The sequence below is a fragment of the Peromyscus californicus genome, unplaced genomic scaffold, assembly GCF_007827085.1.
Source record: "Peromyscus californicus insignis strain IS unplaced genomic scaffold, ASM782708v3 Scaffold_14__1_contigs__length_90479793_seg_2, whole genome shotgun sequence".
NCBI classification, from domain to species: Eukaryota; Metazoa; Chordata; class Mammalia; order Rodentia; family Cricetidae; genus Peromyscus; species Peromyscus californicus.
Window position 1 is genome coordinate 10,288,416 of NW_026294436.1, and position 1,153,433 is coordinate 11,441,848.

At 39.0% G+C, this 1,153,433-nt stretch overlaps 1 protein-coding gene and 2 pseudogenes across 3 annotated transcripts; all 3 read right to left on the minus strand.

Moving 5' to 3' along the window:
• Positions 1–52,282: 52,282 nt before the first annotated feature.
• Dpp10 (dipeptidyl peptidase like 10) lies at positions 52,283–777,805 on the minus strand. Of its 3 annotated transcripts, XM_052736764.1 has the most exons (27): positions 777,154–777,805; positions 693,786–693,887; positions 627,865–627,979; positions 598,991–599,086; positions 435,821–435,915; positions 398,521–398,595; positions 198,122–198,174; positions 197,938–198,019; positions 158,563–158,683; positions 147,442–147,596; positions 137,793–137,890; positions 131,042–131,165; positions 121,211–121,249; positions 116,271–116,378; positions 104,450–104,541; positions 103,834–103,881; positions 98,549–98,670; positions 97,271–97,318; positions 88,073–88,171; positions 87,896–87,965; positions 73,904–74,098; positions 72,583–72,637; positions 64,883–64,982; positions 64,587–64,645; positions 64,390–64,462; positions 59,907–59,980; positions 52,283–56,424 (listed from the first exon to the last, which is right to left on the minus strand). In XM_052736764.1, exons 1-27 carry the CDS (start codon positions 777,223–777,225, stop codon positions 56,290–56,292), a joined length of 2,505 nt encoding a protein of 834 aa, XP_052592724.1. In that variant the 5' UTR covers positions 777,226–777,805; the 3' UTR covers positions 52,283–56,289. The 3 variants fall into 3 exon arrangements, with proteins under 3 accessions (XP_052592724.1, XP_052592725.1, XP_052592726.1); XM_052736765.1 differs by lacking the exon at positions 693,786–693,887 and having other exon boundaries at positions 777,154–777,803; XM_052736766.1 differs by lacking the exons at positions 693,786–693,887; positions 777,154–777,805 and adding an exon at positions 776,906–777,024.
• Positions 269,130–270,641, minus strand: LOC128109620 (high mobility group protein B1-like; annotated as a pseudogene).
• LOC128109619 (SPARC-like) lies at positions 542,801–544,488 on the minus strand (annotated as a pseudogene).
• Positions 777,806–1,153,433: the final 375,628 nt, after the last annotated feature.

Sequence of the window (1,153,433 nt, forward strand, 5' to 3'; positions counted from 1 at the left end):
GGGCATAACATATAAAAATCTAGACATGTTAGGGTTAAAAGGAAGGAGAGACCTTTAAAACCTGGAGGGGTAGTTCATTAAGAGTAAGAATGAGACACACACACACACACACACACACACACACACACACACACACACACACACCACAGAATGTCTTAGTTAAGCTTTGGCTTACATGCTACAAAGTAACAGGTTAGCAGGAAGCAGGAGGCCCAACCTATCTAGGCCTTCTGGTCACACAGCACACAAACAGCAAGTTTATCTTAGGATCACAGACAGCCTGCTCACTTGACCAAGCCCATGCATCCCGAGGGGCCCTGAATAACAAGACATGGGGGGTGGGGGAAGCCAGCAGAAAAATCTTTGTTGGAGGATTTTATGTAAAAAGGAAGGAAGGATACCCTACAAAGTAATAATGAAACTTGGGAGATGTCTGGGTAAGATTCTGCACCAGGGGACTCAGTTAATGAGGAACAGTGGGAGCGACATGCACGACACAGGATAGATGGCTTCAACTGACCTGAGCATGCGTGCACCAGGCCCCTGCTCTTCCAAGACCATCAGTACTAATGGTGACATTCTTTTGTCTTCATGACTATTGTTTTGGTTCGGGAAGACACATTTGTCCCTCACATATTTGACCAAAGAACTTCAAGTTATGACAACAAAAATCTAATGGTATCTGAGATGTAGTGAACTCTTTGTATGTGAAAAGTGTTTTCATGTGAACTCTTTCTTCACTCAGCCTTCACAATGCTCCAAGGTAGATACTGTTGTAATTCGGTTTTTACAAATGAAAGTTACTGAGGCCAGGGTGTCTGTGGAATAAGAACCTCACAGTAAGTCCACATGTTCAACTTCAAGAGTTGATCAAATCAATTAATTAAGTGATTTCAGAACAACTGAGCTGTTTCATTAGGATTGTTTTGTACTTCCTCATATGGTAACAAGAAGACCTCTAAAGCTCTGCCAATTAAATTATCATCAATTATTAAAAGGGCCATGAAGGACTGTAGCTAGGTAATAAAGTTCTTATGTCCTATTCATGAGGCTCCAGGATAGAGTCCCATAACTACCAGAAAATAAAAATTTTAAAAAGGTCATGAAGTAAGTTGAAGACATTACTAGTATGGGGCCCATCACACAGGTATTTTTTTTAATGATTATTACATTTATTTATTTTGTGTGTGTATGTAATGCCACAGTCCATAAGTGGAGATCAGAGGACAATTATGGGAATCAGCTTTCTCCTTCTACCATGTGGTCCTGGGGATTGAACTTAAGTCATCAAGTTTGGCATCAAGTGCCTTAACCCACTGAACCATTTGGCTGGCCTTAGTCTATTTATTTGAAACAAATAGAAAGCAATTTACCTAGAATTTATCAAGCATTTCCCCTTCCACTTCATTTAGGGCACTGTTTAGTATGGCAGTCACTAAAACTCAATGGAGACAAAGAATAGCATTAACATAATTGATTAGTATCAATTAGAATATATTCCCTAGAAATGGGTGCTTTTCTGTCTGATTCTTGACAGTATCTCGGCTATTTTAGCAAATAGGGAGATTGAACATCTGTCAGTTTGGAAACCAGCACATCTGCCTCGATTACACACAAATACACTCAACTGAGAAATTAAATAAAGTTAACAATGAGTTTGACTTGTTGTTAAAAATGTTTGTTTTACCCTTTACTGGTAAGTTTGTTTTTATTTTATCTTATTATTATTATATTTTTAGATGCTTTGTTTTCTAAGGAGAGAAAAAAGGGTGTGGTTTTGGGTGGGTAGGTAGGTGGGCAGGATCTGACAGGAGATGGGGCACAGGAGACTATAACAGGAATATATTGCATCAAAGAAAATCTATTTTTAATAAAAAAATGTTGAATATCTGCATCTAAGAAAAGACATTTGCAATAGCATAGTAAGTGAAAACAAAATTATGCTAAATCAGTTTTAGTAAACTATTAGTTTGGTTAATGGGATTTCAGTCTTGATGTTTATAGCTCTAAAATAGTTTTTATGAAAATTATGAAAAGTCTCTAAAACAAATGTTTAAAAAGAAATATAATTAGTGAAAACTTCCCACACCTTTAAAATAAATTTGATAGAATGCATGTACGAAGAGATGATGAGTAGATATGGACGGAGGTTTCAAAAGACAATACGGAATCAAGCCTTCCCAACATTCACAAAATGGACCGCCTACTGTGCCACAGGGCTCATTGATAAAATTTTAGAGGAGAAGTGACATAAACTGTAAATTAAACACAAATTGCAAACAGATAAAATATCAAACTAAAACATTTAAAGTAACAATAACAAGACCAAAAGAAAATATGTCAAAATAATAATCCTAAGATTGGACTAAATGGGCTGGGGGCAGCTTAGTCAGGCATAGGCCTGGAACCCTACTGCTGAGGGTGAAGGGACTGGTATTCAGCATAAGACACCCCAAGACAAAGTTCTTAGCACAAAGGAGATGTATTGTCCCAGAGAGACAAAGGACAGGGAATAAGAAACAAAGACAGGAGGTAGAAGATGAGAGAGAAACGAAGGAACAAGAGAGAGGGGAAAGGGATAGTTTTGTGTGTTGTGGGGGGAGGCAGGCAACAAAGGACTTTCTCTGGATAGAGAGGAGACAGAGGTGGCACACAGGCAAATGGCGGTTTATGAAGGTAAAAGGGGAAACCGTATATTAGGATGAGGTATTTAATTTTAATTGGGCATGTTAATTAGGTGAGTCAAAGGGGGCTTTTGATGGCTGGACTTCAATACTTTGATAGTTGGACCTTGGTAGTCACCCTCAGGAGGAGGAAGTGGTCAAAAAAGGGAATAGACCTTGCTGACTAAATTTAGAAATGCAATCTAATGGCTTTTAGCAAGGCAGAGGGAATGGGGGAGAAGGACCATGCCTGACAGAGCCATGCTCGGGTTCTCGCTAGCTAGAGTCCTTTCAGAGGAGTGTGGGGTGATGCAGAGAAAGCAGGATCCCTAGGACTCACTGCCCAGCCAGCCAAGCCTATCTGGTGAGTTTCAGGCAGAGAGACCCTGTCTCAAAAAGAAGGTGGCTCCTGAAGAGTGACAGCCAAGATTATCATGTGGCCTTCAGATAAATGCACACACACATGAACATGATCAGACCCCTTGACCTATTTCCGACAGGGAGAAATATTAAAATTAATGACTAAACACAAAATTATTTTCTTGAAATTGAATGTCTTGGCCCCTCCTTCCCACAACACTCTAGGGACCATGACGGACGCTCATGGGAAGCTGGTAAAGATCAGGACAGAAACCATGAAGCGACTGGTCAAAAAGCGATGTATGAAAAAGAAGCCGAGCAGCAAGATGAAAAGACTGAACAATTGAAGGCTGAATATGGCGAAAACAGAAGAGATCCTGCAGGAGTCCCAAAGGATGATGATCCCAGCTGGCCAGCACTGGTTAGAGATTGCAGGTGCTGCAGACCTCAGAACGTGAAATAAAGACTTGAAAGAAGCCAAGGAGTATAAAGAAGAAAGCAGAGTTAGAAACCTGAAATGTTTTTCTGTACAGAATTTTTTTTTTGCATTAAATCTTAGGGTCCATTCTACAACGTTTTATTTTTTTGCCCTCTCTTGGATGTTTAGTAATGTGGGGCAGTGTTTTTTTATGCATATATTGCATATATTCTTCTTTGCATAATTTAATGTATCAAATAAATGAGTTCATCTAATAGCATTCTCTATTTTATTCTTTGAAAAAAGAAATTGACTGCCTCCCATTTCAAATTTTAAAATATGACTTAATCTAACTGGGTTTTATGAATTAATGTAGCAATAGGCAAAACTCCACAGGCAGATCAGAATGTTTGCTGTAAAAGAAAGAAAGCATATTTTTTTTTTGATGGTTTTCTGTGGGATGATTTTGACTCAGTAGTGCTTAGGGCAGCATTAAAGAACCGGTGTGTAACTTTGGGTTGTTTTTTTATTAAAAAAATGTTATAAGAATTCTGGACATAGCTCAGTTGGTAGAAGACTGTATAGCATGCACAGAGCCCCGAGTGGGATGCTCAGAATTGGATGAACTGGGAACTGGGAAGCATGGCTGTAATCCTGGAGCTCAGAGGGGGAAGTGGTAAGGATCAGAAGTTCTGAGTCATTCCCAGCTACATAAATTAAAAAAAAAAAAAAGAGGGAGAAGTGTGGAAGGGGACAGAGACACAGACAAAAAACAGAGAAAGAGACAGGAAACAGAAAGGAAAGGAGAGGAAAGGGGAGGGGAGAGGGAGGAAAGGAAAAACATGGGGATAAAGCAGCAAAGCGAAGAATCATGGGAGAGATGTTTTGAATATGGAGTAAACATACCGTGATTCACAAACCACTCAGAGTTGCAATTATGTAACAGACTGTTCTGGTGCTCACTGTCAGTCTCATAACTGATAAGGTGAATTATTCAGCCATAAATTCAGGGACACAGCCACAGTAAGAAGAATAGCACTGTGTGATCTCTAGTTAACACTGCTATCTAGAAACAGCAGTTTGGGGCTGAGCATGCACCTGACCCTCCACTTCCTTCTCTATGCCCATGTCTGTGGAGTGATAGGACATTTAGCCAGGACACAGGTAGAGAAAAACTTTCCAACTCTGGAGGACACATGTATGGGAACTGCTGCACACAACCAATATCAAAATGGCACGTAGTTCTCTAGAGCAGTTCACTTATATACTCTGAATTGCTAAACTCAGGCAAAGAAGAGCTATTTCAAAAGCCTTTGGGTCTACTTCAGGAAGCCAGGAAGCCAATGTCTTAAATTTAGATGTGGATTGCTTTACCTGGGCACTGACATGTACCAGTGATAATATGAAGAATTATGGCCAATTTATCTTTGGGGATGGTGATATCACCAAAGCCTTGGTTCTGAGCACACTGTAGCCTGTGCATGACATCACACCTTTCAATACCAACAAACACTGCCAGAAAGACTTTACATCAGATTCAAGACTCTTCCATGTTATAAATTCCAATTTCTTTACTGTATGTACAAAGTTTTCTACTCTTCTAGTAATGGTGATGTAATGTTGGAAAATAAAATCTTTTCGTATTTTTCTCTCTTCGTTCCTCAGTACATAAGTATCAAATTAATCTATTTTGGGATTGTATTGTGTTAGAATGTTTGGTTTTTTCAAACCACTATTTGAGTGACAAGGGCTATACAGAGAGTGAACAAAACAGAAACCCGGAGGTAAGAGCTTGAATATTGAGTAGGGTAATTAGAGAGGGGCACAATGAGGTTACATTTAAGAAAAAGCCTGAAGGATATTCTGGGGCAGGTAGAAAGCCAGAGGAAAAGCACTCAAAGCAAGAGGAAGCTAGGTAGGGTTGGGTTCTATAAGATCTTGAGGCAGGGGGCTGGACAGATGGCTCAGTAGTTAAGAACACTTGTTCTCCTTTCAGAGAACCTGAGTTCAGTATCTATGTGAGGTAGTTCGGAAGAGCCAACAACTCCAGCCCCAGCACATCTAAGACTGTCTTTTGACCTCCATGATACCAGCACACACACACACACACACACACACACACACACACACAGTCTTTATAAAGCTCTAAGGCATGATTTTGGAGTTTGGTCTCATTGTAAGAGAGGTGTATGAGTTAACACTCTGTTGCTGTAATAAAGTCCCAGGACCGGAAATGACTTGCAGAAGCTTCAGAGGAGTAAGAATCCACCATGGTGGGGAGACATGGCAGCAGCAGCAGGAGGCTAAGAGCTTATCCCCTCCACCAGGACAAGCAGGAGGCAGAGTGAACTGGAGGTGCTTCTTCAAGAATCTCAAAGCTCGCCCCTAATGTTATTCTTCCTCCAGCAAGGCTGTGCCACCTGAACCTCCCCAAACAGCCCCACCAACTGAGAAACAACGGTTCAAATGTCGAGAGTCTGGGGGACATTTCTCATTCAGATCACCATCAAAGGGACGTAAAGGGAAAAGCAGAGCACAGAAAATCAACAATAAACAAGGGCACAACCATGTAGAATTTTGTAAACCACAGTAATGGCTTTAAGAAAATTTTAATGGATAAATGATGCAACTATTTATGAGATACAACGTAATGCTGTAATTAATGAATACAATGGGTTATTAAATAAGGTCAATTAATTTTTTTAAATGTTTGAGTTTCTGACTTAGATTTTATTATAAAAACCAATGGAATTTATCTTGGATTGAGTTAAACATTTCAATAATTCCCAAAATGGCCTGAAAAATTCTTCTGCCACTTTGTATTACATATTTGTGCAAAATGAAAATTAAGAGTCAATGATCAGAAAATCAAAATATTGACTAGCTCTGAAAAATGCTAAAGATACTCTTTGCTCTAATGTGTCTCATACTCAGTCATTACTTAATTATTTTTTATAAAAGGAAATAAGCAAAATTCATCTCACTAGTGTGAAAATTCATTTGAGTCTTGAACAAATGGTAAAATTATATATATATATATATGTATATATATGAATTATTTCAAAATGAATTTCTTTATGATTAACAGTAAATATTTAATTTATTGTGTTTGTTAGGGTTTCTGTTGCTGTAACGAACAGTATGACCAGAAGCCACTTGCGGGGGAACAGGTTTATTTTACTTATAATGCTCAGGTGACATTCCATCACTAAGGGAAGTCAAGGCGGGAACCTGGAGGCAGGAACTGGAGCAGTGATCACAGAGCAATGTTGCTTACTGATTTCCTACGCATGACTTGCTTAGCTTGCTTTCTTGTAAGACCCAGAATGGTCGGCCCAGGAATGACAGACCACAGTGACCTGGACCCTGTCACATCAATCATTAACCAAGAAAATATTCTGCAGATTTGCCTACAGGCCAGCCTGATAGGAACATTTCTCAGTTGAGGTTCCTCATCACAGCCTACTCTAGCTTGTGTCAAGTCGACAGAAAATAAAACAATCAGGACATTTATCTGTGTTATATAGTTATATGTCCAGGGTCAGGAAAAGATCTCTCAAGAAAAAGGGGTCTAAGTGGAAAAATTTAAGAAGTGACCAAAGGAGAGTTGACCCAGTGAAGAATGCTCACTTGATAAGTAAAACTTGTCACTCATTGGTGTTTCAATCAAATACCATTAGTTCTGTCTATCAATTGACCAGCTGAAGCTTTCTTTTACATCTTTATATAAACAGTGTTTGTGACAAAAGAGGAGACGACAAGTGTGAGGTCATATGAAAAATACAGTGCTGTTAAAAAAGCTTTTAGAGAGACTAATCTAGAAAGAACGTGTGATTAGACAGCTAAACTAAGTCATCTGGGACAAAAAATGCATGGCTTGAGGAGAAAGATTTGAGGACCTAGATTGAGTCCCTGGGTCAGGATTCTCAAGTGCAAAGGATGCACCAGCTTGGAGAAATATTCCTGGTACTGGATTCTGACGCTGCTGCTGTAGCCATGCCTTCATCTTCCTCTGCTTCTGGTCTACTGCGGAATGAACAGCCTCACTCTCCGGGGCATATTCCTTAGTGTTTCCCTCTCACCACAAGGCTTTAACCGGTGCAGAATCCTGAGCCAACACAGACTTTTCCTCTTCTAAGTTCTTTTTCTTGGTTGTTTTGGTCACAGATATGCAAAAATGAGTAATTTATGGATCTGATCATATAAAATGTGTTGCTTAATACTTGATACCTTTCTTCCATGACAAGTAACTTAAGTCATTCTAATAATCTACACCCAAATGGCTTTTATAATGTCTTCCCTTAGAGATTTCCATGGCAACTGTATTTAATCCTGTAACTGAAGCAAACAGAAACTGAAGTGATCTGAAATTCAGAAATCGGGTCAGTTCCTTTTTATTATTATTACAGATGTCATGATTTTCACTTGAAAGTAATTTAAAAACTAAATGAATCTTCTGAGAGACAACCAAAAAAAGTTATGATGGAGAAGGAAAGAAATGGGAGATAAGAAGAAAGGGAGGATTAAAGGAAGTTTCTTTTAAAGAGATTTTATTTATAATTACATGAAGGTGGACAGGGGTGGGTGGGTATGAATATAAGTGTAGGGTCTATGGAGGCCTGAAGAGGACATCAGATCTCCTGGAGCTACAGCTACCTGTGTGGGGCGTTTACCCAACCACCCCCACAGTTCCCCAGAGTTTTCTTGAGTGCGAGCAGCAGGAAATATTAGATAGAAGGATTTATTGCGGAGAATATCACGGAGATAAACAGATAGAAAATAAAGCACAGCCTCGAGAGGGCCTGGAACCTATTACAACGGGCCCCGACTGTCTCTGCCCCAGGGTTTTTATAGAGACGCCAGGGGGTGGAGCAAAAGACCTCCTCCCCCAGCACAGCCAAGTGCAGACCATCTCAGACACCTGCACTCAGGCCCGTGGTCCTAATCATCCTCTATGTGGACCTGCTGGGTAAAGCCACGAGGAACCCGAGAAAGGGCTCCCACATACCTGCAGTGGTCAAGGGTGCTGGGAATGGAAATTGGATCTCCTGAAAGAGCAATATGTTCTCTTCACTGCTGAGCAATCTCTCCTGACCCATTCTTTCCCTTTAAAACAATTTGTAACATGTAAATATGCTATCTAGAAATGACTTATTAGAGAGATCAATTAAAGTGGTATATACTGATTCTATATTACAAAAAAGCAGCACACTAACAGGTAATACACAGAATCTGCTTTAAATTACTTCTCAGCTACTGCACAAAACAGAAGTCTAATACACAGAGTATGATGTTAAATAATCCAGTTATATTAAAAAATCCAGAGAATTAGTAATTTGAAGCTTTTTTATTAATGAATTTGAAATTTTGCAGGATTTCAATTATTGCTGCATTATTAAGGAAAATTCCAATTTAATTTGGAGTGGATACTGCCCCAAGGCTGACTCCTTAATACATGTAGACCAAGATTCATAAAAAGGGGACACTCTGTCTTAGTCAAAATATTGGGCTTAATAGCAGATAGACAGCCTCCTTGCTGCTACGTATTGATGTGAAGAGAAGGACCTGGGGGCTCAGGGAAGCCTCATGTGAGACACTTATACAAAGTAAGAATTTGAGATGAAAATTAGGAGACTTCTGAATAGGACAATGCTGAAGGATATCTTTCTGTACATTGTGAATATGTGTTGTTCTCGTTGATAAATAAAGCTGTTTGGCCAATGGCATGGCAGAATAAGGTTAGGCTGTACATTCAAACTGAAGACAGTGATGAAGAAGGCACTTCAAGCTGCCACCAGGAGAAGCAAGATGTGAGAGAACAGGTAATGACATGAAGCCATGTGGCAAAACAGATTAATAGGAATGGGTTGAGTTAATATGTAAGAGCTAGCTAGTAATGAGCCTAAGCCATAGGCCATGAGTTTGTAATTAATCTTATTCCTCTAAGTGATTATTTTACAATCAGCTGTGGGACCGCGGGTGAGAGAGATTCATCTGGAGAAACTTCCAGCTACAGGACATGTCATGAAGGGCTTGGATATTATACACAGAGGATGTTGTCCAATTGTTGGATTTTGCCAACAAGGGAAATACGATAAACAATAATTTTTAAGAATTTAGTTCTATGAACTAGGCCCTCTGCATGCTGAGACAGTTGTGTAGCTTGTTCTGCTTAAGGGGCCCTCTGGCAGTAGGATCAGGATCCATCCCTGGTGCATGAGCTGGCTTTTTGGAACCCACTACCTATGGTGGGACACCTCACACAGCCTTGAGGCAGGGGTGGGGGTGGGGGGGTGGGTTGGGGGGAGGAAGAGTGGAGGGATGGGAGGCAGGAAGAGAGGGATCTGTGATTGGTGTGTAAAATAAATAAAAAAATTTCTTAATTAAAAAAAAGAAAAAGAAAGAATTCAGTTCTAGTATAATAGAGGAATGGAAATCAGATTTCACAAGGATTAGAAAGTGTGTAGATAGCAAACTCCTAAGACAGTGAGTAGGAAGAGCACTTGGCAAATGCAGTATGATGGGGGGACAAGGGACTTCACATTTGAACACTGTTGGCCAAGCATTTGGGTAACACAAATGGCCAGCATGGGGCATCAGGGCTGGTCATGTTCCTTTGACCACTGAAGTCAGCTTTTTATTTTTTACTTTTTCCTTGGAACAAAGATATAAGGAAAACAAACACAGCACCCAAGCCAGAAAACAAACCAAACCAAATAAAAAATATGCTAAGGGCATCACAACCTTGGGTTTCCTCTTGGCTGTTTCTTAGACACCAAGAGCTTTCTCTTTTGGATCAATAAATCCTCCTTGCATGACAGACAACAAGGAAAAATAATAGCCCTTGGACTCTTGGGTTAATTATCAAAATACTGGCAGGGGTTTCCCCTGTAGGCTGCTCAGAGAACCCTTGAGAATCCCAGAGCCCCCACAGTTGAAAGTGAGCCCTCAGCTCAGAAGAGGAAGAGGGACACTGAGGAAGGGAGAAGAAGGAAGAAGAGTGACAGGCTGAATATGGTCATAGTGCACTGTACATATGAAAATACGATAAGAATCTCACTTTGTTCAATGGATATTAATTAATAAGAAAGATATGTCAGGCTATGCCAAGTGTGTCAGAATTCTCTGAAACAAGGGAGAAGGCAAGTTGCTTCACTCTCTTTTGAGGTAGAAGAAGCTAATACAGTGTAACCTGTAGTTTGAGCAATAGAATAGAATAAATACCTATTAGTCTATGCTGGGCTAAATAATTGAGTGGGGAGACAGATATAGATAAGTGAATACTTATCAGGTGAGTAAACCAATGATAAACATTGCTTGTGCTGGTAATTTCAAACAATTCAAGTAGATATATTGCTGTTAAGGGCCTTATATTCATTATTTTTCGTATCTCTGAGACAGACTACATGTCAGACAGAGCTCAAGGGAGGAAAGATTTATTCTTGCTCATAGTTCAGAGGAATCGGGTTTTCAATGTGGGAAAGGCATGGTGGCCTGGAACGCTGGGTGGCTAGGTCTATGGTGATGGAAGTCTGTAATATGACATGTTATATCTAGGTGGAATGCGGAGAGATCTGGAAGAGGAGTTAATCTAGAATTCTCAAGGCATGTTCCTAGGATCCTACATCTACCTCATGTCAAAAATGTTCTACAGCTTTCTAAACCAATGCCACCTGCTTGAAATCTATGTTCAAATACATTAACCTGAGAGGATATTTGGCGTTTAACCCCCAGCAGTGATAAAGCACAGATGCCCATGCATTAAGCATGGACTGTGCTTAACAACTTCTTTACAAAGATTATAAAGTGCAGAAAAAAAGAGAGGAGGAGAAGCCAGAGAAACCAGACAAGAACCACAGTGAACATGATTAACATTCAGTTCTCAGGACATCACACACTGAGGCATACTGTGATTGGGACATCAAGGTGCTAGAAAAACAGCTCAGGGGGTTAAGAGAAGCTGTTGCTCTTGCAGAGGGCCTGAGTTCAGTTGCCTATATCTTTATCAAGAGGCTCACAATTGCCTTTAACTCTGGCTCCAGGGAATCTAGACACCATTCCCTATCCTCCATGAGGACTCACATGTACATGTGCATGTATGGACACACAGACAGATAGATACACACACACACACACACACACACACACACACACACACACACACACATACACACATGCATGGACACACACAAATACTAAAAATAATATTAAAAAGAGAAATACAGCATAAAATAGGTGACCAGTACTTTTCATAATTGTAAACATTATAACTATTTTATGCATATTATTTACATGTATATATAATATATATGCTTATATACGCACATAGTCTCAGAAGGGATCACAGACAAGAGGACTCTAAGGAAACATGATAGCTGAAGAGGGTTTTATTTACATTTACAGAAATATGATATTTTTAGAAAACTAAAGGGATACAAATATAGATTTCACTTAATTGTTACAAATTCATCTGATGATGAGATATGACAATAGTCCAGATAAGTCATAATGTATTGACTATATCTACCCACCACTATCTCTTTCCAACTACTATTAATGTCCCCAACTCCAGGTTTCATGTCTTCTTTATATTTTTATTTGTTTTTTGTTATTAATATCTCCTGAACTGAATTAGCCAAGTTATGTGCATGTGTGTGTGGCCATGCACTGGGGCATGAGCAACCTACCAGTTGTCATATCCCCAAAGCAGAGCAACTCTTCCTCCCTCAGCAGGCATCAACTGCCAACAGCTCCTCTGATAGGCAGATTCTGTGCTGGGATGTTGACTGGCTTGACCCTGCACAGATCTTGTACAGGTATTTGCAGCTGCTGTGAGCTGATTCATAAAATAGCCATGTCATGTTTAGAAGTCAGCATTTCTCAACTCTCTTCCCCATCCACCAGCCCTTTTGTAAAATGTTGCTTTGCATTATAAAAACAAAGGAGCTGACAAGATGGATCAGTGGTTAAAGCACCTGCCTTACAAACCAGAGAACCAGAGCTCTAATTCCCAAACACCCTTAAAATGCCAGGTGGGTATGCCCATCCATCTGTGATTCTGGTACTCAGAAGGCTGAGGTAGGTATATCAGGAGCATGCTGGTGAACTCTGGGTTCAGTTGAGAGACCTTTCATCATTGAGTAAGATAAACCACCATTGAAGAAGACTCCAGATGTCAATCTTGGTGCTCAACACACGTACACACACATGACATGCAGATAGGCACATATGCACACATAATATGCACACATACCATAAGAGAAATAAGGAAAACATAGAACAAGATGGGAAAGGTAAAATGGCAAAAGAACGGGAAGTTCATGAGGAAAGAGGATTGAGGGTGAAGACCTACTGCTTCCAGTTCAGCATACAAGATGTAGGCACATGAAAAGGGGCTAAATGAAATGTGAGCAGGGTATGTCTATGACCATTGAAATGAGAGCATGCAGAAAGATGGTGTAGAGAGTGAAGAGATTTGGAACGTCCATCTAAGTAGGAACAAGAAGAAAAGTACAGAAAACAAGGGGAGAGCCAGCACCATGGGCATAGACTTGTCTAATGAGTTTGGGAAGAATTATGAGTGTGTGTGTGTGTGTGTGTGTGTGTGTGTGTGTGTGTGTGTGTGTGTGTGTGTGTGTGATGTGAATGTACTTGCAAAAGCCAAGAATTCGTGACCATTGGCTGAAACTTCAGGAACCCCGTGAGCCACAAGAAATATTTGTGTAGAGGGCAGGATGATTCAGCAGATAGAGGCACTTGCTGCCGAGCCTGATGACATTGCAGCAACAGTATACTGTTGTTGTATAAGGAGACAACTGACTCCCAACAGATTGTGTCTGGACATGCATCGTATCACCTGAACATCACACACACACACACACACACACACACACACACACACACACACACACACACACTGTACTTTTTTTTTTCTCCCGTTAGGTAGTTCCTGTCATATTTTGCAACAGGGATGGAAAGTCTAACAATCACAGACTACAATCCCACTGCTAACCTGAAGCTTGCACTTCTAAGAAAGTAAGATTGGAGAGATAATAAACATAGTTCCTCTATAGCTCTGTGAGTTCTGAATTCCAACTGGAATGGCAAAAACAAAAACAAAAACAAAAAAAAAACTTTAATCTGTACACAGCATAGGTCACAGGAGGTGACCCATGTGTCCCTGTGCAACACAGGTCATAGGAGATGGCCCACACATCCTTATATAGCACAGGTCACAGGAGGTGACCCATGCATCGTTACACAGCACAGGTCATAAGAGGTGACCCATGTATCTTTATACAGCACAGGTCACAGGAAGTGACTTAGGGAAAACAATCCATTATTTTTCCCATTCTGTCTCTTTGTCCCACTTTACCTGGGAGGGAAGTTTCAAAGTTTAAAACTTTTTCATGGGTTTTGTTTGTCTCTGCTTTCTTCAGTCCTTTCTGTCTAAAACATGAACAAAATCTATCATGACACAAAGTTCTGTCTGATTCTAAACTTGAAAGCAATCTCAATTAAGATATCCCAAAGAAACCAGTGTCCTTCTGAGATAAATTATCTGAATAGTGTGGATATTTTTGACAATTTGTATGTGGAGCATGGCCTTTCTCATCCTGGATAATTCTAAAAAAGAAAAAGAGGATGGGGAACACAGAATGATAAGGAGGAAAAGGCCAGGAAGAGGGGAAAGAGAAGAAGAAATCTGGTAGAAACAAGTAAAAGGCTGGGACTCACAGCTCCATCTTTGTTGTTAAGCTTTATAACCAGGAGCAATAAAACTAATATCAGAGGCTAAAAATGGAGCAAATCAAATAATGCATTATAATAACAGTAGGTAACATTACATCCTTTGGAAAATTAGATGGCTCAAGCTGTGTCCGTGAACTTCAGCTCTGGAAAAATAGCTTGGCTGAAACAAGAAGTGGAAATTCTCTGAGCAGACCACATCCAGGTTTCAGGTGTGGCTTACTTTGTTTCTGAATGTCTGTCTCATAGATCTTATGCTTGGGCTGATATTAAAATTTTGTTTATTTGTTTTGTTTTTGGGGACAGGGTTTCTCTTTGTAACAGCTCTAGCTGTCCTGGAACTACTCTGTAGACTAGGCTAGCCTAGAACTCACAGAGATCCTCCTGCCTCTGCCTCCAGACTACTGTAATTAAAGGTATGTGCCACAACCGCCTAGCTAAAACATTATTTTTTAAAGATTTATTTTTTATTTTATGTGTACGGCTGTTTTGCCTGCATGTATGCAAGTGCACAATGTGAGTGCCTGGTATAGACAGAGGCCTGAAATTGACGTTAGTTTTCCAGTAACTAAGGTTGAAAAAAAGAGACCAGAGAAACCTTATCAATTTAAAATGTTCCGATTTTAGAAAAGCCCATTTTCAACAGTCCCAATGGAATATATATATATATATATATATATATATATATATATATATATATATGAGAAAGGCCCTGACTAACAAGTATCAATCAAAAACTTCAAAATGCTAAAAACTGCCCCAAAGAAAAACATCAGCTGAATGATATAACACCTAGCTAATTCCTTTGGTATGCAAACTGATTAGGGTAAGGTTCCTAAAAATGATGGAGTTCTTTTCACCCATCACATGTAACCAAGGACCTACAATTAAGTACATTCAAAGAGTGAGAAGGGAAAAGAGAGGGGAGAGAAGGGGAGAAAGGATGATAAGCAAGTATCAAAAATTTAAACTCCTCATGAGAAATGTGTTTGCAGTAGAATCAAGGTTATGGTTATGGGTATAAGACATGAATGGAATACATAAGCAGCAGTAGTGGGCACACTAGACTCTCATCTAAAAGCAGCATATTAAAGAAGACTGGGGCCAAGTCTTTATGAGAAAAAATGGGCAGAGAAAGTTATGTAATACCTAATGAAAGAATTTCAAATCCAGTGCCCTAGTTATCTTTAACTGTCAACTTGGCATGACCTAGAGTCACCTAAGGGAGTGTTAACTGAGAGATTTTGCAGATAAGATTGGCCTGTGGGCATGCCTGTTAAGTGTTTTATTCATGGTTAATTAATGTCTGAGGGCCCACTCCACTGTGGGCAGCACCATTCTGCTGTGGGATGTTCTGTATGGCAAATGTGTTGCTCTGATTGGTCAATAAATAAAACACTGATTGGCCATTGGCTAGGCAGGAAGTATAGGCGGGACAAGGGGGGAGGAGGAGAATAAAGCTGGGAAGTGGAAGGCTGAGTCAGAGAGACACTGCCAGCTGCCACGATGACAAACAGCACGTGAAGATGCCGGTAAGACACGAGCCATGTGGCAAGGTATAGGTTTATAGAAATGGATTAATTTAAGCTATAAGAACAGTTAGCAAGAAGCCTGCCACGGCCATACAGTGTGTAACCAATATAAGTCTCTGTGTTTACTTGGTCGGGTATGAGCGGCTGTGGGACTGGCAGGTGAGAGAGATTTGTCCTGACTGTGGGCCAGGGAGGAAAACTCGAGCTACACCATTCCCTGGGCAGGTGGTCTTGTGCTGAATAAGCTAGCTGAACATGAGCCTTTGAGTGAGTGGAAATCAATGTAGCCACATGGCTCCTGCCTCTGGTCCTGTGAGAGGTCCTTCCCTGACTGACCTCAGTGATGTATTGTGACCTTTTATCCTTGAGTTAGTTTAGACAGAGTGTTTTACCACAGCATCAGAAGGGAAATAGGATGCAGACATAATCGTCAGGGTGAGAAACCTAAGCCCTAGTCACCAGTCTCTCTACAGAGGGAGGCAACATAATGTCTGCCTGGCAAGTTTTCAGACTCTATGACCCTCCCTTCTTTATAGAGAAAGATCATCATTTTTGTTGAATTCTATTCACCAACAAAGGATTTGGCTGAACAAGTATATTCTTTTTCTTAGGTTAACTGATTTCAAATCACCATAAACATAATACAACCCTGATGTGATGACTCATATTGACTGTAAACCTCATAGGATCTAGAGTCACCTTGGAGACAAAGTTCTTGGTTTGTCTGTGAGAGTATTTCTAGGTTGGATTAACTAAGGAGGAAATACCAACCTGAAAACTAACAGTGCCATCCCTTGGGTTGGCATCTTACACCAGAGATAGTGAGCTGAGCACCAGCACTTATCACCCCTATTCCAGACTGCAGACGCAATATGACCAGCTGCTTCAGGCTCCTGCTGTCATGCCTTCCACACCATGGTTGACTGTCCTTGGAATAGTGAACCAAAATAAAACCCTCCTTAAGTTGCTTCTGTCAGGTATTTTGACACATCAATAAGACAAGTAACTAATGCACCCGGCATCCTAAACTTGAAGTTGGACAATCATTTCTTATGCTTTATACTCCCTTGGAAAAGAGTTTCAAGGTTTATGGAAAAGGGGGTGAGATGGGGGGGGGGGGGCAGAATGGCTGACTATGGACAAAATAAGAATTTTTACCTTTCATTCTTTTTGACATTTATCTGCTGCTTTGCAGTTTGGGGAACTGTGTGGAGACTATTCAATAGTTTGTTAGGAAAATGGATTTGAGATATTTAACATTTGAATTAAAAACAAGACTTTCCAGCCTACTTTCTCTAAGCATTTCTGTGGTTTTGTCTTTTTGCTTGTCTCTTGTAGCTCAGAGAAGCCTTAAACTTGCTGTGTAGCTGACGATGATTTTGAACTTCTGATCCTCCTGCCTCTACCTTCTGAGTGCTGGGCTTACAGGGATGCAGCACCATGCATAGGTAAGACTATAGGTTGAAACCAGGGCCTAACTCATGTGAGGCAAACATTGTACCATGGCCACCTAATCTATACTCCCAACCCAATTGATGAGTAGTTTGTTATAGTCAACCAACTAAGAATATGCCTTATAAACTACTTCAGATGTAGACAAGATCAGTACTAATGCTAACCACATACATACACATTGTACACACATACATACATTTATACAGATACCTCTGTATTTCAAATCTACATTTCACTCTATATAGTTAGTAATCAAGAGATCAATTTGAGCTTAACATATGAAGTAATGGGTTATCAGCTCTAGTTTAAAAGCTGTACATTAGAAGTTATGGCCATTAAGATTATAGGAAGCAGGCTGGGCAGTGTGGGCACATGATTTTAATCCCAGCAATTGGGAGGCACAGGTAGGTGGATCTCTAAGAGTTCAAGGTGATCCTGTTCTACAGAATGAGATCCAGGAAAGCCAGGGTTATACAACACAGTAAAGCGCTGTCTTGTAAAACAAACAAACAGAAAAAGATTATAGGAAACAGCCACATGTTATACCACTCTTATAGGGTACAATTGGAAGTGATAAAATGAAAGGATAAATAAAAACGTTACTTTGCATTGGTAAAGCAGCTTACAATTTTTCAGTGGGTAGCCACAGCAATATCTCATCCTTCTAAGTGTCATCTATTAACACAGAGAGATTGGGATGTCATTTTTTTCTTTGTAAGAAAAGATTTATTTACATGTATGTGTACCATCTGTGTGCAGTGCCTATAGAGGCCAGAAGAGGGCATTTGAATGCCCTGTCCCCTAGACCTGTAGTTACAGGTGTTTGTGAGCTCCCAGGTGAATGCTGAGAGCTGAACCCAGTTCTACAAGAGCAGCAAATGCTTATAATAGCCAAGTCACCTTTCCATCTCAAATAATTATAGTTAGAGAAAGCTGAACATAACAAGCTTAGGACTAGTTTTTAGATTTTCCTCACAAGCCCACACTCCCTCCCTGTACATCTTATACTTAGAGAAAGATTGGCATTGAGGGATCAAGATTTCATCCTCTATAAACTTGAAATGCATATTTTTTTCTAGAACACTTTTCTGCTCAGGGTGATGAAGCTGAAATAGGGAGTACATTTTAGATGATGGTTTCTGTGAGGGAGGGATGCCCAGTTACAATGCTCTTTAGAAGGTGTGACATTTGCTGAGGTATTAGAGAACAAGTTGGGTTGATCTTGTGTTTGTCTCTAAAATTGATTCACCTCCAGCACACACTACCAGCTCTTCCTTTCTTTGCCAATGGCCATGTCAACTCCTGTCACATTTACACAGGTGATATAAAGTCACATGATCAAAAACCAAGACAAGTGAAGACATGTTTACTGAAAAGTGCATGGACCTTCAGAAGGAAGTGGCTATGACAGGTAAGATTGCCATCCTAGACACAAACTGAGGAAGTCTATAAAAATGCTATGAAAATGTTGCCACAGATAAAATTGTCAGTCAGACATAAGCTGAGAAAGTCTACAGAAATGGTGAGAAAATTTTGCCAGAATTTGAACTTTTTTTTTTTTTTTCAAGACAGGGTTTCTCTGTGTAGCTTTGCACCTTTCCTGGAACTCACTCTGTAACCCAAGCTGGCCTCAAACTCACATAGATCCACCTGGCTCTGCCTCCCGAGTGCTGGGATTAAAGGCGTGCGCCACCACCGCCCGGCCTGAAATTATTTTTAACCTTTCTTTTCATATTCTTTTTTTTTTACTTTCACATTTTTTAGAAAGTATTTGTACTTTGAGAATTTTAGACATGAATACAATGTATATTTTTTTAATCATATCTACCCCTCACCTCTGCCATACAACTCATCTAGATTTCGACCCAGGTCCCTCTCTGAACTGTATGTCTTTATTCATATATTCATAATATAGACATAGATATATGTATAGATATATAGATATGGGTCTCATTAATTACAATTAGTTCTTCCCATTAAGTGCCAATGGCTGTCCAAATACAACTTCTTGGCTAATACAGGAGAAGATCAAGACATGGCAGCAGCATATCTGTTGTTTTTTAAGTCAGGGCTTCTTATTTAGCCCAGGCTTCTCTATGAACTGAGGATCTTTCTTTCTCCATACTTGAGTATTGGCTTAGAATTGCGGATCCTTCTGTCCCATTCTCCCAGGTGCAGGGCAAGTGTTACCAACCCAAGCTCCCAAGCTTGTTACTTGCTGTTTGGTGAGTGCTTTCTACCATACTTAACTCAACCATGAAACTCTGCAGTTAGCCTTTGATCTTATTCATTGTATGTCAATCAATAGCAATGCAAACTTAGTTACTAAATATAAAATATTGACTGTAATGAAGCTTCCATTAGCAATAAAATATAAAAGTAGTGCTGAGATTTCAAAATGTTATGGACATAATTTTAGTAATGGTCATCCTTTGTTTTAATTCTACATTGGTAGAATTACAGTATTGCTTCCATTGTTTTTAAACTATCCACACCATGATAGTTTTTTATTAATTTTGTGTTTGCATTATTTTGCAGGGATTCTTTGTACATTATATTGGATATACTCAGAATATGACATTTATACTGTATAGGAATTAATATGCACTAAAATCCTGTAAACATTGATATCTCAGTCAAAAAAGAAAATATAAAAGTAAAATTCTTCCATACTTGATCAATGCACATGTATTAAAGTTCATTTTTCAGGTATTTTTGTAAATTTGATACTCAGATAAATCTAAGTATACCATGAAATAGGTATTTATATTGAAAAGATAAAATTTACTATTAATAAAGTAATCCAATGAGAAAAAGAAAGAACGAGTGTGGATTTGGGTAGGTGGGGAAGTGGGAAGGATCTGGAAAGAATTGGGGAAGGAGAAACCAAAATCAGAATATGCTATAGGAAAAAAAATCTGCTCTCAATAAAAAAGTATGTCACCATCCTATAATAAATGACTTAATGGGTCACAAATATAAAAGACAATAATATTTGTGCTACTCAAGCCTTGTATAGAGTCAATGTTATGCCATTAAAAATCTTAAAGAATTTTTCATAGAACAATTTTTAAAAATATGTATAGGGATCCACAAAAAATTCCCAATGCAAAAATTTGGGAATTTTAAAATTGAAAATACCATACCTACTGATGTATAATTGTGTCATATAGCTATAGTTATCCAAAACCTGTTATACTAGAACACAAGGAGAGAGAGAAAGAGCAGAACAGAGCAGAGAGGCCAGAAAATAAAACCAAAGTCATACAGTCAACTAATTTTTGAACAAAGTACCAAAATGCAAAATGGGGAAATAACTGTCATTCTGATACATGATCCTGGTTGGGGAAAAAAATCTCTCCACATATGGGAAAGAATGAAATTAGACTCTTAAAACATCATAGGACAGGCAAAATGCCCAAATGAAAGCTGTAAAACTACAGCAATATTGGAAGAAAACATAAAGAACTATTCTCTCATTTTGGCTTTGGCGATGAGCTCTCAGCCATCCCATCAAAGTCGTGGGCTACATAAACAGAAACAAGTACATGGAGGTTACGACAAGGTAAGAAACTCCTGCAGACCAGAGGAAATGGACAATGTACTAAACAAGTTCTACAGTGTTTGTGAAGTTGTGACAGATACAGGCTAAATTCCCAAGATTTATAAAGAACTTACATAATCCAACATCAAGGAAATAGCTATGCTGGAGAGGCCGGGAGGTAGTAAGACAAGACAATCAGGATGGGACCCTCATGACCCTACATGTTTTCTTGCTGAGCTGATTGATAGTTTGCCACTTGGTCTTGACAGCCACAGCTGGAGACAACCTGGTTCCTAGGAAAAACCACAGAGGCAGGCTGCCCACACTATGGATTGGCAGATCCTGGAGCCTCCTCATAGAGTCCCTCAAAAGACTGGAAAAGGGTAACTTGTCTTGGGCAGCTCTCATGGCTGTTGACCTTAGTCAGGTCATCTTTACACAGATCATGGGAACTCTCTTACTCTTCTTCCTCTGATGTTCATGAAAAGGCTTTGGCCTTAGCACTTAAGCATTGTCTGCCAATTTCATTCATTGGACTCACGAGACACAAACCTAGTGTTGGCCTCCGGTGTTGGAAACTCTGCTGGCCACTGACCATCCTGACCACTGACCACCCAGTGTGTTCACTTGAACCCCGCACCCCACTGTCTGTCAAAGACTGGTGAACTGAAGGTGACCAGTCTCACCGGTCTAAAACTGGCAACATCTTGAGTAGACGTTTGTCAAAAATGATATGAACTGGCCAGAAGTGACCCGAGGAGATTTTAACATCAGAAATTAGGCCAGAAATATGAATCAAAGCTGGTGTGAAATGCCAGCTCGTGCCTTTAGGAAAACTAGCTCCAAAACAGACTAGCAAGCAAACATAGCCTAAGCCATCTAGCCAACCTATAAAGCAGAATCAGGAGAGCAGTTTTGGTGAGGATGTGGAGAAAATGGAAACCTGTCAGCTCTCAACTTCAACATAGATTGGCACAGCCAGTAACAAGAGTGTTTGGATTATAGTTAAACTTAAAATAGGAATACTGCTTCAGCCAGTGATCTCTCTTTTGGAGACTGTTTTAGGGTTTTATTGTGGTGAATAGACACTATGAATAGACACAGTGGCAATTCTTATAAAGAAAACATTTAATTGAGGCTGATTTACAGTTCAGAGGTTTAATTCATGATTGTCATGGCAGGAAGCATGGTAGCATGCAGGCAGGCATGGTGCTGGAGAGGTAGCTGAGAGTTCTACATCTTGATCCATAGACAGCAGGAAGTGAATGACACACAGACCTGGCTTAAACATTTAAGACATCAAAGCCAGGCCCCAGGACCCCCTTCCTCCAAGAAAGCCACACCTCACTCCAGCAAAGCCACACCTCCTAGTAATGTCACTCCCTACGAGCCTATGGAGACATTTTAATTCAAACTACCAAAAACACATACTCAAAAGGGAAAAAACTGTTGTTCCTTGGAGGCCTGCTCTTTTCCAAAGAGAAAACAGGGTGGGGAGGTGGGGGGTGGATCTGTCTGGGAGAGAAGGGAGGTAGTGGATAGCTAGGTGGAATGTAGGGAGGGGAAACTGTGGTCAGAAAGTAGTGTATAAGAAAAGAATCTATTTTCAATTAAAAAGGAAAGGAGGGAGGGAGGGAGGAAAGGAGGGAATAAGTAACACTGTCGTCTTACACAGATATATACCTCTCCCCCTGGTAACTCTTTGGCTACTTACCTTACCCAAAAACATAGAAAAAAAATCTAGTGTCCATTTGACTGAGGAAGAAAAAAATGTCAGAGAAAGAGAGAGAGAGAGAGAGAGAGAGAGAGAGAGAGAGAGAGAGAGAGAGAGAGAGAGAGAGAGAGAAAAGGGTAGAGAGGGGAAGTGTGGTAAGAAGAAAGAGAATGAGAGAGAGACTGAAATATTATTTAGCCTTAGAAAAGAAGACATGCTGACATTTGCCATGACATAGTAGACCTGGAGACGTTGTGCTAAATGAAAATAATGAGACACAGAAAGAATGATACAGTATACGATCATATATATGCTGACCTCAAAAAAAAGACATAAGGTCAAATATATACAAAAATTCATTTGTTTGTTTGTTTTTTGTTTTGTTTTTTCTCCCACAGTTGGTGGGCAAATGGGAGATGCATACATCAACACAGACCAAGTAGCAAAGATAACAGGATGGACAAAGTCATGAATTCAACATACATTTAGAATATAGTTCCTAATAGCACATGGAATTTGGAATTATGGCTATATGGGTAGGAGCTAGCTGCTGTTGCCTGTGGGAAGAAAGAAAAAGGAGCTACGTGAGATGGCCAGTATGTTAGCTTGCTCTACCCTCAGAACCATTTTATTACATATATACATCTTATAATATCATGCTGTATTGCTTAAATACACACAATAAAATTTGCTCTTTTAAAAAGTAAATAACTGTTCAAGTGTTGTACAGAGTCATTTAAAAACTGTATTTTATTTTTTAGTGCTAGTGAAGTTTGCATTGCAGGACACTAAAATATTATAGTGGACAATTTATCAGTGTACTTTTTAGCTTCAGTTCATTTTTCATCAAATATACCCATAGTGTCATAATGTATAATATTCACTGGTTCATACAAAAGTCCATTAATAAGATAATGGATAGAAAAAAGTCATTACAAGCCCTAGAAAAATTGTTATGACAGAGGAGTTGGCTCATGAGTAGGAAAAGTTGCCACAAATATTAATAACAAAGTGGAGGATAATGAGAGAGTCAGCAGTTCTCAATTGTGGTGAGGGATGGTGAGGGGCATAAGCACAGCCAAGGAACTGTATTACTTTGTGCCAGAGCAGCTGAACACACACACACACACACACACACACACACACACACACACACACACACACACACACACACAGACACACGTGCATGCACACACAGATACACACACACACACACACACACACACACACACACACACACACACACACACACGTGTATGCACACACACCAGTCTCCAATTCCAGAGCCCTGGAAGCCCCCAGGCATTTGCTGTGCTCACAACATTCTGCTTCTTTTGGTTGTCATGGAATTATCAACTAGTACCAAGCAAGGCTGTGCTGCTCAGAAAGACTGGTTCTGTTAAAGTGTTCTGCTCTTCCATTCCCATGCCTCCTCCATTTCCTTTCTATATTAACCCTTTCATGTTAATATAAATCTGTTGCCCTGGATCCTGGTGTTCTCATTTCAGTCTAGGGCATGGAGATGCCATGACCTCATCTGAATGAGAAGACAATGGCAAGAATATGAAGTGTCCTTCCAGGAAGAAGAGCCATTTTCTTCAGAGCAGTAAAGGTGCACTTATTTATTTCATCTGCTTTCAGCTACCCATCTCTAAGAGAATACCTCAAATACCCAATATTCTACAGAGGAGTCCTAAACATTCTCTCCAAGTAATTGAGATGTTTAATATTGTCATGTAAGGGACAATCCCCTGGGCTTATCTGTGAGGGTCTATCTAAATTAGTTTAAATGAGATGAAAAGGTCTACCCTAACTATAGACACGAGCATTTCATGGACTGGAGTCCTGGACTAAATAAAAAGGAGATAGTCAGTGGCTGCCGAACTCCAGTATCTATCTCTTTCTTCTTCCTGATTGGATGACATGTCGCCAGGCACTCCTTGAATCTCCACCTTAGCTTCCCTGCCAGGGTAGAGTGTACCTCACAGGGTGAGATAGAATAAGTGTCTTTGCTTAAGTTGTTATTGTCAGACATTTTGATTTGGGAATCAGATTCAATGGATATTCCAAATCCACAGACTAAATTAAAACACCTGAATATGGTAAACATAATTCAGTGTGAGCACTGGCTTGGAGGACTGATCCACTTCTTATCATACCAAACACTCTTCCAAATGCACACCAAAGAGATGCCTAAGAACTTTGGGAAACTCCTTTGCCATCCCCTTCAATACATTTTTAGCAATCTACAGTAAATAATTTGACTCTATGTTATCAGCATAGGAAAAGGAAATGGTATTGAACTTGGTTTATCTTTTTCAGGCCACCAAATAAAATGAGATTTTTATATGAGGTGAATTGAAATAAAAGTCTTTTGGGAAGAATTATGTTTTGTATTTAAGTGTATGTGTGCATGTTTGTGTGAGTATATGCCGTGTGGTGCAGTGCCCATGGAGGTCAGAAGAGGGTGGTAGAACCCCTGGAGCTGGAGATAAAGGCAGTTGTGATTGGCCCAGTATGGGTGCTAGGGACCAAACTTGGGTCATTTGGAAGAGTAGTAAGTGCTTTTAACCACTAGGCCATCTCTCAAGTCTTTTGTTTGTATGTTTGGGGTTTTGTTGTTGTTGTTTGTTTTTTAAACAAAAAAGTCTTAAGAGATAAAACTTAGAAAGCTGTAGCTCGAGAGTTTTCTCCAGCTACTGCCAAGTCCCGCCAGTCCTGGAGCCCACTTATAAAATAAAAACACCAACTCTTATATTATTTAAACTGCTCGGCCATTAGCTCGGACCTACCATTGTCTAACTCTTACTCTTATACTAAGTCCATTTTTGTTAATCTATATGTCACCACGTGTTCCGTGGCTTTACCTGTTGCCTCTACATGATGCTCCCTGGATGGCAGCTGGTGTCTCCCCTCCCTGCCTTCCTGTCCTTTCATTTCTCCTCTCTGTTAGTCCCCCCCATACTTCCTGCCTGGCTACTGGCCAATCAGTGTTTTATTTATCAAACAATCATCCACAGCAGAAAGCTTAATGAAGAATACTGTTTCTTTTTAAATGAAATTTATCCCTTAAAACCAGTCTGCAAGCCAGGCAGTAGTGGCACAAGCCTTTAATCCCAGCACTTGGGAGGCAGAGGCAGGAGGATATCTCTGAGTTTAAGGCCAGCCTGGGCTACAGAATGAGTTCTAGAACAGGCTCCAAAGTTACACAGAGAAACTCTGTCTCAAAAAAAACCAAACACACACACACACACACACACACACACACACACACACACACACACACATACACAAAATAGTCTCCAAAATGCCTATTTGGAAACAGTTAAATATTGTCACTTTTTATACCTCCAAACTGGTACATTTGTCATTGAAGTTTTAGAGAAAAAAATCTGTGATGATTTCCTTTTAAGAAGTAAAAATGAAAGAGAAGAACAAAACAAAGAAACCAAAAATAAATCCATCCTCCCTCAAAATAATTTCTTAGGGCATTGTGATAGATGGAAAAGGTCAAACACAGACCTTGACCATTAATTTTTTCATTCAGTATTTTTAGGAGCTTGACCTGTCTGATTTTTAATGTGTATATTTGTGTGTATGTGTGTGTGTGTGTGTGTGTGTGTGTGTGTGTGTATCTGTGTTTGTGTCTGTGTGTGTGTATGTTTGTCTGTGTGTGTCCAGGTGCATATGCCTGTGCATAGAAGCCAGAAGAGAGTCTATGGCCTGCCATGTCACTCTACCTTATTGTCTTGGTACAGGGGCTTTCAATGAGCTTGGAGCTAGGCTGGAAGCAAGCAATTCCAAGTGATCCTCCTATTGCCTGCCATAGTGTTTGGGTCGCTGGTGTACATGGTTATGCCTGACTTTTATATGAGTGCTAGGGATTTAAACTCAGGTCCTTATGCCTGTACAGAAAGCTCTCTTACATCTCCATAGCCCCTCTGAGATGTTTTTTCTGCTCTTTTTTCTTATGTTTCTTTTGTTGTTAAAATTCCTTCAGCCTACATACTTTCCCTCACTTATTAATATATGAGTTCCTCTTTTTGAATATTCAAGTTTTACTCTTTGTTCATTTGACAAAATATTTTCTACATAAATGTCCTATTATTCTTGAGTCTTTCTGTTTCCCTCCCCATGTATAAGACTTTCCTCAGAGCTGAAATATCCCATCCTGGAACTGGACTGAAACTCGCAGAAGGCTGAGTACTTCTCCAAATTGAAACATTCCCTTGGGAAGACTCAGAAGAAAACAGTTTAGTTGGGAAGTCTTGAACAGATCCTGAAGCTAATAAGATAAGCTTCCAAGGCAGTAGAAGCAGCAAACAATGTAGCTGGAGAGATTTCTCTCTGGGTCCTACCAAGCCCCAGCAGTCCGACAGCCCACTTATAAAATAAATACACAGACACTTATATTATTTAAACTGTTTGGTCTAATGGCTCAGGCTTCTTGTTAACTGTTCTTATATCTTAAATTAACCCATTTATATAAATTGGTACCTTGCAACGTGGCTTGTGGCTTACTGGCATCTTCACATGCTGCTTGTCATGGTGGCGGCTGGCAGTGTCTCCCTGCCTCAGCCTTCCACTTCCCAGAATTCTCTTCTTTGCTTGCCCTGCCTATACTTCCTGCCTGGCCACTGGCCAATCAGTGTTTAATTTTTACAGAATGATATCCACAGCAAAACAACAGCTAGGGGAGGAGACTATCTGATCAGCTCGGTTGTCTGAAGGACCACCCCTAACCTGCAGAAATACTATGGCAGGCAAAAGGAGGATCACTTGGAATTGCTTGCTTCCAGCCTAGCTCCAAGCTCATTGAAAGCCCCTGTACCAAGACAATAAGGTAGAGTGACATGGCAGGCCATAGACTCTCTTCTGGCTTCTATGCACAGGCATATGCACCTGGACACACACAGACAAACATACACACACACAGACACAAACACAGATACACACACACATACAGAGGTTTGGGGGTACAGTTATGGTGAATCCTCAGTGTTGTGTTGTGCCTTTATAGTGATAGAGCTGTCCTTGAATCATCCCTATTCCTCTATGTGGCCTCAACCAACTCATTTGTCCAGTTGGACTTTGGTGTAATGGTTACTTGGGACTCTACTTGGTTCCCTATATGGAGTCAGTGAATATATATTCCCTCCCTCTTTTTACCTCTGTTCTCTCTTCCTTATTCCCTGCCCCCTTCCTTCCTCCCTTCCTGTCTTAGTAACCTTTCCTTCTCTTCCTCCTTCCACTCCTTCTTTCCTCTTTCCCACTCCCTCCCTCTTTCTTTTCTTCCTTTCTTCTTTTCCTTTAATACTTTGTCCTTTCTTTAAAATTTAGGTCCATGGGAGCACATAAAACATAAATAGGGTATGGTTACAGCTACATGGTCCTATTGAAATCCATCTTCCTTTTTTGTTATTACAGATTTCATGGTAGGATTTGTTTTTTTATAAAAGATTGGACTTAAAGAATTGCCTTCAATAGTTCATTTCTTCATGTAAACCTCATACTTCTACTGATCCAGGTTTCACAAGAAAGATTGCTCACATTACAAGTCTTGTTTTTCAGCCTAAATTGTCCCACCTGGAGATAAGTTGGAAAACTACACCACTGTTACACATGCATCAGTCAGTGAGCTCAACTGTATTTCTAATACAATTTTAGAATGTGAGATGAGACTTGACTTCTACAAATTACAATTTTACTGCACTTTAAATGCTCAACTACATGTGAAATTATAAATTATATTTTCGGTATATGTATTTCAATGCACTTTTCAGTAATTCAAGTAGGTCTTTCATTTCAGTAAATCAAAACATTTTTATGGGGAATCTTTTAAATGTCAATCTCCACTAGCTCTCAGCAGAGCAAAGATGTATGAAGATGATGTCTTCATGCAAGGATCTCATGGAATGCGTTTGCATACGAAAGTTTATTTTGATACCAGAGTCAATAAAAATGTCCTCACAAATTAAGACAAATGATGCAATTGAATAGCACTGTTGACTTAATACTGCCATTTTCAAGGCAATCGTTCTTACTTGAATATGAAAATCTAACAAAAAAATTCAGGTAAAAATTCAATTTCATTAACAATGAAGAATATTCTATCTGAATTTAGCAAAATATCAGGCCATATATTACCTTCTTATCTTTTCCTTCAAGGCTCTTTTGGAAAATCAACCTCAATTATAGATATAAAATAATCATTATATTGGGTCAAATTTTCAATGAATAATTTTTAAAATCTTTAATCATATTTAAGACAAATTCACAAGGAGTCAGTCCTTGCTTCTAACTGAAGAAGCAGATGGCTTTTATCTGAATAAATAGAACTGGAAATATGTATCATCTGAAGGTAGGATCTAGTTGGAGATCAATATTGAATGAACATTTAGCTACCAAGGTGTCATCACAGAGTCAAGCAGCAGTCCTGGCTCTGCAGCTGGGGTCTAGCTGTCTCTGATCCCGGAGCAGGGGGTGGGTAGACACAGAGTCAATGACACAGACTCCAGGAAGCTTGCAACCAATCTCTCATTTATTAAACAAAGGGCTGAGGATTATATATGTGGATTTTTGGCGGGCTTTGCTCCTAGCTGCTGAGGCATTTCTTGGTTGGCTCTGGGCTGCATGTCATCACCTTTAGGTTTGGAGCTTATGGGTCAGGTTTCCTCTTGCCAGAGTGCTCTCTGTGCATGTCATAGCTCTTTGTTTGTTTAAGGCATGGCCCAGTTTTTTGGCCTTCCCTGCCTCATTGTAGCACTGAATGTTTTTCTAATAGATTGTAACTTAGGAAAGAGCATTTTGTCAAAATGGTAGAAAGCTAATTTTAGAACATCTATCACCATTTGCCTAAAACAAACATATCTGTTAGAAATGCAGGAGAATAAATATGTGGATAGCATGTATGAGAAGTGACAAGTATGGCTCTATTCCCCAAAATTCAAGTTCTATCCCATTGCATTGATTCTTGAGAAATAGTTATTTCATCTCTTTCCTGTCATTATGAGTGTCAGTGCAGGCCTTCTTGGATAAATTATAAAATGGATTCTCTATGATATTCACTGAGATGATATGTATGATCATATTTTAGGTATATAGGAAATATTATCAATATATTTTATAATAAAACCAATAATCATTTAAGTACATAAAATATACTTCACAAAATAACAACATGAATGCATTTGCACATATTTAGTATTTTATATTGTGTACTACTAATATTTGCAGATAACCATTTACAGAAAAGAAAGCATCTAAAATTACTTTAGCTAGTACTAAAACTCAGCAAATACAAGAAAATAGAAAAACTCACATTGAGACTATAATATGTTTCTAGGAAGTGTTAGGAAATTAAAATGAGAGAAAAATTAAGACTAGAACACACATTAGAATGTAATACACTTAGAAAAGGATAAGAAAGAATAAAATGATTTGAAAGAATACTAAAATGTTAGGAAAGTCTTAGAAATTAAAGACAAATCAAACCAGTTATACACTCCAGTATGGATAGAGGAGAGGTCCCCAAGTCCCCACATTCAGTGAGGATCTATTAGCAGTTGATAGCTATTTATGGAAGGACAGTTATTTTGTTATGTGGAGTTAGCCACTGATTGACTATGGGCAGCACCAGTTGGAATCCGGGGGTTACTAATAACAATAAAAAGGATATTGAAGTGAAAGGGAGATAGAGTGGAGGGCACTAGAGGGAGTTGGAGGAGGTAGTGGTGATAGATATGATCAAAATATGCTGTATAAATGTTTGTAATGTTCAAAGAATAAATTTTAAATATTGTTTAGAAAGAAACTTTAGATGAAAAAGTTGATCTTGATAAAACATACAAGTGAATAAGCAATATGAATAATTCCTTAAGATACATACACACCCAAGGGGCCTGTTGAATGAAATGATTAAAAATTATGACATAAAGAAGAGTCAATTAATTCTTTAACAAACAAGGAAGAAAAAAACTCAATGGAAATTTATTAACTTTTAATAACTATTAATTTATGGAAATCTAACTATTAATTTATGGAATCTTCCTTACATTTAAAAAAAGACTCATAAGTTATGATTTGAACTGTGCACAGAGTATCCAAGACAGCTACAGATTTTAATTAATTATAGAATTTATTTATGTGTGTGTGTGTGTATGTGTGTGTGTGTGTGTGTGTGTGTGTGTGTGTGTGTGTGTGTGTGTGACCAATTCTCACTATGTAGACATGGCTAGTCTAGAATTCACAACACATATTAGACTAGTATTGAACTAATGCAAACACAGACAGACAAATAGACAGAAACAGACAAACATACAGAAACAGAATACATAACAATAATGAAAATTTAAAGAAAAAAATCTAAGACTACCTTTAGTCATCATATTGTCAGTGGTAAAGTTCACATAATTTCCCTGAGACTGAAATGTTGAATTATGGGTGAAAATAAATGAATAATTATTTTTTCCCCTCAGATCTGAAATATGTATAAACCTTTGGTCTGCATAAAGTCTTTTCCTTTTTTTAGTGTGTGTGTGTGTGTGTGTGTGTGTGTGTGTGTGTGTGTGTGTGTGTGTAGAAGCTAGAGGACCATTTGCCTGAATAGGTTCTTACAGGAATAGGTCCTGTCTTTCTAACACATAGGTCCCTGGAGACTATACTCAGATTGTCAGTCTTGGTGTAAGTACCTTTGCCCACTGAGCAACCTTGTCAGGCCACTTATTTTGAATTTCTTAAATGTATTGTATGGTTCTGTGCACTGGAAAAATCAGATTACAACAACAACAAAAACAATAATAATAATCAAGCCAGCAGTTCTGAGGACCCCTATTGCTCTAATTATATAACATATATATTATTACACACTGTGAGGAAACAGAGGTACAAATATGGGGCAAGAATAATAATGTAGGCACAGCATGTTTGTCATGCCATGAAGAAAGCAAGTTATAACAGATTACTGAAAAAAGGACAAAATGTCTTCAGCAAAATAAAAGCTAGTTGTGGTTGGAGAAATGGCTCAGTTTATTACATGCTTGTTGCGTAAGCCAGAAGACCTGAGTTTGAATTCCCAAAACACACATAAAAGCTGGCTGAAACAAGTATAGGGACAAACGGACTTCTGAAGCTCATTGGTCAATCATTCTAGCTGAATTGGTGAGCTCCAGGCTGGGACACATCAAGAAATAAGGTGAAGAGGGATGAGATAACTAATGTTGACCTCTGGCCTCCACATGCCCACACACATGCATGTACACCCATTCACACATACCCAAATACAAATATATGGATACATAAAATCCAAACCACACCCTATCCACATTCATTTGTTCTAGAGGGGTGTGTAAGGCTACACAAATATCAAACCAGTAATTACCAAAACTCATCACCTCAATATGCTCATGAAGTAAAGGGCTGCCTATTCCTACCAGTAGCTAACAGAGAGCACAAAGAAAGCAGTTGACAAAATCCAGTAGTTATTTAGGATAAAACTCCATTGCAAATAGGAAGGCAACTTACTCATCCAACAAAGAAAGGTCAAAATCATGAGAGCTAATGTCAGCCCTATAGAGAGAAAGTAGAAGATCCTGGGAACAGAGCAGGCACAGCATCTTTCTCAGTTTTTTAGCACCTACTGTTATCCTAGTTGATGCTAAGACAGAGGCTGGAAGGTGCAGAAAGTCTCTACACAGTCAATGGCCCATGTTGGACCAGGAAATGATGCTCACACCTCTAAGGATGAATGGTAACTTTTAGCCTAAGTCTTCTGACCTGTCAGCCATATTTACAGTAGAATAGTACTATTTCCTTTAAAAAGTATTCTGGGAAGGACAAACATGGTATCTACTTACTCATAAGTGGATACTAGATATAACGCAAAGGATAAGCAGACTGCAACCCACAGCTCCAGGGAGGCTAGCTAGTAAGGAGGACCCTAGGAAGGATGCATGGATTGGCCAGTGATGGAGAAATGGATGAGATCTACATGAGTGAACTGGGGGTGGGGGGTAATGGAGGGCAAGGGATGGGCAATGAGAGCTTAGGTGAGCAGGAGGTTTGAGCTGGAATGGGAACAGAGTGGGAGAGCAAGGAAAGAAATACCATGATAAATGAAGACACCATGGGAATAGGGAGAAGCTAAGTGCTAGGGAGGTTCCCAGGAATCCACAAGGATGACTCCACCATAGACTACTGGCAATAGTCGAGAGGGTGCCTGAGCTGGCCTACTCTGGTGATCAGATGGCTGAATACTCTAACTGTCATCATAGAACCCTCATCCAGTGACTGATTGAAGCAGATGCAGAGATCCATGGCCAGGTCCCAGGTGGAGCTCCAGGAGCCCAATCGAGAGAGAGGAGGGATTCTATGAGCAAGGGATATCGAGAACATGATTGGAAAAAGTACAGAGACAACTAGCCAAACTAGTGGAAACACATGAACTGTGGACCAATAGCTGAGGAGCCTCCATGGTACTGGACTAGGCCCTCTGGAAAAGTGAGATTGTTGTCTAGCTTGAACTGTTTAGGGGGTCCCCAGGCAGTGGGATCATTACCTGTCCCTAGTGTATGAGCCATTTTTTTGGAGCCTTGTGCCTATGGTGAGCACTTTGTGAAGCCTTGGTGCAGGGAGGAGGGGCGTGGACCTGCTTCAACTGAATGTATCATGCTCTGCTGACTCCCCAGGGGAGACCTTGCCTCGGAGGAGGTGGGAATGGGGGGTAGGTTTGGGGGGAAGGCTGGGGGCCGGGAGGAGGGAGGACAGGGAAATCTGTGGTTGGTATGTAAAATGAATAGAAAATCTCTTAATAAAAAATAAAATAAAATAAATTAAAAAAGTATTCTGGGAGCTGGGCAGTGGTGGGACATGCCTTTAATTCCAGTAGTTAGGAGGCAGAGGTGCTGTGGGATGTTCTGTATGGCAAATGTGTTGCTAATTAGTCAATAAATAAAATACTGATTGGCCATTGGCTAGGCAGGAAGTGTAGGCGGGACAAGGAGGAGAATAAAGCTGGGAAGTGGAAGGCTGAGTCAGAGAGACACTGCCAGCCGCGACGATGAGAAACAGCGTGTGAAGATGCCGGTAAGCCACGAGCCATGTGGCAAGGTATAGATTTATAGAGATGGATTAATTTGAGCTGTAGGAACAGTTAGCAAGAAGCCTGCCATGGCCATACAGTTTGTAACCAATATAAGTCTCTGTGTTTACTTGGTCGGGTCTGAGTGGCTGTGGGACTGCAGGTGAGAGAGATTTATCCTGACTGTGGGCCAGGCAGGAAAACTCTAGCTACACAGAGGCAGGTGGATCTCTGTAAGTTCAAGGCCAGCCTGGTCTACAAAGTAAGTTCCAGGACAGCCAGAACTGTTACAGTACTCATGCATATCCTATCAAGTGTTACATAGTCTCAAGTCAAAATACAATCTACATGCTGATGACTGCCAAACTGAAAGATTAAGCCACAACATCTCTAGGGTTACAGACCCATCCACATACTTTGAATTTTTGTCTGCACTTTCAAAGTATCAGTTCATTTTGAGCTTGACATCACCAAGCAGAACACGTGATATCTCCATCTTCACTGGTCAATATGTTTTCTTCCTTACTTTAATCTATTCCTCAAAGTAGCAGCTTTCTTCACTGTATTAGACAGGGTTCTCTAGAGGGACATAACCAATGTGATGAATATATATATATATTCGGTCGACTTAAATAGTAACAGCAGATTACACAGATCTGTGAACCCAGTTGTTGTTGAATGCCTCAATAGTCTGGGCAGTCCCTACATAGCTGTCTTTTACTGGGGCAGGGTAGGGCAGGACAACCACCTGTAGTTACTCAGCCTACAGGGCAGGGTGCCTCAGTAGTCTGTATTGGACAGCAGAAGGGCAGAAGGTTCCTGGGGAATGGCTGGTCCCTAGTTCATAATGAAAGCTTGAGAATGATGATTCAGTATCAGAAAAGGAGTCAGAATCAGCATCAAAAATCAACTGGCAACAAGAGGATAAAGTGAACCAAGTGAACAGAGGAGAGATGATCGTCCTTCTGCCACACCTTTGAATCTGGACTGCTACCAGAAAGTATCATCCACAGTGAGACTTCCTTATGAGTCAAGGTGATTAGCACAGCTCATATGGTGAAGCTCCATACTAAGGGGATTATAATTTTATGGCAATTAAGATGAAAAATAACTGTATTTATCTAATCATTTAACCCCAACTCCTAAGCAACAGCACCAGGCCAAATATTTTCCTGCTCCCTTTGTGTCTGCAAGTTACCACTGGCCTTGGCTATGACATGAATCCTGAATGTGTCCCCTTGGATTAACTCTTCCACCTATATTTTAGTTCAGTCACCAGTGTCTCTTCGGTTCACAGGGTTACAGCTGTCAAATTGTTCTCTCATATTCTCAACTTACTTTCCTCATAACCAATGCATCCATGTTACTAAACACAAACAGTAACACATTGGCATCACCACCTATTTACTTTTCAAGGAGCTTCTATGGTCATAAATGTTTAAAATTACAAGTTTGGGCAGAGAGATGACTTAGAGGATATAGTGCTGCTGCCAAGCCTGATGGCTTGAATTTGATGCCTGAGACCCCATAGTGGAAGGACAAAACTTGGTCCTGCAAGTTGTCCTCTGACCCAAGTAAGTGCATACGTATGCATGTGCACACACACAATAAGAAAATAAAAAAATAAGATTATAAACAAATAAATAAATCTTGTTCTATGGAGCCCTCTTCAGCTCCATTCCATAATGTTCTCCCTTCATGCAAATGAACCAGCTCTTAAAACTTTTCTGTTTCTTGGCCAGGCGGTGGTGGCGCACGCCTTTAATCCCAGCACTCGGGAGGCAGAGGCAGGCGGATCTCTGTGAGTTCGAGGCCAGCCTGGTCTCCAAAGCGAGTACCAGGAAAGGCGCAAAGCTACACAGAGAAACCCTGTCTCGAAAAAAAAAAAAAAAAAAACTTTTCTGTTTCTTGACAGCTGGATAAAAGGAATAGAATTGAAGACCCAGACTTAAATTCACCCATGGATACCTGACTTTGGAAAAAGAAGCCAAAATTATACAGTGGAAAAAGAAAGCATCTTCAAATGGTGCTGGTCTAACTGGACATCAGCATATAGAAGAATGCAAGCAGAACCATATTTGTCACCCTGTACAAAACCTCAAGTCCAGGTGCATCAGGTACCTCAATGTAAATCCAGATACACTGAATCTAATAGAAGCAAAATTAGGAAATAATCTCAAACGAATTGGCACAGGAGACAACTTCCTGAAAAGAACACCAATAGCATAGGCACTAAGATTGACAATTAACAAATGAGACCTCATGAAATTGAAAAGTTTCTGTAAGGCAAAATGCACCATCAATAGGAAAAAACAGTAGCTTACAGAATGGGAAAAGATCTTCACCAACCCCATATCTGACAGAGGACTGATTTCCAAAATATATAAAGAATTCAAAAAACTAGACATCAACAAAGCAAATAATACAAATAAAAAATTGAGTACAGATCTAAATAGAGAATTCTCAACAGAAAAACATCAAATGGCTGGGAAACACTTAAGGAAATATTCAACATCCTTAGCCATCATGGATATGCAAATCAAAATGACTCTGAGATTCCATCTTACACCTGTCAGAATGGCTCTCCCAATTTAAATGGAGCAATGGACAAGATGTATTGATGTTTGAGATTAAACATTGGAGTTCATAAGTAGTAGATGCACTTAGTAAGCAACAGAAAAAAATAACAATATGAAAACATGGTTCTCTGAGAAGGCCATTAAAGTATCCAAGGCTTTAGTCAGAGTGATCAGTAATAAAGAGAGGAATTAATTTTTAAGGACAAGGGTCTGGTGAGGTGGCTCAGCAGGTAAAGGCACTTTGCCACCAAGCCTGGCACCCTTGCACATGGCGTTGTATTTGCTGGTGAAAGTTTAGAAGAGTTCCCCCCTGAGATTGGGAACAGTATTGTTCTTACTGGTTCTGTTTAACATTTACAGGCTCTGATCAGGGTAAGCAGACAAAAGGAAATGAAAAGTGTTCACATGGAAAAGGGGGAGAAGTCAAATGAGATAAAATGAAATAGATTTACTGGTAGTTGAGTTTCACACATAGGAAAAAAAACAATAACTTCATATCACTATGTAGGCCAAGCTAGACAGGAACTCACAGAAATCTGCCTGCCTGTGCCTCCCCAGTTAAACATGTGGCACCACACTGATCTTCATACAGAAAATCCTCAAATTGCTTTAAAGTCTCCCCAAGCTAACACGAGTTCAGCAAAACTTTGTATATGCCATCACTGTCAAAACACAATTCCCTTTTATATGGAAGTTCTACACCATCCTGAATGGAATTTAAAAACTGGGCATGGTGCCATATGCATATAATATAATACCAACAATTTGAAGGCTGAGACAGGAAAATTGTGATTTTTTTTTCCAGCCAGTCAAATCTTCATAGCAATAAACTGTCAAGAAGAGGGGAGGGAGGGGCAGAAACAGACTGGGGGTGGGTGAGGGGGGGTGGGAAGGAATGGAAAAGGGAAGTATAAATGAAAAGAAATAAGAGGAAAAGGAAGGGAGAAATTTTATTTATAAAATCATTAACGACAGAAAAGTCTTAAAATATTAGACATAAATTTATCCAATTATTTCCAGGTATGATATAGTGAAATTCACAATATTATTGAAAGAAGTTGAATAAAAGTTTAAGCAAATGGAAATAGCCTACATTCTTGGCTTAGATATGAATATTCACCAAAATCATCTATTGACTCACTGGACTCTCTTCCAAGTTCCATATACCTTTTTGAGTAGATCTTGACAGCCTGATCTTAAATCTCACCTGGAGAATTCAAGGGACCCAGTGGGAACAGTTGAGCAATCATGAAAAGATTCAATTTAGAGGATACACACTTTTCAGTTTCAAAACTTACTGGCAAACTACAATGGTTAGTAATTGGCAGTACTAACATATGGACACATACATTGATGGATGAAATCAATGGAAAATCCAGAAATAGACCCATGCAGGGGACCAAGGGAATTTAAAAACAAACAAAAACTGTGGACACAACTGGATACTGGATATGAACATGCAAAAGAATGATACACTGTGTCTATATCATGTTGTACACAAAAGGTTTCTTGAAACAGATTAAATGGTCCCACACAGGCAGGAACACCTGCACATATGTGAACATGGATATGGAAAAATACAGAGGAAAATCAGACTGAAGGCTTACGTGTTAAGAATTAAAAGTCACAAAACTTTCAGAAGTGAATAGAGACATTTGCCTTCATGACCTTGGCAGTAAGCAATGAATCTTGAGATGTCATACCAGAAACATACATAAAATAAATAGATACCCAGACCTCGAAAAATTAATGCCTCTGACCAATAAGAAATCAATAACATGAAAAGCTCTACATAATAGTGAAATTTATTTCAAGATGATATATCAGACACAGATTTAGTATGCAGTATATAAAAAAGTTGGGACATCCCAACTGAAATTGGGTAGAATTGGGTTAGACATTTCCCCAAAGAAGTCATAAAAATGGACAGAGTGCTGAAAAGGTTTAACTCTCCAGTCAGGAGGAAAATGAAAATTAGAAATCAATAAGAACTGTTTTGTCTAGTAGGAGGGTGTTAAGAAATAAGTACTGTAACAGGTTGACCAGATACAGAGAAAGTGATGGTGATGCTTACATAGGAGAGCCACTTTCTGAAACAGTTCCCCAGCTCCTAGAACACTAAAGATACAGTTATCATATAATTAAGTAATCTCTCCTCTAAGTCCACATAGCCAGGACATTCGAAGACATGCCCACACAATCTTATTCAAGATTGTCCACTACAGCATTAAGGCCCCACGTGACAAAAGTACAGATGGATTTTATTTCTGAAATCCATTTTGAAATCCAAAACATGTTTTTTTGTTTTTCTTGCTTGCTGAGGATTGAACCAAGGGCCTTGCACTTGTGAGGCAGGCACTGAATAACATCCCCAGCCCTTCACCCAATGATGCTGGAATAAAAGCGATAGATCCATGTGAGGGAAAGTGATTTTACCAAATAAATGACGTCCTAATACATAGTGTTGTATTACTCTTCCTGGAGAGACATGAATAGGTACCTATTCATCTTACACAGGTGACTGACCACAGGGCAAAGTAATTGTTTCATCAAAGTCCAACTGAATGAACCAATAAGTTCATTGGGCTTACAAAGCATTGGTGAGGGAGTTCTTACAGCAGCCCAGGGACCCTAGAGCAGCTGTGTCATTGCAGTCTCATCCCAACCTGGATGATGACTTCTCCACAGCTGCATAGATGAAATTTCTCCTTCAGTTACCTTTCCACATATATATATATATATATATATATATATATATATATATATATATATATATATATGCTAGCAACGTGTTCAAGTCCTAGGATCAGAAGACCGTGTGTAGCTGAGGCAGAATTACACACAGTTGGGAAGAAAGCATATCAGGAGTGTAGTCAAAAGATTTCCTGTGTCCCGCCTGACAAGGTTGGGACAAATCTCTCTCACCCACAATCCCACAGCCATTTATAAAATAATCATTCAGAGGCTTAATACCAATTGTATGGCCTATGGCAGGCTTCTTGTTAGCTAGCTCTTATAACTTAACCCATTTCTATTAATTTACAAGTTGCCACGTAGCCGTGGCATTACCGGTCTGCTGGCATCTTACTCCTCCTTCAGCTGGCGACTCTTGTACCTTTCCCTTCTTCTCTTCATATATCTGCTTGGATTTCCAGTCTTCCTCTAAGCTGCCTTGCCATAGGCAAGCTTTATTTGTCAACCAATCAGAGCAACATATATTTACAGCATAGAGAACATCCCACAGCATAGGAGTGGCTGTAATCTCAAGTGAGGGTCCGATGAGGCTTCCCATGCCCTCTTTCTGTGAGGATTTGTCAGCAGGCCTCCTCCCTAGGCTCATTGCTGGGAGTCACAGCTGCTTGACAATACTCTTCTCAGAGGATAGCTTTTTACAAGACATGCTGAAACAAAGGCCAACCTTAGAAATATAATACTAAAAAAAAAAGCCAATTTAATTTAATAAATGGCTTCATTTATACTAAATATCTAGAACTGCCAAGTCTCTAGAAAATAATAGTAGCTAAATGGTTGTCATAACCTGAGGCTAGGACTGTATGAAATTTGTCTGAACCAAACTGTAGTCATGTGGCTCAAATCTAACAGTAAGAGGAGTTGGAAGGGAGAGCGGAGGGAAGAGCTTGCCTCCAGCCAGATAAAACTATCATGGAAGACCATGAGGACTGCCAGCCTGCCAGGATGCATGGAAGCCATTGTAATCCCCTGATCACACAGACACACAGACACACACACACACACACACACACACACACACACACACACACACACACACAGAGACACACACACACACACACACACACACAGAGACACACACACACACACACACACAGAGACACACACACACACACACACACACACACACACACACACACACACACACAGGTTGCCTTTGGAAAGACACTTCTGCAGCGCTGGCTGGTCCACCTGCAGACTCCGGGAAGCCTGAGTATCGACTCTTAGAACCAAGGGGAATTGTGTCAAAATAAATTATGTAACTGGCTTCACCTTACCTTTAAATGTCCTTTTCTTCCTGGAGTCACTGGGATGCACACTTGTATGCACTCCCACTGAAGTGCTCGTTCATGAAGAAATGTATTTGTCTTTGGGGACCTGTGTTGGTTACTTAGGGGGACAGAGGCATAGAAGGTGACTGCAGACTTTATATACATAATGGCTTCTCAGAGCTGAGTTTAAAAATGCAGTGGAGATGTTTTGGGAAACTTTGTGAATGTATTAGACACCACTGAAATGTGCCTTTGAAAGTGTGACTCCTAAGGTTTGCTCATTATATTTCACTGAAAAGTAAATTTAGGTTTGCCTTGGGGAGCAGAGGTCAATGCCAGAGCAGACAGAAAAGGAATAAGAAGGCAATGGGATTGGAATCATGCTACCCAGAGGGAAAGGCAGGAGTTAGAGAGGCAACTCAAGAAGACAGACCTGGCTGCTGTGGGTCTCCACCACCCCAAATCCTCATCTCCATGAGATGGACAAGTTCTATCCTGAAGCGCACCTTGCAGTGAGCCTTGCGCAGGTTCCGGCTTTCATGGATGGTGCCTTAGAAAGGAGGGACTCACTAACTCAGACGCTAGCACAAAAGGCTCCTTTCAACTTTGCAGTTATTCTCCGGGATCTTTAAACATGTGGCTCTGGAGGAATGGAGAGTGGTAGCTCCTCCCAGTTCCCGAGCCTACAGTAGCAGATGTTCTGAACAGGTGCTCATCTGGACAAGACGGCAATCATCCCTCCAAACGGGCACCACCTCCTTCAGGGCATGCGAGACCATATTCAGTTCTGGTGACTCAATCAAATTTCTTTTTTCTGGTAGTTATGCAAAATGCACTTGAATACTGGTTTCCTCCCCCAATTTTTGCTACTAAGACTTTAAATTCTAAATGAATTGTAATGCATCGATTTAGGAGTCGGGTTCAGTTGTACTATGGTATGAATATCAATGGAAGGCCCCTGTCTGTTTTCAGCCCTGGGAGAACGTTAAGACAAGCTCTTAGATTTCCAGTTGAAAACGTATAGTGAAATATATGTGTGCAATTGGCTTCACATGAAAGTTAATAGAGACAGGGGTGTGGGGGCTAGAGCAAAGAGTAGTGGGCACCTTACAGCTCAAAGCGGTAGGAGAAGAAAAGTATGGGAGAAAGAGAAAAGTGTGAGGAATTTGTGCTGTAGACTGCGGTGTGAAGTTAGGAAGAAGCCCCATGTCAATGAGGAAGCAGGGGACTTTTGTCTCAGTCTCAGCAGAGGGAGTTGAAGCTGTCTGCTTTGCAAAGAGGAGGAGTCCCTCCCCACAACCAGTCAAAGTTCACTGAGAGAAGGTTAGAGACAAAAAGAACAAGCATCGTCGTGAGTGAATTTTTCTTTCAAAAATGAGGGCTCAGTCAATACCGAGCCTGTCTGGCGTGAATGAAATGAATGAAGACCAGAGCACGGTATCTGGAAATGTTGAAAGAGCTGGTTTGTTGGAGTGTGTGCCATCTCAGCACTGCAGAGGAGACTGGATGGTCTCTGGAAAAAGAAGGGGACATGTACCCTAGGAAGGATGCCCAGTGATGGCCTCTGGCTTCCATATACACCAGCGCGCGTGTGTGTACACACAACACACACACACACACACACACACACACACACACACACACACACACACACACACTTGCACATACATAAGCACACATATACCAAAAAGAAAAGAAATGGGAATGAGGGGTCTTCTCAAGGCAAGAACCAGCACAAAGGAAGAGAGGGTTAGGAGCTGAGGAAAGGCTTCCCTTGAAGACATGAAAATAAAAGGAAGGGTGAGAAAGGCCATCATGCATCCTGCTGTCAGCCGGGAACAGCCATGTTTCCCACCCGAAAGATGCTATAACAGGCTTAAGACCAGACAGGCAAAGCACGTAAATTCCTCTTGGACTAGCAGGGCTGAGACCTTGAACAAACGACTTTTGGGAGAACAGACGCTTCTCCATAGGGCTGTGAAATTTGGATCTTTGTAGTAGTGTATGGTAGAAGAAAGTATGAATACTAGTTAGAACTGAGAACATTTCTTCTTCCCTTATTGTTTTCTACCATTTATTCAGCGTGGGGGTGGGGCTCAAGTGTGGAGGTAGATGATGACTGTCAGGAGTTCTCTCCCTCCACTCTGTAGGTCTCAGGAACTGAACTCAGGCCTCAAGGTTTGGCCTCAGGCACCTTTGCCCTCTGCAGCATCTCACCTGCCCAAGGACAGTGTTTCACTCTCATGAGGCTTCCTGCCATCCCATGTTCTCCCCCCACTCCTTGCAGATAAAGGGGTTTGGCTGCCTTGTCTGGTTTTATCCCGTTTGCTTCCAACATGAAATTTTTCCTCTAGAGATTTCTACCTTTCACCAAAAGCACCAAGAAGACTGGGTGGACTTGTTACTTACTGATTACAGTGCTAAAATGCAAATGCCTTGCACTCAGCCCTTGTTTTTCTCTGACTTAGGTAAGAAAGTGTGCCACTTTGAGCAATAATTAAGCTAGAAAAAAAAAATGGTCACTGTTTCAAAAAAAGAAAACCAAAAATTTATATAAAAAAAAAGTAAAAAGTAAATTTTAGGAACAAGCCTTAAATGTCAGTGACCTTGCTTGTTTGAAGGTTCAGAAATCAAAGTTATTGACCCTAAACAGGAAGTAGCTAAATTAAATAATCTAATAACAAGTTCCTTGGGGGCAGGAGATGACTATCAGATTAAAGTTGCCCCCCCTCTTGCTGTAAGTAGTACTAAGTTGCAGCCCATCCCTGAAAGAAACCCCCATGGGGAGGCAAGAACATGGCATAGAAACAGGCCAAGTGGGGTGGGAACCCATGGCAGTGGTCCTGAGGATGACCTTGGTGGAGGTAGAAACCGATGGCACTAGTCCTGAGGATGGTGGAGGTAGGAACCCATGGCAGTGGTCCTGAGGATGACCTTGCTGGAGGTGGGGATGGCAGTGGTCCTGAGGATGATCTTGATGGAGGTGGGGATAGCAGAAGAGGGCTATGGTCCCTGTTTCTTTGTTGTCTCCTAAAGAGAACCTCTGTCTAAAGGCCCATATGACTAGGTGACTGAAGGTGAGAAAAGGCACTTGGACACATGGTTGGGCCAACTGGGCTGACCAGCTCACCCTTCACCCCAGTTTCAGTCATAAATCCAGTAAAATGTCCCCAGACTAGCAGCTGGATGGTACACGGCTTCCTGGGAACCTTCTGCTATATTGAAGATTTGAGTTAGCTCTGTCTCTCTCTGTGTGTCTTTATCCTTCCTTCTGTACCCCCCCTTAAGCTCCCACCTTTGAACATATAATAAACTCTGAAACTCATCCTTTGTGGTTCATTCTTTGAATTCACACCACAAGGTCAAGAAAGCCTCTGACATGTGCAGCTTGGTAGCCACAGTTTTCTGGGACCCTTGCTCCTTGAGATACACTGCACTATTCTCAAAGACACTCAATATTTCTATATCATTGTACCCCTCAGAAATCCCTAATTATCATTAATATGTGTGATCAGGGGAATTTGATTTAATCACCATCTTTGTTTGGAAGTTAAGTGAATAAGAAACACACTAATTCTTCACATGATAAATATGAGTGTACACCCAGTAGCTTCTGGCCACTTGGCTAGGATGCTTGGGTTTCTATCTACAGGGGGAAAGTGGGCTGGGCTGTGTCATCCTCACAGGCAGAAAAACACTCATCTCCGTTGGAGGCACGACTGTTCATTCCATTATTGTATCCTGGTTTTGTTGTGCATCAGGGGACTATAGGACAGACAACACTGTTTTAAACTTTAAAAGTCTTCGAACAAAAATGAAGGATTTAAAAATATTTTATTATTTCTTTGAAACAAGGTCTTATTTTGTAGCCCTGGCTTGCCTGGAACTTGCTATGTAGACCAGGCTGACTTTGAATTTATACAAATCCTCCTGCTACTGCCTGCTGAGTGCTGGAATTAAAGCCATGCACTATTATGCCCAGCCAAAGATTTTATGTTTTTTTTTTTTAATTATCTGTTGTGTATGAGGTGTACATATAGGTGCACATATCTGGGGAAGCCAACAGGGTCCAATCCTCTGGAACTAGAGTTATAGGTGGTTATAGCCAATTGTGAGCTGGAGTTGTGGGTACTAGAAACCAAACTCAGGTCCTCTGAAGAGCAGTATATACTTTCACAGAGTCATCTATCATGTCCTGCATAAAAGAATTTTTGTGAAGACTCCTTCAGCACATGAGGTAATCTTCGGCTACAAATCGAAGGGGTTGGGGTGTTTGTTGTTGAAATTGGGAATGAGTGTGCTCCATGTATGTGTGTCCTGGGGTTGGAGGCAGATTCAAGGAAGCAAGTAAAATACTTGCCATCCAGAGTAAGAGCTGTTCCAGCCAAGTCTCACTAAATTCTCTATTATGTTCCTCTGAATTTTGCAAGCTATTTGCTGGCCCTTAGGAACAATTTAGCTGTCCTGAATAATCAACTTCTAGTAAAGGTTATGGTGTCAATTTAGAGAGATGAGGTGATGAATGAGACCTGCAGTGTGTCTCTCCTTAAACCAATTCTTTCTTGAGCTTCCATCAGTCAAATCAAACAGCACCCACATACCACAGATGACTTCATGGATGTGGAGAGTGAAGCAGTGTTTTGAGAACATACTTAAATTTGGCTCCTTTCTTTTAGTGTTATTTACTATTGTTCCTATGTACTAACATGGCTTACTAAGACTTTGATAAGTAACCTAAATTTGTTATGCTAACAGTTTCCCTGTGTAAAATTGTGTTAGTGATCACACTTATCCAGTGGTTGTATTAAATGTTAAGACTATGAATGAATAGATTCTAATGTCTAGTATACATTAAGAAGTCAATTTTTTTCTTCCTACTGTGCTTTATTTTCTTTAGCTAGTAATTACAAAGTAGGTAGGTAACAATATAAATTATTCATATTTACAAGCACATATGCCAGGTGTGGTACCTCATACCTGTAATTCCAGCACTTAGGGGACTGAGATAGGAGAATCCTGAGTTCAAGGCCCATCTGGCCTACACAGAGACACTGACTGTATGTAAAAATTTTAAAAGTTAGCGTACATGTGCATGAGATATATTTAATGAAATAAAACTGAAGGGAAATTTAAAATTTAAAAGTAGCTAGAAAAAAATTGATGTAGCTGTGCTAGATTTGATATAAAATTGGATAAAGGCAAATGGAAAAAATGATTGAACATTTCACAGACTTCACAGAAAGTTAAAACCTTTCTAGTACACTGAAGTGAATCTGATACTATGAAGCCTTAAACTTTGCATAGACTTTTCAAGATTGCTTTGGGTGTTAAGAGTCTTTGTAGCTTCTTTTAGACTTCAAGATCATTTTGTCTAATTCTGCAAAGAATCACATTGATATTTTGGTGGTGACAGCATTGATTTTATAGGTAAGCGTGGGTACTATTGGCAATTACTGTAACTAGAGTACAGAATTTGCAAGCCACAGTAAGATGGATAAAGAAAATGTGGTGCATATGTACAGTAGGACACACATAATCATTAAAAAAACCAAAACATGAATTTGTGTCAGCTGTGACAACAGGGAACTGTTACAATCTGAGAAACTCTTACAGAAGCCAGGCACAGAAAGACAGACATTGCATGGTATTTTTACTAAAGGGAAACCTCAAAAATTGATCCCAGAGAAGTTGGAAGTCAAATAGTGGTTACCTAGGAATGGAGGGTTGAGCTCAGTGATGGAGAGGTCAGTCAATGGCTTCCTCTCTAGGATTATTGCTAGATGGTGTTAAAACCCAGGCCAGTCAGACAGAAAGAATCAGCCCTGCTGTTCTGTTATGCCATGGGGTGAATATATTTAACAATAGATTATATATCTCAAAATAGCTACAAAAGAAGAATCTGTACTCACCATAAAAGATTAAGAAGCTACCCTTAATTACCTTGCTCATTACCAAGTTGATCACTACCCACTGAATACATAAATCAAACAACCATATTTTACCTCATAAATATAGAGTGCAGGACATTAATAAAACACCAGACAATGGAACCACTCTGCCATAAGGGAATCTTCACAAGCGTGGTCAGGAATCTTACAGTGCCAGCATGGGAAAGCTGAACTTGACACTACCAAACTGCAGCCTTACAACCCCAGTCTTGGTCTAGAACAGAGCTTTGATCAACCAGAACTGTCCTGATTTACATGAAATTGATTTGCATGGCCTCGATTTGCAAGATCTCAATTTGCATGACCTTTATTTACATGCCAGATGTTGCACAACTGGAAATAAATTACATGCACAGCAGCTTACACTAATCTCTCAGAACTGCACACCTGCCAGCCTATACTAATCTCCTTCACATGCTACAAAATGACACCCCAGGAATCTGCGCATAAAGAAACTAACTCAAAATACAAAAGTACTTCTCTCAAAGGAGATTCCCTACAACCCATTGCCCTGGGCTGCCATGGTATTATAGTTAGTTCCCAACCTGTTATCCTTTTACAGTGTGCTCCATAAACATATTTTTTTTCTACTGGCATAAAGGATTAATTTAATTTATTTTCCATCTGCTAATGTGTTCCGTGACTATGAAGTCTACTATAATATATATGCATATATATTATATATCAACAAAAATCGTTTTAAAAACTGAATCATACACCAAATCTCTAATAATTTGAACGAAGTATCAACCAGGGAAAGAGAAAAACATGTCACTATTTCAGCTTCATATGCTTGGGGAATTAGAAAACACTGAAAGAAATTGAATTAGAAAAAGGAGTTTGGTTCCTTGTCCAAGTCTGGCAATATCTCATCTGAGATCCAGAGGTACATGACGAGCAACAAGCATCCAGTAAATCATCATCTTTTCCAGTTAATTCTTGTTTCAAGAGTTCTGAATTCTACTCTTGATACATTCATTTAGTTAAAGGAAAGCTAAAACATGACCAAATAACATGAGCAAAATTATACATTATTTTAGTAATTACCTTTTGTCATAAAAAATTTGGGCTGTGATGTAATTATTAAAAATATAGTTGTGTTTTATGAGAAATTTCTCCGAAGTTGAATGTAGGACAGGGATCTGCACTTAGACAGTCTACTGTGAAAATAAAAGGAGACTGTGGAATTTTGGGATTTGCATACGCAGATTCAGTTTGTAAGATATATATCCAAACTGGACAGATTCAAGGGGTAGCATACTCAAGTAATTGAACATTAATGATACAATGAAAGCCACCATCTGATCAAATATGCTACTACTGTTTAGTGAATGATGACTCATTTGGCTATAGCCTTTGCACTAAAACAGTCATTGATGTTTTATAAGCATTATTCATATTAAGTCATTAACATAAATAAATAGGTGGGAGGATGTCTGGGCTGGTAAAGGAGCGTGCTGTGGAGCCTGATGACCTGGCCATACTCCAAATCCACATGGTGAAAGGAGAGAACCAGCTCCTGCCAATTGTCTTTTGACAGCCACATGGACTTCGTTGCATGCAGCACCCTCACCCACAAACAAACAAACAAATAAATCAATGCAAAATTAAAACAAATAACCACATGGATGTATCAAATAATATAATACACAGTGCACAGTAGACACATAATACTTTGTGCTAGACAACCTTGAAGCTGAAATTTTCTATTTATCCCAGCAAAGGAATTTCACACATTCTCCTCCCCAAGGGCTCAAAATCCAATTACACCACAAAGATCACAGCGTCCTAAAGGACAGATGTTGGGATATAATGAGAATCACACTTGCTAAAAGCAGGCAAGCCCTGTTACCTGTGTTCCATTGCCAGGCCTTTTCTTCCCCATTGGTATAAGCCTTCTACAACCCATCAATCAGGTGAATTAATGGTGTGCCTCGAAATTCAAGCCATATGGAGATAATCAAGGCATCATAAATCTTGTTAGAGCAAATAAAGCCTGAAGAAAGGGACCGATCCAGCAGCAATCACATTTCAAAGCTACCTGCTTGCCCTGAATAACATGTCAGTGATGGAGAGACTGTGCCAAGGGGGAAGTGGGTACTGAGTCTCAGGAACAAAGGACTGGGAGAGATATAAGAATCTTCTTGGGGTAGGGGAGAGTGAGAGACCTTCAAGAGAAGGCTCATGTCTAAAAATATTCCGTGCTTACTGTCCAATAGCTTGAGGTTTGCCTCCAGACACAAGGCAGCCATACAGATCACATCGTTGAATCCCATGCCTCTCATTCTTTCATCTTCCTTTCGATCTCCATCCTTCTCACTTTGTGCACTTTCAGGAAAGAGACTGTATACAGTTCTGTATAGATAGTTCCCCAAACTGAGGTGAAAACTTTCAACCAAACCTAAACCAAAGGTTCTGAAGAGATTTCTGCTTCTGAAGAGAAATAGAGACAAAAGGGAAGCACCTCTCTATTAAATATATTTGAATGCTGTTGTGTAAGAAGTTATTGATGTTTGGAGAAGCCTCAGTTGTATGAAGATATTCCAAGACTAAACAACAAACCAAAGCTGAAGTGGGGATGTAGAAACCTGGCTAGCGTTCACTGTGCCATTGATCTTTTAAACCTGCCCTCGAAACATCCACCTTGAACTCTCTTGTGATGCCTTCCACTAAAGATTTATTGAAGCTGATGCTTCTCAAATTTTAATGTGTAGAATATAAGGGCCATCACTTCTGTTGCAATCCCAGAGCAGACACTGTTCTAGCGAAGCCCTTCTGTCCTGCGTTCTTTCTTCTCCCTCACAGTTGATGCTGGGATCCCTGCTGCTATAGGGAGACATAGCCTCTAAATAGATGTCCCAGGTGTCTGGATTCTATAAGAAAGAGGAATCGAGGAAGCTGACATGCCTGGGACTGCTAGACTCCTTAGTAACTCAGAGGGCTATGGTGAGGATCCATCCTCAGAGTCATACTTTTTCCTGTGATTCCTTCACCCCCTCATGTGACCCAAGAATCAGGGATAGTTTGGCTACATGCTGGAGTTTTCAGACCTAATGCTTTCTCTGGGACATGTAACAAGGGTTCCCCATTCTGCCTGTAGCTACATTCTCATCAGAGCCACTGCTAAGTTCTTGTCTTTCTGTTTGCTTGCCCATGGCATTGGCAATTCTTGCAATAAATGCCTTAGCAAAAAGGATGTTCCTCATCAGTGCCCTCCTTGAATTCTCCACCTGATACTTTTCAACTTGGTGATCTTGTAGATAGTTCTGATTCTGTTTCCTACAGGGTTGTGCCTGAGATTTGGGAAATGGAGCAAATTTTCAGAAGGCAGCCAAGCATCTACCTAGCCGCAGGAATTTAAGCCACTTTGAATTTTATATTTGCTTACTTGTAGTTGGGAAAATACCAAATGATAGCTCTTTATGGGGATCCATTGATGCCACAGTTAAACCCAACCTGAGGACAGATGCTGTCAAATCAGAATCAAGCTGAAAACTGTGACCAGAGACTCCGAAGCATCACAAACTGACTTCATTTCCCAGTCCTATCTTTGATACACTATATGATACCACTGATAAATTGTTTAACACCTCTCAAACTTGATTCTTTCAATCAGAGGGCAGTGCTGTCCACTTTACAAGTTTGAGCTTATGTGGCAAATAACCTACATCAGGAATGGAGGTGAGCATCATCACTTCAGGGCTACAGGTGGGAAGAAATTCTGCTTTCTCACACTAAACTTATGTCAAATAGATAAAATGGTGCTAGGGTATCCAGGCTGACAGGAAATAAAGGTATTCTAAAGAGACACTTGCATCCCTCAGTCTGATCAGATTGTTAAAACAGTGGACCAGAGAAATCAGAATTGCCCCCAAGATCTCATGCTGGGAAAAGAAAAAGGCTGAAGCCAGTAAACAGCCAGAGGAGGGACTTACAGTACAGAAGAAGGAAGGGCTAAGAACATGCCCAACCACCTTTCAGGATAAGACTGAAGCCCAGACAATGATAGGTCAACGGTGGGAGGGAATCACACATTGACAGGAACTATTTAGATGTTGATTACCCTTGGCCCTCTGTTTAAACTTTAAGTTTATTTCAAGACCCTGAAGATGGACTAGAGAGTGTCAGTGGGTCTCTTTGTTTCTCTTATCAGTCTGACCACATTAAGTAAATTTTTTCTGCATTTTTCTCCCTATTAATTTGGCTTTCTGAGAACGTGTGGCCAAATCTGAAACTACAAGATAGATATAGACTGCAACCTCAAGGTCAGTAACACTAAGTTTGACTGAACGGGACAGGAGGGGTAGTCAACACAGACATCCCTAGCAACTAAACAGCTATGTCAGTGGGCTCTTATACCTCTGTCAGCTCATGGTAAGTTCACTGGTATTCTAAAATAAAAATAATCAAAACTGAACTTGAATACAGTTCTTTCAAACCCATTTGTCTGGGCTTTGAGATAATTCTTTTTATTTTCCTGTGTGTATTTGTAGTGTGTCTATGTTTGCGTGCAGGTGAATGGAGGTAAGAGGAAAACACTAGATGTTGGTCCTTGACGACCACTGTGTTTGAGATAGGCTATCTTGTTGTTCTCCATTGTGTGTGACATGCTAATCAGGCTAGGAACTTCTGGGGTTCTCCTGTTTCCACCTCCTAAATCACCACACAAGCTCTGCGATTAGTTATATGCCGCTGTGTCCAACTTTATGTGGCTTCCAGGGAGGTCTCCATAGGTATGTGGCAAGTGCATTACCCAAGGAGCCATGAGAAGTGTTTTTATTTTAAAATTTTATTTAAATATCTTTTCTTCTAACAATTACTAGAATTTTGGAGAATGAGCTAAATTGTTGTTAACAGATCTGATCAGTGGTAAAACAAATCTTTTTCCTTCAGTGGTTGACTGTGGGAGGCAATGCAAGTTTGTGTCTACTCTGACTCTAAGCACCAAAATCTGTTTTTGTTTTTGTTTTTTTTTTGGGGGGGGTGTAGCATAAAGATGGTGTGAGATTTTCGTGTTTACACACCTGGGTGTTTTGTCAACAAAAATCCTTCTTTGAGCTATGGGCGCCCCCTGGCATGACTATAGAATAAACAATGCCTGCACAAGAGTTTACATACTTTACTTACTTACTAATGACCCCTCAGGAATACAGCCATGGCCATTTGAGCCTAAGTTCACAAGTAGGGATGAATCTTATATATCTCCAGTTTAAAAGTTTAAGAGTTCCCCCAACACCACCACATTAATGTATGTGGAGCCAGAAGTCAGTTGGTTTCAGGTATGTTCTGTCTCTCTCTAACTTCTTTCTGAAAGGGTCTCTGAGTTTTACCTATCATTAACCCATTCTGACTCAATCAGGCTGTATTGCCAGCAAGCATGCTTCTGTCTTTTTCTCCCCAGTCCCAGAACTACAAAAGTTGACCATCCAGCTCAACTCTGTACTTGGGTGCTGGAGAAGTTTAAGCTTTCTATGGAAGTACTTCTGGTTCACTGAGCCATCTCCTTATCCCTTCAGCTCTCAATAAACATGTCAATATTATAATGCACATGTCCTCTTGACGTTATAGAATTCACTCAGGCAACTCCAAGTATACCTCAGCAGTAGGCTGAGCAAGGCTTTGACTTGCGGAAGTGGAAACAATGAGTTATTTGGAAAAATACCCAGGACTGTGAATGCAAATATTTAGCATTGTGACTCAGATGAGCTGAGCACAACTTTAGTTTTTTCTTATTAACGTAGTAATAATGCAAAGCAGAGCAGCCATGAACATAGGCTTCTCAACTAACTGCAGCTGTGACTTAACCTATTTACTTCTTAGACACTTAAGTGTGGATGAGCAGCAAACTTCATAAAAAACTAAGTTTCTTTATGTATTATGTGGAAATACTGAGATCTCAAGTCATGTTTGGAATTGCTTGGCATATGCTTGGCACTTTATATAAAATTTAAGTAGAAAGAATATATTCAAATCTGGAAAGAAATCATAGTTTCAAGTTGATCATGGAGGTTTTCATGGGAGGCAGGCAGAGGCAGGTGGATCCCTATGAGTTTGAGGCTGGCATGGTCTATCTTGTTAGTTCCAAGCTCATCAGGGCTACTATGAGAGGTCCTGCCTCATAACATAACATAACATAACATAACATAACATAACATAACATAACATAACATAACATAACATAACATTACATAAAAATTTTTAAAAAGAAGGAAAGGAAGAAATAAAGAAACCATAGCTTTATTTTCATGTTATTTCCTTATTTCATAGTATTCACAGAATAAGCCCTTGTGGAAAGCATACTTCCTCTGAAAAGCAGGTCCTTTCCTTTGTCCATAGCTGGTACATGTGCAGTTAATTTTGAAAATCAATCCTAAAAAGTGAGAGGAAGAAAAAACACAAGAATATGCAGCTCTGGTTAATGGGAACCCAGGAACCCTTCCCAGGATCACATATCACATATGCAGGAGGGGCAACAGTTACCTGCCACTGTCTTCAAGTAACTGGGCCTCAACGGAGGAGCTAGACCTGCATGTAGGTAGGTGTTGTGTGAGTAATGATTATGGGTTCTAGCCACCATCATTTCTGCTAGAGAATTCCCAAACCAGAATGTAGAGGTCAGTTGTCACAACCAGGAGATCAGATCACACTTATGAAATGCTGGTTGCTACAACAGGCAAAGGTTGTCACGTCGTATGGGGAGGGAAAGAGAGCATGATTCTGAAACACAAGTCATGTGCCCTCCGGACCCAAGACACATGGCAGAAACTAATTTATAGGTAACTTTATTTAACATTTATTTGTTTGTGTGTGTGTGTGTGTGTGTGTGTGTGTGTGTGTGTGTGTGTGTGTGTGTACTGCTTTTGCTGTGGGTTCCCCATGTATATGAAAGTTCCTGCCAAGGCCAGAAGAGGGTGTCAAAGCAGCTGGAACTGAAATTACAGGCTGTTGTAGGCCCCGGTGTGGGTACCTGGGTCGTCCACAAGAGGAGCAAATGCTATTAACCTATATAGCATTTCTCTAGTCTTGTAACTCTCATTTTAAAGGCGGGGGGAAAGGCTCAAATAATTCTCTCTACCTGTTAGAAATCAATGCCTAAGTCCCATCTGAAGGGCAATGGATTGGATAAATCTCCACATGGTAACCAATCAGAGCTTAAGACTCCTCATTCTTATAACTCTATATACGAGACCCTTAATGGGAATGTCTATGCTGGGCTGAAGCATCCTCACGGGGAGCTAAGATCCATGTTTTGAACAGTATCCCCATCCTTTCACTCTTTAGAGAACAGCAGAGCAGCAGAGCCTCCGGGGTGTGGTTTGAATGTGAAATGTTCCCTTTAGGCTCCCATGTTTGAACACTTGGTCTCAGTTTGCAGAACTGTTTAGGGGTAGGGATGGGGATATAGAACCTCTAGGAGGTAGGACCAGGCTTGAGGATGTATGCCACATGGGGGGAGAGATGACGGTTTATAGCCTGGTCCCACTTCCTGTTCGCCCTCTGCTTTGTGACAGGCAGCCAAGGCCTCAATACTCCTGCAGCCAGCCATACCTTCGCTGCCTTCTGGAAAGAAGCCAAAATAAGCCTCTGCTTCCCTAAGTTGCTTTTGGTCACTGTGATTTATCACAGCCACGGAGGAAACACCGATACACTTCTCTTGGTCCCTAGGTGCTGAGCAAGTAGTGCTCTAAATGGAAGTGAGAAAAGCAAATTTGCTTTCAAAGGAGCTTCAAAAGACTATGCTCATTTCTGAGTTAATACTCCTGATGCCTCTCACTATAGAACTGATAGTTTCTATTGCAGCTTTACTTTAATACGAAGAAAAAATTATCATGTGAAAAGGTTGCCATTAGAGTCTTAGGAAACTCTCAGAATTTGTAAATATGCATAAAATCATTGGAATGCAACTGAGGCAAAAGTGTAAAGGTTTTACACTATCCAGTTCCATAATTCCATGACACAAAATAGAAGAAAACACTGGTGAGTGTTTCCTTTGTGTGGCATGGCCCAGTCATGGAAGCCCCCCAAATCACAGAGAGGACAACTTTCCGTCTTCCTATTAAACATCATGTTTTCATGTGAGATCCATCGGTACTTTGAGGTGAAAGTGGTCCCAGACAAGCAACTTTCACATTACAAACTGTATTAAATTAATCAAAAAATAGATAAACATTGATAATAACCATAAACAAGAGAAATGATGAACAGTAAAAGGTAAACACTTTTTAAATGTTACTCAAATAGACATTCAATAAAACCACATCTTTCAGACAACATAATTATTCGCATCATAAAAATCTCTAGTGGTTGAAATCTAAAATATTGATTAAAAAGCTTCAGTTGGACTTCAAATCAGCCTAAAAAGAAACTCCCATCTTAATAAAATAGGCAAAACTTTCCTTGGAAACATTACAACCTATTTTGTTAAAAAAATGTGTTCACTATCCTTGAAAAAGACCTAAAATGGGTCTTTCTGGAGAGGGCATCTTTCGCCTATTAAATTGGATCTAATGGAGCAGAGAAGACACAATTCCCAAGTACTGAGGGGAAAAGAGGGAGAACTGGCCTCAGAGTCCCAGGACCACATCTCAGAATCCTGGGCTGCTCCATTGATGAAGCAGAGGGTGATTGGACAAATTCTTGACTTCTAAAATTCCCTTCCTGATTTTCAGAGGACATGGGAACCCAGCTTTCACTAAGAACAGATCTGAAGCTATGCAAATACATGATACTGCCTAGATTTTTGGAGCGTCAGAGTTTGGTTTCCGATTTTGAAACATCTCCTGGGAGATCCCTTATGTGGACTAAGAGCACAGTGACTTCCGTCATCACCTCTGCCTTCTCCTGACTGAAACTCCACACAGTTCAGTTCATCTTTCATTCTCACTTACTGCTGCAAGTTGACACACTGGAGAATGTGGTACCCCCGTGTGCCTTCCATTTAAACAAAACACCACCTACTGCTGTTGGTGAGTTTGGGGGGCAATGAATAAAAAATATTTCCCTTCTAATTCTTACCACAAGGGCTTAATTAAACAGCAACAGATGAATCGAGCAGGCACGGAATGCTAAGTTGACTCTGGAAACAATGAAATAATTCAGATTTTTGCTTTTATAATGAAAATGAGAATTGACTTTACTGCACTGGGAGCTGGAAGTTAAAGGTCCAAGTTCTTAAAAAAGCTTTCCCCACCAAGAGAGCAAAATGCCACTCAGTGGCATTGCATTTGTTTAACAAAATTTCTTTATCAGAAACTATAATTTAATATTTAAGTATCTAATTTACATGTGACAAGGTATCATATTCAAAAAAGTAAATTGCAACTAGAAAACTATTAACCACTAAAAACAATACCAAACACAACCCAAACATTTATAGGAAAGCAATTGCTAGAATCTGAACTGGAAACAAAAGGGGCTCATATTTGGCTCATTAAACGAAGCGTCCACATTGCAACCTGGAAAAAGAGTATCCAGTGTAATTCATTAAAGTTTACCCTTTGTAGCATGAGTAACATACAGATAGACTCATTGTCTGCATATGCACACGTGCGTGTGTATATATATATATATATTATATTGTGAGACATACACTCGTGTGTGTTGATTTAAAGGTATTCTACCTACTGACAACTGCCTGAACTTTGGAAGGTGCTGAGATCCATATTTCTACAGAGCCTTGACTCATTTAATAATGCCTTTTTAAAAACAGAACTTTATGTAAAATACTCTGCTTTTTGTTTATTAACTGAATATTTTCTTAAGCATAATAATAGACAATGAGAGAATTGCACTTATTATAGAGATACATTAACATGTTAGATTGCAGCTCAGCCATCAAAGATCAGGGACTGTGGTACTGATGGTACGTTATGCACTTTATGCAAAGGTGATTGTGGTCACTGAAATCAAAGTGAGGGTAACTAGTCACAGAACAAAAGGGCATAACGGAAGGAAACATGCACTATTCCTACTTTAATGTGAAACTAATTTTTTTCCCAGGAAACCAACCCTTGCAACTTCCCATTACAATGAAACACCTTCTGCACCCTTGGCAGCACAGTATATGAGGACATCTGTCTTCAAGTTCTAGTTCACTCTCTGAGTGTGCTGTTCCAGTTTCATCTCCTCAAGCTGCCCTTGGAATTCTGGAGTGTCTACAACATGACAGTCTCTTGGTTCGGTTTCATTGAGCCTCAATATCCCCTTCAGCTCTGTATAGCAGGGTCCGTTATTCATCTTCTTCTGGTTCTGGAGGCAGCACGGATATTTCTTCCTTTAGACAATCACTGAAGAATCTGAGGATTGTGCTGTAGAAATGATGCTTGCTCTTATCAGAAACATGATATCCTTCATCTGGATAGACCTATGACATTGAAAAAAAAAAGATGAAATCAAGTTTCTGTTAAGTTGGGCTAAGGTCTACTGGAGCTGCACTACCTGCAGCTGTCTCTTTCTCTTTCTATCCTAACCCTCCTATGATTTCCTGCAAGTTTTTAATACTTACTTCCCCAAAGGAAGTTTTCCAAACTCTCTAAGCAATCAGAAGCTAAATGTGGTATGATGGACACATGTTAGCTGAAAAGCTGAATCTTTCCCACTTCTCCTGCAGCATGAGAATCAGAAACAACCAGATTTCAAGCAAGGATACTCATCATCCATCTAGCATGGGGTGTCTTCCTTTTCTCTGAAACCTGTAAAAAGGGTCTCTATTTAGATTTCAGAGTCTGAGCCATTGCCAGACCCCTTGTGTGGTGATTTGAATAGGAATAACTACCATAGGCTCATATATTTGAATGCACAGTCACTAGGGAGTAACACTATTTGAAAGAATTAGAAGGATGAGGAGGCATGGCCTTTTTGGAGGACATGTATTATTAGGGGTGGGCTTTGAGATTTCAAAGGCCCAGGTAGTCTCTCTCTTTCTGCTGTCTGCATGACACTATACTCTTCACCCTGATGATAATGGATTAACCTCTGAAACTATAAGCAAGCTCTCAATTAAATGCTTTCCTTTATAAGCATTGCCTTGGTCATGATGTCTCTTCATAGCAGTAGAACAATGACTAAGACAAAAGTTGATACCAGCCGTGTGATTTTGCCCCGAGGCTATAACTCATTTAGCATCAAGCTTTTCTTTAAACTTCATCTCCTTGAGCACTGTAGCTTCTGTCTTCTACATTATATTTCCTGGTGCTCTTTTCCTCCTTAAACTGTACATTTTTGTATTTTTTCCTTGCTCCAATTGCTCTTTTTCATTGTATCTTTGCAAAACAGTGGCCACTAATAACCACATGACAGTCAGTACTAGGCTGTCTTGAAATCTCATTGACCAACAGCAATGATTCAAAACTCTTCAATTTAGTCTCAGGCAATTTTTTTTTAGGACAAAGGCAGAAAGAAGCCACATTCTTTGCAAAAAAAAAAAAAAAAAAAAAAAAAAAAAAAAAAAAAAAACCACAAGAATGGTCTCTAGGCCACTTATTGACATTCTGCCCCTCTGAAACCTTCTTGCGCTATGCCCTAACTGCCCACATCACCCTCAACGCCACTGTCTTCATGCTCTTACTAGGATGGCCCAATAAATCCTGCTTAAAACTTTCAACTCCTTTTCTAGTCTGAAGTCCCACAGTCTTCCATATTCCTCCAAACAACATCACAGTCAGGCCACTCCCTGGAGAAGTAGCTGACAGTTTTACACCCTGATCCATGACTTTTGGCTGCCATGAATCTCAGAAGAGACTTTGAAATCTGGACTTATAAACACTGTTGACACTAGGATAGCCTGTTGGGACTTCTGAAGTTGGACTGAGTGAATTGTTGCATTTTGATATGGCTATAAGCCTATGGGGTTGAGGGAGTAGAATGTGGTGGTCTGAATTAGAATGGCCTACATAGGCTCATGTGTTTGAATGCTTAGTCACCTGTGAGTGGCACTATTTGAAAGGATTAGAAGGATTAGGAGGTGTAGCCTAGTTGGAGTGGGTATGGCTTTGTTGGAGGAAGTGTGTCATTGGTGGTGGGCTTTGAGGTTTCAAAAGTCTATGCCAGGCCCAGTCAGTCTCTCTCTTTCTGCTGCCTGTCATCCTCCACCAATGGAAGGGTGAAGCATGTGAACATTTAGTAACTGGGCCTATAGTTGAGATTCCCCCATCTTGTTTTAGCCTACCTCTCTGGTATTTCCACTAATGTATTTTAAAATTCCTTGATTTGTAGCTTTCTTTGTACTACTATGAAATTGCTTCCACAGGGTAAGCTAAATGTTCACAGGTTATTATCACTCAAATCTTGGCTCCCTAACAAACTATCACTTATTCCCTTTGAGTTAAGAGTTGTGCTTTTCCATTAGCAGTGAGGAAATGTCTGCCATATACCATAGATGCTACCAGATGGCATTTTTAGACTTTCCGTTAGTGGGAGCTAGATGCTTGTACATTCCGAAGATTTGCACAGTGCTCACAGATACATTAGCTCACACACAGAGGAGAAATATGGCTATTAAGAGTGCTAAAGTAGCCCAAGGTAACTTGGGGATGGATTTCTACCATTTCAAACATTCCAACATCTCCACAATCGCTGAAGTTCTAATCAGTCTATCAGCCTTACAGAAGGTTTAGTAGAAGATGCTGTGCCTTTCAGGAACATTTTTCACCAAGACAAAACAAAAAATCATGTAAAATAGGGCTTGTCAGTCCAAATAGAAGAGTCTTCCATGTTCATGTTGACTACTGTGGCCTAAACACTGCAGTCTGCTTGAATAAACGTGTACTATCTTCTGGAATATAAGATTCAGACCTCTCTTTACTTAACATGTTTACTTGAGAAAAGTTGCAATTACGTATTATTGTTTTTCATGTACCTTTAAAATGTCCACAAATCTTCTGGTCAGTTTTACAACCAAGGTGATATACTTCTTTAAGACAGGTCAAAAAAGTTGAAATGCAAAGTGCAAAGGAGGTTAGTATTTCTTGTCTCTGTAGGAGGTTAGGATCCTTTCACATGCCTTGAGGGCATGTCAGAAAGCAAAAAGATTCTAGCTATATCAGGCTCAGAAACTTAAGAAGTAAACTCTCAGTGAGTTTTCCTTGAGAAGAAAGCTCCAGGGCACTGTGACTTCACACAGGGCCTTCTGCAAACTTGTTTTCCTATGATTAACTCCCCCAAACCACTCAACAGAGAAGGTGCAGCTGTGGTTAAAACAGGCCCAGCTATAGCTCACACTAGCTGGGACCTTGGGGTTGGCCATGTGATTCCAATTTTGCTCTTGTGGAGAGTTATGGAGTCCAGAAGCCTTCAAAGAATAATGACAGGTCAGTTTGTGTGTGACCAGGTTCATTTCTAACCCCTGTGAGGTTAATGCCTAAAGCTGTGAAAGTGAAGCCAATGTAGAACACAGAAGTTAGTTTAGAGATAGAAGAAACACAAAATGCCTTGTGAAGGAAGAGGCAGTGAACACAGCCAGGCCCAAAAATCAGTTATGTGAACTTTACCCAGCAAGGACACAGGGACATGTCTTAATCAAGCCCTATGAAACCCATGTCATGTCATCATTATATCCTCTGGATGATGAACACGAAGCTATGGTATTTGATATTTGCTCTGTTGTTGTCCAGCAACTTCCACACATGTCCTGTGGCTGACACACACACACACACACACACACACACACACACACACACACACACACACACACACACACACATTTTTAAAGAGCTGTTTTACTTTCCCATGAGCTCCTATAATGTGAAGCTTCCTTGCTACAGACCCAAAGCCATAGGTCCCATTAAGATCTCCAGAATCCTGATGAAAACCTGAGAATGAGCACTTTTTTCTGGAATGGTGGCTTACCTGAAGAGTATAATTCACTCCAGCTTTTATCAGATGCTTGATCAATTCTGCTGAATGTTGGAAATGAACTTTTGCTGAAAAATATTAAATTATGATATTTGAAAGAAATGAATTGATTAGCACCAGAAACTTTTAATATATTTTCCAAAGAGCATAAGTGTCTTACACACATTATTCACTTGGAAGACCTGTCATTAATTTTAACTAGAAAGCTGTTAGGTAAAATAGTAAAGTGTCATTTCACGTTATAAAACAGAGCACCAACACAAGGAGGTGTCATGACTAAGGTGAATTTAAGTATCCAATGGCATTCTATGCATATGTGTATGTTTGTGTGGTCGCTCCTGTGTGCAGGTATGCATAGGCATGTTTGTGAATGTGTGTGTGTGTGTGTGTGTGTGTGTGTGTGTGTGTGTGTGTGTGTGTGTGTGTGTGTGTAAGTCAGAGGAACACTTTGGTTGTAATTCCTCAAGTGCCTTCCACTCTTGATTTGAGACGTGACCTCCCAATAGCCTGGGACTTTGACAAATAACCTAACGTAGCTGGTCATCAGCTTCCTTTTATCCACTTGTCTCTGTTCAGCATCTTGTCAACACTGGGATTATAAGCATACACCACCCACCACCGTGCCTGCAGTTTACTTTTCACTTGGGTTCTGGGGAATCAAAACCCTGGTCCTTACACTTGGGAGCCACCTGCCCAATAAATATGAGGTCATTTAGATATATTTTGTGGAGGATAATTCCCTTTTGTAATAAATTATGTATTTTGTTCTTGATAAACATTGAAGACAATATATGTCTTGCCTGCCATGAATACAGTGAAATATCTTCATATACTCACTTGAGGATTTCTAGAATCTAGACTCAACCAGACACTGACACTCTGCATTATTTTTTTAAATTACAAGTGGGCAACAGTGAGATGACTCAGCAGAAAGGGTGATCGGCAGGAAGTCTGGCAATCTGAAATCAATTACTGGGACCCATAAATGGTGGACAGAGAGAACAGGCCCCCAAAAGTTGTCCTCTGGACCCACACACATGCCCTCATAAGCATGTGCACTCATACATATACACGACATATATAACTATATGAATAAATAATTAAAATCTCATGCTAGAACTGAATGTCCCATGTTGAGAAGATACAGTACGTTGCTCATTATTCAGTGTTAACTATTTGATGCAGCACAAACTGCTTTTACTCTTTTTTCTTCCTTCTTCCTTCTCTCTGAATGTAAGGTCTCAAAGCTTCGGAATACACATCTCAGGAGCCCTGCATTTAGTAATGGCTTTGTCTGAGCTAGTTATGAAAGCTTGGCCCTGCCACTCAAATCTTTCTGTGCTACAGTTTTCTCGTATTCTGCCTAGGCTATTTCTCTTACTCTATAAATATATTTAGATTTCCATAAATAACTTTAAGCTAACATTTTGTATCTGTCTTTGTCAAAGTAGGGCAGCCTTATCAGTGGTCTGAGCTTCCTTAGGCTCTCATTCCATGGTGCAGAATAATCTTTCTATATAGCAGAAGGCAAACAGTTCCAGTCATTCATTTAAAATATACTCAAGATCTTTCTGAGCAATTTCCTATTATAATTAAGAAGAAAAATCACCAATTCTAAATAACTATAACTTGCTTAGTATGTGTATGTGACTATGAATACAGACTTATGTGGACAATGAATGAGATTAAAAGAATCTCATATAATTCATGTATATTTTTTAGTAGGGAAGATATATGGAAAGAACTCCATCATGTCTACATTTGGATATGGCTGAAAAGATAAACATGCAAATGAATTGTTGTGGGGGAAGGGAGAGAGAGGGAAGGAGAGAGAGAAAGAGAGAGAGGGAGAGAGAGAGAGAGAGAATTATGATGTGTGTGTGTGTGTGTGTGTGTGAGAGAGAGAGAGAGAGAGAGAGAGAGAGAGAGAGAGAGAGAGAGAGAGAGAGAGAGAGAGGGAGAGAGAGAGTATGGGCACATATAGAGAGATTAGAGGACAACCTTGGGTGTCAGTCCTTGCCTTTCAGCTTATTTGAGGCAGTCTCTTGTTTGGCTCTGGGCACACTAGGTTGCCTGCTTAGCTAGCTTGCAGAACTTCTTCTGTCTCCACCTCCCATCTCTCCTTAAAAGCACTAAGATTACAGGTGTGCACCACTGTGTCTGGCTTTACTTGGATTCTGGAGATCCAAGCTTAGGTCTTCACTGAACCATCTGCCCAGCCTCCCCAATGAGTTTTCAATGATTGCTTTCTGTTTTGTTTCCAATGCTGCTGTATGCTATTTTTCTCATTTGAAGGACTAATTGGGACAATAAAGTGTGACTGAATAAGTGGATGGATTTCTCATTTTTTTTTCTGGGCAATAAGAGTAGCTAGTCTGTTTGTAAGGTTCCTAGCAGTGAGATCAAGACCTGTCCCTGGCACTTAGCCAGCTTTTGGGAACCTGTTCCTCATGCTGGATTCTCTTGCCCAGCTTTGATACAGGGGGAGGAGCTTGGTCCTGCCTCAACTTGATGGGCCATGCTTTGTTTAAGCCAATGGGAGAGGCCTGCTCCTTTCTAAATGGAGACAGAGGAAGAGTGGATGGGAAAGGGGATAGATGGCAGGAGAGGGGGAGGGACCGAGGGAAGAGGAGGGAGGGAAAACTGTAGTCGATATGTAAAATACATTTAAAAAATGTTAATAAAATAAAATAAATTTAAAAAATCATCAAACACACTCAAGTCAGTTTCTCTATAACTGTGTGGTGAATGTGGACATGTGTGCATCTGTGGTCTGTGCATAAGCATGGCAGACATCCCTCTGAATCTGTATATAACATGAGATATATGGAGCACTTGGTCTGAAACTGAATCAAATAGGAAACAATATGGTTTACAGTAATATCAACAATTTAATGTGGTAGTTTGAATGTAATTGGCCCCCATAATCTTATAGGAGTGCTACTATTAGGAGGTATGGCTTTGCTGGAGTGAGTATGGCCTTGGTGGAGAAAGTGTGTCACTGTGGAAGCAGGCTTTGTGGTTTCCTATGCTCAGGATACTGCCCAGTGTCTTGGTCGACTTCCTGTTGCCTGCAAGATGTAGTGCTCTCAGCTACTCCTCCAGCACCATGTCTGCCTGCACCTCGCCATGCTCCTTGTTATGATGACAATGGACTAAACCTCTGAAACTGTAAGTGAGCCACCCCATTTAAATGTTTTCTTTGTAAGAGTTGGCATAGTCATGGTGTCTCTTCACAGCAATAAAACCCTAACTAAGACAATTAGTACAGGGGTTTCAAAGAGTACTAAAAAAATTCTAGGGTGGTATCTAGAGATAAAATCATTTAACTTTAACTATAATTGGTTCAGTTGGCTCAATCTTCATAGTGAAGGGGATAAGAACCATAGGACCCAGAACAATCCCCACATAAAGTTCTGTTTTTTTCCCATGACTTATTTCTCTAATTTAGTAGTTAAGAAAATGGCTACTCCATAGGACAGCATTTTTGTGCAGAAGAAATAAGGCATTATTAAGTGCTTTTAGTGCATTTTCTGACACATAGTTACCAATCAGAAAGTGACTTCCTATGACTGCTATTGACATATGTGGATGGTCTGACATCCTTTAGAAGCATGTTGTGCATCATGCAATGTGGCGAGTAATGGAATTATTCTGAATACATTTCCCAATTTGTACTAACTGTAGATTTTCAGAAGTATTGTCAAGAGAACAAAGATTTCCTATGTAGGCTGCACCAGGCTTTCTTTATCTCTTTTTCTTTCTTTCTTTCTTTCTTTCTTTCTTTCTTTCTTTCTTTCTTTCTTTCTTTCTTTCTTTCTTTTTTTTCTTTCCTTCTTTCTTTCTTTCTTTCCTTTCTTTCTTTCTTTCTTTCTTTCTTTCTTTCTTTCTTTCTTTCTTTCTTTCTTTCTTTCTTTTACAATTTACATTGTCATGAGAGGCTCAATAAAACAAAAGGACTATGAACTGGAGTTCATTACTGTTTTCCTCTCTCTGATTTTTATTTCACATGGGAACCCAGGTTAACACATGGTTCTTAGACCTCATAGCTCCTTAACCTAATTTTAATTAAAAGACACACATATGCAAACATGGAGGCAGATACCGGCACATTCATACATACACACATATACCACATGCATTCATCTGATCCATGATTTAACTACATCTTGACATTAAAATTTTTTGTTCCCTAGTCAACACTAATCACAATATGGTATTTGGAAGTGGCCAGTGGATGCTGTATATATGATTGCAAGATTAGAGATCAAGTTTTCCTATCATTTCAGAAAGTGATATTGAATAGCTTCCTTACTTCCTTCCCATTTCCTGCCTGACATCTCATTCTCCATGTCACTTCCTGTACTCTTGTTCAGCAGCTTTGCAGGACCCTCTGCAAACAAGTCCTACATGTAAGAGGCATCCTTTTGTAACAGGACAGCTCCCATCAGAGAGAAGCAACAAATACAATACTTACTATCTGCAGTTCCGTGAATTATTAATATATTTTCTTCTTTTAGACCATGAATGTTATGCAGTACACTGGATGCCTGTAAGCAAAACACAAGTATATGTTTGTGTGGACAGACCTGAATGGGAGGATTCAACTTAATCTTTATATCAATAAAAAAAAAGGCCTTTGCCTTTTGCTGTTGTTGTTTTTACATTAGTTACCTGGTAAGTGCTTTCTTCCTTTGATGGCATACCAAGGTACCGCTCAGAGAAAGCTGAGGCTGTGATTGAAGGAGAAAACATCAGAAGAAGCAAACTGTCCCTTATTTCATTATTTATTTATGCACTTCAAATGTAATTGTCACGCTCCAGTAAAATCAATTGCGTCAGGGAGGTGATAACTCACAACAGGCTTTAATAACACATGATAAATGAGCTCAATTGAGTTTCTCTGCATTGGGATTTTGTTTTCCACCAATCAATACCTTAGATTAGAACTGTCTGTAGGACATACTCACCATACAACTTCATGTCTGAGATGGGTGCAACCACTGTTCCACATTTGAAAAGCTTCTCATCTGATTTTAAGATCATTGATGCAACATAGCCCCCATACCCCTGAGCAAAAGAAAAATTATAATAATGACTCCTAACAATGCTTGTACCTTTAGATCACTGTTTAATAATGCACATACCCCAGAGTTGCCAAGTGTAGAATGGAATGCAAAAAATTACTGTGTACATATGAAGATTTAACAGCTGTTTAAAAATTTATACAACAGGCTATTTTAACAACTAAGTAAAATATGAAATTAATTACATATCACAAAAATTCACGATTTCACAGCATGTATCTGGGAAATGCTCCAAATGCTTTGAAACAAAAGGAAATTAAATATTCTTTATATATAATTTTAAGACAATTTGGTGTGTATCCTAATAGAATACTTAATAATAATGATGATTATGTACAATCATCAAAGGAAAGTAAAACACTTGAAATACAGACCACAACTATATACTCTGCTTGGAATTTCCTTGCAGTGGCTAAGAACCCGTCACTCCAAAGTTTGACTCTAGGAGACCAGAATCTGCTACCATGGGATGAATGATCCTCTTTGGGGTAAGGATGATTTGAGATGGTAATTTTGAGAAATGACAGACTGGGGCTGCACTGACAGCTCACGTGGTAGTGTGTCCCATACAAGCATGTGGTCTTCCAAAACCCAAGACTACAAACCTGAAAAGCTGAGCATGGTGGCACACCCTTAGTGTCCTCTTGTTTGGGAGTTGGATGCAGGTCAATACCTGGAACTAGTTCACCATTGAACCTAGCATACTTGGTGAGTTCTAGGATCATGGAGATCTTGTCTCAAAATTCAAGGTGGATGGTGTCTGAGTAATAACAGCTACAACTGTTCCCATGCATGTACACATTTGCAAACATGCGCACACTTCCACACACAAATGTACATACTTAACACTTACACAAAGAAGAGAAGAAAAGAAAATCTGCCAGACATAGGACAGACAGGATTTTTCTGGTTGTAAGAGATTTTTATCTATAGAGAAATCTGTTGATAAGATATCTGCCTTCGGCACCATTAAGAGGGGAGACCTAAATTCCTGACCTCTCATCAGTGGGAAAGGCACTAATTAAAGAAGAAGAAAAGAATGGAGAGAAAGGAGAAGGGAAGAAGGAAGACAGAAGACACAGATGAAGATGAGAGAAGAAGGATGAGGGGGAGGAAGAGGAGAAAGAAAAGGAACAGAAATAGATGAGGGCAGTGGTGAAGAAGCAAGTTCAAATTTCTATATAGAAAAACAATTAAACAGCGCTTATTGGAGGTGCAGGGATGGGACGGGCACTGTACAGGAACCGAGGGAGGTCAGCAAGGTAGAAGTTACAAGTGTCTGATAGGTAGAATGGGAACAATATCCTGAAAAGAATGCACAATGTGAGGCTGTGAGCTCCAAATGTACTGAGGTTTGACTCCTGCCAAAGGAGTAGATTTTAGTTGTTCTTTGCACAAAAGCAAAAGCAAACAAACACAGAGGAAGTGTCCAATGATATCATTTCTCACTGTCCACGGCAGCAATCACTTTGTCACAGAGATATATGACATCATAAATCTGCATGACAGTATCATCCAGGGGAAAAAATCACTTACAAACTTTTTTTTTTTTTTTTTTTTTTTTTTTTTTTTTTTTTTTTTTTTTTTTTGGTTTTTCGAGACAGGGTTTCTCTGTGTAGCTTTGCGCCTTTCCTGGAACTCGCTTTGGAGACCAGGCTGGCCTCGAACTCACAGAGATCCGCCTGGCTCTGCCTCCCGAGTGCTGGGATTAAAGGCGTGCGCCACCACCGCCCGGCTTACTTACAAACTTTTATAGTAAATGTGTAATGGTGTAATTCAGTAGCTTCAAGGGACTTTCTTTTATCTTTGCTTTTCCCTTCCTTTCCCTCTCCCTCTTTCTTCTTCTTCTTCTTCTTCTTCTTCTTCTTCTTCTTCTTCTCCTCCTCCTCTCTCTCTCTCTCTCTCTCTCTCTCTCTCTCTCTCTCTCTCTCTCTCTCTCCTTCTTAAGCAAAGTATCTCATTAGCCTAAACTGCCTCCAACCTATTATTCTCCTGCCTGAGATTCTTGAGAGGTGGAGTTCAGGTATGTCAAGATCTTTCAAACTTTAAAGGGATGCCTGTGATACTGTTGGACACATTTTTTATTATATTTTAAATTTTTGTGTGTTTGTGTGCATACACGTGCATACCACTGCGCTGGATCATGTGGTGGTCAGAGGACAACTTTCAGGAGTCAGTTACTTCCTTCCACCACGTAGGTCCTAGGGATCGAACTCAGGTCATTAGGCTTGGTGGCAAGCCCCTTTGCCACTTGCCTTCTTGCCAGCCCTTGTTAGATGCACTGAGTTATAGGTTCTTATGGCACACTGATACAACAAAGATGCCTCCCATCTATCCCTGTGTCCTCTTTCCCTCCAGAATTCCCCAGAGTCGTAGAACAAGACAGGGAGGAAACAAAGAGGAGTAGCCAACAAGCCCTCAATGAGAATTTGATGAGACCCTGGGCCTGGGAAGATGCCCCCGCCGGAGTTCTCCAGCTAAGGTCTGGTGCACACATCCTTGGCTTCTTACTTCTCCAGGAGCTGTGTTTCAGTATTTTTTTTAATATGAAAATTTGGAATGTAATGAAGCTAAATAATCTTTAAGACTTAATGATAGTGAAAGCTGTGGAATTTAAAAATCAAATCTAAAATGTTGCTTTAATTTGATTTATTTCAGAGAAATAACTTCTGTTTTTAATGGAACAAATCAACACTGGCAGGAATTAGAATAAATTAAATTTTAATTGCTCACCATCCTCTCAATCATTTCATGTTTATTCACTGAGGCAAAAGTTGAACTTGAAAGAGCTTTTGGAAAACAGACTGGGAGACAGTGAAAGTCAAATATGAGTTCTTACTAGATGGGGATATGCTGGGTTTAATTTTCAAAACAGTGTATACTTCAGGTAGATTCTGAGTTTGAGACTCTTCCTATTGACCTGCAGCCAATTAGAGGTGGTTTGCAGTGGGTGGGGAGGGAAACATTCAACAGTTTGGTATGCTCTGCTTCTACTATCCCAGCGTTTGGTTTCTGTTCATCAACACTCTTCCAATCACAGAAGTTTTAGTGGAGGATCCAAACCGGAAATTAAAGTTTGTTTCCAAAAACCAAAATGGTATATGTATGGCAGTGGGATAGATCCCTTTCATCCCTCAGAAATGGCTGGTTTTAGCTATTGTGGGACATTGGATAATCCAGACAAAGAAATGGAAACTGATTGGTTCTTTCACAAGAGTGCCAACCCCACTCCCAACCCCAGAAATGTGAAAGTCCTCCTCAGTAGTTCCCCTGGAAGGAGGGCACCAAGACTTTGTTTCAGAGAGAAAGAAGAGTCAAGAGGTTGGCAACTGTAAACATTGAAGTGAAAAGTACATCAATATACCTATGAGATCCTTTCTCTATCAGTTTGCTTGCCTGGGACCTGTCTGACTCTGGGTCCCCAACATGATTAAAATACATTGCATATATACATTAAATTCCCAATAAGTAAAAATATTTTTAAAATTTGGTATTTTGGAATTAACACAATTTTATCAGCATGTGTCTCTCTACATTAATTCTGTTTCATCACATCTTTATCTATGCACAGGTGTATGATATGTACATATATACATATATGCTTGTATGTGTGGTCCTTCAGTTGCTCTTGTGGCACAATGCATGTGCAGAGATCAGAGAACAATTTTGGGTATGGGTCTTCCAACTTCTGGTCATTGCTGGATAAGGCAGGCTAGCTGTCCTGTGACTTTCTATGCATCCGCTATGTCACAGGAATGGGCTTAGAAGTGTGGGCTGCTGCCTCCAGCTTTAAATGGGTTGTAGGAATTTGAACTCACATTCTCCTGTTTATGTGACAAAATATTTGCTCACTGAGCCATGTTCTACCTCTGATTGTACACATTTTTACAAACCCGAGAAATGGCTTGAGCTGGTTTCAAGCTGTAAGAAGTTCCTTTGCAGCTAATAAGATGCAAAACTGTAAGTATTGGTTCCCTCTTTGTAAGTCAAGTTTAATATGTTTTATAGTCACTCTGTTATCTCTGAGCATAAGACCAGCCCTGGGAAAGACATGTTCCTTGATTTTTACTGTTTGGTCTCATGCCAACAAGGTCTCCTTATGGGAGATTTTTACTTCAACTTCTCCTGGAAAGAAAGGACAGCAGATAAAGCACTTGCTGTCGAGCCTCATGACCCGAGTTCAATCCCTGGAACCCACTCAAAGGTGGAAGAAAAGAATTGACTCCAAAAGGTTGTCCTCTGCCCTCCACAATGCACCACACATGACATGAACGCGCGCGCGCGCGCGCGCGCGCGCGCACACACACACACACACACACACACACACACACACACACACACACCCCAATAATAAATAAACATAAATACATTAAACTGGCTTTCTCATCGCCCATCTATGACTGTCTTTCTGCCTCACATCATCTGATACTTTACTGCTTATCTTCCATTTATTTCTCTGTAACAACCAGAAATTCAATAATGTGATCTTTTCTGTGTTTTATTATTAGACCACTTAACTCTTTTAAAAATTGTTTTACTTTTAAGTTTGTGTATGTGTTGTTGTTGGTGGTGGTGGATGCATGTGAGTTTGGGTGCCCACTGAGGCCAAAAGAGGGCATCAGATCCCCTTCAGGAAGAATTACAAGCAACTGTGAGCCTGCTGGTATGGATTCTGGGAAATGAACGTAGGTCCTTTGAAAGAGTAATGTGTATTCGTAACTGCTGAGCCATCTTTCCTGCTCCCCATATAGCTCTGTTAAAAGTGCTGGGTACAGAGTACACAGGATTGGTTGGAGTAAATTAATCATATTGCCTGCATTGTTAAGTGATCACTGTTATGCTGTCTTCTAGAATGATGTTTATAAAATTTTTACTATTTTTCATGCAGGCTCGATTCATATCAAACATTTTTTAAAAGAAAATAATTCAGAAAAGTTTTGATTCAGGAGTTTTGTGACCTTTCACAACTAAGAAGTTTTGTTTTAAAGAATAAAATTAAAAAAAAATGATTATATATTTAGGTGAGGTGAGGTTAGTTTCCAAAGAGTATAATTTAAACTAACATTGCTCCAAGCTTCCAGTCTAATTACTGAGTAAAAAAACACATGGTCAGTTAAACATGTAGCTGCTAAAATCTTTTCATTATCCTACCAAGCCAGTTAGCAAATAATAGAGAAAGCCATCATTCACAAGGCCATTAAAATAAACACATCAGACATAATGTTTAGGAGCCAACATTACAGTGAAAATACTTGTCATGTATATATGTGTTTGTACCTGTGTGTACACATATAAAATAATACTCTAATGGGAAGGCAGGAGAAGATATAAAAACTAGACAAAGGCTGTTTCTTGTGGATAATTTATTTGTCCTCAAAGGAATTTATTGCAAAATTGTTTAATAAAAATTTTAATTTCAAACTGATGAGTTAACCCCAAAGAAAAGAATATTCCTTTACAAGGTAAGTGGGGGAGGACTCAGAAATTCAAGCCTCTCACCATCTTGCTGCCCCCCCAATTCCTTCAGAATTGTAGAACTCCCCCACCCTGCCACAAAACTCTTTTTTAAGAAATAATAAGTATGTCCAGTGAAATGGTGTAGAGGACAAGGATGCCTGTCCCTAAGGCTGACGATCTGAGTTTGAGTTCCAGGACCCACATGATAAGCAGAAAGAAGTGACTCCTACAAATGACCTTCTGACCTCCATATATACAACATGGCATACACACACACACACACACACACACACACACACACACACACACACCATCCATAGAGATGAACAAAATCACAACAAACAATAAAGCCATAATTCACCAGAAGACAGATTCATTCTGCACTTACAGGGAGTAATAATGATCTTGAAACGTGTACTATGGGGACTAATCTGGTGAAGGGCAACCGACCAGTTCACTTCTATAATGAGAAGGGCTGATGCACCCACCCTTCCCAGACACTGGAAACTAAATAAATCATTAAGTAAGTTTATGACTAGAGACTCCATGAAGGACAAGTCTGACTATTTGGAATGTATTTGATACCAACATATTTAGGAACATGTAATATTTCAAAGTCATTTCTTCCTAAATTATAAATCAACTGGTAGTTCACATGACTTCTGTAATTCAATCAAGGAACAGACCACAACTCTATTACAATTAAGGGTAAAACAGAAGAATGTCAACACTGCTTTCCTGTAGAATAAAATAATAAAATCACTCTGGGGGGAGCAAACACGTTGGGATTTAAGACATATTCACAGTAAATTTTAACAACAGAGCTGCTGGGAGTGACCCTAGGGAGTAACTCACAGGGGTGCTCTGTCAGAAATACTTGCATCTCAAAGGCAGAATGCTAAAAAGAAAAAATAACCGTAGGCATTTAACTTACAGCTAGAGAGGAAAATGAATTTGTAAAAGTAGAAAATAATGATAAGTGTAGAAACTGGTGAAATAGCAAACACAGAGAAACAGAAAAAATAGAGCAGTGGAGCCAGAAAAATGTAGTTCACTGAGAAAAAACAAAAAGGAGAGATGGAGAGTTAGACATGAAGAGGGAGCAAGAACCTGAAACCCTGAGGAGGTTTGCCCCTCCCTTAGAGAAGAGCCACAGGAAAGGAGGGTGGAGCCATGCTGAGCCTGGAGGGCTGCTGCCCGCTCCAGCAAGGCTGCTGCCTACTTTTTGCTATCCTGCTTTAAAGGCTGCTTAAAATGGGAACATGTGCCTTCCAAGGCACTAACAGTAGCTCAGAAACAAGGGATCCCCACTGGGTGTGGTGGCTAACCCCTGTAATAATACCAGTATTTGACACAGTGAGGCAGGAGGCTCATGACTTTGAGGCTTGAGGTCTACATAGTAAGACTATCTCAAAAAACAACAACAACAACAAAAAATAAACAAAACATCAACAACAACAAACCATTAAATCAAACCAACAAAACACTTAAAGAGAAACAGAATGAAATAGAGCAATCTTCTTACTTCCTTTTAGCTCTTTCATCTAAATATTAACTGTTTCTCTCTCTCTCTCTCTCTCTCTCTCTGTGTGTGTGTGTGCGCGCTCACACGTGTGTGCGTGCATGTGTGTGTGTGTGTGTGTGTGTGTGTGTTTAGCCCAGAAGTCAGGGTTCAGTATTGTCCTCTGCTCTGCCCCACAAGGATTCTCACTGAACCTGGAGATCACTGATTCAGCCAGACTGGCTGGGCAAGAAGCTCCCGGTATCTTCCTATCTCTTACAAACACTGGAATCCGAGGCACATGCCATAACACTCAGCTTTTATATGGGTTCTTAGAAACAAAACTCAGGTTCTCATCCTTGTACCTCAATAAGCACTTTCCCCAGTGAGCCACACCCCCAGCTCCCAGCCCTAGGTGTTTTTCCCTTTTACTGTTCATTTCTAACACCAGACATGAACTGCATGCTTGAGAAATAGATCTCCAAATAAGCGAGTCAATGAACACAATATGGATTATGCAATTTTAAAGGGTAATACAGAAAATTAAAGTACCATGACTAATGAAATTATATATACATACATATATATCGGTATATGGATAAATATGTTCAGTATTTTTATTTACCTTTCCAAAAATGCTTAATCTTTTGGAGTCAATATATGGTAGTTTCAGTAAATATCTGAAAGGACAAAAAATATATATAGTTATAACTTCTTGAGTCAATCACATATCTGGATTTATGACTCACAGACAGATAGACATATACAAACACTCTTCCAAAACTTTAGAAATGCTTTACTGTGGGCTGAGGTGATGGTTCAGTGGACAGAAGTGTGAGGACCTGAGTTCAAATCCCTAGAACCCTCATAAAATGAGGTAAAGTAGTGAACACCTATAATTACAGAGTTCCTTCAGCAAGGTAGGAGGTAGAGACAGGAGCTTACCAGAAGCTCATGGGAAAGGTGGCCTGGGGTGCACAGGGGTGACATCAAGAGATATGGTGTCTCAAATACAGTGAAAGGTGAGGATGGACATCTGAGATTGTCTTCTGGCCCCCACATTTGATGGTAGCATGTATGTATACACCCCCACACATACATGCAAACACACACTCACACGTACCAGGGGAAATACTTTACTTTAAAGGCGTTCCTTACATGGAAGGCCTGTATAGTTCACAGTCTTCTGCTCAAAGCCATAATCCAGCAATTTTTCATCATTTGGGAGCTTATTACAGATGTAGAGTCTTCAAGTGTACCCTGGCCTGCTGGGTCAGCTTCCTCACACCATTCCTGGCTGATCCCTGTATACTAGAAGCAATGACCTTACCTATTATACCTTCACTCCACCCATGTTAATAGTAACCTTGAGATGTTAAAGAATTAGAGTTAAGGGTGGATGAAATTGCTTAGTAGGAATGGTGCTTGCTGCAAAAACTAAATCTGCATGTAATCTATGTGGTTCAAGAAGGGAACTAACTCCTGCTAGTTGTCTTCTGACCTCTACACCTGTGTCACAGTTTGTACTCACCTATACCCATCACACATCACACACACACACACACACACACACACACACACACACACACACACACACACACACAATGTAAATAACTTTCCAAAAAATGTAATGATATTTTAAAGGAAGAATTATAAATAGTTGTGGACATAGTAGATAGTGTAGATTTCTGTCAATAAGTGATACAGTGGTGTACTAGTTCTGCCATTTCTATAAACCCAACGTAAATTCTAATTACAGGGAATAACTATGATTATTCTTTCATGATGCCACTAAGTGTGATAGATGCTTGAAAAATGCAAGAAAGCTACATGCTCAACTTAGAAAATTGGTAGACCCATAAACAGACATCTCTGACTGAGTAATGTGCCACATTACATAGATTCTGCAGTTATGGAAAACAATAGGAAGACATGCACCAACTTACTTTACAGCTGCTGCTTGGTCCTTTGCTTCTACTGACCCTATCCTTCTGTGAATCTCCTGCAAAACTTTCAGGCCCTGGAATCCACTTCCTCTGCCATCAAATCTTGCTACAATGACATTATCAGTGTCAATAAGAACGGAATCCCAGTCAACATGGAACTTATCTGTCACCATCTGGCCTCCTGGTTCTTCATCCCTGCAAATGTGAGCATACTTGATCAAATGAAAAGCAATTGGCAGTTTGGTAGAAGGTTTCACCTCATACTAACTGATTAACCAGTATGGAAATCATCAGTGTTGGCTATTAACATTTTGGTTAATTCTTGAAAAGCCTAATGGTTAATTCTTGATGACAAACCATTTTCCCTACATAAAGTTTTAAATAAAGAGTACCAAGGATGAGCTGTCAGCATGCCTTAAATTGCATAGCTGAACCTGTTTAACTCATTTTTCAAAGAGAAAAAATGGAGAATATATGTGGTCCTTTTAAAAGACTTTTCTGAAGAATGACTGTCAACCTGACAGACAAGTCTATTTTTACTGGATGTCTTCAATGGGGTTCTAGAAATAAATGTCTTACCTATGGTTTGCAAGAGCTGAAGGGTCTGATAGAGCACTAACTCAGCCATGAAAACTTCATATAATTTAACGGGAAGTGTACAACCTTAAAGAATGTTAGACTCTGAAGAAAATACTGTATTAATATTTCCTGAGGGTTTTCTTCCTGTCCATGATGGAATTCTCAGCGAGAAGGTAAGCAAACAGTAAAGGGAGAGGTCTTTTTCAGCCTTCAAGCTAACAGCCAGGAAGGGAAGCAGAAAAACAAATGTCTGAAAAATTTGAAAGCCAGATGTCAAGGTGGACACGAAAATTACAGAACTTAAATCATTTCTCCACTGGGGAGAGGTAGCATGACTTTACACTGTCAGATTCAAGTGCTGATTCTTTTTTTTAGACTATAGAAAATACAGAAAGGGAGCTTTCCATAAAAATCACATGCATTGGGGATATGACTCAGCATAGAGGACTTGTCTAAATAGTGGGAGATCCTGTTTTTCATCTCTAGCATACCTCCACAAAAATCATCATCATCACAATCATCATCATCATCATCATGTTTCTCACCATCATTATAACCATCATTAATCTATTTTCAAGTCGTACGAAAACCCCATTTCCCCAAATTCTGAAAGTTATATGAAAGCCAGCATTCCTCAGGAACTCGTGAAGCCAGCTCCTCTCTACCCAAAGGAGCCATTTCCCTTGCAACTGACAGAAGGGACAAATGGCTATCTGCGGTGCCTACTGGCATACCAAAGCACAAGCTCACATTCAGGCTTCCTCAGTATCACAAGTACCTGTTACACATTTCAAAATCCATTTGGGTGTTCCAACTCTTCTCAGCTCTTGTCGCCTCCTTCCCTACCTTAAGCTTCTCCAGCTCATGGGTTCCCCCAACTAATGCTGAGAATTCTCCTTATAACTCTGCTATTTTAGCTAGGCTCTCTTTTTGCCCTATCTTTTGCCCATGTTCGCTTCATTTTCCTCTTTTGCTCTGCCTGTTTATCTTTTCTCTGCTCTGCTCCTGCCTCCTTCATGGCCAGATCCAATGTGCTGGACATATTCATTCTACTTTCTCTTTCTGCTCTGGACATTTCCAGATGTCTCTGGCTGTTCTCTCCCTCATGTCTTAAAACAAACAACAACAACAAAAACCAAAACCTTTCCCTTAGCCATACCATGGAACAGTCATGGCCATGTCATCAGTTTACACAACTATCACCATCATCATCACTTGTTGCCAACATCATCATCTTCATTATAACTATTATAACCATCATCATCATTATTATCACACCATCCTCATCATCCTCATCTAGTTTCACTAGGAACAAAATTAGGCACAGGTTACACAGGAGGTCACCCATGTGATTGATCTAAAAAGCATCTAAATACCTCATTCTGAAAAGATCTCCATTGTTACCAGGGCTACATTCCAAGAATCCTCCCCCCACAACTCACTCTTCAGGGGAAAAGTACCAGATCATTTTTCTTCTACCATTACATATGTGCTCGTACAGAGACACCAACCCACTAAACAATCCTTATCAATATGCTTCTGCTAGGTCACCATATTTAAAAGAAAGAAAGAAAGAAAGCAGGAAGGAAAGAAAGGAAAAGAAAAGAAAAGCCAATAAACCACCCCAGGAACATTAAGCACTGAGCATACATAGCACTTGCATGTGTCAAGTCCAAAGAGATTCCAATTAACTAAATTCCAAAAACTAGTGTCTTCATCGAGAAATGACAATCTTGGCTCTTCTGAAACTGGACTATAGAAACATTGCTAAAAGTCCACACCCAGCCTTTGTTTAGGAATCTGCAAAATGGGTTTCTGCCTGCCAGACAGGTCTATTTCCCTTGTCATATACCTGTTGCATTTCAAAACCCATGCTGGCTCCCAGGTTCCTTCAGTTCCTGTTCACATATACTTGTTATACCTTTCAAAGTTCATGCTAGCTTCCAGGCCATTTTCTCCTCCCCAACTCCTCCACTATGCTATCTCCCAGGCTGTTACAGTTTATAGGCTTCCCTCCTCCCAGAGAGCCATTCAGTCTCTATAATAACAGAAAACCTACCCCCTCAGCTCCACTATTCTTGCTTCCCCATATAACAGCAAACCTACCCCCTCATCCCTATCAATCTTGCTTATCTTACAGATAGCTTTGGCCATCATCTATCTGCTTCTTTCCTTCTCTGCTCTGGACTCTTTCAGATGCCCCTGTTCTCTCTTACCTATAATAAAAACCCTACCCCCAATCATGGAGCAGCCATTTTGGTGGTTTCTTTATTGGTCCCTTACTTACAGTATGGAACTAAAAATTAAGGGAAATAAGTGGTTATGGGCAAAATAAATTTTGTCCCCTAAAGTTCAGTGAGTTTCTGATCCCTGGCATTACAAGATGTGACTATATTGAGACAGAGCATTTAAAGGGACAGAGAATGTAAAATGGGCTCCTGAGGTTGATGGAGTCCAATCTCATTGGTGTCCTGTAAGTTGAAAAATTGAAACATAAAAAAAAAAAACTATAGACACCTGTACAACAAAGGAGTCAAGAACAAGTACCACATGAGGACAAACCCACAGTGACACCACCTGCAAGCCACCAAGGAAGACGCCAGGGGAAGGCTACCATAGTGACACTGGTTCTTTTCTGTGTTTAAAATTTAAGAATGTATTGTATTTAATACACTATTATTTATCTCAAAAATATGGTGACTGGAGAGATGGCTCAACAGTAAAGAGCACTTACTGCTTTTGTAAAGGACCAGAGTTTGGTTTCTAGAACCCGCTAGAATGACTCACAGCTGCCTATAACTCCAGCTCAGGGGATCTGGCATAGTCTCCGGTCTCTATGGCATCTGCACTCACATGCCCATACTCCATCCCCACATAGACACAATAAAAAATAAACATTTCTTTATGAATGACAAAATAATGTGCATTAGTGTAATAGAAACTTCATTCTATTCCTCCCTACATCCTGGGCCACACATTTTGCATTTGCTTTGTGTTTTTGGTAGACCAGACTTCCTCATGGTAGGACCATTGATTATGCACTAAAGACACTCTTCCTCGCCTTAAAGGACATTGAATACCCTTTTGCCTTTAAATGGGATCCAGCACTGTCTCCTTAGCCAGATACAAATATTGTTTAAAAATTCTCATGAGAGCATAAGAAATGCAGAATCCACCTCTTTCTGTCCTACTATTCAAATTGTAACATGGAGTCAAAAGATGAACTCTCATCACTACACAGGTTGAAACAGTGAACAGCATGGTTATTAATGAGCCAGACATAAAACTCAAAAATAGACTGTTAGTATTATACACACGAAATTAACCTTGGGATAAACATCCGAGACAGCACGTGAAATAACAGAATAGAACCAACAGAAAAGGGCCTTGGGGACATCTCCCAAGCAGAAAACATAGAATAAGCAGGGAGAAAACACAATCTTCTAATGATATCTGCTGTCAAGTTTCACTACATTAATTCTTATCCTTTGGCCAATTTCATCTGAGATAATTTCTAATGGCATCATTGAGGGAATAGAAAGGGAAGGAGGCTAGAAGATCTTTTCTTTCATTTGTTTAAATATTTCCATCATTCCAGAGCTAGAACATCCTTTTCCAGTTCCTTTGCATTTTGAAAGGGTTACACCTGCATCACTTACCATTAAATGGCCCCATAGCACAATTTACAAACAGGTCAGGGACAGAAGCATCCATTCTCTTCTTGATATGGATTCAATGACTGTACACCTCTTAGCTATTAGAGTGAAAAATATTCTATACACTGGCTAAAAGAATGTGGAAGTAGATTCGGAGATGTCTCAGTCAGTAATGTGCTTGACACACAAACATGAAGCCCTGCATGCAATTTTTACAATCCATGTGAACAAGACAGTCATGGTAATTCATGCCCTTAATACAAGCAGTGTGCCAGTAGTGAGGGATTCCTGAGGCTTGCCCTCTAGCCAGTTTATCTGAGTCAGTGAGTTCCAGGTACTGTGAGAGACCTAGTCTCAAAAGGCATGGTGGAGAGAAATTGAGGAAGACACCCGATACCCATCTTTGGCCTCTATATACATATGCACACATGTGTATACACACACACAGATATACACATATAGACACAAAATAAAATTTTAAAAATGGAGTATTTATAAATAGGAAATGATGGTACCAGTTTCAATGGAAGGTACTCAAACAACTTCGGAGGGTTTTCGGCACCATGCCATGAGCAGCTGGATGGGTTATGAAGGGGAAGCCTTCTGTTCCAGGGACCAAAGAGACTTTCTCATTCTTTTTTTTTTTTTTTTTGGTTTTTCGAGACAGGGTTTCTCTGTGTAGCTTTGCGCCTTTTCTGGAACTCACTTGGTAGCCCAGGCTGGCCTCGAACTCACAGAGATCCGCCTGGCTCTGCCTCCCTAGTGCTGGGATTAAAGGCGTGCGCCACCACCGCCCGGCCTTTCTCATTCTTATATGTTACCATGCCTTGCAATGTAGCCTACATTCCAGGAGTCAGGACCATTTTGATAAGAACTGGGGCAACAATTCAAGGTACCTTATGCTTCGGCAGTAGGGACTGCTCAGTGGGGTTAGGGGATTGAGAACTTGGGCAAAGTTGGGGGTGATGGGTCACTGGTGACTTGGCAGCAGAAGACTAGACTTGTCTAGAGTGGCAGAAGGAGGGAGGGCATCCAGGCTAGAGCAAGGGTTGGATTTGGAACAGAGGCCTCTTGTGTAGGTAGGCCTTGCTCTCCACAGTAAGGGAAAAAAGTCAACTCTAAGAGCAACTTGAGGCCTGTTTGTACTCTCCAACTCTGTCCAGAGGAAGACCATAGGAGATGTGGCTTAAATTTGGGGAAGAGAGAACAGCAGCAGAATAGAGGGCCTGTGACCTAACAGGGTAGGATGGCAGCAGGATTGGCCTGGCAGAAATGAAGACTCTGAAACACCAGACCCCAAGAAATGGGAATTTCCCAAAGAATCTCATGCTAGAAGAAGAAAGAGAAGACTGTCAGCCCAAGCAGAGCAGAGGAGTGCTTGTCTCCCTGTAAGAGATATCACACAGTTCTAAGAACATGACAGACCCACTTGCAGGATGTCACTAGAGCTAAGAAATAGTGTTTCAGGCAGACAGGACAAAACTCTGCCCACAACTGCTTAGATGTGCATATCCCTGGTCCAGCAAATAAAGTTTAATTTTTCTTCAGGACATTGGAGATGGGCTTGAAGGGGCCACTGTATTTCTTTACCCCTCTTTCCAATGTGGCCACATTGGATATATCTAATGTTTCTGCTCTGTCTTCTAATAGTTCAGATGTTCCATTGGCTTCTCAAGGACAGGTGGTCTATACTTGACTTCCTGAGGCATACATATTGACCCCAAGTTTGGTAACAAAAATAGAAGACTACACCTATATAAAACAAGCAAGTGACAATTTTCCCAGTAAAAAGTGTAATTAATTCATCACGGGATTCCTGTGAGTACAATATTGAGACACGCAATTCACAAGACAGAGATCTGGATTGATGGTGAATTCACAGTGAATTAACAGACACTAACTACACGCTATTAGACTGAAGACTCAACAGGTGCCTGTTTTCTTCTCCCAAAAAAGATCAAACTAAGCCCCCCTATGCCTGCCACTTAGGACAAAGGAGTGGCAGTTTCCTTCTGTGACTGTTAGAGAACTCAGGCCTAAGAAGGATCTAAGGAGAGGGGAAGCTCCTCAGAACCAAAGGAACTTTGAACTGCAGTCTCACCCAGTTTGGGACTCAATGCTCACCTCTGTGACATCTAGGATGTTGCTTAGTTTATGAGGTTTGAAACTTTCTCATCCTCTGTAAATCTACAGAATTCTGACACTTCATCTGTTCTTGAAAATTGAGGGATCTGTCTCTCCCTTCAGAGCTCACCATCCTTCTCCACCTGACAGTTCTCTCTCCTAGTGCTCTCCCATCCTGAATGGGAGTCTCTGCTTTCAAGGCCTATGGTCGCCGTGCTTTCTCTGCCTCTCTTCCAATTCTCTTGCACTTCAGGATATGACCATGGCTGTCCATGACTGTGAAGCTCTCTCCTAATAAATCTCAGCTGAAGGGTGATTGTGTGTGTTTGCTTCTTTCTACAAACCTTTGTTCAGTCAGGCCACGTTCAAAAAGAGCCTCAAAAGTCCATGATTTTGGTGTTCATTCAAACCTTGAAAGTGTACTTCATACTAGGTGGGGCATCATTGACAACTTTGGTAGTTATACCATTCTGTTTTCCTACTCATCTAGCTGGATTCTAGGAATCAATTTATCAATAAAAATATGGATGTACTAACACAGATGTTTAACCCTATCTTACTTTGATGTGTTAAATAAACAAAAGCAGCAGCAAAATGCTAATGATGTACAGTGGCTAATAGCAGAACCATATAACATATCAGTATATTGAGACACAGAACTGAAAAAAGTACAAAACTTGATAATTAGATAATTTCATCTTTTAGCACTAATACAATTATAAAACTTGCTCAGAATATATTCACTTAAATATTCGGCATATGAGGCTCATTTCTACAAACAAAGAAACCAGAATTCTTAACCAGCATAGGACTAAGAGATGACGATGTTGAACACCCCTTACGTGTCTACACTATTTTGAGACTTTTTTTTTCTGAGTTTATACATTTCCCTCATTTATTTATTTGTGTGTGTGTGTGTTCACATACAGAGGCTATAGAACAAGCTTCAAGAATAATCTTTCTCCTTCCACCTGGGGAATCAAGTTGAAGTCTTTAGGCTTAGCCACAAGCACCCTATCCACTGAGTCCTCTCTGTGGTCTCATCTTCCTGATAATGTTTCATCTCTAAATAGATGGTCACCATATGGGACTCTACCTACCATTTCATGTTCTTAGTTGTTCTCAACCTATAAAAGAAGAACTATGATACCTACCCTGTTCTTATCCCAGTATGTGAGAAAATTACTTTCTAAAAAAAGGAAATGTGCTATGAACTGCACATAAAATAGGTGGGCATTATTTAAGTTCGAATATCAGGTATGAGATATTTCATATGTGATAAATGAGTTCCCATCACCATAGAAGACACATCACTGTGGTCCACATGCAATGGTTCCCAGGGCATTAGCATTTAGAGGTAATAGATGTTATTTCTTACAGTTACCCATCTTAGCAGTGCATCAAGAACACAAGAAAAAAGCTTCTAAAGTTCCTGATTTCCATGTTTGGCTCTTTGGTGTTGCTGTGGTTCGAATCTAGAATGAGTTCCAAAGGCCCTAGTGTCAAATGCATGGTCCCCATCTAGGGACACCAGTTGGAGGTATTTGAACTTCAAAGGCTACAGTCCAGAGGGAGGTCATAGATTTACTGCAGCGTCATTTCAAAGTATTGTGAACTGTGATGTGGGAAGAACACAGAACAAAAGAGCTTGACTAGATATAAAACTCTCAGATTCAATTCTGTATTCATTGATAACCATCCAGTAATTATTATAATATGGATAAATCTACTGGCAGGTCATGATAGGTAATATTAAAAGCATAGAACTTGATATAAACCAATAAATTCAATTCCACTTCAGGAAATAATTTTGCCCTGCTCATGATTCTGGGGATGGCAGACATGACATATTCTATTCTTAGTTTCCTCCTGTTAGGATAAGAACAAATTATGTGCATGCATGATTCTCTAAGAATTAAACATAGGGGATTGGGGAGATGGTTCAGTGGATAAAGACCTTTCCAGGAAATCGTGGAGGCTGAAGTTCAGAATCCTAGCACCCAGATAAAAAGCCAAGCCAGTATGGTGGCTTGCCTGTAATTCTAAGCTCTAGAGTCAGAGACAGGAGACAGGATTCAGGGAACAGATTCCCTGGCTAGGTAGACCAAACCAAAATCTCAGAAAGAGACCCTTGAGGTGGAGAGTAATTGAGAACGAGAGTTGATGCTAACCTTGAACCTTTCACATGTGCCCACATGTAGGTCCATCTATATGTATGGGAACATACATATATGCATCACATATGCATGGGATCTATACATATTTAGAATGATGTATCTAAAATAAAATAATGGTACCTGATGTTAATTCTTATTAGCTTAAGGATACAAGTTCGACAGGAAAATTATAAGGTCAAATAGTGAGGAGATGTGTAAGCATCAATTTTCAGCATCATTCAGAAAAACCTAAAGAAATGAGAAACTGATTCACCTCTAAGGCTAAATTAATACATGTTGTAAGTGCTCGGATTATTTAAGCTCCTATCTTTCTCTAATTCATCTTATTCTTGAAAATCTTTATGGTTGACTGATTCATTTGGTTTTTTTTTTCATTTTTGTTCATTCATTCATGCATTCTGTCAATATTCATGGGGCAGGATTATGCTCCAATTAGTGTGCTGAGGCAACACAATACAAAGGAAAGAGTTGCTTGGTTAACAGATGGAAAAGTGAAACACTGCCTATTCTCGGTCATGGTTACATATTAAAAACAAGGACATGCAGAGAATTATCTGGAAATACATCTTCAAATAAAATATTACTAGATCTTTTTAAGTTGGGCAAAGACTGTGGCACCATGAGCAAATATATATTGAGCCAAGATCAGAGAGGTGTACTTGGCTGGGATCAAACGGTTTCTTATATCTAGAGGAGCCAGTTTTTGGTAGCTGCTGTGAGGGCAATGTCATCCAATGTAAAATCCCAATATTTGTCCTCACAGTGGGCAGAAAAACAACAGAGAGAGAGAGAGAGAGGACCTGGAGGGACACCAAAGGACAGAAAAGTCAAGCAGGAAGCAGAGTGGTAACCTAGAACAGAAGTACTCAGATAGGTCATCTACTGTTACAGAACTTACAGGCAGCATTAATCAAAAGATCAGGGTAAGGAATACAGTCCCATGACCTCAATGACAATCATACCACTGATTGATATATTTACTTTTGTGTGACAGGATTTCTTGTATCCTAGCCTGGCCCCACACTTACATTGTAGTTCAAAGATCACCATGATTTTCTGATCCTTTCTCGTCTCATCCTGAGTGTTGGCCTTACAAGTGTTGGGTTTATATGTAGCACTGGGGCTGGAAGCCAGGCATCATGCATGCTATGCAAGCAATTTATGAACCGAACTATATTTCTGGACATCCCAATCACTGTACACCAAGCTCTTCAGACCAAGAAATGATTTCTGTCTCTTTGTAGACCAGATCTACTGCACAAAACAGCAAAAATTGTGATGCTATAGTTACTAAGTCATTCTTTATGACTTAAGTGGCAAAAGTCGGGCTATTTTCTCCTCAGCAATATTTAACTCATGATTACTGAAAACACAATCAACTATTACAGTTTTAGAAAGAGAAGCCATTTCATCACTAGAAAATAGAGTTTACTTTTAGGAGGAAAAAGTGTGTCCTTCAGTTCCAAGTAAATTCACTCAACTCCCCATGCAGTGGAACTTTCCAGTTAAAAAGAAAAACGAATTAATGCCACTTTCAGGAAAATTCATGTGACTGGAGACAATCATATTAGGCAAATTGAATCCATCTTAAAAGATAAGAAATAGCTTAAAAAAAACCTTTATGCTTGCCATTGTCTAGATGTTTTAGCATAAAGTTCTAGACATGATTATACTCATCAATAGAAATTAAAGCATACATTATTGGTTTACATGTGATATATTCTGCACAATTTCTGATAACTGATATCTTAAAACCAAGGAGTTGGAATAAAGTGAATTAATATGTAATACAAGCAGTATCTAAAGGCAGAAACAGGAGTCGGAATATAAAAAACTGACTGCAGTCCTTGCTTCAGCAAGCCAGAATGCAGCAGTGTAGATTCCATGAGTCTGACTACACTACTTCATCTAATCTCGTAGTAACCACCTATTAAATAACTTTATAGGTCCTACATCACACATTTCATATTTATACTGTTATATTTAAATGTATAAAATAGCACTATCTTTAATAAAAGCATGATTATACTTACAACCTACTAAGCACCATCTGAAAGTGTTTATGTCCCAGATAACACTATGATTTTGTACAATTTATTAAGCAAGTATGATTATATTTAGAATTTATTAAACACTAAGTGTAAGCATTTATGCCCAGACAACACTTTCATTTTGTATAAATATTATGCATATAAAACACATTGCACACTGTGCATATGTAAGGACACACTATTAGTCCCAATTTGTTTACAATATAGCAGTAGCTTAGAAGCATTAAGCAGTGTATTGGGAAGCCTAAGAGCTCCAATTGGAAGCCAGTCTCAGCCAATGTATCTACTACTGTGCTTCTTAAAAGAGACCGAGGTGGTCCTTTCCAGTGCGACAGATTTTTAAATCAACTTCTTGATTTAAGGTTCGCATCCTTATGTAGTCAAAATCAACCAGATGAAAGGACAAGTTTGAAGCCAAGAAGATCAAGTTAGCATCCCTCTTCAAACAGAAAACATCTGAAGGTCTGGTCTGCTTTCCACAGTGAGTGCCTTGTCTCTGCAGCAGGGAGGCATGGAAGCATGAATAACTGCCTCCATATCCATTTGAATAAAGGAAGCACACCCCAAACATAATGCCATTCCTTATCTTCCATCTTAAAGGTCATGGTACCCTGAAGGATGCCTCCTAGGGTCTCTTCCTGAGGAAACTTTAGTTTTTAATAAATTTGAGACAACAACAAGGACAACAAAATCCCTATTCCCAAAGGACAACGTGACTGTGATACAGGACTATCCTCCTAGCCAAACTGCCACTGTTTTCAGTTTTGCTGGGACTATTCATAGGAGAAGAGGGTCATGGGACCTTCATCCAAGCCTTTAGCCACCCTTACCAGTTACATGCCATTCTGCTCCAAATGCATTGGCACAGAGTGCTGAAGAGGGACTAGAGTATATAGGTTGGGAGGGGTGAGGGGAAAGCAGCTACATAACGTTATCAAACCTGCTGGGAACAGACTTTCCAGTGTGGCTGCTTCAAGGTTGTGGTAGTTTGAATATAATTGATCCCCATAATCTCATAGGAAATGGCACTATTAGGAGGTCTGGCTTTGTTGGAGTAGGATGGCCTTGTTAGAGGAAGTGTGTCACTGTGGGGGCAGACTTTGTGGTTTCCAATGTTCAGAATACCACCCAGTGTGCCAGTCAATTTCCTATTGCCTGCAAGATGTCGGACTATCAGCTCCAGCATGTCTACCTGCACGCTGCTATGCTCAACACCGTGATGATAATGGACCTAACTTCTGAAACTGTAAGCCAGCCCCAATTAAATGCTTTTCTTTATAAGAGTTGCCATGGTCATGCTGTCTCTTCACAGCAATAGAAACCCTAGAAACCCTAACTTAGACAAAGATCACCTATCCTCCTGCCTAAAACCCCTTTCCCATTGCCCTGTAAGTAAACCTAATGAATTCAGTCATTCCTCCTGGGACTGGAGAAATCATATGTAAGTTTGTTCTGAGATATTAGAAGGAGGTGTAGATGTTATTTATGTCTCCCCAGGGAAATTATTATAATAACAGTGAGTAAGAAAAAAAAGTACTTGATTTTCCAAGCTTTTCTTATATTAGTGTGATTAGTATTTTCCTCAATATATCATATGCATAGAAGAAAACTGGTGAAAGGGAGGAGCAGAAGAATTAATAAAGAGCAAGTAAAAGGTGTCTGAGAAAGCTCCCACTAGAATCGCAGACCCTCTGTCTATGAGGGTCAAAAAACTGTCTGGATCTGAGCTAGATCTCTCAACATCTATATAAAATATCCCCAGTGTGATAATGGTACACACTTGTAATCCCAGACTTGGGAAGTAGAGAGATATGGATCCCTGAGGCCAGCTACTCAGCCAGTCTGGCCTGCTTGGCAAGTTCCAGGCAAGTGAGAGACTCTGTCTCCACAAAAAAAAAAAAAAAAAAAAAAAAAAAAAAAAAAAAAAGAGATGGTAGATAGACATTGAGGAAAACATTTGACACTGAGTAATACTGACCTCTGGTGTACACACACACACACACACACACACACACACACACACACACAGAGTGACAAATTAGTTACATAATTAAAATGTCTAAATAAAGTCAGGGCAAACCACCATTCCAAGTACGTGAATCATATGTATTAATGGAGCACAATGGAGACATGGAACAAAGTGTGGGATCCATTTCACTTAACCTGTAAAGAGGGCACATCATAGGCTGAATTACTATGAAGAAGGTAAGTCACTTTCCTAAAGACCTGCAGCAAGTAAGTGGCAAGCTAGACTTTGAACAAAAGCAGGCTAAGCTCCAGAAGAGTCATCCTGTATATACGGTAAACACAAGACACTTTCATATTTTTGTGTGCCTATTAAGGCCCTGAACATAATTCTGGATAATATTAGGCATTTTGGATCAATATGCTACCAGGCTTCATAGTAAATCAGTGACTAATAAGCCTCAGGCACTCAAGGCTCAATCAGCATGACATCATTTACCATGAGATGTTAAGGGTCATCATGCTGAAGTCAGTACCATCCTGATCTCACAAAAAAGCATGAATAAATTCAGTTGTTAGGCTCAACATTCTGCAACTTAGGTTTCCTAAACACAGTCTTGCTTTCTCTGGCCACAAGTCAAGGAAAATGAAATAAAAGGGTAACACAGACATTACCAATTACTATGTGTTTGTTTATTGTAAAAATACCGATTGGGGGCATAGTGTTTCAATAATTACTAAACAGACATACACATACCAAGATGCCTGGTGTCACCATTCCCAGTAACAGAATCAGATTCATTACAGGATTGAAGATGTACCAAAAATTTAAACATTCTCATACAATATTCAGTGATGGTCTCCATAAGGAACCCGTATAACTGACAGCTCCCAGTTGTGGTGAAGAGTTTTTAGCTATCTACTTGACACAAACTAGAATCACCTTGGAAGAGAGTCTTAACTGAGCAATCATCTAGATCATGTTGGCCTCTGGACATGTCTATAAGGGATAGCACTGTTTGTTGATTGATGTGGGAAGATCCATTCCATCATGGGCAATACCATTCCCTAGGTAGGGGGTCTTGAACTGAATAATAGTAGAGAAATTCAACAAAGCAGAGACAAGCAAGCAAGCAAGCATACATGGATGCATTTCTCTTTGCTTTTGTCTTTGGATGTAAAACAGGTAGCTGTTTGAGTTATTGGCCTTGATTTCTTCATAATGATGGCTGTAATTTGGACTTATTATCCAAATATACCATTTCTTCCCTAAGCTGCTCTTCCTCAAGACATTTTATCCCGACAACAGAAATGAAATTAGGACACTAGTTAAACAAGAATAATTCTATTGTTCATTTAACAAATTTGTCATCTGAGGCACAAGAGTGTAATTATGAAATCTTTAGATCCATTTATTTCAATAAAAAATAAAATACTTACATTATTAAGAGAAGAGCATACTGGTTTTTCTCCATAAAATCTTTGGGAAAGGACAACTGTAAAGGAAGTTCTTTTAAAGAAAGAGCAAAATATTAAAGATGGAGAATCATTTAAATGTAAAAGTATAAGATTCAGAGAAAGCTGTTTTTGTAGGATGTAGCATGTGCCAAACTTTACCATAGTCATCAATGTGAAGTATTCTAATCTCTGACTTTGCGAGCTTCTTCTTCTGGATAGTTTCTTTCATCAGAGAGTTGCTTTCCAAGATGAAATACTCTGAAAACCAGAGAAGAAGTGTCTGTGGAGCACCCAGCCATAAGGTTCATCCATATCATTCCCTCCCCGCAAGGTTCAGGGACCACTGTGGGAGATGGGAAAGAAAGATTGTAAAAACCTCAAATCAAGGTAGCCCCAAATGAAAGTGTCATCTGGACATGACAGATGACAGAAACCTTTGCTCTCATGAACTCACAGCCTTGGTGAGTTCCTGGACAAGGTTAAGCCAGTGAACATTCCAGCAGGGAATGGCGAGGGGCTCAAAAATCCCCATTCATACATAGCCAGGGAGCTATTGACTGCTAGTGTGTGTGTGTGTGGGGGGGGGGGGGGATTTCTTCAAAGGTGTGGCCCTGGCTAGCTGATCATGCTCTAGTGGATATCTCAACACCCAAGAGTATATGAGTAACATAAAGTGGCCTTGGTGGATTCTAGAAAAAGAAAAGGCCATGAAGTTGAAGAGTAGGAGTTGGATTTGAGATGAGTTAGGGAGAGAACTAGGTGGGTTGAGTATAGTCAAAATACATTGTATGCATCTATGAAATTCTTCAATCATAAAACAAAGCATTCTGCAAACCCAAAGTGGCATATGAGCAGCTACCTTCCATTCAATAACTAGGACTCAATCCACTATCACAAACTATCACCAGGTTGCTTCTACTTGTCAGGTCTCATGGCATGCATTGAGGGAAATTTCTAGTTTGTCTCCTAAATCACAACAGAGGTCTTCCAACTGAACTTCTTCATTTCAGTGAATTTCCTCCCATTTGTTTCAGTACATCAGGGTTACCATTTACATTTCAAAATAAAAGTCTGATCATGCTACTACTCTCCTTTAGAGTATTTAAAAGATTGCAAAATTATCTAGCAATAAATGAGATAAAATTTGAATCATTTAGATACCAATATAAAAACTCAAGAGGAGAACAAAATGTAGTCAGTAGGAACAACGCTGAAATGACCTACACAATATCAGTCTCAGATGAGAATGTTAAAATTATAGCCCAACTGTTCAATAAGCTGGAAAAAGCACAAAATCATATTCCAAAATTAAACATGCAAAATATGAGATATGTGGTAATTATAGTCTAAGAGCAAAAATATGCAAGTGAGACCAATAGAATATGAGATGCTGCAGAAGACACGGGTGAACTGAAAATATAACAAAAAACTAACAATCAAACAAACATTTAAAATTTGACTGATGGTCTTGGGAGAAGGCTCAGCAAGTAAAGATGTATGTCCTCAAGCCTTAGTAGCTAAGGCTGATCCTAAGGACCTACATGGTAGAAAGAGAGAGCAAGTTGTCTCCAACCTGTACATATGTGCTATGTGACATGAGAATTTCACATAATAAACAAATAAATGCAATCTAATTTTTTAAAGTTGATTGACTACGAAAAACACATAAGTAACTTGCTAAATTTTACTTACGTTTTGTTTAATATAAAAATACATATGGGTAGACTTTACATACTAAAATAAGTGTGTGTGTTTGTGTGTAGATATCCCAGACATATATCATAGCTTTTATTTTAGAAGCCATATATTTTAACTAGATTCAATCCTAGGTATTGCATCAATGTTATTCTAATTTTAAACTACTTTTAAGCTTTATTATGTGTTATATATATTGGCTCATTTTAAAAGTTTGCTTTGTGATCTGTAGGTTTTTGCTTATTTTTAAATATGTTCTCATATAAAACTATGTCTTCTGCAAATAAAGAATAAAGACAGTTTTGCTATGATTAATTTTGTCTTTGTCCTGGCTGAGTCTTTGAACAGAATATTGTGGAGAAAAGATTGGGGAAAGCTAGCTTGCTTCCCTTGATCTCACAGAAACATCTGTCTTTCAGTGTTAACCTGATGCCAGCTATAGTATTTTTGTGGATACCATCATCAAATTTAGAAATTCCCTTTACATATTTTGTAGTGCCCATTTGAAATTGTTGTGATTGTATTATTAAATGTTTGTCAAATTTATCAAATGTCAATTTTCTAAATTCTTTGTGACTCTTGTATAAATATGGTGGATCACATTGACTAGGGGTATTTCAGCCACATGGAATAGGTAAAAATTGTATAATGTTAGTAAACATCATAAAATGTTAGTCTCTAAGTGTAATATCTAGTAAACTAGTTTTATAACTAAATTCCTGAGAATTTTTTTTCTGTTCTTTTCTCTCTCTCTCTCTTTTATTCTTGTGTGTGTGTGTGTGTGTGTGTGTGTGTGTGTGTGTGTGTGTGTGTGTGTGAGGGGTGCCATATCTATCTTGTAGAAGCCACAGAACAACCTCATTTGTTTCCTCGGGTGCAGTCCACCTTTGTGTTGTTGTTTGAGACAGGGTCTCTCATGGTCCACAGGGTCTCTTACTGGCCAGTGAGCCCCAGGGATCCTCCACATGCTCAGACTGGGATTAAGTGTGTCCCCACAATGCTCTGTTTTTCCTAAGGCAATTCTGGGGACTGAACTCAGGTCCCTGTGCTGGCAAGGTAAACATTTCACCAAATGAGTCTTTTCACCCAGGGTTGTTTTTGAAATTTTATTTGATTTGATTTTGAATTTGGAATGTAGGTAATAGATGGTATAGGTGTTCTTCCTTTCTAAGACAGGGTCTCATTATGTGCCCATGCTGGATTTGGACTCTTTTTGCAGCCTAAGTTTATCTCCACTCTGAGACTGTCCTACTTCTGCCCCCCCCACCCCAATGCTAGGATTAGATGTGTGTACTACCATGTATGACTGGGTCGCTATTTCTAGAACCGCTTGTGTAAGTTGGGTTGTACATTCACTCATTAAGCATTGTGTGGGATACATTAGTAAAGGCTTTTATTTTCTATTTGCATTTTAAATATATGGTTCCATGGTATGTGGTTTACTTCTTGTCTGATGAGACACATGTAGTTACATTTTATCACTCTTATATGCAATGGGGTGGCTATAACCCTTTTCTATTGTTGATAATTTCCCCCCTTATCATGAACTTTCTGCAGTTTGATTTTTCTGTTCATCAATGTGGTTTTTTTTAATTAGGATTTATCTTATTTGTATTTTTCTTCATTTTATATTTTTTAATAATATTTTTTGGTCATTTCTGACTATTATTTTGTAATCTATTTTTATAAGTCCTGTTGCCTTTCTGATCACAGCCAGATGCAGATACTGGCCCATCACCAACACAGATTCAATGACTGACTTCACGTACTTTTATGTAGTACTGGAAGTTTGGGTTTTATTTATTTATTTTTTGCTAATATTTTAAATCCGCAACTTTCAATACTTACTTTGATTGTATCCACTCTGCATTTTGTTTTCATTTCAAGTATTTTGTTTTTATTAGATTCCTTTATAGCCACATCCTATCTGCTCTACTGACCACCCTTGCATTTCCTATATTTTAATTATCTACTTATTGTATTGCTGTTTGTTTTGCTGCGGATGGAGCCCAGGAGCTCACACATGCCAGGTAAGTGTTTTTCCACTGGGCTCCATCCTCAGCCTCACAAATCAAGAGAAATGGTCACATTCTACCACAATCAATTCATTTCTGTGATGTGTTTATCTAAGTTATTCTATTATTAGTAAAAACTTGGGAGTCAATATTGGGATGCAAACCTGTTAGATCAAGAAAGCAGCGGAGAAACGATGGCTGACTCTTTCTCTCCACGTCCCAGATGGAAAAGACCAAGAAGTCTCCCTAAGCCTCTCCTTCTCTCTTTCTGTACCTCTCTATCTGGTCCTCCAAAATCTCTATGGCTCATTCCAATCAGCCAGTGGTGGACTCTGCCCCTTGATTGAAGGTTTAACTTTACTAGCATTGTAGGATTGTCAGGGCAAACAAATATCCCACCACATTTCTGTTTATTCAATTGAATTATGATTTCTATGTATGATCCCATTCCCAACAAATTTCTGCTTCTTAAATATTGTTCTCAATAACAAAGATTGTGGAGAATGTGCCATCTGACCTTCCTAAAACTCAACCACCTTATGATATTTAAATTCTACAACATTTTCAAAGAAGCCATCAAAACAATTTCATAATAAATATTTTAAAATGTGAATCCATATTTCAAATTTTTAATTATATTTCTATTGAAATATTCAGTGGCCCATGTATGTAGGCATGGACATACCAAGGCACACATGTGCAGGTCAGAAGACTTTTGGGAATCTTTTCCTTCCACCTTGTGTGCCTGGGGAATAGAACTTATGAGCTTGGCAGCAAGCACTTTTGCCCACTGGACAGTCTCACTGGCCCTAGAAAAGCAAATTCTTACCTTCTACAGTCCACTAACATTAACTATTTGTTTTCTAAACACTATTATTTAGGCACATTGAATAGATAAAACAATTACTTTTTACATGTACAAGGTGCCCATGTCACTTGACAATGTTAGTACAAATGGCATGACATTAAAGTTTGTTAAATATTTATCTTTATGCCTCTAAATACATATTATATCTAATATTTGTTTTATAAATGTGCAGTAGTTTATTGTAGTACAATTAATAATTAAGTAAATAAATACAAACATCGAGGGGGGACCATTGTGGGTGTATTTTAGCAATAATAAGTATATAACTTATTATAAATGACCAGTGGGGAAAAAGATAATTACAAGTAAACTAATTACATCACTATAACGGCATTTGGAATTTTTTCTATTAAATTAAATGGAATTAATTTACCCATGAAATAAATGTCTCTCTATGAGCACAGAGAACTAAATTGTAGTAAAAAAAACAAATTTAAGAAAGATTTAAAACATTTTAAAATAGTATCATCACACCATAAATTACAATAAATTCAGAAAATAGGTTTAGTACAAATGATTTGTTCTCAACAGATGATTTAAAGGTGAGGTAACCCTAAGACATTCAGTTAAGTGTGAAGATAAGGAAGCAAAGAGAAAATAATGAGAACAGAAAATTGAGAAGGGAATGAAAAGGTAGATGATAATAATTTAGAAAAGAATAAAAAGGCAGCAAGGGAAAGAGATGGAAGACAGAAAAAAGGAAAGAGGGAGGCTGGAAAGAAAGAGACAAAGTGAAAGAAACAGGCAACAGGGAAGGAACAGGCAGGAAGGGCAAAGGAAGTGACAGGAGCCTGTCCCATGATTTACCTACCAAAATCATGGAGGAGCTTAGCTCCCCAAATTATACATTAATGGGATTCAGAGGACAGAAAATGGTGTTTAAGGGGAAGCCTCCATAATGGAATGCTGTTGGCTGTAAGCAGAGCAAAGACACAGACAGACAGACAGACAGACAGACTATTGCCTGGTTTTTCTATGGGATGCATTGCTTGCCTAGGAACTGACAACAAAAGTGGCCCAACCCCAAGACTGGAGCTATGGGGTACACCTGCCTTGGATGCATCTGTGTGAATATGGACAGCAAAGAAGAAAGGATGTTTCAAACATTAACCATGTAGGAATGTGGTATTTATGCCACGTCTGAAGTTCATGGATATTTTAATGAAGAGTTTCTTCTTTATTATACATGGAATGTATGTTCAGTATAGAGCATTTGGAAAATATTAAAACTGTAACAACAATAAAATTACCTGAAAGGTTCCCATGTCAAACTAAGATCTCTGAATATCTGAGACAATTACCTTGTGTCTTGTTGTTTTGTTTTTGAGACAGAATCTTGTCATCCTAGTTAACTTTGAACTCACCTATGTAGCTAAGGATGATCTTGAACTTCTGGTCCTTTTGCCTATACTTCCAGAGTGCTTGGATCAGATGAATGAACCACCACACCCAGGTTATTTGGTTCCAGTGACTGAACTTGGTACTTTGTGTATGTGAAGAAGGTGTCCTAACACTTTAGCTATATCTTCTTGCAATTTTATATAATTTAAAATCATCGATATCTTTGTTTTACAAATTTATATTCAGATTTATTCCTTAGCTTTAACTACCAAAAAGAAAAATAAGATAGAAAAAAATGGAGGCTGATGATTTTATGTTCCTAAATGTTCATTTCTCTGTATATTTTTAATGGAAGAATATAAGAGCCTCTTCTTATAGTCATTATTAAAGTAAAGTTTTTGTGTTATTAATTTCTTAGGAAAGATATTAGATAATGTTTTATTTACTCTGTTTTCCATGTTGGTTAAATAGTCTTATTTTTCTTTTTCCAATTTTCTACTCATGCCATATTTTACTTCATGTGCCCCAGAGAGCAGTTAAGCCTGTCTCATAGATACTTTTGTTTTTTCAACTCCAGTCTCACTTGTCATCAAATAAAACTGTGGTCTTCTTAAATTATTATCCTTTAAAAGAAAAGCAAGCATCTGACCTCTGTTCATCCAGCCAACTAAAAATTGTACTTTTTGATCATGAAGCAATCACAGTTGATATCTTGGTGGGAATATTAGTAATATTTAGCAACTTATCCAGAGAAATGTTCTATAATTGCCAGTGATGTTATAAAAACAGCTTTGTAATAATGGAATAAAAATAAATCCATATCTATCTCATCGAGAATGTTCTTTGAGTCATCTTTTGACAGAGGTCAAATATGCAATGTGACACTAAGACCTGTCAACTATCAGATGCCATATGTCATAAAGATATCTCTTATTGTAAATGTATTTATTTGTTCTTTTGCTCCAATGAAAGTGATCCTCAGAGCTATTAATTTCAATGTTTCCTCTCTCAGAAGGTGATAATGGAGTCATTTCATACAATGATTCTGTATATGGAAAGTTAAAGTTTCTCTCTATTTGGGTAACTCAACTGAAGTTGTTATAACTATCTCTGCTTGGATGCTGCATTCATAAGTAGGCTCTCCAAAACTGATGCTCTGATTACTGAAATGCTTAACATTAAGTGAAGGCATGGGCTGCTTTTAGACATTTGCTATTTCTATGAATTATGCATATTATAGAATTTAATCAAAGTAGTAAGTAGGTGATTCCAATTTAATTCAATATAGAATATCTTAACTCTCACACGCGACCCTATATATGTGCAGAAATAAAAGGATTATCACTGTCAAAAATTAATTATCTTTGCTATGAGTAGAGAGCAGATTCAATCACTTACCACATCTCCTTTAAGATATATTTTGAAGATGAGGATAGAGGAGCAATGAAAAATTGAAATAGATGCTGAGCTATCTTTCAGCCATACAAGAAAACAACACAAATTCAGGATCTATCTTTGTGGGAGCAGGCGATGAATCTCTAAATAGTAGAACTGGATGAGCCTGGGTTGCCTTTCTTTTCTTGGAATGGCACATGTCCTCCAGTTTTTACATATTTCCATCTATAGCCCCTATCTAATGAAGATTGCTACTTCAGTAAATGTGACTCAGGATAAAACCCTGACAGAAAAGTATTCTAGGCTCAGGCTGCTTCGTTTGATTTCTGGCTCTATTAAGTATTAATAAAGCTCTGTCTAAGTCCTTTAATCTTGCTGTGACTCAGTTTCTTTATATGGAAAAGGAAATCATAAAACAAATTATCTCAGGATGTTCTCTGACTTGAATGATTCCTATGCACTTAATATTAAGATTATATAGCTTACGGGGCTGAAGAGACCGCTGAGGGGTCAAGAACTACTGTTTTTGTAGAAAACCTAAGTTCAGTTCCCAATACCCATATTATGTAGCTCACAACCACCTGTAAGTTTGCTTCTAGAGGATCTGGCACCCTCTTCTGGCCTCCATTGGCATTTTTACACACACAGCATACATTCACATCCACATAAATAAAAACAAAATTAAAAGATTATACAGCATATGATAAACCATTGGAGCATAAGAATTCTGACTTTGTAAATTTAGAAAACAAAAGAAGAAAGCAAAGATGGAAGACAGGGATAAAAAAGAATATAATACAAAAATTAATTCTAAGATCAGCTCAACTAGGGACTGGAAAGATGGTTCAGCAGTTAAGAATGCATACTGATCTTGCAGAGAACCTGAATTTTTTTCCTAGTACTCACACTGGACAGCTCACAACTGACTGTAAATCCTGTTCTAAGGGATCTAATGCCTTCTTTTAGCCTCCATGGGCACTTCTGCACTCATATAGTATAAATACATAATACATTAGGCATACGAATACACGTATGTACCATAAAATAAAAAATGAATCAATAAATCTTGAAAAAAGACTGACTTGATCATATACTTTTCTCATCCACTCTATTTCAAGTTCTTAAATACACAACCATCTTATCAGTGAAACTCTAGTCTCTACAGCTATTATTTGATAACATGGGTGGCCAGTCAAAAATAAAGTTGGCTGAATATACAAATGAATAATCAAGAATATTCACACATAAATGCATATGTGTGAATGTATATAATGACATCTGCATATCTGGTACAAATAAGATAAAATAAACCACATAAAATGTTGTATAATTTTTCCAAATATTTTATGACTATCTCCAAGCTTCATATTACATTAACCAATGGACTAAAAAATGTTTTCTGTGCTGGGCGGTGGTGGCGCACGCCTTTAATCTCAGCACTCGGGAGGCAGAGGCAGGCGGATCTCTGTGAGTTCGAGGCCAGCCTGGTCTCCAAAGCGAGTTCCAGGAAAGGCGCAAAGCTACACAGAGAAACCCTGTCTCAAAAAACCAAAAAAAAAAAAAAAAATGTTTTCTGTTTCCAGAAAGGAGAAACTCATGCCCCCACCCCCAAGGCAAATAAGTAAATAACATTTTCAATATAAAGATATACATTTATGACCTTTGAAGCATGATAATCTCTATAAAAGGTATGTTATGGAACATAACCTACATGAGGCTCAAAAATGATCCATAAACTCAAAGGCAAACAGGAGGGAATGGACATAGGTTTCAATCTTTCTTCATTGGTTGTAGATATAGCAGGTGTCAAGATCTAACCTAAGCTGTAACATGATCAACCCACTACCTTTACCGTTTTATTAACATACATAAAATCAACTTGAAGGCCTCTGAAAACATTATTTATGTTAAGGCTCCCTTTGAAGAAGGTTACAGAGGGCATGGCACCCAGAATTAAAACAAACAAATGAACAAATAAAAACAAAAATTTGCCTATGATCAAGGCCAAGCATAATTTCCCCAGCTGTCTTCCTTGACACTCACTTGATGGGTTGTCTGTACTGTGGAGGCTGACCACTGGGACCCTTGGACCTGGAATTTAAAAACACACACATATATATATAGGTTTTTAAAATCATGTAAGGTGGTTGGGAAGATGACTGAATGGGCAAAGGTCATGCTTATGAGCAAAGTTATGTTTCTCAGGAAGGCCATATGGCAGAATCTCCCCCTCCCCCGCCTTTTTTTTTCAAATGGAAGTACTTTACATCTAAAAATACAAAAACCCAGAATCAAAATAAACAGAATTCATGCCACTCATTACATTTCAAGGGGATGTATGAATTCCATTTCATATCTGAGAAGTACACTACCACATTAAGGAAAAAAGAGGCGTTTTAAAACATCTTTGCAAATTCTCTCTAAACATATCTATGTAAAAGTATGGCATGACGTCAAGAGACAAAAGAAGGAATAAGGGGCGGAGCCACTGCTCAGCACCGAATGAAGGAGAGCAGAGGAGGCAAGTTCACATAACTCCCCAAATCCTTGTATGCATGGGTGTGGGTATTCTGTGTGAACAGGTCAATCTGTGTGCAGGTAGAGGTCAAAGGACAAGCTGGGGCATGGCTCTTCAGTTACCATTCATCTTTTTTTTTTTTTTTGGATAATGTCTATTACTGGCTTGGATTTTGTCAAGTAGGTTAGACTGGATATAAGCCCCAGGTATCTGACTCTCTTCCCCAGCACTGGGATTAACAATGCATGCTGTCATACTGGACATTTTTTTTTTCCAGTGTGACTTCTAGGGCCCAAATTCAGGTCCCCATTCTCGTAAGGAAAGCATTTTACCAATGGAGTTGACTCTTTTGCCCCCATTGATCCCAAATCTCTTAACATTAAAACTACTGTTTAGGAGGAAGGCAGACGTTGCTTTTCTTAATAGACAAATTGTTACTGTGTTATGATTTTGTTAAAATAATTGTCCACCTCTTTAGATTCCACAGGTTCAGATGTCCCTATAGATTGTACATCCACTTTAATTCCTAAAGTTTTCTATTTGAGGGGACTGGAGAGATGGCTCAGCAGTTAAGGGCATGCATTGTCCTTGGAAGAACCTAGATTCAGTTTCCAGCATCCAAGTTGAGAAACTCACTATGACTTACTCCAGCTCCAGGAAATCTGAAGCCTTCTTATGGCCTTCTCTAAGTGAAATAAGCGTCAAATCAAAGCAAATATCTAATTTATAAACACCTATTAATAATGAAACTGTTCAAACCAAGTATATGCAGTGGGTCCCATGAACAGCATATACTATCTAACCTTCACAGAACAACAAGAAATGTTGGTTCATGGGGCTGAAGCTGGCATCAAAATATGTGCAATCATCTTTCATAAAGTTGCATGAGATGCAAACACGATTCAACAGTCCCTCGGTAGAAGCACTGGGAAAATAAAACAAAAATGAGAAATAATGTTAATATAGACACTTGAACTTCATGGCATCAACATTTAAATACAGTCAAAAAGAAAATTTGTCTCACAGCTCCCATAGAAATACTTTCTAACCTGTGATTCATCCAACACATGCAAAACCATGTTTCATGACTAACGTTATGACATATACATTTTTCTTCTGGGGATAACATTGAAATTATATGTGTGCATATAAGTTGTAGATGCATATAAATATAAATAAATTCCAGGGGATTCATATTATTTGTTGTTAACTCCATTTTTCCTTTTAATATTTATTTCATTTTTATTTATGTGTATGCCTATGTGTATACGTGCATGTATGTACCTGAGGAGGCCAGAAGAGAGTGTCTGAGTGCTGGGAACTGAACTCTGGCTCTCTGTAAGTGCAGTATAGACTCTTAACTGCTGAGCTATCTCCAGCCCCTACATTTTCTTCATAGGTATTTGTATGTACAGTCTAAAAGAGAACTTCCTCGTAGCATCACAGATAAAGCAAGCTTCAACAAACATCAGTTAAGAGATGAATAACTATATCTATAACTTTCCTCAAATGAAGTTCATAACTTTGCAACCTCAACAGTATAAACATTAGAATTCAGCATCTTAAATTTTTGTATCAAAGACGGGCACTGAGATTTTTACGTAAAGAAACCACAGTTGTGTATTGATAGTACGTAAAATACTACTGACGTACCAGATCAATGGGAAACCTTTTGTCTTTATTTTATGACAATGGTGCTTTGGGTAAGAAGGTATGAGAAATTCATTCAAGAATAAACCACATATTAATTCCTTTTATTTTATAAATAGTTCCGAGCACAATATTAGCCTAGTCAGCAGATGAAAACCTGTGCCTTCTTTACCCCCAAAAGGAGGAGTGCTCATGTTAGATGTCTTGGGGAGGTATCAGCAGCTAATGGCTCCTGAGGGAAGGAGAGACATTTTCTTGTGTGGTTTAGCCACTGAGGAGTTGCCCATGTTCCTATAAACAACCCTAAAAAAACTCTGTCTGTCTGTCTCTCTCTCTGTCTCTCTCTGTCTCTGTCTCTGTCTCTGTCTCTCTCTCTCTCTCTCACACACACACACACACACACACACACACACACACACACACACACACACACACGCACGGAAGTAGAAGGGAGACTTGGGATGAGGAATGAGGCCAGCAGGATCGGGAGGGGATAAGGTAAGTGAATATGATCAAAATATATACATGGATGAAAATGTCATGATGCCAGTATTATGCATAATTAATACATAGTATCCAAAAGCTTAGGCTTTGCCCTGGAGGAGATGGGAATGGGGGGGGGGGGGTTGGGGGGAAGGTGAGGGGGACGGGAGTGGGGAGAACAAGGGAATCCGTGGCTGATATGTAGAACTGAATTGTATTGCAAAATAAATTAATAAAAAAAAAAAAAGCTTATTTGAACAAAGTGTTCTCAAACACATTTTAGAATGGTTCGTAATTTTAGATACACATGAATGTGTGAATAAAAACCATATTGATTTTGATGCATAGTATATGACAGTCCTGGGAAAAAGAGAAGAGGTGTTAGAATGGACACACAGGTGAGAGAAGGAACTCAGGCTTAGTGTTATTTGTAGCCCTCAGAGCTGCAACTTTATACTTGAAATGCTGTGAGATCATCCCAATCCACAGACATATTAGGCACTTAAAAATTCACCCTTTGATGACTTGTGAGATAATCCCATAAATTTATTTGAACTATGGTTATGAATTTTTCCATTTAAATGATTTTTAGGGCAAGGTTCAGTCTTACTAAATATATTTACAGTGATGTTGAACCATTATTCCAGAGAGATTTAGCAGTTTCCGGGGTGCACATACTTTGCCAGTGGTAACAAGATTTGAAGTATTTCTCTCTCTCTGTCCTTTTCCATAAAGCTTTCACATCCAAGCTCTCTAGAGATTCACATTGGTATTTAAGACTTCTTTAGTATGTATGTATGTGTGATATGAATGTGTGTTCAAGAAAACTTTCCTGTGTTATGTTCAGGGTCCTAATGGTGATGTTGGGTGTCACCCACTATTTCTCCATTTTTTTTTGAGACAAAAATCTCTCACTGAACTCAAAGCTGGCCATTTCAGCTATGTTGCTGACTGGGAAGTTCCAGGGATCCTCCTGTGTTTCCACCCACCCAGCATTATGATCATAGGCATGCACCCACACATTTTATATGGGTGCTAGTGATCAGAACTCAGATCCGCATGCTTGTACAACAAGCATTAGCCTGTTATCTCCCCAGCACCCTTTACACTACTCAATATTCCTGAAACAAATACATATACAATGCTTTTAGACAAAAATACAAACACAAGATTTGGTAACAATTCTGATTCTTCCATATATTAAATCAACCACAGGCCATTTTTTTCCAGCTCAGGCAAGATTGTGATTGAGTTTTCTGGGTCAAACTCCATCTTACTGTCAAGCCAACTGGCACTTCATGAGCCATGTAAGAGGATACTTGTTAGCAATGTGTTCTCTTTATAGCACAGTCCACTGCACTAGTCCAGGTCATGGACTATTGACTGCTTAGGCCCAATCATGAGACAAGTAACCACACAGATCTAAGAAGTCAATGTTCCTCAAGTCACTTTTAGACTAATAAGAGCAAAGAGCCTTGAGTATGTTCATCCAATGACCTTGACCAAATTTGGCTCCAACAGATATTGCTTTTTTTTTAATGAAAGTAATAAAATATTGTTAAGTATTTCTACATCTCTAAAACATTGTTCATAGTTTTTAGTTTTCATTGTCAAATTCATATAATATAGGGTCTTTTTTTTTTTTTTTTTGGTTTTCCTGGAACTCACTTGGTAGCCCAGGCTGGCCTCGAACTCACAGAGATCCACCTGGCTCTGCCTCCCGAGTGCTGGGATTAAAGGCGTGCGCCACCACTGCCCGGCTATAATATAGGGTCTTAATGATGACTTATCTGGATTTAATTGGTCTATGAACATGTCTCTGAAGGCTTTTCTTAATTTTTTTTTTGAGACAGGGTTTTTCTGTGTAGTTTTGGTGCCTGTCCTGGATCTCACTCTGTAGACCAGGCTGGCCTCAAACTCACAGAGATCTACCTGGCTCTGCCTTCCAAGTGCTGGGATTAAAGGCATGTGCCACCACAGCCTGAACCTTAATTGTCTTAGTTGATATGATAAGACCAACTCTGAATGTGAGAGGTAACATTTTCCAGGCTGTGTGTTCCTGTGTATATATGCACTTTTGTGGAGGCCAGAGGTTGATGTGATGTCTCCAAGTGCTCCCCAGTCTATTTAATTGGACAGTATCTCTTTCTGAACTAAGCACTTGCCTACTCTGGCTAGTCTAGCAAGCCAACTAGCTCTGGAGACCCCATGTCTTCACCTCTTAAATGCTTAATTTTTGTCTACCCAGCTTTTGCATAGGAATTGGAAATCCAAACTCCAGTCCCCATGCTTTCAGTGAGCACTATATCCCCAGTCCTTAATATACATTTTTACTCTCAAGAGAAAGCCTAGGCTACTTGGTAAGAAGGAGAGGTGAAACTTCTTCAAACAGGGTGAATTTCCACTGAGAATAACCATAGCAGCCTTGACATGTTTAAAATAGTTGTATGAAATGGAAATTAGAAAGTGCATGTAGAATCTAGAAATAATAGGGCCTTTGCCTGCCCCAAATAAAAAGCCATTTTTTTGTGAGATCCTGTTGAGAGCTCGCAGAATGAGGAGACATTTTAATGCTGGGTAGCTGAGCTCTTAAGCCCTTGATGAATTTAGTTTCGTATTTGGGAGTCCTGAGCACATATGAATATTCACATATATATTGCTTCATTTTGCTTAAGCAAAGAACATTCTAGACTCAGATAAGGCTACCCTCTCCAAAAATCTCATTTAATTTTATGAACCTCAACACAACTAGAACAAAAAAAGAAAAGAAAAGAAAAAGACACAGAAAGAAGCCATTGCTTGCTAGAATTTGTATTCAAAATCCTGTCCATCATGCTATTATGCTATACAGGAATAAATTATATTTATGCCACATTGATTGACATACAAAAAACTCAACATGAGATGGTGCAAAAGGAAAGCTTGCTAGGAAAATATGTAAATGTCTGTAATGTGGGGAGATGAGAAAAGCCACATCCATATGCACAAAAAATACTGTGAAACTATAAAAGTGGATAAATAAAAAGAAGAAGTGACATAGAAATCTTCAGTCAGGGAATAATTCCCCAGGCTCCCAGAGGGTCACAGCCAAAGGACCAGAGTACGAGTGTAAGGTTCTTTCTTGCAGAGATTGGCCATAATGAAAATTAAGTCAGGTTTTTCATATCTTTCTTCTTCATTTCTGTGTTTGCAGTGTGAACTAAATTTCCAAGAAAGAACCCAAATTGAACATTTACAGAGGCTGATTGAATGCTTAGAACTTCAGTGATCATAGAGAAGTTGGAATGTCACAGGTTCAGAGCCAAATTATCTTGGGCTATCTTAGCCCCTTGGACAGCCATTTATTGGCCACCTCTGTGCATGAACTGACATTGTTGTGACAATTAGATAAATTCCTTTGGGATGTAGAAATAGACCCCTAGACCACCAACCGCCAAACTAAGACCGTCATCAGATACCAGCATCTGAGCCTATAGCTCAGATTTCGCAGGCTGACTGTGAGTTGTCTAGCTGAGGTTCCCACCAATGTACTTGCAAAGTATCTTGATTCATGAATTTGTCATATTACTATAAAAGCTCTGTGAAACTGTTACCCAATTGGAATACTATATTTGGGATGACCTAAATCTGTGTTCCCAGGACATGGTCACTCATATCTGGTTCTAGAATAAACTGTCTTTTATTCTCTCTGAACTGAGAGCTGTGTCTTTTTTGTCACATCAGGAAAAAAAAAAGATATAAACAACAAGAGAGAAAATCCTTCTCCAGGTGTAGCTCCTTACACTTGCTGAGGCCCATGCCCAAGAGACAAGACCAAGAGTTTGAGGTTGTCATGTAGAGACTGGTTCTTCCCTTGCCATATTGAAAATGAGCTGATATTTCTCCACACCCCTGTGGTCTTGTGTTCATGGCCTCTGAAAAGCCAACCTAGGGAAAAAGAGCTCCCACCACCTACCTGTACAGCTGCCTCCCTCGGGGAGAAAACTCTGTGCTCAGAAAGTAACTGTTGGGGAAAAAATAGCAAGGACATTAGAGGTATATTTATTTTTCTCAATCTTAGTTTTCACCTGAATTTTCTAACCCATCAAAAAGACAGGCAAGGGCTGTTTTGTTACTGAGTCATGGGAATTTGTTCCATATGTGAAACAGACGTGTCTTGCTTTGTAAAATAATCACTCTACTTCATAATCTTTCCCCAAGTCTTAAGAGTATGTGTCTGTATACAGTGCCTGTGAACGAAGCAAAGATAACAATTTTAAGATTTATTTTTATTTATATATATCTGTATATATATTTGCAATTGCCTATGGGGGCCAGAAGAGGGTGTCAGAGTCCCCTGTAGCAGAAATTACATGAAGTTGCAAGCCTCCTAATATGGGTACTGGGAACTGAACCTGGGTCCTCTGTAAGAGCAGTACATGGTCCAGCTCCCAAAGAAAGCTTTCAAGGAGAGGGTTATTATTACATGGGTAGCTTGTTTGAACAATAGCTTTGGTAAGAAAATTATTATAGAAAAGATTACACTTGACAATGCTGATGAGGAGCCCATGTAGAGAAGCAAAAACAATCACATTTTTTGAGTTGTTTCATCATAGGCTAAGATCCGTATCACTTCCCAGTTTCCCGATGTCAGATGCCGCACTGTAATTTGCTCGCTTTTACTCTGCAAAAAATAAAATTGAAAATATTGATTTCTCATTTTTACTTAAACAGTGTCTCTCTGGTAAACAAAAAAAGAATACTGGAAGCCTCTGCTTCATCTAATTCTTTTGCAACTAACATTCAGTTTCCTACATTAAAATCAAGGACTCACACATGTTCTAACAAAGAGACCATGGTGGGACAGGGCCTTTATCCCTGTGCTATATGAAAGCAATTCAGGAAATGCCAGGTGGCCATGCAGCTCTGAGGTATCCTCAGGGAAGCACTTGGTTCCAATGTGAGACTTCTACTGAAATAGGTGGCAGCTGCACAGTTGTATGGCCTCACAGCCAACATTTCAGAAGAAACTGTACTGCAACCACGCAACGTTATTAGTCTCCACCTTTCTTGTGTGTGTGCTGCCGTGACACTTGGTAAGTTGTATAATATTCAAACCAGGACAAAGCTATCTGCATTCTTATATATTTCTCTCTCTACATGTGTGAGTAAATTGCACATGCTCACATGATATCTCAGTGCAGCCCATATTGATCAGATCAAGCTAATGGCCTGTCCTTCGCTATAGACGTACATCATTTCTTTGCAAACCTTTCTTGTTAGCTTTTTAAATATCCAAAGATTAGCCAACACAGTCATCCCATTGTGCTACAAAAGTTGTTCATCCTCAGACTGTATTTATGATTCCCACATTTTTGCTTTTAAAGTCAAACTTCTTTATGTTTCCAGAGGTCCATGGCTGAGAAAACACCTGGAGATGGGGCTCTTGGTCATAGAACACACACATGCTTTTAACCTGTGATGGCTTTCCTGTTTGTGTTTGTTTTTGAGACTGGAGATTACTTTGCCTCAGCATCCTGGATTTCAGGCATGTGGTACCACACGTGATTCAGCCTCTGGAGTGCTGGATTGCAGACATGTGTCAACATGCATGCCTGGCATTGCTTTTCGAATATCTGTCCACTGGCAACGTGAGCTTCCCTGGACTTCATCTTTCATATTTTCTCCCTGACACTTATTTCTTATTCTTTATTTTCTGTCAAGTGGAACCAAAAATTCTATTTATTTAAAAAATATACAAAGGTTGAGAAAGCTAAATATAAAATGATTTCATCAAGGGACAATGTTTTGAATATGTTTATTCTTTTTCCTTTTCCTTGAGGAATTATTTGAAAGCAAGATGAACACAGGAGGGTATGTGACCTCTGAACATACTGGCAAGCATCTTTCTGGGAAGGTGTCCCCATATCACCGAATTACAATAATAAAAATTACATTAACATTTTTGAAAATTCATACATGAATACTGTATTTACATTATTTATACTCATCCCTCTCCCCCTTCAACTCCTTTGTACACCCAATGACCTTTCAAATTCTTGACTTCTTCTTTAATTTTTGTTGTCTCTCTCTCTCACACACACACATATATACACAGATGTGTATATGTATATTTTTGTCTATAAACACATGTATGTATATGGAAATACAACCCATTGAGTTGATTTAGTATTGCTCATATGCACATGTGTTTAATACTGACCACTTGACATTGGATAACGTAGCAGAGGCTCATCCTTTCTTAGCAATCATGAGCAGACTAAAGCTTTCCATCCAGGATTGTAGTTCTCAACCTTCCTAACGCCGTGGCACTTTAATACAGTTCCTCATGCCGTGGTGATGCCAATCATAAAGTTATTTCATTGCTACTATATGACTACAATTCTGCTACTGTTTTTAATCATGATATAAATATCTGATACACGACCCCTAAAAGGGTCATGACTCACAGGTTGAGAACCACTGATGTAGGGGGCTGTGAGAGACTTCCCCCACCCACGTTGGAATCTTTAATGTCTTATAAAGTAAAAGGCAAAGACCAGGAGGATAGCTCAGTGGGCAAAAGTACTTGCCAAACAAGCCTGATGACCTGAGTTTGAATTCCAGAATCCACAGTGAAAGGAATAGTAGCAACTTTTGAATGCTATCTGCTGACTTCCATACATCCTCATACTCAGTGACTACGTACACACACAAACAAATAAATTGAAAAAAATTAAAGTCAAAGTTGGAAATAAAATATATCTATGTTGTTTGTGTATGGAAGAGTTTACAAGCAAATAAAGTAGACCTAGATAGGTGGAATACAGATAAATGATACACTAAGAAATTGGTTGTGTTTTATTTTATGTCTAGGACAAGAAATTATATAAAAAAAAGAACTTTGGCTTTTGAAAAGTTGTAATTGCTGTTATTAACTCTCAGTTTTTATAGTGTTGTCCTGACAGAATGTTACTGTCTGAGGAATATTCCCAAGGCGTCTTTGTTCAGAATATAGATATATGATTGGGGAAATTTTCTTACTGCCAATTCCATTTGAAACAGAAAGCGAACACACGGTCTATATGCCACTCTGTTTCCATAGTAACACAATCTTTCTTCAAAACATTTTTAGTCTTCTACATTTTAACCTTTTTCTTAAATTCTCTATTCCTGTCCACTATGTTGGTGCATGTCTACAATCTCTCAGCTCAGAAGGCTGAGGCAGGAGGATTGGGAACTGACAGCCTGGCTACACAGTAATCTGGGACATATCATCGGAACCTGCCTCAATGAAACTAAGAAAACAAATGGAAGGAATCTTGTTCTTATAAATTCTTTGGCCTTCTGGCTGTCGCTATTCACATTATATCAAGTTCTTTATGTACTATCTGAGGTAATAATATGATTTAAGTCTTTGTAGACCAAAGGTATAGAATATTTTGAAAGACTTTTGGCTCACAGATTTCTGAGTTGATTGTTTTGTCTGTTTCTCAGTAAAACTTCATGTTTATGTGGATTGTTTTAGTTTGGTTATGAATAAAATTCAAACCTTTTGAGACATGCTTGAATAGAGTGTATAGAAGATTATAAGCATGCAATATTCACTTCAAAGATATATTTAGTCCCAAATATTACATATTTAAAGCCAGTGATAATGGTGCATACTCATAGCCCAGGAATAGGGGACTGATCAGGGAGATAAGGAGCTCAATCTAGACTGCACCTCATAAGTCAAAAGCCCAACTGTGCTAAATTGTGAGAATGTGTCTCAGAGACCTAAAAAATTACTGCAAGAAAGTTACACTTCTAAGATTATGAAAAAAAAATCTATTGTTGGAAGCATTATAAGAAGCTCATGACCTTTTAATTTTATTTACAATATCCATCATGTCCAGTTGTTTCATTTCTAACAAGGTAAATAACCTCTAGTAAAGAACATGAACCCATTTTTCCCACTGAGGGCCTCACTAATTTTCCCATCTTCTGCATTAGAACACTGTATTCCATAAGAGTAAACATTAACTTTTGTATGGACTCCCAGCAACTCATTCCAAACCAATCAGAATGTGTTAAATTAATATCAAGCACATAAAAATAAATGCAGAAACTTGATTAATTTATACAAGGGGATGTCTGAACTTAGGATAGTTTTACAAACACTTTCAGGAAACATAAAACCAAAGAAAGAAAATTTACGTTTTTAGCATTGATGATTGAATGTGTGTGTGTGTGTGTGTGTGTGTGTGTGTGTGTGTGTGTGTGTGTGTGTGTGTGTACCATGGCATATGTGTGAAGGTCAGAAGACAACCTGTGGGAGTCATGTCTCTCCTTCCACCATGTAAGCCCCAGTGATTAAATTCATGATGTCAGGTTTGGCCACAAGTAGCTTTTCCAGTTAAACTATCTCTCACGGCAAGGAATGCAAATTTAACAATGTAGAAAAGAATACAAATTTTTATTACACAGTAATATATCTTTTTATGAATCCATAATCTCTTCTATATAAACTTGGCAGGAGAGAAACATGGAGTGCAGATCTCAACCTGCGTGTAGTTCTGAAAGAGGCTACACTATGGCAATATATATTAAATTCAACTTTTCAGTTTTAAATTCAGAATAAAACAGCAAACAATCATGTGACAGCTCATTCTCCAAAGGGGACTGGAAATCTAGAATGAAGTGGCTGTATTGGAGACTAGACATCAGACACACACACACACACACACACACACACACACACACACACACACACACACTCTGAATTATTGATGATTTTATCTTATGCAAAAGAGTAATATATGAGCCATGCATTTCTAGTAAAAAAAACTGGAAGCATGTTGGCACATTCAGCAGTGCTTGTGTTTCTCACCTGATAACTCCCTGTTTATTCAAATATCTGATATTAAATTCTGCCTAAAGTCTGTGGCCTCTAAATAAGGGAAATACTGTACTGCTCAAAAATAGCATGCCTTCATTTACTGTCTATTCATCACAGGAAATGAACTCATTGTTTTCAGACAATGTCCTAATCAGATAGAGTAGTGAAATTTAATGAAAAACTTTTATTAGGTTGATTAGGTGATAGGATTATGAATTGGGAGCATGCTATTCTCTACAGTGCTTATAATGAATAAGGGAACTTAAATGGTTCTGTGTGGAATCATCAACTCTACTGTGAGAAACTTGTTGTTGTATCGACAAAGTGAGCAGATGCAACAATGAACCTTTTTTTTTTTACTCAGCACAGTTTGGGAAGATGACAGTCTGGAAACTCTGCTCACTCTTCTCTGAATGGGAGAGACATGGTGAGGGTTAATCTTGACTTTCATCATGACAAGATTTGTCATAACCTGGGAGATGTTTCTCTGGACATGCCCAAGAGGGAGTCTCTAGATTGGCTTAACTGAGGAAGGAAGATATGCCCTAAATGTGGGCAGCTGTATTCCATGGTCTGCGTTCTGGCGTTGAATAAAATAGAAGAAGTGAGTTGAATACCAGCACTCCTCACTCTCTGTTTCCTGACTATGGTCACTATGAGACCAGCCATTTCAAGCTCCTGCCACCATGTCTTCCCACCATGATGGATTGTATTCTCAAGCTGGGAGCAAAATAAATGTTATTGTTGTTGGGTATTTTGTCAAAACAATAAGAAGAGTGACTAGTAAAGGGGTCATGCGCAAATAACTGCTCAGAGGAACAGTCTCACATCCAACAACAGAGAGGTACACATTGTTCATAAGAACAACTATGTTCATGTGTCTGTGTCTATGTGAGTGCATGTACATGTATATGAAGGTGCACATTCCTATGCCGATGGGTGGAAGCCCCAAGAGGGTACTGGGTATCCTCTTACAGTACTTTTCTCCTAGTCCACTGAGGCAGAATCTCTTCTTGAACCTGGGGCATGTATTATGGCCGGGTTGGAAACCAGCAAGGTCTATCAGTACTCCTGTCCCAGCAACTCTAAGAACTGTAGGGATAGCCATTTTTGGGTACTGGGTCCAGACTCTGGTGATTGTGGAGTAAGTGCTCTTAACTACCAAGTCATCTCTCTAATCCTCCAAATAATGTTGTCAGCTATTGTTTTAATAGACTATATGAAACTGAAGGAAATGTTCATAACTCTGCTTTCATATTTTCATATTGAAAGCAGTTTGGAAACATGTATATAAGGATATACAAGTATTTTACTCTCAGTGCAGAAATTGAAATTTTACTAACACATATTAAATAATAATCCAATATACAAATGAATATGTGCTATGCATATGGTCTCACTGAAACATTGAGCAAATAGTTGGCATTATAAATATACATCAAGTCAACTAAATGCTAATAAAAAGCATTAGTTTAATAATTATTTGGCATTATGAAAAAGTACATATTTGGAATCCAAATTTCAAATATCATGATGAAGGCAAGGAGATAAAACACTCTGCAAAATAAATGCTGTCAAAGTAGAAGGACCTGAGTTTGATTCCCCATGGGAGAAGTTGGGAAAAAAAAATCATCGCAACTGTCCATAGGGGTATGCGCTTCATCATCCCATGGACAAGCAGATCCCTGGGGTTCATGGTACAAACAGCCCAGTCTCTTTGGTGAGCTGTGAGAGGTCCTTCTTAAACACTGAAATAGATAGTACCTGAGGAATGACATTCAAGGTTGACCTCTGGCCTCCACACATGCACTTGTGGATACACACACAAATGGGGAAAGAGATAAAAAGAGAGAGAATATCATAATGTAATAGTGTATTTTACAGAAATTATAATAATATTTAATGAAAGACTAGAGAAAAATAAAGGAATTATTTTTTCCTTATTGAAATACCTTGACAAGGGATAGATTCCATACATGTGAAAATAAATCCACTAAAATCTCATGAGCACAACCCTTAAACTCTAAACTGAAGAGAGTCCAAGAGCACTTGAGTAGCTTGCCCTTTGATGTTTTTATCTACACTTGTGCAAGCAAGCAAAATGTTTCCAAAGATTTACTGGTCTCATTCAACAACCACTTCAAACAAATGAACCTGACCTGAGTGAGTCAGGAGACTACCAGACACAATTGAGCCCCATGGAACTTATGAATGCAGGTCACCATGTTACCAAGGCCCATCATGACCAGCATTCTGTACCTGTCCATTAGCAGTGGACTACTGCCCAAGGCAAGACCAGGAAGATGATGCAAGGTCAACAGTGCCATGTTGAGAGGTGCACTTCTTTTTTTATTATAAATGATGGTGCTTTGTTTTGAAGAGCCACTTGGCACTATATATGAAACCTAAACAAACACGTTACATTTGCCTGTGATTTTCTTGGGGAAATGGGGAGTGTACAATTTGGGTTGTCAACATAACTGGATCTGGAATTGATCAGAAGGCAATCATCTGACCATTCCCGTGACAGATATTTTGATCAGATTATTGGAAGTGGAAATATCTATCCTAAATATGGGCAGCGCTTCCCTGTGATAGTTCAAATAAAAGGCCATGAAAGAAGAAAAGCTTTTGCTTTCATCTACCTGTCTTCAGTCTTGCAACTAAGTTCATCTACCCTATTGATGTTGTATCTGTTTGCTAATATTAGAATCAACATCTTTAGGCATTAGATGCATAGTGAAGGTGACTCTTCAGTAATTGTTCAAGTCTTCAGGGCCTGACTTGGACTACTGAGACATCCAGCTATATGGACTGAGAAACTGCTGGATTATTTACCTGTCCAGTGTGAGACAGCCATTGTTGGTCTTCCCCACTATATCATGTAAGACAATCTTATAATTCCTCTTTTAATATGCACTTATTCTATCAGTTCTTTTCCTCTAGAGAACACTGATTAATACACTTAGGACTCTTTGAACATTTACAAATGTATTCTTGTTGGGCAATTGGAAATAGAAGTGTTTGTGACTAAGACTGCTTGTCTGAGAATCTAACATCAAAGAGTAGAATACCTTTAATGATGAAAAATGGATCATTTAAAGAAAGCATAACAAGTCTGTTTGAGTGAATGCTACAGTTCTATTAAAACCACATTTCAGAATATGCTAAATGCAAAATATTAAAAATTCCATTAGAGGATATCAGAAAAACTATGTATCCTTCCTGAAATGTTGCACACCTAAATTACATTAGTTGAAATCTTTAAAGAAAAAGTTGTTATTTTTATGTAAAAAGGAACTGGAAATACATGGACCAAATGATGAAAAGCTTAATAGCAGGAATGACAGCACCGCAAGGCATTTATTTATTCTCTCATTAATTTAGTCACGTATTATTTCTTTAAAAATGTCATGTGGACTATACATCAGCAGTTTTATACAATTAATAAAGCAGCTTTGTTGTTGTTATTAAAGTGAAACAAAAAGTTTCAAACTAGGTCCCCTAATTTTGTGGATATGTATGCATGTGTGTGTGAAGCTGCACCTGTGTGTGTATACATGTGAGTCAGTTCTGTGTGTGTTTATGAACTATAAACGGTTTTCACCTAGATAACAATTTATGATCCCCTTAGCAAATATATTAATTTGAGTCAACTGACAGGAATCTTACAAATAGTAAGTCTTGCTCTTTTCTCAGTGAAGCAAATTATAAATGCCCTGAATGACAACCAGCATAGAGCAAAAAGGTTTCTGCTTCAATGACAATCTTTCACACTCTGCATGAAAGATGAACAGAGCCAACACAGCTGCTCCACGAAGTTGCTCTGGACATTGCAGAAATACTGAATGAAACTGCATGCCAGGCTGCGTCAGGGAGAAGATGAAGTTCCTTTCAAGGCATCAATAGAAATGCCTGGTCCATTCCTTACTAAGGAGCTATTGGCAGCAGACAGTTGCTGGAGGAGAATCATTCTTTTCTTGAGATGTGGCCACTGGTCTGTTTCCCATGCTTCATCAGTTGCCCCACCCAGGTACATATATGCAACACTAACTCGACTTAGTGGTTATAATATAACAAAAAAATGAAGCTGGATGAGGCATGTATTAAAGAAGACATGGAGAAAAAAGGGTAACATGGGAAGTATGATTATATTCCATTGTATACATATATGAAAATCACAAGAATAAAGGAAAAATTTCAAAAAAATTTGAAGAGAAATTCTTAACTAAATGGGAAGTTCCTTTTGTGGAGGACACCATCTGCTCAACACAATACTAGATACTGTCTCCTTTCTTAATAAGTAAACTGACTTCCTTTGAAACTGTGTATATCATAGTATATTGTGCATATTTTTCTAGCCTTCACTCTCCAATTTATTTGTAAATTTTTTCTTTGGTGTGAGTATACATATACATGTATATGTTTGTCTACCTCTTTGTGTAAACCAGAGATTGACATAGGTGTCTTCTATAATTCAGTTCTTCCTTGTTTTTGAGACAGGATTTCTCCCTGAACACAGTGCTCCTGAGCTGGCTAGACTGGATGGCCAGTAAGCTATGGTGATACACCTGTTTCCAACCACCAAATATTACAGATGTCACTGGCCATGCCTGGATTTTAGGTACCGTGAACAGAAAGTCAAGTCCTCTTGCCTGCATATGGATTGCTTTACCAATGGGACCGTCTTGGGTGTTAAAAGGGTAGATGAATACAAGAGTATGAGATTTTACCAATTCAAACCAAACTGAATAAGTGGCTCAGTGGTTAGGACATGCTGCTCTTCCAAAGGGCCTCTGTTTGAGTCCCAGCACCCACGTTGGATGGATTACGAAGAGCTGTAATTGCAGCTCCAGAAGATCTGACATTCTCTTCAGGCCTTCAAGGGCGCGCGCGCTCGCGCGCGCGCGCGCACACACAGACAGACAGACAGACAGACACACACACAGAGTTTTAAGATGACTCTTAAAAATGAAGATTCAATAAAATTCCCTGCTTATTTATAATATTTATAAGGTGCAATTTGTTGGACAAAATATTTCCCTAGTACTAATGATCACCAAGTTTACTTAGCAAAAGATAAATAAAGCAATTTCCTAATGATCCATTTTTTCATATAGACACTGAAAATATTACCTTAAAATCCTACCTGCCTGTTCTAATAAATCAATAGTTTGACACAGAAAGCCTCAGAAATTTGTTCATATATAAATGCATGTATTTATTTAGAAGTAAAGGTAATTGCATTATTCACAGATGTATAATTAACGTGTCCACTCTTCTACCTTAATAACATACTATGAAAAACAGTCTTCCTTTTTACTATAGAAATTACGTATGCCCTATTTTTTTTTCAACCTTGATGGAAATTAAAGTCACATTTGTGGAGATTGATTAATAATGCAAACCCTAAGTAATGTCGTACTGACATCAAATTTTGTGAATCCAAAGTAAAACATTGCTAGATACAAATATGTATATAGATAACAGTAACTTCTCTATGTTTTTTTTAGTATATGTCAATTATACACAATAGGTTTCATTGTGACATTTTCAGACCTACATCACATATTTGGATCCCATTCACTCCTACATGGCTCTCTTGTCCCTTCCCTCTCCTGCTGACCCTTTTCTTTTCCCAGCCAGGTCCCCTTCTATGATTTTGGATGCTCCAATGAGCTTTATTAAAGTTGCATCAGCTTCAGAATAATCACAAGAGTTGAAGGATCTGAGAACTTAAATAAGCCAAGTTTGTGAGGGATTTTATGCCACATTTATATTTAAATTTTGTAAAAAATAAGATACTTTTGGCTACATGCTTCGGAAGCTCTCATAATATTTCAATTTACTCACAATTAGTTGTCATTATAAAACTCTCTTTGTGTGAGTGGAATGTTTATTTTACTTCCAAGGATGCTCGTTTCCTCCTGAAAGTTCGTTATTGAAAATTACATTTAAATTGACTCATTAATCTTGACATATTTAAATCAGCTATTAATAAACTTTCTGATTTTAAAATAATTTAAACTTTTAAAATTCTTTTTGAGATTTAGAAGAAATAACGTTTCTTTTCTCTTACTAGAAATTCCCTAAAATACAGTATGGTCTCTGCATCACATTAAAACTTATTTTATTTTGAATTTTAAAATCTGCACTGCATTTTCTAGTATATATGCATTTTCAATTTACTGTACCATTTGATTTTGATAGGGATTTACTTGGTTCTGAATATTCAAAAGTTAATAATATCCATTTATTTATTATTGAGTGCACACTATGTGCATGTTTGACTGCACATTCTATAGAATGCATGTGTAAGTCAGATGACACAATGTGAAGTCTGTTGTTTCTTTCCATCTTTAAATGGGTTTCACAGATGGAACTCAGATCGCCAGGTCTCCAAGGAAAGTCCCTTTACCTACTGAGCAATATTGTCAGTCCAAACATTCAAGCCCTATGTAGTGCCTGGAGAGTGTTACTTCTACAAAATAGGAAATGTGCATTTAATGAACAAAACCTCTCTAGATTGTTCCCAGGCTCTTAAGATTAGTATACTTTTTAGTTCTTAAGTTCTGTGTCCCATTTGGGTGTGGTGACACACACCTTGAATCTCAGCACTCAGGAGGCAGAGGCAGGTGGATCTTTGTGAGTTTGAGGACAGCCTGGTTTACATAGTGAGTTCCAGGATAGCTGAGCTACGTAGTAGACCCTGTCTCAAAATGACAGAAACAAAGCTGTCTGTCCCGGAGCTGGGGATGTAGTTCAGTTGGTAGAGTACTTGCTTAGCATATATAAAGCTTGGGCTTGATCCCCAGAACTGCATAAACTGAGATGATGGCTTGTATCTATAATCCTGGCAGCTGGTGGTTGAGTCAGGGAAGGTCATCATCTACTATATAGTGAGTCCAAGGCAGCTCTGGACTATATGAGAACTTGTCTAAATAAATGAATAAAACTGCATGCCCAGGCCCTCAACTCACAGCACATACTGCTGACTACACTGTGGTGAGGCAGCTTGAATATATGTGTAATGTGTGTTGATGGCATCATCTTCCGAAAATATGTGTGAGCCCCATGTGCTTAGCTTCATGGCACTCACTCTAGGCACTGAATGGCACAGGAATTGGGCCTTTGGGACTGGGAAGATGATTTAGTTGGTACATTTCTCATCGCATATGCATGAGGGCATGAGCTTCAAACCCCAGAGCCCATGTAAGAGTCAGAGTTGGTGGCATGCATCCGTAACTCCAAGCCCTCTGTAGTGAGATGAGAGGTAGGGACTGTAGAGCCTCTGAAGGCTCCTATGTCTGCTGGCCTTGCAAAAGTTGAATTTAAAACTAAGGGACCCTGCCCCAAAGAAAGTGAAAGGGAAGAACTGACACTAGAGGTTGTCCTCTGACCTCCACAGGTGAGCCACTGTTCATGTGCACCTGTGCACACACACACCAAAACACCCAAATTCAAATCAAAGAAAAGAGCCTTGAGCCTTCAATGACAATGAAAGTAAACCAAAGAAAGATCCAAGTACCTACCTGGACCAGGAACATGGCTATGTGGTGGAATTCTCCTCGGCCACCTTGTTTGACAGGAACAGTCATGAAGAACTTGCTTCCATCTCTGGAAAATACAGGCTCCTCGTTCTATAACGGAGAAGGGCATGGAAGAATCTCAGAGCTTAGATGGGGTACTTTCTATTCAGCATCAAGCACAGGCTGCTGCTTGATTTTGAATTAATTTGGGAAATAGAAAAATTATTTAAAAATAAAGAACATGGCATTTAGAACTTTTAAAAGTGAATTTAATGTCATATTATGTGTATTAACATCAAAAGTTGAAAGAATGGGGAAGTTTCATGCATGGGAGATGAAAATGATTAAAAAATAGACTGAAGACCTGTGTCAATGAATACAGACAAGAAATTTAATATCTTGACCTGAGTTTGCACTCGGTAATTTATCTCTTAAACATAAGAAAATGGTGAATGAATTATACAGGCCAGTTAATCAAAATGCTTTTTTAAATTATAAAAAGTTTTTAAGAAGCATTTTTATAAAACCTTCTACTGAACAACTTTGCTACCAGGAGAGTCATTTCTAACAGTTTATATAACATTTGCTGAAAATACAAAAAATAAAACGTCATCATTTGGAAATTACAGGAGATAATTTACTCTAAATCCCCTGTCATTAATGCTCATTTCTCCTCAAACACACACACAAAATGCTCACTTCAAGCTGTGAACCTCAGGTGAGTTTTTAATTAAATCACAGTGACAAACATGTATATAATTGCTAAGTTTTTGAAAATCATTACGTTAGTCATATATACATTCACACAGATACATATCATGTTTTGTGTAGTGCATACATGTGTGTGTGTGTGTATGTGTGTGTGTGTGTGTGTGTGTGTGTGTGTGTGAGAGAGAGAGAGAGAGAGAGAGAGAGAGAGGGTGCCTGTTCAGGAAGAACAAATATATATTAATTTTACACAGAGACATATATGTACACACACAAATGTACACACATGACCATGCACACACAATACACTAGGAAAGCTGACATCTGATAAAGTATCACATTCCTTTCTGTCTAATTAAAGAATGATTCTATGTGTGGTGTGGTTTCCTATGTAAGATTTAAAATTTTTAAATTTTTATTATTTTAAATTATACTGAGGTGCCCATGTGGCAGTGCCTGTGGAGACCAGAGGTGTAGGATCCTCTGGAGCTAGAGTTGCAGGTGGTCGTGAGTGACCCAAGTGGTGACAGGGAGCCAAACTCGGGTCCTTTGCGAAAGTGCATGCTCTAACCACCACACCATTTCTCCTGCCCCTGTTGTAAGACTTTCAAATGTCCTGGCCCTGCAAATGTTCTCACCTTGCTACCATGAACTTCTCCTCTCTCCTTTTGCTCTCCCTGGGCCAGAGCTGCCTCCTACTTCACCATGGCTTTCATCCTTTTCTTCTCGGTGTCTCGCTCTGCCTTTTAGGTCTGCCGGGTTTATTCTAGTGTCCCCTTCTTTGTGATTACCATCCGCTGCTGGTAACAGCTTTGGTTTGCTTTAATTCTCTATTTTCTGCACCACCTAACGCCACCCGGCACAGGCACTGCATATGTGTGCATCTGGTTATAGGTGTGTGACTCATGGATGCATGCAGCACTGCTCTGTTCCATGTGTGACACGAGGCAAGGAGATGACAGCCTTCAGTGATACATCCCCAGCACCTGGGATGGACACTCTTAACAGCAGTGTGAAGATAATTTTCATTCTTCACTTTGTGGATATTCATGAAAAAAAATATGATAATATATGTAATAAGTGGAAAACTCTGAGGTAAGTCGAGGTTGAGAAAAATCACATACCACATAATAAAAACACAAAACACAAGACTGAGTTCACCCTACTCTTTCCCTCTCTGCCTTCCTACATGGAGCCTCCTTCGCAACAAGTCTTCTGGGAAACACAGCACTCGACCTGAGCTTGACCCTGTAAACTTCTAGTGGGCTGCACACTTGCCATCCATCTTCAGGCACTTGGAAGTCAGACCATTTCTTGCTTTTCTTTCACCTATCCTGAAAGTGGCTGTGCTGCCGCCACCATCCTAATTGTCATAGCATTGTGCTTTCAGTCATTACCAGGTTCAGCTCTCCTATTTCATGAAATTCTAAGCATTTGGTAAGATTCCCATAGTCTGCTGAAGGAAAATAAAAATTCAACTCTGACAGACCACCACAAGTGCATTATCTTACTGAATAATTGATAGCTGGGTGTTTTGTTGGGCTTCTAGTCAGCATTCATAAAGTTGGATTCAATATAGCCATGCCTATTAAACTATTAGGAATTTTCATTATGGTGATATTTAATTTGTGCTGAAATGTGATTTTATTTGTATGTTAATAAATAAATGTGCCTGGGGGTCAGAGCTAACGGCAAGCCACAGCAGAAGTCTGGCAGTGGTAGCACACGCCCTTAATCCCGATCACATGACAAGCAGATCTCTGTGTATTCAAGGACACCACCAGCATGGAGACACATGCCTTTAATCTCAATACCAACCATAGAGACCTGGAGGTCTGTATAGACAGGCAGTGACGAGGAGGTCATGTGGTTGGGTTTACAACCAATGAGGTGGCAGAACAGAAAGTCAATAAAAAGGAAATAGGCCTCTTTCTGAGGGGAAGGACGGCAGCAGGAACGGGTGATAAGAAGGCAGTTTTAGTCTCAGCTCTTAGTTACTATTCTGACCTCTTGGACTTTTAACTCTGCATTTGGCTCTGTGTTTCTTATTTAATACACCATTCAGAATTACATCTACATTTCATGGCTCTAAAAAATGATAGAATAATATATGTGAAGGAGAGCAATTCAGAAGACATCAATGTCCATCAGGTTCTTAATTCATATTAGTTTTATTTTAGTGACTAGTTTAATTGAATGAAAATATATTATTAGTTATAAATTCAAATTTTTATTTCCATTTTATTTTGCTTAATAACATGGTAAAATTCTATTAATATACATATGCATATAGAGAACAATAAAATATTCCTTTCTTTCTATGTGTACAGCTGTCTGTATATCTGCCTGGAATCTATTCAAGCAAGTAAGAATGTGATTCTATCAACAGTCTTTCCATCTTCTCTTTCCCAGTCAAGAAATATGGATGGCAGTACTCTTGTGCTGAATACTGCAGTGGGCATATATTTCAATGAGGAGCAACAGAGAACATCTTTTCTGTTGTTTTATCTTGCCAGAGAGATAGTAGATTTTATTACACAAAAGTTACATATGACTTTAAAATAGTTGTATTGAGAAATGTGATCTGGTTAGTGCTGGAGAGGGAGGTGACTTTAATAGTTAGTTTATGATAAAGTTTAAAAACTACATAGGCCTAGGACCAGAAACTTTTTGAGAGAATTCTGCTCCCAAAGAAGGGGACATGTGAATACCCTCTATATTGGAGAGTAATGATAATGGGAAAGAGAAGAAGATTTTTAGGATGGTGTGTTGTAGAACTATGATGATTTTCAATTTTGACTGCTGTGGACCATCCAGGTGTTGGTTATGCTGTAAAGGCCAGAAGGAGCATGGACACTTGTTTCACTTGTGGCAATGGAAAGGGAAGAGAAGGTTGATAGTAGAGCCCATAGGTGAAAAGATTGGCAGGAGAATGAAAGGGTGAGAATCTGCCAGTCTAAGAGGGACTGTGCTACCCACAGTCAGAACCTAGACAATGTCTGTGAATGGATGAAAGTCAGCTGACAGGAAAGCAAACTTCAAATGTAATGGATTGGTTACATGGGTAAGGGTAGCAATGAGTTATAAGAAGACTGTGTCAACAGCTAGATGGGCAATTATTAATAAAAGAAAAGACTAGATAGAAGAGAAATGTGTTCTCTGTGGACAAGGGGGCTCCATGGTTGCTTTAACAGATGAGGAGATGTAAAACCTGTACTTGGTACTTTGTAACTCACTGAAATATTTGAAGCGAAAATTTGGATGTTTCAATATTTAGGTGAAAACTAAAACCAAGGATGTATATGGCACTTAAAATAACATTCAAGAATAACATGGAAAGGAAAATAAATCTAAACCAACCCAACGACCTCCTACTGCCCATTGTGAAAAGCAGTGAGAAGTCACTGACAAAAAATCAGTCAGACTGGGTAGGTGTCTGTGTTTCCTCCTGGATCTCTAGGGTGAGGTTTTGGAATGTGATGTATAGGACACATTAAATATGTGCACATATGACCTTTTTCTTTTTTGTAAGTAGTTATGAAGTCCAGGCTATCTTTTAATGTGCTATGTAGCTCATGCTGGCTTTGACCTAGAGGGCCCACTCAGCTTCTGAAATGCATGGGGTACCATGTTTGGCAACAAAAAAAATGGAAAAGAATCACTTTTTTTTTTTTTTAAGTCGACCAAAAACTTAAAGTCTTAGTACTGGAAAATTTGTCTTTGTGTTTTCTATTTTCATGTGTGCATGCATGCACATGCAAGCATGTGTGTGTGTGTGTGTGTGTGTGTGTGTGTGTGTGTGTATACATGTGTGTATGTGTTCATGGTATATATCCATACACATGTTTGTGGGAACACATGCACTGTGGGTAAGTGTTGCTGCATTTATGTGCATGTGAGGGGATGAGGTTTATGTTGGGAATCATTCTCAGTGACTCTTGGACACTTGTTCTTGTGGAAATCTCTCACTCAGATCCAGTGCACACCCCTAGGACTAGTCTCATTAGGCAGCTTGCTCTAGGGATCCTCTGTTTCTTTCTTCCTGATAGGTAGGTAGGTCACCACACCCACATGGCATTTATATGGATTCTGATAATGCTTGCAATGGGAACTGTTCTAATCCATGAACCATCTTCCTAGACTCTTGAAATAACATTTTAGACAAAGTTATGTAACAAATATGTGGAGAAAATGTTCATAATGGTCACAAGTGACATAGGCCATGTATACTGTACCTGTTTCGAGAGCCAGGTGTCGGATGTCATCTCATATTTCTGAAATAGAAGAATTAGCTCATGAAGTATCTAAAACCAATATGAACATTCACTCATGGAACCTTTCTTATACTCTTCCGTTCAAGTTTTTCCCCTCCTTTCAACTAGAGAGATGTCTTCAGAGATCCATCCCATTGACAATATTGATTTGAACTGGATGAAAAGTAGAGATGAAGTATGTGGGTGAGGACAATTCCCAAGAGCACATCACCTGAGTAGTAGGGGTTCAAAGTTAATGTTTCTGTTTGATTGCATGCTTCAGAAATCTGTGAGCCACCACCAGACCCTGTTTTTCTCACCTGTAGATATCATCTGGAAACAAATTTAAGTCTCCAGCAGAGCTGGGCAAACAGCCAGCAATAAAATTCAAAAACAGAGTTTTTAAATTTAATTCACTCTAAGTTATAACCTTTTTGTCCTCATTAGTAGTCATTCAATACTAGAGAAAAAAATATCAAACCTAGGACTTGCCAGATTTGATTTTCCTTTGAAATAGCTTGCAAAGTATCACAGCCAAGATCATTGCAAAAGCCAAATTTGACCAATTAATCTCAAGTTAAGTAGATAAAATATTTTAGAAATAATGCTTTTTTTATCGTGACATGAAGCTCATGTTAGTTGAAAGACACAAATACATACTCAAAAAAGTAGTCAAATTAAGAAAACTAAATGCACTATACATGGTTCTTCCCTACATGAGGAAGGGATCACTTCAGATTTTTCATACTATTTTCACATTTTTATAATCATGTATTCTTTCTAAATCTAGATTAGTATATACTTTATAATTGATCCCTTTCTCTTAAAAGATATATATATATATATATATATATATATATATATATATATATATATATAATCTGTTTGTGGGAAAATGAACATGAGTACATTGTCCTCAGAGTCCAGAAGAAAGCATCAGATCCTTGAAGCTGGTCTTATATGCATTTGGGAGTCTCCTAACATGGGTGCTGGGAAGTGAACTGTGGTCCTCAGAAAGAGCAACAAGCACTCATAACCACGCAACCAGAATTACAGCCCCAACCACTTTCTATCTTCAAGCACATTCCTTTCAATGGTTCACTACATATGGTTCCATGCACACATCAGAAAATATTGAAAGAAATTAGTCCTTAATTCTTAATGTGCACTGAAGCAGCAGCCATCCTTTCTAACCAGAAAGATATAAAATTCTGATGACAACTGCTCGTCAGTGTCATCGCAGTTTTTTTAAGACTCCAATCAGAGCTAAATTCTCATGTGCTGTTGTTTGTCATATAATGTAAATTTACAGAAAATGAAACACAGCAGAAAAATTACCGGAGTCTCAATAAGGTTTCAAATAAATGCATTGACAAACATAATGATGTGTAGCATTTTAACTTATCCTTGTGGTCATGTTGTGAAAATATTTGCATTGTCCTTGCATAGAAGATGTAGCCAGATTCTCTGGCTAAGTTTCTTTGCCTCCCACATACTAGGCAGGCGATGTTACTGAAGAACACCAACAGTTCTATCCAGGCCAAGTTTAAAATGACCAGGTTGTCCATTGAGTAATAACCCATCTAGAATAGTTTCTCAAATACACCAGGAAGACCTGGTCAATCTATAACACAAAATATGAAATATAATGGCTGGGATGATGTTAAAATGATACCAGTGTAACATGGAAAGCATCACTGATATCCAATGAGTGATAATTTCAACTCCAATTTCCACACTTAAATTATTCTATGACAAATTGCTGCCTCTTTAACTCTTCCTTTGAAAATTTATGTAAGAAGTATGTTTCTAGAACATTCAGTTGAAAGGAAATGTACAGACCAGGAGTGCTTAACTTCAGGAGTTTTGACAATTGTATATATTTATGTATTATCAACATAAGGATCCTCAAGTTCTCCTCAGGCTCCTGCAGGGGTTCCAAAAGACATTCTTCTCATCTTTCCCCTACAGATCAGTTTATTTGGTTGTATAAAGTCAGAGAATTAGCCGGGCGGTGGTGGCGCACGCCTTTAATCCCAGCACTCGGGAGGCAGAGCCAGGCGGATCTCTGTGAGTTCGAGGCCAGTCTGGACTACCAAGTGAGTTCCAGGAAAGGCGCAAAGCTACACAGAGAAACCCTGTCTCGAAAAACCAAAAATAAATAAATAAATAAATAAAATAAAGTCAGAGAATTAAACCATGCATCACTTGTTGGTGTGAGGCTTCTATCATGCCACATTTTTGAGATTTATTCTTATGTTATTGTTTTAATTGAACCAGCATTCTATTTCTGTTCTTAGAAAAGAAAAATTTGTATGTGAAGTGATCTCTCTCTCTCTCTCTCATTCTTTCTCACTCACTCGTGTGTGTGTGTGTGTGTGTGTGTGTGTGTGTGTGTGTGTGAGTTTAGGTATGAGTATGCCATGGCACATGTTTGGAAGTCAAAGGGCAATGCCAGGTCTCATTTCTTGCCTTTCATCTTGTTTAAGACAAGGTCTCTTGTTTGCTGCTACTGTCCATGCCAGTCTACCTGGCCTATGAATTTCTGGGTATTCTCCAGTCTCCACCTCCTATACTGCCACAGGAGAAATGGTATTACAGATGCCCACTGGTGAATCCAGCCTTACCTGACTTGTAGAGATCTGAATTCAGGTCCTCATGTGGGCATAGGAAGCACTTCACCTACAGAGCCATCTCCCCAAACTATATGACTGTTCCTTCTTAAATTGATAGGGGGAATTATATCAAACAGATAAATTGATTCACTTTTAATCCATTTCCTGTAAATTAACTGTTTCCTACCTGCCATCTTTTAGCTACTGTGAATAAAATTTTCCTAATGTTTTATTTTCCCTACAAATTCTTTTGTAAACATATGATTTTACTTTTGCGCAAATGGGTAATAATGGACTGGCCAAGCAGGTATACATATAGATGTGCTGTACTAAATTATTGTATTATTTATGTCATGCTTACATTTTTGTTTAATTTCAGTTGATCTTCAAAATATATATTAATGGAATTGAACAATTTTCACTTGACCTGCAAATAATACAAATCTTAATGTTTTTCATTCACAAATTCTTCCTGTCTTTGGGTTGCCGTTTTAGTTTCCTCATTCTCCTAGTATGTTATGATTTTAATCTACGTTTCTCTAATACCTAATGAAGTCAAACACATTTCAAGCATTTATTATCTTCCTCATAATTGTCTGTTCATTTATTTTGTTATATTAATTGTTTTTTGTTTGTTTTTATATTGGTACATTAGATTTACTGTGGTATTTATTTGTGTGAGATACATTTCAGAAAACAGTTTTATCATCTGTGGTTTTGTTAGTCATTTACATAATATTTCCTGATGAGTGTCTGATGTTAACAAAGGTCCATGTGTTTTTTCTATGATTGGTTATTATTTGGTTTATTCAATATAGTAGAATTGTATTTTTTTTTCCTGCTACAGTGATCAAATTCCTGACAAGAAGGAATTTATCTTAAGAAATAGCTCATTCCAGATTATAGTCTGAGGGATATAATTCATTGTGGTTAGCAAGGCATGGGGGCAGGAGCAGGCCACAGGCTGGTCACATTGCATCCACACTCAGGAGTCAGAGAGTAAACAGGAAATGGGGTTGGCCTATCAATCCTCCACCTACTAAAGATTTCACACCCTTCCGAAACAGTGCCACCAACTGGGGCAAAGTGTTCAGACATGAGCCAATGGGGACTATTTCTTATTTAAAACACAACCTAAATTATAGTCTATACTTTCCTCTGGAAGATTGACATTATCTCACTTGGGATTCAGAGTTGTGGCTGATCTCAAATTGTAGTTAGAACATTATTATGAAATAACTGCAAACAATTCATACTCATTCAGTTGAAAATTGTTTCATTTCTCCTATAGAAGAGGTATCAACTGATACCATAAATGATAGCCCATATTCTGTAAGCCATGCAATTGAACTGATAGTTCATCAGTCTCTGCTCCATGCCTCCTATCACTAAGAGTTCATAGATTTCTAGTTATTATTGCAATCAGGTTGTACAAATGCATCTAACTTTCTTCTTCTGTAGGATTGTTTTGATTTCCCAATAAATTTATTTTACATTTTTTATATTTAATAGAATAAAATGTGAATAAGAGAGGTGGACATAGAGAGAGAGGGAGGGAGGGAGGGAGGGAGAGAGAGAGAGAGAGAGAGAGAGAGAGAGAGAGAGAGAGAGAGAGAGAGAGAGAGAGAGAACAGTGTATTTGAGGAGGTCCAAGGACAATGTTTCTCAGTTATTTTTTCTCCTTCCACCATATAGAACCTGGGAAACTGAGCTCCAGTCTCCAAGTCTGGTAGCAGACACGCCTATCCTCGAAGACACCTTGCTTGACACCATCATAAAACTTTAAATAAACTTTTATTTTCCTGAAAGCAAATCTGAGAAAAACTGGATGTGATGGTGCACACCTGTCACCCAGTGCTCAGCTGGTAAAGGCAAGAGGATTAGAAGATCAAGGCCTTCTTCCACTACATAGTAAGGTCAGCAAAGGATACATAAAAACCTTTCTAAAAGGGGCCAGGGTGGGGGGACTGAACGAACTTTAACTTGGACTATGTTGAAATTGTAATAGAATTGATTATTTAACATTATGAAGTCTTTCAATTCAAGAACATTTACTAAGCATTTTAAAATATCTCTTATGCTGTGGCACTAAATACTGAGATGTTTAAATTTTCCCTGGTATATTTAATATTTAAATATTTCACCTTATTTTAGCTTACCTCTGTCTTAATGTTATTACAATAGAAAATTTATTTTCTTTCATTTTCTGAATTCTCTATTTTGAAACAAGTTAAACTTATAGAAAATTTATGGCAAGTTTTAGAAAATTTATTCTTTATTAATTTTTACTAACTGCTTAAATTTTTTCTTGTTTGTTTCATTATTGATGTTTTTCTCCTCTCCTGAACAATTTGAAAAGATTTCAATGATGAAAAAGGTATTTATAATTATGGGTACATGTGTACATCTATATAGATTATTTGGTTTTTATTTCCACAAAATTTATACCTGGGAATAAAGAGTTTCTCGTCTTAATTTTTCAAAACTTCTTTGTATCCTTGAGGAATTTGCTCTCAGGGAGTTTTCAGTGCAGTTTGCATGAAAGTAGTGAGAATGGACACCTTGGACTTACACAGCTCATAGCTGAGAGTGAATTGCTCACCGTAAAACTTACGTGTATGCATGTCTCACTGTGTGTGGGAACATGCACGTGAGTGGAGGCCCATAGAGGCTTCAAGATGGGCTCATTCCCAGGAGCTGGAGTTACAGGCAGTTCTGAGCTGCCAAATGGATCATGGGAATCAAATTCAAACACTGCACAAACACTATACGCTAATTACTGAGTGGTCTCATCGGCCTTTAATTTTAAACTTTGAGGCAAGGTTTCTTCTTATACTTAGATCTGTTCCTTAGCCTCCATGAGGTTTACAGATGACTTTATGCTTGTGAATCTCTGGCCTCTGTCTCCTGAGTGCTGGGATTATAGGCATCTTATTTTCCTATGACAAACCCGTCACTCAACATGTATCACATTCTATTTACATTGCTAGAGTTGGGGGTTAGTATGGTTAACGTTTTTTTTTTTTTGTAAATATGTTTATAAGAAAAATTTAATTGTATCTAGACTTGCATACTGGCAGTTGAAGTTTGTTTTTGTTTTTGCTTTTATTTAGCAAATAATTAATATTAATAATGTGTGATGCACTCCTGTGCTCCAGGCTAGCTTTGACTCCCAATGTGGCTGAGTATGCCCTTGAACTTTGAATATTCCTGCTGTTGCCACATGTGGTTTATGTGGTTCTGAGTACTGACGCCAGGGATTTGTGCAAGCTAGGAAAGCACTCTATCAACTGAGATACATCCCCAGTCCAACCTTAAAATTCAGATTCCTGTCTCTAGTTCCAGAGACCTGGGATTAGACCTGGTTTTACCACACCCAGGTTATGGAAAGCTGAGCATGGGACAACAGGGTTTCCTGAATGCTAGATAAGTACCCAGCTAACTGAGTTACAGCCCCCATTCAGTGTCTTTTTTTTTTGCCTGACTCATTTAATTTACAATAATGCCATCCAGATTCATCCATACTGCTGCTTATCTATTATTTCTTTCCTTTAAAAAGATTGAATAATAAATGATTATATCATATCTTCTAGTCATTTGTTTAATTATCTATTCAATAAATATCTATTTACTCACTGAGGTTTACAACTTTAATTATTAACCTGACATAACCTTGAAGCATCTGGGAAAAGATTCTCAACCAAGTTTTTGCATTGGGTTGGCTTACTTAAGTTAATTGATGTGAGAAGACCCAGTCCACTGTAAGCTGCACCATTCCCTAGGCAAGGGATCCTGAACTGTATAAGAGTGCAAAAATAGAATTGAGTGAAGAAGCAAGCAAGCCAGTATTCATGCTTGTATTCTCTCTGCTCTGGAGTATGGATGTACTGTGACCAGCTGTCTTAATCTCTTACTGCTGTGATTTTTCCACAGTGATGAGCTATTGCAACCCGGCAGACATTTGCAGTTTTCTTTTCTGTTATCTTTGGAGACAGTCACACTTATAAGTTGAGCCTGTTCTCAAACTTGTGATGCTCCTGATGCAGTGTTCTAAGTGTTGGATTACAGGCACGTTCTATAACACACACCCAGCCAGGAGTATACTTGCATTTACTTTTAATTTTTTCTCTTATTTTCCAAATATTTGGTGATTTACCACATATTTTTAATTTAATTTTTAATTTAATTTAATCCTTTTATGGCAAAAAAGAGGACATCTGGCTTTATTTCTTTTTTTATATTTATATTTATTTGTATGTATGTGTGTATCCCCATTTGTGTGTATGTGGACCATGTGCACACAGGTACTTGTGGAGGACAGAAGAGTTGAATGATCTGGAGCTCGAGTTACAGGTGGTTATGTGCAGCCTGGCACGGGTACTGATAACTGAACTGGGATCCTTTGCAAGAGCAGCAGGCACCCTTAACCACTCAGCCATTTCCTTAGTCCTTCTTTGCTCTATTTCTCTTTGAGGCTTGTGAACAATTCTTTTGCACACAAAAAGTGTCAGGAAGATTGCTCAGCCATTAAAGGCTAAGGCTCACACTATGAAGATGAAAAGATGATACATTTTGTTGTTGGCTGACATATTTTCAAACTATTTTTTAATATTCTGTTGTTAAAATATTTTGTAACTTTACTGGTATCTATATATGTATATACATGTATCACACACACATATATGTGTATATATATATATATATATGTATATATATATGCAAATACATAGATAGATAGGACTTCCGAAGCACTGAGTGTAACTATATCTATGATTCTAACTTGTTATGAATTTTGAATCATCATTTTTAGATCTACAGATATTTCTTCTTGATTAGTCAACAGTGTATCATAACCAAGTGATATTAATCACTCGTCTAATGCTGTTGCTGTAGTTTGATAACTAAAGTCCATGTTTCCTATGTGGTTATGTAATCAATCCCCTTTAAGTTGATAGTGGATGCATATCAGTGTGAAATCTTTCATTCTGTTCTTTTCTAGTTTTTGCTATGTCTTACAAATGTAGACAATTTTCATAATTATGTCCTCTTATATTAGTATTGTTTTCTCTGAGGATATTTTCAATGTTATTCTCTAAATCTGTGATTTGTAATAACTTGATTATGAGCTGTTTAATTGTTGTTTATCTTTATATTGTTTTGGATTTGCCAAATTCTTGGACATGTTGGACACATTGTACATATTTATAATAGAGAAATGTTACATCATTATATTTTCAGTTTGTCTTATTCCAGTATCTTTATCCTAGAGTTTCCTACATATAATTTCACATGTATATCATTTTACAGTGTTACACATGCAATTAAGGTTTTCATGGAATTGAGCTAAGAAGAAAAGCAAGTAAGTATGCAGGTGCCCATTCTCTTTTTCTGAACTCTGGATATTCTGTGACCAGCTTCTTCAAATCGTTGCTTCTGTGACTTGCACATAGTAATCAGCCAGGCATTGCAATTTTACTTTTACTCTCAGGAATTCACACTTGTTTTTAATTCTGTTTGTCCTTTCTTCAACAATGTTTAATGTGATGAGGACCATCCAGTTAATTTTTCACCTTAAATACTGCATGTTTTTCACTGAAAAATTTCATCTGCTTGTTCATAAGGGAATTTGTTAATGATATTTCAAATAGTTTTCAGAAATCCTGTTGACTCCAACACTGCTGTACTTGGTATGTTCCTACAGACTATTTTGGAAGGAAAAAAACTGGGTTATAATTCTTTAAACATATAGAATATTTAGCTTTCACAAATTCTGCATGATTGACAGCTGTCCATTGAATTTTAATTTTCTCTTTCAAAAGTAAGCTTCCTTCGGATAGAAAAGCAATGCTTAAACACTGGGTCAAAGACAAGAATATTTTCTCATAGATCAGTGGAGTTCTTTCCTAAATATTCCAACTTAGGGGGCGGGGCTTGCTAGGTAAGACTGTGATTCTCACTGATCACATGGAGGAGTGAGACAATCAGAGCTGACTTTAGTTCTACCTCTTTGCCTCTTCTCTACCGACACAAGGATGGGGATGGGGTTCATCACTAGAGCACGTGCCTAGTGTGCCCATTCCTCCTATTATCCCGTATCTGAAAACAGCTGTTTTATATCATTTTAGTAGTTTACAGGGGAAAGTGTGACCAGCAATGTTTGCTCCTTCCGTTTCTGCAGCAGACATTTGTGAGTTTCTTATTAAATAATCCAAGAATCCTTTATACATCTATGAAACATATAATATAAACATTTAAACTATTAATCCATTTTTTTTGACAGGAGCCTTAATTGTGATGCACATTTAAGTTACTGCAGAGTTTAGAAAATTTAATTTTAGAAATTGAAATTCAACTCACTGTTACAATAGAGTGGAACAAGAGCCATTTTTTTTTGTCTTTTACTTACTGTAGGAAAGGAAATACTACTACAGAGCTAATATGAGCTATATGAGAACATGGCCATCTCTAAAGAAAATGGAAAGGATGCTTCCAACAATGTCAAGGGAAAGACAAAATATGGACAGAAGTCCTCAACTGCAAAAAACTCCATGTTGTTTAGACCACCTATGTGCAGCAGACCTGTATTCACTCATTTCATTAAGAGGGCAGTATGTTCTCCTTTGATTATTCATGATGCCATTCCCTTAAAAAAATTGCAAGATTTAAAGGAATAGATTATAGTGTGCACTTTTATTTATTTTTTATTTTTCGCATGTGTACATGTGTCTGGTGTGTGTGTGTGCATGTGTGTGTATGCATATTCACATATCTGTGTGTGCACATGCATGTGGAATGCAGAAGTTAATATTTAGTATCTTAATTGTTCTTTGTGTTACCTATGGAGGCAGGGTCTCTTGCTGAACCTGTAGCTTAGTAATTCATCAAGTGTTGCTAGTCAATATGCTCTTCTAATCCCCTGTTTGCACCTCTCAAATGCTAGGATTACAAGGGGTCAACCACACTTATCTAGAATTTACTTAGGTGCTCAGGTACTCAAGACTGTTTGGAAAGCACCTCATTCTCTAAGACATCTCCCCAACCACAAAAAAGTAGACCTTTAGGATTTATTCCTTTTCCTACTATTATTGTAAGTAAAATTTTGAAGTTCCTATATGAAACTCTAACCATGCCTGACTTTCATAGCAATGACTCCTAACCATTTTACCTTACACAAAAGATGGAAGTAAGTTAAACTCACCCTACTGCATGCCCCGGTGGTGGACTCACAGACCGTGAGGATAGAGATGTTCTGAGGCCGATTCAACCACCTGACCACTGTCCTGGTGTTGCTCACCCATTTAACCATGGTGATGTAATATTCTCTAGTTTGGAAACAAAAATTAAAATTTATGTTTAGAGTCTGATAATCAGTAGAATATTAGTAAGATCCATGTGTTGTTTTATATGCAATAACTGAAACATAAAAATATTGTATTTTGTGTACATATATAAACATACATACTCTTGTTTAAATATTCATATATATAAATTCAAATAAATGTGTATGTATATATGCAGATTTGTATATTTGTTCATACATGTATGTATATATGAACAAATATACAGAAAATATGAGAAAATATTTCATAATGAATTATTTCCCAGAAAGGCAATTTTTGGAACGATGGAAACCAGCAGATACTTGACTTTTCTGAAAAATGTTTATTGTTTGGGACTAGCATGTGAAAAGCAAGTATATAACTTTAATATTATGATAACTTTTTGTTAAAAGAACAATGGATAGCCAAAAAGAATGCAAAACTCAGTCTTGACTTAACGGTTATGTCTTATGCACAACCTTCTGGTTTTATCATATATATGAAGTATTTGGCTACAGGGTCACTAATGGTATGTGTGATGTTTAATCTTCTTGTCAGCTAGACTGTACTCTGGAATCATCTAGAAGACATATCTCTGACACGTCCATGAGGGAGTTTCCAAAGAGTTTTAACTGAGGAGGGATGACCCGATTGTAATGTGGGTGGTACCATTGCATGAGCTGCAGACTGGATAAAAGGAAGAAGTGAGTTGAACACAGCCATTCACTTCTCTGTTTCCTGACTGTGGATGCTGCATGACCAGCAGCTTCATGTTCCTGCCGCCATGCCTTCCCCCCAGGATGGACTGTGTCCTCTAACTGTGAGCCAAAATTAACCCTTCTTTTCTTTGTTTTTTTTTTTAATCAGGTATTTTATCACAACAACAAGAGAAGTAACTAATATAGAGTTTGTCTTAGTCAGTTGTAGATTTAGAAGTGGTTCCAATCTTTCATTCATAGTCTTTTTCATAATATTGTTACTCATTTTGTCTCAAACAGTTAAAAATAAAAAGGAATCCAAGTGAAGCACCTGACTAGATATTGAATTTTTAGCATACAAATAATGTTAATTACTGTGTGTATAATTTCCTCAAAGTGATGGGGGATTGCCATAAATATGTAATATAAATTTTATGTATAACATGTTTTGATTTTATATTTAAAAATTAACATAATGTATTAGAAAACTCTGAGCTCCCACACCACAAAATCCAGTCATCTTGGTTTGATTTTTGATAAAAAGGAAAAAGCAACAACCTTTCTAGATATGTTCCCAATTCCATAACAGAGGAGTAGCATTAGAAACAGCTTAAAAATGCCATCTGTGCTTGTTGTGTTAAAAATTGTGTTTAAAGGCTGCAGAGCTGTTTCAGCAATTAAGGGTACTTGCTGCATTGTCTGGAGGACAGTATTTCAGCACCTAGCACCCTCATGACACAGCTTCTAACCTCCTGTAACTCCAACTCTGGGATTCAATGCCCCCTTCTGGCCCCTAAGGGCACTGCACTCACATGGCATATATATACACAGAGATACTCATGCATACAAACAAACAAAATTAAATAAAGAAATAAAATAATACTGATACTTGTGTGAGTTAGTGAAAAGTATCGTTTATAAATAGAAAAACTTGAAAGAACAAATATTTTGTCCTTGGACAACTCTGGACATGAGATCCAGTTATATGAATCTTACATTTTTGCATTTCTGAACAGCTACAGTTTCCTCTAAAAATATCTGTTAGCCTGTCAAATGGAAGACATCAGCAGAAGGACAAGTATAACTTGCTATGGAGTGATGTCTGACATATTGTTTTTCAAGCCTATTCAAAACATCTGGAAGCTTTCACAACCATCTGAGCCCTGCTTACAATTTGCAAGCAGTTCTGAGAACCCATAATACCATGGGCCCTAAGCAGTTACCAGGGCAATCTCAAATCATATGCACAGTTGGTTTGGATATACACTTTGGCCAACTCACTTGGCATGGGGTCCTACAAGGAACAGTGTCCTGCTTCACTTTCAACATTTTTTTAAGAAATGTATTTTGAATATGCAATATTTGGCATTATGACCACTAAAATGCTTAAAGGGTCTGGAGAGGTGGCGTGTGTGTGTGTGTGTGTGTGTGTGTGTGTGTGTGTGTGTGTGTGTATGTGTCTATGTGTGTGTGTATATAATATAATACTTGTCACACAAACACAGTAAGGGAGTTCAAATCATACACACTCCCACATACAAACATTGGAACGCACACAGACAAAGAGAAAATGTAAGCATCAGCCTTTTATAGATTATATACAATGAAGCTTTGAGAAAAAGGAACTGTGTGCCCCATACACAACCAGGGTAAGAAATGCTGAACTGTGATAATAGATATTCCTGAATGGCAGCTACAAATGTCTAAAGTTGTACTAAATTTAATATGAATACTGTAAAGATTTACAAATCTTGCCATAAATTATATTAAAATTAACATAAATATTGGAAGTATTTATCAATGATTATAGACATCAAAGAGTCCACAGGTTTGAAGGGAAAATGTACATTGGCAAATTGATTTTGAGCCTACATAAAAATTTGTTTCAATTAACTAACCCGGACAATATGGGACATGGGACAAATTGAGATGTGAAAATAATATGAAAGCCTTTTAAAGTAAATAATAAAACACCAGAATTTAAATATTTATCTGAAGTGCTCTTAGAACAGTCTATGCAATCCCATCACAGAAAAGGATACACTTTATTGATTGCACAGCCTGGTTTAGCGTGACTTTCAAAAAAGTTTTGATAGTTGGATAACAATTCAAAGCCTAATAGCAGCACATTGCCGGTAACTGGTGTTTTTAAGTGGATGTACATTTAGATGTAAAAATTCCAAGATAAATGGCAGTATTTTATAATCAAACACATATTGATCTTTTTAAAATGATTTGGTTATTTTATACATGCTACTCATGCTTACAAAAGTTTAATCTAATATGGCATACCTTAGTATACATCTTATTTGTATGTGAGCGTCACTTTTAACTTGCCATCTAAAATCTGAACAGTGACAACTATTTCTGAAAACAAATTTGCAGTTTTAAAAGGGTCAGTTTCCAAATATTGGAAATCTCCACTAAGTTGTTGCACATACACAACATGGAAATTAGAGCAGAGGTTGACATTTAGGCATTGAGGAAATGCAGGTGTACTAGTTGAATCACTTCCCATGTTTCTGCACTTTCTGGACCTCAAAGTCCTAGGTTCACATCTCACTTTGCTTCCTATCACACACTATGTTAGCTCCCAATCACGGACTGAGTCATAGAGCAAAGACCAGCAGGATAAAGGGCCACTACTCTAGTCACTGGTGACTGTCTATCACAGCATGTCCTTGCTTAGGAGACAGAATTGTCCAAAGGGTATGGGAAGTGGAGTCCCAGAATCATATCAAGATGGGTGTGTTGGCAATCAGACCTGTGTTAGCTGTCTTTCTTTCTCTTTGCCTGCCTGCCTGCCTGCCTGCTTTCCTTCCCTTTCTCCTCCCTTCCTCCCTCCCTCCCTCCCTCCCTCCCTCCCTCCCTGCTTTCTTTCCTTTCTTTATGCATATAAGTGTGTGGATGTGTAAACATGTGTATAAGTATGATGGGGGAGAGAATTCAACCTCCATTGTCCTCCTTAGCCTCTCTCTACCCCTATTTTTTTGCCACAGGGTCTCCAAGTAAACTAGAGGCTCACCAATTCAATCAGTCTATCTAGCAAGTCCCAGGGATTTACATTTTTCCACCATCCATACCAGTGCTAAGATTAGAAGTATAGACTACCTGTCTGTATTTTTTTTTAAATCTGAGTTCTGGGTATCAGACTCAGGACCTTCATGTTCTTACAACAAGCATTTTCTTGACTGAGGCATCTCCCTAGACTCATGCATGTGTTGTCATTGGTTTCCTGTGTATTTACTGTTATGTCTTCCATATATCTATGTACCTAGACATGCCATTTTCTTTGAGGCATGAATTTCTGAGGGTACACAGAAATTCTACTCTAAGTATACTAGAGTAGCTCTCCCTACAGACTCAGAATACATGTCATTCTAAGTTCCATTAATGCTATTCATCACTTGAACAAAAGGTCCTTTCTGTCATTTCCATGGAAACAGATACATGAATGAGTTAGACTTTCCTAAAAGTCCAGACATTCCTTGGAAGAATTATAAATTCAGACTAGACATATGCCAAGGAAGAGACAGCACAGCACCATAAAGCCGGGTGACAGGAGTAGTCCTGGGGTCACACCAGTGATGCTGGTGACAATAGAAAACCTTTAATAAGTAAATGCATGCTAAAAGACACTGAGTGAAGAGAACCATACAGATAATGATGCAGGGCCAGCAAGCCAGGTCAGTGGGTAGAGGTACTTGCTGCCAACTGTGGCAACTAAAATCCAATTCCTAGGACCCACATGGTGGAAGGAGAGAACCAACTCCATTTATCTGTCCTCAGACCTCCACACACACATCTCCACACATGTGTTACACAGAACAAAAATTTAAAAATACAATGCATCTTTTTCTCAAGTGAATGTGATGGTTATCAAATATCTTCATGACTCATCATAAAAGAATATTTTTACTAGCTCTAAAGTAATACTTTGAACTTCCTACCTAAGTTTTCCAGAAAAATCATCCAGTGTTTGCAATGCTTTAAACTAATAGTGTCAGCATTTGGAAAACACCTCTACTTCTCCAGATGATATGAACTATCTCACCTCCCACTGGTTCTGGTTATGGGGATATTGGAAGGAAATTGGGCCATTATTTTATGTCCTTTTGAGCTGCATTCTATCCAGAATCAACACAGCTGTGTTTTAAATAAGGATGAGCTGAATAATGGTAAAATGTGAATGAAAAGAATTGATGCTGAAGACATCTTGCCTGCATGGTCTTATGTACATCTGATGACATGGCATGAATAAGTGAAAATTACTAAATAAAATGAAGAAGAGAAATAAAGGTAGAGGTTATAGAAAAAAGCAGACTGTCCTCAAGTTTTCAAACACATTTTTGAAAGTAAATTAATTTATTTTCAATACTTTCCTAGAATTTAATACACAAGTGCAATGTATTTTCATCATATCCACCTCTCCCTCCCTAAATCCAACTCCTCTGTGCCCTCCCACATGCTCCTCTAAAATCCAGGTCTTCTATTTCACTCTATATATCTCTACATGAATACATACATACACACACACACACACACACACACACACACACACACACACACGTAGTGTGGACTGTACTATACACATATATATGTTGCTTCGCTATAAACAACACACACCCACAAAAATGATGTGTTTGATAGATTGAAAAGGACACTAGATTACTATATTATCTATGAACAGTGAGACCACTCTTGAAGATTAGCTACCGGATTCATCTCAATGACCTTGGTAAGTTGACTATGACACTGAATGAAGCGCCTTAGAAGTTTCAGACATTTAGAACTTCATTGCATAAATGATTATGTGGTTGGTGCTGAAGATGTTTCCAATATTTAATTTATGCTTTGGACACATACACTATATACCTATTTTCAGTGTTCATCCAGGTATGTGCATGGCACAGTGTATGTGTTGGGGAGTGGTGAATCAGAGAACAACCTCGGTTGTCGTTCATCTCCTTCTACCATGCTGGAAGCACAGCCTCCTGCTGTTCACCATCATGGCTTCCAGGCTGGTTGGCCCATGAGCTTCCCGGTGCTCTCTTGTTTCTGGCTCCCATCTCACCACAAGTGCACTGGGATTACAGGTCCACAATGTTACATAAGTCTCTATTTGTGTTCTGGGGACCTAAACTCTTTCTTCATGTGATTTACCTAATGAGCCATCTCCCTGGGTCCTTCTCAAATGTTATAAATATAAAGGTTTCTGATCTTGAAACAAATCATATTTTATTCATACATTCTGCTTGTAGAAGACCACCAAATAATGTATCAGCAAGTTGTGGGAGAAAGGAAGGTAAACATTTTAGAGAGAATTTAGTTTTTCTGGTTTTTGTTTGTTTGTTTGTTTTTTGTTTTTTAGCCAGGGATCGAGTAGCCCAGTCTGGCCTGAAATTCCCTAAGAAGCAGAGGATGATTTTGAACTTCTAATCACCCCAATTCCCCTTCTCAAGGTCTGGAATTGCAGGTGTTTACCACTATATCTAGTTCATGCAGTGTAGGGATTTATACAACCGAGGGCTTTGCCCAGGCCAGGCAATCACTCTGCCAAAGGAGTTACAGCCCCAGACCCTGATTCCAGCCTTCTAAAGAGCAACATTTAAAGAGAATGGACCAACTATGCTCTAGAAGAAAATTCAGTGGAAAATTAACCTCTGTCTTTTCTCCTTCTCATTGCCAGCCAAAGACCCAATCATCAGCATCTTTTGTCATTTTGTGGTACCTCTAGTCACCTTGAAACTAAATACTTCATAGGAACAGTCAGACAACCAGAATGACTTCATTCCCAACTGATGGAGGCAGGCTCTGCTTCATTTTCAAGTGGAATTGTGGCACTGATCACATCATTTTCTAAATTGCAACAAAATGATAATTGGATGGAAAATATCTATTTCTGCTTAAAAGTGGAATTGAAATTGCCTACCTTGATTTAAAAATGTCGGGCGGCATCAGCTCCAAAGTATGAGTTGGTCCATACAGGTTTACAACATATAATTTCACTGTTGGGTTCACTTGACCTGCCTTTGAGAAAATAAAAGTTGTAATATGTAATATATAAGCATTAGACTATATTAAAACAAAGAAAAACAAGGAGATTTAACTAGTTTACTCGTGTGTGTGTGTGTGTGTGTGTGTGTGTGTGTGTGTGTGTGTGTGTGTTTTACTGGGGACAAATGTTCAAATTCTCTGAAATAGAAATGGTTTTTAAATTCAACCACTTGATTACTTTCAATTGTTTTTGCAGATTGCTGCTTCTAGAGCATTTTCATCAGACAATTAAAGGTTATAGAAAATCAGGGTGGCTTTATTCATTAGGCGATGCTGCTGGATACCTTTCTCAGAGCTGCAGAACGACTAGGCATGCAAAGCAGCCAGTAGACCAAGTGACTGCTCACATCATAGAACATGAACTGTAGCGTGAAGCTTTCTACTGGTCCGAAGGAAGGGGAGGGAAGGGGAAAGACGCAAGTAGTAAAGCTGTGAGGAGGGGAAGGAAACGTAACAGAAGATGGAGAGAAGAAAGTGAAGAGAACAGGAAGGATAAGGGAAGGGGACAAGAAAGATAAGGGAAGGGGACAGGAAAGGGGAAGGCAAGGGAAATCCACCCACAAGGGTTATAGAAATTCTACTCAGAATAGGCTGCTACAAGTTGTCCTCTGACCTCCACATGTGCCATGGCACATGTGTGCCAACATACACACACACACACACACACACACACACACACACACACACACACACACACACGCACGCACACACGCGCACACACACACACACAAATAAAATATAAGTAAAATAAATGCAGAAATATTAAAAATCTTACCCACATGCTTCAAATACCACGTTTAAAATTCAAAAGAGCCTAATGTATTCCATTGCATTAATGTACCCAGTCTTTCTCTTTAAGCTTTACTGATTACGGAGTGGGTGACTCATATATTTAAATGACCCTTGAGAGGTACAGAAACAGCCCTCTCTGAGTCTGGGGCAGGAAGAGTGGAAATGCATATATAATTTGGTTTCGGTTAATCAAAATTCCACTAGAGGAACAATAACTACCAAGGTACAGTACTTGCTGTGCTTCTAGTTTGTAACATGGTCTAATGGGTCATGTCACAGATTTGTCACTAAGTGTCCCTACTTCAGTACAAAGGTTATTCTAATCGCTCTCTAGATGAAAATGGAGATGCTAAAGTAAAATCTTTAATACTGAGAGAGCCGAGACTTAACACACATGCTAGTTGTGCCTCCTGTTATTTCCCAGGCAATGACGAGCAAATGGTGGCCAATACTCTATGAGCAAGAAAGAGAAATGAAGGCATACTCTCTCAAATATGCCTCAACCAGTTTGCATGGGAGAATGAAAGGATGACTTTGTGTTGGGCCTGGGAAGATTGCTCAGTGGTTAGATCATGTGTCCTGCAAGCATGAGCACTGGAGCTTGGCTTCCCAACACCCAAATAAATACCAGGTAGGTTTTTTTGGCTGTCTCTTCCTGCCACAGACTCAAGAGAGGGCTATTTCTACACCTCAAAGGGTCATTTAAATATATGAGTCTTCTATTTAGAAATCAGTAAAGCTTAAAAGAGAGAGATTGGGCACATTAATGGAATGAAATTCCAGCCACAGAAGGTAGAAAAGGGATCCCCAGAGAAAACTGGCTAATAAGAATAGTGGGCTTGATTGGAAGACCCTAACTCAATGAATAAGGTGAAAGAGCAATTTAGGATGATTCCTGAAATGACCCTCTTTATATGTATATACACAATACATGCATCCACAAACATGCAGAACTATACATAAGAACTCAGCACACACATGAACAATGGTAAAAGAAAACTAAAGGAAGTGTGTCCACATGAATAAAGGATGCATTAAATCAGTGTATCACAACATGTTGTTAAACAATATGCAATTATCCTTGTGATATGGTGAGGCTTGAAAAGACTACATGTGATATGGAGAAGAGGAAAAGGAAATTAAAAATGACTTGAGTTAAAAACTGAGTGTGATCAAACTTATTTAAGGACTGCAAAGATAGATTCATGCTCAAAGGATTGACAAGACAAAGCCTGAAACAAGTCAAGGCTTGAGACAACATGATGCATTCCACCCAGAGTGAGTAGGCTCCTGAGCAACTGTTTTATTTGGTTATCACTAGAGACTGACACATCTCTGGAAATGTGTCATACACTGGCCAGAACTTTATAGCCAATGGAAGTGGTCAGGAAAGGCTTTTACTAAAGGAATGCCATGACTATTAAAGTCATTATTGGTATCATCATTAATTTATGGTTTTGTTCTGTTATTTCTTGAGCTATATCATGCAAGTTAAAATTTAAACCTTGTTTTGTGATGTAACTTGACCATTTACACTCTTCATTGCCAGCAGCACCAATCTGCCTCATCTGGGGCCTTAGAAACACAAAGCCCTGGTCCCCAGCTCACAGATAAAGAAAAAGAATCTCCAGGTGTGGCACTATGGATCTATTTGTGTTTTAACTACAGTGCCAAGCCACCAGTAAACTGTTCTGATAAAAAAAAAACTGTTCCATATTTTTATCTATTCTCTACCTGTTACCTATAATCATCTATCATCTGGATCATATATCTATCACCTATTTGTCATTTATCATGTGACATCACTCACCTACTACCAACTATTCATAATTTATTAGTCACCTATTAATCTTTTATCTCTGTCACAAATTTTTTATTTGTCAATTATCTACCATCTCATATATCTATTATATATATACCATCTTTATCTCTATTATATCTTTATGTTCTATTTGTCCATTATGTATCATCTATCATCTGTCATCTAATCTTCTATCTATAATCTATCAGTCTAACACATAATGTCTTTCATCTATTGTATGAAATCTATTTATCACCTATTTATTCTCTATCTACCACATACAATCTTTCTGTCTTAGTTAGAATTACTATTGCTGTGATGAAACTCCATGACCAAAAGCAACTTGGAGAGTAAAGGGTTTATATTGCTCACAGTTCCATATAACAGTTCATCATCAAAGACAGTGAGGACAGGGACTTACACAGGGCAGGAAACAGGAGGCAGAAGCTAATGCAGAGGTCACAGAAGGGTGCTGCTTACCGGCTTCCTCCCCATGGCTTGCTCAGGCTGCTTTCTTATAGAATCCAGGATCATCAGCCCAGGTATGGTACCTCACAATGGGCTGGGCACTCTTACATTAATTACTAATTATGAAAATGCCCTCAGGCTTGTCTATAGCCCAATCTTGTGGAGACATTTTCTTTTCTTTTTTCTTTCTTTCTTTTTTTTTTGTTTTTCAAGACAAGGTTTCTCTGTGTAGAAACCCATCCTAGAACTCACTCTGTAGCCCAGGCTGGCCTTGAACTCACAGAGATCCACCTGCCTCTAACTCCTGAGTGTTGGGATTAAAGATGTGAGCCACCACCGCATGGTGGAGACATTTTCATAATTGAGGTTCCTTCCTCAGATGACTCTAGCTTGTGTTGACTAAAACTAGTCAGCACACTATCATTTCTCTGTCATCTATTATCTATCTACCAGTTATCTTCTAACATGTCTCATCTACCACCTATCTCTCATCTCATCTATCCATCTTATGTAGTCTATCATTTCTCTGTCTATGATTATCTGCTCTATCATCTATCTATCTATCTATCTATCTATCTATCTATCTATCTATCTATCTATCTATCTATCTATCTATCTATCAATCTGTCATCTATCCATAAATATACCTGTCATCTTTCTATCTAAACAAACCTCACCAGTTGTCAGAAGTTAGTTTTCATGAGACTGGTTTAGAAGAAATGATGCCCACCTCCAGCACAAGGCTGACATGATCACTGCTGGTGACTGGACCATGTTTTGAGATCTAGGTTATCTAAATCTATGAGTCAGAAGAATCTCAGTTCAAATTTTGACTCTGCTGCAATGCACCATAAAGCATGTGATTAAAATTCTAGTGCACAATTTACTTGATTTTAAAAACTGAGACAGATATCCTTCTGAGAATGTGTCAGAAAGCAGACATTGTGAGAAAAAATGTTTTCTTTCTTTGGATAAAATGTCATAGTTTTGTTATATTAACTAACAAAGAGATGTCTAAATAAGCCATCTAAATGAGGATATGGCAATGCATTAAAATGATTGGTATTTTTATAACACTAATTTTTACCCAGTTAGAGAAATTTGTGCTTATATTTTTATAATTTAATACACTAACTAGACTAATAAGGACTTTAAGTTAGATTGGATCTTTCTGTGAACTCTTAACAATATTTTGTGATTTACTTTGTCAAAGACACACAAATGCTGATCATTCCTTTAAGGGAATCTGCTACTGCAACTGTAAATTTGCACATGTGCAGGATGAATGATATTTCAATCAGCTTTCACCAGAATGCAAATTAAAAATTATACACATGAGGCCATTTTTATATAAAGGCACCTCAGTGAAGCACCAGATTGCCTCACAACTTTTGCTATTCAGCATTTCATAATCTCAGTTACATTTTTACTTTTCCATGGGGTTTGGAATTAAGCAAAACTAGTGAGTTCATTTGCACCTTTTAATATTTGAATCATTCAGAGAGTGTGCAAATTAGAGAGCTCATTTCTTCGCTTTCAACAGTCCCATTTGCCACAAAGACTGCAAATCCACGGAATCCCTTCCTCCATGATTCTGAAATGCAAACCTCAATAATAATTAACCTTGTTTTACTGGCAACTAAATTGTCATTAAACGAGATAATGTTTTAATTAAGAAGATTAACCTGAGGTTACAGAGAGAGAACTCCGCATCTCTTTTGTGCTGAGTTGCTAATGATAGGGTATTTTATGAGCACAAAATCATGCTGAATTAAATAAAATCCAAATATATTTGTTTGGTATAAGTGTTTCATCAGTAAATCTGACCGTGCTGAGTTTTGCTGCACCAGTTTTTAAATCTAGCTTAATTTAAATAGCAATTTAGTATGAACTCAGCATTATCTCGATTTCTAAAGTGTCACTTTCTAAAAGTTTATTGTATGCAAGCAAATTGAACCTGCATTTGTTATGGGAAAACTAATGATCATTTAAAACTCAAGTAGAAAAGAGTGAGTTTGAAAATTAAATGATATACTCAACAAGATACTGAAATTCTTTGTGATTATAAGGACCCAAACCCTCACTTTCTTGAAAACTGGTGTCTTAAGTACATGGGTGGTTATCTCACAGAAAAGTCACATTCAGCCAAAGGTACTGTCCCTTAGTTTTGTCTTCTAGAATGTTTGCTCATTTTTATTTTTATGTATGTGGAATGTGGGCATGCATGTGGCCTGAAGGGCATGTGTACATGCATGTAGAGGACAAGATACAAACTTAGGTGTCATTCTCAGAAACACAGTTCACATCCTTAGAACCAAGAGTCACTCATTTTCTGGAGCACTCCAAGGAGGCTAGGCTGGCTGGCTGAGTTTCAGGGATCTGCCTAGCTCTACCTCCCCTTGCTGGGATCACAAACTTGCAGCACCACACCTGGATTTTTAACTGGATAATCCAGATAATATCTGGATTCTCAATGTCAGGTCCCCATTCACAGCATGCAAATGATGAGCTATCTCCCTAGCTCCAGGTTTTAGTTTTAATACTTTCATTGACAGTCAGTGCCCACTTGGGACCTTCATCATATACTATGCTCCTGTGTTGATGATTGAAGACTCTCTTCTGCCCATATATAGCTGAGTCTGTATATGTACATATGCAGTGCAAATGGTCACAAGCCTGTGTCTGTGATTGACAGGCAGGTGTTCAGGTTTTCTGAGCTGCTATGAAAATAACAGTTGATCCACAGCTTTATTTACATCATTTTCCTGTCTTGAAGTAGCAGTGACTTAACAAAAAGATGTATTTTAAAAAATTATATATATAGGTTTGTGCCTATGAATAAATGTGCATGTGTATACAAGTATGTGCAGAGTCCAGAAGATAACATAAGATTCCCTGGAGCTTGAGATATAAACAGTTGTGAGCTATATCCAACTTGGGTGCCAGGAACAGAACCCAGGTCCTTTGTAAGAGCAGTAAGTGCTCTTAACTGCTGAGTCATCTATCTAGCTCATATTTATGCCTTTTTAAAAAGTATAAAACTTTTAAAATCTCAGCTTATTCATTTTTGAAAAATAAGTGCATGCAATGAAGATTAAATGAAGGGACAAATGGTAGCCTCCCTCAAAACAAAACAAAAAATGTTTACTAGTACCCATGACTCTATTCAATTAATAGACACACAGTAACATGACTAATGAAACCAAAAATTATTAAATGATTAGTTACTATAATGAATTTGTATCAGAGTTTCTGGTGATATATTTTAATTTTCTTAAATATTTATATTTCTCAGTTTTTTTACTTGGTGAGTCCTGCGACTGTCCATAATTGAGAGGGTGATTTGAAGACATATCTAAGAGCATTATTTTAAAAGTAAAATCAATTGCAGTTTCCACTCTTGAGAGACAAATGACTGTGTTGTCTCTTCCATAGGGCTACACGGACTCCTTTGTGCACTGAACAGTTGCACACGCCTATACACCACTAGTTCTCCACCTTTTCTGTAATCTATAGATAAGATTTCACCACCATTACTAAATTAAGCAAGAAAGAATGAATATATTGGAGAAAATGCTCAGTTATCTAACGTGTAAAAAGGGCTGGTATGTAGTTTAGAGGCTCAAGCCATCATCCACAAAAACATGGCGGAACTTATAATTGTGAAAAATTCACATGTTTTTTTTTTTTTCCCATGAAAGTTTTGTGAACAGAAGTCTTTTGTTGTAGGCATAGATTGCCATTTTCTGAAGAGCACTGACTTGGTGCCTTCTACGCTCTATCCAGAGAAAATCAAGAAAAACTTTTCCAATCATAGAAGTTTGTTCCTGTCAATTCTTTGTCTAATACTGCAACCATCAGGAGGAAGAGGTGATGTCAGGATATGCAGGTATTCTGTTCCTGAAGCAATATTCATTTTCTCCATGGTTCTCTACACCCAAGCCTTATTTTCCTTCTAGAGTGTCTGGGTGTGGTGTTTAGGAAAAGAGACTGGTAAGTAGCTTCAAACTTATCACAGACTCACTGTGTTTCCACAGCAGACTGGTCCTAATAAGTGTGATGGCTTTTTTTTTCTGGGTTTTATATATGCATGATACAGTGAACAAGTTCAAGCTTAGCAAAGATACTTGCACTTGAGAAAATCAAAGCATATTTCTGCAAATCAGTGCTCAAAAATAGCTTCTTGGGAGTTAGGTAGATACTTGGATAGGTAAAAAGGCTTGCCAGCTCCTATGATACCCTGAGTTTGATTTCTGGAACTTACATGTTGGAAAGGAAGATCAGATTCCTCCTATCAAGTGTTCTCTGACCTTCGAAGGTATGTGCTATGGCAAACATTCCCCACAACCAAAAGAAAAAGAGTTTCTTGACTTGCATAATTAAGAGCTAAAACGTACAAAGAAGGCTTTCAGAAGACCTCTTTGTACAATCAGTGCATAAATGAACTCACCACAAGCTCCTTTCTGTTATATATTGGGGAAACACATGTTTAAAATAAATTGACTACACAAGACCAAGTCAATCAACCTTACGGCATGGATTCTGGTGGGAACCTCCAGCCTCACCACCGCTAGAGGAGCTATTGGCAGTTGGTGGCTATGGCGAAAGGAGAGTGTTTTTTTCTTCAATAGTGTGGCTATAATAGGTTCCCCAATCTTCAATGGATGGCCTCACACCTATGAACATATGGGAAGTACTAATTGAACTCAGTGTGTTATAAAAATGAAGAGGATAAAAAGTTACGTAGGGGAATTGTTGGAGCAAGGTTCTGCCGAATTTGTAGTCAGATAATAGGGATTATATATCATCAAGATGAACTGTATACATCTATGAAACCCTCAAAGACTAAATAAATAGTATTAAAATTTCTTTTTTTTTAAGGGAATTTGAGGGGCCTAGATGGCTAAGTCAGAAAAATGTAGTATAAGCATGGAGATCTGTGTTTGAATCTCACATTAAATGAAAACTTGGTCAATACCCATGGGTATCTAGGGCTATCTTGGAAGGCTAAGGCAACAGCATCCCTGGAGTCCACTTGCCAGTCAGCCTAGCTACATTGCTGAGTTCTAGGTTCAGGGAGAAATGCTGTCTCAAAAAATAAGGTGACCAGTAATTTAAGAAGGCATGTAACATCCTACCTCTGGGCTTCATATATCTTTGCACATTCATGCATATGTAACAAACACAAACTTATACCAACCACCATCACCACCCTACCACCACCACCACCACCACCACCACCACCCAGGAAAGCTTGAGGCAGTAAGAAGGGCCTGCAACAGAAATCCAAGTGCTTTCCAATTTCTTTGTGTCCTTGTCCTAGAGGCCTTATTCAACACTTGAAAATGGTTTTACTGTTTAGGCAAGATATCCATGGACTTCTTGCCCTATAAAACCTTTTTATCTATCTTATCTACCCCTTGTTGGGACTCACCAGCAGCATTTCATAAACCACATTCCTTATCAGCTTCTGCCAAAATAATGCTGATATTAATATACTTACTAGTAAATTCTTTATGCTTATTCTATTCTTTACTGAGGCCCTTTATGATTCATCTATTCTTGACTGGAGATTTTTTATGCTCAGTCAATTTTTATGAGGGAATTAAAATACATATTAACTTATAGTACATTAACTGCCCTAAGAAATCACCTGAAAGCAACTAAAACTTTTTTGAAACTAAGAAATCCTAACTTATTTAGCAGTGATATTTCTTATCTTATAGTATCTGTTCACAACTCCAAGGATGTACCTTGAGGAAGCCTTTGTCTTCACCTCAGGTCTGTCTCTAATTTCTTCTCACCCTCTTTTCAACTCAGTAGGTGAGAAGAAAAAAATAAAAAATGGGCATCAGAAGGGAAGAAGTACAGCAATATGTCTCACACCTTCCATCATCGGTACAAATTCTTTGTCCTTGTGTGTGTGTGTGTGTGTGTGTGTGTGTGTGTGTGTGTGTGTGTGTGTATGTACAGGTGTGTGAGCATGTGTATGTATTTGTATGGAGGCAAGAAGTACTCTCTTGCTGCCATTCCTCTGGTGCTATCTACCTTGTTTTTTGAGATAGGGTTTCTCATTAACCTGGAGCTCATCTTGAGCGTTCGTCTAGCTGTCCAGTGAGCCCCAGGGGTACACTTATATTCATCTCCCCCGCTCTGTTATTACAAGTAAGCACTGTCCAGCATGGCTGTTAAACATGGTTTCTAAAGAATCAAGTTCAAGTCAGTCTGCTTGCACAGCAAGTCACAGCAAGTGATTTGTTGTCTGAACAATCCCTCCAGCCCGACTTGTACCTTTTCTACCCACACTCTGTCTCTCAATTTCAAGTGACAAGCTTAGAATTGATGACTTTGTCTGCAGATAGGAAACCTCTCCTTCAGAGGCACTTTTTCTTGAACCAAGCATGTTGTCCATCAAGGCACCGATGCAGACAGAAAGAACAAATACTTCCTTTGCATTGCTTACCTTGGGGTATGGGTACTGCTTTGCTTTGGGGTACAGTGCTCCAGTAAACCGAGGTATAACCATATTAGGTACCAAGGAGTCATTTATCATCAAGAAGGCAAGTCTCTCTCCATCGGGTGACCACCAGTGGGCGATATGAGAATGTAGAAGTTCCTCTAGAATAAATGAGTGTTATTTGAGATCGACTGTAGAGATGTGGGCTCAGTGACCCACAAACATCTGTCCTTGAAATCATCATTGTGCATGAATATGTTCTAGACAGAATGTTAGATTTTATCAACTTCTCTGAGAAGTCTGTATTTTTAAATTGCTGTTTCAATTACAGGAAAAGCAGAAGGAGAGGAAGGTTAGAATGGACCATCAAAGTTAGGGTTGAGGTAGCATGGACTTAGCACATGAAAGTATCACTTGAGTGAAAAGAATAAGAACAATGAGTGAAGACTGAGATACAGCTAAAAGCATCTCCACTCATCATTCAAGCATATGTGCATGCAACTATTTTTTTTTCTCTCATCAAACAAGTTTGGGGCTCACTATAACAGTTACATTCTTTTTAGCTCTAAGAAAAGAGAATGAAATATATAGAGAGACATTTTTCATACAGCAAAAGATCAACTATATACTTCTGATTCAGGAAGTTAATTTGTAGGAACCACATCAAAAGTCCCAGTATTATGTACCCTCTGGCTCCTATAGTGTGTGATTATTATGGCCTTTGCACAGACAATTAGAAGGAAGTGAATAAAACCAGGTTATCTATTTTCATAGCTCCATCCTGCAATGTTACCTCAGGCCAGCTGTGAACTTTAATTGATGTTACCATCACTGTTCATAAGTCTATACTATATGACTATGTTTGGGGACAGCTCATCACTATGTTCCTTGTAACAATGATGACTTGGCTGCTCTTAGTCTATATTATAGCAGGTTCCTCTGTGGTTTCCCATGGCTTTACCTCTGTAAATAGTATCTTTGTAAACAATGCATCTTCAAACCATTTTACTGAATAAGTCAAGTCTTTCCTTTGGGGATCCTGAAACAGTAATTAATATTAGAAAAGAAATTCAGAAAATATACCTTCAAAATTAGGTTTTTGAGAATAGGTGGTATTTTTTGGTTATGGTGTGCATGTGTGTGTGTGTGTGTGTGTGTGTGTGTGTGTGTGTGTGTGTGTGTGTGCTGCAATAATTCTTCTTTTTTCCAAGGGAGGAAATAAATTATGAGTAATCTATAGAACAAGATATAGTTGTGAGTCATCAATTGTAATTGCTGGTGACTTTGAGTGACATGTTGGTAGAGGTGAAAAGTGTTAGAAGAACAAATATTTGTGTCACCTTGTTGTGACAAAATAATGGTGATCATAAAGATTGTAAAACATGGTTGACATTGGTTTCCTAAAAGCCTAGAAAAATGCTATAGGAATAAAAGAGAAATTCAAGCTGAAAACACACATGCAGAACAAAGGTTCCCATAGCATCATTGGAGTGGAATAGTCCTTTTCTTGTGCAATTGGAAAAGAAAGCCAAGATCCAAGAAAGCCCAGTAATAGATGAAGATTAAAATTACCTTAACAATGGATCATCAAATGACAATGTAACCCAAACTTCCCATTATGAACTGTCTTACCTACTGAATGCATGCAGCAACAATCCACTATAAAGTGAAAGTGAAGGTCTGTGAGGGGCTAAACGTAAAGAGCACGTGTGAATGCCTAACCTACTGCCATCTCTGACTTGCCTCACTCCTTCATGTCACATCTGTGACTCAAGTTGTGTTGCCAAATACAAGTCAGGATTGAATGCAGGTTTAAAGTGTAGGCAGGTCCCTGAGCATGGTGCACATGAGCAAGCTGGAAACAGATCAGTGCTATACTATATTCTGCCTCAGGAAGGACACTGAAGTACAATAATAAACAGATCCTCCAACTTGGCAGAATTTGGAACAAAATATTTCCATGTTTCTGCAAAAAGCTTTGGCCTGTAGATAGTAACTAATAAATGTCTACTTGATCAGACATATAGGAAGAATAAAACTTGAAATTTGGAAGCACAGAAATTTAGGGATGAATTATCAGGACTAAATATATGCAAATATATTTATGAAGATGTTAATGTCATGTAAAGTCAATAGACCATACCCATAATCAAAGTGACTATCAATAATCTCATGGACAATATAATCTCTAGTCAGCCTTCAGTGCCTACCTTACATGCAAAAGTCATGATTACCTCCCTGTCCCTGGTATAGTAGCGGTTCTACCTGCTAGACTAGCCAACTATCTTGTAGTAGACTGGCTGCATAGGAACCCTTCCATTCAGTGAGGCAACATCTTTGTCAAATAGAAGCACATGTCTTGGGAGTCAACTTCGTTTGCTGTCTATAGGTCTGTGGACACAGCTATATGAAATCTAACCAAAATATCTGTCACTGTCTTAATAACCTACACTACACTGGCTGTAAACAGGCAAACATTTATGAAGAAGGGCCACAGGGCCACTCAATGTAGGAAACTGGTGGTGTTATCCTATTTTTATTTGATTTATGTTTCTGGAATGGTGGGTACATAGACTTATTTGTTCTATGGAAATATTGCATTTTTTGTTTAACAACATGGAAGATGAGACAACATTCTACAGAAAGCATAGGGGTTGCTAAACTGGAGTGGAAATGGTAACAGACTATCACTCTGACACATCTAACCCATGGGATAGTATATTTCCTGTTCTCCTAATTGTGATGACGTTAGCTTAGAAGTTTTGCTGCCTGAAGGAATAATGACACCAACTGGAACATATTCACAAGCCCATTCCTCTGAATAAGAAGCTCAAACTTCTCTTGTAATCACGTTGAGCTCAATATAGTGGACAAATGAAATAGAAGAAAAGCAGCAACCTAACATAAATTCCAGTCACTTTGCTTGACCCGATGATATAGCTTATCTGTCAGAAATTAAATATATTGTTACTACACAAAACAAATGATTAGCAAATACTTATTTGTCCCATAAAAAAATATACTGGGCAAAGGAGTTGGCTCAGTAAGTAAATGCTTCTGATGCAACTTTGAGGACTTGAGTTTACATCCTCTGAAACCAACTAGAAGCCAGACACATTTGCTCTGACATTGGTGATTTCCGATTTCTTCTAGGGAGATAAGAGGAGGAGGGGGTAATCCCTGGACTCTTGGGGTTCCATGTTCCTGGTATATGCAGAAGTAGTGAACAACAAGAGACTGTCTCCACCAAGGTGATGGAAAGAAAGTACCAACACCTGCAATATGAAAGGGGTAAATAAGAGCATCTTTAATTTCCTCAACAGACATCCTGAAAAAAAAAAAAAGGCGCCATTTCTTTAATTGCAACTAACAGGGTGTTTATTTCAGGATTGTGGCTTCTTATGCTAATTATATTACATTATTTACAAACAATTTCTTTTTTACAGATCACACTCCATTCTAATTTAGTGTAGTTTTGGCTTTTATCTAAAAATTTTATTTCTGTGATTTACAGAATTTCACTGTAGAGCAGATGGAGTTTTCAACACATGTAGTTTTTTATCACAGACATTTCAGAACACACAGCCACAAACATGAAGTGTTTCCCAAAATCGAAGATCTAATCATTTCATTCAGATTAACAGGCTCTTCTAAAAGGCAAGCTGGTTTTTATCCACCTGTAATCAATTTAGACAGGCAAGATTTCCTGAGGCGCCACTGCAATTTCTATGGTTGTTCCTTCCCACTTATTTTCTTCACGTTACTGTCAACATTCTCTTGGGAATTACCTCTCTTTCCTCCCTCCCCACTTCCTTCTTTCATTCCCATCTTCTGCAGTACTGTTTTGGCCTAACCATGAAGGTCTCCAGTGGTATGTCAGTGAATCCACCAGCTGTTTCAGAACCCATAGAGAGCCCATATTGTCGATGACCCTGTCTGGTCTTCCATGCCCCTGCCTCCGTATGTTTACTTTGTCTTATTTTCTGTTTCTAGTTTCATTGGCAAGTGCCCAGGATTTGATAACCTGATGACAAAGACATCGCCAAGAGAACATAAAAATGTAGCAAAAACGTAGGCATTTTGCATTGTTCTCTTTTAATGAAACGAATACAACAGTAAGTGTGTGAAAGGGTTTTGTTCATACTACATTTTTTTAAATTTTGTTTTTTACTCTTCTTTCAGACCAAAGCAAGGATCATTGTTTCATCCATGGAGCACCTTAATTTCCTCCATGCTACCAAACTGAGCTCGGCTTGTAAATCTGTTTAATATGCTGACTTGACTTTTGTTCATTCTTCTGACTGCCATGAGTAGAAGGGTCTGTTAGCCAATCATTGGTCAGTCCATTGCATTGTAAATATTCCAAACACATACATCATTATTAACTGTGATAGTATTGTGTTTGCATTTGACAGAAAAATGCATTCTATAGATGTGTATTGAATTTCAAAGAATGATCCTTTTTATATAGTTACAGATATTATACATTTCTTTTTGATCACATTACTCTGTTATCTACTCTTAATTCCACCCCCCTTCCAATTTTAAGTTGTGAAGTTGGCAACTATACACTTTATATTTCTTCTTGGTTTTTTTTCAAGTTCCTTTTTTTTTTTTTTTTTTTTTTTTTTGATTTTTCGAGACAGGGTTTCTCTGTGTAGCTTTGCGCCTTCTCTGGAACTCACTCTGTAGACCAGGTTGGTCTTGAACTCACAGAGATCCTCCTGCCTCTGCCTCCCGAGTGCTAGGATTAAAGGCATGTGCCACCACTGCCTAGCAATTTACAAGTTCTTTAAAAGAAATGTTGACATGGTACTTCCAGTTGTATTCTCATATCAAATCTAGAGATGTTTATGGGTAACATTAGATTTACTTTCAATAAATACAATATTTAAAATTGTCTTATATTTTGGCAATTTTGTGCATATTTCTCAGAATTTCAACAACTCTTCAAAATAGGTGTCTATATTTTTCTTATGAATTGAATGGTTATAAAACTAGAAGAAAAGAGACTGAAAAAGACACTTTGAAAGCTGTGTAAGGACTCCACTTAGTATCTTTGGGCATTAATACTGTGCTCATAAAGTGGCCTGGTAGTGAACAGATCATGTCCCATCCTTAAAATTTGTCAATAAAACTGCATTGCATTTCGAGACAGGGTGTGACTACGTAGCTTATGTGGAATGGAACTCACTCTTCAGGAGAGACTGATTAACTTTCAATTCCCCTGCCTCAGCCTTTCAAGTGCAGAAGCATACCATGCCATCTGACTTATAACTTTTATTGTCTTTTGTCTGAGTTATCTTTTTATTCCCACTCATCAGGGCCTTTAGAGAAGTCAAGTTTCAATTTAAGAAAAGTGACGATGTGATATGGTGCTTTAGATCATCATTGCTTTCTGTGAAGTACAAAGAAGGAAATCTCTGTTTCTCAGGGGCTCATGTCATCGAGGTTCACACACTGTGCAGAGGTTTGTCATTGACTCGCAGTTGGTATACTGAAAAGGAAGGAAAAGGCTGGAGTGTAGGAACTACAGGCACATCAGGGAAACTAAAGGCCAATGGGAAGCAAAAGGCTGGGAGTGTCACGGTTGCTTAATGGCCACTGCCAATCCTTTGACGGGGCTACTTTGGTAGGGTTCCTCTTGGAAATGGAATGAGAACTGGGCAACTCATGGACAGTAGTATTAAGAGCCTTTGGCTAAAGAAAACCCCAGTGACATCTGATGGTGCAGGAGCCAGAGGGACAAAGTTTAACCTGAATGACAAAGCTTGTCGTCATTGTCCAGATTACCTTCTGCAAGTGGTGTCAAATCTATAGTGTCATCAGAAAGGTGCCTGTGACCTGCTTCCTTGTGATCTCCTTAGACTTCACCACACGGCCCATGCTCAATTCAGATTTATAAATTATTCACTTGTTTGTTTATTTAATCTTTGTACTGTTTCCTAATATATTTAATTATGTTAATTTAGTTATATTGTCTATATTATTATTTATTCCAATATCAATATTATTTATATCTACATTAATTTTTAATTTATTACTTTGTTAGTTTATTTGCTGACATTTATATATACATTTGTATTTATATTATTTATCAGTATTTTGTACATTGATTATACATAATATTGAATTTTATTATGAAATTTTCATACATGTACAGAGTTTTATGCATCCCAGAATGGCCTTGAATTCACTTTGTAGCTGAGGAGGATGAACTCCTAATCTTTCTTTTCTTACCTCTAAGATGCTGGAATTACAGACAAGAACCATCATGCCCAGTGTATGCAGTGCTGGGAACCAATCCAAGGGTTTGTGTGTGGTAGGCAAGTGCTGTACCAACAGAGTTCCATCCACAGTCATGGGGTTTTGTTATCACATTAAGTAAAAGAATTTAGGGCTGGTGAGATGGCTCTGCAGATAAAAGTACTTACCACCAAGCCCTATAACCTGAGTTCAGTCTACAGAATCTACATGATAGAAGGAAAGAAACAACTCATACATACTGTCCTCTGACACATACACACACACACACAAAATGGGCATTTTCACATGTGCATACACACATACACACACAATAAGTAAATAAACAAGTAAATCCAAAAAATAATAAGAATTCTTAAATTTCACAAAAATGGAATGACTACAGTCTCCATGCAGCTTTTCCATGAAAGCTGATGTTTCAATCCTCTCAATCTGTGGTCAAGGCAGAGAAACCTATGCAAAGGACATTGAGTTTTTACATTGTTGACTCTAAAGAATCACAAGGTGTCACCCATCATAGCATGCCAACAGACTGTGAACTGTCTATGCTTACCCTAACCCCTCTCTGCTCTGAGACTGCCCCCCTTTGTCCCTGATCCCTCACTGTGTCAGACACCGCTGTTCATTAGTGACCCAAACCCAAAGCGATAGACTCTAGACTTGTTCTCTCCGTCGTCCCTCATGCACCCCATCTGCTTAGCCTCTAAGACCTACTTACGCTACTGCCTCATCAGTTTTAGAGTCTTCCCTCCCACTAACTGCTTTAGCCCCCATTTAATGACTCATTATCTCCTGATTGAGCACAGAAAATGTCCCTTCCACCCTTCCACCCACGCTCTACACCATCACCAAAACGACCTAGCTCTGCAAAAGCTAGGCCCTGCTTCTCCAATTTCCCTCATATCTATGCACACCAGTAACAAAATACCCAAAGTCCTACCTCACTGGCATAGGTCACTGCTGATCTTGGGTCTTGCTGCCCTCTTCTGTCTCATTTTATACACCATTGCTGTCAAGGCAATTTGAATTCCCCAGGCACAAACACCTACCTGTTCAAACCTTCTGTAACTTTGCAAGCTGTTCCTGGGGTTAGACTTTCCGTCTCATGTCAACGGTATATGTGTGTGTGTGTGTGTGTGTGTGTGTGTGTGTGTGTGTGTGTGTACATGCACATGTGCACATGCACACATCCTTGTATGTGCACAATTATAGAAGTCAAAGCAGTTATCTTCTACCTCATTTGACACAGGATCCACTTGTTCACACCTGTTCACTGCAGACTAACTGGCTCATCAGATTCCAAATATTGTTTTGTCTCTGCTTCCCTTCTCTGCTAGGGGCACTAAAATTACAGATGCATGTGTGCTACCATACCATATTTACATGGGTTCTGGGGATTCTAAATTAGGTCCTCATTCTTGTGTGCAAGTGTTTTACCCACATCTCTGAAGCCCAATAATTCTTAATCTTTCCATATCTATTCAGGGGCTTCCTTCTTGAAAAATGTTTTGCAAACACCTAGATTGGGCTAAGACACACAACTTTCAACTTTCTTCTTTATAAACCTACATTTACTAAGATTCATGGGCTGGATATGGCTTCTTTATCTTTCAGAGTCTGCTACAGTATTGAGGATGTTTTGAACACAAGAGGCCTATCAGAGTCTTTCTGCTTCCCCAGGCAAAGCTACCCTTAGTACCTGCCTTCTGGAATATCTGGAGTAGCCAGGCTTGTTCTGCACCTGCTTCGTTATTCAGTGCCATTCTCATCATCTCTAGTAACTTATCTTTGAGAGAGAAAAGTCAGAGTCAGTTTCCAGCATTCTCAACAGAGAACTAGTTTTGCCTTGTTTGTATTTCTCTGATGTGTTTTTACACTTTCATTCTCTAACTATAGCTGATACTACCATTTACCATAGCTCTCCTTACTCCTCAAGATAGTGTTCAGTGTAAACCAGTTTTCCCTGATGCTTGCATGTATATGGAAATCTATTATACACACATACACACATATGCATATATATGATTTGTGTATACATGTATGTGTATGTATGTGTGTGTATATACATGTACCCTCACATACCACGACCTCAACTAACTACAAATATACATCTAAGTTTGAAAGATCACAACTCAATAAGACAGCTCAACCTAGTAACATCTTTTATTGAATGTAAGGCTCTCAAGGCCTCATGGTCACATGCACATGAAGATAGTTCTGGACTACTGAAATATAGCTGGAATACAGATGGCTAACACTAATGGCCATTGAGTGAGAAGATGGATGAATGGATGGATGTTTGAATAATTTGCTTTTACCTTAGAACTAAAAGTATCAGCATGCTATCATATTGCTGAGAATACAAAGTATCCTGTAAGGGCTTTGTGATAGATGCACCTACTTTGTCACGGCTGTTGGGTATATTCTTAACTTACTCTACAGTGTTTTCTTTCCAGGTAAATATTGAGAATGAAATTTAATCTGTGGAGTCTGGACTGGTGAGATGGCTCAGTGGAAAAAAGTGCTTGCAACCAAGCCTGAAGACCTGAGTTCTGTGGTGGTATTGTGTTCCCCAAAATATTGTGCACCCTAATAAACTTATCTGGGGTCAGAGAACAAAACAGCCACTAGATACAGAGGCTAGAACGTGGTGGCACTCACATCTTTAATTCTAGAAATCCAGAGGCAGAAATCCGTCTGGATCTCTGTGAGTTCAAGGCCACACTGGAAACAGTCAGGCATGGTGACACATGCCTTTAATCGCAGGAAGTGATGGCAGGAAGCAGAAAGGTATATAAGGTGTGAAAACCAGGAACTAGAGATGGTTAAGCTTTTAGGCTTCGAGCTCCAGTTCAGCTGAGTGCCATTCAGATAAGGACAGGCTTTCAGTCTGAGGAAACAGGATCAGCTGAGAAATTGGCCAGGTGAGGTGGCTGTGGCTTGTTCTGCTTCTCTGATCTTCCAGCGTTCACCCCAATACCTGGCTCTGGGTTTGTTTTTATTAATAAGAACTTTTAAGATTCGTGCTACAGAGTTCCATCTCCAGACTCCACATGGGGGAAGGACAGAACTTTATCTGGCAAGTGTCATCTGACTCCCAGATACATGATGTAGCATGTACACATCACACACATCTTACACACACACACACACACACACACACACACACACACACACACACACACACACTAGAAAAATATTTTAAAAAATTAAAAAGTGGTTTTAGATACCACATACTAGTAACTGAATATTGATGTTTACCGAGAGTTTTTTAATTTACTTTTATTCTTAAAGAGAATGTACCATCTCTGAAAATTTCAAATTACTGAGAAAACATGTTACATTTATTAATACATAGTATACAGTTATTACTGGTCTTTTATATAAATGTGCAAATATAAACTACTTTATATGTATATATAATTTATATATATGGAGCATTTAGTGTCTTCAGCTGCACTGTCCACTTTGGAATCAAGTGTTCCCTTGTCTCATGTCAAGCAGCTGTGTACAGGAGTTATCAGCAATATTTGTCTAGAAAAGTTCAGTACTCCTACTTGTACAGAGGTAACACAATGTATTAAATATGTAAGGTCTTAACATACATGGGCTTCATTACAGAAAATAATAAACTATTCTCTAAGTTAAAAAAAAAAGATCAAATAAAGACTAGAACATTTGTGTTTGAAAATTCGAGATATGAAATGGATTTTCTCAGTTATTCTTCTGACTTTATAATTTGCAATCAAGAAGGCTGACCCCCTCTAAATTTTGATATAGTTTGCCATGCTTGACTGAACAGTCACAAGCCTAGGTATTAAACACAGGCCTGATCTCTCTTTCTTAGAACACAGCTAGCTAATAGTTACTCCATCATCAAAATTGGACAGAGGTTTTCATTGCCTAATTTGCTTTGATATTCTCATCTATTATCAAAATTTGATTTAACAGTATCAAAAACAAATAATCAATTATACCCCATTTGTCCCCATGTACTAATTGTTAAAACATGACCCCAATGTTCCCAATGAGAAGGATTAAATAAAATGGCTTTTGTATAATTTTTTAATTTAGTTTTATTTTAAAATTTTACTTACTTTTTATATTTATGTATATAGTGTGTTTTTGCACGAATTTATGTGCACCACAAGTATGTAAGAGTCCATGGAGGCCAGAAAACTGTATTAGAGCTTCTAGAATTTGATCTAAAGAGAATTGTGAGGCACCAAGTGGGCTAGGATTTGAACATGGATCTCTTGGAAGAGGATCAGTTGCACTTAATCATCTCATCAGCTCCTTATTTTTTTTTTACTTTTAATAATGCACATGTGAGTGAAGATACCCATGAAGTTGATGCCTCTGGGTCTGCAATTATAAGCAATTATGAGCCACCTAATATCAGTGCTGGGTAGGGAACTCAGGTACCCAGGAAGAGCAGTTCATTCTTTTAAGCACCAAGTCATTTCTTGGATCTTCCTTTTGCATTTTTTAGCAAATTGGAGTTTGTATCTTCTTTTCTAAAGAAAAGCAAAATTTCTCTATCTAATTCCAGAGTGATATAACCATCTGCATTTAAGAGTTAAGTGTCTTCAGCACTGAAACTTGTCTAGCACAGTGTAAATATATCCATAGGTATCCACACATATCCACTCACTGTAAAAGATATGAGTAGTATTTATGAAGATATGAACCACAGCCAGGCAGCATGTAAGCTCATGCAATAAGACAGCATGACTGTCTTGAAAAGAAATGTGGAGAAGAAACAGAAAGGCAATGGACGACTTTAATAAGCAGATTTTTCTTGGAGGTTTTATGTACAAATATGTTGTTTTGTCCTTTGGAAATTAGAATTGTCCAACTCACCTTCGTATAACCAGTCAGCAATCCCATTAAAAACTATTCCTTCTTTTCCTGAAGATGTCAGTCGCAAAGAACTGCTCTTGATATCAGGTTGATAGTAGATATTGTTTTCAAAAATATAAATCTGGATTAGGAAACAGGAAAGAAACAAAACCCAAACATATTAGTATGCCATTCTTAAATGTTTGTGTTAGGGAATGATCCTCAGATGGCGAATGTTTTTATTTTCTAACTGCTTTCAAACTGATATCATTTCATGTTTATATTCATATGGCATTGAAAGACTAATACTTATTTCCTTATCTTATTGATATCAGACTGTCATTTGGAAATTACATGGCATTTATACTTTCAAATCCATATTTTCATCAATGATATTTCATCTGCTTAACAATGCTTGTCTCATAGTGCCAAACTGTTTTGGCTGTGAAATGATGTTTTGTAAACTCAACAAGACAGATAACTGCCACTAGATGCTATTTTAGTAACAGCAAACTGACTCTTTGCAAAGCTTTGATATGAGGTCTTGATGATCAATAAAATAATCTTGGGAAACTCTCCCTGACTCAGTCCATGTTCACTTCCAGATTCACTAATGATAAGCAGCAATAAAATTCCTTTGAGCTGGTACACAAAACACAGCTTTCCATAGGCCCATATCCTCTGGCAACACCTTCTTCAAGAGCATGAGGGGGCTCTAGCAGGTCATGAAATCTCACAAAATGTCAACCATAATACCTCCAATACCAACATCAACAATGCTCACAAAAAAAGGTATGTCTTTGTTTTGGAAAATCAGGATAAAATTACTAATTATTGATTATTGATAATATCTTTATTGCCAAATGTTTGAAATTGTTCATCCATTTATAGAAATACTTCCACATATTAGCAGAGTCTAAAACTGGCCAAGTTGGTATTTTGTCTATTAAATGGTGAAAGATGACCTAGTACTCAAGTACCCAGCATGTGACAATAATCAACCACACAACAGCAAATAAAGAAAACTCAAAAATTTAGAACAAAAACATTGGCTGAATAATACTTGTCTTTATTTCAAATATTGCTGTGTATAAAGAGATAAAAATCATAAAACATAAAATATCACTGAAACTCTTTTATGATGTGGAGAATTTGGAAAGAAGTAGTAGTGGGTATATATAATGAATAATTCCATCAATAGACATCTTATATACTATAGTAAAATCTTAGTGACTTGGATAATTTTTCTCATCTTTCTAAATCTCAGTATTCTTGCATAAAAAGTAGATGAGATTTACACAGATTTTTGCAGGTTTACTGTGAAGAATAAAAGGGATTTTGGATATACAAGACATAACATCCATGCCTATCTCACATGTAAGACTGACTTCATACATGTCAGCACACTTCAAAATTCTAAATTTTTTGGAGGTTATATATTTCAAACTAAATTATCCTAACTACTGGCTAGTTGTCCACATTATGCTGGTTGTATCTGTAGTAGTAGCAATGGGTGTAAAATAGCCATCAGCACTAGTGAGGACAGAGAAAAAGCATGAAGACTTCTAAAGAGGGAGATTAAGAAGTTATATTTGTTGTTTGGATTTCTGTGGTATTTTCAGGTGCTAATAGGAAATAGTCACTACTGAAAGCAAGTGTATCAGACTTACGTAAAACTTCAGACTTCTATCAGGTGTCCCAACAATGGATGAAAGTTTTAATAACTTCCATTGTAACAGAGAAGCTGAGAAATAGTATTAGTTTTATTCTAGATAACAGAAGCTCAAGCTTTGCACCTCTTATGTGCTCTTCTTTTGCTTTCTAGAGACATACTCAGTCTTTTTCTTTTTTTCATCTGAAGCTTCTACAAAGACTTGTGAAACATGATGGCAAATTACACACATCTTATCACTCAAGCTTTTGTTGGGAAACCTAGAGGTCTTACAAAAAAGTAGTATGATTTTAAATTTTTATTGCTACATGATGTTTCCTCCAAATTGTTACCCCAATTCTTAAAAATTAAGAATTAAACGTTAAAGGCTCAGGAAGCAAGTAAAACTCATAATGCTTAGGAAGCTCCTGAAACTTACAAGACTCACAAGGCTCCTCCACAAGGTTATATGAGCAGTGATAACTGCTGTAGAGAAGACACTCTCCCCCATGCAAGTCCTACAGGGAGTTCCAGGAATGCAACTGCCATGAAGCATTATTCATACTGGGTGGGCTTTTTGGTAATGCAACTGCCTTTGAATCACCCATTCTTATGTAAGGAATCCCTTACTAATTCTCCTATACATAGCCTCCAAACTCACCTGTTTACTCAGCCTTATTGGATGAAGTCATTCCTTCGTTCTATAACTAGTGCCATTTACAGAGTAAATAAATGCTTTTTCACTTCACTCCATGGAAAGTCAAACAACATATATTACAAAAAAAAGATATAAAAAACTTTCCAAGTCAAATAATTAATAAAACAACCATGACTTTAGCAGATGTATAAATTATCTAAATCCACTGTCCATTAATTACATTTATATTTAAAGAACAGATTGGAGGGGGTTCAGGATCCATGTGCAACTGGCATCTTCTCTAATGCAGAAGAAGAAAAACCAAGATGGAACTAGCAATGTTAATACTATTCTATCCAAAGCTGCAAGTCTGCCGAGAGTCCCCAAGATCATCATTTTCCAGTGGATAAAAATAAATTAGTGCTGCCTTTGTGAAAATGCACATTTAGAACTTAATTAATTTTAACTGTCAATTGTTTTTATTTAATAAATTCATGTTTTTGTCACTAGTAATCACAGGCCATAGCCACTTCCTTAGCAACTGAGAGCTGCAAACATTCCCAGATACCATCTGGGAAGTCTGGCAAAATTAAATTGAATTCTAAGGGCATCACTGAGAGCTGTAGCTATGTTTTTTTATTTAATTTTATTTTTTATTTATGATAAGGGTGGGGGGCATGTGCAAATGCATAGAGGTGCCTACAAAGGCCAGAGGGAGGCTTCAGATTTCCTGGAGCTGGAGTAATATTGAGTAATATGTGTGTGAGCCTCCTGAATTGGGTGCTTGAAACCAAACTGGGGTCCATTGCAAAAGCAGTAAGTACTCTTAACCTCTTAACTATGCGTCTCTCACCCCAAACAAATTTAAATCACACTGAAAATATATTAAAAATAATACTATTAACCCAATGTCACCGATTAAACTGCCATATTTTGAGGTCATTAATTAATTCCTTCTATTCGCCACCTAAGCAGCCCAACAAACAGAAAGTGATAAGCTTTTCAATGAGGTAATTCTCAAATTCATACAGCATGTCAACTCCCTAGTTTTTCCAAATCAGTTTTCTTAATTTACTTACAAAATAACTTAAAAGTTTAAATCTACTGATGTGTAAGAGAGTATAACCAAAATACAGTGTTTGAATTTTGCTGCTAGGAAATATGTAATGAACATTCAAACCACAGGTTTTTCATTGCCAAGTGCCTAGATATAACATTGTATTTATGGGAAGCTTTTATTTTGTTATCATCAATATATTTTTGAGACAGATTTTACTATGTATCTTAAGTTGCCTCAAACTCAAGATCTCCAATGTATGAGTCTGTCTTAGTTTGGATAACTATTACTGTGATGAAATACCATAACCAGAATTAATTTGAGGAGGCATGGGTTTATTTCTCGCACACTTCCATATAACAGTTCATCATTAAAAGCAGGTGAGGGCAGGAACTCACACAGGTCAGGAATCTGGAGGCAGGAGCTGATGAAGAGGTCATGGAGGAGAGTTTTTTTTACTAGCTTGCTCCTCATAGCTTGCTTAGTCTGTTTTCTTATACAGCCTAGGACCATCAGCTGAGGAGTATCATTACCTTAAATGGGCTGGGCCTCCCCACCCAATCATCAATAAATAAAGTGCCCTACAGTCCTGCCTACAGCCTGATCTTAAGGAGGCATTTCCTCAAATGAGTCTCCCTCCTCTCAGATGACTGTAACTTGTGTCAAGTTGACATAAAACTAGCCAGCAGAGAATCTTTAAGAACAATTTTTTAAAAGATTTATGCTATATTTAATTATGTCTGTAAACATGAGTGTAAGTGCCTGCAGAGTCTAAGAGAGGGAATCAAACCCCCTGCAGCTAGAGCAGCAGTTGGTTGTGAGCTGCCCATTGTGGGTGACATGAAGCAAACCCAGGTCCTCTGAAGGAGGAGCAAGTGCTCTTAACTACTAAGCCATCTTTCCAGCCTCAAGAACAAATTTTATTTTACTGTCTTTTCTTCTTCTTGCCCTACCCAGGAGCAGTTGCTCCTTTTGCTGGACTTCTGAACATCCTGAATTATTAGTGGGGAAAAGGTGAGCATAACCATTTTCCCACTCACAACTTAGATGGACATACAGCAAGAAATGAAGCAAGGGCTTTGGTTGGTGACAGGCCCACATGATGTAGTACAAGCTGCTTTTCAAATCATCTTCTTCCTGCTCCCACCTCTTTGTTTCCAGGATTACAACAGTGTGTCCACCATACTGGCTGAGAAATGAACTATGATGTGAAGGGAGAGAATGATCACAGTGTCAATAGTCTCTTGTTAAGGATTCTACCAACAGCATTGCTTTGTTTGTTTGTTTGTTGTTCTTGTAGAAGCATTGTCTCAGACATTTAGCCAGGTTAAAAGAAAATAACAAAGTGAGTGCAGAGGAACTATAAATCCAGCGCCAGGGCTCTGATGCCCTCTTCTGTACTGTGCAGACACACATACACAAACACACAAACACATATAATTAAAAATAAAAACAAATTCTTAAAACAAATCTCTGCTATTTGTAATGGTGTTGGAGTATCCATAAAGATTCACTGTAGCTGGAAGAGTGTTTGGATGTTCTTTGTGGCTTGCTGTTTGGGAAAAGGTGTAAATAAAAGCAATCCCAGATGGTAGCAACTGCCAACATGGAAATAAGAAAGCCTGGTGCCATCTCTTTTATTTATATAGAATGCTTTTTTCATCCCCCTACTTACTGTTGGACATTTAGCTAGTTTCCATACACTGGGGGTTTCCAACAGCACTCTGCACAGAATTGCCTATGTCTTCTGGAAATTCACCTCATTGTTCTTTCAAATCAAGACTAAAAAGTTGTCTAACTGTTCTATTGCTATGAAGGGACACCATGACCAAGACAAATCTTATAAAAGAAAGCATGTAATTTGGGGCTTGTCTATAGTTTCAGAGGTCTAGTCCATGACTATCATGTCAAGAAGCATGGCAGCAGGCAGGAAGGCATGGTGCTGGTGCAGTAACTGAGAGCTTTACATCCTGATCCACAAGTAGAGATAAATACTGGACCTGGCAGGTGCTTTGGAAAACTCAAAGCCGACCTCTAGTCCCACACCTACTCCAACAAGGCCACACCTCCCAATCCTTCTAAAACTGTTTTACATACTAGGGATCAAGCATTCAAGCCTATGGGGATGTGAGGATTCTTATTTTAACCACCACAGAAGTGTTATTACTAGGATCACAATGAGGTTTTATTCTAATTTTTGGAAGAATTTTCACTTTGTTATCCAGAGTATTTCCCCTAGATTCATTCATACCAGCATTTCATATATTTGACAATTTCATATCATAGCCAGCATTTATGTTTCTTGATCAGTTGGTTAGTTCACTAGTAATTATTTAGGTATGAAGCAAGATCTCATTTTTATTTTGATTGTTATTTCCTTTTTGATTAACGAATACATTTATATTTGTATGTAGATTATAGATGCTCATATGTCTGTGAATAAATTGTCAATATTAATTTCAGAGATTAATAATCTCTGTGATACAGAAATTAATTTGGCACATGAACTAATGGGCAACAGATGTTTAATAATTATAAAAACTCAATATTTACTTCCTTTATAATTGTGTGTGTATATGTGAGAGTATGTGTGCCAGCAGAAGTCAAAAGAGGGCATCAGATCTCTTGCAGATAGAATTATAGGTGATTGTGAGCTGTTCAGTGTAGGTACTAGGATTGAACTCAGGTCTTCTGCAAGAGCAGTAGTACATGCTCTTAATCAGTGAGCCAGTTCTCCACCTCTTTATATCCCTTTTAAAAAATCATAATAATTAAACTCTTTTTTTTTTTTACCTTAAGGCAGTTTTTCAATCTTGGTTTTCTCCTTACATTTAGTAAAGAGGAAACTTGGTTATGGAGGATTGTCCTCTATAGGAAACTATGTTTACCTGCATCCCCGATTTCAATAACCAAGTTACAGAAACTTGTAACAACTTTCCTTAGTTATGATAAATAATGATGATGATTGTCAATTTAGAAAGCCCCAGAATTCCCTTAAAAATTCCAGGCTTGTCTTTTAGAAATTTTCTAAATCAGGTTATCTCAAGTGAGAGAAAGACCCTATGTGCAGGCCCATTCTGTCAGGTAGGGGTCTAAGACTGCATAAAGAAGTGAAACTAGATAAACACTCACATACATCTTTCTCTGCATCCTGCTTGGAGATGCAATGTAACCAGTTGCTCCACACTGCTGACACCATGACTTCCCAACCATGAGGAACTGGTAAACCCTTCTCTTAAGTTTCTTTTTTATGTCTTCGGTCATGGCAAACAAAAATGTAACCAGTAACCAAATGTTGTCCAGACATTTGTCTGTGCTATGTCCCTTGGCTATACCAGCAGTGCATAATCACCCTGAGCTAATTTAGAGTTATGTAAATTCTTTGCCTGAGTGTGGTTTATAAGTATGTCTTAGGGTTTCTATTGCTGTGATGAAACACCATGGTCAAAAAGCAAGTTGGAGAGGAAAGGGTTTATTAGGCTTACACTTCGATATTCACTGAAGGAAATCAGAACAGGAACTCAAGTAGGGCAGGATCCTAGAAGCAGGAGCTGATGCAGAAGGGAAGCTACTTACTGGCTTACTTCCCATGGATTGGTCAGCCCACCTTCTTAGAGAACCTAAGACCAATAGCCCAGGGATGGCACCACCCACCATGGGCTGGGCCCTCCCCCATTGGTCACTAATCGAGAAAATGTCTTACATTTGGATTTCATGGAGGCATTTCTTCAACTGAGGCTCCTTCCTCTGATGAATCCAACTTGTGTCAAGTTGACACACAAAACTAGCCAGTACAAAGTAGTATAATTCTCCAAGAGCTCATTGGTAATTTGCTGTTTGAAAGCACTGCTAAGTGTTCCTGGGTTGTAGAGACTTACTAATGAGTAATCCCTATCCTCAAGAAGAGTGCAGTCTTACATGGTAGAGTAAATGTAGGGTAAACCTCTAAATGCCAGTGAGGGAAAAGTATGGCTTACTGGGCTAAGCCATGAATGCAGACATGATGAGTGGTCTGCTTCCTCATGACTTTAAAGATACATAATTGACTGTACTCTAAAGGGCAAGGAGGAATTCATGAGTTTGAAGAGAAGGAGGAAGAACATGCAGGCTGAAGTACCCAAAAAACTAGTTACAACCTGACAAGTGTGGGGCTATTGGGGACAGAGTTACACTGAGTACTTGTGCACCATTTTCTACTAAATCCCAGCTTGGTTCCACCAGGTTGCTACACCAAACCATTTTCTCCTAACTGACTAGTGGGCTTTTGTTTGTTTGTTTTTGTTTTTTGTTTGAACAGGCATGTGGAAATGCTTAAGAAAACAATTGTTGGTGATTAAATAATGGACCGTGAACATGAAGGACAGCTAGCAGAAAAGTGGCCCAATATTCAGTTTAACTCTCATCCAGTGACTGGTGGAAGCAGATGCAGAGATCCATGGCCAAACCCCAGGTGGAGCTCCAGGAGTCCAACCGGCGAGAGAAAGAGAGAGGAGGGATTATATGAGCAAGAGATATCGAGACCATGATGGGAAAAGCACAGGGAAAAATAGTCAAACTAGCAGAAACACATGAACTGTGAACCAATAGCTGAGGACCCCCCATGGAACAGGACCAGGCCCTCTGGTTAAGTGAGACAGCTGATCAGCTTGAACTGTTTAGGAGGCCCCCAGGTAGTAGTACCAGGACCTGTCCTTGGTGCATGAGCTGGCGTTTTGGAATCTAGGGCCTATGCTGGGACACTTTGCTCAGCCTTGATGCAGGGAGGAGGGGACTGGACCTGCCTCAACTGAATTTACCAGGCTGGGCTGAATCCCCAGGGGAGACCTTGCCTTGGAGGTGGTGGGAATGGGGGGTGGATTGGGGAGGAAGACTGGGGGTGGGAGGGGGGAGGACAGGGGAATCTGTGGCTGATATGTAAATTTAAACTAATTATAAAATAAATATATTTTTTAAAAAAGGAATGGTAATTGTGCAAATAAGGTAATATTTTCCTAATGGATATCTAAAAAATGGTTACTGTGGTATTGTGCGTCAGAATGGTGGAGTTTTAGTACCTTTTATTTGGTGTTCTTTTAAAATATTTTTAGTTAAGAAACTTTTTGTTCATTTTACATACCAATCACAGATCCCCCTCTTCCCTCCTCCCACCCCTCTAGCCTTCCCCCCTCAAACCACCTCCCTTTCCCTCCTACAAGAAGGTAAGGCCTCCTCCCATGGGGAATCAGCAGAGCCTGGCACATTCAGTAGAGGCAGGTCCAAGCCCCTCCCCCTGCCTCAAAGCTGTGTGAGGTGTCCCACCACAGCCAGTGGGCTCCAAAAAGTCTGCTCATGCACCAGGGATGGATCCTGATTCTACTGCCAGGGGCCCCTTAAGCTGAACAAGCTAAATGTTTTAATTCACGTAGCAGATTTCTTCGTGGCATTTCCACACACACTTTGGTATGATTGATGGTGTCCACTCTCAGTCCTCTTCCCTGTCCCACTGCCAACCCTCCTTTCCGCTTTCATGTAGTGTGCCCGCCCCCCCCCCCACACACACACCCTTTCCGTAAGTCCCTTTTCTTTTCTCATGCTTCTTCTCTGGTTTTACGACTCATATACACACTCACTCTTCTGTAAACACACATGTTTGGAAATCAGAAGTGAGATCAGAACATAAAAGAAAACACGCTGCATGCATTATCTTTGCTGAACCTAGGTCACTTTCTTAGTATAAAATCTTTCATTTTAATCAATTTTCTACCAATTTTATATTTTAACTGTTCTCTGTGGCCGGATAAAATTGTGTTGTGTATCTGTGTCGCATTTACTCTAACCATTCTTCTGTTGATGGAGATTAGGCTGACTCCATTGTCTTGTTAATGTGACTAGAACATCAGTAACCAAGGATGTGCAGGTATCTCTCACAGGATCTATAGTCTTTTGAGTGTTATAGCTGCAGAAAGAAAATATCTTCAAAACAAAATGAAACTACTAAACAATGGGCCAAAGAACTGAACAGATGGTTCTCAAAAAGAGCAACATAAATGGCCAATAGATACTTTTAAATGTGTGCAATGCCCTTAGCCTGCAGGGAAATGTGAATTGAAACAACTTAGTGATTTCATCTCACTCCAAGCAGAATGATTCTTATGCATAAAGCAAAGCAGAGTGAATGTTGAGAGAACCTGGGGAAAGAGGAGCCTTATCCAGCGCCGAGGGAGGTGCGGAATGGTGCAGCCAGCTGGATCTTTTCAAGCCTCTTCCTATAGAACTATATCCTGCAGGATTTCTCAGTCCTGGTTGTATGCACTTCAAATCAGGTCCACTTTGAGTCTTATACTGTTCACAACAGAATGGTTTGAACATAGAACTATCAAATAGTGGGCTTCTTATGACTCCTGTGCCACAGGCCTATACTCCACTCTTACTACACTTTAGGGTTCAGACCTTCCTTTGATACAACTGTGGAACCTCCTGGTCTATTATCAATAGTCACAGACTAATTTTCCACAATCACAGCTGCCCTTGTTAGCTTTAATATCATCTTGATATTGCCTAGTCAGCTGAGCAGAAAGCCTTAACTGAGGAATTACCTAGATCAGATTCCTGTGTTGGCAGGTCTTGGGGGGCCTGTCTTGATTGTTAATTGATGTAGGAGGGCCCATCCCACTGAGAAGTCCTGAGCTGTTTGAAAAAGCGGGCTAATTGGGCTGGAGAGCTGGTTCAGTGATTAAGAACACTTACTGCTCTGGCAGAAAAAAACATGTTTGATCACCAGAACCCACATGGCTGCTCACAAGTATCTATAACTCCAGTCAGAAGGGATCTGATGCTCTCTCCTGGCCTCTGCATGCACTAGCCATGCAGGTAAAACATTCATATAAATAAGATAAAATTTAAATGTAAAAGAAAATCTTTTAAATTTTTTATTATATTTTTCATTTATTTTACATATTGACCACAGTTTCCCCTACCTCACCTCCTCCTGTTCCCTCACCCATCTTTCTTCTACCTCACCCCCATCACCACAGCATCCACTCTTCCCTCTGCAGTCAGCAAGGGGCAGGCCTCCCATGGGAGATGACAAAGCATGGCACGTCAAGTTGAATTAAAGCAGGACCAAGCTCCTCCCCCTGCATCAAGGTTGGGCAAGGTAATCCAGCATGGGGATTGGGTTCCCAAAAGCCGGCTCACACACCAGGGAGAGGTCCTAATTGCACTACTAAGAGCCCCACAAGCAGACTAAGTTACACAACTGTCACACACATGCAGAGGTCCTAGCTCTGTCCCATGCAGGCTCACTAGCTGTCGGTCCAGAGTTGATGAGTTCTCATGCTTAGGTCAGCTGTCTCTGTGAGCTCCTCTGTCATGACCTTGACCACCCCTGGCTCCTACAATCCTTTCTCTTTTTCTCTGTCTTTCTCTCTCTCTGTCTTTCTGTCTCTGTCTCTGTCTCTGTCTCTGTCTGTCTCTCTCTCTCTTTCTCTCTCTCTCTGTCTCTCTCTCTGTCTCTCTCTCTCTCTCTCTGTCTTTCTCCCTCTCTCTGTCTCTCTGTCTCTCTCTGTCTCTCTCTGTCTCTCTCTGTCTCTCTCTCTCTCTCTCTCTCTCTCTCTCTCTCACACACACACACACACACACACACACACACACACACACACACACACACACACACACACACCAGGACTCCCAGAGCTCAGCCCAGTGCTTGGCTGTGGATCTGCTTCCATCAGTTACTGGATAAATGCTCTCTGATGACAATTAGGGTAGTCACCAATCTGATTACAGGAAAAGGCCAGTTCAGGTACCCTCTCCACTATTGCTTGTAGTCTTAGCTCAGGTCATCCTTGTGGATTCCTGGGAATTTCCCTGGCCCCAGGTTTCTCTCTAACCCCAAAACACCCCCCATCAGAATAGCTCTTTCATTATTCTCCCCTTCTGTCCTGCCTCCAACCTGCCCTACACAATCCCTTATGTCCCCATACCTCCATTGTAACCCCCTACCCCACAGTTTACCCAGGAGATCTCTTCTATTTCCCCTTCCCAGGGAAATCCATGCATCTTTCTTAGGTTCCTACTTGTTACCTAGTTTTCTTGGGGCTGTGGATTGTAGCATGGTTAGCCTTTACTTAACAGCTAATATCCACTTATGAGTGAGTACATACCATGTTTGTCTTTCTGGGTCTGGGTTACCTCACTCAGGATGATTTTTTTTTTTTCTAGTTCCATCCATTTGCCTACAAATTTCATTGTTTTTTGCTGCTGAGTAATACTCTATTGTGTAAATGTACCACATTTTCTTTATCCATTCTTCAGTTAAGGGGCATCTAGATTGTTCCCAGGTTCTGGCTATTACAAATTGTGCTGCTATGAACATAGTTGAACAAGTGTCCTTGTGGTATGACTGCGCATCCTTTGGGTATATGTCTAAGACTGATATAGCTGGGTCTTGAGGTATATTGATTCCCAATTTTCTGAGATACCGCCATACCAATTTCCAAAGTTTCTCTATATGTTTGCACTCCCACCATCAGTGGAGAGTGTTCCTTTTACTCCATATCCTCTCCAACATAGGCTGTAATTAGTGTTTTTTATCTTAGCCATTCTGACAGGTATAAGATGGTATCTCAGAGATGTTTTGATTTTCATTTCCCTGATGACTAAGGATGTTGAACAATTTTTAAAGTGTATCTTGGCCATTTGAGATGCTTTGTTTGTTTGTTTGTTTGTTTGTTTGTTTGTTTGTTTGACACAGGGCTTCTCTGCGTTATTTTGGTGCCTGTCCTAGATCTTGATCTGTAGACCAGCCTGGTCATGAACTCACAGAGATTTGCCTGGCTCTGCCTCCCGAGAGCTGAGATTAAAGGTGTACTCCACCACTGCCCAGCTCCATTTGAGATTCTTGTGTTGAGAATTCTCTGTTTAGCTCTGTAGCTTGTTTTTTAATTGGATTGTTTGGTAATTTGATGTCTAATTTCTTGAGTTCTTTATATATTTTGGAGATCAGCCCTCTGACCGATATGGGATTGGTGAAGACCTTTTCCCATTCTGTAGTCTGCTGTTTGTTTTATTGACAGTGCCCTTTTCTTACAGAAGCTTTTCAGTTTCAGGCGTTCCCATTTATTAATTGTCGATCTCAATTTCTGTGCTACTGGTGTTATATTCAGAAAGTAGTCTCTTGTGCAAATGCATTCAAGGCTACTTCCCACTTTCTCTTCTATAAGCTTCAGTGTAACTGTGTTTATTTTGAGGTCTTTGATCTACTTAGACTTGAGTTTCATACATGGCAATAGATATGGAACTTTTATATTATTCTACTTGCCAACATTCAGTTATACCAGAACCATACCATGGAGGAGTCAACAGGCAGTTTCCTCACATAGTTCCTACTTGAGTTCCTGCCTTGACTTCCCTTAATGATAGACTATGACCTAGAAGTGTGAGCCAGTAAACCCTCTCCTCCCCTAAATTGCTTTTGGTCATTAAATTTATCCAGCATCAGAATGTAATTAGAACACCAATTTGTTAAATTCCTTAAGCATGTATATATAGCAAACTGAGTATTTGTTTTAAAATAAATGCAGTGTTGGGCTGGGGCTCTATCTCAGTCTGTAGAATGCTTATTGAGCACTTATGAAGTCCTAGGTTCAATTCCCAATACTGTATGTAATCTCAATTGTAATCGCATACCTGTAATCTCAGCACCAAGAAGATGATCTTGAACACAAGTTCAAGATCAGCAAAGAAAACACAAGATTATATCTTTAACAAGAAAAGAAAAGAAAGGGGGAGAAAAAGAAAGGAAAAAACTTTGTACAATGCTATTTTGAAAATGAGATATATGAAAACCCTGAAGTGATTGGACTGGCAAGATGGTATACAATCACCCTGACATGCACACATGATTATAAAAATTATAGATACTGTAATGATTTATATTACTAATAGGGACAAATGCCATATTTTTGTTAGATGAGAGAAACACAACATATGGATAGCATTAAAACAAAATTACAACATGTATACATACTCATATGGATCATAAAGATCATGAAAATACATCACATTTAATTTGATCATACATATAAGATGATTTTCAAGACATAATTTTTAGGATTATTTTTAGTGTGTGTGTGGGGGGGCGGTGTTTGTATGCATGTGCCCGTACAATCATGTGAATGCAAGTATGTGAAAAAGCCAGACAAGTTGAATTATCTACTCCTGGACTTATACCTGGTGAACCCCCTGAAACAGGTCCTGGGAACTGATCTCAGATCTTCTGCAAGAGCAGCAAGCACTCTTAACCATGAGCTAGCTCTACTTATAACCAACAGGCTCTTAGTTAGTTATAAATTACTGCTTTCATTTTGCCACAGGATCATCTCTGGGATAGAGAACAGCCCAATCAAATCATTCCTGCCAACTAGGCACCCATCTCTGACAGTCTCAAAACAAGGTCACTATGCAGTGGTTCTCATTAACTATCCTAACACCCAGGAGGTGTTTTTAAGCACCCCATCTTTTTTGTTTTGAATACATAAAAATTTCCTTGAAAATTTAAGTCATGATTCCTTGGCAGATCAGATTTCACTGAATATTAAAGGGAAAATCATTGCCAAGCAACACACAACATTACATTTTAAGAACAAGTTTGGAGGAATTATTGTTTAATACTGTAAAATAAAATCTCATGAAGAAATGGAAGTCTATTTTGATTTTTATAACTTAGACTCTTTTGCTGATATAAAAGAGTGCAAATAAACAAAACCTAAGTGCTTGGATCTTATAATTAAAATGATTAAATAGACAAAGGGGAAAATAATAACTGTTATCAAACATATGAAGGGAATACAACTCTGATGCACTGCTTTGGAAAGGTAAACTGCTCTGTGCACTTTCTAAATTTTACTGGCTTTTGACAGATCAGAACAACTGGAGAACAGCATGTTATGAAAATCCCACTCCAAGGCATATGCCTAACAGAGATATGTATATGGATGGATTGACACCTAAATCAATAGATGGATATATTTCTATATCTTTGTATATGTATAAAATACATATCATGATCTGGGATATACCTAAATGTATACAGTACATGCCTAGCATGCATAAATCCCTTGGCTTGATTGATCCCTAGCACAGCATAAATTAGCAATAATGTTGTATGCCTAAAATTTGAACCTTTGGGAAATAGAAGCTGGAATATCAGGAGTTTAAGGTCATCTCTAGCTATACAGCAAGTGCAAGGTTAACCTGGGCTATACAAGACCCTTTTTCAATATGAACAACAAAACATGACAGATTCAAAATTCTGTAAATTAGTATGAAAGCAAACCATAAATTTTCAACTCAAAGTGATGATTCCCAAAGGAGAAAAGCAGTAACTTGTAGAGGCTCCAATATGAACTTTTGGGGGTGCGAGCCATGTTGGTTTTAGGCTCTCAGCAACATCTGTATGCGATGTTAAAATGCTCAGCTCTACATACTTTGTTGGTTGTGTGCTAAAATCAGTTTAAAGCAAAGGAAAATGTTATATGGGATTTATTAGTAGTTATCATTCATTTTAAGTATGACCATGAAGAATTATATCAGTATTTCACTGAAAGCCTCAATGTAGCCATCAACTTTTCTCTTTATGAAATCCTGTTTCCTTAATTTTCCAGTATGTGATAAATTCTCAGTGTCCATTTCTCAGTGCTAAGTCAAGCTATGAGCACAAGTTAAATAGTTTGATTACTTCTGACGTTCTGGCCTTTAATAAATCTCTCTGTTGGTTATAAAGCACTACTTTCATTTTGCTAAAGGATCATCTCTAGGATAGAGAACAGCCCAATCAAATCATTCATGTCAATGGGGCATCCATCTCTGATGTTCTCAAAACATGGTCACTGTGCAGTACTTCTCATCCTTCACCATGTCTGATTTTTCATTCAGGAAGCCTTTTTAAAGTGCTACACTCTGAAAACCTCCACAGAATATCACAGGCTTACAAAATATGAACTATAGCTTCCTGCATAATAAATTCTTAATTGTGAATTTTAATTGTTCCATACTCCTAAATCTTATCTTTTGTCCATACACCTTTTTCAGGAGATGAATAGATATCAGAAAAAAGTCAGTGAAAAGTGCAAGTCCTCTCTACACTAGTCCAGCAAACTGACATAGCTTCAAAAAAAGACCATGCTATGAATTAGTTGTTTCATTGGTTAAAAGAGTAATGAGCATATTTATAGGTTTAAACAAATTAAATGGAATCCACAGGATATAATCTTTAAGTTCATTACTACTATAAAATATTCTTTATTATCAATAATCCTCCAGGACTTGAGGATGCTATTACCTAGGTGTTTTGTGTTCATTTTCCCCTATGTTTTTCTTTTTCTCATTGTTCCCTCACTCACCACCTACTTGACTTAATTTCTATTTTTAGCATTAATATGAACCAAAAGCATTAGGTACTAGGCTAATCCTTGGCTATTGTAAATACAGAATAAAAAAAAAGATCATGTAATAGGATTTTCCAATAAAATATGTCTTAGTCAATTTTCTCACTGAGGTGACAAAAATACCTGAAAAAAATCAACTTGAAGAAGGAAGTATTTCCCATGGTGGCTTCAGTTTCACACTATGGTCCATCATGCTGTGGAAAGCATAATAGCAGATGTGTGAAGTAGCTGATTATATTACATACACAGGCAGAAAGCAGACATATGAATGTAGGTGCTCAGCTCACAGTCTTCTATTTAATCCAGTATCACAACCCATGGGATGGTTTCATCAGTCTAACCTAATCTAGAAAGTTCCTCACAGACATGCCTAAAGATTTGTCTCTATGGGTATTCTAGATCCTGTCAAGTTGATAATCACTATGAGCCATCACAATGGCACAGGCAACTTAATGTAGATATGATAGATAAGACTAAAGAAAACCAGAAGGTATCCAATATGAATGACAGCAGAATTTAAAGAAGAAAATAATCATGAAATTAAATGTAAGATTAAAAATATTGAAGAAATGTAGAGAAACGGAATACCAACAATATATGAAAAAAAATTCAATAGTGAATTCAATGTCAGTTTTCCATGACACTATAGGACAAAAATAGAGAGATTTACAGCTGGTTTTGTTTTGTATTTGGTGGATGCCCAGGACCAAGAGCAAAGCCTTGTATATGTGAGGCAAATGTCCTCCATGTTGCTGTATCTTCAGACCCTCAAATGAGATTTCTATCAAAGAGACTTGGGGTTATAATTCTCCCAAGTCCTTTGGAGCCATTGAACAGTGAACTGACTTCAGCTTCCTAACTTTACTTTCAGCATTAGTAAAGAGTCATTCTAGTATTTCTCCCAGGTCTCTGAACTTAAGTCATGGATCCAGATTGGAGTAATTCTCCTGGCAGGAATGAAGATATTTTGAAGACTCACTATGTGTACCTCCATTTGGGTAGCAGATTATAGAGTCAATGAATCCCAATAGTTAAAATTTCCATAGTTGTTTGATTTTTAATGACTTAAATTACAGTAATTGGGCGTCTGAAGAGATGCTCAATGGATAAGAATGCTTACTGCAAAATCATAAAGACTTAGAGTTCAAATCCCCAGTATCCACATAAAAAGGTGTCAAGGCTGCACAAGACTGTAACTCTACTTCATGGGGAAAAGGAAAGTCTCTGGAGATTACTGACTGCCAGGTGCTATGAGATGCCCTGTCTCTAGGGAACATTGTTGCTAGAGTTTTCCTGCCTGGCCCACGGTCAGGGCAAATCTCTCTCACCCGCCAGTCCCACAGCTGGTCAGACCCGACCAAGTAAACACAGAGACTTATATTGGTTACAAACTGTATGGTCGTGGCAGGCTTCTTACTAACTGTTCTTACAGCTTAAATTAATCCATTTCTATTAATCTATACCTTGCCATGTGGCTCGTGGCTTACCGGCATCTTCACATGCTGTTTGTCATCGTGGCGGCTGGCAGTGTCTCTCTGACTCAGCCTTCCACTTCCCAGCTTTATTCTCCTCCTTGTCCTGCCTATACTTCCTGCCTGGCCACTGGCCAACCAGTGATTTATTTATTGACCAATCAGCAACACACTTGATATACAGACCATCCCACAGCAGAACATGGTAGGGAGTGATAGAACAGAACACCTAATGTCTCCTCTAAGTTTCAATGTGTACATACCACACAGAAACACAGACAGACAGACAGACAGACAGACACACACACACACACACACACACACACACACACACACAGAGGCAAATTTTATTGTTCATCAAGTGCCTTTCCTTCTGTATTTGGAAGAATGTTGCATTTTATGAGTCTAGTGTACTCTAGAATATGAGTAAGAACCCTAACACTCAGTTGTAACCCAACAAGCAGATACAACATTGTTCTGTAAGATTCCCCTTCTCCTGGCTCTAAAGATTTGGGAAATGGAAAGATGCTTCTGAGAACAAAAAAGCATGCACATTCCCTCAGGGGCTGCCTCAATGGCAGCTATGAATGTAGTTGCCAGCTCAGCCTCTTTATCAGATTTTGAGGTGGTATTCTAATGAGCTTTTCCTAAATATGTTCCTAGTGTTCAAAAATGCCTAGCCTTTCATGCCTCCTGTTCACTTCTCAACCCAAGAATTCTAGCTAGCCTTCTTTTACTGCAAATTGATATATTCATTCCTAGATGAGGAAGGTGAGGGAAAGTCAGGAAGAAAACAAAACTTCCACCTCCCAGAAAGCTGCAAAATACAATCTTCACAGTATTGTCCCGTCCCCAAGGTTAAACCAGCAGTAAACAGTGGCTGGGGTTTCCCTCCAGGTGAGCTTCCTTCAAGTAATCCAGAGTTCTAGAGCGGCTGCTTTCCCATCATCAGCCACCTTGGGGTGAGCTTTTTGGTGGTTCAGCTGTCATCAATTTACCCATGTTCTTGTAGGAAACTTCTTACTTATGCTCCTGTAAGCAACCACAATGAACTCACTGGTTCACCAAGCTGAACTTCGGTAGAACTGCTACTTTGGTCAATTCTTGGCTCTCAACTGGGGAGATCAGACATTTTCCCATGTCTCCGCAGGAGAAGTCCCACATCATTTCCCAGCAGCTCTGAGTGAGTGGGAATCCATTTCTGTTACCTTCACACAGAATCTTAATTAGCGGGTGGCAGACAACCATTTAAGCTTGATACCCGCAGGGTTAGAAGTTCTTTGCCAGGTTGTAGACTGGCAGGAAGCTGAACTAACTAACATCTTTCCTTAGCTGGGTGACTTCATAGTCACTCATCTAACGATCACCACAATGTATGCCCCCTATGCACCTAGTCTTGGAGGTTAAAATAGCTTGTTTTTAGATTTGTATTGTAACTCCTTTTATTTCAGATAGGAAGCCCAAAACTCTTAAAATAAGAGTTTCCACTACAGAGGGTGGAGACGACTGGAAGAAATTCTCATATGCTTATCAGTGAGTTTGAGCCTAATGCTTTCCAGTTTATGGGCATGCTGATAAGAAAACAAATTGAAAAATGCAGAAAGTGGAACCAGGCTTGGCTATCTCCCATGCACATTTCTCCCACTCCTCCACACTCTTTACTCTACTTCCTGCAATTTCAAGTCATCCTTGGCCACAAATGAAGCAAGGTTTTAAATTTTGTTTTTATTGCAGAGCAGAAACATTCAAATACTTCTTTTAGTATAGCCTTCAAAATGACTGGATACCTGTAAAAATAACCATAGAATGTTAGGCTCAGTCATGGAAATTCTAAACCCACAAATTATACTGTTTATTTTCCTATTGTTTTGTGAGCTTAAATGTAACTGAACCAATGATGAGTTGATGAAGCATGAATCTATTTAGTCTTAACAATAAAAACCCAGAGTCATATCAAGGTAAAAGCTGAAAGATTAGAGAAGCAGAGCAGCCAGACACTAGGCTTACCTCTAAGAAATCTCAGACCAAATAGGGCATCCTGTTTCTACGAATCCTCAGACCAAATGAGGATGGGATCCTGTCTCCACCTGCCTTATATTCCTGTCTCCACTTCCCTAGTGCTGGGATTAAAGGCATGCACCTTCCAAGTGCTGGGATCAAAAACATGAGATCTCAGGTGCTGGAATCAAAGATGTGAGCCACCACCACCTGGGTCTGTTTCTCTTTTATTTTATTTTATTTAAAAGGTTTTCCATTTTACATACCAACCACAGTTCCCCCTCCCTTCCCTCCTCCCACTCACTCCCACCACCTTCCTCCTACCCTACCCCCCATCCACTCCTCAGAGAGGGTAAGCTCCCATGAGGAGTCAACTGAAGTCTGGCAGATCAAGTTAAGTCAGGACCGAGGGCCTCCCCCTGTATCAAGGTTGAGCTAGGTATCCCTCCATGGGGAATGGGCTCCAAAAAGTCAGTTCATATACTAGGGATAAATCATGGTCCCACTACCAGTGGCCTCACAAACTGCCCAAGCCACACAGCTGTCACCCACACTCACAAGGCCTAGTTGGGGCCCATGTAGGTTCCCCAGCTATCAGTCCAGAGTCAGTGAACTCCAACTAGGGGGAGTAGATGAGATCTCCTGAGTAAATTGGAAGTGTGGGGGAGGAGATAAGGGGAGGTGGCTAGAGAACATGAGGAAACTAGATGGTCAAGTTGGGGGAGGGCCAGAGAGAGAAAGCAATGAGAGAGATATCTTAATAGAAGGAACCATTATAGGATTAGGGAGAAATGTGGTGCTAGGGAAATTCCCAGGAGCCCACAGGGATGACTCCAGCTAATACTCCAAGCAATAGTGGAGAGAGTCTCTGAACTGGCCTTCCCCTGTAATCAGATTGATGACTACTCTAATTGTTATCATAGAACCTTCATCCAGTAACTGATGGAAGCAGATGCAGAGATCCACAGCTAATCACTAGGTGGAGCTCCCAGAACTCAGTGGAAGAGAGGGAAGAGAGATTATAGAAGCAAAGGGGTCAAGATCATGGTGAGGAAACCCACAGAGACAACTGTTTCTTTTTTAGACTGGTTCAATCTCGTGTAGCCCAGGGTGGTCTTGAACTCCAGATTTTCCTGCTTCCTCCTCCCAAGTGCTGAGATTAAAGGTGTGTGCCACCACCACCTGGCCTCTATCGTTAACTAGTGCCTAGCTCCACTCTCTGATTTCCATGAAAGCTTTATTCCTTAGAACACATATAAAATATCATACAACAAGTTGAGTGTGGCTGTTATTTAAATTTAAGCAAATTTGGTGTTTCAGTGTAAACCAAGTTGAATATTCTTCTGTTTCCCCTGTGAGGTTCTCTAGAGTGGCTCGTCCCTTGTACTTGTATTTGTCTATTATGATAAAAACTAAATAGATTCTACCTGTGATATAAGCATTACTATGATATGACATACCATAATAATTTTTTGATAGCAAAAAATTATGGAAGAGGTAATTTAATCCAGAAAGCTCTGATTATTGGTTAGAGTTCTCCAGAGGAACAGAACTTATAGAATGGATATATATATATATATATATATATATATATATATATATATATATGCAGATATATTAAATATATATGAAATTTATTAGAATGTATTATAGGCTGTGGTCCAACTAGTCCAACGATGAGATCCAAGAATCCAGTAGTTGCTCAGTCCACAAGATTGTAAGTCTCAGCTGGTATTCAGTATACCCTGGAATCCTGAAGAAGTAGGCTCTAATGCCAGTGAAAGAATGGACTTGCCAGTGAGAGTGAGGCAAAGCAGGCAAATAGAGCTAGCTTCCTTCTTCCTTCTCCTTTATATACCCTGCCACCAGAAACTGTGGTTCCGATTAAAGGTGTATCTTCCCAACTCGACCAATCTGGATTAAAATTGGGTCTCCCTACTGCAAATGGTTTAATTAAAAAAAAAATTTGAGGGTTGGTGTGATGGTGCCCACCTTTAATCCCATCACTCAGAAGGCAGAAGCAGGTAGATCTCTGTGAGTCTGAGGCTAGCCTGTTTGAAAAAAAAGTAATAAATAAATAAATGTCCATCTGCTTGGGTTTTAGTTAATTCCAGATGTAGTCAAGTTGACTGCCAAGAATAGCCATCACATTGGTTTGCATTTGTTTATTTATAATAAATCATCCACATCTCTTACTTCCTCCATATTGTCTGTCTAATATGGAATCTTTCTGGTTGGCTTTAGCTGTTATGATATCCATTAAACACACACACACACACACACACACACACACACACACACACACACACACACACACAATTATTCCGTAGAGAAAAAAGCGTAAGCAAGAATGAGGAGATAGGTATTGTGGGGGAGGGCATGTTTAAAGTGTAACAAATAATTGTCTGAAAATGGTTCTAAACAACTCTGTATAATGCAAAAATAAAAGGAATAAAAGAGTGATGCTTGAGCAGAAATTCTTAGCAAAATGAACTGCTGGGAGAATCTGTTTCAATCTACCATAAGTTATCTTCTGCTTTAGTAAATTCCATCCACTTGGTATTATAAGATATAAGCTAAGAGAAGTTTACATACCTCTATTTTACTTGTTTATTGCTTAGAGGCAACGTTGACACACAAAATGAAAAAAAAAAACTAACTTAGGCAAATTAGTTAGATAGACATCCTGGTAAAATGGTACTTTCATTAATTGATAATAATCAATGACGTGGTAAATCTCCTATTAATTACAGAAACATTTAAGGTATGTTTGGCACGTGGGCAAACTATTTTTAAGCCCGTGATGAAGAATGTCTAAAGTGGAAAGAAGAAAGAAAACCATGGAAGGGGTATACATGGAGGCTTAATGACTCAGAGGTGCCCCCTTTACTCTGAATCTCGCTGCATCTCAGTGGTTGCAAGTCAGAAAGGCAACAGCCACCACACCAGGGCCCTGTTGCTGAAGCATTTGTAAGTGTCCCAGTAGGAAAGAAGACATTCTAATGGATATTTGTGTTCCTCCCTGTGGTTAGCAGACTGTTGCAATCATGGCTCTCAAGACATGGAATTTCCCAAGGAATCTAATGCTGCGAAAAGGGAAATGCTGAACCCGGGTGTAGCCAGAGGGGGAGATTATTTCCTGGAAGAGATTTCACACAGTCTGACAGCTTGTCAGAGCATAAGCAGGAGGGACTGGAGCTGAGACAGTGATGGGTCAGTGTTGGGTGGGACCATATTTTGAATGTTTAGTCCTATATTTAAATAAAACCTTATGTCAGGACCCTGAAAAACAGACTTGGGGAGTCACTGGATATTTTTGTACATCTTCCCAATCTGGTCACATCGAATAAATCTCCTTTTTGTGATTTTCACTATTACTTTTTTTTAATTGACCTATTGATCATGGGTGACCTGGCCTGGCTTGTTAGGGTGCCAGAGCCCAAGCTCCAACCCTAAAATCTGTGGTTGCAAATTTAATTTTTATTATAAGAAAGAGAAAGACTTTAAATTTTACTTTTGAAAAAGTATAATTTTTTACCATAAAGTAAAACAGAAAGTGTCACTGAAATCTCAATATAGGACAAAAGAAGGTGAGGATGTGGTCAAGGGTGGCAGAGTCAGAAAAAAGATTATGGATGAGGCATAAGGAGGAAGCTGGTTTACAAGTCCCTAGAGATGGTGCTGGGCAGAGTTTTCATGTAGAGGAAGAACTTGAGGAAGGTAGCTGAGGGGATTCTGTAAGACAGCACAGTAGGCAGAAAATAAGAAGGGATGGAGGACAGATATAAAGGCAAATATATTTTGTCAGAGACTGAATGTGGGCAGCCTGGATACATGAAAGTGTTACTGGAGAATGGGAGAGAAATGGATGAAGGAGGACAAGGAGAGGAAGAGGAAGGAGGAGGAGGAGGAGGAGGAGAAGAAGACACTTTCTCTCTAAGTGTGTATGTGCTGGTGTGTAGGGGTGTGTGTGTGTGTGTGTGTGTGTGTGTGTGTGTGTGTGTGTGTGACAGAGAGAGAGAGAGAGAGAGGGAGAGAGAGAGAGAGAGAGAGAGAGAGAGAGAGAGAGAGAGAGAGAGAGAGAGAGAGAATATACTTGTGCACTCCTGCAATGTGGAGGCCAGCAGACATCCTTAGCTGTCATTCCCTAGAGGCTAACACTTCATTTTTGAGATAGGATTTCTCACTCATTTGGAATTCACCAAGCAGGCTAGGGTGGCTGGTCAGAAAGCCCCAGGGATCCTCTTGCCTCTAGCTCCCTAGTGCTGGGATTATAAGCCAGTTTTTGCCTGTGGCTTCTGAAAATACAACTTAGCTCTTCACAGTCACATAGCAAGAACATCACAGGCTGGGCCATCTCCTTACCTGACACACCCCTTCCTTTTAGTATGTGTATCAGGGAGGGCATTCATTTGTATGTGTGGACATGCTTGTGGAAGCCAAAGGGTCAATGTCCACCTCAAATGCTTCTCCACCTTATTACTTTTGAGACTGTCTCTTAATAATCTGAAGCCCACAGATTGGCCAGGTTAATTGGCCAATAAGCCTCAGATATTCACCTGTGTCCACTTCCCCAGTGTTGGGATTACAAACTTGAGCCCCCCCCATACTTGTTTGTCTGTTCTTTTGTATATATATATATATATATATATATATATATATATATATATATATATATATATATATATATATATATTCACATGCTCTGGGGATTGAACTCAGTTCTTCATGGTTGCATGGCAAGTGCTTTCCAATGGAGACTTCCTTCCAACTGAGATCCTTAGTAACAACTGTATATTAAGCCTGGGGAATATTGTTCTGAAGATGAGCTCCATCTGAAAACTTGTGGGGGATCCTCCTTCCCTCTCAGCCACCAGGTCAAGAGGACAAGAGGCAGTAGCGGCAACAGAAAGCTTTGTACACAGCCCTTGAGTACGAACAAAGACAGCCCTCCGGGAGATAGACTTCGGTGAGTCAGTTCAACGTTATGCCAGAGGATAATGAATGTATAGGATTGGGAAGCCTGGGGATTAACCCTAATTTGTACTATGTGGCATCCTCCTATTATAAGACTCCTAGCACCAGTCTTCGTTATCATGTGTGCAGCAAGGGAGCCTTCTAGCAGGGATCTGTGCCAGAATTAGACTAAAGATTAGTTAGGCATCTTGTTTAGAGATGAGCATCTGGTTTATAGACAGGCATCTAGTTTCGAGACAGCTTTCAGATAAGGTCATTCCTCGACATTCTCCAGATAAGGGCAGGTAGAGGCAGGAAGTTCTGCTGGAGGGAAGGAGCCCCATGCTGCTGAGCTATTGAGAGAAGCTGCCAGGTGGTGAGGAGACTGTGACTTCTCCCAGTCAGCAAAAATCTTCCAACAAAATTTACAAGGAAGTTATTCATCTAGCTTTGGAGATAAAAAATAAAGAAAATTCTCTGACTCTCACCACAATTTTAGAACATTCCTCTTCCATTTTAATTAATCTGAAAATATTTTCTAGACTTGTTTGTACAGTAGAAAAACAGAAAGTGAAAGAAGATGGCAGCCATCCCAATTATATTGTGATAGTAACAACCCAGGCAGAAGGAAATCTCCAACCAAATGTTCCAAGGTCTTTCCAGGTGGGTCTTCTGATGTTACAGGTGAAGATAAAGCAGAGAAAGACCGTATACTCTGTTATGCCTGCATTTCCCACCAGTCTTTTGTAGGAGTTGAGTGCTCTTCCCTAAATTTGATGTTTATAATGCTATTATGTTAGAAGAAACAAAAGAGAAGAGTAACAAAAATGCAAAATCAGGGGGTAAAGACCTGGTTCAGTCGTTAAGAGCAATTGCTACTCTCACAAAAGTCCTGAGTTCAGTTCCCAGGACCCACCTCAGTTAACTCACAACCATAGAGGATGAGCATCTTGAGGTATAAGATGGTAAGTGGCATTTGTAAGTGGACTGCTGGGAAAGGACACTCTAAAGCCACAGCAGGATTCCACTGTGGCAAAGATGGAAGAAGCATAAAGAAGAGAACCTAAGTATGGTGGGTAGTACAGGGCTGGTCAGTGAACGCAGTGAAAGAGTTGGGAAAGTTGACTTGATCAATGGTAAGTTTAAGCGAGTCTTATTATAGTGACAGGAAAACAGCATAGAACCAATTGGTAATGGCAACAATTCTCTCTCTCTCTCTCTCTCTCTCTCTCTCTCTCTCTCTCTCTCTCTCTCTCTCTCTCTCTCTCTCTCTGTGTGTGTGTGTGTGTGTGTGTGTGTGTGTATGTGTGTGTGTGTGTGTGTGTGTGTGTGTGTGTGTGTGTGTGTGTGTTCAAGTTTGTTTTACATTAGCATGTGCTTGTAAGGCCAGAGATTTTCTCAGCCCTTATCACTAATAGTATTACTATGTATTCAAATTTATATTCAATCTTCCCACACAGTCTTTGCAAATAACTTTTAAAAAGAATAACTCTTTCCCTTCTCCAAAGAGGTAGACATTCATTTCTAACCCAAATTAAGAAACCTTCTATCAGCTAAGGCATCTTCACTCCCCCAATGTGGTCACATTCTAATACCCCAGTCTTATCGCTGCTTTGTTGCCCACCATCTGTTATGCCCCCATTTCTCTGTCCCCAATTCCCAGTGGACCACATGGATCTCTTACAACCTTCCTACTCCACCCCCTTCATCTCAACCACATCTCCTAAAGGCACTCTCCCCCTGGGAACCCTGAGGCAGGTCACAGCCAGGCCATTCTGCTAGCAGGGGAATCAGGTGGGAGATCTTGACTCTCTGTCTTCTGCTCCAATTCCAATCCCCAGCCTTAGCCCCAGCTTTGCAGCAGACCATCTGCCTCTCCTATTTCTCTGCCCTTTACCCAGCTTTCTTCCTTCCTGTGGACTCTTCAGCTGCGATAGCCCACCCCTGTTCCTTAGTGTCAGCTCCCAATACCTAGAAACACTTTCTACCTGGACCTCCTGTGCCCATACCTGGCAGGATCCTACCAGGCATTCCCTACCAGGTAACCCACATCTACCTAGCTCTCCTCAAGAGCAGAGGGAACAGAGAACAAGGTTTAAAACACCCACCCAAAGAAGACAAGGCCAGATATCAGCACGTAAAATTGTAATCATCTCAAACCCAGATGCCTAGACGCCAGCATAAAAACCATAATAACAACCAGGACAATGCATCTCCACTAGAGCCCAGGAACCCCACTACAGTAAGCTCTCAGATTTGCAACGTAGCTGAAGCACAAGACAAGAACTTCAAAACAGCTGTGAGGAATATACTCAAGTACCTTAAAGAGGTTATGGATCAGACCATTTATAAAAACTCAAACAGTGGAATGAGATGAAGAAAACAATTCAAGACATGAAAATGGAAATAGAATCAATAAAGAAAATCCAAACTGAGGGAAATCTCAAAATGAAAAAGGAAAAGAGGAAAACTTGAAATGAAAAACACTACCCTCACCAGCATTGTTGTGACAGGTTCACACAGCTACATTTTTTACATGAGTGCTGGGAATTCAAACCCAGGTCCTCAGGCATGCAGAGCAAACATTTTTACCCACTGAGCCAAATCCCTCATCCTTGCTTTGAGATTGTTAGGTATGTAAGCAACTCTTTAATTTCACTTCAACTGGATTCAACAGAGTAAACAACACATAAATTCTAACAACAAACTTGTTTTCTTTTTAGAAAAAACTCAAGTTCTTAGTTTATTTCTTTACAGGGAATCAGTTCCACACTTTATTAACTGAATTCTTGAAGGTCATGACCTTTTAAAGTAACACGAAGTACCAGAAACACTGAATTACTTAATAAATATTTCATTAGCTGCATAATTAAAAGAAGATTAGCTACCAAGAGAATACAACTTAACTTTTATGAATAAGATCAAGAAAATCTCAATACCTCAAAAGTTCACAGAAAATTGTAGAAAAAATTTGAGATGATTTGGCATCATTAATCTTTTAGGAAGACCTTTCACAAGTTGCTTCAGCTCTTCAAGTGTATTGGGAATAACAAATATATGAAATAATTTATGAATTTATTATTCTATCTATTGTTGGACAAGAATTATCATATCTAACACATACCATAAATTCTCAGTTTTATTTTTTTTTTACCATGTAACCTAATTTTTGTCAGTTAGCTTACAATCTGCAGAGCCCTGTATAAATAAATTTAACTCAGGCAAAAAATGTAAAAGGATTGCAAATTCATAATTTTCTGCTGTAAAATGATAAAACACATTTATGGTAATAGTTACTGTCTATACCACACACATACAGATACATCACACACACACACACACACACACACACACACACACACACACACACACATACAGATTACAGAACCTAGCATTTTGCTTATACATATACGTGTGGTGTATATGTGTACATGTATCTATGAGTTTGTGTTTGTGTGAGTGAGTATATTTGTATGTGTGCATAGAGATAGAGTACATAGGTATATGGGGATACAAGTGTGTGTGTGTGTGTGTGTGTGTGTGTGTGTGTGTGTGTGTGTGTGTATGCACACATGTGTATTGCACAACGAGACAATCTTGGGTATCATTCCTCAGTTACCAATACACCTATTGAGACAGGTCTCACATTGGCCTGCACCTTTGCCAAGTAGGCTAAGCCATCCTCCAGGGATCCACCTGCCCCACATCACACCCCGACATCACTCAGATTACAAATACTTGCCACTACACCCACATTTTAACATGGATTCAGAGTAATCTAATTCATGCCCTCACATTTGCAAGTCAAGCACTTTGCCAACTGGGACATCTCTGCAGCCTGTATATTATCATTTTTGGTTTTAACACTAATATGTTTCATACAGAAAGAGGAAATTGAGCAATTTATAGTTATTTAATTTTTGTACCATTTTCTGTGTACATATTTGTGTCCTGAAGATGTGAGTTCTCTGGTATCACTTTTCCTCAAACTGACAGGATGGATAATTCAGATCAGCAAAAGTAAAGGAACACTGAAGATTGTTACAAGAGCAAAATCTTGTGGGATGGGTTCTCCATGTCTTCTCAGCCAGAAGCTTTCTTTGTGATGACCCTCTTCCATGTCTGTGAAGAACTCCACAGGCTTTGGACTCTTGTCACTAGGTATATTGGTCTTATTCCCCTATCCATAGCAGCACTTCATCCTTACCTCTTTAGTTCTGAGCAGTTTTCATAAGTTCAGTTGTTGGCTTCCTGTGAATTTGTTATGTTTGTGGCCCAACGGGCATCTTGCTAATACATGTTTTTGACTTAGATGATATTTTGGAATTTCTTTCTCTTATTCCTTCAGATACTTCCTCTTGGTCTTTCTGTCCTCTCCCCAGACTCCAGTTATCACATGCCACACCTGCTCTGGCTTTCCTACAATTCCCCAGACTCTAGCCCTTCTTATTTCCAAACCTCTCATGGTTCCTCAGAACAACTGCTGGTTATAGGTCTATGTTCTTTGTATTCTGTTGTTGCTGTTCTGATGATCCCAGCTGGCTCTGCAATTCGAAAATTGCCCTATTTCCTTGTTCTTACTGTTTTATGTACATAAAAGTTATTATAGGAGTTGGGAAGGTGGTTTATCTTTCAAGTGCTTACTAATCAAGTATCCAGGATAGACCCACACCATCCACATATATTACAGCAAACACAGAAGCATGTGTCCATAATTCCAGGGCTGGGGAGGCAGAGACAGGAGGATCCCTGGAGATCAACTGATGAAGATTCCTGAAGTTAACATTTGGCTTCCAAACACATGCTGACAGATGTGCATACACATGTGCTCTTATACATGTATACATGAACACATACACATATAGGCACCACACACATATATACAAAAGAAAATATATCATATGAGAGAGAAACACAAAATATATTTCTAAACTAATTAACCCTGAATTTCCATTTGCAATGCATTTGCTTTTTTGACTCTTAGAGTTGCTAGCTACAACTGTAGCTCTGCAGAGTGCAGCTGAAATGCACACACTTGCAGCTGAGGTTGAGCCAGAGATATGACTGAATTTCCTACATCCTTTCCTTCATGTCTTATCTCATTTCCCAGCCTTCCCTCTCATGCTCTGTAGGAACTCACACAAGACTGTTCCTCATGCTGCTTCCTGAAGGTCAGTGTGTTTCCCTGTTGGCCTCCACCTTGACTACAGCTGCCCTTTGGATCAAAACAAACACAAAACACCAGAAGCTAGGGCTCACAGCTTGCCAGACATTTGTCAGTCAGTTTTCTCACCTTCTCAGATATGTCTGGTTTTGTGTATATTCGTGTGTGTGTCTGTGTGATTGTGATTATGTGCATATTCATCTATATTTATGTGTATGTATGTATGTTTATCTCTGTGCACACATTATCCATATGTCTGTGAATGTATGTTTATTGTATATCTTTGTGTGTGCATGTGTATATGTGGATGTATCTGTGTGTCTGTGTATATAGTTTTGAGTCTCCATGCATGCTTCCATGTGCTTTGCTTGCACATGTATATTGTATGTGTGTATATGTACATGGACAAATGTGTGTGTGTGTGTGTGTGTGTGTGTGTGTGTGTGTGTGATTTGTCAGACTTTTCTCTATTCTGGAATTTCCTCTCACCCTTAGTTTTATAACCAATATTATCAAGAAGCAATTTAGAATTTCATGTTTTGATTTGATATCCATCATTCTGCTCCATCTTAAATTATAAATAACATCAATGGATTTCCTTGTTGTATATTTTAAGCATAGGTTAGACATAGCAACAGGACTTGAAATTTCTGTGTAATACATGATTTAATTTGTAATTTTTTTTTAGACAAGGTTTCATTCTGTAGCTTTGGCTTGCTTTAAACTAAATATACATACCAGGCTAACTTCAAATTTCTTGTAATCCTACTACCCCAGACTCTCAAATATTGGGATTAGAGGTGTGAGTCACCACACTTGATGATGCACATATTTTTTAGTCTAGTATAATTTTAGCTCACTAAAAATATATGCATATAATATTGGTGGTTTTCACTTCTAACTTAATTCACTCATGGTCATAGATCACATTCTTCATAATTTCAGTTCTTTCATATATAATGATATTTGTCCAACAGCCTATTGTGAGCCCATAAAATTGCTGTACAGTATGAATCTTGAGGAAGAGGTTTCTTTGGTTCTTTGTTGTTTTGCTCTCTTTTCTTTCTAGAGGTACTGGCTTCTATAAATGCCAGTTATTTCATGTTGGCTGTGTTGATCAAATTATCTGCAGCCTTAATTATTTCCCCCCAAAAAAGTGTCTTCATATCAGCTAAAATCATCGATTTGTAAATTTCTGAATATCATTAATATTTTTTAATTTTTGAGTAAGTTATCATTTTGTAGATTTTCCATGTAATTCATTTTATTTTTCTATGTCATAAAACACTAGTGGGCATAAAAGGTCAGATAGATCCTGATACAATAAGAGTGGGGAGGTTTTATGTCCTACTCTCCTCTCTGAATCATCCAAGTTGAAATCGATCAAGAAACTTCAACAAGAGATGACATCACAGATAAGGTCATCTTAGAAGATGTCTACAGAACATCCCACCTAAGAGAAAGAAAATCTACCATCTTCTCAGCAGCTGGTGAAAGCTTCTCCAAAGTAAACCACAGCCTACCCCACACATCAAGCCTTACACAATACTAAAGGCACAAGTAATCTCTTCTATCTTATCAGTTAAAAGAAGTCAATAATAAGATAATTCCAGAAAAGAGAACAAATACATGGAGACTAGAAAATACACATTCTTGAATGACGTGGAAGAAATCAGGGAGGATTGAAGATTAAGAGCACTGGCTGCCTTTGTAGAGGACCTGGGTCTGGATCCTGGAGCTTCTGGATGGAAGCTCCTGTCTCTAACTACATTTCTGTGGGATAAGATGCCCTCTTCTGTCCTCTGCAAGCAATAGCCATGCATGTGGTACACATACACAGCTATAGGCATAATGACTCATACACATTTAATTACGGCAGCAATGTCTTATTGACATTGTGGTTTGTTCTCTTTCACTGTTCTACTCCTGACCAGTTTCCTCCATGCCTCTTCCCAACTCTACTTGACCCCCTTTCTTCTCCTAGATAGAATGCTCCCCACCCCATTTTTTAGTGTTCTCTCTTTTAGCATATGAACCAGTAGTCTTAAAATGGCATTTTTTTCATGCATTCTTTGTTCTTTTTGATTCTCCTTCCCACTATTATCCCCACATTGCTACCAAATTAAGCCCTTTACTCTGTATACTAACAAAGAAAAACTTTTAAAAAAGAGAGAAAAGGCTGCGGCTTATCAGTGACATCATTAAGTATGAATGTTTTCTCACAGTTGTATTTTCCTTGTTGGGAAGAAGCTCCCAGTCTGAATGACACCTGGAGTCACTCCTGAGGGAAGGATCCTGAACAATGACACAGACAGTGGGTCCCTCAAGGAGTTATCTGCATGCCATTTCTCAAAAACCAACTAACTTATTAAAATGCTGAATTATTCCAAATTGAAATCTTTTCACCCCAGGGACTGTATATAATAAGCAATTGCATCTTGCAAACTATATTCTTAAGTTATTGTTTAGACAGCTGACTGCCCTGGTCTTGACATCATTATGCAAGAACCTCTTTAAGTCAGATGCAGGAATAACAGTTATGCAAGAGCGACAATGAAATGGAAAGAGCTGATATTAAATGTTCTCTAGTTATTATTTTCATGGTTGTCCTAACTAAATGGCTTGCTTAGTGGCAGCTATGCAAAATATAAGTGCACTGAATTACATATGACCTTGATTTACAAATATAAAAACTATGTTGCTGAAACACCTTCAGTTAACTATTAAAATTCACATGAGGGATAGAATATTATAAGAGAGACCAGAGAGCTTTCAGTGTATGGTAAAAAAACAATGAAAAAAATTATTTTACTTTCTTCATTATTTCTAAATAATCCAATGGTTAATTATAAATTACAGAAAATGTGATAGACTTGTAATCGAGCTGGGACACCATCGCCATTATTTTTGGTGTCATTCTGAAGATATTATATGTCTTGAATTAATTATTCAATTTTGTTCTTTTTGTCTTCTCACATTTGTAAGGGATAGATCAAAATTGCCATTTTCTGTTATTCAAAATATTAACAAGGGACTGGGGAGATGGTTGGGTCAGTAAAGTGCTGGAGTACCAGAATCCAAGTTCAATCCTCATCACTCAGGTACAGACCTGGGCATGGTAGCAGTAACACCAGTGTTGGGAATGTAGAGACAGTAGGATACCTGGGGCTTGCTAGATAACCAGTCTAGACTACTTGATGAGGTCTAGGTTAGTGAAAGACTTTGTCTCAAAATACATAAAAAGATATATAGGTAAGTAAATAGATAGACAGATTAAAAGGTAGACAGCACCTTAAGAGTGATACCTTAGGTTTACATCTCCCTGTGCATTCATGTTATACATGCACATACACACAAATATGCAAACACACACATTAACAACATTTTTAAAGTACATGTCTATGTATCTCTTTTCTATTTCTTTCTATATCTGAGAATCTCTTAACAGTCTAGAAACACAAATTTGGGCTACTCAACTCTAAAACATACTTCCAAGGCATTTTCCTCTAGGAACTGTGCTATCTGCTCAGGCTAGACTCCTCCCTCACAATGTGAATTTCATGTGAGAAGTCTCTTGGCCTAAGTGCCTCTAGAGTTCAAATTCCTTCACTCTTACAAGTTTGAGACCCGAGCCCAGGGAATGGTGACACCACAGTGGATGAGTCAATTAGTCATCAAGAAAATCCCCCAAGGGTTTGAAGAGATGACTCAGCAATTACAAGCACTGGCTTCTCTACCAGAGGACACAGTTTCAGTTCCCAGCACCCAACAATCTAGTTTACAACTATCTGTAATTCCTGTTCCTTGTTGGAGGAAATGTGTCATAGTGTCAGGCCTAGTATCCTGTCTCTTCCTGCTGCCTGTGGATCCAAATGTAGAATCTCAGCTGCTTCTCCAACATCATGTCAGCCAGTGTGCCACCATGCTTCCCTCCATGATGATGATGGACTAAACCTCTGAAACTGTAAACAAGCCCCAAATAACTGCTTTCTTTTATAAGAGTTGTCATGGTCACAGTGTCTCTTCATAGCAATAAAACACTGACTATGATAACATGCCATTCCAAGTAATGCTCTTGCTCTTTCCATTTCTCTCTGTCTCTGCATCTCTCTCTGTGTCTCTCTTCCCCTCATTCTCTTTCTGCTTCATGCTTGTGTAAAAGATGGAAGTTCTTAGCTATTGCTCCAGTACTATGCCTGCCTGCTGCCATGCTCCCTTCCACGATGGTCATAGACACCCTTTGAACTGTAAGACCCAAGTTGAATGCTTTCTTTTGTAAGCTGCCTTGGTCATTGTGTTTTTTCATGTCAATAAAACAGTAACTAAGATACCTTATAAGAAGAAGGAGCAAGCAACCTCTACCCCTCTCTGCTTTTTTCCCTCCAACACTCTTTCTTTCCAGACTCAAATCTTTTAGTTGCCAAAATTTAGAATACAGGCAAATATATTTTTCTTTGTTAAGCCCACAAGCTTTGAACTTTCATTGAGGAAGCCACACACAATTAATACCTTTCTTAAGAGGGGCTCACTATGTACTTCAGGCCAAACTTGAACACTTGGTCCTTCTGCCTTATCCTTCCAGAGTTGGGATTACAGGTGTGTGCCATCAGGCCCTGCTCTCAACTAAATCTCACATAAGAAAACAAAAGTGATCTCGGATCAACAGTTCAGTTTTACAACCTAAGAAACCATAAAAAACAAAGCAACAAAAAGAAAACCAAAAATCTAAAACCCCAACTAGCAACTAAAAGATAATAATACATCTTAAAGCAGAGCCAAATGGAATAACTAATGAAAATATAATAGATGCCATAATATTAAAGAATAAATGTGCTCTCACTGGCTCATACACTTAAATGCTTGGTCCCCAGTTGGGGGTGCTGTTTGGTGAAGTTATAGAATCTTTAGGAGCTGGAGTCTGGCTGGGAGAAGCCCACCATGAAGGATGGACTTCAAGGGTTTATAGGCTTGCCCCTCTTCCTGTTCTCTCTCTCAGCTTCCCACGTGTGGATGAAATGTGACCTCTCTGCTTCCTGCTTCTGGTACGCCTTCTTTATCATTATGGGTTCTCCGGATCTTGAATCATATGCTAAAATTAACCCTTTCTTCTCTAAGTTGCATTTGGTCATGACATTTTATTACAGCAAAGAAAAGCAGCTAAGACAATAGAGAAAATTATTGAGCCCCAAGGAATACGTAAAAGATCCACAAACTATTAGTCTTCAGTGAGTTTGACTAAGATGAAGGATGGAATTGATCAAATACAAAAGTGAACACAGACACAAAACCAGTCTAAAGAATCAAAACGGGTCAGAACAACTTAGTATTAAGAGCAGCTGTACAGTGATAATTTTGATTTCTTCTCAAGTAGTGCTACTTCCTGTGACTAAGCATTCAAATATATGAGTCTATGGGGACATTCTCATTCAAACCACTTTACATGGACTTTTGAAACCTCAAAGCCAATCCCCAATGACACACTTCCTCCAACAGACCATACCTTCTAATCGTTCCTAAAGAGTTCCACCAACTATAGATGAGGTATTCAAACATATAAGTCTTTTGGGGGCCATTATCATTTAATCCACCACTTAAGGCAATAACCAAACCTTTTGGATTAGTGTTCTGTACTATGACCTGCTAAAAGCCCTGTCTTCCACATACCAGTATGTTTAGCTAACCCTCCTGTCAACCTAACAGCACAATATTTAAAAGTCAAGGGCTCTTCCACCCTCCCCAAGTTTAACTTGGCAGTGGAGAGGGCTTTCAATAGTGGTAGTTAGGAGCCTGAAATGATGGCTGTGTATGCTGGTGTATGCAGCTTCAGACCTGAAGTGGCACTTGGTACTAAGAAAAAATTTTCATCATTTGGATTTCAGATGCCATTATTCATATTGGTTCACATATGTTCGAAGCATGCTCCGAGACCATATATACTTCTGCCTGCCACTCACGTGGCAGAGATCTTCTGTCCAGCCAGTAGCAGAAATCAATCAAAATTAACTACAGCTTATACCTACGTCATCTTACAGATGTTCATATTTTCAGATTCTAGACATCTGAATAATTACATGTCTGCTAGTGTAATGGTTGCCTAAGGGGGAAGACAAAAATCTGTGGCTTCTTCTGTCCCCTCTGTCTTTCCAGAGTCTTCTCCCATACTGTTTCTTCTAATTAAACACTTACTGCAGCTATAATGGTGTGCATATTCACCATCTTCTCCAGAACATGTATGCTTTTGCTGCTTCCAAGGTATTTTCCTGGCAACATTGGTCACATCCAAAATTTTTTCTATCATAGTAATGCAACAGAAGACCCTGGTTAATCAATGAAGCACCATCTTAAACCCTCTTTATCACACACATCATGTGCCTCTCTCTTCTTGTCTTCTGCATAACCAAGATTTTGGTTTCTTTCTTTATAGTAAACAAGATTAGAAAATGAAAACCAAGGATCAGAAATTAATTACCCCCAAGTAAGTACACAATGCAGGACTCTTCAATTTATTGAATCCATAACTAATTAAAGTATTGCACTGGCATATCAGTCATAAAGTCACATTGCTGAGTTTGCTGATAGCCTCAAATATTGACAAAACCTGTCATAGTCATATGAAATCCACCATTAGCCATTTTTGGCTCGTGTCTTTTACTTTATTTGAATTCATGTTTGCATGTGAAAAAATATGATCTTGATAAATACTTATTTCTTTTCAAAAGTTTAATAAAAGGCTTTTAAGAATGCTTTTGTAAAAGTCTGAAGAACTGTGCTCTAGTTCCCACAAAACTACTGGCTTTAAAATCCCACGGAATTCAAAAATTCAATTAAATATTTCTTTCAATAAGATATTTCTTTCATAATTTTAAAATAACAATAAAAATTAACAGCTAACCCACTTATAGCAGGTATTGTTTGGAGAGCCTTATGTCTGTACGAATGTATTAAATACCAAGTGAGGGAAAGCACGGTGCTATTAGCTCTCCATCAGTGATGAGGAAATAAGCCATGTAGAACATAAAAGGGAAGGGCTGGAGAGACAGCGCAGTGGTTCAAAGCGAGCACTTCTTTTCTGGAAGACCTGAGTTCTGTTCCTGCATCTACATTTTGTTTTGTTTTGTTTTGGGATAGAGGTTGCAAGGGCAGAGGGGTGGGGATGGGAAGATGAGTGAGATCAGGATGCATGATAGGAAATCCACAAAGAATCAATAAAAGTTAAAAAAAAAGTCTTCTATTTAATATAATAAATATAGTGAATGCCGGATATTTTGCAGGATTTATTTGTGAAATACAATTTAGTGACTATTATACTTGCATATGCATTTCTCGATATTTTAAAGTAAGCCTTTTATTTGCTGAATCTAGCTTTCACATAAATCCATTAAACTATGCTAAAAATGCAGAAAATTGTAGATTCTCCATTTTAAGCAGGTGCCTCAAACATTACATTTAACTCCCAGTTTCCATTTTAGGGAATAAACACATCCACCAATCACCACAAAAGTCTACTTGTCAGTAATAGTGATTATGTATCATAGCACACCTGGGTACCACACTGATAGTTTTTAAAAATGAACAAATGATGTGGGTCCCTCACTTTTCTTCCAACCTACCTTATTCCTTAGTATTCATTATCCTCATGCTTGCAAAAATAACGCTATTAAAATCTTGTTTTTAAAGTAAAGTTAAAATAATATAGTATTACACATGAGTAAGGCTAGAAGGCAAAGCTAAAAGTCTTTATTTTAGCCATGATAAACATGAGATACCAATATAAATTAATGTCTTGACCAAGGTCAAATCACCTGCCACTGCCATAGACCCCATCTCAAGTTTACTCACTTTGAGAAGATTTTTTAATTTTTCCAGTGGAAATCTGTTTGCTTTTCTGTAGCCTATTTGTTAAGTTGCTAGTGCCATTTCATTTTTTTAACCTAGTAGAAATGATTTCTTGAATTTATAAATGGAGCAATGAATTATTTATAAAAACAACAATGTTGGGTGGCCTGTTGAAGGAAATAGTATTATTCAAAATTTTATCATGATATAATAATGTAGATGTTTTCACTTTGTTAATAAAGAAATTGAGGAGCACAGAAAATGAGAAACATACTTCAGCCCATCTGGCTAATGTTGAACTATTCATTTTAATTTTTAAAACATCTAGATGTTTCTAAACTCAATTAAAAGACTTTTTAAAGGTTAGACTTAGGCCTGTAAATAAGATAAATACATGTTGATTAAATTATCATGAATTCAATTTCCCATTTTAGATATAATTATCATTTTAGAATCCCCTTACTCTTGAAAACATAGTTTAGTTCTATCATGTAAAATTGACAGCACCCAAAGAAACACCACACACCCAACATCATTAGCAAGTAAATATGAACAGGGATATAATCACTGAGATTGTTCTAACCGGCTCAGTAGAGAAAGGCATCCACTACTGGGGAAGCTTCACAATTCTCCGTACAACACATTCATCAAGTTGTGTATTGAGCACAGAAAGTGTGAAGGTCAGGTCACATTCAATGGGTAGACATGCTTCTAAATAATACAAACGGGGGTTAGCACTGATTCTGTACCACCGTGAGTTAAAAAATAAGTATCAACTTAATCCATTTGCAAAGAGACATCACAGTGGAAAACCAGTGGAAAACGAAATCAAATCTTACAAAAGCATCATTATCAAGTGTACTAGGTAAGGATCAGGGAGAATCTAGTGAACTCTATAGGCTTCCATGTTTGTATTAGAAAAGAACTAAAACACTAACATCCTTGGACCTGGAGAAGGTTCTTGGCTGAAGGTGCTGGCCTCCAAGCCTGATGACCTGAAGAAGATTCCTGGGACTCACATGCTAGAAGGAGAGAACTGATATCTTCTAACCTCTACACACAAGTACGGTGCAGGGCACCTGGCATGCATGTGCACCCCCCCCCCCACCACCACACACACACACAAATCATAAACAATTTTTAAAAATTAAAATAGTGCTAAGGGTTGGGCTGAGGCTCAGTTGGTACAGTGCTCGTTTGGTGTGCCCTATATTTGATTCCCAGCACCTCATAAGCCATGTGTGGCAGTATATGCCTGCGAGCCCAGCATTCAGGAGGTGATGGCAAGAGAATCAGATGCTCAAGGTCATCCTTGTGTACATAGGTAGTTGAAAAGACCAGACTGACCTTGTGAGACCTTATCTCAAAAACCAGAAAAAAAAAACAACAAAAGAAAAACAACAGCAAAATAAGTATATAAGTACACAAATGAATGCCAAATATTACTGCCTCCAATACTTTAGTAAACAAGAATTTCATTATAAATTTTGCAACACAGTTGGCAACACTAGGGGGTGGGAATTGTGTGGAAGTAAGGCTTAATATCCTAGATTTCTTATTGTTTTTATTATAAATTATGGGTTTGATCATCTAGTACCTGCTAAACACTTTCTAAATTGGCCAAATAGCAAATACTACTAGTGTCATTTGATATATTCTTTCGTGTGTGTGTGTGTGTGTGTGTGTGTGTGTGTGTATACACGTGTATGTGCTCACACACATGCACGGGTGGCAGGGGATATACAAACGTGTGTATAGTAAGCCAGAGATCAAACTTGGATGCCATTTCCAGTTACCATTTTTTTTTTAAGAAAACATATTCTATAGAAGATGGAACTGTCTGAGTGGGCCATACTGGCTGGCCAGGATGCTCCAAGGATCCACCTGTCTCTCTTTCTAGGACTGGGGTTATGAGCATACCATGACACTTGGCTTTTTAATGGCTGCTGGAGTTCAGACTGAGGTCCACATGCTACTCAGCTACACACTGAGCTACCTCCCAATCCTCATTTGATATACACTTAGGAAACCATTTAAGATAAATAATTTAAACAAAGAAGTATTTATTTAAGATAAATAATCCAGAGGACCTTAGAAAAACTTTAAGGATTGCAGGATAAATTGTACACAGAAGTGAGTTCTGTAAAGACTTTACATTTAGCCTCACTGCACAGGGTCAGGGGGAAAACATGCTTACCAGCTGCTGTCCTTGCACACCCCAGGCTGCATACTGCAATACTGAGTCCTCGACTTCTGGAGGATTCAACTCCCACACTTCCCTTGAAAAGATGTAAATATTTGCACGTGAGCAAACTGACCTCTGGTCTGTGAGAACTTAGCCTGACAGTGACTCATAAAACCCAGAAAAGCAAAGAACTTACCCAGTGTGTATGTTGTAAATCAAATATGAAGCGGTAAATGAATAATGAAAAATCTGAAATAAAAAAGAATAGAGTAATCAATCACTGTTTTCAGGAAAGTATTGATCTTAATACACGCTACAGATTGGCTATTACGGAAAATGTAAGACATATGAAATATTCCAATTAAGGTGTTTATTGTGTTTTGTGTCTTTTTAGCCAGAAAACATATCTTCTATTATCCATTCTGCCCTATCCTGCATCCTTTGTGTGTATGTGTGTTTGTGTGTGTGTGTGTGTGTGTGTGTGTGTGTGTGTGTGTGTATCTGTGAGTGCATTTGTGTGTGTGTTTGTGTGTGTGTGTCTGACCCTTTGAAACCTGAGGTCAACCTAGGCTCTAGTTCCTCAGATGCCATCTCTATTTTCTTGTTGGTTTTTTTGCCTTGGTTTTTTGAGATAGGGTAACCCACTGGCCCCGAAGTCATGGCTGAAGCATGCCCTAGGTACAGGATCCTTAAACTTGTCTGGTCTGTAAGTGTTAGTAACTCTCTTTCCTGGCTCTCTCCTCTCTATATCAATTTCCTGCTTCTCTCAGATGCTCAAGAGCTCTCCTGTTTCAGTTTCTATATGTCCCTCTGCCCCATCAGCCTCTACCTCTAGTCCATATGTCATGCAAATTAAATTAATTTTCTCTGTGGGTCTTTCATGTATGTTGTTTTAATTTATTATTTGTTTGTTCTTTGAGTTAGGGTATCCTTAACTGAGGTAGAAATTTTCTTTGGCTGCAGCAGTGTTGCTGATACTGACACTGTATTGAAATATATTTCACTCTGAGGCTCTTATACCCTCTCTATGGCATAGGGCTAATTATATCAATATTTTAAGCATGCTCCCTTTCCCCAGATACAGGACTGAAGGATTTCTCCAGCTTGCCTAACTACATGGTATTGTGCTTACATACAATACCCAGATGATATTTGCTGAACAATCTTTCTGAAAGAGAGGAACTCATTTTTTTGTAAAAGTGTTTGCTAATAAAATCAAACAAGGTTAGTACTTTCTTGTCAATGCAGTTATGCTTTATTAAATAGTTAGTTAATGCTCAGTATTCCTCAAGAATTTTTAAAATTTTATTTTAAATTATGTATATGTGGATATGTCTGTGGGAGTATGAGTACATTAGTGCAGTTGCTCCCGGAGGACATAAAAGTGGTTGGATCCCCCGAAGCTGTAGCTACAGGTGGCTGTGTGTCACCCAAAATGGGTGCCATGAATTGAACACAGGTCTCCTGATAAAGCATCAAGCTCTCTGAACCTCTGAGCCATTTTTCCAGCTCCTTCTCAAGCTATTTTAGTGTTCTCCCCAAATGTTTTGGTTCATAACGCACTTGCTACACAAGCATGAAGATGAGAGGTTAGTTCCCTAGAAGGCACCTAAAGCCATATGTGGTAGCGCACATTTGCAATCCCAGATGACTTTAGTAAGATGGAAAACAGGGACATGACAGTCTCCAGAAGCTCAGTCACCAGCTACCTTGGCCCATGCGGTGGGGAATAGCAATAGATCCTGTCTCAAGCAAGGTGCAAGGCAGTAACCAACACCTGAGGCTCTTTACTAACCTCCTGGTATCCAGCCATAGAGTACACATGCATTTACATTAATGTATGCACGCACATGCAAATGCAAACACACACACACACACACACACACACACACACACACACACACACACAAACACAATTTCTTTTGAAAAGTCATTTTTTCCCAAGGATAACAGCATCCGTAATAGGGCATCCTGAAACCTTACACACAGAAGGGTGGTACATAGTATGAAATTGTCTCTGGATTTCTGTCTTTTTCTAACTTGAAATGATGAAACTGAGGAATCTGGAGGAAAATGAAAAGGATAAATTAGGAAAGTAATGATGAAGGGGTTTCTATCCCAGGGAAAATTATTTCCTCCTGAAGCTTTGTCAAGCTGGCAGAAAAAAAAAAACCCTAACTTGCCTTGCTATTTTGAAATATTATTGGTTTGTGGGTTTACACTGATACTTTGCATTTTTAGTTTACACTTACAAATGGGATTTTGTTCCTCTGTTGAGGGTGCAATGTGCAGACATTCTAAATGTTGTCACTTAAAACCCACAAAAGTAGCCGGGCGGTGGTGGCGCACGCCTTTAATCCCAGCACCGGGAGGCATAGCCAGGCGGATCTCTGTGAGTTCGAGGCCAGCCTGGGCTACCAAGTGAGTCCCAGGAAAGGCGCAAAGCTACACAGAGAAACCCTGTCTCAAAAAACCAAAAAAAAAAAAAAAAAAAACCCACAAAAGTAAAACCTCTGCTTCTTTTCATTATCATAATAGTTTTGATTAAACATATTGGCTACAAATTCTGCAAAGTAGTATAAATGTTTCTTTTTTTCCTCTAAAACTCCAATTTCCCTATTCACGAGTGTTTCTCAGTGAGGCTTTGTTCATCCATTGTTTCTGGAATCGTTTTCAAATCTGAGATTGCCTTTTCTGAGAGCTTAAAAAAACAAACGTAGTGTTTGTTTTTATCTATGTTGACATTACCAACATATTCAATAAAATTATGTATCTGACTGCAAGTTTTATGATTTTTTTTATTTCTGTGGGTGGCTGGCTGCATGCGGGTGTGTGATTGAACATGAACTTGCACGTGTGTGCGTGGAAGCTGGAGATCAAACTCAGGTTTTTTCCTCAGTTGCTCTTCAACTTGAAAAAAAAAACATTCTCTGTCTACTTTGTATTTTGAGATAATGTCTCTGAACTCAGGGCTCACTGATTAAGCTATGCTGGCCAATAAGCCCCAAGGATCCTCCTGTCTCTGCATCCACAGCACTAGGCTTTCAGGCAAATTCTAGCTTCTCTAGCTTTTTTTAAGTATTTATTTTTAGTTTATGCATATGAATATTTAGCCTGAATGTGTTTCTGTGCACAATGTGCATGCATTGTCATTTCCGTGGAGGTCAGAAGATTCCCTGAAACTGGAGTTATAGGTGGTTATTAGCCACTATGTGAGTGCTGGGAACTAAACCTGTATTCTCTGGAAGAGCAGCCAGTATGCTTAACCACTGAAAGATCTCTATAGCCCCATGTCTAGCTTTATGTGACTTCTGGAGAACAAATCCAGGTCCCCATGCTTATGTGGCATGAGCTTTACCAACTCAGCAACTTCCCTTACCCTAACTCAAATATATTTTTTAAATGGGGTTGCATGCCATCCTGACACTGTGACCATGCTAATATTGTCTGCATCATCCCAGTTTTAGCATATATTCTGCCAAAGCAAGCACTGACTTCTAGCTTGAAACTGTAGATCTCCCTTTAGAGCTGACAAAGAGATGAGAAATATGCCTGCCTCTGTCAACATCTTTTATCTCTAAGAGTTCTGTTCACCAAAGCAAACTGTCAACTGAGCAATTGCTCTTCACAGCAGATAAATTTGTGAACTGTGTTATGAGTGTAAAGAAGCTGTTCACCTCTGATCACCCAGTACACGTGGCCATTCACCCCTGCCACTGATCACTCAGCACATGTATCCAGGTTTCCAGTCCCACATTAATCATGCAAGCAACATTTCCTATGCATTAACATTTGGAGCAAAACAGACCACTCAAATAATCACTGAAACTTGAGTTGGTAGAGCCAGGGAATGTTGGTCTCTTTCTATAATAGCTAGCCCAAATGTTGCCAGCTCATATGTGAGAATCTAAAATATGTAGATGGGGGCTGGATAAATGGCTCAAAGACTAAAGTTCTTACTGTGTAAGCATGAGGACCAGATTCAAATCCCCAGGAACTCATATAAATATAGGCTGTATTCATCAGTCTGCCTGTGATTTCAGCACTCATGTAAATGGAAGGTGGGCTTAGTGGCCCTACTATAATTCCTGCTAGAGAAGATGGAGACAGGGATCCCCAGATCCAGCAGGCTAGGAAACAACCATATTGGTGAGCTCTAGGTTTGGTGAAAGACCCTGCCTTAATAATTAAGGTAGAAGATTCATTGAGGATGATTTCTGACATCCATAATGGCCCTTCACCTGCATGTATATACATATGGACAGACATACACAGACACACACAAGCACACAGACACAAGCATGCATGCACACATGAATATGCACACTAATCACCCATATGCATACATGCCTACCGCATACACACATAGGAAAAATGAAGACAAAATTCTTAGCTGCTTTTCAGATAATGTGAATTGGAGAACAGGAAAAGCACATGTTTTCTGATTTTAGTCCATTACAAGATTTCTTTCTTTCTGTAGGTATGTTATGATGGAAAATCACTTTTATGTTATCTTTAGTTTATAGCCATGACTTGTCTCCAAAGCTATAGTAGGTTGAAATATTAAAGGGTTTTGATCCCATCTATACATGCCACAAAGCCAGAAGTTTCTAAGATATCTTAGAATCTGGCATTGTACATAGCTTAGAACTCTTTTCTGTAAGTTCAGAATATAATTACATTTCTTGTCCATCAAACAGAGACCATTGGAGAAAAAAAAAACACAAGCAATCAATATGCAGAGTGGTAGAGTCCAGTCCCAATGGATACATCTACAATACAACTCCCAAACCGTAGGTTCTAGGATTACTGCAGAAGTGGACACAGAAAGATTGTAAGAGCCAGAGAATTACCAAGGTTTATGTGAGATTGTGCCTCCTAGTAATATCAGAAGCTAAGTCCATAAAGTTTCACCATCATGACTGGCTAGACAGGAGCTGAACAAGAACAGTAGCAATAGACATGCTAGTATTATGTTGTATTGAAGGTGGAAAATCCTAGGAGGCCTCAACCCTACATAGAGAACAAAAGACCACTAAGGAATCTTTCTGGTATTCATTAACATTTAGCTCATTTACTTTTAGTCATGCTTCCTTTCTTTATGGGCAAGACAAATCTAAGTTCACACTGAGGAGTTATCTAGTAACCACCTAAGGTCAGTGAGGCAGTAGAGTAGAATGGAGGAGACTGGGATGGTCTGGGAGATCCTTGGTCAGAAGCAGGTAAGTATGTGGAAAAGAAAGCAGTCAGAAAAGAGAAAAGCTGGGAACCCCTGGATAAGGCCACCTAAATCCTGCTAGTGTGGCACAGAGTTACAAAATATCTGTAGGTGACCTATTTTTTTTTTGTTTTTGTTTTTGTTTTTTGAGACAGGGTTTCTCTGTGTAGCTTTGTGCCTTTCCTGGAACTCACTTGGTTTTTTTTTTTTTTTGTTATTGTGACCTATTTTTTTTATAACACTAAAACACACACAGATTGCATGTAGAACTATGTATAGTAGACAGAGCACAATGCAAATGAGCCCCAAAGTCCATGTAATCCAAACAACCTAAAAAAAATGTGACATGCAATGTGACATACAAGCCAGCCCCTAATTCTTTGTACAGTGGGCCTGTTTGGGTTGCCAAGTTTTGTCTTAAATCAAGCCTGATTGCTTCCTTGGAAGTCCATCTGTCTCTACTCTGTCCCTGCTTTAGCTAATATCCATTTGTCTCCATCCAACTCCTTGTACCTGGATACAAGAACCTGTGAATTCACTGGAAATGCACTGACTTGATCAGGGCTGTTTACTTATACATAACTCTGACCCTCTATTTAAACCCCATGTCAGGATCAGAAAGATAAACTTTGGTGTTACTGAACCTCTTTGTATTCCCAGTGTGACCAAATTGAATAAATCCTCTTTTTCTGATTTTCACCAGTATTTGTTTGTTTAATTTGAATATTGAGGATGGATGGGTGAACTTGGTTTATCAGGATGACCAGGACCCATGCACTGACCCAAACAACTCTAGAAACCTTGGGCAGAGCAAGCCAGGACTTTACTATAGAATCACTTCCCAGTTCTAACAAGGATGCTCAAAATTTCATTGCCAGGACTGTGCATGAATTAATCGTGATTACCAAAGTTAACAGAGATGTCACAGTTTGAAAGATGATTTAATATATCATATCAAACACTTAAGCCCCTTCACTCTTTAGCTGTTTTTCTTTTACTTTCCCCTTAGAACATCAGTGATTACCTAAGACATCTATGGGGATTCACGTCAAGGAGAATTAGACTCGCAAGAAAAAGGAAGTGGGGAGTAGAGTAACTTGAGCCTGAACCAGAGTTGGTATCTTGGTTTACCAAAGCTTTCTCTGCACCGTAGTTAAGCTGCTAAATTGGTATAAATTGCATGCTGTTTTCATGGCCCAGATAATATTTAAAATGGGATTATGGATTTGTCATCAACCCAGAGAACGAGGGAAATTGAACTGTGAGAAAGCAAGCCTGGATCAATAGCATTTATAAAGAAAGACAATGACATGGCAAGCAGGCAGGACAAGACAAAGGGACCTGCTTCTTTTGGAAGTTGGTGATAGAATGCACCCAAGTTTATTCTAGAGACACGTTTGAAGAGGAGTTAGTGGTGACCTTGTTTATAGAAAGCCTTTATTTTTATGATGATGTTAAAAGAAAGAGCCATGAGGGAGCTGGCTTTGCTGTCATAAGTATGGCTCCTCACATTGTAAGGAACGGCTTTACAAAAATTTCCTTAAAAGTTCCATTACAAAAGGCTTTGTGAACCTGAATCACTGGGTAAAAGGGAACATGAGCTGGAAATGATGGTAGCCACAGTTAGTGCCCATCAGTATTTTAAATTGCCTCCTAAGTCTTCCTACCCTTATTTTATTTACTTTATTATATTACAAAGTAGAAGTTTTCCTTGTGACATTTTCATATATCCTCAGTTCTGGCTGATTCGCCACCTAGCCCCTCCTCTGCTGATCCCCACTGCCATCTTCTTATCACATGTGTTCTATCACCTTCCCATCCCTCTCCTTTAAAGCTTCTTCCATTCTTTCTCTCTTATTGGTCCCTTCCTAGTTTCCTGGCTTCTACACATGCTCACTTTCACATTAATGCAAATCTATAAAAAGTAGAAATTCAGATACACATGTGGGAGAGAACATGCAATATTTGTCTTTCTGAGTCAGGGTTATCTCACTTAATATAGTTCCCATTTCCAGATATTTTCCTGTAAATTTTATTTTTCCTTCATGGACAGATAAAATTCCATTGTGTACATGTACCATATAAGCCAGGATTAGACCAAAGTTATTACTGACTCTAAAATTCACATTCCTTTGCTACAATAAGGAAAGAGAAATGTTAGCATTATGTTCTCTAGGTTTCAGCACAGGAACCACCAAGCACTCTTGCACTGACTCATAAGTCACAGATGTGGTAAACTATTCAAGGTGGTAAGATAAAAATTGCTAATGAACAAGAAAAGAGTTGTATGTATTTTAAAAATCAAACTAACAGTGACTTTACTAATAACAACCAAGTTGTGTAGATTATGAGCCTACAAGCTTCATGATGTCATATCCATGAACATTAGTCTGTGAACGTTATTCCATGTTACAAAACAGCAGAAACAGAAACAAATTTCTCCCAAAGAATCTAAAAACAACAATAACAAAGAAAACAAAAACAAACAAACAACAACAACAAAAAAAACCTCCACATTCACCATCTTCAGATCACCTTGATTTGTCAAATACCCTGATCAGCATACACAGGCCTAGAGAGTGGAAGCCAATCACTTAGACAGTGGTAGCACTCAATATAAGAGTTATCTCCCAGTACCTGCTCTTTTTGAGCACAACATGAAAACCCACCTGTCTGAGTTATGATTCCTTTTGCAACAAGAAGATACCATGACCAAAAGCAACTTGGGGACAAGGTGAAAGGAAAGGTTATAGTTGAGTAGTGATGTCTTTGCATGTGAAGTTGACAAGGAGTGAATTGAGCTAGCTAGTTTTATGTCAATTTGACACAATCTAGAGTCATTTTTGAAAGAGGGAACCTTAATTGGGAAAATGTCCCCACAAGATTAGCCTGTGGGCAAGGCTATGGTGCAATTTTCGTGGTTGATGATTGATGTGTGTGTGTGTGGGGGGGCAATCTTACTGAACATAGTGAGATTCCTTCAGCTGGTGGTCCTTGTACAATAAGAAATCAGGGTGAGAAGGTCATGAGGAGCAACATCTGTAAGAAGCAACCCTTGATGGCCTCTGCATCAGCTCCTGCCTCTAGATTCCTGCCCTGACTTCCCTGAATGATGAACTACAAGCTGCAAGATGAAATAAACCCTTTCCCCCCTCCAAGCTGCTTTTGGTTTTGGTGTTTTATCACAGCAAAAGAAATCATAACTAAGATGTCAGCGTAGGCTTCTGAGAATATTTTTTGGATTCTAGAATGGGCAAGTACTATAGTAAACACTAAAGTAGATTTTACTGATGAATGATTACCCAAAGAAACAGATGGTATTAAGGACACATGTATGATGTAGGAGAAACCTCCGTTCTCAGTGATAAGAGAAGGACACTCATTAACTGGCTTCAAAACACTTTGCTTTTTCAAACTCTTTATTAGGCTTGTTTTTTCCTAGTGATGTTAGTGTTCACAGGCAGTCAAAAACGCATGCTTATAACTCAGAGAGAGTGGTGAGGCTGGATCTAAGATCAACCTCTTAGTAAGGTCTCCTAATAAGTGAAACCAGAGGATTCCATTTTAAGCTTGTGAAAGTTTTCTCTATCAAGCACTAATAAGTCAGGCTATGTTGCTGAGAGTATTGAGTGCACACATACTAAAGGATGCATGCTTAGAAACATGCAATATTGAAAACAGATGTGACATACAGAAGTAGATAACTTCCCTCAATGAGTCAAACGAGAAAATGTCTTTCTGGCTGTAGAAAGAATTTTTCAAAGTCTCTGATGGCTTCTTTTAACACAGAGAATGCAGATCTCACAAACACTAGGAAATGGAAGCTCACACCTCATAAAGTAGTGAAGCTGGGTCTAAGATTTGCCTGCTAGTAAATTTGCCGAGTCCAACCAGAAAATCTCACTTTGGACTTCCAAGCATCTTACTGTGTTAAGTTTTAAACTAGGAGAGACTTACTAAGTAAATTGTGCTGACTAGTTTTATTTCAACTTGACACAAGCTAGAGTTATTTTGAAATAAACTCAACTGAGAAAATATTCCTACCAGATTGTACTGTGGACAAGTCTGTGGATAATTTTCTTGATTATTGATGTGAGAGGGTCCAGATCACTAGGATTACTGCCACTCCTGAGCTGGTGGTCCTGGGTGCCATAAGAAAACAGGATGAGCAAGGGAGTAAGCACCACTACTCCATGGCCTCCACATCAGTTCCTGCTTTCATGTTCCTGCTTTGGGTCCCTGTCCTGACTTTCCTAGGTAGAATGCTCTAAGCTGTAAGCTGATATAAAGCCTTTCCTTCCCAAGTTGCTTTGGTTTTAGTTTTTGTGTTTATCACAGCAATATAAACCCCAACTGAGATAGGAAAAGTCCTGACAAGAGTACCGCTTATGTTTCACTATGGGTTACAGGCTTATTTAATTTATTTGTCTGATCTTGATTTAACTTTAATAAGTTGCACCTATTGCAAAATTATCCATCTGTTCTGGATTTTCCAATTTGTTGGGGTGTAGCTCCTGACAAGACAGTGGTGAGACAACCTCTGATATAAGCCCAAACTACTTTTCTTAGTAAGTAACAGAAGGAAACACTTTGACTGATTCAGACCAACTTCCTTGGTCTGAATCATGGGGTTACTGCAGTGTTCAGACTCAATAGAGAATGGAAGAATATAGTTAAGAAAGAGGCAGTATTGGATTTGATATTACAACTTAGAACATGCACTTTTTCATTGCAACCAGTATTACACATCTTGGACTTCTGAGAGTCTATACTGTACTATGTCATCATAGTGTCCTATTATGTCATTATAATATCTTACTGTGTTATCACAGAAGAGATCTCATACTAGCAACTTAACAGTACACCTGAAAGCTCTAGAACAAAAAGAAGTAAGCACACTCAAGAAGAGTAGACACAAGAAGTAATCAGAGAGCTAAAATCAATAAAAACTGAAACAAAGAGAATAGTACAAAGAATCAATGAAACAAAGAGTTGGTTATTAGAGAAATCAACAAGATAGACAAAACTTTATCCAAACTAAATAAAAGGCAGAGGGAGAAGAACAAAACTAACAAAATTAAAGATGAAAGGAGACACAGCAAAAGACACTGAGAAAATCCTTTAAAGCATGATGTCATACTTTGAAAACCTGCACTCTACCAAATTGGAAAATCTAAAACAAATGGGTAATTTTTTGATAGGTAAAACTTACCAACATTAAATCAAGATCAGATACACAATTAAATAGACCTATAACTCCTAAAAAAATATAAGAAGTCTCCCAGCCAAAAAAAAACCACGTAGAACAAAACAAAACAAACAGCAACAACAACAACAAAAAACAGGCCCAGATGGTTTCAGAGCCAATTTTCCTTATGAACATATATACAAAAATACTCAGTAAAATACTTACAAATCCAATCCAACAACACACAGAAAAGATCATCCACCATGATCAAGTAGGCTTTGTCCCAGAGATACAGAGATAGTTCTACTTACGAAAATGAGTAATTAAATATAATAAACTAAAAGAAAAAAAAACACATCATCATCTCATTAGCTTCCAAAAATCCTCTGAAAAAATCCAACACCCCTTTACTTTGAAAGTACTGAAGAGATTAGAGATACAAGGAACATACATAAACATAATAAAGGCAAATTATAGCAAGCCCACAGCCAACATCAAATTAAATGGAGAGAAACTCAAAGGAATTCTACTAAAATCAGAAAGAAGACAAGGTTGTCCATTCTCTCCATGCCTACTCAATATAGTACTTGAAGTTTTGGCTAGAATAATAAGACAACTGAAGGAGATCAAGGGGATATAAATTGGAAAGGAAGACAAAGTATTGTTGTTTAAAGATGATATAATAGTGACCCTAAAAATTCCACCAGAAAACTCCTACAGCTGTTAAACACTTTCAGCAAAGTAGCTAGATACAAGATAAACTCATGAAGATCAGTAGCCTGCCTATATACAAATGAAAAACAGGCTGAGAAAAAATCAGGGAAATAACACCCTTCACAATTGTCTCAAATAATATAACACATCTTGAGGTAACTCTAACGAAGCAAGTGAAAGACTTGTATGACAAAAACTTTAAGTCTTTGAAGAAAGAAATTGGAGAAGGTATCAGAAGATGGAAAGATCTCCCATGCTCATAGATCAGCTCATGGAGTAACATAGTAAAAATGGCCATCTTACTAAAAGCAATTTACAATTTAACACAATCTTCATCAAAATCCCCACACAATTCTTACAGACATCAGAAGGAAATTATCAACTTGACATGGAAAATAACAAAAAAACCACAGGATAGCAACAACAATCTTGAACAATATAAACATTCTGGAGGTATCACAATCCCTGAATTGAAGTTGTACTACAGAGCTATAGTAGTAAAACCCACATGGTATTGACATAAAAACAATCATGTTCATCAATGAAGTCATTGAGGAGTTAGACCATGAATCCAAACACTTATGGACACCTCAGTTTTGATAAAGAAGTCAGAAATACAAACTAAAAAAAAAGCTTATTCAAAAATGGTACTAGTTAAACTAAATGTCTTCATATAAAAGAATGCAAAGAAATCCATAATCACCCAGCACAAAACTCAATTCTGAGTGGATCAAAGACCTCTGTGTAAAACCAGACACACTGAAGCTCATATAAGAGAAAGTGAGAAAGCATGGCATGAGAAAAAACTTTTTGAACAGAATACTGATAGTGCAGGGATAAGATCAATAATAAATGAGACCTAATGAAACTGAAAAGTTTCAGCAAAGCAAAACACACCATCAATCAGACAAAAGGCAGCTTACAAAATAGGAAAAAGTTTTTTATAAACTCCACATCCATATCCAATATAGGACTAATATCCAAAATATATAAGTAACTCAAGAAATTAGTTATCAAAAATCTAATTAAAAATAGGGTAGAGAACTAAATAGAATTCTCAATAGAGGAATCTCAAATGGACAAGAAACACTCAAAGAATGCTCAGCATTCTTAGCCATCAGGCAAATGCAGAACAAAACTACTTTGAGATTTTATCTTACACATGTCAAAATGGATAGGATCAAAAACACAAGAAACAGCTCATGCTGAGGAGGATGTTCAGCAATGGGAACACTCCTCTATTGCTGGTAGGAGTGCAAACTACTGTGGAAATCAATATGGTGGTTCCACAGAAAACTGAGAACCAATTTTCCTCAAGACATAGCTATACCACTCTTGGCTATTATACCCAAGGGATGCTCCATCCTACCACAAGGACACTTGCTCAGCTATGTTCATTGTAGCTTTATTCATATTAGCCAGAAACTGGAAACAACCTAGATGTCCTTCAACTGAAGAATGGATAAAAAAAAACCAACTGTGGTATATTTGCACAATGGAGTTTCACAAATATTTTTTAAAAATTACATCATGAAAATTTCAGGCAAATAGATGCAACTAGCAAAACTCATCCCGAGTAAGATAACCCAGATCTAGAAAAATAAACATGTTGTAGATTCAACTATAAGTGGGTATTATCTGTTAAGTAAATGATAATCAAGCTACAATCCACCAAACCCAGAGAGGTTAGATATAGAGGAAGAAAATAGGGGGAAATAGAATAGATTTTGTAGGTGGGCTGGGGAAGAATGGAGACAGGACTGGAAGGAAAAAGACAGGGTAATTGAGGGAGAGAATATGGGGAGAGCTATCTGGAATTAGGGTATATTTGGGGGTAGTATGGAAACCTAGTGCAGAGGGAGCTTTCTGGAATCTATGAGAGTTACCCTAGTGAGTACTTCTAATATTGGAGGATATGGAGTCTGACCTGTCCATCTTTTATAGCTAGGCAAGGCTTCCAGTGGTAGTAATAGGTTGCAGTGAGTTGATTTTTTGGCTGAGGGGGTCCTGTGGAGATGCCTAAATGCCCAAGCTTAAGCTAGGACAGAAAGTCACTCTCTGAAAATTGACAGCAGGCCCCACTGCCAAAGACAACATCCACACAGCTCATTGAATGCAGATAGGTTGATCTGGTAAATGCATGAAGCCTTCACCCTTATGTTTTGTGGATCTCCAATTGTGGGAGTGAATGTGTCTCTGACTCTTTTGCTTGCTCTTGGAACTCCTTACCTCCTATTGGGTTGCCTTGTCCAGCCTCAAGATGAGGGCTTTTGCCTTTTCTTATTGTATCCTATTTTGTAGTATTTGGTTGTTTTCTTTTGAAGGCCTGCTATTTTCTGAAGGGAAACAGAGGCAGAGTGAATCTGGGGAAAATGGTAGGTGGGGAGAAGCTGGGAAGAACAGAGTGGGGGAAACTCTGGTTAGGATGTATTGTATGCGAGAAGAGTCTATTTGCAATAATAATAATGATTAAAAAATATCGGTGGCCTATATTGTCATCACAGTGTTCTATTGTGCCATCACCGTGCTCCATAGTGACATCAAAGTGCCCTCTTATAAGGTAATAGTGCTTTATTGTGATATTATACTATACTGGAATGACATCATGGAAATCTGTTGTGTTATCACAGTGTTCAACTGTGTCATCAAAGGGCTCTTTTGTGTCATCACTGTGTTCTATTGTGTATAACAGTACCTCATAGTGTTAGCACAGTACCATGTTCTGTCATCAGAGGATCTGTTTGGCATCACAGTGCTTTCTTGTGTCATCACAGTGCCCAAATAGGCCATAACAGTGCTCAATAATGCCATCATAGAGTCATGATGTGCCACAACAATGTCCCATTTTTTGGGCTATCACAGTGCACTTTTGTGTCATCACCTCTCCTACCTTGCCTTCACAGTACAGTGCCATATTATTGCATCACAATTGTGTATTATGTCAACAAACAGCTCTATTGTGAAATCACAGTACTTGACAGTACCATCATCATACAATGTTGTGCCAAAATGGTTTATTGTGCCATAAATTGCTCTATTGTTCTTCCAGCACGGCCAGTTTTTGCATCACAATGCCTTATATTACCAGCTCATTACTCTTTTGTCGTCACACTGGTCATCTATGTCATCATAGTGACCTGTCCTGCAAAGACTTTGCCCTATTGCGTAATCACAGGGACCCATTACACCTTCATTTGCTGTATTGTTCCATGGCAGTACCTGTCTAAATTAGGATTCTTTGTTGAAAAGAGGCAACATGACCAAAACAACTTATAAAAGACAGCATTTAATTTGCCAGCTTGCTTAGAATTTCAGAGGGTGAGTCTATGATCATCATGACAGGGAGCATGGCAACAGGCAGTCAAAATTAGCCCTGGTTCTGTGTCCAAGAGCTTACATGTAGTGACAACAATGAGGAGACAGACAGAGAAAGACAGAGAGGTGGAGACAGAAACAGAGATGGACAAAGAGAAAGACAGGTAGAGTGAGACAGAAAGAGAGAGACAGAGACGACAGAGACAGAGACAGAAAACTCAGAATGGCATGGGCTTCTGAAACCTCAAAACATACTTTCAGTGACACATAACTTCCTCTAGAAAGGCTACACCATCTAATCATGACAAAACTTTTCCACCAACTAGGTACCAAGAATTCAACTAAAAGAGCCTATGGGATCCATCCTCATTCCAACCACCAAAGTGCCTTATTGTGCTAACATACTAAACTATATTTTCAGGAAATGCTAACACATTAAACTATATTTTCAGGAAATTGCCCTTCATAGAGAATCACAAATGTCAAAATGTTACTCAATAATGCTATGCCTGTGCCCTATGATTCTAAGTTCTGCTGTATCAACCAAATGTCCTCATTTGTTATCACCATCCAATGTTGTGTGATTATAATGTCCTATATTGCCATGATAGTGCCTTATTCAACAATCACAGTGCCTTATTGTGACAATAAAGTGCATTTTATGCTTTCAAAAATCCCTAGTGTGACAACATAGGAGGGTTTATTTATATCATAACAGGGTTACGTTCTGCCATGACTGTGCACCTCTGTATCATCACGGTGTCCTTATTGATGTCACAGTGCACTATTATTATACTAATACTATTATGGCATGACAATGCTCCATTATTTCATCACAATATCTACCATATCATTGCAATGCCCTGTCATGACATCAGAGTGTCATATTGTGACATCACAGTGTCCTATTTTGCCATTACCGACTCCTTCTGTGACATCATAGTGTCCTATTATGGCATCACTGTGTTCTAGTATGTCATGACAGTACTGTGTCATGACAGTGCATTATTGTGTCATCACAATAAACTCTTGGATTATCACAGTATCCTACGGTATCATCACAGTGCCCTGTTGTGCTATCACAGTGTCCTAAAATTATAACAGTGCCCTACAATGATAGTGCACTGTCATATTGTGACTAGCACTGCACTACTGCTGTGATAGCACTACCCTGTTGTGCCATCAAATGACTTGTGTCAGCACAATGCCTTGTTTTGTTATCACAGTGCCCAACTACGCCACAACAGGGCTCAAGTATGCCATCATACAATTGTGATGTGTCATACCAATGTCCTATTGTGCCATCACAGTACTCCTTTGTGCCATCACCCTTTTCTATCTTTCCATCACTGTGCTGTATTGTTGCATCACAATGGCATATTGTGCCAACAAACTTCTCTATAGTGAAATCACAGTGCCTGATATGCCATCATTATGCCATGTCATGCCAAAGTAATGTTATATTGTGCCATCAATTACACTATTGTACCATCTAAATGCCCCATTTTTTGCATCGAAGTGTTTGCTATTACCAATTCAATACTATTTTGCCATCACAATAGTCACCTTTGCCATCACAGTGATCTACTGTGCAAACACATTGCCCTATTATGTCATCACACTGACCAATTACATTTCACAGTTCTAAATGATGTCATGACAATGGCATCTTAATTACTTTTCTATTCATTTGAACACACAACATGCCAAAGGCAACTTACAAAAGACAGCATATAATTTGACAGCTTGCTTAGAGTTTCAGAATGTCCATTATCATCCTTTGGGGACCATGACAGCAGGGGGGAAAAATGGTGGTAGATCAGTACTTGACAGCTTATGTGTCGAGACAACAATCATAAGGCAGAAAGAAGAAGAGGGAGAGAGTGCACCACCTTGGAATGGCATGGGCTTTTGAAACCTCAAAGCATACCTCCCACGACAGTCTTCCTCCACCATGGATCTGCCTTCTAATTCTTCCCAAATATTTCCAATGAATAGGAAAGCAAGAATTCAAACTAGAGCCCATGGAGCCAATTCTCTCATTCAAAGCACCAAAGTCCCTTATTCTGTAAATCTATTACATTGTCATTTCAGGATAATACACAAGCATGCATTTATAGAAATCACAAATATCAAAATCACATTGTATGATACCATGACTGTATCCTGCTATTTCAACATAGAATTTGTTGTACCAACCAAATGTTCTAAATTTTTATCACCATCTCATTTTGTGTCATCATAGCATTCTATTTTGACAGTGTCCTAAAGAACATATAAAATGCCCTATTGTGATATCCCAGTGTCCTATTCTGACATAACAGGGCCCTATAGGATCATTACAAGGTCCTACTGTGTCATCACAGTGTTATGTTGTGACATAACAATGCCCGATTCTTTCAATACTATGCTCCATTGTGTGAACAGACTGTGTGTCCAACTGTATCATCACAGTGCTCCAGTGTGATATCCTAGTGCCCTACTGTGCCCCCAGACTGTCCAAATGTATCATCATAGTGCTCCAGTGTGATATCTTAGTGCCCTAGTGTGCCCTCAGACTGCTCAACTGTATCATCATTGTATCCTAGTGTTTATCAGTGCTTTATTTCATCATTCCAGTGACCATTTGTGGCAGCACAGTGTCTTATTTTGATATCACAGTATCCTAGTGTATAACATTGCCCTTGTAGAAGGACACAAGATCCCTATGCTTACAGACAGCAATAGAGAAACCAGAATTGTTAAATATGCAGGCTTTCTTCAATGAAAGGGATATGTATGTCTGTTTTCTATCTAGAAGGCTGGGAGTGGATGCTCTTTAATAGCCTGGTGATTTTTTTGCCATTCTGTAAGGCCAGGCTTCCCTGTAATCCCCCTTATCCTGAGCATTGTTCCTCATTCATTAGAATCTATTCTTGTAGAAGAAGTCATGAACACTTTGCAAAAGATATGTGCTTTGCAAAGGAGTTTCGATGTAGCCATGCCCTAAGCTTTATTGTGATAATTGTCATGAGGAAATCTTTTCCCAAAGTTGCCTTGTGTTTAAATGTGAAAAAAAATAAACTGCTTGGGGTCAGATTGCAAGTTTGAACCAGAATTGCTAAGTTGTGCTGAACAGTGTTTCCTTCTTCCCTCCCATGGTTTGTTTCTCTGCCAGCAGTAGAGCAGAGCTTGCAGGGATTCCTCACATACCTTATTTTACTATTATAGTGCCCTATTATGTCAACACGGTACCTTATTTGTTATAACAGAGCCACATTGTGTCATCACAGTGCTGTATTATAACATCACATTGTCCCACAGTGACATAACAGTGTTGCATTGTGATATGTCAGTGCCCTATTGCATCATCAATTGCCCTATGGTGACATCAAAAATCTTGCATGTGACTTATCAGTGCCCTATTGTATCATCACAGTGTCGGATTGTAACCTAACCATTTCTTACCGTGTTATCACAGCCCTCCCTTTTTAAAATACAGTGTCCTACTGTTTATAACTGTGCCCTATTGTGTTACTTCAGTGTCTCAATATTATATAACAGCACCATGTTGCATTATCACAATGCCCTCCTGTATCTGTAGCTAAAGTTTTCCTGCCTGGTCCACGATCAGGACAAATATCTCTCACCTGCCAGTCCCACAACCGCTCAGACCCGACCAAGTAAACACAGAGACTTATATTGCTTACAAACTGTATGGCCGTGGCAGGCTTCTTGCTAACTGTTCTTGCAGCTTAAATTAATCCATTTCTATTAATCTATACCTTGCCACATGGCTCGTGGCTTACCGGCATCTTCACATGCTGTTTGTCATCATGGCGGCTGGCAGTGTCTCTCTGACTCAGCCTTCCACTTCCTAGCTTTATTCTCCTCCTTGTCCCGCCTACACTTCCTGCCTAGCCAATGGCCAATCAGTGTTTTATTTATTGACTAATCAGCAACACATTTGCCATACAGAACATCCCACAGCATGTATCGCCACAGTGCTTTGTTGTTTCATCACAGTTTACTCTTATGTTAGTGCTTTATTGCGACATCATTGTGTTCTATTATGTCATCACGGTGCACTGTTGTGTCTTTACAGACCCAAAAACGGTGTTCAATTGCAACATCACAGTGCCCCATTGTGCCATCATATTAACCTGGAGTGACATTACAGTGACCTGTTGTGCCATCATGATGCTCTAATAGTACATCACAAGGATCTATTGTGTCATCAGTGTTCAATTAATTCATCATAGTGTTCTATTTGTCATCACAGTTCCCTATAGGGTATCATAGTACTCTACGTGTTATCAGATTACCCTGTTTCATAATCAGAGGACCCTGTTGTATCATTACAGTACCTCCCTAATATGACATAACAATGCTCAATAGTTCCATCATAGAGTCATGATGTGTCATACCAATGTCCCCTTTTGCCTTTACACTGCACTCTTGTGCCATCAACCACTCCTACTTCACCACCACAGTGCTGTATTGTTGAATCACAATGGTATATGGTGCCAACAAACAGCTCTGTTGTGAAATCATAATGTGTGATATCACAGTGTCCTCTTGTGTCAATCACAGTGTGATGCTTGATCCTAATGAGTCTTAACAATAAAAAATCCAGAGTCAGATATCAGAGTAAAAGCTCAAAGATCAGAGAATCAGAGAAGCTAGCCACTTCTTACCTCTACAAAATCTCAGACCAAATGGGGCATCCTGTCTCTACAAACCCTCAGACTGAATGGCAGGAGATCCTGTCTCCACCTGACTTATATTGCTGTCCCCTCTTACCTTGTGCTGAGATTAAAGACATGAGATCCTAAGGCTTGGGATCAAAGGTGTGAGCCACCACTGCCTGGCTCTGTTTCTCTTTTAGACTGGTTCAGTCTCCTATAGTCCATGGTGGCATTGAACTCCTGATCTTTCTGCTTCCTCCTCAGAAGTGCTGGGATTAAAGGTGTGTGTCATCATTGCCTGGCCTCTATGGTTAACTAGTGGCTAGCTCTGCTCCCTGATATCCAAGCAAGCTTTATTTGTCAGAACACGATCAAAATATCATACAACAATTGTGTCCTATTATCATATAATAATCCTATTAGAACCATCACAGTGTCCTATTTTTAAATCCCAGTGTCCTCTTATGACCTAAATTTGTACTAATGTGTCATCACAGTGGCATATTGTGATATCACAGTGTCCTAGTGTATTATAACAGTGTCCTATCATAATATAATAGTATCCTATTGTCTCATCATCATATTGAGACACAACAATGACCTATAACGTCAACACAGTACCGTATTGTATCATAACAGTTCCCTTGTGTATCATCACATTGTCCTACTGTGTGTGCCTAATTTTAACATGACAATGTCCTGTTGTTACTAAACAGTGCCCTATTGTGTGATCACATTGTTCTATTATGACATCATAGTGTCTCAGGGTATTTAAAAAAGTACTCTATCATGATATCACATCTCCTATGGTGACATAACAGTGCCTGATTGTGTCATCACAGAATCTGATTGGATCATTGCATTTTCCTCTTGTGATAATCACTGTATTGTATTACCACAGAGCAGTGCCCTATTGTGTCAACACAATGATGCTACTATGTCATTACAGTGCCCTACTATATCATCGCAGTGTCATATTGTGCCATCATGGTGTCCTATTGTGAAAAAACACAATGCCCTATTGTGTTGACACGGTGCCCTATTTTAACATCACAGTGTTATATTGTGAGATCATGATGTTATATTGTGAAAAAAAAAACAGTACCCTATTATGTCAACATAGTGCCTTATTGGGTTATAGCAGTACTCTATTGTGACACCATTGCATCCTAGTGTAATATAACAGTGACCTAATGAGACCTTATGGTTTCCTACTATGGCATAGCACCATATTATTGTGTCATTATAGAGCCACACTGTTTAATAACAATGTGGTATTGTGTATCACGGTGCCCAATTGTGACACCTCAGTGTCCTAGTATAGTATAACAGTGCTATATTGTAACATCACAGTGTAGTACTATCATCATATAAGAGTCACACGGCGGTCTTTAGTGTTATAACAGTCCCCTATTGTGTCATCAGTGTCCTTTTATATTATCACCATGTCCTGTGTGTCACCACAATGCTTTTTACCACATCTTTATAGTGACCTACTGTGACATCATAGTGCTATGATATGTACATCCCTGACTATATCAACACAGTGCCCTCTTGTGCCATCACAGAGTTTTATTGTGATTTAAATGTGCCCTATTGTGTCATCACAGTTTCCTACTATATTATACTAGTGCTCTACTGTGACATTATTGTATCCTATTGTCTCGTTACTGTGCCCTGTAGTGGTATCATAGATCCCTATTGTGAAATCCCAGTGTCACATTGTGATGTATCAGCGCTTCAACAGGCTATCACAGTGTTCTTTTGTGATATTCAAGTGCTCTATTATATTATCACAGTACCCTGTTGTGTAATCATAGTGCCCACTTGAGTAAACAAATGTGACATCACAGTGCCCTACTGTATCATTACATTGTCCTGGTGTGATATTGCAGTGACCTGTTGTGTCATCACACTGTTCTATTATGATGTCACATTGCATTGGTATTACATTACAATAATTTGTTGTGTCATCAGGGTACTTGAGTCACCAAAGTGCTATATTTGTCATCACAATGCTATATTGTCTTCACAATGTACTATTGTTTCATCAGAGTACCCTGTTTTGCCATCACAGGATTCTATTGGAATATCACAGTGCTTTGCCATACCACCAAAGTGCCCTAATATGTCATAACAGTGATCAATACTGTCATCATATAGTAAGGAAGTGCGATACCAATGTTCTATTGTGACATCACAAAGCATCTTTGTGCTATCACACTCTCCTACCTTGCTGTCACAGTGTGGTATTGTCACATAACAATCATGTATTGAACCAACAAACTGCATTGTTGTGAAATCACCAGGCTTGATAATGTCATTATTATATCATGTTTTGCCAAAACAACGTCATCTTGTGCCATAAATTATTCTACTGTATCATTAACATGCCCTGGTTTTATGTAATAGTGTCTTATACTACCAACTCGGTACTCTATGGTGGTATCACAGTAGTCAGCTATGCCATAAAGATGACCTACTGTGCCAACACATTGGCCTATTTCATCATCACACCAACCAATAACACTTTCACAGTATCCTGTTGTGTCATGAGAGTGGCTGTTTTAATTTCTCTCTTATTGCTACGAAGAAACAACATGATCAAAGCAAATTACAAAAGACTGCATTTAATTTGGCAGTTTGCTTAAAGTTTGAGAGGCTGAGTCCATGATCATCATTTTGGGAAACATGACAGCAGGCAGGCAAAAACGACCTGTGAACTTGCTTGTTGAAACAACAAGAACCATGAGGCAGACAGGGAAAGGGGAGGGAGAGAGAGAGGTAAGAATGGTGAAGAGAGAGAGGGAGAGTTACTTGGGGATGTCATGGGCCTTTCAAACCTCAAAGCAAACCTCCAATAACAGACTTCTACCTCCAAGAACCTGCCTTCAAATCCTTGCCAAATATTTCCAACAACTAGGAACCAAGATAGAGTCTATGGGGTCCATCAAATTATAAAACTGCCTCATTCTGTAAACACATTTACAATATCATTTAAGAAAAATACATAATTATGTCTTTGTAGACAATACCAGTGTCAAAACATTACCATATAATGCCATGACTATGTCCTATTATTCTAATACAGATTTTGTTATACCAACCAAATATCCTATTTTTTTAAAATCACCATCCTATGCTGTGTCATCATAATGTCCAATTTGATGTGACAGTGCCCTAAAGAACAATCAAAGTTCCCTGTTGTGACATGATTATAATATAACAGTTTCCTATTGCTTTATCAGAGTGCATTATTTTGTCATTGTAGTGATTCATGTTGTCATCACAGTGTCCTATTGTGTCATCACTAAGTCTTACTATATGATCACAGTGCCCTAATCGTGATCTAGATTGTGTTTGAATTTTGATCTAATGTTCTCTATTGTATCACAAAAGTTTTCTAATATATTATAACAGTGACACGATGTATAATCAATGTTCTATTGTGTTGTCTCAGTGCCATATTGTTGCATAAAAGTGCCTTTTGTGACTAGACAGTCCCATATTGTGGCAACACAGTGCCCTATTTTGATATTATAATGTTGTATGATGATATAAGGTGTCATATTATGTCATCACAATGTCCTACTCTATTGTCGTAATTCCCTATCTTGACATCACAGTGTCCTATTGTGACCTAAAAGAGTTCTAGTGTGTCATCACAGTGCCCTATTGTTACTGTTTAACTGTCTTATAAAAGGACAATGTCCTATTTTCTCAACACAATTGTCCATAACAATAAAGGCACTCCCTATTGTGTCAAAATAATGCCCTTTTGTGTCATCATAGTGTTTACTGTAATGTAACAGTGCCCTATTATACTAACACAGCCCCATATTTTCTCATCACAGTGCCCTATGGAAGTCATTGGAGTGTCTTACTAAATTATCACACGTGCCCTAATTTGCAATCATAGTGTGCGATAATGTTGTAAAATTGCCTTACTGTGACATCACAGTGTACTTTTCTGACACAACTGCCCTTCTATGACACTTCTGATCCCTATTATGGCATTATATTACCCTAGTGTGATGTCACAGTGACCTTTTCTGTCATCATATTGAGCTATCACAAAATGATATTGCTCCCATGATAATGATCCCATGACATCAATGGGATCTGTTTGTTTATCATGGAACCCTCTTTTATCATCACAGTATCTAACGTACCTTGATATGATCCTCTTGTGTTATCACAATGCCTTTTTGTGCCATCACAGAGCTCAAACATACCATACTAGTGTTCTTTATTGCCATCACAGTCATGATGTTCCATACCAATCACATTGCCTAACATGCTGTCACAGCTCTGTATTTTTGCATCACCATGATGTATTGTGTATGTGTTCAATTATGGAGTCACTGACCTTGATAGTGCCAACCTTATGCAATGTTGTGCCAAAATAATGGTATAGTTTACCATAAATTGCTTTAACATTACATCAATATGCCCAGTTTTTGCTTCACAGTGCCTAATATTACCAACTCAGTATTCCATTGTGCCATCACGTAGTCGCCTGTGCCATCATAGTGACCTATTATACAAACACATTCCCTAACCAGTTACCCTTCCAAAGTGTGTCTTGTGCTACAACAGTACCTGTCTTAATGACTTTACTATTGCTCTCAAAACACATGACCAAAGCAACCTAAAAAAAGAGAACATTTAATTTGGCAGCTTGCTTATAGTTACAGAGAGTGAGTTCATGACCAACATGGGATTAGGCAGGTAAAAATGACCCTGGATCAACACAGTGTCCTATTGAGTCAGCACAGTTACTTGTTGTATCACCTCAGTGCCCTATTGTGACATCACAGCATCCAATTGTTATACAACTATTCCCAATTGTGTCATCAAAATACCATATGTGACATCACTGTGCTCTATTTTATTATACCAGTGCACTATTGTGACATCACAATATCTTATTATGACATAAACGTACCTATCTTGTGTCATCACAGTGTCTTATTGAGCCATTATAGTGACCAACTCTGCAAACCAATTGCCATCTTTTGTCATCACAATGACCAAATACATCTTCATAATACTCTCTTGTGCCATGACAGTGGCTGTCTTAATCACTTTTGCATTGCTGTGACAGACAACATGATTAAACAACTTACAAAAGGCAGCATTTAATTGGACAGTTTACTTAAAGTTTCATAAAGTGAGCTAATGATAATCATGATGGGGTGTTTGGTAGCAGGCAGGCAAAAATGACCTGGATCAGTACCTGATAGCTTATTTGTTGAAACAACAACCATAAGGAAGAAATAGAGATAGAACTATTTCATAAGAGTGTGAGCTTCTGAAACCTCGAAGCATTCCTTCAGTGACATACTTCCTCCACAAAGCTAAGCCTTGCAATACTTCTAAAACATTTCCACCAACTAGGGACAAATAATTCAAACAAAAGTGCCTAGAGAGGCCATTTTCAATAAAACCACAAAAATGCTTTATTCTGTAAATATATTACTTTGTAATTTTTGGAAAATGCCTAACTACTGTTTTACAGAGATCACAAATGACAAAATAGTACCCTATAATACTATACCTGACTGTGTCCTTTTATTCCAAAATGACTTCTGCTGTACCAACTTAATGTCCAAATTTGTTATCACCATCTCATGTTTCATCATATAATGTCCTAATTTGCTATGACAGTACCCTAAAAATAATTACAATGCCCTATTGTGAGATGACAGTGGATATTGTGTCATTATAATCCCCTACTGCATAATCACAGTATCCTATTGTGTCAGCACAGTGTCCAGTTGTGACATCACTGTGTCATATTGATATAACATGGCCCCATTGTGTCAAAACAGTGCACTATTGTGTTATCAAAATGACCTTCTCTACTATCAGACTACCCTATTGTGACATTTCAGTCACATATTGTGAGCTAACTATACCCTATTGTGATATCACAGTCCTATGTTGTCATTGTAGTATTGTATCTTGACATAGTAATGTCATATTATGACATAGCAGTACCTTATTGTATCAAAATACTGCCTATTGTGATATCATTGACTCTTAGTGTGTTACAACAGTGTCCTATTGGGACATAGGAGTACCCTATAGTGTCAAGACAGTACCCTATTGTATCTTCATAATGTTCTATTATGTCATTACAGTGTCCGACTGTATCATCACCATTCCCTACTGTGAAATCAAACTCTTCTATTGTAACAGTGCCCTGTTACGTTATCACAGTTTCCTATTATGACATCACAGTGTTATACTGTGATCTAACAGTGGCCTATTGTATCATCACAGTTCCCTAAGGTGTCACTCAAGCAAACTACTATGTTATCATAGTTCCCTATCGTGACCTAAAAGTACCCAGTTTTATTATTGCAGCAACCTACTGTGGTGTCACAAGTCTCATTATATATTATATACACAATATATATGTACACATATACATATATATATATATGTATCATATGATGCTATTTTTCAACCCAGTGCCTTATTGTATCAAAATAGTGCCTTCTTCTGTCATCACACTGTCCCATTATATAACAACAGTGCTATATTGTGGCATCACAGTGTAATTTTTGTGATGTAACTGTGCCCTTTTGTATCATCACAGTGCCTTCTTATGTCGTCATCTTCCCTTGTTGTAACATCATAGTGACCTCTTTGTCATCAGGCTTACTGATTGTGAAGTCACATTGCCTTGCTATGACATCAGGAGATCTGTTGTGTCATCCAGTCCACTATTTTATCATTATAGTATTCTATTGTATAATCACAGTAATTGCTGGGACTTCAGAAATTCTGTCGTGTTATCACAGTAACATTAGTTACATAGTATGTTGTTTATCATAGCTATCATTGCCTTTTTGCCAATCAGTGACCTAATATGACATGACAATGCTCAATAATGTCATCATAGAGTTGTGTTGTTCCATACCAATATTCTATTTTACCATCACAGAGCACTTTTTTCCACCCTCTCCTACATTGCCATTACAATGCTGTTATTGTTGCATCAGAATGGTGTACAGTGCCAACAAACTACTCTACTGTGAAACAATAGTGTTTGATGGTTCTATCATTATGTCATGTTATGCCAAAATAATGCTATATTGTGCCACAAATTACTTTCTTGTAACATAAACATACCAAAGTTTAGCATCACAATGCCTTATTTTCCCAACTCAGTACTCTATTCTGCCTTCACAATAGTCACCTATATCATCACAGTGACCTATTATGCAAACGTATTCACTTATTATGCTATAAAAATGACCAATTATGCTTTCACAGTATTCTATAATGCTATGACAGTGCCTGTCTTAATATTTGGCAGCTTGCTTAGTGTTTCAGAGGGAGAGTCTATCATCATGGTGGGAGGATGGCAGCAGGTGGGCAAAACCCTGCATAAGAACATAAGAGTTGAGATGACCATGAAACAGAGAGAGAGAGACAGACAGAGACAGAGAGACAGAGACAGAGAGACAGAGACAGCGAGACAGAGACAGAGAGAGGCAGACAGAGATAGACAGACAGAGACAGATAGACAGAGACAGAGACAGAGGGACAGAGGGACAGAGACAAACAGAGAGAAGTGAGAATGGGAATGGTTTGTTATCATCAAAGCATAGCCCCTATGTTTTGTTTCTTCCAACAATGCCATGCCTCCTCTTTTTCAAATATTTCTAACTAGGGATAAAGAATTCAAATAAGATTATTTCTTATTTTTTATATCAAATTTCTTGAGTTCCTTATATAATTTGGATATTGATCCTCTGTTGAATGTGGAGTTGGCAAAAATCTTTTCCCTTTCTGTAGGCTGCTACTTTGTCCAAATGACAGTGTTCTTTGTCTTATAGAAGCTTTTCGGTTTTATGAGGTCTCATTCACTAATTGTTGATCATAGTGCTTACACTAACAGCATTCTGTTCAGAAAGTCTTCTCCTGTGCCAAAGAGTTAAAGGCAATTCCCCACTTTCTCTTCTATTGGTTTCAGTGTACCTAGTTTTCTGTTGAGATTTTTGATTCATTTGGAATCAAGTTTTGATAGGGTGATAAGTATGGATATTTTTTCAGCCTTATATATGCAGATATCCAGTTTGAGCAGTACCATCTCTTGAAGATGCCATCTTTTTTCCAGTATTTATTTCTGGTTTCTTTATCAAAAATCAGGTGTCCAAAGGTGTGAGGATTTATGTCTGGGATTTCAATCCGATTCCATTGATCAACATGTCTTTAAAAGTGGGGTCCAGATATAAACAGAGAATTCTCAGTAGAGGACCTCAAATGGCTGAGAATCACTTAAAGAAAGCTTAACATCCTTAGCCATCAGGGAAATGCAAATCAAAACTACTTTCAGATTCCATCTTACACACTTCTCAGAATGGATAAGATCAATAACACAAGTGACAGCTCATGCTGGGGAGGATGTAGAGCAATGCAAACACTCCTCCATTGCTGATAGGAGTGCAAACTTGTATGGTCACTATGAAAAATCAATATAATGGTTCCTCAGAAAGTTGGGAATTAATTTACCTCAAGACCCAGCTGTACCACTCTTAGCCATATATTCATAAGGACACTTGCCCAACTATGTTCATAGCAGCTTTATTCATAACAGGCAGATACCAGAAACAACCTAGATGTCCTTCAACTTAAGAATGTATAAAGAAAATGTGGCCCATTTATATAATCAAGTATTACTCAGCTGTTAAAAATAAAGTAATATCATGAAATTTGCAGGCAAATGAATGGAACAAGAAAAATCAACCTCCGAAAAGGTAAATATGATATGTATTTGCTTATATGTGGATATTAGCTGTTAAATGAATGATAACCAAACTACAGTCCATAGACCCAGAGAGGTTATATAGAGAGCAGTGGTTCTCAACCTTCCTAATGCTGTGACCCTCTAATGTAGTTCCTCATGTTGAGGTGACCTTCAACAATAAAATTATTTTTGTTGCTACTTCATAATTGCAATTTTGCTACTGTTAGAATTGTAATGTAAATATTTTTGGAGATAGATATTTGCCAAAGGGATAGCAAACCACAGGTTGAGAACAATGGTATAGTGTAAGAGATGAGGAGGGACACATGAATCTTCCTGGGTGGGGGAAATAAAATAGATTGTATGGGTGGACATAGGGGTGGGGAGAATGGAAGTGGGAGGATCAGGTGGGAAGGGGGAGGAGAGATAGTTTTGAAGGAGGGAATGTGGGGAAAGACAAGTAGAATTGAGGGACATTTGAGGAGTGTTATGGAAATTTACTACAATGGAAACTTCCTAATATATATTAAGGTGATCCTAATGAAGTCTCCAAATAATGAGGAGATGGAGTCCCAACTGGTCATCTCTTATCATCAAATAAATCTTTCAATAGCTGCACTAGACAACATCCAATTGAATTCTTGGCCAAAGGTATTCCATGGAAATCACCAAACAATCCAGGCTGTTGCCATGACAATTGGTTGCTCTCCACAAACTGAAAGAAAGGCCCCAATTGAAGACAATATCCATACAACTCACTGAACATGGAGAGGCTAAGCTCTTTCCTACATAGAACCTTCATCTCTATGTTCTAGTATCTTTGGTATGGGAAGGTACTCTGCAGGCTACCAAAACAAAGGAAAGAAAGAAAGGAAGAAAGAAAGAAAGAAAGAAAGAAAGAAAGAAAGAAAGAAGCAGAGAGAGAGAGAGAGAGAGAGAGAGAGAGAGAGAGAGAGAGAGAGAGAGAGAGAGAGAAGAGTAAAGAAACAAAGAAACAAAGGAAACATAAACACCAACCAAAACCTTTCATTTGTCCTGCCTGGGAAATAGACTAGGGCAATGGCGGGCCAAAGATTGTGGGAGCAACCAAGCAAAATCTGATTTGACTTAAGGCTCATTCCATGAGATGGAACCCATAATTATCACTGCTTCAGTGACCAAGAACCATAGGCTTGATAGCTTAGAGACCTAAGGTAAAACCAAATACTTCTTGTCTAAAAAAAAAAAAAGTATCAATAAAATGACTCCCAATGATGTTCTGCTGTATTTGTAGACCAAAGTCTTATTCAGCCATCAGAGAAGCATCCCCCTACAGAAGATGGGAACAAATACAAAGACCCATAGTCAGACATTTTATAGAGATACTGTGGAAGCCATAGCTCTATATTGGATGTCTCCATCAAATCCCTATCCTCAGAGCTCAGGGAACATTGCAAAAGAGGAGGCAGAAAGAGTGTACGGAGTCAGAGGGAATGGAGGACACCAGGAGAACAAGGCCTTCTGAATTGATGGACAAAGCTCATATGATCTCACAGAGATCAAAGCGGCAAGTAATGGGCCTATACAGGTCTATATCATGTCCTCAGCATATATACTATAGCCTTTAATTTATTATTTTTTCTGGGACTCCTGAGTGTGTGAATGACTGGTTCTCTGATTCTTGTGTCTTCTCTTTAGGTTCTTTTCTTCTATTGGTTTGTCTTGTCTAACTTGAATGTGATGGCTTTGTTTCATCTTATTATATTTTATTTTGTTATGTTTTCCTGTTATCTCTTAAAATCCTGTTTTTTTCTACTATGAGACAAAAAGGGAGTGGATCTGGATAGGAGGGGGAGGTGAGAAGGAACTGGGAGGAGTAGAAGAAGGGGAAACTCTAAACTTGACATATTGTATGAGAATATAATCTATTTTTAATAAAAGGGGAAATGTTTAACTAAAAATTGTTTTAACTTTGGCACAGTGGCTGTGCCTTAATCTACTGCTATTTCAGTCAGCAACTGCAACTCTGAAGTTACCTACCTACTTCTCTTGCAGCAAACTGGCCACTCAGGCTATAGACTGAAGGGAATTCTGTTCCCACAGGCAATGGCTGTGTCGCTGCTGCCAAAGGTAGCTTTAACTAAATAAATCTCTATCATTCTATATATAAATAAGACTCAAGATTCAAAGGATGGGGTGAAAACCTGCTAGCTCACAGAGGCTGAGTAGCAAATAGCTAACCTTCTCTCCTTGTTGGTAGAAGTGTCAGAAGTCCCCTTCTGCTCTTCCAATCAACAACAACAACAACAAAGCCACATCACTTCAAATTCCTCCCTACTTCTTCAGGTGCATCTCCCTATCTTTTCCAGTTGCCATCTGATGCTCTAGGATTACTTTCTGTCAACTAGTTGCTAACTCAGCCTCCTGACCCAAGGTTAATTTTATTTAATTAATGCAAATGCAAACATGGGATTCACAGTGTGATTGAATATCCCCCAACCAAAAATAAAAAAGGTATTTCCTAAAAAATAAATAAATAAATAAATAAATAAAAGAGCCCAAGGAATTCATCTTCACTCAAATCACCAAAGTGTCTTATACAAACCTATTACTCTACCATTTTTGAAAAATGATGAATTATGCATTCATAGATATCACAAATGTTGAAGTATCCACTGATGTGTTTCATAATACTAACATTGGCTTCTGTTGTACCAACCAAATGTCCTAAAATGTTATCACCCTTCCATTTTGTGTCATCATAATGTTCTATTTTGCCATGACTGCATTCTACAGAATGATCAGTGTCCTATTGTGCCAACAAAATCCTGTTGTGTGACATTTCAGTGACTCATTATGTCATCACGTTGTCATATCAGACAATGACAGTGCCCTTTGGTGTTATTGGTGTCATCATAGTGCCTATCATGTCATAGCTGAGCCCTAGCATGAAAACCTAGTGTTCTAATCTGATATAACAGTACCCTATTGTGATACATCAGTGTTTTATTGTGTCATGACAGTGCCAACTTCATCATCTACTGAGGCTTCATAGTGTCATATTTTGACATAATAGTGCCATATTGTGGCAACACAATGTCATATTGTGACACACAGTGCTCTATTGTGTCAACACAGAGCCCCATGTGTCATCATCAAAGATCCCTTTTGTGATGTGACATCACTGTGCACTAGGGTATTATAGTGGTGCACTAGTTTGACATCACAGTATCTTACTATGAAATAAAAGTTCCAACCTGTATTATCACTATGCTCTATTGTGCCATTACAGTGACTAATTGTACAAACACATTGCTCTATTATTTCATCACAGTGACCAATTACATTTTCCTAGTGCTCTATTGTGCCATGTCAGTGGCTGTCTTAATTAATTCTCTATCACTGCAAAGACATTACAGGACCAAGGCAACTTACACAAAAAAAGCATTTAATTTGGTAGCTTCCTTATAGTTTCAGAGGGTTGGCACATGCTCATCATGGCAGAAGTATGGTAATAGGAAGGCAAAAATGGCACTAGATCACCTGAGAGCTTTCTTATTGAGACAAAAAAAATAAGACAGAAATATATAGAGAGAAAGTTAGATGAGAAAGACATGGGCTTCTGAAATCAAAAAGCATACCTCCAGTGACACACTTCCTCTAACCGTCCTCCAGCACAGCACACTTTCTTACACACTTCCACCAACTTGACCAAGAATTCAAAGAAAAGCCTATAAGGACCACTCTCAATCAAATCACTTCCATGTCTTATGCTGGAAACAAATCACACTATCATTTTAGGAAAATGCCCAATTATGCTTTCCTAGAGATCACAAATGGCAATACAGTATCCTATAAAGCCATGACTGTGTCCTAATTATTCCAATGCAGATTTCTGTCTTACCTATGAAATGTCCTAATTTATTATGGCCTTTCAAAGTGCTGTTGTGACATCACAGTGCTGTATTATGGTATTACATCAGTATCCTGTTTTGTTAGCACAGTGTGCTATTGTCTTCACAGTGTCTAACTGTATGATCACTGTGATATCAGTATTCTATTATGATCTAACGGTGCCCTATTGTGTCATCAAGTACCTTATTGTGACAACACAGTATCCTTTTGTGACACAGAATTGTGTTATTGTGCCCTATGGGACCATCACTATGTACTACTGTATCATTGCCATGCCCTACTGGGACTTCATAGTGTCCTTATGTGACCTGACAGTGCCATACTATGTCATCACAGTTTCATAATGTGACATCAAAGTGTCCTAGTGTATTATAACAGTGCCCTATTCTGATATCACTGTCTCCTTTTAAAATATAGTCACACCCTACTGTGCCCTCACAGAAAATGGTTGTGTCATCACACTGCCCTATTGTGACAATATAGTAGACAAGTTGCCTGTTGGGATACCACATTGCCATATTGTGACATCACAGTGCCCTATTGTGACATCACAGTGTTCCATTTTGTCATTACCATGGTCTATTTTAGTCATCATAATGTTCTATTTTAAAATTGTGTCCTCTTGTGAATTAACTGTTCCTTAATGTGTCCTCACAGTGCTTTATTGTGACTGCACAATGTCCTAAAATATTGTAACACTTGCCTGTGATAACATTACAATGCCCTGTTGTGGCATTATAGTGCCCTATTGTTAAATCACATTGTCATATTGAGATATAACAATACGCTATGGTGTGAACAAAGCGCTCCATTGTATCACAACAATGCCTTATTATGCCACCACAGTGTCCTATGGTATCATCACAGTGCCCTATTGTGATATCATAGTGAAAAATCTCCAATTGTGGCATATCAGTGTCCTATTGGGTCAACAGAATGCCCTATATTTCCATTATGATGTCATATTGTGTCAACAGTGTCCAACTGTATCACAATGCCATTTTGTGATATCACAGAGTCATAGTGTGCTTTCAAATGGCCTCATTGTTACTTCACAATGCTCTACTAAGGCATCATAGTGCCCTATTCACATAACAGAGCCCAGGTATGTGGCTATATACTATATACAGTAGTTATATCATAACACTGCCTTATTGTGTCAACACAGTGGCCTACAATCTCCTAACAGTGTCCTCTTGTGTCATCACATTCTCCTCTTTCAACATTGGTGTATCTGAGTGTGTCATTGCAGTGACGTATCAGTCCCCTATTGGGTCAACACGTTGTCCTATTGTGTCAATAACAGTGACTTATTGTGATATTCTGGTGTCCTGTTGTGACACAACAGTGCCCTATTATGTCATCTCAGTGCTCCACTTAGTCATCATAGTGACATTTTGTGTCATCACAATACCCTATTATATTATCGTAGAGTCCTATTGTGATCTAAAAGTGACCCATTATGTCATCACAGATTCCTACTGTGTTATAACAGTCCCTTATGTGACATCACGGTGTCTTATTGTGATATAACAGTGCCCTATTGTGTCATCACAGTAATACATTGTAATTCATCAGAATACATTGTAATCTCATCACAGTACACAGTGATCTTACCACAGTGACCTAATGTGACATCAACATCTTCTATTGTGGCATAGCAATACACTATTGTGTCATCGTAGTGCCTGCATGTCATCACAGTGCCTTATTAGGACATCACAGTGCCCTACTGTGTCATCACCATGTCCTCGTGTATCATCACAGGATCTTTTGTGACATCACAATGTCCTAGTATATTAACACAATGCCCCTTTGTGTCAGAGCAGTGCTCTACTGTGATATCACTGTCTCCTCATATGAAATCAGGGTCATATTGTCACATAACAGAGCCCAATTGAGTCAATACAGTGGCCTGTAGTGTCATAACATTGCTCTGTTGTGTCATCATAGTGTGGCACTCTTTCATCACAATGCCCTCTTGTACTATCACAGTGTCCTCTTATACATTATATTGCAACAGTGCCTTATTATAATAATAGTGTTCTATTATGAGACAACATGCCCTATTGTGGCATCACAGTGACATAGTAGAGCCTTTCCATGAAATCGCCATGCCTATTGTGTCATCAGTGACCTATTGTGTCATTACATTGTCCTAGTTTACTACTTTAGTTCACCAGCTTCCTACGGATAAATAGCACTGCCCTATTTTGACATCACAATATAATTTGTGACAGATCAGTGCCCTATTGTGTCAACACAGTGCCCTATTGTGCCACCATGTGTCCTCCTGTGACCCAAGAATGCCCTACTGTGTCATAGCAGTGCCCTTTGATATCAACATGGTGCCCTACTGTACTATAACACTGACTTATTATGATAGTTCAGTGTCTATTGTGAGGTAACAGTCAGTTGCAGCATCACTGCAGTGTTCAGGTTGTCATCAGAATGCTATATGGTATCTTAAGAGTGTCCTAGTTTGTCAACAGTGCACCCTACTCCATTATCAAGCACACTATTGATCCATCCCAGAGTCCTGTTGGGATCTGAAAGTGCTCTACTGTGTCCTCATAATTTCCTACTATATTATTAACAGTCTTCTATTTTAACGTTACAGTGTGCCATAACAGTGCTTTTTGTGTTATCACAGGGCCTGATGGTGTCATCACAGTGCCCCATTGTGAAACCAGTGTCCTGTCTTACTGTGATATTATAGTGCCCAGTTGTGACAATCCAGTGTCAGATTGTCACATAACTTCTCTAGAGTGTGATATCACAGTATCTTATTGTGACATCACAGTGTCCTTTTGACATAGCACTGTTTTATTATATCATAACACACTATTGTGACACATTACTGTGACTGAATATGTAATTATAATACCTAAGTTGCCTATTTTGATAAACACAAAGTTCTATAGAGCTGTCAATGTCAAATTGTGAACTATCAGTGTCTTATTGTGACATAGCAGTTACCTATTGAGTCAACACTGTGCTACCACATGTACTATTATGTCATCATAGTGTCCTACTATAGCATCTCAGTGTCATTTTGAGATATAACAGTGTCCTAGTGTATTATATGAATGTCCTATTGTGATATTAGAGTGTCCTATTGTATCCAATTTTGTGCTATGTTTGGACATCTCAGTGCCCTATTCTGGCATTACAGTGTCCTTTTGTGATGTACCTGTGCCTATGTGTCATTCGAGTGCCCTATTGTGTCATCATAGTGTCTAGTATATTATTACAGTGCTCTATTATAACAACACAGTTCCCTAACATTTCATCACAGTGTCCAATTGTGACATGTCTTTGCACAAATGTCATTACAATACTTTATTGTGACATCACATTGCTCTATGATGCTATAACAGTGTCCAATTATAAACTGACAGTGTCCTATTGTATCAGCACAGTGCCCCTTCAGGCTATCAGTGTTCTGTTGTGAACTTAGAGTGCTACATTTTGTCATAATAGTGCTCTAATGGGTCAATGCAATGACTTCCTATATTGTTACAGTGCCCTCATGTGCCATCACAGAGTGCTATTGTGATTAAAAGTGTCCAATTGTGTCATCATAATTTCTTACTATTTTACAACAGTGTCCTATTGTGTAATCACAGTGACAACATTTTCTTGCTGTGTCATCACTTTGTCTTAATGCTTTATATCATAGCCCTATTGCAGCTCTACTGTCTTATTTTAACAGTCCTCTACTGTGTCATCCCAGGGACCAAGTGTGTTGTCTCTTTGCCCTATTATGATGTCAGAGTGACCACTATGTTGGCCATCGCACAGAAGTTTCCTATTGTGTCAAATCAGTGCTCCATTTTGTCAACACAATGTCTAATTATGTTATCATAGTGTCTTACTTCATGACTACAAAATCATTTTGTGATGTCAAAGTGTCCTAGTGTATTAAAACAGAGATCTATCCTATCATTAAAGTTTCATATTATCAAATAACAGTTCCCCATTGTGTAAACACAGTGACCTTAGAGTGTCATAATGCTATTGTGTCATTGCACTGCCATACTTTATCAGTACATTATCTTATTTGGCCATCACAGTATCCCACTTTATTATAAGAGTGTCTTATTGCAATATTATGGTTTTCTATATTGACCCAACAGTGTCCTATTCTGTCATCAAAGTGCCTTATTGTGACATCACATTGTCGTATTGTGACATTATTGTGTCATTTTTGTGACATATCAGTGGCTATTTGGGTCAACATAATGCCATATTGTACCATCACAGTGTCCTATTTTGAACTAATATTGCCCAATTGTGTCAACACACTACAATGTCTTATTGCATGATCACAGTGTCATTTTGTGATATCATAATGTCCTAGTTTATTAAAATGTTACCATATTGTGGCTTCACAGATCAGAAATGTGGCATCACAATGCTCTATTGTATCATCACAGCATGCTATTGTGACAACACATCCACATCCATTCCCTATTGAGTTAACACAATGCCCTACTGTAGTTGTATTGGCCTTGGTGGGTTAGAGTCAAGAGGCCCCACGGTGGATGAGAGAGAGACACACGGTATAGACAGCACTCATATAGAAGGTTTTATTGGGGGAAGGAAGGGAGTGAGCAGAGCTGAGGAGAGAAGAGGCACAAGAAGGGGAGATGGGAGAGGGGGAAGAAAGGAAGTACAGACACAGCCTCGTGGGAAAAGAGAGGAGAGAAAGAGAAAGGTAGGCAGGGTTCACCTCTTAAAGGGGACCTAGCACATGCACAAATGGGTTATGCAATTGGGCCACATAGGATGACATTGACAGGACCCTGAGTGGGCCAACGTACTGTCTGCTTACTGGCAAGTTTCCCAAGCAGCTGGCTGGGTGATGTCTAAATGCTAACATCAGTATCACCAGTTTCCTATTAACATTAGTATCATCACAGTTTCCTATTGTAAATTAGCAATGTCTTATTGTGTCAAAACAGTGTACTCTTGTATTATGGCAGTGATGCAATAGGATATTTTAGCATCCAATTGTGACATCACAGTGCCCTATGTGTCATCGCACTGTCCTATTGTGCCAGCACTGTATCCTACTGGATTATAACAGTGGCTTGTTTCAAAATTTCAGCATCCTATTGTGACATAACAGTGCCCTATTGTGTCAAAATAGTGACCACTTCTGTCAACAAAGTGCCTCACTGTATTGCAACACTGACTTACAGTGGTATGTGACATATCAGTGCCCTACTGTCATCACAGTTCCCAGTGTCGCCATCGCAGTGCATTATTGCGATAACACAGTCTCCCTGTGTGAAATAACGGTACCCATTATGTCATCACAATCTCTTATTGTGATATCACAGTGTTCTACTGTAGCATCACCAAGACATATTGTGTCAATGCAATGTCCTATTGTGTCATCAGTGTCCAACTTTGTCACCACAGTGGCATTTTATGATATTCCAGTGTCCTAATGCATTAAATGAGTTCCCTGTTGTGAACTTAACAGTGCCATACTTTGTTATAACACTGCCCTAGAGTGTCATCACAGTTCCCTTTTCTGACATCAAATTGCCCTATTATGATACCACTGTGTTTCCACAGAGCAGTGCCCTATTGTGTCAACACAATGTCCTACTGTGTTATCACAATATCCTACTGTATCCCCACAGTGCCATTGGGTGACATTACAGTGTCCTAGCTTATAGAACAAGGCCCTATTGTGCCATCACAAATCCAATTGGGAACTACAAGTTCCCTATTGGATCATCACATGGTCCTAGTGTGTCATTCTAGTGCCCTCTTTTAACACCACAGTATCCTATTTTGACATACTTGAACCTTACAGGGTTACTAGAAACTACTTGTTTTATCACTGTCCTCTATTATAAAACCATAGTATACTATTATGATAGCAAAGGATCACATTGTCACAGAGCAGTGCCCTATTCTGTCAGTACAGTGTTATATTGTGTCAACAGAGTGTCTTACTGTATCATCAGAGTGCCGTTTTGTGACACCAGAGTCCTATTGTGAACTAAATTTATTGTGATATTACTGTGCCCTAATATGTCATCATCACTCCCTATTCTGATATCACAGTATCTTTTTGTAATATAACTGTGCCTTATTGGGTCAACACAGTGTCACACTGGACAGTACAAGGCTAGTTTGATAGTTTAGGATCCTATCATGCCTTTGCCATGACCTATTTGGTCATTGTAGTGCCCTATTTGTCATCCATGTGTCCTAATGACTGTATCCTCCCAGTGTCATTTGTGCCATTACAGAGTTCTAATTTGTTCTAAACATGCACTATTGTGTCATCAAGGTGTCCTATTTAATAGTCCCCTATTGTGACATTGTAGTGTATTGTTATGATATAATAATGCCCTTTTTGTGTCATTATAGTGCCCTTATTGTCATCACAGTGCTCTACTGTGACACTACAGTCTCTTGTTTTGACAGAACAGTGCCTTATGTAATCATAAGACCTGATTTGTCATCACAGTCTTCTATTATTACATTACTTTGTCCAAGTGTTTCACAACAGTTCTCTATTGTGCTATCACACTAGCCTATTGTGGTCTAAAAGAGTCCTCTTCTGTCATCACAGTGCTCTCTTGTGCCATCATAGTGTCCTATTGCAAACTGAAAGTTCTCTAAAGGTGTCTTCACAGTGTCATATTGTCTCATACCATTGCTGCATTGTATGAACACGGTGTCCAATAGTGTTATAACACTGCCCTAGGGTGTCATCAAGGTGTCCTACTCTATCTAATCACAGTGCCCTATTAGCCTTCAGTTTCCTCCTGTGTACCGCTCTGCTAAGAATGCCCTACTGCAATATTAGTGTACCACTATAACCCACTAGTGCCCTACTATGACATCACAGTGCCCTGTTCTATTGTGATAATGAGGTGCCTTGTGTGACATCACAGCATCATATTGCATTACCACAGTGTCTAGTATAGTATTACAGCAGTACTTGTGCCATCACAAGGACATTTTTTGGTGTATTGGATACATTCAGGGTCAACAGTGTCCTACCAAGCCATCACAGTGTCCAACTGTAACCTAATAGTGCTTTATTTTGTCATAGCATAGCCCTATTACATCAACACTGTTTCCCACTGTGACATCACATTGTCCTTGTATCCTTAATGCACTCTGTTATATCACAGACATAGCAGTACCTTGTTTTAACACAGTATTCTACTTTGTAAACACAGTATTCCTTTGTGTTCACAGTGTCCTACTATGTGTTCACATTGTCATTTTGCAATATCACAGTGTCCCAGTGTATTAACATCCCAGTGCTGCTCTACCTCAGAATCACTTGCCTTATTGTAACCATTCTGTATTGTATTGTGTCACATAACAGTGATCTATTGTGTGATTACAGAACCCTAGAGCGTCATAACAGTGCCCTGTTTTGTCATTACAATGTCCTGTGGTATCACCGTAATTGTGCTCTAATGGTAAACACAGTGGCTTAGACTGGCATCGCATTGTCCTACTGCGTGATTCCAGTGCACTACTCTATCATGGCAATGCCCTAATGTGTGACCTCGGTGTCCTAGTGTATCATTAAAGTGACCTTTTGTGAGGTCTCAGCACCCTACTGTGGCATCACAGTGCTCTATTTTATAATTACGGTGCCCTATTGTAATATCACAGTGACATATTGTGACCTAACTCTGCCCTAGTGTGTCATCACAGTGCCCTATTGTGACATCACAATGACACAGTCATACCCAAAATGGTGTCAATACCATTTTGTCATCAACATGCCCTATTGTAACATTACACAGTAGCCTATTATGTCATCAAAGTGCCCCATTGTGACATTACTATGCAATTATTTTGATGTCAAACTGCTCTGGTGTGGCATCTCAGTCCATATGCTAATATTATACCATGGCAATCCACTTCTTTGTCATCAGTGTCCTATTATGAAATCACTGTGCTGTAATGTGACATCACAGTGTCCTATTGTGAGTTAACAGTGACCTATTGTGACACAACAGTGTTTGATTATGCCATCATAGTACCCTATTATGAATTCATAGTGTCATACTGCCATATTGTACTATCACAGTGGCTTGTTGGGTCAACACAGTTCTCTTTTGTGCTGTCAGTGCCCCATTTTTCATCATTGTGCCCTATGATGTCATAAAAATTCCATATTGTTGCATCATTGTATCCTACCCAGCATTACTGTTGAGCCATTATGGAATCATATTGTTATCTAAAGTGCTCCATTGTGTCATAATAGCTTTCTGCTATGTTAAAAAGGTGCCCTATAGTGACATCAAGTGTCCTCTTGTGATATAATTGTGTCTTAATATACCAGTGCCCTGTGTTGTCATCACAGTGCCCTATTATGACATCACAGTTTCTATTTTCATCACTCTGTCAACTCAGTGCTCTGTTGAGTCATCCTACTGCCCTGTTGTGTTATCACTGCACCCTTGTGACTTAACAGTGTCCTATTATTTCATCACAGTACTATTATTTTGATAGTCAGTGGCTTGTGGTGTCATCCTAATATTGTGTCATCATGGTGTCCTATTGTGACATCATTGTGTTATAATATGACATCATAGGTCCTATTGTGAGTTAATAGTGCATTATTGTGCTATCACAGTGTCAACTAATGTACATCACAGTGATCTCTTTTGATAACATAGTGTCATACTATGACATAGCATTTCTATATTGTGTCATCACAGTGTCAAACCGAGGACTGCAGTGCCCTATTGTGTCATCAGTTTCATACTGTAAGAGAATTTTCCTTTGATGAGTCAAGACATTGACTTACCTTGTCATTACAATGCCCTGTGGTGACCTAACAGTGGACTATTGTCTCATCACAGTATCCTAGTGTATGACAGTGTCCTATAGTTATATCACTGTGGCATAATAGTTCCATATTGTGACATTACAGGTTCCCTCTGTGCCATGAGAGTGCACTACTGTGTCACAAAACATTATCTTGTAACCTCAAAGTACCTTATAATGTTATCACAGTGTAATTTTGTGACAACAGTTTCCTACTGTGTTATCTTTGTGATCTGTTATGATATCACAGTACCCTGTTGTGTCATAAGAGTACTCAATTATTCCACAGAGGACTGTTGTGTCATCACAGTGCCCTTTTCCCTGCCATCATAGTGCCCTAATGTGCCATAACAGTGTTGAATGATGTCAGCGTGTGGTTGTGATATACCACTTCAATGCCCTATTTTACCATCACAATGCACTTTTATGACATCAGCTTTTTCTTCCTTGCCACAACAGGACTATATTGTTGCATTGCAATTATGTATTGTAAAACAAACTGTCTTATTGTGAAATCACAGCCATCATTATGTCATGTTATTCCCAAATAATGTCACATTGTACCATAAAGGGTTCTATTGTACCACCAACATGCCTGAATTTTGTATCACAGTGCTTTATATTACCAACTCAGTACTCTATTGTACCATCACATTAGTTAACTGTTCCATCCTGGTGACCTGTTGTACAAACACATTGAGTTATTATTTCATCACAATGACCAATTACACTCTCACAGTGCTGTATTGTTCCATGACAATTGCTATCTTAATTACTGTTCTACTGCTATGAAGAAGGAACATGACCAAAGCAATTTAGAAAAAATGGCATTTAATTTGACAGCTTGCTTAGAGTTTGAGAGGATGAGACTATGGTCATCATGGTGGGAATAATGCCACCAGACAGACAAAAGAGTACTGGATCAATATCTGAGAGATTATTTGTTTAAACAACCATGGCGCAGAAGGGGAGCAAGAGAGCTCCCTGGAAACGGCATGGTCTTTGAAATCTTAAAGCATACCCTCAGTGGTATATTTCCTCCAACAAGGCTACAGCTCTAGATTCTGCCAAAATATTTCACCAGCTAGAGACCTATAATTCAAATAAAAGAACTGATGATGGCCATTCTCATTCAAACCTCCAAAGTGTCTCATTGTTCAAACACATTGCATTGTCATTTCAGGAAAATTCACCATTATGCCTTCATAGGGATCACAAATGCAAAAATAGTACCCTGAAATGCCATGAATGCATCCTATTGTTTGGTCAGAGACTTCTATTGATCCCATAAAATGTCCTAAATTGTTGTCATCGTCACGTGTTCTGTCATCATAATGCCTTATTTTGCCATGAGAGTAATTCTAAAAACAATCACAGTGCCATATTTTGACATCACATTGTCCTTTTGTGGCATAAAAGTATGCTGTTATGTCATCACAGTGCACTGTTATATCATCACTGGGTCCTGCTACATAACCACAGTGCCTATGGTGCCATTGTAGTCTTATTGTTATCTAAATTTGGCCTATTGAATCATCACAGCTTCTTACTCTATTATAACCAGGCTTCATTATGACATCACTGTGCGCTAATCTGTATCAACTCTATGCCAGATATGCCATCACAGCATCCTCTTGTGACCTACCAGTGTCCTATTGTGTCATCACAGTGACCAATTGTGTCTTCACCAGTAACCTATTTGGACAAAACAGTGTCACCTATTGTGACATCACAATGCTCTACTGTGCCAACAGAATGCTCTGGTGTGATGTCATTAGTGACCTGTTGTATTTTTACAGTGACTTGTGCTATCATCCTGCCACGGTATCCTATCATGGGGCTCTGTTTTGTCATCACACTATAAAATGTAGTCATCGAAGTGTTCTATTGTGTCATCACAGTGCCCTACTGAGCCATCACACTACCCTGTTTTGCTACCAGAGGACTTGGCTATGTTATCACAGTGCCAAAATATGCCATAAAAATGCTCAATAATACCAATATAGTCATGATGCAACACACCAGTCTCCTATTGTGTCATCACAGCGTACTTTTGTTCCACTGCCTGCTCCTACCTTGTCATCAAAATGCAATATTTTTACATCAAAATAATGCGTTGTACCAAAAATTGCTTTATTATGAAGTCACGGTGCTTAATAGTACCATTATTATTCCACATGTGCCAAAATAATGTCATATTGTGCCACAAATTACTGTATTGTAGTATCCACATGTCCAGTTTTTTACAAAGTCAGAACCCCACTGTGCTGTCACAGTAGTCACCTGTGCCAATAACACGACCTATTTTTTCACAAGGATCAATTTCCCTTTCACAGTGCTCTGCTGTGCCATGGGAGTGCCTGTATCAACTACTTTTCTATTGTTGTGATTATATAACATGACCAAGGCAACTTTCAAAAGACAGAATTTAATTTAGCATGGCCTTATTATGTCATTACATGGACCTGTTGTGACACTGCAGTGCTCTATTTTATCGTCATAGTACCCTCTTGTGAAATCATAGTGACTTATTGTGCTATTATATTACCCTAGTGCTGCCACCACTGTGCCCTATTGTAACATTACTTTGCTTGTTGATATGATCACAATACACTACTATGGCATCATAGTGTTCTGTTAGGCCACCACAGTGCTCTGTTGTGACATCACAATGTACTGGTGTGCCATCACAATGTCCTATTGCATCATCATATTGCTTTGATATGACATCATAGTGGCCATGGCCCATTGTGCCATCACCCTTACATTTTGGTCATTACAGCACCTAGCCATGCCTTCAAACCTGCTACTATATCAATACAGTTCTCTATTGTTCCATGTCTGTGCCCTACTGTGCTACTACAGTACTCTGTTGTATCACAATAATAATAACTTACTTTGTCATCTCCATGCAATGTTGTGTCATTACAATGCCTGGCTTGTTGTGCTACCACCGTGCCCAATTAGACTTTCACTGTTTCCTGTTGTTCACCACACTTGTGTCACTACTATGCTTAACTGTGTCATAACAGTGCACTGCTGTTTCACCACCATTAAAATATTCTCCTTTGCTATCAGAATGCAATTTGGGGCTATCAAAATGTCCTATGGTGTCACCAATGCCCTGTTGTGCCATCACAAGGCTGTATCGTGGCAAGGGTTTCCCCATTGTGGCATCCTTATGTCCTACACTTCTATCTCAATGCCTTATTGTGATATGAGACACCTATAGTGGCATCAGAATGCTATAACAGTGTGGTGTTGTGTCAGCAGAGTGCTTTATTGTGTTATTACAGTGCCCTGCTGTCACTGTATCCTAATATGTCTTAGAGTGCTTGATAGTGTCATCATATTGCTGTAAAGTGCTTTTCCAATGGTCTATTGTCTACCACTTCATGCTATAGCCATGTCCTGGTTTGCCATCACTGTCCCCTCTTGTTCCAACACAACATCCTGTTATGTCACCACCATGCACAATTGTGCAATCACAGTGCACTGTTGTGTTATCACAGAGCCAGATTGCTCCATGGAAGTCATTCTTGAGCTATGAGAATGTCATGTTGTGTCCCCAAAGTGTTCTATGGTGTACTCAATGCTGTACTGTGCAATCACAATGTTCTATGGTCTCATCACAGTGCCCTATTAGTTCCTTATAATAAAATATACCCCACTTTGCCATAATACAGCCATACTGTGCCTACACGGTGTCCTATTGTTCCATCAAATGCTCTGTTGTGCCAAAGAGTACCCTGAGGTACCATCCCTGCTGTGCCGTCACAATTCTCTGTTGTGTCATTATTGTGACTGTTGTGCCATCACAGGTTCCTATTGTGCCATGGCAATACTCTCTGGGGATATCACAATGCCATGCTGTGTTACCTAAATATCCTGTGATATCAGCAGTGCTCTATTGTACCATCCCAATGTTTGATAGTGACTCACAGTGCTTGATAGTGCCATCACATTGTCCAATAGTGCCATCACAAAGTCCTATTGTGCCAGCACAATGCCTTTTTGTGCCATTATCATTTCCTATTTGAAATTGCTCTTTATGTTGTACCAAAATAATGTCCTATAGTATCATAACGAGACTGTATATACTGTAACCACACCCTATTTTTATATCATAATGCCTTATATTATCATCTTAGTGTGGTGGTATTTTACTTGTACTGAAATGTGATTTTAATTGTATGTTAATAAATAAAGTTGTCTGGGGGTCAGAGCTATTAGAGCCATAGCAAGTGCGTGGCGGCGGTGGCGCACGCCTTTAAGGACCTGGAGGGCGGTACATTCAGGCAGTGACGAGGCAGTCACATGTTTGGGTTTACAACCAATGAGAAGGCAGAACAGGAAGACTTTAAAGACAGACACACAGGAAGTAGGTCCTTTTCGGAGAGCTCTCTTGGCTGAAGAGGATCCCTGAATCAGGAAGGGTGAGGCTTTTAGCTTTCTTCTCTGAATTGGCTCTGTGTTTCTTATTTAATAAGACCGTTGGTTACATCTACATCTTAGTGCTCTATTGTGTCATCACATTGTACTTTTATGTCATGATCATGCCAATTACTATGCCATTAAAGTGCCACAAAAATCCTGTCAATTAATGTATATTCACATTGTCATGTTTTGCTATGGCAATGCCCTATTGTGTCATCTCAATGCTGTGTTATTCCACTACAATGTTCTACTGTGCCATCACAGTACTATGTGATGCTATCATGATGGTGTGTGTGTGCATGTGTGTGTGTGAGTGTGTGTGTGTGTGTGTGTGTGTGTGTGTGTGCGCGCGCTCACGCATGCCATCACAATGCTGTCATTCAGCAGCACTGAAAAGTCTTGCATAATGTTTTGTCCTTTTTTATTCATAGCATAGAATTCTATTCATAACAGGAATATTGATATAATTTTTGCAGCAATGTTGAGCTATAAAAGGTGATCTCCTACTGTGACTTTTTTAATAATTATGTTTCATGTACTATGGTGATATTTTATTTGTGCTGAAATGTGATATTTGTGCTTTAATAAATAAAGCTTGCCTGGAGATCAGAGGAAAAAGGCCAGCCATTGTAAGTAAACAAAGAAGTTAGGCAGCGGTAGAACATGCCCTTAATCCTATCATTTAGAAGGCAGCGTGTCTTGTGTGTTCAAGGCCACACTGGAAACAGAGCCAGATGTGGTGGCACACACCTTAATCCCAACACTAGTTAACCATGGAGGTCTGGAGGTCTGTACAGACAGACAAAAAGTGACAGAGCTGTGTAGGAAGAGGAAGTGATGTAGCTGGACAGAGAGCAAATCAAATGGCAGACCAGCAAGGCAATAAAGGCATGGCTAGACAGGAAGTGACTTGCATTTGGAAGCTGCAGAGTTGGTGAGGTAAGTTTAGCTGGTGGCTTTCCCTATTTGCCTGATCTCTCTAAGGCTTTCACCCCTGTGTTTGGCTCTGTGTTTTTTATTTAATAAGACCATTTAGAATAAGACATTCATCTACAATGTATCATATTTATTTTAACAAAAATGGTGGGCCAATGATTCAAATATAGACACCCAAAATCTTAGGAGCATTTTCAAGTACAGGATATTCACTGTAATGGACAATTTCATTTCAAAGATGTTCTACTGTATTAGTTTATCTAAGGCTACTTTTTTTAAAATATGTGTCTTGTATAGCCCACTAAAACTCATTATGTAGCCAAGCATTACCTTGAACTTCTTGGCCTCTACCTCCCAAATGATGAAGTTACATGTATGTGTTCCTTTCAGGTTTCTTTTGTTTGCTAGGGATTTATCCCAGGGTTTTGTGCATACTAAACAAGTACTTCTATATCCACAGTCCTAATAATTTTCATTTAACACATAACTTTCACTAGATGTATTACAAACTCAAAGGACAGCCTCATTTAAAATGTCCTTCTTTGTAATAAAATATTTTCACGTGCTAGACCTTTCTTCATTAATTAATGCAAATAAGCAACTTCCACATCAATTGACATTAAACTATTTTGCACTTACCATCATTTGAAAATGTGTGGTTGGATAACCTGAACAGCTCTTAAAGGTCAATTACTGACAGCATAAATAGGTTTTCAATTTACTCAGAAATAAATTCTAACATTGTCTCGATTCCTATAAATTAGTTTTCTTTCCAGCATATTGATGTAGAAAGAAATTTAGGACAGAATGAAAGACAAACGCCCATCCATAATTCTACTTAGCCTGGAAACTAGAAAAGACAGGATGAAAATTAAAAGTGCAGAAAGAATGTAAGAGTCAAAAGGCAGAGAGGAAGGCTGTGAAGTGTTATATTCTGGCCATGGCACAGCCATTGCAATCATGACTACAGAGCAGTTACAGTTGAATAAAAGAGGCCTGCTCAAGCCTAGATCTGTCATTGATCAGACACGGATTTTTAAGGGACTCATGGGACCAAATGAAACTCTGAAGGACTATTGGCTGCTTGTGGATTGTGGAAGACAATCATTGTCTTTGTATACTCACAGGTAGACCAATCAGACTTCATTGAATACTTAGAAACTTAAAGTCATACAGACGTCTATGCTTAAACTCAGTGGGTTATAAGACAAAACACAAAGACAAGAATGTGAGAGAGGGATTTACAAAGGAGGCAGGTTACAAGCAGTGAGATAAAGCTAGGCAAGAGTGGGTTTGAAAGGAACCAGAATTTCTCGTGTATGTATGTGAAACTGTCAAAGAAGAAAATTATTAAAAGCCATATATAATTTTAAAATTATAATTTCAATGTAGAAATATTTCTAGGTCTACATTAATGAGCAAACATTATTTCCATAGGCAAATATTAGTCCAGTGGCATCTGTTGTCATTGTCAGGTTCTCGTGTCCTGGAACAATAGTTGAACAAATACATGTGGATAGTTGTAGAAACGTGGATAGTTTTAGGAAAAAGGAGTATTTTCAAGGCAGGAGGTGGAGTATTCTTGGCAAACATTAAGAAGACAAATCTCCAAAGGATGATGACCTTTTGAAGACATTTGCATTTCAACCTGTTTTTCTTCATCTATTCTATCCTGTTATAGGTAGCCCTCTGCAGGTCCTAGTTTCTGTGTCTTGATTTGTTTCATATGCTAATCTTAATGGATTTAGATCCTCACTCTCCCTCCAACTCTCCTGCCCCAGTGTGAATAAGGAAAAGCAGGCATTTCACCCCAGCAGAGCTGGTGAGATAGCATTCTCATCGTTTCTCTAGGATATGTTGGGTTACATATGATCGAGTTGCAGGGCTTCTCTCTCCCTGAAAATCAAGCCACACCACCTGTAGCTTTCGAGACAGAATCCTTAAGCAAAGCCTTCTGTAGAGTGGCAGACCTTCTCCTGTACAGCTAGCTACAGGATAACTTTATGATCCTGCATACTGCTTGCATCTGTGACTTGTGGCACATGTGTGGCCTGAGTTACATGGTGAGGAATCCCCGCATGCACACTAGAAATCTACAAATGAAAAATTCCATTTTTTCTCAGGACTCAGGGGACTTTCCCTTTAGGACCTCATTACACTAACTCTTTCCAAATGAAGTTCTCAAGGGGAGATCGCTTCAGGAATTTTCTACATCTTACATATAATGTCAAACATCATATATAATATCTACCAGGATTAAGTCCCAGCTTGTGTTTTTTTTTTCAAGTAATATATCCATCATGGAAATAAAGATTTTGTATATACATATGCCAGATAGTTCAGACAGTTGTTTAGCTTGAACTGTTGAAGGGCCCCCCTGGCAGTGGGGTCAGGATTCATCGCTAGAGCATGAGAGGGCTTTTTGGAGCCCAGTGCATATGGTGGGACACCTTACATAGCCTTGGTGCAGGCGGAGGGGTGGTGGAACTGCTTCAACTGAATGTACCAGGTTCTGCTGACTCCCATGGGAGGCCTTTCCTTGGAAGAGGTGAAAATAGGGGGTGGTTGAGAGGAGAAGGTGGGGGGGGATGGAGGAGAGGGGCATCTGTGGTTGGTATGTAAAATGAATAGAAAATTTCTTAATAATAATAAAAAAGAAATATATAAAATTGTGTGTGTGTGTGTGTGTGTGTGTGTGTGTGTGTGTGTGTGTGTGTGTGTGTGTGTGTGTTAAGCTAAAGGAGTGCAACCAGGAGAAAAGTGTGAATTTATTTGAATTGCAATTGCTTAGTTTCTTCAACAAAATTCTCAGTAGTGAACAGGGAAAAAAAAAGGTCTAAATGGGTTGTACAGATTACATATTGGAAAAACTTTACATTCTATCCCAATAGATAATTAATATTCACCTGTGTTGAAGGAATTTTAAGGTATTAATACAAATATAGTAAGTATAATTTTAGTGAATTTATGCTCATTCAGGTATTTATCTATGAATATATTGAGATTACTCCAGTTTTCCCCAAAGAATAATGAATTCTGAGGTTTTTTAAAGAATATTTTTGTGTAACCTTAGGAAATAATTTTAAAAATCAGAACATACAAACATGTTTACAATTACATGTTTGGTTTCCTTTTATTGATTAATTTCTCAAAAAGATGAAGAAAAATGTAAATCCTATGCAGTCTAAGCTCTGCCCCCTGGAATTCATGCTAAAATAAAACAATGTCTGTAACTCTGATATTTAGAAATGTTGGAAAATAAAGAGTCCTTACTTACTCGGCCTACTACTTCCTGTTTATTTTTTAGGGAAAAGTTTTTTCATGACATTGAAATGTTCTTTCTCATATTGTGTATTATAACATGATTTCCATGGATGGAATGATTATTTTAACCAATTTACCAGGTGCTTTTTAAATTTGTATGTGTTCTCTACAGAGGAACCTCAAATATTTATATTGTTTTTCTAAAAGTTATTCCCTAACTCGTTTCAAACACCAAATACTAGCTATACCAGCTCTCTGTTATAAATCGTCACAGAATATGTTATTCTTTAGTTTCTTAAAACCGTCATCTCTCCAATAAGCAACATTGTTTTGATGTTGTGATTTTATTTTTAATTTTTATGTTGTGAAAATGGGGTCTCAGCATATAATACTGGCTGGTCTGCAATGTACTATGTAGTACAGGCTGGGATGACCTCAAACTCACAGAAATCCTCCTGTCTCTGCCTCCCAAGGGCTGAGATTAGAGTCATGCACTACCATATCCTGCTGCAACATTAATTTTGAATGCAAAACTAAAGTGAAGTCAAGTGAGGAGGCTTAGTGAATATGAATTCCTGCTTCTCTTGCTAGGATTTGAGTTCAGTCCTAGAATCCATATCGGGCAGTTCACAACTGCCTCTGACTCCTTATCCAGAGGATTCAACATGCTCTTCTGAGCTCTACATATTATGTGTATGTTACACGCACACATAAATAAAAATAAAATAATTCCTTCAGAAAAATCTAAAGTGAAAATCCAGTTTGCCTCTTATACTATAGTTGTTCAATACAATTTGTTTCATAAGATTTTATTTTAATATTTATTTTAAAATACCATATATAACTTTGGTCCTTTGTCAGATAATGTCAACTTTATTTATTCATTTCCCTTTCTCCAGCTAGAATTGTCTTGCACTTTTAAAGCTTGCTTTAATTCATTCATTATCTAATTAATTAATTTTGAGATAGAGTCTCTCATATTCCATGTTGATCTCAAATTTTCTCATATAATTGAAGATGACTTTGCATGTTTTTGACATTTAACATTTCCTCCTTCTTCTACCTCCTGTCTTAGCCAGGGTTTCTGCTGCTGTGAAGAGATATCACAACCACAGCAACTCTTTTGAAGGAAAATATTTAATTGGGTCTGGCTTAGAGTTTCAGAAATTTAGTCCATTTTCATCATGGTGAGAAGCACAGCAGCATGAAGGCAGACTTCCTGCTGGAGAAGGAGCTAAGAGTTCTACATCTTGATCAGCAGGCAACAGGAAGCAAACTGCCACAATGGTGTGATTTGAGCACATATGAGACCTCAAAGACTGCCTCCATAGGGACCCACTTCCTCCAAAAAGGCCACACCTACTCCAACAAGGCCATACCCTCTAATAATACCATTCCCTATGGGCCAAGCATTGAAACTCATGAAATCTCAGGGTGCCATACCTATTCAAACCACCACATCTTCTAAGTGCTTATATTACAGTTTTACATTACCATGCTTGGTTTATTCAGTGCTGAGAATTGAACCGAAAGCCTCCTGGATGATGATCAGATCCCTACCAACTCAGTTACATCTCTGGCCCCCAAAACACAGTATCTGATAAAATTAGTACATTTTTTCTTCTTTCTACAACAGATAAACTCTACATCTTGCCTATTTAAATGCATTTGCTTATGTTATTAAATTCTATTTAATTAAAAGTTTAAATATCATAGAATGAAAGTTTTATTTACAGTATTATTAAAAAATTTAAAAACCTCAAGTATTTTTCCAGAAAATGAGTACTCATTTTTACTGATCATGGACCATCATGTGAAGTTTTACAATTTTAATTAGCTTGTTTCAACAGCATGAAGCAGTGTAGTACAATAGCCAGGATATGGTTAACTGTGGATCCCTAGACTCAGCATTGAGTGTATATGGAAACATCTGCCTTAACTTCATTTGCCTCAGTTTCCTGGTAATGATACTGTCTTCAAGTAAAACAAATGGCTTTCTTTTAAAGGCCAAGAAGTTATTGAAGAAGTCAATACAGAAGAGCTCTTGGCAAGAGGAAAGGCTGTGGGTTGAAAAGACGTGACAATAACTAACCTTGGGATAAAAATACAGTCAGACATCTATAAAGATTAATGTGTGCTTCATATGCTGCTTATGAAAAATGAGCTGAATACTAAGGTGACGAGAAAGGTTTGTTGTTCAACAGGAAATGAAGCTCTGGGGACAGATCTTTATAAAGCAATTACTTTAATGGTGACATTCATATCTAGAGACTGTTGTTTTCTCCCATAGTGAAGGTAACATTCAACTGATTTTCATCATAAAAGTCCATCTGACCTCTTCTGTAAGGTCTCTGATGGTAGGAAACTCAAATACAGGAGGAATGGACTCTCCCTTTCCACTGCTTAATGTATATTTATCTAGGCTGGAACATGGCCCACACTAACTCACTTAATATTAAAAGCACAATGATCTTGAAGCAGCCAAAAATTCTGCTCAAAGCTCGAACAAACCAAGAAAGTCTGGAAAATGCCATTCACAGCATTCCCAAAGCCACTGAATTGATCAGACAAGGGAGCCAGAGGTTCAGGGACTGACTTTTTTTTAACCTCTAGTGGTAAGTCTCAAGCATGCCATGATTAACTGCAAGGGGGATGGATATTTACTTTGGTATATATTGCCAACTTGGCAGCATCTATAATTACATAGGGAACAGAACTCTGGGTGTGTCTGTAAAGGACTTTTTATATTAAGTTAATTCATGTGGACAGACTCACCTTAACTGCAGGTAGGACCACTTTATGGGCTTGGGTTTCAGACTGCATAAAAATAAAAAAGAGGAAACTCAACCCTAGTTTTCAGATCTCTGCTTCCTAACTGTGGATGCTATATGACCAGATATCTCATATACTCTCTGCCATGGGTTCTCAACTATTATGGACTGTGTCCTTAAACTGTGAGCCAAAATAAACCTGTTCTCTCTTAACTTGCTCTTATCGGGTATTGTATCATAGCCATGAAAAGGTAACTGATATGGTTGTGTGTGAGGTTTATAGTAAAAATAAGATCAAGGAGAACAACATTGTGGTAAAGATGTTAAAAAAAAACTGTAAGAACCAAAGGCAATGGATGACAATACAGCAACAGTGTTTATGAACATAAAGGGAAATTGTACCTATGAACACACAGTGTTGTGACAGTATCCAGAAGACCCACACACTCTCAGCAAGGAGAAGAGGGTGGGCACTGCATCCTACTCCTACTTAAGATGCTATTTATTTGAAATTGACAGGTAGTCCTATTTCTTTAGGGATATAGCCCTTTGTGGATGAGCACACAGCATTGGAAGGCAACACATCGAAGAATACATGGAGAGCACAAATTTTACTTGATTTTTTAAACAATTCAAAGTTGTGCAGGTAGAGAAGTAGTGGTAGATGTGGGAAAAATCCAGGGGGTAGTGAATAAAATCAAAATTCATTGTATAAAATTCTTAAATAATAAAAATGAGAAAAAAAGATCAATTAAGAGTTATGGACAACTGATGTACATAGATTTTTTTTTCTTTTCTGTATCAGTTGCTGATTGGTGATTTCCACTATTAAACATTAACTAGTTTGTCGCTTATGACTCTACATTTTCTTTCCCCGATCCTTGGAAAGCCTACTCTGATGTTCTGCAAATTTTCATCATGGAAAACATTAGAAATATTTTATGGATATGAGTCCCTGGAGTTACCTTCAGATAGACATAGAAATGTACATGACCCTGGGGTCTGGGGTCATAGTTATTGTCAGCTGTATCTGGAAAGTATTTCTTTGCCCTAGTAAAAGCTCTATTGTTTACACAAAAAGTGAATTAACAGAAAATTCGGGGACTGCAGAAGTTTGATGATCGTAGAAAAGAAAAAAACTTCAGGGTTGGGGATGAGGCTCAGTAGGTTGAATACTTGCTTCACATACATAAAGCCCTTGTTTCTATTTCCAGCATCCCATGAAGGATGTAATGATGCACGCCTGCATTCTCAGCACTTGGCTGGTGGTGTGGGAGGATCAGAAGTTCAAGGTCATCCTGAGCTACATAAAGAGCTCAAGGACAGCCTGGATCATATAAGCTCTCATCTCAAGGAAGGAAGGGAGGGAGGGAAAAGGAGAGAGAGAGAGAGAGAGAGAGAGAGAGAGAGAGAGAGAGAGAGAGAGAGAGAGAGAGAGAGAGAGAGAGAGAGAGAAAATCAGAAGTGTTAGGATTGACAGAGAGGGGAGTAGGGATGATGTAACAGAGTGCTCATGAGGAAGTTCTCAAAAGACAATATTTAAGGTAAAAGGAAGAGAAGGGAAGGAAAGGAATGGAAGGTGTGGGAAGGTTATTGAAGTTAAGTTATTCTATAATGTTCATTAATAGTCACTTTTCTGTTCAATAAGGATAACTATGAACAGAGTGCAATACAAAATTAAAGACTTTCTTAAGTCATTAAGAGATGGTTTGAAAAAATTTTTAGTTTCTTTCCTCTCATTACCTCTCTCTCTCTCTCTCTCTATCTCTCTCTCTCTGTGTGTATGTGTATGTGTTCTTCCATACATCCAACTGTCTGACTTTTTTTGGTAACTCACCTATGAACTTTTCAAGTATGAATTTTGGAGATGATATTCAAAGGATAGAAAAGGCAAGATTAGGCAGATGTATAAGGCTTCATTCAACATCTTTTAAGAATGTATCATGGAAAGAACAAGAAACATGAAGAAACACCCAGGTATTAACTATCTTTCTTGGCCCAAAGAAAGACAGAGAAAAAAATCTAGGCTCAATGTAGAGAATACTTGAATTCTTGAATAGCAACTAAAGAGAGTTAAGAAAGAAAACTGGAAATTCAATTTTGAAAAGTACTACCAACTACAGACATGGAGATAATAAGAGATTGCTCAGGAGAAAATCAATTTTCTCAACGACTTGGCTAAGGCACTCTTTGTTATGGTCTTGGATCTTCCTCTCAGCAGCCCATTACATTTAAATTCAGATGATGATATTGCAGACATGGGAAGCACTAGGTTTCACAGCCAAAAAAACAAAACAAAACAAAACCTAAGGCTGATTGAGGGAACTACCTGTATGAAGACTCAATTAAGACATTCAGTAGATTTAAGTAAATAACTTGTGAAGTCTTCACATATCATAAATATCCTGTCAATACTGGGTACTATTATCATATTTATTAGGAAGTGATGTCTTCAATAATTCAGTGATTACTTAGAATTTTAATTATACAGCACCAATATATTTAGTTACCTTAAACTATACTGATTTTTAATAATAAAATTCTAATCAGATGATTATCTGGGAATTCTTAGACATTCTACATTGCTGATTAACCACAACACACAAGATTATAGTAACTGAAGCAGAATAAGCATGGCGAGAACTCCTTATGGGTTAGTGAGGTGGCCTGGCAGGGAAATGTACTTGTGACCAAGACTGTCAACCTGAGTTTGATCTCCAGAGACCTCATGGAAGAAGGAGGATGTTGCCATTTACAAGTCAATACTGAGCTTCACAAGTATGCTTTGTCATGCAACACACACACAATAAATAAATAAATAAATAAATAAATAAATAAATAAATAAATAAATAAATAAATAAATAGATGTAATGAAATCTTAAGACTTAAAAAATTCTGCTTCAGCCAGTCTTATTTCATTCTGGACATACTCTTCATGACAGCAAGTCAATGATATGTAACAATGTCTGATAAACAATTAAACTACCCGACTGTCATGTTGAGTAAAGCAATGCCATGAAGATAGTCAAATCATATTTGGCTGCATTGGCAACAGTCAAAGATTATTTATTATACCATGACCTTTACTATAAACAAGTATGTTCAGAGATATGAATGAAGAAACTGAACTTCCCAGATACTTTGTCAGAAACTACACAGGCAAATCTTAGTTCCACCATTAGACAGGAGTGGCATGGGAAATATTGTCCCAACTCTGCCATATGCAACTACACCATGTCTTCTTTGAATATAGATCACGGAAACAACCAGAAGAACAGGAAATGAAGTCATGTTCAGAAAGAAACAATGAAGCAGTCTGGTCCTAAGGATGGCTGTCATCCATCATTGTGCTGAGGAGTATACGCGTAATGGCTACTTTAAATCCTAAGCAGCTTACTCTTCCCTGTTCTTTTCCTACCCATGAATGCATACTATTTATTCATATAGTAAGGGCTTTTACACACAATAAGGCCCAATTACACCGTATAAAATTAGAGCACAGTTCTTTATGCAATCAATATCTAATAATAAAATATGACATAAAAATATCACTTTATTCAAACATTGTTATTTGTTTAAGCAACCAAACAGATTTAATAAAGCAAATACCTTCCTAAAACCAAGTAGTAGCCTCAATATCACCTTCATGGCACATGGAGGCCCATGAAAGAATAAATCAAATATCATCAGGGACAGGACATTTTTCCTTGGTGGGCACTGCTTCTTTTTCACTCTAGTATTTATTATACAAATTAACTTGCAAATTAATAGGTTTCCATATGGGGTTTTCATACATATACCATCACATATTTTCCTACAGAGTTTTGATCTGTTCTCCTGGATATTCCCACCTCATTTTCCTGATCCCTTTTTCCCTGTTGACCCATGACCCCAGTATTCTCTCTTCCACTTTTCTCTACTCTCCCAACTCTCTTCCACACAGTTTCTTATTTCCAGTCTTAGGGGTCTCTTTCTAGTTTCCTGGCCTTTACCGAGTTAGAGGTTAAGACCCACTTATGAGAAAGACAGTTTGTATTTGTCTTTCAGAGTTTGGGTAACCTCATTTAATATAAGGTTTTTTTTAGTGCTATTCATTTCCCTGCAAATTTTATAACTTACTTTTCCTTTCTGATGAATAGAGTTCCACTGTGAATATATACCATATTTTCATTGTTCACTCATCTATCAATGAACATCTGGGGTATTTCCATTTCTTTGTGTGAATAGAGCAGCAATGGACATGATGTGCAAGTACCTGTGTGGTAGGACACAGGAGTGTCATGATTGGGCCACACAGTAGTCATATTTTCCTTTTAGTTCTCTAATCATCACATAACAGCAAGCATATTAGTAGCACTGAACACTTTGTGCACTGAGTATTGAGGGGAATTAGGCAGGCATCTGAACTATCATTTCTTTTTGCTCAGCACATGTTTTTAAGAAGATTATAAATACCCAGCATAAGACCATAATGAAATATTTTGTTTCATGTCAACACCAAAACTCACAAGTGATGGGATTCAATGATTTCAATGTTATCTTTACAAATGCTAAAGAAAATGTCAGCTAGAGATCATAGTTAACTAAGAGAAAGAATATAATTTTCAAATAAATTATTTTAAATATTGGTAGGGATCAGCACAGAAAATACAGAATTCAATTGAATTTCTTAATTCTTAGATCTGGGGAATTGGGCTAGACCAGTATAGTCTAAAATGAGCAGAATATTACCAAAGTTAAAATAAGTAATGTTGTAATGTTTCTGGTAGTAACATGAGAAACTAAATAGTTATAATTTATTTTTTAAGATTTATTATTTTTAACTGTGTGTGTGTGTGTGTGTGTGTGTGTGTGTGTGTGTGTGTGTGTGTGTGTGTGTGTTCCTGTACATGTATACAGATACCCACAGAGGCCAGAAGAGGTTCAACAATTCCTTGGAGCTTGAATTACAGGCAAGTGTGAATTGTTGATGTGGGTTTTGAAAATCAAACTATAGTCCTTTGGAAGAGCACTGAGTGCCCATAACCACTGTACAACCTCTCCAGTCCATTTTCAACATATTTTAAGGACAGCTTTAACTTAACTGAATACATACAAACACTAATCAATGTCTGCCACCAGCCATATTACAAACACTCAATAAGTGGCCAAGTAGTCAACTACACCTTGATTGAGAATTGCAGATGAATTTAATTTTGAACTAAAATCTCAATTCCATCTGTAATATTTTGGGATATAGTTTGACAGGGAGTGGTAGGTTGGCATGCATGAAGCCCTGGTTTGGACTGCCAGGTATGGAACCTAGTATTAGCAACACATGCATATACATGCAAAGCAAATCCGTTTCTAAAACTAGACAAAACAGACCCACAAAAGCTGTTTGTTTAAGTTTCTAAAATTTGGCTTTTAGTCAAAATTATAGGCTGTGTAAAGAAACAAATGAAATAGTATGCTGTCATGGGATAATCAACAAATGTTTCCATCTGAGACTTTTTGTTTCCTTAGAAATGATCTGTGGATATAAACCTACACACATAGAGGGTCAGCTGTATCACAGTTTGCTTGTAGACACAGCAGGACTTCACAGTAGTGCAATGTGTTCTCTACCAAAAACAAGCCAGTAGAGGAAATAAAGGGTGCCTGAAAACAAATGTGTATTATGCTTATTTTTGTCCTGGGCAATATCCTCCCAGAGGAAGAGCCTTTGCCAAGCAGTGTGCCTGTGTGCACAAGGGCCAAAAGGAAAGGTCTTTCCATGTTGATCTATCTGAAGAGAGGATGTCCTGTAAGAGATAATGGCCCCAAGGTAGATCTAACTATCTATGTGCATATAGAAACACACACACACACACACACACATCCCAAGTTGGGAGAGGGAGGAGGAATAGGAGATAAATTTTCACTGAAACGTCATTTTAACCAATTGAATTATTAATGTCAATGGATCCTACCTTAAAGAGACAATTGTGGTGTGTATACACGCGCACACACACCTGCACGTGTGCACAGGCTTTTCAGCTCATCCATCTGCTTTAACATACATATTTTTATTGATTCTTTGGGAATTTCACATCATGCACTCCAGTCACACTAATTCCTCAATCCCTCCATTTTTCCTGCTCTATTTTTCCTATCTCTCCATCACCTCTTCATTCTTCTTCGTGGCATTGGGAGCTGCAATGTGTTTGCCCTGTACCTGTTAGTTCAAACAGCTTTACTTGAATTTGTTCATTGTTATGAATTGTAGGTCTGGTTCAAGGCCCCTGGCTTTTGGCACACTATCAATACCTCACTGAAACTCCTCTTGGGTATCCTGATGTTGCACTGAGTCATGGAGATTCTGCAGCTCTGGCTCCACAGGACCCAGTTCCTTAACATATTCCACCAGGCCATAGATGGGATAGATGTTGGGATGAGCCAACTCAAATACTGGATGTGGGCCTGGATGGTAACTGAATTGGTCAGTCAGGGCCTCAGCTGGGACTTCCTAGCTCAGGAGTGAGGCAGAACCACCTTTCCTATGTCAATACCATCAAGGTCAGCTGTCCTGCAACCATGGTGAGGGGTGGGACTAGCTCTCTCATACGGGACAGGGACAGGTCTTCCCTTGAGGGGTAGGGTCACCTCTCCCACTACAGCAGCCATTGAGGGGCAGGACCATGTCTCTCAGGGCCAATGAAGGGCAGGGCTGGCTCAGTCCTTCCCTTGGATTTCAACATGCATGGTTTGTTTGGCTCCCAGTGGTAACACAGACCCGGCTGTAGAAGGACAATGGACCCAGACAAGGCCCTCTGCAGCAGCTTCAGGCTAGATGTGACCATGGTCTTGGGTGGCAGCACAGGCCCTTGAACAGCAACATGGCCTCAGATCGTGACACATTCCCTGCTATCTGCATGACCTTTGGTAGTAACAGGTGCTACAGACATCAACATAGACTCTGGCTGGCTGCCCTAGGCTCAGGGATTCAGACATAGTCCTCCAGCAGCTCAGGCCTGAACAGTACCATGGCCACACAGATCTGCATGGCCCTGGTGGTGGCAGCGTGGCCCTTGGGCACCAACATGGCCACAGAAATTGGCCCACAGCCAAGGCTTCTGGGTGGCCTTTGGTGGTACCATGAGCCATGAACATCAACACAGCCTCAGGCTGCTGTAGGACCACAGATCCTATAGCCCGTTAAGGGGCCATTTACTACAACTGTATTTTCTGTTCTCCAAATCAGACTTTGAGGAGGTAAAAATTCAAGATTCAGCATCCAGAGACCAATTAAACTAATGTTGCCAGGTTGATTCACTAGTGTTTTTGTGTTTTTAACTTGAACAATATGTTCAGTGTGTGTGTGTGTGTGTGTGTGTGTGTGTGTGTGTGTGTGTGTGTGTGTGTGTTTAGACTACAAAGGGGTGCAGAGGAATGTGGAGGCTAGAGGTCAATGTCAGATGTGTTCTTCAGTTTTTCTCTACCTCACTTTTTTGAAAGGTCTCTCACTAAACCTGGAGCTCACCACTTTACATAAACACTTTGTCCAGGGATTCCCAGCCGTCTTTCTGTCTCTGCATCCTTAATGCTTGGTGTGAGCATGTACCAAGACATCTGGCTTTGACATGATAGGATGGGGATATAACTGATCTTCATGCTTGCAAGGCAAGCACTTTACTTATTGAGCTTCCTTCCCAACTCCATATGCTCAGATGTGAAGAACCTCTATTTGGTATTCTACTTAGGAACTGATTACAACTAGATAATCCCTGAACAGTTGCCAGTTACAAATCAAAAATTATACACATAAAAATATCCTCCTCACTCACTAAAGCTCAGTGGGTTTCCCATAGATTAAGCTATTATAAACTAGAGTAAGAACTATTTTTAATATTACACCCATGTGATTTATGTATATCCTCAGATAACATGATTAATTAATTTGTAGTTTGTTTGTGGAGTACAAAATGATCAAACTAGAAATGATGTCATATGAAAACAGATGCATTTTACAAATGACTAATTGCTTTTAGCACTTGGGATATGGTTAATTAATAAAAGACCAAAACAGACGGTGGCTTTCCTGGAGCTGGCTGAACTGACAAATGAAAACTAATGTTTTTTTTTCTCCTTGTTACAGTTTCTGACTGCATTTCTTATGTCAGAGTTGATGTCCATGAAAATTGTTCAGTATATTAGGTATATTAAAACTCATTATCAGGGTCTGAGGATAATCACAATGTCTCAATGATCAAAGCCCAAGCCTGAGGACTGGAATTTTCGGATCCCTAGAAATCACAGAAATGCTGAGGGGCCAATGGTAGACCTCCCGTAATTCCATCCTAGGAGGGCAGAGACAGGTATTCCTAGACCAATCTGCCTATGGATACTTGACTTTTCAGTAGCCTCTGGTTTTATTGAGAGACCATGCTCTAATGAATAAGGTAGAAGAGCAGTAAGGAATGATTGCCAGCATCAACCTAGTGCCTCCCACATGCATGCACATCTTCCCATCATGCATCCAAATATGCACACACATGCATACCACAAACAAAAATGGGAGAAAACCCCCCAACATTTTTGAAGGCCACAATATTTCAACTATCTACATCCTAGGTAAGCAATGACTCATTGTACAGTTCACTGTATAATGAGGGAGAAACATATTTAAATCAAATCACTGGTTTCCAGGTCAATCAATATAATTGATGGAAGTTTCACTTTACATGAATGCAGTCTTTGGCATCAGATAGAACTGTAGCCCTTTGTAGATGTACATGAAGGCAAGTTTATTTTATATGTATGTCCATGTTCATATATTTATGTATGTGTATGTGCACATGTGGGTGTGTACACATTGTTGTGTACATGGATATTGAGGCCAAAGGCAGCCTTTTGGTATCTTCCTAAGTTGCATTTCTATTTCATCATATTTTTCTTGAGAGAATGACTCTCATTGAACCTGGTGCTCACTGATTAAGTTAGAGGACCTGGTTAACGAGTTCCAGGGATCCTCCTGCCTCCACATTCCCAGCCTGCTATTACAAGTGTGTACCTGTGTGCTCAGGTTTCCAGGTGGGTACTGGGGTTCTCAATTAAGATCTTATTTTATGACAAGCACTTCACTGATCCATCATTCCAGCAATTAATTTAAATTTAGTAATAATTTTGAAATAGATTTAATTTCAAGTAATTTTTTCAGGATAGGTATATATGCATATATATAAATATACAATCATATGCATTTACATATATACTTCCATTTGTTGGAGGTGGGACTGGGTGTGGGTAGGAAAAGAGATTTATGACCCACGAAAGTCTCGATTTACCTTATCCCTTGCCTTGATAATATTTATGCAATGAGAATTTGATCAAGCCTTCTTTCAAGACAAATAGGATGAAAAATTTTTATTGAGCTAGTAATTCCATTAGATATTAGCTAAGATATCTTTTGCATGGCTTTAGACTGCTCCACATTGCAAAGAAAATCATTTTCAAAGCAAAGGCTATTTTATCTTTTCTAAATGAATGGAAAACAATGTTTTTTTGGGGGCTTTGTTTCTACAGATATCATAGGCTTGTTTTGTCCAAGTTGATTGACAAGGTCATGGCTCTGTAAACATCACATTTATTTGATTCAATCAGCATCAATTATTCCCCAGTGACTGATAACAAGGGGAGCCTATGTGCCGGCTTTCTGTCAAAATTTATGGATAGCACTAACACTTTGGGGAGTGACTTATAGCATGCTGTAACTAATGCTTGCTGCCATAGTGAAATAAATATAAAGAGAGGGATATGTTAAATCACCCAGTTCATCCTAAAAGTAAAGGGCTGTCAGTCAAACCAAACAAATTAGGGAGAGAGACGGGGCAGAGAGAGGGCAACTGAGTGGGTCCACCCTGAGAGCATTGTTCAGAATTAACAAGGAGATGCAAATGAGTTGGAAAGAAGCCCTGCAAACTTCATGTGAATTAGTAATCAATTATACTCCTCTTAAACAGATGTAGACTGAAGCCACATTTACTAAACTTGGAGAATATATTTAAATTACAAATCCGTATTATTTGAATTCTTTCCAAAGAAAGTTTATACCATGTATCTCAGAAAGCTAATATATCTCTAATATACAAAACACCCTTATATTTATTATCTGGGCTAATAAAATGTTTAGATCTCATGTATAACCCTTCCCATATTGAATCAACAAAGGAAAACATGTAAATCTCTCAAAGATGGTTCTCTTCAGATATGCATCTTTAAATATTAATTTAGGAAAGGTTGGTGCCTATGTTCAAAGTCTTCAAGGGAACTGTTGAATGCTATTTATTTTTAATTACCATTCATATGGGAAAAGCATAAGGAGGCATGTCATGCAAATTATAGTATCAATCAGTTTTCTTTTTAAAATGCTGCAATTCTACATCTCTTTTTAAAATGCTGCAATTCTACATCTCCCATGTGTTTTGATTGCTTAGAAACATCTAAATAAAACACAAACTTCTGAAGAAAATAAGGAGTGGTCACTGTTGCTGTGCATTTTAGTCCTGAAGTAGCTGTTTTCAAAGGGTGATCAAGAACTAGAAGCAGATGGTACAGTAAAACAGAAGCAAGGCAAGACTTGAGAGAATGGAATTGGAAAGATTACAAAGAGGGAAGATGAATAAAAGCAAGATACAGACTAAATATTCTTAAAGAATGGGAAAAATTACAACATTTCCCAACTTGTGTAAACGAACTCTCTTCCAGGTCATTTCTGTATCACACTCTACAATGAATACTGAATGGGATATGGGAAGGCAGAAGGCAGAGGAGATGGTGCATTTAGTGAAGTGACTCAGCTGCAACCACAAGGACCTGATCTTAGATTCCAAAACCCACATGAAAGCTGGGTGTAGTGGTATACATGCATGTAAACATCATGGTCATGGCAGAGACAAGTGGATTGCCATATCTCACTGGCCAGCTAGTCTAGCCAATCACTGAGCTTTAGGTTCATTGAGAGACACTAACTGAAAATAAGATGGAGAGTGAGAGAGGAAGAAACATTGCATATAGCACTGGCTTTCACATATATACACACATACACATGCACATATGTTATTACATACACAAATGAAATTCATAATGGCATAGTTTTTAAGTGTATTGTTTTAGACTGTTATAAAATTTGTATTATTTTAACTATTTACTTTTCAGGTTTTATGTGATTTTTCTGAGAAAAATTATTCTCAAGAGTTTCTCTTTATATTTTACATTGAATTTCAAATGACGAAGGAACAGGAGTTTATACTGAATGCACATTATACACATTTAGGATTTGTGGCAACATGGAAAGCATAGCAAATACTAATTATTTTTAGGGTTGACAAACTTACAGTTTAAGACAAGTCCATGGTGTTTGTTGTGGAAAGATATTATAATAGTACGTGAACTAAGAAGCTTTGAAAGTGAAGGTCAGAACATCTACCTCTCTATACAAAATGCAAATCATCATTTCAACATTGGTTGTATTAATATACAGTGTATGGATGCTCTTTCATTCACTTTTACTTTAAAACATTTATTCCATTAAGTTTGCTTGCACGTATGCATCTGTGTGCCTCAACATGTATGTGGAGGTCAGAGGACATCTTTCAAGGGTTGATTTTCTCCTTCCACTGTGCATGCCCCATGAAGTAAACTGAGGAGCTCAGGCTTGACAGTAAGCAGTTTTACCCACTGAGCCATCTCACCAGACCTCACGGTTAATTTTTTAAAGTTAGTATACAAGTAAGGGGCTCTGTTGTGGAATTTTCACAACTGTGTTCCATTGTCTTTGTTCTTATTCATTCCTCTCCCCATGACTTCCTGTATCCCCCTTGCTCCCATCTCTCCGGTTCCCTTGTGCTCCACAAAGAGTCTTCCCTTTCATGTGACATGGGTTCCATTTCCCCCTCTTTCCCTTACTTCCTCCCCTCTTTTCACCTTCCTTAAGATCCCCCTCCTCACCCATTTTGAGCCCTTTCTGTATCTCCCCCCCCATTCATACTCCACATAATAATCTGCAGATCCATCTCTTTTCCTTCTAATGCCATGATTTGGCTTTCCTTTATATGTTAATAAAATTCTATTAAGCACATGTACCACGTTTTTCTACCCATTCCTGTGTTGATGGAAAGCAAGCTTGTTTCATTTCTTAGGGTTTGGGTTTGCTTTAGTTGCTATGATGAACATTATGACCAGGAGCACCTTGAGGGAGGGAAGGTTTTATCTGTCTTATACATCCTGAACACAGTCCATTCATTGTCAAAGGAAGTCAGGGCAGGAACTCAAGGCAGGAACCTAGAAGCAAGAACCGAAGCAGAGGTCGTGGAGGAATGCTGTCACTCGCTTGTTCCCCATAGCTTTATAAATTTACTTACATGTACAAACCAGAACCACCTGCCCAGAGGTGGCACTGCTCATAGTGTCTTATGCCTCGCCCATAAAAAATATTAACCAGAAAAAAAGAACCACAGAATTGCCTACATGCCAATTTGATGGAGACATTTTCTCAGTTGAGCTTCCTCTTCACAGATGACTCTAGATTGTGACAAAGTGACATAAAACTAACCAGCATACTTAACTATTCTGACTCAAACAGCAATACGTGTAGATCTGTAAGTGCCTATTGTGGTATGTTAGAGTCCAGCGTACGCTGGAAATTTAGATTGCTACTCTGTAGGAGTACTGCATGTTAACTGGTTTTGGTGGCATAAAAGTTGCAAGACTAAGCCGGGCGGTGGTGGCGCACGCCTTTAATCCCAGCACTCGGGAGGCAGAGCCAGGCGGATCTCTGTGAGTTCGAGGCCAGCTTGGTCTCCAAAAAGAGTTCCAGGAAAGGCGCAAAGCTACACAGAGAAACCCTGTCTCGAAAAACAAACAAACAAACAAAAAAAAAAGTTGCAAGACTGAAAGGGTCATGGAGAGCAGTTGGCATTATCACAGGTCATTGGTGCAGATGCTGCCTCAATTGTAATGCAATTGTGGGGATTGAAATGGTCGTAGAGAGAGGATGAGGCTTGGTACCATGTGGCAGGCTCAGAGTCCCTGAAGAGAGGGCAGCAGGGGCCATTGGTGAAGGTGTAGTCTTAATTACTGTGGGACCCTACTATATTGGAGACAGCAGGACCATGATGTTAATGATGATCATGATGATCATGAAGGGCCGCAGTAGTGGTGGCATGGATCCTGCTGAGCCTGTAAGACAGGTTGTGTGTGCTGAGGATGGCAGAGCCAGAAAAGTGGAGCTGCCAAAACTCTTTGGAGACCAGAGGATGATGAATTAATCCCAAACATTAAATACAGAGTTATTTACATGTCCAGAGTTTGGCTTTGCTTTGATTTGATTGTGCCTGTAGCCTGGTTCTTCTCTCTTGCAGTAAGAAACTATGTGACTTACTTTTTTTATTTTATGGGAGCCCACAGTTGAGAGACTTGTAATACTGTAAAGGGATTGACTTTCAGAATGTGGGAATTTTTTAAAAGACTGCGGAACTTTAAAGTTTTACTGTAATTTATATCATCATATTAACTCAAGATATTGTGAATAAACATGGATGGAAAAGTTATGGTTTAATAGTGATATACTTGTGTGTCAAATTAATAAAAGGTCAATAGTGTTGATTAAGTTGTTTTTGTCAACTTGACACAAGTTGGAATCATCTGAAGAGAAGAAGAAGCCTCAATTAAGAAAATGCCTCCATCAGATTGACCCATGGACAAGTCTGTGGGGGTATGTCCTAGATTAATGATTGATGTGGTCCAGCCACAGTGAGTAGAACAATCATTGAGTAGGTGATCCTGGGCTGTATAAGAAAGAAAACCAAGCAAGTTATGGAGAGCAAGCACTTAAGATGCATTCCTCCTTGGCTTCTGCTTCAGTTCCTGCCTCAAGCTATGTCTTCCTTGATGGTGGACTATGATGTGGAAGTCTAAGGCAAATAAACCCTTCCAACTTCAAGTAGCTTTTGGTCATGGGATTTGTCACAGAAATCGAAAGCAATCTAAGATATAGGGAGGAGCAGAGGAGCCTTTTTAAAGAGAGGTCTTCATCTCCAGATCAAACACCTTAGGAGTCTCCCCAAGGAGTCTTGAACCAATCTCCAGAACAAAGAAAGCCTCTGACTTTTCTGAACATTTTAGTGATGAAAGCAAGTTTCACATCAGAGTTTTTAGCTCAGCAGAGTGAATGTGGCAAGGAGCAAGGAGGATTCGGGTACCATAAACTGAAAGCTGTAGAGTCAAAGCAAAGGACATTGCTTCTTACCGCCCTGTTCCAGAAAGAGCTGCAGGGAGGTGTGACCTGGTTCAGATTATGAAAGTTGGATTAAAAGTATAAGCCACAGTTCTAACTAATTTTTTTTAAAAAAGAAAAGTTGGATTTCATGGGAAAATCTACTGGAAAGGTCAAAGTTGTGGCAACTAATACTGGGAGGTAGCTCTCTCTCCCCTGGTAATTATTCTAATGAGTCTAACAGCTACTTTATCTTGTGTATGCTAACATTAACTACACTTCCTTTGCCCTCTGCTGTCTTAAACATGACAAAGAGGTTGTACACCAGGATTGAAAGGTATTGATTGCTCTATAATCAATTTAAAAAGCACTATACTCCCTTCTAATGGACTGCTGAACAAGTTATTCTCTATAGGGTTTCCTTAGCCAAACAAGATAATCAATAGAAAAGATTCATGGTCACTGTTATCCTCTATGTGTTCTACATGGTACTGTAATTCTTGATATTGTCATCAATATAATAGTTTTTGAGACAATGTCTTGGGTAGACCAGGTAGGCTGTTGTCAAACTTACTATGTAGTGAGGGATGTTCTAGAACTCCTGATCCTCTTGCCAACCTGTAAAGTGATGGGATGTCAAGGGTGTGATGCTGTGTCTAGTTTATCCACATAGAGTTGCCTTCTACTGAAAAAGTCCAGTTGGGAAAGGAGAGATAGTATCATTAGATGAGAGAGAAATGAATTTAAAGAGTGCTCCTGTCATATCTTTGGAGACTCAGTGGTGAAAAGTAAACCAAATTTAATGTACATGGGAAGATAGCAGAAGAAAATGAGGCCAGAAGTGAAGAGAAAAGGAAATTTTAGGGGCATTTATTGGGATTTAGAGAAGTTTACATTCCATTGAGATAGTGGGAGTTCTCTAATATGTTTCTAAGTGACATGACAAGTGCATTGATTTTAAAGCTACCTAATAATGCTAATGAGACAAAGACTGAATTTGAGAAGAGGCAGAGTTTGCTATTTCTTCTAAACCATCATTTATTTCTATATAAATACTTTCAACTTTTCCTAATTGTTTAATTGTTTATATGTATATGTATATGTATATATATATATATATATATATATGTATATGTGGATACAAAATATTAAGATTTGTGTTATTTCCACACTTAATTTGTATCTATTGATTCTCTTTCTTCCTCTTCTTTCCAATTCCCCTTTCTGCTTGTATGCTTCCATCTCTACTCCAGAATCTCCTTTCCAGTTTCACATGTATCTTATTATCCTCATCCCTGACTTTAAAACTCTTGCTTCTCATCTCTAGTGGTACCGTGGAGCCTCCTTTCTCCTCAGAAGTCATTAGTCACCAACCCAAGAGGACAAAGGGAGCAGAAGCAGAGAGCATCATCTGGATGGGTATGAGCAGGATGGAAATAAATTCCAAGAGTCAGCTTCAGTGAGACAGCTCAGTTTATTAAGGTCATAGAGTCAATTTATTTAGCCTAAACCAGGATGGGGAGTGGGGGACTGATGAACCAGGGGGGAAGGTACCTAATTTATGTATGTGGACCTCATTGAGGACAGATGAACATTAATGATGCACCCATTCAAATACAGGGGATGGGGTGGGCTTATGTGCTGAGTCATAAAACTTTTGCAGGGAGTTTTTGTGCAAGGTTATCCTCCAAATGAGCTCAGGCATTCAGCCAGGCCTAGAGACACTATCCAAATAAGGTAGAGAGGGAGTCCTGCTGCAAAGGGAGTCCTCAATATTATGCCCAGTTCAGAGAGCTATCCAGACATGATGAACTGCAACCTTAAATGCAAGGTACTCACTCTGGTTTTATGCATTACATTCACACACACACACACACACACACACACACACACACACACACACACACACACACAGGTACATATGTACATATATATTACATACACACAAGGACATCATTCTCATTTCCAGTTGATATGTGTTAGGATGAAAGTTGGTGGAGCTTATCTATATGTCTGTATTCTGACTGACAGTACTCTATTACTCTGTGAACACGTTCCTTCTTTCTGTGTTGGTCTATTTGAGTCTAAACTACTTAATAATTGGCAACTCTTTTTTTGGCCTTGAAAATAAAAATCATTATTCTTTCTCTAATGGTTTAATAAAAATTAACCTTCTACTTGAGTGAGGTGTCTCAGAAGATAATTCAGGGTCAGAGGTAAAGGAGACCAAAGAAAGAACAAGAGGTCCCAGTATGTTCTCTGAAAGCTTCTGATGTGGCACCCAGCCTTTATTTTCCTGCATCTTTAGTTTTCTTCCAATCTACCCAGCCGGCAGGATCAGTTAGGTGTCTGTTTCTAGTTCTCACACATTACTGAGCAAATACATTCTGCTTTGATTTTTGTGTAATGAACCTCACGGTCTCCTTTATTTTCCTTTCCTTAACAGCCCTTGGCCTGGTTTTTACAGAATGATAGAGACAGAGACCTACAGCAAGACTCTGCTCCTTCATTACAGTTTGTAATCAGGTCTCTCTCTGGGGACAGGAGGTTTTAGATGTTTGCAATATCATATGAATTTCCAAGGGGCAGCAACACAGTTCAGAGGGCTGTGGGATGGGACACCCAGGGGATGGGATGACAAATGGAGATGAGAACACAGGACTGAACATGGTCTGAAGAAGAGTGTGAATTCTCTTCTCTCCCCTCCCCTCCCCTCCTCTCCCCTCCCTTCCCCTCTCCTCCCCTCTCCTCCCTTCCCATCCCCTCCCCTCCCCTCCCCTTCCTGACTTCTGCTCTCTTCCCCTGGGTCTAGGTCCTGTCTGCTCACCTCCCTCTCCCACCCCTCTCTTTAGCTCTCATTTCCCTTCCTCACTTCTCTCTTTTCTCTCTTTCCATCTCCCTTGCTCCCTTTCCATTCTTCTCACCCTTATCCTCCTTTCTTTCCACACCTCTTTCCTTTCCCAAGCCCCAATTCCCAATCCTTCCCCTTGCGTCTAAATGTAGCTAGAATACAAAGACTCTGACTAAAGCTTCTGTACCTGGGGAGCATGGATTTTGTTAGACTAGCTAGCTCAATATTGTTACATGGAGGGAAGAAGAATTGAAAACATGGAGGGAAGAAGATCCCTGGACCAACTAGGGATCATAACAAGAGAGTATTTGTGTAACTCTAAAAACAAAAGCCTAAAAATATAAATAATTAGGCTGGGCGGTGGTGGCGCACGCCTTTAATCCCAGCACTCGGGAGGCAGAGCCAGGCGGATCTCTGTGAGTTCGAGGCCAGCCTGGACTACCAAGTGAGTTCCAGGAAAGGCGCAAAGCTACACAGAGAAACCCTGTCTCGAAAAACCAAAAAAAAAAATAATAATAATAACTATTAAAAAGCAACAGCAAGTCAGTCTGTTTGTTTTTCCAGCAGGAACAATATAAGATAAAGTATGTGTAACAGAACTACCCCTTACCAGTGTTATCTACGAAGATATAAAAGGATAACTATAATCATAATAAGGCTTATCGGCTACCTCACTTTTAAAAACAGTAAAGACACAGTTATCCCTGCTGGAATTAAGGGCTTTAATCCTCCTCTTGTAGCCATGCCAGCAAGTTGTTCCCTTGTTTCTTTATCTTGGTGCTGATCTTTTCGAAAGATTAAAGAAATCAGATCCTGTCCCCATTACTGAGTACAAAACGGAATTACCCTAGAACAAGCACCCTCAGTAGGAAATACTTAACAACACCTACATTCAGGATCAGATCAAGTGATTGAAAACCACTTTAGAAATACAGGTGTCCAGCTACACACCTATAATTCTAACAATTGGAAGGATGTGGTTTAGGGATTGTGAGTTTGAGGCCCACCTGGACTACACGTGGAGACAGTTGTCTCAGAGAAGGAGAGAGAAAGAAAAAGACATATCACTTTTGAACTATTTGCTAACTTTTGGGGTAAAAACACAATGACGACTAAGATTCTAAGTGGCTAAGATTTGTATATTAAAATATATTTCCATGGTAATAACATTAAAGTTGTAGCTGAGTGTCTTTTATTTATTTTTAATTTGCAATTAAAAAAGTTATTCATTTTAATTTATGTGTAGGGGTGTGCATTTTGTCTGCATGTGTGTCTGTGCAGTATGTGAATACAGAACCAGAAAAGTAAAAAAATAATAATGTTAGATTTCCTTGAACTGAGTTACAGATAGTTGTGGGCTGCCATTTGGGTACTGGGAACTGAATCCAGATAAATGCTCTTAACCGCTGAACCATCTCTCCACCCCCACCAATTTTTAAACTTTTATTTTATTTTATGCACTTGTATGAGTCTATGTGTGTATGTAGAGTTTCCCAGAGAGGGCAGAAGAAGATGTCAGATTCCTTGGAGTAGGAGTTAGAATGATTTGTGAGCTGTCAATGCGTTCACTGATGTGTGTGCTGGGATCCAAATCGTCATCTTCAAGAGCATTACTTATTCTTAACTGCTCAGCTATTTCTCCAACATGTATTTTTAAAAATTTAATTGCATCTGTTTATTTGTCTGTCTATCTATCTATCTATCTATCTACCTACCTACCTACCTACCTATCCATCTACCATCTATTTCTTATCTATCTATCTATCTATCTATCTATCTATCTATCTATCTATCATCTATCTATCTATCTATCATCTATCTATCTATCTATTTATGTGCATATGCATGCATGTGAACACACATGTGACAAAGCATGTATGTAGAGGTCAGAGGATACTTTCTTTTTTTAATAAAAAAAATTGTATTTACTCAGAAGCATTCAGAATGTCAACAAAACAGCTGCATTTTTTTTTTGCAATACAGAGTGGTATTCAGCTAACAGAACAACAATGATCTTCCTATAAGCTGCATCAGAGACAACTGAAGATGAAAGAAAAAAAAAAAACAAAAACAAAAAAATTAAATAAAAAAAACCCTACCGTCCCCGTATATAACTAATTTGTGCTGTGTACCAACAAGAACCTGCTTTAAATTTCCATGTCTATTTACAGCCCCCAGACTGTACCAGGCAAGGTCAGTGGCTATTGAAAACACCACCAGGATGGCTGTCTATAAAGACACATTCGGTAGTGTGTTAACTATACAAAAAGAGACACTGTACAGTTTAAAAACAAATCTTACACAGCCTTACATTTCAATTTTTTTCTTTAAAAGGAGTGAGTTGTGTACAGGGTGGTTAAATGCTTTATAGGCAAGAAAAAAACTGCACTAGAACCAACTTCATCATCATCATCATCATGTTCCTCATCTTCATCTTCCTCCTCTTCCTCATCCTCTTCCTCCTTCTCATCTTTCTCTTCCTTCTTTTTCTTGGTCTTTTCAGTCTTGACGACCCCCTTCTTTGCTGCATTAGGTTTTCCTTTAGCTCTGTAGGCAGCAATATCCTTCTCATGCTTCTCCTTCACCCAGCCTTCTTCTTGTAGGGCTGCTTGTCGTCCGCAGCGGTGTTGTTCCACATCTCCCCCAGCTTCTTCGCAACGTTCCCGATGGACAAGCCGGGGTGCTCTCCTTTGATTTTGGGGCGATACTCGGAACAGAACAAGAAGAAGGCCGAAGGAGGCCTCTTGGGTGCACTTGGGTCCTTGAACTTCTTTTTGGTCTCCCCTTTGCGGGGGATGTAGGTTTTCATTTCTCTCTCCTAACGAGCCTTGTCAGCCTTTGCGATGTCTACAAATTTCCCCTTTTCTTTAGCAGACATGATCTTCCACCTTTCTGAGCACTTCTTCGAGAACTCTGAGAAGTTGACAGAAGCATCCGGGTGCTTCTTCTTGTGTTCCTCCCGGCAAGTTTGCACAAAGAATGCATATGAAGACATTTTGCCTCTCGGCTTCTTAGGATCTCCTTTGCCCATGTATAGTTGATTTTCCTCCACGAGGCACAGAGTCGCCCAGTGCCCGTCTGGCTCTCTCTTGCCCCGGCGCTGTCTCTATGGAGCTCAATGTACTGCAATCCAGAGAATACTTTCTAAGAGAGGAGTCCCTCCTTCCATCATGTGTGTTCAGGTGATCAAATTTACGTCTTGACTTGAAGATAAGTAGCTTTACTTATTGAGCCATCTTTTAGGATGTCTGAGCGTCATTTATAATATGAAACTTTTTGTACAAATATATCAGCATTGTTCTTGGAGAATATCATACATTCTTTTAAAGTCTGCTTTCTGCCAAAAGAATCATAAGCTTTCTGAACTGACACTGAACACATTGTTAACACCAACCACCATGTCATGGCTTTTTCCTGATGGAGGGGAATGTGCTATTTGCTAAGTGAACTTAGAGGCACCCAGTGCTTTTGATACACATTAAAGGTAAGTGGAATGTTGAGAGTCTGGTTGAGAATCAACTATAAAGAAAGGAAGCAGGAAGAAGAATAAAAACATATTTCTTGTTTACTATATCATTTAGAATAAAAAAAATATACAAGCACTGTGGAACTGAGAAAGCATCTATTCTAGTTACACAGCACAGAATTCAAAATTCAGCACATCATAGGCCTGGAGAGGTTCTCAATGTTAAGAGCACACATTGCTCTTCAAAGGACCTGAGTTAAGGTCCCAGCACCAATAATCCACAATTGCCTGGAACTCCAGCTCCAAGGTATCTGATTTTGTCTTCTGGCCTCTGGCCTCAATAGGAACCTGCACTTACCTCTGTCTCTCTGTCTCTCTGTCTCTCTCTCTGTCTCTCTGTCTCTCTCTCTGTCTCTCTGTCTCTCTCTCTCTCTCTCTCTCTCACACACACACACACACACACACACACACACACACACACACATACACACACCACCACCATCAACAACAACAACAATAACTACTACTACTACCACCAGTACCTAAAAGAACACAAAATACCAGAATATATTATTTAACTAAATTTCTTTCACTTCACTATTTGAAAGTAGAACTGAGCTAACTCCAAAGGTTATTTTTAAGCTTGTCTGAAAGGAAATTCCTCTTATCTTACAATGTCATATAAAATAATAAAATATTAAGGACACATTGACCAATAAATTCGTAAAATCATGTTCCTATACACAGAGCACATTGAAGGAAGAATAAAGAATCAAAACAAAAAGTTAGAAGACAGGATCTGGAGAGGTACCACGTTGGCTGAGAGTGTTTGCTGCTTTTATAGAGGACCAGAGGCCAGCTGTCAGTGCCCATATCTGTCAGCTCCCAGTACCTGGGACTTCAGCTCTACTTAACACTGAGGGCACCTCCCTGCACTCCTATGTATACACTCCCATATAATCATAGCTAAAAATAATAAAAACACATCTTTAAAAGTACATGAATATAGTGTGCCTTGACCTATTGTTTCTAAAATGCACACTGTGAAACCAATATTGCTCATACAATACAATAGTCTCTGTCATAAACCCTCACGTTGTTTGCATTGTACATGGTCATTAGTTCCTTCAAAGTTTGTCAGTTCTTTTGGTTGTTCATGCAGTCAGTAAAGTTACAGAAGAATGACTAGGCTAATTTATTTTGGACATTTAGCACAGCTACCATGGCCATTGATGGACATTGGTTTCTTAGTCCCACCAAGAAAGATGTATTGTCTCATACCATTAATAAGCTGACGCTGGGACTGGGGGATGGCCCAGTTGATAAAGTGCTTGCCATGCAAGTGTGAGGACCTAATTTTATCACCTAGAACACAGGTTTTAAAAAACACTCTACAAGCCTGAAACTCTTCATGTATAAGATGACCACAGTAATATGGATCCCATTGGAGGTTCTGGAAAACAACAATTCTAGCTCTTTGCAAGCTGAGGCAGGAAAATAGCCAGCTTGAGTCAAATAATATGATCCTGTTCTCAAAAAGGAGAAAATTATATTGGTTACCTCATCAATAATATTTTATATATAAGAAATTTTATACTAATGTTTTATTATCTGCATGTTTTGACTATAAAAATAAAATCCAAAATGGTGCACAGATGAATGGATCAGTTAAACTTGATAGAATGGTATATGGAGGTAACTTGGGAGTGGCTGTACTTTGAGAACTTAGCACAGTTATCTGAACACTGTGCCAATAAATAATGCAGTCACCTCTCCTAGCTTATCTTGGTTGATATACTTAATCTGTGCTTTACTTCACAAGCTGCTCATTTTTGAAGTACATACACCTGAAATTTACTTTTTCAGAACTTTTTAAGAAAACGTTATATTGTCATTGACTATAGGCTACCATATTGCACAAAGGGAGCTGTGAACAAATCCTTCCTATCAAATCCAAGTTTGCAATTTTGAATGCTATCTCCCCTATTTCCCCAACAACAATAACATCTACTTTCTGCCTCCCTAAGAAGCAAGTTTACTGTGACTCAATGAGTTCCTTTCCCCTCATAGGCTTCACATAAAAAAAATTACTTCTTAATAATGACTGGAGGCTCTTTATTCATGTTGTAGTGGCTTCTTTTCCTTATCTCCTAGATGATCAAAATGCCCTACTCTCTCCTGCAAGGTAGATGCTCTGCCTGGACAGCAAATGGACTAAAATTACCAGCATAAACATTCCATTCCTCAGTTGTGTGTAAGGAACGATTTTTCACTTGACTCATCACATTCTGCTGTGGTTTAAATATTTCTGCTCCCTTTACAGGTCACATTGACTTTATTTCCCCCAAGAGTCTGTTGTTTGTGTTGTGACTATTGGTGTTGAGAGTCTTATGGTTTTTCTTTTCTTCTTAGATCTGGAAATTAAATAAGAAATCTAGATTTAAAAAAAATATCTTCCATGGAATCATGTCTCTCTGATCATCATTTTAAGTGGCAGGTACCCTTGTCACATGGTCCAATACTCTGAACTTGTCAGTAGCTGAAAGATGTCTCCTGGAGGTCACAGCCTGCTGTTGTCCTGAGTGTTTAGCCTCCATATCTGCTCCTTTGTACTCATATGCTCTCTACGACAGCAGAAACTGTATCTGCACCTGAGGTCACATGATCTTTGCCCCTTCAAGAAAAATTTGGGGATAGGGAGAAAGTTCAGTGAATAAAGTGCTTATCATATAAGCATGCGGACCTGGGGTTCAACCCCCAGAACCAATGTTAAAAGTGCTGAACATGGTGCCAGGTTCTTGTAATTCCAGTGCTTGAGAGATGAAGAAAGATGGATCCCTGGATCTCTTGGCTAAGCCAGCCTGACTTACTTGGCCAGCTCCAGGCCAATAAGAGAATGCATCCCAACAAACAAACTGACCAATAAGCCATGTGGATAGTACCTGAGGGACGATATCACACACTTGGCTATATATGCACACACATGTGGACACCATCCCCCCCATGAACATGCACACACATACACATACAAAAGGAAAGTGTTAATTTAACTCTAGGAGACAAATTCTTCTTGGCATTTCACCAGGGAATTCTATGAAATTAATTTACATAAGAAAAGCCGTTATTTAGTTGTTTTTCATTCCGATTTATTTATGCGAGTGTGTGTGTGTGTGTGTGTGTGTGTGTGTATGTACATATATGCGTGTGTCCCTGTGTGCCTGTGTTGGCAGGGGCCATGCAAGGGTATGGAACCCCTTAGAGATGGAATTATAGTCATCTGTGGAATGTTCTCCTGTTATGTGGGTATTGGGATCTTAACTTCAGCTTCCATCGTTATGCAGCGAGCACTCTTAGCCACTGAGCCGTCTCTCCAGTTCTGTGAAAATCTTATTTGTATCTGGAGGTGCTGAATCTCGTGGGCACTTTGAAGATATTACCCTAATGATACATTCCAAATGATTCCCCTAAGGTCCCCACTCTTTATTTTGTCCAATGTTTATATTGCTCAATTTTCCAGTATCACCTCAATTGGGATTTTTCACATTTCAAATGCTCAATTCAATATCTCTCATTTTATCCTATTTTCTTCCATGTCTTTGAATATTTATACCTTATTTTATATTTTTGACTATTATCATAATTTAAATTAACACCCTTAAAATAAGTTATACATTTCTAAAATACAGGAAACCTTTTGGATCATCTGTCTTACTGACATTCCTACTCATTTTGACAATAGTGTGAGCTGAGATAAATGCTGTGGCAATATTATAATTTCCGTAATAATTTTGAAAGATTATTTTCCTGCTCTTAGTATGTTCTGTTCTTATAATTTTCTATATCTATTTATTTATATTTAGCCACTTTTTAAGTTGTGAATTAATTACAATTTTTATTTGGAAATTCAGACTGGAAGATCAGTTGAAGTCATAAGATTGCAGCTTGAATGCCTTTGCATATCTGTCTTTCTGTGTGGTACCATTTCTATCTATGGTAGAGCTGTAATAATTATTTTTTATTTTTATTAGTTTATATTAATATATTCATATAATATATTAGTTTATATTAATATATTAATCATATATATTAATATAATATATGAATGTGTTTCATTTTGACACTTTCATACAAGTATAGAGTGGATTTCAACTGTTGATTATTTTCTTTTGGTTTTTCATCATTCATATTTTGAAGTTTTTCATTTTGAAGATGTATTTGCTGAATACATCATTTTAAGCCAGATTATCTCATGGCAAACACTGTCAATGACACTTGAACATCTCAAGTTCTGATTGCTATAAGGTCTGTTTAAATTGTTCAGTTTTTGTAGCCTATCGTTTCTTCAAGATCTTTTTAAGGTGTCATTTTCCAATTGATTCTGCAATTTTATTATGATAAGGCATGTGGACAGAAGTCCTCTCCCACTTTATGCTATTTCTCTGTAATAAATAGTAGTTCTAGGAGAAATGGCACAGCTTTTAAAAGCGCTTTCCTTGCACCCATGCAGGATAATTTACAGCTGCCTCTAATTCGATCTCCAGGGAATCCAATGCCCTCTTCTGGAATCTGATGGCATCTGTACTCACATGCACATACCTATAATCAGGCACATGCACACATACACATAAATAAAAATGAAAATAATTCATTTACAAAAAGGAATGATATTACCATATTCAGCTAAGCTGTAATGACAATTTTTATTTGCTTTAAGAAATTCAACCTTTAAAATGTTGAAAGACCTGACACTGATGACTAATAACAACCATTTGGATTCATTAACTCTGAAAATATCCCCATATCTACTTCTTTCATTCTCGTATGAATACTACACACATAAAGCTGTTTTTTCAAATGGCCTAAAGAGATCGCATAAGCATATTTCCATATGCTTTTGTCAAGAAAATAAGGCTACACTGCCATGCCTGAGAAAAACAATATGAATTAAGTAAGATCATCTAACATACAAACTACATTCCATTCCAAATTTCACAAGTGATCACATAGAAGTTCTTCATACCCAGTGTGTGTGTGTGTGTGTGTGTGTGTGTGTGTGTGTGTGTGTGTGTGTGTGCAGGTGCATGTGGTGCACATGTGCTATCATTCCTCAGGAACTATGCACCTTACTTTCTAAGGCTGGAAGTTTCACTGACCTGAAGCCACTAAGTAGGCTAGGCTTACTGGCCAGTGAGTTCCAGGGTTATGCCCCTCCCTCCCTCAGTCTGTCTCTTAGAGGCAGGGATTACAAGCTCATGCCACTACAGCCCAGCACAAAGGACTTGCATTTCCTTAGTGCTTTGTTCTCAATTAATTGGATACATCGTGCCATATAATAGTGTGGCATGGTTATAGTTCAGTGGGGTTTTTTCGTTTGTTTGTTTGTTTGCTTGGTTTTTTTTTTTTTTTTTTTTTTTGAGAAAGGGTTTCACTGTATATCCCAGGCTATCCTGAAACTTAGTTTGTTGGTCAGACCAGCCTTGAACTCACAGAGATCTGCCTGCCTCTGTCTCCTGAGTGCTGGGATTAGAGGCATGCACCACTACCACCTGGCCCGTTCTGTGTTTTAACCCATCAATTCTTTCCTGCTCTCAGTACATAGCTGTGTATTTGATTAAATTGTTTTTATATATTTCCTTAACTCTTTAAATTATGCCTTTATATATACATATATGCGCATACATATATACTTTGCATACATACTATTTGTATGTTTGTTTATGTGTTAGTACACATATACATATTTACAAAATTGCTCACGGGACTACATTAAGAATACTAACTCTTACCAGATCCACAGAAAATTCTTCTAAGTTCTGTGTATCTCTGTCAAGTATAAATTCAGTCATTTATGACTCTAACTATTCTGAGTCTCATGCGTACAATAACACTGGGAATCAATATTCATTGAGGTTTCTTTCTTAGTAATGTATCCACCCATCTGGCATTCTGATATAGTAAAGTAGATAAGTCTTTATTTGTGGAGTTTTATTTATTTTATTTTTTTTTGAGACAGGCTGTCTTGGAACTCACTATATAGACCAAGGTGGCTTCACATTCATAGAAATCCACTTGTCTCTGTCTCTAGGGCGATGGAATTAAGCACAGCCACTCCAGGCACCAAATCTTTCTTCAAAGCACTATTGATGCGCGCGCAGCTGCGCGCGCGCGCTGCGCGCGCAGCGCGCGCACACACACACACACACACACACACACACACACACACACACCAAACATCTTCCTAAGAGATAGATTTTACCTGTTTGAGCAGCGTCATAGGTCAGTAATTACATTTCTTACAAATGATCTTCCACTCACAACTTACAGCAGCTGTATTAACGCTATTAATTTTATCACTGAGGAAGTCGAGCTCCAGGTAAAAGGTGCTGATTCATGGAAAGTTTAGAGGTGCCAAATGGCAATAAGAGAAAATGGATCTTGGATTTTCATGGTCTAAAATTATGAATGGTTGTGCATTGCAGATACAGTAGTTATCTTACTGACTGTGTGCTATAAACACATCCAACCATCTTGTCTTGCAGACATGAGCCTCCATCATGCTGACTTTTGCTTGACAGGAGTGTCTTGGCTTCATTATATCATTGCTGTGAAAATCACCTGAAGAAAGCAACTCAAGGTAGGAAGGCTTTATTTTGGCTCACAGTATAAGAGTATAGCCCACTGTGTTGGGGAAGGCATGCAGCAGGAGGGCGACACAGCTGTCAGCGGCTCACATTATACATACAGTCAGAAAGCAGAGAGAAATACAAGCTGATGTTCCCATCGCTTTCTCCTTTTTATTCAGTTTTGGACCCCAGTCTGTAGACGAATTTCTAAATGATCTTATTAAATAATAATAATAATAATTAAAAAAATACAGAGCCAAATATAGGGGGGTGAAAGCCTTAGAGATCAGGGAAAAAGGAATAGCCACCTGCCAACCTTCCTGTTTACTTAGGTAGTATTACATCCTTCTGAGGTCTTTGATGGACGTGAAGACTAGATAGTTATAATTATGGTTTTCCTTGGTTATCATAAAAGATAAATTAGATATGAAACTTTGGACTCACAAATATAGGATAGATAGAATATTTTCTTTAATTTTGCCAAATACAAATAGACTAGATATTGTAATTGTAATTCTTTCATGATAACTGTTTTGTTATATATGATTTTACTATGTTAAAGCTAAAACTTTCCTTTTTAATTAAACAGAAAGGGGGAAATGTTGTGGAGTAATGGTTTTGTACACTGGTTTAATAAAACGCTGATTGGCCAGTGCCCAGGCAGGAAGTATAGGCAGGATAAGCAGACAAGGAGAATTCTGGGAAGAAGAAGGCTGAGTCAGGAGACACCAGCCTGCTGTCCAGGGAACAGCATGTACACAGGTAAAGCCATAGAAAATATAGTGACATATAGATTAACAGAAATGGGCTGAGTATAAGTGCAAGAGCTAGTCAGTAGTAAGTCTGAGATAATGGCTGAGCAGTTTTAATGAATGTTAAGCCTCTGTGTGATCATTTTATAAAAGGCTGTGGGACTATGGATGAGATATTTGTTCCAGTCATGGGCCAGGCTGGACACAGAAAAACTTTCAGCTATACCAGTCCATGAGATGGTGCTGCCCATATTCAGGATGAGTCTTCATATGTCAATAAACATAATCAAAAACATTCCTCATAGATGTGCCCAGAGGCTGCTTTACTGGATAATTTTAGGCCCTGCCAAGTCCAGAATCACTGTAAACCAACACAGAGGGACTGACAAAAAATTCATAAGGTAATTATGCTAATATTACAGAGATTGTTACCCAACTGTGAAGTGGTCAGAGAAGGAAGATGTTCGAAAGAATAGGAAGAAGATCAAAGGCTGCTCCCAGCCTTCGAGCACCAAAACATACCACTTTGAAAAATTCATCTAAGTCAGTTCAACAAAAAGGAAGTAATCTTTTCACAAGTTTCAGAGCCCAAGGAAGAATAACTATTATATTATCTCTCCTTGAACTTTCTTCTCCATAATCTTGAAGGTGCTTTAAAAAAGCCTACATCTGAAAGGGGAGTTCTTAATAAAAGAAAAGGGGACTTCAAAGATCCTTTGAATGAAGCATTACCATACTAATTACAGACCTAACATCTATCTATACAAGGGAAACTTTCAGGATGTAATAGGTCACCCAGCACCATGGAGCTGGAGGTGTGAAGCATTCAGTCTCATTCTGTTTCCAGAAGTTATGAATCTTTTTTTATCAGTTTCTCAATATCTTGGCCAACAAAATTCCACATCCCTTTTTAGCCACACAATACTGCTCTATAACATGCTCCATCAAACTACGAGATAGGATGGTCAGATACCTAGGAAACCCTGCAGAAACCTATGATGCACCTTTCACAAATTAAACATTGAGTAATATTGTAGAAATGGAAATCAGTTATCTAGACACAGGGCTACTACAGAGTGCTTTGTTGAGAGTGAAATTCACATAGCTCAGGATAGACCCAAACTTGCTATGGCATAGGATGATATTGACCTACATACCCTCCTGCCTTGGCCTCCTGAGTCCTGGGATAACAAATGTGTGCCAGCATGCCTGACTTCAGTGCAGTGTGCCCATACCCACTGTGCATCATGCTGAGGATGGAACACAGAGTTCTCATGCATGGTAGTTAAGTACTCTACCAAGTAGCTACATCCTCAATCCCTAGTGTTCAATGTAAAATATTTCTGGAAACACAAAATATTCACACACTGGAAATACTATGCTAATGTTCCTTCCTAGTCCCCCCCCCCCCCATTTGTGCACTTGGTCAGTCACTCCTCTCCACTCTGCACCCCACACATCCCATTTTCTTTCTATTCAGAACAGTATTTCCATAAACTATAAGCCCAGCTAAGAAAGGAGCCTCATCTAGCCTTATTGCATTATCCTCAGAGCCTTACACAGCCTCTGACACATACTAAGACTTTAATGATGGTATTGAATAAATGAATATTTAATAAACACACTGAGTGAATGTGAGTAAGTGAATAAATAGAAAGTTAACACCAATCACAAATTCACAGATGTATTCAAACAAAATGATTTCAATCATTCCATCCATATATAATGAGTTTCACTTTTAACTCTACGTACCTGAGATACGGAAATTGATTGGTGATAAAACAGGGATGTGCATCTTTGATTTATTAGTGCTGTGCTGTGAGATGTCTTTCTGTATGCTGTGAATATGTGTTTACCACTGGATAACAAATAAAGCTGTTTGGCCTATGGCAAGAAAGCTTACACCCAGGCAAGAAATCCAAGCAGAGATTCAGAGAGGATGGAGGTGGGGGAGATGCCAGCCTGCCACAGGAGGAGCAAAGAGATGCCAGTAGACTGCTAATGCCATGGCCACATGGCAACATATAGATTAATAGGAATGGGTTAATTTAAGATGAAAGAGCCTGCTAGTAAGAAGCTGAAGTCATAGGCCATAAAGTTTATAATTAATATAACTTCTGAGTAATTATTTTATAAATGGCTGTGGGACTGCTGGTAGGAGAGATTCGTCTGGACTGCTGGGCAAGACAGGACTGAAGAAATTTCTGACTGCAATGCTAGGTTTGGAAAACTTTTTCTCTATAGGGTCAAGGAAGTTTCAGACTCTATGAGTAATGCCTATCTGCTGTTTGACATCCAGTTTACTGTGAAAGATCCAGGACTGATTAGAACGAGTCCATGGGTATGTGTGTATTTTAATAACATTTTGTTTTCAAGAATAGGCAGAGATACTGGAAGAAGAAGTTGTGAGCTATGCACAAGAAGGATAAGAATGTGAAGAAAATGGAACACTCTAACATTGTTACTGAGGATGAAAAAAGGCACACACATTCATTTTTGGCCCCCCTCCCCTCTCTTGACTATTTTATTTATATATTTTGCTTTTGAGTGGACACTCAAATGCCACAGAGTACCTGTGGAGGTCAGAGGACAGACATCTTGCAGGAGTTGGCTCTCCCATTCCACCATGTGTGTTTTGGAGATTTAACTCATGTCGTTGGGTTTGGAGACAAGCATCTCTACACATTGAGCCACCTGACTGACAATACTAGGTATTGTTCATTGAAAGCATGTGTTTGAACTTCTAATCTTCTCTAATACTCTTTTACCATAAAGCATGACATTTGGAGGAAATGATTCCTAATAGCAGAGTCTGGAAGTCTTGGATTAAACGGGCTTTGAGACAGTCAGTCCCTAGACTCCTCTGCAAATAAGGGGCATTATGTACTTATTTGCATTTTTCTCTTTTCACAGGTTGATAATAGTCTCAAAGGAGTCTATGGTAACACATAATACTAAAAAAAAATTACCAATGTATTATTAACCACCTCTCCATCAAGATAAAAATACCTTAATGTTTGTATTTAGAAGACTTGTCTTTTACTAATACTACTTATAACCTAAATAGTAAGGACAAGGCAAGCAGCTACAGTTCCCTGCATGGGGCCATAGACCACGCTGCATGTTGTGCAGATAGCAGGCTCCTCCCAACACTACCAGTCATTCTCTTCTCTGCAGTGGAAAGAGATTTCCCTTTAGTCCACTGGATGAGCCAGGAGATATGTTTGCTGTTAACTAGTACCAGAGCTCTCAGGTGGAGGGTTCTAGAGAGAGGTGACTCTACAAATCTATGATCAATAACCACATAGTATACCCATATTTTCAGAGCCATATAAACTAACAGCAATAGTTATTGTTTGGTTCAGCCTTTGCAATTTCCTTCCTGAGATACTCCTGAAAACATTCCCTGTCTTTTTAAATGGATTTTTTTCTAAAATGAGTTTCTATTCTATTTTAGTTCCTGGCATTGCTACATGTGTTTTCTGAAAACACATTTTGTATTTCCAAAATACGTTTGTCCTTGGGTGTGATATTTTTGTACATAAGAACTTTGAAGAAGGATGTCTAACTCCTAGATGAGGAATGTAATTTTCTGTGTAGGTCAAAGAAACTGAATATTACTTTGCCCCTAGCAAAAAAAGATAAAAAGTAATGAATGTATTTTAGTGTAAATAATAATAATGATAATAATTACACCAGCACCATCACTACCGATGAAGTACTCATTCTCACAGGCAGGCACTCATTATCTTTAGGAAATTATCTATTTTTCTTCATTTAAAAAAGCTTACCAAAGAAAAAGAGGAAAAATCTACAAATAGATTATTTTATTTTTCATTTATTTCCATTGAAGAAAGAGGTCAAACAGGTCAGACAGGAAAAGAATAAAAAAGCTAATCGGTGCCAAGAGCCAGCTACCTTCACCTCCAATATTTCCTGATTGTCTAGAAACACATGACAGTCCTCTAAAGACACATTGCTGGAACTAGAAACCCACCCGCTGGATTGGTTTACCAATCCTGAAGGTTCCGTAAGGGAATGCCACTATGTAAACAAAATTCAAATGTGCTAAGTTTCTTTCATGCCATCAAAAAAGTATACAATAGGTGCTGGAGAAATACATGGCATTAAGGAATGCTGGGTGCTCTTCAGAGTACTTGGGTTCAATTTCCATCACCCACATGGTGGTGCACACACATTTTATAGCTCCAGTTCCAGAGGAACTGATACCCTCTTCTGGTCTCTGCAGCCACCAGGCACATACATGGTGCACAGACATATATACACACAAAATACCCATATAGATATAATTGTTTAAAAAGTAATACAAAGTATACAGCATATAAAAATTTGAAGCCCACGTGGAAGCAAAGTCAATGGGAAAAAAACTTTAAAATTAATGGGGCTCATTTTCTTATTTTTCCTATTTAGATATCTTCTGTGTAGTGTGTTATCCATGTGTCATAAAGCATTGACTATTTATTATCAAAGACAAGTAAAATACCATGCATTTGAAATTTTGTCACTGAAAATAATTACTACCATTAAGAATGAAATATTTTATAATACAAGGATAATTGCAGTATTTATGTTTATTTCAAGTTCTGAGAGCTGACACTAAGTTAAAAAGATGACTCAAATAAGATGTGTTGGCAGTGGCATCCAAAATAGTTTAAAAGTTAATTGTTACTCTGTGATCCAAGAAGAAATGTTCAAACAAAGAAATGTTCAAACACGAAAATTCTCTGTATTAATGTACTGATTGGACTCGGCAAGCAAAGTTATGGAGACGATTTTAAACCACACATCAGTTCCATCAATGTTTTCCTACCCATGGATGGTGACCAAACTGTTTTGAAATAGAATAGGAAGATCATGTTTTCAGAATTGTCTCAGTTTTGGTAGTGTACAAGGTTTATGTTATTTGGAAATATACAATATTATATATATATATATATACACACATATATATATATGTGTGTGTGTGTGTGTGTGTGTGTATGTATGTAACAGGCATGTGTGTGAGAGAAAGAGACAGAAAGGACACAGAGAGAGACCGATAGAGACAGAGTATGTGCACACAGGCACATGCATGCCACAGTGCATATGTGGAGGTCAGAGGACAACCTCAGCTCTTCTGCTTTTTCCCTTGTTTGAGATGGGTTCTCTTACTCATCACTGCATATGCCAAGCTAGATGTTCCATGAACTTTTAAGATTTCTCTCTTTCCTGCCTCTCATATATGTATAGGAGTGTTGAGGTTGCCACATGTGACTTCACATGACTCTGGAAGATCTGAACTCAGGTCCCCCCTAGCATGGTGAGTGTTTTACTTGGTGAGCCTCCTCCCCAGCCCTCAAATATTTCTTTCCCTAAGAATTAGCTGCCAGCCCGATGGCTCAATATTGCAGAATAACTTATTTTTCTTTCAGAGGGCCTAAGCTTTGATCCTATCACCCAAGTCAGCAACTCACAAATGCCTGTAACTCTGGCTCTAGGGGACTGCACACCATTTTCTGGCCTCCTTGGGCACTTGTGTGCATATCTACATGGAAATACACATGAGTGGGTGCACATAAATAAAAAGGAAAGGAATCAGTTTTTTAACAATGAATTAGTTTATCATTCCAATTTATGTTGTCACCCGGGTGAACATGTTAACAGAACCTATTGTATTCTCAATACATTAAAGAATTATGGTAGTTTTGAGATATGTAATACGGTCCTATATCTATAGCAATTTAAAGTAAAACATCAGATTGTCTTATTGATCAGCAAATCAACTAAAGAGAAATATAATCCCACCACAGAGAACAAGAAATCAGATATATATGTCTGGATTCATATGAAAACGGGGGGCACATGAAGAATGCCAACAAAACAACAGAAAAATGAAAATTTCCTATCAGGACTATAAGCAAAACCAAAGTTTAAGAGGAGAGACCTATGTACTCAACAACCAGCCTATTCTGGAGAAAGGACTCCCTATACTTCCTAAGCATGCTTTCTGATGCCATTGAGGTCCATTATGTTAGAAGTCTTACAGTTAAAACCTTCAGCAAGGACAAATAAAAATAAAATGCTGTGTGTGTGTGTGTGTGTGTGTGTGTGTGTGTGTGTGTGTGTGTGTTATTGTATATGAATATGGGTATGCTTGTATCATGGTGCACATGGTATATGTGTGGAAATCAGAGGACAATCTCTGATGTCAGTCTTTACTTTCCAACTTGTTGAGACAAGGTCTTCTGTTGTTCATCCCTGTGTACTTCAGACTAGCTGGTCTGTGAATTTCTGGAGATTCTCCTGTCTCTTGCCTCCAAATCAGCATAGGAGCACTGGGATTACAGATACATGTCACTATCTGACTTTTATGTAATTGTAGAGATTAAACTCAGAATTCATGGTTGCACAATGTGAACATTCATTTTAGTTATCAAATCGACACAATCTAGAATGAAATAGAAAAGGAATCTCAATGGAGCACCATCTAGATTAGGATGGCCTGAAGATATATCTACAAGGAATTGCCTCAGTTACACTGATTGATGTGGGAAGGTTGACCCACTATTGGTGGCACTAAAACACATATATTCATTCATTGTTCTCTGCTCTTGACTGTGGATGTGATGTGACTAGCTTCTTCAAGTTCCTACTCTCTTGATATGCCCACAATGATGGACAATAGCCTGGGATTGTGATAAAAAACAAAACACATACTTTCCCCCTAAGTTCCTTTTTTCAGGGTATTTTATCCCAACAACAGGAAACAAAAGTAAAACAGAGTAAACGCTTTACCCACTGGGTCATCTTTCCAGTTGCAGGTCCTGAACTTTTATTTCTCCAAGCCCTAAAGGTCTCCTCACCTCCAATAAAACAGCTAGTTGAAAAACTAACCTGGTTACCAGGAAACTACCTGGCTACGACTTGGACTCATATTCACAGATAATCATCTCCTTGTGTAGGAAGGAAGCCACCAACAAACTCATCAAGGGGAGCTATACCCCAACTCTGATAAGATGATACAGGCCAGATGTGTGTGAATATGAGCAGGGATTCTGGAGTAGTGAACATTTGGACCAGGACAGACAGGCTCTATTAGAGCTCCTTATCATGCACAGCTAACTGAAGCTGTTTAGCATGACTGATCCACATATCCTCAGAGGACCAGAGAGATGTGAGGAAAAGCCTGAATATCTAAGGAATTGTCTATAACAAATCTCTACTGGCTCAGGAGGCATCTAACTATGGTGTCCTTCATGCTAGTTCAATGTTTGAGAAGGGTTTTAAGGACTACTGCTTTAGCAGGTCTGTGTGCAGGAAAAACATGGGCAGGAAACAACAGAGAAGAGGAATCAGGACAAGGCTCAGACTACAAGTAGCCTTTCTGGAATAATTTGTGGATACTTCAGAGCAGTTAACAGCCTCGCATATTCCAGCCCACACTCAGTAATTCTCAAAAGGCAGACCTGAGGGAAAGTCTCCATCCTTCTCTCAGCCAGGAAGAAATATTAGATTCTGTTGTGCTGTGCAATGTCTTTCTGTATGCTGTGAATATTTGTTGCTCTGATTGACTGATAAAGCTCTTTGGCCAATGGTGAGGCAGGATAAGGTTAGGCAGTACATTCCAACTGGAAAGAGAGGAGAAGAAAGGAGAGTGGGGTGGATGCTGTGAGCCACCACCAGGAGAAGCAAGATGTGAAGGTACCAGTAAGCCACAAAGTCACATGGCAATGCATAGATTACTAGAAATGGGCTGAGTTAAGTTGTAAGAGCTAGCTAGTGAGAAGCCTAGCTAAAATTGGTAATTAATATAAGCCTGTGTGAATTATTTTATAAGTGGCTGTGGACCATGGGGGCAGGTGGGACCAGAGAAACTTATAGCTACATTTTGACGCCTAACATTGTAGCAAGAATTTCCACCCAACATCTGAGAAAGTTTTAAAAAAGGGTTCTAAAATGGTGCCAAGAGCAGCTTTCCAGTTCATGTAGGTCATGGTGTTTTGCAGTACAGAGATGCATGCCCTGGCCACAGCAGGCTTCAGGGGCAACATGGCAGACTCCTGTGATTTATGACAGGCCAGGCCATAATACAAAGAGGCTCCTCCCAGCTGCTGCCTGCTGGCTTGGGAGCACAGCTGCAGGCTTAAAAACACAGGCATACTACTTAATACTGTTTCCCAGAAGTGGGGAAGTAAGCATGACTTGATGGTACCTAGGCTATGTTGAAAAATGGAGTGTTGTGGGGCCAGCAGCCAGGAGTGCTGATGCTTCAGTTCTAGCCATGCTGCAGTTTAAAGCAATGATCAGAAAGGGATTATAGATAATAAAGAGACAGTAAAAGTAATATAAAATTAAGCCATGTAAAGATGAAAATTACATCAAGAATCTGGATACTGCATATTATTATACTGTCTTTGAGATTTTTAACTACAGAGAGACATTGATTGTAGAGACTACTCATTTAAAGCAATATGTATATTTTAAAGGTATCTTGACTTCAAAATTTATGTCTAAGGATATGTTGCTTTGGAAAAGAAGTTCTGCTTTTGTTTCCACAGAAGATGAGAACCTGTGGATTATGTCCAGGCTAATTTGGTTTGATCAACCAAGACCCCCTGAAAGGTTGATACAGCCTCACAGACTGCTACAAGTCAAGATTTAACTATAATTCTTCATTTTCTCAGGATCCCCATAAGATTGTCAGCACCCCCAACCAGCAGAAAGTGGTATGAGAAACTATGTACAAATTCACATAATGTTATTTATAAATGTCTATTTTTATTTACACAAATTCCCCAAATATTGTTTATAAATGTTTATTTATTTAAAGAAGGTTGATTATAAATTCAACCTAGTTCTAAAGAAGAGGATATAGATATGATAGGATAAAAGAGTAGAATATTGAATCTACTTTTAAAGAGAAACAACTTGTTTAAAATGTTTTACACTGCTATGGATTTTAGTTTATTGATACAAATTTATAGTTAATTTTGTTATACTCTATATATTTCTACTCTTGTTTAAGGTACTATGTTTATGTAACTCATTTAAAATTATAATGTATAATTAAGAAATACAGATTAATAATTAGTCATCTATGATAATCAAACTTATAGTCATATTAGTTAAGTTTTCTAGGTATACATAGATATATTTCAATTAGGTAGGTAATCTTCAAATACTTCAGATACCTACAGAATATGGCATTTAAAATATTTTAAGAATTTAGACTTTCCTGGTCAGTGAAACATGTTTGCTCCTGGTGGCACCAAAGGATGATAGGCATCAAAGTTTGCTTTCTTTGTGGCAAAAGTTAGCCACAGGGAAAAAACATGCCCTTGCCTCAACTGCTCGACAGGATGCTGCATAAATTGAACATGCAGGACCCATAGGAAGGTGACCATTGAACTTTGAAAGATGAGATGGTCCTTCAGGTTCCTGCTATACAGAAGAAACTGCCAGATATTCTACAGAACATGGGGAGAAGTAACTGACGAACTTTGCTAGAATGGGCAGAACAGTCCTTAAAATTTCCTGCTTCACTGAAAGCTATGCCAGAGACTCTAGGCCTGTAGGCTGAAGATAGATGCCCCAATGTTACAGAGGAAATTTGGATGACTGTCCAGGCAGCCTGATGTCTCTGTCATTTCTAGAACTTTGGAAGTTGCTTACAATGAACTTCCTGTTTACTTAGGTAATATTAATCCTTCTAGAGTCTTTGATGGAGTTGAAAACTAGATTCTTATAATTATAGCTTTCTTTAGTCATGATAAAAGATAAATTAGATATAAAACTTTAGACTCACAAAAATAGGATACATAGTAGAATATTTTCTAATTTTGCCAAATATAAATAGACTAGATATTGTGACTGTAATTCTTGCTTGATAACTGCTTTGTTATATGTAATTTTATTTTGTTAAAGTTAAAATATTCCTTTTTGATTAGACAGAAAAGGGGAAGTGCTGTGGGATGTCTTTCTGTATGCTATGAATATGTATTGAATAAAGCTGTTTGACCAATGGTAAGGTGTAGCTGGAGAATTTCTCTCCAGCTCCAGTCAAGTCCCGCCAGTCCTGGAGCCGACTTATAAAATAAACACACAGACTCTTACATTATTTAAACTGCTTAGTCATTGGCTCAGGCCTATCATTATCTAGCTCTTACTCTTATATTTAGCCCATTTCTGTTAATCTATACTTTGCCACGTGCCTCGTGGCTTATTGGTAACTTACATCTTCCTTGCCCTGGCTGCAGCTGTAGGCAGTGTGTCCCTCTGCCTTCCTGTTCCCTCAGTTCTCTTCTCTGTTAGTCCTGCCTATACTTCCTGTCTGGCTATTGGCCAATCAGTGTTTATTTATACAGAGCAATATCCACAGCAGTATGGCAAAATAAGATTAGGTGGTACATTCCAAATGGATAGAGAGGAGAAGAAAAGACAGTGGGCAGATGCTGCAAGCTTCCGCCAAGAGAAACAAGATATGAAAGTACCGGTAAGCCACGAAGTCACATGGCAATATATAGATTAATAGAAATAGGCTGAGTTACACTGTAAAAGCTAGCTAGCAAGAAGTCTGAGCCATTAGGCCATAGAATTGGTACTTAATTGAAGCCTTTGTGTAATTAATTTATAAGCAGCTATGGGACAACGGGGCCAGGTGGGACTGGAGAAACTTATGGCTACACTGTTGTGATCTTTCTCCGCATTTATTTTATTTCTTTCCTTAATATTATTTACAATACCTTCATCTCATATAGAGTTTCTGTTTCTCTGGTCAGGCCTTTTCTCCTTTTTTCCTTTCTCTATCTGCCATTTAATTGTTAAACATTAATTTTTAATGTAACTCAAGAGCATCTCATTTTTTTTCTTGTTTAACCCTATTTTTGATAGGTTCTCTTTATGTAGCTTGTCTCTCCTGGAATTCACTCTGTATATGAGGCTGGCCATGTATATCTGCCTGCCTCTGCTCCGCAAGTACTGGAATTATAAGCATGCACCATCATGCCTGGCTTCTCTTGTTTAATCTTATTCAGTGAATAGTAATATATCCATTTTTTATTATATTTAAATATATTGTTTGTTTTTGAATTGTTGCTTTAATTACAACTGGCTTCTTTCAATTTTTTTTTGAGTAGCAGCCCCAGGTCAAACTTCAAGAGGAGCCTCCACACTCAAAGACTTCCATTAAGTAAAAAACAGCAACAACAACAACAACAGCAAGAACAACAAACCTGAAAGAGGTATCCACCCACACATATGTCTAAATTACAAAGTGGAAACAAGGCTTTTTTAAAAAATCAAGCAGATATAACTCCCGTATCTACTTATACTGTCTCAACAACCCAACCAATATACAGAAATGGTAAAAATACTAGGCAAATAACTTGGAAATAAAAATGGAAATGAGTAAGATTTTTTAAGATCTAGATGATAAAGCAATGAGAAAATCAGCAACGTTAAGGAGAATAACTCCAAAAAGGATAAAGAAAGCAAGAATACAAACAAACATAAGAAGAAATCTAATAAAATAATGGAAGCATTAGAAATTCGAATCTCAAGCAGAAATGCAGTAGATAAAGCAAAAGAAATATTATCAGAAATCAAGCCAATGTGAGGAAATGGTACACTCACACACAGCCAATGTGAAGAAATGGTGCACACACACAACAACATAGAAAAATCATGGTCACAACATTCAAGAACTCTGGAACACAGTCATGAGACTATACCTAAGAATCTTTGAGCAAGGAGAAGGTGCCAAGATATAAACTATAGGCATAAAAAAAATCTTATTCAATGAAATTGTAGCAGAAGTTTTCTCAAATATGAGGGTTATGTGTGGGGGTGGTTAGATGTCAAAGAGCAGTTGGCATTTGGAACTCCAAAGAGAAGAAATAATTTCCCTGTCACATCACAGATAAATTGCTAAGACACAGAAAAAAAAAAAGAATAAGGAAAGCTGTAAGAATAAAACACAAACCGATTAGCAGTGGAAAATGCATCCAAATTACTTTCTAGCAGAAAGTCTGAAAGACAAGAAAAGCACAGCATTGTATATTTCAGTATCCTCCTGTACCTCATGAGATCTGAGTAGAGTAAAATAAGAAACCAACAACAACAGAAAATAAATAAATCACACAGACAAATAGAGACTGAACAATAGAATTTTGACCACCAGCAGGCCAAATCAGGATAAAAATCATCAACCAATCAAGCAAGCAAGCAAGCAAGCAAACAAACACAAAAACCCAAACCAAACGAATCAAACAAACAAACAAAAAAACCAAACTATCCTTGAATTAGTATGAAAATACAAGTTAGCCCAAGTTTTGGAGTACAGCTAAGAAAGACAGTTCTAAGGAGAAGAGACAGCTGATTCCCAAAACTAAAAATTAAAGAGGATGTAAATCATTATTTTAATGCTGCATCTGAAGAACTTGGGAAAATACGAACAAGTCAAACTCACAATTAGTAAACTTGAAAGAAACCATTAACACAAGGGAAGAAATCAATTAAAGAAACATCACAAATAATGAAACAGAAAGTTTGTTTCTTGAAAAGATACATTTGGTGAAATCATTTCTTTTGTCTGTTGTCAGTGCCTTAACTGTGGTGAATAGATGCACACATCTAGCCAGGTACTCACACAGCAGACCTGTACCTGGAACCACAGGATGTGTATGTTCCAATATTTTAAATAATTAGTGAGCAAGCCAATATTAAGATGATTAAATTTAGTAATGGAGCATATGTAAAAGAACGTGATATCAGGGTAAAATATCAACAATCTAGGATGGATACTGATGGTGAAAGAGCAGGTTTGTAGGAGCAGAGAAGGTCAATGTTACAGATACTTGCTCTCAGTGGTAATGTGTACTGGACAGCCAGAGGCATCATTAACTGCTCAGCAGTAACATAACTGGATGGAGTCAGAACTGAAATCAATAGCATGAGGTGGTGACTGCACATACACATGAGAAAAGACAGCATAGACATTGCCCAAGGAAAGCAGGTGAAACAAAAGGGAATCATGAAATTTGCAGGGAAATGGATGACCAAGGAAATATAATATTAAGCAAGATGACTCAAACTCAGAATGAAACAACAAGCATGTACTTTCTCATAGGCAGTTTCTAGCCTATAACGCATATGTGTTAACAGGTATATGTGTGCATAAAGCACAGAATTCAGAAAGGAGACCACGGAAGGGTACTATTAGGTGATTAGGAAGGATGGGATGTAGGCAAAAGGACATGAGTCATGAAAGAGGATAGAAAGCTAATTTGTTTTCTAATTTCAGTCTGTTGTTTTTGTTTATTTTATTGTTTGTGTAGAGGATATGTGAATCCTACTTTCTGGCCTTTAGAGGAACAAAAATTGCTTTTGTATTCTTAATGAATCTGCCATGTGTCAGTCCTTCGGGGCAGTTATTGTGGTTTTGGGGCTTGCTTTGAATTCCACTGACAATCAGTGCAGTAGCAAATAGACAAGTTTGGTCACTAAGTATATCTATTCCATCAACACACCTAGAAAAAGTGATCTACAGAAGGAAAAAGTCAGTCTGAAGATATTCAGTGTGCACGCACATGCACACATGCACACACACACACACACACACACACACACACACACACACACACACACGCACATGCACAGAATGAAGAATCCAAGAACAGAAAGTCAAAAGGAGAAAAAGTCACACCAATAATACAAAGAATAGGAATCAATAAACATTGCTCATTAATAATTCTCATATCAATGATTAAAAGCAATATTAATAATAAAATGTCATGAATTAATAGATTTTGAAAGAATAGTTAGAGTTACCCCAAGGTATTTTATATTATTTGTGGCTATTGTAAAGGGTGATGCTTCTCTGATTTCTTTCTCAGCCCTTTTGTCATTTGTATCTAGGTGGGCTACTGATTTTTTTGAGTTAATCTTGTATCCTGCCACATTACTGAAGGAGTTTATCAGCTGTAGGAGTTTCCTGGTAGAATTTTTTGTGTCACTTATGAATATTATCATATCATCTGCAAATAGTGAAAGTTTGACTTCCAATTTGTATCCTTTCCAATTTGTATCCCCTTGATCTCCTTTTGTTGTCTTATTGCTCTAGCTAGAACTTCAAGTACTATATTGAATAAGTATGTGGACAGCCTTGCCTTGTTCCTGATTTTAGTGGAATTGCTTTGAGTTTCTCTCAATTTACTTTGATGTTGGCTGTTGGCTTGCTGTAAATTGCCTTTATTATGTTTAGGTATGTTCCCTATATTCCTGATCTCTCCAAGGCCTTTATCATGAAGGGGTATTGGATTTTCTCAAAGGCCTTTTCAGCATCTAATGAAATGAGCATGTGGGTTTTTCTTTCTTTCAGTTTGTTTATATGGTGTATTACATTGACAGAATTTTGTATGTTGAACCAACCTTGCATCTCTGGGATGAAGCCTACTTGATCATGGTGGATGATTTTTTGATGTGTTCTTGGAGTCTGTTTGCCAATATTTTATTGAATATATTTGCATCAAAGTTCATGAGGGAGATTGGTCTGTAATTCTTTTTCTTTGTTGCTCCTTGTTTGGCTTGGAAGCAGAGTAACTGTAGCCTCATAAAAGGAGTTTGGTAATGTTCCTTCTGTTTCTATTATGTGGAACAATTTGAAGAGTATTGGTATTAACTCCAGGCAGTGGGACCAGGACCTGTCCCTAGTTCATGAGTTGGCGTTTTGGAACCTAGTGCCTATGGTGAGACACTTTGTGCAGCCTTGGTGCAGGGAGGAGGGGTATTGGACCTGCCTCAACTGAATATACCAGGCTCTGCTGACTCCCCATGGGAGACCTTGCCTTGGAGGAAATGAGAATGGGGGGTGGATTAAAGGGGGGGAAGTCTGAGGGGTGGGAGGAGGGAAGACTGGGGAATCTGTGGTTGATATGTAAAATGAATAGAAAATCTCTTTATAAAAAAAAGAAAGAAAAAGAATAGCTCTCTCTCTCTCTCTACTGCACAGAAGAAACACAATTCACCATCAAGGGTAGATATTACCTTAAGGTAAAGGAGTGGGAAAAAAGTATTCCAAGCAAATGGATTCAAGAAGCAAGCAGATACAGCTATTTTAATATCTGACAAAATAGATTTCAAACCAAAACTAGTTAGAAGAGACAGGGAAGGACACCTTCATACTCATCAAGGAAAAATCCACTGAGAGGACATTGTAATTCTAAACATTTATGCACCAAACACAAGAGTACCCAAGTTCATAAAAGAAACATGACTTTAGCTAAAATCATATATTGACCCCTACACAGTGATAGTGGGTGACTTCAATATCCCACTCTTGCCAACAGACAGGTCACCCAGACAAAACTAAATGAACATACTGGTGTTAAACAACATCATAAATCAAAAGGACCTAGCAGATATTTACAGAACATTATATATATACTTTCCTCTCAGAATCTAACAAACTATTCTCCAAAGTTCACCACTTACTCTATATAAAGCAAAATCTCAACAGATTAAAAAAAAATTAAGTAACACCCTGCATCCTACCTGACCACCATGGATCAGACCTGGATATCAATAAAAACTGAAAGTACATAGACTCATTCATGGAACAGCTCGCTACTGAATGAAACATGGGACATGAGAGAAATTAAGAAGAAATTGAAGCTTTTTATACTGAATAAAATACAAATGAAACTTACCCTAACCCATGGGAAACAGGGAAGTGGGTGCTAAGAGGAAAGCTCATAGCACTAAGTGCCTACATCAAAAAGTTAGAGATAGCTCATATTAGCAACTTAGTGGCACACCTGAAAGCTTTAGAACAACAGGAAGAATAACATCCCAAAAGAGTAGATGGCAAGAAATAATCGAACCCAGAGCTGAAATAAATGAAACAGAAACAAACAAACAACAACAACAACAAAAAAAAAACAATACAAAGAAGCAATAAATTGAAGAGTTGGTCCTTGGAGAAAATCTACAAGATTTGTAAACTCTTAGCCAATTTAACTGAAAGATGTAGAGAACAGTTTCAAATAAAGAAAATTAAAAATGAAAGGGGGCATTACAACTGACACCAAGGAAGTCCAAAGAATCAAAAGAACATACTTTAAAATCATGTACTCCACAAAACTAGAAAATTTAAAACAAATGGATAAGTTTCTTGATATACATGACCTACCAAGGTTAAATGAGGAACAAATAAGCTACTTGAACAGACTCATAACTCTAGTGAAACAGAAGCAGAAATTAAAAGTTCCCCAACCAAAACCACCCAAGACTAGAAGGGTTCAGCAGAGAATTCTACCAGACTTTCAAAGAATTACATCAATATTCCTCAAACTTTTCTGCAAATTAGAAACTGAGGGAACATTTCCTAATTCTTTTTTATGAAGTCACATTTACCCTGATACTTAAACCACACAAAGACCCAAAAACAACAACAAATTTATAGACCCTTCATGAACAAAAATGTTCAAATTCTCAATATAATTCTTGTGAACCTAATCCAAGAACAACTCAAATAGATTATCTATCATGATCAAATTGGAATCATTCCAGAGGTTAATGGATGTGTCAACATATGGAAATTGATAAACATAATCCACCATATAAACAGATCAAAAGACAAAACAAAAACAAAAACAAAAACAAAAAAACAACACATGACCATCTCATTAGATGCAGCAAAGACCTTTGGCAAAATACAACATCCCTTACTAATAAAAGTACTGGACAGACTAGAGATACATCGAACATACTTCAAAATGATAAAGGGAATCTAGCATGCCCACAGCTAACTTCAACCCAAATAGCAAGAAAGTCAACACACTTCTATTAAAATGAGGAATAAAGCAGGGCAGTGGTGGCACATGCCTTTAATCCCAGCACTTGGGAGGCAGAGACAGGCGGATCTCTGTGAGTTTGAGGCCAATCTGGGCTACAGAGTGAGTTCCAGGAAAGGCACCAATGCAACACAGAGAAACCCTGTCTCAAAAAACAAACAAAAAAATGAGGAATAAGACAATGTATACTTTCTCCATACAAATCCAATATTCTACTTAAAGTCTTAACTTGAGCAATAAGACAACTGAAGGAGATCAAGGCATACAAACAGAAAGGAAGAAGTCAATGTATTTTTATTTGCAGATAATATGACTTTATACATAAAAGACTAAGAAATCCACCAGAAAACTTCTACAACTGATAAACGCTTTCAGGATTTTAATTACTTTCAGGAAATTAACACACAAAAATCAGTAGCCATTGTATATAAAAAGAACAAATGGAATTGAGAAAGAAATAATAATTTTCATAATAGTTTGAAACAATAAAATATTTTGGGGTAAGTCTAACCTAGCAAGGGAAGCACTTGTATGATAAAAGCTTTAAGCCCCTAAAGAAAGAAACTGAAGAAGATATCAGAAGAAGGAAAGATATCCCATGTTCATGGATCAGTAGGATTAACATATTAAATGATCCTTCTACCAAAAGCAAGCAATCTACAAATTCAATGCAATCCCTGTCAAAATTCCAACACAATTTTCACAGATCTTAAAAGGACAATTTCCAGCTTTATATGGAAACACACATACACACAGAAAGTGTGAGACAGAGATAGACAGAGACAGACAGAGAGACACAGAGAGAGAGAGAGAGAAACAAACACAAATAAAACAAGTAGGTAAAACAGCCTTGAATAATAAAAGAACTTCTGGAGTTATCACCATACTCTATTTCAAGTTATATTACAGAAGTTGTAGTCAGGGAAAACAGTATCCATGATATTGTCATAAAAGTAGACATGTTGATCTTGCCCCAGATTTCCCTTCTGGAGCACAGGTGAGTGCCCTAGCTTGCCCCGGACCCCATCACTGGGCACCAGCCACTCCAGGGAAGACCTGCCCAACTTGGCCCCAGGTTCTGGCCACCGGGCAGGTTCCCTTCTAGCTCCACCGGGAAGGATCCCCTTCTCCAAGACCCCTGGCAGACCCTGCAGTCTCCACACCCTGCCCCCACACGCATCAGCCCGAGCCCCCAGCCTCTTCCTGAGACATAGAGGATGGCCCCCAGCTCCCATCCTGCCCCAGACTTCCCTTCTGGAGCACAGAGAGAGAGAGAGAGAGAGAGAGAGAGAGAGAGAGAGAGAGAGAGAGAGGGAGATACAGAGAGACAGAGAAGAGCTCCCATCCTGCCTTGGACTACCCTTCTGGACAAGAGCTCCCATCCTGCCCCAGACTTCCAATTTGGACAAGAGAGCTCCCATCTGGACAAGAGAGAGAGACTTCCGGAATCTGTCAGCTCTGTCTGAACCAAGTGTGGGGATAAGGCCAAGAACACAAGGAGATGGGCAGATGTCAAGGCAGAAACACATACAACAAAATGAATATCAATACAGCATCACCAGGCCCTAGCCCTCCTCCAACACCTAGACCTGAACATCAGAAATTGGAAGAAGCAGAAGAAAACAACCTTATGAATGACATCATGAAGAAGCTAGAGGCTTGTGTAGAGGAAAAGACAAAAAAAATGGGAAGAATGCTGTAAACAACTAGAGGAAAGGGCAAACAAATTAGAAGAAATTAATAAAGTCCTGGAAGAAAACAATAAAGTACTGAAAGAAAATCAAGAAAAATCAATGAAACAAATGAAGGAAACAGTCCAAGACCTGAAAAGGGAAATAGAAAAAAATGAAGAAGACACAAACAGAGGGAATGCTGGAAATAGAAAATCTGAATAAATGATTGGGAACTTCAGATGCAAGTATAATCAACAGAATGCAAGAGATGGAAGAGAGGATCTCTAGCGTTGAAGATACAGTAGAAGAAATACATTCATCAGTCAAAGAAAACACTAAAGCCAACAAAGTCATGAACCAAAATGTCCAAGAAATTTGGGACACCATGAAAAGACCAAACTTACGAATAATAGGGGTAGAAGAAGGAGAAGAATACCAACTCAAGGGCACAGAAAATATATTCAACAAGATCATAGAAGAAAACTTTCCCAACTTAAAGAAGGAAATGCCTATGAACATACAAGAAGCCTATAGAACACCAAACAGACTAGACCCCCCAAAATAGTCCCCTCGCCACATAATAATTAAACAACTAAACGTACAGAATAAAGAAAGAATATTAAGAGCAGCAAAGGAAAAAAGCCAAGTGACATGTAAAGGCAATCCCATCAGAATAACACCCTATTTCTCAATGGAGACTTTGAAAGACAGAAGGACCTGGACAGATATAATGCAGACACTAAGAGACCATGGATGTCAGCCTAGACTAATATATCCAGCAAAACTTTCAATCATCATAGATGGAATGAACAAGACATTCCATGACAAAGCCAGATTTAAACAATACTTATCCACAAACCCAGCCCTACAGAAAGCACTAGAAGGAAAATTCCAACCTAAGGAAGTCAGATACACCCTTGAAAACACAGGCAATAGATAAAGCCACAGCAGTAAACCCCAACGAAGAGAAGTACACACACATCACCACCAAAAAATAACAGGAATGAACAATCACTGGTCATTAATATCCCTCAATATCAATGGACTTAATTCACCTATAAAAAGACATAGGCTTACAGAATGGATACGAAACAGGACCCATCTTTCTGCTGCATACAAGAAACACATCTCAAATTCAAAGATAGACACTACCTAAAAATAAAAGGCTGGAAAAAGACTTTCCAATCAAACGGTCTTAAGAAACATGCGGGTGTAGCCATCCTGATATCCAGCAAAATAGACTTCAAACTAAAATCAATCAAAAGAGATCAAGAAGGCCATTACATACTCATCACAGGAAAGATCCACCAAGATGAAGTCTCAATTCTGAACATTTATGCCCCAAACACAAGGGCACCCACATATGTAAAAGAAACATTAATAAAGCTTAAATCACATATAAAACCCCACACATTAATAGTGGGAGACCTCAACACCCCACTTTCACCACTGGACAGATCTCCCAAATTGAAACTTAACAGAGAAATAAAGGACTTAACTGATGTCATGACTCAAATGGACTTAATCGATATCTACAGAACATTCCATCCTAACAAAAAAGAATATACCTTCTTCTCAGCACCCCATGGAACCTTCTCTAAAATTGACCACATACTTGGCCACAAAACAAATCTAAACAGATACAAAACAATTGGAATAACCTCATGTGTTCTATCAGACCACCATGGTCTAAAGTTGGATTTCAACAACAACAAAAAACTACAGAAAACTTACAATCTCATGGAAACTGAATAATATCCAACTGAATCACCAATGGGTTAAGAAAGAAATAAAGAAAGAAATTAAAGACTTCCTAGAGATCAACGAAAATGAAGACACCACATATCCAAACCTATGGGACACTATGAAAGCAGTACTAAGAGGGAAATTCATAGCACTAAATGCCCACATAAGTAAGTTGGAGAAATCTCAGACTAGTGACTTAACAGCACACCTGAAAGCTCTAGAACAAGAAGAAGCAAAGTCTCCCAGGAAATATAGACGCCAGGAAATTATCAAAGTGAGAGCTGAAATCAATAAAATAGAAACAAAGAGAACAATACAAAAAATTAATGAAACAAAGAGTTGGTTCTTTGAGAAAATCAACAAGATAGACAAGCCCTTATCCAAACTAACCAAAAGACAGAGAGAGAGAGCATCCAAATCAACAAAATCAGAAAAGAAAAGGGGGACATAACAACAGACATTGAGGAAATCCAGAGAATCATCAGGTCATACTTCATAAACCTCTATTCCACAAAACTGGAAAATCTAAAAGAAATGGATAACTTTCTGGATAGCTACTACATCCCTAAGTTAAATCAAGACCAGATAAACTATTTAAATAGTCCAATAACCCCTAGCAAAATAGAAACAGTCATTAAAAGTCTCCCAACCAAAAAAAGCCCAGGACCAGATGGTTTCAGTGCAGAAATCTACCAGATCTTCAAAGAAGAGTTAATACCAATACTCTCTAAATTGTTCCACACAATAGAAACAGAAGGAACATTACCAAACTCCTTCTATGAGGCTACAATTACCCTGATTCCTAAATCAAAGAAGGATACAACAAAGAAAGAGAACTACAGACCGATCTCCCTCATGAGCATTGATGCAAAAATACTCAATAAAATACTGACAAACAGACTCCAAGAACACATCAAAACAATTATCCACCATGATCAAGTAGGCTTCATTCCAGGGATGCAAGGGTGGTTCAACATACGAAAGTTCGTCAATGTAATACACCATATAAACAAACTCAAAGAAAAAACCACATTATTATCTCACTAGATGCAGAAAAGGCATTTGACAAAATCCAGCACCCCTTCATGATAAAGGTCTTGGAGCGATCAGAAATACATGGAACATACCTAAACATAATAAAGGCAATTTACAGCAAGCCAACAGCCAACATCAAATTAAATATAGAGAAACTCAAAGCAATTCCACTAAAATCAGGAACGAGGCAAGGCTGTCTGCTCTCCCCATACTTATTCAATATAGTACTTGAAGTTCTAGCCAGAGCAATAAGACAACATAAGGAGATTAAGGGGATACAAATTGGAAAGGAAGAAGTCAAGCTTTCCCTATTTGCAGATGACATGATAGTATATTGAGCAACCCCAAAGATTCCACCAAGGAACTGATACAGCTTATATATACCTTCAGCAACATAGCAGGGTACAAGATCAACTCAAAAAAATCAGTAGCCCTCCTATATACAATGGACAAAGAAGCGGAGAAGGAAATCAGAGATACATCACCCTTTACTATAGCCACAAATGATATAAAATACCTTGGGGTAACACTAACCAAACAAGTGAAGGACCTATATGACAAGAACTTTAAGTCCCTGAAAAAAGAAATTGAAGAAGATGTCAGAAAACGGAAAGATCTCCCATGCTCGTGGATAGGCAGGACTAACATAGTAAAAATGGCAATCTTACCAAAAGCTATCTACAGATTCAATGCAATCCCCATCAAAATACCAACACAATTCTTCACAGACCTGGAAAGAATAATACTCAACTTCATATGGAAAAACAAAAAACCCAGGATAGCCAAAAGAATTCTGTACAATAACACAACCTCTGGAGGCATCACGATCCCTGACTTCAAGCTCTATTATAGAGCTACAGTAATAAAAACAGCTTGGTACTGGCATAAAAACTGACATGTGGACCAATGGAATCGAATTGAAGACCCTGACATTAATCTGCACACCTATGAACATATAATTTTTGACAAAGAAGCCAAAAGTGCACAATGGAAAAAAGAAAGCTTCTTCAACAAATGGTGCTGGCAAAACTGGATATCAGCATGTAGAAGGCTGCAAATAGATCCATATCTATCACCGTGCACAAAACTTAAGTCCAAGTGGATCAAGGACCTCAACATAAATCCAGCTACTCTGAACCTGCTAGAAGAGAAAGTAGTAAGTAGTCTTGAACGCATTGGCATAGGAGACCACTTCCAAATAGAACACCAGTAGCACAGACACTGAGAGAAACAATCAATCAATGGGACCTCTTGAAACTGAGAAGCTTTTGTAGAGCAAAGGATATAGTCAACAAGGCAAAGCAACAGCCTACAGAATGGGAAAAGATCTTCACCAACCCCACATCTGACAGAGGACTGATATCCAGAATATATAAGGAACTCAAGAAATTAGACATCAAAATGCCCAACAGTCCAATTAAGAAATGGGCTATAGAACTAAACAGAGAATTCTCAACAGAGGAAACTCAAATGGCTGAAAGACATTTAAGGAATTGCTCAACATCCCTAATCATCAGGGAAATGCAAATCAAAACAACTCTGAGAAACCACCTTACGCCTGTCAGAATGGCTAAGATCAAAAACACTGAAGACACCTTATGCTGGAGAGGATGTGGAGCTAGAGGAACTCTCCTCCACTGCTGGTGGGAATGCAAGCTTGTACAACTGCTTTAGAAATCAATATGGCGCTTTTTTAGAAAATTGGGAATCCATTTCCCCCAAGATCCAGCTATACCACTCTTGGGCATATACCCAAGGAATGATCAACCACACCACAAGAGCACTTGTTCAGCTATGTTCATATCAGCATTGTTTGTAATAGCCAGAGCATGGAAACAACCTAGATGCCCTTCAACTGAAGAATGGATAAACAAAATGTGGTACATATACACAATGGAATACTACTCAGCAGAGAAAAACAATGACATCATGAGGTTTGCAGACAAATGGATGGATCTAGAAAAAATCATCCTGAGTGAGGTAACTCAGACTCAGAAAGACAAACATGGTATGTACTCACTCATAGCAGGATACTAGATTTAGAACAAGGATGACTGGACTGCTACTCACATCACCAGGGAGGCTACCTGGAAAACAGGACCCCAAGAAAGACACGGGGATCGCCCAATGACAGAGAAGTGGAATGAGATCTACATGAACAGCCTGGACATGAGTGGGGGTAGTGAAGGGCGAGGGTCGAGGGAAAGAGAGCTTGGGGGAGCAGGATATCCCAGCTGGATCAACAACAGAGAGGGAGAACAAGGAATAGGAGACCATGGTAAATGAAGACCATAGGAGAATAGGAAGAAGCAAAGTGCTAGAGAGGCCCACAGAAATCCACAAAGATACCCCCACAACAGACTGCTGGCAATGGTTCAGAGACAGCCCGAACTGACCTACTCTGGTGATGGGATGGCCAAATACCCTAATTGTCGTGCTAGAAACCTCATCCAACTACTGAGGAATCTGGATGCAGAGATCCATGACTAGGCCCCGGGTAGATCTCTGGGAGTCCAATTAGCGAGAATGAGGAGGGTTTATATGAGTGAGAATTGTTGAGACCAAGGTTGGATAAAGCACAGGGACAAATAGCCAAACGAACGGAAACACATAAACTATGAACCAATGGCTGAGGGGTCACCAACTGGATCAGGCCCTCTGAGTGGGGGAGACAGTTGATTGGCTTGATCTGTTTGGGAGGCATCCAGGCAGTGGGACCGGGTCCTGTGCTCATTGCATGAGTTGGCTGTTTGAAACCTGAGGCCTATGCAGGATTGCTTGGCTCGGCCTGGGAGGAGGGGACTGGACCTACCTGGACTGAGTCTACCAGGTTGATTTCAGTCTGCGGGGAAGGCTTTGCCCTGGAGGAGATGGGAATGGGGGGCAGGCTGGGGGGAAGGTGAGGGGGGCGGGAGGGAGGAGAACAAGGGAATCCATGGCTCATATGGTGAACTGAATTGTATTTCAAAATAAAATATATATATAAAAGTAGACATGTTGATCAATTGAATCAAATTGAAGACCCAGACATAAATCTATACACCTATGGAATCCTGCTTTTTTTTTTTTTTTCAAAATAAAGAAGGCAGAAGCACACACTGAAAAAAATACTATCTTCAACAAATAGTGCTCATAAATGAATGGCTGTACATAGAAGAATGCAAACAGATACATATTTATCACCATGCATAAAACTCAACTTCAAATATATCAAAGACCTCGATGTAAAGCCAGATACCATGAATCTTATAGAAGAGAAAATGTGAAATGGGCTTTAACTCACTGGCACAGGAAAAGACTTTCCGAACTTGGAACACTGATAGCACAGACACTAAGAACAACAATTAATAAATAGGACCTTATGCAACTGAAAAGCTTCTGTATGGCAAAGAACAAATCATTTGGGCAAAGTAGCAGGCTACAGAGTTGGGAAAATCTTTACCACTTACTCATTAACCAGAGGACTAGTACTTAAAATTTATACAGAATTTTTAAAAGTTGACATCAAGAAAACAAATAACCCAATTAAAAATGGGACATAGAACTAGACAGTTGTTAAAAGATGAAACACAACGTGTGAGAAACACTTAAAAGAGTTTTCAACATTCTTAGTCATCAGGGAAATGCAAGTCAAATCTATGTTGAGATTTCGTCTTACATTAGTCAGAATACTCAAGACCTAAAAAAAAATAAAAATAAATAAAAATAAGCCTTGCTGGCAGGAATGTAGGAAAGGGAAACACTCATTTCTGGATTGTAGAAGTGGAAACTTGTACAAGCTACTATGGAAATTAGTGTGTTAGTTCCTCAGGAAGTTAGGATACTACTCTTTGGCAAATGCCCAAAGAAGTCAACATCCCACACCTCATATACTTGATTAGCCATGTTTATTGCTCAGTGCTGGTGAAATTGTAGTTACTTAAGGAGAATCTATAACCATTAATGTACTAAACCAGTATTATCCCTAACAACAATCTAAGCATTTGTATTTAGGCCCAGTGATATGTATAGTTTCCATCCCTCATCAAAAAAACTTTCTCTTTCTCTCTCTCTCTGTCTGTCTCTGTCTCTGTCTCTCTCTGTCTCTCTCTGTCTCTCTCTCTCTCTCTGTCTCTCTCTCTCTCTCAGAGATGTGACTTTCACCTGGTGAGAGGTCAGCTTTAGAATTCCACTTGTTCTAGAAGACAGAGGAATAATGGGGCCAAGAGAGAAGATATGACCAACTTCATTAAGTTCTCCTAAAGAGTTGGGGTGAAAAGAACTCAAAAACTCACCTGCGCTAGTATGACAGGCTGTGACAGAATCATTGTAGGGGAATTGCTATTGCATTCTCACTGGCACAGTGTTTAAAGAATTATTTTTTTTCGTTGTTGTTCTGAGATTGAACTATACTGGCAAGGACCCAGAATTCTCTGCACTTGGTTAGGCTATAGTAGCGATATGTTAGAATGTTCAAGCCATGACTGTCATACTTAGTTTTCTGTGACTCAGTTACTTTAGCAGGAAAATGAAAACCTATGAAATTGATAACATTACCCATCCTACGGACATGTGGGAATGAACAAGAGAAGATGTGTGCAATGCCCTTAATCACACAACTATTTCTATACAGGTACTCATCTTACTTATATAATAATATTTTTATAACTGCCATTGTTTACCCCTATGACACATACACCTGAGGTCCAGGAAAGGAGCATCTTAACAAAACAAGAATAAAATAAAGCTTGCTGTTCAATTTTGGGATTTCAGAGTTATTTTACACAGTGTATAAAAGCTGAGTAATTTATTAATCTAAACAGACTTTTTTCCATTTTGTTTTGTTTTCTTTCTTTCTTTCTTTCTTTCTTTCTTTCTTTCTTTCTTTCTTTCTTTTTTTTTTTTTTTTTTGATGGAGTGTTTTATGTAACCCCGGCTGACCTTGAACTGCTTTATAGATGAAAAGATGACTTTGAACTCCAGATCCTCCAGTCTCACATCTGAGTGCTGGCTGGGACTGCAGGCATGTACCACTATGCCCAAGTACAATTTGATTTCAAGTAAGTCTGAAAAACTTGGAATTGTTAATGAATTCATAAGTCCTGGATTAGAGAAAAAAATATCTAATTTTTAAATGATTAGTCTAATGACTCCTGCTCATTTCACATATCTATCACCTCTATTTAATTAATACTTAGAACATTACTTCTTGCTAAATGAACTGTCAAAGGCAATTCTCTGATATAACCTCTATTTCAACCACCTCTGGAAAGGGGAAAGGAAGAGGATTCCCAAATGAAGCGCCTACCTCCAGATTAATTAATTGAGCCCTCATTTTTACAGAATATTCGAATTGCCACAGTTTCTTAATATCCTCCAATAACTGCCTTGGTATGAACTCAATAATGCTTTCACTGTGAGACAGTCATCTCTTGCTTTCCACTCCATATAAATGAACTACTTTCATGAATTCTTCGTCTTTTGAGACTTATCACCCGACCGTTTGTGTTCAGTGAGCATCCTTCTGCTTCAGTTCGCCTTTTAAAAGACAATTGCAGACACTTGAAAGCAGACTCATTTTTTGATGCTCTATTCTTTTGATGTGTCAACATGCTTTTGTGTGTGCTCAGGCCCGTGTGTGTGTGTGTGTGTGTGTACACTTGGGGGCCAGAACATAGTTTTTCCTCAGGTGCCATCCAACTTGTATATTAAGACAGTGTCACTCACTGTCCTAAATCTGACATTCAGCTAAGCTGCCTGATGAGTGAGTACCAGGCGTCTTTCTATCCACCTCCCCAGAGCTGGAATTGCAATCATGTGCTTTACACTGAGCATTTTTTAATGGGAACCCTTATTTTAGTTCCATATTGCTGTAATCCTATGAGCCAGGTCTGCTCATGAAGGCAAGTGCTACACAGTCATTCCTTGCTATTCTAGAATTTGTTCTTTTGAGGAATAACATCCTTCTGAGGTATGTGAGTCAAAAATAATTTAGAAGTAAGATAATGTAAAATGAAAAATTAATGTATATCTAAAAAGAGTTGGATTAATGCAGTTCTTCATGGGCAAAATTATGGGCATAATAAAATATGGTCCACTTTGTAGCTATAATACTATAATTATTTGTTTACATTTGTGTTTCTTTCTTGGTAGGTTTCACAAATTTCAATCCTCACCAAATTTATTTAACTTGGTTTATTTATTTGTAAAGTGAAAAAAATGCTGTAAAATTTTACTTCATTTGAAAACTCCTGTTACCTAATTTTACATTTTTGTTTCTGGTAGTAAGATAGACTCTAATCTATCTTTCAATTTTAATTTATTGCTAATTTTCTCCAAAAATTTCTTGGATTTCACTCTAACTTGGTCATCCTGAATCATTTATGCAGACCTCATAGATGACTACCCCTTTTCAGCATCAATAATGCCTCTGAAAACATGTTAATAAGAGAAAGAAAAGAGCCCACAGAAGAGAAAACAGGAGAGGTGAGGCTGTGTGTTTTGGAAATGCTCTCACTTGAGAGTGGGTTTTCTTCAGCCACACGGCCCATGGTTGGCTGCCCATGCTCCTGTGGATCCTGTACTGCACCCGAGGGCCTAGAAACAGCAGTAATTGGACTAAGTGGATTATAAAACATTAAGATATGTAGCTGTGAAGATGTAGAGGAGGAGTGGAAAGTGGGAAGTAGGGTGGTTATGATCTTAAAAACATTGCACCTAAATTAAGAAAGTTCCAAAGAATAAATCAAAATTTAAGTAAAATTTAGAAAAGGAAAAGAAAATCCCATCACACTCATCTCCTTTCCATTCATCTTAGCAGGATCCTAGAAACTTAAGAATCCATGCGCATAGTGGTTACTCCCTCATCCACCCAGAGGCTTCAAAGGCTCCAAATGTATTTGCTGGCAAAAGGAAGTTGCTCAGATGTGTAAGTGTTTTGTTTGTGAGGAGAAAAGCCAACTCCATCTCAACCTTATGTCTAACAAGAGCAAGGTAATTCCAAAACTGTATGTTTTCTCATGCATGCATACATGTGTGTTCTGTGCACTTGTGTGTGCATGTGCATGTTGTTGTTGTATCTGTGCACATGTGTCTATGTGCTCTGTTTCTCTCTCTCTCTCTCTCTCTCTCTCTCTCTCTCTCTCTCTCTCTCTCTCTCTCTCTCTCTCTGTGTGTGTGTGTGTGTTTTCGCAGTTTGTTCATGCATGCTTATTTGTAGTAATATTAAATTGATTCAATTTACTTGTGCTATGATGCATATAAGAAAGGGTACCAAAAATTCAGAAAGCTGTGTAACTACCTCATAAAATAATTTCATTCCCTTAATTATGTAAACATTGTTCACATATTTACATAATCATGCTTGACGTGGCCTCTCTGAAAGAGATGACTTCTGTTCTTTTGAGACTTCAGGGGACTTTCCCCCTGGGAGTTGAGAGCCTTTATATGTGCCTCCTATATTTGCCAAGTAAGACTTCTATGCCTTATAAAGTTCTGGTGTTTAGAAAAAGTTTTCACCATTGGTCACACTGCTGTCCAGGCTAGGTAGAAAGTATCTGGTGTTTGAAGCAGCCAGAATAACTGAAGACTGTATGCTTGATGGCCACCCCTACAATGTGCATATACAGCTCCTCTGGGAATAACTATCACACTTAAATACTGTCAATAACTTTTTAAGAGCTGTAAATTGTGGACTCATCTGTAAGGTATATTGTAATTGTAAAATTTACCTAAAGTGAACTTTAAAAGATTTTTTAGATTTAATCTGACTTTGTATATGTGTGCTTGTTTGTAGGTGCATGCATGTAATCCAGGAGGGCAGAAGATGGTGTCAGATACCTGGAAGTTATGATTGATATTTTAACTTCAGATGTGATCCCTGTATTCCACCATCTTTGTATTGCATTCCACTAAAAACCCCTGTGTGGCTCCATCATAAGACTCCCCTGAATCTCATCTTTGGGAGTCCACATAAGTGCTTGACAACTAATGCCAGTGGGATGGGTTTTAAGCATGTCCTGAGTCCATCTTGCTCACTTTAATGCACAGCCATGGGGGTGCACATTGACACGTGGACTTTCTGCCATTTCTTCCTCAGAGCTTACCAGAAAGAATAAATTCTATTTTTCCATGGCACTAAGGTGCTAAACGTTATATCATTATTTGCCTTTCATTCCCTGCCACACATTGTCTCTAAGGGTTTGCGATGGTTAATCTCAATTTTCAACTTGATGAGATCAAGAATCACTTGGAAGGCAGGCTTCTGGGAATACCTGTAGGGGATTATCTTGATTAGGTTAACTGAAGTGGGGAGATCCATCCACTGAGGGTGACACCATTCCCTGGGATGGGATCCTGGACTATTTAACAAGGAGAAAATGAGTGGAATATAAGTATTCATCATTCTGGCTCCTGACTGTGGGTTTGATTAGACCAGCTGCCTCAAGATCTTACTACTAGGACCTCACCGTTAAGGTAGCTTGTATCTTGAGTTAATGCCCAAAAAAACCCTTCTTCTGCTAAGTTGCTTTTGCAGAGTATTTTAATCACAGTAATGGGAAAACTAAGAGAATTTTTCTTTGGATCACTTGCGAAGTACTCTGCTTATATACAAATGTATGATTTGGATTTGATTTCATGGAAACACATATTGAGATGATTGACTTTAAAAGTAAAAATATGCTCAGGGGAGAAATTCAGTTTAGCAGGGTTTTTTTTTTTCTTCAAGCTCTTAGGAAATGACTGAAGATGAAGTCCTGGGTCATGGGATTGGGATGTAAAAAAAGACAATATTGCAAGAGTGAGCTACTACATGGAAGCCCACCCTTGGAATCACCATGAAGATTATACAATATGGAGAGCCGGCCAATGACCAGGACACACTCAGCCATGAAGAATTCTTAGAATTGGCAGTACAAAATTGTCCTAGCAGTTTTCCAATAAATATTTATGGATCCTATCTCTCTCATAATATGGCATGAACAAAATGTTTTAATTTTAACTTTAGATCTTCATAGTCATACAAAATTCTGCTGTCAGTGTGTCCAAGGAGATGAAAGGCAGCCAGAGGACATTTGGTGATTGTGTGTGTGTGTGTGTGTGTGTGTGTGTGTGTGTGTGTGTGTACTAGAAAAGTATAGTTTTATAAAGACGTTTTATCTGAAGAAGTAAACCATAACTTAACTTATATTCAAGTCCTAGGATAGACATTCAATGCTATCATTAAAAGACTGTGGGTCAGCTGTGACCTGCACAAGACTAAGCCAGTCAACACTCCAACACAGAGAAGGAGGGGGCTCATAATGCTCCATCCTTAGTTGAGGAACAATTGGCAGTTAATGGCCACTGGAGGAAGGAGAGTCAGTTTCCTTCAGTGGCGTGGTCCATGGTCAGCAGCCCATATTCCAGAGGATGGCACTCTACAATAAACACACGTGGGCAACACTAACTTGCTGTGGGATATTCTTTATGCTGTGAATGTGTTGCTCTGATTGGTTGATAAATAAAAAGCTGATTGGCCAGTAGCCAGGCAGGAAATATAGGCAGGATAACCAAACAAAGAGAATTCTGGGAAGTGGGAGGCTGATTCAGGAGGTGCCCGTCTGCTGTCCAGGGAGCAGTATGGAATGGCACAGAGGTAAAACCATGGAACAGGTGGCAATACATAGATTAACACAAATGGGCTGAGTTTAAGTACAAGAGCTAGTCAGTAGTTAGCCTATGTCTGAGCAGTTTTAATTAATATAAGCTTCTTTGTGATTATTTTACAAGTGGGGGTTGGGACTGTGGGGGCTTGGCAGGACCCAGAGAAAACTAAACTAACTGGACTCTGTGGAGTATAAAAGAAAAAGAAGAGAAAGAATAAGGATAAAAGGATGACAGTGACTATGACAATGATAACTCCAGTGTAGGAGGTGGATGTGAGGGATCGGGAAGTTATTAGAGGTATGGGAGATATGATATAAATACATTTTAAATGTGTGAAACTACTAAAGTATACTTTTTAATTGCAAAGATGTTGTTTTTTTTAAGGCTGTGTGTACAACAAAATATCTCAGAATCCAGCATTTCGGGGCATGTTGACAGAGACACAATCACTGTCTCAGTGGAGTACATTTCCTGATGTGCTATATTTTGTTCCCTTGAAGACATTAATTTACTATTAAAAATGCTCATTGCCTAGATGAAGATTGGATTTTTGAAATGTGCTCCCAAATAATCTATTCAGGAAGAAAATATGCTTTTCACCTAAAGTGTAGATTGCTGATCTGAAAGTGATCTCCTTTCTGTCATTGCACATCCTACCACTCTACTGAAAAGTTAGGAGCCTGGCTGGTTTTTCCTCTTTTCATTTCCTGCATGAGAGTGTTCCATGCACTACAATTGCAGAATATTAGTCACACAGCCCAGCTTTTGCTAAAATTCTATTTCCTTTCTTCTTTGAGAATGCAAACTACATCTATCTGTTATGATACAGATATGCAGGGGAAGACCTCAGTCTTGACATCCCAGTTGTCAGCCATTATCAAGTGTGTGGATTAATTTCCTGTCGTGTTTAGGAATTTCAATACTCTACTGGGAAGGAGAATTATTTCTAAAAACATTCACCTTGAATATTATTATTTTCTCTTCTTCCCCTTATCTCATTTTTTTTTCCCTGGACACTTGGAATTTGCAATTCTCTTAAAGTTGTCAATACACAACAGCTAATTGTAAGTACTACCTTTTGTGCACACTGTGAATCATGCTAGCAGTCTCCATGCCAACAGCAGATACAGAAAAGGCACTTAGTTCACTCTTGAGTAAATCAAGAGTTCTGCCAATGACAACAAAGCAAAAACAATGCAGCAAATCGATACAGACCCACATTTCAGAAAATGATACTGGATATGCAGTTTCTTTTAAATAGATAATTACAAAACACGCTATTTTTAAAGGACTCATGTGGCTGACCTTGTAACTTTTCATTGGTGATGAGGGTCTACTGTAGGGTTGACTGTTATATATACATATATGAATATACACATATTCATACACACACACACACACACACACACACACACACACACACACACACGCACACAGAGAGAGCATATGGTAGATAGCATTCAAAATATTTTCATGGTCTTCGGCTCCAAGTATCCTTATCCATGTCTCCCATGATGCATAGAGTTAATCTCAGAAAATGGTAGCATATTGTGACTTCAGAAAGCAAACAAACTAAGCATTTTTCTCTTTTAGGCTTTCTTGAATCTCTTCATCTGAGTTCAGGCAGTTCTTATATTGGTTCACTCGGGAGAAACTGAGGCCTTTTGCCTACAGTCAGTGCTTTGCTGTCCATAAGGTTGGTTCATTTCCACAGTCCTCTCTCTTTTTTTTGTGGTTTTTCGAGACAGGGTTTCTCTTTGTAGCTTTATGCCTTTCCTGGAACTCACTTGGTAGCCCAGGCTGGCCTCAAACTCACAGAGATCTGCCTGGCTCTGCCTCCCAAGTGCTGGGATTAAAGGCGTGCTCCACCACCGCCCGGCTTATAGTCCTCTCTTGGGCATCACTCAAACCTTAGTGACTACTGATGTCTCAGTAACTGGCTTATATCTCTACTTGAACCTTACTCGAAGGTTCCCACTTCACACATTTAAACCCTTCAGATATTCCTAACACAGAAAACCTGTGTGATAGTAAACCTCTAAAGTTAGTTTAAGGTAGTAGTTCTAAATAATCTTGAAGCAACCAATGACTAGCACGCATCATTTGGAGTTCGAATTTTTACTATTTCTTTATTGAATTCCCACTCAAGGAGAGGAAGAGCCAGCACTGACTTTCCCACCAAACCCTCCCTTGTCATTCTCATCCTCATTACAGGTATAGTACAGATTCTTTTAACCATGAATCAGCTGAATCAGCTTCCATAATTCCACTTATTTATTTATTTATTTATTTATTTATTTATTTATTTATTTATTTATTCGTTTGTTTGTTTGTTTTACATCTTCCTTTTATTTATGAGGAGGCATGTGTAGGTCCACTTGTCCATGGAGGCAGAATAGAAGGTTAGACCCTTGGATCTGGAATTACAAGGTTTGGGAGTTTCCTGTTGTGAGTGCTGAGAACTGACCTGGAATCACCTGCAAGAGCAGCAAGCACTATTAACTGCCAAGTCATCTCTCCTTGTGGTGGTATTGTGTTCTCCAAAATATTGCGCACTTATCTGGGGTCAGAGAACAGAACAGCCACTAGATACAGAGGCTAGAAAATGGTGGCACTCACACCTTTAATCCTAGCCTTCTGGAGGCATGGCTCTTTGTGAGTTCAAGACAACATTGGAAACAGCCAGGCATGGTGACTCATGCCTTTAATCCCAAGAAGTGAGCCTTTAATCGCAGGGATGGCAGATAGCAGAAAGGTATACAAGGTGTGAAGACCAGGAACTAGAAGCATTTGGCTGGTTAAGCTTTTAGCTGGTTAAGCATTCAGGCTTTCGAGCAGCAGTTCAGCTGAAAGCCATTGGCATGAGGACACAAAAGCTTCCAGTATGAGGAAACAGGATCAGCTGAGGAACTGGCGAGGTAGCTGTGGCTTGTTCTGCTTCTCTGATCTTCCAGTATTCATTCCAATACCTGGCTTCAGGCTTGATTTTATTAATAAGAACTTTTAAGATTCCTGCTACACCACAATAATTTCACTTCTTAATAACTTTATAAATATTATCCAGCTTGAGCCATTAATTACATCCTTGTACTTGGTGCCATTTTGATTTCATTAGCAGTAACACACTCTTCTTAATCTTTTTCTTTGCATCTATATAACAGCTATTTTATTCTCTGACTCTTCAGATCATAAATGTCAGATGGAGTCAGGTGCTTTTCTTTAAGACATGGGTTCTGGAGATCAAGTAAGTCTGCATGCTTGCAAAGCAAGCACTGTACTGACCAAGTCTCTCCCTTGGCCCAGGTACTTGTGTGTGTGTGTGTGTGTGTGTGTGTGTGTGTGTGTGTGTGTGTGTGTGTGTGTGGTTTTTCAATATAGGGTTTCTCTGTGTTACAGCTCTGACAATCCTTGAACTCACAGAGATCCTCCTGCCTCTGCCTCTGCCTCTCAAGTGCTGTGATTAAAGGCGTGCGCCATCACCGCCTGGCTCCAGGCCTGGGTTTTTATTGTCTATTTTTTTTTCCTTAGAACCCTCTTCTTTCCTTACCATGTCTTATCTGGAACGGCAGAGTAGTTGAGAGCAATCACCACCTGAGATGGTGAAGGACACTTGAATGGCTCTAGTCATGCAGAAGCAGGGATAGGAAAGCTCCCATAGAGCTTTTCCTTTGCCCAGTATTTTCACCACTTCTTATATCTCCAAGTTGCAAAGACAAGAACTGTTAGGGTTTAGAAAATAAGAATGGAGCTTCCGTGTTGTTGTTGTAGGAGGGTTTGTCCCTGTTCCTGAGCTGGTAAGAGGACTCTCCTTGAGAACAGCCGGGAAATAAGCACTGTAAAAATAGCACAAGCCTGTGTTCTGAAGGCTGACTGGTGTGACTTCCTTGCAGCAAGAATTGGCCTAATCAACACAGCAGCCCAGCTTCCTACACACAAAGAGAGGCACCTTTCAGGACCCAGGCTCATCTAAACTTAGACCATTCGTGACTATGAGAGTGCCTTTGACAAGTGTGGATAAATAGCTATGATCTACTGCTACGCTCAATGATTAGACACTAAAAAGCAAAGCAAGAAAAATCATTTTAAATGTTAATCAATATTCAGTGACAAGCTCCACCAGTTGAAGCAGAGACACATAGAACATTTTGGCCACCATCTGTTCTGACCATTGCTCTGCAGTTCTGATCTTTTTTCCTCTTGATGTAAAGTTTAATATTTTCATTTAAATGAAGAATTCTTGAGATATTACTGAATTTAATTTTCAACTTTTGTGATAAAATATCTTACTGTGATTCTCAGACTGGCTTAGAACCTGTGATCCTCCTGCCTCAGATTCTGGAGTGCTGAAATTATAGACATAGATGTACTCCACCAATTTCAGCAAAATTTATAAATCTTTGAACAGCATTATTTGCTTTTCAGATTCAAAAGTCACACCATTGAAGCAATGATGAAAACTTGTTAGTGAATGTCCAACACTGCCTGTTTCCATTTGGAATTATAAGACTTTTTCCCATGAATTAAGTTTGTGATAAAAATAAGCTAGATCAGAAATTTTAGTTCTTAGGCAAAAGGGTTTCAATTTTATGAGCCAAATAAATATTGATACTTCAATTTTGAAAAGGCTAAATAAATAAATCCATGCAAAAAATTTCAAGGAGCTCTAAATCAAGTATTTTGAGAACTAGATTTTCAATAAGTGATATCCTGTGCAGAATCATCACCCGAGTTCACTTTCTATAAGAGTGTTGATAACAACTTCTTAATTGTACATATCCTTGGGCCTCTGTTTAAACTTTAATCTCACTTCAGAACTCTAGGAATGGACTCAAGGGGTCACTGGATCTCTATGTCCCTCTCACACTGTGACCAACATGAAATATGTCTTCTTTTTCTGCTTTTTCATATGACCTTTTCTCTTTTAATTGGCTTCTCCAGAAATGGTACAAGTTTGGCTCTTTGGGGGTCAGATTGTGTGCTGAGCATAGTAACATGGCCACTATTGAAATCACAGTAGAGTTTCTTCAAAAAGAGAAAAATAGGTCTTTTACATTCTGGCTCAAAAATAGTGTATCTCAGAAAAGTTAAGGAAAATAATTTGTTAACATCTTCAGAATGAGAAAAATAACAAAAAACTGTAACTTTTTGGCATCACATCTTCTTACTGCTCTCAAACTTTGCTCCTTCCTTGAATCCCTCAATCCCTTGATTTCCAAAAATACCTCATGATCTAGTTCTGAAAAAAAGATGAACACATGATTGTCTTTCCTTTGACTTTATTATCATTAAGTCATTCTCACCTTGTATTATGAGATCAGAATTAGCTCCATCAAACTCTTCTTTAACCAGTAGGTTTTATAAGAGTGGGCCATAAAGTCTTTTATTAAATTATAATAAACCTCTAAAATTTAAAATTAATACAGCTAAAAGTTAATAACAATTAGTATTTCGTATAATAAACTGAAATGGTCCCAGACTCTTTTCTATTGTGTTCAATAAACGAAATTGGAGATTTTGAGGGCTTAGATAACTACAAATATTCTATGCAGGGTTTTTATAATACAGCAAGAAAGAAATAGTTACTTATTGTGTACAAAAAAATCAAATGAGAACTAGCAAATTGTCTCAGCACTTGCCAGGAAGCCTGATGTCCTACGTTTCCTCCCTGGGACATACACTGTGGAAAGAGAATCAGCCCTGAAAATTGTCTCCTGGTTTTCATGTGTATGTACATACATACATACACACTAAATAAATATAAAAACAAAAGAGCTAGTGAATAGTATAAAATAATAGGCCATAATTTTGATACTTATTTAGCAAAGGGAGGTAAGTTAAGAGATCTTGCTGATGTTGGATGGTAAAATTAGCAAGACCTAGATTTAGGTTTTGATACTGAAGAAGGAGGATACAGAGTAAACCTTAAAAGTATTTCTTTAATGAAGGAGATGATGATTATCAGTCATGATGGCAGTTACACTCAAGGCACAGAGCTGTGATAGATAAGCTACTCTCTTTGGGAGAGTACCGGCAGTGTTGGGAGTTGCTGATGTGGGTAGACAAAATTCTTTGGAGGTTTTACAAAAGATCAAATGTGAGAAATGCAGTCAGGCGTGCTCTCTCCTCTCTCTCTCTCTCTCTCTCTCGTGTGTGTGTGTGTGTGTGTGTGTGTGTGTGTGTGTGTGTGTGTGTGTATACACATGTGTATGAATGTGCTGGTATTCATAAATGTGTGTTAGCCAATGAGTCCCAGAAATTCTCCTCTCTATCTCTTCAGTATGGGGATTATAAGTACATGCCACCATACCCACCTTTAAAAAAAAGACGATGGATCAAAAGGATGGAACTCAGGTCCTCATGCTTACAAAATAAATATTTTAATAACTGAGATATCAACACAGGCCAAGACAGCTTGACCTTAAGTCAGAAGTGGATAATTTCATTATAAGGTATAGCCTCACTGTTTTTTACTAAGGTTTTTGAGGACTGAGCAGGGAAGATTAGAGAAAAGGATATTGAAAACAGAATCTAATATCACCCTTCCAGGAGGGGACCTTGGGAATCAGGGGCCATCATTTGTTGTGGTTCAGACTTGTCCGCTTGGCAGAATCTAGAACCACAAAGAAGACATATCTCTAGAGAAGTCTTTGGTGGAGTTTCTAGTTTGAGTTAATTAACTAGGAAATATCTACCCTAAATATGGGGGGGGGGGCATCATCCCATGGGCTGGGGTCCTGTACCGAATGACTAGGGGAAGATGAGCTAAACACCAGCATCTCTCTCTCTCCGCCTCCTGATGGTGGATGCCACGTGACCTGTTGACTCAAGCTCCTGCCACCAAGGCTTTCCCATCGTGATGGACCATGCTTTAGGGCTGTGAACTAAAACAAACCTTCTTTCCTTTAGCGGCCTCTATCAGCTATTTTGTCAGAGCCAAAAGAGAAGTAAGTAAGAAACCACTCAACTTCCAACCCGCCACCAAGTCACAGTACTCCCATTTGCTCAGGATGGACTCTGTATGTCTTGCAAGACAGGGCTGTCTCCAAAGGTACTATCTTTAGATAAAATCTCCAGAAGGGAAATTTGTTCAGGGTGAGTTAGTCCTCATTTTGATGTTTTCTCCATTCACCTAACATGCATTCATGCCTCTCCTTTAATAAAGGGAGTATTGGTAATGCATGTGCATGTTCAGTTTGTAGTGGGATTCCTGTCTGCCTGATGGAGTAAGCATCTTAGGGTTCCCCTTCCTGTAGGTTTTGAATAGACCACTCTGTACCAAGGATGCATTCTGCAGAGACTGTTACTTAATATGTAATTCCTCATTTAAAAATTCATCATAGAAAATGTTTACCTTGAAGATGGATGCATTTTTCCGTTTATCTATAATGGAAATGGATCAGATTGAATGAAGTGGATCAGATTGGTTCCTAGACCCACATTCTGAGAAAGAAACATCACTGTTCTAAAAATCATTAAAGATTAAAATTTAGCATATACAAAATGATGCTTTAAAAATGGGAGCCAGGAGAGGGCTCAGTGAGGAAAGCACTTGCCATGCCACTACAAGGATCCCTAATAGAAGCAAAGATTGTGTTGGCCCGTCTGTGTCCCCAGTGTTTGGAAGGCAGAGATGGAATCCCTTAGGGCAATCTGAGTAGCTAGACTGGCTGAATTAGTTAGCCCTGGAGAAAAGTCATAGATGGGCCCCTCAATGTAAAAGGCAGAGAGACATGATCATGGAAGACACCTAACAACAACCTCCAGCCTCTATGCATCCACAAACACTCTTGCACATGTACTTACATATATACCACAAAATGCACACCTTGCCCAGAGCAAAGGCAAATGATTCATTATTGCCCCTCCTCTATACTTAGGCTCACACAGTCAGAGCTCTCTGAAAACACAAAGACAAGCTAAGCTGAGGGGAGAGAACTTCTCCCCACCAAGCTTTGCAGTGCTTAAATATTACACAGGCACAAGGTTAACATTCTATTTTACTTGCATCTTTGGACTCTGATAAAAAGCACAGAAGGCTGAGAAGACAGACTGTTTCTCTGGTTTTCTGGTCACTGTCACTCTCAGGGCTGAAACTGGACTGTTTGGTGAGCTTATTGTTTGTACAATATGGTACTGTTGTGACCTACTGTAGAAAACATAAGATGTCAATTTCTATCTTGACCACAGAATTTTGGATCATACACTGACTTCTTTATTTTTATCTAAAAGAATATAGTGAATTCCAAGATGGCAAAATTTACATGGATGTTTGTGTATATATTTAGTTACTAATAGATTAATTGATTAGTGTCCTATTTGGTATTAGCTTTATAAACTTGACACAGTCAACATTCACCTGCAAAGTATCTCAATTAAGTATTGTCTTTTTTACATTGGTCTGTAAGCAGGTCAGTAAGGGACTGTCTTGATTTACTTAGCTGATGTAGAAGGTCAACTGGCTGTGGGCTGTGCCATTTCCTGGGCAGGCAGTCTAGAGCTAGGTAAGAAAGCTAGGAAAGCAATAAATAACTTGGGAATGAGCCAGGAATCCTGCCAGCCAGCAAGCAGCACCCATACATGCTTCCTGCTGTACTTTCTTGGCTGTGAGTAAATTCTCTAGTTGAAGGTAATGCTGTAAGGAGTAGTCAATTGGCCTGCCTTTAGCTTCCTGCCTTGAGTTCACTCGGTTATCGGCTGTGACACTGAAGTATGAGAGGAAATAAACTCTTTTCACCCCCTAAGTTGCTTTTGATCAAGGTGGTTTATTATGGTAACAGCAAAAATTAGAATAATTAATATCTCTCATGTTAATTTAGATAAGATATTCTCAACCTGTTGGTGGTGACCCTTTGGGGTCTCATAATCAGATATTATAGTAGCAAATTCTAGTTATGAAGTAGCAACAAAATAATGCTGTGGTTGGGGGTCACCACCGCATGAGGAACTGTATTTAAAAATGTCACACACAAAGAAGGTTGAGGACCACTGGTCTAGATAAAAGGATGATTCTTAAACATTGTAATCATAAATATATTAGTTTCTGAGCACAGAATGCCAATGAATATCAAAATCTCAGTAATATTCAGCTCTCTTAAACTCTTTACCTTAAATTTAGTGGGATAAACATTACACATTTATTTTTGGAATTGTTCTAGTGAAATAAGAGGGGTATATACTTCAATCCAGTGATTCACAGCTTTCTTCAATGTGTTGAGTGTATCACCAGGAATCTGGTTGAAGCCATTTGTTAAGCTCTGGAGCTCCACAGTGCTTGTCCCCAGGCTGTGCTACTTGTGGCTCATGGGAGAACATGCTGCCACCTTAATGATAGATGTGTGGTTTTCTTGCATAGAGTTTTGCTGAAGAGGAAAATGATTGTTTCATTCATACAATTTCAGCATCACAAGATAAGCAATTTTCCATGGAAGAAAAGATCGAAATGAAAACAAAAAAGCAGGGACTTTATGACTCAGAAGAGCAACTGGGATAATGGTGAAATTTTTTATTCATTTTATATACCATCCACAGATTCCCCTTCTCTTCCCTCCTTCCACCACCAAGCATTCCCTCTCCTAACCTACCCCACCCCCATTCCTCCCTCTGACAATGTAAGGCCTCCCATGGGAAGTCAGCAGAGCCTGGTATATTCAGTTGAGGCAGGTCCAAGCCCCTCCCCCCCTGCATCAAGGCTGTGCAAGGCATCCCACCATAGGTAGTTGGCTCCAGAAAGCCAGCTCATGCACCAGGGATGGATCCTGATCCTACTGCCAAGGGGCCCCTGATGAAATTTTTAAAAGTTGCATATTGCCTCTTGATGGTCAAGTAAGGATAGAAAATAAAAAAATAGAAATGAATTAGGTAATGTGCTTTAAATTTTAATATAAGGTCTTCATAAAATAGGTGCTAAAATAACTTTCGCTATATCAAATGAACACATTCCTTAGAGAGCCATGTTTTACAAGTTTAACTTCGTTACTGCTAAGAGCAGTCAACTCTCAGGATGGAGACTTCAGCGAAGGGTTTTCAGGCCCCTCAACACATGCAAGAGCTGAGGAGGTGGTTCAGTTGATAAGCTGGGGGTTATACAAGCATGAAGACCTGAATTTGATCCCTAGAACTTGAGTTTAAAAGCAAGGTGTATTGGCACAGACTTGTAATCCCACTGGTGGGGAGACAGAGACACGGGAACCCCGAAGGCTGTCCACCCAGTCTACTCTAATCAGCAAGCTTCCGTTTCATTGAGAGACTATGTTTCAAAATAATGAGAGTAACTGAGGATGATACCTGATGTTTATATATGACTTTCACATACAATGCATCCATGCACATGTGCACCTACACACACACACACACACACACACACACACAAACATGCATACACACAATATGCATACACACATGCACACACTTAGGTTAACTTGACCATGAGAACCACATTGCTCACAGCCCTTGACCCGCCACCAGACATTTAACACAGTTCTGTTCAGGGATATTATTTCTAGAAGTCAGTTTTTAGAACATGGAACTTAGAGATGATTTAAAACAACGTTTTTGTGCACTTTATATAATCAATACTGAAGATGTAAAATTTAATGTGAAGCTCCATAGTTTCTGTTCCAAATGCCTATTTCAACTGTACAGAAATCCACTGAATTGTATAGACTTTGGGTCTGGTTAATTTGGGTGTATGATTTTATCTATCTGCAAGGATTTTTTTAATAAAATTTATAAAATAAAAAAATTAATATTGTATATGTGAAATAAATATTTTGCATGTTGTACTTTTTAATCACTTTATTATTGAACAGTTTTATACATGTATACAAGACATTTTAGGCATTCACTCCTCAAGTCCCATCTGTCAGTCCCCATTCTCCTGCTCGGAGAATTCTTTTCAACATCTCCTCCTGCACCCCTACTTTCATATCTTTCTATTTCACACATTTCTAGCTTGAACATGGGTAGGAGGGAATTATTTGGAGCAAGAATAATGTATCAGTGGTCATACCACTGAAGAAAATGACATCCCTTCCCCAATAAGCATGCATTGCTGGAATTACCATCAGGGAGGGGTAAAGTTTCATGGTCCATTCCCCATCCGTGATGAAATGCAGAGGGGACCCAATCTTGTGATGGTTTTATGCAGATGAGTTCGTGCTCACGATGGCTATGTCATGTCCTAAAAGCATCTTTTTGTTGCATAGCTCACCACCCTCTGCTCTTATATTTTTTCTTGTCTCTCTTCCTCAGTGTTCCCTGTGCATTGGAAAGGGAATCAGAGCTTTGCCACTTAGGACTGAGCCATTTCGCCATCCCTTATTCTCATTATACACAACCCTTTTAATGTTACAGTTGAAGGAACAGAGACTAGACATAGCATGGGTTATGAGTGTTGTACAACTTTTAAAAATTCAGAACTACATTGCCTTCTAATGTTCGTCAGGGCAAATAATTAATCCTCTGTTTCTCTCTGTAAGTTTTTATTTAATAGGTAGACATTTGACCAAATGGCATTTTTAAGGTACAATCAGCATTAATAGCAACATGTTTAAAGCATGTGTGTCCCATCCAAAGTACTAACCAGCTACAACCCTGCTTAGCTTCAGAGATTAGATGAGATCAGCTTCATTCAAGACAACATCATCATAGACTGAGGTATCTGTCTACATTATAATTTGAACTAGTACATCCAAAACGTGACAGTATTTCATGTGTAAGACAGAGTTCCAATTAATTGTTTAAACTTGAGTGGTTGGTGTTCATGTTGATACTATAACAAAAGTTGTGTTTTTTAAAAAACCTATTATAACCCCCCAAAAAATCAAATCTCAGAAAATTATCTTTCTCTCTTGTTGTTCTTTTTTTGTTTGTTTGCTTTTTTTCTTCCTGAGACATGTTCTCATAAATCTCAGGCCACCAGCCACCAAACTCCAACTCATTATGAAGCCAAGGATGGTCTTGAACTTCTGATATCCTTAGCTTCACTATCAAGAGTTAGCACTACAGGACTTTTATCTCCATACTCAGTATATGCAGAGCTGGTTATTGACCATGAGGTTTCACACACTAAGGGAACACTCCATCACCTGAGATACATCCTAACCCTAATCTTTGTAAAACTGAATAATATTTTGAAGTCCAAATTTTAGAAAAATCCAGAACCATTTAATTGAATAAATTCTGATATCAATTCTACTGGCTACATGAAGATGGTTTCTTGAAAAATTAGAACTTTCACAGAAAGTACAGACAGAGTTTGAAGATTTTGATTATTTTGTCATTTGCATATGTAGCTGGGACAAAACTGAAAAATAATTTCAGCCTCATAAAGACATATAAAGAGTTTGGAAAAGACAAATACCCGAGATGGGTATAAATAGCATAGTTAAAATAAAGCTTTTATTGTTTCTCAACTCTCTAGCCATTAATTCTGCAAAAGCTAATTCATGAGGGAGCTGACTGTGCTAGCTGGCTAGAGCAGATGATGGGGGAGGGTCACTCAAGGGATGTCATTGTTAATGGCAGCAGTTTTTCAACAGTGGTTATGCTTTTGTATAAATTTAAATTAGATGTTATCTCCTTATAGATTATTAATCAAACAGAAATATCCAACTGAAGTTTCCTTCATGATTAAACTTTTACTTTGCATAATTTGCCATTTGTGGTTCATCTGCTGCAGAGATATCATTGATACGAAAGAAATGTCAGCTTCAAAGTTGGCTTCTCTTACAAATGACACATTCAACTTTGTGGATTAATGTTAGAAGGGTCCTCTTCTTAAGACAATTAAATGTGAATGAGGCATGCTTTAGAGGCAATCAATCTGAAATCTCCTCCCTGAAAAGATGCATAAGAAGAAATGACCTGAAAACTCTGATCCTGTGCTTCCTTAATACATCCACAGAAATCAAATAACACATTCAAAAGGATTGATACATAAATGAGAGTTTCAGGAAAGAATGGAAGCTATTGTTCCTTGTCAAAATGTATTTCGATTCATCTCATGAAATGTCTTAAAATATTTATCATTCAGAAAGGATTATTACATTGTCATTTTAGTTATCTTAAAAATTATTGAACATGAATTTTGTGCATCTCAGAGTGAGAATAAGCTTCTGCAAGATCTATCATCACACATAACAGCCCTAAAATGCTGAATAAAATCCAAGAGTTTTGGAGAGTGAAGTATGTAGGGGGGGTTCCTAATGGGATTCAAAACTTGCCAGGCAGCTGCAGCAAGATGTCCCTGTAGGTTAAGGTATCTGACAACCTGAGTTCTGACAACATCCTCAGTACCTATACGGTGGAAGAGAGAACTGACTTCTCAAATTGTTGTCTGACCTTCATAGGTGTGCATGGTCCTAGGGCATCCCTGACACCACATCCAAAAAATAAACAAATGTAATACATTTTGAAAACAAAACAACCTTTGAACCATGCATTGGTTAATGTTGATTGAATCAGGACTGTACTAAGAGATGCCTCTGAGTGGGTTTGTCAGGATATTTCCAGGAAGGATTAATTGCAACAGGAAGATTCTTGCCCAAAGTGGGCTGTACTCTCCAGTAATGGTCCAGATGTAAAGTATTCTGAGGGAAAAATCCATGGCATAGCTGTGTAACTGCCATTCCTCCTTGCTGGTGAGTGAATCTACTCTGCTGTTGCTGCTGCTGCTCTTCTTTCTGACAATGGCACCAAGTTAGTATTTGCCTTCCAGTGTGGACTAAAGATCAATGGCTTTCTAGGAATCTTTCCAGGCCTTAAGTACCAGCTTAAGATTATTGATACATCCAGCTTTACAGCTGAGCAGCTACTGAGTTCTCAGCCTTTCCAGTGTGTAGACAGTCATTGTTGAACTATGCAATTCTTACTGTATAAGATGGTCTATAAATCTCCTTTGTAATACATAATTGCCCCATCAGTTCTGTTCCTCCCGATAACCCTATCTAATACAGCCTAGCATAGATTTATGATTTACTCTTAAAGAATTTACCATGCTAGTATAGACAGGCTAAAAGTCAGAGTCCTGGTTATAAGTAGCTGAATAACTCTAGAATAAGAAAACTTACCAACCAGAACATAAGAAAAAAGTAAAGATCCAGGAAATAGAAACATTTAGTTGGTATACAAATTAAGATCAGGTTCCTGGGAGATTTCTGGAGAACCCACAGAAATAAGTAGAAGTATAGAGTCTGCAACTGAATCCTGGCTGCTGCAGTATATGCCAAAGTTAAAAGCATTACCCACATTGGGTGCCAAGATAGAATAGAATCCAGAATTTATACAGAAAATCTCTGTGAATATGTAAAATACAATTTATAATTAGCTCCTCTATAGCTGTGTACTGAAAGGTACATTAAAAATTCACATTAAACTCTTGGAGAGATAAACACACCTATTACCCCAGCATTCTGGAGGTAGAGAAAGGAGGATTGTGAGTTTGAAGCAAGCCTGGGATATATAATAATTTGAGGTCAGTCTCAGCCTCCTAGAGAAACCCTATCTCAAAAATAAATAAATAAATCAAATGTGATGAATGCTAGTAGGAAATCTCTCATATGCTGTCTTAGTTAGAGTTTCCGTTGCTGTGAAGAGACACTATGACCACAACAACTCTTACAGAGGAAAACATTTAATTCATATGGTGGCTTACAGTTCAGAGATTCAGTCCATTATCATCATGGTGGAATATTACAGTGTGTAGGCAGATATGGTGCTGGAGAAATAGCTGAGAGTCCTACTCTTACAGGCAACAGGAAGTGGTCTGTGACCCTGAGCAAAACGTAAGCAAAAGAGACTTCAAGGCCTCCCTCCACAATGACACACTTCCTTGAAAAATGCCATACATACATACTCTAACAAAGCCATAACTCTCAATAGTGCCTCTCCCTTTGGGTACCTTTTTTTTTTAACTATCACAGATACTTAGACAATTAAATAAGAAACAATCTAAGATGTCATAACTGAATTAAACATCTAAAGTCATCAAAGGAGTTTAATAGGAGTTTGGAGATGACAGAGGAAAAGACCAGTGCATGCAAAGATGTGTCAATAGCATCTATTAAAAAAAAAAGATAAGATTAGGGATGTTGAGCAATTCCTTAAATGTCTTTCAGCCATTTGAGTTTCCTCTGTTGAGAATTCTCTGTTTAGTTCTATAGCCCATTTCTTAATTGGACTGTTGGGCATTTTGATGTCTAATTTCTTGAGTTCCTTATATATTCTGGGTATCAGTCCTCTGTCAGATGTGGGGTTGGTGAAGATCTTTTCCCATTCTGTAGGCTGTTGCTTTGCCTTGTTGACCGTATCCTTTGCTCTACAAAAGCTTCTCAGTTTCAAGAGGTCCCATTGATTGATTGTTTCTCTCTGTGTCTGTGCTACTGGTGTTCTATTTAGGAAGTGGTCTCCTATGCCAATGCATTCAAGACTACTTCCTACTTTCTCTTCTAGCAGGTTCAGAGTAGCTGGATTTATGTTGAGCTCCTTGATCCACTTGGACTTAAGTTTTGTGCACGGTGATAGATATGGATCTATTTGAAGCCTTCTACATGTTGATATCCAGTTTTGCCAGCACCATTTGTTGAAGATGCTTTCTTTTTTCCATTGTGTACTTTTGGCTTCTTTGTCAAAAATTATATGTTCATAGGTGTGCAGATTAATGTCAGGGTCTTCAATTCGATTCCATTGGTCCACATGTCAGTTTTTATGCCAGTACCAAGCTGTTTTTATTACTGTAGCTCTATAGTAGAGCTTGAAGTCAGGGATTGTGATGCCTCCAGAGGTTGTGTTATTGTACAGAATTCTTTTGGCTATCCTGGGTTTTTTGTTTTTCCATATGAAGTTGAGTATTATTCTTTCCAGGTCTGTGAAGAATTGTGTTGGTATTTTGATGGGGATTGCATTGAATCTGTAGATTGCTTTTGGTAAGATTGCCATTTTTACTATGTTAGTCCTGCCTATCCATGAGCATGGGAGATCTTTCCATTTTCTGACATCGTCTTCAATTTCTTTTTTCAGGGACTTAAAGTTCTTGTCATATAGGTCCTTCACTTGCAAATCAAAACAACTCTGAGATACCACCTTACGCCTGTCAGAATGGCTAAGATCAAAAACACTGAAGACACCTTATGCTGGAGAGGATGTGGAGTTAGGGGAACTCTCCTCCACTGCTGGTGGGAATGCAAGCTTGTACAACCACTTTGGAAATCAATATGGCACTTTCTTAGAAAATTGGGAATCCATCTCCCCCAAGATCCAGCTATACCACTCTTGGGCATATACCCAAGGAATGCTCAACCACACCACAAGAGCACTTGTTCAGCTATGTTCATATCAGCATTGTTTGTAATAGACAGAGCATGGAAACAACCTAGATGCCCTTCAACTGAAGAATGGATAAACAAAATGTGGTACATATACACAATGGAATACTACTCAGCAGAGAAAAACAATGACATCATGAGGTTTGCAGACAAATGGATGGATCTAGAAAAAATCATCCTGAGTGAGGTAACTCAGACTCAGAAAGACAAACATGGTATATACTCACTCATAGCAGGATACTAGATTTAGAACAAGGATGACTGGACTGCTACTCACATCACCAGGGAGGCTACCTGGAAAACAGGACCCCAAGAAAGACACAGGGATCGCCCAATGACAGAGAAATGAAATGAGATCTACATGAACAGCCTGGATATGAGTGGGGGTAGTGAAGGGCAAGGGTCCAGGGAAAGAGAGCTTGGGGGAGCGGGAGATCCCAGCTGGATCAACAACAGAGAGGGAGAACAAGGAATAGGAGACCATGGTAAATGAAGACCACATGAGAATAGGAAGAAGCAAAGTGCTAGAGAGGCCCACAGAAATCCACAAAGATACCCCCACAACAGACTGCTGGCAATGGTCGAGAGACAGCCTGAACTGACCTACTCTGGTGATGGGATGGCCAAACACCCTAATTGTTGTGCTAGAAACCTCATCAAACTACTGAGGAATCTGGATGCAGAGATCCATGACTAGGCCCCGAGTGGATCTCTGCGAGTCCAATTAGCGAGAATGAGGAGGGTTTATATGAGCGAGAATTGTTGAGACCAAGGTTGGATAAAGCACAGGGACAAATAGCCAAACGAACGGAAACACATGAACTATGAACCAATGGCTGAGGTGTCACCAACTGGATCAGGCCCTCTGAGTGGGTGAGACAGTTGATTGGCTTGATCTGTTTGGGAGGCATCCAGGCAGTGGGACCAGGTCCTGTGCTCATTGCATGAGTCGGCTATTTGAAACCTAGGGCCTATGCAGGATTGCTTGGCTCGGCCTGGGAGGAGGGGACTGGACCGACCTGGACTGAGTCTACCAGGTTGATTTCAGTCTGCGGGGAAGGCTTTGCCCTGGAGGAGATGGGAATGGGGGGTGGGCTGGGGGGAAGGTGAGGGGGGCGGGAGGGGGGGAGAACAAGGGAATCCGTGGCTGATATGTAGAACTGAATTGTATTGCAAAATAAAAAAAAAAGATAAGAAAGGGGGTAAAATATGAGAGAAGATGAAGGAGGAGGAGGAGAGGAGGAGAGAAATTAGTATAAAGGAAAAACAGAAGATATGTATGGATAGAAAGAGGGAAGGGAGGGAAAAAGAAGAGGAAGGAGGATGGAGGAGAGAGAAGGGGATGCAAGTGAAGATGAAAGAAGAACAGAGGGGTGGAGGAAGAAGGGAAGTAGGGAAGAAATGAAGGGAAATAGGGAAGGAAGGGAGAGGGAGGTATGGAGGAAGGAAGGAAGGAAGGAAGGAAGGAAAGAAGGAAGGAAGGAAGGAAGGAAGGAAGGAAGGAAGAAAGGAAGGAAGGCGGAACTACTACTACCCAGTTTTGTTAAAGGAGTAAGATGCTATGTTTAATCTTCAGTAAATCAAGATAGGAGAATTGCAGAAAATCTCATTAAGTGCAGTAAAGAACATTACCATATGAGGAGGGTCACCACCATGCCTTTTGCATATATTCCCTAATCTGGAGTCAATGTGTATGTGTGAGTCAAGTGCTCATGTGTGTCTATGTCTGCTGAGTGAAGCATTTGGCAGAGATAATCAACCAGAAGTTTGCAATTATTTATGCTGTGGTCAATGAGACGGTTACAGTATATCCTTTAACTTATCAAACATCAATACACATTGACATTGTGTTTAGATGCTTCATGGGGAACCCCTGACTGCATCTTCTTTTACATGTGCACTTGGAATTATGCTTTTGAAACGCACAATGTTAGTCTTTTAGAGTTGAGCTGTTCTTCAGCTCTCAAGCTCTAGTGTCACCACTGAATCTGCTCATTATGAGGGTTGGTTCTAGAATTCCTCAGATTTGTTCCCTACTTCAGATTTATGTTTCCTTTCTGCACTCATTGAGGGTTCCCATAGACTGTTTCAACTGCCCTGAATCCAATACTATAATGATCTAAAGTATATATTGGGGTGTGTGTGTGTATACATGTGCTATGTTCCAAAAGTGGAGATCAGATTATAAACTTCAGGAGTCAGTTCTCTCCTTCCACTATATATATTCCAGGATCAAACTCTGGTGGTCAGGTTTGGTGGCAGGCACCTCTAACCACTGAACCATCTTCTGGGCCCTGCTATTGTTCTTCATACAGATTAAGCTTGACCCTGATTTCCACTGAAGCTGTGATTGTCCACCTCACAGAACATCAGTTCAATCCCTTCAAATCCATTCCTAATGTATCATCCCTAAATATTGGAGATGTTATGGGATGTATTACCGAAATGAAAATGTACTCTAGGAGTAATGAATGTCTTAAAACAGCAATCAGTGAAAAAAAGAAGCTAGGAACCATGGGGACATGGCTCAATGTGTAAAGTCCTTGCTACACAAATGTGAGGATCGAAGTCTTTGTCCCAGAATCCATTGTGTAGGCTTTTAGCTGCCATATTGGGAAATCACAGACAGGGGGATGTTCTGGGTTTGCTCAATCCTTACTGAATCTATGAATTCTAAGCAAACATGAGAGATCTTGTCACAAAGTATATTACAGAGAGAAATAAAGGAAAACATCAAGCACTGGCCTCTGGTTTCCACATGCAGCCCTACAGACATGTGCACCTACATACACACATCATAAACATCATAATTTCAGAAACTTGTGGTTATTTTTATCTTAAGTGTCCAAATGAATTTCATTTAAATAAAAGTGAATGCAACATGAAGTATTTACATTTTTCTGTCTCTTTTTTTTTTTTTTTTGGTCAGGAGACGACAGTGGTACCTTAAACCCAGAGCTGTTGCCCATGGATGGCACTGCAATTAGTCTACTCCACAGAAGCCTTGATGAATTGACTTAATAAAATGTGAAAGTACCTACTCATTTTAGTACTGCTTTTGTTTTAGTGTATCTTTCCAAGATCTCATTTATCTGGATTACCCATGTATGCAGCAGAAATTATGTCTGGGTTAATCATGGCAATTTATTACAGTGAAGGCCATTAGAACTTTGGTTAATGGTAATCCTCAATGATTAATTTACTCATTGCCCCACATCTGCTTTGGGGACTTAGGAAATATTCTCTGAATGAATTTAGTAACTCATATTCTGCCTCTAGAGCCTTGGAATGATTACTTTTTTCTTAACTACTCATTTTTTTTCTAAAAATAATATACAATATATACAGACTCAAGTGATAGTTGAGTTCTAATATGGTTTTACAATAATACCTGTACTAGTAGAGATAATTTTAATATAATAAAATGTGGGAGATCATAAAGTTTAGTGATGTGTGTTCATAAAGCTGGCAACTGTTCATCATATGGCAGGACATAGGCTGGTAATTTAAGCAAAAGGGCAAGAGGAAGAAGAGATAACAGATTAGCATAAGCCAATAGTTAATCACCTACATTTCTAAATTAAACCTATTTCTTACCTTCCATTAGTAAGAACCTTTCTCATGATCTACTATATACCAAAGCTTGGAGTTCCAAATGCTGGAATAAGTTGTGGCTGAGTAGTTGCCTAGTATGCAGAAGTCCTGGGTTTGGTGTTCTACAGTGATCAACTATACCAACTTGATCATCACACTTTTTCTAAGGGAGAATATATGTTAGGATTTGACAGCCATATATGGACTCTATTAAATTATCACTTTCTATCTCCAGCTACCCTTCTGTTTGCTTCTTCCCCTTCCATCCTTCATTTCTTTTCCCTTCCCTTATCTGTTCTTTTTCCCCTATCCCTTTTCTTCCTTTCCTACCCTTATCTACCCTTTCTTTCCCTCCTTTACTCCCTCCCTCCATTTCCATTTAAAATTGCTTAAACTATGTCAGCTTGCAGAATGTTAAAAAGCATCAATCTATCATCTTGTTTTGAATCTTACCTTTTTTTTAACCATCCTATGCTTTGGTGCAAGAGTATCTGATAGAATTTCTTTGAACATGGAAGAGTTGTATTCTGTAAACTCCATTACAGTACCTATAATGAGCTGTGCTGCTCAGTACCTAAAACACAACTAGTACAATGTAGATACAGAAGATACAGAATTGATACCTATTTATTTTTTACATAATCCAAATTCAGGCACAGGCAGCTCAACACTTCTCCAAATCCTGTCCTTATCTCCTGTTTCAACATCAAGTGTAGCCTTTGCCCTGTACAGAGCACAATGACCTCACATAGGTGTTTGCTCTTCATTAAATTGTTTTCCTCCCCTCCTCCAGCTCCTCCTTCTAGCTTTCCTCATTATCTTCCTCCTAGTCCTCTTCCCCTCTGTCCTGTTCCTCCAACTGCTTCTCCTCATACTCTTCCTGGTCTTTCTCTCTTTCTTCCCCCCTCCCCCTCTGCTTTCACATTCTTTCTATACAATCTCACTATGAACCCCAAGCAGGCCTGGAAGGCATAATCCTTGCTGATCAATTTTGTCTTAAATATCATTTTCTTTTGGCCCTATATCTGCATGTCTGGATAGCCTTGGGCTCATCCTATTGTCTTGTGTGATTTCTGTGGTCTCTGTCAATGCCACACATGCTATAGTTACAGACCAAATTGAGGATCTGGTAGAGAACTTGATATAAAGCAGGAGGCTTGAAACAAACATCTTTGAGTGATAGCTTGGAGGTCTACTGCTCAAATGTTCTGTTGTCAAACTGCCTGGGAAAGAGCTAGAGAAACCCACCTTCTTAAGGACTCTTACATACTTAAACAACTGCCAAAATGAGTTGTAGTTATAACCCTTACCCCAAACTTTGAAAGCCTTAAGTATGTGTACATGTTTCTGGAACATTGTTAACATCTTACTGGATATCAAAGTGCTGCTCTGGGTCTCAGTGCTTCTGGAACAAGAGTGGCTCCCACAGGGGAGCAGGGGGTGTGGACACCTTTAAACTTAAGAAATGTTGCTTAGTGCTCTACCTCATGCTGTCTGTCATGTGTCAGAGATTAAAGTCACTCAAAAGGGATGAACAAAGTTAACCAAGATTTTAACATATGCTTTTAGTATTTGCCTTATGCCATTTCTAAAATCTATACAGTTTTTTAGAACCTTTGGTATGTAGTAGTGGTGTTTGTTTTTTCCAGGAAGGTATGTATGCATGATTGACAGTTACAGTTTTTTTATTTATATGTGTGCATGAATGTTTGGTATAGGTAAGTGTCCAATGGAGACCAAAAGAGGGTGTCAGATTCCTGGATCTTAAGTTATAGGCAGTTGTGAGCCACCCAATGTAGTGTTGGAAATTAGGTTCTCTGGAAGAGCAGCACTTGCTTGTAGCCACTGAACCATCTCTCCAGACCCTCCACAGGATTTTTATTTAGGGTCAGTTTTCATATCTATGGTAATAGTCTTTAGTGTTATCTCTCAGAGTATGCCCAGAAAACCCTTGCATTAGAAATAGGCAGCAGTGAAACACAATGACCAAGGCCTTATGTTCAGGAACTCAGCATGATGACTCAGATCTCATCCTCATACCTACTACAGTTACTCTAGGATATGAAATCTGCCTCTGTCTTTCTTGTAAAGTATGACTAAAAAAGACACATGATATCCTGACTTGAAATAAGTTAACATTTATAAAATGCTTATAAAAATGTCTGATGCATAACAAATACTCAAAGTATTTGACTGAATAATTAGAATTGCCTGGAGTGAAAAAGGAGGTGTATTGCAGAGCCAGTTCTTGATCCCACTCAAGACCAAATGGACTAGAATCATTCTCTCTCTCTCCTATCTCTCTCTCTCTCTCTCTCTCTCTCTCTCTCTCTCTCTCTCTCTCTCTCTCTCTCTCTCTCTCTCCCCATGTATCTTTTTTAGTGTGCATATGCATGTGTCTGTATTGACATTCATATATATGAATGTGGATGTTCGGATGACTGCATATATGTGGAAGTGAGAGGACAACCTTGGCTGCCAATCATCACCTTCTGCCTTGCTTGATAATTGATCTCTTATTGTTCTCTGTTGTGTACTCCAAGCTAGCCAGCCTATGAACTTCTATGGATTCTCTTATTTGCTTCTTATCTCTCTGGGAAAGCAGGTAGTATTGCAATCACTCATGCTATGCAACCAGATTCTACGTGGATTCTGGGGACTCAAACTCAGGTCCTCACAAGGGTTTTTTATCCACTGAACCATCTCCCCAGCCTGAATTCAAATCTCTTGTCTCTGTGGCATCTTAAAAAAGTTCTTCAGACAATTCACGACTGTCATTTATAAAGCCACGATTTTTAATATTAAGAACCTTGCAGGAACTGAATCCATCCATGTGGTTAATGTAGAAAATTCCAACTTACTGAACATGTTAGAGCCATATAGTTGCAAAATCTCCAAATCCTTATGGGAGACCCCCCCCCCCCATCTAATTAAACGAACTAATAAAACATGTTTTTGTAGTGGTTAGTGTCTCAAAAAAATGGATTTCAATTATGGTGATATTTTATTTGTATTAAAATGCTATTTGTATGTTAATAAATAAAGTTGCCCGGGGGTCAGAGCTATTAGCAAGCCATAAGAAAGCAGGGCAGTGGTGGTGTATGCTTGTAATCCCAGCACTTGGTAGGCAGAGCTGGGTAAGTCTCTGTGTGTTCAGGGATACAACCATTATTGGATACACATGCCTTTAATCTCAATACCAATCATGGAAAACCTGGAGGCCTATACAGACAGGCCGTGACGAGGCGGTCATGTGGTTGGGTTTACAACCAATGAGAAGGCAGAACAGGAACTCTATATAAAGACTTTAACACAGGGGTAGCTCTGGTTCGGAGAGGTAGGACCACTGCAGGAGGAAGGGTAAGGTTTTAGCTCTTAGCTCTAACCTCTTGGCTTTCTTCTTTGCATTGGTTCTGTGTTTCTTATTTAATAAGAAGGTTGGTTACATCTGCAAATGGCGTCCAACATGGTGGCAAGAGTTTCAACCTAAAAACTGAGAAAAAAAGATTCTAAAATGGAGCTAAAAACAGCTTCCTAATTGTCTTTCTCAAATGAGCAGCAGCTGCCGGTTTGAGCTACTTGTGGGTTCCTAGCGTGCACGCTCGATCTGCAGTATGGTGGGAATGAGGCCTCTGCAAGTGGCACATTAAGCTGCATGGTGGATTTAGACTTTGCTAGTATAAAACAAAAAAAAAAAAAAAAGAAGTTTCTGGACTACACGCTGCTTGGATAAAAGCATAGACCCACGATAGCTTCCAGAGCTGGTGGTAAACATAGCCATGTTGGGAAGCTGAGGTGGGCGGAGCCAGCAGCCACAGCTGCTGCAGTTTAAAGCAATAGATTCACAATAAGACAGATTCAGATGTAATAGTTTACAATGTGTGTAAAATATACGTAGGCTTGAAAGAGACAAAAAAGGTGATATATACAGTTATAGAAACAAATACATAGTTTTAAAAAATAGTCTTTAAAGAGACAGTAAAATTAATATAAAAAATAAGCCACGTGAAGATGAATATTACACAGAGAATCTGGATTGTGTTGTCTTTGGGATTTTTAACTGCAGAAAAACATTTGATTGTAAAAGCTGTTGAGTTATGCCAAAATGTATATTTCAAAGGTACCTTGACTTCAAAATTTGGATATAAGGATATGTTGCTTTGGAAAGGAAACTCTGCTTTTGTTCCTACAGAAAGCCAGAGGCTATGGATTTGTTCCAGATTAAGATACATCAGGTTTGACCAGCCAAGACCCCCTGAAAGGTCTCCGATGACACCATGGCCCAGATGATCCAACATCCAGAACCGTTTCAAGGCAACTGGCTCAGACGGTACAGCCTCACGGACTACTCCATAATCCTAAAATTTTCTTTGTGTCCCCATAAGATACAGCGCCCCCCTCCAGCAGGAAGTAGTAAGAGAAGCTACACCCAAATTCCCAAATTATATGTAATTTTACTTTGTTAAGGTTAAAATCTTCCTTTTTAAGAAAAAAAGGGGGAAGTGCTGTGGGATGTTCTGTATGGCAAATGTGTTGCTGATTAGTCAATAAATAAAACACTGATTGGTCATTGGCTAGGCAGGAAGTATAGGCGGGACAAGGAGGAGAATAACGCTGGGAAGTGGAAGGCTGAGTCAGAGAGACACTGCCAGCCGCCACAATGACAAACAGCATGTGAAGATGCCAGTGAGCCACGAGCCACGTGGCAAGGTATAGATTAATAGAAATGGATTAATTTAAGAACAGTTAGCAAGAAGCCTGCCACGGCCATACAGTTTGTAAGCAATATAAGTCTCTGTGTTTACTTGGTTGGGTCTGAGTGGCTGTGGGACTGGCAGGTGAGAGAGATTTGTCCTGACTGTGGGCCAGGCAGGAAAACTCTAGCTACACTCAATATGCAGCTTTTCTCAGCTTATAAATAGGTAACTTCTTTCTATGATCAGATTACCCAGAATAGTGACAGATTTCTACCTATATGTTTGCGTATCTAAAACTTGTGTATAACTGGGACCACTGAGACTTTGGGATACATCTCTTTTCCTGAAAAACCAGTGCAGACTCTACCTATGATGAGAGAAGCTCTGATATAAAAAATACAGCTTCACATTTTTCTTAGGAGAAAAATGCCAATTGTGCATGATGATTTTTCCAGTGTGTGTTTATAACTCCAGAAGGGAATTTAGAAGTGCTGTGAAATCTGCTACTTTCTCCATATTTATTTTGTCATTAGAGTCAGTTTTCAATGTTGCACTGGATGACTTTACATAACACACAGAACAAGACCATAGGGGCTAGAGGGATGGCTCAGCAGTTGGGAGCACTTGCTGCTCTTACATGAGATTCTAGTTCAACTCCCAGTACCCACATGACAGTTCCCAGTTATCTGTAACTCCAGTTCCAGGGATCTGAAATCCTCATCTTACCTCCTCAGCCATCAGGCATGCACATTTTATAAAGACATACATGCAGGCAAAACATCAGTACATATAAAATACATTTTTATAAATATTTCTTAGCTGGACAGTGGTGGCACACTCTCTTATTCTCAGCACTTAGGAGGCAGAGGCAGGAGGATCTCTGTGAGTCTAAGCCCAGCCTGGTCTACAGAGTGAGTTCCAAGATAGGCTCCAAAGCTACACAGAGAAACCCTGTCTTGAAAAACAAACAAACAAATAAATAAATATTTTTAAATTGGTATTATAATCTGGACCAGATTTTCACAGTTAAGGGGACAAAATCCAAGAAGGCAGAAGTACCCACTCCAGGGGTTGTTTCATCCAAGTTGAGATGCTGTGACCTGTCACAGTTTAGGGACTCTGTAACACAAGGACCTCAAAAAAGCTTCCAGGAAACAAATAGGCATTTGATTATTTATTATTTATTTTGAGAATATATTTTAAATTTGCATGTATGTGGGAGGGAGGGGCATGTGGGTGGTGATGTCTGCAGGGGCTAGAAGAGGGCATCTGATCCCCTTTCGATGGAGCTACAGGGGGTTGTGAGTGTTGACGCGGGGAATAAATGGGGGTCCTATAAAGGGCAGCAAGCAGGCTTAACTACTGAAACATCTCTCCAGCCACCATTCACTTTTTATATTGATGAATGTTTTTGTACATGACAGTTAAAGGTTTTATAATCCAAAAAAATGATGGTATTTTACAACGGAGCTGGAGTTCGCAGTTCCACAGTAACAATAACTGTGGGATGAGCTGCGTCCTTCCCAGCCCCCAGGTGGAAGCTTAGCCTAGCGCTTCGGTTTCATTTCTACTGCGGCGATAAAACAGCCCAGCTAAAAGCAACTCAGAAGAAAGGGTTTATTTGGCTTACAGTTCGTTATATAGTCTATCGTGGTGGGGAAGCCAAGGCAAGAATGTGTTATCTTCACAGTCAAGAACAGAAGGAGAAATTCACCCATTGTGTGCTTGCTTGCTACTTACGTTCAACTAACTTTCTTTACTCTCACACAGGTCAGTGCTCAGCCTAGGGAATGGTGCTGCTCATATTGGGTTGGGTCAGAGAACAAGTAAGATTGTCCTCCACAGACACCTCCCACAGGTGAACCTGAATTGCATAATTCCTCATTAAGAGCTTTCTAGGTGCTTTTGTGTTTTGACAAGTTGACAGTTAAAACCATTCAGTGTGGTGGGAAACTCTCTTTAGAGGGATAATTTGAAGTCATATCTTTCAAGTGGGCCCTGCTCCAATATGCTTGTTGTACCCATAGGAAGGGGCCTTTGGGACATGTATATGCACAGAGGAGAAGTCATTCCAGAGAACAAGGACTGTATGGCCACATCTAAGGCAGGAAGCCTCAGGTGAAGTAATTCTTGCAAACTTGATGATTTTTGACATCCTGACTCTGGATGATGAGGAAATAAACTTCTGTTATCTAAGCCACTCTGTTTGAGGAACATTATTATAGAAACTCTAACACATTAAAATAATAATCACTGCAACATTACTTTGCGTGGTTTCATTGAAATCCACAACCAAATGCAAAACTTAAAGAGGGGTACCTTAAAGGAAGTCATTACCCTTTTGTAAGCTAGTCCATGTAATTACTCACTTGGATCCCACAAGACTGAGCCCAGGAACTTCACTCCTGAGAAAAACTCATGGGGTCTTTTGCTTCCCAGGGAATTTTAGTCAGCTAATGGTGGCTGTGAGTGATATCTTCTTTTTACCTTCATTTTTGTAGCTACCAACAAGCTCCTCATGTTCCTGTGAGTAACTCCTAACCCATGGCCCATCTAAGTAACCCAGATAAAATTAATTGGTTCACTGAGGTAGTCTTGGATGGGGCCATTTCTTTCATCTGTCATTCCTGCCCTATCTGGGTTAGTGGTCATTTGATCATCTCCTCAAGAAAAGTTCACACAACAGTACCAGTGGAAAGGGGAAAGGAGAGGCTCAGAAGATGGTTGTGAGGGTTTGCTGCTCTTTGAGAGCACTGAAATTCAGTACCCAGTACCCAGTACCCAAGTCAGGCAGATCCAGGGAATCTGATGGCCTTTTCTGGCCACCTTGGGTGCATGCATGTGTGTATGTGTGCACATGGCCACTCATGTTAATTAGTTAGTTAGTTAATTAATTGAACTAAATCTTCAAAACTTATTAAAATAAAACTAAATTCTAAGAGGTCAGGTCAGGGGTAAAAAGCATCATTATTAGCAAGTTCTAAAACAGAAAGTTTAGCCACATCTTCAGCTTTATATTGTGTCATGGTCTCATCGGCCTGTGTGGCTTTGTTGAGTCTCCAGCCCCAAGGAACTTGGCTTTGTGGAGCCATGGAAACAGGGAGACTTTCGACAGTTCCTCTCAGTGCACTGTGTGTCTGTCCACTGCCTGTCAATATAGTGCCTGTCTCTCAGTACATGGCCTGTCTATACACTGCCTCTCAGTGTACTACCCCTTAGCTTACTCCCTCTCAGTCCATTGCATTTCATCTTGGGCCCTGTAAAGAAACCGAGGCACCCTTAGTAGTCAGGGTCAGTTTCTGGTAGGTGGGGATCAAACTCTTCCCTGGTCATATAACTTGTGGAGCTGAGGCACACTGTGGGCAATGTGCTATATCCTCATACCTTTGATGATATCACATTGGTTGGAGAAAGGTACGGCAATGGTTGCTGTGGGTGATATGTTCTTTTTTAAATCTAATCTCGCCATAAGGTTTTCCTGAAAATATCGTAGGATCTGCTGACAATGCTAATCCAGAGTCTCTTAGCAGTGGGCCTCTGAGAAAGCAGCATTCAGGAGATGGATGACCTGCGCTTAGCTTCTATTAGATTCCTACACTAGGAACCTGAAACTTTACTCTCTACATATTCATTCATTAAGACTGTGCTGTAAACCTGTCAGAATGCTGTATTAACCAAACACTCTTACACACAAATTGTTGTCATGAAAGACTGCTGAATGCTTCTGCCAGTGTGGAAACTTTCATGCATCTTTTGTGTTCTTTATTGGTGACAGTGCAGTATCAGCATTTTGTCCAAATGGAGTAAGGAGATAAGGGTTTTGAGAGACCATCCTACTGCACTGCTTCTCTACACTGTGTTCACACATTTAGAAAAGCTGACTTTAAATGAGACAAATCCACCTTCAGAAATACAACAAACATTTCACTGAATTAATGTCAAAGGGGAAGATTTCTGGGCGATGCAAAGAAAGATCCCTCTTCCTATTGTTACAGTTACCATTAAAGGCTCATGAAGGGAAATCTTTCGTTCTGGTCAAGAGAATGGATTCAGTAGAGCAGGTCATTAACCTAGCTAAGGGCTCACCCCTCAGAAAGGCAGATCCTCCTTAAACCATACTAAAGACAGGGGAGGAATAAATATAATTTCTCCTTCCCAGAGTCCTGCTCTGTTCATTTGCTTACAGAGCTGCATCCTTGTAGCTTTGTAAATACAAACAACTTTTTTTAATTACCCAGAAGTTTTAATTTTTCCTTTTCCTACTATTCATATTCTAAGCAAATTTTCAGTAACACTTCCAGATTTTAATCCTCAAAATCTCTCTACTCACTTTGTAACTGCTTATCTGTCACATGGGTGACTTCTGGTTTAACTCAAAAGGCATGACTTTTTCTCTTTCTCTTCTCCATGCTCCTCCTCTGGGCAGCTGCCAAGATTTACAGCTCACTGCCCCAGAGTTTTTCTTTTAAATGATTGAAAAAAAAATTGACCTTGAGCTTCCTTCTGAACCTGTTATTAAATTCTTTTATCAACAATAACTCTCAGAGGGGACCCAAATTTTCCCAGTGGTGTTATTATTTAGATCAGGAGCAACACTGAGCTCTTTGTTGGGACAATATTAAGGCACTCTTGCCGTTGTTAATTATTAGCTTGTTATTGGAGTTGTTAGGGTCAGAGCCTGTTGTGCTCCGGAAGCTGCCAGGCCTAGTCACCCTTCCTCAAAATTATAATTAAGGAGACAAGTAAAGGAGAAAAACAGTAAACGGAGATGTCTTAGTTAGGGGTTCTATTGCTCTGAAGAGACACCATTACCACAGCAACTCTTCTTATAAAGGAAAACTTTTAATTGTGGCTGGCTCATAGTTTCAGAGGTTTAGTCCATTATCATCACGGTGAGAAGCATGGCAGCATGCAGGCAGACATGGTACTGGAGAAAGAGCTGAGAGATCTGCATCTTCATCCACAGCCAACAGGAAGAGAACCGAGTTCCACATTGGACATAGCTTGAGCATTGAGACTTCAAAGCTCGCCCCTACAGTGACACAGTTTCTCCAACAAGGCCACACCTTCTAATAATGCCACTCCCTACAGGCCAAACATTTAAACATATGAATCTATGGGGGCCACATCTATTCAAATGACCACAGATTTATTCAATGTGGCCATCTTGAGAAGGGGAACAAAGAAGTCCAGTGACCACCTTTGCCTATTCTCCTTGGTGGCTTAGCAGAGGTTTTGGTTTAAATCTAAGGCAGCATAACTAAGACCTGGTTGTGGTGTGGTCCTACCCATCATTATTCGCCCTGTTTCAGTCTATCTTCCAGTTTTGTTCTCCTAGGAGACAAGCTCCCTTTCTGATTGACATCAGGGACACGGTTTTGTCTTTCTCCCAGTATAACATTTATGGAGGAAAACCAATTTCTTGGCATTAGGTGTCTTAAGGTGTGATAGACAAAGTGAGGGGCGTGAGCAGCCATTATGAGAATCTTCATTCTGCCCTGGAGCATCACAAACTGAAGGCTTCTCCCTGCTTATCCAGAGGGTGCTCACACTCACTGGTTCATGATGAGTTTTCTGCATCTTTGCCACATCTCTTAGAATGAACTTTCCTCTTTCTGTGTTCAGCGGCCATTTCTGTTGTTGTTGTTGTTGTTGTTGTTGTTTTAAATTGAAACATTCCTTCACAGAGGCTGGAGAATACTTCATGTAACCCACAAGGCTGAGGAAGTTTACAAAGGACAAGATTCCCAAGTCCCTGTCCCCAAGTTTTCATAAGCCGTAAAGATACAGAAAAGATTTGACTCTCTTCAGTGGCTCTGCCTGTAAGTTGTGCAAGAGAAGCAGCTTTTGTGAGTCACCACCCATTCTGGTGTGGGCTTTCCAGTAACTCAGCTGCCTTTTATAAGGAACCCTGATAAATTCACTGGTGTCTAAGCTAGATTTCTGTGTAATTTTCATTCATCTGTCACTGGTGTCCTATCTGGGATGAACAGTGATTTGTTCATGTTCCCATGTGAAAAGGTACACAACATCCCTCTCCATCCTTCACATGACTGTGATCTTTCTGGTTAAGGATTATCTGGTATTAAATTTTAATTCCCTTTACCATAAATCATATTTACTAGTTCTGGGGTTTATGGTGTGGTCATTGTTGGGATCACCCTACCTACCACAGTCATCTAACTTGGACAGTTAGCAGGTAGGTCTTGTGTTGGTGAGTTCTGAGACTGATTCAGGCAGCTCTGAGCACAAATTGAATTTAGCCAGTGAGCTGAGACTTCCTGGGGAAGTGGCATGCTCTGAGGGACACCATGTGTACAAAGAAAAACCACATTTGATCCTTCAGGCATAGGGGTGATAAATGCAAAGGAGCCCAGGGCTCTTCTACTTGACATTAATAATGGTGACAGGAAGTGTCTCTAGAGGAGGCCAGCTCTGTACACTCGAAACCCTTTTCAAGTTTAAACTCTAAAGCAGCACCAAACCTTCATTTTTCTATAATGAAGTTTAAAGCTGAATTGCGTGTAATAAATCAAAACCAAATACACAAATATGAGGAAAGTTTTTCCTATCTTTTAGTGCAATTTCTTATTTACTTTGTTGACATACATTAATTATATGGAATAAGGGATGTGTCAAGACATTTTCATACATATTTATAACACATGCTCAGGAGGTGGAGGCAGGAGGATCAGAAAAAAGTTCAAGGTCATTCTAACTACATAGAAAGTACTGGAATACATGAGATCCTGTCTCAAAAAAAGTAATAAAATTATATTACAGTTAAAAACTAAAAAAAATATTAAAATATCTAAATTAATTAATAAGTTATGTGAGAAGACGTTTTGATTGTATTCATTCTCATTCATGTCTCTCATCTCCTTCCCACTCATGCTATTCTGCTTCCTCTTTTCAATCAGTAGTGCATCTTTTATTTTCATGAGGGGTGTATGCATGTGTGTGTGTGTGGTGTAGCAATGAGTTTTGTGGGTAAAAAACTCTTTATGCCGGGCGGTGGTGGCGCACGCCTTTAATCCCAGCACTCGGGAGGCAGAGCCAGGCGGATCTCTGTGAGTTCGAGGCCAGTCTGGGCTACCAAGTGAGTTCCAGAAGAGGCACAAAGCTACACAGAGAAACCCTGTCTCGAAAAACCAAAAAAAAAAAAAAAAAACTCTTTATATGAATATGGTCAACTTACCAGTGGCTAGACCACTAAAGAAAATGTAAGAGTGTGTGTGTGTGTGTGTGTGTGTGTGTGTGTGTGTGTGTGTGTGTGTGTTTGAGCCACAGTTTCTTAATGTAATCTTCACTTTCTTGGAACTAACTTTGTAGTCCAGGGTCACCTCAAACTCACAGAGATCTGCCTGCCACTGCCTCCAGAGTGCTGGGATTAAAAGTGTGCAGCATTATCACACAATGGGATTTTTTTTTTAATTTACTGTTGCTTCCTGTCTTGAACAGTTTGATGGAAGAGGTGGCACCTGCCCTGAATCACACTGCCCGAGGTGTGCAGCTTCCACTCTTGGGATCAGAACACATGTTTCTCAAGCTCTTCTTACACAAGAGAAAACATAAGAAGCAACAAGTGAAGTTGCTTTTCCTAAATTCATGGCCAATTGTAGAAGGTAAATTTGAAGGTATCATAAAAGAAACATGAGGAAGCCTGGGGATGTGGCTCAGTTGGCAAATTGCTTGGCTAGCATATACAAATCCCTGAGTTAGCTTCTGAGCATTGCATAAACCAGGTGCTGCAGTTCATACCTACAATCCCAGCTCTGGGGTAATGGATGTAGGAGGATCAGTAGTTCAAGGTCATCTTAACCTACATAGCAAATTAGAGCCCAGCTTGCATTACATGAGGCACCATCTCGAAAGAGAAAAATATAAAAAAAAGGAATAAACAAATAGAATGGATAAGTAGAGGATAAAGTGTTTTTAATAACATCACTTCTCAGGGAAACCACACAAGAGTTCAACTTACTGTACAGACACTGTACTTGAAACTTTTCTAAGTCCATTCTCTCCCAAACTCATGGGCCAGGTGACAGCCACAACCTGGGTTTGGTATAGCAGGTAAATATACTTCCAGAGTCACTCTTGCTACAGAGACCAATGGAGCCAAGTTGACAGTGCAAGACACTTCTAGACATTGTTTGAATCTATAGATTATACTTCCTAAAGTACATTGACTCAACAAATATTTACCGGTTACTAGCATATCCCAAACATTTCCAGTGTTTGTTTAAAATCTAAGATAGTTCTTACTTTCAGTGAGCTAGTTACCTAACTAGACAATGGAGCCATTTGCTCAGCAGACAATTATTATATGCATTAAATCACAGAAACACAGACATATAAGCACAGAATAGAGTTAAATCATCATGTTTAGGAAAATTTTTATGAGGACACAATAGACTTATGACACCAATCATGCAGAAATCAGGATGGTGCTCAGCTAGAAGCTTCACCCTTCTGACTAGCATTCATAGTGATGGAAAGTAAGTAATGACCAATCTAAAAACTCTGTGAGCTAAGAGGTCATAATATATAGTGACCCTCCTGTAAGATATGCCTACTGGTACAATAGTGGTATAAATGTCATGGGAATAACCAAGCACCTTTTGATTGGATTTAAGATCTGCTCCATCAGATGAAACCCATATCTGACATTGATAGTGAAGTCAAGACCCTCAGACTACATAGTTCATGGGCCCAAGGAGAAAACTTACTACTAATATTCTGCTAAACGTAAATACCAATAAAATAACTCCTAATGACCTATTATTATATCCATATGTCAGTGTCTCATACAATCATCATCAGAAAATTCTTGTAATAGATGGTAATTAACGCAGAGACCCTTAACTGGACAACAAAGACAGAGTGAAAAACTATGGATCACTCAGCTATAAATGGTATGTCTGTATCACACTACTCCCTCAAGACTCAGAGTTCTCCACAGAAGAGGAGTCAGAAAGATTGTAAGAGTCAGAGGTGGAAGCTGACCTCAAGGAAATAGCATTTTTCCAGACACAACAGGAATGGTACATTCAGAGAATGAATTCACTGAGATTCCAGTACCTGTAAGTCACACGCAAGTTCAAACCAGACAAAATCCAGCACTGAGAGGTGAAAGTAGGCACAAAATCTTACCCATAATCAAGAACCTTTTTGCAATTGATACCTGCTGAGAGAAGGGGGAAAAATCAATTTTCTTCAGCAGGGTGTTCCTGGTTATATTAACCCTATCACAGGGCAGGTGACATGCTCAGAAAGAGCTGACCAACACAAAAGGAAATTCATGCTTTCTTTTGTTTTGGAGTATATGTGTGTTTGTGTGTGTGTGTGTGTGTGTGTGTGTGTGTGTGTGTGTGTGTGTGTGTGTGTGCACTTGTTATTTTTGTGTGGTTTTGTTTTGTCCTTTGCTTTTTGTTTTTTGTCTTTTTTTTCTACTAGTTTCTTTTTTTTTCCTCTTTTTTTTTAAAATTTATTCTCTCATACAATACATCCCAAACATAGCCTCCCTTTGATCTAGTCCTCACAGTCCCTGATCCCCACCTCCCCAAGAAGGAGGATCACTATTCCAGACCCACTGTTCTTCTGTTTCTTTTCAATAAAAAACACGCATCCTAGGGATATCAACTGAACATGACATACATAATAAGATGCAATAAGACTAGGTACAAACCTTTATATCAAAGCTGGAGGAGACAACCCAGTAGGAGGAAAAGGGTCTGAAGAGCAGACAAAGGAGTCAGAGACATCCCCACTCCAACTGATAGGAGTCCCACAAAATCCCCAAGTCAAATAACTGCAAGTCAGCCATTTCTTTAAAAGAGATAGAATATGATCCAGAAAGTCAGCTCATGCACCAGGAATAGATCCTGATCCCACTGCCAGGGGCCCCTCAAACAGACCCAGCTACACAATTGTCTCCCATATGCAGAGGGTCTAGTATGCTCACATGCAGGTTCCACAGCGTTTGGGCTAAAGTTCATGAGTTACTTTAAGGTGAGTTCAGTTGTCTCTGTAGATTCCCCATCATGATCTTGACCCCCCACAAACACTTGCTCATAGAATCCCTCTTCCCTCTCTTTGACTGGACTCCAGCACCTTGCTCACCTCTGATGATTCAGGGAGTGGGCTTGGTCCTGACTCAACTGAATGTACCATGCTTAGCTGTCCCCCCATGGGAGAACTTACCCTTTTGGAGAAGGGGATGGGGAGGGAAGATGAGAGGAAGTTGGGGGAGATGGGGGAAGTAGGAGGAGGTATGAGAGGGGGAACTGTGGTTGGTTTGTAAAATGAATTTTTAAATTTTTTTTAAAAATACATAAGAGAACAAACATGAACTAGGATGGGTAGGAAAGGGGGATCTGGGAAGAGTTGGGCAAAGGTAAAGAGTATGACTAAAATATACTGTATGAACAACTTAAAAAATAAATAAAAAGAGAAAAATGAGCATTTAATTAAATGTTGGTAAATCAGTGGAAGATAGTCTAGAAGACAGTTGAGGAAAGATGTCTGAATCTGTGGAAGAAACTAAAGCTGGAGCCACAGAAATAAGGGTATCTTAGAGCATGGTGGGAGCAAAAACAAAGTTGTGAAAGGATTCCATCAGACAACATCATCCTATTTAAATGACATATATGTCAAATAAAAACATGGGAGACAATAGAAAATAGGGTGAGTGGGAGAAAATATGTGCAATGATTTTTATCATTTTCTTTTTTCCTTTTTTATGTGTGTGTGTGATGCTTGTGCACACATGTGTGTATGCACCTTCCCATGTGTATGAGTGCAGGTGAGTATGTGCCTCTGGTGGCCTGAGGTTGTTACTGAGATTCTTCCTTGGTTGCTCTCCACTTACTCTTCTAGGCAGAGTCTCTCACTTGAATCTAGGACTTGCATACACGGCTGATCTCCTTAGCCAATTTGCTCTGAAGATCTTTTGTCTCCTTTGGAGGAGGCTGGAACTACAAAGGGCTGCTACTTCTGTGAAGCATTTATGTAAGTTCTGGGGATCTGAACTCTGGTTCTCCTTTGTGCAGCAAGCTTTAACTGCTGAGCCATGTCCTCAGACTCTTGTCCCAGTAGATTTAAAAAGCATGCACTGTCCAGTAGCCATTCAAGATGCTTAGTCATCCTAGGGCCTTATGTCCTACCTAATCCATGCACTCCATGGTCACATAATCTGTGCTCAGCATGATCATGTAACTTATGTGCATATGTGGCACAGCTATGTAAGCCCATAGGTGCATGTGTGAGGCGGACCTATAAAAGCGTGTTCCACCAGGCGGTGGTGGTGCTCGCCTTTAATCCCAGTTCTCCAGAGGCAGAGGCAAGCAGATCTCTGTGAGTTTGAGGCCATCCTGGGCTATGGAGTGAGTTCCAGGAAAGGTGCCAAAGCTACATAGAGAAACCTTGCCTAGCAAAACCAAGGGGAAAAAAAAAAGCATGTTCCACCTATTCCTCCCCTCTCTTCTTTCACGGTCATTACATAGGCCTATGAACACCCCATCTGTTCCCTTCCCTTAATAAACCCTTATAGTGGGGAAAGAAGATGTATTACTATGCTGAAGGAGTAGCATTCACCAAAAAACAGCAACAACAAAAAAAACGAGTGCAAGTCAATCATAAAAATAGGGAGCCTGTCAGGGCTTGGAGTAGAGGTGAGTAAACCTGTAACTGTTGACAGAAGAATGAAGACACTAAATAGACATGTGTGCCCTTCCCAGCAGGTTATCAGACTATTGAAACAGTGGAGCACAAGGAGCTATAATTTCTTAAGAAATCTTTTTTTTTTATTTTATAATTTAATTTAATTTTACATATCAGCCACGGATTCTCTTGCTCTCCCCACCCCTGCCTTCCTCCCAGACCACTCCCCATTTTTTAGAAAACTTAAGCTAGAAAGAAAAAGGCTGGATGGACCACAAGTAAGCTGGGATTTCCCTAGAAATATCAAGCTAGGGAGGGAAAGGCTGAAATTTAGTTCCAACCAGTGGAACACAGTTCTGACAACTTCTAAAACCACCCTGCATAGGAGGATGAAGTCCAGACAACAATGGGTTAGGGGTGGCTGGGATCACATTTTGACCAGAGCTGCTTAGCTATGCATACCTCCTGCCCTCTATTCAAACCTCAGCACCTGAAGATGGGCATAGGCATCACACTGTACATTTGGCAAGCCAAGATTGGAGACATAAAGAAGTAGCTTGTCCTACTAACAGTTAAAAATCAAGGAAATGAGTCATGGAGAAGGATGCGTCAGAATAAAAGTTATCAGACTGGGAAATGTAACTAATTAAAAAGCACAGGGTATCTTGCACCTGTGTTTTTCCTATAGTATTTATGAGAAACTAATGTGGGTGTTCAAGTTATGGTAAGATTTTTTTAGCAGACACATTACAGATGCATTTATTGTTAGAGGTTTTTTTTTTTCCTTTTTTGATAAAAATTAGACATCTCTATAGCAACCCAGGTGTGGCATTACATTCTCTGATCTGTAAATATAATAAGCTTTTTATTGAGCACAATATATAATACTGTAATCAGATGGTGTTGCTGTGTTCAGACAATAGCTGGGAAAATACTTTGTACTTAAATTGAGTGATGTGATTGTTTGATAGGAAAATGATCTTTGAAAGTTGGTTTGCATAGGCAAAAATGGTTTATTTTACATCCCCTTTATGAAAGGCAAGTTTTACTCATAAAACACACACACACACACGCATACCCACACAGGCACTCAAACATGCACACATATATCTAATACTGCACACAAGATTTTGGAGGAAAATAAATTAAAAGAATTAAAAATTCTTCTACAGATTCTGTGAGAGCTTCAAAGTTATCAGGAATTTTTGTTTTATTTTCCAAAATCAAGAACAACATTCTCGACATTGTTGTAAGCTGTCCACAGTTTCCTTGTGTAGCTCAGGAGCCATCTGCCGTTGATGCCTGCCTGTGGAGGAAGAGTCAGTTTTCTTTGGGGGCATTGCTCATACCTATGTGAATGGCCCTACATCCATGTACAATACTTACAGCACTAATAGGACTCCGTGGATTGTACTAATAGGAGAAAGGGAGGATAACATGAAGTTGGGAGGAAGATGTATTGGGGCACTGAGAAGGAGCTGGTGGAGGAAAGCAAGAGGTGGATATGATCAAAATACATGATTTACATGTGTAAAATTTTCAAAGAGTAAACAAAATACTTTATAAATTATCAATTTTAATGTTATTCAAGTGAGTAAATACTTTGAATAACAACAAAAGTGTACAATGATAATAATAATCTGCAAGTTCTTTTGAAATTAAAAACACATTAATCACTCTTAGGAATTGTCCATTCTTAAAAGCAGAGCAAAGAGAAACTGTCAGTGCCTCTGTGAAGGACAATCCTCCCCCTTCTGTGTATCTACATACTGCATATTAGACGAATGATGGTGGCAGGAATCATAAACAGAGTGACTGGATAGCACAATTTCTTCTTCACTGTCTTCATTCAAGCCCAGTATCTCCGTGGGTCTCATTATTGGCTTTCCCCAGCATGTCTAGGAAAACAGCGTTAGGCAGAGAGTTTGCACCATAGGAACTGCTTCTGGCTTCATCAAACATTAAGCAGGTGTGAAGGTGCCCAGGGCAAGTGATGGTCTCTGAAGCTTCACACACAGAGCTACAGTGCTGCTCACATACATCAGCTCCCTTCTCAGCACTCTCTTGGGAACCAATGCATTAACATTGATCCCATTTCTGCAAAGAATGATCCCAGGACTGGGGAGATGGCTTGGTCAGTAAATTACTTACTCTGCAAGCATGAGATCTGATTTTGATTCCCAGAAATCATGTTAAAAAGCTGAGAGTAATCCCAGTTCTAGGAAGGCAGAATCAAGAGATTGCTATAGCTTGCTTGGCCAGTTGGATAGCAGAATTGGTGAGCCCTGTGCCAGTAAGAAATTTCTTCAAAAAACAATGTGGTGTACAGTGTAGGAAGACATTTGGGCGTTGCCCTCTGTGTTCCATATGCATGTGTACATACACACCACATGTACATACCCTACTAGCCTCAACATACACACGACACAATGGGAGCCAGTCATTTGCAGAATACCAGTATTCTTAGTGGCAATTTTTAATCTTATTTTTTAATCTTATCATTTGAACCTTCTGTCATGCATAATCATTCTATCAATTGATGGTTTTATGCTCAAGTAAAATGCATCTCTGTATATATCCTTCTCACTGAACAACTTTATTCTCATGCTGTATTTCCTTATTTGTTTGTGCACTATTAACTGACATAGTCACATTATCATAACCTTCTTGGCAGGAATGAAGATATCCTAAAGAGATTCTTGTGCCCTTGTCTTTGACTATCAGACTACTGAGACATGGACTCCCAAGAAACTGGAATTTCCCTAGGAATCTCATGATAAGAAAAGGAAAAATTTGAGGCTCTGGGGCCAAAGGTAAACTCATCTCCTGGAAACCATTTAAACCTTCTAAGACAACTTAGCAGGAGATCCCAGAAGATAGATGGTGATGATGATGACAGGCTGGACCACACCTGTATCAGATCCCAAGATTGTCTTGAAGGAGTCACTTGACATCTTTGTTTATTTATCTATTCCATGTGGCAACATTGAATAATGGCTTTTTTATGCTTTTCACTATTATTTATGCCTGTAACTGGCATGTTGACAATGGTTAGTCAAGCCCACCTGGGCCCAAGCTCTGACCCTAACTATTCTAGCAAAACTAAGGGATTGCAATTTCTATATTAACTGGGAGCTGATGGCACATGGAGAAACATTGGTTTCTTTAAGAGGAAATTCCTGTGATAAATTCTATTCTGAATTTTCTGACATGTAGGCACAGAAGGAAACTTTTTAGCACAGATTTTTACCTGCAATCATATGTACAGATTATTTTTAGTACCAAGATATTTAATATCAGATGCATCAATCACATATTTCACCCATGATTAAACAATGGGCAATGTCTCTGGGGGGAAAACATCACTATTTTCACGGGACTTCACTTGCAAGCTTGAGCAATTTTAGATGAGTTTAGACTTGAGATTTTCCTTTCTTACCCTCCATTAGATAGATGAGTTCATGGGATTATTTTCAGTGTTTCTGGTTAAAACTCTGTAGGTGTTGTCTTAAAGCTTTTAAGCAGGGCTCAGTTTATATTAACTGACTGCAATAGATGCCATGAGAACAAAATCTGAAAACACAACTGATGGTGACACGTGTCTTCCAATTGTTTTGATCTTTCTACAGAAATCAAAATCCCCCAGAAAGCAACAGTTTAATGTCAAGAGAAATGTGTTTCATGGCTTTTTCTTCTGCCTTGTGATTTATCCGTTTATAACACATCTCATTCTATGACAATACACATGACCATGGGCCACACTTAGATTTGATGATAAAAATGATTCCAGTATGATGGCTGTTGACAACCCTCTGAAAATGTAAGCAAAACTCCAATCAAATGCTTCCTTTTGTAAGTTGCCTTGGTGATGGTGTTTCATCACACCAGTAGAGCAGTAACCAAGACAATGGGAAAACCAGCTAACACAGTAGGAAATCCTAACAGTATCTGCATGATATGTAACCACTCCTTTTTTTTCATATTAACTTTAGCTCACTAAAAGTAATTCATGCAAACATGAACAAAACATATTTTTGTTGATCAAAATCAACAAAACAACAATGACATCAAAATGTCATCATGAAATCCATAATGTCATACTCTAATATTTAAAAGTCAAGGATTTTCAGAGCATAAAAATGTTCTTAGTACTTCCTCATTTCTGACATGGCCCCACAGTACCTCCCAGGTCAGGCAGGCATGAGGTATATGGACATGGCTGTGAGTTCATACTTATACTGGCTCAGACCAGATAAATTCCATTAGATCAAAGTGCATTCCTCAGTGGTAATTTCTCATTTTATCACATAACTCTTCTACCAAATATGCCCCAATACCCCATAACCACATAGATGTGATCTAAGTGTATTTTAATAAACCAATGTATTTCACCTTTAATATTCTGTATTTATTCATTTTTCCTCTACCAGTCATAATCAATCATTGATATATCAAATTAAGTATCAATTAATTTTCAAAATCAATGATGCTACTATAGAAATGTAATCATTTTAGATATGAACTGCAGCCTATTATTGTCCTATTAATTAACCCTGCATATAATATCTTAAGCAACAGCTTTTGATTTTTTTAAACTCAGTACATGATCTTATGTGTTTTCATATTTGTTAAATCAATCAAATACAATATCAATCACTGGTTCTGATCCATCCTTCTAAAATCAAACTGCTGTGATTACAACTTGCTCATAATAACCACATCTATGAACTCAATAATTCTAGCTCCCTCAGACTGATTTTGCATGTATGTATGAGTGTCTTTGAGTGCATGTGTGTGATATATGTGTGTATAGAGATCAGAGGTCAACTTCCATTATAATTCTTGAGGTAATGACCACTCTATTTTTGAGACAGGACCTGGTACTTACCTATTTGGCTAGGCTGGCTGCCCAGTGAGTTCATAGACTCCTCTTGCCTCCACCTCCTTAGCACTCAGTTTATAAATGTACACTACCATACTTAGCTTCTGGAGTTCTGAAGAAGCAAACTTAAGTCTTTATACTTGCTAGGCAAGCACTCTACTGACCTATCACTCACAACTACTTTCCCTTATAGTTATATATTTTTTCCTTTTTTCTAAGAGATAGAAAAAGTCTTTATAACCTGGGATATTGTAAAATATGGGAGATCTAGAACAAAAAAATTAAGCTGCAGCATGCTGGTGCTTCTAACATCTAGCAAATGAACAGTAGACATGGTATGGGGTACAGAAAGAAATGAGGATAAGCTCTCAGGTGGTCACACAAAGGTGTTGATGCCTAGGAAGGAGAAAAATGGAATAAAGTGAAGGAACCACCACAAAAGGAGTGATGGTCCCTCACATGGACTCGTTGTGGTAAGTATTACAACATCTCATTCTGGTAATGTTTGGTTACAGTTATTCATGTTTTTTAAAAAAGCTGTTTCTACTGAGGAAATGCTGCTTGAGACAGAGAACAGAAAAGAAGTGCTGACTGCTGAATTTGGAAGAAGAAATGGAGAGCACACAGGTTTGTTTCACAGTGCCACAGAAACTGACAAAAAACAAAAAACAAAACAAAACAAAAAACCCAGAATAGAAGCAACTCTTTCACACACACATCCTGGTAGGATTTGAGTTTATTTGCATATCAAAGCAGACCTCTAGGTAGATTATAGGTAGATAGACAGGCAGTTTGATACACAGGCACACAATCAGAGTGCTGGTTTCTGTTATTTGTAACCTCGGCAGGTTCAAGAATTACCATGGAGACAAACTTCTGGTTATGTCTGTGAGGGAGTTTGTAGATTGGGCTAACCGAGGTGGGAAGACCCACCCTAAATATGAGTGACTCTAACCCATGCGTTAGGATCCTAGGCTGAATAAAAAGAAGAAAGTGAGCTTCTTGACCATGGCTAAAGTGTGTGTAGGCACCTTATATATGCTGCCATGCCTTCCTCAACATGACAGATTGTGCCCCTGTACTGTGAGCCAAAAATAAACCCATTCTTCCAAAAGTTGCAATTGTCAGTTATTTTATTATAGTAATTATGAAAATAATGAATGCATTCTGTCTGGCTTAATATGATAGTCTACAATTCTGTACATTTTCTTACACATGATTTGATTCATTTATCATACTGGAATAAAACTCTGTTGTGCAATCTACCACATTATCTATTTCTATCACCTGTTGATAGATTACTGACACCTGTATCACTTTTATCAGAAGCCTATCCTTTAGAATTTAGAACACCATGCAGAAACAGATGAGTCTTCACAAAACTGGTAGAGGATTAGGCAAAGGTGGGTGTAGATGAAGTTTTCTCAAACTCAGTTTATGCTGACTGTTAAAGCCTATCAGAAGAGAAGCCAAGCCTGCTGTGTTGCAGTGTGTTCTGTTTGACTATTTAATCAAATGATCAAAGTGATTACAGTAGTAAAGAAAACTGTAGAGTTGTTCCTCATGGTTCACACTTTGATTCCTAGCACATGGGAACAGTTGTAGGCAGATCCCTCTGTGATTTCCAAGCCAGCTAAGGCTACATACTAAGACACTCTCTAGATGAAAATCTTTCTTTCTCCCTCTTTCCACATATGTATATATGGGGATGTACATATATATATATATATATATATATATATATATATATATATATATATATATATATAAATGGAGAGAGATACAAATATATAGACATAAATATGTGTATACATACATATAGTGATTCCATGACTCTTGGTGTTTTATACTGTGAGTGATCACCATAGCATTGTTGCCAAAATTCTGTAGCCTGAACCTCATCGTAAGAAAATATCACATAGCCCAACTGAAGGAATAGCTGCAAATAAATTGGTCTTAATTTCTTAAAAATATCGAGTTCAGAACCAGGAAAATGGCTTAGTAAATAAAAGCTCTTGACAATATAGGTCTGGATACCTGAGTTTGGTCCCCAAAATGCACTTAAAAAGCTACATGTGGTGGCATACATCCAAAGCCCTAGATGGGAGGTGGGAGCAGGAGAAGCAGCTCATGAGTCAGCTGGACTAGAATCATGGTACCATAACAAGAGATCCAGCCTCACCTGGGAGAAAAGGGAGAGTTGTTCTTTAAAGATGCCCTCTGACTACTCTTACTCTGTAGATACAGAAATATAAAGATCTGTGTGCATACATGAATGGGCACACACATAAACACACTGGCAAGTGTTAAGCCCATTAAAGCATAGATTTAAGTATATAAAAAGATATCTGCACTCTACCATGATGGAATGCAGTGGGACACTGCCAACATCTGGAAACACCTACCGATAGTGACTTTTGACTAACCACTGTCAACTTTCAGGGAAAGAACTATGTCTTGTGAAGAACTTAAAGGTATGGATCAGTTTTGGAAATCAGAGAAAGTTTTATGAGGATTCAGAAGACACTGTTTGCTTTAGAGAAGCTGAAGGAGTGACTAATGGATTCCCAATATGTAAACACGTGTCTAAACGCACATATATCCACCCATAGACACATGTTTTTCCAGATTATTCCAAAAATATTTTTTGTCCATATTTTTTCCTTTCATAAAGAAAAATCACCACTTAAAAACAAAATGGGTATACATAAGGGTTTCATATTATCTAAAACCTTTCTTGTTCATGAGGAAGATTAGTCATTTCCTGATGGCATTTGACTCTTGTCATAGAGGAGAGAATTCATGCCCTGCACTGAAACACTGGTCAAGGGCTCATGGCTGGGCAGGTTCTAAGAAAACTACTACTATTTTGGAAAATGAACTCATGGCAAGCTACCTTTAAAAGAGTTATGTTTACTCCCATAGGTCTGTGCTGCTCTCAGCCTTGGTCAGAGAGGCTTCTTCTGCAGTCAGTGACAGTCAATGCAGAGACCTCAAAATTGGTCACAGTGAGAATCTGTGACTCTGAGTGCTCAGCCCTAAATGGAACATCTACAACACTTCCTCCAAGGCTCCTGGAAAATCTTGGAAGACAGAACATCAAGAATGAAAATGTAAGAGCAGGAGGAAGGGGTGGAGAGCTCTGAGACAATCTTCTGAGTATCATATGGCTGCTGTAGCCACAGATTAACAGCACAGGTTGTTGCCTGCACAAGATATGCACAATGATGCCTGGGAGGAGCTCAGAAGATTCCATCCATCACTGAGGAACCAGAGTCAGGTAAGGGATGTAGGGGAATCATACCCTTGGTGGTGTTACCAGTAATAAGTTATCTTTGACCATATAAGTAACACCCCACTCTTGGGCATGTAGACAACCCCAAATAAGCGGAGTGTGTCACAAAATAAATAAATAAAGTGAGTTTGAAAGAATGTCCTCTGTATTTCTTCACAGAAATACTTAAAGGTTGTATACTTAGAATGATGTATACTTAGCTCCCCATTACCCAAGAAGCTGAGGCAGAGACATCAGAGAGTCAAGGCTGAATCTCTGGCTGTGCCTCAGACAAATAAGTAGACAAATGCTTACATTTTACATAAACACTGTGTCTAATCTCTTATTCTCTTAAGTAAAGCACCCTGAAAGTGAAAAGTTATTTTTAGAGCCAGCAAGGTGGCTCAGTAGGTAAAAGTACTTTGTTTTTGTTTGTTTGTTTGTTTTTGTTTGGTTGTTTGGTTTGGGTTTTGCGTTTTTGTTTGTTTTGAGACAGGGTTTCTCTGTGTAGCCTTGCCTGTCCTGGAATTTGCTCTGTAGATCAGGCTGACCTTCAACTCCTAAATGCTGGAATTAAAGGCATGGCCATCACCACCCTGCTGGGAAAGGGACTTGTTGTCAAGACTGAAAAGTTGAGTTCAATCCCTATGGCGGGAGGAAAGAACAGACTCCTTCCAAATACTCTGAGATCTGACACATGCTTCTCCATCCACGTACATGCTCTCCCATACACAAAGTAAATGTAAAACAAACGTTCTCTTAAGAAATGAATGGTATATGTTTTCCAAGTAATTTCCGCCCAAAATTATTTTAATTCTCTGGAAATAATTTTTGAATAGCAGTACTAGTTTGGATGAAATAACTTGACAATGCATTCGATTTTTCAGTCCTTATCATTTCATCAGGCACATCTGTCAGCTTTGTAGCAATGGGCTTATTTCCACAGGGGTCCTGTTAGGACACAGATTAGCAAAAATAGTGACGTTCTTGCAGCATTTGGCCTTTGTACTCCAGAGACATCCCTGCATTGGCTCACTGGGCTCTTTGTGCTCTCTTTGGGAAGGAGGTAAGAGAAGGGCAGACTTCTCTGTGGGCTCAGGCTATCCATGTGTCTGTGACAGATCATGACCACTGCCACAGGGAGAAAGGAGGTAGAGTGTATGTGCGTGTGTTTGTGTGTGTTTTTGTGTGTGTGTGTGTGTGTGTGTGTGTGTGTGAGAGAGAGAGAGAGAGAGAGAGAGAGAGAGAGAGAGAGAGAGAGAGAGAGAGAGAGAGACTAGTGTTTCACTAAGGGCATATTTCAGAAGGGAAAAATTGGTTAGCAGAAAAGATGCATTTACTGAGAATGTTAAAATTCTTATTTCTTTCTTTTTATGCTTTTTCAATGCATACCTGTGGAGATATTGTGTTCCCCAAAATATTGTGCACACAAATAAACTTATCTGGGGTCAGAGAACAGAACAGCCACAAGACATAGAGGCCAGAAGATGGTGGCACACAAACCTTTAATCCTAGCATTCCAGAGGCAGAGATCTGCCTGGATCTCTGTGAGTTCAAAGCCACACTGGAAACAGCTAGGCATGGTAACAAGAGCCTTTACTCCCAGGAAGAGATGGCAGAAAGCAGAAAGGTATATAAGGTGTGAAAACCAGGAACTAGAGCTGGTTAAGCTTTTAGACTTTTAGCAGCAGTTGAGCTGAGATCTATTTGGGTGAGGACTCAGAGGCTTTAGGTCTGAGGACACAGGAACAGCTGAGGAATTGTCGAGGTGAGATGGCTGTGGCTTGTTCTGCTTCTCTGATCTTCCAGCATTCACCCCAATAACTGGCTCTGGGTTTGTTTTTGTTAATAAGAACTTTTAAGATTCATGCTACACATACCTATCACTCTGCTTATCATTCTTCTGTGACTCACCAGGTTGAAAGCTATAAAGATCTGCAGTGAAGCTTGGTAGCCATTATTCCAAATAGAACTCCCCAGGGGCTGGATTTATGAGAGGTTTTTTTTTTTTTTTTTTAGATACTCAGATCAGCAGGACAACCTTTAAAGACTAATACACACTTCCCCTTGAATATATATATAATCTTGCCTTATCATCTTACATTGCAATGATGTGCCATGTGCCAATGGATTCTTTGAAGAATGACCTGAAACCTAAGGATTGGAGTTTGAAATAGGTGGAATCTACCAACTCTCACAGAAGAAAATTATTTTTCTCTTTACATGTCTGTGTATATGCCCATAGATGGGTCAAACCCAGGACTGTAAAACCAGGACACAACGAAACCTTTGTAGAACAGTTTGTCTGACAGAGAGTCTAACACAGACTTAGGTCAGGACATTGGAAATGGTATGTATAAGGTTCCAGTAGAGCTAAACAATGTCTAGACAAATGACAGTATCTGCTGAGCAGCCTGCCTTTCCTCCTCATTTGACCTTGTTACACAGAGGGCAGATTTCAGGATGCTGACTGAATGCTGCAGCTATGAAGTTAACAGCAGTCTCCCAGCAAGTGCTGCATCATTAGAAAGTATATGTACAATTATTTTGTTCAGCTATAAAATAAGGTTGTAAGTCACAAGATCATAATTTTGTCCATTCGTAGAAGTTGAAGTCTAATGTACCAAGGAAGTAGTCTCTCACTCAAATTTGTAAAACAGAAATGGAACTATAGAACAAACAAGAATCACCCCCATTAGGTGACTCAATGATCCCAGGCTAAGAAAGTCATTGTCATAAAACTAAAAATCTGTCACTAATTACTACTTTTAGAGTACTGAAAAATTACAGGAATGTTAACAGGGCAGGACACTTCAGAGGAATTTTGCTCACATTAAATGGATCTCTTTCAGAGTGTTGTACCGTATTTTACAAGGCATTTCCTTTTCTACTAAGCCTGACTCTGTTCATGTTATGGAAACAGAAAAACAATAGAGTCCTGAGTATTTTCTTAGTGTAACTTATCAATGTTTGAGGGGAAAAATTTAAGAACAAAAGCACCCCGTGGAATTTTAGATGGAATGACAGAGTCTAATGATTTCCTCTATATCTCTCTAGAGATTTATCTGATCTGGGAGAAAGTCCTACTTGACCTGAAAAGCTTGATCAACTAAGCTAGCTCAATGTGGCGATTCATTTGCATAAGTAAGTGCCTGCCATTCACAAAGGCAGCTTGCCCCATGATTCATTATGATTAAAGTAGATAATGGAACCCAGTGTGGCAGAGTGATAGCAGCAGAGGAGTAAAAGGAAGTCCTTGGGAGAGCTGTCAGTACCCACAATCCTCCTGCACTTTCATAAATCTACTAATCTATTAATGCCCCAGTTACATATTATATAAGATATAAGATATTCTGAGCAAAAAAAAACCTCTTAATTACCCAGAATAGGTGGTGTGTGTGTGTGTGTGTGTGTGTGTGTGTGTGTGTGTGTGTGTGTGTGTGTGTGTAACATGTCTACCATTCTGTGTGAGTACAAGTCAGACAACCTTGGGCACAGCTCCTCCCCAGTCCCCTTGTTTGAGATACTGTCTTTGGTTGAGAGCTTCACAGCTTTCTCTTGTCTCTGCCTCCAAACACCCCTATGGAGCACTGGGATTGTAGTTGTATTCAACCACTTCCAGCTTGATGTGGGATCTGGAATCCAAACTCAGGTCCTCACACTTCTGGCAAGCACTTTATCCTCTGTGTTATCACACCAGCAGACAGATCAGGGTTTTAAAGATTGGATACATACCCTAATACTTAAAAAATGTTAAACATTGCATCATATAGAGAACACAGCTTTCTATGTTCTATGTAACACATTGAGGTAAGTTTTCATTTTTCAGTTCACCCATTCAGCTTCCCCTTGGTTGCTTTGGATGAATATTATTCATCTTTATCAGCAAATACTGAATCATAATTTCTGAGTCTGGAATTTACAGTTTAGCAAACCCTAGACTGTATCCATCACCCTAGCCTTTGAAAGCTTCTGACAGGTGCTTTTCATTAATAACTGTTCCTATCATTATTTGACAGTGATGTTTAGAGAACTTTCCAGATTCTTTGTCAAACCTCCCAATGAAAATCCCATATGCACTCTCCCCCCACTCTATCTATGTCTCTATTTATGTATCTATGTATATGTATCTCTCTATGTATTTATCTATCTATCTATCTACCTACCTACCTACCTACCTATCTACCTGTCTCTCTCCTCTCTTTCTCCTTGGTTCCTCTCTCTCTCTCTCTCTCTCTCTCTCTATATATATATATATATATATATATATATATATATATATATATATATATATATCTGCATGAAAACTCTTCAATCAGACCTCAGCCATGAGGACTTGCTGTGAAAGCTGAGTTGACCACTGTCTGTCTGCTGCCCCTCTGGACCAACCAACTGCTGAGCTCAAAAGGCAAAAGGCCCTGTCTATCTGAAGGCTGCTCTTAGGAGTGAAGATGGAAAGATGCTCCTACAATGGACCTTCCTCAAGGGCTACTGAATATAAATGTGTCTGGCTGGCCACCTAATTGAAAGTTTCTTAGACCTATAATCAGATGTAAATACTATAAAACATTTACTTTATTCTAGTTATTTATTTGGGTTTTATCAACATATGTCAATTTCACATAATAATGTCAGTATGACCTTTGCATGTAAGTATACAAAGTATTTTGATGATGTTCACTTGGTCACCCTCTCTTGTTTCCTCCACTTTCACTGATCCCCTTCCTCTTTCCAACTAGTCTTCCTTCTAGTCTCATGGACTTTTGTTTGTTTTGGTTTGGGTTTGGTGACTCAGTGAGTTTGATTATGGTTGCTTATAGGATCATTGGTGGGAGGCTCTTTCTAAGAGCATTGTCACCATACCAGTGGCTTCACCAGTGATGAAAATGTCTCTGTTCTTCATCTTCTAGCAAAGCACGGACTGCTTACACATCTTCAGGGAGGGATGAAGCCCCTGTCCCCTCCTCTAAAACCCTTCTTCATTGATCCTTTCCTTTCTAAGTATCAATTTTACACTAAGAGCTAAGGGCCTTTCCTTCTTTTGTCCTTTCCCCCTGTCATTCTGAGATATTTTTTTTCCTCATGAAACAACAGCATATATAAACAAACTATCTTGTCTCTGCTTCCCGTAAGAAAACATACACCACACTATGCTAGAGATGGCCACATATATATGATCACACTTCAATTCATATACATGTCTTATAAAATATACATATTTCATCCTGCTTAGAAATGGTCATATAGGGGCTGGAGAGAAGTCTTAACAATTAGGAGCATATACTGCCCCTGCCCTGCAGAGGACCTATGTTTGATTCTCAGCATTCACACTGGCCAGCTTACAACCACCTGCAACTCTAGCTCCAGGAGATCCCATGATCCCTTCTGGGCTTTGTAGGTACTGCACTCATATGCACATACCAATATGCATGGGAATAATTCAAAATAATAAAAAATATAGCCAATAAATCACATACACACAAACACACACACACACACACACACACACACACACACACACACACACACACACACACACAGCCCTGCAAGTAGCCAGGGATAATGAATGGAGCCTTCACTATTTGACTCCAAATGCTCTGAGCCCCAAATTCTTGGTACTATACTATCACTGCACAGCACTGTTTCCCACTTTCGAGTGTTAACCTTGCTTTTAAAATGAGGCTGGAAAACTTACCACAGTGGAAAGATTCATGAGTCTTCTAAGTGTCTGAAAAAAGATAACAGAATCTGTCTACGTATTTCAGAAAAGTGACACTTGGGGACAAGATTTCCTCTTATCCTTCCTAGCCCTCCTTCTTTGCCAAGGGCCTTGCAATCCAGCATGGATGTGTGTGACCCCTGGAACACTTGTAAGTGTGGTTATATCTCAGAACAAATGGTAAATACTCCCATGAACATTGGAGCTAGCTCAACAGGCTACAGAAAATTTCACAGACAGGAAGCAAAGTTTATGGAAAGAGAACAAGGGAAGATGGCTTCACAGAAGATTCTGGGTCAACCAGCACTTCAGTTTGCCATCCGCTAAGAAGAGGAAGACACAGTTCCCGAGGAAAAAATTCTTGACGATGAGTATTCTATGGGTGTCCTACCAAATCAAAGTGGCTAGTGATTTGGGTTTGGTAATTTGCTTCATTGAGGGTTGGGGGGGGGGGGGGACTCTATCAGTAAGGAGCTTGCTTCACAATCATAAAAACCATGGGAAAAAAGGCTGTGAGTAGTGACCAGCTGTGACCCCAGCACTGTGGAGGCAGAGACAGGAAGATCCCTGGGGTTAACTCAACGGCTAGCCCATCCTAATTAATGAAGTCCAGGTCAGTGAGAAGCCCTGTCTCAGAAAACAAATTACATAGTCACTGAAGAAGGAAAGCCAAGATTATTGTCTGGCCTGGATATGTACAAATACACAAACACACACACACACACACACACACACACACACACACACACACACACACACACACACGGATGCACCGCCTTCATGTTCATACTACCACATGCACACATACCCAAAGACAAACACTTGAATCTGATTCCTACTGCTACATGGAAACTTCTAACCAAGTTCTGCATTGTAGTTTTGGAAAACTTAAAAACTAATTTGACCTTTTACGTTTTAGGAGCCATGTAGTAAATTTCAAATTAACAGCAATAACAAAATGAACCAGCTGCAATGGCTCATACCTTTAATCTCAGCACTCAGGAGACAGAAGCAGGCAAACCTCTGTGAGTCCACAGCCACCCTGGTCTGGTACAGTGTGTTCCAGGGCTATACAATGTGATCCTACATGTATCTGTTTGTATGTATATTAATTGGAAGACCTCTTACAGTATTTAATTATATTTGCTCTGATTCTCTATGTATTTACCTATTTCTTCATTTATCTTTCTAGGCATACACAGACATACAGACACACACACACACACACACACACACACACACACACACATGCATACCCACATACTTCATATCTAGTAAATTTTAATTTTAATGGAACACAAGCTATTGTTTGTGCAATTCTCAGACTATCTTTAAGTTGCAACTAAAAAAACCATTTCATTTAGTTTTATATTTAACAAATAGTCATTGCATTCAGTTAAAAAGAATGGTGGCAATTGTTAGCACTGTTCTGTGACCTTGGCCAAGTGACATAATATCTTGTTATCCTCACTTGAAAATAGCATAACAGTGCTCATATCACTAGGCTGTGCAAGCTCTACATTTTATAACCTTATAGTAGAACATAAAGCAGAAAGCAGAAAGCTGTACTGTGCTTTTTCCCTCCTCCTCAACACTGGAACTCTCTCTAAATTGCATGTTACCTTGAAGGAAAGAATATTTCGATGTCTCCATGCTAGCTTAAATTATTTACTAGATGAATATATTTATTCAGAATGCCCTTGAAGGGATGGATGGGTGGATGGGACAAATGCTTTCTAGGAGTTAAATCAATATGGGAATGTGGGCTAAGAAGTACATATCTTTATGGAATGAGTGTCATAACCACAGATCATGATACACACAGACATGGTATACCAGCACTATTGATTTAAACTCATGATTAGGATCCTAGCACTCTCACTGTTTGTGAAGAAAGCATATTCATAAATGTAATGAGACCTCTATTCTCAAAATTTCTCTGATTTTCTGTATTTCTATTTTCATATTAAGAGTATAAAGAATGCTTTTGCATATCTGTATGTATATGTGGGGGTACTCATACACATGAGTGTACATGTAAATGTGGAGGCCAGAAGACAACTGTGGCTATTCCTTCTCAGGTCATGTTCACATTATTTTTGAGACAGGGTCTCCCTTGCCAGGAACTCACCTATTAGGCTACACAGCCTAGGCAACTAACTCCAGGGATTCCCCCTATCCCAGCTCCTGAGTAATGGGATTGGAAGAACACATCAACATGCATGTTCTTTTTGGTGGGTTCTCGGGATTGAACTAAGGTCCTCATGTTTATGTGGCAAGCACTTTATAAACTGAGTCATCTTTCCAGTAAAACCTTCTCATTTTAAAGATGAAAGGACTCCTAGGACTTTTGAAGTCTGGACATGCTATTGACAATGACTTTGAAGCGTACAGAAAAAGAAACTCATTCTTGGATAACCGAGCTCAGGAGGAAGTACTGAGCAATCTCACCCGAGATCTCTCAACCATACACTCATCCACAGGACAGCAGAGACATATGGGTCCTTGGGACTGTGCTTCAAAACTGCAGCCTCCTAAGGATTTCCTTAAGGAGTGACGTGGACAGCTTTGTGAACTGGTGAAGGATGCACTCTTGGGTGTGGATTCCAGATCAGAAAGAGAAAATTGACCATTTCAGTCTAACAGTTGTCAAAGGCAGTAGAGAGAAGTGGTTACAAAGAGCTTGGTGTTCTTTCCAAAGGCAGGGCAAAAATTTCTCTCACAGGAGGAATCCTTTCTCTCCTATCAGGAGGAGAGAGTAACTGTGATTAGGAAGGAGACAGCACTAAAATGAGTCTTTATTTTAGAAATTAGATGGAAATTTCTATCACCAATTTTTCCATATATGGCCTAATAATGTCCTCAGACTATAAAGCCCATCTCCTTTGATGGTTCATAGGATTTATCACCCTATAGTAAAATAAATTTAACTTCTCCTTTGGCTTTTCTACTAGTTTGTTGTTGCTGTTTTTGAAGCTCTATATATACACAACCAAAAGGGGAGCTGAGAAAAACACTTGCCAACAACATGAGGACCTGATGATGCATCCCCAGAACCCATGTAAAGCTGGATCTAATAGTACACTTCTGCAGTCCCAGCACTTCTGTAATGAGATGAGAGGCAGGTACAGGAGAACCGCTGGCAGCTTATGGGAGCCAGTCCAGTGTGTATAGACCCTGTTCAAAATAAAGTGACAAGTAAAGAACAACATCTTAGACTGTCTCCTGACTTTCCACTGTGCTCTGGTGTGGTGATATTGTGTTCTTCAATATATTGTGCAACTTAATAAACTTATCTGGGGTCAGAGAACAGAACAGCCACTAGATATAGAGGCCAGAAAATGGTGGCACACACACCTTTAATCCTAGCATTCAGAAGGCAGAGATCCATCTGATCTCTGAGTTCAAAGCCACATTGGAAACAGCTAGGTATGGTGACACATGCCTTTAATCCCAGGAAGTGATGGCAGGAAGCAGAAAGATATATAAGGCATGAGGACCAGGAACTAGAGCTGGTTAAGCTTTTAGGCTTTTAGCAGCAGTTCAGCTGAGATCCATTGGGATGAGGACTCAGAGGCTTTCAGTCTGAGGAAACAAGATCAGCTGAGAAGTTGGCAAGGTGAGGAAGCTGTGGCTTATTCTGCTTCTCTGATCTTCCAGCATTCACCCCAATACCTGGCTTCAGGTTTGATTTTATTAATAAGACCTTTTAAGATTCGTGCTACACTCTGGGGCACACTCTGACATCCCTACACACAAACCAGCACACATTCATACAGAGAGATAAAAGAGTAACATTAAAAATCACCATCAATAAAACCATATGATTTTCTTTCAATTAATATTCTTTTTGGTCATTATAATTTAAAGCCCCAGGTACTGTATTTAAGGAGTAGGGAAATATCCCGTAATGCTTTCTAACTTCCTAGGAAACACTTTATGAACCAGAAAATAATACCTTATTCAATGTGCAAGTAAAGCTCAGTTCTTAGATTGAAAGCAAATTCCCATATCAATGTACAGTTGGACCATCAGATACTAAAGCAAGGAGAAGAATAAACTGCTGGTGTGAGGCCCAGCCACCTCTCCTCTGTGTTATGAAGGTGTGAAAATCTAGACAATGACTTTCTTCCAATCTTCATGATAAGGAAGGAGTCAGATCTACATCTGTAGCAAAAGAGAAGGTTTCTGGGAAGAGTGTTAGAAGACTCATCTGTTAAGACTTGAGTACACTTCATTGCTCATTGATATAACAGGCTTGTACATTATGCACAATGCTCTAGGTTCACTTCCCAGCATCTCAAATACATGCACACAAACACATGCATATGCAAAAAGTCAACCTGAGGTATATTGCTACTTTGTAGGAAAAATGGGTAGTTAGCAGAGACTACCAGAAAGTCAGTCAAGTTTTAAACAATTTGATAAGACATATCCAATATTCACATTTTGTTATGGAAAGATATCATATAGAAATTAGGACATGTAGGAGAGTCTATAGAAGAACACATGACATATTAGTCCTACAGCAAGGAAGAATATATTGGTATAAAGTATAGTTTATAAGGGAGGATGCATATTATGGAAGGACCCATGAGCAAATATTATGGAAGGACCCATGCCCACAGCAGTAAGCTCTTAAGTTTGAGGTTATGTGCAGTTCCTGAGACAGTGAGATTGATTGTGAAACCAGCATATATCAGCCTATTCAGACAAACACATGAGATGATTCTATGTAGAATGAAATGATTCTATGGACATATCTCCACCAAATTCAAACTGCTGATATCTATGTACCAATATTAGTGTGTGGATACATACCCAGGATGTTAATTTTGGGTATTTTTGCTTCAAAATGATAAATTCTGTGCCAGTAGGAGACAAGGACAATGGAATTAGAAAAGAGACGTGATTTTCTTATCTAAATTTCCTTATAGTAAATGGGAATGAGTGTGAATTGTGATTAAAGCCTGTTTTCTCACATGATGTGATTTTAGAAATAATGATCAACTTGAAGAGCTTGAAGTTCTTTTGTCAAATATAATGTAAAAATTCTAGATAGATAGTGCATTTGGGATAAGGTTATTTCTGTGATCATGTGCATTAAGGAAAGACAGGATTACTCAATGGGCATGCTTATAGACAATTTGGTGCGAATGCTGCTCATGTTTATAGTACATGTCTCTGTGTAAGAGAGAAAGTGGAGAGAAGAGGTGGTTCATGGGCTAAAATGGTGCTGTATATGACACTCTATTTGTGACAAAACACAATTAATTTTATTATAGCTTATTTTTTTAAAGATTTACTTTATTTTAAATTCTGTCTCTGTGCCTCTACATGTGTGAGTGTGAGAGTATATGATGTATGTATGTGTGTGTGTGTGTGTATGTATGTATGTATGTATATTTGTGCACATTAGTGCAGTTTCCCATAAGAGGAAAGAGGATATTGGATCTTCTGGAACTGGAGTTACATGCAATTTGAGCTACCAGAATGGTAGCTCAAAATGCATCCTCTGGAAGGGAGTACATACTAATAACTGTTGAGACATCCCTCTAGTCCCTGCTATGGTTTATTTGAGAAGAGATTTTTATGCAATACAAATATCCACTAAGGCAAAGCACACCCAGCAGAACTTGGGGTTCCAGGATATGTTTTATTATTCTTTTCCAACATTTTCATCAGCTCAAATCATGTATATATAGATGACCATTATTTTAAAAATCAGAGTATTTTCTTTTGGTATGACAATCATAGCATGCATAAAGTGAAATATGCCATATATTCTACAAATACTAGCTTTAATCCAATGCATTTAATTGATGTCCTCACCCAATTAAGGTCCTCTGTCCTCCCTATCAGAAGTGCATGGAAATGTTTTATACTCAATAATCAGTATATTTTTTGCAAGTTTAATGAATTTATTCATTCAAGGTTCAAGTGAAAATACAGGTATTTATTTAAGAAAGTCTAAAATTGGTGAAATGATAGATCTGAAAAAATCCTAATCAGGTTAATATACTTATTAATCCTAAAATCATGATAACTTCCATTTACAAATGTAATTTACATTAGCTTCATATTATATATAAGAACAGGGTGAATAGCTATGAGGAAAGGTATAATCTGCATTTGAATATAAAGTTTCACGGAAATGGGGTAGTGTAATTTTCTAATTTATACCCAGTACATCAGACCTATGATATCTATCGGATATCCTTTGAAAGTCAAATGATGCTAGACTTTCATATAAAAAAAAAGCAATGTCTGGATAGCAGATGAATAATGCAACAATGTACATTGAAATGTTCACATTCAATTTCTCTGAATTACTTTTGGCATGGCAAATTCTCTTTAAATCCATTCATCTCCAAGTCTAGGCTGTGACAACTTCATGAAGGTTTTGCCAAAGTCTTTCACTTTCTGTCTTTTAAGTCATCATACCTAGATAGACATTGTTTCAAAATGAATGCTTTACAATCTAGAAAATTTAAATGTAAGTAAATTTTGATTCTATATTGTAATCTTGTCTTTCCTGAAACCAAAGAAGGAATAATATTTTAGAGACAAGAGTCAGAAATAGATGCTGGCCTTCTTACATGTCTCTGTAGTTAATGTATTGTTTAACTATCATTCCATATAAAATCATACTCATGGATATTCTGAACTGGTACAATTATTCACTGTTGAATGTTGAATGTAGATACTGGACAATGTACTTTAAATTATTAAAGATATTTTAAAGGTAGGTTTCCCATGGATTTTATCATATCCTAAAATGATACTAGCTTGGAAAAATCTGCTGCTGCCTTCCACATACTTGTCACTTGTCAGGGTCAACTACAGTCCAAGACAAAACGCAAAATGAAGTGAAGTGAAGCCTATGGAATGCACAGCTCAGCAGTTTTAGCTATCAGAATATATTGATCACATTGACAAATATGTATGGGTGAGACAACTGTTGTCCTGAAAGGAGACTTCCTAAATGACAAGATCAAATTTACAGTGAAAGTCTTTGAAATGGCCTATGAACGTAGAAAGCTTGACTGATAGTTTATCTATCACTGACACAACTGTCTACATGCCACTCCCATGCTGAGCATTGCAAAACCCCAGAAAGAAAACTTAGTCTCAGGTGGTAGGACGCAAATCTTATCCCGAAGAGACCAATTATGATCATGCTAAATAAATTAGCATTCCGTTCCCCTTGAACAGAAATTTGCTAATCAACTAATTTCACAGAGATGGAAATTCATGGGAATGCTTCATTTCTTGATAGAAAGTACAAGCATAAAAATGATGCGTACATTGACTAGTGATTCTATTCACCTCAGCTTTGAATAGATTTGGAACACCTGAATATATGTCCACCATCCTAAGCCAACAAATGTGGAAAGCATAAGAGAAGATGAATTTAGCCATTCCAGCTCAGCTATCATGCAGTCATGGAATGAAAATCCTTGGCTGTCTGTACAATTTCTGTAGATGTCTTCCTGTATGGAATTGGTAGCTATAGGCCCTGATCCCCTTTTTTTGCTTATCAAACTTGGCCTTTTACTTAGTACTGTGCACAGGATAGGCAAGAATTCAATGTCTGACCTATATCCTATACACCTAGCCAATTCCCTTCTCATGTCTATGTATCTATAGACCTCTCTATCTACCTACCTATTCACCTCTGTCTCTGCATCTCATTTTTTTAGTTTCATACATACATATGATGATTTTGAGATTTCCACACTCTTATGCTCTCTCATTATTCCCTACCACCAGGAAAATCTTTCCCGTTCCCCAGGAGTCCCCACCTTTAAAAGGCTTTAATGTTGTTTTATTTGTATGAATTATTCCTGCATGCATGAATGAGCACCACTTGCAGGCATGCTTCCTGTAGAGGGCAGAAGAGGGTGTCAGATTGCCTCTCACCATAGTTACAGCCAGTCGTGAGCTACCATATGAATTTCGCGATTGGACCAGTGTCCTCTGATAGAGCATCCAGTACTCTGAATCTCTGAGCCATAACTCTAGCCTGAGTCTTCAATTTTTTGAGACAATATTTTTTTAAGTTGTCCAGGCTGTCACTACACTCATTTTATATTTTATAGCCCTGGTTGGTTGTAGCATGAATCTTAAATGGTCTTATTAATAAAAACAAACTCAGGGCCTGGTATTGGGGTGAATGCTGGAAGATCAGAGAAGCAGAACAAGCCACAGCCACCTCACCTTGCCAGTTCCTCAGCTGATCCTCAGACTGGAAACCTCTGAGTCCTTATCCAAATGGATCTCAGCTGAACTGCTGCTCAAAATCTGAAAGTTTAACCAACATCTAGTTCCTCATTCTCATGCCTTAAATACCTCTCTGCTTTCTGCCATCAGTTCCTGGAGTTAAAGGCATGAGTCGCTATGCCTGGCTATTTCCAGTGTGGCCTTGAACTCACAGAGATCCAGGCGGATCTCTGTCTCTGGAATGCTAGGATTAAAGGCGTGTGTGCCACTATTTTCTGGCCTCTATATCTAGTGGCTGTTCTGTTCTCTGACCCCAGATAAGTTTATTTGGGTGCACAATATTTTGGGAAACACAATACCACCACAGTTGGTCTTGAACTTACAATTCTCTAGTCTTTACATTCAAAGTACCTGGGATTATAGGTTTGTAACACCATGTCTTTCTTGAGCTGTATGCTGCATCGACAATAGTCTCTAGTCCTTATATTTTGCAGCTTGGATTTACTCAGTTGAATATTTTGATCTTAATATAGTAATTGATAATTATTTTTTGCCAAATCCTTGGTTTTAGAGGTTTATACTATCACAAGTCACTATTACAATCTGAAAAAGTTACAGAAGTTGGTAAAATACTATATAAAAGGTAAGGCATAAAATAAGAAATACATTAAGTATAGTGATGCCTCATGAAGAGAATTGTTCCCTATTTGGCATTTCTAAATGGTTAATTTGAGAAAATCCCACCTCCGTGTGCCTATAATATCAGATTTCTCAGATTTTCAAGACTAGAAGGACAATGAAATATATTTTATGTAACATTTTACATCTTTTAAATGTTGACAACTGACACTTCTTATTTTGAATTTTGAATTTTGAAGCCATTGTTTGTGCCAACATTATGAAGGTCAACCCAAACATGTGTGAATGGGCTAGCTTGGCCAGCTTACTACTTTGAATTTAAACTATTTAAGCAAAATGCCAAGACAATGTCATATATATATATATATATATATATATATATATATATATATATATGATTCTGATATATATATATATATATATATATATATATATATATATATATATATATCATTCTGGCAAAATGATGCAACAAACAGCTTTCTCTGATTGTTTTTCCATTTTCATGACAATTGCATAAATAGATCTTAAATTGTACCAGACCACTTGAATTTCAACAGAAAGCCTGAACCAGCTGCAACCCCATATTTAGCTTTTCCACATGCCTTTAAATATGCTTTAAAGTTGATTCTCATTTTAACTGAAAACTTGAGAAAGAAATTAGGTCAAAGCCTAAGCAGATGGCTACTGTGAATTTCATGCAAAAACTGAGAAGGAGGGTCAGTTTTTGCAGGAAAAATAATACTTAGAAAATGGAGTGGGTCATGAATTTGCACTTGAATTCATGTCTCAATACTGTTTTAGACATATGTCTGTTCACATTCTTTTGAACACACTTTGGGAGTCTTGTTTATTTCATTTTAGCAAGCAATTAAAAAATATTTTAGAGACACGATATGAGTAACTATAGAGGATTTATTGATTTAGGAATAACTACTTCCAACTGGACCAAAGAAGCAAGCTAGCATCTTTGGCTTTTGTACTGATACACACATAAGATGTAATGAGCTCACATCATCCTGTTCCTCAGATCTCACTACATAAATCACTGTTTTCCAAACCCATAGAAAACTCTCCAAAATTATGTAAGAGAACTTGCTGGTTATCGTGCAGCTTTCTTTTAGCCTAACTAGCAACTCTTCTATTTTTCATAACATTTGGACTTTTAAGAAACTGTCTCTTACACCATGGAAGGGAGGGCAGAAAGAACATAGATGCCAAAGGAAGGAGTGGAGTGTTGTGGAATGACACCCTCCACGCATGATGTAGTTATTGCACTACGGGAATCTCAGCAGCCGATTTTAAACACATGAGACATGGACTATGTGTTTAATATGTTATATGTTAATGAACATATAAGCCTGGGCTGCTCATCAATTTATCATGGAAGGGCTCATGCGGACTCCCCCACACCTGAGGATTTGTAAGCAGTTAAGAGTTGACAGAGCAAAGAGGCTCGTGAGAGTTTATAGAAAGTTAACAGTTATAAACAAAGAGTAGCTCCTATAACCCTATCCTATCACTACCAGAGGCTATATAGGTAAGGATTGCTAGGTGAGGGACCGACATTTTCTTTAGCTGTTTAACCACTGATAAGTTAGTTGCCCACCACCCTCAGTCCTATAAATAACTCTACCCATGCATGCTCCTGTAAGTATGAACTATTTGGTTTCCCAATGAAAGGTAAGAGCTTAGACAGAAGCTAGGGCATGAAAGTAGAACTAGAACTATTTCAGGAAGGGGAAGAGGATCAGTGAGACTGGAAGGGGACAAGAAAGGGTAACAGAGGGGACAAACATGACCAAAATATGTTATATACATGTATAAATATACTGATTGGAACCCATAACTATGTATAATTACTATATTCTAATAATTTTTTTTTAAAAAAGGAAACTGTCTCTCGCCTCATCTGTATGTTTCAAACTATTTTGGTAGAATTAATTTCACCAAAGCTGTTTCAATAGACTAGACGCATATGCAGTGAGCAATGGAATATCATCTCAATGACTCACTCAGGGTCAGGTGCAGGATGGGCAGAATGGAAGCCACATCACTGGGGAAATGGTGTGTACAAAAACAAGGAAAAGAACAGGATTTCTTCAAAAGGCTTCCTAGTAATGCACATCCAGCTTAGACAGAGCTACTGAAGTAGACTGGAAATCCTTCAGAACTTATGAAAGATCAAGGCTTAGTCTCAAGGCAGAGATGTGTGGGTGCGTGTATGTGTGCTCATGTGTGTGTGCATGCGTGCGCATTCATAGGTGTACGGTGTGCATGTGTGCGTGCGTGTGTGTGTGTGTGTGTGTGTGTGTGTGTGTGTGTGTGTGTGTGTGTGTGTGTTTTGTATTCCATTATCTATGTAACTGGAAGAAGAAGGCTGACACACTTGAGGAACTCTGGTGAACAACAGAGGTCATAATGGACGTAGTAGTGTGGACATGGACTTCATGGATGTGGTTCAGAGGCAAATCAATGCTTTATTTTCCCCAAATCAGTGTTTATGAAGTATCACAGGAATGACAAAAGAGTAAAGTGTGAAAGATGGTCATCTTGAAGTGAAAGCTAAGAAGAGACTGCAAGGATGGTGGGCAAAGTAGCTTTGTGAGTACTACTACTAAAAAAGAAGCCAGAGTGCTGAATGGGGGCACAGAACAGTCATATGCAGCTGGGACACAAAGAGAGGGACACAAAGAGAACACAGGTTACATGCATGGAGAATAACGTGAGAAGGAACACTAAGAGCTCACTGCTTGGTTTAGATCCAGGACTATGCATTTGTGCAGTATTCAACCAAAACCTCAAATTATGTAAGGTTCACATCACAGGTTATCAGAAGAACTCTGCTTTCATAGTACGCTTTTGGAAAAGGCAGGGGCATGGCTTATGGAGACATAGCTAAGATGGGACTGAAATGGATCTCAGGAAGACTTTGCAGTAGAAATAGAAGGGAAAGATTTGCTGAGTTTAATGACAGTTATGGTATTACTAACTGAGGCTTTTAGTTTTAGTTTTGTTAGTAAAGTAATGATAACTTTAATAAAAGCAGAAAAATCAACAAAATGACATTCTCTTAGTGAATATGAAGAAATTAATATACGTACATTTCATTGTGTTATTTTTATTTTGTCTATTTTAAAAAATATTCTGTGTGTATGTCGAGGGGGCACCTGTCTTTCTGTGAATGCAGATGCCCTTGGAGTCCAGGAAAGGGAAGCATTTACCATGGTCTTGAGTTAGAGGCAATATTGAGAGTTCTGACATGGGTGCAGGAACCAAACATAGGTCCTCTGAAAGAGTAGTATGAACTCTGACCCACTGAGTCATCTCTCCAACCTGGGTTATTGTTTTTTTGAGACAGCATCTCACTTTGTAGGCCAGGCAGCCCAAAACTGTAACAGAGTTGGGACAAGTGCTATTGTCAATTATATACATGTCTCTTTCAATGCATCCTTGTAATTATACTGTAGATACATCACTGTCATGACTTTGTTAATGGTCCAGTAGCTGCCCTCATTCCATGATTCATCATTAGAGAGCAAATTCAGGGAGAAAATGGAACATTTTGGACTTATTAAGAGTTATTAGGGCCCAGGGCGATGGCTCAGCATGGAGGAGTGGATACCACTCTCATAGAGCACTGGATTGTCACACCCATGTCAAGCAGCTCTAGGGGGTCAGATGCTACATTCAAGCCTGCACAGCACAGTACTCACACAGGCACAGGCACACATACACACACACACACACACACACACACACACACACACACACACACACACGTACACATAAATAAAAATAATGTGATTTTCAAAAGTTATTAATATGTGGAATAAGAAATGTAAATTGATATAACTAAAGATTCAACACAAAGCTACTCATTGCAGCACTGACTTTGCTTAAGTTATTTTATTATAATATAAATAAATGATGTATTTATATTTGTGTGTGCATCTGTGTGTGTAAATGCAGGCATGCATATGCCACAGTATACATGAAGTTCAGAGGACAACTTTTGAGTCAACTTTTTCTTTCAACCATTATTGGATTCTGGTATTGAACTCAGTTTCTCAGGCTTGCTAGCAAGTCCTTCGACCCGCTGAGCCACCTGGGTGTCTCCAGCTCTGACCTCTCTATAACAAAGTAGGAAGACTCTCCCTGAGTATTCCTTCCTCTCTCCTTTCATATCAGAAACCATCAGCATTGCTAGCTCTATTCCGAGACAAACATCTGTCTATTTATGGACTTGCAGTCTATCAGCTGGAAATCAGTTCATGATGGTCTTGGGTTACCTGAGGGATTGTCAGAAACTTGCCGCTTTTGTTAATGATAATGACTGGAACTTAATTCCACTTTTCTGGTTTGTTAGAAGAATGTAGTGCCCAGAAAAGAATGTGCTTCAATGATCCCAGAAGATTTAAATACCCAAATAGTGATTATAAAACCATGAAAGACAAAAGGATTAGATTAGATGCTTGCTTATAACCTTCAATACACTTCCTCCAACAGTCTCTAGGATAGCAGTCTAAATTCTAGATACTTTGGAGATGGCTTATAATTTTGTTCATTCTGGCTAATTGATATTTCTTGTTGGTTCTGATCTAGCTAATCAAGATTTTATTGTGCAAAAGTTAAAATCACACATTTGCTGCAGTACTATTTTCAAGTCTAATTGGGTTATTAAGTAAAATGCATTTGAACAACTAGGCATAAAAGAAATGGATTTTATTCTAACTTAAGATGCCAATTCCCTTCAAGACTGGCTGGTGAATGTTTTCCTGACGTGTGAAGAAATATAAAAATATGTCAAATCTCCTAACGTTTTGACTTAATAATCATTCATAAGGTATTTTAAGAAATGTCTATTTAATACAGAACTGTGGAATGAATTTAGAAAAATTAAGTGAGATATAGCATTGTAGTTCTTTTTAAGACACCCCTCTGCTATATCATGGAAGCCTTAAATATTCTCATGCACAGAGACATTTTGAAGATCTTAAGGTCCTGATAAAATAGATTTCTGTGCAATAATTCTCCAAATTTGTACCAGCAAACTGCTTTATGTGTTGCAGCCAGATGGCTTTTATAATAGTGCTCTCCAATTATTTAACATGATGAAAGGTGAAGAATGACCTCACTGGGAATTTTATAGGAAGTGATCATTCATGTCTTGAGTTTTTCTATAGAGCAATAGTAGGATAAAAATGGTTATGAGTGACATTTGGTATCAGGAATAAAAGGTGGTAGGTAGACACAGCTAAAGCAAGGAAAGAATATCTAATTTTAAACTTCCCAGAGGCCAGGTCCTAGCTTCTAAGGATTTCATATCTGTTCCTCAAGAAGCTCAGCAGATGTACATTCTATCAGCTGATGCCCAACAATTAATACTTGCATTAAATGACTTTTATGTTTATGGTAGAGCTATAATTATCCAAAAAGAATAGGAGAGATTGGAAAGACCTGTAGCATTATAATAATAGAATAAGAAGTGAGTTTTCCCAAGGTGAACTGTATATTTGTGTTGCCTATAATATCATCTGCCTCTGATGGACCTTTCTAAGGATTAGACTTTTAAAACCTCAACCAACATTTACAAAGAAAGGATGTAGATACATATCTCTGGACATCAAGGGTGCAATTGTAAGGCTCTTCATTGTTTTCTCTATATTCAGGCACTCACACATAAACAATCATATATATGTATATATATATACATATATATGATAAAATATATATATACATATATATGATTAAAATATTTATTTATTTACTGTGTGCATACAAGAGGTCATGTGTATGTCAGAATACAACTTTGGGGAAGTCATTTCTCTTTTTCTATCATGGCATTCCAGGAGTCAAATTCAGGTCATTATGTTTGGTGGTAAACACCTTTTTCCAATGAGTCATCTCACTAGCTCAAGCAGATATATTTTATAAGGGCCTTGGCTGTCTAACTGAACTGAATAAACTAACTAGAGTAGATGATCCTCTTAGGAACAATGACCAAGTGTGAAATAAATGAGAAACATGTTGGAAAGAAATGATAGAAATGATGTGGGGAATCCAAAGTGAATTAGAAAAGAAAAATATATTTTGAAAGACATTGATCCATTTCAGCTTTAGTTATCAGACTGAGTGCTCTTGATAAGTGCAACTGCCATTTGACTATAAAAAAGTATGTATTCAGTCATATATATATATATATATATACATATATACATACATATGTATATACATATATACATACACATGTATATATATATACACTTATAACACAAGATATATATTAAATATTCAGTTCAAACATAAATACTTAAAAATTAACTTAAGTAGTGCAGTTTTAGATAATCTAGAAACACCTTCACAAATATGATGTCAGACCTGTCCCATGGCTGATTCTCCAGGCAGCTACACTGACATTCAGCATTAATGATCTTTGTAAGGTGGTTAAGAGGTGATCTCTTCTTGTGCTTCATTCCCAGCACTCAGGCTCCCACGAAGTCTCTGTCTGCTGCACCCACTCTGGAACCTTCCTTGAAACTTCTTATACTTGCTTAAAAGTATCATCCCACATGCTTGTTTGTTTGTTGAAATCATAACTTCCTACTTAATCTTCATCATAATTTTTAATGTCCTTACATTGGAATGTGGAGGATTACTTATTTTAATGTATTTTAACATTTGAATTATATACATTTTCTCTTGTGCTATTTGTAGCCTTCAAGTGGGAAGCAAGAGTGTACACAACTATTTTTATTCCTGGTACCTAGCACATATTCTGATATTTAATTATTTAGAACTAAATGAGAAAATGTGTGAAAAATACAAAGCAATTAACATTTGGAAGAGATCAAGATAGATTTTTTATAGCATTTTAGAGGAATTAAAATGTTCCCTTCTTGCCATAAAATGGCATGTTTTAAAGAATAGTGTGGTGGAAACATAGTTTAGTTGAGAATTTGGGAAATTTTATGTAGGTCAAATTCTACCACTGCCTGACTTTCAAATTTGACTTTCTGGGGCCTCATTTGCTAAGGAATAATACAAAGAAAATGTGGTCAGCTTTTGTTGACTGTCTCAGGGCACCTTCTGGAGAAAGAGGAAACAAAACAAAACAAAACAGAGGACAAACATGGGGGACTTTCAGTGGATAAGCATTCTCTTTTTCCATTAATCAGCCAGAGATTATAAGAGAGAGCAAAAGAAAACATCATAATTTAGACAGACCCACAATACAGCTCCTGTCCCCTCTAGTAGCAGCAAGGTTGCCTTGGCACAGCTGTACATGAGGAGTCACAGGCTTTTAGCAGGGTATGCTTGTCAATGGCCTGAGTGCAGTGACAGAAAGGACAGTCATGTATGATGAAAATGTAGGACTATGAGTAAAGGAATTTGGCTTTGACTGCATGAGCCAGACCCTAACCTGAGCCAGACTCAGTGTACACCTAGAGTCCTTCCTTCTCTTTATACAAAGAAAAGGCTTTCTGACACGTGGAATGAATTCTGGGACAACCACAAAATGATCTCAAAGGTGTGGTCCAAACTTACCTTGCTTAAGTTTATGTTCTTCAATTCCATCTCATTTTTAAAACTGTAGTGTTTAGAGCTACTAACAAGTAATCAAAAAGTTGATCTTCACATGAAAGAACTTGCAGAATTCACCACTGTTTATCCTTCATCTTAGACACACAGACAACAGGTAGCTATGTGGTTTTATAGGAAAAACAAGAAATGCCAACACTATCGAGAAGAGCAAACATCTGAATCCCAGAAGGTGACTCTATCAACAGCCTCCTAAGAGTTCTTTAACATCTTACAGACAGGCATCAGGAAGAACTTTTATCTTTATTGTTGTTTGTTACACAATGTTATAAATGACATTAAGGAGCCCATCCTAACACACACACACACACACACACACACACACACACACACACACACAGACCCCAAAATATATGAATTTAGCTTGTACAGCAACGTAGGAATCCGAACAATGATTCTTCTCAAGAATTACTTGAAATGCCATCTCCTAATCCTTTGCTGTATTTATCTAAGGAGAAGATTGATGAGAGGTGGTTGTTCCTCAGAAGCACTATCTGGAATTATTGATAGCAGTGTGCATGTTTCCATGTGTACCCCGGGTGTGAAAAAAGGAAGTCTTGCTTACAACTCAGGCCAGAGTGCTCACTGCTCTGCATTGCACTCTTGCACTTAGCAGGTATGTCAAGGGAAGGGTATAACACACAGTGATACTTGACGCAAACTTACGTGCCAAGATGGGACTACAACATGTAAACACCACAGGGCACGGTTCTACCTGGGCAGGCTGAAAGAAATTCAGATTTTGGAAATGAAAGACGGCTTGGAGGCCAAAGAGATTGCTTTGTTAATACAAGAATCTGAGTTCAATCCACCAAACCCATGTAGCAAAAGACTAGTGTGATCAAACACGCTTTTGATTCCAGAGTTAGCAAGACAGATTAGGTGGATCGGTGGGGTTCTTTACCAAGCAGCCGATTTCACTTGAAAAATTCTAGACCAATAAGAGAAATGGCCTCAAGAAGTAGAAAGCACCTGAGGAATGGCACTTGGAGTCAGCCTTTAACTCCACACATGTGTGCACACACTACACACATCCACCCCCACACATATGAACATATACGCACATATGCAAAAAAATCAGATTCTTATGGCAGCATGCTTTTGCTGACATGAATGAATTTCTATGTTTTTGACTGATTTCACCCTATACTTTATTGTTACTGGATATGTACTAATGTCCGGTCATGATTCCTGGCCCCCTGCTCCAGCTCAACACAGTCTTTCTATTTATTGTTACTGCATATGTATTAACGTTCAGTGATGATTCCTGGCCTCCCACTCAAGTTCGACACAGCCTTTCCATTAACATCAGCAACTGTGGCTTCTCTGCTTTGTTCATTTACTAAGATGCTTCTGAGACCTGTCAAAACAACTTCCACCCCTTTTATTCTTTGACAGGGTAAAAGACTCAGACTTGGCTTAAGTCATATAATTTCCCAAATGGACTGGAATTTTCTGGCAGACCCACTTAGTGTTTGCCATCTGACATGACCTCAAAGAACCAGAGATACCATCTGTTAAGCAAGACTTCATCTGCATGCTGGTATTGGCTACAAGGCTCTTTGATAGGCTGGGAGACCCCCACCTTGATGACATATCCTCTGAGTCATAGGAGATAACTTTTTTTTTTCAAGAAAATTCTATGCCTTTTGTGCCCCAGAGTGAGCTCTAAAGGCAGGAGCTGTCACTCAAGATGAAAAGTAATGGAATATTTGTGCTCTTCTTTTCATGCCTGGGTCTCTTAAAGGTTTAATATAAATCAGCACAAACATTTCACATGTTGAATATTAAGCTCATTTAGTCATTTTTGAAGTTAAATTCCAAGAAAGTGGCTTCTTTTAATTTTGCTACAATCCTAGGGAAGAAAAAAAAAAATCCTTTGTCTCAATTCTTAGAAGTAACATCATGGATAAATGGTGGGTCACTCCTGTGTGCACAGTCACCCAGCAGTCATGCTGTTCAAGGATAGTCTTCTAGGCCTGATTCGCCCCTGGCATCCCTTCACTCCAGCATGATCTCTGACCCATGCGCTATCTCAACCGCACAGCATTCTTGCCATTCCAAACTGTTGCTAAAGAAGGGGCCTCTACCTTGGAAATTCTCCCTCCATGTAAGTCCAAGAGGGTCTTCTCAATTCCTTAGAAGGACACTTCCATTCCAAGTCCTCTAAAATATAAAGCACCCTGCAAATCTATCACATTCTCTTTCCTGCTTTGCGTTTATCAGTATTCTTCTTATCCACAAATTGCAACTAATTGAGAGCAGGTGAGATGGCTTAGCAATGAAAGGCACTTGCCACCTGAGTTTGATACCCATGGCCCCTAAACATGTACACACACACAAACACACACACACACACACACACACACACACACACACACACACACACAAACACCACTTGTATTCCCCACTATGAATCATTTATTTCAAGAGTACATTACCTGCAAATTTAACTGGGGAAACAACATTCAGTAGGAAACAGACTGTCCTTATATTTAAAAAATAATCTATTTTATTTTTAATTCCATGTAGTGTATGCGTGTGTGTGAGTGTGTGTATGTGTGTGTGTGTGTAAATACTGGGTCCTATGGAAACCAGAAGAAAGCACTTGATGCCCTGGAATTTGAGTTAAATGTGGTTGTGATCTGGTTTGTAGAAGTGGATGCTGGGAACTGAACTCTGGTTCTTTGGTAGAGGAAGTGCTCTTAACTGTTTGGCCATTTCTCCATCCTGGTTCTCACATCTTATTGGGTTTTCCATGTGCTCTCTTCTTTCATCTCTTTGACTATGAGTTTGGGACACTTTATCAAACACAGTGCCCATTGGGAGCAGCCCAGTCAAAGCACAAAGGTGCGGTAGTAACAGTGGGACACTCCCACTCTACACATTCATATGAATCTGTCACTGAAAGTAGAAGTAAATAAAAGCAAAATTAAAAAGCAAGTCTTTTCTCTACACACACCACCCTGTGATTCTTCATACAGTTGATTCTTCATTCTCTCTTTCCATCTATACACATGTCTGTGTGAATCATCTGTTTTTGCTCAATTCTTATCTGTGGTTCACAGAACACTGCGAGTCTACTAAGTAATTTATGGACAGTGGCTGTAGGAATTTGTAATTAATGCATATAATGTTTTATGATTAAAAACATCTTAACATTATAGCAAATATGTGACCTGTGGATTTGATCCTATTGAAGAAAAGTCCGTTTGATTTATTTGACTTTTTTATTCCAAAATTTAATGTTCAAAAGGTTATTTTAAGTCATACACACTACAGATTGAGGTACCAGACACCATTAATGGTCTAATTATTAAAACTGCACATACAGTAGACAGTTCCCCTCAACTGACTTCCATACAGCAGCTGTACACAATACATGTAATAAACTTCTACTTCTCTCATTAAATAAATAAGGATAATAATTATAATAAACAATAAACACCAAGTAGAAGTGTTATTTAAGGCAAACTTCTGAGAAAGAAGTATACAGATATGCTTCAGTCTTTTGATCTAATCATTTCTCAGAACTCTAATGTAATGATAGTCATGGGAGAGAAAACTGGAAATGTCCCTCAAGTGCAGTGAGAAGTAAAAAGACATATGACTTCTGTATTGCAGCGTAATTGTGTGAATTATTTTTCTGAAAACACAGGTCTCTTGTCACTGTATAACTAAATTTACCTTTGCTCCACAATAACATAAAAAGTCAGATCATAAACCTCTAATTGTCATCATCATCCACAATATTGTTTGGAAAACCCCTTGTCTTACAAAACCTTTTATAAAAAGTGTCAATTTGCATTACACCAATAAATGTAAAACTCATTTTGTTCAAAAATTATGAGGTAAGACAAGGAATCATGTATCCTGTTATTTTGGTTTTGTTGAATTATTGCATCTTCAAAATTCAATAATGTTAATTATTAACAAGTTCCCTCCCACAGAGGAAACTATTGTATTGACAGGCACATACCCTAATGAACTAGAGTTGTCAAAAGAAAACATTAAATCTTTCCCATAACTTTATAAGGAAAATGGATTCTTGCTGTGGGATGGTCTGTATGTCAAATGTGTTGCTGATTGGTCAATAAATAAAACACTGATTGGTCAGTGGCCAGGCAGGAAGTATAGGCGGGACAAGGAGGAGAAAAAACTGGGAAGTGGAAGGCTGAGTCAGAGAGACACTGACAGCCGCCATGATGACAAACAGCATGTGAAGATGCTGGTAAGCCACGAGCCATGTGGCAAGGTATAAATTAATGGAAATGGATTAATTTAAGCTGTAAGAACAGTTAGCAAGAAGTCTGCCATGGCCATACAGTTTGTAACCAATATAAGTCTCTGTGTTTACTTGGTCGGGTCTGAGTGGCTGTGGGACTGGCAGGTGAGAGAGATTTGTCCTGACTGTGGGCAAGCAGGAAAACTCTAGCTACAGATTCTGACAAAGCTAGACCATTATGTGGAATATCATGAACAAAAATAATTTTTATACAAAAAGAAAAAAGAAAAGCCATTTTAAATTAGACACTATTCGGGAATTTAAAGATAAGGATGCACAAATAATTTAAGGAATGAAATACATGTGAAGAGTCTCCCATGTGTATCTCTATGATGTTAACAAGCACACAGATGTCATTATCATATCCTGAGCCTGGGTAGTATCTCTGATGAGAAGGAAGCTTTCTTTTTTTTTATTTTTGACTTTTATAATGATTATGATTTATTTCTTAACATATAATGTATTTCTTTTTTTTAGCTTACTTTCCTTTTTAATTTTTATTTTTATTTTGCAATACAATTCAGTTCTACATATCAGCCACGGATTCCCTTGTTCTCCCCCCTCCGGCCCGCCTCACCTTCCCCCAGCTCACCCACCATTCCCACCTCCAGGACTGAGTCTAGCAGGTTGATCTCAGTCCACGGGGGAGGCTTTGCCCTGGAGGAAGCTTTCTTGAGAATGAGGGCTCTGCTTAAGCCAGTCTCCTAGCCTTATTCAGTAAGGTTTCTAATTCCAAGTGCTGAGGATTGAATCCATGCTTTGTACATATTAGGCCAGTAGTCTACCCCTGAGCTACATTCATTTACTTATTCTTGTGACACACAAAAGATTCACATCTTCATATACATCACATTGACATGAAGGTATCACCCAGATCAAGGGCTAGGCACAGCCTGGACAAGGTTTCAATGGCTCAAGGTGAGAAGAATATATGTAGATTTAAATTAAGCACAACGAAATAGAACCAAACAGTGCAATAGATACTTGGTTAGACTTTCTGTACCTTAGATAAAATTTCATAACTGAATAAAGACATTGGTGTTACAAAGAAAGTTTGATATATATTAAATATTAGTTTTACTTTTATTTGGGTGTATGTCTATGTGCCTGTGTGCATCGTAAGTGAAGTTGCCTACAGAGGCCATAAAGAGGATATAAGATCTCCTGAAGCTGGAGTGACAGGCAGCTGTGAGTCACGTGACTCTCCTGACTTGGGTGCTGGGGGACCAGTCCTTGAATTTCTGCAAGAGAAGCAAGTATTCTTAACCAGTGAGCCATCTGACCCTTACACCCTCTTCTCTCCCCTCCCCTCCCCCCATTCACTCTTTCTCTTCCTTTGTGTGTGTGTGGGGGAGGGCACTTGCCTGAGCCTGTGCATGTGTGTAGAAGCCAAAAAAGGACTTTGGGTATCTTCTCTGTCATTATCTTTCTAATTCCCTTGAGAAAGGGTCTGTCACTGAAACTTAAGCTAGGCTGGCAGCCAGCAAGCCCTCCAGTTTCCCTCCTCCACAGAGCTGGTGTTACAGGGGCACATGAGCACACCTGCTGTTTGAGTATTCAATGTAGATTCAAAAGCAGACCTCTCTGCTTCTGCCCACTGAGCCTCCACAGTCCAAAGTAAATTCCTTTTATAATAAACTTTGGTCATTTTATGGTTGAGGGCTTTTAAAAATACATTGGCCTTATGACTCTAATTATATTCTTCATTCCCTCTTTCGTTAGAAATATTGAGGTTTTCTCCATTTGGCTAATGAAGATGCCCTCCAGGCTATACCACTACCTGTGATCTAGTTATTTCCATAACACAATCTTTAACTGTTTGCTTTCTTAAAAGGCAACACCAAGGCAATACAAAGTTAATTGGTGTTAACTCCAAACACTGTTGTGCTGGTATAAACAGAAAACATGGCTCTGGGATTTATTGCTATGGACCCATATTCTGTATTGCTTTGTGTCTTAGTTGAGGTTTTCCATTTGCACTAAGAATTATTATTGTCTTCCAAAGTGGTTGTACAAGCTTGCATTCCCACCAGCAGTGGAGGAGAGTTCCCCTAGCTCCACATCCTCTCCAGCATAAGGTGTCTTCAGTGTTTTTGATCTTAGCCATTCTGACAGGCGTAAGGTGGTATCTCAGAGTTGTTTTGATTTGCATTTCCCTGATGATTAGGGATGATGAGCAATTCCTTAAATGTCTTTCGGCCATTTGAGTTTCCTCTGTTGAGAATTCTCTGTTTAGTTCTATAGCCCATTTCTTAATTGGACTGTTGGGCATTTTGATGTCTAATTTCTTGAGTTCCTTATATATTCTGGATATCAGTCCTCTGTCAGATGTGGGGTTGGTGAAGATCTTTTCCCATTCTGTAGGCTGTCGCTTTGCCTTGTTGACCGTATCCTTTGCTCTACAAAAGCTTCTCAGTTTCAAAAGGTCCCATTGATTGATTGTTTCTCTCAGAGTCTGTGCTACTGGTGTTCTATTTAGGAAGTAGTCTCCAATGCCAATGCGTTCAAGACTACTTCCTACTTTCTCTTCTAGCAGGTTCAGAGTAGCTGGATTTATGTTGAGGTCCTTGATCCACTTGGACTTAAGTTTTGTGCACGGTGATAGATATGGATCTATTTGCAGCCTTCTACATGTTGATATCCAGTTTTGCCAGCACCATTTGTTGAAGATGCTTTCTTTTTTCCATTGTGCACTTTTGGCTTCTTTGTCAAAAATTATATGTTCATAGGTGTGCGGATTAATGTCAGGGTCTTCAATTCGATTCCATTGGTCCGGCCTGGACATGAGTGGGGGTAATGAAAGGCGAGGGTCGAGGGAAAGAGAGCTTGGGGGAGCGGGAGATCCCAGCTGGATCAACAACAGAGAGGGAGAACAAGGAATAGGAGACCATGGTAAATGAAGACCACATGAGAACAGGAAGAAGCAAAGTGCTAGAGAGGCCCACAGAAATCCACAAAGATACCCACACAACAGACTGCTGGCAATGGTCGAGAGACAGCCCGAACTGACCTACTCTGGTGATGGGATGGCCAAACACCCTAATTGTTGTGCTAGAAACCTCATCCAACTACTGAGGGATCTGGATGCAGAGATCCATGACTAGGCCCTGGGTGGATCTCTGGGAGTCCAATCAACGAGAATGAGGAGGGTTTATATGAGCGAGAATTGTTGAGACCAAGGTTGGATAAAGCACAGGGACAAATAGCCAAATGAATGGAAACACATGAACTATGAACCAATGGCTGAGGGGTCCACACTGGATCAGGCCCTCCGAATGGGTGAGACAGTTGATTGGCTTGATCTGTTTGGGAGGCATCCAGGCAGTGGGACCAGATCTTGTGCTCATTGCATGAGTTGGCTGTTTGAAACCTGGGGCCTATGCAGGATTGTTTGGCTTGGCCTGGGAGGAGGGTACTAGACCTACCTGGACTGAGTCTACCAGGTTGACCTCAGTCTGTGGGGAAGGCTTTACCCTGGAGGAGATGGGAATGGGGGGGGGCGTTGGGGGGAAGGTGAGGGGGACGGGAGGGGGGAGAACAAGGGAATCCGTGACTGATATGTAGAACTGAATTGTATTGCAAAATAAATTAAAATAAATTAAAAAAAAAAAAGAAAAAAAATACAGAAACATAAAAAAAAAAAAGAATTATTATTGTCACTATTTTAGGACATGTTATTTATTCTGTATTTGATGGTTTTCAGAATGGACTCAACTAAATACAACAATCTGTCCCTTCTGATTATAGGATTTGTAGGATTTCAAACTTGACATGTTAGTTGTAAAAACATAACTTTCTCCCTGGATGCATGTTAGTATCATGAATGTTCAAGATCCCTTTGCCCTGAACTTAGCATGGGCAGATACCAATCCATATTAAAAATAGGACTGCCACATCCACACAGAGTCCTGTGGAAGTGTTAGGGGAGCCTTCACTCTGTGGAACTGGCTCCACCTTCCCACTGCCCCTTTGTGACAGTAGAGTAGAATGACTATGAAATCTAACACAGTAAAGATATCCCATGGCAGAAGGCCTGGAAATCTTTCTCCAGTGGGGTTACACGTGACAAAACTGAGCATGCTCAAACAATGCCTACTGAAGAAGGCTCATCACAGGAGGTAACGAATCATCAGAGCCTCTCACCTCTTCCAGCTCTCTGGTCTGTTTCCTCCCACCCCCAGGAGTGCCTTTCCCCTTTTTATTAAACTGTTTCTATTTCTATCACTGTTCATGTGTCTCTGCTCCAATTCTTTGTTCCAGGACACAGGAAACTGGAAATCTCAGCAGGTATGCAACCTGCACCAGCAATACTTTGATGTGAAAAGTTTTATTTGTGCAATAAAAAAGTACATATTATTTCCATTCTATGGCAGCCTCTGGACTGAGTCAGTAACAGTCACAGTCACAGTCTCTGGAAGAGTCTGTGAGTAAAAGTTTCTGGAAAAATCTGCACCCTCCACTGAACCACCTGCAAGGCTGATTAACTGATGAGAACTTCAGGGACTGTGGAACAGTTGGAATGCTGCAGAACCAGAGTGAAATTACAATTTATCCTGGGCTTTATTCTGCCTCATTCCTTTCCCACCTTGATGTCTGGTTTAATAAAATTGGGACAATCAGGTGAAAACGTTTGGAATGTATTAACTAAAGAAAACACTATTTCGGTTGAACTATGACAATTTTTGTAACTACAGTAATTTGGTTTCTAGAAGTATTGCAATGGGTTTTTCTAGATTCTTGTCTAACCACCACATTGACACCTGGGAATGGCTGTCCATCACCTGACATTCTTTTAACTGAGCACCCACTGGTTGCTAGCAGCAACAGCCAGCTGTGGGCCACAGCAAGGAAACTCTCAGTGTCCTGCCCACCCCTCTGCCACATGAGCCTGAGCTCTGCTGGAGCTCTCACCACGCTTCTGCCTCTTTCTCCTTGACATTCATATCTCTTCTCATCAATCTTGTCTAAAGAAGACAACCTGGTTCAACATCACCCTTAAACTTCAGACCACAAGCTTTCACTATTAACTTGGACTTCACTGCCAATTTTCAATTATACATGATATTAATTCTATATTCTACTAAGCCATCTCCCCTTCAATCCTGTGATGAACCTTCTTTATTTAAACTAACTTCAGCTGTCTCTCCCTGCCCCCACATACACACACACATAAACTATGAAAGCAGCACCAGCCTATGTAGAATAAGCAATGGTCCACACACACACCAAACACATTCTTTGTTTTATGACTGCTCAGATGGATTTTAAGCTACCCCACTTCACTAGCATTTATCATTTAGTCTATATCTCACTTTGCAGGTGTTACCTAACTTGTGGTCACAGCCTATGTCCCAAGAAGCACAGACTGGCAACCTGTTCTTGAGAAAGCAATTAAAATAGGTAAATTATGGGGCTGAGAGATGGCTCAGCAGCTAACAGTGGGTACTGTTCTTGCAGGGAACCTCAGTTCAATACCCAGCACACACATAGGGCTACAACTGCCTGTAATTCCAGTACAATGCGATCTCATACCCTCTTCTGGCTTTTACAGAAACTTCATTCACATGCACAAACCCACACAAAGAAACACATGCACACACGTATCTAAAATAATGTAATATTGAGAAGAAATATAATAGAAAGGAAATTTCATTTAATATGACCACATTGGCAAGAGAAGTAAATAAATCCAGTGACCAGCAAAGTCCATCTTCAAAGTCCTGCAGTAACACCAAGCTTTAAATAAATGGCTAGTGATATGCACGTTTATGTAGTGCTAGTCTAGGTGTGGTCCCATACACTACTGACTCCTTATTGTCTGGGCTTCCATCTTATCCTGTAAGGTTGTCTGACACATTTTAAATCTCTTTCTGGGAAAGAAGTAGTCCCCCTGGATGGTGGCTTTTCCTTCTTTCAGTCTAAAATTTCTGGTGAAATTCTCATTTCTTAAGTCCATTGTTTCAAAAGTCTGCTAGTCAGATTGAAAGATGTAAGCATTTCTTTAAAATAGCATCATGTCTGCCGGGCCAGTGACATGTTCCTATGGTGTTTCTATGGTTTACTATAGTGAGACTTTATACAATTCAACCAGTCTGTCTCTGAATTGATGATAGACCAAAGAGCCACTAGTGACTCTCATCCCTTGACTTCTACACCTTCTCCTAGAATTTCCCACCTGGAAGCACAGCTGTTCCTATGTGACAGAGTACAACGGTAGAATTAAATGATGAGGTTTAAGGCTAGATAATTTTTCAAGGCACTGCAGACTCCACCTGGCTCTGCCAAATCACCACTCTGGAAGAAGCCAGATGCCATGCCATGTGGACCCTCAAGTGGCCCACGGAGAGGCTCCCGTGAAAACCACCTAGACTCTGGGCTGACAGCCAGTTTTACTTGTCAACTATGTGAGTAAAGGAGTGCAGACATCCTTCCTTCAGCTCAGTCAAGGCACACGATGGCCACAGCTGCCACCTCTATCATCAGTCATGGAAAGTAGCCCTCCAAAGCCAACCCCTTCAAGAGTTCTTTCCCCAAAGTGCTCATACAATGAATTACTGTCTAGACAACCAGAACAGTCCTATTTCATAGGGTGATAGCATTTTTGCTAATGTAGTTATTACCCACGGTGTGTTTTACTGTGTCCTCTGTTACTTTAAAATGATCCATGATAAAATGAATCATGGATGAATAGTGTGTACATGAGTAACAATGGATGCAATGAATGTATTTTCTCCACATAATGAATTATAATCTATTCATTTACTAAAATGTCTGTGATGGGAGCTGCTAGGAGACGGCTCAGTCACTAAAGTGCTTTCCTTGCAAGCATTAGAGCCCCAGTTCGTATTCTTGGCATTCATGTAAAAAAGCTGGGTATGGTGGTACACACACATAGAATTCCAGCACTCAGAAAGTAAAGACAGGCAAATCCCTGGCCCTCCATGACCAGAGAGTCTTCCATAACTGGTGAATTCTAGGTTCAGTCAGAAACTCTTTCTCAATAAACAAGACAGAAAAGTGATTGAGGAAGACATAGGACATGAACCTCTGACCTCAACATGCTCATGAGCATGTCTACACGCACACACACACACACACACACGTATGTGTGTGTGTGTGTGCATGTGCACAGGTTTACCGACACACACATGCACACACAGGCAGGGATTTACTTAACTAAAAAAAAATCCATGTTTACATATGTAGATGCCCATTATAGCAATGCCTATTACAAATCACCTGATTGTTGTAGCACACACAAAGCTGTACAAGCAGATCATTTCCAGATTCCCCACAGATCCTTAAAGCATAAAAAACAGAATCAGGCTAACAAAATGGCTCGGTGGGTAAAGGGAATTGCTGTCAATCTGGCATCCCAGGTTCAATCCCCAAACCCCCCATAGTAGAAGAAGAAAACAGACTCTTACAAGTTGTCCTTTGACTTACACACATGCAACATGACATGCATGATTGCCCACATACATGCGCAAAACATAAACAAGTATACTAAACATATTTACAAAGATGACAAGTCCTATTTCACATTAGGTGGTTACATTTGTGACAAAATGACGAATATATGAATAGCTATTTCACAAAATGCACAGCAGTTTCCAGTACTTTTCTCCAAATTCCCCTATGTCCCTTTCTCGTCTGCATTCTTCTGTATAGCTACATATTTATACATGTGTATGTGTGTATATAATTTTTACTAACATTTTTCCTGTCTTATGACCTTGCTTCAGTAAGGAGAAAGTTTACTAGGCAAACAAATTAACAACTGCAGCTACAAACAAGCAAGGGAAGACAGAAGGTATCAGGATGAACAAACCGTCCCATGTATGAGAACATACTCACTCACCTAGACTGCACTTTCCCTCATCTTGTTATTGTATATATTTGCATATTTCTGTGTAGGTATACATGTTAGTTCAGGTGCTTGCATCTGTGCATATCAGGAGGCCATAAGTGGACATCAGACATTCTGTTCCATCACTTTCTACTTATTCCTTTGAGAGAGACAGTGTCTCTCACTGAAACTGGAGCTAAGCTTGCCCAGCATCCTGCTGCCTCTACCTCCACTCTCTAATACTGAGCTTAAAAGCAGGTACATAGCTATGTCTAGCTTTCTAAGTAGTTGCTGGTGCCACAGACTCAGGTCCTAATGCTTGTACAGAAAATACTATAATCCACTGAGCCATCTTCCCAAGTCTATTTGCAGGTTTATCACTAACAGTATTAGTCAAATTCGTAGTACACCCCCAAATGTATGAAGCTTAATGGCCTAGACAGTCCCATGACCAGACTGTACTCCCACAGACTTCTTAAAGATGTCTGTGTAATTGTAAAGCACTGAAGTATTAAGACCCAGAATTTAATTAGATAATTCACTAGAGAAGAGTTACTTTTTCAAGCAGTAGTGCGTGCCTGATTCATTTTACAGCGATTACTTCTTAGTTAAAACAGATATTTATCATAAAGACGACTTTGTCTATAGACCTACAGCATAGTGTGGTTGCAGCCAAGTCTGGAGAACAGCAAATCCTCTTTGCAGAGCATGGAGTGTGGAGAACAGGCAGTGAAGTGCCGTAAGTGGCAGGGGCGGAGTGGTATATTCCTGGAGCCAGGAATACAGCTCAATTGGTAAAATGTTTGCTTTGCAAGCACAAGGGCCTCAGTTTGATCCCTGGAACCCAAGTAAAATGCCTTGTGTGATGAATACACTGTTGTAATCCCGGAGCTTGGGAAGTAGAAAGAGGAGGAACAGCAGACCAGCAGAATGGGCATCACTGAGAGGCTTTTATCTCAAATGCAATATGGATGTCTCCTGAGAACTACCACACAAGGTTGACTGCCTCCATGTGCAACTGTATACATGTGAATGCATGTATACATGCATAAAATGATACCATGTATTCCCAATATTAGACAGAGGTAAAGGCATCTTTCAGCTGCTCCTTTTGTATTCTGAAAGAGCTAATTCTTGCAGAAATTGTGCACTGTGATGCATAAAAGACCTCTGCAATTACACAAAATACATCTAATTAGTATCTGGCCACAAACATAAAATATAATAAGGAAGAAATCAACAGTGTAAAGCAACGAAGTCCACTTAGCATGCATTTTGAGTTAATTTTTCTTATTTTCACACCGTGTGTGTGTGTGTGTGTGTGTGTGTGTGTGTGTGTGTGTGTGTGTGTATGTGTGTGTGTGCGCACATCAGTACACTGGTCTCAGATGGAATTTGAGAGGGTTGTATCCTGTCAAGCTGGAGTTGTGGGTGGTTATGAGTCACCTAACTAACGTGAGTGTTGGGAGCAGAACTCCAGCCCTCAGGAAGAGCAGTGGCATTGTCCACTACTGAGCCACCCTCCAGCCTTAGCATGCTTTGAAACATGAGCAATAAAAAAAAAATCTATAAATTAGGAAAAAAGTTAAAAAAAAACAGTTCTTTCAATTTATGTTTCTATTTATATTATATACAACACACTGATAAGTGTTCAAAGATGGTTTAAGAATCCACATACTAAATAAATCAAATGGTCCAAAACATCCCACATTGTTGTCGGCTAATACCTACTGAAAAGAGACTAAACATTGGATTCAAACTGTTAATACAAAGATTCCAAGTAACCAAGACACAGGCATCTGGTGAGGGGAATGTCAAAACAGCAGAATGTGCTTTTTAACCACAAATATTCTTCTCAGAAAGATTTGGTTATATCAAGGTTAGTCACACTGGAAAGTTTTGTTTCTATTTTAAAAATAACTTTAAGTCTGAGAAGATAGCTCAGTGGATAAAGATACTTACCACCAAGGTAAACAACCTAAATTCAATCCTGAGGAGTCTATTTTGGAAAGAGAAAATCAACTTGCAAGTTATCCTTTGAACTGCCCACAATTGTGTGCACATGTACAGAAGCATGCACACACACACACACACACACACACACACACACACACACACACACACACTAAAATATAATGAAATTGTTTAAATTCCTTAAAATATTTTCAATTTTATGTCAATGAAGTGCACCTATGTGTCGTTCAGATAGTAACTGTTTACGGAATAGTTTCAAGCATGAAGATGTATAATGACTAAGCCTGGAGAAATATCACAAATACCAAAAGTATCATTGTTTGTGAGTATCAAAAACAATGTATGTCTGAGTCAGTCAGATGGTTTAGCATGTAAAAGTGCTTTTTACCAAGCTGGACAAATGAGTTCAATCCCTGGAACTCCATGGTAAACAGAAAACTGACTCTTGCAAGCTCTCTACTTGTCTTCTATACAAACTTACACACAAATAAATGAAATGCAACTAAAGATTACAAAATATAATATATGCCAAGGAATTTGTGTTAATTTTTTAAATTAATTGAAATTTGGTTTATAATAAATGTGACTAATTGTGGTAATAATTATATCTGAACACAGGTTAATCCCCAGTAGTTCTTAAATTGATGATAGTGTGGTAGAAAGACCAGGGAATCTGTAACCAAAAGGATAGATCCACCCCTATCCCAGAACAGAGCCTATGAATAAGGTGATGGATATCTCTGAGCCTGCTCCCTCCTTAGAATATGGTATCAACATCCAAGTTATGGGAGCTTTATGGGATTTACAGTGATTAACTCAATTCCCATTTTCATAGCACAATTTGAATGGTCAGCAGTTTGCTCTGTCTTATATAAACTTGCTTTGATAGAGATAACGTAAGAGCAGGGTCACACACAGGAAAGAAAAACCTTTAATCCACATAGTCTGTCACTCACGGACAACTTTCACAGCTTAAATCAGCAGTGGAGTGGATCAACCCTGGGATATATATTCTAGTATAGGATACAGTAGTAAGAAGGAACATCCTATCATAGAACTAGTGAGAACCATGAATAAGTTCTATACAATGTTTGAGGAGAAAGAGTATAAACCTAAGTATATGCTTCATGAGATTATTCATATCAAGTAGAAAACCATCAAAGCTAAGCAGTGAAATCAGGACAGTGGTATCCCGTGCAAGTGGTTAGAAACGTGTTTGGAAAAGCTTTGATTTCTTAACCTGGGTCATGATGACATACACATGTTTGCTTTACAGAATTCTGGGTTCAGGAAATACATATAATATGTGAGTAAAAATTCTTTGATATATTTAAAGTACCAATATATATTTATGCATCAACAATCTGAATACAAGCAAATATCTTCTTCTACAATCAAAGCATGAGCCTTTCTCTCACATGTGATTCTAGTTACATTTTTAAACTTTTTATTTATTCTTTGTGGCTTTCCCATAATGCATTTCAATCCCATTCATCTCCCCACCTCTTTGTATTCGCCCTCTTTCTTTACAACATACACCCCCAAAATAAAACTTAAGATAAAAATAAAAAATAAAAATTTAAGAGGAAGGAAAAAAAAGAAAAGAAAAATTCCATCTTGGAAGCAGTAGCTTGACACAATGAGTCACATGATGTACCCTTTAGTCCATATATCTCTACTTGCAAATGTTCATTGCAAAGTCATTGGTCTGGTTTGAGGCCTTTGGTTTCTGCTACACTATCTGTACTGGAGCCTCACTGGGTCTCTTGGATATCCTGTTGTTGAGCTGTGTTACAGAGATCCTGCAGCTTTGGATCTGCAGGACTGGCCCCTTCACATGCTCCAACAAATCATAGATGGAGTGAATGCTAGGGTGGAAGAACTCATAGCCCTGGCTGGGCCTGGGCAGTTGCAGGGTTGATCAGTCCATCAGGTCTTCCTTATCCTCACCACTAGCTCTCTAGCACTGCACAGCTAGTTCACCATTTGCAACAAGGAGCAAGGGGTGGGGCTGCTTCTCCTGCTTTTATTCCTGCAAGTAATGTTCACCCACAACTATACCACCAAGGACAGCTCTACTGTGTTGCCCAGGTAAGGTGAAGGGGCCATTCTTCTGAATGTTGCAGCTGATGAGGGCCAGTGTCATCTCTTTTGCTTGCTACACGTGAGGCGGGAGGAGGGGGAGAGGGGAGGGCATCTTTCCTTTGCCCTCACCATCACACATGGTAGACAAGGGGGGCAAGGCCAGCTCTCACAGTTTCATGCCCACTGGGCTTGCTCTCCTGTGCCCTCTAGTAATATTTTATTTACTTATTTTAGTGTACATGTTTATGCATGAACATATATGATGTGTGTGATACGAGTTTCATAACATGTGCATAGAGGTAAGATGACAATGCCCAGAAGTCTGCTCTTGCCCTCCAAGATGTGGGTCCATAAGATTGAACTCAGGTTATCAGATAAGTGTCCTTACTCACTGAGAAATTACCAGCCCCATACATAAATATAATCTGGCAGAAGAAGTAACAACTTGGAAGGAAAAAGGAGGTCAGAGCAGGGCTGAGTTTTATAAAGTGAAAGGGGGTTATAAAAGTCATAAACAAAAGGATTTGAAACACTAAAGAAAAACAATACACACACACAGGAGAGAGAGACAAAGAGAGAGAGAGAGAGAGAATGAGAATAACATAGGACTTTGTATCTGGTAGATGATATTTTAGTAAAGTGAGTGGATAAGTGTGAATGTGGGAAATAGTAAAAAATTGAAATTTACTTTGACAATTTTTAGTAAAAAGAAATGTTAATCATCTAGTGCCTCCACAACTTTCAAAGATTGTGTTATGTTAAAAAAAAATCCTCCTCTTTTTCCTGTAGACCTCATACCATGAACATTGGTCCATAAGGATATATTTTTGCTGTTGGTTTTATTTTCTTAAAAATGTTTAATTATGGTGTGTGTGTGTGTGTGTGTGTGTGTGTGTGTGTGTGTGTGTGTGTGCTACAACATGTAGATAAGGAAAGGACAACTTGAAAGAATCAATTCTCTCTTTCCACTATGTAGGTCCCAGGGTGCATCTTGGGTAGTTAAGCTTGGTTGGCAGGAGACTTTGTCCACTTAGCCATCTTATCAGTACCTATTCTAGTTTTCTGTTTCATATTTTGTTTCATATTTTATAATTTTCTTCTTTAAAGGTAATCCTAAATTATTCAACTTTTTCAAAATAAAGAGAATAGCTACTTCAGTTTTTGTGTTGAGAATTGCCTTAGTCACTGTTCTATTGCTATTAAGAGACATCATGACCAAGGCAACTTCTATAAAAAGGGCATGCTTACAGTTTCAGATTCCATGATCCTCATGGTGGAGATCATGGCAGCAGGCAGGCCAGTAAGTGCTGGAGAAGTAGTTGAGAGCTCCATACTGATCCATAGCAGAGAGAAAGACTCTGGGCTTAGCATGCACTTTTGAAACCTCAAAGGCCAGTCCCAGTGACCCACTTCCTCCAATAAGACCACAGCTCCTAATCCTCCTAATTCTTTCAAATAATGACACGTCCTGGTGACTAGCATTCAAATATGTGAGCCCGTGGGGGCCATTATTATTCAAACCTCCACAAGAATAATTAGTGGTACCATCTGGACTGAACGGACAGGGCACTGGCACAGGATATCTCACATCATCCAACATCTCGAATAGATACACAGTTTCTCTGAAACTAAATACTGAACACTACCAAGACAGACAAGAGCTCAATATAGATGGGGGTGAGATGTTCAAGGAATGATAACATGGTGCGATGTGTTTAGTATGTGATTCTCTTTCCTATTTTTAACATATCTCATTCACAAATCTTTAAAATTCTAACAGCTTTGCATGAAAAAGTTAATATGTAAACAAGTACACAAAATCTTTCTCATCTATTTCCAGTAACTCACAGTAGCAAAGAGTTCAAAGACTTTTTTATAATTTACATATTTGATGAAATAAATTGAACCTTCATTTTCATAAATTTCAAGTTTTAGAACTTTTTTCACATACACCTTTTCACTAATTAGATGTTTTTATTTTGAATTAATTATAAATTCTTATGTAGTTATAAAAAAATTTGGAAATGCCACTTATCCTTCAGCTAATTTCACCCAATGTGAAACTATAGTACAAGAGCTGGTGAAATGGGGCCCCTGGCAGTGGGATTAGCATCTATCTCTAGTGCACGAGCTGGCTTTCTGGAGCCCATTTCCTATGGTGGGACACTTTGCTCACCCTTGATGCAGGGGGAAAGGGCTTGGTCCTGCCTCAACAAAATGTACCAGGCTTTGGTGACTCCTCATGGGAGGCCTTACCCTTTCAGGGAAGGGGATGGGAGAGGGGAAGGTTGGAAGGGAGCAGGAAGAAAGAGAGATATGTGGTTGGTATATAAAATGAATAAAAAATTTCTTAAATTAAAAAAAAAGAGTTGGTAAAGTGCCTCTGTGGGTAGAGGTGCTCAACACTTCATGACCTGAACTCTATCCCTGGACCCCATGTGGTAGAAGGAGAGAAATGAGTCTTGCAAGTGGTCCTGACTTTCACACACATGCCATGGCACATACATTCCCCCGCCACACACACATATATAAATAAATAAACACATGAAATTAAAATTATTTAAATAATAAGTCAAAACATTTTTAGAACTCTATGATTCCAGTGTATTGACAGGTACAGAGTCAAGACCCAGAACATTTCTCTCCTGACCAAAAAAAATTGTTACACACAGAAAGGGAAGTATTCTAACTTTTGGTCTCCTGCCTGAGAAATTCTTACTCTCTTTTCTTTTTTCCTTATTTCAAGAATTTTTTATAAATAGAAACTTATACTCAGTCAGTAGATTTGGGAATTGCCGTTTTAAAACTCATTTGTAAGACTGGATATTCACTCATGTTCATGCACATATCAAATTATTTTTCCTTTATATTTATGAGTTGTATACTGTCATATGGGTCTACAACTATTTAGCAATTCACAAATGAAGGAACATTTGGTTTATTTAAGGTAATAAACAGGGTCTCATATATCCTAGCCTTGGTTCAAACTCTCTGTGTTGCCAAGGAACTTGAACTCTGGACCCTCCTTCCTCTACCTCCTAAGTATTGGGATTACAGGCATGAACCATTGTGCTTCATTTATGTGGTAGGTGGTGAATAAATGCCAGGATTTATGTATGCGAGTAAAACATTCTGTAGATTGAATGTACCCAGGTCCCTTAAGTAATAATTAAAAATAAAGTTTCAAGGTAGTCCTGGGCTACATCATGTTATCTTATGTCAAACATTAGTAAGTAGATAAATAAACAAACATACAATCAGGCAAAGGAAAAAGTAAATAATTAAATACTGCTGTAAGTATGTACCTAAATCACTCTGTATGAACCTAAGTTTCATGTCACTGGATAAACTACCATGGAATGCCCCTGCTGGTTTGAGTGGTAGCATAAGTTTGATTTTTATAGACACCACCATCAAGACACACATAAAACAATCATCAAGATAAGCAATACCCTCTTACACAATCCTAGCAAAAATATTGGAATGATCTAATTTTTCTCAGTGCTGCTATAATTTAATTTTAACAGTGTCAGGTTTTTCTTTAAATAATTGATCCATCTTTATAAACATGTGGTGACCGACGTTAGTTGTACTTTTAAGTGGGTTCTACTAGTGCTAATGACTTTGAAATGATCGGCCACGTAAACAGCATCTCTCACAAGTTCTTTTCAGGTGTGGGTCCCTCTTCTTTTAATATATTTGTTTTCTCACTGATATTAAGCTTTCCATTTTGAGAATCCTTTGCCTCAGTGGCTTGTATCAGTCACTTTTCTCTTGCTGTGATAAAGCACCATGACCAAAAGCAACTTATGGAAGGAAGCATTTATTTGGCTATGATTTCAGAAGGATAAGTGTCCATCATGGTGGGAAAGCATGGCGGCAGCAGGCATTAGGCATGGTGACTGGAGCAGAAAGCTGCAAGATACATCTGCACCTTAAGCACAAAGCAGAGAGAGCAAACTGAAGTGAGACTAAGTTATAAATTCTCAGATCCTATCCCCAGTGACTTGCTTCCTATTCAAGGCCACACCTTCTAAGCCTCTCCAAACAGAAACACCAACTCTGGACGAAATGTTTGAATGCCTCAGCCCATGCCGGACAGCTCCCATTTAAATCACCATATGAATCCATTGCTAAATATGCTATTGGAGATATTTCTCACAGGTTCTAGCTTGAATTTTTATTATCATAGTGAAGCTTTGCATAGAACAACAGTTTTCAATTTCATAGACTTCATTTCCAGTGTAAAAGCTAAGGAATTTCTCGCTAGTCTTAGACCTTAAGACAATTTGGGGCAATTTTCCTGTTTCTTTATCTATTACATATATTTTTACATTTGGATTCATTCTGAATTAATTCTGACTTTACATAAGAGATGAGAAAGAGGTTAGTGTAGCTGATATTTTTATTTTATTATGTTTTTTTTTTCTGTTCCATTTGACTTTTGTCTCTTCTCCCTGTCTCCCTTTCTTCCTTTCTATTTAAAAATATTTTATTACATTTTATTTAGGTATTTTATGTGTGTTTGAGTGCACATCAGTGTAGATGACAGTACACATGTGGAGGTAGAAGGAAAACTGGTGAGAAACAGTTCTCTTCTCCTACTCTATGGGTCCTGGGGCTCAAATTCAGATCATCAGGCTTGGTGGCAAGCACCCTTACCCACTGATCCATCTTGCTGGGCCCCTAGTTCCTTTCTGCCTATGGATATCTATTCACTTCAGCACCATTTGCTGAAAAGACTATCATTTATTTGTTGGACTGCTCTTGTACTCTTTCCATAACTCACTTGGCTACATTCAAGAAAACCCACTTCTGAGTTGGAGATTCTCTTTCACTGCTATGAATGTTTCTCTTGTTTATAGTTCTAGCCTTGGTCGCAATGATTGCTACCACATTCTAACGTATCAGTGTTCATTGGGTCAGCAAGATAGTCAGTGGGTAAAGGCATTTGCCACCAAGCCTAGTAATATGAATTCAATATTTGGGACCTAGATGGTAGAAGCAGAGAAGCAACTCCCCCAAACTGTCCGATGAGTGCCACACATGTACCTTGAAACACACACACACACACACACACACACACACACACACACACACACACACACAAAATAACATATAATCAAAAATAAAATTTCATTATCTCTTTTATATGGCAGGTCAAATGTAAATTCCCCTATGTAACATTAATTGATAATCTAATAGTATATTTTAATATTTTTCTCTTTTTCACACATAAAAGACATATATTTCTCACTATAACATATCGCTTACAAAATCTGCAAACTAAGAAAACACAGAGAGAGCAATAGTCAATCAAAAACACAAAGATACTTAATGGGAACATAAGCCTGTAATGACAATCTCACCATCTTTCTCAGAATGGATTATTTTCAGTAAAAATATAAACTTTAAGGATACACATCAGATGTACACTCCAAAAGGCTAAAACATTAAACATCAAGTCTTCTGAACTGTGAAATGTCATGTGTTCAGAGAATTTTGATGCATTATATGAGGCTTTCTGCCTTAACTCCATAAATTTTTATTGTCTGTCCTAAAGCTCATAAAACTTCTCTGAATAATCTCCCATCATTTAGTCTCTACAGAAACTAATGTGCTGAATTGCCTTTTAACACTTACTTTGCTTTTTAACTGTGCAAATTATATCTATGTACAAAATCCTCACTTGCCATATGTATGTTCTAATTGTACTCTATAGCTGGAGAAGAATAATGAAGCAGTGACTGAAAAAAAGACGCTTGTGTTTGCTTGAAATTAATTTCTTTTGTTGTCCTACTTAGGGTATTTTCAGAGACTATATATAACTAATACTCAAATGCCATCAGCAGTGCTGTGTGGATGGCTCAGTGTGTAAGAGCAGTAGGTGTGAAAACCTGAGAATCTGAGTTTTAATCCTCAGAACCCTGGGACAACACAAATACATAATATAAGGTCTGTGAGTCTATTGCTTCTATGGAAGTGGAAAGCAGAGACAGGAACATCCACAAAAGCTCACAGATAGTAAGTCTGGTGCATAGAAGCAGAAAAATAGCAAAGAGATTCTGTCTCACACAAAGCGAAATTTGAGGACTAACACAGAGATTGTTCCTGGCCTCCATATGTGTTTCCTGGCATGCACATTATCTGACTTTATACAAATGTATGCATAGGTGCTCACTCATTCATGTGTACACACACACACACACACACACACACACACACACACACACACACACACCCACACACCCCAAATATTTTTAAATTGTTGTCTGCTAGAAAAATGACTCAGAATGGGAATGTCCCCACTTGCCACAAGTAGAAAATTTACAGATTGTGCACAATATCCATAAAACAAACAAGCAAGCAAATAAATCCTGGCTTGGCAAGATGGCTCAGTGAGCCATTAAGATTGCTGACCTGAGTTCAATCACCAGGACCCGGATGGTAGAGAGGACCATCTCCCTCAAGCTGTTCTCTGACCATCACAAGTATTCTGCAAAACATGGATGCCCTCCTAAACACACACACACACACACACACACACACACACACACACACACACACACACACACACAAGGAAAACTGTACATGCCACTAAAGCATATGCTATCCATTATTTGAAACAATATTCTCCTGAGCCCAGAGCATAGCTAGTAGGAAGACTTTGACCTACATACACCCAAGTCACTTCCCTGGGTGCTGATGGGTTTATCCTGAAAACAAACACTCCTCCGTCACATTTTCTGGAAGCTAAGGCATTTGTCACTGTCCCCTGACAGTTTGTTCTAGTTATTCGCCAGTCAACTGTTTTGCCTTCAACCTTTTCTTTACCAAAGCCACGACTGCAACATGCCAGAGCAGTTCTAAATATAACTCTGAACTGCCATCTCCGTGTCCTCAGAGAAAGGTTTCTGTAGGAAGAGTTCCTTTACCTGCTTGACGTCGTATGCCAGAAGAACATACTTTAAATCTGGGGAAACTGAGTGTCTGGATGCTTTAAAAGTTACCTAGAAGAACAAAAAGAAAAAGAGAACTGATTATTTTAAGAAGATGAATAACAAAGAAAGTGACTTGAATATTGATATCAAATATGGGAGAAACCTAAATTGTCAACATATTCTTCTGAAATGAACAATGTCTTTCTTTTGAAAACTATTGTGGTTAATCTTTGAGAATTTCATATGACCTTTGTTCAGAAAAGGATTGCAGTGGTTGAAGTCCAGACCATGTGGGTGAGATATCAAAGAATCCAACTAAGGAAATCAGGGGGGTTACCGATAATACTAGAATGCCATATGATGATATTGCTGAACATTTGTTAGCTTTTACTTTTTTATGAAGAAGAAAATGTTGTTGATGCAAAAGATAATGGCACAGCTATGGCTCTGGGTGATATGGATAGGTTCAATGGGATGATTGTAATTATAGCGTCCAACATAGGTCATATGTCCAGCACACCCATGGCAGACTCCAGGGGTACCACCCTCTGAGGACTGGTAGTCAAAGATGGGTAAGAGTCTGTTAAGTGGACCAACCAAATGTTGGGGGGCCCCTGAGGGATGACAAGAGTAGAGCCAAGGACCCTAATTCCCACTGTTTGCCTAAAAATTTTTAAAATAAATGGGTGAAATGAGGCAAATAAGACCAAGCACCAGATGAATGGGCTAAGCCTCAAGCAAAAAAAAAAAAAAAAAAAAAAAAGCTGTGACATGTGCAGTAGTGCCTTGACCCACATGAGCCTGAACCTGGACCATCAAGATGACAATGGCCAACATAGGACCCAGGGCCAAACCAAGAAATGTCCCAATAGCTACAGAAGCAAAACCTGCCAAATAGCCTTAGCCGTTTGTTTAATACACAAGCTTGCTTGCAATCTCCCAGAGTCTGTGTCATTGACTCTGTGTCTTCTCACCCGCTGCCCCCAAGGGTACCCAGGTCAGTAGAGCCAGAATAGCTACAAAATATGGAAGAAATCTAAATTGTCAACATACTCTTCTAAAATGAACAATGTCATTCTTCTGTAAAACTATTTTGGCTAATCTTTGAGAATTTCATATGATATAATTTGAACTAATTCACTTCATTAACAACTCCTCCCCAATCACCCATTCTACCCTCCCATCCCTTCCTACTCAACATTTAAAACTTTTTTCTTTCCCCATCTATTCCAGCTTGTATTGCCCAGCTAGTCTTGGGAGTGAGGCCTGCCTGGTATGTGGTTGATGTACCAAAACATACATAATTAAAGAAAGCTCCTTCTTACTCTCCCAGCAGCCATAACATACCAATGCTCCTCAGCTGGTGGAGAGTTTCTTGCCTCCCTCCCTCCCTCTTATTGGGATTTTGTCTGGCCAGGTTAGTATTGGTCTTGTACATACTGCTGCAATCACTGTGAATATGTTTAAATATAAGTTTTGAAAAACCTCATCTAATAGTTCACTAGAAAAGACATAAACATATTTTTTATGTGCAAATACTTAAAAAAGCAATCTTTTTATAACTAAGAAATATGGGGCTAGAATGATGCTCACTGGTACAGTGTTCATCTTACATGCAGGGAGCCCTGGATTTATGACTGCATAAGTGGGCATCCAGGGGATAGAGATAAGAGAATCACAATTTCAAGTTCATTTTCAACTATTTAGCACATTTGAGGTGAGTCTGGTATAAATGAGACTCTGTCTCCTAACAGAGTGAAAAAATGTTGAGTCAAGTGTGTGCCTCATACCTGTAAATCAAGCCCTAGTGACGTTGAAGTAGAAAGACTACTTTTCAAATTCATTGCTAGTCTGGGCTAAAAGTGATGTCCACACTGGGTTATATGCAATCTCTCCTCTCTCCTCTCCTCTCCTCTCCTCTCCTCTCCTCTCCTCTCTTCTCCTCTCCTCTCTTCTCTTCTCTCTTTTCTCTCTCTCTCTCTCTCTCTCTCTCTCTCTCTCTCTCTCTCTCTCTCTCTCTCTCCCTCTCTATTTTAGGTTGCTATCTATATAGTTGTATTTGTGATATATGTTTATATTTGACACAAATACACACAGAGACTTTGTGTTGTTTTTATATGTGCATTTGTGAGCTATATACTTATGTCTGACCATACACATACATGTATATCTCAAATGCATGTAAACATACACACAGACATAAAGGGTCATTCAAATTCTGAAATATCCACAATGCTTTTATAGTTGCATGTTTTGTTAATAGAAAGAAAACATACATTAAATTTCTGTGTGCTGCCATTTTCAGTCTGTGCTTTTTTTCTGTTTAACTCATTAAGCATTTGCATTTAAGGATCCATCAAAGACAAACTTTCTTTAAAGGGAATTCCCAGGGTAAATCAGATATAACACAAATACATAACTAATTGTATTTGATACCAAACAATTACTATAACTACAGAGTACCTGATGGATTCCGAGCTTAGAATTTAACAATTGAACAGATCTGGTGACAGAAGTAATTTAAAATGCATGATGAAAGTTAAATACATTGAAGGTGGAGAAATGGTTTTACATGAAATACAGGCGTTTGTTGAATTCTTATCAAAGGGGAAGACAAGAAAATTGAGTTTATGGGAACAAAAATAAATAGCCTGAGTACTTTAAGCAAACTAGGTTGTTTGCATGTTATTTGCAGAGACATGCCTATGTAAATAACTTTGTACATCTTACTTCAAGGTAACATCCACACAAAGCTCTCCAAGGAAAATAGAAGAAGGCAGAGCTCTGTTCTTCTCTTTCCATTTCTTCCTTCTTCCTACCCTAACCTTCCCCTTTCAATGTTACCCCCAAGACATGGGAAGGAGGAGGCTTCCATACAATCTGTGGGCAGTGGTTTAAGCCTCATTCATCCTGATCTAGATGTTTACATTGAAAACAAGGACATGAACCATATCAACCATCTAACTTTGCATGCTGAGGATTTAAGGTGTCTTCTGGGTAGTGATAATGTCAATATACCAGGAAGATGATACTTTCCTAATCCAAGAGCAAGGCTCCTGTGCTCAGGCCACACCTGAGAGTACCCTCAGATCTCTTCATCTTTCTCTGCATTTTCATTCTTTGATAAAATAGTGTTCTCTGTCTTGCCCTCTGCTTAGCTCTGTGAGACTTTGTCAGAGAGCCCTGGCCCTGCAGGTTACCAGGCTCTAAGACAAAGGGCTACTACAACCAAGACATGAACAAGACAGACTCCTATAGCTCAGGGGTCCAAGTCAACCTGACCACTGTCACATTCCATGGGTGAAACAGAAACCAAGCCACAGTCTTCTACCCTAAGAAGGAATGTCCCCTACATCATATGCCAATTTCCCTTAAATGGGTCTTGGAGCACAGAGTATGAACTAATGATCTCTTTACAGTGCAAGCTCCCCGGCCCCCTCTTTTGAGAAATCTTTAAAAGGGGACATCATGTTTCAACTGTGGGTTAAGACTATAAATCTTTTAGGCCATACCCCCATGCTGAATGTTGCCAGCATTCTTAAATTATTTGCCTGAAAGGCAATTACTCAGTGCCTCCCTGAAGCTCCATCCTTCTCCCCTTCTCCTCCTCACCAAAACCCAATACTTCTGGAGGATTTATCTCGACTAGAAGAGGTAACAGAAATTTCACAACTTTCAGTCAAGCTGGATAGAATACAGGTAACTGCAGGATGTGGAATTTGTAGCCAGAATCTAAGTGTGACAGTTTTGTATCACCTAGTCCCCTAACTTGTGGCATGTAGTACATGTCAGAATTCAATGGAATTCTGGGATATTCACTTGGTACTGTCAAACAAAATTACAACTTAAAAGCATAAATTGCTTTATTTCCCATTCTGGTATTTTATATTTCATTATAAAAATATAAGGAATCCAATGGTAGGGAACAATGCATTTGCTTTCAAAGATCAAGAAGTCTCTTAAAAAGAAGCAGAAACAAAGAACTATGAAAAAGTACATCTGTCAGTTCCAAGTCATCTTCTTGAGAAACAGAAACAAGAAAAGACAAGACAATTAAGACCCTGACTGATTCACATCAAGTGGCTCGAGTTATCTCTCCTATGAGAATTAGGACCTTGGGAATGTTATCAAGGCTGTGTTTGGAATGTCCTGCTCTGACAATTTGCTGGTCTCTCCTTTTTTTCTGGCCTCAGGTTAGGTTTTGATTTGAAAGTATAATTTTGATTTTTTTAATCCAATTCACTGACATCTAAGAGCCTTGCAGAAAACAATGTTGTTGGGTTTTTGTTGTTTATTTTGTTGGTGTTGTTCTGTTGTTGTTGCTTAATGGAACCATTAAACAGATAACTATTCCTGAAAATAACTTTTTCATCCTGACTCAGCTATACAAAGAAAATAGAGTGGCCTGAGTGACTGGTCATCACCATAGCACAACGCTGAGAGTAGGAAGTTCTTCTCCACATTCCACCAATTTGCATAAATCCCAGTGACCAGTAAAACATTCCACAATTCTGTTTTTAGTTACAAAGGATTAATTTCAAAAATGGCCAACAGTAACATTCCAATCAGCAGCTGCTGCTCATTAGGCAGCTTGCACCACATGCCCATTCCCCTCTCCTCATCCATTGTCAGTGATGTCCAACAGTCCTGGGGTTAATCCCATGTGACCATGATCCTGGTTCATCACCTCTCACTCCTTTGCCGCCCTCTGCCTAATTTTTATAGGAGCTAGTCTACAACATCCAATCTCAAGGTCACCTACCCAGCCCTACAGTCCTGGGAAGTACATTGTTCTTTAAAGAAATGACTAAATGGATAGTATTCCATGCCCCACTGCTATTTTTTTTTTAATTTTTATTTTGCAATACAATTCAGTTCTACATATCAGCCACAGATTCGCTTTTTCTTCCCCCTCCCGCCCCCCCCCTCACCTTCCCCCCAGCCCACCCCCCATTCCCACCTCATCCACGGCAAAGCCTCTCCCATGGACTGAGATCAACCAGGTAAACTCAGTCCAGGTAGGTCCAGTCCCCTCCTCCCAGGCCGAGCCAAGCAATCCTGCATAGGCTCCAGGTTTCAAACAGCCGACTCATGCAATGAGCACAGGACCCGGTCCCACTGCCTGGATGCCTCCCAAACAGATCTAGGGGAACTCTCTTCCACTGATGATGGGAATGCAAGCTTGTACAACCACTTTGGAAATCAATATGGCGCTTTCTTAGAAAATTGGGAATCAATCTCCCCCAAGATCCAGCTATACCACTCTTGGACATATACCCAAGGAATGCTCAACCACACCACAAGAGCACTTGTTCAGCTATGTTCATATCAGCATTGTTTGTAATAGCCAGAACATGGAAACAACCTAGATGCCCTTCAACTGAAGAATGGATAAACAAAATGTGGTACATACACACAATGGAATACTACTCAGCAGAGAAAAACAATGACATCATGAGGTTTGCAGACAAATGGATGGATCTAGAAAAAATCATCCTGAGTGAGGTAACCCAGACTCAGAAAGACAAACATGGTATGTACTCACTCATAGGAGGATACTAGATGTGGAACAAGGATGACTGGACTGGTATTCACATCACCAGGGAGGCTACCTGGAAAACAGGACCCCAAGAAAGACACAGGGATCGCCCCACTGCTATTTAAAAACTTGTTAGGAGAACAGTGTCAACACTTCTGTCGTAGGGATTAGAAATCCCTAATATCATAGACGGTGAAGTTGTCTCAAGGTCACAGAAAGGCAACCGGAATCCAGAAAGGCTCCTTTCGCAGACCTTGAGTTATCTCACCAGCCAGAGGGTGTTTGTTCTTCATTACTTTCATTCTTTTCTGTGGAGCCTTTTTTCCCTGTCTGGTATGAATTATTTAAAGGAAATCTCACATGCTTTGTCCCCTCCACCCCCATGTGATATTCTTCACACAAATTAACTTCCTGTTTTCACAGGTGCGTCTGGGCCTTGGTAACAACATTTTAGTATCTTTACAGTTCCTACCATTATCCAGTCTGACACTTTGTTAATTATCACCACACTCCCTCCAGCTTAGACTGCACACAACCTGGGAAGTGTGCCAAATACCTTTTCAGGGGCCCAAGCTGCTGAATCGAGAGCCGAGCACTGGTCATCTGGGATGGAAGGACTCCCTAATGTGAACATAACATAAGAAACTCATTCTAGAGCTACAGAGAGAGAGAGGGAGCTCAGTGGGTGAGATTGCTCACTGTAAAAATAGGAGGACCTAAGTTCAAACCCCAAAGCCCACATAAAAGACTAGAGTTGCCCTGTGTACACATAATCCTTGCACCGTGGAGATGGGGGCAGGATGCTGGGGCTTGTTGACTGCAAGGCCAGCTTCTGTTTAATGAGAGACTGTCTCAATGGAATAAGACAAAATGCTACAGGAGGATACTTTAGATCCTCTAGTCTTCTAGCTTGCATCTGCACACATGTGTGCATATATATCATACACACATACAATATAATCTGGTCATTTATTTATGGAACGCAGGAGGTCTTATACAAATTCATGTTACTATAAAGCAGTGGTTCTTAACTTTGGAGTCACACATATCAGCTATCCTTCATATCAGATATTTTCCTCATGATTCATTACAGTAGCAAAACTATGCTTATGAAGCAGCAGCAACATAATTGTATGGATTGGGGTCACCACCACCTGAGGAACTGTATTAAAGGGTCATAGCACTAGGAATGTTGAGAACCATTGCTGTAAAGCATTTGTGTTATTATCTCTTACATCTGAGGGAAGAGTTCTTTCTAACAGTAATGACACCTACTTGACATTGGCCTTAATTGTGAATTTTAATATAATTCTGGTGAGTCTCACCTGGATAAGACTTCAAATTAGAGCTAGAGGTGGTAGTGGAGAGATAGCTTAGCAGGTAAGAGTACTTGATGCTCTTCCAGAGGAGTGGAGTCCTGTTCTCAGCATCCATAAGAGCCTTCAACTGCAGTTTCAGGGGACCCAAACCCCTCTTCTGACCTTCATAGGCAACCCCACACCCAACTCATAAATGAAAATAAATTTATTTTAAAAAGTGTGTTTGGAGAAATCTTAACTGTTATGCTTTCTATTGTTGTTTTTGTTCTTTTGGGGGGACACCACCCAGCTCCCAAATAAATCTCATACAAAGGCTTATTCTTAACTATGATTGCCCAGCCTTAGCTTGGCTTATTTCTAGCCAGCTTTACTTACATTATCTCATCTATCTTTTGCCTCTGTGATTTTCCAGTTCTCTTAATTCTGCAAAGCTTACTCTTACTCCAAGGCTTGCTGTGTAGCTGGGTGGCTGACCACTGGAGTCCTCTGGCTACTTCTTCATTCTTCCATCTCTGCAACCCCCCACCCCGATTTCTTCTTCTATGTATTTTCTGTGCCTTCCAGCCCCAACTATCCTTTCTCCTGCCTTGCTTATTGGCTGTTCAGTTCTTTAATAGACCATCAAGTGCTTTAGACAGGCACAGTAACACAGCTTCACAGAGTCAAACAAATGCAACATAAACAAAAGTATCATACCTTAAAATAATATTCTACAACAACTTCATTCACAACTTAATTCTGGTAGAGATGAAGAGCTGTAAATAAGATTTGTTGTAGGTATACAAGTCTATGAAGGTTGGATGTAGAAGCCAAAATATGATATCAGGTAATTACTCCTTAGGTCCCTTCCACATTATGTCTGAGTAAGGGTTTCTCACTGGCCCAGAACTTAGCTAAGTAGGCCAGGCTAACTTGCTAGTGAATTCCAGGAATCACCCGTCTCCATGTCCCATTTCACTAATGCTAAGCATGCAAAACCTACTTCACATTTATGTGGGTACTTGGGAGTGAAGGTTCTAATGCTAGCTGACTAAATCATCTAACCAGAAGAAAAAAAAAATGATTTCTCTGTGTCGTTACTAAACAATAATGCCTACCAGTGACTACTTCAGTCCAGAGTCCTGGAGGGTCTTAAAAGCCATGACTTCTACATCCCAGCAAAGTTACTTTAAAGAGAGGCAAAAGGACAGGCTCAAGAAAAAGAAATATGCACATGGTTTATGGGACCAATTAATAAGGTGAGGTACTTAATGCACCTGCCATGTGCAGCCTCTCAGACATCTTGCATCACTCACCTTGACACAAGATCACTCATTGTATGAGAAGCATCAATGTCTCTACAAGGCTCTGCAAGGTAAAGGGAACTCCACTAGATGGATTTTCATGCCAAATTGGGGAGAGTAAAATAAGCATCAGGTGCTCTGGTGGTCCACAGTAGAGCTGGTGTCTGAAACCCAACAGCCTGCAGAGACAAGGCACTTAAAGCAAGGATGTGGCTGCCAGGATGAAAATGGATAACTCAACTTTCTCAAAAGAGGAGGAGCACTTAGCACTAGATCCTTCTCATCTTATAGGAAATGTGTAGAGTTATTGTTTTCAATAAAAGTTAGAAATCAAGGTGCTAACTTAAAGCTGCATTTTTTAATTGTTATGTAATAATAGTTTTCTCTCTGGGGGAAGGATATTCTTTGTGAGATTTGGCAGTTTGCTCACTTATGGGAATGATATCATGGCCCTAAAGATGAGTAAGAGGAAAACATCTCTTGATGAAGTTTTAAGAATAGAACCCTAAAACTATCATGTACTGGACAATGTAGGTAAAGGTTTTATGATCTGTGATTTTTCACCTCAGTGAAATCATTGATTATGTTATGAGAAAACCCTCAAGAAATCCTGTGAGTAGCTGTGAAGGCTTCCAGGGAAGATGCAGATTGGAGCTTAGATGAACACTTCCTAAGAAAACCCCATTATCAACTCCTTGACTAGGGCAGAGCTCATCATGAATGGTAACACCAAAGACAAGGAGGGAGAAAGATCTGCTTTGGATATAGAATTTTACTTTGGCCAATGGATTGAAAGTGAGTTGATATGAGGCTACCCTCTATATTAGGAGGACCTGTGACAAGCCACACAAGCAATGTCAAGGTGTTAAAAAAGAAGGGACAGTCAATGTAATACACCATATAAACAAACTCAAAGAAAAAAACCATATGATCATCTCACTAGATGCAGAAAAGGCATTTGACAAAATCCAACACCCCTTCATGATAAAGGTCTTGGAGCAATCAGGAATACAGGGAACATACCTAAACATAATAAAGGCAATTTACAGCAAGCCAACAGCCAACATCAAATTAAATGGAGAGAAACTCAAAGCAATTCCACTAAAATCAGGAACAAGGCAAGGCTGTCCACTCTCCCCATACTTATTCAATATAGTACTTGAAGTTCTAGCCAGAGCAATAAGACAACATAAGGAGATTAAGGGGATACAAATTGGAAAGGAAGAAGTCAAGCTTTCCCTATTTGCAGATGACATGATAGTATACTTGAGCGACCCCAAAGATTCCACCAAGGAACTGATACAGCTTATATACACCTTCAGCAACATAGCAGGATACAAGATCAACTCAAAAAAATCAGTAGCCTTCCTATATACTATGGACAAAGAAGCGGAGAAGGAAATCAGAGATACATCACCCTTTACTATAGCCACAAATGACATAAAATACCTTGGGGTAACACTAACCAAACAAGTGAAGGACCTATATGACAAGAACTTTAAGTCCCTGAAAAAAGAAATTGAAGAAGATGTCAGAAAATGGAAAGATCTCCCATGCTCATGGATAGGCAGGACTAACATAGTAAAAATGGCAATCTTACCAAAAGCAATCTACAGATTCAATGCAATCCCCATCAAAATACCAACACAATTCTTCACAGACCTGGAAAGAATAATACTCAACTTCATATGGAAAAACAAAAAACCCAGGATAGCCAAAGGAATCCTGTACAATAACACAACTTCTGGAGACATCACGATCCCTGACTTCAAGCTCTACTATAGAGCTACAGTAATAAAAACAGGTTGGTACTGGCATAAAAACCGACATGTGGACCAATGGAATCGAATTGAAGACCCTGACATTAATCTGCACACCTATGAACATATAATTTTTGACAAAGAAGTCAAAAGTGCACAATGGAAAAAAGAAAGCATCTTCAACAAATGGTGCTGGCAAAACTGGATATCAACATGTAGAAGGCTGCAAATAGATCCATATCTATCACCGTGCACAAAACTTAAGTCCAAGTGGATCAAGGACCTCAACATAAATCCAGCTACTCTGAACCTGCTAGAAGAGAAAGTAGGAAGTAGTCTTGAATGCATTGGCATAGGAGACCACTTCCTAAATAGAACACCAGTAGCACAGACTCTGAGAGAAACAATCAATCAATGGGACCTCTTGAAACTGAGAAGCTTTTGTAGAGCAAAGGATACGGTCAACAAGGCAAATGACAGCCTACAGAATGGGAAAAGATCTTCACCAACCCCACATCTGACAGAGGACTGATATCCAGAATATATAAGGAACTCAAGAAATTAGACATCAAAATGCCCAACAGTCCAATTAAGAAATGGGCTATAGAACTAAACAGAGAATTCTCAACAGAGGAAACTCAAATGGCTGAAAGACATTTAAGGAATTGCTCAACATCCCTAATCATCAGGGAAATGCAAATCAAAACAACTCTGAGATACCTCCTTACGCCTGTCAGAATGGCTAAGATCAAAAACACTGAAGACACCTTATGCTGGAGAGGATGTGGAACTAGGGGAACTCTCCTCCACTGCTGGTGGGAATGCAAGCTTGTACAACCACTTTGGAAATCTATACGGCGCTTTCTTAGAAAATTGGGAATCCATCTCCCCCAAGAACCAGCTATACCACTCTTGGGCATATACCCAAGGAATGCTCAACCACACCACAAGAGCACTTGTTCAGCTATGTTCATATCAGCATTGTTTGTAATAGCCAGAGCATGGAAACAACCTAGATGCCCTTCAACTGAAGAATGGATAAACAAAATGTGGTATATATACACAATGGAATACTACTCAGCAGAGAAAAACAATGGTATCATGAGGTTTGCAGACAAATGGATGGATCTAGAAAAAATCATCCTGAGTGAGGTAACCCAGACTCAGAAAGACAAACATGGTATATACTCACTCATAGCAGGATACTAGACATGAAACAAGGATGACTTGTCTGCTACTCACATCACCAGGGAGGCTACCTGGAAAACAGGACCCCAAGAAAGACACAGTGATCGCCCAATGACAGAGAAATGGAATGAGATCTACATGAACAGCCTGGACAAGAGTGGGAGTAGTGAAGGGCGAGGATCGAGGGAAAGAGAGCTTGGGGGAGCGGGAGATCCCAGCTGGATCAACAACAGAGAGGGAGAACAAGGAATAGGAGACCATGGTAAATGAAGACCACATGAGAATAGGAAGAAGCAAAGTGCTAGAGAGGCCCACAGAAATCCACAAAGATACCCACACAACAGACTGCTGACAATGATCGAGAGACAGCCCGAACTCACCTACTCTGGTGATGGGATGGCCAAACACCCTAATTGTTGTGCTAGAAACCTCATCCAACTACTGAGGGATCTGGATGCAGAGATCCATGACTAGGCCCTGGGTGGATCTCTGGGAGTCCAATTAGTGAGAATGAGGAGGGTTTATATGAGCGAGAATTGTTGAGACCAAGGTTGGATAAAGCACAGGGACAAATAGCCAAATGAATGGAAACACATGAACTATGAACCAATGGCTGAGGGGTCCCCACTGGATCAGGCCCTCCGAATGGTTGAGACAGTTGATTGGTTTGATCTGTTTGGGAGGCATCCAGGCAGTGGGACCGGGTCCTGTGCTCATTGCATGAGTTGGCTGTTTGAAACCTGGGGCCTATGCAGGATTGTTTGGCTCGGCCTGGGAGGAGGGGACTAGACCTACCTGGACTGAGTCTACCAGGTTGACCTCAGTCTGTGGGGAAGGCTTTGCCCTGGAGGAGATGGGAATGGGGGGGGGGGGGTTGGGGGGAAGGTGAGGGGGACGGGAGTGGGGAGAACAAGGGAATCCGTGGCTGATATGTAGAACTGAATTGTATTGCAAAATAAATAGAAAAAAAAAACTATTACATCTGAAAAAAAAAAAAAAAAGAAGGGACAGGCACAAACAAGTGAGCACTTGAGCAGGGAATACTTGGGAGAGATAAGCAGGTATTTGATTAGTATTTGAGGGCAGAGAGAAGGTTCTTGAAGAATTGCTCAGAGCCTTTTAAGTCAATGCTGCTATTAGAAAAAAAAAAAAAAAGAGTTTATGTATCAGTTTCCCATTATATTACTTCTGTGCATATATATGTAAGTTGTGTGTACGTGCATGCGTGTGTGTGTGTGTGTGTGTGTGTGTGTGTGTGTGTGTGTGTGTGTGTGTGTGTGTGTGTAGAGGCCAGTGGTCAGTTTTGGGAATTGTATCCTCAAGTGGTTTGTTGTTGTTGTTTTGGCAGCTCCTATTGTACATGGAGTTCACCAATTCAGCCCTATTGGCTAACCAGCCTCTCCATAGATCTATCTCCCTATCTTTACCTCCCTAGAGCTGGAATGATAGATGCATACCACTGTGCCCAGTTTCTCTACATGGGTTCTGGTATCTGAACTCAGATTTCAAACTTACAGGGCAAGTGATATTCTTTACCTCTGAGACATTTCCCCAGTTCCACAAGTATCAATTTTTGCTATGGTATGCTTGAGTTTCTGAAAGACATCAGAACAAAATATTTGGGACTGGTATATTGAAAGCTAGATGAAACAAAGCTATCTGGAAGCCTCATCTTTATTGGGTGAGTTTTAGATGGATGGTTATGCTCAACCGCCAATTCACCCTTTTGTAAAAGGGGGCAACTTTCCTTCCTCAGCCAATGTGTCTGTGGTGGGATCAATAACACTATAGATATTCTTAACATTGTTTACTACTATCTTACTTATATATAGCCTCATTTACAGTACTTGAGCCATGGTCTCTCTACATAGCCTGGGCTCTCTTCTAAGTCATTATCTTTCTACCTTGACCTACAGTGTTGTGGGATATTTGATTGTACTGTCAGTCCCAAGATAGCATTAAATGAATAAAATCAACCTTGGGTCAAGAGGCAGGGCCAGAAACTGTTTGACAAAAGTAGCCATAGAGGGTTAGAGAGAATTTGGAAAATGGATAGAGAAATGCACAATGAGGAGGACCTTTGAGTCTGATGGTCTTTTTGTTTTGAAGTGGTGAAAGGAGAGCTGGCTAGGGAGGAAGATTAGCTGGTTGCTCCTCTGCCTCTCTGAGCTAGCAGGTTTTCACCCCAACATTTTACTCCTGAGTCTTTATTGGTAAAATCATAAGATTGAGATTTAGCTTTAAAACACTATAACATGCTGCAGATATGGTCACAGGACACCATGACAACAGTTTTATATCCTCAGAATGATTTTTTTTCTCACACATGTTCATCTCCACTTGATATAATATCTTTGCCTCTTCCTTTTCCTTCTTTAAACTGTATTTCTCTAAACTCCTTTTTAATACTTCTCATTTAAGCTTGTGTCTTTTATGCTGGAGAGACGAATAAGAGGGTACAACTGCATACTGTTCTTCCAGAGGACAAGCATTTGATTACCAGTCTCTATTTGGGTGGCTCACACTCTAGCTTCAGAAATTTGGTGCCCTCTTTAGGCCTCTGTAGGCAACTACGTACACATACACATAACACACACATACTCAGACACATACATACACATACCAGGAAGGATTTTTGAAGACCTAAATATAAACTATTAAGCTTCTATTCTTCATAGCATAAGTGATAAATCTGACCACACCAAAGAGAGTTCTACTTGCAGTTCCTCAAAGGATTGATCACTGTTTCCATCATCACTCTTGTAGATTGTTTGAAATTGCATTTTACATCTTTTATTGCCACAGTAATGTCCCTATTAAGAGGCTTCGGTGCAATGATTCACTTTTGTCACAGACATTATAACTACAGTTAGGAACAGGATGATGATGGTGTTCCAACATGTCAGATATTGAAGATCACAGCAAGAAATCACTGAATACAAACTGAAATGTCAGAAGTTCCAGAAAATGGAACACACACATTTGCATGACTCCAGGTTGACAAGGACTGGATAGAAAGAACCAGGAAGGAGATTAAAATGAACAGAGTTGATAAGAAAGATGTGGTGGCCTTAAATGTTAGGAAACTACATTAGAGAACTGTTCAATTTGGGCAAGTGTTACTCAAGATTTTTGGAATAAGTTGACATTGAAAGTATGTATAAGCATCTCTCCATATATAATACAAAACTAAGCAGAAGTACCCAATCAGGGTACTTCCACAGGGTAGCTCTCTGTACTGGAAAAAGTAAAGCATTAACTTTTTTGGTCAAATATACATTTTATTCTTTTTATAATGTATTGAATCCAATTAGTGCTACTCATATGTGCATGGGTACAGAGCCATCCCATGGAGTATGGCTAACCTAACAGCGTCCACATTCCTGTAGAAAACAGACTCCCCCTTTCTAGAAGCCATCGCCTGTCAAAAATTCCTTAGCTATAGCACACATGTGCCAAAAACACACACACACACACACACACACACACACACACACACACACACACACACACACACACTCACACACTCAATCAATCAATCAATCAATGTGAAATCTTTTAAAAAGAAATAGAAGCTGGAAAGACTATCAAAGCACAAACATGTTTTGATGTCAAATGTGGGCTCTTATTACTATTCTTTACATTTTGGTTTGCAGAAAAGCAATAGGCACGAAGTGAACAGAAAGGTTTTCCTTCTATAGCTCTGGACAAGACCTGGATTTGTTTCCCGCAGTTACAAGTCTGCTTACCTGTAGGGAATTTAAAACTCAGATCTTGTGTTGCTTGTACTTTACTCCTCCCCTTCCTTTGCTGCTCAGTTAATCAGGACAGAGTTTCCATTCCGTTTCTTTGCAATATAACATTGTGTTTTACAAACATATTGATCTCTTTCTATTGTTTGTTTCTCCTTGGCACCTGACATTTTATGGATAGTGTAATCTTTTATAAAACAACACAATGCAGACATTTCCATGGTACAACAAGGTAATTCTGAATTATGATGAGTATTCATTTTTGTATGTTTGTGTGTGGGGTGGGGTGGGGAGTACAATGTGTAAATATGTAAGTGGAGGCAGCAAGTCAACCTTTGCTAATGTTCCTTAGTTACTTTCCACCTTTCTTTTTGATATAGGCTTTGCCATTGGTCTGGAACTTACAAGTAAGCTAGGCATGAACCATAAAGGACCATGGACATGATCCCGCCTCAGACTCCCTGATACTGAGATTATAAGCACACACTATCATGGCCAGTTTTATTTTTTTTAAACACGGATTTAAAAGAATCACTTCACCAGCTCCATGGCTAGGTGTTCTGTTTTTCAGAATAGTAAATCTGTACCCAGTAACCCATGAGAGATATTTCACATAGATCTCCACTGCTCAATGAATGTAAATACCCATGATAATGTTCTATTGATTTAGATCATAGGCCATATACTATACTACACAATTTTTATTTTTAACAGAAGGTAAAACTTATTGGCCACTGAGCTCTAGCAATAGCTTAAGTAGAACAGGCAGGGTGACTTTGAAGGGAAATGTGCCAGCATTTCTCTACCAGAAAATGTTGACAAACTCCAGAGGCTCTGGGTGAAGAGAGACAGGGATAGTGTGACTTACATATTTATGTAAATTAATTTTTTTGAAATTCAGTTTGTGCTGCTCTAATGACTTTTCAAATTATCTTAATGCTTAATATATTTCACATATATTTCTCTCCTAAATTGCTCTGTTACATTCAAGTACAAGTACATTGGATAATAGAGTCCACAGAAAGAGAGTAAGGAGCTGGTTCAGTGGATAATGTGCCTACTGCACAAGAGCAAGACCCTGAGTTCAGATCACCAGTATCTATGTAAAAGGCAGGTTTTTTGATGTACGCTTGTGAGGAGAAAACAGGGGCATCAAAGGTTCAATGGCCAGTCATTCTAGCTGAAGTGACTAGCTCCAGACTCTAGAGATGCTGTCTCAAAACCACAAAAGATGGCAGGCAATTGGGGAACACACCAATGTTAAACTTTGGCTCCACGTCTACATGCCAAGTGCAGCTACATAAATGAATGCATATACCACAGACACAGGGAAAATTGTGTGTGTGTGTGTGTGTGTGTGTGTGTGTGTGTGTGTGTGTGTGTGTGTGCATGTATGTGTGTATGATTTTAGAGACAGTAAAAGTTTTGGGAATACTATAAATTCTGGATCTGTTTTTTTTAACTACAATGCTTTATAGCATTTCTGAAATGGTGCTTAATAAATAAGATGTTTGGACTACACTTGTCTAATAGCAAATTACTGAAATTCTAGCATTCTGTAGTAATTTCTTTATTAAAAATATTTTGTCAATTGAATTTGTTATATGACAATTTTATTAATGTATAAAGTGTATTATGAATACCTTATACTCTCACCATCACTAATCCCCCTCCTACTCCTCTTGACACCTCTCTTCTGTACTATTCTCTTTCAAATGTTCATTTTTTTTTTAGATCCATTAAGATTAAACAGAATTATCTATGTGACCATGAGTTTTGAACTATCTATTGGAGACCGGTGGCCTGCTGTAGGGCGCACAACTGAAGACAATAATTGCTCTCCAGCCAGAATCCATTAGCAGATAATGCTTTAGCAGGGAAGGATAAGACTACTCTATTCATAATTCACTATTGATGGTCCCAGTTATGAGTTAGAAAAAATTGCACATATATAGTGTGTGTGTGTGTGTGTGTGTGTGTGTGAGAGAGAGAGAGAGAGAGAGAGAGAGAGAGAGAGAGAGAGAGAGAGAGAGAGAGAGAGAGAGAGAAGAGAGGTGCTGATACCTATTACTTCAACTTGTTCCTACTAAGTTTGCAAAAGGTGCAGAGCTGGAAGGCATTTCTTCCTTTTCCCATATTGTCAGAAGGAGAGACTAGCTTTGCCATCTTATGAAATAGACAAATTATAAGATTAATCTCTGTCTTCCTGTTCTTAAATATCCTGGCTCAAATGAAGCCCAAGGTGTGAATAAGCTACTTAGCTTCTATGGTTTTAAATTTTATTATTTTTAAGTTTATTTTGTTAACAAAGTTGAGGAAACATTTAAGGGTTGCATTGCCAAGTACTTCTCAGAGATGTACTTGAGTCAGACAGTGTCTTAGTTAGGGTTTCCTATTGCTGTGAAGAGACATCATGACTATGGCAACTCTTATAAGGAAACATTTAATTGGATTGGCTTGCTTACAGTTTTAGAGGTTCATTCCATTATCATCACGTTGGGAAGCATGATGGCCTGCAGGCAGACACAGCACTCTCTACAACTTGGCTTGCAGGCAACAGGAAGTCAGCTAAGACACTGAGTGGTACGCTGAGCATAGGAGTCCTCAAAGTCTGTCCCCACAGTGAGACATTTCCTCCAACAAGGTTAAACCCACTCCAGCAAAGCCGCACCTCCTAATAGTGCCACTTCCTATGATATCATGGGGGCCAATTACATTCAAACTACCACATTCCACTCCCTGGCCCCCATAAGCTTGTAACAATATCATAAACAAAGTGCATTTAGTCCAACTTCAAAAGTTTCCATAGTCTGTCACAGTCTCAACAATGTTTAAAAGTCCAAAATTCAAAGTCTCTTCTGAGATTCATACTATCTCTTAACTGTAATCCCCTATAAAATAAAAAGACAGATCACATACTTCCAACATATAATGGCACAGGACATGCATTGCCATCCCAAAATGTAGGGAAGGGAGTAGAATGAGAAAATACTGGACCAAAGCAAGACCACAAACAAGTTGGACAAACTCTTTATCTCCATATCTGATGCCAAAATGCTCTTCAGATTTCCAACTTCATTCATATCTGTTGACTGCAACATACTTCTTTATTTTGGGATGGTTCCATTCCCTGTTAGCAGCTCTCCTTGACAGCTATCCCATAACTCGGGCATCTCTAACATCTTCAACTTAACAGTTTCATGCAATGGCCTGTCCACTTGGACTCCATTCAGGGACACCCCTGACTCCTGCCTGGCCTCAGCAGCTTTCTTTCGGCATGAAGGCAAAATCCATAACCCATTTATTCTTTCCTTAACTTAAATCAGAACCATGTGGCCAAAGCTGCCATGTTCTGCTGCTTAGCGGGGCAGAAACATGGCCCCCTCTTTCAATTACATCTTCACCAACTTTCTGCCTTTCATTGCCCAAGCTTGTCTGTCCTAAAACTTGTTCTGTAGACCAAGGTGACTTCAAACTTAGAGATAAACCAGCGTCTGCCTTACCAGTGCTGGGATCCAAGGTGTGCCCCACAATACCCGGCTCTAAAGTTTTATTTAGTTTCTTTCCACAAGTTGGAGACTTAGCTCACTGTGATCTTGGCCAAAGGTCACCACTCCCTGTATTCCATTTCCTAATCTGTTTATCTCCTTGAACACACAATTTAGCTCTACTCTACTTGCTGATGATCTTTTTCTCTCTAAAAATTTCATTTGTAATTTATGCTGCTCAGTTTGCTCCCTTCCTTCCTTCCTTCCTTCCTTCCTTCCTTCCTTCCTTCCTTCCTTCCTTCCTTCCTTCCTTTTTTCTTTCTCTTTCTCTTTCTCTCTTCCTCTCTTCCTCTCTCTCTCTTCTCTCTCTCTCTCTCTCTCTCTCTCTCTCTCTCTCTCTCTCTCTCTCTCTCTCTCTCTCTTTCTTTCTGTCTTCCTTTCTTCTTCAAGATAGGGTTTCTCTGTGTAGCTTTGGAGCCTGTCCTGGAACTTGCTTTGTAGACCAGGCTGATCTCAAACTCACTGAGATCTGCCTGCCTCTACCTTCTAAGTGCTGCAATTAAAGGCATGCACCACCACCGCCCAGCCAAGTTTGCTCCTTTTCATTATAAACCTTCAATAGGGTTACCACTAGACACCATATGACAGCACCTACACTAGGCTGTTTTGAGACTTCTTCTGCCATTGGAATTAATCCAAAACTGTTCACTTTAGCCTTAGGCAGACTCTTTGGAAAAGGGCAAAAGGCAACCACTTTCTTCACCAAAATATCACAAGAATGATCTCTAGGCAACAAACTAAAATTCTTTTTCTCTGAAACTTCTTGAGGTAGCCCCCCCCACACACACACACAGTTCATCAAATCAAACTCAGTACCACTGTCTTCCATGTTCCTACTAATATGCCCCATTAAGTGCTTAAAGCATTCCACTGCTTTCCTAACCCAAAGCACTAAAGTCCAAATTCCTACAAACAAACACACACTCTGACCTATCACAGCAATATCCCACTCCTGGTACCTGTCTTAGGGTTTCCCATTTCTGTGAAGAGACACCATGGCAACTCTTATAAAGAAAACATTTAATTGGGGCTGCTTGCTTAGAGTTTCAGACATTCACTCCATTATCCTCATGTCAGGGAGCATGGTTGCATGCAGGTAGATGTGGTGATGGCTATATCTTGGCAGGCAACAGGAAGTTAACTGTGTCACTGGGCAGTATCCTGAGCATAGGAATCATCAAAGCCACACCTCCTGATAGTGCCACTCCCTATGATACTATGGTGGTCCATTATATTCAAACAACCACAGACAGGTAGCTGAATTAATTTACTATAGATTTTTACCCATAATTCCTTCCATCATTCTTATTTCCATTTCATTCACTCACGTCTTTTATAGCAACAAATGACAGTTACAGACCTACTATGAGAATTAAATCACAGGCAATAATTTTATGTGTCTAAATATTACCTTTATGTATGTGTGTCTCTGTGTGTGCACATACCACAATGTATTATGTCCACAAAACACAGAAGAGTGGGTTGGGTCTCTGGGAGTTATATATGGTTGTGTCCTGCCCAATGTGAGTGCTAGGAAACAAACCCATGTCTTCTATAAGAGTAATAAGGATTCTTAACTATTGAACCATCATCCCAGCTCACAGAGACTTTTAACTTTCTAGTGAAAGAAGGATTTTAATGAGTTTCAGAATAAATTAAAACATCTAATAACAGTATAGAATATAGTATCCAATATGGAAGACTTACCCCTGAGAACTTAGAAAAATCATCACAGGTTGTAGAATTTGTGATTCAATCTCACAATTAAATGAATTTAATTCACTGCCACAGTGAAATCACATTCCATCAGTCAAATGATCATGGGAATGTCTATTACTGCAGAGACACCAGTAACAGGAAATAGGATATGCTATTCTTAGGTATGTGGTCAATGCATTTTGACATTGCACACTGAATTTCTAGCTCACCTTTCCTTTTGTTTTTCAATAACTCTGCTATGAATTGACCCTACAAATATATTTCAAAAATGGCATACAACATTATTTTCTGTGAAAAGGATGTGTAATAAGTAAACAAAGAAATGATAATACATCAGGCAAAGTAATTTGACTCAGTGATTGAATACTACTAAAAGGAAACATTTTAAAAATCATACATGTAAATTATATTACTAAATGTACACAGATAGAAGGAACTGAGGGTATGGTTCATTTGGTAGAGTGCTTGACTATTAGGCAAGAAGTCCTGGTTTCTATCCCCAACATGTAATAGATTGACTGTAATGGTATACACTTGTAATCCCAGCCCTCAGAAGGTGGAAGCAAGATCAAGAGTTCAAGGTCATCCTTGGCTACATAGTGAGTTTAAGGCAAGCTTGGAATAGATGAGACCCTGAGAAAGAGAGAGGGAGTGTGGAGAAAGGGAGAAGGTAGAAAGGAATGCTTGTTCCAAATAGTGGAAACTCGTAATACCACTATATACAAAGACACAACATAATGTGCATATCCACACATGAGTGTGTATATCTTGGGAGATTATACATATTTAAACCTATGAAGCTATATACAGATGAACTATCATGGACAGATACAGATATTCACAAAACTACCTTCAAAAAGGAGTACTGAGGGACCACAAGGAAAATATTTCTGTTATATATTCATCTTGACCAATTGTGCTAAATGGAACTTCCTGTGAAGATTGAAATGTTTTGTGGTTCAAAATCAGATTTATAAAACAAGTACTTTTAGCCCCTAAACTAGAAACTCCCACCACTTCTTCATTCTGAATTGTTAAAGACAGATTCTCATGTATCCCAGGCTAGCCTCAAACTTACTATGTATCTGAAGATGACTTTGATAGACCCCAAAATCTAGGGTCTCAAGTGGGTGCCCCAAGAACCCAGACTCCGGTCCAGTTGATGCAACAGCATGAGGTTTATTGAAGAAGCGACTGTACAGACGGGCTACTCTTGTTCTGAGAGCAAGAGTCGTGCCTATTGCAATCACATGGGTACTTTTAAAGGAAAAACCCACAAAACCGTAAGATAAGATTACAATTCCCATACAATTTCATTTCAGTTGATTTACGTCTAGAGGCTAATTTCATAAGATCATGGCCTGATCACAGGGTGATCACAGAGTGGGCACAGTCACGTCCACATGAACATTCTTCCTGAAACCACAAGGGGGTTATCAGGGTGGGAGTGGAGTTTACACAAAGGTCACAGTGGTCCTTCTTGGAACACTTGCAATTATCCCAGTCACAGTTGAGCACATCTCTTAACAGAGATCTCTTTACATTGTTACATTGTGGCAGGGGTGGTTGAATAATGGCTGAGTCAGGTTGCCCTTGGAAGTAGTTTTTTTTTTTTTTTAAGTTTCTTATTCTCCTGGGGCTTGGGGGGTGTACACCTGAAGGGTTAGGGTCTTTCAACTTGAACTTCAGATCCTGCTGCCTCTACCTCTCAGTGACTGGGATTGCCAGCAAATGCCCCATGCCTGGTTTATGTGGTGCTGTATATGAAACTAGGGCTTCATGCATGTTAAGAAAGCATTCTACCATCAGAGGCAAAAACCAGCCACCCTCTTCACTGTTACATTTATAAGTAATACATATTAATCATGGGTGAAGTTGTGCACAATAAAACACTGAAAATAAAGAAACACAAATAAAAATAGACCCTGATTTACTTTTGACTTATACAAATGGGTCCTTTGTTTTTTGAAACAATGGGCTTGCAGTGAATATTATCTGTTTTCTTTGTGTTGACTTAGGAACTACCATAAAAGGTGTATGTAAATGTTTAGTTAATCTGCACAAGCAAAGGAGAACATTTTCTTTATAAGTAACACAGTAAGATTCTGAGTGAGTTTTTTTTTCCCTTTACAATTGACACCAGTCTGGCATCTGTAACACGAATCATTAGAAGGTGTTATTAATAAAAACAAACCTGAAGCAAGGTATTGGGGTGACTGCTGGAAGATCAGAGAAGCAGAACAAGGCACAGCCACCTCACCTTGCCAATTCCTCAGCTTATCCTGTTTCCTCAGACTGGAAGCCTCTAAAAGCTTAACCAAACCTAGTTCCTGGTTTTCATGCCTCATATACTTTTCTGCTTTCTGCCTTCACTTCCTGGGATTAAAGGTGTGAGTCACCATGCCTGGCTGTTTCCAGCATGGCTTTGAACTCACAGAGATCTGGATGGATCTCTGCCTTGGAAATGCTAGGATTAAAGGTGTGTGTCCACCATTTTCTGGCCTCTGTATCTAGTGGCTGTTCTGTTTTCTGACCCCAGATAAGTATATTAGGGTGCATAATATTTTGGAAAACACAATATCACCACAGGTGTCTTTGTTTATAATCAAGTCCATCTCCTTACTCATTCTCCACTGCTTATAATTATACTTCTTTAGGTAAAAATGCTCTTCATAATTTCTTAAAATATAATGCAATGATTTATTTATTTAACTTGGGCATTTTTCTCCCTTGACATTTTGCTTAAGTCAATGGTACATACCAGAGGCATATTTTCCCTCAAACACTTTTGTTTTCTTTTTATGCTTCTTAACGGAAAAAGAATGCAATCATCAGTGCACTAACAAAAACAGATTTAGGCCGTGACTATAACAGTGCTAGAACATTTGCCTAGTATACCAGAGGCCATAGGTTCATTCCCCTGTACTGCCAAGATAAACAGATTTACAACATATGTGTTCTAAGAGGCATATTGAAACAGTAACACAAATTTTAAAAAATGATATGAGGATACTCTGGGAGTTTTGAAAATGGCTATAAATGATTTGTAAAGTCATAGTGTGGAACTGATAGTAGGTGGGATTCTCCTCAGTTTCTCCTAACTCATGTCACTCACTGTCTGTTGATTTTCTGCAAAAGTGGTTGATGAGGTTGCAATGAGTCAGTTAACTCAAGAGTCAATTCTAATTTCCTCGCTGCTGCTGTGATGAAACACTCTGACCAACAGCAACTTAGAGGAGGAAAGGTTTTATTGATCTTATACTTCCAGGTCACAATCCATCACTGAACAAAGTCAGGGCAGGAATTTAAAACAGGAACTCAAAACCAGGTATGTTTGTTATTATAGGCAGGACTGCATCTGACAAAATTCACTCATAGCCAAGAAAATAAATGAGAAACTGTGGAAGAAGAATGATGTTGCTGGCTCACACACAGGCTGATGTGTATCTTGCTTTCTTCTACAGGATCACTTCCCTAGAAATAGTACCACTCACATTGGGGTGGGCCTTCCTGCATCAATTAATAATCAAGATAAGTCCCCTCTCAGACATGCCCACCATTCAATCTGAATTACGAAATTCCTCAATCAAGATTTTTCTCTCATATAACTTTAGGCTAGATAAAGTTGATAAAGCTAACTCAGACAGAGTAACTGGTAATGGTGATTGATGATGATGATGATTATGAGAGAGCTAAGTGATAATGATAATGATGCTTGTAATGGTTGGAAAAAAATGGCCACCAAAGGGAGTAGCAACATTAGGAGATATCACTTTGTTGGAGTAGATGTGGTCTTGTTGGAAGAAGTGTGTCACTGTCGAGGCAGGCTTTAAGGTACCATATGTGCTCAAGCCATGCCCAGTGAGACAGTCTAATTCCTGTTGTCTGCATATCAACATGTAACTGTTTCTTCTCCAGCACATATCTTCCCGCATATTGACATGCTCCCCACCATGATAATGGATTAAACCTCTGAACTATAAGCCGCCACTTGAATTGAATGCTGTCCTTTATAAGAATTGCTATTGTCACAGTGTCTCTTCACAACCATAGAAACCTTAACTAAGACAACTATGATGATGATGATGATGATGATGATGATGATGATGATACAAAGTACTCAAGATGGCAACATCTAAGTCATTTTATTTCAGAATGGAAATGTGATTGTATTCATTGTGGAGAAAACATCAAATATCATAAAGAATTATTGTATTGAGTTCTAGAGCTAAACAAATAAGCTTCTGTTTTATTAAAGAATATTATAGACTGTAAAATGGACTAAAAATTCTTGAGAAAGAGATGAGAAAGAAAAAGGAACAAAAAGAAATTTCAAAAACTTGTGAGTATTTTCCCTTTAATGAACGTTCATTGTCCTCTTCAAGACCATCAACAAATTCAGAATTGTTCAAAATAAAAAATATAAATCCTAAAATAGACTTTGTGAGAGTCATATGGAAAAAACAAACAAACAGAAAGGTAATCATGAAAATAAGAAGAGAAAATGACATCACATATATGAAATCCCTGTAAGAGTCATCGACTAAGAAGCCATTTAGGCCCTACGGGAAATGCCCTACTTTGGTTAAGGATTAATGAAAAATACTATTTACAAAGAACTCTTCCCTGAGAAAAGCAGAGTGCAGGAATGGGGAAAGTAGGGATTTTCCAGATATGCATAGCATCAGAGTACCCATGACCATCAGACCCTGCCAGGGAGAGACTCTGGGATAAAGGCAGAGGACAGCAGCTTCAGCCATAGGAAGATGCAAAGTAAATTACAGAAGATGACTACATGGACTTATGAAAGGCAGAAAACACTTTTATATAAATCCCTACTATTGATTATAGATAACAGTGGCATAATCACTAATTATAAAGTAGTATTGGTTGTGTGTGGTATTATATATATTCATACACACACACACACACACACACACACACACACACACACACACACATATATATATATATATATATATATATATATATATATATGTATGTATTTATATGTGACAGCACTGGAAGCAAACATACAGAGGAGAGAGATGTGATGGAGGGATGGAGGGATTTTTGTGTGTGTGTGCGCGTACTACTGAAGTAGATATTTAATATATTTAATATAACACATATATTTTAGAAAATAATATAGAAATAGGATCTGGAGAGATAATCTCAGCAGTTAAGAGCGCTGACTGCTCTTCCAGAGGGACCGGGTTATTATTGGACTCCCATCAACGACAAGTCTGTAACTCCTGTTTCAGGGGAGCTGCTGTTGTTCTCTTCTGACCCCATAAACACTGCACACATGTGAGACACAGATACACATGCAAGAGCAACACACGCACACATGCTTTTTTAATTAAACTACAGACATTATCAAATAAGAAATCTGCATTTCTAATACATAAAGAAACAATAAAAATACAAACCAGTTTAACATAGGCAAATAATTTGAACACAGAGATCTGCAAAAAAAGTGTGGAACCAGTTAACAGACATCTAAGATCTGAAAGTTTTTTAGTAAATTATAAAAACAGAAATTGAAATTTTTTTCATTTACCCATACTCAAGAAAATAAAAAAAAAATCTTAAGTGAAAATTTCCAGAAATAGGAAAGTACTGAATTTAAAAGTCTGTTTTTTTTCCATTTTACATAACAAGGAAACATCTCATACTATACTTTTCCATCCCATGAGAGAGGTCACTCATCCTCTGTGAAATTTATCCATGCTGTGCATGTTACCCACTGTTACTCTTATCAGTTATCTTGGTTATAAGACTGACTGTTCAAATGTCTAGATGCTTGGCATTGAGGCGTGAATGAGAAAGGTCCCTCATAGCCTTGTGTATTTGATTATCTGGTCTCTACTTATTGCTGCTGTTTGGGAAGGTTAGGGAAAGTAGAATCTTGTTGGGAAAAGTGGGTCACTTGTGACAGATATTGAGGGTATGTAGAGTAGTCCCAATTTCTGTTCTCCTATTTCCTATATGTGGTGGTTTGAAAGAAAATGGCCCCCAAAAGGAGTGGCACTATTAAGAGATGTGGCCTTATTAGAGTGGGTGTGGTCTTGTTGGAGGAAGTGGGTCACTATGGAGGTGGGTTTGAGGTCTCATATATGCTCAAATCATGCCCAGTGAGACAGACCACTTCCTGTAGCCTGTGAGTCAAGATGTAGAACTCTCAGCTACCTCTCTAGTGCCATGTCCCTCTGTACACTGCCATACTCCCTGCCACGATGATAATGGACTAAACCTCTGAACTGTAAGGGAGCCACCACAATTAAATGTTTACCTTTATAAGAGTTGCTGTGGTCATGGTGTCTCTTCACAGCAATAGAAACCCTAACTAAGACACTATGTAAGGATAAAATGCTACCAGCCAGCTTCTTTCTGTTGCCATGCTTCTCTGACTCTATGCCTTTGAAACCATAGCCCAAATAAATCTTTTCTTTCTGAAGCTGCTTTTGCCAAGGTATTTTATGACAACAATAGCAAAGTAATAATTACACCTGGGTTCAGGTAACTCTAATTTTATCTAATAAAGATCTCATTGCTCAACAGCCATGATGCAGGCCACTGAATATATTTGAAGGTAGCAATAAAAGTGCTATTTTTGGACAAAAAGGGAGAATTTTCAGTTCAATAAGGGAAAGACTCGCATGTTGAGTTGCTTAGAACTAAAGGAAGGATCAACTTTCTGTCTGAGATGCTATGATGCAGGAATGTGGGATAATGTGCTGCCAAACCCTACACTGCAGAAGCAAAAGGCAGAGCAGGGCAAATGTGTGGCATCTGTGGGCAGAAGATGTGAACTGAAAGTACATTCCATTGCTTCAAAGCAGAGACAACTCTGTAACCTATACTGGCCGAAACCCCACTAAGCAGCCCAGGCTGAACACTCAATGACAGGCATGGGCATCTGTACCAGGCTAAACCTCAATGTTAAACTAGATCATTTGTTTCAGATCAACACAGGGAAATGGGAAAGAGACATGGAGTGAAGATGAACAGTAATAAATATTACAGAGTGGTGGGAGGGGGGTAGTGTTCATGACTATGTGTGTCCGTGTATATCTGTGGTTGTAAGAATGAAAGAGAGATAGAGAGAAAAAAGACAGAAGAAAAAGAGATAGAGAAAAAAGAGACAGAGAGACAGACAGACAGAGTGAGATACAGAGAAAGTGAGATAGAAAGAGATCACACACAAAACTCAATATTATTTGGAAAGAAATACTCATGGCATGGGTAGTAGAGATTGAGACATTTAAACTATGATAAAAATGCAATTTGGTCAAATTAAGGCAACTGAAGAAATTAAAACCACACATTGCTCTTTCTCTCTTAAATGTGTGTGGTCATATTTTCCTTATTAGATGGTGCTAAAACACATAGTTCAATTATTAGACACCTGCAAGTAGATCTCTATCTATCTATCTATCAATTAATCCATCTATCTACCTACCTATCTATCTATCTATCTATCTATCTAGCTATCTAGCTATCTAGCTATCTATCTATCATCTATAGTCTGTCTGTCACCTATTGATCCTCTAGGTAGCTAATATTGATCTACCTAACCAATGTGGGCATGTGTATGTGCGCGCGTGTGTGTGTGTGTGTGTGTGTGTGTGTGTGTGTGTGTGTGTGTGTGTGTGTGTGTAATACAAGCACATTTTCTGATGTTTTTAAAAGTATTTATGGCAATTTATTTTTTAAAAACAACAACAACAAATAAACAATCAAACAAAAAACTCACAACATTTCCTTGGCTGACGGAGAGATGACTCAGTGGCTAAGAGCACTGGCTGCTCTTCCAGAGGCCCTGAGTTCAATTCCCAGCACCCACATGGTGGCTAACAATCGTATATAACTCCAGTTTCAGGGATTTTGGCTTCCTCAGGTAATGCAGAGACATACATCCTGACAAAATGCCTATACACACTAAGCAAAAATTAAGTCTTAAAAACAAATTCTTTTCCTTATGTTATAAACTCTTTTTTTTATTCTTTTTTTTAATTTATTTTAATTTATTTTGCAATACAATTCAGTTCTACATATCAGCCACGGATTCCCTTGTTCCCCCCCTCCCGTCCCCCTCACCTTCCCCCCAACCCCCCCCCCCCCATTCCCATCTCCTCCAGGGCAAAGCCTTCCCCACAGACTGAGGTCAACCTGGTAGACTCAGTTCAGGTAGGTCTAGTCCCCTCCTCCCAGGCCGAGCCAAACAATCCTGCATAGACCCCAGGTTTCAAACAGCCAACTCATGCAATGAGCACAAGATCTGGTCCCACTGCCTGGATGCCTCCCAAACAGATCAAGCCAATCAACTGTCTCATCCATTCAGAGGGCCTGATCCAGTGGGGACCCCTCAGCCATTGGTTCATAGTTCATGTGTTTGCATTCATTTGGCTATTTGTCCCTGTGCTTTATCCAACCTTGGTCTCAACAATTCTCGCTCATATAAGCCCTCCTCATTCTCACTAATTGGACTCCCAGAGATCCACCCGGGGCCTAGTCATGGATCTCTGCATCCAGATCCCTCAGTCGTTGAAAGGTGGGAACTAACTGTGCTACAGTTCCCTCAGTGTTCTTGAATGATAGTGCTCAGTGCTAGGCATAGAGAGGGCTTCATTCGTGTAATTGTGTATCAAAAAGAACAAAAACAATAATAAAAAAGGAAAACTAAAATACCAAACACCATTTCCTTTATATCTTAGACTTTTTTAAAATGACTTTGAAAGCCGAGCAGTGGTGTCACACACCTTTAATCCCAGTACTTGGGAGGCAGAGGAGGTGGATGAGTCTAGCCTGGTCTACAAAGTGAGTTTCAGGACAGTCAGGACTATATAAGGAAACTCTGTCTCCAAAAAACACAAACAAACTAACAAGACTTTGAAAGAGATTTTGGGCGTTTTAGAAATGACACTGGATAAGGAGTCAAGCTATTTTTTCCCTTCCTCTCAGGGCTGCTCTAGATGTCTGTTTTTCTAAGCCTCAATTTCTTGATAAACAGTAGCGGGAACCGAGAAAGCTTTGTGACAGTATGATGGACTGCTATTATCAATCTGTGCTTGCCAAAATCCAGAGCCTCCTTGAACTCATGTGCCTCACAAGCAGAGTCAATATTAATTTACTATGTTTCCACTATGCTATCAAAATGTATGTGTTTTTTGCACTAGGAAGTTTCAGAATCCACCCTCCCTGACCCCACACAGGGTTCTGCATCACTTAGCTGCAGAGGTTGAACATTCCCAAGGGCCAAAAGAGAGGGAGAGGTCTCATTACCAGCTTCAGAACTCTCAATTGTCTCTTGAAAATGTATTTTGTTTGCCTAAATCACCATAAATGAATATAAAATTGGATATGTGACTGCATAATTAATATCATCTTTTAATTTCATTTTATTAAAATTATTGCTTTTCATCTTTCTGAAACAGGGTCTCATTCTGTATCTCAGGCTGACCTAGTTCCTTTCTTAGGGTCTTGAGTCCTGGATTACAGGTGCAAGTGATCATGTTCATATATTATCATTATCTTACTTAGTAGAGGGACTACACATATTTACTATTACACAATTATTCTACATGAATATTATGCAAAGACTAAATCAAGACACGTAACGTAATTTTAAGCCAACTTATCTGTTAGTCTTGGCAGTAAGACATTAGAAATATATTCTCCATACTTCCAAAATACACATTATCATTAACTGTGGTCACCCAACTGTGCAATACATCTAAAAACTTACTTTCCTGTCTAACTCAAACTTCCTCCAATGAACATTCTTTAAAAGTTTTAATTAGCTTTCCATGACTTGGAGTTAGCCATATGTGAAATTATTCAGAAGTGAAATGAAAGGCTGAACCAGCCATCAGATGGCCAAAGGTGTCTAAATACAGCATCAAATTGCTCCAAATTGACTGGCTGTGGCTACATATTGGAATGCTGGCTTCTTAGGAGGTCAATATTCAAAGCAATGGCAGATTCTGACTCATGTTATTGTCCAGCTCTTACCTGATGTACACCTTCAGCCTCAGATGGACCAAAGGAAGACCTACACGAAGGCAGTTGTTGGAAGTCTAAGTATTACTGTACGCCTCCAGGATGACACTGAGAAGAAGGAGTCCTAAGCTCTCATTTAAATGTTTAAGCAGGTCATGTCTAATAAAGGAAAATGACATTCATTCCAACCTCTTGTTTTGGTCCAAGGAAAATATTCAAATGTATTTATTTGCTGGGTTTATTAGTAACAATGGACACTATTAATAATGCTTTCATTTAAAATGTATTTTTTATTATTATTATTATTATTATTATTATTATTATTATTATTATTGTATGAGAGAGAGAGATGTATGCTGGGGTGACTGTGACATAACATCTGTGTGGAGGACAGAAGACAGCCCTGTGAAGTCAGTTCTCCTTTCCATTTTACACAGGTCCTAAGGACAGAACTCAGGTTTGCATTCTTGCATGCAAGTCTTTACCAGATGACTCATTTTATCTGCCTTTGAGAATAACTCCAACTTCATTGTCCTGGTGAGTGATACCTTCGCAGAATCTACCCTCTAGGTTATTCTTAATGATAATTTAGGGTGGAATATTTGGATATACTTTAGCCCCATTCTCCTCACAGGGAGACGTTTGTGTATAACTCAGACCAAGCTATAACATACTGTCCTTGAAACACATGGAGACAATGGAGTTTCTTCTCACATTTTAAAATAAAATTTAAAAATCAGTGTGTGCACAAGATGTGTATGGAGAGAAACAAAACTTCCAATACTGATTTTCCCGCTTTTATGTTCATCATTCTGAAAACTGTATCATATCATAATTCATTTTGTATTCACAATGACACAGCAAAGAAAACAATAAAGAACATCATAACCATTATGAAAGTTTATAAGCCAAGAGCCTTAATGTAGACTGATCCTGTTTATATGCGCCAAAAAGATATACACTGACTAGTTTTAGTTTGTGTTTCTGTTTTTGTAATAATCAATAGACAGTTGAACTAAGTCTGTCTACTACAATTTTTCTTGGAATACATTCTCTTCCAACATATGACATTATTTCAGATTGAGATTAATTTTAACGAGTTTATTTAAACATGTATTTTAAGACTTATTTTCATTGTTTTAATTATGTACTGGTATGTGTGTCTGTAGTTGGGTATTTATACACAAGTACTAGTATTCACGGAGGCCAGAGATATTATATTCCCTGAAGCTGAAGTTACAGAGGGTTTTAAGCCACCAGATATGGGTGCTGAGAAATAAACCTGGGTCCTCTGGAAGAGCAGCAAGTGCTCTAAATCACTGATCTGTCCCTCTAGCCCCTTTAAAATATGTTTTGAAAGGTTAAAATGTATACACTCTTATCTCTTGGTTATTACTTTCTATAGTAGTACCCCTCTTCATACTTAGGTACATGAAACTTGGATATATATTTCCAAACCCCTTTTAATTTCTGAAAATGATTTGACAAAATGACATATGGCTTTTGTTTGTTTGTTTGTTCAAGACTACTGCCAATGCTCACATTATCAATAATAAGAGAATCACAGCCAACACATAGGTGATGTTTGTGATGTTGCTCTTCGTGATCTTTTGTATGAATTAGTTCTGGCTCTAAAAATTACACTTATAAATGATTAGACTAGTTAGGAACAGTTTTGGAGCTAAAAATTTTCATCCTAATATTTAGGGAATGGTAAGTTTTCAGGACTCTTCTTCCTTAGAAGTTCACCTACCTCAACTCACAAAGAATGTCATGGGGCCATTAATTTATGGAAATAATGTATTTTTGACAGCTATGCCCAATATTATTCTGACTCAGATTCTTCAACCCACCGTTACACACCTTAAAGTAACCAGTAATCATATTTAAGATATGTTTAAAATATGGAAGGAAAAAGTGGTATCAAATTGTCTTAATTTTAAAATAAAATCAGGAGCTAGACATGCTATGGGTGTGACACACTCTTGCTGCTCTTGTTGGGTTCCCAACACTCACTTCAGGCAGCTCACAACTACCTATGACTCTAGCTCCAGGGGATCTAATGGTCTCTTCTGAGCTCCATAAACAATGAACACTCATGGCATGCACATAGACACAGGAATAAAAGTAAAGAAAAGCTTTTAAAAACTAAATAATTAGCCATATTTTATGTAACATGTTTTCTAAGCCTCAGACTATTCTGCTATACACTGGAAATAATATTTATCAATAAAGTTTCTCAAATGGTTTGCTACTGTTTTATTAGAAGTCTTTCCAGTTATAAATATTATCATGATTATTTACAACTACTAGTAAAATATTTCTCATTACACGAAGAAATTACCTCTTAGTTCTGATAAATTCTTTTTAATACAATGACTTTGCTAAATCAAAATATTAACCTAATAGAACTGTAAAAACAGAATTGTCCTTAACAATACTATCTTGGTGTTGGAAGGAAATGGTTTAAAAAATCTTTTGAAATTATGTCTAGGTACCTTGCTTTTTGTTTCCTCTCTCTCAAGTTTTGGTTAACTAATTGCAGCTAAACATCATTTTCCTTTCTCCTAACTTTTACTTTTTTTCTTCTCTCCATTGCATTCTAATCCTGCTGTGAGTCATAAACTATTGAACTAGATTGTGTCACATATAAATTTAAGGAGCCTATGCATCATATACGAATAGTAATTACAACATTTGCTAAATGTTGCTGTGCTAAGATTTACAGGTAAATGAGGAGAATACAAGTAGACATAAGAATTTTAAAAGAAAAAGTCACAAGCATAGTTAAACTGCATTAGTTAGCACATGGAGGATATATTAATGAGTTGAGATAGAATACTATGTACTAATTAACTAGCACATGAAATATAAATTAATGAGGTTAGATGGAATACTATGTACTAATTAGTTATCACATGGAGGATATAATAACAAAATTAGATGGAATACTATGCCGTAATTGATTAGCACATATATCAAATATTAATAAGGTGAGATGGAATAGTATGCACTAATTAATTATCACATGAAGGATATATTAATGAGGTGAGATGAAATACTATGCACTAACAACACAAGATTTGGGATGATAGAATGATAAACTCAGCAGTTTTTTCTTGATATTTTAAGGACCCTAAAAAATAACTAATAGGTTATAAAGGAAATAAAAACAATTTGTGATCAAAATAAATATTTCATTTATCTAAACTAAGTAACACAACTAGCAGTAATCAGTCACACACAAGAATATTCCCACACTGAAGGTGGAAACCTAACCTCACAAATTTAACTGGGTGACAACAAGCTCCTTCCAAAGGTTACCTACAGGGAAAGAAAACCCTGAAAATGTATATGATCTTTGCTCCCTAGAGGAATGCTGCAGAAAATCAACCACACTGACTTCACTTTGGACTTCATGATCATACTCTTACCATGACCAATCCCCTCTTTTTCTTACTATCTTATCCTATGGAGCACTTTCTTTCTACTATTATACAATTTCTCAGTGGATTTTGTACCTTCTCTCATGTTCCTGTGGACCAGTGGTCCTTCACCTAGTGAAAAAATACTAAAGGCTGCCCTATGTTGCTTTCTACAATCTTTCATGAAGGTTGACATTATCTTTCCAAAGGAGGTACATTCTCTTAGACAGTAGGCAATCTCTCTTATATAATTTTTCTCTCCCTTGAGTACTATGAAGAGTGGGATCCACAGCAATTATTCATAGATAAGTAGGAACTGATTTATTATCTTAAAGCAAAAGTGTCATTGTTCTCTCTTATTTACTAACTTTATTGTACTTTTATTATTTTTGTGTGTAGGTTTGTGAGTGTTCATATATGTGTGGATGTCAGATATGTGGAGGTCAGAAGACCACTTGCATGAGTAAGTTCTCTCCTAACACCATGTGGGGTCCAGCAGGGATGAAACACAGGTCTTCATGCTCTGTGTGTGCTGCCAGCCACTTCATTGTTCTTAATGACTCAATTATTCACACACACACACACACACACACACACACACACACACACACACACATTTAAAATTGTTGGTTACTTAATGGCTTTCTCTCCATGGCTACTTCAGCCTCCTCTCCTTAAAAAAAGTTTATCTTATATGTAGTGTTTTGTCTACATGCATGTATGCTGGAGAATCAAGTACAGCCTAGTGCATACTACCAGGACATCAGATCCACTGTAACTGGAGTTACACAGGTGGAGCCACCACATAGATGATTGAAAGAAACCCAGTTCCTCTGGGAGATCTCTCAGTGCTCTTAACCACTAAGCCTCCTTTAGTATATAATCCAGTACCACCCTGTGGTAGTTTAAATGTAATTGACCCTCATAATCTCATAGGGAGTGGCACTATTGGGGGGGTGGCCTTGTTGGAGTAGGTGTGCTCTTTTTAGAGGAAGTGTATCACTGGGAAGGTGAGCTTTGAGGTCTCATTTATGCGCAAGATATCACCCAGTGTGTCACTCCACTTGCTGTTGCCCTCTGATAAAGATGTAGCTAGCACTATGTCTGCCTGCATGCCATGCTCCCCACCATGATGATAATGGACTAAACCTCTGAAACTGTAAGCTGCCACCTCAATTAAATGCTTTCCTTTATATGAATTGCTGGGGTCATGGTGTCTCTTCACAACAATGGAAACCCTAACTAAGCCACACCCATAATGGGCTGCCCCCCCCATATCAAACATCAGTCAAAATGTTTGACAAACCCACAGGCCAATCTGATGGTGCTGACAGTCCTTCACTAGATGTTTCCTCTTCCACAGTGACACTAGGATGTATCAAGATGACAATGAAACTAACCAGACAGACACCCACAATTACAAAAATAGTCATAGCAACCAATGAGATGCAAGCATAAATATTTGCCTTGCAGCAAAGCAAAGCCATGAAACAAGAAAGTTAACTGTGGGATCTTAACAAAGATTTAAGAGGTAACACAGAGGAGATGTTTCATAAAACACAAAGAGATAGAGCATCCTTAAACTCATTCTATAAAGAGAAAATTACACAAAATTAGATAAGATGTAACATAAAAATATATAGTCCAATTTACCACATAAATATAGGTGAAATTTTCCCAATAAAACATCTGCAAAACAAATTCAAAAATGCATTCCAAAGATCATACATGTCCTGGTTGGTTTTAAGTGTCAACATTCATAACCTAGAAACACCTGAAAGGTAAGCCTGAATTGAGGAATTACTTACATTAAGATAATATGTGGGCCAGACTGTGAAAGACTGTTTTGATTGTTAACTGATATGTGGGTGGTTCCAGCCCACTCTGATCATCACCATTCCATAGGAAGGTGGTCATGTACTGTATAGGTAAAATCTAGCTGAGCATAGGTCTGCCTTCTAGCCAGCAAGCAGTACCCTCTGTGTTTCCTCGCTCACTTTGGCTGTGAAGTGATTGCCTTGGGCAGTGATGTGTGGAGCAGCAATCAGTCCAAGCTTCGGTGCTTCCTTGAGCTCTTTCCTTAACTTTCCTCAACAACAGACTGTGACCTAGTATTGTAAGGAGAACGAACCCCTTCCTCCCTTAAGTTGCTTTAGGTCATGGTGCTTTGTCACAGTGATAGAAAACTTGAACAATATACCACAACCAAGTAACTTTCAATCTAAGGCTTCAAGATTAGTTCAGCAATATGCAAATGCGTAAACGAAATGCCACACACCAGAGACAGAAATCACACAATCAACCCATGCAGACGAATATTTGACAAAGTTTTGGCAAGCTGTTTCATGATAACATCCCTGAAGAAACCAGGAGCAGAAGGAATGTACTTCAACATAAAAAGACCATATATAAGATGATACCTAACCCTATGCCAAATGGGGAAACTGAAAGCATTTCCTCTAACATCAGAAAAAAAACAAAACAAAACCTATTTTTCCCAGCCTCACTCAATGTTATGATCAAAAGTGAGTTATAGCAGTGACACAAGAGAATAAAATCAGAATAAATAAGGAAGAATTTTTAATTCTTATTCCTATTGCTATTCCTATTGCTGGTGACAAAATCTGATACTTAAAAGGCTTTAATATCTACGCCAGAAAATTCTTAGATTTGATGAACCTATTTAACAAGGTAGATTGCTTGGTTGCTAAAAAGTTTCCCTTGCAAATATGAGGCCCTGAATTTAGATTCCTAATATCCATGTAAAAAGCTGCATGTGACAGTACACACTTGTAATTCCAGGGCTAGAAGAAAGCAGATTGATTTCTCGAGCTTGCTGGCTATCCAGGCTAGCAAACTGGTGAGCTCCAGGTTCAGCTAAGGGAACTCATCTCAAATATAATGTGAAAAACAATTGAGAAAGAAGACATCAGATGTCAGTCTCTGGCCTACACACACACACACACACACACACACACACACACACACACACACACACACACACACGAGGGTTGGGGAGAGAAATAGACTAAGTTAACAAGAAGTAAAATGTATAATAAAGTAACTTAATTAAGGGGATGAAAGACTGCTATAATAAACCTTCAAAATATGGAAGAAAGTAATAAAAAGACACTAAACCTATACTAATTGATAGTCAAGATTAATATTTTAAAAATGACCACATTACCCAAACCAATCTACACATTTGATGCAATCAGCACAGGAATTCCAATGAATTCTTCAAAAGACTAGAAGAAAAAGCAAACCTAATGTTCATATAAGCACAAAGATCAGCAATAGCATGGCAATGTTAAACAGCAAGAAAAATGCTAGACGTATTGTGATGCCTGCTCTCAAATTATCTTATAGTGCTGTAACCAAACCAGCATGGTTATGATAAAAAAAAAAAATGTCACACAGACCAATGAAAGAGGCCCCAGTAATAAACCCCAAAGGCACTGTCAGCTATCCCTGACCACAGTATAAAAAACAAACATTAAACAAGAAAAGACACCTCTACAACAAATGTGCTGGGGAAACGAGGCATTACCATAGAAAACACTGAAACCACCTGTTAGAGGAGAAGATGGAACAGGCGAGAAAAGCATTTTATCCATATCTTATGATATCCCAGTCCCAATTCCCTACCTGACATGCTGTCCAGGTATTGGAGCTGAGTTACAGATACTTAAGGACTAATAGAGAGGTTGTTGATGAGCACTGAAATGCATCACCAATTAATTATTCATTACTTACAAAAGTGGAGTTTTCCAATAACAATGTGGTAGCATTTGTTTCTGTGTTCAATTTAATGACGTGTCCGCTGTCAGTTTTATATACCACATCTGTATCTGCAACAACAAAGACATTCATAATTGGCAAATGCATCAAGATAATGAAATATCTGTAAGGGAGAAAATGTGTATTATAAACACACATTGGAACCACCATTGTCAGCCTTCAATAACCCCAGCAGATTTCTGCACTTGGCTCACATTAATCCCACGGAAGTATCAGGAAACCTGCCTAACCCATGCTTCGCTGTACAATGAACGTAGGGTTAGTGAGAAGGCTACTCATATTCACAGCTTAACAAATGGAAATTAATTAAAATATAGGCAATCTGCCACCCAGTTTGAAAGGAAGGAGGCAGAATCAACACCCCCCCCAGCTTCTAAAGGAAGCCATCATTCTTTGTCTACAATCGAGTGTTTAGATTACAAGAGCTGCTGATTTACTATCACTTTACAATGCTAAGTCAATCCATGCAGAACTACCCTTCTGCAGACTCAGGCCTCTTTCCAGTCCTCTGTCTCCATATGATTCCCACTCAACTGCATCCCCCTTGGGTCAGAGAATCCTTTCTCTGGTATTTTACTAGTTTTGTATGAGCACAGATCAAAACCACCAAGGCGATTACCATGCCATCCAATCCATTTTGAGAACTTTATAAGATGTTTTTTATTTGAAATAATTGTTTTTCTTTTAGATGGCCAATTTTGTACATATTTGTTGGTTAATTTTTGTCAACTTGACACATAACCATGTGTAGCTGGGAAAAGGTGATTTCTATTGTGGAATTGCCTCTCTCAGATTTGCCTGTGAACAATCCCTAAAGTGGCACCACCTATAGTAGACTAGGTCCTCCCTATCTTACATCAATCACCAATCACAAAAAAAAAAAAAAAAAAAAAAAAAAAAAAAAAAAAAAAAAAATACCCCACAGGCATCCTTAGTTTCTGCAATTAACTGCCAATAAACTGCTTCTTGATAGCATTCACTTTTTCTTGTAAACATTGTATCCATACAGAGCAAATGACATATTCACTTTAAGATTAAGCATTCGTGGTGTATTTTTTATTCTTTCATCTCTTCCATTCCTTCCTCCCCCAATCTGTAAAAGAAAGACAGGCTATGCGTGTTCCTTGTTTGGTCTTACTTACTGACCCAATCTCCTGTTTTCCTGTGCTCAGTGACTGTGGATTTGATTAAATAACTTTACTCCCCTCGCACTGGGTATTTTTCCCCTTGATAGACCGACTCCAGACTCCTTTATTTTCATGAGCAAATCACCATAGACTGGTAAGAAGAACTAAATAGCATGCCATCAACAAACATATCTCCATAGACTTTTACTGCACGGTTAGCCTTTCCTATACCCTTGCACACACTCCTCTTGAGTCATAGAGATAAATATAACCCCCAAATCCTCAAAGTAGTTTACCTCTCAGAAAGCAAACGCAAAGGAGAATCTTAAACATGGGTGATGTCTGAAGTCCTAGAGATAAAGCAGATCTGAGTGTGTGCTTTTATTATGAACAGTCCTAGGCCAATAGAAGGGAGAAAATAATCCATGCTATGTGGTTTCTCATAGAGAAAACCCTAAGTAAGTTATGAGATTTTTTTATTAAGGATACAGTTGGAATATTAATCATTATTTCTCTTAGAACCAAAGAAGAAGGAAATGAAGCTTGAGAGGATAAGGACTACACTTAACATTGATAACTTTAAAGTCAATTTTGTTAGATAACTGGATTTGAGATTTGCGAATACTGTTAGCTCTTCATGCTGTGTCCACAAATTTTTACTCCTGGTCTTTCATTTCATTAGAGGAAAAACTTGCCAATTTTAATCCATGTGTAGTTCTTTAGCTCAATATAGAACAAAGATCTCATGAAAAAATACAAAACCATTTAATATCATCTGTATTCATTGGCTTTCAAGTCATTCTTTCTAAACTAGTTTTCTGATTCTTACATTCTTCCTCACTTACTGCTTGACTTATAACCACCAGAGAATCCGCCCGCTGCTTTCAGAGCTTCTCTTGCTAGATTAATAAGTAACACGGTAGCAAAAGCATCTCTAAACTGCGTTTTACCTTGTTTGATATTAGGCAATGAAATATGAGTGACTCATCAATGAGTGAAGTACCTTAACATGGGAAGATTACACTAGGTATGCTTCAAGCATCCTTAAAACACAGCTTTACACATGCCTCTACAGTACCTTGATTAAATAATCTTTCCTTCTTTTCAGCTCACTGAATTCTAAGAACCAATTATCCTAAACACATATTCAACTCAATCAGCTCCCGAAAAGAAAAATATTTGACAGGATAGCTTCGCTGTCTATCTCCCCCATCCTAAGTGCTTGCATTGGCAGTCTCTAACACTCATGAACAAACATGGCTGCCATATCGGCCCAATTCCTTTTCCCCTTATAATTTGAATAACAAAAGAAATACATAGCAGGAGTTGGAGAAATGGCAGTTAAAAGTTCTTGATTCTTTTTCAGAGGGTCCAGATCAATTCCCACCGTCACATGGCACTCACAACTGTAACTCCAGTTATGAAGGATCTATCTGGGTTCTATGGCTACTGCATGTGTATAGGGCACAGACATATACCCAAGTAAAACACCCATAGACACAAAACTAAACTATTTTTAAAAAGCAATCCACACCATTATATTCTAGTTTAAGATTTTTCAGATAAAAAGCTTGTAATTTGTACCTCTTCTACCCAAAACCGAGAGCAAACATTTAACATAACTTTGCTCTCAATGTGGTAGAAGCATTATGGTCCCAGCAAGGGGACTTAGGAGATGACTCAATTGTAAAACTTCATGAAATGTGTCTCAAACAACCAGATTTTCACATTGAAACAGCTGCTCTGGCTATTTAAGCTCTATCCCCTGTGATGGCTGATACTGTTTGACAAGTTGACAGGATCTAGAAATGCCTTCAAGGTAAAACTCTGCAAGGGATCTTCCATGTTAGGTCAACTGAAGTTGTGAGGACTACTCACCACTCCAGGGGTTTAGAATTATATTAAAAGTTAAAAGCTAGCTGAGCACCGGAATTCATGTCTCTTTGCTCTCTGACCAGGTGCCAGGAAGAACTTCAGCTCCCACAACAACATCTTCTCATCACGATGGACTATATCCCCTGAAATACAGGTTGAAATAAACTCTTCATCCTGGAGATTGCTCTTCTCAGGCATTCTTGTGCAGCAAGGAGGAAAATAATTCATATAGAAACCTGACCTAAGATGTGGGACTAGGTCTGTGATAAACAGATGATGTCATTTGCAGGCCTTTGAAGTGGGATTGCAGGAGGAAGGTGTAAGAGATTTGAACTTTAAACTAGAAAAGCCCTAGACTGTTTTAAGCAGATCCTACCAGGCCCTCCTAGTAGGACTGTGGAAGACCAGACTGCAAGAGGAATGTGGACAGTAGAGGCTTGTGAGGGTTTGAAGGGGAACACGGACTCTGAGTAACTAGGCTAAGATCCGTTTTTGCACATATGGGCAGAGGATCTGGTTAAGTTCTGGCTATGCCCTAAGAACTTGTGTGAGGCTGAATTTCAAATAAGTGAACTAATTCTTTGGCAGAGAAGATATTAAGGCTATAGCATGGCTACTGATTGCTGTGTTTATTCATAGCTATAATGGGATAGAACAAAGAGAAATGAAAAAATGTATGTTTTTCTTCTAGGAAAGATGTCTGAGCAAACTCAAAACCATAGACAATAGGAATGCTATCCTAAGAGTCAGAGTGCACCAGTTAAAACTTCTAACTTAGAAGAAAACAAATCCATTTGAAAGGAGATTTTTCTGAACTGAGATGTTACCTGCACCATGATAGCTACCTAGGCAGAGAGAAGCAACTTTGGTCCAATGGGGCCCAGGCTACATGCCAACCTGGCAGAAGAATACGGTATTACTGTCAATGGACTTGTGGTCTGATAGATGGGAAAGATGTAAGAATAAAGGGATCACGGAGGCAAACACACAAAGCTTCCAAAAGGCTGCGAGACCATTTATGTATTAAATTATAGGTTCAGATTCTCTGAGAAGATGTACTGTGGGTGGAGAACACATTGCATGAAGCTAGGAAGACAAAGCCTATGTTAAAATATAGACACTGGTATGTCAGCAATACCACAATCATGGGGAAGTCCACCAGGGAAAGCTGCAGGCATGGAAGGAAGCTGGAAGCTTGACCAAGAGAGATGCTATGTGTGATGGAGAAAGCAGGGCCAGATTGGAGAGGATACATAAGCTCTTTGGAGCATAGAGAATGCCCTCATGTATCTGAAAGATTTGGAGTTTTCCCTGCTGAGTTTGGTTCTTGCTTTTGTCTGATCTTTCCTTGCTCTTTCTCTGTTCTGCCCTTTTGGAGTGGGAATATTCATCCTACATTGTTGCATATGGAAACCCTATAACTTGTTCTTGATTTTATAGCCCAGACTTAAGAGATTGTCTTACATCTTAGAAGAGACTTCTACTGTTTATACAGCGTTGGACTACTAAAATCAAGGATGATTTTTAATGCATTTTGTATTATGGAATTAGTTATGAACATATGGAGACAAAGTGAGGAATATACTGGCTTAAAAGTGGTATGTGTGAATGTCAAATAGACAAGGATGGAATTGTCATGGCTTGTACCAATCACAAACCTGAGCAGAGCTAGAATCACCTGGAAGACAAATCTCTGACTGTATCTATGAGGGCCATTCCAGATTAGGCTAATTGAGAAGATACATCTTTAATGTTGGTAGCACCACCCCATGGGCTGGACCAAATAAAGAAGGAGAAACTATTTAATGTGAACATTCATTTCCCTCTGCTTCTTCACTGCAGATGCAATATGACCAGCTGCCTAACACTCCTGACACTATGTTTTCCTCAGCATGGAGGACTCTACCCCTCAGCTGTGAACTGAACCAAACACTTTCTCCCTTAAGTTGCTTTGTTACAGATATGTTTTGTCACAGCGATATGTAAAATAACTAATACACAATACAAATCCCCTCCTTCCAGTTGCCGTGAATTTTTAAATGTTCTCACAGACAGTATCAGGTAGAAAATTCCAATCCATTAACTTGTTATTATGGTGGTTTAATGGGAAGCTGACAGTTATAAAAAAAACAGGTTCTGTGTACATTAGCATTATTAACTCGTTATTTGAGGCCATTTTATTACTGAAAATGCAAGTGTGCGTTTAGTTTGGGCAAAATAATTTGCTTGGTTAATATTGAAGAATATTATTAAATCTATCTATAAACAATTCTTTAAAAAAATTAAGAGAGTAAAATAAAATTGCAAGGTTTTCTGAAGCATTTGAATCCAACATGATCTTAACTTATAATAGTATATATATATATATATATATATATATATATATATATATATATATATGATAAGCTTTCTGTATTTTTCTGTATTATTAAAGAAAACACAGAAGCAATATACTGGGAAAGCAAAGCTAAGAATTATAGAATGAGAAAATGGTCTGTTTTCACAGAAAAAGTCAAACTATTTCACAAATGATTTATTAAATATTGAGTTAAGATTTCATTCCTTAATTAATCATCTCAAGGATCAATCAAGAATCCAGAGCCATTCATGATTGGAACACAGCAAGATACTCATCCAACTAGTGGAAAACACTCCTGGCAGCCGAGCCAGAGTTCCTTACCATTTCAGGAGTCTCCCATGCACAAGAAATCATTTCATCTTTTTATCTACTTCAAAATTTTGTTAAATCCTTCTCCCCCACCCCAAACTTTTGAGAAGAGGAAAGCTTTTATGTTTGTTTACTTTTTTAAAAAGCCTATTTAACCTAAATAAAACAATGAATTCTAGGTTCTAAAGTATCTTCAATTTCTGCTGGTTGTGACCAACCACTCATAATTTTCATAGTGAACATACTTCTTTATATTGGAAGCTTTCATAAGCCTATTTGTCTAGGTCTTCTCTTTACCCAGTTTTCCCACTTATTTAAGAAATCTACACAAACTTCATCATGTAAAAGATTTCTATGTCACTGTCCATTACCCATGCTTGTCTCCCTACCTCCTGCAGTATAGCTGTGGCCTTCGCTCCCGAACCTGGAAACTATATCACTGTGGGCTTGCAATTACCGATTCCAACCTGTGCTCCCCGCCCCCACATTCAATTACCCCTAACTCAACTTCACAGAGTGACACAGAGATGAGCCAAAGGATCTAAGGTCCTTGTTTCTTGCCTTTGAACCTCTGCCTTGTTTGGGTATTCTTCCTTCAAATATCTCTTCAGGTCCCATCCTCCCAGGGGACACCTTCAAAGCTCAGCTCTGGGTTTTCATTTTTCCCTACCAGCTTTCCATTTTACTGACATCTTGCTGTATTGATTCTTGAGTCAATTTAAAAAAAAAATTGTACACCAAACTCAGTAGATTGAAAGTGAATGCTTTGTAACTTTAGCTACACCCAGTCTCCAAATTTCACATGCATCAGTTTTGGTCTGAGTGTGAAATTTCCTGTTCAAACTCCCATGTTCAAGCAGCCAGTAGTACTGTTTGAGAGGTTGAGGAATCTTTAGGACGTGAGGCCTTGTTAGAGGAAATAGATCACTGGAAATGGTCCTAAGGTTTTAGAGCCCAGCTCTTCTTCCTTTACTGCTTCCTGACTATGGATTCAATTTGATCAGCAATCTTCCTGCTCCTTTTGGCATGCTTCCCTTTCAAGATGAACTCTGTCCCCCCAAAACTGTAAGCCAGAATAAACCCTCTCTCCTTAAACTGCTTTGTTAGATAATTTTCATGTACAGCAGCAAGAAAAAAATAGGTAATGTAGTATATGCTCATTCCTGCTACACTGCTTCTTTGGCTCCTATATTAATACTGTTCTTTAAAATGTTACACCTGGATGGTTGTTAGCAACAAGGCAACTTCTTAGCCTCCAGTTATTCCCATTACATATGCCATCCCATTCTACATAACTATTTTTCTTGTCTGTCATTGACCAAAGTCTTATGGTGCCTAAAACTAAAGTGCAACATTCAAAACACATTCCCATGTTTACATTCACCCAATAACAGACAAGATGATCTGCATCATCTGTTTTTTGTTTTTGTCTTTTGCAGTTCCCTACATCATATATTGCCTTTCCATTCTGATATACTTACCATGTCCACTCACACATGCCCCGGGTCCCCCTTGGACTTTCCCTCTATTTCAAATCATCCTTATGTTCTAGCTCTTCAGAAGTCCCCTCGTACTCACTTAGTAATTCCATCATCTAACCTCTCATACTGGTCATTTAAGCCCTTTCAATATTTTTACTATTTTAGTTAGATGGATGCCTTTATTTTGAGTTTTCAACAACTTCATTCCTTTAAGAAGAAGCCATTTTAAGATTCTTTTGAACAAACACAGTTTACTTTTAAGAGGCCCGCCTAATCTCAGAAGGAGGGAAGATATGGCCAGGTCTACTCCAAAGATGGAAATGATCTCAGTCAAAGATGACTCTCTTCCACTGAGACATAGGTCTCTACCTTAGTCATTGGCTAGTCTGGAGACTCTGGAAGTTCTGGAGTATGTGTGATGTCTTTGGCTGGTGCTGGGTGCTAGCTCTTGTTGAGGATGCACTTGGCTATGAGGTAACAATGGAAGCCTCATGCTTGCTTTCATGACCTGTTGTCCATGCAGTGGAGACTGCCCTCACTAAGCCCACTAAGGGGTAGATGCTGCAGTCAGATGTCTTGCCTGCAACAGTTCTCAGAGTTCAACCTGTATAGGTTGGCCTACTGGTAAGGGTCATAAGGCTTTGCTCAGTACTGGGTTACAAGTAAAAGATGTGGACTTAATTATTTTTTCCTCCTCCAAGCAAGAGACATCTCCCTCCAAACTGGCTGCTTGGAGTTGGGAAATAGGTGATGTAGACAACTCTTTCCTTCTTTCTTCCTTCAATATCTTGTTTCTTTTTGTTACATCAAGAGTGAGTGTTATTGTCTCATGTTAATTTTTTATCATCCTTGATGGTACACTAAACTGTTCAATTTATTATTTCTGTGGGGAAACAATTAACAGGGAAACTCATCAACCATCTTACTCCTTCTCTCTGAGAACTATTTATTTTTCCATAGAAGTTCCTGGGGTAGAAAAAATATTAAAACTCTGATTAGAACTTTGAGATTATGCAGATCTTGAGTCACTCTGTCTTGTACTATCTTTGGTCCCCTTAATATCCTTTTATTGTTCATCTCTGTGTCTGACCTAACAGTCTTCCAACATCAGGGAATAAAGCAAAAACAACACAAAACAAAAAACGCCACAACAATAATATAGCAGCTTTGAATTTATAAACTTAGCAGACCACTTACAAATGAATTAAGAGTGACATTGACAGCCTCTGATACCTGTAGCAAAGAGTTTCCTATTTTGCTGTAACTCACTTTCCTAATTAGCTTGAACTGTCAAGTTAACAGAGCATAGAGACACCTGGGAAGGGATCATCTTACTTGATGTGTTGCCTAGATCAGATTGACTTGGAAGAATGTCTGGCGGGACTGTCTTGATTCTTAAGTGATGTCAGATAGCCCATCCTACTATGGGTGGAACCATCAATTTTCACTACATCCCTCATAGACATGCCCATAGACGAAACTTCAATTCCTAAATTGAAGCTTCTCCTCTCAGATGGCCCGAGGCTGATCAGGACAGTATCCAGTGCCACCAAGGAGCAGTTGATTTTTGCTTGAAAAATATCTATGTACTCTGAAAGCATTTTGGTGATGTGTGCGGGGGGAGATGGAATTAGACATATGTTTACCTTCAAGATTCAAATCCCTATAAAAAATAAAGTCAAGACCACAAATATATTTTACTAAAACGTTATCACAAGAAATGTCATCTTCATTGTAAAGTCTTAATTGTAAGCAATTAATACTAATTCATGCAGAAGTATCAACCTTATGAATGTGCCTTCCCATGGTAAAGAACTCCTCCAGGGTACAGAACGGGCCTGTTGACAGCTACTCAACTGACGATGTGTTCCGATTTTGAACTAAAATGTGAATAGCAGCAATTTTCACATGATCATTTTATTCTTCTGATTATTTGCCAAACAAACAAACAAACAAAAACAAAACAGAAGAAGAAAATCAACTCTTTGGAATTTTAAACATCTTTTCCTTACCCCAGAAGGTCTGTTTAAACAACAGCAGCTTAAGCACAGCTTTAATGGTTCTTGCCTTTGTTTTTAGGCAACACCTGTGCCAAACGTTTTCTTAATTTCAAACCCAGAGACTCAAAGGCCTCTGCCTAAGTACACAATCTGATTAGCAGGGAAAAGGACAACTTATGCAGAGTCTTGCCTTCTCTTAGTTAAACATCTCATATCAGATGAAATACTCTAAGAAATAAAAATCTGATGCCTTGTTTTCAAAATAAAATTATCTTGAGTCAGTGTAGATCTAATTCCTGATGAACCCCTACCGGTAGTATAACTACCCACCAACACCACTCAACTTCTCCTACCACCCAAACTTGATGTTCAGAGTAGAAAATTACCAAGAGCCAAGCTTGCCTAGTGACCTATAGACCAGACAGGGTCGTGCATCTGGCAAGTTTTAAAATAAGCTATAAGAAGAGGCAAAGCCATGTGTGGTTGAGAAAATGACAAATGAGCAGCAGAGGGAGAGGGAAGGCTTAGCTGATGTGGAAGACTGCTCCCCACTGATTACTCAGCCAAGGGGAAAGGGAGGGAGTGGCTTGCTTGCTGTAGAGTTCACACACATTTTATCCTCTGCCTCAATCAATATCCTACCCTGGCTTGACTTTGCCGGGTTGTAAAATTGCCTCACTTTGCCTACTCTTAGTTTCCAGGGCTATTATTATAAAGTGGGTCCACATTTCCCACAACAAAAAAGTTGCTTCTCGGGCTGAGGAGAAAATTCTTGGCAAAGGGCTTCAAGCATAAACATGAAGACCTGAAAGTGAACCTCCATAGTCTATGTGAAAATGTGGGTGTTGTTGAGCATGCCTGTAATCTCTGCTCTGGGGAGGTGTAAGAAGGCTGCTCTGTGGCAGGTGTTAGGCAGGTGCAGCCTATCAGACCAATGTGCTCCAGGTTCTGTGAGAAACCCTGTCTGGAAAAGTTATAAGAAGAGTGACTATGGAAGATATCTGGCATTGACTTTGGCTTCCATACACAAAGGCAAAGGCACCCACAAACATACATGCATGCTTGCACACATGCACACACACACACACATATACATATTCAAATTTGACATTTTTTTAGATTCCTAAAGGCCTGGAAGTCAGCACCATCAAGACTTACACTGGATAGTTACTTTAAATTCACCTCCTAACTAAAAATTAGAGAATAAATAAAAATGTAAGAAAATGTACAAATCACCTCTTTTTCTCTTCTGCTTTGTGTGTGTGTGTGTGTGTGTGTGTGTGTGTGTGTGTGTGTCCGCCACTCTTTGCTTTGCTTTTTCTCATCTGAAAAGAGTAAATGGAGTGGTGGAGTGGATCCCATTTTCCAACTGTACAGGAGAACAGGCAGGTAACCATAAACACTATATGCTATACAATGTGAGAGCTTTTTGGGCACAGGGGATGACTCAATGTGTAAAGATGCTTGCAGCCAAGCCTACTGAGCTGAATTTGATCTCTGGGATCCAGAGGGTAGAAGGAGAGAACCAACTCCCATGTGTCCAATAACCTCTACAGGTATACTGTAAATATACATGTACACATACCCAAAAAACAAACAAAATAATATTTTTAAAAGCTGGATTTTCAAATTTGGTAACTCCAATAGAGGTAACTCTCCTATTGCATCCCACTGTGTGTGCTGGTTCTATGTGGTGCTCACAACATCTCGTGACTTGGAGACAATATGGAAAGACATGGTTAATTAAGGGTAAATGGGGGGAACAGGAACTCCTCAATGTGTCAGGCTGTTATTAAAGAGAACTACATATACTCAAGATGACCAACAACATTTACAGTCAAAACATATGCTTTGGCTTCCTTATGACCTACATATAGTAATCATCCCATTGACATTTCTAACATTTGCCTTAATTTCTTGGGTCTGTAATGTACAGTACACCTCAGATGTCATGATGTGGTCTCACCCCAACCCCCCAAAAAAGAAGCTTCTTAGATAAGAATAACTATAAAGTATTCCACTTATTTTTTTTTAAATTTTTATTTACATTGAAAAATATAACTTCAAAAAACATTAAAATAACTTACATACCTGCTGTTAAGAAACTTGAGCACAAAACTCTCTCTTGAGAAGTCCATGCTTACATTTTATGGCTGGTACTATTGTTGTTCTCACTGAATAACTGACTGACTGAGAGATGGTTTCATGTATCCCAGGATGACTTCCTAGTCACTATGTCACTGAGGATGACCTTGACCATCTGATTGCCTGGCCTCTAAATCCAAATCCTGGGTGCTGGGATTATACTGGTGCAGCACTATGTCCACTCTATGTGGCTCTGGACAATGAGCTCAGGCTTCATGCACACTGGAGTTCTCTATCAAATGATTTATGTCCCCAACAATACAGGTGAGTCCTGGGTTTGATGGAGAGACTCTGCCTCAAAGATAGTGTGGAGGCATGATTAAAGAGGATTCCTGACATCAACCTTGGTCACACACACACACACACACACACACACATACACACACACACACACACACACAAATAAAAATAAAAAAATAAAAACAACCTTACTCCTCCATTTCACCTGAGTAGAAGCCTCAGGAAATAATTCTTTTGAAAAATAACTTGAGATTTATTTTATTTTGTGAACATTTTGCCTGCATGTAAGTGTGTACACCATGTACATGCCATGTGTTTATGGAGTTTACAACAGATCCTCTGGAACTGGGCTTATGGATTGTTGAGAGTCACCATATGGGTGCTAGGAACTAAAGCCAGGGCCTCTGAGAGAGTACTGAGTGTTACCAACCAGTAAGCTGCATCTGTAGCCCTGATAAGAATTCCTTAGGCTGCTAATTGCCACAGGTTTGGACAGTGGTACCCACTGCTGCTGATATGTTCTTTAAAAGTCTAATAAATGCTCTTCCCTACAAAATCCTCATTCCTGTACACACAAATTTTGTCGGTGTCACATGTTCCTTTGTAAATGGGAGGAAACTTCAAATCCATGTGTTCCAATTGCTCACTTAAAAAGTAACAACCCTTAGTCTTAACCATCCTTTTTCTCTCAAATCTTTTAATTTTGACAACACTAATTAAATGACCTCAAATTTCACAGTGATATTTCCTTAATCATAAATTAGATAATGCCTTGTTGAACCTGGAAATTAGAGACATAATGAATTCTACATATTTAATCATGATCTGAGCCTTGGTTTTCATTAAAAATTCTGTGCTCTATTTTTGAAATGCCTATTGGTAGAGTTGAAACTATCCCTAGCTTAGCTGTTTTGATATCATTGATGAATCTTTCATGGATAATCTGTGAAGTTTAGTCACTGTAAAGTGACTTGATACTGTCCCAATAACAACTGTGTTTGCTGTTCAAAATCAGCAGCCTTCCACCACGATGCAGTATAATCAACTAGTCTATCAAATGAACAGAAAAAAGGAGTGCTCTAACTTTGCCTATCCATTGGCAGCATGGTGGGGGGGGGGTGTGGAGAATTGTTTATACACATATGCGTGTGAATGTCAGATGTCTTGCTCTATCACTTTCCATCGTATTCTTTTGAGACAAATTGCCTCACTGAAACCATAATGCTGGTGACCAGCAAGCCCCAGTGACATTCCTGACTTCATTCCTCACCACAGCTCTGGGATTACAAGCACATGCAGCCATGCTCAGCCTCTTATGTGTGAGGGATTCAAACTCAGACCTTCATGCATGAACGACATGTGCTCTTACCTACTACTCTACCTCTTTAGCTCCTTAAGCCTATTTATCTTGCCTTCTAGATATTTATAATATCAGCACACTCAAGATGACAAACGAAAAAGAGATATGTGATCAAAGACAGTATTTTCATTCTAGTTTGACTTCAAAGAAATATATAATCACTACAGAGAAAACTGCAGAATGTAAATGTATCAAGGCAAAATAAATGAAAATTCTAATGTGTTTCCTTTTAAAAACACACATGTCTAGTCACAAGAGATATCATTATATTACAATAACTTATTCCCTTGAAATTATGCATTAGGGGTTTGGGGAGTAGCTCAGTAGTAAAGCACATTTTTAGCATGTCAAATTTCCTGTTTGATTCCCACAATGACAAAATGAAAGACTAAAATACAGTTTAGGAATCTGACTATGTCCTTACAATTCTCCAATGTCTATTTTGAAAGCCTAATACTATGTACCCATATGGACCCAGTTTAAAGAAGAATATACAGAAATACTGATCAGGAAAGAGGGCTTAATCAGTAAACTGCTTGTCCCACAAGCATGAAGACATGAGTTTGATTCTCAGAACCCGCATTCTTAGCTGGGTCATGTATCTGTAGACCCAGTGCTGTTAAGACTGAGACAAGAGGGTCCCTAGAGCTTGCTGGCCAGTTAGTTTAGCAGAATCAGAGAGCTATAGGTTCAGTGAGAGACTCAGTCTCCAAAACATATTGAAGAAGACACCTGCTGTTAAACTCTGGTCTCCACAGCATGTGCCCATATGCTCATAGACATTAATACTTGCTCACACAATTTCCCATTGCCTATTTCTCACTCTTGACATGACCAACCTACATGGGCCACTGACATTACTTAAAGAAAAATACATTGAAACATATCATTGAATATAGAAGAGGAAAAAGTCGTGCTACAAAAAAGACAAAAAAGAAAATACTGATGCTATAGCTGTGAACATAAGAATATAAAGTAGCTGTGAAGGTTTTGTTGTCTGACAAATTAATTCATGCTTTTAAACAACAGATGCTGTGACTCTTCAAATGCATAATGGTGTACGTTTGTCAATTTATGCATATTTCAATTAAATCTCTAAAGAGCAGAATTGATCACTGTTCTCCAATAAGTATATAATTAAATCATAAGGTAAGACATAATTGAACGGAAAATTGATTTAGCTGAATAAATTGGAGGAAATGCTGCATTGATTAAAAAAAAGAACATTGAAAGTAGTGACAACAAGAATGATTGAAATTTGAATTCTCAAAGACAATTGGACCGTGAGATGAAGAGCAGAAATACTTTTTGGAATGGTTATAGGATAGTTACCAATATCAGAAAACTATGAATAGGGACTGGAGTGGTATCTAGATCAATGATTAGGAGCACTTGTTTCACAAATATGAAGAAAGGAATTTGGATCCTCATGCCCATGCATACCTTTAACCCCAGAACTAAGGAAGGCAGACACAGGCGGATTGCCTAGTATTGCTGGCTACACAAGGGTAGGTAGAGAATACTAGCTCTAGTTTCCTTGAGAGACCCTACCTCAAAGGAACAAAGCCAAGAATGACAGAGTAGGACAAATGATGTTCTCCGTTGGCTTCCTCATGTGCACCTGCATGCACGGGTACTCTTACACAAATATGGATATATATCTCCCATGCATATATATATACTCAAAAAAATAATAAAAATAAATAAATAAACTATAGCTAAATTTAAGGCTAAGTTCAGAGAAAATGAGAGAGTAATTTTAGACAGTAATATATTTTTTTTCTTTTGGGGGAGGGTGAATTATCTCTTAAGCATCCTTTTACTTCTTAAATTTTGAATCTTATCAAAGTTCATTAGAAAAACTCTGTTGATTAAAAAAAGAGTTGATGATTCCACAGTCACATTGTAGTTAAGTTGGGCTGTGGGTTCTGTCTGGCATGTCATGTAAGTAACTACAAGCAGTCATGAGGAAAGGTTCTGCTTTTAGAAGGAAGTTGGTCAGATAGAAAGCATGGCTAAGTCACTAACACTGTGTTCTCTTTCTGGGTAGGAAGTAAGGGAAAAACAGATGAGTGTTTTGTAAGTATCAGCTGCTGCAAGATGGAAAGACAACCCCGCCCCAATAAATGTACTATATATCAGTAAAATGTAGGCATGTATGACTTGAGGCTGGTGCTGAAATAAGACTATGGTACAATCTTACTGAAATCTTTTTGTAAGTACTCAGCCTTTCACTTGATTCAAACATGCCTCTAGAATGTGGAGACACTGTAGTCTTTTATTTATTTTTCGCTTTTAAACTGTTTTGTGCAGGGGGCATATATGCATGTGTGGCATGCGTGTGCATTTGTGAGTGGGTGTATTCTCCTGGACATGTGTGTGGTAACTTGAGTTGACCAATGCTGGATGTCTTCCTTAACTGTTGTGTTCTAGTTTCATTTCTGATATTGTGATAAAACATTCTGCCACAAAATAGCAGATGGAAGAAAAGGGTTTATTTGGCTCACAATTCCAAAGGTGACAGTCCATAATTTCATGGATAACAGGGTAGATAATCCAGAAACAGTCATACCACATCTGTTCTGGCTAAGAGCTGAATATGTGGTCAGCATGTTCCAGGTCCTGATTCACAGAAAAACTATTTTCTGGATGCCAAAAAACCCATGAATTTTAGGTAGGGGACATAGACAATCAATCTGCAGTATGTGTACTGCCAGTAATTATTTTTCCTTAAGAAGGGTGTTGTTTATAACCAAAACAGTTCCTCTACTCCTCTACATGCCTGTCATAAATTGTTATTCCCTCATATGAGAAACTTTGTCACAACTGATTATAAGTTTGTTAGTGTCTAGGTCAGGGTCCTTGATGAAAAACATGACAACAGAAAACTGTAATAGTTTTAGAAAATATTATCTTCTAAGCAGGTTGCTGCAGTGCATCTGGGGTCCTCCCATCTGCCAACTACTCAAGTTATGTTTCCTTGGAGAAGTAGATTTTGCTTGAAACTTCGGGACTTAGGGTGCAGACAAGAGATGCTTGCCAGGAAAAATACATATGTGCTTTTGCCAGGATGTTTGATAGGAACTCTTTCTACTAAGGGGGAGAGATGTACACTGGGCAAGAGATGTGAGTTGCCAGCAGAGCAGTCTGAGATGACAGAGAAGAATAATTTGTAAGCATTAGAAGAACAGTGGATCCTCAAGTCCTACATTGGGGTACACTTATCAGACTTGAAATGGACCAACTCATGTTATGAGAGAGTCCTGTCAACATGAACAAGCTTTGAGTCTTCTCTTTCCAATCCATCACTCCATGTGAAAATTCAAATGTGTTAAGTATAATTTTTTTAAAGTACTAGAAAGCACATTTATGATTTAGGAGCACATAGTACAGTGGTACAGTCCATGCAGAAGAAAGAGGACAACTTGAATATTGAAAACTGTGCTGAGAACTGAGTCCTCTCCTTGTACTCTGTAAGTCCCCAGGTCTTAACTTGGGTCATCAGGCTTGGCAGCAAATATCTTTACTCCCTGAGCCCTTTGGCCAGCCTGAAAGTACAGGTTAAAGAAGTCATGGTTGTTTTCCTTAAACTGCTGGCATCAGCCCACATTTGATCATGGTTAACTGAATATTTCTTGCCAAATGTTTAGACTAGTTACATCAGCTGTTTGGAATTTTCAGTTTTCATTTGAAACCTGAAAAAAAGTACAAGCTCCAAATATGTAAAGGATCAAATGCTACAATGCACATTGAACCTACAGAATCTTGCTTTAAATAACCACCCACCCAGTATGTGATCCTGGAGATAAGAAAACTGGGCTCTTAGGAATTATCCAAGATATATATATATATATTCAAGCTGACCAAAGCAGTGGACTTTCCAGAGAACTATTAGTCCTTAGACCTTTTAGGTTCCATTACAGGAACAGTAGTTAATACCCTTGGGTTAGAATACCAAGTCAGTCAGTCTCTGCAATACTGATAACTGCGTGATGCTAACATTATTTCCTTCTACTCATGCACCAGTGGCCTTTCTACAGAACTTCAAGCGTGTGTGTGTGTGTGTGTGTGTGTGTGTGTGTGTGTGTGTGTGTGTGTGTGTGTACACATCTGGGCAGGTGCATACACACACAACACATATATGTGGATAGTGGATAGCACATATCATTCCTTTTACTGGCCACCATTTTTTGAGAGTCTCTCTTTCACCTGGAACTCACCAGCAAGCCCCAGTGTCCACTTGTCTCATCCTCCCCAGTTCTAAAGTAGAAGGTATACATCACACCATCCAGCTTTTTGTATATGGATTCTGCAGATCTGAAAGATACTCATCTGTACAAAGTAGACACAGACAAATGATCTGTCTCCCAGCCTAGCTTCTAGTGTTAACATATTTCTTATAGCTTTCCTTTCTCCACCCACTGATCTCATGTATCTGTATATATGTGTATAACTGGACAGACCAGTGCATTCATGTGATGTAGTGAAGACAACTTTTAGGACACAGTTCCCTCCTTCCATGATGTTGGACCCAGAAATATAATTCAATTAATGAGGCTTAACATAAACTCCTTTACTCACTGATCTCTTTTTAGCTTTTTTTAATGAAAATCATTTATGAAGCTAGAGTCACTGTTAAATTACAAGACCTAACAGGGTGAGTAAATGATTGTGTTATGATACAATGGATCAGAGTGGCCTCGGCTGACCTTCAGTAATCCATCATGGGGGCACAAGAGAAACAGTGTTATCTGTCACTAGGGTTGAATCTGCTGCTGACAGTTATCAGTCATGTGTGAAGCATGGAGATGATTAGAGTTGTTGAAACACACATTTCTGTCCTCACCTCAGGTTGCATCTTTCCTTTTTCTAAATGCTTGCTGACTTTTCCTAATTTTGCATTCTGTTTACTTAGTCTTCTGCATCCCACTTAATTCTAGCCACCTGTCTGCACAGACGGTGGCTTGCTCACTTCTATGTGAGAGTCACAGACCCAGACCTGACAGATCATCCCAGCTAAACTGTTTTTACTTCTCTGGGTTGAAAGCAGGTCAAAGAAACCAAGAGAACAGATGTTACTCTTGAAGCGTTTTATTTCTGTTTCTTTCCTCTCATCATTCCTTAGAAAACATGATATGACTCACATTCTCCTGAACATTATGTTTCTGCCTCAGAAAGACAAGCCCTCTGGTTCCAGAAATATGGAATTTGCTATCCAAATCATCAGGTAGAGAAGAGGTTCAAGCCTTGTGCCCTGCCTTGCTGCTTCTGCGTGCTAACTTCCTCATTTCCTCCCTGGGACACAGCTGGAAGCCGTGATAAAATGGGAGGTAAATGTCTATGCAGACACAGAATGATGTCAAAACTATTCACAGGGGCTTTGTTCTAATCCACCTGTTCAAATAAAACAAAGAAGTCGCAAGCTAATGCACTGGATGAGCCTCAATGTTAATCAACTAACTACTGAATGATTTCCGTGGGTCAAGGAAATACAGGAAGAACGAGTCATGTGAAAAGCTAATCTGGAAGAAAACGATGATGGGACACATTTGTGTGAAAGTGAGTGGCATTTGTTATTACCTATCACAGGAAAACCATCCACCTCATCATTTGTGTTTCTTTTGTTTTATTAGCACAATACTGACTGTTATTGGCTACTCAGAGACCCCTGGGGAACATCCTGCCTTTGCCTTCCTAAACTGGGATTGCAAATGTGTTTCTTTTGTCTGGCTTTTTGTTTGTGTGTTAGGGATCTGAACTTGAAACCTCATGCTTGCATACCAAGTACTTATTGACTTAAATATCTTTTACTTATTGAAAAACAATAATCTCACATAATTTAACCTTTCTGGTATCATATGGCGAAGAGAAAGGTAGAGACATTATTCTTCTGGGAGAAAGGGATTCAGGAAAAGCCACCAATAAAATAGACTCTAGGGGACTCCTTGTGCCCTTCCAACATGCATCCCACCTAGCCTTGATTGGTGACATGCAGAAGTAGCAGTAGAGGGGCAGCTTCTGCCTATTCTTACAGTCCTAACATTTGCTGCATTGTAGAAAATAGCTAAGGCCTGAACAGAGCAAGCTTAAGAGTATCCAGTTCTTTCTGTCTTGTTAAGCTCAGCCCTGGGGTTCTCAGTAACTCTGGAGGCTGGAGGAGGACACAGAGGGATGAGAGCCATGTCTGTCCCTGATAGGCTGGAACAGACACCTCTGAAGCTCAATGAAAACAGGTTGACACCCTTCATGGGGCTAAATAACATCAGGAGATTGGAGACATTCAACCAAGGCCCTTTGGTTTTATATTTGATCAAGGATTACTTATGTGTTCATTTTAAAGAATTATGTACATTTCAGGCATCTTATGCTTTGATAGTTTCATGAATATATATCATGAATTGCTAACCTTCACCCCCATTACTCTCTCTCTCTCTCTCTCTCTCTCTCTCTCTCTCTCTCTCTCTCTCTCTCTCTCTCTCTCTCCCTCTCTCTCTCTCCCCCTCTTTCCTCTCATTCTCCCTCCCTCTCCCATTAACCCCCCTCTTCTTCTCAATATGTCCCACTTTTTATGGTAAAAGATAAGTATAAAAACTTAAAAAAGAAATTCATGATAGTAAGTAGATTTACACTGCTTAATAAATCCACCTGCAAAACTATTTTCATCTTGAGAACTTGAGTCTATCAGACAAGTCCAACATTTTCATTATGAGCTGCCATGTGGGTGCTGGGAATTGAACCTGGGTCCTCTGGAAGAGCCACCAGTGTTCTTTACTGATGAACCATCTCTCCAGCTCCCTGAATCACATTTGCATATTAACAGATTAAATCTCTTAATACACACAATATCTTCCTGTGGTTTATCTTATTATTCTGTTAATGTGCTTTTTTAAAAAAAATAATTTTAGTTTTATTTATGTCTCTGTGGGTATGATATGCACACATTAGAAGGCAAAGTACCTTCAGAGGCCAAAAGACTGAGTCAGATCCCCTGGAACTGGAGCTATAGGCAGCTCTGAACTGCCTAACATAGGGAGGAACTAAACTCTACTATTCTATAAGACTCTTCATTGCTAAGCCATCTCTTCAGCACCTGCTAGTTAAGTTTTATCACATATTTGAAATTGTTTTCATAAGTCAATATGTCCATTTTTTTCTGATGACTTTGTCACTATACCTAATTAATAAAATTGCCAGTTCCATAACTTAAGGTTTTGCTTTTGTGTTTTCTTCTAGGAATCTGACAGGCATTAGACTTACATTCAGGTCACAGACTTCTTCTTTTTAGCTTTTAATACACGGTGTTAGATGAGGATTCATCTTAGTTCGTGCAAATCATCACTTTTCCTAGTACCGTTTGCTGGGAAGACTTCCCTGTTTGGTGGAGATCTTTAGCAACTTTGCGGGTCTCAATCCTATACCATTGGCTTCTGTATCTCAGCATCTCACTGTCTCAATTACTCAAGCTTTATAACCAGATTTTTAAGTATTTTTAAATTCATTCTTAGAAAATTTCATAGGTGTATACAATGTGTCTCAATCATTTGCATCCATCACTCCCTCCCTCCAACTCTTGGCCTTCTCCCAATATATCTTCTTCTCACTTTTATGTCTTCTGTTTTCTTTTTTTTCTTAAACAATCCACTGAGTCCAATTAGTGCTACTCATATGCACATGGGTGTGGGGTTATCCACTGGATACTGGGCAGCCTGCCAGTGGCCACATGTGAATGAAAACTCATTCTCTCTCTCCCCAGAAGCCTTCAGGTGTCAGTAGCTCTTCAGGCAGGATTAGGACTTTGGGAACCTCTCCCAACTCCATGATGGAATTTTCATAGGCTTTATCTCCTACAGAGTTTTTTGTTTTGTTTTGTTTTTGTTTTTTGAGACAGAGTTTCTCTGTGTAGTTTTGGTTCCTGTCCTGGATCTTGCTTTGTAGACCAGGCTGGCTTCAAACTCACAGAGATCTCCCGAGTGCTGGGATTAAAGGTGTGTGCCACCGACACCAGGCTCCTACAGATCTTGTATAGGAAATCCCTGTTGTCCTGATATCATGTGTGCCACACAGCCAAGTCATGTTTGGAGGACAGCACTTTACAGTTTTTCTGAGCTTTAAAATATGTAAGGAGGAGTCCTCTCATCTTGTTCCCATTTTCAGCATTATTTTGACTGGGTTTTTGAAAGTCCATATGCATTTTTAGGGCAAGCTTGCTTATGCAAAAAAAATACGCATTATTTATATTTGACAGATTGTACTAATGTATGCATTACTTTGGAAATAATTTATATTTTAAAGCATTGTCTTCTGATACATTAAATGACATGTTTTTCCTTTACTTACATTGTTCTTGGTTTCTCTCAGAAAAGTTTTGTACCTTTCAAGCCACAAGATTTTTGTTTTCTTGATTAAGTATTTGAATCTTTTGGTGGGCTGGAGAAGTGGATCTATGAAAAGCTGAATTCAAATGCCTAGCACCCATGGAAAAAGAGATACAGGGCTGCACGTTTCTGTAAGCTTAGCATTGTGGACAAAGAGACAGGTGCATCCTGGGAACTCCTTGACTGCTAGTTTGGTTGAAATGGCAAGCTGTCTAGTTCAATGCGAGACCCTGTCTCAAAGAAATGTGGTAGAAAGCCTCCTCCTCCTGCCCCAGTGTGCATGCACCCACACTTACTGCATGCATACTACATACTCCTTTGGCCTCAGCATGCATGCATCAGAGGCATACTTCCATACTCATGTGCATGTACTCGACACACACCATGCACATGTAAAACATGTATTCCACATACACATAAAGAAAAATGTGTTTTCACTTTTTGATTCTATTATTAGCTGAATTATTGTCTTGTTTTCATTTTATACTTGTTCATTGATGATTAGAAATGTTTCCTCCAACTTTACTCATTTTTTTTTTAAAATTAGTTCCAACAAAATTCTGTCTTATCCTGTCCAGAGTTTTTAGTATATAAGTCCCTATCATTTGTGAACACAGATAATATTTGTAGACTCTGATTGAATAGCTTTAATTTATTTGCCAGGCCTGCTCTCCTTGGTCAGAAACTCACAAAGCCATGGTGAAAAGAAGTAGCAAAAGCGAGCATTCCTGGCTCACTCTCATACAAGCAGAGAAACCTTCAGTCTTTTACTACTGGGTCTACTTTCCGTGGATTTTCATGGTTGACATTGTTGTCAGGGCTGGGAATGGAATCTAAAGTATCACACATGCTTTGAAAATGTTCTCTGACTAGGCTGGTTTTTACATTTTAAGACAATATTTTACTGAGTTGCCCAGGCTGACCCTGTACACGGAAACCTCCTGAGTAATTGGACCCTCAGGCCTGTGCCCCCCAGGTGTATGTGTGCATGTGTGCCTGTGTGTGTGTGCCCTAACTTACGTTAAGGTAGTGTGGTTGTTACTCTTTACTCTCAATTTGATTGAGTTCAATGACCAGAAGGCTATCAAACCTCACCTCTGGGACTGAAAGTTTGCTGAGTAATTTCCAAAAAATGATCATGTGGAGTCTGATGTGGCCAGCACATTTAGAGATTTGCATTATGATGGCATTGCTAGGAAGCAAGAAAAGATAGGATATGGAGACCAGCTTGTGGAAAGATATCCTTTGGGGTGTGTCCTTAGGGGAATTATTTTGCTGTGCCCTCTTCTATGTTCTACTTCTGTCTACTCCCTGGCCAGGTGACACAAACTTCCCTGCTGCTGTGTGGCCTCCTTCTTAGGAGGGACTGACATCTCTATAGCCATGAGTCAAAGCAAAGATCCCTCCCTTTGCTACTCTTGTTAGTAGTTCTAGAGCAACAGCCAAGCCTCAGCAGCTGTAAAAAGAGAGGTTCAACCACTCTCTTAATACACCAGTGAAGGAGACAGGGAGTGGTGGGAAGCAAAGATGTCAGTCTACGTTCCACCCCATCACACAAACAACAGCAACGTTAGTGACTTGGAAGAATTATTGGAGGGACTTCCAGTAGTATCTGGAGGAATACCACAGTCATCAGTTTAGTTTTCAGAAACAACCAGCAATGATCAGAGCACCCAAACTTGGAATTTGAAATGAATATATGTGTTCAAGTATATAAGCATATACACTTGTCCACCATAACTAGGCAGTCTTCTTAGGCTGGCTAGAGGTTGAGAAGACTAAGCTGCTGCTTTGTTGGAACTTAATTCCACTGATATAACCACAATTCTCCTTTTACATCATCTTTCTGAAATAGCAAGCTTCCCATAGCTTCCAGAATTCCAAAATGGTTTCCCAGACACACTGTAACTGCAATTTTTGTCTGAGTAGAGAGGCATTCCTGGTAGTTCCTGCTCTGCTATCTCCTTAAAATACTTTCTCTGGCTATAAAGACTTAAGTGATATCACCACTCATTTTTACAAACTACAGATAGTTTTTCATTAAAAAAATGAATTAAGATGTTATATGCTTTTATCCAAAGATACCGTCATTAATGCTTTTATATTATTAGGCCCCAAGTTTACACCATACTTGTGGGCTTTGTTATAGTTAAATTCCATAGAATAATAAACATGATGCAGATTGTTAAAGATTCATTTATATTTTTCTTACTGGCTGAGCATACTCTAGTATGCAACATGGACAGGAATAATTCAGCATTTTTTAATTTATTAACTGATGACTGGTCTCTGCAAGAGTAGGATATGACATATCAGTAAATACTTCTATAATTAATGAATATTTTATAGTCATTGAACATAAACAAAAATTTACAAGTAGAATTCTATGAGACTTATATTTCCTTTGAAGCATGTTTTTAAGTTGAAAGTGTGATTAATGACTAGGCAGGCTAACATTTTCTAAAAGAGGCAAGTCTCTTTTTAGTGCAGTTGGGGTTATTAGTGAATCTGGGGTGGAAGGTGGGTCTGCTATATCAGCAAGTGCTCAGAACCATTAAATGAAACATCTCTCCAGACCCTTGTCTGTTTTATCACTGGATAAATTATTTTAGAAATTATAGTTATAATTCTTGGACATCTTTCCAAGTATAGCTTTTATTCAGGGAGTAAGCTTTTTGGAAGACAATCCATATTTATTGACTAATTTGACAAAACAAATCAATTCCAAATGTGAAGGATCACTGTGTTGAAGGTTGTGGTTAGACCATGACTGTTTCTTCTGGCTTCAGAATCTCTGGCTGGAGAGGCTCAAGTCCTTGCAACCCTGGTGTCTTCCAAACCTATTTTAAATGGCAAAGTGCAGTAGAAGCTGTCTACAAGATGGGAAGGCTCTTGGTAACTCTTGGCCTCTCCTCTTTTCTCATATCCACTCTGTCTCCATTTTAGCTCTTAAAGAAATCTTGTACTAAGTTTTAGAATTTGAGAAAAAAAAAAAAAACTTCTTTTAAATTTGATCTAAAGAAAAATATCTAGTTGCCCTCTAACAACTTAGGAGAATTCTCCTTTTGCATTACAGACACTCTGTGGATGATAGAATAAAATATGTTTGTAATCGGCATTTCCCTTGCAAGCTGATTCACCTGAGGTCACAAATTGTAAAAATTGCTAGATAATGTTAAGATTTGACTTTTCTATGTTCAAGGACACAGTATTACCACATAGCATCATAAATTTCAACGCTACTCCTTACAGAATCTTCAGACCCCAAACACACACACACACACACACACACACACACACACACACACACTCCAAATCATAAGTCAACCAGCCATTCTAGATTTACACTAACAGCTGTAAATATATAATTATATATATATATATATATATAAAACAGTTATAACAGCTCATCACCATGATGCTCTTTTTCTTCACCAAGAGTTTTTCTTTAAGATTTATTTTATTTTAAATTATTTGTAAGTGTGTCCTGTTTGTGTTTAACACACATGAATGTGGGTGTTCACCAGGCCAGAAGAGGGCATCACATCCCCCGAAGCTGGAGTTACAGGAAGCTGTAAGCAGCCACATTGTGGGTGTGGGAAACTGAACTTGGTCCTCTATAAGAACAATATACCCTCTTAAGCACTGACCCATCTCTTCAGTCTTCCATCAACAGTTTTATTTTAGAGAAGTCAAAAACAGGCCAACACATAAGCCTTTCTAGAAAATGTGCATAGAGACCCACATGGAGCTCTTATGCACAGACATATACATATGGGGATTCTGCATGCTAAATGAAATATCACATGGAAAGTAAGTGTCTACATATCACTAAAACAGTATCCTATTCTAATATTCCGCAATGCATCTACAATGATAAACTCTGGAACAACCAATGTGGAAGTAAAATTATTGGACTTTCAGGGTTACATAAAACTTCAGCCTTTACTCCTGCATATTATCCATGGCAGTCAGCCAGAGAGTCTTTGGAAGACAGAAGACTCATGCTGGAGCCATTGGTGTTTATTCCTGCCCATTCTGAGAAATTGGCTGATATTGATAATTGTTATAAAAAAGTTTGCCCCGTGAGCCTCGCAGGCTGCCAAGACTGTAATTGGTCTGCAGCACAAGGCTGCAGTAGAGCCTGCATCTGGTCCTGAGTCAAGGAGCCCTCCTCTGACTAGCAACAAGGGAGGCTTCTTTCATTTAGGGAAAACAGATGGAACAATTTGACTATAATGGAGTTCATCTGAAGGAGCTGTCCCAGCTTGTCCCAGTTGAAGGCAAAGCTGGCTCAGTTTTGACATAAATAATCAACACCTGCATGAGTTGAGATTACCAACTCTGGCTTGAGTAAATTGGTGAGTGACTTTCCAGGTATCTATTTCTGCATAAGGTATAAAGGCACTTGGACTAAACATGGCATTGCACTGCTAACTATGACCTCCCATTTCTATCAAACAATTATTAATAAAAGAGACGATACTATAATAACTACAGACAATTTGGGAACAGTTCTACACCATGTTTTCAGCTATGCTAAAATGTGGTATTAGTAAATGTGATGATATTCACAGAATTTACATATATTCTTTTTGTTTTGTTTCTTTTTACTTTTTTTTTTGGAGGGGTAGAGGCAAAGTCTTGCTACATAAACCTAGATTGCTTGTTGTCTATGACCCCTCTGCCTCAACATCTCAGTGCTGAGTAACAAGCATGTTTCAGCAAGCTAGTTCTCAACTATAGATTATTATTCAAGTAGAAACTCAAGCACCCTCTGGAAGAACTACAAGCAACTTCCTGGTGTCTTCTGTGTTCTTAGGACCTGCTCAGGAATACAAACAGATGCCTTTTAGAAATGTGTCTAGGAACTTTGATTCACCCAATGTGAATCAACTCAATGCTGCTGAAGAACGTGTATCCATAAATCTATGTCCTCTGAAGGGATGGCAACTTTCCAGCAGTTCACCAAACTCTTAATGTTAATTCTTATATGTCAGTCATTAGTCTATGTGCTATGGATAGAGGTACGAGTTAACAAACTCTCTGCAAAATAAACAAGTCTACCTCTTAATAGGAGAGGTAAACAAGTACAAATTATTTTTGTTCATAGGTGAATGCTGTGATTAAGAGTGAAAGCAGACTTTGTAAGTTCTATATGCTAATCCTAATTCAGATCTGTTCTCTGAAAAATGCCTTTTCTTCGGGGCTTGGGAATGTAGCTCAGTAGTAAAATGTTTGCCGAAAATGCATGATACCCTAGGTTTTAATTCCCAGTACCCTATCTTAAAACACATTTGGTATTTTTAACATACCAATGTTAACAAGTCATTATTCTACATTTTTATATTGGGTATGTTTTTCAATATGCAAAATTTTCTTAAAATATATCAACATCACTTATTTAACCTAATTCATTTTTGTGAGGTATGTATTTGAAAAGTGATTTGAATTTTTAGTTCAACGATTTTATTTGGAAAGTGTTAGAGTTTCTGATGTTACCCTTTCAGTCTCTAAAATTCTTTTCATCATTTAACAGTTTTGACACTTGAGGCAAGTTTTAGTTCATGGTCTCGGTTTCCTCATATATAGAGTACAGTTTTTGACAAACAAAACCAAAAAACAAAACTTATTTTCTGAATAAAGTTGTCATAGATATGATAGAAACCATGTCACAAAATTAGTAAACACTTACATCATTACTACTTTATGTAGAATAAATGATGTGTGTTATATAAATAATGCTATATATTCAATTTATGTATATGTTTATTATATAAAGAGCAAGCATGCATATGGAAATATGCCCCAGTCTATGAGAAGAAAAAGGGACCCAGTGGCTCTAGTTTCACAATCTAACTAAGATGGCAAGCCTCTCAGAAGCAGTGGTAGAAAGAGAAACCAGAGTATTGGGCCCATTTTGTAAGCAAGAAGCAAAATTGGGCATTCCCTATTCATTTTCTTTCTGTTTCTTCATTCTGCTTTAGTCTTCTTCTGAGACAGGAGCTCAAATTTACTATGTTGGCAACAATGACCTTGAACTTTTGATCCTTCTGCCTCTATCCCCAGGGTGCTGGAATTGCAGATATGCATCACCACAGCTGATTTCTTTGGTGTTGTAGATTAGATCCATGGCCTTGTGGATGTGGAACAAGTATTCTACCAACTCAACTATATCTCCAACCCTATTTAAAATTAACTACACTATGCTAGAAGGAGAGATAGACATTTACAAAGAGAATAAATTAATTGAGACTAGGCACGATGTGTAGGAGATTGTTCAAGCATGGATACACTATTGAAAATTCTTTTTATCATTTAACAATTTTGACACTTGAGGCAAGTTATAGCTCATGTGTTGAACACTTTGCCTCCAGGTGGCAGAACTTTTGGGGAAGGTTGTAGAACATCCAGATAGTGGAACCTTGTTAGGGAAAGTGGTCACTTTGTTCTATAATCCCTTCTCACTTTCTGCTCACACTTTGCTTCTGACTTTGGAGGCTTCTAGCTCCCACCACCCTCACTCCCCAGCCACAGTGAACTAAAAGCTCTGGATCTGGAGACTGAAATCGACCCTTCCCTTAAGTTGCTTCTTCTCAGTTATCTTTTGTCACAGCAACAAGGACAGTATCTAACATGTATGTCAACCTCTCTGAGGATGGCAGACTACACATTTCCTGGGGATGATATCACAATGGGTATTTACATATTTACTGCAGTATGTTATTAGAATACTTCTCTGGCTAGCCAGGTGGCTCAGTAGATGAAGGCACTTGCCTGCAAGCCTGAGAGCCTGAATGTAGTCCCTGGAACCCACATATTGGAAGGAGAGAACTGATTTACTGAAAATTGTGTTCTAACCCTTACCTATGCACCATGGCATGCATGAACTATGAATGCTCATAAGTATAAAACCAAAATAATTAATTAAACAAATGTTTGCAGGGTTCATTTGTGTCCATTCATTTAGTGCATCCTACGTCACTGTTGACTACAACACTGAAAGCCAGTGGCTTTGAAAAAGATGTCAAAATTAATTTTAAAAAATCTACAAGTGTTGTTATTCTAAAGTATTTTCAGACATTAAATAAACGAGAAAGAAAAATATAAAAAATGCATGTTATACTAAGTCATTTCTTACAGTATTTTCTCCCCTAAATTACGAGCTTAGTTCTACTGACCATTTGTGATGGTTAATATTGATTGTAAACTTGAAGAATCTAGAAACATATAGCAGAGATGATTATGCCTATGAGGGATTATCTCGATTAGATTACCTCTGCTCATGCATGGGAGAGATTACATATATTGGGCTAATTTAGGTGGGGAGATCTAGCATAAATGTGGACATGACTACTCACATGGCCTGTTGTCCTGGACTTAATAGAAAAAAAAGAAATCTAGCCAAGGGCCAGCATTTAGCACACACACCCCCCCACAGTCTCTGTGATTCCTGTCTATAAGCAAAAAGTAAGCAGCCATCTCATGCTCCTGCCATCATACCTCTCCTGCCATGATGAAATGTGCCCTTGAACTGTGAGCCAAAGTAAGCCCTTCCTTCCTTAAGTTGCTTTTGTTGGGTACTCTCCAACTGCAGCCAGAAAAGGAACTAACATACCATATATTATATTACAAACCCAAGTGAAACTGTTCTGGAAGGAGACAAGACAGACAATTTGTAGACCACACATTACAGGGAAAAATCATGCAGTTGTGGCTTTGATGTTGGGATAGCAGACCATAAAATGCTCATGTAAACAGCAATGGAATGTGACAGACAGTATCCAAATACTGAGTCACAAAGCACTTCCAACCGTGTCTCATCTGGGCAGTTTTCTTCTCCTGGTCTGAATTGCAATTACAAATAATGAAACCTCAACCTCTCATATGCTCCCAGAGTGTTAAGTCTATTTACGCTTTCCAGAATCTCAGCTCACCATTTGTTTGTGTGCTGTGTTTGGATGCCCAGGTTTCTCTCTGTGCCATGAAGCCCTGTTCCATGGTAAAACTGGACAAAGACAGAATAGAGACAGGATGATGAATGAGATTCCCTGTACTGAAAGGCTGGGTTGGCCCCTGTTCTTGGCAGTCCTTCTATTCACACGCATTCTCTGAAATGCATTCTTTAATCTTTCAGAGTTCAAGCCACTGAAACTCACAATAGCTAAGACAAAAGCAAGGGACAGTCTTTTAAATTTAAATAGATGTCTAAATACAAAAGTCGTCAATTAGACCAGTATACTTTTGGAGATAACACGTTGTGACTGAGCTAAGGAGATGGCTCAGTGGATAAAATACTTGCCACACAGCGCTAGGACCAAAGTCAGGTCCTCAGACTTCATGTAAATCCAGGCACCTATGCACATGTCTGTTGTTAAAATGTTCCCATGGCTATATGGGAGGCAGAGACAGAATTCCTGGAGCTTGGGGACCAGGCAACTTGGAGTAAACAATGGTAAACAACAGAGAGACTACAACCCTTCTCAAACAAGGTAAAAGATGAGGACCAGCACATAGGCTGTCCCTCTAATTCCTGTACTCATGCCTTGGTATACATATACCTGCACACAAAAACACACATGGGTGGGGGGGGTGTTTAATCTAATTAATTAAATTTGTATCTTGAAAATACTGAAGTCCAGAGACATATGAGGATGCAAAGATTCTTTTCCGTTAGAGTTCCTCACCTTGAATCGTTTTAAAAAACCTTGCTTCAAAGAATGTAAAATGCACCTAGCAGCAGAGACCTTAAGTGAAGCCCACATTCTATAGAAACCAGTCTTTAAGTAGGAGCCAGGCAAGGTAATCTTTTCTTCAAAAGTAATTTCAATCTGCAATTGTAGAACTTCTGAAAGGGTATTGATTCCTTAAACAGAGATAAAATTAAAGTAAAATAGGTTTTAGTTGTAATGGTAAAGAGCCAATACCATCTAAATAACAGACCTTTAAAATTGACCAGAGGCTAAAATCACACTGTATGGAATGACAAATAGCAAGTATTCTCACATAATTGTATCCCCGAGTTTCATACATTATCATCCATCACTGAATAAGCTACATGGCATTAGATTTAATTTTGGAACTTTATGGTATCATTACCTTGGTTTTCTAGACAGAGTCTCAATTTGTCCAAACTGGCTTTGAACACTTTATTAGCCCTAGGAGGTTCTAAAACTTATCTTCCCAAATGCTGGGAATACAGATGTGTGCCTCCATATCTGGGGTTGAATATTAAAAATAATTATTTATTTTGTGTATGTTTCAAGTTGCGCATGTGTATGTACATGTATATTTTTACAGTAAATGAAGTTGAATATAAATCTTTAGTAACTGGAATAATTTATGTTATCACTGATGAATCAAACGACAATAGGCTTTTAGTTGTGTTTGGGGAAATGTTAGTAAATATAGAAATTCCCTTTTTATAGGACATACATCTACCAAAGTGGATCTCAATCTGTGTTCTTAGGCCAGGCACAGTGGCACATGCCTGTGATCTCAGCATTCAGGAGGCAGAGGCTGGAAGATCAAAAGTTTGGAGCCAGCCTGGGCTACATAGTAAGATCCTATTAAAAAAAAAAAAAAAAAAAAAGCAAATAAACCAACTGACAAAAAAAACCCGTAATTCTTAAAGATGTTATATGTCTCCATGTTATAGGGGCTACAGAACATGCATTGTTATCTCACTATAGATATTTAAAAAAATATATTAAAGATTCTGAGGAGTCTCTAGAGACAGGAAGATGAGGTTCTAGGGTCTTGTTTGTTTGTTTAGATCAAGGAGGGTAGTGAGTGTCGCTATGGAAGGTGACTTTTATACTGATGAAACACAACTTTTATCTATTGGTAATTACCTATTGGAAATCCATTGACACTTGTCTAGGACTCCAGCAGTTCTTAACAGACTCATCTTCTTGAACCTTCAGGGATTCTTATCTGGATCTTTTTACCTTACAATGGGTGGAATGAACTCTGTTGATCCCTGCTCCCTGAGTTTTCACTTGATGTCGGGATAGGTACATCAGTTTTCTGGAGGAGTTTCAAGACTCTCAAAGAAGTAGGGTATAGAAATCAAAGAATGACTGGCCACAGGATCAAATGCTGGTTCTTCAGTGACACTCAATTTTAGTGTAGTTCTCTACAGTGAGGTAATCTTCATTTCAAACCCGGCTTTCAAGTGAAGTAAAGTGACACATTTTTCAAGATAAAATGATAGAATGCATTTTATAAATAGTTGGTCAGCATGATTAATGAGTGAAATATCTGATGGAGCAGTTGTCTGTATTTAATTTATGTTTATGTTTATGTGTGTGGGGTGTGTGTGTGTGTGTGTGTGTGTGTGTGTGTGTGTGTGTGTGCATGTGTGTGTATTTGCATCCATGCAGAGGCCAGAGGACAACTTCAAGTACCATTACTCTGGGATTTCACAGCTTATTTTATAAAACAGAGTCTATCACTATCGTGGAACTTGACAACTAGCCTAAGTTTGGTGGCCAGTGAGCCCCAGGATTTTCCCCATCTTCACCTCCCTATCCCTGGGATTACACTACACCTGGCTCTTTTTATTTTTATTTTTTTCATGAGTTCTCTGGGGAAAGACCTCAGGCCCTTATAGTTGTGCTACATGCACTTTTTAAATTTAGCCATCTCTATAGCTCAAATTATGTTAGTCCTCTGGTCTGAAGGACATTATTACTGGCCCAGCTCTGATCCCCGCTCCCTCTATTCACAGCAATAGGCATATAGCACCTGAATTTTTTCAGGGCAATCTTGAGTATAGATGGATAACTAATGTAGCCCAGAAGATAAAGAATCAGACTCAATAAAAATTAAAGATGTGTTGGGGCCAGAGGGTGGAGGCATATGCCTTTAATCACATCACTTGGGAGGCAGATCTCTGTGAGTTCAAGGCCAGCCTGATCTACAAAGCAAGTTCCAGAATTTAAAAAGGTGTGTTTCTGGGAGTCCTCAGTAACAGTCCTGAAATAAAAGGAGTTTACTCAAGACAGACAGGGGATTCCACTCTGGAGACAGTTTAAAAACTCAGGTCAAGGAACAGAAAAAGGAACCAGGGACTCAGGGATACAAGATTCTAGAAGAAAGGAATATACAACAACAACAACAGAAAACGCCTCACAGGCTGAAGATTATTGCCATGCATGTATATTCTTTTATACCTTGAAGTCTGGACATCAAACCCTTCCCATATTCATGTTAGAGCTGAACAAACACACAACACAGACATTTAGAAGCACCTGAAGATATAGCTGAATTTATAGGGCTTATAGTTTAACACACCAGATCAGAAGGAAATGAGCCAAAATAAAGAACTCCATTTGGTAGCTTGAAAGAAAATGGCCCCCAAAGGGAGTGATACTATTAGGAGGTGTGGCCTTATTGGAGCAGGTGTGATCTTATTGGAGGAAGTGTGCCACTGTGAAGGTAGTTTTGAGGTCTCATATATACTCAAGCCATGCCCTGTGGGACTGACTACTTCCGGTTGCTTGTGAGTCAAGATATAAGAACTCTCAGCTCCTTCTCTAGCACCATGTCTGCCTGCGTGTTGCCTTGCTTCCTGCCGTGACACTAATGGACAAAACCTCTGAACTGTAAGTGAGCCACCACAGTGAAATATTTTCCTTTATAAGAGTTGCCATGGTCATACTGTCTCTTCACAGCAATAGAAACCCTAACTAAGATACTCAGCAATAATAAGCTCATGGGGAAAAAAAACTAATCAGTTAAAAAATTAATTTGCAGCTTTTTCTATATGTTAGAGAGGAAATATAAGCAGTGTACATGAATAAATATGTTTATATACCAAGTCTGTGTGTATGTGCATATGTATAAATGAAAGGATTGCTCATAGATTCATGATCCTTCACATATAGTTGCTTTAACTTGCAAATAAAAGGAACCCTCATGGACCAAAGAGAATCCTCATGTTTGAAATGGGGATCATCTGACCATGGAGAGCTACACTAAAAATGAGTGTCCCTGGAGAGAAACCAGAGTTTCTGTCTTTGAGATGCATTGATATTTGTAATAAAAAAATATTATTTTCATGTGTGTATGTGTGTGCTTGTGTGTGGCCATGTGTACCACATGTGTACAGCAGCCCACAGAAGCCAGAAGAGGGTATCACTTCCCCTAGAACTAGAGTTACAGGAAGCTGAAAGCCACCGAGTGGGTGCTGGGAATTGATCCGAGGTCCTCTGCCAAACCAGAGTGCTCTTACACTGAAGCATCTCTCTAGACCTTTGTGCCTGGATCTTAAAGCCCTAGCCTTCAAAACTCTGAAGCGTGAAAATCCCATCAGCTTGACTCACATCAAGCAGTAATAACTATTGGTCATTTTCCAAGGATATGTTAGGTGGCAGGCTGGCTACCGAATACTCAAAGATGAATTAGCACTGGAAAGAACTTCTGAAAGGACACAACCAGAACAACAGGACACTGTGTAGCATATGGAAAGCTTGGTCAATTATCCTCCAGAGGAAAATGAATGATTTTTTAATTACTTTGGAAGGCCAAAGAAGTGCCCCAGCAGTAAAGAATACTTTCTGTTCTTCCAGTGGATCTAAGTTTGACTTTTAGCACCCACTTTGGGTGCCTCATTACCACCTGTGCCTCCAGCTACAGGGGATCTGATGCCCTTTTTAGGGCACCTAAGACACTGTTCACATGTGGTAGACATTCACACAAACTTACACATAAATGAAGGTAAATCTTTACTTTAAAGAAGAAACAAAGTACAAGGAAATATGACAGTTGTATTTTAGAATCCAAATTATTAAATATGAATAGATTAAGTACATTTTCAGGGAAAATTTGTTAAGTTTCATGTCTTAGAAGACTTTGAGCGTACTATTATCTGATAAATTACCTCTTCTTAATCAAACCATTATTTGGCTTGTGTGGTTCAAAGACAAAGAGGAAAAGAAATAAAGAGAATAAAGCAGATAAATGGGATTGAGGATGGGACTTGGTGGGTAAATTGCTTACCAACTAAGCATGAAAAATTGAAATCTCCAACATTAAAAAAAAAAAACACCAAACAAAAAATACTAGTCTACCTGAATAGGTGAGCTCCAGGTTCAGGTAGTGATACTGTCTGAAGAATTACAGTGTTGAATCAAAGAATGAAACCAATGTCTATTTCTAGCCTGTATTCACACGTGTGTCCAACACACACACACATACATGGGGGAGAGGGGAGAAAAGGAAGGAGTGGGTGAGGAGAGGGGAAGAGGGAAGAGAGGAGGAGAGGGAGAAGAATCAAGGGAGAAAGAGAGAGATTTGACTACATTCAGAGAATCACATTAAGAAAAAATAATCTATAAATGCAAACATCGGTAAATATTTTATCATAATACTTTACACTTTCATTTTTAACACAATATGACTCACCATTGTTTACCATACCAATGATAAATGTAAGCCACTATTTTGATGATGTTTTTTCATTTTCATTGGAAATATTTGCCAAATGAAATTGTTTATTTACTTACCATGTGTAATATGAATGATATTTTGGGATGTATGTGTAGTTGAATTGTTATCATAAACTAGATAATTGATATCAACTCATGCTGTTACTATTTTTGTTCTTTGTGTGGTGTGAATATCTGGGATATGTTCTAAATGAATGTTAAATATGCTCTATGGTATTACTGTCTAGATTCACCCTGCTATCCTTTAGACCAAAATTTGTTTTTCTGCACAATTCAAACTCCTAACTTTTGAACAACAACAGTTTTCTTTTATAATTCACAGATAACATAACTTAACCATTTTAAAAGACATATTAAGGATAGCAAGAGAGTTCAATGGGTAAAGGCATCTGCTGCCATGCCTCAAAACCTGAGTTTGTTCCCTGGAACGCACAGGGTGGGATGAGAGTACTGACTCCTGTCAGTGGTCCTCTGACCTTGACATGAACCTTGGCACATAAGCAGGCACACACACACACACACACACACACACACACACATAAAACAAATAAACTGTAATTAAAAGTAAAAGTAATATTAATGAATTTTAACAAATGTATATATATTTTTTGTATATTTATATGTATATATATACATATATATATATATATATATATATCAGCATATAAGAATCATTACAATGAAATTTTAGAAACTCTCTACCACCCCTAGGTCTCTGAGAGTTTTAAGTTTTATTGAAAATGGGAAAAATTGAATGTTAGTACCTTTAAGTGTATATTGGGCTTTGAAGATGAGAAGTTAGGAAAGTATACTTTTTTTATTCAGCATTTTGTCTCTTAATGTGGATTCCACAGGGGAGCTAATCAATAATAATTGGTTAAATAACAAAGTTATGAACACATGTCCATTGCATTTACTTCACCTTTTTCACAATATATCTGCAGAACACACAGTACAACCAACCCTTCACAATTTTGAATTTTTATCTGAAATACACACATTCCCAAGTTCATTGTGAAAGAGATTCCTGGTCATGTAAAAATCACATGTATAAACTGGCATTGGCAGAATGGATCATCCACACTCATCAGATTCATTTTATGGTTTTGTAATCATCATCAGATAAGTCGACTTTTCTCAATGCAGTACTCAGCCTGAATGTGCTGGTTACTTTCTGTCAACTACACAAACTAAAGTCACTTGGGGAAAAGAAACCTCAAAAGAGGAATCGCTTCTATCAGATTGTTCTGTGGGTACTGTCCTGATTAATGTTTGATGAGGGGAGGGACCAGCCAGTCCAGCATGGAAGGTGCCACCTTAGGGTAAGTGTTCCTGAGCTGTATAAGAAAGCAGGCTGAGTAAGTGGCTGAGAGCAAGTCAGTGATCAGTTTTACTCCATGGCCTTAGTTCCTGTTTCCAGATTCCCCCCTTTGGCTTCCTTCAGTGATTGATGGACTGTGTTGTGGAAGTGTAAGCTAAAATAATCCCTTTCCTCTCCAAGTTGTTTTTAGTCATGTTGCTTATCAAAGCAACAGAAAGCAAAGTAGCTTGACTTGGTCAGAAACTCTGACCCCCCATAGACCCTTCTTTGCTGTTTCCCCAAACATATGAGATAGACTCAGAATTAGGCAGTAGGAGCATCTTTGTTTAGCACTTATCCAGTCCCCATGATACAAGAGTCCTATAGAATTGTACAGGCAAGTGGCCTAAAGATTAGAAAATTAAAGAATTTCAGAGGTCAAAATATATTTGTAAACTGTAATGAACAACATCAAAGTATTTTTTCAATCTGCATGTCTGAATGGTGTGTTGATTCATGTTCACATGTATGCACGTACATATGTATCCATGTACATATGGAGCCTCAAAGTGACTCTGTCTTATACACTGAGTCTCTTGGATCCAGAAATAACCAATTCAGCCAGGCTGGCTGTGCCTGGACTCTTAGGTTACAGGGGGGCTACCACACCCTCTGGGCTTTACATAGGTGCTGAGGTAGGAATTCCAATCCTCGTCTTGTGCAGCAAGTGCTTTACCTGCAGACCCATCTGCCTGGCACATCATCAGACTTGTTAAGTGTTGCTACATCCCTACAAGAAACTCTCCATCTAAATAAGTGTTGTAAAACACCAAGCCAAGACCCACTGCAACTCTTAACATGGGAATGAATGTCACCTTGGGAGACATTACTTGAGTTCAGATAGATAAACCTCCTGAAGCTTCATTATGTCTTTTGCACTCATGTGCCCAGAGAGAATAACTAATAGGGAGAGAAAAAGAACGTTTTATATTTGCAGGTCGTTATGAAAAATGTAATCCATTCATACAATGGAGAGCGTGATTACTTATGTGGACACCAAGTAGAGTTAATGGGCCTCTGAAATCTATACTATCAGTCACTAAGAAAGGCCTATAAAGCTAAAAATTGAAGTTCCCATCGCCACTCAATATTCAAGTGAACATGATGGTTACTAATTCTTAAAAAGAAAATTACTGCCTTTATTGCTATTGCTGCAGAGAAAGAACAAAATTAAATGCAGCTCTGATCCTTGAGGACAAATTTCTTATTCTATTCTCTGTAGCTCCAGCATCTAGCACAATTCTCTGAACAAGCTGTATGTCTCTCGAGGAACACTGAGAATAATTCTACTAGATGATGGTCTGATACGTTAGTCCCTTCCAACTTGTTCTCGCTCTACTTACAGGACTGAAATTACGTTTCTGAAACTAAAACAGGTGGGAGGTATTCAAGTAGTGGCAGTTTGACATATTTTATGTGTAAATAAATATTATATTTAAAATTGTATTTGGTCACCTTTTCTTTCATTCTTGTTTTGTTTTGTGGGACCAGATTTCCTACAGTGTAGGCTGGCCTTGATCTTGCCATGTACCGGAGGATGACCTGTCTGTCCTCCTGACGTTACACCTCTACACGGCAAGTCCTGGAGTTAGAGATGTTTATCATGATACCTAGCACGCACACCCATACAAATATCAATTATGGTCATGACACTAAATCACAAAATATAGCATTTATAAACATAGAGCATAGGGCTAGGAGTAGCTGATTTAAAATGCCCATGGGAGGCTTTACCCTCTCTGAGATATAGATGGGGTGGTGGGGTGAGGGGAAGGTTGTGGGGGGTGAGCAGGAGGAGGGGAGGGGAACTGTGGTTGGTATGTAAAATGAAAAAGACTTTTAAATAAAAAATGTGAAAAAAGGAAAACTTAATAAATAAAATCTCCAAGGCAAATTAAATACAAATACATGAAAGAGTTTGCATTAAAATCAATAAAGTTGCACTTAGAAAAAAATAAACTTATCCTAAACATAGGAAATTGAAAGTCACATGTCTACCCAAATTCTAACTGAGTTTTCAACAAGTCTAAAACAAAAAGGCTAAACGATGCTAGTTCCTCTCAAGGTATTTGCCAGTTGTAATCCTCCAATCACACAGGAAGCATGCTGTTGGACTGTCTCTCTTGCAGCTAAAATATAGGTAAAATGAAAAGGCTGTTTTCATCAGGTTAATAATCCCTGTGGTTGGAGGAGAGCCCAGAAAAATATAAACAAAGCATATTATATTGCTAGTGTATGACGGTTAGTAAGTTAGTGTTAATTATCAGCTTGCCAGAATCTACAGTTGGCTGGGATATGAGCCTCTGAGCATGCCAATGGGGATTGTCTTGATAAGTGATATGAGAAGACCCATCTTAATTATAGGCAAGGCTCTGGCTGAGATCCTGGACTATATAAGTGGAGAAAGGCAGCTTGAGCAAAGGCATCCTTCTCTGATTCCTGAACAAGGATGTGTGGGTGAAGAGTGACAAGCCAGCTCCTGCTCCAGCTGAAATGGGTTCCCTGCATGCTGCCATGTCTTCCCCATCGCAGTGAACCGGCTCGGGTTCTGTGAGCCCAAGCCAAGTATCCCTTTCTCCCTTGACTTACTTTGCCAGGGTATTTCATCACAGCAATAGGAAGGTAACTTAGACAGTGTGTGTTTTCTATACCTCCTTTGAATGTGATCTTCCTGCTATATATTCAATGAAAATACACACCTGCGTAATGTCCACGCAACTTGTGACCATGACTGTGCTGGGCTATGAATGCATTCATAGTGGAAACACACCTTTTTAACTAAAAATGTATTACCTTTTTCTGATTATTTACATGATGATTTCTTTAAATTGAGTTGATTTTTCCAGAATTGTTGCTATGTTAACGACACAATGTTCACTTAAATTAAGGGATCATTCACAAGTTTAGTTATGCACCTACAGTAAAGTCTTGAGTACTTGATTAGTATTTAGGTAATTTGTCATTTGAAAATCGGTTCTTCTACCATAATGTTTCTCTTTTTACTACTTTGTTAAACATAGAAAGATAGGGCAGGTAAGATGCTTCAGTTCCTAAGGGCACTTGCTGCCAAACCTGATGTCCTGAGTTAATCCCAGATGATAGAAAGAGAGAACCAACTCCTAAAAGTTGCCTGTGAGCTCTACAAACATGCTGTTGCACCACGCAACACACACACACACACACACACACACACACACACACACAGAGAGAGAGAGAGAGAGAGAGAGAGAGAGAGAGAGAGAGAGAGACATGACCTCAATATAAGTGCATTATATTTTAAATACTAAGAAAAAAATTTGTTGGGAAGTTTTCCCCCACTAAATAGAACTTTATACATGTTTCTTCAGTTCAAAAAGACAGTTTAGCTACATTGTCTCAAGTAAACATGATTGTTTTTAAAGTAGCTGTCTATGGATTTAAATCAAATAGAACCAAAGCTTAATCCTAAAATGCTTTATTTTTTAAAGTTCCCCTCCCCCTCTCTCTTGTGTGTGTGTGTGTGTGTGTGTGTGTGTGTGTGTGTGTGTGTGTGTGTGTGTGTGTGTATGTGTGTAAGCTGGACATTGGGTGTTTTCCTAAATCACTCAATCTTATTTTTGAGACAAGGGCTCTCAGTGAACCAGGAACCCCCTCGTTTGGTAGACTTGCTGGCCAGTGAGTCCCAGGGATGCTCATGCTTCTTCCTCCCAAGCACTGGGATTTCAGGCATGTGCCACCATGCCAATCTTTTTAAGTTATTGTTAGGAATCAGAACTTGGATTCTCATGTGTGCACAGCAGGCAGCTTACCAACTGAACCATCTCCTCAGCTTCCCAACTGCTTTCTTTTGTCATGATATAGATAATCATGTTTTTGAGACTGTTGTTCAACCACACTGAGAGAGTAAGACTGCATCTGGACAGGGTTTTGCTTCTTCCTTCTTCCCTATCTATGGCTACATTGCACATACCCTAAAATTCACTTATCAAATCTGTGAAATTCAATTATTGCTAATAAGCTCAGAGTCAGGCCATCATGAGAGTAATCCACTTTCAAGTAATTTAAATCAACCTTGCAAATAGTCTTATGTCCCTTTAATCTCTGCTCAGCTCCCAATGCAAATCTTCTCATTTTCTCAAGTATGTTTTCCTTTCATAGGACGTTTCAAATGAAATGAAATCATATTGCTTCTTTTATTCAGCAAAAAGTTTTAGAGGTATTCATATTATATAACTATATCTGTTGTTCAGCCCTTCTATTCATAATATATACTATGTGTAAACACATATATGCACACAAACACATATACACACATATATAGCATATATATATACATATACATATGTATATATGTATATATATGAAAGAGAATGCATACACACATATATGCACACACAAACACATATACACACACATATATATATATACATATACATGTACATGTGTATATATATATATATATATATATATATATATATATATATATGAGAGATCAATAGGATGTAGATGTAACCAACCATCTTATTAAATAAGAAACACAGAACCAATGCAAAGAAGAAAGCCAAGAGATCAGAGCTAAGAGCCTTACCCATCTAGTGCAGCTAGCCTCTTCAGCCAAGAGACCTCTCCGAAAGAGATCTACTTCCTGTCTGTTTGTCTTTATATAGACTCTCTGTTCTGCCTTCTCATTGGTTGTAAAACCAACCACATGACTGCCTCGTCACTGCCTGTCTGTATAGACCTCCAGATCTTCTATGGTTAGTATTGAGATTAAAGATGTGTGTCTCCAATGCTGGCTGTGTCCTTCACCATACAGAGATCTATCTAGCTCTGCCTACCAAGTCCTGGGATTAAAGGCATGCACCACAAACGCCCAGCTCTGCTATGGCTTGCTATTAGCTCTGACCCCCAGGCAACTTTATTTATTTTACAAATAAAATCACATTTCAGTACAAATAAAATATCACCATAATAGGATGTCAGGTATACATATTTTATCCATTCCCCAAATGAGAGAATTTGTGATTATCCATACACTTTTGGTCATATAACTAAGACTACAATGAAAACTGTTGCCTGAGTTTTTTCTTAACTGTATATTACATTTTACATGGACATTTACCTAGAAGTAGAAATAGGAGATCAGTTGACAAATGTGTATGTAGTTTATAGGAACTTGTCAATTTTGGGAGTGATAGTGTCTCAAGAAAAGGGTTCTCTGTATAATGGCATAGCTTTCCTGGAGCTTGCTCTGTACACCAAGCTGGCCCAGAACTCATAGAACTCCACCTGCCTCTGTCTCCTAAATGCTTTGATTAAAGGCTCTTGGGAGGAAGAGGCAGGTGGATCTCTGTGAGTTCCAGGCCAGCCTGGTCTACAAAGCAAGGTCCAGGACAGCCAAAGATGTTACACAGAGACACGGAGAAATGCTGTTTCCAAAAACCAAAAACAGAAAACCTTGAAAATTAATAAAAGCACCACACACCAAAATTAACTAAACCCAAAATCTACACAACTCAGTGAACTTCTATATAGTTAGAATAGGCATTTGAAATGGAAGCTGTGGAGCTTCACATGAAATTTTACATTTTAAATGTACAATATTTTTTAAAATCTATTCTATGAGAATTTCATACATACACACAGAATGCATTGGATCATGTCTACTCCCTAATTCTCCATCTTCTCCCAGGTCCTTCCCTAATTGTCCCTTTCTAAAATTCATGTTATCTTCTTTCTTTTGTGTTTGTTTGTTTGTTTGAAAATGGGAAAATGAGTGTGGTGGCTTGAATAAGAATGGCTGCCATAAGCCCATATATTTGAATGTTTGGTCCTCAGGAAGTGGCTCCATTTGAAAAGAATTCAGAGGTCTGGCCTTGTTAGAATAGGTGTTGCCTTGTTGGAGAAAGTATGTCACTGGGGGTGGGTTTAGAAGTTTCAAAAAGCTCAGACCAGATCCAGCTTCTCTCTCTTTCTCTCTCTCTCTCCCTCTGCCCACATATCAAGATATAAAGCCCCCATTTACTTCTCTATCATCAAGCATGCCACCATGGATTCTGCCATGAAGACAATGGACTAAACTCAGGAATTGTAAGCAAGACCCAAATTAAATGCTTTCTTTTATAAGAGTTGCCTTGGTCATGGTGTCTCTTCACAGTAATAGGACAGTGACTAAGACTTAGAAGTGGGTACCCAGGAGCTAAATAATGCTGTGACAGGCCTGACCATGTTGCTTGTTGGAGAATGTGAGGTTTGGATTAGAAAATGAGTTTAAAACTTTAAGCAGGAACTTAAAACCTAGTAGCGGGAGCATGAAAGACAGTGCTGCTGAGAGTGCTGTAGATTATGACAGCCAAGCTCAAGAGATTTCAGAGGGGAAGAATATTAGGAAGTGGTCTAGAGACTATTCTTGTAATATTTTGACAAAAAAGAATGTGGCTGCTTTTTGCCCTTGTTCCAAAAATCTGCCTGAGGCTAAATAGAAGAATTTTGGATTAATGGCATCGGGAGAGGGATTTCTAGAGAGCCTAGTATTGACTGTATCATATGGTTATTAGTAACCACTTTTAAGCAGGTCTACACTGAAAAGGAGCAAACTGAACACAGAGAAATAAAAATGTACAGTTTTTAGAGAAAAGGAGCACCAAGAATAAAGGAATTGTTGACCTCAGGGTAGACCCCATTCAGATAAGACTCCCATTTTTGAAAAGGAGTTAAAGGAAAGCTTAAGTACCAAAGGAAACCATTAATAATAGAAAGCTGATGCAAATGTAATTGAAAAAGGGAGAAAAGTTCCAGTCTCATCAAGCAATAGAAATTGGCAGCTTGAGCCATTAGCCAGGTGGTGGTGGCACATGCCTTTAATCCCAGCACTTAGGAGGCAGAGCCAGGCGGATCTCTGTGAGTTCCAGGCCAGCCTAGTCTACAGAGCAAGTTTCAGGACAGTCACCAAAACTACACGGAGAAACACTCTCAAAAAACCGCACACACACACACAAAGAAAGAAATTGGCAGCTTTGGCCATATCATTCTGGCTTTAGAGTCAAGGATCCAAGAAAGGGGTAGTTGATTCTCCTTCTGTGGCTAAGGCATGCCACTGAGGCCAGGCATGTGTCAGGGATGCCCTTTCATGGAGGTCCAGAGAGGCCATTTCATGAAGGTGTGAATGTGAAGCCTGGGTTGTGTTAAAGATACCATACCTGCCAAGGAGAGCTACAAACTGGGTATGGAACAAGCTCAAGGGAGAGAAGTGTGTTGCAGTGACTAAAGATGATTTGACTTAGGGATCTGAAGAGTGCTTTGACATCAGACATGGAGATGCAGAATGTGAAGTTTGCCCTTCCTTTGGTTTCCTCAATATGCTCCCTTTACTCTGTTTTGGAATCACAATGTATATTCTGTGCCATTGTCTGTTGTAATTATGTGATCTGCTTTTTTATTGTGATTTTATAGGGGGTTACCTTTAAGAGACTGCCATGCCGGCAGTATCTCTCCTCTCTCTCATCAATTGGATTCCTGGAGCTCAGCCTGGTGCCTGGCCGTGGATCTCTGTATCTGCCTCCATCAGTCACTGGACAAAGGCTCTAGGATGACAGCTAGGGTATTTGCTAGACTGGTCACCAGAGTAGACCAGTCCAGGCACCCTCTGGACCACTGCCAGCAGACCAAGGTGGGGTCATCCTTGTGGATTCCTGAGAGCCTCCCCAGCACCCTGCCTCTTCCTATTCCCATGATGTCCTCATCTATCATGGTATCTTCCTTCCTGCCCTCCCACTCTGTCCCTGTTCCAGCTTGACCCTCCCATTTCCCTATGTTCTCATCCCCCACTCCTCGCCCTCTGCCATCCCCCCTCCCACATTCAGTCCACTCATGTAGATCTCATCCACTTCTCCTTCACAGGGTCATCCATGTGCCCTCCTAGGGTCTTTCCCTGTTATCTAGCCTCTCTGGAGTTGTAGGGAGGACATGCAGAGATGACCGGTCACACTAGTGGAAGCCCATGAACTGGTGGTTATGGAACCCCCATGGGACTGGACTAGGCCCTCTGGATACGGAAGAAGGTTGTTTGGCTCAAACTGTTTGGGGGGCACCCAGGCTGGGAGATCAGGATCTGTCCCTGGTCTATGGGCAGGCTTCTGGAACCTGTTGTCTGTGGTGTGACACTTTGCATAGCCTTGGTGCAGTAGGAAGGGACTTGGACCTGCCTAGGCTCAGCGTGTTGCGTTTTGCTGACTCCCCATGGGAGACCTCGATTTGGGAGATGTAGGGATGCAGGGTAGCTTGGGAAAGGGGGCTGGGGGGTGGGAGGAGGTAGGAGTGGGTATCTGTGGATAGTTTGTGGAGTGAGTAGAAAATTTCTTAATAAAGAAAAAAAAAAGGAGATTGCCGTGAATCTCAGAAGAGACTTTGAACTATAGACTTTGAAAGAGCTCTATTTTAGTTAGGGTTTCTATTGCTGTGAAAAAGAAACCATGATCACAGCAACTCTTATAAAGGAAAAGAGTTAATTGGGTGTCTCACAGTCCAAAGGTTCAGTCCATTATCATCATGGTGGGACATGATGGCATGCGGGCAGATGTACTGGAGAAGGAGCTAAGAATTCTACGTCTTTGATCTTCAGGCAACAGGAAGTAAACTGAGACACTGAACTGTATCTTCAGCATTGGAGACCTCAAAGCCGCCCCCACAGTGACAAGTTTCCTCCAACAAGGCCATTTTCTTGTTGTTCTAGAAAGCCATACATACCTCTTAATAGTGCCATTCCCTATGAGCTTATAGGGTCCAATCACATTCAAACTACCACATGCTGCTCCTTGGCCCCTATAAGTTTATAACAGTATCATGATGCAAATGCATTTACTCCAATTTCAAAAGTCCCTATAGTCTATCACAATCTCAGCAATGTTTTAAAGTCCAAAGTTCAAAGTCTCTTCTGAGATTCATGCAATCTCTTAACTATAATCCCTTATAAATTAAAAAAAAATCACATACTTCTAACGTAAAATGGCACAGGATATACATAACCATTCCAAAATGTAGAGAATGGAGCATAATGAGGAAATACTGAACCAAAGCAACACTAAAATCATCTGGGGGAACTCCAAACTGTGCATCTCCATGTCTGATGTCCAAATGCTCTTCAGATCTCCATCTCTTTTCAGCTTTTTTGACATCAACACACTTCTCTCTCTTGTACTTGTTCCACTCCCTGTTAGCAGCCTTCCTTGCCAGGTATCCCATGGCTCTGGCATCTCCAACATCTTGGGGTACATAAGGCAATCCAGGCCTCACCATCACAGTTTCCACAGTGGCCTCTCTAGGTTGCCATTCAGGGACACCCCTGACACATGTCTGGCCCCAGTGGCTTTCCTTCGTAACAGATGAAGCTTCCATAACTCCTTCCTCCTATCTTTGACTCTAAAGCCAGAACCATGTGGCCAAAGCTGTCAAGTCCTGATGCTTGCTGGGGCTGGAACATGGCCCCTCATGCAATTATATCTCCACCAGCTTTCAGTTTTCCATGGTTTCCTTCACTGCTTCAAAGTTTGTTTTGTTTTGTTTTGAGACAGGGTTTCTCTGTGATACAGCTGTCCGGGAACTAACTCTGTAAATGAAGCTAGCCCCGAATTTACAGAGATCCACCTGCCTCTGCCTCCCGAGTGCTGGGATCAAAGGCGTGTGCCATCACTGCCTCCTTCACTGCTTAATTACATTCAAACTACCACAAGCATTGGGACTGAAAGTCTATGTGATCTTCTAAAATTGAGCTAAATGCATTTTACATTATTATATCGTTACATGCCTATGGAGGCCAAAGAGGGCAATGTGGTGGTTTGAATAAGATTGGCCCCCATAGGCTCATATACTTGAATGCTTAGTGACCAGAGATTAGTACTATTTAAGGATTAGAAGGTGTGGCCTTTTCAGAGTAGGTGTGCTTTGTTGGAGGAAATGTGTCATAAGAGTTGCCTTTGTCATGGTGTCTCTTCCTAGCAATAGAACATTAAGACAATGGGTAAAACTTTGAGATCATAATATAATTAAATAATTTTCCCATTCCTTTTGTTCCCTGTGAGTATTCCCATATACTTCTCTTTGCTCTCTTTGAAAGTCATGGTATCTCTGAGTCTGGGTTACCTCAATCAGGATAATTTTTTCTAGAATGATCCATTTGTCTGCAAACCTCATGATGTCATTGTTTTTCTCTGCTGAGTAGTACTCCATTGTGTATAAGTATGACATTTTATTTATCCATTCTTCAGTTGAAGGGCATCTAGGTTGTTTCCAGGTTCTGCTATTACTAACAATGCTGATATGAACATAGCTGAGCAAGTGCCCTTGTGGTATGATTGAACATTCATTGGGTATATGCCCAAGAGTGGTATAGCTGGGTCTTGGGGGAGATTGACTCCCAATTTTCTAAGAAAGCACCATATTGATTTCCAAAGTGGCTGTACAAGCTTGCATTCCCACCAGCAGTGGAGGAGAGTTCCAAACTGACCTACTCTGGTGATAAGATGGCCAAACACCCTAACTGTCATGCTAGAAATCTCATCCAATGACTGAGGCAAGCAGATGCAAAGATCCAAGGCAAGGCCCCAGGTGGAGCTCCAGGAGTCCAATTAGAGAGAAAAAGGAGGGATTGTATGAGTGAGAATTGTTGAGACCAAGATTGGAAAAAGCACAGGGACAAATAGCTAAACTAATGGAAGCACATGAACCATGAACCAATAGCTGAGGGGCCCCCAACTGGATCAGGCCCTCTGGATAAGTGAGACAGTTGATTACCTTGAACTGCTTGGGAGGTACCCAGGCAGTGGGACCGGGACCTGTCCTTAGTGCATGAGCTGGCTGTGTGGAACTGGGGCTTATGCAGGGACACTTTGCTCAGCCTGGGAGGAGAGGACTGGACCTGCCTGGACTGAATCTACCAGGTTGAACTGAATCCCCAGGGAAGTCTTTGCCCTGGTGGAGATGGGAATGGGGGGTGGGCTGGGAGGAAGGTAGAGGGGAAGGGGGGAGGACAGGGGAATCCATGGCTGATATGTAAAATTAAATTAAATTATAAAAAAAAGAATAAATATATTCTCACATATAAAAAAGAAAGTCATGGTCTCTTTTTTGTTAATTATTGTTATATACATATATGCAAACCTAGTAAACATTCCTAATACATAAATACAACGTGCTCAGTCCATATAATGTTATATGTATGGGTTTCAGTGCTGACCATTTGGTATTTGATAATCAGTTGGTGTGTTTTTCACTAGGAAAGCCAATTTATCAATCTCTCAGCATTCCTCAATTGTCTATAATTTTTTTTTTTTTTTTTTTTTTTTTTTAGTTTTTTGAGACGGGTTTTTCTATGTAACCCTGGCTGTCCTGGAACTCACTTTTGTAGATTAGGCTGACCTAAAACTCACAGAGATCTGCCTCCCAAGTGCTGCGATTCAAGGCGTGGACCACCACCACCTGCCTTATAATCTTTGTGTAGGGTTGGGGCAGTGTGGATTTTCCCCTATACACAGTAGATGTCTATTGGTATCATGTTTGTTCAAAAAGTATATAGGCAGCCATGTCACTTAGACTTCAGTGTAGCTTCTGACATTTTTGAGAGACATAATCTCATAGCAAACTCCCTATTTAATTATTCTTTTAAAATATGATAAAAGGGTCCAAATCTACATTTGTTGCTAGGGGTCATTCAAATGATTGTCTTATGAAAACTTATTGAAATACTTTCACCTTCTTGAATTGCCTTACTATCTTGATTTTGTAAACCTAGTTTATTCTACACTTATAATTCCATTTTGCTGATTGATATGTCTAGTTTACAAACATCTTGATGACTATAACTTTGTACTCATATTTCATATGAATTAAGGTAATTTTACAGTTTCTTTCTTCTACTTAAAAATTATGTTGGCTACTTTATGTCATTGGATCTTCACATTAGTTTCAGGTCAATTCATCAATTTCTGTTTCCCAAAAGGAAATTTATCTGAATTTTGATCATAATTGCACTAACCGTACAGATCAAATATGATTGAACTGTATCTGAATTTTGATTGAAATTGCACTAACCGTACAGATCAAATTTGATAGAACCAACAATTTAGCAATATGGAGTGTTACAATTAATGAGTAGGAAATAGCTCTCAAATTTGGAGAAAGCTTTTAATTTGTCAGCAATCTATTTTAGCTTTGACCCGAAAGGTTGTTCTTCTTTACCTAATCTCATTTTTAAACAATTTGCTATGTTTTATAACTTAATTTTCAGGTCATTTCCTACTGGAATGCAGAGTGTGATTTCTTTTTAAGTTGATTTTGTATCTGTGGCACTGTCTGATTCATTTAGAAAACCAAGTAATTTCAATGTGCATTCTTTTGTATTTTGTGCATAAAGAATTATATTAGCTAGGAATTACAATAATTTTACATTTCCATTTCAATTTATATGCAGTTAATTGTTTTTCCCCTCCCTCTAAAATTAGACTGGAGAATGACTAGATCCTCTGGTCTAATTTTAGACAGAAGGAGCAAGAGCATTCTTGTGTCACTCTAGATTATCAAGGAAGCATATCCTATCTTTTACCAGTGTGCAAGGCATTAGATGCATTGGTTTCAGATGTTCTATTTTATCCCAATTGTGTTGAAAGCTGTTACGATGACAGATAATTATGAAAGTCTGGTGGGGTTGTTTTGTACTTTAATATTCTGAATTTCATTATTGTTTTCTTTTGTATGTGAGAGTTGTGGTGTAATAAGCACATATGTACAGTTGCACATATCGTCACGTATCCTGTTCTACCTCTCTCCAATGTATTCCTTTGAGAGATCTCAAAAAGATGTTAGCCTAAGGCAAAAATTCTTCTCACTGTATATACTGAGGAATAAAGTACTGCATTTATTTATATAGAATTTATTCTTTGAACATTATTATAATTATATGAAACACCTTGCGTACATAACAAGCATGCCTGATTCATTTGAGACATATGTATCTTTCCTATTACTGATGAATATTATCTGAATTTATAGTGATCATTATTTACAATGTTTTTATTTATAAAGATTCAAGTGAACACATGACAATGAAAGGGAGCTTTTCCATGGTACATCAAAGGAGGTTCATGAGTTTAGAAAGAATAAACAAGAAGGAACTGACAGAGATCAAAAGGATACTCAGGAAGACAGAAGTAAAGCAAGAAGTATTTCCACTCACACACGGAACTCCGTCACTATGAGCCATGATCTTGAGCATCCAGGCTCACAAGGAGACAGTTAAAGGAATAATTTACTCCTAATGAACCAAGTTAATTCAACCACATCAAGGTGAAAAAAGAAAAGTCAAATGGATGACAGTGCAATGTTTTGTTTTTGTTTTTGTTTTTGGTTTTTCGAGACAGGGCTTCTCTGTGTAGCTTTGCGCCTTTTCCTGGAACTCACTTGGTAGCCCAGGCTGGCCTCGAACTCACAGAGATCCGCCTGGCTCTGCCTCCCGAGTGCTGGGATTAAAGGCGTGCGCCACCACAGCCCGGCGCAATGGTTTTAATTAATTGTAAACTTAGCATTAGGACTGGAGGGTTCACTCAGTGGTTAAGAGTACTTGTTACTGCAAAGAACCCATGTTCAATTCCTAGTACACACATGGAGGCTCACCACTCCCTCGGGCACCAGGCATGCATGTGGTACACAGACATGCAGGCAGGCAAAGTACTAATGTGAATAAAAATAAAATTTTAAAAATGTATAAACATAGACTTAACATTGAAAGTCACCACAGAGACAAATATATGGGCATATCTTTGGGTAATTTTCTATAATTGCTTAATTGAGGAGGAAAGATTCATCCTAGATGTGAGCAGCACCATGCCATGGGGTGGGGATCACAGACTGGATTAAAATAAGAAAGCTGGGTCAGCAAGATGGCACAGTAGGCAAAGGCTCTTGGAATCAAGGCAACCTGGGATCAGTACCAGGGGCTCACACGGTGGGAGAAGAAAACTGCCTCCCATATATTGTGCACCCACCTTCACACCATGTCACAGCATGTGTGTGCTCCCACACAAACACATCACACACACATACACACATGCACACACACATGCTCACACACACGCATGCACAGGTACACAAACACACGGAATAAAACAAAGTAACTTAGAAGAAAGGAATGAAGGAGCTGAGCACAATCACTAACTTCTCTCTGTTTTTTGACCACTGATGCAATGCGATCATCTGCTTCATGTTCCCGCCACCATGCCTTCCTTTCCACAGTAGAGTGTACCCTTAAACTTTGGAAAAAAACAAACAAGCAAACAAACAAACAAACAAGCCCTTTCTTTCTTAAGTTTCTCCTATTAGTATTTTTTTTTCACAGAAATGAGCCAAGTAACTAAGACAGAGTTGAATGACCACTGTCCCTACGAAAGCAAATTGTTTAAATTGAATTCCTACAGCACTGTCAAAGCATCATTGAAAGTTGCCATACAACAATGTTCTAGTTAAATGAAAAACCTGCCTTATTCGTGTGACATGCTACCCATTCAACTCTTTTAAGTTCAGGTATCATAGAATTTTCACATGTGTGACGATTCACAAATGATCTGTAAATTTTATGTTAATAATACTGAAGATAGAACAGAAACACAAAAGAAAGCTAATCTGTATTATCAGTTGAGCTCTGCTACCAACAAACTGTAACTTCAAGATATGGCCTTAAATGCTCCTAGCTTGGATCAGGCACACTAAAAAGATGGAACGCCACATGGAATTGAATGTGAAATGCCTTCCATATCCTCATATGTTTGGAAACTTGATCCCCAGCAGAAGTTGCTGTTTGGGAAGGTCACAAAGCATTAGCAGGTGAATTCTTGCTAGAGGAACTGGGTCACTAGGAGTGGTGGCTGAAGTTTTGTTAGCTGGCCCCACTAGCCACCTCCTGGGAGCATTAGCACTGTGACTAGCCAGGCTCCCTCCCCTACCATCATGCCTTTCTTGCCCTAAAGGACTGAATCTCCTTGGACCTAGGAGCCAAAACCAAACCCTTTCTGTTTAAGTTATCCTTATCAGACACATTACCACAGCCAAAGGAAAAGCACTTAAGACAACACAAAACACAAGCCTTCAGAAACGTAATGAATTTCATTTCCTCTGTAAATACACCTGTAGACATACACTTGCTTACAGACTTCATAGTTCATTGAAAACCTTATTCAATTTTTAGCTGCATAAAAACATGAGTATTAGTTTTATAGTATCTGTTAGTTTTTTTTTTATTACTGTTGGTCATATAATACTATGTTTTCCTTCATAAATTAAAAGAAAGCATTAAAATTAACTAGTGTGCCAACCAAGTATTTCATTGGCTATGACTGAGAAACCATCTAAATGACATAATTGCCATGGTATCTAAATCTAGACATCGAATCACCCATTCTCAGAGTTTTCCAATGAGATATTTTTAATTAAGTAATTTCTTTTAAATGGGAGAGTATTCATATAATTTTTGTAATAACCCTGCAAACAATGTATTACATAAAGGAGTTGGAAGACAAGTAGAGGATGCTTTCAAAGAGGTATATTTTCATATGTAAAACTTGGCAGAGTGATAAACTGTTTCAGTGTGTTAGGTTAATACATTCATTGAAATGTGGGAGTTGTTTTTATATTTAAATGAACCTTCTTAATTAGAAATTTCTTAAAGAACAAAGCCTATAGTTAAAAAGCTAATGTGAATGGGCAAAGTAATGGTTCTTTATGTCATTTTCATACATACATATTATTATAGTTCCTCTGGATTTTCCTCCTCCTCAACCCCTCTTCCCTTTGCTTGCTAGTCTCCTTTCTCCTCCCAAATATTCCCCCCTTTTTGGCTACATTTCAAATGTATTTGTTACCTCTTCTTCCTCTCCTCCACCTTAGGATCTCTTCCTTCTCTTTCATTGTCCCTCTACCTCAATCACACACACACACACACACACACACACACACACACACACACACACACACACACAAATGTGCACATGCAAACACACACACATGAGTATGTGTGCACATGCACAGAAACGTGTACATATATGAATACATACAGGCGCACCCACATATGCAAACACACACACACATACACGAAGACATGCACATTGCACATGCACATTGACATACACAAACACACTCATACAAACACTGTGCGTGCATGCACACACAAATTCTATCCTCTATATATGAAAATAAACATGCTATTTGTCTTTCTGCATCTGCCTTATTTTGTTGAACATAATGATCTCTATTTCCTCTCATTTGCCTCCAAATTTTAAGTCCTCAATTTCATTTATAGCTGAGAAAGAGTGTGTGTGTGTGTGTGTGTGTGTGTGTGTGTGTGTGTGTGTCTGCATGCATGCATGCACGGTGTGTGCTTGTGTGTGTGTGTGTGTGTATGTGTTATAGGTAGCTGAACAGATATTAGTGTGCTTGGAGGCCACTGGGGATCCTTCCCACATGACCTTTTAATCCCTTTCCCTGGAAAGGGAAGTGCCTCTTTAGGGCTTAAAATCCCATATGAGGAAATGTAGGTATTTGGGATTTGTTGAGACCAGGACCTTCGGTAAAGAGGTGACATTCTAAGCTACATAATGGATAGAATAGAGAAATTATCATTCTTTTAATGAGATAATGTACTTTTTCTTCCCTGAAGCATCTCTCCTCTTACAGATGTTTGCAGATTCTTGTGCATTTTGGGGTTGGTCTTCTCACTTTCCTTAGTCTAAACTCACAAAAGAGCAGCAAGGCCTTTCCTTCTCCATGTTACAATCCCTTTCTTTCAGGTACTGACCACAGCCTAAGTATACTTCTCCTGATGTTTTGGGCCTTCTTACTCACTCTCTCGAGTTCTACCCTCCTCACTGCTGCCATTCAGCTGCTTGCCAAACTCACTGCAGAACCTACCTCTTCCTTCAACCCTGACTGAAAAGCCACAGCATTCTGTTTTCTTGTCTACTAACCTTCATTGGGCATCTGCCAAGATTAATAACTATCCTGTTTTATTGTTCTATCAAACTTGAATAAAATTGTCCATAAACCTTCAGAGCACATTTTAAAATTTATCTGGGATTAAGAACACCAAGAGGAACATTAGTTTCCCTACTGACATGTTCTCTTCATCCAGTCATCTATGGATGTACATTGAGCTTTGTTCCAAAATTACCTGTTGTGAACAGTTCAGCAATAAACATTGATGTGAAGTGCTTCAGGATACTCCAGATTGGTATAGCAGGGTCCAATCGTAAATCTATTTTTAGGATTTCGAAGAATCTCCTCACTGAATTACTTATGGCTGCATGTCCTTGGCAGATTTTTTCAACTTAATACATGCTAGAATCATTGGGAAGAAAGCAGGATGAGCAGCCATGAAGGCAAACCAGGAAACAGCATTCCTCCTTGGCTTCTGCCTCTGCTTCTGTCTTGAGATTCCTGCCTTCAGTTCTTTCCCTGAATTCCTTCCATGATGGGCTATGATATGGAAATATAAGCTGAAATAAACCGTTTTCTCCCCAAGTTGCTTTTAGTTATGGTGTTTTATCATAGCAATAGAAACTCTTACTAAGATAGGACACAAGTTTAACTTCCTGCCAGTCAAAAATGCCTTGAAACTTTATCTTTTTAACATTTTGCGGGTAGTTTTAATTTTTCACCTTTGATGATGGAATATTTATTATACTATCACAACAACAACAAATCATCAACTATATATCATACTATATTTTATTACATTTGGCCTTGTTTGTTCCAGCAATATATCGGCAAACATGACAAAACACCTTTTTCTCTTGAAAAAGTAAATTAAAAAGAAATCATTAAAGGTGACATAATTATACAGTTGGCAATATCCCTGTCGTCGGAGTCTTATTGAGAGAGTTTCCTTTAGAATGCATTGTGTTAGTTTACAGCTTTGTCCCTTTTGTTTTTGTTTTGTTTCAAAGCAAGGTTTTGCATTTAAATCCAAAGGCCTGCATGTTGGAGGCCTGGACTCTTCTATTTCTTTTTGCTACTAATGAACAGTCCTTGAGACTTGGGGAAAAGAATTCATTCCACTGTGTTTGAGTTCCAAAAGAGTCATCATCGTTCTAGCATAAAATACTCTGAGTTGGAGTATTTGTTTTACCCTATATAATTAGTATAACTTAATATAGTCTAATTTTCATCTAACTTCTCAGAATGCCCTGATATTTACTGTCACAGATCCCATGGATTAGAGTCAAAGATTCTTGTGAGCTATTCACCACAGGCCCTAGGAGCTGAACTTGGGTCCTTTGTAAGAACAATAAGTTCTCTCAAATGCTAAACCATCTCCAGCCCCACATGGGCCATCCATTTAAGGTTTGAGTAGGAGATAGCATTGGCATGCTTGAGGTAGTGTCCCAGAACTGGGTTCTCTTGCTCAGATATGTTAGAAACCAAACTAGGCCCAGAGGAAGATAGGTGGGGCTTTTACCAGGACATGTGCTTAAGCAAGAAGGGAGAAACAGATGAAGCCAAGAACGTGTCAGGATATTGACAGTTCACATTCAGATTCATGCAAATAGAACGTTCAGGCTTGTATTGTCCATTTCTATTTCATGGCCAAGTCCAGTTGTAGTAAGTATAACCCCATTGGTTTCCTTGAGTAATATTTTGCTTGCTTGCTTTTGTGTTAGAAGAATATACTTTAGTTGTTGTATTTTTAATTCTGGGCGATGCATGTGTCATCAGACTCCATTTAAGCCCTCATTCAACCTAACTGAAAAATCAAAACAAAAATGAGCATGTTGGAGTTTCTTATGAGCATGTGACCATTCTTTTTTTGGTTATATGAGCCAATTCTTTACTGTCTCATTACAGCTCTAAGTCTAATGCCCAAGGCACTGAAGGTACTAATGCTTGGCTGCATTAAACTTTCATGCATGTGGTAGATGCAGCTTTGTAATGATTAGTGTTAATTGTCAACCCGACAGAATCTAGAATCTTCTGGAATATGGGTCTCTAGAGAAGCCAGTGACAGCGTGTTCTGATTACTCTGACATGAAAGGATCCACCCTAAGAATGGGTAGGACCATTTCCAGAGTAGGAAGTCTTGGATTGCTAAAATGGAGAAAAGGAATTGATTAGGACATAATAAGAATGCATTCAACTATGTTTTCCCTTTCTTGAATATGGTTACAAAGGCAACAACTACTTTAAGCTCTTGATGATTTAACTCCCCACCCCATGATGGATTATAACTTAACTATGAGCCAGAATCAGCCCTTTCTCCCTCAAGTCAGGTATTTTATCAAAGCAACAGGTCAAGAAACTAAGACATAACTGTAACACCATATTCATTCTAACAGGAAAACAAAGAGAGTTAATTCTTATCTAATGCCACCTGCTGACATGCAACCTCCCATATCAAAGCAGGGGTATAGAGGGGGCTCAAGGGCCAAGTGGTAGCTCCTTAGTACAGCACATGCCCAGAGAAGATCAAAGTAGAATACAATCCATCCCATGAGCCGATGATGGCAGCTACTATAAGCAAGTAGCCCTACTTCTTCTCTCTTGTTGGGCCTCTTGGTATACTTTGCTCTTATAATTCCCCTTAATAGAAAACATCTATAATCTTACTGTTTTGTTGAACATTTCAACCTTAAAATTAATGGATTTTCCTCAAAGATATGTGGTTCTCTCCCAATGAATATTGCTCAAACGTTTCCCGTAATGTGTTAGTGGATTTATTTAGAAAATTATTGTTATTTTGCCATTTTACTATTTAAAATGGCCGCAATGGCTATAAACTATGCCTGCCTGCCTGCCTGCCTGCCTGCCTGCCTGTCTTTGAGACAGTCTCACTAGTAGCATTGTCTGGCCTAGAAATTGCTGTGCAAACCAGGCTGAGTTTGAACTTACATTAATTCTTATGCCCCAGCCTCCAAATAATGTGACTTTTAACAAAGTAGATGATAATTAGACTTATCCCAAATTATGCTTTAGGGGCTAATGGGATGATATAGTCACTAAAAGTATTTGTTATGCTTTCAGAGGACCAGAGTTCTATTCCCAGTACATATACACATAAATAATGCACACAAGCACACACACAATAAATCTTTAAAATTATAATTTACTTTTCTTGAAAATTAATCACTTTTTCCTTATATAAACATTTCTTCAAAATATTTTATATGGATTCATTCCTTTATTTATTGAACAAGTATTTGTTGAACAATTAAATACTTTTTGTCTATTTGTTTAGTTTTGGTTTTTGCTTTTGTTATGTTTGTTTGTTTGTTTGTTTTTTGAGACAGGGTTTCTCTGTGTAACAGCTCAGGCTGTTCTGGAACTAACTCCATAGATCAAGCTGACCTCAAACTCACAGAGATTTGCCTGCCTCTGCCTCCCGAGTGCTGGGATTATAGGCATGCACCTCCTCCACCTGGCTACTCTTGTTAGTTTTGAAGGAGCCTCTTACTATGGAGCTCAGGCTGGGCTTGAACTCATCATCTTTCTTTTTCAGCATCTTCAGTGCTGGGAGTGCAGCTGGCAAGAATCACAATGCCCAGCTTATAGAGTACTTTCTATTTGGTGAGAACAATTTTAGGAGGGAGAGAGAGAGCCAACTAAAATAAGTATCTTACTGATCTCATAGTATATTTACTCAAGTGGAAGATATTAAAAATAAAATGCAATTATGAATAAAAACCTCCAGAACCAATGACGGCTACAAAAGTAGATCAGAACTATCCCAGAAAACATGGTCTAAACATAAGCCTCTGGGCATTTCCATTTTTCAGACTGTGAATGAAATTCACTTGGTATTGCTTTAATCTGTGTGTGTGTGTGTGTGTGTGTGTGTGTGTGTGTGTGTGTGTGTATTCATGTACACGTACAAATTAGTACAAAATTGAGGAACTCTTTAAATAAATATTTATGAAATACCTTGTCTTTGTGTGTACATGTATGTGAGCACAGTGTATGTGCATGTGTGGGGGTCAGTGTGAGGAAGCTAGAGGAGCACATGTGTATCTTGCTCTATTGCTGTCATTTTATCTCTTGAGGCAAGATCTCTCAATGAGCTTGAAGCTGGATGAATGAAGCTCCAGTTATCATCCTGTCTCTACACAATTATGGTTATAGGTATGTAGGACCATCGCCAGCCTTTTCTGTGTGGTTTTTGGGATCGAAATTTATATGCTTGAGTAGCAAATACTTTACCCACTTATCCTTCACTCTAGCCCAGGTACCTTTTTTATGCAGTAATTTTTAAAATAAATATTTGGCTTCTTCTGACTGATTAGGACTTTATAACAAATACTTTTCTCATCCTGCAATAATGAGTAATATTTCTATTAAAAATAAGTCTATATTGTATGTTTCTCAAGACTATCCATAACTTTCCCATTATCCAAGGATATGATTTACCATGGTCAGATATAATATCAGTGTGTTCCACAATGGGTGGGCATTACTTTTTATTTGTAATTATGTGTGTGTATATATATATATATATATATATATATATATATATGTAAATATAAATGTATACCATGTGTGTGCAGTGGACATGGAGGCAAGAAGAAGCTGTCATGTTCTAGGGTATAGATGGTGGTGAGTCACCTGGCATGGTGTTGGACACTGAACTTGGGTCCTCTGGAAGTTCTTCCTCCCGCTCCACATGGCTCCCATTTTTTTTTTTCAGAATTTAGATGGTCTGTCTGTTCTAATATTATTCTGATCTTATAACTTCCCTCACTCTGAAACAGAACTCTCTGAAGCTTATTCCAGTCACCCATTATTTACTATAACTACCATTATAATCATCATACTCATTACATTTTACTATCAAGTAGTATTGCTGTCATTTTGTTCACAAGTTTGTTATTGGTCAAATAAAACATCTTGAGACTCACTGACAGCAGCTCACTGGTATTAGATAAATATTAATGAGAAATGGATCTGGTTTGGGACCAGCATAACTAATGTGTTCAACATGCTGTCATGCATGGGGCAGCTAATGTTTGTGAGGCAGAAGAATATGGTAAGATATAGAGTGAAGAGTCAGGTCTGGGAGTATGAGCACGGAGTGTACAAGTGTAAGGACCTGAATTCAAATTCCCACCACCAGCATGGCGTTTTAAGCAGGACTGAGTGTTTATAAACCTAGCATGCTGGGAAGTACAGAAAGGAAAATGACTTGGGCTGGACTGTGTGAGGGGAGCTGAAAAATGGGAGCTTCAGATTCTGGGAGAGACGCTACTTCAAAATAATAAGGCAGAGAATGATAGAAGCTTCCCAAGACATTTCTTTGACCTCTATGACCAGACATGAGTGTGTTCATGTGTGCCCCCCCCCACACACATACATTTCACATTTATGCAAACATACACACACAGAGAGAACAGTGGAGACAATGAAGGGGATATGGGAAGAGAAAAGAATGCCTCTACCCCAAGACCAGGTTTCCGTATTTTACTTGTGTCGAGTCAAGAATTTAGTCACAATAGTAAAAATTACGTTGAAGATATCTTTTTTTGAGAAAGAGAATGACACTTCCTACAGAAGTTTTTAAACCATTCTTAAAATAAAAACATACTTGACCTTTGAGTAACTGTATCACATTCCTTTCTCATCTGTACATCTGTTCTTTCCTAAGAAAAACATCTCACAAATATTAATCAAATATATCTTGATCTTGTGACCTACAGATAATAAGAATTGTTACGAACTTGTTTCTTTGGGCGAGAGAGCCATGTTTTAACATTTCTTATCATCAAAACTATAGACTGTGAGTGACTAGGACCCAGGCATTTCCTATCCATAGAGAGACAGGGAAAATAACTCTTTCTAAATTAATGTACTTTTTCCTTAAATATTTAAGATGACATCTTCTGATAAAACCAACTAAATTTTAAATAAAAATGGCTTCTAAGAAAGTTGTCACCTATTTTAGAAAGTCAGCATGCTGGAACACAGAGTGAGCCATAAGGTACTGCATTCCGGGAGCTGCTCCTCCTGATCTCCAATGCTCCTTTGTAGTAGAATAGCTTTAAAAGGCAGTTAGCTTGCAGGAAAAGGGTCACCTTCCCTTATGAATACGCCACTTTCCTCATAAATATTTGTAAAAAAAATTAATTAAAATCCATAAAGCATAATCCGCTATGCTGTTCCCCTCCTTGGGGCAGCCCACATCAATATCTCTTATGAATGTGGCTTTGCTTTTCTCATCTACTCAAACTGTGTATGTTTCTTAACTGAATTTATTCCTTGGAGAAGAAAAGAACTGAGGGGCCCATCAACCCTAATACATCAGCATGGACTACCATCCTTCCATTCGTAAACATGAACTTTGCTTCAGTGTAAAACTCTTTCCTGAGACTTAAGTCAAGATCTCAGTTTCTTCTAAGGAGGAGTGCTTGGGAGACCTCAAGGTGGAACAGTAAGTGCATCTCTTGCTGCGGGTGGCAGAAAAACAAAACAAAACAAAACATGCATTCTAGTTTAGAAAATATTCTCTGAAGTATTTTAATTCAAGTACCACATTGACAGAGCCTGGTATAGCACATACTAGGACTTGCTGGCTGCCTAGTCAAAAACTGGAGCTCTAGGTTCAGAGAGAGACCCTGTGTCAAAATACTAAGGTGAAGAGTGATAACTGGGAAATCCATCTCTCTCCTCTGGCCTCTGTGTACACATATGTGTACATGCACATTCACATACATGTGTGCCTAGCTTATACATGCATACCACACTCACACACACACACATACAGCTCCCCCCCCCCCCAACACACACATAAAGAGACTGTGTCGTGGGAAGAACACAGAGTAAAATTAAGAGATTTGTGAAGTAAAGGGAATGCCTAAACCTGGGATGAATTTTAAGTTTCTTTCAGGTTGAGAGTCAAGAATCTTGACACAAAAATAATAATTACTTCAAATATTCCCTGCACAGAAGGGATATTCCTCTTCATCCACCCCTGTGTCCCTCTGTGTATATGTACATATGTGTGTACATATGGTATGCATGAGAGCAGTAAGTTGTGCATGAAATAAGCTTTTGTCTTTCTTCTGTTACGCTGTCTATTGTCAGTTTGTTTTAGCAAATTCAATATGGAACCTATAGAAAGTGGAATGGAGTCTCCCTTCACCTCTAAACTAGCCATATGAGACAGTGGATATATGGCTACATGCCTAAAAAGATGCATGGCTGCTATAACTTGGTAGCCTCTGCATCTAAGTGCAACTGATTTCATACACTCAGCTCCAAGTCCCGTATGGCACTGTGAGAGTGAGGAAGGAAAGAAAGACAGGGCTCTTGCAGGGATGGCAGAAGAGAGTGGTTTCCTGAGGCTGATTAAAACTGTCTTACTAGCTTCCAGAGAATGCTCACATAATTAACAATATTCGCTGAAAAGTCTGCCAACACAAAGTAACCATTCCCATCATATACAGATTTATTATGTTAAAATAACAGAGACCTAGCCTTTCAAAGACCTGGATGTGAACGACCTTGGATGGGGCTTCATCCATTTCCCCAGACACTGCCTGAGAATGGAAAACAACCAAACCAAGAAACAATAGCAAATCACTTAGCTATTTTTACAGTAAGTGAATTTGTTAGTTAAACTAAAGGTCAAGCAGGACAAAAATATAGTAACAATAAAGGGACCATGGGAAGAGGGAGGAGCCCCATGAACCCAGAATCTGCTTCGCATTCTTCACTGGGTCTGAGTCAAAAACGGATATGACAGCAACAAATGATGAAAAAAAAAAAAAGCTGAGATTTCACCCATTTGACTGAGGGCTCCCCTAGCCTTGGGTTTTCTCCCCCATGCAGTATGACATAAGATAGGTGTATTGGCCCACACCTCTATTTCCTGCACTCAGGAGATGCAGGCAGCAGGATCAGAAATTCAAGACCATGTTCACTTACATTGAGTTTGAGATCAGTGTGGAATTTATGAGGTCTTGACTAAAAAGACAACAACAAAATGTTGTGAAGATTCCCCACATAGACATAGTACTCTCTTTTTAAGAGAGATATCTTAAATAAGCCAGAACAGCAGTGCTACTTAAGGTGAACATCTGTGTGACATTTGAATTTAACCTGTCAGCTCTTGTTCTCTGTCTGTGAACTTAAACCTTTAGAGAAAAGCCTCTCAACAAATGTATGAGTCATGCTTACAGTCAAAATTGAAGTCTTTACTTCTTTGTGCCCGATAAATAATCAGAATTCCTTCACCCTGGCTGACTCCTGTTTTTTATTTACCAAGCCTGTATAATGTACCTCATAAACTACCACATAATCTCATCTGTGAAAGAACATACTTCAGATAGAAATGACTATGCCAGATAGGCAAGATGTCTCAGCCAGTAAAGGCATTTGCCACAGAAGTCTGGCTACCTGAGTTCAACCCCTGGAAACCACATGAAGGTGAACAGAGAGCACAGATTTCACAAAGTTGGCCTCTGACCTCTTATGACATTTGCAATGCACACACACTATGGACACAAACAAACAGACACAGACACAGACACAGACACACACACACACACACACACACACACACACACACACACACACACACACACAGGCAAGCACATACACAAATGCACAGATTCACACAAATAAAAAATTAACAAAAATAACTACATCAATATAACTTACTTAATCTTTTGGACTAGACAATGATGATATCCATTCAAGAGTGGGACTTCAAGAGCCACAAAAATCACATATGAGGGCCAGTGAGGTGGCTGAGCGGATAATAGCCCTTTGCCACCAAGCATGGCAACCTGAATATACTACTCAGAACCCACACAGTAGAAAGAGAGAACTAAATCAGTCATGCTGTCCTTTGACCTCCAAATGCCTGCAGATTGTCACCCCCATAAATACACATCGTGTACATACCACATCATACAATAATAGGCCTTTTTAAAGTAGAAGGGAATAAAATAAATAAAAGTGTGCAATGTGGATTATATAGTTGAATATACCATCAAACACCATGAGAAAATTCTTGTAGACAAAAAATAATCCCTGTCCACCATTATCTTACTTAGATGAATACCTTTTTAAAAAAAGAAAATAACTTTTTCACTTTTTAAATTTTTGTTTTATAATTTAATGTGTGTGTGTGTGTGTGTGTGTGTGTGTGTGTGTGTGTGTGTGTGTGTGTGCATGTTGTATACATATGTGTTTCTGGGTGTGCATGCCCACAGTCATGCATGTGGAAGACAGTGTACACTGGCTGTTTTCCCTGTCGTTCGCTGCCTTACATTTTGAGACAGGTTCTCTCATAGAACCCGAAGTTCACCGGTTTATCTAAACCCGAGGCCTCGTGAATCTTAGGACTTTTCTATCTCTGGTCCAATTCCCCACATTCTCCCTATGCTTGGGTTACAAGTGCACAGTGCCACAAGTACCTTCTATGAGTTTCAGGGACCTGAGCTCACATCCTGATGCTTTCACAGCAAGCCTTTTATCCACTGAGCTATTTCCCCAGTAAAAAGCATTTCCATTGAATATGTGGCCGGACTTATATACATCCATAAGTGTATACAACACTGATCTTTTAAAAAATATTTATTTATTTTTTTTTTATTTGTTTTTTGTTTGTTTGTTTCTTCGGTGTGTGTGAAGATGCTCATGTGCCACACCATACAAGTAGGAGTCACAGGACAACTCAAGAGATTTGAGTCTCTTTCTCCACCACGTGAGTTTTGGCGATCAAACTCGAGGTGGAACCTCTGAACCGTTTGGTTGGCCCTCTTCTGATTTTTTATCTAAATGGCACATTCCTCTGACATAGTTAATTTTCCATATGGGCATCATCTGACACTAAGAAAAATGTATCAATTAAAAGAATTAATTAGTTCACAAAACCAACTGATATAGTAACTTCTTCCTATCCCCTCATGTTCTCCTAGTTTTACTGTCTGTCTCTATTATTTTTTAAGACTATTTATTTATTTATTTGTGGGTGGGTATAGGTTTGTGTGTACATCTGCATGTGGCTATACAAACATGCTTGTAGATGCCCCTGGAGCTGGAGTTATAGATTATTTTGAGCCAGACCCTATGTGAGTGCTAAAAACCAAACTCAGGTCCGCTGCAAGAGTATCGAGCCGTCTTAACCGCTGAGCCCTCTCTTCAGCCAGTCCTATGAATGTATTTTCTGTACCTTCCATTAGGACTTCATGATATTCTGTTTTTCTTTTGTGCCTGGTTCGTCTCACTTAGCAGACTGTCTTCAAGAGCCATCCATGCCTCATCAAGAATGAGTCCTTCTTTCCAAGTGTGCCTGGGGAGTATGTAGTGTGCACTGTTGTTCCATGTGTCCATCAGCAGAGGCTGTTTCCACCCTATTGGCTGTCATGAGTAATGGTGTGGAGAATGTCTGTTCCCTTCTTCCTGTACTTCTGGGTATAATCCTAGGAGCTGGATTCATGTAGCATGCTGTTCTTGGTGCTATTGTTTCTTTTGCTTAAAAAACAAACAAACAAACAAACAAACAAAAAACATTTTGTGTGTCTTTGTGTGGGAACATACAAGGTGTGTGTAAGTGCCCACAGAAGTGTCATATACCCTGGTGCTGTGGGATGGTCTGTATGTCAAGTGTGTTGCTGATTGGTCAATAAATATATCACTGATTGGCCAGTAGTCAGGCAGGAAGTATAGTCGGGACAAGGAGGAGAATAAAACTGGGAAGTGGAAGGCTGAGTCGGAGAGACACTGCCAGCCGCCATGATGAAAAACAGCATGTGAAGATGCCGGTAAGCCACGAGCCATGTGGCAAGGTATAGATTAATGGAAATGGATTAATTTAAGCTGTAAGAACAGTTAGCAAGAAGCCTGCCACGGACATACATTTTGTAAGCAATGTAAGTCTCTGTGTTTACTTGGTCGGGTCTGAGTGGCTGTGGGACTGGCGGGTGAGAGAGATTTGTCCTGACTGTGGGCCAGGCAGGAAAACTCTAGCTACACCCAGGAGTTGGAGCCATGGGCAGTTGCAAGTCATCTGATGAGGGTCAGTACTCAGGCTCCCTAGGAACAGTAAGCTCTCTTAACTGTTGAACTAATCCTCTCTCTCTCTCTCTCTCTCTCTCTCTCTCTCTCTCTCTCTCTCTCTCTCTCTCTCTCTCTCTCTCTCATTCTCCCTCCCTCTCTCTTTATTTTCCTTCCTTTCTTTCCTTTCCTTCTGTTTGGCTTTGAGATAGTCACATGTAACACAGACTAGCCTTGAACTCACTATATTGTTGAGAATGGCTTTGAACTTCTTATTGTCCTAAGGATACTTCCCTGATTCTGGGATTACAGGCAGCACCTCACCCAGTTTTAACTGTGTTTAATTTTGTGAGAAGCCTTCTTATCTATGAAATCAGTTATTATGTCTTGACAATCTCACCAGCAGTGCAAAAACAAAGCTTTATCTTCTCACTTCCTTGTAATCGTTGGTTATTGGAATATTAATTTAGATAGACGCTTTCCTTATAGGTGGGTAGTGGTACCTCATTGTGGTTTTAGTAACTATTTCCCTAAGAAATATCACTCATGCTTTTCTTCACATGCTTAATCTATCTAGTTTCCAAAGTGTTTGTTTAACTTGATATTTCTTCCACACAGAAAGACCTATGCATCCCCTTCTTTACCTTGAGCCACCAAACTTGTACTGTTGAGGTTGTAATGGGAAATGTTCTCCCTGGGCTGGTGCATTTGATGACATGGCCTTCAATAGGTAGCGCTGTTTCTGAAAGTTTTTAAATCTTTCCGAGTCGGGTATCGCTGGAAGAAGTATGTCACTAGAAACTGGCTTTGGGGGTTTATCATCTGCCCCTACTTCCTGTTATCCTTCTGCTTCCTCTACGAGGGTGAAATGTGTTCCCCCTGCTTCTTGAGTGACAGGCCAACTTCATTCTCTTGCTGCTAGGCTTTCCCTGCAAGACGGACTGTGTTAATCTGGAAATATAATCCAAAATAAACTCTTTCTCACCAAAGATGCTTTTTGTTGATGCATTTCATTACAACAACAGAAAAGCAACTGATACACATACTATATTTTAAAACATGTATACATACATGTTTGAATGTCAGCTATTAGGTATGTGGCAAAAATACATACAATAAAGAAAATGTATGCCACCAAAGAAATTACTTTGTATTCATGTGAGAATTAGGATGTAATAAAAATAACGCACAGTTTCTTTTTGTGCTTGTGGTGACAGCTCTCACAATATCTCCATGCAAGTCATTTATCACTTTCAACATTCCTACCTCTTTCCTAATGAGTGAAGTTAAACATTCTGGTCATTTTCTTAATGTGAGTCCATACTCTGAAGTGCAAGCTGTTGTTTTCTACCCAATTAAGGCAAGGACAGTCTGGATTATGATTATATGTCACCAAACTGTTTTTCTATCCAGCTGCATTTTCCAATTATAAATGTATCAGATAGACATTGATCATAAGACCAGAGTTGTCACAAGCAGCTCAAAACTGAAGCAACTTTATCCTCTGAACTATGAGACTGCTATGCACTTAGATCCTTTAATTAACAGATTTATTTCTCTTTTTAAATTCGGTATATGCCTCTGAGTCTGGGTGGGTGGGGGAGCAATATCTGTGCATGTGGGTACAGGTACCAATAGACACCAGAAGAGGATATCAACACCCCTGGAGCTTGCTGGGGATGCTGTGAATGTGTTGCTCTGATTGATTGATAAATAAAACACTGATTGGCCAGTAACTAGGCAGGAAGTATAGTATAGGCGGGATAAGGAGAGAGGAGAATTCTGGGAATAGGAAGGCTGAGTCAGGAGTTGCCAGCCAGAGACAGAGGAAGCAAGATGTGAAAGTAGTGGTAAGCAAAAGCCACGTGGAAACCTACAGGTTGATAGAAATGGGTTAATTTAAGATAAAGAACTGGATAGCAAGACGCCTGAGCCATTAGGCCAAACAGTTTAAATAATATAAGCCTCTGTGTTTTTATTTGGGTCTGATTGGCTGCAGGCATGGGCAGGACTAGAGATAACTCCAGCAACAGGAGCTAGAGTTTTGGCAGCTATGAATGACGCAATATAGTTGCTGGGGCCCTCTGGAAGAGGAGTTTGTGCTCTTAATCACTGAGCTATCTCTTGCTCCCACTCAGATAAGTGTTTAACAATTTCATAAACAATATACATTATTATGAAAGTATTCTTCAACATCAATTTCAATCCACTTTGACCACAACTGTACATCTCTGTTCAGACTTGAGTATCCATAGGAGAGATCAGAGCGCTCTCTAGAAACTCAGACCATATGCATTGTATACCACCTCAGTATTCACTCGAGAAGAAAGCATCTGGCCATGAGATGGGAGAGTGGAACACTGGGTCATGGTTTTAGTTTTCTCTATAAAGTGAAGAAATGAGCAAATGTACTGTTTTCCTAATGCTGCAAACCTTCGCACTCACAATGAAGGAGTAGTTTGTGTGAATACAAAAACAGCTACTTGTGAGAAAGACAGTTCAAGGCTGTTGTTTGATCTGAGTACTAGAGAAGACAATTAATGAGGTGTGTTCTCCATGATAAAAAGAAAAGAGTGTTCTTGCCATACTAACCATCATCTAGTGTCAAGCACATCTATCTACCATAAAATCATACTTGGAGGCTGAATTAGGGGACATTTGGAACCTCTCATGAGCCTGAACTGCTGAATTTCTATGATGTACCAATATCATATGCCGTATACATGATATTCTACTATTTGCCTTTTTAAGACAGAGTTTTGCCATGTATCCCAAGACTCCCAGTCTCCATCCTTTTGCTTCTGCATCCTTTGTGCTGAAGTCACCAACATTCAGCATCAAGCCAGGTGATATTTGTATTCAAAGTCATAAAGTCAAATGTTTAAACAGCAATGAGACTGTGCTTTTAGGAAAATACCATAACTTATATTCTGTCAACCTGACATAGCTCATATATTATTAAGGCCAAATTTTAGGCTGGGAGTAGTAGTCCATGCCTGTAAATCCAGGATTCAAGAAACAGAGGTAGAGTTGATTCTAGTCCATAGTCTATATAGGGAGTTTCAAGATAGGCAGGGCTACCTAGTGAGGTTCAGAAAACAAAACCAAAAGAACAAAAGTAAAAATAAATCAAAGTTTGTATGATGGATGAGTAATTATTATATAGATATAACAAATTAATTGGACTTAATATGGTTTGAAATTCTTCACCTATAACCAAGTACATAGTAGCTGAAAGGAATTTCAGAATGGGAACAGAAAGCTTCCCATCTGTCCAGTGGCTTTCCATTTCATAGAACATTCATGAATGTGTTCTTGCCATTCTCATAATGAACCAGGGATTTTTAGTTTACATCCATGGCAGTTTGAATGAGATCTCTCCCCATGGAATGGGGCAATTGAATACTTGGCTTTCAGTTGGCGGCACTGATTAGAGAGGCTTAGGAGGCTCAACCTTGCTGGAGGAAGTAGGTAACTGGGGGTGGGCTTTGATATCTTTAAACTTTGTCCTTGCAGTTTACTCTCTCTGCTTCGTGCTTGTGATTCAAGACATGGGCTCTCAGCTTCCTTTGCCTGCTCTACAAGTATGTTCCCTTATCCTTATGTAACTGTAAATCAAATAAATTTCTTCCATAAATTTCATCGGTCGTGGTGTTTTATCTCAGTAACAGGAACATAACTAATACATCATTTCTTTCACAAAATGCTAGATCAGTCAGTCCTATCAAGAGTTCAAATGGTGTTCAGAAGTGGTTGATTGAATATATCTAATATTTGAGCTTCAATAAATGTACATGAGAATCCATCCATTATCTCAAATCAGGCATCTTTCAGTAGAAACTCATACTTGAACATCAAATTCAACATCTTAACCTTTAAGTTGTGCCATGTAATCATTTGATATTAGAATTTCTGTAAGTAATATTCAAAGTTAGGGACATTAAGAAAAAAAAAATAATGCGTTTGTTTTTTTACTAGTCTCCAGATTAAAAACAAGAGCCAAGCAAATAAACTTTCAGAGCTGAATTTGTAGAGAGTAATTTAGCCAGATAATGTCAACTGTATCCATTCCTATCAACTCACCCATGTTGAGGAGTGGAACATCCAGTTTGTTTTTAACAACTCACGGTTATTTTTCTATTGGGAGTAGAGATTTCTCTCACCATTTTGCACACAACAGAGCCCTGTATTTCGCATTGCAATAGGACTTTGACTGATGTCTTTGGAACACCTTTCTTCCTTTTTGACTTTGTATATCTACAATGACCGGAATTGTTTCAGAAAGCAAAAAGCAATATTTCTATTCTTGATAACATCTGTCTAAATTGCTTTTTCCAAATGCTTTTGATTTAGAAAAGTCAAAATTCATCTGCCAGATGAAAGGAATCTCAAAAACTCATTTTCCCCCACATTTCATCCTCTACTCTTAGCCAGTCTGTATTAATACTCACCCTGCTGAGACCACAGTGGTATGGCTCCTTTCTTACATATTTTTCCATATGTCTAGAGCAGTGTTTCTCAGTCTTCCTAATGTTGCGACCCTTTAATGCAGCACCTTATATTGTGGTGACTCCCAACCATAAAATTATATTTTTTGTTATTTCATAACTGTAATTTTGCTGCTGTTATGAATCATAATGTATATATTTTTGGAGATAGAGGTTTAGCAAAGGAGTCGTGATCCACAGGTTGAGAACCACTGATTTAGAATGTCCTTGCCTATACAGTGTCAGCTCAGGATCTAGGCATTTTTCTGATGCCAATGTATACAGCCTGACACTGTTGTTTTCTTCATCACCTAAAAATTTTTCTTGACATTTGTTGTATTTTTGATAAAATTATTTAAAATTATTAAATCAGTTCTCATATTATAAACATTCTGTGACTTTAAACATGGCTATAAAAGCTAAAATTATATCTGATGATTAATGAGTAAACCTCATATTGTTTCATGGCCTATCAAAAATACTTTCTATTTTTTGAAATTGTACTTAATTTGTGTGTGTGTGTGTGTGTGTGTGTGTGTGTGTGTGTATACTTGTACTTTGCTTTCTCCTACCATATGGGGCCTGAGGATTTAACTCTGTTTATCAGGTATAATTAATATGTCTCTCTCTATGTCTCTTTGTCTCTGTCTATCTCTCTGTCTCTCTGTTTCTATATCTATCTCTCTGTCTCTTTCTTCTATGTGTGTATATATTTGTGTGTGGTAGATATGTGTATAACAAAGTTGTCAAAATAATATTGTAAATATTTTTTTAAAACATCACTTAAATGAAACATGAGGAAATGACAAATAGAAAACCAATATTTATTTAATATAATTTGAATATAGAAACATTGTGATTTAAGGATTGAGATTTTCTGTGTTTTTTAGGAAGAAACTTATCAAGTGCCTGTTGAACAGCACTTGCCAATCTTCATTTCAAGTGTGATTTAAGTACTTAGTGCCATTTCTTCTCCTTCAATTGTCACACATATTTCTAATTTTGACTTTGACTCCAACAATCAGTATTTTATATCTTATCTGTCATGAAATATCTGATAATTGCTTTAATGCTGTTTTCAGTCCATGGCACTCCCTCTGGGGCACCTTCATATTTCCCCACTCATTATAACCTTCTTTATTCATATATGAACTGAATGTCTGTGTGTGCGCCTACCCATTCACACAAGGGAGTCTGTGCCCACTCATTCACATAGTAGAGTATGCCTACCAATTCACACAGGAGAGCACTCACCCCAGTGTAATCTGAAGAAGGGTCTCTGAGAGGTAGTTAAAGGTTATACATGATTTTACAGGAATCTAGGAGTTATTCTGATAGGATCAATGTTTGTGTAAGTTGAGATACTTGAAATGATGTTTTCTGGTCTCTTCCCTGTAATGATAAGGTGACTTGGTGGTCATCTGCAGGCCAGGGAGAAGTTCTCAGTAGGAACTAAATTTTTGTGATCTTGGACTTCACCTCTAGTTCTGTGAGAAATTAATTTCCATGCTTTATATCCCTACTTCATAAGGGTGTACTGCCTATTGTGAACAATACAGTCGCCAAGTCCACCTTCATTCATTTTCTCTGAATGTGTCTGGGGACCAGGATGTGGCTGTAGGATGACCATCCATAATCTACTCATTCCTTCTAAAACACTATTCATACTTAATTTCTGTCATTTTATTAGCAGTTTCCATTTCTTTGCTGCATTTCTATCTTTATGGATGCACTTTATCTTTCAACTACCTATATTACATTTATTGTTTATTTGTTTATTGTGAATGTATGGGTATGTCCATGCCAAGATGTGTGTGCTGACATTAGGTGACAATTTGTTAAAGTCAGTTCCCCCTTTCAAAAGGTGGATTCTGGGGACAGAACTCAGCAGCTGGTACCTTCCACCAGAACTATCTGTCTGGCCCATGATATAACATGGTTATGATCTTAAATAAGCCCGCTACAGGATTGTGCATTTTGCTATCTGTGAAAACTACACACAGCTGCACACCCAGTGACCAGCAGAAAGAAGTGCTGAGAAGAGCCGATGATTATAAAGCTCATCTTGTGTTTGTATGGTGACTGTAGCACAAAGCGTTAGCACCAACGTTGGCTGTTATGGAAATTTCTCAGACCTAAATTTGAATGATGTTTTTAAGAGATGGCAGATGCTTAGTTAAAACATGATAACTGGATGCCTTTATTTCAAAGCTAGGCAAAATGAACACCAATTGCATGTAAGTACTCTACTCTCTACTTTGATTTCTGTTGCTGCGATAAAATACCAAAAGCAATTTAGGGAACAAAGGGCTTGTTCTGGCTGAGAGTTCCATAAAGATGGAGTCTGCAGTGGTGGAGGAGGCATGCTAGGAGGAACAGGAAGAAAAGAGCTCACATCTCATCAGCACACAGAAAGCAGAGAGAGGCAACAGGAAGTAGGGCAAGACCATGAATCTTCAAAGCTGATCCACTGACACACATCCTTTAGCAAGATCGTACCTCCTAAAGATTCCATAAGCTCCAAAAGTGTGCCACCACCTGGAGATGTACAAATGTCCATTCAAGGCCATGAGTCCATAGGGAAATTTCTTAGTCAAGCCCCCACTGTGGTGTTTGTGGTTTTCTGTGTCCATTCATGCCAGCATGTGTCCAGCCAGCCATCTTTACTATTGGAAACGGAAAACTGAAGACTCTTTTGCCTGAACCTCATGCCTCTTAGCATAGACAGAACACTACAAGGGAAGCTCCATTTTATTTACTTGCTCTATCCAAAAACACCAGTTATTACACAGGTATCTTGCCCTGTGAGCTGAAACTATGCTCTTCCTTTCACCAAATTAAAAACAGTGAAAAGTAATCATGAGAACCTCATTAAAATAACTCTGATGAGACAAAAAGGAAACCTCTTATTTTATAAAAGATATATAGGTTGTCTAATACATATTATATTTTTTAAAGAGTCATTTTCTTTTTAATTGTGTATATAATTTTTATGTCCAAACTAGGTGGGGGTGTCACATGCCCTTAATCGCAGCACTCAGAAGGCAAAGGCAGGCAGATCTCTGTGAGTTTGGGGCCATCCTGATCTACAAAGTGAGTTCCAGGACTGTTATACAGAGAAAACTTCTCTTGACAAACCAAAAAACAAAATGGCAATAATAATAATGATAATGATAATAATGATTTATAATCAGAATTTGCAGTTAGTTTTCAAGTGTCCTACCTGATCTGCAGCTTCTCAGACCCAAGTAAACACACAGAGGCTTATATTAACTAAAACTGCTTGGCCATTAGTTCAGGCTAACTACTGTCTAGCTCTTACACTTAAGCTCAGCCCATTTTCATTAATCTGTATGTTGCCACATGTTCCATAGCTTTATCTGTGTGTCATTACATGCTGCTCCCTGGACGGCAGGCTAGCGTCTCCTCTGACTCAGCCTTCCTTTTCCCAGAATTCTCCTTGTCTGTTTATCCTGCCTATACTTCCTGCCTGGCTACTGGCCAATCAGCTTTTTCTTTATCAACCAATCAGAGCAACACATTCACAGCATACAGAACATGCCACAGCAATAATAATAACAGCAACAACAATGTGTATGTCTGCAAATGAATATACATGTGTGTGCAGGTACCTGCAGAAGCCAGAGGAGGGTCTTATTGCTGTGAAGAGGCCCCATGACCAAGGCAACTTATAAAAGGAAGCATTTAATGGGGCCTTGCTTACAGTTTCAGAGCTTTAGTCCATGTCTTAGTTAGGGTTTCTGTTACTGTGAAGAGAAACCATGACTATGGCAACACTAATTAAGGAAAACATTTAATTGGAATTGGCTTACAATTTCAGAGCTTTAGTCCATTTTTATCATGACAGGAAATATGGTGATATGAAGACAGACATGGTGCTAGAGAATGAATTGAGTATTCTTCATCTTGATCTACAGGCAGCAGGAGGAGAGATGGTGTGCCACAATGGGTATAGCTTGGGCATGTAAGACCTCAAAACCTACCTCCATAGTGACTCACTTCCTCCAACAAGGGCACACCTACTCCAACAAAGCCACACATCCTAATAGTGCCACTCCCTTTGGGCCAAGCATTCAAACATATTAGTCTATGGGGGCCATTCCTACTCAGACCACTGCAGTCCATGACCATTATGGCAGGGAGCACAGCAACAAGCAGACAAGCATGATATTGAAGCAGTAGCTAAAAGCTTATGTCCTGATGCACAGGTAGTAGGCAGGGAGAACGAGAGACTGAGATTGAGCCTGGTGTTGGCTTTTGAAACCTCAAAACCCACTCCTGGTGACAGACCTCCTACAACAAGAACCCACTTGCTATTCCTTCCTAAACAGTCCACCAACTGAGAAGCAAACATTTAATGAGCCTATGGGAGCCATTCTCATTTGAACTGTTATGCCGGGTTTAAAAGCAGGCCATCATGTCCATTCATTTTTCACTTGTGGTCCAGGGATCAGAACTTTGAGACCCACAATTTCAAGGCCATGACCATGATCCATCTGCCCAGCTTTGAAAGAGCATCAACAACACAATTACATTCACAGATAGGTGTGGTTTTAGAGAAATTAAATCACAAAACATATAATAGATGCACATAGGCTTTGGAACAATAGAAGAATCATATACCTGGTTGAATAAAAGAAGACCAGACAGGATATTGATAGTGAGGAAAAAGTAGTAAGACTGGTCCAAAACAAGTGTTTTTTCATTTAAGCTCAGTGTGACCATTTGTCTGGGACCCAGTCAACCTGGTATACACATGCACTTCTTCCAATGCTACCCCGGAACTTCTCAATTTACTTTTACTCTTCAAATTTTGTCAAAATTACTAAGGCTTTCACACTGCAAACTCCTTTCCTTGACTGAGTAAAGTTACATTTCTTTCCCCAGGTCCTCAGGAAGCAGTTCAGACTGAGTGAATCCACTCGCCAGCTGGCTTTCTGTTTCTGTATCTGTCGCACATGTGATCCTGGTTCTCTCTGTTTGATTCTAAACCTGAAATAATGACTTGGGCTAGAGAGATGCTTGCTTAGTAAAATGGTTACCCAGAATGTTGGTGTGAATGAGAAATGTCCTGTATGAGCCGGTCCCTAGTTGGTGGTGCTACTTGAGCAGTTTTAAGGCGGTGTAGCCTGGCTAGAGGAAGTATGACAACAGGGTAGAGGTTTGAAGGTTGGTAGCCTGGCCTCATTTCCAACTTTCTCTCTCTGCTTTGTGTTTGCAGTTGAAGAGTGGAACAGTGAGCCTCTCGATCCTGCCACCATGCCTCCCCGCCATGGTCAGCTCTTATCTGTCTCAAATCTTATCTGTCCAGATCTGTAAGCCAAAATAAACTCTATATTAAGTCACTGTTGGTCATGGTGTCTTATCACAGCTACAGAAAAGCAACTAATACACCCTGCAGGCATGAGGCCCCGAGTCTGATCTCCAGAACTCATGTAAAACAGCTAGGTATGCTGATGTACACCCCATTCTGGGAAGGGAAAGACAGGTTGGCCTGATAGCTTAGTCTAATTGCTGTATTACAGGTTAAATAGACTCTACCTGAAAAATAAGGCTGATACAGTGTTCTTGAGGAATGACGCCTGAGGCTGGCCTCTGACAGTTACTCTTCCCTTCCCCTACCTCCCCCATACCACCATGGATCCATCCCAGAATGTCAGTAGATTTCCTTGAGCAGAGTCTCACTCCAGCTTACTCATATGAAGAACAGACACTTTCTTTTCTTGGATGGTAGGACAGACTTCAGGGCTCAGGGTCAGTGATCAAAATACCTAGCACAGACTTGAGAAGTTAAACAGCAATACAATGCTCATATGGTTGGTCTCAAGATTTGTAAAAATTGAAATCCAAGTTCACTGACATCCAGAGTCTGAACTCCTAAATCATTTGTTCTAGACACAGGCTGAGATCAGAATCCAGCCCACCATCCTTGGTTGTTGAGGGAACAGTGCCTGAAATATATCACTCAATGAAAATTCTTTTAAATGAGCTCCAAAAAGTTCTTATCCACTAAAAGTACCAGTTCAGCACATTTTTTTTATTTTTAAAAAGTCAGAAAACTACCTGTTACTTTTCAAATTGATAACACTTTTACTCTAGCATGTAGGGAATGTTTTTTACATGTGACCATAAAAGGGCTGATTTTCCAAATAGTGTAATAGTTTTAAAGTCTGCAAACAGGAAAATGTCTCTTAGTAAATGTGATATATGTGGTGATATTTTATTTGTGCTGAAATGTGGTGATGTTTTATTTGTGCTTTAATAAATAAGATTTGCCTGGACATCAGAGGAAATAGCAAGCCATTTTAAGCAAACAAATAAGTTAGGCTGCAGTAGGTAGCACAGGCCCTTAATCCTGTCACTTAGCAGGCAGGATCTCTGTGTGTTCAAGGCCACACTAGGGAACAGAGCCAAGCGTGGTGACACTTGACTTTAATCCCAGTACCAACCATAGAGGCCTGGAGGTCTGTACAGACAGACAGAAAGTGACAGAGCTGTGTAGGAAGAGGAAGTGAGGTAGCTGAGCTAAGAGAGCCAATGAGAGGGCAAAACCCCAAGGCAATAAAGTTGTGGGTAGACAGGAAGTAACTCTCATTTGGAAGCTGCAGAGTTGGTGAGGTAAGGTTGGCTGGTGGCTTTCCCTATTTCCCTGATCTAAGGCTTTCATCCCTACATTTGGCTCTGTGTTTTTTATTTAATAAGACCATTTAGAAATTCATCTATAGATATATTTCAGTTATCTTTATTGATTACCTAACAAGAAATATAAATGATCAGCACTTAAACTTTTTGAAATATTTTAAGACCTACAGTCTACACACACATAGGGCGAGAAAGATGGCTTATTAGGTAATAATACAAGCTACACAAACATGAGGCCCCGAGTTTGAATCCCCAGTACCAAAACAAAGCCAAAAGGCATGGTCATGCATGCCTGTTACCCCATGCATACCTGTTACCCCAACACTGTAACAGAGGCAGGGGGATTGGAGGTCTGCTGGTGCTTGCTGGATGGTCACCTAGATCTACATCAGTGAAAAACCTCCTCTGGAGGGAATAAGGCACAGAGTGAGAGCAGGGCATCTGATGGTGCTCTTCTGGTCTCTAACACATACACTTGCATACATATGTACTTACATAGCAGCCCACACAAAAAAGAATATACAGGTATATAATCCAAGTGTGTATTTGTCAATGTTTGTGTGTTAATGGGAAAGTACAATTTTTTTTTTAGTGTGCTGGTTCCTTTTAGTCAGCTTGATACAAGCTGGCGTTATATGAGGAGAGGTAATCACAACTGAGAAAATGACTGCATAGGATCAGCATTACTTATATGTGGAGACTTTTCCTGATTCGTGACTAATATGAGAGGTCCTAGCCCACTGTGGGTGGTGCCAGCCCCGGGGAGGTGGTCCCGAGTTGTGTCTGAAAGCAGGCTGAGCAAGTTTTTAGTGAGGTCCTTCTCCAGGCTCCTGCCCTGGCTCCTAACCTGACTTACCTCAGTGATGGAGTATGACCTAAAAGAACAAGCTGAAATGAACACATTACTCCCTGTGTTGTTTTTGATGGTGGTGTTCTTATCTCAGCAATAGGAACATAACTAACATCCTTTTTAAAAATAAAGTATTCTCCTAAGAAATAGAAAAATACTTCACTTACCATTAACCTTTAAAGAATATAATAGGTGCTTTCATTATGTATAATTCACTAATTCTAAGAAATTCTTAATGACTTTTGAAACAAAAATTTTTAAGTGACCGTAAAAGAACTGGTGGATGGCTCTCAATTAGAGTCACAGCATCAAAGCTGGGTCAGTGACCATAAAGAGGTTTTTAAAAATATATTATTACTATTATTATTATTATTATCATTGTTATTATTATTATATGTATATGTTCATAGTGTGGAGGTCAGTGGGCGACTTGCAAGAGTAGGTGGTTTCCTTTGATCATATATTAAAGATGAAAATCAGATCTTCAGGCAAGGCAGCAAGCCATCTCACCTCTCCAGCCCTGAAGTCATTAGAGCACTTACAGAGACAATCTGCTTCAAAAAAAGACCATAGCTTCTGAATCAGGAGTGCACTCAAATAGTCATAATTTCTTCCATTTAAGTAAAAACACAAAATACTAACTCAAGACTTCACTCTGCTATGAAATTTTCCTTGAGCACTACTCACTAGGGAGGGCTTGTGGGGGCTTCTTCTTAAGCAGACTACATTGGACATGGTAATTACTGTGGGTGCTAACCTATTTCACCTGAAAGAACAGAGATCTGGGGATATGAAACCAATCTGATTCTTCATGGTATTTCTAGGACCTAATTCAACGTGGGATAAATAGATGCTCTGTCCACTTTAATTTTAAATGGAAAATACCAAGGTAAGTTCAGCCTGTACATGAACCACGTACACTAGCCTCACAATGAAGATAGAAATATATATTTTTTGCACCTGCAAATTACTATTAGGATTGTAAATGAAAATTACTCAGGCATCTTCATAACAGTCTTGTACATTTATTTTTTCCTGGTCCATTTTATCCTTGCTGCTCTTGCTGACATGTGAATTACATTACTACCATAACTCACATGTATAGCTATTAATATATTTCTCTTTCTTACATGGAGTAGGCTTGTTGTATAAAAGCTACTTTACCAAACACTGCACCCAAGATACTCGCCTGTTCTTAGAACTAATGTGATTGATGTCAGAGGCCCCGTATGAGGTTTTGCCGTTCATCTATTTCAAAGACTGCACAGAATTTGCTACCAGAACTCATTTGTGATGCAAATCAAGCAGCAAGCTATGAACATGTTATTGTAAAATATAGTGTTGGGAGATTCACGTACAATAACTGTGAGAATTAGGCTAGGAAGTCTGTCTCCAGAATCATACAGAATCATACAAAATAGCAATTTGCATTTATATTAGTACATAGTAGGCATAGTATATGAATGCTACATAAGGAGTGAACCTTAAAAACTCAAGAATGCAAGGCTGGAGAGAGGGCTCAGTGGTTAAGAGCACTTGCTATTCTTGAGTAGAACTTGAGTTTGGTTTCCAAGACTCACGTCGGGTGACTCACTGTAACTTCCTGTAACTCCAGATCTAGGAGATCCTACATTTTTTTCTGGCCTCGGTGGGCATTACACTCATGTGCACATACATGCATGCAGATGCGCCAACTTATTTTTTAATTTAAAAAGGAAACTCTTTCAGATAATATCATTGAAAACATATGTTATTTGGAGGGAGGAGAATAAATGGATGATATTAGTAAAATATGTGGGAGTAAAATTATGGATGAGATCACTCTGTGTGGTTCTATGGGACACACTAATGTAAAGGATAGTTCCATGTTAGCCTGATATTTTAGTCCTTATAGGAAAAGATAGCAATAGTGAACATTTAAAGAACATGGAGCCTGTGGTGGTTTGAAAGAAAATGGAGCCCAAAGGGAGTGGCCATATTAAGTGTGGCCTTGTTGGAGTAGATGTGGTCTTATTGTAGGAACTGTGTCACTGTGGGGGTGGGCTTTGAGGTTTCTTTTTCTCCAGCTCTCCTCAGTGAGATTGTCAGTCGACTTCCTGTTGTTTCAGAGTCACGATTTAGGACTCTCAGCTCCAGCACCATGTCTGCGTGCATGCTGCCATGCTTCCTTTTATGATCAAAATGGACTAAACCTCTGAAACTGTAAGTCAGCCATGCTCAATTAAATGTTTCCTTTGTAGGAGTTGCCATAGTCATGGTGTCTTTTCGCAGCAATAAAAACCCCAAGACAGAACATAATTAGAATATAATGCATGTGTGTCACTTACAGAATGGCATCTGGCAGCTATAATTAGTGATTTCATAGAAATATACATGCTCCTTTTAAGTGTTCATATGATTTTATGATATATATTCAAACACAGTTCTTGTAGTTTTGTGTGTACATATATGTATGCATGGTCATGCAATTGAGTGCAAGTACATGTATGGTACGGCATGTGTGGGGTCAGAAGGCAACCTCTCATGTTGATTCTCACCTTCCAGCTAGTTTGAGGCAGAGTTTCTCTGTTGTTCACTACTGCGGGCACCAGGTTCGCTGGCTCAGGAGCTTCTGGGGATTGTCCTGTCTCTGCCTCTCTTCTCTTACAGATGTGTGCTACTTCACCGTGCATTTATATGGGTTCTGATATTTAAATTTGGGTCTTCATGCTTGCAGAGTAAACACATTATCCACTGAGCTACTTTTCCCAGTCCATAACAAATATCTACATATAAATGTAAGCACGTACACACATAACAAATCAGTTGTGGCCAAATTTAAGAAGCTATCATTAGTAAAGAAATCAGGAGTCTCAAATGAACCCTCGTTTTTGAATTTTAACTGGTTTTGATAGTGTAGACATCCTGAATAGTAATCTGTAATACGATTGATCACACATTTCCATTGCAATACTGTGAAAACAATGGTTACACATCTTCAAAGTGCAGGAGGCACTCATCAATGCATGGCAACATTAGGACACAAAGAAGATGATAACAAAAATGTATGTGAAGGCTGTTTCTCATCAGAACTCTTCATCTCATAAGGAAGAGGACTGTCAAGCACCAGAGGAAAAATGGCCTCTACATCTTAGCTGTGAGGCAGAGTTGGGGGGGGGCGGATAATGAGGCCCTTGCCTAATTGTAAGGGAGCAGATGTCTACCCCATCTAAACAAATTTTGTTTATTTAATTTTATTTAGATGTATATGGATATGTCTGTATGCCTGCCGTATGTGTGCAGGTGCCCACAGAGGCCAGAAGATGGCAACAGATCCTACATGGTTGGAATTACAGATAATTGTGATCTGTCTAACATGGGTTCTGGGAAATGAACTTTGACGCTTGGAGGAGCGGGCAGTGTTCTTGACTCTTGCACATCTCTCCAGCCCCAGTCTACCCTGTCTGGATGGATCTCTGTATCTAGAAGGGGGAAGCGCAGGAATTAAATGGTCCCACAATTCCAATTCTTAGTACAATTGAGCTTTGGGTTCATTATTATTATTGGCTTGATTATTTGACAGCTCTCCACATAGTATGCTATGCAGGTTCATCTGTGGCTCTTCCCACTAACAGCCAGTGGCATTATCATGGTTGTAATTTAAAAAAAGTCTCATTGAACCATGTCTGCTGTGAAGCAAAAGTTCCACATGATACATAATGAGTTACAAGTACGGACCAGACCATAGCACAACTACCACATAGACCCACATCCTAGACCTTGGGGTGTCCCACGCTAACATGCACACCAGCTATGACCTGCCAGAGTGTGTGCAAGGACTGGTCCCATAGAATGATAATTACAGGATCTCCATGACTCTAGGCAGCAGCAAGATAGTCGAGAAGCGTTTCAGTGAAGGTCCAGTGATGATGGTGTGTTAGAGGCCAGGAGCCTTGAACCAGACCAATGACTCACTGTAATGAACATCTTGCAGGTGGGGCTGTTGGACAAAAGGGTGGACTGCGTGAAGCCCCACAGCTCCTGATGCCACTAGGATGAATGAAGAGGTGCTGGAAAGACGGAGAAGAGAGGTGGGGTTTTTTGTTTGTTTTGTTTTGTTTTTAATTAATTTGGGGGATCGGGCATGCTTCAGGGGTAAGAGATGGATATGGAGGCACTGGGCAGTGAGGAGGATTGGGGTGCATGATGTAAAATTCCCAAAGAATCAATAAAAACTTATGTTTAAAAAGTATGGGCCAGAAAGATAGGTTAGTGGGTAGAGGAGCTTGAATGTGAACCTGATGGCCTGAGCTTGACCCCAGATCTCAAAAGATGACAGAAGAGGACTCCAGAGAGTTGTCCTCTGACCTTCATACTCACACCAGAGCATATTGTATCCACACTCACACACCCATGCCTACATGCAAGTACAAAAATTTAAACAAAATGATGTAGAAGTAACCAACCATCTTATTAAAAAAGAAACACAGAACCAATGCAAAGAAGAAAGCCAAGAGGTCAGAGCTAAGAGCTAAAACCTTACCCTTCCTCCTGCGGTGGTCCTACCTCTCCGAACCAGAGCTACTTCCTGTGTTAAAGTCTTTATATAGAGTTTCTGTTCTGCCTTCTCATTGGTTGTAAACCCAACCATATGACCACCGCGTCATGGCCTGTCTGTATAGACCTCCAGGTTTTCTATGATTGGTATTGAGATTAAAGGCATGTGTATCCAATACTGGCTGTATCCCTGAACACACAGAGACTTACCCAGCTCTGCCTACCAAGTGCTGGGATTACAAGCATACGCCACCACTGCTCTGCTTTCCTATGGCTTGCTAATAGCTCTGATCCCCGGGCAACTTTATTTATTAACATACAAATAACACTTTAATACAAATAAAATATCATCATAAAATGCTTTTAAAAAGGTATATGCACTTACATCAATTTTAGTGATTTAAAGGTTACAAAATTAACCTCAGTCAGCCAATTATCTTGTCAACTCATCAAGAATATGTACAGAACAATAGATAGAATGATCCCTGTAAGTTGCCATTATGGCCCTTCGACATCACAAGTAAAGAAGCCAAGGGTCCACTATTTCAAGCTTTGCCTGATGTCCCTCACACAGGCAGCCAGTGGGGAAACTCCTATAGCATCTCTTCTGGGACCACTCAGCTTCTGTCGTCGGAACCAAAAGTTTAGTTTCAAGCTTTGTTCCCTTCAAGAAATTTCCTCTTATTTCATTCAGACTTTAGATAAGTCTGCAATATCTTAAATAGAAGACTGGTCATAGCTAAGGCTTGTCTGGAATCTATGGATGCCAGCTAACATAATTAAGTGTATCTGTCCATGGGCTGGGCTTCTCAAGAATGGCAAAGGATACAAAATGGGTCTCACCCAATCACTGAATACAAGTGCTGATTATATAATGTGAAACCCATTTCAATGGTGAGCTGCATTTTATCCACTTCTAATTTGGAGTATGGCTAATATTTTTATTGTATTTAAATTGTAATGTAAATATCTGCCATGCAGGTATCTGATATGTGACCCTGTGAAAGGGTCATTCAACTCCCAAAGGGTTGCAACTCTCAGATTGAGAATCACTGCCTTAAACTCTTGATCCTACACATCTGCCTTCTCTATACCATGCTTAAGTCTCCAGTTCTAAAGCTAAAAGGACCCTTGGCTTTTGTCAGTCCCTACCCAGAGGCACCTATCCTTGAGAAGAATGATATCCAAACCCATTCTTTCCAGACACATGGATTTCTTCCCTAATCCTCATCCCAGTTTCCTAATACACAGAAATTGTAACTGGCATATCTGATGGTGTGTTTAGCCTCAGATAAGCTCATGTTCTCATGGTGGTCATTGACCTTCTGTCCATTGAGTCCTTCACTTAGTCATTTATTCTTTATGGATGGCACCCACAGTAGGTTAATATTGGTTTATTTCTCAGTTGTTAAGTTGTTTTCAAGGGCTTATGCTCTGTGATTCTGGGAGCCTCTCAGAACTAACTTTAATATTCAAATCTATAATTAGATAAAACCATCTAGAATTTATTATAAAACTTCTGGACTCTACTTATTTTATAAGTTGTCAGTTAATGAAAAATTACAGTACCTTGGCATAAAAAGTAACCCCAGATTTCTACTCTTGTATAATCTGATCTCTTTTTAAAAGAAAAGATTCCATTTGTGTGTCTCTCTGTGTGTGTATGTGTGTGTGTGTGAGAGAGAGAGAGTGTGTGTGTGTGCGTGTACGTGTGCGTGTGTGCGTGTGTGTGTGTGTGTGTGTGTGTGTGTGTGTGTGTGTGTGTGTGTGTGTATCAGTGGGAACATGGTTATGTAAATGCAGTTGCCCTTAGAGGTCAGAAGATGATGTTGAATGTGCTGGAGCTGGAGTAGCAGGTGGTTGTGAGCTGCCTAATATAGATGCTAGTAGGAGAACTTGTGTCCTGTGCAAGAACGGTACATGCTTTTAAGTGTTGAGTTTTCTCTTTAGCCTTCTGTAATCTGATCTTAATTCTTTAAAAACATGTATCTGTTTAATTAGCCTAATGTTTCTAGCAGAGCAGAGAATGAAGATCACATGCTTATAAGTCGGGAAGGAAGGGGCTGGAGAGATGCCTCTTTATGCACGCATAAAGATTTGAATTCAGACTCATTCAACACATATAAAATCCAGGCTTAATTTCACATGTCTGTAACTGTACAAGCACATTCACACATACAAACACACACACACACACACACACACACACACACACACACACACACCATATATGGGTAAATACATTAATGAATTAATTACACGAGGAAAGAAATGCTGCCCGCATTACACCAATATGTTTAATTTAAGTTTGCAGAGTAATTGCCTTCTTTAATTTTAAAGTGAAATTGTAATCTATGAGAAGATGTATAATGTTTTTGGATACTCATTTGTCAGCAAACTGAAGGTCCTAATAATTCCTCTTTGGGGTTGGAGAGAGGGTTCAGTGATCACAGTGTTGATTGCTCTAGCAGAGGACCTGAGTCTGGTCCCCAGCACCCATATCAGGTGGCTTACCACCTTCTGTAACTCCAGCTCCAGTTCTCTGGACACTACAGGCACCTGTGTATATATGCACATAGACATAATTAAAGTAAAATCTTCTTAAAAAGTAACAATTCCTCCTTGATATAAATAAAACTACAGTAAATATGCTACCAACTGTAAGAAGTTTGAAAGTTCAATTTTCTTAAATGCTAAAAGACATACACTAGAAAATGTAATATATTATCTCTCCATGTCATGAAATCAACAACACAAAATTGTACTTTCACAGAGAGCATTCAATAGTTTATGTATCGAGCTATTTATCTTGTAGTTATGGGTATTCTTAATCTTACTTTATAAGTCAGTCTCATTCTGCTCCCCTCTCCTGTTTTTTACCACCCCAACCTCTCTAACAAACGTGAGTATGGACAAAATGGTTAGAGCTTCTCTTATGCTTCTTTGCTCAGTTAGCATAGTTCACTTACTGAAAAACATGTGGCCTGCAACATTTATAACACACACACACACACACACACACACACACACACACACACACACGCAAACACACCATATATGTATGTTTATACATTGTCTTCTCTGCCACCAACCCTCAAAGAACAACAAAACTGATATGAATGAAGGTGAATGCAGAAAAGGGAACTCTTACTTCTGGCAGCAGTATGTTAAGAGGTATCAGTAAAAATTTCAAAGGATGACATAGTCTCTATAGAGGTGTTCACAGAGGAAGAAAATGTTCGATGATGAGGACACTATGTTGACTATCCAGTATCCTAAGTATTTACATTCAAATCAAAATCAGGGCCCATGTCTCTAGGACATTGTCATTTTCCTCTTATTCAATTAAGAAGCTTATTACCCTCTCCTGAAAGTAGCCAATTATGTAATGGAATAAGTCACTTATATGTTGGGACCTCCAGTCCCAGTAGTCTGCCTCAGGTTCCTCTTCCACCCAGACATGTTTTCCTTTGGACCCAGTCATGGGACTGCTTCCCCAGGATGCACTCTACATTCTCTAAGCACCTTCCCCTCTCTTCCATTTAAAATTCAACTACCTGCTGCTCTCTTCCATGAGTCTGACTATACATAGATTTAAGTTTCCAAGGGAGTTAGTAAAGGTAGAGCTCCCATGTAAATAGTCCATTAGTATGGACACAGTCTAAGTCTCTTTCTATGAACAATTGATTATACACTATTCATCAGACTCACAAATGGTTTAAATTGATCTCAGCAATAAATAATACAGCTTTTATCTTAGTGACCAGTGCCAACAAAGCAGAGATGCAAACCTGAATAACCATATATATGGGCTACCAAAATTCTGATGTCTAAATAATTCAATGTCACAACATTATATATATAGTATGTGCACAGTTGACTGGGTTTATTTTAATTTATTTTCACTCTCATTTAGTTGTATTTTAAAGATACATCTACTAGACAGAAGAGATTTAAAATGAAGGTAATCAAGAATAAAAAAATGTAGTCAGCTGTGTTAGACCTTATTAGTCCAGCAATCCCAAAACTCAGAACACTGAGGCAGGAGTATCACCCAAAGCTTGATAGTAGTCTGGGCTACACATCGAGATCCTATCTAAAATTAGAAAAACAAAACAAAATGAACAATAAACTAAACAACAACAGAACAAACAAAATAACTGGAGAGTCACAAGTTGATGAAACAAACTTCTAGGAAACATACCAAATTTTTCATTATATTATTTTTTTAATTTATCTACTGTATTTTATCTCCCTCCTACACCATAAAATTTACCATGATACTTTACCAACAGATGAAGATCTGTAATAGAGAGCATTGTAGGGCTTGAGATGGGGCTCACTAATAATTTGTGTAGCATGCAATAGACACTTAGTTTGATATTCATACCACAGACATTTTGGCATGTGGTAATATTAAGTGTTGAACCATGCACACAAACTGACAGAAAAAAGAGAAGATAAAAACATGGGAATTATTTTTTTCATAAAAGGTAGTCAGCCCAATAATGAGTCCCATTTTCTGGACCTCCCCCTTTCCCATTTGTACCTGTCAAACAAGCGCATCAGACTGTGAATTCTTGCTTCCCACTAATGCGATGAAACACACTCACTAACAGTATAAGGAATAAAAAATCATTTTGGTTAGGTGTGTTTACTACTCAGGTTGGGTTTCTATGCATCATTTTTGAAAAAAGAAAGTGCCTCACTAAATGACTTTTGCTTTGTGTGAATCTTGGTGGAACACTGAGGTTATTCTTGTCCTAACAAGCAGCCTCAATGGGTCAAAAGACAGGCTCCATTGGTTTGGGAGGAGAATTGGTGGGTGGGTACAGGAAAAGTTATGAGGAGGAAGGGATAGGGATAAATTTGATCAAAACACATGAAATCCTCAAACAATAAACTATAATTTCAAATGTTAAAATGACATTAAGGTAAATAAACTTTTTAGATTTTTTTATTTAAGTATACATTATAATTCAATGTACACTTTCAGTATAAATTTCTATATATTTCTCAAATAGAAGTGACTTATGATTAAATACAAAACTGACTGCCACACAGAACTTAAACCTAAAATATTGTACTATCCCTGGTTTTTGTGGTTTGATAAATAAACAATGCAGAGTGTGTTTAAACTGGTTTTGAACTCTTTTGGCTGCTGATTGCTTTGACTGCCTTTATAAAGAACATTTCTTATGTAAAATCTTAACACTGCATAGGGTGCCTTTGCCTAGTTTTCAAGGGAGATTTTGTTTAGATCCTGTGTGTGTGTGTGTGTGTGTGTGTGTGTGTGTGTGTGTGTGTGTGTGTGTCTGTGTGTCTGTGTGTCTGTGTCTATGCTTATGCAAGTGTATGTCATGGCTATACAGTTGCCCCTGGAGTCCAGAAGAGGGCATCTGATCCTCTGAAGCTGAGGTTGTAAGTTGATGAATGGTTGCTGAGAAATAAACTTGCATCTTGTGGAAAATCAGAAAACACTCAAAACTGCTGAGTTATTTATCCAGCTCTTTGTGTAAACTCTGGGTCATCCTTGTGGCAGAAGCTGCTGGTATTTAGTGGCTGCACCTGAGATTCAGCCATACTGAAAGATGTATATTATTTGTCTTTTTTGTCTCAGTTTTAGGTAACAATAAATGCATGCAAGTAAAAATAAAAATGGTAAGAAAATACAAAAGATTTGTGCTTGCCTTTGAAAATAATTATACTGAGGTAAGTAGACTGTCAGATACAATTTCAGATAATAGCAGATGGATCTAAGAAGCTTTATTGCAATATTCCTAGGGCTGCCTGAATCCATGCATGATATTGACCCCTTACATGCTGTTTACTGATGGGTAAAGCTTAACTCCTGGCTTAGGTCCAGTAGACGATTATCAAGAATAGCAGTAGAGAGAACAATTATAACACTATAGTGTAACAAAGCTGTCTGCACCACACAGCACTGATACCATAGCAGTTGATCTGAGAACACAGGACTAAGTAGCTACAGTTGAACAGAGAGAGTGAAGACATGCTGGAAACCGTATGACCCACATTCTTGTCCAAACAAAGCAGGGATACTGAAGACTAGCACATGACTCAGAATACTGTGCAATTTAATACTTACTAAGTAGTTCTGAGGTTTTCCATTATATATTCTCAAACCACAGCTGATCTTGAGAAAACAGAACCACCCAAAGTGGTAAAGTGTAAATGAGTTCTGTATCTCAAACACAGCTGCTTAGTTGAGCAGAGGAATCATAGTGGACCTCTGGTGCTTGGTACTTAATTTTATTTTTTTCTTAATTAGTTTTCAGGCAACACTTCCATCACTTTTCAATGGCACTGTTGAAGGCAAAGTCATTCTATTTGGAGTGACTCAATTTTCCTCCATTGCAGAAACTTTATCTATAGGTAGAAAGAGTGATCTGCACCAGATGAAGCCAATCGACTCCCTAGCATGGAGGACCCATGTGGCCCCACCCCTAGCTAAGAAGCTGTGGAGAGTTGATGGCTCCTGAAGGGAGGGACATTCAACTTTCTTTAAGGACAGATAGTCAACCCTGCTCTGGTGGGTGGTCCCATCCTCAGGAATGCATGAACTGATGAAACTGAGTGAGGCAGTTTATTAAATAAACAAACAAAAACCACCAAGCCAAGACTAAACCAACAAACAAAACTAAACCAAAAAGAAGTCAGGAAGTTGGGAAGGGGTGGAACTAGGATGAGTTAAAGGAAAGAGTAAGGGAGTGAACATGATTGAAATATATTTTATGTATATATGAAAGTCTCAAAGAATTCACAAAAATGTATTAGATACAACAAGCTACCATTTTCAGGAAAAATGATAGCAAAATAAAACGTTTTAAATGCCAATTAAATATTTTAATGATAGTAATATCTTGATTAATATGTAAAAGTAAATTCATAGGTTTGAAATTTGTGCATATGTGTATATATTTTTTTCAAAGAGGCCTAGACCCTGATTTCTTACCTAGACTAACAAACTAAGGAAATCCTCACATGGAAATGCTTTCTTAAGTCCTATTGATTAAAATAAATAAATAAATATAGTTTTATTCTGTTGCCATGAGAAAACAGTCTGACCAAATGGAATTTAGTGTAGAAAGGGTTCATTTTTTTCAGACAATTCCATATTACAGTCCCCTGAGAAAAGTCAAGGCACGAACTCAAGGTAGGAACTTGAAGGCATGTCTTGCTATTTTACATAGCATTACCGCTAACCAAGGGAGTCATTTCGCAGCCAAAGTGTGCTATAAGATTCATACAGGAAGCTGCTTGCTGCCTTACTCAAAGACAGTTTTACACCCACCTAACTTTCTTAAACCATTCAGAACCACCTAACATCAAGCCTAGAGATGGCCCTACCCATAGTGCTCTGGGCCCTCCTACATCAATTGATAACCAAGATGATTCTCCAAAGAAAGACCCACAGGCCCACCTGATCTCGGCAATTCCTCATTTGAGGTTGTCCTGTTGCATAGCCCCAGCTGTGTCAAATTGACCTAAGCAGGACAATTGCTAAAATATGTACACCAAGACGATCAAAACTGGCTCAAACTTGGGAACTCTTTACTGGCTGTGTGACACGTATCAACTTGATATCCCATGACACGTAGAGAACTGCTACACTGCTTCTCAGAGTGGGAGGTCACTAGGAAAATTGATTTAACCCCAGAATAACAAAGCCCATGCACCAACAAGTTTCTGCATATATTCCCTTGCAGATCACTAGTAATCTCCCATATCCTACCCCATAGCTGTCACTTCTCCCCTGCTCCAGAAATAAAATCTAGTGAGATGAAAGTCCTGTTTATAAGACCCGATCTATAAAGGTCCTTGCAATGCTTTGTATAAGTATTTAAACCAGGCTGAGAGATGGCTTGGGAATAACAACACTTGTTGGAGTGCCTGGATTTGGCTCCCAGCACCCACATGGCTCTTTACAATCATCTGTATCTCCATTTCTAGGGGGTTGAAGTCATAATCTGACCTCTGTGAGATTATGTGAGATATACAAACATACATGCATACAAACACTCATATATATAACATAATGAAGAACAATGTTTATGGGAGTGGGAACACATAGGCCAAGCTGTAGGTAAGGCAGTCAGAGGACAACTTTGTGAATTCTTTTCTCATTTTCTAACTTTGTGTGGGATCTGGGATTGAACTTGGGTCCTTGGGCTGAAATGGAAGCACTCACCCCATGAGCCGTTTCTCCAGCCCAGTTGGGAATTCATTTAAATATGTTTGAATTAGAAGAAAACTCTTCAAGTAAAATTCATACCCTCAATTTGACATCCATATAGTCCAATCAATAAGAAGAAATTAGGGATGCATATCTAGTCTCACATATTTTACAGAATTCTGTCCTAGATTTTGTTATTTTCCTACATCTAATTGTTTCAGATTAATATAAACTAACAATTACTATTGATTATTTTCAGGTTTGACATCCCAGGAATATATAAAAGTAGAAATTTCATTTTTTTTATTTTATAATTTGATTTAATTTTACATATCAGCCACGGATTCCCCTGTTCTCCCTCCTCCCCCACCCCCACCCTCCACCCAGCCCACCCCCCATTCCCATCTCCTCCAGGGCAAGGACTCCCTTGGGGATTCAGCTCATCCTGGTAGATTCAGTCCGGGCAGGTCCAGTCCCCTCCTCCCAGGCTGAGCAAAGTGTCCCTGCATAGGCCCCAGGTTCCAAACAGCCAGCTCATGCATTAAGGACAGATCCCGGTCCCACTGCCTGGGTGCTAAAAGTAGAAATTTCTTAATCATGAGAGCATGGTAAAAATTAGTAACTTTGTTAATTAAATGCCATTGAGAAGTGGCAGGAGTAACAAATATAAATGGAGTCAGTATACCATGGCTCCATTTTTAGAACCAGTTTCATCCTGAACTGGAAAATCTGTGATTGCCATAACTTCTAACATCTGATAAAACCAGAAATGAGAATCTCCAAATTAGATCTCACTAACAAAATTATATTTATTTTAAATTATTTATCTGGAACGTTTATTTTTTATTTTACAGGTCTTTTGCTTCTATGTTATATTTTCTATTTTTGTGTTTTTTATGGGATTTTGTATATGTAAAGTGTCGGTTTCTGAATTTGTATTATTTTTCATGCTTTTCCTTTGGCTCTTTCTTTTGTTTGTTTTGTCTATTGGTTTGTTTTTATTATATATTATTTTACTTTTTAGATGTCTGTTTTCTAAAATGAGGGAAAATGAAAAGCTGTGGATTTGAGTGGATTGGGAGATGGGAAAGTGGGGAGGTTCTGTGGAGAGTTTGAGGAGAGGAAACCATGATCAGAATATAGTGTATAAAAATATCTCTTTCACCGGGCAGTGGTGTTGCACGCCTTTAACCCCAGCACTCAGGAGCAGAGACAGGCAGATCTCTGTAAGTTCGAGGCCAGCTTGGTCTCCAAAGCAAGTTCCAGGAAAGGCACAACGCTACACAGAGAAACCCTGTCTCAAAAAATCAAAATATCTATGTCTATATCTATATCTATCTATCTATCATCTATCTATCTATCTATCTATCTATCTATCTATATGTATATATATTTCAATAAATAAAGGAAAAGCTATCTTTTCCTTTTTAAATTGTGTATATGTGTGTGGATATGTGCACATAAGAGCAGTGCTTGCAGAGTCCAGAAGATGCCATATCTCCTGCAAGGAGCTGAATCTGTTTGTGAGCAGCTCCATATGGCTGCTGGGAACTGAACTTGAGTCCTCTGCAGGAAGAGTACTTGGTATTGACTGCTGAGACATCTCTTCTCTTTCTTTTCATTTTCACCTACTATTGTGAAATCATGATGGCTTTTGAGTCATTTATTGGTCATTTGATATATTCTTAGGCATCTTATCATCCCTGTCATCTCAGGATTTATGTAGATTAACCAATTCTCTTTCCTGACCCCTTGATTGTCACTATTCCCTGCAGTTCTTCCTGCGGTGAGCTGTGTGCTGTTTGCTTATTATCCACCCCCTTTGCTGGCAGGGCACCTGAAGACAAGCCTGATGACTTCTCCTGAAGATCACACATTCAGCCCTTATCCTATGGGAAACTTCTACCATTGGTGCTTTTAGCTTGCGCAGCTCTGCATTCTCCTCTCTTTACTCAAAAAAAATTAGAAGCTAAGCTATAGTTTGGGGAGTAACATAATGCCTTATGTTCAAGAGAAGAAAACTCTCCTTTTTCATTAATCTCACCAACACACCCACCAGACTAGCTTCCAAGCTCTGGCCTTTTAATTTTATTTTAATGTTACTTTTGTAATTTATTTAGAAGTATACTTATTTTAGATACTTTCTGTCAATTTATTTATTTTTTCACAATTTCACATATGTATATAATGAATTCTGGTCATTTTCTCTATTCCCCACTACCTTTATCAATCTCCTCACTCACTCCCTAAAATGTTTCTGTCCAAAATGCATCACCCTAAGCCTTAATGTTCTAGTATGTGTGTGAGCCTAGTATGTGTGTGAGAGAGAAACACTGAGTTTAATTAGGGCCATAACCAGGAGCACGGATGGTAGGTATTTACTGGAGCATGGTCAAGCTCTAGTCTTAAACTCTCTATAATGACAGCAGTCTTTCTCTGACTCCTATACACTTTGTTCTTTTTGGGCTCTAGCATAAAAAGACTATTTGAGAATGATAGATGATGCCATGAGGCTGAGGTCTAGACAAAGGCAAGCCCAACCTCACCCCAGAGCCTTTTCTACAAAACCTCAACAAACTCACATTTTCTTCTGAGAACAAATGAGCCCAAGTTCATCTTTGTTAAATATGTTTCATCCCCAGGCATATCATATTCATCCATGTGATATACGCCTTCCTACCATGGGGTACTTGCCTACCAAACTGTCAGACATTCCTAACTCCTCACTCAGCAACTGAGTCAAAACTATTCTACACAAATATTTTCCTTCTCCAGTTAGCATCTTGTGTCATCTTTGAATAGAGGTCACCAGAGATGGATAGTTCCAGAATTCCAAGAAAAGGTTCAGCCCATTTCCACGTTGATAATATACTATTTAAACAAGTACCCTAGAGTTCATTTTAACCATCACCAGGGATCATTTTAATGGATCACTGATATATTTTAAAGGTATTTTAGTTCTTTTATATAGAATTGAAGCAGCATATATATATATATATATATATATATATATATATATATATATATATGTGTGTGTGTGTGTGTGTGTGTGTGTGTGTGTGTGTGTATGTAAGAAAACACAGAATCCTGGTGACAATGGTGTATTCCTTCACTTAATGCCAGTGCTAATACTGATAACCTTAAAGAGGACAATGTACTCCGAACCTCTGTCATCTACCTGAAATGCAGTGGGTCTCATTAGTTGTTTTAGGGTAAGCTCATTATGTGATTGATATTCTTCACTAGGCAGTTGAACATTGTCTCTCTCACTATATTTTCCTAGCACTGAGACTCAGCATGTACTTTCAGAGTGCCACTCATGACAGGGCACTACTGATGTTCACAATGTCTGCAGGTGCATGGACGCACCATGGCAATGTTCTCCAAGGCGACAGGACAGTCTGCTTTCAACGAATGGCCATTTCCATACTGCACAAATGCACCCCTTCCTCAAATCATGCATTCCCCTGTCTCCTACAGTTCTTCATGCCAGCCTCCTCTTTCACTGGATGGCATGGCCTCACAGAGAAAATGGAGGCAATCTAAACAGTGCTCTCTCTCCCGCCACCACCTCTGATTGCATCCAGCTCTGTGTGTAGGGGTGCCACTACTTTGTTATTAACTCTCACTTTACCGTCTATGAAAACATCTCACTGTGTGACCTAAATTCCACCCTTTTAAAAATCTTCAAGGATGACCATCTAGCAATTGCTGTCACTTTTTCTTGCATGTATATCACCTTATTTATCAATGCATTCCTATTGACACATTACATGATCAAATGCACTTTATCAAAAAATTTAGCTGAATTTCTTTCTGCAGTTATACAGGGACTCATAACACCTCAAAAAGCTGAGAGTAAGTATCTGTAAGTGCTCAGTTCTAGATGGGATACCTTTATTGGCCTCCGGCCCTCTAAAGCTCAGAGACTATCATGGAAAAGTTGGTGGAAAGAATACAAGAGCAGGAGACAGGAAGGAATGCTGTGAAATGATCCCTTCTGAACATGACATGTCTACCGAGCTCGTGAACTCACAGAAATTGTGGAGGCTTGAAGAGGACCTACTTAAGGTAAGCCAGGCAAAATCTCAGCATGGATGAGGGAGGAGCTATTGGCACTTTATGTTCTCTCTGGGAGGAAAAGGAACTTGCATTTGGGTGTGGCAACTGATAAGTTTCCCGTCTCCAGTGGATAGCTGTATACCTACACACATATGAGCAGCAATAATTTAACTCAGATATTAAAAGAAAAGAGAACATGAATTAGAATGGGATGCATTGGAGTTATCCAGGAGGAGCTGGAGGGGGAAACTGGGAAAGAATATGATCATATTTCAATATCTCAAACAATATACTTGTTTTTTCATTTGACATATAACCATGTTCAGTAACAGCTACTGTGTCTTTGTGTTGTTCTTCCTACATGGAAACTTCTTGGAAGAACTGATTCTAATTCCTTTTCTCTATTTTCACCCTTTCTTGGTTCCATTTTAATCATGTTTCTACAACTTCATGGAGAACCTAAGAACCATGATCTCTATGTTACTCTTACCAATGTCCTATTCTTAAGACTGTGACCTGATCCCAGCAACATTAAGGACAACTTTGGCCTGTTGTATTTACATTCTTTAGTTGAACTCTGAGGCAAGGCTTCAACAGTGCACTTACATTGAGGAAACAGGACCTGTATCTCCTGCATTGTGTTTAGATGCACACACTTAGATGGCTATCTGATATTTTTCTTTAGATTTCTCAGGTATCTTAAATATACTCTTGAGATGTAATCAATTTTATGCCCTAACCTGACTAATTGTGCTGCACAGATGTTTGATCACACATGACTGTAGGCGTTGCTATTATTTTTAAGATGCAATTAATATTTAAATTAGTATACTCTGACTGAAACAAAGTACCCTTTGTATTGCATTGTAATCTTACCTCATTATTCAAATGCTGTGTATTCAAGACTGGGGGTCTCTAAAGAATAATGAATTCTTCCTGCAGGCTGTCTTTGGATTCAAGGCCACAACGCCATCCCTTGCCAAAGTTTATAGCTTATTGGCTTCCTGCACATTGCTTTTTTAAAATCACACTTTATTTATCTAGTGTCTGCATGTATGCATGTGTGCACATGTGTGTCATGGTGTGCATGTAAAGGTCAGAGGACCACTTTGGGGAGTTGACTGTCTCCTTCTACTATGTGGGTCCTGGGGATCCAAACTCAGGACTCAAGTTCAGTAGCAGGTAACTTTGCTGCACCAACTTATTGGATCCATCTGAAAGTTTTAGATTTGTCACCTACTACCCAATAGTTCTTGAACTAATTTTAAATTGCCTGTGAATCCTTCTCCCTCCCGTCTCTCTTCTTCCCTCTCACTCTTTCCCTTCCTTCTATTTCTGCAACTATACAAATATATATATATATAACATATGTTTATATATGATATATTTATACATATATACATGTACATGTATATAAGCATATACACATAGAGAGATGAATATACATATTTATATGTTCCCCTTCCTTCTTTCATTAGTTGTGCTAATTGAGAAAACTGATAAGCTTGTCAAAACACAAGCTCTTGATGTTTCTGGTAAATTTGCTTGCTAGAACTTGGTTCAAGAATAGTGTAATGTGTGATTTCAGAGTGCTTGTGAGAAAACTCCAAGAAATGAAGAGTCTTGCAACTTCATTTTTTTTCAAAACATTCTTGGAATGTGCTTTCGTGCCCCTCCCAGGTGTAGCAGATAAGAGTGAGTTTACTTCAGATTATTCATTACAAATAGCTATTGTTACTTTTTTTAATATGCCTTTATGGAAAAACATGTTTTTGCCACATGTGGCTTGTCCTTGTGACTGTATACTTTACTCAGGTGATTATTCTTGACCCTCAGAGTATAAATTGTCTGATGCTTTGAATAAAGTTGGCTAGCACATGAGTCTTTAGTCTGCCTCATTTAAAGGCTTCATTCTTCCAGGTGCAGCTGCCAACAAGAGCAGTAAACACTTGTTAACCCCACAATTTCTATATTACAGTAGGTAATATATTCTCTCTCCAATAAAAGAAAAGGCAAAACCAAAAAAAAAAAAAAAAAACTGTGGAATTGGCCTTGAATCTCCTATTTTCCTATCACAGTATTTCCAATCTATCATGGGATCTTGTCAACTCTACCTTCAATGATTTAGACTGATGGCCTACCTTCACCCTGGTATCATGAACTTCATCAAGTCGATCTGTCAGACTTTCAAGGCCAACACCACACGTGGTAGAGAGTAAAAGATCAATGTATCTAGTGAGCCAAAGAAATTATATGGAGCAAAACTAAAGTAGTGGGATAACCATAGTGGTGGCTTTACTCTACATCTATAAAATACTGATGATTTATGTAAAAGTTAACAGAGAAATTAAGCACCTAGGAGAAGTGAGACAAAAAGACCCAGAGATAGTATGTAGTTGAAGAAGCCAAGAGTAAGGTTTGTGCTTTAACCAGACTAGCCTAGAGCTTTTCAAGAGAAAAAAAAATTCCTACCAATTTTTCGTGTACCTGCTTTAACTAAACTTAGTCATGGGTGCTTCCACGTCACTAGACCAGTTGCTCTAATTCTTACTAAGGAAGCTACTAACTCAAACTGAGTTGCTTTCTACTTAAAGAAGCATTACATTTGCATGAGCCAATAAGCAGTGTCCTGGACAGTTTGTTTGCTTGTTTTTTATTTATTTGTTTAGATCAACTTAACACAGCGGGAGTTATCTGTGAAAAGAACCTCAATTGAGAAAATGACTCCATTAGATTTCCAGTAGGTAGAAAAGTGTGGAGGGCATTTTCTTGATTTAATTGCTATGGGAAGAACCAGCCCACTGTGTGTGGTGCCACCCTTGGGCAGGTGGTCCTGGGTTGCATAAGAAAGCAGGCGGAGTAAGCCAGGGAGAGCAACCCAGTGAGCAGTACTTCTCCTTTGCCTCTGTGTCAGCGCCTGCCTTGGCTTCCCTTCATAAAAGACAGTAAGATTTAAGATAAAATAAATCATTTCCTCCCCAAGTTTCTTCCGGTCATGTTTTAATCAAAGCAATAGAAGGCAAAGACAATCAGAATGGAAAGATGCTCCCCAATTAACCCTCCTCTGAAATCCCAAAGCACACTCTTTGCTACTTGAGAGAGAAGGCAAGAAGATGGGACTGAATCAATCTTGAAACTACCTGATTACTTATACCCGTAACTAGGCTAAGGAAATTATTAACTTGCCTATGAGACTGTTTCTTGGCAATAAATTCTGTAATGAAGTCCAGTAGAAAAAAAATATGTATGTATATATATATATATATATATATATATATATATATATATATATATATACAGGCAATTTTGGAAGGATATCCTAGAAATTAATTAGGTAGACATTTTCAGAACATAAATACCAATGATTTAGCCTATAAATCTAGTCAAAACTACCAGTTTAGTTGCAGGTTTCTGTATATTTTTTGAAACATTCAAAGATAATGTGAAATTCTAGAGTTATAATCATAAATAAATATTGATGTACAAATACATGGTATAAAGGTAAATATTATAACTTAAACTTAAAGTTCATTGTAAAATATTTCCATTAATAAACAAATTTATTGTAATGGAATAGTCTATTTGTACACTGTGAAGATGTGTTGCTCTCATTGGTTTAATAAAGAGCTAACGGTCAATAGGTAGGCAGGAAGCCATTAGGTGAAACGTGCAGACAGAGAAAAAGAGAATGTGAGAATGAAGAAGGGTGGAGTCTTGAGGAGACTCAGATAGAAGCAAGATGAACATGCCATATTGGCCAAAGGTACTGCCAAGTGTTAGAGCAAAGATAAGAAATATGAGTTAATTTAAGATGTAAGAGCTAGGGAGTAGCAAGTGTAATCTACCAGCTGAGCATTTACAATTAATAATACGTCTCTGTGTGGTTATTTGGGAGCCTGGGGTCCTGACAAACAAAAACTATGTACAATATATATATATATATATGTATATATCAATTACCAAACAATTGGACAACTGAAATAGAATAAAATGACAGTGTGCATATTTATGTAAGATCCATTAAACAGAAGGGTTTATTCATACCATGATTTATTTTCCATTGACATCAGGGCCAGATCCCTACTTTCATACACACACATTTATAAACTCCACTTAGGTTGGGCCTGCATATATTTTAGGCCAATGACAAAACAAAGACAAGCAAGACCCTGATTTTACACATTAGCAGAAAATTAAGGGAAGGCCATGTACTTGAACACTGCAGTCCATAGAATTTGTGATAAAGAAAGGTGCCATTAAGTTTCTGGACCTGTGCACTTGGCAAGCTGTCATCTGTTCAGCTTCTGGCATTCGGCCCTTAATGGACCTTTTAATTAATGCAGACCTTGGTGCTTTCCATTTCCCTTTATCCATGATCATATACTCAAGGACAAACTAGAGATGAGCCCTATGAAAATGGCTGGTAAGAGAGAAAGGATTGATGCACATTGGTACTAATGCCAAGACAGAGACAGAAGCAACTGTTAGTGTAAATCTCTGCTCTGAAATGAGGCCAGCAAACACCCTGGCAGTGTTAAGACTTGAATCGATCATATAGGTAGTAATGCAAATCAAGTAGCAATAACAATTAATTTGACCAAGGCACAGCCAGATGAGCAGAGCTAAATGTAAGAGAGAAGGGAAAAGGAGTAAGAAAAAAAGAAGAGGAATAGAAAAGGGAGGAGGGCAGCATATGGAGAAAAACAAAATACGGGATGACAGGGAGGAGGAAGAGAATGAAGATGAGGAAGAGGAGGACCATGAGGAAGAAAGAAAGAGGAGGAGGAAGAGGAGAAGAAAGAAGAAGAAGAGATGGGGAAAGCATGCATCAGGCCAGTCAGGAAGGTAAGATCAGAACAATAACCCCCTCTCACTTGGGAATCCAGTGAATAAGGGTGAACAATGACAAGTCCTCAGTAAGGGATAAAGACCAGGAAGGACATCATAATATTAAGGTGACAATGTGACTTCTTATTAGAGATCAAGACAATCTGAGTTCTTTGCTTCAAAGCCTCTTCTACAAGCAGAGTTACACTCTGAGATCTGGTTTGAGATATTTCTGTACAGTATGATGATCTTTGATATATTCTTTGCCCAAAGTGAAGATTTCTTGCTCACTTTTAAAATTACTCTGCCTTTTGTTTTGATTCTGTGGGAGGTATTAACTATTTAAGCAACGCTAACTTCAGATTTTCTTTACACAGTTCCAGGGACAAACTCAAATATATTAATGACTACCTATTGACATGAAATGCATCTGAGCATCAAAAACTGCCATTAAACTGTACATTGTGGAAATAACATCTCATCCAAAGAAAATTTCTTTTGTCATTTAGGGTACAAAATCTATTCAGTACCCATTTAAGTGACATTAACTGGCCCCCTGCTATATGCTGGGAAATACATAAGTGCTAAGATAAAGATGAATATAAAGTGCCTCTCCTAGAAGTCAGCAGAGCTAGACTCTGATGGGGAAGATAGAAGTCTATGGCATGCCTTGCTGTTTTTGCTATACTTGGGCAAGGTGTTTCCCTTGTCTTAGAATGTGTTTACTCATTTGTCAGTGATAGGGTCATTTTACAAAGCCAGTCTGTTTAAGTTGAAATGGGATCCTGAAATCTCATCCTACATAAGTACAATCGATGAATGAAAACCATACAGTTTATTAACATAATTCCTAACAGCTCCTCCTAAACCTGCCACATCTGGTTTGTAAAATGGAAGGGAATGGTCAATGCTCTTCCTCACAACAGCTTGTGTGTTTGTAACACCTTAAACCCCTGAAAAAAAAGCATATAATACATATGTATAGATATGTATGTGTAAATATATTTATGTATCTATGCATGTGTAAATGAATAAGCATATATGTATACATTGTGTACATGTATATTTACATAAATTATGTTTGTAAATAAATGCATGTAAATGTGGTATATATGTATGTATACACACACACACACAAATGTGTATGCAAGCATGTGTACATAAATGTATGTGCATCTGAGAGATCCACAGCTAGGCACTGGGCTGAGTTCTTGGAGTCAAGTCAAAGAGAAGGAGGAGAGGTTGTATACCTGGGTTGGGGGACGTCAAGATCATGGTGGAGAAACCCACAGAGGCAGCTGACCCAAGCTATTAGGAGTTCATGGACTCTGGACCGACTGCTGGGTAGCCTTCATGAGACTGAACTAGGCCTTCTGAATATGGGTGACAGTTGTGTGGCTTGGGAAGTTTGTGGGGCCCCTGACTGTGAGATCAGGATCTATCCCTGGTGCATAAACTGGCTTTTTGGAGCCCATTCCCTATGGTGCAATACGTTGCTCAGCCTTGATACAGCAGGGAGGGGCTTGGGCCTGCCTCAACTTGATGTGCCAGGCTTTGTTAACTTCCCATGAGAAGCCTTACCCTCTGTGAGGAGTGGATGGGGGTAAGGGATGGGGAGGTGGAGGGGTTGAGAGAAGAGGAGGAAGGGAGAACTGTGGTTGGTATATAAAATGAAAGAAAGAAAGAAAGAAGGGAAGGAAGGAAGAAAGAAAGAAAAGAAAAAGCTAAAAAATGTATATGCATCTGCCTGTATGTGTGTAAATTCATATATATATATATATATATATATATATATATATATATATGTGTGTGTGTGTGTGTGTGTGTGTGTGTGTGTGTGTGTGTGTATTTGTGTAAATGTAGGAATACGTGAATGTAAGTATATACATAAAACAGTATATAAATGTATGTATACATGTGCATATATATGTATATCTGTACGTTTGTATATATAAAAATTCTTCAGCTGTAGACAGAGTTCCAAAGGCATTAATTATGAAGGGGAGGACTTAGAGGTGAGTCCTTCTTTTAGATGTAGCCAAATGAACTTTAGGTCCTGGAAATTGAAATTGATGACTAACATGCACAAGCTGTTATCATCTCACACTGCCTCCTGCCTGCTGTACTGAAACAGTACCGAAGCCCACACCTGGATTTCAGTCAGAAACTAAGCTGTCCTGGAGTTGCCTACACACAGTGAATCTGGGACGTGCATTCGCGATGTCCAATCAGCATTTCATTCATCCTGCAACAGATGCAGCTGCATTTGCAGAGTCATGATGTGAACATTTAACATTTAGTTTAATGAAGATAGGATTTTTCTAATTCAGATATATTTGTGTTATTTGAATATATTGTTCTGATCACAAAAGTAATACTAACTTATTGTAGATGGCTTTCAAAATAGAGAGAATTTAAAGAAGAAATCTAATTTATGCATAAATTTTTTACTTTTCTACTGCTGTGAAGATACACCACAACCACGGCAATTTATTTTAAAAAATGCATTTAATTTGGAGGCTTGCTTACAGCTTCAGAGGTTGAGTCCATGATTATCATGGCGAGGAACACAGTGGCATGCCCACAGGCATGGAAACATATTATCCATAAGCAGGAGGTGGAGAGAGAGATTGGGTCTGGCATGGGTTTTGGAAATCTCAAAGCCCACCATAGTGACACACTTCCTCCATCACAACTCCAAGTCCTTCACAAAAGAGTTCCACCAACTGTAAACCAAGTATTCAAATATATGAACCTATGGGGGCTATTCTCACTCAAACCAGTACAGTATATACCTTGATAGACATAGTTCACTTACTCTAGGGTCTGAGTACCATGGAGACCACAGCATTCACTGCTTTGACATTCACATCCTTTAAGTTCATCGAGTTTTTCTGACTTAGAGCCCCTGTTTTGTGTTCTCTTGTTTCTTGTGTGTCCATGTGTGTCTTTTCTCTATGTTACAAGAATAATTGAACAGATGACCAGTCACTGCCCCATAGAGGGAGCTTTGGAGAGAAAGAGATCTGGAGTCAGTTTACTTGATACTCTGACCATGCTACAGAAACCCATTTCTTCCTTAGGTGACCTCCTCTTATGAATGAGCCACTGTTAGGGAACTAAGACTTCACACCACAGTGATGGTGACCACAAACTGGAATGTGGACACTGCATGCTTAGGAATACAACTCGGAAAAGTAAGACTGCAGTTCCTGGAATCCATGATGTCCTTCATATTTTAAGGCAAATCACAACATTCCAAATAACATTTTTATTTTTTTTTACCTTTCCCCACAACCGTGTGTGTGTATGTGTGTGTGTTTGCTTGTGTGTGCTCACACCATGGAACATATTCAGAGGTCAGAGCCCAACTTATAGGATCCAGTATTCTTCTTCTACCATGGGGATTCTGGAGATTGAAGCCAGGTCACCAGGCTTGATGGCAAGGCTTTTTGCCTACCCAAATTATAGTTTTAACATAGAGAAAACTATTAACAATCACAAATATTTCATTGCTCTTGGTATAAGAGGGACTGTCCACTGAATTCCCAGCAAAGCAGTGGAAGCAACCACTGACTACATCAACATTGAGTGAGTAGCCATATTGTAGGAGTAAAAATGTCCATTCCCTATCCCAGTAACATTTTAATGTCTTGATTCTCTGAAATAACAAAAGCAAAATAAAAACCCTCTCAACATATTAAATACATAAGGATGAACAACACAGAGATTTTCACTGTACTGAATATACTTTAAAAATGCCTTAGTCTCTTGTACCAAGTAAATCTAATCCAGTTGCTCCAGTGTCATAGAGGAAACAAAGGATCCACAACTGGACTAGCATGGAGGGGTTCAAATAATGTCACTCAAAGCACATTGTTCAGGATTTCTTCCAAGAACGGACAAATCACACTGCAAGAATTCAGATAAGATGTATTTCAAAACTCATGGTGAACAATTCTGACCATTTTAAATTCCATCAAAGACACAGGTACAGACACCTGGTTTTAGAGTGATTTATTTGAATTCTAAGATCTGTCTTTTTAGCCACATTGCTTAAAGAGGATCTATTTTTCATGAATATAAAAATCCATAGTTTAATTACCAAGCTATTAAAACCCACATAAATAATACATTATGGTTCAATTTAATTTCTTCCTGTGTTATAATAAAGCTCTGTATTGGTAAACATTTCATCAATGCTGGTAGTAGCTATCTACAAGTAGTCAATTTCATGTGACTAGTCCTTGGGAGACTATCTCTGTCCTCCCAAATCATCACTAATCACCACTAGCTTCCTTTAGCTGGAAATCTGAGTCTTTAATAATTGGACTTGGAATTTGGAGTGAGCATTTACCTGGGGGAAGACATAATTTGTTTTTGTGTGTCACTATTTTTATTCATTTAACAATCATTCATGAAGATTTTTCCCTATAGACCAGTAACTGTGTGGAGTATAGAAGTCATAGCATTTCAGAAAGCACAAAGAAACCCCTGTCTACATGGACACCCTCAGAGCACTTCTCAGTTTAAGGACAACCTGTGGTGGACTGGAGCTGCCTCAATTTACTTCACAGAAACAAATCTTGATGTTTTTAAGAACTTTGCAATCCAGTCATTGAATATAGTCTTACTTCTAATTAGACATCATGAAAATGCCCACAGCACTGGACAATATTATTTGGACTCCATCCCAGTAGCTAAAAGTTATCAGTTAAAACTTTATCATAGCATTACCAAAGAGCCAAAAATACAATGTACACACATACATACATTTTTATGATATATATATATATATATATATATATATATATAATATATGTGTGTGTGTGTGTATATCCATACACAATTATATATGCATTTGTTAAAGACAAAATGAAGGCAGTGATATGGATAAAGAAGGATAAAAATCACACTTAGGATGGAGCTTTGGATAGTGATAGGTGCTTCCTATGTAGCCCCTGCTTGCCTGGAATCCTCTGTGTAGAACAAATAAGCCTCAATCTCACAGAATTTTCTTGTCTCTGCCTCTTAAGTGCTGGAATTAAACACATATGCCAGTATGCCTGATATTTCTTTTCTTTTCTTTTTTCTTTTCTTTCTCTCTCCTCTCCTTCTCCTACCCATACTTTCTCTCCTCTCCACATTTCTTTCTTTCTTTTGATACAAGGTCTCATACTAGATCCCAGACTGTACTAGAGCTTAAGGTTCTCCTCTCTCAGCCTCTCTAGTACTGCTGTTACCAGTTTGAGTCACCAGGCTGGGCAGTCATTTTTCTTTTTAAAACAAAGCACTATTCTCCAGATCTTGTGCTCATTGCATGAGTTGGCTGTTTGAAACCTGGGGCCTATGCAGGATTGTTTGGCTCGGCCTGGGAGGAGGGGACTAGACCTACCTGGACTGAGTCTACCAGGTTGACCTCAGTCTGTGGGGAAGGCTTTGCCCTGGAGGAGATGGGAATGGGGGGGGGGGGGCGTTGGGGGGAAGGTGAGGGGGACGGGAGTGGGGAGAACAAGGGAATCCGTGATCGATATGTAGAACTGAATTGTATTGCAAAATAAATTAAAATAAATTAAAAAAAAAAAAAGAAAAAAAAAAAAAACAAAGCACTATTCTCACAGGAAGGTCAAAGCAGGTGCCCAGGTAATTATGCTTTGACATTCAATAAAAGTCTTAAAAAAATGTGTTGTCTATTGCTAACTAAAACACTAGTGAAATGATAAAGGTAACAAAAATAAACATACATATGTGAGAAAGGAAAGTCAGAGTTGAAAGTGAGAACCCAGACCCTCCACCTAAGACATAATGACTGTAAAACATATGCTTCTAATTTAATCCATGTACAGTGTAAAGAGTAATGTCCATATTCCCAGGGTTTGCCCTCAGCAAGCAGGCATCCCTCTTCTAGAAAATTTGCCGATGTAGATAGCAATCTGAAGCCTCATTCCAGGAATTTCCTAAAAGTCTCATTGAGGATGAGCATTCAGCTCTTCAGTGGGCAACATGAGGGGAAAGCTCAGTGGAAGAGAGCTTGCCTATAAAGCACTAGGAACCCCCACTCTCCAAAGAAAGGAAACAATGATAAGCATAAAATGATAATTTAGTTCTTGAAATCTTTACAAGTCTCCAAAAAATACTCATCTTGTTGAGTCAACCGAATAGAAGGCATTAGCATATAAAGGGGTTTGGTCAGAGCTGGGAAAGGAGCTTCACCGATAGAAGAGGTCTCTAACACACAGGAAGCCTTGAGTCTGTTGCCCAGCACTGAGTAAACCTGGTAAAATGGTGCAAGCATGCAACCCAAGCACGAAAAGGTAGACTCCAGAGAATCCAAGGTCATCCTCAGACATCTGGGATTATGTGAGATCCTACCTCAGAGCAACAGAATCTTTGACCATCCCTATCCAAGCTCTCTGAAGTCACCTATTTTAAACTGTATTCCAGAATCTTGTAGACAAACCAATTTTACATTCCTTCTTTCAAGACACTACTAAAACTCTATGACATTCATGTGCTTTGCCTATGGTAAGAATATACATTTTCCCCTTAATTACCAAGTTATTTGAATTTTGAGCAGCTGTTATTCACAACAGAATTTTCCATGTATATTTTCATTTCTATGAATATTTTGAGATTTGCACCATGTAAAAGTCTTACAATTTACATATAATTAAATCAAAACGAAGCAGAGAAAAATCACAAAGTGGAGGCCAAACAAATTAATCTAATTTTCTATCAGAATATTAATGCAATGGTGAATATGAAAATTGTGATATTTAATTTATTTTAACAAATGAGGTATTTAAGAAAACTATTGTCTAAATGCCTTCAGAGGACTTCTGAATTTTAATGTTTGTGTTATAATTTTGAAGCAAGTATGAATATTATAGGATTAAAGAAATGAGTAATATGTAAATATTTAGGGACATAACATTTCTATGCAAGATAAGAGATAGAAATTGGAAGCAAACTCATTAGAAAAAAAACTCAAATTTTATCTTGAATGTTAACACTAACTTGTTACTTTTAATTATATAGAGAGCTAGGGAAATAGCTCAGGGGTTGGGAGGCCCTGTTGCAGGAGGATGAGGACTTGAGGTTCAGTCCCCAGCACCCACATATAAGGCAGCACATGGTTGTGTATGCATATAACTCGAGGGAAGTGAGAGGGAGAAATAGAAGGATGGCTGTGGCTTGGTGTCTGACAGATTCCCTCCGGATTCAGTGAAGGACTATCTCAATGGAACAAGGTAGAGGATGAATGAATAAGACACCTGATGTCCTCCTCTGGTGTTCATTCAGGCACTTGGATGCATGCACCTACCCACATACACATGCACATATTTCCCACATACATGCACACACATACAAATGATTTTCAAGAGTGTGTGTGTGTGTGTGTGTGTGTGTGTGTGTGTGTGTGTGTGTCCCTAAATCCAATAGACATGATCTTTTTCTTTATCCTTCTGAAAGGAATCAAGATGTTTTTGGAATGGGCTAACTCCCTTTTAGCTTGGAACTGTGACTGACAGTAAAATATTGTTTACAGGGGCTAGTAAGATGGCACAGAATGTAAAGGTGCTTTTTGCCAAACTTGACAACCTGGGTTTGGTTTCCAGAATCCACATGGGAGAGTGACTGATTCCTATAAGTTGTCCTATAATGTGCACTCTAGCACTCATGTGTATACACACACACACACACACACACACACACACACACACACACACACACACACAATTAGTAAACACATAAAGAAAGCATTAAATTTTCAGAGCAGAGGGAAAAAATGAAAGATAAAGACACTGGTAAAGACCAAGCCAGAGAGAAAGATAGAGACAGATATTAATATACACACTTAACAAAATGACAAGGAAAATGTATTGGCTTGACCTTTTAAAGGGGAAATGTTTTTACTGCTCTCTAATAAAAGAAGACATTTTAACACATTTAGAAATTAACATGTAAAATATACAAGTGATCTTTCAATTGAATGTTGGAACATTGTGTAACATAATGTTGAGGAAATACATAAACTTTATATTAGCATTATTAACATGATTTTTGATTGTTTTGTTGTTGATTTTTGTTTTGTTTTCTGGTTTGTGTGGGGGTGGGTGGGTGAGTATGTGTGTGACAGAGTTTTGCTATGTAGTCCAGCCTGCCCTGGAATTCAAATAATCAGTCCTCCTGCCTCAGCCTCCCAAGTTCTGAAAACATAATTGTGTACCACCATGCTTTGCTATAATTATTGTTTTCTACACTTATCATATCTTGAAATAAATCTGTTAGCTATTTGGAAAATCAGCCAAAACGTTTCTAATAATGTTCCATGAAAAAAAATGACACCCAACTGAAAAATGCTGAAAAAATATTTTTTAAATTTACCTGTTTACAGATAAATGATTATGACATTTTTTTTTTTGCTTCCTAAGTCATTACTTTTTATTTTGAAAAATCTGTCAAGCTCTTCATGTCACTGTGAGAGCTTGCATGATTAATGAGAAGCAGCTTTATCATGAAGTGCTTGGAAGTGAACAAGTTCTCAGCCTGTGAGATCTTATCATTCCTTTGACTGTGAAGTTTCTCTTGATGAGTAGATTAAAAAGGGGTGGAGGGACAGACATGCTAGAAACTGTGACAGTCACTTAAATGTCCAAAATAAAACCAATACACCACTTTCATTTTCTCTACAACTTGCTTTGTCTTTCTCTTGAGTCTCACTTTCCTTTAACAGCTTCCCCGTGCCTGAAGCCCCCAAGAACAGACCTAAAATCCCACCAGCAGTTGAGTAGGAGAATCCCATTGGACGTTCTGGTCCACCCACAGTCCCGTGGCTTGCCAAAATTTGAACCACGAGTGAGACATGGAAAGAAACTGCCTGAAGAGTGAAGGAGATAACAAGTCTGGGCTGCTGGGAGTATGCACATGTCCCTAACAGCTTTGAAATATTCTCCCAGCTCTTGACCTAGGCTAGCAAGATGTGCTTTCCAGCTGCTGACGTCTCTCAGAGAGTCCTTGCCCAAATGTTATACCTATATCTATAACTTCCCTTTGCCTAACTCTAAATCGTCAAGAGAAGACCCCAGGTAGCCCATAGCCCGAAATTAAATAAGCGTATCATCTGACTGGGTATGTGTTAGAGTCAAGAGGGAAAGAGAAGATACAAGCCTTACCTTGTGTAAGGCAACCTGCACAATTCCATTTCCAACACAGTCAGTGAGACACTGAGTGGTACAGGAGACAAAAGGGGCCTGTGAATGGGCCACAGCCTCAGAGTGGACTTAAATAGAAAAATGCCTTGATTTGGGTTGTGTCTCTCACTCCTTGTTTAAAGGACTGTTCATTTGTTATGTTAGCACCTTATCCCCAGGCAGAACAGTCAACCATCTAAACATTTCAAACAAGGAGGAAGAGACGGAAGGAGGAATATCAGAGGGAGAAAATCCAGGATGGCAGAAAGAGTGAACTTAGACGATCAGATCTTTGTTGATGTCCTGCTCCTTGAGACCATCCAGCTGGTCTACTCGGCCAGGGCAATGTACTTGTTGTTGAAGGCATAGGTCTTGAAGACACGTGTGGGTGTGGTGCAGTGCTCCATGGGGATGAGGGGAGTGTGCAGTGGGGTCAGCTCAATATGGGACAGGTCCTCATTAATGGGGTGCTAGTCCACCTGGCAAAAGTGCAAGTGGACAGGGAACATATATGTGTTGTAATTCTTCTTGAAATCTTGGGACAGCAGCTCCATAAGGTAGACATCTCTGGACTCCAGACACTTCTCATTTTCATAGATCTTCTTCACATGTAGCTTCTGCTTCTTCTTCTCACTGAGGAGGATGCTACCCTTGTCTTTCTCATACAAGGTGACCAGAATGTTCTTTTGTATTATTATTAAGATATTGTCTATTAATTTTACATACCAATCACAGATTCCCCCTCTCCTCCCTCTTCTCACCCCCCAGCCTTCTCCTCAATCTACCCAACATCTCCCCCACCTACCCCCATTCCCACCTCCTCCAAGACAAGGTCTCCCATGGGGGAGTCATCAGACCCTGGTACCTTCAGTTGAGGCAAGTCCAAGCCCCTCCTCCTGCACCAAGGCTGTGTAAGGTATCCCACCATAGGCACTGGACTCCAGAAGGCCACAGGGAGGGATACTGATCCCACTGCCAGGGGGCCCCTTAAGCAGGTCAAGCTACACAAGTGTCTTGCCTATGCAGAGGACCCAGTGCAGTTCTATGGAGGCTCCACAGCTATTGGTCCATAGTTCATGAGTTCCCACTAGTTTGGTTTGGTTGTCTCTGTGCATTTCCTCATCATGATCATAACTGCCCCCCCCCACCTTGCTTATAGAATCCCTTTTCTCTCTCTTTGACTGGACTCCTGGAGCTCAGCCTGGTGCTTGACTTTGGATCTCTGCACCTGCTTCCACCAATTACTGGATGAAGTCTCTATGATGACAGTTAGGGTACCAGGATGTTCTTGAGCCAGTCATGAATGCTCAAGGGGAACTCTATCAGCTCAGAATCCAAGCATTGAGTGATGTATTTTCATGGCCTAATGTATTCCACATGGAGCCTGGCTCTTCTTGGTGCCCTCCAGAGTGTACTTGGAAGGAAAGCAATGGCAGGAAGAGTCGAAAAGCTTGTCATTGCTACATACCTTCTCAAACTCACCATTGAGAACAGTGCAACTGGCAGGGTCCTGGCACACGTGCGCGTGCACACACACACACACACACACACACACACACACACACACACACACCACAGGTGTCTTGTTCTCATCCAGCTCACACACCTTGCTGTGTTTCCAGTGGTGGGTCTGTCAGGAGGTGTCAGCCATCACCTCCTCAACAGCTTCCTTGGCACTGTTTTCAAACTCCTCCATTTGTACCTGGATGGGGTTGGCACCCATGGGTACCCCAGCCTCCTCAGCCACCATTTCCTCTGCCACTACCTCCTCAGTGGCTTCAGTTGGCCTAAGGGTTTCCAAGACTCTCCAGGCCAGACAGAGAAGAAAGATGATCCAGGCTCTGGTGGTGGTGGGAACCCTTGGCATAGGCATGCAGTTTAGCAGCAGGCAGAAGAATTCTCGCTGCAGTACTTTCTTAAAATAAAAATAGCTTTTTTTTTTTCACAAACCCCAAAAGAATCCTTTTGCTATTTTGACAGCTTCTTTAGAGTAATAATTTGTGTACCATAAAGTGGGAGCTATTAATTGTAAACTTTGAGAAACTTGAGGGAATACATTGCTGGCCAAGCAACCTCATAATCTACTATTATCTGTCTGTCTGTCTATCTATCTATCTATCTATCCACCTCTCTTATTTATTAATCTTTAGACAAGATTTCAAGTATCTCATGTTGGCCTCAAACTACCTAAGTCAAAGAGGATGACCTTTAACTTCTGATCCTCCTGCCTCTAGACCCCAAGTCCTGAAATTATAGTTGTGCACTACCACTCCTGATTCATGCTGTGTTCATGACAGAAGCCAGCCTTCCTGCATATCAGGCAGGCATTCTAACACTTAAGCTAAATTCCTAACATCACAACCAACTTATAAACCTTCAATCACTGCAAATAATTTCTGACATTAATTTGCAATCACTCTTACATATAGCCTCAAGCAAACACTGGTCTTTCTTGGATGGTCTCTATACCTTTCCATTAAAAAAGACATTCAGCATAGATTAACTCATTAAGCAAGGGCACCTACTGAGTGTGGCTTCTTACACTCTGCATCATACATGAGTCCATCCACATCACTCCATTAAAGATTTGCTTTATTTTAAATCATGTGTGTGTGTGTGTGTGTGTGTGTGTGTGTGTGTGTGTGTGTGTGTGCATATGTTCATATGAGTACAGTGTCCTCAGAAGCAAGACTATCTCCCCCAGGACTCCCTTACCCCGAGTTTCCAATACTAGCAAGCATTCCCCCATGAACACACCAGCTGAGCAGACCAGAAAAACAGGCAATACACTCTCTGAAAATCCAGAGAGGACACAGAAGCCAAGGAACAAAACTCACACTCAACCAAAACAAACCCAAATATCAGCACATAGACCTATAATCACCCCCAAACCCAGATGCCTAGATGCTAGCACAAGAACACAATCAATAACAACCAGGGCAATATGTCTTCACCAGAGTCCAGCTATCCTACCACAGTAGGTCCTGAATATTCCAACATACCTGAAGTACAAGAAGAACACCTTAAGACAAACTATATGAGGATGATAGAGGTTCATAAAGAGGAATGAATAAATCTTTTAAATAAATCCAAGAATACACAAACATTTGGAGGAAACAAATAAGACTGTTCAAGATCTGAAATGGACATAGAAACAATAAAGAAAACACAAACCAAGGGAATCCTGGAAATGAAAAATGTAGGAATGCAAACAGGAACTACAAAGGAAATCTTCACCAAAAGAAGCAAGAGATGGAAGAGAGTATCTCAGGCGTTGAAGATACTATAGAAGTAATAGATATATTGGTCAAAGAAAATGTTAAATCTAAAAGCTTCCTGACACAAGCCATCCATGAAATCTGGGACACTATGAAAAGACCAAACCTAAAAGCAATAAAAATAGAGGAAAAAGAAGAATTCCAGCCAGACTGAGAAAGAAATCAGGGAAACAACACCCTTCACAATAGCCTCAAATTATATAAAGTATCTTGGTGAAATTCTAACCCAGAAAGCAAAAAACTTTTATAATAAAAACTTTAAGTCTTTGAAGGAAGAAATTGAGGATGTCAGAGGATGGAAAGATCTCCCATGTTCATGAATTGGTAGGATTAATACAGTAAAAATGGTCAACCTACTAAAAGCAATCTACAAATTCTAAGCAATCCCAATCAAAATTCCAACACAATTCTTTACAGACCTTGCAAGGACAATTTTTAACTTTATATGAAAAAAAATAAAACAACCAGGACTGCCTAAATTATAAAAGAACTGATGGAAGTATCACCATTCCTAATTTCAAATTGTACTACAGAACTATAATAACAAAATCAGCATGATATTGGCATAAAAACAGACATGCTGATTAGTAGAATCAAATCAAGGACCCAAACACAAATCCACACATCCATGGACACCTGATTTATAAATTATTCAGAAATACACACTGTAAAAAAAGACAGCATCTTCAACAATGGTGCTGGTAAAACTGGACATCTGCATGTAGAAGAATGCAAATATATCCTTATTTATCACTCTACACAAAATTCAAGTCCAAGTAGATCAAAGACTACAGCATAAAACCAGATACACTGAACCTGATAGAAGAAAAAACAGGGAATATCTTTGAAGACATTGGCACAGAAGACAGCTTCCTGAACAGAACTCCAATAGCACAGGCATTAAAATCAACAATTAATAAATGGGACCTCATGAAACTGAAAAGATTCTGTAAGGCAAATGACACAGTCAATTGGACAGAGACAGTCTACAGAATGTAAAAGGATTTTTTTACCAACTCTGAATCTAATAGAGGTCTAATATCCAAAATATATAAAGAACTCAAGAAACTAGATATTAAAATAAAACAAATAATCCAGTTTCAAAATGGGGTACAGATCTAAACAGAATTCACAACAGAGGAATCTAAAATGGCTGAGAAACACTTAAAGAACTGTTCAGCATCCTTAGCCATCAGGGAAATGTAATTCAAAACTACTTTGAGATTCAATCTTACACCTGTCAGAATGGGTACAGAGCTAAACATAATTCTTAATAGAGGAATCTCAAATGGCCAAAAAGCACTCAAAGAACTGCTCAGCATTCTTAGCCATCAGGCAAATGCAGACCAAAACTACTTTGAGATTTTATCTTACACATGTCAAAATGGATAAGATCAATAACACAAGTGACAGCTCATGTTGGGGAGGATGTGGAGAAAGGGGAACACTCCTCCATTGCTGGTAGGAATGCAAACTTGTAGAGCTACTATGGAAATCAATATGGTGGTTCCTCAGAAAATTGGGAATTGATCTACATCAAGACCCCAAAACACTCCATCCTACCACTAAGACACTTCCTTAACTATATTCATAGCGGCTTTATTCATAATAGCCAGAAACTGGAAATAACCAAGATGTCCCTCAACCAAAGGATGGATAAAGAAAATACGGTACATTTACAATGGAGTATTACTCAACAGTTTAAAAAAAATGACACCAAGAAATTTGCAGACAAATGGGTGGAACTAGAAAAAAATCATCCTGAGTGAGGTAGCCCAGGCCCAGAAAGACAAATATGGTCTGTATTCATCTATAAGTGGATATTATCTCTTAAGTAATCAATAATCAACCTACAACCCACAGACCTAGGGTATCTAGGTAAAGTGGAGGTGTCTAGGGAGGACACATGGATCTCCCTGAGAAGGGGAAATAGTATAGATTCTTCAGATGGACTGGGAGTGGAAAGGGATGGAAGCAGAAGTGGTCAAGTAGAGGTGGGGGTGGGGAAATGATACCAACCTACCCACAAAACCATCGATCTACAATCTGTCCTTCCTGTATGATGTACTGAGGCAGTGCTGGCACGGAACATGTGGGAGTGACAATCAATATCTGATTCAAGGGCCCACACTGCAAGAGGGAATTCTTTCCTCACAGTGCTTTGATGGCCAGAAACTGAAGACTGGATAGGCAGAGACCTAGGGTAAAACCAAACATGACTGGTCTTTTAACAAAAAGTCACTGAAATAATCCTTAATGATATTCTGCTACATTAATAGGTTGGTGCCTTGTCCATTAATCACCAGAGAGGCTTCCTCCAGCAACAAACATTAGCAGGTATAGACACACACGGCCATATATTGTGTGGAAAGAGAGTCTAAATTCGAGATCTCCATTGGTTCTTCCCCTGACAGCTTGGGGGAATCCCTTGGAAAAAGGGGAGAAAATATTGTAGGAGTCAGAGGGGATGGAGGAAACAAGAGAACATGATCTACCAAATCAATTAAGCAGGGCCCATATGGACACATGGAGTCTGGAAAGGTAAGCATAGAGCCTGTATGGGTCTGCACCAGGTCCTCTGTGTATATTTTGGCCGTTACCTTGGTGTTTTTGTGGGAGCAGGTGTGTCTCCGAGTCTTTTGCCTGCTTGTGAGACTGTTTTTGTCCTATTGGGTTGCTTTGTCCAGCCTAGGAATGAGAGCTTTTGCCTCGTCTTATTATGTCTTGCTTCGTCCTGTTTGGCTGCCATCTTTTGGAGGCCTACTCTTTTCTAAAAGGAAAATGGAGGGGGAGTGGATCTAGGGGAAAGGAGAGGTGGGGGAGGATGCTAGGAAGAATGGAAGGAAGAGGAACTGTAGTTGGGATGTATTGTATGAGAGAATAGCCTATTTTCAAAGAATGAAAAAGAGAAAATCTAAAATGTGTAAAAATTTGTGAAAGTCCCACAGACTAGGAAGTGAAACACATCCTGTGTGTGCTCTTTTTTTGCCATTCATACATATATCATCTTTCATGAAGTGACTTCATTTTGAATTTTTGTTTGTTGTCTACTAATTTGATGATTCTTTTTATTAAGGTCTCCATATTTTTTTCTTAAATTAATTTGGAAAATTTGTATTTTTCACCTACTTCTCACTATTATTGAATTAAAAGGTTGGTAATATTCCCATGTTGTCCTTTTATAGAAATATCTATAATAGTGTCCCTTTTCATTGTCAGGGTTATATTTCTCCTAGAAAAGGGGATTTAATTCATTTTTTTAATTTTTAAACACTGACAAGTACTAGCAATTTTATTAACTTTTCTAATTTTTTGAAAACATCACTACTTATTGTGCCCATGCTGGTCTGTTTTTTTTAAAAAACACTCTTTAAGACAATATAATTATATAATTTCCCCTTCGCTTTTCTCTCTCCAACCATTCCATCCCCCTTGATCTTGCTTCAACTCATGATTCTTTTTCATTGATTGTTATTGTAACACACACACACACACACACACACACACACACGTATATAGTGTTTTTCTACACATATAAATACAACCAACTCTGTATGATGTCACTTGTATGCATATTTTGTCAAGGATGACCATTTGGTATTGGATAACCAATCGGTGCGCTCTACCATAGGGAAGGCTATTTCTCTTCTCCTTCACTCTTTGTCCAGGGTTGTGGTCTCCTGAGTTTTCGTCCCTCACACACATTAGTGTGTCTATTGGTGTCATCCTTGTTCTGGTCTTGTTTAGACAGGCATGTTGGTGAGACTTCATGAGTATAGCTTTTCTAATATTTTTAGGAGATACAACCTCTCAGCAAAATCCCTGTTCCTCTGGCTGTTACAATACTTCTGCCCCCTCTTCTGTGATGATCCATGAGCTTTAGGTGCAGGAGATGCTTTGTAGATGTACCCTTTAGGATTGGGCTCCACAAGCCTGCATTTTGATTGGCTGTGATTTTCTGCAATGGTTTCCATCCCTTTCTAAGAGAAGTTACCTTGATGAGGGGTGAGAAGCAGACTTATCTGTGGACATACAAGGGTATCTATTTAGAATTTAGTTAGGGATGATGTTGGTTTAATACAGTGGTGATTGTAGAGTTCCCCTCTAAGATCCATGATTTCACTATCCCTGAGTGTTTGGCTAAGCTTCCAGTATCAGGCATGATTTCCCTCTTGTTGAGCTTGTCATAAGTCCTGTTTGAGAGCTGTTGGTTTCTTCCAAGGTATGGACAACACTAATGCACCCTTAGGATTATCCTGATATGATGGGTGCTGTTGTTATTCATAAATATCATAACTAGTTGGGGTTTTGGTTGCTTCCCTCCTTTGAAAGTTTGCACTGGGGTCTTCTGGTATCATGAAAGCTAGTCCTCAAGGAAGAGGCTTTCAGGTTTAACCCATCTTGGATCTTCTGGGTCCTATGTCCAACAGTTATGATGTCTTCAACAACAGGGACTTACCTTCTATCTCTGAGGGGTACCAAGGGCAATGACAATAGGTTGTGATGTTATAAGAAACTCTTAGACAACCCTGACCAAGAGCTCAAAAAGGGCTTCTCTTACCTGGTGTTGAGATTTTTAATGTTTGTGGTTCTTGGTGGGGAGCATTATCAGCTCAGGTTGGAGGGGGAAAGTATATACATATATAAATATAATAGGTATTTTTAGGTAAATAGAGAATGCTATAATTTCTTTTGACTTTTTCAGACATTCTTATGGTTATTTTATCCTCCTCCCTCTTTTTTCAGGCTGGCCTTGAACTCACAACTCCCTTGTTTCAATTACTCAAGTGCAAGGCAGTGTAATTGCAGGCATGACCACAATGCCTAGCTCTAGTGTTCTACATATTTTCCATTATTTCCCACCAGATGTTTGCTTTTTAATTATTTATAATTACATTGAATTTGATTTCTGTAGAATTTGCTTTTCAGTTTTTAAATAGAATTGGAATAATGTATTTTCTTTTGTTATATTAATGCTTAAAACTATTTCTCTCTGAGTACCACTTTAGTAGAATTTCATAAATGTTGGCATTTCATGCTCTCAATCAAATTCACATCAATGCTTTGTCTAGTATCTCTCATGAGACCTTCTTTGACAATGGACTTAGAAATTTATGGCTTAGCTTTCATCTTGTCAAGGTTTACCAAATAGCCACTTGTGATGCTACTCCAATTCTGTTAGGTTCAGAGAAGACACTCCAGAGAATTCCTGCCCTTCAAACATATTGACACTGTAGTTAGTGTCTCAAATATAGTGTTTCTTTGAAATGGTTCAAATATCTTTTTCAGCTTCTTCATCTTTGTTTACTTATTTTTATTTTATCAATTATGGAGAGATTATTAAAAAGCTCAGTTATAATTATTAAAGCTTCTCTATTTTCCAGTTCTGACAGATTTTTGCTTAATGAATCTTTTTTAAATGAAAAATAGATTTTTCTAGAAAATACAATATATTCTGACTGTGCTTTTCCTCTTCCAGCTCCTCTCAGATCCTCCCTGCTTCCTTATCCAACCAAAGTAACACCCTTTCTTAACACTCTTTATTTTTCCTCTCTGATTAGGATATAAACAGGAATATAATAATAATAATAATAATAATAATAATAATAACACTGATAACATTTGATAAAGTAAAATCAAACAAAACAGAATTGAACAAAACAAACAAACCACAGAAAATGAGCCAAAGAAGATCTCAAGAAACACATACAGGTATAGAGACACACACATTATCACACATAGAAATCTGATAAAAACACAGAACTGGAAATCAGAATGTACATGCAAAGGAACTGTAAGAAAGAAAAAAAAGAGCCCTAGCAAAGCATTCTGAGACAATGAACCTCTACACACGCCATTGACTTTTTTCCGTGTTGGCTGTCTACTGCTGGGCGTGGTCACGGCCTTAAGAAAGGTTTGTATACTCAGTGAGACTCCATTGGAGAAAGGTGATTTTTCAACTGGAGATAGCTTCTGGGTTAGAGATGTGGGCTTGTGTCCACTTCTCCTCAGTTGAAACCCAACACAATAAAAACTTTCTAAAGTACATACGTATATGAAGGTGATCTAAATGGTATTGCTAAGTAACAAGGGAGACAGAGTCTCCACTGGACAACTTTTGTCACCAAGTGAAGCTTCCATTCTCAAGACTCAATTACATCTAATCTAGTTGTTGGCCAAAAGAACCTCATGGGGAACCCCAAACAATCTAGGCTATTGCTCTCTGCAAACCTATGGTAAGGTCATATTGCTAAAGACAACATCTACAGAGCTCATTAAATATGGTGAAGTCAAGCTAGTGACTACCTAAAGTCTTTACCTTTAGTGACTAGTGTTTGTGGTACTGGAGGGCACTGTGTATGCTACCAAAAGGAAAAGGTAGAAATGAACCCAGCTAAAAACTCTTCCATCTACAATGGTTACCTGTTTGCAAGATGTGCTAAAGCAACAGTGGTACAAAGTTTGTAGATGTAACCAACCAATATTCTATTGCTAAATGGTCCACTCCATGAGATAGAACCCATCCTTAACATTGCTTGAGTGGGTGGCCAAGAATCTAAGACTAAATAGGTCGTAGACCTAGGGGAAAACAGATTACCACTGTTATGCTAAAGGAACATGACAATAAAATGACTCATTAGGACATTCTGCTATATCCATGGATCAGTGTCTCACTCAGCCTTCATCAGGGAAGCTTCCCCCTGAAGTAGATGGGAACTAATAAAGAGACCTACAATTAGACAAGAGAGAGAAACAGAGAGAGAAGCCTTCAGAACACGCAGTCCTAAATGGAATGTCTCCAATAATTCTATCCCCCTAAGGCTCAGAGAACCTTGTGGAGAAGAGGTAGAAATATTGTAAGAACCAGAGGGCATGGAGGACACCAAGGAGACAAGGCCTTCTAAACACAGCAGGGCTGGCGCATATATGAACTGACAGAGACTGTGGCAGCATGCACAAGGCCTACACAGGTGTCAGCTTAATGAGATCCCAGTGTGTAGGGAATCTAAAAGCTCTACGGTTGGGTACAGTATAGATGTTTATAATTTCCTCATATATTGACTGCATTTTTATTAAGAGATTATTCTTTATAATTGGTACTACTCCTGCTTCACAGTGTATTTTGAGGAGCTGGGGAAATAAATGACTCAGTGTGTAAATGTGCTTGTTGCCCGACTGAGGTCTGGAGTTCAACTCTCCAGTACCCATGGGAAAGCTGGGCAGGTTTGGTGGACTCTCAGTAATCCAAGAGCTTCAGGAAGACTAGAACATTTACCTGTCACATCCGCATGCATATACACACACATGCTTCCCATATCCACATTCATACACACACACACACATGAATGCATACCTTCACACAAGTGCAACCACATACACGCAAATATGCATACAAACATGCTGTATACACATGCAAGCAAGAAATAAAGCATTCTTGTGTTGATTTGAATTGAGATGTTGTTACTCTCTTAGATTTGTTTACTACTTGACATAGACATAAACCAAGGCCTTTTTCTATCTTCCAATCCAAAGTGAATCTCATTTCCCACAGTGACATCACAAGCTCTGGTTTTTATCCATTCTGTCATCTCCCACTTCCTGATTTGAGTGTTCAGAAAGATGGATTTATGTTTGTTCTTTTGCTTTTTTCATGCTACACATGCTATTTTATTTACTTTTTAAAATCACAATGCTCCTTCTTTTTCTTTTAAATAAATATTTATTTTAACATTTCATTTAATATCTATTTAATATTTAACTCTTCTATGAGATGTGTGTGTCTGATTCATTGTGTCTGTGTGAGAGTGTGTGTGTGTGTGTGTGTGTGTGTGTGTGTGTGTGTGTGTGTGTGTGTGTATAACATCAACAGATGACTCCATCCATAAGTATTATCCATCTGTCTGTCTAGGTTTCAGAAAGACAATAATCAGGTTCAATGTATCATAGTCTCCTTATGGCTACTGACCTAACTGACTGCAGTGAAATACCTTCCCATAACATCAACACGCTCAGTTAGAAATCAGACAAGATTTCTAATGTCCATGGTACTCTGAATTTCAAGGAACAGATATCACATTTCTTTAAGGGTAATGTACTAGACAGGCTTACACATTACAAGCTGGTGTTCTAATAATGGTAATCTGTACACTGCAGAATCTGAAAACCTCTATGAAGTAGCCTCTATGTCCACAAGACTGGATCTCAAAAGTCCCAGTTTAACACTCTAATCCTGGGGGGTTTATGGAAAGCTTCTTGTAATCAGACTATGGCATCAAAGACAGTGGCAAGAGCAGCAACAGGTCTGATTCACTCATCAGCAAAAAATGATGGCAGACAACACTATTTTTTCCCCTGGGCTTTGTATCTGAGCTACCAGAGTAACACAGTGCTCACTCAGTGGGAAGGTCTTCTCACCTCATTTATCTTTCCTGGAAATGCCTTCACCGACTCACCCAAAGATGAGTCTATTAATTGCTTCCAGACCCAATCATGTTGATTACCAAGATTAACCATCACAATAGATATGCTGTAAGGAAGCATGGATTTGGAGTAAAGTTCCAAGTAGGCTGTTAACTATGAGCCACACACTGAATGTGTTCTACACCATCACAGCCCACTGGGGACTTTTAATAATGGGAGAACATGTTTTATTATACACTTACAGAGACAAAGCTGTGGCTATTTGCATTCAACAACAAGCCACAACCTTATGTGGAAAATGCATTCTGTTATTTATGTTATATGTATCTAAGTCTTAAATAAGAACAAATGAAAAGATTCATTTCAAGCAATTTTGTTAAACACATATTTATGGGATGGATGAGTGCCTCCAAGGCATTCTCACTGCGTTAAGGACACGTCATGAATTTTTTAACTACTTAATAATGCATTTGCTTCAGGGGTGACTCCATTTAATAAATCATATAAGTTGTAATGAATTCTATCACACATTTATGTGGTGAGAGATATTCCAATATCTTAAGTACTACTTTCTAAAGAAGTTTTATATAACCAAGAGGAAAAGGAACAAGAAAACATTCTCATACAATAAAAACATTCAAAGAAACACATCCAAAAGTCCCTCTCAACCAAGAGGAACAAGTTCAGGAGTAGATCGTGGGATCAGTTGTAATTCTTTGTGTGGTGTCATGGTTTCTTCTTCAATTGCTGTAACAAACTACCCTGAAAGAATCAGTCTAAGAAAGGAAAGGTTCGTTTTGGTTCACAGTCATGTGGGGAAATCATAGTGGGAACCTCTCACATCACACCCAGAGGGCCGTGAGTGCAAGCTACTACTCAGTTCCCTTTATTCTATACAGTTCAGGAATCCTGCCAGGGTGGATGGTTCTCCCCACCTCAATTAACATGATCCACATAATCCCCCACAGACAAGATGAGAGGCTCCTATTCCAGGTGATTCTATATTCTGTCAGGTTTGCAATCAATCCTAAATATCACACACCATAAGCTACTTTCAAAGCAAAGAACACATACACTGCAACACTGTAAGTTATATAGCAGTCAGGAACATTTGTTCTCAGTAATGACAGAACAATTCTCGCACCAAGAATCCAGCAATTTACTATGGGGTGAAATGTGAATGGGTCAGACATGGGACCATAAGCAAATTATAAGTTACAAGATAGCATGCTTGTGGGTAAATACCCAGGACAGCTTCCAAATTTCAGAAACAAGATCTTAAGTATATAAACACTAATTCTGAACAGCCTAACTCAAACTGGTGATTAATTTGTAATTTGAATAAGGAAAATATTTCTGGCAAGACACACAAGAATGGCAGGGGATGACACTATGCAGAGTCTAAGCTAGAGGCTGAATGTGAGTCCCAATGAGCACATGGCCATTCTTTCTGTCCAGTGAAGGATATTCTGTTGTAGTCTGTGTTCAGACTACATGGACAAGACCACATGAATGTAGTTTTCACAATTCTGCTTTGATGGACATTTTTTAAACCTGTGGTTTGTAACTTCTTATAGTATGATATTTATTCTTGATCATCAAATCAATCAACTCAAAACTTGTTTCAGGTGGATCTATGAGCACATTTCTAGGAATGATTAACAGAGGAGAGAAGCCCTCTCCCAGATCGCATGGCACCTTCCAGCAGGGGTCTGGACCTGAGGAAGAGAGAAAGGCAGTGCCATTTGCCTGCCTGCATTTGCCTTTTGTTGGCAAGTATGTCTGTCCTGTTGTTACTCCTGCCACTGGCTTTCATGGACATCAGAACATCCTATAGCCTTTATGTGGATTGTGGACCAAGAAGCCTCCAGGAATCCTCCATGCCAGATTGGCCCTTCTGAAGAACCCAGGCTATTGTTGGACTATTTAACCTGAATTATGTATACCACTCTAATAAATTCCCTTTTATGTATATATTCATTGTATTCATCCTGTTCCTCTAAGGACCCATAATACATATAGATTTAATTATAACAATTTTGTCAATGTCCAAAGACTTAGGAACTATAAATCCCTTGCTATAGTCTAAGATTGTGGTATTATACTCCTTTTCACAGTAATCTGTAGAATGCAAACTATGTAGTCAATGCGTGTTTGAGCTAAAATGAAACTAGAGAATTAAATACATGAAAAGATAAAAATGTCTGCTTCCAGTTTACTTTTCCACAATGATGCTCCTAACTAAATATGCTTAGTTCGGGGAAAATTATGTCAATGTTACACAACCCAGCAAGAAACTCAAACTTTTATTTGTCTCTTACTTGTTGACTTTATAGCTATATTAGGCAACATTCTGCTGAAATAATTCCATTGGCTGGTCTAATCAAGGGCTACACTGACATGATCAAATTGCATACATATGTGCAGATGCCTGTGGAGGCCAGAAAATAGCATTGGATTCCCTGGAGCTGGAGTTACAGGCAGTTGTGTGCTGTCCTATGTAGGTGCTAGGAAATATATTCTGGGAACCCATCTCTAGTCCTCTGGAAAAATCAGTAACTGCTCTTCATTGCTGAGCCGTCTTTCCAGATACCTAGAATTAGTTTCTTAATTTTTATATTTGTGCATCACAAATGGGGTATGTCTCATCTGTTGAAGTAGGGAGAGTTTCCTTATACTCCATTTGAAATTTGGAGTCTTGGCAGTCTCCTCAGTTCATTTTGCCTCCATTGATAAATGAGCACAGTCGCTAGAAGTGAAGTTGCAATGATAGAGTTCTGACCTCTATGCATGACTGGCAGTAGCAGCCAGAGCTAATGGCTGTGAAGCAGCAGCCTTTTATTGCTCTTTCAACTTAGGGCATATGTTGGGACAGTAAAAGCAAATGCAGTGGGAGCTATTGACATTGTCTGTTTTTGCCTTATGCGTTCTTTTCTCATTAAGTGACTCTGCAGAAACAATGACGAAGCAACAATGAAGGGATAATCACCAAGGGCCTTTTTTTTTTTTTTCATTTGACATGTCATCACTCCAAGGTGGAAGCCAGATGATAGTTTCTGTTTTAAGAAACCACATGAACTGAGAGTTACCTTGGTGGTTAAAGTGCGTGCCATACAATCATGAAGGCTGGAGTCCGTATCCCCCCAATCCGTGTGTGTGTGTGTGTGTGTGTGTGTGTGTGTGTGTGTGTGTGTGTGTGTGTGTATTGGGTGGGACTAGTGAGACTAGACATACAGAAGAGGTCTGGATTTGCCTGTGTCAAAACTAAGTTGGAAGAGTGGTCCATAGTGATTCACAGCATCTATCTCAGGCCTCTACATGTACACTTAAACACATGCATGCCCATACATGTGCAAATACATGAGTGTACACCACATACATGTGAAAAATGGAAAGAGAAAAGACGTACTTGGGATTCAGCCATTGGAGTCTAAGTTCTGGGGAAAATGCGTTTCTTTAACAAATGCTACAGTATCAGGTAAAGACATCTTTATGGAAAATCACATACCAGCAAACCTTAGGCAATTTTTTACCCAAAACGTTATTTTTTGTTGTTGTTGTTGTTGTTTTGTTTTTTATGGGGGGAAATAATTGGTGGTTATTTTAATGATATTTACAACATAAATAATTGATGATACAAAAATGTCATCTAAACCCTATTTCTTTCATCATATCCTGTTTCTTGTCAAATTATTTGAGCAGAGACCAAAAATAAGAGCATTTAATCATATTTTGTCAATTTTACTGTAGCTCCAAGGCTGAATAGCTTACTATACCACTCCATTTACAGAGTATGCAAAACTTAAGATATGTCCAGAAGAGATACTTGGAGAGGATGTACAGAAAGAAGAAACTTATTCACTACTGGTAGGAGGGCAAACTAATATAACCGTTATAGAAATTAGTTAGGAGGCTTTTCAAAATTTGAAAAATAAAACTATCATACAATCCAGCTATTTCACTACATATTTTTACTCCATAAAATGCCATAAAGATAATTGTACACCCTTGGTTATTGCTATTGTATTTACTAAACAAAGAAGATGAAAACAAGTTAGTTGTTCATCAACAGGTAAATGGACAATGGAAGTCTGGTAAATACATAAAGTGGCATATCAACTTTCATGCAAATTTTGTCATTTAAATTTTCCTTAGATCTGAATTATATACCTAAAATGTTTCTAAAAGTATGTGTTTGTGTGTATTTATATAAGGATATGTGCTCATGATTGTACATGAGGGAAGAGGGCATCAGATCTTCTGCACTCAGAGTTATAAGTGGTTGTGTGTCACCTGAGGCAGGAAAGCAAATCCCAGCCTGTGCAAGAGCACTATGTGCTCTTAACCACTGAGCCCACTCTCCTATCCTCAAAACAAAATTTTAAACTTATTTTCAGAAGAATAGATGGCTAATACTTCTACTTATACCATTAGTTTCTAATTTTTTTGTTGCTCATTTAACAAAATTGCACTACTTTTCCTCCAATGTAGTGCTGAGAGTTTTCTCATATTGACATTGACTAGAGAAGGATTGACAATCTTTTCAGTTTATTTTGCCTTCATTGGTAGATGAGCACGGTGGCTCTATACAATCATATGTCAGGGACACTTAACCATCATTAATCAACATGGGCTTGGGAACCCATGAGATAACTAAGAACAGCAATTTTCAGGCTAGAATGCTTTGTAAAGCAAGGGACATCCAGTCCATTCATGAAGGACTCGGGACTATAAAGTCGCATAACAACTGCAAGGGATGAGCCTACAAGGCCAGTTAAAGTAGCCCTGAAAAATCAACAGCGGGCCAATGAGATTGCTCAGCAAGGCCACTTGCTACCAAGCCTATGTTCTGAGTTCAATCCCTGGGACCCATATGGTTAAACCAGAAAAACAACTCCTGAAGGTTGTCTCTGGCCTCCACACTGTGGAATGTATGCACATATATGCACACACAGAGAATTTTAAAAATAACATTGTAATTATTTATTTATTTTAAAATATCAGAAAAAAAAACCAAGGAATCAGGCTTCTGCTTACTTCTGTACTCAGAAATTCACACTGGAGAATATGTGGCATTGTAGCATGGACGCAACTCATTATTATAATATCACAAATACTAAATGAAAACATAACATCGCTCACATTGTCATGAATCAGAATGAAGACAGAGAGATAATAGAGATATATGGAACATGATGGCACAGAATGCAAAATTCTCCAGGACCTGACAGAACTGCTGCTCTCGTGAGCCCACAGCAGCTGTGGCTGCTGAACAACATCTACCCAAGGTCATGCTAGTCAACACTCCAGCAACATTCCATCAAGGAAGGCAAAGAGGCTCAGGTGCCCACACATCTAACTGAGGTGCTGTGGATAGCTGATAGCTCTGTTGTGGGGGATGGAGAAAGTCGGGTTTGTTTTTAAGAGTGTGGCTGGCCCCTAATAGGCTAACTGCACTCCATTCAACAGCAGAAATTAGACTTAGTGGGTCATTAAAAGAGCAAACAAACAAACAAAAAATCAGAAAGCTGAGAAGAGGTGGGAAAGCAAATTGGGAAGAGTTAGTGGGAGGCATAGAGCAGTATATATGATCAAAATCAATTGTATTAATCCAGGCAGAGGGACCGGGTCCTGTGCTCAGTGCATGAGTTGGCTGTTTGAAACCTGGGAGTTATGCAGGGACGCTTGGCTCAGCCTGGGAGGAGGGGACTGGACCTGCCTGGACTGAGTCTACCAGGTTGATCTCAATCCTCGGGGGAGGCTTTGCCCTGGAGGAAGTGGGAATGGAGGTGGCCTGAGGGGAAGGGGAGGGGTACGGGATTGGGGAGAACAAGGGAATCCGTGGCTGATATGTAAAACTAAATTATACTGTAAAATAAAACTTAAACAAAGAAAAAAAACATAATAACGTCAAAATTTATTTGTTTTAAAAAAATATATGAAATTCTCAATAAATTAAAATCTTGTCTATTAAAAACAGGTAAAAATCTGTTTATCTATGGGGAAGATTATTTTAAACTGTGGAAAAATTGTGGGAAACACTTTAAGCTGAGCCATAAAGCCAGGTACACTTAGAATTTAGAAAACCAGTATAGTTACATTATGAAAAAAAAATCTCTTGTATAAAATTTGACATAACAGGGTCTGCCCCAGGTCCTTGGTAGTTCCAGTTTAGTGTTTTTATGGAATTCCTGAGTCCAAATGATTGAGTCTTCTCTTCTCTTGGGATCTTTTGCTTCTGTTTGTATTGTTCAATTCTAATATATTAGTGTTTGTTTTCTCTTATTATAGTTTAGTATACTATGTATATTATAATCTTAGAAGCCTGTTTGATTACTAATGAGAGACAGAAAGGGAGGGGATGCAGATGGGAGGGGAGATGTAAGGAGCTGGTAGGAACAAGGGGAGGGAAAACCGTAGTCACTATATATTATGTGATAAAAAAATATTTTCAATATTTTTTCAAGAAAAAAATAAAAAAGAGTATTTTACAAAAGAAATTAACATACTTTAGGGAGGTAGGGGAAAATCTAGTTTAGAAGGTCAGAAGTACTTTTCAGTATGTAATAAACTGTGGTTGAATGGTATAGGAGCTTTTTTCAACAAAATGACAACCCCTCATGCCTCCATTACATTCTTGTCTATTAATTAATTATTTATTGGAAGCTTTCACATGTGCAGCAACATACATGTGGAAGTCAAAAGATAACCTGTGGGAAGAGGTTGTTCTTCTACCATGTGGGTTCCAAAGATTTTTCATCCTTGGTGGCAAGCACCTTGACCTTTGAGCCATCTCACTAGCCATCCACAGCCCACCATCTTAGGTTAAGGCCCAAAATCAATTACCTAGAGCATAATTATGTTTAGAGGCAAGGTCTTTAAAGAGTTGATTACAAATGAAGTGAATTATTTGCAATGAATCTCAGTTCGATCTGACTGGTGTCCTTTGCATATCTGTATGTATATGGTGCATGTGTATACTTCTGTGGATGCATTAGGTCAGCCTCGGATGCTATTTTTCAGGTGCCATAAATGTTTTGGAGACAGGATCTCTCACTGGCATGGAAATCACAGATTTGGTCAGGCTGGGTAGCCAACAACCCCAAGAGACCCACCTGTGTTTAACCAGTGATAATAATCATCAAACACTGTGCCCTGATTTTTATGTAGCTATTGGCAATTGAACACAGGCCCTCACACTTGGACAGTAAGCACTTTCCACAATAAGTTATCTTTCCAACTAGATACTCTTAAATGAAGAAGAAAGGTGACCAAAGAAACATTGTCACCGACGCCATTGAGATTGATATACGTGTAAAAGTGGCCTATGACGATGCACTGAGGAAAGAGACAGACATGAGCCAGAGAGAGGGGCTCTAGAGGAACCCAGGGCTACATGTTGGGCTTCAGTGTATAATATGGAGTGTCTTCTTCAAACACTTCATTTTATATTTTGATACTGGGTCTTTCATTGGCCAAGAACTCTAAAAGAAAACTAGGGTGGAAGGTCAACAGGCCTAGGGACCCATTTGTCTCCTGCCTTCCCAACACCAAATTTACAAGTGTGAGCATACATACCTTTACTCCCAATACTCCAGAGGCACAAACAGGCAGATCTTTATGAGTTCAAGGCCAGCCAGTCTACAAATGAGTTCCTGATAGGGCTACACAGTGAGACCCTGTCTCAAAATCAAACAAAACAAAACAAATAAACAGGTACCATTAGTCTGCCTTTCTTAAGTGAGTTCTAAATATCAAACTTAGGTTCTCATGCTTACATGGCAAACACTTTACCCATGGAGCCACATCCAAAGAACCTTAACACTCAACTTTTATAACATCCATAGAGTATTTTGAATGAAAACTTTTAGACATCTACTAATGTCTCATATTTAAGATGGCTAAATATATTCCTGAAAAAAATATATAAACAGAAAGCATAGTTGGTGATTTGACATACATTTGCTACCAGGAGCAAATGAGATGGAGGTTACTGAGAGAGAGAGAGAGAGAGAGAGAGAGAGAGAGAGAGAGAGAGAGAGAGAGAGAGAGAACATTTATTTGTTTACACTCCCATCCTATCACAGTCTTGATATTAAAGAAAAAGAATTGGACCTTTTTTGAAGTATTTTGAAAGTGGCTTTAATTCACCAATTCAATCTTAAAATAGAAATTAACCATGCTAGGATGAATACTTTTAATTCTTTTTATCTATCCATTTCATTAATGTTATGGAAATGTAATATTTAATAGAGATTTTCTTTTTCTTTTTTCCTTATACAGAGTTAAGTCACACACAGCCTATAAATACAGGTTTTTTTCTTTTTAACAAAAGGGTATTAATTTCCACATCCCTTAAAGAGTACCCCCAGAAGTAGTAGCCTGCATCCTATATGACTCTTCATTGATATTTTGAAGAGGAATGTAGTAGAAACAACTACTTTTTCCTTCTTTGAAGAACTGTATTCTCATTTAAAATGTCTGCGAGTTAACTGTGACTCTTTGACTCTTTGAAATGCCAAATTTTAAAGGTTATAGGAGTTTCAAGTTCCAGCTTTATAAATGGAAGTCTATTCATATCACTTACCACATGAATACAATGGCTTTCTTTATGCCTTTTAGAATGAACTCTAAATGTCTTTATCCATGTAGTAAAAGTCTATAATACATTTTTGAATACTTTTCTAACCTGGTCATAGTCTCTGCTCTTGTACCAAACAAATTCAATGTCTACATTCTACTAACAAAGTATTTATTTCAAGTAGATTCTCTACTGTGCTTCCCAGCTGTGGCCCTACATAGATACTATTTCTTCAGACCAAGTGATCTAATATTTTCCCCACATGCTTAACCCAGCCAAATCGCATCCATGAGTCTTGCCTTGTTCATAATCTGCTTGCTCTTAGAAACCATCCAGAGCATATCAGGTCTGAGACTGGGGCATCCTATTAATTGTTTTTTGTAACCGAGTAAGGAGAGGAAATTACCTGCCCTCTACTAACTATAAACTAGAAAAAGTAGCAGCTCCCAATGTTCCCTCACCTTTTCCCTAGTGTGATATTCAATATTAAAAATCAATTTTGTAGGATCTACAATCACCTTGGAGACAATCATTTGGGCATGCTTATGGGAGACTTTCTCTAAATTGGGTTCCCTGAAGTAGGAAGACCCACCCTAAATGAAGATGGAACCATTTCATGAGCTGGGGCCCAAGCTGAATCAAAGGAGAAAGTGAATTGAGCACCAGCATTCAACTCTACTTCCTGATTATAGGTGTCATGTGACCAGATGCTTCACACTGCTGACACCATCCTTCCCTGCCATGATAGAATGCACCCTTGATATTCCCAAATATTCCCTTTCTCTCTTAAGTCTCTGCCTTTGTTTGGATGAGAACAGCTCCCCTTAGGCCAATATATTTGAATGTTTGGTCCCTAGTTGGTGGAACTATTTGGGAAGGATTAGAAAGTATGGACTTGTCAGAGGAGGTTTGTAACTGAGTTGGGGGCTGGGCTTTGGGTTTCAGAGGTCCATGCCAATCCCAGCTAGCTCTCATTGCCTCCTTCTTGGGGATTAACCACTGCCTCAGCACCATACCTGCCTGTGTCCTGCAATTTTCCATGCCACGATGTTCATGGATTTTAACCATCCAAGATTGTAAGCCTCAAGCAAATTCTTTCCTTTATAAGTTGCCTTAGTCATGGTGTGTTATCATAGCAATAGAAAATTAATCATGGCAGATGATTTTGTCAGATATTTTATCATTGCAACAAGAAAAGCAACCGATACATCTGGAAATGCACAATGGTTTAGAAAATTCAATAGCCTTTTCCCACATCCCCCAACAAGATACTTCCTATAGCAACTCAAATTCCAGTACTTATGGATCCTGGGTAGAGTTCTATCCACCAGGGATGAAGCTCTGCAGCACAAGAGATGTTTTATGTTTATAGCCTATGATCAGAACAGTCTCTGTTCATCCTGTCCTTACAAAGTCATACGTTTTTTTTAGCAGTGTTATTTATAAATATGAGACGGACTTGGTTTTATTCTACTTATTCACCTACACTATTGAAAGACATAGAAAAAAACATAAATCACAAAGAGAATTTCCATAAATGAATCACAACAATGTCTAGTTTCTCACAGTAAGCAAGGACAAAATAGCACGACTATTGCAAATACAACAAGCATTTTAAAAGAAAATCAAGGACTATCTTTTCAAAAGATCTTCATAAGAAGCACTGCTTTCCCTGCTGCCCAAACACTCCATTACATGTTGAGTAGGACTGTAAAGAATTACTTTATACAGAAAAATGCATTTTGTATGGATAATTAGGGTCATTCAAATTAAGTGATAGATGATGAAATTAAAAACTAAAAAACTTCATTAAATATATTCTGATTTATAAAGTAGCTTGCCTACTTAAAAGAATTTCCTGATTCATGTTATACTCTGAAACTGTTCAATGGAATTAAATATACTAAGATTAGCATTACATATATATTCTGAAAGTATCATATATAATTCCCATCTTCTGTTATTTTCAAGAACATTTTTATATTTATGTTAAAAAAAGCACACATTTTATAGGTGAAATATTAATGTTGAAAAATGGAAAACTAAAAATACTAAAATGTAGCTCAAATATTCACAACAGTAAAGCTGGCATTTTTTTTCACACATTATGTGTCTGTGTGTGTGCATGTGTGTAGTACATGTGCACATACATGTATCCAGAGGCAGAGGGTCTCATATGTCCATCACTCTCAATCTTTGTCTTACTCTTTTGAGATAGGCTCTCTTGCTGAACCTGCAGCTTGAATGGCAGGCAGAAAATTCTAGTGACATATCTGTCTCTACTCTCCACTATACTGGGGTTGTAGGCATGTGAGTTCATACTCAATTTTTGACAAGGCTGCTGAGGTTTCTCACCTAGGTCTATATTTGCATAGCAAGTACTTATAACACTGAACCATCTTTCCAGCTCACTTTTCTCTTTTTTTTTAAATTTTTCTGTTATGTTACCAAATTGACTACCTTTCTATAAAATAAATTGTTTGCCAACAATAAAATGCATTATAGCTTATAATGTTCAAATTTCCCAGAGTGTAGGGCTTTACTCTGTTTTGATGATTGCCAGTATTTCAGGTTTTAGGGTCAAGCAAACAAAACTACCTAAAAGAGAGATATTTTAGTGGTTGAGAGTGCATACTGATCTTGCAGAGGACCTGACTCTGGTTCCCATCACCCATGTAGGGTGGCTCACTACTGCCTGTTTTTCTAGTTTCAAGTAATCTATCATCCTATTTTGGCCAACTTATCTCTATGCACACATGGACATACCCCAAATGCACACACATATACATGTAAGTTAAATAAATAAATGAATAGGTAAATAAAATGTCATTAAAATGTGAGGACTTGACTTGATTTCCCATTTGAAAAGAGAAGAAAAGATAGAGGCAGTTTCCTATCATCAAGCATTCATATCCAGAAGAGGCCTTAATGACCATCAAGACTAAGTATTTACTATACAGATGAGAGGATGACACACAAGTAGCAGCTTCTAGGTTCATACAGGTGCTCACAGAGAGAATGCATGTCCCTGGTCATTAGAGTGATGCACACCATTACATGACACTAAGAGTTTATTAGCTTGTTTCACTGAAATCTATTTAACATGATTGAAAGAAAATAGTAAGTTGTTAATTTCAAAGACGTTTTTACTTCTTCCTCCTTCCATCCCCACCATTCACCTTGTCCTTTCCCCAAAATGATCAAGGAAACACCGTTACAGCATTACTTCTGTTTCAAACTTAACATTGAGTGAGGTATTTATAGATATGGAACATCCATAGGTAATTATTGATTATTTAACTACACAAACCTTTCTTCTCTGTTATCTGGTCATCTCAGGATATAATATAGTAACATAAACTTGATGTGCCCAGGGACATATCTTACTTCTCTGTCAACAGTCAGCCAAGCATTTAAGGACAAAGCTGGGATGCATAGAGGAAATGGTTTAAAAAGCTATTGACATCACGTGGTGCAGAGGAGAGAGGGACGACACAAGGCGAGTAAGATCATCAGATAATTGATTCCTTCTGCAGAGACTCAAAGGGAGCATGTCGTGCCACAAAGATGCAGCTGGGGCCTCGGGCTGTGTCATCCACAGAAACGTCATCTCCTCTTTGCCAGAAAATACCAGTTGGCTAACATATAATTATTCACAGCTAAAAATAGCGCTGGTGGCAATCACCCGAGCTTGGCTTTACTTCTCGGAGTGATGACCGTCAGGAATGGTGATGGTGTGCAGTCAACAAGCATTTCTGGGAACATAAACATGAACTGTTGGGTCACCTCTTCCTGGTTTCCCTGCAAGGGCTGCTTCTTCCTTCCACCTAAAAGAAATGGCCCTTGAGTGATGTAGACATTCTCCAAAGCCTCGGGCGTAACAGAGAGGTGAGATTTTTATACAAATGTGAGATGGTTAAGAAGAGGCATTTGCTGGAGGTTGAGATAATTCATCCACCACTAACCACAAAATTTGCTACTTCTTCCCATTGGTGTTATGAGCCTGTTTGCGAGGAAGAAGGACTCAATTAGCTTTGATGTGACAAAGGTGTTTTACAATAAATGGGTGCGTTTAAATCATCAAAGAATGGGGGGCTGGAGAGATGACTCAGCTGTCGACAGTACTTGCCGCTCTTCCAGAGGACCTGAGTTGGATTCCCAGAACTCATTAGATTGCTCATAACATTCTGTAACTCCAGGGATTCTGCCATCATCTTCTGGCCTCCTAGGATACACCCACATGTAGTATGCACACATATTGACCAATACACATAAATTTTAAAAAAAAAGTCTAAAATACTAACTGAAAAGCTATCACTTATAGAGGAGATTGGGTGTCTCTTCTCATGAATTTTCTATATTTAACATAAATGTAGCCGGGTGGTGGTGGCGCACGCCTTTAATCCCAGCACTCGGGAGGCAGAGCCAGGCGGATCTCTGTGAGTTCGAGGCCAGCCTGGGCTACCAAGTGAGTTCCAGGACAGGCGCAAAGCTACACAGAGAAACCCTGTCTCAAAAAACCAAAAAAAAAAAAACCATAAATGTATTAAATAGACAGGCCCTAAGATAAGCACACACTGCATGCTACACTTATGTGAATAGCAGATATGCTCCAGACTATTAAGGAGTTCTTCAAAGTCTTCATGAGCTGGAATGAGAAGCCCTGTAAATAGTTCCTTGTTTCTGGTAAAGGCCAAAATTCACAGGCAGTGTGCTAACCAGACTGTCTCATCCCTACACTGTCCACGCTCAAGGGTACTTCTGACTGGACCTTAAAATGCTAAGGTTCAGAAATATCTAGCTCATTCTATTATTTCTTTATTCAATAAGTATTATTAATTTATTGAGTTCCAGGTGTAATGTTATAAGTCAACAATTTGTTAAAATAAAAAAGTGTTTCTTGATGATTAGGAAAATGTCTCAGTAGGTAAAATGCAAGCATGAGGACCTGAGTTAGAATCACTAACTAGAAAGATACACTGGACATTGACCTATCTCTACAAAAAGCACATATGTATATGTATGTTGTTGACACATAAATGTATACCTACATACATTAGAGGGAGGGTGGGGAAGATGGAGGGAGGAAGAGAGATGCAGGAAGTTAACAAAATCACTCTTACTTGGAGTTAGTGGCAATCAAAACTGAAACAGGTTACTACAGCATAACTTTCACAAAATGACTATTCTTAGCTAAGGTGCTCTATCAGTTTGCACCCGAAACTCCTTTGTGATTTATGCATCACTGAGTAGAACCATGATAAAGATGACACATTATTTTATCCTTAGTCTTTCTTCCTCCATCCTATTTGCAGAACTTCACTCAGTGAGCCCAGTACTGGAGGGAGAAAAGAAATTGGTCTCTTGCAGCAGTATCCCACAACACAGAATCTTCTGTTTTTACTCGAAAGAAAGAAAGGCGCCTGCTTATCTTGTTCACTTGGTCCTTTTAATTAATTAGTAGTATTCCAATTACATTGGCCTTCTTCATAAAGTTTGTCTATAAAATTAATTTCCTAGGGGATTTTGGATAATGAATATGTGATACATAAATTGTCTATCTCCTAATTAGTGAACAGAATTAAAACACTTAAAATCAATATGATGAACCCTAATTAATATTCAGTTCTACCTGCATGGTCAATTTTGCTCCCAGGTGGTAAAGTAGTCTTAGAATATCATTAAACTCTCTTGCTTATCAAACAGGAAAACATCTATCATATTGTGATGGTTTTTTTTAATTGTCAACCTAGAATCACCTGGGAGTGAGACTCAATGAGGGACTGTCTAGATGAGGTTGTCCTGTGGACATGTCTGTGGGGATTGTGTTGGTTAATTTTGAAAGATATAGCCTACTGTGTACAGCCCCATTCTCTAAGCTTGGGTTTGGGTCCGTAGAAAAGCGAAGGAAGGGAGCTGAGTAGTAGACGTGCATGCATTAATTAATTTGTATTCTTGAATTGGGATGACTATCTACTTCAAGTCCCCACTGCCTTGACTGCCCCACAATGATAGGCTATAACTTCAATCATGAGCTACACTAAATTATCTCTGCTAAGATCTTTTTGTTGGTCTATCATGCTGGCATGATAAAGAATTACACCCATATAAAGAATTTAATGAAGAAGTATAACATTTGAAAAAAAAATCTCTTATTCAACAAATAATTTTTGAATACCAACAAAATGCATGATATTGGGTAAGATTTGGAAGAATAGAAACAAAGCACACCCTGAGGGATTTCACAGAGTATCTCAGGGAAAGACTGTTTAGATCAGAAGATCTGTGGGCATGTCTTTGGGGGATTGTCATGACTGCCTTATTTGATGTGGAAGGGACAAACCTGGAAGTGAGTGGCAGTACTCTCTGGTTATGGCAAACCAGGACTTTTAAAAGGGGAGAGGAAGCTAGCTGAGTAAGTCACCTTGGCACTCATTTCTCTACTCCTGGTTGTGGATGGGATGTGACTAGCTGTTTTAAGTTCCTGCCTTGACTTCCCTGCACTGATGAACTGTGACCTGGAAATTTGAGCCAAGAAAAATTCTTTCTTTTCTAAGTCGCTTTTCATTAGGTTATTCTAACAAAGTCACAGAAATGAAACTAGAACGTATATTTTATGCAATGTACATGTATAGGAGAAAGATGCAGAATTCTAATTACCTATGTCGAATAGTTAGGTCACATTTCTTATGCTTCATTTGTGTTTTGAAGTTAATCTTAAAAAAATTTAAAAGAAAACAAGTAAAGAAAATTTCCAACTAGGGAGCTGAACATTAATATGACCTTTTCTAGCTAATGCTGTGAGCAAATGCTAGAATAAAATATAAAAAATAAAAAGATTTATTTGTCACTGTATATCCAAGCTGTTTTTATATAAGAAATGCAAACTAAAAATGGCATTATTAGGGCTGGAGAGATGGCTCAGCGGTTAAGAGCACTGATTGCTCTTCCAGGGGTCCTGAGTTCAATTCCCAGCAACCACATGGTGGCTCACAACCATCTGTAATGAGATCTGATGCCCTCTTCCGGCCTGCAGGCAAACACAGAACACTGTATACATAATAAAAAAAAATGACATTATTAAATGCATATGAATTGATCCCACTGTGGTAAAACAGGCCTATCACATACGTTGATGAGTGAAATCCCAACTAACAACTTATTGTGGTTTGGATGTTGACTGTCCCCTGTGGGTTCCTTTAGTGGTGCTGTTTGTGAAGATTGTGGAACCTTATGGAGGTGGGGGCATACTGGAAAACACAGGTCCCTGACGACATTCTTTGGATTCCACTTCAGGCTCCCTCTGCTTCCTGACGACATACATGGTGTGACCACCTGGCCCTCCTCTCCTGCTACATACAATCTCTACCCTAATGAATTGCATTCCCCTAGATCTGTAAGTCAAAATAACCCTTTTCTCTTTTAAGTTGCCTTCATTGGGGCATTTTATTATGGTAACAGGAAAATCAACTGAGATGCACGTTTGTGAAGACCAACTTGGCTGACTTCCATAGAGACCCACATAGATGAAGCTTAAGAACCGTAGGACTCTAGGCTTGAGCCATGTCATCGATGATTATTCCATAGAATACTCACTGTGATTTCCTAATTCAAGGACTTAGGGTTGTTATTGTTTTGTTTTGTTTTGTTTTTCTTCACTCATCTTATAAGATGATAGTCCATTATCTCCCAAGAGTGGACTTATGAAACAGCAGCAGTTTTCTTCCTCTCATCATGGTTTCCTCTTTATCTCTCATTTGACAAGGAGACAGCTGAAGATGGCATGTATAGAGGAGGACACTGAGCGCTCTACTCCCCCACACCGTTAGAGGCAGGGAGGCACACATTGCCAAGCCTGGGACTCCTACTCCTTTCCAAAGTTGCCTGCTGCTACACATCAGGCCGAAGTGTCTTTCCCTCCACTCTCCTGACATGGTTTCAATTTTCCCATCCTGTGCTTCAGCATCTTCTATCATTTTAACTGAATGAGTGTGGACAAAGCAGAAGGTAGCACATAGGAGACTTGGAATGTGATGGTTTGGTCAGCACAGTGCTTTCCCTGTAAGCCTGAGGGCCTGAGTTCCATCACTAGAAGTCAAATAACACACAGAATGCACATTTTTTTTAAAAAAGGGATGGTGGTACTAACAGAAATAGGCAGCTTCCTGGATCTCACTGGCCAGTTAGTGTAGCCTACTTGGCAGTTCCAGGCTGGTGGACAGTCCTGTCCTAACAACAACAGCAACAACAAAGTAGGACTAGCCTGTGGAACAATAGCCAAAGTTATAAACTACACCACACACACACACACATACACATACACACACACACACACACACACACACACACACACACACACACACACACACACCAACAAAAGGCAACAGAGAGAAGAAACTGACTTCACATCTTGTTCTTTTTCCCGAAATGGAGCTCTTCTTGAGAGTGGAAAATTCACACTTCTGCCTCATATCATGACTTAGTTAAAAGTAACTTACCAGGAGGAAACAGTCTTATGAGGTAAATGAAAATATCACTCAGAAGAGATAATTAAGTCCAACCTCACTGGTGACATTTGGATCTGGACGCCAGTGTGGAAACACAGAAATTAAAAAGTACATATGAAATGAAAACTATCTTTTAGGTAATATTTTAAATGCCAGACTCTCAAATCCCTCAGGCCAGCACAAGATGTCAACTCCTAACACTAAACACAAAACTCTAAATAATTCCTACATAAAATTTGTATTATTTTGCTGACAGATCACAAAAAAATTTAGAACCAAGTGGTGTTGAGACAGGAGAACAGAGACAGGAGAGCATTCCCAAGATGGTGTATGCAAGATGGTTTCAAAAAAGAGAATGCAACCCTCTCTCTATCTGAGCTGCATTCAACCAGCAAGAGCATGTTCTGCAAAGCTTGTCTTGCAGATATCTGGGAAGGGTGGCTACTGTGATAAAGACCCATAAAAGACCACCACAGAGCCTATTCCAGTGCTCCTGGAGCCCGACCTCGGTCCAGAAAGGAGGCATGGCACACCTCCAGGCTCCTCTGCATTCCCCCCTTAGTGTAGTCAGTCTCCTTCCCAGTAACTATTCAAGGGTTATAGTACAATTAATTGTGAAGAGGCCCAAGAACCTGGAAACCCAGTGCCTGCTCACCAGACTCAGATCCATGCCTAAAACAGTAGAGCAAAACCATGAAAGCTTCTGAAAAGTGTCTGGTCTACAGAGAAAGAGAAATGCTATTTCTTTTCTTTTCTCCTCTATTTCCTTTTTTTTTTTTTTTTTTGGTTTTTCAAGACAGGGTTTCTCTGTGTAGTTTTGGTGCCTTTCCTGGAACTCACGCTGTAGACCGGGCTGGCCTCAAACTCACAGAGATCCGCCTGGCTCTGCCTCCTGAGTGCTGGGATTAAAGGCATACGCCACCATGGCCAGCCTCTATTTCCAATGATACAATTTTAGAATATCCACCTACTCACCTCTCTTAATCCATCTATCCATTTCTTAGTACATCCAAATGAATCTTCCTCTATCAAACACTACTAGTAAACTGAAAAGTGCTAGACCCATCAGGATAATTTCACTTCACTCCTTGTTTTACTTCCTACACCACCTGTCTCTACTGATTATACTCTGTTTCAAATATTCTCCCCACTCCTTAATTATCCACTGCAATCCTTTGGCTCATTTTTCTTCTTTTCAATTTCTATTGCAATGGGGATTACCTAGTAAAGTACACATGCTTCTTTCCTAACATCTCTCATCTTGATTCACATTCTCATCCATTTCTGAAACCCCCAGATCTACGTCATACAGAAGATTTGCAAACTGATTTGTCTACAGCTCTCTGGATTGCTGCATCGTGACTGAGAGCATCAGGTAGGCTTTGACTCTTAGCTCACCTTCAAAGCATGGTATAAGCCACAGTCTTACAGCATCCTCATTTGAAGATGAGGAACAAGACTTTTCCCCATTTCATTGGATTGTCCCACTAAGCTAGCACATTCATGGAGTTATTATTGGGTTTTTGATAGATAAGGTGCAGCAATCAATAAATCACTGCCTTTAGTTTGTTATTAGTTCAGGTCCCCTGGGGATGCTTTCCATGAAAGCTTTCACCAGCCAATTCTCCCATGACACCCACAACAAACTATACTACACCATCATAGCTGCATGATCCTCTACTACCAAATGGCCCCAGAGTATGTGTTATCTATGACAATAGTAATAGCTTGACCACACTACTCACTGCTATGCTAGTAACACATACCTGAAATTTGGGCTGTTGCTTGGTCTTTGTTGTGTTCCTATCTTCAGACCATAGCTTAAATAATTAAGATAAACTTCAAATAAAATTCAAGGTTAGAACTCTAACAAAAGCATGTTCATGACCACACTGATTTCCAGCACACTGTCCTACCTGCCTGCACTCAGAGACCAAACCTAACTTGCTCTGACTTCGGTGATTGCATATCTTTGTTCACATGGTAGTTCTGATTATAAACTTCAGGTCCTGGCCAGCTAGTGCATTCTCTGATCAAGGTTCATTAATGACCTTTTCCTCTGGTCCAGTTGCTGAGTCAATAGCCAGTTACCTCAAGTAATGGCCTCTGGCTGTGTGATAGTCCCAAGGAGAGGATATGGGCCAATTAAGAGTGTTTCACACTTGCAAAGAGCTTTGTCCTGCTGAGCTCAGAACAGAATCAATCCTAGCTCTTTCGTGAATGCAGAACCCTGCAAAATTAGAGAACCTTTTAATACTTATTGAAATCAAGTAGAGTTCATAAAGCCTGCAGAGAGCTCCCTACCTTTGAAGGGTAATGATTTCCTCCACATTCACTTTCATAAATGACGCCCCAAGGCAGAAAGACATAGCCAAACACAATTGCAATTTTTCAGATGACTTCCACAAGAGATCAGATGTTCATATTTTCAAACTCCTTCAAAGATTCATGTATGCCTTTTCTTTTTTCTCTCTAGTATTTCCGTTTTGGTTGTGCTTCTGTTACTCCTAAAGTGACACTTTTGATTCTTCTACACTTTTAACAACACAATCAAGACAATTGCGTCTATGGAGGAATTTTCTAAAATGGAACACCTGGATGAATTTTATGCCTAAATATTTAAGGGGACTCAAAGGCTTACGAAATTTCATAGCAACAAATATTATGGAAATATAAGTGAACATATAAGGCCAAGAACAGAGCTAAGAAGGATCAAGGACTGGCATCTCATCTCTATTCCTCAAACTTTTAAAGAATTTCTGATAGTTGTCTGTCACTCTGTGGAATGCACAGGGATTTCAGAGTAACAACATATTACATAATGACTCAAATACTGTTTTGTTGTTGTTAGATGTTCTTATGTATATAGATAAAATTACCTTCTTCATATTCTTCCTCCATTGATAGTCAACAAAGCCAAAATATGTACTTGGTTTCAAATTATTCTTAAAATATTTGATTATCCGTATTACTTCCATGTAACACTTTAATATTTTTTAATTAGGACAACAATATTTTTAGTAAAGCTTGGTCTTTGATAGAGGAAAATGACACATATATATTAATATACAATTTAAATAACCTAGAATGAGTTGTAATGAAAATCAATTGATAAAGGTAAAACAACTAGAAACCTTTAAGAGCAGAAAATTTATATCCAATGACTTAAAGACAATTTCAAACCCATTATTTCTGAACAACCTTTCATAAAATGGCCGAGAAACACTTGAAATGTTCAACATTCTTAGCAATCAGGGAAATGCAAATCAAAAAGACTGTGAGATTACATTTTACTCCTGTCAGAATAGCTAAGATCAAAAACATAAGTGACAGCCGGATGGTGGTGGTGCAAGCCTTTAATCCCAGCACTTGAGTGTGAGTTTGAGGCCAGCCTGGACTACCAAGTAAGTTCCAGGAAAGGCTCAAAGCTACACAGAGAAACCCTGTCTCAAAAAACCAAAAACTAAAAACCAAACAAAACCAAACAACAACAAAAAACCCATAAGTGGTAGCTCATGCTACAGAAGATATGGAGCAAGGGGAACACTTCTTCATTGCTGGTGGGAATGCACACTATTACAATCACTTTGGAAATAAGTATGCCAGTTCCTCAGAAAACAGGGAATCAATTTATCTCAAGACCCTGCCATACAGTTCTTAGGCATAAACCCAAAGTATGCTCAGTCATACCACAAGGACACTTTCTCAACTATGTTCATGGCAGCTTTATTTGTAATAGCCAAAACCTGGAAGCAACCTACATGTCCCTCTACTGAGGAATAGATTTTTAAAAATGTGGTACATTTATACAAAGGAGTATAACTCAGCTGTTAAAAACAAGGACACAAGGAAATCTGAAGACAAATGGATGGAACTAGAAAAAAAAAAATCATCCTGAGTGAGAGAACCCAGACCAATAAAGATAAGCATGGCAATGTATTCTCTCATAATTGGATACTAGCTATAAAATAAAGAATAACTATGCTACAATCCACAGACCCAGAGAGACTAGGTAATAAGGAAGGTTCATGGGAGGACACCCAGATTTCTCTGGGAAGGGGAAATAGAAGAGATTTCATGAGTGGACTGAAGGGCAGGTGGAGATGGGAACATGACCAATCAAGTTGGGGGGGGCACAGAAGGAGAGACTGCTGAAGAGGACTGCTGGGGGGGACTTCTGGGGGTGCATTTTGGGGTCAGGCAGAAGCTGGGCACAGTGGAATCTTCCAGGAATCTATGGGGAGGACCCCAGCTTAGACTCCTAGCAATACTGGATAAGAAGCCTGAACTGGCCAAATCCTGTGACCAGATTGGTACCTGGCCATTGGTCATCGGACAGGTACCATCAAGCAACTGATGGAGGCAGATGCAGAGACCCACAGCCAAACATTAGGTGGAGCTCAGGAATCCTGAGGAGGAGGAGAAAGGAGTGTAGGAGCCAGAGGGGTCAAGAACACCACAGACTGTCTTTTTTGTCTTATTGACCGTGTCTTTTGCCCTGCAAAAGCTTCTCAGTTTCAAGACAACCTACAGAATGGGAAAAGAACTTCATCAACCCCACATCTGACAGATGACTGATCTCCAAAGTATATAAAGAACTCAAGAAACTAGACATCAAAATACTGAACAATCCAATTTAAAAATGGACTAAAGAGCTAAACAGAAAATTCTCAAAAGAAGAATCACAAATGGCTGAAAGACATTTAAAGAAATGCTCAACATCCTTAATCATCAGAGAAATGCAAATCAAAACGACTCTGAGATACCACCTTACACCTGTCAGAATGATTATGATCAAAAATGTTAATGGCGTCTATGTTGGAGAGGATGCGGAGCAAAGGGAACACTCCTCCACTGTTGGTGGTAATGCAAACTTGTACAACCACTGTGAAAATCAGTATGGCAGTTTCTCAGAAAATTAGAATCCATCTACCTCAAGACCCAGCCATACCACTCTTGGGCATATACCCAAGGAATGCTCTATCATACCACAAAGATACATGTTCAACTATGTTCATAGCAGCACTATTCATAATAGCCAGAACCTGGAAACAACCTAGATGTCTGTCAACTGAAGAATGGATTAAGAAAATGTGGTAAATATACACAAAGGAGTACTACTCAGCAGAGAAAAACAATGACATCATGAAATTTGCAGGCAAATGGATGGAACTAGAAAATATCATCCTGAGTGAGGTAACCCAAACCCAGAAGGACAAACATGGTATGTACTCACTCATAAGTGGATACTAGATATAAAGCAAAGAAATAAGTCTGCAACCCACAGATCCAGGGAGACTATATAGCAGGGGGGATTCTAGGATGACTGTGGCTTATAAGTTTTGGTTTTACTCAATTACTGGGCAAGCCTCAATGAAACATTTCACTGTTAGGATAAGAATTTATACTGTATCAAGCTGATAATAGAAAAACAAATAAATAGCCGGGCAGTGGTGGCACACGCCTTTAACCCCAGCACTCAGGAGGCAGAGCCAAGTGGATCTCTGTGAGTTCGAGGCCAGCTTGGGCTACCAAGTGAGTTCCAGGAAAGGCGCAAAACTACACAGAGAAACCCTGCCTCGAAAAGAAAAATAAATAAATAAATAAAAATAAATAAAAATGAAAAAAAAAAGAACACCACAGGAAGGCTCACACAATCAATTATCCTGGGTCCATAGGAGATCACAAAGACTGAACCTACAAACAGGGAGTCTGCATGAGACTGATCTAAGCATGCTGCATGCATGTTACAGTGGTGTAGCTTGGTGCTCTTATGGGACTACTAACAGCAGTAGCAGGGGCTGTCTTTGACTCCTTTAATGACTTTTGGGACCCTACTTCTCATACTGGGTCACCTTGTCCAGCCATAATACATCGTGATATGCTTAGTATCCCTGCAATTTGATATGCCATGCTTTGTTGATATTCATGGGAGGCCTGACCTTTCCTGGATGGAAATGGAAGAGGAAGGGGGTGAAGTTGGGAGGGGAGGAATGGTGGAAAGGAACTGGGAAGGGAGGATTGGGGGTAGGCTGTAAAATCAGCATAGTAATGTATTTTAATGAAATATTTAAACTGGTATTTTCAAGAGTTAGCAAACTTTTCCCAGTTGTGCGTTCATCACATCTGTCTGGTGGAAACACATTCACACAGTAAGGGAAGAATTTAACATAAAGAGTTTAAGTTGAAAATGGAGCTTAGAACCTCAATGCACCATTATAAATGCTTCCCTGTATACTTGCTTGGAATCACATTATGAGAAAAATTCCAGGCCTGTCTGTGAGGTGTTTCCAAAGAAGCTAAACTGAGATGGAATACTGTCCATCAATGTGGGTAGCATCATGACATGGAATGGAGGCCCAGACTGAATAAAATGATAAAAGGAGAAACCACGCATTCTCCCTTTCTCTGCTTCCTGAGTCACTGAAATGTAAGGCCAGAACACTTGCCACCACTACAAACAAGAACTGCTGCGGCCTTGAGTGCCTTTCTCACCATAAAAGACTATATCTTCTGGCCTCTGGCCCCAAATTAACATCTTCTTGCCTTGAACTTCATCTCCTCAGGTATTATAGTTTGAATGTGAAATGTCCCCCATAGGCTCACATGTATGAACACATGGTCCCCAGTTGGTGGCACTGTTTGGGGAGTTGATGGAATCTTTGCTGGAAGAATTGCATTGTTGGGAGCAAACTGTGGGGGGATTGTAGCCTATTCTCTCTCTCTCTCTCTCTCTCTCTCTCTCTCTCTCTCTCTCCTTCCTTTGTGTGGGTAAAAAAAAAAAAAAGGTCAAATGCCCGTAACTCTTGCTTCTGGGCCTCCTCTGCAATGATAGGTACTATTCATCTGAAAATGTAAACCAAAAGAAACCATTTCTTCCTTCCCTAGCTTGCTATTTGTGAGTGGATTTTATCACAGCATCAGAAATGTAAGTAAGCCATCCGGTCCCAGAAGCAAAATAAATAACTATGATGTGGATACATTAAAAGTGTGAATTGATCATATTTTATAGGAAGAATTATATAAGATGAGAGAAAAGGTATCAGTTTGGTAGAATGTTTTAAACTATATTTTTAGGTGATTTAATAAAAATATTGATTTGCTTCAATAGCAAAGAGCAACTTACTCTTCAGACAGAAAAAGGTGGATGGGTTTGAGGAACTCAAAGTCATGTGGTTCACTCACCTCCGCTGTAACCCTAGTGCTGAGTCCAGGAGCACACCTGACTCTTAGGGATGAAGCTCCCACACCCACCTGACTCCTTTTTTGGACTCTCTGGAAGAAGGCCTAGCAATTCATGTTAGTCACATCCATCAGCTGAGTAAAGGCTTGCTACCCCTGGCTCTATCTACTTTTGATTTTTCTACTTTTGTTTATACTAGGGGAAACACAGAGAAAGACTCCAGGACTTGCACTGTTAGCATAAAACTATTTTCCCTCTTTATGGATCAAAAAATTCAGACATTAAGTTCTAGCTTCTCATTGCACACCCCTGTCCCATTTGATACTTTTCCTGGGAATTGAACAGGGATGGGTATGCCAGGCTTTGACCCAGCACAGCCTTTGCTCAGTGCATATGATGCTTGCTCGAGCCCTGTCCATCTCCTTCCTCTCTATCCTCATACATCCATCACACCACCCACTATCAGGCATGCAGTGCTTCAGGATCCATGGCTGTGTCTATTTCTCTGACATTTTCTACAATCATCATGGAGTGCAGATGAATGACCTTCAAGTAAGTATATACGAACTTCAAGAGATAAGTGTTCCCAAGTAAATGAGATCTCAATTCTGTCATTTAGAATAGTTCAAGTAAGAAAAAACGATCAAAAGTTAAAGTCTTTGATAGGAGATTCCAGTTAAACATGGGTATGTTTTGTAAATGAATGATTTTTCTTTACCAAAAGGGGAAATCTTTATATTAAGTAGTTTAGGGGGCTGAAGTGATAGCTCAGTGCTTAAAAACCATGTACTGCCCTTGAAAACCCAAGTTGGATTCCCACCACATCAGGCAGCTCACAACTGCCTGTAACTCTGTCTCCAGGTATTCCACCCTCTTCAGCCATCCATGGACACTTGCACTCACATGCCAGACCACACACACACACACACACACACACACACACACACACACACACACACACACACACACACATACACTTACATAACAATTTTAAAATTAGATAAATCCTGGTTGAAGAAATGACTCAGTGGTTAAGAGTACTTGCTGCTTTTGTAGAAGTCCTGGGTTAAATTCTCCAGCACTCACATGGTAGCTCACAATCATCTGTCACTTCAGTTCCACGAGAATCAACGTCCTCTTCTGACCTCCTTGGGTATGAGGCATACTCACGGTACACAGACATATATGAAGACAAAACACTCATATATAAAAAAATAAATTAATAATATTAAACACATATATCTAAAAATAAAATAATCTTTTAAAAATTTTAAACTAGTTTAGAGTGACACTGTCCTTGAATCAGGGCATTGGGAAGTGTTTCCCAAAGCTGTTTCCTACAACTCCAGAAACAGTGCTGGGAACTGAGCGTTCTCGCAACCAAGGGTAAGAACTATGATCTCCAGTCCTTTCTCTTGTTGCTTTGTGTGCTTGCATGTGTGTGTGTGTGTGTGTGTGTGTGTGTGTGTGTGTGTAAAACTGATGAATTTACAAGGGATAATATGAACAGAAAACAGGTTTTTGATTAGGAAGAATAATCAGCTATCAGTCGAATAAAAACAGAAACAAGATTTTTATCAGATATTGTAGGATGTCAGGGGTCAGGAAAACACACAGGAAGCACAGCTCTTTGGATGAACTGCACAAGTCATCAGGTTTGATGTCAACAAACTTTTTCCAGTAAATCCTCTTGCCAGCCTTATTCCTCTTTAAATTTTGTTTTTAGAAATTATTGATTTATTATTATTAGTCTGTGTACATAATGGGGAATGTGCATGCTACAGTGTACATGTAGATACCAGAGAACAACATTATAGAGTTCTTTCTCTCTTTTCATCTTTATTTACATTCTGGGGAGCAAACTCAGGTTACAAGGGTTGCACGGCAAATAGCCTTAACACTGGGCCATCTTACCAGCGCCTTTCTCTTGATTCTTTTCTCTCCTGAACCACAGAAAGAGACCTCCCCTCTAGTTCCCTTACCAATGTGGCACTGTCTTCAATCTCACTGAAACTTCATTCACCAAGGATGTCTATGTGTGTATAGTCATGTGTGTGTTCATACATGTGTATCACCATACTTGTTTGTACAGGTGTATGGGTATGTGCTTGTGTGTAGGCAAAAAAAAAATCAACCATTCATTAGGAGTCATCTGCCTTGATTTTCATTGTCCTGGAACTCACCAAGCCAAGCAGACTAGGTTGGTTGGCCAGTGAGCTCTGGGGTCCTCCTGTCTCTTCCTCCTGAGTTCTGAAATTACAACTGTGTACTATCATGTCTGACATTTTTATGCAGGTTCTGGAAATCAAACTCACTCGTGACCTTAGGTGTACAAAGCAAGCACTTTGCTGAGTTATCCCATAGGCTCTCATAAGAAAGATTAAAGCCACACCACAGAGGAAGACACTGAAAGTAAGGAATGATAGTGGCCCCAAGGACTTTTGTCCTAGGGTCACTGTCTATCCTCTAGGCTTCTTCTGTCCCATAAAAGTAATTTATGACTGTAAAGTTTCCTACAACTCCTCTGGTTTTCCTCCCCCTGGAAGAGTGTTTCAAGTATAAACCACGTGACCTCTCGCTGGGTTTCATATTTGGTAAGGCTATGCAATACATAATAATTTAATGAATGTGTATACTTTTCCTCTGGTAATTTTGGCAATAACCAGTAAGTTATTGAGACATAATAATTGCATTTTCAAAGGGGAAGTTTAAACTTCCCTTCAAGTAGAAATGTGTTCTGTCTGCACCTGTACATGCGAAGCCTACCACTGTTCCCTCCGCTTCGAATGCCCTCTGAACAGTCCTCTGTTTGTGTCATGAATCATCCTCATCCCCTGAGACCTCTCTGTTACTTTGTGAGAATTGCACAGAAAGACTGTCTCTCTAATGCTATGCCTGCTGCTTTGAGCAATGCTGCCCACCTGCCAGATGTGTTCTTGGAATGGTTTCCTGGATGACTACCTCACCGTGTCCTGTGTGGGTATATACATATATGAGTGCAGTTGCCTGTGGAGGCCAGAAGAAGGCATCAGATTCCCTGGATCTGGAACTACAGGCAGTTGAGAGTCACCAACATGGAAGGTGAAAAGTGAACTCTGGTCTTCTTGAAGTGCAGTGCGTGCTTTTAACTCTTGAGCGATCTCTCTAGACAATCTGCTTCACCTTTGAATTAAGTTATACCCCTAGGTTCATATTCTTTAAAACATGACAATGCTGATACACAGAATAAAAATTTAATGAATATGTGTGTATTCAAAATTAGAGAGGAAAACTGCAAATATCCTCATACATTTTGAAGAGGAAAACTTGCTCTTGATATAAATGCTATTTTGTTTATAATAATCCAAGCTACAGCTTCTACTTTAGTATAAAAGTATAGACATGTTTATAAAATTATCCTGGCTTTCAAAATGCCTCTGACAGTGTTTCTCACCAATGGGTGCTATCAGTTTATTTGATCCTATTTTCACTCTAATGAGGCTGTAAATAATTCATGCTGGAAAGATTGCTCGCTAATCTTTGTCTGGTCGATACAGTGAAATGTGAATTTCTAAAGCTCTAGGGATGATTGCCATTGCCATGCAATCTATTCTTAGAAAATCATTTCCGTGGATGCTAGAAATCAAACAACTATAGGTTAGTATATGGAAAAGCTAGTTTTAAGTAGCTGATAAAATGAATGGAAATGGCAGGTTTAGCACATAATATTGCTACATAAAGATAGTTCTTCAATACATTCCAGAAGACTGTCAAATTTTATTTAAATGTTTAATTTATTTATGCATATGTATATGCACTTGGATGTGGACACGACCCTGTGTGTACAGGTGCTGACAGAGGCCAGAAGAAAGAGTCAGATCCCCTGGACCTGGAGTTAGAGGTGGTTGTTAGCTGGCCAGCTTGGGTACAGGGACTTAGGTACTCTGCAAAAGTAGTAAGTGCTCTTAGATACCAACTCATTTCTCTAGGCCCATCAAATATTGTTTAAAAAATAGTTTAAACTAAGATGGGAGATAGCTAAGTTGGTAAAGTCTTTGTCTTGGACCTATAACTACCTAAATTTGATACCTAAAACACATGAGGAAGAAATAAGAAAAAAGTTGGGCATGGTGATGTGTTTGTAATCTTAGTCCTGGGAGATGGAGACAAACAGATTTCTGGGCTCACTGGCCAGCTGGTCTAGCCTATTTGGTAAGCTCCAGGCCAATTATATGATTTATCCCCACAAAATACTATTGATAGAAACTGCATGTTCTTTCTTACAAGAGGTTGCTCCCTGTGATGGCTGTAATATTTCTTGATTTCATTGAGCAAATATAATTCAATTACTGTTTTAATTTGAATACTGCCCCCAAATCATCCACAGAGAATGGAGAGTAAGGTTTATACAATGAAGTGTTTGAAATATTTACCATGCATAACTTATTGAATGAAGATAATAGAAATTTAAAATGAATATGGTAAACATAAAAAAATAGTAAAACTTATGCTGTCACCTATGTATGCTGCTACAAGCCTCCACGTATATAATAATATTGCATATGTTCCTCAAGCCCTAGGGCCCAAAGGCCCCAGAGGCTACCAAGAATGAAAGTAGAGAGCCCATGGTACATTCCAGACAGCATACCTGTAGACTCAAAGCTTTACTCATATTCTCACTCATATTCTCACTCATATTCTCTCTCTCTCTCTCTCTCTCTCTCTCTCTGTGTGTGTGTGTGTGTGTGTGTGTGTATCTCCCCATCCCTCCCTCTCCCACCCTCTCTCCTTCCCTCTTCCCCCTTCTTTCTTCTTTCTCTTACTCTCCCTCCCCCTCCCTCCCTCCTTCTTTTCCTCTTCCTTTCTCTTTCTCCCACCCTCCCTTTCTCTCTTCCCCCCTCCCACTCCCTCCCTCCCTCTCATTTGTTGAAGCACTCATAACAGGAAGAGATAGAAATCCAATGGTGTAATGAATTACAGGAAACCTTCAATAGTGATCATTAACATTATTCAACCATAAGGGCTAAATACAAGGTCTGTTCAAATCATTAGTGATTTCCAATTATGTCACATTGCTTAGAATAAATTAGGTTTATATTCAAAATTACAACCTGGGTGGAGGAAGAATTATAATATGGGCAATTTTAAATTCTAAATTGTTTTCAAATTGAAATCTTGAGGTTCTAATCCAAAGTTTAAATGACAAATACATTTTTGCCCATTTGAATTTCTTTTCTTTTCTCTTTTTTTTTGGTTTTTCAAGACAGGGTTTCGCAGTGTAGCTTTCTGCCTTTCCTAGAACTCCTCTGTAGCCCAGGCTGGCCTCAAACTCACAGAGCTCTGCCTGCCTCTGCTTCCCGAGTGCTGAAATTAAAGGCGTGCGCCGCCATCACCACCACCTGGCTTCCATTTGAATTTCTATAGAGTATCAGCTTCTGGTTTCAAAAATATTGAAGTCAGTTATATTATTGACAATACAAAGCTCATGGAATTATTTAAAAATTAGCAACCATAAGTATATAATACAAAAAGACAAACCAACTTGGATTACTGCTTTTTCAAGAATAATCATTATCATTTTGAGGAAGAAAGGCTGAACTGATATTCTACTTTTAATTTCCACTAGAGATTTGGAGTCTTATTCATCCTGGGGAAATCACTCAAATCATAATATTTGGGGATGGTGTGATGGTCCAGTGGGTAAAAGTGCTTGTCATTGAGCCTGATAATCTGTTTATATTGAAATATATGAATCTGAAATAAAAGGAAAAAGACAGTCTATAGAGAAATACTTCTGGGACCCACTACTGCAGTAGCAGTATGGAAGGCATTTGGGATTGAAGTTAGGACCAGTTCTATTGGAGAAAAGGGAAGTTAGCAATGCAAGGGAAAGTGTGGGAGCTCTGAGAAGATGCCATCTAGTGAGAAGAGGTGCGGTAGATATGACACATTATGGTGGATACAGAAGGCTGTGTGGAAAAGACCAATCTGAAAGCTTTATAGGTACTTTGGGGGAAACTAATTTAAAAATTCTATTCTTAATCACTAAGAACACAAATGACTATGCTCTCAGTCTTGTAGGTGATGATATAACCACATAGGGTTTGGGTACATGTGAACCATGGGGACCCGATGGAAACTTTTAACCAGATTCTGGAACCATGATGCTTCCCTTCAGACAGGCTTACTTACTCCCTCCACCTCAGAGATGTGCTGCTTTAAAAAGTAAAAGAGAAATGCCCAAGATGAGATGCCACTCAATAGTATTCACTGGCCTCTGTATGGTCTCATTCACATCTGTAAAGAAACAGTCTCATAATTTTCAGTCCTTTCACTATAACAGGATCCTGGGGTAACTTAAAAGCTGAGGAATACACCATAAAAGAATAGATATTTCATCATAGCATGGAGTTACAGAAGACAGATTAAAGGGTTAGCAGTAGTATAAATGGCGGAAATCAAGCAAATGATCTAACTCCAAGGAGGGACAAGCGCATTTGTAAATAATGAATTGGTACATTTTGTTGTGCAAATGGAATATCAACAGAGGAAAGATATGTGCAAAGGATCTGCTTTAAAATGCCATTTGTAAAGACCTGGTAGTGGTGACGTGTTAATAGCCTAGGTATACAACTCTTGTAATGAGTGTTCCAGCTCATTAAACTGACATGGGTATTGAGGGGACCATGCTCATGGCTAGGTATTACAGATTAGAAGTGGGGAAGGAGATCAGTTTTAAATGATTGATTAACAGTTCTTGCTTCCAGTTAAAGCAATGAGAGAAAAGAGCTGTCTCCTATCAGTGTTCTCCCCTCCACCCCGCCTCTTCTGGCCTTCGGTAAGGAGAAGCAGGACTTATTCTGTGAAAGTTTTCTTAAAACTCTGAACTGTTTTCCTGAACCAAAGCACAGCTAAATCGGTAGGTGAATGCTAGCCTTTCTGTAGATATGGAGATTAAATGACAAACTCATAAGACTCAAGTTGGATGGGAAGATCACCTCTTACAATTACATATAAGTTATATATTAAGTAACATGGCTCAGTAACTGAAGTCACTTCTTATAAAAATGAGGACGTGAATTTGGATGGCAAGCACCTTTGTAAATGCTAAAAATGTTTGCATAGGATTGTAATTACAATGCAGGAGAATATCTGGGTCTTGGTGCCAAGCGAGTCTACCTGAAATGGTAAGCCCCAGCTTCAGTGAGAGGCTCTGCCTGTCTCATAAAACAGAATGATTGAAGAAGATGCCTGATGTTGACCTCTGGCTTCAAACCACAAGTTTATACACATTTTCATGCATCCACATATACACAGGGACACAAATGAGTACACACACACACACACACACACACACACACATACACTAAAATAGATAGATAGATAGATAGATAGATAATTTCATTAAAGCATCACTATCACAGAATCACCCAAAATGTTTTCATCTGCTTGCAGGGATTGAGAAATCCCTTCTGTCTATCATAGTCTAATTTAAAGCTGGAAAACTTCACTGGAAAAGGATGCCTCCATTCAGGCTACAGAGATGGCTCATCAGTTAAGAACATGAACTGCTTTGCAAAGGATCCAAGTTTTGTTCCCAGGACTCACATCTTTAAAATTTAATTAATTTACTTTTATTAGCCTATGATAAATGTATAAAATAATGGGCTTCATTATCATTTTTATATATTTATATAATATAATGTGATTATATTCACCTACATCACCCTCCCAGCCCTGAGTTTCCAAAGTGGTTTCCTTCTTTTTCACAAAAAGCCCTCTTCTACTTTGTGTCTCTTTGAAAACACTTAAATCTTACAGTTCTGCATCTACTCTGACTATCCTTTCATGAGACATGATTCTTAAAATACTGGAAATCGTTCATAAACAGGTAATAGATACATATGTGTAATACATACATTCATATACTTTCCACCTTAATCCTTAATGGGAAAATTCACAACAAAAGTTTGGCAAAATGAAACATTTTATACGATGATAACATAATGGAAATATCCTATATTGGACTTCCCACACTTTCTAAAATGATCAGGATTCATTAGAAGCAGTGCTAACTAATATTTAAATCATAAAAAAATACATTCAAGTCTCTAGAGATGTTATGTCAGGAGGACGCATTTAAACAAAATGGTCTTGGGAGCTTGAGTGGTGGCTTAGTGGTTATGTCCACATACTGCTCTTGAGAACCAGAGATATGTTTCCAAATACTCACTACACTGAATGAAATTCAACAATTTGTAACTCTGCCTCCAAGGGACTCTAGTGTTACTAGCTCAGGGCATACACCCACCAACACTCCCCCACCACACACACACACACACAGACTTTAAAACAACAAACCTTATAATAACTAAATTGTTGGATTTGAGGCCATTGACTTATTTCATATGATTTAACAAACCCTTTAGGAGGAGAGAAAAGTTGGACAGAATTCTGTGAGTGACCACAAAGAACTATAAAACAGTAATAGTGTTGATGATTGCCACCACACTTTCCTTTCAACAGAGACAATGTGAAATTTAGAATGACCAGATCTGCTTCAGACTGTGGCTTCATGTATAGCCTATTGGGCCATTTCACCCACCTTTAGATAATTCTAATATATTAAAAAAAAACCCTACAACTCTAACATATCATCCAGCAAACAATGTATACACAGAGACGAAAAATGAGCTTCAGAAAGGAAGTGAGAGTCCTCTAGGTAGACATTCGAGTACTGAGCAAAAATGTCCCCTGAATTCTGGTGCAATACCCACTGCACACTCAGTTTTAAAGTTTGTTCTGTGTTCATTGTATTTTAGAATTCTTGTGTAAGTCGGTCAAAGCTTCACTCCTACATTATACTGCAAGTACATAATGCTACATCTCAAGGTAATTTTCTCTTCCTGACATTTACCTTCCCCTTAGTATTCTGGTCCTTGAGCTTCTATTTGATTACAGGTACTACGCTCATTAAGAGAGAATACATGAACTTAATTCCCATTCTGCTTCCTGCCAGTACTGTGGCCTTGACCAGGTTCCTCTTTTGCTTTAAACTGCAGTGCTTTGTTTATAAAGTGAGCATGTCTGTGCTCAAACTCAGAGAATGTTACCCATTATCTATGGCAAATTAAATATGCAAGAAGCGGTGCCTGGCTACCAGGGAGGTCCCCAAAGCATAACTTAGGTTGTTAGAAGCATAATAAGGACCCAGTGAAGGCAGAGGTTCACCTTCTTTTTTTCTACAGTCTTACAGTACAATGCAAATATTAACAGTGTTTCCCTCTTCACTGCAAGCACAAAGGCAATCTAGGAAGAAAGGAAAGAGAATGGATGTGTTAGATCTGTCCTATGGGCACTTCTTTGAACATACATGAAAGAAAACCACTGTGAGTGTGATAGAATATTCCACATGACTAAGTGTTTGGCTTTAAATGATTAAACCACAGAGTAGGTCAGTCACTGAATGGTAAACAATATTGTCTCAAGTTATTTTTTACCAGCTAACAATCTCAGAAGGCACCCATTCATTTAATATAAACTTGAGGTCTAGAATATTTGACTTTACATTATCCAGAGGTCTGAAGGGACCCTTGAAATTGACTAAATGACCTGATTAAATAAAATCAGCACTTTAGAGATATGTACACACATACACAGAAAGGGGAAACATGACATGAAGTAAATTGAATTAAAAGAGGAGTAATCTGAGCCACTGAGTCCATGGTGCTGTCCAGGCCTGAGCTGCTCCTGAGGGCCATGTCTGGGTTAGCACCCAATGCCACTAGAATGAATGAAGAGGTTTTGGAGAGACAAATGCGTGAGGTGTTTTTTTGTTTGTTTTTTTTTATTATTAATTGATTGGGGGTGTCTTTGGAGAGAAATGCTGCAGGGGTGAGGGAAGAATACGGAGGGACTGGGAGGTGAGTGGGATTGGGGTGCATGATGTGAAATTCCCAAAGAATCAATAAAGAATTGTGTTAAAAATAAAAAGAGTAATATGGAAATCTTTCCTATCTATGAAGAATTTTAAAATTATGACGAGCTGCAAAGACTTTCTCTTAAAAATATATAATTAATTAAGTTTTCTCAAAATCATTTAAATATTGTCAAATAGAAACACTCTAATAAGTCCAACAATTCCAGAAATCTCTCCTTTTCATTGTCTACCTTCCCCTTACGTTTCCCTAAGCTGGTAGGATTTGAAGTTTTAGGTAGTATCTGACATCAGTATAGGTCATGGTACTTCAATAGACTCACATGAGACATTACCCCTCTTCCCACCTGTCCTCTCCATCACTGGGCAAAGAAGACCTTACTTCTAACTAGAGATTGTTCCTGTCTGTGGATCTTGTAGAGGTAAAAGATTGCTCTCTGAGTCTCCATTTACTTTTTTTAAAGGTTAAAAATAAAACTGCCCTTATTTTCCAAATAAAAGTTTTCAAAGAACTGCAAATAAATATCATACATGGAAATGTTCTAGAAATGCAGAATTATATGTAAATTCTGATATATTGTAAACATATAGGTAAATGTTTGTCACCAGGACCTCACACTTTAATTTGGCATCAATATAGCTAACAGTCATCGGCAAAACTTCAGCCTTGTTTGTTTCAAAATTTTAATCTAATCAAAGTATCAACATGGTGAGGATCAGTGTGTAATAATTACAGTAAAATAATCATGTGCTAATCCAAATTACTAAATATATTCACTGTTTCTATTTCCAACATATAGCATGTTGCTTATAGCCAGCCTTACATAGTATGATAATTCTTGTGGATATGTTCATACATCCTTGTTCTCTCCGAATGCTGTCTTTCATTCTCTAAGTACATTTGTCCTCTATACCAATTCTAAAAGCCATCCCTTCTAAAAGACTGCTAAGTGTTCTTTATTTTTATTTTTCTTCTCTTTTTTTTTTTTTTTTTTTGAGACAGGGTTTCTCTGTGTAGTTTTGGTGACTGTCCTGGATCTCGCTCTGTAGACCAGGCTGGCCTCAAACTCACAGAGATCCACCTACTTCTGCCTCCTGAGTCCTGGGATTAAAGGCATGTGCCACTGCTGCCCGGCTGTTCTTTATTTTTCAATTACATCCTTCTAGTTCTAAGATCTGTTTGTAAAAGTATCCCCTATATTTATCACTTAATTTTTGTCTACTTGGTTTGGATCAATAGAGTTCATGTAGTTTCTTTTCTTTTCTATTATTATGAATGTCTGTATGTAGGTAGGTGTGTGTGAATGCAGGTTCCTATGGAGATTAGAAAAGAGCATTGTATCCCTGGGAACTAGAGATATAAGTGGTTATGAGTCTCCCAACATGAATGCTGAGAACTGAACTAAGTTTCTCTGCAAGAGCAAGCACCAAGTGCTCTTAACTGCTCAGCCATTTCTTCAGTTCCTAAGTTCACAGTAGCTTTCACAGTCTCTAAGAATTTTCATTATATTCTATTTCTATTGATCTCATCAGTGATACGTGGATGTATGATTCATAATTATTAGTAGATATGTAAAGTTGTTAGCAAATGAAAAAGAGTCAGAGAGAATAAGGAAAATGTACCAGAGTCTATGCTATGATGGACAGAGAGTATGATGAGTGCAATGAAGTATATTTTGAATTTAGAGGGAAATAAAGCTCATCAAACCTCATCGCAGCTTTGAATGAACAGTTTCTGCAGTTCTCCGTGTATTTCTACTTTCCACCCTGTTCACATTTCTGACTAGTAATTTCATTTTATAAAGCCCAAGACATATGAAAAGATATGGTGCATAACTTGAAAAGAATCTTTATATTCACAATTTTACTAAGTAAAGGGATAATATTTATTTCTATTTATATACTTGAATAAAGAAAAAGGTCTTGGCTGTGCACCATAGATACATGCTGGATAAATAAAAAGAACAGGCAGATATATACTTAGATGGGTATAAAAATGGATAGATAGAAATAGAATCACTGGGCTCAACACATCTCCAGCTATAGGGTTTTAGTAGGGAAACCCAGTTATTGCACCAACAAAGTGAAGACCAGGCATGCTTGTGAAGGATCACACAGGACTTCATGGACATGATTTACTTCACTGTAAACCTTGCTATATCAACAGAGTCTAAATCCGGCACATAGCTGCAAATCAACAAATTCTCTATCTAAACACTCCCATGCCATCCTGTTTAAGCAAGCTCATTTTTATTTCTTATTTCTTTAATTATCAAAATACAATGTTCTATTTCAACAAATACAAGGAAGGAAACATGTGACTCTCTTGAAGCTAAGTTTATATTTCCAGTTCCCCATAAATTCTTCAGTCATTTCACCTCTAAATCACACAAAGATGTATTTTCTTCCTGAACGCTTTTTTTAAAAAAAAAATTGAAATGTGAACAGTGTATTTTATGAGTAAATTCTTTCTTATTCTGTCTCAGTGTTTAGTATAAACATTGTTATTTTAAGATAAACTGGATTCTTTTTAATATTCACTTTAAGAAAACTATTTAGATTTGAATTTCAAACAAAAGTTTGACTCTCTGCAGCTAATAAGGAAGATCGCTCGGGTGTGAGGCTCTGTAGTAGATGATTATATTTGTCATTTCAAGCAGTTTAAGCTAAAATGTAACAAATAATAAAGCAATAAAATGCTTCTAGTCATTTGAGAGGTGTAAATGTGCTAAGTGGTATACTTTCGTAAGCCCTTTGCTAGTTTTGCTAATAACTTGTCTACATCCCTTACTGAAGTACTTTGCCATACATTACTCTAAGGGGAAAAGTAACTCATGAAAACAGTTCAGTAGATCCCTAACCTGGTTTTTAACTTTCTGAGCAGTGATTCAGCAACTGAGGATGGCATCATTTCCATAATCCCCCGGGTGTGTCCAAGAAAGCAGAGTATAATAAATCAGAGACTGGAAGAGGGCATTGGGTCCCCCTGGAGCTGGATTTACAAGCAGTCGCGAGCTGCCCAATATGGATGCCACAAGAACACAAGGCACTCTTAACTCTTAAGCCAACTCTTCAGCATTGAAATTTTATTTCTAATACACACTTTCACGCCTCTGGGAGGCTCCATGGCCTTCATACCAACAATTCACCTTCTGTCCATCTTATAAAACTTTTATTATACATATTTATCTACTTGTGGGTGCCTGCATGCTCTGGCACGTGTGTGGAGGTCAGAGGACAAGCTATAGGAGTCAGACCTCTCCCTCCACCATGTGGGTCCTGGGGACCGAACTCAGGTCATCAGACTTGGTGGCAAGTGCCTTTACCTGCCAAGCCATCTTGTCAGTCCTTGACTCTTATGTTTATACTCATCTCTAAATGTTTTTTAAGAATAAACAAGTCTCATGAATAAGTACATAATTATTCTTTGACTAGGTGAATCTACTTACATTAGCATTTGAATTCTAGTAACTTCCTGTTTGTTAAAAAGTAACAACATAATTATTGAAAATACAGCAAATATCGACAAAAAAATAAATAAAAACAGCAACTTGTAGTTCTGCTATCAAAATTGGATTTGATATTTATCACATTCTCTTCTGGTATTTGTATGAATAGGTTGTGCATGTATGGAATAAAATTGTGAAGAGTATTCACATAAATGTGTTTAGCATAATTTTTACTTAATAATTTATTATAAGTTTCTCCTAATGTTATTTCTTTTTCAAATGATTATTTTTGACTGTCTAACATTCAGTTGAATAGTTGTGAAATTATGTAGTCCTTTGTTTAAGTTTGTGTGTGTGAATCTATGTACTGTTTTCATCTCTATAGATTACACTCCTTAAAACCCACGCCATCTCTAAAGAAACCAAGATATAAACTCACTTCTACCCTATGTTCATGTCAGCATGCTTGATGATTATAAAAATTACAGTTGGGTGGAATTGGAGGTGGAAATATGGGTGGATGTGGTCATAATACTTTGTACATATGTGTTAAATACTTAAAGAATAGATAAAATCTTATAAAAATGCTTGAACCAAATCTATGAATAAAAGTGGAGGAATGATTAAGAAGAGAATAGCAGAGATCAAAGAAAAGATAATTTAACTGAGTACTAATTGAGATTAAAAGGAGGACAGCAATGTCCAACACTTCTATGACTACCAAGTTATGGTGAAAAACAAAAGTCAGAGCCTGGTAAAGTCATTCAACACAGACAAACAACAGCAGCATAAATGTATTTGCTTGCTTTTCCCAGTGCTGAGACCTCTAATCATAGTAAATAATATTGCTGCTACTTAGATTAATGTCTTTCATTTTTCATAAAAGTGATAACCATGGCTTTTTCATCCTGGGAGAGAAACTGCAAAGGAGATTTATAAATAAAAAAACAATCAGATCTCCAGAACATCTCTAGAGACATGACTGCAGGTCCCTCCCATTTAAAGATCTGCAAGGCTACAGTTCTTCCAGATATAAATATTTCTGTATCAGAGAAATCGGGCATAGTGATTAAGCATGTAATTCCAGTACCCGGGAGGCTAAGACAGGAAGTGTACTGTGAGTTTAAAGCCAACCTGGGCTACAGAGTGCGTTGGAGCTAGAGAACGTGTGTGTGTGTGTGTGTGTGTGTGTGTGTGTGTGTGTGTGTGTAGTGGGGGAGGGTCTTCTAGTTTCTTCTATTGTATTAAACACATGACTGAAGGTGACTTAGGAGAGGAAGCAGTTTATTTGGCTTACATTTCCAGATCAGGGAAAAGACAGGACAGGAGCTCAAAAAAGGAACCCGAAGGACAAGCTGATTGCTTTTCTCTTAAGCATTTTTTCTTTCCAGGGAACTTATGCACAGCCAAGAAGGCCAGCAGAAATCAGAGAGGATGCTGCTTGATAGCCTGCTCATAGGCTCTTAGCTAGCTTTCTTAAGCAGTTCAGGACCTCCTCTGAGGAATATGGGCTGGACCACTGTGGGCTGGATCCTCTGACATAAATTAACATTCAACACAATCCTCCACAGATATGCCCACAAATCACTCTGCTCTTCTCAACCCCTCAGCTGAGCCACCCCTTCTCAGGTGACTCTAAGCTGTGTCAAGTTGACAACTAAGCTAACTAAGACAGAGATGCTCCTTGTGACTGACAGAGAGAACAGTGGCTGTCATGGACATCAGCTCTTCCTGCAACATGCACCTCAGACTCACAGATAGAGAAAAAGATTCCAGAGAGTGAAAAGAATGAGGATGAGGGCCTAGAATACAGGAGTGTTGGTGAGCTCTGAACAGATGAAGTCATTCATGTCACTGACATGTGATGTAAAAAGCACCTTAGCAGTTACTTGCTGGGTTTTGGACATGTGTGTTAGTAAATAATCTACACAAGTCATCATCATGTAAGAGTGTGGGCTTCTAAGCTGTGGACTGTGTGAAAGTCACTATGGTATGTGAAAATAAAGTGTCATCTCACACTTTGAAATATCTGCAAGGCTGCTGAACTGGTAAGAATTTCAATGACTGTGAAAAGGTTGGAATGTTGCAGGTTCAGAAGCCTAATTACATTTTATCTTGGGTTGTCCTTTGCCAGGTTAGTAGTGATTTCTGTCCACATATGTGTCTAACCTAACATCCTTACAACTAACAAATAAAAAAATGTGATATATTGTGTAACCTAATAAAGCTTGCCTGAGTATCAGAGGACAGAGCCAGCCACTAGCTTAGACACAGAGGACAGGCAGTGGTGGCACACACTCTTAATCCCAGCACTTGAGATCTCATGCTTTTTCTTGGGAAGCACACACACCTTTAATTCCCAGGAAGTAATATGGCCAGGGAGAGAAAGGTATATAAGGCGTGAGGAAACAGGAACTCTCCTCTTTCAACTGAGAATTTCGTAGAGGTAAGAACTAGTGGCTGGCTGTTCTGCTTCTCTGATCTTTCAGTATTCACCCCGATGTCTGGCTCTCGATTTTTTATTATAAAACTCTTTTAAGATTCATGTTAGAAAAACCTTTTTAAATGTATTGATTTAACAAAACACCAGGTCCCATCAACCCAAAGACTAAGAACATCATCAGACAGCATCTGAGGCCTCTAGATCAGATTTCTCTGTCCCTTTAATATCTCCACCAATGTATTTTAAAAGTATCTTCTTATGTTTATAACTTTCTTTGTTCTCTTACTACACAAACTTAATCAAACTATTACCACATTGGAAGGTGGAATTTGGGGTATTCTAAATTTGACTTCCCAGGCCATGGTCAGTGATACTTGGGCTCAGCATAAATTATCTCATATTCTTGGAGATGTCAGTTCCATTTTGACATTAACACTATTGTTCACTTTCTATAATAAATACATCATTAAAGACATGGCAATTTTACTGACTGCATATATACATGGATTTGCCTGCATATTATTATAATACTCATGAATGGAGTCAAAGCTCTGTAAAGTGAACTTGTCATGGGTATGGCTAGTCTGTGTGTTAGAAGTGAAAGGACAAGAGGATCAGCTCTACACCTGATGACTGTAATATGCTCTGCCACAATGAATACCTGTACAGCACTAAGCTAGTCACCATTTCACCCCCAAAGTAGAAGGAGTTCACAAAGCAGAAGCCCCCCAACCCTAGCTGAGGAGCCATTAACATTTGATGGCTGCCGTGATGGGAAAGTTACATTTCTGTAAGGATGTGGACCTTGGTAAATAGACAACACTCCAGTAGATGACTCCATGCCCATGAACATAGTGTAACTGAACTTGGTGGGTTACAATCAACAACCACAAAAAGGATACAAAGTTGGGAGGGGATCAAAGGACAGTGGCTGGATCTGGGAACAGTAACGGAAAAAGAGGGATGAATTTTATCAAAATACATTGGCTACATGTATGAAATTTTCAAAGAATAAACTTAGTATATTACAAAATAAAGTAAGACGGGTAGGCTTTGTTTTGTCCTTGTATCAGAAAAGTTTCTAAATTCAACCTTAGGTTTCCAGGTGAATTTAGTGTTATATGCTGTTACATGCAGCATGTGTAACATCATCTATCATAGTGCTGTACGGAGATGGCATTCAGTATTAGATCCTTCACTGGTGTTCAAATTGATCACCAAATAAATGTACAGAGATTAACATTTTAAAAAGCAGATAGATTACTAGGATTCAAGGTGATGGAAGTAGGAAGATGTTATAAATATGGAGATCTCAAGGACAGAAGCAAGCTTGGGACAGGCCAGTTGTTTAGTTAACCACGGAGCAGCACCTGTCCAAGGCCACAGTGACACCCTCAGACGCATCACTGGAGAAGCAGCAGAGACAATGACAGCCCACGTGCTGGGCCAGCGAGGCAGCCCTCCTTCCCTTGACCGATAATGCATTAAGCGTTTATAGGATGACCTCCAAGAATTAAATGGAGCTTCAAAATGAGCTGAGCTTGAATTCATTCAGGTGACTTTTATGTTAAGAAAACCGTAAAAGCAAAGGGAAAGATCCACCTTTCACTTTCAGATATAATTTCTCATAAGGAGTTCAAGGTTAACCCCCTCTATGAAGGTGGCTCCCACTCCATTATTTTGACTATGTGAGGAACATATAAATAAAGTAAATATTTAGTGACTGCTAGCAAGGGGAGTGAGCTTGAACAAAGCTCAGATCCACCTACTGTTACTGTCCTAAGAATGAATCTGTCAGGGAGAGTTAGAGGAGGTTGTGCTCAATGGGCACAATTGATATACATTGCATACATGTTTGGAACTTTCAATGAAAAAAAATACTATTTCAAAGGAATATGAATATTCAAAAGAAGTAATTGTGTCCCTTCATTTGACTATCAGATTTTTAAAACAATAGACCTCAAAGTATTTGGAATTTCCTCATGAACTTCATGGAAGGGGAAGGAAAAGGCTGAAGGCTGGTGCCCCAGAGGAGGAACTTGTCTCCAAGGAAGGAGATTTCACACAGTTCTTACGGTCTTGCAGGAAACACTGGACCCAGACAATGAAGAAACAACAGTGAGCAAGATCACACCTTGACCAGGACTACGAGCTACAAATATTCCTCTCGTGGTCTGTTTAAACCTAACCCTGATGTGAGGACCCCAGCGGTGGACTGGGGAGGGGGCAGAAAGCCAGATTTCTTTGTCCTTCCCCAGGTGAGCACACCGAGTAATTTATTTTCTTTTTGCTCTTACTACTTTGTTTAATCATGTTATTAAGTCTGGATAGCTGAACCTGGCTCATGGGGAAATGTCAATACCCGGGCTCTGATCCTAACTCCAGGAACAATACCACTCTGAAAACAATGATTGTCTACAAACTACAGATATTAACAGCAACATCATCAGTGGCATTTACACAGACTGCCTGCTCTCAGAGAACAGGTTTTATATATTCCAGCTTCAAGAATTGCTTTGATATCAAATCCTTGTATAGACATTATTTCTCTAATGGATTAGAATGTCATATCTGGGGTTTTACCCTGCAGAGTTGCCCCCACATATCATCTTAAGATCAACTTTATCAAGGATGGTAAAGGAAATGCTAAAAAACAATTAACACTAAATATACAATTTTCAAACATTGAGCAGTATAAAAGCAAAATTTACATCCTAGATAGTAAGTGTATTTCAATCTAGCATGTAGATCTTTGCTGAGATGTTTGTTTTCCTTAGGTGTTATGATACCACAGTGTCAACTGTACACAAAAGTAGGTACATGTTTAAACAGTACAAGCTAGTTGAGAAGGGGGTTAAAGGCCATAATTTTTTCTTTCATTCTAAAGTCTGACTATAACAATGTCTACAGTTTAGTTCAAAATCAATCATGGTTAATAGAAAGGAGGATGAGCCATCATTTCAAATCTAATAATTTGCAATGTTGCTAATGTTTAAGTAATTCTACAATCATCCCTTTTATCAGCTCCTTTGATCAAAACATGTGTTGACAATTATATGGACAGTTTACAAAACTGCAACAACATACTGGGAATAATGATCAGTGGGAGACCTGTGCATCAGAACAGTCCTTGATAATAGGTATTTTATTAGCCATATTTAACAATATACTCATTTGTGATAAAACTATATAACATATATGACCATAGAGAAATGGTTAACTTCTTTAGACAACTGGTCTCAAATTTATGAACAATTACAAAGGAAAATGCATAAATATATTATGAAAAATCCCTGCATTGTAGTCTCTATCTATAATACAAACACCAGGACACAAAGGCATTCCAACCAATATTAACTGACATATGTTCAGGAAAGAAATGACAGTAGGTGTCAATTAAAGGCATTCATTCATTCATTTATTTAAAAGACACATCCATGTTCTTCTTTATTTCCAGGAATTATCATAAGATCAGATAAACAAGTTTGATTTGATCCTTGCCCTCATGAGTTAAGGTATATTCTTTTAATAGTATCTAGAAATTAATTATTATTAAGACTTTATTATAAAGAACTTGCAAGTAAGAGCATCATATAATACAAACAAACCCAATGTCTAAACATCTCAATGAAAATATTTCTACACATTTAGAGTAGCCATTTTGAAGGTTTGTTAGAAATTTTGAGAAGAAATGGATCATTAATAAGATCATCTTTATGTCATAGAAATGATCTCCTGGTAAAAAATAAATGAAGTATTACATCTCAAAGTAATGTCAACAATTAACTCTTTCCACTTGAGATGATTTGCACACTCAGACAAACTGGACACACACACACACACAAGACTTGCAACTATCCTCACAAATACATTTCTTCCTGGCTAGAAATCATCTCCAGGCAAAAATAAATTGAAGCATTACATCTAAAGAAAGTAATGTCAACAATTAATTGAGTTAACTCTGTTCACTTGCGGCAATTAGCTCACTCAAATTGGACACACATATGCACACAGACACATACATACACATAAACAGAATACTTGCAACTATCCTCACAAATACATTTCTTCCTGGTTAGTTTAGCTAGTAACTCCTCTTATTAGCATCCATTAAGACAAACAAATGCTCAAGTTACCACACATAGCGGTTCTGTTTTATTTTCTTATTTTAATACTAAACTTTGGTTTAAGGAAAGCTGAAGGAGTTTCATTTCTGGTGAAGAGAAAAGGACAAAGAATAGCAGATACACCACATTCAGTTTTAGATGTAGGAGACAGCTGTAGCTGTAGTGATACATTGCTGAGAAACTGGTTCTCAGCTGATTAAATAAGACATTTGTGAATCTCGAAGAGTTATACCAGTACATTCTCTTCAAGCATCATTTTATTTTATTTTAGTTTAACAGAATTCAAAACTAACAGAATACATGAAAAGTTTTACACCTACCGTTGATCCACCGAGCTTCTGGATTATGAAGTCCAAATCCTTTCCCCAAAAGCTCCTCTAGTGACAATCTTGTTTCTGAAGAATTTGTTAGCTCATCTGAAATGGAAAGAAATACAAAGTCAGGAACGTTTTGTGTTGTTTTTCTTACAAGATTAAGATATAAGATTTAAAATATTTTGCTTTGAAATATACACTAACTAGACATCAATCTAAATTGAGCATTTGAAATAGATTTTGACACTCTAAGATTGTTTCTGGACACTTGATTTTGTTTTGAAAGAAAGGATCTTATGAAATGGAGACTGACATTGAATTCCTGATCATCTTGCCTCCAACTCCCATGCAGTAACACGCTAGGAGCACAATACCATACCTGGCCTAAACTTTTTAAATAATCATAGAGTTTTAATATGAAATTGTTTTAACTTGACATCAATTTAATAGATCTATCCTAAGATATGCATTGACACACACACACTATAAAAACCGCCAAGAAAAAGAACCACTTTTGCATCTTTAATCATAATTCATTCCTCACTTTTCATGCTATTTAACTGTAAACTTAGCCTTTTTGTAAGAAGCTAAATATGAGAGAGGTGGGGGCACTTCATAGTTAAAAGAGGGCTTTCTAACCCAACACAACTCAAATAAATAGAATGAATACAAAATTCTCCCACACAATTACTACCTAGCAAATGCTAAGCGAATCATATTCTTGAATGCCAAGTTCAAAGAATGAAAAGCTACAAAGAAAACAAGTATTGCACATTAACCTCTGGAAGATGAGCATGGTTTGATTTTCTTTTTACATTACAAAACCCACAAATGGAAGACTATGGCTTGAATTACAAAGCTGTGTTTGTAACACCCCTTTATATTCAAGCAACTATATAAAGCAATTTGTCACTTTCTTGAAAAACAGTAGCATTGTTTGTTTGTGAATGAGTATATTCTTCTTAGTGACCTTTTAGCTATGACCTTCCCTCTGACTGAAAACAAAATGTCAAAGATATGTACTAATCTCATTCGATTTTATCTTTTAAAAGTTCAGCATTTACTATACCAAGAGCTTGCCATGGCTTCTCTGCAGTATGTGGCACAGTCACTTATTTTAAACACAGTACAATGTATCCATTAACCAACACTATGACTGCCAAGATAACTTTTAAAAAAATATCAGTTATCTGATTTCTACTTTATCACTAGACATGATTATATGCAGATGTGAAAAGAATATGTAGACAAAGACATGCATCTGATTGTTTACTGAGGAATCAGAAAGGTCAAAATTTGAACTTTCTTGGGGCTAGAGAGAGAGAGAGAGAGCTCAGCAGTTAAGAGCACTGCTTGTCCAGAGGACTCAAGTTTGGTTCTTAGCACCCACATTGGAGAGTTCAAGACTTCCTGTAATTCTAGCTACAGAGAATCTGATGCCCTCTGCTGACCTCTATGAGCACTTGCATACATGAGATATACACACATAAACACATATAAATCAAAATACCTCTAAAGATATCAAACTTCCTGAATTCTAACAAAAGGTTTCAAATGACAAGTATTGGTGGAAGCAGGAGACCTGTCTATTCAGAGGGACTTATATTTACAAAACAAAGCCTGTGATAGAAGGGGAGTAAGGATACAGGATGCTGAGGGATTTCAGAGAGACCTAGAGATTATCTTGACCAAGATGCCAAAGAAAGCCTCAGCAACAGATTGATTGTCATTGCCTACAAGAATTCAAATTGGTCAGACACTCTAAAAAACCCAACACTCTATATCTTTTGCATCACTGGGGGTTTGAACCCAGGGACTCTCACAACACATGCAAGTACTCTACCTCCGTACAAGTTTTACAGACTTTGCTTACTGTGCCTTTTAGGATGATAAAATTATACACATAAATATACACATGTATGCACATGTGTGCAAAGGTATTTATGTATATACAATATACAAACTTTTGTTTAAATCATTATTCAAATATTCAAAACAAAGGTTAGTAATTCTCAAGCATGTCCTTTCCTTCTTTAAATATATTGTTATTTTTATTTATGTGTGAGTATGCACATGTGTTCAGGTGTCTACAAGGGCCAGAAGAGGATATATGATCAGCTGGCAGGTGGAGTTACAAGTGGTTGCCCAGAGCTGAACTTGGGTCTTCTGGAAGGTCAACAAGGACTCTTAACTCCTGAGTCACCTTTCAAGCCCCTTCAAACATGTCTTTTTACATTAAAAAAACAAACCGTACTTGACCCTTCTCAGCTAAGAATCTTTATTTGTCTTTATGTACACACACACACACACACACACACACACACACACACACACACAGCATCTGAAATCCTTTTAAATTTTTCGATATTGATGCTGGGGACAATTTAGTACTCTCACATTTTCTTATATTTGGAGTATTCTATTTTTTATTTCTCATGTAGTTTATTTACGATCCTATTGGATTTACTGCTAATAGTTTGGTGTTATTGAGAACAGAATTCTCCCAATGCAAGTCACTATTACAGATAAGATTAGTGCACACTGTATCACAATTTGTCAGAAATTGCATATATGTATGAAATTCTGGAAGTAAGTGAAATTATTGGTAAATGTTAATGATAATTGAATCTTTTGTTTTTCTGAAATTCAGTAACACCACATTTGAATAGTTTTTCATATTCTGTCTTTACTAAAGTTTTAGCAATCTGTTGTCTAACATGTATTTTTTATGTAACTGCAGGTTCATATGCAATTCTAGTGGAAAGCTATTGCATGAAGGTCCTACACACCCTTCAATCATCTTCTCTCCATGGAAAAATACCATTTTCCTAAATAAGAGCAGAGCAAAGGACTGAACTGGTAAGTCCCATGCCCCTTGTTGACTTCACTATGTGTGCTTGTATTCATTTCCGTGTGTGTTTAGGTCTATGCCATTGATGATAACACTTGTATGAGTCAAGATACAGAAGATTCATCACCAAGGTCTCATGGACCCCATTACCTTCCTCTCATTGACTGTATCCACCCACCTTTGGCAACCAGTATTCTCCACAGATGATTATAATAAGCACAGTAGATCAGTCTCAGAAAGTCAATTTCACAAGCCTTCTTTTATACACGGAGCCTGAATTTTATATAGATACTTAAGATCCTATGTGTATAAACATAAAATGGTACTTACTATCCAAGTGAATGAAAGGAACAAATGTGAGGAAGAAGAAGGGAGAGAAATAGAAGCCTAGGTGTCATGAGGGAAATATGTTCAAAGTATATTGTGTATTTACCTGGAACTCAGGACCATGTACAAAGAATACAAGTCACGATAAAATAATAACAATTTTGAGTTAATATTATTGTTCTGTTAAAGGAACAGCAATAACATGACTCCTAACAAGATTCTGCTCCACCCATGGACTAGCGATAGAGAAGCTTCCTCTTGCAGTTAATGGGAACTAACACAGGGATCTCTAATTAGATAATGTGCAGAGAATGGAGAATATTGGAGCACTCAGTTCTAAATGGGTTGTCTTCACTAAATTCCTCCCTGTCGGGACCTAGGAAGCTATGTGAAAGAAAAGGTATTGTAATTGTTAGAGGGGATGGATTATACAACAGGACAGATGTGTATATCAATTTAAAGAGGATGTGTCAGCATGCACAGGGCCTGCACAAGTTTAAGGTACAGAGTGTCCCAGTGCAGAGATGAGGAAGCAGAGATGAGGTCCCATCTCTAACCAAGAAGCTATCTTTAATTGATACATTGTAAAGGAAAAAATTCAATTTTCTCCAGTGGAGTCCCATTGGGCATACAATTATGCTTGAGGGTAGGCATCATGTCCAGCTATAGATGGCCAGCACAAAACAAACTCAGTGGTATTTCTGTAGACATTCTGCCTCATATTGCCTTTTTTGTACATTATTTTGTCTTACACACCATTTTTTACAAAAAGAAATGCCTTACTAAGCTACTTTCACTTTCTTCATTTGTTCTTTTGTATAACATCAAGATCTTTCTTGTTTCTAACAACATACATACGTACATACTCATGCATGCACACTGTTGCAAAAATGAGTAATTTTTTAAAAAAGGAAACAGGAAACACTTATAAACTCATTTTTGTAACTGAAAGTTTTCCTGTGTCCTGCCCAGTCACAGCCGCTCAGACCCAAGTAAACACACAGAGGCTTATATTAATTAAAACTGCTCGGTCATTAGCTCAGGCTAACTATTGACTAGCTCTTACACTTAAATTAACCCATAATTCTTATTAATATTTAGCCATGTGGCTTGGTAACTTGGCTGTGGGACTGGTGGGTGAGAGAGATTTGTCCTGACTGCAGGCCAGGCAGAACACAGGAAAAAATCAGCTACACATATTAAAACCAAATACTTCAAGAATTTATGTTACAATCAGACGGGAGGAGAATTACCTCAAAAGTGCTTAGTGTTTCATTCATTTCAATGTTTGTCTCAGTAGCTTAACTCTAAAGCTAATTTACAGCAGAGAATCTTAGACTTTATTCAGGTACATCAGTCACTCCAAGTAAATGCTGCAGGGTGGCTCATAGCAAACAAACAAATATTCTATTGCATATCACTCTGTCAGGCCAAGTTTCTCCCTTAATAACCTCAGTGGAGTGTAGCTGAAGTTTTCTGGTGTCCCAGCCTGCCGGCAGTTGGGACAAATCTCTCCCACTCGCATCCCCCAAGTAAACACACAGAGACTTATATTACTTATAAACTGTATGGCCATGGCAGGCTTCTTGCTATCTGTTCTTATATCTTAAATTAACCCATTTTTATTGATCTATAAGTTGTCACATGGCTCATGGCTTACCTGTATCTTACACCATGCTTCTCCTCATGGCAGCTAGAAGCATCTCCTCACTCAGTCTTCTTCCACCCAGCAGTGCAGGGCCTTTAAATTACCCCAATATCATAAAAATCTTTGCTAAAATTGAATATTTACTTCTTGTAAATATTCTCGTAAATATTTACTTACTCAGTAAGTTTGTTTAAACATAAATCTCTTGAACTATTTAGTGTTTAAGTATAAGGGATCTGCTATGGCTAGATCAAAAATATGTCCTAAGTGCTCATATGCTGAAAGAGTGATAGCCAGGGCAGCAGAGGTCAGAGGAGGAGCTTTGGGGAAGTGATTGGATCATGAGGAATCCAACCTCACCTGTGGATTCATTTAGTGCTGGGTTTATAATGTGGTATGTGACCAACCAGGGGTGTTGGAAACTTAGAGGTAAGACTAAGTTGAAAACATAGATCTTCAGTGACTCCCTCTGGGATTATATCCCATCCCCATCTTCCCCTCTTACCCTCACACTCTTCCTTCACTCCATGCTTTCCCCTCTCCTCCTCTTCCCTTTACTACTCTTCCCCATCCATTCCTCCTTTCATGCAGCCCTCTCTCTTCCACTCTTTCCCTGTTCCTTCCTTCGCTCTCCACTCTTCTACCCCTTCCCCCTCTTTTCCTGACCCCCTTGCTCTGCCTCGGTCTCTTATTCTTCCTACACTTCCATTTCCCTGCTCTTTCATCTCTCATTTCAGGCCCTTCTATCTATTTGTCTTCTAACAATAGCCTCCAAAATGAAAACATTTCATCTTGGAGGAGGGCTCACTGGTACTCAGAAGTTCCAAACTGAAGCTTCACATCCTTGAGTGTGAAACTTTAAGAGTTTGCAAGTAAACAACTCAAGCAGCACAGAAAGTCCCTGAAAATTGAAAGACTCAGAAGCTTCTTTCCTCCCCAAGATTTTCTAAGCAGTAGGGACTGCTGGGAAGAGGAGACGCTAATCTTGTTCATGGAGTGCTGGGATGCCCTTTGTATATGCCAATTCCTTTTCAACCATGCTCCTATAAGCAATGCTTTGTATTACTATAATACTTATGGCTTTTTCCAAGTTGGACTTTAATGGAATCACTTTGATTTGTCTTAGTTCTGTATCTGGGATGAGTGGTTACATGTTCATGCCTCTCTAGGAAAAGTCACACACCACAGACATGAGGCAAACAGCAACTCTGCACATCACATACTCCCACCTACCATGTCTTATCTTCTTACAATACTCCAGAAACAGGAGTCAGAAACACCATGGGTCTTCATTTATAAGCCTCTAAACCTGTGAGAAAAATAAATCTTTCCTTTTTAAAATTTGTTTTCCTCAAGTATTTTGGCCTGGTGACTAGATCATGAGGATTCAGACTCACCCATGGGTTCATCTAGTGCTGATGATATGTGAGAGATCAGGGTGATGGAAATTTAGGAAGCTGGACATAGTTGAAGACAGTATATATTGAAAGACTGTCCCCAACCTCCCCTCCTGTCCCGCTTCCTCCATACCCCTGCCCCCCTCTTTCTCCTTCCTCTTCCTATCTCTACCCCTTCATTTCTCCACTCTTCTCTCTCTCTTTCCTGTCTCCTATGTCCTTCTCTTCTGATCACTAGCTGTAGAGCAATATCCTCCTAATGGAATGTTTTTCATTAAGACCCAGGAGATTCTAAACTAACAAAGTAGCTCACTTACATGTGTGCACACCTGTGTTTATACATGCATGCCAGTCTGCTGTGGGATGTTTTTCTGTATGCTGTGACTATGTGTTGCTCCCATTGGCTAATAAATAAAGCTGTTTTAGCTTATGACAAGACAGCTTAGAGGCAGGTGAAAAATCCAAGCAGATATGGAGAGAAGAAAGGAGAGTAGGTAAAGATGTATAGCCGCTGCACAAGGAGCAGCAAGATGACAGCAGACCAATAAAGCCGAGGCCACATGGCAAAACATAGATTAATAGAAATGGGTTAATTTAAGATGGAAGAGCTAGGTAACAGGGAGCCTGCCATAGGCCATACAGTTTGTAAATAATATTAAACCTCTGAATGAATATTTCATAAGCGGGTACAGGACCACAGATTCAGGCAGGACCTTGCGGACCAGCCAGATGGAAGAAACTTACCACTACACCAGTCTGAAAACCAATCACAGGGTAATCATTGCTATTAAAGTGATTAATATTTCCTAACCATGTAAAACTATGCTGTGGTTATGAACACCACAGAACTCCAGAGAAGTGGAGAATATAATAATAATAACAACAGTATTTACAGACCTATAAAAAGGACTCATAACTTTCAAATAGCTACAAGGTATAGAAGGAGCTGAATTGTTCCTCTTTGGAAATGTGAATTCAGTACGAGAACAAAAATTGAAAAATTCACGCCATGTTCTTTCTTAGGCTTTAGTCTGTTATTTGAGATCATAGGCTGCTATTGGTATTTCTGTTCTTCCTTCCAAAAAGGAATCCAATCTTGCTCTTAAATGGCCTTTTGAAATGAGTTGGCTGCATAATCTCAGAAGAGAAAAGTTACATCCTTCAGTATTGAATAGAGGAAAAAATAATTGATGGACTTTTAGTTCTACCATCCTCTGTACTGGAAATAATTGTGTTACTTTTATCTGGTTTATTCTTGATATCAGTGGTTCAGAAATATTTCTTTTAATTTAAAATCCCATTTGAAATAATTTCCTGTTAAAACATGAGTAAAAGGAAAAAAAATCTAATCAAGTTATCCAGTCTTCCTCTTAAGGAGAGAAAAGCCCATCTGCTTCCTGTGCGTGGGGCTGCCCCTCCACCTTCTCCCAGTGAACTTGGACTCCACTGCCTTCTGTGGAAGTTCAGGCAATTGTGCTGTATTTATCACTGTCTTCATCCCCGTGGTTACTGTTGATGCAGGGCACTCCTGCAATGTGCTTCCATTTAGAAATATTTTGTAATTATGCTTTTAATTGATTTACTGGAAGAGTAGGGTGCCATGTCACTCATACGGAAGTCAGAGGACAACTCAGTGAAGTCAGTTCTATCCTTCTACTGCGTAAGTTCTGGAACCCACACTCAAGCTGTCAGTCCTGGAGGAAAGCACCTTGGCCTACTGACCTATCTTGCCAGCCCTTATGGGTCTTTCTTACATGACGTGGAAAAGTTCCCTGATTCTTCTCTCTTTGTACAACTGGCTGAAAATGCAGAGCACACACCGTGACTGTCAAGTTCAGATTCCAGATTTTTAAAAATATTTGGTGTTTGTGTATCCTCTAATGGGTCAGTCAAAGTTAACTGATATTGGGTAAGACAGTTGAAGTGCTGATTTTCATCTTATTCTTTGTTTTTATTATGCCATCTTCTCTCACTATTGAAAGAGATGCTATACTACAGAATAACTGCCATCAACAGTTACAGAATTGGGAATAATTTTGGATCGTGAATTGTTTTCTGAAATATTTGCTACATTTGAATTAATTTTTATGTGTGAAGACATGTATGCACGTGTAGGCTTTGTGTGGTATATAGTGCATGACTGGAGGTCAGGGTACCATTGCAGGCCCCATTTCTTCTTTTTACTTTCACCATGTCAGTCCTGGGGATAGAACTCAGGCCTTCCAACTTGGCAGCAGGTGCTTTTACCTGCTGACCCATCTTGCTAGCCCCACAAATGATCCTTGATGTTACCTAATTTATTAGAAAATGCACAGGGCCAGCAAGGTGGCTCAGCAGGTAACACCCATTGCTGTGCAAGTTTAGTGACCTAAGTCCCATTCCTGGAACACATCTATAGGAGGAAGGAGTAAACTGACTTCAAAAAGTTGTTTTTGACCTCCACAAATGCACTAGGGTACACAGACTACTCCCACGCATGTATGCATACACATAAACAAGCAAATAAACAACTCAGTTAACAAATGAGACATGAAACTAAACAGATCATTCTCAAAAGATTATTTTTTTTTAATTTTTCATAGCCTTAGCTATCAAGAAAATGCAAATTAAAACTAATCTGTAATTTCATCTGGCCCCAGGCAGAATATCTAAGATAAAGCAAAACCAAAACAAAGCAAAACACCAGGCCATGACAACAAATGTTAGTGTGGATATGGCGGGAAAGCAACACTATTCATTCCAGGGAAAAAATGCAAACTTGAAAAGCCACTATGGAAATCAGTGTGGAGCTTCCTCAAAATGCTGAAGATTGATCCACCACAAGATCCAAAAATCTCACTCTTGAGGGGAACATACTCAAAGGCCTTTACATCTTAATACAGAGATATCTGCTCATCTCTATGTTCATTGGTTCTCGGTTTACAACAACCAGGAAGTAGAAACAGTTTAGATGTCCACCAGGTAATGAGTGGATAATGAAAGTGTTGTGCATTTACACAATGGATTATTACTCAACTATCAAAAACTAAAATTATGAAATTTACAGGTAAATGGGTGGAGTTGGTAACCAGGCCCCAAAAGACAAATGGCACATGTTCTTTCTCTTCTGTAGATGTTAACTTTGAATCTTCAGATATTTGTGCTTTATTTGGAATACCATTGAGATCAATAAATTATTTAATGACAATGAAATGGGCTCTCAAGGGAAGAGAGAGAGAGAGTGCAATGGCTGGAATGGTTAAAGGGGATTAATGAAACAGGAAGAGTGAAGTGGGGGTGTAGGGACAGAGTAGAGGAGGGAAAATGTGGAAGGATGATTAACACTAACACTATTTTTCAAAGTCATTAGAAATCTATCTTCCTTCATTTATCATGGTATCTCTTTCCTGTTCTCCCACTCTGTTCCTGATCCAACTTGAATCTCCCACACCCTAAGTTCTCTTTCCACCAACCCTTGTCCTCCATTACCCGCCCACCTCCATGTCCAGTTTGCTCATGTAGATCTCATCCATTTCTCTGTCACTGGGAGATCCCTGTGTCTTTCTTAGGGTCCTCCTTACTAGCTAGCCTTCCTGGAGTTATGGGTTGTGGTCTGGTTATCCTTTGCTTTACATCTAATACCCAATTATGAGTGAGTACATACCATGTTTGTTTTTCTGAGTCTGGGTTACCTCACTCAGGATATTTTCTAGTTCCATCCATTTGCCTACAAATCTCATGACGTCATTGTTTTTTCTCTGCTGAGTACTACTCCATTGTGTATATGTACCACATTTTCTTTATCCATTCTTCCCCAGGAATCCACAAAGATGACTCCACCATAGTCTACTGGCAATGGTCCAGAGGGTGCCTGAGCTGACCTACTCTGGTGATTGAATGGCTGAATACCCTAACTGTCATGATAGAACCATCATCCAGTGACTGATGGAAGCAGATGCAGAGATCCATGGCTGGGTCCCAGGTGGAGCACCAGGAGTTCAATCAACGAGAGAGAGGAGGGATTCTATGAGCAAGAGATATCAAGACCATGATTGGAAAAAGTTGAGAGACAAATAGCCAAACTAGCAGAAACACATGAACTGTGAACCAATAGCTGAGGAGCCCCCATGGTAATGGACTAAGCCCTCTGGATAAGTGAGACAGTTGTTTAGCTTGAACTATTTAGGAGGCTCCCAAGCAGTGGGACCAGGGCCTATCCCTAGTGCATGAGCTGGCTTTTTGAATCCTAGGGCCTATGCTGGGACACTTTGTGGAGACTTGGTGCAGGGAGAAGGGGCTTCAACCTGCCTCAACTGAATGTACCAGACTCTGCTGACTCCCCATGGGAGAACTTGTCTTGGAGGATGTGGGAATCGGGGGTGGGTTGGGAGGAAGGTTGGATGTTGGAGGAGGGAGGACAGGAGAATCTGAGGTTGATATATAAAATGAATAGAAAAATCTCTTAATAAAAAAAAATGACATCATGAGGTTGGCTGGCAAATGGATGGATCTAGAAAAAATCATCCTGAGTGAGGTAACCCAGACTCAGAAAGACAAACATGGTATGCACTCACTCATAGGAGGATACTAGATGTGGAACAAGGATGACTGGTCTGCTACTCACATCACCAGGGAGGCTACCTGGAAAACAGGACCCCAAGAAAGACACGGGGATCACCCAATGACGGAGAAATGGATGAGATCTACATGAGCAGCCTGGACATGAGTGGGGGTAATGAAGGGCGAGGGTCGAGGGAAAGAAAGCTTGGGGTAGTGGGAGATTCCAGCTGGATCAACAACAGAGAGGGAGAACAAGGAATAGGAGACAATGGTAAATGAAGACCACATGAGAATAGGAAGAAGCAAAGTGCTAGAGAGGCCCACAGAAATCCACAAAGATACCCCCACAATAGACTGCTGGCAATGGTCGAGAGACAGCCCGAACTGACCTACTCTGGTGATGGGATGGCCAAACACCCTAATTGTTGTGCTAGAAACCCCATCCAATGACTGAGGGAACTGGATGCAGAGATCCATGGCTAGGCCCCGGGTGGAGCTCTGGGAGTCCAATTAGAGAGAAAGAGGAGGGTTTATATGAGCAAGAATTGTTGAGACCAAGGTTGGATAAAGCACAGGGACAAATAGCCAAATGAATGGAAACACATGAACTATGAACCAAGGGCTGAGGGGCCCCCAACTGGATCAGGCCCTCTGAATGGGTGAAATAGTCGATTGGCTTGATCTGTTTGGGAGGCATCCAGGCAGTTGGACCGGGTCCTGTGCTCATTGCATGAGTTGGCTGTTTGAAACCTGGGGCTTATACAGGGTTGCTTAGCTCAGTCTGGGAGGAGGGGACTGGACCTGCCAGGACTGAGTCTACCAGGTTGATCTCAGTCCTCGGGGGAGGCTTTGCCCTGGAGGAGGTAGGAATGGGGGGTGGGCTGGGGGGGGAAAGGGGAGGGGGACGGGAGGGGGGAGAACAAGGGAATCCGTGGCTGATATGTAGAACTGAATTGTATTGTAAAATAAAATAGAATTAAAGAAAAATAAATAAATACATGAAATAAAGAAATTTATCTTCGTAAAATAGTTAATTACACATATATGCAAATACTTTAAGTGCAGTTACCTATAACAGGGCAATAATGCTACAACTAGATATCACAGGCTAACAAAGAAAAAGCCCGGTGCCAGGAATGGGTTACTGCTATTGGATTTGTTGACCACTGAGGTCCCACACTTTTAAATATCATAGGGTGTAGTGGATGTCTGTTCCACCTATGACCTTGAGGCACAGACCCTAGAGATGTAGCAGGTAACTGTTCTCCCTATAACCTTGAAGTACCTGCCCCTAGGGCATGGTCTCAGGGTTACCCTTAAGACCTGAGACACATATACCACCCTCTTCTCTTCCTCGTGGGCTTGGGTGGTGCAGACTGACTCAGGCAGCAGAACAGTGTGGGACAGTACCTCAGCCTTGCAGGAGGACCCAGCTACGATTCTTCTATTCTTGTTTAGTGAGTTTTCTTTCCTAATAAATTCCCTTTATCCTTTAAGCAGACTCCCATGGATTTCTTGCTTTAAAAATGTATTGCCAATATTCTTGATTACCAACTAGAACTTGTTGGGCACACCCTATTGCTCTTTCACAGTGTCCCTAAGCCTTAGATGTAGAGATAATATTATTGATGTCTCAACTGGGGACTGGTATCCTCAAATCAGCTGTTCTTTGCATTTTGACCAATTCTGGATTTCTATGATAGGCTCTGCCTGCTATTAAAAAACAAAAAACAAACAAAAAAAAACCAACAACAACAACAAAAACTTTGATGAAGGGTGTGAGCTACACTTATCTGTGAGTATAAGAATAGGTATTTCAAACATAGTTGAAAATTAAACTGATTTAGGAAAATGGTAATAGTGGCTTCTTTCCTAGGGCACATGACCTTACCAGCCACTGGTAGTTTGCTAGGTTGACAGTATTAAGCATGAATTCTCTACTATTGAGCAGTCCTTGAGACCAGTGAGGTAGCTCTTGGTTCTTGGCTATCTTCAAGATAAGAGTGCTACTGTTGATTTCTTGGGCATAGCTAGGTAGGACATTTAGAGTCTTACCTTAAAACTCTGGGAGACAAATGACAATGGCAATAGCCTATATTGTTTTGGGAATCTCTTGACTGCCTGACTTACAGCTCAAAGGGAGGTATCCCATGCTTTGAACTGTGGAAGAGGGGACAGAAAGACTGCAAAAGCTAGAGGACCAGGATGTCTGGCATAAGGGGTAGCACCTTGAAATATTAGTAATGTGGTTGCCCAAACAAGACCCACACAGTGACAACACCAGCTGACACCAAACATGGATGTGGGAAATCTCACAAATTCCCACCTCTAGATGAAGAGTCGCAGGCAAATAATGGATGGAAAAAGAGGAAGAATCAATCTTCTCCAGGGACAAGCCCCATAATAGGTCAAGCGACCCCAAGTGGTCATCACTAAACATATTAACATATGAGCAACATATTTAGGCATGAAATGTATAAGTAGAAAAACAAATAAGTAATAAATAAGTGAAAAATAGGTCTTGAAGTTGAGGGAGTGGAACTGGGAGGGACACAGTATGTAAGGAAATAATATAAATACAGTACTCATGTATTGAATCCTTAAAAGATGCTAAATAGGAAAATTACGGAAAAATTTTAAAGACCTTATTACTGAAGACACCATATAACTGACTCACAGAATATGAAAAAAAATCAAGCTGATAAGGACATGGCAGCTTCATTCTTACTAGTTAGATTTAATAATATTGGAAGGAGTTATGCATGCTACTAGAGGAGAAAAGTAATCATCTCTCTTATCCAGCTGTGAACTCTGCTATCTACAATAATGACTGGTCTGGCTTACATGCCTAATGATGCATAGTTCCACAAATGTCATGGAGATAACCAAACCATTAACCAGCTCATATCTGGTTGCACTTTTGGCTTGCTCCACAAAATGAAACCCATATCTGACACTGTTACTGGGACCAAAACCATATAGCTATGGAGGGCATAGACCTTAGTTGATAACCTACGACTATTATTCTACCAGACAGACACAGTATTCAACTTATTCTTAATCATTTGTTGTTATAGTCTCAAATTAGCATGTCTCTCAATTGTTATCATTAAAGCTTCATTTTGCAGTAGATGGTGATTAACACAGAGAACCACAGTTCGTCAAGGTGGAAAGAATGAGAGACTGTAGAATGTTAAGTCCTAAAATGAGAAATCTGTCAAACTCATTCCTCCCAGAGTTGGGAGATCATTGAGGATGATTGGAGGAAAGATTGTAAGAGCCAAAGGTTATGGATGTCTACCAGGAAACGGTTTTCAGGATACAACAGGATAGTTGCACATAAGAAATCACAGTAATTGTGACAATACAGAGAAGTCCTTTACAAATGCAAGCTAAACAAAATTACAGCATGGAGAGGGTGATGGTCACGAGGTCCTACCCCTTAGATGGGGAGTTATTTGCAGTTGGTAACTACCAGGAAAGGAAGAGTCAGTTTTATTAATGGTGCAGCCCTGACAGGTAAACCCTGCAGCAGTGGATGGCCACATATCCAAGAGTATATAGGCAGCATGCTAGACTTAGTGATTATTTTGGAAAGAGAACACAAAATTGGTGGGTAAGAAGGGGGCTGGATCTAAAAGGAGTTGTGGGATATGGATAAATAAAATCCAAATACGTTATATAAAATACTCAAAATCTAGTAAAGAAAAATATGAACAATTTTTTCTTCCTTAAAGAAACTATATAGTTCTTAGTGCATATTTGAGAAATAAAAATGTATATTAAATAAGACTTAATGGCATACACCTTTAATCCTAGCACTCAGAAGACAGAGGTAGGTGAATCTCTGTGAGTTTGAGTCCAATCTTGTCTACATAGGGAGTCCAGGCCAGCCAGGGCTACATAGTGAGACCCTGTGTCAAAAATCAACAACTATTCCAAGAGTACATGCTGATGGAATGGCAGAAAAAGCTCACAGATAAATGGGTTTGTAAATACTCTTGTTTGTGTATTTGGCTTTATTTTCTTACAGAAATGAAAATTCATAAACAGATCACCAGGCACTTGATTCAGCTCATTAATTGTCAGTCATCATTGTGATTTAAAAAAAATACATGGAACAGCATAAAGAACTTTTATTTTTTCTATCCCAGAAATGCACAAAGTTATTATACTGTTTTATTTGGGGGGCATATTTGTTTCATTATTTTTTGTAGCCAATACCTGCTTGTGTATTGTCTCAAGTTTGCTATCACAATCCATTGGGCAAACACGTTAAAGATAACTTCAACTGCTCAAAACGTGCCAGTATCACATTGAAAAAATTAAAGTTCACCACTTCCCCTTGTTCTAATTTGACAGAGATCGAGCCCCAGTGTGAATCCTCCATTTCTCTTCTTGTGCTTCTAGTCTGTAGTCTGGGGCTTTTAGCTTATCTGTATTCTGTGTCCTATGTATTTCGGGTCTGTTCTTATTGCCTGTGTCTCTCCAGCAGATGGCTTTGCTCTGTATTCATTGAACACCACAGAACGCCTAACATCAGGAAGGAATGAGGCACTTTATAGAAATCTTTAGCAGAATTTTTAAAAGGGATTAAGTTACTGGCTCTGACTGACCCCAGCTGACAGAGAGAACAAACACCATTGCAAACATACCATTATTAAACTAGAGCTCCATGTTGGTTTCAACATTTATGGCGGATGTTTGTTACATGAAGTTTCTTTCAACCCTTTGGCTGTTTTCAGTAAATGATTATCATAGCAAACATTCATACACATATATTGTCCTGAGTCAGGGGCATGGAAGAATACATAATTTAAGATTAAAGCTATGCAATGGCATAGATTGTAAAAGCTGACTTCATGGGAAATTCAAGGCAAGTAAGGTTGGTTGTGTCATCGTTTTTCTAAAGGTAGGTTAAACAAACAGGCCAAATACCCAGCAGGATATCAGATCAAGTCTTAAATGACCTCAAGGTGTATTGTTAACCCAGCTATGAGGTCCAGCAAAAGTTCCAATCTCTTAAAATGTGGAAGATATTTTCGTAAAAACATATCAGCACACCAACAAAACAGTATCTAACTGCTCTTAATACTTAATGAAGAATTGCAGTCAAATGGGAAACCCATCCAGGTGTCTGTTTTTGAAGGGAGAACATTTGGATCTGTCAGTTTGAAAGGCTCCAGTTATGAATAACCCAAATAATAACCTGTAGATCAGATCTGTGTGAGAAAAAAATTTCAGACTACTTAACAAGGCCGTGTTGAATTCTAAGTCACCGACTAAAGCAAAAGCTGAAAAGCAGTAGTCTGTAAATCTACTCAGCCATGTCTGTGTGTAGGCCCTGGAAATTCTACTTGCTCCTTCTCATGTATTAGAAGTTTACAATTGTAATGCTACTTTTCTTTTCTTAAACAATTTCTATTTAACTTTTTCTTCTGTTTGTGAGAATAGCTTGCTTTTTTGTTTTGTTTGTTTGTTGGTTGGTTGGTTGGTTTTTCGAGACAGGGTTTCTCTGTTTCTCTGTGTAGTTTTGGAGCCCGTCCTAGAACTCACTCTATAAACCAGGCTGGCCTCAAACTCACAGAGATCCACCTGGCTCTACTTCGGGAGTGCTGGGATTAAAGGCATGCACCACCACTGCGTGGCAACAATAGTTTTCTTATTTATAAAAAGAAAAAAATGAAGTTAGTAAATTATTTTGGCTTTGATGTTTTATACAGTATAACATAGAATCATCTAACTAAATTCATTTTCTAAACCAGCATGTATTTGAATGCATGCTTTTCTTCTAGAACCTATTTCCAAGTGAAAGGTTGTTACAGAAACCTTGTTTTCTTCTTTGCTTTAGTGTTAGATTGTGTATGGTTGACCATTTTATTCTGTGTGTGCATGCATGTGTGTACACATGTGCATGTGTGCACTCAACTGTATGTACACATGAGGACAAGAGTTTGGTGTTAGATATCATCCTCCATAGAGTTGCTCATTCAACCTGAAGTTCACCATTTTGTCTAAACTGGGTGACAAGTGCATCCCCAGAATCTACTTTTCTTGGCATTGCTGCATTACTGCATTGGGGTTACAGATGGTTGCTGCAGCATCTAGCTCTTATGTGTGTTCTAGGGACCTGAACTCAGGTTTCTCATGCATATACAGCAAGCACTTTATCCAGTAAGTCACCTCTCCAGTACTTTCACTTTTAATTTTACCTTTTTTTTTAAAAAAATTCTGTAAACATTTATTGGCTGAAAAGTACTTAATTACCATAAATTACAGCAGCATTGGCTTTTTTTAAATTTAATTTTATTTTATTTTACAATACAATTCAGTTCTACATATCAGCCATGGATTCCCTTGTTCTCCCCCCTCCCCTTCCCCCCAGCCTACCCCCTATTCCCACCTCATCCAGGGCAAAGCCTCCTCCGAGGACTGAGATCAACCTGGTACACTCAGTCCAGGCAGGTCCAGTTCCCTCCTCCCAGACTGAGCCAAGCGACCCTGTATAGGCCCCAGGTTTCAAACAGCCGACTCATGCAATGAGCATAGGACCCGGTCCCACTGCCTGGATGCCTCCTAAACAGATCAAGCCAATCAACTGTCTCACCCATTCAGAGGGCCTGATCCAGTTGGGGGCCCCTCAGCCATTGGTTCATAGTTCATGTTTCCATCCTTTGTGTGTAGTGTATATGAGCGTAATGAATATGTGTGTATGTGTGTAAGAGAGTACGGATACACATGTGCCACGGTGCATGTGTGGAGATCACGGCAACTTAGGTGTTGGTACTCATCCGTTTATGAAAATAAATAACAATTTAAAAAAAATGGGAAGATAGTTAGAGTACCAAATTACATCTATAAGCAAATAGAAAGTGGGCAGCACTGGCACATTTGAGAAATTAACAACAAAGACAGGCACAAGAGCTGGAGCATTGGTTAGTGGATAAAGGGTTTGCCCTGAAGTTAAGGCAACAGATTTCAGATTGCCAGAACCCATGTAAATGCCAGGCGAGCATCCTGAATGCTTCCATTCCATCCTCAGAAGGAAGATTCAGGGCATTCCCCAGTAGAAGCTGGATAGCAGCAATAGCTGTGTTAGTGAGCTCTAAGTTTGATCTAGAGACCTTGTCTCAGAGGAGTAAGGTAGAGAATGACAGATTAGAATACACGATGTCCTTCAATGATTCTGCACATGTTCACTGCCACACATATATGTGCATATACTACACTTACCCAAAGTATGTGTAGCTACATGCAAAGAGTGCTTGTAAGTTTTATTTCTTATGATATGTAACTTAATTGTACACACACACACACACACACACACACACACACACACATACACATCACTATCACTCAGAATGTGAGTCATATACACAATCATCAGCACCCAGACTGTGAATCACAGAAGAAAAGACCTTTATCTGTGATGGGAAGAGAGACAGTGATTCAAATCATTAGGATTCTCAACTGTTGAATTGTGAATCATAGAGAACAAATGCATTAGCCTTGTCTTCCTAAAGTTATGTAGTCATTGATGAGACATTCTCTCCAGGAAAAAGCAGGAGGCTGTAGATGAGGATACGGCATCAGTGTCTGACATGCAGAAGTCAATTTGTGATCCACAGATGTAAGAGTATTGCTCCCCATTTAAAGAAAGATGTCCTCCCCAGCCGGGCAGTGGTGGTGCCTTTAAACCTAGCACTCGGGAGGCAGAGCCAGACGGATCTCTGAGAGTTCGAGGCCAGCCTGGGCTACAGAGTGAGTCCCAGGAAAGTCTCAAAGCTACAGAGAAACCCTGTCTCAGTAGGAAAAAAAAGTCTCCAAGTCTATTCTCACAGATTCACATTCCTCAAGACATTTCTTGAATGGGGCAGGGATTTGCACTTGTCTGAACAATTTAAAAAATGGAAAATACTGTGAATATATATGCCAGAATGATAGAAATAATCAAAATCATTCTATTTAAATTATCATTTTCCATAGCAAAGATAAAAGGACACTATTTTTAAAAATACTATTCTTTAATTTTGATTTTTTTTTAATTTAGCACATGTAGCAATGGGTCTCTTTGTGGCACTGTCATGAATATATGTATTACACTTGGTTCATATTTATCCTTCTGGTGAGAGTATAAACCGGTGAAACTGCTATAGAAACTACTGTAGAAGCTCCATAAATACTGAAAATGGAACTATTATAGGTCCCAGCAATATCACTCTTGGATATGTATCTGAAGGACTCTGTATGTACATGCCGCAAGGATTCTCACATTCATGTTTATCACTGTACTCTTCATAGGGGCAAAGAAATGGAGTCAGCCTAGAAATCCAACAATGGATGAGCATATAAAGAAAATATGGAATTTCATACACACAACAGAATTTTATGTGGCTGCAAAATATATGTTGGAAGAATGAATTCCTAATATTGGCAGAAAAAAATGGAATTGGAGATCATTATCCTAAGTGAAACAAGCCAGATTCAGAAAGAACACCTCATGTTTTTTCTCAGATGCAGAAATAGAAGTGTGTGTGTGTGTGTGTGTGTGTGTGTGTGTGTGTGTCTTTCTGTCCATCTGTCTGTCTGTGTCTATGCATGTAAGGCATGAAATTAGAATGGCAACCATAATAGATGAAGAAGAATTCTTAAGGTTGACAAAGATTTGTCTTTTGTCTATTGATTTATCATCTATAACTGTTATTCATTACTCACTTATTGGCTATCATTTATTACTATCCTCTATCCATCTGTTATACATTTTTAGTGATAAAATAAAAATATTTTAGAAGAAAAGACTAAAAGTATGTGAAAATACATAAAGCTGTGCCATGATATACAATTTTATGTAATGTGGTTTAACTGAGAAAATACATATTTACATTTTATCAGGGGCATTTGACCTTTCAGTGAAATTATGACAGGTAAAATAAAAGTTGACATTATGGCTTTCAGCTCCTCAGTTCTCCCTTTCCCTGTGTCACACTGTGCTCTTCCACAATGTGTTCCCTTTTAGACATTAACTTTTACTCATTCAAAGAGTAAGGAGCAGACTACAGCAAAACTCAGCTTTGTGTACTTACTTACTTTGTAGACTAGCTTGGTCCCTATCTTTCCTCAGAAGCTATTGTATTGAGCTAACATGTGTATTGGTTGCTTTGTCTTGTTGCTGTGACAGAACACCAGACGAAAGTAACTGAAGGAAGGGTGGGCTTATTAGGGCTCACATTGTGAAGGTCATGGAGGGGAAGCCGTGATTGTCAGAGCACGAGGAGGCTGCTCACACTGCATCCACAGTCAGGAAGCAGAAGGAGATGAAGGCTAGTGTTCGGTTTACTTTCTTCTTTTTATTTAGACTTGCCCCAAGGACATGAGAAGCTGTTGCCCACATTATGGATGAGTTTTCTCACCTCAGTTAATCTGATCCAAGTACTCCCTCAAAGCCATACCCAGATACATATCCACTGTGATTCTCCATCCCATCAGGGAATGGTAAGATGGAGGACTATGTAGAGTACCTTGAATACAAACCTGATAAGGTAAGTCTGGTCCCCTCAGAACTGTGTAAAGGTAACAGGAGAGAACTCACTCCACAAGGTCGTCCTTTCATGTTCAAACTCACGCGATAACACATTTACCCAGATGTATATAGCACACACACAGTAAAAGTAAATAAAAGTTACAAAATAGAAACATTTTAGTTGAATATTAACTATCATAATTTTTAACACTGAAGCAAAGTACTATAGAATATGAATAAATTCTACTCCAGGTTGTTGGTGGAAGGTTAGATAAAACAGTACGTTTCAAGCACTTAGTGCAACATCTGGTATGTGGTAAGCTGTAATAAGTGTTGCGTATTAAAAACAGAATTTCTTCTGACCTTCGCAAACTGTAGCAGGAATTGTTAGAAGGTCTTATTAATAAAAAGAAACCCAGAGCCAGGTATTGGGGTGAACACTGAATGATCAGAGAAACAGAACAAGCCATATCCAACTTCACCTTGCCAAGTTCTCAGTTGATCTTGTTTCCTCAGACTGGAAGGCTCTGAGTCCTCATCCAAATGGATCTCAGATGAACTGAAGCTAAAAGACTAAAAGGTTAACAAGGCTCTAGTTCCTGGTCCTCACACCTTACATACATTTCTACTTCCTGCCATCACTTCCTGGGATTAAAGGCATGAGTCACCACGCCTGGCTGTTTCCAGTGTGACTTTGAACTCACAGAGATCCAGGTGGATCTCTGCCTCTGGAATGCTAGGATTAAAGGCGTGAGTGCCACCATTTTCTGTCCTCTATATTTAGTTGCTGTTCTGTTCTCTGACCCCAGATAAGTTTATTAGGGTGCACAATATATTGGGGACACAATATCACCACAGCAAACTTTAACACATTGTCATATAAACTAAATTATGTTCTGACACATTTTGGACACTATAAGGAAATTAGCACAAAAAAAAAATACAATAGTAGAACAAACACAAAATTGTAACTATTCCTTCTCTATTTTTATTAGGTATCAGAAATATGTCTATTTAACAAGCAGTAATGGGACTCAGAGAAATGACTCTGCAGTTAAGAGCACTTGCAGAGGACATTGGTTTGACTCCTGGCACTCATAGTGAGTGGCTCACAACCACCTGTGACTCCAGCTCCAGAAGATCTGATGCCCTCTACTGACTGACCTCTGCAGGCAACTGCAAACACAGACACAGGACATGCAAGTAAACAAAATATAAACAAGCTTTTAAAATAACAGTGAGTTTACTCCCAGGAAACTGTGAGGCTGTTATTGTTTTCTCATGGGCAGGCTAATAGTACTGAGCAATGTGACACTCTTGTATGCTCATCTGTGCTGCTCCTGAAAAAGCAAACAGAGACATTCCATAATTCCTATCAACATAACATAATCTCCTTTTCTAATTCAACAAAATAAAACAAACAAATTGCATCTTGTTTGATGTTGATGTTTATGCGTGGGTCATGCAAATCTCAAAATCTGTAAAACATTATTTTCCCCTCATAAAAGCATAATGAGAGAGTTTAATTGCTGCTTTGACATTTTAAGACACAGGTCGCACGCTTTAATGACACCTGTTAAATTATAGCTGCCAAGAAACTGTTCGCAGCAGAATCTAACATGACATTCTAACTAACTCTAAGCAGGAGCTATTATTGTGATGGCAAATAATAGTGGCTGGGATCAACACACTTTGAATTTCTGCATAACAAAAACAGATCAGCTGTCACATGTCCAATCAAGTCCTTTATGTCATCTAATACTATGCTCAGATAGCTAGATGTCTTTCTCTCATTTTATCCAAATCGAAGCAGATGAATATATTTTTAATATTTGAGTGTCTTTGTTTTAGAGAGCTGTTTTACTGTAATTAAATAATATTTTTTATTCAGTTTTAGATATTCTATAATGAACTTTAGTAATTTTTACTGACTCCCATTTTTCTGCCCCACCCCCACTGGCCTCCTTCTTCTCAATAAGGCCCCAACTACTTCAATATATTCTTTTGTGTGTGATCACTGAATTTGGAGCAAGGGCAACTTACAACTAGTTCTTGACCCATCCACTGGAGCACAGTTGAACTACCAGGGCCCATACCCAGAAATAAGGCTGACACTCCCTCCCACAAAAGCCGTCAACTGTCACTGTTTCCTGTTAGGAGGGGCCTGCACAAGTCCCTCCTTTGTCCATGCTGGAATGTTAACTAGCTTGATCTTGTGCAGGTGGTGTGCAAACAAGAATAGCTGCTATAAATTCATGAGTCCCAGAGTCCCATCAAGCCTAGAAGACACTGTTTTGCTCTGGTCCTCCTTAACTTCTGGCCTTTACTACCATTCCATCTCCTTTTCTACAGTGGCCCTTAGGGACTGATGGGGAAGGGAGTAATATAGATGTTCCCTTTTGTGGCTGAGCAGGCCACTGGCATTTACTCTCTGTACCATGATCAGTTGTGAGTTTCACCATCAGTCTCAGAGCGACTTTTCTGATGGAACCTGAGAGCTGCACTAATCTATGGGTATAGAAATGGGGATTTAGGAGGCTGTTGGATATCATGTTCGTTTTGTGAAACAAGAGTAGTAGATCTATCCCTGAGACCTGTGAACTTATCAGTTATGGTTTTATAGCCAGGTTTACTGTACCAGGCATGTTTTTTTTTCTCCTGTGGACTGGGCATTAAATCAAACCAGCAATCAGTGGTGAGGGAGGCTCAAGTGTGGAAAGGGATAGGAGAGTATGACAAAAGATAGGGTAGGGGAGAAATAACTAATACTAAGGAGGATTGAAAAATTCTGATTAAAACAACAATTTTATAAGACTCCCATATAAAAGTTGAAGAGGATTTATCCTACACAGGAGAGAATGTTCCTGTTAGAAGCTCTATGTTGACAAATACAAAGCCCAGTGTCATGTGTAGGGTATTCCCCACTGAGATGTCAGTCAGACATACTCCAGACATCTCCAAAGCAGTGCAGTATATTGCCCCCACTCTTGGTTCCCCACCAGAACTTGATGATAGAACCCAATTATGGAAGACAGCTACATATTTTGGTCATAGGACATAAAGAAATCAAGTTGGTACTGACTAGCAAACTTCCTCCTTGATGGCTATCTCTCATGGTATGGAAGGTTCTATGCAGGCTGTTGGGGGAAAAAGTCATGAACAGTGTTACTCAGCTGTGAACCCTATAAACTGTAGTAACAACTGGAGTGGCAAAGTTAAATTGTCCTAATTTGTTTAACATTATGCATGTTTAACATTTATACATGTTTAATGATATGAAAACAGTAGTTGATATTTCTTTAAACAAAAGCATGATTCCCTAAGTGTTGACCTCAACTTTGGTTCTGTTGATTGTCGTGGCCATCTGTCTGGTATCCTCTATTCTTTGTCCTAGCCTGTGACTACAGTGAACTACTTGAACCTCATGGCTTCCACACTCTACCAGGTAACATAGATCTGTCTAAACGTTAACATCATTGACTTAGTCTAGGGTTTTGTAAACTATTTCCTACCATGGCATTTGAACCATGCATAAAAGTCTTAAAATTGACACTACTTCAGGAAGTAGAAAAAAAGGTGTTACCTGCTAAGAATTGGTTAAGCTGAGCTCAGAAATGAATGTCTGATATTTTTCATGTTCTGATTGGTCTAAAAAAATCTGTGTCAGATGCTCATCTACAGAGCACCAAAGTGATAAAAACTTTCCAATAGGAATGCCAGCTAGAGCTAACATCAGGGACACTGTGTCAGCCCTCTACAATTTCAGCCTTAGTCAGCCATGATAAGAAGCATGAAGTGAAGGGCAACATCCCACTGAGGCTGAATAATGGTGTCATGTAAAGAACCCACAGGGTGTTATTTCAACATGACAGGCAAATTGAAGAACTTGATGGATATCCTTTACAAAACATTGTGACTAAAAAACTCTAGGCACTCCTGTTTCACAAACATGCCAAAATTGGTAAACCATATTCCTCAAAAAATGCTTTTCAGAACATGGTAATTCTCTTTCTACACTTAAGAAATGTGTTGGGGGTGGGCATACAAGTATGTTGATATGTGTGTGGGAGGGTCATGTATGGTTGTGTGTGTGTGTACATTGTATAGGTGGCCAGAGGACAATTTCCAATATTCTCTCAAGGAACATCTTCCAGATCCTTGTCCTTTGGGATAAAGAATCTCATTGACCTAAAGCTCAACAACTAAGTGAAACAGAATGGTTCTAGAGTCCCGGGGATTCGGCTGTCTCAACCTTCCTGGTACTTAAATGACAAAGACATAGCACTACAGCCAGATTCTGGCCATCAGATTTAGGTATTCCTGCTTACACTGCAAGAATTTAACAAGTGAGCTGTCTCTAGTCTCTACTGCATGTTTGATGTAACTCTAACACTAGAAAGAAAATTTGTTCACATTAGACTGGTTTACTACATCCTTATTGTGAAAGCATTGGTACCATGTTTATAGAGTGTAGTTGTTGACTTTACATTCATTGCCTTCTAAAAGTGAAAACCACCACTCCTCCCTCTCCTATCTTTTCTTTTCTTTTTTTTTTGTCTGTCCTTTTGTTTTGATACAGTGTCTCTCCATGTAGGACAACCCTGACTGTCCTGGAATTCCCTATGTAGACCAGGCTGGCCTCACACTCACAGAGGCCTGTCTCTGCCTTCCCATTGCTGAAATTAAAAGCCTGTGGACCCATTATTTCTTAAACCTAATACAAGATAAAAGGTATGTAGGTTTGTTTAATATAGCTAAGTACTTGACTCTTGAATTAAATATTGAGTGAAGTTCTTTTTCTTTCCCTTCAGAAATGTTTCCTTTTAAAGAGAATGCTTGATTGGGTAACTCAGTCTTCAAAAACAATCAAGCCTTCTCTTCACAAGGCACAGAAGGTTCTGACAAGTTGAAGACTGAGGCACCTGTCTGAAATTGCTACTGTAATAAAATCTGCAATCAAGCCAAAATTACAATGAACATGTGTTTGTCTAGATATAGTTTGCATTCCTCAGCATTTACCTACAGACTCTGAGGCTATTCTGAGAAAAGCAGCTTCTGAGTAATTTCTCAGACTAGATGATCTTTTGTATGTGTTCACTTATAGAAACCTAAATATAATTGTTTTCAAAGTGAAAATGACACAGAGTGTGTCTAAACTGGATTTATATATGGCCATAGACTGGTCATCATTATTATAGTGTTGCTGTTATTCTTACTATGTTACATGACAGGCATTTGATATGCAATAATTGCAAAAGCAAAAGATCACTTCATATCCCAGAAAACCCACTCTCTGTGTCTGTCTGTCTGTCTCCTCACCACTTGTGTGTGTGTGTGTGTGTGTGTGTGTGTGTGTGTGTGTGTGTGTGTGTGTGTGTGTGTATGTGTGTGTGTATGTTTATGTGTTGTTTCTCCTCTGGCTGGCACCAGGCTTCAGCATTTCCTCATTCTAGAATGAGATACATAGGCAAATTCCAGTTCCCTGGGCTGCTTTGTTTCTTAGTCTAACAACCAACAGGAGGGACAAATATGTTTCTTTAGAATACCTTCATCCATGCCAGGCCAGGGAAAAATATGCATACTCACCATATCCACTTATATCACCTCCCCAGACCATTGGCTTTGTAAACAGCGGTGTTAGTAGCAGTAGCATGGGTATCTATTTGCTAAAGTACCATAGTCTACCATAATGATTTCATTTTTAATTTCATAATATCTCTACCAAAAATAACATGGAATTCCAATAGCATTTGAATATGTGGAACACACTTGGAAAATTATAAATTAAAAACAATAGTTGGTCACTCTCATCTGTATGACTAATGTCATATGCAATTCAGTTTGGATTGAGTGTGTGTGGTGATTTTCTACATTTATGTGTTTGTGTAACGGGAAGAGAAGATTGTGCGTTTAAAATTTAACACAGCAGGAGCACAGGCTAACACCAGAATATCTACAAAATAGTTTTATCTCCACATCTGCCTACTAAAGGTTTTTTGTCCTGTTTCCTGTGTATGTTGTGGCATACATATATGTGCATACATGTTTCCATGTATGTGAACACATGTGTGCATGTGTATTTGGATGCCAGAGGCTGATAAGAAGTCTCCTTCCATTTTCCTCTCTATTCGGTGAGGCAGACAAGGTCAAATGAACCCAGAGCTTACCTTCCCCTCATCTAGCATGCTCTTCTAGCCTGTTGCTGCAGCCTTCTTTTGCTGATATTAGAACAAACTCCTTTGGGCTTCCAAAATAGATTGAAGACCAACAGTTATCCAGGAATCCTCCAGGCCTTAGCACCCAAGTGGGACTGAGCAACTACCAGACTCCCCACCTTTCCAGTCTCAAACAGCGTTTTGGACTGTATAGACCATGCTGCGGAAGCCGTTCCAATAATTCTCCTTTTAATATATATGTATTACATTCACTAAATGAGTGAGACAAAAATCTGAGAGAATGAACCACAGAGGCAAAGGGAGTAGAATCAGATTGGAAGGATGTGTGCAAAAGAAGTGCAGAAATTGTGGAACCCGGTTTTTGCATCTGGGGAATAGGCATCCATTCAAGACAGCAAAAGCAAGTGGTTCATTTTTTTGTAATTATGCTCAAATTCTTATGTTTAAGTGAAACACCATCTGAACAGAAGCTCATCTTCCTGGAGCGGAGCCTCTTGGCATGCAGCAGTCACTTATTAGAGCCATCACGTTGCTCAATTACACCAAAGCACAGATGTACAAATGAGGCAGTGAGTGGGAGGCTCCACGGAGCATACCCAGGGAGTCAGTTCTTTCCAGGAAATTGTTTTCATCTCTTAGTTCTTCTGTTACCTTTGTCTCCTCGTTCCTCTCCCTCTGGCTCCCTTCCCTCCTTTCTCAGTCTCTCCAGAGGATACATAAAAACTATCAACTATTTATTTTCAGTAGTTTACACATTTGGAAATCACCATTTTTTTACAAAGATAAAATATTTCACCAAGGCCCACACTGGAGTGATTGATAACTGTCATTTGTGTAATTAGTCACTATAATTACATGAGTAAATGACGCTGAAACGGAGCCCTTGTTAATCACATTTTGTTCAACAGGAAATAATTTCACTGTCTTTGCAGGCTTTGATAATGAGGAATGTGGGGCAGGAGCTGAAGTGTAAATAAAAGCACTCAGCAAGAGGTCACAAGTGTGTTCCTTTGGTACACTTAAGCCACTCAGTCCTAGTCCAGAAATGACTACATTTCCATAACACTAAGCACAGTTAGTTCGTCTTTGCCAAAGATACTCAGGTGAGCTACAGAAGCATGTCAGTTTTGTCCTTTTCTGGAAGATTGCTTAGGGAGACAACTACTTCTGCCTCCTTTATTAACAGCAACTAAAGACTAATAAAACTCCTGAAGATTGAAGGAGTACCCATGGAAGAACTAAGCCCACAATGATCCCCATATCAAAATAGCTGAAGATCCCTGTCCAAAGGTTATTGTAGGAGGATATTCATTAAGGTATCAAAGACACCGTAAATGAAAATGGAAGAGGAGAAAAGGAAAAAAGGTCTCTACTGTCTGATCTCTCTCTTGTGATAGGAGCTCTACCTCTCTCACATTCTATATGTCCCTATATTGGGTTATCATCCACATAACTGTAGTTCCAGACTCCACACCTGCAGTCTTCAGCCCACAATGAAAGTCAAAAGTGTGCTATCACTGTGAATTACTGCATTTGCAAAGGATCTCAGAACCAATGCAATCAACACCGAGGACAATTTTGTTACCAGATTCAAACGCAGCCTCTCTCTTAAGATCTTGTTCCTTTGGGGTCTTATGTATCCTGGACTGACATTAACCAATGTAGACAAGAAGAATCATGTGCTTCTGACCTTTGGGCATCTACCACCACCACCTCAGGGATTATAGCTGTGCACCACCTCTGCTCACTTATGTAGTGCTGGCTGTGGATCCAGGGCCTCATTCATGCTAGTCAAGCACTCTCTTCACTGAAGTACATCCACAGACCCCATTTGCACCCTTCCTTTTTGAAAATGCTGTATAAATGCTATTTATGAAATGTTTATGTATCATACATAATATCTGGAGTTTAGATTCTTGCACTTGGCATTAGGCATTAAACACACATGCTCCTTTGTGTATTTTGTGTATGTTGAGCATTGACTTATTTCTCTATGTACTACTGTTGTATTATATATTTGTTCATCCATTATCTACTTGAAGGATAAATGGATTCATTCCTAGTTTGGGGTGGTTTGTAATACAATTTCTATAAATATTGGAATGCAAAAAAGAGTCACATGACTTAGACATTTGTAAAACCAACAAATAAAAACTAAATATTTGTCTTTAGGTAGTAACAGAGACCAACAATGTTCTTAACATCCTCATTTTATGTATCTCATGTTGCAGCTTCACCCAAAATACCTACATAATAATCAAGCTACAAAATTCACCATGCCAATAGCAAAGTTATCAAATTGTGCTTAAAAAAACTCCAGCCTATATTAATCTGCCCAAATAAACCACATACTACCACCTTCTTAAGGCACCATGAGCATCCACCACAGCACCATCCAAAGACAGGAGCAGCAATAGATTACCTGGTGTTAACAGGATGACAGACATCGTGATGAGTGAGCATACTACCAAGATCACCAGCAGGGCGATGGCAATTCCCTTCCAGTTTCTCTGTGGAGGGCTGTTACTTCCCAGTTCCTATAGAGACAGAAAAGGAGTTGCATGAATATACTTGCTTTAGGAGAAATACATCCATAAAGGAAAGATTCAGCACTGGTACAATCACAGTCTGAAATGTTATTATAATCAGTTTTCTCTTCAGCAACTTCTTTAATTATTCAGTGGATATCTTTGAACATCCATTTGGTGGCAAATCTCCTTTCCTTAGAAAAGAAAGTAGCAGAGCTTTATTTCCAATGTCTTGGTGAGATAGAGCTCCAATGCTTTAACTGTGGGCAGAAGACTATGTAAAAGGGCTGCGAACAACAATGTTAACATTCAATTGTCATCACTATAATCGAAGATATCACAAAGAATTAAATACACGCTTAGTCTCAAAGCATTGTCAACTGCTGTTTTAAATGTATGAGGGAAAAGATTGAAAACAAGAAAATGACATCAAATGTTCTTAACTATCAAACAGTATGCATTTGTTAATGTAGTCAGTTATTTCAAATAGATTTTCAACCAGTCATTAAAAACAAACAGAATCTAGCAGCTAAATTAAATAAGTTATTCTGTATCAATGGTTAAAAATATTCTTTCACTGGAAAATGTGCATATATTCGCAAGGAGATCAGATTGATGGGATAGGGTAAACTCGAACATCTCTTACAATGTATATAGTTGAGGTATTCATTCCCCAGTTGACCTATGTTCTACCCTGCTGTTTAGAAGTGTAGAAGCTTAATTTGCCAAAGCAAAGTCCAGGACACACAAGATTGAAATGAATGCCAACTTTTCATTGAAGTAATTTTATACAACGTGGAACTTGAATCTGGAGAGATGGCTTGGGGCTTAAGAGCAACTAATGCTCTTGCGGAGGACCTCAGTTCTGTTCCCAGAGCCTATATTAGGTAGTTCACAACCAACTGTAACTCCAGCTCCAGGGGCTTCAATGTTCTCTTCTGGTCTCTGAAGTCACCTGCACTTTTAGGCACACACTCATATGTATATTCTCTGTCTCTGTCTCTGTCTCTGTCTGTCTCTCTGTCTCTGTCTCTGTCTCTGTCTCTCTCTCTCTCTCTCTCTCTCTCTCTCTCTCTCTCACACACACACACACACACACACACACACACACACACACACACACACACACTAAAATAAAGTTTTAAAACATACCACACTGACACTGATTCTCATATTGTGATTATAGCACTGAGTTCAGTCATAAACACACTCAGTGTTACCACCTGGGACAAGGAAAACTCAGTTCATAGGAGATGATGTATGGTGAGTTGCTCTCCTTCTCAAAGCAGCCATCCTAATAATAGTAAGTTTGTCTTTCATGATGAGGGAAAATTACAGTGACTTTCCATACACCAATTTTCAACTTTTGCTTGTTTTCTTTCTGTGTGTAACTGTTCTGCTTATATTTGTGATGCATGTGTGTGGGTGGATGTATGTACATGTTCCTACATGTGAATGCAAGTGCAGAGGCCAAAGAAGGTCATCAGATGTCCACTCTATTACTCTTCCTCTTATTACCTTTAGATGAAGTTTCTCCCTGGACCTGATATTGGCCATTTTTTGGCTAAACAGGGGGCCCCAAGCTCCAGTATCCTCTTGTCTGTCTTCCACTTCACAGGTGTTAGAGGCATGTATACTCACATCCTGCTTTTCACAAGGGTGCTGGGAATCTGAACTCAGGACCTCATGATTGTGCACCCAGTTCTCATACCCATGAGCCACCTCCCTGGCCTTAAACTATGCTTATTTTTTTACCCCTCTTTTTCTCTTATACTTGTGAGAATTTCTATTAATTTTCTCCCACATAAATCAAGTGGGTGCTTCACTACATCATTCATTTTGGACTAGTTAACACAAACAATAGATGATGAGAGCTGACAAACTCTCCCCCGGAATGTGGTATTCCCATAGGCTTTTCAAGGTGTTCATCTACTACAGCGGTTTTCAAACTGTGGGTTGAGACCCCCTCAGGGGTCACATATCAGATATCCTACATATCAGACATTTACATTACAATTCATAACAGTAGAAAATTATAGTTATGAAGTAGCAATGAAGAAATTATAATTTGAGGTCACCAAGACATGAGGAACTGTAGCATAAGAAGGTTGAGAACCACTGATCTATTGGAAGAGGTATATGTAATGATGGGTAATTCTCTGTGGTAATGCTTATATGCTCCTCAGAAGCCATTGACAGGAGTAATCACTAGTATGATCGAAACCAGCAAATGTTCTGCAAGTTACCAAATACTTGATCCCAAGGACCAATAGATAAGTTTGGAGAGATGATTCAGTCAGTAAAACATATCCTTTGAAGCATGAAGATTGAAGACCTGTTTTTGATTCAGAGTACTCATGTAATAAAAGAAGCTAGGTGGATGATATATGTAATCTTAGTTCTTGAAGTGGCAGTAGAGACAGGAGGATCCTTGGGGTTTGCTGACCAGCTGGTCTGGCTAAATCATTGAATCACAGGCCAGCAAGAGATTCTGCCTCAATAAAACAGGTGAAATTCATACTTTGTACTTAGGAATGACAATAGATGTTTACCTGTGACCTGTCTACACATGTACACCCACATGGAAATGCACCTGCATACACATCCACGTATACACACAAAAATAAATTTGTAAAAAAGTGTTTTCTTTAACTACATGTATAAGTAAAAATGGGAGGTTTTTTTTAAATATCATTATTCCTGCTTAAAAAGATATGCTAATACTTGAGGCTTAAAGTCTGAGCATTTATCTCACTGGTTCTTCAGTCTGTTTCTGAACAGTCACCAGCTGTCCCAAAATGAAACTCCTTGCCTTTTATCTCTTCCCTGTATTTACTTTAGTGCTTCAATAACCTTCCTACGTGCTTAATTCTTAAAATATAAACATGACGTTTCCTAAAATTCAACTCATAAAACTCCAAATTATTTCAAATGGAGCAACAGATTGTACCAAATCATTCCCTCTTGGGAAGCTCAAATTTTTAAATTATTTTTATTTGAATTGTTTCTATTCTCTTCATGTTGTTCATATTTTCAACTGCAAATAGTTTCAAGGATGATTTGGTCACAAGTGGTCCAAGGACATTTGTACAGAATTGTGTAGGCTTAGCACATTTGAGATTCCTCACATTGAGCATCAAAATTCAGTTGGTTTGAAAACATTAACGATAAACTCTGAATCACTAATAATGTGTTGGTATCACATTAGGGAAAGAGATATAAACACTTTACCCTGGTGCTATTTGACTGGGAGCAAGACTAAATTTGAATTCTCTACTTTCCTTGTATCTTCCCCTGCCCCTGCCTGTTCATTGTATGAGTCTGAATCTGTGCCTGTCTGAAAGTTGCTTTCCGAATCTGTCTCTGTGTCTCTGTGTGTGCCTTTAACAAAGGCCTTTGCTATGTCTTTATTGAACAGCACAGAAAGTATCACATGGGAAAAGAATGGAATACTTTACAGAAACAATTAATAAAGTTTTACAAGGAATTAAGTCACTGACTACAACTGACAGAGACAACCAACGGTGATACAAACATCATTGTTTATCAAGCAATATCTATATGTTACATTCAGTAGTCATAGTGGATATTCATTTTCTAAGGTTGCTTTCAACATATATTTTATGTTTTCAACCAATGATTGTCCCAACATACCTAACAGATACCCATGCATTACTCTCTGCATCAGGGGCATGGAAGAGTAGGCACCTTAAAACTACAGCTGTGCATTAGCTTAGTTTGTAAGAGTTGATTGCATAGGAAATTCAATACAATTAAAGGTGATTGTTCCACTATTCAGTTAAAGGATGGTTAAACAAACAGGCTGAGTACATAGTAGTCTTAAGTCTTATATGATCTCAAAGTGTATTAACTCTGTCAGTGAGATCCAGGAAAAGTCCCAGTCTCTTAGAATTTAAGAGATATTTTCTTAATAATTTGTTGCTTCACTGAAAAATCTGAAAATATCTTTAAAAGTAGCTAAAATAACCAACTCTGGAAAGTTGTCCTCTGACTCCCAAACACTCCTGAACTGTGGGACACTACACACACACACACACACACACACACACACACACACACACACACACACACATATAATTAAAACAATAAATAAATGTAATAAAATTAATTTGAAATTTTCTATATTATTTCATATCAGAAAACAGCATTTAGATGTAATATTTCATAAAGCAAAAGCTGTGAATTTCAATTCATTTGGGATGTTTGTAAGATGTAGTTAGAAAATGTTTACCCAGATCTTACCAAAAAAAAGAACCCTCAAAATACAGAACTCTGACAACTAGCCAAATTTCCAAAAAGACTGCTCTGTATCACTTTACAAAAGGTCTGTAGTGATCTTGGGTTCAGAGTTTGAGAACATTATACATGATGCACCTGGGAAGACATTAAGATGTGATGTGTGCAATGAGCACAGGGTGTACTGAAAAGTGTGACAAGTGCCAATGTAACACAAGGCTAAATGCAAATAACACAGAAGCATTCTGAGTTTATCATTTCCCACAAACTACACTGTGGGAAATGAGGAATGTCACCGATTTCTTCAAACAGACATGAAATAATCATTATGCATAGTCAACATGTACAGAAACAGGCTGGTAAAGGCTATGGGATAGTGTGGGATTTTGAAGCCATCCCAAATCCAGAATTACAAATTAGAAGCACTCTTTTTAAAAAGAAAGTCTATTGAAAACTAACGTTTGTATGTTAAAAAAGTTCAGTGATTTGTGTGGCTCTTTACTTTTTTGAAAGAAAGTAATTGACATAAGTTATAAGCTAGAATAGACTAATAACAAATTGAGATAATATTCAAGGAAATCCCAAAACATACAGGACTAAATACTTTTAGTGTTTCTTAAAAACTACATTTTGTGTGTGTGTGTGTGTGTGTGTGTGTGTGTGTGTGTGTGTGTGTGTGCTGACAATAGCTCAAGTGTGAAGGTCAGAGAGAAGACAACTTTGGACTTTGTTCTTTCCTTCCATGCTGTGTGTATGTGTGGTACACAGATGCCATGGTGTGATTTGAAGGACAGGGAAGAACCTGCAGGGGTCAGTTCGCCCCTTATACCTTGTGTGTCCTGGTGGGGAACCTCAGCAGCAAGTGCCTTTTCCTGTGGAGTGATCTTACCCTCCCAGGATTACAGATTGTGTCTGAAACTACTAATTTTGACACCATTTTAAATGTTTTCTAGAATACTAAGGCAATTTTGTGTGTGGTACTAGGAACTGAACTCATAGCTTTGTGTTCCACTGAATAAAATCTTTATCCATTTGTTTTAATTTTAACTTTATTTTCAGACAGACTATCACTAACCAAGCCTGGTCATGAACCTGATCCTCCTGCCTCAGCAACTGCAGTAGCAGAGATTACATACATATACCACTCAGCATATCTTAAAAAGTGTGTTCCTATTTTCTTCATAATATATCTGAAATAACAGCATAAAAGATATTCTGAGGGCAAGCGGGATGGCTCAGTACGTAAAGGCACTTATTGCTACCCCTGACTTTGTTAGTTCAATTCCTTAGGATCCAAAAGGCAGAAGCAGAGAACATATTCCTGGGTGTTATTCTGACTTACATATATGCACTGTGACACATGTATGCATGCAAGTGTAATCTACACCCTACACACCCACAAGTGTCAATGTAAATAAAAATTTGAAATAGAAATTTTGAAATCAACTTAAATAAATTAAATTTTAACATCAAGAGTCAATAATGTGGAATAGTTTACTAATAAGTGATAATCAACTAAGATCCATAACAAAATAGGATAACAGATAATTTCTCAAATTTAAATTCCAGTTAATAATCATAGTGGCCAATGCCTCTTAAAATTCTCTAGTGTCCTCTTGTGCACTCACTATTTCCCCATTTAATCTCTCTGACCAGAGAACTCTATGTAATTAGAGTGACTAATTTTAAAAAATGATCACATTAGGGGCCATGGAAATGGCTCCGTCAGTAAAGTATGTGTGGTGCAGCACAAGGGCCTGCATTCATTGCCCAGAGCCCACATAAAGTTGCTAGGCATGTCAATGTGCCTCTAATGTCGGCACCAGGAAGACAAGGACAGGAGATCCCTGGAGTTCACTGGCCAGTGGAGGCTAGCTGAATAGATGAGCTCCAGGTTCGGTAGGAGACAGTTTCTCCAAAATAAGGTGGGGAGCATTGGAGAGGGATACTAACATCAACTCCTATCCTCTACATTCATGTACACACACATTACACGGACTTTTTTCTTTGTTTCTCAGTGTGTGTGTATACACCCACGTGCCTGTGCCCTCTGAGGGAAGAAGAGGGTGTCTCATGCCTGGATCTAGAGTTACAGGCACCTTTCTCTTCCAACATAGAAAACGATCACATTACACATCTTTTAAAAATATGCTTATTACAAATAAATGCAGTTTGACTGAACAGGGTGAAGCTAACAGCGGCTGCAGCCTCACTTGGATTTCGTGAGAACTGGAGAGTGCGTCAGTGGGTCAGGTCAACAGCTGCAGCCTCAGTCACCTGACTTTTGTTACACCTATAGAGTACCTCAGTGGGACATGTGCAACCTCAGTGCCTTTTACTGCTCTTTGCTTTAAGGTGTGTGTTGCATTTTGGTTTTCTTTTTCACCAATACTTAGCTTCTGAAAGAGATGGAAATTGTATCAATTGCCATTTGCCATTCATTCCTCCCCAGTAATTAGAATTGTGGATGACATGCCTTTATAGTAGAAATACCATGAAGTTAGAAGGTGTGGTGGTCTGAAAGAAAATGGCTCCTATAAAGAATGGCACTAATTATTTGGAGTTGTGGATTTGTTGGAGTAGGTGTGGCCTTGTTGGAGGAAGTGTGTCACTGTGGGAGGGGAGGGGGGGGTCTCCTATACTCTAGATACACCCAGTGTGACACAAAGTTGCTTCTGCCTGTGGATCAAGATGTAGAACTTAACTCCTTCTCCAGCACCATGTCTGCCTACATACCACCATGAAGATACCTGGACTAAACCTCAGAAACTGTAAGCCACCAGCCCAATTAAATGTTTTCCTTTATAAGAGTTGCTGTGGTCGTGGTGTTTCTTATGGCAATAGAAATCCTAACTAAAACAGAAGGGAAACAAGGATCATTACCAATAAAGTCTATAATGTATTTACATTTTCAATGTTCTGACAAGAGATTTTAGATGAGGCTAAGCATCTGTGGTACTTACAGTTCCAAACCACAGCTAAATTTAGTTTCAAAGTAAGTGAGATGGAAACAGGGGGCTGGAGAGATGGCTCAGTCTCTGTGAGAGCTTGTTTTTCTTTCAGAGGACCTGAGTTCAGTTCCCAGCACCTGTATCAGGCAAGAGAAAACTGCCTGTGACTCTAGATCCAGGGATGAGACACCCTCTTCTTGCCTAAGTACACAGGTACATGCAAGAACAGAGAGAGAGAGAGAGAGAGAGAGAGAGAGAGAGAGAGAGAGAGAGAGAGAGAGAGAGAGAGAAAACGAGAACATAGAATAAATCTGGTATCAAAAAGATAAAAACAATCAGATCTAAAGTTGGAAAAGTAGTCAACTAGGAGCACTAGCCTTGTGCACTGATCCTGTAGCCCATAAGCCACAGGAATGAAACCCAATTCAACACTAAAAAAAACTTAATTAAAACTTTTTTCGCTGTTTTTATTACTAAATTGCATGATTTTTGAGTGTACTTTATTGATGACAATGTCATGTATCAAAATATATGATATGAAAATGTCTTTCAATTAAAAACATTAAAAAATAAAAGTTTAGACACCGCTGTTAGGGCAAGCCCTAGTTCCTTCAAAGACACAGCAAGCGTGAAAATACCTGCAGACCACAGGATGGTTTGGGCCTTTGTAAGCTCCTGCAACAACCAGGGGAATGGTGATCAAGAAAAGAATGAGAAGAAAAACTAAATTTTAAAGAAAAAATGCAGAGAGAGAGAGAGAGAGAGAGAGAGAGAGAGAGAAGTAGGGTTGGATCGCTTTTGATTTATACTGACTCTGGCTCTATCATCTCTCAACAAGGAAGGACAGCTGAGAATTCACACAGTACTCCAGTAAGAAACATCCTCAGCACTATAGAGGTGGCTCAAAGTTGAAGAGCACTTGCTGCTCTAGCAGAGGCCTCAAGGCGGCTCACAACTGTACGTAACTTCACTCAAGGGTTCCTATGGCTTTCTCAAGTACTTGTATTCCTATGTACACACACACACACACACACACACACACACACACACACACACACACACACACACACACACACACACACACTAAATCTTTAAACAAGGAAAACAGATCCATCATGCTATCAGCTATGCTGTGTCAATTTTCCCATTACTTCATAATGGTTCCTGCCAGCTGCTCCCAGTTCCTTTCTTCCGTCTCTTCTGAGAGCTCCTCTCTGTGCTCACCATGTCACAGTCCCCTGTTCCCCTGTGCTTCACCTTCTTCATTGTCCTATCTTCTCTAGGTTTGGAGTTCTGGGGCCCTTATCCATTTACTCCCTTACTTCTCTATATGAACTTAATCTAGAGATCTCATCAATATAGTACTTCATAAGTGACTCCATTTTTTAATTAACTAAACATTCTTTGACAATATCATACGTATATAACATATCTTGCAAACCTTCACCCATAACCTTTCTGATCTCCCTCCCACCACTTACCAACCCCAGCTCCGCAAGAGTCCTTTTCTCTCATTCATCATTTTTGTTTTGTTTTCTGATCCACTAAGTTTATCCCGGGACATCTGTGTGACCATGGGTTTGGAACAGTTCGCTGGAACCTGGTAGGCTCACTATTGGGTAGATAACTAAAGACAATGATTGTCTCTTCCCCAGATCCACCAGCCTCTCCCCAACCTATGATTATGTTACTAAAATTGTTTGTCAACTTTGTATATCAGTGTCAATGATGACTGAAATAAAGAAAAGCAAACTCTAGGACTCAGAAAGCTAAGGATATTACTACACTCTCTGAAGGCATAATCTCCTGCCTAGAAGAGCAGCCTTGTGTACCAGTACCAGTTGCTCTCAATAGTGCATACTTCTTAATAATGTCTGTGAGACCTAGACCTCTCAATTCTGCTTCTCTGAGCCCCTCTCCTCTCATTAACAGACTCATGCTAAATAGATTGTGGAACTTAGTATGAACTTTTATACTTTTCCAAATCTTATTTCTCGGTAGTGTGTTGCTCTCTACCTTTCTAGACCATTATTTATCACACCTTAGTATGATCCATAAAACAGCACTGTTAGCATTACCTGAAATCTTGTTTGAAGTAAACATTATTCAGCCCATCCCAGACTTCCCAAATCCCTAGAACCAGAGCAGGCCGAGCAAAGAGTTCCCTGGGCTCTCCAGAGGAGTCTGCTATAAACTGAAGAAATATTCTTTGAGGGTGGGCTGTGCTAACCAAGATCACTGCCACCTGTGTATGTACAACTGCAAAGAATTTCTTGCTAGTTCAACAATCTTTGTTTTTAAAAACCTCCCTAGGTGAGGGGCTTGGAGTGCAGCTCAGTTGGAGAGTGAGAGAGTATTTGTCTAGCATTCATGATTTCCTGTTTTTTTTTTTTTTTATCCCCAGAACTTCATAAACTGGGTGTGTTGATGCACACCTGTAATTCTAGAACTCTGGAAGTAGAAGCAGGAGGATCAAGACCATCCTGTGTGATGAGTTAGAAACAAGCCATGGCTACATAAAGTTCTCTTAAATAACAAGCAAACAAACCAACAAACCACTACAACAAAAAGATAAGCTAGATGATTCCTGTGGAAAAGAAAGAATGAAAGTTTTCAAGTTAATATGATCTATCTTAGACTCGAAGCAAAGTGGTATCTGTATTATGGCTTGGTGGTTGCACATTTAGTACAAGTGGATTTTATTCTCCACTCATCAAGTTACTAACTCTGTTCATACACAACTGTCTGAATCTCTGCCAGCAGAACTATAAACTTAACTAGTCATGATAAGACACCAGATCTGGCTGATTCATATTCTTCTGTGCATGCTACTTTTTCATGGTATATTTAACTCTAATCTGAGCTCTACCTGGTTAGAGACTAATTCATACGCATCTGATGTAGGAACATACACACCAAATGTTCTCAAAGCATCTATACTGAAGCATTTGCTCAGTTTTTCACTTTAAGGATAAAGAACAAATGTTCATGTCAGCAATGTGAAGCCTTGGGGGAGCAGTTAACAATCACATGAGAATTTCAGAGACATTCAGATAAGGTCAGTGTGCAGCTGACAGTTCATTTCAGGAGCAATTTTGTGCAGTATATAGGATGCTGGGGGGGGGGCCCAATATGTGACTGAGTAGAGTGTTTGCCCACCATGCAGGAAGCTCTCAGTTCTATCCCAAGCACTGTATAAACAGCATGGAAGCACAGACCTGTAATACTAGCACTTAGGAGTTGGAGGCAAGAGGATAAGAAACTAAAGCTCATCCTTACTATGTAGTGAGCTGGAGGTCACATTGGGCTCCATGAGATCTTGTCTCCAAAAGAAAGAGGAAGAAGAAGAAAGAGAAGAATAGGAAGAAGATTGGAAGATTGACTCTTCTACAGTCTAGGTCAGCAGCACTGTGTCTCTGGTTTATTTAGCCATCATATATTGCTAACAGACCAGACAGTTAAATTTAATTATTTTTTTAAAATATGTATGCCTGTACTTTTTTTGTATATGTTTATCTGAGTGTATGCATGTGCCACATACATGTGGGCAACCAGAGAGGCCGGAAGAGGGTGCAGAATCCCCTGGAGCTTGAGTTACAGGCAGTGTGAGGTGCCTGATGTAGGTGTTGGGAATCCATCTCAGGTCCTATGCAGGAGGTGCTCTTAAATGCTGTGCCATTTCTCCAGCCCACATATTATATTTTTGAATATAAAAATAATTTTCTGCTGTTTACCAAAAATTCTAGAGTGAAGCTGCCTTCGTCTTGTCTTCAAAGCATAACACAATTTGGGGTATCCAGTGTGTCTACCCACATTTATTAAAGAATTTAAAAAGCTGTTGTTTTGTTTCATATGTCATATTTACTTTCAAGTTACTTCCAGAACATATTTCCAAATTATTTTTAAGAATCTATAAAAAGGAATGATATGAAGTTCACTTGAATACAGATGATCTATGTTTAATGTAGAATATTCCTTATGAAAGAACACAGAAACCCTGGCAACTTGGCCTGCCTACCAGTCAATTAATAATTACTTGTATGAATCATGATAAATCTTTTTTAAGTATCAAACAAGAAAAGCTACATGAAGCTAATTTATGTCACTGGTTATTAGGTGATAGAGCCAAGATGTCATAGAATCCACACTTGTTAATACTCCTTTGTATAACACACGTTGCTCACACACAAAATAGGGTACAATTTCTGTGAGCTTTTCACAAAAATAATGTAGTGAAAAGGGTTTGTGAGCTCTTTAGTCTATCAACTGAAGTTCAGTAACCATATCTGGCTAATTTAAATAAAGGAATAAACTGTACAAGGATTAATGGTCTTTAAAGCAGGGAAAAGTAATTCCTTTCAAACAGAGAGTTTTAAGACTTCTTTAAATCCTCAATAAACATCTAGATTTTCGAAGACTAAGTTTGATTCAGGCTGTGGTTGAAGTAGATGACTGCACACACTGGCTTGATGGTGGAAGGAAGGAATAAGGGGTAGGGATGGTGGACAAGCAGAAAAGAAGGAGGAGGCAATGAAGAAGAGAAGGCAAGGACGAAGGAGGGGGCAGTGAGAGACTTCAGATGAGCGTACTGCCATCAAACAAAGGACACTCTGTGGGAATATAAATAGTCCATTCATCATGAAAAGAGAGAAATATTTTTTAAATACTCAACTCCATTGAGTATGATATTAAGTATGAAAGGAATCCAGGGAAGAGAGGTCCCTGGTGCAGTTCATTGTGAAGTGTGTTAAAGATCACATCTGTTCTCATCCTTCCCCAGTTAAAGAGTCTCAGTCAGGGCGGGGGGAGTGGGATGTGAAAAGTGGATAAATGTCACCCCAGCTGAAGACCCTCCATTGTCTTTTCAAGGTAATGTTTAATGTGTTTCCTTTTCTGCCAGTAAGTTAAAGGTTGTAATTGCCCAAGAGTCAAATTAAGATCCCAAACAAAGGTTAAGCAAAATAGGACTGCTCAAGATGGCCAAGGAGCCCTGAAGCTCTGAGCTGAGTTAAAGGCTGGCATTATTAATTTGCTCTTCATAACAGGACTGACCTTTAGATGGTACTGGGAATGGAGGGAGGGGATTTGGCATGAACCTGACCTCATCTTAACTAACTGTGTTTCTTCTCAACTATCACAGCTTGTAAGCCAAGACCTTCCTAGTTGGATCCAATTGGTCTGTCTGCACAGTGCCAAGTCTCAGAAGACAGAGCCAACAAAAGGCCGTGGATAGGAAGGTTTCCTCCTTTTCAGTAGAACCTGTGACTTTCTCAGGAGTCAAAACCAATATTAAAAGAGAAAATTTATTTTATAGCTCAAACATTGTTTCCCAACATATTTACATACTGAGCATCTACCAGTTTAAGTCTGAAACAAATCAGACACAATACACTTTAAAACTAAATATTTCATCCAAAGTTAAAATTTCAAAGCTGCCTTTTAAAGAGAAGAGATGGAAACACAGTTACTTTTTCTTTTCGTTTTTTTTTCTTTTTTTTTCTGTTCTTTTTGTTGTTGTTGTTGTTTTTCGAAACAGGGTTTCTTTGTGTAGTTTTAGTGCCTGCCCTGGATCTCACTCTGCAGACCAGGCTGGCCTCCAACTCACAGAGATCCACCTGGCTCTGCCTCCCCGCTGCTGGGATGAAAGATGTCAACGCCCGGCATCACTTTTTCTTTTAAATTTTTACATAGAATGTGCATAGGAGACATGTCTGATGCTATATTATATAAAGTAATTCAGTACCCTAATGAGGCAGCTAAAGGTAAGACACCAAATATATATCTTTTCTTCCAAGAGAAAAACAGAAACAGAAATTAATGAAATGGGGCAGAACAAATACTAAATGTGCTTTTAATTATTTTTATTGCTTTTGCTATTAAAATGTTAATCAGCTCTGTGCAGGTATTTTAAAAGGAAGAAAATTTCGAATTACATTTCTCCTGTACAGATGAGCATTCCATGATCCTGTAAGTTCAATTTCTGTATGTGTATAGAACATTTGTGTGTCGACTGCCCCAGTACCCTGATGATCACAGCCAGCTTTAATACATAAACACTGTGCACACACATTATACAATTCGGAACAGAGTTTACATGGGCTTTTATTTAAACCTAGAATAAAGTTGTTCTCTGTATACTTTTCAAAAATTCCATGGATCAGGAACAATTAAATAAACACTAGGTGAGTTTTAATTTCTCTTGTAAGTATGCAGCACACACTATTTATGTCCTGCTTAGAGGATTGCCCCGCCTAGCTGAAATTCTTTGTGTGGAAAGTCAGGCAAGGCGTAGCCTCAAACCAGTCAATGTTTCCATTCATGGATGGAAGAGAGCTTTCTTTTTCCCCATTCTCTGTGAATAGAGCAGCCAGAATTCTCAAGTCTCTTAGAATGCCCTCTCCATTCAACAATTTAAAAATAGATCATTCCTCATACATCTTTAGAGGAAAACTGCTACAAAGTGTCCTTTTACAGGAATTAAAAGACCACAGGTTGTTTAAATTAATAGTATCCCTTCACTTTTTCTTTTCTTTTTTTAATTTTCATATTCCAAGAGGAGAACAAATTCTGTCTAATGTCTGCCTGGGGGAGGAGGCACCAGGGAGTGAGGACCCATCTGTTAGGAAGAGATAACAAATTCCAAGACTGTCTCTGCTGTAAAATTACCACTACTTGGTCACAAGAGAGACGATTCATTTTGAGTTGATGCTTATTAGCATAACAGCAGCATTTGGAGAAGTTGGTGTTTAATAGCTGATTCATTTCTGTTATAACCTTCTCTGTCATAAACATATGAGCATAAAACTTTCCAGTAAATCACAACAATGAATCAATGTACCATTGTAGACATGGTCACTTTTCCTCTTGTCAGTTATAATTTTTACAAGGGGGCTGTGTGTGTGTGTGAGTGTGTGTGTGTGAGTGTGTGTGTGTGACTGTATGTGTGTGTGTGTGTGTGAGTGTATGTGTGTGTGTGTGTGTGTGTGTGTGTGTGTTCATACAGAGGCCCGAAAGATGACATCAAAATCACAGTTCTACCAATCTTATTAAGACATGGTCTTTCACAGAACCTAAACCTAGGCAGCCTCGGGAGTGCTATCTCCATCTGCCATCTATACACACACACACACACACACACACACACATACTCACACTCACATATACAAGCAGTTCTTCTCTAAAATCAGATAAATATTTCTGTCATAGTTCAACCTTCTTGTTAATGTGTGTCTATCATACACATTCACTATTTGGCTATGGACATGAAAGCTACTTTCACAAAATGGAGCAATGTTGACATCTAGGCTAGATGACATCTCCCTCAAGTCTAGGCAGCACACCTTGGTGAGTCTTATGGGGCCTCTTGTCAAACTGAATCTGTGAGTCTAGTTTCATGCCTTTTTTGTCATAGTCTCTTTCATCAATGCAAATGAATCCAGAAGGTTTTCAGTGCTGAATTATAGACTCATAGTGGGCTTCAGTACTTTCACTTCCGATGGTATAGTGCTTTCGCTCTTTTTCCTTAATTTTCTTTCAAACTGTATACATATGTGCATGTGTGTTTGGGTACCTACAGAGGCTTGAAAATGAGTGCCTCGAAGCCAGAGTTATGAGTATTTGTGACCCACCTGACTTATGTGCTGGGAAGTGAACTCAGTCCTCTGTGAGAGCAGCAAGTGCTCTTAACCTCTGAGCCATCTTTCCAGCTGCTCTTTTGCTACATTTCATGTTATAATTTTTTCACTGTTTATATCTCTGCTTTTATTTGGCTGTTGGAGGAAATCAATGGGTGTGGAGTTAAGTTTTATCTCTCTAATCTTACCAAGCTCTTCAAGAACAGAGAGAAGTAAACCAGGTGTGGTGGTGCATGCCTGTAAATCCAGCACCGGGGATGATGACCATCATTAGTAGACAGTACATTTGATGTTAGGGTGGCAAACAAGCAATCATGGAAAAAGAAAGGGGGAGAGAGGGAAGAGGAGGAGGAAGAGGAAGAGGGGGAGGAGAAAGAGAGAAGAGAGAAAAGAAAGAGAGAACAGGTTGAGGGGTGACTAGCAGACTCTGAGTTCAGTGCTTGTTTCCTGATGCTCTAAGAACATACCTGAGGCTGGATACTTTATGAAGGGTTTATTTAGTTAAAAGTGCTGAAGGACTGGAGGACCAACAGCATCATCTGGGCTTCTATGAGTACTTCAGGTTGACCTAACTTAAGATGGAAATATGGAACAAAAACAAGATGAGGACATGGGTTGGTGAGAAAGAATGTAGGTATTCAGGGAAGCAGAAGTATACCAGTCATGCTTTATAACAACCCGGGTTATTGAGGACAGTCTCTCACGAGCAAGGGCTCACCCCAATGAGAAAATAATTCATCATTCTTAAAGTCCCCAACACCGCTCCATACCTATAATCATCTTTCATGTTGACGGGAATCAAATACATCCAAACTGTAGCGATGACCATGCATGAGCCTTTGTAGGAAATGAGACTCTAACACAGCCATCCTCCAGAACTTTCTCACTGTTTTTATTTTTACTGTCAAGTATTCATTGTGCTTGTGTTTCTGCCTATTGAGTACATTTCTTTACCACCATCTCTGCTGCTCAAGCCTCCCAATTCTGAGTGAACAATCCAATCTGTTCATCTCTTACCAAAAAACTTATCTTCATTACATGATGATGTAACAATGAGATAAAAGAATACTACAAGAATCTAGCTCAGTCAGTAAAATGCTTGCTTTTGAAAGCATAGGTCCTAAATTCAATCCCTAGTATCTATATACAAGCTAAAGCCAGTACTTGAGAGGAAGGGAAAAGAAGATCCCTGAGCCTTGCTAGTCACCCAGGTTAGTCAAGCAGTGAGCTCCAGGTTCAGTAAGAGACAGTTTCTCAAAAATAAATAAATAAATAAATAAATAAATAAATAAATAAATAAATATTTGAGAGTGATAAAAGTAAACAGTGAACACTGATCTCTGGCCTTCACACACATGGACACATTACAAACTCACATGAGCAGTACACACACACACACACACACACACACACACACACACACACACACACCTGCAAAAGGTCCAATATACACAGGAAGGAACAGGCTATGATGCCATGATGCTTTTCAAATATCTAGAGAAGCTGAGGAGACTGAGAAGGGAACTGCAAACAAGGTACACAGTACCCTGTGCTTCCTAAACCATTCATGATCCTACTCAAAAAAAGAAATATCTAAGAAAGTATTAAGTTCCTACCCTGGCATATCCAATCATAACATGATACAATGTTATGCTGCTTTCGTATTGACTGAATTATATGAAATTGCTGTTCTAACTTCCCGAACCCACCTGACAGGGAAAGTCTTGACTGAACTCACCCCATAAACTATAGCCTGTAAGATCAATTTTCTTTGTATTTATTTATAAATCTATACTTTGGCAATGTAATTTATTCAGTACTCTCTGTGTCATTTGTTACTCTGAGCCTGTCCACAAGAGATGGATCCATTAAACATGTGTATAACATCAAAGTTCCTGGGCCCCAAAGCAGAATGGCAGCCCTCCTACCTAGCTGAATCCATCAAAATAAATTGGATGCTGTGAGAAATTTTGGTGTCCTGCCATCTGACTTGATGGAGTGATGCTCTAATCTTCACATTCACTGGCCTTTCAGATGTCACAATATGCACATACCAAGGTTTCAGCCAGCATCTTCAGAAATGCACTCAGCTATAGCACCTCCTAGCAGAGCCCTGGATCATGACAAGATCTCAAGCAAGTGTTTCCATTTGACAATCACCTGTTTCACAGAGACAGAAAACTCTCTTTTATAAAACAGCATCAACATTTAAAGCTACAATGGACTGCATCTGTGACAATGACCCATAAGATTATAATGAAATCATGGCTGGGGAGACAGATTAGTCAGTAAACTCCTTGGTGCTCAAGCATGAGGTCCTGAGTTCAGATGCCAAGAAAGCCCTTAAAAAGCCAGGTATGGTGGCATGTGTTTCCAATCTCAGGGTTGAGGAGGAAGAGAGAAGAAGATTCTTAGGGCATGCTGGTCTAGCTAATCAGTGAGCATCAGGCTCAGTGAGAGACACTGTCTAAAAGAGGAGGGTTTATATGAGCGAGAATTGTTGAGACCAAGGTTGGATAAAGCACAGGGACAAATAGCCAAACGAATGGAAACACATGAACTATGAACCAATGGCTGAGGGGTCCCCACTGGATCAGGCCCTCTGAATGGGTGACAGAGTTGATTGGCTTGATCTGTTTGGGAGGCATCCAGGCAGTGGGACCGGGTCCTATGCTCATTGCATGAGTTGGCTGTTTGAAACCTGGGGCTTATGCAGGGTCGCTTGGCTCGATCTGGGAGGAGGGGACTGGAACTGCCTGGACTGAGTCTACCAGATTGATCTCAGTCCTCGGGGGAGGCTTTGCCCTGGAGGAGGTGGGAATGGGGGGGGGGTTGGGGGGAAGGTGAGGGGGGCAGGAGGGAGGAGAACAAGGGAATCCGTGACTGATATGTAGAACTGAATTGTATTATAAAATAAAATAAAATAATAAAAAATGTAAAATATATATATAGGAGAGCAATAAAGGATGAGAATGATGTTAGCTTCTGCCCTCTCTGTTCACACACCAAAATGCACATATGCACATGAAATTAAAAAATAAAGAAGATTGTAATGAAACTAGAATTTTGTGTTGCCTGGTGATGCTGCCAAGTGTAGACTGTATATAACTATGTATAGTGTGTAACAACTGACTCAAATACAGCCACTGCTTTATTACTAGTTTATGTAATTGTTGTATTATATTTTACTGTTAATTAGAAAATCTTAACTGCACAACAACAAGATGCTTTACCCCAGTGGCCTCACGCAGCTCTGCTTATCTTCTCTCCTGACTACATCATATTCTTTTGGGATTAATTTTAGTCTCGTGGCCCTGAAAACTATAGGTTAAACTGTTCAAATACAAGAGACAACCCAGGTGTACAGGAGGCTAAGACATGATGTCTATATAATGATGAAGTTGTCTGAGGAAACCTTTCAAAGACCATATCCCATTGTTAGGTAACTTGTGACTCTATTGTGTAGCAACCAAATGAAGCTGTGACCAGCAAATCTGGACACAGTAGCAGGGACACATGGTAAACATTATTATAATCCATTTTACCTGTATATTTGGTATATGAAAGTGTTTTAGTAACTTAAATGACAATGATTTAAACTAAGCACAAGTTCAATATGGAGAAATGAGCAAAATAATACCATTTAATATGTCTTAAAGACATTCAGATGTAGTGGGTAGCCATTCCAACCTTGATCTGAAAGTTCCAACCTCCATTGAGGCTTCGGTAACTGTCATGCCTATAAGGCAGGGCCAAGAGAGGACCGTGAATACCCAAGATCCGGATGTGCTGTCTCTCTTGGTTCCTGGACCCTGGATGCTGGAGGTAGACCGAGCAGAGTTCTCCAGAGAACACTGCCGGACTGCGCTACACCTTTCCCAGACCCTGTAGCCTACCTATCCCTTCATTTGTTAAGTTATGCCACTAAATAAACCTCCCTTTTAACTACATGGAGTGGCCTTAATAATTTCACCAATATCTGGTGCCCAACGTGGGGCACGAACCCACGACCCTGAGATTAAGAGTCTCATGCTCTACTGACTGAGCTAGCCGGGCTGGTGATATTGGGTCTTCAGGGTCCTCTCTTGGCCCTGCCTTGTAGGTGTTTCAGTTCACACAAACACATACACACAATCTAGCATGGTGAAATGACATCATGAGAGACTCATCTATGTAGCTGAAAGTCAAGGTTTAAATAAAAGGTTTAGCATATAAATAGTAGTATAAAAACTCATAGGTTGAGTGTTGTGGTTAGAATGAGAATGGCCATCCTAGCTGGTGGAGCTAGTGGAACTGTTTTGGGAAGGATTAGGAAGTATGAAGTGTTGCCTTGTTGGAGGAGGTGTGTCAGTAGGGATAAGCTTTGAGGTTTCAGAAGCACATGCCAACTTGCAGATAAAATATGTTGTGGAATAAGCTTTTTTTTGTATACTGTGAATATGTGTCACTCTGATTGGTTTAATAAAAAGCTGAACAGCCAATAGCTAGCAGGACTTCTGGGCATAGAGGATGCTCAGAAGAATAAGGGTAGAGTTTCAAGGAGAAACCAAGTGAAGCAGAGGAAGCAGCATGGGCATTACAAAGTAAAGGTAACTGAGTCACATAAGAGAATGTAGATTGCAAGATATGGGTTAATTTAAGTTATAAGAGCTAAGCCTAAGCTATCAGCCAAACTTTCATAATTAATAATAAGTCTTGGTGTCATGATTTGGGAGCTGGCTTGCAGGATAGAGAAAGACTAGCTACAAACAAGTAACTTTTCAGCTACTGAGTCACTGCCCCAGCACATGCCTACCTTTCTCTTGCCATATTTCCTGCCGTGATGATCATGGACTCACCCTCTGAAACTGTAAGCCAGCCCCCCTAACTAAATGCTTTCTAAGTTCTCTTGGTCGTGGCATCTCTTCACAGCAATACATTAGCAACTAAGACATGGCAGAAATGGCTCAGTGGGTATGAGAGCTGGCTGACCAACATGAAGACTTAAGTTCCAATTCCCAGTACCCATGCAAAAGGCCTCCTGTCACTGCATATACTCTTATAACCTCAGCATTGTCAGGCTGTCGGGGGTGGAGACAGGAGGATAGCTGAGACTTTGTGGCTGAGAGCCTAGTTTCAGGTCCAAGGAGGAATCCTGTTGCAAAGAGAATAAGGAAGAGAGTGACAGAACAAGGCACCCAATGCTGTACTCTTGCCTCCATTTGCATATAAGGGTACACACACGCACATAACACACACACACACACACACACACACACACACACTCATGCAAAATAGAAAACTAATCACAGGATATAAGAAAGGATTGGGCACATATGTACATATGTAGCATTGTTTAAATGGAGTTAGCTATTTTTACATTACAATATTTTGTTTCTTTATTAATTAAATTTATTCATTTATTTTACATCCAGACCTCAGTTTCCCCTCCTTCCTCTCCTCCCATTCCCTCCCCACAACTCCCTTCTGCACCTCCCCACCCACCCAGAGTTAAAATTTAATCCAGAATTTTTTTTTTTTTTCGAGACAGGGTTTCTCTGTGTAGCTTTGAGTCTTTCCTGGAACTCACTTGGTAGCCCAGGCTGGCCTCAAACTCACAGAGATCTGCCTGCCTCTGCCTCCCGAGTGCTGGGATTAAAGGCATGCGCCACCACCACTGGGCTCCAGAAATATTTTAGAAAGCAGCCTGACACTGCCTATCTCAGATTTTTTTTTTTTTTTTTTGTTTTTTGTTTTTTTTGTTTTTTCGAGACAGGGTTTCTCTGTGTAGCTTTGCACCTTTCCTGGATCTCGCTCTGTAGACCAGGCTGGCCTCGAACTCACAGAGATCCGCCTGCCTCTGCCTCCCGTGTGCTGGGATTAAAGGCATGCGCCACCACCGCCCGGCTCAGATTTTTTTATTTTTTTTTTATTTTTATTTATTTGTCTGTATGTCCATGAGTGCATATCACATGTGTGCAGATGACCAAGGAGGCCAGAAGAGAGAGTCAATTCCCCTACAACTGGAGTTACTGGTGCTATGAGTCACTTGAAATGGGTTCTGAATATTGAACTTGAATCTTCCAAAAGAACAATTGCTCTTAGACCGTGAGCTATTTCCCCAGCCCCTGTCCTGGAAATTTTAAAAATTCTTTAAGCAAGTAAACTTTAACCTGAATGACTGCCTAAAATCTTTCCAGTTCTAGGTTTTTTCTGACTACATAAACTCATGGGAAAGGCAGTGAATTTCCCAGTCTTCAGCTTGGGAAAGCATGGTCTCTACTACACAGTGGGTTTTTAGAGCCTTTACAGTGGCATGGTGTTACAGATCCGTAAAATCCAGTCACCCTCAAGGCCTTTGTATTGATGAATGTGTTGGAAAGTAATGAGTATACAATGAGGATGTGGTCAGAGACCATTCTATGGTCACAAAAGGCTGCTTCTGAAATTCTCATGGCTATAAAACTCAGAAAAGTTCCCCAGTACTAGTTACTCTTGTTGATGAATAGGCTTAGCATCAACACATCCATCATTTAAGTAAAAGTGGAGGTAGAAAAAAATCTGTAAATAAATAAAACATCAACACACCAGCCATATAAGTGGCTCCTGAGGATGAATATTGTGACATCAGCATATATCTGGGCAGTTCTCCCTTTTTAAGATGCAAATCAAAACACACTGTTAATTCACCAGCTACTGGAAATTTGTGACCAGGAAAATTCAATATGTTATGTTGGTTAATAAAGGTTTCAGTTAGAAATTTTATGTTCAAATTTAATAACATTCAGTTAATGACCTTGAATACCTTGTCCAAGAAGGTGGAAGAAATTATATGCAAGAAAGAGATGGCCTTAGCTCCATCTGTGGCCCTGTGGCATATTCTAGTCCTCTGATGTAGATGATTGTAGATTAGAGTGAGGAGCAAATGAAGAGGTCAGCAGAGGAGGCCCTGCCTCAGGGAATGATGCCTCTATGGGCATTATCTTCATCTCCTTTAAGGAGAGAGAAAAACACTCCCAGACTTCTCAAGCAGCACTGGGGTATTCAGGAAATGACTATTAATACCACTGCATATTCATGGCTATTAACGTACCATGTCTTGGAGAGAAAGAGAAATGTCTTTCCTCTAAATATGTACTCCATCACCCTAGAGAGATGCTTACATTGCGGCCTCAGTGATATTTTAGGGCTTAGACAATCTCTTCTACTTTGAGGCTATTTTCAACTTGGTTCTCATCCTTGCTTTAGAATGCATCCCAAATATATGTTTAGTTTTCTAGACTCAAATAACTCAGGAAAATGATAGCCAATCATCTCATAGACGTCTCTGCCCAGAAACAGGGACTTCAAATGGAAATATTGCTACTATTTTCTATCAAAGAATTATAAATCAGAAACACTTTCTGCTGTGATTTGAATGTGGAATGTGCCCTGTAGACAGTTTAAACAGCAGGCCCCCAGTTCTTTGCACTGTTTGGGAAAATTGATAAACCTTTAGAAGATGGAGTCTTGCTGAAGGAAGTGGATTCTTAGGGACATACCTTGACATTTTATAGCCTGGATCCACTTTCTGTTGGCCCTCTGCTTCCTCATAGAGGATGCAATGTAACCAACCCGCTACCTGCCCCCGCTGCCATGCCTTCTCTGCCAAGATGGACTGAATCCTCTTGCATCGTGAGCCAAAGTAAACATTTCCTTTTGGAAGTCTTTTTTCAGGATGTTCTATCACAAACATAGTAAAAATAACTAAGCCACTTGGTATTAAAAGTCTATAAATATGATTATTATTATTTCTCTCTCTCCCTTCTTCTGTCTTTCCTTGAATTCTCCTTTTCTCTCTTACCTTCACTCTCTTCTCCTGCCCCTGCTCCTCTTTTTCTCACTCACCTCCATCTCCCTCTCTCTCCTTGTCTGTTCTAGCCATGATAAAGATTGAAATCCATTGTCTCATGAACGCTTGATAGATATCCTCCCAGTGAACATGACACCCAGCCCCCAAACAGGAAAGCCTTGATCAAATAAATATTGTCTCCAGTACAGGATCTTGATAAGGTCAAAACACTGCTGACTTCATGGGAGTGAATATTGTTTATAGTCACATGATTTCATCAGAATACTTTTCTGAATTATTTAATTTTCAGTAAGCCTTGTCTTCATAATATTAACTTACAGATGTTTTTAATCATTTTCTCAAGTAGTTTAACTTTATTACTGAAATATATTATAAAAATTTTCAAAAATGGAACAAAGCAGGAGACTAGAGTGTCATTTCCTAGATTCTACAGTCAATGCTTCTTTTCTGAAATAGTTGGTTTTATCACATTTCACACACACACACACACACACACACACACACACACACACACACAATCATTTAAAATATTTTAAACTTATAGTAACAAGTAGTATTAATATTTTAATGAGTTAAAATATGTAGTTAAAACTGAATTATGTATCTCTAAAACTCAAGAATCACTGAGAGTTTAGTAATTGCCTGTCTCCTCTCTGAAGAAACAGAAAATACAGGATTTGGGAAATTATTATGTATATGGGTAGAGAGAACAATAGAGGTGCCCCTCTCAGTGTGTCAGAAATTGGGCAATGGATAGTGGCAGAGGAGCCATTTACTGAAATTTGAAGCAAACAAATGTATGAGATGCACACATCACAGTCTATATAATTTTTGCCACAAAAATTTTATGCAAATAGATGAATATTAAATCAATTTTATTATGCACATTGAAGTGTTTCAGGATGAGGTATGCTGATGTCTTGATATTACTCCAAAGTAAGAAGTATCTAAAATTAATGAATGAGTAAATTAAAGGCTATAATGAATGTGTGTGCAAGAGTGTGTGTAAATGTGTGTGTGTGTGTGTGTGTGTGTGTGCATGTGTGTGTGGGGGGTGCATGTACATACACTTCTGTATACATCTGGGAAGGGGGATCCAGGAGTCCATGTTGAGTGTCTTGCTCAGTCTTCACATACTTTTCTGAAATAAGATCTCTCATTGAACCAGGAGCTCATTGATTTGGCTCCACTGGCTGGTCAGCCAATCCCAGTGCAAATCTACCTGCCTCTAGATGCCCTAACACTAGATTACAGGTGCACACCACCATGCCTGGGTTTTTGGTTTTTACATGGGTGCTGGTGATTTACCCTCATGTTCTCATGCCTGTGAAGTGTGCACTTTACTGTTAGAGCTATTTCTTCAGCCCCATGAACATTTCTAATAAGGAAGAACTTAATCATATACCTGTTCTCTTCCTTTTCTCTCATCTCTTTGCTACCACACTGAACCCACAGCTTCACCTTCCTCGTCCACACCCACTCTATTTTCTTTCCAAAACTCTATTCTAGTCATCACTTAGAAAGAGTCTATGCTGGTTCAACTTCCAGCCCTCTGCTTACTTTCCACTTTCAACTCCACAGGCTACCTGACACAGAAAGTTAAACCATATTTTAAAATCCCAAAGTGAAAAAGATGTGTCATGCTATGTATACCTCAATCAGAAAGCTTGATTAAACACTGCCAACTCTCCATTTACAAATAACAGGAGTGTTTCCCAGGTTCCTAGAGAGAACAAAAATCCAGCTATCTTATCCCGATGTAGAAATATTAGTACAGAAACTACACGAGTCCAAATCTCTCCAAACGTTATTAAAAACCTTCGCTGTGTAAACTTTAATGATGTTTGCATACGAGTGTTAGAGTCCATAATAATTCTTTTTCAGAGTGTTTTATTATAAAAATAAAGCATGAGCTCTGTTCCCTCCTGCAGTAATGAAAAAGGAATAAATATAAATAAACTAAGTAGAGCAAAGATCGTGATTTAAAACCCAACAGTTTATTTATTAGCACTAATGTAGACGTTTCCCTAAATAATATATAGAAACCTAACTACAGCATGCATAAAACTTAACATAAACATCTTATTCTGTTGAACAAAACAAACTAGAAACACAAAAGAAACAACAGATAAAGAAGGTGCTTCATTAACTATGGCACATCATTAGTTCATTTCCACTAATACTTGAGTCATAAATTGTATGTATGGATATAAAGCAAAGAGAAGCAGCCATAATATAATTACACTGGGAACTACAACCTAATTGTTCTTGGGTTTTATTTCAACAATTTCCCTCTTAGATCATAGTGCAGAGGACAACAGACAGGGAGGGTTTCTCTTCTTCCATTCTTAAGGAGAATAAGAGAGACAGCTGGAGGGACTAACCAACTTAACATTGCTCTTTGCTTGCTGAGAGCAATCGATCTTTAATCTGCTGAGTGTGGAGCAGTTTGCACGCTGGAAATGAAAAGCCATTCCTCCGACAATGGGATGCCTTTTCTCATTGGAGTTCCGTGCAGAAAGGTCACCATAGAACCTGCACACATCACAGGGATTTTTAGAACAAATCAACACAGAAATAAAGAAGCTTCCTCATGTAACCTACCAAAAGGTCTGTGCTGCATATTCAGTACTATTTCATTCAGATATATGGGGAGCAACAATGCATTCCAACACAATACCACTGTATCTTTCATCTCACAACAGCAGGTGATGATTCTCCTTTTACAAAACAATTAGCACAGTAGGGATTTCCTGGGTAATGTGACAGCCAGTACCATGTAGGGGCATGAATGTCACTGTGGAAAGGAAGAACTTATTTTGCCACGTATCCCAAATTGATGGCTAAATTCCTGAAGTATTTTGCCACTTATCCCAAATTGGTGGCTAAATTCCTGAAGTATTATCCTCCACATGAAGAGTCTGAAGACTTAACCTCAGAGTACAGTGGGAAGTGAATAATATAATGAAAGCTAAGTCCTTAAAACACTGGGATATTGCAGATGCTAAGTAGAAGTTAAGTAATATAGAGGCTGCAGAGATGGCTCAGTGGGCATTGATGCTTCCTATGTAAGCATCCTGGACAGGTGTGGCTAGCTGTGCCTGTAACTCCAGAACTCTGGGAGGCAGAGACAGGTGGGTCACTGGGGCTTGCTGGCTTCCAGCCTAGCTCTAGGTTCAAGGAGAGACACTCTCTCAAAGGGAATGAGGAGTGTGATAGAGCAGGACATCCTTCTCTAGCCTCTGCATGTGCCCACAGGCACTCACACGTGCACATACACCGTGTACATTCACACACCAAAAATAAGTGGATTAATTAATTTAATTAAAGAAAAAGAAAAAAAAAGTTGGCTTTGTGAAACCTAGTTATAAGCCCACACTTCAGCTGTTGAAACAAAATGAGCAGTGTCTACAGAGCCTCATGCTGTTCAAGGTGTTAAAAGTAAGTGATCTGTTCCCAGCACTCGGGAGGCAGAGCCAGGCGGATCTCTGTGAGTTCGAGGCCAGCCTGGGCTACCAAGTGAGTTCCAGGAAAAGGCGCAAAGCTACACAGAGAAACCCTGTCTCGAAAAATAAAAACAAAAACAAAAACAAAAAAAAGTAAGTGATCTGCCCTAAACAGGACATGAGTGCTACCCCTTCCAAAGCTCAGGCAATACCACAAAAAAAGGGGTGGAGATCATGGAGTGGATAAATGCTATGGAAAACAGCTGTGACACTCTTAACTTTGGGCAGGACACAGCCATCACAACACTGAACTCACAGAGGCTAAGTTTGCTTGCACGGGACCTGCATATGACTGATCTTATCAGCTCATGGACCATTACCCCTCCCTAGGAATTAAGAGTATTAAGGGATGCTGACGAAGGGGGAATCATTATCTTCAATTAGATGGCCCTGATTAAACTTGGGGGGTGGGGACGGGCTGTCACGAAATAAAACAAAATGACAAGTAGGGAGAAGGAAAGTTGAAAAGAATGGGAGGGAGAGAGAGAGAATGAAGGATGAGATTAACCAGAATATATTACATACACATCTGAAATTGTCAAGTAATAAATTGAATTAATTATAAAAACTACAATGAGTAAGAAATGCCATGAGAAGCTGGGGGGTTGATAAAATTATGAGGAATGGTTTCAATTTTAGTGCATGATCCGCACTAAGGGAAAGAAGAATAAAGGTAAATGATCCAGAGAATAAATGAGAAATTAATCTGACAAAGATTTAAAACCAATTCCTGTAGCTCATTGATCACCCATTGGTCCTTACAGTGCCTCCTTCTTTCCATGGTACCTTAGAGACAAGTTTATAAGACATGGGATTTAAGCCCTTTCTTCCTCCCTACACCCGTTTCTGAGCATCACTTTCTTATGCTTCATTTGCACACTCTTCCACACACAGACACGTACAGACAACACACAAACTATTTCTCTCTCCCTTTGTCCTCCTCTCTCACGCACACTGACACACAGACAATATACACACATGTGCACACCTTCACTCAAAATGCATTTGTTTTTCTCTTCACTGAACTCTAAACTGGTTTTGCCTCTTTTATCATAACTGGTATGCTGGTCAGTGTTAATCATCAACTTGATGAAATGTATTTTCACCTGGGTGGGCGTGCCTGTGGAGGATTTTCTTGATTGTGTTAATTGAGTGGGAAGACATATCCACTGTAGGTGGCACTATTCCCTGGCTGAGATCCTGAGCTAAATGGAGAATGAGAGCTGAACATTAGCTTTGATCATTACCATATGCTTACTGACTGTAGAAATCACCTGACTAGTTGGTTCCTGTTGCTTTGATTTCCTTGTCAGGATGGACTGTAACCTTGAATTTGAACCAAAAACATTTTTTTTCCTTTGTCCTCCTAAGTCTCTTTTATCAGAGTATTATATCACAGCACCAGGAAGACAAACCAATGCAACGGGTTAGCATACTTTCCTCATCACCTTATACAGTGTTAATTAAAAGTGTGCAAAACCATACTTGATTCCGGAAGCTCTGACAGGTTAGAAAATGAGGTGCTATGACTTAGTGAGGTCACACAGAGATTATAAACAAAATATTAATGGGGTTTTTGAGAGATAATGCACTATGATTCAGCTGAATTGGTCAAACTGAAAGAAATCGGAATGCAACAGAGAGGCTTTGATTATCAAAGGAACTTCAAGTTCATCACCCCAAATTAAGAGCATATTTCTAATAGCCAAGAACATGAAGAAGCTATGAAGAAATTTAATGGAAATAGATGTTTTCTTCTCGTCATGGGATTTTTCTTTGGAATAACATAAGAGTTTGATATTGTGAAGAAAACTGACAATTCTTTTGTTTGTAATTGAGAGATGATCGAATGATCACAATCAAATATTGTGTATGTGTGTGTATTTGCTCATGGTCAGAAATTTACAATTATAAAAAATACCAGATTCATTAGAAACCATTCCTTTTAGGGGTCTTCAAGAAAGCTTGGTGGGTCCAGAGACTTGTCATCAAGCCTGACTACCTGAATTCAACTCCCCAAACCCATTTGATAGGAGAAAACAGACTCCCAAGACATCCTCTGACCTACACACACACACACACACACACACACACACACACACACACACACACATTTTTAATCTTAAAAAGAATGCTTATCAGCACATTTATTTTTCTCCTTTCTTACCTGGTAACACCTTCAGACTGACATAAACCTGAACGTAAATATTTAATTAAATATAATCTCCAGTGTTCATGGCCTATAAACCAGAAACAGTTATTAAGAATGCTTATTATTTCTCCATTACAAAGCCCTCAATCATTAGAAGGCAATAACTAATCGAGAGTTTACAACACGACATGGGGAGCATACAGCATGGCATTCTCTTCTGCAAACCTGGCTTGTATACTACTTAAATTTCAGCCAGACTGTTCACTGAGAAATTGAATACTATATTCTGGAAAGCTTTCCAGGGATTAATTTTGCTATGAACATGAGATAAAGTATACTATTGAGATGGAATACTGTCACTGACGGACACACATAAGCTCTGGGAATCCCCAGGAATGCCAAGCTGAACTACCTTTGCTCTTGGCAATAAGTCAGGGTCAGAAATAGGATTGGAATAGAATAAACTGAGCTAGGACCATATCTAAGAGAGGAACTACGATCAGCTTATAAAATCCAGCTAGAAAAGAAGAGAAACTGGCAAGATGGTTCAGTGGGTAGAGGTACTTGTCACCAAGCCTCACCAAATAGACTTTGACCCATGATCCCACAGGGTAGAAGGGAAGAACCTACTCTTCCATGTTGTTTTCTGTCCTCCATGTAGGCACTTTGACACATGAGCGAACACACAGACACATATACACAGACACACATGCACACAGACACACATATGCATACACACAGACACAGCTGGAGAAATGCAAAGAAACAAAGAATAAAAAGGGGCATGAAGAGGATCCATTATTAAGGAGTAGATGTTAAACCAGGCTATAAGTGCTCAAAACATATGTACACATCATAGCATATGTCTGTACCCCTACTAAGTAAACAAACAAAATGTAATGATTTTTAAAAAATAAAATGTAATGTAAACTCTAGTTCAAATTACACACTAGCCTTAACCTGTCAGATTTTAGGAAGCAAAAGATTTGAAAATAACCTTTATTTGTAATTTATATGAGTGCTCACTCAGAAGATTGCTTTGGGTCTAGAGAAAGGATCCTAGAATTACTACATTAATTCAGCTAAGTCATAGACTATCTCCTTAAAAAATTAAAAATCAATAAGTAAATAAGAAATCAACTTCATAGAACTTTGTCTTAGTTTATAAATCTCATGGCATTTTTAAATATCTTGTTATGAAAATTTTGTGTTTTAAATCTAAAAAGTGGTGCTAATTTTTCAGAACTGGCAGTGTAGTATTTTATGGTATGGACCACATGGTAACTGCTGATGCTTGACAAAGTTCCAGCATTTCAACATGGCAGACCACACTTCTCCAGTACCTTTTCACTTTCATTTTTAATGTTTCTCACTATTAATGTCTTTCCCTTTGGGAAATTTTATGTGGGCTTTGGTAAAAGATAAAAATGTGTAAAATGTTAGCCTCTTTAAACAAAATAATTCTTTGGAAAAAAAAAATCCCACCACCTCGCAACCAGAATTTCCATTGTGTCCTCCTAATTACATCAAAACCAGAAATGTTAGAAATTTACCAGACACACTTGATCCCAAGTATGAAATGCCTACAGTCAGATCCAGAGCCTGAGGCCATTAAGGGCAAGAGTTCAGTTAATAAGTGTAGAGAAATCAGGATGGTATGATATAATGGGAAAAGAGTAAGATATCAGGACCTTCCCTTTTGGGAGTGTTTGAAGGCCCATATAGTAAGACTAGGACATTGTAATATAGTGTCTGGTCCACAGAAGAAATCCTTTCCCTAGGTCAGGCATCTGAATAAGGGTCTCCATTCCTTCAGGGGCTTGAGGAAATTTCTTGCTTGCTAAAGGAGTCATTCTCCTTATCTCTGGCAAGAGGAACTTTTGACCCTGGACTAGTACCTAGTGTTTAGGTCAATGTTTGATTCCTCAAGCTACACCCCAGCTCACATGCCCCCTTTCTTCCATTTAATCCTCTGTGAAACTCTAGATTATAAAAAGTGTATTCTTTTTTCAATAAATGCTGCTCGTAGCCATCCTGATTCACCCTCAGATGGTGTCTGTCTCCTCCCCCTCCCTTTCCCCACCCTGCTGACTCTTCACATTCTTTTTGGGACCTGACCCTCTTTCTCCCCCCTCCCCCGCTAAAGCAGATCTTTGGCAATTTAAAGATCTCTAGTATTTTTAAGATGAATATTGATGATATGTTGTTTTTTTGTTTATTTGTTTGTTTGTTTTTTTCTAGACAGGTTTTTCCTGTGTAGCTTTGCACTTTTCCTGGAACTCACTTGGTAGCCCAGGCTGGCCTTGAACTCAACAGAGATCCGCCTGGATCTGCCTCCCAAGTGCTGAAATTAAAGGCGTGTGCCACCACCACCCAGCGATATGTATCTATATTCTGTGTTATATTAATGTATATGAAGTATGTTATTGTATTCATCCAGTCCACTAGTATTTATCAAATATCTTTCCTTGTTTGGCTTTGATTTTGACAAATATCACCATTAATAATATCAATCACCATTAAAATGACAAAAGTTGTAAAATAGACAAGCCAAGAATGCTGCTTATTTGGTAAAGTGCTTGTCTAGCATGGTGAAACCCTTGGTTTGACCCCAGCCACACATAAACCGAGTGTGGTGGTACATTCCTGTAATCCAGGTGGAAGCAGACTATTATCCTGATATATATCAAATTCCAGGCTAGCCAAGTCTACATGAAACCTCCTCTCAAGGAAAAGAAAAAGTTATAATTGCCGGCACTTTGCCAAAGTTGAAAAAAAAATCTGCGTTTTTTTCTATGGGTATATCCTATGTCTGGGGTCACGTGATTTCACAGTCACAGCTGCAATGGGAATTTCACTTCACACCTGCATCTATCCTGCAGCATTATCAAATGAGCTCCTCTGAGCAAGAAGCATCCTCTTCAGCCAGCTCTCATGTCTGTGATGTCTCAAACACAATTACTCAGTGGGATTTCTGCAGCACTGCTAACTAGTAGGTGCTGTGAGGGGTGGGGATCTACAGAACACAAGCCAGCAAGTGCCAGGCTTACCTCTGCTTCAGAAGAAAAAGAAGGCTGTAAGCCCTTCTCAGATGGATTGAGAAGGTCCTTCATTAAAAGCGTCTCTTTCTATTTTCTACTGAAACAAAGCAAAATCTCCTTTTGCTGTAGAACAGAAACTGAAGTTTGGGGGAGTAACTAGGCAAATGTGAAAACTAGAAGTGACCCAAAGCTGTACAGACTTGGATCTGTTATGAGCAACATTTCAGGGTCATCTCTCTACGTCAACCTCCACACTTTAATGATATAGATTTACAAGATATAGTTATCTACAGCTTTGAACTTTATAAACACACACACACACATTTGAGATTGTATCTATATATGATCACGTGCATGTGAACTGCAGAGGCTAAAAAAGGGCATGGGATTCCCTGGAGCTGGAGTTACAGCGATTATTATTAGCCCTGCAACATTCATTCTGGAAACTGATCTTGGGTCCTCTGCAAGAGCAGCAAGTGCTCTTAACTGTGGATCCATCTCTGCAGCCCCTATTGATAATTTTTAGAGCAATGGTTCTCAATCTTCCTGATGCTGTGATACTTTAATACAGTTCCTCATGCTGTGGTGACCCCCAACCATAAAACTATTCCGTTGCTACTTCATGACTCTAGTTTGACTACTGTTATGAATTGTAATGTAAATATCTGATATTTAGGATATCTGATTTTCAGGACCCAGGGTTTGTGACCCACAGTTTGAGAACTACTGTTTTAGAGAAAACTGGATAGAATCCTCAGATAATTTTTATAGTAGCTCAACTGCATCCATGCCTATCTACCCAAGATTTGTATAAGACTGGGCCCGTCAACAATTCATCAAGGATAAGGGAATGATCCATGAAGCCCTTTATATGGAGTGACTACATGCAACTAATGCTTGTTGGAGGAGAGATGTCACTTTCCTCAGGGGCAGATCGACAGAAATGTTCTCCTTGCTCCACTGGATAGAGTCCCACCCTGGCTCTGGAAAGTCACTAACCTCAGTGAGCCACACACAGAGGGAAGATATGACAGGAGGAGGTGTTAGTTCCTGTCACGGCAGCATCCTGCCTCGGCAGCTACAATCGTCATCTGTCGCCATGCGCACCCCTTAAACGTGTTTGCCAGGCATAGTTCTCTTGCCTTGCTTATCTCTTGCTCCACTTGCTTTCTTTCCTGTCTGTCTGTCTGTCTGTCTGCCTGCCTGCCTCTCTCATGCCACCACTCCGAGATGGCCTTTCGCTCTGTCACTCTCCCCCTCCCTACTCCCCCAATAAACCTCTGGCACTAACTGTTGGTGGAAGGGCTCCTTTAGTGGCATACCTTGGCAGTCCCCCACCCTCCAAAAGGTACCTACTCCGCCTTTTTTATCCTTTCAGGAGGGACTTGTTGAGAAGAAGAGCTCCAAAGGGAGGAAGGGAGGATTGGAGTGGGGGTTGTGAAGGAGGGGAGTGGGAAAGAAATTGGCTAAAACGTATTATATCAATGTATGAGACTGTTGAAACACTTTTAAAAGAATCACCAGCTGTGAAAAACTGAAAGAAACCAGAGAAGCACAGGATATAAATTTAGCCACCTGGGCAGATTCAGAATGACCATGCGCACCATGGAATGTGTCGGCCATGGAATTCTCTTATGTTATTTATCCTAGGTAAGTAAGAGTTAAGAACAACTGGCACCATTTGTGATGGTAATATTAGTTGCGAAGTTAACCAAGTCTAGAATTACCTAGGATATGGGTCTCTGGGCATGCCTGTGGGAGAGACTGAGTATGCCTATTGATGTGGGAAGATTCATTTCAGTTGTGGACAGGGTCATTCCCTCAGGAGGGGATTGTGGAGTTGATAAAATGGAGAGAATGAACTGAACACTAGGAAGCATTCATTGCTGTTTCTTGCGTGTGGATACATGGGACCAGCTGCTTCCAGCTCCTGCTGCCTTGACCTCCCCACCATGATGAACTGTATTATGATGAGCTGTGAGCCAGAATACAGCCTTCCTCCCATGGATTGCTTTTGCCAAGGTGGTTTATCACAGATAGAGGAAAAGAAACAGACATTATTCACTTTCAGAATTCCAGGATTGCAATAATGTAATAAATCACACAAGATGGGGAAAATTAAATCATTCAAACCTCACAATCAAGGCTAATAGCCCTAATTTATGAATAGAAATATTCATAAGATAGATTTCAATATACAGTGAAATGTAACAACAAATGTGGCCTTTTGTTGTATAGTACATCATCTTCTCAATACCAGCTACTGGGTGATACCCAATTAGCCTGACATCATTCACGTGATAGGAGGTATGCAAAATGCCACTGGGCCATGAGACTGATACTTGCTTATTTTCTAGAACACATCCCTAGCCTTTGTAACTTCAGAATACACCTTAATCTTCAAAATTTTAGGATCCAGATTTTAGAGACTGCTCAGCATTTCCAAGATCTCTCTGCTCTTGTAGAGTCACCAGACTTGGTCCCCAATATGCTCTGTGGCTTGCACGGGACCCTGAACACATGTGTGTGCATGTGCACACATACACATTCAAATTCATAAATGTAAAATAAATAATTCATACCTTCTCTGAGAAAAGTTTAAATACCAAGAGATTCAAAACTTCCATAAGAAAAAAATCCTAAATAGATTTTTAAAAATGCCTTTCTCACACAGATTCAAGCTTCTTATTGTTGTGTGTGTATATTTACGTGGAAGTACGTGTAGAAGCAAGGTATCTAGAGAGGGGCCCGAGGGAGGGGAATAACGTGTGCTTAAGGGAGAGGAACGGGGAGGGTAACAATACACTAGATAGGAAAGTGGCAGAGGGAACAGTGGGAGGGCTCTAAAAAGTACATAGGGCAATTCTGAGGGCAGGAAGACAGGAGGGAGGAGGAGCCGGGAGAAGAAATGGAAACTGACATTAATTCTAATATATATGAAAATGCCACCTGGAAGCCAGCTACTCTATAAGCTGCTTAAAAAATAATTTGGAGGCTGGAGCAAGCAATGACTCAGACATGAAGAGCATTTGTTATTCTTCAGAAGGACCTGAGTTCAGTTCTCAAAATGCCATTTGAACAGCTCCAAACCAAACTCCACTACTGAGAGGTCTGATATCCTCTTCTGGCTCCCATGAGCATGTGTACTCACATGTCAAGCACAGACATACATAAACATCATTTTTAAAAAAGTCTTCAAAGAGTAATCATATTTTAAATGTCCTTATAAATTGATAAGAGTCTTTTCACCTGCATGTCTGAAAGTGAATGACATGTCTTAAAGCTTTGGCTATAATATATTGAAATCATAATAAAGTTTGTCTATTTTTTTAGTGTGTCTACACATAAATGTCCATTTCCCTTCACACCTATACAAATGTCTTTCACCATAATGTTTCCTCCCACAAGAAAACATCTACTTCCAAATTCAGAATCTTAACTCCTTTTCCTACAATGAATTCAACCAAGACTCTTTGAGTAGTATTGGAACAAACCATCTGCCCCATTGGACATTGTTAGATATAAGAAATAGGTAACAACAAGAAAACACACACACACACACACACACACACACACACACACACACACACAAACAAACAAACAAAAAACTATGAAAATATTGGTTTGCAGTCACATGGCTGTATACTATAAACCAAAACAATACTTTGTTCATCAAGAAAGTCTTACTAGCCAAAGGCAACTCAACCACATCTTCTTCAGGGGGAGCCCTCTTTGCTAAGAGGAGACTAGGGACTAGCTTGCCATGCATCAGGTCGAATTCCTGTCCATTTGGAATCTAGCTAGTCAGACTCGCAGTTTCTTTTTTTCCTTTAAAAATTTTAATCATCATTCTATTTTATTCATATGAGTGTTTTGCCTACATGTATACTTGTGTTTCATTTATACTCACAGAGGCCAGAATGGAATATGGTATTATCTGAAACTCAAGTTATAGAGAGTTGGCTGTGTTAGTGCTGGGAATTCAACCAGGGTTCTCTGGAAGAGTACCCTGTGCTCTCAGTTGCTGAGCTATCACTCCAGTTTCCAAGCTACAGTTTCTTAAACTGTAGATCATGATCCACATGGAGTCTCATTATCTAATGTTACAAAAAAAAATAGCAATAATGTGACATTCCTGAATGTATAAGAAAAGTAATTTAAAACCAAATTCATAATGAATTCGAGATGTTTCCGGCAGCGCTAAGGCACGTGGTATCATGTGACTTCACTGCAGTCTTGGCTGTAAAAATGCAGCATATGCATTGTACACTGTACATGTTGTAGTACCTCACACTGATGGACACTGGCTGCAGCATGCTGCTTCTGACTCAAAGTGCGTAATAAATTGTAGTGTTTCAACTCTACATGTCTAATTTGTTATTCCTATGGAAACATGGCAGCTTAATGATCAAAAACTAAGACAGTATTTTCCTATCATTTCTCAGCATGTAAATATCAAGACAGTCTATCTTTTGATTATATGGTGTTAGAATGTTAGATTTTAACAACTGATGTTCCAGTCATCCATTCAATATAATTTATTTTGGCTTGAAATTAGAACAGAATTTCCAACAGTTTTAGAAATAGCTGAAAATGTAACAGCCATTTTATGCTGAGTATGCCTGGCTAGTATGTTTTCTGACAGAAGTCCATGTTGCCCCAAACCTTTACCATTCCTCATTTATTTTCTGCTATGATTAATAACACAAATTAGATAGAAACTTAAAAGTTTAAAAGTCTGTGTTTCAAAATGTCCTTACACATTACACAAGCACCCTGTACTGTGGCATAGTTCACAATAAGACTTTAACTTGTCTGGAAAGAAAAGCCATCACAAATTACAGTCTATGTATGCTATATTTTCATTAAAACTCAACTCACAAAAGAAAAATATGAATGATGCAAGAAATAATGTATTTTAGTAGAATGACTTTTATCATAAAATGATTTATTCTCTTATAAGAATGGGGAAAAAACAGTGCTTAAAGAGTCCAAACAGGGGCTGGAGAGATGGCTCAGTGGTTAAGAGTACTGATTGTTTGTCCAGAGGACCTGGGTTCAATTCCCAGCACCCACATGGCAGCTTACAACTGTCTGTAACTCCAGTTCTGGGGGATCTGACACCTTCACACCAATGCACATAAAATAAAGTGCAATAAATCATTTAAAAAAAAAAAGGGCTGGAGAGATGGCTCAGAGGTTAAGAGCACTGCCTGCTCTTCCAGAGGTCCTGAGTTCAATTCCCAGCAACCACATGGTGGCTCACAACCATCTGTAATGAGATCTGGTTCTCTCTTCTGCCCTGTAGACATACATGCAAGAGTCCAAACAGCTCATAAGCATTTAATAAAGCATTTTCATCTATAACATAATGTCATGTGTGGAATATAAGGCAAGCACTATAGAATTTGGCAAAATAGAAGAAAAAAATCTCACGGGATTTAAGGAAAATTATCATTTTCTTTCATCTCTAGACTCTGCTCAAAAGGTATGCTGAGCAGGGTGGTGGGGGTGCACACCTTTAATCCCAGCATTCCGGGGGCAGAGGCAGGTGAATCTCTGTGAGTTCAAGGCCAGCCTGGGCTACAGAGCAAGATCCAGAACAGGTACCAAAACTACACAGAGAAAGCCTGTCTCAAAAACAAAACAAAACAAAAAACAAACAGACAAAAAAAAAAAAAAAAAAAGGTATGCTGAGCTAAAAGACAGTACTACCTTCACAACTGACATTGAGGGTAGGAAGTCAGGCATTGGAGCCATGTCCAGTTCATAGGCACTACCCCCTCTGACACAGGGATCAGTTACTGCAGGATTCTCTGTTAGCATTTCAGCTTTGAGGTAGGAAATAAACAGAAAACATTGTCTTTAAGAATTTACTTCTGGGACCTACGGATGACTTAGCAGTTTAGAGCGCTCACTGCTCTAGAAGACCTTAGTTTGGTTCTCAACACTTACACAGGACAGCTTACAACCACCTGCAATTTCAGCTTCAGGGTGGCTGACGCCCCCTTCTGGCCTCTGGTGGCACTGCATGCATTCACATGCACGTGCCCACCCCCTACGGGAGCTATACATTATTGAAAAGACTAAACTGTTTTAAAATAAAAGGAAGAATTTGCTTCTTGACTAGTGGAATGGTTCAGTGGGTAAAGGCACTTGCTGACAAGCCTGACAGACTGAATACATTCGCCTACCCACATGGTAGACGGAGAGAACGTCTGCCACAGTTGTCTTTAGGCTTCCAAATGCACACCATGACAAACACCCCGATCTCACAAGTAAATAAAAAAATTAATTAATTGATTAAAATACATTTAAGACATTTCTTTGTTTTTTTTTAATATCTACATGATACACACACATATAGTGGAAACTATGCATATTTAAGATATAATAGTTTCTCATTCTCACTGAGATGGCTCAAGGTTTTCAATTTACGATACTTCAGAGAAAAATGAGAAAGAAATGGAGATTTTAATTTTTTTAAACAGTAAAGGGTCTTGACGTGTATTTTATGTGAAGATATTTTCTAGATGAACAGGCGTAGAGGGGCAAGAATCAGCAGCAGACTTCCTCCGCTGAGAGCTTTAGGAACAGGATCCCAGGCAGTCCTGGGAGCAGAACCATAGTGAAGAGACAGGCTGTTTCCACCTGCTTAATAAAGATGGGGAGGGCAGGATAAGTGCATCTCTGAAGTAAAAACATGGTCTTGCCAAATCTCTGCAGCTTCCCTTAACAGTGACAACAGTAAAGGGGGTTTTATCTCATTGGCTATCTTACAGAAGCCTAAAAGTAATCCATCTTAATGAGGTAGTCCCTTTGAGCACCAAGAAATAAATGGTATCATTAATTTCCTTTGAAGTAATGTCTCCTTTCTTATTAATGTCCCAGTTCCTGTGATAGTGTCCCCTTGGACACTTGACCACTTGACTTAATGTAATTCTCTCCCTAACATGAATGGATTTAGTCAAAAGCAGTCGCCCACACTTAGTAAAGGGGTGGATTGGCTCATGGGATCATGAGAGCATCCTTTTGAAAATTAAAACTGAAAAGATAGCTCAATATAATGTGTGTTTACTCTTCAGAGAAAAATGTCCCATGATTCTCTGAACAATATTTATAAATTATTCCCTTGAGTCCTAGGACAGCATCCATTAATAGCTTTAGACAAGTTTCCATCTCCTAAGTGTTGGTTGTTTGTTATGTGCTCAATGTCCAATGTGTGACCGTTTGGAATATCTGAATGTGACAAACTACCATATATGATGAATATTTACAATGGAAAATTTAAAAGACTATTTTTAAAAAGAGAGAAAAAGACATGAAGTTGGAAAGGGACTATGAGAAGAGTGATCCTGGAAGAGCCAGAAGGCAAAAGCAGAGTAGAAATAATAAGGATACATTGTATTTGTGTGTAAAATTACAAATGGATCAATAAATGTACCTAAAATGAAATTAAAATAAAATAAAAAATATATAAAAGCAAAAATAAAAAGAATTATGGAACAAATATATGAAAATATTTTTGCATAATATTACAGTATTGATTGCATTCATCTTTGGCTGATACATCTCCAGGTAATCTTTTTCTCTTCTGTAGTTTCCACAAGTAGAACATATTTGTTTCTTTAATATAAGTATTACATTATTTAGAAATATCATTAAAACTTAGTTGTCCAAAATTTAGATTGCTCAGGTTGTATGCACAGGATAATTCTTACCCATAAAGAACATATTTCAGAAGCCCCAATGGGTACATGAATCTATGTTGGTACCCAGTCTTGTATATTGCATACTTTTTCACTAATGCACATGCATCTCTTGAGAAGCTTCATTTGTAAATTGCATACAGTAAGAGAATAGCACACATCACTAGCAATAAAATACAACAATTAAGCCATGGGTACTACTGTGTACCTTTAATCCCAGCACCCAGGGATCAGAGGCAAGAAGATCTCTGTGAGTTTGGAGTCAACCCAGTCTACATAGGGAGCTCTAGGAAGATCAGGACTATTTTTCCCTTTTTAACATTCAGACAATAACATTCAATTTTAATTTAAAAGACAGCTTGTGTTTTCTTTCTAGTGTGTATGAAATGCCAGCATCACTGTTCTTGGGCTATGAGACCATCGTAAAGGACTATGTGATGCCATGGTAACTGGTTTGACAACCACAAGAGAACTAGATAACTATAGTCAGGTAGCATGTTTTGTATGGGTACAGTGATTAAGGTCATTTGTGTGCTGAATAGATCAGCTGGGAGGCTGTGGTGTATCATTGTGTTACTGGAATGATATGGAATTTCAGAATTAGAAATTGTTGGTTTCTATAGTTTTTCATTTAATATTTTGGACGACAGTTGATCACAAATATGGTAAGTGAAAACATAGCTAAGGTAGGTTGTTAAATCTTTATCTCATACACTCCAAATGGTTACCTGTCATTTGAGTATTTTCTTTTGATCAACAGCTATGCTAAAACATGAAGGAAAATACAACTCTGTCATTTCTCCATAGTCATTGAAAAATAATGGGTAGGGGCAATAAGGTGGCTCAGTGGGTAAAAAGACTTGGCATGCAAACCTGACTACCTGAGTTTGGAAAGAGAGAACCAGCTCCTGAAAGATGTTCTTTGATCTCCATATCCATGCTGGAGCACATATGCTTATGTACATACATACATACATACACACACACACACACACACACACACGCACACAGAGAGAGAGAGAGAGAGAGAGAGAGAGAGAGAGAGAGAGAGAGAGAGAGAAAAAATAAATAAAATAATTAAAAATTAGTAGTACATATTAGTCACTTTTATGTGAAATCTATAAAAGGGGTTTCTGTCCCAGGAGAGTATAAACTAGGCCATAATAGAAAGTGAGAGATGGTCCTGGTGACACAGTTTTAAATTTACACATGCATATGCTACATATTTTTATATGATAGCCACAAAAAGAAAAAAAGATGAGGTTTTATGTGAACATTATCTATATAGTTACTATTTACCTCAGAAAAAGAATTTGAAAAAGCCTTCCAAATTCTTTGTCAGTTTTAATGTACATGAAATAATTCTAACATTATTATTGGATTTGTGAAATCATGTATGAGATCATATATTCTAAATGTGTTAAAATAGCAAGTAGCTATTAAAACATATCAATAGATTAACTATGTAAGAAATATCTGAGTGTATAGGAAATTCTATACCTTAAATACGTGTGCTGAGTACAGAGCTATCAGTCTTTGTGTAAGTGCTTAATGCATGTCTATTTGTGTACATGTGTGCACAGACATGTATATCTACATTATGTGGAGGCCAGAGGATAATGTCAGGTGTCTTCTTATTTAAAAGATTTACACGTGTGTGTGTGTGTGTGTGTGTGTGTGTGTGTGTGTGTGTGTGTGTGTGTGTGTGTTGTGTATGGGTGTTTTGCCTGCATTTATGTTTGTGTACCATGTTCATGCCAAACAAAGGCTCCAGATTTCCTGGAACAAGCTATAGATAGTTGTGAATCACCTTGTGGGTGCTGGGAACTGAATTCAGGTCCTCTGCAAGAGTAATAAGTGCTTTTCACTGCTAAGCTATCTCCCCAGCCTCCAGGAGTCTTCTTCAATCACTTTGCAAGTTATTTTTCCTTTTCTTTCTGTTTTTGTTTTGCTTTGACAGACTGCCTAGTCCAGACTTGTATTGAAATTTCTAAATGACATTGAACTTCTGATTCTTCTATGTCCTAAGAGCTAAAATTACCATTGTGCACCACCTTTTCCTGCTTATTCAGTGCAGGAGACTGAATTCAGAGCTTCAAATCTGATAAGCAAGCATTCAGCCAATGGATCCCCAGACCTCCACTTTACTTCTTAAGACAGGGTTCCTCAGTGGTTTTGTTAAGCCATCCCCCAGAGACTCTTAGGTCTCTGCCTTTGCAGCTCTGGGATTTAAGGCGCATGCCAATATGTCTGGTTTTTCACATGGGTTCTGGTCTTAAACTCAGATCCTCATCTTTGTACAGCAGTCAATTTCCTGAGACATCTCTTCAGCCCCACCATTATTTATCAATCTTTATCAACATATTAATCATGTAAAAATATATTTGAGCAAGTACATATGTGCAAATGGAGAGAGAGACAGAAGAGAGAGAGAGAGAGAGAGAGAGAGAGAGAGAGAGAGAAAGAAGAAAGAAAGAAAGAAAGAAAGAAAGAAAGAAAGAAAGAAAGAAAGAAAGAAAGAAAGAAAGAAAGAAAGAAAGAAAGAAAGAAAGAGAGGGGAGAGAATATGCTGTTTAATCAGTGAATTTGATCACTTGGTATTTTTTTTCTCTCTCATGATACTTATCAGAAATAAGCAGCAACATTCCTCCTTCAGATCAGGTCAAGCAACATTCCTCCTTCAGAACAGGTCAATCCGCTGTTTCGAGCATCCAATTCAGGAAGTGTTTTCAATTATAGGTGGCTGTTAAGAGTCATTTCAGAAAGCCAGGAAACAATTTCTATATGTTGCATTTACTAAGTTGGTTTAAATGGTTGACCTCTCCTCTCTGTTTCCTAAGACCTTGTCAGGTTGCAACGGGTTGTTTCTAATAAAGAAGGAAACAAAACAGGATTCTATTCTGGTCCCAGAACCCCGACTGAGGTGCTGTACTTAAGTGACATTAAAGAGGGATGCTAAGGTCAGCAAGCAAACACTGCTTGTTCTGTGCATGTTGGTGTGCTTAATGAGGAGAAAGGCAGGAAAGACGGGTGTTATGCCTGTCGTTCAGCGCCAGTTATATGCTTATAAAATAATGAGTTACACCATTTGTAATCTCTTCCAGTGTTTCACATAATGCCTTCCCACATGAATGGGTTAACTCCAGATTCTGAGTTTCTAATGCTCCATTTAAAAAGTTGGCAATGGGTAATTTTTCTTTCTCTTTTCCACAGCTCCTGTTGCCATAAACTACTAATTCCCTGATGGATAGTTGTCAATGAATAATTCATGTAACTGTGGCTCCAGTGTGTAAATTTTTTATTAGCTCCTTGGGCAGTAGGTGTGTTGCACCATGCTGCCCATTGGGCCTCTGCAGAGAGCTCTGTCATTAAACAAAAATGGAAATAAGCGGGAGGGAGCACATTGGTCAGACTACAAGATAAAAAGCAAATGGGAGCTCAAAGTTCACTTAACGTTTAACAAGGGAGATGGGCGTGATAACAGTGTAGCACCTGAAAAATCAGAGTTGGCTTAGATGCAGGGCTTCCACTTTCAGACACTTCCACGTGAAACGAAAGGGTCCTTAAGTTTGAGTTTCCACATTTACCTTTAAAAAGAAAACACATGGGTAGGGAGAGAGCCCTGTCAGTTGTGTCAGGGAAGGGTTTGCTTGCAAGCGTGAGGGCCTGAGTTAGGTCACCAGAACCTATGTGAAGAAGAGGAAGAGGAGGTGGAGGAGGAGGAGGAGGAGGAGGAGGAGGAGGAGGAGGAGGAGGAGGAGGAGGAGGAGGATGTAGAAACAGAAGCATAAGCAGCCAGGTGTGGTGGCAGGCTCTTGTAATCCCAACACTCAGAAGGCAGGGGCAAATGCTTCTCTAGTGTTCACTGGCTGACTAACCTAGTCTACCTCAAGAGTTACAGGCCAATGAGAAATTTAAGAAAACAAAAGTGGATATCTCTAAAGTTGTCCCACATACATACACTTAGATGCACCCGAACCTGCATGCCAATATACAGGGAAATAATAATGAAAAACTAGAAAATAAAATAATCAGGTTCTGTTTTCAAGAATAGTTACATCATCAATGGAATAGAAATGGCATTCACACGGGAAGATGGTTTAACAGCTCACTTCTAACCAGAAATTTCCAGATCAGTGTAGATAGGAAAAGTGGCTCATAGGGAATCTCCCCTCCTATTAAGAGTGCTTTAATTCCACGATTCCTAAGGACTTGGCTATGGCATCCCATTTTCAAAACAGACACCAGTGGTCCACTCAAAACAATTTAGAGACCATTGCATAGGCCTCCTGCTCTAAATGCAATCTTCAGAATAAACGTTTCTATTAAACTATAGAGAGGCATCAATCTTCACGGTTTTTAAAATCATCATCACAAATTGCTGGGGACTGTTAGGTCTCAGGGAATGCACATATCTAGAAATGAGCTCAAGCTGGGCTATAGAAAGATTTCTGATGGTTGGAGAAAAGCCAGAATTCCTCAGGAACTTGGGAAATGGATTTTCTGTCCCTAGAAGTCCCTCCTTCAAGCAACCCCTACTCTTTATAATCCTTATGATTTGTCCATCATTCTCTCTCTCTCTCTCTCTCTCTCTCTCTCTCTCTCTCTCTCTCTCTCTCTCTCTCTCTCCTCTGTCTCACAGATAGCCCCGCCATATCCCGTCGACTTCTCTTTCTCTCTATTCAGGACTCTTCCAGCTGTCTCTGGATCTTTTCTTTCTCTCTTACTCCCAATAAAATCCTCCCTGCTCTAATGATGCAGCCATTTCAGCAGTTTCGGCACTGAGCCCCCTTGCACATACAGGGACATGTTCTGAAATATCATATATTTTTTTTAAATCAGGAGGCAGTTATAAATGCTAGCTACTGGTGAAAGCGCTTTAAGTGAAGTGGTCTAAAGTAACTGGAAAAAAAAAAAAACCCTTGCTGTGTATAATTCTGGCCATTTGAGACACCGCTAAGTGAATACTCAAGTGCATAGGCAGAGTAAATGCGTCAAAGAAAAAAGTGGGGGAAAATTGCCATTTTTTACAAAGGAGAGGCATTGCACATTTTAGCATCCAAACAACTTCTGGTGTAACACAAAATGTGACCGTTTCCAAAGGCTCAAGCCCAAATTTATATATACTTCTTGTCCAACTGTCCGTCTCTCCTCTAGACACCTCTTTTCAAAATTACATCATATATAGATTAAAAATCCACTTTTCCTAAGAGATGTGTTTGTGCATCCTTATCGAGTACAGATGAGCAGCAACAGCTAGAGGGCAGCAAGCCCCCACCCCACACCCCAGTACACTGGCGCTAATCTGATGGTAGCCCCCTTGTCTATGATCATTTGACAACACACCTAAGCTCAGAAATATTTCACTCTGAAACATTTTGGATCTTGCTCCTGAGTGAAATAAACAAAAACAAACAAACAAAAAAGTTCAACATGACTGCCTCTGCCTTCTATATACATTTGACATTTTCAATTAGTGGAACCTGCAGAAAAAAGGCTAGGATATGGAGCTGGAGAATTAGCTCAGGAGTTAAAGAGCACTGTTGCACCTGCAGAAGACCCAGGGTTGGTTCCCAGCACCCACATGGTGGCTCACAATCATCTCTACCTCTGCTTCCAGGGGCTCTGACACCTTATCTCTGCAGGTACCAGGTGCGCATGTAATACACAGACATACATGAAGGTAAAACATGCACATAAATAAATACATCTAAAAATAATTTTTAAAAGCTAGTGTTAGAAACCAGGTGCTTCCCCCCCAAGGCTGCCTTTAGCAACTCAGTGCCCCAGCCACATAATCACTCACCACCAAAAGCTACAGATTTCCACTCTCAAAACCACGCATTGAGCACCCTCCCTATGAGCATGCACTATACCCCTTTAAAAGGTCCCTTCCAAGACAGCTGACTCTCTCTCTTGCTCTCTCATTCTGTCTATAGCTTTCACTGTCTGTCCCTCTCTGTCTCTCTCTTTCCTGTCCTTACTCCGAGGTGCCTTCACTCTCTGCCCCCACTCCTCCAATTAATCTCTTACCTGAGATCTGTTGCATGGTATGATCGTTCCAGCATACCTTGGCCCCGGCCAGCCAAGGTACACCTTCTTCTGCAGAAACCCTGACAGCTAACATTGTGGTTATATCCAAATGTTGGGGATAAAGGCTCAACCTTTATACCAGCAACTAAAACCACTCAAAAAGAAAAAAAAAAAAAAGACAGGATGTTTAAACTGGTGATGCTTTAAGGGAAGGTGAATTTAACCATTTTCACATGGCCACTTTTGCTAATGAGTTTTCTAGGGATCCAGTCAATGAATAAGGCTGCCCTCCAAATATGTAAAATTAAAAAATAAATTATCATGTTTGGTTTGACTTTTAGTAGCTCAATGTATAAAGAAGTTTCAATTTACTATAAACCCAACATTAAAAAAAAAAAGTTTTGTGTATACATATGGTATACATGCATACGGCTATTTGTGTTCATGAGTGTGTGTCTAAAGTTGATTTTAATTGTCTTCCATAGTCACGCTCCACGCTCCACATTGTTTGCTGAGGCAGATCTCATGAGTAACCAGAAACTTTCCAGTTCAAGGAAGCCAACTTGATTCTCAGGTCTTCTACCTCTACCTCATAAGTGCTGGATTCTAGCAATTCATGGCTGCAGCTTTCTCATGTGCCCACGGGATCCAAATTTCCACCCTCATGCATGTGTGGTGAGCACTTTGTCAATGGAACTTCTCTTTGGCCCTCATATTTGCAGTCTTTAAAGAATTCGTATATCCCAGATCAAAAGGGAAAATTGTTTCAACATTTGCATATGTTCACAAGTTATACAAGTGTGAAAATTGGAGCTCCCACTTTGAGAACTAAGAGCATAGGCCAGTCTGGCCATCTCAGCTACCATGGCCTTCACGGCACTCTGATCTGAGCTAACTGTCCCCTGCCAACCTCCTACAACAAGCTCTCAGTGCTCAGCTTGGTAAGTTCCAGAAATAAACATGAGAGAAGATCAAGGCGACAGAGAGAACAACGTTAACAGTGCCAATTGTGCTACAGCAACATAGGTTTTTCTGAGCATCTTATTTATTGAGTTTTATTATGCATCTTCAAAATATATTTCATAATTAGCAGATTATTTCTAGAAAATCATGCACATAAAATTATTGACTGGTTACATGTCCTTGCTTTAATGGCATCTTCACTAAAAGTCTAAGAACATTGTTTAGATATTCTCACATGTATTTGATTTATTATGATGTTTCCCTTAAGACAAATGAAGGTTAAAGTAATATCTTGTATGTATATTTGATTTATTAAATGATATCGAGAAAATGGAATTCGTTAGAATAATCTAAAATAGTGCCTATCTCTTCTATCACAATGAAAATTCCTGTGTCTAGGCTGAAAAGATGGCTTAGTGGGAAAGGATGCTTGGCAACAATCCTGATGTTCTGAGTTTGATTTCAAGGGTCCACAGGATAGAGAGAGATAACTGACTCCTACAGGTGACCTCTGACTTCCTCATGCATAGTATGGCATGAGGGCATGAGTGCCCACAGACACAGTAAGTGGATAAATCTACTTTAAAAATTAAAAAAAAAATGATCTGTCTGCTTATCATTGCAGTCATTGTTAATATATGCTAAATTAAAATAAACATACCCACAATATGACCTATTCTATTGAAGCCATTGTATTATTATTCAAAGTATTTTGTTATTTTCCTACTCTAGCCATTTCCACTTACAGTTTATCTAAAGCTTGATTGTTTTCCAAGTTAAATGTTCATTTTCTGATAGATTTTTGAAGTTCTACTGCAGCCAAATAAGTATTTTTAAAAGACATTATAATTGTTCCATGCTATCTAGGATCTCTATGAGTTATTCTTTCTGAGTTCAAAGCTTGTCATCACATTTCTGAAATCAGTAAGAAAAAAAGACATTAAGAGAGAATGTTCAACAGTAAAGAAAGGAAATGCAACATCCTGCAGAGCAAAGACTCCAGAAGGCAATATCTGGAACGATCCCTCGTGTGACATTAAAGTCTACTCCCAGGAAGGCGTATAGTTCTCACAGTTTGAAAAGATCAAGAAGACTCTTCAAAGTTCTGTCAAACTTCCCTTATTTCAAACCTTAACAGCTAGTGAAGTACCCAGGTGTCTTAAAATGTCAGGGATAGTTTTTAAAACATAAGAATATAGTTCATGATTCTTTTACTATTGTCCAAATCAAACTAATCAATTTGGATTCTTTTTCCTCTAAGGAAAAAAAAAGTATTAGATTTACTTAAAACAGTGGGATTCTGGTATTGTACCCATACCTAATGCAAACCACATTTGAGCTGCAATAGCATGATAGCAAGAACTTACACATATTGAAAATTTTTGATTGTTCTCTGATAATTTAATTCATGTATATAATGTCTCTTGGTCACACCCACACTGTACTCACTTTCTCCAGCTTTCTCTACTACCCATTATCTCATCTCATTCCAGTCTTCATGTCCTTATTTTATATTTATTTATTTGACTCACTGAATCCAACTAGTGCTGTGTACGTGTATGTGGATACAGGGTTATTCATGTGGGCATTCCTAGTGGAATGGGAAAACTACTAGTAGTCACACTCCTAAAGAAAAGTGACTTTCCTTCCCCAGTTGCTTTAGCTCCTCAGAGAGGGGTGAGTCTTGGGAGCCTCCCCCTCCTATGTGATGAGATTTTTTTTTTAAACTGGCTTCATCATGTGTAAGTAATTCAGCTGCTGTGAATTCACGGGTACAACAGCTATGTCATGTCTAGAAATCAGCATGCCACAGGACTGCCCCATCCTCAGGTTCTTTTTTGTTTGTTTGTTTGGGTTTTTTTTGTTTGCTTGTTTGTTTTATTTCTGCCTCCTCCTCTAGGACCTTCCCTGAGCCTTGCATGATGGCACAATGCAGACGTCTCATCTGAAGCTCAGCACTCAGAGTCTCTTAGAATCAGCACTTTGGACAATAATGAGCCTCTACATTAACCATTACCTACTGCAAACTGTTTCTGACCAGGAGAGCACCACACAGCCCCTCTACTGAGTTGGGGACTGAGTTTGGATGTACTGGGAATACCCGCACCACTTATTCTGACATTTTATAGTAAATTATTGCTTCTCCGAAGTGGAATAAAAATACATAAGTCATAGGATCTTGATAAGTATACACTGTATTTAACAATATAAAGAACAAACCCAGGGGCTAGAAAGATGACCCAGCAGTTAATGGTGCTTGGTGCTCATGCAGAGGACCTAAGTCTAGTTCCTAGCACTCACATTCAGCAGCTCACAACCACCTGCAATTCCAACTCCAGGTGATCCAACATCCTCTGCCAGCCTCCATGGGCATGGCACTCATATACTCATGCACATGTACATACCATACAAATAATAATACAAAATTATAAACAAAAAGAATGAATACAATGGAATACCTAAACTAAATGATTGACAGTCAGTGGCTTCCTGAAGCATTGCTGTGAGAATGATTTTGCAGCCTCAGATCTAACGTCAGTGGAAAATAATATGATCAAATACTAATATGTACAATGAGTATCAATATCATATTTTAAAATTGCTTCCACAACATCCAAAGCCTGCACATAATTTCTGAGTTAAATAGTCACACCTTATTTCCATGGCCAGGTTAAAAACTCCCTTCTGGTTGCTAGAGATGTAGTCAATCTGCCACCCTCCGTGTGTGTGTGTGTGTGTGTGTGTGTGTGTGTGTGTGTGTGTGTGTGTGTGTGTGTGTTGCACATGAATGTGACTTGAGAAGAGATATGGAGGTCTTCAGGTGTCTTCCAACTTTCAGTTGTGATAGGATCTCTCAATGGCATGTAACTTCAACAAATAGAAGAGGTTAGCTGGTCATTTAGTCCTAGGGGTCTGCCTATCTTTCTTTTGACTCCCATCTCAACTTTGCTAGGATTTTATAAATGCATCATGATTTCCGACTCTTTCTCTGGACTCTGAACTCAGGCTTGCAAGGGAAGTCCTTTTCTAAGCCATCTTCCTGGACCATCATTTTGTCTTCAAATATATAACACAATCCAACAGGTCCTGACCAAAACACCGAGTATCCACATCAGAAGCAGGTAAGTTACCCGGTCCTTTTCTCTAAGTTTACCAATCCACAACCTCTGTGATGCATAGCAGCTTCCTCTGAACTGAAACATTCCATCCAGGAAGAAGGAGGCTCACAAGACACAGGAGGCAAACAAAATATCCTGTGTGGCAAGGAGAAGCTTGCAGGAATCTGGCCCTTCTCCAGCTTCATAGAAGGAGTAAACACCTGCTGGGGGAGGCTACTGACCAGCAGAACCCCCGGGAAGAGGGAGTCCCAGACTGTGGAACTTCTGCAAGCTGTGCAGAGCTCCCGCTTGCAGATTTGACAAGTAGTCACCCATGCTGGAATGGCTTTTTTGGTCATGTCTTAGCTAGAATTTCTATTGCTGTGGAGAAAACACCATGACCAAAAAGCAACATGACGGGGGAGGGGTTTGTTTTATCTAATTACTCTCAGGGAACACTCCATCACTGAGGGATGTCAGGGCAGGAACCCAAGACAAGAATTTGGAGGAAAGAACTGAAGCAGAAGCCACAGAGGAATGCTGCCCATTGGCTTGCTTCTTGTGGCTTTTTCAGCCTGCTTTCTTACTGTTGTGTAGCGGCATCCAAGTGGCTCATAACCACTTGTACCTCCAACTTCAGAAAATCCAACACCCTTTTCTGGTCACTATAGGTACCTGCACTCATATGTATATACCAACACACAAATAAGCACTTATACTATAATTTAAAAGTAGGTTTTTTTTTTTTTCAAACCAGGGCCTCAGCCCCTCCTCTTAATTACATTGTAATAAGAGGAGCTTGGATTTATTGGCTATAAACATAGTTCCTAGATAATACTTCCTTGCAACATTTTCTTCTGTTTTGCTTCCATGAGCATGGACCTTTCAAGGGCATGTACTAATTATGACTTTGACACCATTTTGATTTCCTGGTTAGCTCTGAGAATAATTCCATGGCAGGTCCCAATTCCCTTGCCAGTGCCTTCTACTTTTAATTTCCTAATTTAATGAACTCTAGGAGAGGCTCTTACTTTACCAGCATCCTCCCCACGTTTAGCTTTTCCTTTTTATAAAACCACTTGCAAATTAGACATTTGTTAGGGTAAACTAAGGTATCTTACAACTCTTAAGAACAGCCCTGAAAAGGGGTTTTTCCAAATTATACATCTAGATTTCCATTTACAGGTGAACAGATAGTGAAAATGTGGTACATACACACAACAGAATTTTACTGAGCCACAAAGAAAATTTAAAGTATGAAAAATGGATGGAACTACAAAACATTATATATCAAGAGAGGTAACCCAGACGCAACCAGGCATATACTATCTGTTCCCTCTCAAATGCATATCCTAGCTTCTAATTAAGTATGTGTATCCAGGTGGGAGTAAATGTAAGCAAAGTCCAGAAAACTAGAAATGGACTCATGGTAGTGGAAAAGGGAAGCTCTCGGAGGTTTGAAAGGAGGAAGTGGGGAAAGTCATAGAACACATCTGATATTAAAGAAGGAAAGAATGCTTCAAACAAACAAGGCAGAGGTGATCCAGGGCTGAGAATCAATCAAAATGAAGTATGTAGGAAAAGGATGTTTGGAATCTGTTACTTTGTAAGCTAGATTAGAAGATAAGCATAAAACTGTTTTTAAAATCTTCAGAATTAGTGCTGTACTGATGACAGGCAAAAAAAAGCAATACCTGCAAAGCCTGCCTCATTCATCACAGGAGAGTTGGAGAACGATTCTCCAAACTGTGAAAGAATCACAAACAGGCTGAGACAGCACTTAAGGAAACAATGCTTTCCCCACTGAGGTGTGGTGAAATGTAACAACATACTATGTTTACAGTGAGTCAAGTGCCTTGCATTCACCGGGTCATTTCAAAGAACAGTAACTTAACTCATAGCAAGCCCTTGTTGAATGGGACCTCTAACCCACAAATGAACAAGAAATATCAATCCAATCTTCCTATTTCTAAAGAAACAAAAACATTTGTAGAATGAAAAAGAAAATAAATCCAAACCAGTAATACTAACAAAAGGAAATTGATTACTTTCAACATCCTAATTCACATATAAGTCACACAGACACATTAGATAGAAACAGTACGGACAGACATGCACATGAAGATATATGTCCTAGAAAGAGAAATATATGTGTATATGGATATATAGTTATAGGTATATCCTCATAAATGCAACCAGGAAGAAAAGTACATTAGAGAAACCTTAGTTAGAAAAAAATTGTTTCTATACATAAAGCAAAATACAACTGTTTGTATAGTAAAATCCAAAGTCCAAGTACAACCCTTCCTTGTTTCTGGCCAGCTACTTCAGTGAACATGAAGTCCATCAGATTTATCCTCCAGGAAGTTAAGCAAAAGAAACAAACAGAAAGAAGTCCACACCCTACAAACCAGAGCGGATCTGCTGGAGGGAGAGGGTAAGTTAACCACCACAATGCCACAATGATGCATCAACACACTGAAGCATTCGCAGCCGAAACTCAACTAGGATATATGCAATGCTTCCTGACGTAATCAAACCCACGGGGATCACAGCCTGTAGCAACCAGGTTAGAAAGGTGCAATTACCCAAACCATTTAAGTAGAAGTCGTCCCTTAGACATACGCTCACCTGTCATGGGCAAATGTCATGTAATTTAATCAACCTCATATTGAACACATTAGGATTTCTGGTAAATCTTAGATCATAGTATCTATTAAATACCAGTCTATATATGTTATTAGGAAAAAGAAAGGGTTTCTAAATAAAATAGAAAGGTGTCTTGTTAGAGAATACTCACTCTGATTTATGGCATAATGCATTCAGTTTGAGGGGGAATCTATTGAACTTCAGACATGCACATGTCATTTAATGCACGGTGCATAGGCAGGGCAGGAGACATTCTTGTATATATGGCCACAGGGCTCATGTTCTAGAAATTTTCAATGTTAGTTTCCTTAGCAATACTTGGAAGGTAAGAGACCAGTGAAAACATCTGAAACAGGGATACCCTAATTGCTACATTTCTAACCCTGGCCACTTGACATATCTTGGAACGGGGCTCGGGAGAGAGATGGTTCAGCAGTTAACAGCATTTGATGTTCTTACAGAAGGCCTAAGCTCAATTCCTAGAACCCATGTGTGGTGGGTCAGAGCTACCTGTGATTCCTGAGGACCTGACAATGTCTTCTCGCCTTCACTGGCACACACTGTGCGCACACACACACACACACACACACACACACACACACACACACACGGCACCAGCTTGAACATGGGAACACTTCTGATATCTTCCTGATCTCTTGTTGTCTGTTCCAGGATTCCTCATCAAGTCTCTGATTCGTTAAGTAATGACCCTGGGAAAACCCTGGGCTAAGCCTAGAGATCCTGACACACTTCCTTGTCCCTCTCTAATGCTGTCTCCTAATACACAGCCCTCTTTCTGTCACCCTTTTCACTTTTGTTTCATTTTCTGTCTCATACAATTTGCACTTCAATTAGTCCCCATTGATACAGGTTGAAGAGACTTAGAGCTAAGGTTTGGGGGATTTGGGGTTCAAGGAAGAGCTTTGAATAAGAGGATTATATTAAGCTCATTCTTCCCCTGTGGCTGAATTTAGAGATCAACAGAGAACCTGCAGACAGCGAACAGGGTAGCAGGAGAGACATCTCTCCAGGTATGAAAGATGGTGTCAGGGGAAGTGGGCTATTTCAGCTCATGATGACAGCCTGGCTCTCCAATCTCAACGCACCTTGAAACTGTCATTAATAAATCAGTTCAACCACACCTCCTGTCTACTTTTCCTTAGGGAATGCTGTGGAAGTTTTCTTAGTTAAGTTGGTAGAAATAAGGGATGGAGAAGCGTTTCAAAAGTTGTGGATTCCAGTGGAAATACAGGAGTAGAAGCAAGTCGTTCAGGATGGAGAGTATGTAGGACTTTTGCTGACTGCTCTCCCTCCTCCTCCTCTTTCTCCTCCTCTTCATCATCATCATGGTGTTAGGAATTGAACTTAGGATCTTATCCATGCTTGACAAGCACTCTGCCACTGAGATAGATCCCCAGCATAGCTACTATTATTTATTTTTAGATTTTAATTTTATAATTAAAAATAATTGTGTATGTATATGAGTGCCTCTGAGTATATACATGTGTATGTGCAGGTACCCATAGAGGATAGAACAAGGCATTGGATTCCCTGGTCCTGGAGTTACAGGTAGTTGTGAGTGACCTGACAAAGGTTCTGGGAATTGAACTCTGGTCCTCTAAACGACCAAGTAAATGACCACAGGGCCATCTCTCTAGTCCCCAGGTTCTATTATTCCAAATGACCTTTTCCACAACAACTGCAGAGACAAGTTTTTCCAAAGCCACTGGGAAGAAGACATGATAGAATTTTCCAGAAGTGATTCGACTCCCCCTTGCTTTCATTCTTTTGTTAATCTTGCAGAACTGAAGTTCTGTCTTCTAGAACAATTTCCAGTGCACTCAGTTCTATCATAGTGATGACATATATGAACTTGACACTTGATTGAATTTCAGTTCACATTTACTCATAAAAGTCATATCTGGTAGTGGTGGTACACGCCTTTAATTCCAAAACTTGGGAGGCAGAGGCAGGTAGATCTCAATGATTTCAAGGCCAGTTTGGTCTTCAGAGCTAGTTCCAGGACAGCCAAGGCGATTACCTGTGAAGTGAAACCCTGTCTTGAAAATAAAACAAAAACAAAAACAAAACAAAAGCCATATCTGTAAAAGCATATCACCACTGTCCACAAGATAATTCTAGGAGTCATGAGAATTGGCTAAGAAAACATGGGACCTAAGAAAGACCTAAGTTTTTGAAGTAAGTGCATTTTAAGTTTCCAATAAACACCAAAAAATTACAAAGTTAGAATGTAAGTTGTAAATGAGGAGGACGTATTAATCAATTTTTTTCTGTAAACCTCTCTAAGAACCAAAACCAATAATAAAAGTTATGAGAGCTGAGAAAATTGCCATACCACATAGCTTCACAGTTGACCCATTGTACCTTGAGTCCTTATTCCTTATGGATCATTGTGGAATAATTTTAATCCTCACTTTGACAAAATCTATAGGAACCTAGAAAGAGATGAATTCTCTTGATCAGTCTGACCTGTGGCTTTGCCTGTGGGGAATTGTTCTGATGATATTAATAGATTGGGGAAGACTCAGCTTACATGTATACAGTGTCGTCCCCTCAGTTTGAGTATTGTATGAAAGAGAAAATGAGCACAGTGTAGCAGGCATACATACATCTCCTTTGTGGTGACTGTCTGTGGATATGACTATCTGCTTCAAGTTCCTGCCTTGACTTCCCTCAGGGATGGAATTATGAACTAAAAATTAAGCCCTTTATCTTTAAAGTTGATTTTTTTGGGGGTGTTTTACCACAAGAAATGAGGACAATCATCACGTATTTCTGTTCCAGTCTTTTCCCCTTTTCTGGTTATTCATCTTTGTATGTGGTTTGACATGTTCCTTGTGACTTCTCTTTAACACAAACCTTTGATCTTAATATTTACCACCAAGTTGGGATCTGTTTCAGATAATATTTATAGTATAAATCTATCTCATCAGGTGTTATTAGGTAGGTCATTGATCAGAGGTAAGGAACCTGGCATGCCCAGTCTATAAAAACTGCTTTTCAGAACAGAGTGAGCTGGTAGCACCTCTGGGTTCCTCGTCTATCTATGTAACCCATCACCTTTAGAGAAGAAATATTCAGAAAAATATTTGTGTTTATATATGTATAATTTTTCTTATGATTCCCTAAATGATCTTGTATAGTGACTACTTGTATACACTTACTCCATATCAAGTATTATAAATAACCCAGAGATGACGTAAATTAGTCATTAGTTATATGATGATAGAATTCTACTTTGTTTATTTAAAATGTGTGTGTGTATATATATATACATATATATGCATGTATAATATGTGATCAAGTGCAAGCATGTTGTTGACACAGCTGCTCTTTATGGACGTCAGAGGATAGACTTGCAAAGTGTGTCACTACCATGTCTATCTTAACATGCATTCATGGGATCTAAACTGAGTTCCTCACTTTTACATGGCAAATACTTAACCCTGTCCATGATGGCACATTAGATAAAGGACTTGTTCAACTAGATATTTTGATAGCCTCAGGAAACCCTGGAAGCAAAGCTTTATGGATACTATGAGATCACTGTGTTTAGCTAGGGAACCCATAAATCTGTTCGGGTGACACATTCTAAGCATCGACTTCATCCATGGACAGTGAGGACATGGCAAGTACAAAAAAGAAGAAAAGGAGTAAATATATGTCTTCAGGGATTGTTCAAATAGTGAGTTCACATGCCAAGTATATCCCATGCCTACTGTTTTCTCAGGGTTTGATCAGCTTACAGGCTAAACATCTCCAAAGAGCTGAGTCTGGAAACTCAACTATTGCCTAAAATTAGTAAAAGCGTGACAGTTATAGTAATAGAAATAAACAATTGTTTGGATGTATCTTTCAGTTTCTCTCTCTCTCTCTCTCTCTCTCTCTCTCTCTCTCTCTCTCTCTCTCTCTCTCTCTCCCTCTCCCTCTCTACCTCTCTCTCTCGCTTTCTGTGTATGTGTGCATGTTTGTGTGTGTGTGTGTGTGTGTGTGTGTGTGTGTGTGTGTGTGTGTGTGTGTGTGTCTAAGCTATCCATTCACCTTGGAAGTTTTCATGGTCTATACATTTATTTTTCCCTTCCTTCCTTCCTTCCTTCCTTCCCTTCTTCTTCTTCTTCTTCTTCTTCTTCTTCTTCTTCTTCTTCTTCTTCTTCTTCTCCTTCTTTCCTTTCCTCTTTCTTTCTTTCTTTCTTTCTTTCTTTCTTTCTTTCTTTCTTTCTTTCTTTCCTTAACTTCCAATGAGTATCACTTCAAGTTAAAAAGAAAACAGACTTCCTTTTGCTTTGATCATTAGTGTTTAGATTTGCAAGTTGCTTCTTCAGATGCTGTTTAAAAGAGAAAAAAATCATATAACTCTAAAATCTCAGTATCTGTAGTTCTGTCTTTGGAAAGCCATAGTTAGATGTTTTAACAACATGGCTTAACACTGCCCACAAAATCACTTCAGATAATAATGAGTCCTCTTACCATGGTAGACAATGACTTGTCTTTAATTTATATTGTCAACCTCTTTTCTCTCAACTTCACTCATAAACCAACTGACCCAATCAATATAAACAAACTATGTGCTCTGTACTCCTGGTTCATGGCTCCTTGCCTTTTCTGCCTGTGAATTGTCCTTTATTTGTAATGATTTCTATTTTCTTCTGCATCTTTTTTTGAGGCAGGGTCTCAGGTAGCCCAGGCTGTCCTTGATCTCATTATATAGCTAAGGATAACTCTACATTCCTGATCCTTCTACTTCTACTTCCTCAGTGCTAGGATTATAGGAGTGTATCACCACACACAGTTTTTATACTCTGTGTGTGGAACTCAGGCTTCATGCATGCTTGTAAAGCACCCTACTGAGACACAGCCCTACCCCCTTCTTCTGCATTTCTAAATGCCTCTAATGTGCCCAACTAAAACATCAAAAAACATGCATGTTTTTTACTAGATTTGAACATAATCTCTGAATTCCTTCAGTAGCCTTTTGTTCTGATAGTAAACTTTATAGTGGTTTTTTTTTTTTTTTTTTTTTTTTTTGGTTTTTCGAGACAGGGTTTCTCTGTGTAGCTTTGCGCCTTTCCTGGAACTCACTTGGTAGCCCAGGCTGGCCTCGAACTCACAGAGATCCGCCTGGCTCTGCCTCCCGAGTGCTGGGATTAAAGGCGTGCGCCACCACCGCCCGGCCAGGTTATTTTAAATACATTAACAAAATAGAATGGACACTGTTGCGTCCTCTGTGTGTCCCCACAGCATTATCTATTTCATGTATTACATGTTTAAGATTGATCTCTCTCTTCAGAAAATGTGTCTGAGGACAAAAAAACAGCTTTGTTCTTGAGCATGATGAAATTATCAAAAATTACTGTTTGGATCTCAACCAAACATTCTACTATGATATGATTTAGAAGAAGTTATCCACAATTCAAATTATTTGTTTTGTGGTATTCAAAAACTCACTAAATTTCTCCTCATGCATACTGTTTTCCAGTCCTCCTTCTCTCCTCCATGCTGCGGTTTCTTCCATGACTTCAGTCAGGTTTTATTATGGCTGGAAATGGTTTGTTTCAACTCATGGTGCACTCATAGCAGAGTGGTGGGTGCGTTTCTGTCTTCCAGGACTGGTACTCATCACAGTTCTACACATTTCTTTTTGGCACAGTTTTGCATGACCTTCTTCATTAGAGAGTCATGGCAGTAGCATCCTTCTTCATTCCCATTATCAGCAGGGTTTTCTTCCTCGCTTACTCCAGTACTCCAGCTCCACTTAATTCACTCCCAACAAATTTACAGCAGCTTGAACTGGATCCACTTACTATTCACTGTGTAGTTAATCATGGTGCTGCTCTCCTTGTCAGTTACCAAACATGTATACCTGCGTGCGCACACGCGTGTGTGTGTGTGTGTGTGTGTGTGTGTGTGTGTGTGTGTGTATGTGTGTATTCTTGTGTGTGCATATATGTGTGGTAAGCATATATGTGTGTTGTGCATATGTATATGGTATGTGTATATGTGTGTGCCATGTGCTTAGGTATGGGTGGTGTGCACGTATTCACACGGATGGAAATGTTGATCTCTTGTGTCTTTTCATCCACTGTTCCATCTTACTTTTGGTGACAGTCTCTTATGGAACCTGAGCTCTCACATGGCTTTTACATAGGCACCAGGGATCCAAACTCAGGTCCTCATGTATGTGTGGTGGGCACCTTTCAGACCAAGCCATCTCCCCAGTTTTAACTTCTGATGCACAAATGGAACAGACACTCCACAGAGAAGTCTGCAATTACAGTCACAAGAAGCCTCTAATGAGAAGTATCCTCTAAGGAAAAAAAAAAAAAGGAAGCCAGAGTAGACGAATACAGCTCAAAATAGGAGTCAGTTCTGACTGAAAGAAGGGTGGGCTGCGGCTCACAGCCAAGCACTTAATACAGCTGCCAGCCTTTCTCCTGTGGGACACATACCTGAGTCCCAGAGACAGAAAATTGCACTGAAGCATAAAAGAGAATAAAGGACTAAGAGCTGCTTTACAGAAATATCTAAAAGACTCTGAAAGCATGGGGCAAAGCTTTACAGGGGCTAGGGAGACATTCTGACCTCTGCAGGAGACAGCATCAGCACCTAGAGGGAAGTACCTGGGAGGGGAATGCATTAGTGTCTTAGATAACTATGTGGCAATGAGCATGCACAATCACTGCCGCCTGCTGACAGCAAAAGGGACACAGTATCCTTCACACTCAGTCTTGATTTCCAACTTGGTTAGGTTTGGAATCATCTAGAAGACACACTTGTGGGGGTGTCTGCGAAGGTGTACGTAGAGAGGTTTGAGGGAAGGAGACATATGCTGAATACGGACAACTCTGTCCATGGGCTGGGGGACCCAGACTGAATAAAAAGGACCCCATCATTTATCTCTGCTTCCTAGATGATGTGCAATGTGACCAGCTGCCCTAGGCCCCCGCTGTCACACCTTCTGCACTGGAACGGACTGTGCACTTCAACTGTGAGCCAAAATAAGCCCTAATGCTCTCCAATTGCTCTTGTCAAATATTTTGCCACAGAACCAAGAAAAGTACCCAGAATGACTTATCATGTTACTTCAGGGTACAACTTAATCCAAAGGATGAAATTTGTTAAGAAGGCTACATAACCTTCACCTGCCAGTAGACACAGAACCATGGGCACATACAAAACTGTGCAACACTTTTGCCTCATTTTTACATGTAAACTTCATACAGACTCAGTGTTCTTTTCAAATACTGGATATGTTCCTTCAGACCTTCAATACTAACCTTGAAAACCAGTTTTATTTCCCCGTGTTTATTAGCATTTGCACCCATTCTCCTGTGCTTAGGTTTTACCACAGCTCCCGTTTTTACTGCAAACACTAAATGAAAAATATCGCCAGAACAACCAGGACAAGGTCTGCAGCCTCTTTTTCTTCTCCCAGACAGATCACAGCCAGACCCACCTCACAGCTTTTCTTGTCATCGTCTTTCCATGTACTTTCCATTGCCAGGGAGCCTTAGTTTGTTCAGTTCGGGATCATCTGGTCTGCTTACATAGACATTGCTCAAAAATTGAATACATACCATATAGATTTTTATATTCACCATTCAATTTTTAAATCAGCTCGATTTCCTGGGGACCAACCATGTTCTATTTACCCTTGTAGCTGGCACACATGCACATTGATAACCTAGCATGTGTGTGTGTATATGTGTGTGGGGGATGTATATGTATATATGTATGTATCTATATAACACAAATATATTCATATATAAATATATGTATAGTATATATACTAAATATATATATATACTTACAATTCATATTTATATTGTTTATATATGTATATGTATTGTACATACATAGAATATGTATGTGTATGTATATTGGTTGACTATAGAAAATTGTAGTTCTATGACAAGTACATCCAGACATGTTACATTTACACTCTAAAACAAAATCAGACAATATCTGAGCTCTCTTTTCTTTTCTCTTATTTTTCCTTCCATTCTTTAAATTGCAAGGTTATCAGCCAGAAACAATTTCAGTAAAGCTGATGAAGATCTCAATGTCTCCTTCTCCCATTTCCAATTCCACTCATTCCTAATAATGATGAGGAAGTTGTACATTTGCCCTTATTTAACCATTTTTGTTTCATTTTTAAATAAAAATATTTGTATGTTTATATACACACGAACACATGCACATGTGTGTGTGTGTGTGTGTGTGTGTGTGTGTGTGTGTGTGTGCAAGTCAGAGTACCACTTAGAGGAGTCATTTTTCTCCTACCATGTGGACATAGGAATTGAACCCATCATATTTGGCAGCAAGCAACTTTGCCCACTGAGCCAATTCCCTTAGTCCTTAGCCGTTGTCAATTATATATTAGATTCATGAAAATAAAGCTGCTTGGTGGAACTAGTATGAGTCTTAGTGACTGTAGGTTCTCTATAGCTCATCTGCTGCCCACTCATTCACTGGATTATCATTGTCTCTCTCATCTGTCATGATGTATCTGGAGAGAGCAGGCTCCTGAAGGCAGGTCATTCAAGTTTTGCTGTGTATTACACACTGAGGACCTTCTGTTCTATAACTTCCTCCCCCTCACCCATGTCACATGCCTGCTTCTGTTTTTCATGTCTCGCCTAGACTACTGCCACAGATGCTGTAATTGGTGGCCATCTTTCCTTTTGTGGCTGGGACATTTCAGGGCATGGATTTGATCACACTGAGCACTAGCTTTGGTGATCTTGTGAAGGACTCTACCTGGAATATCCCATCAACTAAGGGATATTTTAAGGCTAGAGCCAAAGATGACTGATCATGGATAATCCTACTGTTCTCCCATGCATGATGTAGTTTCTACTGCCAACGCCTTGGCAACTCCACTCTTCATTGCTTACCAAATGATCTACATCCCCAAAGTTATCCCCAGTGAGTTTCACCATCCCTGTGTGACCAGGAATCACATAGTACTCTAGAACTGTACTAGTTCTGTGGATAGCTGGGGACAGAAGAACACACAACCACTCTGGTAAATCATCTGGCAAGAGAGGGCTTTTGGATATTATTAAATATAAAAACTAGATCTCTCTACTCTAAATGTAGTTTATTTTCAAGAGTACATCTTTTGGGCCCACTATTCAATATCCATCTGTTTCTTTTAACATATGCAAGCTTACCTCTTGGATTTAGTTGATTATGGTCTCTTAATTAAAACTAATGAGATTATGAGATGGCTCTGTGGGTAAAAGCACTTGCCAACAGACTTGATAACCTGAGTTCATTCAATTCCTGAGACACATATGGTGGGTGGAGGGGATGAAACTCACAGACTGTCTGTTTTGTTGTTGTTGTTTTTACCCCTTTGGCTCTTCACTCTTTTGGGGGGCCTATTACCTCACTCCCCAAAAAGTGCACACAGAGTCTTATTCTTTCTTATGGATACATAGCCTTAGCTTGGCTTGTTTCTATCCAGCTTTTCTTAACTTAAATTATCCCATCTACCTCTTGCTCTGGACTTTTATCTTTATCCTGAATACCTTTCATTACTTCTTTTTTTTTTTTTAAAGATTTCTTTATTATGTATAAAGTGTTCTATCTGCATGTATGCTTACATTCCAGAAGAGGGCATCAGCTCTCATTATGGATGGCTGTGAGCCAGCATGTGGTTGCTAGGAATTGAACTCAGGGCCTCTGGAAGAGTAGCCAGTGTTCTTAACTGCTAAGACATCTCTCCAGCACCCCTTTCTTTCTTTCTTACTCCATGACTTACTGTGTAGCTGGGTGGCTGGCCCCTGGAGTCCTCCTTCTTCTCTTGCTCCTACATCTTCTCAGGTTTCTCCTCCCATTCATTCTGTCTGCCTGCCAGTCCCAACTATCCTTTCCTGCCTTGCTATTGACTATTCAGCTCTTTATTAGATTGTCAGGTGCTTTAGACAGGCAATGTAACACAGCTTCACAGAGTTAAACAAATGCAACATAAAAGAATGCAATACATCTTTGCATCATTAAACAAATGTTCCACAGCATAAATGAATGTAACACATCTTAAAATGATATTCTACAACAGTTGTCCTATGACTGCCACATATATACCATTGCACACATGCCTACACATGCCTGGGCACTTGTTTATGCACCCGCTACACCCCCCTCCACATACACAATAGAAAAATATGTATAAAACAACTGTCATCGAAGTACAATGGCAGTTCTTATATTTTGGGGTAGGCAACAACTGTCTAATTGGACTTAAGGCCTACTCAATAAAAGAGAATTTATGCCTGGTAAACCTAAACACCTTCCCACAGCTGATAATGACATGGAACCTAGGAGAGAATCTGATACTGTCACTTTCCCAAACCAGTATAATGTCTAAGTACTCACAGTTATTCCCACAGATGAGAGCATCGCTCACCCTTCATCCAAGAAGCTTTTTTTTTGCTTTTTCTTTTTCTTTTTTTTAAATTTTCAGGACAGGTTTCTCTGTGTAATAGCCCTGGCTGTCTTGGAACTCTCTCTGTAGACCAGGCTGGCCTCAAACTCACAGAGATCCACCTGTCTCTGCCTCCTGAGTGCTGAGATTAAAGGCATGTACCATCACCACCCAGCCAAAGAAGCTTCTTTTTGTAGCAGATTGAGATTGATGAAAGTATAGAGAAGTGACAGATGGGATGTCCAGCCCCCACTGATACATCTACAACATAACACAGGGACATCACAGAGAGAGGACAGAAAAGTGGTCAGAGCTAGAGGACCACAACATCTGCTTTGAGAGTCTTCTCCATATGATGGGAAGCTGCTTCCTAAACAGGATCAGAATAGTGACAATACTAGTTGACATGCCATTGTTGATTGTAGAAAGTTCACTGGGCCCTACGCTTAGGAGAAGAGTTACAAGCATTTAGTGACTGCTGAGAGAGGAAGATTCAACCTTTCCCAGGCATGAGCCCCCTAATTGATTATCCAATACCAAGTGTAAGCCCTAAAAGCATATACATATGACAGACACAAAATGGAAGAAGCAGGTTGTATTTATGTATTTAAGTGTGTGTGTGTAAAACAATATTAATTAAAGTAAAAGAGACAATGAAATTGACTGGGATCTGGGTGGAGAATGACAGGGCAGTTTAAGGGAGGAGAGGAGAGAAATGATGTTACTGGACTATACATCTGTGAAAAATATAACTTAAGGAAAGTCAATTTTACAAGCATGGTATATCTGGAATAATTTACACATTTCAGACATAAAACTCAGGCAATAACATGTTTTAATATTGGCCCCTTTGAGATAGTGATGAGGAGGCCAGAAGACTTGTTAATATTTGTTGCTTTCACAAGACCTAAACCAATAATAAACAGCAAGTTCTGCTGTATTAGAACATTTGTACTGGTGACTATATATATATATATATATATATATATATATATACACACACACACACACACACACACACACACACACACACACAGTGAAGAAGCAGGTGCTTCTGGAATGTGATTTGGAAAAATATTATGTCTAGAACTTATGCTGTCACCTGGTTTCAAATTTCTTCCATGCTCACTAAAACAGAAACAAAATTACAAGAAGAGCTGAGACACAGGACTAACATTGTCTCTTCATTCCTTTGGTTTTTAAGTGTGACACATTCTTATTCAATCTCAATTTTTGAAACATTCACAAATAGTTGCATTTATGAATTAAAAATACAGGGACAGAGAGATGGCTAACTTTGTAAGAGCCCTTGATGTACTTTCAGAGGACCTGGGTTCAGTTTCTAGTACCCACATGGTAGTTTACAACTAATCATAAATCCAGTTTTAGGGCACAAGTGGCTCTTTTCTGACTTCTACTAGCACCAGGGACACCTATAGTACACATACATACAGGCAGGCAAAATACTCATGCACATCAAATCAAATAAACTTAAAAATTAAGAAATTATTTTAGTAACCAAAAGACACCACGAACACAGAAACTTACAGAAGAGAAAGTTTATTGAGGTCTTACATATTCAGGAGGTGATTCCATGGTCATTGTGCCAGGGAGCATGTCAGCAGGCAGGCAGGCATGGCACTAGAGCAGTAGCAGAGAGCTTACATCTTGAAACATAACCACCAGGCAGAAAGACTCTAAGAATGCCTTAGGCTTTTGAAACCTCAAAGCCCACCTACACTGGCACACTTCCTTCAATGGCACACTTCCTTCAACAAGACCACATCTCCCAATCACTCCCAAACAGTTTCACCTTCTAAGGACCAAACATTTAAATATATAAGCTTTTGGAGTTTTCTCATGCAAAGCACCACCCCAGGTCAATGTTAGATCCAAAACAAGACCTATTTTAACATCACTAAGCTATTTGTGCTTATTTTTAATTCTAACATCTCCATTGCCACATTTCCACAAGGAGCTGCATTTTTACTCTCCTTCTGTCTTGAGGGAAGTACTCCATTGTATTCTAATTTGACTTCTCCGGATACAGAGCCAGGAGCAGTTCAACGCTGGGTTGTATTGTAGGTCTATTTTCAGTTTGCAAAGGAACTCCCATACCGCAGTTGCTGCCCAAGTTTATATTCTTACCAGCAGTGCAAAAGGAGTCTCCTTTCCCCACATCCTTGCTAGTATCTGTTGCATTACAGGTGTACACACCGTGCCTAGTTTATATAGTGCTAGAGATCAGATCCAGGGCATCCTGCATGCTGGACAAGCTTCCTTCCCATTGAGCTGCATCTCCAGTCCCAACTTGGCATGTTGGCATGTATTGTATTGAAACAAATACTTTAATTTTAATACAACAAATAGAGTGGAGGTAATCACAGGTTCACAATAACACCAAAAAAAATTCAATTTTCATGAAAAACAAACAAAAAAATCTCCTAACATGTTCAGCATACAAGAAATGTCCTTGGCCTAGAGCCAAATATATGATGGGATAATAGAAGTTTTAAATTCAGACGTTAATTTCTCTTCTGTTTCTCATATTACTAATTGTATTCAGAGTAAGGTGGTACAAATGGTCATTAGCTCAACGCCATCGACATAAATTCCAGCAGCATTCTCCTGTAACCTTTTACAGGCTAGTTTGTGTGCCCAAGGCTTCTCCCCTGGATCGCCTGTCTCTTCTGGAGCACTGAGAAGGATGGACTTCCCAATCTTTTCATGTCACACTCTTCATATCCAATGGATCACTTTTGAGGATATCGGTATCTCTACTACAATTCCAAGACTTAGGTTTACCACCATTCTCCAGACAAATGTCTGAAGCAGAGAAAGATTGGGAGCTTTGGCTGAAGTCCACAAATTAGCAAAGAAGAAAATCAGTTTAAAATCAGTACAATTGCATATCAACGTACGAAGTGGCTTTGAATTGTACAAAGACAAAATAAGCCCAGTGAAAAAACAAGGGAAGCATAAATGACTTACAATGTCACAGTTCATAGAATTCCTGGCACGGACAGAACTGAGGCCAGTGGGGAGAGGAGAAGGATTGACATTCTGTTATGGTTTATTGCAAGCTGTAAAATCTACATACATTGATTTGATTTGCTGAATAAATTCACATTGTTCCATCATTAATTTGTACAAAACATGATTCTGAGGGTATAAGGCATGAAATGCCGTGTGTGTGTGTGTGTGTGTGTGTGTGTGTGTGTGTGTGTGTGTGTGTGTGTTTCAAAGGGAGGGAGAAGAAAACAAAGAAAAAGAAGAGGAGAAAGAGGAAGAAGAAGAGGGAATACATAGGAAACATATCACTACCATGTACAATAAACACGTTAGTGTCTATTAGAATACTTAAGCATGTAGATCGACAAAAGTCAGTCTTAGGCATACCAGAAACTGTACTGGTTTCTGTGTTTCTGGTGGAGTCATGACAAACATTTAGCTGACTGTTGTAATACAAGTTTCAGAACCTTATAAAGGCATACCACTTATTTAATTTGGGATTTAACTCTATTGTGAGAGAATCACTTACTGAAAGTTGAACTACTCCATGTGTTTTTGAGGTGAGTTCTTTTGTAGTCTTAGAGCTTGTCATGTAGTTGAGGATGACCCTACTGCCTCCACCTCTGAAGTCCTGCAATTACAGATATACCACAAGTAGACTCTTTCTATCTTCTACATTTTTCCCCATTAAATCAGAGAACAAAGACTCCGGGTATTCCACTAACTACTGGAAATTACTTTATAAAATAAAAAATGGAGGCCAAGTCCTTATTATAGCATGGGCTACCCATGTCATTCTATTCTCCTGTTCTTCTTATGGCACATGAAGTAGTTCATCCTCCCAGTAAGCATATCTAGCCCAACTATTTCTATGAAGAGAAACTTATTTCTCTTCACTTTCTTGCACAGGGGTATTCTACAGCAATTTGCCTTTCCCTGTAGATATCCAAGAGGTCACACTGAGAATAAAATTAGAAGTGTACAATAAAAGCTAGAGAAAAAAACAAAAACAAGGAAAACCTAAGCATTTTCGAGTTACAGAGAAGGAAGCTGGAGAAAAGCTAATTGAGTCTGAAGATCATGTTCTCACCCTGGAGGGAGCATAAATTTACCCTCTGAGACAATGGGGAGGTGCCAGCTGCAACCTGAGAACAAGGGCTGCATTCCATATCAAGTTCTTCCTGCTTACCATGATCAACATTTGGGAAATATAAGGTTAAAATATATACATAATATTATATAAATATAACATTATATTTGGAAAATATCATTTCCTGGAATTAAATGAATACTAAAACATAAACATGAATTAAAAAGAAATTGTGTGGCCCAAGTCCTGGAAATAGTAGGATACTTTGGATAGTGAAAAGTAGTGGAGATACTTTAATGCATAAATTCCATATATTTTAAATGATGGATATATGTGTGCATGTGTTGATCTTTCTGCTTTCTGCTCTCTGTCTGTGTGTGTGTGTGTGTGTGTGTGTGTGTGTGTGTGTGTGTGTACACTTGTATGCATGTGTATGAGGAGGTCAGAGGGAGGTCTCAAATGTCATCATCAGAATCTCTGCTCCCTCCTTTTGAGGATCTCTCAATGGCCTGCAAGAGGTTAGGCTGGCTGGCATCAAGATCCAGCATCCTGCCTGTCTCTGCTTCTCTAGCATTGGGATGCAAGTATGTGAACCATCAAACCTAGTATTTTTATATGGTGCAAAAGACTGGAGTCAGGTCTTCATGCTTGCATTTACCAACTAAGTAAAAATAAATAAATAAATAATAAATACCCACTGAGCCGGAGTGGGTGTCCCTAACAGCCAGTTTTAAGAGATGACTATCACATTCATACAAAACAATAAAATTATTCAGTAATAGCAAATACACACACAGAGAGCTCTCTCCTAATTCAAGTACACACGGAGAGACAGTGGCCTGGCTCATCAGTGGTTATTTCTCTTGCCTGCAATCTCTCCCGGTGCTGCAAACATTCCAGTACAGTCAACTTATTATGAGAATTATGATACTGAAACTTATAGGACTATCTTTAGAAAAGTCCTGCTAATGATTTGATAATTAACTGGACTGGGAAGCATAATTTAAACTATTTGCTAAACTATGGTGTGCTCTTTAGGCTTGTAGAAAGTGAATTCTGACACCAAGAATGTGCTCCTTGGTTTCCTTCTGACATCCCTTTTCTAGGTCATGCTGTCACTGGCTCACTGGCTCTGTATGGGGCATGAGGAAAGCACCTTAGGATACTGAAAATACTTTGTCTCCAAGGCCAGCAAGGAAAGGAAACCATTCCAGCAGATGTCATTGTTTATCTCGTAGTATAAAAACTCTCACAAAGAGAAAGGGAAGTGGAAAGCTCATCTCTGGAGAGAAAGCTCAATTAGAAACCCCAGTTAGCTGTCTTAGCATCTCCAGGAGATTTTTGCTGGTTGTTGGCAAACCCTCCACTTGATAATGCTACATTTTGTGCCTTTATATGCTATTCCGGTAGTCTCAGATGGATGCTGTAACGCACACACACACACACACACACACACACACACACACACACACACACGTTAAACTGATAAAACAAATTAAACTCAGGGGCTGGAGAGATGGTACTTCCAGTGGTTAAGAACACTTAGTGATTTGGCAAAGAACTTGTTTTCTTCCCAGCACCCATGTGAGGAGGCATGCAACCGCATGTAACTCCAGCTTCTGGGGATTTGATGCCCTCTTCTGGCCTTCTGTGGTACCCATATACAAGTATTATACATGCAGAGAAACACACATACACATGAATATTACTTTAAATCTTGAAAAATTATACTCTCGATTTGATAATGCTCTGCTGTGCTGATGCTTCTATTTGCTACGTGTTATTGGTTTTTTTTTGTTTTTTTGTTTTTTTTTTTTTTTACTTTTGCTTGCTACATGCTCAATAAATGCACTAATTCAAACCTACTCAATAATCTCAAAGAAAAGAATGGCTGCCAATGATCGTTCTCTGGATCATCAAAACAGATCAAGGAGAAAGGCCGCTACACACGTTTGTTGCTTTTATCTGCTGAAGTGCGGTTTAACACAGTGTGAGACTTGACTTATGTCAGATAATATGATTAACATAGTAAGTCATGAAAGAAATGGCTTAAATACTAACAGAATTGACAACAGGAAAATATATAGTATAGAAGAGTATGTTGTTGTTGTTTTTTAAAGCACATCGTGTGTGTGTGTGTGTGTGTGTGTGTGTGTGTGTGTGTGTGTGTGTGTGTGTGAATGGAGAGAGAGAGAAACTGTGATATAGGATGTTTCTTAATGTGAGCCTCAGGAAAAGACAATAAATGCTGCTCTGTATACTAAGAGTGATGGTAAGTGAGTGTGAGAGAAAGCCGACCTTTCCCCCCCTTCATCTTGTCACTTATGAAAATTCATCTCTTTCTTCAAGACTGGCCTGATATAAAAAAGATCTCTCCCATTCTGTTCTGCTGACGTTAGGGCTGATTAATACCTCTCGTCTGAAGGTTTCAGAGCTTAAGGTCCATTGGATACCAGGAACAGCAGAAGGACCAGGGAGAAGCGTGAGAGCAGAGATGGTGAAACGGTGAGAGCGGGGCCATAAGCACTTAAATTCCAACTTGGAACATAGCCGAGGTATATGATCATTCCAAGAGTAAGCAAGATGCAGTCAGATCCTCCGAGGATCAACATCAAGTTCATACCCACCAGAGCTTGCCAACACAGAAAGCTGACATCACTAGCAGGCTCTCTGAGGATTGTTCTTGACAGAGGCTGAATCTATGCTGTGAGAAATTCTCCAGGAGAGACCCAGAATCTCAGCGACATCTGTAACATGTACTACATAGGAAAAGCACTTTCATGTCAGCCAGGAAGGGTACCATGGGGAGAAAACCAAGAGTGGAGGAAGTGGGAAAGGAAGACATTTTCTCCAACTCCTCCATTGTGCAGCTCTGCATGTACTTGAGGGAAGCTTGGAAGAATGAACTGTTTATAACGAGAAACAATTCTTTACCTTAGATCACACTCCAGAACCAGATCTTAAATACACACACAAGCAAAAACATAAACAACAACAGCAAAAGTACATAAGATTCTTTAAATAAATAAAAGTGTCTTAAATGTTACAGAGTCAGACATTGGTTCCTAATCTCAAAAACAATCATCAGAGATGATAGTATATGGTAGCCTCAGCTGACTGTATGTAAGCAAACACACACACACACACACACACACACACACACACACACACACACACCCCTTTGATCACTGTTGATCTTGTGCATCAGTTGTTTTTTGTTTCCCTGTAAGTCTCTAAAATATACTGTTGTGATCACTTGTTTGTTATTTTAAGTCTATTCACACTTATTATATACACGCATACTCTTATATCAGTGAGATGACTCAGAGGGTAAAAGCACAGAGCACTTGTTCTTGACAACCTGAAGTTGTTCTCTGGCACCCATGGTGGGTGGAGAGAGCCAACTCTCAAGAGTATTCCTTGGACCTCCACATGTACATTGTAGCCTGTAAGTTTCTGCACTCACATGTATTAATATTAACAATCATAAAAATAAATAGTAATAAAACAACACAGAGCTAGGATTATTATTATCAGGATGACTAAGCTCTGGTACTTACTAGGTATCACAAACTATGACACGATGTCACATTCCTGTAATTAAAATTGTGAAATGAAGTTCGCTAGTTCTCATCTTTGGTAGTTGTTTGATAATAGCCGATGATGACATTATGCATAAATGACTCAGCACTGAGACCAGCACACAATAACTACTAGATCAACAGCAGCTGCTGTTATAATTAAAGAGAAATATTAATGTGTACACAGATTCAGAGCTCAAAATGAGAGCATTCACTTCATTCAATATGCATTTTAGGGGACTCTTCTGTGGTAGTTATGAAAGGAATAAAGTGAAAATTCTTTGCCTTGAGAGAGCATAACAGAATACCTAGAATCCTCCCTTATCACAGAATGTCTTTCTTCACAGAGGTTACATGGCCATTCTTCCCATGTTCAGAAGAGAAAGAAAGCACATTACACTGGAGGGACCTAGAAAACCTGGGAGTTGGCCACATCAACACTGGAGACTGAGGTGTGTGTGTCCACAAGAGACAATCAGAGCATCATCATCATCATAATCATTAAAAGTGGGGACAGGGTCTCAATGGAAAAGAGAGCAAACATGAGGACCTCAGTTAAAACCCCCAGCATTTTTATAAAAATCCAGCTGTGTAGGCTGGTGAGATGGCTCAGAGTTTAAGAGCATTTGTTGATCGTGTAGAGGACCCAGTTTCAATTGCAAGCACCCATAAGGGGGCTTACAACCATCCAGTTCTAGGGAATCTGAAACATTATCTGATGACTTCTGTGGGCACCAGGCACATACATACTTGCAGGCAAAAACAATTACACACATAAATACATAAATCTAGCAAATAAAAGCAAGCATAGTTGTACACATGAGTAGCAGACACAAATATCTTTGGGCCTTGCTGCCAGCTTAGCTCCATGTTCACTGAGACCCGGCATCAAAGAAATAAAATGGAGCACGCTAGAGAAAGATATCTGATGTCCTTCTCTTGTCTCCACACAAACACAAACACACATCTCCTCTACATGTGTGCAAACACTACACACAAACAAACAAACAAACACACACACACACACACACATACACACACATGCACAAATAGATGGTCAGAGCATCGTAAACTAGTTTAATATAAAAACAGCTAATAGAAAGTTTTGGAAAGCAGTCTGTTAAGTTATCAAACCCTACCTTATTAACTCTAGGCATAGAGTTTATGTATTTTGTTCAAAGTTCATTTACCTCTCTGCCAGTTTTCATTCAGAAAAAACAAATAGTAGTCATGGACCATTTTGTTATTTGAGAAGCAACAAGAGGTTTACCCTAAGTCTACAAGAGCAAAAAGAATCCTTTCAACACTATCTCCCAAAAAGGAGAAGGAGAAAGAGGTCCACTGCCCAGGATAGGCAGCAGACTTTAATTACTACAGTGTAAAGTGTGATTCTGTTGAGGAATTCCAAAGACTTATTATGTTCACATCAGTGGAGGCAACAGCAAGCATCCTCCAAGAGCCTCTGAGAGGAGGTGTTCAGCCTACATCCACATCGTCACTTGGAAAATTCAGGGGATGCAGAAGTCCACAGGCCCAGTCCTGTCTTTGTGTAGAGTTGGCCAGGAGTTTTCAATCTTTAAAGGAGAATTAAGAAAGGAAAAAAAAAATACTCATCTCTTCTCCAGCAAGCTCTAATCAAAGTTAGAAAGCATGTATGGAGTCCAATTTCTCCATTAATTCGGTTCCAAAAACAAAAGTATTTCAGAAGACTGAAGCAAATCAATTATTACTCAATCTTGGAGTTTTAATAGCATTCTTCCTCACATATTTTTTAGTTAAATGAAATATCTACAATGATGTATATGCTTACAAGTAATATATTTTGTAAAGAATGTTTCCTCTTTCTAAATACTAAAATCATGAGAACGTTTTTTAGAAAAAGTCTCAATAGAAAATAAAAAAGGAGGGGCTGGAAAGGTGTCTCAGTGGCTAAGAGCTCTTACTTCCCTTGCAGAAGACCCAAGTTTAGTTCACAACACCCACATTAAGCAGAGAATCCAACTCCCTCTTCTGGTCTTCACAGCAACTATACTTTATTATCTGTACACACGCATTAAAATAAATCTTACAAAAGAAAGTTATTTAAAAAAAGAAAACACTATAAAACAGTAATTAGAAGAAACAATAGCAGAATATGCACTTCAGATTTTCAAAGTGGAAGGAAACTGGAAGATTTAACCAATTGTATATTTTATGAAGAACTGGAACTAGGAATTTCTAAAAATATGAAATGATATAGAGAGGAATGAATAAATCTCCTGAACTGGTCAGTGTGTGTAATACACGTGTGTTGAGATATATCATCAAATTTCATTTATATATACAAAAGTATTTTGACAAAAAATAAAATTGTAAGGTCAATAGAATGTGGATATTCATAGCAGAAATACTACTCACAAATAAAAATATAAAATATATAAGCTAATTATGGTCTAATTCTACAACAGACAGCATCCACCAACAAAAAGAACTAGGTTACTTGTGCACTTACAGCATGGAGGAGCATCAAGTATATCCTGTTAAAGATACCTGTCACAACCGGGCGGTGGTGGCACATGCCTTTAATCCCAGCACTCAGGAGGCAGAGCCATGTGGATCTTTGTGAGTTCGAGGCCAGCCTGGTATACAGAGCGAGAACTAGGAAAGATGCAAAGCTACACAAAGAAACCCTGTCTGAAAAAAACAAACAAAGATACCTGTCACTGACAGGAACATACTGTGTCATTTGTAATTGCTTTTATGAGAATCTAGACAGTAAAAACCTAACTGGACAGAAAGAAAGCACTGCCTACTAAGAATTTTGAATGAATTAGAGGTCATAAGAAAGGCAAAAAGGAGTTTTAGGAAGTGTCTTATGTATTAATTGTGATGGTCATTACACGGCTGTGTGTAAACACTCTCAATAGTTCAGTGAAACAAAGGGGCTTGTGGTGCATATTATCTCCAAATTCTTGCCAGTAAGACAAAAGGAAAATTAGAAGTCTGAATTCCATCTGGAGGGCTCAGCTTTTTCCTTCTCTACAAGATAAATATTTCTAAATGACAAAGACCTCAACTTAAATCCAGTTACATTGAACTTAATGGAAGAGAAAGAGGGAACTAGCCTTGAACGCTTTGGCACCGGAGACCACTTCCTAACTATCACCAGTAACACAGACGCGGAGATTGACAATTAATAAATGGGACCTCTTGAAATTGAAAAATCTTCTATAAGGCAAAGGACATGGCCAATAAGACAAAATGGCAGCCTACAGAATAGGAAAAGATCTTTACCAACTTTGCATCTGACAGAGAGTTGATCTCCAAAATATATAAATAACTCAAGAAACTAGACATCAAAATACCAAATAATTCAATTAAAAAATGGGGTACAGATCTAAACAGAGAATTCTCAACAGAAGAATCTCAAATGACTGAAATACACTTAAAGAATTGTTCAATATCCTTAGTCATTAGGGAAACGCAAATCAAAATGACTCAGACATACCATCTTACACCTGTCAGAATGGCTAAGATCAAAAACACAGATGACAACTTATGTTAGAGTGGATGTGGAGTAAGGGGAACACTCCTCCACCACTGGTGGGAGTGCAAACTGTTACAGCCACTTTAAGAATCATATGGTGGTTTCTCAGAAAAATGGGAACCAATCTACTTCAAGACCCAGCTGTACCAATCTTGGGTATATACCCAAGGAATGCTCAATCATACCATGAGGACACTTGTTCAGATATGTTCATGGAAGCATTATTCATAATTGCCAGAGCCTGGAAACAACCTAGATGTCTCTCAACCAAAGAATGGATAAGGAAAATGTGCTACATTTACACAATAGAATATTACTCAGCTATAAAAAATAATGATCTTCTTAAATTTGCACACAAATGGATGGAACTAAAAGAAATCATTCTGAGTGAGGTAACCCAGACCCAAAGACAAACATGGTATGTACTCACTCATAAGTGGATATTAGGAGTAAAGTACAGGATAACCAACCTACACTACACAGCCCAGAGAGGCTAGATAACAAAGAGGGCCCAAAGAGGGATGTATGTATTTCCCTAGGAAGGGGAAATAGAAGAGATCACTGGGTAAACTGGGGGTGGAGTAAGGGAATGAGGGATGGGAACTTGAGGGAGTGGGTTGGGCAGGTTGCATGCAGGAGGCAGTTTTGGGGAGGGACGGAGGACTAGGGAGAAACCTGGTGCCAGGGAAACTCCCAAGGAATCCATAAGGATGACCCCAGCTAAGACCTCTAGCAACAGTGGAGAGGGTGCCTGAACTGGCCATCTCTGCAATTAGATTGGTGATTACCCTAACTGTCATCACAGAACTTTTATCCAGTAACTGATATGGATATGAGATGAGATGCAGAGATCCACAGTCAAGCACTGGCTGAGCTCTGGGAGTCCTCCTGAAGAAAGGGAGGAGGGATTGTACAAGTCAGGTGTGTCAAGGTCACAAAGGAGGAACCCACAGAGACAGCTGACCTGAGCTCATGGAAGCACATGGACTCTGGACAGTTAGGGAGCCTGCATGAGACTGACCTAGGCCCTCTGCATGTATGACTGTTGTATAGCTTGGTCTGTTTGTAAGACTCCTACCTGTGAGATCAGGACCTGCGTCTGGTGCTTAGCTGGCTTTTGGGAACCTGTTCCCCATGCTAGATTACCTTGCCTAGACTTGATACAGGGGGAGAAGCTTGGTCCTACCTCATCTTGTGTCATGCTATGTTCAAACCCATGAGAGTCTTTTTCTGAATGAGATAGAGGAGGAGTGGGTGGGTAGGGGCGGGTAAATGGGAGTCAAGGGGAGGGAACAGGAGGAGAGGAGGGAGAGAAAACTGTGGTTTGTATATAAAATAATATATATAAAATAAAGGAAAAATGTTAATAAAAATTAAAATTATCTGCCAATCAGGAAAGAACAACTACAAAAAGAAACCAATGTCACATTGATAATAATTTTACTGTTAGTATATACATATGCATACATTAACATTCTTTGAGATGAACACATAGTTTCCAAAATTTTTAATTAAATCCCTAATACCTCAGGGCTGGCAAGATGGCTCAATAGTTATGAGTCTGTACTGCTCTTCCAGAGGACCAGCACCCACACTAAACATTTCACAGCCCACTTTCACTCCAGGTTCAGAGGATCCAACAACTTCTTCAGAGGATCCAACAACTTCTTCTGGCATCTGTGGGCACTCGCATTCAAGTGAACACACCTCTACACACACACACACACACACACACACACACACACACACACACACACACACACAATTAAATAACTTAAGAGTCCTTTAAATTCCTAATCGCTCACATGTCTGCATAATTTAATCCATATGGATTTTGCATCATGAGAAGAAAGAAGAAAATGTACATTTCATTATGACACTAAGCAGCAAAGTAAAATTAAATGTTAGCAAGATCAGTCTCATCCTTGTCTTGAATTCTTACTTTGCCTAACAAATAAGAGCATCTTAGTAATATGACAAGTTCAATGTATTTTCTACCTCTTGCAATGGATATGAAACATATCTTTATTTCCATAGTCAATACTTTTGCGTCTTGGTTTTGAAATTCTTGTTTTGTCTTACTATATCCAACATGAACAGCATAACCTACTACAATTGAATATACCAAGGTAACTCAATTAACAAGTAAAATCGGAGGTCTAAAAAGGTAAATTGAAATAAGTGATTTTGCTCTGAAATCAATTTACCACTTCCAGATAATTTAATTAAATTGTTGCTCTTCTAACTGCTACTGGAGCTACTGACTTGATACAACTGTTATTAGTCAAAACAAGCATTTTAATAAACTCCATTACAGATAGAAGAACTTGATAGAATGTCACTTCTAAATTATTAGGTATTTTGTAGCTAAGGACGAGATTACTTGCTATGGTACTATATGAGAGTTCAAGGACTGTGTTCACAGTTGTTTTATTTGCTCAAGCTCACGATCAACCATACACTCTGAAGCATTAGAGTTTTAAAAAATATGGGCCCATTATGCCTCAAGCAATTTTCAAAGAAATGTAAAAACTTTCATAGAGTTAGCTCATAGTATCTTCATCCTTCTGATTTGAGGCTATCCCCCAAATAGAAAAACTGCTTCTCCATTCTTTCACAAAGCCACACAAACATTTTTAGAGTGCTTTTCACAGTTATAACTGTAAACATATTAGTCTGTATGTATACATGATTAATATCAGTGTGATGGTTAACATCACAGAATCAACAATCATCTCATATGCAAGCCTACAGACACATTTGTAGTGGGGGTGTCTTGAAAGCATTCATTCAAGTTGGAAGACTCTTCCACTATGAGTGGTGCTATTCCCTGGCTGGAATCCTGGACTGTTTAAAGAGAGCCAAGAAGTAGCATGTCTTCATGGTTCTCATCTTTTTAATGCAGATGTAATGTGATCAGTGGCTTCAAGCTCCTCCTGACATGCCTTCCCCACCATGATGGACTGTAGCCTTGAATTATGAACCAAATTAATGCATTCTCCCTTAAGCTACTTTTGTCAGAGTATCTTATCAGAACAGGAAAAGAAACTATGCCAGTCGATATCCCATTCAATAGATCATCTGCTTAAGGATGTTGATGTTGGCTGGGTTTCTTGCCTCTTGGTCCTTGTAAAGGTGGCTAGAGTTCAGTAAATGTTTATTGCATACATTGCCTATACATTTACTGTTTTGATATAAGGTAAACAGTCATACAATAATCTTAAATGGTTTTGTAATACCCCAAATTATTGATACTGTTTGCCAATGCAATGCAATTTGTTAACCCCATTTGCTTCTAAATTCCATAACTGGTGCTACTTCAATGTAGCATCTCTGTATGTATTAGAAATCATTTTCATAGAAAATTTCCAAGTTAGCTTCATTTATTTTCCCCATTTAGTCTGACCTCAGCAGTCTTTCATTTTTCAGGCTGTCCTGGAAAGTTCTAGCATGTTCTTGTTTCTGGACAGTTCTTTAGCAGTTCTTTTTGTTTTTATATTTTTTTTTTTTTTTTTTTTTTTTGGTTTTTCGAGACAGGGTTTCTCTGTGTAGCTTTGCGCCTTTCCTGGAACTCACTTGGTAGTCCAGGCTGGCCTCGAACTCACAGAGATCCACCTGGCTCTGCCTCCCGAGTGCTGGGATTAAAGGCGTGCGCCACCACCGCCCGGCTTGTTTTTATATTTTTAACATATTTGTCTTTTCAGTAGGATTCATTTAATGTCCCAAATCAACTTGTTTATAGTTTTGGGACATTTATAGAAACTTCTTCACCCCCTTTGTTTTCTCAAAAAGCTTATATATATACTATCTAATATTCTGCTGTATGCTTTGTAGTATGTACCGAGGACTGGTAGTTTATTTCTAGGCAGTTTCCTGAATTCCAAACATTAATTACTTCTCAAAGCCTCTGTGATGAAAAAATAGAAGAGCCCTAGTTTACCCAGGTTCACTGGCTCTCCCATACATAATACAAAGTTAAGTATTCCTTTCCTCTCCTCGCTCCTCTCCTCTGGTCCTCCCTCTCTCCTCTTTAGTTTTTAACGTTAAGGGAACATATTAAACTTTCAGTTAATGATAAGTTTTTCTTTTTCTGTAACACATGTGTACTCATGTGCATATGTGATTTGATGTTCTGAAAAATAGTATAATCAATTTTAATAAAGCATAGTGATACACACACCTAAAAAATCAAATAGACTTAAAAATTTTAAGCAAAAGATTTACTGGAGGGAAAATCTTAGGTAACATGGCCTTCCCGCAGCCTTCTTTTTCTCTTTCTTGCTTTTTTTTTTAAGTCTCACAATGGCTTACATTGAGTTTTACTGATAATGCAGCAGCTTTTGTACTTAGCCGAGTCTTCCCCAGGCAAGATCCATCCCTTAAGACATTGAAAGATTATTGGCAGATATATGGCATCTATTTATATGAGTCAAAATGCATTTATAATTAGACTTATAAATGTTCATTAAACTGATTACCCATGCTAAGACTTTTGCCTTTGAGTATGCTACTCAGAATCACCCAGGCAACTGATTTTTATTAGTTTCTTCAGGGGAAAAATGTCCTTGGAATCACAGAGGATGTAATGAAAAGAGCCCTAAATTTGCATTGGAAGAGCTAGGTGCCAAAGTGCTCATCTCAGGGCAGACTAATTAAATGTGGACTTTATTTTTATTTCTTCACTTGATTATGAAATGGAGATGGATTAAATTGCCTTCACATATCTTCTACCCTACTTATCAGAGATTACAACCAGAAATTACAACCTACAAGCCTCAGCTCAAGTGACACAGGGCTCCATTTGATTGGTGAACACAGGCCATTCACTTGGCTTCCTCTGTGTTTTAGTGCCTTTGGGTAATATATGCATTATTGAATTCATTTCTGGGTTCTTTCTATTCATTTCTGTTATCTACTTGGCCTCCATGGGGATCTTCAGCCCCACAGAGTAACATGCACAATAATCAACATGACACTTACTGAACTTGCTTTCGTTCTTTATTTTTTAAACTGTGTGTGTGTGTGTGTGTGTGTGTGTGTGTGTGTGTGTGTGTGTGTGTGTGTGTGTGAAGGCCACAGGGTAACTTTGATGTGTGCCTCATGCTCCACCATGTTTACAATGAGGTCTCTTCTTCACTGGTGTTTTCCAGGCTAGCTAACCCACAAGCTTCTGGGGTTTTCTTATCTACATCTCCTATTTCACCACATGAACACTAGGACTTCAGACCCATGCTATCATGTCCAGATTTCCATGAATTCTGGGGATCTGAACTCAGGTAATTTTGTTTGGGTAGTAAACACTATCTCCTCAGGTCCTGAGCTTGCTTTATGATGCACTCTTAAACATCAACTAGCTAGAAAGTCATTGGATTATCTCTTCTGTCAGCTAAGGCAGGTCTGCTGAAGAACTTCTCCCAAGCACAGACTAAAAATAACATTGCTTAGTCACACTTAGCATTTCTACCACATTTGTCAGCTTCAAACAAGCAGTTAAAAATGAACAGTTAGTTCAGACAATCTTTTGTTCCCCAGATCTGGCTTTAGAAGCAGAGATAAACAGAAGTGTGCTGTCCATGTGGGGCTGATGGTGTTGTTTACTGAAATTTCTGTCATGTCCCTTCTTTATTTTACCCTTTGAAAATGTCTAAGTCATCCTTAGTTCACATTAAAAAGCAGACTGTGAGCCATGCTTTGTTGATCCCTACTTGAATGCATTTGAGTACAGTCCTACAGGGATCTACATTAGCATATGCTAATTTATATTAACATATGCTGATTTGGATGCATGAACTGAGCCAGGTGGTGACTACAGTATGCTAAGGAGACCATTCCCATTTAAAGACTAATCTGCTTTAGCCAATGAATTCACACAAGAATGTGAGCCCAGGTTGCTAGATTACTAATATTTTCAGAAATTAAAAAAATACCCATTTTCTCAGGAAACAGCATCATTTTAAAATGTTGTCAACAAATTGTCAACTGTAACAACCACAAAATATAACACTTGGAAAAACAAAAACCAAAACTAAACACATTGAAATATATATGCAATACATATTGACTTATATATTGCACTTGAGCAACTCAGTCTAAAACTTATTATCACTGGGTTTGTTTTGAGATCAAAATTATTTGAGTTTATTTAAGGTTCTCTACTTCATTAACTGTAAAATATTTTAGTCGCATATAAATAGATAGTATCTAAGTATATGATCTATATGTACATATAAAATACACATGTGAGTGCATGAATATGACAGTTAGAAGTAAGCTATATGAACTAGAGCGTAGTGTACAGTAAGGACTGAAGTATGGGTCCCTTTTGAATCTCTCAGGAATGAATGCATAGTTTCCTCTTATTCTTGGCACCATCAAGTAGGTAAGCCCCAAGTTTAGGCTGGTCTAATAGTTTCCCAAGCTAATTTGTATAAATGACATACAGCTCCCCTGTCCAGGATGTTTTATGTCTACATTACATACATTTGCAAACAAACTACTCTGTGGTACCGATTTTCCTGAATTTATTTCTCTTTGTAAATCATTAAACTCAAGGCTTCCTCTGTAAGATCAAATGAAAAAAGCTCTCTAAAGGTCACTAATTGGAAATGCACTGCATTATTTTTGTTTTGCATTTCACACAGACTCATAAAAGCCATCATTGGTAGTGGTAATGGCCATGATTTTGACAGCATTATATAGTGATGGGCCAAACAAAGAAAGAAAGCAAGGCAGAATAATGTCTAAAAGCCTAGATTACTGTTAGGTAGCCTAACTTAGTATAAAGCACCTCCTTCTTAGCCAAGGACAAGCAGCTAAGTCTCCCTGAGTAACAGGGTCCTTGTCTTCAAATTGGAACTTCAGTTTTGATGAGGAGGAAGTCAAATGAAATTGAAGTGTGCTTCAAAAAATCACAGGGAGAACTCAGTCAGCATCAGTGGTTGTTATGGTAACAATCATTCTCATTATCCTACCACACCTTTCAGTATGATAAGCTAACTAACTGGCTCAAAAATCTCTAGTTGTTGATAACAGATGACAAATTCTGAGAAAAGTGTCAGATATTCATATTTCCCTGGATGAAGAGTGTGAGTGCAGGTGTGCACGTGTGCCACAGCACACACAGGGTGGTCAGAGAATCTCAGTTGTCAGTCTTTGCTTTCTTCTTTCTTGAGATCACCAATGTGTAGTCTCTTGTTCACTGCTGTGAAGGCCACCAGCCTAGTTCCCCTCTGTTGTCCCTACAGTTCCCCTGTCTCCACATCACATCTCCATACGGAAGCATTGAGATTGAAGGTATGGGCAGGCTATAAATGGGGGCTGGGAATTTGAGCTTGAGTCTTCACATTGTTTACCAATGGTCTTAACCCACTGAGTCTTCTCCCAGATTCAATTTCCTTATGACTAATACAAGCGCTATCCAAAAAACCATCATTGAACAGAGTGAGAAAAAGTCAGTCTAGTTGCTTTTTTTCCTTCAGTTTTATTCCCCTGTTATTCACAGTTCATAATGTTTGAGGTTATTTTATTCTTAATTACTGTTTTCACAGCTTATAATTCATAATTTAGGATAAGATTTCAAGCTATAGAAAGATCCTTGTCGCCAGGCGGTGGTGGTGCAAGCCTTTAATCCCAGCACTCAGGAGGCAGAGGCAGGCGAATCTCTGTGAGTTCGAGGCCAGCCTGGTCTACAAAGTGAGTTCCAGGAAAAGCGCAAAGCTACACAGAGAAACCCTGTCTCAAAAAAAAAAAAAAAAAAAAAAAAAAAAAAAAAAAAAAAAGATCCTTGTGATAAGTACTATATGTGATTGTTGACAATCATCTTGATAATGGAGAATATAGTAAATTTTATTGGTTTATTTTTTGGTGTGTGTAGAGAAGAGGTAGATGTGTGTATAAGTGCAAGCGTATGCATGTGAAGGTCAGAGGTCAACCCAGGTGTCATGTTAATTCTCCACCTGTGTTTTGAGACAGGATTTTCCAATGATCTTGGGAGCTTGCCAGTGTGGAAAGAAGTACTAGCTAACAAACTCCACAGATTCTCCTGTTCCTGTCTCTCAAGTGTTGGGATTATAGGTTTGTACCACTACATGTACATGGTGTTTTAGGTGGCTGTTTGAGGTCCCAAACCAGGTCCTAATGCTTATGTTACAGAGAGTTCACTAATGGAGCCATCTCCCAAATCCCTAAATAACCTTTTAAATTAATCATACTTGCAGTTCACCAGGAGACAGATACTTGTCTGCAGAACAATTGGCAGAGAGAGACCAGGTTTAAGAATGGAGTTATAGAGCCATGGCCTGAAACTGAAGTAAATTAAATATGGAAAAATACTCACAATCAAAATTGGAAGTCTAGAACCATGTGCTTATGAATACGTCCTGAAAACATGGGGACAAAAATTAAATGTGTTCCTTCCATGAATGGAAAGTGGAGAGAATGATACAATGCACTCTGCTTATTTTCAAAATGTTCAGTCTAAATACTAATATTTCTTCCCTTTGAATCTCTGGGTACAGAGAAGTCTAGCAAGGATTACATGCACCTACTTTGGAAGGAAGAATGAAAACCTGTTTTCAGTGGGGAGTAAGATTTCTCAGTAGTAAAGGTGCTTCCTATGCAAACTTGGGTACCTGAGTTCAGTTATTGGGACCCTTATAAAGGGTTGAGAAGTGAACCAGTCACACAAAGTTGTCTGCTAACCTCCACATGCATGCCATGTCATGCAAGTACCCATACAAAACCACACATACAAATAATGAAAATATATAAAAAATATATAAAATATATATAATAAATCCATCTTGAATTTATCACTTTAGTAAGATTGGGGGGGTTCAAATTTTTGACAGAAAGCCAATGATCATAAAAGTGATTTTCAGAAATCATGATTGTCAGGAATCAAACATAAGACCCAGGAAATTGTTTTTTTTTTTTTTTTCTGTTGTTATTATCAAATACTCTGACTAGTGCAAGTTAAAGGAGAAAGGGCTTATTCTGGCCCTCAGTGCAAGTTATCATTCCTTCTGGGGGAAAGCCAATGCATCAGGAACTTGGAATAGTTGATCATATCACAACCATAAGCAAGAAGAAGAAAGCAATAAATGCACTCTCCTACTCTAATCACATTTTCCATGTTTATGGTCTAAGATCCTAATCAGGCAATGAGAGTAAGCCTTCCCACCTAATCAGTTCAATCAAGATAATCCCACTCAGACATGGCCAAAAGCCCATCTAAGTTGAGAACTACTACTAACCCTAACAAAAGTCACCAATGTTTAGGTTTAAAATGTCTCCTGAATTTATGAATGAAAGGCTTGAATGCAACCCAGCAGTGTTCAGAGGTGGGGCATCTGGGAAGTGATGGGTCCATGAGATGATGGAGGCTCTGATCTCATTTATGTACTAGTCTATTGATGGCTTAAGTTAATAGGCTACTGAGAGATGATGGAGACTTTGGAAATGGGAGATAATTGAAGGCTGTAGATGCCTTGGTAGGTTGTCTTTTGGGGTCATAACTTGCCCCAGGACCTCACTTCATCTCTGTCTGTCTCTCTGCCTCACTTTCTCTTTCTCTCTCTCTCTCTCTCTCTCTCTCTCTCTCTCTCTCTCTCTCTCTCTCACACACACACACACACACACACACACACACACATAAAACATAATGGAAAGATAAAACCAACCAAAAGAAAATCTCAATAAAGCCAGAAATAATGCTTCAAGTGAAATGAAAGGCTTTTTGCATTCCATTCTGAAAAACTCAGTTCAGTACTCCTTCTCTATAGAGTTGAAGTTCTTAATTACACTTGGCTGCTAGGATACAAATGGTATCCTTCTGAATGTAAGTCAAGAAGCTGAAGGAAGAAAAATTACATAAAACATTCATTCAGTTCAACATGTGTTTACTGAGTCCTGTAATAGAAATACTAAATATGTCCCTGGCAAGACATTCATAATTAATTAAATCACAGGAGCTGCATCTGCTTTTGAAAAGAATACAATCTCCTGGGTCAGAGATAAAAACGAATAAACACAAGGAAGGTGATGGGACATATGGCCAATAGACAAAAAGTGTTAAGTTTTGAATGTGAAGCCTCCCCAACAGGCTCCTGTATTCAACACTTAGTCCCCAGCTAAAGTTGGAAAAAGTTGGGAACTGTTAGGAGTCGGAGCATTGCCAGAGGAAGTGACTTACTATAAGATTTTACAACCTAGCCACATTTTTCTGTCTCCCCATACTTCTTGACTGGAGAGAGGATGTCACCAACAACTCAAGTGGCTGATGCTCTGCCTTCCCCACTCCATCAACAGGACTTCCTTGAGTTGTCAACCAAAGTGAACCCTTCTCTCGTTGAGCGGTTTTGTCAGACAGTTATGTCTCAGCCACAAGGACAATGATCAACCCACGGAGTAGCTGAGGACCATCTACACCCTCATTGAGGTGTCAGAAAAAGTGATGGGTTGAATGGAGTCTTGAGTAACTAAGTTCAGAGACCATGAGGTGAGGAGAGCTCTAGGGGTGAGTGACCAGTAATAACGTGAACAACAGCAGAAGGCTGTATGCATTATAACTCTGCTTTGTAGAGCAGGATTCCATATAAATAGGTATTAGGGAAAGTGAAAACTGCCAACCTCAGGGGTATGGTGAACACCAGGGGTGCATTGCAGGGAAGAACTTGACTTCACATGCAGGTGAAATGGTTGAAAACTGATGATGAGGGACCCCAAAGCAAAATCAAAGAGTCCATCTGCTAAGTCTTTCTGGTGACTTTTTTTAGTTTTAATTGGGCGTGTGTGTGTGTGTGTGTGTGTGTGTGTGTGTGTGTGTGTGTGTGTGTGTGTGTGTGTGCTTGTACACGTGCAAATTCAGGAACCTGCAGAGGCCAGATGCAAGCATTGATCTCCTAGAGCTGGAGAGGTGACTGTGAACTATCTGATATCTGACATGGGTACTGAGAACCCAACTCACATCCTCTGCCACCTCTCCAGACACTTTGGTGGCACGGAGATGGCATTCTTCATTTATTCACTCTAAACAAATTAAACAACTGCTCTGCCTTTGATTAGGGTCAGATACTAAGCCAAGACCAACTCATAGCAAATCCTCACCAACAGGAAAGAGTACACATGCAAGTCAATAGTTAATGGTACTTATCAAGGAAGCCTACATGTAGATCAGTGGGTAAAATACTGGGCACACAAGCATAGGCCAATCCCTTGTACCTACATAAAAGCCAGACACGGTGATATGTACTTGTAATCCCAGTTCAGGGAGGTGGATACAGGAGGATCCCTGGGGCTTGTTGGTTTGTCAGTCTAACTGAATTGGTGAATGCCAGGTTCAACCTGAGAGAGAGCTTGTCTCACAAAATAAAGTGGAGAGTGATTGAATATTGCATCTGACATTGAACATAGTACAGGCCCATATAAACATATACACAGACACAAACACAAAGACACACACAACCAAATATCAGTCTCTAATTCAATGATAATATTCACCACCCACAAACCCAGAATTAATATTCCATGACACTTATAAAACAAACATGCTATATGTGTTAGCCAAGCACAATGTTTCTTAACATTCACAAAAAAAGAGACTAGATTAATTCAAATAACTCTTACTTACTTTAAAGATGGAGGAATTAAAATTTTAAGCCATTAGATGATTACCCAATGGCCAAGTAACTGGTGAATAATGGACATAAGACTCAAAACTAAATTATCTGTTACCTTATGCTGTCCTTTCTTTAATCCAGAATTATTTATTTATTTATTTATTTATTTATTTATTTATTTATTTATTTATTTTACACGTATTCTGTACTTAAAATTACGAAGTTTCATAAAATCCCATGCTAGAAATGGGGAAAGAGAGTACGGGAGTATGTTAATGAGATCTTCATCATGAATATCAGCTTACAAGGCAGATAAGAAGGCATATCTAAATATATGAAACAATTAATCGCAAAGTGAATTGCAATCGAACTCTTTAGTATATGGCAGTATGGCTTGGGCTGTGCTAACAAATATCCATATCAACTTATGGAATTAACTATTGAAACCTCTAACTCCCATGGTCTCACCATAGACTTTGGAAATCATGTTTTGTTTTTTTTTTTCTCTACATAAATCAGCTAAGATGCCTTGTGGAATATGTTCTTAACTTTAATTTAAGAATTTTGCGTGAACTCTGCAGATATCAAAATTGTATGACCTACTTCATTATACCTTCTCTTAATCACCTTGACCAAATAACTCAAAGTTACATTGGTGATGGAAATAACTTGAGTTCCTCTACAATGAGAGTAAACAAATTTTAAGATTCATTTAATCTGCTATTTATGTTGGATATATGTATGCATTTATGTGCACATATATGCTGCTATTTGTGGAGGCCAGAAGGTATCAGATCATCTGTGGCTGGAATCACAGGCAGTTGTGATGCAGGTCCACTGCAAGAGCTGTCATTACACTAAACCGCTGAGCTATTTCTCCAGCCCCTAAAGTACTTCTCAAAATTTGATCCAATATCTGAAGTTGCTCTTTGGAACTGCACGAACAGATGCACAATATGTTTGTCAGCATAGATTATAAAGCCAGGTGTTTCTTCTAATATAGTCCTGGGTACTGACATTACAAACATCCATCAAAGAGTTACTATAGAAATAGACTATAATTACCCCTTATGTAATAAAAACACATATTTTAAAAATAAACCAAGTGGGGAAACAGACCAGGTTTAAACTTCTTCTCTTGCCTCTTATGATCTAAATCATTGTGATGATTAATCTTGATTGTCAACTTGATAAGATTCAGAATCACCATGGGTCCAGAATCATTTCTGGGCTTGTCTGTGAGTGAGTTTCTAGTTACATTAACTGAGGTGAGAATACTCACTTGAAATGTGTACACCATACAATGAGCTGGTTGGTACAGGATTGAATAAAACAGAGAAAGGCTGACCAAGCAGGTTATTCATTGCTCTCTGCCTCCTGGCTCTGGATACAGTATGGCCAGTGGCCTCATCATTCTGCCACTATGCCTTCTCCATCATGATGGACTGTTCTCTTAAAATGTGGGCCACAATAAATCCTGCATTGCTTCCTTAAGTTGCCTCGATCTAGCATTTTGCTACAGCATCAAGACAAGTAACTAATACAGTTACATCTGTACTATAGTTATCAGTCCAGAGGCCAACAAAATAGGGGGGTCAAAAAGGTAAGATACACAGGACAGCAAATGAAAGAACCATCAAAGAGTGTATGTTGAGCAGCCAGAGGTCAGAAGGATGCCAGGGTCAGAAGGATGCCAGGGTCAAAGTTCTGTCAAGGAAGAAACAACATGTTGTGGAAAGAAGTGTGTGAATGTCACTGCCTGTTCCAGTTGATAGAGAAGTAAGGTTGAAGTCTTATACACCCTTAGAAATAGGAGCCAATTCCATGTTAAGAACAGTGTAAGTATCAGGTGGTGGTGACACACTCCTTTAATCCCAGCACTCCGGAGGCAGAGCCAGGCAGATCTCTGTGAGTTCCAGGCCAGCCTGGGCTACAGAGTGAGTTCCAGGAAAGGCGCAAAGCTACACAGAGAAACCCTGTCTTGAAAAACCAAAAGAAAAAAAAAAGAACAGTGTAAGTCCACTGAATGTGATGGAAGAAAAAAAATAAAGTTGAGGCTAGGGAGATAGCTTAGTGAGGAAAGCATTTGCTAGGTTAACCATGAGGATCTGAGTTTGACCTCCAGAGCCCAGGAAAAATGTCAAGCATAGGGGTGTGCACTTGTAATCCCAATACTGGTGAGGTGGAGACATGTGGATCCCTAGGGCTCACTGGACAGTCAGCCTAGCCTATCTGACATGCTCCAGGCAAGTAAGAAACTATATTTGGCCAAGCTGAACCATGCCTGTGGAGTGACACCATTGTTTGTGGAGTACACACATAAAGAGGCATGTCCATGTGCATACACATACACACAGAGAAAAGGAAGTCAGAAACAACTCCGTACAGCCTTCAGGCATACACATGTTTAGTGTTTTCAGTAATTACAACCTACATAAAATACATCCCCAATGAAGTATTATCAATATTCCCCTATCGGTACCTCTCAACGTCAGCTGAACTGCCATGAATTCCAAATGAGCATGTAAATCTTAACCTCACTTCTGTTGACAGAGATCATTTCGAAAAGTCTGCTGAAAAAATCTGCAGCGTTAAACAATTTCAAACCCTGTAATGGACTGGGAAATGAGGTAATACTCTCGGGTCTGCTTAACCCCAGAAAGGATGCCTGTAACTGCCACAGAATTAGGATAATCAAGCTTTTCATCAACTTGCTGAAAGCCAGAGTTGTCACTAAACCATCTTCATGTGCTGTAGCTTTTATTCCTTACATTTACTTGGCACACAGACCAAACCCCCATTCATTCCTCACACACAACTGTTCTCAGTTCTCAGTATGCATGGCACTCCCTGCTCACCAGCCACATTTGCCTGGATGTTATAATTAATTCCTAGGCCTCCTTTTTAACTCAGACTCCTGGGAGGCTGTATCCCCAGACACCAGAATTCAAACAAAAATTCAAATTGCAAATGTCAAATGCCATTTTCAGGGATTATTTCATCCCATTATTTTTATTCAAAAAAATGTAAATTCTGTCATTATTTGTATGTAGCATAAAATTCCTGGGAACCTGTCTCAGTTTATAAACTTTTTGACCATGTTTAGGTAGTGGTTGTAGTAAGTATTAAAATGAAAGTAGTTTAGATACTACTGTCTGGGACTTGCAACAGAGTGTGCCAATCATCTGTGCATACTGTAGAGTGCAATGCATCCATTCATATTCATTCAGAGCACACTAATACACATGGACATTAGGAAATGAATGTTAATCACAGCAGTGAAACTGGTAAGAAAACCAAAGAATAATCAGGAATTGACCATATACAAAATACAGATTTTTATTTCCCAAGAACAAGAAGGAAGGCTCATATTTGCCCTATTTGGTCATACTTGTGAACACTCACACACATGCTTTCATTAAACAAAACTGCATGAGCAAGGATGATTGAGGCAGCACTTCTGTGAAGCAAACAAAAAGAAAAGAAAACTAATTTAGTGTGAAAAGAGAAGTCAACTGTATGTGATCCATCAGAATTAAGGGATAAACTATGCAGATGATACAAGAATCCCTGGTACAAAACATAACCTCATTGAGGCCTCCAGGATGGGCACTAAGAACTATTACCACAAAGTTTACCTTAGGGCTGGACAGTGGGCAAAGATACCGTATTTATTCCAAATAAGAGAAATGCAAAAGGATGTCTAATAGGCTTGAGTTTGCCAGTTCTTTTCCATATTGATGCTTCAAGAACTGTTCCTTCCCCTTCCCAATTACATAATATCAAACACAATGGATACATGAAAATAGTATGTATCCATTGCAATGTTGTGAATATATGTATCTGAGTCCTCATGGCAGTGGATACAGCTCAGTTGGCACAATGTTGGCCTAGCATCTATCCCTAGAACCATATAAACCAAGTATAGTGGCACATGACTCTAATCTCAGCATTTGGGTAGTAGAGACAGGAGGCTCAGAGGTTCAAGAACATTCTTAGCTACAGAGCAAGTTCAAGGCCATCCTGACCTCATGAGACCTTGTGTCATAAAATAAAGATAAAAAATAAGTGAAATGAGGCCTCACTGGGATTGACTTTCAAACCTTACTGAAGCATCTCTTGCTAGGATAGATTATACTTTTTCCATATGTGCTCGGTAGACTTACAAGGGGTACATTTAAGAACCCATTTAAAGATAGGTTAGAAGTGAGGTTCTAGCATTGTTGTTGGGGTGATTTATGATTAAGTGAACTGATGAAATTATTTATGTGTTGTCAAACGGTCAGGGCTGAACACCAAGTATATCTCTATTATGTACTTGCCTAAACAAACTTTTTAAAAAATAATGTTTGTCAAACAGTCTTTGAAATGGTCATATATTTATATAAGGTATTTTGGTCATATTCATTCCCTACTACCTTCTACAACTCTCCCTAGTGCCCCATCCCAAGCCCCCCATCTTTGTATCTTTTTTTAATTAATAATACAGTGAGTGCAGTCAGTGCTGTCCACATGTCCATAGGTAAGAAGCCATATGGAAGCATGGACAACCTACCAGGAGCCATGAACCCAAAGGAGAATGACCCTCCCTCCCTGGCTGGAGTTTGTGCAGGTCTTTGCAAATAGTAATAATGGCGGTGAGCTGATGAATGCAAGGCTGAGTCCTGTCCAAAAGACAGTCCTGTCCAAATTCACAGCACCCCTCCCAATCTACTGACTCTTACCTTCTTTTCATCCCCTCTTCTATGATCTTTTTCCATTATCTTCCAAAGGAAGTAAAATAATGTTCCAATTCCACATGTAATAACCACAGTGTGAATACCTCTGACATTTTCGTAGTGAAATAATGAAATCTTGAATCTACTTAAGAGGGAGCACAAAAACTAAACTATTTGAAAATCCGATGAACAAATATAACTACTTATAGTATCGTGTGATATTATTACTATAATATTTATTATGATTGTGTGTGTATACCTGCACATGTGAATACACGTAGGCAGGTGTGCATGCCCAGGATGTGTGTAGGCAGAGGCCACGGTTGGGTATTTTTTGTTTTGTTTTGTTTTTTTGAGACAGGATTTCTCTGTGTAGCTTTGTGCCTTTCCTGGAACTCACTCTGTAGATCAGGCTGGCCTCGAACTCACAAAGGTCCGCCTGGCTCTGCTGGGATTAAAGGCATGTGCCACCACTGCCTGGCCAAGGTTGGGTATCTTCTCTGTCATACTTCATGCTGTTTTTGAGACAGGGTCTCTCTTTGAACCTGAAGCTTGCTGTTTGAATAAGAAATTCTGGTCAGTGAGCCCTACAGGTCCTCTTATCTCTACTTGTGCTTCCACACTGGTGTTGCAGACACATAGCAGCACAAACTCTGCATGATTCTGGGGATGTAAACTCAGATCCTTATAAGCCCTTATCTCCTGAGCTGTCTTCCCAGCCTGATATGTGATACAGTAACAAGGGATTTTAGTACATGGTAAGTGTAAGTCTCATGGACAAACTTGGTATCATGTAATTACTATTAAATCCATTAAAAACACAATGACCTCCAATACACATCATGCTGTTTCACATGTTAAGAGTATGTGAGGATTCTCTGAGTACCAAAACAGACTTTTAAAAGATACACAGAAATGTGCATTGACTCTAGAAAGATTCAGATCAGAAGGGAATATTTTGACCAGGCTAACTCAGGCTCTGTGATGTCAATGATTAGCGTGTGCTTCTTGAGAAAGAGTAGTGAGTGTCATGTCCATAGAGCTGATACTTTCCATAAGGCAGGCAGCTCTGATACTCCTCACTCAATATTAAACAGCCTCACATCTTCAAAACAGTCTGTAATGAGGGTCATGCCACAACAGAGTCCAGAAAGGAAGTCCACCCAACCTGTTTTCAAAAGAGCTAAAGTGCCTTAGGGAACAATCAGGATTTAGTTTAAGGGAAGTGTAGATAAAGATTAACCTTACAACCTGAAAATTAGCTCATTTGTGGATAAAGCACAGGTACTTGACAAAGACATCAGTAGGGCAGAGCTTCATTGAGAAATAATTGCAGGTGAAGGTCAGAGTTATGCAACCTGGGTTACTGCTTTTGTATAACACACTGTTAACTCAACGCATCAAATGATTTTGACCTGACTTGTGCTGAGCACTTAAGCAGAACACCAAATAGCTTCAACTAGTATTTACTTGTTAAGGGAAGAGAATAAAAATTAAAAACAAAAATATTTAACCACCCAAATAAGAGATTGGCTGTCTCTCTCATATCAAATGTGAAGAAAAATGTAATTGGCTTATTCAGTTACTTACTTTATTGATGTATTTAGTGTGTGTGTGTGTGTGTGTGTGTGTGTGTGTGTGTGTGTGTGTGTGTAAGGTGCCCTTAGAAACCAAAGGACAACCTCAGATGTTGTTCTTCAGGTACTTTCTACTTTTGTTTGTTTCTTTGAGACAAGCCCTCTCACCAGCCTGCAACCCTCAGTATTCCCCAATCTCTGCAGGCAGAAACAGAAGAATTAGCCTGGAAAACACACACACACACACACACACACACACACACACACACATACACTCACACACCTACCACCACCACCAACAACAGCAACAAACTAGTGAAAAGACCTTGTCTGAAATAACATGGCAGACATTGAGGATAGACATTGAATGTTGTCCTCTGACTTTGGCACACATGACAACATACCCACACCTCACTAACACACAAGAACACATACACATATGCACAAAAGATAAAAAGATATTAACCACTACTGTATAAACAAATGTAGCAAATCTATACCAAGAATTCGTTGTGTCATTTACAAGAAAACAAAGGATATCCAAACTCCAGTCAAATATTTCATATATAATTTATTTTAACATATTTGATTCATCCACAAATCTTTAGAATCCCTAATAAAGATGTTCTAAAAGGGGCTGGAGAGATGGTTGAGCAGCTATAAGCACTTGCTCTTCTACCAGTTGAACTTTTGTTCACACAGGATACCAATTTCAGAAAGGATTCCAGAGTCTGTGTATCAGACAGATTCCTGAGATTCTAATGTTAGATATGACATGAGCTATGCTTGTCTCAATAGCTCTGTAAAGTTAGTCCTACCCCTGCCATTTCAAATCATTTGAAACTATAATATCAGCCATACTATTAGTAAAATCTACACTCCCGAAAGCTGCTCTTTGTGCCCAGGAATATCTGGGCATCTGGCTCCTGTAGTTGCAGATCCCCCCATACCTCATCTCCCTCCCACACCATCTCTCCTATTCTATAAAAGCCTCAAGGACATCACTTGTCTCAGCGTTCCCACACAGCACCTATTACATTCCCTGGAACACAAGTGGTGATCAATACTTGCTTAGTGAGTAATGTGGACAAGTGAGGTAGTTAAAGAATATAAAGCAGAGGCTGGATCTAAATGAAAACATCACTCAAAGTCAAAGGTCTAAAGGCCCTTCCTTCTCTGCTCTGGGATCTTTGTTTTCACAACTAATAATTATTTCAAAGGAAATTATTCGTCTACTCTGTATGGTATGGTTAAAACTAAATAATGATGGCAATAAAATGTAAAATAAATTAGAAATAGAGAAGAGACACAAAGGTTCCAGAGATGAGAATCCTGAACTTAGCATTGCCACTAACTAGCTTAAAGATTAATCGTAAAATTGGGGGTGGGGAGAGGCCCAATGGGTGATGTGTGGGCTGTGCAAACATGAGGACCTGAGTCTGTATTCCTGACACCTATGTTTAAACAAGGTGCATGCATTTTTAATCCCAGCCTCAAGGGGGCAGACACAAGCAGATCTTGGGGACTTTCTGGCCAGCTAGCTAAGCTGAAACAGTAAATACCAAGCTTCAATAAGAGATCTTGTTTCAAAAAATAAGGGTCAGGGCTTAAGGAAAATATCTGACAACAACAGAGGTACACCACAGGCACTTTTACGTATGAGGACATCACACACACACACACACACACACACACACACACACACACACAGCTTCCAGTGGCCATGTCAGAGGAGCAACAGGTGGCAACTGAAGTTCAAGGTGTCATCCCACCAGGAGGCGACTCCCTGATGGGTGAATCTTTGATAGGCAAGGCCCAGAGACCACAGTCCCTGAATGTCTTCTGCTTCTGCTGTGCCTTTTCATGTTTGCTGCTGTCATCTTTCTCTGATATCTGATGAGGTGTAAATGGGTGTGGGAAGAGTCCCCACTGCCTGTAATGCAGTGTGTTTACCTCATGGAAGCATCCTGTTCTACTGAGCATTCTTACTTGTGGATTACTGTGAATATGATCCTTCCTAAGCAGTGCTGTCTAATTGATAATAATAATGTTAGTTTAAATAGACTTTTGATGATTAAAAAAAACAACAAGGAAGTGTCACACAGCTAGAACACAGGAGTTTCTATTGGGAAGCCATATAGACTGTAGCTCAGAATGTGAGACCAAAATGACAACAAAATGCCTCCATCTTAGAAATAAGGCCTAAGCTTTCACTATTTTAGGTATAGGCCTTGAGTTACTAGAACAGGCCTTGAGTTACTGGAACCAGTCAACCCAGATTCCAGAAATTAGAAAGTGCAAAGTACAGAGTCACAAGATATGCATTTGGTGATGAGTGTTTAACCAAGTAATGTTCCAACCCTTGTTTCCAGTGTAACTGACCACAGAAATGTCCCCACCTGAGGGCAGCCAATGAGAAATGGTGATGGGCAACCACCACCTTGGAAGTAAGATTAAGCCATGATTTCTAGAAAGTCCCTAGAAACAAGCCAATCAGAATTATACCCATATTAGCACCCCTAACTGATGTAACCTTGTGGTTTTTGCCTTTAAAAACTGAGCTTGCAGAGAGGCAGGCACTTCCTCCAGCCTCCACTGCCTTGAATCTGTTGGATGAAGTCCCTGCCTAGGCTTGTATTGCTTTTGGATATCCCGAATTAAACCTTGCTTTTGCTTTCCGGCACGCTTGCCTTCAGTGGTCTCTCTGAGGGTCGTGATCTGGGAACAACAAGGTTAATGATTAAGAAAAACAATTGAGTACCAGTATCCCAGCTAGCTTACATTCTTTTAACCTTAATGTTGGGAGATGTGTTCGCAGGTTTCAGAGTGCATAATAGCTGAAACAAAGCTTTGAAAATATCAAGTTAGACTAATATGTTTTCATCAAATAGCTTTGAGGTAAAAAATCTAAGAAGACAATCTAAAGTTTTAGAAAGGCACACAGTTGAGTGAGGAACATGTTAAGGTCAGGGAACAAGAACAAAGCAGCACAGTTGTTAATAGCTGACTTGCCTTTCTTGCTAGTTTTGGTTGATGACCTAAGGTGAAGATTAATTCCTTGTATAATTCAAGCCTCAATCTCCTGATATAAAAACTATTGATGAGTGGGTATGTACCCTAAAGATTTAAAGTAGTGCTGGTTGATTGTTTTCATATATAAAAGCTTCGAATAGTGATTCCCTTAAGATTCCTTATATGATTAACTTTCAAGATAAGAAATAATTGGCTCTTTCTTTGTAACTGCAAAACTGCAACCTGCCAGTAAAATATCTGACTGAGAAAAATACCTTGCTTTCCTACATGGTTAATCTATAACGAGTTGCTTGGATATAAATACATGTGGGTTCTTGGGATAATTTGTTTTTCACCTGGAATACGTAAAATGTTTAATCATGTAAAGGAGATGAAAAACATGTTTTTACCTGTGTTCATTATAATCATTCACTTGAAAAATAGAATGTAACCACATTGTAATTCCTTTATTGCCTAAAAAAAAATGTTGGGATATAGAAGCTGTAGAAAAAATAAATATACAGTAGAAAGAACACAGAAGAATAGAGAATGAAGAAGGAAACCATCAAGAGAGTGTGTGAGTGTCTTTTCCCCTAACCCCTGCAGATAAAAAAGTCATAGCACGTGTGGACTCCGTGGCTTCCCTTTGAGCCCTGTGCTGCTGGGGGCTGGCCATCCACGCAGTGATACACAACTTATAAATGTGTTTTAATTGTCCCAAGACTTCATTTTTACATCTTAAACTAAGCACTTTAATTAATGAGCAATCAGACTCTGAAGTGCCACCATTCTCTCACCAATAGCCGCAGGTTAGACAAGAGATGTGTACAAGGAACTAGGATTCTCCATTTCCCAAAACCTCCTGCTGCCACACTGCACACAGCCAGGAAAGAGCATTCCTCCTGGCTTTCCATACCAGGAAAACCTGATGTTATTTCTTCTTCCTTCTCTCTTGAGTGCTCTTTCCTAGGAACACCGGCCTGGCCTTGGTATTACCCTGTTACAAATTCTTCTAAAGATTTTCATTAATCTCAGCTCCATTCCACTCCACACGCTTACACAATCTTCAATCCTTTATCAAGTCTCAGTTTTGAGATAGGGTCTAAAGCTGAACTTTCTTGGATGAACCTACTCTTCCCTTAAACTAATATGTTCCCTTTTATCTATGGAATTTGGTGGCCCACACAACAAACTCAACATCCATGACTGTCTATTGAATTGGCTTCTATTATTTAATCTTCAATGGATGTAAAAAACACTTAGCAGAATTCCTTAAACACAAGAAACTTTCAATTTTTTCATTGATTAAATTACATGTTAAATTTTTCCAGGGCTGTGGAGATGACTTAATGGTTAAAGCACTGTGCAAAAGTGTGAAGACCAAATTTTGAACAACACCAACTGCAGAAATGTTCAGTGGGCATAGTATCCCACCTGTAATTCCAGGCTTTGATGGTGGAGACAGGATAACTAAAGTAAGGTGGCAAGCAAGACCAGCCTTAGCTGCAAGCTCTGAATTTTATTGAGAGAGCCCACCTCAAAGAATAAGGTGGAGTAGCAATAAAGGACAATTTATATAACATAAATAATAATATAAATCTCTGACCTCTAGGTGGATGCATACACACAACACCCATACATGCATACACACCTGCACAGGCAAACACACACACACACACACACACACACACACACACACACACACACACACACACATACACACAAAGAGAAACATCTTACATACACTCATCTTATATACACCACACACAAAACAAATGGAAAAAAAAAATGATCCAAGCAAGAACAGAACATTTTTCCTTTCTTTTGGGGGAAAAAAAGTAATTACTTTTTTAAACATGAAAGTCATCACCTTGGTTTGTAAAATGCTAATGTAAAAAGTACCTATTGCACTGAAGAAAAATTGGAGCTAGGAAAGCACTAATTGCCAAGACTGCTGGAGGAAAACAAATACTCTACTGTAACTATCCACCAGTCACTCTCCAAACTGCAAAGCCAGGCTGACTAGTGAGACAGCTGCAGCACGCACAATGATATAATGTGTTTGCCGATCTGCAAAATTGTTTGAAAGTTGCTGCTTCAACAGCTGGTATCTGGAAAGTGTAAGCATCGTTTAGGCTAGTTAAAATTACAGAGAGCTGGAATGTTTACTGTGCACACAGAAAGGAGATTCAAATGTTGAAGCTACAGCACTTTTCAAAGTCTGAACAGTCAACTGAATGCTTGTTGGCAGTTTCAAGTGTTGCTAACTGTCATATTCCATTGGTCTTGTACTATTTCTCATTCCATAAGTCTTATGATCATATGTTTGAAGTTTGTTAAAGGAATTATTCTTGTACTCAAAAGTCAATGGTGAAGGCAATTAAACACAGAATACAAGTCTTCTGTTAAAGACATAGTGCCTTCATGCTTGCTGAGATCACCACTTCTTTAACAAAGCATGGATAGAGATTGAACAAAGCACAAAGAAATGCCCAGCTAGGATAGTGCAATTCCATATGGTCAAGCATTTACAGTGTAAATAAAAGCAATTGTGCCTAGTACTCTAGATTTTGCAAAACAGAAGGATAAGCCTCGCTGAGTATTGCTGAAACAAGGATTCCCACAACTCAACATACTCCACAAATGTTGCTCTGGTCTCACTGTGATGCCTAATTTTCCCACAGAACTCTTTATAGTGTGTTTACTTGTGTGCAGATGCATGTGTACATGCACATATACATATTGGAACACCATTCCTTAGGTACAGTCCATCTTGGTTTTTGACAGCCACTCACTGATATCTGAGACTCCCCAAACTGATAGGTGGAAACACATTAGAGAACTGCCCACTGAGCCCACTCCCCATCTCTTGGGTTTAAAAGGCATTTTTCAAATGTGTTGTGTTTATCAGACTTCTCACGGGTTGACTCAGGCATACAGACCAGCACACATGGCCCCATTTTACAATGTAGAAAGGCTTGCTTTAAACATTGTCAAATGATTTCTCTATTGCTGCAGTCTCTAGATATTTAGGGTTAGGGCATCTTTCGTACGTTTTGCCCAAATACTTCGTCAATTAGAGTTCTTCTCAGAAACTTCTTTTTCAGAGAATAGTTACTAAAATGTGGAACTTATGCTAGAAAACGTTGACTTGAGGTATTATATTGTTAAGGAAAATTAAAATTGCTTTTCTTATGAAATCTACTGCATGGCCTTATGCTGACATACATGTCATCCATCTGGCACATTTATTTAGAAGGCTTGTCATCTGATGCGGAGAGTACCATATCTTTATCCTCATATTATCCTAAGCATGTGTGTACACATTTGTAAACCAGCTGTATTCATATGAAAATATTCCTGTCAGAGGCTTCCTGGGGGTGGAAAGCTATTTCTTTCCTCTGGAGAAAGTGGTTTCTCCTCTCTCTGGATTCTGGTTCCTCACAAATGCCCTTCCTGTTTTCTAGAGAAAGTCAGCTCTTTACCTGATTGGAGGCACAAGTTTGTCCTTCTTTTATTTCTGTTGCTATGATAAAATACCTTGGGAAAAAAACAGCTAAAGTGGGAAAAGGTTTATTGTAGCTCACAATTCCAGGTTCCAATCCGTCCCTGAGGGAAGTCAAGGCAGGAACTTCAAGCAGCTGGTCACATCACATACACAGTCAAGTCAAGGGCAGAGAACAATGGATGTACTCAAGTTTACTTGTGCTTGGCCCCAGTTCTACGCTTAAGCAGCCCAGAATCCCCTGCCTAAGGAATGGTGTCACCCACAGTAGTCTAAGTCTCTCTCATAAATTAAGATAATCAAGACATCTCCAACAAATAGACCCACAGACCAAACTGATCTAGCCAACACCCCATCTAGACTTTCTTCCCAACTGCTTTCACATCTTGTCAAAAATAACAAAACTGACAATCACAGAGATGAAATGGAGACTCTTCTTTCCTCCTGTGATCTGCTTTGCTTTCGAGTATTGACACCTCTCTTTCTTTCTACAGCCAGGGTGAGAGTCCAAGGCATTCGTCTTTCAAGAGCACTTCTTTCAGCCACAAAATAACCTTCTGTAACATGAGAGTCAAAACACCAACTGTGGGAGCTAAATGCTGATTATAATGTGCCCTGTGAAATCCCCAGCATCGTTAAAAGGCACAATAGGTGCTGTGAATATGGTTCAGTGGTAGAGTGCTTGCCCGTCATACAAAGGCCATCCGTTCAAGACCAAGCACGAAAAAGTAAAGAGCGAAAATTTTTTTTAAAAAAAAGGCCAAATGCACTTGAATCTCATGAGGCTCTGTTTCCTCAGGTTATCCGCTGACCTCCACATGCAAATACATAACTGTAAAACAGCAAGTCACAATAAACAATGTATTTTTCTGTTACTGGTACCAAATGCACCTGCCCTGTCTGTTGGCTTACCTAGAAAGAGCTATAGCTGCAAGAAGCTGGGTGCTTAGCTTTGTCTAGCTTTGAATAGTGAACAGCTAGTTCTTGACTCTTGTTGAGAGAGCTACTTCCCTGGAGCCAGCTGAGTTGTCCCTTTTTTACCTGTGCTGTCAAACTGTCCCAAATGAGAAGCCACTTTGTGTTCAGAGGTTTCCAGATCATACACCTCCTTATATTGTAGACGAAACAAGTGGGCAATCTCACTAATTAGTGAAATTTACTTTTCTTAACAAGTGGGCTGAAAGTGGGCCAGATTGGATAACAGAAGAAAATGCATAGCAATGCAGAGGAAGAAGTCTCTTGCTCAAAGTCATCTTCTATTGAGTTCTGTCACTTTAAAGATACACCCTGGAGGAATGGGATTTCTCTATGATGTTATTCTTAACATATTCAACTAAATCTTGCTACAATTTGACAAAATGCAAAATTCTGTTAATTCAGTCATACCAACTGTAATGAATAGTTTTATGTTAACTTGACACAAGCTAAAGTCATCTGAGAGAAGAGACCTCAATTAAGAAATAACATCCATAAAATCAGGCTGTAGGCAAGCCTACAGGACATTTTCTAAATTAATGATTGATGGGGAGGGCCCAGCCCATTGTGGTTGGTGCCATCCCTGGGCCAATGGCCCTGGGTTCTATAATAGAGCAGACTAAGCAAGCCATGAGGGGCAAGCCACTAAGCAGCATTCATCTGTGGCCTCAGCATCAGCTCCTGCCTCCCGGTTCCTGCCATGTTTGAGTTCCTATCCTGACTTCTTTCAATGATAAACAGTGATATGGAGGTGTAAGTCAAATAAACCCTTTCTTCCCCAACTTGCTTTTTGGTCATGGTGTTTCAAAACAGCAACCCTAACTATGACACTAACCATATTCCAAGTGTTCCTTAGTCTTACATCTATACTGGACAGATAGAATGTATTTCTCAATACACACAGAGATAGATCTATTTAATGCTACTTTATAGTTTGAAAAAATGTTCCTATGAATGAAAGAAAAAAAAACAAAGAAGAATATAAAGGATTCAGTTTGAAAAATATGACTTTCTAAGTTATAGACTTCCCAATTAAAAGAGAGAGACAAATAAATCCACTGCAGATAGTAAGACTGAAGCCAAGTAATTATGCAATTCTTAATACAAGCTGAATTAGATTAACTGGAAATTCTAAGGAATTTTAATCAGAAAATTGAAAAGGAACTCCATCCACTAAGCAATGATTTCTCTAGGAATTTTCATTTTGTGATCAACTAGGGGCAATTTTCTTGGTATATTTGGTTATAGAAAGCTACTTAATTAATACTCAATGGCCTTATTTTTAAAAATTATAACAAATAATGGAAATATATCTTTTGTGATTTAAATTTTTTAATTTGTACACACACATGCACATGCACGTGCGCACACACACACACACACACACACACACACACACACACACACACGAAGATGTCAGATCCCCTGAAGTTGGAATTATTGGTGAAACTGTGGGGTCTGGCACTGAAATCTTGTCCTCTGGAAGAGCAATAAGTGCTCTTAACTGCTGAGCCATATTTCCACTCCCTGTGGCTGATTTTAATCAAATGTAAAATCGTCTTGATGATTAGCATGTTAAGAATGTATAAACAGTAAATTAAGGTCAAATTTGGAACCCTTCTGTTCATAGGTCCTAAGACATACAGTTAGGTCTAGCCAGAAAGAAGTGAAGACATTCTAAAGAGTCACTGCGATCCTCAATTTGACTATCAAACTGTTCAGATAATGGACCTCAATAAATGGAAATGTCTCTACTCTCAGCTGAATCTGGCACTTGCCGGAGAGGGAGCTTGTGGGAGTGAGATTTCACAAAGTTCTAACAGGTTGTCAGATCATCCTGCAGGAGAGAGAGGAGCCAAGAAAATGATGGGTTAGTGGTGGGCAGGCTCACACCTGAACCAGGACTGCTTAGATGTGCATAGCCCTGTCCTCTTTGTAGACTTCCATCTGCCTTCAGGACATCAAAGATGGACTGGAGTGGGGAAGCCACTGGATCTTTCTCCCACTTTCCGTTGTGGCTACATTAAATAAATCTTCTTTTCCTGTTTTTGTAGTTTTGATTTGGCTGCTCAAATTGGTTTTCTGACGGATGGGGGATAAAACCTGAGTTATTGGGGTATACGCTGCAAACCCCAAGTTTTGTAATATTTCACTTTTTAGAACACATTTTTAAAAACATTCTCTTTTTCTTTGCTAATTCCATGCATATATATAATGTATCTGTGTCGTCTGCATCCCTCCTCACCGTCATTCATCTTCCTCCCACACTTGTCTGCTGGACTATCTCTCCGGACAGATCGGATCTCTTCTCTTACTTCCTGTGTTTTGTTTCTGCTGTGACCCCCTGCATTGTTTTCGTGGGGAGGGGTGGGACTGTTCACTAGAGCTTTGACAAGAATTCTTACTGCAAGATCTCCTGATGGGGAAGCACCCTTGAAGAGCCAAGGCTCTGCTCTGACGGCACCTCAGCCTTCATTCTGCACCTACAGCCCTCGGGGTGGAAAGGGAGGGTTTGGCACAGAGTGGAAGATGACCATGTTTTTCTACAAGATCATGGGCACAAACCTGGAGGGCAGCATGAGTTTTAGACCAGAGGCAGGTGTCCTCTTTGCCAAAGAACCTTTCGAGTTCCCTGTTCTTGGCCCCATGTCCCCTGTTGTTTGTTTTCATGGCTTTGTCAGCTGGGAAGTGGTATGAAAACCTCACCCGTCCCCCAAGTAAACAGGGAAACAGCTCTGTGATTTAAGACAAATTTATTTAGGAAAGGATGGACCAAAAATACAGTGGTACACTTTCACATACACTTAATCATCCATTTGACTTTTCTAGCACCTAGGTATACACTTATTTTCTTTGTTAAAAGGTATTTTACATCTTTAATTTTTTTCATGTTGTATTTATTTACTGGGGGCTTACTCGTATCAATGTGCTCCTGGGGAGCCAGAAGACTAATTGGGGGGCGGTCCTAGGAATCGTAGTCTGGTGATCAAGATTCACACCAAGTACTGCCGCTTGCTGAGCCATCTCACAGCTCAACATCTTTATTCTACAACATGTTTAATGAATGTAAAGAATTAAATTCCTATGCATCATTGGGCCAATATTACACCATGTTCAGTACATGTATACAATGCATACCATATAAACAACTCCCTTCAAAAACTTTTCATCACTCCGTGGTGTAAGCTTTCCAGGTCTGTTCTTTTATCATTTTAAAAAGCACCCATTTCCTCCTTTAATAGAGTTAAGTGAGCAATCTAAAATAAGAACCGGCTAGTGTTGTGATTCAAGGACCAAAGAAATCTCTCTTATTTCCAAATATTAATGTTCTCTTTCTTCCTTTCCTAATGAAGAATTAGCATGCCTGCCTCCTCACTATTAGGGTAATTTCTTGGGGCTAGAGCTCTGAACTACTTATGAAAATGGAAATATATTCAGTCAATCAGCAACACTTTAACTTAAATTCATATAAAACACACTCTGCCCCATTGTGTGGAAAGACTCAAATAGAAAAGCATCAAGATTCATGAACGCTCATGATCATGATGGGAACAAGAAAGGTCAAGAGGCTGAGATTTATTCCAGAGTGTGGTTCTAATGAGAGCAGGAGACAGAAACTGATCAGGTAGGGTAGGAACCCCCAAGCTGCAGTCCTGAGGATGTTCTTGTTGGAGGCCAAAAGGCCAGAAAGAGCTCTGAATCCTGACTCCAGCTCAAATGGCTGTGTGACCACATGACTGAAACTCAGGGAACACCTGGACACCTGGCTGGGGCAGCAGAGCTGACCAGCCCACTCCTCCCCAGACCTCACCTTTGTTTTTGCCATAGTCCAATAAAATCCCCTAGACTAGCAACTAGATGGTACCCTATTTCCTGGTACCCTTAACTATTCTCTGTCTCTCCTTCCCTCTCCCATCTATGAATCTATAATAAACAACTCTCTAAAACTCACCCTTGGTTAATTTTACTCTTTGAATTCATGAAACAAGTACCCAAAAGCCCCTGGCTCAGGATGACTTTAATGACTGGAATTTTCCAGGACCTTAACTTCTCAAGAAGAAGTGGACTCTGTCGTTCTCAAAGTCACCCCAAAATTCCCATATCAGTTTTACTTCTGATGTTCTGAGTGTTCTGAGACCCCATGGCAAAAGATGATCAAGCACAGAAGTAGGTTAGCAGAGCAAGCTCCCCTTCATAAACTGCTGCAGGCTTCTGCCTGATTCAGGAAACAATATTCTTATAAAGTCATATCCTCCCTAATAAATTATTCATTTCCACCAAACACACCAAAGAATATGCCAGAGTTTTTTTTTTTCTGAATGAATCTCTTTGTTGTTACTTAATCAACCTTCATTTTTAATCTGCATATATAAAAGATTAAATGTGAGGTGCCTAATGACTTTGGGGGGGAAATTACTGAATGCTTAATCTCACTACAGGGCTTCTTGTACACCTATGAGAAAATTCAAGAATTACAGCAGAGGTTGGCAGTGGTAAGGGTTATTTGAAAACTAGGCTTCTATACAACAAATGATCTCTCTCAATGCTTGCATTCTTGAGAAACAGCACTGCTCAGAGTGGAAAAGACACCCCAACGAACCATCTGTCAGAGAAGATAGAGTTCAGCTGGAAAGCCAGTTTGCATTGCCGCAGTCCTAAACATCCTTGCTTCAAACTAATAAACTGGGGTGGGGACAACAAAAAGAACTCTGCTTCCCCCATGTCACACGGGATGCAATGACACAGGAAGGGGACTCAAGCCCCTGCCGTCCTTATGTAATCTCAGCTTGAAACAATCATCCCACTCTCAGTACACTTTATTCATTACCCCTTGGTTATCAGTCAGCTGTGTGTGTGCATGCGTGTGTGTGTGTGTGTGTGTGTGTGTGTGTGTGTGTGTGTGTATGTGTGCATGTGCATGTGTGTTTGTGTATGTGTGTTTGTGTGTGTATGTGTGTAGGCGTGCATGTGTGTATGTGTGTGTGTGTCTGTTGTGTTTGTGTGTATGTATGTGTGTGCATGTGTGTATGTGGGGGGGTGTTTGTGTGTGTATGTGTATGCTTGTGTGTATGTGGGGGGGTGTTTGTATGTGTATGTGTATGCTTGTGTGTGTATGTGTGTGTGTATGTGTGTGCATGTGTGTGTGTATGTCGTGCATGTGCATGTGTGTATGTGTGTGTGTGTGCCTGTGCACGCGCACGCACACGCGTGCGCGCATGTGTGCACGTGCATGCGTGCATGCATGCGCAAATGTGTTCTACTCTACCACATTCCCCTTTATTCTCCAGTCTCTCTTCCCCACAGAGCTGGGGTTAGAAGAGCATGGGCAGTCAAAGCTGATTTTCTAAATGGGTACTAAGCATCAACACCCAGGTACTCATGCTGAAGAGCCCTCTTCCCCACTGAACTGTCTTCCCAGCCTTTCTCTTTCACTCCCCAACCCCAATGTTATGACACTGTTTCATTGCTCAGTATATCAAGCTGACGTTTTCACATATTTTTTTGACATGTACCTGAACTCAGATTCATACCAGTAAATGATGCCGTTAGGAAATCCAGATATTTTTAAGCGTCCCATAAAGACAAGGATGAGAAGGCAATCACAGCTCGATGGCTGCCTTCCCTAACCACCTCGTCCTTGTATGTACAAAGGGAACGGAGCACCGTGCTGTAGACTGAACGACAATGATGACAGCAGGAGGTGGGACTGTTAGGTTTGAGACAAAGGGCTGCACTGGCCATGCCCACCTGTCGCAGCCTCTTTTTTTACTACTGTAGAAAAATTACAGGCCCCTGACTGAAAGCCTGTGTGTGTGAATCTAATATACCTAATTCTTGGATTCCTGGATCCAGAAGAATGACGGGTGTCATTCTTACCTGCTAGGGAAGTTTATAGGCCCAGGGTACCAAACTCTGAAACATCACAATGCTACAGGTAGCAGGTAGCTGGACACTGAGCCTCTCCTTCTGAATAATGAGTACACCTGAATTAAATGTGCCCCTCTTCAGTCATATCGTCAGGGTGGTGCATTCCTTATCAGGAAGTCCCTTCCCTCCCCTTGGCACCAGGACTTCAAGACAGCATGGCTACATGAAGCCTCTCCTTCCTTTTGAGACTTATGCAAAGGGATGCCCTGCTCTGACTCCTGGGCTTGCAATCTCACCAGAGGCCCTACTATGCTGTTTGACTATCTGTGACACTGGTGTTTGGACTCCCACCAGAGGCCTTATCATGATGTCTTTCTGCCTGTCTATGGCATTAATAATTCTCCCAATATGTTTCCCACATAAAGGACAACTTACTTAACCCAGTATCCCCATTGAACACCAGCCCTGAAAGAAGGAGAAACAGAAGAATAAAGATAAATGTCTGGAACTAAGTGAATTACAAATTTCCTTTGAAAATAGTTCAGGATATAAGTATGGTACAAAATAGAGAACACTGTAAGACTCCCTGTGGTCAAGGTTTTCTTCTACGCTATTCGTCACCTAACGCCATAGAAATCCAAAGGGGAAGTGCTGAAAGGGGTGGCTTCTTTAGTGCAGAAGGTTAAAAGGAAGGTCAGGTGACAAATTAATAGTTACCTTTAGTAGTTTGTGCCCTTGACTCCCAAAAGTTAATGGATACAAAAGGATTCAGAGAACTGCCTGCAACTAACAGTCCCATGGCTACAGTGAAAACTACATTTCAATGGATAATAGATCTCAACTAGAAAACAGACATAGCCATACATGCTCATAAGAATAGATCATTTCCAGGGAAAATAGAAATTGGTTTCTCTGTCAGAGCACTCCGCCCCAAAGACAAAGCTCCATCACTAAAGTTAAAAGGAGCAAATGTCAGCAAATGTGAGACATGAGGGTTTATAACAAGGAAATTTTTCATTAGAGGAATAGTGCTTTCATGTTGTTCTGTTTTTTTTTTAATTTATTTTAATTTATTTTGCAATACAATTCAGTTCTACATATCAGCCACGGATTCCCTTGTTCTCCCCCCTCCCGTCCCCCTCACCTTCCCCCCAACGCCCCCCCCCCCCCATTCCCATCTCCTCCAGGGCAAAGCCTTCCCCACAGACTGAGGTCAACCTGGTAGACTCAGTCCAGGTAGGTCTAGTCCCCTCCTCCCAGGCCAAGCCAAACAATCCTGCATAGGCCCCAGGTTTCAAACAGCCAACTCATGCAATGAGCACAAGATCTGGTCCCACTGCCTGGATGCCTCCCAAACAGATCAAGCCAATCAACTGTCTCACCCATTCGGAGGGCCTGATCCAGTGTGGACCCCTCGGCCCACAGAAATCCACAAAGATACCCACACAACAGACTGCCGGCAATGGTCGAGAGACAGCCCGAACTGACCTACTCTGGTGATGGGATGGCCAAACACCCTAATTGTTGTGCTAGAAACCTCATCCAACTACTGAGGGATCTGGATGCAGAGATCCATGACTAGGCCCTGGGTGGATCTCTGGGAGTCCAATCAACGAGAATGAGGAGGGTTTATATGAGCGAGAATTGTTGAGACCAAGGTTGGATAAAACACAGGGACAAATAGCCAAATGAATGGAAACACATGAACTATGAACCAATGTTGTTCTGTTTTTATCCCCAACCAAAGAAAATAATGAAAGCTATTTTTTAAAGGTAGAAAACAAAGATGTCTATATATGGTTGCTACATATATGTACGTATATGTGGGATTTGATCAGGTTACAAGATTTTTATCTTAGAAATACTAGTGATGATTATTCTGATGAAAAGTAGACGTTTCAAAGCATTGCATTTACCAATGATGCTCAATATTGTGTTTTGTTTTTGTTTTTCTTTTCATTATACTTATATGTGTCCTGTTTTATCATTCATCAGTTAAATAAATGGTCAATGACTTCTGGGAAGTGGGATGCCAAATCTTAAATCTTACATTTTCAAGTGGAATTCATGAACAGCAACACTAATCTAATCGTTAGGAGCCCTCTCTACAAAATGCTAGCTATTGTATCTAAGCAAGTATGTACTAAAAGAATTATTTAGGAAGATTGTTTTTGTTTGCTTTTAGTGTTTTGTTTTTAGTGGAATGAGAATAAAGATAATGCCAAAGACAAAAAGAACAGATAATTTTCAAGGAGGTTTGCAGATTCCTGTGAACCGCAAGCCAGATAAGTGACCCAGCAGGTAAAGGTGCTTGCTGCCAACCCTGACCACCTGAGTTTGATTCTTGAGACCTGCATGTCGAAAGGAGACACCTGACTCTCAAGAGTTATATTCTGGCTTCTACCCCAAGGCACACACATATAACACACACACACATACACATGCACAAACAAGCACATACACATGCATACATGCATACACACACACACACACACACACACACACACACACACACACACACACACACACTAACAAAAGCAAAAACCCTGAGCATGATGGAAGGTGTCTGCCATCCCAGCACTGGGGAAATAAAGACAAAAGAATTCCTGAAATGCATTGATCAGTCAGTCTAGTCACAGCAGTAAGGGCCACATTCTTTGAAAGAACCTATCTCAAAAAAGTTAGGTAGCGAGATATACAGGAAGAAACCAGCCTATGATCTTCACACACATGCACACAGATACATATACAGGAACACATACATGTACTTAGCCAAGAGAAAGAGAGAGAGAGAAAGCAGGAGGAGAGAGGGCAAGGGAGGGGGAGGAGGAATTTGAGGAGATCAGGACGTTTTGTCTTATGAGATCTTAGATGTTTTCAAAAGAATCCCGGTTTTGTTTTGTTTTTGTCTGAGTATGATGAGGGACAATTTGAGGATGTTAAACTGAGGACTTCATGTGTATCATCACCCAATCTGTTAGTACAGACAAATATATTTTAATTAGTCTTGATGCAATTATGTGAATCATTTCCAGGCAAGCAGGACTGATGAGACCAGGACATTATGATGGGAAAGTACAATGAATGAGAAGCTCACATGTTTCTAAGGCAATACCTAAAATCACTTAGCAAAACTCAGGAAATACTTCACAGTGAAATTCTCTATTAAAAATAATAGATAACAAGGGGCTGATGAGATGGATCAATGGGTAAAGAAACTGGTCATTAAGCTTGATGTTCTGAATTCAATCCCTGGGATTCACATGATGGAAGGAGAGAAAAGACTCTTCTGGGAGTTCTCCTCTGACCTCTACAACCACTCTATGGAATATATATATATATGTATATGTATATATATATATATATATGTATATATATACATATATATATATATATATTTGTGTCTTCACCAACCTCCCCACAAACAAACAAACAAACAAATAAATATAAAAGTTTTTAAAGCCATAGAAAATTATTATTCCTTATTGTGGTCTTAGGCCCTCCATAAATTATTGAAACTATTCTGCACGTAGTGGTTCAGAGGCTCACAACAAGACAGAGCCCAAGGGCAGCAATTAACTGTTCACAATCTAATTCACATCAACTATAAATGTCATCTAGCCGTCATCGTAAGTACACTTCTAAACCTCAGTATCTTGCTACACATCCAAACAGAATGCAGAGTGTCTGGTTTGTGTCAACAATCAACTTTTTTTTTCCTTTTTGTACATGTTTGTAGATATGTATGTATGTACATGTGTGCCAGAGGATGTGTGTGTGTGTGTGTGTGTGTGTGTGTGTGTGTGTGTGTGTGTGTGTGTGAAGACCAGAGGTTGACTTTGGATGTTCTCCTCTGTCACTTCCTACCTTATCTTTGTAGACAAAGTCTCACACTGAATCTGAAGCTCACTGATTTTCTAGACTAGCTGGCCAGTAAGCCCTGAGGTTGTGCCTATCTCTGCCCTCCAGCACTGGGACTGTAGACATGTATATCACACCCAGCTTCTCTGTGATACAGGTGATCTGAAATCAGGTCCTTATGTTTGCACACCAAGTACTTTATCAACTAAGCTATCTCTCTCGTCTTCTAACAATCAACTTGCATAGCCAAAAGTTGTCTATATTCTAATTTCTGAACACCCAGACAAATCAAATCATTTGTTGGGGTTCAATGTGGGCTCTATGTACAGTGAGAATATCAGATATCATTGTCTGAAGATAACCAATAAAATACTGAACCCCCAAATGTGAATTACTAGTTAAATTATAGTGTTGAAATTATTGATACTGGAGCTGTGAAAATAACTTAGTAGATAAAGTACTTGTCATGCAAGCCTGAAGACCACAGTTGGTATCCCCAGAATCCAAGGAAGTACTGAGGGTGGGGATGAGGTGTGACAGCCTGCCTGTAACCCAGACCTCAGAAGGTAAAGCCTGGTGATCCCTTTAGCAAGATGACTAGGAAGACTAGCTGAACTGTGGAGCTATAGGTTCCATGACAGATCATGCCTCAATAAATTAAATGAAGAATAATCAAAAAAGACACCAACATCAAACTCTAGGCTCCACTGCATACGTGAACATGCACCTACGCACAACCGTGACTGACATACAGCAGCAATATGTTACTTGATTGTGGTTGATCATTTCTGATGTAAAATTCTTTTACTAACTGTTCAAGAAAGTCTACTAGTCTAATTCGAATTCATTCTAATCTTCTCTTTGTTTCCTAATATTCTATCCTTAAGTCTCTCCCTAATTAATCTCTATTTGCCAATACTGTTCTTTACTTCACAAACTACTAAATTATGTTTTATTCATTGACTTTCAACAAGTGATTAGGCTCTGAGATAGGAAACACTTCTCCTTTTGCTTTACATGGTTAGCCACAGCCTGTGATTCCAGTCACCCCTGTGCATTGTGCTTGGCTTCCAAACCTGCCTCTGGGCCATCTGCTTCAGGGCAGTCTGACTGCACACCACACCCACACCTTCATATGTTCTAACATGTGCAAAAGCTGTGAGCTGGCATATATAGATCCACAAACATTCATCAGTTCCTTGCAACTTGATCAAAAGCCTTGCCTCATTGTATTTATGCTAACAACAAATGCTAGCCCAATCTTTTCTAAAGGTTTCTCTCTGTGACTGGCTCAGTTGGTAAAGTGCTTGCCTTGCAAACAGAATGACTTGAGTTTGGATCTCCAGATGCCATGTAAAGAAGCTGGGCACTGGTCATGAATGCCTGCAATCCCAGCTCTTCAAGATGGAAGGTTAAGAGAGAGGACCCCTATAAGTCCATAGACCAGTTAGTCTTGCTGAAGTGAAAACATGCTAGACCAAAGAGAGATCTTGAAACAAACAAAAGGTGGAAGGTGATGGAGGATAGAGTTTAGGTTATAACTTTACCTAAGCCACACACGCATGCATGTGCCCCCACCAAACTCCCCAGCCACCTAGAGTTTCCTATTTATTGTTCCAATTAATCCACTAAAGTGTAGGGAAATACAGTTTCCAAATTCAAGTTCAGTCTTAACAGCTATAGATTTTGTTAATTTGTAAATCAATTCTATAAATCTGCACACATTTTGAAACTCAAAATTTAAAAACCTATATACTTTGAAAAGTTTTGAATATGAAAATATTTTGCAGAGATAACTTAAGAATATTCTTTCATAAGAGTAAGAATTCCTCAATGGTTATCTAGTAGGACACTATCAATATGCTAAGCCTGTCTAGGAGATGATGGGTATGTCCCAATGCCAGGCAGAGCCAAACTAAGGATATTCTAATAACCATTGCACATCTGCAGGAAGAATACATTGCAATGACCAGAGATGCATAAGTTGAACTCAAATTCTCCTGCTGCAGCTGAAGTGATTCCTTTTTTCTACATGTCAAATAAATCAGAAAACCACAGGGAGAAATCACTGGGAAAATATTGTGGGGCTTGATGGATCATTCACAATTCATAAATAAAGTGAACATCTGGTTCTAGGGGAAAAATGACATTTGGATGAGACGTATGTTTTCCTCAATTCTGAAAACACTTCAGATTGACGTGAGATATTGCTCCTGTGGACTCCTATCAAGACATGTTCTTTATCTGGCCTCCTCTTCCTTTAAATATGCAGTTGTCATAGAAAATGCAGTTTCTCACCAGACTTGAAGCAATGAAGTAGAGGATGTACTATGTATTGGTACTGGAATAAATGTAGAAGAATGAAAGTTTAGTCTAGCATGTGTTGAACGGGTGCCTGTTTCTGTTAAGGTAGAGTAGTGCATCTTTGTCCCGTGTATTAAAGGAAGGAAGACCACAAGGCAACAGCAGGACAGAAGGTGCTGCTCCGAATTCGGTCACAGCTGGCCTGGGAGATGGAAAAGGGCTCACCTAACATGTAGTAAGTTTTGGGTTTAGTCACCAGCACTACAGAAACGAGGTGTGGTGCAAGGCTGTATTCCTAGATCTCTGGAGGTAGAGGTAAGAGCAACAGCACTTCAAGGACAGTCTCAGCTCTATAGTAGGTCTGGGCTATACTAGGGTACAAGAGACCAAGTTCTCTCCAATTTTCTTCATTATCAAACTTAGAGCAGTAAGAACAACATGCAATAATTCTTCCTGGGTGCACATAGCCACATCATATTTCTCATGACTTCTCATAATGATTTTTTTTTCCATTTTTCTCTTTCCACCTGTATGTGTATGGTGTATGTGCTTGTATGTACACATGTGTAAATATGTGTATTTGCAGGTATATATGCATATCCATGTGGGTAGAGGCCTTGTGGTTGATGTTGGGAAACTTCCTTGATTATTCTTCACTTTAGCTTTTTGAGGGAGGGCCTCTCAGTCAAATATAGAGATTGCAAACATAGGTAGTCTCATTAACCAGTTTACTCCTGGAATTCCCTGTCACTGTAGCCTCAAAGACTAGAATTATAACTGGGCTATTTGGCAATTATATGGGTTCCAGAGAATGTGCGACAGTCTTCCAGCAAACTTGACAAGCTTTTTAACCACTGATCAGCTTGCCCAGCCCCATGAGAGAGTTAGTTACCATACACATTAATACCTGAAAAGGTGAAATCAAAGCTGTGCATCCTCCTTGTATGTTGAAATCAACAACTGAATGAAATGGAAGCATACGCCTAAAATCACCTCTAAAATAAATTCACAATTTAAATGAGAAAAATACGCTTTACTCCATAAGCAGAATAGGCTCCACCCATTTCTGTGAGCTTCCAGTGAGACAGACCATGGTGGAGCAAGGTCCCATGATGAAGCAAAGTTGCCTATCATATAATGGGCAGGAAAGAGAGACACAGGCTATCAATGCTTATAGACTGTTTTCTTTTCCCCACTCAGCACTCAAGATTGTCAGCCCAACGAAATATTTCTTTCAAAGGTTGTCAGTAATGTGGTATGATGTTTTCATTATACTTGAATATAAATAATGTGCAATTCTAGCATCTTTCACAATAGACAATAGCAGTATATCACAAAGGGGCAAAGACCATGTCACTTTAGATAAATGTCTTTCTTGAAAGTCACATGGAATCAGAAGTAGATGCTTTTATAATGTCTCATGAGTACAAAATGGGTTTTGGATTAGAGCCTCACATTCTCTAATTACTATGCTATTTCTCCAACAAACCTTTGCTAACTCTGCAAAGAGGATTAACATGCACTATGCATTTATAATATCTGATCTCATCCCCAGCAGACACTGTCCTCGTTTGAGTTTATCAGGGAGGGAAAAGTCAACATGAGGGAGCTGCCATCCTGGGGGACAACCATCACTGTATCTACCAAGATTAACTTACAAGACATACTGTGTGATTTGGGCTGAATCCAACATATTGCCTTTTTCCAAGCATCACACATACAAGTCCATTCTACCTCCATGCCATCCCAGTTCTTTGAGGGTTCACAGCATGTTGTAAAGCAGCAGGAAGGAGTGGCTTAAAAAATCACTTCACACTCTTATATAGGTGAAGCATTGGCATAAAGTTCTCATTCTTCTGACCAGAAACCTTGGAGAAGCTATTCAAAGGAAGAGGGACTTATTTCACTCAGTTTCCAGAGGCTTTGGTACAGGTACAGGGTTGGTTATTTCCACACCCTCGACCTGTGGTTGGACAGAGAGCATCAGGCCCACAAGAGTGCAAGATGGAAAATGTTTTTCCACTCATGGTGGCCAGGAAGTAAAGAGAAGGTAAGCCCTTACCAGCTGGCTTTCTCCTTTGCTCCCCTTTGATTTCACCAGATCACCAGCTTATAGGGCAGTTTCAGGTTGTGTCTGCCTCCCTTCACTCAACCTCTTTGGAGACATCTTTACAGATAATCCCAGGAGTTCTTGACTAATTTCTCAGGTGTGTCTCAGTCCAACATGACAATCAACATTGCTGTAGGCAACAACATGGAACAGCAAAGGCAACACTGGCCAGTGAGTCAGATCCTGTTATGAAGCCATCTCTACTAGGGCATAAACTTAAATACTACTGTTTCCTTATCCCCATGAGAAGGACAGTGATATCCATCTGGCCTCATACACACAAATTCCAAGGTGTCAATAACAACAGTTCAATAGGGGCCAGCAAGAGGGCTCAGAGATTGGAAGCAATTGCTGCCATGCTTGACTAGCTGAGCGCCCCTAAGGCACCCACATGGTAGAAGAAAAACACAGACTTTCCCCTTGTGCAATTGTGTGTGCACATACAATAAATAGGTAAATGTAAATAAAAGCACTCCAATATAAGTAGAAATTATTTTGTTAGCAATTTTTTCTTGATCTAAGAATATTCTACTCTACATCAAATAATACATACTTCTACCTACCTGGAGTGTGTACACAGGTGAAAACATATATTTCATATAAACACATATCGTAATACAGTATACCATATTTCTAAATCATTTTTAGACTCAAGTGAATTTCATTTGTGAAGATGTTCTTTAATATTATTTATAATTAATAATCTTAAATACACTTCTTTCCATATTTGCTCTAATACTCAAAATAGATTTTTAAAGGTGTGATTGATTTATCAAAGGGTAAAACCATATTTGCTTTTACCAGATGCTGGCAATTTCCTCCTCATTTTGGGTAATGCCATTTAGTACTCATACCAAATCCCAATGGCACCATGAGCATATTATCAAATGTTTGGATTTGAGCCAATCCAAAAGTTAATCAATGCTATTGCAATGTGTTTTAAATTCTGTTTCTATTTTTATAACCAAATATGAGGATCATTCTATATGGTTAGGAAGCACGTAGGTTTCCTTTCTCCTGTGTATTCTCTACATTGATCTTTCTTGGGTTTCCTGGATTTAGACATAGTCTGAATTTTGCTTGGACTCTGCAGTACCATTTGCTTTCTTAATGCATCTCTTCAGGGTTAAAATTGCTCCACTAATGGTCTCTTTTAGTTAAATTCATTGAACATTTAACAACCATAATGTGTGTTAGAAATTAGTCTAAGCTTTATACAGAAGAATCTACCTATCTGGCATTCTCCATGACCTTGCCTCCTTAATTTCCCTTCCTTCCACACCTCCAATCTCAAACCATCTGATGTCACTTGGCCTCTACAACCATCCTTCAATGCTCTATCCTAAAAATAAGGAACCAGGGATAGAATAGTTACCAATATCTCCTGACTTCTACATGTCTTCCATCTCCCATTTCCCCTCTTTTCCTATTCCTTGTGAAACTATTTTGACATTTCCTTTTGTTGCTTTTACTCTTTCTTCCCTAAATACCATGAAATCTGACCCTAACATAGCTTTCTCTTGCTGCCTCTTAATGTGGAAATTCCTCCCTTGTTATAGTCGTACTTACCTAGATTTTTTGATGCCTCCTTCCTAATTTTGTACCAATTGTTCTGACCATTTGATTTTGGAAGCCTTGATGAACTTCTTCTACTACATAGGAGTTATAGATGTACAGACAACTTCTATTCAAAATATATTCATATATAGCTTCTGGTCATATGTATATGGATACATGTATGTATATGCATATATATGAGTTCCTTCCATATATGTGTGACTTAAACACACACACATGTACATATAAATTACTTCCCTCTCTGTACACATGTGATGTCCATTCATATAAATTTTACTTTGTCCATATATGTGGCTTCCTTTCACACACACACACACACACACACACACACACACACACACACACACACACACGACTTAAGTGAATATGCAGTCATGACTTGCATTAATCCATAATAGATGAAATTTTCCTGGATAACATTTTCTTATTGAACAGATGAAGCCTAGAACACTCCATCAGTTTCATTGTTTCCACACCATCTCTCCTTAAAGATTTATACTCTTATGAAAAGTGTTTCTAGTTTTCTAGAGTTATCACCACACCCAATTAGACAAGAGTAAATGTCTATATTTATGTTATTTTTTGTAGTTTGCTGATTATAATCCTAAAATCCCATGCATCTCTGTTTTAGTTTCCTCCATAAATTTATCAAACTCACCATTTTAAGATAGGGTGACATAAAGTTAAAATATGCCTCAATAAGCATTTAAATTGTATGCATTTCTGTCAGATTTTGGAAAGATCCTATCATTTTTAAGACTTTAGTGGATAATTTTTCATGCATAATGAATTTGGTGAAATGGTTCATTAATATTCTGTGAGTTCACTTTTAGTATAGTCACTCGCCTGATCAATTAAAAGTTTTGTCACTTAGTATTTCTTTATTGAAATGCTCTAAAGAAATGCTTCAATGGATGTTGAAGTTTGAAATTCCGTGTGTGTGTGTGTGTGTGTGTGTGTGTGTGTTTGTGTGTGTGTGTGTGTGTGTGTGTGTGTGTGTGTGTGTGTGTGTGTGTTGCAGATATGTGAGACTGTGCATAAGCCTATGTGCACACAAAGGCAGGAAGAGGATGCTAATTACCATGCTCTATCCATCTCCATCTCATTCTCTTGAGACAGGGTCTCTCATTAAACCTGGAGTTAGGATGACAGGCAGTAAATCACAGCTACCCTCTTGTCTCATCCCCTCAACAGCACCAAGGCAATAGATACATGTAAAAAAAAAAACACACATAGTTTTATTACATGGGTCCCGGGGATTTGAACTCAGGTTACCATGCTTATATAACAAATTCTCTTGTCTACCTGCTCCCATCCTCCCAAAATTTAAGTTAACTTCAAATTTTCTCATGAATAGGATGTAATTAAACTTCTAATAATATTAGAACAACATACAGTCTCTTGTAAATTATTATATGATTATAATCTAAGAGTTTGTAAACTACCTCCTCACCCACAAAAACAAGCTCTTGAAATAGCAACCCGATATGCAGTGAGTTTTAAGCCTCAGACACAATATGACAATGTCATTATATTGTTTTTTAGAGTTGACTGCGCTAGTGGTATAATCCACTTATGATCTACCTCATGTGATGTCCCTAACATAACTCTAAAAGGAAAAACATCAAAAAATGCCTTGTTATACCAGCAAAAATTCCATTATTTGATTGATGCAGTAATAAAGACTCCCATATAAAATTTAGTTTTCCACAATCATTGATTGTGGAAACTGATGATAAAGTATCCCTTAAAATCTTTAATATTCATTTTAACATTCATGCAATGGTAAATTTGTTTCTTTCTGCGAGTGTGCATCTTGCATACTATTAATGGCACAGCTTACTTAAGGCATCTACTTGTCCTCAGTCACCACTTAGATTCAGACAATGAGAGGCAGCACACGCCTACATTCAGATATCTGTGTCTTGTACAAATGTTTGAAGGTGTGCTGGGTGATGAGATAAATAGCTGTCTTCCTTATCTAACAATTATTAATATCCAAATACTGCAGAGGCCGATATTGACCTTGGTCATTCATTACAGCTGACTTGACTTTGCCTGTTGCAGCTTTCCCATGGGTGATTCCTGTGCAGCTGTGATGAATGGGATCATTCCTCAAGGGCAGCCTCCAAAGAGAATGTTAGTCTTGTTAGGCTTCTGCTATCATCTCAGAAAACACCAGAATCAGAGAAATACTACCTCAGTAGTCACACAACTTTACTTTCTAGCTTTATTTGAAATCGCCTCTTTTTCTTGCAAAAAGTAGTTTGTCTGGCACAATGGGGTCAAGTGCACAGATAACCCAATAACTCTCAACAGGTGTGTGTGTGTGTGTGTGTGTGTGTGTGTGTGTGTGTGTGTGTGTGTGTAGAGCTTCCTCTTGATAAACTACATCATAGCTTAAAAAGTAACTATAATAACAGCCAAAGCTTAGGTCATTCATACTCCTGGACATGGTATTGATATACTGACTTCATCTAGATCCATATCTGTATGGGATAAATATGGACAGGAATAACCTCCTTTGTTTTGGAGCCTCTTTGAAACAGCTACACCATGGTTGGGAAGCTATCTCAGAAGTAAAATATGTGTATTGTTCATATAGAGAAGCAGAGGTTGGTTTCCAGCACCCAAGTGGGGTGGTTCATAGTTGTTTGTAACTCCATTGTCATGAGATTCGATGCTCTTTTCCAGTTTCTGTGGGTGCCTGCAATCACACATGTACATATCTACACACATACAAACACATTGGTGTAATTAAAAGAGAAATAAACCAAAAAAGGCCACTGAGAATCGCTGCTTTCATGTACTCTTTGTATCTAAGTGGGGATAGGAACAGTTTTAGAAAAGTATTCCAGAAGGAAATGTCCGCACTTTCCTGCGGACCCAGAAGGTTTCGACTAAACCATTTCCCTATCTGCGGAGTCTCTGTGAAAGCTTTGGATTTCTAGCACCTCTGGCTTCACTGCTCTTCCAGCTTGCAGTACAAGAGCCCAGATTTTGAAGCACCCAAATTCCTCAGGGTAATTTTTCATGCCTACCTTTCTACACATGACAACCATCTCCAACACACAGATTCTTCCTTCATATTTAAGGTACATTTTCTCAAAAGCCTAAGTGTTTTATATTATGTCATAAAATTGTTGTGAATGGCTTATTTTTATGAAGTTAAAAGGCCCTTTAGAGGCTGGTGAGATGGTTCAGTGGGTAATGTCACTTGCCACCAAGACTGATGACTTAAGTTTGATCCCCAGGACACACAAGTTGAAAAAAAAAGACAACTAACTCTTGCAAATTGTCCCCTGACCTCCACACATGCACCATTTCATGGTCATGCTTCCTGCCAATAAGTGATTGAGCTAGTAAGTAAATTAATTAATACATTAAATTATTATTTAGAATATACTACTTTCTCAATTATACAGTACATTAAATTTATTACCAAATAAACATGCTTGAACTGTAAACTCAGTAAAGGATTGTTTTATATTATGTCTATTTTAAGTGGAAATAGGAATTTTTACATTCATAAGTAACATTAGCAAAAAGGACTGTTCTCTGTCACTTATAACTCATTTCACATTCCAAAGAGCTCATGAGGATGGGCTATGGCCAAGTATGGCAGTCACATCTTAGGGCCACTTTCACCCTTACAGTGTGCTCAGCACCTAAACCTCCTTGATCTATATACCTGCTCTTAAAGGGAATGCCTTTCTCCAGACTCAGTTCTGTTGCTTGGGGTGATGGCATGTTTATGGGTGAATTTGACTTGTGTGCAAACACCTTATATCATTTTCCTTTTTTCTGTATATAGTGAGGTATACTATACCACACTATATGTATATGTATGTGAGCACGGGTAGAAGTGTGTGACTATCTATGTGTGAGCCACAGCAATCATGTAGTGCTCAGAAGACAATCTTAGCAGTGGGTCACTGCCTGTTCCTATTTGAGACAACGTCTCTTTGTGTTTGCTACTACATATGCCAGTAGTTTCTAAGGGTTCTCCTCTTTCCCCTTCTGTCTCACCATAGGAGCTCTGGGAGTGCAGATGCAAGCTATAGAGTCCAGCTTTGCATGGATTCTGAGGGTATGAACAGATAATCAGGCCTGTGTGATAAATGCTAACATCCTATATATGTGTTAATGGATGTTGACATCTGAGCTATCCATGGATGAATACGAAGAGCACATGATCAAAGAACAGGATGCCTAAGAGATGAGTGAAACTCTTGACTTCTTGAGGAGAGCACAGCCTTATGAATAGCTCTGCCCATACCCTTCCTATCAGCAATTCTCCTCTCTCTTCTCTGGTCCTTCCCTCTATTCATCTTCTCCCTCTTCCTCCTTCCTTTCTGTCTCTCTATATCTGTGTCTCTGTCTCTCCTCTCTCTCTCTCTCTCTCTCTCTCTCTCTCTCTCTCTCTCTCTCTCTCTCTCTCTCTCTTTGTCAGTCTGTCTGTTTGTCTTCCTATCTCCTTACTCAAGCTTGCTTTTGAGTTCTTGTTCACCTCCCCAGGTCTCTCTTTTGGTAGGGACCCATATATCCCAAGCTGGAATCAGACTCACCATACAGCCAATAAAGACTTTGAAATCTTCTCTTACTTGTACCTCCCCAGGGTTGGTATTGCAGGTGTGTGCCTTCTCAGTTTTTTTTCCTGTGGTGTGTGTGTGTGTGTGTGTGTGTGTGTGTGTGTGTGTGTGTGTGTGTGTACTCCTGGAGTTAAAATTCAGGGCTTCACACACTCTAGGAAAGCACTTTACCAACTAACTAAGCAACATTCCCAGGCCCCAATAAAATTTCTGAAATAAGATGGAGATGGCTTTAGCCTCCAGATCTTTTAATCATACATCATGAAGTAGAGAACAAAACACAATCAGCCTACACACTTTTCTCAATATATGTGGGTAGGCACAATATTTTACCAGACTTTTCCTTTGTGACTTCTTACAAATCAATGAAAGTTGCTCACTTTAAGAGTTTTCATGCCAAAACTGTCTTAAGATTATCTTTCATGCTTCAGAATGAAAGGAACAGATGTTCCTCGCCTTCTAAGGTCTTAGTGGGAGCTGAAGATGTTTTATATTATAAAATGATTTATAATTCTCCATATTCACAAACTGGAGTGTGTGTGTGTGTGTGTGTGTGTGTGTGTGTGTGTGTGTGTGTGTGTGTGTGTCTGGGTGAATGGTACACAACTTCAGGAAGAAGAAAAAGATCCTAACTCACTCGAATTCATATTTATTTACAGAGAATTAATGGGAGGAAGGAAGGGAGGGAGGGAGGGAGGGAGGGAGGGAGGGAGGGAGGGAGGGAAGAAGGAGGGAAGGAAGAGGGGAGACAAGAGAAAAAGAAGTGAGAGGAGAGGATAACAGAGAGAGGAGAAGAGGAGAGAATGGAATGAGGCAGGGAAAGAAAGGAGAGAGACAAAGAGGGAGAGGAGAAGAGATTAGGAAGAAAGAGAGATGAGAGGAGCTTGCAGAAAGTGAGGGAAGAGAAAGAGAAGGGGGAGAGGAGAGAAAGAAAGTGTTGAGGAACAGAAGAAGAGAGAGGAGATATGAAGAGAAAAGAGAAAGAGATTAGGACAGGGAGTAAGACAGTCTAAATATTAGAATCAATCACTCGGGGTTCACCATGCCCTTCAATGTTGTTTACCTCTATCTCATTAAATAGAATGACAAAGTGTAGGAGAACCTTCTTTGTTCTCTTCCTTTTTCTCAGAATATAAGTCTGTGGTGGGGTGAGTGTGTGAGTGTGTGTGTGTGTGTGTGTGTGTGTGTGTGTGTGTGTGTGTGTGTGTCTGTGTGTGTGTGTCCAGTGATAGGATGTTGACTATTTCCAGGAGACATAATTTGCCAGATATCTGTTGAGTTTGCCATGAGACTGGCAGGCTGATGAAACATACTTGTATGTCCCACCTAACACATTCAAAGTTCTAAGCCCAGGGGAATTCCACCTTCCTGGTAAACTGTCCTCTGTCACTATGACTAGATTGTATGATGGAATGTCTGGGTTAATTTGCAAAGCAAAGGTTTAACCCAAGAGATCGTGGATTATAATACATCAGAGGGATGATTACTCATGGGACAAATGAGTCATCTCCACCTGGCCCTCATGTACATAGATGTGATTAGTTTTCCACAGAGCTGTATTTTAAATCCTGGTCATTCAGTATTGATAACAAAAAGGACATTTACTAACATCATTTCATGTCCCTTTTTATTTAAGCCATTTAGAGAAACTTAAAAAAAATAAATTACCACAGTTCTTAGTTGATTTTCATGGATGTGTCCTCTCCTAACAGAATCCCCAGGTATCTAGTATGCATGGAGACACCAAGGACCAGATGTCTAAAAACTATTTTCTGCTCTGCAGTGTGGCTTCCTTCTTTTTAAAAGATATATTTTACATAATATGATGATTATATTATGTATTTATAGAACACTATACGATTATATATTTTATTTTATAAACATTTTATATATCCCCCAACTTCAAATCTTGTGGCATACATAGTGATCTGCCTAGAAGATATACTGGTGTAATAGTGGCATGAACGTTATGGGAGTAAGCAACCACTTTTTGATCACACTTAAAGGCCACTCAATGAGATGTGACTCATACATGAATGACACTACAAAGTGGTCAAGAACTTGAGACTAGAGAGGCTATGGATGGAGGGGAAAACTATACCACTCTTCTGTTAAAGGAATACAGAAATAAAAAAAAACCCTAGTGAGATACTACTGTATTCACAGAATAGTAACTTGCTAAACCCTCCTTAGCAAAGCTTCTTCTTGCAGTAGATTGGAGTTAAGATAGGAACACATAGCTATCCACTCAATCATAAGTGGGAGGTCTTCATCAAAGCTCTCCCCTCAGGGCTTAAGGAGCTATGCAGAAGAGGAGGTTGAAAGATTATAAGAGCCAAAGGTGATGGCTGATTCCATGGAAACAGGGTCTTCTCGACAAAATAGGTGCATATGAACTCACAGACACTGTGGCAGCATGCATAAGACTTGAGAGGTTGAAGTGGACACAGGGTACCACCCCTAGACAAGAAGCTATCTGCACTTGATATCTGCTGACAAAGGGAAGATCAGTTTTCCCCAGTGGAATGTCACTGGGTACATTAACCAGATTTCAGGGCAGACCTGGTGCCCAGTAGTAAATGGCCAAACAAAATTAAATCACTGGTATTTTTTGTGTGTGTGTGTGCATTTTTTTTTGGTTCTGATTGCTTTGTTTTGGCATTTTTTGACTTCTTGGTCTTTCGCTTGCTTGTTTTGATTTGTGATTTGTGTTTTTTTTCTGTTTGTTTCTTACTTTTTGTTGTTTTTTTTTTGTTTTGTTTCTTAGTTTTGTTTTGAAAGAGAGAGAAGTGGATGATAAGGAGGTGAAAAGGATTTGGGAGGAGTTGGGAAAAAGAGAGACATGATCAAAATATGTTGTGTGAAAATTTTAATTAAAAAATAAAACAAGCAAAAGGATATTATTTTTATTTTTGTGCGTATGTATGTTAGTGTGTGTGTTTATGGTGGGGAGAGCTGCCCAGAGAAGGCAGAAGAGGACATAAGAGTCCCGTGGAGCTGAAGTTACAGGGAACTTTGAGCCACCTGAAGCAGGGGGTGCTGGGAACTGAACTGTGTATCGTCCTTTGGAAGAGATGAGATGCTCCTAGCCTTATTACTCTGCCATATCTCCCATCCCTATAGCATGGCATTTTAGAAGCATTAGAAAGTAAATATTTTTTTCTGGGTTTTGTTAGTTTGGTTTGGAGTTTCTTTTGAGACAGGGTCTGAGGTGCTTCAACCTCCCAAGTATTTGGATTAAATGATTGGATCTATTTGTTGCTGGGTATGAAATCTGAGGCTTTATGTATGCCAGCTAAGTACTCTACCAAAAAACTGCACCTCTGATTCAGAAGCTGAATATACATTTTAGTGTTAAAATGCTATCTACTACTAAGTATGTTTTGATGTATCATAGAATAGAATAACTAGTATACACACACACACACTCACACACAAACACACACACACACACACACACACACACACACACACACACACTCACACACACAATCAGTTCACAGAGTCAAGGTCAAATTTACAGTGTACAGATTTGAAGTCAGGGTGTGTGTGTGTATGCGTGTGTGTGTGTGTGTGTGTGTGTGTGTGTGTGTGTGTGTGTGTGGCAAAGAGGCTATTTGAGTTTAGCTCTGTAATATTCACAGAATCTTAAATGCAATAAGAAAGCTTATTTATCCCAAATGTCAAGAACAGTTTAACTAAAAATTCCTTTTGTGAAATGGTTTGTAGTCTTCATTAATGGACCAATGAAACATTCCAATACCGCTATTTTTCTTCCTGACATATTTAATAATAATTTCTAAAACTACCTGGTACAATTGGTGTTTTAGAAAAAAGTAAAATAAAAAAGTTAGCTATATTTTAATAGTTTAAAAATAGTTCTCAGCTTCTTGAGCATATAGAGTACAAAGGATATAAAAACCCAGAAGTGTTGTGAGGGTCTGCTGATCAGAGGTTGCAGTCTACCATAGCCTGGCAGCTTTCTCTAAGCTAGGCAAAATGGAGGACTCCCTTCTCCCAGAAAAATCTTTCTGCTCTCTATGTAGCATTATCTGGAGGATGTCTCTAGGCCCAGGATGCCTGACTTTTCTCAAAGGTGACCCTTGACACAATTTCCTGCATACGCTTTTCCCTTGATGACCCACATAGTAATTAGATTCTCTAGTCATTTTGATAGGACCCTACTGCCACAGACAAAGCCTTGTGACAGGAGGATGCCACTTAATGCAAATTAGGGTTTGTCCCTAGGCTCCCCAATTCTTTATATTCCTTATATTCTGGAATAAAGTTGAACTGATTTACTGAAGTCTATCTCCCAGAGGGCTGTCTCCATAGTACCCACAGTCATCCCAAACACTCTTCTGAGCTGTCCTGAACCCTGTTACCTGCTTCTGCTCCCTCCTTCCTCATGGATCAGTGCACTAAGGATCCCGAGGAAGAAGCAGAACCACATAGGAGTTGATAATTTTTGAAATAATTATTATTTGCAAGTAGAGGAGAATTTAAGAGGATTCTAGGAAGTTTAAATTTTTAGCTTCTCCCTCAATAAAATATTCTTTTTTGTTCACTAAAAGATCATCTATGGTTTTGAATACATGGAGCATTTTAGGTTAAATAAGACATTTCCTAGGAGAATGATATATTTAGTGTGTGTTTGTGTGTGTGTGTGTGTGTGTGTGTGTGTGTGTGTTTGTGTGTGTGTGTGTATAAGTGATGTGAGTAGAGGACACTCATACAACAGTACATGTGTGGGGGTTAGAAAACAGCTTTGAAGAGTTACTTCTTTCCTCCCACTTTACTTGGTTTGGGGGGGTGTCAAATTGATGATGCATGCTTACACGACAAGCTTTAACATTTGAGCCAACCATCTAAACAGCCCAGAACAAGCTATTCAAATAAATGTTCCAAGTTATCAAATTGTGTTAATCTCAAAGAATATAAGAAAATTCTCAGCCGGGCAGTGGTGGCACACACCTTTAATCCCAGCACTCAGGAGGCAGAACCTGGCAGATCGCTGTGAGCCCGAGGCCAGCCTGGTCTAGACAGCAAGATCCAGGAGAGGCACCAAAACTACACAGAGAAACTCTGTCTTGAAAAACAAAACAAAACAAAAACAAAAAACAAAAAGAAAAAGAAAAGAAAAAGAAAAAAATTCCCATGATGAAATCATAATACTATGTGAGTACCCACATTCCTAAATAACACTATAAAAAGTTGCACAATGTTGAACCCTGTCCAAGGCAGGCTTTGGGCCTTATACAGTCAATCTGTATTCTTGCATCTAATATTGTAGAAAATATATGATCCTTGTTATTAACTTCTGCATTATTGTTTCCAAGTACAAACTCTTTAACATGAATATTTCATAAAGCATACAATCCTTTCTCTGATTATGTCAACAGTTCCTGCCCCTTCACCTGTCCACTGGGATTGGCTTGTCAATACTTTTCAAATTTTGGGGATATATAAATATGTCATTTGCTTCAAGTCTAATGTTTAGGGAAAGAGCCGTTTTCTTTATTATAAGAGACATACAAAATATGTAGGTCAATGCTATAGAGATGACGATATTCATGCATATTACATACTTATACATGTGTACAGATACAGGATACACAGCATTGAAGTGAATAGCAACAGACAGACGTCCTTTGATAACAGCCATCTTCCTACCACTATGATAAACTGCTGTCATAATTCATTTAGAAGAAAGAAAACTATTTAAGCTCATAGTTTCAGAGTTTGAACTGTGGCCATTTGATCCGACTGCTTAGGGGCATGTGAATAGGCAGCCAACAGAACCTGTGGCAGAGCAAAACTTTACTTCATGGTAAGCGGAGGATGCCAGTTCTCAAATGTCCTCCCTGTAGTCACTTCCTGAGAACTCAGCTCCCTCATCCCAAACCCCATTGTTGTTGGGGAACCTTTGAAGTTGTGAGTTGACATTCCCTTTAAAGTTCTTAGTCTCATTAATAAAAGCATTTAGAAATGACTCAATAGGAATTTAGAGGATAATTTTATTAGAATTAAGGAAAGAGGTAACAGAACAAGTAAGCTGTGAAGTTCTTGGCAGTTGCCAGGAGAGGGTACATGGGAAAGAAAAAGAGAGCACTATGCTGTTTGGGGTAGGCTGGCACATTCCACAAGCAGGCACATGCCAGGCAAGTAGCATTCTCAAAAGGAGAGGGGGATTCAAGAAAACAGGGAAAAAGCCTAGAAAGCCAAGAAAAGCTTGCTTAGCCTTTGACCAATATCTGAAAAAAGGGAAGGAAAAGAAGAAAAGGAAAATACCCTTTTCTGAGTCCTAAGTCAGTAAGGCCTGTGGGTACTTCCTGATGGAAGTGGCTACAAGCATCTGCATTAAGAGGCTTATGGTGAGGAAAAGAATATGATCTCATTATTAAAGAGGCAATAATTATTTATTAGTATAAATTCCAGATCTCTACACAGGGCTAGAGATGCAACTTAGAACAATGTTAAGATGCTATCACTTTTTCACATGGTAATTTGAATTCTAAGGAATGGCCAAGCTGATGTTTACATCTCTTCTCTGGTATGAGGAGGGATATGGGAGATGGGGTAAAAAGATTTAACAGACTGAGGCATGGTCTCTTAGAGTTTCTCCTATCTGCAAATTTCATCAAACACTGCAGACAAAGTTTCCCATACAGGAGCAAAGCCATTGGAGAACATTCTATGCAAACTATAGCTCCTTGAGTTTAGCTTAGTTGAGACACCAAGGTTAAGAAGTTATGGGATCTTAGGAAATACAGAAGCTCTTTTTTGGTCACACACATTTTACAGGTATTAATAACCACATTCATATTCTCATTATTAAACTAAGTCTAATGATTTGATCATTAATAACGCTGATTGATTAACTGATTGCTGATGAATAAATCGTAATTAGTCCCCTTTCACAGGTACAGTAGGAGCAGACATATCAGTAGGTGTAGGAATGTCAGCGGGTACCCCTTGTACCAGTGGATGCTGCTGTTCTCACATTATAGATATGGGAATTGAAGTCAGTGAAGTCCAATAATCTGACTAGAGCCATATGACTTGGAGGACCCAGCCTGACCCTTGGCTGCTAATCTCTGGAGTCCACAGCCCTGATACTGCAGGAGTCTGCTTCTGTTGTGACCACTAGGCATATACTGTTCTCAGGCGATGTTCCAAGAGAAAGCATGGCTGCTGTCCTCTGGATGCTGACAAATGCTTCTGTATAACTGCACCAAGGCTATTGTAGAATTACCAGTTTTATAAACCTGTACACTTGTTGTGTCTAGCTTCATGTGTGCCCTGGAGACTTGAATTCAGGTCCTCACATATGTGCAGCAAGTGTTCTATGCACTGAGTCACCTCCCTGGCTTTATGATACATTCCAATGAATGAGTTCTAATGCCTATCTGAAAGAGAGAACAAAAGGAGTTTACTGGGCATCCGACTTTGTTTAAGACAATGTCCTACAAATCCATTTTGCCACAAATGAAATCAGTTTTTCATGGTTGAATAAAATTCTGTTCTATACATGCACCACATTCTCTTTTGCCATTCATCTCTAGATGGGCATCAAGTTCGATTCCATTTATTAGTGGTTATGAATAGAGCTAAATGAAACAGGGGTTCACTGGTACCTCTTTAATATGTTGGTTGATTTCCTTTGGGTCTGTATCCAAAAGTGGGAAATCTGAACCATAAGAGAGTTCTGTTTTTAGGGATTTTCATTTATTATTATTATTATTATTATTATTATTATTATTATTTATATTATTACTTTATGGGGTATATGCTGTATGTGTGTGAGCATGTGTATGTCATGGCATGCATGTGGAGGTCAGAAGACAACTTTGAGGAGTCCCTTCTTTCCTTCCACCCTTACACAGGTTCTAGGCATTGAACTCAGATTGTCAGCCTTACATGGCAAGTACTTTGACCAGCTTAGGCATCTACTTGACCCAATAGCTGTTTTAATTAGGGTGAGATGATGCCTCATTGTGATTTGACTTTTTTTTCCTGACATTTAATGAAGTAAATTTTTTTGTTTTGTTTTTGTAAGTCTATTGGCCCTCAGAATTTCTTCCTTTGGGAAGTCTCTACCTTTCCCTGTGACCCATTTTTAATTGGATTATGTAGGGGAGCTGTTCGCTATATTAACAGATTTCTAATATTTCATTAATACTCTGTAGATTAATGGGCAGTTTTCAGACTTTTTTTTTCTATTCTGTATGTTTTTCTTGCCTCTCTGTCACCGTCTCCTTTGCTTCTCAGTTTGATTCATTTGATTCGCCTATCCTGACTTGATTTACTCTGCCTAATCAAATGCTGGGTTGATCTGCCATCAACAGGAAATCCTTGCTCTCTGTCTCTTACAGTTAAGGGGGCTAATGTGGTGGGTGTGCTTGCCTGCTACATGACTTGTCTCCTACCAGTCATGCTCTGGGAACACCGTAACCTCAGCCCCACGTTAGTGATGCTGCACTAAAGCTTGCATCTGGGGCTGGAGAGGTAATTCAGTGGTGAAGCACACTTGCGGTTCTGGCAGAGGACTGTTTGGTTCCAGCGCCCACATCAGGAGGCTCACAACTGCCAGCGACTCCAGGTCCACAGGATCAGACATAGTTATTTATCGTGCTTCTCTGTGTATTTGTGTATCTGTGTCTGTGAGAGGGGCGCTATGGTGCATACAAAGAGGTCACAGGAAGCCCTGCAGGAGTCGGTGCTTGCCTTACATTCTGTAGGTCTTTGGGATGGAACTCAGGTTGTGAGACTCAGTAACAAGCACCTGTACACCAAGCAATCTTACTAATCCAGAGTAGCATCTGTTTAACAAAGGGATTTCATGGGATTAAACATGATTTAGCTTTTGACTACTGTGTATTATGTAGGGACTGTATAGATTCAAATGTTTACCTAGTTCAACGATAAGAAAAGAAGCAACGTCATCACTGATATTTATTTTATTTTCATTGCCTGAAGGAAAGTGCTTTACAGTAGATTCTTCAGAATCATCCATAACACACTGCATCCTGGCCAGAGATAGAAATTAAGCTTAGAGAATTCTTGCTGGTGAGAAATTAAGCCTCACTTCTAAACAGTGAGTCCAGAAATCAGGTATCCTCTGGGCATGTAATGTAAATGTAGTCTTAGACTTCCACAGCAAATTTTCTAGGTAATGGTTTGCTTTTTGGTAGTATCTCCAAGTGACTTTCATGCTCATTAATATTTTAAGCTTGACTCCATAATACATTAACGCCTAACTGTATACAGCAATTCTAAGTTAAAATTAATTAAAACTAAGTCTTTGAGTTTCCTTTCTGTCACTGTGATTAAAATACCATGACAAAAAGCAACTTAGGGGAGAAAGGGTTTATTTTAACTCACGGTTCCAGGCCATAGCTCATCATAGAAAGTCAAGGAAGCAGGCATTTCACATCAACAGTCAAGAGCAGAGGGAGATGGATGCACGTACACTACTACTTAACTCATGTTCTCTATTCATGTACAGTCAGAACCCAAACCCAAGGAATAATATTGCCCATCATGGACTGAGTCTTCCTTCATAAATTAAAACAATCATGACCATCTCCTACAGAACTGCACCCATGCCAAGCTGATCTAAACAAGCCATTATTAAGACTCTCTTCCCAAGTAATTCTGTAGTATGTCAAATGAATAATTAAAATTAACCATCAAACTAAATAAAATAGAAAACTCAAGTTCTCGGGGTTGCAGAGTAGGGGGGTGGGGGTGTGGGGGGGGTGTCCCAGGTTGGTTTTGAAGTGTCAAGACAAAGGCTCACAAACCTCTGTAACTTCAGTCCCAGGGGATCTAATGCCCTTTCTGGGACTACCCAGCCACCAGACACACATGGTACACAGATATACATGCAGATAAAACATTTGCATACATACAATAAATACTCTTTAAATTCTTTGAAAAAAAACTCATTTTCTGAGTAGCACAAACTATAAGCAGTGTGTTTAGTAACACACATGGAAGGTGGTGACCAGAATAGAATGTACGGACAGAAAACGCACTTATTGTTCCAGAATGCACCTTTGGACAGTGTCAATGTACAATAGCATCACTCGGTATCTACTAGGACAACGTTTCTCTGAGAAATTAAAAAGTATAACAGAAGAATGAGTTTTGACAATTTGGTAAGTTTTCTTAAGCCCCAAGTTCATCACTGAGCCCCTTTGGGTAGAGTAGGCAAATGATCATCCAAATGTATTTACAAAACAAACACAGATGTCTGGGCAGATAGCTGAGTTATTTAAGTGCTTGCTAAACAGGCATGAAGACCTAAGTTTATATTCTCCAGCACCCATGTAAAAGCTGGGTATGGCTATGTATGCCTGTAGCTACAATGCATGGGTTGGGCAGAGGCAGGTGGATTCTGACGGCTTGCTCTCCAGCCAATCTAGCTGAAGGAGTAAGCTTGAGGTTCTCTGAAAGACTTAGACTCGAAGAAAAAACAAGATGGAGAAGTGATTGGGGTGTTGAACTCTGGCCTCCTCATACCCATGCTGGTAAGCACACACACACACACACACACACACACACACACACACCAGCAACAATAGTTATATAGATAAGCAAATAGAGCGCCAGGGAAAGAAAGTGCTTGCTTCCCAATACAGTCTTTCCTTCTTGTAAATTCCCAGACCTATTTTAATATTTACTCTTGTCCCATATCTTACATTCATTACTCCTTCACTTTCTGTTGCCCCTAAATATCAGTTTGTAGGACAGAGCATGCAATGCTGTCATGGGGAGATAAATAAATACAACTTATACATAAATTGTTAAGAGTCTCTGCTTGGCCTTAAATTAAAGGAACAAAAGAAGGCCTGGTGGATTCCAGATCTGAAGACAGATGAGAAGAGCATACTGGGGTACTGGCAGCCAGGGACATTTGTCCCAAAGGAAGGAAGATTTTTTTGTGTCTTAAACCAGACCACATGGATGAGTTATCTCCCTGTTCCTCAGGGCAGCTGTGAATGCAACTATCTCCAGGGACAATAGCCCCATGCCATTTGATCTGAACCTCAGTTGGGAGAATGGCTGTTCTCTCTGCTGTGTTCAATTACACTATCTCATCTTCCCTAGAGAAGCTATTTGAGATTAACAAACTGTTCTTCTCTGTCCTTCAAAGACACCTGGACCAATTTGTTGGGGGGAAGCAACCAGCAGTATTGGCTGACTGGCTGAGTTCCAGGGCCTCAGTGTTTGTGAATTGAATCTGACACTTGAAGCTCCATGGGGCTTGTAGAGAGCTTTGATAGAATTGCTGAAGAAGCTGGCTGTGACACCAGATGCAGGCCCACATTGCACCCTATTCTAAAGTTAGGAATGCACAAAAATGTTTTAAATCAAACAAAAAGACAAATGTAAAATAAATATGCAAATAAAGCGTGAACAGGTCCTTCCTTGCAGAATCAGCCCAGAGGACTGGGACTGGCTAGTCGGCCCACATAAGGGCTGTGCTGGGCAAAGAGACAGGTTTATACTGGAGGCTGGCTAATGTATTAAAGCAGAACGTTCATGTACTCACTATTTATTATTTAACACAGACTCGAAGTTTGTAAATTTAGATGTTAATTATAGAAGGCAGATGAGTTGCAGGCTGGGGAGATGGTTTCATCTGTAAAATACTTGTCTTGCAAGTATAAAGCCCTGAATTTAATTTCTGGGATGCTCCCCACCCCCCCCAAAAAAAGCAGGAAATTGTGTCACAATGTTATAATCACATCACCGGGGTAGTAAAAACTAGAGAATCCCTGGGACTCACTGGTCAGCCAGCGTTGGCTGTCTGAAAATAATGTGGTGGAAATTCCTGAGATTAGATAATATCTTTCACACATGTATATGCATACTGGTACAAACAAATCCACTCACTTATAATATACACACATCCATGCACACATGTAATGATGATGATGATGATGATGATGATGATACAGAAGTTGCAACAACATCAGCAACAAATGCATTAGACCTGAAAAGCAAACACAAACTCATGGTTTAAATGCTCTGATTTGTACTAACTACTTTAGAACCAATTCTGAGCACTGTGTAAACCATTCTGTCCCTGTCTTTCTTCCTCAAATTGTTTTAGCTGAATTTGCCATCTTGATGCTTCTTGTATTAAAGAGTTAAACTCTTAGTATACATTTGCTATGTCCTTACATAAGAGACATTTTTTATTTTGCTTGTTGCTTTGTTTTTATTATTGCTTTCTTTTTCTTTTTGGTTGGTTTTCAATTCCGTGTGTATGTGTTTATGTAGGTGCATGCATGTATATGTGTGTATGTATGTATGTATGTGTACATGATGCATGCATGTAATGGTGTGGAGGTCTGAAGTCAGCCATACCTGTCATCCCTCAGATGCTGCTGATCTTGATTTTTTGAGACAGGGTCTCTCTGTGGCCTGGAACATGTCTGAGAGGCTAGGATGGTCAGCCAGAGGTCCACAGTGATCCATTTGTCTTTGTCTTCCCAATGTTGGAATTAAAAGCAATTGTCACTACATCTTGCTTTCTTTCTAAAACATGGGTTGTTCTGGATATTGAACTCAGATCCTCACATTTGTGAGGCAAACACTTTACCAACTGAGCCATTTCTTGCCATGCACAAGTAAATTCCTTCCTCATGTCTGAACTCATGCTTGTTTTCCCAGTCTTTGCTACTTGGGAAATGATAGAGTGCATAAAACCAAGGTTTCATCAATCATAACAAAGCTGATCTTGTTCCTTCCAAATAAAATCTATATGTAAAATTTAATCATATTAAACCTAGTCAATGGAAAATAAATCCAATTAGTTAAAACTTTACAACTCAGATGTAACCTTCCCTCTTTAATGCTCACTGCCTGTTTTCTTTATTGGAAGCATCAAAGACAACCAGAAATAATTTCTATAAGTCTGATAATGAAAGGATTCTCCTTTTACAACTTTCTGGTATCCAATACACCAAACCCATCAATGGTGTGCTTATGTGGGTGTTACTGTCTCTGTGTTATCAGTCAAATAGGTGACAGTCACATGATCAATCCCAAGAGGCTTTTAAAAGGTGTAAGTATAGGCTAGAAAGATGGTACAGTGAGTTCTCAGCACCCACACTAGGCAGTTCATAACTACCTATAGTCTAGCCCTAGGGGATATGATACCCTTTTCTTGCCTTATGGGGCATTTGCACCCATGTGCACATACCCACACACAGACACGTGGACACACAAATAAATAAAAAATAAATCCTTTTTAAAAGGTATATATCATTTAAAGGGAGAAATTATACAGATTATAATCCCTTCTGAAACTTCTCAAGGACAGGAATAGGAACTCACAGTCTCTACTAATAGTAATTAACATACAAATATTTCATATTGGCCCTTTGTTTCTTCCAAAGTCCAGGTCTTTTAATATTCCCCTGCCTTAAACACAGCCATAGAATGGGTATTTCTCTTTAAAAATTGGCTGCAGGGAAGTCAGCAGATGGCAGTGCATTGTTATGTTGCCTATTTAATTTTGTATCCCCTGTATAACCTCTCTGCGTGTTATGACCTCTCTGAAATACCTGCTCCCTTGTTACACAGAGTGACTCATTTTGAGGTTTATATAACAATTCTGGGCTTGTTAGTTGTGCAACTCCAAACCAACAATTTTCTATCATGATGCATTTATCCGAGTTTTGTCTTAACTAAAAATTGCCCTGTGTGACCCATAAGCAACTCGAAAGTGACATTTCTTAGCCCAGGCAGCTAATCCTAGATTGTATTTACCTATTTCCAAATATTTGCACCATCTGTGATTCCATATTGGTTTTTTTGGCTTCACTGTTACAGCTCAAGGACTGTAGCTCTGGGAAGGAATGAAGCAACACTTCGAATACGGAATGTATAATAAGCAGGAGATGGAATTTATCCATGAAATGAGGAGAGGAAATAACAAACTCAGGAGGGTTGATGCATATGCAGTTTGCCACCTTCAACGCCCAAACTCTGTTGACTCCTTGGCACTGATAAGGAATATATAAATGAATGCTACATATTCCCTTAACCAATTCCCAATGCATATTTGCTTTGTAGCAGAGATGACTCCTCATAATCTTCATATCAACAAAATAGGAGCTCAGTATTAAAGGTGACCTTCAGTTTCTGATTTAGTCAAAGAAATGGGGAAAGGCTCTCAAAAGCTGGGCCCCTGTGTTTGGGAACCTCAGCATTCAGCATAATTTGCTTTTCCATCACACTACAGAGATCCAGTCAAGCAGAACAACACATTAAGAATCAAATGATAAATACTGCATCTGTCAATCCTTCCCAGGTGAAAAGGTCCTTCATGGTCTACCCTCCCAACAATTCTGTGAGGAAAACACCATTTCACTTCCAGATGTAATATGAAGTTCAGGGAGAGGCTGAGTAAATGAGCTCAATCTAGGAAGTCAAGGTTCTGGGGTTTAATGTGAGCTAAATGAATAGGCATCCCCAGTTCTCTCCCCAGTGGGAATTCTGCACGACTCAAAAATTCTTTATATAGATGGATTTATTCAGCATATAAACATTTCTCACCCCTGGTATTGGAACTTGGTTCCCTGACAACTCTGTTTAAAAATAAAAATAATCACAGTTTCTGCAATTAAATCATACCTATTAAGAACCCATCTATTAAGGGTTGCGTGTGTGTGTCCATGCACATCTGTTCCCGTGGTATGCACGTTCATCTGGTTCTGATGTCTGTACTTGCACGTGCATGCGTGCGTGCATGTGTGTGTGTGTGTGTGTGTGTGTGTGTGTGTGTGTGTGTGTGGTGTGTATACATCTGTTGTCACCTAGATGGCTTACAAAAATCCTAAAACATACCAGTATTCAGAGTTCCTACGAGTTGCAATTCTAAAGTCAAGTGGCTAACAGCTCCGTGGGTTAACATGCTTATCATGAAAGCTTGGGTGTCCTAGTTCAGACTCCCAGAACCATGTTAAAACACCAGATGTGGTATGGCATTTGTAATCTCTCTGCTCCTACAAAGAGATGAAAGGCAGAGACACAAGCCTAGGAAGAACACCGTGCCAGCTAGCCTGGTGAATGCAGCATCGAACAATAAGAGCTTGTGTCACAAACATGGTAGGAGGCAAGGACCAACACCTGAAGTTGTCCTCTGACCTCCACACCCACAGTGTGGGCTGTGTGAACCTCCACTCACATACACAATTAGGCACATGTACCATACACATGAGGATATTTTATAAAGAGGCTGAGTGTGGAGATCAGTGGATTCTGACATAAGACAGGACACCTAACGAAGATCACGTCTATGTGAATGGGGGGGGGGGGCACCATCATTTCCTGGAATGGTGGATGTCACAGTTGACTTTGGTAATGCCTTTATGGCTGGGAATTAACTTCTTGTCATAGCGATATAGATGACACAGTTATGCTATTCTGTGAAGGGTTATAGCTCATGATCAAAAGACTAAGGACACTGTCTTAGACATAATTCATTGCAAGGGAAGACTCTGGAGATGCCAACTGAGTTTTTGCCTATGGATTTGAAACTTTTAGAATATGTATACGAAGTCATTAAAAGGTCATAATAGCAAGTTTTCACTATGACATCTCATAAATGTAATGCCTTTCTAGACCATTCACCTCCTATGATCTCTTTAGCAAACTGCCTGGTGCTCTTAATCTCATTATCCTCCCTCACATACTATCATGGTGAGTTTTGCTTTTTGTATGTCTGTATAATTAATTCATGCAAATAAAAAGAAAATAGAACACACTCATCCATCTCATCTTGGCTGAATTTTCTTTAATTGTTAATAAATAGTATGGTAAAACTATATGTGTACCATGTCAAACTATGGAGCCTGAGAGATGTCTCATCAGCTCAGAGCACTTGCTGCTCTTTCAGAAGACCAGAATTTGGATCCCAGCGCCCACAATAGGCAGCATACAGCCACCTATAACTTATGCTCCAGGAGGATCTGACACCTTCTTACGTCCTCCATAGCACTGCACTCATAGGCACATAGCCACATTCACATAGACACACAGACATATTAAAAATAAAATGATAAAATAAATCTTAAAATTATATTTCTTTATAATTTATTTTTTATATAAAATGTCACACTTATGTCAAGAGCTAAGGAAATTTGAAGTGGCATTCTTATGCCATCCATTTAAATAGCCAACTATCACAAGAGGGGTCATCCAGGATCAAACACAGCTTCTAACTCTAAATAAGTACATGACTTGAGACAGTCTGCTCATGTCTGGGTGCTGTTATTAATTTGATAACCAGGTTGTTTTAGAATGAGGAAGCAGAAGTGTTTCTCAGACTATGAACACTGTTGCTCATGTTTGGGCTATTTCCAAGGTGAAGTCTGAGAGGCAAGGCTGGCAATGACATCAAGCTATTCGTTCTTTATGCCAGGAGATCAAGTTTGGCAGAAAATAAATTTCAGAAATTTAAGAAAATAGAAGAAAGTTGACTTGAATTTAGAGATGAAACATGTAAAAGAGGAGACAAAAAAATCAGAAATATAGTATTTTGAGAACCCTGGAGGTAGCTCAGCAGGCAAGCACTTGCTGCAGGAATTTGAGGACTTACGTTAGAATTCCAGGCGTCTGTTTAGTTGTACCTCAGGGTTAGTTAGCTTCTGTTCCCTTAGTGCTGTAGGAGGGAAACATGGCTGCCGGGCTTACTTCAGGTTCAGTGAGCCTTGTCTCAAGGAAATAGGCAGAGTGCTACATACACACACACACACACACACACACACACACACACACACACACACACACACACACACAGGCATGCACGAAATTTGAATAGAATCAATACAGTTCAGATATTCCGACCCTATGAGGGATTAGAAGAAACTCCTCACCACACCACAGGAAGAACGAAGTTGGTCCCTGAATCTTAGAGCAAACCACAACTAAAGTGAATCACTTCCATTCCAACACCATGTTGGAATGACACATGCTTATCACTGCTCCCGAAATGATCCTCCAGAAGTCTACATTGAGATTGGCAAGATGGCTCAGTTGATAAAGGTGCTTGCTGCCAAGCCTAACAATCCCCATGTGGTAGAAAGAAAGAGCAAGCCAACAAGGCATCTTCTGACCACCGCACATGCATGATAATACATGTGTGCCTCACTCAAGCACATGAACAGATATGTCCAAATATTGTAAGAGAAGCAGCATACGCTGCATAATTCAAATAAATGAATGGTTCTTATTTTCAGTACTTTGCTTTCACCTTTCATGGCTTGGGAGTTACAATTTCCTATCCATTGCTAACATATATTTGGAGATTTCCCTATCTTCATCTCCATATTTTGTCTTATTTTGTCAACTAACTTTTGACTTTTTTTCACTACTTTTAACATCATTTTTAATTTCTATCATTTATATTTGCATTGATCTATTCTTCTGTGTACATTACTTTGTCCTAATGTTATTATTTCTAAGTTAATTATAATGTCTACTGAATTAGTTTGCAGTATTTTTTTTAAACAACAATTTTATCTAACAACATCAAAAAAAGAAGTAACATATGCACAATTCCTTGGATCAAAGAAGAGAAAGAATCCTGTTGCAGATGCTGGATAGGGGCTAGTGAGACGGATCAGTGGATAATGTTGGTTGCCACCAAGTGTGATAACTGTATTTCATCCCTGGAACCCACATTGTGGAAGATAGAACAGATTCGTGCAAGTTGGCGTCTGACATCCATGCAAATGTCATGGTGTGTGTGTGTGCATGTGTGCTTGTGCGTGTGTGTGTGCGTGCGTGTGTGCGTGCATGCGTGTGTGTGTGCGTGCATGCGTGTGTGTGTGTGTGTGTGTGTGTGTGTGTGTGTGTGTGTGTGTGTGTGTGTAGGGAAGAGAAGCTCACCAACCACCACCCAAAGCTAGAACCTAGTGAAATTTAAGACTTCCATGGAAAGCAGAGAGTTTTCTTTAAGGATGTGGCTCCTCATAGGTTGACCCCACACAGCAACATACAGATCCACTACGTATATGAACAGCACAAAGTAGACTAGGTTGATTATAAAAAACAAAACAAAACCAAACCAAAGAAAAGAAGACATACAAATCAGAAGGTGGTGGTGGTGGTGGATCTTTGAATAATTCAGGGGGAAAGTAGAGATGAATATGTGACTATGATCAAAATTTATTGTATACATGTATGAAATTTCAAAGAATAAAAATAGCATACTTTATAAGATAATGGATAATTCAGCACATATCACTTAACTTTTTTGAACACCCATCATGTTACTGCTTTTATAGCGCTAAAAATAAAACAAGTAATATGTCGGGTGTTTTCCAATAAAGCCACAAAGGATAACGGACTTGATATAATAATCTTTTCATAAATACCCAGATTGCTGGAAGTTTAAACTATAGAGTAATGTAGCCAAACAAATGATCTATCTCTAAATTGCAGAAATTGTTTGGAATTCAGATTTGTTTCTCTCTCTTATTTTCTTTAAGTGACTGGTCACTCATTTGACCAAGCACCAATGAGTATATGGGCAACACAAATTGGACTTGATATTTTGTTTTGTTTTGTTTTGTTTAAGGGGGGGTAGAATGCACAGCTGGGAGGGTGGACCTGGGAGGAATGGGAAGTGAGTGAAATCGGGGTGCATTGTATGAAATTCACAAATAATTAACAAAAACATTATGTTGGGGGAAAAAGACATACTTTGTTTTGGAAATATAACCTAGCTGGTTGTGCTTGCCTGACATTCATGAATCCTTGAATTCTAAACCCTGTACTATGTGGAACAAGGCATGTAATCCCAACACTTCTGGTAGAAACAAGAGATCATAAGTTCAAGATTATCCTCAGGCACATACCAAACTGGAGAAGAACTTGTGCTATGTACAGGAGAACCTGCCTCAGAGGAACAGTATCAAAATAAAGATTACTTCTTAAGTCCAGTTTGAATGTGGACTTTCTTCCCAATTTCAACTGTTTAAGTGAGAAAAGCTATTTGGCAAATTTGTGAACTTTTTTGTTTAAAAAGTATGTTTAGGAAACACACACACACACATGCACACAAACACAAGGGGATGGAGAGATTGCTCAGTGATTAAGGGCCCACATTCAGTTCCCAGAATCCTTATCCATCAGCTCAGAGCCACCTGTAACTCCAGCTCCAAGGGATCTGATACCCTCTACTTCCCTCCACAAGTACTGCACTTATATGTGCATACCCACATACAGGCACACACATACACATATTAAAAATTTTAAAAAAAATGTTATTGGTTCTAAATGTAAAGTCTCCATGTCATGCATTTTATAACTTATTTCTGCCTTCGAAGAGTGGTTAATAGATGGATGAGCCTGAAAGCATTCAGTTACTTGGTTTCTCTTGCTCAACATCACCTCACGTTCCACTAAGAGGGTGGCTCACCTCCCCATGCTTGCTTTATCAATGCAACTTTTATTAGGTTACCCAGGTTCACTGTTCCTAAATAAACCACTAGACAGCCTGCCGTTCCCATTCTCAATTATAACCCAGCCTTGTCATGCTGCTCTTTTCAAGGCAGACACCCACCAACTGAAATAAAAAATCGAATGTTCATTTAGCTCTCAAGAAGGAGATGGGTATGAAGCTAATAAAAATGGCCGTTTCCCTCACTTGTCTCCATTTGCTTCCTTGTAACCTCATGCATAGCTATTTGTTCTACTCCGAGAAAATCAATAGGTATGAGAAATTACAATGATATTAAAGTCAGATAGTATGGAGTTTGCTGGGAGAACATTTCCCAATGTAGAGTCAGTTTTTATTATGAACTTGACTAACTTTTCTTTTTATGGTTTTCTTTAAAAAAAAAATGTCTGCGTGTGTAGGGGTTCCTCAAGGAATTCAGAGCCCTGATGCTAAAGTTATAAGCATTTGTGAGCTGTCTGATACTGCTCCTGGGACTGCCAACTCTGGTCCTCTGATAGAACAATAAGCATTCTTACTTTTGAACTATTTCTCCAGCATGTTGAGAAACAGTTTTCTGAAACTTCCACATGATATGTCACAAGCTCTCAACTGAAAAGTCATTATAAGACCATCATTTCTGTAACCTAAACTTCTGGAAAGAGAATATTCAACCAAGAATACTTCAATAAAAGATTTTAATTAGGTCTTTTAGGAAAACAAGTAAGTGTTTTCTTTAATAGTGGAAATAAGTGAAGTTGTCACAAATTGATTTTTCCAATTCCCTATATTAACGTAGGCTTAAATACTGAGTGTATTTCAATACCACACACACACACACACACACACACACACACACACACACATACATATATGCATGATTTGATGATAAAGATAAAAACGCACATTTACTGGGAATTTTTGTTGACAACTTTGCCATATTATCCATCAAAAGAATGTACTGTGAGTTCAGGTTCCAAGCACCTCCCATCAGAAGCCAGATATGGCAGTGTGTGTCTGTAATCTCAGCTATGGGGTGGGGCAGAGATTAGTGGACCCTTGAGACTTACTGGTCAGATAGTTTAGCTGTAACAGTAAGATTTGTATTCAAAGAGGGACTCTGCTTCAAAAAAAAATGAAGAATGTACATGAATGCACATACACACACACACACACACACACACACACACACACACACACACACACACACACAGAGTGCACATACACAGAGAGAGAGAGAGAGAAGACAGGTTAGGGTTAGGGTTAGAGATAAGACAGCACAGATAAGTAAATATCTCAAGCGATCTAAAGATCTAGAAGCCTGGTAGTACTAAGAGTAAACATACTCACTTTTCTTGCTTGGATGTTCACAAGGCGTGTGAACGATCTTTCCAGCTTTCTCCTTACCTTCTTCCTTTTGAAGCTATAATATAGACTTTAGGGGGGCTGTGGGTGGGACCATAAGTACTAGGGGATGGCTTCAACCTGAATTCTGTTTAACTCTGCTTTCAACCTTCATCTTGACGTCTCATCTCCCTGCCTCCAAATAACCAAATCTGAAAAATCATTTAGTGTTTTGCCCTTCTGTTTGTACAAAAGTATTCTGCTCTTCTTATCTGTTGAATAAGCATATTACCTGAACACTTGTTGAAAATTATTAACACTTTTTACCATTTCAGATAAACAATGTCACGGTAAACATAAAGTCAATTTATCATGTAGAAGATATGATAATGAATACTTTGAATGATAATTCCTGAGCAGAATAATTCAAAATAAAAAAAATAGCAGTCGTGCATAAAGGCAGACTGTTTGGAGTGCCAACGGAGGTTAGATTTCCTATTACATAAAAAATTCTGAGACTTCAGGACAGCTCAACAAGAGATGACTATACAACAGAACTCTGTCTCAACTATCTTATTACTTCCTCAAATTCTATTACTTATCTCTGTGTGAACATAGGAATGATAATCACCCCTTAAGTAAATGTGGTTTATATGCACCTTAGGTGTATAAAAATACTGACCAGAGAGAGGGAAGCTGGACTTAAACGCTTTAGAGATCACATGATCTACATGGGAAAAAGAAGTGCACTCAGAGCTGAGTCCATGGCCCACTGGGTAAAGAGCATGCATGCCAGCAGGAGGACCCCAGTTAAAATCTCCAGCACCCATCTGATAAAGTGAGTTTGGTGGAATGCACCTGTAAGCATAGCTCTGGAGAAGCAGAGGCAGTGGATGTCAGGGCCTCGATGGCCAGATAGGCTAGATGGAATATCAAGCACTTGAGAGACCTCAAAGAATATGGGAAAGAAATTGAAGAAGATATCTGATGTTGACCTCTGGTTTCCATATACATCTACTCCTATGAGGTCACTTTCACACAGATGTGTACATAACACCTATTTAATACCACACACACACACACACACACACACACACACACACACACACACACACACACTCATATCCCATACAGATACATTGATTATTGCCAAAAACTATGGAAATCAGGCCAATGAAAACTTGAAAGCAGGGGCTGGACAGATTGTTCAGTAGTTAAGAGCACATGCCGTTCCTGCATAAGACCAGAGTCTAGGTCCAAGTATTCATGATGGGCCTCTCCCAGGTACCTGTAACTCTAGACTCAGGGCATCTGACACCCTCTTATGATCTCTGAAGATGCTGCATTCACATACACATGCCCCTACACAATAAACACACACACACACACAGAGACACACACACACACACACACACACACACACACATTCTAAAATAATAAAATGAATCCTTAAAGTAATTTGGAAACAATACTTGCTGAGAATAATAATATAGTACACAGACTTGGTTAGTATCTTTAAAAAGTCATTCAGCAAGCAGGAAAACACATGTGAGTAAACTCCTAATTAGAATATCAATATATGATATGCTATATATGCATGTTGAACTGGAACAACTGTAAATAATTTCATGTGGGAAATATCTTTTTGTCTATGCTTGCTCTAACCCTCCTAACACCAGTGATACCAGAGACATCCACTCTGGGATATTGCAGACTCTCTTACTATCACCTCTCAGAGGTTACTCCCTGAAATCTCATCCCATGGTGTATTTCTTTTAAAATATTTCATTACACATTCTTCCTGTTGTTAATATATATATTTTTTTTGCTTTTTGACAATTTCAAACGTGTATAACACATTTTGATGATGTCATCAGATCCTTCTTCTTCCTCCAACGAATACACCTCTTATTTCCATGTCATCTTTGTAGAAGACCCACTGAGTTCACTTAGGGTTATCTACAGGATCTAAGTGTGAGGATATTTATTAAATTTGGGGCAACTGACCAGTGGCTACTCCACTGAAGAAACATGGCTCAGCCCTCTGGCACGTGATGGCTGCTAGGAGACAGAGTCACTTTTCTTTAGAAGTGCACCAATAAGTTCTCCATGCCCTGTGGATGACCCAAATGACATGCACAAAGAAGGGGTGCTAATAGGATTTACTGGGTTAAGAAAAAATAAATTAATTCTAAGAATTATAAAGGGAGGACATGAAGTTCGGAGGATGATGGTATGGGGTTCTTTGAGAGGAGCTGAAGGAGAGGGAGTGAAGGGTGGATATGATCAAATACATTGTGTGAATATATGAAAATTTCAAAGAATAAATAGAAAGAAAAATGGACCCCTCTTATCCTTAGCTGCTAGTAATTGCCAACAGTTCCTCAGTGAAGGGTGGATAGAGCCCTGTGTGTCCCTTCCCTATCCAGTAGAATATTGATGGTGCTTTCAATATTCTGTAGTTCCTTTGAAGACAGCTACTTCAAGTTGCTCAGTGAAATGGCTGTGTCCCTAGGATATAGTTCTATAAATCACAACATTTCTTCAAACACTCTTCTTCTCATACTGATTATCTGACTAAGTGAATTGCATTGGAAATGCTATGCAACATATTTGATACCTAATTAAATGGTTAGGGAACTAGATTGTATTTATTTTCAGCCTGGTCCATTAGAGAATGGGATGACCAAATGAGTTTTGATTGATTGGATTCTGTGATGCAACAAAAATAATTTGAAACCTGAATGACTTGAAGTGCAAAAATAGTCATATGATACTTATACACACAGACAGACTTATGTAATCATAAAAATGTCCACTGAGAGTATATGAAATATAAGTGTCTGTTAGAGGTGGCTTACGATCCCCTTTTTATTATTTATATTTTGGTTGGGCTCTAATTCCCAAACCACACATTAATGAGAGGATTGAGTGTGAGACAGGCATTCTTCAAAAGTCATTCTTCTTTTCCACATTGTTTTTGTTTTGTTTTGTTTTTTTGTTTTTGTTTTGTTTTGTTTTTCCCCCGAGACAGGGTTTCTCTGCCTTTCCTGGATCTCGCTCTGTAAAGCAGGCTGGCCTCGAACTCACAAAGATCTTCCTACCTCTGCCTCCCGAGTGCTGGGATTAAAGGCGTGCGCCACCACCGCCCGGCTCCACATAGTTTTATTTAATCAACGAGAGAAGCATGTAAAGTTCCAGCAGTCTCCTTCATTCTCAGAAGAAATAAAGACATAAAGTATCCGTGCTTGCCTGAGCTTCATTTGTGGTGCTGTGATAAAACACCCAGATAAAACACAACTGCAAGAAAGGGGTTTATTTTGCCCTATAATTATAGTTTAGAATCCATCACTGTGGGAAATTAAGGTGACAGGAATTTGAAGCAGGCAGTCATATCACATCCACAGATAAGAGCAGAGAGAAGGAATGCCTGGACGCCTAGTACTCGGCTGCCTTTCTCTGCTCTTATATAGATCAGAGCCTAAGACCAGGGGTTGGTACCTCTCACTTTCAGGTGAGTTTTCCCACATCAGTAAAGGTCATCAAGACAGTCACCATAGATACTTCTATAGGCCAACCTGATCTGGGCAACCTTTCATAGATTCCAAGTAATTCTAGCTTGTGTCAAATTGAAAATTACAGCTGGGTCCATACATAACCTTGAACTTAGGATTCCCAGCAAATACCCACATCCAAAAGTTAGCAAATATTTTTGATTGGTGGTGCAAAAGTTCTTAATTACAGTCACGACAGCTGATCTAGGTAAGTAGCATGATACATGCTAAATACATGAAATACACCTTTGCACGATAAGGCTTAAACTATTTTGCAATACTAACTAATTCAAGATATTGAAATTTAGAAATGGCTTCATTTTTTCCCTCAGTTTGGGAAATACTTATCTTAAACATTTTGTTTTCAGTGAAATATGCATAAGATAATGCAGCATTAATATTTAATAACACAATTTCTTTTAATGTGTTTTATATAATTTAATTTTTTAAATGTGTCATTTTCTCATCCTTTGAAATAAATAAATAGATATAAAACCAGATAATTCTCAGCAAGAAATTTGTATGGTATGTTCTTAACTCAGCAGATAAAATGACACAGATAAATATTTATGTTGTATATTTTATTACTGTAGTGTTGTATGTTTAAGTGAATAAAATAGTATATAAGGAGACAGTAAAATGCCAGGTATGCTGGTCACACCTGTCACCGCAGCACTCAGGAGGGAAGATCATGAGGTGGAAGTCTTTCTGGATACACAGGGAGTTCAAGGCAACCCTGGGGTACACAACAAGACCCTGTTTCCAAAGTACCAAAAGTAGGGGTGCAGGGAGGTGGTAAGGCAGCCAATACACTGCTTGATGTCCAAGTGCAAAGACCCTGTTTGGGATCCTCAGCACACATATGAGATCCAGGAACAGAAACTCTGGGAAAGAGAGGCCTTGGACTTGGTCCCCAGCTAATCTAGCTGTGGGGTTCCAGTTTCAGGGTCAGTGAGATGTTCTGCCTTCAAACCTAAGGTGGAAAGCAATACAAGGATGTGCTGGACATTGACATCTTGCACACATAAAGACATAAACACACACACACACACACACACACACACACACACACACACACACACAGAGAGAGAGAGAGAGAGAGAGAGAGAGAGAGAGAGAGAGAGAGAGAGAGAGAGAGAAAGGGCAAAAGATAGAAAATTTACAATCCATCCCAAATCATAGCATGATCCCTATTCAACCAAAATTTTATTTTCTAACCAAATCATATAGAACTCTCATATATTTTAGCATTGGCTAGAAGAAAAGTAATGTGTCCTCTATGGAGGTTGTGTATAGGGGTCGCTTGACGTTGCTGTTGTGTTGTGTTTTCTTTGCATGCTCTTACTCTGAACCCCAGGCTGGCCTGGATTCTTAATTGTCCTGCATTGGTCCCCCAGCACTCTGATTACTGACCTGTTTTCAAATAAGCTTTTTGGAATCATTTCCAAAGTGCTTTAAGACTCTATGCTCAGAAGAATAATTTTTGACTGAACTATGACATGTTTATATATTAGTAGAAGAAACATGAACAACTTTTTTACAACTTTGTCTTTAGTGTACATTTCAAAGTTTTAATCAAGTTCACTAGACAAAGCTGCAATAAAAACATTGAATGACAACTTCCTTATCAAAGTGTCTTCAATTAGTGTTGCCTAATGGTCAAGAATCGAATGCCTATATTTGCCTAATTGTCTTCATACATGCCCTATGTCATCATAACTTTACCAGGAGTTAGGTATCAGGGACCTGCACATGTGAGTTGTGAAAAATTGGTCTTCTATCAAAAATGCATTTTTAAAAGAAAAATGCATGATAATTTTTATCATTGCTGCCAAAATAGTTGCTTTAAAAAGTACCATTGAGTTATATTCCAGAAAGCAAGATTGCTCTTTTGCTTTATGTGCCCACGGTTGCTTTTGGTGTTGAGAAGACAGCCAAGCTTATCTGTCCCTGTTGGCGTCAGCAGAAGGGCGCCACCTGGTGGAATGAGAACAAATTCAAAACCTTGCCTTGCTGACTCTTAAAGAGATGAACTCTATTCACAGACCTTGAAACCAGAGACGAGGGATAGAAACTATTTTTTAAAAAAAACTTCTTAATGTATTTATGATGATTTATATGATTTATTTCATAGTACATAGGTTATTGGAGGGCATATCTAGTTAACTTTAACATTTCAAGAGGTAGCATTGCATATGTGACTGATGCTTTAAAGAGATCTACATCCCTTAAACTTTCTTTGCACATATGTACAAAGCAAAGTTTGTGATCATCTTGCCTACTTTTCACAAGAATATGTTGTTGTGATTGTGTAGTTAAGGGGTGGGACTTTGGATTTAAATGAGCCAAATTCTGTCACTTCACCATTGCTGTAGACAAATAGGGTTAAGTGGCTTAACTTTTTAAAGGGGGCATTATATCTCACCACTAAATTGGAAATAGCAACAGAATGGACCTCAAAATGCTGCTTTGAGAGTCTAAAAGAAAACTGCATGTGACAAACATCTCCTGCTCAACCCAAGAACATCAGCGCACGCACAGCAACTCTGCTCCAGAAGTGGTTGTTTGCAGATAAAAATGAGCTATAATTGGCCACACCAGATCTTTAGATGCTTCAATAAAAAGTGAGGAACTGATCACAATTAGTGGGATTGATTGTATCTTCCCACATTGAAGTATTTCTTTTTGAACATTTTATAAATGTAGAGTATTATAAAAATAAAAACAGCTATTGTAAATATTTTTTAAGAAAATAAATGAATCAATGGCTACATTTAAAAAGGGATGGCTAAAATGATGAATATATTAGCAATGATTCCAAGTATTAAAAATGTGTACAGCCCCCGCTGCTTTCTTGCAAGAAGCTGCCTCTGGTCCGGGCTTCTGTGACAAGGGACAGCAAGTTACTAGAGACAGCAGAGAGGGCAACCCTTCACAGGCTATGATAGCAACCAGATCCCATGGCCCCAACCACTACCGTTCCCAGGGAAGACTGTTCTCGCCAGTGCTAAATGCACATAGGTGTCAGATGCCACAGGACAAAGCATCTTTGAGGCTCGTGAAAATTTCTATCACAGAAAGTGAAAGACCTTTTGGACAACATTCAAAAATCTAAATCATTCAGAATCAATACACAGTGAGTGAGTGGCTGGAATGTGCCTCCTGTTTAACCACTGAGTAGAATTTCATAAAGGTCCATTTTAAGTTAAATTTATGAATTTTTATTTTGAAGTATCATAGCAGCCAGCACAATTAGTCTAGCATATCTAGTATTGTAGGGAAGTTGTCTGATCATTGAAATTCAAGGCATAGTGGCTGCAGCTATTCAATTCTTTGTGGGCTTCAGACTCAAACTTTAGTATTCATAGCTATCACCCACATTATATGGCCATTATTTCATATACTAATCTTTGGACAAAAAGAATGCTAGCTATAGGGATTCCCCAGGAGTTCGTGAAAACCTCCCGTGAGGCTACTGCAATAGTTCTATCAATCTGACTTTGCATTTACAAAATCAGCCTCTTTCTAATGCATGTATAGAATGCATGCCATTGACACTTAGGAACCATCTGCAGCCACAGAATGTCTTAAAAGCACCCAATTAGAACTAGAGTTCTGCAGATGACCACTCTCTGAATATCTGAAATAGTCACTAAAATATAAATACTAAGAAATAAGTGGACTCAAATTTGAAGCTCTCTTACCATGTGGATTTTAAATGTCAGCTTAATCTGACAAAGGGATTTACCATGCATACATACAATGTGCTTCTGTATATCTGCCTTGCCTCTTGCAACCCACCCCCACCCTTACAGAAGCAGTCTGCAGCACCTCGAGTTACCAGCTGGTGTCACAGGTTAGTGAGCAAAAATTTCATGTGGGGACTCTCTCCTGACTAATCATTCTTATCGGTAGCATCATTCCAAGAGCAGTCAGAGGCTTCTTGATGAAATGTAAGGACTTCAGCCTGAACGGGGAATGTCACATCCATGCTTCTCTCCTGAAATATTTTTAAACAAGTATAATAACCAGTCTCTACATGGTGATGTGCGCTGATGGGGGAGGGGACAGAGGAGAGGTATAAGAGGGAGGTAGGAACGTTATGGAATAATGCTCTAATCTTGCATTCTTATCTAAGGGCAAAGATTCTGGACTGTTGAAAGCAAAATGCTTCATAAAATATGCAACAGTATCTCGGTAAATAGAGAGAGAAAGAGCTGTAAACCACTGAAACATCTCCACCACCTGTGTGAAACACATATGCGGATAATGAGAAGGGGAGAGAAATGGAGGAAAGAGACCACAAGCCAGGAGAGATGACCAAGACTAGAATATTAATAACAGGATCCCTGGCATCCCTTCCTGTGCCTCAGCACCTCTTGGGCAATTTGGATAGCTCCTCCAAGGTGGAGTCAGTGTTTAGAATATCAAGAGCTGAATAGCTGTGGTCTAGTTGCCTTGCTCTGTCCCCGGCCCCGTCACTCCACTTCTAACCGTGATCTGAGAGTGTCTCTGCTGGAATGCCTCTAGCAGCCTTCGACCAACAGTGCACTCTTGGGGCAGAGAGCTCTTGTCGCTCCACCTCCTCCATTTCTGTGCGCGGGTCCTCTAGCTCTACAGCCTTGCGCTGACCAAGTAAGGCTTTCTTAGTTCTGTTGTAATTGATGTAAACGTGACCGCGTCTCCAGCAGCCTCTTCACAGCCTCTTTCCTTCTCCATGGGGCATCGCCACGCTCCTGACCCCTCCAACTTTAGGAAAAAGCGTGACCCAACTCTCAAATCTCCCCAAAACCAGACACAGAGGAGACAGACATTTCTCCATAACATTAGGTTACAGACTTTCTAAAGATCCAAACAACAACAACCAAAAAGGGGTGGCGGGTACCGAAGGACGCAAAAGGGACAATAATAACCAATCAGCCAATACAGGGACCCTTCATTCTGCAGACGTGACACATCTAGACCCAACAAACCACCAAACCCAGTGTCTTCCTTGCCTGCCTCACTCGATGATAAATGCCTTTCTACTCCCCCATGCTCAGTTTCACTCCGCAGGCTAGAGAAGCCGAGTCTGTCCTCTTCTCCCACCTAGCTTTTCCATCTCTGTCTCCTCAAAAGAAAATAGAAGGGAAACTGATGGCTTAAAGGTCGTTTGCCTACTTTAGTATCACTGGCCAGCCCAGCGCGCGTCCTAGCCCCAGTGAGACAGGGCTGGGCATATGCAAGAGACAGTCTCCAGGAAGGATCGTCCTAGACCCATTCTAAATGCATTCGTGAGAAGTCAAGATTCCTCACAGCTGAGACCAGATCACCTCTCCCTCCCAGGGCGGCCTCCTGGTTGGGGCTCCCTGGAGGCATCTCCAGCATTTACCTCTCTGACCCCTTCCCCGCGGCTCTCCACCTTGCGCATCCCGTCTCCCGGCCCCAGAGCGCACTAGGATGCTCTAAGTTCCTGCTGGGTCCATGGATGAAGCGAGCAGAGCCTGAGAGTGGGGCGCGGGGCGGGGGGGTGAGGAGAGGCAAGAGGCAAGCGTGGGAGCCGATCCTGAGGGACAAGGAGGGATGGCTAAGTGGAGCCACCCCTCCTGGGAGGGATAGTCCCTAGAGGCCAACTCTCACCTGGTCGGTTGGCTGCGCCTGGCTTGCCCTGGCCCCTGGGGTGGGTTGCTGCTCCTGCTTCATGGCTGTCATCCCCTGGCCGCCCGCGACGGAGCTCACACTTCCTCGCGGGCACTTCACACTCGGGGACCGTCACTTGGCAAGCGATCGCATGTCACAGACGCCCCGTCGCTCTCGGAATTGGCGGAAGAGAAGAGCGGCAGCAGCGACGGGGTGGGGGAAGGGGAGCGCCAGGGAGGGGACGGAGAGCGGCAGCAGAGGCAAGCAGGCTCCCCTCTTTTGCAGGATCCCTCTTTTCGGCTACCGCAGATCCTTGGACTCCTCACTGTCCCCGCCACCCCACCACCACCCGAAAATGCAGACACCAGACACGACCAAGTGGCAAGTTAGTCGAGCGGCGGGCGGCTGGCTGCCAGCACCTGATCGCGCCGGAGCGGTGGCTTGCAACGCCGGAGGAGCCAGGCTTTCATTCTACCGCAGTCCGCCACCCGCGCACCCGCACCGCCGCCGGCCCTCGGGGGCTCCCCGCGCGGTGCTCAGCGCGCCAGGTGCAGAAGCAGCAGCAGCAGTAGTAGCAGCAGCAGCAGCAGCCAGGCTCTGCACTCTAGCATCTCCCGAGCAACCGTAAAGCGCGCGGAAGAGACAGCCCCGCACGCGCTCCCCACTCGTGTAGCCCAGGCTGCCGGGCTCTGCGGGCTCCCCTGGTCCTCCGCCCCCCCCTCCACCCCCGGCGGGCTCCCGATAAAACCCGGAGAAGCGGAGTGTGAGCCTGTGCAAAAACCCTCGGTGGCTCCAGAGCGGCCACTAGGCATGCTCCAGCACTTTGAGAAAGCAGGGGTAGCGGGAGATCCCCGCCTGGAACCCCACTGGGCGTGTGCAACACCTGTCTGCACCGGGAGACGTTTGTCCCACATGGTGACCCTCGGCTGTGCGCCTGCTGACTTAAGGCAATTGAAAGGTTTTAACCTCCAGCCTGGATTCCCCAGATGGCTGCCTGGGTAACGCAATGGAATCCCTAAAGGTTTGTGAAAAATGACATTAACCACACATGATTCTTCTTTCCACATCCTTTTCCCGGATTCATTTAAAAAAAAAAAAATCCCTTCACATTTTAAGTCCTTCCTAGCCATGCCAGCCATTCTCATTCCAGATACGTTTCCCCGAGCCTGCCTTGGGCCAAACACAACATAAGGGGGCGGGGGGGGGGGGCAAAAAGGGGGAGATTAAGTCGCCTTTCCTTTCACCCTCCACCTGTGTACAGGAGCTCAAGCTACAGCGTGGAGACTGGGACCGGTAGCAGCGTTACAAATCAGAAAGTCAGCCTAGTTTGGAAGTGGAGCACTTCGGGCTATAATTACCAAAGGTCACTAATCACCCACGTGCACCCCCAGGTGGCTCTGTCCGAGGTGCTCAGAGGAATATACTTTTGGTAAATGGAACACAAACAGTGTCCTAGTCCCTGATTTCTGGGTCCACTGAGGATTGCTTGTCAGTGAAAAGCAAGACAGAGGCACATATTCAGGCGTTGGTTCTCTCCTTCCACCAAAAGAGTTCTGAGGATTGAACTCTGGTAGTCACGATTTGCAGCAAGCATCCTTACTTGCTGAGCCATCTTGTCAGCTAGTGTGTTGATAAATTCAGCACTGACAGGGGTGCGGTTGAGGGCAGGGGGTGGTAAGCTGGTCCAGCAGAAGAGATCAGATTGGAGCCCCTGAGGGTGGTGTTAGGCAGCTGTGAGTGGGTGTGTTTAACTAAGGGCTGCCTCCCTTCCTGTCCCACTTATTCAGGACATCAAGTCTCCACTCCTCAGCTGTCTGTCTTGTTAATTGTGTTCCTACAAAAGTTATGTGTACCCCAAGCAGTCATAATAACAAATCTAGGTGAAGAGAAACCTTTACATTTCCAACATCAGTGATCTGGGGCTTCTTGTGAATGTTCTATTTGTTCTGTTTCAGTAGAAATAAGTTTTTGATGGGGATACTTTTACTTGTTGTAAAAATATAAAGCATATATAAAAATGAAATACAAGTAAAATAGCTAGCCCATAAATCTGGCAACCCAGATATTTTCCCCTCCTATATCATTTGAGTGGTTGGGGAGAGAGCATGCATTATTCAGAAAATGGTTCTTCCGTCTTTACGTTTCACTCTTCTCTTCATTATTGGAGTGTGTGAGTTGTCTCAAGCACTTCCATTTTGGACAATTTGCTCAATGTGAGGGAACTTACTTTATGACAGATTTCCTTCACATGAGACCAGCACACGGCAGGGATAGCAGCTTCCATTTAGAATAACTTATTGAAGTCTGTGGCTGGACTTGCCTTCATTCTTAGTGTTCAGTATAAAATTTACTTTACTTTCAAATCAAGACATAAATTGTTGCATGCTTTACTAACTGTGGCGCCTGGGAGAAAAATCTGATTTTTAAGAACAGTTTCTTTGTGTCTCTGTCTTTTGTGGTGGATACCTATAGTTTAAACTTTGGAAACGTATTCACATGTAAATTGATTTTGTCGAGTAAAATATTTCTCTCTCTCTCTCTCTCTCTCTCTCTCTCTCTCTCTCTCTCAAATTTGAGTGAATGAGACACTTGAATTCCAATGTTAGTTTTTCTAGTAACAACTTAATTTCTTGTTGAAAGGAAAGATACAGTGTTCAAGAAAAAGAAAAGAAGACTTTTCCATCTAAGAAACCTTTGCCATTCTGGTTAGTATGGTCTCTGATTATGGTGTCAGTAAAGACAAAGCCCAAAGCCAGAAACACTAATTCACAATCAAATATCCACAAACATATCTAGGACAAGTACCACTTGTGCTTGTACCCAGCCAGGCTTAGGCAGGCAGATGATTGCTCCTGCTGCATCATTGTGGAGCTAAGAGCAAGGGGAAGCCAGTGGTAACTTGCTTCTGCTTCCGTACCAAGTCAAACTAAAATTTTCACTCTGGTCCACTATTAAGATTCCCCTCAATCCCTAAAACTTCATGGCATTATAAGTTGACTTTTGTAAATCAGAAAAAATATCTTCTGGGGGATATTTTTTATTTACCTATGTTTAAAACTTAGTGAGGAAAATAAAATTAGATTGTGTATATAGACATGTTTATATCTAGCAATTAATTAAATAGTAACTAAAGAAGAAGAGGTCATGTGTTCTGGAGGGAGGGGGACATGAGAGGAAGTGGAGTGAGGAAAGGGGGTGTTGGTGATGTGCATTCAGTACTCATGTATGAAATTCTCAAACTAATAAAAATTAAATTAAAAAAGATGAGCTAGCTCACAAAAGAGCCCTACCTAAACATTTTCCAGGAGCTTCTTCTTCCACTTAGTTGTATGGTAATTACATTGTTTTATTAGTATCTTTAGGATATATAAAAATAAAATTAAAATTTAATTGACAAAGCAGTACTGAAAATAAAAAGCTTTATAGTGAGGCGAGGGGAATGATTCCTCCGTGATTGTTAGGTGCATAAGCTCAAGGCCCTGAGTTCAGATCCCGTGTCCGCAACAGAAAGTCCCCTGTGGGACTCCATGCCTGGAATCCCAGCGCTGGGGAAGTGGAGGGAGGAGAGTCCCCAGGGCATTCTGGCAGCTAGCCTTGCGGAATCAGCAAGCTGCAAGTCAGGGGGAAATAGTGTCACAAAGAATAAGGCACAGAACAATAGAAAAAGACACCAGCTGGGGACCTCTGACCTCTTCGCATATGCGCATGGGTAGTCCTGGACACCACGCACCCAGAAACCCACGTATACACACACACCACATGTGTGTACACAACATAAGTAAAGTAAGGTAAAATATAATGAAAGAGTTTTTGGAATACCATTGAGTACTGTTTCTTATTTTGTTTCTTGGAGGAGATAAATCATGGACACTGTAACACTTGTGAATAGGTCATGAGGGTTATTTACGGTTACAGTGATGTGGGGTCATTCTTTCACAACTTAGAAACACTGGATGTGGCCACCAGTAAAATATCCTGTTACATTGTGGGAGATAGCTGACCCTTTCATTCAGAAAAATTTACCAAATTCTGTCCCTCTATTGCACTGAATGAAAACTGAATGACTCCCAATTCCAGTTTCAGATGCCCACACAGAAAAAATTTGCAAAGCTGCCTTTTCCATATACTTACTGGGGTTCCTGGAAACACCCCCAAACCTTCCCAGGTACAGAAATGCAGACATTTATATTTTGTATCTATAGCTGCCACCCAGTGCCTCGGGGGTTAGATTTATACACCACATCTCCTTTCCCCTTAGAATATGAAGTTGAATCATTGAGGACAGGTCATGAAAGTAGATAATGAATGAATTGGCTCAAGATATCATTAAAATATTTCAGCATCAGTGGCAAAGATAGATTGTTCCAGAAATAGGCAACTCTTATCTGTTCTAATCTTCCATTTCAAAGTATAAGCCCAGGGACAAGGAAGCAAAATTTACTCTCTACCAGCAACCAAGTAATAAATAAGGGCCAGTTAAACTCTGATATGTCAGAGAAAGACAAAAATGCCATGAGATTTTTTTCCAGAGCAGAGGAGAGACACACTCTTCAAATTCAGATAAACTAGATAAAACAAATGTGACCCTGAAAGCAGCTACTTGCATAGCTGCTTGTTCTCTCTCCTCTCTTTTTGCTAAAGTAAATCTGCTTTGTCACAACCTACCTTTCAGAGGGCTTTCCCCAGCAGGAGCTGGTCCCCCATTGAGTGTCTGTAACTAGCAGAGCCTGGGAAGACAGGGCTCCGGAGCTAAACTAAGGAGACCGGCTTGAAATGGGTCCAATTAGCTCATCGCACATGAAAACACAGCTTCAGTTCATACCGTTTGCAATCATTTGGTTTCGATTTATAAATTACCTCTCTTCACCTACATCAGCTTCTCAAATTCCCCCACAGTGCCAGAGAGCCTCTCATGTCCTTGGGCAAAAAACCAGTACAGTGAGCAACATTCAGAAAGGAGCTGGATATTTCAGAAGCTGTAGCCAGTAAACTATAATAGATGTTTGTTTTAAAAGGAAAAAAAAAAAAAGATGAGACAAGAGGAAAGAGGCATTGCCTATTTAAGTGACATCCGTGCTGGCAACTCAGTCTGTTCAGGGCTTCTTTTGCTGGTAACTAAACTTTCTGTCACTCTCTGTCTGCAACAGGAAGACTCTCCTGTTATAAAAATTCATAGCCCAATTATGATCTCTGGTGGAAGGAGACAGAGTTGCAATATCCTCAGAGTCATTTCTGTTGCTCACCAGAGACCCGGGGATATTGACAAACAGCTCATTCATACTGAGTTGCAGTCTGAGAGAGTCTCTCTGCTTGTTATATTTACACACCTCACGTCTTCCTCTCACCTCACAGTCTTCGGTGACATATATAAGGCCATTGAGGCAATAAAACAATGCAGGTGGTTTTTCCTGGGGATGATTTTTCTATGTAGAGCTTAACTGTGATAGCAAGATGACTTGCAAATGTAAGATATCATCTCAGTCTTATTTGTTTTATCCACTACAATCTCAGCAAGACCTTGCGATCATCTTACTGCTGTGTGTGTGTGTGTTTGTGTGTGTGTGTGTGTGTGTGTGTGTGTGTGTGTGTGTGTATGTGTGTGTGTGTGTTCATGGGTGTAAGCATGTTCATAAATATGTGGGTGGAGATGTTGGTGCAGGTAAGTACAAGTACAATTGTGTGTGCACGCATGTGGAGGTACAACATTGACACTGAATGTCTTCCATAATTCCTCTTCTTTTTATTTATTAATGTTCCTACATTCCAACTTTTGGTGAACCTGGCTATAGCTTATCTGCGGGATCTCCTGCGTTTATCTACTGAGTTCTAGGATTATAAGCAGGCTGCTACATCATGACTTGTAAGTTTGTGTTGGGGATACAAGCACTGGTCCTCAAGGGTTTTACCTGCTGAGACACCTTCACAGCCATACTTTACTCTCTAAAAAACAGATATATACATTCACATCTATGCACTTGAATGTGCACGTGTGTGTGTGTGTGTGGGGGGGGTGATGGAGGTGGAGGTGGGTTGCATATAGGAGCTCACTTACCACAACATTTGTATGGTCAGAGGACAGGTTGAGAGACTGCTTCTCTTCTTCTACCACATGTAGCTTGGGGATGAATCTTAGGTCATTAGGCTAATTTGCAAGTGCCTTCATCCGCAAAGCCACCTCACTGGCACAATTAAAAGAGTATCATTCAATAAATTGGCTATTGGCACAGGAAACACAAGACCTTTCATTCCTTTCTGCTGATATTTGCAGTAGCTTTTATTTTTCATCTTCATGTGTGTTTGAAGACAAGATTTCTGTCCACAAATGACAGAAAGGCTGTTAGACATGAGAGAGAGCTAAGTAACATTAGGAAAACATTTGTCCTTTTCAGACGACGGGTCTCTCTTTGATGGATTGATTTTTCTTCTGAACCTGGTATTTCTCATTTCCCTAAACAAGACTATATTTTCCAATAATGCAAATATACCTTCTGTTTGTCTTTGGGAACTAACTACACATGTGCTTTCTCTTACAGTCAGACATTACAGTAGGTTACGCGCCTCCTTCCTTTACATAATTCACAGGACAACGTGGAACGTATTTCTTATTCAGGATGGTTGGTATTAACTGTCAACTTGACAGAATCTAGAATCACCTTAGAGGTGGCTCTCTAGGTATCCCTGTGGGGGTATCCTGATTATGTTACTCAAGTGGGAAGGCCCACATTAATGATGGGTGGCACCTTTCCCTGATTTGGGATCCTGGACAGAATAAAAAGGAGGATGTAAGCTGAGCAGCTGTGTTTCTCTTTCTCTTTTTCCTTCCTTGCTTCCAGCCCTTGTCAACATGGACTTCCCTGCCATGGCGAGCTGTACCTGGAACATTATGCTAAGACAGACCCTTTCTCGCTTATGTTGCTTTTGTCAGAGCATTTTACTACAGCACTAGGAAATGGAACTAAGAGACCACTTAGGGAAATCTTCAGGTTGAGAGAACTCTATGCATGATCTTGATTACACATTGGCAGGTAGAGAGGACTTTTATTTTCTGGTTCATTTACTATGCTCATTTTATTACTAAAGATTTACTACTGGACTCACACAATCTAGTGGATTTTCCTCCAGAAACCAAGAAACATCCTCAGATTAGCGTGTGAAGGCCCCTAAGAATCTGCTGTGTGCAGATTAGAGGTGCCCTGATACTCCCCGCTAGCTGAGTTTCTAAGGCTGGTGATTATTTCTCTATAGTCTGCAATGGAAACTGGAGGCTAAGGTTTTGGAGCAAGTTCTTCACCAAAGTTATTTGGGTAGATTGGGCAAATTGTAGCATCAGAACATCCTGAGACACAGACTGTATTGTAATCAAGCTCATTAAAATGTATGTCTCATTGCTGTCATGCTTAATTTTATCCAAACTATGAATGTCCATTGTTTCTTGCTGGTGATATAGATCCCTTCTTATAGTCCTATCTATCTATCTATCTATCTATCTATCTATCTATCTATCTATCTATCTATCTACCTGTCTATTATTATTCATCTATCTACCTACCTATCTGTGTATCTTTCTGTCTGTCCTCTATTTATCCATCACTTACTATATATCTCAAATATTTATCCATCATATATTGCTCTTTCTAAAATTATCTATCATCTATTGCTCTATGTCTATCTGCCCATCTATCCATCTACTTATCTATAATTTATCTATTCATCTACCCATACCTATGTATCTATCATTTATTTGTCATTATCAATCATTTATCTACCTATCTGTGTTCATGCTTAATTATTTATCACCTACCCGTCTGTATCAATTTAGAATAATAGGTAAATATTTTACAATACTCATTTTCTGTCCAAATTGGTAAATCTATATGTATCTATTAGTGTCACATGCCCTTATCCCAGTGGAAAAGAGGAGAAAAAGACAAGTTAGGATGAGGAGAAGCAAAGTAATGGCAGAGTCCAAAATTATAAATTCTGAAGTTGTTATGGTGTCTTAACTCTCACATTTTTATTAATACTATTATAGAGATATCAAAAATTAATAAGTACAATTGGTTAGTTCCAAAACACTGTTCTTGTCATTGGTTATACAGTATGGATCTGTATAATTTTGTAATTTACAGTCCTGCCTATAACTTTCTCATTCCTTTGCAGGTGATTTGTAGTTGACATTCCCAATTAATTTCAAGCTTAACATTTCTTGTAATATTTTATCATTTGTTAAATTTAACAACTTGACAATAGGCATTAGAGGAGGAGGTAGAGAGAATATTTAATGAATAGTACACTTCATAAAAATCAACCACTAGAGAAAGACTTTGCAATTATCTCTTTACCGACTTGCAGTTGGGATGTTTAATCTTCACTGGTAGGACATGAAGAGCTTCCTGGGTGGATGAGCAGTGCTCTTTGGTGGTCTCCTGCCTTCCCCATGGAGAAGAAGACCATGTATTTTACATCTTCCCCAATGATTATGAAATACCTATCCATGAACTCTAAAGTTCACTTGAACTTTTTTTTTTTTTTTTTTAACTAACTACTCCTATAGGGTATAGCTTACTGTGTAACTCAGACCTTTATTCTGGACTGACTTACTCAGCACCACAATTGTGGTGAAATGAATCTTAACCTTGTGCAGTAAATTATAATTCTTAGAAGAAAGCAAATCTCTGAAGGGGACTGGGTTTAAGATTTTGTTGTGGGTACTTTTTTTTTGCTTGTTTGTCTTTGGCACGTAGTACTGGGTAGGAGGTTAACTGTTTACCTTGATCAATAGAGAAGGACTTGTAAGAAATATCCCTGAGAGAAAAAACAAAATCTTTTCCCACTATCTCAATACTAAACTCCATCAGGTTCTTTCGTGAAGATTTGTGTTTTGGTTCTGTATTTTTTGAAAAGAGTCTCTGTGAGATTATGTTATAAGTACTTTATGTTTTCATCTTGATACAATGTAGACTCACTGTGGAAGATAGTCTCAGGTGGGGACTGTCTATATCAGGTTGGCCCCTGAGCATGTCTCTGAGGTCCATTTCTTAACTGGGGCGGGACACAGCCCACTGTGGGCTCCACTGTATTTAATCAGTAGAGGAGGGAGCTGAGCAGCGCATGCATGCATTCATTCTCTGCTCTTCACTGCGGTTGGGACTTGTTGCTTCAAGTTCCTTCCTTGACTTCCCCACAATGATTAAGTGTAACCTAGAATTGTGAGCTGTGTAAGCATTTTATCCCGACAACAAAAATAAAACTAAAGCAGTGATCAAAGGGGGAAAATTTCCATTGCTAGAGTTAGAATATATCATGTTTATGTTTTTAGCAAGTAGGAATTCAATGATGTTGAGATTTGTCTGATATACTCATGATGGTTATGACTAAGAGCCTGTCAGATTGGTGTGATTGCAAAACATTAAGTGAAAGTCAGATAAGATTGCTCGGCAGGTAAAGACTGCTGACCTGAGTTTGATCCCCAAAACTCACATGGTGGAAGAATCAATTCCCAAAAGTTGTCCTTTCACCTCTACATACATTCTTTGGTACATGCATACATGTGTACACACACACACACACACACACACACACACACACACACACACACACACACACACACATTTTTTAAAGGTCAGCTAAGTTGGTATATTCTTATGCTTGTGAGCTTGTGCTCAGGTACCATGTGTTGTGAAATACTAAACACCACTGTGGCAAACTATCAGAGACAAATGAATGAGAAGAGTAACAGTGATGACAATATTTACACCTAATTTATTCCTTTCTCCTCTAATGCACACATTTTATGAGTGTTTGGAGGAGAAAGAACTACACTGGTACAATAATAAAGAAATGTTAAATGTATTGAGTTGTTTTGTGGTCTTTGTGCACTTTGGTTGCCTGCAGGTTGTTTATATAGTATCAAAAGTATCAGAAGGCCCACACGATCTTTTATATCTAGGCTCAATCATATTATCTTTGTTTTTATATCCTCTACATACATTTTCTTTTTCTGAAACAGGACCTTACTGTTTAACCCTGTCTTGCCTGTAACTTGCTATATAAACTAGGCTGGACTTTATCCTAGAGATCTTCCAGCCTCTACTTCCTGAGTGCTGGGATTAAAGTCATGCACCATCACACCTGGCACCTACATACATTTTAAATAATATTGTTCATGTGTTTATTAGTATGAGATCATTTATCTTAAAGGAGAGTAAGAGGAACTAACATTGGATAGCAAACACAAATATAGCAATAAATGGAAATATATAATCTTATAGAAAGAAACTATGGGATACTTTACTTAATAGTGCAAGCCAGGTGGTGGTGGCATATGCCTTTAATTCCAGCACTTGGGAGGCAGAGCCATGTGGATCTCTGTGAGTTCAAGTCTAGCCTGGGCTACAGAGTGAGTTCCAAGGAAGGCTCCAAAGCTACACAGAGAAACCCTGTCTTGAAAAAACAAACAAACAAATAATAATAATAATAATAATAATAATAATAATAATAATAATAGTGCAAATGTGTTCCACTGAGTGTGAGGAGAGGGACAAACAGGTCACTATCACCATATGGATTTTATATTATTCACTATAGAATAGTATACTAGGTATGATAGTATATAAACATCAGCGTTTATATAGAGGACTGCAAAATATTAAAATAAGGCTTAGCTGTTTTTATAAGAAAGGGCTATTTTGGAAAAATGAGTTATAGTGATGTAAGTTTAGGAATAAGCTAGATAGTTAAACATCAAAAGCACACTGTTTTCAACACAAACAGTAAGTTATTTTATAAGCCCCTAAATAGCAAAAACCATACAACATGGGGGTCCTTTGTTCCTATATAGTGGAAGACAAAGGCAATCAGTTGTCCTGAGAGTTTCCAAATATTCAGAGAAGCTCAAATACTCAACACTGAACATGCAACAAAAACACAGTGTCATTTTGTGCATTACCATACTTAGACAAAAGGCATTCATGGAAGTCCGTTCTCTGTTCATCTTTCTCAGTCCTGCATTACATCTTAGCAAGAATATTGTCCCCCCAAATATGTTAATTTTATGTTCCCTCAAATAAGTAAACTTTTGAGAGGAGGAACTTGCACCTCTCCGTGGTAGAAAGATGTGGGTTCCTGTGGTACAAAGCTCTCTATGCAATGACCCACTCTATGACCATAAATCCACCTAAGCAGAGTTTTTCTTCTTGGGACTTGGCAGTAAGTGAAAGCCCATACAAATATGCTGATGCTCATCCTACTTCATCTATCATTAATAACCACGGTCTTTGTTTCAGACCCCAAAATCTCATGTCTTTTGCCAATGTCCACAAAATGGGCAAGGTTGCAAGCAATACGTATCTATACATCTGTGTTAGCATATTATAATATTCAGTTTAATGAATGCCATGGGATTCATATAGGCATACTGACCTGTCACTGTCCTCACACTAAGTGGTAATTGGTTGTGTGTGTAGGTACATGCATTGTGTGTGTGTGTATATGTGTGTATGTATGTATGTATAATTTGGAAGTCAGAGGACGACCTGGAACATCATTCGTTGGGAGCCATCTACCTTGTTTATTAGAATGGGCCTAAAGAATTCTCCTGTGTATGCCTTCCCAGTTCTGGGATTACAAGTATGCACAGCCATGTCTACCTTTGTTATATTATTCTGGGGGTCTAACACAAGCCTTCATGCTTATAACTGTACTGACTAAGCCATATACATATGTGTTTATGCATGTGTTTATGTATTACATACATATATTTATATTACTATTATATATTTACTGTGTATTAACTATATATAATAATTATATATATATATATATATACACACACACACACATTTATATTACCATTATATGAAAACAAGAGAAAAGCCCTCTACTTACAATTAGGAAGAACTTTTAATTATTTATAAATTCAAGGAAAAAACTAATTTTTAAAATAAGTCACATAATACAATCAAAGTCAAATACCATGTCAAGATTGCCCTTAAAAATAAAATAGAATAAAGGGTGATGAGATAGGTCAGTTGGTAAAGGTACTTCCTGAAAACCTGATGACCTGGGTTCTGTGTGGTAGAAGAACAGAACTGACTTCTCTAGATCTCCTTTAATCTCCACCCTCATATTGTGGTACACACATGCACACACACACACACACACACACACACACACACACACACACACACAGATGCACACTAAATAACAAACTTAATTTTAAATAAACAAAAAAACTCTAAAAAGCAAAATAAATAAAACAGGAGGGGACTGTGGTGGTTTGAATAGGAATGGCCCCCGTAGACTCATGTGTTTGAATGCTTGGCTCATAGGGAGTGGTACTGTTAGGATGTATGGCCTTGTTGGAGGAAGCGTGTCACTGTGGAGGTGGGCTCGGGGGTTTTATATGCTCAAGTTACACCCAGTATGGTACAGTTACTTTTGCTGCCTGTAGATCAAGATGTAGAACTCTCAGATCCTTCCCCAGTCCCATGTCTACCTGTAGGCTGCCTGAAGATAATGAAATAACCTCTGAAACCATAAGCCAGTCCCAATTAAATATTTTCCATTATAAGAGTTGCAGCAGTGATGGTGTCCTTCATAGCATTAGAGACCCTAACTAAGACAGGGACTATCCCTCTAGACCAGGGATTGGGGAATTCTAGTTCACAAGTCAAATCCAGCCCATTTTCCTGTTTTGCAAATAAACTTTTACTGGCATACAGCCAAGTGCACTCACCTACCTATTAACTGACTCCACTTTTACATTTCAATGCTAGTCTTAAACACTTTTGACAGAACTAATCTGCAGAAGAAAGAAAGAAAGAAAGAAAGAAAGAAAGAAAGAAGAAAGAAAGAAAGAAAGAAAGAAAGAAAAGAAAGGAAGAAAGAAAGAGAGAAAGAGAGAGAGAGAGAGGGAGGAAGGGAGGGAGGGAGGAAGAAAGATGTCACCAGAGGACCACATACTGTAGAGGTCAAAACTGTCCAACACACGGATACGCAGAGTTCCTTGGTAGAAAAAAGAAACTCTTTCAGTTAAGATAACAATTCTGAAATATAAAAAATAATCTCTTTGAAAGATTTTACTGTGTACCTGAAAATGTTAGCGTGTAACAATCAGTAGTAAGTAAAATTTAATATTTTGAAGGCAAGAAAAGGAATTATTTAGTATGTAGGCAAAGTACTTGCTTTTGAAATTAATTAAGATTAGATTATTTTTGCTTTGGTACAACACTTTATTCTAGCAAGAAGAAACGAAGTAGTATACTTAAGAAATTCAGGCAAAGATAAGATGGAACAAAGGTTTTCTATAGTAAATCTTAATGTCAAACACACAGATTTTAAAGAGACTTATCAGTCATGAAATACTGCTCTAATGAGTATTTTTAAGGGATCTAAGAATAAGATATAAAACTCAACAGTGACTAAATCATGACAAGTAAAAATCAAACAACAGTGATATATAATTTTAGTTTGTAACTAAGTATACTTAGTTCAGAAATATTGAAGATATTATGAATTTGATATATGATTTATCTTAAAATTATATAGGAGAGCTTTAATAGTACCTTATGATTTTAGAAACCCAGCATATATTTTTCACTTAGAACACAATGACTTAGATTAGTTAAATTTCAACTGCTCAGTACTAAATGTGACTAGTATACATTACAGCGAGTGTAGGTCTCTGAAATGCATATACAAATCCTGTTGAGTGTCTTAGTCAGTTTTACCTGTCAACTTGACCCAGACTAGAAGTACCTGGGAAGAAAGTCTGTAGGGATTATCTTGATTATTAATCTATTCAGGAAATTCCAGCACACTGTAGGCAGCACCATTCCCTAAGTAGGTGGTCCTAGGCTGTATGAGAAAGCTAGTTAAGTGTGAATACATGCCTGAAAGAGTCAGCCAGCAGCATCCTCCATGATTTCTGCTGTACTTATTTGGCTATGAGTGAATTCCTTGGTTAGAGGTAATAATGTATAGAATTAGCATGTGAGCGTGACTTTCGATTCCCGCTTTAAGTTCTTGTCCTTACTTGCTTCAGTGATAAACAGTGACCTAGAAATGTAAGCGAGATGAAATACATTATTTCTGCTCCTAAGTTGCTTTTATTCAGAGTTATTGATCACAACAACAGAAAGAAAATTAATTCAGTGAGTGTTAAATATTTGGGTATTACAGAGTTAAGATTAAACTCATGGCTAAATAAGAGCACACGATAGTTTGAGATCTAGTCATGTAGCATTAGCATAACAAAAACCCACAAATGGGGAAGAGCAAAGACAGTTTGTATAAAAATGTACCATTTTCAATTTTAATAGTGGATGCTGGTTGCATTAGTGTACTTCTATTAAATAGTGTATTGTGGACTGGGGAGATGGTTCAGTGTGTAAAGTATGCCAGACCTGAGTTTGTATTCCAACTCCTAAGTAAAGCAAGACATGGTAGAACACATTTGTAATCCCAGTGTTCCTGCAGTGAGATTGGAGAAAGACAGAATTCTCAGGATCTTACTGGGCAGTTAGCCTTAAATAAGTACCAGCAAACAACAAGACATCTTTTCTCAGAGAAGGTGGAAAGTACGGGTGTGATGGCACTCACTTTTAATCCCAGAACTCAGGAGATAACAGCAGGTGGATCTCTGTGAGTTCTAGGTCATCTGGGGCTAAATAGGAAGACCCCATCTCAAAAAGAATAATAACATAAATAAAATAAAATTAAAATGGAGGAGGATGGAAGTGTAGTAATAGCTCATACAAGGTTGTCATCTAACCTCCAGTTGCATACTGTGGCATGTACATCCCGTATGCAGGCACACGTACACTCACAGGACTATGCACACACACACATATCATGCATACACACACAAAAAAATTAAAGCATAGTAAGTTAAATGTGTAATATTAAAAGCTACATGGTTAATTATGTGATATTATCATTCCCCAATGTCAAAGGTCTTAACAGTCAATATTATCAGTGAGTCTGGGAAATGGCTCAGTGGTTAAGAGCACTTGCTGCTGTTGCAGAGGACCTGAGTTTGGTTTCCAGCACACATGTTGGACGGTTCACAGTGATCTGTAATTCTAGTTCCAGATGATCTGCTGCTCACTTCTGGCCTTCGAGGGCATCAGTACTCATATATATATATATATATATATATATATATATATATATATATATATATATACATATATATATATGTGTATATATATAAGTATATATGTATATATATGTATATGTATATATGTATATATGTATATATGTGTATGTATATATATATGTATATGTATATATATGTGTATGTGTATATATACTGGCCTTTGTGGACATCATCACTCATATACGTATACCCACATACAGACACACATATGCACATAATTAAAAGAATAAAACGAAATACTTCAAGATAAAAAATTTAATATCAAAAAGAAGACTCAAATAGAAGAGTTTCATTTAAAAATCACACAGCCATACCACTGAATTGATTTGGAGATCTCATTATTACCTTGTACTGAATGTAAATAGTGTTAGCAGTAGACTATACTCTTTACCACACAAAGAACGTATTTGGTGTAGCAGGGATATTTCACAAGCCTTCTGCATAAGATCTGTGGAATTCCTGGAATGGACAACCTTGGCATGATGATTCCTCAATTCTCTTAGAACTGTTCTACAATTTGAGGGTGTTGCTATGTATGGAGCTTTCTCTTCTCTCCCTCTTAAAAATGGTCAAGCCAATGAGCTGCCTGTATCTGCCATTCACTTTCATTTTCCCCTTTTGCACAGAATATTAGCAACTTTTCTGTTGCTGTGATAAAATACCATTGTGGTGATATTTTAATTGTGCTGAAATGTGATTTTGTTTGTATGTTAATAAATAAAGTTTGCCTGGAGATCAGAGGTCACATAACGAGGTTACATAGCGAGCCATAACCCGAGTCCGGTGGTGGTAGCACACGCCCTTAATCGGATCACATGGCAGGCAGAGTCTCTCTGTGGTCAAGGACACAGCCAAGCATGGTGACAACAGCCTTTAATTCCAGTACCAACCATAGAGACCTGGAGGTCTGTATAGACAGGCAGTGATGAGGAAGTCATGTGGCTGGGCTAAGAGTCAATGAGAAGGCAGCCCACATCCCCACATCCCCCAAATAGAGGTCTCCCATGGGGAGTCAGCAGAGTCCAGCACACTGAGCCTAGGCAGGTCCGAGCCCCTTCCCACTGCACCAAGGCTGTGCAAGGTGTCACACCACAGGCACCAGATTCCAGAAGCCTGCCCATAGACCAGGGACAGATCCCGATCCCCCTGCCTGGGTGCCCCCCAAACAGTTCGAGCCAAACAACGGTCTCCTCTATCCAGAAGGCAGAAAAGAAAGGCAATGAAAACACAAGCCAGACAGGAAGAAGCTCTCTCTGGGGAAGTGACGGTGGCGAAGTGGTAAGATAAGGTAGTCATGGCTCTTTGCTAGTTCTCTGATCACTTTGACTATTACTTCTGTATTTGACTCTGTGTTTCTTATTTAATAAGACTGTTTAGAAATTTGTCTACATACCATGATGACCAAAAGCAATTTAGAAGAGAAAAGTGCTTATTTTGGCTTATAATTCTAAGGGACAGAATCAGTCATGAAAGGAATGCATGGCAACAGTAGCTTGAGGCCAGCTTGGCAACCAGGAAGCAGAGAGATCACACTTCATCTCCAAACAAGAAGAAGAAGAAGAAGAAGAAGAAGAAGAAGAAGAAGAAGAAGAAGAAGAAGAAGAGGAGGAGGAGGAGGAGGAGGAGGAGGAGGAGGAGGAGGAGGAGGAGAGGAGGAGGAGGAGGAGGAGGAGGAGGAGGAAGAGGAGGAGGAGGAGGAGGGAGGAGCAGGAGGAGGAGGGAGAAGAGGAGGAGGAGGAAGAGGAAGAGGAGGAAGACAGAGATAGAGACAGAGAGACTTAGAGAGATAGAGAGAAAGAAAAGAGAGAGAGAGAGAGAGAGAGAGAGAGAGAGAGAGAGAGAGAGAGAGAGAGAGAGAAATGGGGCCAGGCAATAAGCTCTAAAAGTCCAACCCCAGTAACCTAATGCTTCCTCCAGCTAAACTCCATCTCCTGATAGTTTCATAACCTTGCCAACAGCATCACCAGCTGGAGATGAGGTCTTCAAACACATGAGACATTGGGGGACACTTCCCACCATACAGATTTATCAGCAGCTCTCTTGTACATCCATTTGCACCTACTTCTCAGAGGACTTGGACTTACATAGTTAGAAACAATGACTAGCCAGTACTAATTAGTTGGTAAATAGAACCCATGGTTTTCTAACTAAATTCAATTTACAAATAATCAGTATATATGTCTTTTTACTACAAGAACATCTCAAGTTTGTGAATCTGCAGTTTCAACTGAACTAGACATCTTGTATTTTTATTCAGTTCATCTGCCAAAAACAGGAAAAATGATCAGATCTTATACAAAGATTGGGGTGATCAAAGACATCAAGGCTTCTCAGAAAAAGGGTAGAAATCAGACTGAAGATAAGAACTATTTCTGACCTTGAACATCTTGATGGGAACTAGTCCAAAAACTATCAAAGCTTACCTACAAGAGAATCAAAACTGACCTTGTCAAGGCTCTGTCTAGGAAAAGATGAAGAGATCTGGTCTCCAATAAGTGCTCTAGTTGACACTGTCCATCAGATATGTTATAATGCTAACTGATTCTCTTCTGAAATGAGGAATCAATTTATTACCATCATAAATACCAGATAAAAGGACAGGATAAAGCATTGATTCTGACTTTTTTTTTGGAATTAAGCTACTGGGTAACCATATCATGGATGACAGGAAGCATCTCCAAGATGCAAAATTACTCAACACAATATATAAAAATAGTGAATTTGAAATTAAGGTATTATCACTCTGGAATCTCCAATGAACTGATTTATCCACACATTAAGTGTCAATATGCTTCTGAGTAAAGGAAGTACAAATTACTTATAATGCTGCCAAATGGTCCCCATCTGAGTCTAATCAAGAGTCATCATGTCCATCTGAAGGAACTACAGAAAAGAATATAGATATTAGCACCAGGAATGTACAAGCATCAGACCCAGTGTAGAACAGACTTCCAAAGACAACAAACCCAAGATTACAATTGCAGAGTATAGCTAAAAAGACATTTCAGTTTGAAAACTGATGATTAATCTATAGTGCTCTAGGCTGTATACTTAAATATAAGCCATAAAGAAATTCAAGAAAAATGACCATTATGGAGCTCATGACAATACCTAATTTTGGAAGAAGAATGATCAGAGCATATGGATAGTTCTCTAGGAGGCCAGCAGTGAGTGTTTTATTCTTTGACATGTGTGTGTTGATGGTGGGGATTAAAACAGCATTTGCCTTATACTATTTGTGTGTGTGTGTGTGTGTGTGTGTGTGTGTGTGTGTGTGTGTGTGTGTATGTGTACTTGTATTTTGTTTTAAAATAAAAGTTTTTAAAAGTGCTTAATCGAGTTCCTGGCTCTCACTAAGCACACAATAAAAGGAAGCTATTAAAGAATATAAAGTAAAAGACAGGAGTACACTGAGAACAAGCCTTCCATACTGTTTTAAAGTGAAACTGAGACTTCAGCTCTTCAGGGTCACACTCTCTCCCCAGCAAATGTGCAGCTATAAAACTGCCCCTGCCTTTTCAAAATGTGTTTATGGCATTGAAAGCCTGATATCAACCTTGCTTTTAAACGTCCTCAGAGTTAGTAAACACCAACACAGAAGAGGATGATGTTTTATGTTGCAGTGGATCCTCACTCAATTCAAGGCCATTAACTCATTTACATACTTTTTAAAAATGTATTGATGCAGCCTGGGTTCAACATCACAGACAAAGACTGCAGACTGAGGTCTATTTGTTCAATTTCAAGTTTATTGCAGACAGATATCTATTTGTGCAATTCCAGACTTATCTAGGAAAAAAAAGGGGTCCCAGTCTAAATTCACTCTTACTGGTAAGAGAATGACATATGCCTGATTGATCCAGAGAACAGTAATACCCTCATTAGTAGCATCTGTATTTCCAGGAGGCCATGCCTCTGGACCCTCGGAACTTGGTGACATGTTTGTCTTAAGAGGTTGGAGTCTCCAGTCTGCAATTTTCTAGCTATAAATGCTTATGTGGCACAATATTCAAACAAGTTAGTTACTGTTAAAAACATGTCTCCTCTTCATACATCCAAGGGTCCTTCACCTATAGCACCCACCTTGGAACCACCTGACCTCGTATTGCTGTGTCTTAGAACAGTATGTTGTGTCTGAGGGATTCTTATCATTTGCCAAGAAATGCTACAATCTTGTTTTTGCCTCCTTTAAGATGCTTGCTCAAATGTATATTCTTTCCATCTAAAGATATTCTCTAGTTCCTTCTGACTCCTCCAAGAAGCTATATGATCCATACTTCAGTGAAATGTTTTATGCTTTCCACTCCCAGGGCACTTGATTTCTATTTATGCCTTTTTCACATGCCATTTAGTGCCTCATGCCATTAGTTACCACACAACCATTGAAATATTCTTTCCACTCCACCAGTCTACTGAGTCCATTTTCATGTTTCGCATTTTTCCTGTGAATAATAATAATAGTGAAAACAATAATGGCTCACATTTATTGAGTGCTTAATGTGAAGCAGGCACCATCTAATGCTTTTCATGCAATAATTCTGGAGTGAAGATGGGTATCCCTGCTTCCATTTAAAGTCAGAACACCAAGACCTGAAAGAATTCTTGCCCAAGGTTGCATAACTAGAGCACATAATTCTGTTGCTTATATACTTAGTGATGTATTATCTTAAGTTAAAAGATATAAATAATATATAACTATGTATTAAATCCATAAATTTCATACAATGCATGCTATATCAACTTTTTACTTGGATTGAAATTGTGAAATATCTATTATCTATTGATGTCCCATCTATCTGTCTATCATCTATCTATCTATCTATCTATCTATCTATCTATCTATCTATCTATCATTTGTATATTGATCATTTATCCATCATATATTATATTATTTCTTAAATCATATGTTTATCAAAAAATTATCTATAATTAATCTAATATTTATCTATTTTCTATTTATCAACCATCTCTTTATATTTGATTTCTCTATCATGTATCTATCATATATGAATATGTAGGCTTTCACAGTCAATAAAAGTTAATGAATGAATATATGCAGGTAGTTATACTAGATATGTTTTAGATGATCTTCATTCAATTTCTCTAACAGAAAGGACAACAATCCATTTTGCTGTAACAAAAATACTATAACCTGTATGATTAAACACAAGACTTAATTTTCAGTACTTGACGCTATGAAGTTCAAAATCAAGGTGCTGGCAAATTTGGCATCTGGTGGAAGTACACTCTCTTGTTATGAGATGATATTGTTTGTATTCTTGAGTGGTTGAAGGGCAAATTACACTAAGAGAGCCTCTTTATAAGGGCACTGAAGGAATAGATGGGAGGCCATTTCCACCTATCCATGTCTCAGAGCCTGATCTGCTACCACACCACCCTGAGAATTTTGATTTTAACATGAAATTGAGGAGGATGGAGAGATTCAGATTATAGCAGGGGAACACCAGGGCTGTGATCAGAAGCCTTGGTGGGATTCGGTTTATTTAATTTTGATTTTTCTCTGTTATTTTTAAATTGTCTCCATCTTGGAAGTCATCAAGGAGAAGATTTTATAGCAACTTCCAATAGGAGACAGAAAACACCTGTCTACACTTTATAAATATTGCCACTATTTTCAGTATAAATTATTCTATGAGCAATTGTGTTTAGTAAGTGCATTTAATAGAGAAAATATAAGGTATAAATAAAATATTCAACTTCTACTTCGATGTAGCATAATCTCAGATTATTAGTGCAATGATTACTTTTAATTGTCTTTTATTACATTTAGTGTGTGTGTGTGTGTGTGTGTGTGTGTGTGTGTGTGTGTGTGTGTGTGTGTGTGGTGTGTGTGTGTGTGTGTATAGATGCAAGTGCCAGAGACTGTGGGTAGTGTATGCATGGGGATGCCAAAGTACATGCATAGAGTTCGAGGTCAGAGGAGCACCTTAAGGAGTTAGTTTTTTTATTCTTCCACTATGTGGGTCTAGAAGATCAAACTTAGGTCGTCCATCAGACTTGGTGGCAAAGTACTTCTACCTGAGTTAGCTCACTGGCTCTAGTGCAGTGAATTTTATCTTGAGTGTGTCTTGGGTTTTCCTCTTATCCTCAGCATGAAGATGCTGATGGGGTGGCAGAGCATTCAGGAATGAGGATTTTCCCCAGCATCTAGTTGGCTTTTCTCACTGCTCCACTTGGTTTTCACTCTGACTAAGCCTGTCTGAGATGGTGTCTTTGCTTCTTATTCAGATTCCCGTAAATACCTCCTCAGGTAACTACTCAGATCTTGTCCACATATGCATTGTCTGTTACAATTCTTGATTTCTTTCTTCTCCTCTTCTCATATTCTTCTTATTCCTTTCTTTCTTTAATTTCTTCTTTACATTTTTGACATTCATGTGTTCCCTGGTTTATACAAGGGTTGCATGGAAATAAGCTCACCATAAGTTAAAAATATTAGAAGTTGAAATTGTATTTAAGATATCCACACTATGAAACATCACAGACTAGCCCAGCTGGCTATATACATACTGAGGCGACCTGAACTAATATACTGTTGAGAAGACTCATTAGCTACAAAATCCATTTAATATTAAAATGCTTAGTTATTCATTTATGTTACTGAATATGATGCTGAGAGAAAAACCCAGAATGTTTGTGTGAGTGCACTCTTCTACTGTTTAGTGAAAAAGCATCGTTTTTGTGTTTAGAATTCTATATGAATTATAAATATAAAATATATGAGTTTGTATAAGTAATTATCTATGAATCTATCATCATTAGCATCTGTGTGTCATTTATGTATCACCTATCATTTTTATCATCTATTAATCATCTATCTACCTATCTGTTTATATATCATCAATCATCTATCAATGCATTATTTATCATCTATCTGACCAATCTGTTAGTCTATTATCTATTACCTAGTTATCTGTCTATTATCTGTGTACATATGCATGTATATATAAATGTGTATAAAACATAATATGTATGTCTATGCATCTATGTATCTATCTACCTATCTGTTTATCTATAATATAACCATTATCTGTCATCTAACTTCATATCATCTACTTATTTGGCTATCTAATATAATCTATTTATCTATCTATCTGATGCCTATTTGTCCACCTACCTGCCTGCCTAACTGGGTATCATTTTGATTACTTTGTATTCAAATAACTACAAATATTTTGATCACAGGGAAAGGGCTTAATCATGCACAATTTCCTATAGAAGTTTCTTGCATGGCTTAGTTATCATCAATGACAACTTCACAGCCCCCTGAGAAGATAACAATTGTACATTTTGAGGGAATTAGACAAACAAACCACCTGAGGGCACTGGGCAGGGAGAAAGGGAGTCTAATTTCAGGAGTATGTGTGAATACTTAGGAGAAAGCAAAGATGAAAAGGAGTACCGCCCTTCACACCACATCTAGACAGGGGAAAGGCTTCAAGCAGTTAGAGTATGATTTCAGATTCTGCCTAATCTGAGGCTGAGAAGACTCCTCAGTGGGTAAAGTGTTTGCCAGACAAACATGAGGCTCAGAGTTCGGATCCTCAGCACTAGAGAGAGGGGACAGTTAGATTCTTGCAGTATTCAGGATCTTAACCTGAATATGGGGAGGGAATGGCCCTGTCTTTATGCAAATGAACAATGGAAATGATCCAACTTGTCCTGAATAGAAATTCCAGACAGCAGAAATTAACAGATATTTACATTACAAGTAGAGTTCAGAGTGGGGAATTTTCCTACCAGAGTAATAGGTTTTATCTCCTGTACCTCACTATTAATTGTTATAATCATCATTATCATTATTTCTGTGTGAGAGAGATAGGTGAAGGTGGGCACACACACAGACATCTACATGTGGAAGTCTGGGAAGAATGTTCTTTAGGAATCAGTTCTTTCCTTCTGCTATGGATTCTAGGGATCAACTTAGTCCTCAGGCAGGTGTGGGACTTTAATCAGGGATTCACTTCACTGGTCCTACATTGACACTTCTTTCTTTGAATATGAGTGGACAGCACATATTCATTCATGCATATGATGTGTACATATACACATATGTGTGTTCTTATTCCCATGTGTGTGGGCACACATTTGTGTAGGTGTGTATGCACTTGTAGGGAGCCCTAAGGTTTATATTAGGAGTCTCACTTAATGGCTCTCCATTTTAATTAATTAAGAGAGAGTCTCTCTATCCAATCCAGAGATAGCTGATATGGGTAGTGTCAATAGCCTGCTTGCTCTGGAGATCCTCTGTCTTCACCATTCCAGGCTGGAGTTACAGGTAGGCTGAAACACCAACCTAGCATTTACATGGGCTCTGAGAATCTGAACTCCAATCCTCTTACTTTGTGTTTAGGCAGTAGTTAGGCAGGAGATCCCCCCAGATCTCCTACACTGGTATTTCTTAAGAAGATATTTCAGTTTCACATTGTAACAATTTGGAGAAAGGCATATATACTACTTCAGGAGTTTTATACTTTCTGGCAAATATCAGACTGAGCAAGTTGATAGAAGACTTTATTTTAATAGATGTCGATCTGAGGGGATGGCTCAATTGGTAAAGTTCTTGCCACACAACTATGAGGACCTGGGTTTGATCCCCATTCAGCACCTACATAAAAACCAGGCACAGAAATGTTGTGTTTGTAATCCCACCAATGGGGAGGTGAATACAGGAAGAACCATGAAGCTGTCTGGTCAACCAGTCTAGCTGAGTGCGGGAACTCCAGGTCTCAGTGCCACAAGAAATGGGATAGAAAGTGACTAAGAAAGACAGCTGGTGTCCTCCTCTGGTCTCCATACACAAGTAGTACTATGACACCCACACACATACAGACCCACACACCCACACATGTACACACACACACACACACACACACACACACACACACACACACACACACTTACACTTCAGTGTCTCAGATGTTGGGAAACAAAACAAACAAGCTCTTCTCTATATTTTCCATAGCCATTAAGATTCTCTGCCACATTACAAAGCCAGGGTTTTCACCCGAGGAAGTGCTGTTGCCTTTTCTTGCTGATCTGCTTCCTGTAGTTTAAAGTGCACTTGGGAGCAGGCTGTGAAGAAAAGACTATCCTTGCAAACGACATGAAGTTGCAATTGTTGAAACACAGCCTTTGGTAGAAGCCGCCTATCAGAGCTGTCCTGCTTCCTCTTTGAATACAGTGTGCCAGTGAACCCTTAGGCATCTGGCAAGTGTGCTCCAATGAGGTAGGTGCCCAGCCCACCCCATGAAGCCACTCATGTTTATGCCTTTAAATTATACAAATGATTTGACATGCACAACAGTAAGCTCTGCTTAGATAGAGCCATCCTGGGCAGGATCAAGTCTGGTGGGTTGAAAATGCCTTTGGCCCATTGAGAGTCTGGTGTGTTTTACATTTTTCATGCTTCCTCTGTCATACCCTGCATCTGCTAGAATTCAGAGCCTTATGGAAGTTATCCTGCATCACCACAATTGACCTGCCTCCAATTACACCCATTTTTCCCAGCCATTTTTCCCTTGTATTTTATAAATTTTCCAAGCTTGTTGACGATACCCAGGCATTGCACAATACCATGAAGAACTCCTTAGTTTGGAGATGGTCATTGCTATTGTTGTATTAACTACCCCAATAAGCTATAAATTCAAGTTATCCCTGTGTTTTCTTTGGCTTTGCTTCAAGTTTCTGAAAAGACCAAGGGTCATTTTCCCAACAGATAGGAGAAAGTAGGTACTGATGATATACCTCCCTCCTGTTGTCTCTCCTTCCTCCAGGGCCAGTCCAGACAGCCTTGTAGCATCATGCACCTCTGCTGCTGTGGCAATGCGATCTAACATGGCCACAGAATGAGGAAAGACCCTCTGTGACATGAACCAAGCAGTAAGAACAAGACTCAGTGTCTCCAGATCCAGACTCAGGATTGAAATACTGAGCACTGGCAAGTACATGAATGTCAAATGACATTCCATTTCAGGAATATTCAAGTTCAACCACAGTTTCTGAATTAATCCTCCAAATGAGGCAAGTGGCCAGATCTAGGACAGGTCCATCTACTAGCAAGGACCACAAGTTCTTCTTCCAGGGTGTTAGTACTCAGCCACTTTAAATGAGGACCTGAATTAGACATAGATTCTCAATGACCTTTTAAACCAGAGGCTCAAAGAACAGTAGCTTCTTCCACTCTTCCTGACACATCAGTGAATATTCCCAGAGAAGAGTTCCTCTTTCTCAGGGTGTAGATAGAAAAAGTCAGAGAGGCCACTGAGAAGTTTCCAGATGCCTACACAGTCACAGACATGGTGTACAAGTAGTGATTCCTTTGCTGGAAACTTCCTAGATCCCACCACATCCACCCTTGATTTTCAGTTTATAACTTTTGTATCAGCAGAGAATCTCCTTTTTATTTTGCTGAAGCTCTACACATGAATTTTTGGCCTTGGTCTGCCTCTACTTACACCAGCCCACTGGCTTCCTTCTGAGCTCCATCCTGGGAGCTGACCTCCAAGGCTCAGGTTATCTGTGAGCTCACACTGCTTTGTCCCAGCATCTGGCTCTGGACCAATTTAGAACCCTGAGCTATGACAGGTAGAGACATTTCCGGAATTCTGGAATCCAGTCTTCTCCTATTTTTGCACAATCCCTGTACGACTGGGTTTGATTAACTGATCACCGCAGAAAGAAGTGAATGATTTTTGCAAAGACTGGGATTATAGGCACTTGTTAAATATTAAACAGAGGAGACAAACTCAGCCCTTAAAGTAGAGCCAGAGCATTGACATCCGACTCTCTATAACATCAAGTTCTCAAGAGTTGTGAGTCATTTAGGTTGCAAAAGATGAACAAGAAGACATCTTCTTATAAACTATAACCTCATGAAACTCCCAATACTAAGTTTGCGTGTTTCCAGACTTCATCTATTTTAAGATTCTGATTTATTTTTAATTAGGTAGGTGGGGGATGGGAGTGGGTATGTGTAGTTGAGTGTATGTGCACATGTGTGTAGACCAAAAGAAAACTAAAACTATCATTCTTCAGGTACTCTTTTCCTTATTGTTTGAGATGGGGGTCTCTCACTGGCCTGATATTCATTGGATGCTATTCTGGCTGGCAAGTAAGCCCCAAGGACCAGCCTGCCTCTGTATACTCAGTGCTGAGACTATAAGCATGAACCTGCGTGCCAACCCTTTTATGTGTTGTTTTTAACATGGGTTTTGGGTGTCAAACTAAGTGCCTTATGCTTGTGAAATAAGCATTCTACTAACCAAACTACCTCCTTAGCCCCAATTTATTTTTACTGTCTTCTCTAAAATTAAGGCAAAGGTCTCCATCTCACAAAAGAAATGTATCTTGAAGTTTAATTGAGAAAATAAGCAATACAGCTAAGACACAGGACATTCAGTAGAAGCATATCCTTCCCCTTTCTTCTGAAACTGTTACATGCTGTGTGGATGAGAATGCTCCCCAGAAAAGTTGGCAGGACATCCTCAACATTTATATCAGTTGGCAATTTTTATCTGAAGAGGAAGTTGCTAAATATCAATGAGAAAAGTTCCCAATCCATATATGGTGCGCTATTACCACACCATAGCACTGAATGCCATCCTTACAATGTATATACATGGCAAAATGCTTCCAAATCATCTTTCTAAGCAATAATCGAAGAATTAACAAAGCATTCGTCTTTCCTTGCCCTAACTTGATAATGTTGATTCCTGGTGAAAAATGAGAGTCTATTGGGGGATGTAACAATCTATGATGGATATTTAACACTGTCTGGTTATCTTTTTACTTTATGTTTGTTTGTCTGTATTTCTGTATTGCACATTTGTACAGGTGCCCGAGGAGGCTAGTAGATGCTGTCATACACTCTGGATCTGGACTTACAGACATTTGTGAGCCTCATGGTGTTTAGAACAGGGCCCGAGCCAACTGTAAGAACAGCAAACACTCTTAACCAATGAGCCATCTCGGTAGCTCCGGCTGTCTGAAAATTGTATTGCATTCTTCTGCTCCATTCATTCTTTTACCTTCCAAAATAAAAGTTCACAATTTCTTGCTCGCTCTCTCTTAATGACTAGCAGACATCTCAAGGTGATTATGGACCCCGAAGCATCTCCTGATGTACCCCCATCTCATCATCTACATCATTTCTGTAAGTGGTAGCTCCATTCTAAAAATGACTTGTAGCCGAAAAGCAGCAGTCATCGTTAACTTCTTTCTGCCCCTCTCTGCCCCCATTACATTGCAGATCATCTTTGTTGACTGTCACTTCAAAATCGATCTTGATGTCTTGCTACTTCTGCCTCTAGAAATTTGTCTGGAGGAGTGCTTTGAATCTGGTGTCGGGATTGCTGTCAGAAGCTTGTTGTTATCTTTTCCTACAATGTTGCTTCTCCTCAAATTGTACAGAAAAGGTAAACTCAGCTATTTACAAGAGAAACAGCATCCCACCCTTCTCTTATTCAAAACTATACAGTAGGGACTGGGAAGTTGGCTCAGGTGGTAAAGGGCTTCCTACATCAAAATGAAAACCCAGAAGTCAAGTCCCGAATCTGCATAAAGCTGGGAGTGGGGGCATAGCATCTGTAACCCAGCACTGGGAGGCAGGAACAGGATGATTCCCAGAGTTTGATGGTAAGCTAGCAATGGTGAATCAGTGAGTTACTAATTCTGTGAGAGATCTTGTCTCAAAAAAATAAAGATGAAGAGTGACTGAGGATGACACTCAACATCAACCTCTGGACAGCATGAGCACACAATTCCTCAACACACATACATATACACACATACACAGAGAGAGAGAGATACACATACAAACACAAACACACATATACAGACACACCCAGACACACACACCCATACACAGAAACACACACACAGAAACACATACACGTAAACACACACTATTTAGTAGACCTTGATGTAGTAGGTAGCCATTCCAGCTTTGATCTGGAAGTTCCAACCCCCACTGAGGCTTTGCTAACTGACACGCCTACAAGGTGGGGCCGAGAGAGGACCCTGAAGACCCGAGATTCAGATGCACAGGTTCTTTTGGTTCCTGGACCTTGGACGCTGGAGGGAGACCAAGCAGATTTCTCCAGAGAACACCGCCGGACTGCACTACACCTTTCCTAGACCCTGTAACCTATTCCTTCACTTGTAAGTTACACCATAAAATAAACCTCCCTTTTAACTACGTGGAGTGGCCTTAATAATTTCACCAACACTTGTCTCAGAGACAAGAAGAGCCATGTCTCTTACACTATGTCTGAAACAATATCATGCACCTTGCCGTATGCCATTGCCAGCTCTTAGAAACGATCTCTCACCACTCCTCCTACTCACAGCCTTGCAGTCCACTGGCCATGTGCTGTCCTTACATTGGAACTTTGAATTGTTTCTGCCCTTTCCTTAGCCAAGAGTATATTTCTCTGTAAAAACTACATGGCTCATTTTTTCCTTCCAGGAAGTCTCTATGAAATGCCTTTGTACCTGGAAGATTTTTCCTGGCTACTTACTAAGAAGTAGCACATTGTTCATCTCTCTGCTCCTGGTTTGGAGTGTTGGTCAGCTTTCTGTTGCTACAATAATCACCCAAGATAACTAGCATGCAAAGAAAAGGGGTTTATTTAGTCTCACAGTCTTATTAATTTCAGCCCATGATTGAATAATTCTATGGCTTTGAGTCTATAGCAAGTCAATGCCTCAGGGCCAGGAGTGCAAAGAGGAGCAAAGTGATGTGATCTACAGTTAATGTGACAGTCAATACTGATTGTCAACTTGACAGTTTTTAGAATCACCTAGGAGACACATAGCAGGTCCTGTCTATGAGATAATTTCTAGGTTGGGTTGACTGATGTGGGAAAGCACACCCTAAATGTGGATATGTCATCCTGTAGGTTGGGGTCATAGACTGGATACAAATGGGGAAGGTGCACTGAGCAGCAGCGTTTACCTTTCCCTGCTTCCTGACTTCAGTGACTGTGACCAGCGGATCTACCCTCCTGCTGCCATGCCTGCTGAGGCATGATGGGCTGTACCCTCAAACCACAAGCCCGAATAGACTTTGCTTTCCTGAGACTTCTTTTGTCATGAATTTTGTCACAGCAACAAAAAAGATAACTACTTACAGTTGGGATGCAGATGAGGAAACATAAGAGACTATGACTTCACAGCCAGTCTCCAAGAAAGTGAAGGATTCCAGGGGCTCCTCCTCTTCCGAGTTCCACCACAGCCCAAGAGTTCATGCTGGGGCCTGAGCCTCTGACACACAGGCTTTTGGGAACTCTTAAAATAAAAAACTATAGCACCCTGCTTGAGATATATATATATATATATATATATATATATAGTATTATATACTATATATATAGTATTATATACTATATATATAGTATATATACTATATATATATATAGTATTATATATTATATATATATAATCTTTTTAAGACAGGATCTCACTTTGTAGCTCAGAACTCACACAGTTATCTACCTTCCCCATGCTAGGAATAAAGGCAAAACTACCACAATGTAAAACATGGTTATTTGACATAATATATATATATATATATATATATATATACATAATATATATTATATATGTTATAATATATATATGCAGAATAATACACACATGCAGTGCCCTTTCTGAAAGGGTCTTATTTTCCAGAACTCAACTCTCTGTCTGCAGCCATTTGTCTGGGACAACAGACTAACATGAAAGCAAGTTCACTGCACAAATGGTAAGCTTCATTTTTGTTTCATTAACACAGAAGCATCAGGTTATTTTTTCACATAATACTTCCAAGATCCTGTCTGCTGTGTTCACTCTTCAGATTTGATATTCATTGAAGGGTCTTTAGCTGATGTCTGGATATACGGTGGATAATTCTCTGGATGCTTACTTTGCACCTCTGAGCCACTTTTAAACTCAATCCCTTCTTCTGCCTGACAAAGTTTAATTTATGGAATCTTTGACACTCAGCCCAAAATGTCCATTTTATAACCAATCTTTCTAGGTGATTATCTTTAGATTTACAACCAGGTCCTTGATATACATCCACTGTCTCTGTAGTCTTTGCCTGGCCTTTTAAAATGTAAATCTTCCGAGAGAGTGGGCAAGTAAGGGTAAGAGGAGAAGAGAAGATTTACTGTGTCTAAGAGAGTCAATTGATCATTTACACTAAGTAACTAAAAAATTGAAAAGAAAATATACAAACTTCCTCAGTATTTTCATCTCTGATATCAACTTGCAAAACCAATTCTATAACATCAATATATGTCTCACTTAGATGATTAAAATGTTGAAACCAAAACTCCCCTGAGTCCCTTTCCAAAGATAATGTGATATACCATAAATTAAAGAAGATGTCTGCTCTGTCCTTTGGCTTGTATTTGCACCGTAATTATTGGAGTAGTTGCTCTCTCTTTTAAAAGATGTATTTAATTTTTAATTACGTGTATATGTGTCTTTGTGAGTGTGTGTGCATGTGTATTCAGGTGCCCACAGAGGCCAGAAGCCAGTCTTGATTCCCTTGAAACTAGATTTGCAGGTGATAGTGAGCTGCCTAACTGAGGTGTAGAGAATCTAACCTCGGTCCTCTCCAAGAGCATCAAGAACTCTTAACCACTGAACCATCTCTCCAGCCCCAGTCATCGTTACCTCAACTCGTACTGTCTTCACAAACACTCGACTGGAAAATAGAATTTCTAGGAATAAGATAACTTTCAATCATATTTGAAGGAGGAATACTGATTTATTTAGTTAATAAGTCTGTGTGTGTTATATCAGCAGTTTATTTTCACTTACATCAATACTACTACCTAGACATTATTGATAATTTTACAAATTTTTCCCACATCTAAGCAATAAAAATTTACTATAGATTGCAAAGCAAGGAAACACACATAAATTAAGCATAGCATAACAAAGTTTTGTATCTTAAAACTTAATCAACAGAAGCCAATCAAGGATTTGGAAACTTCTTCCATGGAAATCTAGATGTAACATTTAGTAACATAATGCGTATAACACTTTGCAAAACTTTCAATTAAAACACAGAAGCACCTTTTCTAAGATGGTGGTGAGCAAGGTAGATTGATGTCTCAGCAGTTAAGAGTGCTTGCTGTTCCCAGAGAGGACCCAAGTTCTGTTCCTAGCACCCATGTGTTTACAACCCCAGCTTTGGGGGATCCAATGCCCTCTTCTGGCCTCTGCAAACTCCTGTACCCATGCAGCATACACACATACGACATATAAATTTAAAAATAACAAAAATAAATCTTTAAAAAATGAATTGAAATATCATCTTGTTACATTTCTGTATTATTGAATGTGATCCAATTAATAAAATATGCATTTGCATTTTATATTACCAAATGAAATATATGGCTCATGAGAGATGTTTTCCTGATAAACATATACTCATATTTTCTGTGTCCTTTAATGCATCTTTGAATGGGGTATGGAGAGATGGCTCAGTAGGTAAGAGCATTTGCTGTTCTTGCAGAATATCTGAGTTCAGTTCCCTGCCCCAAGGTGGGTGGTTCACAACAGACTATAACTACACATCCAATGGATCTGATGTCTTCTTCTGGTTTCTGTAGGTACCTGAACTCATGTGTCTCTCCCTCACATACACACACACAAACACACACACACACACACAGACACACACACACACACACACACACACACACACACACACACACACACACACACACTCAATAAGACACTGAGTAAATATAAATGGATCCAAATTCTAAATGTGTTTTAAACGCAAAAGCAAAACAAAATGTCTTATTAAATGCATGTGCAAGTATTCTACAGCAATGCAAATCAGCCTTAATTTTATTTTCCAAATGCTACTCTTTAACCAATATAATGCACAATCAATTTTAAGTACCAGGCAGGATACTTTATAATGCTGCTCCAGGGAAGATACACAATTCCTCATTTTATCTCAGCATCATTAAGTTGTATCACCGAATAATCTATGAACCCCTGATTAACCAGATGCTGCTTTCCACCCTCTGTCCCAGATTAAAATGCAGTGATGCATTCAATATGGTACTTTTAAAATATCATTGATAAGTTCTTTACTTTCTACCTCCAGATAGCCATCCTAGCCCCCCATGTTGGGTACATAATGAGGCAGTGAAAGTATTCATGCATATAATGTTTAGAAAACAAATTAGAATAAAAATGTGTTGGGCCCAGCACTATAAGATGATTCTTAATTTTGTATGATGCATACCAATGTCTCTCTGGCCTTATTTCACATCCTTCACTTTTCTTTCTTAACTTTGGCCTTTCTATGTGTTGTGTTATTGACCCTGTTTTCTCTGTGTAAGTCTGGCTTACCTCAGTTGGACCTAGTTGAAAATATTAACAGCCTAAATATTAGAGTTAAATAGAACTTTAAACTAGTTTTGTTATCATGATTTATTAGCATGGGTGTTTCTGAAGGGTACCTACCCTCCACTTAAAACACAGCATCATCTTGATTCCCCTCTTTAATTTAATAAATTTGATTTTGTCTGTCTATCTATCTATCTATCTATCTATCTATCTATCTATCTATCTATCTATCTATATCTGTGTGTGCATGTGTGTGTATACATGCAACTACACATCTTCATGTATGTGACACAAACACATGTGTGGAGATCAGAGGACAACCTTTGGTGTTGGCCCTCCCTCTCCAAGATAAAGTCTCTTGTTTACCTCTGCATATTCCGGGCTAGTTGCTCCATGAGCCTCCATGGATTCTCTTGTCTCTGCCTCCCATTTTTGGTAGAAGTACTTGGATTACAGACAATGCTACAGTGTCTGTCTTCTCGTGATCTAAATGCAGTCCCTCGTGCTTACACACCAGATCCTTTGCACATTGACTCATCCTGCTAGCTCACAAAACTGCCACAAACTTTGCGGCAGCATTATGTATCCCGGGCTTGTTTCTAATTTTCTGTGTGGTCAACTAACGTGCCCCGCCCCTACCTCCAGAATTCTAGAATTACAGGTGTTTGTCACCATATCTGGTTTAAACAGTTTTAGGGATCAACCCAACGTTTCATGCATGCTAGGCAAGCATTCTACCAACTAAGCCACATCCTCAGCCTCCTGTTTATTTTTCTTGCTTTCCTGTAAATTGACGGGTCTTTTATTTCCTCTTTCTTTTTTGTTTATTCTACGTGTCTTTTGCATCATGTGTTTTGATCCCATTCATTCCCTGCCCCTTCACATTCTCCCTCTGCCCCTGCACCCCGCCCCAATAAAACAAAATTTGAGAGAAGAAAGGAATACAAGGAAAAACTTAAACATCTTACCATGGAAGTCACAGTGTGACACAGTGAGTCACACAGTAAACCTATTTGTCCATGTATTTTTACTTGCAAGTGTTCATTTCAAAGAGTCATTGGTCAGGTTGGAGGTCTCCAGTTTCTATTACACTATCAATGCTGGGCTCTCCCTGGGACTCCTCTTGGCTATCCAGTTGTTGTCTTGTGTTGTAGAGATCCTGCAGCTTTGGGTCTGCAGGTCAGGTTCCTTCCTGTGCTCCAGCAGATCATAGAAGGAGTGGATGTTGGGGTGGATCAAGTCACAACCCTTGTTCTGGGCCTGGGCTCTTTTCGGGTTGGTACACCTGCCAGTTCTCCCCTGTCCTCACCACCAGGGTGAGCTCTCCAGGATTGCCCCAGCTAATTCACTTCTTGCAGCAATGAGAGAGGGGTGTGGCCAGTTCTCCTGCTTTCATGCCCCCCAGGGTCTGCTCTCCCACACCTTCAACATCAGGGCCATCATGCATTTCTTGGTAGTGACCCTGAACATCCTCTACAGCAAGGCTAGCCAAAAGCTCTAGAAAAAGTGATGGGGCTCAGTCAATGCCAGCTCTATATTGATAAATTTCTAGTAATAGGTGGCTGACGCACACCACACCCTTCACCTCCCACACTGACCTCTTCTAACCTGACTCAAAGCAACACCTTTGGCTGTTCTGACACACAGGTTCCCTGCCAAACGGCTTCACCAAATAGGTACATTAGAGAAAGTTCAATCACTGCCATAGTTCAAAGCATGGGTGTCACTCCCTAAAGATGTTCATTTACTCTGTTAGTTGTAAACCTGTAACATGTTGCCAGAAAATGTAAATCCTGAATAGATGCCCTTCACGTAATGCAGATGATGTAAGAGATGCACTCTGAGTTTATTTTCCATTAGCGTATATGAAATCCTCTCCCTACAACTTGCTCTCCCCCCACACACACACACAACAAACTGGCACATAGCTTCCATGCCAACTTGTTCAGGGACCCTTGTGGCAACGAGATGAAATCGTCTGGACCACAAAAGAGAGTGAGTTTTATCTCTAGCTCCTACTAAGCGAAACTGAGTTATTGAACCTCATATCTGAACAGAGTAACAATTTATCTTATTATCAATAGTAAAAGAAATAGCCTGTTTAAGGTCTACCTGCTTTAAAATATGAAGTCGTAAAAAATAATCTACTTCTTATGGATTTATTTTCTATTATCTGTTTGTGTATGTTCCTGAGTATATACATTTGTGTTTGTATGTAATTGCATGAAGGTTCAGAACAGACAATAACCTTCAATGTCGTTCTTCAAATTTTTGTAGATATGTTCTGTTCCTGGCCTGGAACTCACCAAGCAGGCTAGGCTGACTGAGGAAAGAATCACAAAGATCCACCTGTCTCCATTTCCCCAGTGCTGAGATTATAAATGCATGCCACCATGCCTGGTTTTTGTATGTGGGTTCTTGGGATCAAACTCAGGTTCTTTCGAGTGCTATGCTAGTACTGTTACATCTTCCACCTAAAAATCTAAACTTTCTACATTTCTTTTTCTTTTCTTTTACTTTGGGTCTAAGTTGTTTATTTTTATCCTTCTCCTCCTCCTTTTTTCTTCTTCTTCTTCTTCCTCTCTTCTCTTCCTCCTCCTCCCTTACTTCATTTTTCTTCTTTGGTCTTGCTATATAGCCCACAATGGGCTTGAACCCATGATCTTCTTGCTTCATCTTCCCAAGATCTGGGATTCCAGGCATATACCACAACATTCAACTCACTGAAGATTTAAAATATGATAATTTGAGTCAACATTGAGAACATCCATTTGTGTGTGTGTGTTCTATGTACCTAGAGATGTTTGGTGTGACTTTTGGCTCCTGATACGTACATTCATTTCCTGCTTCTTGTTATAAATCATTGCATCTGCTTTGCAGTTTTCTGTGTACCCCTTTGCATCATTTGTCTCTATTACCTATATTTCCCCTGAATCTGTTTTGACTTAACAGACAAGATAACCTTGTATGGAAGAACAGGCCATGACAGAATCCAAATCCAAAGCTAAACTACTGGGAATGGCTGCCTGCCTGGGGGTCACCTCTTGAGAATATCTGCAGGAACTTTCAAGAATAATTGATTTTGAAATACAAAGGCTCCTAGCTGCTTCTTTGCCCACTTGCTGTGTTCCTGCAGAGACCACGAGAATCACATCAGGGTTGAAATAACATTGCCATTTGCTTCTAATATCTTAATAGCACACCCTCATCATCACAGAAACAGACAGTGCTCACACAGGTGCACTCTTCTGTTCACAGACCAAAACACATTTTCTCTAATGGAACATCTAAGACTCTTAGGCGTACTTAGAGGAAGCCAGGGACACACAGTAGTTGTGACACTGTGATTCATATTCACACAGTTCTCTTCCAGGAACAAAACAGGAAGCTGCTATTTGGCTGTTTTGTGTCCTAAAGTTTCCTCTGTGTTAGACTCATCAAAGATACAAGACATGTCTTTTTCCTTCCCTGTTGCTCCTGCCTCTTAGAAACAAAGGATTCAGAGAAAGGACAGAGGCCTCAGTGGTTAAGAGAGCTTACTGCTCGTGCAGAGGACCTGAGTTCAGGTCTTAGCATCCAGCCTGGCCAGCTTACAACTGCCTGAAACTCTAGCTCCAAGGTATCTGATGCTCTCTTCTAGCTTCTGTGAGCACTCTCCACATGTGTGGCAGACATATAATACTAAAAATAGATAAAGAATTCAGCTGGGCATGGTGGCACACAATTTAATCACAGCACCAGAGAAGCAGGGACAGGTGGATTTCTGTGAACTTGAAGTTAGGCTGGTCTATAGAGTGAGTTCCAAGCCAGCCAGGGTTACACAGAGAAGAACCATGTCTGAAAAGCAGAAGCAAAACCAAGAACAAACATAAAAATAACACAGCCAGCCTCTCTACCTAAGTGTTCTGTCTTTTTCTTCTCAAAAAAAAAAATCTCTCCTGGAGCAAGACTCAGAATGACAGTACAAGGTGAGATTGGCAGGCTTGACTGCTCAAACCAGACACTTCGGAGAGAAGGTGTGACCTTGCCTGTCACCTTCACATATCCAGCCTCAGCATAAGAATCATGCTGAAATTTTTGCATCTGATCTTTGCCATGGTCCCCCAAGCTGCCCTTTGTATAACGGTGATGAGAAATTTTGTGTCAAGCTCATGAAGTTGAACATCCCACCTCAAAGGCACACATGGACGTATCTGGAGCAAGCTGGTGCTGAACATCGGGGCTCACACTCAGCAAGGGCTCCCATGCACACTTCCATGGCATGAGAGGCCACACAGGCACTGTACTGATGAAACGAGCTTTGAAATGCTCCACCTTAAATCAGGGAGGGTGTTTCCAAGTATGAGGCCAGGCTTTTTACCGTCTCAGGAAGTCTCACTCTCCCAACACTTAAGTTGGTTGAGTTGGTAGTGTTGGCATGAAAAATGAATAAGAACCCTGGTTTTGCTTTAAAACATATGGGTTGAATGATATTGATCAGGGAATTTCTAATCAGTATATTTGATAAACCTGAATTTAAAAAAGCCAAGAAGTAGGGGATTCATACAGAATGGGCATGTTTGAAGAAACAATGGAAAGAAAGAAGGAGAAAGGAAGGAATGAAGGAACAAAAGAGAGAATGAAGGGGGAAGGAAGACCGCTAATGGAGAAAGGAAAGGGGAGGAGAGGAGAAAGGAAGGTTTACAAGAGTAAGAATAGAAGTTACTAGATTCTCACCACAATCATCTGCTCTTGGTTTTTACAACCCCTGTATTATAGTACGCTTCACCAACCACACTATAAGGAAGAAGAGCAAAAGTAGCCCACATGCCCCTCTTTGGAAGATCCCCACACAGTAAGAGTCCTACAAGCATGGAGGGGGCGCATTTTCTGTTGCACCACATCAGGTTTGCCTACACTTTCAGTCCTCCATCTCCAAGGTCATGCCAAGTCCACTGTCTATCTGATCAGTCTAGCACCGGCCCATCACTGTTCTTTGGGGCTGTCACTGAACGCCTTCCTCACCTCTCTCTTCAGTACTCTTCTCCAGGCATGGCTGCTTTTCCTAAGCTGGGCACAAAGTTAAGATTGTCATTTCTCAGATTGCCTCTGTCCGCCAGAGCCTGTGTCCCCACAGAGCAGCACCAAAAGGTGGCTTCCTGCTGCTCTTCTCCCAGAATTTCTCTGCACCTAATGTATAGCCTTGTCCTAAAGCTCGCTTTTCCTGTTCGGAGTTAAAAATTTTCCATTACTAAAATAGCAAAACAAAATATAATGTAACCACCGTTACCATCGTGCTGCTTCCTTCCAGTTTTTTTTTTTTTTTTTCCGTTCAAAAGTGCACTTATCATTGACCCTGTTGATATTGTAAATATTTTATTATCCATTATGGTGTGACTCTGATGCTTTCAGGCAAGGCTTAATTTGCGTCACTTGCTCTTCCGTATAGTCTGAGGTATTGGAAGTAGCATGGTTGAAGGATAAGGGGCATGGAGTTTGGGATCAGACAGGCAGGTTTTAACTCAGGTCTTAGCACATTCATGGTGAGATGGGCCATTAGCATCCTTCAGTTTCTCTGTTTCAACTTGTTGTAGTCACTCAGTGTTCATAGGCTGGCTTTGAAACAGGCTTGGCAGGAATGAAGATTTCTCAACCTCATCATCAGACTATTGAAGCAATGGCCCCCAAAGAAATGCAGATTTCCCCAGGAATCCCGTACAGAGAGGAGGAAAAGGAAGGGAAAATTGCCTCTCAGAAAGAGATTTCACACAGTTCTAACAACGTGAGGGGGTGGAGCACTATACTGGGTGAGACTGAAACCCAGGCAAGGATGGTTCCATGATAGGCAGGACCATTCCTTAAGGAGACTGCTTAGATGTGCATGTCCTTGGCACTCTACTTAACCTTTGATCTTATTTTAGATAAGATACCAAAAATGGACTTGGGGGGTTGAGGAGTTCATTGGATCTCTTTGTTCCTTATCCCAACATAGCCACATTTAATAAATATCCCTGCTCTGCTCTCCACTTTCAGCTTGGCTGTTTTATTGACTTACTGAGGATGGATGGCTGGACCTGATTTGGGGCACAAATTGTGACCCCCAGGTTTGATAGCTGTTTGAATACCAACTAATATCCCTGTGTATCAATGAGGGCCACTCCCATAGAGCAGACATATAAGCTCTTGCTATATTTTCTCCACTCTTCACAATAGAGTCCAAGTGTTACAATCATTTGGAGTATGTTAATGAGTGGCATTTATATGAAATTATTTCAAGAAACAGTATTTGATGCAACAGAGAGATGGCTCAGTAGGTAAGGCACCTGTATTGCAAGCTTCAAGACCTAGGTTCAGATCTCTAGAACAGACATAAACATCTGTAGGGCATAGAAGTCTTCCTATAATCTCACTACACAGAGGGCAGAGATGGGAATTTCAAAGTGAGTTGGCTAGCTAGACTAGCCAAATTGAAAGGGTCTAATATCAAGTGAAAGATGTGGCCTCAATATATGGAAAGAAATCAAAGAAGATGTGTTATAAACTTCTGCCACCATATACATATGCTTCACTGTGCACACACATGCACCTCCACACAAGTGAACACACATACACACATGCAAAAAATAAATATCACATGATCCTGAAACATAAACAATAAATCAGTTGCTTCCTCAGAAGAATTTCTGTGTATTTAATCTCCGCAGCAGAGTGACTATTTTTCATGAGAGTCTATAAAGGATATATTTCCTGCTGTCATTCCTAATTTTCTGGCTATTTAACTGTGTGCAAGACCAGTGACTTCAAACACAAACCAAATGATAAAACTATTCTCATTTTAATACATTTTTTTCAGAGAAGAATAAAGTTATTTCCTTTAAAAACCACAACTTAGCAAGTTTTTCATTAACATAAGATGGTAATATTTACTGTTCACTGCTCCTCAGTTTACCTTTATCCATCACTTGTGGGTCCAATATGGCATTAGGTAGTATTGAGTGAAGATAAAGAGCTGGAAAAAATGTCCTCATTGAAACATATTATATACTTTCATTTTCCTGTGCCCCTAAGGTCTTCACTTACCTTAAAAATTGTAAATAGGAGGTTAGGAAAATAGCACAGTCAACAGTCAACATGTGTATTGAATTAGCCTGAGGACTCAAGTTCAAAGCCCCAGTACCTACATAAAATCCAGGCACAGTGGCATTCATATGAATGCCCGTTGCTGAGACATGTTACAGAAACATGTAGATTCCTAAAGCTCACTAGCCAGGCAGGCTAATCAATAGGTAAGCTCCAGGCTCAGTGAGAAAACCTATATCCCCAAAATAAGTTTGGTGGTAATGAAGAAAGACACTTGATGCTGGCCTCCAATCAACACCTGAACATGCACCTATAAACACATGTGCACATGACCGCACAAACTATTATATACAATACTGACACATACACAATTGTAAATGGTTGTAGTGAAACTAGTTTGTTCCTTGAAATCAACTAAGTAAAGGCCAGTGTTGTCAACCTTGAGCTGAGTCTCCAAGAGCAAGTCACTAGTCTTCTTGCACACTAGTCCGCCCACTACAAATTGAGCTTCATACACAAGGTAGCTCCTGGTGTCGATTAGCATTCTTGGTATGAAGAAAGTACCTGGTTGCTGTTACCTCCATTATTTTCCCCACTTTGGCTTTATCAACAACACCTCCTTGGAGGATTTTGTGAGGAGTAAATGAGAATAAACTCTAAAGACCCAAGCAGAACCTAAGTATGTCCTATGCCTTTACAAGTACTGAGTGTGAGTTCAGCTCCTTGAACTTTAGGATCCTGAAAATAAATGTCCTTGGCCAAGTTTTACTTTATTTGTTATCCATTAACACCATCTATAATGGATGAGCTAATAACTATGTTTTGTTCTTGGGAATGAGAGAGTACTAATGGATGATTTGGTTCTCTTTGTATTTAAGCATTTAAGAAATAGCATATGGGAGATTTGCTTCCATGAAAATAGTATTGGGATTCCTTCTCACTGTAACTTCCCATTTGAATTGGCTCCCAAACCTGCCCAAATAGAAGGGCTTAATGAGGGCACACTAAATACATATAACAATCTGTGATTTGATGAGGTCAAGATCCCCATAACGCAATTTCAAGTTTATATATTAACTCTTCCATTGTATACAGAGTACATAGTAATATGCAGAAAATCTACCAAATGTCATCTAAGGAAATAATGCTCTGGGAACAGGGGACATGGATCATTTAGTAGAATGCTTGCCTAGTATGCACAAGGCCCTGGGTTCAGTCTCCATCACCAGATAAACCAGGTGTGGTGATGCACACCTCTAATATCAGCACTGGAGAGATGGAGTGAAGAAGACCAGAAATTCAGCATCATCTTTTAGCTACATGGTGAGCTGGAACCTTGGAGACATGAGACCCTGTCTCAAAAAAAAGTGGTAAATGTTAGGGTATTACTGTTGGCAAAGTAGAACTTGTATTCATATCCCACTACCCATGTAAAAAGCTAGGGTATACAGTCCCAGCACTGAGAGGGGCAGATCTTTCCTCTAATTGGCGCTAACTGAACAGCTAGTCTAACTGAAGTAGTAAATTCCAGGCTCAATGAGAGACCCATCTCAGAAAATAAATTGGAGATTGATAGAGGAGGACATTCTACATCATTGACCTCTGTCCTTTACATTCCTTTGCTCACAGTGCATAGTCACCCACAAAATCACAAGCACACATTCACAGGAACTGCTATGCACACACTGCACACCAAATAAATAAATTAATGACATGAAATGAAGCAATATTTTCAGCCAGTGGTCCCTTGCTAACCTGATAAGCATTGTTAAGTAGCTGTCAATCACAAAGTGGCAGGACTATATTCAACTCAAAATAATCAACTCCAAGAGTGTGCAGTCTGGTAGTCCTCACAGCACAGATTAGGGCCTGGCAGGCTGGCAGCTGAATCAGTTCGTACTCCATGTAGTTAGTAAGAGAATGGCTGTGCCTCCTCTTCAAACTGGTGTTCTCATGACATGCTGTAATGGAGCTCCAGGAAGCCTCAAATTGTTTTGACTCAAAATCTTGGTTATTGTTATTCTACCTTGTTCTTAAACCGCTCCTTTAGCCCAGCTTCCTATAGTAGTCACCACAGATAGAAGAAGTTGAAATGGGGCTACAGGCCTGAACCTGAGCCAGGAGGATCTTACTAATTCAAAATGGAAAAAGAAATCTTTGGGCTGGACTTGAGCCCACAGCTTGGCTAAATCAAATCTGTTCTCTCTCCCTCCCTGCCTCTTCTATCTATCTATCTATCTATCTATCTATCTATCTATCTATCTATCTGTCTGTCTGTCTGTCTATCTATCTAACTATCTATCTATCCATCCATCCATCCATCCATCCATCATCTATCTATCTATCTATCTATCTATCTATCTATCTATCTATCTATCAATCAATCTATCTATCTATCTATATATCCATCTATCTAGCTAGCTAGCTATCTCTAGCAATCTCTTCATCTATCAAGTCTTCCTTTATTTATATTCTATCATCTATTTAGCTATCATCTTCTATCATACATTTATAATTTGTTTACCTAGAATCTATTAATCATCTATCTATCTATCTGTCCATTTGTCTGTCTATTTATGTGCTCCTTATTCTCTTATTTTTGGCTTGGTATATACTTAAAAATCTCACCAGTTGAAAACTGAAGATATGGTTACCATAGATCATCTTTTGGCTATATAGAATACTTCAAACTTGTGGTTCTTTTGTTCAAACCCAGTACTTGGGAATTAGAGATGTGTTATGCTGTGTTTGGCTTCAAACATTTAACATTTTCATTAAGAATATTCTAAATTCTTATCTAACCTACAAATGTTTTCTCACTATAGATCATAGAACAAGGGATGTTAGGTTGCATCCCTGGGACTTTTCATGTCTAATACATAGGGGGATACAAAAAGTTCCTCTTTATGAATATATTACAGATACATAATACTTAAAAAATAAAGACATTAGACATGACAGACAGACAACGTCCACATTTCTTTGGATCACGACTTTAGGAAATATTTTCAACTTATCATTCAATTTGAAATTGACTAAATATTGAACTGCATTATCGTCTAACAGTCATACATTCATCTTTTAAAATGGACATGGCAATTGTCTACTTCCTATCAGTCTGTGAGCCAAAGAGGGAAAAATGAGATTGCAGATTCAACGGCATTTATCCTATCTCTCAGTCTCTTTCACAGTGGAGGGCTGCAAGAAGCATGAGTTTGAAATTACTTTGTTCAGACAGAAGAGGAGCCAGGAGCCTGTGTCATACAGAGGGAACGCCTAGTTGTTCAGAGGTGGCTGGTGTCTTTTCGAGTGTTTTCTCATTTTTCCTCAAATCTGAGACACACATCCCTTGCTATTACAACACTATCTTAACCAAAGGCCAGTCAATTTCTGATGCCCTTCTTACCTTCATGTGGTTGTTGAGTGAGCTCAGCATTGTTTAAGACTTTTGGAGCATGAGATCTCTTTAGTAATATAGCTAGTATTTTTAGGCATTTGTTAACTAGATTAGGAAAAAGGAAGTAAATATGAGATGATATTATGAACTAGCCTTGCCCCAAAACATCTGTAAGAAAATGTTTGTCAGTCTCATTTCCAGCTCTGTAGCAGGAAACAAGCCTACTGCGGTTTCCTGTCCCTCTCTGACCCAACAGAGCACAGAGATCCTTTACCCCAACCTTCCTTCCCTAAATCCATCCCATCACCCCAGCCTATAACACCAGCAGGCATTCACTGGGAACACAACAGCTAAGCAGAACAGGGCAACAGGCAAGCTAACTGAAGATCCTCTTCACTCCCTCCTCCCCTCCAAATCAAATCCCCCAGTCTCATCTCTAGCACTGCAAAAGAGCATCAGCTGCAGCCTTCCATCCCCTCTGCACACATCTCCTATGGATCCCACACACCATTCCCTCCTAATCCCCCCACTATGTTGCTTTTTTCCCAGCCCCTAACTCCAGCAGGCACCCCCACTAACCCATAGGCTATGCCAGCCAGAAAGCCAGATAGGCTTTCTGCAGACCTCTTCTCTCTCTTCTTCCCCAGATCCAACCTTCCATTCTTATCCCCACCTGTGCAGCAGGACACCCTTGGCAGTCTTTCCTGGCCCCTTGCTCCCTCCTCCTCTGGATCCCACAGATCTTCCCCTTCTAGCTTTTCTCCTCCACTTGTTGCTTTGTCCTGGACCCCAACTCTAGCAGGCACCTCCTAGTATCCCCAAAGCTGCTTTTCCCAGAGCAACAAGCAGGCTTGAGATAGACACATGCCTCTCCTACTGTTTCCAAGATCCAATGCCCCCAATCTCATCCCAGCACTGTATTAGAAAATCTGCTATGGTCTCCCTTTCCTGTCTAACTCTATTTCCAACAGATCATGAAGGCCTTCTCCTCCAGCCTTCCCTGCACCAACTCATCTCAGTATCCCAGCATCTAGCACCAGCAGACATTCCCTGTGAACATACCAGCTGAATAGAAAAAGAGCAACAACAACAAAAAAGAGCAAGCAACACACAGCCATCACACTTTCTGAAAATCCAGAGTGAAAACAGAAACCAAGGGAAAAACACCCACCCAACAAAAACAAATCCAGAAATCAGCACCTAGACCTATAATCATCTGAAACCCAGATGCCTAGAGGCCCCATAAAAAACAATCAATAATAGACAGGGAGATACATTTCCAAAAGAACCCAGGTATCCTACCATAGAAGGCCATGAATATTGCAACATAGCTGAAGCACAAGAAAAAGACCTTAACATCAACTATATGAAGATGAGAGAGATCCTCAAAGAATAAAGAATAAATCCCTTAAAGAAATCCAAGAAAACGCTAGCAAGAGCTGAAGGCAACCAATAAGACTGTGCAAAACCTAAAAATAGAATCAGAATCAATAAAGAAAACTCAAACTGAAGGAGTTCTGGAAGTAATATTTAGGAAATCAAACAGGAATTATGAAGAAAAGCTTTACCAACAGAATACAAGAGATGGAAGAGAATCTGAGGTATTGAAAATGCAATAGAAGAAATGGATAGATCAGTCAAAGAAAATGTTAAATCTAAAAGAACCCCGGACATAAAACATCCAGGAAATCTATGAAACTATGAAAAGACTAAACCAAAATATAATAGGAATAAAGGAATGAGAAGGATCCCAGCTCAAGTGCCCAGAAAATATTTTCAATAAAATCATAGAAGAAAATTTCTGTAATCTAAAAAAGGAGATGGATATCAATATACAAGAAACATATAGAACACCAAATAGATTGGACAAGAACAGAAAGTCCCCTCAGCACATAATAACAAAAACACTAAACATACAGAATAAATAAATAATATTAAAACCTGCAAGGGAAAATGACCAAGTAACATATAAAGGCAGACCTATTAGAATTACACCTGACTTCTCAATGGAGACTCTAAAAGCAAGAAGGGTCTGGACAGATACGGAGCAGAACCTAAGAGGCCACAGATGCTATCCAAGACTACTATACCCTGCCAAACTTTCAATCACCATAGATGGGGAAAATGAGATACGCCATAATAAAGTCAAATTTAATCAGTATCTATCTACAAGTCTAGCCCTACATAAGGTGCTAGAGGGGAAACTCCAACCTAAAAAGATTAACTTTACCCATGAGAACACAGGAAATAAAACATCTCAGACGAAAAAAAACAAAAAAAAAAAAGGAAACACACACACACACACACACACACACACACACACACACACACACTACCACCACCACCACAAAAACACATAATGGCACCATTAACAACAACAATGAAATAACAGGCATTAACAATCTTTGGTCATTTATATCTCGATATTGGTGGTCTCAATTCCCCAATACAAAGACTCATACTAACAGAATTGAAGTGAAAATAGGATACATTTCATCTGCTGCATACAAGAAACACACCTTAATATCAAGTATAGACATTACTTCAGAGTAAAAGATTGGAAAAAGATTTTCCAAGCAAATAGACCTAAGAATTATCAAGACATCTCTGCCACTAGACAAGGCTTCCAGTGGTGGGATTGGTTTACATTTGGGTGAGTTATAAGCCAAGGGGGACCCATAGAAATCCCCAAACAACCCAGACTGTGGATGAAAGAGAGGGTTGCTCTCTGCAAACTGACAAAAGGGCACCTTTGCCAACGATAACACCCACACAACCCATTGAACGTGGGTAAGTTGAGCTGGTGCCTACATAGAGACTTTACCCCTACAGTCTACACTCTTTGATGAGGGAAGGTACTCTGCAAGCTACCAAAAGAAAAATGTGGACACCAACCCAGCCTCAAAACCTTTTTGTCTGCAAAATATTCTAGAAAAATGGTGGCATAGAACTTGGAACTTGTGGGAGTAGCCAGTCAATGTTTGATTTGACTCAGGCACACTTACACAAGAAGGATCCCATACCCAACCCTGCTTGAGTAACCAAAAACTAGTGACCAGATAGCCCAGACACCTAGCATAAACCAAACATTACTGGTCTTTAAAAAAAAGCATTAATAAAATAACTTCTAATGTTATTCTCCTCTACTCATATCAGTGCCTTATCTAGTTATCTTCAGAGAGGTTTCCTTCAGCGGCAGATGGGAACAGATGCAGAGACCCAAAGCCAGACATTAAATGAAGAAATCATCTAAATTGGAGATCTCCATCAAATTCCTCCCCTCAGAGCTCAGAGAATCCTTCAGAAGAGGAGTTGGAAAGACTGTAAGAGCCAGAGGGAGTGGAGGACACCAGAAGAACAAGACCCTCTGAGTCAACTAAGCAACGGGCAGATGAGCTTACAGGGACTGAAGTAGAAATGACAGGGGCTACATGGGTCTGCACCAGTTCCTCTATGTATATGTTATAGCTATCAGCTTAGTATTTTTATTGGAGTCCTGATTATGAGAATGAATGGGTCTCTGACTCCTTTGCTTGCTCTTGGGACCATTTTCTCCCTATTGGGTTGCTCTGTCCAACTTTAGTATGATAATTTTTGCTTCATCTTATGTTATTTTGTCATGTTTGATTGTTGTCTCTTTGAAGCCTGTTTTTTTCTAATGAGAGACAGAAAGGGAGTGGCTCCAGAGGGGAGGGGAGATGAAGAGAAACATGGAACAGAGAAGGAAGGAAACTATAATCAGGTTATATTGTATGAGGAAAGAATTTGCTTTCAATAAAAGGGAAAAGAAGAAAATGTTTTGTGAACTGGACTAGGAAAAATGGATAAAACACAATTTGAAGTTGACAAGAATCTGCAAAATACTTTATATCAAAACTTTTCCTTCATTATTTATAGGAGAGTGTGCAGGCTGCAGTGGTTTTACAAAGTCGTCTATTAAATAAATCTGACTCTACTTATTTGAAATTTTCACTTATTTATTGTGTGTATTGCACTGTGTATACATACATATGTGTCACAGTGCATGTGTGGTAGTCAGAGGACAATTTGTGTAAGTTAGTTCTGTCCTTCTACCCTGAGAATTCAGGGGATCCAACTAAGATTACCAGATTTTTGTGACAATTGCCCTCACCCACTGCCATCTTCCTGGCCTATCACTTTTTATTGAAATAAAAAGTTTCTGAATATTTTGCTTCCTTTTTAAAAAGCATATTTACTTTTATTTTAATTATGTGTACGTGTGTGTGCTTAAGTGCATATGTTGTGAATGTGAGTGTAGATATTCTCAGAAGCCAGATACCCTGGAGATAGAGGTACAGGCAGTCGTGTGCCACCTAATGTGGCTTCTAGGAATGGAACTCAGCTCCTTTGCAAAAGCAATGTCTAGGTAGGAAGTGTGGTCCTCATTTTCCAAAGCTCAGGAAAACACTATAAATAGAGTCAGAGATGGCCTGGAGTGAGATTCATATTTTGAAGTATCCACAAAATAAGATATTCTGGGGTGGGATGGACATTAAGAAGGCCACGAGGCTGGAGAGATGACTCAGAGGTTAAGAACACTGACTGTTCTTCCAGAGGTCCTGAGTTCAATTCCCAGCATCCACATGGTGGCTCAAAACCATCTGTAATGAGATCTGGCTCCCTCTTCTGGCCTGCAGGGACACACGCAAACAGAACACTGTATCCATAATAAGTAAATAAATCTTTAAAAAAAAAAAAAAAAAAAAAAGAAGGCCAACAAAATAAATAGGAATGTTGAAGGAGAATGGTTCAGAGGTCACGTGTGTTCCAGGGACATTGAGAAAATAGATACACCTGGGGAGCAGGCTACTGACTGAATGGAAATTTACTTGAGACACTGATTACAATGGCTGTGAAGACTAAAGGCTGACTTAACTGTAAATCATTTTTAAAAACTTACTGTATATTAAAACTTGTGTGTGGGTGTATGCCTGTGCATGAGTATTTGTGCATGATCAGTGGTGCCTGCAGTGTCCAGAAAAGGGCATTGGGTGCATTGTAAGTGTAGTCACAGGCAATTGTGATCTGCCTGTCCTGGGAAGAGAACTTGGGGTCTCTCCAAGAGCAGCAAGTGCTTTTAACCGAGGAATCATCCCTTCATCCACTAAATCTGTACTAATTGTGTCCAGAAGGATATACACAGGAAATATGGAGCTATGATTTATTTTATTGTGTGTGTTTTGTTTTACTTTTGAGTCAGTATCTCACACTAGAGTCCAGCCTGACCTGGAACTCACTCTGCAGCTTCAGCCAGCCTTGAATCTGTAAGAACACTTCTGTGTCAGTCCCCCAAGTACCATAATTACAAGCATGGGCCACCATGCCTGACTATACTTATTTTTGTTTTATTTTATTATTTCTCTGTTTTTTAAAAAAATAACAAGGAGAGCCAGTGAGATGACTGGGCAGGTAAAGGCACTTGCTGCCAATGCGGATGAACTGAGTTCCACCTTCGGGTCCCACATGGTGGAAGGAGAACCCTGACTCCCACAAGTTGTCTCCTGATCTTCACTTGTGCGCTATGAAATGTATCCGACCCCCAACAAAACAAGTACATACATAATAAACATGAAAAAATAACACAAGCGCATGCTTAAAAATGTGTAACATGAAGAAGTAAACAGAGGAAGGGGTTGGAGATGCCCAGTTGGATTGCCATGCAAGCATGAGGAACTGCCTTTGTGTCATCAGCCCCCACATACTACATACCGTGGTGTGCCCCTGTAGCCCCAGAACTGGAGGATGTAGACAAGAAAACTGCTAAGGCTTGATGGTCAGTCAGGCTAGCCAAACTGTAAGCTCTAGATTCAGTGAGAGATCCTGACTTTAAAAAAAAAAAATTCAAAAATGGGATAGAGAATCAACCCATGTCAACTTTAACTTCCACATGTGAATGTAGACAGACAGACAGACAGACAAACGGACACACACACACACACACACACACACACACACACACACACACACAGTAAACATGAAAATTTGCCTGGCTCCAGAACCTCACTAGCAGATTAAGAAATAGACTGAGTATACATCCTCTGACATTTTATCCTAAGAATTCACACATTTTCAAACTTTTCATCCAGCTCAGCTCCTACTACCACTGACTTATTACAGCTATTGCACTTCACTGACCTGAGAAGCAAGTAAGCTAATGTAAAGCAGGTAGGTGGGATGGCAACAACGCAACCTCTCCCATAGATGCATCATTAATTAAAAATATGGTATGCTCTTGACTTGCATAAAGAAACACTCCCTCCCTGCACTTTACCTCTCTGTTTGAAACATATGGTCATGTAGATTCACTTTAAATCTTATTACTATTGACCATTCCACAAGAATAGATATAACAAGAGTTGATTTAAAAAAAAAACATTTTTCAAGTTTAAAATTAGGAAAACAGTAGAGATTGAAGTCTCAGAGTGTGATGGCAATGATAGAAAGAAGAACAGCTAATTGGGAGAGGCCCTCCTTCTATGGTAATCACTTGTTGCAGTAGCTGCTACAGAGCAGAAATAGGATATGGAGTCAGGAGACCTTTGTTCTCTCCAATAGAAGACAAGAATTAGGAATCCAGGCCTTCTGTGCTGCGCTGTTATATCCCCGAGGTTTTAAACTGTGCCTTGCTTTTATTTTAGGCACTGGAAATGGAACCTAGCACATGCTAGGCAAATGCTCTGCTAAGGAGCTCCACTCCAACCATGCCATTTTTAAAAAGGAATTAACTATTTTAGCACAATAATACTCTAAATTCTGTAGATAAACCCAACAACCCAGGACACAATTGCATTTCCTGGATATTTATACACACCCACAAAACAAAAAGCAACTTCAGTTTGTTTGTTTGTTTTTTTTTAATTTTTCTTCCCTTATACTTACTTGTTTCTCTCTCTCTCTCTCTCTCTCTCTCTCTCTCTCTCTCTCTCTCTCTCTCTCTCTCTCTCTCTGTGTGTGTGTGTGTGTGTGTGTGTGTGTGTGTGTGTGTGTGCACACATGCATGCATATATGCCACAGTCCACCTATGCAGGTCAGAGAACAATTTGCAACAATCGGATCTCCCCTATCCCCATATTGGTCTCAGGAGCTGCCCTGACAGCTACAGGCTTAGTAAGCATCTCTTGACCACTATCTTGCTGGCCCCAAATTTCCTGACTCTTTCAGTTCCGAGAGATATTCCTGAACATGCACTCTAGCATAAAATCTTCAAGTCCTAGAGTAATGAGCATCTTTACTTACTAGAAGTCTGCATCATTTATATGTGGCCTCATATGCTATTTATGCTTATATTAGCATACTATGAATATTTCATTATAATAGGGCTCATTTGGAAAGTCTACAGAATTTCAAAACTATACTTGGTGAATGGTGGATGTGTATTGTGTTGATTCAAACGGGAAGATCTAGTCCCAGATGATCTTGGGTTGTTTTCGAGAGGTCCCTTCTGAATACTGATGTGTCTTCCTGCCTTTGCAAGAGTGGGAACAAAGCTGTTTGTGTTGAACTTTGGAATCACAATGACTAATTAGCTCAAGGCCTGTAATCAAGAAAAGGTTAGGGCAGGAACAGAGAAGTATAAATGTCTCTGGCACACAAAAGGAACAAGAGAAAGATCATCTAAACAGCAAGAACAAAGAGAAGTTGAGTTTCAAACATAAAAAAATGATTTATATGTATGTATACAGATATTATATACATACATATCAGCATATACACATTATATTTATACATTATAAATATATCAATATATCATATGTATTTTATATATAGTCCTCCTCAAATGTAAACCATTTTCTCATCTGAAAATTCTTTTCCAGGTCATAATGTACTTGTACTAATTTATATCTTTATTACTACTTTAAGTAAATGTGTTTCACCTCCTCTAGGCTGACAAAGAAAGCATTGTATTTGGTCAATATTGCCTAAGTGTAGAAGCCACAAAGTAACTTTAAATTACGTGAAGTACTAACACAGTTTTTGTCAGTAGCATTGATGGTGTAGACTACAGACTACAAAAGTATTAAATAAAAGAGAAATATTCAACAAAGGCTGGTGAGATGGTTCAAGGATAAAAGCTCTTGTGGCACAAGCCTGATGGCTTCAGTTCTCTTCCAGGAACCAGACCGGAAGGAAAGAAATGACTTCCTGAAGCTGTCTTGGGGCTTCCACATGTATGACCCCCTCTCCCCACGAAACAACACACATACACACCACCACCACCAGCACCACTAACAAGAACATTAATAATGTCTGGCAAATGGAGGTCTTGCAGAAATCTACAAAGCTATCCTTTACCATTCCGGGACTCTTCACATAATCAGCTCTCATGTCAGTTATGTAAAACAGGACAATATTTCCATGGAATGGACACTCGTCCTTCTATATTTTAAATGATTTTCAGATTATTTATAATCCAGGATGCAATGTAAAAACACTAGGACATGGACACACTTCTACAAGGTTTGAGGAATGTCCTAGTTTGCTACCTATTGCTGTGATAAAATAACATGACCAAAAACCAACCTGAGAGGAAACGGATTTATTTCATCTTACAGCTTTTGATCACAGTCTATCCCTGAAGGCAGTAAAGGCAGAAACTCAAGCAGGGTGGGAACCCGGAGAGGTGAACTGAAGTGACCATAAAGGAAAGGTACTTAGTGCCTTGCTCCATGGCTTGCCCTGTGTGCTTTCTTATACAACCCAGGGCCCCTTGCCCAGGTTCAGTACTACTCATAGTTGGCTAGACCTTCCCATATCAGTGATTAATCAAAACGTCCCCCAGGCTTGCTTATGTGCCAATAGGATGGAGGCTTTTTTTTTTTTTTTCTCAACTGAGGTCTTTCTCTCAGGATAACTCTAGCTTTTGTCACGTTTACCTAAACTTCACCAGCCAAGGGCATAATGACAGCAGAAGTTCAGCTCAGAGACTATTTATTCTAAGTAGGTTTGAGTCTGTTGTCAGTGAGGTATTTGAATGAATAATCCACACACAGAAAGAGACAACTGTGCTCACTCGTTATGAAAATATGTATTCAATCCATATGTATTTGTGTGGTGCCCATTAGTGTGTGCCTGCACCTGTGGAGTCCTGCAGCTGATGTCAGGAATCTTATCTACCCTATCTCATGAAAGCCCAAAGCTTACCAATATGGCTGGACTGGCTAGCCAGTTTGCACCAGGAATGTCATCTCTGCTTTCTGAGGCTGGAGTTATAAGCGGCTGCCTAGGTTACTCAATTTCTGTGGGTTTTGGGGGAAGTATGCTGCTCTTCCTTATGTGGCAAGCACTTTAACCCCTGAGTCATCTTCCTAGCCCATATTTAATCCTAATTCTGAAAAGGGTACCTACTATTTAGCCTAATAATACAACTTATTAAAGCCCAATTTAAATATATTTAAGGAAGTTATGACCAATTCATTCCAAATGACTCACCAAGGGAGTGGAGAAAAGACTCTTCTAACAAAGGTCCATTTTAAAGCTGTCTAGAAGCTTGTGTTTCCAGAATTCTTCACATTGGAGTCATTGCTTCTTCTTGCTAGAGTAGAAAGGCTAAGAAATGGCCAGATGTTGGACATTGGCCTAAACCAGGCCACTATTTTTTTTAAATCTTGCTATGTATGGTTTGCAGTTAATTTAAGAAATCTTCCAAAATATCTATAATTTCTTCTTCTTTATTTTAATGCCAAGAACAGAGGAGAATAACATCTGTACAAAGGGCCGGGCTATCCCCCTCCAAAGCCCAGATCCTCTCTTTCTTACTTCTGCCACCTAGGGCCATCTCCTAAAGCCTGCACAGCATCTTAAAGCACAAACATTCAAACATGAGCCTGCAGAGGACATTTCGGGTCCAAGCCACAAGTACTACCTCTGTGGCAATCGCTTACTTTCCTAGTTATTGAATCTAGGACAAATCACTAGAAGAAGAAAGCATCAGAGTAAATCTGCATAGATTTGTCTGATCCATTTACTTACAAATAGTGTAGACAGAACTAGATGCCAGGTAATAGTTTGGATGCAGGTCATACAACGGTTAACAAAGAGAACATTTCCCATGCATATAATATTTCTAAAAACCAAATGAAATTTACATGATAGAAAAATTAAGGCACATAATCACATAAGTAACTAATTAGCTGCACTTCTAGGTATTTTAAAATTGCCAAAAATGGGAGACTTGATTTATGTGACTTAGTCTTGAGTACTCACATAATAGTATCACATAATAGTGTCCCTAGAAAGTGCTCTGCAAATCGGATTCTGAAACAATGTCAGTACTGAAGGAAAGACAAATGGAAATCCAGCCTAAGAAGGGGAAGGAGAGCTGCATATGGGAAGGTCTAGATGAAAATGAATCCTGAGAGCCAAAGAAATTTAAATTAAATCTTTGATGCTAGAAATAATGAGAGAGGGAGAGAAATAGAGAAGAGAGTGGGAGAGAGAGAGAGAGAGAGAGAGAGAGAGAGAGAGAGAGAGAGAGAGAGAACATAGAAAATAGCCAGTTGGCACTGGAATGCTGTGTAGGGATGAACCTTGGAAGATCATTTAGAACTCTATCAGGAATTTTGAGGCTGGGTGGTACTGGCACACACCTTTAATCCCAGCACCCGGGAGGCAGAGACAGGCAGATCTCTGTGCGTTCAAGTGCAGCCTGGGCTACAGACTGAGTTTGAAGACAGGCTCCAAAGCTACACAGAGAAACCCTGTCTCAAAAAAAAAAAAAAGAATTTTGAAACTTACTCCAGAATTAATTGGAAATGATAGTATGGTTTAAGTTTAAAGGGAAAATCATCATAAATGCATTTAGCATCTCATGGGATCTCTGTGTATAGTAATAGTAACAGCTAATATTTGCAGAGTATTTCCTGCACACTAAGTCTCTTCAGGGGCATATACATACACAGACATTAACATTTGTAGTAAGTCAATTAACTCAATATAATTGTTTCTGATTTTTAATAAAATGCCTTAGAAATAGACTTGACATCACTTAGCTAAACAGTGAGAAGTCTGACAGGAAAGCTAGTAAGAATTAAAGATTCTGAAAAGAATCCATACCTACATGGAATGTTCTAGAAGGGCTGACTGACTGATTTAGATTACCAATGATTATGAAGAGTTGGGAGCTTCCAGGTCCAGAGTCTAGTATCGTGATGTATCTGAGCCTCCCAAATAGCTGTTTATCATCCACCCCTGTGTGTCACCAAACATTTCTGTGACTAAGAAGGCTTCTGGCATCTATGGCAGAAATCTCTCCACTTGCTGTAACCCACATACCTGATTTTTCCATCAGAGTATATGTAAAGGGTTTCCATGTATAAATCTGTTCAGTTACTATAAAAATTTCATGTAACTGTTACCATGTTGGAGCATGGTATTTGTGGTAACTAAAATCTATGTTTCCCAACTCTGGTCACTCATTTGTCTCAAGGATGGATGCTGTCTTCCCTTTGAGGTGAGACCTGTTGTTGGTTATTTTTTCTGGTTTGGGGGCCTGCCACCCAGCTACCAAATAAATCACACACAGAGGCTAATTCTTAATTATAAATACCCAGTCTTAGCTTGACTTGGTTCTTGTCAGCTTTTGTTAACCTAAATTAGCCCATCTACTTTTTGCTTCTAGGTTTTTACCTTTTTCTGTTTCTGTGTATTTTTCTTTCTTACTCCATTGCTAGCTGTGTAGCTGGGTGGCTGGCCCTGATGTCCTCCTCCTTCTCTGGCTACTTCTTTTTTTCTCCCAGATTTCTCCCTCTATTTATTCTCTCTGCCTGCCAGCCCCACCTATCCTTTCTCCTGCCTTGCTGTTGACTGTTCAGTTCTTTATTAGACTATCAGGTGTTTTAATCAGGCACAGTAACACAGCTTCACAGACTTAAACAAATGTGACATAAACAAAATAACACACCTTAAAATAATATTCAACCACAGAGACCTTTGTTTTTAAAGTTTCATCATCATTCCTAAATGTTTAAAGTTATTTGACAGTAAAAAGATATGAAAGTTAGTTTAAATTAATATAAGATTTAGGGCCTGAAGATCTTACTCAGTGGTTAAAGTGCATATGGTTCTTGCAGAGGTCCTGAGTTCAGTTCCCAGTTCTGACACCTCTGGCCTTTTCCCTAGAGCACCTGAACTCACTCGCAAATACCTCAACATGGATACACTCATATACACATAATTAAAAATGAAGAACATACTTAAGAATAAAGTGATACCACATCTAGCTGACAGACGGCAGTAGTTCCAACAGTGAGCATAGTAACAGTGCTAGACAAGTAAGAAAGCCATGGGACATTTGGGAGATAGGATCCGCAGAGTTGGTAAAAGACCAAGTATGGTAAATAAGGGAGGGAAAAGAGTAAGAAATAATTGGTAAGTCTGGGGCTAGAGTAGAATGGTAGATGGAAGTGCCCATGGTAATTAGACAGCATCTAGCATTGTTTGGACCCAGCTCCTGCAGCAGACCCCAGACCAGATTAAACACAAATGGAGTCAGTCATAGTAAAGCATTCACAGTCTAACATAGAATTGAAAGAACCAGAGATATAGGATATTGTAGGCAATAGATCAGTCTTTCCTGGAAACTGGAGGTTCCAATAAGTCTCTGTGAAGGGCACACATTTCTGCTCTAACCTTTATAAGACATAACTACAAGTCACCAGAACCTAACCCATCAACTTGACAAAAACATTCCTTTTTTTTTTTGTCCTCACCTTATAAAACCCTTGGTTCTGACTTTATTCTGTGAATATTCCCCTACTTTCACGAGTTTTAAGTAAAAGCAAACTAGATCTCTAACAAAATTTCTCATCATTTTGTATTTTCTCACAATGGAAACACTTTTGTTAAAATAAGTTATTGTCATGCAACAGTTATTCTTGAAAAGTTTGCCTAGAATATCCTTGCAGTCACAAAGGTAAATACCCGAATACCTAAATACCCAAAGCCACCTTCCCTCTCATTGGTCTTTCCACTCTCCACCTAATGGCAACTATGAGGTTGCTAGAGACAAGCAATATGTGTAGCTATCTATGAGATTTTCCCTAAGAACATTGTCTCACTGATGAGATAAGAAGCAGAAACACTGAGACTGGAGAGATGGCTCAGTAGTTAAGCCCATGTGCTGCTCCTGCAGAAGAACTGAATTTCGTTCCCAGCATCCATTTCAACTCCCAAGCTCCTTTAACTCTAGTTCCAGGGGATCTGATGCCCTCTTCTGGCTGTACCATGCAACTATACACACCTATACATAGGCTCGGGTACAAAGCAATTAAACACACAAGCAATTTAAAAAAACAAATACATAAACATATTTTTAAAGAAATGGAGATATTTAGGAAAAGATAATGTGTAGAAAAGGATTCCGAACATCTGAATTTCTCTCCCCTTCCTTATATCCCCTTCCTGTACTTACATGTTTGTTTGTTTTGTTTTGTTTCGTTTTAACATCTCTTATTGGTTTCAACTTCAATCGGGTTCTGCACCTCTGTCTTCTATATAATGTGTCACACAAATCTTTTGAGGAATCAGTGATCAATTTGGTCCTCCAGAGGTGTGAGAAAGGATATGGAGGACAGACACAGTTGGCAGTATAAGCACTACCAGCTATTTTCCGACAGTTTGAGTTAGACAGCAGAGCTGACTGATCTAGAAGCATGCCCCAGGAAAAACGAGCTGCTAAAACCACTGTTTTCCTTCCCTACCTCCACAGCAGCAGGCAGAACTCCATAGTGAATTTATAGCATGTGCAATTTGCCTTTTTCTTTTCACTGATTCAAAACATAGGTTAAGTGACTTGCTGTATTTTGTCAACAGAAATATACTAAGCAGTTGACTCTGTCCTGGTCAGATAGTTATTCAGTCAACAGTCTGATTGTCTGCAATGACAAAGGGAAGATGATGGCAGAGACTGAGGTGGGAAATCTGAAATTAAGAGATTTCATATGACATCCACCCGATGGGTCACCTGACTTAAAATGCATTTTCCAAATGAAGTGAGATCCGGGAAATTACTGTAGATTGTATCTGAGACCCTTGGGTATTGTTGCAAGTTATATCTGTGGGATCCTTGGGCATTGTTGTAGGTTGTATTATTAGGATCACTGGGTATTGTAGTTTGTATTGGTGGGGTCCCGGGGTATGGTTGTAAGTCGTATCAGTGGGGTCCTTGAGTATTGTAGGCTGCATTGATGGGTTCATGGGCATTGTTGTAGGTTGTATCTGTGTGGTTCTTGGGTATGGCTGTAGCTTGTATCAGTGGGGTTCCTGGGTATTGTTATAGATTGTATTGATGGGCTCCCTGGGTATGGTTGTAGTTTCACCTCACTGTATTAGTTATCAACTAGGGAATACTCATCTGCAGCCTCACAATGATCTGCAGTGCACTGCTTCATTTTATTAATTTTATAGATTATGAGAATATTGCCACAAAACATATCACTGGCTTCCATGCCAAGAATATTTCCTCTAACTCAGAAACATTGCATATCCCATTTCAGAGACAAATGCCACTTACAAACAAGATACTGTAATATATATTGAAGTTTCATGTACTGAAGACTGTAGTGGCTATGGATAGCCAATGAATAATGGATAGGAATGATTAATGACTGTGTGAGATAAAGGATAATTAGATTTGGCATGTGCATCCACCATTTAAGCAAATTGGTATGTGGACTGTTTTGTTGAAAGAGATGCAGACAAATGACATTAAGCTTCAATGATTCGAATGGGTCTCCTGAGAAAGGATGAGCCAAGTTCTTTGCTAATCCTCCCCCACCCAATTCCACACAACCATAAAGGTTACCATGGGTTTTATTGTTTTGTTAGCAATGGTTGCTACAGCAACTAAGTGACAGACACAGGAAGCCCAGGCAAGCCTCTTCACACCTTCTGCTTTGGGTGATTTATCCATTTCACAGAGCTGGGTTATTTACTCAAATAATGTTCTGTATTGGCACTACCAGTGGATACAGTGATGTCAACTAGTGAGGACTCTGAGAAATTGTGAGGAAATAGCTGTTCTTCACGATATTACTGGCCAGCCTTCTCCAATGTTCCAACATGAGGACAACTGTGCATACAGGTAAGCCTCCCTGCATCTTCTCTAGTTATTCTGTAGTGCAACTGTTCATCTCTCCACAAAGAGGGACATTAATAAAGCTATGCACTCACAGGGCACAAAATGTGTTTGTTCCTCTATTTCTACCAAACCATTTATGTCTCATTAAATCGAGGAATTCATACACACCCTTGTGCTAATGGTTTTCCTCTAAATCTCAAAATAAATACTCTCTGCATTATTATGTTGTAACATGGTCAGAGATGTGGCGAAAGCAATGGGTTACTGATTCTAGTATTGGTTAGTAGCATTAGATAAAATGAAAAAAAAATATGTGAAGGACATTTGTTATTTGACTGAAATGCTCTCTCATAGTATGAAAAAGACTTGCATTAAAGTGTGATTTTATTTTCTTCTAATAAGAGTGAAATAAGAGAAGGCACCATTGAAATGACATAACCTCAGTGTCTGTCTGTGTGTGTGTGTGTGTGTGTGTGTGTGTGTGTGTGTGTGTGTGTGTGTGTGAAGGCCAAGTATCAACTTCGAGTGCCTTCCTCAGTTGCACTTCATCTTAGTTTTGAGGCAAAGTCTCTCAATGAACCTAGAGATCATTGATTTCCTGAAAACTGGAAACCCCAAGTTCAGCCAAAGGCCCTGCCTCAAAGGAAGCAGACAGTTACAGAAAGACACCAGGGTACCCTTCTTGGGCCTCCCCATGCACATGTACACACATGCACACAATTATTAATGTATAAGAACACTCAGATGACTAAGAAGAAACAGAAATGTTTACAGAAAAAATCTAAAAAGTAAATGTAGGGTGTTGTGAAAAAAACAAGAATCTGTTTTATTCATTAAAAAGAGAATGACATTAAAAATGAAAAAAAACAGTCTCTATAGTTACCTAATTTGTACAATACATCTCATGGATTTTTTTCCTTCCCTTAACTGATGTTTGTGCTATTGACCAATCTCTGGCCTTGTGTTTTGCAAATTCCACACATACGTGAGATAGTGTATATTCAGCTCTCTGCATTACTAACAATGCATTTTAATCTTGAAAATTATTGAGACCGGAGACAGTCCACTTGGAATATTGTTTTCACTAAAAATACTATGTGAGTAAATATATGTTAATTAGTATAACTTAGTATTTTCATAATGTTTATATATTTCAAAACACATGAACAGAAATATATACATTGTACTTGTCAGAATGTAAGAAAAAAAGAAAGAAAAGAAAGACAAAGAAAAATTAAAAGATTTGAACACTTTAAAAGTCAGTTTATGGAATCAAAAATACAATACAACAATGCTAAGGGCCTAGCTAATGATCTGGGAAAATAAAATTTGAGAAACTGTTATAGGAGACAATCAGAATAAAGGATAAAGGGAAAGACAATAGAAGAATAGTTTCTTTTTGGGGAAGACAGATCCAAAATGTTACATTTCGTTCAACAAGAATTCTAAGTACAAAAACAAAAAGAATTCTAGGTATAAAGACCAGTGCAATGAATGAATGAGATAGGTATTGAAAATAGATTATGTTTATCAAAAGAATGAAAGATGTTCATGCAGAAGCACGTAGGAAAGCTTGGCTTGGAGATGACCCCTGCCACTGAAGTTTCAGACCTTCAAAGATAAAGGGGAAAAATGTTCATTGTTCCATAGATAGGAAATGCTAAGCAAATGTCCAACAGGCAGAGCCCTTGTTGGATTCCTCCAAGAGCACTGAAGGTTCAGGAGATAATCTAGACATAGTTTGAACATCCTTTGTTTGCCATCTCATCAGTGAACTATGTAAAAGCTTAGCTTTCATGCTGTTGAAGGACAATTCTGTGTATTTCCCTCAGTTGTCACGTATAAAGCCATAGGTCCCGTCCTTACACCATACACTAGAGGTGGTGGCATGTGTCTGTAATCCCCACATTCAGAAGTTAGAGGCAGGAGAATCAGAAATTCAGGGTCATTCTTGGCTATATAGTCAATAGGAGACCTGTTTTGGCTACATGTGACCATATATCAAAAATAATATGTGAAAAATGTTCAAGAATCTCACATGCAAAAAGATCCTTCATTGTCTTCACTTTCAGACCCAAAAATAATAGGACACCAGCTGCTGGGGCTATTCATACTTGGGTTGTAGCTGTGACTCTCTTTAATCTCTACCTCAACACTGTGCTGGTTGAAGAGATTCACCTTCTTAAGGTCATGGCCAGGACCCTATGCCTACTCCTTGGTGTCAATTAGGATTGAAGCTTAAGGAGCATCAGGCATCCCACCAAAGAGCTCCCCATTATAGTCAGAGGAGGCCTCTGCTATTACCACCTTACAGTCCCGTGTTCGCATTTATACAATACTGCCTTCTTAAAAAACAAAAGCAAATAAACAAAAGAAACTCTCATGTATCCCTTGCTCACCCCATGACAGGTTGATTCTCACAGACAAGGCTCAAATAATTTCTAGATCACAAAGCTGTTTCAGATTCTACTGCAAGGTAACCAGTACACTCTAGTAAACTTAACAGGGAAGTTTAAAAACAAGAGGGCCACCTGCAGCAGCAACAAAAATAGTACTCTAGGAAGACAGAATGGGATGAGTATGAATGCAAATTGTCATTGAAGATACAGGAAGAGAGTCTAAGTCTAGAGAAAAAAAGCATTCTATGGATGGTGCTTGGGATATTTTCCTTTAGCATTTGAATTTAGTAACAAGATTGCATTTCCTTTTATAGGTTCCACTTAAGTTATATATCTGCATAATTTTATTTACATAATTTTTAAAGCAATAAATGCCATGCTATTATGCTTATATCTCTGAAATCAACTCACGGTAAAACTGGAAAACAACCTGAGCTACATGCAAAATGTAGATTTTATAAACTTTACAATTTTAAAATAATAATACAAACAATAATCTTTAGAGGCAAAGGAAAAGATATGTGGTTGGGTGAGTCATGATTCAATCTTTGGAAACAAGAATCAAATATTCTCTAAACTGTACAAATTAGGAAAAAAAATAAAGGTATTCCAAATTTGTAAAAAAAAAAAAAAAAAAGCTGAAACAAAACTGGGAAAATATGAAATGGAATGAACTATGTAGAGTAAAAATGGATATAGTGTGAAATTTCAAACTTTGTCTTATTTTTTTTAAGACAGAGTCTCAGTAAGTAATCCTAGTTTGCCTGGAATTTACTTTATAGACAAGACTAGTCTTCAACTCAAGGGAATTTGCCTGCCTTTGACTCCTGAGTTCTCATATTAAAGGCATGGGCTTTCACAATTGGCTTGAATTCAATGTTGGATTCACTGGTGAATTATGTGTGAAATTATATCCAATTTATTTCAGTATACATTTAAATGTTGTGTAAATAATTCCTTAATATATTTTAAATGCATTTTAATTTACTATTTAAGAATATCATTTGTGTGTGCAATGTGTTTTGATGCTATCCACCTCCAGTTTCTCCTCCAACTCTTCCCAGATCTGTTCCATCAACTGTGCCCTCCTCACAACTTCCTGTTCTCTTATATTTTCCCAAATATCATTGAGTCCAATTAGTCCTGCCTAAAACACATGGATATAGAGACATTCACTGGAAAACGGGTAACAGAAGCACGTTTTTCTTAATCAAAATCTAGGTGAATGCTTAAATCCCTCCATTTAGATAATTTGTCTCAGTTCTGAAAGAATTTAAACATGTTGCTGAAGTAAAAAATCATTTCTCCATCACCTCTGGGCAGATCATTGCTTTTCCTAAGTACCACATTATTTTAATTTCTGAGACAAGTAAGGAGAAAAGAACTCTCATCTTTTAAATGGTTAAGAAAACTAACCAGAGAGGCAGAAAGTTGCTTTGCCTAAGGTCATAAGTAATCCTGGGAGAATAGTCATATTTTTTTTTCCTCACAAGCTTAGAACTTTTCTGTTCATGTTTCCTCCCTGTCTCTAAGAATGGAGTAATTGCCAAATAAGCTTAGTACAGAACAGCACCCCCCATCCTGATCCTACCATTAACTTAGATAGAAAGAAAGGGGAGGTGGATGAGAAATATATAATAATTAAGCATTTTTTCCTGGCTTTTGTCTTCCAATGCATTAGGTACTTGCCAAGAGTTCTGCTCATTAACAAGTACTAAGAACTAAATCTTATTGTCCTCAGGTTCTACATAAGAAAACAGAAAGACAAAATGGCTATATCACTTCTGGGCAGTCACAGAGGTTCAAGATGGTATAACATTATCTGGGTCTCATGTTTGTGATTTTTCTTTTAAAGCAGTCTCAACTTGACATTATTGACAAGTTGGGTGAGATGAGTATTGATCTGAGAATTTCTCTGGCTGCTGTAGGAGATTTGCTTCATTCCTGACTTTTGTCTATTGCATGCCAGTACTTGTGACAACCTAAGATGCTTCCATGTGTCTCCAAGAGGCAGGTCAAAGTGATGACCTCTGGTGAGAAGCACTGCTCTACAGAAAAGGACTACCATTATGAATGGCATTATGGACTTAATTCCTTGAATTTTAATACCCTTTAGAATTGCATTTTCTTTGTGCCTCCCTGTCACAATTTTACTGACAATTCTGTATCTGTAAGTCTGGGAAACCACAAGGCCAAGAAACCCCCAAACTCTGTTCCAGAATGTCTTCCTGTGAGAGTTCATATACACCCCCATACAGCTTAGATAGAAATACAGCTATTCACTTGTCTACCTCTAACCAGAGAAGACATAATCCCTGCTGTGGATGCTCCAATGGAGGCACAGTTGCACCACTGCTAGGGAAGGGGAATTGTCACAGTGCCCTGATGCAGACTACAACCATGCTCCTCCAATCTCTCACTCCCTTTCTCGCTCATGTACCCAGCCCTGCTTCTACTGATGACTGTTCCTTGGCATTTATAAAATCAATACTGGTTATAGGCTAAATGGGGCCTAGTGAAGGTAAATGACAAAACTGACTGATACAAGATGATATGTGGCAGGTAAAGTAATAAAATGACAGAAAAGACTTGAAACTTTGGAGTCCCTGGGAACCTTCACCCAACTCTGCCCCAGTTGCTGGACAGCAGGGAAAACTCCTGTGCAAAGGTTCCCCCCACCAAAACCCCCCTTCTGGCCCTGCAATCTACAAGTTCCATGCCCTACCCCAATACCCATCTGCCTGTGACCCCAGTGACTTCCTGAGACGTGGAAACCAAACTGCCAACTCTCATTGGACTAAGAGTAACTTCCTGAGACAGGGAATCTGCCAGCTCTCATTGGACCAAGAGAAGCTTTCTGAGACACATAATCTGGCAGCTCTGATTGGACCAAGAGTCCTGATAAGTCCAACAGTAGCTCTGTGAGTCACAGAATCAGCTAGCCTGGATTGGACCAAGAGCAGCTCCCAAAGATACAGAATCTGCCAGCTCCAATTAGAACAAGAGCTAAGATTGAACCCAGAGGGACCCCCTAAGACACAGACACAGAAAGCACAGATTGGACCAATAGCAGCTCGCTTGGACACAGGCACTTTTTGCACCTATTAGAGGAAGAGATGGGTAGACACCAGTGCAAAAATACATACAACAACATAAAGAGCAATATGGCATCCCAGAACCTAACCCTTCTATAACAGCAAGTCCTGAATATCACAATGTAGAAGCAGAAGAAAGTGACCTTAAAAATAACTTCATGAAGATACTGGAGGCCTGAAAAGAGCAAATGAAAAATTCCCTTAAAAAGATTGAGGAAAAGACAAACAAAAATGGGAAGAAATCAATAAATCCCTTAAGGAAAGCCAAGGAAACCATGAAAAAGCACTTAAACATGTGAAAGAAACAGTTAAAGACCTAAAAAGTGAAATAGAAACAGTGAAGAAGACACAAACAGAGGGAATGCTGGAAATAGAAAATCTGAGTAAACGAACAGTAAACACAGACTCAAGCATAACCAACAGAATACAAAAAATGGAAGAGAGAATCTCTGGTGTAGAGGATACAATAGAGGAAATAGATTTACCAATCAAAGAAACTACCAAAGCCAAAAAAGTCATAACACAAAATATCCAGGAAACCTGGGACACCATGAAAAGGCCAAACCTAAGAATAATAGGGATAGAAGAAGGAGAAGAATACCAACTCAAAGGCACAGAAAATACATTCAACAAAATCATAGAAGAAAACTTTCTCAACTTAAAGAAGGAAATACCTATGAAGATACAAGAAGCCTATAGAACACCAAACAGACTAGACCCCCAAAAAGTCCCCTCACAACATAATAATTAAACAACTAAACCTACAGAATAAAGAAAGAATATTAAGAACATCAAAGGAAAAAGGTCAAGTGACTTATAAAGGCAGACCCATCAGAATAACACCTGACTTTTCTGGACAGATGTAATGCAGACACTAAGAGACCACAGATGCCAGCCTAGACTAATATACCCAGTAAAACTTTTAATCACCATAGACGGAGTGTACAGGAAATTCCAAGACAAAACCAGATTTAAACAATATCTATCCATAAATCCAGCCTACAGAAAGCACTGGAAGGAAATTTCCAACCTAAGGAAGTCAGATACACTGACAAACACACAGGCAACAGATAACTGCACAGCAGTAAATCCCAAAGAAGAGAAATACACACACACTACCACCAAAAGATAACAGGAATTAACAATCACTGATTATTAATATCCTTAATATCAATGGACTTAATTTACCTATAAAAAGACACAAGCTAACATAATGGATATGAAAGCAGGACCCATCTTTCTGCTGCATACAAGAAACACACCTCAACTTCAAAGATAGACACTACCTAAGAATAAAAATCTTTCCAATCAAATGGTCTTAAGAAGCAAGCTGGTGTAGTGACCTTAATATTCATCAAAATAGACTTCAAATTAAAATCACTCAAAAGAGATTGAGAAGGAAATTACCTACTCATTACAGGAAAGATCCACCAAGATGAAGTTTCAATTCTGAACATTTATGCCCCAAATAAAAGGGCACCCACATATGTAAAATCAACATTAATAAGCTTAAATCACACATCAAACCCCATACATAAATAGTGGGAGACTTCAACACCACACTCTTACCACTGGACAGATATGCCAGATCAAAACTTAACAGAGAAATTAGGGACCTAACTGATGTTATGACTGAAATGGACTTAATCGATATCTACATAACATTCCACCCTAACACAAAAGAACATACCTTCTTCTCAGCACCCCATGGAACCTTCTCTAAAATCGACCACATACTCAGTCACAAAGTAAATCTCAACAGATACAAAAAAAATGGAATAATCTCCTGTATTCTAACAGACCACCACGGCTTAAAGTTAGATTTCAACAACAACAAAAATTACAGAAAGCCTACAATCTCATGGAAACTTAGTAATGCTCAGCTGAATCACCAATGGGTCAAGGAAGAAATAAAAAAAGAAATTAAAGACTTCCTAGAGTTCAATGAAAATGAATGTACCACATACACAAATTTATGGGATGCTATGAAAGCAGTGCTAAGAGGAAAATTCATAGCACTAAATACCCACATAAAGAAGATGGAGAAATCTTATACTAGTGATGTAACAGCACACCTGAAAGCTCTAGAACAACAAAAAGCAAAGTCACCCAGGAGGAATAGACACCAGGAAGTAATCAAATTGAGAGCTGAAATCAATAAAATAGAAACAAAGAGAACAATACAAAAAATTAATGAAACAAAGAGTTGGTTCTTTGAGAAAAATCAACAAGATAGACAAGTACTTATCCAGACTAACCAAAAGGCAGAGAGAGAGAGAAAGAGCATCTAAATTAGCAAAATCAGAAATGAAAAGGGAGACATAACAACTGACAATGAGGAAATCCAGAGAATCATCAGGTCATACTTCAAAAATCTGTACTCCACAAAACTGGAAAATCTAAAAGAAATGGACAATTTTCTGGATAGGTACCACATACCAAAGCTAAATCAAGACCAGATAAGCAATTTAAATAGACCAATAACCCCAAAGGAAATAGAAATAGTCATTAAAAGTCTACCAACCAAGAAAAGCCCAGGACCAGATGGTTTCAATGCAGAATTCTACCAGATTTTCAAAGAAGAGTTAATACCAATACTTTTCAAATTGTTCCACACAATAGAAACAGAAGGAATGTTACCAAACTTCTTTTATGAGACTACAGTTACTCTGATTCCCAAGCCACACAAAGATGCAACAAAGAAAGAGAATTACAGACCAATCTCCCTCATGAATATTGACGCAAAAATACTCAATAAAATACTGGCAAACAAACTCCAAGAACACATCAAAAAAATTATCCACCATGATCAAGTAGGCTTCATCCCAGAGATGCAAGGTTAGTTCAACATACAAAAGTCTGTCAATGTAATACACCATATAAACAAGCTGAAAGAAAAAAAAAACACATGATCATTTCATTGGATGCTGAAAAGACCTTTGACAAAATCCAACACCCCTTCATGATAAAGGTCTTGGAGGGATCAGGAATACAAGGAACATACCTAAACATAATAAAGGCAATTTACAGCAAACCAACAGCCAACATCAAATTAAATGGAACAAAGAGTTGGTTCTTTGAGAAAATAAACAAGAGAGATAACCCCTTATACAAACTTACCAAAAGGCAGAAAGAGAGAATCCAAATTAGCAAAATCAGAAATGAAAAGGAAGACATAACAACTAACATTGAGGAAATCCAGAAAATCATCAGGTCATACTTCAAAAGCCTGTATTCCACAAAATTGGAAAATCTAAAAGAAATGGATAATTTTCTGGATAGGTTCCACATACCTAAGTTAAATCAACACCAGATAAACAATTTAAATTTACCAATAAACCCTAAGGAAATAGAAACAGTCATTAAAAGTCTACCAACCAAAAAAGCCCAGGACCAGATGGTTTCAACACAGAATTCTACCAGATCTTCAAAGAAGAGATAATACCAATACTCTTTAAATTGTTCCACACAATAGAAACAGAAAGGATGTTTCAAAACTCCTTCTATGAGGCTACAATTACCCTGATTCCCAAGCCAAACTAAGAAAGAAAACTACAGACCAATCTCCCTCATGAATATTGATGCAAAAATACTAAATAAAATACTGGCAAACACAATCTAAGAACACATCAAAACAATTATCCACCGTGATCGAGTAGGCTTCATCCCAGAGATGCAAGGGTGGTTCAGCATATAAAAGTCTGTCAATGTAAAACACCATATAAACTAACTGAAAGAAAAAAAAAAACACATGATCATCTCACTAGATGCAGAAAAGGCATTTGACAAAATCTAACACCCCTTCATGATAAAGGTCTTGGAGTGATCAGGAATACAGGGAACATACCTAAACATAATAAAGGCAATTTATAGCAAGCCAACAGCCAACATCAAAGTAAATGGAGAGAAACTCAGAGATTCCACTAAGATCTGGAACAAGACAAGCTTGCCTGCTCTCCCCATATTTATTCAATATAGTACTTGAAGTTCTAGCTAGAGCAATAAAACAACAAAAGGAGATCAAGGGGATACAAATTGGAAAGGAAGAAGTCAAACCTTCACTATTTGCAGATGATATGACAAAGTGATCCCAAAAATTTGACCAAGAAACCTACAGCTGATAAACACCTTCAGTTACATGGCAGGATACAAGATTAACTAAAAAAAAAAAAAAATCAGTAGCCCTCCTATATACAAATGATAAAAGGGCTGAGAAAGAAATCAGAGAAACACCACCCTTTACAATAGCCACAAATAATATATAATACCTTGGAGTAACTCTAACTAAGTTAAGGACCTGTACAACAAGAACTTTAAGTCTCTGAAGAAAGAAATTGAAGAAGATATCAGAAAGTGGAAAGATCTCCCATGCTCATGGATAAGTAGGATTAACATAGTAAAAATGGCAGTCTTTTTGTTTGTTTGTTTGTTTTTGTTGTTGTTGTTGTTTTTCGAGACAGGGTTTTTCTGTGTAGCTTTGTGCCTTTCCTGGAACTCACTCTGTAGCCCAGGCTGGCCTTGAACTCACGGAGATCTGTCTGCCTCTGCCTCCCAAGTGCTGGGATTAAAGGTGTACACCACCACCACCTGGCTAAAAAAGAATGGCAACCTTACCAAAAACAATCTACAGGTTCAATTCAATCCCCATCAAAATCCCAACACAATTATTCACAGACCTGGAAAGAAAAATGCTCAACATCATCTGAAAAATCAAAAACCCAGGATAGCTAGAAGAATCCTGTACAATAAAGCAACCTCTGTAGGCATCAAAATCCCGGACTTCAAACTCTACTATAGAGCTACAGTAACAAAAATATCTTGGTACTGGCATAAAAACCAACATGTGGACCAATGGAATTGAATTGAAGACCCTTACATTAATCCGCACATGTATGAACACCTAATTTTTGACAAAGAAGCCAAAACTGTACAATGGAAAAAAGAAAGCATCTTCAACAAATGGTGCTGGCTTAACTGGATGTCAACATGTAGAAGATTGCAAACAGATCCATATCTGTCACCATGCACAAAGCTTAAGTCCAAGTGGATCAAAGACCTCAACATAAATCCAGCTACTCTGAACCTGATAGAGGAGATAGTAGGAAGTAGTTTTGAATGCATTGGCATATAACACCAGTAGCACAGACACTGAGAGAAACAATCAATCAATGAGACCTCTTGAAACTGAGAAGCTTTTGTAGGGCAAAGGACACGGTCAATAAGACAAAACGACCAATTAGAGAATGGGAAAAGATCTTCACCAACCCCACATCTGACAGAGGACTGATCTCCAGAATATATAAAGAACTCAAGAAACTAGACAAAAATACCTAACAGCCCAGTTAAAAAATGGTCTACAGAGCTAAACAGAGAATTCCAAACAGAAGAATCTTAAATGGCTGAAAGACATTTAAGGAATTGTTCAACATCCTTAGTCATCAGGGAAATGCAAATCAAAATGACTCTGAGATACCATCTTACACCCGACAGAATGGCTAAGATCAAAAACTCTGAAGACAACTTATGCTGGAGAGGATGTGGAGCAAGGGGAACACTCCTCCACTGTTGGTGGGAATGCAAACTGGTACAGCCACTTTGGAAATCAGTATGGCGATTTCTCAGAAAACTGGGAGTCATTCTTCCTCAAGACCCAGCTATACCACTCTTGGGCATATACCCAAGGAATGCTCAATCATACCACAAGAACACATGTTCAACTATGTTCATAGCAACATTATTCATAATAACCAGAACCTGGAAACAACCTAGATGCCCCTCAACTGAAAATGGATAAAGAAGATGTGGTACATATACACAATGGAGTACTACTCAGCAGAGAAACAACAATGACATCATGAGGTTTGCAGGCAAATGAATGGAACTAGAAAATATCATCCTGAGTGAGGTAACCCAGATTCAGAAGGACAAACATGGTATGTACTCACTCTTATGTGGATACTATATGTAAAGCAAAGGATAACTAGACTGTAACCCACAGCTTCATGGAGGCTAACTAGTAAGGAGGACCCTAGGAAGGATGTACGGATTGCCCAGTGATGGAGAAATGGATGAGATCTACATGAGCAAAATGGGGGTCAAGGGGGTAATGGAGGGCAAGGAACAGGGGATGAGAGCTTAGGAGAGTGGGAGGTTCAAGCTGGAATGGGAACAGAGTGGAAGAGCAAGGAAAGAGATACCATGATAAATGAAGACACCATGGGAATAGGGAGAAGCAGAGTGCTAGGGAGGTTTCCAGGAATCCACAAGGATGACTCCACCATAGACTACTGGCAATAGTCGAGAGGGTGCCTGAGCTGGCCTACTCTGGTGATCAGATTGCTAAATACCCTAATTGTCATCATAGAGCCCCTATCCAGTGACTGATGGAAGCAGATGCAGAGATTCACTGCTGGGTCCCAGGCAGAGCTCCAGGAGCCCAATAGATGAGAGGGGGAGGGATTCTATGAGCAAAAGATATTGAGACCATGATTGGAAAAAGTGCAGAGACAACTAGCCAAACTAGTGGAAATACATGTACTGTTGACCAATAGCTGAGGAGGGCACTGGACTAAGACCTCTGGATAAGTGAGACAGTTGTTTAGCTTGAACTGTTTAGGGGGCTCCCAGGAAGTGGGACCAGGACCTGTCCCTAGTACATGAACCAGTTTTTTGGAGCCTAGTGTCTATGGTGAAACACTTTGTGCAGCCTTGGTGCAGGGAGGAGGGGCTTCAACCTGCCTCAACTCAATGTACCAGGCTCTGCTGACTCCCTGTGGGAGACCTTGCCTTGGAGGAAGTGGGGATGGGGGGGGTGAGTTGACGGGGGAGGCTGTGGAGCAGGAGGAGGAAGGACAGGGGAATCTGTGGTTTGTATGTAAAATGAATAGAAAATCTCTTTATATATATATATATATATATATATACATATATATATACATATATATATGTATATATATATGAAACTTTGACTTTTTTATTTCTATTACAGGAAACTGGTCATTTCTGTATTAAATCTATATATTTGTTTAAAGATAACAAGATAACTGCTGGAAGCCAGGCAGTGGTGACCCATGCCTTTAATCCCAGCATTCGGGAGGCAGAGCCAAGATGGTTCTCTGTGAGTTTGAGGCCAGCCTGTTCTACAGAGTGAGCTCCAGGATACCAAAACAACATGGAGAAACCCTGTCTCGAAAAAAGAAAAAAAAAATGACTGCTGGTCAGCACATCGTTCCAGATCTGTGTTTGTAAATTTCATCTATATTTAACTGAGGCTTAACCTCAAAAATCATACTTTTGGGTTCTCTTGAAATGTTGGTAAGAGCTATTCTACAGTTGAATACTAAGGCATATAAATATTTAAGTTCCTTACACACACACACACACACACACACATGTAAATGTATGTATATATGTGTGTGAGTGTGTGTGTGATGTATGAGAAGGAAGAGAACTGGGACATAATATAATTGTATTATTGCTTCAAAAACGCAGAAGTATAAAAATAACTATACAAATAAAACCCAACTTGATATAAAAATGTCATAATTTTTTACTATATCATATATATGGACTCTTTAAATGATTTCCAGGTTACTTACAGTAACTAATAGAGTATAAATGCTAATGAGTTGCTACTCAACTGTAGTGTGTAGGGGATAAAGGCAGAAAGCAATCTGTATTCATGTTTAGCACAAAGGAAACATTTTGATGTGAAGCACTTTGAACTTGCTAGTGCAGATCACGGAAGGCCACCTCTGTCTGCCTACTACTTTATCTATTCGATAAACGTCATTCTTAAAAGCCTATCAATTAAGATTTATGTTCTTGGATTTTCAAATATGGAATTTAATATTCTATGTCTGTGACATAAGGTCAGCCTTACTGTGAGTTTCTGAAAGTAAAGTAAAAGGAGAACAATAAAGAATAAAACCACTGCTAATCCCAAAACCATGCTGTTATTTATCTTTCATTGTCTTGTTCACCAGCTTCCTGCTTCTCATTTTTCTTCCTAAACAACCTATTGTTTGAAAGATGGATTTTTATTTTATTTTTTGTGTGTGGCTATGTGTATGTATACATACATGAATGCAGCTGTCCATGGAAACCAGAAGAGGGTGTCAGATCCCTTGGGGTTGGAGTTACAGGGGATTGTGAACTGCTCAACCTGGGAACCAAACTTGGATCCTTTGCAAGAGAAATACCCTTTCTTAACCACTAAGCCATCTCTGCAACTCCATAGACAATATGCTTTCCACCTTTGTCTTTTAATGTTTTGTGGAAATACAGCTTTATAAACCATTACTTCTGACAGTGGGATATCATACAGATAGTATCTATTCTCTTTGTAGAATAATCCTGTCAAATATACTCCCTCAAAACTACCATGGTCAGAGTCATGTTAGCCATTATTAATTAATGATTTCAGAAAACCATTGGCTTACTCCCACCCCCCTTTTTAGCAGAACACATCTCTTGACTCATATCTGTTGTAGGCAAGCTTTCCCAGAATTTCTAATTTGTGCACAGGTTTTCTCTCGGGGCTAGAGTGTTTGCATTTGGATGCCAGGAAAGCCATCTTGTATGAAATCAGTCACTGTTAAGGCTCTTGCACAGAATGGAATAAATATTCCCTTCCTACTTCACTCCCAGATACTGTCTATGGAAATTATCAGTAATTCTAAGCACTGGCACAATCATTGTACACAGTGACATTATCAGAGGTACGGCACTGACAGGGAGAACAGCAAAGAACCAAGTAAGATAAAGTAATTTGCAAAAGTACAGTAGGTTATCACAGTGATGTCCAAACAGCTTTAAGTAATGGGCATTACATGGATGCTAACATCTTTATTCTGGGGAACAACAGGCAAATACCTAGGAAATTCCAGGAGTTAGCTTGTCTTGTGCTTAAAAGCATGTAAGTTACATTCACATGTACACTAGTGGACCTTGTAAACCTGCTGAGTCATGAAGCAAAAACAAGGCAAAGATATGAAAGTGGATAGAGACTTGGGAGGAAGTCAGTGGTGGGAAAGGACAAAAGAGGGTAGAAGAATGAATGTGACAAGAATGCTTTATACATGTATGAGCCTTTTGAAGAATAAATAAAAGTATGAAAATGTTTGTTGCTGATATCAAGATGTAATATTTATTCCCAACTCCTGGATTAGCTTATTTGGAGTCTTTTTGCCTGTGTACTTAAAAATACAGCCTCCAAAAATGTGTGTATTTAAATTTATAAAAGTGTGAATGATTCAGCTAACATATGTGCTTTGAAACAGATGACATTTGTTTAAAATTATAAATATTTAATGTGTGTAGGACTGATATTAGCCGAGTAGACTCTGGAGTGCTGTCAATGATCTATTGCTGAGCTTACCAATTTTAGTGTACAGAGTCATAAAGAATTTTAGAGTCAAGATATGGGCATCTCTATTGGTTAATTTTTGATTTCAACTTGATGAGGTGTAGAATCACCTGGGACACTGTCCTCTGGGCATGCCCCTGAAGGGTTATCATGATTGTTAACTGAGATGAGAAGACCTGCCATTGTTGGTGGCACCACTCCACTGGCTGGGATCCTTGACTGAGTAAGAAAATGGAACAAGCTGAAAACCAGCATCCATCTTTCTATGATCCCCGACTGTAGCCGACCTGACTAGCTCCTTCATGCTACTGTCATCATGACTTCTCTGTAATAATGGGCTACACCAGTGGTTCTCAACCTGTGGGTTGCAACCCCTTGGGGGTTGAACAATCTTTTCACAGGGGTCACATATCAGATATTCTGCATATCTCATAATTACATTACATTCATACTAGTAGCAATATTACAGTTTTGAAGTAGCAATGAAATAATTTAATGGTTGGAAGCCACCACAACATGAGGAACTCTATTAAAGAGTCACAGCTTTAGGAAGTTTGGGAACCACTGGACTACACCCTCAAACTGTGAGATAGACAAATCCTTCCTAAAATTGTTTTTGTCAAACTACTTTTATCACAGCAACAGGAAAGTTAACTAAAATACCATCTAAGAGGAAATTTTATGTCTACACAATCAAGATATAGCTAGACATCAGCCCAAACAGTAATAATTAGAAAAAACTTAAACAGGAAATAACTTCTAAGTTGGCTTTGGCAGTTTAGAATTTCTCCCGAGGACATTTAATCAATTCGTGCAAAAGTTTATTTTATAAAATGGACTTGTTTCTACACACAACAAGAAAAAAGACAGAATGAAACAGTCATTGTAGTCAGATGGTTCTCATGTTGTATTGGTGGGCAATGATATTTCACCAAATTATTGGAAAAGGAAAAGAAAAAAGGCAATATTCCATCAATCCTGGAGTATACTTCACTCATTATGGACAGCCAAGAAAATGATTTACAGTGTCACTAAGAAGGATGACAGACTGGTATTGTGAAGGTACACATACACACACACACACACACACACATACAACCTTGAAAATGGCTCAGTGGTTAAAGTACTTGCCCTGAAAGCATCAGAGCTTAGTTTGAGTCCCCAGAACCCATGTAATCTTGGATGGGTAGCATGCATTTGCAATCCTGTGGAGAGATGGGAGGTAGAGTCAGGTAAAGCCCCAGAAGCTCATGGGCCAGCTAACCTTGTATATGCACCAGAGAACAAAAGACCTTGTCTTCAACAAAGTTAAACATGAAGACCAACACTGAGCTTGTCCTAGGAACTTTGTGTACATGACTGAATGCACACACTCTCTTGAACCACCAATGTATACAAATACATACTCCAAAATCATAGTTTATTTGGGTCTTATGCATTGACTGTATAAAATATTTGCAAAATGTGCATAAATAAAATTATATTTTTTATCTGTGGAGCAAAACAAAGGCAAGAAATCTCTTTATCTGTTAAACAGATCTGTGTTGAGGTTATATTATAACCTAAGCACTGGAGTAGGTACTGTGGGGGAAACAGTGCAAGATGAAACTATTATTGTCACAAAACTTGTGCATTAATAGAAAAGGTAAAAAAGATGCAAGAATATGATCACTTTTGCTATTGGTAATATACAAGCAGTACAATAGGATAATGTGATAAATTGGCTGGCAGAAAAAAAATGAATTTGGTTTCCCTGGATAGTGCTACTTGCCAACCTTATCCTTTTCCTCTTTGCAGGGTTACAATTAATATGAGTCCCAATCAAAATAATAATCTCAGAAGCAATGTTCCTTATTTTGAGGCTCACCTATCAAAGTCTATACTCAAGATTCTTAGTTTTCTCATATCAAGTAGTATGAATACATTTTCCTAATTGCCAAAATTTGTTGAATGATCTGCTGAAGTCAGAAAATGAAATATATATGGCATGTGTTTTGTAGAAATTTAGCCAGAAAGCTATCAATGTGAATGGAGGCATTGGCTAATGTTGAAACTAGAAATGTCAAAGGAATGAAACAGTGAGTATCAATCATGACTGCAGACTAACTAAAACGCATGGGCTGTAGTTCATTTCACCTTTCACCTTTCAAAAGCAGGGTATCTAATTCTACCTACAAGAATTGTAAGGGTTTGAGCTGTACAGAGAGAAGACTGTAGTGGTTGCCTCTCTTCACTATTCATGTGACTTATAGAAGTATGGCTGCCCATGTTGTGAACTTGAAACAGTCTAGAATCACATGAGAAGAGAATCTCAATGGGAATCGTCTACATCAGATTGACCTGTGATCATGTCTGTGGGAGATTGTTTTAATTAAGTGATGTGGGAAGACCCAGCCCTCTGTGGGCAGCACTATTCCTTAGGTAGGAGGTCCTGAACTGGGTAGAAGTGAAGAAAGTGAGCTGAGTCAGAGTATGCATGCACCCATTCCTTCCCTGTGGTTGTGGATGTAATGTGACCAGTTCTTTGAAGTTCTAGGTATTGTGATTTCCTTACACAGCTGAATGATAACTGGAAATTGTGACCTAAAATAAACTCTTTCTCCTTTATCACAGCAGTGGGAAATAAAACTAGGTCAAGGACTAAGGCTCATATTAACTCCGGTTTTGAAAGTATTTTTAAATGGTGACTCTGGACCAGATCCTTTTTCAGGATAGTAGCGCCAAGTTAAGGAGAATATAGTGGTTTGAATGAGAAATAGGCACCCATAGATCCGTATATTTAAACATATGATCCCCAATGGATGGTACTGTTTAGGGATCTTATAATACCTTTAGAAGGTATATCCTCTGTAGAGGAAGTATGTCACTGAGGGCAGACTTTGAGGTTTTATAGCCTGACCTCACTTCTTGTTCTCTCATGCCCTACATTGTCTTTGCCATGTATGTAGATGAAAAGCTTCCTCTCTGCTTCCTGCTCCAACTGCTATGCCTCTACATCCTACCCCATGATTGTCTCTCTCACTCTGGAACCAGGAGCCCAAATCAATGCTTTCATTTAAACCTTGCTTTGAGTCATAGTATTTTATTACAATATCAAAAACTAACTAATGCAGAGTTTTAGAACACTATGTGTTTTTCCCCATATGTAAAGATTTAAAAATATTTTAAATGTGAAATGTCCTCCACAGGCTCGTGAATTTGAACATTTATTCTCTAGTTGGTGATACTGTTCACAGAAGTTACAGAACCCATAGGAAGTGGAGCCTTGCAGGAGGAGGTACATCACTGGCAATAGCCTTTGAAGGCATATTGTCTCATCCCATTTCTGTTTTTTTTTTTTTCTGTGTCCTGTGTGCAGATGAAATGTGATCTTTCTGTTTCATGCTCCAGCTGTCATGCTCTGCTCCTAGGCTCCCATGATAGACTCTGTCACTCTGGAACCACAAGCCAAAATTAACACTTTGGTCTATAAGTTGCATTTGGTCATAGTATTTTATCACAGACATAGTAAAAGAACTGGAACTGACTGGTGAGAGACTACATATGTCTATGCATTGAGAAGTCTGAGAGTAATTCTACACATGTATCCCAGTACAAGGGTCCTTGTTAAAAACATTGGAATCTGCCGAGGACTTACTTTTTTTCTATACTCATCTGCCCAATCTAGACTCCTTGACTCCCTGTGGGTGTTAATTCCAAGGGCATTGCTCACTAAAGCTCTTACATTTATATTTCTGTCCAAAATTCTGGCTTCTAGAAGACCCTACTAGAAACAGCAACTATATTTCTGTATTCTACAAAGACAACACAGATAGTATTTCAAACTCAGTGCCCACAATGTTTTGATCATAATAAGAACTGTGATGGTCAATATAAATTTCCAACTTGATAAAAATCCAGAATCATCCCAAAATGTCTGTGGAAAATTATCGTAATTAAGTCTATCAAGATGTGATGATCCATCTAACTTGTGGGTGGGCTCATTCCTTGAGCAAGGAGATCCTGGACTGTACAAATCAAGAAAACAAGATGAGCAAAAGTATGCAAGCCTTCATGATGCTCTATCTATTGACTGTAGATGTGATATGGCCAGCTTATTCAGCTCCTACTGCATTGATCTTCAGGCTAATGAACTTCACCCTGAACTGGGATCCAGAATAAGTTGCTTTTGTAAGAGTATTTTTATCTCCACAAGAGGAAAAGAAACTAAGTTAAGAACACTTTAAGAAAAAAAAAAAGTTCTACCAGGTCCAGGGATAAACTGTACTCTTATGTGCATTCTCACTTCAACTCAAGGTGACCCAACTACACCTCTACTTAGCATCTTAGTAAAGAATAAAATGGCTTTCTAAGAACCTTTGGAGTCCACACTTTTCCTAAAAATTCATGGCCATGTAAGTACTAAGCAAGGGGCCGAACACTTCATTAATGCTCTACTTCAATCAATTATAGTCTGGAGCAAAGCGATACATCTCTAATGTAGGGATTTCAGGTCATATTTATTGAGGGATTAATGCATTACATGTTCATGATAGTTTGTTAACTAGCCAATAGGAGTCATTATCTAAAGAAATTCATTAATGAGATTTGGGTGATCTGAGAGTACTTAAGTGAGAATCAATATTTCTAATCCTGTTTAAAACATTCTAGCAAAGATAATCAGGCTTCAGTACAGACACAGATATGACATCCCCTGATTTCTAAGATTTGATTTTTAACTGAGATTAAAGAGGCAATCTTCAGCATGAAGTTAGAAAAAATTTACTAAGAAAGATTTTGGGATCTCTGACAGCAGGTTGTGACATTCTACTGCTGTTGCTCATTTTATTTATGTGAAAAAAATTGTTGCAAGATCTTGCATATTGGTAACATGACCAACTGATTGTTAACTAAATAAGCATACATATCTCACAACTTAATTATGATCTAATTGGCTCACTTGTTGCTATCAGAGTGGTTATTTTTACAGTAGTGTAATGTTGACATTCAGCATGCGTACTGTTTAGACAAAATATCTTATTATACTTTCTAAAAGACAGCACTAAAAGGAATGAATTTGATGGAAGTGGGATGTTCATAAATTTATCCTTAGGAATTTTACAAGTTTCAGAATAACATAAGCTATGTGTATTTCATATATAATATAAACTATTACCACAAAAAAGGAAATAATTGAAAACCACATTTCATAGAGTTGAGAATGTCACTATACATAAGTGTGTGTACATATATGTAAAATGTATTATGTTGGTAAATTTTCAGGTGTTGTTTGAACTTACTGAAAACCTGGCAGGGTAACCCCCATCCTACGTTTCACGCCATAGTATACTAATGTCAAAGGTCTTCTGGGGAGAGTTTGACCTCTTTTAACTCTGTGACAGAAAAACTGGAGAAAGCAAAGCACCTCAAGAGTAAATACATTGTTCCCTTGAGAATAGCTTGATGATAAACTATTTCAACAGATGATTATTGTTCATTTTTGATATCACAGTTTGCAAAACATGTCAAAGCTTCACCCATAGGAAGCTTAGCCAAAGGGGGGAAACACAATCAGAAACTCAAGCTGACAGCCTCCACCTACCCACTCTATGTCTATGGCATGTTGTGGTACCCACATGATCTACCTCTCTATCTGCTGCTAGTTGATCTTCTACTTTGCAGTCTCACCTGAGAGGACCCTTTGCTTAGCCCGAAATGCTCAACCAGAAACTTTAACTGTTCAATGTTCTGAGCACCCAGTTTGATGATGTACTACTCCCTTGTCCCCTCCCTCTTTCCACTTCTTCTTGTCTATCATTTGTCTGTCTGTCTGCCTGTCTATCTATTTATTTATCTACATATATAAATATATACATATATACCATTAATATATCTATCTGGTACTTGCTATTTATTCTTTTACTCTGGCTTGCCACTTACTTGATAAACTCACTGATCCAAAACAAAAATTAAGGCTATCGTAGATCATTCTCCAGACCAAACAGAAAAAGAACACAGGTATGATGTATTCCTCAGGTTCCTTTTCCTTACTAATACATTTCACAATCTCAACCCAGAACATTTTGAACCAATCACTTTCCTTTCCCATTCTCCTCCTCAGTACTTATTTGTTCATTCTTTTCATAAATCATGGAATCCATCATAAGTTTATACATTTCTGTAAAGCATATTAAACACATGTGCATGTAGGTGTGAGTGCATGTGTATGTGTGCATGTGTAGGCTAAAGGCTGGTAGGTATCTCAATCAATCATGTCTACCTTTTAATATTTAAGAAAAAATCTCTCTCTCTGAACATAGACCTCACTTACTTATTTAGTGTGGCTGGCCAGTGAGCTCCAGAGATCAGCCTGTCTCTGTCTCCCTCAGCACTAGGGTTATAAATGTATGCCGCCATGCCCAGCTACTATATGGGTGCAGGACACCTAAACTCATGTCCTCATGTTTGCACTTTATTGACTGAGCAGTCTCCCAGACCCCACACTACCTCTTTTATAAGTAGTTTAATGAGAACACAACCTTGCTCACGTGTGTAGGTATTATTCATATATGCTTAGTCCTATAACAATAGAACTAAGTGTTAGTAAAAGAAACTGTATGATCCATGGACCCGAACTATTTAGTCACTTAAATAAGGTTGCTCACCATAATATGTGCTCATTGGATATTTGAGCTGAGTCCATTTTAATAACTCCCCTGCAGGTCTGTTCCTGGATCCTCAGTATAGTGACCATCAAATATTTCCTGAGCAAGGATTGATATCCAGGAGAACCGTACTGCTGAACCTCTGGTAGGTATGGACAGGAGCTGGGAAATCTCCCTTATTGTCCTTAAGAAACCCAACATTTACCTGTTCCTTGTGTGATTTCAAGAGAGCCATCTAAGAAAACAAGAAGACTTGCTTCCAGACAGCATGGAGTCCTAGGTCTAGAAAATTACACCCACCAAATCCCAATGCCAACACAATTCTTGAGGCTTTTCAATTTTTAAAGCATTGTAGAAATTGATTCTACCACTTATTAGGAGGACCATAAAGTAACCAGATTTATTGTATAGAAATCTGAAGACTGTATGATCTTTTAGTCCATGTAATGTATCCATTCATATGTGTCTACGATTGCATTAATATATTACCAGGAAATTAATTGCATGTTTAAACACGCACATTTGAAGTCTTGGAAATATTTGTGGTAGGGAAATTTTGCTATTCATTGGCACTTTATCCTGCCATCATGTTTATAATTCACCATAACATTTCTTCATGAGAAATCTTGCCATTCATTCTCTGGTGTGGTTTGTTCTTCACACTAATGTAACAACAACACTTTCATGGATTATTGATGGATGTGCTGATAAGGAAGTGATAGCCTAACAAGATTGTCACATTACTTTTTAAAGTTTTAGGACTAGCCAGTGATTTTCCTGCTTTTTCTAGTTTTCTGGTTCTAGCTATTGGCTAGAATTTTTATAATTCAAAACTATTAATTGAAAAAAACCCTGTGCTGTAGGCCAGTGAGATGGCTCAGTGGGCTAAAGATGGTTGGGTGGTTTAGAAAGTGACCAGCCTGGAGACCTGTGTTCAGTTTCCAGGACCCATACACTAGAAGGAGAGAAACAACACCCACATGTCAGACTTTTATCTGCACAATCATACCATGGCGCATAACCAGCTCAGAGTAAATTGACAACATGTCATTTTTTGAAGTTTAAAAACTATGATGCAATGTTGTCTAAAGTAACAATAAAATCCTTCTCCAAATTGTTTTCATTTTAATGTATCTGTATTTAGAGAAATCTTAAAAATTCCTCACAAAGGACTTTGTCCGTGTTCAGCAAATGCAAATTTGTGGCCTTCTAACAAATAATTTGTAAGACATTTGAAAATAATAAAGCCACTAAATAGAGACAATAGCAGAGGTTTCCAAACTTCTTGGTTCATGGAACCCCTAGTGTCTTAGTAATAGATTCACTAAGTTGTCAGAACAAAGAAAATATCTACAATACCGTTTTAAATAGCTAAGGGCAGGAAGGGTCACATGTATCCATCCCAACATCCTGCTGTCATTGCATGAATTCTCTGATTGTAGATTTAGTAGGGCACAGTCGGATGCCTATGCAGTTAACAATGGTCATTTAAATGACCCAGGAATTTACTATCAAGGAGCAGTGCTTTAATTTTCTGTACAGCCCCGTGATTCATTATTTGTTTCTAATGTTAGTGTGTGTTTGTGTGTGTGTGTGTGTGTGTGTGTGTGTGTGTGTGTAATATATGTGGTGTGTATACATGTTTCTGTGTGTACACATAGGAGTGAATATGCACACATATGTGCAGGCCTATAAGGGCCAGAGATTGATCCAGGTTTCTTTCTCAGTCACTCTCTACTTAGATTTTATTTTAACTTCTTATTACTAACCTACTTAATTAATTAATTAACTTATTTATTCATTCATTCATTTATCCATGATTTGTGTGTGTATGGGTATGGATGTGTGCAGTGGCTTATGTATGGAGATCAGAGAACACCCTTTGTGAATTTATTCTCTCTCTTCTTGGGTACTTGGGATGAAACTCAAATTGTCAGATATGGCAGAGACTACATTTATCCATTGACACATGAAGCCACTATGTCCAGCTTTGTTTTCTATTGTTATGATAAAGAGCTTTACCAAAAGCAATTTGGGGAGGAAAGGATTTACTTGGTTTACATGGCCTAGGTCACAGCTCATGTGGAAATCAAAGGTGAAAACTCAAGGCAGGAACCTGGAGGCAGGAAATGAAGCAAAGGCCATGGAGGGATGCTGTTTACATGCTTGCTCCGCGTGACTTGCTCATCTTGCTTTTTTGTACCATCCAGCACCACTTGCCCAAGAGGCACTATCCATGGTGGGATGGACCCTCTCACATCAATAATTAATCAAGAAAATGCCCCACAAACTGCATTATGGGAAAATGCATTGGAGGTATTTTCTTATTGGGGGTTCCCTCTCCTCAGATGGCCTTAGTTTGTGTCAAGTTAGCAAAAAACTAGTCAATTCATTTCCCATGTTGCTTTTTCATATGGTATCTCCTACTGAACCCAGAGATTCACCAACATAGATGGTCTAACCAGCAATCCCCAGGAATTCTATCTCTTTCTTCCCAGCTAATACTACAGATGCTCACCATAAGCCCAGCTCTTTACTTGGGTGCTGGAGACTGAAGTTAACCCTGTATGATATTCTAAAAGGCACTTTAACAATTAAATCATCTGTCCATCCCTCATAAAGATCAATTCTTAAAATGACATTCTTTCAATTGCTCATTTTTGTCTGGTGGTTTTTCCTGGATGAACATCCTATCCTGCACACCTGGTCTTACTATTACATCATGATATTGAAAAGGGAGAATTAGTATTTATCACAGTAACTGTCCTCAAAAAACCTAGTTTTGAAATGAAATGACTGGGTGAAAAGGAACATACTCATCATAAGCTACAAGTGAACCACCTCTATGTGCTAGCCTGTACAGTGTATGATAGGAGTTACTGTAAATTCATTGCGGTGTTCTTTGGCCCACAATTTAAAAACTATGTGTTTGAGTGTTGGAAGATTAAACATGCATACACTTGTGTGCCTTGCATAGATTCATAATTTCTCACTTTAAGTACATCATTTGAATGATTTAATCTATAGAATGTTCATGACTTCCTGGCAGTGTACAGACAAAGTCTTTGGTAATCATTAGATTAAGAGTTTTCAATATGATTTATAAAGATCCCTGAAGTCTCATAGATATGGGGTAGCAAGTAAAGAATCTTGCTCCCAAAGCTGACAACCCAAAGTTTGACGATCAGGACCACAGGTTAGAAGGAAAAAACTAACTACCACAAGTTTTCCTTTGACCCACATACACAATGTGGTGTGCCATACATAAACACACACACATACACACACATACACACACATACAAACATAAAATACTTTTATAATAAAGCTTAAGATCCTAGTTCATATACATATATGTGTGTGCATACATATATATACATATTTTAGTTATTAAAGTTTTAGTATTATGATACTTGATGCTTTTATGTTGTATTAGCTATTAGTCAGGATTCTTTAGAGTTATAGAACTTATAGAATGAATCTCTTTCTCTTTCTCTCCATATATATATATATATATATATATATATATAAAGGGAACTTATTGGAATGACTTGCAGGCTGCAGTCCAACTAATCCAACAATGGCTTGCTGTGAACTGAAAGTCCAAGAATCTAGTAGTTGCTCAGTTCCACAAAGATGGGTGTCTCAGTTGCTCTTCTGTATATGTTGGAATCCTGAAGAAGTCAGCTTCAATGCCAGTGAAGGAATGGATTTGTTATCAAGGTGAGGGCAAAGAAGAACAAAACCTTCCTTCTTTTATGTCCTTATGTCAGATTCCTATAGAAGGTGTATCCCAGACTGAAGGTGTGCCTTCCGATTTCAAGATCTGTATTAAAGGCCTGTGTTGGGCTGGAGAGATGGCTCAGAGGTTAAGAGCACTGATTGCTCTTCCGGAGGTCCTGAGTTCAATTCCCGGCACCCACATGGTGGTTCACAGCCATCAATAATGAGATCTGGTGCCCTCTTCTGGTGTGCAAAGTTACATAGTGGCAGAATGTTTTATACATAATAAATAAATAAATCTTTAAAAAAAAAAAGGCCTGTGTATTCCCAACTCAAGATTCATATCAAAAGCCTGTATCTTCCAGCCTTAAGATCCAGATCAAAGGCATGTTGTCTTCTTGCCTCAAAATTCAAATGACAGGGGTGCCCTCCATTTCTGGATTGTAGTTAATTCCAGATACAGTCAAGTTAACAACCAAGAATAGACATCGCATATATACATACATACATACATACATATATATATATATATATATATATATATATATATATGGTGTTTATGGCATAGAAATGCCATGCAGTTCCTTAATAATGTAAAAAGCAAAGTACTCTGAAAATCAGAAATAAATTGCCCATTAACTTCCAGTTTTCCTTAGGAGGGTTGCATATTTTATCCAATTTTATTTATTTATTTATTCATCTTTTATTCATACTTTGTAAGGGTAGAATTTCTTTGGAGGAAAGTGTGATGAAAGTTTCCCAAGGAGACTTCATGTGGCTGAACCTTTTTAAGTGCTAGGTTCTTTTACATAAGACCTCAAGAACATCAACATTTGTTATGTGGAGAGGACTCCCCCAAGCTCACTCTTGCTCTATTTAATATCCTCTTATATTCTGGAGCAAGCCTTCCTGTACAACCTGGAAGCAAAAGCTCTTCTTATCCATATATGTCTTTTTTCTACGAACCCATCTTTGATATCCATCAATTTATTTGGCTCCTCTCCCCTACTTTTTGTTTTATTTTGGGAAGGAAGAAATGTTGTGATTATGTTATAATGTCCAAAATGGGTTTGTTATATTAAGATTTATTTTTATTATCTATGTGTATCTATGTGTGTTTGTGATATTGAATGCCGCATGTGTGGCGATACCCACAGAGGCCAGAGGAGGAGGGTGTTTGACCCCTTGGAGCTGGAGTTCAAGGGAACAGTAAGATAAAGGCGTATATGAACAACTTCTTTTCTAAGGTTTTTATATGGGAGAAGGATGCAGTTTATTAGAAATCTATTCCAGTGTACCATCAGAAACTATTTGTCTGTGTACATTTGCATCATCAGAAAAAGTATACAGTAACAATTTGTCACCTATAAGAAAAATATTTTCAAGTATACTGCACAAAAATTAAATTGAGGAGGTGACAAAATATAGCTCATATATCAATTTTAAAACTACATATTTTATCTTTATTCATGTTTATATGTGTGAGTCAGTATATTAGTGTGTAGATATGCATATAGGTACCCATGGAGTCCAGAAGGGGATGTCCAATCACCCAGAACTGGAATTACAGGCACGAGTTGTGAGCCATCCACTGTGGTTGCGGAGAGCCTAACCAGGTCCTTTGTGTACACAGCAAGTGCTTTTGACCACAGCGGGGTCTCTCCAGTCCCAAGGTTTTAAGAGTTTAGGTTATAGAAGGCTATGTAAGTAACCAAATATTATCCTTGACCATGCTTCTTCACACTCTAAGGAATGTTTTGCTCTCTCCCTTTTATGACAGATGCTTACAGGGCTTGAACTTATTCCTGTGCCTATTTTAATGCCATTCTCATTGCTGTTACTACGTAAAAGTACGTAAGCTAAATTGATTATGCTGGTAATTCAACTACATTTAAATTCATAGCGTTACATTCTGCTGCTTTCAAAAAACAAAATAGAGTCAGTGATTTCTAAGAAGTTACTGTTGTAAGATTAGCAGTAAATTTTAATTTAAGGCTGAAGAAATAATGGTGCAGCAATGAAGACCACATGCTGCTCTTGCAGAGAACATGAGTTTGGTTCTCAGCACCCACATTAGGCAGCTCATAACCATTTGTAACCCCAGCTTCACGGAATCCAACACCTTCTTCTAGCCTTCTTGGCTAACCATATACATGTGGCAAATGCTGACCCAACCACACACACCTACACCCAAATAAAAATATTGTAAAACTTAACCAAGAAAATAAAAATTCTGTACTTTCCCATTCTGCTCACAGAATATCACCTTTCCATCCCATTTTGTAGCCTTAAGTTGTTAGCTTAATATCAGATCACTGAAGGTCTACTTTTGCCTTTGTGATCAATGAGAAAGTTTGCCAAAGGAGAGAGGAGTAATTTTCTATCTCCTACTATATATACCAGATACTGAACTTCTTTTATTACCTTCAGCCAATTCACATTGGAAATTGAACAGCATTCACACAGTTGCTGCTGTGGTAAAGCATTTCAGAGAAGGTGAGCAGGTGTCATATTTCGAATGCTGAATAACTCCTAAGCTGACTTAAATGACAGGTTCCCAATTTTAATTTGTACATCAATCTGTAATGCAATAGCGATTAAAGCTGCTGTGCAAATACAGCCCTCCTTATGTGGGATAGAACCTGAAACCCACTACTGACAATTTAGTCCTTAATAACTCAGAGGTACGTAATACCAGTAGGCGTAACTCAAAAAGATTAGGCATAACTTTAGTATCTTGCATGGAGCGTGAGAATAAATCACATAGAGATATATATGATATCTCACTCTTAAATTAGACATTTATTTTTACAAAACAATCTCTACTACACATAACTCATGATCCCCAAAAGTCTTTCTTTTCTTTTTCACATTTGAGAGTGGTCATACATGTATGCATGCCTGTGAACTCCACAGTGAGCTTGTAGAGGTCAGAGGATAACTTACAGAATGAATTTCTCTCCTTTCATATTTCTTTAAAGATTTATTTTATATTTTTATATTTCTCTCTCTCTACTCCATCCCTCACTCCGGCCTGTATGTTTGTTTGTATGTGTGTGTGTGTGTGTGTGTGTGTGTGTGTGTGTGTGTGTGTGTGTGTGTGTCAAGTGCTTGCAGAGGCCAGAAGAGTCCAACTCTTGAAGTTGGAGTTACAGCCAGTTATAAGCTACTCAAGATGGTTGCTGGGAATTGAACTTGGATTCTCTGCAATAGCACCAAGAGCTCAAACCCTGAGACCTCTCTCCAGCCCCACTGAGAACATTCTTGATAACAGTCAAACCAATTTATAACTGTCAGTATTTGTAACAGTATCTTTTAATATGTCACACATGAGAAAGAATTCATATTGCCAGAATCAATACTCACATTTTTACTTTCTCTTTTGTATATGTATTTTTATTTTTAATTATGTGTCTGTGTGTCGGTGCATACATGTGATGGAAAGCATCCTTTAGAGACTAGAGAGGGTGGATCCCTTCCAGCCAGAGTTAATGGTGTGAGCTTTTCAATGTTGGTGTTGAGAATTGAACTCAGACCCTATGCAAAAGCAAATGTTCTTAAGCGTTATGACAACTCTCCAGTCCCAGGACCCATATTTTCTAAGCAGCTTAGCTTTTCTGTGTGTCTAGTCATACACCCATCTTTCATCCCAGCCTGAAGAAGGTGGGGAAGCTTGGCTTTGCTTATCTTGGTTTATTTCCTTGCATTCTGAAAATGCTTTTTATCTCACATCCCTGTAAGCTTTCCTGGTTTTTATCTTCTGAACTTTCATCTTACTGGGTGACAAAAAAATCCCCGAGGCCAAGTAGAACCAGGTAACTCCAACTGAAGAAAGGCAGCTGTAGACTCCTGCAGCAGGTCCTTAATTCACAGTATGAGCTTCATTTTCTTTTACTTTTCACTATATACTGGTCTAAAAACCAATAAATAATCAGTTGATCAATCAACTCTTTTTATTATCAATAACAATGTGCAGTCAGATAGCACATTATGAATCATAAAATACTCCTGGTACCGTATCAAGCTCAACAAAAAGTAAAATAAGTGGTTTCACTGTGACTACCAGCTTTACCAACGACAGTGTTGAGGTCTACTTGTCTCTAACGCATGTTCTCATATTACACTGTTAGTAGATGCTAAGGATCTTCATATGCCAATGCTCTATCCTTTACTGAAGCATGCCTTCTCCTTCCACATTAGGTATTGAACTTAAATACACAAGAACAAAGCTGACAAGCCTTCCTGAACCCAGTTCAAACAAGAGACTATACGACTGTGAGACCTAAATGTAACAGAAGTAGTTCCACTGTGCACTCATATCTACGTAAGCGCTAAACAGAGACTTAACTTAGTAATAGAAAAAGAAATTTCTTTATGCTGCAAAGTTAGGGCACACAGAGATACAAGAAGAAATATAAACTAATATTTTAAGGATGGATAGGATATTTTGCGCTAAGGAAAATGACAAGGCCATTTAAAAAGTATTTAAAGGTTTGTTTTATATTTGTTTGTGTATGTAAGTGTGGGTGAGGGGGTGGTATATGCATGTGAGTGTGGGTGTCCACTAAAGCCAGAAAAGGTTATCTAATGCCCTGGAACTGGAGGTACAGGCAATTGTGGGCTAGCAGAATGGATCTTAGGAATGGAACTCAGGTCCTTTTCAACTGTTGCAAGCATTTTTAATCCCTAATCCTAATCTCCAGTCCCAGATATGACCACGTTAGAGATGAGAAATAAAGTGAAGCAAATAATAAGTTGATAATGGACAAGAAGCATTTGGGAAGTGAGTTACTTGTGTTGGTTTGTATATTGTTCAAGAATGTAGACTTTGGAGTTCAGTCAACAGAGATTGCCACTGATTATTGTCATGAATTAAAACACATTATTTAAATTTTCTGAGGTTCAATTTCTTTATTTTGCAAATATTGGACAGTAGACCAGTTGCAGGATGCAGAAATCATAACATTTATGGAGTTCTTAGCAGAGTGTCTAATGTGATATATATACAGTGAGTGTCATAATAATTATTATAGTAGTAGTCCTTATGTACTATTTAGTTTTGCTCCCATGTGGTTTCAGTTAACTATCATCTGAAAATACAAAACTGAAAATTTTAAAAGCAAATAATCCATAATATTTTAAATCTTTGAGAATGGTAGAACAAAACCTTACAATACAATACAGAGCTCTGTCTAGTATAAGACATGAACTATTCTTCTTCTTTTGTATCCACCTCAAAGCCAGGACCAAAATGTTACTCACTGAGTAACCACCTTATTTATCATGTAAACTGTCACCTTTCTGCAGACTAAGTACCTTATTATCAAAGAACCCTTATGAAGTAACCTAATTTCATCACAGTACCTCTATCATCCATTTACTTCATTTAACTAATTAGGCAGCACACCATCTCTGGTGGCTTAAATGAGAATGGTTCCCATAGGCTGATTTACTTTAATACTTTGTTCCCACTTGTTGAGACTCCTTGGGAAGGATTAGAAGGTAAAGATATGTTCAAGGAAGTGTGTCACAGGGGTTAAGCTTTAAGGTTTCAAAAACCCATGTTATCCCCAGTCTATGCCTCATGTCTGTGGATAAAGATGTAAGTTCTCAGATACTGCCTCAGTGCCTTGCCTACTGGCCTGCTGCCATGTTCCCTGATACATTGATCATGAACTAACCCTATAAAACTGTAAGCAAGCTCCCAATTAAATGTTTTCTTTTATACATTGCCTTGGCCATCGTGTCTCTTTACAGCAGCAGAGCTGTAACTAAGAAAATCATGAACACTAACCTTCTGGAACTGTGAACCCCAAATCAAGTGCTTTCTTTTATAAGCTGTCTTTGTCATGTTTTGTCAAGCAGCTGGAAAATAACTAAGGCAGAATTTGGTACTAGGAGTGGGGTGTTGCTGTGACAAACCTGACCATGCTGGGTCTTTGGGAGGAATGTGGAAAATTTGGAGACTTTGGCCTAGTTAAGTGGTTGAATGTTGTAAGCACGACTTAATGGGCCATCCTAGTAGGAGCTTGGAAGACAAGTGTGCTGAGAGAAATGTGGACTGTGGATGCCCAAGTGAAAGGGTTTCATAAGGAAATGATGTTACCAACTGGAGACATTCTTGGGATGTTTTGACAAAAATTGCAGGTTCTTTTTTTTTTTTTTTTTCCTTGTCCTAAGAATCTGTCTGAGTCTAAATTTAAAAGTTTTGGATTTTAAGACAGCCTATTATTGATTCTAAGTATGATTCAAATATTGTTGTATGATTACTAGTGATCATTCTTACACAGGTCTACAATGAAAAAGAACAAATGAGGCAAAATAAATAGAAAATTCTAGTTTGAGGGAAAAAAGAACAACAAAAAAAGGTAATGTTGAAGGGAGGTCTGATCTAGAAAGGAAAAAGGGGAGTGCTGCCTCACAGCATGGACCACCCCCCCAATTTATAGAAAACACTTATAAAAAGAAAAGCCCAAGGAATTTTAAAAGAAAAATAAATAAATCAAAGCTTATGCAAATGTAATTCAAAGAGGAGGACAGGACCTCTTACAAAGAGGTAGCTGAGCCGGGCGTTAATCCCAGCACTCGGGAGGCAGAGCCAGGCAGATCTCTGTGAGTTCGAGGCCAGCCTGGGCTACCAAGTGAGTTCCAGGAAAAGGCGCAAAGCTACACAGAGAAACCCTGTCTCAAAAAACAAAAAAACAAAACAAAACAAAACAAAAAAAAGAGGTAGCTGAACTTGGCAGAGTTGGCCACATGGTTCTGGCTTTAAAGTCATCAAGGAAGCCAAGATAAAGGGATGCGGAACTATCCTCCATGTTTAAGGAAAGTGGTGGAGGCCAGATGTGTGACAGAAGAGACCCTGTATAGAGGTTCTGAGACGCCATTAATTGAAGGAGTGAAAATGAAGCCTCGATTGCATTGGAGATCTCAAGATGTTGGAAATGCCAGACCCATAGGATGGCTATGTTGGAGCATTTCATACAATACTTGGAAGCATGTTCTGGCTAATTTTTGACAACTGAAACATTCTAAAAATCACTTAAGATGAGGGAACCTCAACTGACTCCATAAGTAAGAGTGGCAGACAAACTGTAGGACATTTTCTTAATAGTGACTAATATGACTGAGCCCAGGACACACTTGGGCTGGTGGACCCAGATACTATCAAAGCAGGCTGAGCAAACCATAGGAGCAAGTCTGTAAGCAAAACTCTTCTATGGTCCCTGCCTCACTTCTTGCCTCCAGACTCCTACCTAGTTTGAGTTCAGCCATCATCCTTTGCTCGACGGACTGTGATTCAGAATATATATGTAAGTCAAATAAACCCTTTCCTTCCCAAGTTGCTTTTGGTCATGGTGTTTCATCAGATCAATGTTAATCCTAACTAAGACACAGCCCAAGAGAGAGAAATGCGTTGCAGTCAGCAAAACTGGAATGGTGGAGCCATCTAAGCCCTTAGTCTTTAGACTTGGGAGTTAGGAGAATTGGAATTTGCCCTTCTGAGTTTCAGTCTTGCTTTGGTCCACTATTTCCTCACTGTGTCCTTATTCCTCCCTGTTGGAACTGTAATGCATATTCTGTGCCATTGAACGCTAGAAATATGTTACTAGCTTTTTAATTTTAGAAGGGATTAGATAAGAGATTGCCTTTCATCTCAGAAGAGACTTTGGACTTTTTTTTTTTATAAACAATTTTATTTATTAATTATGTATACAGAGCTCTGTCTGCGTGTATCCCTGCAGGCCAGAAGAGGGCACCAGATCTCATTACAGATGGTTGTGAGCCAACATGTGGTTGCTGGGAATTGAACTCAGGACCTTTGGAAGAGCAGCCAGTGCTCTTAACCTCTGAGCCATCTCTCCAGCCCGACTTTGGACTTTTAAACTGTATAGAAACTGCAAAAGATTAAGAGGAAAGTTAAAGTTGGACTTAATTCATTTTACATTATGATATGGCCACAATTCTCTGGGGCCCTGAGAGAAGAATTTTGAATGAGAATGGCCCCCATAAGCTCATATATTTGAATGCTTGGTTAATGGTTGGTGGAACTGTTTGGGGAATACTAGGTGAGGTGGCCTTGTTGGAGAAGGTGTGCAAATGAGGGTTGGCTTGAGGTTTTAGAAGCTCACAGCATTGCCACTTAGCTCATTCTACCTCATGCTTACAGATGAAGATGTAAGCTCTCAGCTACTGCTCTAGTACCATGCCTTGTCTATCTGCTGCCATGCTCTCTGCTATAATACTAATGGACTCAATGCCTCTGGTACCATGAGGCCAAAATTAAAAGCTTTCTTTTGTAAATTGTCTTGGTCTTGGTGTTTTTACAGCAATTGAAAAGTGACTAAGACACCATCCTAATAAGAACATCACTTTCTTCACCATAAGAAGAGTGAGCAAGCAATACACCAAGATATTTTGTATTGTGCTAAACATATATATATAAACATATATATATGATATATATATATATATATATATATATATATATATATATATATATATATATATATATATATATATATATATATATATATATCAGTTGGTAGATCTTTTGCCTAGGATGAATGAGGTCATTGGTTTGATACCCAGTACCACATAGCATATGGCACAGGCCTGTAATTCAAGAACTCACCAGGTAGTAGATGAGAGATCAGAAGTTCAAGGCAATTGTTTTGGTTTGAGTAAGAAATGTTCTCCATAGGCTTATGTATTTGAACACTCCAAGTTGATGGCACTATTCAGGGAGGTTATGGAGCCTTTAGGCAGAAGAGCCTTGTTAGAGGAAGTACATCAGCTAGAATAGTGGCAAGGTTCTATAGATATGCCCCAATTCCTGCTCTCCCTCCCTCTCTTTCTCTTTCTTTCTCTCTGTCTGTCTCTGTCTCTGTCTGTCTCTGTCTCTGTCTCTGTCTCTGTCTCTTTCTCTCTCTCTCTCTCTCTCTCTCTCTCTCTTTCTGTGTGTGTGTGTGTGTGTGTGTGTGTGTGTGTGTGTGTGTGTGTCTGTGTGTGTGTCTGTGTGTCTGTGTGTGTGAAAGGTCACCAGCCAACTTCCTGCCCCTAGTATCTTGACAGCTTCCAAGCACAACTCTTCTTTCCCTGTAGACTCTGTCCTTCTGGAACTGTAAGCTGAAATAAACCCCTTTTCCTTAAGCTGTTTTTGGTCTTGGTATTTTATCACAGCAACAGGAACATAGCCAATAAATCATCCATAACTGAATAGTGCCTTCAAGTCCAGCCTGGGGAAAATGAGACCTTGTCTCAAAAATAACAATAATAGAAAACATATTTTGTGAGAGAGACCATATTTATATAACATCTACTACAAAATATTGCTTTATTGTGTTATCATTACCATTGATCTCTTACTATGTCTGATTTATAAATTAAACACTGTCATGTATGTATATATATATATATATATATATATATATATATATATATATATATGTATAGGGAATTCACAGTATATGTAAAGATCAACTTATTTCTTCACATCTACTTGAGATCTTACAGCACAGTCTCTGAAAAGTAAGGGGTACTGCTTCTTGCAGTACTCTTCCCAGCTTGCAGAATATCACTTAGAATGTGGGCTCTAGGATACTTCTGTGACCATTCTCAGCAAGGACTTCAAACAAGCTGTCAATCTCAGAACTAAAAACAAGAAAGCAATCTATCATGTTAAATACCACAATGCAGGGGCAGGCACACAGAGCACGTGTACCCAAGAAGAAAGCAACAGAAGCAATCATCAGATCAGTGGCCCAAAATGAAAAATTCTCAGAACCAAGTACATCTAGCAACAGATTTGATGCTCTTGTTTATTTTGTGTTCATAGTACCTTGTTTTCAAAGACAATTTTAATATTCATTGTCAAGTACATTCAGGAAAAAATGTCAGAGTTGAGCCATTTTTAATCTTTTCTCTTCCTTTAAGCCTAATAAAACATATAAAACCATACTTAGGAGTTTAACAGCAAAACCACTATTTTTTAATATGACAAAGGAAGAATGAAGCATGGAGCCTACATCAAAGTGAATGATGTAAAATAAAATCTCTGTCATATAATATTAAATTTTGTACCCAAATTAATCCTCTTCTTCATTGCCTCTGACTTCCTACAACTAGAGACTTCTCTCAAGGAAAATGATCTGGTCCCGCAGTGATGACTAGGTGATAAGCTGTGGAGACTGATGAGAAGGTCTGGAAGCATGGGTGGTCCCAGGGAGGAAACAGAGGGACCTGGTACAGACCTAAATCTACAGTGTGGAAGAGGAGAGGAAGATGGAGCATGGTGCCTTGACAACCTAACAATCGTGTTGTCATTAGTCTTACATCTCAGGGAGGTGGTTGGTTGTTAGCATTTCATCTTATCAAGGAACTTTTATGTCAGGTACATTTCTGTCCTGAAGACAAACTCTGAACAGAAACAAGAACTCTTCAACTGAAATATTCAAAGAATATTTGTTTGTACAGAGAGAGAAGGAAGGGATGGGCTGGATGGATTGGGAAACTGAAAGAATCTGCAAGAAGATGAAGGAGTAGAAACTGTGATCACAATATACAATATGAAAAAGTATTTTCAATAAAATATTAAAAAATAAATAATGTAAAAAAAGGCACAGAGCATTTTCTAGAGTGTCATTTAGTAGATATACTCAATAACAAAGATAATTTCTGACAGAGTGGAATTATTTTAATATACATTTTATATCTATTTATTTACACATATGTGCATTTATATACTTAAACACTTTTGTCCTTTTGTTGTTTGTTGGTTTCTTTGTTTGAATACAGGGTGTTTGTCCTAGGTTCATTTCTATTGCTATAATAATATATCCTGACAAAAAGCAGCTTGGAAGAAAGGACTCATTCTACCTACGATTCTAGGCTATAGGCTATTATTGTGGGGAACCTAAAATATCATATCCATAGTCAGGAGCAGAGAGAGAATAAATGCATAAGGCCTTACTTGCTTGATTATGCTTATGCTCAGCTTGTCTTCTCCTTTCTTACACAATTCAAGGATCCTTTAGGAATGCTTCTTCTTAAGGAATAGGCTGGATCTTCCTACATCAATTAACAATCAAGACAATCCTGCAAAGGCATGCCTAGAGGCCAACTTGGTGCATATAATTCCTCAATTGTAGCTTTCTTTCTAGGAGCTTCTAGGTTGTGTCATGCTGTCAGTTAAAACTAAACATAATAAATTCCAGGCCAGCCAGGACTACATAGTGAGATCCTGTCTCAAAACAAAGGAACAAAACAACAACAGCAAAACCAAAAACAAAATGAAACAAAACAAAAACCAAATAACCAAATAGATAAACAACAAAACAAAACAACCAACACAGTATCACTGAAGGTTATTCTTTATCTTGTTGTCCCCCTAGCTCTGTTAACAGACTTTTATTACAGATGTACTTGACTATACATGAGTCTCTTATATTGAAGGGGTGGGATTTGATAAACAGATACACAAATAAAGCATAAAATAAAACATTGTACTCAATGATAGAAATCTAGGAGAGACTAAGTTTTAAACAGGATGCAAAGATCAGTAGAAACTTGACAGTGAGGAAAGAGGAGAGCCTCATTGTTTCATTTGCTGAACAGTCCATACAATGCACAAGGCTGGAGAAAAGATGAAGAGAGCTGAAAAGTAATAGGCATGGAGTGAAATCTCACATACTAGGAGATGGAAGCATTTGGCTCTAGAATGTCCCAGAAATGTCTGTTTTAAAGACTTGGTTCTCAGTCAATGGCACTAAGAACTGTTGTATCCTTTAAGAGGAATTTGCAAGTAGGATTCAAGTCATCGGGTATGTGTCCATGGTGAAGAGTGATTGATGTAGAAACTACCTTTTATTCTGTTGTAGCCATGAGGTGAGCATCTCTCCTTCACCTTATATACCTGATGTCTTATGACAAGCTCAAAAGAGATGACAGCAGTCAGCCATGGTCTGACACCTTCGAAACTGTGAACTAAGCTAAAGATGTCTTCATCTTAAGTTGACTACCTGTGGTGGTTTGAAAGAAAATGACCCCCAATGGGACTGTTACTAAATGTGGCCTTGCTGGAGTAGATGTGGTCTTATTGGAGTAGGTGTGGTCTTGCTGGAGAAAGCGTGTCACTGTGGGGGCAAGTATCGAGGTCTCTTTTCTCAAGCTTCAGTCAGTGTGACAGTGAATTGACTTCTTGCTGCCTTTTGGTCAAGATGTAGCCAGCACCATGTCTACCTGCACTCTGTCATGCTCTGCATCATGATGATAATGGACTGAACCTCTGAAAATGTAAGCCATCACCTCAATTAAATGTTTTCTTTATAAGGGTTGGTCATGGGGTCTTTTTACAGCAATAAAAACCCTAACAAAGACACTACCTCAAAATTTTGCTACATTAATGAAAGGATATTGACACTGGAGACAAACTGGGATATTAATTATTTCAATACAATGGAGGCATATTGTACTTTTCTTCTTTTTTCACATTTTAGAATATTTTAAAGTAATGTGTATATGTATGAGGGAGGTTGTGCAAGAATGTAGGGCCCGAGGACACCAGAAGAGGGCATCAGATCCCCCTGGAGTTAGAGTCTGAGAGCAGCTTTAAACTATGTGACAGGTGTGCTGGGATCAGAACTGAGGTCCTCTGAAAACTCAGTATTTTCTCTTAACCACTGAATCATCTCTCCAGTGTCTCCATTTCTCTTTAAATAAAAGTACAGACTTTCATGACTGGACCTTGTTCTTTTGTATTCATTTGTTTATATCTTTATAAGCTCCAAGGTCATGAAAGGATGTTTAAAGTAAAATGGGACCACTCATCCCACTTGGCTTTTGTGCCAACTTTTATTCTGTTCTTGTTCTCTAAAACACACACACACACACACACACACACACACACACACACACACAGACACACCACACACAGACAGACAGACAGACACACACACACACACACACACACACACACAGACACACCACACACAGACAGACACAGACACACCACACACACACAGAGACAGACAGACAGACACAGACACACCACACACAGACAGACACAGACACACACACACACACACACACACACACACACACACAAAGACAAAACTCAATGATGACACAAGAAAGGGAAGGGTACAGGCAAGTATAGTGAAAAATGGTTTGGCAAAAGTTATTAATATTTTATGTGTGTGGTATTGTGGGAAAGATGTGGGAGAGGTATGAGAGTGGTTGGTAAGAAGAAGGATTAAGTGATAAAATATTAAAACAAAGACTTAGAAAGTGAAAGAAAAATTACCAACTGGGGATTGGATAAGCATTTTCCAGTTTATGCCACAGACAATTTTGTTTCCAGATGAAAACTGACATTGTAGTGTTGCCACAAAGTTTTCCCATGATGACCAGTAACAGGAAAAAATATATTTAGATTATGTTGTCCATGTATGAGAACAGCAACAAGAAATACAGGATATTTCTTATATTATATATAATATATATGTACATAAATATATGCATTCATATGCACAAAGAATAGATTGTGTAGGAGAGGACACTAGTATTTTTTTAATTTGGTACAGTACCTAAGTAAATGAAGCAAATACTCGTGTGTGTGTGTGTGTGTGTGTGTGTGTGTGTGTGTGTGTGTGTGTGTTTAAAATGTGTCTATGTTGTGGCTGGTCTTGGCCAGAGAATATTTTCTCTGCAGTAGTCAATGGTTAATGGAGAGATCTATAACTTGTAACTGGTGAAAATAAGTGACTATTGAATCTCGTATCTCCCATCCCCTTCCCAAACAAGGTTCAAAAAACATCATGGAAGAGAGTATGAGAAATAATTTAAGAGCTGGAGACTGGGGAGGAGTGCTGTAGAATGCTGTCTTCAGGACATGACAGGGTGTACATGAACTCCCTGTACCAGCACAAAACCTTCATAAGATCAAGCCAGCAACACAAGACCTTCATAAGATCAAGCTAGCGGGATCAGTCAACATTCCAGAAGGCAGCTCTAATGGGACTCAAGGTTATGAGAGAGAGACAGACAGACAGACGACAGAGAGGCAGAGAGAGACAGACAGACAGATAGACAGACAGGTAGATATATATAGACAGACAGAGACAGACACACATACACAGAGAGACAGAGAGACAGAAAGAGGATGTGATAGTGTGAAAGGGACTAGGATATGTTGGGCATGTCTGTGGGATGGGAGAGGGAGTTGGGGTGCTTATCATCATGACCCATTTTTCACATGTATGAAATTGTTAAAGAAGAAATAATATTTTTAAATGCACCTAAAAGAAATCAACTATTTTTATTATTACCCAAACAAATGGTTAGTTCAGATGCACAATATCATAATGAAATCATCAGAGAGTAAGATTTAGACTGAAGATGCAGAATGCTACTGACTTCAGTGGTCTTAGCTTCATTGTAAGAATCCTACAGGGGACATTTGACATTTCCTCTACTGCCATCTATTGCCACAGTTGGTGCTATGTGTTCACTCTAGAGAAAAATGCTTCATGCAACTGAGCATTGTGGGTAAAAACAGAAGCCTGCTCATAGCACTGTAAGCAGAAAGACTGGAAGTCAACCTTCTCTTAGAAATGTTGAGCCATTTCTCCCACCTGGGGCTGTAAACTGAACTTGGGAAATAGGTGTAGTCTTGAACTTGAGCATGCTCTAAGGGGAATATTAGCCCTAAGCAACAAAGAGTTATCATGATGAGCAAAGCAGCTCTCCAGCCTCAGCATATGGACCACAGACTGGCAGGCAGCCTGAGCTGGAGGAGGAAGGATGCCAGTGCCCTGCTGTATTCTCCTTTGCTGTTGGGAGAGATTTCAGCTTTTCAGCAGTTCCTCTTCCTGACCAGCTTTCCCCAGGATAAGTCAGAGCTGGCACCATATGTTTCAGGAACACACCACAGTATCTGAATTATTACAGCATGGCTTCTTCTTCCTGGGAAATGCAAGCTGCTTGGGCACTGTGATCAGAGTGCCAGGCAGAACTGCAGAGAAGTGAGATCCTGATTTCACATTACCGTGGCAGAGAAGGTGTATCACACAGAGTCCATGTTTTCCCCCCTTTCCTAAGACAAGAGGAGTTGTTAAAGATATTGGAAACAAAACTCTTACTGAATGATCTTGTCTTAAATGATGTTGGGCTCATAAGTATTATTAGATGTGGGGAGGCCACTGCATTTCTTTCAAAATAAATTTTTATTTTATTTTTAGTGTGTGTGTGTGTGTGTGTGTGTGTGTGTGTGTGTGTGTGTGTGTGTGTGTGTGTCTGTGTCTGCTTAGGGCTATGTGCATATGAGCACAGTTGCCAGTGGAAGTCAAAAATGGAGTTGAATCCCCCAGAGCTGGAGTTACAGGTGGTTGTGAAATGCCTAGCATGAGTGCTGGGAACCAAACTTAGGTTATCTGCAAGCGAAGGACCTAATGGCTGCATGGTCTTTCTGATCCTCTGTGTTTCTTTAAGCATGGGTGTGTATTGTAATTCTAGAGTTACTCAGTGGCTGTGATTGTTTGGGACTGTGCTAAAAGCTGGAGCTAGAATTAATCCATTCTTAGAAAGACAAATATCACACATTTGATATTATTCATGGTATCTAGATTTCACATGCACACAAAATCATGTATATATACAGATATATACACATTTATACATGTATATATGTGTACAAATACATATATAACATTAAAGTAGAAGTAAAACTGTCTAGGGAAGGATAATGGAGATTAAAAGAAAGAGAGGAAAGAGAAAAGGATGGTAGAATGTTTGGGAAAATATGCTCAATGTATACTCAAAAACAAAAATACCTATAATAAAAATTATTCATTTGAGATATTTAATATAAAGTACTTGATCCTGTGGAGTTCTAATGAAGCCCACAAACACAGCATGGCAAAAAGCAACAACGTGTGCAGGTCTGTTTGGAGAAATTCATGCAAGTGCGACATGATTGCAGATGTGTAGCACTACATCTCCTGTAGATGGTACATGCAGGAGCACCTGAAAGCAAAATGACTTTAATCTTAAAGAAGTGTCACAATAACAGAATGGGTAACGGATTGACATGGTTTCTAGAGGAAGCAGAATATAAAAAAGCAAAATTGAGAGGTGATTTATGACGGAGGGAAGGTAAGACTTTATTTCCTGTACAAAATCGGTAGGAAGAACTAGATACTTTCAAAGAGACACACGGGATCCAGGTAACAGAGCATACTTCATTGGCTGAGTGCTTTCCATCAGGAGCTCATTGTGGAAGAATAAAAATAACCATGTGTTTTTTGATGCTTCTCTCATTGGCAAGTAAAAGCCTTTCCTGTTGAATCTTGGAATGGATGAAAACACTGGTTTGATCAATAAAATGTGAGGAAAGTAAAGAATATGTTCTGGGATGTTGCAGGTTGATTTTTTTTAATTTATTTTTTTAGATAAACAGGGTCTCACATAGCCCAGTATAAATTCAAACTCTATGTAGCTGAGGATGGCCTTGAACTGCAGATCCTTCTGCCTCTATTTCCCAAGGGTTGAGGTTCAAGGAGCACACCACTGTGCCTGGTTTATGTAGTGCTGGGATTTGAACCCAAGACTAAGTGTGTGCTAGTCAAGGCAGCCACAACACCAACCTCCTCTCAGGCTAATATTTAAACACTGATTTAAGAGCCTTGGTCTTTTTAAAAAATGTAACAGAATGTTTTGAAGAAACCTGGAGGGTCCTATGAAGAAACTTATGGTATTATACGGAAGAAAAGAAGTTTCTCACAGCCTAGAACTAGCACCAGCTTGCCAATTGTGTGACTAGCATACCTTGAAGGGAGTCTCCCTAGGAAGATTGAGTTTTCCCAGGTAATATTTCAAAGAACATTGATAAGCCTTCCTTACTGACTCTAAGTTATGATTTATCAAATTAACTTTAAAAGTAAATTATTACTGCCACGAGAGGCCATTGATACTGATGAAGGCTAATACAGGTGGTTGATGTGAGACACCTGGGAGACAAACCTCTGGACATGTTTGTGAGGGGATTATCTAAATTGTCTTCACTGAGGTGGGAAAACATACTCCAATTGTGGAGTGCTCCGTCCCATGGCCCGAAGTCCTGGGCTGAAGAAGCAAAAACAAGCTGAGTGCCAGTATTCATCTTTCTGACATCAGAAACAGCCGCCTCATGTTCCTGTCACCAGGCCTCCCCATCACAACAGACCCTCAAATTGTGGGAAAAAATCAACCCTTCCTTACTCAAGTTGCTTCTATCAGGTATTTCAACACAGCAATGAGAAAAAAAATGTAACAGTAGCAATATGATGCGTTGGAAAATAATTAAGTATTTATAAAGTACTTCTCTGCTCTTACCATGTAATGATGCAGAGTTCACACTTTAATTTTGGTGCAGATGCTCTAGACAAGTGCTTCTGAGATCTCTTAGCATCTGCACATCAGCCTTGGCAGTACAGGAGCTCAAAACAAATGATTTTTGGACCACCCTAACCTCTTACATTCAAAGAATTAAACAAATACTAAGGTATTTCTGAAAGCGCAGTCCACATCCTCAGGTTTAACTCAGCACATTACAGTACCACCAAGTGAAAGATGAAGGATGCTGGGAGAATATGGGGTTTATTAGAGTTCATGGTTTGACAGTAGATTACCAACATCCTTTCTTTAATCATTTAGTAAAAGGGGATTGTACTTGTGAATCCCACCTCAACCACTTTTAGACATATATGTTCTCCTGCCCAGGAGTGGTTCTTTGTTTGTTTGTTTTTGTTTTTCTTTCTGTTTTTTGGGTGGAGTTGTTTTTTGTTTGTTTGTTTCCCCAAAGAACTGAAAGCCAATCACCTGACATACAATCAAGGAAAAATACCCACTTAGTTTCTATCCTGGTTAGTCTTACTCGCTAACTTGGCACAGCCTACAGTCATCTGAGTAGCTTCAACTGAGGCATTATCTAGATCACTTTGGTCTGTGGACATGTCTGTAGGGGATCATCTTGATTATTAATTGTAGGAGGTCCACTCCAGTGTGGGCAAAAGCATTCCTGTGGGCAGATAAAGAATCTAACTAAATGGGGGCAAGGCAGCAACCTGTGTTCTTCGTAGTTCATGCCTTCAAGCTCATGCTTCAATTTCTCCCGTGATTTCCCTTGATGACTGAGTATGACCTGGAAGTGTAAACCAAATGAACCTTTCCTTCTTGTAAGTTTGTTTTGATCAGACTTTGATCAAACAAACTTTGTAAGTTTGTTTCTTCAAAGCAGCATAAGAGAAACTAGAACATTTATGAGGTGAAACAGAATCCTAACTTTGATAATTACTGACTAACACATATTACACACACACACAAACATAAACACACACATACACTCACTTGTACACACTCACACACAGAGCTGACTTCCTAACCTTCTATCTCAGATGCTACTCAGAAAGAGCTCTGTAAGTCCCCCTCACTATCCCCTCAGGATTTCTTTAAGATAGTGGTTCTCAACCTATGGATGAGGAATCTTTCAGGGGGTAGAATGAACCTTTCAGTGAGGTTGTCTAAGAACAACTGCATATCAGATATTTACATTATGATGCATAATAGTAGTAAAATTTATAGTTATGAAGTAGCAATGAGAATAATTTTATGGCTGGGGGTTCACCACAACTTGAAGAACTGGGTTATGGGGTAGCAGCATCAGGAAGTTTGAGAACCACTGCTCTAAGAGTTCCAGTTGCCCTCTATGAATTCAAGCTGAATTTACTCCATTCAGGACACTTCTGTGCTACAATATGATACATAACAGGCAAAAAGTTATCTTTACAATTTAAAATAATTAATCAATTTCATCTTTAAAGCCACATCCCACCCAGAACAATGGTGGGGGCAGAGTTGGATTCTAGACAGAACAGGAAGGTACAAGCACTTAATGAGACAGAAATAAACTTACAGTAGCATGTGCACTTGTTATTTGCCAGCTCCTCTGCAGTACATACTCGGCCTCCACAAATGGTGGCTGTGCAATAACTCATTTTCATCACTAAGGGCAGAAGGGACTTTAGAGAATCCCACAGGATTAAGAAGATGAGTCAAGAATCCTGATGTTTCAAGTCAAAGCAGAAGACCCCGACAGACCAGTGTGGAAGCAATAAAGAGGATGGGAACGCGATGGCACAGAGCAAGCCAGCCTCTCTCCCTAGGTACCTCGGCCTGATTGCAGGATGACAAGTTATGGCACTGTTTACTGCAGAGAAGGAGCTGACCAGCCAGCAGATGGCACAGAAGACTGAGTTTACACATCTTGGAATATACTGAACCTCATTAGTTGGGACATATGTCTGTCTTCTGTCGGACGGCATATTCACGTTTGTAGTGCAGAAAAAAAAAGTTGGGGGTAAAGATACAGGTTAGATTACCATAATCACAGCAGTGGGAGAGGAGAGAAAAAAAGTAGATATCTAACAAAGAGAGTGGATGTAGAATTTAAAAAAATGGAAAAGAGAATGACATCTAGTGAATGGTGCCTTAGTTACTATTTTTATTGCTCTGACAAAATACCTGAGAAACTTGACATAAAGGAGAAAGAATGATGTGTTTCAGCTCACAGTTTGAGGGTACAGTCCATAATAGCTACAGGAATGTAAAGCAACTGGTTCAATTGCATCCACAGTCAGGAAATAGAATGAGATGGATGTTGGTTCTCAGCTCACTTTCTCCTTTTCATTGAGTCTTGGACTCTAGCCCATGAGATGCTGATGTCCATATTCAGGATGGACCTTCCATTTCAACCCAGCCTATGGGATGCTGATGTCTATATTCAGAGTGGGTCTTCCATCTCAACCCAGCCTATGGGATGCTGATGTCCATATTCAGGGTGGGCCTTCCATCTCAATATAATCTTGACACTCCCTCACACACATGCAAAGAAGTTTGTTTTTATAGTAATTCTAAATTCCATCAACTTAACATTCAAAATTAATGGTAACACAGGACAAAAAGTAGATATAAAATCTACAGGGAGCAAAATCAATATCATGGAAGTTCTTACTAAAATAAGGAACAAGGGCACAGCAACATAGAGGTAGAGATATTTTTAGGAGTAATTACATTGCCAGATGCTAAAAAACAGTCCTTTGAGGCAAGAACTAAAGGAACTCCTTTTCTAATTCTTCTACTTCGATAAAACATTCTGATCAAATTCAATCTGGGGAGGAAAAGGTCTATTTCAGTTTGTGCTTCCAGGTCATAATCCATTAAAGAAGTCAGAGCAAGAACTCAGGTCAGGAACCTGAGCAGAAGGAGGAAAAGAAGAGGAGGAGGAGAAGAAGGAGGAAAGCTGCCTGCTGGCTCATTCTATGGCTCAGGCTCAGTTAGCTTTCTCATGCAGCCCAGAACCAGAGACTACCCACGGTGGGCTGACCCTCCCCCATCATTAAAAATGTGGAAATCCCTCACAGACATGCCCAAGGCCAACTTCACATGGGCAACTTCTGAATGAATTGAAAATGTTCTTCTGGAATGACTCTACACTGTCAAGTTGACAGTTAAATATAACAGAAGACCCTCATATAACAGAATGCCCGCAGATAGTAGGCCATTCATGATTTTAACAAGATAATTGAAATAAAGCACTGTAGTTACACATAGTAACTTTGCAAACCAAACCACTTCGTACGGATTTCAAATAGTAACTAGTTACTTGTGTCCTGAATCTTGGTTGTCCTGGCTGGTCACAGCAGATTTTACATTGATACCCCTCATGGATCTGTGGCTGAAAGATGAGCAGTGCCTCTTTCCACATTAAACGGGAACGTGAAGTAGCTGGTCCAATTGCATCCAGTTAGGAAACAGAAAGAGATGGATGTTGGTTCTCATCTCACTTTCTCCTTTTCACTGAGTCTAGGACCCCAGCCTAAGAAATATGAAAATTTCCTGTTCTCCAGCAATCTCTCCTGGCTTGCTCATGTGAGCTTCACAGAAAGGAACAAATGATCCCAAGGGTTCTCCAATCAGGCTTTGCTCAGAACATCCGTGGCAACATTTTGTATAGCTCTGTAATGACAGAGTGAGGTATAAGCCAGACCGGACTCAAGAGCTGGAGAGGTGCACCCCGTGTTTTGTCAGAAACACTGCAGAGTTGTCTGTTTTGCAACAAACTGCACCACCAGCAGAGTTGTTGACAGCTGGGTTTGCTGCTCCAGTCCCAGCCTTTGGGATAAAACCGATTTCAACTGGTTAATTCATTGTGACCTTATTTAGGTCAGGAAATTCATCTGTGCTAACTCGTAAGTTCATATCAGGGTTGAAGGATGAGATCCCTACCCCAGTACACTACCCACTATGATAACAGAGAAGGTGTTGTCCTTGGCAGAGAGCTAGTTGATTTAAGCCTTCATTTAATAAAATATTTCACCTTTAAAATGTATTTTCAAAGGACTTCTTTTTCTAGTTTGAGGAGGATGAGATTATAAGATTGTGAGTGAAAATTCCTAAAAAGAGCCACACCAACCATTGAACCTCCTTGCTATAAGGCTGACTAACTGGTTAGAACTTCAGTGATGTGGGAGATTGAAATGTTGTAAATACATAGCCTAATTACCCTGGGGTGTCTTTAGTCCCTTAGTAGCCATTTATAGCTCTTTTCTATACTCTACCTAGCATTTTTGTGGCCATTAGGTCAATCCTTTGGAATTTATGAACAGACCCCTAGCTTCCAATCACCCAAAGGGCTAAGAATGCTGACAGATGGCATCTAAGGCCTACATCAGAGTTTTCCTGACTTTGATGTAACCCACCTTCCCATTGTACCCACCAGTGTACTTGGAAAGTGCCTTTATTTATGGCTTTCTTTGTTCTTTTACTGTGGATACTTTGTCAAAACTGTTGCCATACTGAAACATGGAATTTGAGGTAACCTAAATCTTTGTTCTCAGGCCATGGTCCATTTGGCTCCAGAGGAAATTCTCTTACTCTCTTTGAGGTGAGAGTTACACTGAGTTACCTCTGGTGATAACAATTAAGAAGCTTCCTGTAGACAACAGGGCAGAGAGGAATTACCAAGATAAAGGAAAAGATTAATGAAACCAGGGATTTCTGTCAGCACAGAATCCAGTTCTGCCCTCAAGGTATTTGATTTCCTCGTGTGGGTGTCCTGAGAATGGGGGAAAAAATCAAAGTGAGAATTCACTTAAAGAATGAAGTATAATAAGACTATTTTCTTGGTAAACTGATCCCCTGAAGAGTTACCCCCAGGCTATGAGTCAAGGGTGTGGGTAGAATTAGTCATGTTATTAAATTGCCTGTATCAACTGCTAAATTTGATGTAGCATAGAACATTTTAGTAAAAAAAAAAAAAATGGTTGCCAATTAATTTTAAAAATGCTTTTTTTTTTCAGAGAGAAGATTCATCACATCAAAGATAACTAGGCACAATATGTGATAGATTTCATGAGAACATGCAAAAATAAATGAAAGGCAGAAATGGAAATAGAAACTCAAGAGAAGGTACAGGGATCAGACAGAAGGAAGCAGGTACCAACTATAGAACAAGAACACAGACAGCATCTAATACAGGAAGGAACAGAGCTGGGGAAGCATTCAGTGGGCAAAGTGATTTCCTGTCAAGCATGAGGACATGGCTTGCAAGCCTGGAATCCATGCAAAAAGCCTGCCATGGTGCCTTGTGTTTGTAATCCCTACTTTAGAGAGGTAGAGAGAGGTGGATTTCTTGGGCTCACTGCCCAGCCAGTCCAGACTACGTGGTGATTTCCAGGCCAGTGAAAGAACCCATCTTACAACAGGGGGTGGGATGGGAAAGAACCACCTGAGGTTATCCTGTGGCATTTGTGGGAATGTGTACTTGTGAATACATGCATGCACGCCTGTGCACCTGCACACACATGAACAAACATACAATAAACATACATGAACAATGAAAGGAAGTAGGGAAAAAGAAAGAATCAAAGGAGGGTATGGCAGGGAAGAAGAAAGACCCAATGTAAAGATTTCTATAGAAAATTGGGGACTGTAAACAATGATATATCAGGTTGGAAAAACTGGAAAAAATATCGTATTTAAGATTATGAGTGTGCTTAATAATAAACTCATAGGTAAGGTATTATTGGTATCTAAACTATATACTTAAAAGAATTATGTAAGTCTCAGTCCAAAATGACTCATATAGGAATACAAACAAAAATATTAGTAACTGTGGTGTCACTAAAACCGGTCTAGGAAATGTAATCAGAGGCCTCAAGTGCAAAAGAAACATTATATGGTGGCTCTGATGGTTAGTTTTAACCATCAACTTGACATGGTCATCTAGGAAGAGAGTGTCAATGAGGGATTGTCTATATCAGGTTAATCTCTGGGTACATCTGTGGGAGATTGTCTTGATTGCCTTAATCAATGTGGTAAGATCCAGCCTTATAATAGGTGGTGCCACTGCCTGGTTTGGGGCCCTGGACTATGGAGAATCGAGGAAGCCAGCTGAGCACTAAGCACACATTCACCTTTGCTCTGCTTCGGACCAGATGTGATGTGAGCAGCTGTCTCAAGCTCCTGCTGCCATGACTTCCCCACGATGTGTTAGAACCTGGAATCGTGACTTACCATTCACTCTTTCTCCCTTAAGTTGTTTTTCGTCAAAACCATGTTTGATACAATCAGAGAAAGGTCTGAGAATTCTCTACATCCAAATGATTGGTGATGGTCTCAGAATCAAGAAGCCCCTATATCCCATACATGATGACTAAGAGACCAGTGCAACTAAACACATTAAATTGAAACTACCCAAGGAGAAAAATAAAGGCCAAACGTGTAAGAGCAAGCACGTCTTCAGAAGACAGCTGTGAACAAAAAGGAAAGATGAGTTTTAAAGCAGCATGAGCTATATTGACAGTTAACTCATCAACAGAAACAAAATCGGAGATAGACCACAAGGGAAGCACCAATACAAGGCTCCAAAAAGGATGATCATAACTAAAGAATGTTCCATGACTGTAAGAACAGAACTGAAAGCTTTGGACAAGCAATTGTGAATAAGGTACCAAGGGCAGATGATCACTGAATACTTAAAACATGCATTAACACAGAAGATAACTGATTCAGATAACTACATCTGAAGTATAAGAAAGAATAAAAAAAAAGCAAAACTCAAAAGAGGAAAGGTGTGTGGAGGAGTTTCCATGTCGTGACCTGTGTGGTGTCTGAAGTCATAGGTTGGTCTTGTTTTCTCAGTATGGAGTCAGACTGGGAGTATTTTAGGCTTTCTGTGCCATCTGGACTCTTCTGATATTCTGCCTTTGTTGCATAGAGACAGCCACAGACAATTCATAGAATGGGAGTGTATCTGGGTTCCAGGAAAATGTTACTTATGGAGTTCAAGCAGTAGGATATGGGCGGGCAGCCATCATTTCCTGACCTTTAACTTTAGAAACTTCCATCTCTACCCATATGCTTTACTTGGAAGCTGAGGAAGAATAAATAAAGAAATCCCCACTCCTAAAAATGACTCACATACTTTCTTTTGTGATTGTAGTTTAACAAATGTGAGACCTGTATCCACAAATGAGCAAAGTTGCTGATGGTTCCCTCTATAAAGCTTAGACAACTAATAGAAAGTTGATGCTAATGTTCTCCTGCTCATAATCATTTCTGATGAGTAGTGTTGTCCACCTGACAAGATTTGGAATCATCTGGCAGTCAAGCTTCCAAGAATAGCATGCCCCAGAGGGATTATATTGCTTAGATTAACGGAGGTGGGAAGACCTAAAAGTGGGAAGCACTGGTTGAGGTTTGAATGTAATTGGTCCCCATAAGCCTATAGGGAGTGGCACTACTAGGAGGTGTGGCTTTGTTGTGGTAGGTATGGTCTTGTTGGAGGAAGTGTGTCACTGTGGAGGTAGTCATTGAGGTTTCATATATGCTCAAGGCATGCTCAGTGAGACAGTCCACTTCATGTTGCCTTCTGATCAAGATTTAGCCAGCACCATGTCTGCCTACATACCACCATGCTCCCCACCATGATCAAAATGGACTGAACTTCTGAACTATAAGCTGCCACCTTTCCTTTAGAAGAGTTGTCATGGTCGTGGTGTCTCTTCATAGCAATAGAAATCCTAAGACAGTATCATTCCTTTGCTTAGGTTGGTGGAGTGCACAAAGGGAGAAAACTAGCCAAGTATAGCATTCATTGTTCCCTCCTCCATGACTGTGGGCATGATGGGACCTACTACTGCAAGCTCCTATTGCCTTGACTTCCCCATCAGGAAAACAATACTGGGAACTGGGAACTAAAATAAATCCTTTCTACTTCACCTTGCTATCTATCTATCTATCTATCTATCTATCTATCTATCTATCTATCTATCTACCTACCTATTTTTAGGGCCTCTTATCACAGCAACAGGAAGAAAAAGAAAGTGAGATATAACTATAGGAAAAATTAACAATTTTGATGTCACTAAAATTTGCTTTTATCAAGCTCACATTCCTCAGCAAAATGTGAAGTCTACATTCTGTTGGTTCTCAGGCCACTTCTATATCTCCACATCTGACTTAATTACTTTTCTATTATGTTATAAGACACCATGACTAAGGCAAGTTAGAGAAGAAAGAGTTTATTTAGGGCTTATAGTTTCAGAGGGTTAGAGTTCATGACCATAATGGTGGAGAACAAGGCAGCAGGCAAGCAGGCATGACACTGAAGCAGTAGCTGAGAGCTCACATCTTGCTCCACAAGCAGAAAGCAGAAAGAACTAACTGATAATGGTATTGGCTTTTGAAATCTCAAGCCAGTCCCCAGTGACACACCTCCTTCAATGTTGCCATACCTCCCAATCCTTCCCAAACATTTCCACCAACTTCAGACCAAGTATTCAAACATACAGCCTGTGGAAGCTATTCTCATTCAAACCACCACCTCCCACTCCCTAACCCCATAGGCTTGTAGCCATATCAGAAAGCAAAATGCATTGAGTCCAACTTAAAAAGCCCCCATAGCCTTTTACAGTCTCAACACTATTTAAAAACCCAAGGTCTCTCCTGATACTGAAGGCAATCTCTTAAATATAATCCCTAGTAAAACCAAAAAACAAATTTCATACATCCAACTAACAATGGCACAGAGTATGCATTACCTATCCAAAAGGGAAGAGTGGGAACATAATGAGACCACAGAAACACTAAAAGCCTACAAGGCAAATTCCAAACTTGTGGCCTCATGTTTGATGTCAAAGGGCGTAGAATGCTCCATCTTTCCAGCTTTGTTTATGGTAACACACTTCTCTTTCTTGGGCTGGTTCCACTCCCTTATGCAACTCTCCTTGGCAGTCATCCCATGGCTCTGGTGTCTTCACCATTCTGGGGCATCCAAAGCAATCTGGTGTTCACTTCCACAGCTTCAAGCAAAGGTCTCTCGGGGACATTCATGCAGGGACCCTCCCTTGCCACATGACTGACCTCAGTGGCTTTCCCTAACTGATGAGAAATGTTGTACAACCAGGAATAGTTCTGTATCTTTCAAGACTCTGAAATCTGGCTTCCCCTTTAGATGGAGCATATCTATTCCTTTAAACTACGTTTGTATAAACTTTGATTTGTTGTTGCTTTTTAGGCCAGAATATTCTTTAGGCTTTTTTCTTTCACAAACTGGGATTAGCCAAGTGAGGTCCTTCCTCCAGGGCTCTACTTCCTTTATTCCATTTCACACCGAGCTTCTTCTTATCTCCCTTGGCACTAACTTGGTTCAATGGCACAAGCCTGGTTCAATCAATAAATATCTCAGTGCTTCCCCCCTCCTCAAAATGTATGCTTTGTATTTCTATTTGTCTCATTGTATACCTGCATAAGAGGGATCACTAATAACCTTAAAACAGAATCAGTATTAAGCTGTCTTGAAATTTCCTCTGCCAGTGAAATTAATGCAAAACTTTTTTTTTTTTTTTTGGTCAAAATATCATTAAGAATAGACTGTAGACCAGTTGCTTCTAAACCAGTTGTACTGGTCCTTCATAGTCTACATTGCTCTTGGCACTATTGTCTTCCAAGTTCCTACTAGAATGGTCCATTAAGCCCTGCTTGCACTATTTAACCACTTTTCTAGTCCAAAGTACCAAAGTCTTCACATCCCTTGAAAAAATCAACCAGGTCAGGTCTGTCACAGCAATAGCCCACATCCTGGGGGCAACTTTTGTCTAAGTTATATTTTTTTTATTGTTGTGATAAGAATTCTGACCAAAGCAAATTATAGAGAAAGAGTCTACTAGGGGCTTCCTGTTTCAGAAGATTAATCTACGATCATAGTGACTGAGAGCATGGCAGCAGGCAAGCATGACACTCCAACAGTAGCTTAGAGCTCACATCAGATCCACCAGCATGAGACAGAGGAAGCTATCTGGGAATGGTATGGGCTTTTTAAACTTTAAAGCTCACCCCCAGTGGTACCTCTTTTAATAAGGCCATGCCATCCAATCATTCCTAAACCAGAGATCAAGTATTCAACAATCACAGTTATTTATGCTCACCACATAGCTTTCATGGAGAACTATGGTCTCCTGAGTACACTGTGGCTACTGTCTGCTACACTGTGTCTATATGAGCTATCCTTTCTGACATGCTACAACTTACCTAACTGATTAGTGCTAGAGTTGTAAGAATCAGTCCATATGACCCTTCTAATGGCAAGTCATGTCCCTTCATCCAGGACCCACAAGGTATGGGTTGATATGACAATTGTCTGGTATTTCCAAGCACAGTACATCAGACATTAATCCTATCTTTGTCTTTGTGTGCATTCAATGAAACGAATGTGTATATTAGTAAATTGTTGGCTAAAGAAATAGAAGTTTTGGATACCCTTAATTTGTTCAGAGAATCAATCTAAATCAGAATTACCCATTAATTGAGTAACTCATAAGCATCCCTTGAACAGGATTAGAAAGAGGGACAAAACTAAAATATTTTCTGTCTGTTGGTAATGGCATTATTCTTTGGACAACTTAACTGATCACCTATGTAATTTCAGTTATTTTAATAGTTAAATGTAGCTTTTTATTGAATGAAAGCATGGAAATTATGGGAATGGATATAGAAAACAAATACATTTTTTAACCAAGCCTACAATTTTAAGTAATTTAAATATCTATTTAATTGATTCAAGTTAAAAATCATGCATATATATTACACATCTGGGTGTTAATGGGCTATTAGTTCTTTATAGTTATTTTAACTATAAAAATTTTTAAATATAATTCTAAAAATTTCTATTCACTAACTTGATATGTTGAACATTTGCTATTCTGCTTAGGTAAACTTTAATAAGCATTGTGTATTAAAAAAGAAGCAATTTGTTTATGCCTGCTAACACTTTAGTACAGTCCCTTTGCTCATTAATTTAAAACACACAATGAAATTACTGGAGTGACTGTATTTCCCTCTAATTCTTTTACAAATAATTGACTCTAAAGCAGCTTTTACAATTTTTGCCTAAATCTTTTCCTTTAAGAATGAATTTCCAACCATGATGTGCTGGTAAGATTATAGCGTAATTTTCATTTATTGCTTATTTCAGGAATGTTTAACATTTTCATGTAATATTGAGTTAATTTAATACTGAGTAGCATAAAGTGAAGTCATTTGGTGTTCATTTGAATGTCACATATATATTCCTAAATGTTTCATTATAATTTAACACTACTTAGTATACATTAAAGAAACACCTTTCTGTGTTGTTTTTGTTTGTTTGTTTATTTGTTTTCTTTTAGCTCCAATCCTGTTCCTTCATGTAAGGGAGGCTGGTGCCTCTAGTTAAGAAGTCCTTGGCAATTTATGGCTGCCTGGTGAAGGAAAACCATTCTTCTTTTGGGATGGCCACTGACAAGTTGCTCAGTTTCTAGAAAACAGCCTCATACCTGTGGGCAAATGAATAGTGCTAATTGGACTTAATGTGTTATTTTTAATAAAAGGACATGAAATTGGGAGAGTAATTTGTTAGAAGGAGGAAATGAGGGGCTATGAATATGTATGAAATTCTCAAAGAACAAATTAAAAAAAAAAAAAAAACCCTCTACAATGATTTTGGCTTTACCTTGCTTAAGGTGGTTAGTGTAGCAACCTCTACAATGATTTTGGTTTACCTTGTTTAAAGAGTTAGTGTAACAACCTCTACAGTGATTTGACTTTACCCTGGTTAAGGGGACTAGTAAAACAAATGGCAATGTTCTAAGAAGCCTGCAAAAGGACCTACCCCCAAAGCTGTCCTGGGCAGCGTTGTGGTTTGAATGAAAAATGTTTCCTACGGCCCATGTGTTTGAACATCTGTTTTCAAGATTTTGACACTGCTTTGGAAAGTTGTAGAAATTTTAGGGGGTGGAATCTCCTGGAGAAACTGTCATTGGTGGCAGTCATGGAGGCTTTTTATCTAGTCCCATGTCCTGTGCTCTCTCTGCTTCCTGATGGCTAATGCCATGTGAGCAGGCAGTCTCTGCTTCCCACAGTCATGCCTTCTCTATCATAGCAGACCAAATCCTCTCCAAAGGTACACCACAGGAATGTGCCCTCAAATTTCTTTTTGTTAGTTATTTGGCCACAGCAATGAGAAAGGAGGCTAACACAGGTTACACTGTTAAGGACGGGCAGGAAAACAAGGTACTGTTTGGGGGTTCTGTTTATCAGATCTGGTAGCAAGGAGTAAGGTCCTGAAACAACAGATAAGAATTCAATAAGATGTTAATGTAAATGAGTCTGTCAGGGAAGTCCTGATTCCATAACAAAGAAAGAGGACAAGATGTATTCAGGAGACCACCCTGCAGGGTCTTAGGATGCCAAATCACCATGTTCTAAAAAACCATCTAGCAGGAGTGACTTAAAGAAAATGTCTTGGGAAAAGAGATTTTGTAACCTGAATTTCCCCCCCCCCTTTTACTTCTGTCTAAAAGCATAATAAAGCATTCTGTTATAGCATTATTTAATATGTAACTTGTATTGCTTTACATAAGATAAAGTGTGGTTTTAAAAATAAAAATAAAAAAAAGTTCAAGATAAAATGCTGCTGTGTAGCTTGGTCAGGAATTTTCACTTGTATCTGCCTCATAAGTTGAAAAAAAGGCACACATTTTAAATCAGATGATTAGACAAACTTGTCAGTACTTTTCTCTCACTGTAAATTTATTTGAGGTCAACAAGAATTAAATCTGGGCGCTGAAGTCTTCTTTGGCTATTTGACTTATTTTCTAGTTTTTCAGTGTTATCAAATGAGATGCATGCAATCTCGGTTGTAACAGTTAGCTTTCTAATTGCTGTGATAACAATACCCAATACCCGACAAGAAGCCACCTAACAGATGACAGGTTTAATTTGGCTTAAAGTCCGAAGGTGCAGTCCACCAAAGCAGGGGAGTCATGGCAGCGGGTATGGGAGGCAGCTGGTCACAGTGAATCTGGAGTTAGAAAGCAGAGAGATGAATGCTGATGCTCAGCTCCCATTGTCCTTTAAGACAGCCTGGGAGCCCAGCTGGTGGACTCATGCCACAGACAGGGTAGGTTTTGCTGCCTCCACTAACCTAAGCTAGATAATCTCTCACAGACAGGCTTACAGATTTGTCTCCAAGGTAGTTTCAGTGCCTGTCAAGATGACAGTCAATACAAACCTTCAAACAAGTGAGAGTACACATGTGCTCTTTGAAGTTCATAGTGAGTCTCATATGTTCTCATAAGCAATGGCACAATCACTTTGTTGTTATTGAGCCAGAACTATTCCCTAGCACATAGTCAATGAAGAATATGAAAGGCTTCATTCATGCAATTTTGATTACACAGTTATATGTTAGATTTGAATGGCCACTTCTTACATCATACTTGGCTCATTCATTGTAACCAAAAGTTCAAGAACTGCTCACATAAAAAGAAGATGCTGGCATAATGTATAAACATGACACCTGAAGGTGGTAACAAAGACTTAACTATGAAGGGCTTAGAAAAAATACTGAGCAAACATTCACAAAAAAGGAAAGAGCAGGTGTTGGGGAGAAAAAAAAAGGAAAAAGAAAATGGAACACAGAAACACAAGTACTCTCATCTACAGCCATTGGAAGTGGGTGCATTTTAATCAGGATTAATGAACACAAACAGGTTTACAACCTACATGTAGCCTTCACACATGAACACAAGGCATGTAAAAGGGTGGTAATGTTCTCAGATAGTTATAAAAATAAGCAGAATGACTAAATTTGTATTAGCAGGAACAGGGAAGAATGTCCCCTGGCATTGCTGAGTGTGGAATACTTGTCAGTCTTCAGAAGGAATTAGATTGATCTCTTTCAACAAAGACCAAATTCAGAATAATGGGCTGGAGATACAGCATGCACTGTAAAATTTTTTCCTTGTATGCATGATGATTTGAGTAAAATTCCCAGAACTCACACAAAACAGCCAGGAGTGTTGATAAGCACTTGCAATCCCAGTGCTGGGGAGGTGGAGACAGGTAGACCAGCGGGACTCACCTGCTCACCTCTCAGCCAGAATAACCTCCTACTTGTTGTGTTATAGTCTGATGTGAAACTCTATCTTTTTTTTTCCAGGCTACACAGAGGTTTTCTGTGTAGCTTTGGAACCTTTCCTGGAACTCTGTAGCCCAGGCTGGCCTTGAATTCACAGAGATCTGCCTACCTCTGCCTCCCGAGTGCTGGGATTAAAAGGAACCACTGCCCTATGTGAAACTCTATCAAAAAAAAAAAAAAAAAAAAAAAAAAAATAAGCAAAGGTGGACAATATCTGAGGAACACCGCCCAAGGTCATCCTCTGCCCTTCATGAGCACATGTGCTCCCCCCCCCCCCCCCCCACACACACACATACTGCATGCATGTGAATACTCACAGACAGAAGAAATTGTAGGGGACCATTTTACTTGTTAGAGTTTCATATCAACTTAGGGACTCTGAGTAATAAGAATTGAATAACTCTACCAAAGGTAATATGGTGACTACATAGATTGCTTTTACCTCATTGTGGGGTAGAAAGGATTGACTAAGATTTAAAAAAAATCACATTGTCTTCTCTTCATCCCAACCCTAAAATGAAGAAAACTCAGCAGCTTGAGATGGTTTCAAAGCTGTTAAGATCATAAGCAGCTCAAGAATGATTGAGAAACCCTAATTGGATGTTAGTTTACAGACAGCAACTGGCAAACATATTTTCAAAGTATTTTTGAAAGAGATAATTTTGGCAAAATCATAGGTGATAACACTTCAGAGGGTTAGAATCTGAGGACTCTGGCCTACACTTAAAACTGACATGGTGAAGCATCTTTCAAAGTTCTCAGACTGGAGCTTCTGTGGGGGTTCTTCTGTACTGACTGCATCTTTCGTTAAAGAGCCATTTGGAGACTTTGGCTCCTGCCTGCAGCTGGCAAGCATGAGCAGGAAGCCGTTCTTGCAAAGCAACTCTGCCTTCTTTGCCAATGACCTCTAAGACAGAGGGCTCATGAAGAGTCTATTTTCACCCAACTGCCAGTGGTGGTACAAGTCACCCCCTGTGATCGAGTGCACTTCCCCTGGCTTTTTTTCTCAGACAAGTTCTCTTAGTGGTCTGAGGCTCACTGACGTAGCCTGGCTGGCCAGTAAGCCCTAGAGATCCACTGGACTCTGCCTCCACAGCACTGAGATGACAGACACACACCCTCACACCTGCTTTTTAAATGTGGATTGTGAGGGATCTAATTCAGATCCTCGTGCTTGCTCGGGAAGGGTTTTACTGATTGAGCCCTCTCCCAAGCCTCTGAAATAAAACATGTCCTCTGTGGGACAGTCACTTCCCCAAGCACTTAGTCTCACGTCTTATCTCTTGTAACCCCAAGGCATCTAAAGAGTGTGGTAATCAAAACATGTGCCTCCATCCCAAAGAAGGGTTTTGCTGACAAGATGAATTGTACATTTGGTTGCTGAAGTCAGACATATTATACATAATCTCTTTCTTCAAACCTTGCTGAGATTTTACCTCTAAAATAGAATATACACAACTCCCCACAGCATTCAAACATTATGATCTTGGCATTCTAAATACTTTACCTGACATTACAATTCTCCGTCTCTACCACTCTACTTTCATCTTTGGTATCATCGTCTTTCTCATTGACCAATACCCACTATCTCTTTATACACAGTGGGTCCACTCCTAAAGCTATAGCAACTGCGTATGTTCTAGTGAACTATAGGTTGCTGGATTAAAACTGTTTTCTAAAAGGTACACTCAGGGCTATTGAGATGGCTCAGGGTTTAAGAGCACTTACTGCTCTTTTTCCTCACATCCAGGTTGGGTGTTGGCTAACAACCAGCTCTACCTTCAGCTGCAGGGGATCTGACACCTTCTTCTGACCTTCACAGAAGGCCATGCACTTCATGTTCACATTCCCCCAGAGAGACGCATACACATGTGGTTAAAAACAGAAGGAAAAAATAAAATAAAAAAGTACACTCTATGATCTTTAGAAGCTTGCTAGTTTTTCCCAGGTTCATAGTCTCAGTGTCCCACTATTATATTAGATTGTCACCTTGCCACAGAGGTCCTAAATTATGGAAAACAATTTCAAGGATGTGGCTTTCCTTTTTCTTTTTTTTTCTCTGTTTTAGTTACAACAGCAAAACCTTGGGGATAGTCTTGGAGTTCTTAAAATTCTCTCCTTTTCTCTCCCCCCTTGTATCTATCACTCTTTTTGTGTGAGTGTGTGTGTATGTGTGTTTGTGTGTGCATATTTGTGGTGTGTGTGTGTGTGTGTGTGTGTGTGTGTGTGTGTGTGTGTGTGTTCATGTGCGGTCCCTGAGTCTTGGAGGCAAGGGGCGTTATATAGATGTCCCATTTGGTGCTGAGAAGTCATAGTCTTCTCACTTGTCTAGCTAAACAGCTCTGTGTTAATTGCCACCCACTGAAAGACAGCTTCTCTGATGATTGACTAAGTGTTTCACTAAGTTATGAGTATAGAGGTAAACAGTTGATTCCAGTGTGAAGACAACTTTGGAAAACACTTAACATTCTCCATTGTGAATATGTCCTTTTGTCTTAAAATTGCTATATAAAAGAATAGTAAATTTAGGACAGACAATAATCATAAATGGAGGAGAAAATCAGGAAAGCTACACTTATTATTATTGTATCCGAAAGAAAACGTATGATATGACTTCTTGTTTAGTATGTTCATGCTATTCATCACTAATAAATCCCTGCACTCTCTTTCCTCATCAGGGTAAATTGGGAATTTTACACTCTCCAAATGATCTTCACGCAGAGATGCCTTTTGCTTTGGTTGTTCTTGAATTAACTGCATAATTCTGTCTGTGATGTATGTATACACTTAAACAATTTTAACTCAACAGTGGTGCCAGAGCATGATTTTATGAGGGGACTCAGAACAGGCTCAGAAAAGGCAGGCCAGCAGGCTAAGTGTGGAAATACCGGCTGCACTCCACGCTGCTGTTTCAAGGGCACAGGTGAATTTAAAGCTACCTCACTCTTATCCAATCCACGCACAGCCCAAATCACTCAGGGCAACAGAGTAAAGAATGTCTTCTATGAATAAAATATAAGCCAAGATTGTTTCTTTTAAGAGAAAAGACATGTCTATGCTAAATCATAAAACCCGTTTCTAGAACCGTTCCCCGTAGCAGTGTGGCTTGTCTGCTTAGCTTACTCTGATTGTCACCCACTTTGGTCAGCCCGTGGCTGAGATATCCATCAGGTGATGTATGTGCTTTTAAAGAAACAGAGGGGAAAGAGGGTATCCATGGGCTTTTCTTCACCTCCAATTCATGGCTCATTTCTAGCCTTCCTTCAGCCCCTTGCTGAATTTCATAATGTCTCCTTTTTTGTATTCATTCTATCTTCCCTGTCCTTTCCAGAAATAGGGTAGTTATCTCATCTCTGGGCTCAATTTCCTCATTTGCAGGAGTAGGCCATCTTTCTTAGGTGTTTCCCTTCTAAGTTCTTCTCTCTCGTCCTGCCTCAATAACGCTGATGATGACATGGAACAATTTGTAGAGCCTATCTTCTGCCTATGTGACAAAAATGAAGTGGGGCCTTCCGGAAGGTTCCTAGACCACAGAGCAAGAAATGTCCTTCCACTTCTGAATGACGTTCTAACAGAATTCTTAGACCATGAGAACCTTGCTCCTAGGTGCCACCTCAGCAGAGATGCAGTGAGCAGATCAGTCTAGTATTCTGAAGGTGCTGAGCTTCAACCTCAAGCCAAGAGCTGGCTTTTAGGTTAGGAAGATGGCTCCATTATTGAAGTGCTTTCTCTACAAGCACAGGGACCTGAGTTTGAGCCATAGCTACGCATGTGAAAAAACAAGGTGTGCTAACAGGAACTTAGCCTCCTAGCACTGGCCAGGAAGAGACAGGAGGATCCCTGGAGCTCACCAGTCAGCCAGCCTGGGACACTTGGTAAGTTCTGGGAGAGTGAGAGACCCTGAGTGAAAAGAAGATTCGTGGCTCTTTGAGGAACAATGCCTGAGGTACACCTTTATGTCAGCTCACTACTTAGCACTCAATTAAGGAAGGATGAGGAGGAAGAAGAAATCAAAGGAGAACGTGTATAGAGCACAGGATACGAAAACGTTCTTCAGGCTGTACACGGTGGAGAAATTAGGCAGAGGCAAAGATTATTTCAAAAGGAGTGAAATAAAGAATCTTGTGTCACCAAGTCTTTGATGGGTAAGGCCATTTATAAGTTCCTAAGGTAGAATTTAATTGGCAAGTAGACAATGGCATAAATATTGATTCACTAATCATTTTCTATTTATGAATAGAAAATAGACATTTAATTGCAAAATTAGAAAAATAACCTTTTGTCCTTCATAAATATTAATTTTCAAAATACTTAAAAGATTGTTGGCATTGATGTGGCAGAATTGTTTTTGACTATCTGAGAATTTGATGCCTGAAGCCAAATAAACACTTTTATTATATAAAGGCTTAAGTTCAGTGATAAATTAATTTGAGAAAGCTCTATCTAAGTTACATAATGCATTTGGTTTTTGTTTAGAACTCAGAAAGGCAAAGAGAACTAATCAGTAGATATCAACAATTACCAATTTGAAAACATTTAATTAGCAAATTAGTATGTCTATGTTTATTTTTATAGTCATTATGCTTAGACTAAAAAGAACTCAAGTGCTGTAAATAATGATTATGTTTTCCTTTTCTTATGATCACGACTTTTTAACTATCTGATGGCCAGTTCTATGGAAACCAGTGATTATCATGCTAATAAATATGTCCAGTCAATAGCGACTTAACCCCATCATTTGAACTTGTGAACAAAACATAAAGCAGGTATTTTTTCTTTTTTATTTTTGTTGTAATCTATCATATGTAAATTAGCTTGTGTGTCTTGACACGGTGCTAGATAATCTATCACCTTTTTCAAAGAGTAAGCTTGAGGTTCTGCTTATTAATTCTCTACAGAGGTTTATTCTGAAACTTGATCAAACACAATAATAGGCTTTAATTCTCTTAGGTTTCCTCTAAAACATATAACAATATTTTAATCAAGTGAAATATAGAACCTGCTTCTTTGTATTATTTAGGGATCACAGGATGTCAAGAAATAATGGCTGGCATTTGCATAGCTGACAGTAAAGTCCACAACAAAAAGAGATGCACAATGTCATGTCTGCATGAAGTGGATCACCACACAGTATGTTTCTCATTAGACTTTCATGAACCTGTGGGTTCCATTCTGTTTATTTTAGAGCACACACACTTTAACCTAACATACTGCAATAATAAAAATCTAACATTTCTGGTTAATTTCAAATCAATCTTACTTAAATCTGGATACTTTATAAACATATTAACTATATTTTATTTTATATTTTATTAAACTTTGACTTATTTAGTGTGTGTGTGTGTGTGTGTGTGTGTGTGTGTGTGTGTGTGTGTGTGTGTAAAAGCAAGCATGTGAATTTCATGGTGCACAAATGGGGGTCAGAGGGCAATTTTCAGGAGTCAGTTCTCTCCTTCTACTATGTCAGTCTTGGGGATAGCATTCAGATGTCAGGTACGGAGGCAAGTGCTTTTACCCAAACCTCCTCCCTCCCACTACCTCATTAATTAAAGACTAAGTTTATCAGCATATCATTTACGAAAACATAATTGGAATTTCTATGTATCTAACGTCAAAACCCACAATCTTTATACCAGCTATGGCAAACTGAGGAATCCTGTGATACTCTACTTTAACAAAAACAAACAAACAAACAAAAAAAAAAGGCACTGGGCACTTCCGTTTGTCTTTGCTATCAGCTGAGGTTATTGAGAATAAAACTCATTTCAGTAAGGAAGTAACTGAACCATGTGGAGACTGACATTATTCCTAACCACTTCTGGAGTCACATGACTGTGCATGCACTGTCAGCATTCAGGCAAAATGCTTAGTCACTCCAGGGCCTTACATCCTGTGTAATGCGTGCACAGCATGGTCACGTATTCTGCATGCAGCATGATTAGGTAATCTATACACATGCATGGCTACTTAAGCCCATATACAAATACACAAAAGCGAGGACACCTATAACACTCTCTCCCTCTTGCCAGAGGTAGCACCCTGCCCCCTTCTTTCCTGTAGGCTTACCCACCTCCACCCTTTCCCTTCCCTAATAAAAACTCTTATAGCAGGTTTAGTTGTACCTTGTATTTTCGCTCGTCTGGTAAATAACATCGCCAAATAAATAATAGAGGCTACCTGTCAGAATTTGGCTACTTAGCTCTCTGTCACTAGAACAAATACAAGAGATTCTCAATCTTCTAAGGAGAAAAAAAGGCTATCCTGGTTCCTGGTGGCTTCTATCTTTAGTTGGTTAGCCCTATGGGTTTGGGGCCTGAGGTGAGACAGTGTATCATGGAAAGGAGTATGTGGTGGAGTAAGCCTTCAGCTTCATGTCAACGTGCAGAGAGAGGAAGACCAAGTTCACAAAACCCTGGCCATTGGTGCATGCTCCAGTGACCTGCATCTAGGACAGATATCCTAGCAGGTCACACTTTCTGAAGGTTACACCACTCAACAATAGCTGAAGATGAGCATCTGTCTTTCTCTAGAAGATCTGTTTTATCTTTTGTTATATGTATGTGTCAGTGTGTATACACATATGCATGCAGTGCACATGGAAGCCAGAAGAAGGCATCAGATGTCCTGCGCTGGAGTTATAGGCATTTGAGCCACTCAATGTGGGTACTGCGACCGAAATTAGGTCCCCTTAACTGTTGAACCATCTCTCTAGCCCTTGATTACTCTTAAATTATACACACAGAGGAACAAAAAAATAGACTAAAATAACTGTATTAAACAGAATGTTTTCCACACAGCAAAAGCAACAATTTCACTGAAGAGGAGGCATGTAGAAGGAAATGACTTATTTGCAAAATAGACATGTGATGTATGTTTAATATATATAGTTGTGTATATGAATATAGTGGAAATCAATTTGACAAAAAGAAGGAAATAACTAAAATATGCAAAGGTGTTAACACACATGTCCCCAAGACCCACATAGAAGGAGAGAAATTACTCCTAAAAGTTGCCCACTGACCCCCATTTGTGCACCATGACATTCACGTGATGGCTTTTTACACACACACACACACACACACACACACACACACACACGTGCGCGCGGGCACACACACACACACACACACACACACACATTCACACTAAATAAGTCAAAGTTTAATAAAATATAAACTAAAATATAGTTCATATAATTATAAAGTATCCAAATTTAAGTAAGCATGGGCATACAAATGGATAGCAATTAGCTGAGAAAATCCTCAGATTTAAGAATCATCAGGGAAGGCAAACCAAAACCAGGAGCCATTATCTCATGTGCATAAGAATGTACACTTTTAAAAGGACATGTGGGGGATCTTGGGGAAGCAGAGACAGGAGGACCCCAGATGTTTGCTAGCTAGCCAGTACAGCCAGAGTGCTGAGATGGAGAGGACTTCAATCTCAGAACCAAGGTGGAGAGTGATGCAGGATGACATCTGATGTTAGCCTCCTCCATATGCATGCAATACACTTTCAAAAACACATACATATACAGGTATCACACACACACACACACACACACACACACACACACACACTACAGGAAGAGCAAACATTAACATGTGCTGGTAAGAACATAAAGTAAGAGGTAAAATCACGTGTTACTGATTGGAATTTAGATTAAAACACCCATGAAGGACAACAGTATGTGGGATCTTCAAAAAGTTAAAAATTGAACTACCATGTGACAGAAAAATTCCTTTGGGGGGCATATAGGTAATGGATATAAAATGTCAAGGTATAATCTCAGTCTCTTCTTCACTGTAACACTATTTTCTACAAATAGCCAAGATTTGCAATCTACCTCAACATCGATGGAGGAACACACATCACACACACACACACACACACACACACACACACACACACACACACCATGAAATATCTTTCTTCTGGTAAGAAACACTGTTATTTAAAATGTCACGAATGAAACAGGCATATACCTAAAATAAATAAGATGGACACAGTAAGATAATTACTGCACGGTTCATTCTACTACACAACCTGACAGGGCTATGCTCACGGAAGAGGAGAGAGTGACTGAGACCAAGATCCTGGAGGTGGAGGAGACTGGGAGCTGTTGATCCAAGGGCAGAAAGTGACAGCTGTGTGGAAGGAAGAGATGTGAGAGTAACTGTAATAAGTAAGATTGTTACATGCTCAGACTGAGCTAACACAAGAGAGTTGTCAACAGATATCCAGAAAAAAAAAGGAACCCTGTGAGGTGAGGGACATGTTTATTTCATTGATTGTAACGATCATTTCATAGTATGATTATTTATCAAAATATCATAGTGGAGCTGAGTGTGTGCTTCCGTTCATAGATGTTGATCTATTATATACTAAGCCTGGGGTTTGATCCCCAACACCACAGAAACTGGGTACAGTGGTGTACTCCTGTAATCTACAAGACCAGAAGATCATCCCGAGCTACATAGTATGCTACAGGTCAGCCCTGGATACATGAGATCCTGTCTTTCTCTCTGTATATATAAAATAAAACAAAATATAAAATATATATCACAGTGTGCATTGTGCATGCTAGGCACATCCTCTCTACTGATCTATATTCCTAGCTGTAAACGTGAATATTTTTTTAAATTTTTTCATCATAACACAATAAAGCTAGGAAACATAACATTTTGTTATTATTAATTTCCCCTTATTCATCATTATAGTTTGAATGGACAATAGGCCACTGAGCAGGTCTCAGCTAATTAGGAACAGGGGTGATCATTCAGAATCACTGGCCAAGTGTTTTATGTTACTCTAACATTTTGTTGTTACTGTTTGCTTAAAGTTGAGGGTAAGTTTTTTTGTTTGTTTGTTGTTTGTTGTTTTTCAAGACAGGGTTTCTCTGTGTAGCCATGGCTGTCCTGGAACTCACTTTGGAGACAAGACTGACCTCCAACTCAGAGAACCACCTGTCTGCCTCCTGAGTGCTGGGATTAAAGGCATGAGCCACTGCCACCTGGTTGGATAAGTGTTAATATGAAAATGTATGGGCTGGAAAGGCATCTCAGCAGTTAAGTATGTGGACTGCTTCTGTAGAGGGCCTGAGTTTAGTTCACAGAATTCATGCTGGGCTGCTCATAATTTCATGAACTCCATGTGTTTTATTACTGTGAAGAGACAGAACAGCCAAGGCAACTTTTATAAGAGAAAACATTTAACTGGGGCTTGCTTATAGTTTCAGAGGTTTAGTCCATTATCATCATGGCGGGGAGTATAGCAGCAGTCAGGTAGACATGGTGCCGGAGAGGTAGTTGAGAGTTCTGCATCCAGATCTACAAGCAGCTGGAAGAGAACAACACTGGGCCTAGTTTGGGCTTTTCAAAGCCCACCTCCAATGACACACTTCCTCCAACAAGGCCATACCTACTCCAACAGGGCCCCACAATCCTTCTCAAGGAGTGCCACTCCCTGATGACTAAACATTCAAGTAGATGAGCCTATGTGGGAGTCATTCTTATTCAAACCACCACACCATTTCTAAGGTTTTCTGATACCATCCTCTAGCCTCTGTAGGTACCTGCAAATCACATGCACACTCCATCTATACAGATATACTCATAATTTAAAAAAATAAAATAAATATTTTAAAAATGTTGATAAATTTCATTTTAAATCAATTGTGATTTTGTATGGACATTAGATTCTTGAGGCACACTTGGGTTCTATATTTAGAATGCTGAAATAAATGAAACAGGTTTTTATGTACCTTATTTGATTCTTCCTGCCATTTTGCATATCCTTGAGTATAATTCTACTCATGAAGCAATGCATAAACACACAGAAATAAATTAGAGCAAACACATCCATAAGTAACTTATGCACTTGTGCAGGTTCCTGCACAACAAAGTTCAACCTGATATTTGATCCCAGGAAGCCAATAGTTCACAACACACTGGAAAAATAATTATGCATATAATTATACAGTGTACGTGTGTGTTATACATGTATGTCTGTATCTTCAAATATATGTGGACTCATGCATGTACACTTGCATATTAAAGCTTTAAGTTGACTTTGGGTGCCTTTCTTGATCACTTTCCACTTTATTTATTAAGGCAAGGTCTCTTACTTAATCCAGAACTCATCATTTCTGGCTAGTCTAGCTAGCCAGTTTCCCTGTCTCTAAGTTCTGGGATTACAGTAGGCTGCCATGTCTGCCAATCTTTTCCATGGGATCTGTGGATGCCAAGTCCCATCCTCACACTTGAGCTGTAAGTAATTCATACTCTCAACATCTCCTCAACACCTAATCATACATTTATATGTTATATTATCTATAATATTGGTGAGCTCTCATTTATTTATGCCTTTTTTGTTGTTGTTGCTCTTTGCACTGGTCAACATTGATCTCTGGGTTTTATATATTATGACAAGCTTTCTATAATTGAGATATCTCTACATAATGAATTCTTGGGTGTGATATCAATATTATATCACATTACTGTACATAGTTTCTGCTTTATAATATTCACATATGCAGTTTTATCACAGGAAATAATCATGCCATCTGTCATGACACATCATTTATATTAAAAGTAAATCTGAATGCTTTATTGTTTATAATGGACCATTTTAATTAAGTTATTGCTCTGATTCAGGGATAACAGAATGAAATGCATAGAAGTGAAAATGCAAAAATTAACCTGCATTAAGATAAAAAGATTAGCCATCAAACAAACTCAAGTGTTACTAATTCAATTAATTTTGGAACTTTTTTATTTTTGGATACAGGATCTCATCATATAGCATGGCTGGCCTAAAACTTGCTATATAGACCAGGAAGGTCTCAATTAAAGGTGTGCACTGCCACACTTGGCTTATTTGGAGACTTTTCACATATATATTTCAATGAAAACTAAAAGCAAAAAATGTAAAATTAATTAAAGTGAAGTAGAAATTGGTCCAAAGGAATAAATTAATCTCATAGTTTTACTTTGTTATGTTTTAAAATTATTTGAAAGAAGAAAAGGCCAGAGAAATTAGAATGAGAGGAAACAAAGAGGAGAAGAGTGTGTGTTAGGGTGACAGAGCACAGTCACTAGAAACACAAGCTTATCACACACACTCATACACTATCAGGCACACATTTACATATGCACTCACTGACATGCATCTTCACAGACACAAAAACACACATGCACACCTTTAAAATGAGCACAGAGAATATGAATGCCTTTTAAACTAGGCATTAGAGGAATTGTTAAATCAGAAATTACCCTTAAAATAGAAATTTAAAAGTAATATGAAGAAACAAATGTAGAGAACTGAACTTACGTTTTCAGATGCTTTTGTTAAGGTCAGTAGTGTAGATACATCTCAAGAGGAGCCATGGATACTAGGAAGGCTACAGCATCCTGGTTCTTAACCAGGCTAGTTATCAGTACAGACTGACCTCTACTTATGTCTCTCTTCCTGATGTATACCAAGCCACTACTATTTAAGTGTTTGATTTGAACTCTTAACTTCCAATCATAAACAGATAATATGGATGCTTAATTAAGAGGCTGAACCAAGGAATAAATAGAGTTACAAAGTTAATTGATGAGCTCAAAAATGAATTTTTTTGAATTTATAATAAAAAATATGTGACATAACTATGTGACCTGATCCAGAAACACTGAAAAAATATTATATTAAGAGGAAACCAGAAAGGTCCAACATGAACATTGACTGGTAAGAATGGAACAGGGAAAGTACAGAGGAAAAACATATGTTCCAGTTATTTTTTAAATAGATATTAATATATCTCTTTAATGTCACAAATAAATATGCATATTTTATGTGCATCTAAATATTGTATATGCAATTGTTTAGTGCATTATATCATGACAAAAACGTTCATAGTAGAAACACTTGAGTAAAAGGACTGAGTCCAGGAAAAACAAAATAAATTAATCATAAGAAAGAAAATACAAAATGCCCCAGGAAGAAGACTGTTAAATAACCTACATGTTATTATGGATCAGAAGTCCTCTTACCCAAAATAAAACTCACAGAAAGATGAAAGACACGGAATTAACAACAATCTCAAACCTATTTCAATGTTGTATGAAAGTGTGAAAGTAAAATAGTAGAAAAAGCATATTGTGCAAATTTTATCACAAAAGAAGCCTCGTTTCAGCACCAAAGAACCTTTTTGTACTATTGGAAGGCAAAAAATATGGCTAGGACAGACTAAAAGTATTTCATATTTATGAAAGGAAAATAACAAAATCTTATATATTTAAAATATAGCAAAAAAAACCTAGCATCAAAATACACACAGATAAGATGACCCAACATGCAAAGAGCCTTCCAGTCTTTGAGTGGAAGGGTCATTAGGATATTTTCATTTATTTGATACTAGAATCAAAATAAGGAGGGACAGAGAATTTAAAGCAGAAACTTGACTTAAAAGCCAAATGCCTAACTTATGTGGACAACACATGGAGATATGTGATAGAGTGATGATAGACAAGTGATGATGATGATGATAGATAGATAGATAGATAGATAGATAGATAGATAGATAGATAGATAGATGTAGAGGTGATAGGATAGATGACAGAAAGACAGATGATAAAGGAAAGAAACTAGGTCGATACTAAATAAAAGATAGATGATAGGTGATAGTTGGAAGATGACTAATAGATGAAGAACAGATACAAAGGTGATAGAGATAAATAGGGGATAGGTAAATAATAGACAATTATTTTTCTCCCTGCACTGTCAGAAGGTGTTATATACTACATATTGCTAGCTCAGTAAAAGATAAAAATTAAAATTTCAAAATATTTTTTCTACTGAATACATGTACTTTAGACCACTGTAAAGTTAAGAAGAAAACCTCAAACAAATATGACAGTAACTACCATGAGTACAGGATTTCTAATCTTCACATTGGTAAATCCTAACAAAGATGTGATATTCTGGGAGGCTGGATAGGTCTCTAATGACTTTACCAGGAAAGCTGCATTCCATAACTGGCAATAACACACTGGGGAAAATTCTTTCTGGTGAACACAATGGAAAGGGAAATTGTGTTATGGGACCTGGAGATGCCAGCATTAAGGCCGTGCCTGGTAACTGTTGTGGAGAAGGCAATTTATTCAGAAATTTAAAGAGTTATCCTGAAAAAGAGATGGCTTTTCTGTGTTAGTTCAGACTGAAAAGAAAACAGGGAAAGGATCTGGACATTTAAAATGTACCTGTTTTGTTGTGAATATGAAAGGTCCCCATAAAACTGACCGCTTCAACACGTGGTCCCAACTGGTAGTGCTGTTTGTGGATACTGTGGAACCTTTAGAAGGTGGAGACGTAGAAGAGGAAGGGAGTCTCATGAAAAGGGCAAGGGCTTTGGGGTTCTATAATAGGTCCCAAAGTCTTGTTCACATTCTGTTTCCTGACATGGAAGCAGTGACACCAGTCTCCTCAGGCCCCTGCTGCCGTGTCTTCCCTCCATAATGGACTGTGTCCAAGTGCATTATGAGCCTGCATAACTTCCTGCTCTCTTAAGAGGCTTTTGTGAGGTACTTCATCGCAGTCTTGTGGAAAGTAACTAAAACTATGCTTCCTTCAGTGATTCAAAGCAAGGGCCAATAACAAAGCTGAAGCAACTAAGAATCTTCAGGGAAAGTGTTTCTTGCCACTGTGCATTTCCATCCAGTCTTGCTTACAGGATGAAAGCTATGGGAGCAAGGCTGATAACTAGGTGCTCAAACTGAAAATTCTAGAAAGTTGTCGAGTACTCATTATGGAGGAAGTTCCACACAGAACCTGGCGGACCAACAGGAATCATGTCCATGGAAACTCAGTGGACAAAAGGGGATGTTTACTGAGCACAGAAAGATGAGAAAAAATTATTTCACTGTGAAGACACCAAACATTCCTGGCTCTGTCAGAGTCCACCCTCCTTATTTAATGCTTTGTTAATAAACCAGAGAGAGAGCACAGACTTGTGTACAGTCCTACTCAAAACTCCCATACAAACCCAAGCCTATAGCAGACTGGGAAGTGTGGCTACATGACATTCTTACAGAAATGCTGGAATTATAGTGTCCCTTGGGAGAACTGTCCTCAGTGACCTCAAAAGCTCTCTCCAAGTCCTGAATTTAATGGTTTTGATGTACTCCTATTGTCAAATTCTCTATTAAATCTTTATCTATAAAGTAGAACTCTTCAAAGTCATGATGTGAATAATTTACCACTTTCTTGCTTCCTGGCTATTTTGTTCTTTGCCATAATCAGCATATTTTCTGAAAGCAAAAGAAAATATCAAAACAAGTTTATTTCTGCCAGAGATGTTCTGGAAGTAAGAAACAAAGTATATTTGGCCTTTGAAAATATATTATTTATCAAGCTGGTATCAGAGTACTATTTATTATGTTCTTTATAATTTCTATTTTGCATACTTCCTAAGTTACTCTGAAACACTAGATATTTTGATACATGTATACATATTTGCTAAATATATATGTAGAAAAACACATACTCAATACCTCTATCTATAAACTTATATATATATATATATCACAAACATATATATCTGTGAGTGTATATAGATAGATATATATCATATGTGTGTGTGTGTAGAAAATGCCTAACAATAGCTAATGTTTATGGCAGTGAAACACCTAAAATAATTTTTTCAAGACAGGGTTTCTCTGTATAGTCCTGGCTGAACTATAATTCACTCTGCAGACCAGGCTCACTTTGAACTCACAGAAATCCACCCGCCTCTGCCTCCTGAGTGCTGCAATTAAAGGCAGGCACAATCACCACATAGACATTTAAAATATTTAAATATAGAATTATGAAAAATTCCCTGGTACAGTAGCTTGACTAAAAGATACATTTAAATTTTTGTTCTAAGATTGGGTAGCACATAAATATTCCAGTTGTTTTCTTCTAATGTAAATTTGTTAAATTAAATCTTGGAAATATGAATGATGGATATTGCAACAGTTCAACCAGCAATTGGAATGAATTACTTTCAAACCACTCTTGGACAACTGCCAGAGGCACGGTTTGTCAAATACCCATTTGATTTTGGAGGTTTAATGTGAAACTAATGAACTCTGAAGAAAGAATTTAACTCCTTAAAAGTTTACATGCTTTTTTTGGTCTTTATATCTGAGTATTTCGTTTAATATAATGTTGTTTTTTGCTTCATTTTTTCTCTCTCTCTCTCTCTCTCTCTCTCTCTCTCTCTCTCTCTCTCTCTGTGTGTGTGTGTGTATAATATGTGTTTGTATGGGTGTTCATGTGTGTGAGTATAAATGCACATATGGCATAAAAATATTGTGGAAGTCCAAGAAAACGTCCACTGCTACAATAGTGGCATGAATGTTCTGGAGGTAACCAATCACATTCTGATGGAACTTATGGAGTACTTTTCACATAATGTTATTTTCTGGCACCAGAGAAATAGAAATTACAATTTAGAAAATTAATGCCTTACTTCAGATTTCTCTAGTGTTAGAGTTTAAAATCATTTCAGCTTTCTGCCTCACTGCTCCTAACTCTAAGAGCATAAGATCAAGTATCATTTTCATTGCACTGAAAAAACAAGCGGAAAGATTTTATGTTATAATAGAAACTAGAGTCAACTTTCTATAAAGTGTTCCACAATTTTTCCCATGCTTAGTAAGACAGGAGACCAATACAGAAAACCTCAACTGGTCAAAATCAGAGAATAGCAAGTGATTGTGGAGTTAGTTCCCAGCCACAACTGATATATCGACAATACTACCTTGATGCTTAAGATGTCACGGAAAAGGGGTCTGAAAGATTGTAAGAGTCAGGGTCTCTAGTCTCTGCTGGACTTAAACTCACTAGATAGCTGAGGGTGATGTTGAACTTCTGATCCTCCTGCGGAATTCCATCTTCCAAATGCTTACTGGGAAGACAGACACGTGCTCCATCACCTAGTTTATATGCTACTGGGGATCAAATCCACAGCTCTTGCATGCCGGAAATGTACTATAACAATTGAACTACATCCTGAGCTCACTGAAGCCTTTTGCATAAACATCATGGGTAAAATGATGTGAAAAGAAATTGTACACCACAAACAGAGAATACACGTTGAGAAGCTTACATGTTGTGTGTTACATGGAATGGGAAAAAAAATTGCTGGAAGTGATTTAGTATAACAGTCTATTGAGAGCAATGAAAAGAGTTGCTTGGTGTGAGAAGGCAATGTGATTAGTGGCCAGAGTAAACCATCAATGCTAATATGCTTAAATTTGAGCTATATCACAAGTAAAATAAAAATCCATTGATAATTTTAAGAGAGAAGTAAAGTATTCATTTTAGAAATACCATTCTGGATACAGAATAGACTTGGAAAGGCAGTTTAGGGGAGAGTAAGAGTCAGAAGGTCTTTGTTAGCTAAGCTAAGGGTAACAGTGGCTTGAACCATGACAATATCGGTGGAAGGGACTAATACAGACAAATACAGTAAGGAGAGACACCAGAGAGAACTGACTGATAAGTCAGATTAGGGAAGGTACCTGCCTTACTTGGTTTGGCCAGTGGGAGACATGCTGGAGCCATGTAGCTGAGAAATATGAAATCAAGAAAAGAGAAGTTTGATATTGATTGGTTACCAGGGACACTCAAGTATAGACACATGATACATTGTAGACAATGACACTATAAAAAATAATGAGCAGCCCCACAGCATAAAACATGTTCACAATTTTCTGTGCTTTGTAGAATGGCTAAGAAATACACAAAAATAAATTTTAAAACTGAGAAATCACCCAAGAGCCACATAGTTGTGGAGCTGAGTGATAAACACAACATGGAGGATTATACTATTTTCAGGCACCAAATGAGCTGCAGACAGAGCAGACAATAGAAGAGTTTCAAAAAAGGACGAAAGAAAACACAGAATGGGTGCAGTGATCAGTTTGAATTAGACAGAGTGCTTGAAGAATAGAACTATCAACTGCTGGTCGATGATATTCATGGGTGTGGAATGGCCAGGGACTCCCCTGTCTCTCTTTGTAATTATTAGGTGTCTCGATTTCAGAGATTCTAATCTGAGATTCTGTCCTTATCGAGCTAAGTGTTCACATTTCTACTCTATTCTATTCTTAGAACACAGTTCTCTACATGTTAAGATGCTGTCCATTCTTTATATGAACATCATAGGCTACTTTTATTCTACTACATTTAGGTATTATAAAGAAAGAAAGAAAATCCTCAAGGTTTCCTAAGAGAATAAAAGAGAAATGGTTGAACTTGATTGTAAGCAATTCTTACTAATGAAATAATGCTCAAAGAGAACTGAAGATGTGGCTCAGTTGGTAGAATGCTTGTCTAGCATGCACAAAATCCTGGGTCCATCCCCAACATTGCACAAACTAGGTATGGCATTGCATGCCTGTAATTCTGAAGGCAGGAAGATCAGAAGTTGAAGGTCATCCTTGGCTACATGTGTTTGAGTACAACTTGAAGTACAAGTGAATATTCAAAAGTGCAATGATAATACTGAACTTAAATGATAAAGTATAAGTATATTTGTAAAAACAAGGTATCTCATTAAAAATTCAAGATGATAATAAAACATTAATTTAATGTATTATACATTGACATGAGAGCAGTATATCAGCATATTTTCACTGTATAAATTTTCAGAGAATTCTGTATTTCAAGTTTTCCCTTAATTGTTTAATGGAACTACCTACCCATGTTACTATTGTTTAAATTATTCTCAACTGTATTAAGATGATAAACAAGGTATAAATTTATGATGACTTCTTCCTATAGAAGTTTCCTATAGAATGAATCTGGTTGAATGAAGATCCAATCCATGTTTAATATATAAAAGATGAGGCCTATAGAAAAAAGCAAACAAAATTTAAGAATGAAAACACATATTTTATTCTATAGTAATGTTAATGAAATGGCTATTTTCCCCATGGTTTTAGTTGTGTGTTTTGTTAAATATCCATCTGTGGCTAATGGGTCAACAGAATATGTCAGTGGTAACACAGAAGACCTAGACAAACAACCAACTTGATGGGACTGACAGACAGAACATTGTTTCTAGTAAATGGGTATTTCTAGGTTGGTGTTTCCTTTCTCTAGTGCTTTAAATGGTTTCTTAGGAAGCTCAGCAGGAAAAGTTGCCTGGCACTGAGCCTGATGACGTGAGATGGAACCTCAGGTGCTACACGGTAAGAAAGGACCAAGTCTTGGAAGATGTCTTCTGACCTTAATAATCATGTCATGGAGCAAAACACAAACAAATAACTAACCAGATAAATGTAATATTTTTTAAAGGAGTTTCTTCATTGAAATTTTTTTTGCTATATGTCTCACTATGCAGCCCTGGCTGGCTTGGATCTTGTATGTACACCAAACAGGCCTTGATATATACTTGCCTCTGCCTCCTATGTGCTGGGGTTAAAGGCATGTGCTGCTATGCTAGGCTCTCCACTACAATTTTTAGATGATTCTTTCAACTCTATCCTTATTCCTTTCTCTATACGTACAGAATGTGCCCTTTTAAAAACATCCCTTGTCTGCATTTATTCTTTCTTCAATTCTCTAATTTTTTCTTTATTTCTAAAGATTTATTTTATTTATAGGTAGAGGTGTGTAGGGGGATGGCGACAGGGCTCACATACATGCAGGTGCTCCTGGAGGCCCGAAAAGGACATCAGATCCCTCAGAGTAAAAGTTATAGGCTTTTGTGAGCCATCTTACATGAGTTCTTGTTGTAGTGAAGGTTTCTATTGCTGTGATGAAATGCTATGCCTAAAACAAGGATTTATTTGTTTTATACTTCCACAGCATTGTTTATCATCAAAGGAAGTCAGGACAAGAACTGAAGCAGGGCAGGAACCTGGAAGCAGGAGCTGATGCAGAGGCCATGGAGGGGAGCTCCTTACAGGCTTCCTCCAAATGGTTTGCTCAGTCTGCTTTCTTATAGAACCCAGAACCACCTGCCCAGAGGTGCCCCCTCCACAATGTGCTAGACCCTCCCATATCAGTTACTAAGTAAGGAAATACCCTACAGGCCTGCTTATAGCCTGATTTTATTAAGGCACTTTCTCTACAGAGGCTCCCTCCTCTCCAGTAACCCTAGCTTGTGTCAAGTTGACATAAAACTTAGCAAGCCCGGGGAAAGAGAGCTTAGGGGAGCGGGAGATCCCAGCTGGATCAAGAACAGAGAGGGAGAACAAGGAAAGAGAGACCACAATAAATGAAGACCCCATGGGAATAGGAAGAAGCAAAGTGCTACAGAGGTCCACAGAAATCCACAAAGATACCTCCACAATAGACTACTGGCAATGGTCATGAGACAGCCCGAACTGACCTACTCTGGTGATAGGATGGCCAAACACCCTAACTGTCGTGCTAGAAATCTCATCCAATGACTGAGGGAAGCAGATGCAAAGATCCACGGCCAAGCTCCAGGTGGAGCTATGGGAGTCCAATCGGCGAGAAAGAGGAGGGATTGTATGAGCGAGAGATGTTGAGACCATGATTGGAAAAAGCACAGGGACAAATAGCCAAACTAGTGAAACACATGAACTATGAACCAATAGATGAGGATCCCCCAACTGGATCAGGCCCTCTGGATAAGTGAAACAGTTGATTAGCTTGAACTGTTTGGGAGGCCCCCAGGCAGTGGGACCGAGACCTGTCCTTAGTGCATGAGCTGGCTTTTTGGAGCCTGGGGCCTATGCTGGGACACTTTGCTCAGCCTGGGTGAAGGGAGGAGGGGACTGGACCTGCCTCAACTGAATCTACCAGTGTGAGCTGAATCCCCAGGGGAGTCCTTGCCCTGGAGGAAATGGGAATGGGGGTGGCTTGGGGGGAGGGCTGGGGGGTGGGAGGAGGGAGGACAGGGGAATCCATGGCTGATATGAAAAATTAAATTAAATTATAAAATTAAAAAATAATAATAATAATAAAAAAAAACTTAGCCAGCACAGAGCTGGAGACCTAACTGAGGTCCTCTATTCCAGCAGCTGCTTCAACGCAAAGGGCATTGGGTCCTGGCACCTAGCTAGTGGTAGCCAGGCAATGAAGAAACCTCAGATGCACAGACACAGGTGCAGTGAAGCTGGATTCACGTGTGGTTCCCTGATGCTATCGCTATGACTCCTGTAGGAACCAGGATCTCAGAGTCTTTATTGGATACAGGCCAGGAATGGATTAGCTAGTCTCTGTAGGGGGTCCTTACAGGCACCAGATCTCAGGTTATAAACACCTGTGGGGAGGAAGCTGCATTTGCTAGTGTGCACACACTGATCAGTCCTGCAGGAACACTCAGACTCAGACTGCATAGGAAACCTTTGCTAATCTTCTTGAGCCTGGCCCACCTGGTCAGTAGCTCTGCCAATTTACCATGGGCCAATTGGTTTCAGAATCCTCCACAATCGTTGACTGTCAAAATCCACGTTTCCTCGTGGTTTCACTCACTCAGGGCTTCCTCGACTCCCTGCAAGCAGCAAGTGCTATTAAGAGCTGAGCCATTTCTCCAGACTCCTTTTCTTTACTCTTTAACAATCTGACATATATGTACAACTGTTTTAATTGTATTCATCCTATTATCCTATCTTATTCCCTTCTTCCTAACTAGTTGCCCTCCCCCACCATGGAGTTTAATTGAGGTGACTGGAGTTATTTACTATAGTATGGACAACTTATCAATGAGTAAGCCATTGAAGACAATGTCACCCTGTTGCCTGCCCAACAGCTATTAACCATTATTATCATTAAAGTGATAAGCTCCTTTCATACCCATGTCGGAATGTTTAGGGGTCAATTTGCAGTCTTAAAAAAATATCATGGGCAAGAAAATAGAGAAAGCATAAAATAAAAAAATTTGCAAAAAATACATTGTATAAAGAATGGAAGGACCTATGAAAAAATAATACCACAACAAATAGTGAGTGACCAAACCAATGCCACATTTTGTTCAAGTTAATTACAAGTAGATATGTCATTTCTCCACAATATTTTGGAGAACTGGATGTTTTTGTCTTTATTCTTTACAAAGTACTTTCTAGGTACTGGCAGTATTGAAGGAGTTTGGTACTGCCAAGCATGAATTCTTTAAGACAACATGCAGAGTTGATTCTGCAGTGGGGAATTACAAACAGTTAGCACCTACTTTGGTTTCTGTTGGACATTAGTGATTCTATAGATTCGTAATTGGATGAAATGCTCAAGGGTTCTCAAGAGAGAAAGCATGCTTTACTTTCCCCACTCACGCTGAGAATCATAATATGCAGCTTATTGAAAACACTCCTGGGGGAGTGGAAGCTGGAAGCAAGGTACAGCTGTTAAGATTTCTTAGTGCTCTTGAAGAGGACCACAAGCATCTCCTTCAGGTGGCTCACAAACACTTTTAACTCCAGCCCCACGCCCTCTGATGACCTCCGAGGTACTGCCATTTTCACACACATCCACATCCACAAGTATCTAATAAATAAATCTTTAAAAATACTCAAGCCTACACATGCGAATACTGTTCAGATGTAAGAAGCAGAATGAAGTCCTATCACTGGTGAAAGCGTGGGTGAACCATGGAGGATACTATGTTAAGTAAGATAAGTAAGGTGCAGAAGAACAAATATTACATAACTGCTCTTGTGTGTGGAATGTTGCAAATGTCAACCTGAAAGAAGGACAGAGTGTAACAGTGTTTGTCACAGGCTTGAGGGGAAGGAAAGGATGAAGAGACTCATCGTTGGGTAACTATACAGACATGATATGCTCCTATGTTTTATAACCAATAATAATGAATTACATGTTTCAAAGTAGCTACAAGAGAGAATCTTTGAATGTTTTATACAAATAAATCATCCTATTTAAGGTAACTGATGTTCTCACTAGCCTGCTTTTCTCACTACACACTGTGTATGCATGATGAAGTATCACACCACAAAAAAACCTTGAACAATTGTGTGTGAATTCAAAATCAAAGAGGTAAGTAAAACAAATGTTCTAAATCTGAGATTCTATGAGTCACTAATCAAAGATACAATGTGTATAGATATCATAATTGCATGGTATTTCATATTTATGAGGATTTGTTAGGACAAATGCCATGTAGAATTTTACTTATATTGTCTAATTCAAGATACAGAGTGATCCTTAATGGTTGGCTTTATTAATCCTACTTTAATGATGTGAAAACTGAAAAATATTCAGCAGGTAGTTAGCAATGCCTTTAGTGAAAGTTGTATTTTTTTAATTCCCAGTGTTCTTTGCAGCAAAAAAAGTATTAATGAGCACCAATAAAACCATAGCTTGATTTGAAGGGGGAAAGTTATCATAATTCTCCCTTATGGCAAACTAATTACAAGAAGTAGGCCCAACTGTCCCCAGCAATGGGGACCAGGACTTCCTTGTTGTGGAACAAAAGGCGTTGCAGATTTCTGTAACATGTATTCTCAAAACTCACCATTACTCAAAGACACATTGAGTTGCCACATGAAAGTGATAAAAGAGAAGGTCAGGAAGAAATTTCCAGGTTTTTGGACACTTCATATTTATAACTCTTGTTAAAATTCCTGATGCAGCAAAGGTGTGACATAGTATGCAAGCAGAAAAAAAGGTATCTGAGTTTCACTGTGATCTGAAAAGGAGAATGGTAAAAAAAAAAACACCCCAAAAGTACTGCAATTATGAAAAATTTCCAGAACACAAAGCCAATCAGTGCACAAGGGTACAGATGCTCTAGTTCATACCCTGACTGGGATCATAAAATTCCATAAAGTGAAGACTGCCCATGTGCTGTCCCATCACACAAGCTGTAGCAGCTCATGGTTAGAAAGGATGACAAAGAGTACTGTCTCCTGGGTTAAGTGCCAAGACAGCTTCAAATTTAGAGATTCTACAGGAGCTGCATGCTAGGAATCAGATGAATGGGAGTCCACCTTGAATCTCAGGACATTAAGTTAATGAGAAAATACTGTAGTAATATGTAATTCCATTTTGCCCTGTGATGACACATTATAAAAAATTATGAATGCTTGCTCCAAGCATGGTCATTTTTCCATAAACTCTTTATAAATTGTTTTAATTTTTATTCATGTGTACGTGTGTGTGTGTGTGTGTGTGTGTGTGTGTGTGTGTGTGTGTGTGTGTGTGTACATGTGAGTGCAATACCTATGATGGCCAGAAGAGAGCACTGGATTCCCTGGTATTGGATTGATATGTGATTGTGAGCCATCTGATGTGGTAAAAATAAAATGTACATACACTCATTGGTGGATATGAACTGAAAATAACCAAAACTTTAGAAGTGAAATTCTGTTGGTAAATTTAACAGTGCATTTGCAGTTGTTTGGCGAGTGTGATATAGAGAACAAGAGCAAGGAAAGAGGAGGGCAAGTGAACTGTGACGGTCAGCTTTTTGGCATGAAGATGGAAGTCAAGGACCGTCACAACACTGAAATTTAGAGAAGATTAAAAAACATCAACATATAGCAAGAACTGAAGGAGACATGCAGGTGTAGAAAACAGAAAGCGACGCCAGATGCAGAGATTAGAGAGGTCAACTTCTGACAGGATAAAGGGAGACATGGTGATGGTAGAGGTTGGGTTTATAAAACAAAGTGACTTCTTGGTGTGGATGAGCACAGAGATGGAAGTCTAGCAGAGCAGCTTGGCCCCTGATTTTCTTACTACTCAACTGCATGAGGAAAATAGTTAACAGCATCCATACTGAATTACTAGCAAAATGATGTTAAAGAGTTTGGGGTTTTGGAACACTTCAGACTTTGTGTTTTGGGCTTAGAGATGGAAACTCACGCAGTAAACCTATATAAATATTTCATACACCCTCAAATCAGAATCCTGAAACACTTCTGGTCCCAGGCATATTAACTTGCAGCATATATCCTCACCACTCATGGAAAGGTCAAGCAACATGAAGCTAGAAACATATATAGTGAATTAATTACTATTGCGTAAGCATCTTTGAAGATTAACTGTTATTTCTTGTTTATTTTTAAAGGTTTAAATTTAGTTGTGGGATTGTCTGTTTTGCTTGTACATGTGTATGTGTACCACCCATGTGCAGTGCCCACACAAGCCTGAAGAGGGCAGTGGATCTGTCTGGAACTAGGGTTACTGAGGTGTCGGTGAGGTTGGCTTGTGAGCTGCCATGTGGGTGCTTGAGACCAAGACTGTGTCCTCTGCAAGAGCAGCAAGTGCTCTTGACCACTGAGACATCCCTCCTGATTCTAAACTTTTATTTTTATTTATGTGTATGTCTGTGTGTTTGTGTGTGGGTTTGTGCACATATGTGTAGGTGAACATGAAAGTAAGAAAAGATTGCATTCTCAGGAGCTTGGGTTATAGGTAGCTTTGATTTATCCAAAGCAGGTCCTGGGAACCGTACTGGGGTTCCCCAGAAGGGCAATATAAGCTCTTAACCAATCTCCTGACCCTTTATTGTTATTTCCAAAGAGAAATACCAAAAGTCATGATAGAAAGATTAAAAAACATTATTCTTGTGACAGGAGGAAAGGGGTGGTGGTGGTAATATTTCTTTTGCTTTTTGAAATATATTTTTACTACAAATCAAATATGTATTTACAAGGGTATTCACAATCTATTATCTTAGAGTTATCTTTCTTTACATATTTTGTTGCTTGAGTATTTCATTAGTGTGTACAATATATTTTGATCAAATTCAGTCCCACTCTCTCTCCTCCAATTGCTTCCACACCCTCCATGACTTCTCCCTCCCAAATCCACATATGTTTTCGTTACTCACTGAAAGAGTTTCTTGAAACTAGCATGTAAGCAGGTGTACGGCCATTCATCTGAGCATGGACAAGGCTGCATCTCTGAAGAAAACTGACTGTTCCTCTTTGACACCCTACAAACTGTCAATTTTCTATTCATGGTCATGCTATTAAAATTATTTGATTTGAGAGCTTATATGCTTAAAAATATTTTCTTTATAAATAACAATTTAAGAGAGAAACTTAAAAGTGAGTCACAATTTAGTCTTTGCAATTTTTATCTGTAAACAATGTATTCTTTTTTGTAGTATCCTTCTTCAAGCACCTGTCTGCCTTCTGCACTTAACATGTCCTCTGCTCTGCTGTATGGTGCCCCCTTGTCATGGAAGTGGGGACAAACAACAACAAAAATAAACTTCCAGAGTGTCCCAGATGTGGAAAGATTTCCTTCTGTTGCTCAGCAAAATGAGTTTCTAGTTCTCATCATTACCGTCATGAAATACTGCCTGCTTTTATCATTCAATTGTGTCCTTGCTCTCATGCAGAATGTACTGAAATCAAGGAGCAATTTTGTCTCCTACTTTGAATCTTTTAAAAGAGTTTTCATTTTAAAAAAAGTTAAGAAAATGGTATAGTATAGACTCCGACTTTGTATTCACCATCATCATAAACATTGAAACTGGAAAATTTAGATGCACACACAGTTTGGGAAATGTATTATATGTCTAAGACGAATGGCCTGAGTCCGTAAGCAATCTTTACAACCATTATCTTATTCAGTCCATACAAAAGCAAAAAGGCATGCTGACTATATCCCAGGTAAAAGCCTCAAGATAAAGAAAGCCAAGTGATTTCTCCTTTATGTCACACAGTAAGGTTGGAGTGCCAAACCGCTAATGGCTCAATTACTCGTATTATGAAAATAAATCCTGAACTACATTTGAGAGCTTTTGTAAAGATTTATCCTACTGTGACAATGTTGGAGAAGGGATAAACAGGGACTGGAGAGATGGGTAAGTGGTTAAAAGCACTTGCTGCTCCTGTAGAAGACCAGAGTTCTGTTCTGAGCACCATGTTGGGTTGCTCAGAACCAACCAGAACTCTAGGTGAGAGAATCTGATGCCCCCTACCCCACTGGATATATGAGTATCTGCATTCACAGTATGTGCGCATATGTATTTGCACACAAGCATGTGCATGCACACAAGTCAAAATGAAATAAGATAAAATCATTTTTATAAAAGCACAAACAGAAGAAATCTTCACATTTCTGTCAATTTTCATTGGTGACACCCAAGCTTTTTGGATTGATTATACAATCTTCATGTAGGAAAATGACTGACACAGAAAGCCATGATTCAGGGGGTTCAGAATTTTCTTTTATTAAGTTCTTTGAAAGTCAACAGAGGTGAGGGAAATATTAATTAATGAGATTGGAAATACCTCCTGATTAGGTACAATCAAACCAAGAAAACTCTAGTTATTTTCTATAATATGCTAATTGTTCCAGTTCTATTTCTATTTCTGTGATAAATTATCCTGATTCAAAGCAACTTAGGAGTGGAAACAAATTTATTTAGCACACAGTCCAGTTATAGTCTGTCACTAAGGGGAAGTCAAGGCAAGAACTCAAAGCAGTTAGTCACATAATATTCACAGTCAACTGTAGCTAGTGTTTTCCTGTGTCTATCCAGCTCCTGCAGCTGCTCAGATCCAAGTAAACACAGATACTTATATTACTTATAAACTGTATGGCCGTGGCAGACTTCTTGCTATCTAGTTCTTATATCTTAAGTTAATCCATTTCTATTAATCTATAAGTTGCCACGTGGCTCATGGCTTGCTAGTAATTTACATATTTCTTCTCATGGCAGCAGCTGACAGCATCTCCTGACCCAGCCTTCCACCTCCCAGTATTCTCTTCTCTGCTTATCCCACCTATGTTATACTTCCTGCCTGGCTACTGGCTAATCAGCAATTTATTTATCAATCAATCAGAGCAACACCTTCACAGCATACAGAAAGACATCCCCAGCAGTCAAGAACATAGGCATAAGCTTGTTGGCCACTTATCTTCATCTAAGTTTCTTCATTCTTGCGGAGCTCAGGGCCCAGTGAAAAAAACAGTGCTGCCCACACTGAATGTGAGTCTTCTTATCTCAACAGTCAAGACAATCCCTCACAGGCCTGCCTACAGGCCAAGCTGATCTACGTAATTCCCCAATCAACGATCCTCCTAAGATGATTCTAGGTTGTAAAGTTGGAAATTTAAAACTAACCATCACACTAGTTAAGCACCCTAAAGGGCTCACCATCTAGAAATAATGGCAAAAGAATCAGAGCCAGGGTGGCAGACAAGGGCTGAGAGCCTTTATATCATCAAGCTACTGCTTGATGCCTTGACTTACTTCCAAGTATACACTGGACTGGCAGAAGGATTCGTCCTCCATAAGTGACTCTCTTAAATAGTAATGTGAGAAATACTCTTTTGGAAAAAAAATAAGTTACAAGGGACAGGAAAACACTCTATGCATATTAAACATGTCAAACTTAAAAGAGAAGCGAATTCTTTGGGCGCAACAACTACATACTAAATGATTTCAACAACACCCCACCTACTGAGGTTGTATTCTGAAATAATAAATAGAATATTGTGCAAGACTCCCTTATATTATAATCTGAATCTCCTCACAGCTGGGAAATTATACTCATAACTGAGCCCAACCTTAGAAGGTTAAATATGACCTAGGGTCAATTTGCATTTTGATGACTTCTAATGTCCATCTCAAGATGATTAATAGGGATTATTTTTGCCAGCATGCCTAAGCTACTGAAAAGACAACAATGTAAAAGACAAAGCAACAAACTTGAAAAAAATGCAGACAATAATGTTCCCCAAGAAACTGAATATTAGGCAATGAAGGACAGTAATTTTGAGAGGGAAAGGGATTTAAGGAGCCTTGGAATTGCTTGAGCTTCCTGACTAGAGAGACACAATATATTGTGGGCTTTATAATATTTATATAAATAAAATACATGAAAATAATGTCACAGAGGCTAAGAGAGTGTAACTGGGATGGTTCTTCTTGAAGGTTTATTCACTGTTAAAAGTTTTTCTTGTATTTTTAAATTAATTTTAGTTTTGAATTATATCTTAGTAGATGTGAAGAAGTCAACATTAGGCCAAGCAGGTAAGAAAACAAAGTAATAATAAAATGAGTCAAGATGTCTATTAGAATAAAGAAGATAAAATTTGAATTAGAAAATTATGATTCAAAATAAGAAAAGACTGAAGTAGAAACAAAGAAAAACATAGGAAACTAGCATACAATAATTACACCAGTATTTACATAACACATAGATAACTCAAGCTAAACATCAATACTTGAATCTATATACTAGAAAAATAATTTTAAATATAAATATACACAAATATTTAAATCAAGAAAGTGGCCGAGCGGTGGTGGCGCACGCCTTTAATCCCAGCACTCGGGAGGCAGAGCCAGGTGGATCTCTGTGAGTTCGAGGCCAGCCTGGTCTCCAAAGCGAGTTCCAGGAAAGGCGCAAAGCTACACAGAGAAACCCTGTCTCGAAAAACCAAAAAAAAAAAAAAAAAAAAAGAAAGTGGAATAAAAAGTCATATTTTCTTCACACTTAACCCAAGAAAACTGGGTGAATTATGCTTATTAATAAAAGTAAGTAAAAGTAAAGTTTTCAAATAAGTAGCAGGAGTGATAAATGGGAGAATTCATGGTAAAAGTTCATTTTCCCGATAATTGTAAATACCTCTCATTGAAAATGAAACATATTCCATGAGGAGTAATGGAAGATTTGAAGGCTCTTTTTACAGTAGTTTACAGAACATAGGGAAAATATATAAGGATACAAAATGGGAATAACACTATAAACCACATGGGCTGGTTGACACTTACAGAACATTTAATTTCACCATCTCCAGGGTAAGAGAAATCTTAATAAGTGTGAAATGTTTAAAAGCATATAAAGAAACTTTTTTGGACATATCGGGATTAAATTAAAGATGAGTGAGTCAGCAAATATACCTGAAAAAACTTCCATATTTTTGAAACCAAACAAAATGTTAAAATAACCAATGGATCAATTAGAAAACAAAAAGTCAAATGAGAATATTCATTGAAATAAAGTATGTTGGTGAACTAGTGGCTATATTAGATTGCAAAGATGCCGTCTTAAATTCTCCACATGCAAGAGACATCTCAGTATCTTCCCTCTCATCTATCCCATGGCTGCTCTTCACTTTCTTCTGACGTTCTGTATCCTGCCTCACAACTGGTGCTTGTGAAAGTCAAGTGGGGCACTGGGAGGGCTGGAGGGAGTAAACAGATTCATCTATGACAAGCTCGTTGCTGAGAACTCACTAAATGTGCACTGACTGCAATTTCCTTGACTCGATGGGTTTTTGCAGCTTCCATTCAAAAAGCATCTCAATGTAATTTGCAGATATGAGATGCCCAAGGTTTTCAAATCTGTTGCAGCATTTTAGTTCTAAGGAATGATTTTCATAGCTGATTGATAATCTTTTGCATATTAGCAAAGTGTATGTATGTGTGCATACATACCTCTCTCTCTCTCTCTCTCTCTCTCTCTCTCTCTCTCTCTCTCTCACTCACACACACACACACACACACACACACACACACACACACACACACACACACACACACACTAAGGCTTTGAGACACAACCTAGAACCAAATGGGAAGAGAGTCTCCATGAGAAACCCTCTAGATCAAGCTGGTCCGTGGGCATGTCTGTGGGAGATGGTCTTGATTCCATAGCTGATATTCTAAGACTAAGCATGAAGTGGGCAACACCATTCCCTGTTTGGGGGCCTTGTACTGTGTGAGTAGAGAGAGCTAAGCAGGAAGCATGTGTGCATTGAGCCTCTCTCTGTTCTTGGCAGTGGGTGTGATGTTGCTAGCCACTTAAGTTCTTGTTGCCTTGAGTTTCGTGCTATGGTGGCCCATACCCTGGAATTACAAGCTAAAATAAACCTTCTCCTAATGGACTTTTTCCTAAAATTATATTATATTTTATTTTTTACATGTATATGTATGGAGGTAGGGTTCTGCTATATGTGTGCAAGAGTGTGTGTAGGCCAGAAGTGTGTGTTGGATCACCGGAGCTGGGGTTATAACAAGTTATGAGGTGCCCACATGGATGCTGGGAATTGAATTCCAGTACCCTAGAAGAGCAGCACATGTTCTTAACCACTGAACTTTCTCCAAGTCCCTCCCTTAATTATTTGTCTTTGGTCAGAGTATTTTATCTCAGCAACAGTAATGAAACTGGAGCAATGACCTTTTAATTTTTAGTTTTCACATTAGCTCTAATAGAGGACAATGTCTTTTGAGTGACACTAAACACTGGCACATCTGTTTATATCTTAGCAATAAAAAAACTGCATTGCTTAAATTTAAGTGCTCCCCGTGTTGTCTAGAATTTTCCTTCTGATTTATATGATTAACTTATTTAATGAGGCTTAAAGAGGTCTCACACACCCTGCTTACTCACAACAATGCATGAGTGAATAAATAGCATCTGCTCATCAATCTCCCTGACTTTCTCTTATCATCTACCAGCAGGAACAACTTAAAAACTTCATTCTACTTCCGAGCTTATGTGGCCACGTGTTTGACATGTGTCCCTTCCTATAGCGATGCAAGTCTGTAGGTTCCCGCATTAGCCCTCCGTGGTTATCAATAGACACTTACAAAGATTTATTAAAATCAAAAGTTGTAGAAATCAAGCATAAGTGGCAAAGACAATGATCAAGAGACACATAGTTGTTCAAGCACATATTATTATGAGAAACTAAGGAAGCTGGGGCTTAAAGGATGTCTCGGCTGTTCAGAAAATGTGCTGCTCTTCCAGAGGACTAATATTTGGTTCCCAGCTCCTACATCAGGTGGCTCACAACTGCCTGTAACTCCAGTTCAATGGGACCTAACACTTCCCCTGGACTCCACAGGCACATGCACATACATACACACATGTACAGACCTGTAAGGCAATCTGAGGATAAAAGGAAAAATTTCCAAAGACCTCTCTCACCATCTACTCTTAGACCACTCACCACATTTCATTGTAAACATCTATTTTACAGAATACACTTGCAGGCAGGCAACACTGGCTACCTGAATTTCATAAGCCCAACATAAATAACAATCAAGACATCAAGTAGGGGCCAATAAAGCATCTGCCCCTTTGATAAAATAACTTATGATACATATTGGTAATTTTATATCTACCTATAAATAAACAATAATATCTATAATATATTATAGTGTGTGCAAGGCTATATACAACAAAAATTTAATAGTTTTCAAGTTTAGAAATGTCTATAGACCATCTTTAAATTTGTCACCAATTTCCACAGATTTTAAAGGTTGTTGGGTTATTTTCATGAATGTAAATTTTTTACTTGTAATTGTTTTGAGAATCTTGTATGTTTCCATTTATTTATTTGTTAGTTATAAAAATGATGTGATTTTTGAAGAATTCAATATTGTCTTATGTATTTTTGGAATATTTAACTTACAAACAAAATACTTTCTAATAACATTTTTTTTTTTTTTTTTTTGAGACAGGGTTTCTCTGTGTAGCTTTGCGCCTTTCCTGGAACTCGCTTTGGAGACCAGGCTGGCCTCGAACTCACAGAGATCCGCCTGGCTCTGCCTCCCAAGTGCTGGGATTAAAGGCGTGCGCCACCACCGCCCGGCTTCTAATAACATTTTTAATGAACCATCACAATAAGACAAAATGTCTTAGATAATATCAGCCCAGGAAGTAAGAAGGTGCAGATATTAAATGAAATGAATTTAATTCTTTAGAAAACATAGTAGGTAGAATCAGAGAAATTAATAGGTCTAAAGTTTTATTTCAAAACATTCTGCGCATTTTCTTGCTCAGTATAGTTACAGATTCTTTTAGACATCGCACAAGCAGAGTTGAGAAATAGATTTCTCAACTTAAAAATTGTAGACAGCAGAAAAAGTTGTCATTCACTTATCATTTTCTGTTTTGTTTAGTTGAGATAATTTTCTGGTATGGAATGAATCTTAAGTCTTAGCTAAGTTCTGCAGAATTTTCAAGAATGAAGGACTCAATGTTTTTGAATTCCTTAAAGGAAACATTTCAACATATGGGTGGGAAATTAAATTATTTTGTCTCAGCATTAAAATTATTTAAATACACACCGAAGACACTGTTTCGTAGAGCTATTATGTGGTTTGGAACAGTTACAGTGGTGCATTTTACATCCAAGGCAGCAACCAATGGAAATGAAGGGCTAGTTACAGAGCAAGGGATCGGCTTTGATCAAATGGATGTTATGAGGAACAGAGGGAGATATTTGTTATGAAATATTATTTTAAGATATGTTACATTCATTTATGCTGTGGAATATTTGTTTACTGATACAAGTGTGTGTTGCATTCTTTTATGCTGCACATGTTCAGCTCGGTGAAGCTGTGTTACTTTGCCTGTCTAAAACACCTGATGGTCTAATAAAGAGCTGAATGGCAAATAGCTAGGCAGGAGAGAGAAATAGGTGGGGCTTCCAGGAAAGAGAATAAGTAGAAGAATGAGAAGAGAGAAAGGAGCGAGAAAAGGAGAAGGAGAGAAGATTGCCAAGGGCCAGCCACACAGACACTGAAAAAGAAGTAAAGAAAAGATATACAGAAATAGAGAAAGGTAAAAGCCAGAGGCATAAGGTAGATAGGATAATTTAAGTTAAGAAAAGTTGCCTAGCAGTTTCTTCTGTGAAGCTGAAACCTGAAGGACCATCCTGCCTTGTTTTTGCAAAGTTCAGTGATCATTTTCCTATGGGTCCTGCATGTCCAGTTTACACAACATACTGTGAAGCAGTCCAGGCAAGAGCAGTTTCTTGTCCAGATGGCTAGCCTCACCATACTGAAAGCAAACTCCATAAGGAGTTTCTTCGATGCTGATCATCCTCTTTGAAGTAATTGGTGCTACCAGGAGCAGACGTGTCAAGAAAAGTCTATATTCTTAAAACATTTTAAATGCCATATTCTATAGGTCTTTGAAGTGTTTGAAGATTACCTGTTTAATTGAAACATACCTTTGTATAACTAAAAAAAACCCTAACTAATATGGCTATAAGTTTGACTATTATACATAACTATTAATCTGTATTTTTAATTATATATTCCTTTTTTCAATGAGCTGCATAAGCATAAACCTTAAACAAGAGTAGAAATATACATCTAGTATATCAAAACTGACTTTAAATTTGTATCCATAAACCAAAACCCAAGGGCAAGACTGCATTATGAGGCTAACAACTTTTTGAGGTCAGACACAGAGGAAAGTGACAGATGAACTTTGCCAAAATAGGCAGGACAGTCCTTCAAATTTCCTCCTGCACTGAAAAGTCTGCCAGATACTCTAGGTCTGTTGGCTGAAGATGGATGCCCCAATGTTCCAAAAGAACTTTGGGTGACTGTCCAGGCAGCTAGATGCCTCTGTCATTTCTAGAGTTTTAGAAGTTGCTTGCAATGCACTTCCTGTTTACTTAGATAATATTATATCCTTCTGGGGTCTTTGACGGAGTTGAAGACTATATAGTTATAATTATAGTTTTCCTTGGTTATAATAAAAGGTAAGTTATATATGAAACTTTAGACTCATAAAAATAAAATAAATGATAGAATTTTTTCTTTAATTTTGCCAAAAACAAATAGACTAGATATTATTACTGCAATTCTTGCTTGATAACTGTTTTGTTATATGTAATTTTACTAGGTTAAAGTTAAAAACTTCCTTTTTGATTAGACAGAAAAGGGGGAATGCTCTGGGATGTCTTTCTGCATGCTGTGAATATATTTTATTACCATTGGTTAATAAAGAAGCTGCTTTGGCCTATAGCAAGGCAGGATAAAGCCAGGTGGGAAACACAAGCAGAGATACAGGGAGAAGAAGGGTGGAGTCAGGAGAAGTCACCAGCCAGCTACCAGAAGAATGAGATGTAGAGCACATGAGACATGGCAAAACATAGATTAATAGATGTGGGTTAATTTAAGTTGTAAGAGCCAGTTAGTAACAAGCCTGAGCAATAGACCAAATGGTTTGTAACAAACAAAATAAAGAAAGAAAGAAAGAAAAAAAGAAAAGTTGCCTAGAAATAAGCCAAATTAAGGCTGGGAATTCACAAGAAAGAATAAGTCTCCATGTGATTATTTGAGAGCTGGGTGGTGGGACCCCCAAAAAACTAAGAGTTAAAAACCATAACCAACTACAGTTATTAGCAGCCAAAGTCATTTATTGTAGTGATAACAAGATCAATACAAAATATTCAAATTACTCTTAACAACAGATACTGAAAGAATTAGCTAGATAAGGTTTTCTTTCAACATTAAAAGACATAGTTCTTTGGAAAGAATTTATCTTCTAGATTTATTAATTTGTAAAAATTATGGATACTATAATTTGTATAAGAATGATATTTGAGGACTGAAGAGATGGCTCAGCACTTAATGCTTGTTGCTTTTCTGGAAGATACAAATATGTTTCCTAGCAGCTACATTGGTCAGTTCATATCTACCTATAACTCTACCTTCAGGGGAGCTAGCCTTCTTCTGGCCTTGAAAGGCATTGCACTTATGTGTACATAGAGATATTCATACATAAACATAACTGAAAATAAAAGTGAGTCTTTGTAACAGGCAGACATTTTCATTTTTGTCATTGTTCTCTTTCGTGGAACAGGCAAACAGACACACAAAGGCAATAGCTTAAAGTTTGATAGGTTAGGTATTTTATTGTACAACTTTATTTTTCTTAACATTATTTAAGGAAACATTTTAAAGGCACAAGAACATAATGTGTAAAAGTAAGCATAAACTAATCAAAATTGGGCACCAATGATAGAATTTGTGCCAGACAGATGAAGACAGTGGATGAGAAAACATAAATGGAGACATCTTAATATACACTGGATTAAATGTAATTGAGCTAGAAATTTGATTACAGCCTTAGTATGGCCAATGTCAAAAAGACATTGACAGTTATAAAATTATCATTTTTCAAACTAATGCAAACTCCAGGAGAAGACTCGTCCATGCCCACAGGGATAGAATATTCATAGAGAAAACCGACTCGAATTAGCAGGAAGGATATGGTGGTTTCCTGTCGTATCACAGCTTTTGTAGGCTCCAAACCTTCATGTATTCATCTATTGTCTAAAATTGAAGAGCTAGGGAGATGATGCAGTAAATAAAGCACTTTCAATGAAAGCTGAGGATCTCAGTTCAAAACTCCAGGGTCCATGTAAAAGGTACAGTAGTAACAGGTCTATAATCCTCACACACCCACAGTGAAATTGGAAGCAAAGACATGAAAATCCCTGGCTCATTCTGACACATTCAGTTGTAAACAATAAGCGATTTTTTTTTCAAATAAGGTGTGAAAGGTAAGAGAGATCATGAGAGGTTTTTCTCTAATAATCACACATGCAATGTGCCACTAACACGCCTGCACATGCAAGTGACCACAGACACATCTCCCACCCAAAATATTGTGTGCTAGTTACATGTCATATATATTTTAAATAACCTTTAGATTACATGTTATAACTCATATAAAATTAATGTGTGCAGTTATTTTTAATCCTATACTACTTAAAGAATGATGAACTGAAAATCTGTGCATTTCAATACAAATTCAATGTTTATCTAAATATTTCCACCTGTGTGTGATTGAATCTGTGAATGTAGAGCTCATGCATATGAATGGTGGACTGTTTGTTATCTTGGTCCAGCCTTTTATCCATTTTTTATCAGCTCCAATTGAATTATTTTCTTGAGTGCTACTAGAGAGTGTTTATGGATGGGGATAAAATTTTACAAAATCCTTGGCACATTTAAAAGACATATATTATTGAAATATAGTACATATAGCACAAAATGTATCCATTTACTTATTATAATTATGTATTTTTTTTCCTTTTGTGTGCTTGTGTGGGGCAGAACATGTATGTTAGCAGGAGGTCGCAGGACAACTTCCTGAACTGGATCTCTCCTCTCATTGAGGGTGCTGAGGATGGAACTAACATCATCAGGCTTGGCAGAAAGTGCCTGTGCCCATTAAGCTATATCAATAAGAGTATTTGGACTATTTAACCAGGAACCCCAAGTGGGAAGTAATCTGGGACAGAGATATTAACAACCTCAAGGGATGGCCCTGATGGTGAAGCCCACTGTTCAACTTCCATTTCTGTTGCTGTAACAAAATGCCCTGAAAAAAAGCAGCTTAGGTGGAAATAGATATATTTGGCTTGTAAGTCAAGGTGGCAGGAACTTAACACAGCTCATTACATACACAGTCAAGAGCAGAGAACAAATGTATGCATGCCTAGTACTCAACTCACATTCTTTACCTTCACACAGCTCTACACCCAAACTTAGGGAATGGTACTACTTTCTTCTTTCTTCAATTAGCCAAATTTAGAAAAAAAAAAAGTCCTTCACAGGTATGCCCATGCACCATACTGATCTTGACTATTCCTCACTGACACTCTTCTCAGTTGTTTGTAAGTTGGGTCAAGTTGGCAACTAAATCTAAACATTGCGTTCACCTCTCCCATTTTTTTTTTGCTACATTCCCTTAACTTTCCAATCTGATCTCCCAAGGTTTCACTCCTCATTCACTCACTACATATTCATTTATTCATCACTCATTTATTTACTAGTATGTTCTGCCCCATTTTATATGGTAAAGTCTGCACCAAACACTGAAGAGAAGTAGATTAGACCAAGACTCTGCTTTCTAGACTGCATCATTACAGGATAACTTCCAAGCACTTTGTACAAATACTTCCAGGTTTATTATTCCAGGGCAATTTACATTTTTCAGCACCCTGAGGAAAACATGACTTTTCATGACATTTCAGCATCTAAAGCAAAGGATGAGATGTTCAGGATCAAAAACAAAACCAACCAAGCAAACAAACAAACAAAAACACTTCATTTGCTTGAAAATATATTAGAGTCAGCTAACTGCATTCTGTTCCAAACATCTCTTGCATTATTAAAACTTCCACATGTGCTAATGATCTAGTTTTTGCAGAGTTCTATCTCAACTGTTCAATGTGCATCATTTCTTTTGATCTTTGTAATGACTTCATACATTCAGTACCATTATAGCCAGAATAATGACCCCTGGAAAGGCATCCATGTCTCAATCTTGGAACTTGTGGGTGTGTTACATTACATTGTTAAAGGCATTCTGCCAATGTAATTAAGTCATGAATTTTTGAGGGAGGAGATTATCTCGGGTTATTCAAATGATTTTAATTTAATCCTTTAATCCTAATGAAGCAAATAACCTTCTCCTACTATGATCAGAATGTAACATGAATTGCTAAATGATCTTATTAATAAAAACCCTGGAGCCAGATATTGGGGTGAAAACTAAGAGATCAGAAGAATAGAACAAGTCAAGCCACAAGTTCTTACCACTAGGAAATCCTCAGCCCAAGAGAGAGCTACTTCCTGCATGCTCAGGCCTCTATACCTTTCTGTGACTTGCCGTCTTACTTCCTTTCTCCGCCCAGCTACATCACTTCCTCTTTCTGCCCAGCTCTATCACTTCCTGTCTATCTGTATAGACTTCCAGACTTCTATGGTTAACTACTGCTGGGATTAAAGGCATGTGCCACCATGCTTGGCCCTGTTTCCAGTGTGGCCTTGAACTCACAGAAATCTGGATGCATCTCTGCCTCCTGAACCCTAGGATTAAAGGCATATGCTTACCACTGGCTGACCTCTATGTTTAATATAGTGGCTGGCTTTTTCCTCTGGTTCCCCAGGCAAGCTTTATTTGTTAGAGCACAAATAAAATATCACCACATTAGAAGATATGAGAGTGAAAGGAAATTAGTCAACTGTCTTCCTGGATGATGTATTTCTGTTATGCTGGTTATGAGATGCAAAGGTCGAAATAGGCTGACAGGCTCATCTTCTCATCACTTCCTCATGGAGTTCCTGCTTCTGTCTCTAAGACTTTTAGCCTTAATGTGGAAATGACTCCTTGCTCCCTCAGCCTGAGGGAGGCATGCTGTTGCTTGTTTACGATCAATGCTGCCCTTACTACACCTTACTGCGTATTGAACTCAACTCAGAGTCACCTCTCAGAATATACTATTGATTTTGTTTTTATTTATTTAATTAATTAAAGAAAATTGTGTGTAAGTATGTTCCAGGCACACATGTAGACATGTGAGCAGGTGCCTACAGAGGTCAAAAGAAGGCTTTGTATTTCATGAAACTAGAGTGATAGATGATTGGGAGTTCTGCAGCATGAATGCTGGGAACCAAACTCAGGTCCTGAGCAAGTGTAGTAGATGCACTTGACGGCTGAACCATGTCTTCAGCCCCTGATATTTGTTTTCAAACATGACAATGAGTGATGAAACTAATTTGGATTAGAGAGATGAACCAGAAAGTACTAGTTTCTTCTGATAGACTAGATTTTACATCTCAGGTTAAGCTTGAGATTTGCCTAAATCCTTATAATAAAGTTCCTTTTTCATCAAATTAACTCATTTAAAAAATAACTTTTAACTACAACTAAAGGTGTTTTCCTAATACAGCAGTAAATTCCACTAAATCCAGTGATTATACTGTACTTGAAAGCTGGAAGCGGTATGTCACAGGGTAATGTGAAGTATCAGGTAAGAAATGGTATGACTTGGAAAAATAAAGCATCAATGATAAAAACAAAATGATTTTGAAATTTCTAGAGCCTTTAGGATTTTTATTCATTTTAATAAAACAACGTAAGTATTAGGATATCACCATCATGGAAGAGAAATATTTATTAGGAAATGACAAGAAAATATCACGAATCTCTTCAATGGGGGTGTAATGAAGCACTGTATTCTAATATATGTCCTGGAAATAGTCCATTACCCATGAAAAATATAATCATAATTCCAAGAAAATGGAAAGCGGTATCTCTCGCTGATGATTATTTCAGGATTCTACAGCAATTCGACAATACCAGTATTGGCCAGCCACCTTTGCAGTCCAATTTAGCACCCTGACAGTGGGGACAGAGGGCTAATTACCACTCAACAGATCCTTGAAGACAGGATGGAGAACAATTCTTACCTGGTGCCTTAGTTAGAGCCTGTATTGTTGCCATAAAACACCAGGACCAAAACAAGCCTGTGGAGGAAAGGATTTCTTTCACCATACACTTCCAGGTCACAGTTCATCACTGAGGAAAACCAAGCAAGAACTCAAGCAAGGCAAGAATCTAGAGATGATCTGAAGCAGAGGCCATGGGGGAACACTGCTTACTGCCTTTTGCCCTTGTGGTTTGCTCAACAAGTTCTCTTACACGACTTAGGATAATCTCTCCAGGGGTAGAAGCACCCCCACAAACTGGGCCTTCCCACATCCTCCAATCAAGAAAATGCCCCACAGCCTTGCCTACAAGCCAACCTTATGGAGGCATTTTCTTCATTGAGGGTCCCTCTTCTCAGATCATCCCAATCTGTGTCAGGTTGACATCAAAACAAGCCAGCACATCTGGATAAGGCCTTTGTTTTCATGTGTACAAGATGATTGTAAGCTTGAGAATAGCTATTAATACTTGTTTGCTGCACGAGCTTGAAGCCTGGAGTTCGAATTCCTAGCACCCATATTAAAAGTCTGATATGACCATGCATACCAGGAACGCCCATGCTGTGAGGGGAAGACAAAGCAGGATTGCTGTGGTTGCCAACTCGACTATAGGTTCAGTAAAGACGTTGTCTCAAGAGACTAAAGCAGAGAGTCACAGAGTATGATACCAAGCATCTTTCTTGGCCCTTTGCACATGAATACATGGGTAAGAACACTCCCCAAACCTTCAAATACATACAAGACAGCTATCATTTACAGTTCTCTAAATGACTGTTTTATATAGTGATTGCGAAGCTCTCAAAACAAAACAAGAAAAAAAGATTTCTAATATTAGGTAAGTGTAAGAGAGCTGTGGAGGACAATAGGTTTTAGTTTGTATTATGAAGTCTCTCTCCAAGGCAACACCTTGCCTTGGAGGAGGTGGAAATGGGGGATGGGAGGAGGGAGGACAGGGGGAATCTGAGGTTGATATGTAAAATGAATAGAAAAATCTCTTAATATAAAAAATAAAATAAAGCCTCTCTCTGGCTTACAAGAGCACAATAAGGCTGTGGTTGACCATCCAGATTTGAGTTATAGGTGAATGCACATTTTAAACATAGAGAGAACTCCTGGCAGTATTAGGGAATCTTTTGGTCTTGATATCACTTGTAAGTACATTTCTTTTAAACTACCTAATTGTTAGATTGAATCAAAGGCAATAAATTTTTTATTCGAATAAAAATTAGTGTTCCTCCTATCAATTTTCTTAGCATAAACTAGTAGTGTGTACTATACCCAATGACTCTTCCAGAGAATTATTATGAACTACCACAAGCTACTACAAATCAAATATGAGTTAAGACATAAGGAAAATTTCATCTATGTGTGTGTGAATTTCATGTACATATACATATATATGGGTTTAGATACACACACAAAGTGTATATATGGACAACATAAACATTAACCTATTTATTCAAAATCATGGAATTATAGATTAAAGGAACCATGGATTTACAGACTAAAGAAACTAATACCACAAAAAATTTTAAAAAGGTAAAAGAACACAAATGACATTTAAATTAAATAAGTTAAGCATTGGCTTCAGTCTTCCTTTCATTAATTTCTGAAATTGGCATTAGAGAGAGTCAACAAGCATTAGGCATTGAGTGCCAGGGTTAACGTTTTCACCCTTGGTGCCTCTATTCTCTTTACCATCCTCAGTACCTGTGGATGCCAGGAGTGATAACTGAATCATTTGGAACTGGTCTTAGAAGCAGTTGTGACCTGTTGGACATAGGTGCTGGAAACTAAACTCAGATCCTCTAAAGGAACAGACAGCGTTCCTAACCACTGAGCATGTCTCCAGGCTCTTTATCGTCTTTTAAATGACTGTAATCCCCACCCTCTTGAGCAACTTGTAATGCTCTGATTATATCTGTACACTGGAGTTTATGATGAAGAGAGTAGGGTGTGATTTACTGGTAGGCTGATCAAAGAGTATTTGAGAAGTGAGGGGATATGATTTAAGTTCAGAGTGACAGATGATTTCAATGCGCCTGAAGCCATCTGTGATATTAAAAATAAATTAAATCCCCTGGAAGAAAAGCGAAGCCATTCCGTTTCCACTCTTGTCTGTAAGCTTGATGTTTATTACTTTTGGAAGCAGCTTAGAGACATATCCTTACACAGATTGATTCTTTCAGAGCTTGAAGAAGTGGTTTGTGACTGGGTCTGAACCATTTTTCCCAAACATCCTAGAAATCCTAATCTCTCCACATCTAAATCTTGAGTGTGTGATTTTCACTTTTTTATAGAAAAGTTGGAGGTGACTATCTTTGGTTGTAGCTAGCAGCAACTTGAAAATGTTTAGATAATTTTATTGTAAAAATTTATAAGAGAAATGATACTATTTGAAGTATATGAATTGGGAGATATTAATGAGTATACATATATTACATTGAAACTGCACCTTAAGATTTGCCCACAGCCTAAAATATTTATAAAGCAAGGCCAATAATGGAACTGTGATGGTGTCCCCCTGGCTCTCATACCCTCTGAACCCAGGCTCAATTCCTTCAAGCAGTTTCATGGAATGAGGATTCCATTACTTGAAGATGACTAAGGCAAATATTATTTATTCTCTTTGAGCACACAAAATAACCTACAGAGGCAGGTGAATTAGTCACTTGTATATATTGATTCCCCTAGGGAGCTTATATATTCTCTATCAATATCTTATTTGTGTGTGGATTTCCTTTAAGCACAGAATTGAATGTTTCAGATACCTATTAGAAAATAAGATATGTCATCTGCTTCCTTGTAAAGGGGACAAATATCATTCATGAGTTCAATTTAATCAAAACATAACAGGTCATCCACTGTCTAGGGTATCGAGAAAAGATAGTTAATCAGGTATAGATCCCTTACTCAAATATAAATCACAACACAGAGGCAAAGCAGCCATATTGGTTATTTGTTCCCACAGCAGTACTGCATAACGAAGATGAGATAGTCTACCATGTGATGTCTATGACTGAGATGGTGGTGTGACCTGGCTTAACTCCTCCTATCTATCATCCTCCTACAGGATGGTACATGAAAGTTTCCCCAATATTGGAAAAAAATGTAAGAAGAAAAGACTTTCAGTCTGCAAGCTCTTTCAAGTCTCTGCCTGCCTCACATCTGTTTAAAACCTATTGTCTAAAGTGAGTCACGTGGCCTAACTTAGCATCAACGTGCACAGATACCTGGAAGTACCAACGGAAAAGGATACCTAGAAGACAAGTAGAGATCCCGATGTTTTTCTTATTCTAAAACACAAAAAAATAATGAAATAGATCAATGGGCTAAGATCAATATTACAACCAATTAGTATGATGGTTAGCTTTAATTGTCAACACTTGTCAATTGTCAAAGCTAGAATTATCTGGGAAGAAAAATCTCAATAGGGGGTTGTCTATATTTGGCTGGCCCGTGGACAGGTCTATGGAGGATTGCCTTCCTTAAGTTAATTTCTGCAGGAAGACCCAGACCACTTTAGGAAGTTCAACTTCTTAGGCACAGGTTCCTGAACTGTATGAGTGGAGAAGCTGAGCTGAGGACAAGCAAGGGTGTAAATGGGCTTGTGTACCCATATTTCTTTTCACTTTTGACTACAGATGTGATGCCTTGACTTCTCCACAGTGATGAAATGTAACCAGTAATTATGAGCTAACACAAATCTGGTCTTTCCTGAGTTGCTCTTATTGAGGGTATTTTATCAGAGCAATGGAAATGAAACTAGAACCCTCAGGTAGATATTATACCTAATCCAATTTAAACAACTGCTCTGCAGTTATAAGAATCATTCTGAAACAGGTGATCTCTGAGGAATGGAGACTTAAAGATTAGTGTGCTTGCAGGAGAGAAAAGCTCCAGATATTGTGCATATGTGGGGAGTTTATATAGTGTATTAATTGGAACTGTGGGCACAGAAGAATGATAGCATGTCAAGAGTGGGGCTGGTAAGAAGATAGAGCTTTGGGGATGGAGAATAGTGTTTGCAGCCGAGAGATAGGAAACTGGGAGCCCCACCCAACAGAGCCTTAAGGCTTTGTGGTTAACTTTCAATTAATTTTAATTGAGTTAGAAGTGCAGGATGAGTAGGAAACCTAGGTATTAACTGACTATATGAAAGGTGGAAAGGGGTATAACTTTGTCCATGGCCATTATAAATTCTCCTTATTTGCAGGGGTTTTATACCCAGATCTTATTATGGTCATTTTCAGTTGAGAAATGTATATGATTTATAAGTTGTTTATATGTAAATGATGTAATTCTAAATACATTTCTTATGAATTTGAGATTAACTGTGTTCTTTTACATAATAATTTTATTTAACCTCCATCTTTTATACAGATGTGCCTTTAAAAGCTTTTAAAATATTTTATGCACATATGCTATCATCTAGATTGTTCAGAGCCAAAACAAAAGCTTAAGATTGGGAATTAAGAAAAGCAATAACAAAACCCAGGGTATTTAGAGAATTGGTTTTTCTGGTTTGTTTTAATGAAAATGAAGTCATTGTTCTAAAATAAAGGCTTTATCAAATGAGAGTAAATTTAATGAAGAGAAGGATGTGAGGGCACAAGTGTGCAAGTGAGGAGGATGAGCAATGCTTGAGCAAGTGGGTTTGAGGGAGCAAGACAGTCAAGGAAGAGAATGCTGACTCAGGAACTCAGGACATACTGGAGAAATAAGTGTGAAACACTTATACATGACAGTTGCATGTTTATAATCCACCTGTTAAAACACTCACACAGTCAGATTGCCATACTTATGTGACTAAGTTAAATATCACAAGAAAATGAATAATTTAAGGGAAATATGCACACTTTGCAAATCATATGTTGGGACTCAAGAGATGGCTTCAATGTTTTGGGTGTCTCTATATAATGATCTTAACATGTAGATCACAAATTTATTTACTTTCAGTGTGAAAATAATGAAAATAATTTAGTCATTGTTCTATTGCTGTGAAGAGACGCCATGACTAAGGCAACTCCTAAAAGAAATCATTTAGTTGGGGGCTTGCTTACAGCTTCAGAGGTTAGTCTTATCATCATGGTATTCATCATACAGAACCTTCATACAAGGTCTTCCATCTCTGACTATTTTTGCTATCTTTTTAGACATCAGAGATCTCTTTGTCAGGAAGTGCTAGAATGTTGCTGTCCCAGTGTTGACATATCCTCTTTAATTCACCTTCCCTTTGCATTATTTATTCTGGTTGCTGATGCTTTATCTGTATTCATTAAGCCTAGAACACCTCATCCATAATAAATTATTTCTTTTTCTGCCTTTAATATTTGCTAATAACTCAACTTACCTCCCGGGGTTTGTAGGCATGGAATCAAACAAACCTAATATGATGCTTGCACTGAGCTACAAGTCCCTTGTATAATGTTTTGATAGAAATATCTACTCATTCCATCATGTATTCTCAGCCTCTGAAGTGATTTAAGGGAATTAGAGGGTTTTTTGTATCTGCATATCCATGTGTCAAGTTTATGTGTGTGTTCATATACATGTGTGTGTGTGTGTGTGTGTGTGTGTGTGTGTGTGTGTGTGTGTGTGTGAGAGAGAGAGAGAGAGAGAGAGAGAGAGAGAGAGAGAGAGAGAGAGAGAGCATGCGTGCATGCACGCTTGCCCACACTCATGCACTTTATATGTATGTGTGCCGGTATATGTGTACATACAAGCATGTGGAATGCAGAGTTTGACATCTTGATCATTCTCTACTTTATTAACTGAGGCAGAGTCTCTCACTAACATGTGACCTTCCAACTTGCAGCTAGTTGAGTTGGTCAGCCTGGCCTGAGGATACCCTGTCTCTATCACCTGAGTACTGAGATTAAAGGCAGATGGCACACCTCACCAACTTTATTCATGAGTTTGTCCTGGGAATCAGCTCCAGTCCTCTTCTTTGTACTCCCTCCTTGCATCACTGAGCTATGTCTCCATCCCCTAGTAATTAACCATTCTGGTCAGTATTTTAGTTGTTGTTGTTGTTTATTTTTTTCCCTTTCACCTGGGTGAAAATCTGTGAGGAATTGTGACTCACAACCTTTCAGCAGAAATCATGGTTTGTCACTGTTAGGCCACTGGCTTAAATTCCTAGTGTGAATCCTCTGGAGTATCTCCCCCTTTGTTGATAAGCATGGAATTGCACTACTGAGCGATGCCATAGACATGGATGGTGGCTGTAGCTTTAGCAGACTGTTGTCGAAAGTAAATGTTTGTTGCCGTAAGAGACTACTAGTTCAAGGTTTGTGCTTTGTGGCAGTATAACCAACTACATACTATGTGCACTTGTGTGTGTGTGTGTGTGTGTGTGTGTGTGTTATATGTGCATATGTGTATGTGCATATGTGTATGTGCATATGTGTATGTGCATATGTGTAAGGGCAAGGGTCAAGGGAAGGAGAGCTTAGGGGAGTGAGAGATCCCAGCTGGATCAAGAACAGAGAGGGAGATCAAGGAAAAAGAGACCATGATAAATGAAGACCCCATGGGAATAGGAAGAAGCAAAGTGCTAGAGAGGTCCCCAGAAATCCACAAAGATACCCGCACAACAGACTGCTGGCAATGGTCGAGAGACAGCCCGAACTGACCTACTCTGGTGATCAGATGGCCAAACAACTTAACTGTCATGCTAGAAATCTCATCCAATGACTGATGGAAGCGGATGCAGAGATCCATGGCCAGGCTCCAGGTAGAGCTCCAGGAGTCCAATCGGTGAGAAAGAGGAGGGATTGTATGAGAGAGAATTGTTGAGACCAAGATTGGAAAAAGCACAGGGACTAATTGCCAAACTAGTGGAAACACATGAACTATGAACCGATAGGTGAAGAGCCCCCTTGGAACTGGATCAGGCCCTCTGGATAAGTGAGACAGTTGATTAGCTTGAACTGTTTGGGAGGCCCCCAGGCTGTGGGACCAAGACCGTCCTTAGTGCATGAGCTGGCTGTTTGGAGCCTGGGGCCTATGCAGGGACACTTTGCTCATCCTGGGTGTAGGGAGGAGGGGACTAGACCTGCCTGGACTGAATCTACCAGGCTGAACTGAATCCCCAGGGGAGTCCTTGCCCTGGAGGAGATGGGAATGAGGGGTGGGCTGGGGGGAGGGCTGGGGCAGGAGGAGAGAGGACAGGGGAATCTGTGGCTGATATGTAAAATTAAATTAAATTATAAAATTAAAAAAAGAACACTGTATAACCATCATTTTCCCCTATCTGCTCTTCACTCATAGAGACAGTATGTAAATTGAAGTTGACCTTTACCAAATGTGTCCTCACTGAGAGATGCAGTTCAGGGGTAGAGCACTCGCATACACAGAACCCTAGGTTTGATCTACAGCACACACACAAAAAAAATACAGAAAATACTGTTCTTCGACACATAGAATATGTATTTATTTTATTACCACACACATCAGAAATGCAATTGGGTTTTCAGTATTTCTAAATGTTAAATACTACTTGAAGCCTGTTGAAATACCTTGAGAATAATTGAGAGTTAGCCCACTCTCCAGCTTAAAAAGTATCAGCAATAGAATATCATCAGAAGCAGTAATAGAAAATGTTTAATGCGAGATTGAAAGCTGGGAATCAGGTCAAAGACAATGAAGACTGGGGGAAAAACATCAACAGAAAACAAGACATAGGGTATGACATAGCTCCATGAAAGAGAATTTTTCTATAATGTGAGAGGCTTCCCCAGAACAAAAACATTAGCAATAACAGAACAAACACACATGCTGCTAACTGCAGTGTTATTAGTGCTAAGATCAGGAAGATACATAATGAAAATGAGCCAACACCCATCAGAGGAAAATATGCAAGGCAAGAAAAAGATAAAGGCAAGCCAGTAAAAGAGCAGAGAAGATATTATAAATAGGTAAAGGTTGTCTACATTGCCTGCTGGGCATAGAAAATGTAATGTGTGGACTACTAAAAAAGCAGTGAACCCAAGTTTAAAAACTGAGCTGATGATAAACACAAAAGTAAGTGGTTGAAGTAGTTCAAAATAACCGATAAATTCAAATAAGAAAAGCAGTACAAAATGGATAGCTGAGAAACTAGCTAAATAAATAAGTAGTAGAAAGATGATAATGGTAGATAATAGACAGACAGACTGACAGATAGATAGATGGTACATGATACATAGATAATTGTTAGATAGTATAGATAATAGGGGATTAGTAGATAAATGATAGTTACAAAGAGATAGAGATAAATAGATGACGGATGATAGATAAAAGATAGATAGATAGATGATAGATAGATAGATAGATAGATAGATAGATAGATAGATGATAGATATCATTATGCTTAGTAGTTAGAATGAGTACAGTAAATCAGACTATCCTCATATATTTCATAAAGCAGCCAAACTCCAGACTGCAATAGTGGTAAATATTCATATGAAAACAAGATAACTGTACATTTTGATTAAGAATTATGTAATGAGCTTCCTGTACACTAGTCTTTGTAGCCCAGTGGCTTAATAGGTGATCTGCTAATATCCTGCCATAACCTATTGTAAGTTATTCGCTCACAATTATTTGATTATAATACAGTTCCTCTAACCCAAGATCACACGGCCTTTTCAACTTGCTTGTGGCCATCATTCCAGTCACTGCTGAAAAGCCTAGAACTCAGTGACCATCATCCTTACTTCTTCAGATCCATTTATCTCCTTCTAGAAATGTCTTTTACTTCCTCTAACTGTACACATTCAATTCAGCCACAAAGATACAGTTCCTGTGTGACTGGCTTCATATAGCTTTCCTCTGTGAAGAGCAGAGGAACAGGGAGGAAATCAACAGACAGAATGCCAGAGGGCCTTGCCCAGACCCATCAGGGCGGCAGCCCCTGAACGCCAGTGTGGTTCCACTCACACAGTAGCATCAAAAACATAAAAGCAGCAAAGAAAGAAAAGAAATGGAGCCACATCCTTCCTCCATTCCTCTAACTTTTCGTCAGAGTAACCTTTCTCTCTGATGTGTACTCCCTTGTACTTCACCAGAGCACAAGGCTTACAAGACAACAATGCAGTTTAAAGTAATATGATTGTTGGGATCAATACATAGTTACTGTAGCAAAGCATGTCTTGTTTACTAGCTTCTTTTCCATTTCCCCTGAAACTAAAATCTAAAATTTAAATTTTAGAAAACTGGATATATTTTTTAGATTTATTTGTTTTATTTATTATTTAATCTGTGTGACAGTTTTGCCCCCCCTCAACACACACACAAATACATCCACACACACAGACACATGTATTCATTGCATGTGTTCCCAGCCCATGGAAGTCAGGGGGGATTGGATCCTGCAGAACTGGGGTTATGGGTACTTATAGACCACTATGTTGGTTCTGGAAACCAAATCCAATTCCTCTGCAACAGCAGCAAATGCCCTTAACTACTAAACTGTTTCTCAAGCTCTTCTCCTGAAACTTTTATTTATGAGGAAGTAACAAGTGATTTTGAACAAATTAACTAATTGATGACCAATTTAGGCTGAAGTTTACTTATTGAAAATGAGCAATGGATTTTGTTGCATTCCAATTGTTAGACATATATATATATATATATATATATATATATATATATATATATATATATATATATATACTTTATCCAAATTTACTTTATCCAAATTATGAACAGTAATGCATTTTGATAAATTTGAAAGCCAATTATAAGTCATATAAATTTAATATTGGTCATTTGTGACTTTTTCACAGTCAGTTTCCAGATGGTATAGCAGAAAGTCTAAATCAAAGTTGATGACTGAGAAACTATAGATCAATTAGTGGTGTAAACTCTAAATAAAAAAGAAAGAGAGAAGGAGGCCTTTATCAAGGCTTATGGAGTCCTACAAAGTCAGGGAAAGTGTTCTTCTCGTCTTCCTTTATTAAGAAGAGGAGATTTGCATGTGATTTGATGCCTAGAAGATAGCTCAGAGGCCATCAGGAAAAAATGCTTGCCTTCAAGCCCAATGATCTGATCTTGATCTCTAGGTCCCAAAAGGAGGAAGGAGAGAACTAAGTACTCAAAGATGCCTTCTGACTTTGCACACCATGGGATGCATGCACACCTTCCCAACACACACACACACACACACACACATACACACACACACACACACACACACACACAATAAATGAATGAATAAATGAAAATTCATTTTTAAGAAAGATGATGGAATAAGCAGGGAGAAGAGTAATAGAAACAAAATGGCAGGGTAAAGGTTAAGATCCTGATGGATGAAGTGAGAATATCGGGACAAAGTAGTTGTGGATCTGGACCATCTCATCTCACCTTTCTTCTGGGCATGGATGGCTTGTTTACTTCTTTTGGTAAAGAGACAGAACTGATTATTCCCACACAGCTGTGACTTGTCAGCCACAGACAGAGTGAGTGACAGCGTTTTACAGTGGTGTTGAGGGTGATGATTGCTTCAATGTACAAACAGTATTTTACACTGGTCCTGGGAGTGATTGTTTCAGTGTACAAACAGCTTTAATACTAAGCAGCATTTCCCCAAAACTATTTAGTATACAAACTCTAGTGGATATTAACTGTTTCCTGCATATGGAAGGCATTTGGTTACTAGTGATGCACATACAGAAAAAAAAAAAACACAATGTATTCACAAAGAGGGAAGTTTAGTGTCACCTTTGAGGGGCAGCATGTTTTTAAAGTTCATTTAATTGAAGTTAATTGAAGTCAAAGACACTGCTAACAATTCTGGTATGAGCAAGAAGAATGACAATCCCTACTGATCTCATCATTAGACAAAGTTTAGCACCTCTAAAGTAGATCTACTTGGAGGCTGGAGAAGTTGCTCAGAGATTAAATGCCTTTACTGCCCTTATAGAGGACCCTAGCTCCATTCCCAGCACCCAAACATGTGATGTACAACTGCTTGTAACTGGAGTTCCTGGATATCCAATGACTTCTGGCCTTTGTGGGCATCTGCTTGAATTTGTACACATTTATAAATAAGATTAAAATAAACCTAAAAGTATTAAAAATAAATCAACTTTAAGAAAGTTTCATATACATGAGGAAAGGTAGCAGTTTACATGAGTGAATGCATTCTATCAGCAGAAATAACTAACTAAAGGAAAGAGACATGAGCAGACCAGACGACACAAGAAGAAAGGAGATTCAGATCAAGAGATGAAGATAAGGCTTAGAAGAACATGATCAATGGAAGAGAGGGTATATCAAATGTAAATTTTAAGATAATTATTTAACTTGAGAGAAGGATGGAAAGCATAGTAGACATAGATGGAATCAATTTAAAAATGCAATTTTTAAAAGTTCTGCTATATACAATCTTTTGCTTTTTTTTTTTTTTCTTGAGTAACTTGCGTATTATGACATCCATCCAGATCAATGCACAGATCAGTGAGTTGCTCTCAGGTAGGATTTTTCAAAACCCCTTAAAGACAGAAAAACTTCAGTGATGAAGTGATAGCACTCATCTTTAACTTCCTGCACACTCTCATTGCTATGTAACTCTTATTGCTATGTAACTGTTGATTTTTTGTTATTTATATATTTTTTATTAAATTGTGAGTCTAATAATTTATTTGTTTGGGTTTGTGTTCATTAGTAATGCTTACTTTGTTATAGAAGTTAAAATTAAAACCATAATCACCCTCTTGAAGCAGTCTAATAAGAGTCTGAGAGAAAATTAGAATAGCTGCTGCAGATGCAAGGCCCCGTCCGAATGCCATAATACCTACACTCACAAAGCCTACACACACGGATAGTGACCACTCAAAATTATTTTTGGTTTACATTTATTTTGGTGGAACATGCTGTAGTGGACATTTGAACATCAGGGGACATTTGTACTTTTGTCCTTCTACCATATGGGTCCCAGGAATCAAAACTGGGTCATCATGCTTGGCAGAAAGGTTCCTGGTCCACTAAGCTACCTCCCTAGTCCCAACAGCCATTTTATATATCCCCTCACATTTCCATGCTTTTTCAGATTTCTGCAATAGGTTTTTGGAGTTTAAATAACAACAAAGGAAAAATGGTATTTGTTAAAGTGACATTTAAAAATGTAATTATGTAACCCCCATTAAGATACACCTCCGTGCTTTTAATCAAAATTATTTCCTTTCCTCTCAGGGATTAATCATTTCAAAGTATGACATGCATATGATGTGCTGGCATTTCAGCAGTAAAGACTGCTGAACCCTGTTATCTGGTAGCTATATCCCAGAACTATGCTCCATTAATTTGACATTGACAGTCAATAAACCCTATTTAAAAGTTTCAACTTCTGAATGTTCAGAGACTGTGTGTTTCTTTTTTTTTCAGCTGTTTATAAATCTATTATCATATTTTAATTATGGGCATGTTACGGCTTAATGTAAATACTACAAAATATACTGTACATTTTATGATTGGACAGTGTTGTATATATTACATATACTACATAGATAATGAATACACAGTGTTGAAGCATAGATAATGGATACTCACATTGGTAGATAAGGAGTCATTCTTTTATCATATCCTCTTCACTTTACTAGTTTAAACTTAGTACATTTGGGGGTTATATTGAATGGGAACTCACCAGTCCATCTTTCTCTCCTTACAAATAATAAATAGAACACTCTATCATCCACAGTGTTGATCTCGAGCTGTACCTTTTAATCATTTTTTTTTTGTCTGAATGATAGCCACCATTGCTTTCACTCCCAGAGTTAGGCAGAGATGCAGAGTTCACACAAGGCAAGATGGGCAAGTCCGTAGACTAGTGAGGACCATCATATGTATGAGAGGGTGAACTGTAGTCAGTATGTAAAATAAATGAAAAAATGTTATGTAAATTAAAATTAAAAAGTAAGCAAGGTAATTGAAACTTTAGGAGTCTTTCTGAGGAAAGTAAGTAAAATGTTGTGATGGGGATAATTCAAGAATATGTTTCTATAAAGATTTATTTTTATGCTTGTGTGTGTGTGTGTGTGTGTGTGTGTGTGTGTGTGTATGTGTGTGCCAGTGTGCAGATGGCCATGGGGAACAGAAATGTGCATCACAATCCTTGGAGCTGGAGTTACAAGTGACATGGGCTGTGATCTGCCCATTGTGGGTGCTGGAAACTGAACCTCAGTCCTCTACCTGAGCAGTAAAAGCACTTACGAACTCTGCATTCTCTCTGGCCCATTGGGGAATAATTTCAAGGTTCTGCTTTAAATAGCTTTTCAACAAAGTCTGTTCCAAAGGGTGATATTGACCTAAGATCCAAGTGAGAGAGACTCAGTCAGGCCTTTGAAGGGCTTCAGGAGAGTTCAAGTCAAGGGAAAGGTGCTGGGAAGAGTTCAAGTCGAGAGAACATATAGGCTGCTTCGAGAAGGAAAGAGGAAGAGTGTGAGGAGAAATGAGCAGTCATGGTCAGAGGATAGGGCAGAAAAAGTGATAGATGAAATTATTCAGAGACGTTGGGCCTTGATAAGCAATCCAGACATGTTTCTAATATCCATAGAAATGCACAAAGTTTTATTTTTAATGCAGCGAGTCTTAACAAGGAGAGAAATGGCTGCTTTTATCCATCTCACACTATGTGCTAGACTAGAATAAGCATGCAGATGGACTGTATACTAGTGTTGTATTCGTCAACTTTCTATCTGCTGGGACAAAATGCTTGAGAAAGGCAAATTAGGGGAGAAGGGGTTTAGTAAGACTCACAGTTTGAGGGTACAGTCTACCATGACAGAGAAGACATGGCAGCAGAGGCGTGGGGTAGCTGGTCACACTGCATCCACAAACAAGAAGCAGAGGAAGCTTACTTCTGGTGCTTGGTTCACTTTCTCCTTTTTTTTCAGCCCAGAACCCCAGCTCCTGGCAAGGTGCTGCCCAGATTCAGTGTGGATCTTTCCATGTCACTTAATCCAATCTAGAAACTCTTGCACAGACACATTTAGAGGATTGTCTCCTAGATGAATGTAGACTCCATTAGGGTGACGATCAATGTTAACCACAAGCGGCACTTTTCTGTTTTCATTCTTAATAAGTCTGTTTAAAAACCTCACTTTAAATCATATTCTTCTTACTTCAACAGGGCCTTTTGAAGCTGATGGCAGGAACCACAAATCTACACCAGCATTACCCCACTCTACAACCTGCTTTATACTTTGAAGAAAAAAATGCATAATCTGTTAAAAGTGTGAGAAAACTTAAGCTTTTAAAAGAAAAGACACTAATAAGACCAAAAAAGTACAAAAAAATACATGGAGTCTGTTTTGTGTTGGCCAACTACTCCTGGGCATGGAGTCTGCCTGAATGTGGTTGATAACCCAGTGACAGAGTATTGGAGAAAATTGATTTTCTCTTTTCTGGGAGGTAAAAATTGCAAATAGTCGGGAAAGAAAAATGTGGCAAAAATATATTACAGAAAATTTGGTTCTAAATAAAAATGATACCATCAGTGCATTTGATGAAAAGGCTTATCCTTCTGTGCATTGATAATCTTACAGGGATTAGATGCCACCAACTCCATCTTCATAGCAAAATGGACCCAGGTTGGATATTCTCATGTAGTCTGATAAATACTAAATACTCAGAAGAACTGGAGCCTCCAATCTGCAAGGAATTTGGCAGCAAACTGAAGTAATAAAATCTTGAGTTTTAACATAAAAATTGCATCTGTAGTTTTATACATCACTTAATCCCAAGGACTTGCATTGCTTAGTGATAGGACATATTCTTGAAAACACGCTACTCAGTGATTGTTTCACTGGGAAAACATCATAGAGCATGGACACAGACTCAGATGGTTCTCATATCACTATGTTTGCTTGTCTCTCAGAAAGTGTGTGTGCACCTGAGTGTGCAGGTAGAGAACAATCCTGGGTGTTGCTCTTTAGCTACTCGTTATGGTTTTTTTATTTTTTTATTTTTTTAGACAGGGTCTCTCAGTGGCCTGGGATAACCTGGCTGGCCACTGAGCCCCAGGAATCCATGTTCCTGTCTTTGACTTCTCCTCATGGGTATTATAAGGATTTCACCTCTCACAGCTTATTCGCATGGGTTTTAGGAGTCCAATTTAAGTTTTTATGCTTGTAAGGCAAGCAAGCACATAGCTCCCAACCTCTGAGAACCAGAATTACACATGTGGTTTATCTTTTATTGAAATACAAAGCCAATTTACATAGAAAGACATTGTAGAACATTAAATAATCAGTTAAGATAGCACATGGCTTGGAAAGCTAGGCTATATGGTCTCAAATTTTATCTTTTTTGAAAATCTAATTTGATTTAATTTGTGTGTGTGTTTATGAATATGTCTGTGTTTCTGTGCATGTTTGTGTGTGTGTATCTGAGTGCAAGTGCCTGTAGAAGCCAGAAGAGAGTGTTGGATACTTTGGATCTGGAGTTATAGGTAGCTATGAGCTATCAGATGTGTGTAATGGGATCAGAACTTGGGTTCATTGGAAGAGCAATACATATTCTTCAACACAGAGCTAACTCTGTGGCCCATCAAACTTTGTCTTAATTCCTTATCTCTTGTATCATACTAGGTTACGCACTTAACCTCTTTGGGCCTCGGTTTTACCAAATTTGATATCAGGATTAGTGAGACCAACTTCTCAGACAAAGTTGACAACTTGATGAGTTAACAGCATGGCAGAATTAAAGAGTGAATGAAGGGTATAAGCTGTTTGTAAGTGTTACCTATTTTAAATCATCATTTACCATTTTCTTTCCTTCTTTTTATCCTCTAATTTAGTCTCCTGAAACTCAAAAGTAAAGCTCATTGATAGCAATGAGTATCTTCTTGGAGCTGATGAAAGTCTTCAGCCATGTGCAAAGGCTAAGATGATCTCATAGAAATGCAATTTATATTATAATGGAACCAATTATATTGTATCAGCATAAAAACTTTTAAATGGAAAAAAATTGTATTTTTCAGTAAAATGTTTTATATTTTAACAAGAATGTCCATATGCCAACTGTTTATTAGTCAAGATTTTAAATTTATTCACTAGTAAGTATTGGGTTTTATGATTTTTAATTCAATGTCCACTAATAAATTAATGGAGAAGCAAGGAGAGCTTTTATAAGATGACATTTAATTATAAAGTAGTCTTAAATATAAAGCACCCAGGAACTATGTCAAACTTTTCAACAAATGTAACTAATTAAACCTTTCTGGGAGGAAATTGGATCATGTGGTAATCCTCATGTAAAACCTTGGAAAAGACAGCTCCACACAAATGAAGACCCAGGGAGCTCTGTTCACACTAACTTTCTTTATTCATTTAAAATATATAGGTTTCACAATCAAGGGTAGTATACAGCTATCACTAAGAATGGAACATTTAGTGCTGTACTAAAGAAGATAGGTGTTGAATTAAATCTAGTCACTGGAGAATGCTTGTGTTAGAATGTCTTCTTAGAACCATAATATTGAAGCTATAAAGGTAATCTTTTATTTGAAAGCTCAACTTGAGAATTGAATTAGGTTTTGAACTAAAATACTCTTGGTTTCTCTCATATGCTTTTTGGTGCATACGTGAGAATATGTGTGCTTGTGCTCAAAATCCAGAAAAGGTATCATATCCATGTCTCTCCCCTTAGTTCTTTGATGCAGGGTCTCTCACTGAACATGTAGGTAGGTTAGTGACCAGCAAGCCTTAGTGATCCTTTTGTCTTTGACCTCCATGGTGCTGGGGTTACAGCTGTGCATGTAAATTTCACATAAATGCTGGAGATTAGAACTCAGGTTCTCACATTGGGAATCCAGTACTCATTCCCTCTGAGCCATCATCCCAGCTTCCCCCTTGATATTTTATTGCTGTGTAGAAATTCCATGAATTTTGAACAGTTTGTATTGCCTACAATTAGTCCTTGTATCACAGTCTCCTTTAATACCACAATAGTGGAATCTGTAAGAACAGTGCAATAGGGAATTTCATTAGCATTTCCTGGCTTTATTCTGGTGGGATTTGTTTTTCTTTTTCTGTAAAGAGCTATAATTATTGCATTATGAAGAAAGAGGTTGAGAATCATTAAAATAAATTAGCTTAACTGATTGGGACACATTAGGTCAAAAGTAAATACTCTAAATAATGAAGCTAAAACCTATTCCATTACCAGTGTTTTAAAAGTTGATAATTTAAAGCCAGGTATGATGGTGCATGCATTAATCCTGACACTTGGGAGACAGAGGCATGTGAATCCCTGAATTTAAGGCCATGCTGCTCTACATAGAGTTCCAGGACAGCCAAAGCTACATAGTAGACTCTGTCTGAAAAAAATAAATAAAATAAAAGTTGATAATTTAAATTGATACATACTAAAAGACCTGTTGTATTTATGGAATGATTATTTAAGATGTTATATACATTTAGAATGTTTATTCTATTCAATTTTTCATAAAATGGCATTATGTATCTGGATAAATCTGCATCATGTAAATTAAATTTTTAGTCTAGAAATTTTAAACAGTCATACTATGTTGTCCTACGCTGAGGAGAATAAAATACTATTGACACTATGTTCATTACAAATTACCAATATTTTTGTCAATATAAAACATGCAGCCGGGCGGTGGTGGCGCACGCCTTTAATCCCAGCACTCGGGAGGCAGAGCCAGGCGGATCTCTGTGAGTTCGAGGCCAGCCTGGGCTACCAAGTGAGTTCCAGGAAAGGCGAAAAGCTACACAGATAAACCCTGTCTCGAAAAACCAAAAAAAAAAAAAAAAAAAAAAAAAAAAAAAAAAAAAAAAAAAAAAAAAAAACATGCTCATTACTTAGAAGAAAATTGGAGCTGATTCAGCAGGTGCGGTGCTTGATACTCAAGCATGAGACCCAGTGTTCAGATCCTCAGCATCCTTGCAAATGCAAATGACATGTGGCAGCCTTCTGATAAGGCAGAACTTGGGAGATAGGGACACGGTATCTTCACAGCAAGCTGGGCTAGTCAGCCTCTCTGAGTCAGGGAGACCTAGGTTCAAGAAAAGGCCTAAAACATGAGCATTCGAGAGAGATTTCAGACGTTGACCTCTGTCCTCTCCCACAGTGCACTCACATACACATGAGCATGAGCACATACACACATATGCAGCACACACACACATTCATTCAAAAATAGGTAAATACATAAATATATAGAAGGCTGTCACTCAGCCTCTCATTTCCAGTGCCTAGATGGTTATAAATTGATCGGCTTCATTTTCTACCTAATTATCATACCTGTAAAGCATATGAGCTCCTACATTTATAGAGGCACATATACTCACTGAAGTTTACATGCATAGATCATAAGTTTATTATGTTTATAAAATGAACATAGATAGATATCTTATTTTAAGTTTGCCAGATTTTTTTCAAATAATTTTGAAGTTTGCTAATGACTATAAATAACCCATACTATCAGTCTAACATGATGTTTTACTAATTCAGAGATGGACAGAGAGGTATTTCCAGTGTTTAATTATAAATCACAGTATCTCCAAAAATATCTGCACAGACCTCAGGAGCAGGAGTTGAAGAGCTTTTCAGGACCATTTCATAAGAGCAGAAATAAGCAGTTAATGGATGTGAACATTCGATTTTTGAGAAATGCAGTTAAATAGCTCTCTGAAGCAGGAGGTTTTATTCATCTTTACACCTTTTCAATCTGGTTGGCTAAAATCATTGTGCTATTGCTGTCAGGACTTATATTTATTTAATTGAGACTGGTATTGGGTTTTTGCAATTTAATTTTCCAGTTAAGGAAATTTCTTAATCACATCCACTTTTCATAGCTGGGCTTTGTTCAGTCTAAATCCAGGACCTTTTAGTGAAGCATGGCTTCCTCTTCCCTTTTGTATATTATGCAGATGGCAAATGGTTTTCTCAAATTGGCCCTTTTAAATTTATTTATGGTATTGTGGTAACATGAAGCAAGGTCTCCTAAGGCAAGACTTAAGGATCAGTGTAATTTTATAGTGATGTTTATACTCATTAGAAAGCACAGAGGACAGAAAACTGTGAATAACATAAATTATTAAGTTGCAATTATGATAAGGCTGCTAGTCATTTACTTCTCCCACTTGCTTTCCCATGTTTTCTTAGCAAGGACAAATAAAGAAATAAAACACACAGAGAGAAACACACCATACTCATGCTTTGGATAGGGCAGGTTCAGGAATCAAGGAAAACTTTTGACATTTCATAACATATATATCAAAACATCTTAATGTATGTCCTTAATTTTGTCAGTTTTACGTTGATAAAATGTAAAAAATTGAAATTCCAGGAAGTAAAGAATAAAGTTGCTCCTTTGAACACTAACTAAGAGATAATCCCAAGGGCGCAGAAGTGGAACACAGGCATGCCTTGTGGTAACCAGCAGCTCACTAATTGTACCTCAGGCTGGCTCAACAAGAATGAAACTGGTCCTAGTCCTGGAAACCTAACCAACTACCCAGGACTAGTAAAGTCATGGATTGTTGAGGAGAACTCACAGTCCCCCTGTTGCTAAAACAGCCTAATCCCTGACTACATTCTAAATGTTTATTCTCATACCCACAGATAAATGTAGGCTTCGTCTCTAACCAAGGAAAAGTTTCTTCCAACAGAGTCCATTAAAAAACACCACAACATCTGAGCAGCCTTGGCGTACGCCTTTAATCCCAGCACTCAAGAGGCAGAGCCAGGTGGATCTCTGTGAGTTCCAAGCCAGCCTGGTCTACAAAGCAAGATCCAGGACAGGCACCAAAACAGGAGAAACCCTGCCTCAAAAACAAACAAACAAACAAACAAACAAACAAACAAACAAACGAACGAACAAACAAAACTCCAAAAACAAAACAAAACAAACAAAAAAACCCACAAACGATTAAAAATGCAAAGTTGTGGACCCTATTGCTAAGGATCGCTTGGCTCGGCCTGGGAGGAGGGGACTGGACCTACCTGGACTGAGTCTACCAGGTTGATCTCAGTCCGCAGGGAAGGCTTTGCCCTGGAGGAGGTGGGAATGGGGGGGTGGGCTGGGGGGAAGGTGAGTGGGGCGGGAGTGGGGAGAACAAGGGAATCCGTGGCTGATATGTAGAATTGAATTGTATTGAAAAATAAAAATAAAAAAAATTAAATAAAAAAAAATGTTATATCTTCAACACAACCCTTGCACCTAAGTCTCAGAGATCAGTACATAAAAGGGGTATGTATGTGTGGAAAGAATATAAGAGCCAGGAGAACAGGAAGTTTGCTGTGGGACTGTGCATCATAGGAATATCACATGGTGCAGTCAAACTCTCACTAATATGTCTGCCTAAACATGAGCTGAACAAGGATGACACCAAAAGACACATTTACACAAAGAAAAACAGGCAACTATGGAATGCTGAGAGAAGAAGAAATAGTCTTCCCTGGGAAGAGAACACCAATTAGTTATCCAGTACCAAATAGTCAAGCCTAAAAACATACATAGAGGTAACATTATAGAGTGGATTATATTTATATATATAAATAATAGAATAAATTTAAAAAAACCTAAGAGGATTTGTCACAATCTCAGTCAATTTATATAGACTAATCAATAATATTTAAAATCAAAACTCATCAATTTATATATCTGTGATGATTATAAAAGACTGTAGAAATGGATGAAATTTTCTTAGAAAACTATGAACTGACCTTTGTCCAAAATAAATGTTTGTCTTTCCTCACCTAAATCATAAAGCAAACATATCAAAATACCAAGCTCAAATAATTAGCATAGTATTTTATACACATTAAGTGAGTATTTTCTTCTAAATGATTGGCATGTTTACTAGTGAAGCCAATTAATTTTCAGTACTTACCATTTAATCTTTAAGCAGTTCATGCATACAGGCTGTAAACATTCAAAATAAACTATGAGCAAATCTTACATGAAGACTTGGTTTCAAAGGAATCTTCCACAGTAACAGGCTTTTTTGGAATATGTGATTTTTATCTATAATATTTAAACATTATCAAGTGTGACAGACTGTTCAATAATAGTAATAAATACACTCACTCAACTAGGGACGAAACCAGGATCATTGAACAGAAATCTATACCAAGGATAGAAAGAGGCTACTCAAAAATAATGAAAGCAGTAATAATGAATGTCATAGGAGATGCAAAAAAAAAAAAAAGCAGTGATGATGTAAACCACAAAATTTCTGAAAGGGCCTGCTGCAGTGTTAAAAAGAAAAACTTGGGTAGGTAGTTCCTCTGTTACGGCCGGGCTCACTGATCTCCTTGCAGTATAGTCATTTTCTTTAGAAAAACAATATACATAAGGCTGGTGAGATGGCTCAGCAGGAAAAGACACTTGCCCCAAGCCCAACGACCTAAGTTTAATGCCAGAACCCACGTGGCAGAAGGAGAAAACTGATTTCTACAAGTTTTCCTCTGGCCATTGTACTGGAAACCATGCCAGTGTTACACACACACACACACAGAGAGAGAGAGAGAGAGAGAGAGAGAGAGAGAGAGAGAGAGAGAGAATCACATACTATCTATGCATGTATATGTATATATCATATTTATAAAATTTTCCTTGCAAGAATGAAGGTTTGATTTTTTTTCTTTAAAATCCATGTTGAAAAAAAAAAACATTAGGTGACACCTACTTATAATCTCAGAGCTGAGGAAGCAGAGACAGGCAGCTCCTTTGAGTGTATGAGCTAGCCTGGCTTCCTTCTTGGTTAGTTCCAGATCCTTGAGAGCCTCTACTGCAGAACAGTACAAACAGCAACCGAGGAATGATAGTCAAAGTTTCTCTCTGGTGTCTACATTCACACACACACACACACACACATACACACACACACACACCAAAAATAATCAACTAGATAAATAAGTCACTTAAAATGACTGCCCTGATCATCTTGAGGTCTTTTTCTTGTGATCTTTGTTTAAAATTATAATAAAGTCACATGAAGAATTATTCTATTTTAAGTATTCAATATGCACACTGGAGGGAATTTCCCTAGGAGATATCTTTGAAAAATAATTCAAGTACCAGTGAATTATAAAATATGATAACTTGCTGGGCCATGTAAATTACACAGTGAGGCTATGTGATTGAAACTGCTGGCCTTTACTTCCTTCCTAGAAATGATGGACTTAGTTTTTCTTAACACCTGAATGTCACAAAGGGTCTGAATGTGTCTGGATTAAGTGAGCCAGCACTGCTGAAAGTGGCGACAATGTGTTAGGAGTAGGTATGAGTTGGTGAAGGAGTATGATGATAGACAATTGCATAGTAATTGTAATAGCTTCATTACTGATGATTCACATGTATGAAATAAGATATCTCCTACCCTCCAAGGACCTCTCTCACTTATCTGTTGATAAAGATGTGACTTGGCAACATGATGGAAGAGATAAGCCAGTTTTCTACTTGGAAACAAATCCAACTCTGATGTCAAAATATCTTTTGAAGCTCATACCAGGGCTTGAGGGATTGTCATCCTATGGCCCAAAGGCACCAGGACCAAAATTGAAAAGCAAAGCAAGACTCAAAATGGTCCATCAGAAAAGATAAAAAATGTTGTTTCTTTCTTGTAGTTGTTTTCTTTCCCTGAAAACAATGTGTTGGGGTTCTTAATTTTTTTTAATTGTTAAGTATCACTATTTTCTAACAATTAGTACTTTTGTTAGGAGAACTCTGTCAACATGTGTTTTTCCTTGGCCAAGAAGTGTGGTTATCTAACCCAACACAGGCAACATCAAGTCATTGGTCATAGACCAGATGTACCAAAGGAGAATTAATGGCAAAGGGCTTAGGAAGACACATGTAGAGTAGTAGGCTAAGTATGTGAACCACTGACTGATGTCAGTTCAAGAATGCTGACCATCAGTTACAAGGACTACTCTGATTGGTTTCCAATTAATTAGATTAGAAAGCTCTCTGTCATGAAGCTGTAATCTCAAGCACTCTACCTCCACACTTGAAGGTGGTTATCATCTTGGTAAGTAAAGACAGAGATCATGGGCTGAGGAGATGTTTAGTGTGCAAAGTGCTTGCTACACAAGAATGGTCAGCTTGAGTTCAGGTGCCCTGATGTGGAAGCATATGTCTGTACTCCTTATGTTCCTATGGGGAAATGGAAGGTGGAGACAGCAAAATCAAGACAGGAGAAAAACTAAGCATAGTGCTTCACTAAGGACAGTGTGGTTGTCTGTATTAAACATGTTTCCCATAAGCTCTGATAGTTGAATACTTGATTCCCAGTTAGTGGTACTGTTTGTGGAGGTTTGGTGTTGGTTACCTTCCAGGAAAACATATGTCATGTGTGGGGGAGGGCTTGAGAGTACTTGGTCTAGCCCTACTTCAGTTTACTCTAAGCTTCATGCTCATGGGTGAGATGTGAGTTCTCAGTTTCCTTCTCTGGCTACTGCGTCCGTTTGCTGTCATGCTTTCCCACATGATAGACTTGGATCTCTCTGGAGACTTCCAGTACAAACTCCTTTTTCTATAGACTGATTTGGCCATCGTGTTTAATTATAGCAACAGAAAACTAACACGGAGAGTTAGCTAGGCACTTACAACTTTGATAGTATTTTATAATTTGCCAAGCAATATGTTAAAAATGGAAATAGTTAGCCAGGGAAAATTTTAGGAATTAAACTAATTCTTAGGAATGGAAGAATGTGCACATCATGCAAAAATTGGTAAAAGGTAAGAAAAGATTAAAAGGTATGGTTTTCTGTGTGGGTAGATGGGTTAGGGGGTTGTCATTAGCACTAAACATTCAACATAACTTCAAAGCAGACTGCCACAATAACATACAAAGGAGACCAGCTTCAACACCCTCCATTCAAATTAGAATATCATTTAAAAAAACTAAGTTACTTGGTAAGATGGAGAAAGTTGGGTTGGTGCTAGAGATGATTAAGAGGACATACTGTTTTGTCCTCTCATACTGTAGAGGACAAAAGTTCAGTTCCTAGCAGCTTACAGCTTCCTTTAACTCCAGCTCCAGTAGACTTGATGCCCTCCTGTTCTCTGTGAGTACCTGCATTTGCATAGCATAGACACATATAGAAACACATAAAGAAAAATAAAAAAATAGAACTTAAAGAAAAGATGGCTAAAAGTTGAAGTTTTCATTCGTATTATATCAAAGGAAATAGAAACTGTGGAACGGGTGTCCACTTGAATAATGAATAAGATACTTTAAACGGTGAAATAATTATGGAAATACATTTGGAGTGGATATTGAATACAACATCACAAACCAAAGATATAAAATAGTGAAGAGAGAAAAAGGCAAAAAATCATAAATGAAAAGGCAGAAAGATCTGAGCAATTAGAAGATGTTGGTATAGAAAGTGGACAGAAAAGGTTGAGCATAAAGACAATATAGAGACACTGGTCAAAGAGCTGAGAATAAAGGATGGTTGAGGTTTCAGCTCACTTGATATGTCTGTATCAACTCTCAACCTCTGAAGGCTCAGGAAAAATCATGGAGCAGGAGAAGGGAAGAGCCAGGAGGTGGGAGGAAGTGTCATGAGATGCTGTCTTCTAGACAACAGGTGGCCATCACACTCATGAATTCCAAGCAGAAAGAGTGACAGGCACCAGATCAAGCCAGCCAAGATTCCAGGAAGGGTAGGGACAAGGCTCATGAGGCTCCACCCCTAACTGAGGAAATACTGACAATTGCAGGGAGAATCATTCTTCTTTAAGAATGAGGCTATGGTTAGGTTACCTGTACTCCACACCTATGCATATACAGTCAGCACTAACTGGACTTAGAGGGATACTGTATAAAAAGAAGAAGAGGGAAAAGAAGAAAAAGATGAAGAGGAGGAACAGGAGGAGATGAATTTGAGAGGATTATGTGTCATGAGGGATTTAAAGAGAGTTGGAGGGGAGAGGTAGGGGTAAGTGTGATGCTGTGGGATGGTCTGTATGTCAAATGTGTTACTGATTGGTCAATGAATAAATCACTGATTGGTCAGTGGCCAGGCAGGAAGTATAGGCGGGAATAACAGAGAGGAGAATTGAGAAAACAGGAAGCTGGGTGGGGGAGACACTGCCAGCCGCCATGATGAGAAACAGCATGTAAAGATGCTGGTAAGCCATGAGCCATGTGGCAAGGTATAGATTAATGGAAATGGATTAATTTAAGCTGTAAGAACAGTTAGCAAGAAGCCTGCCACGGCCATACAGTTTGTAACCAATATAAGTCTCTGTGTTTACTTGGTCGGGTCTGAGAGGCTGTGGGACTGGCAGGTGTCAGAGATTTGTCCTGACTGTGGGCCAGGCAGGAAAACTCAAGCTACAGTGTGATGCTACTTCATTGCATACACACATGAAATTCTCAAATATTTTTTAAAAGATAATGGGCATTCTCAAAGTAGAAAAAAACCAACAAACAAAATGGAAAATGGTATTAAAGAGGCAAAACAAAAATAATTCAAATGATAATATTTAACATATGGAATAAAACTCAATAAATAAAATACCAGAAAAATTCATCAGTGAAATGCCAGTATACTTTGTTTGTCTGTGTGCATTTGTCTATACTTATTTTTGTAAACTTCAAGCATAATTATAGAATTTTTCAGAAAAAGCACTTAAAAGAAAGAGGAAAATAGGTTGTGTTCAAGCTTCTCCATTAAATGTTTTAAGCTACAACATGAAATTTTCTCTAAAGTTCAAAAAAGTGAGTGTAATGCAATACTTTGGTCTTATTTCCAATTACAGTCTCATTTGGCAAAAGGTAACAAGAAAACATTCCTGCAAATATGTACAGCCTTCAGGAAATGTTGCATTCATTTTTTTCTTGGAAGGTAATTAGCCACACAATAGTAAAATTCAATTAAGAAAAGTGAAATTAACAAAGGTTAACACCCTAGTGGAAAATGGGGTACAACTCACTGAATCCATGTCAATGCAAGCCTGGGACAAAGTAGTAAGAAAAGTACAATCAAATTAAACATAGTAATTAAAAAATCATGGAAAGCTGTGAAAGAAGTAAGAAGGAGAAAGTTGCCATCTCCCCTGTCTCCCAGAGAAATCAGGAGAATCTGTTAAACTTTAAAAAAGATGTGTGACTAAATTGATTTTAATGGTTATAACACTTAATGCTTTTTCTTTTAAAATTCATGAGAATTTAAAAATTCCTAGAATAAAAAGCATTTGTATGAAGTTCAGAAACATTTTAGCTTCATTCAACATTATTTCACTTCCATTAAAATCAAGTAAAATTTACTTGATTCCTTTTAGAATTGTTTCAAAACACTAATTTAAGCTACTCTGGAGAGTGTTGGTTATGAGTTGCTCAGCATAAAGGCTCTTGTTGCCAAGCCTGATGACTGAAGTTCAGTCCCTGAAACTCACACAGTGGAAGGGGAGAACCGACTCCTACAAATTGTCCTCGGACCTCTGCAGGCACACCATGGACCCTTGTCTCCCACACATAAATTTAAAATCTAAATAAATAAATCAAGAAGTGTTTAGGTATCCATTTGAAAATTTGAAAGTGTTCTTAAGCAATTGACTACTGAACTAATACATATTCAATTGCGTCAGGAGTGATAGGGTTATCTGCTGTGGGATGTTCTGTATGTCAAATGTGTTGCTGATTAGTCAATAATTAAAACACTGATTGGCCATTGGCTAGGCAGGAAGTGTAGGCGGGGCAAGGAGGAGAATAAAGCTGGGAAGTGGAAGGCTGAGTCAGAGAGACATTGCCAGCCGCCACGATGAGAAACAGCATGTGAAGATGCCGGTAAGCCACGAGCCATGTGGCAAGGTATAGATTTATAAAAATGGATTAATTTAAGTGAAAGAACAGTTAGCAAGAAGCCTGCCACGGCCATACAGTTTGTAAGCAAAATAAGCCTCTGTGTTTACTTGGTCGGGTTTGAGCGGCTTGGGACTGGTGGGTGACAGAGATTTGTCTTGACTGTGGGCCAGGCAGGAAAACTCCAACTACAAATGGCGTCCAACGTGGTGGCAAGAGTTTCCACCTAAAAACTGAGAAAAAAGATTCTAAAACGGAGCTAAAAACAGCTTCCTAATTGTCTCTCTCAAATGAGCGGCAGCTGCCGGTTTGAGCTACTGGTGGGTTCCTAGCGTATGCGCCCGACCTGCAGTATGGCGGGAATGAGACCTCTGCAAGTGGCACATTAAGCTGCATGGTGGATTTAGCCTTTGCAGGTACAAAACAAAAAAAGAGGTTTCTGGGCTACACGCTGCTTGGATAAAAGCATAGAGACCCACGATAGCTCCCAGAGCTGGTGGAAAATGCCATGTTGGGAAGCTGAGGTGGGTGGAGCCAGCAGCCACAGCTGCTGCAGTTTAAGGCAATAGATTCACAATAAGACAGATTCAGATGTAATAGTTTACAACGTGTGTAAAAGATACGTAGGCTTGAAAGAGACAAAAAAGATGATATATAGAGTTATAGAAACAAATACATAGTTTTAAAAAATAAAGTCTTTAAAGAGACAGTAAAGGTAGTATAAAAAATAAGCCACGTAAAAATGGATATTACACAGAGAATCTGGATTGTGTTGTCTTTGGGACTTTTAACTGCAGAAAAACATTTGATTGTAAAAGCTGTTGAGTTATGTCAAAATGTATACTTTAAAGGTACCTTGACTTCAAAATTTGGATATAAGGATATGTTGCTTTGGAAAGGAGACTCTGCTTTTGTTTCCACAGAGAGCCAGAGGCTATGGATTTGTTCAAGATTAAGATACATCAGGTTTGACCAGCCAAGACCCCCTGAAAGGTCTCCGATGACACCATGGCCCAGATGATCCAACATCCAGAATGGTTTGAAGGCAACTGGCTCAGACGATACACCCTCATGGACTTTTCCATGATCCTAAAATTTTCTTTGTATCCCCATAAGATACAGCGCCCCCCTCCAGCAGGAAGTAGTAAGAGAAGCTACGCCCAAATTCCCAAATTACATGTAATTTTACTTTGTTAAGGTTAAAACCTTCCTTTTTAAAAAAAAAAAGGGGGGAAGTGCTGTGGGATGTTCTGTATGTCAAATGTGTTGCTGATTAGTCAATAATTAAAACACTGATTGGCCATTGGCTAGGCAGGAAGTGTAGGCGGGGCAAGGAGGAGAATAAAGCTGGGAAGTGGAAGGCTGAGTCAGAGAGACATTGCCAGCCGCCACGATGAGAAACAGCATGTGAAGATGCCGGTAAGCCACGAGCCATGTGGCAAGGTATAGATTTATAAAAATGGATTAATTTAAGTGAAAGAACAGTTAGCAAGAAGCCTGCCACGGCCATACAGTTTGTAACCAATACAAGTCTCTGTGTTTACTTGGTCGGGTCTGACGGCTGTGGGACTGGCAGGTGAGAGAGATTTGCCCTGACTGTGGGCCAGGCAGGAAAACTCTAGCTACAGTTATCTTTACAGCTGTTCAACTGAAGAAAGTCTTCACTAGCTGCTGTTGACTACTTACTAGATGTGGGATCAGCTTTCCTTTGGGTACATATCCTCTGATGGGAGGTAAGTGTTTTCCTTCCAAAGCAATCACAGCCAAGCATATTCTCTATAATGTTCATTTTCTTTAAACAAGGAAATTACGTTAAATCTGTTTGCAAAGCAGTCCAACTACAACTTTATATAGAGGTGTTTTTGTATTGTATTATCTTAATGTTGGATGTTTTCTTCTTCTACAAAATTCTACATATTATCTTTAACAACTTAATTGTGTCATTTTTTTCAAAAGAATTACATTTAGCTTTCTGTAAATACTTTTATTTTTTTCTACATCATAGCTTATGTTTCATTAAATCCTTGAGTTAAAATAATACACACAACCTGCACAAGCCAACTGGGATCAGTTGATCAGTCTGCCTCTATGGAGCAGGAGATACCACAGAACATGAGTGAATTGCAGGCAGGACCACCAACTGTGTGCATCTCAGTAACCTCTCCCTCTTAAGAAGTCAGACATGGAAAGAGGTGTAGGGAGTCCTCATGGTCCTACTGACAGAACGCTGTGCATATAACCTGGCCTCAGTCTTACAAGTTATTTCTTTGTTCTTTCATTATATATGTTTCATATGTGCAAGCAGCCCTTACTTAGATATAACACACAGTATGAATATATCTATTATACATGAAGAGCTGCATACAGACAGTTTTGCTGTTATAATCATCAATTAAAAATGCAGGTGTTAAAATAATGATATAACATATTTCATTACTTAATATATTTTATACTACAAACATCACTTTTTAATAAGTTCTCTGCAATATGTCACATTAACATGTATTTCTTATTCTCAGATTCTAATTCACTAGCTATACAACAAAAAAACTCCAAAATTCTAAAATACAAAACAGAAATGAAATGAAAAGAAAACTCAGACTGTGTCTGTGTCAGGTATCAGGGAAAAGTTTTCACTGTGTTATTGGCAAAGGCTAATCTCTCCTCCTCCTTCCAGAAGAATCCTTAGTCCCATAGTTTTCTGCTATGGAGTCTGTGTACTCTGTTAGAGCATAGCATAGCATAGTATATTCTCCTTATCACAGTCAGTGTTCAGTTTGGAAATGTGAGCTGGACATCCCATACTCTGTGTCATAGGCAACCATTGTGGAAAGAAGGGGAACTATGTGATGGAGATGGCAAAGGCATCCTTCAAACCCCAATTGTGGCCGAAGCCTCTGGCCAACAAAAGGGCAAGAATTCCAGGAAGCTTAGTGAGGGCTTAGGGCTTTTCTCCCTCCCTAGCCTTGGGCCTGTGAGTTTATAGGACTCTAACTACAAATCCCTCGTCAGGAAAAGAACATGTACCAACCCCCTTGTGCAAGCATAGTGCACCCAGTTTTATCTCCTCGGATTATAATATAATTTCACTTAAGGCAGACCCTGAGCCACCTTGTAATCCATGGATCAGAAGAGAGAGCACAGGCAAAAGAAAGCATTATGAGCAACCTTTTGAGATGGAACTTGAGAGCCACCCAAATACTAAGACTTAATTGAGACTACCCCTTGTGTATGTTGTGCTTTCTCAGACTGCCTCATAGGGAAGTCCACATCCATGCTCTCTTGATATGTCCTATTTTTTCATAACCCTCATGTTTATCTTTAAATATCTATTTATTTATTTATTTATTTGTTTGTTTGTTTGTTTGTTTGTTTGTTTGTTTGTTTTATTCTGCTTCACACTGTCAAGGCCTGAAATTCTTTCCAGACTCAAAGCCAAAACTGTGGGTCTGGCCAGAATCTTGGTCCCTAGAAGATAAAAGGAGCTTTTTAGCCAAGTGAGGGGACAGTGTGGAGCTGTGCCTTTGTCTCCTCATCACGGAAAGAAGAGGCTTTTCACAATTTGAACACTGAACAGATATACTCCATCTCTCTCTCTCACACAAGCACACACACACACACACACACACACACACACACACACCATTGCTAATAGAACTACTCTTCATTCTTGAGAGGGATCAATGCAGAAAGAAATTGGCCCAGTGCTGAGCTGTCCAACAAGATACCTGACTGCACTGTATAAATAAATATACTAGCTGGATGATTCGTCATATTTCTAGATTCCAGTGATGTGAGCCTGAGTCCTTTTGTGTGTAAATGTGGGCTAAGGATAGCTAAAGCAGCTTACTGATACACTGTTTGTCAGTCTAGAGTATCAGCCCTTCCTGTAAACAACATACGAGCATCGACTCTGCCTGCGTGTGACATCGACATGCATCCTCCATGTCCATAGTCTTTTGTAACAGGGTACAATGCCTATGACATTGAAAATTTGCACTGGTTATTTGCAAATGTTAAGTGACTTTAGCTGAGTTGGTCCTCAAATGTGGGCGTCATCACTCCATCATTCTGGGTTCAGTTGGCACTTTCTAGAAAAATGAATGACTTCAAGTTTATGGCTGAAGGTTTTTCTAGAAAATAAAATAGTAAACATAAAGCCCAAAGGGTAATTAACAATTAAAAGAGTTGTTATTAGCATAGAAATCAATCCTATTCTTAAAGAGCTTTACAAAATCACAGTGGATAAATTGGAGAGTTTCTAGAGAGGAATCTAACACATTACAGAGTTAGCTGCTTAAATTTTCTTCAATATACATGAACCAGAGAATATTTCTTATCCACTTAACTACTGCAAAGTATTAACCATGGAACATCTTAATAGACTATCAGATATATAGAATCTGATGGTTAATTTCAAATGTCAACTTACATACAGCCTAGAATCACTAGGGAAGTTTAGCCTGAAGACATACTGGTGAAGGATTATCCTGTTTATTGATTGATATAGGATAAGCCAGCCCTCTGTGGATAGAATCCTAGCCTGGTCATCCTACCTCAATTAACCTAATTTAGTTTAGGCACACCCAGAGACAAACCTAATCTAGTAGGTCCCTTGCAGATGTACTCAGTGGCTTGTCTCCTAGGTGATTTTAGATCCTGCCAAGGTGAAAAGAAATATAGATCATTAGAGTTACTAATCCCAATTAATTTGGTATATAGTAAACCAAGTTCCAATCACACCATTTCTTGCTAAGAATGAATGACTTATTAAAATGTATCATTGGGAGAGAAATAACTTTGAATATGTATGAGTCATGCTTCCTAGCTGCCATGAATTTTAAACCAAGTTAAGATTTGTACTTAAGTAAGAATATATCTGAAGATTGTTGAGTGACAAAGCCCAGATCTGACCTACATGGCCCTGTTTTTCCTCCATGTGCCAAGACAATCATTTCACTTTCAGCAACCGTAAATGGGATGGATGGACTTAAGAAATGATGAAAAGCCCAACATGGGTCATGATTTCACCATTGTATGGGAGAGCTTTTAAAAGATGGATGTACTAGGGGCTGAAGAGACAGCTTGGTGTCTTAGAGAACCTGCTGTTCTTGCATAGGACCTGAGTTCAGTTTCAAGTACCCATATTAGGTGGCCTGCAATACCTATAACTCCAGATCCAGGATTACAGACTCTGTCTTCTGCCTTTGCAAGTACCTTCACACATATGGCATATAATCACTCACACTCACATATGCACAAACATACACATACATCACACATGCAAACATACATCCATATACATGCACATATACAAACACACACAAATAAAAATGAATAGTAATAAAATAAACCATGGTGTGCTAAGAAGGATAGAGATCCTGAAATACTGTTTTGACTAATAAATCTGGCTGACACAAAACCTCAAGGGCTAGTTCCAGCCTTGTCTCAGACTGCATATCATCTGGCTTCTTAAGTCTGAATACATTTCAGTACTGTACATTCTCACCATTTCATCATAAGACCAAAACTTACTCTTTCTACAATTATAGTAAAAACTTATATATGTTCCAAAGGAAGTTCAGCCATTCTTGCCTCTACTCCACTGCTCAAGCTTCCAGAGTCTCTTTCTATCTACATTATCTTTGCCCTTGGGATCCAGACATTCAGTCATGCTTGAGGTAGTGTCAAGAATGGCACAAGACCAATTTTGACTATCTGGAGCAGACTCAGTGATGCTAGCTGGAGCAAATGTTACTAGCTTTTATAAAAAATAAATCTAAATATCACATCAAAATCCCACAAATTTTGTGGGAACTGAGGGAGAGAGGTTTTGTCTTAACTACTTTAGTGCAAGTGATCTCTCTAAATTTAGAATCCCTTTCACTGAGTCAAATGACAGGAAAAGTGGGGTGAGGAAGGGGTGAGCTTTCCTGAAAGAGCCACAGGTCTTTTTCATGGACCTCAGACTGATCAGAACCCAGCAGTGTGGTCATATTTAACTGTAAAAATACTGGAAAATTCAAGCTCTCTTGTATTCATACAGAATACCACATAAATTTGTTTTTAAAATGCAAATCATATAGTCTTTAGTAGTATTAATTTTACAGGTTGTTTTAATCATCTGTATGTGCAATTATAACCACAATTGTCTTGCCATTATTTCTGTATAAATGAGAAAAATCTAAATTAAAGAATTAATTTATATGGTAAAAAATGCTATTTAATGCACCTATGGGAATCTCTTTGTGCACTCTGTAGACACTTAGAGAATTACATAGCTCTGTTTTTTTTTTTTTTTTTTTTTTTTTTTTTTTGGTTTTTCGAGACAGGGTTTCTCTGTGTAGCTTTGCGCCTTTCCTGGAACTCACTTGGTAGACCAGGCTGGCCTCGAACTCACAGAGATCCGCCTGGCTCTGCCTCCCGAGTGCTGGGATTAAAGGCGTGCGCCACCACCGCCCGGCTATAGTTCTGTTTCTTAAAGGCAGTCACATATTTGTGGGAAACGTTTTAAGGCAAGCTCAATTTGTATTATTGTTTCTAAAGTAAAAACCATCAGCCAGAAGCAGGCAGAATCTCAACGAAGTTGTATGCCAATAGTGTAGGGGGCCATGATGTTACCCTGGGAAGAGATTCTGAACAGTCAGAAAACAAAACTCTATATGGCTGAAGAGAAATAGCTTATTTGAATCACAAATTCTTGCTGAAATATTAGTAAAGGGTTGGTTTTACCATATGAAGAATTAAAGTATTATAAATTATTATTTAATATAGTTACAAATGACCCCAGTATAAGGAAATGGATTCCATAAGCAGATGGCTCATTATTCTGGCTGTATACAACATACAATAAATTACTGTGAAGCAGATTTAGACACAGAACAGCATTTGAATTCAGAAGCCACTTTATGTAAGGAATAACTTATTCAGTTATTCATCCTCCAAGAATATACCATGAACTCCCAATAAATGTTGGATAAACTAGACAATGAAGATTTGGGAAAATGCCCTTACCATTGGGTAGCTTTCTGCTTGGTGGACTCATATGTACAGAAATTCATGATGTAATGAATATTATATATGGGGGTAAATATGGTCAAAGCCATCCTTCATTAGGAAAAGACCAGGAGAGGTAAGAAAAATTAGGTGCTATGGGGGTGGGTTATCAAAATGACATACAAGAGAAATTAGACTTAAAGAAAGATTGTAATGCAGAGGTCAGGACAGTAGGGAAGTGGGAGAGATCAGGAGAAAGAAAAGTCTACTAAAATATACCTTGCTTCAAATGTAATTATGATATTTAATATTTCGTACACTAATTTAAAATAAAAACTTCAGAAAACACAGGCTGATGAGATGTCTCAGAGGTTAAGAGTGTTTGAAGCTCTTGCAGATGACCTGAGATAGGTTCCCAGCACCCACACAGAACAGCTAACAGCCACCTGTAACTCAGGCTTCATAGGATCCAATAACCTTTTTGGGCATTTGTGGACATAGCATCTGTGTGCACATAACCACATAAGACACATATACATGACTAAAATAAAATATATCATTAAAATAACACAAAATGTAAATGAAAGACTTTTTAACAGTTCAATGAATATTCACTAAGAGAAAAGCATTTGAGTTGCCCTAGAGTAACCAGAAATGGATTCAAATTCATTAGGAAGACAGAAATATATTTTTCTGATTGTATATCTGGATAACGAAAAGGAAACGGAATAGCAGAGGTTAAATATAAATGTTTGGAAATCAAGATAGGGGAACTGGGACGATGTCTCAGCTGTTAAAGTGCTTGCCTTGTAAGCATTGGGATCCGAACTCAATCCAAAGCTCGGGGAAGAGGAAGCCTGGTATGGTAACATGAGTTTGTAATCCCAGCACTGAGAAGCTGGGGAAGTGGGGATCTCTGGGTCTCGCTGGTCATCAAGCCTAACCAATCTGTGAGTACCGGGATCCAGGAAGAGAGTCTGTCTCAAAAAAACAAGCTAGACAGTTCCTGGGAAGGAATGACAATTGATTGCCTCTGGTCTCTTGTCACACACACACACACACACACACACACACACACACACACACACACACACACACACACACGATAGGGTGATAGAGAGTAAGGAAAGAATTTTATTATATGTCTTAGACAGCAGAGAACCAATGAAGATGCTTGTTTGAGACTCACCTAATGGGGTTACTTACTTGGAAATCCACAGGAACAGCTTTCTGAGGGATGGGCAGCAGCAATAGCAGAAAATTTCACAGGTCATATACAGTGCAGCCACTCAAGCCCCTCCCAGAAGTTCTCATTCATTCTACTGAAATCCAGGCTTCAAATTTTGTGTTTTTACTAAGTTCTCAAGTGATACTCATGCTGTTGACTGTGACACTTTTGTTCACATCGTGCCATAGACAGGGAAATTGCTCTAGAAATCATTGTAATGTCCTTGCCTACACTTCACAGTCTCAGGTCAGGATCTATGTGTCTACAGTGACTAAAGAACCACGGTGTTCTGTATTGTCAGGAGAATGATCTACAGTCACGGCACTTCCGTGTAGGAAGGAGTCTCGTAAGTACACAGCAAGTTAAGTGAAAGAACAAATAGCAAGCCTAGGACAGACAGCAAAGCATCATCCAGTTAGGATTTCACAACATCCGGCAGAGCTGACGAGATTAACCTGACTGTGAGGGCAAGAAAAGGTGACATCATCAAATCAGGGCTTTCAAACACCTGCAGAAACCAACTGGGAAAGCTGAGGCAGTTAGCTGCAGTTCACAACTGAGCTCCGTGTCCATGGATGAGCTTAGGTTACCCAGTCCCACTGTAGGTATTTTTATAAAATAGATAAGAAACAGCATGCCCGTTGAAGAAGGTTTACCCACTAGTTATTATCAGGGACACTTCATCTTCAGTACCATTAACTAACTGCTGTTTTCCTTCCTCCTCATCATAGGGCCTGGGGCCAGCCTGTTCCTGACAGACAAGGGACCGCAAAGGACATTTCAAGACCAACAGGCGTCGGTTGTAAAATTGGTAGAAGTGTGTATCCTGCTTCCTTAGTCAGCTTCTCAGTGAGCTCAAACAGCACATGCCAATCTAACAAGAGAAGGTTTACCATAGTAATCATGACATGAACACAAGAGGTAGACATAAAGATAGAGCAAAGCAGAAAACATCTTGACAGGTGAAACTTCCACCACTAAAGACTCCTGAACCCCACAAAGGCTCATGCACACCCTCACTGCCTAGCTCCTTCACCACAATTCATCACAAGATTGTTTTGGTACACGAAACTCCTCATTTAGGCCTGTCTTCTATTGTTTAATCCCAATGGCACAGGTAGCAGGGGGTGAGGGACCACAGCAGAACAGGAATGGAGGGGTGGCTCAGTTGGTAAAGTGTGGGGGGTGTAAGTATGTGGACCTGAGTTGAGATTCCAATCACCAACATAAAAAGGTGGGTATCTCTGTGCACTCCTGTAAACCTAGAGCTTAGGTTATCGGTGACGACAAGATGTTCCTGAGATCTTACTGGCTAGCTATCCCAGCTAATGTATTAGAGAACCCCCAGTTCAGTGAAACACCAAATCTCAAAATTATTAAGGGGAAAGCAATTGAGGAAAATAACCTGATGTCAATCCCTAGCATCCACAAGCATGCACGTGCCAACAAATGAAACACACACACACACACACACACACACACACACACACACATTATCTGGGATGCTTTACATGTAGCATCATGAACTTTTAATGGCCCATATTGCAATGTAAACTTAACCCTCTATTTTTCAGTCCAGCCTCCCTCCCATTCTCACACTGTGTGCTGTATGCAGTATCAGCCTTGTTCCACATCATTGAGAATCTAGAACTCCTCAGTACAGACAAAATGCAAATTCTTGCCACTGCATATTCAAATTCTGTGCCAACACTTCTTCACTCATGCCTCACTACCTGCCTTCCAGACATCTCCGGACAGTCTGGCCTCTGGGGTCAAAGCTGCCTGCAGCTCCACATTGGCATGAGCACCGCTCTACCGCTCCCCGACTGTTTTGCTCTCATACGGATGTTTGCGATTAAAATATATTTCATTAAAATATAATCCTTCGCTTGGAGGTCATGGCCCAATCATTACAAGCATTTGCTGGTCAGTTATGGAGACTCAGGTTCAAATCCCAGCAATGATTAAAAAATAAAAATCTAAAACTCTCTCAAATGCCTGCCACTCCAGCTACAGGCACCCACTGCCCTCTCTTAAACTTTGAATACAGAAGAGCACATAATTGCACACATGAACATCACATGCACATACACTCACAATGCCACATATACACTCATGTAAATAGGTATTATAACCTTTAAAATTGTTAAAAATTAAAAAGTCATCCCTCAATTTTACATCCTTTATATCCCACTTTAGTCATTTATTATTATTTTTACTTTTTTTTAATCTTGAAAACCTCTCTAAGGTTGTCATTGAAAGCCCTACCTCCAGTTTTCTCTTACTTGGTCTTTATAAACTAACTTTTCCATGATTTCATCTACACTCAGGTGACACTTCTCTACAAAAGACTGTCAAGAGCTTCAGTCTTAGTGGTGAGTTAAATGAGAATGTTCCCTACAGGCTCTGGCATTTGAACACTTGGTCCCTAGTTGGTGGAGCTTTTTGGGGAGGCGTAGACGGTTTGGACTTCCTGGAGGAAGTGAATTGGTCCAGGTAGGCTTTGAGAATTCTAAGACCCACACCATTTCAAGTTCACTTGTGTGATGTAAACTCTCAGTTCTCAGCTTCCAGCACCAGCCTTCATGTCACCTATGGCCATGCTGTCCCCACTCAAACAAATTCATCCTTCTACAAATCAACTTAGCCAAAGTGTTTTGTCATAGCAATTATTAAGCAAATTAACTTATACAGCTTCCATGATGTTTTATATATATGCAAACATTTATCCTCATCTGAGCAAAATATCAGCGTTTATATATCCCCCCTCTCATTCAAAGATATCTCATTATTTGGCAAGACCTTGTACAAAGCAGAAAAAATAAATAAAAGGAAAAGAAAATCTTGATCATATCCCGGACAAGATAATGTGTTCTTTTATTTTCCCTTATTTGATCTTCTTTCTGACCTTTCAATTTATGTATATCCCTCAACTAATTTATAGGCCTGTGGGGACCAGAGTGTTCCTCCAAAAGCAATGGGTTTCAGGCTATGACTTCCTCCAATTGACTCTATACATCAAAAAATCAGATTGTATAATGTTGAGTGTAATTACTGCGGTTGAATGACTCCACGTCTTGTTTTTGTAAGCATCCAACCATCATCTTTCCAGCATGAATCATGAGGCATCAGCTTATAGATAACATATTCATGCAAATAAAAGGCACCACCTATGACCCTTTTCTGAAGGGAGCAGTCAAAAGCACTGTGGCCTGAATACTGCCATTTTGACTTCAGACTCCATTTTACCGGCAGGGTGAAATAAAGTTCAGGTTCCCAAGTCCTGGGGGAGATGAGAACTTTCCAATGGCCGACCAACCTCCTCCCTAAACCACAGAAATTGTCCTTATGCATTTTCAGTTCTTTAGAAACATGGCTGTTCCTGCACACAGAAAGAACAAACGAATCTGATTGGTTGAACTGAAAGGCTTGCATTGTATACTAGTTGCCCATGATGGAACATTCAAGGAGGCCCCTAATCTCTAAATCCTGTTTAGTGAAAAGTGTAACTGTAACCTGGCAACAAATGTTTGCAAATGTTATGCTTATCCAGCCCACTTCTGCCCTTGCTTGGGGCTGTCAGGAGAAACAAGACTCTTGAGTCCTGAAGCCCTGATCGATCAGTGACCTGCTTATGTGGTGATTTAATAAAATTTTGGAGCCCATACATGTTGTCTTTCTCCTTCCTCATGGTGTATAACGTACTAGGTGTAATAATTTAGGTAGATCAGGAACACATTGATAAATGGGCATTAGAAATTGCAGGCTGGTGAATTTGTAGAATATACCAGACTAATAAAGAATGCAATTTCCTTACCTGGATTAAATAAAATAGAACCACATAATGGGAGACTTGTTGGTAACCAATGGCTTGCCTCCACACTATCAAGGGTATATATCATGGGGTAAGTGAACTGTGAATTCTTAACTCAAAGCTTCAGCTCACTGTGGTCCCTCTGCTCCCCTACTTTACAACACTCAACTACAATTTCTACTCAAGTTTCCACATCTCTTCTCTCTCTGTTCTTTCTTCCTTAGAGAGCTCAAACTGGGTCCTAGATAGAAAAGCCAACACTGCTCTAATAATTCTAATAAGCCAACACTGCTCTAATAATTCTCACATTCATAGATTTAATAAATATGCTCTCCCAATTTCAACTAAAGGTTCCTTCCTATCTTTACTTAGATTTTTAGTCTGCTTTTATAAACATCCAAAACTAAAATATTCACCATGCTCATCAGTACAGTTTGTGAACCTCCCCAGGTCTCCCCTTCTTGGTTAATTTTAACTCTGTTCTTTTGTTTTCCATTATTTATTCCCGTTGTCAGCATCGTTCATCAGATAGGCTAGTTGACTTAACATTAACATTGAATTCCAACACCTTCTCAAACCTCAGCACTTCCTGTATTACTATTTTTTTTCCAGATGCAATCATTGTGCAGTTTGGTGATTTCATTATACTTCAGTAGCTGCTGATCTCAACAAGTGGCCTTTGTCATATAGTCTGGGTGTAATACTGACCTGCGATGGATGTCCTACTCCTCCATACTCAGTGGGAAGTCACAATTGTCATGGTGACCTTGAGGGTGGCATGGGACCTGTTCTCCATTGTCTTTTAGATTCCTGCTCTCATCTCCCTCTATCTGCTCTGGCCTTGCTGGCCTGCTGGGAATCCTTATACATGGCACATATACATACATACTTAGTGACCGTCACTAAGGAAACAAATGCTGGCGAATACACTGAGAAGAAGGAACTTTCTATCCTGTGAGTAAGAACATGAATTAATCCTGCTACTATTCAGTTGAGACATGGTTGACCATCAATGCACCACAAGTTGAGCTGAAGTATAAGATAGCTATATGCCCCCCCCCCATGGAGATTCCTGAACATCCACAGTTTTGAAGCACAGTTCCTAATAGCCAAGTTCTGGAGGTAACCTAGGTGATCATCATCAGATAAATAGGCATTGGAAACATGCCAAATATACACAAAGAAATTTTATTTAGCTGTAAAGAAGCCAGTAATAATGTTTTCAGGAAAATGGTAGAACTAGGGAATCACATATTAAGCAAAAATAAAACAGATGCAAATGTTTACATTAGTTCTTTTGCATGTGGTTTCTATATTTTATAATATATGCACCTAAAATTATATATACCTCCTGTTCATGTATTTATAGAGATACATATAAATTACATCTAATTTCCATGAATACATAAAATATATTAATACATTAAATATATAAGCTGTATATTTAATTTCAACAAATAACAAATATGCCTTATATATTTCTAGATGAAGTATATATATATATATATATATATATATATATAAAATTTCCCATGAAGACATAAAATATGGAATTTTTCATATTTTTTCTATATTCTGTGAACATGGTGAAATAGACTGTCTGGATAAAGAAAGGAGACAGTACAAGCTTGCAAATATGGCGCTTTCTTAGAAAATTGGGAATCCATCTCCCCCAAGATCCAGCTATACCACTCTTGGGCATATACCCAAGGAATGCTCAACCACACCACAAGAGCACTTGTTCAGCTATGTTCATATCAGCATTGTTTGTAATAGCCAGAACATGGAAACAACCTAGATGCCTTTCAACTGAAGAATGGATAAACAAAATGTGGTACATATACACAATGGAATACTACTCAGCAGAGAAAAACAATGACATCATGAGGTTTGCAGGCAAATGGATGGATCTAGAAAAAATCATCCTGAGGGAGGTTACCCAGACTCAGAAAGACAAACATGGTATGTACTCACTCATAGGAGGATACTAGATGTGGAACAAGGATGACTGGACTGTTACTTACATCACCAGAGAGGCTACCTGGAAAACAGGACCCCAAGAAAGACACGGGGATCGCCCAATGACGGAGAAATGGAAGAGATCTACATGAACAGCCTGGACATGAGTGGGGGTAGTAAAGGGCGAGGGTCGAGGGAAAGAGAGCTTGGGGGAGCGGGAGATCCCACCTGGATCAACAACAGAGAGGGAGAACAAGGAATAGGAGACCATGGTAAATGAAGACCACATGAGAATAGGAAGAAGCAAAGTGCTAGAGAGGCCCACAGAAATCCACAAGGATACCCCCACAACAGACTGCTGGCAATGGTCGAAAGACAGCCCGAACTGACCTACTCTGGTGATGGGATGGCCAAACACCCTATTTGTCGTGCTAGAAACCGATCCAATAACTGAGGGATCTAGATGCAGAGATCCATGGCTAGGCCCCGGGTGGAGCTCTGGGAGTCCAATTAGTGAGAAAGAGGCTGTTTGAAACCTGGGGCCTATGCAGGGTCGCTTGATTCGGCCTGGGAGGAGGGGACTGGACCTGCCTGGACTGAGTCTACCAGGTTGATCTCAGTCCACGGGGGAGGCTTTGCCCTGGAGGAGGTGGGAATAGGGGGGTGGGCTTGGGGGAAGGTGAGGGGGGTGGGATGGGGGAGAACAAGGGAATCCGTGATATGTAGAACTGAACTGTATTGCAAAATAAAAAAAAAAAAGAAAGAAAGAAAGAAAGGGGACAGTAGGAAGAAAGAAAGAGGATGACATAGAAAGTGAATATGGTCCAAGTAATGAAATATTTGAATGGAAATGTCTATGAAACTCATCACTGAACCAAGGAACAAACATAAGTAAAGCTTTTTTGAATATTTTTACTAAAAAAAGATAAATTGCTGACATGCTTTAGAAGTTGTCACAATCATACACATTGCTTAAACACCAGCTGTCTTCCAATAAATGTCACTATGCTACTCACCCAACGCTATTTAACAGGAAATGAATGTGATTGGTGCTCTTAGCCACAAAAGTCTGTTATACACAATCTAATAGGTCTGGCACATGATATCTACTCATGTGGGTTAGGTCTAGCAGAGGGTATGTAGTTAATCCTCACAACTATCCATTAAAGCCAGTTTACAGATGAAAGAAGAAAGTGTGGAGAAGGTGTCTGACTCCACTGTGGACTGGGAGATGGTTGGGTGATTAAGAAAGCTTTCTGCAGCCCGGCGGTGGTGGCGCACGCCTTTAATCCCAGCACTTGGGAGGCAGAGGCAGGCGGATCTCTGTGAGTTCGAGGCCAGCCTGGTCTCCAAAGCGAGTTCCAGGAAAGGCGAAAAGCTACACAGAGAAACCCTGTCTCGAAAAAAAAAAAAAAAAAAAAAAGAAAACTTTCTGCTCTCACAGAGGACCTACGTTCAGTTCCCAGCACCCACATCGGGCAGCTCAAAACCATCTGTGACTCCAGCTTCATGTGATCTGACACCCACTTCTGACCTTGATAGTCACCCACATGCCTTTGGCATACACATACAAATATACATAAATGAAAATATTAGCCAATCATCAGCTGTAATTTCAGCTCAGTATTCTTGTTCTTGGACTCCAATTGCTAAATATTTCAAAACAGGTAATGAAGCTGAATTAAATGTATTTCCATTTGAAGATGCTTTCTTTCCCAGGGGCCACAAGAGAGCTTTCCGCTGCAGGCTGTGTGTCTGGCATACACCTGTGTTAGCCTGCCCACTCACATGTCTGATAAGAGGTGGTAGTGGGTATATGATTGCTCTACCCTCCCCTCAGTCTTTCTTAGGCTTTCCAAGCTCTCAGAATGAGTATGTGTTTATGTTGTTCATAAAATACCCTAGTTACCACAGGACACATGAACCACCAGCATTTAAAAGTAAGAAAGAACTGACCTGGGTTTCTGTCCATTTTTGTGCTTGTGTCTTCCAGTTGATGTTTTCTCCCATCTTAACCTCCTAGCTGTCTACCCTATGGACTTAAAGTTCTATCAGAGGGAAAGACACTGTTTTCACAAAGATGCTTAACAATTGTGGAGGATCAAACTCTTTGTAATGATAATGCAACAATTTATCTAGCCCCTTTGCGACTAAGCAGTGGTGTGAAAATTATACAAATTCAGTGAAAACTGCAGCCTCGACTTCAAATTCTGACCTTCTCCTAAGTTACTGATCTTGTTTTACCATGCAGAGCAGTGGCAACCAGCCACTAGTCCCTCATGCTAGTCACCTAGTGACCACATGGGTGACTGTGGTAATACTGTTCAGTAAACCATCGTGCTAAAATTTGATGATCAACCGGTAAGGCAGACTAATTCTCTTCTAAAATTTTATTATTAGTATTATTATTTTGTGTGTGCATGATATGTGTGTGTGGTGGGGAATTTCTCTGTCATGTCACACATGTGGCAGTGAGAATGCAGCTTTGTGGAGTGATTTATCTTCCCATCTTTCCTTAGTTCCAGGCAACAAACTAGTCAGTTATAGGCAAAACAGAAAAGTAAAATATGATTTGACCAAGATAATTGTCATAAGAATTTTCCTTCACTCTTTAAAATTGAGTTCTTTGTGGCCCTCTAGAGGTGGCTTAGCAGTTCAGAGCACATACTGCTCTTTTAGAGCGCTCAGTTGGTTTCCCAGGATCAAAGTCTGGGGGCTCACAATCGCCTGTAACTCCAGCTCTAAGGGAAACAGCCCCTTCTGGCCTCCATGTACACCTGCACTCACATGGGCACTCATGTAATGAAAAACAAAATCTTTTGGATTTGAGTTCTTCCTAAAAGTGACCTTTCTTTGAAAAGCAGATTGATTTTTTTCCTTTTCTTCTAGAATAAAAGTGAATGGATAGATGAATTTATCAAAACCTCTGACATTTGGAACAAGTCTGTTTTATGAATAAATGAAATATTCTGTTATCTTAATATATCACAGGCCAAGCATGTCTTTACAACAAAGACACGTTTTTAAATTACAGTCCCTGTGTCCATTCATTTTCCTAGGTATCACAGTTTCAAAAAGAGGTCAAAGGACAAAGTAAATCTTACAGCTTGTTTCTCTTATTTTAAACAGGAAGCCTCACATCATGCCATAGCCTCAGTCTGCTGTGAATTCAGTGTTCTCAAGAATTTTGCAATACAATTTTGTTATGTTTTTGAAGTCATAGGAATGTTTGAATTTGCTTTCTCACATAAGCACCATTAGCTACTTGAAAATTCATGGTTAACCTTTTTTCCTTGAACAGTATTACAGGTCCTCCCTTTTAACACACTCTGTGGAGTGGGCATATGTGGGCCTGTTACTGCAGGTGGTGTCTACGCATGTACATTTGGAGGGCAGAGGTCAACTTAAGGTGTTTGCTTCAGTCACTTTCCACCTTGTTTTTTAAATCAAGGCATCTTCCCTTGAACAAGTAACTCACATTTGCTTAGGCTGCCTGGAAAGCACGATCCATGGATTTGCCTGTATAAACCTTTCCAAAACTATTTAAAACATGGACCATCACACATAATATTTTGCATGGGTGCTAGGATTACACCAAGACCCTCATGCTTGCTGTGTAAAGTCTTCACCGGCTGAGCCATTTTTTAAGTGCCTTGGTGTAACTGTCTTGTCTTTTTTAATATTCAAAACAAGCTAAGAAAGAAAAGTCTTTGTGCTTGTTCATTCACTAAATAGTGTCATTCCTAGGTCCACACATGGAAGATTGCAGATGCTTAGTAAAGATGCTGTGGATAAGAATATGAATTTTCAACCGGGTGGTGGTGGTGCACGCCTTTAATCCCAGCACTCGGGAGGCAGAGGTAAGCCAGCCTGGTCTATAAAGTGAGTTCCAGGAAAGGTGCAAAGCTACACAGAAAAACCATGTCTCGAAACCAAAAAAAAAAAAAAAAAGAATATGAATTTTCAATGTAACACAAGGTTGATATCGGACATTTAAAACCAGCTTTCTTTATAACATAGCTTAACGAACTTTCAAATGTCAACAATGCACTTAGAAAGAATCTACAAGTTGAAAACAACTGCATTTGAAAGGTTTTCTTTCATTTCAATTATTTGTATATGTACCTGTGGTCAGTGAGTAAACATGGAGACCAGAGGAGGGCTTGAGTTACTCTGCAGCTACAATTGGAGGTTGGTGTGAGTGAGCAGACATGGGTTCTGGGAACAGACCTCAGTCAGAACTGACCCAATTCTGGAGGCCCCAAATAACTGTTTTAAAATCATGCAGCCATGCTATACAATGGAACTAACACCCTTTCCCTAGCATGGCCATCTAAATATCTTTGTTTATGTAAGAATAACATTGAAGAGAAAGCCTTGATTTGCCACATGATATTCTTGCCTAGGAAGCAGAATTCAGCTAACAGTTGCTAGGAAACAAATTCTGAATTTTCTTTGAGAAATAATGGAATCTGTGTCTTCCCAAATTTGTCCAATGACCAAAGGCATGTCTTTAGCTATTCTTAAGTTATATTCTCTCTGGGACACTCAAGAAACATTTATTTCTACATACAGAAATCAACCTACTCTTAAAATGAACCTGGAATCTGTTTTTAATTCATGTTTCTGGGACAATTTCACCACCTTCCTTGTGCAAGTGCATGCCAAAATAACTCTTGGATTTTGTTTTCAAAATTCTGTGCCTAAGAATGTTTTAAAATGCTGTGGTGGTTATCTTCGGAAATATATGCTGTGACACTTTAATTTGCTCTGTTATACAAATTGGTAACAGTATTGCTTGAAGGAACTCAGAGGCCTCAAGGTAATTATTCTCTTCCATCTCACTAGAGATATATGAATCCTACTTTAAAGATTTTGCATGTTATAGGACTGTATTGTCTACGTAAAGTATGTTTAGTGTCAGAAGGATTCAGATGAGGTTTTAGACTAATAATTGGGGGCAAAAACACAAGCTATTTAAATTAGGATGCTACCATAGCATCCAGCAAATCATTCTGCAAGCCTTTCACTTCATGTTTATGTCTCTCCTATAAGTAGATTATGCTAAGAGGTGCCAAGAGATTCATACCTCCTACATGCAGAGATGGACTTGTTACTTCAAATTTTCTTTCTCTCAAAGGGCAAAAATCAAAAACCAAAGTATCATCATTATGGTTCATTTGTCAAAGATGATATGTGGCAGGTAGACTGCCCATAAATAATTTTTAGTGTGCACTTTATTAATTTAGACAAGCTTTCCAATGGACATCTGGTACAGAAAGGATAATCAAAGGAGCCATGTTTTCTTGCAAATGCATGAGCAAACTTCTCACATGTACAAACCTACTCCCATCCCTATATTACATACACACAAGTGATAGGAAAATCTCCGTGTGTCTGAATCCCACTGACTTGAGAGTATTTTGAAGAGATCCTGATTTCTTATCTCTTCATGATTTGAATACATTGTGCATGGCAACCTCATAAACAAAAAATGCACAAAATAGGCCAGCAAGATGGCTCAGTAGATAAAGGCACTTGCTGCCAAGCCAGATGACTTTAGTTCTATCCCCAGGGTGGAAGGAGAGGACAGACTTTGACAAGTTACCCTCTGACCTCTATACTTACATGGCATGTACATACCTAGACTTACATAGGCACACAAATATGGAAATAAACACAAAGCTTTATTGAAAAGTATTCAACCTCTTTCCAGCACTACTTTGCACACAACTTTATGTATATACAGCTCATTGATAAGACTGAGACAATAGTATCATATTATATACTCTGATAAGAATTAAGTGAGACAATGGGAAAACATCATCCACAATCAGGTCTCAACAAATGACAGTTAATGACAATAATGATGGTACTACCAAAAACGCTGATAGTAGTTATAATGATCAGTACATGAATTCAAATTTTCTTTTATGAACAGACACCATAGTAGTTGCTGGCAAAGGAATATAAACGACACTTGGCATACCATTAATTATTTCTCAGGCTTCTCTGAAATAAGTACAAACACATACCATGAAACACACAAAAAGTTAAAAAAAATTATGGTTTGATTATGTTTCATAAGATGTTATAAGGAAATATGCAGACTAAATAGTGTAAATAATACTTTATAAAGAATTTGTTCTTGACTATTTGTAATAGGCTTATTGTGGTTTGAATGCAAAATGTTCTCCAAATGCTCACACATTTGAATTCTGGGTCCCCAACTGGTAGTGGTGTTTCAGGAGGCTGGGGAACATTTAGAAGGTAGTTTCACTGGTGCAAGTACGTTTCTGGGGGCTTCTCTTAAGGTTTGATAGCCAGGCCTTACTTGCTGTTCCATCTCTGATTCCTGACTAAAGATGCCATGTGACCAATGCCCCTGCTCCTCATTTTATACATTCCCCACCTTGAGAGACTTCACTTCCAACTATAAGTCAAAATGAACCTTCCTCTACTAAAATGCTTCTTTTCAGGTATTTGGTCACAACAAAGAGAAAAGTAACTAATGCTTAAGGTATTGATTAACACTACCTGGTGAACATACTTAGCTATCAGCCAAATGGCATGTTATCATTCACTGCACGTAGACTATTTTTCCAAGTCACCTGCACTAGAATATAGGTCCACGTGACAGTAGATCATAATTGAAACTGTGTATAGAAATGACATAGTATGACAATGATCATCCAGTGATTGAACAGCAGACGGTATTTTCTTAAAATACGATTTCACTGGAGCATAAACTATGTGGCTATAAGCCAGCAACATAGCATGGAGCTATAATGACCAAAACTGGAATTTCATCTAAATAGTTTTGAGTCTAACTGAGTCTAGATGAGATTCCATCTGTGTAAACTAAAAACACAAAAGCATGAGTTGGTTTTCTCATTTTCCTGCCACCTGAAATCAATGTAAGAAAATGATTTGTATTTCCTTAAATGAGAAAGACTAACTGATGGACACATATTGACTTAACAAAGAATATATCGATACTGGAATGTTCCACAAGTTCTTTCCTTGGATGTCATGTTACATGGCATCCAGGAAAAGCAAGTCAATACCATGTAACTCGAGCATATTCATACACAGTGATGGGTTTTCCCAAAAAAAAAAATAGATGTTCTTCTGTCACCCATCACAAAAATTTTATTTTAGAAATAGTCTTCTAGTAATATGACCATACAATGCCAACACTGGATGGGCAGTGGTGGCACATGCCTTTAATCCCAGTACTTGGAAGGCAGAGGCAGGCAGATCTCTGAGTTCAAGGCCAGCCTGGTCTACAGAGCGAGATCCAGGAAAGGCTTCAAAGCTACACAAAAAAAAAACCTGTCTCAAAACAAACAAACAAACAAACAAAAAAAAGAATGCCAACACTGTTCCCAGTTTCCTACTTCAACCAAGAAGTTCCTAGAAAATGCATTGTGATCATATACTGTGCACCCCAATAAAACTTATCTGGGGATCAGAGGACAGAGCCATTCAATAGATTAGACACAGAGGCCAGACAGTGATGGCACACACCCTTAATCCTATCACTTGGGAGACAGAGATCTGTCTGGATCTCTCTGAGTTCAAGGCCACACTGGGAACAGAACCAGACATGGTGGCACACGCCTTTAATCCCAACACTTGAAATCTCATGTCTTTGCTTGGGAAGCACACATGCCTTTAATCCCAGGAAGTAAGATGGTAGGACACAGAAAGGTATATAAGGCGTGAAGAAACAGGAACTCACTCTCTTTAGGCTGAAGATTTCCTAGAGGTAAGAGTTTGTGGCTGGCTTGTTCTGTTTCTCTGATCTTTCAGCTTTCATCCCAATATTTGGCACCAGGTTTTTTTTTAATTATAAGACCTTTTAAAATTTGTGTTACAATGCATTACTTGCTTTTAGAAGGGAGTGAAAATACAAAATAGCAAATCAACTTATTGTTGTTTGTGGCATCAACGATTTGACATCCTCTTTCAGTACACATGCGCATGGTCAACATGGTTTAGTAACAGAGATCTCACGAACTAGTTTTCAATTAAAAATGTCAACTTAAACGTCTTAAATAATTAGGTAGCCACAGATTTAAACTAGTCCACATATGTGACATAAACTACATAATTCAATAAAAGAGATTAAACATCCAGTTAAACAATGGGCAAAGTATTTGAGCAGATGATATTTTCAAATGGACAATAAGCACATGACAAGCCATTTGAGCCAGGATTGATGGGTGAGTATACTTCTTTCAATCTCAGCATTTAGGAGACAAAGGCAGGAAAATCTTTGTGAATTTGAAATCAGCCTGGTCTACATATCAAATTCTAGGCCAGCTATGGCTACACAGTGAGTCCCTGTTTCAAAAAAAAAATGCTACTTGACAACAATAGGAATAATGAAATAGGTTTCAAAACCAAAAACTATATGGCTACACATACCTTAGTATATCTATACTGAAAAAGACAGAGGATTGCTAAGCACTGATGAGATGTAGAAAACATAGACTCCTCATAGTTTATAATAGATGTATAAAATATAGCATACAGCTTGAAAAACAGGTTGGCAGTTCCTTAACATGTCAAATATACAGATATACTCTAAGACTCGGCTTTGATGGCTAATCTTCACAGTCAAGTTGACTTGATTAGAGTCCCCCAGGAGATTGACCACTAGTCATATCTGCAGGGAGTTCCCAGAAGGGTTTTAATGAGGCAGAGGGATTCATCCTTCCATGGACTAGCATTCCTGGACTGAATGAAAAAGGAAAATGGATGAAGTCAAATACGCACTAAAATTAATCTTTCTCTGCTCCCTGATTGTGGATACCATATGAAGAGGACCTGAAGGTCCCATGGCCATGCCTTCCTTCTCCACCAAGATCGACTATAGCCCTTCAAATGTTGAGCTAAAATAAATCCTTTGGTTATGAAGTTGCCTTTATTGGTTATTTTATCATAGAAACATGAAAATTAACTAATGTTACAATGGTTCTAATTTGAGGCTAATATCTTAGAGAAAGGTGACCAGATAGAAACAATGCAATAAATAAATATTAAAATGAAAGTTTCAGATAAATATGCAAATTGGAAATATTCATGGTATCAGAAAGTGTAAACAACGCTAAATTTAATCATCTGATGAATGGGTTGGCAATTTATGATGTTATAAACATAGAATATTACTTAAGATATAAAAGAGAGAGCATCCTGTTATTTACAACAATATGAATGGAACTGGAGATCATTTTGCTAAGCAAAATAAATTAGATACAGGAAGCTACAGGACTAAGTTTCACTCATTTGTGGAAAAGAACCAGTCGATTTTATGAAAATAATAGAGTGGAGCAGGGTAATGGGAAGAGAAGGCAGAAATAATTGAGAGTTCCAAAGCATGGTTAGGAAGAATGGAATCTGATTTAACAGCACAGAGGGGTAACTGATGGTGAGAGTGTGTGACACATCTCAAGGTGGTTAGCACAGAGTTCCTATTACATGATTGATTGATGCTTAATCCAAGGGAAGTGTTTATTCTCTTGGCTTGATTATTGCATATTATACGCATTTATTAAATTTCTATAACACACCCTACTGAGATGTGCAAATATTATTTCTCAATAAAAAAGAAAACATAACAGGATTGAATGATTGATGCATGTAACTGATTCACCCATTCATATGCCCAAAATTTTTTTTCAAAGCCTACAGTAAATGAAACAAGCTAGACAGGCAAACATCAGCTATGATTCCATTTCTAAGAAATGTTCAAAATAAGCAGTCTATGAAGTTAAAGGACAGAATTTTCTTCTTGAATGAATAAGTATTCCTGGGATGGATGTGTGATATCAGCTCAACAAAGAGACTATGACCACCTGTTTCAAACAAGTGGCCCTGGATAGCCTGGGCCATTTTTATTTATACAGTTTCAAAGTTTTACAATCAAATTTGTTTCCTTAAGTTTCTAGTAATGGCTACAATAATTGTCAGTTTGTTTCTTTACCTCATTCTCCTTCTGTCCCCTAACTTTCTCACTGGTAACCATTACCTATTTGATCCATAGCTCTAATGTTAGAAGCATAAGCAGTAGTGCGAGCCACAAAGGCAGTTTTCTAACTAGGCACACCTACAGGCAAAAAGTGTGCTCAGTTGGCAGCATTTGCAGTTACAGCATCATGCAGAGTGAGACATAGTTTTGCCTCTCGTGGTTATATTTACCTTTGGTAAGGTCTGAGTTCTCACAATCAACTCACCAGCTGAAGCTGGATCAATTCTTTCTACTTCCTGTATGACTTTATCTCCTCTGGGGATACATCAGGTTTTTCCATTTATCCTATGGACAACATAACTTAGAAGCTTACTCTTAATAGTTGGTACTGTTTATCCCTTGTTCTCATGTCTCTTTCCTCTCGACTTCGTACAGTATTGGCACAGCTATTAGAAATGAGGGCATTGTGGGTTTCTATGATTCTGCTTCATTCCATGTTCCTAGACTGTTCCCATTAACTCCTGATATCATCTATTTATTAGCATTTCTCCAAGACTTTTGTAATTAAAATCATTCTTTCCAGAACAGTTATGCAAATATGTAATACTGAACTTCATGAACTACTGTGACTCTTTCAGGATAGTTACAGGGTACGTTGGAAAAGCAACATCATGTTCTTGAGAATTCTGAATTCATGGTCACCCTTGAAACATCAAAGGCTTTAGGGGCTGAATCAGATCCACTGTATATTTTTAACAACTTCCCCTCTGGCTCACTCAGAGGAGAGTCATCAGGGGGAAGTTTTCCTTTTGTAATTGCTATTTTATCTGTAACTCTGAGAAAGTGAAACTAGAGGCAGCCAGCAATATGGCTAGCACGGTGAAAGCAAGGGGAGCAGGTAGAACATATGCTCCTGAGGTCATGCCCAGAATTATAAAACGAACTGCCCACAGGCTTTGCCAAAGGGGTCAGGGTCTCTCCAGGGTCTTGCCACAGAGAGAGCTTCTTGCTATTCTCAGGACTTGTTCCCCTAAAGAAGTCACATGGCTCCTGCCAACTGAGTCATCCCTACCGCCCCTAACCTATACATTTTCTTTACCCACTGTCTACCAGTGAACATTGAGATTATATCCATCCCTTGTCTGTTGTGAACAATGCTACAATAAACACATGGCGTCTAACATAATAGTCTTAATTGTATTGCCTGTACACCCAGAAGTGGGATTTCTGGACATCATTAAATTTCTATTTGTAGATGTTTGGACAACATCTGTGTCTCATGATGGCTGTGTAAATTTGCACTCCCAGAAATAAAGCATTTCCTGTCTTCCATACCCAGCCCAATGAATGTTCTCATGTTTTCTAGAAAATATCTTCTCTAACCTGTATGCAATGACATGTCATTGTGTTTAAAATTGCAAATTTGTGACAGTTAACACGCTCCTTTTTTTTTTTTTTCATATATCTGGTGGTGATATGAATGGTTTTTTTGAAAACTGTTTCTTCAGGCCTGAGTCATTGTCTAATTGTATCACTTACTGCCTTGTTGTAGAGCTACTTGGATCCTTCATGTATTTGAGCTGTTAGGTCTGTTACAAGGCAGATTTCTGTGTGGTGCTAAGATTAAGCCCAGAGACTCTTGCATGCTAGGTAAGCACTCTACCACTAAGCCCAAGAAGGACTTCTAAGAATGTAACTGAAACCCCCATGAGATCACCTACACAATGCCTGCAGGCACCACAGCTCAGAGCTCTAGCTTTCTGGGCTAGACTCATGCAGGAATTGCTCTCAGAACTCAAGTTCCACTGTTTTATTATCCCAGAAAAGATTGGAAAGCTCTTAAAGAGTTTTAAGATGTAAATCATTTAATATTTTGGTGTTATTTTCAAAGGCATTTAGGTTACTGGGTACAATCATGACAGCCTATCTGACCTTTGACTTTGTATTGTTTCTGTCATGGGTAGCCAATGCTAGCAGGTGTAAGAAGGGGGGATATTAGGGAAAAACATCTAAAATTAAAATAAAAAACCTCACATTTTCTATTTCATGTCCTTCTAAGTAGCTCCAACCTTTGTTTTGCTTTGTTTTATTTTGTTTTGTTTTGTTTCCCCATGAAAGACAAGCACAATTTCTTCCTTCAGTCTACCTGTGCTGTATATGCTCACCACTCATTAACCTCAGTAGTCACCATGTTTATCAGATTGACTGTAGTGGGTTGAAAGCGTTTACTACATACAAGCACTTTCACTTCCATTAACGATGTCCTGTATGAATCATTTTCCTCAGTGCTCTGAGAGATACCTGAAATAGCTACTTAAGCAAGGAAGGCTTTCTCCCAGCTCACATTTGAGAGTGCAGTCCACAGTCCATCACTGGAGAGATGACATTCAGTTCAGGTACAAGTGACACTAATAAGCTGCTACTAATCATTAGGAAACCTGCTTAGACAGATCTTTGACAGTCTGTGTTGTAAACTGAGATCACACAACCCTCTGATCTCTAAAATATCTGCCCCAAATGGAAATGTCTCAATATAAAGTATTTATTTGTAAGATTCTTACAATTCTCTCTATCTCTGTCTCTGTCTCTCTCTGTGTCTCTGTCTCTGTCTGTCTGTCTCTCTCACTCTGTGTGTGTGTGTGTGTGTGTGTGTGTGAGAGAGAGAGAAAGAGAGAGAGAGAGAGAGAGAGAGAGAGAGAGAGAGAGAGAGAGAGAGAGAGAGAGAGAGACAGGCAGACAGGAAGACACACAGACTGAGATAGACACACACAGACACAGAGAAACAGACTCAGACTGAGAAGCAGAGGCAGAGACAGACAAAAAGGGAATCAGTGAATGAATATGTGGGCCCAAGTCAAGAGAAAAATATTAATTACTCTTTGGTTGGTGTGATCCAGTACCATGACTGAGAATAACTTAAGGAAGGGTTTGTTTATTTTATAGTTTCAGCAGGATAGACTCTAGCATGGTAAGAAAGGCAGGGCACAGCAGCAGGAGGCAGAGAAGGAAAACAAGAAGTAGGATGAGACTATAAACGCTCAATGCCTGCCCTCAGTGACATATTTCCTCTAGCAAGGCTGAACCTCCTAGAGGTTCAATGACCTCCCCAAACAGTGCACCCCAACTGTGGACCAAGTGTCCATGGGACTATGGAGGACATTTCTCATGCTAAATCAACACAAGAAGGTAAGGAAAATGTACAGAGAATGCCTTTTCTGTCCATAAGGAGGTAAAATTTTGCCAGAAGAGATGCAGCATTTAACACTTGCTTAGTAGAGAGCAATGGTATGCCCCAAGTTCTTTAGATTTCCTAGGTGGTTTCTTAGGTGCATCCTCTGAACTGCAAGAGAGCACAGAGAAGCAGCTTTGCAATTGGAAAAGCTTTCCTTACAAACTAAATAGAAACTAAATCTGTGCTTGGCAGAGTTGAGCTTGTTTTGCGATGTTTCTGTATGTCAGTTAGGGTTCTCAGTACAGCAGACAGACCTCCTTATCGGTATAGTGTGTATTCTGAACACCACAGTAGTTGCTCAAAAACTCCACCTAGTTCCAAAGATGACTATTCTAATTTTTCCCTATGTAAACATGGCATAAATGCAATGACTTTTTCAGCTGATACCTGAGCTGTTATCACACTGTGGCCATACATTTGTAGTTTGAGGTTTGACAGTAAAAATAACCCAGGTTTCCTTTTTCCTTCTTTTGCCTGTGCAAGCGTTGTTCCTGAAATGATCTCGTAATTGTAAGAATATATATGTTTGTCTTGAGAAAATTTGTCTTCTTTTTTAAAGTGTACACTTTACACTTCTTGGTACCTGAACTACCAGTGTTACAGCACCTCTGCCTTTGGGCCTGCAGTGGTTGATAATCTCAGCTTGTCAGGACCTAGCATCAGTAGCGAGGTGAGTATGTCTGTGAAGGATCATCTACACTCAGTCTCTAGGATGGCTGTGAAGAAGTTTCTAGATCATCTTCATTGAAGTGGGATGACCCAACACTTTCTCATGTGTGATATTGTCTTTAACATAGAGGAACAGGGTGCTTCCGTGTGATTGTGTGGAAAAGTATTGCTGAATATAAAAAAAGGGCTGTTTAACATATGTGACTTTTCTGTACATTTGTGTCATGTAATTAGGAAATATATGTCTAAGCACTAATATTATGATACAGTGATCTTTCTTAACAATAATGCATTTTTATTACCTATTTATATTATTTTATGTTTCTAACATGTCCTCCACTAAAATTTTTAACTTTGCAATAATTGTCTTGGTATGTCAAATCATAATAAACCACTTATATTAAAAATATTTTTAGAATACATTTATCAAGGGGATTGGACCTTCCTCAACTTGATGTGCCAGGCTTTGTTGACTCCCAATCCTCTCTGAGGAGTAGATGGAGGATGAGATGGGGAAGGTAGGGAGAGCAGGAGGAGGGGAGGGATGAGGAACTGTGGTTGGATGTAAAATGAAAAAAGAATAAACTAAAAATTAAAAATGAAAAGCAAAAGAACAAAAAAAATATATTTCTAATGACATAATTATTTCCAAGCCAAAATGCAACTGTGATAGGATATTAGAATCCTTATGTTTAGTATCATTACTATCATAAATTAATATACTAATTTACTTATTAAATAAATCAAGTTTTTCAATGTGTGCTAATGTATTTGGGGGAAGAGAAGAAAGTATGTAAACATCTTATTACATTTTATGTATTTGCTTGTTTGTTTGCTTTGCGTGTGCAGGTACACACACATTTGTTGAGGGAACATGCCACAGAGTAGAAGTGAAAGTCAGAAAATAAATTGTTAGTTCTCTCCTTTAATCATGGAGGTCCAGGAATTGAACTCACATCATCAGGGTTGGTAGCAGGGGCTTTCACTAGCTGAGCACTTGCCAGCTCAAGAAGGACGTATTTAAATAAACAGATATACTAGCTGTTTTCAACAGGCAAACAGAATGGTATAGGTGGTAGATAGAAGAATATTTCTGATATAAATCAAATGAGTATTGAGAAAATAATGAACACAAAACAATGTAAAAAATGGAAGAAACCATATTTATTCAAACTGAAAAGACCAAATAAACTTGATGCAAGCAAGGGTTATTTGAGCTTGTTTCTAAAAATATATGTAAATAATTCTCATCTTATTGTTTTTAAAAAGAAATCTGTGCTCTCATTATGAAGAACTTTTCCTATCCTTCCAACATTTGAGAATATTTCACAAGGTTTAGATTTATATCTAATAATCTAATTACTTATAGAAGTAACCTGGGAAATAAACTCAGAGCCAAAGTCAGATGATTCTAATCACTTTCTAAAAATATGTGATTAAAAGAAAAAAAAGTAAATGCTACTTCTTTACTAAGCATGAGAGAAATCCAATAAAAATCTATAGGGATTGTGTTTTTATCACTGAGTTCTAATCATACTCATCTTACATAGTTCCCTGTACGAGAACCAAATATAATAAACATGACAACAGCATAAAACAAATTATAAAAATGAAATACCGATCCAAATATGATTGAAAGCTGAGCTTCCTTGAGCTAAGCCTGGTAAATATATGAGCACTCCTTCTGAGGAATGCTGCTCACTAAATCTTGCTTTGATTTACAATGTCAGAAACTTACCAAGACATGCTTCCTAATACACGTACTCAGTCATGGCTGAATTGCTCACTAATGTACTGTATTCCCTCATGAACAAACCAATTTAATAATGTTGCCAGTGCCAGATTTTGAACAATGCAGCCCCTCACTGACATTCTGGAGCAATAGCTCATAACAATTAGGTGCCATTGTGGCATCATAACTTGCCACTGTCTTCCCAACAAGAGATGTTCTTCTTCTGATCCATGCATTTGACATAAATGTAAATGTCAGGCCAGCCTACCAAACAAGTGGCCCACTGAAGCTCATCACCAGAAATGAGCTCACATCTGTCTCCTTGTTCTATATTGTTTTTCCATATCATTTATTTTCAAATCTTTGAAATGATGCCAACCCTGTCTTTGATCTTGAAAAGTAATTCCTACTGAACAGAAATGTCTCTCTCTTTTGTTAATGTTGTCTCCTTGGGAGCTGGGAAGATGGTTCAGTTGGTTAAAGGATTGCCTCATAAGTAGGAGAACCTGAGTTCTATCCCAGGAACCCACCACATAAAAACACCAGGTCAGCTGCTGGATGCTTGTAATTTTAGCACTGGGGAGGCAAGGCCAAGCAGATCCCCAGAGCACTGATGAGCTAGACTAATCAATTGATGAGTTACAGGTTCAGTGAGCAACCCTGTCTTAAAACAAAACATGGATGGTGCCTGAGGAATGACACCCAAGATTGTCATCTGGCCTACACACACACACACACACACACACACACACACACACACACACACACACACACTAAAAAAGCAAAATTCACAAATGATGTGTCTCCTTAGAAACCAGGTAACTAAACAGACTACAATATGCTATATAGATGTTAAACTCTAACAATTATAGGGTGTTATACTTTTCCTACAAAAGTCAAGATATGGCAGTGTAAGTGAAGGCTGTGAGGCAAGAGGACAAAGTAAAAAGAAGTACCCAGGGGCATGTCTAGAACAAGCCATAATGAAATCCACCATTTTGTATACTAACCTAAATAATTAAAGTAAAATACACTCATCTTCACAAATTGACACCAATGACTAAAAACCCTTAAGAGATGCAAAGGGTTCCTGAATCATGACATGACACTAGTGGAATTCAGGTGTTTCTGGTACATGGACTGCTCTCACCCAATGTGAGGTTGAACTGTCGACCTTGTGTACATCCTACTTCACAAATGAGTCTGTCAGATATGCTAAGCCTATAGGCTGAAGATGATGCCCCAACACTGTGGAGAAACCTCAGGTGACTGTCCAGGCAGCTGGCTGTTTCTGTCAACTCACAAATTTTTTGGAAGTTGCTTGCATGCACTTTCTGTTTTTATTTTTGTTAGCTAATATTATTTCCTTCTTGGGTCTCTGAGGGAGTTGAAGATTAGTTAGTTATAGTTGAAGGTTAGTTAGTTATAGTTGAAGATTAATTAGGATAGAAAGTGAATTAGATACATTTTGGACTTAACAAAATAGGATAGATAATGAAATTATTTTCTCTGAATTTGTCAAATACAAATGGACTAGACATTGTTTAGACATTTATTACTTGTATATATTGTATATAGTCATTGTACTTTTGTATATAGTTTTTCTTTTGTTAGTTATAACCTTTTTCTTTTTTTTCCTTTTTATTAAAATAGAAAAGGGGGGAAAAAAAAAAGACAAGTCACACAGGAAGAAGGTCTCTCTCTCTCTAGAGAAGAGACAACAGCCAGGTATCAAGATAAGGCTGTCTTGGCTCTTCACTAGTGCTCTGATTTCTTGGACTTTTAACTCTGTATTTGGCTCTGTGTTTCTTATTTACTAAGACCATTTAGAATTTGTCTACAGTTCTCCTTTTATATAAAATAAGAAAGACAACACATGGTGAGATCCTATTGACATTACCCTTGAGAAAGTATCTTCCCATGGAAAATGAAGACTAGAAATGTGCCCAAGTGGCAGAGCACCTGTCTTGCAAAAATAGGGTAAAAGATAAAATGGGATTGTGGATGGATAGTCAAATATTCTCTGGTGTATGAGTGGCTTCATGTTTACTGATAAACACTATAGATATTAACCACCCACAATAAAAACAGAATTTAAATCTGGAAAAAAAAAAAAAATCCAGTCCAGACTGCTCTTCCAGCCATAGTACCTGCAGCAGCCTTTCCCTCTCCCACCACTCGGAGCACACTGCTGAGTGTGCAACATTCTAAACCTCTCCACTCCATTTAAGTTCTGGTCAGTTCATCTACCTTGCAGAAGGTTCTCAAGAAGGTGAAGGTTTTTCCACAAACCTACCTTCAGAGCAGGAATCCAAGATAATGGATGGGTAAGTAAGCTTTTTTTTTTAAAGACCAACCAAATAATAATACACTAAAATGCAACAACAGATAAAAGAATAATTTTTAAAGGTACAGTAAACGTGTGTGTTGAGATAAGGGTTAATACAGGGAAAGAAATACAAAAAGAGCATTAAAACAAATAAAATAATTAAATATGAAAGTGAATTAAGAAGTTAATTGAAGGGTTCTCTGGCCATATTCAGCTAAATAACAAACCAGTGAGTTGAACAATTAAGTCTAAGAATACTGCAGGAGGCAGCTAAAGGGATAAAGAAGGCAGAAATAATGAAAAATATATAAGAGATATGGGAAATAGAAAAGTCAACATTCATTAATAGAAGTCCCGGCTATTGAAATACTAAAGAGGGGAATAACTGAATAAATAACAAGCAGGAATTTTGAGAGCTAAAGAAAGCTGAAAGAGCAGCTGAGAAGGGTTCATAACACTATGAATAAGGGCTGGGGGCAGACTTACAAAAAAATATGAACTTTCATCACATAAAAATCCCAAAATGAAGTTCTACAAGCTTCCTGAAGAAAACAGCTTACATTCACAAAAAAGCATGTGTCAAAAACAGGAGACACTGAACTGAACATGCATGGTCATCAAAGCCAATGTTTAAGAAAAATAAATGGGATTTTAGAGTGCCCAGCATTCCCAAATTGTATCTATTTTATTTTTTTGAACAGATTTTGAAATATGACTGCATCAGAAAGGAACAAAAGGAAAATATGAAAGTATAAACTAAAAGCTTAACTATATTAATTGATTCTACCATTTATACATAATTATAAAGTAATACATCCTTTTTTTGAATTGTGTATATACTGAGTAGCAAGATCATCTCTGAGAATTGGAGGCTAGCCTTGTCTGCATAGTGAGGTTCAGGTGAGCTATACCTATATAGTAGACCCTATCTCAAAATAATTTTAATTTAAATAATACCAAGATGGGAAAATGTTTATCAGAACAAAATTATGAAAAAGAAGTTTGGTTATATTTTCTTGTCATTAATAAAAAGAAAATTGTGGTTTGCAGTAAGTTAGTGGATGCTATATTATCATCAATAACCTGGAATGAGGCTCAGAATTTAAGAGAACTTACTATTATAACAGTTTTGGTATAAGGCTTCCAGGTCCCATATCCAGCAGAAGCTCACTAACACCTATAAATCCAGCTCCAAAGGATCTAACACCCTCCTCTAGCCTCCATGGGTACCCACATATCATAAACATATGATATATATACACAAATAAAAATAATGTTGAATCTTTACATAGAAATGAACATAACCACTAATATCTATATAAGCCACCAAGTGTCACCCAGAACATATAAAGTAGTAGCCATTGAGTCAAAAGTTGAGCCCCGAATTTTAAAGCTTTACTTGAATATTTTGACAATATTTATTTCTGTACTTGGGTGATGAAACAAAGAAAAACTGAACAACACACTAAAAAAATTCCATGGACTTTTCATGTTGATTGAACAGCAATATTTAACAAGAGCACACAATTTACAAAATGCAAACATTCCAAGGTCTACTTGGAAAGTCATGGACATTAAAGAATCTTGTGGGAAAAACAAAGCTACAGAAGCTTCAGTCTTTGTTAGAGAACTCTTCCAAATATCCCAGGAATAACTAATATTGGCTCTTTATAACAACTCGCAAGCAAGGGTTAAATGAAACTGTTGATGAGTCCGGTATGAGCCTGACACAGACTTCCTCCAAAACCCTTAGGGAAACTAAGATCACATCCCATACCTCCCCAATACAGGTCAAACTCTTCATGAAGAGCACATTAACAAGCCATTTGTGCTGGTTTGAATAGAAAGGGCCCCATAGGCTCAGAGATTTGAATGCTTGGTCATTAGGGAGTGGCACTACTTGACAGGGATTAGAAGGTGGGGCACTGTTGGAGGAAGTGTGTCATTGGGGGTGGGCTTTGAGGTTTTAAATGCTCAAGCCAGGCCCAATGTCTCACTCTTCCTACTGCCTGCAGATCCTGATACCTCTCCAGCATGTCTGCCTGCACACTGCCATGCTTCCTACCATGATGATAAGAGACTAAACCTCTGAACCTGTAAGCCAGGCCCAATTAAATGTTTTCCTTTATAAGAGTTACTGTGGCCATGGTGTCTCTTCACAACAATATAAACCTGAACTAAGACAGTCACTGTACTTGGACAAAAATAATAAAGAAAAATAATAGATGATCAATGTAATCAAAAGAAAAAGTTGACGTAGACGTCATCCTTTGGTTTCTGAAAGGATGTAAAGGAGTAAGAAGGCATGCATTCATTCTGGAACCTCAGGTTGATTCTATGGCCCTCAGGAAAGAATTTCTATCTAGACAAAAGGCCATGCCTGGAAGTCACAGGGTCTGAGGGTGGAACCTAGTGCAGTTGTCCAATGATATTCTCAGCTTTGGTCATAGAAACTTCTCCCTTCAGGGAATGATACTTAATGTACATACTCCCAATTGGTCAAAGTGCTGAGAATAAGTAACTGTTGAGCTATCAGCCTTAAACTAAACATCCAGGCTCAAGGAACAGTATCGAAGAGGGTCAAAAAGCGTGTCAGAACTGGAAGATGAGTAGAAAGGCTGTGAAATGCTTTCTTCTGGACATTAAAGGCCATTATACTCATGAACTCATTAGAGCTATGGCTTCCTGCACAAAACCCATAAAAGATTAAACCTATCAACATGCTAGAGGTCAGTGTGTAGGGTCCAAAGCAGGATGGTCACACAACTGCCATGATAGGCTTAGGGGCCCAGACACAGCTGCTGTGACTGGCTTACTGGCATTCAACACTCAGACCCAGGAAAAGCCATAAGCTGACACTACCCAGGGATCCACCCAGGGATGGACCAATAATATCTAAGGGGAAATACCTGACATCCCAAACCTTCTAACCTTTAAGATTAGATAAGACCACAAGATATCCCTGAGCCTAGCACAGACCTATTTCCCCCTTTTACCAAGCTACCCCTAGACGAACGTTAGCCAATCAGAATCCTGAACCCTGGAAATTCCCTCAACCCAACCTCTGCTATGATAAAGACCCAACCCAGGCCTGACTCAGGCTCTCTGCTCTCACCACTGTGTCAGACAGACAGAGAGACCAACTCCAATTGAATAAAGGCTCTTTGGTTTAACATATGGGATTCAGTCTCCATGGTCATCTTTTAGGGGTCCCCATGATCTGGGCATAACAGTCAGCAGTATTGGGGATTATGATTAAGAAACAGTATTACATAGATGAAATTGCCCAAGTCTAAATACAAGATATTCTGAAAATCCATCAATCAAGACAAGGAAGTCCATTGGCAATACAGAAGTGAAATAATATAGAAAAGAGGGGACAATACTGCAGATCACAGAAGTAACATAATAAATTTCAATTCCAATTTTGGATAAGAACATTACAAAAATGAAAATCTCACAAAATGTTAAGTAGCTATTAATTGTTCTTCAAATTCAACTTCTATATTGTAATACTTTTTGGTGCCTAAATGATATAGATAATGTGGACAAAGTGCCCAGTAACAATCTTAAGTGCTTGGGCTGGGAGGTGTAGCTCAGCAGCAGAGCACTTGCTGGTATGTGCAAGGCCCTGGGTTTGAACCCAATGGTAAAATCTTTTATAAAAAGAAGTGTTCATTCAGTGATGGTCATTGTTTGTTTTATGATTCTGTAGAAAGGATAGCATGTTGATCACTCTTCTAAAGTATCAGAAACCAGTAAAGAATTCAGAGAAATAATTGGCATTTGAAATTATATAGGAATGTTTAGCAATTTTCATGGGCCAAGTTTGCCAGTATTGGTGAGAAGTAGGTACTTAGAGAACAGAAGTGTTCAACCTGTGAGATGGCTCTATGGGTAAAGAAGCTTGCCATCAATCCCTTAAATTCAGTCCCTGAGTCACATGGGACACATGATTCCTGCAAGTAGTCCCTCTGACCTCCACAGCTGTGTTGTGGCATGTGCATGTAATACAATGGAATATTCTAGAGCCATAATACCTTTTTTAAATGTATTTTCTTATTTATGCATGTGTGTGTGTGTGTGTGTGTGTGTGTGTGTGTGTGTGTGTGTGTGTGTGTGTACGAGGGTATGTGCACATGAGGGTAGTACACTCAGAGGCTAGAAAAGGGTATCAGCTCGCCCTAGAGCTATATTCATAGGGAATTAAACTTAGGTCTTCCGGAGGAGCAGGCTGAGCCAACTCTCCAACTGCATGATGGCCTTTATTGAAAGTGATGTAGCCGGGCGGTGGTGGCGCACGCCTTTAATCCCAGCACTCGGGAGGCAGAGCCAGGCGGATCTCTGTGAGTTCGAGGCCAGCCTGGACTACCAAGTGAATTCCAGGAAAGGCGCAAAGCTACACAGAGAAACCCTGTCTCGAAAAACCAAAAAAAAAAAAAAAAAGAGAAAGTGATGTAACAACAAAAGGCAAAACTTTAGGCTGCAAAGTTTTCTGTAACTGCATTCAGGAATGTGTTTGTGTGTGTGTGTGTGTGTGTGCGCGTGTGCGTGCGCGTGCGTGTGCGTGTGCGTGTGTGTGTGTGTGTGTGTGTGTGTGTGTGTGTTGTGGGCATGAGCGTGCGTGCACATATGCACACACTTGCTTGTGTGCATGCGTACAAGTGTGTATGTATGTATGTATGTATGTATGTATGTATGTATGCATGTGTGTGTATGTATGACCTAAGGTGCTAAAACGAATAAAAAAGAGAAAGCCAGCTGAGCATCAGCATTCATTTCTGCCTGTGGAGGCAATGGGAACACCTCTCTCACAGTCCTGACACCATGTTTTCCTTACCATAATGCACTGTTTTCTTAAACTGAGAGCTAAAATAAGCCCTCCCATACTGAAGATGCTTTTGTCAGGCATTTAGACACAAACATCAGAAAAAATAGTTAATGTGCCTTGTGGGAAACAATGCTGAGTGTCTATGTAGTGGTTTGAATGAAAATGGCCCCTGTAAGCTCAGAGGCAATGGCACTATTGGGAAGTGTGACCTTATTAGAGTAGATGTGGATTTATGGATGGAAGTGTGCCATTGGAAATGGGCTTTGGGGTTTCAAATCCTCAAGCCAGTCTGTCTGTCTGTCTGTCTGTCTGTCTGTCTGTCTCTCTCTCTCTCTCTCTCTCTCTCTCTCTCTCTCTCTCTCTCTCACTCTCACTGCTCTTTGCCTATCCCAGTATAGAACTCTCAGCCACCTCTCCTGTTCCATGTCCGCCTGCATGTCACCATGCTTCCCATCATGACAATAATGACTAACACCCTGAACTGTATATAAGCCAACCCACAATTAAATGTTTCCTGTAAAAGACTTGTGTGGTCCAGAGTTCAGAGAATCCTCCAGACAGGGGAGTAAAGGATTATAGAAGCCAGAGGGGTCAAGGACACCACAGAAAACTCACAGTATCGACTAACCTGGGCTCCTAAGGGCTCACTGAGACTGAACCAAAAACCAGTGGGTATGCATGGGACTGACCTAGGCACTCTGCGTATGTATTACAGTTGTGTAGCATGGTCCTCTTGTGGGACTCCTAACAGTGGGAGCAGGGGCTGTCTCCAACTCTTTTACTAGATTTTGGGATCCTACCTCTCATACTGGGCCGCCATGCCCAGCCTTAAAACATAGAGAACATACTGCAACTTGATAAACCGTGTTTTGTTGATTCTCATGGGAGACTTGCCCTTTCTTAAACAGAAATGGAGGAGAAGTGGATTGGGGGGTGGGAACAGGGGAGGGCTGGGGGGAAGGGACTGGGAGAAGAGGAGGGAGGAGAAACTATGGTTGGATGTAAAATAAATAAATTATTTTTTAAAGAAGTTGTGATCATGGTGTCTACTTACAGCAATAGAAACATAACTGAGATAGTAACTGTACCTGCATAAAAGTGATAAAGAAAAATAATAGATGATCAATGTAATCAAAAGGAAGAGTTGACATATTCCATCTGGACTCAGTCTTTTCATTACCATCCTCTTATAAAAGTGACCATTTTAATGTTTTAATCCCATAAGCTTTGATTTGAAAATGCATTCAGAACAGAATTCACTTGTGCTCCATGTAACAATCTCTGCTTATTAATTTTTTCCCTCAAAAATTTGAGGATGGAATTTTCTAAACCTTCCCCATCTCCTAGTGTTTCTTGGCATCTTCTGGAACAGACATGTACAGGCTTTTGATATTGCAATATAATGCTATCATCTACAAAATGCTCACCTGAGAACCATCATGTCATCAAACTGCCAAAAAAGATGAGGAAAACATCTCATCATGTTTTCAGTATATTTAGAACTTAGTGTTATATTCTGGAGGTCATAGCTGGTCATCACTAACCTTATAACCAATGACATCCACAGCTGTGCTCTTCCAAATTCTTGTCTAAACTAACTCTGTTATTTGGTTCTGATGGTTATCAAATGATACCTAACTATTTCATGTTCAAGAGATTATTTTTGGGCTAGAGAAATGTCACCATGGGTGAAAACACTCCATACAAGCTTGAGGACCTAAGCTTGGATTCTCAGAATCTACATGGAAACCAGATGTTTAGTTCAAATGTCTGTGACCTTAGTGCCAATACACAGAGATAGGGGACAGAGACAGAGGACCCTCTGCAAGCTTCAGGCCAGCTATGTTGGCACCTGCAGCAGAAAACAACAGAGATCTGGTTCAAACACTGCAGAAAGTAGGGACTGACACCCAAGTTTGTCCTCTTACCTGCACATGTGCTCTCCTGCACACATGAATGCACGCATGTGCGCGCACACACACTACACATCATGCATGCATAAAATAAAGATAAAGTGATAAAACACTATATTATGATATTGAATTAACTTCAAAATTCTGCATCTATTGGAATACAGTGACTTTCAGGACCATTGAGCTACATTTTCTCTATTTACAGAGATTAAGAATTACCCAGAGGAGTTGGCGAAATGGCTCAATAGTTTAGAGGACACAAGTTCAGACCGCAAAACCTGCATGGTGGTCCACAACTGCCTATAACTCTAGCACCATAGGCTCTGCTCCAGTGCCCTCTTCTGGCTGCCAAGGGCACCAAGCTGGCACATGAAGTACATACCTAGCTCCAAGCAAATGCTCATATACATAAAATACGGGTAAATAAAACTAATTCTATGAAGATAATGGAATATTCTGGGTTATTAGTATGCTTTTTATTATTCGTATAGCCCCCTCTAGGATAATGTTGATGAAACAGCCTTTCCTCCAGTCTGTAATATTCAAGGTAACATCTATCTGTCTTATTTATGGAAAGGAGTAGGGGTGCACAAAGAGCCTCCTCTGGATAGCTGTTTGATCTTTCCATTTTAGAACTGAGTGACATCTATTTGAGAGAAGACAGCTGGAAGTCAAGAGTCACCAAATACAATCTGAGCCTTTCTGCAAATGCCCTGGGAGTTAACACTTGACAACAAGACTGGTCCCTAAGACTGGTGCCACCCACAGAGTTGGGAAGAGTCTATATGATGCACATGTCTTGAACATCACAAGCTCCACAACATGCTTCAAGAACAGAACTGATGGCAAATTTAAGAAAAAGGAGCACACTCTTTGAATTTCCATTTAGCACTTTTACAATTAAACCCTCCTTAAGTGATCAATAAAACAAGTTCCTGGAAAGGGAAAAAGTGCAGTGAAGTTATTTAGCAGTGGGTGTGTGGCCTTGCCTTGGTACTGTGGGGGACTATGGAGCTGATAATGGGGCCTCTGTAAAATACAAGCTGTGGACAGATGAATAAGTATATAAGTGTCTAGAAAATGTAATTAGTGACTTAGGAGATATATTTAAGAAAAATTACAGCTTTTCATCATTTTAAGAGGCCAGAGACTAGAGTGCACTGGCAGGAAAAAATGTGTGTGGCACAGACATAAACAACAGTCAAAGGAAATCACAATACTACTCCCTTAGTGCCTGTGCCAAGGTGGCAGTATATCACTTCATGTTGTATTAGCTAAGTCCAGTATTTTAATTTTTTTTCTTTCTAATCGATATTCCCTCAATAAGAGGTAAAAACCTAGCCTCAGATCTTGATCGAGGATTCACTGTGCTTGGCACTGACATAACTAAGACAAACATAGGAATTTTAATAAAATGTGGTTTTTTTCTTACTGGTTTCTGGTGGAGATCCTGTTATTTAAACATAAACTGATTGCCACAGCACTAACTAAGCTAGCTCCAAAAATTTTTTTTACAGTGCAGTTTCTTTATCAGTGCCTTGGGCTGTCAAATCTGGTATCATTCTCTCTCTCTCTCTCTCTCTCTCTCTCTCTCTCTCTCTCTCTCTCTCTCTCTCTCTCTCTCTCTCTCATTCATAGCCAGATGCATTCTGTTTGTTCTTATAATACATCGTGTGTCTAGACTCACAGTGATCACTGTATTGACCTAAAAATAACAACACAGACTGACTACAAAAAGGGTTGTGTATCAAACAGCTTGGTGAGCTTCTGGGTTCAAGAGCAATTTCTAAGAACTTCACAGTCTCATCTCCACAGCCTTGATCCAGAAACTGAAAAGTAGGTTGCACATTAACCTCTGATTATTCTTACTTTCACAGAGGTAGCACTTGAGAAATAATTGTTTACATGAATGTTACGAACTTTGACACAACTGCCATGGATTAGAACACAAGTTTACAAAAGTTCACAGAGGGGCTGGAGAGATGCCCAACAGCTAAGGGTTTCTTGCTACTCTTCTAGAGGAACCAGCGTTCGGCTCACAGCATCCTTGTTGGGTAATACACAATCGCCTGTAGCTCCTACTCCAGAGGATCCAAAGCTCTCTCCTGACCTCCACAGACACCTGCACACATATACACATATATAGAGAGACATGGAAATAAAATAACTCTTTTTAAAACAGATGAGAGAATGCTTTAACAAGGTGGTCCAAGGAGATATCTCAAGAGACCAGGAGAAGTGTCCTTTCCCATGCAGTCCAGGGAAAAACCTGGAGGCTTGTATTTCAGTTCTACTGTTAATTCATATGACTCTGTTTGTAATAGGTATTTTCTAGCAAATTTTGATGAAAATTGAATTTTGTGTCTGTGCTATCTATTGGAATAGCATATTGATTTAAATAATATTTATTAGGAATGATCCACATTGGAACCAAGATTTTTTTTGTAAAGTTAATATTTAAGCAGAGGAGGCAGGAAAGAGACAGACAAACATATATATTCTAAAGATATCTGAACACAAATTCCATAGAGAATGTGCAAAGAAGAATCTGAAGTCATTTCTTCAAAGTTGAAAGGAACATCTTAATTAGATTAATTACCTTTGGATATCAATATAAATTAATTTTGGAACTTAGCCATATCTTTGATTTACTATTCATTGTCTTAAACTATAAATGAAACCTTAAGATTGGCATGGAATGGCTGAAATAAGAAGGGTTTATGTTGTCTGATATTCATATCTTCTATTAAGTTTAAGGAATTTAAACAGCACGAAATAGGAATCAGGCCAGAAAGATGGGTCAATTAAACAAAACAGAAAACGGGAAAGAAAAAGTGAAGACAAATTTTAGTATATAGTAAAGGCACTACATAACCTAACAAGATTAGGGAAAAATTATTGTAAAAATATTGCTCAGGAAATGGAAGTCATTCTAGAAACAAATAAAGCAATTCCTTAACCACACATTTCAATATAGTCTAAATAATATATATTTCTGTGTCCACAATCAATTCCATGGAAAAAATATAATCTACACAGTAAGCCACAAAAATTTTAAAAGTAAAAGAATAAGTAGTTATCTGTACTTTGATTACAAGAGGTAATTATGTCCAACACAAATACATTCCTCCAAAATATTGATAATACTGAATAAACTGAAACAAATATGTACAAGATTCTAACTTCAAAAATGAGGCAACTAAAATATGTTTCTAATAAATCACATGCATTGCAGCAATTAATACAGGAATTTTATTCCTGTGTGCTCTGCTGGTGTTATCCTAAAGAAGTACTGAAAAGTGCACAGGCACTTTTGAACTCAGACAGTCTACATGTACATGTGTGTAAGACTGGCAAATGACTAGTGTAGACACAGATTAATGTGAGAATATTTGTGGTGGTTCTGTTGGCAACGGGGAAAACATGTATCAGCTAAGCAACTGTTTGCACCCATGCAATTGTGTGCATTCTTTAAAGTCATATTTTAGCAAAAGTAGACTCACATGTAATACACATGCTCACATACATGCTTTTCATTAACCAGAAAAGTATGTTTAAGACATAAAATATTAAAGCAATTTTGTTATAAACAGTTATAATAGGAGCAGAGGCCACAGAGAACTTGGACATATGATGGCTTTAATTACTTTTCTATACTTTTTAAGTGTGCACATATACACATGAATTTTATTTTGGTATTTAGAGTCCCTACATCACTACACAGGAAACATCTATGACTATATTTTGTGCCAAATTCACTAATTTCAGACTGTTCAGCTGTCTTGATAAAAAAAAAAAAGACTGTATTTCATGGTGTTTCTCTGCCCCAGCTGCCCATTAGAATGCTAGACAGTTTCCAGAAAATATCTTTGTCATAAGACCTTCATTCTCAAAAGACACTAAGTAAATTATTCAGGGATACCGATGTATGTTTTAAATGCCTTAGATTTGTTTGACTTAACATGCAATGAGGAGATTCTCAAACTTGTTTCCCCATAAAATTCATAGAGACAATGCTTCAAAATTTAGACTGCCAGGCCAAAAATGACCCAGAAATTTTCATATGGTTGATTTAGAGACAGAACCTGAAAACAAATACACACATATGACATACCTTATACTCCTACATACACCACACACAATACACACACACACAAATTTATCACACTTACATAAACACATCACAAATATCACATATATACCACACCGTGCATTATACATAAACTATATACACATATCACAAACATACACACCATACACAGACATCCATCTCCCATAAAGCATCTATACAAACACATATTGTGGGATGTTTGTTTGCACTGTGAAATCCGAGGCTGTGTTAATAAAATCAACCTTGGGTTAGGAGGCAGAGCCAGCAACTAGTTGACAGAGAGTACAGAGGAGCTGGGAAGGAGCCATAGAGAGGACAGAGGAGCCAGGAAGATAGAGAGACACAAAGAAAGGTGTGGTGATAGTGTTCCCCAATATATTGTGCACCCTAATAAACTTACCTAGGGTCAGAGAACAGAACAGCCACTAGAGTCCAGAAAACAGTGGCACACACACCTTTAATCCTATCATTCTGGAGACAGAGATCCATCCGGATCCCCATCCAGATCTCTGTGAGTTCAAAGTCACACTGGAAACAGCCAGGCATGGTGACACACGCCTTTAATCCCATGAAGTGATGGCAGGAAGCAGAAAGGTATATAAGGTGTGAGGACCAGGAACTAGAGCTGTTAAGCTTTTAGGCTTTTGAGCAGCAGTTCAGCTGAGATCCATTTGGATGAGGACTCAGAGGCTTCCAGTTTGAGGAAACAGAATCAGCTGAGGAATTGGCGAGGTGAGGAAGCTGTGGCTTGTTCTGCTTCTCTGATCTTCCAGCATTCACCCCAATACCTGGCTTCCAGGTTTGTTTTTATTAATAAGACCTTTTAAGATTCATGTTACAGAAAGGAGAAGGGAGGGACTTGGAATTTCGAGGCCTTTTCGTTTGGGACAACTACAGAGACAATCTCTTGCTGGGTCTCTGGCCAAACAAGAAAGTCAGCTGGTTGCTCTCAGCCTCTGTGAGCTAGTAGGTTTTCATCCCAACATCTGACTCCCAAGTCTTTATTGGTAAATAGAACAATAGAGACTTAGTTAAAAACTACAGTTGGTGGCAGCAGCAGAGCCTGTGCTGGCAAACTGGAAATCCCACCAGGTCACAGCGTGAGCATTGGGGCATTGACTGTGGGGCTGTTGGACTGCAGAAAGTAGTTAAAAATATCGGTAGATTCAGGTGCAGCCACTAAGTACACAGAAAATAAACATACTCATTATACGCATTCTATGCATCACATGTGTATGACACCCACAATACATACCACACATCATATCCATATACTATACATTCCTCCCACACACATGTATGTATCATCCACACACATATACCACAAACACTGCACACCTACACCTACACACACACACACATAAACACACATCCAATACATACAAACCACACATGCATACCACACATCCCATATCCCAAATAAATGATACACAGAGAATTCACACACATAATACATTCACACCTCATAGGGCATTACACATGTACATGTGCGCACAGACCACATATACTACTAGACAAACAACCCAGTGTATTACTTCTGATCAGTAGAATGATTAAATTAGCCTAAGCTTTCAAAGCTGACACCAAATTACAATCACAGTACCTATGAGAAAATGATTCAAATTTAGATGACACTGCTGAGGAAAGATAATTCCATGGAGGGACAGAAAATCTTACCTGTGATTCTGATGGATTGAAATTGCAGGCGGTGTACCACTTACACTAACATTGTTCAATACAAATCCAATACAGCATACATTTAGGTGTATGATGGGCACATTAGGCCTGGAGGAACTTAGAGACAGAAGGAGTGGATGTGGCCTGGCAGCAGGTAAAGGGACCTCAGTAAAAGGGAAGCTGAAGAGGTCTACGGAATGGAGAGAGTGGCTAGGTTAAAAAGCATGCTGATGGTGTTTGTTCCTGAGAGGAGGAGAGCATGACAACCAGGGAAGAAAAGCATCATGCTGATAGGGTCTCGGGGAGAAAAAGAACAGAAATGGGTGTCACCAAACACTGATGATGAGAAATGTGGGCTGTGGGTGTTTTAGTCAGTAGATCTGTGCAACGATAAGGATCTGAGTTCAATCCCAGAAACAATGTAAGGACCAAGCACATACACTCAATGAACAAAGAAACCCAGATATGCTGGTGCATTGTTATACTCTCAGCCCTGGAGAGGTGTGAACAGATAAATCCCTGTGGCTCGTTAGCCTGCCAGCCTAGCCTGCTTTAGGATTTCCAGACCAATAAAAGAACCTGTCTCAAAAATCAAGGTGGATGGCTCTTGAGGATCAACATGCAAGGTTGATCCTTGGCCTCCACATGCTTTCACACATATAACACACACACACACACACACACACACACACACACACACACACACACACACACACTTATCTGTTATTCTACTAGGTATGTGGGATAGTCCAGCTTTGAGTTATGAGAAACTAGCATGGAAGTTGCATACACGTAACATTTGAATGGCAGAGGTGCTCGTGTCTTTGGCCACATACTTACAAGTGGGATTGCTGGACTGTAGGACAGATGTGTGCACACCTTCCAGGCCACTGCAAATATGTACAGTAATTCTCAAACTTTAGACTTTCAGAGTCACATCTAGGAGTAGTTAAAACAGATTGCTGGGCCTCACTCCCAGAATTTCTGGTTCTGTTGGTCTCTGTTTCCAAAATGTATTTATTTTCATTTTCCAACTCTACACAATTAAAGAGCTGCCAAGATTTTCTTGAGATAATATTACTTCAGCTTCACCATGAACAGTCCTGTGCTGCATCTGGCTTACTCAGCTATAGCAGGTGAAAATACAGTGGGTTCCATTCATAGAATTTCTGACAAACACTGAATGCTTTATAGTGTAAGTATGATTCATATAATATTTGCATGTATATTTGGATATATATCCATAATTATACTAAAAATGTCATTTATCTGAAATACAAATGTTAGCGAACATACAGTGTTTATCAGGCAACACAGATAACGCCATTAGTCCTTTTTTTCATTCTAGACTTCGATACACAGCTTGCATACTTATTACTCAGAGAAGCTGTAAATGGCATAGAGGATGTGCAGCCTCAGTCTATCTAAGTTCCAGTTCTTCTACCACACATTACACACATACTGTTGGGTTCTGTTTTCCAGGTCCCCAGTCTTGAGTGAGACACACTCCCAGACTCCAAGGCTGCTGATCCAGGGTCTGCTAGGGACTTTTATGCAGGTATTCACACGTTAGTCTGTTGAAAAGTGTATCCCTCCCAAGCTGGAGAGGAAAAAGAAAACATCACAACTCTTAATGCTGCCTTATGTCCCCACCTGCCCATGTATCTCAATTGAGCTGCCTTTCAGACCTGAAATAACTGTTTAAGGGGTCACCTGATCCTCCAGGGTTATGATTCTAAATTAAGTCTGATGCCAGGGAAGCCAGGCAGAAGAACTCATGGCTTACCTTTTTTTTTTTTTTTTTTTTTTTTTTTTTTTTTTTTTTTTTAGACAGAGAAGGAAAGTCAGTTCACATTTACAAATCAGTTCTTTGTATTCAAGAGGTCTAACAGGCAGTTAGCACTTTCCCCAGGCATGTCTCCAGTCTGAGAGTCCAGGGCCAGGCCAGGTGAGTGATCTGCATCCTGTGCTCACCCACTTGCTCCAAGGAAGGGCTTCAGAGGTTTCACCTGGCTTCTGAAATGTCAGCAGTTGCCCCAGCACTTTGGTTTTTAAGAGTTTAACATAGACCTTTGCACCACCAAGTCTCTTTCTAGTAGATGAAACTATTATTATCAACTGGTTCTGATTTTAAGTACACTAGCTGTCAGGAAGATCTTTGGAAATGCAAACTCATCATTCAGAACATGTACAATAGGACAGAGCTTTTATGTTAATGGTTATATTGATTGTCAATATGACAGGATCTAGAGTCACCTAGGAGACAACAATCCCTTGAGCCCTTGAGCCTGTTTGTGAGGAAGTTCCCTCACTGGGTAAAGTGAGGTCTGAAGACTCACCATCAGCTCTGCATCAGACTGTGTGGGCAGTACCTCCTGTGGAGTCTTTGACTGACAGAAAGGAGAAAGTGACCTGAGCACCAATTTACATTTCTCTCTGCTTCCTGACTGTAGATGGAGTCTGAGCAGCTTCCTCATCCTGCAACCATCTTGACTCCCTCAGCAAAAGGAACCACACCTTCACACTATCTGCCCTAACTCCGAAACACACCTTCACACTATGAGCAAAAACAAATGCTTCTTTCTCTAGGTAGCTTTGCCTGCCATCTTTTCACACGAGAAAAGTGACTAATTCAGTCTCTGCTCCTGTCTTCTCGACACGGTTGTATAAATACACAAACCACAGGGGAGGAAAAGGCAAGCACCAGAAACCTAAACAAATTCAGCTCTTCTGAGACTTCTGTCTCCGAAGACTGAGCTGGTTCCCTCTGAAACTGGTTTACCTCTGTGATTCTACCTTGATCATTATGGTGGGGTGTCTATCAGCTCTGCATCAGACTGTGTGCTCTAGAGCTCAGAAATTAAGAAAGGTCTCCGCCTCTGTCAAAACTCACTGTGAAAGCACCACAGACTGCATATAATGGGGAGTTCATGAGATGGGATAGATTATTTGATTCTACCATCAGGTCTTATATTGGGTTGGGGGTCTATATTGAAAGGTAGTCTCTCCCCTTAAAGATCCCCAAATGTTGTTATGGTATTTGTCACAGGAACTACACCCATGCACCCACATACAGAGCTGATGTCTGCCCCCCACCCACCCACCCTCCACTCATGCTCAACAGATACAACAGCAAGTTACCCTTGCAAGCTTACCTCTTCAGGGCTGATTTGAACCCTCAAGCAGTATATGCCCTTCCTGGACCCTCTGAGTCAGGATCATGTTGTGACCAGGGGATCTGTATCCATACTAAACTCTGATAAGCTATGAGCTTCAACAACCAACGCATTAAAATTAATATCACTCTTGCCTCATGTTTTTTCATTGTTTGTTGTTTTATGTTGTTTCCTTGAGGGGCTGGATGTATGCAGTGATGTGGAGACCCCCATCCTGGGAAAGTGAAGGGTGGATGCTATGCCCTCAGAACAGGCTTGATTTCCTATGTGAACCACAGGGTGCCCCTGCCCCTGTTAAAATATTAATCCTTGTTTGTAAGGCTCTCAGCACTTAATTTTTCCTGTATCTCTACTTTCTTCTCTGAGCATCAGCATGTTTCTTTATGATGCCTGCCCCCCTTAAAGCAAAAAGTGGGTGTAAGCATCAGCTGGAATTTGGAAACAGAGCATCGAGTAGACTCAGTGCTAAAATGGGCTTGTGTTAAAGAAACATGGGACAGTTTCCTCTTATTGATTGGTGTTAAAGAAACATGGGACAGTTTCCCCTTATTGATTGGAGATGGCTGTGGAGTTTCTCATTGTGAGAAGAGCCCCCAAACCAAGAGACTTAGGAGGGCAGTGATTGGCACTTATTTTCAACAAGGTTAATTAGAAATTAAATAGAGTTTTTAGATATTAGTCCTAAGACACAAGGAACAACTGAAGAAAACATATAAACCATATCGCGCTCAAAACAACAGTCAAGAAACAGGGGGGGGGGGCACTACATAGTTTGGAAAAACAATGTAAATCATATAATCAGTGAGAGAATTATAACAAGCTACAAGAATACAATGTATCTTTATAAGATATAAACTGGGTATGGAAAGACTGCCCAGTGGTTAAGAGCACTTGCTGCTTTTCCAGAGGACCTGAGTTCATTTCCAAACCCTAAGGTAGGTGTCTCATAATCACCTGTAACTACAAATCCAGGGGATCCAACTCCTTCTCTGGCCTCTGCAAGTATCCACATAAACACACACACACACACACACACACACACACACACACACACACACACACACACACCAAATCTTTTAAAATAAAAAAAGATAATCTAATTGTAAAATGGGCCAAGTTTCAGGTTGCTATTTCTCAATGGAAGTGCCATCTAATTGCAAGTTCATAAAAATATTTTCAACATCACTTGTCACTAGAGAATGGAAGTCCAAAGTCCCTAGCCAATGGCATAACTGTGATCAAACAGAAAAACTATAATGTATAGTGAGATTAGAGGGAACACTGAAGCCTCCTACATTGCTGGTGAATTGTAAGGATGGTGCAGCCCCTCAAGAAATAGATGCCATTTACTAACTACACTAAAGTTAGGGTCGTCACAGGGCTCAATAGTTCTTTTCTTAGGCATACTCCAAAGAATATGAAAGTACAAATCCACACAAGAGCTGTGCACAGGTCTCACAGCATTAGTCATATAATAAAAAAAATTAGAAATAACCTAAACATCCTTTAAATGGTGTATAAAAAACTGAGTTGCACCTCCTCTCCTAAACAGCCATTTTTTGTGTGTGTGTGATGTATACATACATATGGGGCTTTACTTGCAAAATATGCTACCTAAAGGCCAGATAGGAAGACCACACATAACGTAATCCATTACTATAAAATTATCCAGAATCTAGAGACATCTGCAGAGATAGTCAGAAGTGAGTGCTTGTCCACGATGAGAGGAGCTGTGTATGGTAGCTAGTACAAGGTTTTTTCCAGATGCTGAAAATGCAGTATTGAGTAGTAGAGATTATACAGAGTTCTTAGAGTATACTAAACTCCCCCAAGTTTCACACTGCAAGTAAAACAGATATTTTCTCATATATATATATATATATATATATATATATATATATATATATATATACACAGTTCTCTTCTTAGGCATACTCCAAAGAATATATATATATATATATATATATATATATATATAGAGAGAGAGAGAGAGAGAGAGAGAGAGAGAGAGAGAGAGAGAGACTGAATCTACCATGGTTGCATATATATATGGTTCAGAAGACAACTCACTGAGTTAGTTCTCTACTTTCTATCATATGAGTCTTAGGGATAGGATACAGGTCATCAGGCTTGGCAGCAAACACCTTGACCCACTGAGCCATCTCCAGCCCCACTTAACAGAGTTATTCCAAAACTCAAATAGTAAATTATATAACATGTAAGATGTATACTCTTCTGCTAGGATGTCCTCACAACTGTGAAAACTGGATAGCATGGCATTGTGGTTGACCCTCAATGAGGTCTAGTGTGACATTCATACAAATCAGCAAAAACAGTTTAGACAGAGATGATTTCACCTTACGTCTCTTTCCATGTTCACGTGCATTTTCATTCATGCAAGCATACTGTTAAGTCACATGTTGTACACATGCTGACACAATGTGAGGCACTATGATGAGCACCAGAGACACAGACATGTTGGACAGGAGGTACCTCTGCAGCAAAGCGGCAGAAGTCCCTCAAGGGTGAAACCGACTAATAACAATTTGATAAATTCAAATCAACACAATGGTAGGGGACAGAGCCAATGTTTCCCAGCTCAATTCATTCACATAATTCTTAACACAAATGTGATAAGACACTATTGTCACCAAGCAATTTACATCAAAATATTTCATTATGAGGGCAAATTAATACACTTTATGCACAGGCAAAATTCTATAATAAAATGAAACAATAGAAATGACTACAGTGGAGGAATAGAACTCCATGGTATGCTTTGAAAGGAATTTCAGCTTTGTATTGAAGCCCATGTACAAAACACATGGTATCTGAAGTACACTCTGTAAAAGCTTTGCACATATATTTCAAATAGTGTTTTTCAGAGACTATTGGGTTCCTTCAAGGCGTTCCACCCACTTTTCAAAGAATCACTAACCCGTGGAACCCTAGCTTTATAACTTCAAAGCTTCTCCAAGGAGGCCAAAATACTTCTCCATCTGCAAGCTTCCTCTCCACCTCAGCATGTAGATCAAAGCAGAAGAACACTGGAAATTATGGACTTTGTTACCAAAATTAGATACTACAACACATGTTCCTTAGTCCAAAATTCAATTCCTCTTTTAAGTTGTGCCTTGGTAGATTTTTCTAACCCACGGAGAATATTACATTTTTTGTTAGCATTTGGTATAGTAAGGAATATTTTATTTATTTTTTAAGTTTTTTAAAAATTATTATGTGTATGCACAAGTGTCTCTTTGTGGGTATGTACATGTACCTATGGATGCTTGCAAGGGCCAGAAGTATCAGACTCCTCTGGAGCTGGAATTCAGGTAGTTCTGAGCCTTCAGGTGGTTTGATACCTGGCACTACAGGTAGTTCTGAAACATCAAGTGGTTGGGTGCCTGGAATTGCAGGTAGTTCTGAGCTTTCAGGTGGTTGAGTTCCTGGAATTGAACTCAGATCCTCTGCAAGGGTGATGTATGCACTTAACAGCTGAGCCATCTCTCCAGTCCCACTTTATTTAGTTTTGTTTATTTGTTTTACTTTATTTGTGTTTGGTAAATAAGTTCCAAACCACTTCCCAGCCTGATTTTAAATCCCTATTAGTCTAGAATATATTTAACTTCTCATGGATGTGCCTGTAATGTCCATCAGAGGTATTTTACACTTAACTTTTGGGAGTTTTGCTTTGGGGTTGATCAGAACAAAATGCCCTTGCTCTAGCCACAATTTGTTTTAATGTTTCTTCATCTTAATAAATACGTCATTCCTCATCAATTTACTTAAAGAGACCTTGATTTCATCGTGGACTCCTCTATTTCATCTTTCAAGCATCACCCAAATTGCCAGAAAAGTTTTCTTTAGACATTTCACAAACACATGTTTCAATTGGGTCTATTTTTCTTTGTAATGTTCTAGGAACTAATTTTATGCCTTCTGCACCTATATTTAATAATGTTTCATTAATGTAGCATAAGAGTTCTGAGCAAATGGAATAGTTACTTCTTCACAGTTGTAACTGCTTCGGCTTCTCTTTGCTCTGTCACTCGGATAGTGATGTCATTGCTCACCATAGGATCTAGATGGCACATAAGAAATCATGAAAATATAAGTCTACATGACTGCTGAGGTTAGAGAAAGTAATTCCATTTCCTCTCCTCAGCATAAGCAGTCAATTTTGGGTGACTCCTTAGTTGGAACCCTTGGGAAATCCAGTGCTCTCCTCTACAAGGAAACTCTAATGATATGAATGCAACTTTCACAGCTGTTCATCGGATCAAAGCCCTTCAGTCCTTTACTATAGAAAGTCACTTCCGTGAAGCTTTGTCTTGATTCTGTCGTCAACAACTTGACTTTACACCATGCTTTGGCCATTGTTCTCCCTCTGCTGGGACTGCTCTTCCCTCAGCTCTGGTACATCTATTTACTTCAAATCCTCAGGACCCATACTAATGTTAGTATCCAGAATGGCTTTTTCTGAGCACCCTATAGAAAGGAGCTACAGTCTCCTAGGCTTCTGTTATGATGGCCGGTTCACAGTCTTTGCATGTTTGAAACAGATACTCAGTTCACAGCTCTATGGTTACCTATTTATTATTCAGCTACCTAATATAATCTGGAAAGACACAAATTTTTTCTTTCTATAATTTATTCATTTAAAAAAGTATTTTTTATTATTATTGTGTGGGTAGTGTGTGTGTGTGCGTGCGCGCGCTTGCGCGCATATCTGTGTGTCTGTGTGCAAACATGCATGCCACAGCTTCTGCATGGAGGACAACTTTCAGAAGTCAATAATCTACTTCCACCATGTGCTTCAGGGATCAAACTCAGGTCATCAGGCTTGGGTGAAATACCTTTCCCCACTGAGACAGAGGATCTAGTGCCCTCTTCTGGCCTTTATGAGCACTGTACCCACATGCACATAACCACATGGAGACACACACGCATGCACATACACACACACACACACACACACACACACACACACACACATACAAAGAAAAAAAAAACAACTTTAGAGGGGTCATGTTTATAAAGAACAGACACAGCAGTCTGGTTCTGTAAGTCTTACTTTCTCTGTGAAGGAAGAACAAGCCATAAACAGTGATTTTTTTTCCAGAAATAAATGCCCAGTGCAAATTTTAAAAAAGGCATTAATGCTTAAGTCCAATATTCTGAATAGGCTTAGACAATGTTGTTACTATAAATGAATGTATTTTGAATGACAGCTTTTTAAGGACCATTTCTAAACATTGTCGTGTGCAAGACAGAGACCAGGAGGCTGTTTTCCTACATGCAGCTTTTGGGAAACTGCCAAAGTAGATGGACAGTATATGTAGTGATTTTCTTTCATTTTCACATCCCACTGGACAGAATTCTAAGCTTCAGATCAGTGTCGCATACCTACAAAACTCCTAGTTTAAAAAATAAAATGTAGTAAGAGAGTTATTAGATTTGAAATGAGAACATGTGTTTTGAATTTAGATTCGTCTCTGAAACAGGAGGTGACCTTGAACTAACAGCCTCATCATTCAGACTTATCAGATGTAAAATGAGAAGGCTAAACTAAATTATCTCCAAGGACTCTTTGAGATCTACAGTTCTGCAAATAAGTAAGAGGATTGTGAAAGGTAAGGGATTCCGTGCACACTCTTAAACAAATGATCAATTTTCAAGGAAAGAGAATGTGCCTCCTCGGAGCTCCAGTAATTGCCAGAAGGATAAAGGATGCCAGGGTGCGAGGCAGATGTTCTCTGCTAAGAATAACAACAAAGGATTAATTCCAGAATAAAGGGCAGACATGTTACTCAGAGGCTTTTGGTGAATCTGAAGAGACGCTGTAAGCAAAAACAGAGCTTTGCACTGTCGAAAAGAGGCTGCAAATGAAAATATATTGAAACCTCCCCTACCAAGGGAAACAATGTGACCCAGGCCCACACTAAATACCATAGCTCTAACAGGCATAGAGAAGATATTAGCGAAATCTGGCAAAATAAAATGCATCAATTTACATAAACAAAAATGTAGCTTAATAGTTATACAGTATTGGTTTAAACTCAACTAGTGATGTTTGGTTTTGTATTACATTCTCCTTTTCTTTATTATTGTGTCATGTTAAAACCTTTGAGTCACATGGATCACTCACTTAGGGAAGCAACAGTTAGTGGGACAGACTCTGTTAATTATTTCTGACCAATCAGGACTAAAACTAGTGTTTCTGAGAATTTTAAGTATATCCTCAGCTTTCCTTTTATTTTTATAAATACTTTTTAAAGTTTCATTTTGTTTTATTTATGTGTATGTAGTATGTGTTTGCAAACATGTGCAGGTGCCTTCGAAAGTCAGCAGAAGACATCAGATTCCCTGAAGCTATATTAGATGCAATAGTGGGCTGCCAGACATGGCTGCTGGGAACAGAACACCAGTCTTCTGGAAGAGCAACAGACACCCTTAACCACTGAGTAATCTCTCCAATGGTTCACTGACACTCTCCCAGATGAACATTCACTTCATTAACTAATTCTAGATAATCCTGCTTCATCATTTGGGCTGTTTTCTTTATTGTATTACTTTGGAACTTTGAGTAGACCTACCTGTGACTCATAATTTCTTTCCTGTATTTTTACTTTTTATTTTATTTGTGCCAGGGGAAGGGTGTGCATGTGTGTGGAGATCAGAGTTCAATCACAGGTGTTTTATTTGTTTCTCATTTTCCTTCCACCTTGCTTTTTGCTGTTGTTTAAAGACTTGTTTTATTTTTTAATTGTGTGTGTCTCTGTGTGTGTGTGTGTGTGTGTGTGTGTGTGTGTGTGTGTGTGTGTGTGTGTGTGTGTGTGTATACATGGGTGCCAGTGCCCTCAGAGATCAGAAAAAGATGTCAGATCCCTTAGAGGTGGAGTTACAGGTGGTCAGAATCAAACTTGGATCCTCCACTTCAATGTGCCTGGAATTCACCTATTCTGCTAGACTGACTTACCCATGGGTCTCCCCATCAGTTTTCCCCAGTCTCACAACTAGCTTTTCTTTCTTTGCTTCCTTTCCAATTTGGGCTTTTTCTTTTTCCTCATTCCTCTCTGTTAATTCTGGGGCTATAACTCAGATCTTCATGCTTGCTTAGCAAGCCCTCGAACTCCTAAGTTTCCCTCTCAACCTTGCTGCATCTTATATTTTCTGACTTCTATCTTTTCTTCTTTTTTTTTTTTTTTTTTTTTTGCTACTCCATGGTAACTGTTGTAAGAATCTCTTGGTTTGCAACAGTAATTCCATCTTCAGGTGTGATTACTTTGCTATTGAATCATCTGTTACGGTGTTAGCTTTCATAAGTGGATCTTGTAGAATCCACGATTTGAAAGAATCCTGCTGCTTCCCCTAAGGCAAAATCAGGTACTATGGACAGTGGGCCCAGGACACTCATGACACTTTTACCTAAGTCCCAGTGCACATGTTATAGAGGAAAACAGACCTATGTAGAGCACACCATAATCTCAACAGTGGCACTGGCGTCATCTCTTGGTTTTTAATATTTATGTTCATTTGAAAAAAATTATTTACTTGTGAGGGAGGGGCTCCTGCCAAAGTGTCCATGTGGAAAACCAGAGGACACTTTGAGGGAATCGGTTATCTCCACTTGAGTCCTGGGGATTGAACTCTCAGTTTGGCAGGCTTGGCCGCAGGCTCGTTTGTCTCTTGAGTCCTCTCCTATCTTCATTATTGATTAGCGTTAAGAGAAGTATTCGGCTTCATTATAGCATTTTCAAACCATTTGTTTTGGTTGATCCTCCTTCCACTTTGTCCCCATCCTTCTGATAGCCTTGTGCTCTCTCACCTCTGGTATTCTCTCTTCTTTCAAGTCCCATGTGACCTCTTGTTCACCCCTCTTCCATGATTCTTTGCTCCTGTGGTTCTCTTTCCAGTTTCATGGCCTATACCTATACTCACACCCAGATACACACACATGCATGCATACATCCATATTTAAAAGCAGCTGAAGTTGAATTACTGTTGTGAACTTCCTACAATGGTTTTGTGTGTGTGTGTGTGTGTGTGTGTGTGTGTGTGTGTGTGTGTGTGTATGCACGTGTGCACATGCGCTTTTATTTTATTTTAATTGTATTATGTTCATACATGGTGTGTTGCTTCACATGTGTGTATGTACATTTGTGTTTGCAAGTGTACAAATGTGGGAATATCTACATTAAAGCTAAGATCTACATGTGAGGAAGAACATGTGGCATTTGGGTTTGTAATAATTTAAGGACACATGTACTGCATGACTCTAGGCTCTGACATCTGCATCATCTCCAGTCTGTGGCTCAGATTCTGAGGTCTACCATGAGCTGGCTCTTGCTCATAGTAGCTCATTCCTTTATGAGTTGCTAGACATGCATACACAGTAGCATAAACTTAAATCCTTTGAACTTTCTCTGCATTAACTCACTCAGGCAGGACTGAAAGTGTTTCCTAAAAGGAGCATTTTTTATTGCTCTTGCCCATTATCAGCATGTGCAGCTGGGAACAACTGGAAACAGAAATTAGGACGGGAGTCATTTGCTTTCTCCTAGAAACGAACATTGTGTATTCTAACCCAAGCCCGGAGGTTGCTGCCTTGTAGTAAAGAGTTGTTTGAGGACTTTCTGTTTCTCTCTTCTGCCCAGGTCTAGACTGGCAGGTGTGTCTTTCCACACATCTTTCACATGGTGATGACTTTCCCAGTATTCCACTGAGACCACAGAAGTTTAGGAAATCTGGATTTCGAGAGACTCAGGCTAGAGTGTAGGCTTTGTTTAGTTTGTACACCACTAGGAATTCCAACATGATTCAAATTCAAAGCTAACTCTGTGTTTTGGATGTTTTCACCTGCATGAACATTTTCTTGCTAGTTCAAGAATTACCTGTTTGTTTATCAACTTCTGCCCCCTCTATCTATTTATCTATCACCTATCTGACCTGTTTTCTATCCTCTATCTGTTGATCTGTCTATACATCTATCCATGTATCATCTGTCACTTCTCTCTTGCTCTCCCATTTATTATCTAGAAATTAGGTAACCTACACTATCAGCTGTCTTCTGTATGGAAAATTTGTCATCAGAAACTCAGTACTTATGATGAATTGTCCACATGTTTGCTATTGGGAAGCTGCAGGTGACAGACTAATTTTCTTAGCTCTCACGGCCTGACTCACACCTGACTCAGACTGACTCACAACAAAATTTGCTGGATTCTGTTAAAGTTTATCAAGTTAAAAGGCTTCATGCTCTCAAATATGAAACATTTAAAATTGAAACCAGTAAATTTAGTTATAAATAATATATTATAAAATATACATCCCTGAGACAGAGCATAGACTAGCAAATTATTAACAAATACTTAATATATTGCTTTAAATATTTATTTGAAGAAATTTCCAGACCAATATAAATACTCCAGATACTTCTCCCAAACAGGAAATTGAGAAGCTCTCCCATTTTGTGGATAAATTCTAAACACTGTAAGAATAGAATAAACTGGGGAAGGCTGGCCATTGGTGGAGCAGGAGGAGGGAAGAGAGGGGGATCTGTGATTGGTATGTAAAATGAATAAAAAATTTCTTTTAAAAAAGAATAGAATAAACTTCACTTTGGCAGAAATATATATCCAGTACACAATTATATCATGAAGCATTCACTCAAATTCATTTCAAAATGGACATACAAAGTTCCAAGAAAATATGACTTGATTATTTCTGATAATACATAAAAAGAATAATATATCAGTATTGATATATGTTTATTACAAAACATAAAGCTGATGTAGCCATTATCATCTTCTTACAAATCCTATCATCCTACCCAGGTTGTAGATCTACTTAATCAAATTCATTGAATCTTAATTGCATTCTTCATATCTTGTCTCCAAATAGAGTCATGCTGGATTTCTTAGTTTGTGTTTCTACTGCTGTGGCAAAATACCATAACCTAAGCAATTTGGGGAGGAAAGGGTTTATTTCACTTACACTTCCCTGTAATAGTTCATTATATAAAGTAGTGAGGCAGGAACTCAAGCAGGGCAGGAACCTGGAGGTAAGAGCTGATGCAGAGGCCATGGAGGGATGCTGCATACTGGCTTACTCCTCATGGCTTTCTCAGCCTGCTTTCTTATAGAACCCAGGACTACCAGCCCAGGGATGGTACCACTCACAATGTGCTGGGCCCTCCCCCATCAATCACTAATTAAGAAAATAACCTTCAGGATTGCCCAAAGTCTGATCTTATGGATGCATTTTCTTTTTTTTTTTTTTTTGGTTTTTCGAGACAGGGTTTCTCTGTGTAGCTTTGCGCCTTTCCTGGAACTCGCTTTGGAGACCAGGCTGGCCTCGAACTCACAGAGATCCGCCTGGCTCTGCCTCCCGAGTGCTGGGATTAAAGGCGTGCGCCACCACCGCCCGGCTATGGATGCATTTTCTTAATTGAGGTTTCTTCTTCCTAGCTGACTTTAGTTTGTGTCAAGTTGACATAAAAACACCCAGCACATCGGAAATAAAGTTTCATTTGATAGAGGGAACGGAACCAGTCCATAACACAGGCTCACTGACTAGATGACTCAATGGCTCATGGGTTGCATTTCCTACAGTGACTACATGCAGTGCAGTTTAAGGTATTATCATACCCATCACCTAAGATGATACATAGATGTTGAATGGCTTTAGAAAAGTTGCTCCATGCTGTCTATCCTCAGAAAAATGAACATTAGAACATCAAGTATCACTGTTCTCCTATTTGGATGTCCAATGGCCAGAGCACTGGCAGCAAGTATGTATAGTGATAGAAACCCTTCTGTATTATTGGAGGAACAGCAAAACGGTTAACAAATTCAACCAACAATTTGTCAGTAGCTGGAGAGATGCCTGGATATTAAGAGCTTTACTGTTCTTACTTAAGATATGAGTTTGATTCCCAGCTTCCTTGTCCAGTGGCTCACAATTGCTTAGAAACTCCAAGTCTAAGTAATCTAATGTCTTCTGCCATCCATGGACACTCACACATGGCATATACATACACAGACACATAAATAAAAATAAACAAAATCTAAAAGAGGAGACAATTTGGTCATTCCCCATGTGTGTGAATATAAATTTAATACAATATCCTCTGTGTTCCTTTATACTGATCCAAAGGAAATGGAAATTTATGTTCAACAAATCCCTGCTCACAGGCACTTATAGCAGCCTCATTTATAACAGCCCAACTTTGGAAACAACTGATATATTCTGTAGTAGGTGGATAGATAAATAAACCAGTAACATTTAGACAATGGCTATTATTCAGGACTGAAAAGAGATGAGATACAAAGTTATTGCAAGACATGAAGAAAACATAAATATATTACTCACTGAAAAGCCTCAATTCTGTGTGCTTACACACATGTGACATTTCAAAACAGCAGAACTATGGGGGCAGTAAAAAAAAAATCCAAAGGCTTCCAGTGTTCAGGGGAGAGGAAATACAGGTATCCAATGCCAAAACTTAAAATAAATAAAGAAAAAGGTTTAAATGCTAAGAAATTATTACAATAAAATGAAATGAAGAGAATGGAATATAAGCTGTAGCAAAGAGAAAAATTTATAAAACATAAATTAGCAAAAAGTTTTACCCAGGGGATATGTGGCCGTTGTCCCAATCTGTAAGAGAGTGGAATAAACGTTCAAGAACAAAGATTTGAGTAGGTGCTTCAACAACGGGGAAACTCTACATTCTTATAAATGTGAAATGCTGTCAGATGGATTAGTCACTGGACAAGTGAAACAAAAACTGTATTAAAAGATCACCATTAACAGATTGCTGAATCTTAATATTTATAATAAAAGATGTTTACAAGAAAAATGAGCTACTGGGCCATTTGTGATTTGCTACTGACAATGAAGCTGGATAGTTACAAACCAGGAAGTGTACCTATGTGGCCACTAGGCCCAGCAAGAGACACATGCACAACAGTCATTTTGTGATGTTACTATTAATATTGCTGTTATTATTATTATTTTGAGACAGAGTCTCATGTATCCCATACTAATTTTCGAACTCAGGGTGTAACTGAGACTGACCTTGAACTTCTGATTTTCCTGCTTTCTTCTCCTGATTGCTGGTATTATGGATCTATACTTCCATTCCTGGTTTTATAGAGATCTGGGGGTAGAGTCCAAGGCTTTGTTCATGCAAAACAAATCCCTTATCAAGTAAATCACATGTCCAATCTTTTTATTATTTTGTTGTTATTGTTATAATTATTTTATTTTATGTTACATGTGACATACGTTGTTAGCATGATTTTAGGGTCAATACATTAATATTGACTGTCACAGAGATGCTGAAATCACCATAATTCTAATAACCATAAATTGAAAATTAACTTGAATATTGATAAACATAAAATAAAATCATTAATATCTTTATGTAGTTATGATCAGCACTATAAGTGGACAAACTACAACCTTGTTATTAAAGATTGATAAATCTTAAAAATGTGTTGTTGAGTGAAAGAAAATCAGAAAAAAAATAATGCTGATGATTCCATTATATGTTTAAAAAGACTTTAAAATTGTATCATTTTTCTTTGTGTGTGTGTGTGTGTGTGTGTGTGTGTGCATAGAGGGGGCAGGGTATGTGCATATGAGTGCAGTGCTAATGGAGGCCAGAAGAGGGCATTATATAGCCTGGAGTGATACACAGTTTTGAGCTGTCAGGTATGTGTGCTGGGAACTGAACTCTAGTCATCTGGAAAAGCAAGAAGTGCTCTTACCTGCTGAGCCATGTCACCAGCCCTGAGTTATTGGTTTTTACAGATGGACAGTACAATGGTAAAAGTGAAGTGAAAGCAAGAAATCCATTACTATGGGAAGTTAGAGCATCTTTGTCTCAAGATTATGTAGCTTTTAACTGGGCAAGAGCTGGCCATTTTCAGTAGCATTTGGCTGTTGCACAATTTGATTCAGCACAAATGTTAAACTTTACATTAAGGCTTAATTCAATTTAAATTTTTGTTTATTAGACTATGTGAATTATGCAAGATGATGGGTTTCATCCCTGAGTTTTCATGCACACGTGTAGTGAAATTTTATATTCACCTCCACATTTCTCCCTGTCTTCTCCCAACCTCTGCTGATCCACACTTTTCCCTACTTAGTCTGTGTCCTACTTTGTGGATTTTATTGTTTATGCTCCAGTGAGTTTTATGAGGATCAGTACAGGACATTGGTGAGTGATAATTCATAGGAAAATGGAGTCCTTACGAGTAGCTACACCACTGATGAAAATGTCTGTCCTTCCCCTAGCAACAGTGAACTGTCTGGAGATCCTCACACAGGGGTGGGGCCCCATGAGCTACCCCTTAAACTATTTTAAATGGCTCAGACATCCTCCTTTTTGCTTGCAACGTATTTTATTTCCCATAAGATATTCAAAAACAAACTGTGTAGCTCATTCTCTGCCACGGTGTAGACGATGCTAGAAAAATAGATAGCTATAGCTATGAAATATAAGCATCCCCCCAAAGTGTTTCGAGTCATAGATTCTGTGTCCTAATTAAGCTTGTACGTACAACTGTTTTTGGATAGCTTTCTGTTTGTAACTGATTTTAAAAGAAAACAAATTTCTGAAAAGAAAAGTATATATATATATATATATATATATATATATATATATATATATATATATATATATATACTCATTGAAATAGCTAATTTACACTTCTTTCTGTGTCGGTTCTGGCCCCATGTAATAAATTAGGTGAGAGTCTAAACTACCAAAACTGCATTAGGATTCCACTCCACATCCAAAGGATTGATTTAAGAGAGACTTTAAGAATTAATGGCCTGCAGTTGTGCATATTAAACACAGGCTACTCTGTCAGAAAAGAGATGGAATGAATTGGCGCTGGGACATAAGGAAGAAAATAAAACCTTATCCTTTTATTTAGCAAGTCAACACCATGTCTCCGAATAAAGCCATTAAAAGGAACATGATGTTTTAAGATCTGAGCCGCTGTGAAATCATCACACACCATTGAGAAGTCAAATACTGCCGACTAAATGGTTGCATGATTGCAAAACTGTGGTTTAACCAGCTTTTCTGTGCTCAGAAATCTCAGTGCTCTGTAAGGGCTAAGATATGATTAAGTATAGATTCATCTTGCTTTACAGGGTTCCTGCTACAGATCCAGCACAGTAATTATAGAATTTAATTTTTACAACGTTTATGATAGGCGTGTCCCAGTAAAGAATAGGAAATTCAGTGAGATTAAATAAATGTGCCTAAAGTTACACAGCTATTACTTACATGAGAAAATATAATTTGAATCCAAGTGTTTCTCTCTCTCTCTCTCTCTCTCTCTCTCTCTCTCTCTCTCTCTCTCTCTCTGTGTGTGTGTGTGTGTGTGTGTGTGTGTGTGTGTGTGTGTGTGTGTGTGTGTCTAGATACATGTGAATGCAGGTACTCTTAGAGGCCAGAAGAGGTCAGATCCCCTGGAGGTGAATTTACAGAAAATTGTGTGCTGCCCCTTGTAGGTGCTGGGAACTGAACTCTGGTTCTCTGCAAAAGCAGCAAGTGTTTTTAAATCTCTGAGACACCTCTCTAGCCAGTCAACTCCTGTTTAAATAATTCTTTCCTTGCTATATTGTTTCACTAAGCCAACACCTGTGCTCATCTTAAGACCTAAGTGACATTGCAATATATGTTCATAATTAATAGTGTATCAACATTTTGAATTTTCTGTTGGGGATAAGGCAACAGACTTCATGATCTTTAAAGAACCCAAACTCTCTATCCTCTGGTTCTCCTGGAGATGGTGAAGTAATTCACTATATTCTTTATCGTAGGATCTTTTAGGAGATGAGAGATGAGAAAGACAGAGAGCATAGAGTATCCTATGGAAAAGTCTGGATGTCTTCCATGTCTCTTGTTCACAAACACCAGTCAGAACTCAGCCATGTGGTCTCCATTAAGTGTGGTAAGCCTTATAGATTAAATCATCCCGAGGATTCATGGAGAGGAGGGCAGGGTGTATCATCTCAGTTTCTCAGCACTGAGGTCTAACACACATCAATGTGATTCTTTACTAAACTGTGATTATTTCTGCATCTGAAGTGAATCTCTGTTCTAGTTTCCTTTCTGATGTTAAGATTAAAATATCCAAAAATTGACATGGGGAGAGAGGGCTGATTGGGCTTATAACTCCAGATTGCATTCTTCATTGAGGATAAATCACATCACATCCACAGTCAAGAACAAAGAGAATAAAATCATCATTGCTTGCTTGCTCTCAATTAGCTTTCTACTCTATTCAGGACCTCTTGCCTAGGGAATTGTGATACCCAAAATGGGCTGAGTCTTCCTACATCAATTAACTTCAAGACAATCCCCTATAGACAAGCCCACCGGCCAATCTAACCTAGATAATTTCTCATTAAGAATCCCTTCCCAGGTTATTCTAGATTGTGTTAAGATGACTGTTAAAACTAACCAGTACAAGCACTTTCTTTGTGAAGCAACATAAAATATCATAGTCCTTATTTTCAGGTCCTTCAGTAGTAATAGTGACCTAATTAGGCAATATTGATAGGGCTCATACTACACCCTAAATACCTACTCCATCCTTTATGATTATGACTACTTAAAACCTATCATCAACTATACATGCAATAGGGACTGTTATCTTTTCTCCTTCAAGATTCTAAAGTTAAGATATAGTTTAAGTTTGTTGCCCATTTTCAAATTTCTAGTAAGTAGAAGTATAAACAATAGAATGCTTACACATTATTAGTATATAATTATTCTTTTTCAAAATATGATGCCTGACTGTCAGAATTATGTACTTTCCATCTGTTGTATATTATTGCTTACTTAATTAACCTTGCATTTTTTAACATTTTAATGGAAATCTAATGCATACTGTTAAAATTTGTTGAAGATATGAAATAGCACGTTTATTTTTACTTTTTCTCTTATTAAATTGTGGGCTTGTTTCCTTTCTTATTAAGTACATTTCACTAACCTTGTAAGCCACATATCAGTTTTTGGTTCGATAGTTGTTATGGGAAATTATGTGTACTGAGAATCATTCTGAAAGGAACAGTAGGTTTTAGTGAATGTTCTGTTCCTTTAATAAAATGTCTTTCTCAAACATCCTTTAGACAAATAATGAATATTTAATACTTCTCAATGAATATTGATCAAAAGATTGAGATGATATTTAGCTAATTCCTAAAATGCTAAAAAAAAAAAAAAGGTGGGGGGATTGTTCTACTTTGCTTTTTGTTGCTGTGATAAAACTTTCTGACCAGAAACAACTTGTAAGGAAAGACTTACACTTCCAGCTTGTAATTCATCATTGAGGGGAGTAAGGGCAGAAGCTCAAGGCAGGAACCTGGAAGCAGGAAACATGGAGGAAATATGCCTCTGGCTTGCTCATTGGTTCATGCCCAGTTAGCTTTCTTAGATAGTCTAGGTTCACAAACCTAGGTACGGTGCCACCTACAGTGGGCTGGCTTTTCCCACATAAATCATCAATGGAGACAATCAGGACCTAGCTACAGGCCATTTTGTTGAGACAATGTTTCAAATGAGGTGTCTCTTTTCCCAGCAACTCTAGGTTGTGTCAAACTAACAATAAAAAGTAAAGAGGACAGTGGCCTACTGTTGGAAAGGAAAAGCAACATTCAATGCTGTGTGAATTTTCATTAAACTAAGTCACATCCTCAATCTATTTTAAACTTTTCTGTTATTTCTTTAAATAAACATGTAAGGATTAAGCAACAGTTTCTGGCATCTCAGAAATGAATTGCAAGCAGAAAGTTAATAATGTGCCCAGCTTTTATGATATGGCAGGGGGTTCCTTGGTCATTTGGTTAAAAGTATGTGACCTTTCAATTTCTTCCTGGAACAATGGAAGTACTGATGTTTACTTCATGTAGTGCTTCTAAGGACAAAACAAATGGATGCATAAGATGTCACACAGCAGTGTTTACTGTTTATGTAACAGCCATTGCTAAATAAGGGACTTCGTTGGACATGCTTCTCTCATAGAAATTTATTAAAAATGTGCAGTGACTGAATAGTTCGTGGTAGACAGAAAACAGAAGATATAGAGGAAAATTGGAGGTATCACTGAGGAATGCAAGAGAAAGCAGCAAGTATTCATGGGCAGCAGGAATTCTTAATATTGAGTGGGAGAGTAGGACCAGTTAGTCCTGCAAATGATGAGAACAAAAGAAAAGGAGGGTGCCCAAACACAAGTGGTTTCTGTTTTTATAATTTAAACTGGAAAGTCAACTATACATTCCTTATGAGTACAATGCAGGAACATTTTAATCCTGAACACGGTAATTCGATAACATAAAATTGAAGCTTGATGTTATCACTCAGTTGAAATGATGACCAAGTAGTGAAAATGCTTACCTAATAAGCACAAGGAGCTGAATTCAATCCCCAGGAAGTATGTTTTAAATCAATTCAGTCATGACTGTGCATTCTTGTAATCTGAGTGCTGGGACACAGAATCCCTGGGCCTCGCTACTTAAGTCAGCCAGCCTACGTGGTGAATCTCAGGCCAGTGAGAAACCTGTCTCAAAATCAAGGAGGACAGCACCTGAGAGATAGCGTATGAGGAGCGTACTCAAGAATGTCCTCTGGCATCCACAGCTTATACCTGAAGGTGCACATTTTACTACTTCATCGATGTACCTGGAGCAGGTTAGTGTTGTTTATGGAATGGAGACCAAACGTCTGGAAGTCATGACTGTCCTCACTTAGTCCAAGCAGTAATTTGCTTCGATGTCCCTATTCATCTACTGACATTTTCTCTTCTACAGCACAGCTAAACTACCCTCTCTGCCTTGTCACATTCTTTCTCAGTGCTCTGACTATTGTGTTAGTTACTTTCCCTTGCTTAACTTCATTCCCTCCATCCACAAATGTCCAAAATCTGTCTGTCTTTCAAGGCCACGCCTAATCGTGTTTTCAAACCAGCCTGTAGTCGAAATGGTATTTGTCTCTCCTTTGAAGTTCTATATTGTTTTCTGATTTATCCTTTTGGATTCATGATTAACTAATAATACATGTACAATAAATGTGACGATAAGTATGCATTTTATAAACTCCATTCCATGGAACATTTAGCATACTAAGATGATATTTCTAGGAAAAGATTTGTGTGAACACGGACATTTGGGGAATTGTAATAGTTCCCTAGCCCCTTTTTCTCAGAACCCTATGATATCCAAAGAGGAACTGAAAATATAAACTATTTAAAGCTTGTTTAACTATGAGATTATTAATTTTTTAATAATATACCATTTCACCCCATGATATATTGATATTCTTGGAATCCACTGCAGAAAACGCTCATTCCAGTGGATGCTGGTTTAATCATTCACTCATTTCAGTGTAAAGATCTTAAATTTTTGGTTGTAAGCCTAGTCTTTAACAGCTGAGCTATCCCTACTCTGGTGATGGGATGGCCAAACACCCTAATTGTCGTGCTAGAAACCCCATCCAACGACTGAGGGATCTGGATGCAGAGATCCATGGCTAGGCCCCGGGTGGAGCTCTGGGAGTCCAATTAGCGAGAAAGAGGAGGGTTGATATGAGCAAGAATTGTTGAGACCAAGGTTGGATAAAGCACAGGAACAAATAGCCAAATGAATGGAAACACATGAACTACAAACCAATGGCTGAGGGGTCCCCAACTGGATCAGGCCCTCTGAATGGGTGAGACAGTTGATTGGCTTGATCTGTTTGGGAGGCCTCCAGGCAGTGGGAGCAGGTCATGTGCTCATTGCATGAGTTGGCTGTTTGAAACCTGAGGCCTATGCAGGGTCGCTTTGCTCGGCCTGCGAGGAGGGGACTGGACCTGCCTGGACTGAGTCTACCAGGTGGATCTCAGTCCGAGGAGGAGGATTTGCCCTGGAGGAGGTAGGAATGGGGGGTGGGCTGGGGGGAATGTGAGGGGGGCAGGAGGGGGGAGAACAAGGGAATCCGTGGCTGATATGTAGAACTGAATTGTATTGCAAAATTAAAAAAAAAAGAAAAACAAACAAAAAATCTTAAATTTTGGTTAACCCCATGCTCCCTGATTGTAGAATTTCAGTTGGATCTGTTAACCTCGTAACTCCCTGGATGTGAGGATTTCAGCTGAATCTATTAATCTGATACTCTCATTTGTAGGGATTTTCCTGTACCTCTATGCCCACACATTCATCCCGTGTCTGGGTTTGTGAAAGGACACTTTCTCAAATAAGAAAGATACTGAGGCAGGACCAGAATTTAGAGTGATCAGAAGGCATCTTGCTGGTGCTTATTAACAAATGACAGAGAGCAGCTAATCAGACTCCTTGTCACGGAGTCCTTCTGGAGGACTTGTTGCAGCCACTGGAGAGCCCTGCAGACCCCTAGGTTGTGATCAGATGTTTCTGTGCTCACTGGCCCCAGCCAAGTTATTGGCCTGGTGACTTTTCTTTCTTTCTCTTGCCTGCTCAGTGGCTCTTTTATCTAGGTTTGTTTACCTGAGAACAGAATGAATTACATTTATTTTGTTTAGCTGATTTGGTTTAGCATCTCAGTAGACTAAAACTCTGTGTGTGTGTGTGTGTGTGTGTGTGTGTGTGTGTGTGTGTGTGTGTGTGTTTGTGTATGCACACACACTATTGCATGGGTGCATGGGTGCACATGTGTGTCCAGTTGGAAAGCAGAAGCCAGTCTCAGATCTAGTTCCTCGGGACACTACCCAGTGCCTTGTGTTTTGTGGCAGGCTCTCTCACCAGCCTAGAACTTACTAATGTGGCTCCTAGTTCCACAAGGCCAGGGATCTGCCTGATTCTCCCTCTCTCTACCCCAGCCTCAGCACAGAGGTTATTTACACTCCCATCTCTTTTACATGGGCTCTAGGATTGAGATTAGATCTCTGTGATAGCAATGTAAATATTTTAACCACTAAACTACCACTACAGCCCTAATTCAAACTTAAAAGCCAAGAGTTTCACTGTTTGGTCCCTTGATTCTACTTGAAGAAATTCCCTCAAGGTAATAATGAAGACAATATATGATCATTTTTTTAACTTACATATAGTCAAATGTGCACTTAGTAGTAACTATGCTTTCCTTGTTGTGTTTTTTTCCGCAGACCTAGAGATATGTAGCATATTACCCTTCATTAATGCTGACATGAGGCCTCAGAGCTTCTCATCCGCCACATGATCCCAATGCTAAGCAACTAATGTGCTACTAGTTGTCAGTAGCTTTATAGAAACAGGTACTAAGTCAATTGCACAAACATTTCCATATCTCTTTATAATATAAGCTTTATGATAGATTATTTTACCCAACTGTAGGCTAATATAAGTGTTCTGTACACATTTGAGTGAGGCTATACTAAGCTGAGGTGGTCAGTAGATTAGGTGTATAAAATGTAATTTTAAGCTACTGTTACTGTATATGTGTGCCTTCGTGTGTGTTCAGTGCTCACAGAAGCCAGAAAAAGATGCCAAATATTCTGGAGCTAGAATTATGGGTGATTGTTGGCCACCAATCACAAGTGCTGGGAACAGAACTTGGGCTGTCTAGAAGAGCAACAAATGCTCTTAATCACTGAGCAATCTCTCCAGACTCTAAAAATACATATTTTTTTTGCTTACAAAATTCTCAATTCCCAAGAGGTTTTTCAGATATAACTCCACCATTAAGTAGGTTATTAACAAATAAGGATGTTATTTCAGCAAAGAGGAGTGGTGGGCAGATGTGCAATACTAGATTTTACCTTATTACACTGATATGCATGAGTTATCTCCCTCAGCAGCTGAAAAATTCTTAGAAGTTTATCTTTGTACAAACTGTGCTACACAGTACTTAGATAACAGTGGTAGTGTCTGCAGAATATCTTTGAGTAAGTACACCACTTTAAAGATATTAATTATAACAAAGGTCTGAAGAAAACTTTGATCTAAATCTTCCGGTCCATAGAGATATTGGAGGTCAGTGAAGCATTTCTAGGATTGAATGAAGTTAGGTGTCCTATCTCATGGAGAGCTTGTAGAGCTTCCAACTACAATGTGTGTGTTATTTCTTCAGGCATGCAGACACACAGGCAGGCAGGCCCTTAAGGCAGGTAACACAGGCTACCAATAGTGTCTGAAGTGGACTCCATCATTTCACATCTGATGTGATATTGAAACAATATTACTCATTTCCTTGTTGCGATTGTAATCCTGACACAATCTTTTTCATTCATTCAAAACAAAAGAATATTAAGAACCTATTTCATAGTTTCATCCCTACTGGCCAGCTTTCACAGTGCCAGAAGGTGCAACGCATGTTACCAGAAGATAAAAATCTTCATCAGTAATACCAAGCTGTGAAAACCCCACGCTACAGTAATGACTGACCTGGAAAGACATGTCTAGTGATGAAATAGTGGCACAAACATCACAGGAATAGGCAAGCACTTTTAAATTAGACTTAAATGTCACTGCATAAGATGAAACTCATATCTAGTACCATTGTCAGATGTAGAATCTATGGCTAGAGAGATCATAGACTCTAAGGGGAAACCTACTACTATTTTGTTACTAGGTAGACACTGTAATAAACCAACTCCTGTTGAATACTCATTATATCCATAGGTAAATGCATCACTCAGTCTTCATCTCGGAAGCTCCTATTTGTAACAGATGTGAATTGTCACAGAGAACTACACCTGGCCAAGATACAGAGAAAAAGAGACTGCAGAATGTTCAGTCCTGGAATGGTCACCCATATCACATACCTGTATTATGAAGGCTTGGCAATCATTTCAGAAGAGGAAGCAGAAAGAGTGTTAATAGCCAGACATAGTGGGGTCACTACAAAGAAAGAGCATTTTCTGGACTCAGCAGGAAGAATGCACATGTGAACCCACATCATTTGCAACAGTATGCACAAGACCCGTGCAAGCCCAAGTGAGACAAAATTTCATCATGGAGAGGGGTTTGAGTACAAATTTTCCCCCCTAGCTGAGGCATGATTTAGCTATGTTAGATGCTAGGAGCAGGAAAGACCATTTTTTCTAAGACTGTCATTCTGACAAGTCACCCCTGATTCAGTGGAATATCACACAGCCAATATTTAAGTAGCACAAATTGATCTTGATACGTTTGATTTTTGCTTTGTTTTTTTTTTAAGGGCATATAGTTGAGTGGACCTGGGAAGAGTTAAAGAAGATATGAATATGATTAAAACACATTGTATGAAACTCACAAAGAACTAATAAATAAGAACTCTTCATTACCAGTCAGGACAAAGATAAATTATAAGGTCTAGTAAGGAGCCAGAGATATAGTTTAGTAGGTAAAAGTGCTTGCCACCAGGTCTAAAGATACGAGTTCAATTCCCAGGACCCACACAATGCAAGGAGAGAACTGACTTCTATAAGTTGTCCTCTGACCTCCACATATGAAGTGTTGTTCACACCATCACACACACACACACACACACACACACACACACACACACACACACACACACACGCATGCATGCACACACAGAGTGAAGGAGACGAAAGATACAGTAAAATCACTTCTTAGCTATGTTGTGTGATATCCTTGCAATGCCTAAAAAGGAACAAGTAGTTAGACAGATCCCTTATAGGCAGATATATAGAGATACCATAGACAGGTGATAAATATGGTAAAGGTTCAAAATAGGAGCTTATTTCTCATCCTCATTAACTGAGACATAAACCTGGTAACTAAATCAAAGGTCTGGTGGACCTTCTCTCTAGGCAGTAGGGCCCCAGTACTGATAGAACAGCCAGACAAGTCCAAGGCTGGATTAGGATACGTTTATGCCAAAACTGTGGGTCTATCAGCTTCCCTACCATTTTGAAAACTGATCAATCCTAAATTAGTTGAGGAAAACCCTTCAAAGATCATTAAAACCCCAGTCCTTGTGGAAGATCAGATTTCATGCTCTGCTCCTTAACCTGCTCTGAAGATGATCTCTCTCTCCAGTGTACCTTGCTGTGTGTGTGTGTGTGTGTGTGTGTGTGTGTGTGTGTGTGTGTGTGTGTGTGTTTCCTCACCTCTAATAAAAGCCTTTCTTTACCAGCCAATTCTGTCTTCTGTGTTTAAGATTTTCCTTGCTACTACCTGTTGCATTTGGGCTTTTTTTTCTTGCCTTTTAATTCTACAGTTAAAAGAAAAACCAAACCCAATGAAGGCACCTAGGCAGCAGCGTCTTTACATAGTAAAACATTTGTGTATACAATGTTTTCCTGTCTGTGTGAAAACCAGATGTCCTTCTTGTGTGTTGTTCTTCAGGCAACACCCATCTTGCGTGTTTGAGACAGGGTCTTCATTGGCCTGTAGCTTGCTAAATAGGCAAGGCTGGTTGACAAGCAAGCCGAGAAATCCTCTTGTCTTTGCTTGCCCAGAATAGGGATTCCCAGCTCATTCCTCCATACCTGGAGTGTTTAGACACTGAAGATTGAGCAAAGTCCTTGTGTTTGTGTGACAAGACTTTACTGACTGAGCCATCTCCAAAGTCCCTGATGAGCACATTTTTGATAAAAAAAAAAAGTACTATTGGTGGTGATTGTTTTATATGTTGGCATGGAGACCAGGAATATTTCATCTTCAGTTCACTCTCTGTTTACAATAATGAAGGCAACCTCTCAATACAGTTAGGCTTAGCTTCCAAAAATAAGCCTTCATAGTTGTTCTGGTGTTTCAAATTAGTAAGGAGCTTTAGCATCTTAGGAAAACACATAAAGCTGACAATATCCCTAAAGGGTAGAAGTTACCAGTTCTTCGTATCACATGTTAAGTGTATGTGACAAAAAAGTGTATGTCACACGCTCTGTTATAAGACTTACCCTATGGCCCTGTGGGACTTCTGTCTGGAATTCTCACTTTAACATGTTTCTGAATCGTCTCAAACAGTCACTGCCTGACCCATTGCTGGCTCAGCTTGCTATTATAGTGAATACAACCTTTGGCCACTGTGCACTTTGTAGATATTTCCCTCTGAAACAACTGGGGTGAGCATTTTCTCATGCCCAGGGGTGTCTCTAAGATTTATTTTACACTCTGTCTCTTTAAATATTCCACTTTGATTTTGTTATTAGCAAATGTCCTCAAGACAAGATTTCTCAGAACTCGTGATTTCTCTGCACAAGCAGTGTTTTCCAAAGTGTTTGTCCATAGTGAACCCTGCTACAGCATCCTGCTCATGGAATATGCTCAATAAACAGAGGAAATGAAGATACTATTACTTCCAAGTTAATATCCGGGGCAGAACCTCATTTGGTTTTGAAGTTGATTTCATTTGTCACTTAGTTAAAGCAAACATTTTAAGCCATAAATAAATGCTTTGGGAATGAATGAGGCTGATAAATATCCAAATCATAGCTGCAACAAAAAAATGGATGATAATTTAAATTGCAGTAATTGTAGTCTATTTTTATAAAACTTTTGAGATGCTGGCTTGAGTATCTGAGAGGATGTTCTGTATTTGTGGATACAATTCAAACGTTTTTAACCCTTTTTGTGTAATCTATTTCAAACTGTTCTCTTTTTACGGGACTGTCTGCTTATTTACTTACTCATTCATGCATTCATTTTGATATTTGTGCATGATATGTATGCACTCACGTATGCATGTGACTGTGTGTGTGTGAATGTGATTGCATACATACCATGAAGTACATATGGATTTCAGAGTACAACCCCAGGTGTCAGTCATCACCTCCTGCCTGTTTTAGACAGTGTTTCTTCATGATCACCACTGAGTACACTAGGCTAGCTGGCCCATGAGATTCTATGGATTCTCCTGTGCCCACCATCCATCTTACCATAGGCGTGCTGGCATTACTGATACATGCATCACCTCACCTGGTTTTACATGAGTTCTGGGGATGCAAATGTAAGTCCTCACATTTGTACAGTAGGCATTTTACCCAAAGAGTTATCTTCCCAGCCCCCTTTTCTGTTATTTAATTTGGGGGTAGAGTCATTAGGAGTTGTTCATTCTGTGTAATAGTTCCTGTCAACATTCTTTTCAATATTGTGTCTCATCTCTTTCAAGTTCACGTTTCCATTTTTGACACCTCCTCTTTCATGAGTGGAATATTCTCTTTTTGCTTTGTCACACCCAAAACTCTTTACAAAAATTGGCTTGTAGCCGGGCGGTGGTGGCGCACGCCTTTAATCCCAGCACTCGGGAGGCAGAGCCAGGCGGATCTCTGTGAGTTCGAGGCCAGCCTGGTCTCCAAAGCGAGTTCCAGGAAAGGCGCAAAGCTACACAGAGAAACCCTGTCTCGAAAAACCAAAAAAAAAAAAAAAAAAAAAAAATGGCTTGTGCCCCAAGTCCAAATCACTCCATTTTAATGTGTCATTGAAACCAGTTTTATGCACTCTTTTTGTTTAAAGAGACATATGACAAATGGCATTAAAATATACTTATCTCTCCATCACAGTGAAATTCTCTAAGCAACAGAAACATGCCTTAGTAATCTCTAAATTCACACCTAATACCACAGCAACTGCTACAGATGTCCATGCAGCAGGTATTGAAATGTGTATCCAAAGCGTTCTCAAGGAAGGCAACTTGGTCTTTGAGAATGGATAGGAAATTTGAGAAATTTGGAGTAAATCAATCAAACACACACATAGTGTCCATCTCCCATTTCACAACATACATTTCAGTTAAAGTATTATTTTAGAAAAAAAAATGCACAACAAATGCTGACAATGGTTTTGAAATTTCCAGATGAGTCAGTCTGCTAAATTTATTCATCAATTTAAAAGTCGTGTTGAAGAGTTAAAGACAGATTCAAAATGTTTCCTTTCCCCTAAGACAGTGATTCTCTTTGTGCTCATCTCAAAAAAATCAAACGTTACACTGGAGGATAAACGAATGATTCTATAAAATTGTCTTACAAAATTAACTGCTTACATTATCATACAGAGAGTTTTCAAAAGATTTTGTTTTACAAGTTCAAGCCAAAACTCCATTATTATGAGTAAAGATGACAATGAGACATTCATGGCAAAACTTTACTGTATTCAAATCACAGTTTCATGATATTAGCAATATCTATAAAAATTATATGTATGTTTCCAAAAATTGCTTAGAGTCCTATAGACCCATGTGTAGAGACTCTCCTTTAGACAATTAATAGATTGAAAGATAACATAGGAGATGTCTCTAAACACCTCTAGCATCCATATAAGTGCTAATGTTTCACTAAGATTATGCCAGCAAATACCACTAACTGGCTGCTTTATAAAACAGAAGTGTATTTTCTCACAAGTATGGAAGTTAGATGCTCAAGACTGAGGTATTCATTTCTCCTAAGGCCTCTGATTTGAGCTGTAGTCTGTGTAGGTGGACATCTTTTTATGGTGTCTATGTGTCCTTTCTTCCTTGTATGTGTCTGGGATCTTCATTTCTTCATCTGAAATGGTCACCAATCACACACCGTTAGGTGCCACTCTACAGCTTCATTCTATCTTTTTAAAGTCTGCATCTGCAAAGATAGTCATATGTTGAGCTACTGATCACAAAGGCTTCAACATATGAGTTACAGGGAGACATGATTCAGGAATCAACAGAGGACATGATACACCCCCAGAAGTTGGTCTTCTTGAGGTAGAGTGAGCTATACAATGTATATAGGAAAGAAGAGACCCAGGTAAAGTTATCTGGGACAATCATCCTATGATGGCTTCTGTGCTAGAGACTTAAGCAGAGATGCATGGAGATCCCTTGTGAATTAAGAAGAGGAAGCCAGCCACTACACCGGGAAATGCTTTAACATTAAAAAGCAACAGTAACTTTTCCAGTCAGAAATTGGATGTACTTAGAATTCCACCATGAAGGCCTTCGTCTAAACTTCAATCAGTCTCAAAATAAAATCCAAGTTCTGTCTACAAACTAATTTAAACTTTAAATCCTTTGTACTAACTAGAAATGCTTTGATCATCATTTTTTTTTAATTTTTTTGCTGTTAACTATAGTTACTAGACTGGGTTTTCAAAGCAAAATTTCCTTTCATGTTAATCATTAAACAGACTTAAGAACATTTCTTTTGCAATCTGTCACTTTGTGTCAATATCTCCATTAAATGCATCTTCTTTTCTTTTATCTTCCACAGGCTAATGACCTACTTCATCTGTGTTTGTTAATGACTCCTTGGAAGTTTTAGGATTGGATCAGTCAACATATTTGGTGGGTTCTATTTGGTGTTGGAAAGCTCTGTTTGAAAAGAGAAAAAAAAAAGAATGTCACTGATGATCAAGAGAATGGCCACTGTTGACCTTTAACACACAGGTGACCATTATGGTACTCATTTTCTACATGAAAAATCTTGGTCATAACTATTGTAAATGACAAATATGAGCTAAGATAACATGTAGGCTCAAGGCTGATGATAAACCTAGAGTTCACTGTCACCATGTCTCGGGCTTGCATGCACACCAGAGTGTGTTGTCCTACAACTGGGGGGACAGGAAAATAGGTAGCCTTTATAGTTGCTCCTTGCTCCTTCTGCTGGGATTCCCCAAGTCTAAGGCAGATACTGTTATCACCCTTTCCAGATTTTCTTTTCCTGTGACTGTGATAAAATACCATGACAAACACAACTCAGAGGTAAACAATTTACTTCATTAGACAATAGTTCAAGGATAACATCTATCATGGAAAGTCAAGACAGTGGGATCTTGAAGAAGCTAATCATATCACATACACTTTATAGAAGAGAACAACCATGAATGGTATGTTTTTGCATAATGCAGGGTAACAGCCAAGGGAATGGTGTCACCTACAGTGGGTAGGTCTTTCTATCTCAACTAACCTAATCAACATAAGCCCACACAAGTCTTCCCTTAAACTTGTTCTCTAGATGATTCTAAACTACATCTTACCAAGTTGACAACTGAAAAGAACTGACAAATGAAGCATCTGAACAGAAGATGAGCAACAGGTACCACAACAGAAAAGGCACTGAAAGAAATCAAAACCTTAAAAACTCTAGTGGTTTTCTTCAACTTAAGAACTAGCCTCAGGGGCTCCACAGCCACCAGTCCACAGTTCATGGGCAGGCTTCTGGCAATCTGGTGCCTGTGGTGTGATGCCTTGCACAGCCTTGGTGCTGTGGGAAGGGGCTTGGATCTGCCTAGACTCAGTGTGCTGGGCTCTGCTGACTCCCCATGGGAGACCTCAATTTGGGGGATGTGGAGATGTGGGGATGCGAGGTGGCTTGGGAAAAAGGGCTGGGGGGTGGGAGGAAGGAGGAGGGTGGATCTGTGGATGGTATGTGTATGTGGAATGAGTAGAAAATTTCTTAATAAAAAAAAAAAAGAACCAGCCTCGGTCCGAGATAGGTCATCAAGCAGAAGCATTTGCTGCCGAGTCTGACCACCCAAATCTGATCTCTGGCACACGCACGAAGAAGAGAACCGGTTCCTACAAGTTGTCCTCTGACCTTCATGTACACACTTTAGTACACACACCCACAGACATACATAATGCAATGACTCACAAAGTCAATCAATCAGTGTAGTAAAAATTAAAAAAAGAAAAGAATAAATTAACTTTGCTCATAAACACTTAACAACTAATCTAATGGTTATAAAATTATGAGGCAATAAATATGCATATTTATACCCAAAAAGTGTGCTAGAAAATGGTGATTCTATTTTAGGAGGACATAATTACAAGGGCAATATTTTTATATCAACATCTTTATTTTCCCCTCATAAATCTATCTTGAATAATTTTAATTTTTAATTTCACCAAGACACTAATCTAATCACTTTTAACTAATTCTTTTTGTTGTAATTTATAAAACAATTCCCCTTAAACCTGAAACCATAGTACCCAAAGTTTTCAGAGGTAACAGGCATTACTGAGGAAATTAAAAGCCTAAAGGAAACTATTCAAAATTTCTGCCTACGGAAAGGAGAATCTGCAGAATCACTATATGAGGGATTTGGGGAAAGGTGGAAGATATTAAAGATAGAGTAGATGAAAACAAGTAGGTAAGAGAAGAGCAGAAAGGACTAGTGTGGATAAGTACAGCACAATCAAATAATCCACACCAAGGAAATAATATGACAGGGAGTTAATCAAACCTGGGAATATCCAAGTGGGGGGAGGGCATCTTAGTTTCTTTTCATGTTGCTGTGATAAAACATTCTTGACAAATGCAACTCAAGTGAGGAAAGGCTTACTTGAGCTTACAGTTCAAAATATGGTCCATGGTCATGTGGAAATCAAAGGAGAGGGAGCTTGAAACAGCTGGTCACATCTCATCCATGTTCAGGAAACAGAGAAGAACAAAGACATGCTAGTGCTCATCCCACTTTCCCCAGTTTATACAGCCCAGGATCTCTGCCTCAGGAAGTATTCCCATTCACATTTAAGATGTATCTTTCCGTGTCAATTAATATTAACAAGATAATCTCCAGAGGCTTGCCCAAAGGCCCGTCTCCATGGTTATTCTAGAGTCTGTCAACAAGTGTACCATTAATACCAACTATCACGGGGAGGAAAGCAAATGAGGAGAACAGACACAGAGCAGTAAGCTAATGATAAGCATTCATTAAAATGGCTCAGTGTTTCATGCAGCTGAACAGCCCTGGAGGCTTTGTTTGTTTCCCTTTGCTTGGCAAAGTATCTGATCACAATGACAGAATTAGCATTGTCCAGAAAAAGAGAGAAAACTATGCACAAAGATTCACAAGAAGTAGAAGCTTGACATCTATAGCATAGATATCTTACACATACAGATAAAATGCATCTATAAAATAGTTCCTTATTTGGTTATAGATATGCCTTGGCAGTTAAGAATGCTCACTGCACTTGCAGAAGACCTGGGTTCAGTTCCCAGCACTCCTGTTGGACAGCTCACAATCACCTGCAACCCTTTCTACACAGAATCTGATGCCCTCTTCTGGTTTCCATAGAACCTGCACTCAGACAGAAAGACTGGCATACATAAATAAAAATAAAACAAACATTTAAAATCAGATATTTATATTCAAATACATATTTTATGTACAATATATGAAGAAGCTATATATTTTATAAATGAATATACAATGCATAATAGACTTTTGATGATTTATATAAATAAAATCTTTGAAAAATTATTGAAATGACAGTTGACAACCCAATATAATGCATATATCAAGCCAATATTTTCAATAGGTAGATACTTTGTAATCCCTGTCAGACACCAAAGAAATTCAAACCCATAGATTATGATAGTTTTCCAAATATAAACTGCTATGTACACAGATTATACATTGCATTAATCTATCCTCTAGGCATTATTATGGAATTTTCTGTACCATGGTATTCATAAAAATATGTGAAGTTCAATGACTACTTGAGATTCAAACCTTTATATAATAAAGTATTAGATGGAACTCATAAATGAGGGAATTGCCACTAGTGTTATTTATGTTTCAATTAAAAAAATAATACTCAGCCGGGCGGTGGTGGCGCACGCCTTTAATCCCAGCACTCGGGAGGCAGAGTCAGGCGGATCTCTGTGAGTTCGAGGCCAGCCTGGGCTACCAAGTGAGTTCCAGGAAAGGCGCAAAGCTACACAGAGAAACCCTGTCTCAAAAAAACCAAAAAAAAAAAAAATAAAATAAAAAAATAATACTCAAGATGATTAACTTTTCCTTACGGGGTACAGTTAAAGCTGGAAGTAGAACACTGTCACCAGTTTCAGATGGGCTTCAAAACAATCTACTTACTATAATTATATAGATGTTCATTTAAAATATACCTTTTAAGGGAGAATTAGGAACCAATGAGATAGTTCAGTGAAGGTTTTATTTACTTTTCTATTGCTGTGACAAAATACAACGACCAAGGCAACTTATAGGACAGTTTATTGGGGTCTTACAGTTTTAGTGGGTGAGTTATGACCATCATGGTGGGTGACTTGGCATCAAGCAGGAAGGCAGAGCACTGGAGCAGTGGTTGAGAGTTTACATCCTTATCCACAAATAGGAGGCAGAGAGAAAGCCCACCTACAGTGATATACGTTCATCAACAAGGTCACACCCCTGATCCTTCCCAAATAGTTCCACCAACTGGAGACCAAGTATTCAAAACATGGCAGCAAATAAAGGTGTTTGCTGACAAGCCTGATGCTCTGAGTGCAATACCTGGGACTCACATAGTGAAAAGAACTGACTCCCACAGATTGTTTTATGACCTCTATATATGTGTTTTGACATACCAACTCTTGTATACACAGGTTTTAAAATGTAATTTAAAAAACGAACTTTTAAAGAATCGTTTTTACTTGCCTGTATGTGTATGCATCTGTGTGGACGTATGCCACATGAGTGTGGGTCCCTACGGAAGCTAAAAGAGGGCTTTGAATTCCCTGAAGCTGGAGTTACAGGTGGTTGTATACTGCTCTCCTGGGTCCTGGGCACCAAACTGAGGTCAAAGAGCAGCAAGTACTTTTAATCACGGATCCATCTCTTCAGCCCCTTCCTTTGCTTTTTAATAGAGGACTTAGGTGTCAGCAGATCATTTAAAAGATAAGTGATAAACATCATCAATTTATGTATGAAAGAAAAAGAGAAAAATGAAGGAAAACTCTTTAACGACTATGTTACATTTAGGATGTGTGATAAATCCCTCATTTGTAGAGAGATTTTCTGACGAAAAGTCAAGTTTCTTCTTATTGCTACTGGCTGTTCAGTGAGCATGTAGAAAATACAAGGTTGAAGAGGCAGCCATGTGCAGGAAATATTTATTCTTTTGATTCTAGCCTTGGCCTGAACTCTTGAAGCAGTAATGGGTTCACAGTTATTTGTCAGCGTTCTTTCACTTTGCCCTTCCAGGACCATTGGTCACCGCATCTAAAAGGAGAACTTGCAGCAGTAGTTTCTCTTTTATGAAATTTGCACATTTTGGAACAAAATCTAAAACACTGACAACAATTTCAGGATCTGGTCAAGGGGACCAGGTTGTATGATAAACTAATTGAAGCATCAGCAAACACTTCTAATCTCTTTTTTTTTTTCCCCCGAGCAGGTCACTGGGCTATGTATAACAGCTCCTCTAAACATTCTTATTCATTGGACTTGTAGGATAACTTTAATATCTTTACAGGAAAAAGAGTCAAGGCAATTTGAATAACTCATTTGTATTTTATAACGCAATTAGAAAAAACTGAAATGATGCTAGGGTTATAAAAGCTGTAAAAAGAAAAATAAATATCCCCAGTAATTCTAATTCCTCCCACTGGGAACCATTATACACACAAAGGCTTAAAACCTATAAAAAGTAATAGATTTTGTTTTAGCTTTTATTTCCTGTGTATGTTTGTAGATGTGGATATTTATTTGTATCTTAGTTAGCTTCAGTTGTCAAGTTGACACACCTGGGAAGAGGAGAACCTCAAATCAGAAATTGCCCCCATTGGATTGGCCTATGGGCATGTCTGTAGGGCATTCTCTTAATTGCTGATTTATGTAAAGGGTCCAGTCCACTTGGAGACATGCCATCCATGGGCAGGTGGACCTGGACTGAACAAGATAAATAGCTGAGTAAGCCATAGAAAGTAAGGAAGTGAAGAGAATTCCTCAGCGGTCGGCTTCAGTCCTTGCCTCAAGGTCCCTTGGCTTCCTGCCTTGGCTTCTGTCCATGATGGACTATAACCATAACCCAAATAACCCCTTCCTCTCCCTAAGTTGCTTTTGCTCGTTGTTTTATAACACCAACAGAAAGCAAACTAAAGCAATATATGTACATGTCCATTTGTGTACAGGCGAAGATAGACATACATCTTTACATGCACGCACTTGTGAGTCAGAAGACAATACCTGCAGGTTTTCCTCAGAAGCTATTCCCTACTTTTCTTTTAAGACGAGATCTCTCATTTGCTTGGAAACCACTGAGTAGTCTAGGCTTGCTGTCCAGTTAGTGCCAATGATCTACATCAGTGCCGGGAATTTACATGTGTACCGCCATGTCTGGCATTTTTACTAGAGTTCTGAGGATCAAACTCAAGTCCTCATGCTTGTAAGGCAAGTACTTTACTGACTGGAATATCCTCAGTGCATTCTTTTTACATTTTTATTCTGTGTTGTATCTCTCACATTCAAACAGCTTGTGAAGAATCCTGAAACACTTACAGAATATTAGGGATCTGTGGTCCCAGCTGAACACCATAGGCTGTACTGATATTTCTGACTTAATTTTGAAGTAAAAATATATTAAAAGTAAATTACTTCCAAGGACTTCCACATCTATTAATACAAATGGACATGAATAGTCTCTCTAATGACTGTGTAGGTGAGATTAGCTCCATCGCAAACCTCAGTGATCTAATTTAAAGACGTAATTCAATAAAACTCTCCTCAAAATGCAATACCCAGCATGACAGCCACAAACAGGCTGACTTTTAGATAGTTACCTGGCCATGCTCCTGTTCCAGTGGGGCCCTTTGTTTGTATCTCCCTTGGGACAACATGCTGCTTGACATTTCCTATCACGACATTCTTCCAGAGAATGATGTAGTTCTACAATATCTTTGTACATGGTTTTGAATTTGATTTTTTCCTATGCAATTAATGTCAATGGATATTTTATTAGCATATATTAATTGCATATATTAAGTGGTTTTATTATGATATTTTTTAAACAATTTTTTATTCATGCTATTTATGTCTCTGTGTGTGTGGCTGTGTAAAAGGGCATCAGGTATCATGCAGTTGAATTTACAGATGGTTGAGAGCCACTTGAAGAGGGATCTGGAGGAGAACTCTGGTATTCTGTAAGAATGGCAAGCACTCCTTACCCTGGGCTGCTGTGCCAGCCCTAATACGATGTCTTCATTCTTGACATGAAGTATTAGGTTAGAGTCACAGATTACCCTCCGTTGGTCCCCTCCCACTCTTACAGATTACCCTCCGTTGGTCCCCTCCCACTCTTACAGATTACCCTCCGTTGGTCCCCTCCCACTCTTACAGATTACCCTCCGTTGGTCCCCTCCCACTCTTACAGATTACCCTCCGTTGGTCCCCTCCCACTCTTACAGATTACCCTCCGTTGGTCCCCTCCCACTCTTACAGATTACCCTCCGTTGGTCCCCTCCCACTCTTACAGATTACCCTCCGTTGGTCCCCCTCCCACTCTTACAGATTACCCTCCGTTGGTCCCTCCCACTCTTACAGATTACCCTCCGTTGGTCCCCTCCCACTCTTACAGATTACCCTCCGTTGGTCCCCTCCCACTCTTAGGATTCATCTTCTTTCCAGCTAGTACTCTAAAGCTGCCACATCTCTTTTTGTTGTTGTTTTTGACCTAGTGAGTTTCATGAAAGTGTTTTTTACCTATGCAGGTAAACACTCATCTCATTTGTAAATAAGTTAGGGACACAAAACTGCTACATTTGAATACATTCCTGCTATTTGACATAATTGTGCTTGGAGAAAGTTTAGCCTCTGGAAAGTTCCTTAAGTAATGTTATTCATTAACAATTGACCAAAGCACTTCGACTCCAAACAACAAATTACACTGCAAGGTTGGTGGGAGTTTTTTTTTTTTTTTTCCCATTTTATTGAAAAACTCATTTATTTTTAAGAGAGCTCTTTCATTGATCTCATCTAGCATTTCTCTTTGTGTGTGTGTGTTTATTTCCTGCAGTTAAAGCTAAACTCTGCCCTTTGATAATGCTCACAAAATTATATATGACAGGACTGATGTAGCTCCTTGTTGGCGTGCTACAACCTGCATGGTGAATGAATATTTTTAAGCTTCTTTGAAGTCCTGAATATGAAAATAGAATAAAAATGTGATTACCGTCACTATAGCCCTGCCAAATTTGTTAATGAGGCAATATTCTTTATTTTGTTTTGGGCTAAATTTCAGGGTTGTTTTGCAAACAGTACACAGTAATGATTAACACATAAACTAAGCTCAACTTTATGTTGTGGTTGCCTTTTATGCAGATTTATGCAAAGTTTTTTCCCTAGTGTTTGAGAGAAATCAAATTTTACAGTTTCAACTATTTCACTTATTTAGTACAGATTCTCAGAGTAGGTAAAACATAGGTGAATAAGCTTCATGGACGGGCTATATGATCACTTACACTGCATGCTTATGCTCTCCCAAAATCCTTTGTGTGGTGGCATCTGTCTTTGAGCAGGGTTTCTAAAATCTTAAAATCCATGATATAATATCATCTTAGTCTTTACTAATGCTAAATTCTCTAAATTACTGAGCATAAGCTCTTTTTCCAAAAGATTTTTTATTTTTAAGTGTGTGTGTGAGGGGATGGAGGAGGGAGAGAGAGAGAGAGAGAGAGAGAGAGAGAGAGAGAGAGAGAGAGAGAGAGAGAGAGAGAGAGACTGAGACTACTGAGTGTAGTCCCCATGGAATCTAGCAGAGATCACTTGCAGCAGGAATCACTTGGAGCTTGAGTTACAGGATATTGTGAGCAACCCAACGTGGATGCTGGAAATTAAACTCTGGTCCTTTGAAACAGCTGTATATTTTTTTAAACTGCTGAGCCACCTCTCCAGGCACAACTTTTCTTAGCTAATTCAAAGGACCCCTCTGTCTAATAGCCTGTAGTGGTACCTGTTAATGTCATAGTTAGACAGTCACATATCTATATCATTATATGTTAACTTATTTCAACATCTTCAGTTTATCATCATATTAAACCAATTATAAATTAGATTTTCTCTTTTTTGTCAAATATTTCAATGTTCACAAAGACTCAATTTACCTTTTGGTGACAAAGACTCTTACTATAGCATTTGAGTTGTTCTCATTATGGATTAAACATAGCACTGTCCCAGAGCTCAGATGTGGAAGACTTGATCACAGACAGTGGCAATATTGAGAGGTAGTTGGGTCAAAATAGACTAACCCCAAACAAGGCTTAATAGATGGATGAGTGAGCTGTGAGGAGTCAATATTGAGTTGAGGGAATTCAGTCATTGGTTGTATGTTTATATGTGTTTTATCTTGTCTGTGGACCCTTCCTTCACATTTCTTTCTATATCCCTGCTGCCTTGAGGGGAGCATCTTTCTTCCACAATGTACATCTGCCATGATGCTTCTGTATCACTACAGTCCTAAAACAATGAAACCAACTGGCCATGGATTAAACCTTGGAAGCATTGATTCAATACAAACCCTCCCTCCCAGGAGCTCCTTATGCAAAGTTCTTTGTAATCCGAGGCTTCATTTCTTTGTCCTCACCGCAAGTCAATCCTTGGTATTTGCACTTTGAAGTCATTTGAAAAACATGCAAACTGGAACCTGCTTGCATTTTTAGTGAGAGGAAAGGTACATTGCAAATTGAAAGATACTAATTTTCATTCCTTTCATCTCCTGAATTCCCTTGGAGACTTCTAAGTTAATAGTTTTAGAGGAGTTTAGATAAATTGGTTGTGTAGGCTTATAATACAGTGCTAAAGAGAGATGGAGGTATTCATGAGACGATAAGAATAATAGTAATAACAAAGGCAGTTTATGGAGCAGAAAATGAGTGAAATTACAAAAATACTAATCATTTCTTCATATCAAATTCCTTGCACAAAGGACCTGCAGGCAGGGAATGTATCTTATGGTCTTCAGTACACAGAACCTTCATGTACCTGTGCTAAGTGTTTGACAAATGCATGTTAATTTGAATTTCATAGTCAAGGAATGAGAAAGAGAGTGGGCCAAATACAGTTAAAACTGATAAAAAACAACTTACTTATGAAGTCATCTACATTTGTGTCATGTTTTACATCCAAGGTGTAAGTAAATTGCTCTCTACCTGAGGAAAGTATTTTTAAAACTTCTTCTGACTTTCAGGAAAGAGGATCAGACTGTTTAGTGATAAATCTTATCCTCTTAATATAAAAAACAACATGGATATGTGCTACAAATGAAAAGAAAAATTTCTCATTTAAGTCTATTCTGCCCTTCAAATATTTGTTTTAATTTTAATTGTCTATGTGTGTATATATATCTATGTGTGGGTAGGGTATATGCATTTTGAGCTTAGTGCCCACAGAGACCAGAAGAGTGTGACAGATCTCCTGCAGCTGGAGTTACAAGTGGTTGTAAGTGGCCCAACATGGGTGCTGTGAATCTAACTGGGGTACTCTGAAAAAGCAGCTCAGCTGAGGTACAGCCCCCGCCCCCAGATGTTCGCTACAGCACAGCTGAGCTGCCATCCAGATGCTTACTATAGCACAGCTGAGCCATCCCTGCAGATGCTCACTGTAGCACAGTTGAACTATTCCTCCAGATGTTCACTGTAGAATAGCTGAGACACCCCCAAATGCTCAGTGTAACACACCTAAGCCACCCCTAGATACTCACTGTAGCACACCTGAGACACTTCGAGATGCTCACTGTAGCACAGCTGAACTATCCCTCCAGATGCTCAGTGGAGCACACCTGAGCCACCCAAGATGACCATTCTAACACAGCTGAGCCATCTCCAGATGTTCACTACAGCACACCTGAGCCACCCTTCAGATGTTCACCATAGCACAGCTGAGCCGCCCCCAGATGTTCACTGCAACACAGCTGAGCAGCTCCCAGATACTTACTGCAGCACAGCTGAACTATCCTGCCAGATGCTCAGTGTAGCACACCTGAGCCACCCCCAGATGCTCATTCTTTATCAAAAGAATGTTTTTACATTTGTTTTGTGTATGCCTGTCTGTGTTTGTATGTAAGTGATGTAAGTATGTAGGTACACGTGACGTTGTGAATGGATGGAGGGCAGAAAACAATTTGCAGGAGTCACTTTTTCCCTCTTCTTCTTCCACCATGGGGAGGGGAACCAGGGGTTTGAATTCAAATCACCAGGCTTGAGGGCAAGACTTTTACCCTCTGAGCCATCGTGCCAGCTTCTCCTCCCTCACTCATGATGCCAAAAGCTTTCACTAAACAACAAATTCAGCTCAACCTTTTCCAGGATAGGAAATCTAACCTGCACTCTTCATTACATCAACAGTGCTGGGTTACCTATGGCATCTCAAAGCACTGGTGTCATTAAAATGTTCTCAGATGTTTTCATATTTGCCTTTTCAGTCTCTACATATCTTCACTTTTGTACATTGTGGTATGAGGTTCATAAATTCCTTCTACTGAAAATGTTCCTCATAGCCACAGACTAAGAAGGCACAAGTCAGTCTCTTTCAATAGATTTGTGGGGATCTGGAGAGATGACTCAGTGGGTAATAATACTTGCTGTTCTTGCAGAGGATCTGAGGTCAGCTCCCAGTACCCTCATTAGGTGGCTCACAATTGCTTGTAATTCCAGCTCCCATGGGATCTGTTACGTGCTTCTGGCCTCCATGGGCACTGTATTCATGTATACATACCCACACAGGCAGACAAGCATACAGAGACACACATATAAATAAATAATACATAAAATCAAGCTTAAAAACATAAATTGACAGTCAGGTGGTGGTGGTGCATGCCTTTAATCCCAGCACTCAGGAGGCAGAGCCACACGGATCTTTGTGAGTTTGAGGCCAGTCTGGGCTACAGAGTGAGTTCCAGAAAAGGCACAAAGCTGCAATGAGAAACCCTGTTTCAAAAAACAAAACAAAACAAAACAAACCACAAATAGTCTATTTTAAGTTTTCTACTATCTTTGCTAATCACAAAACTTTGAACTGTGAACCTATGAAAAAGTCATGAAGGAAAATATACCTAACAAATAAAATACAATTTTAAAAATATTTATTTTATTATTTTTAATCATGTGAATACGTGGGTATCTGTGTCGGATTAAGTGCATGTGAGAGCTGTTCCCAAGGAGACCAGAGATGCAGGATCCTCTGGATCTGGAGTTGCATGTAGTTGTGAGCCAGCCAGCTTGGGTGCGAGGAATAGCACTCTGGCCTCTGCATGTCACTACTTACGTTTTGATTCAAATACTGTGAAGGAAAACACATAAACATTACTGACAGACTCATCAGTCAGTGAGTGAGAATGGGGTGTTGAATGGATGAATTGGGAGAAACAAGACAGCTTAGTTTTCCAGCCAAATGTGGGTACCAGTCACCTCTTCTTACACGTCTTGCTTTGTGGGTCTGTAAACCCCATGTAAGGAAAACATCATTTATTTTATAAGAAAACAGAAATCCATATCTCCTTACATAATGTTACTGTTACTCAAGTCACAGCATAGATACAGGATTAAGATGACAATGGCCAGGTTTCCTTGATGAATCTCAGCTCCATAAATGACTTGCAGTCTGTGGCTCAGTTTGCTCACTTGTCAATGTGAAGGCAATACTGCTCCTAATACAACAATGGAATTCTACCTTCTCACTTATCTGTGAGTGGGAAATAAAACAGTATTTATAGAATGTTCTAAAGATTGCTGACATATAGTAAGGACTGTAAACGACGCTACACACACAAACACAGACACAGATGAGCACAAACAAAGAGAAAAACATACACAGACACAAATATACACAAACACACCAATATACAAATGCACATATACACATACCGGCCATGGTCTAAAACATAGAGTAGGAGCATGATTGTGCAAATCAAGTGAAGTACAATTGTGAATTTTCATCCGAGCCACACGTTAATTTTGAATATGTGGTTCAGAGGTACATGAAGTCTTAAGATGACTTTCTAGAAAGAGAGTTAAAAGCATATTGTGTGTCTTGCTGCAGAAGGGATAGGGCTGAGATCAATGAGTGGAAGTTAGAATTCCTCTCTACCCATTCTTTGTATTTCAGCTACAATGAACTTCCTCCATAAAAGCCACCAAGTTACCTGACATTAAATGTGGTTCAAGTAGAAACTGTAAGATAGATTATCTTTGGGACTATAATAAAGAGAATTTCTGCAGTGAGTATGACTTTGGAAAAATGAACTCTACCAAGCTGCCCAAGTCTAAAGTGATGAATCTGGTGTGACATACAACTGAGCACCTTGGAAAATAGAAATCAGAGCAACTGGAGGGCATTCCTAGCCCTTGTCAATAGCTCACAGCAGTTGTCAGTGACATTCACAGTAAGAGAGGCAGAGGGGAGCCATGACTAGCAGCCATGTTTATGGAGAGTCCACTAAGGGTTTTGTTACCCATTGCTCCAGGAGGATGCTGTTGTCAGAAGCAGGTGAGAGGAGAACAGAGATAACCAGAAGGGCAACCTGGAAAATAATGTCAACTGCTTCCTCTTGCCCTTTTCGTTAGCTCCAACTTGAATGATAACTCTGTCCCACAGTGCCTTAGAGAGACTGCTTGACTCTGACAATTATAAATCTTCCCCGCAAGTGGAAATTGATGGTTGGAGAATGGAAGGTAGATTGGGGTGATGGAGAATTGATAGACTGCCACCAAGATGAATGGTCAACCACAATTTTGCCAAGGACAAGCCCTGTATCTTGTCTTCATTAAGGCTTGAAGGAATCCATTCAAGTGCACATTCTCCTTTACAAATGCAGGAATTGAGAAGTATGTTACAGATAAGACTTTATTTGTCTAATTTTCAAAGCATGCAAGACCATTCTTTTACAAACAGCCCATAAAAAAGGATGATACTTCAAGTTAATCATTTTGCTTTTACTCTGATATTTCTGACTTATTTTAAGTAACATTTCAATTTGGGGTACATGTTTCTTGATTCTTCCAAAGGCTTAATTTTTAAAAGAGATGATAAATATTTTAACTCTGGTGGACTTTGTTTTTTTTTAAAGTTATTAAAGAACATTTTCTGTGATTTAATTAACATGGACATCTTCCTGTGTTTGCAAAGCTTATACTCTAAAACAACACTATGACTTTTCTAAATGCCACAGGCTTTTAGTATCTGTAGAATTTTGAAGATTAATCCAAGGTTTAAAAATGAAAACAAAAACTGTAGGAATTTTTCCTAACTATGAAGGCAGGTATGGTGAAATCAAGACCTAAATGCTAAGTTTTTTGTTTCTTGGAACCACATAGATGGCTCATACTACTCTCTTAGAGGACCTGGATTTGGGCCCAGCACCCACATCAGATGGTTCACAGTCACCTGTAACTTCATTTAACTCCCTGGAAGCCAATGTCCTTTGCTGCATTCCTAAGGCATTTGCAGTCATGTTCATATGCCCACTCACAGATACACAAATACACACATAATTAAAATTATATTAATCTTTAAATATTTCTGGTTATATTCTAGTGCCCTTTCTACATGAAACAAACCAACATATCTCTGATGACACAAGTATCATTTGAATTTTTACGAGTTTATATAACATGGACTTCATCATTGAGCATAAACCATGTTATGGAAGAATAAAGGAATTGAAATTCTATGTTTAGAAAGTATGCAATGGGCGCTATGTACTTTCAATTCATAAACATCTACCAACTATTTCAAGAGCATTTACTCTGTCCCAGATACTTATTGTTCCATGTATTGGAGCATGGAGAATGGTAGGAAAGAGAGGTCTCTATTCTCATGAGATTTTATCTTATCTAGGGATGAAGGTGGACAATAAACAAAACAATTAAGAAAAAAAGTGATAAAGCTATGAATTTTCCAAAAATGTAAACAACTTCAGGGTTACAGTCTAAATGTTCCAGAAAACTCATTTTATGACCAATTTAAAATTTGGGAACACTTGAGTCAGATATACAGACATGAAGAAGGAACATTCCATTATGTGAAAACACTACTACAAAGTCTTTATCTGTACCAGATAACTGGGATATCTGTTCTGATGACTATTTTGAAGTTTCCTGGGACCAAATATAGGAGGTAAGAGGATAGGAAGTTTATAAAGAAAATGAGGTGGGGAAACATTTATAAAGATTCTAGGGTGACCTAGCAAGATGGCTTGGCAGTCACAAGTACTTGCTTCTAAACATGACAACATGAATTCAGTTCAGGAACCCTCATGGTGAAAGGAATAAAAAAAAAATAGAAAGAAAGAAAAAATTCTCACAATTGTCCTCAGACTTTCACATGCATGCTGTGGCATGTGCCTACATGTGCATGCACATACATGTGTGAGTACTCACACACACATACACACATAAAGAGAGACAGACAGACATACAAAGAGATTTATTTTTACCCCCAAAAGTATGTATGATGAGGTTTGAACGTTTCAAATTGTGAAAGGGTAAGCAACTGAAGTATTTAAATAACAGTGTTTTAAAATAGCACCCTGGTATATAGGTGTTGTGTGACTCTTTTTTTTTTTCTAGAATAAAGCAGATGTCTACTCCCCTCAGAAAGGATGTCAATGATAGATTGCAATGGCTATTCTTGGTGGCCAACTTGACAACATCTGGAATGAACTGCAATCCAGAAATGGAGGCCACATACCTGTGAGAGATTATTTTTACTTGGTTTGAAGTGGGTGAATCCACATCTTTGAAGTGGGAAGACACATACCTTTGATCCAGATCTTGATGGGGGGAAGACCTTTAATCTGGGCCACACCTTCTGCTGGAAGTCTATGTAAGGCTATAGAAGAAGGAAGCTTTTGCTCTTTGCCTGCTTGCCCTACCCTTGTTAAGACATCCAGTTCTTTACTGGCACTAGGACCTACTTCTCTGGGATCCAGCATATACTAAAGACCAGCTGAGACATCCAGCCTCATGACCTCAGGCTCGATTAGAAGCTTGGACTTACTGCTCACAGCCAGCCATTAGATTAGCTGGACTATAAATTATTCCAATAAATCAAATATGATTCAAACAAATAATATATATAAATACAAACTATATCTGTATATAGATATATACAAATTATGTATCTATATATTGAGAGAGAGACTCATTCTGTAAGTTCTATTATTCTAGAGAACTCTGATTAATACATAGACCAAAGCAAAATTCCACTGAAGTCCAACTTGGCAAATGAATGAATGCATATTTACAGATGTTTGGGTAACTCATGTGCAGCCATCCCACTGAAAATTCTCACACCTGCATGGATAATGACTTCTCCACAGCAGTATAGATAGGAGTCCTCTTTCACTTAGCATTCCACACTGCACATCTGCTAGTACCCCCCAAGATCATAGGACCATGTGCAGCTGGATCAGAGTTCTATATGACTTCAAGAGATGTTTAGGAAAGAGTGTTAGAGTCTCATGTGAGAGTCTGATATCTCCCCACCCTCTCCTTCTATGGAAGAATGCCAACAGGCCTGATCTTTAAGATTGCCTTTGAGTGGTCTCAGCTGCTCTGATGAAGATGCTAACAGTTGTGCTTAGGTGATAGTTATACACCAGTAGGGAATAAAACACTGAGGTATAAATGGGAACTGAGAAAGCTGGCCAGTGGGTTGGGCAAGCTATACACACTGGAAGAAACAACACTGGTTTTTATTTAGAGCAGTGGTTCTTAATTGGGGGAATTTCCCACCTGTAAATTTAGCAATGCATGAGGACATTTTTGTAAGTACTAGTTGTTGTGTGTGTGGCAGGTGCTTCATATCACCTTTTAGACAGAAGCAGAGGGTGCTGGTAAAATCCCATAATGCATAGACAGAAAGTGATTATCCTTTGTGAATTTCATTATTTGGCATCGTTTCAGTCACCATCCAAAATCAGAACAGAACTCATTGGATTTAAGGCTCTGCAGTTGTCATCTTGAAATCCCCAGTGGTTGTAACTTTGTAAGTAAACTCCCGGAGACAATAAAACATGGGACTAGGTAGATCACCTGTGCTCCTCTTCCTTGCTATTCTATTGACATACCATATTTCCTATGCCCTGTGAGCACAGAACCGTTTGGAAAGAAGGTCTGGAAGCTTTAGTGAAGACTAGGTAGCAAGATGACTCTAACAGCTCTTATTGTCTCATGTAAACCCTGAGCATTAAGTGAATATGTACTTCCTGTCAGAACCCTAATCTGAGACAGAAGGAAGGAAAAGGATGCCTAATGATGCTATTGACTTGTTTCATTTCTCGTGGCTGTGATAAAGTATTCTGAGAAAATCAACCTTAGAGAAGAAAGGATTTACTTTAGATCACAGTTTCAAATTATAGTCCACCCTTGTAGGGAAGTCAAGATAGGAAGAACTTCAGTGTCCCATCAGGTCTCATCCACAGTCAAGAGCACATAGCCATACATGAACACATTCCAGAGTTTGGCTTCCTTTCTCTGGTCTTATTCAAGATCCCAGCCTAAGGAATGGTGCCACACATGGAGTCTTCCTACCTCAGTTAGCATAACCAAGACAGCCCCCACAGACATGGCCACCAGCCAATTGACCTAGACAATTCCTCACTGAGGTTCCCTTTGCAGATGATTCTAGATTGTGTCAAACAGACAATTAAATTCAACCACCACACAGCTATATCAAGGGGACAGAAATGTCCTTGCTTATGGTCTCCTCTGTATCAGACAACTGCTTCATTTGAGACTGAAGATACCTCAAGAGAGAGGAAGATGAGACACCACCAGATTCACTTTGTTTTTTTTCTCTCCTCCTCATCCAGAATGAATTCACCTAATGCGTACATCAAGGCATGGTATTTTTTTTTAAAGATTCATTCAATATGAGCAATATTTCTACTGTCTAGTAAGAAACAACATTTTTTAACATGCACAAGGTATGTGAACTAATTATGTAACTAGGGTGATCTTACACACATTTGCTTTTGAAACAACTATTATATAGTATAAAGATAAACAATGAAATATATCTAAAATTTATCTATTTGTTTATAGTTGTGTGCATATATGTGTCTGTGGGTGGGCATGTACAGATATGAGTGCTGTGCCCATGGAGGCCAGAAGAGATTGACCCATCTTTTCAGCTGGAGTTACAAATGGTTGTAACTGGTCCAACATGGGCGTTGGGAATGAAATGCTGTAAGAGCAGTTCAGTTTCTTAACCACCAAATCATCTCTCCAGCCCCAAATTTCTTTTTTACTTAGAATGACATTAAACAGCAAATTAATTCTTATTGTTCACTACTGTGCTTGCTGACCTGTGAGTTTCTGGGAGTTCTCCTGTCTCTGCATTTCATCTCTCTACAGGAGCTTTGGCATTACACATTTGTGCTACTGTATCCAGTTGGAAGTTCTGCCAACCTTAACTTTGAACTTCACAATTATGCAGCAAGCAATTTACCCACTGAGCCATTTCCTCAGCCCCAAATGCCAAAGCTTTTCAAAGGCAGAAACAAGTTCAAATGCAAAGCCCTTTGTTCTTAGAAAGCTTGTCCTATGGTCTATACTGCCTCCCATGGTATGAAGGATGCTGCAGGGTGAGTGAGGCTCACCTTCAGGTTACAAATTAGGCCATTACTGTTTAGCAAAGCACAGGCCTTAATCGGCCCTCTGCCCTACCCTATGATTGCCTTGGTTGGCTTCTGATGCCCTAACAAATATCCTTTTCACCTTGTCTCCTCAATTCATCTGTCTCCTGATATTGCATAATACATTCCAAGGAGGATTTGGAAATTGAGAAATATGAGTACATAAAACAGGCAGTATTGGCTGTGCCTTTTCATTTTACTATATTCTACATGTTATATCATTCTTATTTTTCTTTATAAACTTCTTGTCAAATATTTTGAACAGTCATTTGCTTCATCTGTGGTTTTCAAGCATCCTGAACATACTATCAAATCAAGGAAAAAATGACCAGGGCATTCTAGCATATAAAAATCCAAAGCATACAAATATATACATTTATAAATCTAAAGTATTCATACTATATACATAGGTATCTAAAAATTAGTTCTAAAATGCTGTTTTCCACTAAACATAAAAAGTGCTGAATTTTACGATGCTGAACATGCTTTGCCTATTTTTTATAATTTATCTAAATATTTGAAAATGATTGATACTCTAATTAAAGCAGCTTCTAAATTATACATGACTCCTTTCTACAAACAACAATAAAACAGCATATGACACAGAAGTGTGTTTACGCCAAGGATTTCCGTAATTCGATTGTGAAATAATGAATGTTTCATTATTCAACTTATGCTAATTTCTTAACCTGCTCCACCTGCTCCTTTAGATAACCAGAGCGTGGATTTTTCTCTGAATATTTGGATTGTGTTCTCTCATACACTGAACTGCCTCATTCCATTTCTCCTTCTACAAAATGGCTGAGAATTTGGCCTGAACTTATTAGTTTCTCTACAGAGCTTTCTCTGTCCCAGGAGGCAAAGTAAGATTTATTCCAAGTCAGAGCCAAGATGAAGTTATTGGTTTTAGTTCCGTAATAAGCTGAAATAAGAAATAACACAAACACACCTCCCTGCTTGCAGTACAACAGTCAGCCTTTTGTTGTTGCTTCCTCATTTTTGTGTCTGTCTACTCTCCCAGTTGGTGGTGAGGTCTTTGTGAATGGGAACTGGGGGAGCCCCTCCCTTGATGCCTCCTCTCCTTTATAATACTCCTCTCCTCTGGATTCAAAAGGGGTCTCGACCTAGGTTACTCTCAACCTTGGCCAGGGAACCTTTGCCATGGGCAGCAGTGGATGCAGAGATGCATCCCTGATCACAGTGGTGAGAATAAGAGACTGAAAGCTCAGAGCTCAGTGAGACATTGTTTCCATCCCCCACCACTCAGGCTGAGAAAACTTCACAGAAGAGGAGGTAGAAAGAACGTAAGAGCCAGTGGATGGGGAAGATACTGTGAAATACGATCTTCTGGACCTGACAGAGCCCTTGTGCTCATTACCTGAGTAGCTCTGGTTTCCTGCCCTAAATTGTGTACAAGATCAAATTAAACAAAATTGCCTGTGTACTGGGTAGGAGATGAAGCCCTGCTCTGAACTGGAGAGCAGGTGATGGCTTCTGAGGTAGGGAGAGTCACTCATTTTGGAGGGTGTGGACACTGGTAGATTTCCCATAACCCAGTGGAAGCCCCACAGCCATACACATAAGGGCAGTTCTAATAGTACTTAACAAGTTTTAATGAAGAAAAGGAAGAGAAGGAGGAGAAGAAGAGAAAAAAAAAGAAGAAAAATTTAGAGAGGATGTGTTAGGAATATAGGGAAGAGTTGAAAGGGAAAGATAAGAGATGGAGATGATGATACTTCATTGTATAGATGTATTAAATTCTCAAGCATAAAAATATTATTAAAATATAAACTCATGTTTAGAAAATGGTTCTGAAGAATGAAGTAGTGAAGAAAGTATATTACAAGCTCAGATATCCTACAGACCTTTGATTTTTATTCTACTTGGGCTCAGGATCTTTAAGATTACTATGAATTGAAGGGAAACAGCAAAATTGCAGCTCATAGCCCCAATCCAGCCTTCTTAGCTGTATTGCCAGGAAGAAAGACTTGACATACTGGTAGATAATCTTTAGTGTGATGTGTTTGCTTTTATGCTATTGTTGTTTCTGGTGGAGGAAATTCAGGGAACAGTTAGAGTAAGGACCAGGTGAGGAGTCTGAACATGTGTCTGAGATCAAAAGCCTTTGCTTCCCTTTACCAGCATTGGCAAATTAACAATAATACTAAGCTTTAAATCCCTTACAAAATATAGATAGTGCCAGAGTGCATAGCCCAGAAGCGTTATTTCCGAACTAGAAAACTAAGCAGGATGTGGAGAACAACTTATTGCCCAAGAAACATCAGAAGAGAGGAGTTTGGATTTTTAAATATCATTTTACTTATTTTCATTTATGTGTATGAGTGGTTGCCTGCTTGTCTTTACAGGTATCACATGTGTGCAGGTTCCTACAGAAGACAGAAGGGGATGTTGGATCCCCTAGAGCTGGAGTTATAGTCAACAATGACCCAACTGATAAGGGTACTGAGAACCAATTTCAGGTTGTCCACATGAGCAGTAAGTTGTCTTAACCATGGAGCCATATCTCCAGCCCAAATATCTAGCTTTTAAATTGCTCAAGGTTCAAGCTAAACTCTATGTCCTTGCTACTTTGCCTCTGGTAATCTTCCATCCACTTTATCCTATTACTGATGGATATAGTACTCTTGTAGAAAATATTCCACATTCCTCAGTGATGAAATATGAGGTAGAAGTATAAGATAAAATAATAAAATAGACTATTTTTTGCCCCAAGTTGTTTTTGGTCATGGTGTTTTTATCACAGCTACAGAAAGCAAACTAGGACATGGGGGTGAATAAGATAAATATATATGAAAATGTCAAAATGAAACCCATTGTCATATATGTAGATTAATGTAAAAACTTAGTCAAACAATGTGCCAATATTCCTAAGTGCCATTTTACCAGATCACTTATGTTCACATTCATCAATAATCAAAATAAAACCTGTTTTGATCCTTATCAAAATTCAACATATACCTGAGATCCTGTAACAGAGATCTCTGAGTAAAACCTCTACCTCTGAACATCCATCTCATTAGCCTCTTATTTACTTTATCCAGTCAAGAGTTTGCCATAGGCACTTCATTCTCTACCTGCTACTGAAAATCAGTAGACTTCTCTCCTCACTCCAACACACACACACACACACACACACACACACACACACACACACACACACCCAGGAAACATTCCATTTCTAGGTCTCCCTTGTTGGATTGTCGACTTGTCTTCAAATGAATTCGGAGCACATTGCTATTCTGTTCCAACTCCCAGGAATCACTATTCAAACCAAGAGTTGAGGGGTGAGGGAGATGGATCATCAGGCAAGAGAACTTTCTGCTCTTGCCAAAGCCCAGTTTTAGTTCCCAGTTTCCATATGGGTCAGTTTATAATCTGTGTTTGACTCCAAATACAGGGAGTCGGAAATCTCTGGTCTCCACAGGTGTCTGCATTCATGTGCACATACTCATATGCAGATACACACACAGTTAAAAATAATAAAAATATTATTTTAAAGAAGAGTTGAAGTACAAAGAATGAAGCCAGATCGTTCACTTTCTGAAATCTATAGAAGAAAGCCATGGAAAAAGGAGAGCATCTATTGCAGTGACTTAGGATTGCCTGATACTTCAGAGATGTGAAGACCTGGTAGTCATTGAGTTTCTGCTTCTCTCTCTCTCTCTCTCTCTCTCTCTCTCTCTCTCTCTCTCTCTCTCTCTCTCTCTCAAGTGTGTATTGAACATTTTTGTGTGCACGTGTATATTTGGATGAATGTGCTCACCTGCACGTGTATGTGCAGAGGCTTGAGTGTGATATCAAGTGTCCTTCTTGATCACTCTCTACCTAATTTTTTGAGAGAGGGTCTCTCGCTGAACCTGGAACTCACACGTAAGCCTCCAGGATCCGTCTCTTTCTGTAGCTCAAGCGTTAGCATTCCGGATGCATGATGCCTTGCTCAACCATTACTGGGGTGCTGGGAATCTAAACTCAGGTGTTTCTGTTTGTTCAGAAAGCACATTGCACACTGGGGATTCTCCTTAGCTCCTAATGTGCTCATTTCATTTCATTCTTTTCACATAGTTTAATCATAATATCACTTGTGGTTCAGTGGTGTGGACTGACTTATGTCTCCCCCAGATTCACATATCTTAATGTCAAAACGTAACTACACTTGAAACTAGAGCTTTTAAATACTCCAGTTAAAGCTGGGTGACTGGGGCGGCTGAGTGAGTTATGACTGGTGGCATTGTAAGAACATGTGATGAGGAGAGGTTATGGGAAGACACAGGATGGGCAAGAAAGGGGGTTTTAGAGGAAAACTGTTCTTCTGGCATCATGGACTCAGATGCTAGTCCCTAGATGTGTGAGAAATAGATGGAATAGATTGTTGTTTCTTAACATCTGAGAACTTATGAGTCTCACTGGACTGGAGAACTCCAGGAAGAAAACTGTTACTTTTTTTTTTTCTTTAACCATTTCCAGTCAACAAGTACAGGTTCTAGAAAATCATTGACAACTACTTATGTATTAATAATGAGGGAAGTAGCTATCACCAATGTAACTACAGCCTGTGTCCTGCCACCAACCTACTGCCACCTCAGAGCAGTAGCTAGCTATTGACCATAGCTCATAAACATCTGCTTACTTCCTTGCTCCTTCCCACTTCCTTTGTTTCTTCTCTCCCCTGCATAATGGTTAGTTTTAATCATAAACCAAACACAATGTAGAGTGACCTGGAAAGTGTCTCAAAGAGGGATTGTCTAGATCACATTGATCTATTGGCATGTTATCTTAATTTTATTGATTGATGTGGAAAGACCCAACTTAAATATAAGTAGCGCCACATCTTGGGTTTGTTTCCCAAATTATCTAAGAGGAGAAAGCAAAGCGAGCTGTAAGCATGCACTCATTCTCTCTCTGACCTTGGCTGTAGGCATGGCTTGCTGTTTTTGTCCATCCGTCCTTTACTTCCCTTCAATGACAGACTGTGATCTAGAGCTGGGAGCTGAAATAAGCCCTCTCTTCCGTAAGTCACTTTTTGCCAGAGCATTTTGCCACAGCAACAGTAAATGAAGCTAAGACACTATCTTTAGACATGAAAATTAGTTCCCACTGTGGCAAAGATGAGGTGGGGCTGGGTCATGGAGACAAAACAATTTCCGAGTCCATCATTGGTTGCCATTGACTGTGACTGCGGTGTTTCAGAAGCATCTCAGAAAGTTCCATTTTTCATAAGGAAAACTTGAAATTAAATAAGAACAACTATTTGCTTGGATAAAAGTAGAAATGAGATCTTAGAGTAGGAGTTATAATGAGATATCAGAATTGTGATAAAAACGATGTTTATTGCCATGATTAACAGAAGCTATTGGTTATTTATGTGCATGTGTGTGTGTGTATGCGTGCGTGCATGCATGTGCATATCCATGGAGCTCAGATGAGAGTGTCAGTTATCCTAAAGGACTACAGGTCATTGTGAGTCATGTGATGTGGGTGCTGGGAAGTGAACTCAAGTGCTCTGTAAGAACGAAAAACCCTTTTAACTCCGGTATCATTTAGAAAGCCCCAACACTAATCCTATGATGAATCCTAAGGCCCGGATCTAGTGCTCACCGGGGGCTATTTTTAATGAGTTATGCTTTAATTTTTTAAATGTATTTTAAAAATACATTTTTAATGTGTTAACTGATTTAATTCTCACCACGCTTGGAAGATAACAATTCCTTTGGTTTTCAGTATTGAGATTAAACACCTTGGGCAAAGAAGGTAAGTGCTCTCCCACTGACTGACAGCATCAGTTGACAATTCTTATTTTATTATTATAAGGAGATGGCCAGCTTGCCCAAGTGCATAGAGTTAACAAGAGAAGGCAGCTTCAAAACATAAATCCAGGCAACAGATAAGAATCCTGGTCAGCTTGATGCTTATGAAATACATGACTATTGCATTGGGTACTATCTATCTCTTGAGCAAAATATACTTGTACTCCATGATTCAATATGGATCATAGTATATACATATCCCATAGTTTGCCAAAGACCTATGCTTCAGTCTTCATTCATACACTTCCTTTATTTTTTGCCATATTTTTAATTTAAAAATTTTGAGATTATAATTACATCATTTCTCCCTTCCATTTCATTTCTCCAAACACTCTTATATACTCCTTCTTTCAAATTTATGGCTTTTACCCCATATATGATTGGCATGCATGCACAAATACATACAAATAAGTAAGTGCAGCCTTTTAATTTTATAATCTTACTTGTATGCTTTAAGGGCTGACTATTTGTTAATGGATAACCAATGGATATGCTCTTCCTTGGGAAAGATTATTTCTTCCACTTTAAAATTTTTAGTTATCTGTAGTTCTTTGCATAGTGCTGAAGCCTCATGAGCATTCTCCCATCCCCACTACCATGTATGTTGGTGCCATCCTTATATAGCTCTTGTTTCCCTAGAGCTAGAGTTACAGGCAGTTGTGAACTGCCTTATGTGGCTGCTGGCAGCTGAATTCACTTCCTCTGTAAAAGCAGCAGGTGTTCTTAACCCTTGAGTTGCATCTTCAGCCCCAGGTACTTATTTTTCAAATAAAACACTGTGCGTCTCTTAAAGCTATCAGTTGATAATCCTTCTTGAGAAAATAAAACTAGCACTTTAATCCTATAAATACAGCAACAGTTTTCGTTTAGTGAGCACCGTCTATGGGGCAAATATTAAACTTAATCTCTCTGGGGCTTCCATCTTTAATCCTCTGAGCATTGAGAAGGAATCCTTGTTATTTTCCCAGCTTTGTAGGTGAAAAGACCAAGATCCCTTTGAGAGGTTAAGTTACACAGAATCATGCAACTAAAAAGTGGCAATCAACATGTCTCACCTCAAAACTCATGATCAAAATAGCATACTCTCATGTCTCAGGAGTTGTTCATTTATTTAATTAAAAATAGGTTGTACTTGATTTTTTTTTAAATTAGAATACAGAATAACAATTTCCTTATGGTATTTTCCTACACTTTTGGTTGAAATCTTCCATCCATTTCTTTCCCATATCTTTCTGCCTCCCCACCCAACGTGCCCCTTTGGTACCCAGTATCCCCTTTCTGCTTTCATAACATTTGTGTTCTGATATCTTCTACTCTCTTTCTTAAAGCCTCTAGTTTTAATCTCCCTTATACCCCTCTTGAGTGTCCTAGCTTCCACCAACGTTAACACTCACATACATACACCTACGTGAAAACTAAAAGCTACAATGTGCATATGAGAGTGAGTTTGTGAGTTAGTATTTTTAGCCTGACTTACCTCACTTAGTATAGTATGTTCTAGTTCCATCCATTGAGAACATTTAACAACTCTTACCTATTTGTATCCAACTTAGACCTTATCTAGAGTCCTAGATCAAGTGCCTTGAAATTTCTGCCCAATAACAGTGTGTGCTTCTGTTATTTCTAAGTGTTTCTGGGGATTTTCCTCATTCAATCTGATAAGAGGGCAGATGTCCTAACCAGACCAAGTATGTGTTTGTCTCATTCCTTGTTTTAGACGCGACCTCATGACTTCTGTGGGTCCAGTTGACCATTTCCAACAATGCATCAATGATGAACATGTGAGGAATGTAAGACTGGCTTTGGAGGACCAAACCACAAGTCAACATCTTTATATAGTATTGTATTTTTGTGTAAAAACCCTTAAAACCTGCTGGTCCTGGGGTTGGAGAGAGAGCTTGCAGTTAATAGTACTTGCTGGTCCTGCAGAGGATCCAGGTTTCTATAGCTATATTTAAAAAATCTTATTTAAAAATATTTAATTTTAAAATATTTTTTTAAATTGTGGTGTGTGTGTGTGTGTGTGTGTGTGTGTGTGTGTCTGTGTGTGTCTGTGTGTGTGTGTGTGTGTGTGTATGTTATAAGCACATGAATGCAAGTTGTCCTGGATTCCACTGGAGCTGGAGTCACAAGGAGTTTTGAGCTGAATTATATGAGTGATAGAAACCAAACGTAGATCCTCTGCAAGAGCAGTATGCGCTGGTAACTGATGAGCCATCTCTCCAGCCCCTAAAGCTCTGGTTTTTAAAAGAGTGGCTATCAGAAAAATGAATTGGTCAGTAGTAAGTCATAGGAATTCTCCTTCTGTCCACTACAATAGTAGTCCAGAAGAAGGATTAAACCAAAGATTTAAGCTCAAGTTTGCCCAGCAAGTACCTACTTATTTATTCCATATTTATGTGAGTGCGTGTGTGTACATGTATGTATTAAGGCCAGAGGTCAACCTCAGTGTTATTCTCCAGGCAGCAGCCACTTAATTTTTTGAGACAGAGTCTCTCACTGGGACATGGAAGTTGCCAATTAGGCTAGGCTGGCTGGCCAGCGATCCCCAGATATCCACCTGATTCAACTTCCCCAGCACTGGCATTATAAGCACATGCCACCATGGCCGCCTCTTTTTATAAGTATTGGAGAAAAAATATTCCTCATTCTTTTGAGGCAAGCACTTAACTGTGCTCCAAGCTCTCCAAGTAGTTTTCAGTGTAAATGCCTGAAGTCTTAAATATTAATAATACACCCACTTTAATGCCTAGGAACTTTTGACTATAACGTGGCTTTTGTAAGAGGAGGTTCAGGGCGATAATATTAACTAGATAGGCTTATGATTCCTTTATCAGTTATATATCTGACCATAAATTAATACCTAGACATCCTTGCTGTGAATGTCATTTCATGGGAACTGTGCTAATCTGACTCCACATTCTGACCTAATCAAGCCTGGGACACCTCTGACAAGATTGAGTTTCTCAGCTTGGGGAGCTGAGTGTCACATGTGAAGCCTCCTCCAAAATGTCAGCCCAGCAACTTTTACTGGTGACACAATGACCTCATTTTCCTTAGGTACCATCAGCTACATTTTCCTGTGTCCCTGGGCTTCTTCACTAGAGCAAGGAGGAGCCATCCAGCTACATTTTCCTGTGTCCCTGGGCTTCTTCACTAGAGCAAGGAGGAGCCATCCAGGAAGGCCTCATTTCCTTTCTCTTGTGGGGGAGGCATGAATCATTTTCACTTCCACAAGCTCCAGCTTGTTGCATAATGAGACATACAGTCATAAATAAATACTCTCAAACTTGGTGCAAGATCGTATGAAGACAGATGTCAAAGCACATAATTGCAATACACTGCCTATTACTAAAACTTTTCATAAAATTTAATGAGATTCTAACCTATGAGGGAAGAGGCAGGAGAAAACGCACAGCAACATAATTGTGTGACACCTTCTTCCTGGAGGGCAAAAGAAGTTGAAAAAGAAATGTGACTAGTGTTTTTGCTCCTGAAAGAAGGAACCCGGGAAGATGACTCAAATCCACTGAAGCTTTCTCCTGCCTTATCTTCTGAGTGCTAGAACGAAGATTTTCTAAAAGAAAGTTCTAGAAAGGGGAATTATAATGTTTCCACCACTCCAACTGAATTGAATGAGATCATCCGAAAGGTGAGGATCTTCTGGGATGGATATGAGAAAAAGAAATGAGCTGAAATGAAGCAATTCAATTCTGGTTCCTAACCAGGACACTGTGCTGTCCTAAGAACTGGTTCATTTCATAAGGGGCACCAAGACTAGCGAGAATACTTTCCTCAGATGGAGACCAGAAGGAAACAATAATCATGAAGCAAGAAAGAATGAAATTTCTTTAACAACACAGAAAACGTTTTCTTAAACAAAAGAGGCGAAATGAAAAATAGCTACATGTTTGGTCAAGGCAAGAGGCAAGAAGCCTCCAAGCCTAGAGATCTGCTTAAACTGAGTTTAAACATTCCAATAAAAGATGACACCAGGATTCTACATCTATGATAGGTTACAGCTATTGAACCTCTGTGCTTGAGCATTTGTGAAGGATCTCCTTTTTTCACTTATAACAAAAAGGCCCCAGGAAACTAATACTCTTTTGTGGGGATTATTTTTATCCTTGTTTGGGTCATAGGCTAATAAACGCTAAGGACTAAATTTATTAATATTAATTATTTGCTCATTGTACCTCTTACATAAGGGACTAAGACCACAGATTGAAATGTTGACTTTCAATGTCCCATTAATTACGGGTGTGATCTTGTGAAAGTTGCTACACATCTCTGAACATCAGCTGCCTGGACTCCTAGAGAGGAGTGAGAGTGTCTACCTCACAGAGTCATCCTGAGAATTAAACAACCTCGTCAGCACCTGAGTGTCAATATTGCATAAACTATACTTTTATGAGTCACAATCTACCTGGTCTTTCTTTAAAATACATTTTTAAATTTATTCTTTGTGATGTTCATGTGTGTATGCATTGTATTTCTGTTATATTCACCTCCTCCACACATACCCTCCAACTCCTCATATCATCTATGTTCTTCTCCCAACTTCATGTGTGTGTGTTTGGTTATTTGTTTCGTTTTTGTTGTTTTCTTAATTTTTTACTTTGAATTTTTTATTTTATTGAAAATAGATATTTTTCCATCTAATATATCATCATGGTGGTTTTTCCTCCCTCTACTCCTCCCAGTTCCTCCACACCTCCCCTCCCATATGATCTACCCCATTTCTGTCTTCCATTAGAAAACAAACGGGCTTCTAAGGGATAATCATAAAATAAAATTTAATAAGATAAGGCAAAAATAAACACAACAGAGTAGGACAAAATAAACACACAAAAGGAAAAGAGCCCAAGAAAAGGCACACAAAACAGATATAGATGCACAGACCTATTCATTTGCACACCCAGGAATCCCATAAAAACACAAAACTAAAAGTGATGGTATATACAGACAGAATCTATGGAGTGAAAAGGAGAAAAAATTAATAAAAATGTAAAATTAATAAAGAAGATGAAATTTAGAAAGAAAAGAGAAAACAAAAAGGCCTGGGGTGGCATTAAGGGACAAGGAACCTCCAAAGACATAATTGAGTTTGTTTTCTGTTGCCCGTCTACTGCTAGGCATGCAGCCACCCTTAAAAGTAGTTTGTTTTCCCAGTGAGACTCCCTTGAAGAAAACTAAATTTTCATTTGCAAGTGGTTATCAATGGAGATTGCTTCTGGGTTAGGCAGGGGGACATATGTGTACTTCTTTAAGCTCTAGGACTCCATCCGACGTAGAACCATGCAGGCCCTATGCATGCTGCCTCAGTCTGTCTAGTCGCTGCTGCCCTCAAATGAATAAGTGTGGGGCAATCCATCAAAGCATGATCAACCTACCAGGAGGCACACCCCTAAATAACGCTGACTCCTCATGCTTTAGAGCATATCACCTGTCAGTAACTTTGCCTTCCACGCTGGAATGTAACTGTTTGCTCTTGTTCAGGTCTTATGCGGGCAGTCGGCTTCTGAGAGTTCCTCAGCAAAACTGTACTGTCATATCAGAAGTTGCTGTTTTTCTGGAATTCTCCCTGACCACTGGAGCTCACCATCTTTCCACTGTCCTCTTCAGGAGCATTCCCATAGACTTGGGGAGAGAGGATGGAAACTGATGTCCCTTTATCTACCTAATCTTTCAAAAGTCACCTAAGCTGTCACAAATTACATACTGCTTTCTTAACATTTTTCACATTTAGTCCACTCTGCATGGCAATAGAACACATGCATTAGTTGACAATATAAGAAAGGGTCAGTGCAAGACCAATCACAGGTTCTCAACCCATACTGTTTCCCCTTCTTTTCCAAGTCTTTCCCACATACTCCAAAGATTAATAAAAGATGAGATAAAATTAGTAATTATTCTTCCTACATCATTCTCTATAAATGTGATTCTGTTTCAACTGAACAAAGTTTTGAATAGAATGTCTATATCACATTCATGACATCAAGGTTGACCTAAGTCTCTTTACCATTCACTCATGGATTGGAAGAGACTTGCAAGATAATGGAGCACAGACCCAGTGCATCAGGAACTTAATCCTCCTTCCAGTTCCCTCCCTGTTGTGGCTAGACCTAATGGAATCACTACCTGGCTCTTCTCAGCATTATCTCCCTCACTAGAATATTAATATAAATGATAAATGAGCCTAGTTTTACAACATGTGGAATTAAATAACAATGAAGGTATTAAGATGCCTTTCCCATTATGGAGTGCTGCATTTTAAGCCCTAATGTACAGAGAGACCATTAGTGTACAGTCAGGTTTTGTTACCGATTTATTTATGAATTTGTCTCACCTTTTCAGCAGGGAAGTCCAACAGCAAATGATTATTATTTTCATTCTGCTTAAAGAATTAAAAGCTTGATGCATTAGTAAATAAAGCAGCTCTCTGACCTGAGATTTCTGCGTAACTGGGTAAGTCACAGATGCAGGATATAATGTGTCACTCTGATTCTAAAACTCTCACAGTGAAACAGCAGTCTCTGAGCGTGTGTGATCCCAGAGGTCCTCAATATGAAAATATAATTGATAAACAGAGGGTGGCTTTAATATCACCTAGCATGATTTCCATAGTATCAGAGACGGAGAAACTTTTGCTTACAATAAGAGGTAAAAGATGTTCCCCTTCTCTTTCCAAACACTGAGTAAATTCTAGTCCTTCACACTATTTCTTCAAAGTTGGTAATCTCTTAGACTGATTCCTGATTTTGGAATCTACCTTCTTCATAGAAGAGCAGTCTCCTGAATTATATATCCTACGGATGGCCAGGTGACACACAAGAGAATACTATTGGAATTATTGTGAGGACAAGGGAAAGACATTATTCATACATAAGTCAATATAGAAGCTTGCCACTAGTTTTTAATATACATTGATTTTGAATCCCATGATATCAATATGTACTATATGTGTTTGATACTGCTCAGTATATAGGAAGCAATTTGTTGATAAATAAGGTTCATTAATTAAGCTAATAGAGTGGCCATGTGTTTCTGGTTTCTGAGTGGATTTTGTGTGTGTGTGTGTGTGTGTGTGTGTGTGTGTGTGTTTATTAGAAAGAAAGGGGGATAAAGAGTGGAGTGCAGAGCACACACTACATTTATAATCTCATTGTGAAGAATCATAAGATTCCTCTCCTTACAAAATATTTAATGCTTTTCTCTTTGGGTATGGGTGTGTGTCCCTGTTCACGGGTAGGAATACAAGCACAATCATGCTACAACACATGTGTGGAAGTCAGAAGATAACCTCAAGGTCTGTCTATCCCTTCCACCTTTCCCGAGGCAACATTTCTTGCTTGTTTCTGCATATGCTGGGCAGACTAGACCTCCCCTTTCCTGGAGATTCTCCTGTCTCTGGCTCCCAGGTCCCCATAGGAACATAGGGATTGCAGATGCGTTTGCTAATTTTGCTTAGGATTTTGGGAATCCAAATTCAGGTCATCAGGCTTCCACAGCAAATACTTTGTCCACTTACCCACCCCCAGCATTCCAGATAATATATTTTGAATTAAATTTTGCAGTAATATACACTGCTCCCTCTATCTTATTATTAAAATAAGTAAATGGGAAAAAATAAGTTTTTTTTAATCTAATTGAATCATTTATTTACTTATGTTGCAGATATTATATATTTTCACACAAATTGTTATTGCTATAACCACTACTTTTTCTAACTTAAGAAGCAATAGAGAATGTTAGTTTAAATGTACTCTGACACCAATTGTCTAGTTGGCAAGGCAATCCCTGTGCTGATACAGGATATCCATGACAACCTAACAGATGGATTCTCAAAAGCATGCTATAGGTGCACATCAGAATCTGTCACACACTTGCTCAGATTTCCAAGTTTATGTTTCCTGAAACAGTGAAGTAGGCCAGGAACACATGAGTAAGGATAGAAACAGACTGTCTATTAAAAAAGAAAGAAAAAAGGTACTCCCAAGAGAGAAGTTGGCTAGTGAGCTAGGACAGATGGATGCTCAAAGCTGCATCACCCCGTGAGTTCAGGTACATTATAGGTTGTTATTTGTCTGTATTTGGGCTTTTCAAAATGTCAGGTCCCAAAGCAACATGGGACAAATGTGTGATATTTTGATCATATTCTGATGCTCCTGAGACTCACAACAAAGTTTGCTTTGAATCAGAGGTTGGAGCTAGCTACTAGCTGACCAAAATTAACCATAGAGTCTTTGGAGGATTGAGGACCAACAGAGACACAGGAAGTAGTAGGGTGAGGCTTAGAGAGGGTCTTGACCTTTTTGGATAAAAAATGAGAGAGAGAGAGACAGAGACAGAGACAGACAGACAGAGACACAGAGACAGAGATGCAGAGACACAGGGACACAGAGAGAGGAGGTTACCAGTTGCTTTCCCACCACTTCTCTGATCATTCAGGTTCTTACCCTGATATCTGACTCTGGAGTTTTTGTTGATGATGAATAATTAGATAAGCCCTTCAAACAAATGGCTGACTGTGGTGTCCATTAGTATAGCAAAGTGCATGCTTGGCCTCTAGGTTCATCCAGTACCTGTGGCTCCTCCCAGCACTTCTTATCCCTCCCCCTCCCCTAAACCTCTCCAGCCCATTGGCTTTGCTTCCTATATAAAGTTTCTCATTCCTATGTAAAGCTGCCATTTTGGCAACTTGATCTCTTGGTTCTCTCTCTCGGCTCCTCTCTTGGCCTCTTTGCCCTTTTGACTTCCTTCTCTCTCTTCCTTGTTCGCTCTTCCCCTCTCCTCTCCTGGCCCAGTTCAATATGGACTCTTCCAGATGCCTCTGGTTGTACTCTCCCTCATATCTACAATAAATTCTTTCTCCTCAACCATACCTTGGAGCAATCATGTCCTCATTTTAATTCACAAATATATGTTATTTGTATATATTTTGGGCTTTTCTCACTTTCCTGTATCTATCTCACTAGTGACAGTTTTTATCGTCACCTTGACGTAATCTAGACTCACCAGGGAAGGGACAATCCATGAGAGATGCTTAGATTGCACTGGCCTGCTGGCATATCAGTGGGAGACTTTCTTGACTACATTAAGACAGGAAGAGCCAGCCCACTGTAAGTGGCGCCATACCCTGGGTTTGTTCCTAGCTAGTGTGAGAGCAGGGAGAGTGAGCTGAGCAACGGTGAACATCCACATACCTGCTGCTCCTCTTAGCTCTTTGATCTGGATGCCCTGTGACCAGCTGCTCTGCATTCCGAACTCATGCCCCAGGGCAGTTTTCCCTGTATCTGTCTTTGCGGCTCACTAGTCAACTTCCACCTCAGGAATGCTTGTTTTCTTAGTAAACGACCTGCTTCTGTCAGTGTTCAAGCGCCTGCTGCCTTTACTTCCCTAAAGTGATGGGCTGTAGCTTGGAATTGAGAGTCAACTGAGCCCACCACTCCTTCAATTGCCTTTGACAGAGCATTTTATTACAGCAACAGGAAAGGAAACCAAGACATCAGGACTGCTCAAGTTTCAGGTAGCCTGGTGGGGAAGAGTTTCCAGTGTTTCTCTGCCAACTGGCTTCTTCGTTTCTCTCTTTCTCCCTCTACTTTTTCCTCCACTGCTGGACAGCATCACATCATATGTCCGCAAATTTAAATTCTTTGGATTTCTTTGACTTTTTCTTTTCTACCATTTCTTTTTAGTGTTACCATCCTTATTCTAAACTTCAGAATTTTGAATTTGAGACTCTGAAAGCAGATTAGAAATGTACACGTAGGTCCCTCAGGATAAACTGGGTTAGCTGAATGCTGGACATAATTTTTCCTCCTCTTCTTCTTTAAACTCTTCCTCTCCGCTTTTCCTCTTTGCCCTCCCTTCCTTCACCTTTCTTCTTCTTTTGTTTGGTTTTGCCTTTTCACAGATTCTCACAGTGTAGCCAAGAGCACTCTTGGACACAGAATCCTGTCTAAGCCCCCCAGCTGTTGGACGCACAAGCATGAACCACCACAGCTGGCCTTCCAGCACCTCCTTAGCCTAAATATGCAGGTAAAGAACTGGTTTGAGTGAAAAACAAAAGCGAAAGCAGGAGTCCTTCCCTGGACAGTGAACTCTGTGTTACGTGCTGCGGCTACTCAAGCTCCACCTTGGCAGCAGCTGGATCATCAGGAAACACTCCAGGCTCCCCAGGGTATGCAGTGAGCTCCAGAGCACTGCCGTTAGGACTCAGTCCCAAGCCCTGAATGTAGGTTTCTCCAGTGGCACCTCCAGCTATTACATGGTGTATTGACATCACACTTCAAGTTGACACTCAAAGCTGAACACAAGTGACATCCCTTTCAGGGTACAACCCCAATGCAAGGAGTTGCCTGACTGTCTTTAATTAGCCTGCGGGGTGCTGAGAGCTTCTGAGACTGTGCATCCTCCTTCCCTGTTTCCTATGTTAACTCTTGTCTTCTGTCTACACCATGAGATGCTAATGAGGCTGCCTTTACTCCCACATGGATGGCTGTAGCACTGTCTCTGGGAGAGGATGTGAAGTCCCTCTGGTCAGCGTCATGTCATGTTCCCAGAGCTAAAACAGTCCCTGAATGAGCACTTAGGACTGGTTTATCAGCTGCGGTGGTCACTGAAGATGCCATGCTGATGAAGTAAATGTGCATAGCATAAAGTAGTGAGAACAAAAGAGGGAGAAATGTAGATTTCACTGACTTCCAGAATAAAATGATCATTTGTTTCTCAAAGTGTACCGCAAACAGCTCCTAAAAATCTCTGCTCCATATTTCTCTTCCTCTACGATTTTTCCTAGTCTCCTGCTTCCTTATTTTGATTCCATTTTTCTGGAGATGCATTTCTAAAATCTCCTAGTGTTTTAGTATTTTAGCTGTGAGGTCACAGGGCACACTCCCTGAGCAAAGTAAAAGTTCTTAAGTTAGCTCCTTTAGCAAGCCCGAGGGCAGGGGTGGGGTGGGGTGGTGTAGTGATGATGGTTAACACTCTATCCTAGCTGCGTGAGGAAACCTGAGGCTGGACCCAGTCCCAGGCAGTTCGCACACTATCCATCTACATCTTTCCCTTGGCATGCAAGAAGAAGGAATGAGGAGGCAGGGCTAGGTACGAAAGGGGCATTCTATTGCTAGGAAAGGAAGTTTCATTGTTTTAGTTTTAAAAGTCTTTATGCTTACTTATTGCGTGTGTGTGTGTGTGTGTGTGTGTGTGTGTGTGTGTGTGTGTGTGTGTATGCATGCACACACAGACATGCAGCAGTGCACATGTGAAAGTCAGAGTACAACTTAGGGAGTCTGTTCTCTCCTTCCACCACGTGAGTGAGCTCCAAGAGTCAGACTCAGGTCATCTGATTTGGTGGCACGCACGCACGCACGCACGCACTTTCACCTGCTGAGCCGACTCACTGGCTCGATTATTTCCCCTTTTTTTTTTTTTTTTTGGTTTTTCAAGACAGGGTTTCTCTGTGTAGCTTTGCGCCTTTCCTGGATCTCGCGCTGTAGCCCAGGCTGGCCTCGAACTCACAGAGATCCGCCTGCCTCTGCCTCCCGAGTGCTGGGATTAAAGGCGTGCGCCACCACCGCCCGGCTATTTCCCCTTTTTAATGGTGGACAAATGGTCATAGAGATGTGCTATCCTCCAGCAATGCCCAAATTTTTCAGCACTTAAAGAGGCAATGGAGGGCAGCAGTGTAGCTCAGATGTAGACTGCTGGATTGGTATTTTTGAGAACCTGGGTTTAAATATCACTACCCAAAAGGAAAAACAAAACAAAAAACAGTATTTGTCCTTAGACTCAATTTATTATATTATTATTATTACTGTTGTTATTGCTGTTATTTTGGGTTTTCAAGACAGGGTTTTTCTGTTTAACAGTACTGACTGTCCTGCAGCTCCCTCTGTAGATCAGACTTACCTCAGACCCTCAGAGATCTGCCTGCCTCTCCCTCCAGACTGCTGGAATTAAATGCATGCATCACCACTGCCTGGCTTCAATTTAATTCTTTTAATTCACATAGCAGTATAGACCATCACATGTCTATTCATTCGAGTCCATTCTAGGAAGTGGAATTTCTATTAAATTATTAGTTTATTTTAATAATTTGATTCTTTAAAATGATGGGCAGACCTCTGGAAGTAAAGATAAAAAATTGGAGATAAGAGGTTGGAGTGATGGCTCAGTGGGTAGGAGTTCTTGTTATACAAGCATGAAGATGTGAGTTCAAATCCCCGCACCCAAACAAAAAGTTGAGGCAGCCATAACTGCATAATGAATTTATAGAATAGAAAAGGTATGAAGTTTTTTTTTTTAATCAATTAAAAGTGATCAATATCAGCACACCCATCCAAAAAACTAGGTTTGAAGTGACAAGTAAAAGAGAAACTTTTCTGGGCTGGAGACACAGTGCTGTTAGTACTTGGTGGATTTGAGAGCCAGTGAAAAGCATTTTCCCAAAAACTCATGGTGATGGCACCTGAGGAAGAACAGATGGCATTCACAGGTGTTCACACCTGTGGACACCCACATATACACACAAAGCACACCACACCACACACACACACACACACGAGAGAGAGAGAGAGAGAGAGAGAGAGAGAGAGAGAGAGAGAGAGAGAGAGAGAGAGAGAGAGAGAGAGAGAGAGATTCGCGTATTCCGGAGGAGAAAGAGCTCCATGCTTTGTGTCTCCTCTGAGCTGCTACTGCACACTCTCTCCGGAGCCTTTTTCTTCTTATCTGCGAGCCTTATACCTGCACATATATGACCCATGCCTTCCCTCTTCTGTCTCTATCTCTCTCCTCTTTGCCCTCTTCTGTTTTCTGACTGTGTTCTGCTTGTCCGTGGCTCTTTCCCTCCCTTTTATTCTAGCCCCCAAATACCCCACTGTTTTAATTGAGATGTTTCATTTCGCAGGTGGGAGAACGACAGTCCATTTGTCAAAAGATAATCAGAGTTCACTTCCCGAGTGTGAGATGAGAGGCTTTTCCCCCCCAAATTTCACTACCACACATGCAACCAATGCGATATCATGCTGCTTTAACCCTGGAGAAAACTGCAAAATGGGATTCCGGATTCTGAGGGTGGAGAAAGCAATTCCTTTGATGTTGCATGGGCAGTGAGGAGGTCCTAGGATCTACATTACTTCTTCCCACTTGGGCTGTTGTGTGTGATATTGTCACAGATAGAGCTGTATACACAGCTTCAATCCTATTTTGTTTTCTCTTTGTTCTCTGGGACTCTCTGCGTTTTGTCTGGCAGTATTCCTCAAAATAATGATGTATGGAAAAGTAGAATTTTAAAATAAGTAATAAAATTGGGCACTTAAGGGACAGAAGTGATGGTGCAGGGGTTAAGAATGAGTACAGTCTTGCAGAGGAACAGAATTCAGTTCTCGGCACACATGTTGTATGATTCCAACCACCTGTAACTCCATAGGGAACCAAGATGTTCTTCTGGACTGAGGTTACCTGAACTCCCTTGCACATACCAGCACACTTACATACACACACAAAAAAAATTAAATTGGAGTTTGTATTTGGATTTGCTCCCATATTTTAAATATGATTTAAAGGTCATCAAGCCTGGCATGAGAATATTAATTAAACCTCCAGTTTCACATGTGCACTGATAATCACTGGGGCTGGGGTGCTGTTCTTTCCATTGTCCCTTTCTCCATGTCCCTCTTTTCCCTTCCTTCCTGACTCCATCACTCCCTCTCTTTTCAATGCTCAATCGTCTTTGTGTCTGTAGGTGAGCACACCCATGCCGTGGCCTCTGTGTGGCAGTGGGAGGAGAATGTGTGGGAGTCGGTTCTTGTGTTTCTTCTACCATGTGGGCTCCTGGGATCGAACTCAGGTCATCAGACTATCAGACTTGGTGGCCACGCCTGCTTTTTTTTGTAGACACACACACACACACACACACACACACACACACACACACACACACACACACACTCATATACACAGGTCAAATTTGAACATCTTCCCCCACTTCTGCATCCTACTTTCTTGCTGTATACTTACACATATTGACCTACTTTCCTTTTCTGCTGCTATGAAAACACACTGGCAAAAGGGAAGAAAGGATTTATTTGTCTCACATGTCATAGCTCATCCTCAAGGGATGCCAAGACAGGCACTCAAGGCAGGAACCTGGAGGCAGGAACTGAAGAAGAAACCCCCGAGAAATACTACTTCCTTGTTTACTTCCTCTGGTTTGTTCAGTCACCCTTTTTATGTAGCCCAAGCCCACATGCTCAGAGATAGAAGTACCCAATAGGCTGAGCCCTCCTATCTTAATTAGCAGTTGACTGTGTACCCACAGGCATGCCCACAAGCCAGTCTGATGGAGGCAAGTCCTCAGGTGCAGTTCCTTTTTTCTAGTTTGCGTTACGTTGACAAAAACTAACCAGAACATACATATAAATACTTTCTTCTGTCTATATTATGTCTAGGAACCTCAAATGAGAGAAAACATGGTGTTTGTCTTTCTAAATCTCTTTTAGTTCATTTAATATAATTACACCTAATTGTATCCATTTTCCTGAAAATGACATAATTTTATTATTTTTTATGACTGACAAAATTTCATTGTATATAAAACCACATTTCCTACATCCTTTCCTCTAATCTTGGACATGTCGATTGACTTTACTCTATGGTGATATTTTATTTGTGCTGAAATGTGATTTTATTTGTATGTTAATAAATAAAGTTGCCTGGGGATTAGAGCTAAAAGCAAGCCATTTAGCAGAAGTCCGGCAGTGGTGGCACATGCCCTTAATCTGATCACATGGCACGCAGAGTCTCTGTGTGTTCAAGGACACAGCCAAGTGGTAACTGGAACCTTTAATCTCAGTACGAACCATAGAGACCTGAAGGTCTGTATAGACAGGCAGTGATGAGGAAATCATGTGGTTGAGTTTAGAGCCAATGAGAAAGTAGAACAGAAAGGCAATAAAAAGACAGGACACAGGAAGAAGGTCTCTCTCTCAGGGGAAGGACAGCAGCGAATGGTAAGATAAGGTGGTCTTAGCTCTTGGCTACTGCTCTGATCTCCAGGCTTTTAACTCTTTATTTGGCTCTGTGTTTCTTATTTAATAAGACTGTTTAGAATTTCATCAACAGTACTCCTTAGCTGTTGTGAATGGTGCTGCAGTAAACGTCAGTGTGCAAGTATTTCTAGTATATGTTGATGCAGAATCCTCCGGGTCAATATTTGTAGCAATTTAGCCAGGTCACATGATACATCATTGTTTTTTGAGAAACCTTCACTAACTTTCTGGATGGCTGGACTAGTTTATGTTTGATTCAACAGTATATAAAGAATTCCTTGTTCACATCTCACCAACACTTTTTTTTTCTAAATGATTGACAGTTTGACTGGATGAGATGAAACCTCAAGAGATTAGAAAAGATGCTTCATAGCAAAGGAACAGCTAGGTAAGTGAAGAGATGGCCTATGGGAAGGGAGAGAAATTTTTACTACCTATACATTTGATGAAATAATATCACCAACATACAAAGAACTCATACAAACCAAACAATAAGAAGCCAAACAACCAGATCAATGAAAGAGCTAATGAAAACAACCCAGTTCTCAAAAGATGAACTCACCATAGCTGTGGGTGTTTGCACAAGCCCTGCACATGATTGAGCTGGTCCACATTCCATCACGGTGGGGAAAGATTCATGAGGCTCTCGCCATCCCTGGGGCACTTGTTCCAGGGAATGCCATTTTCCTAATGGTAAGGCTACTAAGTTGCCTTTGCTCCAGTACATAACTTCCCACCCATGTGCTGGCACGACATGCTAATTAAACTCAGCAGGACACACATGCAAAGAAAACATGAAGCAATAAGGAGACTTGGAAAGAAGAGTTTTAGAGAAAGGGAATGAAAGGTGATGGACTAATGTTCACAACGTAGATGGATGCAACTGTCAAATGATAAAAACAAAGAGTCCTGTGTTTGAAAAGGGAAGTCTAATTTTTTTTTTTAAAAAAAAAAAGATGGAATACAAATAACCTGTAGGCATATGTTCAAACTCGCCAATCAACAGAGAAATAGAAGTCAAAACTACCTTGCATTTCCATTACCTCTTTAGGCAAATTTCAAACTTAATCTCCCTGGAAGAGAAAAGATGTGAGTTGAGAAGCCTATCAATGGATACTCCATGCCTGTTTCTTTCTCCCTGTAGATGTGCCCGAGGCTAGGCAGCTGAAGCAGAGAGGCCATCCCCCACATATGGTCATCATTGTATGTGAAGTTGTTCATGGATTGAGCTGAGGTTTATGCAAATTCACATGTAACTGTGTCCACACTTTCAAACTGTGAAACTTCCTAAGCTTTCCTTTGAGAAAAGAAGTTATGTAAGACAAGGTTTTAAGCTCTTTCAGTGACATGTGGAAAACATAAAAGAAATGAAAATTCTATGTGTCTGATGCCCTAGGGGTTAGCTGATACTGAGTTCTCCTTTTTGGGTACTCAACAAAAGTTAAGAGCCCAGTCTTGCAAGTACTCAAATTTCCATAGCAAAGAGAGGACCATTTTTCCTCCTTGGAGAGCTTTCAAGACTGATTTCTTTACCTTTCAAGGTCATATTTGTGTCTTACTTAGACACTTGCTCTCTTTCCTCTGAGAGAGGGACTTAATCCCGTAGCTTTGGACCATCAGTCTGCACCAAGGTGCTGACTTTCTCTGCAAGAAGTTCTTGAGTTTCAATCAGTTCTCATTTAGAGTCAATAGTCAGGTTTCTGAATACTGTGGAACAGACAAAGATCCTTCTATTCATCCATTATATGCAAAACACTCAATGACAATTGAGAATAAAAGGGAATTCATAAATTGCAGCATTTACTTCATGCTGAATTCTAATGGGGAAAGGTCAGTTGTGAAGAATAACCATATTTTAAAAGCTAACATCATTGACAGCTTATTATCTGTCAAAATTGTTTTTATGTGATTTACAGAAATCTCTCAAGAATCATAGGTCATTAAGAATTGGGAGCTTGCTATGAGTTCAGATGTAGGTGAGTTTCTCCAAATGTCCATGTGTCAAAAGGTTGAGGATTGAGGGCAGAGGGAGACTTTGGGCTGGTAAGGCCTCCTGGGAGATTCTTAGACTACTGAAGCAGTCCGTGCAAAAGTGATTTCGGAACTCTAGGAGCTAGTCTATCTCTTTTTACTTCTCTGTGTGTGTCTATCGTTAATCATCTAGGTATGTATGTATCTACTTGTCACCTACCTACCATAAATTATCCATCTACTTATCATCGATCATCTACTTACCTCTATCATCTCTCTACCTCTGTCTCTATCCATGACTCTGTCTCTCTAGCTCTATAACTATGTTTACATCCATGTAACTACAATAAGTTATGTAACACTCCCAGTTCCTCAGAAGGCTCCTGTGAGGTCCCTTATGAGACATCAATATCCCCTAAAAATAACCAATATTTTAAGTACTATTACAGATGGGAGAATGTTCCTAAAAAGCCATGTTTAAAACTTTGTTTTGGTCCTAGTCTGTGATGATGTTTGGAGGTGGTGGAAATCATAAGAATGGAAGCCTAGGGATAGGGGGAAGGCTGTGTGCAGGTCATGAGGACCCAAGTTCAGGTCCCCAGAAGCTATGTATATGTTTGATGGGCATGATGGCCAGTCTATAACTGCAGCCTTAGAAGACAGCCTGAATAGCACAAATGACCATATCCTTGACCTCTGGGATAGATTGAGCGACTCTACATCAATGAATGAGGAGACAGAACTGCCAGTATAATTCTTAACATGAACACTGGACCACCACATAAATTGCCGTACACATGTAGGCCCCCACACATGCAAGCATTCATATTCATCGTACACACCATGCAAACACACACAAACAGAAACAGGGAAAAAAAGACGAGAGAATGGAGGTAGTGGGAGATGCCATGGGAAGTCGTGTCCTTGAAGGAGACATTGGGGTTTTGGTCGTTTCTTCTCCTTGTCACCTCACACTAAGGTGGACAGCTCAGCTTACTACATGCTCTCCCCATTATGATCTAACTAACTAGCCATAGACAGTTGGCTTATCTCAGGTTTTTTTTTTCATTTTTTTATAATGATGGAAAGCTGAGATGGTCACCAAAGATGAATAATATATTTAAAGTCCATTTTATTTAGCAATGCATGCAAACAGTAATAATGAGCTAAGCAGTGAACACAGTTCTTGCTCTTGAGACACACAGGCAGTGAGTTGGTGCCTTTAGGGAACATGCTTTGACACCGTGGTGCTGGGCTTCAGGATGTGCTTCATGGTTTTCTGGTTCATTTACAGAGTCATACAAGGCAAGTCTCTTGTCTTCTTGAGTTCATAACACCCATATGTAAGTGGATAAACAGTTTTCCTGAAGCTGAATGGATGATCTGAATGAAGTGTAATTGTTTGGAATTCTGATAACAAAAATCCACTTCCTGACACATCAGCTATCAATTCCTAGAAACATCAGGAAGAGGAATATAATTAGGAGGGCAAGTAAAACCTTAGATTTTTTTTGGGGGGGGGGCTTTTTGGTTTTTGTTTACATTAAGGAAACTTTTCTCATGTGACTTCACTAAGTAAATATGCTTTGAGTGGCACTTGGGTGCCAGGAATATATGTTTAGAACATTAACATCCAAGGCTAAAGTTTCCTGTCCAGAGGCGTTCCAGACTTCCAGTTCAAGAATGGCCATAAGACCATGTTTCAACACTATAATGGGGTCACACTGACCAAAGGCATGTAAGTCCTAACTGTGTAGAAGGGTCAAGGAGGTGATGCTTCAACTAAGCCCTGAGGGATCAATAGAAGGAAGCCAGGGCTTGAACACACTTGAAAGGCACATAGCTGGGCGGAGGATGAGGGGCGAGTATGTGAAGGAAAGAGTATGTCCAGATTATGAATCCCAAGACACACTTTGATCATGAGGTTATATTTTACCATGTGAGCCATCAAGGAGCCCTTGAAAGGGTGAAAGAGAAGAACTGACATGATGAAATTTGAACAGGAGTAATTCCAGAAACAAGGAAAAATGAACTACAAGGGGAGAAAATGGGTTTGGGAGCATGAGGGTGCATTGCAGGTGGTCATCTAGACGTCTCCAAGTCTCCAAGGTTGTGCATGCCATTTTGGCACACAGGCATGCGCCCTGTGGAAACTAGCCTGGGCTCTTTGTTCAGGTCCACAGTCCACAGGGCCAAAAACATGTCACAGAGATATTTACACTTCGGTGTGTACTTTAGTGGCATTCAAAATAGCTAAGTTACAGAATCAACCTAGGTGTCCACCAGCAGAGAAATGGATGGAGAGCTACGGACATGCACAATGCATCTTTTTTTAGTGATAAAGAGAAAAGAAGAATACTGTACACAGGAAAACATACAACTGGACAGGATTGTGTCAAGTCCATCTTGGAAAGATAAATGTATTTTACTCTTATTTGGAGGCCCTGAAATTTAAATAGACACATGAAATCATGTATGTACCTATGACATAAATGTGGAAGCAAAACTGCCTGGAGACACTGACAAGAAGGAAGAGGAAGAAAGAGCAGAGTAGGGGATGTGAGCAGGAAAGTACACCCACAGTACACTGGTATGAACACATCCTCATACAACTCAGGGCCATGTGCGATAAAGATACCAATGTTAGCAGGCATTTCAAAGATCAGTAAATGTGATCAGTGAGTGAAATGCATGATTATAAAAAAATACTGTGTAGCAAGGCTGTGGAGATCATGCAGTGCTGAAGACTTGGATGCTCTGAATTCACCTGAGGAGCTGGGTGTGCTCACACACATCTATAACTTCAGTGCTAGGAGGCAGTAGTGACAAGAGGATTGCTTAGGCTGATTACTAGCCTAGAGTCAGGTTCAGGGAGAGCCTCTGCCTCCAAAGAGTAGCTGGGAAGGGATACAGAAGGAAGCCAGATGTCCTCCTCTGTCCTCCACAAATTCATACCTGGGCATATGTGTACACATACACACACAAGCAACACACACATATGGACACACATACAATGTCCATATTGCACACACAACACATGTACACACACATGTACACCCAAATTATTTTGTAACAAAACCAACACTGTGGAAAATAATTTAGTTATTTTTATAATGTTTAAAGGATATGGTGTTGCTGGGATCCTTAAGGATATGTATCCTATTTTCTCATTATTTAAATTCTTAAAGTCTACACTGTGTAGTGGGTATATAATGTGGTCTATGTCTTGTTGAGTGAATAAATTCAGTCATTTGTAAAACACAAACAGCTCCTGTAGAATGAGATATAAATTCTTATTTCAATGTAATGCATTGAGCATTTACTTACAGTTTTAATGTATTTGATATTTCATGATACAAAATAAATATTCTGTGCATGTTAATTGTTAGTTGTATTATGCCTGCTGTCAAGAGCACACATAAACTCCCCTCTCACATTATCTATAAGGAAATCATTAAAACATAAATAAAGATCAGAGGAACCATTTGCCAAACATTGATTTTAAAATGTTACAAGTGATGTGAGCCAAAATTGCTGTCAGGAATAAAAGTTAGAAAAAATATTTGATTACTTTTAATTAGCTTTTGATCTTTCCTTCCCTTGCCTTTTATCCTCTCTGTAATAAAAAAATAATGAGGGAAAAAATGAGTCCAGGTACTAAATCAAATGCAACAGTTAAAAAGATACTGTCTGGAGAATTTGTCCACATCCTATGAATGTTTCTGGCTCTTAGTGTTACAAAGGGTGGCAGCCCCTTTCTTACAGAATATTCTGGAGGAAACAGATGAGCTTTCCAAGGAGACTCAAGAACACACAGGGTTACACAGCCTTGGTGCAGGGGGAGGGCTTGGACCTGCCTCAACTGAATGTACCAGTCTCTGCTGATTCCCCACGGGAGGCCTTGCCTTGGATAAGGTGGGAACAGGGGGTGTGTTTGGGGGGAATGATGGGGGATTGGAGGAGGGAGGAGTGGGATATCTATGGTTGGTATGTAAAATGAGCAGAAAATTTCTTAATAATAATAATAAAAAGAACATACAGGAGAAAGACATTAACATAACCCTGTTGATTACAGAGCAGAAATAATACTTCTTGTAGAACCAAAAAAATATGCTAGTTAGTAGTGTGAAGTACCAGGAGTAGACATTTTTTCAAGAATTATTTTTAACAAATAATTTTAAAATGTCTTTGAGGATTCTATAGGAATACTGTATTTACATCATTCCTCCTCCATACTTCAACTCCTCCTGTGTCCTCTTTCCACTTCTTTTCAAACTCATTACCTCACTCTTTGTCCCTGTTTTACACACTCACACACACACTCACAACTCTCACACACACACACACACACACACACAGAGAGAGAGAGAGAGAGAGAGAGAGAGTCTGCTGATTCCCTTTGGTGTAACAGGTGTGTGTGTGTGTGTGTGTGTGTGTGTGTGTGTGTGTGTGTGTGTGTGTGTTTAGGGCTGACCTTTTTATCTCAGGGAGAGAAAGTTCTTCACTACCGTGGCCTTCATCAGCCTTGTAAAGATGCCAACAGAGAGGATGCACACCTCTGCCTCCAGTCTGGAAACAGAATCTGGGAAGAGGCAACTTGAGCACCTCCAACAAAGTTGTTGGTCATTTCTATCCTCTCAGATCTAATTGCTGGGATTGCACTGTGACTCTGACCAGCTTAGAAACAAGGAGTTTTGATGGCTGTGGAATGTAAAATTATCTCTTTATCAGGTATTGTAAGATGTTTTTGAGACAGCATCACATGTGTGCCAGGCTGGCTTTGAATTCTCTGTGTAGCCAACAAAGGCCTTAAACTTGCTAGTCTTCCTCCGTCCACCTCCTCAATGCTGGGATTACAGCCCTGGGCCACCAACATGGTTTATGTAATTCTGTGGATGAAACCTAGGGCTTTATGCATGCCAGGCAAGCACTCTACCAAGTGAGAGACATCCCAGTACCCTGCTGACAATAACTTTAGAAAGTATTTGTTCCACACTCTTCACAGTTATTAAAAGAAAGACCAGCCAACTTTCATTAGATTCATCCTGCTTGTAATTCACATTCCAGCTATTCTTTGCCACAAACAGGTTACTTTAATAGCCTCCCAGTTCACCTCTTATTTCCAGGAATATATTAAGTAGTTTTCTCCAGAAATGATTGGAGCAGCAGAGAGATGGCTCAGTGGATAAAAATCCTGGGACCACCCAAAACTGATGACCTGAATTTGATCCCTGGGTTTTACATGGCTGAAGAAGAGTTTTGACTTCCACAAATTATCCTGGGCCTCTGTGTGCTCTGACATGTGTGTGCCCTCATGCACATATAGGCACACATATAGTCTCACACATAATCATATATACAAACAAATAAGCCAATAATTAAAACTGAAATTGAAATTTAAAAAAATAGGATAAGAATCCTGAAAAAAATAAAAGCTTCAGAGGCCAAGACCAAGGACACTAGGATAAAGGTCATCATAGGACTGAGATCCTCAAAAGCAGGATGTGATCATGCAGAATGATGCTTTTGAGCTACTTACAGCTTGAATATCCATACCAGGCAATACTATTCACCTATGTTTTGATGCCTACTATTGTAGAAGCATGGACCTATTTGTAGAATCCACATTGGGCAAAGGGTGTTTATAAATCCTTCTATCTTGTTCTATATTCATAAAACCTGGCAGGAGATAGTGAAGCAAGGATAGTAAGGAAATGGAGTGATTGTTTTAGTGAGGCTAAGGTCTAACTCACTCAGTCCCAATGAAGTCATTTAATAAAAGCTTGGTAGCCTGAGAAAATATAGAGAGAGACTCTACAGCTGGAAACAGCTAATCCTGGACTGCATGAGCAACAGCAGCTATGGATACCAGGAACTTTTCACTGGATCCAGGATCCTGTAACCAGTTTTTCAACCTCATTAGAGAGAATAGAGGGACAGCTCATATGGTAAAATTGCTTTCATTGTAAGTATGAGGACCTGAGTCTGATCCCCAAAACTTTTATAAAAAGGATGGCACACTAGCACTCAGTTTATCCCAGTCCAGTGCTGGAGGTGGAGACAGGAAGCATCCCCAGCTTGTTGACTGACTAGGCAATATAATCTACTCAGAGAGCTCCAGGATAATATAGTGTCTATCTCAACAAAAAGGGCACTCAGCATTATGCCAGAAGAATGACAGTTAAAGTTGTCTTCTATTTTTTTTTTTTTTTTTTGATTTTTCGAGACAGGGTTTCTCTGTGTAGCTTTGCGCCTTTCCTGGAACTCACTTGGTAGCCCAGGCTGGCCTCGAACTCACAGAGATCCGCCTGGCTCTGCCTCCCGAGTGCTGGGATTAAAGGCGTGCGCCACCACCGCCCGGCTTAAAGTTGTCTTCTAGTCTCCACATGCACATGTACATCCATGTGTGTCTCTGTACACACATGAACACACACACACACACACACACACACACACACACACACACACACACACTAAAATAAAGTAAATTTTGAAAATTAAAATCAAATAATCTTCAGGGGTGTTCTATTTTCATTTCTATTGCAGTCATAAAACACCCCGACTAAAGGCAACTTAAGGAGGAAAGGAATTCGAAGCTAGAGAGATGGCTCAGTGGTTAAAATCACTTGTGTCTTTTGGGGAGGACCACTAAAAACTAACCATTCTCAGGCTAGTGTAGACCCCTCATGAATGAGGCTTGAGGTAGTAGGCATGCACAGCCTGCTCTCACCAGACACTGAGTGTGTACATGCCTTAGTTTCTGGACTCTAAAACTGTAAGGAACTTGCTATTTTTTTTTTTGTACAACACGATTATTCTAAGATACTTTGTTATGGCACCCTAAATGAACAAAAGCAGATGAACTTCATTAATAGACATTTGGCTCTAAACTTACGGAGTATCAGTCTTGTTTCCATTAAACACGGCCCACCCCAGTGTTCCTCATTCGACAGAGCACTGCTGAGGCCTAGCTTGTGAAGTCACTGTGGCTAGGCATTGATCACAGCAACTTCATCTTCAACTCCACAGCAAATTCTTCTTCGACAAATATCCCAGTAGTACCTGGGAGACCTTGTGCATTCCAATGTTAAATCTATAATATCAAATAATGTTCCATTATCTAGAGTCCCCAAGGCTTCTTTGCTGTCATCTTGTCCATCAGCTGACTCTCCCTTATGACTCTTTTTCTTTCCAAGGGGACTCTAATTTTCATTAGCACTCGCTCTTGCTTGCCTTGCACTTGGTTAGAATTTAAGCACAACACACCCTACACTAAGAACGTGTCCACAGGGGGTTGTTTTATACTTCCTGCACTAAGGCCCACAGGTTTCCTGAATCTTAGACCCACAGCTATAATATATTCCAGAATTTTGCTAGGGTTGAATGAATCTGGATTCCATTTCTAAGCACAGCAGCAAACAAGAACTTAGAGTCTCTTGTGAGAAAATGTATTCTTTACAAATTCAGAGGTAGATAGTAACTTTGTCCTTTTTGATTGATAAAGTTCAAGTTTGCCTTATAAACTTGTCCTACTAGGGTTGGAGAGACAGCTCATAGAGTAAAAGTAACTTTCGCTGTTGCAGAGGACCATGTTTCAGTTCCTAGCGCTCATGTGGTGGCTCACAACCATCAATAACTCCAGTTTCGGAGTCTAATGTTTTTTCTGACCTTGGTGGTCCTCAGGCACACACATGGTGCACATATATAAATATGTGTAAGCAAAACACTCATACCCACAAAAAAGAATAAATCTTTCAAAAAATAAATAAATTTAAGATATTCTTTGAATTTTCTGAATTAGTTCCAACTTCTTATCTCCCCTGGAAGTAATGACATTTATCTTGACTCCCCTATAGTTCAATGTTACAGAAATATAATATGATTTCTCAGCTCTGACACCTTTGAAAATAATAGTGAAGTTAACTACTTTGATGTTGACTCTATCAAATGCAGATGATTTTCCTTTCATTGGCTTTCAATTGTTTTAGATGTTGTAGTTATTATTATTGTTGTTATTATCAGTCTTCTATACTTTTGATTCATTGTAAGTGGGTGTGATGGTTACTTTTAATTTTAACTTGACACAATGTAGAATTACATGGGAAGAGAATCTCAATGAGATGTCTATATCAGGTTGACTTTCAGGCACTTCTATGTATTTATTCATTATATTAAGTGATATAAGAAACCCAAGTCCATGTGTGTGGCACCTTCCCTAGGCAATTGATTCTGGACTATATGTGTAGAGAGTAAACTAAGCACTAATGGGCACACATGCACTCATTCTCTGCCCCTGACTATGAATGTGACTAGTAGCTTTAATTTCTTGCCTTGAGTTTAATGCAATGATGGATGGACTATAATCAGTCATTGTAATCTAAATGAATCCTTTCTCCCTTAGAGTTTCTTTTGTCAGGGAATTTTGTCATAGGATAAGGAATGAAATTACCCCTCCCCCCATCAATGCCCGAGACAGGTAGGAGAGCTGGTCCTGGGGTCATAATGGTGGGAGAGCTGTCCCTGCCTGCCACCAGGTGCAACACTCAGGAAAACAGGCCCTGAACCTCACCTGAGCAGCGCAATAGAGCCAATCCTGTTGGCCTGTTGGTGGAGGTGTGGATGAACCAGCCCTGAAGTTGTGAGCATGGGAAAGCTGTCTCCATTACTCATCTGTCATGTGGCAGCATGGGAGGGGGAGAGATGCCCTTCCTCCCACTGCCCATCAATGCTTGGGGCAAGCGAGAGAGCTAGACTGGAGGTCATAAGTTTGGTAGAGCTGCCTCTGTCTCCCACCAGCTGCAACCCTTGGGAGAAAAGGCCCTGCACCTCAAATGGATACCTCAATAGAGCCAACCCCATTGGCAGAGGTATGGGTGAGCCAGCCCAGAAGTTGTGAGCATGAAAAAGCTCTCCCTATTACCCATCTGTTATTTGGCAGAACGAGTTCAGGAGAAATACCCTCCTCCCTGCCCATCAATGTCTGAAGCAGGTAGTAGAGCTGGCCCTGAGATCATAAGAACAGGAGAGCTGGTTCTGCCCCTCATCAGCTGCAGCACTTGGGAGAATGGCCTCTACATCATACCTGAGCAGCACAGTAGTGCTGACCCTGAAGGTGTAGGTGTGGGAGATCTGACCCTGAGGACAGTAATAAAACTGGCCCTGCCCCTTGCTCACTGCTGCGAAGAATGAATTCACCAGGACAGTGTAGGAGAGCTCACCCTGGTGGTGAGGACAAGGGAGAGCTGGCAGGCTGACCAACCCTGCAACAACCCAGACCTAGAACCAGGGTTATGAGTTGGCCCACCCCAACATCCACCCCATCTATGATCTACTGGAGCATATAAAGGGACCCATCCTGCAGACCCAAAGGTACAGGATGATCAAGAGGATCTATGAGGGCCCAGCATCAATAGCATAGCAGAAACCAGAGGCCTCAAACAAGACCAATAACTCTTTGCAATGAACACTTGCAAGTAAAGATGTATGGACAGAAGTGTTTACTTCATGACTCACTGTGTCACACTACAGCTTCCATGATGAGACTGATTATTTTTTTTGCCTTCTTTCTTTTTTTTTCTTGCCTTTTTCTCTTAAATTTTATTTTATTTTATTTTGGGGAGGAGGTTGCAAGGGCAGAGGGTAGATATGAAATGACTGTAAAATTGATGAGATGGAGATACATTATGTGAAAGCTAGAGTTTTCCTGCCTGGCCCACAGTAAGGACAAATCTCTCTCACCTGCCAGTACCACAGCCACTCAGACCCGACCAAGTAAACACAGAGATTTATATTGGTTACAAACTATATGGCCATGGCAGGCTTCTTGCTAACTGTTCTTACAGCTTAAATTAATCCATTTCCATTAATCTATATCTTGCCACGTGGCTCGTGGCTTACCGGCATCTTCTCATGCTGTTTGTCATCATGGAGGCTGGCAGTGTCTCTCTGACTCAGCCTTCCACTTCCCAGCTTTATTCTCTTCCTTGTCCCGCCTATACTTCCTGCCTGGCCACTGGCCAATCAGTGATTTATTTATTGACCAATCAGCAACACATTTGACATACAGACCATTCCACAGCACTTCCCCTTTTCCTTTTTTTTTTTCAAAATTTTAACAAAGTAAAATTACATATAATTTGGGAATTTGGGCATAGCTTCTCTAACTACTTCCTGCTGGAGGAGGGTGCTGTATCTTATGGGGACACAAAGAAAATTTTAGGATTATGGAATAGTCCATGAGGCTGTATTGTCTGAGCCAGTTGCCTTCAAACTGTTCTGGATGTTGGATCATCTGGGCCATGGTGTCATCAGAGACCTTTCAGGGGATCTTGGCTGGTCAAACCTGATGTATCTTAATCTGGAACAAATCCATAGCCTCTGGCTTTCTGTGGGAACAAAAGCAGAGTCTCCTTTCCAAAGCAACACATCCTTACATCCAAATTTTGAAGTCAAGGTATCTTTAAAATATACATATTGGTTTAACTCAACATCTTTTACAATCAAATGTTTTTCTGCAGTTAAAAATCCCAAAGACAACACAATCCAGATTCTCTATGTAATATTCATCTTTACGTGGCTTATTTTTTATATGAATTTTATTGTGTCTTTAAAGACTTTATTTTTTAAAACTATGTATTTGTTTATATAACTGTATATATCACCTTTTTGTCTCTTTTAAGCCTACATATATTTTACACACATTGTAAACTATTACATCTGAATCTGTCTTATTATGAATCTATTGCTTTAAACTGCAGCAGCTGTGGCTGCTGGCTCTGCCCACCTCAGCTTCCCAACATGGCTGTGGTAGTTTACCACCAGCTCTGGGAGCTATCATGAGTCTATGCTTTTATCCAAGCAGTGTGTAGCCCAGAAACCTCTTTTTTTGTTTTATACTAGCAAAGGCTAAATCCACCATCTGATAGCACACAAAGAATAAATAAAAAGGAGAAAAAAGGAAATGAAATTATGATAGTGTGTATACATAAGGTCTCTTTCTCTGTTGCACAAACCATCATCATTCTGCAGTCTTTATTATTTCCAACACTGGCTTTTCATTTTATTTTGTATATTTTAATTATTTAAATCAATGCCTTGGGTGAACTTTGAGTCCTAAACCTAAAATATAAAGTCAGAACATGAATGTAATTTGTCTTTTTCTGCCCCACCAGCCAGCTCCCAAAAAACAAAACAGAGACTTCTTATTAATTTGGAAGCTTGGCCTATAGCTTAGGCTTGTTCCTAACTAGCTCTTATAACTTAAATCAACCCATTATATTAATCTATGTTCTATCACATGACATTATCTCTCTTCTATCTTACACCTCCTGTTTCCTCTCCAAATTTCTTGGCATCTTTCTTCTTCACAGAATCCTCTCTGTCCCCAGAAGTCCTGCCTAACATCTTCCTAGCTATTGGCCATTCAGTTTTTTGTTGCATCGATCACAGCAATACATTTTCACATGGTGTCCAAATATCCCACAACACATGAAGATAATACTCATATTTAGGGAACAGCAAAGAAACACTTTACATAATCAAGTCCCTGAGCATAGAAGAAGTAAGATTTGGGGCATAATGAAATATGAACTTTCAGATTATATTTTACAATTGGTGAATTACTGCTGTTTTATAAACAGTTATAATTCCCATACTTTATCACTGATCAGGTTCCTATAGCTTTTCTCTGGTTTCCTTTTTAAAAGGAGCTGATTTAAATTCATGAAAACAACTTAAATGTTATGGCTTGGTATTTCTATTTTTTTGTATATAATATACAAATGGAATGCAAAATGATTAGTGACACTATGTTCTTACCCTCAATATAAGATACACATATAATATTAAGATAAAGTAAAAAGTGGTTATATAGACACAATTAAAAGTACTTTATTAATAGGATATATTATGCTAAAATTATTAGTAGGTCACTGAGCTTCAGTTGAGCCTGGGTTAGTCATGCTCAGATGGGTATTTCTTTAGGTTTATCATCTGTGAGTTACAATATACAAACCTATATTTGCATGAGAAAAAATATCCACAGTTACAGGGAATAATACATGATTAAAAGCAAAGCAGTTGGGCTTTGAAGTCACCTGAGTGAATAAAAGTGTTTGCTGTCAAGTGTGGAGACTTGAGTTTGGATTTCCTGAACCTAATTAAAAGCTGGAAACTGTAGTGAAAGTCTGGAATCCCAGCCCTCTTAAGTGGAGGTGGGAGAAGGAGACAGGAAAATTCCCAGAAAGCTCACAGGCCTTACTATTCATTGCTAATCAACTGCATACCCTGCCTCAAACAAAGTGGAAAAGGAGGTTATCTTCCAACCATGGCTCATGTGTATAAACACACACACACACACACACACACACACACACACACACACACACACACACACTCACACACAAGCAAGCAGTTACCCACTCAGGTTCTTCACAAGCCCTTTTTGCAAGGCCCCAGCTAGCAGAAGTAAACAGGCTCAGATTATTTTGTCTTCTAACACCTTAAACTATTTTATGTTGCCCCTGTCTGTCACAGGAGAGGGTGAGAAACCAGAGAAGAAATACCCTCCCCGGAAGAATGTCCATTTACAAGTGATGGCCAATATTTCAGTTGCTGGATTCTTCACACATCTCATCAATCCACAGATATTTCTTCACACCTTCTGGAGAACTCAACCTGCCAAACCCTGGCACTTCATTTTATGGTTCACACACTCTCTGGCCAAGTGAAGTAAACTCAGGGGAACACATAGCAAGGAAGTTGCAAAGAAATAAATAAAATGCTTAAAATGGTGTGATCCCAGGCCTATTCTCAGTGGTCCTGCCAGCCAGACACAGCAGCTTGCTCTGCTCTTGGAAGAATCAGAGCCAGGAGACAAGGTGCTTATTCTAAGGTCCTGAGAATCCCAAGGAATACTCAGATCAGCCCAATTTTCTTTTATACTTTATTTTTAGAGCAATTTTAGGGGCACAGTAAACTTGAGTGAAAGTCTAAGTAGCTTCTACATGCTTTCTGTTACCCATAGACAGATTTTTATATGTTGGACTCTAATTATTTCCTATCTTCTATTCTCTCTTTCCTAAAGTGATTAAAATGTTCATTCAGTATTATTTAGTTAGTCAGTTAGTTCTGTGCATATGTGATGTATGTGGAGGCCAGAAATCAAAGTCAAGTGTCCTTCTCAATTGCCACCCACATTGGTTTTGGGACACAGTTCCTCACTGAATTTGGAAATTGTTTATTTGGCCAGCAAGCCCCGGGGAACCTCTGTCTCCACCTCCCTAGCGCACAGGTAGGAATGCAGGTGCACCCCACTGGAGCCTGGGTTGTTCACATGGGCAAACTCAGATCTACCTGATGCTTGTATCCCAAGTACTTTACCAACCGAGTCATCACCCTAGCTCACAGGTTTCTGATCTGGAAGATCGTGTTTTGTCTTTTCAGTATCTCACACACAAGAAGCAATAAATTTATGTTGATGGGATGGTTAAGATCCTGGTAGCTTATCAAGACAGCATCATTGTGGATGAGTAGCTAAAATCCAGTGGGAATGCTACTGACTTTGAAGATAGACATACCTAAGTCTGGATATCATCCTTTTAATTCACTTATTCTTCAGAAATGTCTTCTGCTTCTTTTTAAATAAGCAGGATATTACTACTATGCATTAGCTTTAAAAGAAGCTGTGTGTCCCAAGATTTTTACAGGGTTACCTACTAGAGATTTTGGCAGGTGAACATCAGGTTCTTACTATTCCCCCCTCTACCCCTCAGTCTGTGTAAGATTAGTTTTACATCAACTTTTTACTGGAATTCATGTGTAGAAGTCAAATCTGGAGGCATTTGGGAGACTTTCTTTCCAGTGTATGCCCAAAGCGAAAAGAGCATCAAACACAACATTAGCTGTTTCTTCCTTTGGATACACAACTGAGATTCATGCTTAAATTACAAATTAGGCACAATGGCAGACTAATGATAAGAATGGATAATAAAATATGTCCATTATAAAAATATACCATATTAAAAAATGTGGGAACATGGTCTTTCCAAAACTGTTAATATTAGCCTTCCTCTAGTTTATAGTGTGAGATGAGACAATACCTACTGATGAGGTCAATCATGTTTAACCATATGAAATCACGTTATTTTACTGCTTAAGAGTCAAGCAGTGTATACCAGCAATGCAATGCAATGATATGATATGACAGTCCATGGAATCAGCAAGATGGTCACTAAGTAACTGAACAGGCAGGTTGTGTGTATAGCATGAGTCAGCTAGACAAAGGGATGATGCAAGTCTTGAGCAGAATTTGGCAAAAAAAAAGAATAGACTGACATTCCACCATGATATTCAGTATAATATGAGATTTATTGCTTAGGAATAGATTAATTGAAGTTTTCTATTCAATAGTTTTGGACTGTGGTTGACTATAGGACACTGAAGTTATAAAATCAGAGTTAAGTGAACACTATGGTATTTATATCCTGTTTAAGTATTCAATTTAAATATATAAATATAAATTGCTAGTATTCATGTACAAATGAAGGTAGAAGGAAAATTGATTCAGAGAGGTCATAGAGCTGGTGGAAACAGAAAATGGATAGCAGACATTAAACATTCAGATTCAGATGATAATAAATGCTCCCTTAGCTATTAAAAAAAAAAGATCTTGCTGGGCAGTGGTGATGCATGCCTTTAATTCCAGCACTTGGGAGGCAGAGTCAGGCGGATCTCTGTGAGTTTGAGGCCAGCCTGGTCTATCTTCAGAGCAAGATCCAGGACAGGCACCAAAACTACACAGAGAAACCCTGTCTCGAACCCCCCCCCCAAAAAAAAAAACAGATCTTAAAATATCATGTAGAATTCAGTAGCTTTAACACATTTCAACTTGTATACCTCAATACTGACCCTTTGAAATCATGAAAATAAGTGCAAACATCACACAAATATCCTGGTATTCCTGGTATTCACAAAATGAGACTCTCCCAATCTTAGCATGAACCTGGTAACACTCCCATGCAGACTCAGCTCTTCATAGTGCTAGTTCAGACTCTTGGCTTAATGAAAAACTAAGGTCAAAGAGACTGCAACACATGATCTTGAACAAGCCTGTTGGTCTCTGTGGAAACGTTATCTGCTGGACATTAGCAGCTATCACAGGGCTTTTTTAAGGATGGAGTGTATAAAAGGCACATGCTAGATGTGGATTATTGTGTGCAAAGTACAACATGGGCAGTAGGCGATTACCTGCTTTGGTGACTGTAGGAGGAAAGAGAACAAAATAAGAAAGAAATAAGGGACACAAGAGGACCTGGAAGGGATCAAACAATGCTCACTGTAATAAGAAGTCCGAAAGGAACGGTTTCAGAGAAGACAGTGGGAACTAATTCCAATTAGATCAAAGCAGCTGCACAGGACTGTTTACACCAAAGACATATTTTACCTTGGTTTTTGATGAAAAGGGGATTGGGTAGTTTCATTGTAAAATTGGGTTTGCTTTTAAGAACAATAAATTTATGAAATGGGCTACAAACATGTCGCGGGAAGCCAGGCACTGTAATGGTAGCTGATTAAATACACTCGGTGACTTACCATTTGAGACAATCTCCCTCAGTAGGGAGAGGAATAATGTCGCCGAAAAGACATTGAGGAGGCAGAAGGGATTGACGGGACCAGAATGATAGATGGGAAAGCAGGTTATATTACTTCTGAGAGCCAGAAAAACTGAAAATAGAATAGTTGGAGAAAAGACATTGAAGAGTTGAGATATGATTGAAGCTTTTAAGATGTTAAAAAGGGATAGGAAAGGTCAATATAGATAAGCTTTTGGAAAGATAATGACAAATCCTGAAATTTAAGGACACATTCTAAAAATAAGCAGTGGATACAAGATTACTTTTTTTTCTTCTGTTGTTCCATAAACCTCTGCAAACTTTGGACATTTCTAAATTATCTGAGTTTCCTTCAGCAATCTTATCACAGGAAAGTGTGCAGCCAAAAACACTGTGAGTCATTACAAGGAAGATTGGATTCAAAACAGAGTTAAAATAGTAACTTATTAAAACACTTCTTGGACTTCTAAAAACCCATTGTGGAAATGTAGATAAACGGAATTTGTTGAGAAGTCCCAAGGACTTTGGTTCTCTGATGAGGTTCTTTGTTGGCTCTGTCGATTTCTTTGTGTGTGTGTGTGTCTGTCTGTCTGTCTGTGTGTCTCTGTGTGTGCCTCAAGATAATAGAGAACAGAAGCAAACACTGGGTGCTTTCCTTAATCATTCTCCACCTCATTTTTTGACAAAGCATCTCTCTCTGAACCTGGAACTTATCAGTTCACCTATACTGGGTAACCACTGAGTCTCTGCTTCCCAACACTGACGTTTCAATCACCTTCCACCATATCTGGCTTTTTACGGAGGTGCTGTGGAACTGAACTCAGATCTTCATGCTTATGAGTCAAGCAATGAAGCCATCTTCCCAGCTCTTTTTTTTTACTTTATGTTTATTTATCATCTTAGGAGTTCAGCCTCATGCAAAAGATCAGCACAATATAAAACTATCAATACTTTGATAACATATTTGTGGAATGATCCTCAAATAAATTTTGCATTGCTTATTTATTTGTTCTCTATGCTGTCTGGACATCTATATGATCCCACAGTAGTGAACATATTTGTTCAAGCCTGTCCTTTGAGCATGTCATTTTATGGGATTTCTTTTCCTAACATAACATCATTCTCAACAACTTCCATTTCTTTTGTTAAGGGCCATATTTGCTGTTGTGTGACACTATTCCTGGGGAGACGTAAAAAAAAAAAAAAAAAAAAAAAGAGTCTACTCAGCCTAGATATGAAACAGACAAAAGACTAATACAAAGCTACCACCAAAGTCCAAATTGGTGGGTCAATGAGGTTACTTACTGAAGTAGGTGGGGCGGGTGGCTCACGGGACATGGATGATTCAGAGACAGCTCTGTCACTAAGGGCTACCCCAGCATGGGTAACAAAGTCAGGAAACCTTCAACCCAAAACTATCTGCATGACTTCCAGGCAGTTGGGCAGGGAACAGAATGCCTCTCACATTTCAGGTCTTCCTGAAACTCCTTACTTCTGTCAGTGGACCCCTTTAAGAAATTCTTTGTGTCCTAAGGAGCTTCCATCCACAACTGATTGTTTCTACGTGCACAACAGCTGTCTCTGTATCTCCCAGGATTCACTGCTCTCTTTCTACCTCTGAGACTTTTAATTTCTTATAGGTTAGGTTCTTATGAATATGGTGTTTTACTCATCTTTTCTTTATATCACTTAGAGGTCTTTCATATTTCCTAGGAATGCTAGTTATTGAGCTTTACTGTGGCTCCTTGAGTGAATAAAGTAAATAATAATGTAAAATAGGTGGATTCATCAGCTGCATGGGTTGGTTAGAAATACAGAAATGATACATGACTTGAGTTTGAATATGGATCCTTATGATTAAAATATAAATGTATACTGGAAGCTCACTGCAGGGTGTTTAGTGGAAAGATTGTTATTCTCCTGATCTTTATCCACTTATCCATGTGTCTCATCATGAGAAATTACATCTTCACTGACTCCTCTGTTCTTGCCCTGTAAGATTGGTCTCTCATTTTCTAACTTTCTAATTCATGACTGATTCATGAATCTCAAAGAACATAGTCACAGAGAATTTTCTTACATCTTTCATCCTATGGAAAGAGACTTATAGGAAAACAATCAGATGTTAATATCATTTGTGTTTTGAGATGAGGAAAGAGTGTTGTTTATTTTTCTTGTTGTGGCTGAATATTTGATAAGAAGGAACTAAGAAGAAGGGAAGAGAAGCTCAGAATTTGAGAGAACACAGTCCATCACTGTGGGAAGGACAAAGCAGCAGGAGCTAGAAACTGACTGGTCACATTATATCCACAATCAGGAAGCAGAAGATGAATAGAAAATGGAAGGAAAGGGGGCTGTAAAACCTCAAGGACTCCACTTCCTCCATCAAGGCTCCATTTCCTAAAGGTTTCACAGCCTTCCCAAAGAGTGCTATCAGCTGAGGATCAAGTGTTCAAACACACGAGTTTGTGGGGGAATAGTCAATATTGTTATGATTATAACAGAGGTGCAAATAATAGTCACATGAAATAAACTATAACCATGCTCAAAACTGTTTCAATCTTTCCTACTTCCAACATCTTTACCTCCATGGAGGTAGGGTTCTTCACAGCTTGTTTAGCCTACTTCTAGCACCCAGAATCATCAACCCAAGGATGGAACCACTCACAGTGAGCTGTACTGTCCCACATCAATCAATCAACCATCAATCAAGAAAATTCACTTCAGACTTATCCACAGTCAACTGAGGTGAAAATGAATTAATAGGCTTTTAACCAACCTGCATGCCCCCACCCCTTATGCTTACACAATGTTGACCTTTGGCCAACACATACACAACCACACACACACACACACACACACACACGCTTGGGTTGGGGGAGAGGGAAGAACAGAGAGTTTCTTTTCTAATCTGCTATGACAGAATCTACATAATGAAGAAAGAGATTATTTCAGCTTACAGTTCTAGGTGGATATAGTCCATCACGGTGGGGATGACACCCCAGTAGGCAGGAATGTGCATGCGTATATGTTTCTGTGGGTGCATCTCTGTGTTTGTAAACTTAATTAGAGATGCATGTGTATATGTAGTGTGTTTTTGTATGTCCATATATGCATTTGGAGGCCAAATGATAAATTAAGAAGCTATTCCTCTAGCGTTGTCCGCATTTTTGGAGACAAGGGTCTCCCACTAACCTGGAAATCACCAAGTAGGCTATACTGAAGAGTCAGTGCTCCCCACGAAGCCACTCATCTCTGCCCTCGCAGAACTTAGATTAGAAGCACAAGTCAAGATATTCATGTTTTATATGTGAGTTCTTGTTCTCTAACCCAGCTTTACATTCTTGCAAAGCAATCACGTTCCCAGTGAACTATCTGCTCTTAACCCCCTGTGCATAAAGTTATGCAGAAACTTTTTTCATGGACCTTCAGTGTGAAATGCTACTCAATTGTTTATTAAAAGTGATTCCTAAATTTTCATTTCTTTCTAAATTGATTAGAATTTTATAGCCTTTCTTCTGAAATATGTTGTATAAGCAAAGACTTTGCCACTTTCAAATCACAACCCTCTTTCTTTCCACTCCTAAAATTGACTTTCTGTCAGTCTAAATATAAAGAGAAGAGAACAACTATAAGTAGAAGGGCCAACTGTGGAGAATGGGAACAGAATAAGGCAGAATAAGAACAAAGAAACTGTATGACAGTTGATGAATCTTGTAATTTCCTTGGAAGACATGGGAAAAAACAACCTCCAGTTAATTAACAAAAATCTCTAACTTGTTAAAGTTCAAGATTATATGGATCTGTTTCCACTCCAATGGGTAATACTTATTCTTCAAGTGAACTTATTACCTTTACCTTAATGAATTTTGTTAATGAATGCTAATAGAGTTTAGTATAGAGAAAATCGCGGAAAAATACATGTGTTGCAGAATGAAGTATCTTAAATGAATTGCACATATTATGACAACTTTGTGGACTTATTGTTTCTCCAGAAGCTCCATGAGGTCACAAGAAACATATTTTTCTATCTTCCCCACATCATATTTTAATAGGATGCATTTAATTGCTACTTATTTAGATATTCCCCATGTGCCAACACAGATTATCCAATTCAGTCATCCCAGAAATAATTGCTAAGATAAAGCAAGCAATGATTAAATTGCATTGAAATAAAGTAATATCCTTGCTAATTATGTAGCTGGTTTTCAATAGTATAGCTTTAGCTTTCAAAATCCTGTTGTTAGAATAGAGACTATGTGAGAGGTATTACAATATCTACCATCATACTAACAGTCACAGTGTGATTTTAAAGATTATTGGCAATAACAAATACGTTTCCCAAGATGATGTTAAAATACAAAGCTGTGTCTGTGTGAGATGGACACAGGACAGAGTCCTGGAGACTTTCTCTGTTAATTTTATTGTTGCTTTGACCAAGTACCTTACACAAAACATCTTAGTTCATGGTTTCAGAGGGTTCACTATGTTGTGATGGGGAAGCACAGTGGAGCAGCTCTCGGCATGGTGGACAGGAAACAGAAAGGGGTGGTAGCAGGAAGTGATGGAGAAAGTTACAGTTAGACACAGCTTCACTGACCTGTGCCTTCTAATTAGTCTCCATCTTCCCCAATTCCTACCTCAAGTCATATAGTCAAACTTTCAGTCCATCTACAAACTAAATCATTTATCAGGTAAAAGCTCTCTTCACCTGTCTCTGGAAGCACTCTCACCAATAAAAGCAGACTTGTGCTTTCCTCATGTCTTAGGCATTGCCCACCCGAGTAATCTGGGCAGTCAAGATTAAGCTCCACATGGGGAAACTAGAAATAATACTTTCAGTTATTTCGAAACTAGGCTTCACTAGTTAAGCTTCTCCAGTCAGTGCACCATTGTTATGAAGATCCATGGGTGGATCTGGGTAGATGCTCATCACGTAAAGTCCTTGGTGTGCAGGCATGAGGACCTGAGACTGGAGCTCAAATCACATGTACAACTGGGTTGGTATGATAGAGTGCACCTGCGATCCAAGCTTTCTGACTGTGAGATAGACATAGACAGAAGAATCCCCAGAAACCTGATATCCTGGAATATGCAGCAGTAAATAAGAGACCCTGTCCCAAACAAAGGTGAAAGGTACCCCTGAGGTTGTTCTCTAATCACCACATATATGTGACAGCACACATGCACTCACAATCACACACATACACACAAACATACATACACACACACAGTGATGCATAGACATACATGCACACACACTCAGACATCTGTCATATACACACACATACATGTACATGCAAACAAATGCACACAGAGACAGATTTAAAAACAGAATCCATATGTATCTCCAATGTTCCTTGAGATTAGACTACATGTGACAGTCACCTACTGGGTTATCCCTTAAAAGGACTCCCGGAATCTTTTCAATTCTCTTTTCTCATCTCTAGTGACTGTAAAGTCACATTTTTCAAATGTCACACTCCAAGATTGAAGAGAGTCAATGCCCTCCTCCCCCCCACACACACATACTGGATTTGCATGAGGACATGTCAGCTTCTCATTTGACAACAGTGTGATTTTAGCATGCTTTCCCTAGTAGGTCTAAAACATACATTGTGGGGCTGCACAGGTGACTCGATGATGAAAAGCACTGGCTGCTCTACCACAGGACCCGAGTTTGATTCCCAGCACTCCTATGGAAGCTCACACCCATAGGCAACTCCAGTTGCAGGGAATCCAATGCCCTCTTTTTGCCTCTGAGGGGACCAGCTATGCAGAGATGCATGCAATAAAGCACCCAAGCACATAAATTAATTTTTAAAAAATCGATGAATTCATAGCATAAGTAATATTTTTTTTATCCTATCCAACAATAACTTGAGTGATCTCAGTGCTGTGTAGTTGGGAAAGAGGGATCCGATATCAGGGATTGAAAACAAGGAGTATTTTGTGCAGGGGAGAAACACTGATACATTAGTGAATTGATGCCAGTAGCAACTTATGCAATACATCACATGAGACATTAAATATCATCAGGATTAAAAAGCTAATTTGTTGCCGGGCGGTGGTGGCGCACGCCTTTAATCCCAGCACTCGGGAGGCAGAGCCAGGCGGATCTCTGTGAGTTCGAGGCCAGCCTGGTCTCCAAAGCGAGTTCCAGGAAAGGCGCAAAGCTACACAGAGAAACCCTGTCTCGAAAAACCAAAAAAAAAAAAAAACCAAAAAAAAAAAAAAAAGCTAATTTGTTCCCACATTACAGACAAATCTAAACTGAAGAACACATAGCTGCTTAAATGCTTCAAATTTGTCCACTTACTTTTCAAGGTCTGTATCCCCTTATCAGAAAATAGATACTAACAGCATTCAAAGTATTGATAGGAATTAGTAGAAATATCCAAACTTGTCTTATTTGTAAGGAACTCCCAATTCACTTCTTGCATCTACATGCACACATGTGCACACCCATAAATAACACAAGCAAACACACACATACACACACCCCACAGGATTATAGACTCAATGATATGAGCTACATTTTTTCTTCCTACAGTTTAATAGTCTATTGAAGCCATTCCTTTGACAAGATGACAGGAAACAAGATCTTGACCTTTACTGAGAACATGTTTCAATCTTGCCAAGCCAGATTGATTTAGGTGGGTTCATAGAGAAAGTGATTACCCTCTCCTTAGAAAAGCCAATGAGTACTCGGAAAAAGTTAGGCAGAGGGATAGTAAAATAAGTGTATATCTAGATAAGTGTGTCAGGTATGGGATATTTTTTCATGCAATCTTCATAAATACCGATGATGTTGATCACATTTGCTAATACAAAAGCTGAGGCATAGGGAGATGGGCCAGAGGTACTAGGATGTAAACTTTGCTGCATTGAGAGACATATGGGCATTAAACACTTACAAATACACACAGAGGGGAAAACACTAACAGAGGATGAAGAGTTGTTTCTGAAGTTAAGAGTACTTGCTGATATTGCAGAGGACTGATGCTCAGTTCCCAGCACCCATCAAAACCTCCTATAAGCCTAGCTCCAGAGGATTTCCATCCTCTTCTGGGCATCTGTACACATATGTGAACACCCACACACAGACACACATTTACACATAATTAAAAATAAAACTTACCAATGAATAAATTAATTAAGTTAGCAAGTTGACAAAACAGTAGTCAGAATAGAATAATAGATAATAGTAATATCCATACTTATACATCACACATATATACTCAATTACTTGATGGACATAATTATTTGACAATATACATCTATCAGCCATGACTGCACATCCAGCAGAAATTGTGACCTTGTTCTACCCCATGCCAAATAAGCTATTGTCCCATTGTCGTTAATACTTCCATATATAAGCCGGTATCTCCAGTGTGTGTTAACTGTTAAAACATACTGAATCATTTCCCATAGGACATCTTCTGTCACTCGATGGGCACTGATTAAAGTCATGGTTAAGGTGACCCAGTTCCACAGCAGTAGTTAGTAAACACATCTTGAGATCCCTCCAGTCTAGTCACATAGTGCTTGAGGAGTGTTCCTTAGCTCTAAATTCTCCATACTCAGAGCTGAAACAAAGTCTATAAATTCCCACAAGACAACTTAATCTCCTATGGTCTCCACAACCTCTCTACGGTTCCAGTTTTGATGACTTATTTATTTTTACATCTTGTTGAAATCAATTCAAGGAAAATCAAGTTAGTGCTTTTAGAGAACACTCAGCTCAATTAAATCTTTTCATCATGCCAATCAAACATATTAAGACAAATTTCTAGAAGGGATGCCTGTGATCTAGCTGCCCCTTCCAGGAGTCAAAGCACTTAAAATCTACCTCAGACTGATATTCATTTGTAAAATTATTTCTAGAAGTGTATATGCAAAAGTGCTGTTGTATAGCAATTTCCTCATAATTGAAACATTCCCTCAAGGGAGGGGTGGAACAGCTCATGAGATCCAAGAAATAAACTTCATGTTTTCAGTAATTTCTTAACATTCAAGATTTACCAGGGTCCCTCCTTACAATTGCTGAACCAATAAACAATCCTGGAAGGAGACTCTCCAAGGTTGCAGCTTTCATGAGTGGTCACTCATGTTGGTATGAGATTTTCAAAGATGCAGTTGGCCTTAAGGCATCCCTGCCCCTGTTAGTAATCCTTTGCCTATATTCCTGTAAGTACTTTAATACTGGCACACCAAGTTGGATGTTGGTGCAATTAATACTTTTGTCCTTGTTTCTTTTTATGAGTGAATAGATTGTAAGTATCATATTTCCCAGGACACATGTATTCATATATGACAAGTATGTATTCCTTGAGGCTTTGAGGAGGAAAACTTGTCATTCATTAAACGTGGATACCGTCAGGCTCAGATCACAACACCTTGCTATGATGTGATGGCATGCTGAAAACTTGATGGGAGGGTAAAAAAAACGATCTCAAAAGCAAGGCTTCTTTGAGATCACTCTTCTTTTTTTTTTTTCTCACAGGATAGACAAGTGCTCTACAGCCTTGATGAGCTACAGTCTCATCTCATGACTTATATGCTACATCTTTCCTTTATTTCTCCAAGCAATTCACAGGAATTAGAATTACCTTTCTCAAAGCAAATAGTAAATTTTTTAATGTTTATACTCTGATCTCTTCTACACCTACTACCCAGATCTTGTCATGGAACGAGTGACTTGCTTGCCCCTGGGTGTGTAGATGACTTACAAAAAAATAGAGAATAGAAATTAGCATGCCTTGTTAAATTCTTCTGTTTATGGCCATCAGATCATACAACCTTTGTCCAGTTATGTCTTTCCACAACAGAGTAAAACTGCAGCTCTCTTCCAATCTTTGGGTCTTCAATTCTGAGGGCACTTACACAACCTAAAACTGAAATATAGATACCTTGTTTTCTCTTGTTCATCTGTCTTTCATTATAGAGATTGCAATCATGTTCCTTATGATAAGATATTATTCTTCTCCACGACATTCTTCTATATTTATCTCTATTTTACAATTTCTTGTGTCAATCAAAATTACTGAAACATCAATCATCAAGCAGTAAGTAAATATGATTATATATCTATATGTTTGTTTTATATAAAAATATGTTGCAGATATTCTCCAAACTTGTTTTTCTGAAACACTTGTATCTTTATTTGACTCAACGTCCTGGTACTTGGGAAGAGTTCTCATTCCCCTGGCAGCAGTTTCCCAAAGTTCAGACTTTAACCACTTTTGTAAGATCCATTTCTATGGCCTTTTCAACATCTCTCTTTAGTCACTCAGGGCATAAATTTCGCTCTATACTTTACACACACTGTGAGATGCTAGACAGCAGATAATTACTCATTGGAAAGGTTGCAAAATAGGAAACTATTTTTCAAGGTAGAATTTTGATCTGTTCTTTTCCAGCATGCCATGTTGTCTGCATTTAAGTTTGCCTAGATAACTGTAGCAGTAAAAATGTGGTACATACTCTAACCATTTTAACAACAAAAGAGTAACAACTAATTTGAAGCTGAAAACAGTGTTATGGAGAAGAAAATAAAGCACCATATTCTTTAAGATATATATATGTGTGTGTGTGTGTGTGTGTGTGTGTGTGTGTGTGTGTGTGTGTGTGTATGCATATAAATGTATGTATAAACATATGGGGGTCTGTGCACATGTGAGTGGGTGTTTGCAGAGGACAGAAGAGGGCATATGATCTCCTGGAGCTGGAGTTAGAGGTGTTGTGTTGCCTGACATGGATGCTGGGAGCCAAGCTTGCGTCTCTGCAAGAACAGTACATATACTTAACCACCTAGCCATCCCTCCAGTCTGTACCATGATGATTTGTCACAACATTAAGTATGTCCCTTCATCATCTGGAGAAGATCACAGTTGTGCAAATTTTGACGTTTTGTATCCTCTACAGCTTAGGTTATGCAAAGTCAGATGTAAAAGGTTCAAACTAGCTACTTAATACCACAAGATCACAGAACTGAGTATCTATTTCACCAAGACTTCAATCTGCAAAGCAGGCAAATAATATGATGATGATATACATGCATATATAGTACTAGAATATACATACAGATACGAAGATACATTTGCCCCTACTTCTTTTTTTTTTTTTTTTTTTTTTTTTTTTTGGTTTTTCGAGACAGGGTTTCTCTGTGTAGCTTTGTGCCTTTCCTGGAACTCACTTGGTAGCCCAGGCTGGCCTCGAACCCACAGAGATCCGCCTGGCTCTGCCTCCCGAGTGCTGGGATTAAAGGCGTGCGCCACCACCGCCCGGCTGCCCCTACTTCTTAATGCTTCCTTTTCTCACAGCACTTTTTTCTCTTTTTAAAGAAGTTTATTTTACATCCTGACTGCAGTTTCCCTTTCTTCCTCTTCTGCTATTCCCTCTCCCGCTTCTTTTGCAAGCCCCCCTCAATCCAGTCCTCCTCTATTTCTGTTCTGAAAGGGGCAGGCCTGCCATAGGTATCATCAAGCATGGCATATCAAGTTGCAGTAAGGCTAAGCACCTCCTCTTGCATTAAGGCTGGACAAGACAATCCAGTATGAGAAATAGGTTCCCAAGATCCAGTCAAAGCATTAGGGGCAGCCCCTGCTCCCATTGTTAGGACTCTCACAAGTAGACTAAGCTACACAACTGTCATATACATGTAGAGGGCCCGGTCAGTCCCATGTAGGCTCCCTGTTGTTAGTTCAGACTCTGTGAATTCAGATGAGTCAGGTTAGTTTTTTCTGTGAGTTTTCTTGTGATGTCCTTGACCCCTCTGGCTCCTATAATCCTTCCTTTTTCTCTTCAGCAGGATTCCCTGAGCTCAGCATAATGTTTGGCTATGGGTCTCTGCATCTGTTTCCATCAGTTACTGGATGAAGGCTCTCTGATGACAATTGGGGTAGTAACCCATCTGTTTACAGGAGATGGCCAGTTTAGGCTATGTATCCACTATTACTAGGAGTCTCAGCTGGAATCATTCGTGTAGATTCACGGGGTTTCCCCTTGCATCAGCTTTCTACATGACCCTGCAATGCCCCCTTTCCAGTCATCTCTTTCAGTATTCTCCCCCTCCATCCAACCAACTCTTGCAACCCAATCCCTTAAGTTCCCATCCCCACCCACCCCCCAGTCCACCCAGGAGATCTCTTCTATTTTCCCTTTCCAGGGAGATCCATGCATCACCCATTGGGCACTCCTTTTTACCTAGTCTCTCTGGGTCTGTGGATTGTAGTCTGGTTATCCTTTACTTTACAGCTAATATCCACTTTTGAGTGAGAACATACCATAGTTGTCTTTCTGGGTCTGGATTACCTCACTCTGGATGATTATTTTTTCTAGTTCCATCTATTTGCCTTCATATTTCCTGATGTCATTATTTTTAACAGCTGAGTACTACTCCATTATTCATAGCACATTTCTATTTGCAAGGGAAGTCCCAGGCATTCCTGGATAAAACAATTTGGAGAGAGGTATATAGTCATTCATGGAGCCTATTGGGAAAACTCTAGTTTTTATGTGAACAAAAACACTTTCCAAAGTGTCCACCAGCAAGCAAACTTCTCTAGTGTTCTAGACAAACGCACTCTTCTTCATGTGTCTACAGTTGATACTGTGGTAGCTTCTTGGCTTCCAAAGCATCAGATGCACAAAGAAGATCTCCAGTGAATGGTGACCTAGTGAATCAAAGCAAACCCATGTCTCAGATCACTGTGCTACATGAAATCTCTCTAGGCCACTATGGTTCCATTGTGTTATTTTTGGAGCATATCTTTTCTTACTCAACAAAGAGTCTCTATTACAGAAGACATAAAGTTCTCTCACAATGCCATGTTTCCCTACCCTTCTGCAACCTTATTAAATAAACATTTTCACACATTTCTCTGACATTTGAGTTTATGAATTCTAAAAGAGAAGATTTTTAATAAACATCTACTTTCTAACCTACTAATGAGTGCCACTGAGTTTTCTAAGCAAGAGTGAGATTAACTTCCTATTACTCTTTATACTGGCCAATATTTTAAGTATGTTTATGTATACAAATTAATTCTTAAGGAAACTAACATAAATCTATAGTTTACCAAATATCTGAAAATTTACAGGATGCATTGGCAGAAAATTATCTAAAAATGGTATAGGAGCAAATTTTTTTCTCAAATATCATTCAGAGACTCAGGCATTTATTCCCTTGCCTTTTATAGAATCAAATTAAGTTTGGAGCCAATAAAAGTTCCTGGTTATATTGTTCATTTTGTAACCTCATCTCTGAGTCTGATGGACTATTGATATCACATGGCTCTTTTCTGTAATCTTTCAGAGTTACACAACTCCCAGTCTTACCTAGAAATTCATAATCAGTCACATGCTAATATCTCTGTAATGGAAATGGGTATAGAATTAAAAATTTCACACAAAGATGAGGATAAATATCTGTTTCACATCTCACTCTTAGCATGTAGGTTGTAAACATAGAATCATTTGTTTTCAAACACTATTCACTCTCTCTCTCTTTCTCTCTCTCTCTCTCTCTCTCTCTCTCTCTCTCTCTCTCTCTCTCTCTCTGTGTGTGTGTGTGTGCGCACGCATTCTAAGGCTCATATTGGAAACTAGAGGATACAATGTCATTCCTCAGACATCACCCTTGTTTTATGAGACATGATCTCTCACTGAACCTGGTGCTTACTAAGTAGGTTAGACTGACTGGCCAGGGATCTTCTTGTCTCAGTCTTCCTAGTCTTTGCAATATTGATCTGCACCTATATGCCTGGAATTGTTGTGTATTCTGAAGATCAATCTCTCATCTACATGAAATATTGCCCTAGCCCTACAACTCAAGCTTTTAATGTGTAGAAGTTAGAAAAGAAATCTGTTTTTAACAAATCTACAGGTAGGTAATGAGTTTTGATGGAAACGGTGACACAACTCTACTATTCCCTAGTTTTGGCAATTCAGCCTGCTGGTGATTCAACCCTCTCTACAACCTGCTTTCTACCCTTGTGTTCTCTGTGCTGAGTCCCCAGATGCTCACCATTAGAAAGAGCATTTTCTTATGAATGATGTATGGCTTCATTCATTCCAGAGGAAGCACTGTTGCCAATAACATGTTGTCTCTTATTTGTGGATGCTGCCTCTGAAACTTAGATATGAGTATACAATTTGGAGTAGCCACAGATACTACGAAAATAAAAGGTACCATTGGGGGTGAGGGCAAGAGCACTAGAAAGAGAAGTAGTAGAACATGTTTTAGGATAAGGGAAAAGGGGGAAATGGTGATGGAGAATTTGCTCTACTGGGGTGAGTAAAAGGAGTGTAGTACAGAGGGATCGGAAAGGACGAAGGACAAATAACACTAAGGATGTTTGCAAAAGTCATATATATATATATAATATATATATGTGTGTGTGTGTGTGTACATATATATGAAATACCATCTTATATATATATATATATATATATATAAAAATATATATATATAATCTTTTAAAACTAAAATTATGCCAGCCACTTGGTGTGGCAATACCCTGAAGCCATAGACGGCCTAACAAAACCCCGATATCAGGCATAGGAAGCCTCCTTTTGAGTTGTTGGTCAGGGAAGTGCAAAAGGCCCCCAAACCATACATGTTGCTGCAATTGTCCTTGATGCCTTCCAGAAAAGAAGGCAGGATCCTATTATTGAAGATATCATACACTTCAGACTTCAGAGGTATATCCTGGATCTGATTTCCTCACTGAGGGTCAGCTCTCTTATTTTCAGAAGGAGCCATGCAAGCTGCCAATGGAGAAAAGCAATCAGTAGTCCTATCTAGCTGCAACATCAATTGACCACAACAATGACTAGCCTTGAAAGGCATTGTCAAAGGTGCAATAGTGGCACACATATCTTGGGGACAACCAACACTCACCTAATTGTATTTAAGTCTGATCAATAGAAGAAGACACATGCTTGGCACTGTCAACTGAGCCAACTACCTTGGCTGGTGAGGCCCTGGAATATTGACGAGAATCTACTGCTGCCAGTTTCCTAAACCAGCATAATCCCAAACCATACTCTAAATACTTATTCATGCAAACATAGGTAAATGCAGCTCTCACCCTTCATCAAATAATCTTTTTGTGTTAGAAAGAGAATAACACAGAGGCCATGATTTGTTAAACTGCAGAGATCAATTGACCAGAGTGTGTTGGCCCCCAATTAATACATTTACAATACAAGGACACCACTTAAGGCTCAGGAACATCATAGAAGAGCAGACAGAAGGACAGAAAGATTGTAAGACCGGGACAGCTATTGTGAGATAATCCCTTATTAAGAAAACAAAACAAAACAACAACAAAAAGCAAAATAACAGTAACAGAAACAAACAAAAGACAGGAAAGGATAGGCTACAACAAGGTAGAACTGGGATGAGCTGGGGGAGAAGTGAGGGATGAATATGATCAAGATATGCTAATGAGAGAACTGGTGACTGGAGGAAGAATAAGAATTACCTCCTCGCAATGCAGAGTGGTCAGCCCAGAAACTGTATGTACACAAACATCAAAATTGGACTTAACAAATTGTGTTCCTATGTATTTGTGCATATGTATACATACTATTTGATACATATTATTTGATAATAATCACAGAAAAAGAAGCCATTGACTTGAGAATAGAGGAGTATAGGAGGGTTTCACAGGATAGCTGGGAGGTACTGGAGGGAAGAAAGAGAGGAGAGAAATGGATAGAATTCTATTTCAATTAAAACATATTAAAAAGAAATATCATACTACATTCTATAAGAATTAGTAAAATTAACCTGAACAGAAGATTGGAGAAGAGGATATTCTTCCCAGTCTTTCACCCAGAGCATTACATTTTGTGCAGCTGAGCCTCACAATGATGTTCTTCCTAGTGGGTAAGACCTACATCAACTGTTCCATGTTTCATGAGCAACAGTAATATTCTTTTCTTCCATTGTTCCTTAATTTTGAACAGAGAAGACTGGGTACCTGTTTTCTCAAATCACTATTCTCTAAGTAGATGCTTTTCTGTCTGTATTCTGTAACCCTGAGTCAATATACTCCACAGTTTTCATCTCTTTGGCCGTGGGGATTTTGATTTTAGTCTTGTTCATCGTTCTGTCTCTATGAGCCTTTGCATAATAGGTACTAATAGGTGCTTAAAATGTATGAGTGTTGAGAATACAAGCTGGAATGTATAAACTGCTAGGATGTCTGTAGGCATTTAGTACAGGTTTAAATATATTTAAAACACTGTAAATGCTAAAGCTATGGTATGCTAGAAAGTGCTTAGAGGTTGGGCTCCTACACTCTTGGGATTATGGATACTTCTCTATTTCACTTATGAAGCATTACGACTGATTCTCTCAGCCTTAATTTGTTTGTCTGTAGAGAGTGACCATAATAGCTGATGTATTGAGAATTACAGGAGAGAATTTGAGTAAAGCAATCCCTCCTCTCCCTGGCACATTGTAACTAACTACTCTATTCTTGCTTCAAGATGAATATATTTTCAAAATTTGGCTAGACTTCCTCTTTCTCACAGGGTAATAGAGCTGTTCAAAGGAACAGGCTCAGAATGGCCACTCAATCAAAATTACCAAATGTTGAAAAGGTCAGAGCAGTATAGCATATCTTTATAATTCATAGATTATGGAATGCATTAACATTCGAATCCCTCATTCTTAAAGAAAAGATTATAATAAAGAGCCCAAATGGCCACACATTAATCCTTCCTATGACAATAGCTTTTTTTTTTCTTTTCTGGGAAATGTACAAATGGTAACCTCTACTGACAAAGAACTTCAATTTGGACACCACACTGTGCTGCTGGTTTTGATCACAAAGGAGTACCCAGGGGGGAAGCAGTGGAAAATATGTGAGATGCCCACAAAGCGAACAGCTTCAAACAGGCTACCAGTGAGTTCCCACCCAACCAGCATTATACCAATGGCATTACTGCTTAAGAATATTTTGAGCTTTTACAAGGCTGGGTTAGGGCTTAAAAAAAAAAGGCTTTAAACAGGGCCATCAAACATCTGTTTCCAAAATTAAAAAGGCCAAAAGCTGAAGCAGGAAAAGTTCATGATTAGAATGTCAAATATTTCTTTGTGGCTGTTGGACCATTTTCAACTTAATCAGTTTTAGTTTTATTTTTCATGGCATTTCAAGAGATACAATACACTCATAATCAGCACCTGTGGAATTATAAAGAGCGTGGGGGAGTGCTTAGCCCATCCCTCTCATTTTATCATTGAGGATACTGAGGACCACAGGGGGTTGTCTGAGGTCTCAAAGGTTGCTCATGGTTAAACCAGAATAACATAGAAATCAAGCTGTTAGTGACAAATCAGAAGAACACTGGAACAAAAGAGATACCAGTTGACATTATTTCATACAGGGTCCATTATATTCCCAAAGTTCTCTCCCGGAAAGACTTTGTAAGGTTTATAATGAAACAATCATTTTAAAAGTACTTGGACCACTTGAAGACAAATACAAAAACCAAAAAGGAAGCATTAGAGTTATCCATTACATTCCTGCAGTCACCTAAGGAAATGTTCCTTTCTCCAGCAGCTCTTTGGGGACTGTCTCTTCAACATGGTTTGACAACATGTCATATAAGGTAGTTAAGAAAAGTAACTAGGTGCTTGGGAGGATCATTTGATAAGAAGCATTTAAAATATAGTCCCTTGAATAAATTTTGTACAAGATACAATATTTTCACTTACTGAGGAATGTCAGTTGTGACAGCAATACATGATGAGAAGAAAAGTCTTGTAGCAATAAGATAGCATGTGTCCTGAAAGAGCAGGGGGCAGGGCAGTATCTACCCATTCCATTCATTCCAAGGGATGTTAAAGCAAACCAATATTTTGTTTTAAAGCAGAGTCCCTGCTTCACATCCTGTATATATGTCTATGCTTTCATACATATGTATATATACACATACATATGTGTCTGTGTGTGGATGTGTGTACCAAGAAGAGATTTACTTTTGATAGATAACAAAAAAATATCAAAGAAACTTTGCTTACAAGTGGATTAATCTTCATTGCTAAGAATGTATCATATTTCTCTTTTCCTGTTTTAGTCTATGTAGACTATGTATTCAGTACTCCTGGTAATGGGATATTTTTATTTTATTTGTTAATCCATCTCAGGCAAAAGATTATCTTTAATTCTGAGTATTTCTTCCCTAGGCAATGGAATTAATAAATGAATTTTCTAATCTCCCAAGACTCTGAATGGTATCACATGTACATCCTTCAGTCAGACCAACTCCATGAGAAATTTGGCAACTTTCTTCACCTGCTTCCTTAAGTACTGAAAATGTTCCCCCACACTTCTTTGATCTCTTATTGTCTGTTGCATCCCCATAATTGAAAACAAATAAAATCAGCGCAGAAGTATAGTTTCCAGGGGAAGCTCTTCGCACCCACCTCATTGACTCTCCCTTACTCTGATACATATCTTTTCTTTGGTTGTGCCCAGCAAATTATACCACATATATTTCTCAATTCTATTTAGCTTCAGAAAGCCTAAGTAATACAAGCTACATAAAACTCTGTAACCTCTGACTTCCTCTATGGTAGGGAGTGTGGAAGGCTGGAAGAATTGCCTTGCTGGGCTCTGGTGACAGTCACCTTCCTCTACGATCAGAGCTCACATTGAGTGGCACCTCTGACTTCTACCTGGACTCCCTCCCCTCATCCATAAGGGATGGAATGACCTTCAGCTTTTATGATGTAGAGTGCCTCACTTTCATTCCCATTCTCAGCAATGTCACAGCTGCTTTAGAATTTTTTTTTTTTTACAATCACAGGTTACAAACCACCTGTGTGTTATCTTTGCAGGACACTGGTTGATAAACCCCTATCACCTTCTGCATCCACACTGTCTTTGCCATTAAACAATTGCTCTGATTGACAGAGAAAGCAATGGATGCTTGATGGTGTTTGATGCTTACATCTGCCATGTCCATTTAAAAGGCAAGCAATGGGCATTTGACTGAGAGTGCTAATTGATCACATAGTCCTTGGAATAGCTAGTGTTATGGAAATCTGCCTTTAAACCTTTCCATCAAAACAAATTTAAAGCATAAAAACTGCTAATGAGCTAAAATTACTGATGCAGTGAAGAATTTGTTCTGTATTGACTAGCGTGTTTACTTACAATCAGAAAACAACAATCCACAGTTCATATTGTAATAAGGCATTGTTTTTAAAGTATGTGGATTCCAGCTTCTCATTTTTGTATATATGTAGTTAGTGGGACTGCCTGTGGGCATAGATCAAAAAGCTAGAAAGAGGAAATGGGAGCTTTAAGGAAGCGGTGTGGGGAAGGCATCAGGATACACTAATGTGAAAACAGTAAGCAAGCTGACTTAGTTCTTTTCCTGTTGCTGTGATAAAAATATGATACTAAGAGAGCTAAACTTGAGAGCTACAGGGTTTATTTTAACTAATAGTTCATGGTATAATCCACCACGATGGGGGATTCAAGGCGGCAGGAGGCCGAAGCAACTGGTCACATTGCAGTCACAGCCAGAAGAAGAGATTCATGTTGGTGTTGTACTCAGCTCTCCTTTTTATACAGTCCAGGATCCCTTGCATAGGGAATGGTCACACCCACGGTTAAAATCCATCCTCCCACATTGATACTGATTAATGTAATCAAGATAATCCCCTACAGGCATCCTCAGAGGCCCATGTCCCAGATGATTCTAGATTCTGTCAATTTGACAGTTAGCTCTAACTATCACAGGTGACTTTGGGAGCAAAAATGTAAGGGAGATGCAGAGAGATGTGGGTAGGAGGAGATCAAACAAAATAAGACATAATAAAACATATCATATTGTGTAGTAATTTAAAAATGTAAAAATGAAAATAAACATGTAAAATTTTGCTCTATAAAATTTTGCTTTTTTAGAAATTTGTGAGAAAATGAATAAAATTACTAGAAACAATTCATACTTTGTAGGAGTTCTTGATTGTCATGAGCCCTGACTGCTTCTAAAGGAATGCCACTTCCCACTGATGAAATGTGGAATATTCCATTTAGAAATTTATTCCTTTGGGTGAATTATTTATCTAAGTTCAAAATAAATTATTGAGTGCCTACCACTTATCCCGCTCCATGATCTGGGATTAAGTTTGCAGCAAAAATGCATCTATGTCCTGAATCAATACACAAATGAATAACTTAGATATAAATAAACACTAAGACAGAGCAGGACAGTGCATCAAGAGATAGTACAGGAAGACCTTCAACAGACTTGCCATGGAAAGCTTCAAATTTCCTTGACCTGGAACAAAAGCGATGAGAAAAATCCATTATGAAAAGGTGTCTGATCAGACAGTGATGATGACTCACAGACCAGATCTAGCCCCCTGTCAGATTAGTTTAAATAAAATTGTGTTGGAAGGAAGGAACAAGGTCCTACTCTTTAGTTAGTGTGTTGTCTGTGGCTATTGTTCTGTGGCTGTGAGAGGTAACCTGTTGAGAAGAGCATTCAGCCTATGAAACTGAAGACATTTACTATGTAGCCTTTTATAAAAAGTTGTTGACCTTTGACCTTTGAGGGAAAAAAAAGTTCCAAAGATAAAAGATTAATGTCAGTTCTTTAAAGGGGAGAACAGATCTGGAAGCAAGCACTACTAGTGTGCTCTTAACGTTGCTCATCAATTTTTCAGGATCTAGAATCATATAGGAGACAAACCTTTGAGCATATGTAAGAAATGGAATTTCTAGACTGGGTTACTTGGGGTGGGAAGACTCATCCCATTTGTGTGTGACTTCCTTGCATGGGCTGGGGTCCCAGATTGAATCAGAATGAAAAAGCAGACTGAAAAACCAGCTTTCATTGCCCCGTGTTGCTGCTTCGCATTTCTTGATGGATTGCACGCACTTTTGGAGCCAAAATAAACTCCTCCTTCCTCAAGTTGTTCATGTCGCTCATTTTCTCACAGCAACAACATCAGTAAATAGTGCACCTGAAATACACTACATGGGGTAAAGGTTGATTGAAGGGGAGGTACTTGATGTGCATGATTTAGTGCGATAAGCAGGCTGGATTTCATTCTACAGGGAGAGAGAAGAAATGCTTTGGAATTTATTTTGAGAATTTTTATTCTATTTTACTGAAATTTTTCACTTTTATTTATCTGTCTGCGCTTGTGCGTGTGTGTGTGTGTGTGTGTGTGTGTGTGTGTGTGTGTGTGTGTGTGTGTTGCAATAAACCTTCTCTTTCTACCATGTAGGAATGAGACTCGAATTCAGACTGTGTAACTTTGCAGCCAGCATCCTTACCCACCAAGCCATCTCAAGTTTCCCTGTTTATTTTTAAAATGCTACATTTTTTTGAGAAATTATGTTTTCATAAACAGATTTTATTAACTTTTCCCCAACACACATCTAGCTAAACACAATTATTGTTCTATCTTTAGCAATGACAATAACAAAAATTTCAGAGTTTGACTGCCCTGAAGAAGAAACAAAATAAAGTGAACTATGATGTCTCCAAATCCAGGAAGCCAGCGACCACCATGAGAAATGACAGACAATAATTTAGTTCCAATTCTTGGTTTTCTGTGTGTCAGCTTGCATGCCTTGATTGCTCTCAGCGTGGTGATATAATTGATGAAATATAAAGACAGGCTATGCCTTTGAATGCTTCTTCTGTAAGTTCAATGATGTCTGAAACTCCACTATTAGCAGGTCAGCCATTGGGCAGTTCCACCCAGCTTATGAAATAATTGCCCTATTCATTTTGTTCATCTGAGAACTAATGCTTCTGAGTAGCAATTAAAGAAGTGGACATTTGAGTTAAATCAAGGTGAGAATAATTACAGCCTCTCTGCCTTGAAGAAACCCTCAACACAGACAGAGATAAGTTTGGAAAGTATTTTTTGTTTTTTTTTTGTTTTTTGTTTTTTTTTTTTATGGTATCCCAAACCTCCTAGCCAGGCTATGACAGGGACTTGAGAAAACACAGGTTATTTCCTCTCTATTACTGTAAGAAAACCTTGGTTTATTCCTGTCAAGATTTAGATACTGTGGTGATAATCTCTGTCTTATATACAATAATTCCAGCTCATATACCCAAACCAGTATATTCCTCTAATATGACTTGCCTTTAAAATGTAAGGAACATATATGATCAAATGGCAAAATAGGATACTTTTCTCTTAGATTGCTCTCTGAACCTACCACCTGCCAGCACCATCCTTATGAGGACAATGAAGCAACATCAGCATTTGTAAGAAGTAAGGGACAGTTGGGAGATATGACAGGGTCCTACTCTGGGGACAAACTGAAGAAGAATGAAGGAGGAAATTCCATGACATACAGCCAAACTCTCACCAAGTCAATCAGTGTTTAAAAACAAGGAAAAGTGTCTGGGGATGCCCAGATGGTCCTGCAACCACTGGGAGGGAGGCTTGTCCAGCACATGCTCATTAGTTGTCTGTGGCTATGGAACATCTACAAGGTGCTGATGCCACCTGGAAAACAATCTGAATATTACATAAAATACATCATTAAAATCCATTATTTGAACTGATTTTTAAAAAATCAAAGCTATTCAAAGAATTCAAGTCATTTATTGCTCTTGCATGTGTTTGCTGTTCCAGAGGAAAGAAATATAACTGGATATCCAGAGAGGGGAAGAACTGGGATGTGAGTAGGCAAGGAGCAAGAAGTCCTCGTGTATGTTCTGGGAGGGTTAGCTCAACAGACAAAGTGATTGCCAGACCAGCAAGAGGATCAGAGTTGAGCACCTGTCTAATTAATTGTTCAGGTGTGCACAGCAGCTTGGCTATAATTCAAGCTGTGGAAATGAGAGACAGTGGGACACTGTCTGGGATCTACTGAGACTGGCTGGTGAGACTACTGGTCAATTCAGAGTTAGACTAAGAGATTACCTCAAAGGAAAAGGTGGAGAGCAATGGAAGACAAGGATTCTCAGCATCAACCTCTGGTCTCCACAAGCATATACACACACATGCATGCTCCCATCCACGTATGGACATGCATATACACACAGACACAGACACACAGACACACACACACACACACACACACACACACACACACACACACACACACACACAGTAGAGGGGCTTAGAAACAAAAATAAGCAGTATACATCAAGGAAGGTCCGTAACCCCTACCTAGCAGTGCAGCTCTAAGAATGTCTTAGGTACAGGTGGGTAGGAAGCAAGCAAAGACTCAGAGAACCTAAGGCATGAAGAGACAGTTCAGTTGAGGTTTGCTCATATCTAGTCGGACACTTCATGATTTACTTATTTACCCCCATTCAAAATGTTAAGGAAAGGCTGGTGAGATGGCTCATCAGGTAAGAGCATGTCCTGCTTTTACAGAAGACCTGAATTAAGTTCCAACCACTCGCACTGTATACTGATAATCTGCTGTAACTCCAGCTCCAGGGGATCTGATGTCCTTGCATAATCTCCCTGAGCATCACACTCACAAGCACACAGACACACACACACACAGACACACACAGACACACACACACACACACACACACACACACATCTATACACACAAAAATAATAATAATATTAAGTAAATGAACTGCAGAAACATGGATCATTTTTTTTCCTGGTTTCTCAAGACAGGATTTCTCTGTGTAGTCCTGGCTGTTCTCTTCCCTCATTCTTCCCACAGGTATCAGCCAAGCATGCTTCTCCCTCTGTAAATTAGAGATCCTACCTCTGATTTCCAAACCACATATCTGTGAGGGGAGGGCTGTGAACTTTTCCATTTCATTTCTGTAACAGTAATTTTGCCTTTCAGCTTGAATGTTTATAGAACACACAAAAATAATATTAACAGGACTAGGGAGATTGGTAAGTGGTGTTACCACCCAGGATGAGGACCTGAGTTCAATCCCCAGCATTCTCCTGGGGCTGGAGAGGGAGACAAGTAGACAGATCTCTGGAGGTTGCTGTCCAGCCAGTTAAGCTGAACTACCAAGCCCCATGTTCAGTGAGACTCCAACTCAATGAATAAGGCAGAGAGTGGTAGAGGAAGACATCTAATGTTGACCTCTGGGTAGGCACACTCACATACATGTACAGATATACAACACACACACACACACACTATTAAAGTGGGCAATGTCGAGGTTGTGAAGTTGAAGAATGAAGATCTTAATACTGTCTTAGATTTTAGATAAAATTTTTAAGGAAGAAATTCATACATATTAAGCAGAAGTTTTTAGAAAAAAAATAATTGGAGTTTTCAGAATCGAGTATACCAAGCATCTCTCTGTGTTCCATTTCCATCTGTCCTGCAAAAAATCAATCCTGGTGATCATGTAGCTTTTACACATTTTTTTTTCTATGAAAGACTTGAAACTTACAAGTGGGTGCTACCTGCAGGCAAAAGAAACCTCCTTTGATGTTGCTTCTATACTGAGGCTTTGATTTTTATTTTCAATAGTCCCGATTTTCAGGTTGGAAACCTGCATAGAGAAAAAGGCAACCCAGGACACCACTGGCTGGTGCCCTGAACTGTTCCCACAGGGCATGGAAACACAGAGGAGAGAGAAGAAGTCACTGGACATCCTCTCCTATTGAAAACGTTTGTTCTTGAAGACCTGACTAGAAAGAAATGAGGACTATGACTCACATTGGCTTAGGGAAAAAATAGATCTCTTCTGTTCGTCTGCAGCAACTGTATAGATCAAAGCTCATGAATCATTCACAGTCCATCAATAACAAGACCCTTTACTTAGTAGACATTGTTGGTAAGGGCTCAGATGAGAAACCATAGAGGGTTCTGGGTGAAGGGTTTTGGTGTAGATAGCACTGGGGATAAAGACAGTGGTGAATAAAGAACTGGATGCTATTGCCACTGAAAGGGATGATGATGGTTTTCTGATGGTTGTGGAAACATAGAGATAATTACGGTAAATTGGTAATGGGAACTGTGTTTGTGAGAGCACTAGTGATACATGAGACACAGATATCATTGTTGTGGTGGAAGGGGTGGTGGTGATGATGATGGTCTGCTGGTAGCTGTGGAGAAGTAGGGAAAATGGTGGTAGATTAGTAATGGGGGTTGTGTTAGGAGTATTGGTAATACACAGGCATGCAATAAGGAAAATGTGTGCTGAAATTGGACGAGGATACTAAATGAACTTGTATACTCTTCCTCAGTCTTTCATTGCCATACTTAATTCTCCATCGTTATATCAATACCCTAAATATTAACATATTCTCAAATATTTTCACTAAGTTGTATCATCCACAGAATTTCTTCTCTCTCTCTTCTCTCTCTCCTCTCTCTCTCTCTCTCTCTCTCTCTCTCTCTCTCTCTCTCTCTCTCTCTGTCCCTCTCTCTCTCTCTCTCTCTCTCTCTCTCTCTCTCTCCTCTCTCTCTCTCTCTCTCTCTCTCTGTGTGTGTGTGTGTGTGGTGTGTGTGTGTGTGTGTGTGTGTGTGTGTGTGTGTGTGTGATTTATGTGTGAAGGGTCCATGTGCACACATGGATATAGGTGTGGAGGCCAGAGTTTGATGCTGAGTGTCTTCCTCTGTTACTTTCCACCTCATATTTTGGAGCAGGATATCTTATGGAAACTAGAGCTTATCAGTTTGGCTGTATTGGCTGGCCCTGCAAATCACCGGGCTCCTTCTGTCTCTTTTTCTTCAACACTGGTATTACATGTACGTGCATGTATGGCTTTTTAGGTGGATTCTTGGAATTGAATTTTGTATTCTCTCTATTCCCATGCTTATGAAGTGAGCGTTTTGCATTGAGATATCTTCTTGGTACCCCAACTTCAGAATTTCTGTTTTTTTTTTTAAATTTTCAAATTTGCATATATGACGGTCATGTGTGTTTGTTGTTGTTGTTTGGGGACAAGGAACAGAGGATCTCTTCTCAGCTTCTCCCACTCCAGGAATTTTTAACAAAAGTGAAAGAATTCATTTGATTATTTTTGCATACTATTTCTGCCTCAGAAGAAATATATTAGGGGAAGAAATGCATACATGAGAGATCAAAGAATATCAATGATGTAACAGGCAGTGACAATCATTTTGTCCAGAGAATATTCTCCACTCTGTTTTTTAGCATGCTGCCCTTTCACTGCGCCTCCATGTTGGCTGCAGAACCTACTGGGGAACACCTCAGGGCTGGTTTCATTGACAAATAAAGATAAGATCAATTACATGAATAAACTTCTCTGACAAGACTGAAGAATGCTAGCAGAAGAGTCGCCGAGGGAAACAGAAGGTGAGGACCCTTCTCAGAATCACATCATTATCTAAGCATTTTGCACACTGAGTCCCAAAGTGGGTGTCAGCAGGGAGTGAAGAATATCCCACCAGCAGTGCCGCAGAAAAAAGACATCTATTGATACACCTACCAAGGTTGTGTTGGAAAAAGAAGTGAGAAATGTTGATGTTGCTGGGGAATGGAACTTTTGACGTAAGTTCTCAACCCATACAGTAACGTTCTCAATGCATACAGTAAAGTAAATGGGATGTCAATGTAATAACCCTTGCCCTCACCCCCGAAAGCACAGGGATTGTCATGGAAGAGTGAGCTGAAAGAGAAAGTGGTAAAAGCCAGAGACTGGATTGGCTAGGACTGTTCTGAAAATGTATCTTCTGATAGGACAAGATCATTGCATTCTTGCATTCTTGACCTCACTGCCCCTGTAGTAGCCTACACAGAACCTGCAAAAGATCGAGGCAGGCAACATTCCAGCACAGAGGGACAGAGGTTTTGGAAACTTCACTCCTATCTTAGGCAGTTGATGGATACTAAGAATCTAGAGTCCTTTTTTTTTCGGGGGGGGGGGGGGGTCAGTTTGACCACAAGCAGGCTGTCTACGATCCAGTGGCTGCCTCTAATCTTGCACACACTTGGGCAGCTCTAATTGTACTTAATGGATAATTTTAAAGACAAAGAAGAAGACATGAAGCTGGTAGGGGAGGCATGGAGGAGTCTAGGAGGGAGACAAATGGGGGTAGATATGGTCAAAGTACAATGAATAAATGTGAAAAAAAACAAGCTTCATTTTTTGTAAGATTTGAGCAAGTGGAATTAAAATATAACATCATTTAAGTCAGCAGTTTGCAAAATTTGGTCCAAAGTTTTGACTAGAAATGCTGATTCTCAGGCAACATCTTCAATTTCTGGCTCAAACTTGGGGGTGGGGCCAGGAATTCATTGTTTTCCTTGTTTGGTTTTCATTTTATTTCTGAGATGGGGTTCTCTACATACCCTTGCTAGTTTGCTACTATGTCGAGTAGGCAGGTCTCAAACTTGTGGAGGTTCTCCTGCCTCTGTGTCCCAAGTGCTGAAAAGACAAGTCACCACACTCAGCTCATTGTCCTTGTCTTGTGACTCCTATGTGTGTGTGTGTGTGTGTGTGTGTGTGTGTGTGTGTGTGTGTGTGTGTACTCCTGCATGCATGAGCTAAGATGTCTCACTGAGCACATCACTCAGAGTCTAGGCTAACTGGTTGACAATCAAACCTGAGATCTGCTTGTTTATTTCTGCCCTGGCACTGAGATTTCCAGCATGTGCCACCACATCCCACTTTCTTGAATGGGTTGCAGGGATCACATTCAGGTCCTCATGCTTGCACTGCACATACTTTACCAACTGAGTCACTTCCCCAGTCTGCATTCCACTTTTAAACTTTTCCGGATGTTGTTCAGGCTCCTGAGACAATCAGCATGTGTTCTGAGCACCAGCATACAGAAAGAATGACGTAAGTGTGTGTCTACAATTATAAACATATCTGTCACCAGTAGTTATCAAACTAACTAGCAATCACTATGCACAGTTTGATAACAAAAGTTAACAAGTGAAAGTGAGTCAGGTGAGACAAGTGAGGGACAAAGGGCCCACTCCTTATGGGAATCTGGAAGGAAGGAACGGAGCTGGACATTGGGGGATGATCCCACAGCTAGTTAGGCTGAACTATTAAAACTGAACTGACATAAAAGTGTATACTATCCTTTAGAGATAAGGAAGTAGACTTCAAGAAAGTTTATGGATGGGGGCAGGAGTTGCCTGAAAGTTTGGTCTAAGGCTTTTGGGAGATCAATCAAGAATTCAGAGACTAGGGATGACAGAACAGCATGGGCTGGGGAGATGGCACTGTGTGTAAAGTGCTTGTTGTTCAAGCTTGAGGACCTGTGTTTAATTCCCAAAATCCCACATAAAATAATCAGGTTCAGCGGTGCATGCTGATAAATCTAGTACCTAGGGGGACAGAGACAGGTGAGTCCCTAGCTCATTGCCCACATTGTCCAGCTGAAATAGTGAACTTCACCGAGGTTCAGTAAAAGACCCTTTCTCAAAAATTAAGGTGGAGAGTAACTGAGAAGGACATTTTGAAAGCAGCCTCTGGTTAATGCACATACATGCACTCATGTGTGTATACACACACACACACACACCCCACTTCTTTCAGCAGAGATTCTTAGAGTGGTAATAGGACCAGCATGAGAGTATCCACCAACCCAAGTATTTGTTACAAATATAAATGTGCATATTCCACCCCAAAATAAACCCTGAGCATGAAGCCTAGCAATTCGTGCTTAACCAGTCTGAAGTTTGGGATTCCCACACTAAGAAACACTTGGAAATGAAATGGAACTGCCACTAATGAAGAGGACCTTTTTTATTCTCTCTCTCTAGGACAATTCAGTTTCTTCATACTTGGCTTCCCAAGTGCTTTTGTCTCAAAAGTTCTCAATTCACATAATAAGCTGGTCCTTCCAGTGGTTGTCACACAGAAAGAAACAATAGCATCACCATCTTTTAATGTGTTCACTTACTGCAAAACAAGAAAGGCCTCATTACATTGAGAGTTTTCCAGCCCTTGCAGCTTTACTCAGTTCAAAGGTATTTGAGCTGAACATCTGTATCTTCATAGTTAACAGAAAAAGCCTGATGATGATCTATTGGTAGGAAGGGGGGCACTAGCAAAAACCTAAGAATTAAAGGGGGACAATAAAAAACTATACCCTTCCCATTTTTCTTAAATGGGTGTAAATTTGATCAGTAACTCAGGTCATAATAGTGATAGCTGATATTGTTAGCTTAACAGGATCTACAGTCACCTAGGAGATAAACTGCTGAGCATGTGCATATGATGGAGTCACAGATTGGTTAATTGAAGTGGGAAGACCTGCACTAAATGTGGGAGCACCGTTCCATGCTCTGGGTTACCGGACTAAATAAAAAAGGAGAAAGCAAGGTAGGTACCAGTGTACGCCTTTGTGTTCCTGGCTGTGGATGCCATGTGACCAGCAACTTTACACTCCTGCTGCCATGACGTCCCCGCTATGATAGGCTGTACCCTCACGTTGTGAGCCAGAATAAACCTTTTCCTTCTTTAATTGTCCTTTGTCAGTTACTGTGTTGTAGCATCAAGGAAAGTAACTAACACTGTGGCTTATCAATTTTACTAAAAATTTATCAAGGCTGATTATTTAGTCCATTCCAATATCCGTGTTAGCCAAGCTATTAACATTAGAGGCTGTTCCCTTGTCCCAAGCTCCATGCCAGACACAGAAATATATAAGAAGACAGAATATAGCTCCTATGAGCAAACATCTCAGTGAGTTCATTCAACTCATTAACGTTTAAATTGTGTGTATTAAAAAAAAATAGTCATTTCCACATTTCACGTCACTCTGGGTTCTATGAGTTTGAGACACAATATAAAGAAATAAGTACTTGAGAAAGGTAACAGGGGGATAGAGAAAAAACCTAGCCTGAATATGCTTGTCATGTAAGTATGAGGATCTGAATTCAGTCCTCAGAACACACTTTATAGAAACTATCGTGGTGGAAAGTACTTATAATCCTAGTCTGTACAAGCAGAGATACTCACATCTCTGGGACTCATTGGCTGCATCTATGACTTAGAACACAGTGAGAGACTCTTTCCCATAACAGTAGGAAGGTGGATGATGGTACCTGAGGACTAACACCCAAGACTAACCTCTGTTCTGCACATACACATACATAAACACACCTGAGTGCATCCCTGCACACCGAAACACACATACACATAAATTAGTTTTTTTTTTCTTTTTAAAGAGGGAAGTTTATGAGTTGAATCTGTAAGCTATTGGCTAAAGAATAGAAACAGAACAGTGGGAAATGGATGAACCAGGGGTGAGCAGTGGGATGCAGTTTAGACTCCTGATCAAAAAACGTCCTCCCTCAGGAACAGATCTCTAACATGAGGGAAGCAAGCGTTCCTAGCAGAAGAAACAGCAGGTGCAGTGGTTGCTGGTAAAGAATGAATTTGTCTTGTTTAAAAACTAGAAAGGAGGCCTGCGGGGCTAGAGCTTTACAGCAAAGTGATCATAAGGCCATAGAGAAGTACAGGCACCAGGTCAGATAGGCCTGACAGGTTACGGGAAATGGTGTATTTTTATCTCAAGGGCTGATGGAAGCTCTGGAGGGCATTAAACAAAAAGGATGGCATGTGAAAACAAGCTCTCTAGGTTGGCGAGGATGCTCCCAGTTTTATGCGTCTTGATTAGGCAGATCAGTACCTTCACTTTGATAAGTACATTGGTAGTACCAAGAAAAGCTGGGTACTTAGCCAATCTGTGCTTAGGCAATTTCTCTCATTTGTTAAGATTTATTTTTATGTATGTGTCTATGGGTGGGTATGACCACGTGGATGCAGTGCCCATGGAGGCCAGATGAGGAAGTGGGATCCCCTGGGGCTGGAGTGACCGGTGGTTGTGAGCTATTGATGAAGTGCTAGGGAACAAACTCTAGTCCTCTGAAACACCAGCAAATCTTACCGGCTGAGCCATTTGTCCAACCTCTCCTGTTCACTTCATACTGAAGTGCACAGTGATGTTTGCTGGAGCGCACAGAGAGGGTGTTTACAGGAGCACTGTTCACCGTGGGCCATGCGATAAACAGCCAGAGCATCTCAGAAGCGGACCAGGAGGTAGGGAAGTGGCCTAGTGGTTAAAATGCTTACCCTGCAAGTGAGAGCAGAGTTTCTTTACTCGCACACATGCAGACATGTATACACACACACACTCACATCACACACACACACACACACACACACACACACACACACACACACACAAGAAAGAAAGAAATCCTCATCCCACACACTTGAGCCTCTCCCATGGAGAGCCTAGGTATCATGTGGCAGAGACATGTCTCCAAGCTATAATATTTTGGATTCCCAGGCCAGCCTGGAGACTCCATGATATAATTAAATAGTTGTTCTTTTCATGCTACTTTAAAGGGTCAACAGGGATGACATGTCATACGGTAACAGGTTCCTGGGAGAACAATGTCAACAAAATCACAGACATATACAGCAGTGTCTCTAAACACATCCTAAAATTGCTAAGTACAAACTATATGGTCATAACACATAAAATTAGACAGAGAAGTTAGACTATTCAGATTATCCGTAGACACATATACAGTCAATCAAAATACTGATTAACACAAAATTTGAGGTAAAGAATGCATTTAATGACAGGAAAATGCTTTTGATGGGGGTATTTACCTGTGTGCTCCACTTCCTGTTGCCTATAACGCTCTGATTCTTTTCTCATTTTCAGTTATATGTGTAACTTCAATTCAAACACTCGGTCAAGTATTACCTAGGACCTTAAAATAATTTGTCAACTAGTCTATATCTGCTTCATGCAGTTTTTTCTGTGTGGAGTTTGTGTTTCATAATAAAAAAGAACATTCTAGATTTTGGAGAAAAAATGGCTGCAAGAAGGAAATGATTTGGAATTCACTAAAGCAGGAACAATTTAAAGGATACATTTTGACTTGAGCGATTGTTTGGATTATTATGTTATTATCACACCTTTCAACACTAACCAGCATTCCACATTATTATCATGCACCGAGTTTCTTGGTATGCACTTTGGGTTAGTAAATATATAATATCATAATTCTGATGACCAGGAAATGGATTATAATTCATTTAGTAATGTGCTTACCAGGCTTGAGGACTTGAGTTTGATCCACAGAATACATATTTTGAAAAATACCTTGAGTGGTGCCTCTGGATTGTAATGTGGAGAAAAACAGGTCACTTGCTCACTGGCCAGCTTACCCTACGTTGTGAACTCCCAGACTAGTGAATGCCCCATCTTAAGGGAGAAATAGGTGAACGTCACCAATGGAATGATACCAGAGACTGTTCACTGACCTCCAATGCATATGCACACACTTGCATACACACACACACACACACACACACACACACACACACACACACACACACAAACACACACACACACACACACGTGTACATAAAAATATACACACACCAAAATTGTTGACCAGATTTTTAAATGTTTCAGAAACTGCTCCACTATGTGTGTATTAAAGGGTTAGCTTCATTCCGATGATCATGACAACACACATAAGAGCCAAGGACCTAACTGTCCTTTGGCAGATGAGGAGACAAAGAAACTGTATTGCATGTATTCAGTATGATGATGTTTGGCTTTTAAAAGGAAAGAAGGTATCCTTTTCAACAAGATGAATGAGTCTTCAGGACATTGTGTTTTGTGAAATAACAGTCACAAACACAAACACAGCATGCTCTTACTTGTGTAAGTGATCTGAGAGAGTGATTTCAGAGAAGTGCATTGTGGAAGAAGAGGCCTCACGGTTCAGGACAGAAAGGAAACAACGGGGGATCATTGTTCCAACAGTAAAAGCTGTGATGTAGACAAGAAAATTAAGTTTTGAGTTCGATTCCACAGCAGATGGTCAGAATCAATAATCATGCATATTTAAAGTAAGAAACATTGATTTAAAATTTCTTGAAGATGTGCTCCAAAGAAGTGTGGTACCTAGGAACATATGTAGGCTTGGGGAAGTGGTTGAAAAAACTCAGAATGCTGACAATAGGAATTTCGTCTTTCTTAAATCGAATAAATAAATCTATTTTGACTGACACATGATAATTATGCATTTTTATTAAGTAGAGAGTGATGTTCTGATTCATAAATACACCAGGTAATGTTCTAATCAGAGTAATTAGCATATGCATTACTTGAAGCTATTATCATTTCTTTTTTGATGTAGTTTAACTATTTTTAATGAACTTCACTTCACGCATGTATACAATGTATTTTGATCGCATTCAATCCCACACCTCCTCAACTCTTCTCAGATTCACCCTTAACTCTCCATCTCCTTCTTATTTTGTATCTTCTCTATTTTTTAAAATAGTATACGGATTGCAGTTTGTGCTGTACCTACACCTACAACCATGGGGCTATTACAGCTGGGTAGGATGACAGGTATTTAATGGTGCTCCCTGAGCCTGGACTTGAGCTCCCTTACAAAATAGTAGTTAGGGCCAGCAACAGTTCCCACTATCTCTCCCTTTGGACACCTGGTGAGATAGTGCTCCCTATACCTTTTCCCAAGCCTCCAGCAGGGTTATGTAATAGCAATAGCCAACAGGTTGTAAACAAAAGTGACATGTTTCATTCCCAGGTCACTCATTTCATCATCTATTAAACAGACCCTTTAGCATAAGAAGCACCAGACTTTGAGAAAGGAGATCATCTGCCTACTTTGGCTAGTGACTCGATAAATGAAGGCCCTCCCTCTCAGATACCCCTGCCGAACATCTTCAGGGAGATAAAAATGTAACCATTTCTGGCTCAAACCAAAGAAATTTTAGGTATGATAACTTATCAAGTCATTGATGGTCCATGAGAGGAGGTTCAGGGTAGGAATGGAGCTCCTTCTTGTACATTTCCTATATGTCTGAGCAAGTGTCTGCTTCTGGGACAAAATAAATAAACAAACAAACAAATAAATAAATATAAAAAAGCCAACTGGATAAGAAGGGCAGCTGCAGAGTACTGTCCACACTGGCAAAAGTTCCTTTGTTGAGCCTCTCAGCAAAGAGCAACCCACCAGAAACACGTGGAGTAAGAGGAGAAGGCTGTGGCATGCTATGCCTCAGAGGTGATGCTTCTGAGCACCCAGCAGAGTTCATATATCAGTGACCCCTGGAAAAGTTAAACTCCTCAGTGTTAAGAGTTATCCGCTGGGGGCTCAACAGGTGGCTTGGCTAGGGAAATGCTCGCTACTTAGGTATGTATATCTGAATTCAGATCCCCAGAATCTGCATTTAAAAAAAAAAATCCAGTGTGATAGTACTCTCCTGTGATCCTAGCACTGGGGAGGCAGGGATATGAGGAGCCTAGAGATCACTGATCGGCCAATAGACTATATCTGGAAAATAAGGCAGAGAGAGGATAGCAGGGAATACTCATATATATATATATCAGAGAGAGAGAGAGAGAAACTACCATAGTTTGAACATTCGGGTTCAAGTAATCATATTTGAAACTAATGGACAGGGATAGAGTGATTGGATTATGATATTATTATCATTTATTTGATAATAGTATCTACTTACTCAAAATAAAAAAATTAAGAGTTTGGTAGCCATCTTGAATCTTTTGCTGAGAACACAACAAGGTAATGTGCAGGGAGACAAAAGAACTGAACTGTATGGTTGATCTGTGGAGTCTGCAGTGCTGGCAGAATTGGGAAATTTTCCTTTTTTGATTTAGAAAAGAAATGCAGATCTGAGAATGCACACAAGTCAGCAACGAGGGCTGTGGAGATGATTCAGTGAACAAGCTCATGTCGTGCACATGGAAGACTTGAGTTCAAGTCCCACAAGACATCTGGGAGATAGGAGGCAGAGACATGAGAGCTCTGGAAACCTGAGGACACACACACACACACACACACACACACACACACACACACACACACACACACAATCTGTACACACCAAGAGACTGTCTCAAAGAAGGAAAAAAATTAGTCCCAAAACCTGCATTTTTCCTCTGACTCCCACATGTATGCACACACCCGTCCTCTCCCCACCACACACACACACACAAAATGAAGCAACCTTTCAAATTCTTCAATTCCAAGTTTTCTTCATTTCATTTATTTCTCCTCAGAGCCCATCAATCTAAAATCCAGGTCCAGTCACATTTAATTCTGATCCACAGCACTCCTGCCAGGGAGCACAGCTGTGGGATTGCTATTCTGGCTATTAGATTTCTAAATGTTCTGTAGACTAGTCTAGATCATGATGAGAGCAGGTAACAGTGAGGACACAATCTTACTAATGAGGTGGTATTTATAGGTTTTATTTTTATTACAAGAGGCTAATTGCCTACTTTGTAGATACAGCTCTGACGGAGCAGGGTGTAAGGCTATATTTAGTGACACGGATGACAGGGAAGAAAAAGTGGGTTGGGGGACGCAATCAAGCCACAGTTAAATATTCTAAAAGTTTAAATACCTTCCTCCTTTGTAGTTACCTATATTTATGTGTGACCTCTCCTCCTACATTATGCACAACTATGAAAATAGTGTTTTCTGTAACCTCATACTTGATTATATTTTCAACTTGTGTACTTGATACATCAGATGCACAGTAATTTAGTCTTTCTCTTTTTCCTGAATATACTTAAAATATCTGTCTTTTCCGGATTGACTCCTGAAATGGGAAATGAGAAAGGCTGGAGGCAGGAGAGATGGTTCAGTGCTTGAGAGTGTTTACTGCTCCACTAGAGGTCCTGAGTTTGGTCTCCAGCAACTATACACTGGCTGCTTGTAATTCTTATGCCATGGATCCAGTTCCCTCTTCTGGCCATTGAGGGTACCTGTACACATGTGACATACACTCACATATGTATGCATAAATGAAAATCCAGAAAACTTTGAACCAATTTTTTTTCCTAACATTGTCTTAGTTCATGGAAGTAAAGACCCTGAGTGAGCTGGAGACACTTGGAGACATTTTTAAAGGTCTCTGTTCACATAGCAATGTAATTAGGAAGTTGGTGACCAAGGATTCCTGTTCAAGATAGTTGAATCTTTTGTTCTTATGCTGCAAGCATCTAATATTATGAGACAATGACAAAAAAATAGAGAATCCACAACTGTTAAATAATTGGATTGTTTATAAGATTGTTCTTTGTAGCAAGTTGAGCAAAGCACCCCCAAACTTCTCTGTGTTTTCCTTCATTCTAGGGAAGACAAAGATTTGGGGATGCATATTCCAGGAATATTTTCCAGCCTACCTCTTTATATCATCTTATTTGCAATTTACAACTAATCTTGATATTGCAGGCATTATCAACATTGCGTCATCCATTAACAATCAAGAACTCAAAGAGGATGTAGGCAAAGTCAGACTCCACACCCCAGATAGGAAGACTACTAGTTTATGTTTCTCTTCACTCCGCAGAGATACTACTGAAGGAGAGCTGGGTCTGCTGTGACCACCTGTTGTTCCCCCTCATTCATAAAACTGGAATAAGGAGAAAGAGCTCAGTGGGTAAAGGTTAAACCTTGTGATCATGAGAACCTGAGTGTGATCTCTAGCACACATGTAACAAAAGCGAAGGATAGTGGTGCACTTTTGTAATCCTGATACAGTGGATGTAGAGACAGGAAGATGCCTAGGACTCACTGGCTGCAGAGCCTAGATTACTTGGTGAGTTATATCCAATCTAGTGAGAGATATTGCCACAAAAAAATTATATAAAGGTGAATGGCACCTGAAGATTAATACTTGAGGTTTCTCTGGTGTCCACATGCATGTACACACATGTGTGCACTCCACCACCACCCCTACACACACACACACACACACAGAGAGAGAGAGAGAGAGAGAGAGAGAGAGAGAGAGAGAGAGAGAGAGAGAGAGAGAGAGAAATTGGAATAAGAAGAGCTGCTCTTCCTGCTTCTGTAAGTTTAGAGGACAAAATGTGGAAAATAGGTGCATGAAGTTCATTCTCTCTAGAAGCAGAGCATCTATGAACTGTCTCTTCCACTATGTGAGGATAAAATATCTGTGTGGGATCTCTAGAACTGTGGGTCTTCATGTGCCTGTTTCTGCCTTCCTCATGAGACTCTTGTTCTCATCCTTTTTCTGGTTATTTCCTAGCCTAATTTTAATGTTCCTATCATGTAAGGCACCTCTATGATTTTCTCTGATGTGTGTCTGCATCCAGGATGCTGACTGAGATAGATATGCAAAACCAGCACTCAGGTGCAAAGAAGTGATTTTCTCAGAACTACCACAAATAACTTACATATTTCTCTTGATAATTGCACGGTTTTTTTCCTACATACTGTTACTGACTGTCCTTAACTAATGTGATAACTGTGCTGTGAAAGGCTCTCTTCTGGACTTAGGGTTCCATTTCCACGTTAGAGATCTTTCTCTTCCAGTTAATCAGACGTTCAAGGTTTTGTCCGGGTCTCTCTTGTCAGCAATCCCATACAGTTCATAGCCAGTGATCACATGGCTTGAATCTTGTACTCACACTAGTTATGCATTGTGCTCTCAAGGAATAAACAAGTAAAACACCCAGGGCTCATTTCCTTCAAAGCGTACTGGAGGAAAGTGTGTCAAATTGAGCTGTGCAAAATGACAGAGGCTCATATTCAAGGTTCGGGTTTTTCCTCCTCAAAATGCGCGACTATCATCTGCCCCATTCAAATTATATTAAATGCAGAACGATTCAAATATTGCCAGCTGCCAATTTAAATTTCAAATGGAAACCTGCTCATTTGCTGACTCCTCACTCGTTCCTCTGCCTCCCCCCGCCCGCCTCCCTCCCCACCACCACTTCCCTTTCCAATTTATTTTAAAGCTACTTGATAGGTATTTCTCTTGAGAGAAACCATTCTAAGTGAGTAGTGCCTTTGAGTCAAAAACTGCTTCTCGATTTCTCCCTGGACAACAGCAATATCTTCTGCTTGCCTGCCACTGGTTATAGACAAAACGGAGATAACACCAGATTGTATTATAAAAGTAAGGACCCCGGATCTCTAATGGAATTGCTCAGAGGGGAGTGATGCCTTCTCTCTTATTTCTTTCAGAGTAAGAGAAAGAGGGACAGTATGGCTGCAGTTCAAAGGAGCGTCTTATGGACTCATGAAAATGGACTTAGCGTGGAGTGGTAGGAACTTTGTCTTTATTGTCTGTGGGTATATCTGGCCTAACCCCTTTAAGTGGCTATTTCCTTACGGTGAGCAACATGTGCTTTCAGAACCTGAATCATGATGGTATGAGCCAGTGAGCAGAGTCACTCTGCTATCAATTTTGTTTTCTTTCTGTGTGTCTGGTGAAGAGGTTTTATGCACCCATGCATGCAGACATGGAGGCCAGAGATGGACATTGGGTACCTTTCCCTATCATTGCCTACTTCGTTTTTTGAAGGAGCATCTCTCAGTGAACCTGAGACTCACCTACTCATTTAGGCTGGCTAGCCAGAAAGCCACAGAGATCTACCCACCTCCACTTCATCCGTTTTGAGGTTACAGATGCATGCCACTGTGTTCAGTTTTTATGTGATTGATAGGAATCCAGACTCAGGTCCTCAGGCTACCATGGCAAACATTTTACCCACTGAATCATTGCTCCAGCCCCTCCATTCAGTTCAGTTTTCTATTAAGATTTGGAAACTGGCCTGTACATGATATGTAAATATGTTATACATAGTCCGAATAGAGGTTGATTTTAGAAAGAATGTGGTTGTTATAGACACAATCTGACTTTCGAAGTAGACGAGAGCTTTGACCCTAACTGCTCATGTCCTTGTGGCATTTATTCCTCAATATAAACATTACCATTTCAAGTATAGCATATAGAGATGGATACAAGCAAATCCTAAGTGTTAGGGAGATAAAATTTCACAGAAGAAATATACCCCTGCCGGCAGTACCCAGAAAAAGAGACAGGACTTAGTGACCATTTCAGCAGTTTTCTTGTGCAGATTCTCTATGATGTTGTAAATATCTCAAATGAAAGGAGACCAAGTCCCCACCTTCCAACGTGGTACATCAGCTTCATCCGTTATTGACCCTGATGTCAATCCAATTACATTACAAGTGGCATCTGGCAAATGACAGTCCTAATTCACAGCCCAGGTACGAAACGGGCATGGAAATGTTTCTTTTTTCCTTTCATGTGAGACATTGTATGATGGACACTTTAGTCATATGCACGTCTGCCTGTCTTTCTTCTCTCTCTCTCCTGTCTTTTCCTTCATTGTTCTCTTTCCTACTCTTCGTCTTTCTTTCACGGCTTTCTGGGTTTTAAAGAGTTGGATGTGTAGGAGCTGGAAGAATGGCTCAGCAAAGAGCACTGGCTGCTCTTCCCGAGGACTTGGGTTCAATTCCCAGCACCCACACGGTGGTTCACAACTGTCCGTAACCCCAGTTCCAAGGGATCTGACACATTTTTCTTGGCAGAAATGTACAGACATAATATTCACACAAAATGTCCATATGAATAAATAAATAAATATTTTTTAAAAGTTGAATTCATGTTCTGGACTTTAACTCTCCGTTAGATGTACAGTTTACACAGATCCTCTCCTGTCTGGTCGGTTACATCCTCACTCTGCTGATTGTTTTCTTGGTTGCATAAATTTTTTTAAATAACTATATGAAATTTTATTTGCATTTTTTTTTACTTGAGACTTCTATGCTTTTGGAATTCTATCTGTAGTATTTTGACCATTCTAATATATTGAAGCATTTCCTTAAATTTTCTTCCAGTAATATAATATTTCTCATCTTAGAGTCAAGTCTTTAGTCAACTTTGAGTTAATATTCAAAACTGATGAAGGATAGAAAATTACTTGGACTCTTCTGCATTTGGATGTTTAATTTCCCCAGTAAGTTTTATTGTTTTCTGTATTATTTTCTTTGCTCATTACTATAACAAAATACCTGACACAGAGTAACTTAAAGAAGGAAGGTCTAATATTGGCTCACAGTTGTAGTGCATAGTCCTCCATGATTAGAAAAGTGTGGCAGCAAGAGGCATATTACATACACAGCCAGGAAGCAGAGAGATGAATGCTGGTCTTCAACTCCCTCTCTCCTTGTGATTAACTCCAGGACCCTGAGAAATGGAATGATGCTACCTATGCTTAGGGTAATCTTCCTATGCCAACTAATCCAATCCAGAAATGCCAGACCCCCAGAGGCTTTTATGTTAGGCAATTCTAGATCCTATCAACTTGATAATATTAATTATCACACTGTCTTTTCCCTAGTCTGTGCTCTCAACACTATAATAAAACTCAGTGGGCTGTTAATGTCGAGTTTTACTCCCAGGTGACATATTTTTTTCCCTTAGTCTATTGGTCTTTTTTTTTTTTAATGTGGATACCATGCAGACTGCATGACTGCAGTTTTATAGTATACCTTCAAGTCAGCATATTGTTTCTTGCTTTGTTGTTTTTATTCAAGACCATTTTGGTTATTCAGGGCTCTTTTTAGGATTCTATACAAAATTTCTGATTTCTTTTTTTCTAATTCTGTGAAGGAAATTATTGATGTGTTGATGAATATTGTGTTGACACTGTTGATTGCTTTGGAGCCACAGACATTTAAGCAACACTGATTCTTCTAACCTCTGAACATGGAATGTCTTTCTAGTTTTTGTATCCTCTGCATTCTATTCATACAGTTCTCGTGGTAGTGTTTCTTCATCTTCTCTGTTAAAGCTATCCCAAAGCATGTTTTGTAGATTGTGTAAATGACCTCAGATATGTTCAGTCTCTTCTTTGAATTATAATCTTCTCCTTTGTTTTTCTATTTTGTGCTCTGTATATTTCAGATAATGAACCTGAGAGCTTTTTCAAATGCTCGCCTATGAAATGCTGTTACCTGATTGCATTTTTATTTATTGGCTGCTTTCTTATTCTTTGGCACAGAAGTAATTTTTAATGTTCTAATATTACTTAGTATGGTTGACTGATATTAAAGAAAAATAGTCTGAGAGATCACAATATTTTAGTAACTTACAAACAATCACTTAGAAGTAAATGGGAAAGCTAACATTGAACCACGTTAACCCCAAAGTACAAAAACAAGTCCCTAAATTCTTGACAATGCCCCAAAACCCTCACAAAATAATTAGAACTAATTGGAGTCTTGCCACTAAACATTGGAAAACAAATTCATATACAGTTTGTTTGTGTGTGTGATTTTCCCTTAGTGCCTCTATTAAAGATGGTGCAAAATTTAGAAACCCTGGTCTTAACTAATGTAGAGAGTCAAAATTACCTACGAGACTTAGGAAGCCCTCCAATGTTTTAAACATTAAAGCCAATTTATTATTCTTTGAAAATGTTGGGCTTATAAGCTGACCTTGGCTTGCCTTTGTTTCTCATTATTTTAAAAATCCAGACATATGAAGTGTTTAGTTATGGAGCTCTTTAAATAGAGGTCTATGATACAGCTTGTTAAACCTCTGGGCATCTTTCCCTCCACTGAGGCTTCTAACCAAGGGAGTGGGGATGAGGGGGGCTACTAATTTTCAGAAGGTGACTTTACAGAGAAACTGTCTCATTATTGAAACTTTTCAAGTGGTGTTGCTTTTATCTGGCTAAGTGTCCTAACTCAAGGCAGTTTTGTCAAATTTCTGTATAAAAATACTCATAAGTAAATCTCTACACCAGAAACAGTTGTTTATGGTAATGAGGTGACATATCTCTCCTCAGTGCAAGGAGCAAGATGCTCACAGGAGGGTACTGTGATGGTTAACCTTGGTTGTCAGCTTGACTGGATCAGTAGTCAACTAAATGGCATCTCTGAGTGTGTCCCAAAATGTTTCAGGGAGGGATTAACTGAGGGGGAAGACCCTCAGATCCCACCAAAGTGAGCAACATCTCCCATCAATGGCTCTTTACAAAGAGTCTGAGGGAAAAGCTTTTGCTTTCTGCCTTCCTGTCTTCATTGGTGAGCATTTCTGCTGTTCTGCTCTGCTATCCATAGCTACCATCTGAAACCAGCTTCAACAGCCTTCCAATGTGGAAGTTGCTCTCCAGGAATCTCCCAAGCCTTCCTCACCAGCTTAAGAATGTCAAGACAAGACAGGCGGTGATGGTGCACGCCTTTAATCCCAGCACTCGGGAGGCAGTGGCAGGCAGATCTCTGTGAGTTCGAGGCCAGCCTGGACTACAGAGTGAGTTCCAGGAAAGGCGCAAAGCTACATGGAGAAACCCTGTCTCAAAAAAAAAAAAAAAAAAAAAAAAAAAAATACCAAGACATCCAACCTTGCGTCCTGAACTTCTACTTGGTTCTCAGCATCTCTAGCATGCAGATGGCCACGGTTGGATCTTGAACCAAAATTGTACAACTCAACCTCATCAATCCCCTTTGCTTCATATACTCATTCCAGCAGTTGTGCTTCACTGGAGAGCACAGACTAATTCAGTACACATACAAAATATTCATTGTGAGCATGGGACGGTATATTAAAAAGTATAGAACAGTGATTAGCGCAGAGGGGCACATTCTCAATTAAGAACACATGTTCTTTTTCATACCACACAGGTACACTGAGACTACTAGATACAGACTTTCTTCCTCGGGACAGGAAGCTCTGCGTTTTCACAGCTCCACACTTGGTATCAATATTATAAACATTAGGACAAGCTCTGCAAAACAAATGTAAAGTTTTGCAAACCAGGACCTGCCATGTAAAAGACAGGTAACCAAGAGGTATATAACATGCTCTGATAATACCACAGGGTCAAAAAAAAAAAAAGACTAAAACACAATTCCAGATTATTATTGTTAGGGTCCAGATGGTCTGCAGTTATGAGGCACAAACCCTGACCCATATGTATCCCTGAACTGAAGAAAACTGCAAGCATGTATGAGATAAAGCCTAGAAGGAATGTCCTTCAGGGCAAAATGAGATTATAAGGCTGGGGAAATGCAAAAGGAAGACAGATAAGGGCGTAAAGATAGGTTAGATCAAGCTTGGCTTACAATGATGTCTTTAGTAGCTAGCAAACAATATGTAAACAGCAGTGGTAAAAAATAAAAATGATTCATTCCTGAAGTGAGCCAGAGTCCTGTGACTCTGTCTGTCATTGACCTCCTTGGAGGCCAATGCTGCCTGTGACTCTGTTGGTGATAGCAGTAGTAATAGATGTCTACAGTGACAAAATTAGAGGTTGTATATCCTTCTTTGACTTATTAACAATCCTACTTATCATTCCCAAGCCAAACAGTGTTTAATGGTATCAATACAAACATAATTAAAAACTGTAACTGGGGACTGGAGGAAAGGTCTATCTGTTAAGAGCACTTGCTGGTCCCAGCACTTGCGTCTGAGGGCTGACAACTGCCTGTAACTCCAGTTCCTGGGGATCAGACTCCTTTTTCCTACTTGAATGGGCACTGCACTCATGTGACATAATACATACAGAGCCAAACAAATATGTACATAAAAGTCATAAATAAATCTTCTTAAAAACCTGTCATTTTGACTTGAGACCAACATTGTATTTATAAATGGAACCCAGCAAAACATTGTTTGATCTGCGGGTCCTCCTCTAACATGCTTACCCAGGTCCTGCCCACAGTGACATAGAATTATTAGGAAGAAAAGTTAGTGCCCTAAATCACAAACTTTTGTTTGAGAATGATGAATACTGTAGAAGATAGAATACTCTCTTGTTGATAAAGATACTCTGGCCCTTTCCTTTGGCTCCAGACCTTTTTTAAATCATTTTGACAAATGTCTAAAAACTAAATATTCTTCTTTGTACCTGACCTCCACAGATGTCTCTTTTACTCACTGCCCTCCCTTGTCATATCAGAAAATTATTTTTGGATCAAGGTGGAAATAAACAAGCATGAACAAAGGGACATGACACTCTCACCTTCTCTAAACCTGGACTTTCTGTGAAATCTGTATGAGAACAAGTATGAACTTTCACCTCTTCTTTCGTTAAAGCCAGATGTTGGTGGCTCCTGTTCAAAGCCATGTCTGTGGTAGAAGCAAGGGAAATCCAGAGCATTATCTACTGATGAAGGCTCGGGGACAGGACCAAAAGTCACAGACAAACAGAGACTAGCATTACCAGTGATAGATAAGTTAGACAAAACCTTGGGTGAAAGTTTCATCTTTAGAAAAATTGAAAAGTAAGATGTCACATGAAAACTCAGAGTTGGAAAGACTGCAGTGGTTTCAGGTCAATACAAATATTACAAGATTATCAACTGAGAGTAGGTAAGACGGCCAAGTGAGAAAAAGTGCTTGCCATCGAGAGTGTCAACAGAGTTCAGTCCCCAGGACCCACATGGTAGAAGGAGTTGTCTGCTAACCTCCACACATGCACTGTGACATGCACACATACCAACCCCCAACAAACACATGCAACATAATTTCTTAATTATCAAATGATTTTGAAATATGTTTTGTCTAAAAGGTAGTAGAATGGGCAGCATCAGAATAAAAAGACAAAATATGTGTTTGCTCTCAACTTACTAGAAGGCTGAACATACACATCTGAAGCCGTAAAAAGCAGTAACCAAACCATCTAGTCAAATATATAGACTCTAATCCTAGTAAATGAGCACGAAGGAATGAAGGATGGAATTGTTCTCACGCTCTAGCTGTGGGAACCTGTAGCAATGCATTCTAGACTCAAATCTGTTGAAAATGTATTTTAGGATTGTTTTTATAAAGTTGCTAATTTGATTTGCAATCTCTAAAGTGCCAAAAAGGCAATTGGAGCCCAAGATATTCAGCATATTGCTAAAACAAATGTTTGAGATCTTTTGTTTAGGCTGAGAGGTTTTCTCTTTGAAGGTTGCATATCTGCAGTCATCAGAGCATTGTTAGAGACAGAATGGGAAATCGATTCATGGTTGTTCCTTAAGTGAGTATGTAAACACACACACACACACACACACACACACACACACACACACACACACACACGCACACACATATTATAGCTTTAGCAGTGGTATACAATACATCTCACAAGACTGAGCATACGGCTGAACTTACAGCTGTGATTCTTTACAGAGAGAAAGCATTCATCTATTTTCATTACTATAATGAAGCACCCAGGGTTGCCTACTTTATGAAGGAAATATATTCAGCTTGCAACTTTAGAGGCTGAAAGTCCAAGGTTCTAAGGCATGAGCTCGCTCACAATAGGCAGTCATAAAAAAGGAGCTCATCGTGAGAACTGGAAGTGCTGACATCTGCTACAGGGAAATGGATGATAATCTTAAAAGGAAGTTCTAGGTTAAACAGTGAAGTTGGGAACCAGGATGAGAGACAAAGATACTTATAGATGGGCATGAGACACCAAGGCAGACCTGATAAACAACATACAGACAGGCTCTGGGCGAAAAGGTTAATGTCAGTAGCCTGGCTGGCTAGCTTCCATGAGACTCCTGGAGAAAGCCTGCCCCATATCAGGAAAAAGTCCTCTGACCATCCCATAGAGCCATTCCCAGGTAGATATTTGATAATCATGTCCATGACTCTAGGTCCTCTGGTCATGCTCTACAGGCCTTCCAATGCTTTCAGAAACATTGAAATAGTGACCCAAAGACAGTCAACTTACTTGTGCCTCTTCCAGGGTCCATGCCACCCTCTTACCATTACCTGGGGATGATGCTTCCAACAGATAGACACTTGTCAGACAAACTAAAAGCCAAACCATACCAAAATCAAAAGAACAAACAGAAAAAAAAAACACATGGTTTGACATGGTTTCTAAGAGCCCTTCCCCCAGGGTGATGACTGAGAATGCATGTAGTTCTTGCAGCAATCTTTCGAGAGACACCCTATATGAAATGATATGTCCCAAAGCACATTAGACACCAAGTACTCCAGTATTTTATTAGATGCTAGTCAGACAGATTCATGCTTACTATATTAACCCTTTGTAATCAACATTTCCATCCATTTCTACTTTGGGGGACTTCTGCTTCTGTGCACAAAGAAGAAATCCTATAAAAATATCTGGAAGAATACTAATCAAATGGACCCTGCTTCTCTTCAAAGCAGGCATACTTCAGAAAGACATTATTTATGCAATAAAGTAATAATCATAATGACCTCATTTTCTCCAATCATGACCTATCCCAGGCCTTTGTGTAGTTCCTAGTTACAGTACACTCATCTACTGATGCAACATTCTAAAGCTCAGATCAAGGTACATTCATTTATGACATTTTTTTGTTAATAATAATTCCTCTTTCATAGTTTATGATCAAATCCATAACCCAAGAAGAAAGGCAAAAGGCCAAGGAAATAGGTTATGTTAACTCAAAACTGTCAATTTCTTTTGCTAACATGTGTATCACATGACAACCTGAAGACATACCAGGATGCTATCAAACAGGATATTGGTGTTTAGTATATGAATAGCTATTTTAAAATACTCAGCTGTTTAGCATTTTATCCTAAGAATTGCTTTGTAACCTTTTAACCTTCTGTATTTTATCACTAAACATACCCACCATTACTATCTATATAAATGTTTTGTAAGTATTGTAAAACACCATCCAGTAAACCATTCTCTGTCCATTTCTACTCACAACAATCTTCACTGGTATGAACCTCAAGTGTGGCTGGAGAGATGGATCAGTATATAAAGTTCTTACAAAGCAAGCATGAAGATGGGAGTTTGAATCCTTAGAATCCAGGCAAATCTAGATGCCAGATTTGGTCGTACATGTTTATAATCCCACTAAGGACCAGAGACAGGAGAACGTCTATGAGTTCACAGGCTAGCTAGTCTAGAGTACACAGTGAGAAAAGAGAGACTGTGTTTCAATGAATTTGGAAAGAGAGGACTGAAACTTACCCAAGATTTTCCTTTGACCTCCACATATGCACTGTGGCGTATATGCATGTATCTTCAACTCAACCTCACCCACCGTCTTCTCTCTCTCTCTCTCTCTCTCTCTCTCTCTCTCTCTCTCTCTCTCTCTCTCTCTCTCTCTCACACACACACACACACACACACACACACACACACACACACACACACTCAGAGACACACTCTAACCTGTCTCTTCTGTAATCTGAAGTCATTTACTTTCCTCAAAGGTGATGAGTACTGAGAACATCTGGAGAATTGGAGACTAACTTCTGAATTCTTTGATAGAATAAGTAATATAATCTTCAAACTTTCACTTAGAAATCCAAACCAAAAAAAAAATAAATAAATAAACTCAGAGTTGCTGAAGAATGAAATGTTAATAGGTACCAAACAATGCTTACTTTCCCTTGGCAATTTTCTCAACCCCCTCCCCCACCCCACCCAGTGACAAGAGCAGCATTTGGGAAACTAAGACTAATCCAATCCTTTACACACTCACTACTTTGTCCAGTTGTCTGGAAACTATTTTTACTGAACTAAGTTTCTTTCCTAGAAGGAATCTCATTAGAACAAAACTCACAAGTTTCTTGAGAGATCGGGTTGCAGGGTGGATGGAGTGGAAGAGTACTGGAGGAGATGACTGGAAAGGGAGCAGGGGCATGGCTAGGTCAGATAGAAACCTCATGCAAGAGAAATTCCCATGAATTTGCAAGGGTGAACCCAACCAAGACTGGGGTTTGGATACATAGCCTGAACTAGCCATCTTCTGTGATGGATTGGTGACGACCCCATCAGAGAGCCATCATCCAGTCACTGATGGAAACAGATGCAGAGACCCACAGCTAAACATGAGCTCAGGGCATTCTGTTGAAGAAATGGAGGAAGGATTGTAGGAGCCAGAGGGGTCAAGGACATCACAAGAAAACCCAAAGTAACAACTAGCCTGGGCTCATAGGAACTCGTGGAGTCTGAACCAACAACCAGGGAGCCTACATGGGACTAATCTAGGCCCTTTATGTAAATATGACAGTTGTGTAGCTTGGTCTACTTGTGGGACTCCTAACAGTGGGAGCAGGGCCTGTCCCTAATGCTTTGGCCGACTTTGGGGAACCTATTCCTTATACTGGATTCCAGCCTTAATACAAGAGGAGGTGCTTAGTTTTACTGCAACTGGATATGCCATGTTTTTTGGTTTTTGTTTTTTTTTGATATCCATGAGAGGCAGAGGAGGGGTGGATTGTTTTTTTTTTTGGGGGGGAGAGGGTATGGGAAGACAGGAGAGAGGGAAAACTTCAGTGAGGATATGATGTAAATAAATAAATTCAATAAAAACAAATTAAGTAAGTAAGCTAAAAAATAAAGTAAAAAGAAAACAAACCCAAAACTCACAAGTTTTAGAAAATTCTCCAAACATAGAAAATACAGAAAGCCCTCAAGTTTGTGTAAGTAGTAACAATTGACCAACACAGGTGCCCGCAAGTCCTGCAGGGAGCTCCAGGGATGCATGCAGCTTTCAGGAGCAGTCACTCTCGCTGGGAGGGCTTTTTTGTGATGTGGCTGCCTTTGTGTTGCCCACACACCTGTGAGCAACCCCCAAAATACTACTTCATTAAGATAGATGTGGGTGGAACCATTCCTTTGGTCTGCCATTGGTATCTTATCTAGGATGACTAGACATTTGTCCATTTCTTCCCGTGAAAAATCAGACAATAAGAGTATGCAGTCAGTTAATTTGATCAAGGTCATGGACACAAGATGGCCTGTCTCCACAGCCTGTGCCTAGAACACAATAGATGTAGTGAGTTGATGGTTTCCTCTACTGACTCTGAGATTTATTCCTGACCCTACATTCTCTGTTCTGAGGTGGAGGCCTCCCAGAGAGTTGGGTCACATGTACAGAACGGCTTTGGTGTTTAGCATGATCCTACAAAAGAGTTCGGATTTCCTTGATGTCAGGACGCGCTGCCCTGCTGTCCTAGGAACAGTATTTTCATGCCTCTACTTTTCAAACTTCACCCTTCATTTAAAAATTCCCTTTTCCCCTTTCTTATATTCTACACTCACTTTTCCATCTTTTGTCTGTAACTTTCAATCACTACTATTGTGAGGGGAGAATCAGCAAGTCCTTTGTGCTGTAGAAATTAATACTCATAAAGTGATATGAGGAAGGAAAGAGCCTCATTGGACCTATACTTTTGTCTGATAAATATATGTTACAGTAAATTACCTAATTAAACAAGCATAACATGAAAATTAGATGTTTGTTTCTAGGCATCTTTGAAGCAGTAACCGCATTCCTTTCTGTGGTATTTATTATTCCTTCAATTTGCAAAAGCTGAATCATCAGGAATTCCACTCCATGGCTTTAATTGCAGGCATATCCACTAACTGCTGATGTGGATCTTCTATTGCTGAGCTTTCAAAAAGTGGCAACTTCTTCTTTTCAGTTTTTTTTTTTTTTCAGAATTATGGTGGCTTTATATGGTCAATACCACACCCTAATCAGCACATCACTGTTCTCTGATGTGCAGATTTTAATTTTTTAAATGTTTCTAAACCTTCTAAATTTAAGTGTATGCATGAGTATGTATGTTTCTGTTCATGTGTACATGAGTACAGAGGTCCAAGAGCATGTCAGATGCCCTCATAGTTGGGGGAACATGCAGTTGTGAGTCACCTAACATGGGTGCTGGAACCTGAATTCAAGTCCTCTGGAAAAGCAGAAAGCATTCTTAACCATTGAATGACATCTCCAGTCTTTGTTCAATTTATTTTGATCCTATCATTTGTCAGAAAATGAAGCTGACTGCAATTATATCATTGTAAATAATAGCTCAAGCCAATTGTGTAGGTCACAAGTACCAGGCACACCAGGCACTGTGTTTGGCTCTTGGCCTGTACTGTTTCAGTTACCGACATCAAGGACATCCTTTGAGGAGCGGGGGAGCTCAACTGGTACAGTACTTGCTTTGTACACATTCTGATTTGGGTTCTAGTCCAAGCACTGCACAAATCAGGTGTGACCAGAAAAGGCTTCCATGTCCTCTGAACTGGAGTTAAAGGCAACTGTGAGCCACTCATCATAGGTGCTGGAAGTGAAGTGGGGTCTTCTGGAAGAGGAGAAGTGCTCTTATCCTTTGAGCCATCTCTCCAGCCCCTAATCTAATGGATCTTAAACCTGAAGCCTGTGTATCTTTACCAGAAGATTCTATTCTCAAGAAGTTTCCAGGGGCCTTCAGAGAAAGGTCTGGGTAGACCAGCTAATCTCAGGCGTGCTCAACTGAGCACTGATTTTCCAAAGATGAAATGGTGAATCCCCTCTCTCAACAGTGGTTTATCTCACTGTCTGATGTGCCACCTTCTTAATATACTTCCTTAGCGTCAAGGACAATGCTGTTCAGAGACCTTCGCTTATGGAACGCAGTGCTTAGGCTCATGGCGGTCTCTGCAAAGGAACTGTGACATGAAATACTAAAAAGCAGGGCTGGAGACAGAACATCATGGAAAGTGCTTTGTCTTCTTAATTGACAAGTCAAGGATGTGTAGGTGAAAATAAGTTTTCTATCTATAAAAGCATTTAAAACTAAACAAATGATATTTCGTCTTGATGAGGAGCTAAGAAACCGCATACATAAATAAGTTTAAGACAAATCTGGAAATGTATTCGTTAGACATTATGGCTAGAAACTAGGATGGTGGTAAAGTTGGTGAACTACCCGGGGTGTATGCATGAAGATAAAGAAAGACCCGAGAACAAACTGAAATTCCAGGTATGGTGGCATATGCTCATCATCTCTACACAGGACAGGACAGGTGGAAACAAGAGAAACCCTGGGATTCCTCGGCCCGTTAGTCCAGCTGTTTTAATGAGCTCCAGTTTCAGGGAGAGATCCTCTCTCAAAAATTCAGGTAGAGACGACAGAAGAAAATACTCAATGCCAGCTTCTGGCCACACACACACACACACACACACACACACACACACACACACACACACACCATATGCCACACTTGTGTACATACCCACACATACACATATTCACAAACACAAACACACTCTCAAAAACACTCACACATAGTCACATACACACACATACAATCACACACATGCATACAGCAACACATACAAACATACACAAACCGACACACTCAAAAGAGACATGCCATCTGTTTTCCATGGACACTAACCTAACTACCGAGTATTTATTCTAAAGAGATTATTAGGTAACATTGATTTATGACCGTTTGGTAAAAATTAAATAAGGAAATTATTAGATAAATGTACAAATATAATTAATAAATCTATTTTATATAAACATGAAGATGGATGATGGGATTTCTACATATATTAAGTGTTAAAAGCAAATAAAATATTTGGGAATCTCTATGGTATTACTTTGAAACATATTGAAATAACCAAAGATTTTGATTGTCTATGATTTAAAAATAGTCTCCTTTGTACAGTTTAATTTGATAATTATAGTAGAAGCAAATAACAGAAACCAGTATAATATCAGCATATAGCTAAAATGTACTTTAATGTGTATTTATGAACATCAGAAACACATAAGGAAGACTTTTCACCTTATGTTAATAATGCCTATTTCTGTGTTAAAATTATATTTACTTTTATTTCTCTAAATTTTATAATTTTCCTTCAATAAACATGAGCAAATGAAGCATTTAAAAATGAATAAATAAAAAGTGCAAGTAACCAATGAGCAATTTTAATAATTTTAAACTCATTTCCAAAAAACGAAAATTGAGGTACAATATAGTATTTTTTGCTGATCATGACATGATAATACATGTTATTAGAAAAAGTCATTTCCAGTTATTGTATCAGAATTCGGTAATTACTTTTTCAATAAAGAAACTGAAATCTATTAAGAGCAAAAATGTGAAATAAATTAGCTTTATATCCTGCACTCAATTAAACTATCATAGAAGGAAGGTAATGAATTAAGATAATTTGAGTGCAGAAATAAAGCTTTACAAAGCAGATTTTTAGCACTCTTCTAAAATCAATTAAAATACTCCAAAGCCAGAAACCCAGAGACACCCCAGCAAAAGTGTAGCATGCATGTTAAGTTGTAGGGAGTGATCCTTCTCTCAAAGCCTCACAGACACACGTGCACAGTCACAAATGAGCTGGTGACTGTCTCCACAGCTGCAAGAACAGCAAGACAGCCACGTGAGGTGGTGCATGCCTTCAATACCAGCCCTAGACAGGCTCTGATAGGAGGAGTCCAAGCCATCCTGGGTTCTGTGAAGTAGCCTTTTCTCACAAAGGTAAGTGTGGCATGTTGTCTGTCATATGCAGACTCTCGTAGGCGAAAAGTCATGGAAGAACAAGGGGGTCTAGGGGTGGTGAGGCAACTCAAGAGGCAAAGGTGTTTATTTCCGAACCTCTCAGGTCAGTCCCTGAGACCCACATTGTGAAAGGAAAGAGCCAATGCCCACAAGTTGTCTGTGACCTCCATGTGCCTACACACACACACACACACACACACACACACACACACACACACACTCAACACGCATCTTCACATGTGTATGTGCACAAACAACCTTAAAAAATGAAAATGTGATTTAGAAAAAAAATATATGAAAAGAGACTACCAGGGCTGTGCTAGGGGCTAAGGGAAAACAAGGAAGGGCAATAGAGGAGGGGTGTCCTCATGTGCATTTTGAACATGTATGAAAAAGATGCAACAAAACCTGTCATCCGCAGAAACTGTCTGTTGTCTGCTTGACTCTGTTACACTAAGTTACTGGGACCCAGATCAGAGTTCAAGGTTGAGATGTGTCACTTTAGATATCTGTAAGTGAAGTCTCTTGGTCTCACCTGGTCCTGCCAGGCAGCAGCCATTTTTAAAAAAATAAACACATAGAGGCTTCTATTAAATACAAACTGTTTGGTCTGTGGCTCAGGCTTCTTGCTAGCTAGCTCTTTCATCTTAAATTAACCCATTTCTATGAATCTATCCATTGCCACGTGGCCGTGGCATTACCCATCTGCTGGTATGTTGCTCTTTGGGTGACGGGCTGGCGTCTGCTCTGACTCCACCCCTCTTCATCTCCGTCTTCACTTTGAATGTACTGCCTCACCTTATTCTGCCTCTCCATTGGCCAAACAGCTTTATTTATCAACTAATGAGAGCAATACATTTTCACAGTGTACAGAAAGACATCCCACAGCAGAAATGAACTTCTAATGGGACATTTCACTGCTTAAAAATAATTACATTATTTTTTACATTTGTTCTTTTACAAATTCTCATCCATGTTTTAAAACAATCCTTTGGAGGATCTGAAAGATAGAAAGTGTATGCTAATTGTGTATATTTGCCACCTCTTAAACATGATACTACACAGCAGTATTGCCTCTGTTCCTTACAGAAGACACCTTGGCTTGGTTGAGCATGCTTCCCCATCTGGATAGACACCTTCCTTCCTCCTGCCTCCTGAAATTCACTGGAGCAGAGCAGCATTTCTGAATTCATTATCCTCCTACCCTAGAAGGTACAGGATATATTTTTAGGAATCCTTGAAAACATATGCCCTTGTAAGCCAGAATGGTACTCCAAACACAAGCCTGAGACTTACTGGTACAAATATAAATAAAGGAGGACTTTTCAAACATTGTCATCTACACAAGAACACTATTTTTTTTCAAAAGATTTATTTTATATTTAATCAGGCCTATGAGTGTGGGTTTCAATGTGTGAGTGGTGGTTCATATAGAGATCAGCAGAGGGTGGCAGATCCCCTGGAGCTGGAGTTATAAGTGGTGTGGTGATCCATCCCTCATGGTTAGTAGGAACCAGACCCCATATCCTTTGCAAGAGTAGCAAGTACTTCTAAGTGTAGAGTGATCTCCCTCCCCGGGCCCTAGAACAAGGCTTCTATCGGCCTATCTCCTCTTTACTGTCTAACTTGAGCAGTTTCTCTGTGAGAATATAGTGTTGGGTGGGGCAAATGAGGAGGAAAGAGCAACTTGTGTGCAGAAGATCTCCTTCTGCAGATAGCAGCTGTGAGGTCCCGGAGCCTGGGAAAGAAGGAAGGAGGCGAGTGAAATAAAATGAAGGGCTCTGTGGCTGGAAGATCTATTGTTTTGAAAGCATACTTACTGTCCTCCAGACTAGGCAAAGAAAACAGGGTTAGCCTATTCTGCCTTTCCATTGGTGCCAGAATATAGAATTTAGATGATTCCTTAAAAGCATATTTTCTTTATATTTTAAAGCAATACTTACAGGTCAATATGGAAAAACTTGACTTCAAACAAAATATTATTAATAAAGTGAAATCGTTCTTGAATTTCAAGCAACCTATTAATACTTTAGCTCTATTTTGCATATCACCTGTCAAGGGTCCATTCTGTTCATCACTGAGCTCCCAGGAGCACATATGCATATGTGTTTGTGTGCAGTGGAATGTATGTGAAGGTATATGTATGTGTGGAGGCCAGAGAATAGACATGGATATTGTTCCTCAGACACAGTTTTATAATGAATTAATTAGAGGCAGGCCTTCTCACTGGCCTGGAATATACCAACTAAGCTAGTCTGGGGACCAGTGAGCCCTTCAGACCCTCCTCTCTTACCTCCCAAGTGCTAGTATTACAACCATTGTCACCATGCTTCTGGATTTTTGTTTGTTTGTTTGTTGTTTGTTCGTTTGTTTGTTTGGTTTAGTTACTTTATTTTGGGTTGTTTTTGTTTTTGTTTTGTTTTGACATAGTTTCTGGAGATCTAATCCAGCTTCTGAAAGCTTGCAAAGCATGCCCTTTACTGACTGAACCATCTCCCCTGTTCCTCCGTGAGCACATTTGGGAACACAGTTTGGGATTTGGGGCACCAAAGCTCTTACGCTGGGACCCGTGTTTTAGATGTTCTGCTCTAAGGAATCTCATCTCTGTGATCCACGGCAAGAAGCATGCATCTAAAATTCCAACTCGCATGGCTATCCTCTGACCCCCCCCAGGAAAGAGGTTCTTCCTATGCTGGAACTCAGAAGTGCAGAGACAGACAAGGGCAGGGATGCCAGCATCAGCCTCTGTGGAAGCAGACAGAGGGATGCCTGTCACGATGAGAGCAGGGGCTGCAATGCCACATCTCAAAACTGGGCCCAACACTCCAGGTTTGACTTACTGCATAGCCTCTGGCATGTGAACAGTGCGTTCTCTCTGTGCATTAACCCTGTGAATCCCACAGCACGCAAAAGTATACTTAGAGGAAGGAAAGGTGAGCAAACAATTCACTTGCTTTCATTCTTCCGTGGCCTAATGTCCTATAACCAGGGTGGCTGGAGAGATGAATTGTCACTTAACCCTCACTGGGAAAGACGTGAATCCTGTAGAGGCATCAGTGAGATTTTCAACCAAGACTCAAGAAGATAAAGAACACAGCTGAAGGTTCAGGATAGCTGAGAAACTGAGACTGCGGCTTTCAGATCCACCTGCCTCGTCCTTCAAGCTTTCCCTTATCCAGCAGTGGCCTTGAGGGAGTCGGTGAATACCTCTTCACCTAACATTCTTCTCTTATAAAGCAGGACTCACCACAGAGCCTGCCTCCTATCACAGCTGTTCAGAACTAAATACGGTCATGTCTAGAGTGTGCACACAACGGTACAAGCAGCAAGGTCTATGCCATGTTTATTAGTATAAGAACCAAACTCAGAGCTGAGAAGATGGCTCGTCACTTAAGGGAACTTACTGCGCATGCAGTAGACCCAAGTTCGGTTCCCAGCATTCTTGTCAGGGGTTTCACAAAGCCTGTAATAAGCAGCTGTGTGTGATGTGACACCTCATCAGCACCCAGGGTCATATGCACAAGTATATAAATGAATGAAAATCTTAAAAAAAAATCTTCATTCCAGAAGGGAATCAAACTCTACTGTACCCAGATGTTGCCAGATGATCACAGCTGGAAGATGCAGTGTAGTGGTATTTCCTCTGCTCATGACCTTGGGTTATAGGGCCTGAAGGAGGTGATGCTTCTTACTGTTATATGTGACCTCTTAAAAGGAGAGGGAGAAGGGTCACATACCCCCTTTTCCCTGCTCCTGCCTGCAAGGTGGATTGCTCTCAGTCAGATTAGAGGATAACTTTAGCTGTCTACTCTGTTCTGTATTCATCAGTGTATTTCCTCAATTTATATATGAAAAAAAATCCCTATTACCCACTAAATAGACTCATGTGGATTGATCATAACAAGTGGCACGCAGTGTGGGGCATGAACCCATGACCCTGAGAATTTTTCTTGGTTATGATAAAAGACAAATTAGATGAAACTCTAGACTCACAAATATAGGATAGATGATAGACTATTTTCTTTAATTTTGCCAAATACAAATAGGCTAGATATTGTTACTATAATTCTTGCTTGATAACTGTTCTATTATATGTAATTTTACTACGTTAAAGTTAAAACCTTCCTTTTTGATTAGACAGAAAAGGGGAAGTGTTGTGGAATGTCTTACTGTACTCTGTGAATATGTGTTGCTATGATTGGTTAATAAGGAAGCTGCTCTAGCCTATGGTGAGTCAGGTTATAGCCAGGCCGGAAATCAAAGAAGAGAGAGAAAGGAAGAAGAAAGGCAGAGGCAGAGAAGATGCTAGCCTGCCATCAAAAAAGCAACAAGATGTCAGCCGATCGGTAATGCCACAGCCATGTAGCAACATATAGATTAATAGGAATGGGTTAATTTAAGATGAAAGAGCTAGCTAGCCAGAAGCTTGAGCCATAGGCCATACAGTTTGTAAATAATATAAGCCTTCTGTGTGTTTACTTGGGACCAAGCGGCTGCAGGGCATGGGTGGGAGTGATTTGTTCTGACAGTGGGGCCAGGCAAGACCAGGGAAACTTCTGGCTACAGTGCAGAGATACCAAGAAGAAACAAAGCTGATGTCCAACTCCCACAGGGTCGACAGCTGAAAAGCAGATTTCTCTACTCACCCATGTTTCAAAAACAGAGGATAGTAATGTGAATAACTCCTCAAGTGTCTTTGGCATGTCAGTGTAATTCCTAACTCAATAAGAAAATAACCTGAAACACTCCCTTTTGCAATTTCCCACTAAAATATGACAGTTCTATAAGCTGTTCTGTGAGGATGCTTGAAGCCAACTCAAGAAGAGAAATTGCTCTTAATACTTATTACCAGGGATATTTTCTAACAGTTGTGTAGAAGTCTCTGAGGAGCCAAGCTATGTGATTACTGATTTGGGGAGAAAGGGTCTGACCCCTTTCAGGAATAAAGATGCTTAGAATTCCAGCATTAGAGATAAACTTCTTTGAATCAGTAGTGTGCCCATGGGAATATTTTTCTGTCATAGTCATTAACTGGAGAGATTACATAAGGATTGATGGTCATACTGTCACATCAAGAGAGGTATGGATGTTTTGAAACCACTGGTCTGGAGGGCAAATTTAAGAGACGGCAAAGGCTGGTGGTTGCCTCCGTCAGTATAGTGCCAGCTCTGCAAGCGTGAGGACTTGATTTCAAATCTCCAGTGCCCACATACAGGCCGGGCATGACAGTACACATCTCTAATCTCCGTTTTTAGAGGCTAGAGACTGAAGGATGGATACCTGGAGGTCATTGGCCAGCCCACCTCACCTCACTACAGCAATGAGCATCCAGTTCAGTGAGCAACCCTGTCTCAAAAACTGTGGTGGAGAGTGATAGATGACACCAGATGTTGACCTCTGGCCTCCACACCCATACATGCATGTGTGCACACACACAGACATACACACACATACACACATGAGGTAAGACTAATTCTTTAGTGGTTTTTTTTTTTTTTGAACTGCCAAGGACATCAAAGATAAGTGCTATGTTCTTTGGGAGACCCTGAGTGAACTACGCAACTCCCTGGAACTTGAATTTCAACCACAGAGTGAGAAAGACTCACAGAGAAACGGGAGGAAAAAAATAAAATAAAAACACAGTACTTCTACATTATCAGGTTAGTCAGCACTGCAGGGGCCTCCTGTTCCCAGTGTGACTTCTGATAACCCCAATGTAATGCATTTTAGAGTTTCTCTCAGCTACAGACCCCTGCTGATTTAGGAGAGATCACAGGTGTTACTCCTTGTACCTCTAGGTGGTCCATGTCGAAGTGCAGGTCAGTTCTTGGACGACACACAGCAGGCATTTAAGTAAACACTGCCAGGTTGCACTGAAAGGTGACTGGTAGAAGTCAGAACAACCAGCCACTTCATCGGAGGCAAGAGAAAAAGTTGGGGTGGGGAGGTTTGAAGTGGCATAAAAGAAAATACCAAGTACGGACTGGGAAAGTGGCTCTGTGAGAAAAGTGTAAGGATCTGAGTTTGGATCTCCGGAAGCCATGTGAAACTGTGTGTGATAGATTATATTTCTAGACTCAGTGCTCTAGGCAAGGCAGGAGGCAGAAACCGGAGAATCTCTGGAAGATCAAAGACCAGTTAGCCTGGTGTGTGCCTCGGAGAATAGGAAAAGTGAGAGAATAGGAAAAGAGAGAGGAAAAGTGCCTCAGTAAGGCAGAAAGAAAACGATGGACATCTGTTGTTATCCGGTGACCTCCACACACATGATACAGTACATGTGTGCCTATGAACACACACACACACACACACACACACACACACACACACACACACACACACACACTCCTAAGTGTAATCTGTTAAGTCCATATAATGCTACCTGTATATATTTTTCAGGGTTGACCATTTTGGCACCAGGCAGCCAAATGGTATGTTCTTTTCTGGGGAAGTTACTTATTCTTTTCTCAGATCTACACAGTTGCCAACATTCTTTGTGTAGGGTTGAGGCCTTGTGACTTTTTTCTGGCCAGTTTTCAAGAGCTCTACTCATAAAGTCTCACCAATGTGACTGCCCAATTGTGAGCGGAACAAGGATGATATCAATGAACAGCAAATTCTTTTAAGTAACACATGACACCTGTCCTTGGCCATACCAGAGGGTTAATATTTGCTGAATAAATTGAAGACATACAAGATAGTTACTTATATTTCAACTGAATTTTAAGATTTATTTATTCTTATTTTACGTATACAGTGTTTTTTTTTTTTCCTCTGCGTGTGTTTCTGTGTACCACATGCATGCAGTACCGATAGAGGCCAGAGGAGGGCATCTGATCCCTGGAACTGGAGTTACCTGTGGTTGTAAGTCATGTAACATAAGCAGGTAAGTGGGTGTTGGAAACCAAACTTAGATCTTCTGCAAGACCAGCCAGTGCTCTTAACTGCTGAGTCATCCCTCTGCTCCTGTATTGAACCTAACAACAACAAAAATGTCATACTGAAATGCTCACTATTGCTGATAAGCCATTGTATTTTGTCTCCGGTTATCAATGTTCTTCTCTCTAACCACCTTCCCCCCACTTTTCAATTAACTTTGTTATTATGACTCCTCTTTGATGCGGTTTTATACTTCTAATAACAGAGGTAAGGTTCTTCCAAATCTTGCTTATATTAGATGATCTAATGTGGCTCTTATATTATATCACTAGACTTGTTTAAATCCTTCCTAAACTAGATTTTGCTTAGAGAGTTTTGTTTATTTCTATGATGTATTTTAATTACCTTGTAAAGAACTCAGTATGTGAATTTGGATCAGTGTATGTATGTGTAATCAATGCTTTCTCGCTTGATCACGGAATCAGCTCCAGGGGTGGCGGCGGCGGGGGGTGGGGGTGGGGGGGGGTGGGGCTGCCTGGAGGAAAGATGCTGGCCCCCTCCCTCCCTCTGCATCCTGAAGGCTGAGCTGTATTTTGAAGCTGAGGTCAGAGGGGCCTCACCCCGTGGTCTCCCCACTTACTCCAAAGTGAATCGCATTGTGTGAAATTCCTGAAACAAGCTCTTTTGACAAGGGCTGCAATTATTCCCTGGCAAAGCTGGGATATGATAACATTTATTTTAAGGATGCTGTTAACAGAAAATGCTACTGTAGAAGCTAGCCACTTAATTGCCTTCCTTTGCGTAATCTGTTTACCGCAGCACTGAACGCTCTAAATCTGTAAATGCGACAATAAAGCTGGAGAAGGAGTTAAGCTGGTCTTGATAGCAACTACTCAATTGACCATTTGATTTGCTTGTTCTCTCTGATGCAGTTGATAAAACTCTTCTTTTTCTCCTCTACTGAAGTGGGCCATTTTACGTTTTATAAACTCGACATGTTAACTCTGTGGTCCTCTCCTCTTCCTTTCTGCCCATCCCCCATCTCTCTTACTTACTTTTTAATATGAGCATCGAGTGGCTGCCTGGGTAAGTACATGTATGAGTCTGGTCAGCATATGGGCTAGATTAACAACCTGGGGCTGCAGGGTTTGGGTAATTCTCCCCCACTCCTGCCTCACTCAATAATGCATGTGGTAGCCTAGCTCCATCACCTGCAGGTACTGTGTGCATACACCCATCTCTGAATGATGCACCTAGCAACCTCCAACCCTATCTGCATCAGGTGACATTTGTGCCCTTGCTAGACAATGGGATAACTTTGTCCTCCCCAAAGAACAATCAAATGTAGACAGTCAGTATTTAAATTCACTCCCGATCTGTCTGGGTCTAAAGAATAGAAGTACTAATACTATCTGAACTGATTTGGGGTGCATCACTATAAGGTAAACTGTGCTCTCTAATTTCCGCTTTAGGGATAATCCCTGATTTACCATTATATGCCTATGTGTAACTGGGCATGCATATGATTAAAATCAGATGCATTATGGAAAGGGACATGTGCAGTAAAAATATATATATATATATATATATATATATATATATATATATATATATATATATATATATGATTATAAGATCTACTCTATCTGTCAAAACGGAGAAGCATCCTCACTACTCTCTTTAACAAATACTTCCATCTCCTGAACTGCGTAAGAGGGAGCCTCAAACAATAACCAGGGTCCTAGAGTACTTCCACTCCACTCCTGTTACCACTGCTTCTTTCAGGGTATTCTGATCTTCTCTATTGCTTTTTCCTGAATAGGCTTTTACTCCAGATACTTGAAAAAGAGGAGAAGAACCTGGAAACACCCAACCCTAACCGTAAGTAACAAGGGTGTGTATGTATGTGCATGCATGAATACCAACATACATGCACACCTGCATTCATACACATGCTTGCCCCACAGTCATTATTCAAAGTAAAACTAAGCTGTTCCTTGATAAGAACTCCACCAACTTGCTAATTCTACCTTATGATTCATCGTTTCTCTCATTTATAAAGTGAAAAGAGAAATGAAAAACTACTATCGTCATTCAGATGAAGAATTCAAGTGCCAAAGAAAATGCACCACTCACACAACTATCATTTAGTAGGCTGAAGTTCAACCTCTTCAGTTGACCTTGGAGAGCCCAGTGATCCTGTGAACAAAATGGCATCTTAGAATTCTAAGCTTCCCTTACTTATGTATCAGGATAATGGCATCTCCAGTACTCTCAGTTGTTTTCAGGATAAAACAAAGTGATTCATTTGTGTAAGGGACCAAATGAATAAAAAGTTTCTTTTCAAAATGTATTTGATTCTAAATTACAAAGATTATACATTATTAATATGCAATAAGCTGGAAAATCTAGAATATATGGAAAGTAAAAAGATGCAAACTAGCTCTTCCCAGACATCTTTCCTTTCTCCCTCTAAGTATTTGAGAGCTTAGCTAGGTCTGTAGTCTGAGAAGACGTGGGGGAAGAAAAGACAGGTGTGGAGACAGAGCTCAGGAAGTGGGGCCCTTCCTACAAAGACCATCTCTCTGGGCTGTGTCTGGCAGTTTTCATCTGGAAGGTGCCTCAAGCCCGGGTGTTAAAGGCTTGGCCGCTTCTCCGTGCTGTTGAAAAGGGGAGGAGCAGTGGGGTAGAAGGGGAGTGGTTTGAGCCATGCACTGGGATAGCAGGGCTCTAGGCTCTTTCTCTTCCTGCTTTCCACTCCCTGATTACCGGGTGAGTGGTTTTGCTGGATTCTGTATTCCCACAAAGATTCACAGCTTTGCTGTTAGAAACCAGACCAGACTGCTACCCCAGCCACTCCACCTACCTACCAGTCCCTTTCGTCTATAAGTAGATAGTAAGTGCCCTATAGACAACCTGCCTGAGACTCCTTAATCCCAGGTGCTGGGATCCCGGGAGATGACAAGCTCCTTCTCACTTTCCCAAGAAAGTTCACAGATCCCAGGTTGCTAGGCTCCCAGAGACATCAGAGGGCTACCATGGCAACACATCTTCATAGTACCACATCCTTCTCTGGAATTTTCTCCCATCATTGTGCTCAACATGACTTAAGCAAAGCCTGGCTGGGGACTCATGCTGTGGAACAACCCTTTGTCCTCTGAGTACTATAAGAAAGAACCTCACCACCCTGCTTCATGCACCTGAACCCTTCTCAGAGCCCCTGTCATGCTGCTGTTTGTCTGTCTGTCCATTACCTCAGTAAGTTTGTCTAATAAACTTATTACCATAACAGACAATCTGCCTCAGTGTGTCCCTTGTGTCTTATTCTATTTTCCTTCCTGTTGCTGTGATAAAACACTCTGTCCAAGAGCAATTTAGAGAAGATTATTTATTTATCTTATACTTTCAGGTCGTACTTCATCCCCTGAAACCTTTCCACAGTCCACTGAAGGAAGTCAGACCAGGAACGCCATGAAGTAGGAACCAAAGCAGTAGCCAAGGAAGGACAGTGCTTGCTGGCTTCTTCTCCTGGTCGTGCTTAGCTAGATTACTATGGAGCCCAAGCCCATTTCACTAGGGTAGTATCATCCACCATAGCCTGAAGGATTTAAGACAGTCTCTCACAGGCCAGTGTGATGCTCACAACTCAAATGCATCCAGAAGACTCCAGACTGGGTAAACTTGGAACCTGAGGCTAACTGGGAAAGACACCGATCCAAGATCTTTCACTTGCCACAGACCTCCAAACAAGGGAATGGTCCCTCCAAACCAGTGAATTCAAAAATCAAAATCATGTGCAAACTAAGTCTCTCAGATATGCATTATGTCAATGAAGGGGTGGCAAGCACATCTAGCCCATGTTTCTGTGAACAGATGTTTCTGGAAGGAAGCTACACCCCCCCCCATTGACCCCTCTGCAAGGCTGATTAGCTGGTGAGACCTTCAATAATGCTAGAGAGGTTGGGATGTTGCATGTCCAGAGCCCACTTTCAATTTATCTTAGCCTATTTTTAGTCCCCTAAACATCCAATTATTTTCTGTGTTGTTGTAAGAGTAGTCAACACTAATAATTAAATTAGTCATCAGGTAATTATGAGAAAAGACTACATTTGTGCCTGGGGAGATAGCTCAGATGTTGAGTCCTGATGCTCTTGCAGAGGACCCAAGTTTTGGTTCCAGCATGTACATCCGGAAGCTCACAGCTTCCTATAATTCAAGCTCCAGATGATCTGATGTCCTTTTCTGGGTAATTCAGACACTGCATACACTTGGTGCACATATAGACATGTAGACACACATACAAGACACAGAACTTTAAAAAATAAATATAAACTTTTAAAAGACCAAATTTTATAGTAAAAACTAAATAAAAACAATTTTAGTGTGTCTTGACCAAATCTCTGCCTGTACACCAATGACACGAGAAGATGATTCAGATCTTAGAATACAGTTCATTGGTAGAACACTTGGTTGTCTGGCACAGGTGAGGCCTCCATTTGGCACTACAAAGAAGCAAACAAACAAACAAAACATAATTCAAAATTTAAAAATGGAGTAAAATTTCAGCTAGTACTGAATTTCAGTCTTCTAGACTTTTCAATACACATACACATGTGTAGAGAGAATTAAAAAAAATGTAATTTAAAAAGAAATTGAGCCAGGCAGTGGTGGTGCACGCCCTTAATCCCAGCACTTGAGAGGCAGAGGCAGGCAGATCTCAGCGAGGTTGAGGCCAGCCTGTAAACTAATTTCTAACCTCAGAAACACCAGCCTGGTCTACAAAGTGAGTTCCAGGATAGCCAGAAAAGAAATCGATTTGGAATGTGTGATGAACATGGTCACAGAGCAACAGAAACACCCAAATTTCACCTGGTGAGATGGCAGTGCTGGTAACATTTGTGGGTCTTTTAAGATAAACTCAGCACAGTTTTGAGCATCTTTTGGCAGAATATGGAAGATTATTGCCAAGCATGGCATGGTATGATCAAGTGGCAGAGGCAATGGGATGTGTGGTCAAGTTATATTATGATATGAAGAAGGCTTAAGTGTAAAAATTCAACACAACTACATGACATCAAAATTATGAGTGAGTACAGAAGGCTCAGTCATGAGTTAAAATATGGTATGAATTGAGCAGATATTCTACAAAACCAGAAAGGCCTCTGTTGCCCTAGATACAGCTTTAGGATCCAGCTTGCTTATAGGAATCCACAGTTAATGCTTGTTCACACTAGTACATACATCTACATGAACATTCACATCTGTAAACATAGAGAACTCTCAAGGAGATTGCAGTCTCCTATTTTTCTCTTGTATTTAGTTTAATCATTCAGACGAAGATCAAGATCATTTTTATTTCCAAATTTGTTTCCAGGAGAGAGCGAGCCCAGACTTTATCTTTTGATGGAGAGTCAAAGTTTTCCACTGATGGGCACATTGTCACTCTACCTGCAACAGAAGCTGTGTAGTCCACAATAGTGGGAGATTCCAGCCCCAGAGGTAGCTGCTTTATTGGAACAAATATAGATCCTGAGCTGAGAGACCATGGGATTTAACTTGGTAGCCTACTACCAGTTGCCACATCGCACTGAATTAGTGAAAGGGCACTTCAGTTTTAGTAACATACCTGTGGTGGTTTGAAGGAGAATGTCCCCATAGTCCAGTCATTTGAATATTAGGTGTCTGTTTGATGATTATTTGGAGAAGATTTGAAGGCCTTGCTGGAGGAAGTATGTCACTGGAAGTGTGCTCTGAGGTTTCAAACATCTCAGGGACTTCAAGTACCCTCTCTCAGCTTCCTGTGTGTAGTTTGAGAGGGAGCCTTCAGCTCTTTGCTCCCAGCTCTACTCATCATGCCTGCCTGCTGCCACACTTCCTCACTATGGTGGTGGTGATGGGCACTTATCCATCTAGAATCTTAGCTTTAAATAAACCCTTCCTTCTGTATTAAGTTGCCTGGGTCATATTGTTTTATCACTGCAATAGGAAAGTAACTGAGACAAAAATCTAAGAAAGAGGTAAATAATGTGCGCTTTATTTGGGGGCAGATATCAAAAGAGGTTGTGGGACTACTGAGTTTTTCATGACTGAGCTGGACAGAGCTCAGTTTGTATAGTGCTTGCCTTGCAAGCATGAAGACCTGAATTTGATCTCCAGAACTCATGTGAAAATCACCAGGTGCGCCACGTGGTGGTGGTGGTGCACTCCTTTAATCCCAGCACTCGGGAAGCAGAGCCATACGGATCTCTGTGTGTTCGAGCCTGATCTACAGAGTGAGATCCAGGACAGGCACCAAAACTACACAGAGAAACCCTGTATCAAAAAAAAAAGAAA

Coding starts and splice junctions, on each gene's coding strand:
- Dpp10 (XM_052736764.1), bottom strand. CDS start 777,225: ATGACAGCCATGAAGCAGGAGCAGCAACCCACCCCAGGGGCCAGGGCA. Junction 627,980..693,785: donor ATGGAGTAGTTCAACTTTCA/GTAAGTGATTCT, acceptor CTGTCTCTATAG/GAACTGGGAAGTAACAGCCC. Junction 121,250..131,041: donor CCACCGGGGCATGCAGTAGG/GTGAGTTTAACT, acceptor CTTCTATTTCAG/AAATATGAGATGACATCCGA.